Genomic DNA, 1,073,884 nt, shown 5'->3' with positions numbered 1-1,073,884 from the left:
TGTTCACTACTGCCTTGCACTTCTTCATTCTCATCTACCATTTAAAAAAATGCCTTTGCTTTTGCCTTTTTTTGCAATTCAGCTTAAACAGTGAAACTAAATCAGTATGTATTTCTTGGATTTTTATGATTAAGACATTGAGTTCCACAACACAGGACTCGTTCCAAGTGAAGTAAAGAAAATTCCTTCAGCAAAAGCAAGTATGGAAGGAAGAGTACAAACACAGGGTTGTCAGAAATCGGCATTGTTGAAAGCAGTTACAAAATGCTAACAAGGGCTTGGGACCTGTGTTTTCAAATTGCATTGTTGTGTAGTTTCTATAAATGCTGTTGTTTCACCTAGGTTACATAATGTGAAGGACTGCAGTAAAACAACATATTTTTAAACCCAAAAGAATAAGGTGCTTCTGAGTTGTTTGAGCAGCTGGACAAAGGAATCCAAATCCTAACTGATAGTAGTGCTTTTCTAGGTAAGCTTTATTGTTATACTATGAGAAAAGAGTAGGATGGCAGATGTGGTGTGAAAGGTAGACTTTACTGTTTGAAAACTAATAAGAGTTTAGATGTTAAGGAATAGTTACACTTCGTGTGAAATTAAGTCTGGGGACATAATGGCATGCAAAACTTCTAAATCTGAACACTGGTCAGCTGTGCAGGAATTGCTTGGGCAGTGAAACCTCTCAGTACTGTGATAAATAAATTCTCAGCTGTAGCTATATTACATAAGCACTACTATTTCAGTACAAAGTCAAAGTCAAACATTATGATAAACTGTCCGTAGCAGAGCTTTAAGCTGACCTGTTGGGTTGGAGCAGAGGAGTAGCAGGATTTACAGGGTTAGGCAGAATCTCTATCCTTCTCAGCAAATTGGCTTGTTTCTGATCTTGTGCTGTAATTCTCTATTATTGACTAAATGTATATAATGTCTGAAATTGTCAGTTGTTTGAGTGGGTTTATCATGTAGTAGTTTGACAACTTCATTACTTCTTATTACAGCATGTATAGAACATTTATTGCCAATAGATCATGAGATACAGATAGAACACCCAGAGTGAATGAATAATACTGGTTTCATATCTGGCTGAGGACTCGGGCAGGATCTCTGTGGCCAGTCTTCCACCCTGTCAAGATTATCAATATCTAAATTGAATCTCGAGTGCAAGCAGCACTTGTTTTGCCCGTTTGGCAGGAAGGACAAGATCTAGCCTTTAGCCTGAAGAATATGAAAACGCTTAGTGGATCTCATTTAAAGGTAATCCTGAGCCTGAAATAGGACAACTTCCAAAGGAAAAACCTCTGATGTTCATCTGAAAGGAAACAAGTCACTCGAGTTCATTCTTCAGGCTTGACCAAACTTATTTTCAAAGCCAGTGCACCAAATTCTTACTTTCATTACTAATTACTGTGTTTACACCCCTGAGCAGTTATCATCTTCATGTTACTGAGCAACTGGATGCTCAGCTTCTCTGACTACAGGTCCCTAGAGTGTCTTAGGATGCAGTTAACAAACATTATTTGCAAGCCATTGGTGTTTTGCTGTAGGTATCTGCCCGAGTTCTGCAAAATACGCTAGTCTCTTTGGAAGTACTGGCTTTTATAGTTTAACTATTTCTAAAAATCCAACGGGTTTTTTTCTTAACTAAAGAAAGGTAGCAAAGGCTGAAAATACCCGAGAGTAGGATGCCTCGTATTTTTTTCCTGAATTAGCTTTATGATGGTGCTTGAATTTTACTGCCTTGCTTTTCTTTGATTTTGATTATGAAAATACAATGCATCTGTATTTGGAGAAGTTTATCTTCCACTGCTCATAAAAATAGGCTAAAGTTAGAATCAAGCTTAGTAGCTGGGTAGAGTAGAAATTTTCATATTCCTGAAGTATTTCAAAGGCAATTCAACTCAAAGCACAAATTATGTAACAGCGCTAGGAGTAGATGTTTTCCTTAACCGTAGTTTTCTTTGCTCTAGGTCCTTGCTGGATTTAGCTGCAGTTATCACACTACAGGCTGCTGCACACAGCATCTTTGATTTGATACTTTTTGGCCATTTTTGTGTTATTACATAATTTTAAAGGAATAAATATTTTGAGAAGGGAGAAATGGTAACAAGATGATCAAAAGTAAGTTGTATTCCATGACTTCATTCAGCACTTTAATCTTAGAGTTTACTACCCTCAATGCTTAAAATCAACCAAGTGTTACTCAGCAAGTGGTGCTGTCAGAATCTGTAAGTAATTTTTAAACTAATGAGGTCTTGGCTATTTACTGGAATAGTTGCAGGTTTGTTTCATCTGTTAGGGTTTTTGCCTGAAGTAAAAAGGGATTGTAAAGACGCCTTTGAATTAGGAGCCTGTGGCATGTATTGCCTTCCTTTGAACACTCAATGTGCAACTGAATTGATGATTGAATTTAGAAGGAAACCTGTCAGCACTGATGGTTTGTTTTGTAAGGTTGTCCTTACACATGAGGAAGTAGCGAAGTAATAAAGTTCCAGTTGAAATAAATTGAAAAGCATAAATATTTTGCAATGTCAAGGTGCAGCAGGACTGCCGAACAGAAACATGGTTTCCATAAAGTCAGGCTGTATTTGCAATGTGTTTTTTCTGGGTTTTTTGCTTTGGGGGTTTTTGTTGTGTTTTTTTGTTTTTCCTCTGTGTTCTATTTCATCTTACTCTGTTTCACTTTGATGCTGGGAAATGGGATAAAACTGAACAGAATAGAATTGAGGTAAATTGCATAGCTGAAACTGAGAAGGTGTTTGTGTTTTCCAAATGTGACTTGTTTTTTCTAAACCTTGTCAAAATGCTTGGCTTATGCCAACAAACTAGGTGATGGAAGCTGTCTGTGTTGGCTGGTGTTCCCATACTAGGGTAGTCTGTCATCATTCTCCATTGCTCTGCAATTCATTTATTAATGAGTTAAAAAGAGCCTGGGCTTATTACAAGGTTAAACCTGGAGTATACATTGTCATCCAGACCTCACAGAAAGGGTAACAAGCACAGCTGGAGGAAAAAAAGAAACAAACCCACACCTGTCATTTGTGTGTGTTTATATGGTCTGAAAATAACTTTCTTGGCTACAAATTCCATACGTAGCAGATCGCAACTCATTTCTGTGACACAGGTACTCACCACAGTGTACTACCAAGGGCATGCTATGTGGTGCTGTAGTGATAGGAACTGAAGTGGATGTATCGCAGCTGTGATCAGACCATGTTATCTTCTGTGTGGTCTTGAACTAGTGATCTAGTAGGAGCTGGATTTATTTTTAGTGAAGAGTAAGTGTGTTGCTGCTAACCTAATCAGCAAATCTAGAAGTGTGTTTTACTGAAGAATTAATTCAAGCTGCTATGAATCAGAATGATATCTGTGTTAGGTCATGGTGGTTTGGCCAAGTTTCCTGTGCTTTGACTGCAACTTCAGAGTGCTTTGGACAAATGTCATATACTGTGTCATGGTGTAATCCTTCGAAAGGAGTGTAATCTAATCTGTCTACCATATCAAACCAAGTAGAAGAGCACAGAGGAGGCACAATGGACATCAAAGAACTTCCTGCTATAGCTGCTGCATTGAATATACTCTTATTTATTACCAATTTTATAGAAAACTATCTAGAATTAGGATGCTTCTCAAGGTTGCAGCAGAAAAATGAGGGATTATTGGGATTGTTAATCACTGGGAACAAAATGAACAAACTTTAGCACAAAGGAGGTGAAGGTGAAGGAATGGCTTTTCAAAAGTTGTGAATGATTTTGTGTGCCTTCATTCTAGGCTGTGCAGTCATGGCCCAACTTCCAGGAAGAAATACTGGTCAATTCGGTCACTCAGAATTGGCTACTTAAAGCAAAACTTTAACCCCCAGATCTTGTTTAAAAGAAATGGATAGAAACTGATATCTTACTAGTAACTTACTCTCCAGGCTATCTGTATAACAGTAGTTACAGTAAATCTTAGAATTGTTTCGAGAAAGAAATTTTTAGTTTTAAAAAGATTGTCTAATCCTCAGTGAGCGATTTTTCAAGCTGCTCTTCTGCTTTGAATGTAGGACTAGAGCTTGCTAATTGTTTTTTTGCTGCCACATGAAGAATTATACAATCCTTCTGCTCTGAGGCTCCTTTTTTTTTTTTTTTTTTTTTCTTTCTAACACTGATGTTAAAGCACATTGAGACAAATCACTGAAGAAGAAAAGGGAGGATGTTGCTCTGCTATGGAAGTCGTTCAGTTGGAAAGCTTTCGTGAAGAGCTGTGCTTAATGAACACGTAACCTATGCAATCACCCCTCCTGCTCTCAGAGTTTTTGAAACAGAAGATGACATGTCTGGGTGTTTAAAAACACAAAATTTGAGTTATTTGTGGTTGGAGATGTTATTTCATGGCATTGTTGTTTGCCAGCTTAACTGTTTCTTTTATCTTTGTACTGGTGTGCTTTCTAAATTGTTTCACATCATTTAGACCTTCCTAGGCAGCACATGAGTGCTGTCATCTTTGCTGTCCGTGTGGTGAGGCATAGGACCTTGGTGTTCCCCCTTGCCTCACACTGTATTTCCCCTCTTTTTTCAGTCCCTTATTACCATCATGCTCCGTCCAATGCCTTTGTGTTATAGGTAACACTCTGCTCTGTGCGACTGAAGGGATTTAAATGCCATCTGTGCAGAGCAAGCAACTACAATGGAAAGTTACCTGCTCTGTGGTCCCCTATTTACATTTCACAAATAAATAACAACAGTGATGTACTTTTGGATGCTGCTGCCAGTCTGTAAATGCCTACATTTCCTTCTGGAACTTGCTCCTGCAAATTTGTGACAAAAAAATACAGAAAATATACATGCAAGTTTTACTGAAAGCTTCACAAATCAAAGCAATTTCCTCTGATAAAGTGACCAAAAAGCCAGAAGATGTTTTCTGACAATGTTCTGCTCTGTTTTTGATGGATCACATGACACTCGGTAAGAACCAAGGATGAGGGAAGCACACAACTTGGAAATACAGCTGAGGGTGAACGGTACAGACGCTTTTCATCAGTTTCTGGTCTCCTGATAACCTTTCATATTTTCTTCCTTATGGTACAGCATGACTGCAGGCTGCCGTTCGCTATTGCCATCTTTGCTGATAGCAGAGAGTAAGTGAGCAGAGAGACCGTTTTAAGGTAAAAGGCAAAGGAGCCAAACTCTTACTGGCTCAGCATATTGAATTCTCTGTATCTATTATTTATTTCTGCACAGTCAGTGGCAGATGTGCAGCAAATTTTTTCTGAACATTGTCTATATTCTTGGAAGCAGACCCTGTAAATGAACTTCATTGTGACTGATTGACAGCTGTGAGAAAAAGATGGGTGGCAGCGAGCAACCAGTAACGTCCATCCAAAACACACGCTCAAAGCTGGGAAGGTCACGTACTGTGCTGTGGGCATAGCTGACATGCCAGCGTTCGGTCAGATTTCATCTATAGCAGGTATCGCTGCCAGGTAAGATGCGATTTGAGTGCCATTCCAGTGACTTTGGGGAGGTTGCCCTTGGCTTTAGTCCACTTTTCCAGCACCCAGGAGCCCATTTTCCTCGGGCTTTGTTTCGTGAGCGGTTGGATTCAGTCTCATCACTGGATGAAACTTTTTTGTCCATTTACTAGCGTGTGTGTTTGATGTTGGAAGAATTTAGAGGAGCATAAACAAAACTTTGCCCGAGGTAGAGATGAGAGATTTTCTACTTCCTCAGGATTACTGAAGCCTAAACCCCACAATCCATACAAGCTGTAATACCACCTCCTAGAACTATTCTCTGACTGAGAAAGATTGAAAGACTGAGAGGCAACATGACAATCCCATTCACTTAGAGAAAAACATTAATAAATTATTCTTTTTCATTGAGTGTATAAAAAAGAAATTAAATTCCAAATAAAACGAATAGTGAACATTTGAAGAAAAAGAAAGTTAATTTAACTCTGAGAGAATGGCTAATGAAAAATACAGGTATGAGAATGTTAAATACAATCTTCTTCTAAAGGCTTTCCCAGCTCAGTGATTTTAAAATGGTGGAAGGATTTAGTCTGGCTAAAGCTGTAATTCCATGTATGTGGCAGATCAGACCAGCGTAAACTAGAGTGCCACTGAAGAAGTCATTCTCCCCCAGCCAGCTCGCATGCTAGTATGAACTTTCATGCAGTCAGTGCAGTAAACCAGATCAGGAATTGGTCCAGATGAAACTCACCTGGCAAAAGTCAGCTGAGTACATAATCTCATTCATCATACAGCTACAGGAAACCTTGGAACAACCAAGGAGAAAAGGCATTGTGGAGGAAGACACAGACAGTCAACACCAGCTTTTTTCAGTGGCTGGGTCACCCTAGACTGGTTGGGAGTGTCAGTGATGCGGGACCTTCAGAAGGGCCCCTCTCTGCCAGTCCCTACTGAAAAACTTTTAAGCTCCTGCCTAAGTTCAATGAAATTTGATGGGGAGGTAGAGCTCTCAATAATAACTTTTTCCAGGCATCAGTGAAAACTGGTAGACAGGAGGAGGAAGGCGAGAGAGATCAGCATTACCTCCCCCAGTGCAAAACCAGCTGAACCTAGCTGCCCAAGTACCTCTGCCCCAACCACAATGCTATTGTCTCACCTGTGCAGGTATAGTGAGGATATAGGGAAAAGGGGCTGGTTGTGGTAAAGGAAAGGGGAGGAGAAGCTAAGGAGAACAGGCTTCACTGTTCACAGGGCTACTGGTTTTTTTCCTCTGGCAAGTGCTTATATTTCAGAGCTTTTTCCCACAGCTCTGGACATAGGAGGAAGACAGAGACCTTTCACTGGAAGGTATCAAGATGCCTACAAGATATCCATAAGGCATAATGGTTGCATCAGCCTGAATTTGAGATATTACCCCAACCCACCCCCTCCAGAACAAAGACCTTCACCTGCTTTACATCCACAGGCTTTGCTCAAGGAGTGGATGCATCTCCCTGCCCCTTTCATGGCACCCACCAAGCCCTTGCAGAGCACACCCATCCCCTGTTGAGCAGCACTGAGTCAGCACAGGTGATCTAAGCACCTGCTGCAGGAAGGTCTGGGACAGTGATATTATTTGAATGTTACTTGAAAAGCTGTGGAAATGCTGGTAAGTCATCATCTGGCGTGTGGGGACTGCAGTCCTCTCTGCAAAGGCACAGCAGAAAGCCAGAGGGGGCTGTAAGTAGGTCCAGCCCCAGGTCCTGCAGTGGGTGGCCCTCCCCTGGGCTGGCGGAGGGTGAGGGGCAAGGGGGTAGGAGGCACTGGGAGGGGGCTGCTATGGGGCTGTGGGATTTGCAGCCGTGTGCCAAGGCACAGACATCAGTGCAGGATTGAAAGGCGAGCTGTGGAGCCAAGGGATTTCTGTGGGTCTTGTGCAGTGCACAGGTTCCCGGGGACTGGGCTGGGGACAGCGAGGATGTGAAGGGTGGGGATGTGTCTGCATTTGTGTCTCCGTTTGACCTGGAGAGTCCCACAGTTCTGGGGGAGACAGTGACACGTGCTTCTGTAACATAGCAGGTTATTTCATAAGATGTGGTTCAGCCATATCTTACCCCCTTTGTTATCTGTCGATAGGTTAAATAAGTGCAACTAAACTAAGGGGTGAACAAGGCTTCTCCAGTCTTGGGCCCCTTCACCGATGCAAGTGGAATCTGCTGTAAAGAGTTCTGGGCACTTGCAGCTGCCCATGAAGCCATTAAGAGGTTTGATTTGAAAATAAACTTTAGACCAGATGATGTGGAACTCCTCTTCTGTGCCTGTAGGGCTGGAAGGATGGGCTTTCTCACAAGGGCATCGGGGGGGATGATAATTTCATTGATGCATCTAATGAAAATGTGCTATGACAGGTACAAAATAAAAATCTAAGGCAGCATGTCTGAAAAGCCTGGAGTAAGGTGGTATGTGGCCATACACTGAACACTTGGGATAAGGTAAATTAATGAAAAAGAATTAATCAGGGTAGTCTATTCCGTGTACTATGTAAAACAAATATACTTTGTGGTAGTAATTCTGTTCTATATCGTGTTATGTCTACATGCAGGAAGAAAGACTAATTTAACTGTCACACACAACTTTAATTTTGGCTTGTGCTTGTTTTGGAGGGATTAACTTTGACATATTTATGGGTTTTGTGGTGTCTGGATGCGCATACAACTGCATTCGTGTGCTGTGCAGTCAGAAGGGCACGTGTGTATCCAATAGCAGGTCACTGCCAGACGTAATGCTGGCTCAGATTTCTCATCCACGGTAGCCTCATATGCTTTGTCCTCAGAGTGCGTTTTACCAGGCAATTATTTTGGAAAGCTTTGACAATTTGAAAGGCTGCCTGCTTTCTGGGTGCAAAGCCAACGTCAGGGGTCCACAAGCAGCTCCGCAAACTGCTGTTGCTGCCAGAAAGCGTGGTCCGCTGGCTCTTCCCCTCCAGCGCCCTCTCCTTTGGTTAGCTGAGTGTTTGTGCAGCCACACGGGGAACTGGATGTAGGAACTGGTCGAGATAATACTTTACTGTGTTGCTGAAATTAAAGCTAACTTAAACTGCTTGTGCAACATAAGCATGGGAGTGGACACATGCAGCCAACAGCTGAGAGCTGAAGGTGAGGGAAATGTGCATGCTGGAAACCCTTAGCAAGCCCTCTAATAAACTTGCTGTACATTACAAAGTCACACCCTAATACCTGAAGTGTTAGACTTGTTTGTTGTGAAAAGTGAGGTCTGGTTTTGATGTCAAAGGTGAGCATCTCGCACTAAGCAGTGCGAGGTTCTGAATGTGACCTGGGTAGAGAACTGACCATGGCTGAATACCTTCCCCTCTGTCCAGCACTTGAGGGTCTCCTGTTGCAGAGAGAGAAATTCCATATTAAAGCCGCATATTTTTTTTTCCATGATTTAAAAAATGATGACTGTTTCATGGCAACTGTTCAAGCTTATATTCAGATTTTTTTGATTAAAAGGGGAAGGGGAAGTGCATGATAAACATGATAAATAAGGTACATGATAAATATAGGTCATCACCTGAGCAGTCACCAGCTTTGCATATGCATGCATAGGGGGAGGGAAGTGTATGACATGAGCTTGTATTGTAGGGTGAAACTATAGCTGTGTCTGAGATAGGTACCCTGTTTAAGGTAAAGGTTTTGTTACTTTTATTTAGCCTCCCCCCACATTCTTCCTCAGATATGAAAATAAGAAAACAATTCTGTGATAAGTGAAGGAAAACCTCAGACTGCAGAAATGGCTCAAAAGAGAGAGAACAAAGTCATCCCATCTCGTGTGTTGCCAACAGTTAACACTGTGTTGTGGTTTAACCCCAGCTGGCAATTAAGCACCACACAGCTGCTCACTCACTGCCTCCCCCACAGTGGGATGGGGAGAGAATTGGGGGGGGAGGAACCAAAACAATACCCCCCCCCCTAAAACTCATGGGTTGAGATAAAGACAGTTTAATAGGTCTGAAAAGGAAGGGAAAATAATAATAATAATAGAATATACAAAACAAGTGATGCATAATACAGCTGCTCACCACTGGCTGACCAATGCCCAGCCAATCCCCGAGCTGCGGTGTCCCCTGGCCAACTCCCCCCAGTTTATATACTGGGCATGATGTCATATGGTATGGAATACCCCTTCAGCCAGTTTGGGTCAGCTGTCCTGGCTGTGTGCACCCCCAGCCTCTGCTGGCAGGGCAGTATCAGAAGCTGAAAAGTCCTTGACTTCATATAAAAACTGCTCAGCAACAACTAAAACATCAGTGTGTTATCAACATTATTCTCATTCTAAATCCAAAACACAATACTATACCAGCTACTAGGAAGAAAATTAACTCTACCCCAGCTGAAACCAGGACATGCTGACATAGCTCTGAAAATCCAGGAAGAAAAGCAAAGTGATTGAACTGTGCCAAATACAAGAGGAGCAAAGTTCTCTTCTAGAGCTTGCTCTTCTTCAGCTTGAACAACCACAGATTTAGAAAGACTTCAGGATAAAATTGCCAGGAAGTATGAGAATAAGTCTTTTGATTCTGATATTTTGTTGTATTGAACAACCAAAGCAAGCAGGCTTTGCACTGCTGTAGGTAGGTGCCACCCATATCACCCAGGACAGGTATTGGATACTGACTGTCCTCCCTGGCACTGGCCAGCTGTATCTATCCTTGGACAAAAGTGCTTTAGAATCATAAAATCATTTAGGTTGGAAAAGACTCTTAAGATCATCGAGTCCAACCATAAACTTAACACTGCCAAGTCCACCCCTAAACCATGTCCCTAAGCACCACGTCTACATGTCTTTTAAATACCTCCAGGGATGGTGACTCCACCACTTCCCTGGGCATCCTGTTCCAATGCTTGATAAGCCTTTCAGTGTAGAAATTTTTTCTAATACCCCATCTAAACCTCCCCTGGCCCAGAGCTGTAGACTTTAACAATTGTTGTCCCAGGCATTGAAGTGCTGAAAAAATAATGACTGACGCGTTGAACGTACTCAGTACCCAGTAGCAGCCCATATTGAGTGGGCCAGATCCAGTACCCTCCTGTTTCGCTGGACGGTCACACAGGGACCTGAAGGAGTTGCTGGAGTCTTGCACATGCAGGACACTTGGCACCTAGAAATCCTGAATTACAGTGGCCTCGCTGAAAGAGTGTGTAGATGCTAACTGAGATCAGTTTGCTGTCTGGCAGCACTGTGTAGTATCTGCTGATCAATTGGGAATTAAGCTCAGTGCAATGAGGAATTTGGAAATGCTGAATTGGCTGAATGAGCATCGTCAGCTTCAATCAAAGGGTAGTCAGTCACGGTCTTAAATGGCTGGGGTTTGCTTTCAGTTCAATGTTTGATATGCTGTTATCTCTATAAATTGTGCATGCTGGAGCTCTAGAAAATTATGCTCAACTTTTCTTGCCTTTTCATATTCTCTGTATGTTTTTTCCTCAGGTAACTACAGAAACTAAGCTCCTTTCAGTGTAAAAGTTCCTATGTCAAAATACTGTCCATTGTATGCTGTATAACTAGATGAGATGCTAATATATAACCCAGAAGAGAATTCTCACTTTAAATGGAAATGCAAAAATAAGGGAATTTTACCATTCTGGAAATAGTCTACTTTGTTTTTCTTTGGATTTAGGCAGATGTTAAACCCCCTCTTTTCTCAAGTGCTGGCTTACAGCTAGGGACAAGGGAGTGTTTCAGGGGTGAGCCTGAAACCTGCAGCACTGTGATGGTCCTTGGCGTGATGTTGCTGCCTGTGTACAAATGAGGATGGGGTGGTTAAAGGGTTGAGAGCATATTGACTTTGCAGTCAGGGATTTAAAGATTGTAGCTGGCGTAAAAGCAAAGGCGCAAAGCTTTTATCTCAATAGCTCAGATGACAAAAGAAAAGTAGCTGCAGCAGTGTTGGTCCTGAATTTTTAGGCAGATACGCCTCCGACTTGGGGTGGTCTTGGCATCTCACCTGATCAGATGAAAAACCACCTTGCGTGCATCTGCACAGGCATATTTGCATCCTTAATATTGCACTGTCAGTGCACTGGAGAGCAGACAGATGCCCAGGCCCAACCAAGCTGTGCTGTGAACCTCCTGCAGCCCAGAGAACAGCTGGGGACATTGCAGGACCATGGGGCTCTTGTTTGAATTGTGAGGGGGCTGGGAAGCACAGCCCTGACTCTTACCTCCAGACAAGTATATTTCAAAGAAGGTACAGAAACAGTCTGGGAGCCCCACAGCAAGCTCAATGTGGTGTGGAAACTTGATGTGGTGCAATTAAAGAGGAATTCAGTGTAGTCAAAGTTTATGCACTTTGCTTTCAGTACTATAGTAAAAGAGAATTAAAAAGAGGCATATAAATAAAAAATGTGTGTGCCTGGATGAATATAGCAGCATTTTGAAAAGGACAAAGGATTCCTCTGAATAATATTTAAAATTTAGTATTGCAAATTGCTTGAATGAATAAAAATGACATTTTTAGAAGGTCAGAAATTGCTTCAGAAAGGTATCTAATATTTAAAGTTGAGTAAAGGAATCTATTTCTTACAGCCATGCTTCTGCTCATGTTGCCTGGAACTCACTTCCAGCTGAGGTTGGGGTGGTGGGACTGACCCTCTTTCTCTGTGGGTTAAGGTGCCCCAACCTGGACAATGGCCCTTTCTGTATGCTTCTCGTTAATGCAGGTGACTGTGTGAGCTACTCGGTGAGCTCAACAAACTTCAGGGAAAGTCCATCACTGCCCCAAGGAAGGGTGAGGGGGAAAATCAGAGCATCCCGTGTAAATCGCAGTCTATGTGGCAAAGCAAAAAAACCTGCTGTGGCTGGCAGAGATGGTTGACAGGATTTTCTGTAGATATCTGGTTGGCACCCTTTTCCTTCAGCCCTGCATGGAGACACTTAGTGAGGTGCCTGGAGTCTCCCTGCCCTTGCTTTTATGCTCGTGGTCTCAGGTTAGGGTTTCCCTCACTTTCTGGGGGCTGTTTTGCCATGGGTGCGGGGCGTGCGGTGGCTGTGGGGCTGGCAGGGCACAGGAGAAGCAGAGCCTCCCCCGGTGCAGGTGGCTTGGCGTCCTGTACCTGGAATTGATGGGCTGAACTGGCATCTCGGCACTCAGCCTGTCTCCATTCAAATAGTCACCCACTTAAACATGGATTTGGTATTGATGGTGTTATAGACAGTTAATCGCGTTAAAAGTTAAAAGCTCAGTTAATCGCGTACCACCATGTTAAGGTAGCTTCCCTGAATGCCTGCTCTTAAACCTTATCCTCTTGAAGCGAATGTCCCAGGGAATGCAGGAGGATGGGTTTTGAGAGATGGTAGCACAAGCTTTTGTAGAAAGGGTAACTGGTGGGATAAAGTTGTATTTTGAACTACCCCTCTGAATTAGAGCTCTGCTGGTGGTGGAGATTGACCTGATGCACGGAGGCGCAGTGTCTGCCTCACTTAAAAAAATGCAGCCAGCGAGAAGCAACGTTGTCGTCTTGGAAACATGCTCATGCTCCTTCCTGCTCTCCCTCCTTGCCTTGAGAGCAGGCACGCAGGGGATAAACTACGTTGCCATCATTTGTACTGGGTTAAATGAGGGCCGTGGGATTTCTTTGTTGCTAAACTCGAACTCAGAGTTTCCCACCTGCGAGGGGAACAGCTGAGTGGTTGTGGCACAGACCCATGTCCTCTGGTGTCCAACCTTGCCATGGCAAATTCTTTGGCCCACCTTATTAATCTTTTGCATGGTAAGAGACTATGCCGTGTGGAAACTGCGCATGTTGCAATGACCCTTTACTTCATGTTTTCTTTTTACCCATTTGGGGAAATTCCAAGGCACAGTTACAGTGAGGGCTGAGTAATTATGTTGCTGCTTTAAATGCCTATTAAGTAATTATAGTTACAGAGGCAATATCAGGCTCTTTTCCTCTAAAGCTGTTATCCTGGTAAGGCTGTTTTATCACTATCATTTTTTTGTTAATATATTTGGTCTTCTTAGATTAGCGCTGACTTTAAAAAAAGGATTTTTCTATGCTATCACAAAAGCAGAGCAGGCATCATCTGAACACTTGTCCTTGGGTGGAGAGTCCCCAGGGAACAGGGGCGGATGGCACAAGCTGCGGTGATACCTGTGGTTAGCACTAGACCAAGGAACTGAGCGAACAGGATGGCTTTGCCTGAGCTCATCAGCAAATTAGATAAAATAGTCTTTGCAGGCTGATTGATACACTAGTTATCACCATGTCAATGAACCCTCATTCGTGAGCTGATTGGAAAATTGCAGTTTTCCTTCTGGCAACTTGGAATGCCTTCCCTCCCTCCTGCTATTGTTTCACTCCAGTATTTCAGAGCTCACTCACTGTGGCTGGTATTTCCAAATAAAACAAAGTCATGTTCAGCAGTAAAAGAAATATTGCTTGGAAATTTGCTGTGGGAAGAGTTGTCAGAATCAAGTTTTTCTGGCAAATGTGTAAATAACTGAAACTTGGAGTTTGACTGACTGTCCTCCTTCGTTTCAGGCAGGCTGACTTGGGTACACCCTTGGATGGATGCTGACAACGTGTGTGTGGGGGTGACTCCATTTCACTCTCTCCCCACTCCATGCTGAGTAAGAAGTCAGCGCAAGGTCACTGCGTAACCTGATAAGGCTTGACTTTTTTCTTGTAATGGTGATGACCTGCCGTTGTTCAACTACTGAAGGTGTAAAATAGCAAGCATGGTAACAGTTGAATTGTGGGGCACAGAGGTTTCACAAATCTCTGGAACAAACCCCTCCATCCTCAGAGGTGGTTCATCAGCAGTGAATTCCTTCTTCAGGATTCACTGTGGGAAGTTGTGGTTAGGTCAAAGCAGTGAACTCATCAGCTAATTTATGTCTTGTGCACTGGTCCTGTAACAGATGTGCACTTTGCAAAGTGAGATGGCTCACTCTGGGGAAGTATGAAGTGGCATTGGGGCCTGACCCTGTATCTGTTTTGGAGGTTAGTCAGAGACAGGTGTAACCTGGAGCAGCCATGTCTCTCCATTTTGTGCGTCTATAGGGTTAAGACCTTGGCAGGAAACCCACTATGTGTGAGGGAGGCAGGAATTTGGGTAGCATGAAGAATTTACTCCTGGCGCCTCCAGTTCAGTGTTGGGTAGAGGTGTCTCATTGGGCTTGCCAGGGTTCAGGCAATTTTGCACATGGATGTGTGCACCCTCGCAGTGATCCTGGTGCAGATGTGATCCATCAGGGCTGCTACAATTTGGACTCCCACAGTCCTCCACAGCATGTCCCCACACCCTCCCTGCATGCTGATGCTGGTGGTTCTCAGAAATGATCTGGCTAGGATCAACCCTAACAAAAATAAATGGTTATCTTTCTGCCAGCCTGGTGGCCAGGGCACCTCAGATTCAGATCGGCTTCAGCAGCTGTGAGAAAAATCCATTGGCTTCATACCCCATGGAGAGTTGCTATCCAAAGGACCTAACAAGCTGTCAGCCTAAACGCCATGTTACAGGATGCCCACCTCTTCTTTCTCAGCACCCTTGCCTGGTAAGTGCATGGAGGCAGAGGTGGGATTGGCTGCCCTGTTGCTATCTTCTGTGGAAATAATGAAGTTGATGAAACCAAAGAAACCTGAGGAAGTAGGATTTATTCTAGCACGACTAAGAGCTCAGCTCATGCTTTCAGATGCCTTCCATTCGTAGAGATTACGGCCCAGAGAATTGTTAAGTGAGTACATTGCTAACAGTTTGTTGTGATGGAGGATGAAAAAGAAATTAGATAAACTTTATTATTCAGAGTTTGGGTGACATTTGAGAAATACTAAATTAACCTTCCAAATGTCTTGTTTAGGGGAAAAAAAAGAAGGAAAGTCAGACATTCAGTCTGGTTAACACTGACAATGAATGACTGCATGTAAACAAATTCCCTCAAGCATTCATGAATGCATTTCCTCAGCTGCTAGTATTTCATCAGGTAATGAGTAATTTCCACATCTGTCTTATTGAACAGAAAATACCATGGTCTCAGCTTGAGGGTGAAGAGGGAGCAATATATTGAAACTAAACCTGGATGCAGTTGAACACAGAGCGGTTATTAAAAAAAACCCTGAATGCTCACAATATTATTTTCCTGTTCCAATTAGAAGAAATGAAGTCAGGCTTAATTCTGTATTTTTGTTGATAGTACAACTTTGCCATTAGTTTGTGGGTTTCCAATTTCAGGCCTTAAAAAAACTGAAATGAAAATGGAATGAAAAATTAGTAGAGGTTAACTGTTGTGAAGACCCTTACGAGCCTGCCTTGGGCTTTTAAGTCTTGTGCTTGCACTCCCACATGTGAGATGTTGATGCGCATATTTGTCCTTTCAAGGAAAGGCTCTCTCTTGAGGATGGCTCAAGCACATTGAAGCTCCAGCATCGCTGGTGGAGCCATGGACGGAACAGATTTTTCCTTGCTGCCCTGGGTGCCAGGGTCCCTCATGCTGAGATTCTCCCAGCAGGCAGCCTGGCCCATCGCTGCTTGTCTACGGGTGTCTTGGCACTTAGACAAGGGAAGTTGACAAGTTTTTCTGAAGCAGAACATCTCAATAGTCACAGTGGACCACGTTCCCCATGGGAATCTGCTGAATATATTGCCTTCGGCAAGGATTAATGCCCACTAATCCTCAATTCAAGAGGAAAAGACTCAGGTGTTTGCCAAGCACCAAGGAGCCAGTTCAGTCCTTTTCTCCCTCCCCACTTCTTCTTTTTTTAATAAATCCTTCTCAAAATTACAAAAGCAGATCTAAGCAATCACAGTGACTCAGCTGTAGAGCTATAAGCAGTCCACATTGCAGATTAAATTTGCAATTGGCAATATCGTTGTGCTGCACTGTCAAAATTAAAACCAACTCTTCCTACTTGCTACACAGAAAGTATGACATGCAAAGATTTACATTAAGCCAGAACAGTTGCTAGAAGAGGAAAGGGGCAGACCTGATATCCTCAGACGGGTTAGAGACCACCTACCCCAATGTCTTGTTTTACCAGTAGAGTGATCTTGGCTGGGTTTATCAGCAGAGGAAAAAGGAGACAGACCCATAAGCAATATATGACAGGGCATTCATTCACAGCGGTATGTTGCAGGGAATGGAATTACTTTCTGATCCCACCTGTGATATTTTTTTACCTGGAAGTATAGCAATCATGATATTTTTAATCTGAAACCCACCCAGAGCTACAGTAACTGCAAGTGCTGCTCATTTCAGTCACACATTGAAGACTTTACAAAGATTTAAACTAACTAAGTGTTAACATGGAGTAAGGAATTTCAAATACTGATATGCTAATTATAATGCATTTACAGTGATTGCTTATGAGTGTGACTGCCTTTCTAATTGAATCCAATGCCTTCTCTTTTTTGGTTATAGCAAAAAATAGATAGGAGTGTCCAGTCTATTCTGTATCTCTGGTTTTTATATCTTATTCTTGTCCTCATAAGACAACTGTCCCAGCAGTGCATAAATGATATCACAACATTGTCCAGATTCTGACTTTTTCCCAGACAAACTAAGCAATATTTGTGTGTTCATTTTGAACTCAAAGGTAGAATTTCCATTGATGGCAGTATGACCAGGACATCTCCTTCATAGTCCTGCAAGTTCCTTCCTGCTACTCCACTGTGGTCTTGTTCACCCCTTCTTTTAACATGCTCTGTTTTCTCTGTGTCCTTCTGGGATGAGGTTAAGAGTCTGCTTTACCCAGACTGAATGTCCCATCTGCTGGTTTCCCTGTGCCACTTCAATGTGTCCTAGAAGATACCTGGGCATTTTACTCCTTTTGATTTGATATAAAAAACCCAATGTTTTGAGTTTGTTTCTATCCAAAACCAAGGAAGCAAAAATCAGGTTGGAAGCTGGCCAACCATTTTACCTTTGGCTTTTACATTACCCAATACAGCTAACTATTGCTAGAAGAAATGATGCAAAACCGTGCAGAATGTAACTTTGCTTTTCGAAGATTTTAAACTGAGGAAGGAAGGACTGTTTATTTATAAAATAGAAACTCCTCAAATTTGATTAGAAGGCATCAAAGATGAAGAATCCAGTATTTTTCATGGTAATTCCCTCCACTAGTTAAAAATTTTTACTGTTACAATGTGATCCTAATGTCTGACTTGATTTGTAGGCTTCAGCTTTATACCACTGATGTGTAATGTCTTGCTCCACTAAACTTAATTTTCTGGCACTGTGCTTTTTCTCCCTGTGAAAGTTCTTAGGTGCTGTTATTGGTAATCTTGTTCTAAGCAAAAGAGATTGATCCTGATGTTCCTTACTGTAGGAGATCTCCTTCCATCCTCAGATTCATTTATGGCTCTTTTCTGGCAGCCTAGACAAGTTTCATAAAAGCTTTGTGAAAAGATGCAATTTCCACATCTGTCCTTCCCATTGTGTGTGGAAGGGTATCGAACAACCCCTTATTTCTTTTCCCTGATCTCCATTGATCCCGTGATCGTACTGGGAGCTCATGCTGTGTTGTTCATTCATTATTATTCCCTCTAGTTCCTTTCTAGTCTCGGGTTTTCCAGCCACAGCACCACTTTCTCTAGATAGAGGGGACGTTTTTTTCCCCTTGATGCATAGCTTGGTGTTTGACTACTAATACACCTTCTGCATAGGACTAATTTACTGAATGTCCTTGTCTTGCTTTTGTGAACACTCAACCCTCATCCATGTTTATATTTTTGCCATCTGCATAGTTTAGCAGAAGTGATTTCCTTTACATTTCCAAATCAGTGATAAGCATACTGAATCAGATCAATACTATATATCTCTACACTCTTTTTGGCCTGTCTACAGGCTTCAGACTGCATAACACTTGGTTGCAAAGTAATTGCAAGAGCCCTGGTGAAAGAACCTTCAGTGGAAGGTGATTATTCAAAGCCCTCTTGGCCTGCACTGTCCTGGCAGAGGGCACCTGCTGCCAGCCCTGCCTGTCCCCCACTAATCCCCACATTTCCTCCTGTCCCTTGTCTGCATAGCACGTGGAGCTGGAGGATTAGAAGGAAAGGGGATCCCTGCCATCAGTAGGATATTATGTGCTCCAGGTTTCCAACACTCTGCAACATGGTGATGGGAGGATTTCTGATGCACCGTATGGGATCTATGGTGCTGCAATGGGGTGGCAGGAGAAAGTCCAAAATGTGGGGGGTTGATATGCCAAAAATGTCATGCTGCTGTTCTGATGGTAGCTGTGGGTTGCAGTAAACAAACTTTCTTGAGAGCCACTCACTGCTAGAAATGTCTCCCCTCCCCCCCCTCCTTTTCAGCAATGCTTTAAAGGACTTAAAAGCAGCTTTAGAGCAGAAGTGCTACTCCTGTCTCTGCTTGCAGGTATGCCACCTGATATCGTATGAACCATAAATCACTTTAATAGATAGCAGCAGAAGCTTCACAAATCCTTGTGATTCAAACTTCAGAGGAGGCTAATGTAGCAATTCAGAAAAGAAGGACTGGGAAACTGCAGTCATGCGTTTTGTGCTGGTGACTGATTGAAAAGTTCATGAACTGAATTCAGCTAATCACATAAAGATGTCAGTCAATAGAGCAATGGTTATATGTTTAAAGGGTTTGATGACTCCACCAGTGAATGTCCTGTAGCTTGATAATCATTTGTCCTTGAGTTAATTATCTGAGTCATATTAGCTTTGTGAAGCAGAGATGGAGTGGTGGGTGGCTTTTATACACCACAGAAACATTAAAATCAGATTGCTATATCATGAATCTTAAAAAAGAATGTCTTGGCAGGGGAAACACTTTTACTCTGAAGCTCACCTTTTGCTTGTGTCTCTTGGACAAACAGCAAAGCAATCAGCATGCTGAGTCTTTTATCCAGAAGCCTTTACTTTATTAAAAAGACAGATGTCAGATTGGTGTGACTGTGGCCCAGACATAAGGGTGGCACATACACAGAGGCAGCGTCTAAGGATGCAGCTGCATGCGGCAGCATGCAGAGGTATCCCAACCGGCTCTGAATATGAAGTAGAATGGTCAGGGTACTGTGGCCCCTGACTTCTTGCCTGGAACTCCACATGTGCACAAGAGTGCCGTACGGAGGGCTACTCAAATGATGGGCTTGGATGTGGCTTTTGATGGCAAGTAAATCTTTCCTGGACTTTTTCCAGCCTGATTCCTTCTCTCTCCAGACTGGGATTCAGGCTGCAGCCATCAGCACATGTTACCAGTTACCCCACAGTAACCAGGGTTTCCCCAGGGTGCAAAGAGAAGATGACAGTGACTCCCCAAAGGAAGACCCCAGCAGCTGTGGAATATTCCAGACCTGCTTTTGAAAGTCTATGACTTTTGGTCACACTTTGAGGGCAGGGTAGCAAATTTTATTAAGACTTTTTCTGTCAGGACCTTTGAAACAGGTCCCATGGCTTTTGTGCTGCTTAATCCCAGTTTGGGGTGGGAATGAGTGAAATTCAACAGAGTTCTGATCTTGAGTAAGGAGAAGCTTACGTTATCCCTTAGGTTGCCTTTAGTTCCTATAGGTGTGACTCTAAGCATACTCGGTGATCCAGGAATTATACCACTGCTGAGCGCACAAAAATATCAAGAACATGTTTGAGGTTCATGCAATGTTCTTGGAGAGATTTGTGCCCCATAGTGTCATCAAATACATGCTGTTTCAAGACTGTTGGTATTCTGTGATTTTCCTGTCTGTAGTGTAATTTGAATCCACTAAACTTCGGCTGGGTATCAGGGCAGTCTGTCGAGTAATAGGAATGACCTGTGCTTCTAGGAAGCATGCAGGGTTGGTTTTTTAACTCTCTGTCACCATTTAAGTGAATCCTCCCATCCTATTTCTTAGGTTTTTCTTAGGTAATTCTATGTCAATGTGCACTATTTTCTTTCAGCATTTTACTTGCCCGACCTGAAAAAGTCTCTGCAACCTGTTTTTTAAATGTCAGTTTGATTTGAGGTGGCAGTTAAATCAGTTCAGTCCTGCCCGAAATAGTAAATGTAAATGCATTAGACAGGTCTTGTGTTCTCCCTGAACAGAGCCTGATAAACTCCTACTGAATCCAGCATGAAGAATCTTCCTGACTTGTGATAGGGTTGGGTTGATCTACCAATAACATTTATTCATCACTCAACAGTCCGCCTCCAACAATGTAAACCGAAATTCATACTGCTTTATCTAAGAAAAGAAATTAAACTGATTAGATACTTTCAAAATATAACAGCTTAATTGCCTTCAGGCTTTTGCAAAGTCTCCAGCTGGGCAAAAGACTATTAATCATTTGCAATTATTCTCATAATTTTAAAATTATAATTATGCCTGTTTTCTGATGGTTGATCATGCTTCAGAATGGCTCACACATGTATTCCTTGATACATGGATGTAGGCCTGATCTAATAAAAAACACCATATCTTCAACGGAAGGTGATAAAGACCTCTGAGATACATGAACAGAGAATCTGGCTCAGAATATTAAACAGGTTCAAATGTATAATGCTGGGTTCCCCACAGGCCCCTTCTGATACCTCACTGAGTCCCTGTGTGAGCCATCTCGACAGCATGCCTCCATACATTGTTAATTAGGTATCACCTCACCCACGTCTTTGGGATTTGAAAGGCACGTTTACTGCAGTCATGTAGCATGATATGTTGCAATGATTCTTGCCTACCAAGCAATGCTCTTTAAGAAAACCCTCTTGAATCAAGTTAAACTCATTTGCATGAAATTTCTTTTTTTTTTTTTTCCCTTTTCTTAAGAATGCAGACATTTTTCCAGATTCAATAAGAAGTCCCAAACCACATGAAAATCTTGGTGTGGAAGACAGACTGAGAAAGAGGGGAGCAACTACAGAGGGGTGCAAAAGCAAAGTCAGCTCCAAGGTGCTCCTTTGTGAGGGTCTTCCCCCTTGAATGGGGAGTCATGAGATGAGTCCCAGGAGTTCACCACTGCAGGGTAAATGCTAGGCACCATGTGGGAGAAGTCACCAGAAAATGTCTCCTTGCCTCTCCTGTTGGAGTGTTCTCATCTGAATGAGTGAGCATTTGTTTAGTACTTGGCTGTATAGCCCTGGGGTTTTTGGATCTGGGAAGCTACATCAAGACCTTGCTTAAGCATGTTCCCTAACCCCATGGCCATGGCTGTGCTGAGGTGCCTCCCCCAGAAGTTTGATCCAGAGGATGTTCTCTGCATGCAAAAAACTTCTTACAAATAATAACTTGCAGCAGAAGTTTGTTTGACAATAAATATTTCCAGATGACGCTACAATAAATATTTTCAGATGACACTACACCCTGTCCCATGGAAATAACCACATTAATAGCCCATTCTTTGGGGGGTATTCAGGGAATTGCCAAGTATTCCTGAAACAGTGACGGCATTTGACTTTCCTCTATGAATTATCCTACACCCATCTCATTTTATAAACACCGCAATGCCGAGTCACCTTTAAATTGTTATTTTGGCCCCATATCAAAGATGAGCACGCTTCTTCCACTTACCTTACATCTATACAAATCAGTAATTCCCCTGTCTATGTTTTTAAAAACTCTCTTGGAGTAATCCATCTCTCTCAAATGAGGAGATTAAGCCATGGGGCTCCAAATGGGACTTAATGGTGTTTTTCCTACTTGATCACTTTAAAGTCTTTTCTCACTCTATGGTAGCTTCATAAAGTACCTTTTAGCTTTTAGCATGATCAAGGGAGTCTGACTTCTCTTTAATTTTCCATGTAATGCATTTAAGGGACCCAAATCCTTTAAGGCAAGGACACTTTATTAATTTATGGCTACAAGAATTTTTCCCTTTGGCATTAGTCTGTACTGCAGAGGAGGTGCAGTTTTCCAGTCATGTCATGCCTAAATGTATGCCCCATTACAGGCTCTTAGTCACCTCCTTGAAAAACCATGAGCACATGTGAAGGTAGCAGAGTGGTAACCCAGCTACCGGTGAGTGGACCCAGGTTGTCTGCAAGCTGCCAGTGTGGCCGTAAGCTGCTCCTCCAACACAAGGTTGTTGTGTGAGACCAAGCAGTGAGAGCCACAGTGTCTTGGGCAAAGAGGAGAGAGGATTATGCTTCAAAGAGTCATGCTTGTAAGACTCTGCTGTCATCAGTGTTGGTCTACAACCCAAAAGCCTGAACACAAGCGAAAAGGCCAGCTGCTACCTTGCACTTTTCTGAAACCTGTGATGTGAGTTAGTAGGGCAGGGATGGGGAGAGCAGGCTCGTGCCTGAAAGTTCAATCTCTTTTCCAGCTCCATCAGCTTGACTTAAGAAGATATTAATCTATCCAAATAAATGTCCCCTGCTGATACTCTTCATATTAGATCTCTTCACTGCACCATTGCAAAGGCACGGTCATTAGCACGATTCAAAGTGAGAGCAACTGGCTCCTGGTCCACTTGAAAAGCTTGCACAGAAAGTCTTGTCATGCCTTGCATTTAGATAAACAGCCATAGCACAAACTATGAGGGCTCTCTTCTAAGCAGAAAGCTTGTTTGTTCCTGACCCCTGCAATAAGGTCCTGGGCAGGCTGATCATTGTGTCTGCTGAATTTCTTCAGATTTATTCATGGTGAGATTATTCCAGGGGCAGGCTTTGTTGCAGATTTATCAGGTATTTTAAGTAGCTGTCTCCTCTCCCTCCTTTTCCCATTTACATCCTTGTATTAACAGGCAGCAGAAATACCCCTTTTCAGCTTTCCATTTTACCAGCCCCAACAAGCTGAAATCTCAGGTTGTTCTTTTCCATGTTCTTTCTTTCTCTTGTCTTGTGCAGAGTGGTCTCAACAGTGACACTAAGCACAACCTTAGCTCTTCTGACAAATGCTTCACCGGATACATGTTGGGAGCATATTAGCACCCTGACCCCACCGGCCACGTTATTGTCAGTAACCAGGCATTGTCTGGCTGATGAACATACTCAAGGCTTTATTCTCTTCAGGTATTTCCAGCTGATGAGCTCCCAATTTATAACAGAATTTCTTGTAATTGATGTAATTGATTATTAGCACACAGCATGGTACATTTCACCACAGTTCTGCTATTTGGGTTCTGAAGATCATCCAGTTCTTTCTACATGATGCCTCAGACTCTGTTCCTTTTTATTGAATTTATTAAAGCTGCTGAATTTTAGCCCATTTTCATTTGCCTCACTTGAGTCTAAATTAATAGTTAAGCTTCTAATTACGTACCACTATAAACAACTCAGTCTGAGGAATTAGTGATGTCTATTTGTAAATTCATGCCTGTGTTTGTATGCCTAACCCTCTACCCCCATGTTTTATGCGTACTCAGAATAAGATGCCATCAAACATGACAAAAGATTATCTAATGAACCATTCAGCTATAACGCTTATCTAAATTGAACACTGTAAAATAAATTACAGCTTGCTAAAGAAAATGAAACATATTTTACCTCACACAAAAAAATGCATTTACTCCCCAAATCAATCATGTTTCCCAAGGTTGATGAATAAACTAAAATCTCTGCTCATGTAAGCACCAGGCTCTTGATTGGAAGGTAGAGACAGATAGCTTCTGCACTAGTTTATTTTTATCTGTGGAATGATCCCTGTCTTGAAAGAAGGCACTTGTGCCCACAGCATATATATACTTTTGTGCTGTGCTTTCCACAATTACTTTCTTTTGTAGTTGTTCTGTTTCCATCAAGTATTTCTGAAGAGTACATGCAGTCCTTCTGAGGGGTAAGGTGAGGTGGCAGGTAGGATGATGCCTTCTGGGTTCTTGTCTGAAACAAATCTGCACAAACAGAGAGGTAGGGCTTTCTGAAGGGGCGCAGAACTCGAGACATCTTGCCAGCATTCCTTGTAAAGAGAGCACCAGGAGACTATTCTTAGTTATCTCAGGTTGGAGTTACCCCCAAGTGCTCATATCTTGAGAAATTCTCTGCCCAAGTCACTCTGGAAATGTTCTTTTTTAGTTATTTGTTCCTAGGTTTTGCACAGGGGCCCGTGGTTTGAGAGAGGATTTTCCTGATTTCCTGCATCTTGTAGTGTCAAGAAAATGTGAAATCTGAAGAGACATAAAGCTTTCTGGTATTCAAAAGCCAGGGCTTGAATTAAAATAAGTACCAGACTTGCTTTTACTTCTCCTGCTTGTGTGTCCTTCTTAGAGACTGCTAACAATAGGGGTCTGATGCTTGCAATAGCCAGTACTCTAAAAACATATTGTGTAAATCCACTTCTGTAATGCCATTTATGTGCCTGATTCCCACTAAAACAACTCATATTTAAATGCCTAGGTAACTTGTAGAGTATGGACCTTCATTCATTCATGCCTTGCAAGTCTTAGAAATGTGTAAGAATTAATTTTTTTGTTCTGTGGAAGTCAAATCCTCCTGTATCATATCAAAAGGTCTAATTATTTTTCCATGAAATATATTTTTCAAAAAAAACCCCAAACCTACGAACAACCAGGCAGTGGCTACCTTTTTTTTTTTTTTTTTGACTGATAGTGTCTGCACCTCTAAGCACTTGGTCAGCAGTGCACAAGGAGGATGCAAAATGCTTCTAGGTAGGTTTTTACTTTGCTATTCTTCCATGGTTGCAATGGAAGTGCAATATTGCACTCCATTATTAAAGTATACTTACCCAGTGATTTGGATGTTAAATTTTGCTGTCTTGCATTAGTTTTTTTAAAGTAAAAATAAAAAAGGAGAGAGAAATTTCAAAGGCCAAACCAAGATGAAAGACAAAATACTGTTTTACACTTTTAGCAACAGATGGAAATCTGGACTAAGAGAATTGAACTTTAAATTACATCAAAAAATGTCCAAGAAGAAGTTAAGTAGATTTCTCATTCAGATTTTATTTGAACCTGTCACAGAAAGCACACATTTTCTATTCTCTTGAATTAATATATTAGTTTGAAAAGTATCCTAGTTCTATGCTGTTTGATGTGACTTCTCCGAGGGATGAGTATCTGATTTTTCATGCTTCCTGGGAATCTATAATCATACAGGAATTTATCATCATACGGGATTTTATGTCCTGTATGCATACAAATATTTCTGGTTGCTGTGGGAATGTCAGAAAGATCTCACAGATGCATTTCGAAGTGTTAAAGCTGATGAAAAACACAGCTCCCTGTGGGCTGTCATGGACAAACAGCTGGGTACACTCTTCTTCTTGTGTTCAGACTGGGCATTCGGACCTTGACATTGACTTGTGTTACCTCTCCTCATAGGCCTGGGGTCTTCTGTAGCAGCTCTGTCACAATTAAGCAACTAAACAGTCAACTGATGTAGAGCAAGTTGCAGACATGGAATAAGAATAAGAAACCTACTGGAGTCAGATGAAACTCCCTAAATTGCTCTCCCAAGAGACAAAGGAGGGCCATGCAAGTGTTTTCCAGACTAATGGAAAAACTCAGCTTTTCCTCAGTTTCTTTACAACAAAAGTTTTGGACAATATAAAAAGGTAGTAAAATGCTGTCTCTTGCACAGTAAGAAAGCAGGATAGAAAATGAGATAAATAATTTATTTCTCTATTTAAGTTCTTGGAAGGGATGCAGACAAAAGTGGTGTGAGGCCATTTAAACTGAAAGATCTGCATATGAGGAAGGGCATCACAATCATGTCCAGAGGAAAAAGGATGTGAACAACAGGTAAATGGTACATAATACAATAATGAATGAAACAAAAAGACTGTTTCTTTGAAAATAAATGGATAATGACTTCATTTAAGGCTGGAGTCTTACACTTACTCATGCATATGCTTAATTTAGATGGGATAATTCATGTGGTGACCCCAGTGAATAATATGTAAATTTTAGTGGGATTGAAGCATGTTAAATTTGCAAATCAAAGTACTGCTCAGAAATGTTATCTGATTTCCAGGTATTAAGTCTATGAACTCCATTAATTGTTCAAAAGTAGGTAGCTAGTGTATATGTATCAGATGAAAAAGTTAAAAAATAAAATCTATATCACTGAGGCTTAAACCGAGCAGTCCACTTTTGGGAAAGTTATGCCCACAAGAAAAAATGTTGTCTAGTTCTTATATACAATCTATCCAAGGTGGCTGCTGTAAAGGCTCGTGTAAATTCATGGTTTTAATTAAGCTGTTACCAAAATATAGACATAACAGAACTTCATAATCATAAAAAGAGAAACCTTGTTTATTTTCCTGAGAACATAAAGCCCCACAATTTTATGTATCTCCTACTTAGGGAAAAAGATTTTTGCAATATAGGTAATTATAAATAAATTTTATTCAGTTCTTGTTTTGCAGGGAACAAACGCATTGCAAAGGATCATAATAATAAAAAAAACCTGTTCAGACTGACTCCACCTAAATAAGAATGCAATTTTTTTATTGATAGGAAACAAACACACTTGCCATACAGCTGGTTACAGTGTATTATCATACAAACACTTTAAGTTGCCTTGCCGTAAAATGAACATTGAAGTCAATATCATCCACCCACCCACTGAACCTGTGTGAGAACACTTCTCCTTAAACTTGAGAACAGTGTGGTGGGAGGATGCCCAGCTGCTTGGGATGCTGTGCAGTGAAGCTCTGCCTGATGGCTAGTGCTCTGTAGACCCTACAATGAGTTTACAAGACTGGACCATCAACAGATAATTTTTTCTAAATGTAATTTCAGTTTCATGGTTTCACTCGGGTCCTTTTCCAGCTCTGAGGTTGTCTAAAGAAGTGTATGGTTCCCTGCCTGATTCAAGTGATGTGGTTGATATACACAGGACATGAGCCAGGGAAACGCTGCTGTGTGGGCAGCGAGGTTGATCTGCGCTGATGAAGTGCACAGCATGGCAGCTCTCCATCAGGTCCCCAAAAGACTGCTCGGAGCCTTTGTCGCAGAAGCACGTGAGGATCTGCGCATGTGACGCAGCACAGTGGCTGGGAGGGGCTGGCTAACGCTTTGTTAATATGGTAGTCCAGAAACACACGACTGTCCGGATGTGTCGTGTGGGAGCTCTGCAGGGACCCTGGGATGCCACCGACACACCAAGGTGGGACAGCAGGGAAATACCTTGTGGGAAGGGGAGGATGAGCTGCGAGGGACGGTGCAGCTGGGAGGGCTGGCGTGAGCTGAGAAGCGGGGCCAGGAGAGGTGGGAGGCTGTAACCTATCCCTTCGGTCCCCTCTTCTCTGGCTATGACTTCATAAGTAGTTGTGTATGAAACCCAGATATAATTATATGGAGTGACAGTGGCATGTTCTCAGAAAAGTGCCTGTGTTTTCATTTTAATTAGGGTCCCTGCTCTGTAATCACTTGTAAATACTCTTTATCAGTTATATGAGCCAGATGGTACAGTATATAGCTTTTAGTGACTCCTGAAAAATAGAGAACACTGACTAGACACCATTTACATTGTTTTTTGCTGTTCGGAGTATATATATATTACAGCTTGTTTAAAAACAGTGGGCCAAGATGAGCCCTCACAAGTGGCATGCAAATCCCTCCTACTGAGGTTGGCACTGGCAGCGTGCGATTGCTGAAGCTGCAGTGCCGATCCAAAATACATGTGCTGCTCAACAGCAGCAAGGTGCAGGCTCTTGTCAGTCAGTTTCCATCCACTCACGATGCACAGGGCTTGTAGGGAACCTCCACTTTCCTCGGCACAGGTCCCGGTGTAGCTTTGCAGAGCATCATCTGTTCTAGATGTCTTCTGGTTTGGATAGGACATGCATCTCCTGCCTTCTGTCACTCCTGTCCCGGAATGTCCCCCCCAGCCTTCGAGTCCTTCTTTCCCTGAAGAAAATAAGGAACAGTCAGAATTAGAACAGACAAAAAGACGTAGTTTGTTTAAGGACTGCATTTACATGTTCACTCTCTTTTTAGGGGATAGTCAGTAACAGTAAAGGAGCGATACTCGAAAGGGGGGCAGAGGCGGTTGCTGAAGAGGCAGTAGATGAGGGGGTTGATGGCACTGTTCAAGGCTGGCAGGTTCTGAATAATCACAGATGCGTAGAAGCGCTCTTTGGTCTCAGGGAGTATGTTGAAGTTGTCCAGGATATCAAAAAGAAAGTAAGGGCTCCAACAGAGAACAAATGCTGGAAGAGAGACAGAGAGAGGAAGAGCTTGATATTAGATAGCTTAGCTATTTAGGGATGTAATCACATGCACATAGAGAGACTGTCATAACACATAAATAGTTGTTCATGCAAAAAAAAAAATCTCTCCGTATTCAGGGTCTTATTTAAGAGAATAGTTATTAGATTGTGCTTTTATTTGTCTTTATTTTTATTTTAATGCCCATAAAATAAATTATGTGCGCTCCTCTAAGTGTTTAGAGTGCTCCCTCTAGACATATTGAGGCACTTTTGAACACTACACAACACATAAAGGGTAAATAGGTAGCCAGTTAAAGCATCATCAGTTATAGTGAAGCGCTCTTTTAATGGTCCCCTGAGTGAGCAGCCAATATAAATGTACACACCACCAAAGTGCCACTCCATGACAGCACTGCCTGTCACAGCCGCCTATTAAAAAAAGGCTCTTAGACATCCAGGCACAAGGAACGACACCCTTTCACACCACAGTATGGCAGAACAATGTATCATTTGACATGCTGGCTGGAGGTGCTGTGTACATGGAGTGTGCAGGAAGACTCTCTTAATTCCTGTACTGCAATTTGAAAGGTGAATTTGGGGAAGGGAGGAGAGGACTGCGTTGTTCATAGGTGCTTTTGTTCAGAGGTGGCAGAAATAGAAAGGCCACAGATCTACCTTTATTTGCAGGTGTAGGGAATGAATTGTCCCTCACAAATTTCTGTCATCTCCTTTCACAAAAGCTTTGGATTCAAGATTTACATGGAAACGCTGGGACAGGCAGTTCACTCAGCTAAGCTGTAAGTACCTGGGTTGCAAATATACAGGTATCTGTGAAATGAGACACATGATGTCTCCCTGACCCAAATGAGAGAGCAGAGTGACCTCGTGCTTGCTTTCTCATCACATTGATCAGTATTTCTGAGCAGTATTTCTGCACTGAATGTGCAAGGAAGAGGTAAACTCCCCTTCTGTTTTCTAGAGTAACCAAACTGGCAGTGTCTATGCACACATACCAGCAAAATAGCAATACACAGTGTCAGCGTATGGGTCATAGCACTGACTATGCAGAACTTAAGTGGCTTTAAAGAAATCCATGAATGTTAGGTGCCTTAATCTGTTTGCACATCAAGACATGCTGGATGCCTAGTATTATCAAGGTCCTTTGAAATACTGAGCATCCAGGTGAGCTCTTAACATCTGATGGCGTTGCGATAGTAGTTGTTTCTGACAAAAGTGTTCTCTTATTGCCACACAGAAAAGTTCAGGTACACAGAGAAGCTGTTCTTGGGCTTCTGAAAAGCATGACGCACACCAGCCTCTCTCATGCCTGTAGACGCTACTGCTAAACAGTGAGCTAATACTAGCTATTATTGCAATATCATCCAATCTGAATTTTGTGTAGCATTGGAAAGAGGAGCAATCTCTTTTTCAGTGTTAGGGGATGGCTGTCAGCCCTTGGGAGTAAATAGCTTCAGTCGCCTTCCTGCCTGTCTCTGGCAGCTAATCACCAGCCCTGTGCGATGCTGCCTTTATTTATTGAGATAGAATGTCAGTCTCCTAACTCCATCAGAATAATGTCATCTCCCTGGGAGACGGAGGACACCTGCACTGAGTCATCTGCTGCCCTGTCAGGAAAGGAGAGCTCGTTCTTCCCACCTCGGCAGGCAACACGCTTCTGACATCAAATTCAATTGCTCTGCATCCCTCGCCTCTCCTTCCTCTCTCTTGCACTGCTCCAGCACCTAACATGCCATACCTAGTCTCTAAGCCTAAAAGACAACTTGGTTGCCAAGTCTTTTGGCAGCCTGGATGGGAAGGAGATGACCCCTTCTTTTGTTCCTTTTAGGCAATGTCCCTCCTTTACTTTCTTTATGCACATGAGGGGCTGTGCATATAATTTCATGAGACTTGTGTCAGATGCGTAAAATAGGAGTTTATCAGCCAGAGGAGAGGGGAAGGACAAGGTCAGAAGGCAAGTCAGGGGGGTCTAAGTAAGCTCCTTCTCTGAGCCATCTACTGCATTTTATCTGCTCATGACAGAGGGAGCTGAGGAAGACTAGCTTCCTAAAGGCAGCATCCTCCCTAGCTAGCTGCAGGGCTTTTCACTTACCAATGATAATTACGATGCTGTACTTGATCGCTTTCACTTTTGCCCTGGATATGAACCCACGACTGGTGTAGCCAGCAGAGGTTTTGCCACCTAGGGAAAGAATGGTTCAGCTAGTAAAAGAGCAGAGCTGGTGCATGGATGTGTCAGTGCCTACCTCTGCGGGCAGGACAGCAATATATAGCCCATCTTTCCCTGGCGTCAGGCAGGGGCTCAGTAGTTTCTGAAATTTGGACACTTGCAAACCTGCTCAAGTTGGATGCTCAAAACCTGAGCCACCCCAAATCAAAAGGGGAAATGTAAGCAGAAGAAATCTTCCTGAAGCACTCTGGCAGCTGGGTGTTCCTGATCCTCACCACTTAGTCAGGAGAACCACTCCTGTGTGCCCAGCTGTATCAGTCTAATTAAAAACCGTGTGCCATCACAGCTACAAAATCGCAACCAGTGTTACAGGAGACAGTTTCTGAAAGAAACTGGTAGCTGTAATTAAGAAAACAGAAGAAACAACCTGGCAAAACAGACTACCTGTTCACTTTTAACTGTATTTCAGTCAGAAGGATTTTAAAAGCTACATGCTCCATTCCCTTAACCTCTTACTCCTTTTGATGCTTTGGAGAATCAGTCATGCATTTTACTATCCATGTTGACTCAGTAATGAAAGACAAAATGCTGTTAGACTAGCTTTGCAGAGATGAAGTGTGGCTTGAATTGAGAAGCAAATCCTATTCAGTCTTACACCAAGGCTGGTTGATCTCATTTCCTCTGAAGTCACACTAATGTCTCCAAGAATCGAGTTCTGTATTTGAATAACAGTACCAGCATGATTGCAATATTATGCCTGATTTCATTATTAATGTCGATTTGCTGTTCATGTTGCTGGGTCAGAATAATTAGGTTCACCACAGCGAATACACAAGAAGGTCATTTTTTACCAAAACATCTTTAAACTCTTGTAGTCCAAACTTAGGACTGGAATTTTGATTACTGTAATTGGAAATAACTCTGTACACATGACTTTTTGCACCCATTTTAAAAACAGCATATCAAAGCTGTGTAATTTGTAAGGAAAAAGGTGTAAATAAAATTAATGTGGGCTTGTTATCAGTGAAACATCCCATCTAGAAGCTTGAAATTAGTCCATACTTAATATTACTGGAAATCACTTGTTGACTTATAGAGCAGAATTGGACAAGAAGAATGACATTTGTTTTCAAGGCTAGTTAATATTGATTGTGTCAGGAAGGCAGGATCATTAGAAATCAGTCCTGCTCGAGGTTTTCAAAGGAGGATTAAATCTTAGTTTATAGCAGACAGATGTCAGATTATGGCATAAGGATATCTGAATATGTGCAACATCATGTTAGGACACTTCCTACTGTACCAGACATGATCCATGATCCTTCTTCAGGCATGTAGCAGCAGCTTGGTCCCCATAGCTTGATGTGTTTCCACTCATCACTTGGCTGGTGTAAGTGGTTGTGTGCTCTTACAGTTGTGTTGTAAAACATATTAAATGAACATACCTTTCTTCATAACTAATAGGTAAGGCAGCTGACAAGTGAGGATCTTGAAATGATTTGTGTTCAGATTCTTTGCCAAAATCGATCAGAATGGTCCAAAAAAGTTTATGGTCTTGGGGTGGAAAGCTCAGCTCATTTTGTGGCTTTCCATAGCCAGGAATTTCTGATCTTGACCAACACTGGACTTGCAAGGTCATATGAAAGCACAGCAAAAGACTTCTGTAAGTATCTGCTAGAAAAATTTATTCTGGAAATGGGCAAAGTTCTAGGAATAGGGTTTCTAAGTTCTAGAATAAGGATTCTTTACCTTTTAATTATTTTGTTGCAGATGTTCTCTATCATTTCTCTAAAGGGGATTTAGTGTCAAAGAAAACAAAGTAAAAAATGTAGAAAAGAGTTATGAATGAGCAATTACAGAAACCCTATTCCCACTGCAGTGATGGAGGCCCAATGTGACACCGCATGACCAGGCATTCCTGGATTTGGGGGAGCCGGCTGGCTTTGAATCATGAGGCTGGAGGCATGTGTGTGCTGAGACTCACCAGGGCAGCTGGATATGATGACAGCCTGAGCTTTGCTCTTCATCCAGATGGTTCGAATCACGATTGAATATATGATGCTACAGAAGGGAGAGAGTCATTGATATTATGAGGCACAGTAAATTTAACTGATATCCCAGTCATTCGTGCTCTATGAATATACTTATCTATGTGTAAGGAGCTCATAAAGATGACAGGACTTCATAGGGATAATAATGATGACAAGAATAATAAAAAAAATATGACTCTCCCATAGTACTTTTCAGAAGTATATCTGAAGAGTTTTCACCATGGAAGCCATTATCATTGTCCTGGCTTTGCAGATGTCAAATCTGAGGTGCAGAGGAATGCAATGTCTTGGCCAAGATGTCGCAGGTAAGTTCTCATTGGGGATTTTGAGCTAACTGAGGCCAGATCTGCCTGGGTACCAGCCTCAGGCAGGAGGCACCTCATTCCTGCACAGGTTTGTGTTTGTGGGCTTGGGAGCTGCAAGAAGGACACTAGCGCTGAAATGGGGGAAGCAAGGGACGGACCTGTTTTGGCTGTGTGTCCACTTCTGGTTTGGTGTTACTTTGTGAGTATGAAGCTGACAAATAAAACGGTACCCTGGGGATGTCGACAGGGGCAAGATCCATGAGAAATGCAGTTAAGTACCGCGGTGTTCACTTTTGGGTCTCAAGGTCCTGGGACTGAAACTGAGGGGGACAGAAGTATCAGGTAGATGGGGAGAGTTAAATGATTCAAAACCAAGTCCACCACAATTTGCATATTTAGAGAGGAATATACATATACTTTTAATGAGAAAGATGAAAAGTGCCCTAGTCCACAATAACTTTGGATAGTTATGACCTTTCCCTAGGCAATAACAAATCTGGAATTCTATTTATTTAATATATATTAGGTAAAAATAATTCCTTCAAGCTGAAGAGCTGTTTGAAACCCCATCCTGGATGAGGATGTTACCTTTTCAGCAGTTTACATAAAAAAAATACAAGGCCTTGCTCTGTCTGCCTTTTCTCCTGCAAGCATGCATAACGTGCAGCTAAAATCACTAAGCAACAGCATACTTTTGACCGGTGTTTTCCTTTTTGTCTGCTAAGGAAGACAAAAATAATTTAAAAATATTTCAGCTAATGCACTCGGGTTGCCATGTTTTCCTGATGTAAAAACCAAGCATTGTAACAGAAGTCATCATGTGCTGTTTGCAATACACTGCAGTGTTTTGGGGGGCCTGGGGCAGCCTGACCATTAATTGCCATAAACCTCAGTGGTGACTCTGAAAAAGGTGCAGCTAGGGAGATTATTTCAGGGTGTTTTACAGAGACAAAAATGTGTCTTACTATCACGCAGTTTATTTTTGTTACAAGAAGAGATATTATTCTTATTAGAGCTTTCAGACTGATATACAAGCCTTTCCTAGAGCACCCTCAATTCCTAGACATGCTTGCAAAGGCTGTATTTGTGTGCCTCGGAGGTTTCCTTTCTGTGGAAGTTTGAGCCATCTGGTTTCCAGACTCAATAGGTGAGAGCTGGAAATTCAACGTGCAGTCCGGGCTGTGGAGCAGAGCAGTAGCGTATTTGCCCAGTGAAGGTTTTGCATGCATCTGCTGTGGACTCCAGCTTGCCCTCCTTAATCCCTTCAAAGGTCCAGCATGGCTCCCAGCTGACTTGAACATTTTGCTTTTATATCCTGGCTTTTCAAGAACCTGTTTATATATCAGCCGGTGCACTTGAGAATTCCTTTGTGCTTTGTACTGACAATGGTGGAAAATTCATGTATCATTTCTCCTTTGATTGTTCCAATGAATAAGAATGATAATTGTTGTCATCTCAAGAAAATTTCCAGCCAGCTCCTAAAAATCCTGTTTCTATTTTCTCCCTAGCCTGAGCTTTTTATTTGCAGTTGAAACCCTATCCCCTCTGATGCAGACCTGCATGTGTCTAGCAGGACAAGTTCCAAGTTGCCTAAGCATCAGGACAAAAGAACCTAATTCCGTAGTCAAAATACTCAGACTCCTTGCTTCCAGCCAAGTGCCACAAGGATTGAATTACGAAGTCAGGCTCCTCATTTGCTCTGCCTCTGACCCCAGAAATCCTGCCCTCTCGGCTGCAGAGTCTGGTAAGAGCATCCCTTTCACCAGATGTAGTTATAGCAGCTGTCGTCTTCATTTGGCATTTCATGTATGAGATTACATGCTGTTTCATTTGAATCCTGAATTTTTAGAAGTCCAGGGGAAAGTTTAATTCCTGGTTTAATCCAGTGGCTTCTAAAGTGCTGCCAACATAGTGGATTTGTACTGGTGTTTTTGCCTCTGTTCATCTTTCTTTCTTTTCTCTATAGCTGGATCCACTGGAGCCTTCCTTATCAGGAGGGGAACAGAGGTGGTGTAAAGCTGCTCAGGGTGGGCATCAGGAAAGAGGAGTCACTTGTCATGCTAGGTACACTTCCCAGCAACAATTTTGCCAATGACAGTTATGCCTTTATGCTTTTCTCTCTCTGGGACTCCAGATCTTATTAGTGTCTAATCTTTTTTTTTTCCCCAGCTGTGCTGGCATGGAGGTAACAAACTGGATTTTCCAGAAATGTGTCACCCAAAGCTTAAGATCATAAAAGGCACCTGCATGTGTGTTTCAAAGCCACAACAATAAAAAGAGAGCACTTATGGAACAGAAGCTGTATTTTTCTTACAAGGGAAAAGCAGGTTTTTTTCAGAATGCATTTTTAGCTTCTTTCTTTCTGTAAGAGGCAGCTAGAGGAGGATGCCATGGTTGGTGACATCTCAAAGGGTGGGAAGAAATTCCCACTTGATAGAAAATAAAGTGGCAGATGAGCAAAGAGTAGAAGGGGACAGACAACAACTGGTATTCAGATGGATAGGAGGGTGTTTGGCAATGGTCTGCACCATTCTGACCATATCGTAATCTCTTTCCTTCCTCTCAACATCAAGCTACGCCACCTTCATTGCCAAGATGTAAGAGCACACCATACACACATGCATGGCAAGCCTATCATTGCCACAAACCTTATTTTCCAACACATGTAATATGCCTGCATGCTGCTTGCTCCTGTCTCCACTGAAAGCACTGGGAGATACGATGTATAGTTCGTTAGGTCCAGATATCAGGTTTCTTTGTGTAGTACACTGGCCTTCCAACCCTCATTGAGGATTCTTGGGGGCTATATAAATAAGTGCTGTAGTCATTTTCATGCATACTATGATATTAAAATATTATATAAGTTGTTGTGGCCCATTATTTGCTGGTAAGAGACTAAAGAAAGGGAGGAAAGAGCTCAGGTGTAGTCGTCAAACCCAGATGGAAAAATAATCCAAGCCTTTTTGAGAAGGAGTTGCTCAGGCTTTGAAGACCACAGGATAGAAAGGACATGCTGTTGACCTGAAAATGCAGTGACTTTTCTAGCCCTGATAGAATGCATATCTGGAGAGGTGGCAGGAAAATACAAGAATATGTTCAGACTGTTCTCAGCAAATGACATTCATTGCATCTGCAAAAGCAATTTAGCTTGATCCAAATTCTGAAGGACTAAGATGCATGTTCATTGTAGCATGTTATTAGTTAATGGTGGTGTTTAATATGGCGCTGTTGGTAATTACAGCATTCTTTGTCCATGTAAATAACTAACTTATAGTTAGTCATACAAATGCTACCATGAATAGTCCCACTCCGTCTTTATTTTTAATTCATAGATGGCTTTTGGTTTGGAAAATAAAATGTCTTCTGGTGTTGATATTAACAATCATAAGAGTTATTGATCTGCCCACTCTTTAAACACAGATTTTATTTTTTTTTAAATAAATGATTGCATTATGATAGCATCCCACTCAGCTTCAGTATTTACTAGTAAAATGAGCCTTTACCATGTCAAAAAGTATACTTAAGCTCCATGCTAATTACTTGTCTTTATCACCCAGCATTGCCTATTGTTCCTTGTACTTCATTTGTGCAAAGTGAAGCAGCTGCATTATGTTTTATGGTAGCTAATTTACAGCACTATTTATCCAAAGAAAAAAGGCACCTGTAACTTCATCTGAACAAACCATTGTAGGCATGTGTAATGGGTGAGTGAATAGACGAGCAGATATTAGAACATATGTGCAAAATCTAGGCTTTTTTATTTAGAAATGGAAATTGAAGGAAAAATGATTGTGCTTGCTGAATCAAGCTCAGAAAATGACCTTTGGTATTTTTATTAATCGTATTTCTATTCCCTTTATTTGATTTAATTCAGACTAATACTTTTTATTTAATCTATTTTTTATTTCATTGCAATGTCTTGGCTTTAGTTCCATATTTTTCCTTTTAGCTGATTCTGTTTTTTCTCTTCTAATTATTTTTCTGCTGCTCCAAAGCAAATATTCTCTTTGGAGTTTTGATTTTAAACAGCAGATGGATATATTTTCCTCTATGCTTCGAGAGGAACTTTTGCAAATTTCTTTAACCTGAATTTGGAATTATATTAGATAAATGCCTATGTATTGCATTTATCAGGTTAAAATATAAAAAATATATTTGGCAATCTTGAATAACAGCTAAAAAGACTGAATTTCTGGATACTCAAGTGCCAGAATATAATTATGGTTTGGCACAGAGTAGTGATACAGAACAGAAACCCAGTAGCTCTCCTGTCTCCCTACCACAGGACCTGAGGGGCCCAGGTGCAAATATTTGCAGGAAAGCAGTCTGTAATCTTGATTTGACCCATATTTAACCTCTGTTCAGCAAGCCCCAGATGTATTCAACTATCACAGATACCTTTTGAGCTTTGCTTGGCATATCTTGGTGTAGGAGAAAAAGCTTTGGTTATAGCTGATGACACCTGTCCCAGAATAGGAGAGAACTTATTACCACAGGTTGCCTAACTCAGTTTTCTGAATTTTCTGGGGTTTGGTAGGCTGACAATATCAATTGCAGAAAAAGTGGTAGATTTGTCCAAATAAGAGGGAAGAACAGGCCAAATTTTTGAGTGCTGTAAAGAAGGACCTGATGCAGGCTCAGTGGCTCTCCCTGCCCAACTCTAAGATAGGGGGGAGGAGGAGAGCTTTTACATGAAAAGAACAAATATTCTTCCCCTTTCTCAGCTCTCAAAGATAACCACACTCTTGGGTTAAAAATCTAATCACAGCTTTTCATTCTCTTTTCATTATTCAGGTCTTGTTCGTTTGTATTATAATCAGATAAAAAACTCACCACAAAACCACAGGCTGTTTGATAACTGATTGCTGATTCTCCAGTTGTGAAGAAGTGGTGGGAACAGACCTCCCTAGTATTTAAATCTTTCAGGGCTGTTGTAGTTTTGTTCTTAAATTAGCTTTTTATATATATGTTAAAAAAGAAGGGGCAGATTCTTCTTTTCTTATGGTTTGTGTTTTGGCTTGGAATCTATAGGGTTTGCTCACACTGTGTCTGGGGGATTAGCTCACCCGTGGAAATGTTTTCCAGACTGAGCATAAGGTTATCAGCTAAATAATTCATTCCGTGGGCTGCAGTGTTATGAATAACACAACTCCTGTGAGTTAGTTGAAGGCTGTGTCAGGAACATGTGAAATCAGCTCTGCTGAGAGAGCTGAGGGATGGATGAGAGAAACTTAAAAGATTATGGTACCTGGACTGTAGCAAGTGAAAACTGCTCAGCCAAAGCAGCATATCTAGTGTGGAATTAAGTCCTGCACCCGAAAAATAAAATTTTATCCTTTGTACGCACTTTGGATGAAATGTGCCAGAAAAAGTGCTGTCATCAGTGAACTGCTTTGCTCCAGAGGTTAGGTTTTCAGCAGATTCAGGCAGCAGAACTAATTAAGAATTAACTCCGCCAGCCAGTGTCCCACATTGCGTCAGGCACCTGCCGTGCAGCTAAATCAGAGTGCTTCAGCAGAGAAAATAAAGTAGCTGCGCAAACAAAATGAATTATTGTGGAAAAGGTCTTATTCTTCCTCTGTGTGCACCCTGCCTCACTTCCTCACTAAGTGTGGCCTGTGCCTTGGCTTCTGGTTTATTCATATTTGTGGCTTCTTAGATACTGATCCTTGACTTTTCAGTTGCACATGTATGGATAGTCTCTCCATCATTATGTCGTGGCCTTTTTTTAATAACATCTTCAGCTAAAGGCCATTAAATTAAAAAAAATCACAAAATGCCTTCCTTCATTTACTGAATAACACCTTTAATTTTTATAATTGATCTTTTGACAGAGTAACACACAACTACAATGTATGTGATTTCCCTCACTCGCCCTTATGAAACAGCGTCTCATTTGCCATCAAACCCACTGTGCATCTGAAAGTATTCGGTGGGAAAAAACTTTTGCAGAGAAATTGAGTCCCTGAAGATGTTAACAGCCATTCCTGCCATTCTTTAGCTGCAAACTGCTTACCAGAGTACTTATTTCTGCAGCCACATCAGGCGGATTAGCTTTGAACTCTGGGACTGCCAAGAAATTTTAAAGAAATAGATGTCACACCTTGAGGCTATGTTGATAGATGTTTTACAGATGCATCAGCTGGGAAATTGCAGCCTTCAGTTGTATGGTTGAAACTTGAAAAAAATATTCTAAGAAAATAGCCATTTCTTTCCAAACTGCATGGCATTTGTTCATAATGTCTCTGCTGACCTTGCCCTGATGGTAATCCTCTTTTCATGTGGTTTTAGACAATCCTCTCTACTCTGAAGAAAATAGCATCACTGACAACTAGAAATAAATGGGCACAAAAAAATCCTTCCCTGTGCCACCCCCTTTCCTTCCTCCCAGTACTGGACATCACTTAGGACCTGTCAAAAATGTGACTTCTGCTGGCAAGGACATGGGAGCATTTGTGTTAGTGTACACTGAAAACAGGAACGTGTTTGGGCAGGCAACAGGCACCGCTCTGCCCCGTGGCTGCAAGGTCAGTGTTTTAAGTTCCTGTCTTGCCATAAACTTCTCGTGTGAAAGTCAAGGTTAAAGCTGCAAAAATTTTAGGATGCTTTATTCATGTCTCTGCTGTCAGGGCAATCTCATGAAATTCCAGTTTCACTGCCTTTCCCTTTCCCCTCGTGTCTTCATTGCCTTCTTGCTTCTGGGAATTTACTGTAAAGCAAGTCATAGACCTGATCTGGTTTGAATATCTTCCTTTGGCAGGGAGGAGGGGAGCATAACGTCAGCAGCTCTGAAAAATTTGTTGTTCTGTAGCTTGCCTTTTCTTGCCAAACAAGTATATATGCCATGTAAAAAGGAGTGGCTGATCTGTAGCAGAAAGCATGCAAATCTGTAAGTTTGAATGTGAAAGAGATGTTTCACACACCTGTGGAACGACTGGTAACTGGATAGGCTATGGGCCTTTTTCCTAAAACACTGAAGATGCTGACTAATATTTCCTGATTGCTAGCTACTTGAGAAAATTCATAACAAAACTCCTCTCACAGTAACAGCCAGCCTCAAAGTTTTCTAGTGCCATTTCTTTTCAGAGTTAAATTTCTTTTTGTCTCTTCTTTGTGTATTTATTCCTTTTGCTGCTGGTGCTGGGCTGCAGATCCACCCACATTTTTATTTACATATTCCCAAGAATATTTTTTGGTTTATTTAAAACTAAGCTGGTTTTACGAGACAGGAAAACATACAAACATAAATGATCCTGTCTAGGAAGGAAGAGCAATTGGACAATCTGGGAGTAGTTTTTCCCTATTGCTATCATTTCCTTTCTTTAAGGAGAACTTTTCATGATTTTGTTTGTTACATCTGTGCAACCTGGCACAAAAATGGAAGGCTTAGCGAACTGTTGTGTTATGAGCAAAGTATAAAAATTGTCCCTTCTCTCTAGGGAGCAACACCGGTCAATGTTGAATCCGTATCAAAAAGTCAGCTAGATGAGTTCAAGCACCACATGGTTTTGATTCTATCAGAGATAAACTTGTTTCCATTAGAAGCTGCAGAACTTAATCTCCGTGATTAAACAGTAAGAAACTTCAAGGCACAACTCAACCGGAAAGGAACTTAACCAATGACACGGTCTTTACTGTTTAGCTTACTTAGCCAGTCTTGTCATCATCTAGAAAAGATCAGCCCTCCCCCCAGCCCCTGCTCTGACCTGAGATGCTAATGAGCGGGAAGCCAGCAGAGTCTCACGACTCATCACCTGCTGCAAAAGCAGATGGACCAAGAGAGATGTCCAAGGGACATGAAAACATAGCTCCTCTTTCACGGCCCAAACGTCATGTCACCAAATTAGGGGCGGGGCAAAAGGAGTCCCAGCAAGTTTTCTTTGCCACTAAGAAGAAGAGATGGACACTAAGAAATCCTGTTATAACCTTGCTACTGAAAAGGGAAAGAAAGGAAAGGCCTTGTAGAACAAATTACTGCCACTGGCAGCCTTTCAAGGCAGTTAAGAAGCCTCACTCCCCTTCCACATCAGTTTTTGACTGCTCCTTTGCATTGGTAGCTCCTCATGGCTAGATAATTTTTGTTTAACAGCAGCTAATGGCAGCATCCCAGAGGGAGGTAATAAAATTCACTGGTCACTGAGCACAGTCTGGGATATTGGTTAACCTCAATTTAAAATAGATTCTGCTGCAGATTGTCTTTGTGATTTTGAGCAAATCAGTCTCAAATATTTGCAGCTCAGGTTTTGCATTACAAAATAGGAAGAATTTTATTTGCTCATATTTTAGGAGTGGTTGGCAGCTTCAAGTGCTTGGAGATTTCTTTCCGATCTTGGTGAAGAAACATTTTTCTAGTACTATGAAGCTTGAGAGCACTTTAAGTTAATTTCAGTTTAATTAGTGTTAAGTGTGGTTTCCTGTTCTTTTATTAAAATTATGTTCTGTCATAATAGCTAGACATTCATACTGGATTTATAAAGATATGTTTCAAGCCTGAAGCTGTGGAGATAAGTGGATGCACTTACAGATCCAGTGCATCAGAAAAAAGTGCTTCAGAAAAAATGTTTCTGGCCATTAATACCTCATGGAGAACACCCAGGGCAAGTAGAGCAACACATGCATTATGTGATAAAAACTGCAGCAGCTGTAAGGCAGTTGTGAAGATGAAATTGTAATGAATGAGTAGAAATTAAAGCATTAAGCTGATTGCACACTTGACAGCTTTCAGCACATGCTTGCTGACTGCGGTTCAGGCTTACCTGATAATGATCAGAGGAATGAAGTACACCAGGAAAGCCACCACCGTCATGTAGGGTATCCAGTAGGAATCATCAGGCCACAGAGCCCAGCACTGCACTTCCCCATTGGAGAGCTGCCGTTTCCCAAAAATAATCAGAGTCGGGATGGAAAACAGGAAGGAGAGGCTCCAGGCCACTCCAATAAGAACTTTCGCCTGTCTTTCTGTGCAACAGAGTCAAACAGACAGTGTTAATGGGGGTGCTGGTGCGACCGGTCCCTTGTAGTAGTGCTAATAGAAAGGCAGGGAGGAGGAGGAAACCAGGTGAAGAAAGGGAATTTGGGACTGCAGCTGGCTGATGCTGAAAAGACTGCAAAGGAGAATGGGGATTTCATCTCTTTCTCATTATAAAAAGTCATGTTGTTATGGGCTTGTATTTTACATGTTTTATTTAAAGATGCTAAGGGCCCATTGAATCTGAAACACTATGAGAAAGGCACTGGTCAGGGTCAGCAAGTCAGAAACATGAGATGTAATGATTCCTCTATGCCACCAAGAGAACATCATGAATGAATGCAAAGGACTGCAGGCCTGCCCAGCTGCACACTCTTACACTGGCACAGCAAAGCGGCCATCAGCAGGAGGACACAGAGACAGAAAAGAAGAAGGAGACCTTGTGCTACAGACAACAGAGGAAGGCTGAGGCTGGGAAGGGTTACTTAAAACATAAACTAGGTTGGAGCGTACTGGATGTACTGGCGGGGGAAATGTCCTCCTTGGAATGGAAATGAAATATTTTGATGCCCCTTGAAGTGAGAAAGCTCACAAAACATTTCCTATTGGGGAAGAGAAAATGCCTCAGTTCAGGGTCAGAACAAAACTGCACAACCAGCTGCCTTTGACTCCAGCTGCAACTTTACTGCCCCAAAGAAATGTGGTCCTGGAGAGCCCAGGCATCTCCTGCAGTTCTCTGCATCATGGTGGAGACCAAACCCAGTTCCTGTTGATGGGCACATGCCCAAGCCATGGCAAGGGTGGGCTGCTAACCACGAGACAGGGCAGATGCTGGTGCTCAAGTGCTCAGCCCTGTTTTGTCTGCCACAACAAACATCAACTAGGAGATCCTGCTGGACCTCATGGTCCAGGAGCTGAAGGATCCCGAAACACTTGGCAGGTTTGGGCTACTGCTTCCCCTTGACTTCTGGCCTCCTCTGCTGCTGAGTGGGGAAAACTGGTGGGAAGCTAGATGATGACTGGTGGCACCCATGGGATTTTGTGAAAATCAGTGGGTTGGAGCAAACAGACCCAAGGCTTTTGTTTTCACAAATCTGCTGCTTCTAGCTGAAATCCAGGTAGCTCTAGCTGAAAAGTGTGGGGGAAAAGGGCTGATCTGTGGAGTACCAGTGATTCTCAGCAGCAGTTATTCCTCCTGAGTCAGATTGTGAGAGGAACAGATGGGGACAGATTTTTTGATCTGGAAGCTTTGGTGTTGAAATACTTTATTGTCCTACAAAATACCCGAGGTTGTGTGTGAAATAATAGAAAGTCACTTTAAATTATGCATATCAAGAAGAATGTCTTTCCTCCTTGAAGCTCAAAGAGCAATATGAAAGCGTGTGGGAGAAACATTCAAAAAGTAATTTTATGCTTTATAAAACATCAGTTGCAAACATTCACTTATCCTGCTCATTTTTAAATGCTACCCACATTCAGCAAAATACAGTCTTGCTAATCTAGGGCTCGAGGGAACTCTGCTGACATCTATGTCAGAGGGTTAGATTAAGTCTATAAATATTGCACAAGCAAAGGAGAACTGTAAAGTTTCCCAAAGCATAGCAGAATAAACTTAGCAAAAGGCATATTAAGAGTAAGTTTCACAAAATATTTCCTGACAGAAAGGGTTTTTCGATTGTGGGCTAGCTACTTAAATTACATACATACAAGCCTCAGTGGGGCCCACCTGCCTATTTCTAAGGGGAAAAGATCATACTTGGGTAATATACTTTATTTTTTGCACTGTGTAGTGCCATCCTTAACTTGAAGAGAAGTGGGCAATTTGGGTTGGGCAAGACTGGTATTTTATCTTTGTGTTTTATAAAACATTACCTGTGATGTTCATTTATTCTTGTTTTTAGATGTCCCTTGTGTTCAGTAGAATATGACCTTGTGAGTCTAAAAGGCTTTACAGGGCACTGAAAACATCTAGGTAAGTAGATTTTTGTTTTATCAAACTAATATTAATTGGCTGCCTCACAAGCAGGGTTTTCTATGTTGTTTTTTGTAAATGCTCTAATATGCTCTAAATGCCAGCAAATCGTATAACTAGAACTATATCAATTATAAATGGAATCAAATAAATAACAGCTTTTGAAATATGATATTCTATTCAGCTAGTCTCAGTATTTTCCTTTAAAAACAATATTGCTCTTTAAATGGAGAGTTTTTCATATTGGGGCAGTCAAGACTAACACGCAGGGTTGGAGCAGGAATCTCAGTCACGAGCTCTGGCACTGACTCTCCTAAAGGATGTTTTCATGTCATCAACCCCTTTGCTCCGCTTCTGCCATCTGTGTGCTGCGGCAGTGGGTTTGTGCACATCTACCTTCTTTTAGCAGCACGTGGTGGGGAGGCACCTCTTGTGAGGGGTTTTGCTCCCCGCTATCATGAGCGGTAATGCTGTGCAATCCTTCTATAAAGTGAGTGTCATTTTAAAATTAGGTTTTAAATCCAGAGAGAGCGAGCTGTTCCAGAATCTCGTTGATCTGATGGACTTTAGCATCTTGCTATGCAAAGGGGCAGTTTACACCTATTTGGATTTTGTCTTTTACTTAAGCAGTTCTATTGTCGCCTGTTGCTTAGTTTGTGTACTGTTTGCATATACCTTTTCAACATGGTGAAATATTCATAAAATGTTTTCTGCTATAACTTCTCAGTTTCTTTTCTTTTCGATCTTTGTTTTATGATTTTTTTTTAATGACCCCTTTGGTTATTGAATTAGGTGCCTCATACAGTAGAAGTGTTAGGATTAGAATGTATAATTCTTCCACATCCTGTACTTTCTGTGGTCATTTATGTATTTGCAAAGTAAGTATAAAATATTTAACTGTTGAAGTTTGTTTTCTTAGAAGCCATGCAAAATACAGCTCACTGCAAATACTTTTAACAAGACTTGAGGCTAGTAACTAAACCACAATTTCAAAAAAAAGAAATTGTTTGACATTTTCAAAGCAAAATGTTTGATTTTTTTTCCTAAATGATATTTCAAGGCTACATGGAAACATATTTTTTTTTAAATTGGTAAGGAGAAACAACTCTTGTTTCTTGATTGAGGGATTTTTGGGGGATGAGTGTTTCATTTTGGAAAGAAAATTGCCACAGGTTGACTCAGAACTGTTTTTAAAGTTTCTCTGTGTCATCACCAGTGACAAAGTTTTGTAAATCTCTCTGTTCTCTGTTTGCAGAATAGCTAAGAGGGCATTTCAAAAGCCCCCCGCAACGACACGTCTTCTAGGAATAGCTGGGTTGAAAAGTTGAATATTTATGTATATTCCAGGAAGTTGCTATGGTAAATATACCTCTCTAGATCCTTCTTTTGGATTTACAGCTGCCTCCTTTTTCCCTTTGAACATGGTCTTTGCTCATCCATCAGTGTGTAGCCAGCCTTTGCCAGAGGCAGGTGAGCTTTGTCAGTGTTATCTGTGCTCCTGGCCTTTTCCCCCCACCCAGAGCCGCACCCAGCTGATGGCTCTGCTGCCCCTCAACCGGGTCCGATGTCTGCTCTTCTCCAGTCTTAAAAAGAAAAGAAAAAACTTTATGGTATAGGTATAGGAAATGGGACTGAGTTAAAAAAATGTTTTTATAAAGATTTGAGGTGGTTTGGTGGGGTTTTTTTCAACTTCAAAGTGCTTTGCAAAGATTAACCACCAAATTTTTTACTAAGGCCAGGCGGTAATTTAACAAGTGCTGCTTTTCCTGTACCATGTATGAAGAAGAAATGCCAGCGGATCTGTCTGACAGCTCGCCTCACTCAGCTGGCAGGTTTATGAGCCCTCCCCAGCCCAGCACAATGTCGGCAGGAGCTGCAGAGCATGCCGCACCTCCCAGAGGCCACTGAGAAAACCTTGAGATCAATCTCCCCATTCTGAAAAAAGTTGGTCTGCCTGCTGGGGAATATGAAGTTAAATTTCACACAAGTATTTGAAGTTTTCAGACCTTAACATCTGCCAAAGCTGCTCCACTGCCTGCGTGCTGTGATTGATTCATAGGTTTTTAAGGCCAGAAAGGACCATTAATCTGATCCCCTGAATAGAGCAGGCTGGCAAAAGCCATCATTACTCCAGAACAAGAATGATATTCGCATCTGATTAACCAGCATCTTCCAACCCTCATGGTTCTTGTAACTGTTCCCCTTCCTCCCCACCTGGTATTTGTGTTTATTCACTCTGTGCAACATACTTAATGTCCCACTTTGGCTCTGTAGGAAAGAAATGATGTTCTTTAAATTGTACTGCTAAGCAGCCAGGATATATCTGAGTGCTGTAAAAATAACAAATAGAAGAAATTATAAGAAACAATAGATATTCAAACTCATATGCTATAGCTTTTGAAGTTCTCTTATCAAACTGTTGTATGAATTCTCCATACTGGACTCTCTATCCAATTATTTTTTAGTGTGAATAAATAGACAATATAGCTCTTGCAGCTCCTAGAGTCAGTATAGTTGTACGAGGGTTAGCTTTTGCCCATAATAACCTTCTCAAAATGCTGGAAGATAATGAAATCTCTATACTTTTTAAAATGTCATTTCATTCTTTGCTAAAACAATGCTTATAAAAACTGCTGAGGGCTAAGAGCAGCTTAATAAATCTTGAAACCGCAGCTCCTTTGCCATTTGGAAAACTGTAATGGAGTCCAAATGTTGCTACAGCAGGAATGAATAATTCATGACAACAAGGTTAAGAATTTTGAAACTAAAAACCTATCCAATAATATCCATAGCAATAGCAAGGTACAGAAATTCTCCTACCTCCTTGCAAGAACTTCATTGGGTAAACTATGGCATGATACCGGTCTATGCTTAGTGACACAAGGACGTAAGTTGAGGCATATAGTAGGACCACCTGGGGCAGAAGGTATATAAGGCAGCAGTTGAGACACATTTATTGCAGAAAATAATGTCAGCAAGAACACTGAAATAAGAATATTTGAAAACTTTTACTAAAAAAGAAAAAAGAAAAAAGAAAAAATACCTTGTATTTTCACCCAGATCTTTTTTCTTTATCTTGTCCACAAAATTTAAGATTTAATATGCTTTAATTAAAAGTGTTTCAACTTTAAATGAACACTTTCAGCATTTAACACTTTTGATGCTAGAAAAATGTCTACACAGGATTTTTGTTGGGGTTTACTGCTGTGGGGATGCAAAGCCATGCAAGCTTGGGCATACAGCAGAGCATGAGGTTTCTATACCTGGAAGTAGCGAACGACTCTACAGATGATATCAGGAGCCATGAAATCTCCAGTGTAGCGCCAAATGATGTCAGTCATTATGTTTATGAGTCCCGTGAATGAATCTGCAAAGAAAATTAACTGAAGAGGCATTAAAAGAAGCAAACACATGACTGCAGATGAGCCACAGAGGCAGGTATGACCCTCAGGATGTACCAGCTCCCCCAGTCTTGAGGGCAGCCATGCCGTGACTGGTCAGCCCAGGATGCTAGAGGAGCTGGGAAAGCCTCAGAAAACACTTAAAGTTTTGTGTATTTATTTTCTTGTACTCTTAATTTAATGCCAATCCATTCAGACAGACTGGGCAAGATTCCTCTAAGCACTGGACCCCACAGCTGGTTTCTTGTGAGCAGGATTTGCCACTGCCCTCCGGGCTGCAGTTCAGCCTGGCTGGCATTGCAAACGGGTTGGGTGAGCTGCACCCCTAAAGTGCCTTTTTCTCTCCGTTGCTTATAAAGGGATGTGAGGTGACCAGCCGAGATGGCCACATCAGCCCTAGGCTGGATGCAGGTCCTGGTCTATACCCGCATCTATACCAAAGATGCCTAGTGTTAGCTGAGATCAATTCCTCCTCAAATAACAATTTGCTTTTTGTGAGTAGAGCTGCATAAAAAAATCACCTGTGGGTGTTAATCCCACCTACACCTAAACATTTCAGGCTTGTCCATGAGACCCATGGAGGGAACTGCCTGATAGGCCTGATCCTGCAGTTGGCTGGGCTCACTGCTGCCTGCTAAGGGCCCCCGGGTTTTCCATGAGGTATGGATAAAATATAGTGTTGAAGAAGCTGTAGGTTAGTGTCTGAGTGTGTTGGCTTGACCCAGCTGTGCCAAATATTGAACTATTTAATGTCCTTTTTTCTTTGTCTTTTCTTTCACTGTAAAAAGAAATATGTCTCCTGCGAAAGCACCTGGGGTGATATCCAAACACTACTGAGGTCAGTGGAAATGTTTTTAGGATTTTATTCACAAACTTAATTATTTAATGACTAACCCTGCCTTGTCAGCTTAAAGTTAGCCTACTTATGCTGGTACTTTTGCATTCACCAAAATAAATACACCTCAGACCATCTTTTTTTTGAGAAAATCTAAGGAGATATTCCAGCCTTTGTTCTGCTTCTTATTGAACAAATGAGCACTCACAGTGATGCAAGTTTTACAGAGGAATTGCAAAAGCCGGTACTGTGGTTGTACCTATGGGCGATATTAAGTTTTGTCTTTAAAACCCAGATAATAAAAAAGTTCTCTCCCTGTAGGACAGGATAAATGTTTTAAGCACTGTCCATGGAAGAAAACGTGTGCCAATCCAGTGTCCTGCCACTTTAAGTAACACAGCATGTTGCTCTTCTTGCAGTTTACCACAAAGGGAGAGAGCAGGTTGGGAAAACATTTTGTGTGATTCGTCAGGACAAAACTAAGAAATACAAAGAAATAGCTTCAATCCATATTTAAAAAACTGAGAGTGTTGAGGTAAAATGTTTAATTTTGATACCACCATTTTGCACGTTTGAAAACCATCTCTAAAGTTTAATGTGATAAAGGCATCCTAACCCTCTTATCAGAATATTTTGGTTTGAAATGTATGCTTTTGGAAAGAAGATATTTCCACAATTTCAAAACATTCTTTTTGAGCAATAAACAGTTTGAACCAGTATTTCCAAGCAAACAGGTAGGGGTTTGGCAAAATGAGTTTCTTCTAAGCCCTTTGAAATTCCAGAAATCTAGCTGAAAACTAAGATCTCAGCTTAATGCTTTAGAAGAAGCAACCGGGTTTGCTTCACTGGAAAACTAGGATTATTTTTTCTGTATCAGTAATCCTTTACCTCCTTTTTTTCTTCAATCCTTTATGTCCTCTTTTTCTTCAAGGCTCAGTTCAAAATGAAATTAGAGCAGAAATGTCATTGCTGTTGCTCGTAACTACATTGCCTCCCTCTTTATGACTTTATTGTTCAATTAATTCTGGTTTTCTCTTTCCTCTCCCAGTGTTTCCCAACCCCATTTTCTCTCTCTTCCCTCTTCCCCTGCCTCCAGAAGGAAAGTGGATCAGAGATGACCTCCAGAAGGAAGTTTGTGGTTTGAAACCTTGTGTTAAATGTTGCTCATTGATTAGAGTGATGGGGCAAGGGATGATTGTTCCTCTGACGAGTATAGTGGCTTTAAGACTTTATGGAAAAGATTGTAGGTGTGTATAATTAAGGTGGTCTTTGAAGAAACCGCAGAGTTTAAGGGTTTCAAAAAGTGAAACACACCCTCCAGCAGTGGTTCAAATCCATCCCTTCCCCTTTCCTTACTCCTGAATTATTGATTCATATTCTTTCTCTCTCCAGTAATGAAATATTCATTGGTTCAAAGTAATACACATCAATAGAGCTTCACCTCAGGGTATCCTCCAGCTTTTGATGGTCTGAGCATCTGCCAAGCAGGTGGCAAATGAGGGTTTAACTTCCCTCCGAAGGAGGAAGGCGTGGGGCTACCCTCCCTCCTACCCACCTCAGTGCTCTTTAGAGGAAAGGGAGGGAGAAGGGAAGGCACCTCGGCTGTCTCTTCATTTCCCCCTTCTCACCATCATTTTGCCATCCCTTTCCAACGCATTAGGAGAGTGCTTTGGAGGTGCATCCTGCAGGTGAGGTGAGAGATGGGCCAGTGTCCTGGTGGTCTCCAGGATGCCGGGTGTGCAGCTGCCTGCTGGGTGTAAGCAGTTTGGGCAGGTCCAGAAGAACACTGCCAGGGTATGCCCATGTCAGCTTTTTAGTTTGCACTGGGAGTGCTTTTTTTAACCTGTGGCTGGCCCCCTCTTCACTGGCTCATGCGATGGAGAAGCCGGAGGGGAAGGAGCCTTCGCTTCAGCTGATGCTTAACTCGAAGGTGCTCTCCAGGGGTGCCCCTTATGCACCCCACACCATGTAGCTGCCAGCCAGTGCTCAGGCTGAGGGACCACGGGGGTGTTTACTTGGCTGAAGCAGAGCCCTCTCCCCAAATGCACAGTGTGGATATCAGCTCCATCTTTGTCATGCTACAGGTCTGCTCCCGCTGCACAGTATAACCTACCAATATAGCTATAGCCTTAAGTACTTCAGGAGCTTTAAAGACAACTCGAAACTGTCTTTCCCTTGAAAGCCTTTGAGTGAGGTTTTTCAGGTGACTGCGAGGTTTAAACTTCACAGCTGCTTTGTGCCGGCAGCCTCAGCTCCTCTCCCCCAGCGGTACATTTTAAGACATCTTTGTGCTGAGTTTCTGAATCGCTGTGGAGGGCTCAGCACGCACTCCACTGAGCATATGCCCCTAAGCACAACACGCACGTGTGTGCCAAAGCAGATGCAGCCAGCTGTACGTGAGTACCAAATTAGCCAGATTTCTCAATACCCTTTGATTACAGAAACATTCTCCCACACAACGTCCTCATGCCCTCTGCAGGTTTCAGGAACCTCTTTTGTCTCTTTGATCCTACCAAGTACCAGACCAACTTTTCCCCCTCCTTTGCTCTTCCACTGCCTGCTCCAGAGGATGTTTCTTATCCCATCTCTTCAAAGGACTGAACTCTCTCAGTCTGACCCAACTGCACACCTTTAGAGGATTTGTGATGCAGACACAGGTTACTTTACTTAGGGTCACCAAGTAAATAATGTGCCTCATGCAGGTGATCAGACAGCATGCAGGAAAAATGCAGCAAACCTACAAATTATGACAAAGAATTCATGCTACTGCTCCCTGCTGTATACACTCTAATCTGTTGCTTCTGTGCATTGTTTTCTGTTACCCATCTATTACTCACTCTCTAGTCAGCTAACTGGTTACCCCTGTGCTAAGCATACATGCAAGCTCCACCAGTTAGCAGCACTTCTTGCCCTGAATGTCCCAGCTGGCCATTTCTTGCTTTGTGTCCTCACTGCTCCAGTGCCACAAGTACCTGGTGCAAACCTTTATTAGCGATTTAGATAATGAATGTGCTGCTCCTTATTCTGTTATCTTACTGCTCATCACAGCCACAACAATTAGACTTTGTGTTTTTCACACCTTCACAACATTGCTTTAGCCTACAAGCCCCAATGTGCCAGTGCTACAAATCTGATACATAGATCGTGAATTACCAGCAGAGCTTTAGTCACTGGTAGATGAATACTCCTCACCCACCTATCATTTCAGATGCAGTTGCAGCCACGATCACAGTGTCTTGAAATCCCCATTCTTCATGTAATTTGAATTGTTGTAACAGAGGTTAATGTTTAGAAGTCAGCAGATTTCAGCGGTGTGATCTCAGCAGATCACATGTTCCCCCGTTGCTTTTGGTAAGCCTACAACTCGATGCGTGTCACTGGATTACATCTTTGGTGTCCTAAGTGGTAAATGTCAGGTATAAGAAACCAACACAGCCGATACATTGCTCTAAACCTCGGTGTCCTCATTACTGCTGGTATCCTCACTGCTCCTTACTAAGCTGGTGGCTTGCATATTAGATACTTGTGTTCTTTCACTGATGAATGTTCCTGGGACAAATGGCACCAAGCTCGTTCCTGAAAACAGTGCTATCAACCTTCACTCATAACTGTGTGTGAGCTTTTCATTGCCACTGTTTTCTTAATACTCTTCTTTTTTTTTTTAACCAAGTAGTGGTGTGTGTACTGTGGTTCGCTGTCTGCATTGCTAGGCAACTGTGTGGTTATAGGCTCATTTAATTCCTCAGAAAAATGGGCAGAAAATCAATTAATGACATATATTCTCTTTTGATAGAAAATAAAAATACCAGCAAGTGATAGTTTGTGACTTTTAACATAAGCCAAATGTATATTCACAAAATGACGCAGACAAAACAATTCCTTGTTGAAGAGAAGACATGGCACTAGTGTGATGGGGATGGCAGCAGTTTGCTCTTGAGGGGAGGTGGAGTTTCTATAAGCTAATTTAAAAGAAAAATTCCATGACACTTCAATAACAAGGAAAAGTAGAGGGAGGTAGGGAGGAAAGGTGGCTTTGCCTGTAGTGCAGAGGGAGGGAAAAATGGCCTGTTGGGATTTGCACAACTTGGAGCTGTATGAACCAGGCAGAGGTCTGCAACCCTCCAGTTGCCTCCCCCCTGTCACCACCATGGCCTCAGCCAGTCCTCAAAGGCAGAACCAGTATCTGCCTTTACAAACCTGTCAGTGTTTCAAAATGCAGCATTTTAAAACAGCATTTATTAAAAAGACCAAGAAAATGGCTGAGAAAGAGAAGCAGCCTGTTCCTAGAGGAGACTGAAACAAGCTGAATATAGTGGTACAGCATCTATGGCTGGGAAATACAGCAGGTAATGAAACAACCTGTGAAAATCCTGGGCCCTAAAGACCAATATTACCCGAGACTCCGTCACGCTCAGTAAAATCCCTTTGGATTTTTTAAGGGCGTGACTGAGTGCAGGCATTGCCTCTAGGCATTTGAGCACAGGAACCACTCCGTTCAGGAGATGATTGCAGCAGCTTGGGTGGTGGGTGCTGCCTCGTATGACCGACGAGCACAAAAATGGGAAAAAGGAAACACTGCTCTTGGAGGGACAAATCTGAATGCAGGCTTGCTGTTGCTGTGAGTGAGACAAATTTTCGTGGCAAAAAAACCTCCACAGAGATAGAAGTCCATTATAGAAAACAAGTGGAGGTAATTAGTGATCTGGCATGGGAATAGAGACAGGTTACAACTGTACAACAGTTAATCTGTTCATAGAAATTCATTGACTTGATGGCATTGCCTTGTGCAGACTTCAGGATATTTCTTTCGTTATGACTAAGGAGGTTAAGAAAAAAATCAGTGCTAACATGTCTGCAAGAAAATATCTCTATCATTTGATTATTGGTACTGACACCACTCTTCCCTTAAGACACTTACCCTAAAGATGCTGAAAGTCTTTTCTGTCAGAAGTGGAGAGCAGATTGCTGGTAAGCAGAGGTGGGTTAAAAAGCTCCACACGTCATCTCAGCTGCAGTTTGATCATTTTTTTCCCCTGATGAAGAACAGTCCTATTAAGTTGGATGTGGTGATCCATGACTTTTTGGTGAAGCTGTACCTCTTACTGAAATTTCATCCCTCTTTTCACATCACTTACAGAGTGATTCCATTTTAAGGAGGGATGTTTTGTTCTGCTTTGTTGATGGCACCAAGCTGCACAAGGCACCACAGCAGCAGCATGATTTTGTAAGGCAAGACAGGGGGTGCAAGTTCCTCGTCAGGGCTGAGCATTTCACGTGGCTCATTTTGTTTTTGACCTCACCATGTGCATTCCTGTCACCTACCACTTCCCAAAGAGCACATCCTCTGGAAACATCAGAAGCAGCCATTTACTAACACCTGCCTGCAACACAATGATAGACCCTTAAAAACAAAAATAGCATCACTGCCCTATTACAGCAATAAGGTCCTGTCCATGATTTTTGAAGTGATGAGGCAGCCACTGCTGATCTGCTATTGCTGCTCTGTACCACAGTTGATGTTCTGTCAGCTAATAAGAGTCAGTGCTGTGATCTTGCCTTGCAACTTAGTAAAACCCCTAGCTGGTTCCGTTACAGACCTGAGGGTGCAAGCAATTTAAATTTAGGTGTACTTAGGGCTCCTGAAGTGGCAGGTTGGCTCGAGGACAGGCACAGGGGAGAGTGAGCAGGAGAAGCTGCCCTACCTTCCACAGACAGCCCTGCAGCTCATTTCATTACGTCCTTACTCCCACTCTTCCCTTAGTCTGTACTTTCCACTGAAAACACCACACGTGGCTTTGCAAGTATTTGCTGCACTAGAAATAATTTTGTGACCATGTTAGCTAGAAAATGTACCCAGCCCTCTGCTCTCATTCAGCAGCTGATGATGAAATAGGTTACGTACCTGCTCTGGGCACCTGTAGGACAAGATACTTGCAAGATACCTAGAAGATGCCTTTTAAAAGGATTACATTTGAGCTCTTAAAACATTGAGCCCCCAGGAGCCTGGTGCAGTGCTTCCCCATGCAGCCATTGTGCAAGCAAGGGGCTGCACATGGGGCATGGGTGGGTGCTAAGGGCCCAGGGCAGAGAGCCACCCTCACACTTTCACCCTTTGATAGCCTATTTGCCCTCTTCACAATCCATCTAGGTGCATTTGTCTGAGTTTGGGGTTGTTTACAACTCCTTGCTCCAGCATTGCAGAGCAACTGGGCACGATGTTGGAGATGGGGCCAATGGGGGGATAGCTGGCACCCCCAGGGCCTGCCGTGAACCCACCCACCCTGAATTTAACTCTTTTAGAAATGTTGATGTGGAGCAGATGTGGTTGTGCTTAGGTGGTACCAGGATCCCAGCTCTCTGCCAGAGACTTCCTGGCAAAGAGGGGAGAAGCACAAGCCAAAATTCAGGGTGTGCTAAGCTTTCATGGGGAATCAGCAAGCACACCCACAAGCACTTGGTTCTGCTTGCACTGGAGCACGCATGAGGCAGCAGGTTTGCCACATGTGCCAATGATGTGTACTACACCGCTCTTGTGTGTTTTCTCCTTCAGGCCTGGCAGCCCGGAGCAGAACACAAAATGTAATGGATGAAACAAAACCCACTTGAAAATTTTCAAGAGGAAACCTGTTCAGTTCCCTTGTTAAAGCTATGCAGATTTTTTTCAGTGGCAGAAGTGATGTTTTTTTTCTCTTTTTGGCTTATAGGAAGTGACAGGGAATTTTGTTGCACTGGGTGAGCATTTTAGTTATTGCATTTCTTATATTTCTGCTCTGAGGTCCCCCTCCTCCTGAGATGAGGCAGGCCCTGTTAGGCTAGGTGTTGTAAAGGGTGGATGCAGTGAGGCTCCAGCCTCACTCCAGAGCTCATCCAGGCTAAAAGATGGAGGGCTGAGAAAAGCATGTACTGCACAACGTTAACCTCTTAAGAAACAGTGCTTACAAGAAAGCTGGAGAGCAGTTCCCTAGGAATTAAAATTCATCATGCCCTGCCACTGTGAAGGGCATTAAGGTTTTGTTTAATTTGCATTTATTAATAAATCTCTTCCTACCATTCCTTCCCACCTCGCCCTTGCTGTGGGAATAGAGCTGGAGGGGCACAGGGGGCTAGATTGAATCAGCAGACCTGCAGGAGGGAGCACAGCACCTGCCAAAACAGGACAGGACAACTGGAACAGCAGTGGCACGTCAAATGCAGTGGAGGGTGAGCAAGGAGGAGGATGTGGATTATAATATCAGGTCATCCACATCAGTGGTGGTTTCAGTCATTCGGAAAAACTGGTTCCTCCCACAAAGGTGAAGAACTGATTGGAGAATTTTTTCCTTGTAAAATCAGGATGTATCATGAAGCAGTCAGGAAAGTAAAGGTAAATGATTTCCATTCAAATGCCCCTTTCTTCAGACCTCTGCCCATACTGTGGTTTGTGATTGGCAGTTCCCCTTAGAGGGCATGTGCAGAGGCAGATGAAGTTGATGATAATTCTGAATGTTAGGACAAAGTTCCCACTTCCCATCTTGTGTTACTTACACATAGACGAGACCATGGTCTACTAGATCAAACGTTATTTTGTTGTATGCCATTGCTCAGTAGGACATTCTGTGTAAAGAGAGAACTTTTTCTGAACAGACCATATAGAATCAGCTGAATATAGTTTCATACTGGGGTTTGAAGAGTGGACAAAGAGTTTCAGCAGCTGTTCACACAACAGGTAACAGCAAACCTGCAAAAAACATAGTTAAGATTCCTGTTTTATTGAGTCCTGTGGCTGTAGATTTTGAAATAGGAATTGAGCTTCTCTAGATATATGGACATATGACTTATAGAATCATAGAATAGAATCATAGAATCATTTTGGTTGGAAAAGACCTTCAAGATCATCGAGTCCAACCATTAACCATGCCCTCTAAACCATGCCCTGGAGTACCCTGTCCACTCGCTTTTTGAATATCTCCAGGGATGGTGACTCAACCACTTCCCTGGGCAGCCCATTCCAATGTCTTACTACCCTCTCAGTAAAAAAATTTTTCCTAACATCTAACCTAAATCTCCCTTGCCTCAACTTGAGGTCACTTCCTCTTGTCCTATCTCCAGCCACCTGACAGAAGAGACCAACACCCACCTCACTACAACCCCCTTTCAGGTAGTTGTACAGAGCGATAAGGTCTCCCCTCAGCCTCCTCTTTTCTAGACTGAACAACCCCAGATCCTTCAGCCGCTCCTCATAAGACTTGTGCTCAAGGCCCCTCACCAACTTGGTTGCTCTCCTCTGGACACGCTCTAGCAGCTCAATGTCCTGTAGTGAGGGGCCCAAAACTGAACACAGTAGTCGAGGTGCGGCCTCACCAGTGCCGAGTATAGGGGAACAACAACCTCCCTGTTCCTGCTGGCCACACTGTTCCTGATACAGGCTAGGATGCGATTGGCCTTCTTGGCCACCTGGGCACACTGCTGGCTCATATTCAGCCGGCTGTCAACCAGCACCCCTAGGTCTTTCTCTGCCGGCCAGCTTTCCAGCCACTCTTCCCCAAGCCTGTAGTGCTGCATGGGGTTGCTGTGACCGAAGTGCAGGACCCGGCACCTGGCCTTGTTGAACTTCATATGATTGGCCTCAGCCCATCAATCCAGCCTGTCCAGATCTCTCTGTAAAGCCTCCCTACCCTCAAGCAGATCAACCCTGCCTCCCAACTTGGTGTCGTCTGCAAACTTGCTGAGGGTGCACTCAATCCCCTCATCCAAATCATCAATAAAGATATTAGACAGAACTGGCCCCAACACCGAGCCCTGGAGAACACCACGTGACCTGCCACCAACTGGATTTCACCCCATTCACCACAACCCTCTGGTCTCGGCCATCCAGCCAGTTTTTCACCCAGTGAATAGTGCCCTTATCCAGGCCACGAGACGCCAGCTTCTCAAGGAGTATGCCATGAGAGACAGTGTCAAAGGCCTTGCTGAAGTCTAGGAAAATAACATCGACAGCCTTTCCCTCATCCACTAGGCAGGTCACCTGGTCATAGAAGGAGATCAGGTTGGTCAAGCAGGACCTGCCTTTCGTAAACCCATGCTGACCGGGCCTGATCCCCTGTTTGTCCTGGACATGCTGCGTGAGCGCTCTCAAGACGAACTGTTCCATAATCTTCCCCAGTACCGAGGTCAGGCTGACAGGCCTGTAGTTCCCCGGATCCTCCCTCTGACCCTTCTTATAAATGGGAGTCACATTGGCAAGCCTCTAGTCCTCTGGGACCTCCCCTGTTGACCAGGAACGCTGATAGATGATAGAGAGTGGCTTGGCAAGGACCTCTGCCAGTTCCCTCAGTACTCTTGGATGGATCCCATCAGGTCCCATAGATTTGTGAGTGTCCAGATGGCGTAGCAGGTCCCTAACTAATTCCTCCTGGATTAAGGGGGGTATGTTATGCTCTTCATCCTTACTTTCCAGCTCATGGGGTGGAGTACCCTGAGGATGACTGGACTCACTACTAAAGACTGAGGCAAAAAAGGCATTAAGTACCTCGGCCTTTTCCTCATCACTGGTTGCTACGTTCCCTTCTGTATCCATTAAAGGAAAGATATTCTCCTTGGGATTCTTTTTACTGTTAACATATTTGTAAAAACATTTTTTGTTGTCCCTTACAATAGTGGCCAGATTTAGTTCTAGCTGAGCTTTCGCCTTTCTAATTTTCTCTCTGTATGATCTAACAAGATCCCTGTACTCCTCCCAAGTTGCCCACCCTTTCGTCCAGAGATGATAAACTCTCCTTTTTTTCTTAAGTCCTAGCAAAAACTCCCCATTCAGCCAGGCTGGTTGTTTTCCTCGACAGTTCGACTTGCGGCACATGGGAATAGCCTGATCCTGAACCATTAAGATTTCCTTTTTAAAGAATGCCCATCCCTCCTGGACCCCTTTGCCCTTCAGGACCATCTCCCAAGGGACTCTCTCAACCAGTGCCTTGAAGAGGCCAAACTTAGCCCTCCGGAAGTCCATAGTGGTGGTTTTGCTGACCACCTTCTTTGCCTCACCAAGAATTGAAAATTCTATCATTTCATGGTCACTAAGCCCAAGACGGCCTCCGACCATCACACCTCCCACCAATCCTTCCCTGTTCGTAAACAACAGATCTAGCAAGGCTCCTCGCCTGGTTGGCTCACCCACCAGCTGTGGCAAGAAGTTATCTTCCACACACTCCAGGAACCTCCTAGATTATTTACTCACTGCTGTGTTGTATTTCCAGCAGATGTCTGGAAAGTTAAAGTCCCCCACAAGGACAAGGGCACACGATTCTGAGACTACTGCCAGCCGCTTGTAGAACGATTCATCCGTCTCTTCAACCTGGTCGGGCAGTCTATAACAGACTCCCAGCACAATATCTGTCTTATTGGCTTTCCTTCTCATCCTCACCCATAAGCACTCCACCTTGTCATCAGAATCATGTAGCTCTGAACAGTCAAAACATTCCCTAACATAGAGAGTCACCCCACCACCTCTTCTACCTTGCCTATCCCTTCTGAAGAGCTTGTAGCCATCCATTGCAGCACTCCAGTCATGGGAGTCCCACCATGTTTCTGTGATGGCGACTAAGTCATATCTATCCTGCTGCACAATGGCTTCCAGCTCCTGCTATTTATTGCCCATGCTGCGTGCGTTGGCATAGATGCATTTGAGCTGGGTCATCGAATCCACCCCTAACATCGGCACCACTAACATCGGCATGCTGCCCCCAGGCTTATCTCTGGTGCACCTAGTTTTATCCCTTACCCCCTCTGAACCTAGTTTAAAGCCCTTTCTATGAGCCCTGCCATCTCATGAGCAAGGATTCTCTTACCCCTTTGAGATAGCAGGACACCATCTGTCACTAGCAAGCCCAGTGCTGTGTAAGCCTCCCCATGATCAAAAAACCCCCAAATTCCACCTGCGGCACCAGCCTCTGAGCCACGTATTAACCAGGTGTGTTTTCCTGTTCCTTTCAGTGTATTTCCCTGCCACTGAAGGGATTGAGGAAAACACTACCTGTGCTCCCGATCTTTCTACTAAGCATCCCAGTGCCCTGAAATCCCTTTTGATTGCCTTTGGATTCCTCTCTGCAGTCTCATCACTGCCAACCTGCACAACCAGCAATGGGTAATAATCAAAGGTCCGAACCAGACCCGAGAGTTTCCTGGTAATGTCTTTTACCCGGGCCCCAGGGAGGCAGCAGACTTCCCTGTGGGATGGGTCAGGTCTGCATATTGGGCCCTCTGTCCCCCTTAAGAGGGAGTCGCCAACGACAATTACCCTCCTTTTTCTTTTTTCAGAGGATGTGAGAATGCGTGGGGTTGCCCGACTGGGCTTAGGCACCTCCCTAGATAGGGCTTCATGTACACCCTGATCTTCACTGGCCTGGTCCTCAAGTTCCAGAGCCCCATACCTGTTGAGTAGGGGCAACTGGGAAGGTGAGGGAGACCAGGAGCAGATTCGCCTGCCTCCCCGAGCAGGGACCTGTATCCATTCCCCTCCATCTCTTAGGTCCCCTCCTGCCTGGTGGCAGGAGGGCAGGGGAACCTCCGCTTCTTGCGGAGCCTCCATCTGCTGCCCCTGCCTCAGGGATGGTAGGGTGTGGTGTGTGGGGGGGGTGTGTAGGGTGTGGGCCCCCAATCTTCTCCCTCTCACACTCCCTGATACTCCTCAACCTTTCCACTTCCTCCTTCAGCTCTACCACCAGGCTGAGCAAATCACTCACCTGGTCACACCTCACACAAGAGGTGTCCCTGCTGACCTCCATCATTTCTGATAGACTCAGGCACTCCCTGCAGCCAGAGACCTGGACAGCTGCATGTTTACATGGGACCTCTGTCTGCGTTGCCATATTTTTCCTAACAATGGCTTTCCCCCGCGTGGCAACCATACCTGGGTCTCCCTCTGGGCCAACACCCACCACTTGAGCAGCCTGCTCGAGCTGGGAACAGGGGGGACTGCGCCCTACCTGCACGCCCTGCCTGCGCGAACTGCCGCGCGAACTGCCACACCACGCCCTTTTTGATGTGCCACGCCCTGTATGCCCGCCCTGTTCGCCACGCTCCTGGTCGCTGGCACTCCTCAGGGCCGTTCAAATCTCCCGCGGTTGCCCCTGGCAACGCCCACGAATACGTAAGTCAAAGTTCAGCAAGAACAAGTGTTCGATCACTATTAGTTAACTATTGAGAAAGTATATTTCAAATGCAACTCATTAATTTAACTCTCCTTCGGGCAAAGCAGAACAGGTAGAAAGAATAAAAGCAGTGGGGAAAAAAAAACCTGCATGGGGAGACTGGCTTCAGTTAGTGTAAATGCAGATGATAAGCTCCTATGGATCAGCTTGTCTTACCTATGCACTGGAAAACAAGGACATGCCTCCTCAGAGGACATAGAAATCACACCATTTGTAATGCATTGCCTCTTCATTTATTTCAAGTGGTGCCTGTACTTCTAGCATTTTCCAGGAGAAATATACCTTCTAAGATACCAAGTACCAAACAAGTCCATTTTAATTCTGTCCTTCCCCAACATTTTGTACATAGTTTCTTTCATTATTTCCACTGAATCCCCTTACTGATACTTTTTTGGCAACTCTGTACCTCAAGTATTTTAAGGATTGCATGTTCATATCTTGGTCACAACAGCAGCTGCATGATTACTCTCATGTAAAAGATATGGACTATCCTGGGAGTACTTTCTGTTGGTCTAGTTCAGGCATTCTGGTCATTATAGTCACCCCAATACCTGCACTTCTTACAATCCTGTCTTAGTAGGCTCAGATACTGTTGATGCAGATAGATACTTTAGTCTAAGTAGGAACAGTAAGAATAAAGCCTTCTTTCCTCCCTCGTGGCAAACTGTAAATCAGATTCGTATGATGCTCAAGCAGTGATAACTGCATTCTGCAGCTCAATTTTCATCCAACCTTAGGTTTGTGATTACAGAACAGTAGAACAATGTTCATTCCCATTTTCGTACCTGCTTTGTCTCCCCTGGTGTTTGCTGATAGCATGAACAAAAGCATACTGTTCAGATTCGTTGGAGAATTGCCTTGTAAAATCATCACGTGGAAAAGGTAGCACATGCAAATGGATACTGAGCTGTTTTCCATTACATATACTCCAATGCCAGAACAGGCTGAAGATTTCATTATATATGGTCTGGATCTCAGTCCTATGACTGGGCTGAACTTGGCCAAAATGGACTTCTAAGCATTTGGTCTTATTAGACAACTAAGTTTCTGTAGCACCATATGTGATACCTTTGACCTGAATTCCATAAATCCTGTTAAACCTTTGTAAGCATTTGGTAACCAGCTAGGCAATGGAGTTAAAGGAAGTGACTCTCCACAGAAAACCTGTAAAACATGTGAATGTGAGTTGTACAGATTGGCGGGTGAGGAATTACAGCATGAAAATGCTGGGTGTTTTGTCCTACAGCCCTTTGGAAAGATGGGAAAAACAAAGTGTTCTATTGTTGGTGGCACAAAGACAATCTCACTTGGACAATAAATAAATATCACTGCTTTAATATGCAAGAAGGGAATAGAAAAAATCCCTACCTTCTTAATGTAGCTTTTTGTTTCAGTGCTTTTTAGTGCATGCAAAGGCTCTTGCCAGCATAACTTCCATTCGTTTGCAATTAGAAATGCTGCAGTACAGATGATGGACTAAAAGGTGTTAATGATGTATTTGTATATCTGATGTCAAAAGTTTAAAGTCATGTCTTTTAACAGAACCTAATGAGATCCTAAACGATGATTCCAAGTAAAGCGTAGTCATTATGGACGTACTGCTGGCAGCACCATGCTCGTGCAATCCTGTCTTTCAACATTTACCGCCAGCATACAAAGAAGTCAGGCAGAAAACTCCGCACACCTATCTTCATTTATCAACAGAAGTCAAACTCTCACACAGAGTAACTGTAAAATAAATGTCCCCTCTGTCAGATGACAATCCCGCCTGTACTTTCAGCAGGGAATCAAACAGGAATCCATATAATTTAGAGGCAACATGTTTTCCAAGCAATTTAGAAAGAAATCCACTTCCCCCCTTGATGCTGAAATGTTGGACCCAAAGAATTATACAGCTTGGCTGCCAAACACCTTTTATTAAAAACAAAAACAAACATAGCACAACTGTCATTAGGATTTGAATGTCTGAAACAGGCTGAAGGTAGGAAAACCATAATCAGTCCTTCAGGACCACAGAACAATTCTGTAGCCATCAAAACAAGAATTAAGCCTTCCTATAAACCGGTATAAATTGACACAGCAAAAAACAGACTGCTACCAATGTAAAAAATACGTAGTTGTGTCCATTGGCTGTCAAGTGTATCTACAAAGCATATTCAGGGCTATCACCGGGACACAGGAAACGTTATCAAAATATCAGCCATCCTAATGTCTGCTTTTGCTCTGGGGCTTCAAAGAAAACCCTGAGTTCACCTCTTGTCCTTCATGTTTCCCTGTGCCACACTGTGTGTGCCAAGTGTGATAGGAATATAAACCCAACTGTTCTTCTTGCACGCTGCCTTGCCCCAAAAAATGGGTTGCTTTGAAGAAAGTAATTTATGAAAAGATACATTAAACAGGACCAATGTTGTACCAGCCAGACTTAGAGATGTTGGTGCTCTGTTTTCCCAAAGCACATTACTAATATAAATAAAGGGTGTGCCTATGCCACCAACGACATTTTGTCCATGGGCTGTGGCACAGCATGGACCTGGTGCATCAGATGTTTGTTGGTGTGGCCAAGTCAGACCTCTCTGGCAGCGCTGGGTGTGCACACTCCTTCTCTGGGGACCCAAAGAGTTCAACCTGATATGAGGACACACAGAGACCCTGAGACCTGCACAGAGCCTTGCGAAAATGGAATCAAAGTTTCCCACCAAGAGTCTTTGGATGAGATGTGGGTTTTGGTTCGAGGGCTAAGTCAGCCAGCAGCTGCATCGAGGTTCCAATCACAGCCCAAAACTGAAATGACAGCATGCTAAAATCATAAAAGAAATTAGTTTTTTCAAAATGTCTGGCTTCTTTTCCTGACCAAAAAGGTCTGGGTATCTTTGAGATGAATAACCAGAAATTTGCATTTTCCCTGCAGGTAATTCAGTGAGATTGATCAGTGTAACGAATGTAAACAACAGCTCTCATTTAATAGCTAAAATCGATTTACTTGTGCCTTTTCCACATCCTCTCAGTCAGCATCCTAGCAAAGTTCTTCTGAAATTGGAATGTATACCAAAATAGTGAATGAATATGAACTTTTGTATTTATTTACAATTCACACCAAAAATGTAACTCTCATGCAGATCAAAGTGTCTTTCTCCACTTCTGGAGCAATGAATGGTCAACCAAGAAGGGATGTGAATATTTTTAGCAACCTCTTAGAAGAAATAGATAACATAAGACACAGACTGTATAAACCCAGAAATTCAATGAACTTATAACATCACTATTTTTCAAGAACATTTTCTGCAAAGCATAAAAAATGCATTGTGGAAACATTGTTTGCTGAAAACAATGCTAACCTGCCAAAGCACTTATTTGAAAATGTATTTGATATACTAATGAGTGGGTGTTTAAGGATTTGGAAATGCAATTGAAAATGCATAATGCTATCTTGCAAGAGCAGGTAGTCCATTTGTTTGTGACATTTTAGGATGATCAAATTAGTCCTGAGCAAGAGCAAAATATTTTGTTTGTGACATTATCTGCTCACAAAGACGCCCAATAAAAGAAATCAAATACATTTCCTTTTCCAGATCCTTTCAAATTTACATTGACATTATAAACCATGTAAGTGAAGCACGGAGTTATTTAAAAGCATACCTGTAAGGGATATGGTTTTGGAAGCATTGCTTTGTTTTTCTGATGAATCTTGTCAAATCAATTTTTTCCAGTTTATTTGTATTAGCTAGCTAGAGCATTCATAGAAATGCAATTGTGTATTGTAATTTCACTTTGATCACAGTCATTTTCTTTCTTGTGTTTCCCAAGCAGTCTTCTAGAAAATACAGCAGTAATGGTATGCAGCAGTGGATATTGAACTGCTTGCAAACCACTCAGGCAGCTCATAAAAACATGATTAAAAGGCAAATGCCCTTTGTGCTCATAACTTCTAAACTACGCAAGCTGAAGTGCTTTAATACTTCTAATGCATTGTAATGTATATTGAGATGCGCTCTGCTGCAGTTAGTGCTGTGGCTTTCCAGCTGACAGCTTGTGCTCTCCTGTCAGTCACCAGTTTGATTTGACTCTAACTCTCCCTCCAGTTCAAGAAGACGGGTGTCGGAGCATGGTTTGCTGGGAAGCTTGATGACTGTCAGGTGGCACATATATTCTTCCTGAAGTTGTCTCTCATCTCCTACAGAAGGAACCTTTGAGATGCTGAAGCATATCCCTGGTACCAGTGAGTGTCCTCCTCCCAAACCACGGAGGCTCTGGAGATGCCCAGTCCTGTGGCAATGCTCGGGCTAACCTGCTGATGTGAGTCTGTCCCAAAACCTGGGGCTCTGGGAGAGCAGTGAAGGCCACAGAGGGAAAGAGGGCTTTCTGTGCCCACGTGCTGTGAGCGCTTCACTCAGTAATATAATAATGGAGCTATTTTAAAGACATCCTTGATGTTTACTGAGGAAATGGCATATTGCTTTAGTTTCTGAATGCATTAAACAGCCATCTTCCCCTCTCCTGAGGTCATCCCTTGCTCAGCAACATCCATGAACATAATGTTCAGACATGTGAGTTTACTCCTTTACCTAAAGAATTGGGAGTTCATCTGAGGATGTGCTTTCTCTCAAAATCAGACCCTGTGCAGGTGGCCTGTGGCTTTCCCCAGGTAGAGGAGAGCAACGATACCTGCTGTAGTGTTTAGCGGCTGAATGGGTAAGGCCAATCCTCATGGCATGCTGGGGACTCTTTCCATGATGGCAGCTGCCCTGGTTTCAGTGTATTCTCCTCATCATAGATTTCATTTGCTGTAAAGTTTGCTGTAATTCTCTTAATCTTTTGTCTATCTTGCCTGTTTCTGCTGTAAACTAAGCATTAACTTTATACTGTCTACAGGGTCCAGGTTTGTAACCTAAGAAGTCTTTCTGTAAAGGATGCAGAATATATTGGAGTATCTAAAACCTTCACACAAACGACAGGCAGCAATCTAGCCAGTATCAAATTGTCAACATATTATTTATTTTTTCAGTTGGCCTCAAGATCTTTATCCCAAATAACAATTTCTCTATTGGCATATGATTTCCCCCAAAAGGGAAATTATTTTTCTCTTTGGTCTATTAGTGGAATATACTTTCTCTTTCATAATGAGTAAACTGTACTGCCTTCTTTTCCTCCTCTCCACTGCTTCCTTCCCCATCCTCCACGCCCAGCTGTAAATGTTGATATTTGATAGCTTTGGTCTAGATATGAGAGTGAGTGTTCCTCTCAGAAAGAGCACTTAAAAGTTATTTTCAATGGTGGAGTTTACATTTCCACCATACCCAGAAGAAGGTAGTAGGCAATGAGCTGAAGTCTAATTTTAAGCACACTAGCTGCTCCATGCTCCATGCCTTTGGAGATGGTATGCACTTACAATAAGCTAACTTCTGAGTGCAATACATGTTTTTAATGCCATTGCTGACAGAAAATCCATACTTGAGGTAGCATATGCTCACATTCCCCCACTCCGGACACAGTGCAAAGCACTTTCATGCTGATTTCCATCAACCACCCATTTGCTCCAAGGCCTCAGAAGGTTTCAAGGCCAACATTAAATGTGTGTCTCACCCACTCTACAACCAGATGCCTGTTGTCCGAGGTGCTACATGCCCACACAACTCAAAACTTCTCTTTGAACAAGTTTTTGCTGTAGAAGAGACAATAAGCGCTATTGAGAAACACCTGAGGGGTGCAAAAGGTGCCATATTTTGAACAAACCCAGTTGGCTTGCTTACTGCATGGAAGGCAAACTGGGCATTTGGGAGATACTTGATGAAAACCATGTTTGTCGTGTTCCAGTTAACTTGCCAAGCTGTAAGTGCTAGCATATCCATGCAGGGAGACTTAGAGACAGTCTTCACTTACAGCCAGGTTGCAAAGGTACAGGACTCACTACTGATTTGTTTGTTTAAGAAGCTTCATTGTTTGAGAGAGGTAAGATTTTGCAGCATAACATTATGAGAGGTCCCTTCAGAGAAACTAGGTTGATGCGCAAGTGATGTGGTTGACACATTACTATTAGATTAGATACCTTTGCAAAGATTTCAGGTGGGAAGTTTTATCACTGTGTTGTCTTTTGTGCATTAAAATTTCATGAGAGTTTCTGACTTAGAGCAATGAGATTTGCCACTAATAACTCTTTGACACAAAGAAACTTGATGTTTCATAGGGAGTTTGAGTATCACAGCACTGTAAAAACTGATCAGAGATTGGAAATGTATACATCATGTGACTGGATCAGTGCTGTTGTACAGTTTTCATGGGTCCCATGCAGCCAGTACTGTGAGGCTTACTCCAAATGGGCTGTGCCATCTAACAAGCTCAATATTTAAAATGTGTCAATCTTGCTGTGTGCCTGCACATGCAGGGAAATCCAGGAACCCAAATTTAAATTGATTCTGTAAATGAAAGATTGACATGGCATCCTCCTTTTAGAGAGATGAACAAAACACTGAAAGACCCTCACTTTTCCAGGGTTATGTACAAAGCTGGCCTCAGAAGTGGTGACACTGGATTCCATGCTGGGGCTGACAGAAAAAGCCACTTTCATTTTTCAGACCTTTTAGAGGGGATTTGTTACCAATTTCCATGAGCAAAGGTCCATGGCCTTGCACTTCTTGAGTAAAGACTGCAAATAAGGAGAATGTCCACTTGGTTATTAAATATTTTGCGTGTTTTGTTAAAGAAGACTGAGCAACAAAGGATATTTCTTGTATTTCAGTTGACTTATCAGATATCACTGGAGAGACAATTTCCTAACGAGCAGTATGAAATTACCATATTTAATACACCTTAAATTGTTTTTCTGGACTTAGTAGTAACATACAACTAACTCCAGCAATCCCATAACACATTAGAAAACCAGTGTTTATACAATCCCTATCTCTGTAGCGTGGGAGAGGCATTTTCTAAGAAGGCTCTCCATCCCTCTCACACATGACATCAGTTCCTGGTTTTCTCCCTGCCTATGTGAGCTGGAAATGCAAATGGACAGAAATCAGTTCTTCCATTCAAAACTAGAAAATATCCATCTGTAGAACACCACCATCTTAAAATGTAGATGTGTGCTACTCATCTCCACAGTTAAGGTTATACTAAAAACCCGGTAGATAAAAAGCTGTCCTCGCACATCCAGTGGATGGCATCTGATTTTTGCTGTTAACATTATTTCTTCAGTTCATAAATGACTTCATAAAAATATTTACACACACACACTCATAAAATACTGATTTTTTTTTTTTTTTTTAGGAAATAGTTAAACTTCTCTTTTTGTCATGTTTCTTCAGGTTCCTACAGCTTCAAAGCAAACTGTTTCCTTGTGCTGAAAACCCCCTATTCCCCACTTCTAGTCTGCAGGCTTCTGTCATGTTTTGATAATATTTTGTCGATTGTTCTCTTTTGCTAGTTTACAATGAAAGTACAAACGTCTTGCAAGAAAAATTGCTTCTGTTCATTATCAGTAACCTCTCAGTCTAAGAAATCGGTGTGATCAACCAACCGCTTCTGCTTTTCAGTGCTGTTATCCCTGTTCCTTAAGAAGCAGCAAAAAGTCTGACTTGGAAGTGAAATATCTGGGGGTTTGTCCAGATGTAATTTCCATCCTATTTTGACTATTCCTGTTCTTGTTAAGCAGGTCTTCACCCCTCTCTCTTTCTTGCTATTGCCTGCCTAACTTAATAGGAGTGGGAAAATACATGACTTACCTGCAAGTTTCTTTTGGATTTCAAAGTTTGGGCTATGGAATTTAGCCACAGGTCCTCCTTTAAGGTTAATCATGCAGCTGTAGTGTTACTGCACAGGTTTGGAATAACATTTGTCACTTAAGCTACACTTTTTTTCCAGACCCCACCTGAATAAATTGTCTTTTGGGCAGAGCCCAGAAAAGTTTGGACTAATCCCAGATGGCCATTTAGAAACAGAGCTGAGATTCAGAAACAGAGCTGAGCAGAAAAGAAATAATCATGTGTTTTCCATCAGGTAACATGTTGATATGCCTTGCTGTGCTTAAACATAAATAAATAAAAAAGTACTGAGAAATAGCTTCTCTGTAAAACTTTGTATTTGTGGATGGGTTTTGAGTCAGAGCCTTCTGAGGTGTGATTGAAATGGTGGAAGATTAGGTTCTTAGTTGTCAAAGACGAATAGTAATCCCGACATACTTGGTGACGTATGAACACCAAAGGGATTTATGTAGTCAACTTTAGGGCTCTAAATTAGGAATTGAATCCTTCTGTACAAGTCAGTAAAACTTCAAGGCAGCTTAGAGTGTTTTCCTCTATTGGCTGTAAATGGAGCACGGGGAGAATGACTTCGTATCTCGCATACCTACAGTGAGGCGCCTAAAATAGATGGCATGAATAATCCCTAAAATGAATACCAGTGTGCAAGAATGCAGTCATGAAACTTAATCCAATTATCTCTATGACAGTTATGTCCCATTCTGCTTCCCAGGACTGATGTCAAACCGTATGCTTTCTTTAGACCTACTTCTGTACACATGGCAAGAAGCTAACAGAGCATTTTCCCTCCACCCTCCCTGCTAACGATGATGATGATGCTGTATAAAGCAAAAGGTGTAATGCCCCAAACAACAGTAACTTCCTCTGGTGAAGAAGGTCACAGATTAAAATCCCTTTGGCTCAAAGACCTGCAAATGTAGGTTGTCACCAAAGTACTCAACCACCTAGCTATAACAGAAAGAAGGTGTCTGAAGATATTTGCCTAATTAACATTTCACTAGGCTAACTAGAAAAGTTACTAAGATTAGAATTTCATTGTTCTTTTTGCTGTTTCTTTCAAATACCGCATGGTCACTCTAGCATACACTCCCAGACCACATTGCATTTTTGTCTTACAGCCCCCAAAAGTGCTGTAGTGAGCCAGGTAAACCTTTATAATCTCCACACAGCCCTAGTGGTATCAGCAGAGCTGTGATGGCGCAGTGATTTAGCTGCACAGTGCAGGTCTCAGCACAGGGTTAGAGAAATTACATTGAAGGTGAAAGTGGGGGAGGGAAGCTACTAGCAAAAACCATCTGAAAGGAAATGCTTTCATTTTAGTCACACAGATGTCTAGTCAGAAAAAGCATTTGTATGCAAAGATCTGCAATAATGACAGCTCCTTTTAAAACAATAGAAATGGTAAATGTGGATCTCCAATGTGGAAATCTGTGGGTGGGTAAGTGGAATCAAGTTTAGGCTGTGTGTTTGTGTCTGTTTAAATGAGAAGATGGTGCCTTTGTATAAAGATAGGGCATATAAGGTCTATTCATCATTTTTTAATCCTTTCAGAAATTACTTATTACCCAGGAAAAGCAAACAAAGTGACTGATTCCATCTTAGTTTAAAAATATATGATCTGGGGTGAATTTTGGGAGATAGGATTGTCACAAGATGTTCCACTAGTGTTATTATTTCCATTGTGGGAGTGTCCAGGGGCCCAAGCCTTAGGGATGATGTTCGAAGGTTGTAGTGGGTTGACCCTGGCTGGATGCCAGGTGCCCACCAAAGCCGCTCTATCACTCCCCCTTCTCAGCTGGACAGGGGGGAGAAAATATAACAAAAGGCTCGTGGGTCAAGATAAGGACAGTTGAATAAAGTGAAAGCAAAGGTCGTGCGTGAAAGCAAAGAAAAACAAATGATGTTATTCTCTACTTCCCATCAGCAGGCGATGTCTAGCCACTTCCTGGGAAGCAGGGCTTCAGTACGCGTAGTGGTTGCTCCGGAAGACAAAAATGCCCCCCCTTCCGTCTCCCTTTACTTAGCTTTTATATCTGAGCTGACGTCATATGGTATGGAATATCTGTTTGGTTAGTTTAGGTCAGCTGTCCTGGTTATGTCCCCTCCCGAGATCTTGCCCTGCCCCAGCCTGCCATTGGGGGGGGGCAAAAATGTTGGAGAGACAGCCTTGATGCTGTGCCAGCACTGCTCAGCAGTAGCCAAAACACTGGTGTGTTATCAACACCTTTCTAGCTACTGATGCAGAGCACAGTGCTATGAGGACTGCTATGGGGAGTATTAACTCCATCTCAGCCAGACCCAATACAAAGGTACTGCTGGGTGACGTAGAAACAGAAGCCTGGTGCCTGCTTATGATTTTAAACATACATATACACTGCAAAGGAATAATCATTGCGTACTGTATTGAATACTTATAGGCATACTGTAGCTAGTTTTTCTCTGCTTTAGAAGCAGGGGTATTTGTGGACTAAAGCTTATTAAGTCCCTAAAGGTTATATAAGGAAAGACTCAAATTCTTTGTACGGGAATCCACCCCTCTACTGAAAATATGTTATGGCTCCTCAAAATAAAAGTTTAAAAGATTCCGCTGGCTTGAGAGTGTTATAGTGGCTGAAATGCAGATGAAATCAGGGCATCTTCTCTTTGTTGTTAAATTCACAGGGTCCCAGGCGGTCCTGTGCAACATGGAAAAAGCCCACATCACCATATCCTACACTGAAACTGGTACTGGAGCTATTGGCAAACTGGGAGAGTGTGCATCTGCTGTTTTGCAGTTGCAGAAGGGATATAGTTTATATCACTAGGCACTTTGAAAATTGCACTCTGAGCACCTATGGATGATGAACACACAAACTGTCCCCTTCTGGAAAAATTTAGTACAGTATTTAGATGCTGTACATTGAGGAAAGAAGAGGTTTTTTTCATGAGTTCTCCTTGCCCGAGGGGACCTCAGCTCTATACTTGGAGCTATGCTGCACAGTGGTTTTTGCTACCTGTAAGGGATCTGAAGATCACTGCTCAGAGACAACAGGCTGAAAAATGCTGGTTTAAGGATGTCTGCCTGGTGGGTTGTGATTGCATTAATTACAAACCATGAATCATGGACATCTTATTCCTGCATTTGTAAGATTAAAGTAGGCTATATAAATAACAGTCATTACAGGGTTTTTAAGTGGATGACCATTCTTGCTTCCAGTAGCAAATTTGGAGAGCTCATTATCTTTATATTTTCACTAATGGGAGGGACATTGCATTCTACTTTTATAGATACAGCACTTCAGCTTTTTTTGCTTTTGTGCTACTGTTTCCTACTACAGTGAGCTACAATGGATAGAGTCACAGCAAACACAAATATCGTGTCCAGCCCTAGACTTTCCAGTGAGCCCTTAAGAAGATACCTGAAAATATGTGAGCATTAGGCAAAATATAGAGTACACGAGCTTGGGTCCAGGCTGGTTAAAAACACTTTGATTTTGGCTTGAAATCGGAAACTAAAGCAGAAGAAGTAGTCAGCAAACTTACAGCTCATTTCTACGCACTCGTGGTGTCCCACCTCTACAAGAGCTCCCTGGTGGGGTACTAACCAGCCTGCTTTTTGGGGTACCATATTCTAGACTAAAACTCTGGCTACTGCATCGAGATCAGCTCCATCGCTGTTTCTTTGTCTTTCTCTTGCCCGGATACATAGAAGGCAAAGGCAATCTAACTGTGTTAGACCACAGGATTACTGCCAGTCCTCCAGGGCCACCTTTTTATCTTTGAACCCCAGTCTTGTGGGAGCATAATTTTACCTTTTCAAGGAGGGTTCATTTTGCACTAAAAGCAGTTTCTTTCACATTAAACCTCACAAGGAAGTTGTATAACCAGACCGAATGTTTGTGCACTAGACCCAATTGCACTGTTCTTCCTACACTACTAGACTGGATTGGAGCAATGTATTTTCAGGATGCCAAGTTCTCTATGTCAGACCTCTAGCCTCTGATTTCACCTCCAAAACGTGAAATCTACTTTGTTTTCCATGACCGGTTTCCTTTGGTTGTATGACCAAAAGCTGTGAAATAGAGGTCCTGATACCCCCTCAAGAGACTATGTCTCCTCCTTTGCATAAAGCTTCTTTCTGTCACTCAGTTTTGATGCTAATGCTCACTCTTGGCTTCCTTGCCTAACTTCTGAGGATATTCCACTTTTTACCACATCTACTTCAGGCTTGGGTTTGGAGAAAATGCATTTTGAGGGATACATGTATTAAGTATTTTCTGTTTTCCTCAGGAAAGATTGAGTCTTGTGTTGACTAACCATATATGCAGGCAAGAATGATTATATATAGACATACAGAAATATTCCTGGCTGTTCACATAAGAAATCCAAGAGTATAGTAAAACATGATTCATATTATCAAACTGGAATTGTATAGTGTCAGTGTCCAAGTTACTTATTACGATCTAGGGTACTGTGACTCATCTTCAGATCTGAGTTAAAGTTCAAAGGAAAATTTGAGTTTCTGCTAGGTGGTATTAAATCATCAGAAATGGCAATGGATATCAAATCTGGTTTGCCACGTGCTACCACGGCATATTGCACATTCATCTTATTCTGCATTATGTCTCAGTTTTGGGGGGTACACTAATGCGCACCTAACTTAAAGTAAATCTCCTGTTGTTTTCCAGTTACTGAATTTCTCTTCTTGGCAGAATCAGGATGGAAAATAATTGCTTCTTCTCCAGGCAACTAATGCAGCCATACAATGAATTTTCTTATTCACTTGCAGTCCAGAAAACACGTCATAGTTTCATGGGATGCACTGAATAAGTAATGTTAATATTGCTGTGTTTACTCCCAGAGACTATTTCTGCTCTTGGTAAATTGATTCTCATTTATTCTGTGAATGCAAAATGAACAGTTGTACTAAACATTTATAGTTGCTTTAGCCTGCAGAGGAAAGGTGGATATAATCTATTTCTCTCCCTGTTTTTCAAGCCGTGTGTACACTCAGATGATTTGCAGAGTTTTTGGACTTCAGCTAGGTGTTCAGGAATCAGGCTGCTTCCAAAATGGGGGAATTTACCTGCCATTGGGTACTCCAGAAAATTTCAGTGTCTGTGCCTGAGGCAATATTAACAAATGCCTCTCTTCCTTCCCAATTTTGACACATCCTTTTTAGTAGTGATGGGAACATGCAATGCAGAAGACAGACAATCCATTAGCAGAGACTGTTTCCTTACCATACATTAATTACAGTTTAAAGAGCTTTTCGGACATAATGAACACAAGAAATGCAGATATCCTTCTTTCAGTTTTATCAATGAACAGAGCAGTACAATTGTAATTTCTTCCAAGTCTTCTTTTCTGCAGGTAAGATATTGAACCATTTCCTTAATGCAAAAGAAAACAAAAAATAGCAAATGCCTCTCCCCTTTCCTCTGCCTTCATTTTTTTTCCAAAACTGGCAGAAAACAGAGGTGTGGAAAGAGGAGAAAGCCACAGATTTTTGGGAATTGTTGAAATAAACTCTATTTCAGTTCAGCAGTCTGCATTAGGTTTCTGTGTCTTGGGTAGGCAATCATGTAAATCAGATGGCAATTTCCAGCCAAGACCCAGCTGGCAAGGTATCAGTTTTCCAGTATAACTGGGAACTCTATGGGCATTTTGACTGCCAACAGTCCACCTCCATTAAGGTGACTTGCTGAGTTAGCTGCTAATTGGCTCTATGCAATTAACTTCCAATGCTTGTAATCGCTGTGATGTCTAAAGTACTTGTAAAACTGATGAATTCGTATGTATGATTTCTCTGAACTGAGGAAATATTACATTTTCCAGATGAAAAGCTGGAACAGAGACAATTATCTGTTAATATTGTTCTACATGTTAGTTTTGGTAACAGTGTTATTATATTAGGCTTTTGTACAGATCAGGGAGTAACAAGTAATCTTCATTCCTTCAAGTCACATAGACAAGGAAGAAAAATAATAAAGGACAGGCACAGTCCATTAAAGCAGCCAGTGTCATAGTCATTTTGGTGTAGGAAAAAAAAAAGAAGAAAGGAAGGACAACTCCTAAGGTGTTTGTTCATGTTTAGCCATTGTAGTAGTAGAGTCAGATGCACCTATTTAGTGCATCTAACTAGCAAATTAGTTGGCAGACTCTGCCTCAGTCATCTTAACCAAAGCCATCCCAGAAGTTGGTGGCTGAGCCCAGTTGGTTTTAGCCCCACAATCATGCTCTCTCTGGGCAGAAGCAGCACAGAAAAGAAACATTCCTTGCTTTAGCAGGGCCCAAGTCCACCTATTCACTCACATAACCCTCTCATAGCAAGTTTTCAGTGTATTGGCTTTTTACTAAACACTAAATAAAATGAGTGCAGTTGCTTAAGGACCAAGGCCTTCTGTGGTCCAGCTTTCTGGGAGCAACTGAGGAAGGTGGCAGCGATATAAAAAGACACTTTTAAAAATACCTTCTTGTCTTTTTAATGTCATTCTCAAGTCATCCCTTAGGATTTGGTATTTATATCACAATATAGACTGTAGCTAAATACTTTTACAGGTTGTCTTTTGGGGTTTTGTTTATATGTAAGCTACCATAGAAGTTAGCTGACATTCTTTTTATTTTCTCTCTTCATTACAGCCACAGCAATACTTAAGTGAGCATGTATTTCAAATCAAGTCTATTGGCCTACAGCTTAAAATCGGGCATGCAGTAAAGTGCCTACTTGTATTTCTACCCCTAATAATGAACAAAATCTAACATTGTTCTTAAGGTACTAATTTCTGCTAAACGTTGGAATAGAAGGAGAAACTCACAGAGCTAATGATCACGACATTTCCCGCCCCAACTTTCCAGATGTTAATTTCGGAGAAAAAAACTCAAAAAACTACACACCTATTAAAAGGAAATTAAATACGTTCCTCTGTCACTAGTAGTTGAAATTGGATGAAGAAAACTGAGAAGTAAAATACTTTTTAGCAGATATTTTTAATTTATTCCTTGATTGGTTTTAGAATTGGTCAGATGATAATGAGTTTTTATTGAATGGACTGTTTAGCCAATAAATTACATTCCTTGTCCAAGGCTACTCAAGTAATTGTGCTTTATACATGTCTGCTGCTTTTACATTTTGAGAATAGGGTTAAGAAGCCTTCATTTGGTAGAGCTGGTAAAGTGATCTAAATGGATATAAATGTGTGGACAAACCATCTTTTCTGAAAACAACCATATTTTGCTTGAAAATTTCCATTGTGATACAGCATCTGTGAACTTGCCCATCTATCAGACATCAGTCTTTGATCTTGAACCACTCAGTGAATTTGGTCAGAAGCAAAGATCTTAAAGACACTAAGACTCTGCAAGTTATGTGAAATGGCATCAGGTAGGAGGAGATGTGAGAGGTTTCCTGCCAGGAGAGATAGCTACACCATGAGCATAACCTGTGCTAAACTCAGAAGAAATCTGTCTGGGAAAAAGTATTTAGAAATACCGTCCTCACAGGGAAATCTTCAGAGGTTACACTGTCTGAGAAACTAAATTGCCTTGGAGGTAGAAATCTGTAGGAAACCTAGCTTCAGTTTCAGTCTTCACAGATGAGCTTGTTCCTACAAAAAAAACATTTTTACAAAAAAGTAATATGCCCGAAAGAAAACTGAACACAAGGCAAACAGCAATATTTGTCTTTGTTAAATTAGCTGATGCTGAGTGATTAGTACTATTGTTCAACTCTGCTGTTAACTCTTAGCTGATTTCCTAGTGCTTAATTCCCAGAAAATTTCAAAGAGATTTATGCATGAACTGGGAGTTAAACATAGACTTAAATGCAGTACTGACAGAGGAGTTGTATGGGCATATATTTGATATGAAATATTCTGAATCCAGGCATCAGCAACATCTTTAAGCACACTGAAGGTGAAGGGATGGCTCACATTCCTACAGATCCCTGCAGCCTCGAGCACCATGTTGAATTATGGCATAGCAAGCGATCAGTATGAGTCTTGTCTCTGAATTTGCCGAGTGGGTTGAACCATTGAATTCTGGCTGTGTTGAAAGAAGCCTCAATCAGTTAGTTACTTCTTTTCTGCATCTGGCTTGGCAATCAGTCAAGGAGAACAACAGTGCTCATTTCCTATTCATGTATTATGCACAATTTGCTTTGAATACCTTGTTTATTCTAACACGAAGGCTATATTTTCATTTTATTTTGGTAAAACATTAGTTGAAATACGTGAGAATTGAGGACACTACTGAACTATCAAGCCACAGATCAATAGACAAAAAGTTTTTAAATGGCTTTGAAATGCCTGCATTGGTAAACCTATATCCATTATTCTTCCCTCTGCTACTGGATCAGAAATAATAAATATTTTAAGAATCTCAAAATAGACGGAAGTAGTAATATTGACTAAGCAGAAACTGTTTGCCAGGAGATTAGGCTTTAGTTGGTAGGATTTAAATATGCCTGCCATGTCAAAGCAATGTGACAAGCCAGTGTTTTCATAATGTTCTGAGTCTACCTCATAACTTGTTGTGAGAGGATGATGACTGTTGCCAGCTTGCTTTTGTTCTTAATATTTTTGAAGATAAGAAAGTGAAATGGCTCCATTTCAGGAATTAAGTCATTTCTTTGTGCCAAAATACTGACAGGAACTCTTGGTGCGGGAAGATAAATTAGAGTTCTGACTCCTGCATCACAAAAAAGAACTCAACATTGCTTGAAAGGAGGCTTGCTGTTCAAGCTGGTGTTACTTCTTTTAACATTGCAGATGTGAATGTCAAGTGGGTTTTCTATGGGAATTTCTGTAATATGAAATGGAACAGACTTGAACTCAGGCACTTTGAAGCTCTGATTTTAAAAGTCAGGGATAATTTTAGGGAAGGGGAGGTCAAAAGAATCAGCAAGTGGAACACATAGTCCTCAGACAATATTGTAACATCAGCTGTATAGCACTATCTGCTGCCCACATCTAATGGGGTATTTGCCTTGTCTTTTCCACTGATTATTACAGCTCCCTCAAAACTGCACTTGCAGTGCCTTCCCCTTCCTTCTTGTAGATGGTATCTGAACCCCTAGTGAATAGCTCTCTACCCACCCCAGTTCTAATCCAAAAAGTCAGCCTTTCCTATGTGTCCAAAATGGCAAAACTCCCACCCAGGTCCTTACCCAGCACAGCAACAACAGTAGACTCCTCCTAGTACACCTCATGTGGACCAGCCTTCTCCTGAGCTATCCTGGTCCAGACACTTCTGTCCGCTTCTTGCTTTATTTCTTTCACTTGGACACTCGTGTCCTTATGCTGGTTCTTTCTCTGCTGCAGTAAATACATTTGTTTTCTTACTAGGACAAGACCCTTTGCTGTTTAGTTGAGCTCTTCCTATTAGGACTCATGTTCTATTACCTCTACATGTATTACGTATGCCTTTGCTCTGGCAGGAAGCCCAGCCCTTGTGCCCTCTGTGCCAGGTGGACACACGGGGTCATTTTCCACCCTCCTCGCTTCCAAAGCCCTTCTCATGACAGTTGTCCACAGTACTCTGCTCCCTGATGACAGTAGGTAGAAAATGGATGGTGTCTGTCTGGGGCTTCAGTTGTGCTCCTTCCCTGTATTATTGCTTGGTTGCCTACCTTTTACCATCTTCTGTGTATTCATCTGGGATTGGGAGCTCTTTGAGTAGAGGCTGGCTATTTTGCAGCTCCTGCGAACACAGTAATGCTTAATCTATGATTGATGCTCCCAAACTGTGCTGTGAGGCTGTATCAACACACCTTACCTGATGGAAAATACTGCTGGCACATGAAGGAAGTGACATGAAAGTCATGACCGAGATAAGAAGTGAAACCATTTGTTACAGATGACTCACAGGCGAACAGGGAAACCAGTCATCAGTATTTCAGAAGAGCAGTCACTGCAAACCTTCACCTCCTCACCTTGCAATAATTCTTACATCATCTGTAGCTATGGGACAGTCCCTTTGCATCACTTTGCACACCTTGGTCTAACTGTTTCAACTGAGAGTAGTTCTTCAAATGGGACAAGCTCCTGGGCAGACACGGTTGAGACCATGAGCAGGAGTTCATTTACTTGCAAAGAATGCATGTTGAAAATTGGGGACTGTAGTCCTTTGCTTTTCCAGTTTAAACAGGGATGCAACAGACATCAAAGGAGGATGCAATATTGCTGGGAAATCACATATTAAACAGCCCTTTAGTGGAAAAGTGCTGTAACTCCTACCATATCTTACAAAAAAAGCAACAGAAAGAATATAAATATATCCTATATACACAAACAATGCAACACAGCTGTCTTGTAAGCAGGGATTTGTAGCAGGACACTGTTATAATAACAGCACATATTTTCCCTTGGGAAACTTAAAACCCCACAAATTCAGTCCATTCAAGGCCACAGAGAAACAATGTGCTGCTTATGCTCTTGTTTCCATTCCTAGTTGCTGAGATATTGACGTTTTTACAAACCAGGTTTCTGTACATTTTCCATTTTGTTTAAAAACTATGAAGTTCTTAGAGCAGCATCCTTTTTTCCATTCAAAAAAATTAACTAAATGTATTCTTCTCCACATTTACATTTTTATATTTTTCTTACTTGGCTAAACCAGACAACATGAAGTTATTTTCACTCTTCAACGCAAGAGCGTAACTGATGGAGCAATATGAAATACTTTAGAAAGGGGTTTAGTAGAAAAACACAAGAGATTCATCTTAAACTAGTTTAATCTAAACAATACCATGACAACAGCTGGGGACATAACTTCTGGGAAATACGGATGCAAATTCAAACTGGAAGATAAGATTCAGTGAAATCAATGAGTTGCAGCTGCTGCATCTCACACAGACACTACTACATCTAGCAACATCTTTTTAGATCAGAGCAGACTGAGTCCTAAGATAAGCAGCCATCCATCTGTCTTATGGCAAGCTGCAGCTGGATGTTAGGTGGCAACTGAATTCTTCACCGCTCAACTTGCAATTTTGTCATTTTTATAATATTTTATTTATAATTTATAATATTTATAATATTATAATATATATAATAATATATAATAATATTTATAATATTTGTCATTTTTATACTGATTTCTGTGCAGTTCAGATGCCCTTCCCCCTCCCATACATTACCTGTGATTGCCAACTGTGTAACGAAGAAGGTCATTCGAGATTTCCGCTTCCTCCTCCAGGTAGAGAAGAGCACGATGGCATTTCCAGAAATCGTTACAATAAAGAGAATCCAAAGAGTCACCAGCTGCTCTGTCTGCATTAGAGAGAAGGAAAAAAAAGCATATCAGTAGGTCAGCCGGTAGTGACTTGGGTTAAACCAGTCAGTTATCCTAGGACAAATGAGATGAGAATGGAAAAAAGGAGTGAAATGTGAGTTTTGCTAATTGATTTCTAATTATTTAGTCTAAAAGATACTCTAGTTCTTTCAGAAAATCCTTAACATGCATCACTGCTGGTGATGTTCATTCCAGTTTAATTTGCAGTGGCTGCATATTACTTTTATCTTCACAAAACCACTTGCAGTGTCTGTGTTAGGCACTTAACACTAAAATGAGAAGCAGCCCTCAGTTTTGTCGTGTTGCTCCAGCAAGCTGTGAAATAACCAGCTGCCTTACTTTGTAAGGAGTATCAATAGATGGGCTCCTTTGGAGAAATGGGGGAAATAAATACTTCTCTCCTTCCCAGCTCCAGCGAGTCTGGGTCATCCACAAGCCCTACGAAATTCAGACATCCACTCCATGATCTAGATGTGCACCAAGACTGAAAGGAAAGAGTGACCCTCTGTAAGGAAAAGTAAAATTGTGTAGCGAGCAATACGTGATGACCAAACGTCCCCTAGTGGTAGTGTGTACAACGAAAAGAAAGTAAGAAAAAAAAGTTATTTGCGCTGTCAAAGCATCAGGATCCTTTGGCTGCAAGATCAAGAACGTATGTATCCATTTTCGCTTGTTTTGTGAGTACACACCCGATCTTCTCCTGCCCTTTTGGCCTACCGACCACCATTTGGTCCTTTTTAGATGCAGGATAGTTATTTTTCAGTGCTCACTCTGTAGGTTTCCCCTCGCCATGTGAGAGTGTGAAGTTTATGTTTCCCCCAGAGCAGCCAGCCAGCTCTGATGCCTGAGAAGCACTGAGTCTGGTGAGCGTGGGGTCATCTAGGAGAAAATATTCTGCCTCTCTGCAAAATTCTCACTTATAAAAAAAACCTGTCCTGTGTAAAGCTGCATGTGGTGGCACGGCGGAAGATGGCTCTGCTGCTCTTCTGCACAGACGAGTAGGAGAGGGGATTTTTCACAGTAACAGTTTGGTTTGAAGGGCATAGAGTAGCGGAGCTCAGGAGAAAAAAAATCCTAATGTATCCAGCAGCGATACCTTTTCTAGGTGTCTGCAAATCTCTTCAGAATTTCTTGGAAACAAATTCCCTTCAAAATGTGTGGCAGAGGTATGGCGGAACTATTTTTATGGAGATGCTTTGCTTTGTACAGGAATTGGAAGAAAGTGTCTTTTTGGAAAGTAATTAAAATTTTAAAAGGTAAGATTTCACATCACTTTTGTCCTTGGAATCAGTGGGTTGTCCTCAGGGTTTGGTTTGTCTTTCCCATTTCAGGAAAGATCTTTAACACATGAAGAAAACTGAGGGGCAAGACTTGTTCTCATTTTCTCCGGTATAAAATCAGGAGCGCATTTTCTTGAAAGAAATTCTGTACTCCTGTATTATACTGATGTGGGTACAAACAGAACAAGGATCTGACACTCAAATCTGTGGGATACTTGGAAAGTAATGGGCACATAGTGAACAATCCAGACTCGATAGAATTGATCAATTTGTGAGCCAAGGATGTTTTGTAGGCAGCAGGCTTCAAGGACGCTTTGCTTGTGGACACATATTTAGCTAACGGTAGTAAGAGCATTCCAGATGCCTTTAGAAGGCCTTGAACAGAATAAACAAGAAGACAAAAAAAGAAAGATGCCAATTAAAAGAACACAGGTGCGCATTCCATGATAAAGGGAACTTGGCACAAAGAACCTCAATTCAGCAGCTTATCTTGACCAATTAGACTGAGACAAGTTTCGCATGTTTTAGTTAATACAACCAATTATGCCTTATGTTTATGCGTGTGTACAGTGTTGATATAACCAATCATTAGGTGTAACTAGGCGCGTGGACAGCTCATGCTAACCAATCTCTAATGTGCTTATGCGTGAACAGTAACTAGAATGAACATATAAACCGAGCTATCTTGGCAATAAAGTGGCATCTGCTTGATCATATTGATTGTGTGCAGTGTCCGTGACTTCCACGTCAACACAAATCTTCTTCTGATTCCCACAGAAGAAAAACTTGTGGAGCAACAGAGACTGTGTTAGGGGGGTGTTTCCCCACCACAGGGGTGCAGCACATATGGTCAGTTTAAATCCCCTCTTGCCAGGTTAAGAAGCAGTGCTTAACAATTTAGCAATTTTAGGCTAAGGCTCTAGGGAAATGTACACTTAAACCAGACTACAAAGGCAACCTAAAAGGTGCAAAAGCTGAATATAGGAGAGGTATGTTTGAAAGACCATAGACAATGGAATAAAGCCAAAGTTTCTATTAATCTATTTGTGGTAGCTGCCATTCAGAGAGAAGAGAAAAAGACCTCATTCTTGGGGATTAGGGAGCTATAATAATAGGCAACTTAAATCAGTGCAGCCTCTCTCAGTCTGTGTTAGCTTGCAGAATGAAAACTTCTGTGGTTATTAATGGGATGCCCACCGTGATAAAGGCCTTTGTGGAGGCTAGGATTAGAATTCAAAATTATCTTGATTGATGAATTGGAAACATGCACTGGACAAAAAACAAGCTGCTGTTCAACAAAGGAGAAGTGCGGGACTGTACAGTGCAGTGGATGTAATCACATTGGGTTGGGCAAGCCTTCAATACATCCCCCCCCACATGCAGCACATAAAGTGCCCCACAAGTGGACCATGATTTAATAATGTCACCCTACCATGAGAGCGACAACCACCATCATGGGATCAACACTAGTCTCACATGCCTCTGCTCTACTCCTTCCACAGTACCCAGCAGCTGTACTATGCCCACTCCTGGGCACCATGCTTCAAGAGGGACACAGAGCAATGAGTTGACAGCAGTCTAGAGGATATAGCCAGGTGAAAAGACTGACTGAATGAAGTTGCTTAATCTAGCAAAAAGCAGACTGCAGGAAAATAGGAACATAGCCTTGAAGACACAAAAAGACTATGTAAAAAAGGAGAGGAATAATCTCTTCTTCAGATTCACAGACTGGCCAAAAATTGGTGAACCAAAACTACAGCACATAATTCAAGTTGATAATTTTAAAAATTTGACTTTAAAATATACCGTGTATATATATATAGATTGCTTGAGTCAGTGAAACCTCCATCTGTGAAGGTCTTAAAAATAGCTATCGGGTTAGAGAGATAGCTGATTGATCCTTGAACTTCACTCCCGCTGCATTTTCTATAATTTTGTTTTATTCATCACCTTAAGGTTGCTAAGACATAGAGGTATTTTATTTCCTGTCTTGTTTGTTCATCAAGCAAAAATCCTCTTTTTGTAACAACCTTCAGCAAGGTGATTTACAAGAAACATTGTTTAATAATTGTTTAATAACATTGTTTAATAATGTTGTGCAGACATCAGAGGCATAAAGAGAAAGATAATAACATCTCCCAACCCCCCGTGTAGAAGCTTTAGGCAAGGGCTGCTTTTGCACTGGGCATTGCTAACTACATTACATGAGAAGAGACCAGTGTCATACATCAGTTCTTTTGGATCAGAAAAGCTAGAGGTGCTGGTGACCTAATTAAGGTCACAGAACAAATCAAAGTCAAGAGGATTTCCTTGGCTTTTCTACAACCTTTACATGCGCTGCTATTCCACGAGACTGCTGTGTCTGGAGCATGAAGTTCTTGACATCTGGAGCGCATATTCACGGTTTACTAATTTGCTTTAGGATTAAAACCAGTTTTAGTCAATGAAGCAAGTCTCTTCATGGGTGAAATGTAAGCCAGAAAACCTGTCTGAAGATTGTGTGCGTTTTCATTTGCTTGTAGAAGAGGCTTGTTATTTTGTCTCTGACAAAATTTCTGAATCCATAGGCTGTGATAAGTCTAGCAAAAGATGTATTCTGCTTTATATTTGAGACAAAGATCATCCCTGCGAGCAGCTTTAATCAAGACTATAATTAAATCCTTTCAGAGCCATTGGGAGACATATTGGTGCCATGATGCCATCCCTCCTTCCAGTTCTCCCCAGCCAACTTCCTTGCTTGCTTACTCATTTCTCAGGATTTGTATCCCCTCTGTTGGGGGTCACCAGTCGTGGCTGGGGAACAGGGATATACCTGATAGCCCATCCCAATGGAGGTGCTGTTGCTCATGTCTTGAGGTGCAGAAGACTTTGCCTGATATCAGAGCAATTGCCTAATAGAAGGAGAGGTTCAACTATCAAGGGACAAAGCATGTTTGTCCTTGAACGGGAACCTAACATGGAACAGTTTTGTTCTAGCTGCTGAGGCTGGTTGGGGAACAGCCTCGAAAAAATAGGTTGCCAGGTAAGACATGAGCAAATAAACAGAAAAAGAGAGGGAGAGGTAGTCCATTCCTGATCTGGCTGGCTGGCCTCTTAATGTGAGGTGAGGAGGCATATAGTGAATTCATGTCCTTGCTGACCTGGTGCTTTCCTGCTCCATGTCCTTGGTCACCTGGGTGAAGAAGAGGAGCTGATCTCTCATATCACAGGTCAGTAGTGGCTTAAGTCTCTGAACAGCTTCTTCTTGCTGGTTGGTTAAATTCTGGGAATATGCAAAAGGTCTTACTGCTTGCCTTTGGTATATTTTAAAATTTATGTTTCTAGCATAGCCTATTGCAGCAACTGAGATTGCAGGAGAGATGTAATCACGGAGAAAGCCAAACAATTTTGTAAGGATGTTCTTCTCAACATGTAAGAAGAACACATAAACCTTCTTGCTAAATTGGGGAACTGTCATGCTCACAGTCAGGTTCACCAGTAGTAGATTGCATTGTGCTTTCTTAAAGGAGGAAAAAAAAAAAAAGCGAAAAGTCTTTTCTCACCCTCTGAAATAATCACTTTAATTGCAGGCCATGCAAGAAAATAGAGAAGTCTAGATTTGCATTTTTTTGACCTTGTTGTAGAAGATCTGGAGTCTTGAACTTTCAATACTGAAAATGTTCTGGACAGATTTGCTATTTTAACAGCCCTCATTTAGGATGGAAAAAAAAACCCAAACCAAAACCCAAAACAAACAAACAAAAAAAAACCCCAGGAAGATTAATTTTCCTGAGGCAGACAGGTGCAGCTTGACTGATTCCAGTCAGGGATTTATAGTCAGTTTATGTCTAAGGCAAAATGTACTTTGGACACTGAAAAAAATCAAAGCAAGACACTCATCGGTACAATTTAATTAAGGAGTCTTAAAGATACTGGCACAACCTCTGACACAATTCATGAAGTTTTTTAAAATAAATAAACAAAGCAAAAATAAATAAAACCCCCTCTTTCATACTGCCAGATTCCTCCACAGCAGAAACCCTATAGGAGCCTTGTGGGGTCTAACTGCTGCCTACAATTACCTAACAATGGGAGGGTCCAGAGAAGATGGAGCCAGGCCCTTCTCAGAAGTGTACAATGAAAAGACAGGAGGCCACCAGTAAGAGTTGTAACATGGGACATTTTGATTAGATACTAGGAAAAAATGTTTGTCGTGAGGGTGGTCAAACACTGGGATGGGAGCCCAGAGAGGCTGTGGGATCTCCATCCCTGGAGATATTCCAAACTTGAGTGGATGCTGCCCTGAACAATCTGGCATAGTTTGAATTTGCTTTTGAGTGGTTGGTGCAGGTGACCTCCAGAAGTCCTTCCCTACCTGAATTATTATGTACATACAAGTATGCATAAGACATATTTTCTTAAGGAATGAACTTAAAACTAGAAGGTACTTATACAGATGTAATCCGATGAGCGCTTTGCCCAAGTTGTATATTATTTATTGTATCATAGAAACACGAACAACTCAGATCTGTGAGAATCTTTATGTAAATTAAAATTCGCTCTGCACGTAAAGAGTAGGGGTGTAAAGGCTGCTGGCATGGAAATGACACAAACATATTAGTCTTAGGAAAAAGGACTTAAAAGTATAAGAAGGCATTTGTCTTATGCTTACATGGAGGCCTGAGATGAAGAATTTCTGCCAGGGTGTGACCAGCTTAAACAATGAGCTGTCAGAAGTAAAGTCACTGAAGGGATCATGACGATTGTTATTTTTACCAGCTACAAAACAAAACTTCTTTAATACATAAAAAAGAACAAACTCAGTTAAAGTGCCAGCCGGAAACATCCCAACATTGGGTTGTGGGGAAAAAAAAAAAAACTAACAGAAAACTGCTTGAAGATAAGCTGTAGGTGGATTACAGATACTTTAGTTGTAGACAGCAGTTCTGACTGCCAAGAGGGAACACAGTAAGGGGCACCAAATATCTTACAAAAAGAGGGACAGTGGACAGAATACTTAGAAGTAAGCTTCATACAGTAAATGTTAGTCACCTGAATGTGAAAGTTCAGATGCTTAATTCAAGCCAGCTCCTAATGCTCAAGAAAAGCTGCAAAAATGGCTGGATGACTCGATTCATTTGCTGATAGGCTTTGTCTCAGTAATAAAGAAACAGGCTAACAACTGGGAAGATCACTGAAATCTTATGCCCTAGTTGTCACAAGCAGCAGAAATTGTACTGGCCATGCCTGGAATACAAGTGTGTTTTGAAAGAAATTTCGCTATCTAGCGAGGCAAAACTGAGAAGATGTTTCTGTACAGCATTCACACAAGATGTTCCTGGAAGTTTTGGGAAAGCAATTTGACTGACACGGAAAAGCTCTGGGAAAACTCATGTGACAATAAGAAAGACTGAGAAAAGAGAAAGTTCAAAGCTAACTTTTATATTTTGTCTTTGAAAGTGCTTCCACTATGATTTAATTTGAGAGGAACACAGCTGGGAGGGCAACAAGCCCTCTAGGAGTTGGCTTTTTTTGGTAGCATCGCCTGGAATGGGGCCTGATTCAAACTGCATAAATACTAGTGCAGCCCCAGGTTTGCCTCTGGGCCTGCTGCTTTCCCATTTCCATGGCAATGGTCATGCCTGAGAGGTCTCATATCTCCTTCTGCACAGGGGCTGCTTTACTGAGATGATTTCTCACAGGCTGTCCATGCTATCCTCCCAGCATGTAGCTACAGGTCATTCTGGCAATCCTGGGATGCGTTGCCACACAAGGTCTTCACAGCACATCAGAGGTGCTGGCAACAGTCACTTCTCCACAGGTCCTTATGGTTGAAAGAAGGGCACAGCTGGAAGGGACCCAAGCTGATGTTTTCTATTCTGCCAGACTTGAGAAGCAGTTTTGCATGAGCTTGTGTCTACACGGTATTGCATTCATAGTCTGTGAATGTTAATGTGTTATGTAGAGGAAAAAATCTATACTATTTTTTCCCTTTTAGACTCAGGGAAACAGAGAAGCTGAGGGAGCCTATTCACTAAATCAGGACCCTTTCTCATGGAATGGGGTAATTATGTTATTAAAATTACTTTCACTTATTTTTGAAATGTAGCAAAACTGTATCTATCTTTTTTTGTGAATCCCCATTTTTTTTAAAATGTATTTCTTAGCACTGACTTCACCATCATGGGTCAGGCAGGGTCCTTTCAGAGCGCAACATTTAATGCATGTGGATTGCTGCGATCTTTCAAAGCTCAAATTAACAGCTAAACAAACCACCCCCCACCCTTCCCCCAATATCCTCCTAAGGTGTGCCTGGGATAGAGGGGAAGATTTTCAGTCAATAACAAATGGTAACAATTCAATTTTACTAGCCAATAGTTCACATTCGCCATTCTGCTGTTTTTGGTACAAGATGGATAATAAATGAGGACAGTACTGTTCAGTTATTGCAGGATTTTTTTACCCTAGGAAACTTCCACAGAATTAGACAAACAGATATCCCTGATTTTAATGTCATAATGAAAGATACATTTTTCATGGTGTACCTACCTATTTTTTCCTAGAACATTTTCAACATGAAGAGATAATATTAAGTCACACCATGGTCCATCCATAACTGTATGATTTTGATAACCCTATTTAAAACTGTGAAATGCTGTTTTTTCTTAATCCCCAAAAGAGGTAAAATGATTAAGTATGCCTAATCTGTACAATTAAAACAGAAAAAACTGGAGAAATTAATACTTTCTAGGCATATTTATACAGGAGAGGCAGACAGATGGAAACCCTGTGGCCGAATGGATCATGGAGTCAGAAGTATGAGGGCTGCTAGTATAAAACCGCCCAAATCGGTTGGCTCACAGCTACCCCCAGTTGGGCTGTCATACAGCCAGATCACTTCTGTGTTGCATTTAAGCTACTAGATGAAGCCAGGCTGGCCAACAGCACTGCAGCAGCAGTTTCACAAGGACATCAGCTATTACATTCTCATTCTCAGCGCAGCATCTTGCGAATAGCAATAGTCATTACGGCATATTGCAGAGGCTGCATTCAGGAGTTCCTGACAACTTATTTTTGTTGACTTAATTCTCCTCCTCTCCCCCACTGAAAGATTGCAAAGTCACTTATGAATTATTTGATATGCCTATTTTTCTAAAATGTATGATTGCATTTGCAGAGATTGCTCCAGAAATTTGACAGCACCCATTATTATTTTTCTGTTATGTATTCAATGACGGGATGCTCTGTGAGGTTTACTTGAAAATCAGAAAGAGCAATGGCATAGGCGAATGCTGCCCAGGAGATAAAGAGACTCCTGCATTTGGATGAAATGACAGGGACAACAGATTCTGACTTAAACAGGCCCTGAGGATACCTGGCGCCAAATCCTTGTTACCTGATAGTCCTACAAAACAAGTCAATGCAAACCTTCTCTCCACGTGTTGGTCTCCTCAGCTCTTTGCTGGAGATGGTAAGCCCTGACCTTTGTAAAGAGCATTAGGCTCCATGGATAAGCAGCACATGCTCTTAGATTTGTACTTACTCTGGCATGGCTATGCAGTCCTGTTTAATACCTGAGCTACATGGGCTAAAACATGCAGGTATGGGGAATGCTACAGTGTGGGGGGAGGACAGTCACAGGCAGAGTCAAACAGTCCTTCCTGAAACGAACTGGGAATTTAGATTATATGTGTAAAATCATTTGTGGCGGATTCGATATGCACATTGTTCCTCCTGAGAGCTCGAACACTTCAGTGTCACTGATGTGGTGATGCTGCATGGCACAGGGACCAGGGCTCGAGGGGGATGTCAGCATGTGGACCAGTGACTGGGGTTCCCACCTGGCGGGGGAGAGACTGGGGTTCCCAAACAACCTTGGTTGTAAACGACAAAACCTTTGTGTCCTGCTGCACAGGTGAGGGCTCAACTCTACACATCAGAAAACAAAATAAGAAAATATACTAGATGATGGAAGTCAGCCCACTCTCCTGGGAGGCAGGAGATGATGGTGGGAACACAGTCTCACCAGAAAGGAACAGCAGCTGGGACTTTTCTCTTTTTGATCACTCCAACATCTACCCTATTGCATAAAAGTAGGGCATCCCATTTCTTAGCAGACCTCTTAAAAAAGAGCCCGACTCCATCCTCTCCGAGGATAAGCACATGCTCCTATAACTGGAGAAGCTTCGGGGCTGTTGGGGACCTGGCAAGCGGAGGTGCTTCCTCCAGCCCTGACGAATCATAGAATCATAGAATCATTTAGGTTGGAAAAGACCCTCAAGATCATCGAGTCCAACCATCATCCATGCCCACTAAACCGTGTTCTGGAGTACCTTGTCTACGCGCTTTTTGAATACCTCCAGGGATGGTGACTCAACCACTTCCCTGGGCAGCCTATTCCAATGTCTTACTACCCTCTCAGTAAAAAAATTTTTCATAATATCCAACCTAAACCTCTCTTGCCGCAACTTGAGGCCATTTCCTCTCGTCCTATCTCCAGCCACCTGACAGAAGAGACCAACACCCACCTCACTACAACCCCCTTTCAGGTAGTTGTACAGAGCGATAAGGTCTCCCCTCAGCCTCCTCTTTTCTAGACTGAACAACCCCAGATCCTTCAGCCGCTCCTCATAAGACTTGTGCTCAAGGCCCCTCACCAACTTGGTTGCCCTTCTCTGGACACGCTCTAGCAGCTCAATGTCTTTCCCATAGTGAGGGGCCCAAAACTGAACACAGTACTCGAGGTGCGGCCTCACCAGTGCCAAATACAGGGGAACAATCACCTCCCTCCTCCTACTGGCCACACTCTGATACAGGCCAGGATGCTGTTGGCCTTCTGGGCACACTGCTGGCTCATATTCAGCCGGCTGTCAACCAGCACCCTGAGGTCTTTCTCTGCCGGGCAGCTTTCCAGCCACTCTTCCCCAAGCCTGTAGCGCTGCATGGGGTTGCTGTGACCGAAGTGCAGGACCCGGCACTTGGCCTTGTTGAACCTCATGCAATTGGCCTCAGCCCATCAATCCAGCCTGTCCAGATCTCTCTGTAGAGCCTTCTTACCCTCAAGCAGATTGACCCTGCCTCCCAATTTGGTGTCGTCTGTAAATTTGCTGAGGGTGCACTCAATCCCCTCATCCAAATCATCAATAAAGATATTAGACAGAACTGGCCCCAACACCGAGCCCTGGGGTGACCTGCTGCCAACTGGATTTCACCCCATTCACCACAACCCTCTGGTCTCGGCCATCCAGCCAGTTTTTCACCCAGCAGAGAGTACACTTGTCCAAGCCATGAGACGCCAGCTTCTCAAGGAGTATGCCACGAGAGACAGTGTCAAAGGCCTTGCTGAAGTCGAGGTAGATAACATCGACAGCCTTTCCCTCATCCACTAGGCGGGTCACCTGGTCATAGAAGGAGATCAGGTTGGTCAAGCAGGACCCGCCTTTCGTAAACCCATGCTGACTGGGCCTGATCCCCTGTTTGTCCTGGACATGCTGCGTGAGCGCTCTCAAGACGAACTGTTCCATAATCTTCCCCAGTACCGAGGTCAAGCTGACAGGCCTGTAGTTCCCCGGATCCTCCCTCCAACCCTTCTTGTAAATGGGAGTCACATTGGCAAGCATCCAGTCATCAAGCCTCCCAACCGATGAAGCCTCCCAACCCTGTGGACAACCAGGGCAAAGCTATTTTGAGATTTCCTCTTCTCTCCAGGCAGGTTTCTGGCTTGCACCTTGTCAGGTTCATAGAGTTAAGAAGGTCCTAAAGTGGAAGAAGGCCACGGGTGTTCAGATGACCTCTGTTCTTTTCAGATTACTGTATTTGGCAGAGGGCAGTTGACACTCGCATAGAGCCCTTTTACACGTAGATTAAATGAATATGGGGGAGATTGTAAAGGGATGTAGTGAATTCTCCTTTGGCCTGGGAGGTTGGAGTTGTAATTATAACCAATTTGCACATCTGTTCTGAATTTGGTGCAGACACAGCCAATGGGATTTCTTGTGGTTTAAGACAGGAACCTAGCTGGATGCCTCATGTAAAGGCACCCGGGAAGAAATACAGTCTGGATTTTCAGACCACTTGCCATAACACAGCAGTAAGTCCTGAACGTAGGTGGGGATGAGCCAGTGCCTTTGCTGTGGGAAGCACCAGCTCATCTTGCATGCTGAGTGGTGCATGGGTGCACCCAATCCTGCCCCAAAGGGTGCAACTCTGCACGGAGAGCCAGCCTAGTTAGCACACATGGCCACGGTCCCAAAGCAGACTTCTTGGGCAAAGCCTTGGTGAGCAACTGGCCAAGGAGCTACAGTAATGACCACCAGAAGGGAAATGTGCACTCCTCCAAGTGGACGAAATGCTCTATTTCCCAGCCAAAAAAAAAAAAAAAAAGAAGAAGAAATCTAATTGAACTGGCAAAATGCTTTCTAATCTGAAGCAGTGCAGGACTTTTAGTTGTTAAGGTCTGAAGAGCAATAGACAGAAACTCAAATGCTTCTGAAAGGGGGAGCAGGGAAGCACTCACAGTTCAGTCTGTAACAGGACTTTTTGGCACTGAAATGCTCTAAGGCGCATTATTTTACTTTTGTCACACTGCTACCACAGTATAACACAGACACTACCTTAGGTGGGTACAGGCTGTCCTTTTGAAGAATGGGAGGAAAAGAAGAAACCAACACATGCTCTCATAGTTTGAGCAGCATGTGAGATACCCTATGTAGCTGTCATTGGGTAAAATTGTTAAAAAGTCATTAACACAGGAACTGCTCCAGGTACTGGGTGAGTGTCACTCCCTTGTCTCCATTTATTGGCTTAGATCAGGTTTTCCTATGACCACTTTTGTAAGATAGGTTACACCTGCATTTCCCAAGCAGAAATAGTTTGTGTGCCCTGTCTGCATCCTGGCACGCAGGCTCTGGAGTCAACCTGTGCGGCGGCCATTCATCCAGCCTGCCTTTACCATCAGCCATGGGCTACAACATGTTTGAAAATCCCAATAAACAGCCAAAACCCCATTTGTAGCTACATTTTGAGCACTGAGCTCTGGTTTTTAATCCATTCAGCCTATTCCAAGCTGAAACTTTTATTGCTTCAGCAGCTTAACTAGACCCTTGTGAAGAGGAAGGAGATGCTGCTTGGCTTGCCTAGAGGGGCAAAGACACGGCCACAACGTGGCCAGCGCTGGTGGAGGACAGCCGACTGAGTCAGCAGGTATCAGCAGCACCTTCCACATGTGAGCTTTTACAGAGAGCTGAAATTGCTGGCAGGGAGCTCTGTCTTCCCTGCGCCATAGTCATCAGAGCAGGTGCTTTATCCCTCCTTTCCTGCAGCAGCAGCAGTTGTCACTTGTCTCCAGAGTCAAAATATTTCCATGCCTATCAACAGCAAGTAATTGATGTGAATCAGTGAACTTCCTTGCAAAGTTCATGCTATATATGCCAGAGCTAGACACCCGACAGAGGAGTGCAAGTCTAATGAGAAGCTCTCAGCTAGCAGAACTAAGTTTCCTTTAGCAATGGACGAACATGCATGACTATCCATGGTTTCCTAATTATTGTAATTTACTCAATCTCTCCTATTAAGGAGCATTGTTCTGCCTGGGGACTTTCTAATCATGGAATTAATTGTCACTTTTACCATTATAAAATACTGCTCCCATGACTTTGTTCAGATTTACAGCCCTAACTGTGGAAAGAACAAAGGAGATAAAGAGAAAGTTGTTAAAAATATTTTGCTTGTCGTTTCTGATTTTTTTCAAGAGCATTTTAAGAATCTAACATGGAGAGAAAAAGAAGAGGAAAAAAAAAATTTTCATACTTGAAATCTTAGATAAAAAAGTACTGTCTTATCAAGAAAAAAAAAGTGTGCTAAAAGAGACTCTCATTAATTAATTGTAGAACTACAGATCAACCTTTTCCTTAACAGGTGTGGAAATCTGCTGTAATTCCACTGATTCCAGTGGCATTGTGTCAGAGCACTAACAATCTCACAGAAATCAAAATTGCCTTTGAACATATCCCCTTTTACCTAACATATTGTCAAATGATGTCAGTGCCTATATCTTTCCAGTCGAAAGTGATCTCTTTGGTCCTGAGCTGCAGAAGGAATGGCAGGGTACTCCTTGTCAGACTTTTTAATAACTTGAACTTAACTTGTGTAACGTGCCACAACAGTAAAGTAAGTGACACATGGCATGCAGAGTGAAATTAAGCAATGACAACAGGCACAGAAATCTGAAGGAAAGATGAATTTCAGTACCTCTTTCATCTTTTTCCTACATTCACATATTGCAAGGGTGATGGGGTTTTTTTGAGATGAATGAATACACTTCCCATGTCATTCGACAGCATTCACTCCTAAATGATTCATCTGGTGCATTCTTAACAGCAGCCTTCAAGAGACACTGCATCCCCCACTCAAGTTAAAAACAAACAAACCAACCAGCTAATTAGAACCTGTCCCTAATGATCAAAAACCCCCAAAACTAAACAACAAAAAAACCCAACCAACAAAATACTCTCTCACTTGTGTACAATGTTTGTTGCAGCTGGAAAATTGAAAAGAAATCCCTTAGGTCAAGATGATGGCTATAAGAAATTACACAAAAGATACACAGGCTTTTGATTAAAGATGCATGTATAATTACAATACCTCTATAGAAAAACAGTACTGTCCCCTCTTGGACAGGGATACAATTGACTAAGACCTGTAAGTCTGAACTCTAATTCCTACAACTATTTTGTTTTTCAGTAAATGCCTCACACATGCTGTCCGCTGTCTTTGCAGGGGAAAAAACCACCAATATCTGGGCAAAAAAGTTCAATAATCCTAGTTGCCTCCCTGCAGAGGTGCTTAAAATCCACCAAAGCTGCAAGCATGTGAGAAAAGTAATGCACACCTTAAAAGAATACCTTAAAAGAATAGTAAAATGATCCCCACTCCTCTTCTGCCACCACTTCAGTGAAAGTCACCGTTTCAGTGCAGGTGACAAGGGTAAGATCCAGCCAGCCAGTGCCTCCCTGGGAGCTGCTGCTGGCTTCTGTGGAGCCGACCTCCATCACTGGATTTTGTTCGAGTTGTCTAGGTTTTTGTAAGAGTTAACGCAGCCAGGCTTCTCCTGTAAAAACGCAGCAACAAAACCAGCTTCTCACTGCTCCACCACTGGCTACCAGAGGCATCGGACTTCAGTGCTGCTGGGTGATAGAAAAAAAAAAAAAAAACAGCCAAGCTGGCATCATCCCTTTGAGCTTTCCTTTGGTACAACTCTGACGACAGCTCTCCGCACGGTCCTTCCAGCAGCATGTAAGAAAGTCAGCACACATGGACCCAGCCATGTGCCTTGTGGACTCTGGATTGCCTTGCACCCGAAGTTGTCAGCTCTGGAGTGAGGCACATGTGTAAAAGCATGGACCTCCTCCCTGCATTAAGCTCAGGAGCCTGGCTATTCCACTCAGCAGCTTTGCTTACTTACCCCAGCTCAGCCCGCTTTGATTGCGATTACCTGCAGAATTACAGTATATCCGTATACAAGCACCAACACACTCTCCTGTATTAGCAAAACCCTACTAAGTTTTTAGGCTTAAGCTATCACGGTCTCCCTGTCAGTGTCTATCTGACTTCTGAAGTTGTCTTTACCAAGAAAAAAAATAAACCATAAATAGGCCTTGGCACTTACCTTTGCAAAGAGCTCAAATGTATGGCACAGCCAGTACAGGCAGTGCTTTCTTCACCGTGTGGAGAGCCTGTCTGGAAAGGTACGGCTCCTAGAGACTGCTAGTGTCACTTACAGGCTCAAGAACTCTTCAGAACAAGGTAATCAATTATCTTTCTACTCACTGATTTTACGGGCACCAATCTCGCCTACCCTCTGTTGACTCGGATGTTTTTCCCCATCTCTAGCAGCATTACCCCAGGTTTACACCAAGGTGGCAGATGAGAGTGTGCACACCTTCCCTGACCAGAGCACAAAATCCTATGTAAATACAGAACTCATTCAGCTTTGTGGAGATGCTCTGCCTCGATACCAACACAATCCTAAGTAGAATGTGATGCATTTCACAGCCATGCCCCACCAACTCAATGTCCCATTACCTGCTCACTGCAGAACCCACTCCTGTGCTTATGCGCATGCAAGCACGGATGGCCACAGGGGAGCTCAGGAGGTGTTAAAACTCTGGCCAGCACAGCACACTCTCTTCCCAGCTGCTGGAGCAAGGGTCTCCACAACATGCCCACAGCATCCGCACCCACAGTCCAGGTGGGGCTGTGCCCACCCCACCTACATGAGCAGCAAGAAAGGGGTGGCTGCAGGGCCCTCTGGCTCTCCGGGCCAGTAATAGCAGGGAATGGGGGCACAAGCAGTGAAATTCAGGTCTAGGTTTTGACTCTGAACCCTTCCAAGTTGGGATATGTCTGCATCTGGGGTTTTGGACCAGGCTGCTCTAGGGACTGGAGAAACCTCTGAGTGTCTGAGCAATATTCAGACATCCCCAGGAGATGCTGGAGTCATTCAGAGGAGGGAATGGGTTCAGGCCCATACAGATAATTAGTAGCAGTCATGATGAGAAAGGATCAGCACTGATCCATGTGCACCAGTGAGCACTATTTAACAGCAGCAAATGATACATAGGTTGGAGTGTCATCAGATAAAAAGAAATGTCCCAGAACCACTATGTTTTGCTGAAAACCATTGGGAAAATGCTCAGTAATATATTATCCAAAAGAGAGCAGGAAATATTTTTGAATTTTTTTCTGACTGATTGTACAGGTTGATTCTGAACCTCTGCTATGCAGTATTTAGGTAGCATTCAAGCCTCTTATAAGCATCCTACCAGGTTTTTTTTTTTGCTCTTCTTCTTTCTTTTTACCTTGCTTTCTGATATTTACAGAATTCTCTTTCTTAGAATTAAAATTTATTACACTGAATGGGGTTTTCTTTTGGCGCTCTCATTCCTACAGAGCTCTTATGCTTGAGCATATTACAGGCACTAAGAAGCTTTTCAGTAGTTACATCGCACACCAGATCATGCACAGCTCTCAGAATAACCAAGAGTGACTTCTCTTGTGCCTTTGCTAGCTACTTGCTCTCAGTAGTGCTTATGGTGCTATAAAAGGCTATACCATGCCCCACTCCAGCACTTTCCAGTCTACACAGGGGTAATTGGGGTCTTCCATTACTATTAGCTTTTCTATCTTTGAGTATTTCTCAGTCACGGTCACTGCCCCGGTTTGTTGATGGCTGGTTTTGCTAAAATGCTGTTTTCTTTCCATTTAAGTCACAGAATTTGAAGCCATGGGCTCTCTATGGTACCACATCTAGAATTAACCTAATTCTCTAGGATACAACATTTTGTTTTTAAATCTCTACAAAGTCATGACAGCTCTCCAAAATTTGGTGTTTGGGGTTTGTTCCCCACCCCACTCCCCACCCTGAGATTAAGCAAGCTGTTTGAATACCTCTGAAATGAACGGTGAAATAAGACTTTAATGATTGAATCTCAAAAGCCTATAAAAGGCAAGATCAAATCCTAGCAATTCTTCTTTGGAGAAGGAATAGCTGATCGATTCCTACAACTGACTTTGTTGTTTTCCTCAGCTAGGACATTGAAAAGTCTCTGAGAACTTTCAGTGGTTGAAGAGATTAAGACAGTTTTACAGAGAGAAATTGAGTCTTCCCTCTGCTTTAATATAAAATGCTCTCAAATTATTATTCAAAGACAATTTTTTTCTAATGCATAATAAAATCTGATGCTGCTTTCTTAACCTTTTTGAACTGCTATTTTTTAAGTCACACTTTAGTATTGCACCACAGCATAAGCATGCTTCATAAGTAGGACAGATTAAGCAATTTTGAAAATAATCTTTAAGCAAAAAGAATGGATTATCTGGAAGAAGAATAGAGAGGACTAGTTTTAGAGGCCACTTCATTGGCCATTCCCTTTATCTTGGTCTCAAAAGCTACACAAATTTAGTTTTCTTAAATAAAGCCTTGAACCAAAAGACCAGAAAACCTAAGAGCATAAATGGCTCCAGTGAAAGCTGAAGAGAATACTCTGCATTTGCAGCGTGTAACAAAACTGATATCCTCCATGTGCAGGCACGTGGGGGAGACCTGCAACACATATCTTCTATCTCCCCACAGTGCTATATTTTTCCTGACTGGCAAGAAGAGGAGACCTTGTACAACTGCAGAAAGTGAAACCAGGAGATTCATACAATGAGATAGATGAAGGTACTGCTGGAAAAAAAAGAAGCAATGAGTCAAAGTTTTTAAAGACCAGGTACAAAATAGTGATTTTGATTATTGAAGCCAGAAATTTCTCATGCAGAGACTCTGGTCTTTCCTGCACAGCAGCTGTGAAACACAATAGGTGGAGATGGGTCATTTTGTACACCACAGTGTGGACACTCCATGGCAAGCAGAGGTGCTGTCACAGCCATAATGGCCATTGCTCTCCAAAACCCAGCAGCAGTAGAAGGAGGGACTATGCAGGAATACAAAGTTCCTGCTATGCATTTCCCTATTTTGTCTTCCCCAATAGAAACTGTTGTGTAGCAGTGTATTGGCTTTGTGTGGCAAGGTTTGGGGGGGGGGGGGGTGTTACAGGGGTGGCTTCTGTAAGAAGCTGCTGGAAGCTTCCCCTGTGTTCGAGAGAGCCAATACCAGCTGGCTCTAAGACGGACCCGCCGCTGGCCAAGGCCGAGCCAATCAGCGATAGTGGTAACGCCTCTGTGATAACATTTTTAAGAAGGAAAAAAGTTGGGACAGATGGAAAACGGCAGCAGGAGAGAGGAGTGAGAACATGTAAGAGAAACAACCCTGCAGACACCAAGGTCAGTGAAGAAGGAGGGGGAGGAGATGCTCCAGGTGCCGGAGCAGAGATTCCCCTGCAGCCCGTGGTGAAGACCATGGTGAGGCAGGCTGTCCCCCTGCAGCCCATGGAGGTCCACGGTGGAGCAGATATCCACCTGCAGCTCGTGGAGGACCCCACGCCGGAGCAGGTGGGCTCCCGAAGGAGGCTGTGACCCCGTGGGAACCCCGCGCTGGAGCAGGCTCCTGGCAGGACCTGTGGACCCATGGAGAGAGGAGCCCACGCTGGAGCAGGTTTTCTGGCAGGACTTGTGACCCCGTGGGGGACCCACGCTGGAGCAGTGTGCTCCTGAAGGACTGCACGCCGTGGAAAGGACCCATGCTGGAGCAGTTCATGAAGAACTGCAGCCTGTGGGAAGGACCCACGTTGGAGAAGTTCGTGGAGGACTGTCTCCCATGGGAGGGACCCCACGCTGGAGCAGGGGAAGAGTGTGATGAGTTCTCCCCAAGGAGGATGAAGCGGCAGAAAATAACGTGTGATGAACTGACCGTAAACCCCATTCCCCGTCCCCCTGTGCCGCTGGGGGGGGTTGGTAGAGAATCCGGGAGTGAAGTTGTGCCTGGGAAGAAGGGAGGGGTGGAGGGAAGGTGTTTTAAGTTTTGGGTTTATTTCTCATTACCCTACTCTGGTTGATTTGTAATAAATTGAGTTAATTTTCCCCAAGCTGAGTCTGTTTTGCCCGTGACGGTAATTGGTGAGTGATCTCTCCTGTCCTTATCTCAACCCACAAGCTCTTTGTTATATTTTCTCTCCCCTGTCCAGCTGAGGAGGGGGAGTGATAGAACGGCTTTGGTGAGCACCTGGCGTCCAGCCAGGGTCAACCCACCACAGGCAGCATTTGTTGTGCATGATAATTTGCCAAAACTCAGCCAATCTAAATGTTCTGATGTGTCTGTTTAAAAGATTAGGTACATCTGAAATGGACAGAAAAAAGATCTGCTCAAGTCTATTTTATTTTTACAGAGAATTTACAGTAGATTTCTCTTTGCTGCATTTAGGCAGTATTGGGAGTAAATTGAAAAAATATTTGGATTTTTGCTGTTTGGAGTTTCCTGCACCCTGGAGTAGTTGGACATAATCATATTAAATGCAAACAAGAAATAATGCTATCAGACTGCAGGAAGAAAGAGATATTTCTTGCTTCTAGAAGAACAGCAAGTTAATTGCTTTTCTGTAAAAAACGTGCTTATCCAAATCTGTATATGCTGGCTTTGGAAGGGGAAGGTCAGTCTGCTCTTCCCAACGCACAGCCCTTCTCCCCAGAAGCTGAACATCTGGGGCACCGCAGCAGGGCTCAGCTCCTGACTCTGGCAGCGCAGGACCGCTGGAGAGCTGCATTCTCCCCTCCCCGCTGCACAGGAGAGGAGCAGAAATTAGACATTAGTGACACAATTCCTGTTGACTGATGTAAGCTCATTTTCCTTTAACTTACAAGCCACTTAGCATGCACGTAGTTTTCCTTTGGTGCCGTGCCTCCGGAGTGGTGCGTATCTGTTCAGCACAGGTAGGCAATACCCAAAGTGGTGCCCTCAGGACTGGAACTGACTGAGGCTGCAAGTGGCCCCAGAGCCTGGGCTGTGGCTGGGAAAGGACACCTGTGTTTCTGGACCCTTCTAGGTCACTGCCGTGTGCGACGCAGGGGGGATCCATATGTGCCTTAGCTAGGATGTAACTATTGCCACACCACATTTGCACTCAGATTTTTTACTTTTTATTTTTTAGACCCTTCAGGTGAAGACGCCAAGTTTCTAAATCTTCGAAGACTTGAAATAGCAATGATCTTTTATGAGCTAAATATAGAGTTACTAGGTTTTCTTGACAGAAACCTCTAACTCCCATTCTCCACCTTTCTGAATGAAGTGGCTGTAACTTAGGGTTTGAAGATTCAGGGGACACAGCAAGATTTCAGAACCTGTTTTCAACCTCACTCCCAAGCATTTTATTTCAGGATCTGTATCCCAAAGCAGGACCAAGAGGTGCTGCCTGGGAGTCTGGCAGCAGCATGCTGACACTGCCAATATCTCAGCTGTTCCCAGGCTGCTCTTCGCAAGTGTGTGAATCTCAGCTACACACTGCAGAGAGTCCCAGGTTGTGACTGTCCCAGCTGTGCCACATGGGTCGCCTCAGGCCACGGGGCCGACAGCCCACTGTGCTTGCCAGCTTTCTGAGTTCTGGCGTTAGAGGCTGGCAGCTAGAGCTGAAGAGCCTTTCCCTTTTATGGAGAAATTTGTGTTTGATTTCATCCAGAATCTGAACAAACTCAATTTTGAAATATTAGAAGTATCACAGAATGAGATAACTGCTCTTTACTGGACACCAGCCTGATCTCTGACCTGTCAGTGTCTATCCAGCTTTGAATCAGATCCCTAGACTGCCAGCAAGCGAATTCTTCCTATTAATTTAAGTTTTGGATCAGATCTTTTGCAAAAATCTAGATTTTACCCATAGTAAAGCAGTGGAGTTGTAGAAATCACAGAACATTTTTATAATAGTAATGATAAAATACGAGCATGTTATTTCTCTTCCATAGATAAACAAATTTAAAGAGGAGGAGATTTTTTCACATCTTCATTACTGTTTGTAGTCTTAATTCAGTTTGGTCCATTTTACAAAAAAGATACACAGCCATTTATCTGTTTTTGCTAAGAAACTCTTGCAGAAGAATAAGCAATCCTTAAGGAATTACCTTTGAAAAGAAGCAAGCAGATGAAGAAAACACGTGGAGGACTGCCATTAAATATGAATATCATGTTAGTGGAACTGTCAGACACCCTGAAATTTCAAATCCCTTCGCTCTGTTCCCCTCAATATAACCATCAAGAAAATCCCATATTTCGCAAGGGCCTGATTCTCCATTCATTCAGTCTGTCGCAGAGCAGGATCACTTCCTGCTCTGTGACTGGAATTGCAAGTAGCTTTAGCGAAAAAAGAGCCAAGCCCCATGAACTGAAACAGACACCTGATAAATGTGCATTCCTATAAAATATTGAGGCAGTCGACATAGTCACTTGGAGTATTCCTACTTTTAAGGAGCTGAGCAGGCAGCCAACATGTATGGCATCCATCAGGTCCTGGCAAGCAGTTATGCATAGGGATGCCCATAGGTAGGGAGAATAAATTCACAACTCACATCATCACCAGAAAGATTTTTCCTTCAAAATCTTTTGCTTCCAACTGCAAAGGCACCGTCTGCCCTTCTCAAAGCGCTGCAGCTGGAAAGCGAAAACAGCTCAGAAAGCAAGCTAGGCTGCCAAATGGGAAGGGTGGCTTCAGGTGAGCCCTGGCTGGCTCCCAGCATGCCCGGCAGGCGCACAGCCAGCCTGCCCGACTGCATCACCCAGCAGACTGTATGCTCATTAACAGGACAACCGCAGAGAACAAAACACCAGCCATATGGATGTCCTGCCCTTCTCCTCCCTCCACTTAAGGTCCTAGTTAACTACAACGAGCACTAATGCACATTGAGAGGGGGCAGAGAGGCTCTGTAGACACAGGTACTAGTTCCCATTTTGTCTACAACTGGCATCAGCAGCTTGTGCATTTACAGTCTTCTGAGCTACAAGCCAGAGCCTCAGCAGGGCCAGAGCTCTGTTTTGCACAGCACAGGAAGGCCACTGGAGGAAAATGGGGTTCAAGGTTTCCACAAGCCAACCTCTTGCAGTGCTTTGAACAGCCACCACCGACACGTATTCCCTTTAACATACATAAATAGGAATTCTTTTCAATGCAGTTTTCCTATTGTTGCTTAAAAGCATTTTTCTTCCCTTTGCCCATGTTTAATTGAACTAAAACCAATTTAACAGGCAGTTGGACTAGATGATCATTGTAGGTCCCTTCCAACTGAAAATATTCTATTCTATTCTGTTCTATTCTACTCTATTCTATTCTATTCTAACCAATTCTTAGTCCATCTTAGACTGCAGTATATGGATATCACATCATATCCGCTTTGGGAGAGAAATACTTCTCTCCTCCCACTCCTTACCCCCTTGTCTGCTACCTCTGGTGGTTGCGCACAAGGCATCATTTCCATTATTTCCATTCAAGCCTGCACTGATTTAGGAATTGCTTCCCTGTTAGAGTGCAGATGATGCCTGGCACTGATAAACTTCTCTCTTCTTCTGCAGGGGATGAAGAATAATCCAATGGCTAGGACACAGGCTTGGAGTTCAGGGAAGATATTAAGTTCCTTGCTTCTCTGTACATTCGCATTCTGACCTTGGCCAAGCGATCTCCTTTCCCATAGGGAAGAGCTTTGTACAATGAAGGTGTGACACAAACTCACACCCTTCTGACTGTCATTTCTCATCCACCTGTCTGCATAGTTACCCCCGACTGGGCACACAGAACAGAGTATCCAGCTGAGTGTTCAACTGTAATTTTTGACAGAGCCTCTATAAACAGGGACGTAACCCTCTCTTTAAAGAAGGATGCACCCTTGCAGCACCATGGTCCCCGAGTGCCAAATCTGAACCAATGAAATCAGCAGTGAGCTAAGGCTGTGCTGAGCCTCCTTTGCGAAGCAGGGGTAGGCAAACCCACACAGTGAGCGAGCTGTTTGTTTCATAGCAAGCTGAACTTTTGCTATGAATTTCTGTTGGGCAGAAGATCTAAAAAATACAGTTCTAGGTAAAGTTTAAAATTAAAGTTCAAAACATGGCACAACCCCATAATTAATACATTAGAACATGTTTTAAGACTATATCGCCAGCATTAGTCTCCAATTAAATAGTACTACAGATGCTACAAAGAGAGAAGAGGGTGATCTAGAGAAATTAGTCTAATCCATCAACACTAAAAGCTTTGGAAAAGACCGGCACAAACCACAATGTAGGTCAAAAAAATGGAGGAACTCTGTGCCCACAGGGAGGTAGGAGAATAAAAGAAAGTGTGGGAAGAAAGAATTTTAAATGCCTGCATCCCAGTTCTCCTTTCTATGGAAGAAGTTGTATCTGAAGTAATGAATACACTCTGTCTTTTGGCGATGAGCAGCGGAGTGGAAGTACAGATTTACAACGGAGGTGGAAAGCTGTTAGATGAACTGCAGGACTTTTTATTGCCAATTACAATTTCATGGCAGGGTTATTATTTATTAAATATAGAAGCAGCCAGTTGAATTCTAACTGCTGTTAGGCTTAATTCCAGTTACAAAAAGGCTGAAGAAATTATACAGAGCTAGCAGTAGCAATAGCAGTAGCAGGCCTGCTTCTGACTGCTTGCACATGGACACACACACACACAGAGAAATAAAAAAAGCCACTGTATTGAAGGGGAACAAGTTACACCTAATTTCCCTTTAATAAAGCCTAAAGTAGAGTAAAATAAATGTACTGCACTGCTACCACTAACAGGTACCTGAAGAACAGTTTGAAAAGTGTAACTTCCTCAATTACTGAAGCTCAGTTTTTTAGGATCTCCAGAGAAAGAAAGACTTCACCCACTGCCCTCCCTTTCAAAAGCAGTGTGCAGACAAAAAAAAAAAAAAATGCTAGCAGGTGAAATGTGTCCCAGGTCAGAACTGGTATGTGGGGAGTCAGAAGATAATATTGGCCATAATATGTAATTGTGTCCCAGGTCATTTCCCTAAAGTAGGATGATGAATATTTTCAGGCAGTAAGAGGGATAAGTTATTCAAATCCTAGCAGCTTTGTGCCAGCACTTAATTTGAATTCACTGGATTGCAGAGCAGGGGAAAGGGAGAGGGACCAGAGAGAAGTGAAGAAATACTCACCAAAGAAACTGTCTCAGCTTCATCAGAGAGCTTGTGTGGATAAAGTCGTTATTCCTTTGTTCATGCTGATACATGTCACTGCATATTGCCACGAGCAATGTGTTTAACAACATACATTGGCCACAACAGCAATTCGGATCTGGTATACTACACAACTTTTTTAGTGTTACACAAATAATACAGAAAAATAGTCTTCTGCAAGCCAGTTCTTCCTAGAATAGAATTCCCAGACTAGAATATAGGTGGAAATTACTCAGTCTGGCGTGATTCAAAACTTCATTTCCAAAATACCATAGTGTTTTGTTAACACATTTTTCAGGCATACTTCTTTGGATACTATCTGGAATTCTTTAGAATATCAAAGACAGTACATTAATGTTGCCGATCACATTTAGTTTCATTAAAAGTGGGGAAATGGACTGCATTTCTATTTCTGCACAAATAAAACCATTTGATTACGGTTCCAATTCAAAGAAGAAAGAGGAGTAAAACAGGACTGCTTCACATGCTGATTTGGAAGCATAAATGACAGTTCAAAGAAACAATGTTGTCTAAAGAAAAATACAAAATTTAGCAACTGACACAAGGTTTTAGATACACGTGATGTAAGTGTTCACATCCCCTAGTGACCGAATGTGCAGCAAATTGTAACCAGGCAAATCAACCCAGTTGAGTATTTTTATGTCCCCATATTTTAATAGACTTTGTGGCTTTTAGACCACTGGCATTTCAATAAGATGTGCACAATGATTTGGTTATCTTATGCTAATGATTCTTTGCTCACCATCGTAAATGTGAGTATTATGATAGAAATGCTCAGAGAAATGTGAAATATAGTTTGTTGTTTTCAGAATGGGTATAATTACCCCACTGATCACATTACACCTAGGCAGCCTTTGCTAGCTAGCCAGGGATGACTGCTCTATTTGCAGTAAGTTATGGACAAGCAGTGCCAGATCTTCATGGAAATAAATGGGCTCAGCTTTCTTCAGCTCACAGGCTGTGCCCAAGCATGCGAGTTGATGATCCGGCTTGCTGGTTCCGCTTGGGAGTAGGTCATTGAGTTCTTCATCTTAGTGACTATGTGCTTATGTGTATAAACAGAGCTGATTTACTGTTTATACAGATGGAACAACATCTCCATTAGTTAGCCAAGAAATTTCCAGTCCTTGTCCAAACACACCTGTGAAACAGGTCATATTGTTCTTGTAATAAAGCTATAAAGGATAAAATCATAAGTATCATCTAGGAAACAGGACTGCAAAAGGTTTCCAGTGCATAACAGTGGTGTGGGTGGAATACATAAAATAGCAAATAAAATACCTAATTTGTTAGTGTCATTAGAAACAAGCCTGAAAGCAGTGTGGGAGATATTTGTCACTCCTGCTGCCCAGACCCAAGTTTTCAGAACTTTTTAAAAGACCAAAATTGTTGAAGAGTTCCTTAATTTTCCTCTTTGGAACAGAAAGAAGATTTGGAGAAAAAAAATTATTGTTACGCATCTACATGTGTATCAAATCAGGGAGAGATTAAATGAAGGAAAAGCAAAACATCTCTGCACTTGAAGCATTCATAGTTTTTGTAGCACAATTTGCTTTAGGAGAAAATAATGTTTTTTGTGGTTATGAACATGCAAAATGATTCTAGACTTTATATGAACTGCTGCTTGGGGATTAGATGAGGATTTAATATCTTTCTCAGAGAAAGGATTAATTAAAGTCTCTCTTTGTGAAGGTGATGGGCAAAACAATTTCATATGTACATAGAGTTTTTGATTTATTTCTCTACAGAAATAAAATGTATATGATGATTTCTCATTTCTTATCTTTCTCTTTAAAAAAAGGAATAATTTTAAAATTTTTTCATAGGAGTTGCTGAAGGGATTTTAACATGCTTTCAAAATGTCACAAGAAATTGAGTCATGGGAGTCTCCTTTAGAAAACTTTGAAAATCTATTGTTAGGAGCTAAGCAAATACTGCTTAAACATCACTAAGAATCTATCCTTTTGTTTCATTTTTTCCCATGCATAACAGTGAAATTGGTTAGGAAGTCTACTGGTTAGCTGATAGACCTAACTGCGTTTCCCATTTCCATGATCGTCTCATGAAAAGTTTTGCTACTCTTTTCATGAAAGGCCTCGATTGTTATAAAAAAACTGAAGAGTGCACACACAGAGTCTTTTTGTTGGTGAAAATTTTCAGGTTTTGACTTTTGTGATGTAATTTTTTTCTAATGCAAGCATTTACCATGAAAAATGTGTTCTCATAAAAATTCCAATGCTACATCAAAATAATTTTCAGTAGTTTTTTTCTTTTGTCCATTTTTACTTGCTAATTCTAGGAATCTGCTGTTGGATTCTTTCAGACTCAAGTGCAATTTGGATTGTTTCATTGTTAATGTACAGCTGTTATTACCAGATCAGATTATTTGCTGAATCTGATCTGGAATGATGATATAAGAATGATGTGATGTTTTTCTGGACATGGCTGTGATTTCATTTCACCTGTAATAATGTATGGGATTAACAATGTCCTATATTTAATAAACTCTGGAACAAGATTAGTGCCTAACATTATTTAACTCATTTATGTGCACTGCACCGTTATTGTCTCTGCAGCAAACTGAAGACAACAGAAGCTCCTGATATTTGGACTGTAACATTTACCAAAAAAATAATGAAACTTTTATCCAAATGCAGGTACATTATCAGTGTCCGCTTTAAGGCATGGCTCACAGGTGAACTGGTATCTCCCTTGTTTGACAGTACAAGTTTTTATGCTTATTTTTTAAGCAAACACCCTGGAAGGATCATTCAAAGCCAGATATTCTAGATAGCTAGAGCCCATTTTCGGATGCTCGGCTTTGGTCCACGTATTGATACTCAACTGTGATGACAACGTATTTACCATCAGTCAAAGCCCCGAGCAATTACAAGAAGCATATCCGCCTCTCATTTTCACAGTAGGATTTATCTTAGCAAAGTACTGTTCACACACTCTCTCTAGCTGAATTATATCCCCATTTACAGGTTAACTGGAACACTTTTATACGAATTGCTGTGGCTGCTCTGAATGCACAGCTGCAATGTGCAAGTGTTCAATATGTTTCAGTTAACTGAAGGCACGTGCAAAGGATGCTTATCCTGAAATACTTAACAATTTAAGGGAATGCAAAAAGTAGTGATAGACATCGATAAGCTGCTGAGAGGAGGTGCTTACTAATTTGCACTGATCTCTAGCATTTGTTGACTGTTCTTGTGACACTGATGGAAGAAAAAAGCAAGAATTTATTTCTGCGTTTACTCATTGCCCCTCTGTGCAGAGTTTCAGCTGTCCACGCTGCTGCTGTTTAAATGACTGAATGAACAAAAGAATGAAAGAAAATCGGTCTTTTTAGTAATAATAGGGAAATAATATGGGAAATTTTCTCTCCTTAACCTGCATTTTCCATTCCAAAGATCTTAATACATGGCTTTCTAAGATGCATTTCCTGTTATCAGTGATCTTGCTATCAACTATCTGTCACCACAGTTAGCAGCAGGCGCTACAAATAGCATCTGAACTTTGGTGAAATCTGTTCAGGTAAAATGCCTTTCACCAGCTTCTGTTTAATTTACACGAAGATGCAAATCTGAGGATCTATGCTAAGTCACAGAAGAGTATGAAATTATATTTGCAGACCTTAGCAGCTGGTGTTTTAGAGAACTCAGATGAAAATCCAACTAGTCTGGCCCTGCCTTAGGGTCTGAAAGTCTGGAAATGGCTTTCACCACCTTGTGTCAGGAATGACATAAATTAGAGCATCTCACAGGAAACCTGCTGGTGCCTGGCCCCTTCCATTCTCTCTCTCTCCACAAAGCAGCAATCGATGACAGTTGATGTGGGAAAAAAAAAAAAAAAAGGAAGAAAAGAGAATTTAAAATCCTCCATTATTTGTTTCATGATAAAAATGCCAGCAGACACGTCTGAATTCCTCCAGCACTGATACAAAAGTCTAAAAGAAACAGATATTTTACTGAACAAATGGCATTTAAAAAAAAATAAAATTATCCATTTTAAATCAAGACAAAAAATTCCAATTCTTAACTTCTTTTCAAAATTATTTGACCACAAACTAATTAATTTTACTTAAACCAAACAAGCATTTTTGTGAAAGCTATTTTACAAGAATAATTTTTTATTATGCTTGTAAATATTATTCTTTTTGATTACTCTTGTAACACCTTCCCTTTTATGAGGAGTTCAACACCAGCAATCCTTAAATTGTACCCTTTTTTTGATGAATTATCTGGCAAATTTTATACATAAATTTATATTATACATATATATACATAAAATGAGTAGATATTTTAAATGGCTCAGGCCAAATTCCAGAGCTTCCTGCATATTCATCTGAAACCCAAGAAATGGATATGGGAAAGCAGAGTTAGTTTACAAAAAAAAAAAAAAAATTCTGTGCAATCGATGCATATCCCATACCAGCAGGGTAAAAAGTGATGAATGGCAAACTTAGAGTAAGATCTAAAGAAACAATCAAGAACGAAGGCTCCAATGAAGAACCTTACAAACTTTCCTGTACAGCCTCTCCCCATAAAAGCCCAGGACCTCAATTGGATTTTCATGCCTTGCATCTGGCTCATTTCTTCAGTCCCAAAACACAGCATGTCTAAGGCAAAGGTTTGTCAACTTCTGCTACCCTTTTTGATGAGCATCTCTGTCTCTTGCTCAGGGGGCCAAAATCTCTGTCCTGCAGCACAGCACACGTAAGAAGAAAAAAGCAGGCAATATTCCTACCGATGAGCACACCTGAGGAATTACCAAATAGTTAGCATACCAGGCAAAGAGTGGAGCACAGTATTGGATGATCTGGTCTACTGATTTAAACACCGCTCAACTTCAAGGAGTATTTGCCTGAACTTTATCAGGCAATCTTAGCCCATAATTTTATTATAGATCTTTTCCAAGGAGTTCAAGAAAGGATCGATGGCCTGCAATTTTACAGTCACTGCCATGGTCCTGTAAGATAAATATGGATTAACTGTCCCAGATTAAATATTTAATGTAATAAAATGCTTTTTTAAAGGTATGGAAGTGTGACTTGGTAATGCATTTTAATTCTGCTTAAAAAAAGTCATGTCAGCATCTAATTTGTTCTGTTCAAATCCTAACATGATCCAAAGATAAATCTCTTCTGTTTGAAGAAGGTTAAGATAGTCAAGGGAGCAGATCAAATAATTAGGAATAGGTGAATTTAAAATCACTGTTCCAGGCTGTCAAATAGATTAGAGTTCAAAGACTGAACAGTAAATTATACATACATATAATATATCTGTACAATTTCTCATCCCATTTTTTGTAATTGGAAAAAAAAAAGAAGAATGTATGTTTTATTAATTCATCCCAGACTCTCTAGATACTCAGTCTTAGGTCAGCAATTACATTAAATAAGTTATAGTGAAAACTTTGGGGTACCTGTACAAAATTAACGTGAGACTGTATAATGTCATAGCGTACCCATAGCTTAGTCTAGCTGAGACTAGGTACGCGTATCCTTTCATACCTCTTCTTCTATGCTACCTTTTGGAACTCTGCTAATAAACAATGAAGAGAGGAGGTGTGAGCTCACTAACGCAGTGAAATGAAAATAGAAAATTTTAGCTTTGTTGCTTCAGGTCAGGTAACTATTTTTAGTTTAATTAAGTGTAGATGAAGCTATAATGTTTCAAGACTTGCAAAATTAAGAAAATGAAATATTCTGTGGGGAAAGTGCTGAAGTTGTAATTTCTCTGACCTTTTATTTCAGATGAAACTCTGCTAAGTTGAACACTACTTGTGAAGGCAAAAAGCCATAAGGCTTTACCACGCTGGCCTCCTACTGGTTCTTAGTGGTTTGCCTGCAGTCAAACCCAGATCTTAGCTGTGTGGCATCGTTCAGGAGCACCACCCTTCAGCTCAGGACAGAGGCAAACTATTTTTCCTCCTCCCCTCTGTTCCTGGTATCAGCCGAGCTGGTGGGTAAGAAGAGCCAGGTAACAGCAAGGGGAGCATCCTCCCGCCTCCCTCACCTGGGCTCGGCTCCTTTGCTCACAGTGTAAAAGGGCTCGTCTCCAGTCCTGGGTGTCCCCCGGCAGGGTCACGTTTTCCAGCCTAGGGAACACAGTCATGTAGGGTAAGGGACGTGGTTCGAGTGGCAGGTGGATTAAGGCTTTGACCACCATCTGCAGCACAAGTGTAGTGCCTGGGGTTTTAAATGTTTTTTTTACAGCATAGACCATTAAACCACATTGGAATGTCCCTCCTGAATGCTATAAAGTGGATAAATAATTTGTTGGGTGATTTGTGGTTTCTGCACCTGTACTTCTGCCTTTCAAATGGAAGTGTTAACCCAACAATTTAGCACCAAAAATTAAAATGAAAGAGGTGAGCAACAGTTAATTTCACAGCATGGAGCACCCCAAAGGCCACCCAAGGTAATACGTGCTAGAGCAGCCAGCTTATGAAGTGACCGCACTGCCCAAGTGGCTGCGTCCTGATGATGGACTTACCACCATAACGACACCTCATTAATGAACGCATTTGCATTTGATTGCTGCTGACAGGGTTTCAGTTGCAGCAGGGCAGACACTCTGGGGATGGGGAACTTGCTTGTGGGTCCAAGCAAACCAAATCCACTCATGGAGGTGAATTGCCAAGCTTGCCCTGGTGCATCCCATGTATCTGTGCAGTGAGGAAAAGGTAGCACTGTGTGACTTTAAAACGAAGCATCACACCCCTTGACACCTAACTGTCTTCCGGAGAGCAAAGCAAACGTGAATTTTTTTCCCCAGGTCACAGTGATAGCCCAGTGTGATCCCCAGCCTGAAGAGACAAGTCTAAATTTCATTTGCACACAATCGTTGTCCCATAACTATATTTAAAAAAATCAATAGCACAGCTGTTCTGTGGTGTGCCTTTTTCATAAGGTACATCGATGCTACCAAAACCAGTGACTTTCCCAGAAGCACACTGCCACAATCAGGTATAAGAAACTTTGAATATGGCAGCTTGCAAGCGGCTGACCAGATTCTAGCATTTTGCAGTATCGTGACACTTTTTTTCCCCAAATAGCTTTTCAAAGACCACTTTAACACCATGCATTCTCTGAAAATACAGCACACAGTACAGGGCCCAGACTTTAAAAGGCAGGAATCAGCTGCTACCTGTGTGTGAGGCATCACACTTGTTTCCAAACGCAGGTGGAAGTTTGAGGACAAAGCCAGCATTTAGAACCCAGCTAAACTTTTATGGGTTGCCTTGCAAAATTAATAGGGGCTTGACAGAGCATCAGTGACAGCAGGGAGGATCTTGAGGAAGAGCTCATACTCCATGACTCTTACCACAGGAATCTGTGAAAAAGAGAAATGAAAACTAACTATGCCGATGTGTAAAAATCAGGACCAGCACTCGGCTAGCCAGAGCCCAGCATCCCCAGCAGGAGCCCCACGTACTGCCCATTGGAACCAGCAGAAAATTCCCTACAGATGCAGGAGGCAACAGGATGGGTTTCTCAAGGTGATTACAGGTGACTGACACAGCGCTCCTGCCCACGCGGTTCCAGCAAAAAGTTGGAGGAAGGACACAACCGACAAATTACATAAAGCTCACCACGGTATTAGTCACACTACTGCAGTTTCCCTGTACCATTGAATTTTCCACTGTCTCATATCCATGAGTATACCCAGCTGCTGCACAGACACACTTCATTACCCTACCTTGAAATGGAGGAAGTTAAAAGGCAGGATTTCTAGTTCATGGAAACTTTCTCCCCTTCACTCCCACAATCCCTATTCTTCCACTTCACCTTTCCAAACTTTTGTACAAATTGACAAGCCAAAGGTGAAAGGGCTCTTCTCTGAGCAGCTGTCTGTTGAGAGCCAAAAATTAATGAGTTTCAGTTTCCTAAACTCAAACAGAGATGCTGCAAGCTCTGGTGTTGTTCTGCAGGAACTGCCTGGGATTCAGAAAAAACACACTAAGCCTGACGTGTGTGAGATCCACACTTCCATACTTCAAATAAATCACTGCCTTTTGATAAAAGAGAATCCTATCTCCTACTTTATCAGCAGCTGCTTTTTCAAGTTCTGCCTCTCAGTCAGTAATGATCCTCTTTACTGTCCATAACATCTCAATGCCATAAAAGGCAGTGTCTCCTAAATCAGGGGTTTACTGGTAACATCTGCTCATCTATAGATCCTACTCAGTGCAGTGATAAACCAACTTTGTCGGCGCAATTATGAATTCACAAGAGGACTTAGGCTTTGCACCACTGTTCTCCATCACCCTATATGATACCCAGATAGTAGAGCAGATAGCACTGATTTAGGCAGGTAAGTTCCATATATAATGTGCCAGAAGAGTTAGATGCTTAGAGCAAAGGTCTTAAAAGTTGACAAGCAGAATGAGGGAACACTGGAGCTAACTAAAAGGAAACACAGTGTTGCTTAAACCCCAGCTACATTTACAAATTCAGTATTCTCAGCTGCAAGAAACTTAAAATTTACAGCCCCTCCTTTAGCTGTAGATAGGCATCACAGCATTTCCACATAGCAAGGTGAGCTCTCCATCCAGAGAAGCTATGTAATAGCGAGGAGCAAAGCAAGACAAGCCCATCATCTCTTCAGTAAAAGGTCCAAACTTTAAAAGTCCGAAGCATTCGAAGCCATAAAGCAACTGCCCTCTTCAGTGTTTCCAAATAGCTATTGCAGCCATTCTTATTCAATAACAACTCTTACCTTAGCAAAAGAGGAAAAAATAATGCCAGTGAATAGAAGATATATGATACATAATGTGAACATTATTAAGTACCTTATTTAAGCATTAAAACTTTCACAAACATAGTGACAACATACAATGATATTTGCTGGAGGCAACTGTTCTTTCATACTCACACAACAGCATTATTTATAGCAGCAGTGCATATCTGAACAACAAAGGAGCACAAAAGGTAGCGATGAAAGATGCATTGTAACAAGCAATAAATCAGACAACACTGAATTGTTGAATGCTGAAGAAAAGGAAGCCACCTGAAAATAACATTGTGATTTAGCAAAAACCCTTTAAAATATGCTTAATGCTAAGCACGTATTTGTTTCTTACTGAAGTAGTGAAAATGAAGATTTTATTCAGAATTAAATATGTTCTTAACTGCTTTGCTGAGTCAGGATCTAAAGGAGGATGACATTTATGATGATTTCCATCCAAGTCTACAGGATAAACAACGCTTTCAGGGAAACTGATAAAGCCATCAAACACATAGGCACATCTCAGTCGATAACAACAAATATCACTGACAGAATAAACTCTATTAGCATTCATTTCAGATTGAATTAGTGCCACTCCTGTAAAAGTTCATTTTTCACTTTCTACTAAAGTGCTTTTGCTCATGAAAAACTGCTTTAGGAGGCTTAAATACATCTAGGAGCTGTTACAGGCAAACCTTTCTTCTTTACCCATCATTTTCATGCAGCACTAGGGCAACAATTCAAGAAACTCAGGAATGAAACACTGCATTCATATCTTTGGTCTCTATCTTTGCAGACTGCCTATGATTTTCATTTATGTGGGATTCTTTAATATGTGTATATATGTGAGTGTGCCTGCATATGTATTACCTTAAATAACAATTCAAACATTTATCTAAGGAAATCTCCATATTCAGCACTTTCATTAAAAAAATTATGTTCATCAAGCCATTAGGATTTGGTCTTTCCAATATTTAGCACAATTATTTTATTCAAATAATTACTTTTTCACTGATTTTAAATAAAAACTTGCTACAGTAAAAATGATCAAAAGCTTAGGGTATGTGGCCTATGCAAAGACATGGAAGAACTGATTAATCGGGAGAGGAAATGAGTGAAGAAAGACATGGAGCCAGTCTTCAAATCCATCAACATGGGATGGGACAAGACATGATGGACACAAATTGCAGCAAGGATTTTAAGGTGGACATTAGGAACAAAAAAAATTCTCTAATTGTAAGGCAAGGGAAATCTCTGAGACAGATTGCCTGGGGATGTAATGGAAGCCCATCCCAGGGGGTTTTCTAGTTACATTAATGAAACATCCATCAAGAAGGGTTTAGGAATAAATTTGTCTTGCCACGAGGGTAGGAGACAGATCCCTTGACATGCCGTTCATCTGTATGTTTTTTAATTCTAGAGTAAAAGCTAAGTAGAAAGTATTAGAGAAAAGGAGAACAGAGGAGAAATCATTCTAGTTTCTCTATGCCAAACTGAAAAGTCAGATGCTACATTGTTCTCCTACAGCTGTGGCTCCCCACAGTACCCCTCTGTGATGCATACATTTTTATCACCTCAGCAGTAGGAATCAGCTGCCTAGATGCCCCAAAGTCGACAAAACACCCCACAGAGCTGGCACAGGCTGAGATATTTCCCACAGACAACTTAGCAGAAGTCTAGAGCCACTAGGTAATTCCCTTTTATTAAGATAAATGCAAATGCACCTGCTGTCTCTTAGTGGAAGTTTGCTCTTTGCTCAAGAGGGACCATAGATTTCATTCCCATTTTCATATATGTACATGCTTTGGCTTAGCAAAACTAGCTCCTGCTATTGGTCTTTGGTGATATAAGGTAATATATCTGTCCATGGGAAGCAATCTTTGATACAAACAGAGAGCGTCTTCATTCATTAAATTAGTTTCAGCCTGGGACTGTAATAATGCGACAGTGTCTTCACAATGAAATCTGTTTGACTCATACTCTCTCTTTAAATACTGAGAATCCGAGGAGCTGCAGAGGTCAGCATCAAAGTGTGAGTCATAAAATGAGTTTCAAACTTAGTTATGCAATGAATCTGAGCATATAGCCTCCTTTGCACAGAAATAAAGCAGAACTTTATGAATCAAACGAAAAATAGCCAGAAGGAAAAAACTGTTTTCTAGTCTTTGATGTAAGTTGCTGGTCTTTTTCAGTTTGAAGACCCCATAAAAGTTTTCCAGTGAAGCTGTGTGCTGTCTTCAGTGAATTTAAGCCTCTGCTGATAGCTTTGCTTTGCTTAGTACTCCCACTGATCCCTTAGAAGTTGAAAAACACAGGCATATGTGAATTTCCTGAATCCAGTGAAGTTTAAAAGGGAATAAAAATGATGTTCTTCACAAGCCTGCCTGAAAATGTTTGCAATTACCTAGCTGTTCTGGTTGCAATTAAGGAAAGTGCATCCTGCTTTGTGTAAATAATCTAAAATGAACAACCTTTTCCCCTCAAAGACATGACACCAAAGGATGTTAAGAATTCAGAGCAGAAACAGGCTCCAAGTAAGGTTTCTGTTGACAGCTTTTCCAATGTCTTCATACTAAATTAATTTCAGAAGGTTTTTAGGTGACCTTTCCAATATCAACTGAAGTCAATGATACTGATATTAATGAGGAATAAAGACCAACTAGTTGCAGTTTTAGCATGTTTTCAGTTTTCTGTGAACAAATAACTAAAGACCAATAAACACTGGCCAATTTTGCACATCTGCTCTATGCTAGGTACTTCTCTAGTTAACTCATTCCAGCTGCAATTACAACTAGGCCAATTTTAAAATTATTTCAGCAAAGTTTGCTTAATTCAGTGTGCAGGATTTTCACCACTGATGCCTGGAACCTTGTCTGCAACTCTGGAAACAATCCAACACAGCATTCGGAAGGGCTTTTGCAACAAACAGAAAAGTCCACAGTTCAAGTATCGACTTTATCTCTCCACCAGTTGGTGCTTTGATCAGTCCATTACACCGATGCTACAGAAGTGATGTAAAACACAGCCAGGACTGCATGGTAGCTATTTTTACATGCTCTGAACAGCTGCACAAAACAACACACTGCAAAGAGAAGACAATGAGATTTTCTGTATCCTCATCTGGGGCTTTTAACCACCCATTTATTATTTATTCCAAGCTGTAAAAATGATCTGTGCTTGGCAGTCCTAACAGGATTGAAATTATCTAGGTGAAGCGACACTGTTCTCAGCAGCTGACCTCCCTGCAAGTAGGGCATACCTGACGCATCCCGATTTTAGTTTAATAAATAGTGTCCTATTTTCCAGTAGGAAAAATGTCATAATAATTTTCTCCAGTTATACCTCAGGATACATTTTATATGTGGTGCCATTTTATTTAAATGTCACAACCTATGTACATATTTGACTTTTTTCACCCAGAAGCAGCACAGAAATATTAAAGATCATTATAGAATTATTTCATTTTTAGAGGGAATGATGTTAATATAGCAAAAATATGATGGGCTACTAATCCTTATTTATTGAATTTCTCTGTCTTGCACTGAAGGGGACGTGCTTTTCTAACCCTTCTTCCTTCTTTAGGGATTCACTTCAAATTTATTCAATTTAGAGCTTTTCCATTCACATATTGGGTCAGACTCTAAATGGAACAAACCTCCAGGTTTATATCCAAGCCATAAATTCTACTCTTAAATCCTCCATCTTTCAATCTGTGTTTTATGCTATAGCAAATCACCTTCATAACCACTTCCTTTCCTCCTTTCAAAAAAAAAAAAAAAGCTGTTTTAATCCATGGCACCATGTAGGTCTTTTCTGTTTAAGTAAACTGCCCCATCCTTCTTCTGGGTCTTTTCATCAGTAGGGTTTGGGGGCTTTTTTTGCTCTTCCTTATCTACAACTTGTGGGAGATCTAGAATAAAAACATGAATTATCTTCTAACAACAAAAAAATTTAAAGGGCCTTCTGAAATCTATGGAAAAACTCCCACCAAATTCAGTAGGGTGAAAATTTCATCCTCCAAAGACCAGCAGTTTTGCTAGTAGTCCCAGGTTTTAGACATACATATCCTTCTGCACATCTCCATGTACATTTTAACTTAAAACAGTAACAGGCACTGGTCAGGGAAATATTAATCTCCCATGCCAGAAACCAAACAAAATCCACCATTAAAATATTTGGAAGCACCATTTAACACTAGTTAATGTACTGTTTACGCCAATGACTGTGCATGTCACAAATTCCCTCTCCTTCCACCTGGTACAGTTACTGCAAAGTAATAACATAACACCTTCTCTGATGATACAGGGAATCCCGTCTTTCTGTACTTGGACAGCTGTAAAAGGTATCCTTATTGACTGGCCTGCTACCTCACTTTTTTTTTGTAAGGGTGATGACATACTCCGGAGCCCCTTAAAGACCTTTGTATACTGCTGCATTGGCATCCATTATCCTTAGTGTGGGCACATCCCACACTGAAACATCTTGGCATGGACATCAGAATGTCCTAACTTCTAACCCTTGCCCTGCCATAACGTCATTATTATACAGTTGCTAGTGGTGAAAGACAGTTTTCCACGAGAGCAGTACAAGAGGCAGGTACAGGTTTTTGACTGGGGAAAGACAACTTCAGTAGCATTTTGGTTTCCCCAGAACTCACGTCAATTGTGTAAGCTGCAGAGCTCTTCATCAAAGACCTCTTATTCGCCATGAAACTATAACAACACTGTTACATCACCAGTATATTGTGTAGTCATGTAGTAGTTGGTGTACAATTGCCATCATAATCGGCAATCATCCAGTTACAAAGTACCACATACTGGCAATTAAAAAAAAAAAGAAAAAAATTGAATACTTTTATAGCATTTCTTAAATTGTTTTTATTTTGCAATAGATTTTTGCACATTCCTGACAATTTTTCTCTGCCTATCTTTGTAGCCGGTGTGTAACTTTTCACACTTACCTTTCCCAAAGAACAAGATGTATTGTTATTCAGCTTCCATTTTCCTATTTTGTTCTTCCTTCCTTTCTGAAAAGTCAGAGAGAAAGAAAGAGCACAATGAAAACAGTATTGACAGAAAAAGGCACTGTATTTTTTAGAAATAGAACTGCATTTCTGCCATTAATTTAAAAGCTACTTAGTCATAATTTTAAAATTTAATCTAAATCTAAAATCATGAAGCACTATCTTTTCAGTAGTCTTCCTGACCAGTTCTTTTTAATGAGTTTCTTCAGAAGCTTAGAACTGGAAATCAATTTTAAGGTAAACTTATATAGCAATACCCTCCTGCAGCAAAGAAACAAAAAATACCCACATGGATTCTGTCTAATCACATTATATTTTCAGTATTTTTTTCAAACAAAGACTTGTTCCACCAGCTGTGTTGGGTTAAGAATATATTCAAGAAGCACCTTTTACTTTCAGGTTTTTACTGTTACACTAGTTTTGGAGGCATTTTATTTTCCCATTGTTTTCTCTTTCTCACTGCATTCCTGGTTCACTTGGGGCGGGGGGGGGAACACTTTTTTTTTTTAATTAGTGTGTCACAGCAACTGTCCTGTTCCTATTATTTACTGAGCATCTTCATCAAGTCAAGTACCCAGAAGTTTATTGCAAATATTTATTCTTTGTAAAAAAAAAAAGGGGGGGGGGGAGGCAATTTTTTAAGTTAAACTGACATACCCAACTTACCTTGGGGTAAACCAAGCAAAACTCAGGAAATTCTGAGACTTCAGTCCCTCAGATTGAATCACCAGACTTCTGGTTTCTTAAGTGCTTTGCTTAGTCCTGCTTCTAATGAAAGACAATGCTTTTTAATGAATGAGTAATAGGAATGACATTCAGAAAACTTCAACTGAGTAGCCATGGCATTGTAACTTTGGCTCGGTGTCGCTGTAGAGTTTTAGACCTTAGCTGCTTAAAAGTTGATCTTCTCATGAAAGAGTTAAGGTATATGCAGAACATTCAAGTTGCACTGTGTTCTCATGCAAATTTAGCTTAGTTAATTATAACTGAAACAATATTTTATTTAACTGTTATATAGTTTTCCCATTTTGTAAACCAAATGCAAAATAAATGTTTTGTCATTGTTCTCTCCTTTTCCATTTCCTTCAAATTCACTGATATAAGCTAATCAGTCAGGAGGTAGTTTATTTATATGTTCATGCAAAGGCACAAGAGAGAGAAATCTTAACACTCTGCACTCCTTGCCACATTTCAACTTCAGTTCTCTTTTAGCTCACAACTCTACTAAATAGTTCCCAAACGTTTTCAAATGAGGATTGCCTGAGAGGCAAGATAGCCCTCCTCTTCCTCTCATGGAAGCTTTTGGGGTATTTATTTCCTCTGCCCACTCATTTTAAACTTCTAACATAGACACCCTCAGCTGCTGAAACTGTCACCACTTAAAGTTCCTGAATTTTATCTCCTTTTTGATTCAAGGGGACATGTTTTTAATACAGCCCTAAATGCCACACTGAACCAATCTGAATTGACAGATGTAACTCATTTTCCTTTCAAGCAGCGCATTCCCACCAACGGCAGAAACAGAATGGTGCATCGTTCCAACAGCTTTCCAAGGGCTGTTTCTAAATACTCTGCTCAGAGAGTATTCCAGCAGGATTTGCAGCCCATGGAGGACCCACCACACTGGAGCAGTCCATTCCTGAAGAACTGAACCCTGTGGGAAGGTCCCACATTGGAACAGTTTGTGAAGGACTGTCTCCTGTGGGTAGGACCCCATGCTGGAGCAGGGGAAACATGTGAGGAGGAAGCACCAGCAGAGATGAAGGGTTATGAACTGACCACAACCCCCATCCCCATGTGCCACTTGGGGAGTTGGGGGGAGGTGGAAGAGTGGGGAGTGAAGTTGACCCTGGGAAGAATGGGGTGGGGAGTGGGGGAAGGTGGTTCTAGTTTATTTCTCACTATCCTCTGTTACTGTCAATAAATTAAATTACTGTTCCCCAAGTCAAGTCTGTTTTACCTGTGACAGTGATTGATAAGTGATCTCCTTGTCCTTATCTCGACCCATGAGCTTTTTCATTGTATTTTCTGTTCCTGTTCTGCTGCGGGTGGGGAATAAGCAAGCGGGTTGGTGAGCAACTGGCAGCCAGGCAAGGTCAACCCACCACATGTAGACAAAGGAGTGGAGGGGTGGTAGAGGGATCCTGCTTTACCTGGAGAGTCATCTAGAGATGTGAGGGGCTCCTTTTCTCCTTTTTGCTCTGAGTGGTCCCTGGTAAAGCTGCAAATGTGCTGGTGGGTCTTTTAAAACTTAGCTTGTTTGCTGTTCATTTCTTTAGACAGCAAATTTAAAAAGATATAATCTAAGCAAATTGATCTGAAACACAAATGGACAAGTTCATTGAACAAACCTTTTGAACAAACTGGTAAAGGTCAGATATTCCTAGTTAGCGTTCTTTATTTTTATTTTTCTGTGACTTTCTTTATACATATACGAGTGTCCCTTAACACCAGGAGAAATATTTGGCTCCCCACCTGTGATGGAAAGGACAAATTCCTGGAAGGCAGCAAGAGCACATCAAACCCCAGCTCCACCTTGAGAGTTTGTGTAACACAGTGTCTTGTGCCCTGCAGAGAGGCATAATAAAACCAGATATGCTAAGCATTTCATAGCCTTGAAAGAGAAGCAAGGGTCCTCCCTGTGTTATGACAAGTATTTTTAGAAAAGAAATATAGTTAAAATAACCTTTAATTTTGTGAGAAGCAGCTGCACTTAAATTTTACAAGGAATTTGGTAGAGGCCACAGATTCAACCTCTGCCTCACACATTGGTCTGCGTGATTGAAGGGATGCAGGCTGGACCAGCTGGGAGGTGTGCTGCCCTCTTAGTTAATGTGTGTTACTGTTGCCAAGTAACATAAATTCAGTGCAATAGTCAAATACTGCCATAAGTCAACAGCTCCCCTCCAGCTAGCCATCAATCTTGAAATAAGTTGCTGAGATGAAAACGCAACCTTTTCATCATTTCTCTACAATGGAATATTGCTTTTTTCCTATTTTCTCCCCTCTATTTCTTCCTCCTCTCACCCTACTATGGGCAAAAGAGTGTGACAAAAATATTTGCTGGGCTGTCACCATTTCTTTAACACTAAGTCAACAGCTTGGTCCAATGTTTTGGCATGTTGCTCACTAATCAGCTGGAAGAACCCAGAGTCAGGCCTTCCAAGAGTGTCCTTCCTTCTCCTGCCACAGTCTACCCAACCAGTTGTGCTTACACGATCTAGGGGCTGTGCAAGTTTTGAATCACTTGTCTCAGGTGTTCAGAGAGAAAATGTCTCCATGCTCACAATGTACAATGAAGTTGGAGGGAAGAGGACAGGATGTCCTCCTGGACTGCAGAGCTCTGTAGATTTCCAACCTAAGGGGCATAAGCAAGCCCAGATATAAAAAAAAAAAAAAATTTAAAAAAATGGAAAAACAAGACCCTTTCACATACAGGGGTTTGGGATATGATTGAGTAAAGAACTTACATATATGGATTCTCACACAAAGGCCCACTGGCTTCAGTGAAAATACAAAGACATGTCCGTGCACCCTGACAAGGCAAGGCCTTTGTGAAAGTTACGCAAGGTTTGCTAAGCGCTCCAAGAGCTTTGTGTGGTGGCACTACGTAAGTGCAAGCCACAGGCAACATCTTACCTCTGCTGAAGTCAATGACGCAAACAGTTTCCACTGGAGAATGACAGATGTCAGGATGTCTTGAGCCAGGGTATCCAGAGGCTGGGCTTATAAAATGCGTCTTAGTCTCTCAGAAGGGAGGAAAGAGTTCAACTATTATTTATTTAGGTTCAACTCAGGCTTTAGTTCATTCATATTTAATGGATTCAGGTTCAGTCCCCATTCAACCCAGCAACAAAGACAGATAGAACTTAAAATGGAAATATTAGAGGTCTTTTGACTATTTTTAAATTTCATGAGTTACAAGACTTTTGCAACTAAAAATGTATTTGAGAAATTCATAGATAAATTAAGTAGCCTGACACAACGTATTTTTTTATTTGTTCGGTTGTTTGAGACCTCAGAAAGACTGAAACACTAGACACCAGCAACATGTATTTACATAGCTGGACTAGACAGAACAATTTTTGCTAGTTGATACAGCCGAGTCATGTCATTTCAGCAATGGCCCCAGAGAGTTAGTGTGGTTTCTTGTTTATTGAGACTTGGTCCATCTGCAATGCATTAGTCGGATTCTTCTTCAGAGCATTCCTCCATCCAGATCTCTGTAGAGTTCATGAAATCTTAAAATTGGAAGAAAGAAATTCCAGTTCTTCATCTGTACTTTCAAGGTCAGGTATGTTTAACATGGATTCTCTGATGTCATTATTTTTGTTTTCTGAGCAAAGGATGTCTCTCTTCATTTATGTGTGTATTAGACAAAACTTTATGCTACCATTGCCCAAATTTGAGAGTAGGACTACTATCTGTGACCACTATACGCATCTGAAGAATTACATATGTTCATACGGTGTTTGCTCTTCATCTTTTTTTCAATGACATTTATAAAGCTTCAGGAGAAGAAACAACCCAATGGTTGTAGCTGATCTTTTAATAAAATACCATGAGGGTCCCCATGGCACTGCTCATATTGGAGAGTCTTTGTTGTTGTCTTAGCGGGTTTCAGCACTATAGTTTTTCCTTCAGTGACATCCCATGCTCATTTCTGTTTCAGGATAAGTACTTCAGGTCATTTTATGTGGCAGTTGGGTGTTTTATGTGGTGGCAGAAATCCACAGGCTCAAAGAGTTCCTTATGCGTACTTTAAATTGAATGTCATTTGGTAGGACAAACTAAAACTTTTAGACTGCTTTTCTAAAATAACAAAACCTACGTAATCACACTGTCTGTCTTTCAGATTCCCCTTAACTTTTGAGCCCACTGGCCACTTGCAGTAAAATGTGGCAGAGCACAAGACAACGTTCAAGACGTTAAGCTCCTACAACTTCATGAACATCAGCTGTAGAAAGCACTGGTGTCACTACAGAGGACCCACAAAGAAGAATGCTTTTTTTCTGCTGGAGTGACTTTCCATTTTCCTGGGCAACAACAGGCCACCCAATATATACATACAGGCATGCACATACAGAAACCACCAAAACGCATGGTACAGCCACTAAAATGCATGAACAATCTATTGCACATGGTTCCTTCTGTCCAGTCAAAGGTGCACAAAGACAGAAAAGAACATAGGAGACACTGTAGCCATTACAGTATGGTGTTTCACAATTTTTCTTTTTTTAAGGAGACATACATATCATGCCTTAAGGCATAGGAGAGATTGCACTAATTTTAACTTTGAAAAATAAAGGAAAAACACCTCCCTCTTATCTTAAATGTGTAATTTTTAATGTCCAGAGAACATTCTGTCCTGCAACAACCCATTTATGGTACCTTATTCCTTCTGGTCTTGAGGTAAAAATGCTCAAGCAGTAAAATTTGTCTTCCCTTAATTTTTGTTGATGGTAATGACTGTTGCCACTATTCCTATACATCTCAAGTCCTAGAAATTTTCAGCATTTACTCAAAGTTTCAAGTCCTAACAGTATAGGGCTAATTATTTTGCAGGATACTGGTTTGTAAACACTTAAGTGACCTTAGGAGAGGACATAGGAGGTCATTTGCTGCCCTTTTTGTAGTAGTGACTATGAAATCAAAGAAGTGACCACAAAATACAAAGTTTGTGTTGCAGTAGCCTTCCTGGATACAGATTTAACCGAGAATGTGTTGTTGAAGGAAGAAGTTACTTAGGATCTGAAAGCAAGGCAAGTGCAGCAAGTTTCTCAGGTTCACGTATTTTGAGTCCTCACACTGGCAGACTGCTGCTCTGGTTCCCTCACTTAACCACTGAATTTGTTTCTTTACTTTAGCACTGTCATATCTCAAAGAACATTCCCAGGGAATGTTTTTATTCCATTCTCTCCTTGACTGCAGCTCAGCTGTTGCTATAACATACACCGCAAATATCATTTTATGAATTAACCAGAGGCAGGAGAGATGTCTGCTTACATTTTCCCAGAATCGAATTAATGCTTTTTTTGAAAAATAACAGTAAGAGCTCTGAGACACTGCACAGCAGTCTTGATCTGTGCATGGTCCTTCCACTTCAAAACACAGTGCTGTACACAAGACTTCTCCTACTCTTGCATGGCCAAGGAATTGGACTGAGTGAAAAATCCCCCTGCCAGCCCCCAAATGGCAAAGGGTAGCTATGTACTTTTCTACATCACGGGGGGCGGGGGTGATTCCATTTGTCACTCCTCACATAGCTGTATAAGTCACTCTTTACTAGATGTTATTAAAAAAAAATCCAAACAACAAAACCCGTACCAAAAAAATGCTTTCAAGCATAAAATAGTTTCAAGGATTTTTTTTCAATGTGTCTGAGAGGTTCTTCCCTACACACACACACACACACACACACACTGCTCCTTTCTGGTTTGGATTTGGTAGATCTGTGGTTCAAACAAAAGCATCCATTCCCACAGATTTTCTGCTTTAACCCCCTGCTGGACAGTAAGCTCAGGAGCATTTGATAACGACTTCTAATGCCATGACTCACTGAGCCCTGGATACAGGGTTGGTCTTCAATTTCAGCAGCTTTACCGAGGTTATCTCAGGTGAGCAACCACCACCTCCCCAGGCACGTGGGAGCCCTGCAGGCAGCTTGCTCAGTGACACTTTAAACTGCGGCACTCCAAACTCACCCTTTACTAAGCCATGCAGCATCTTACCTGCTCTGCTGGTAGTATGCATCCAGGTTTGATGCCTAAACAGCCCTCATTTTCATATTCCTCAAAGGGCAGCCTAGACTCACTCCAACAGCCTGCTCAGAGGTATCTATTGCTCTACAGCACAGCAACTCCCCAAAAGCACCTGGGGTCCCACAAACACGCAGGATGCAAAGAGGCAGCACTCCCCTTTTGCCCTGCTGAGGACCCACGAACACTCACCCTCATCTGTCCCCCTGCCCTTGGCAAGCCTGAAGAGCGGGCTAAGCAGCCAGCATGCCCTTCTGTGGTTGGGGCAGCTTGCAGAAGCCTCCCCCAGCCGATCCACTTGACAGCTCTGCTGCAACGTTCCTCCTGGCCCAGAGGCTCTTGGTACAGCCCAACCTGTTCCCCAGCTGGATTTTTCTCCCTCTCTGGCTCCTCCAGCAACCTTCTGGGAACACACTCCCTCAGGTGACTTCTGCCCCTCACCTCAGGGAATGTCCCCCAGTCAAAAGACCACTGCAGTGTAACAATAATATTGTCAAAGTCCAACAGCTGCATTGGCCCTACTGGGACAACACCATCACATTCAAACTTGTACCTGTTGAGGTCCTGCACTATACTCATCTGAAACTAGTACTGGACAAAAGCTTTGCATCTTTTTGTTTGCTTTTTACAAGCCATGCTGCACATTAAAATTTCCACATGATCACTTTACTGAGCAATTTTAATCAAAGGAGTGCTTTCATTAACAAGGTTACTGAGTTGGTTTGTGTTGTGCTTAAATCACTCAAGTCTTATCTGTGAACAATGTAACATGCTAGACTGTATTTCTTCTAGTGTCAGAGGTAAAGGCTATTATCCTGCTTCAAACAGTTATTTTTTCACTCTTTCCATGGTACTGATCATGGAAAGACCTCTCCAGCGAAAGACCTTCTCTGCACTGTATATGTGTTTTGAGTTACTCTTCTCTTAGAACACTAAGAGTGCAAGATACTGCTGATATCTTGGAGGGGCAAGGAAAGCCATCTTTTACAATAATCTATTCTTATTAAACTAAACACATATTAAGATGTCCTTTTTAATGTATATGTCTCTTCCACTGTGTCTCTTGGTGCTCTGGAGTCCTTGGAGCCACAGAAGCTGCGTAACAGGGGCTGTTCCACAAGCACTTACTCACTAGCCACAATTAGTAGACCAATTATCTGTCTCTCTCACTGACATGGGATCCTACATCCTCAGTCCCCTTTAATGACAGTCTTCTCTCAAGATCATCTTCACCTGTAAGACCTTGTCTGCACAACATCTCGCATGCTTGGTTGATCAAAGAGCATGTAAGATGGTCCAGCTGTAGCTACCCAACAGAGAAACCAGATCATAGCTCCTGCCTGCACATATTTAATCAAATCTTCAAGCACTGCATCTTGTACTTTCCCATTAGTTAAAATGCTTCATTTCATTAAGCACATGGTCAAGCCTCAGTCATTACCAGCGGCATGTGTTCAACTTAAACCATGTGTCTTCGATTGCTATATTTGGCCATTTCCAGCCTTCACACCCCCAGCGCACAATACTGCAGGCATCTCGCATAGACCTCTTGGTTTTCTGACAGGCTACAAAATCTTGGCTGTTAGTTTGTTGTCTACCTGTTCACCAGTTGCACTCCTGACAGTCACGCACCATTACCTCATCCATATTGCTATAATAATTAGCTTTCCTGTTTACAGGCATGCATAGCATTGCTACAGCATGTACTTATCTCAAGCAAAATTCCAGGCAAGTAAAAACGGGTGCAATATATCCAAACCTAATGCCCAGACAAGAACATAATCATTTGACCTCTGTATTGGATAATGCACTTCTATCAGTAAAGAATACATCACTGCCTTTACTTTGATGGTATCTGACATTTGCAACACGATCCTAAGGAAGAACCTGAACTGATTTACTTATTTATTTATACAAATATATGGTTTTACATGAATTGAATTTTCCCTTTGTTTTCTTTAGTGTGTTCCAACAGCTCGTATCAGAATATAGAACTTGAAGGGACATCCTAAAGGGTCACTGTATCCTGTCCCTTCCTCTTGCACGCACAAGCATAATGATACTACCCCTTTCACGAAATATTATCCAGCTCTGTCTTAGGCATGGGTTTTTTGCCCCCGCTATTGTCAGAAAGCCAGTCCAGAACCTCAGGCTTCTGATGCTTGGAAATCCAATTTGCATATTAAGTTTATTCATGGCTTTTTACTATCCATTTGTTCATGTGCTACTGTTGTCACTTCACTTAGATTTGTCCTTCTGACTGGGATGTTAGCACTCTCAAGTATTTACAGACATCACGTTCCACGAAATTATTTCATTTGGCTAACCAAACCATGCTCTTTTAGTATCCTCTACATGGACATTAGGCTCCCCTCATCATCCCTCTGTGACTGTCCCAGTCTGACTTTGTCTTTCAAGACGAAAGACTGGAAGTTTACACAGTTGTCCAGATAAGGTCTTACAGGGTCTTGTCCCACAACCCAAGCTCCTTCCCTGTCTTTGTTGAAAAGCCATCCCTGAAACTAGATCAACTCAGTTGCTTTTTTTCCCAGCTAACTTGACCTTTTTCAAGTCACCATAGGGTGACTGAACCCTCTACGTTTTCTGCATGAGATCCTGGCTTTACAGATGTCATTAGCAAAACCCTGCTGAACTTCCAGTAGGGAAATTATTTCACATTCTGAATCCTGATCGGTGGCTTCAGCTTCCTCCCGCCACCCAGACCACGACACAAGGAACACAACTTCTGTAATCATGCACAAAACTCCAGCAAGCTCAGCACAAAAACATTCATTCACCCTTGCACCCCATTCACCTCCCTCAGCTCTTACACCTTTGAAAGACTGTTCTTCACATCTATTCACTTTCAGCTGGGGAAAAAACCCCACAATATAGAACAGATGAAAGCTTCAGTCAAGAAATGCTGGTAGGTGTTTGAGCTTGTGCTTCTGCTCCACAGGAAAACACAGCTAAAGCTGATCCATTTGCTTCCGGATCACAGTTCCGTAAGACCCCCTTGGCAATTTCATTCCAGAAACAGGGCCATAGAAAACATAGGCCATAGTTTTCCTCCTCTGGCAAATTTCGTTAAATGCAGATTCTCTTCCCCATGTGTCTTAAGAAATTCCTTCAGTTTTCACATGTCCTTAATGATACCTGAATAAAAACAGTAAGTTTGCTTTCAAGCAACCTCTCTGTGTGGGCTGCTAGACTGCGGCAAATTGGCCTTTTTAAAATCCCCAACACACAGAGTGGGTTTTATTACCAGTTAAACAAACTACTTGAGCCGTAACTGGACATCTAGCTTGGGAAAAATACTATCTTTGCCAGCACTGTGACAAGAAATAAATGTGAGCCCTCTGTACAGCTTTCAGACTTGGGGAGCAGTTTCCTGAACTACTTACTAGAAATCCAGGACAGACTGGAAAAGATGTCAGGCACGTCTATGTTAGCCTTTTAGTTCAGATCAAGACTGCCCTTTTGAAGTGAACTTCCCAGTTGTCCCCACTTACCATGTTTTGGTTCACATGGCTGAACAGTCCCAGAAAACACAAACTGGATGTCTTTCAAATGAAACTTATCTGGAAGAAGCTTTCCACGACTGCCCCTATGGCACTCCAGTCACTGACAGACGTGGACTCCACAGGATCAAACTAGACTAATCCAAACTAAATCCCCCTGTGTCGTGGTTTAACCCCAGCCAGCAACTAAACACCACGCAGCCGCTCACTCACTCCCCCCCACTCAGTGGGATGGGGGAGAAAATCGGGAAAAGAAGCAAAACCCGTGGGTTGAGATAAGAACGGTTTAATAGAACAGAAAAGAAGAAACTAATAATGATAATGATAACACTAATAAAATGACAACAGCAATAATGAAAGGATTGGAATGTACAAATGATGCACAGTGCAATTGCTCACCACCCGCCGACCGACACCCAGCCAGTCCCCGAGCGGTGAATCCCTGCCCCCTCCCACTTCCCCGTTCCTATACTGGATGGGACGTCACATGGTATGGAATACACCGTTGGCCAGTTTGGGTCAGGTGCCCTGGCTGTGTCCTGTGCCAACTTCTTGTGCCCCTCCAGCTTTCTCACTGGCTGGGCATGAGAAGCTGAAAAATCCTTGACATTAGTCTAAACACTACTGAGCAACAACTGAAAACATCAGTGTTATCAACATTCTTCACATACTGAACTCAAAACATAGCACTGTACCAGCTACTAGGAAGACAGTTAACTCTATCCCAGCTGAAACCAGGACACCCTGAAATGTGTGTATTTTGGTTGTTGGGTCTTCAGTGCCAGCTGTTTTGCTCTACAGATCCACTCCTACGGGTCCACTGTACTTAGTGATGCAGGCAGACAGCCCAGGTCAACCCAGAAGTCATCCTTCTCAGGCACCTCCTTCTACTGCTTAGTTTCATTGCTGTGAACTTTCAGAAGTTTCAGGGCTGGAATTCAGCTATGCCTTAAAACATCTGGATATTTCTTCAAACGCATCTGTGCCTCTTAAGGCAGCAAAAAGGGGCTAAAATGTTGTATGTATTTTCTCACTTGCCAGAAATGTGGTGTTTCTGCTGGAGGTAACATAATGCAGATTCTTCTGCAGTTTAAGCAATTCTTCTTCCATGACTGGCTGGAAATCAGTGAGAAAAAGGAATAAACACAAAGCAATAACCCACAAATAACTAACATCCCTCAATCAACTAAATTGAGCCTCTTTGGCTAGAATGAATCATAATACACAGTGAAGTTAGAGATGCATAAGCCTGCTCATGTTCTGGCCCCAGCTGAAAAATACATGGCCATGAACTGCTAAAGATCAGCCTGAAGCCTTCAAATGCTGAGAAGACAGTGTCTATTTAAGTCAGCCAATTCACTTATGGACAACACTGAGCATCCTTTTGGGTTGTGCTGTGTCACTTTTTGGACCGCAAGGCTCAGTGGGATAAATGTACAGTCTGGTGGGTGTAACACCATGGCAGGGACACTTTTATCAGAGATCGATGAGCAGCAGTTTCTGGGGTGAAGCAGTACAGCAGCTTAGTAGTGTACAGCAAAAGGCAACAGCTGGGAGCAAGCAGTACAGCCTGATAATCCTTAGACTTAGAAAGGCAGCATTATAAGGTACTTTTAATACTACCAATGTGCCAAATTCAAAGCAGAAGGGCTTATTCATTTAAGCAAGGGAATACAAATATAACCACAAATAAGCAGCTCACCACTATTTCATCCTGTCCTGTCACACACACACACACACAGAGTATGGCTACATGCATCTATCCCCTGCCAAGAACAGTCTCCAAGGAGAGATTACCATGTGCTATCATCCTGAAATGCATTAATTTGATCAAGGGAAGTTATTAATAGTGGCCAACTTCTTTAGCAAATTTCAACCTCGTTTATTGCCAGTGTGTTACCCACAAACATCCATAAATCCTGAACTACTGACGGCTCTGTGAGTCTTGCTAACATTAGAGCTGCTGACAGGGCCGTGAGGGCATGAGCAGCCCTTTGTGTCCTTGCCTGGCGTCTCCTGGGGACACCTACACCTGCCTATGGCCCAGGACCCCATTTTACCCCATGCCCCAGTGCGCAGCAGTACCAGCCTCCAGCTCGCCACAGCCCTCCCCTGCCTGGCCACAGGACCTGCTGATCCTGTCCCCTACCCGTGGGCTGATGTCCCAGCCTGGCCTCAGCCCACCGCCATCCCCATGGAGGTGCCTGATGCCCAAGGCTGGAGCCCCCTGTGATGCCCCAGCCCTGTGAGCAGCAGCCCTGGCAGCACATTGGGACCACTGCTGCATCCAGCACTCGTCACTCACAGTCAGGGACTCGCTCCAGATGGTTCATATGGGTGACTTCTGCTCCCTCTCAGGGTCCTCCGTGAATACAGCTGCTATAAATGCATTTGTTAACACATCTTTGCAAGATTACTTGCACAGCAGGGCCATGTGTCCCTTTGTGCAGCATGTGATAAACTTTCTTAAAATAGCTGTGCTAAAAATAAATGTGTGGATTTATTTACAAAACATTGAAAACGCAAACAAAAACATAACAAGTCAAATTCAAGGCACTGGGTCCAACCAAATATCATCCAGCTGAAAACAAGTATCCAAAAGACTGAAAAAATAAAAATGTCTCTTTCACATCTTAGAAGCCACTGTGTAAGGACATGGCAGAGGGGAAAGCTTTCCACAAACGAAATTTGGATGTCAGTCTGAGAAACCTGTAGGAAACTGGATACTTCTGTTTTCCCTGTTCAGTCTGAGCTATCAGGGAACAGCCTAATTCTCCAAGAAGCGCTGCCAAATGTCAAGAATTAGGTCCTTTTAAAATGTCATCCTAAATGCAACCCACATCATTCAGAAAGCACTCATCAGTTCTGAAAATCCTGGCTTTTAATCTGTGAACAGTAACACATAGGGGACGCAAGCAAAGTTACCCTCTGGATGGCAGAACCATTAATTCAGAGATTTTTTTTTTATGGATGCCTAATCTTTTTTCAACTAATAACGTGAGTGGTGATGCGTAGTTCCAGGACTTGGTGAGACACAGGTAGGGTCACTGAGTAACGCTACTAAAATGGTGGCTCAGTAAAGGTTGTCCATTTGTATTTATTTTGAATAAAAGGAAGGATGTCTGCCAGAATGCTGCACACAAGCTTTGCCATAAAGCAAAGCTTTCTACAAAGTCTGCAGTAGGATGCAGTCCAAGAAAACATATAGCTTAGGATCAAATTATCAGGTTCGGTAAGTGGTGAAACAGATGAACACACTAAAAGACTTTTTTGGGAATCAAAGGCCAGCCAGCCTGTATTTAATTCCCTCTCAAAATTTATATTTAGCCAATGCTCTTCACAATTCTGCTGTCGTAATTAGTGTATGTAATCAGGAAAAAAAATTATAGGCAGGTCTTTATGAGAAGACATTTCTAAACTGCTGAGTATCAAAGCAATGATGTTTGGGTGAAAGAAAGAAGGGGACTTTTCCCATGCCAAGTCTGTGACCTCAGTGCAGAGGCAGCCAAATGCCCACGGACAGCTAGGATCTGCTGGACACACCACCTTTGACGTGTCACTTGGCTTTCTCCTCCACCCCCAGCCCCCCCTCCTGCTTTTCGCAGGGAGTTCCTAGCAGTATCTCTGAAGGATATATCCATCAGCCCATTCTGAAGGCAAGAAAATAAGATGTCCCTTAAACTGCCAGCATCTGGCAGGATTATAGCAGCTGAAAAGGAGTCTTTAAACAGAAAGAGGAGAAACATTTCATGAAAGAGTTGTCTCCAAATTAATAATGTCTGCACTAAAAAGCATACCTGAAAGAGAGAAAGTTAGCTTAAACCAGAACTGTATCCTGAGGAAAGCATGCCAGTCTCTGCTTTAACAACCCCATGCAGTTCCCGTGAAGCCATTCCCAACTGGATAAGGACCAGGCACAGGTGTCTGGAAAAAAATTTCTTTCCCACATCCCTCCTCATCCCTGTCCAACCTCCAAGCCAACCCATGGGAGTACAGAGAAACCTACACAGCACCCACCAGCCTGGCCCCCTCCTGCCCTGGGGATGAGGAGGGAACAGGGTCACACCAGTGCCCTCTTCCCCTTGCCTTCCATTTGGCAGCGAGTACCAATGCTCTTGTGCCCAGGAGCCGTAGCTCCCGAAGCACAGTGCCAGCCAGCACTGTCCTTCCTACGGGGCCCGTCCTGCGGGCTCTGGGTGTTGGCAAGGTGTGCAAACTGGTGCTCGGGGAGAAGTACATCAGTCAAGCAAGAATTCTGTCCCTATGGCATTCACATTCATATCAAATTTTACAAATAATTCAGGGTTTACAGAAGGTGAAACCACTTACCCGAGGCACGATACCACAGACTCCGTACCTAAGCTTTGGCTCAAGTAGTGGAAATAAACAATTTCTCAGGGATTACCAATCAGACTCACTCTGTGCTTGATTCACTATTTTGTAAACCCACTTTGAGGAGAGGTCTTAAAAATATATATCTCAGTCTTTGTCGTAAGCCCCCGCAATGAACATCAGAAGAGAGTGAGAGTATTTCCTCTTCCTATACAAAGTGTCATTAAAACTGAAATCAAATCTGCAAAGATTTAGTGTGCCAAACACAACATACTCTGTCCAAGGACAGAGTTGTATAAGAGTCTAAATTCACTGTGATGTTACCTTAGGCAGTAATTGTAACTCAGATACTTTACAGAGAGCCATACAATCATCCAGCTTATGTTCTCTGCATGCAAGGATGAATTACGTTTGCAGAAGTTACATGAACAGGGGTATACATGGAGGTATACAACTTCCTTGTTCATATTCTCCATAATCACTCATTCCGCTCTCATAACCAAGTCCATAAACTTAATAAACTGAAAAAAAGGACTGGTGCAGCATAATATAACTTTGCAGTCAACCAACAATGTACTGCACTTTGGATTCATTTTCATCAGAAGTGGTGGTCATTCCACAATGAAGCTAGATTAAGCAAGATATAAAATGTTATTGCTTCAGACTTGTCTTCACTGTTGTATTAACACCATTAATCCTGCCATTATTGCTACAGGAACTCCAACTCCTGCCCACGCACTGAGATCTCAAATCTCCATTTAAACTCTGCTTTGCAAATCCTTCAGACAGGTAGAGGAAAAGCAAGCTGATAAAACTTGCAGGAGTAGAGGCACAGGCCATGGCTTGTGTTAGACTAATTAATCAGCTGCCAATACAAGTATTCTTCCTATTCCTTCAAAATGTAGCCCTTCTTTCTCAAGTCAGAGCACCTCAAGTACGGCAAGTGCAGAATCAGGTCCGGAGCACCGCAGTCAGACGAGCCCTGTTCTGCACTTCTCCAAACATAGGGACTGCAACCAAAGCTCACCTTGAACGAGATGAACAACCATCAGAAAGGTTAACTGCTCCTTCTCCAAGCTCTGGTAAATATATCTGACTAGAAGGCAGCTAACGAGTTTGTATGTTATTCCTTCTGATAAAAGACAGCATTTTTAAGCTAATAAGCAAGATTTAAAGACAAATCTTTAGGCTTACACCACCAAGGAAAGAAAAGTCAAAATACTCAAATGCAGGGCTTAAATCTGCCATATTAACTCAAGCCTTTAAATATTAATCCACCTATCTCAGTGTACGTTTTAGTAGTACAATAGTCTTCATCCCCGAATTGGTATTTATGAGTCAGTAGGTAACCAAGGGATACCATCCAAAGGAATCTGTTTCAAGGAGGTGAACGCATTGTTGGTTCCTAATCTTGATTACCAGTGATGTGCTTCTGCGAGACTACATTCACACATGGGAGGAACAGGCGGTTTGCTCTCCTCTGGGTAGTTTCGTCTGTTTGCCTAAAGGTAGGATAAACGCTCTGTAGAAGATTAAAAGTGATACAGATGAATGCAGAGGTATTACAAGGGCAAAGGAAAGCTTTATGCAGGTATGACCTACCCATTCCACCCCCTCAGACAGCCAGGAAACAGGGGCAGAAGACAGCCTACATCTATAATAGCAAGTAATGTGAACCATGGGGGTAAACCTGTAGAGTGAAACACTTGGTGCTGAGGACCTAATTTCCAGACTGTACTGTGCTTGGGGTTTTTTTTCAGACTATTTCTAGTCTGGCCTCCTGGTCTGGATGCCCATTTGCGGCTGAAGTGCTGCACTCCAGCGTATCTTCCACCTTAATTTCCTCTTAAAACAACGCAGCTCATGGGCTCTGAGACCACTCCATGGTACAAAATGAAGCACAGTAAGTGTGGGCAACCAGGACGTTCACTTCAAACCTGCACTCTGATCCAAACAAAAACATTAATCTAAGCGCACCCTCAGCGTTTAATTGTTGCTACCAAAATGCAGCTTTAGTCCATGATACACAGTGTAACAGGGGAGAAAGGGTAGAGGAGAGTGAGGACGGAAAAGATGAATCCACTTAGAAGTCCGGCCAACCTGAAAATCTTTCTGCCAAGAACTGAAGAACTAATCAAACAGGTAACAGTACCATGTATCTTTTCTTCCACTGAGCTGTCCAACATTTTTTTCTTGTCATTTATTACATTGACTATTGGTTGTGCTTTATATAGAAAAATCACACCTGATTTCAAGCATTTGAAGACTGTTGGGGCACAGCTGGGAAGGAATAAGATTACTTCTGGTAATCACACTGGAGGAAAGGGACATCTAATTCTCCACCAGAAACAAGAGCTTTTAAAGTAAAAGATGACACCGGGACGAGAGCAAAAGGACACAAAACGGCAACGAGTAAACAGAGTCTGGAAAAACATGAGATTTATAATCATCAGGGAATTGGAAATGTGGAACTAGTTTCCAGCAGAACCCAGGAGACAGATTTCCAGGTGAAATTCAATCATTTTCTAGAGGAAATTGCTAGACATTGCTGCCTACAATGCTCAACTACGACCAGAAAGTCCCTCCCAGTTCCATAAGGACCGCATCAAATCCCAAAGTCAGTAAAGGCCACGAGGGACCATTCAACCCCATGCAGAAAAACGCAAACTTTCTGCTTTCACAGCAGAAGGGTGGTGGGTTTGCATCCTGCCTGGATTAGCATTAAGGACACTCAAAGCAGCAGCATTATACAGAAGTAGGGCTCCACATCTCAAAAGTCATTGCCTGCACCCTTCTTTGGCATATAGATAGATGATCATGGGCTCAACTCTAATTTTGCATATACATCTCTTAACTCACCATTTATTGCTCCAGCTTGCCAAGCAGCAGAGATTACTGTCTGGGTATGATGCTATTATCCTGTGAACATGCAAATGCCTTTCCTTATAAACTGTAAGCTACCACATATGTTAAGTTTTAGACCAGCCTCCTGGTAATGTGAGTACATACCAGGTCAGTGATCTGCAATATCTCACAGTGTGCTCAAGCAATACTGCCTGAAGTTTAACTCATCTCCAGTGTCCCACTTGTTTTCAAATGCCCAGATTCTCAGGTTTTAACTACATGGAAAGCTACTAACTACTGTATATGTATTTATAAAAAACCAACCTTTTGTTAATGATTTGTTGCAGTGTTGCTTTGGAAATGGAAAGAGATGTGCCCTTGTGCTTGGAATTAAGGAGATGCACTGGACTGTTGTTATGGAAATCTGTTGCACTTCTTTCAAATGCCAATTATATGAAAACAAAACGCAAGCCGAAAAAGTAGAAAATTATTTTCTGCATTGTAGTATTTCAAAGGGATATATTGACAGTCCCTGTGAAATAACAGACAAAAAAGAGCAAACCAGGAATAGCTAATTGCTAGTTTGGGTCTGTAGTAAATGTCAAAAAGGAATGAAAATACAAAAGGCATCAGCTAAACCATCATGAGCTTCTAGTCTTGCTATCTTCCTTTTCAAAACTGCTCCTCTTTATTATCTTGGTTTATTTCAGCTATTCCATACACACACACACAATGGCACACAGAGTCCAGATTTCTGTGCTTTGGTCAAGAAAAAAACTGTAAAAAATACATTAATATTACTCATATTTTATTTTATAGAAAAACAATTTTTTTCCCTAACAATAGGGGGGTCTTGTACTATTTTTCAAGTGCACACTAGGACAGGCTTTGAAGAAGAAGGTCATTTCAAAACAACATATTGCAATGCTTTGATTTAAAAAGATCCACAATTCTTCTGCTTTTAGTTTTCTTTTTGCTTATGGCTAAAACTACTCATTGACTTCTGCACAAATTCTTTCAGCCAGCTGGAAAGTACACTGCTTTTAAAATGAAAAGGCTATTTGTCCCCAAATTTTCAGCAAACTCCATACAGTTACATCCAGTGCTAACACACTAATACAACAGACCTTGCCACCACTTTGGGAGCACATCTTGCACCCATGGCAACCGAGCAACTAAGTAATTAGCTATGGTGATGACTGTATTTTAGTCCCTCTCCTCTATTTTAGGGAAAAAGGAGATTTTGAGGTCAAAACCTGGCAGGTGGCTTCAGAGTCACATCAGAACAACATTAAGTAATCAAAGAAATCATTACCATTGTGGTTACAATCACATTAATTACAATTATCAACATGCTGTTTGTAACCATTTGTGTTATTATTCCACTGTATGGTGATGTTTGTCTCAGTTTCGGCTTTCAGTACTTTCTTTTTCTGCATCTCCTTCTTCCAAAAGAATTAAAACCAAACTACTGCACATCATTTCCTATGTATGCTCACGCTTTAATCTTCTTTCAATGCAGTTTGCTTTTAACTACCTTTCCTCCCCACTTCCATAACTGCTTATCATTTATCATTTGAAAAAACACTTACGCTTTTAAGAAGCCATAGCGTTTACTGGCATCATTATCAGCACAGCTTTTTGGCTAGCATTAAAATTCATATTTACAGCCCAACATTTGTTTTACTTCCTGCAGTAGCGGAAATACCATATGCAAGGGAGCTCCCTGGGGAGAGAAAAGGATGCGTGCGTGTCTGTGTCTGTGTCTGTGTGTGAGCATAAAATGAACCATGAATATGGGTGAGGACAGACAAACTTCTCACAGCCTCTGGTTACAGGGACATCCAGACCTCTCTGCCCCCTTTGGCTGAGGATGTGTCTCTTTCTATAGACTACCTATTCTTGCTCCTGACCCATACACAGCTGGGCCCATATATTTGTGGCACACAGGTCACCAGGTGAAGGTGACTCTTTGCTAGTAGCTTTGTGCACTGGGAGATCTCAAAATACCTTCCAAGGGAGAAGATGTTGGACTGGCAAAGACGGGGAAGGTGCCTGCAGTCTTGTGCCAGCTCAGGTCCTGGGGCTGAGCCCTGGTTCTCCTGGTGCCAAGTCCTGTGCCCCATGTGCTGGGCCACATTACACAGTGTTGCCTTCAGGCAACGGAGAGGAGACTCTTCAAACCTGAGGTCCACTTTTCCTCTGACAGCAGCACGAAAGCACGGGTACTCCCCACAGCGGTCTCGGAACGAACTCTGGTGTTTGTTGTTAAATGCTACAATATGCACTTCCCTTCCTCCTCGCTCACACATATGCAGTTGCATAATACCAGCCCATATCTGCAACATAATTATTCTTCAGATAAACTAGAAAACCCTATTTTTTCCAGATTGGCTATGCAATGCGAATGCCATAAGCACACTAAAAGGTCAAAGGCATCAATACAATCTACGGATCATTTTAATGTCAAAACAGTCTTGTAATGCTTAAATAATGAAGCTTCATTTTCAATAGTGACATCGTAGCAGATTTGTAAAGGCCCTCCTGTGCTTTAAGCCTCACATATGTTCCTATCAGGCATCTTTGAAATAAGGAGGCACATAAGTCTCATTAAAAATAACTGGAGTTGAGCATGCAGCTAATTTGGAAAAAACTTGCAAGTACGTACCTGTATCTTTAAGCACCCAAATACCTTTAAAATCTGGGCTGAAGTGAACACAAGTCATTCACATTTTCTGCCAAGCACCATTTTTATTTTTAATTAAAGTGATGCTATTTCTGTTGATCCCATCGGTCCTTTCAGTGACCAAAAGCCAGGAACAGCAAGTTCTAAATTAGCGCTGTGAAGGTGGGATGGAGCAGCACCAAAAACTTGCCTAATGAAAGCTTGCCCAGCCCAATACCCTCGGGGCATGCTGCAATCAGCAAAGGCGGCAGAGAGAGATCAGACCTTTCCCTCTGCCTCATTATCCTGCCTGAAGCAGCCCTGCAATATTCTGGGGTGTCATCTGAACCCAAACCCACAGCCCACTGTCTTATAACCTGCCGGTGGTCTACTTCTAATGTCTGAAGTGGGGCAGACTGCCTGGACTCCACTGATAATCTTATTAATTGTGCCTATGTATCTAATTATCAGCACTGACACATACCTTCATGGTTTTGGATCAAATTACAGAAGGATGATTTGAGAAAGGTAGTTTACTTCTAATTTGCCTATGCTCAATTACACCAGCATGTAGCCTTGACAAAGGAAGAGGAAAATCTTTTTCGGGGAGCAGATTTGCATTTATTTCTAATGAACAAAAAACACCTTGCTGCAACAAGGTTTCAGTGGGGTTGCCTGTAACACCTGAGTGTTGGTAACACATCTTGTCCCCAGGGCTATACTAATTTCTAGAGGCCCATCTTTCTAGGTTGACCCAGCAGCATGCAAATAGTGCACAATGCTCATATTACCTCATTTTAAAAGACCCTGAGTACAAATTCTTTAAGAGAAAGAAATACTAATAGGTTTTTTGATACTAATGGGTTAATCACATTGTTTAGGAAGGAAAGAGAAGAAAGTTTTCATCTTTCTTTAAGAAGGAGCCAAGAGCTCAGCTTGCAGATGTCTGCTGCCCATGGCAGCTACTGCTCTGAGAGCGTGCTGTACTGCTTCTGCACAACAGCTCCGGCTATGCCATACTGTGACAGTGTAATTTTTTTAGGCAGTTGGTCTTGGAAAACATCAACTTACCTTCCTGACCTGTTGCCAAAAAGTCGTCACTCTCCTCCCCGCCCCTGACATCAAGAGAACACTAGCATTTTTCCTAAGCAAAGACTTCAGCACCAAACAATTCCATGTGGCTCAAAAACTTGGCAAATGCAAGAACAGCTCACACAGATGGCCACAATATTCTTACTTCAGAACTGTTACCAACAATATACTGCTGTGGTGTTAGAAGCACATATCCAGGTTAAAGCTTAGCCTTCTCACTGCACAACTGTTGTGGATAGTCTAGCTGGGAAAGGATCAGCCCAGTGAGTCATGCCTAGAAGTATTATTAAGTATCTCCAATACTTGCACAGCTCCACTAGCTACCAAACAGCTTTGAGGCTGGACTCCTAAAAAATTATTTATCTCAGCTGTTGGAAGTGTATTAATAAGTAGGTTCAGATTTGTTCTCTGAACTTCCCAATCAATTTAATCTTCTTGCAGTGAGATCAATTTAAAACTAACCTGGTATCTATCCCTTCATCCTAGTTTTCTTACCTTTGCTGCAAATATCCTTCCCTGATTAGATAATGAATTTTGCAGGCTCAACTTCCTGTAATCAGTAAAGCATATGCCACAATGTAAGCTGCAATGCAAAACAAAGCATGAATTCACCGTATTCAGAAAAACAAATACATAAAATGAACATATGTTTCCTTTCAGAGACTTAGTAGCTTACTTGACTACCTCTGCATTTACCTTGGCTTTTAAAAACCATCCATCTGAGACATTCCAGTGCACATAGCTCACAGCCTTCAGCAAATCCAAATTCACACCTCTTGGAGAGCTGTATAAACTATCTCCCTTTCACAAGTGGGACAGCACATACGGACAGATTAAGTATTCTTGTGCTGCACAAGAGAAATGTGCAGCGTATCAGGGAACCAAATGAAAACTGCCATTGCACCATGCAACTACTCGTTACACTATGGCACATCTGCACCTCTGCTTGTACAGATCTCCTGGTTGTACAGATCTATGCTTAAAAACTCTTAGTCTCTTCTTTTACCCCACTGGCCTCACGACTTCCCCTCTTCCACCGCTAACACTCCTGCTTTACACCAGTGCCACGTATGTCTGCAGCTCTCCTGCCAGAAGTACATTATTCCCAAAGCAACTTCTCCTATAATAGTTTAGCTTGAAATTTGTGGCTTTGAGAGTGAAAGAAGGGCTGGTGTGTCCAAAAGTCCTTTCCACTTTTTTTTCTCTTCACCCGTTCATACAAACCTTTCTTAAGGCCTTCATGACTGCAATGCAGCCACTAATCACTACTGTGTCTTCTACTGGGAGAAAAAGTTTGATCTGAAACCAAACATTGAGATCCCAAAAGTGAACTGCAGAAAGAAAACTAAGTCTAGAGTTGAACCTTCACCTCTGAGGTGGCCTGGACCCAAACCTCCAGCATGAAAGCACATGGAGAGAGCACCATGTAGCTGCCAGAGACATGAGGGCTGAATAAGCACTCTTTCCATGTCAGTTCCGTATTTTAAATCCATCCCTGTTTTCCTGTCTCACAGCCCTGCATCACCATGTGAAAGTCTGCTGGTTTGACTGAACTACTTATTTTTGTGTCTTCACAGCCAAGGCCTTTGTGCGTCAGGATGACATTGTCTCGAGAGTTCCGTAAAGCAGCCTATCAGATTTACTGTTTTCATCTCTTACGTATTGTTGTTTTAACATTTTCTCAGCGTCAATCAATCTTTCTACTTTCTTGCAGATATCCCAGTCAGGAAATCCAATCCTCACACTGTATTAAACTAGCACTTTAACTTATCAGTAATACCTTAAAATGGTTTTTATTGTACAGTAAGAAAACTTCTGGGAAAAAAAAAAAATCTTAACCCAGTGGATTTCTCATCTCTAATAGTCTGTGTTTGAAAGTACAAGCTTTGCTGAACTGTATTAATCCCCAAAAATAGTGGTAATAATTGCATACTAATACCTCCATTTAGGTAAGGAAAGGGCAAGGCTAAGAGCATTGAGCTGCAGGGATTTTTGTGATGCTGTTGCTGATGAGTTTATACAAACTCCTATTTTGATTGCACTGGTAGTGCAATGATGAAGGTAGTGGTGCAAGTTCAAGAGAAACTTGAACTGGAAATCATGAACATTCCTTTGTTCTATCACTCTTTGATGTAATGCTTATTTTTCCACTACTAAGGTAGTCTCACTTGTTTCTCTTTTCTTTTCAGCTAGGGCAGATCTAGCCTAGCAAGGTTTCACTTGAGGACTGTGGGAACCGAATAGGGTCACATTTCCATTTCCAGGAGATGCTGGCTCCTGAGCAGAACAAACATTCATCCTGCTTAATTCCAGCCTGATAAGAAATGAAACCTCTAGACTAAGAAAACCAGTCATTCAGCTGGTTTTGAGTAAAGAGAAATAAAGTTTTACAGAAATTTTTCCCCCTCTTCTAGGATGCAGTGAAAATAGCCTTTCTCTGCCAAGCCAGGAGAGAGAGTCTAGATGACAACTCAAACTGGACATCCAGCTTTTAAATGCTAAGCTGAAGAAGATTAGTCTGTTCCTTGGATTCAAAGCAACTCATTCCTGCCAGGACAGCTAAAGAAATGAATAGCTACTGGGCATCTCTCTCAGCTGCAGTGCTGGAAAAAACAGGAGTGAAACTACCTACTAGAAGAAAGGCCACTTGACAGCTTGGCTGCTTTCTTGTTTTGTATTTATTCTGTGACAATATTGATAGAGGGAGAGAAAAGAAAAATACTGTGGTCTGCTAAGCCAGAGAATGAGCAGATATTTCACTGTTGTCAAAAGGAGAGCATGAAATAAAGAGAGCGAGCTGAAATAAAGAGAGGAATCTGATGACAGACAAGCAGGGTTCATGAAAAAATACACATTTTAAAAACTTTAAAATTAAATCTAAATATTAAATATGCGCACATTTCTGTTAATCTTTTCTTTCACCGACAAGGATGCAGCTGCTCCACTGAAGCAAATCATCTGCCAAAGGAAACGGGCTATGGAAACCCTCTCCCAAAAGGCAGGTTTAAAATCAGAAAAGAAGAGCTGATGTCTAGCTGAAGTGCCTGATTAGGGGTCTGCTTCCCTAGTCTGAAGCGGCCATGGAGACCCAAGTGCTAAGCCCAAACACTACAGGTGCCCACGAAGGCTGTCACCATCCCCTAATTGCTCTGACAGCATGACTCCTTTCCCCCATGCATACAGCAAGAACGACTGCCACCAGAGAAGAGCTCCACCAAAAAAATATTGGGTTGACTGGCTCGCTTACCTCCTCCTGTGATTTTAACCTCACGTTTTTGCAAATTGACCAGAATCCCCTTGACTTCAGCAGGGACCAGATGAACCCCATTCGAGAGAACAGTATCTGAGTGTTAAACATCTGCCTTTCCCAAGTTAGCTTGATAAAATATAGAAGAGCGTAGGGACCATTTATTCAAGTAAAGAGTGTTTCTTTGGTTATAGATGTGCAGCTGCCTCAAGACTACCTAGAAATTAACTGTTCAGAATTTGGATGACATTAATTAGCCCTCCAGAAAGGAAATGTGTAATGTACCACCATGACCATGAATGGGAGACTTCAAGAAACAGCAATTTACACAGGGCTACAGCTGCAAACATAAAAGCATGAGCGGATGTACAACGCATGCATTCTCCTACATGGGTTTTATTTGGGTTTTATATTTTAAGCCTTTGAACTTGGTGAAGACACACAAGCAGCAGAGAGAGACATCAAACACCTTAGCTCAAAGTGTTGCAGCTACTTAAATTGGTTTCAAGCGTCTGTTCAATTTGTTCTGAAATTACCTAACAATACACTGAATACTTAAAAATGACAGCTGAAGATGGGTCATCTCCTTCTCCTGATGTACACGGAGCAGTGAGCTGTTTCTAAAAGCTCCCGTGGACTTTGAGAAGAGCCTTGTGGCAGGCAGAGACAGGGAAGAGAAGGACAGCAGTTCCCAGGGACTGTGACTCAGGTGGGCCATGGACAGCCTTGTTCCAGAGTTTTGTTTCCCTTTGGACGTTCAATGTTTCTGAGCTTTTTGTCAGGTGGACATTTCAGTGGAATTATCTTTATGCCATAATAAACAAGGCAAGGATGGGGACCACGAACCCTACATACTTTTGGGAGCCAGAATTCTGCCCACTGTGATTTAGGCAAGACAAAATCAGTAGTATTACTAAACTCTATTTTTCAAGACTCATCATGGGGGTGTTTGACATAAAACTTCACAGAGGTCTGGAAAGTAGGAACATTTGGAAATGGTAAAACCTAGGAAAGGAGTGCAGTTGTTAATCTCTGGTTCAGGTAATGATTCCAGGTCCTGGTCTCATTTTCAGACTTCAAATTTTATCATAATTTTTAAAATTGGCATTTTACTTTATCTGTAATTGTGATTTTCATGTAATAACTGGAATCCAGCTGCTAGAACTTTAAAAATAACACAACAAAATACTACACCCAATACCACAAGACTAAAGGTTTTAAAAAGGAGACCCAAGTCAGTTCGCCATAGGGTACATTGGTTGTGTTCATGACACAGCACTGTACACAGCACTGCTGCTGTATCAGGAGACCCCTCTGCCCTTCAGTCCCCAATCCTGGCCGAGAGGAGAAGTTTCTTGGAAAGAATGTGCCAGATGAAATTTCCTCTTCAAAAGAGATGTCTCTGCTGGACATTAGCAACTTTTTCATGACTGATCCACTGGGAATATCTGTTTCATTAAGTTCCTGTGGTAAACTCTGAATTGTTATCTAGTCCAGGAAGGACATTAAGATTGCATTATAATGAGCTGTCACAAAATCCTTTTTCCTGAACTCAGAAACTCCTGGCAGCTCTAGATCTTAAATCCAGTTTTACAAAAGAGTTTCAGAACATCCATGAGTTAGACTGTTCAACACACAAAATCCCCTCCACCTGCATTTCAAATAAATTTAATGTAAAAATTAATGAAATGTGGCACCTTTATCTTGTTCATATAGAAGCTAAGTCAAGGAAGGTATTTAAATCAGCATGATTACAAGTCAGTTTAGGACTGATCCTTCCCGTTATGTTATTATTGCACCTATGCAAACTGTTGGACTTCAGCAGAGTTAAATTAGTCTGTGACTGATAACGCAAATTCCTTTCCAGAAGCTCCTAATATAAACAGTCTGGTGTCTGCTTTCCTATTCTCTACAGGTCCGGGTCACTCCTTATCAGGGACTGCTACCCTGAACTGCTTTACTGCAAGAATTCAAGGTTCAAAGCAGTAACGCTGAGCACAGGCAGATATTCAAAGCAGGTAAAATCCACCTGGGAGCTGAGCGTTCAACTCGTTAGTTCTTTTGCTTCCTCAAACATTCAGGGCTGCATTTCCTTCTTTTCAGAGTTCAAGGCAGAAGTTAATTTAGTAAGAAATCAAGGCATTACATTACCTACCTGCTACAAGCTACAGTGGGCCCAGGCTGCTCTGACTTGCACCAGGGGCAAGTGCCACCGGCCACCCCTGGCAGCAGGGAGCTTGTCAAAGGTGCCGAGAGCCACTTCTGCATCGCTGACCGTCACATGCAACACATGCATGCTGGTGTGTCTCCGTCACACTTGCCGGGTGATCCTCCAGTGATTATTGCTTGCTCAGATGCTAAAGTTTCTCGTACCACGTTTTCAGTTGAAGGTGATCCGAGAGGAGGGGGCCTCATTCCTGCAATGTATTTCCCTGCAAGGTAGCAAAGGCTGTTTGCACTTTCACACCATCTGGAAAAGGCTTCTGGAGACTGAGCATGACCTTGTATGTTAATGATGGTTTGTAAGAACACTGAGCTGTGAAGTGTGAAAAGTAAACACACACATGCATGCAAAATTATGCCTGCACTTCGGGCTTCAAAAAGATGGAGAGCGTTTAACAATTTATAGAGGAAACTTCAAAGATTAAACCGCATTTCTTTAAAGAATTACCAGAAGAAGGAAATAACAGATAATAAGTAGTAAAATGTTTCCAACTGTCCGAATCATCTCCAGCACCCTCTCTTTGCATGACATTGTACAACCTGGTATTTGCAAGCACTTCCAAAAACCTGGAGACACAGTCTTTGGGGCAGCAAACCTGGAAATGCTAACAAACACTGCTTACCTCCTGCCTTCCCCCTAGTTCATTCTGCTCAATTTTTTGATTACCAAAACCATATTTGGGGTTTGATGCATTTTACATGCACAGAAAGTCTCGCTGGAGCTGAAACCACGTTCACTTAATTAAATCTGCCTGACAGATGTGATGCAGTGAGATAATGAATACGCAGCTGACAGATGTCTACGCTATGTACATACACATATTAGGAACCAAGGACACAGATTTCCTGCTATGGAAAACAGAGAGAGCGCTGCTCATTGGAGTTGAGCTCAGAGTTGCTGCAGAGCTGTTTTATTTAAGATGATGACATGGTCTGAGGGAGAATTTGGGGGAAGTTCCAGACCACCGGCTGAATGAATTAATGCCATCAGATACTCACCGCTGCTGGAAAGGGCCTTTGCTTCCCGCTTGGGCCAGGCAGCCCTCCTGTCTCCCTTGCAGTGGTTCAGGGGCTCACTGCACGCCTCCAAGCCAGGGCTCGGCAGGCAGCAGAGCCAGGGCAGGGTTTCCCTGCTGCCAGAAGGGGAGCGATGCTGCATCCCCTTTATTGCGCTCCAGCTCATCACCTCCTGTGCCTGCCCAGACAGTCCCGCTTCCTCCCCAGCCTCGGCTCTGCCACTCCTCAGGCCCTTCCAGGAGCAAGTTCAGCTCTCTACAACAGTATGCTTTACAAGGGTATGGCACATGGAATATGCCAGTCTGGCTGCAAACAGCAGCGATCATTTTATCACTCTGATTCTGTGCCAGTGAGCACTGATGGGGTGTTCTGCAATTAACACCAGAGTCAACAGAACAGCACAAAGAGAGACTGACGGGGGATGTCACTACAGGTGATGGTGGCAATGGGAATTTGACTGGCAAGTGTTGCAAACCCAGCATTCCAGTCCCATATATCATTGCACAAACTGGAATAGCCATAGAACAGCCATAGGAACCAGGCTCAGGCAAGGACTGCAGATGAAAGTAGTATTTTAAACATCACCAACAACACAGTAGGGGCCCCGCTAATTTCATAAAAATTTAAAAGCTTAGATGAAAACTACCAAAGGGAGTATGATTATCACACTACCTGGTAATGACTTCCCCACCTGATTTCTAAACAGTGGTGTTTTGATTCTTGCTGTGCAAAAATTATGTCCACAGACTGGCAGTCCATACATCCTTTGGCTGTGTGCCAGTCCAGAATTTCCTCTCGGACTCTCCGCAGGACTCAGAGCCTAGGCCAGTTTATTGTGCCAATGTCAAAGGCATGAGAAACTTGGGAGCTTCTCCTGAAGCGCTAGTTTTCAACTGGAATTAGAAACTACTAAGAAATTCAAAGTGAAAAAAAACCCCAAACTTAGGTCTCCATCTGCAGCAATCAAAGCTGAAGATTATGGGAACAGAAGCTGTGATGGGCTGGTCTCTTTCCCATACACTTCACAAAGTGGATCTGAGTTGATGCCACCCATGTCTCAGCACTCCCAAGTGCCCACAGAGTCCATCAGCCTCACAAGGATCAGAACGTGCTCAGCACCTTGCAGGACTGCACAGCCCCTGTTTGAGAAGACACTGGAAAAAATGGGTGGCACGTTTCCTTTTTACCCCAGATCAGATGCTTGCCATGTGCCTTGCAGAAGCCACACAGAAAGCACGGGAGATTCTGGGGCCATTTGCCATGTGGTTTGAAGTCCCTGGCAGTGAAGGTAGTGAGGTGTAATGCAGTCATGGAACACCAAAACTGGGACTTGAGGGGCTTCTTGTGAGTCATATAACCAACTCCACCACATGCAGGGAGGTAGATGTGTGTTTCTCAAATAATAAAAACCAGGCACATAATTCTGTAAGGGGATACAAATCCCCCCAAAACAAGCAAATAAACAAAAGAGCAAAAGCAAGAGAAGCACACGATCTCCTTTTTTTAGATGGAAAACTGCAGCAGAAAGGTATTAGACCTGTACCAGGCCTTTTTGCGCTACTAAATCCGTATCTCAGCCTCATGCACAATGCAATCCTTCCTCACACCTGTCTGTTTTGGAAGCTGTGAATCCCAAGGAAAACCAACACTAACCAAAGGAGAGAGCTGTCAGTGGGTGAGCAAGAGGTATAGCAGAAGTCTATGGCTTTTACCGCTTTCCCCATCTGGAGTGCAAATGGAGGTTGCTATTACATGGCCCCGTGTGAGGCAGGTGAGAAAAGCAGCCTCTCCTTGTTAACCTTGCTTCCTGCTGGTGTCTATGTCTTTTTGTCCTTTTGCATCTGTGGGTTAGAGGGAGACATTGCTTTGTGGGTTTATGGTCTTGGAAGATCCCTCTCTGTGGAACATTCCTGTGGGACATCACGCTATCTGAAGGACCCACACTAACTAGGCATGGAGAAGCATACACTTACTTGACGGTACCATAGTAGGAACACAAGAGTTAACATCAGGACAAGGTACTGAGATACCTATATCTGTATCTGTATCCACACTTACACACAGGCATATACATACATGTATATCTACACAGATAGACATATTTCTATTACAAAATTGGCCTAAACCCTTAATGTTTGAATCTCAGCCATAATCTGAATCACGGATTATCAATTATTCAGTCATTAACACCTTCAGCTGCCAACTTTTTCCTATGGTTTTCCAGTTGAAACCAATACAAAAAGTTATACAAAAGACTGATCAAAGTTTGATCATGTCTGATTAAAAATGGTTCTGTGCCAAGTTTGTCAAACCTATGCAAGACACAGATCCAAGGCATGTTTCTGTCCAGAATGTCATACTGGACCATTAAGGCAATTAAAATGATACAGCTACATAAAATTAAATAGAAGCTCAAGCAAACTGGGACACTCGGTTCAAATTAAAGAAATGCTGAATTACACAAGCCCAGATCTACTTATCGAACGGCTGCGTAGCATCACTTTGTGTTGTTTAATGACAGCATCACAGTGCGATTTCATGAAAGGCAAGGAATTTCCTCATCCATCCCCAAAAATCTCAGTTTGGCGTGTCAGGCACTTTAACACCGTAAATACAAGTAAGGCAATAATGACAGTAAAATGCACAGACCCTGACTGTAGTAGTTAACCAACATTTGCATACATAACTGCCGTCTAAAATGTTTTTGGATGTGCTCAGAAATTAGTAGAATGGAAAGATCTAAACTTGCACTTCGTATAATTGTTTTCAAAGCTAGGTAGCATCAGGAATTAACATTCTCCAAAACTTCATACTATTAACGTTTCTCAAGTTAAAATTTGATGGTAAAACAATACTACATGTTAAAATGTAGATACCACAATAAAACATATATGGGCCTTCCCTGTTGCATTTCTAGAAGGGACTTCAATCATGTTGCCATATTTGCAATATGTAATAGGTTTTTTTTAATTTGCCAAGGATCATTAGAATTCTTTCTATAAGCAAAGGACTTGCACTAAAACAGTTCCAATTAAATGTTTGGTGAATGTGTGCACTGTTACAATAGTCACCAAGTATTAAAAGCCTTATAATTAGGATTTTGCAGGTGATAAGCGGACATGCCTTGGGGCTTTCTGGAAAAGTCAAATGATAGCGAAGCATAGATAGAAGACATTTTCTCTCTGAGAACTGTCCCATTCTGACAAGAACCTGAGTCTTAAAAAGGGTTAGCCTAACTCCTCTCCTGTTGAATTTGACAGGCAATAGACAACCAAGACACCACCACAGAGAAGAAAAAAGTGAAATTGGCAATAGCCAGACTTGGCAAACAGCAAGATGCCACCCAGAAGTTGCCTGTAGTGGCTAGCAGTAAATAATGAGTGGGCTCAGAGACAGTAATTTCCAAAAGCACATGTCCCCATCTGTTTTGCACATGCAGCACTGAAACAGCAGGTACCTTCCAGCTGTATTTCTTGGCAACCATTCAACTTGTCAACTGGAGGCTGTGCACCTGGTGCTAGAAGATCAATTAAAAATGCTGGCATGCTGTCAACTGCCAACTGTTGTCAGTTGTGAAAAATCCACCCAATGTAATTATTTTTTCTATTAAAAATTCTATATATTGTTTAAAAAACCTACCATATTAGTGAATAGAAGAGAAGGAAATGTAGTTCAACAGTTACAGCATCCTTCCATCTCTCCCAATGCCTGCCTCTGCAATAGGCACAGACTTTCTACAGTTCAGGGTTTCTTATATTTCAGATGAAATATCCAATTACAGAAATCACAGATCTATGAAAGCAATAATTATCATTACAGTTATGCCACTCAGAGTACACGTTTATATGCACTGATCACCCACTTCATAGATAATAATACAAAACACTCAAGTAGCTGATTGAAGGATACTACTTCTATATGAGCCAGATGCTGCTGGGCTTGCTGCTCCCACAGCCTCGGAGATGCTTTGAGGCAGCTGCCTATTTCATCTACGCCGAATGGCCTCAAGTATTTATGGACATGCAGTGAAATGACCTTGCTAATCATCTCTGGCATGGTACCCTTTCAGTACCCTGTGTTAGATCTTTGGCATGTAACACCATGGGTATGACAGAGATCTCATTTCTATGTCCCAGAACCAACAGAGGAAGGAATATACACATTTTTGGTGATGGCATGAGAGCTTAGCTGAGATTATGGATTAGAGGAAAAGTCAGAAAAAGGAATTTTATACAAAGTTCTCACAATAAGGAGAGCAGTAGGTAGAAATGCTCGCTGTAAAAATGCTACAGCTCTGCTAAGCAGTATTTTCTCACCTAAAAAGATACATTCAATGCATACGTCCTTTTTGTCTGGATGTTATTATCATTTCTTTCTGTCTCTCAGGTAACTTTCAGGTTGCACAAAAATGAAAAGACATGGAAACTATGTAGACAAACTTTCACATCATACATGGCTCCAAAGAACATCAGTCAGGCATATTAGTCTAGTCAGGCAGACTAGAAGTTATCACCACCTTAACTGCCAATTAATAACTATCTGCAAGGTATTTTCATCATGAAGGCACCCTGCAATCTATTTCATCTTCACAAATACTAGAAAAGAAAACACACACAAAACTAGTTTTGCTTGAAGAGTGAGGAAATTGCAGGAAGAATAAAGAATTCACTCAAAAGTCAGAAGGAAATCCACATAAATTTTCTTGTAAGTGCCCTCTATTAAATTGATTTCTGGATATGAAAAGTTGGTACATTACAGACAGTTGGGCTACTGAAAATTTAGCAAAACACACAGAATCTTTTAACAGCTAGAGAACCAAGAGATGCTTAAACTGATCAGTATTTCAGAACATTTAGATTTCCTCTTTCAACAAATCTCTTTAGCTGATGAATGAAACCCAGAAAAAACCCCAGTATCCGCTATGATTCACAAGGGTACAGGAAGGGCACCTGATTTACATCTCTTGTCTGCAGAAGCACCAAATGAAGCCTTGGCACCAAAGTCAAGAACAAAAATAGTGAAAAAGGTCAAGGGCAAAAGCAGGCAAAGTCTTCACTTTTCTTCAGAATTTTTGTGTGTCAAATCATGTGCACAATCTCTATTAACAAAAAAAATCAACATCTGTTCATGCAGAGAAGTGTTAATGCTTAACCCTGTGAAACCAGCTGTCAGTGAATGGGACAACAAACTCCTGCAACTCACTGGTAGCAAAACTATTTCCTGATAAGATATATTTTTTACCCAAATACTGCAATATTTTGGAAGCCACAACACAGCATTTCAATAAGCTGCTTGAGGGGAGGAAGCAACTCCCTAAAGACCGCAGTGCAGGTATAATGCCAGAACAAAGAAATGAGCAAAAGAACATGGACTGGTTTGTGGTTAGAAATAGCATTTCTTGAAGCATTTCTTATGTGTAAGAGAAAAAACTTAATGAATTATAACATCATGAAAATTTACATTATGGTTTATTCATATTGCTTAATAATAATAGTTGTTATTATTACTATTATCCAAGATAAAAGTGAAGATTCATTTGGCTCAAACATCTTGTCAGAAGAGACGCTTGTCTCTTCCCAGAAGGTCTGCAAAATCCAGTGAAGCCCATGGTGTTGCACAAGGAAAACTGGCAGGAAGTCAGCTGTTTTCAAATAATATTATATCAACGTGCACAGGAGCACCCTCTGGCAATAAGGTCAATTAATGCAGAGCAGTCTGCATTTACACTCTTGATCTCTCCTACCCTCCAAAGCAAGGTAGCCCCATCTAAACTGCCTACTGAGCGTAGCCCGTGGCCCAAGCTAGCCTCTGGCCCTCACTCAGGAACAGTTTGGGAGAGCTCTATTTGCCACCCATAGCTGTCAAGGACCTTCCTAAGAATTTAATAGTACCACAGTCAATCTACAGTGCCCAGGACTAACCCCTGGCACTATGCACTGGTAACCATCCTCCTTCCTGCATAATCAGTGTCTGATTATGAAATAAATCTGCAACTTCTGGGTTAGATGGTATTGATCTTAGAAGAGATGACCAGCAGTTTTAGAAGTATTAGTATAGACTCTACCACAGCTTTCACTGAAGGTCTCTTTCAGTTAATTTATGTCTCCAAAAATCATGTTCATGATGCCTTTGAATAGAGGGTAAAAAAGTCTTCTGTAGGCATTTTATCAATGTTTTATAAAACAGACTTTACCTTATTTTTTCAATAAGATTTGATAATATAGATCAAGTTTCAGCCCCTCTCCTTAGAAAAAGTTTTTCAGATCTGCTTTGTTAATAAGGAATCAGCTAAGTTGACTGGAAATTCATACCTTGCTCTGGAGAGAGGTTCCCCCATGGTTTGATGGATAAGTTGAGCTAACCATTCAGGTGGTGAAGGGGGCTATCCGACCTGTCAAAAAGTTCCCATCACAATACCATTTACTCCTTCCTAATATAAATCTCAGATGTTAGCAGCTACAAAGCCCTTAGATAGTAGATGGCTCTCACACTGAGAACTCTCCCTCCACACCCAGCAGGTCTCATCCTCTCTGATCCCCACCCAATTTTCTACATAGGGAACAAACAGCTGTGTTCCCATACAGCAGGACACAGCACCTCTTCCATATGACATTTAACAGACATGTAATGGGAACCTCAGCTTCAGCTGACAGGGGAGAGGGAAGTAAGTCTGGGGCATGTCTTCACCTTCTATGAAAGGAGGTATGTCACTCCTTTAATTGCCAAAGGTCCATATTAAAATAAATTATCCTCTGATCTACCTAACTGTTAACATCTTTCCCTCCTCAAATGTGTCTAACAGAAAACAGGAGATGTAATACTGTAATCGGTTGGTTTTCCTCCTTTAATAGCGATTACTTTTATTCAAGACACTATTAGGGAAAGATGACAATAACGGATGACTTTAGCAAACACAGACAAGATTTTTATGTTTCCAACCAGTACATGGCAATACCCCAGTTTAACTGTAGGTAGCCTATTAAGCCTCTGGTAAGCCGTTTAGTCTTCTGGACAGACTCCAGAATTCCTCTGCACTTAACATCTGAAACTACACAAATAAAAAATTTTCATTTTCCATCCCCTCTCAGTCTGAGCTCATTAACAACCTTGTAGGATTGAGCTACCTCTGGTCCCATGATGAGCCAGCACAGTCCTAACAGAACAATAAACTATGCACCCTCCACATCTGGCATAAGCTGATCTAGCCACGAGTACTGCCAGCAAACTCATCCTAGGTAACTGAATTTGGTTTTGCAGCCAAGTTATCAATCAGATAACTAAAGGTATGAGCTGGGGGCAGTGCTGTGCAGCACAATTCAATGGTGCTTTCTTATGGTCTCAGTGCTAATTGTACCGCAAGTCCCCACAAACAGCGAGCTTGAGCCAGACGTGCTGGTGCTATGGACAAAACCCCTTCCAAGTGCAATGCAGAAAGCCAGACAGTCTGCTTCCACTTATTTCTATTTGCACACAAGTTGATACTACTAGCTCATAGAAACCCTTGGGCAAGAACTATTGTATTAGCTATCCTCTAATTAGCACTCACGCGTGTCAAGAGTAACCACCAAAACCACTTAAGTTGCACATGCACAAACTTTGCGTTAGGCAAAAGGTAAGTGTTCTTGTTCAGCTTTTGAAATTGTATGGAGATATCAAGTTGTGGAGCATGTGGCCTGCAACATCCTGTATTAAAATCCTATTTGTACACGTAAAAAACAAATCAGTGACCTTTTTCCTTTCAGCATGGTTATTTATACTGCCTTTCAGGTGCTTTGCTGGCCTATTACTCTCCCCAAAAGAAACCAATCAACAAACACCTAGACCTGGTCAGACATATAACCAGTTTGTAAGGCACTTCCTTTATTCTGGTAAATGTTCTACAACGCAGCAGGGACAGAGCGATAACCAGTAAACACAGAGGAAAGCTGCATGTGTTCCCTGTGTTATATATTATTAATCATTTTAAGAGGGTCAGGCAGTAGACTGTAGTACACCTAATCCTCATCTCATTGGTGTTAGATCTACACAAGTAAAGAAGAAAAATTGCAATTACAAATGACATCATAATTACTTTACCTTTTGAGATTGGGAATTTGAGAATATAAATGCACGATCATTAAAGCCTTTCTGGTAGAAAATCCATTCTTCTGCATAAACCTTTTCTTTGTATTAGGGCTGAGAGATTAGACAGTACTTTTTCTCTCATTGTGCAAGACTTACAAACCCAGCACAGACAACCCCTGCCACTGCCCTCTTCCTCCACCAGAAACAAGGGAAAAGAACCTGAAACTGCTTGAAAAGCAGTGTGAATGTGTGCTTGAGAAATGTGCTCATTCAGCGTACCTCTTCATATCCTTCAGGGTTATCTTCTTAGATCCAAAGTCAGACAAGAAACGTTATTCAGAAGCAACATAAATCGGGAGTCTTAAGCCTGATTTCTTCTTTCAGTATGAAAGGCAATGGTAATTTGACAGATCTGTAGATTTTTTTAGTACTCCTCTGGGAAAATTCATTTTTGTCACTTTGTTACCATTATTTAAAGTACTGTTGGAGACAAAAGGAGATAGAGAAAAAGATCTAACGTGTATCTAAGACATATTTACTGCCCCGTCTCATCACCACACACAGCGCAGTTTATACCTTTCCCTACTGTCTATGGGGTATTTTACTATGCCTTAAAAAATGGTCTATTCTTAAATTAAGACGGCTGATAAATGCCAACTGGTATTTGGCAGAATTTTACTGAGGTATTCTATAAACTCAAAACTCCAGTCTCATGGCATAACAGAGAGATATCAGTGGCCTTAAAAGGTTTATTTTAAATGTATTAACTCGTATGAGACGAGAAGCAGGCCTCTCAGGTTCCTCCAGAAAGAAACTACAGCATCAGGGAAAACATATTTTTGTGATAAAGACAAACACGTTACACACGTTTCCAAGCGGAGATGCCACAGTGCATCTGTGCTGCACAGGTCCTCCAGCGGGGCGGGAGGCTGCTCTGGAAGGAAGGCTTTGGAAAGTCTTTACAAACAACCAGCCAATGAAGAGAAGCTTTATAAAGGGCTGCAGAGAAATCTGGGGGAGAAAAAAGAGCAGCCACTTTTGTGCCTACGAGGATGAATGAAGAAAATTTTGCAAGCTGCTGGACTGTTTGGACATTCACTAATACACTCAATAGTTCAGACTGCATTTTTTTCTTCATCAAAATCATTACCTTTAGCAAGAGTTTTTCATCTCATACCAGCTTCAAATTCATTTTTATTCAAAAGCATTCAAGACTTCAAGGAGACCATGACTAACAAATTATTGTTAGAATAGCAAGCCTCTTAAAGCAACCAAAAACTTTTAAAACATTCCTCCAGAAGGATTAGTGGAAAACAGCAATGAAATCTGCTGGGAAAGAAGCAAGCTACAACAGCAGGAATTTTTAGTTTAAGCCCAAAGCATCAGTGTTAAACATTTGATAAGTCTCATGGCTTTGTTCTGAAAATAGATGAGAAGGAGTGTTTTTGTGCATGACTAGTTCCACAGCAAATAAATCCATGCTTAAAAATATAGCTTATGCACAGATGGCTGCAGAACAATTACTATATACTAGTGTTTCTCATTCCATATTAAAACTTCTCATGTACTAGGAACTCCCTCTTCTCCCACTCCGAAGATTTCTCAGAGAGATTTTATTGCATCATTAGTTCAATAATTATGACATGGTTGCATTGTATTTAACCTTGTTTTATTTCTCCAAATACGTAATAATTGTCTGTCTTTTTAACCAGTTGTTTTCATCTAACAAAGTTACAGTCATCTTGTACTGATAAGAAACTAGGGAGTCAGATGCCATCTGGCAATACAACAGCCTGCAACAAACTGAGAATAGCCAGGCTTTCTATCTGCAATTTAAATGGTAGATATTTCAAGATGCCATACATTAACAGCAGACTGTGTTTTTGGTACATGGACCATTCATTCAGCTTGACAAGGTACGCTCAGCCTGTAATGAGGACATACCAGATACACTCCAAAAAGGATTCCACTTCTGAAAACAGATACAGTAATTCTGACAAAACACAGAGCTGACATTCAGATTACAGTCCCTTCAGCTCAGATTGGGTTTACAATCAGGGAACAATTAGTGACACAAGCAGGCTTGAATATATAGACTCATTTTCTCTTGTTCCCTTCTAGAACTGTGTGAAAAGTAACACTTTTTCTTTTAATGCTATAATGCCATTTAATTCTAGAACGTTTCACTTTTTGTGTCACAATTTAGATCTAGTTGCAAAAACATATGTTCAGTTATGGGATCTTTTTTTAAATTCAGTTTTCACTGATCAGGACCATTCTGGGCACACAATCAATTTATATCAATGATTTTGTTTCCATGTCTTCAAATTATAACTATGCCTAAGTACTGGTTTCCCCACCTATCATGTTCTCTCCTTTTATGATTATAGGTCTTTGACATAGGAATGATGTTACGTACATTTAGAAAGGCACCTGGAAAACGGCATCCATTCGTACCTTTTTTGAAAGCTACACTAACACAGTTTATTCTCCAAGACAGCATTACCAAATAGTGTTTCAGTTTTGTAAAACTGAGTCATTTTAGATCAAATTTTAAAATAAAATATCTGTTTGGCTACTTATACCTCCATCACAATGCTGTCTTCCCTCTCCCATTTCTCATGGAAGTTGAGCATCAAACTCGCACTTGAGTACCACCTGACACAGCTCTTGTCTGACCCAACTGGGTATTGCCTGTTCACTCAGGCAACTGAACCTTTACCTGTGAGCAACCCAGACACCCTCCTGCCAGGGTATATATTCATATACCAGACTATGACATGCCACTCATACGTTGTGAAGTGCACAAATGACACCACACTGGGAGAGGAGGCAGATCTGCTGGAGGAAAGAACCACCTTGGCAGCCTGAAAGAGCAGGCCAACGAGACCTGCCTGAGGTTTAACGAAGAGAAATGTTAAATCCCGCACCTGGGATGCTGGAATCCCACACAGCAGTAGAAGGGATGTCTGACTGCCCGAGGCACAGCCTGGGGGGTCCTGATGGATGGCAACCTGAATGCGTTCCAGCAGTGCACCCTTGCAGCAATGAAGGCAAACCTTGTCACGGGCTGCATCAACCAGAGTACAGCCAGCTAATCAAGGTCTGTGATTATTCCAGTCCATTTAGCACTTGTTAGGGCTTACCTCTAATACTGAGTCTAGGTTTGGTCTCCCCAGTTCAAGGGAGACACTAAGAAATTGGAGAGGGTCCACTGAAGGGTCACCAAGATGATGAGAGGGTTGGAGAACTTGACAGATGAAGAATGATTGAAGGAACAGGGTTTGTTCAGCCTAGAGAAGGCTCGGGGGGATCTACTCACACTTTACTAATACCTGAAATGTAATTACAGAGGAGAGGCAGGAACTCCCTTCACAAGGATGCACAGTGACAGAAAAGAAGCAATGGGTGCAAACAGCTTTAGAAGAAATTCCGTATGGATACGGAAAAAATTTGCACCATGAGAAAAAATAAACATTGGAATAGGTTGCCCTTTGGCATCTCCCTTGCTGGAAATATCAAGACATGACAGGGACCTGGATAACTCAATTTAAGGCCCTGCTTTCAACAAAAGGTTGGACCATACAATCTCCAGAGGTCCCTGCCAACCTGGACTTTTATATGGTTCTGCAATGCTGTGCAGATCTGCTGACTGGTCCATGTTCAACCCTGACAGAAGTAAACTTGAGGGATTAAAACTCTGCAAAGAAACAACTATCAAAAGCAAGAAGATGCTGCTCCCATCTCTAACCAGGAAGGTGAAACTCCTTGGTATGATGAAATACTTACAGTTGCTATCTATGGCATTCAGCACCAGTAACTTGTGATACAGGGTTAGAAATAGACCAGTAACTATTTAGAAGTTGGCCCATATCTCAGAATAAAACATTTTATGAATTTAAGTACAAAAACCTTTAGGACAAGCACTTTCCCACTCTCCCCCTTTCACTGCCTGTGAAAATCTGTGTCTTACCTGCTTCTACTTCCGTGACTGCTACCTTCAAATTTCAGGGGTTTGGGATTGTTCTGAAACCAGTGTGGGGTACAGCATTTGCTGAGCATTGCACGAGTAGCACCACATCCCCTTCAGCTTGCCTGCACACTGCCAGAGACAGAAATCCTAAGAGAGAAAGAGAAGCTGGGGAGGTCACTTAAACAGGTTAAAGAGAGTTCCATACTGGTAATACACTAGTTACACAGTTCCCCCTGTCTGCTAACTGTAGAAGAGCGGCCAAAGAAAGTACAGAAGTCTGTCCTGTGAAATCATTCATTGCTATTACTCAGGCTCAGCATTATACTGATGAATACACTAACGAAATTGTATTTCAGAGGGTTGGGATTATAAAGAGAAAAAGAAAGAACAGAAAACACTCAAATTGGCATTATAGCTGTGGGTATGTAAGATTCACACTTCACACAACTACCAAAAGATGGAGGGAGGGGAAAGAAGTGGACGAGTGAAATAAAAATTGGTTCGCAAAAATAACTCTTCCCAAAGATGTTTACTATGAGGTTTTCAACCAAGTGAAAAAAGTATTGTGACAGCTACTCCTATGCCTTCCCACCAGCACTGCCCAGATGACTACATGTACTAAGTGGTTCCTATTCAGTGCCCGAATTTTTACAGATACTGTTTGAATGCATCACTTCTTCCCCTAGCTGTATGTAGAGTGTAGGTACCCCCCACCAGATTGTCAGTTCTACCACAGGGCTGGATGCACACATAACCATCATAAATACTCAGGCATTGCAACGCCTAAGTCTCTTCATCAGTCCAGGCACTCTTCAGAAGCTGCCTAGCTTTTTCATCGACAGCATAGTAATATTGAGCTGTTTGCCAAAAAAAAAAAAATCAATTCAACTGAAAAGAACTATTTCACCTGAGATACATTTTCTCCCTTCCAACTACAAATTATTTCAAGCCCAGAGAGGAAAAAATAAATATCTAACTGCCAACATAATTTTTAATTCCAAGTTCAGCTTAAAAAAACTGCTTCTGAAGATCAGGACAACATTTTTACATACAAATCTTACCCATGAAGAAAAAAACCCTTACATTCCATCCCTAAGTCATTCCTGGGAGCAACTAAAGCTCATTTTATCACTGAAAATGCTCTTCAGTACAGTCTTTCAACAATGCAGTTATGTAAGTTAGAAAGGAAGCATCAGCCTTTCTTCAAGACCATTTTATCCGAAGTATTTCCAGAGGACTGAGAAACCCTCTGATTCCTGATTTAGTACATAATAAGGCTTTCAGAAAAGGCAGGAACCCAACTCTTTTCTTAGTGCCCCAGATTTACACGAATGCTACTAAAGCAATTTGTTTAGCATCTTCAACGTTAAAACATTATCACTACTCCCTCTAGTGGGTGTCCTAAATGAAGCAAATATTCCCTGCTGACTTCCAAAGAAAATAAAGTTACTCTGAAATTAAGCATGTAAGCATTTGCAGCTATCAGAAAACAGGGCATTACAGAGTCTCTCAGGACTTTTTGTTTCTGTAGAAGTTGCAGGGAGCCAGCAACAACCAATACTAGACTTTTCCTGGAACTGGTAGGAGCAAGCCAGATACAGAAGAACACTGTTCTGCAAGAAGCAGAACTTGCAGACAGTGGTTTCCTTTGGATGTGCATCCTGCATCCCTGCACAGCCCTTCGCAAAGCCGTCAGTGCTCCTCTCTCTCATCGCACACACTCTTCCCTGCCTCGGTCCCTCCCAAACACCAGAGGCTGGGCTGGAGGAAGCATATGCTTTGGCTTGCCTTTTGGTTTATTTTCTCTTTTACTGGCATAACATGAAAAACAAACAGAAGGATGGAGAATATTTGAAGACCCCCAGTGCCAAAATCTGAAGGTGGGAGATTTTAGGGAAAAAAAATCACCTTCTCCCACCTCCCAGATGAACAGCAGGCACTATTCTTTGACAAGATTTACTGTCCATGGATGAAATTGACTGGTTTAACTGACCAAAGTAAATAGTAAGACTCACTGAAATCTTCGCTTTCTCGTTAAGAGCCAACGATGAGGAAAGTGATACAAAACTAGAACCACTAATTTGAAGCCCAGTATTGATTTGTGTCATCATTTTATATGCTGAGTCAAAATTTAGCTTCTTTTTCCTCCTCTAATAGGAAAAGAATTAGAAAAGTACACCATGAACAGAGACCTTCTGCATGTAAATCACTACCAGAGGAAGCAATGGTAGCTATTATTTATGAATACATTGCATTGTTCCCATGTTTTGTAAAACTACGGCTTAGACCAAAGTTCTGCTGAAAACATCTTTCCAGCTGATTGAATAGTTTGAAATGTCATCTCTAAAAGATGCTCAGTTTAAGAGGGTTTAATACATGCTTTTAGAATAGGAAAAATTACAGGCTACTTCTAAAAAAGAGCTGTAGCAAGAACATACTCATGTTCTACATTTCAGGGCCCGCACGGCATTATCTCATCATAGAAAACCCACTTAAACCTAAAGCAGTGTGTTCAAGAAGCTTACATATTTGTCTGATGTTAGTATCTTTAAATCCCTTGCAAAATTTTGGGGAAAAAAATATCTCTGCATTTACTGATGAGGAAACAATCTTGTTTTCTCTGGGCTGCTACTAGTCTCTTTTTTGTTTACCTTGCACCCATCTGCTCACCTCTAAGGACTCTTTATTTAATAGCATGGTTTGCACAGCCACAGGCCCATTACAGATAAGACCCTAGGAGGGCACTGGTACTGGAACCTCCCTCACACTTCCTTTTTCTAAAAATGAGATGACAGAACTAGAAATACAGATATTATCTTCATTCTAGATGAGCTGCTAACATAGCTGCCTCAGCCACAATTTCAAATATAAACATAATCTCTTTCTCTTCCAGCACACCCTAAGGAAAAAAACAGCACAGTTTATCTGACCATGTAAAATGGGAGGACACCAAAATTAAAATGTAAAACCAAAAACCTTCACTTTACAAAGCTGATGAGCCTACACAGCAAATAGTCAGGCATACAAGAGGAAGGGAAGATCTACCATGAACTGTTGAAGAAAACTGCTGTGTTTGTTTATATGTTATATAAACTGGAGGTAAAATGGCAAAACAGGAGATTAAAACCCTTAAGAGAGAAACCAAGTAAGTAAACAGAAGGAAAAAAATCATAGGAATGAATTATTTGGAATGTGAATGATTTCTAAAATCAGATCCAGAGTCTTTCACTCTTTAATTATTCCAATTATCTAAGCATTCATCCTTCATTAGTCATTGGACCATTACCATAATACCTAGATCTTTTAATTAGTTTTCAAGAACGACAATTTGATGCTGAAAGACATGAAAACTATTACCCTTTTGTACAAGTGCTTCTCAAATTCTGTTATACAGGTACCTGCATATGTTGAGCTAAGAACAAGAAAACCAAAGGTTTTGAAAACCAGACTTTTTAGTTCTGGCGCGGTTCTCTCTCTCCAGAGGCTACAGGGCCTGCTGCACCTCTCACCTGCATGAGGAAGGCACGACTGTGCCCATGTCTGAAACTGGAGAGAGGAATTGGTCTGATCGCCGTCATGGAGTTCCAGCAACTGCAACACCAGAAGAATGACTTATTTAAACTTCCAATCAAAGTGACTAAAAAAGCCCCAGTAACCTAATAACAAAGAAAATGTGATAGACCATTGAGAATCTTTTTCTAAGCCGTATTTGTCCAAGCTGCAAAAAGGTATTTGCCATTTAGCATGCACAGTCAAGATGCTAAGCTAGTGAAATGTTGTAAAACACACATCAGCATGCTAGCACATCTGAATGTCAAGAATCAAGTAAAAACAACTGTTTCACGAGCAAAGTGGTGGCATTTATAGCATATCTCATTAATTACAGGCCATGGGGCTCTTTGCTGAAGCTAAGTGTGGGAAATGCTAAGACAAATTTGAGGGCTTTGGTCACAGAAAACAAATTAAACAGATACAGCCTAAATACAGTTTTTTACCTTTCCAAATGGCCATTCTTCTGACCTTTTAAAGAAAGACACCTATGCCATTAAAGCAGATTCGAGACTGAAAAAAATAATTAAACAGACAAAGCAGAAGCAGGGCACAGTCTCTATCAGGTCTCTGAATTATTTTTTTTAATTCTTCTTAATGATCCAGGAATTCACAGTGAGGTACAACCTGACTGTATGCTGACATCTGAAAAAAGATGATATGGAAGGGTTTCCCAACAAACAGGACAAAAAGACTGCTGGATATCAAGAACTGTGAGACAATGTGTGGGTATCCAGGTCTCTGAAGCCCACAAGAAACAAGTCACAGTCACTCAGAATTAACTCTACACCAAAATGTGAAGACACCATTAATTTCCTATTCAGACTGTAACTGAGCAAAACTCTGAAAAAAACCCCAGTGAAATCAGTATGAAATTGTCTTAAATAAAAGGGCTGAGTAGTAAACTCAGGACTGAAAACCTGATGTGCTAAAGGAAAGAATATCATGATCTGCCACTTACACAGAATAGGTAGAAAATACCTACATACAGCTATGCATACACACATATATATATACACTCACTTATACTTTTAGTACTGGATGAAGACACTCCAGTGTAAACAGCATATACGCATATATTGTGAAAGAATTATCCAGTTTAATAACAGGCAAAATTAAACCCTTTAAACTCGTATTTCTAAATGCTTTGTGCTTTTTGCTGTAAAAGCTAGACTACTGTGGGTTAAAAAAAAAGTTTCATGTTTAGGGATTTTTTTTAAAACAAAAGATAACTCCCTTTATCTAAATGGAGCATTTAATTTTGATGAGATCTGCTTTTGGAAAGAGTATGCTGTTACAATGCTTTGCATATATTAATGCAAATCACAGATGCTAGCGAGAATTAAAAAACTTATGCCCAGAGAGATTAATCCAAAATGAAAATTTATTCTGCACTAAGTTAAATAGGCCATTCTGGGTCCTCCTTTGCTGATCGCAAATAGAATAAACTGTAATTCCAGATTGTGAATGTCTTGTGTTCTTGTAACAGCGATGAGTGATTTAATATTTAGGCGCTCTAGTATTTCTAGGGAATGCTTGTTATGTTTTCCTATGTACTACATATGTGCACACCTACTGTACATATTCCAACAGCTTTATATCAAACAGGAACACTTTATAAGCGGTGTTTTATTTACAACGGTGAGCAAGTCAGCCAAGACTTGAAAGACCAAGCTAAATAACCACAGCAAAGGTTAACTAGTTACCACTGACAAGTTATTTTAGTTATTCTTCATGTGCTTAATTGCCACTTAAAGCTATAGTTTCTGCGATACCACTTTTCTCCGCTGGTGAGGAAGGTCATCATGCTGCTAAAACAGAGAAAACCTAGGTTAGCTATGTAGGAGACTTTGCCACAAGCATTGTTACAGCTGAAGAAAAAAGCGTGTAGCAAGGCAGTAAGAAATCGTTACTGAAAACACAGTTTAGAGAAGCCATCCCTAACAAAGTCCCTTGACACTATCTTTACGCACATGCATTTGCCAAAATAAATAAAGACATAAAAATAAATCCATACATGGTACCCATTTCATTCTGGAAACCATTTTTTTCTTTTACTTCAGCCATTTTGCTGTTCATAGCAGCCCACCCCACTGGAGGCTTTTGACTGAAAATAAAATCAGTCACATTGAAATGCTGTAACATCCCTCCACCTCTACGGAAGCACTTAGGTAAAATCTGTCCATCTGTATACAACCTTTTCTTTTCGCCCTTAAGAAGAATATTCAGCAACTCGCATTGCGACACATATTCACAGTGACCCCAAGGTGAAAGAAAATAAACACGTGCCGTAGCTGGTAGATTTACAAATGCTGGTCAAAACCCTCCAAAACTAAAATTGCAAGTATATTGTCTGTCTAGAAAGAGGTTCAGCTCAGTCTTCTCCCCTGTGAGGCGTCTGCTCAAGCGCCATATTTCAAACCTTAGCAGCAGTAGAAACCGGTAGAGACAGCTGGAAAAGCAGACCACGAGGCCTCTGAATACATGGGGAAATAAAATCTTATCGACCAAGAGAAAAGACAGAGTTTTATTCAACATAATCAGAATTTTTAAAATATTCACTCCAGCTGAAAGAAGGAGGTTTTGTTAATTTCTTGCCAGGGCCTTCAAATAAAAACGGTTGAGCTCAACATGACAGAGGAATCCTAAGCAAGCTGGGAGAAACCGCTTGTATTTTCAGACCAGCAGGTGAAAATGAGCCCGGTAATTATTCTGCACGCCCTGATGGAGATCGCAGCAAAGCAGATCGCAATCATTAAAAGAGTAAATGATGGATTTTAGCTCTGAGGACAGGTGGGGAGAAAAAAGAAAAGCGTTAGCACAGCAGGAAGGAGCAGCTCAGTACGAAGAGACAGCGGAAACGCAAACTCCCTTCTACGGAGATACTGGTAAAACCAGCCCCCGCTGTTTCTCCGGGTGGATGTTTCTGTCGGCCTCGCTGGCTGCCGCCTCAGAGACCCCCGCGCACCCTGCCCCTGCCCCCGCCGCCTCCCCGGCCCAGCCAGCATTCCCCCAACGGCCGCGGCCCAGCGGGCAGGCCCCGACCGCCCCGGCACCGGCCCTGGCCCTGGCCCCGCCGGCGGCGTGAGGGCTCGTCGCCCGGCTCCCCGCGGTGGAAAGATGCCATGGCGCAGGCTTACCAGCTGCGGGCGCCGCGTCCGCGCCTCGACGAGTCGCCGCGGTGGCTACGGGACGCGGCCCCGCCGCCCGCCGCCTCTGCCCACCCCTTCCGCGGCGGCGGCCGTGGCCGTCCGCGGGCGCCCCGCGGGGCTGAGCCGGCCGGAGGCCGTCAGGCTGCGCGGCCTCGACGCTGTCTTCGGGCGGCCGGTGACGGCGCAGCCGCCCCGCTGGAGCGGCTGCCTGCGGGCGTCGGAGCACTTGGCCTTCTACCGGGTGGCGGGGCCGCGGTAGCGGCGGGCCGCGGGAGGCGCAGGCCCGCCTGGCCGCCGCCATGTGCTGGCAGATGCTGCGCGCCATCTCGCTGCTGTACGGCACGTACAAGAAGCGCGCCGTAGCTCTGCAGCACTCCCGCCGAGCCGGAGCCCTCCGCGCGACGGGCCCGGGCCTCGCAGCGCCGCGGAGGGAAGGCTATGCCCGTGGCATGCGGCCAGACGCCATCACTGGTTCCGTCTAACGGGGGAAACGTCTGCACCTCGCCCGGGATGGTGGAGAGGCGAACACCCTGCTCCACAACGGGCTTCTCCCCTGATAGCCCCCACGTTAAGAGCCCGGCTGAGGAGGGTGTTTCTGACTTGCTGTGCTGGGCGTAGCATCCAGCATCCCTTCAGCAGGCTTAGCGTGCTGCGCGAAGCATCCCTTCACCTGCTGGAAGAAATGCCTGAGGTGAAATGCTTGAGGAACCGAGAGCTGCTGCATCTCGAGACGTGGCCGTCTTTGCCCAACAGTCCTCAAAGACAAAAAACTTGGGCATTTGGTGTATAGCTGAGGATACAAACTTCAAAATGGAATAGCTGAGGATACAAAGTTCAAAATGGATGCCCTCAGCTTACTACTGTCAAAGCAAAATCCTTTTATGTATTCATCTCTTGTGAATTAAGACATTCACACAAAAAACCCCACACGAGTTAGGCCTTAGAACTCTGTTAGCGGGTATTACAGTTTTCCCCCCTTGACTGTTACCATTTGTTGAGAACTAACTGGTTTGTGAAGAATTTAAATTGCTTTGTAGTAGTCTGAGCAAAATCTCTGATAGAATTTTACAGCTATTAAAGGCAGTTTGCATAGATAGTCTTCAGTGTTACCCATCTAAAATTTTATTTCGGTTATTTTTTCTATCTAGTGAGTAGAGGAATCCTTAAAACCGAATTCATGGAGGAACCGTGTTCTAAAGATGCTCTTTTACCCTACTCTAGTCAAACTTTCTGTACAACTAAATGCATGGGTTTGATATTCTATGTATGATGTGACTTGTTTACAGCTAATGAAAACAATTTGCAAAGAGTAATTTGCAAAGTTGTTACTTGTCTCCAAAATAAGGAAAAACCCTTTAATTTTTGTTTTAAATGCTATAAATATATATAGCTTTTTAGAAATGCACTATTGGTGTCTTACAGTCCAAGTAAGAATTGTTCTGGTTTATTTCCCACTAGTATAGAATCATAGAATCATTTCGGTTGGAAAAGACCTTCAAGATCATCAAGTCCAACCATTAACCATGCCCCCTAAACCATGCCCTGGAGTACCCTGTCCACTCGCTTTTTGAATACCTCCAGGGATGGTGACTCAACCACTTCCCTGGGCAGCCCATTCCAATGTTTGACAACCCTCTCAGTAAAAAAATTTTTCCTAACATCTAACCTAAATCTCCCTTGCCTCAACTTGAGGCCATTTCCTCTTGTCCTATCTCCAGCCACCTGACAGAAGAGACCAACACCCACCTCACTACAACCCACTTTCAGGTAGTTGTACAGAGCAATAAGATCTCCCCTCAGCCTCCTCTTTTCTAGACTGAACAACCCCAGATCCCTCAGCCGCTCCTCATAAGACTTGTGCTCAAGGCCCCTCACCAACTTGGTAGCCCTTCTCTGGACATGCTTTAGCAGCTCTATGTCTTTCCTGTAGTGAGGGGCCCAAAACTGAACACAGTACTCGAGGTGCGGCCTCACCAGTGCCGAGTACAGGGGAACGATCACTTCCCTGCTCCTGCTGGCCACACTCTTTCTGATACAGGCCAGGATGCTCTTGGCCTTCTTGGCCACCTGGGCGCACTGCTGGCTCATATTCAGCCAGCTGTCAACCAGCACCCTGAGGTCTTTTTCTGCCGGGCAGCTTTCCAGCCACTCTTCCCCAAGCCTGTAGCGCTGCATGGGGTTGCCGTGACCGAAGTGCAGGACCCGGCACTTGGCCGTGTTGAACTAATAGGTAATTTATTAAAAGTTCCATAGAGCATGGTTACAAATTCTTACAAAAACCGTAGCTGCTGTGTAGAGTTTCAGTTAAACTTGCCCATACAATTACAGGAAGAAATACATTTATAAGGTGTTTGTAGCCAATATTTCACATTGCTCTGATAACATAATCGTTATTCATTCCACTATGGAGATGAACATTCACCATTGTCTTAGTTTTTCATCATTGCTTGTAATAAACTTGAGAAATCTCTTCTCATGGATTTACCCAGAATTATGAAAAGGCTTTTGTCCCTTCTTTCAGTAGGGGCTGATTTTTTAGACCATCTAGAACTCCACTTTCCGGAGTTAAAATAGCTGAGTGTGACTGCTGGGACGTGCTGCAATACAAGAATGAACGAACTTGCTGTAGAATATATTTTTTATGGCTAGTAAGTTAATATTTTTAATAAAGAGCTCAGCTTCACCAAGAATCTGGGGTTTGTGCTTTGCTTGTCCATGGTATAGCAGCAGGGTATTAAAAAGCAAATGGACGCGTTAAGAGAGTGGCTTTGGAGCTGGATGTAAACTTCCTGATATTGATTCAGAGCAGCCTATAGAAACTGTATGGAGTCAGTTCCACAGTAGTATAAGCTGGATTTTTCCATTAAGTTCTCATCAGACTGGTGTCCAGGTCTGGCTCAGTTGTTTGAAATTTATATCTGCTTTTTTATTTTACCTATTAGTCCTTAAGACGTTAGACACAACAAGAAGCTTTGCTTCTTGGAAATGATTGCGTAGGTCATGTTTGTCCAGCTGGAGTAAGGAGTTACTGGTTTTGATACTGTAGTCCTATTTACACACAAAGACAACAGAAAGTAGTTTATCTAAACACAATTAGCGTGGATAAAGTCCTCCAAGAAGTCCCTGAGCACCACAAGCTTTTCTTACCCCTCTTCAGTCTCACTCTCTCACGCTGCCTTCGCTTGCTGTTCACTCACTTTGGGATTCCTGTCACACACAACTGCAATGAAACCAGTGCTCCAGCCCCTGTGTTAACTGCCAGTTTACAAGGACCCACAGCAGCGTTCCTGCTCAGACCTTAATCATGCCGCTCCATGCCTTGGGACGGTGATTTCTGTTGATCCAATTGACGTTACACAGAGACATGTAATTGCCTTTCTGTTTTCTCTGAATAAGAAGGACATGGCATACCTGTTAGGGTCAGTGGGAGCCAAGCTTGGATGTAGATTGAATGGCAACCACCCACAGCCTTACAGGACACCTCAAGAGATAGTTCGGTGTTCAAAGCAGTAGATGTAAGAATTTATTTCTATATTATGTCTCCAAGCCAGCTGGAGCTTATGCTTGCTTAACTTCACTGATGTAAGTTGCTTTCTTTCAGTTCGATTGGTGCAGTTCACAGTGGTAAAGGTAAACCCAAAAACAAAAATCAGCAACACTTAAGTCTTTAAATGATATAGCACAATACCTTCTGCTCCTGGGGGCATCCTTATTGTACCCAACTCCAAGTTACCATTTTCACTTTTGAGAAAATAGGGTAAACTTGTGAAATCTAGCTATATTTAGGCAAGCGTAATGGAGACCTATCTTCTAAATAACAAAACCCCTTTTATACCTCCTTTCTAAATTTCACCTGCAGCCAAGCAGTTTCCCCTCTCACAGTGTCTGAACATACCTTTCCCTGGCTAAGGGGACAAGTTTTAGAGTGAAGGTGACGCTGCAACCTAGTTTGGTTTCATTTTCAATTTTTCATCTTTTTCACTGAAAACTGTGGCACTGAACACACCTCCCTTTAGATGGATGGCAGCTTTGAAATTTCCTAAATATGCAATTTTAGAGCACAAGTTCTGATCAGCTACTGGTAGATACAGCAGTAAAATTCACTCCTTTCAGCTTCATCAGGGATTTGCTCAGTGTTTCTTCTAATGTTATTTGAGTCTTAACCATCCCTTGAAGCAGGTCTGTGGAGGGCCAGAGCTACATTTCTGTTCAGCTCACAATAAGACATTACTGACTGTGGTAGGGACAGAAGTGGGCAGGAGGACTTTGGCTCAAGGTGTGACTCTCTCCTGATTACCTTGGGAAGACTCAAGGTAGAGAAACACTGTCATTCTCCAAGGGATATTCTGATTTGGGGAGGAAAGGAGAAATTGCCTTCACCATTAAAATGGAAAATGCATTCTGCGTCATATGATATAGTCATAGCGATCCTCCTTCTTTTGTGCCTCCCCCCCATCACACCTGCATACACACATGTGCGCACACACACCTGACTCCATGCCCAAGAGCACGCCCCTTTCAGGACTGGGTAAATCATGCTTTCTTACTGCATCCCATAAAAGATGTTTTTTTTCAGTCTGCTTTGGCATTTGCCCAGTACTCTGCAAAGTGGGACTGATGAAAGGGGAGTAGATGCTATACATTTCTGACAGATTAATATATCAATGAATCTTTTTCCTACAGCTTTATAATTGTAATGAAGTTGCAACTTAAACAACACAGGCAAACTTCAAGATTAAACTTGGCTTTCTCAGTGGCAAGCGAGTTAAAATGAGAGCAGTATTGATTATTGCCTCAGCAGCGCTGCGATCTGCTCACAGCGGCCTGTGGAGAACAGAAATTTAAACAAAGGGAGAAGGTGGGCCAGCAGCTGCAGATGGTGGTTAAACAGACACTCAGTTGCACACAGGCTCCCAGCAATCTTGGCTGTAATTGCTTACTCCTCAAAATGTTCTTAGGATCATTAAACAGAGGGTCCTTTAATTGTCTGTTGTTATGATGGTTTCAGAGAGGATTTGGCCATTTCTGTTTGGTTACGCCTCAGATAAATTCACATCATTTCCCATTGCCCGTAAACAATCATGCCGTCATATGCCAGAGAGAGCATTCTCATTCCCTCTTCAGCTCCAGAGCAAGGAACAAGGGCCTCTTCACACAGCTTGCACGTGTACGGTCCTGGTAGATCTTCAGCCTCTTTGCTGAATTAGTGGCAGTTTTTCCACTCAGGTCTCAGGGGCTCTGAGTCATTAATGGACTGCTCACCTTTGCTCTAAAACCTGGACTTTGGCTTGGTTTAATCAGCAAAGCTGATGGGTTTTTTTCCCTATCTGGACTAGTAGGTATGATTCATAACATCTCATGGCACCATGTATTTTCAAAGTTAATCTGATCAGGCCCGTATTTGAAATCACTCTGTTTTTGAATCCTAGTAAATCTACTGCAGATGTGAGACTTCTGTATCCAAGTCCAACTGGCAGGTCATCATGTGAATCCCTATGCAGATGTGGTGGAAAAGCATCCAATTCATGTGTTCAAGGTCTTAAAGGAGTCTTAACACCAGCACTAGGCCTGCAGCTGCATTAACTTGACTTAAAGGCTGGCTTGCCTTTAAAATTGCTGCAGGCAAGGATGAGGACTGCATCCCCCACAGCCACCCTTAAGATGTATGCGTTCCCCATCCCATGCCACGGATGACCAGTTGTCTCAGTTCTAATAGGGAATCAAGTTTTGACTCTAAATTAGAGAAATTGGGGCAGCACTGTGGCATGACTGGCTATTTAGCAGGCAAGTAGATCATCTAAAAATGCTCTGTTCTTTTACATCAGTGCAACTCCAGAGTTTTTAGGCCAATTATGTGGGCATGAAAGGCCTTCTCAGTGGGTCCTGCATGGCCATCACTACAGCTTACAGTCTGCAGCTAAGTACCCTTCAGGGTTAAGAAGAGATCCAACAAGGTTGGGGTTGATACACCACTACTGAAGACTGGTGTAAATGTTTGTGTTCCTGCTGTTTATACCTTATCAATGTTTGTACAGGAGGAATTTCCCTCTCTGAGATGTTCATTGTGAGCCCTTTCATCAGTAATGAAAAAAATGCACTTTTATATAAAAAGAAATTATGGTTTTTGGAAAAAAAAAACAGGCCTCAAAAGGAATAAAGCTTAGTTAAAACTTTACTAAGCATGTCAGTAAATTATCTTTAGCTTTCTGACTCATTGTCCCCCTTCATATTTTTCCCTTGGCTCACAGTAGCTTATGCTTCTATATAATGACAGCTGCCTTATTACAGATAAATCTTGAGGTTTTGACACTGCAAAATGTAAATAGCACCTTGGAGTCACAGCACCTTTCTTATCTTGCTAATAAGATACCAAAAGGGGAAACAGTGATGCAAGTTCTGGTTTAGTCCCGAGACAGGTCCCACCCATGCTGGAAAAGGACTGCCTGGAGCCACGGCACAGGCTCATCTCTTGGTGCCAGCAGAAAAAAAACTTCTTGCACTGACAGGTATACAAATGGGAGTTTGGGAACATCAGACTAGGTCTCATCACATAATTTTCTTCATATTCTTTTGTCCATGTGGAAAGTAGTACTTGGGAGCTTGGATCTTTCCCATTAGTTAAGTGAACCATGATGACTCTGGAGGGAAGGGCAACAATCAAGAGAGAAACAATCCTGCTAATGCCTAATTCCTTTCCAAATGTATAGTTCCTGTTTTCAAAGAACTGTTGTTGTATCCCCAACCTTCAAACATTGTGCACATTGTGTATGTTGAAGTAAGTCAATCCTGTTGGGGGCCATCCATTCAAATTTCTGTTTTTTCAATTAGAAAAGACCAGGAAGCATGATTAAAATCCAAATTGCCAGGCTTTGCTGTTTTCAGACATTGCTTGTAAAGCACATTTGTTAAGCACCATCTGCTGTACATTCAGAAAATAGCAATCAAAATTGCTATTCTCTTTCCAGCTTTTAAATCAAATTAAAATTATTTAAATTCTGTCTACTACCAAATACATTATTTCAGCTCTGGAATGTTAAAACTGCATTTATATAGTCCTCCAATTGCATTATCTATGTACAGTTACATACAGATCACAGACTGCAACAGACACTTGGGGGACAAACTGCATTACAAAACACTATGTCCTACAACAGGACAGTTGAAGGAGATGGGGCAATAATAGCAATGTTGAGCCTGATTTCCAGATGTACTAAATAAAACAGGATGAGTACAACTGAAGACAAATCATTGTCTTTCAAGGGCAAATTTAATGTGTGGTAACCACAGGACACGATGATAAAAACAGAAGCTATGCATCAGTTCAAAATCCTAAATGGTCATTATTAGCTTTTCAGTGTGGTTTAATTAGCAGAACAATTATTACTAATACTCCGAAACATCACAACTCTGTTGATGATGAACTGTAAGCAAAGAGGAGTACTCTAATTAGCCTGAATTAAGTGAATAGCCCAAAAGGCGTAAATAAACCTAGAGATTGTTTAAATGAAAAATAGCCATCAGACTTTTTTCTCAGCCTCCATCTAAGGCCTTCCTTCTATATTTTTCTTAAAGAAGTTTTTTCTCAAAGAAGATTTTTCTCTTTGAGCATTTTAGTGAAAATAAATGAGTGTCAGAAGCTGTCCAGCTCAGAACGGGTCGCACAGGAGCAGGGAGGGAAGGACTGCTGCTGTGATGTGCAAGTCACAGGCTGCCCAAATGAACAAGACAGCAGAAGCGGAGGAGCCTGAGCCTCAGAGGTGCTCTGCTGGAGCTCCTTGTCCTCTTTTCCTATTCATCCTCCCTGTCGCCTTCCTCATTGCCCTTGCAGCCCGTCTGCCCATCATGCCTTAAGAGAGTTTCTCATTTTGTACCTCTGCTTCCATCTCAGGGCATTGATTGCCCAGCTGGATCTACCCAGCAGTGAATGTGAGCTTCATAGGTTGGAGGCCGTCACAAGCAGGACCCATAAACCACATGTTGAAGGGGCCAGTGGGTGAGGGAGGGACTGCAGGACATGGCGTTTCAGGGATTGGGGCTGAATGCCATCCTGAAGCTGTGGATTGTAGCCTGGTCTTTTCCAGAGGTTTCCTCTGTAAAGCTGGACACCTTCATTATTTGTGTTGTTCACCCTTCAGTACTACATCCTAGACACTTGGGGTCAGAGCACCCCAAGTGCTCTGCTAGAGGTGCCCGTGGGACCTATACTAGGTCTAGAGGTGCCAATGGGACCTATACTGTGCCTCCAGGAACAGTGCAAGTGCTCTGAAAAAGGTCAGTCTGTAAAGCCCTTATGTTGGGCAGACACAAGTTTGACTGTTTTGGGGCTTAATCTTACCAAAGGCCAAGTGAAGTCTGGCAAGAGAGAAGTGAGGGGAAAGTCCATAACTGCACCCTGCTTTGGAGGAGAATGAATATTGCACTATTCTTGGTGACAAGGCTGCATCCAAAATGGGTAGGAAAAATAATACGGAATAATTGTGACCACCGAGTGGTTATTTGGGGTAAAAGTTACATGTGACCATGTAAGTAGTCACCAGGTACACTAGCATGCAGGGTGTGATCACCCAGCCTTTGAACTACAGACCTTGCCACCTCTGCCATGCCCTCACGTCTCAGCAATGGAACAAAGACTGGTGAGATGAGCCTGACCTCCCCAAAATGAACATTTAGTGTCTCACGATACTGAAGCAGCTTGTCACTGGGGCTTCATATCAATATACTTAGTACAGACCAAACAAGGAGTCTCACAGCTACAGAGCATGCAGCAGCAGTAGTCCTATGAATTTAAAGCAAACAAAGTCCTGAATCTCTTACTTTCTGTGGTCTCGTCATCTCGGTCCAGGAGGGACAGATCCACCAAACAAGGTCTTCTCCCTCAGCGCAGAGCAAGGCCTGCTCTCAGCCCTGGCCTTTTGGGTTCATGATCTACTTTTACCCTTTCAGAAGTAGGGCAGGTTCCTTTTTGCAAACAAATGTAAGTACTTGGCAGTTGTGAGGCCTGATCTGGAGCCCAACGGACATTACAAGGAACCTTGCCCAAACACAGATCAGTGGATTTCTAACAAATTCATTGTTCCTAAAATTTCTGCGATTTTTGTAAAGCATTATCATTTCTGTTCCACCAGTGGGAAAACTACAGCCAATAGCAGTGAAGTAACTTGGCCAAGTGATACCACATAAACGAGCCACTAGCTGAACAAAGGGTCCCAAACTCCCTGCTCCCAAATCACAGGTAGAAGTAAAGGAAAACTTGCATGGCTTCTCCCTCCTCTCCCAAGAAATAACAGTATTTAACATCAGTTCTTTGGAGAATACAGTATCAATCATTGTGTGGGAGACACTGCTTTTCTGATTCAGACCTTGCAAATCAGAACAGCAGTTTTCACTGATAGCTATGAAATAATCAGGCATCAATATTTCTCTGCATAAAGATAATAATTAAGTTTATAAGGGAATAAATAATGTCTTTACAAACATACTCATCACAATCCTACTTTTACAAAATTATATTAGTACAATATTCTTGCAAAAGCTGTATAGACACTCAAAGACAAGCCATGTCAAAGTTACTGCACAGTTTTGCAGTTCTGTAAGATACATTAGACTACATAATAATTTTAAATTCAACAAAGGTATAAATTGAGACATACTGAAGACAGAAATTTAGTAAAATTTTAAATAGATTCCGTATTTACATGAATGTACCTCAGGTGAAATCTGTTTAAAATTTAGCGTGAGTAAGCAAAGCAATTCTAAACATTCAAATCTAAACATCCTGCAGTGATGCTCTTGAAACTACAGAGCATTCTCAACAAATTGCATATAAAATATTTCAAGTGACCAATCCATACATTAATGGCTTCAAACATCTAATATATATGATACACACTGTAATTTTCCCTGCAGCTTCTCTTCCCCTTTATCATTTGCAGGGTAGCAGTCAATTATAATGAACAAGAAATTAAAAAAAAAAAAAAAAAGCACATCTTGTCTTTTGACATAAGTATTATTCTATGGGTTCCTCTAGAGTTATTCTTGATGCACACCAACATGAAGATCAGGGCTCTATATTAGTCATGGTGGGGTTCAAACACCTGCATATTTACACCCCAAACTAGCAAACAAACATTCAGGTGCCTAAGATGGGAGAAATACTTTCCTCCAAACTCTACTCATTTATTTCATTCTCTTCAAAACACAGTGAAATTTTAACTATAGAACTGCATCAGCACATACTCACTTCTGGGTTTTGATCCATATTCTGTAGAACCCAATCAAGTTTTTTCTCTGGGTTTTGAATGCCACTCAATGATAATCATTAAAGAAGTTGAATACTTGCAGTGAATATTAAAAAAAAATCTCTAGTTTCTAAATTCTCTTTTCTTCATCAGTTTCTATATTCACTCTTCCTTTTTCCTTATTAATACCATTTATAAAAATTATTGTGAAAGTAAGTTAAGTACAACAAATTACTGTTTTTTTCCTCTTCATTTATAAACCGTGATCTCTTGTCACAAATTATTTATACTGATTTGGGCTGCAGATGCTTTTATTCTAATACAGTGTTATCAGAGTTTTGTAATGAACTATAGCTGGAAGCAATTAGAAGTCTATAACTGAGGGCAGCCACACCAAGACTGTGGATTACTTCCACAACTATAAAGCCAGGAAGGTGCTAGTATGATCTCAAACCAGTTTAAAACTAGTATAGCTAGCAACAGTTAACTCACTGAAATTGTTCCCTACTTTTACCAGTGCAAAAGAAAAAAAAAATCAAGTCCAATATGTCCCTTTCTTTTAACAATAACAAGAAATAAAATAGGGTAGGAAATTACAATGTAATGTAAGAAATTATTATGTTGACATTGGAAATCAATAGAAAAAATTTCTCCAATCTTCTAAAGTCTTAAAAAAGAAAGCTTCAAAAAGCCTTGACTTCTATGATGTTCTAGCAGTAGATAGCAGCATGATCATAAAAGAGATCTATGTATAGAAATCATGAAGAAATAGGAAATATCATGAGGTTTAATATCTGATCCCGCCAGATGCTGAACTCCCTGGCCCTGACCCAGCAAACCATTTATGCATGTGGTTAGAAGTCAGAGTGTATGTTGCCCCATTGAAGCAAACGAGGTTATTCAAAGTTTAAGCACATAGTTAAGTGCTTTGAACGATTGGGTCATTAAAGTACCAACCACTTACTGCCAGAGTATAAGGCTAAATTACCACTGTGAACAGGTTGTTGCATAGCTGTCCATTACAAGGCTTACATACTGCTCTTTGAAGCATGCTTTGAAGCATTTCTTCACCACTGGATAAGAAAAAAATGTGGGTCTGTCTGGGCAGGAAATGCTACATTCCCATCATTTCACTTTCATGTGCAAAACCAAATTATATTGATGCCCAGGTATAAGCATCACTTAGGGAAGTACAAAGCACTATCAATGATAATGGTAATTATGCAATGCCACCCCCCTCCCACCACACATACACAGTCCATCAGAGCCAACTTCCTCCTGTGTGCAGGGCTAGCATTAACTCATAACTTGCAATGAAAAGGGTAAAGTCATGCAAATAGCCAATGCTGCATGTCATATTTAACATTGCTTCATGTTTCTAAGATGCTGCTTGATGCTGAGCAACGTTGCTGCCTGGTAAAAGCGGTGTCAAAAAGAAAACTTGTGCCCTCCTAGTAGTAGGTAGGTAGAACTTGCAATTTTATCTCAAAGCCAGCAACAAGACTAGTTGTAAAAGTACATTTGTAGCCTTTGTTCTGACAGTTGTAGACTGGGAAATGGTGTGTGTTCACTAAAACATATATCCTGGAGGAAACCAAACAGGTTTGTTGTGCTAGTGGAAGCATGAGAACCAAATTCTGCAGATGTTTGCCTCATCTCAGCCCAGGAAATAAGATCCCTTGCCTTAACTTTGGTGACTTCTTCTACTGTGATTTAAGGGTTATGAGAGAAGTAGGAATATAGGCTCATAACTTTATTTTAATTATGGATTTCTATACCTACCAATATACACCTGTTCTATTCAGATCTCAACATACGATTCTGCTGTGGTTGATTTGGGGTTTTGGGGTGGCTGGTGGGGGTGTTTTTTGCTCATGGATGTACTTTGCCTTTGTCAGAGAACAGTTTCAGTTTAGTTCTTACCATTTGAATGGAAAATATCCACAGAGAAAAAAAATCCTATTACTACTTTCTTCTTTCTCATTTGCCTCTTACCTTTACTCTGCCATCCTGCCTCTTTATTTCCTCACAACATTGTACCATCTTCATTCAAACACCATGCCATGGCCATCTGACAGATCAAGAGCTACGTCTTGTTCATAGGAGAACCTTATTTTGTTGTTATAGACTCTGGTGCTCAGATGTCATGGTGATTATTGCACTAGAAATCCTAAGCTGTGCAACCACCTTTACGCAGAGAGAGAAGGAATTCTGTAATGGCAGCACAGTTAGGCCTTTGTCCTGAAAAATTTGCAGGCGCAGAGTAGAAATTTTTCTGTAAGGAAGCAGAAACATCTCTCTTGCCACAGGGCTTTCTACAATGGTAAAATCAGGGATAGCAGAACAAGCATTTGATCAGCGTTATGTAAAGTTGCTGTTTGTCAAATACTGAGACCTTGGCATAATGCCCCTTTATTCGGGACTGTTCCTGAAATACCTGAAACATCTCACCACCTCAGTGCTAAATGCTGTTGACTGCCTCTCTTTCCAGTCTGTCCAGCTGCAAATGCATGGGCTGTTATTCTCATATCTGTTGGTTCTGATATAACCTTTTCTGCTTTTGATGAAGGCAAAAAAAAAAGTATCCCTGTACAGTCATTCAAGATCAGTCCAGCTATTGCAAATGTCAGGTTCTGTCAGGGGGAAGCCAAGCAGTGTCAAACCATATTTGAATCCTATGTTCAAAAAGAGCAGAAAGCCTCTGATGAGAAGAACTTATATATTTTAGGTTATCTACTGGAAACTGCTTACATGATGCAAGGATGGGGTCACATTTGGGTAGGATATTAAGAATCTTTTCATTTTTTGCTCCAAGTGTATACCTTACTCTATAGAAGAAAGGTGTTCTTGGAAAATGTGGGAGTACCTACAGAGTCTTGGGCTACAACTCAAATTGCTCTGCTTGGCTATGGCTTGTCTCCATGGTTTATAAAACTCAATATATATGACAAAAATAGACACAATTGAAAGTAAATGAGGAGGAAGTAAATGTATTTGACCTCCACATATGCCAACTAAAAGCTGACTTTGAAGCAATGATGGTATGGGAGATATGGGACAACCTGATGCAAAGCAGACCTGAGTAGATTGGTAAAATACCAGCTGACATTCCCCTGGTGATGTATGGCATTTTAGAGCATTTTCTATCTGTAAACTTAAAAAAGGTGCATAAACCCAGAGCCTCATTTGCCCAGTGAAGTATAGAATATTAAATGACTTGCCAGGGAACATATAGCAGGTTAATGGCAAAGCTATTGATCCAAGTCTTTCCTTGATCCCATCCCGCATTACAGAGCTGTTTCTTAGACTTTCCTTTTGGATCATTGTTTGGTTGGAACCTCTGCTCCTTCAAATATATTTCACCTTACAAATTGGCACAAAGTTATATGCACCAATTGACATAAGCATAATCAAGACCAAAACTTAGACAACCATCAGTTTTGCATGGTGAATATACCATATGTATTATCAACCTTATGCTATTATTAAAAACACGTTACTGCATACTAAACACATTTAGCATACTAAAATTGGATTATCAGTGAATTTTGTCAAAAATAAACCCCCAGTGATACGCAGGAAGTTTCCAGGTCTAGCATCCTAGGGATAATATTTCATGAGCTCTAGCATCCTAGGGGTAATATTTCATGAGCCAAGACAGCAGAATTAGAGAGAATGCTGCACTAAGGAGGAAGATGGGCTGCAACCCAAACTGTATGAGGCCACTGGTAATGCTGTTATAGATGTCATTGGGCTAGACTTTCAACTTTTGAATAGCCTGAAAGTAGAGAGGCAAACAGGAGAGCGGAGTGAGACAGCCCCAGCTGGGACTGATCTGGTCTGAATAGCCCAGCTGGGCACAGGGTAACTACAGATACAGATATAAAACCTGTGCCAAGTTGAAACTTGGGGGCAATTTCTAGAAAAGCAGAAATCCTTTACCTTAGACTGTACATGTGAACTGAGCAGATGATAGCCCTTACTGATGCCTTGAAAACTGCGGAGTTTGGAGGAAAAAGCTCTGCAGCACCAAAAGGGCACAATCAGACAGCTTAGAGATAAAACCACTTTCCTCTCTTCCTCAGTCTACATCACTAAAGCAAAAAGCAGGGGGCTACCCTTAATTAGGCAGATGTGAAAAAGCTAAACCGAGGAACAAGTCCTCATTTTGAGATGACCTGTAGGTCAGGTTTCAGACTGAACCATTTTAAGATTTAAAAATAGAGTCTGTCCTACGGATAGACTGAGTCACTTGTTCACCTGGCATCAGTTAAGCATTGCTTGAATGCTATCAGTAGACTGAGAGATCTGGAGGGCTCTCCCTTCACCTTTCACTCACCTTTATCAGTCAGGAGAAGAAAAGGGAACGACAGTTCTATACACAGTTCATGTATGCAATTGACTTTGCCTGTATTTTTATTTTGGAAACTCTGAGCAGTAAGTAATGAAAACCTATCAGTAATGAAAATCTATCCTAAACTAGAGCTAGGCAAATAACCTTTTTAATGGTTTAGACCCCATATGTCAGCATCGAAAGCTCACAGGCTGAAATGTTCTTCAGTCTAACTGATGCTTTAAATTATTTTAATGACTGCCATTTTATGTTTTAACTCCTTGGACCAATTGCAAAATTGTTCTAAATTTCAGCTTTGCCATTCAATTATCACATGAGCCACATAAAACTCTTCTAGTTTCCTGCTCTGATGGGATCTGCACATTTGCAATTCTGCTTCCCAGTGCACTTGTGTGTGCAGCTTTCAAACCCTCTCTGCCAGTAAAACCGAATTATTTGATTGTTGCAAGAAAATGAACACAAAGGGGACATAAAAAGATCAGGCTGAATTTATTTAAGATTTGGATAAACATCCATGGAACGCTCTGGCATTATTTGCCCAGCTCTTTTTAGCACTGTGGTGGTACAGCATTTTGGATAGTGTGATGCCTAAGCTAACCAGGCTCACTCAGCATCTTCCTCCAGGACAGGATCGCAGAGAGGTTGTATAACCCAAGTGTGTTGCACTCACTCACTGTAAACTCAGACCCTGCAAAACTTCCTGGAGAGTGAAGAATTAAAGGAGAAAATTGTTCAAAGCATTACAATGTGCAATTTCAATGCAAGGCATAATGGATGTAGTCGTGTGGGAAGATATTACTTCATTACAAACCTAAATCAGATGCCCAAAGATTTCTGTCATCTCCAGAGACCGTTCCATCAGGCTCTACAAGAGGTTTTCCAGTGGAAGAAAAATAGCTCCCCCCTCCCTTCAGGCTTGAGAAAGTTGTATGGCTTTTTTAACAGTTTCTAATGAAATCCCGTATTATTGCTTCTCCCCTGGGAGACTTCAAAAGTCATGCAAACTTCACAGAGCCCACATGTTTGTAAACCTCAAGCAAAAGACCAGTAAGGAAATAAATTGCAGTTCTCCAATTAGCATTTGACATTCTCTACTGGTTTTTGCTGGGTGAATTTGTCTTTCTTTTAAGCCATGCTGATAAATTAAATGAGTTACTAAACCCGGCATTATTTCATGTTTTAAGGCACACTGAAATCAAACACTCCAATTCACAGTGGGATTTGCTTTCTGCATAATATTTGGGGGAAATATGAAACAAACCCAGCAGTTTCCAACATGTTAAAGGGGCTAATATGTACATGAATATTTTCTTCAAGCTCCTTATTGTGTATTCGCAGCTTCTGCCAAACACAACAACAGAGACAGGGCATTAGGATATGAAATGGGAAGTGGTCAGATTTTCAAAGTGAGCTGCTGGGTGCCAAACACTTTTGAAAATCTGGCCCCTGACTCTTTGGTGCCGTTCCAGAAAGAAATATCTCTATGTTGGCAGTTGGCCAACCAGCTTTGGAAATCGTTTTGCACAGTTATTTCAGTAAAGCATAAAAGCTGATCCTCAGCTTTCTGTGCCTGATTAAGCACTGTCACCAATCACTATGCAGCTCCAAGGTACGCATGAAATATTCCTAGATAAATCCTCCATCTCCAGAGAAATGTGTTTCCTGTACAACTGTAAATCCAGGTTCTGTGTTGAAACTAATCCAGTCTGGCAGTGCTGTGGCCCTAGAAAAGTTTCCTCAGAAACAACAAACTTATGCAATGGCAAAGTCATCCAATCTTTTCATGCCACTATATTATATTAAAAACACCTGGTTTATTTATACAATGACTTACAGATCAGGGTCCTAGAAATAATAATACATAAACTTTATAGCAAAAAATATACATATAATAATTCATCCTTCTATGATATATAGAAATGATGTATATTTGTGTGTGTGTACATATATATAAATATATGGGTTGTACTTACGTTTAGGGCACTTGTGTATAGACATGTGTATCTACATACACACAGTATACATTTATATATCCTTCTAGGTGCCATGTGTGTATACATAAACACACATAAATACACACACAGGAGTATATTTACACTCTGTGAGTAGATGTGTACTTTGCAGAATCAGCACACAAACAGCTGGAGTCCTTCACTGGCTGTGAGCATCAAAGGGGTCAGTGACCACCCACATCAATGTCCGCAGAAAGAGAACTAATGTCATCGCTGTGGGCACAGGACTGGCTTGATGCATCTTCCTTTGTGAAGAACTAAATTTGCTGGACAGTGGCACCCTGCAATGCAGGGCTTGTTGCATGGGCCAATCTCATTCCAGTTGTCACATGTTTTGACACATCCTGGACCACAGGTATCATAAACTGCACCGTGTTTACACTGGGTTGCTGAAAGGCAGTTAAAAGGAACAAAATATGCATATTACACAGAGTCCCACAAGGAAAGTTACGTATCTGTTTGCTTGGTTTCTACTGCAAATATCGAAAAAGCACATTTTGGTATGATGCTCATCTAGAGGAAAAAATTACTTGTAAAGAGATTCCGCTATATTAAATGCAACACTACTTTACATCACAAATATAAAGGTAGCAAAATTTCTAATCAAAAAGGCATCAAGTTCCTAGCAGTCTTGAACTTTTTGAGAATTTTAACACAGCTGATGGTATATAAGGCTTTGGCAAGGTTTCTATCTACAAACAGATCTATACTTTATATTTAAGGCTTAACTTTGTTTATGTATTTGTTACAATGCCTTTTATCAAAGATTCCTGAAACATTTACAAGGACAGACAGTTATTATCCTACAGAAAGAAGAGGAGAAAGGAGAGTCATTCACCACATCAGACTTCCTGTTCCTAAGATTATACATTAAATATTGCAGCAAATCAAAACAATGCTGTTAATTCAGTAGCACCATTTTGAAAGCAAAAAATTTTTTTTAAAAATCAATTATTTCAATGCTTTATGCTATTTTTACCAAGGGATCACTGAGAATGAGGATTCTTGCACTTAATGATTCCAGTATCTATTCATTGATTTATGTAGTTGGCAGTTCAATGCATTTCCAACACAAGAGACCACTGAGGCCTCCGCTAAAAGCACTATACCCCCTCCAGATCAATATTTAAACTCTTCACATTTTACATCCTGCCTTTTTAGTATGGAGAATAATATATGGTTCGATAGCAAATGAAAGTCTGTTATTCTTTCTAACGTCTGTGCTGATGGCAAAAACAAGTACTGATAAAATAGTTTATAGATGGTAAGGGACTCTCAAGCATCCAGAATCATCTCTTGCTATTTACAGAGAGGTGGTTGCATTGAGAAGGTTTCTTCCATTTTGAGAGAGATTGAAGGTCCAGATTTTTTAAGGAACAGTTCTGTTATGGATGGAAAAATGCTGGTTTTTTGTGAGGATTGGCCTTAGAGTGCCATTACAGTACTGTTAGTATTCATAAAGAGAAAATAGGCAGAAATAAATTGATTAAATATGTATAAAAGTGCATCACAGAGGATGGAAGTCTTAGTGCTAAGGCATCATAAATTTAAGGGGTTCCTCTACACCAGTAACAAAGTGATCTTCAAAACAGCATCAGCTTCTTGCAAGTTTTACTTCTTATGCATTTTATCACATTTATATGTATGTGAAAAGTAGCCCTGAAGAAAGAAGTCTGGCAAGAATGCATACAAAGTTCTCAGGACACAGATATTAAATAAGCAAACAAAAAGTTGGATACTACAGCAGAAAATGACCCTGGAGTTACAGAGAATCAACAGCTGAGTATTAGACAGATATTAGATATTAGGAAAAAAAAAGCTTTCTAGATTTAAGCATGAGAAGGCACCGGAGCAAGCTACCTAAAAACTCTGTGAGACATCTTTTACTGAACATCATTTTAGAATAGGTTTGAAAAAACATCTTTCAGCAATGTTCACGATAGTCTTATTCAGCTTGTGGGTATAGATCTTTTGAGAACTTTTTTTCAGCTTTACATTTCTACCTTGCTCGGCATGATAACTTTCATGCACATTTGAGAAGGAACAAACAAAAGGAATAACTAAAATGAAATTTAAATCAAACAGGAAATTTAGAAGGTGGGAAAAACATGCAAGCAAAATTGAGTGTACGGTAAAATGTTAGATTCACAACAAGCTCTGCACTTATGTTGTGTGTTAAGAATAGAGATTGAATCTCTGTAAGAGGGGAAATGAAAATGTGCAGAGCTCCCAGGAGCTTTGCAAACAATATATTAACTGTCTAGAAAAGTAGACCAAGATGTTCAAAGACAGATAGCGACTGTCCACACACAAAGTGAATTACCTTGAGGGGGCTGTTTACTAGAAGCTTTTGTCCCTCTTCTCTGAGAATAAGTTTCCCTTCAAAGGATTTCTAATTGACCAACCACAAACTGAAACACTAGGCTTCAGTCCATGCAGTTTCCACATAGAAAGGTCTGCAAGCTTCAGTTTTTAGGCTGCACAGGTTTCATCCCACAAAGCTTTACTGCAGTAATAGCTGGCCTGTTCGTTCCACCTGAGCTCTGTTTGGTGCCTCAGCCAGTGGGTTTGAGGAAAGTTGGCCAAGGTCTCCTTTCCACTTTCTCATCTCTGCCCCAGAGCAAATGAGAGTATATTACAGCCTGCCCTTGGCAGCCGTGGCATCTGTAAGTACTCCCCAGCTCTGCTCTATCACACATGGATGTGGTATGTCAAAACACCTCCTTCTCCTTCAGGTGATGCCATGTAGAAGATATGATGACTTTTATTTTCTGCTGTAGGCAGTCTATAATGGCATTATTAATTTGCTGTCAAGGGAAAAATTAGAAGAGTACAATGGCTGCTGTTTAAGTTCCTTGGATGGCTTTTATTGTTGAGTGCTTCAGTTGTTAACATTTGGTGTGATTGATCCAGAACATTCCACTTCATCAACAGTTTAAAAAATAAAAATAAAGACATTCTGCAGCAGGCTTCCCAGGGACTGCTGAAATGAATCAGTACCATGTAAACATGGAAAACAGAAGTGATGCCTTTGCACCCGTCTTTTAAGGCAAATTCCTCTCTTAAAGAACTGAGCTCTGTTAGTAATAACTTCCTTAGTGCACTACCAAAAAAAAATCAAAAACTCAACCCCAAAGTACAAAAGTTACTAATAATACTGCATTTTGCAATGTTACCAGTCCCAACAGGATTTTTCCACTCTTCTTCGAGAACATGTGTTTGGCATGACAGATGTGAGCTTCCTCAGACCACTTTCTGAGCTGGCAGGATGATAGCCAGCTCCAGTCCAGAAGCCATATAGTCACATAAATACAGCACTGTGCCTGAGTTAATAAATCCTGCCTAATAAGGCTATACAGTTTTCAGACCAGAACTGGTTTATTCTAGCCAGTTTGGCAGTTTCACAGAGAAGGCTTGTATCTGTCTGCGCCTGTCTTTGTAGACATGGCTGTAATTATTTAGGAGGAATTCTTGTTCCCCAATACAAAAGCCGAAATACCTAGCATGGAACTGCTGAAGGATTCCCTTGGTGAATGATATCTGGTAAATCTGATTCCACAGAAATTTCTGAGCTAATATTTGTGCATCAATGAATCATCCTGGTGCTTCTGATGATGTTGCACTGTTTGGGCTTTTGAGGTGTTCTGTAGGACTTTCAAACTGAATGTCACCCATGGTGCTTGCAATTCAAAACATCTCTGTCTAGCACAGTAGAAGGCAATAGTTCTGGGCACTGACCTTCTAATGATACACTTGTGTTAATCTTTTCAACTTTCAATTTTTAATGAGTTTCCATGGAAAAGTCAGAATAGCCTTCTGATACATACTCACATGGAATAAAGCAATTAAAGGAAAGCAGCATGTAACAGGGAAAAAGAGTGACTTTGGCCAGACAGTTCTACAGCAGAGAAGAGGGGACCCAGGAGAGAAGAATCAAAATCAGATATACACTCATCCTCCTCTAGTTCAACTGATCACATAGCAAAAAGATAAAATTGTTCAGTTTTTATGAGGCTGTTGGAGAATGTCAGCACATCAGTGCTACCATGTGCACTTTGCACTTTATTATAGTCCATATCTGCTTTTTCTTCTTGCCTGTGTAGTCATGCCCATGGCAGGGAGTTATTGCCCTCTGCCATCCTTGAGTCTTCTTTCTCTCAGTGCCCTCAGAAATTCAGTGTTAAATTACTATGGCCCAAGGCCTTTCACCACTTCAGTTTACTTAATTTCACTTTATAAACTGCTTGCTTAACCTTTCTTGGGCTAAAAAAAATCTTTTTTCTATCTCCTTTCCTTTTCAAACCTCTGCCTTCCATTTGTATCCTTTCCTTTCCCTCTTGCATGTATCACTTTTTCCTATTTCTTCTTTCCCTCACACTGTCTCTCCTGTTTTTTTTTCTTCTCCTTCACACATCATATTTCTTCCTGTGCCCATCCTAACAGGTCTTACTCCCCACTACTTCCCATGGAAACCCATATTCCTTTCCAAACCTTCTCAGTTCTGGTGCAGATCTCACCAACCCTTTCCTACCCTAACCATTTTCCTTATTCGTTAGCTTCTTCTCTTCACCCCTCCAGTTAAATGACAGCTGACATTCCCCTTACCAAGCCATCCTCAAAAGACAGCAAACCTTGAGCAGCAGTATTTCACAGAGGACTTGAGGAGGGTACACTGCCGCACTGGGGGAGGAGGAAGACCATGTAGGGAACACAACATGTAATTCAGCCTCCTGAGCATCTTGTTTGGCTGGCTCTCCAGACAACACAATCTTTCTAAAGATTATAAAAATGAACTAAGTGTACAGCAATCAGAGTAGAGGAACTGGTAACCACACAAGATCTGGTTTTATAACACACAAAAGAATAATTAAAACCTGACTTTACTAATAAGGATACTCCGTTTTCATCAGAACACAGCTCTTCCAAGTATCCCACCAGCTATGAAATGTCAAGCAGGAAATGAAAGTCACAGAACACTGAAGTTTTATTACAGATATATTGTTTCATACCCAGGAACTTTCATCGGTAATTAGGACACAATAATTGTAACTACAAGTTTGGGGGAGAAAAAAGTAAGCTAAAGATTAAAATCTTGATGCTGGCCACTGGTAACATTGCAGTGGGTGCACTTTAATGCTTACTGTACGATTTACAGTAGAAGATGGTGCTACTTGTTTGACATTGGATGCTAAAGTAAGTGTTTTGAGGCTACTAGACCATATACAGCTTATCTATATTTTCTGCTTAACAAGATTTCCCCTTTCCCTTTAGAAGTCTGCATTGAGATTAAAAAACTCATGTGGATTTAAACACTTTTCATTAGCTTTAATGGAGGATATATGTTTAAATTCCTTCGTAATGTTCTGTCAATGACTGGTTTTGCCTTAGAAACTTTTCTTGTCTTTGGTAAAATGCCAGAAAAAATTGTGAAAAGCCTCAATTGGTTAAGTCGTGATATGCCAGCTATAAACTCCTTAAGGCAGGGATTGGAGTTTTTATTCTTTTTACAGCATCTGCCACAGTGAGGTCTCAGTCTGAAGTGCTTTGGTCAAAAAACCCAAAAAAGCTAGGATGCTTGTTTCAGGTTCTGCATGGATCTGCTACCAGCTCAATAGATTAAAATTACATACATTATTAGTGCTGTCTGAGATCACATCCTTGAATAGGGCTTTCACTTAGTGACACCCTGTTTGGATTGTTCTGTTCCTTTATAAGAAAAAAAATGAGCCTTTCGGGAACAGTCAATCAAATGCTATTTGCTCTGTCACTCACCCATCTCTGCTATTGTGCCTTCAACAGAAAAGGAAACTGAAGTTGAGAGAGTAGACCCTGAGCCACACGCAATCACCAAAATGGACCACAGAGTAATAGCTCTTTGACCAGCACTGAGTATTCTTCCCTCATTTTTTTCTCCAACTACTGTCAATTGCTTTACATAAATCTGAATACATTTCCAGGCAAACCAATGCCATTATAGAATGTCCTAAATTAATGAGACCATCATCAGGGGAAATATTCATCTGCAGTATTGCATTTTACTTCAAGTGCCCATGACCACAGGCCACCACTTCTCATGGAAACAATTACTCACAATTACTTGCAATTAATGCAGTCCTAATCACACAGGGAATCTAGTCCAAGTACCAAAATTAATGCAGGTTTGCATTTTAATATTCCCTTTAAATACATTGTCTCTTCTTCCCTTGTTGAACCTACTGCAGTGATATATGCATGTTGCCTCTGGAAATAAAACTGTGCTTTAACAGGAGGTCAAAGGAGTTTAAACGTTATCTGTAATCAACTGTTTACATATCCTGAAAGAAAAACGCATTTACTTCTTCCTGGAAGTACATAAAATTAAGATAGGCGTCACTAGAGGTGAAAAGTTTTGTAGTGAAATAAACATTTCTAATATTTGATGGTTGAAAATCTTCCCTGGTAAGGTCTTTCTCTGTAACTCGGAATGCCACTTCCCTGCTGGTGCAATCCCAGTCCTTTCTGGGCAGTTCATTTTTGATCCTCCGCCACCAGTAAAAGGATACTAGCCTATTAGCCTATGCACTGGCTTACAAAAAAGCAGTCCCAAAACACTTTACCTGCACAGTTCTGCTCCGGTACCCACTGGACTTTAAGCCCTTCCCTCTGACAGGCTCGGGCGTATGCCAGGAATGACTCGCAGTAGCAGTTTTTATGGACTGGGCACTCACACATGTCTGTCACACAGGACCTGCAGAACAAAGCCCCAAAACAAATAAGTAAGGAAAGCTTTGGCAGATATCTGTCCAAGGTTTGGACTTGTTTACTTTCCGGTCACATGGAGTTCAATACCACAGCAACTTGTGCTAAACAGCAAGAAAGTTAAACACGTCTCTGCTGTCACATCCCAAGGGCTCATCTCTTTTTTGATGTGCTGCTCTGATGCAGAGAAGTCTCAAGAGCACCAGGGAGAGAACCATGCAGAAATAGGGAGGTGAGAAGACCCAAGAAACATCAGGCAGAGAGGACCAAGACCACAGTAGGAGAAGGCAAACTCCATTTTTGCAATGATTTTGTGTGAACACTTCTTTCTTATTCCCTGGAAAGTAATAATTTAGTAATTTTACCAATAATAATAGCAGCAGTGTTAAGTGGATGACTTCTGCAGGTAATGAGCACATGCCCTTCCATGCAATGGATGAGAAATGGTGCCTTCTCTCCAGGTTACCTCCAGCGTCTCCCCACTTTGAAGGCCCCAAAATAGCTATATGCCTGTTTTCTCAGCAGCATCACTACTAAATACCAGACTGTAAGAGACTCCAAAGGAGCAAGGGTGATGCAGCATAACTGAGCAGTTCTCATGCTAGGAAATCCCCCAGGCACTTGTTCATACCACCATATTCTTCCATTGCATAAGATGGAATCACCACAAAACATGGCAGGGAGCAAAGCTGCTAACATGGCCCTAAGTGAAACTGCTACTGCATGTCACCACTGTATTTCAAGTTAGCTCATCCAGAATGTGTGCCCATTTGGCACAGACCTAAAATATAACTGGCAAGAGCTGGTGGATTTGCATTCGGCAGTTTCTGCATATGCAAAGTGCTTAGAGGCTTCTGCAAATGCAGCAATGCAAATTCAGAAATGCCAAGTATCTACTGCTCTGAGTGGAATCATTAGAAGGCAGGAACAAAGGAGCAGGGAAGACATACTCGACCCTCTGAAAATCACGCCCTCAGTTCCTCTGCTTTCCACTGAGGATGCTCTGTGCATGCACCTTGAGTGTCAAAGGGCCCCCTGCTCCACACACATTCAGGGACTTCTCCGTTCCTGAGAGGACAAGGCAACTTTTGTGAGAGGCATAAATCCTCCAGAAAGACCAGGGGCTGAAGTAAAAAATGAGCTCTCCATGTTAACTGCTCTTGCTGTGGGCCAAAAATTCAATTGTCTATAGGAAAAGGATGGATATAGGCTTAATTTTCCAGAAACTTTCCCCATAGCTGAATAGGTAACAGCTTGGAAAAGGTGTAAGCACCTTAGTCAAAGTAATCGGGAGCCCTAATGTCCATAAAATGCTTTAGAGTCATTGGGAACCCTTTATTCAAAACTAGGAGAGAGGATTAGTGATCCTTCAAACACAGACAAGCTTGGTTTTTGCATATCCACCAGTGCCCCTTAAGGAGGAGTATTTCACCTTGCCAAAGTCACTGGCTATTTCGGTGACCATTCATATGGTTAAACCTGACAGTTCTGCTTGACATTTCCATGAGCTTTCAATCATTTTACTTTCAGTGGACCCCCAACATGAAATTACCTAAAAATTCACTGTGACAAATAAGCAACCTAAGTGCTAATGTAAAAAGGTTACCTGTCCTGCATTTACCAATATATATGTACTGTGGATAAACAGAATTGCTTTGGATCAAATATATAACATGTTCATATTTACAGACCAGTGGTTTTCATCTGAAATAAGTTTACTTTCTAAGGACAATGTAATTTTATTTCACTTTAGTTCTGCGGTTGGTCCCTTTACATCTTTCCCAGTAACAGATGTTGCTGTATGGGTATCACAGCTGATAGGCTGCAAGGAACAGATTAGCACAACATCCTTGGCATTGTTCGATGTTGTTAGCTGATAAAAGACCTTGTATAAGCACAAAGGGTCACCTTTTTACGTGACACACTGAATAACTTTACACTGTTTCCTTTGGCCACAACATGTTTGTGATCTCTTGCTAGCATCCCTGCAGCAGGCATTGCTCCATATACCCCACACCGTTCAGGAGGTGTGTGTCTCATTTTACAGTGAAGTAGATGCTTGTTTGCTGCTGCAGCAAATTATTATCACAAAGAGAGTCTGTAATAGTCTCCACAGATAGAGTCCATTATCAAGATACCATTTCATCATCTTTTTGTTTCTGTGCTAGCCTCCTTCATCAATCACATTTTACTGCTCTCCACTGAGATTTAGTTATTATTAATGCCCGCAGTGTTTAGGGATGCTTGCCAGTGCCAGGTTGGCTACATGTTCACTGACTTCCTGCCTTAGAAATTACAAAATCCTAAACCTGAGGTACTTCCTCTGCTTTTTAAAGCATAAATACACTTTTTTACCACTACTCAGAGGGGGACACCACCTCCTGCACTGAGTCAACGCACCTACAGCTACCTCAGGTGCTTGCATCAGGTCAGGAAATCTCCAGGCTCACTGTCAATCACCCAGCCTTTTTAATCATTAACATGTTCATGGCAAGGCTAGCACTCACTCTGACAAAGCCTGGGCATGGTCTGGGAGATTAGGGAGGCCAGGGCACCATTCCCAGTCTGCAAGAGGGCAGCAATGCTCTTTGAGGGTGCAGAGAGTTTAGCCCCTACATACATGTGAGCGACACTACGCCATTAACCCTGGGCATTGAAATGGCCTTGGACATCCAGACAGGCTCCAGAGTGAAACATCCCCACTTTGGCTGGGATCAGCACTATTTGCAACAGTGTTCAGCATGGGTGTCCACTAAGAAAGGTAGCATGCCACGTACAACACAAACAATCCTCTGATTGATTACACACCTAATTGCTTGTGTAATTTTTATTTTCCTGAAGTGTTTAATCCTGGTGACAGCTGCTGGGCTCAAGCCCTAGGCTTGGCTGAGGACCAATCATCAGACTGGAGTGGTTTTATTAATGAATTACAATTGCTAATTGTTTGTAAGGTTAATTAATTAATTAAGGTTAAATGAAAGATGAGTGTAAAGGAAATCATATCCCCATCTGCCAAGCCTAGTCAATCAAAATAAAACCTTTTTCTTCCTAATGAAATTCTTGCTGGCAAGTTTAAGGCATTAATATTAATTGTAGTTAGATGGATTGGCAGTTGGGGGAGGGGGATTATTTTATATCACTTCTGAAATCAGCAGGGAGCAGGTATGTGGTTGGTTTGTTAGCCACTGCAAGAGTCAAAGGGCAGTTCTGGGACAGGATGTGGAAGCAAAAATATTTGTCTTCTGGGGGCTGGCTAGTGAGGAGATGCTGCCCATGGCCCATGGGCAAGCTTTGACTTTGGGTCTGTATTTTTTTCAAAACTCTTTACTTCTTGCATTTAATTACATTTCTTACAGTTATTGTTGTTACAGTTGTATGAGAGGGCTATTACAGGATGCTTCACTAGGTAAATTTAAAAACTGATTCTTGTGTGCTGTCCTAATCCTTTCCCCTTGCAAAAATCTTTGGTATGCCCATAGCTTTTTTTTTTTTTTTTAACCGTCTACAGTGATTGATACATTTCAAAAATTACTCTGTGCTACCCAATTCCGCCTCCTTTTCATTCCTCCTTTGAATCTGATAAATAGATTCAGTGGCACTAACTGCCTGTATGCAGAGGCTTACCTGTAGTCTAATCTGACTGGACTGTTCAAGCAACAGAAAAATATACTTTTAGTAAAACTTTGGAATTACGCCGATAATGAAACCATACTGACAAGTTACCATACTGCACACTAACAGACACTTCAGGTCTTCCAAGGTATTGTGACTCTACCAAGACTAAAACATTTGCTTAACTGAAGTAAAAACATATCAGAAGCTTAAACACCAAAACATTACAGTAATATAGAAATAATCCCACAGGAAAACTGCAGTGCAAGTTACTTATAAAATGAAGCCATTTTACCAGCTATGGAAATACAAGATACTTCAGACAGCCTTTAGCTCTGCCCTTAGTGAAATCATATAGAGATGCAATGATGTTGTGGTCCAAAAGAAAATTACATTTCTTTTAAGGACATATTTACATTTCTAAAAAATACCTGGCTGTGATGGTGCACTTTATCTGGAGTCTCTGCTCCGACTAAGCACTAGAGCACAGCCAACCTCTCAGTCCTCAACTGGTACCAAGTGCCTCACTGTGATTCCTTCTGACGCTGTCTATGCTGCCTGGAGGGTGTGTGTCAGAGATGGCACTAATTGGGTGTGTACAATCACAAACTGTTGCAAGGGGAAATCCATGAAAGTGAAGGCATCCGGCAGCTGTGGGACACACCCTTGAAGGAGACACACACACACATACTCTGCTGCCACATCTGCAAAGCAAACTCTATGAGTATACTCCTTCAGCAACTGCCCTTTTTCACATTAAACCATGGAAAGTCTCCAAGTCCCACAAAGGGAAAAGAACTGAGTCCTGTGCTACATGCACTATTAAAAAGAAGAAGAAAAGATCACAGTAACAAAGCCTACAGCCTTAGTCCATGCCACACAGGATTAAAATTGCAGATGTTCACTTGCTGAACATGAGCAGTTCCTTTTCCTTTGCAGCTCACACAAATCCAAAACCAGAACCAGCCATTTTAGGAAGGACTATTTCTTTTTGCCCTTTTTTTTTCTTCATATTTCACAATAGGAGTGCGATACAGTGCATTTTTTCAAACCTTTTGGTACTTTCAAGAAGTTGCTCTACGCTGATGGAAAACACTAACATCTTTCTCTTTCCACCAGTAAGTCTCAACAGACTTTACAAAATCAATTAGAGATACTGCATCACTACATCCATTTTATGTATGTGAAGAGGCATAAGGTGGTGAAGGGGTTTGTCTTCTATACCTGGGATAAGCTGTACACTTGCAAACTCCAAAGTCTGAAGGGTCATCTGCCTAGAGAGGAGGCTTAATTTCCAGCTCCATCATCCTGTGAGGCAGACTTCTTGGGGTAACTTCTTCTTGGGTATGCCAAATCAGAGTTTTTGTACAAGCTTGGCCTAATTCAGTTTTCCTGATCCAAAATTAGACCTCCTTTCTCTTCCTTTACAGGAAAAATAAAAGCCAATGGCTTTTGTCAGTAGTTATGTTGTTACAGGAAAGTTTGTTTTGGCTGTTTTTCCTACAAAGTTTCAATGACTTGCCATTATTTATGGCCCCAGCTAGAGAAGTCATTTCGCAAGGTAAGAAGATGAGAAGATGAGCCATATTCTGATGTATAATGGAAAGGCTCATGCTGTTGCTATTGCAAGCTCTCTCTTGTCTGTATATGCATGTTTAATCTTACTGAAGTATTGAAGCATGGTATGTAGAGCTGGAGACTTTTTTATGGCTTTGAGGCTTGAGATCAGAGGCTTGAGATCATTCTCTCTTTCTCCAGAATTTACTAGTATTAATGCAAAAGCAGCAAATAACTCAGGAGGAAGGTAATTTTGGAGGCTGCTGAAAACACAGAAGCCCTTACATCTATTGCATATTTGTTCAAAGCACTTGCCTGGGGAACAGACTGTTTCATGCAGCAAAGGCAGTCATTTTCAAGGATCATTTCTTCCAAGACCAGGTAACTATATCTGCACTCTCTCTGTGCTCTTCCCACACATTATAACAATGGTAACATTGCCTTAAACTAGGGATCTGGTAAATGCATCCATAACAAAGTTAAATCATCAGTGCCCTGACCCGTTTTTCTGGTAAGTGGGAAAATGCCCGGAAAAAGTGGCAGGCAGCATACATGCACTTTGTATGGAGACTCCCCCATGGTACAAGAACTCCCACACTGCTGAACTCGCTCCAAAAAAACCCTAAAAATGTGGGAGCAGAAAGGGAACTCACAGCTCATATTTGGTGAGCAGTGCATAGCAAATCTACTGCAGGCATATGCTTTCCATGGGGAAATCTCGTTCCTATAAAGAGAGCATTGGCCATAATGCTTGAGAATATCACAGTTGGTTTTGGCAGATTGCAGAGGAGGAGTCTGCAGTAGCAGGCATTTGAATCATGCATTCAAATTTCATCCTGATCCCTAATTTTTGTGCGACTTTGAGTCAACCATGGACTGTATTGCCACATGGAGTCAAGCAGAAAGAAATGATAAAATATGCAACTCCACCAAAGGGCAAGAGCTGGATGTGATCTAAGATTTCTAGGGCATAGCAGTCATGTTACATGCACATTGAAGAGTCCTAATTTAACTCTGAGTGCCATTGTTCCCACTCCAGATATTGACTTGGCGCTCAGAGATAATTAAACAGAATCTTACAAGATATCCACATCCATCCCTGCTTTGCCAAAGCACCCTTCCAAAGCAGTTATTTAGAGTTCAGTCAACTTGGGAAATGATACTTTAAATACAAATGGTAATTATTGTTGGTAATTTCCAAAATAGCAGACAGACAGCAATTCAATTTTGATTTCTTTGCATATCCAGCTCCTTTAAAAAAAGTCAGAACCCATACTTTCCTCACAAAGGGTAAGCAAAAATGGTATTTTCCAGACACTGAATAAATGAAGGTCCGCATAGACCTCTGAAAAAGCATACTGTGCTGCACAATATCACCATAAGCCTATACTACGTACTGCTAAAAGTATTATCCCAAAGCCTTTGGATAAAGCCAAAAAGAGTGTTCTATGTATATTTTTAACCTTTATATAAAGAACATGCTGTGCCAGAATTGCGTTTTACTGCCTTAACCAACATTACCCACAAGAATACAGTAAAATGAACAATGAAACGTTCTGGAACATTTTCTAAAACTGCATAAAATTAAAGTTCTCAGGACAGCACTACACTACCCTGACACCTATTTATAATCTCTCAGAGTATGTGGTAGCAGTGGTAAAGGCACTTAAAAGGAGGGAAGGAGGAAGAACCAAATAAAGAATGAAACAGCACAGCAACCTTCCCTACTTCTTTCTTCATGATAATTCTCCTACTAATCTGTCAAGTAAGCTTTTTGTATCTTATGCTTGGATCCTTACAGGCATCTGTGGCTTTAAATGTTCTTTCTGGTCCTGAGAATGGAAGGGTTGGCTAAAATCCCTCCATGGGGAAATAGCTGAACTATGACTGAGGAAGACAATGAAGCCCCATGCTGGGGTCCAAGAAGCATCTGGTATGACTCAGAATATTTCCTAGAGCTGAAGGTTACAGTACTGTTGAGCAGCTGACTTGCCACCTTTAGGGAGAGTGTATTTTTGCTTAAGAAACTCCAACGGAATATGGAAATGCCACCCACATCCCTGGAAGAGCTGACCCCTTGCACTCCCACTCACTTTCAGCAAGTGGGAGAGAGTTTTCACCTCCTCTTCTTCTGTTTCAGTTGTGCTGGGCCATGCAGAGTTTAATCTTTAAAGTCCTGACATTTGAAATAAATATCTGTATGCATGAGAACTCAAGTGGTTTGAGTTTGAGTTCACATGTAGCATACACCTTGAAGTGAAATAGTTAAAAAACACTTCTCTGTGCACATTACGTACAACTTTGTATACAGAATTATTGGAATAAAGAGGACATAAAGCATAAGTTTCTTAACCCATTTCAAACAAGTGCCCAATATCACACTGAAATGTACCCATAAAAAAATGTTCTCTTTTACTTGCTTACTTAAGCAGTACACATACAATTTGTTCCACCCTCTTCGGTGAGATTACTGCAAAAAGGATTTGGCTGCCTGTATGTTGTGTGATCTGTGGTTTGTATATCTAGCTGGAAAATACCAGGACCATAATAACTCTGCTGTAGAACAGACAGAGTTTCCAAACTCATTATAAAGAGGTCATTTGCAATAAATTTTGGACCAACAAAAAGATACAGAGGCAAATTTAGGAGTATCACCTGGAACCTGACACTGGACATTCAAAAGCTAGAACCTGGTTTCTGAAGACATGTATTTCTTCAGTTAATATCCACAGTCATCCACTTGAAAATACCCATCACATAATTGGTAAAGATTACAGTAGCGGTATGTCTAATGCTACCTGATATGGCTTATCATGCGTTTATGCAAAGCTTTCTGGTGAAAAAAACTCTAGATGCTCTATGGGTTTAATATTCAGAAAAAAGTGACCTCCTAAGGGATCTCCTACCAAAAATCCCATCTTTCATAGGCCCAGTGGCCTGAGTTCTGCAGCCTATGTGCTCATCACTGATTTCCTATGGCAGAGTGTTTTGGCCAAATTGACCTACTTTGTGTCTCCAGAACCCCATCATTTCCCCTCAGAAGCCACAACCTAGAAAAATTCCTAAATTTCAGAACTTCCTGTTTTGAATTTCTTAAGCCAATAAGATTCCTTATTACAGATCCTGTTCTGACATAATGCAGCAGTATTCAAGCTACTTCAACAGACCGTATCAGGTGTGTATATCAAGTCTTTCTTATAAGAGGAAAAGAAATGGAGGATGTCTTAGTGGACCTTCTTAATATCCACACTAGGATTCTACATTTCCATTCACTGCATCCACACACTTAGCTTAGCACTTACACTGCTAATGTGAATTTGCCTTATGACAGAGACACTCCATCGTAATGGAATTTTCAGTGTCCTCTGGCATAGCTATTATGGAAAATCCATCACCATTTTGAGCTTTTGTGTTATGTAATTGACATAAAATTTTATCTTTTTCTCCATGTCTAGACTTGATTTTTAAAGAAGAGTCCACCCAGTCTCCACTTCTTCAGGCACAAGTGGAGACTGAACTGTCATACCTTATTTAGAGAGAGGAAAAACCTGTCATTTCAATTCAATTTCAAAAAGACAGACATGTTTTAATATCTAACTTTTACCCTTCAGGTGGTACTTTCAATCAACAGTTAAACTTTGTTATTATGTTTCATACAGTGCAAATTAACATGGCATAGACTAAATGAATCTAATATGACTGCATCAACTTCCACTCTAGTAGACAGAGAACCCATTAGTGTATTCTGTGTGATAGTCCTCATCTAAGAAAAGCCAGAGGTTCTTCAGGAGCTTATAAATATCCTAGATAGAACTTCAAAAATTATTGAGAAGTTTTGAAGTCATGGCCCTACAGAAACATAAACCATGTAGATATACCAATAGCATATTGCCATAGTCATGAGATAGACCTATAAAATAAAACAAGATTTAAATCTTCTAAAATAAAAACAGATCATCTCCTTCTGTCTACCGACAAAATATATCGTGGCCCTGCTATGCTATGTCATAAAAATATGTCATATCCAATAACAAGCACAATGAAAACATGAAGCAGGAAATATTTCTGAAGTGTAAACATAAACTGAAGTTATCTTCAGCTTTTGATGATGATTCACTGTATATATTTCCAAGGAGGTCTTGTGATATAATAATAAACAGGCTGGCTAGTTTAGAAACTCACATTCTTAAACTCTGCAGAGCCCAATCCCTGGCTTAACCCATATAAAATTAACTCCAGTCAAGCATATTTTTCCTCTAGGTGGCTGCAGAGCATTTAAAAAGTTGCTGGCTCCAGATGGAATATGGAAGAAAGAGCAAGGAAAGAGCAGATAGGAGACCGCTACTTAGAAAACAGCTTTCTTCCTCATCTTGCTCCCTTTACAAACCAAGAGCCAAAAACTCATTTCAGCAAAGTCAGGCTCACTGAGCATGCCACCTTCCAGCCTGTCACATGCTCACAGTGCATTTCATCTCAGAGGTCTCCCTGTTTGCTCTTCATCAAAGATAACTGCTAAAATTAGGACTTGCAAGAATTAGCGTAAGAGCCAGCTTACCTGAATTGAAAAATTCAAAAAACCACTCTGTTCCTTCTTTTATGGCTTCCTGTGTGGTCCTGGCCCAGACCCATACAGGCATAGGCACGTAAAGCATGATTTAGGCAGGATTCGAACACCCGAATGCAAAACTGCGGTCCTGGCTTTGTTGCCCTGACCCCCATGAGGCTGACCTTTTCATGCTAGATACTTAGTTCCTTCCTTTACATTTCCTCAGGCACTTCTGCTTTTGCTCTGCATATTCTCAAGACCATGTGGGCACTGGCGGGCATAAGCCTGACTGGCACCCTGACAGTGAGGTCCTCCTGCCCACCGAGGAGGGCTGTCTTAAAACAGCGGCAGTGCTGCTGTGGTCCCATTCAAGATTCAATAGACAAGGGGGAGAGGGTGAGCGTAACAGTTTGATAGTGATACAGGACTCAGCCAGGAGGCAGAGACCTGGTTTCTGGTCTCTGGTCAGTTTGACTTAGCCTGCTACTTCATATGCAGAAAGCTTTGGATAACAGATGCTACCATGGCTCTTTAACCTTCCTGAGTGCAAGATCTCAATTGCAAAACACTGTACAGAGCCTGAAAATACAGTGGGTGAAACGCTGGCTCCAGTAAAATGGATGAGGATTTTGCTACTGACAACACAGGAACCAAGACTCAGAACTGTCATCAGCCTTTTTTTGCAGTTCTGTACTTCAAGGCTTTGAAGGATCCAGACTCTTTCAGGACACAACTAAACATTAAATTCAAGGTTCCTGAATTAAAATGCCACGAATTAAAATTTTCTGTACTAGACATAGTGACTCCACAACATATCAGCCTGGCCTGGGAGCCACTGGAACCCACATGGATGTTGTAAAGTCAGAATGACCTAATTCTGGGTGAGGTGTGTTGAGATGATATGAGCAGATGGAGCCAAGGTTTGTTCTTCATGACAAACTCACCTTTCAGCATGTTGTTTTGGGCACAGTCATTTACTTGGCTAGATACAAAGACAGCCCTGATGTGAATCAGCAGTCTCTAAAGAGAAATGCTGGCCACAAGCATGAGCAAACCCTACTTATCACAGAATGATCATGGTCATGGGTTATTTTCCTCCTCATCTGTGGGTGATGCCCAGTGGCAAAGATGCTAAGATAAATTCTGGGCTTCATCTTGTAGACAAAATCCTAAACATCTGAATTTGACTTTGCGTCTTTTTGTTGGCTAGGCAGAGACTCTATGAAGCAGATCAGTGCCCCATGTTATCCACCCTGAGTGCACTGCCTGATGGAGGCACAAAGCCATTCATTCTCTCTCCATCACTTTTCACTCCACAAAATCTTCCTTGGCGTCCCTACAGAAGCAGTGGAGAGATCTGAGAGCTGTACCAGTTTGTTACGAAGCTTGCTGTCAAACTTGGCAGTGGTTGCAAGCTACTTTAAACCTTTCTCACCAGTGAAGTTTGTGGGTAGAAATTGTCAGCGCAGAGTGTGCCTTTCAGTCTTTGGGAAGAGGGAGGCGGCACAGCTGCGGCGAAGCAGCCCATACAGCACGTCTCCTGAAGAAGCCCAGATGACAGGAGAGAGAAATCCCAGAAGGCAATATGGAAGGAAAAGCTGTTGCTGGAGGTTACACAGGATTCATAGTTCATGTTCTCCGTGGGTCCTCGGGAACCACAATGTTTACACTCCGTACCTCTGGGAGGCCACTGATTTCTTCCCTTTGAGGTGAGCATGTGGCACCCGCTCAGTAGTTTTTCTGCTCCCATGGATCTTTCCACAGGTGGGGAGCCCGAGGGCCTGTATGAAAGCATGAGTGGATTAGCTCTGTCAAAACAACAATCCTGTTTTTGTGCCAGTAAGGAAAAAAAGGAGGGAGAAGAGAAAGCATAAAATAGAGCATATGATATATAGAAGGAAAATTAGTTTTTAATAGAATCTTTTCAAAGTTTTCCATTAAACTTTGGTCGCCTGCAGTGCAAGTTTTGGAATGTAACTCCCTCATCCCCTTAGGATGGTCTGCGTTTTATTACGTTCATAACGAAGCCAAGCTTACTCCTAGCAGAGCTACTGTATGAAACATTTCAATCTCAAGCCAAAGTGGCAGGAGTAAAAGCCCCTCCTGATTGGTTTTCAGCCACTATTCTGGGGCCAGTGATTTAGTGCAATTTTTATCAAGTGCAAAAGAAACTTCTGTTACCAAGCAATAGTAAATCACAAATGATCACATCATAATGAATGAGATGATATGCATCCAAATGTTACCCATATGATGACTAGATTTCAGCTGAGATGCCTAACCAGAATGAGCAAAGGAATACATCAGAAGAGGGGAGGAGGTATTGGTCATTAATCAGGGGAGATGAATGGAGTAATGAAAGAACATTAGAAGCTCTTCCTTCCCTCCCTCCTTCCTTATTCCCTTCCCTTCCTGCTCCCTCTGCCATTTCAGTGATGCAGGCCACATGAATATTAGAAATAGCTGCACTGAAAGAAGAGGAATGACCGCAGTGCCAGCAGTGCAGGAGAAAAAAAGATGGGGATCTGGACAAGTGGTAGTACCACAAGTTTGTCCCCTTGGAGCAGGCAATGGTGGGAAGTAAGTTGGAGTAAATCCTGTTACACATACCTGTAGCAATTACTACAGTTTAGAGACATTAGGGAGGCAGAATGAAAGCTGTGCCTACCGAGATGAACCCAGAGAAAGGATGAGACACTTCAGTAGGATCACAGGAGTGTAAAGAAACTTGTATATATCTGCATGAGCTGTATCAGTTCTGCATATTAAAAGTAGCTATGGTCTCCAGGGATGTAATTTAGAAGATTTCATGAGCACTGGCAAATTGTTACACACTTAAAAATCAGGGGAAATGACCAAGTCTTTAAGATGCAGTTCACCTCACAATGTAGCCAGGGTCTAGTCTTCTCAAGGTGTCTCACATTCAGATCTAACTTTCTTGGATAAAGACTGAGCCTTCTGCTTTGATTCATGATGAATTCTGCAGAAAGTGCTACAGAAAGTGATGTGATATATCCTTTCTCTCTGAAGTTATTTGTCTGGATGCAGTCAGCTTTAAGCCTCTGCTTTCTCACAGTATCTCCCAGAGGTATGTGGCCAGGACTCATTCCTCTGAGTTGCAAGACAGTGCGTCTTGAATATGCTGTCGAGAGAGATCTATTCTTCAAAACACTTCAGAAGACACACTCCAGTATATTGTACCAAATCTTCTCCCTGTCTTCCATGTGAATCTTGTAAATAAGATCTATGTTAACCAGAACAGGTACCATTCTGCTGTACTTTCCTCCTTCTCTGTGTGTGTGCGTGTGTATATACAGATTTGCTCCTTTTCTGCTCCTAGGTCAGTAATGCAGTAGGCTATGCATTGGACTTCAGGTTAGACAACAGTCTTGTATTGCACTGGATATCTTGCCATTTGCTGGAATTACAGCAAAACAAGAGGAACTTAAATTTTAACATTAGTTCCCTCGCCAAATAGGTTGATGAAATCATATAGTACCTCCATGGAGATTTGCGCATGTTCAGCACACCCCACGTGAATTTCAGCTGCAATCAGACCTTACCTCTCTCCACTTACAAGGAAAGAATAGCACCATACATGCAGAAATTAGAGTTTTGTCTTATCTTGAAATCTTCTCAGAGAGATTATATTATTGTGAATGGCAAGCCCAGCAGTTCTTAGAGATCCCTTTATGTAACAGTAGCAGCAGCCATGGAAAGAAAGAATCAAGAGGCAACGAAGTTCTTGATCCCATCTGGGTAAAGAGTACAAAGGGAATCGTCACGTCTGCATGAAGAGAGTGATGGTGATGGAGTATTAACAGAAAAGGCAGAGTCCCCAGAGTCAAACACTGTGGGAACGAGTAAAAGCCACAGAAGGAAATAGAGGCTAAAGAGAAAGGCCCACAGTAAATATCTGCAGATGCTGTCATTTGCAATGGGGGCTGAACCAACAGGGACATACTCACACACTCACATAGCACCTACTAGCCTTAATAAAAAAAGAGAACCCCCCCCCCCCCCCCCTCACCAGTGGAGGAATATTCTTTTCAAGATCAAAAGTCAAGCAGCAATAAAATCCGTGTCAAAAAACATAGGCAGAGGAGGTTGTGCATGCTCACTCGTGAACATCTGCACTAAGAAGCCACTTAAGTAACCGTGCAACAGCGTGGAAGAAACATCTGCAGTGTGTAGACCACCAGCTGTGCAGTAATAATACTTTGAATATCCAGAGTGCCTTTCATCTGAATACTGCAAAGCATTTTCCAAACAAATTAAGCTTCACAACACCACTGTGAGCTTCTTATTTAATAGTAGGATTATTTCATCCTGCACCAAAATGCCGTTGCTGCCAGAATGAAAAGTAACACCTGTTTATCATCTCACAGAAATGTTGTACAATTTTCATGATGGGAAATGACAAAAATGGTGTAGTTAAGTTAAAGTGCAGGAAGACTTGAGGTGGTCAGAATTAAATGTTTAGAAATGAAACTCAGAAATACAGAGTATTACCCCCCCTTTACTTTTTCTGCAAACTGTCACATTAATTTTTATGCCCACATGCTGTTACTCTTTGGTCTTTATTTCACATTGGGAAGGGAGAGCTTCCTCAGGTATATACTTGTAGGGGTGTCTACAGACATGCTCAGAAGTACAGAAAAATACCTTTCTTGGTTGTGTATGCTCAATAAAATGTATTGCTGTGCACTGCAAATAGCTTTCCTTTGTAGTCTTTCAGATCTGTTTTTATAAGGCATCCTGATGATTATACTACAGCACTGCCTTCCAAGTCAGCATGCCATCTAGTAAGTCCTAAAACAAACTTCTTGCTGTGTGCGCTTTCAACCCCACGGGGTACTCCATGTAAGCAGCATTCTGATCTGACTGTACTGCGTTAGTAAGATCTGTCTGTACATTTCTCAAGAGCAAGGAGAAAGGCTGGAGAACATGACACCTGAAGATAGGAAATACTGCAGGCACCCCATTATGATTTCCTCTGCTTCTTAATACACCCACTTTTCAATCCCATTGAAATATTAGTGGAGGAAGCAGTTTGATGGGGAAGCTGTAGCAGCGAAGCAGGCTGGTTCTTTATCAAATGAAGTTTAGTACTGGCAGAACAATGTATAATACTGTATGGGACAGACTGTCCTGATCTCTTCAAAGCTAGATAAACATACATTTTTTAAAACTGAAACTTTTTGAGGGCAGCAATAAGTTTCTGATCTGTGCTTGATAATAGCACCCTAGGATCTTCACCTGTGAGTAAGGCTTTTTGATGTTATGGTTAAATAAAAAGAGTAGCTAGGACTTGGAAATGGCTAATTGTATTTCTAAGAAATTGTTAAGGATGTTTGGATATTAAGCAAATAACTCTAGGTTTGGCTAAGGAGTTCATTTTAAGCATTTCTACATTCACCATCCCTGAGCTGGTCCCAGCTGGGCATGTGGTGGTTAACCTTAGGCCAACTCCTCTCTTCTCCTGAAAAGCTGGTTACAGGAGGACACAGCCTGGCTTGAGAAAAGAAGGCTCTTTCATGGTTAAGATTTTCCAGAAACACTTGGTGTTGGTATAACTCCATCCTTGTTGAAGCCCAGGGTAAAATTCTGTTTGTCTGTAATGCCAGGTATGGTTGGCCAGCACCAGCTGCTTTTGACGTCTCATCCTACACGACTAGCTCTGAAAACGTTCTCTCATACTCACATACTGACTTTTCTCCAGAAAGAGCTGTTTCTTTTCTCCATGGATGCAACCGAACACATGTGCCAAGTTGCTCACTATCCCGCCAGGACTGACTACTTCATTTCAAATAAACCATAAAATGGCATGAATTACTTGAGGAGAATAAAATGTTCCCTTTCAGTATGTACGTTCATTAGTTTTTCTCTTCTATGCTGGTTTTGTCTGTTTGTTTCATATAGGATTTTCCTTAGCCATATTTCAAAATAGTGAATAGGAGGATTAAGTCTTAAAAAAAAAATATCTCATTTTCAGTTCTATCACATGTAGGATAAGCAGTTCATCTACTTTTTGATATGTGACCTTGAGCTGCCCACACAGTCTGACCCATTTAGAAAAAGAGCAGTAAAGTGTGAGGGACTTTGAAAGGTTTCTGTCCATAGGAGTATCAACATTTATTAATAAAAACTATTTCCATTTTGGTTTTCTGAGATCATAACATTTGAATTGTATTTTGTGTTTCAGTTCCGATAAACCTCAGAGCTTGGAGGGTAACAAAGCTGAGACCTAAGCCACATACCAGCTCCAACTCTCCAGTTGAAATGATAGCATTGCATTGTTTCCACAAGACAAGGAGAAGAACCAAAATCTCCAATTCCAGATCCAACATCTGTTCCAATTTAGTAACAAACTAAACTCATTCTCCATCCCCCCCCCCCCCATATGCACAATGGAACACTCAATTTTAAGGACATTTGCCTCTGGATCTGGATCCATGTTGGGCCACTTCTAGTTTCCAGACACAACCATAAATCAGTCCAGTTTTGCTAGAGAAAGCAGAGATTCACAGAGAGCCTCAGGCAAGGATCTCTACCCAACTTTCCTAGCCCGAATCTGTCTCTGCAGTAATATATTATATTTGTTTTCAGCAGTGGAATGATATTACATATGATCATAGTCTCACCAGTGACAATTTATGAGATTGTTCCCCCTAACCATCCTACATCTGGTCCTTCACAAAGCTTGCATCCATCTTCAGAAATCACATGAAAACCATGCCTTTTCCCAACTCTGCTTTGAACCCCACCATTTTAGAAATATGGTAGCAAGAGGAACAAGAACTGTGAAGGACAGCAAGGTGGAACCTCTGCTCTGGGGACACAGGAGCCCATGAGCCTGCCTGCACGCGTGCCCGGACTCAGTCCCTTGCAGCCCAGCTGTGGAGCAGCTTGGCCCAGCAGCACCAAGGAGCTGGGGTTGAAGCATCTTCCAGCTAGGCAGCTGGTTGGTCGGTTTGGGAGGCTCGGCAGGGAGCCATGGTGGTCTCATAGTTAACTATCCTCAGGCCTCGACTCGACTGCTTTTGTGGTGATGCCAGATAAAGGAGTCCCCCTACCCCCTTTTTGCCTCAGCTGCCCCTTCCCACCTCAGAAAGTGTTCTTCTCCCTTCTCATTACATTCAGATAGAATTCAAAAGTTGAGGAAATCAGAAATACATTGCTGATGTGCTCCGAAGATTGCAAACTGCAAGGCAGGGAGGGAGCTGGTCACCCGCAAACATGTTGCTGTTTTGCACCATGAACTCCATGAGGGTAACAGCCAACTTACCACTTGGTGGTTTTTAGGCCAATCAGAAGCTGCAACAATAGCAAGCAGCCCTGAATGCCTGAGATCAGCAGGTAAGCCTCAGAAGCATTTCATTTTCCCATGGTCTGTTTTCATACTTCATTTCACACACAAGTACATGGGCAATTTGGAGCCTTGAAAGTGAATGTATAGCAGAAGTCAATGCACTGTAAAAAATATTTACAGCCACAAAGTATAACTACATTAATGTGCTAATAAAATAAATATTTTTAAAGTCAAAGTAGCTTGAAATGCCATTTTTCCCCATATGTTTCCCACTAAGCTTGTGCAGCTTGTGTGCTTTTTAACTTGCAAAAAATCCTAAATTTTGTATTTACAAAACACTGGCAGGGTGAGAGCCCTGGCATTAAAGTCTCCTATTTAACAAGAAATGAAGTGAAGCAATGTATTTCCACAGAGTATTGACAATGATCCTGCCGTACAGGTGGGGAAAGACTCCAGCATCTTTACATAGCTTCTGCTGAGGATACTGCTTTGCTGCTAATTATTTATGTAAATGTCTGATAACAGAGGGAAGTCACTATCTCATTTAATGCAACTTGTGTACTGCTCACTGAATGCAAACAGCTTTCAGCCCCAGGCTCGACTCAAACCATAGGCAGTTGTTAAATTGCATTGATGGTCAGATCTCACATCTGTGGGGATGGAAAAGAGAAATGATGCCGAGTCTTAAGTTTGTTCTTTGCAAGATCAAGGCAATAGGCAGATCCAACCAAGGAACCTCTACCTTCCCCTTAGGGACCCAGTTATGGGGAGGCAAAGGAATGGTGACAATTTGGGAAGTGATTTGTCCCACATAACACCCAAGTCATGTCTTCAGCAGGGGTAGAATGGCAGAGCTGGCTCTGACCCCATCTGCCATCCTCCCCATCGCTCTGCCTCGCAGGGTGCTTCATCACTATCAAGCCTACTTATTAGACCATCTCCGCATGGTATGCAGAGCCTCTTTCTCATTTTTTATTTTTACTTCCAGTGCGTTCCTGAGGATGAACAAAATGTAGAGATCACACCCTGTGACCACAGAGTGATATATAAATCATGTTTCTGGGATACACATGCTTCCTAGGGCTTCCTCTGATGCTGCCTGGAGCGCCACAGACATGTGCTATCTATCTGGCCTTTCCAAATCCGAACCCTCCGCAAGGGCAAGTGTAGCACACAGTCTGCTGCATCTGACTTACAAATGCAGTGGGGAATATCTGCAGAGGTGGAAGATGCCCCCGCCTCATCGCTATTATCATATTACTTGTCTAGTATTTACTATATTTTCTAGACATACACTCTCTCGGCACAAGGTCTTGGCTGCATCGTTTTAGATTAATCAGGCCTGAGCTATCCAGGTCAAAAATGGGGTCATGAGGGGTGACATTCAAAATGGAGAATTTGTCTTGACAACAGAAGAAACAAGTGCTGTCCCATATTATAATCCGAAATAAAACAGCAGCATTTTTCCAGCGACTTTGTGAAAAATCTGTTAAACTGACTAGACTCCATCAGTCATGATGACAATCCCAGCATGTATTTTCTTTTTCCTGTTTTCTGTGCAATAAAGTGACCCAGAGATGTTTTTCCATTCATGAAACAAATAGGGAAATGTCAGGTTAAAGGCTGAAAAGAAAAACTAGGCTAGGAGCAACGCTTCTTTACTGTTATAATTATTTATAATTATTGTTAATATTACTGTATTACCAAACAAAATAGCTCTATTGTTTTATGCAGCAGAAGTCACAGGCCCTATGATTCATTGCAAGCAGTTGCACAGCACTCTATGGCAGGCTTAAAACACACTTCTGTATTAATCCTGAATAGACATGTGAACCTGCACGTACAATTTCCTGGGTTGGCCTCAAGAAAATCATCTCACCTGCAGTGAGACAGATGAAAACTGGGCCATTAAGGTCTGACCCTGAGCTGATGTAAAGTGGAGGACAGCTATAGAAATTGCCATGCCACAGCTTGGACTGAGAGCATCCCCTGGAGCCAGTAACAACCAGCAATACATGGTCCTAGCTCTCTGCATGTACTGCACCGCAAAGGGACAGTCCCTGTAAAGACATCCATTTACATAGCAACAGTCAAAATAAATTTCTCCATTTAGATATCTCATTTGCACTGTCAGTCACACTCATGGTCTTATCTCCAGGGAACTTCCAACCGCTTCATATTCTGGTTGGAGTGCAAATTCCTATGACATGAGGCAAACACCTCTGGCCCCTGAAGCAGCCATTTTCCCAGAAACCTATGTAGGAAAACCCATGGCACTCTAAAAGACCACATGGCAGAACTGAACCTTTTCATTCTAAATCCACTTTTATCGCTGTTTCCAACCATCACAGGAATCACACAGCATGCGAATCAGAAAATGCAGACACCAGAGATCAGCTAAGTGGCAGATACCTTTCACTTGTGAGTTGCAGATCAAGCACCCAGCTGCTGCCCTCAGCACTGGACTCTCTCCCCAGCTCATAGGGACTCTGAAATCTGGTGCTAACCTCACCACTCCAGTCATCAAACTGAAAAAGGTGCCAAATCTAACCTCTACAGCCTGCCTCTTCAACTTGTCTTCCATAAAACACGCTCCCCAGCAACGCTGCCGTAAGCTCAACAGAGAATATTCATGTTAGCAAAGCTGTTGGGTTCATTGGAGACCTAAACCCAGCAGAGCAAGCCCCTCCACAAGCACATTTCTGCTTTCTGCCCACTAATTGGGCAACAAAGACAAAGTGAAAACCCCAGCGCTGAGCCAATGGATAAGCTGCCAGGAAATTTCAAACTACTCCAAGCATGACGGCCAACGGAAACCATGATGTAAAGTTCAGAAGAAGGTCACTGCTTCAAAATCTCTTTCTAAAGAGAGATTTTGTTATGGTTTTTCTTTTGCAAGCGTCCATCAACAGAGCTAGAGCACCAGAGAGAGACAGAGAAGAAGGGTGGATGTGTAAAAGAGATGCAAAATAAATTTTAAAGTACTTTTTGCCTGGGTGGTTCAGGCGCATGTTTTCAGCCTTTGGTACAATGTCTGCATCTGCAAAACTCTGGACTGATGGGCATGGAAGTGGTTTAAATGGCTGCCCACATTCTGCACAGCTGATAACCCACCTGCACCATAAGGTCAGTGGAGTTGGATAGACTCTACAGTAGCACCTGACAACCATTTAAAGGGTTCTCTCTGAATTTGGAGGCTTTATCTTGCATACTCACATATTAAGACTTTGACTGAGGTATCCCTGGGTGGGTTCATATGTGACACAGGGCAGAGCTGGGACCAGACCTCACACATCCCATTCACCCAGCTCCAAAACGCCAGCCAGCTCCTGAAGGTGTCAAAAAAAATTTATGCTTACAAAAAAACTTTGGAGATTCAAAATGAAAGCCCTTGGCTACCTGAAGAAAAGGTACTACTTCCTTGCAATGGGACCCTGGTCTTCTCTTGTGTCTAGCTGGGCTACAGCTGAGTGTATCACCACACTGCCTGCAGGTTTTCTATTTAGTGTCATCATAACACAGAGAAATATTACATTAAAGTGGGTACTGCTCTCCTTCATTAGGACTGGATCACCTTTGTATTAAACAGGGGAAAAAAAACCCAACAAAAACCTCTGGGTTTTCTGCCAAAAGCTGCGTGCTCTGCTTTGACCAAGGTCCTCCAGGAGCTCTGCACAAGCTAAGACAACAGATTTAAGGCATTTTATCTTGTGCAGTTTGGATATAGACAGGTTTTTCGGATGTAAAATAGAAACATGACACCAGTTCAGCCAGGTGTCTTCCTCTCTCCTCATGTTCTGTTTTATGGCAGCTTTCCATATATGAAGGCTATCACACATGGGAACCCGTCTCTTCTAACAACCCACAATCATTTCTGTGACTCTCCAGATCAAGCCAACATAAAAACCATGTGGACTCACAGAGACAGAAAGCAGGTTCAGAGATGATCCAAACAACCAGCATGGCTACACTGCTGAGAGAGCTGTCAGTCTGAAGGTCGCTACTAATCCCACTGGTTCTAAATACATTAATCTGCTAACTGGCTGCTAAAGAGTTCTTGGTGGGCTGTCAAAATATTTGCCTATAATCTGCTGTGTAGTCTGCAGTAGGGTCCACTTCTCACGAGGTGATCATTTGAAGCTTCTCTAAAATACAGAGCAAAAATATGCCATTGAGTGTTTTCAGAAAAATCAACTCAAAATGGAAAGCCAGGAGGAGAGACCAGCAGATCGCTCCCTCACGCCCACCATGTGTGCACCTCCAATGTGGAGTCCTCTGATAAAGAATTAAATAACTTGTGGGTAGGAATTGACAAAGGGCAATTAAAATTATATTAAACTTCCTCATGGCTTTTCTCTGGTGTTTTCTGCAAGACAAATGTCAGACGATTAATTTGTTTACTGTCCACAGATGCAACGATAACCACAATTGCATCCCGAGGAACATTCAGTACAGCAACACTCCAGGTCCCTCTCTGCCACCACAGCATTTTTCCACAGCATCTACTGGGGACTACCACCACTGAGAACACCAGCACATGGTCCTGAAAGCACAAGGCACCCTGCCTGAGCTCAAAGAGCCAGGCCTACTATTGGTAGGGGAGGAGAAAACCCATGGTATCTGCTAGAAACAGACCAAGAGAGACATCGTGCAACCATAGGCTACAGTGCACCCTATGCCACTAAAAACAAAACTCTTGCTTCTCTGATTTAATCAGTATTAAACTCATGACACTAGTCCTGACTTAAAAATATTATCAATGAAGGGAGAAGCAGGTTAACAAGATTAGCCGTAGAGATGTTGCCACACACTGAACTACATGACTGCATCCTTACACGCATGCATAAAAACTGACACAAGGGTTTTCACTGAAGGCCATCAGTGACTATTCACCCAAGCAGCTTCGTGTTTATCACATGGCAGCCTGGCCCACTGCATGTGAAGCACATTCAAGTGAGAAGGCAAGTGATTCGTTTGGGCTACTTCCATTTTTGGGACATGACTTTGACCTCAGCCATTTGTCTGGGCTGTTCCCATTATGCTTCCCTTTTCTGAGTGACTATCAAAGTTCTCAGAGTAGTGGGAGGAAGATCTCCTCCCGGGCATCGCAGGAGCTTAGGATGTGTCAGATAAATGCATCAAAGAGGAGATTATTCCTGAACGCTAAAAACCCACTGGAAATATATATGACAGCCCCAAGGCAGTCTGACACTAGCATCCCTCAGCTGGGGCTGTTAAACAAACAGCTCATATTTTACTCAGAGTGAAAAAATCACACACATTATGGTTCTCTGACACTCTTTAATCTTAACACAGCTGCGAGCTTCTTGCAGCGGAGAAACCTTCTGGGTGAATGTGACCTTTGGATAAATCCTTGCATGTTCTCTGGTGATATTCATTGTTACGGTCAGGCTAATGATTCACTTTGTGAACAGCCCTGGGAGGCATCTTTTTTCCAGCAGCCCCACAGACCTGTAAACGTGTTCCTCCATCACTGTCACACCTATACTGCAAAAGGGGAAAACAAAGCGTCAAAAAAAAAAAAGGTATTCTTTCACACTTCCATTTGGATTACTGCATGGAAGACAGCATTCATGTTTACAAGATATATAAAGGAACACTAAAAATTTTTAACGTTGAGGCAACTGTCTTCTGGTAGACTCTGTAAGAAGTTATTACTGTTTTCTAAAAACACCAGCTACTAGGACATAATGCATTTTCCTGAGCCAAAAGCACAAGTAAGGCATCAATGCGCTTGCAGAACGTTGCCATTCAAAGCAGGCAGTGGACACTACAAGAGAGGAGGACAAAACCAATACAAGCCTTGAAAACTAAATCCTGTGTCTTTTTGCCAGCTTTCAGAAATACCATTGATCTTAAGATAAAGCTAGTTTTCTTGCAGTTGACACCCAATATTACAAAAATTGTTTCTGTTCCTATTGCATATAAGCATAGTAATCCTCTCTTGGTCATTCCACACTCAGCTCACAACACAATCCTTTTGCTGAGCCACCAAGAAGCCTGAATTTGGTCTGACTGTGTAATTTGACAGGCTCCAAGCTGCCAAGGAGGCATACAAAACTCCTGGGTAAACTACTTCTCTGGATCTAACTGTTGAGTGGGTTATTGGGCTACTTTGTGAAATACAATTCTGTCTAGAGCCCTGACAGCTGAACTAGCCCCACTCTCGCCCCTGACAAAAAATGAATCAAAGAGTTGGTTCATGTCAAACTGGAAGGCTTTCTCACATCTGAACAGAAAGCAGACTTAAGAATTTTATTAGTACCTTAAGCTTGAAAATGAAGGATGCTGCCAGCCTCGAGCCAGCATCTGCAAGAGATTAATTTCATAGAGACTGTTAAAAAAATAGCAGTGTTCTGATCTTCAGCAATGTATATAATTCAGGCAACAGTCAGAAGCAGGCAAAAATACATATGCTGTATATGTAGGAGTGATAGTCACATAATACGTTGGTTTATGAGCTCAGGCTCCGATCTCTGACTTTCCTGGCTCAAACTCTCCTCTTTCAGGCATCTGATGTTTTTAGATGATAAAAATTCTAACACAAAAGCAAGAGTAGTGGTGACTTGGAATGAGTTCAGCTGCATTTTCTTGCTTCCCAGGAAGGAGCAGTCTATGTCACAAAAGTCACCAGATTGTTTGCAGTAATTCTGAGACAGTCAAGGACTGGATAGATACAGGGATGATACCAACTGTGGACTTCAGCAAGTGATGCTGTCACAGCCCGAGATGGAAACATAAAGGTAGGACACTGCAAGAAGCTCCTGTTGCTGCTGTTCATGTTGTACTCACTCAACACACAATGCTCCCTCCCTTAGGCTACCAATCCAGCATTTTCATGCACTCTACATAACCCCAACAACTGTATGTCAAAGGGGCATATCCACAATTAAAAGGCTCTTTAAAGCAACACTGTAATGCTAATTTCTGCAAAACATTATAACAAACATTATAACAAACTTCAGTGTCATTCTGAAAGTCAAAGAAACAAGTTCCTATCCTTGGAAAAGGTTGCTATTGGATGTCTATACCATGCAACCTTCTGTTTTCAGTCAACATCCAGACTTGGTAGGCCTTAGGGGAAAAATCAAGCTTAGTTTCCCCTCAGTCAATATTGGTTCTCAAGTCAATAAATCTCAATATTGACCACAACATAGAAACCAGTAACTATTTAATATCTTCTTCTGGGTTTTAATTATAAATGACGAGGAAATGTGTCAAGTCCTGACTTCCTAGTCATACGGAAAAGCTTTTAAACATTCTGCATAGACCACTGTCGATCAGGCCCATCAGGATTATGGAACTCAAACATACTCCACCAACAAGTCTCTAAGCATGTACAAGGTCATGTAACCTTGGAATGACTTTGAACCCAGTGCCTGCATCTGCTGCAAGGACAGTACAGATAACAAATAGCATCTTTTTATGTCACAAGAGTTATTACTTCCAGTGCCACAGTTAAATTTCCTTTGCCCATATAAGACTGTAACTTCCATAGATGGGGAATGTTGACAAAAATCACCGTGGTATTCCATAACTAAAAAGCGTTCCTGGCCAAGTACTTTATCATTTGGAAAGAAATATGAACAGCATTGAGAGACAAAGAGAAGTAAAAGAGACAGGTGAAGGAAATTCTGGGGGCTATGAGACAGCACACAGTTTGCACATGGCTGATAAACAGAACCACGCAGTGCGAATTCCTTGCCTCAAAAACCAGATGGGAATCCTGGCCAGGGATATTGCCTGGCTACCCCGTAACACAGGCTATGGCTATGGAATAGATTATGTCAAGTCAGGCAGCAGTCTAGACATGTTGGGAGAAAGCACAGGCTCGTGAGAGAATACCCTGCCAGAGAAGTTTGTTCCCTTGTTGCCTCTCTGTCACCATGTTTTGTGTGATCTCGCCTGGCTGTGCAGAGTACGCTTTTCACAGATGCCTGCTAACTGTGTTCTTCATCTGCAGGGAATGGATGGACACCAGTTTGAAATGACTGTCTAGAGATCAAGCTAACCAGAGAGACACACTATCTGGAGATCAGCGTAGGTGAGTTAAAGGAGAGCTGGAAGATGAACCAAATATCCCTTACTAATGTGCTGAAATGTCTGTGTACTGTATTTCAATTTTGTGCTCACGGGTATTTTTGAAATCAGATCTTTGCTGCTAATGATTGCAGTGAAGATCTGGGCCTTCTGTAAAGTGAGGAATCGTGATGCAAATAGTGGGAACTACGTATTTCAGATGGTGACAAAACACAGCCTAATTAATGTATAGAGTCTGAGGGCTTGTTAATAACCTCAGTGGCAGATAAAATAGCCACTCGTTTGTGGGATCTGTGTGGTTCTCTGATTACAGAACAACCTTCAACCCCTTCAGGTGATATCTTGGTGATCCTTCTCTATATTGTCAACAAATCATCTTTGCCTTTGGAAGCAAGGCCAAGTCTATTCCTCATGCCATGTAGTTTATAAGCCTTTTTTGAAAAAGTTTTCTGTACCCACAGAAAATCTTGAAATCATTGAAAGTTTATGTCACCATTTGAGGACCTCTAGGACACCTATGATCTATGTCATCACCTTGCCATGATGAAAAATATCCATCCAGAGAGTATGGGAACTTTTTTCATGAATGATGTGCTGAGAAATCAGTACAACAGAGAAGAACCACATAGACAGATGAGCAAAACAACAAAAATGGGCTTTCAAATCTCAGCCAAATCCTTGATATCTGAAAACAGAGTATGGGTTTTTTCTTGCATATTGACTCCTCCTGCTACAAAAGCAAGTCTTTTAAAGTCCATACCTCAATCCATTACTAGGTTTTGACTTGTTTTAAGGTTCTTACTTGCCAATGACACACTGCTGCATGGAGTATTAATGAGGTTGTCATCTAACTGGGCCTTACAGGAGCAAAGAAGATTTAGTACCTTCTTAAAAAGACTAGCAATACTTTCTTCTGAAAGTTTGAGAATAATTTGTGCTTTGACAAGACTAAGACAATACACTTCTTGTGCATGTGAAACCTCTTAAATCCCATCAGAAGGACTTGAGCTTGAGGCCAGGAACCAGGCACTTTCACATTTTAATCTCAAATCTTATCTTGGCTTCCTGAACAGCAAAGAACCCTTTCTTCATTTCAACAACTTTAAACCAGGGTGCAGTGAGAATTAAATGTTTACACTGCAATTTGAAAATGTAAAGTGCTAAGAAGGAGCACTTAGGAAGTGAACTTTGTAAACTTTTTCTTTGCTGCCATGGTATCCATCATCCTCAACAGCCTCTTACTTCATGTACTCATAGACTACATAACCTTAAGCACTCTCTGTAAACTACATACCTCACTTGAGAGCTGATGTACAAAAATCAGCTGTCTGAATACCTTAACACTTACGACAGCTTCCTCTGGACTGATCATAAGAGAAATGACTTATTAATTTTCACATGCTGGATTTATTTTAGCTTTTATGTTTCAGGAATATTATATAAACAGAATATTAGTTATAGGAGTACCCAGGAATGCAAGAAAACATATGGCTCCAACTCCCTTCAGTATTCCCAGCACATTCCCCACCAATTTTAATTTCAACTGGCTTAAGTGTGGGAGTCAGGGAGAGACTTAAATGCCCTCATCCTCTGCGTATCATGATGAAGACGTGAAATCACAGCACCTGCTCTCTCATATGCAGAGCCCTCCATCTAGGTGAAAATATAACCCTACCACTCCCTTTGGGTGAGGAAGGGACTGTTTATGGTGCATTTTGGATCCAGTGGCATTTTAATTCTACCCCTGCTCCAAGATGGCACTGGCAATCTCCAGTTTTGAGATGTCACCATGTTAGCATAAGTCTACACCTGCTCTGACGAGTCCACCAGAAACAGAGTTAATTATGAGAGCAGAGCCACTCAGGTGTGTTTCTAAGTGGCATCTCAACTGTTTAAAGGGTGGGTGAACCTGACACACATACCCATGCATCCAGCCTGTGCCACGTATCTTACCCAAGTTTAGGTATTGTGATGGTAAATATTTGAGATGGATAAATATATATTCCTGTATAAGCACAAGTACCTCCACCCATTCTTACTTCCCACAAGTCTGCTCTTTGCTGTGGTGTTGTGATGCCCTAGGGTACAATAATCCTCAGTGCCAAGATTTGCCATGAGGGGTCATGAGCTTTTGCTGTCATGCCCCAAGCCTTCATCAGCACTGGCCCTGCCACACACAGCTGTGTAGGACCTGTGTGCTTGCAGTTAAATGAGGGCTGCTCCTGCCTCTCATCATGCTGGTGGTGCCTGGTGCTCGATCTGCTCTTGCTCTTGGTGCTCCACTGCCCAAAGAGCGAACATTTTGCAGGTTGAACAGCAGCATTAGAGGCCTCCCAAAACAGCTTATGCTGCACTTGTTTGTGAGGCTGTGTAAATCACCAGTAACGTGAGGTGCTGATTCCTTCACATGTTGTGAAGACTAAAGGAAAAACGAGGCTTGAGTAATTGTCGTGGTTTAACCCCAGCCAGCAACTAAACACCACGCAGCTGCTCACTCACTCCCCCCCACCCAGTGGGATGGGGGAGAAAATCGGGAAAAGAAGCAAAACCCGCGGGTTGAGATAAGAACGGTTTAATAGAACAGAAAAGAAGAAACTAATAATGATAATGATAGCACTAATAAAATGACAACTGTAATAATGAAAGGATTGGAATGTACAAATGATGCGCAGTGCAATTGCTCACCACCCACCGACCGACACCCAGCCAGTCCCTGAGCGGCGATTCCCCGCCCCCACTTCCCCGTTCCTATACTAAATGGGATGTCACATGGTATGGAATACACTGTTGGCCAGTTTGGGTCAGGTGCCCTGGCTGTATCCTGTGCCAGCTTCTTGTGCCCCTCCAGCTTTTCTCACTGGCTGGGCATGAGAAGCTGAAAAATCCTTGACTTTAGTCTAAACACTACTGAGCAACAACTGAAAACATCAGTGTTATCCACATTCTTCGCATACTGAACTCAAAACATAGCACTGTACCAGCTACTAGGAAGACAGTTAACTCTATCCCAGCTGAAACCAGGACAGTAATTAGCAGAAGTTAATTGCTTTACACGCTAGCACTTTGCACACTTGAGAGAGCAAGTGTGGAGTACAGGACCTTCACATGCCTATCGATACAGCGAGCCCTTACAGGGACGGACAGGAGACGAGCAGATTTGCCTTTACACCAGATTGCTACTTTATACCACAGAGAGCTACTAAAAAGTTGACAGAATGCAAAGGTCCCCAGAGGTCTCAAAGACTGGGAACACCCCAGATTTTTTGGATGCCCTGTGAGATTTAGGAAACAACAGCAAAACTGGAGGAAAAACCTTCAGCTATTAAAAACACCCACAAGAAAGCTTTCAGTTAAATCTAACCTATATAAAGCTTCTAGAATGGACCCCTCACATGCAGCAAGTCAGCTCTCCGAATGACAGCGTGAGCAAGCTCAATAAGTTGCTTGGAGCTGTCAAAACCTTCCTAAAGCAAACTTTCTACAGAAAAGTTTTTTGTGCCGGTCACAGCTCATGTCCTGCTTTGTCTGGTTATCCTGCCAGAAGCATAAATGAACTCATAAGAATAACAGGAGGATTAGGTTAAGCTTATTTTTAAAACGTTTCCCACAAATTCGTCTCATTTGCCTGCTTATAAACACCCTCGTTCATCTTTGCTGTGTGTCTAATTAGGCAGGATATACTGCAGGTGGCTTTAAAAAGGAGCTGAAATATAGTAGCTTTGCAGTTATGCATGTTAAAGGAAAGGTAATTAAAATTTCATGCTATGAGATGTAAACTGATCATCTCAGGGGCCTGAAAGCGATTTCTCCACCATGTATGACATGGCACAGTTGGCCAGCTACAGTATGGGTGGGTTTCCTCTTCCTTGCAACACTTAATAGCCTCTGCCCAAGGCAGAATGTGAGATCCAATGGGTTGGTTTCTTGCATTATTTATTCACGGAAATAGACATATTACCATCAGCTAAGTATCTCTGGATTTTATTTAAAATCAATACTGCAATAAAGTTTAAAACATAAGAAGCTAAAATTAAATTAAAACAAACTAGCAAAGAAAGCCCTGCTGTGAACATGTCTTAGAGGTTAATTAAAAAGAGATTGAACAGAGGTCTTGAATTTTGTAGCAGCTGTAGTTAAAATTCTGCGGTACCTGACAGAGACATAGGGTGGTTTCCTCTGATGATGCTGACAACTTTTCTGAATAGCATCTCTCCAAAAAATGGGATTTGTTTTCACAGCTAAAAAGAATACTTCAGTGTTGCAAATATTTTTGTTTTGGCAATAGATCAAGCTGCACCAAATAGCAGGTGGCATCTTTTAAAACATTTCCACAAGGGAGGATATCACTCTGCTTTTCTACCAGTTCCTCCTCACACCTGCTCTCCTCTTCTTTTTAACAATCCTGCATTGTATTATATTACTGAAACGTTAGGGGGGTTTTCCAGAATGTGAAAGGGCCCTTTCCAAAAATACATATTAGTGTATGCAACAGTGATGTGCTTGTATTTTACCATAAAAGTCCTAGGGCACACTCATGCTTACTGTGAAATAGTGGCATTTTAAGATTGCAGCTTTAATAAGGATATTTGAGATGGGGGACTCTATATGAAAGAAGTTATGCCTAGGGCATGTTTAAAAGCCTATCAGATAAGCTTTGAAAAATGTGAGGGACAGCAGACATAGCATTGCAAGTTTTTTCTACAAATTTCTTACAGCCAAGAAGAAAGAACCATGAGTGAACTCAAGTTGGCAAAACACAGAAAGGATCTCTCAGTTGTCTGTGGCCAAATTAGGTCTTCTGCCTTGGAAAGCCACTCCTTAGATTTCCCCTAGGAAAAAAGTGGCAAGCAGACAGGATCTGGGAGCACCGATCTGAATGCGTTTCATTTTGTCTACCCCAGTAAAGAATGGAACCGCTGTCTCTGAACCAGCTGAAGCTTTCTTAAATTGTCTGTGGTACAGCAAATAGTGGGAAGGCTAAGCAAGGATTACTAACTGATGTGAGAGATTAGCGTAATAAACCTGCATGGGACAGGAACAGGCACAATGATGAAAAACTGTCACCCAAATATAGCAAAAGTCCCATCGACTTCAATTAATCAGGATTTTATCCCGACTCCAAGGCACTGTAGAAAAACAAACCAAACCACCCTACCAAACCTCTGTTAAAGGTAGTCCAGGAACAACAAGCTCTAAGAATGCAGTCCATATTGATAAATGCGAAGGGCATTTATGGTAACCCTGCTTTTCTGTTAGATGTTTCCCCCTCTCCTCCCTTCCCCATAGTTACTACCATCCTTCAGGATCATTTTCGTCTCAGTCAAACTGACCTTACATTTTCATACGCAGAGTCCCACATCTGTCAGACACTGGGCAATGAGGAAGACAGTGTTTGGTTATGAAACACCTGACTTGAACTTCATTGAGCCAGGTAATAAACCAGAAAGAAATGAAGTTTTACTAGGCAGAAGCAGGTTTTTGTAATAAGTCTCTATATACCTGCATGCATGATAATCACAAACCGAGTTCTTTCCTGGAAAAGAGAAAAGAAGCCTCATATTGCACTTGCAACCAGTAGGAAATAACATCTCATTCAGTGTATAAGGACAGCGTCAGGTAGGGTTGTGATCAGGTAAGCAAAACAAACACATTCCAGACATGCCATCCTTTGAAGGAAAGGAAACTTCTCTGGGTTTTAATCGCAGAGTAGTATGTTGCTTCATCTGGTTTTCCTACAAAAAAATCTTTCCTTGTTAAAAAAAAAATCATTAACTTTCCATATAGGGAAGCACAAAGTGGGTCATTGGGGAGGCATGCGCTTCTCGGCTGGAAGCAAGCCACGGACGGTCCCAGGTGAATGGTGTCTGTCCAACACCATTGTCTTGTCAGATTTTGGAGCCCTCTCCACCCTTATCCCCCCCATTCCCAATACCTCAACAGGAAAGGAGACATCTGTGAATCCTCTGGCACTGCTTCAATGTTTTACAGCTGTAATAACCACTGATACAAAGAGAAGAATGTTTTCTAGCCCCAAATTCCTGAGGTACTTTTCTAAACAGACACAAGTGTATGGGGCTTGGTTACCTGAAAAATACCCCACCAGGGGCAGGGGTGTGGGGAAAGATGACGAGGAATCATGATCTGCAGATAATTGAGCTCAGCTTGGATTCAGATTTACCTTTTCTGACTACTCAATCTATTTGTCCAAATCCAAACTTCTAATCCTTAAATCTAAGCAGTATTCTTCTGGCAGCTTGCACTCACTCTTGGCTACACCAGATGAAAAACACTTCAGGGAAAAGGCTTAAAACAGTGGTGATCTATAGACTTATATACATGTGGCATTTTTGCAGTACTCCTTACCATCAGCGTATAGGTAGCAAAGTTTGATGCTTGCTGCTAGAAATCCCAAAGTGCATCAGAGACTACAAAGTCTATTTTCTCTCATTTGTTAGCACTGTCAGTCACCAGCAGCGTAAGTCACGGTGCCTCTTACCTGTTATGTCAGTGAGTTCATCACAGCCTTACACAAGATGCACAGGCTGACATTTAGAAGTGGTTTGGGGAATCATGTTGATTTGTATAGGGGCATAAAGTATAGGCAGCAGGCAGCCCAGCCAGATATGCGTGGAGAATGTGTTCCCAAGCACCAGTGCTCTTGTAAGTGTTGGGAACACCAGCTCTCTCAGTGCTTATGCATTTAGGCTTAGCCCTTTGCACATTTCTCCAATGCAGATCTGCAAAGAATCACCTTGTATAAGTAGAATGATATAAAACAGAGTATTTCTGGACAGAAAGCCTGAATTAAGCAGCACATAACAATGCAAGCAACTAAAGCTCCAGTGGTAACTTCAAATGGATGGAAGACTCAAAGTTGCTGAATGGAGCAGACTGGAAAGTGGAGCATCTAGCTCATAGGAAATTCAAGTCCTAGTGCAGTTTTGCTTAAAAAAATACAATTATTATTTCAAATATTTTTTAATTCCTTTCTAACCAGAAGCTCCCTGGGTTGTACAGTTGCTCAGTGACAATTTGCCCAAGAAGCTGAGTAAATTGTTTCAACCTGAGCTACTCTCTGTTGTGGTTACACTGCTGCTAGTACCCAGACTCAGGGCCAGCTTCAGACCGGCAGTCTGACAGGCACAGGAACATCCCTACCTTAGCATAAGGGCAAGTGGGAGCAATGGCCCCTGCTCTGTGCCAGGTCTGCAAGGGGACCAGCCATGGCTTTATGCCATTGGTCCTTTTCTCAAGCCAACACCACTGGCACTGTCTGGGGGACAGACAAGCTCTGCCCTGGGGTGGGTGGAAAGACAGATGTGGAGGTTGGTGCAGGAGCAGGAGCTGGGACAGCTGGAGTCACCCTGGTGAGCAGTGAGAGCTACAGCCACCGTTCGGCTACACCACAGACGAGCCCTGGAGCAGCTAAGCCTCAGCTGGAGCAGCGCAGACAACTGCTGCACCCACATGCACAGCCAGGACCAGAAAACCTTGCAGGGAGAATTTTGCAATACGCACCCTTGGCAGCAAACAGAGGGCTTCAGAGATCCCAGTTCCACCCACCCTTTTAACTCTTGAAAAGGGCTTTTCTGAAGTCAGTCTTCAGCCTACATTCCATAGAATCATAGAATCATTTAGGTTGGAAAAGACCTTCAAGATCATCGAGTCCAACTGTCAACCATGCCCACTAAACCGTGTCCTGAAGTGCCTTGTCTACGCGCTTTTTGAATACCTCCAGGGATGGTGAATCAACCACTTCGCGGGGCAGCCTGTTCCAATGCCTGACAACCCTTTCAGTAAAGAAATTTTTCCTAATATCCAACCTAACCTCCCCTGCCGCAACTTGAGGCCATTTTCTCTTGTCCTATCTCCAGCCACCTGACAGAAGAGACCAACACCCACCTCACTACAACCTCCTTTCAGGTAGTTGTAGAGAGTGATAAGGTCTCCCCTCAGCCTCCTTTTCTCCAGGCTAAACAGCCCCAGTTCCCTCAGCCGCTCCTCATAAGACTTGTGCTCAAGGCCCCTCACCAACTTGGTTGCCCTTCTCTGGACACGTTCCAGCACCTCAATGTTTTTCCTGTAGTGAGGGGCCCAAAACTGAACACAGTACTCGAGGTGCGGCCTCACCAGTGCCGAGTACAGGGGAACGATCACTTCCCTCCTCCTGCTGGCCACACTCTTTCTGATACAGGCCAGGATGCTCTTGGCCTTCTTGCCCACCTGGGCACACTGCTGGCTCATATTCAGCCGGCTGTCAACCAGCACCCCCAGGTCTTTCTCTGCCGGCCAGCTTTCCAGCCACTCTTCCCCAAGCCTGTAGCGCTGCATGGAGTTGTTGTGACCGAAGTGCAGGACCTGGCACTTGGCCTTGTTGAACCTCATACAATTGGCCTCGGCCCGTCCATCCAGCCTGTCCAGATCCCTCTGTAAAGCCTTCCTACCCTACTTCTTTTGCACCATCCTGCTGAGTGAACTTAGGGGCATAACCACATGAATTTTACAGCTGTAGGACATCATTGTTAACAGGGAAAAAAACCTTCAAACCTTCTGCTTCGAAGTCACAAACCCTTGGTCCCCATCTTTTATATAGAGCTCTTAATTAACTTAGCAATGCTACAGCTCACATGCTCTCTGCAGTCATTCGTGGCGTATCTGTCAAACTTAACAGGGAGCTGACGGACTACACAACATTGTGATTTATGTTCTAACTCCAAACAATAATATTTTCTCTAGTTAAGTGGAAAAACTGCAAGGCTGCAGCAGTTAACTGCATAAAGTTGATTGGTTAACTGAAACAGAAACTCATTAACTGATTAACTGGGAGCTAAGATGGAGGAATGTCAGCACAGTCACAAGGAACATTTGAGACAAGAATTACAATAGATTTGCAATTCCTGAACATATTTGATTAACAGATGAGGCTATTACTACATTAATTACTACTTGCCGTGAAATACTGAATATAATTAAATTTGAGTGTTCAAGAGAAAAACATACCTCTTAGGACAATTACAAAAGAGAAAAAGAGTAACTAATTATTTGGTATCCTGTTGTCTGTTAAAAATGTCGTAGTAATAATAATAATAATAATAGCAACAATAACAAAAACATATTATAATAATAATAATAATGATAATAATAGGAAGAGTAATAACAATAAAAAGATTTGTCTCAAGAGTTACGAGCACAAACTTCCCAATCTCAAATGGGGAAATCTACTGCATGGCAAAAACAAGGCATTGAATATTTTTCCAAAGTTATGGCAGTAGTAAGTGTCTTGAGCAATGTCTAACTAGTCATTTATGAACTCAGCTGCTGTGTAGGTGTATTAGAGATGGGTGATATACTGATATCACATTGATGTCATGTTCCAAATCTGTTGGTGATACCAAACTATCAAAAAAACCCCTACTAGAAAGCCAGAGATGCTAATGAGGGCAGGTGTTACTAGGAGTATTAGTCCTGTGCCTTCCTTTATGGTGTCTCCTGTAGCCCAACTTGTCCCTGTATGGAGCAGCGCTGCTATGCCTCTCTCACTGCGGTCCCCGCACCCCTGTTTGGGGCTGCCTGCTCCTGTGCCTCCCAAGGAGGCTCCTGAGAGGCGTCAGCCATGGCCAAACAAAGCAGGCATGGGGGCACACTGGGCACCTGCCCCCCATGCCATGTTGCTCCCTGGCCTCACCAGGGCTGGAGTTGCCTCCAGGCCCCTGCTCCAGCACAGCTCAAAGATATACGAGATCAGCCATGAGGTAGGGCTTGGTGAGCACAGAAAGTCCTTTTCTTCCCTCAAGTCCCCTAAGCTCCCCAAATCCTCATCCAGGAGCTTAAATAGTACCACAATATTTCTTGATAACGTGATAGAGCTTTTTCTGGTAACAGCAGCAGGAGAAATTCAGATGGTATCACCTATCTTTAGTGCTGCTTATATTCAAGAGCACCTTCAGGAGTCTGAGTGCAAGCTTTATTTCATACATGGTCAAAGTATCCCCTCTAAAAACCTGCTACTGAATAACCTTGATAACTTTTTCTTTTTTTGGCAAGGACTAATCCAGGATGCTTAGCCATATTAAAATATCAAAATAGACAAGTGTCAATGGTGATGACTGTCACTGCTAAATCTCTTCTTCACCCAGACTTCACCAAAATCTCATGGAAATTCAAAATTGTTTCCCTGCTTAATGAACTTGCCTCCCTAAAGTTCAATCCTAAGGTTTATTTTCAGAGTATTACTCATGAGTACTGAACAACTAGCAATGCATTAAAGACGAACAAAAAATACCAACCCAAAACTAAACAAAACAAACCACAATTAAAAGCCTATAAAATGTGTCTAGTTACAAAACAAAGAATTGTAAGGCTGGTGTAAAATTAGATGCTAAAATTGTTAGTTTGCAGTGTGGACTATTTCAAAATGCTTCCTTGTTCGCTTATATTGTGCTTTCTTCTACCATGCGCTTTGCAGAGAAACACAAGTCACTAAAGTCACAACATCAAAAAAAGGGTTAAGGGCAAGGTGCACAACCATTTCTCCCAAGGTGTCACAGATCTATCAACGTGAACCTCAGGAGTTAGCTGTTCTTCACCCCACAACCATGCAGCTAGATCTCTACTCTTTAAAACATTAACCATATCCTTTTCACCTAACAATCATGACAATCTTGACAATCTTGCTGTATGTATATGGTTTTTGGATGGCTAACAAAAGGAGAAACTACAGCTGTAAAAAGAATGAGACTTAAAATTAATTTGAGACCTCTTCACAGAAATCTCCTCAGTAACACAATGTCAGACAAAGGTTTCTAATGCATTGTTTGCTGCCTTTTTTGGTATTTGGAGAAAACACACCCTAATTCATAATGTTCCTGCTGAGTTTATTTCTATTTCTGAGAATTCTTATTAACAGCAGGTCACTACCAGAGCAGCATAATGAAAATGAGGCAATGTTGATAATACAGGCAAGAAAGACCAAGAAAGGTTAACTCCTGAGAATGCAGTATTTCAAATGGAAAAATTCCATAATACATAATGTTGGAGGGTAAAAACTGAGAAGTTAGTCAATTCAAAGAGGAAATTAATAGAAAAATTAAAGAACCTGACTCTACCATTCTGCCTCTTTCACTTCTCTTAATGCTAGAAGCTTGTTCATAGTTAGAAAAGCAGAACTGGAAAAATTTTAGTTAAACCTAGCCTGAAATTAGAAAACATTGACTAAATATTCTTTTCTAAAAGACCTCAGTAAAAAGCTGTAAATGTTAATTTAAATTTCTTTTAATGGTAATTTAAATTTTCTGCAGAAGTACACCACCCGCAATGGGTTCTTTGAAAAAAAAAAGAAAAATACAAATCTCTTAAGTACTCATATTTATACTTATGTACACACACACACACATATTTATATATACAAAGATTTATGTTAGAAGGGTTCCCAGAACTTTCTTGAATGTATGTCCCATAATCATTACCTCCTTGCGGGAATTTCCTAGTATGAAAAATGGCCATGGTCATTGAATAAATTGCTTGTTACAACATTGTCAGTTTCTAACAAGAAGTAGCATTCTACTAAATACCATTATTTAATTTTAATTTATATTTTATCTTTGTTTCCTGTAGCTGAGCATTCTAACAGCTAGCAACATCTAAATGGAAGCAAACGAACAGCTACTTCTGACACAATATAACAGTCATTTCAACATTAAGTTTCCTTAGTGAAAAATAGACTTTTCTACAAAAGGACCTAATCAAGTAAAATACTTGCTTGATTTTCTTGTCTTTCCAGGACAAATAGAAGACATCATTTTAAAGGAACAGAAATGCTCTACAGTAATTCTTGTGTGCAAGCACGTAGAGCTTTTTTTTCTGGCTGCTGTAGCCAAAATATAAATCATTTTCCGTTGTGGTGTCAGGAAGTATATTGCACTAAATTAATCATTAGCTACTTTAAAAAAGGGACTAAAAATCCACTGCAAAATGAAACAAAACTCTCTGTGCCTGTTTTCCATTTACGTTGTCATCACTTACCTTTAAAGGACCATGGAAGTGAGATGGGAATGTTGCTAAAATGCATTCAACAGACCCTATGTGTGTGTGTTAGCATCCCTAGTGCTCTCTGCTATGCCTCCAGCCATTGGAAAAGACAAAGTATTATAACCTGCACACAACATGATCTTCACTCTTTGCCAGGCTCCTAGCACAGGGATACACTATAGCAAACTAAATGCAGAAGTGCACAGACTACAAGCCAAGCTGCGTGTCTTCTAGCATTTCCCAGTCCCAGACGTATTGTGCTGGGGTAGATAAAAGTCTTTCTGTCTCATTATAAAAGAAAAGGAAGGGCAATTCATAAGGGAAATGGAGTCATTTTAGAAACCTTTTCCTAACAAGCCCAATAGTTCAGCAGATGTGTGCAAGTGGGGAAAGCTGGGAGCACAGAGATCAGGCAGCTCCATCTGCCATCATACAACTGTGACTCGGCTTGCTTTTATCTTTTATGTCAGGCAATCAAAAGAAAAGCCAATTTTATTTACTGAGTGAGGGGCAAATAAACTCATGCCAATTAAAGAACAGAAATGATGTCTCTGTGGTTTAGACTGGAAGCATTTTAAAGATAAAAAAATCTTAAATAATTCACTCAGACAAGGCTTCTCATCCTCGTCTGTCTTCCTCTGCTCCCAGGGCAGGATGGGCATGCACTGAACTTTTTCTTAACTCCCTCCTTTCAAACTCTCAACCCACAAACTACACCATCCAAGAGGCACTAGTAATATTTAATATCCCTGCTTTAATAAAGTCATTTTCAAAATGCTTCTGGGAAGACACACTTCTCTGGACCACAAGCAATAGCAATTAGTCAGCCTCAACTTTACAGCTGACTTTGAAATCAGAAAGATCCTACCAAAATGTTTTGAAGGCTCTTCCCCCTCTCTCCTCAGTCTCCAAAAGTACTTTTTCTCTAGGTGATCACAAGCCTGCCTGCCTGCCTTTCTCACTGTTGGCTGCTCGGGTCTTTATTAGCTCAGGACCATCTTCTTCTGATTCCTGACTCAGAAAAGCTCATCATAATGTGACTGTATATTAATTCTTAGCAAAAGAAGCTCAAAGCATGTGCTCAAATGCTACTGAAATTGGGCCGTGTGGTTTTTCCCCTCGCACAGTAACTTACTATCTCCCTCCACAGCAAGCCACACTTACCGGTAAAATGTGGTATAATCCACCCTTGAATGACAGCTCTGAAACTCCCATGCTTTGAGTTTCTGGCATTCCCGGTGAGCTCGGAGTTTCACCCTGACCGTCCCATGACAGAGCTCAGGCACAGGTTTTCTCTGCAGGCGGCTACAGAACTCGTTGGACTCCACGCGCCAGGATTCGGCAAAGTCGTCCACATCAAACTTAAAATTCCCGTCCCCCCCAATCAGGTCATCTCGCTTGTGCCCGTTGTAATTGCCACACAGACCACAGAGTTTGCTTTTGAGATGTGGCGCGGCCATGACTTCCACAAAACTGTCTCCATCCCATGAGATTTCCAAGCCTAATAAAGAGAAGAGACAAAAACTCACACACAAAAAAAAGAGAAGAAGAAATTGAGGATAACAAACTGTGCCTTATGTTTGTGAAACAGTGTTCATGGGAACCTAAAGAAAGCCATTGGCTTCATTCTGATAATGTTGTTAGATTTCTATATACCTCCCATTAAGTGCCTCTGACAAGCATAGTGTTTCCTAAATCACAGTCAATTACAATACACTCATGCCTGTCTCTGTTTATTTTTGTTCCTCCTTGCTAATGAATGGGGTTATCCTAAGAAATCTGGAGCCAAGGCAGAACTACTCTCAAGATTGAAAGAGGGCACTTGCAAAATTCTGCAAATTGAATTTGCTGGGGCAAATTTCTAGCTGGTTCTGCAGGTGGCCCAGAATTTCAGCCATTGTCATGCATTGCACAGGTCATGGGCATACAAAGGTGTTCATGCCCCATGAGACTCCCCCAGTGACCACCGTATGGAAAACATCCTTTTCTTGCCTGCAAAGCTGACACTGATAACTCATTTGGGTGAATATAACAGTTCCAATACAAGTACCTTATTTTGTGCAGGTAAAGAGAGTTAAAAAGATGACCACAAATATATGTCAGACGGGTAAAACTGTTTTAGGAAGGCATTCTGAACTGGATTCAAACTGTTCATTCAAAAGGTGTTAATTACCAACCTTTTGAAGTTGTCTTCATATGTCAGCAACACTGAGGAATGATGGTAAACACCTAACCTTCATCTAGTGGCTGGGATGCAAGTGCTCTGCTACAATCTGTTTTACAGTAAGGTTTTGCACTTCTGGTACATCAAAATCAAAATTGCTTTCTGTGGATGAAGTCCATTTTATTTCTGTACCCATCTAAAAGCTAGGTGTCCAGCTTAAGTCAGCTGTCTGGGCCCCCTCTTTGATGGAGAGAAATAGGCAGCTCTGGGTCACAGCACGGGTGTCTAATGCAGAGGGAATAAACGACTTTCTGAATGCCTTTCTGTTTCTGGTGATACTCTAGAGGGCCCAGAGATCAGGTGGAGACTAAACTTCTAGTCTTTACCTGGGTGATTGTAAATTAAATGAATTCCATCCTTTGAGGAGTAAATATGTATTTCATAAGAGAAAGCAGTTTTGGTATCATATGGCATAAAAACAACACCAAGAATCACTGCTGCTTAACTTCTAACCATCCGCTTCTGATGAGTGCTACTACTTCACATCTCCGCAGTAACCCTGCATCTGAAGATCACAAATAATTTTGCTGATGTTAATTTATTCCCATAAAGTACCTGTGTGCAGCAGTTAGTTAAGGATAAACACAGGAACCTGCTTTTAAACAGGATAATCCAGATTTTACCCTCTTCTCCCTGCCTGGCCAAGAATACCAAACAGCATCACTCTGCGGTGCAGGACCAGGGCTTTGCTCCAGCTTTCTGCATTTGCTGTGTGGGCTGGCTTAGCACTACCCCTTCCTCTTGTAAATCAGTGCTTGTCACTATGTGATCCAAATCCTGCCTTATCCTTATGTAAGTAATTAACATGCCAGTGACTCAGTTCAAAGCTGGAACCCTTCCTTTAGCAACACATCCCATTGTCTCCTATGACAATTCCTACCCGCACCGCAGAGAAACAGGATGAGGCTCAAACAGCAATTATGGCTATAGAAGGGGTGTTTTGTCATCGGTACATACTGTCCTGGTGCTAATGTGGTTTACACCATGTCACCAAGAGTTTGGGGAACGATTTACCCAGCAAGGTTGTACTGACAATTCTGCATCACTGGTCACTACAGTCTATTGCATCATGTTTTCTTATCACTACAGGTTAGCAATGATAGCACAAATATGTCCTGAGCTGACTATGCCTGAAAGCGGTTTTGAATTATCTAAAAAACCCAGCAGGGACAGAGCCACTATGTCCTCCTCCAAAGGCACTTTACACCCAGCCAACTGAGAAATTGTGCAAGACTACAATCGTTAACAAGGCCAGCACAGTGGCAAGAGGGGAAAGCTGCCTTTTAAGCTGCTTCATACATTATCATTGCTGGACAAATTCAAATTCCATCTGTCTTTGCTTCTGACGACGCTGAACAAAACAAAACACAGCTTGATTTGCAGACACCAGATTAATACTGCTGTGCTGGCATTTAGAAAAACGTTGCCATTAATTTATAAACTAAGATTTCTTCAGACTTGAGAATCATATAAACTTTCTCAAAGCTTGAAGCATCAAGATCCAAATTCTCAGACAGTTCTCTTCAGACAATAATTCCATTTTTAAGGCAGTGTTCAACTTCTTCCCCAAACAAGCTCCCTCAGAAGCTGCTGACTTAAAGCAGAGTCACAAAAGACTGGCTAATTATTCTATCTTAATTTTCCTTTTTGTCTCAAGCCAAGACTTACTGACTTTCAGTGAAACCACTCACGTTCACTACAAAAGGTTAACTCTAAAATTATCCTGAATATTTGTGTGTCCTTTGTGAGAGTTAAGTTAATCTACTTGCTACATGTTGCTCTGTGAACTCTAGGTATGCAGATAAGAACAACATAAAATTATGACTTTTCATCTCAGCATATAAAAATGCACATTTTTAAATCCAGAGAGTCCTGCTTTGATTACTGGATTTGATTCAAGAGACTCACAGTTTAACTACCACAAAAGGATGTACTTTCCTCTAGCTGGGTATTGTTTAATTACACTATATTCTGCTGTGATTGCTCAGATGCAAGCGTAATTTCTAGCTTTGATAAACAGCCTAAAGGTTTCTGTCCATAACGGAGCTTACTCCCTTTTGGGGTAATGAGGAAGGGTACCTACTCCTACATGCATGATAATTTTGTCAGAGCCTGATCACACTGTGCAGTGTGTCCCTTTTTGTTTCTTCACAAGCAGAAAATTCAGTTGGTTTCTGTAAACCAATGAGAGCTGTGACAGACGGGATTATGCTACAGACCAATGTTTGAAATGGTCTCCTTCGCAGACAGAAATTGTTTGGAAGAGTTTCTTGGTGCCTACACCCCCTTTTCCTCCCCTCTCCCCCCTCCCCCCCAATGGATGAGTTTCCCATTCACTTGGACAAGAATCAGAATCCAAGAGATGTGAAGCCAAAGGATGCAGCATCTGTCCCATCTGTGGATGTGCAGAAAACGAATATTCTGAGTTACTTTTTAGGGTTTTCCAATCTTCCCCTTTCTTTGAAGAATGCTTATCCAACTGATTACTTGATTTCTTAATTTGGCACACTATGTGCTCTGCTGCATTTTAAAAAATTCCTTCTGGATTTATGCATATCACATACTGAGTTCCGCACACTGGGAACTCCCATCAATTGTTCTGCGTGATTTTTCATGGTAAAGGCATCCTCAAGAACCAGCAGACCACTCTTCCCTAAAGATTTAGTGCCAAAGTGGTACAGAAAACCTCAGCAAAGCAGCATTGTGCAAAAGATCAGCACAGAAACAACAACAAAAAATGCTCCTGCACTAGAGGGACAGATAAGTAACACCAGACCTGTGACCTTCTGCTCTCTTGTCTTTTTAACACACAAATTTTAGACAAGGACTCAACACCATCCCAACCACACCCATGATGAAGTACCTGCAAGTGCAGGGTGCCAGAATTGCTGCTGCATGGCATTCAGGGCTACAGCTGGTGAGGAATTTAGCAACAAAACAGGTTTTCACTGGAAAATGCCAATTCATCAGAACTGGAATGCTTCAGGGAGACATATCGGATTCAATGAACTTCCAACACAGCACAGGCAAGGCTCCAAGCTGGTTTCCTGCCAGCTTGCCTGGTGGGCTGCCTGGAAGCCTGGACTCTCAGGGTATGCAACTCCAGGACAGCCCTGCCATGCAGATTGCCCAGAAGCCAGGGACCACAAGGCTTCCCGAAGCTTTGGGATCCCCTGTTTTATCCAGGGCTCAGCTCCCAGCTCTGCAAAAGGAAAACCAAAAGCCGTGGGAATGCTGGCTAAGCTGTAAGCAGCAGACCCTGCACTTCCCAGTCCAATTTTACTTTGAATTTTGCTTCTAGTGCAGCATTTTTCATTACTTCCTCCCTCCCTCTCTGTTTTCATCCTATACTGGGAAAGCATTTATTTTTTAAAAAATCTATATTTCATTCTGAAACAGAGAAAATTCTCCGATTTTCCCCCCAGAACTCGGAATTTCCTGTGGAACAAAAGGTTTGTCTTCAAACCAGTTCTACTCAACACATTCCTCTTCTCTCCAGCCTCTCTGCCATTTGTCCTCTCCCAGCAAAATGGAGCCATGCCGTTCTGCTGCTTTTCAGGCCTTATGTGCCTAGGAAAGGAGGACTTGGCCCATCGTGCTGCGTTCAGTGAGAGAAACCTGATCCTGCTCAGTTAAGGGGAGGAATTATTTAGGCTATAATTTGCAGTGATTACACACTCTTTGGTATGTTGTCATATGCCATGTTTGCACTCCCTCTGCCAACACATGGACAAAGATGTGTGTAGTCATTTATTAGGCTTGCACCAGAGACAAATGGAATAGCAGCAGGATTAGCTGTCATTCATCTTCGATTGAAAACCTTTCCTTGGCCTGTGGTTGGCTAATGAAATCCACATCGCCAGAATTCATAGCATTCAGCTGGCTGCAAAGAGAAACCCTCAAGATGCTTTTAATTAGAAGTTGTGAATAATGGTCGACTTGTGTGCATTTTACAGACAGCCACAAAAATCTGCATTGCCACTTTGAGGAATGAGCCCGGAGCTGGGATCCACATTATGCAGACTTACATTTCCAGGGGCTATATGAACAGGTGTCTAAATTCTCAGCTCAACAGTGGGTGCTAGTGTCGCCCTTGAAAAAAAATTATGCTAGATAATGAGTATGACTATGTATCACGCCTGTGACCATATCACTCCATAAGAAAGATTGGTTTCACTGCTTTCACATGGCATTTAATTGAATTAACAGTAAATAGTATTCTCACTGAAACAGTACTTCACTGTGTAAGTGAAATCTCTCAGGACTACAGTAGTACCTAACACATGCTAATGAGAAAGTTTTAAACTTCCCCTCAGTATTTATCTATGCAAGGATACTATAGTTTCAGAACAGTTTATCAAAACAAATGTAAGTCCTCTGGTTTAGCTTTTTGACAATTAATGTATTTTCTAGGACTCCAAAGACCTGAGAGTCTGCTATCTCCCTTCCCTCTTTCTACAAATAAGGTACCAGATTCTCTGAAGTTTTTGATTTCCTTTTCCTTCTGGTGCTCTGGACTTTCTGTTCTTCAGAGACAAACTCTTACTTGGGCACAAAGCAAGCCCAACAAGATGGCACTGAACAGCAAATTAGGCCTTGGTTTTCAAACTAGGACCTCCATTTTGCTGGGTAGCCCCAGTGAAATGTTTCCATAATTTGACAACTTAAACTCATTCCAGCCACTAGTAACTATGATTTTATATAATTGATGACTTAGACTGTACAGTATGTTGCTGCAACTGGGAAAAAAACTGAATGTTACGTTTAAGAACTGATCTCTCTGTTCTTATCTGTAAGTATCAAAATGATGACCCTGCATAAGCCACTCTTAAGTTACTGGAAGTGAAAGTCATGGCACATTCTTCTATGCAGGCAGTTAATTGTCAGCTGCAGAATGAAACATAGCTTTGCAAATGTTCTGCAAAGACTTCAAACTCATAGCTGAGATCTCTGACTGCTTGTAGGCTGCAGAGATTTTGAAAGCACTTTGGGTTTCTCAGATCTCTATAGAGTTATAACTACATTTATTACTGCTTTCATGCTTTTTTACTGACTGCTGTTCATGTTGTACTTGAGAAGTTCTTCAGGGAGATCACTCACACACACACACGCCCGCGCCCCACCTGCTTTGGTTGTCACTTTCAGCAAATAACCATCCAAATCGATCTGAAATTGCGGTGTCTCGCAAGGTAGTGAGATGCGGGTCCCATTCCACTTCACTGTAAGGTGCTGCTGGAGGCTGATAGTGCTTCTGCCCAACACAAGGTCCACTGACTTTGTCCAGGAGAAAGAACGGGTCCGACGGGCATCATTTTTTACCAGCACCTGAAAGGGCGAGGCAGAGGAGGAGCAGTCTTTCGTCAAAACGTACTGACATGTTCCCTGAAAGTTAAATGTCCGTCCATCAAAAGTGTTGTAGTGAGGATCTCCAAATACAGTGCAAACTCCAGGCTCTGCAGGTGAGTGAGAAACAAAAGCGCCATATCAGGATCAATCAAAGTTTGAAAAAAGCAGTTGATAAGAACACAGAGTATACCGCTCTCACCTAATCTATCTGCCCTACAGGGCAGATTTGGTTGATACCCACTAGGAATATATATTTTTGAAAAACTGAAGCTTCATGGCTTTAGTGGAAGGCTTTCCCAAAGTAGGTGGGAACCAAAAGCTAACTGATCCTTGGGGCAGCATAGGAAGGCTAACCGGTAGCTAGGAACCAAAGACACATCTTCCAACCTATATGTTTGTCCCTTAAACATAATGTTCCACCTGAACAGTTTAGGTTATTACAATGCCTGTGAAATTTTTCAAATTATTTCATTTCCAGAAAATACAAGCCCAACTCATGATATCAGAGCAGGCAGAACCCTGGGCTTGCAGAGCCCACATGTCTCTGGAGATGTGATGGGAGCCTTCCTACCTAGCTTCAGCTTTCCAAACATGAAATGTCTAGTCTAATGAATTTATCTAGTCTCCCTCTCAATGACAGAGAGAAACAGACATGACTAGAAAGTGTTTCATCTCACCAGTTTTAGACATCTCTTTTAATACATGGGGAACTACTCTCTGGAGGAGCCTGCCTCTCTGCTGCCAGCTCTGGGAGCGCAAACAAGTATCTAAGACTACAGGCATTCCTTCTCTGCCTTAGGATGAGCTCCCACCCTTAAGTTGTGTTGTGGGAGCAAGCCTAATCCACTAACAGAAGCAGAATTCAAAACATCATGTGTGTATTTTTGAGGCTAATTTTCATGTCCCCAGTTAGGCAGGGGTGATCCCCTGAAATTAAAAGCCATCAGACCACTTTAGCAGGACCTGGTTCTGTCCGTATTTTACATAGGCACACTTACAAATATTGTACATTTAGAAACTATGTATATTTATGGTTTTTTTCCCAAATTATCTGTAGAACCAGCATCTTTATTCAGTATTACAAGCTACCATATTTGTTGTTTATACACAACTGACTTGTAGTAGTTATTGTTGTCATGCTACCAACTAAAAGTTAGTACTATGTGAGAAACATGACGCAATGACTATCTAATGGCATGGTACCTCTACCAATCATTTGCACCATTACAAATGGAGGGAGATTTCTTATTGATGTTTGCAGCCATACACTGGTCAGAGAAGCTGCAGCTCAAAGGCAGAACGTTTCCACACTCGTATCAATGATGCTGAGTTACCCTGCAGTTACCCAGCAATTGATTGAATTGCCTCGCAATCAAGGAGAGCAGCAAATTTATTTGCATTGCAGCCTCCTGGCATAACAATAGGTCCTAACCACATCTCATTGCTGCTGTTCCTGGAAGAAGTCTCAAGGGAGAGAAACACACACTGCTACTGCCAGCTGGATACCCATGGGCTGAGGCTGCTTTTGAAAGATGATGCCTGTTTTAGGGGGAGGGCTTGGTCCAGTAACAAAATTTGACTCAGTAATCAGAGAGCTATGAACAGCATCAATTAAAAAAAAAACCAACCCCAAAACTCTACAAAGGAGGGGAGAGTAATAAGGAATACAAGTTATTCACTGAAAAAAACCCTATCCAACTAACAATGACTCGCCTGAAAAGGTAGCTTAAAAAAGGCAAATTCAAACCTACAAAAAAGAAGGATACAGGGGTGTTATGGAGAAGGGGCAGGGAATTCCTTCAGTGGAGTGCAATGCAGCTCTGACTATGCAATACACCTTTCTCAGCAGGGTTTTTCAGCCTAGGCATAGTGCTATGCTAAAGTAGCTATTATGTTTCTGGCGTTTTCCTAGCTGTAGTTAAATAGTGTCCAAGGATACCTACATGGAGACACAGAAAATGGGGCTGAAGGGGACCCTGGGAGACATTACCTTTTCCTTCTCCAGCTGTAATGCAGAATCACCTGTACCTATGTTATTCCTGACAGATGTTTTTCAAACCTGCTCTTAAAAAGCAGTAGTAACAGCAACTCCACAGCTGCCTCCAGCAACCTGTTGCAGTGCTCCGCTGTCCTTACTGCAAGTGAGGTCTTCCTAAAGTCTAACCTCAGTCTCCCGCACCACATGGTGCAGTGCCATCACAGAGCTGGTACATGGGAGATTTGTACTTCAACCCTAACTTGCCACATGCATGCTTCTTTAGCTAAGCCAGTAACTAGTCTTGGATTCGTTATTATGCCTCTTTACTATGTGTGGTAACTAGGCACCAAAAGTTCTGATTTCTCAAGGACATCATATTGACACTGCCATTAGAAGTCAAAATGAACCACATTTGATCAACACCTCTGGAAATCAAGCCCGACGGACTTTAAGCAGAGCCTGAAAACCAAGACACTTAGATAAGAGAGTGCTTTTAAAAACGTGCACTTCTGCGAGTCTCATTTTCCTCACTGATAGCACTGAGGATATCAATAATTCCATAAAAAGATTAATTGATTCGCAGGAACCATACAGTTTTTAATCACCAGTATCATTTTTACCAATGAGAGAAATATCCATAGATTTTTATGGAGACCATCTGACTTTACCATTACTAAATCATACTAACATGCTTCTGATTTCCTTATGTACTCATCTAATTATCTGCATGATGAATATTAAGATACATTTTATTACCTGCTCAGATTCCATTTCATTTTTTCAGGCTGTAATTTTTCTTTAAACATAATGACAATTTTTATGAAAACAAGGAAACTATCAACAAAGAAATCAGCCCAAACATCAGTGAAGATTTCAGAGGAGAGAACTGGTTTTTGTCTGTGTTTCTAGAAGCCAAGAACGTGGACATGTTATACATGTTATTAACTAACATATTGGAAGAGGGAGGCTGATTCTTCACCTAAGCAAGTGGCTAAGAGGCAAGACATGAGAGGAACAAACATAATTTAGAGATGTGCAAGTAAAATTGGTAGTACCAATGGGATCCAAAGGAAATATTTATTTTTAATTTCTAATGTGTTATGCGGAGTAATGTTGTTTTATGTTATGTTACATCGTGTCACGTCATATGTCAACTTGATGCAGTGTAGTTAAAATAAAAAAGAATGTATTTTGGACTGGATAGCTGAATGTCTGATCCAAATTTTGCTGTTTTCTTTAATAACCAAGGAAATGGGGGAGGGAAAAATCTACCTAAAACCAGCCTAAATAATTGATTCTCTGATATCACTGTGTAAAACATTCTTGAAAGGTTTGCTAAAATTGTGGGTTAAAAAAAAAAAAATCCACACCCTGCAAGAGTGTGTGCAATAACTCAGGCACTGCCAGTAAGAAGAACTGGTTGGCCTAGAAACAAACCTTAAATACCGGGTGTAACAAGACTGCGAAAGGCAGGCAAGAGTTCCTGCCATTTTTAGGTTTTGGGCTGTTGTTTATTTCCTTTTGGGAGAGTTTCAATCACATCATGTTTTATGGTTTGCTGCTTTTTTTCCCCCTTCTGAAACAAACCAGTCTTTCTGCTTGGCTGTTTTTGAAATCTATTGGAAGCACTGGTTCTCTAGTTTGGATCATGTGTGACTTGCTCTTCTGTTGGGACATAACAGATGCAGAAGTGTTGCCGCATCACCAAAGCTACATTCTCCAACGCTGAAGTATGAATTTTGCTATCTTGTGCTAACAAAGCATAGGGTCATGGGTGAAGATCCTTTCCTTTTTTTCCTACAGTAAGTTGTTCACAGCTTATTGCGGACACTCCTTGTCTCTAGCAGTTGTCTAGGGTAGAGTTAGAAAAGGGCAAGTATATGCTATACTTCCCCCTAAGGCTCCATCAGCCTCCCGCTATTTTCAGCTTAGGGACTTTCTGAGCTAGACATGGTTTCTCTTTATCTGATAGACTTCCTTTCTGTGAATTTTTCCAGTCTCCTCCTGAGCCCAAAAATGTTTTTAGCATCCACAACATCCTTGGGCAAAGTGCATGACAAACCACTGCCTCTTGCTTGTTTTGAACCTGTCATTCATGATCTTTGATGTCTTCTTTTGCTCACCTACACATGCACATGAAGGCAAATATACCCATTCCCTCTCTGTCTCTGAAAAACACAGATTTTTCAAAGGAGGGCCCCAGACCTATGTTCAGGAAGCTGTGATTTTCAAAGCGCTTTAGGCACTCAACTCTGATTAAACATTATTGGGAGCTGGCTGCAAACACTTCTAAACCTCTTTTGGAAATCCTGCATTTAGGCTCTCAAATCAGTATTCAAAACTTCTGGCTTTCATAAAAGCTTCTGGGAGCTCAGCAGTTTTCACATTTGTTTTTTAAGCAACTAAATATGGACTTCATGCTTTTACATTTGACAATCTTAAACTACATGTGTGATTCATGCAGTTCGCTCAGCTCCCACCTAAGACTCTACAGCTTACTTGCGAACTAGTAATAATAGTATTTAGGTGCTAAAGTGAATACTATAGAACTCTTGGCACGCTTTCCTTGTATTTACAAATCATGTGCCCAATTCAAATGAAATAGTGACTTTCATTAGAAAAGGTAACGGGGAAGGTAACTGTGGGCAAGGAGCATGGGTTTTGAAAACACATTTATCTGTACAAAAAGAGGAAGCTGAAAAAGCAACATCAAGGTAAAAACCATTTTAGCATTCCCCAAGTTTTAACACACTCTCATAAGGAAAAAAAAAAAGTTTATGAAATCACAACCTGTTTTGGCCTATACAGAGGGATAAAAGTCTGAAAGACAACTCACTTGTAAGTAGTATGCTGAGTAAAGGCAACAACCACTTATTGAAATAAGTGGTTGCCAAAAAGTACCTTTCTGCCTTCCACCCAATGCCTCCACTCCCCCAGACAGTATTTAGCCTTTCTAGAAAGTCAAGATACATATACTGCTTGGTGGAGGCCAGTGAGTCAGCACACACATCCTGACCAGCCGGAGAGCACGAGCGTATTGGCTGGGCAATTAGCACACTTGTAGCTCCAGAGCAGCCACAGGATATATTGTCTCTAGCTGAGTTTATTATTTGTTGGGATATAAAGGAAATGGGACACAAAACCATAGGAAACCAGGCTCTGTTAGCTCTGGTGCTCATGGAATAGTCTGTTGTATTTTTTCAGGAGATCAGAGCAGTCAATTGAAGTCCAAGATGTCCAGATGTCTGGTCACACTCTTCTGGGCTTGTAGCTAGTTAAGAGTGGCCAAGAAAAATATACTTTAAATTATAACTAAAATTGGTTTGGACACTTTCGAAGTAAGGAGAGGGAGGACAAAATACAAGTTTACCAGTTAAGGGTGTTCTGGTTGCACATCTGTAATTCAAAAAGATCTCAGCTTTTTAAAAATAAAATGAAACTTTGAAGGCAATTAGCCCATATGCTGAATTAAGCCCTAAATCAAACAGAACACATCATTAACTTTTGAAAACTAGATACAGAACAAGCATAATAGAATTTCATTAGCTTTTCTGTAAATATGCATAGCCATAGAGTACTTTCCTCATAACTGCTGCATAGTGCAGCTTGATATAATACACATTACAAGGTGTGGTGTCAAAAACACCACAGGAGTCTTTACGGTCTATTTCATAAATAAAATAGCTATTCTAATTTGTCCAAATACATATTTATACAGTAGACCATCACGGCTGAGACAGCTGAGGAGGTAAATCATGAACAGCATTCCAGTATGAATAAACAATTGCAGTCTTTTTGTTGATGTATTTCTCCATGGCAAGGAAATAACACAAGAAGCAGGACCAGCAGGGGCCTATGTCATCCTTTAGTCCCAATCCCTGCTCTCACAGGTACCTACAATGCATAACCCCACCTTTTTTCTCTCTTTTTTTTTTTGCTTTGAAGAATCAGCACTTTTTTCAGTATGTCTACAAAAACTTATAAAAAGTATGTAGGACCAGGTGAAAGTACCAACCTTTTACCCCTAAGGCTGGGTCCAAATGCCCCTGAGTTTGGTTTAGCTCCATTGGTCATTTTGTCAATTGAAAAAGCTGCAGAATGATTTGTGATGAATGAAATTTTCTGCCCCAAAAGAGGCCTTTACTGCAAAATTAATCATGTGTATTACTAAACCTAGATGACTGCAGTCCACTTTGAAAAAACTTCATCCATAAAGCCTCACAATGACTTGGGTAAGACTGTGTTAGGATTATTGATCATGATTAAAATATATCTACATGGTTGCAGTAGGAAGCTTTCATACTGCATGCTGTAATTTCAGCAAGGCCTATCAATTCTTCTTTGTCAAGAACAGAGATTCAACCTCCACTGCAAATTCCCATCTTTGTCGGGAGTTGAGAGCAGTCTGTTAATGTTATTTGAACTCAGGTTTAGTGTTTTCTTTTTTTAATAAGAAAATGACCTTGGTCTAACATAGGATTACTAATTTATGGAATTGACGTCAGTGGTGATTTTTCTAAATCAAGCCCAAAAGAGTACATTTCATTACATTTTTACAGCAGCATAAACTAAACTGTTGAATTTTCCACTGGTATGACCACTGTGTTTAATTAGTGATAACTGAACACCAGCCACGGAGCTTAAACAGCAACATGCCAAAACTAACCATAGTTAACTTCAGCAACGGCAGACAAAAGAGACTCTCCAGCCCTTTAGGAGACGAGGTACTCTTTCTCCCTGCAACAAAATGCTTTGAAAATAATCCTTTGATTTTTTTTTTTTTTCAGTTTAAAGTGTATCCTTTAACAACGTGACTGGTTTTGACTCACTTCATAGAAGTTGGCTACATTTAAACTATACTCAAAGCTCTCCTGTGTACAGTATGTTCTTGTACCTCCTAAGTTGTTTTTACTTTGGAAAATTAATATCTGCTGGACTGCCAGAAATGTCTGGTGTGTTAATATGTGGAGAGAGGATCAACATGAGTGGGTGGGTGAGGGAAAGGGCTGTGCATGTACATCTTATCTCATCAGAAATTGGCTGAATTAGCAAAGTTTCTAATTACTATCTGAGATAGTGATCATCACTGAAATCCTTATGCCTTTTGCCTATCTTATGTCATGATGAGATTTACAGCACTTCTGGCACAAAGGTGGAATTAGTTCCTTCCAAATGGCAACTGTTAAAATGCTAATGTTAAAACAGCTAGTGGTAGCCACCACTGCTGTACAACAGTGGGTATTTAAGCTCTTTGATTACATTACCTGATAAAAGCTGGGAATGGCCTTTTAATCGTAAAAGCTTAGAATCAGCTCAGCATCAGCTCTCCTCCAAATACTAAATGGGTCCACAGTAAGACACCTCTCCAAAAAAAGGACCCCTCTGTTCCATGTGCAAGAGGAGCATGCCACTGCAGGACAGTGCAACGAGCCTCCCAGCCTCACATACAGCCAGTGCAACGCAGACAGGACCCATAAGAAGAGGCTAAGGGAATAAGGTCGTTTATCCTGAAGGCTTTGTGGAGACCTAAGAGCAGTCTGCCAGTATCTGGCAGGAGGTTACTGGGAAGATGGAGACAGGGTCTTTACAGATCTGCATGGCAGGAGGACAAGCAACAATCATCTGTCCTTAATTTTACATGTCTTACAGTCATGACCATTCCCTTCTTATATCACCAAGAAGTTCTGACTTTTTAGGTAACTTAAAAGTTCCTAGATGAGTTATTTTTACTTTGAAGAAATCTATTTTTTGCCTCCTTCTGCCATGAGACAATTATCATCATTCTCTGGCAGCATTTCTGAAGGAGTCACTGTACTGTCTTCTTTTTAACCCCTTACAGTAAAAGGTCTCTAGTGCTTTGAGGGAATGTCTGGCCCCATTATTTTCCTCCCCCTCTCATGTTACAAAAGAACACATGAGAAAGGTTAAATGAGACTGAAACATAAGAACAGAGGCAAGATAGAGATTGATAAATTCATGACACTAATGACGTCATGTTCGAGCAGAGGTCTATGCAGATTTCTCCCTTGAAACTGAGCTAACATAAAATCAACTGCTGCTCAGCTGAATCCTCTTTCATTTCTCCCTCTGTTCAGTATTATTTCAAGTGTTTCTGAGATTACCACTTGTATTTAATTTCATTTTGATACTGAAGACTTGCAAACTAGATTTATTTTATCACAAGTTACATGTTTCAAAATAATTGAGCTGCAGAGTGGAAAAACAGGTATTTAGCATATGGAATTTGTGCAATCCAAGAGCACCCAGAATTGAGTTGATCAGCAAAACCAATTTGATTTTAGACAAAAGAATAGGAAACACTCTCCTTAAAAACCTGTTCCTTCTTTCAGAAGCCTTCCTATAAATCATAAAACCGCATTTTAAGCAGTCTGTCCCTATCTGGTAAAATACTTAAACATGTCCTGAAGGAAATACGTAACTGTATCCTGTTAACTTCAGTGAAGACAGGTCTCCCTGTTGACTTAAATAGCTTAAAGATAAGTATTTGTGTAAGTGCTTTCCTGACTAGGAGAGAACACAAGTGATATCATAAGATGATCATTCCTGAAGTGAAGAGTAAAGGGATAAAAAGGTGATGGTTGAGCTAAACATCATACAGACAGAAGGATAGCTTTCTACTGTACTTTCCACTGCTGCCCCAGACTGTGTCTCAGATTTCTGCACACCTTTTTTTAACTCTCACAAATCATGTGCAAAGGTGTTGGATTATATATACACATAGCCAGGCTCTTATTTACAGGTATAAAAGGAACCCAGTCCTAAAAGTTACAACTCTATTCATTTGCTTATTTTATTACCTACAAATTTCACAGGCCAACTATACCCTTCAAAAAGCAGCACCTCAGATTTGACAAAAATTGTGTCATTTGGAAAAATTAAAATAAAATAAAAATAAAATACCCAGGCATTTTGATAGGAGGCAAAATCTGTGGCCAGCAATAATCACCTGTCCTTTAGCCACCTCTAAAAAGAAAGCAGAAAAGCAAACGTTCTTCTATATTTATTTTCTCTGAAAGAATAAAAAAAGAATTTAAAGAATGTGAAGACAGAACTTACTTTCAGTGCAAATAGGACAGCATCCTTTTCTGTTCAGGATTTTACCCTAATTGGGAGAAAGACAGGCTGATTTAATGGAAGAGTTTTTGGAGCAATGACTGTGTTATGTTGTAAGGCTAGATAAGCCTTTGAAAATAGTTCAAGTTGTGTTTGAACTCAATGCCCTGCTTACAGCTTCAAATATCAGGTGCTAAAAACAGACAGAACTATTCAAAGAGCTTCCTGGCAGTCTTATAAGAAATGAAATACTAAAAGGGTTCTTTCCCTGTTACCACTTTTCTCTTTAGAGAGAGTGTGAGAGAATTTTGGACTCATGTATTCACAGATATCTAAAGCAGACTAGTCATTGGTTTAACAAGATCGCTACCTTTTCCCCCACCTCCCAAAATATACACAATACATTTCCTATGCACACCCTTTTAGTCACCCACCATAGAGAGGCAATCTGCTCCACACCCACCCCCACACTCCCCCCAAATCATCCATTTTTCCTACAAAAATGAAGGAAGGAGGCACTGATAGAGATCTAGTTTGGCCAGATTTCTTTCATGGCTAAATCTTGTGCTATCTCTCACCAAATCATATTACCAATCATGGACCAATCTCCCCAGTGAAGTAAATGGGCATGCATCCAAGGATGTGCAACTTCTAAAAGCAAACAATTTGGTCTAGTCATAGTAATGTGGACAAAAGGTTTGAGTCTTTATTTACCACTCTGCCCAGGTCAATTTTATTTATGGTTGTGTCTTATACAAGGCTGGCTAGAAGCATGACTCCGTGTACATATATTCATGTTCCTTTTCAGTCTTCATCGAATTAAAAGATGTTCTATCTGATTTTACTTAAATTCTCTAAAGCTAACCGTCAAGCTACAGGATAAGCCTGGAAAATTTCAGACTGAATGATGTGTTTTCCAAGAAAAAACTGGCATGGGTTATAACAGAACTTATGGTGATATTGGAGCTCACCTGCATTCCCATACAGGGAACGAAGAGGCATATGGGGCTGTGCTACTCCCCAGCACTGACCCTTTGCTCCAACAATGGTTGAACATAGAGAAAGTCCCCTTTGTGGGACAACTACTCCTGTTCCCCACCAAGCAAGTGAGCAATGAGTGGCCAGCAAGAGCGAGCAAATGGAGCTGTGCTATTCTGCCCACTCAACAGTGCAGAAAAGCTCGTGAAAACAGACAAGAAATAGGTAGCAGGTTTATGGAGAGAGTGGGGAAGTGGGCACAGGCAGCAAGCCCTATTGCTGTCTGCCTTGCTTTCTGCCTACAGCGCTGCCAAGATTTGACAAGGTGCATGGGGAGAAATGAACTCCCAATTATGTCGGCAGACTGGAGTGGAGCACGCTCTGTCCTGCTTGTGCTTGATGTACCCAGATGGCATGAATGAGCTCAGTGATGAGTGTGCATGGGCTTATCATCCACAGGGCATAAAAGTTCAGTGTAAGCTTGTCTTTGAATGTGCAACTGCATGTGAACAAACTTGAGGCACATCTGGACCTGAGAAAAGGGCTGGATCAGAGTTTCACTGGCAGTGTGGGCAATGCTTAGATGTCTGTGTGACCACCAGGCCCCAGAGCAAAGAGAATAGCTGAGGACCAGGCTGCAACAGGGAGACCTACCAAACACCTGCTAGGATGAAACCCCTTAAAGGAGGAACCGTTAAAACTGTGCAGAAATAGGGAGCTTGGCAACACTTATTTGTACAAACGGAAGACGTGCAGCTGAATGCCACACACTGCACTGCACAGCCTTACCTCTCCGTTTCAATAAAAGAGTTGAAATCATCAGCCGAGCTGGAAGTGGCAAGAATTCAAGTGAAATTGGAATCTCCAAGGCAGCCTGCTGAGGCTGGTTACTTGAGCCACCATGTTGGCCCAAGATCCTGTTTTTGTCTTGTAGAATAAGGAAACCCATTATTGCTAACATGTGCTGCAAGAGTTCGTTAGCATTGAGGGTTCCCTTAGGAGTGGGCTAAGTGATATGATCCCATTTTTCCCTATGAATATTTATAAGCAGACCACATTTGAGTCTATTTATTTTCTGGGATTTTTCTTCCGTTTTATGAGGTTTTCAATTTTATGTCTGAGGTTTTTATTTTCTATTTTTTTAAGGCAAGACTAATTGTGGGGGGAAGGGGGTTGTTTGGTTGTGCAATAGCAACAGCTGTTGGGTTTTTGTGCCTCATTTGGCACTAGAGTAAAAACAGCAACTTTTTGTTTGTAATAATAACAGATGTGTATAACATTAAAAGCAGTCTGTGCTAGAGATGGGAGAACATGTTCTGAATAAATTTTCAACTCACTTGAAGTTCATGGGTTCAAAATTTACCCACAGAATCGAACTCTGCAAATGTCTTCACATGCCGTGAATTTAATTCTATTAACTTTTGCACAGCCTTGGAGCTCAGAAAAGGCTGCATGCAGGCTCTCCTTCAGCGGTACAGAGACATGTCCATGACCACTGACCATGACCACAGGCTTACATTGTTAGTGGGGAATGCAAAGGCGTAAGGAGAGGAGGTGAGGCAGAAAATGATAAGGATGGGTAATTGGAAAGGAGATGGCACAAGGCAAGAAAGAGGCTGGAGAAGGGCTAGGGCAAGTGAATAACAAATTAGGTGAGAAAAGGTCTAAAGGATCTCTGAAACTCAGCCTTGCCAAGTGTGGCGATTACTCCCTTTCTATAAAGTATTTAAGCATGTGTTTAAATTTAAGCACACATGGAGGGCCTACTAACTTCAGCAGGACTGGACACATGTTTAATAGCTTGCTGGATGGGGCCAGTGTGTACCGCACCTTGCAGGCTGACACTCCAGGTAACTGAGAGAGGGAATATCTACGTGGAGTCAGCAGTCAGAAAGTAAGAAACAGAAACCACAAGCCACAAGGATCACTAGAAGCCCAAGGAGGACTGATTTTACTATAAATGTGACAGGAGGGATTGAATTTGCAGGATGTATTGCCTCCACTGCAGATGAAAAGAAACTAAGAAAGACACTTCCTGTAATTACTGATACAGGATTAAATGCTCCAAAAAGAAAAGAATAAAAGAAACAGAAAAACGTGCCTAGCCATATGAAGAAAATGCAAGAAATGGCAGAAACAGTCTTCAAAAATATGTCAGTCTGCCACCAATACATTGAATAATACAAATGGTTGCACGGTATTGGAAATTTCTGCAGAATTATCACTTTGAAACCCATCCTTTCAAGAAATAATTGGCTGAAATCTATGTTGATAAATTAAATAATATTCCATCGCCAAAAAACCCCACAGCATCATGCGAAGAGTATTAAGACTGCATGGTAAATCATTTAAGTCAAGGAATAATATTGTAAGTTCCTTGTGAATCTTCAATCCTTTCACACTCAGTTGTGTGTATAATAACACAGTTTTAATGAGATAACTTTATGTGGCCTGACACTCTAAGGGACACTAAACAGCGTTTTATTCCACAGCAGTCTTCAGTAGTCAGTAGAGACTGCTTATGGCCAGAAATATTGTGAAGAGAGAAAAGAAATGGAGTTCACACCCCTACAGTCTGCAGAGACAGCAGCATAATTCTATGTATGATATCCAGACTTCCAGTATCAGAATCACTAATATATCTTTATCTTTAATAATGTGGTGTTTTTAATTAATGTTTATAGATTTGTGACAGAATGTCTCATCAAAGAGAGTGGAGCACAGATGAAAAGTAAAAGATTTAAATCCATTAGCATACATTATTTGCTTTAAAATTACTTGGTACCCACTTGGAATAGGAAAATAAATCTCACTCTAGAGTTTACATTCTTTCTCCTACTTGTCCCTCCAGTTTCGCTTGGAGGAGCAGAAATGTAACATGTACCTGTGGAGGAGGGTGAGTTTGAATGCAGCTTGCTGTAGACTCCATTTTAAGGTGGGGAGCAGGCTGACTGGTTAGATACTGGAGGGAATGGTGCTGCAGGGTAACAAAGCTGGTCTTTTCAGCCCTAGGGAACTGGCCCTTGTCTGAGGACTCAACACAGAGGTCTAGGGCAGTTTAGGACTTCACGTTAACCTTGGAGCAGATTGTGTAGCAGCACTGAACAAGTTCATCAGTCAGTCAGTTATGCTGCTGCAGGACTGCGGATGGTGAATTTTTACCCACTGCTATTTTCATTTTAGAAGCCACTTCAACTGATCATCTCAATGCTCAAATTTATATATGAGTACTGCTGAAGTGGTGTATTTCACTTAAGATTTATATTAAGCCATATTAGTTATTTGATCTCAGAAGCATCTTAAACATTTGAAATGCATCAGCACAGGGAAAATATAAGTGAGATGCAGCGTGTGACAGTTCTTGGCCAACAAAGAATTTGAAGAGACCTGATGAGTCCAAGCTCTCACCTCCTGCTTATCCTGTGAATGGCCTGAAGGGAGCAAACCTGATTGCCATGAGCCACATCACATTCCCAGAAGAGCAGCTTCGTTTGTTCATGCTTCCTAAGATGTATGCAACATCTCATGAGAGGCCCATTAACAGGAGAACTTCCCTCTGCAGTGAGTGCCAGAGTGACAGGAAAAGGATGTCCCCTCCTCTGAGTATGAAGGCATCACTCTTGCAGCCCACTGTCACAGCAAAACAGGGAGCACCAAGGTATAGGCTTTCTATTCTACTGCTGCTTTTGGCTGTCAAAAGTTTACACATATAAAATTTTACAAACTAGAGTTTGTCATTTAAAATTTTATACCTAGGTGTCTGTGACTCATATTTTCCCCACTGGCTTCCAGGATGGAGAAGGAAACACTGAGAAGGTGTAATGCTAACGACTTGGCTCTCTCTTCCGCAGTTCTGTTCGAAGATCTGCCCCTACATGAGGTGCTATTTAGAGCTCCCTCTTCTGAAAGCCTGGGCCATTAAAATAAAATAATTTGTCAGTGATAGAAATCCAAGAAACAAAGGCTGACTTTAGCTCGAGGTTTCAAGTAATGCTAATTTTTGAGGCAATTAAGTAAAGTTACAGTTATACTACTCTTCGGGTTCACTTCAGACTTTCAAATAAAAAGTACTCAGGCTGCAACCTTAGAGAAAGAGGCATGGCTTGATTTAAATAATTTGCTTTGCTTTGTCTAATTTACATTTTCAACCAAGTATTAAGCGTCATATGCACTGAGAAATGCAAGTACAACAACCTCCTCCTGTGGCTTGCCTTAACAATATGCATGCTCTTGAAATACTAACATAGTCATCTCACCACCCTATAAAGCTATTAAATATATGTGAAAGAGATGTTCCCGTGCAGATACTTGGGACAGAGAAAGTTAAAGGGAGGAGGAGAAACAGAGCACAGAGTCTTCAGAGCAAGGACAGAGGCGGGAAGCCCATATTCAGGGTAGCAGTAGCACACTTGGGGAACACCAGCCTAAATTAATATGCCAAAGGATCCCTTCTTTCCAATCTGCACATCCCACTGCCATGCACACACTTCCAAGAAACACTGAAAAAGACAATGGTGGAGAAAAAAAGAGAAGAAAGCTCTGTGCTTTTAAAAAACTTACATGAGGACAGCTGCTGACCGGAATGCATTGTTTCTTGCGACACTCTGTCTTGCCTTTCACACAAGCACAGATGGTGCAGTTCACAGAGGACCACATCTCTCCTTCCTGCAAGAGGGAACATGATATAGTATCAGCTGGGGTGGCAACAGGAAGCTATTTCAGCAATGTATCATTGCACAAGAAAGGATGACTTTCCCTGTTGGCATTGTGTCATTGTTCAGTCCAAATTATTTTGAGGTGTCTGTCCATGGCCAGTAGGATTAAAGACAAAGATCAAATTCAGCAGGGTTTTCTTCCCTTTGGCCCTCTAGGTCAGAAATTCATTTTGCCAAGGCTAACCAAATCACATTTGCATTTTTCATCAGCGTCCTGATTATCTGAATTGTTTTCTCTCCAGTATGTGTCTGACGTGATCACACACCTACCACAAATTTTCATTTAAGCTCACATAATTAGAAAAACGTGAGTCATTGGGTTGAGTGACATCTTTAAGTTGTTGCACGTGAAAGTATTTGATTAAGATGTCAGCATATAGTGAATTTATTCCCAGATGCAGCATCATTCTGACTTAGGGCAGGAATGGTTGAATAATGAATTCTAATTCAGATTACTTACAGCACTTTCACAGATACTTGATCTGCTAAACATCTGAAAATGTTTAGAAGAGATACAATGCTGCACTTCTCAAATGCAGAGTAGGTAAGACAATCTATGTATGGCTCTTAAAGTATTAGGTGCAGAGCATAATATGCCTCATGGTCTTGTCCCCACTCACTTGGGAAAGATTGCTTGTGGAACTGCCCTGGCTTCTTTTTACATAGTGATGCATTTGCCAAGTGTGGTTCCTAAAACATTCTGTCTCAACCACTTACAGTCTTGTGCTAGCCCACTTAGAGCCAAAATGTGCATGTTTTCTGTTTACAGGGCTGCTATGAAGGAAGGGTGAGGATAGACCTGACAGGAACAGGCAGTCCAACCAGACAGCTGTCAACAATTACGTGCCCACCTCAACATGATGTTCTGACCAGAGAGAAAAACAGACTAAATCTGAAATGCCAAGGAGCCTAACTTATTCAGCGCAGCATGCTTAGCCAAAGGCTGTCTCTCCCCTATCTTTTGTTTCCAGGCCATGTTACGATTGCCTGGTGTTCCTGGTAAAGCACATGTTCTCCAAGCATCTGCTAAGGTACCACAATATATAACAGCTGACTGCAGGCAGCTACCCTGATTTTTTGTCTCGCAGCTGTTTTTGCACAGCAGTGCAAAAACACATTTGCTGGGCCCACTCTACCTGTGTTAGACTATTAACTTCAACAGAGCAACGCTGGATTTACCTTTTTGCACACAAGGCCAGAAATGGGTGTACTGTCTCATTATTTTTTCTTACTCCATATAATACTTAGTAATATAATAAAATCTTCACAAGAAGCAGAATATTTTAGTTGGGTGCCTAAGAAGCAGGCATTTGTTCCTGAAGCACAATAGCACCAGTGTGAAAGTGCCAATCAGATGGAGTATAGTCTCAGCGTACAGTAGGTTCACATGTAATTTCCAGAATAAACACTTCAGCTATGTACACAAAAGATGGAATAAATGGGAAGCAGTTCTGGCTGAGCAAACCAAGGATTCACAAATGATTTAACATTTGATCTGATTCAAGGGTGTCTTACTTCACAGATGGCCCATGAGGTGACAGAATCTTTTTCTGACACGGTGTGAAAAAAGCCACACCACTTGGAAAAACAAACAGGCTCTCAGCAATAGCAGAAGTGTTCTGCAGGGAATCCCTTGTGATTTGAAAACATTGGGTGAGAGTGCAGTAGGTAACAGTTATTACATGGCTATCCCAATATAAAATGTCAGGGGTGCTGTCCTTAGCAGGGACATGAAATGTAGTAAATCAAGATGACGAACTTTGCAAAGCTCCTGTTGGCTCAGCTATGGAAGACACTCTTTGGCTCAGCAGATAAAGCCTACATACCACTCAGAATATCTTCTCCATGAATATCAGTGTTTGTCTGGGAAAGCAGAGCATTATGATCTCTTACTAAAAATGCATTACTTGTCATGAAACAGCAGCTTGAATCTCTGCGTACGGAGAGGGAAACAACATGTCACATCAAGGAGGAACTTATCTTTAACTGCTGTGTATCAGCAGAATTTACACAAACTCAAAACAGAAAATAGCAGTGGCAAATTTTGCAAAGCTTTGCCTCTGAGTTGTTCCATCATTAACCAGGATGGTGAGGATCCTGCTAAAAAACAAGCCACAATACTAATTTACAGTAAACTCATGCTGTTTCAGCTGTTACAATGGCATCTATTCTTGAGCCACACCTGAAACCTTACCTGGAAGATCTTATTGCCAAACTTGCACACTTTTACTTGCTCAGGAGAGATATACGAGACACACTCCTTGCAGCAGTGGTCTTTGTTTTTATTGCATGCACCAGGAAGTAAGCACCTCTTCTTACATATCACTGTTGAATCCTAGGTAAAAGGACAAAAGGAAATCATGAAATCATCACCAAGATGTTTGTGCTCCTGTTTGTCCTTACTATAACATTTCTGCTTGCTCAGTCATTGCATCCACCCAAGCTACAGCCCAACTGCTTTGAATAGGTCAGCTCAGAGAAAATAAAAATTATTTACTGGATTAAGGGAATCTTTCATGGTCTGTGAAGCTAAAGCCCAGCCTGTACTTCTGTTGGCCTACAAAATCTTACTGATTTTGCGACACTTTCATTTTTTTGCCTAGGTGCAAAAGTGCAAGTGGTCACAGTCACGTTAGAGGAACTAAAAAAAAATCCCTGCCCTTCAGCAGAGATGTGGTAATCCACCATGTAGAAACTCCTCTTCCACTGTAATGCAAACTTAAAGGGGATCACATCATCTGAGTAACTTCATTTTGCATCACACGGAGCCAGACATCATGTCTCAGCTGAGGCAGTCAGTAACTTTTTTAAACTTTCCTAGCACAACTGCAAGTGCTCTTGAGATCAGATTCTCGGGGACCACATAAGATGCCAAGGAAGAACAGTATCAGGGCTTTCAGCCCTACAAATTACTGCTAAGCCAGACAACCAGCAGCACACCATACCAAAGCACTGTGGACTTACCTTGCATGTACACACTGTGCAGTTGTCATAAATAAATGAGGACCCATTATCATACACATTGCTGTGAAAGAGGCAGCTTCCAAATGGGAGGTCAAACACTTTCCTTTGCCCTGAATATAAATAAACAGTAATAGAAACAGAATGTAGTTGAAAAGATGCCATATTGTCAACAAAAATAGTAGGGCTTATTGTCACCAGACCAAATTCATGTGCAATGTGTCATTTGCTATGTGTTTCCATTTTGGTGTGAAAAAAATATGTACTTTTAACAGTTCACTGTTCTTCTAGCACACATTCATCTGTACAAATTACACCATGGGAGGGAATATAAATATGATTTATGTCATGTTTATATTGGAAAAATCTTTCTTCTCCTTCTCATCATAAAGTGCACAGTGCAGCTAAAGGAATAAAAAGTAAGCACTGCAAACTGTTAGGGTAGATACACTTAAACTAGTTTAAACAGTCTTTAACTTAATGCAATAACTTATCAAATAAAGCAGCCTTAACTGGTTTTAGCATATCTACCTCAGGGGTTCACAGCAGCCAAACTAAATCAACTCAGTGACAGTGATGCAAAAAAACCATAGGTGTTGTCCAGTCTCATTAAGATAGCTTGGTGTACCATGTTTAGACAAGGCTGCAAGAAATACAGTTATTTGCATTGTTCATGAGCAGAATGAGGGCAACACAAGATATTTAGTTTCCATAACCCATAAAATATTTGGGTGTCATGAGAGCAGGGCAAGGTTTAGAGCACTATACAGGGAAGGCAGCATCAATATTAAATCTTTCCGGAAGTCCTACAACCCTGCAAGAACTTTCAGATCCAAGTTGCAACCGCAACTTGCAACTTGCGGTTCTGCAAGCTTCTCTTATTCCTCAGCTTCTTTCCTAGTAGGTCATTTTAAACAAGTGACGATTATGATATAAAAACATGAGCTCTTTACAAAAACACTATACTTACCTTCCTGGTTTTGAATATCTTCCCCTGTTTACTTTTGGTGGCAGCCAACTAATAAGTTCTTTTATGAGTGGCTGCCATTCTCCCAGCTTATCATTTCTGAGGTCTGATGTTAAACAGGCATCAATTCCAAGGTAGGGAATGGCCACTATAACTACATACAAGAATTCACTAAGTACTAGGCCAATACTTTAGCTCTCAAACCACCAGGTCTTGGCACACTGTAATTCCTTTCCTTTTCAATAATTCTTGATAAATGTACAGCAGCTTAAAAGAAAAAAGTTCCATTTTCCTCTGAGATATAAGTGAACAAAAGGATAAGCACACAGAAAAATCCATTGGATTAGCCTTGAGTTTTTACAAATCTAATGTTAAAATAACTATTAAACGAAAGTTAAGAAATAATTGCTATTGCTCAGTTAGACACAATTTAAACATCTCTGTCTTGCAAATTAGCTGCCTTGGACTAATCTGTGCTTGTATAACCAGCCTTCCATTTACTGAGTGTGTGTCTTTCTGAAAAGGCTTAATTTCTCTTGCAGGACTGACATATGAAATCAGTTGAGGATGCTCAGTAGCCCTAAAAGAAACTGCTCTGCATCCATGCACCACTTAAGCACAAAGGCCTACTACAGCCCCGCCTGTAACAACACTTCTACTGCTCTATGTGGGGCCAGGACTTCAATCGCATAACTTATGTCAACAAGTGAACAAAAGTCCAGTTCTCTCTCACACCCTTTTTCCATGCCTTGCAAACCACCCAGTGCAATTCTGGGTGGCCAACCTAGTTCAAATAGTTGGTAAAAAACCACTGACAAAGGAACTACCACTTTAAAAGATGTGGTGGTGAAGATACTGGCTTAATGGTTGGCTGTTCTGGCTCATAACCACTAGTTAAACTAATAATTCAAGTCCCAGTAGACTCCATAGCATTCTTCTAAGCTATATACGCTGAGTATCAGGAATTCTATTGCAGGGAGGTCCTCCACACGATACTTGAAAAACCATGCCTCAGCATCCCTGAAAACGTTTCTCTTTCCCAACTGCCATGCAGTGTGCTACACATCCCTTGGATCTACCTTGCTCCAAAACTTTCAACACTTCCCTGCGAATAGATGGTATTTATTCAGGTATGTGACATGCTATAGAGCAAAGACCAGACAAAATGAAAATTATTATTATTAGTGAACTCATTTATAGACATTTCTAAGAGGGGAAAAAAGAATCTGTAGAAAAATCCCTATGAAGCAGTCAAAAATTAAAGCTGCGTTTTGAATGCCTAGATGAAGGAGGGGAGGGTTCAGTTGGGAAAAGCATAGGGTGGAGAGGACAAGGGGAGTTTACAGAAGGAAAGGAAAAATGTCCTAAGCCAAGACAGAAGCTCAGCATTTGGACTGTTCTCCTCTCCATTTCATTCCTCTATTGTATTACTCTCTGGTGCTGCAGTTAAATGTTCCAGGCAGATATTTATCTGTAGTACTTCCCAATTAGCAAATAAATAAATAAATAAATCCTAGTTTGTTTCAAGCAGTCAAAAATGTTAAGTATTATGAGAAGCTGGAACTCTCTATGGCTTGCTGCCTCCAAGGCCTGACCTCTCTGTACCCCTAACCTAGCCTTGGAAACAGACTTTGGATAGCAGTAAAGATGCAGTTGAAATGACAAAAAGTTGCCATTGCAGAACCGGGAGTTATCAGCTCGGAAAATTTTCCAAACCTACTTATAACCTCATAGACCAAATTAAATCTAATTTACTTGCTAGGATGTAAGCGCTCCTTGTTTATGAAATAGAGGGACACATGCTGAGGAACGTTAACCTGTGGGATCTGTGGACATGGTAAGAGCAAAATATGGACTCTCAAAAGTCACTGCCTTCCTTGGCATGACTTGGAAGAACTAGCCCTTTTTAGAGGCCTCTGACTTACTCCTTTAAAATGTGTTGGAAAGACGTAATTGAAAATATTCCTGGCTGAAACTGTGATTCCACCTTAAGAAGGCAACCATGAGGCAGACTCCTGGGTCCCTGGCCTCTCTGACAACAGCTTCTAAGAATGCAATTTCAGTCCAGAAGTTTCCTCTGACCTGCATTTCCTCAAAACCAAAAATGCAGATGCACACTTGAACAAAAATATGAGAGGGTGAGGCCTTTTTCTTGTGGCAAAGTCCAACGAACCATTTCCTCCTGTCTTAACCTCCTTTGTAAAACATGTGTAACGAAGGTGGGAAACATCTCTATATTTGTCTCTCTAAGCAAGCCAACCGGTCTATGCTCAAATGCTCTTCTGCGGCTGCTTGCTTAGTACCACCCATGACAACACTACACACTGACCCTGAGTACCTGTTTAAACCTGTAGATTATAAACTCCACTGAGCAATACTGTCTCTTCCACCTCTCAGATTTTACCAGTATTGTGAAATACTGGTATAAAAGATGCTATGCAGAAATGTATCATATTAATTACAAAATTCCGAGGAAAAATACCACTCACCTAAGCATTTGGGGCAACACTGTCCAGCAGGAACATGACTGAGGTGCTGGGGACATGAGAGAATGGGGCAGACTTCTTGGACGCACTGTGTCCTGCCATCCTGAAGGAAAATAGGCTCAGTTAGAAAAAAAAAATAAAGCAAAATGTCAAGTAGACATGCACAGACCCACACAGACTGGTAACAAGTCTTGAAAAGCCTTAGCCAAAGCAGTATTTGCCAACAGAAATTTCTGCTTGCATATGGCATACAAGGAACATGTACAGCTGTCCAACACTTTCTATATTGCTTGCAGAGACCTCGGAATATTTGTATTTTTTCATTCTCTCAAGCGATAAACGTAATAGTTGAAGAAACAGTGTCTTTCTATCTTATTTCTTGGTGTGGATATGAGAAAACCAGGGAGAATAAAATCATCACCCATGAACCTTCCTGGATGTTCAAAAAAGTTATTGTGCAATTTTTTATATTATTCTTCACCTCCTGTGCCATGCCCTTCTAGGCTTGTCTGGGACAGGGATTAAGGGCTGAAGCAAGATGAGAGCAGGTGTTCCTCCACTATGTCCATGACCTCAGAAACCAAATAAGCCAAAAATCACTTAAGAAAGCACATTCTTGTTAGTCTCTGAGTCCAACTATGTTTTCTTCAGAGGACTGAAAACCAAGAGGGTATATGAAATTTTGAGAATGAATGTGGCAACCCCCCCCCCCAACCTGGACTGGATATATCCTGGTGTATCAATGAGTATCAGAGAGAGGCAAAAAGCACAGCAAAGACAAAAGCACAGAATATATGTCTAAGATTAAGTCAGTCAAAAGAGATCTTTGTTCTCATTCTGCTGTTGCCTGATTACTTCACCATGCTTACAGAATACTGGACCCTCTACCAACCTGTGCTCCGTACGCTCATGAGAGGTCCAGGCTGTTAAACTTTAAAAATCAGCCCACCTTTGTCTTAGCAAGAGAAGTCAGCCCTTTTCATCAAACTGCCCTGCCTTATTTATCACTCAGAGCTGCAGGCTCATCCCAACAATAAGCTTTGTGTTCCTGGATGCTGTGATGGAAGACTTATGAACAGTCTCCTCCCACCTACATGCTGGATGCCTCTCAGGGCTCCCTGGGGAAAGATGGAAAAAGCTGTTCATTTTGAAAAGCTCTGTGCCTGAAATGATGGTATGCCATTCCACTTCTAATGGCCTCAGTGAATCATGTAAAAGCTTTTACATCCAGGCAGACCCACATACACACTATTATACAGAAAATAACATACTGACTGTACCCCCATTCTATAATAAGTTTTCAGGCACTGAAGTCTACCTGTCCCATGGGGCTACCAAAGCATCCTGAATGCACATGGCAAAGGACTGCTCGTAATTCTTTCACTGCAGCATGCAGGAACACAGAGTTTATTGTAGACTGAAATGACTGCTTTAAATTAAGGGTCAGACCAGAAACTTGACAAAATGAAATGAATTCTTCACTGATGTTCCTTATGATGCTCAGGGAATAGCTCTGTGAGAAGAGACACAGGTGCAGAATGAAAAAGAAAATACCGAAGAAGGGCTCTCTGAAGCAGTGCCATCATTCAGCCCAGGGAAAAAGGCTAAAAGAAGACAAAGTTCAAACTTTGGTAGCAATTCAGCAAATAGGAAAGTAGGGCATGGAGACCTCAGCCAGCCTGGTGACAGGATCAGGGATACATCCATGGAACATAAAGCAATGCTCCAACACATGGCGAGCATAGGTCCTTCCTTGCAACCTTGCTTCTGTATTTAATACTCACATATCCTATGCCTCTGCAGAACTGCTCTTGAGTCTTGCTTCTCTGCAAGATTGAATCAAAGCTCAGGCTTAGCACATTACTGAGACATTGCCTTTGCAGCCTGTTGTATAGATATTTTTTTAAATACAAAATGCTATGGATAATATGAAATATTTCTTCATTTCAGCCTTTTGTTTATAGCTCCTTTTTACCTTTTGTACTGGCCCCTCTGCACAAAACGAAGTCCAGTTGCATCTCTCTCTTTACCCCACTGCTACTCCTGTTTCCAGCTGTAATGCTGCTTTTTAACACCACACTGTTTTCTAAATGCTGCTGTCCCAGATAGGCTCTTCCAGGCTTGAATATCATGCTAGGGTGCAAGTTCAAAAACAGTCTGAAACAAATCAACCTGTACATTTAAAGTAAGAATAATTCTACCTGCCCTACAGAGCTTAGAGACAGCTCGTTGGGCACTATAAGGAAATGACAAAACCTACACAATATTTCTATTTTCTTAAAAGCCTCAGTCATCACAATTCAAAACTCACAAAACACTCAGAATACCAACTTTCAAAGCAGTATTAGCTAGTACTGCCATTGCTTTAAATTGCGTGGAATAGAGCCACGTAGAAAGAACAGTGCAACAAAAGTTCAACAAAAAAATCAAGGGAAAAAATAACTCCAGAGAGCAAAAAGATTGGCTCTAGATGGCCTAAGCCTGGATGGGAACTGCACAGTAAACACCTTGCCTCCACCTCCCAGTTATATCTACAGCTTTTAGCTCACATTTCCCTGTTAAGCATAACATCTCCCAGGCAGCCAGAATATTCCAGGTCTGAAGCAAAACCTTCCAGTAAAACCAAACCTGAACTGGAAGCCAGCACAGACCAATAAAGTGCAAGCGACATCTGCTTCCTGTGAGAAATGCTATTCAAGAGCTAGGCAAATAAATCCTTGAGCGATAGTTATGTGAAGCCTTAATCAGGAGATGCTGCTGCAGTCCACAGTCCTCTGGAGGTAACAGATTTTGTAAGAAAACTACAGTCTACAATGAAAAGAGTCACTTTCCACCTCAGAGACAGACAAAACCACTATAACTCCTGCTGCCACGTCGTATCTGCAAAACAAAGCAAGAGGCTCCCTGGCATCGGCTCAGAGGGAGGTATGGACTGAGGTATCGTCTGGTCTCAGGAGCTTTCTCAAAAGACAGAAGAGAGGGGAAGATGAAATAGCACTTTCTAACTCTCCCACAACAGGTCCATCTTTGAGAAAGACAGACAACGAGGCTTTCCTAAAACGAAAGCATGGAGCTAGTCTAGCTACCCATCCATCCATTTCTGCTAAGCTCCTACCTCGACTATGATACTTCACTGTTCAATAAGGACACAAGAAACTTGGCAGAGTTGAGAGACGTACCCATCCAGGCTGCAGCTGACTTTGCTGGAGACACTGGATGAAAGATAGAGTGCAGTTTCTGGGCAGGCTACCCACATGCCTGGTGCACTGCATGTGTGCAGCCTGTGTGCTAGGACAGATGGAGAGAAAAATGTCTGCAGAAAAAACTGTCTGTCCAAAAACTCCCCAGAGGTTGGGAGCCTGCTGCAATTAATCTCCAAGAGCCTTGGGCTTCATCTACCTTGAGGGTGAGAACAGTGACCACCACCAGCAGAGCTGCCCTTGACATAAGCAGATTTTGAGAGCACTCATGAAATCTCAGGAGGACAGAGGTTTCCATACTCCCAATTTGTTTGCTACTGATAACGAGCATGTCTAAACTTAATAATATTTTATATACATGTTATTTAATGTTAAAAGTTAACTTCAGTATTATCAAGAACCATGTTTCTTATGGGCATCTCATTTTCGATTTCACTTTTAGGCTTTATCTCTGTGCTTCAGTGAAGCTATGAATCATCTAAAAAAGATTCCTCCCTAGTTTTGCCCTATATTCACCTTGTGCTTGAAAGACTCTGCTAATCCTCCAACAGAAGTAAAATTTCCACTGATTTTGCAGAATATTTTGCCTTAAGTGCTGGCACTAGGATTCAGCCCATAGTGGATTGTAGGCATTTATTTTTAACTTTCATTCTAGAAGAAGTGTGAAAGGTTTCATTTGCTACCAGTGAGGCTATCCTTACAGGGAAAAAAAAATTATAAAGAAATATCAAAATTACATTTCTCTCAACTCCAGGATACATATTCCAGACATTTAGAGCAAGGTCAGACACACACTGTAGCCTCAGCAGGGGTTGCTGTAAGAACCAAGACAGATGTTCAAGGTTGTCTCCAGCTATGAATAAAGATTTTACGCCACCAGCATGAAAAACACCTTTGAAAGTTCAACAGGGTCACTACTGAGCAAGTCTGCCCCATGCCAGTGGCAAGAGAAGCCAAACAAACACACAACTGTATGACTGTTTGTCTTCAACCGCTCTAGCACAGTGCAGGTGACTACAGCCACCATGAACATATTGAGACATTATCATTTTTGTGACAGCAATGGCATAAAGGCAATGAATAGAAATCTGCTGATAAAGAGATAGACATATCATTTGAGATTCAGATAATGATGAGTATTACCATTCTGGAAAAAAAAGATTAGGGCATACCAGGACTCCTTTTCACTACATGACATTCGCTGATGTGTATAAGGCTTCCTATGTGAACTGGATAGCATATTGGCTTGCATACACTCGTTGGTCACCAGGAGCTCTGTCTGACGTATTAACTACTGTGTGATAGTAAAGACTTCCACTACCTCCCAAACATGTATTAAATACATAAAACAGGTCAGCAACATGTACTATGCAAACATCTTCAAAACGCCCCTGGAATCACATGCTCGTAAACCCATACCTTGAGTTTACAATCAGATGTACAGTCCCTGATGTGTCATCTAAGTAGACTTCAGGCACAGAAGTGAGAAGATACCATATTTAGACTGTAGTTTTAATCTGGAAGCAAAATAGGTGTTCTCTCCCAAATCAGATGAAAGACACTCTGGTTCTTATAAGAATGCTGGTGCAGTATATGGCAGACAGCCTCTGGGAGTAACTTCATCCTTGCACAGTATTTCAGGGTCCCTGAAACAGCCGTGTCATGCACAGTGAGAATTCCCTGGAATGGTCATGGGAGGGAGAAGTGCATTTTTAGGAAATGCACAAAGTAGCAAAACAGTTCTCAGCATAAAAGCAAACAGCACATCAATCAGTTCAGCAAACAGACAGACAGGCAAGCCACAGCTTCCCACATCCCTGCAGCCTGATCTATTGTCTAGACTAGGATTTTTAAAATGCCTCTTTAGAAAGTATTGGATAAAATTCAGAATAGGCAGGTCTTGAGCTTCAGTTCAAAACAGCAGGTATTTACACTGCCTTGTGTGTGCTAGATTTTTAAACTCTGGATCTAGATCTCAAACCCTATTTGCTGAGATATCACTGCTATAGGAAGGCTATAGAAAGTGGTCCTAGTGACAGTTTAAAGTGGTGTCCTAAGAACTGCATGTGCAGCAAATGCTCTAAAGAGGTCACCTTCATTTTAATACCAGATCATGCAGGTAAGTGTGGATATAAATTATTGTGTTAAATGCCTTAAAAATTACATAAAATCTATATAGATTAGAAATGGTAATCTGAAAGACTCTTACGAATAAATTTCTAGAGCAAACTCTAGGGCAAAGTAAAGGCACAATTCTTAAACTAGCCTTTCCCACTGTTTTCACTCAGTCTGATGCAAAGGCATTCCTTTACACAGTCAAGAGAAGCCTAAAGAACTCCATAAATTTCTAGCAGGTAAGAGTTTGACTCTATCACCTCTCCCTCCATGTGCACCCTTATGATACAAGTAGTTAGGTGCACTGTTTGTGTCATCAACAATATGTATTAATAAGAAAGTTCGATTAGTTTTCTCCACCTAATGTAAATTCACGTCCCCGAGCTCTTAGCAAATTGTAAGTGCAGTTGCAAAGTGTCACAGAGTTAGAACATCTTGACCCAAAACCGGGAACCAAAAAGCCTCCCTCTGTTGGAAATTAATCTGTATGTGGTTGTATCCAGCTGCTGAGGAATTAATTAAATTATCCATTAGTTAGTAATTTAGGGTAGGATGAAGCCTCTAAATACTGTCATGCTTTCCATCAACCAAACACCATGTGTACAAAGTGACTTGTGTTAAGTGCCAAGCCAACCCAGTCTTGCCATCTATTCCACTTCTCGAGAGCCACGTTTCCTGGGATTGCTTAGATGAAGAAAAGAAATTTTCTGTTTTTCAGAGGGAAGTGGTGTGCTGTGTTTATTTGCTGAAATATCACAGCATCCTCCTACAGAGCGAAGCACACTGTTCTGGGGTATAGCTCTCCACTTTGAAATCAGGCTGCTGGGGAGCTGCTGGTCCTGGTTCTTTCAAGTTTTGAAACATGATTTGCACCAACTCTCCTGTAGGAGGAGGTGGAGGACCAGGGTATTTACTGCCTTGGGTGAAAGGGAACATTCTGGAAAATGAAATCTTGGGTTGCACAGTAGCTTTCTTTAAGTATATACAGGCAGAGACACTGCTCCTAAAATTTCACAGTTGCTGGAACTGCAGAAGGGATCCTCAGGGAAGGTCACGCAGCACTCTGCTCTCAGCTGGGGGACTCAGTGCAACCAGCACTTGGTCATATTTCTCCAGTCTAATAGTGCTGTGCAGAAGTGTTGCTGGGATTATATTGCATCTGGCTTCACAATCCGGCTGAAATCAAATCGCTCACTGACCCAACAGCCTAGCTGCAGAGTCTAGCAGCTGTACAGCCAGCAGTTCTCTCCCCTCCGGGGCTTATGCACTGAGCTCTTGGCTCTATTGAAAGTGATGTTGTAAATAGCCCCTCTTCACTTGGACGCCTTGAAAGGTTTAATAGCAGTGTGTACTTTTCCCCTTTCAGGCTGATTTCCTAAGCAAAGAAGGCTTATGCAGGCACAAACCAGGCACACCTGTACTTTATGAATCCTTAATCAGCTCTAGCTACAAATGATCAAGGGACACCTCTAAAAAGGCGTATAGAGATAAAATAGCAAAAATCAAAATGACATTAAGATCTCAAGGCCATTAAGTTCCTACAAGTTTTGCCAAAACCAGACTGCTGCAGAGAGTAGAAAGCCCACAGTTTCTTTCCCAGAAGGGACACCAGAAAGCATCCCACAGTGTTAGGCAGCAGCTGGCCATCCAGGCAGCATCTCCCAGACCTCCTGCCTTTTGCTTGGTGCTCATGTCCTGGAGGTGCTGGAGGAAAGCTCAGATTATCGCAGTTAGGGCAGATAAAGGAGCAAGGGCCACACATCTATAGAAACAGAGCTTCGTTACTTCTGCTGCTTCTGGAACAGTATCTCTATTCCTAGGTTAGCAGGGGCAATGGGACATAAGACAGGTCTGTGTCCCATACCTATTGCACCATTCCCATGAGATGAGGCATTTTTCTTCCTGTCTTTCCTGTGGGTTTTTTTTTTCCCCAGTACCTACATGGATTCATGATACCTGTGTTCCAGACTGGCCTGCAACTACCCTGAGTGCTGGATGCTTTCAGCTGGAGCCCACATACTTGTTCTGCTTTGGGAGCTGTTATTTTATTGATCCTTCTCCTGGACAGTTCAATAACTCAGGCTTTTTCCAGGGGTAGACTGTTTGTCTCAACAAATCTCTCCTGCAAGCAGAAATAATGTATCCCACAAATTACTGTCTTTCATTAGGTACTCTTTAATGTCTCTGAAGTCATATGCAGAAGGCAGAGCTTTCAACTCTGTAATGTAAGTGCCTATTCCTTCTTCTGCTAGTTGATAGTTAAAAAAATCAACAGTATCTCTCTACAACTCAGAGATGTCTGGATTCACACTGCACCTCAAACACCTTTGTAGGCTGTTTACTTATCCCAGGCACTACTCCCAGCAACAGAGCATCACTTACTTCTCAGAATTTTTTTCCCATCAAGAGAGTATCTATCTAAAACATTATCTTCACTTTCTCAACTTTACCAACAATGCTCAGTGCTACATAGCAGGTTAGTTCTTGCTTTCAGCATGGAGGTCATTGGCCAGCATCTCAGATCCAGCTTTTCCTCTAGTCTGAATCCTTTCACATCACCGCCATCACTTGCTGCCATTTCAACACTCTTACTAATCAAACTCTCCTCCTTGCTGCAGGTCTTATTAAACTGATTGCTGCCACTGCACCTTATATAGTCCATGCTGGGTAGTAGTATCAAAAGGCTTCAGATTTCTGAAATTAAAACTAGCTCTTTATTAGTAGAGAGCTACTTAACAAAAATGCCGCAACCACAGGTACCACTGCGCGTACCCTCCACACGTCTTGGTGTTTCCTATAAACCAGACATCCTTCTGTAGGCTATGCTTCCCCCTCTAATCTCCCTGCCAGTTGCAGAACAGGGCACACTTAAACAGTGCCAAGTCATCTCTCTGAATGTTGTTAGGGAAAACAGGGATAAGGATCTAGCACCATACAGCACTCACTATAGCACAATGTCTTTCTATAATGCTGGAGGTTAGAAGACATACACCTGGTGGAACAGGTGGATTTTAAGGCAGGATGTAGGCAAGGACTGCATCAGAGGTCATACAAATCAGTGGAAGTCTTTCCACTGATTTTCAGTCTGCTTTGGATGACAGAATTTTGAACAAAAGTCCCAGAAGTTGCACAGGGCAATGGTGAAAAATGAGCCAAGACAACCACATAAGCAGGGATGGGCCAGGAGGACAGAAAGGGGCAGGGTTCTCCACCACCTTGGGGGTAAAGAGCAGAAGCTTCGTGGGGACAGCAGAAGGGAAGCAAAGACATTGGCAAGGAAACAATTCTGGCATGCCACTGCAGGAGAGTTCAGCTATTTGTGATTAATTTAGCTGTTACAGCAGAGGTCTCCAGTGACTATGGAAGCTTTGCCATGAGCCACATAATTATTTATTTCTCTTCTAAAAAGAACTGTTTCTATAAAAAATAGCAATAAAACATGTTATGCTGGAAAGTGTCTGTGGCCAGAAAAACTATTAACAACCACTAACAAGCTTCTTCAGCTTATTCATGTCCCATCCCAGATAATAAGAAAGTTAGGGTTAAATCCAAGGGACTTTCCTAACTTCAGTTATTAGAAGCAGAGCAGTAGCTCTGTAAAGCAGGTCCTGTCTTCTTGCAGCCATGACTTTTCCCCTGAATCAGTTGGAGGCTGCTTTGTTTTCACTGGCATCAAGAACACATGAAGCACAGTCCCGTGGGTGTACAGTTGCGTATACACCACCAGTGCATTTGCATAACGTTTCAAAGTCCTAACCCAATGCTTGCAAAATGATAGTCCCTGCCACAATCTATTTATATAAATAGCACTTGCTTTTCATAAGATGAACTTGCACAAAGGTTTTCCTTTTTTTTTTTCCTTTTTCTGTAGCATAGGCTTTGTGATGCTACCTTACAAGCTTTTCTTGCTATGTTCTACAGTAAACGGTACTCCTATAAACCCCACACTTTGGTAGCTATCAGCAACTACCTTCACCCCCACTTCCAATTCCCACATTACAGTGCAATACTGACCTCCCTTCTGAGAACAGCTTTTCCTTCTGAACAGTCCATTTGCAGAGATACACAGTTATTAAATCCCTCCCGTGTCCCCAGCGTGTTTCTTGTGCACACAGAATACTAGTACCATTGTGGTCCTGAGAAAGGTGACAATTCTGACTCTCACTTCATCATCATTCTTTAAAACACTTGGTCACGACAAGAAACTCTACAGAAGTATCCGTACAGCTTTGCCTTAGAGCATCAGTTTTAAATAATTTGCCTTAAGTTATCTGCAGGACTAAATTGCAAGACTCAAGTGAATTAAATCTCCAAATGCCCGAATTCTGATATCTGGCATTTAGATACAAAAGGGCGGCTTTATTTTTCAGTGGTGCGGGTACTTTTTTGTAGACAATATGAACTTCATTTCATCGCATGGTTTGAAGCTTCATTTTTTGGAGGTGCAAATGTGTAAACAAGCTCATGAATAAAACCAACTAGGGTTGTTCTTGGAAGAGGGAAAAAGCACACAATTTAGAAGAAGGTGCCTACACACTGAATTTGGAAAAGTTGTTACTAGGTCAAAACCTGCCAGAATAGCCCACACCAAGTCACTGTTCCATTCACAAGCAAAGAGAACAAATCTCCTTCAGTGATTCAGGGCAATGAGATATTGGAGAGGTTGAGACAGTCCTTCACCAGCTGTTTCTACAATTTATGGATGCCCTTGCCTGAAGGTTTGATGATAAAGCAAGCACACTGATACCTGTAGAACAACCACAGTAAAATAAATCATACTGTCGTTGTAGTAGTAAGGACACTACTTCTAGCTTTTTACAAGACCTTTTTATGTGCACATACCCTCCTTAAATGTTATGCTCCATGTACACTGCTGAGGTAACCTCAGGAAATATAGGATTACACACACTCTGCTTCCTTAATGCATCCATCAAAGATTTTCATTAACAGGAGATCCTGTTTGTCCTAAGCAGTTAGCAAAGAGAGTTAAAAATATGCTTTAAAGTCTTATGCGGACTTCAGCAAAAGCAAGCACTAAACTGCAGCTCATTCAGAGGATTTCTTGGAAATAAAGTTTTAGGAAAACTAGGCTACCTTTATGAAACCAGTAGTAGCCACAGGGGTAGCTTCAGTCTACCTGAAGTGGTGTAGGATTAGACTCACTGTAGGCCAACGGTACTCATCTATAGTAACATGCCAAATACCACAGTGCACAATTCCACCACTTTGTACTACCTTGAGCTGTCCCTCCCCGGAGATATGGCTTGGCTTTACTCCAGGGTAGGGCACACTCCGGCTTGTGATCAAGGCAAAGTAACACATTTTAGTCTTAGACACAAGCCTGAGCAAGGGGTGCTGAGGAATCTGCAGCTCTCCAGGAATAGCCTTGGGAAGAACTTTGATTAGGAATCATTTACAAGTCATGGTTCCTCTACCACTTCTTCCTTCCTCCAGGGGTAATGACTTACAGAAGCATCAGCAGCAAATTCTGACATTTCCCACTCCTGGCTAGCAAGACTGTTAGGGGAATCTCAGTTTTTTCCCTCCTTCCTAGCTTGTAAACCATCTACACACGCATGGGGAGAAGGTGGATGAACCCTAAGAAGTCCATTCCTCCTTCACACCCCTGCATGGAGCATTACATACACTCAGGTCTCCCCTGTCTTTTCTTCCATTTTTTTTCCCAATAAAGTTCATATCTAGCTACTGCTGTTAATTTCTGGGTGGGATCCTGTTGCTAATTACCAGCTTCTCTTTGGCAGGAATGCATCTGTAAAAGGCTGATGTCCAGATCTATAAAGATCATAGGTTCCTCAGGGACAGCTTAGGCATGATGTAGAACCTACAGAAATGTGGGTTTAAACATTTATGCACCTATAGCACACCAGGGCTGGCTATATTTTGGCCAGGCCAGCTCTTCTGGCACCTGCCTCAAGGCCTGCTCTTGTTCTTGCTCTGGATCAGCACCATTACAGCAAGCCAACCAGCTTGGCACTTATCTCCAAGCTAAGCTCATGTGACATTCACAAACTGGATAGTCTTATATCTGAATTCTTTGCGAGGCCTGTATACGGATGGGTTAAAAGATGGGATTTTGGTCTGTGGATGAACACTGGGGGAGAGGTAGATAGTAGAGGAAAACGCAGTCAGCACAGAAAATGGATGGTTTGTTGCCTGTTGCTTGGAATGCTGACCACGGAGATAAGAGAGCTGAGCAATACTGGGGGAGGACAGGCAGCAGGCTGTTGCACAGCACAGCTGTGTGCATGATTGGCACGTGACTGCTGGATGATGACAATATGCTGCACGTACAAAGCCCATGAACCAATAGACAGGGTGGCTATGGCTCATGCAGCACGCCTGGCCACCGAGCACATGCGTCATAAGCTCCCTATGTTACAATCGAGGCGTGTTTTGGCACCCGCTGGCCATGTGTGCCGAAACCCGTTCCTCTGCAAATGTATAAATACTGGGATTTTTCCGAAGAGCATCGGGCTGGTGTACGGCAAGCAAACCGTTGCCTCCGCGGGGACGCCTGTGTAAAGCTGGCACCTACCAATTGCTGGGCTCAGCTCGCAGCGCAAGACGGCACAAGAATGTACAGATGGTCCATCTTCCTTACAGTCCTCGGGTCAGCATGTTAACTTGCTTTACAAGATAGCCTTAGCACAACGCACATCTGTAGTTAATAAATGCTTGCTTTTTCCCCTTATAGTCAGTGTGTGTGTGTTTGCCTTCTTGGGAATCCTTGAAACCACCCTAAAACAAGGCCATATACATAGGCCACGTTCAGGCCATAGCATATGGCCAACTTCATTCAAAAAGACTGCCAGAGGAGTTGGAAATACTCATATCTACCTTTCCAGTAACATCCTGCTAACCAAAGCACTTCAGAATAGAGGCGTACCCTGAGGCAAAGGCACTCCATTGTCCTCTTGATAAAGCAACACCACTGGCAGTCAAAAATGGAAAGATCCATATGAAACCATGTCGTGGTTTCAGCCCAGCCGGTAACAAAGCACCACGCAGCCACTCACTCACTCCTCCCCCCACCCCCGGCCATGGTGGGATGAGGAGAAAATATAAAGGCAGGCTCGTGGGTCGAGATAAGGACTGGGAGGGATCACTCACCACTTATGGTCATGGGCAAAAGACAGGCTCAACTTGGGGAAGAAAACAAAATCAATTTAATTTACTACAAGTCAAAACAAAACAAGGATATTAGGAAGTAAACCCCAACCTTAGAACACCTTCCCCCCAGCCCTCCCTCCTTCCCGCCTCAACCCCACTCCCGGTTCTCTCCACCTCCTCCCTGCGGCGGCGCAGGGGAACAGGGGACGGGGGTTGGGGTCAGCTCACCACACCTTGTCTCTGCCGCTCCTTCCTCCTCGGGGGGAGGACTCCTCACCCGTCCCCTGCTCCACCATGGGGTCCCTCCCACGGGAAACAGTCCTCCATGAACGTCTCCAACATGGGTCCTTTCCGCAGGCCGATCTTCAGTCACAAACTGCTCCAGCGTGGGCTTTCCCATGGAGTCATGGCCATCTTCGGGGGCCTCTGCTCCCCTGCTCCCCTCCACGGGCTGCAGGGAGACAGCCCGCCATCTCACCACGGGCTGCGGGGGCATCAACCTCCTCCGTCCTCCCTCTCCTTCTTCACTGACCTCGGTATCTGCATCAGTGTTCCTCTCACATTCCAATCCCACTACTCACTGCCAGTTCCCCTTCTTAAATCTGTTCTCCCAGAGACGCTACCACCATCGCTGACAGGCTCAGCCTTGGCCAGCAGCGGGTCCGACTTGGAACCAGGGAAGCTTCTAGCAGCTTCTCACAGGAGCCACTCCTGTGGTCCCCTCCCCCGCTACCAAAAAAACCCATGCCACAGAAACCCATGACAAACCATTAGGTTGTCTAGAAAGAAGGATTATGTTTCTAGGGCCTAATGAAGAGGGCACATACCCCAAAGGAGGAATTTTTCACATTCTGGGACTTCTCACACAGGAAGATCATTCTGTATTTTACATTTCAGAAAATACATCATATTGACTAAGAATGGGGGTCACACCACATGCAACTGGAAATGCAAATTACAATGCATTCTTATATTTGGCTTACTGCCTCATCACCAAAAGCCATTAGTAGTCCCTAAGAGAAATAATAAGCCAGCAAATAAAATTTGGTTTTGGTTGCAAGTGGAGGTCTCTCCTTGGCCCTGTTAAGTCTCCTTTGTACCTGTCTAATGATGTAAAATGGTCTTAAAATCAGTGTAAAATGACTCATTAAAGATTCCTGTAGGAAACAGAATCATACATTTTTGTGCATAGGATTTGTTGAACTACTGGGAAGAAGTAAGTTAATTAGCAGAGCAAAGACATTTGAAAAAATGTGAATTATTTATATTGTAACCCTCATCCCAGAGGCAGAGAACTTTGATAATTTACTTCTCCAAAATTTCTTGTCTTTTTTTCCCTACTCTTCATTTTTTTTAACATGCTCCTGAGATTACAATCCAGAACTCTCTCCTCAGCAAGTTTTCAGCATTTGCAGTGTTCTCAGCTGCATGCACTTCCAGTTGTTGACCTTCCCTCTACTCATGCTGGCCTTGCAGGGAGGTTCTCTGATAATGTGAGAAAGTGTCATTTGAAGTTATTATAAAGCAGAGAACAGCTACACACTCCAACCTATTATTGTAAGTTAACACTTATGGCAGCTATACTTTTCAAAATTATACAATATTTTTTACTATTTAAAAAAACAGACCCATCATATAAAACAGCTGCCATGTTTATTTAGATAAGTGCTCCTCTATTCTTGTAAGTGGAGGCTGATGACAGATGTGTTTTTAAGGCAAAAATATTAACTCTAGAAATGTCAGCATCTGCTTCTTTTCAGTCTAGCCTTACAGATTCACACATCATTTTTCATCCACAAGGAGAGTTTCTTCTTTCATAGAGAGAATCTACAAACATGGGTGTAAATTACTGGTCCTGAGGGCCTGACAGTTTTATTAGCATGTCACTGGTGCTACATGTGTTAGGTCTGATCAGACACAGAGAGTGGCTGGTTTCCACACCTCACTCCTCATGGGACGAGGAAGGCTTGTACTTCCCTGACAGGAATTTTCCACCTGACTGTTCTATTTCTGTGAATTGGTATTTGCTAAAGTTACAAGATGCCATGCAAAAGTGCTGTATGTAGTTCCTGGGGTTACTGGAGAGAGAGAGATTAAAAAAAAACACAAAGCAAAATTTTCTACCAAGTTCAAGAGGGAGTCCAGCCTCCTGGCTCACATAGCTAGCATGCTGTAACACATTTTCATGTATTTAGTATAGTAGTTGTTCTTTTCATCATGTACATAGTACTGTTAGTAGATATAGCAGATGAAGCCCTATATCTTACTCACTACATACATGCAAAGAACACCTCCTACATCTTTGCACTACATCACAGAGGAGCTCTGCAGTACTCACATTGCCTCCAAGAGAAATGTGTGCCAAAAGAAAACATCACTCAAGGATAATTATGTACAATCAAACCATGAACAGACATATGAACAAATGGCAATTGGAAGGTGGCTGCTACCCATCAGCAAGTCAAGACAAACCATCTTCCAATTAGTGACCAGTTAGAGGAAATTAGAGCTGTAAGAATGGACCACACTAGCTAAAGAAGTCCCTCTGGGCAAAACTTGCGTACATGTCACTAGCCCGTGCCACCTCAGACCCAGTGACTATCCAAGACATTTCCATAGCACTGGCAGACATGATAAAGGATTTACCACTGGAGATCCATACCTTCCTGGCACAAGAGCGAGCAGCCAAGTGCGCTACTCAACAGCACAAAAATGCCCGTGTTGAATAACCAAAAGCTGTCCTACCCCGAATGGTAGCTGTTCTCCACAGACAGTTATCTTCACTTCAGACTATGCTCAGGTTGTTACCCTAGATGTTTTAGTTACAGTAAGACCTCTCCAGCATGGCTGCACAGAAAGGTGCTGACAAATCTCCTTATTTCAATGTTTTGAGCTGGCCAGAGATAAGACATCACTCCTGGCTTGCCAGCACGCCACAGTAACCTCTTAGCATGGCTGTACCTATACCTAGGTAATACATCCCAGAAAAGGCAGACCATGAGCTGAGAACTTGAAGCTGCCCACATCCATTATAGGTGCTTGTATGAAGCACTATCGCTGAATGACTTAACAAAATTTTCCCAGTTTTCCTTGGAGTGGGGCAGTGCAGATCTTATCCTGTAAGAGTAAGTAATATATTTACATAGGTACAAACAATGTGCTGCGGGCTTTAAGCATAAACAAAAAAGCCAAAAGACCAAGTTCTTGCCTGGGCAGCTGTATGATCTAAATAGGTAACACAAAGCCAAGGAATGAATGGGAAGCAGCTTAACAAAACTGCAACTGTGACTGTCCTGTAAGCTTTGCGATTTCTTTGTTTGCTTACACACTTTCTGCAATTTATCCTGCCTTTGCTCCTTGGCAAAAACATATTTTTACAGATGGGGCTAAAAATAGCAATGGATGATAGAAACAGAGGACCAAAGAAGGTAAGTGTTGCCAAGTGAGCCTGCATGAGGTCTCTGCAATTCTGCGTCCAAGTTAAATTGATATTAGAGTAGCCATTGCTAAGGGCTTTCCATTTTTCTCTCTTCTGTGGGTGATAAGCACTTCTGTTATTGGCTATGCTTAATATTCCTGAACGCTTAATTTTTAGGATCAATCAAGCATTTAATTTAAAAAAAAAAGTTCTTTTGACCGACATTAAGCTGGTATTTTTTCAATAACACCAGGGGAGTCTGATTGGCAATTCCATTTTGTTTGTAGTTCAAAGACTCTACAGGGACTTTATTTTCAAAATAATTTTATGACTTCTTTAGGAGAAAATGTTTTTTCTCTCATGCATTTTCAGCTTGCAGAAAAAGATAGGTTTGAATTTTTAGCAAGTATGAGCACAACTCTGCCAAATCCTGTACACTTTTAAGTCCTGTTTAGGATTTGCAAAACATTGTATTTTGAGAAGATGAGACGAAAAGGTTATTTTTGACTTCGAGACTTCCATTTTTCCCAAGGCCTCTGTAAAAATCATGCAATAAGGTTGTCCAGATGGTAATCTGCAAGTGCAAACTGTCTTCCCCAGAACTAATTAGGACTTACGCAAAGGGAAAAACAAACCAAATCTACTTAGAAGTCTACTCTTTTTTTCAAGGAAGGAAAGCTTAGCAAACATTTTCAGTGGTTGAAGATGGCCACCAAATTCTGTGTGCCAGGTGTTCTCCAGGTGGCATTAGCAAGAGAGGTGTCCTAGGAGAGGCAGCATAGGGCTCTTGATTTGGCCCAGGCCTGACACAGTTTATTTCTTAGACATAAATGAAACAGTAGCAGCAAAATAAGGATGAATAGAAATTCCTACTGGGAGCATCCCTCAAAATACTGCGTACTCTTCCCATCTCATGTAAGAAAGTGCATGTACCAGAAGCAAGAGAGAATTGTCTTTTAAGTGAAGACACAGAAGAAAATGCATCACTCTCTAGATAACAACACTATGATTTGTGTGTGTGTGAGACCTTCCCTCTCAACTCACTTCTGTTTTAAACGATCTGGAGCAACCAAAGTAAATGTAAAGAAAAAGGGATTATTTTGCAATTTCATCCTCCTCCAGCCCTCCTCCCAAATGTGAAACACTTGCTTAGGAAGGGCTCCTCTTCAAAGCTAAATGAAATCTTCTCTGTATTATCCCTTCCATCCATAGCCCTCTCAAACTTTCTTAATTAATTTTACTGCTGGTTTCAAAGAGCTCTCCAAGTTGGCTCAAATCCCTTTAGATCACATATCAGCATTAGCAACAGAAGATATATTAGTGCTCTTTCTTTTTCTCCCCCTCTTTCTAAGAGGAAGCAAGGAAGTATGATCAGTCATGTTGTCACTCTAGAGTATGAGGCAACTACTGCATCTGAGGCAAACTCTGGACTCCTTGTGTAACTTTTATACATACTACTAAATTGATAGACTCTATATTTGGTTTGGTTTTTTTTTCCTGTAGCTTTTTTTTTTCCTTTTTTTTCTGGCAAATCCTAAAGGAATCAGCCTATTCCATAATAATCTCATTAAGTCAAGACAGGTCTGAATTATGTTTCTTTTTTCTTCCTTTTTTCCAGCTTTATTGCAAAGCTCAGAAAAATTTAAGTTAGATTTTCAAAAGCACTGGAACTCTTACGTAGATACAATGGACCCTGTGTAAGTAAGACTATGGACAGGATATTTCCTAATGCAAGGATTTCTCAAGAAAGGTCCAGGAGCTTTCCAGAATAGTCAGGTAAGGTTTTACTGCCAAATGCACACACAACATAAGGTAATGCCACTCTAGTAAAGGCAATTTGAATACAGTGAAATGGCAGTGCCTTATACCAAAGCTGAATTTGACAGAAGTGATTTTAATGGATTCTTTTTCTGAAGTAATTATTCACTCCTAAAGAGTGAAAGAGAGGGAGGGAGAAAAAAAACCTGTACAGATGTCAGACAATCATAAAGAGGGATTCTTTTATTTTGGTGTAAATTCTTTGGAGATTGCACCATGCATTTGTCCCATTTGCAAATTCATTAAAAGAGAGGAAGAAAAAACACTCCCCCCCCCCCGAGTGAAACTTTTTAATTACAAGCAGGGTTTCAGAGTGGTATTAGAGTGACATATAATGAAACAGAAATCCAGTATTTGTAGCTATTTTTAAATGCAGCAAAATAAGGAAAAAAAATTTGCCTGCAGTATATGTTGAAGAGAATTACTAAAGCTTCTCTCCATCAAAAATCAGAAGAACCAAGAGCACCATAAAATCAACAGTTAGCGTATTTTTAAAGCAATATTTTGCTTGTGAAATTTCAAAGGAAAAGCAGCAGTTCCTCCCTTTTCTTGCTCCCACCCATAATGCTTAAAAAGAAATCTGCAGCTTCCACTTCTCCATGTTTCTAATCCACCAAGACTTTAAAAAATAGTTCTTTTATATGGAGCATATAATCAGATGGAAGTGAAATAAATGGAATGGAAAGGATGGAAAACCCTGAGTAAACTCTTCTCTAAATAATGTTTATTTGGACTTGAAATTTAAAAATTAAGAGTTGAATTGAGACACGCTGTTGGGAATCTGTTGCGGAACAGCCTGTGTGGCACTTCATTGTTAGGAATCTCCAGCACTGGCAAAAATTCCTCTCTGATTCATCCTTGCTGCTTTTCTGTTAGTTGAGAAGAGAATTTCTAATCAACCCTTCTGTTTCTCTGATCCCTCTTGGAAATCCAAAGGCCATAAAGACCCCTCACCACTGCAAACCTGGAAGGAGAAATTTTGCCTCCTGTACACAATCCTGAGAACACGGCTCACAGAAACACAAGAGCAACACAAAGCTCACACAGGTCACGTCTGCTGGTAAAGAACAACCATCCAAGCAGGAACACAGGGCTGTGCTAGCACTGCGTGGACACTTAAAAGCTGAGATTCATCAAGATGACATGACTTCGACACCAACTACAATGCTGTGATTCTCTCCTTTTCCCTCACTCAGTATCTGAGTATTTTCTCTCCTCCTCATCATTTTTGGGGACTGGTGTTTTTCACAGAAATATTTTTTTTCTTCACAGAAATATTTTTCTTCTGCAAATTGCCATTTTAATGTAATGTCACAGAACCAACCTCCTCGCTTGGCTTGCCTCCCCCCCCCTGCAGCTGCACTATACACTATGAAGCTGTTCATCCATCAGTGAGCCCGAGCGACCTGCAGCAGCATCATGTCTGGCAGCCGTATCACCACAGGGCTCTCGCCAGTGGGTTCACTGGAGCTTTCCTCAGCAAAAGATGGCTGAGAACTGAGCCATGTGCAGCTTTGTGAGCCAGCCCCAGACCAGTTCTCCCACCGTGATGCCACACCAGAGCTCTGTGTTCTTTCACTCAGCTGCTTGTTCCCCAGGAGCCAAATTAGACAAGATGGCTAGACAGCTTCACAAAGGTGGGTGAAATCTGTAGGCTTAATTAGAAAAAACCTCCCTATACACAGGAGATTTCTGCTGGAAACCTCCAAATGCCTACAGCGATGAGCCACAATCTGGTAACCTTCTGCCCAGTCTTTTCCAGGAGGCAGGTACCCACTCCACTCAAGGGGAGGCTGAGCACAGGCAAGTTTGGATCATGCGTCACTCAGGTGGAGAATTCACAACATCAAACACTGCAAGCAAAACCAGCCCCTTCAAAGAGCCCACCACTACAACAAGGTCCTCCACACTCAGTGCTGGGCCAGCTTAGGGTTTCCAGGCCAGGTTTGCTTTGACTGCTGGAAGTAGGGAACAAACAAGAACCTAATTTTAATCTTACAGAGAGGCGTAAGAAACAGGAAATAAGTTAGAGAAGCCCTGAGTGAGATTCGTTACCAGAACAAGGCCTCCAGCAATTCAAAACCATAAGGACCTTAAAGATGGTTTAAAACATTTACCTCATTCCTGACCAACACAGGGGAATGGATAAGCATGAATAAGGGCGGCAGTTGTGACTCTAAGACCACCAGCTGATGGTTGCCTTCCAGATCTTAGCATTGCTAACTGGAGGCTATCCCACACTCAGACGTTTGCCAAGAAGGGTTGCATGAGCTTCAGGCAAAGGCAGTCAGGTTATCTCAAGCCACCTGCATCAGCTGCTCGAGCTTATGCAGCTGACTTTGCCTGAAGCCCATTTAGCAAGTGCTTCCTGGCTTCCTTCCACTGGTGGAGCTCAGGAGACAGGAATGTATGCAAGATAGGAGTATCGAACATCTGGGGATGGTAACATCTTAACCAGCACAGCTGCCAGCAAAGTGAACATCTGTCTGTTGCCCAGGTCTCCTTTTGCAAAGGAAAATGCTCTCTCCCACAGGCTCATCTACAGACAATACAAGTATCTGCTCCCTCACTAAGTACCTTGTCCGTGGTTAAGTTTGTCTACAGTGTAAATTAGCCCATGCAATGGTCTGTGTTGCCGCAGCTAGATTGCTTTGAATATCAAAGCTAACTTGAGTATACCACAGTGTCAAGCACACCTAACTTTTTTATTGCATGTTTTCATGTAAATGAGCCACATAAAACTGAGAGGAAACAGCACCGAGAATATTGTCTATGACTTCTTAGCATGACCAGTACTACATATATGTTGAATAATAATGATGCGATTCCCTCAGACTATTTTCTTTCCTAAAGAACATGACACATGGGTCAGTTCCTAATGTTTAAACTTTTTTCCACCCAGTAATTAAGTTGTCAAGCAGTTCTCCCATATGCAGGCAAAGCCACTGTTTATGAACTGTCTGGGGCCCACTCTGAAGCACCGTTAAGGATTTGGCAAGCCTCTTAGACCTGGCTAACAGTGTCATGTACAGCCCATCTGCACTGACCCATGCATCATGCAGAAGGAAATGCTACCACAGTCGAAGGACGTTTGTTTGTTAAGACAGAGAATTCCAGATTTAGGAAATTCAGAGGCCCAGAGCAGATCTTAAGTCTCATGCCAATCCCACCCGAAAATGTAAACCACGTTACAGTGTTGCTACAGCAAGAGCAGTGTCAGGCAAGAGGGAAACACTTACCACCCAGTGTTTATCAGGAATCTTTCTGGTCTGGAAATATCCTGTTCTCATGCCTCCCAGGCACTGCTGGCTTCACCCAGCATGAAATCACTGCTAACGCTGCCTGTCTCTCACAGTAGTTTATTTCACTCCAAGGTGCAATCAATTCTTATTTTACTCCAACTCGCACATTCCTACTGGTGATGTCTTTAGACTCTCCTATTCTCATGACATCAACGAGAGACTCTTGCTCTAATTAGCCAACGAGTTTTCAAAGAACTGTGTCTGGAGAGGGAATTCCTGCCTGAGAACACAAGAAGCCACTTCTCTTTCTGGCTGCTTCCTACTACTACTATCAAATCCTGATCAGCTTCCCAAGCAAATGCACTTCTGCTTGTTCACCTCCTGCCTGTTCTGCCTCCGCTCCAGCTCAGTATGGCATAGCTCAGGGCGTATCTCGGTTTCCTCTCCACTGTTGCGAACTACACAGAAATGATGTGCTTTCTACCAACAGAGAAAGATAAACACATTTGTGCTCTGTTTTCTTCCATGCTTGGCTAAATACAGCTCTGCTATTGCTCCTGAGGGTCTGCATTGCAGGAGAAGCAGCAGGGAAAAAAGTAACCATTCTTTTACCAAATTCCTCAGTATAATGATTTGTTCTTCTAATACATTTCCTGTGTTTTAGAATTTTCCGAGTTTTAGGGGAAGGTAAATAAATCCTGCAGCTCACATGAGTGTTCTATTTTTGACAGTTCTCAAGGATATCAGATTAATGGACAACGTTCAGTATCATGAAAATACCATGCAAGAAAAGAGAAAAGCCACGATCCCTGGGAAAATCTGTAGAGATGAAGTGTTCCAGCATGAAATGTATTTCGCTGCTCTCCTGCTGGCTCTTTGCCTGCCTTCAAGTGGGGACAAAGTATAAGGTGTGAAGCCAGATCAAGCTTCCTCTTCTGTCTCCAACAGGACAAGCCACAGTGAAGGAAAGAGCACTGCAAATAAGCCCTGCATGAAGATGCTTTTCAAGAAAGCAGGACAGGCAGTCCCAGTGGAAGGTGAGCTCATACTTAAGCTTGGCTGGCCACATGCCCATTTTCTCCAGAGAAGGTGTTACCAGTCCAGGGATATAGTGGTAGCTGAAGTCATATAGACCTTTCCCTACTTTCTAAAATTCTTCTTCATTAGGGCTATCACTAAAGTAACACAAAAACATTTATCTCATTTTTAACAGCCACAAATAATGTGTTCCACCATCCACAGTTAAACTCAAGAAAATTCAGATATAATTTTTAATCCTGTTCCTCTTGCAACTGGCATATCTGCTAGGACATTTCCTGCAATGTGAGGCAATGCTCTGCTCACAGGATGCAAACTCCCAGAACTTGTCATGTTTGTCCAGTTTTCATTTGTAGGTATTTAATGCTACCCCAACATCTGTATGTCACATTCTCTCCTTAAAACCATAAGTGCTTTTCAAAGCCTGCCACATGCCAGAGTTTTCTCAGTTATTGCTAGTCACTGGAAGATATTTCTTGCTCTCCTAGTTTTGGGAACATCATCTCTGTAAGTGACCCAAGAAGGTACTGTGGAGGCAAACACCGCCATGCTCTGGCTACCCTGCAGTAGGTCATTGGAGAGCTGGCACTTACTGAGAGCATCCCATTATCCCAGTTAAAGGATCCCCTACTGTACAGTAAATGTGTGCCACATCACTCAGAACCAGCCTGATCAGCAAGAGAAAACAAAGGTTAAGAGAGTATGTTTACTTAAAAGCACAGACTAGCAGTAGTGGAGTAAAGATACAAAAAAACAACCCTAATGCATGATTAAGCTTTTACTAAATACCAAACAATCCCCCTCAGCTGCCCGAACATCTCAGGCACCTTCTGCTTCTCCTAAATTAAGCCAGTCTCCCTCTGCATCCTGAAGACAGACTCTGTAGCTTCTGCTGCCTGAGACAGCACTGGCTTCCACCTCTCCGCCTTCCACTGTGCCCTCTCAGAGGAGCAGGAAGGCCTAGAGCAAAACCTGTGACACTTCTAACTACATCCAAAGCTAAAACACCTTCAACCCTCTGACTTCCTGTAACTGCGTGATGGGGCTCTACGTAATGCTGCAGGGATTAAGTCAATCTGGCCTACCCAAGGTTTTATAGTTGATATTTCTACTATGGTTTTTAATTAGCACATTCCTGGCCTCAGCATCTCTTACAGTCATCTGAAGAAATTGTGGTAAAACTTTATATATTGTATTAGGAGGAATATTAAATTAACATCTCCTTATAGCAACTGCTGGAAACAAGCCACTTGGCCAGATGAACCTTTCTTCTGCCTCAGTCTGCGGATCCTTATGTCTGAACAAGCAAACAGAGGATTCAGATATACAAAGCACTGGAACAGGTTAATATAGCAACATGCATAATGGAAAGGCGTCTGTAAGAGTCTCAGTGAACACAAAGACACTGATTAAGTAGCCCAAGATATTTCTTTTTAAATAGTCAGTTGTGAATGAATCAGTGATGACTCAAAGAAAACAACCTTCTTGTCTCCCTATGAGAAGTCAAGCACACAGAAGCCAGGGTTGCCCCAACAGAAACTCAGGCAGGTAGCTTCTTCCCAGGATTAGCAAGTCATTCTCTGCTAGAGGGAAAAGGAGAGAAAGGAAAGGGAAAATGGAATAAAATGTCTACATTTTATTCTACATGTCTACTACACCATCCCCAGGCCCTTCCCTTCAGAGATGAGAGAAATAAAATGTGAATGGGAATTACTAGGGCATAGACTACTTCTCCTTCTAAATTATAATAGTACTTTGCACAGGCCCTCCTAGTTATTTACTTCGTGGGGTGGATCCTCCTGCTAGCTAGCCTAGAAGAACAAGGGGTGTAGATGCCTACTGGCCCTGCTGCCCCATAGGTCTAAAAGAGGAAGCCCCATCACCCGAGAACCTATTTTCTCTTTACTGGGGTGGTTACAAACATCTCCAGTCCCTTATGTCCTTCCCAGCCTTGCAAAAGGGTAAGTGTTAGCAAGTTCAGAGTTGTCCCCTACATGCTGTGGCAACATGAACACTGACTAGCTAACCCACGCAGGACTGTGGCTACTGACCAGCCACCACCTCCTAAGTAAAGCACTCATCCCATGCTGTTGTCAGCTTGCTTCACTGCGTGGGTATGCCTTCCACATTAAATTAGCTGAAGAGAAGGCAAGTTGAGTGTGGATAACCCTGCAGCAAAGCCACTGCATACTGTTAACTGCTGCGAGTTAACAGAGGCTGCACTAAGCAGTGCTAGCTGCAGTGGCCACTTGGGAGTCTGCTGTGTGTGCAAAGATATTTCAGAGCTCTTTACACATTGTGCATTAATGACTGGTGATTTCATTTATCTTCATTCTGATAATAAATAACAACTCGAACTTAGCACTTGCAGCTGACCGGACTCCGACTCAATGCTGCCTTTTTTAACTCCTCAGCGGAGCGCAACTGTTTAGATTTCCTTCCTTTGTATTCTCTTATCATTTTAATTAGGCTGAAACCCAAAAGCCTTATATTAACGCCTGTCATTCCAGTATTGCAAATTTTTATCAATCTATATATGCAAAAGTTTATTTCAAAAACTGCACTGTCACCAGAAATCAAATCCAACCATTTTACCCTGCTGACCCGAGCTTCATTACCAGAGAAATTATTATGGGAAGAGGTGGAAGCAGAGAACAGGAGCAGGAGTAAAAGGCCTCACTCAAGCAAATTCATACAAACACATACATGGTAATGCCACCAGCTAGGAAGTCAGCTCAAACACAAAAAAAGGTCAAGTACTTTCAGATTCTAGGGAATTGTATTTAAACTAGGTCTTCACTGCATGCAGAAATGGAGCTGCTGGAATCTCCGAATGTGGCTCTTATTAAACGTCTGTTATTAAGATTAATTGTCCAGTTAGTCATAGTTGGCCATTTCTCTGCTTAGGAGTTTCTGAACTTGGGGACAGCCTGTCAGGCTGCTTGTAGCACTTCACAGCACCTTTCTACTGGTAAGTTATCTCCACATGGGGTAACTTAACTTCTTTTTTATCACTCTGAATTAAATTTCACTTTCTGCAGCCCCACATGCTGCTGGAAACAAGCAAGCAAACTGCCTTTGGCCAGGCTTGGTGGCCGGCAAGGGTAAACCTCTCTGCTCCCCACAGAGCCCAGTGTTGCGCTGCCAATGGCTCCACAGGCCCAGGGGATAATTTGGCAGCCGTTTCCCCCGCCGCCTGCCTACCTGCTTTTTGGTGATGGATCTTCTGTGTGCCTTGATGCGACAGGTCTCCTCGTAAGGCCTGACTAGGACCGAGCCCTGCAAGGCAAGGCTGAGGGAAGCCCCCAGATCCTGACGTTAAGAAGGTCAGCCATTTTAACAATTCGTTCTTCACTGAAGAGTTTTAGCTGTCTGACTGCCTTCTCACTTTATGGCTCCCGGTCTTTTTAAAAAAAAAAAAAAATCCGGAATTACAAACCTATTTCCACACTGTTTTTAAGGTGACCACTTAAAAAGGGCCGTGACAACGCGGTAGGGCGCCTTCACCCCCCCGCCCCAGCAGTGCTCCCCACCCTCCGCAGCCGCCAGGTGGCGCTGGGCAACAGCGCGGAGCTCCCGCGCGCCCGGCGGGGCCGCGCCCAGCAGCGCCGCCCCGCGGCGGGGCGGGGGCGCGCAGGCACGCCCCCTCCCCCCGGGGGGCGCGTGGGGACACGGGGGTTGGGGGGACATGAGGGGACATGCACACAGAGCCAGGCAGGCGAGGGCATCGGGACATGGACACATGCACACGCATGCACAGACACACACACACACAGACACAAGCGAGCACGCGCAAGGGCAGAAGCGCTCACGCGCACAAATACGGCCACTTGTACACGCACACTCCTACACGTGCGCGACACTCATGCGCACGCGTGTAGGGGTACCCACGCACACTCACCATCTTCCATTTCACCAGGGATGTTCCAGTTTAAATTAAAAAAAAAAAAAAAAAAAAAGCCATCTGTCATCCCCCCCATCATATTACTTTTTTGCAATACGGCAAAACAACCCCTTTAGACTAAATTTTCCATTCAGCCTCCAAGCCATTATGCAAGATGTTACAGTAAAGTTTGCCAGTATTTGCTCTTGAGCATCAAAACAGTAAGTTACAAACACAGGACTCAAGCTATCCCTGAGTTAACACTACTGAAATTAACCTAATTAAACCAGGAAATCATGGGTTGTGCGGGATTATATGAAAAACAGCTTTGTTTTTCAAAATTTAGAGATAGTGCATAGCAATCTCCAAAGACAGCAGTCTGCTGTTTTGACAGTGCTCTAGCGATAGGTGATAAAATTATGCAGTGGACATAACTAGTTTCTCATTTTTATACTACACAACCCAGCTCCCAGATTCCATTTTTATGAACAAAGTTATCTCAATTTTATCATAGAAAACCACATTCATTTTAATATTTGTAACCTTTTAAGTTCAGCATTGTTTAATTCAGATAAAAGGAGGAAACATCAAGTCTAAATGAAATCAGATTTAAAAAGGCTACAACAAACTTCTTTCTTAGGGCCAGGGTTTCAAAGCCAGTGCTGTTAAGAGTTTCTCACTGGAGTATGAGGTGTGGTATTCAGTACTGTCTCATTTGAGGCTGCTAGGATTTTTGGAACCGAAAGCCAAAACTAAGAGAACGATCATCATCTACCATGTTTGAAAATTTCCAACCTGCTTCTTTTCAGTGCTTTCCTTTCTGCACTGAAATGTTGAAACACTGAGTCCTCAAAAAAAAAAAAAAAAAAAAAAAAAAAATTAATTTCTGTCAATAGACTGGAGAGAAACATCTTGATAATATTACATAGGGCTGATGTCCTCATGCTGGTGTTCTGGCTGTTGAAGACAAATTGTCACACTCCTACACATTTTCAATGTATTGATTCTGATTTATTAAACCAGTAATTTTGCAGGCTATTATAGAAAACTAAATTTTATCCAAATTACTGTTCAGCACTGGGGAAATGGGGAATCAGAGTTTGATATAATCAATATTATACACTACCCAGAGATTGTGTGTGCTTAAATCATTTTTAATTAATAATATTAAATTGTTATTTATTCTGTAGTTGAACCACAAATATGCTTTTTGGCATTCTAGATATGAATATTTCAGGCTCTTCTGACTGGGCATGTGTGGTATGCTACGTTTTATTTTAGTTTTCCTTTCATGGGCAAGCGTCATCCCTAAGAGAAAGTCTTCCATCTGATAAAAGTTGATATGAATTTCAAATGAGATTTTAGAAATTATTTTTGTGATACAGACTTAAAGCTCGTACTCCCAGTATGACTGGTTTACTTTGTTTGCAGGAGCACAAATACTGTATAAATCCTGTACACCAGAAATTATGAATTCTTTTTTTGCCTTTGCTTTCATCTGCCCACTTCCAGGACATAACTTATGCGTGCTTCCCCACTTTAATAAACATAAGTATTTAGAAAAAGATAGAGTTCAAAATGAAGGAGAGATGAAGGAATTTGTGGAGAGCTGGAAATTGCAGATTTTTACCTCTGTAACATCTGCATACCCCTGGGTTTTCGTCGGCAAGGTGGCACCTTCCCTTGCTGTAGCAACTCCAGGGTCCCAGTGAGTTTGAGCCCTGCTTGCTCCCCTTGGAGCACTGTGCGCTTTACACGTTGTTTTGCAACCACTACATCATGAAGGAAAAAATTGTTCCCTAAGCATGACTTGGCTGCCCTCCACTAAACCTTGCCACATCCTGAGAAGGGAACATCCTCTCTGTTTGAAACCCATTGCCCTACATGAAAAATCAGACAGGAATCAAAAATGTTTTATAATCAGAGTATACCAAGCTACTCACTGAAGTCTGAAGAGCAGTATCAGGGAATAAGCAAGCAAAATCCAAGTCTACTTTGGGAACTTTGCCACCTTCTCTTTCTGTAAGCTTGAAGGAAGCCTGAGATAAAGGATTTCCCGGAGACTGACAGCAATGAGAGGCAGCCCGATAAGATACTTAGAAATAGGAACACAGGCACTCAGTATGAAAACTGCAAAAAGTACTTTTGGTCATTAGATGTATTAATAGTGTCCTTATTAGCCTCTTACCTGACTCAGAGAAATACTACAAAAACAGTCTGAGGGGAACAGCAGCAAACATGCTACACAGGTTGGTGATCTTTCTGTTGATGTACAAGCATGTTTCTTCTCCTCCAGACCCCTCGGCCCTCAAATTAGCCCGTAACTTACTCCTCATTCTATATAATTGCTTGCTGTTACCTCTGCTGCACTGAATACTCAGGAAGCAAGAATGTGTCCTCCAAACACCATAAATGCTAAAGCTTCAAGTGATGCCCATTTGAACACGGAGTAAAACCCCACAGCCCATACTTCAGGAGGCAGAGCTATTACTGCTGACCACGAGGAATGTAACAACACCATGGGGAAAGAAAATGTCTCCCTGGCTTGGTTTCCACCAGGTGTAAACTTTTATGGGTCCTATTCCCACTTAGCTACTTTATAAAATGTTCACTATGTTAGAATCAGGTTCACAGTCAAAAAGACAAAGTTGTAGTAGCAAATGCTGTGCAAGTACTACTGATAAGAGATTTTACATGTGCATGTCAACTACAAAGAGCAGTGCATAGTAGAAGATATGATAAACATAGGATTTTCTCTCCCTGCATGGTCCCAGACATGTACGTACCCATACTTGCTTAAGTGCAGCACTAAAAAAACTAGATGGGGGGTAGGGTAATTGCAGTAACCTTGGAGAATTAAAAAACTGACTTCAAAAGACAGAAAGCAGGGCAGTTCAGCTGGCTGCTGAAATAAATAGTGCATCAGCAACTGAGATTGCTAGGAAGAATTGCTATTCAGCTGCATCCAGAAGGAAAGTTGTTATGCTGCAACTAGGAGAGGGGGCAGAAAAGAGACTGAGTGCTGAAAAGCACAAAATCCTTAGACTTCTTGAAATTAATTATTTTCACATACATTGTCTCATTTTCAAATTTTTGTTCAGCGTGTTGAATATTTGGGTGCAAGGCAGAGGATGGCAGAAGGAACAAGAATCTCCTCATCGTTATGCTCTCAGAGCTGAGGCCAACTCTGTTTTTTCCTGTGAAGAAAGATAGTATTGGCAAGGGCACATTAGCTTCTGTCCTACTCTCCTACTCCTGCTGCTGTGTTCTGGAGAAAGAAAAGAAAAAAGGGAAAAGAAACCACATAAAGCATGCAAGCTACTCAAATCATTTTGGGCTCAGATGCCTCAAACATCAGATCTGAGCCTGCTGGAAATCTGGACTTTGCACTTTCAATTGCATTAGCTCTGACACCCAGCTAGGGGACATAAAGAAATTTCCATTTCAATGATTTTAGCACAAAGAGTAATTGAGTAATGCTGCTAAACTCCAGTTAAAAAAAAAAAAAAACCAAACCAAAAAAACCCCAGAAACCAAACAACAAAAAAACCCCCACACATCTGCTTTCTGTAGAAAATCTCAATGCTTCATTACGAAGCTTCTGGCAGAGAGCTGAAAACTTCCTGGGTTTTCAATGAAGCTTGGGATTGTCAAGTTTAATAGTGTTCTAGTCATGTTTGGGACAAAGTTTAGGTACCGTGGGAGCGCAACTTTGTGGAAGAAAGTTAAGACATCCAGGCAATTTCTATAACTAGAGTTAGAAAGCATTTTTAAGGACTCACCTTTTGTATTCAAGCACCTACAGTGGAAGCTGGGGGCTTACATCCAACTGCTGACTCTAACTCCGCACCTCCTATAAGGATTTCTGCATCTTTCCTTCAGATGGATGTACACACAGCAGAGTGCCAAAGATGTTATGATAGTTTGGCTCCTAGTCAAATTTTATTTCTGACAGGTTAAAGGCAGAACAGGTAAACCACTGGCACGTCTCAAAGCACTTTTTTTTCTCTTTCTCTTTCCCATATATATTTTGACAGCCAATGAATTTATCCTGCTCTCAGCCTGAGAGGATGAGTTGTATAAAAAAGTTACAGCTTGTCACAATCCTGAAAATAATTCGCTGGGTATCATTTTCCTCCCCTTGACTACCCAATGTGTCTGTCTCTCATGATTAAATAAGGCAACAAAAGTAATAAATATGTTCATGAACATTTAAAAAGCTGATGGAATGCAAGGAGTCTTTCTATATGACTGTCTCTTTGTAAGAAATGTTAATTTATCACATATCCCAGCTGGAGAATACTTTATCAGGCAGGGTTGGAAACTTGCTCCTTTATCAAAACAAAATGCTTCCAGGGCAGAAAACAAAAGTAATGCTGTAGGAGGCAGTGGAAAGAGGAAGGAGAATTTAGGCAGACTAATAGCAAGTCAAGATGGAATTTGGCAATCACACTAGATCTCAACAGCAATTCAAACTTAATGATCCCAAGTTTCACTTCACATCTTCTACAAAAGACCTTAAATATGAACAAAGTCAATGGCTACCGCATGATTAAGTAAAAAAAATATGGTACCCACAGTGATGCAGGGGTCGGACTTGAGAGAGGGGAAAAACTAAAACCTGAAGCCCCACATATAGCAATGTATTGCCTCAAATCTTTAATTTTTTTCTTTGCTTTGCTTTTGAAAATCGGACAAAGAAAAACAAGTAGGTGTTAAGCAGTTAGTTAAGATCTCTTATGTAAATTCATTTAGCAGTATTGTGCATACTAAGACACCTTGTCTCGGGACACAGAGGGCTGTATGCAAGTTTAAAATCATTAACTATTGTATATCCTGTAACAACCCACAAACCTGTCACATCCAAGTTTATTTAAACTGAAAGGGTGACAAACATGAAAGCCAAGCACTCCTACTCTTCTCAGCCTTTCCTTCATTGTAACACCAGCCAGAAGGATCTTGGACTCTTCATAAAATGTTTGGCAAACAAAGGCCCTGTTAATTGACAAGCTATTGCTTTTACTGCTTCCTACCACAACTTGTGGGAATCTTTTAGACCCAAATCAATTCTGCACCCAAGCATTACCACGAGATGCCACATGCATTCCCATTTGAAGCCACTTAAAAGAAGCGCTACAGCCGTCTCACATAAAACCTTTGTCTTCACCAGGCACTTCTGAAACCATGTGCAACCCTTTCATCCCCTGCTGGCCAGCAGGTTCTTTGTTTGTTTGTTTGCTTTACTTTAACCAGGTTCTTTGTTTTCTGCCGTCTTACTGCTCTGTTTTCCCTCCAAGATCGTTCCTTGCCTTTGCATGGAGTGGGTTACAGCAGAGATGTTTGCAGGCTTCATTGCAGCTCAATGCCAATAAAAAAGTCCCCTCATCAGAGACTGCCTGTTAACAGGTCTCCCTTATTGTTAAAGCTCTGTGTACTTAATTCTTCTTTGTCAATAAGAACAATCAATCTCAGCCTGTTAATTAGGAAAAGTTTAACAAGACAGGGGACAGACGCCTGACAGTATACGCTCTGTTCCTTTGGTCTCAAGAACTACAGCAACCTACACTCGAGGTATAAGCCTTTATTATCACCATTTAAAAGTGGTCAACCTGCATTATTTTTTTCTTTATATACTTTAGGAGTGCAAAAATCCATCCTCCTCTGTGCATTCATTTCCTTCACATGATAAGAAATCCTGGACACTTTTTCTCTGTACTGCAAGAGGTTGTTCATGCAATGCACAGATGCGGGGGGGCTGTTAATCAGCATTTACTTAGGCCCTTCAGGTACCCACAAAGTTTTAAGTCTTTCATGGCTTCTAGTATCTCTTCATTCATTAATTATTGCGGTACCATCTCGGATAATCAAACTGGAAAGACAGTCTCTGTCTAAACAAGAGCCTTATAAAGGCAGAACTCCTTCCTCCAACTCCTCAGCATTTCCACCCTTCTTTTTCAGCAGGAAAAATTCCCCAGAGAAATCTGCCAAATCACCCTTTTATCTTTCTTCACATTCTTCTTCCACACTCTCTTCTCTTGGGGACAGGAATGCACGTCCTTATGATATAAAGCACAATGGGCACTCATCTTTGACTGGTGGCCATAGATGCCATCTCAGAAATAACAACTGGGTAGTGCTACCTATGTAAAACGATGGAGAAGAACGTAGAAGAACAGATACAGGTAGACCCCTCTGACTGCACAGCCTGAGGAGCATGGACCATGCTGAAGCATGGAAGGTAAATTTGAACTGAATCCTGAAGGGCAGGAGGGGCAAGCAAAGAGCTCTGAGGAAGGAAGGGATATGAGAAAGATGCTGCATGTTCCAGGCTCACAATCCTTCAAGAGTCACCTAGACCTTCATGGAGCTGCTCAATACCTCTGCTCCCCTAGAAATGTGCCCAAACTGGGCACAGTCTCTCGCTGCACAGGAAGACCCCTTTGATCCTGACCGAAATTAAAAGTATGATGAAAGGTTTCTGCAGCCTGAGCTGGGAACACACTCAGACTAGGTGAGCTAGGAAGTTCTGCAGGTAGGAGAGGTGCAGGACAAAATTCAAATATCCACAGGGGGAGAAAATGAGACCTCGCTACAGAAAGACGCTTTCTAAAGTCTGAGATTTGAAGTGATTATGAATACAAATCATTTACAGGGAATAATTACGCTGAATTATGCCCATTTGCATTGCTATTCCAGATACTACTGTATTTCAGAAAAAACTGTGATTAATTTTATTTTTAACTTTACTCCATGACTTTCATTAAAATTATTTTTAACTTTTTCTCAAAGACACATTTTTTGAGAGAAATTAAAAGAAAGATTAAAAATGGCTACATGTCAATGAGAGAAAAGAAAAAACCTCACATTGTTTTCTAACCAATATTTTTCTTAAATGTCCAAAATTTTTTTTTTAAATTTTGATATTTCCAAAATCAAAGGAATTTAATATTTCAGACATGGCTCATGTAGTACACAATCCATAGGGAAGTGGGTATGCTTTCTGAAGTCTGAAGAAAACCTGATAAAGAAAGAATAAATAACAGGACACTGTCTATGTCTCTATGCCGCATTACTTTTCTTGGGTTCATCACATACCAAGTCCTTGCTCTTCCACACCTACCTGCACAGCCATACTTCTTCACCTAGCTGGAAGATTGTGTTTTTATTAGGCTAGTCAGAAAACCAAACTTTCTAGCCTCACAAAAAATCTGCAAACTTATGGTGGGTTCCCAGAGAGACACAGTGAGCACCCCCCCCATATCCCATTTCTGAATGCTTACTGCTCTCCTTTTGCATCCACCCATAAGCCAACCACTTCTGCTTATGTCACTACCTTTGAGAAAGTGAACGCTCCTCCTACCAAAAGACCAACTCTTCGCTTTTCCACCCGTGACTACAACTCTTTCTCTCCATTTCTTAGCCCCCAGAGTGGGGGCAGACAGTGTCTGCTGGAGTTTGGAGCTGAATCAAAGCAGCTGGAGTACATGGAAATTTGGGAAGATCAGCATTTGGCACTGCACTGAGGATTGAAATTTGAAGTTGGACGTAGCTTCTGCTACCAGCGTTCACCAAGGATACGTTTAATTGTGTGTTCTCCTGAGTTTCCCAGTAGACTGGAGTACCTCCCCCACAGTCCATTGTGGTGGAAATGTATTTCAGCAGCTCCCAGTATCTGTTAAAGCCAAGCCTTTAAAGCAGTATCAGGGTGCTTTATCACCCAGCTGACTGCAAGTGCGGGATCCATCTGAGCTATCTTCAGCCATCTCAGAGGCCAGGGAGCCGGGTAGGCTTCCCGCTGTAGTTAGTGGAGGAAGATAGGCATCTGTAGAGAGTAATCCATCCCACCTCTCTCTCCATTAACTGAAGAGGAGCCCAGATAAGTAGTTCAGACCAAACACATTACTTCTGAATAGTGTCCAAAACACTAACATATGTGGTTTCTCATTATTTATCACAGTTGCAACACCTGTTACACATTGATTTAGAAACAGATTTTCTTGGTGTGATTTCCTTTTCTTTGTGCAAAACTTTCATTATGCAGGTTTTGCACCCTAGCACTCAGGAACACAAGCGACAAGACATTTCCTGCACAGACCCACAAGTACACCTGCAGACCAGGAGCTGTGTGTGCCTTGAGTCCCTGTGAGCATGCCTGAGCAGCGGTGTAAAAGCCCCCAATGATGCAAAGGACATTGAGCAGAGGCTGCTTTTAAATTCAGCTCTCCAAGGGCCCCAAATCCCTATGCTCTGCTTCCAGCCATTAGGGTTTCACTTGCTTCGAATCATTTTGGAAGAGCAGCTAAGAAGCCAACATTGCTTTTGTGAAATGATGCTGCTTGGGGACCAAACACACGTGACCACCCTGCCGGCGGTCATCGCAGTGACATGCCTCCCTGCAGGACAGACAGATGGTGCAACCCTTCCCGATCCCAGCCCTCGGCCATCCCAGCAATGCCGTAATCCAGCCTCCAACCATTTCCTGAGTGGGTCCACTCCCCTTCTCCTCGTGGGGGTGTGGAGGAAAATGGGTCCCAGGCTGCAGCGTCTCCATAGTGCTGCGCACTATCAGCATGGTGGTACCTCGTACCACCACATGCCTCGCATGTCGAAACGCACAGCGCCCATGGTCTGGGTAACAGTAGTGTGAGCCAAAAGAGGCTAGTTATGAGTTTGGATACTACCATTTAGAGATGAGCTTCTCCATGGTTACTGCTCTCACGCAAGGTCACTTTCCTGCCAAACCTCCTCTCCTCCCTCCCTGTCTCTCTCTCCTTCCCCCTCCACTATTTTTTTTTCCCAAATGTGCTACATCAAAAGAGAAAATGAAAACATTTAAGATAATCACAGTCTGACTATTTTAGTGCAGGCTGTAGGAAAGGAAACATGTAAGCCAAGTGCTCTCACTGTGCAAGCAGAAACACACTCTCGACCTCATAAAAGTAGTATCTGAGAAATAACACTTGATTAAAGCAGCCAGTCCTTCATTTAAGTAGGTGCTTATGGTAGGGAAAATATCCAAGGTTTCTCTAGAACAGGCTGCTGGCCTATCACGAAAAGCAGGAACAGGCCAGACAGATGAATTATTGTGAGACAGCTGGGTTTCAGCCGGGGCGGGAGGAGATCCCTATTATCCTGTCCACCTTTCTTACACAAATGCCTCTCCCCAGAGAAAATGAGTCATTAAAAGCCAGCTTGTTTGCTCCTGACAGGCAATATGTATTGAGTGAGAGGTGATACATTTTCATTTTCAGCAAGAAATCTTAGTCGCCCCAAGGAGCGGCTCGCTTAGGAGAGCAGTAATGGAATACAGGGCCTTTCATCTCCACCTCACCACCGTGAGCACGGCCTGGCTCAGTAGCAACCCAAAAGTTATTACCTAATGGGTTGTTTTGGTGACCTTCATGAAATGCGTTTGGTGGGTTTGGTCTGGTTTTCAGTAGACAATAACTAGAACCACAAGTGGTGTTAAAGAGAAACCATATTAATGAGTTGAGCACATGGCGGGTAAGGACCGAGTGAATCACCCATGCATAGACCCTTTGGGGCTGGGGAGCGCAAGGGAAGCCCTGCCAATCAGCCAGCCTGCTCCACCGAGACAGGGATCCCCAACTCCTAAGATCCCATTTTGTCCTCATTTGCACAAGCAATGCATGTTAAAAACAACAACAACAAAACATCTTAATAACCATTTTGCATTCTTTAGGAGCTCAGTAGTATTTAGTAGGCACCACTTTGAGCTGAAAATACCACAAATTTGAACTACCAAAGAGCTTTCCAAAGATTGGGCCCCACAGTCCAGGCCTGCTGATGTACGATGACTTTCGAGTGCATCATTTTGCAACAGTAGAATTCCTTTTTTGTAAGTAATTCCTCATTTTAATACATTTAGTGAGTGCGGGACAACCCTATATCTCTCCAGGAAAACAAACCACAGTCATCCCTCTTTACTTTCTTCCTGTTCAGCGCTGCCTGCAGTCCCATCCCCGGGACAGTGATGGCCTATGGAGTCCAGAATAATCCACCATTAGAAAAGCTTGCTCCCAAGTAAAACGCAGAATTCACCCTCAAGTAAGAGTGGCTTGACTCCTTACATCACCCCCTCCCAAATACCTTGGCAACAATTTGTACCACTTCCTCTGCCCCATTTCCACAAAAGACTCATTGAATAGTTACAATCTGAAATCCCAGAAGAAATCTAATTTGGGCTGAGGAGCTACCTTTCATCTGTTAAAGCCTGCACAAGTTACAGCACATCACACACAAGCCTGTTCCCATCACATCGCATGACTAGATAGGTATCTTTAAATAAGACATCCACCAACTGCTTAGATATGAGATTCACTGGGGACCCATTCCCAAAAGAGAATGGATGTAAAGAAGGTAGCAAACCCCTATCACAGCCCTGAGGATGCCCCCATTATTTGCTTTGAATTTAAATTACATAGGAATTAGCATGGGCCCAAGTTCTGAAGGAAACAGGCAAGACGGTAAAAAAAGGCATTGCAGAGAGGAAGGGAGGTCAGATGGGTCTTACACATAGATGGCATTTCTTTTGCTGTCATTAAGATTCAGAATTAGAGCTGAGCATTTTATACAGATGTCATTAACATCCAAAACCATCATACCATCTTTCTCGGAAGGGATCATTGAGCCTCTTGCTTGAGGCTTTAAATGTCTTACTATCAGTAGCTGATGTGTTTCCTTCTCTAACGTAGCTGAAACTGGTAACTGTCAAGGAAAGACACTCAGGTCTGACCCTATAGTCTTATATTTCTTTATATTGCTCTCCCCAAATATCTCCCACCACCCATGCTCTTCTCAGCACAGTTGCTTTTGTTATTTAGGGAACAAAGGGAAGTTGATCAAGGAGATATTGGCACACCAACAACTGGGCAATAGGCAATATCTGTACAGTACTTGCAAAAGAGCAAAGCACAGCCAGAAAAGACTCAAGCATGTCTCCACAGATTTCTCAACCATTCAGACCTGCTTTTCCCTGAGGAACATGACTAAGGAAAGCCTGAGTGTAAAGCTACTGCTTTACAGCTGAAGCTGAAGTGAGACGGGGACCCACTGAGTACAGAGAGCGCAATGTTCCTCAGCCTGGGACAGGAGGCATTCAGCAGAACAGGAGCCCAGGGCATATGTCACTGTGACATGTGTGATGGCATATTTTCATTATTACAGGATTAAAACTTAAAAAAAAAAAAAAACAAACCAAACAAAATGACCTGAGCAGCCTAATTCTCCACAGGAGCAGTAATGATTTAGTGTAAATTAATTTTGCAGATTACCAGGATTTTTTTCCCACAAAACAATCCAAGTTCTCTGCAGCAGCTTCATTAAGTGTGTGTGTGTCTGTGTATAAATACATAATAATTTTTTAATTCTATCCTTCTCTCCTCCATTTTTTATTTTATTTTCATGATGCAGGAGAGCTGTGTCTGGTACTGACAAAACTCATGGCATTCTACTGTAATGTAAAGTTCCGTGGCCTTGCACTTTCTGCCGCTAACCAGCCCATCGATTGCAACAAAAGCAGTGATTTGAACTTTGCATTTTACTGGTCTCACAGATCACACCAATGAAGTCAAAGTTATCTGCCCCAACTCATACAGCATTATCTTTTAACTTAATGGAACTGAAAGAGAAGCCTGTGCTCATTACCCAAAGGATGCAATTATTACTTCCTCTCTATATTGTTGCTAGTCAAGGATAAAATCCAGGATATGACCTCTTCATTAAGCGTCAAGCCAAAATCCACCTGGGACAGCCTAAGGAGGCTACCTGCATCCTTTCACTCAGTAATTCAGAGCAAAGGCCCGTGTCACATACAGCTGAAAGGAATCCTTGCAAAAGATCGGTTTAAGGAAACTTCTAATAAATATTGATCAATAGATGAAACCCAAAAAGCTTTCTGTCTCCTCCTGCATGATCCCATCACAAAAAAGCATCACCAATTTAACACATTGACTCTCTCCCAAATATCCAGCTCAATCCGCATACAGTGTAAGGTCCCCAACAGGATGATGAACTCAGAATATGAGTGATACAATGTATTAGTGCAGTAAAATCTTCAATAGAAACCTGAATTCCAAGAGAAGAATGCATAATAGTGTTGAATTCCTTATATTTTTTGCTTTGTTATGGCAATAATAATGTGCCTTTTGAAGTTCATACAAGGAGATACAATGCCAAAAGGCAAATACTTACAATACAAGAGCACTTGGTACATTTATTTCCTTCAGGCCTAAATTCTTCGCCTTCATTGTAAAGTCTCTCTTCAAATATACAACCTGGAAAACAGCATTTGAATAAGTTTAGCTCAGGATAGCACGCTGCCTTTTCTCTATAACACACCCCCACCATAGGACAACATGAAGAGTAAATTGTACCATCCCCTCTGATACAAATCACTTCAGAAGCCTTTACAAAGGCCTTGAGAACCCCTAGATATCTTTTGGGGGAAAGAAAGCATCCTTCTACAACAGATAAATTGGTACCAATGAAGTCAAGGCTAAGTCAGGTCTTCCGTTAAAAGTGGCTTTGAAACATTTTTCTAGGCTGTTTGCTTTTTACTACTCATTCTTACTCCCTGAGTTTATCTTAGATGTTGGCAGAAATTATAACTAATTAGAATATAATAAACCCATTATATCACAACTGGAGCAGTGCTTACCTACAAAACCTCTGTTAAAATCAAATTAGCCTATAAAACCTTGTCAATTTGCCACTGTGCTTCACAAAGGCAACCCATTCCCACTCCCCTTCAAAAAGTGAGTCTCCTTTTTTAGGGTTACTTTTATACTTCCCCTCCTAACAAAATCCCAGTCATCAGCCAGGCAAACCCGGCTGACAGACCCTCTGAAAAATGACGTAAATACATCTGTAGATATTGCCACAGGCTATTGCCTATGCATCCCCCAGTCTGCATGTCCTCTACTGAAAAATATTAAGCATGTTCTTCTTGTGTCATTTAGTGCATTGCCAGCCACTGGCCCACATTTTAGTAACTTGTCAAGTATAACGCAGAAGTTAGAGGCAACCTCCCAGGTAATGATGGTTATTATTAGAAATACAGTTGCACATGTGGAACAGCATCTTCCCATGAAATCTCACCTGGACACACAGGACAACACATTCCCATGAGTTTGGAAGGGTTTTTACAGTGAACAATACACTGTACCTCTGACTCTACTATCACTCCTTCCTGAAAAAGAAGCAGATCAGACATGTTCATTCTTAGCACTGTGGTTGCTTTAACAAGCAAAAACCCACAATTACTAGCGGTACAATTAAAGCCCCGCACATGCTGCGGAGCACTGGATTTCAAAACCTCTTTTCTTTCTGCACCTGCTGCCTGGTATCAGGATTCAGGTTAATCCACAGTCAAAAGATCTACTTGAGTCTCCCTGACTCCAGACACAGGATTTGCCTTAAAATGCATCAGGTAAGAAACCAAACCTTCTTAGGAAAAGGAATCCTGCTTTCTCAGGAATTCTTAGCCTCAGGAATCTGCCATGCAGCTCTGGTGAAAACAGGCCAGACACAAGGCAATCTCATCCCTTTCCCCTTGGAGGAAAAAAGACTTAGAAAGCAGATAAAAGCATCTTGTCCTGTAGAGGGGAGACACTTATCTTTGATGCTTTGCCTGATAAGTATTAGTAAATTAACATTTCCTGTACTTCTTGTTGGAGAAGTCAAGAGCCCTCCTGAACAAATCTGGGTATAAGGATCTCTGCACAAAAGGCTGCTACTTTTTTTTGCCGCTTGCGGCTTTGCAGTTGGAGGCAAGGGAAACCTGGTTTTTAAATGGCTGGATCTAGGGTAAACAGGATCTACCAGTTTTGCATTTAGACAATGAAACAGGCAATGAAGAATTGCTCATTTCATGTAGTTAGTAGTGATAAGAGTATCTAAATTCACATCATGAATATCTTTTCGTTAAGTGCAAGGATACAGAATACCGCTGCTGCAACTTCATTCTTCTCAGTGTACTTGTCTTTAAAAATGTGGGCGGGTTTCATAGAGCAGAAGTATCACAGAAAAAAAGAAAAGTCTTGAAACTCTCTTCTCCTGTTTGTAGAAGCTCTTCATACTCATTCGTCTCTCCTCTTTCCAACAGTTGCAATTCTTAATAGCTACCTGAGTGTTATTATTAAAACCAGATCAAATTGTCAGCAAAAATGGCAGACCTGTTCACAGACAGAAACTAAAATTCCCTACATAATTACTTGGTTTGTGCCTGAAAATGGACAATCTTGCAAATGTCGTGGATGCAGATAGGCAAGCTACCAAAAATACCACTGTGTTAACAGTGCAGGAGCCCAGGAAAAGAAAATTTGGTTGTGGGTTTCACTTAAAGAACATCCCAGGTAAAACCCATGGACACATACACACAAAAGTGTCCAATTACTAAAATAATAATTTGTATCTCACAAAAGGCTTAGCACGCTGAAATAAAGAGGATTTATTTTAAGGTCAAGACAGCGGGAAATGGCATGGCTGCATACCTCTCCTTCAGCAATGTTTGGGTATCATGGTACTCAAGTCATATAAAACCTATCCTTCTGGATGCTTGGTTATAGCTGGCCACATCTGAGTGGGTTTAAACTACGTTAAATGCAAAGTCCATATTGTGCTTTGGGTATAGAATATTTCAGGTGATTTGGATTGGATAAAAAAAAGGCTCAGAATTTTATGGGAAAAGCCCACAACTCAATTAGTACAATGCTGATGACATCCTTACCTGGCACTGGTATGTAACACAGGGATTGCTAGGGAGGTGCCATTTCATAGAGCTGTTGTACGTATTTCCTCCAAAACTGCAATCTAGAGGGAGAGACAGAAACAGGTCAGTTCAGCTGAACGCAATGATCTCGTGGGAGGCTGCTGCTGAGGATCACAGAGCAGCGTCCTAAATGTGACCCATCCTCTCCCTTGGATTAACAGAAGAGGTAGAGCTGAGAGCTGGGACTGACAAGAAGGATCGTGTCCTGGGAGGGCTGGCAGCACCACTGCCCTGGACATCTGCTGCTGATGCGTGACTGGCCAAACTACAACCATTCAAGACAAACCAAAGTCTGTGACAATTTACCTAAAAATGGATGTCAGTGTTTATTCTGCAGTCCATTCAGGAGCTGCTCAGCCACTCATGCACTGGAGGGGGGAAAGGGAGGAGAGAGGGTAAGAGAAGAGCTGGAAATACTCATCATCCAGCCTGGCCATGCTATTCTCATCCATTAACCAAAACCCCCGGGAAAGCTCTTTAGCCAGCACAGCTCAGCATGGATGAACTGACATCGGCAGAGTTGCTCCTCCTTTATATCTTTTCACTTTCATGACAGAAGGGATCAACATCCACATAAACTAAAAGCCATCAGGCTCATCTGTGGGGGTGGGGAATCTCTGAGTGGGGACATTTTGGAGTCCCACAGGGTTTGGCTTCATATGTCTTTGTGTGTTATATGACAACTTTGTTAACAGAAAATAGGTTGGTTTGACCATGCACAGGATCAGCACGCATTTTTTGTGCAAAATGAAGTTTCATTGAGCCATTTGGAAAAAAACCCCAAACATTAATTTTCACATTTTTTATTACATGTTCCTACTAGTTTCCCTTCCCATTCTTTCACTGTTTTCTGGTATTTTGCAAAAGGTAAAACCAAAAAGGAACACAAAGAAAAGAATAAAATAACTCACCAGAAAAACAAAACTAGAAAAGACATACTAAGTGGTAATAAAATATTTGTTTTAAAAGAGTTAATTTATTAATGCCAAATTGTTTCAATTAAAAAAATTAATTCTTTGGAGAGCTAAAGTGTTTCTGAAAAAAAACTTTAGAAGCAACACATACCCCATGTTCTGCAGGAAAAAATGCCTGTTTTCCATTTACTGCTCTAAGAGTTTTTTCGTAGTCTGTTTTATCCAAAATAAGCTTGATCAAAGAGCCCATGAAACCAACAGGAGTCTTGCCAGAGACTCCAAAACACAGACATATACATAGAGTCACCAAGCACAAAACTACAATCAGTCAAACAATGCCCACGGCACCATTCTCTTTCCACACCCTAGCTCAACAGCTACTCTAAGTCATTCTCTGCTGTGTAGGGTGCACTGTCCTGAACTGCTTTGGGCTACATTTTATGGCCTTCTAAAAATAAAGGCAAGTTATCAGCCCTACACCAACAAATTTTTGAGCCCACTGTATAGGAAAACTTGAGGGTGACAGTTCTGAACTGCTGAGGAACTTAAAATACCCACAAAATCATTTTGCATTCAACCCAAAATTTAAAGGAAACCTGATATATAAAGATCATTTACAAATGTGTTAACTGCCTCCAGTTCAGATCTTAAACAACAAAAGACTTGTATTTCAGAATTTGCAGTAGTCAGGGATTTTTCCAGGCTAAATACAGAGCAACACAGGAGAAATTTGCAGATGCTATTGCTATTTCACTTACCTAGCTGGGTAAGCTGAAAAAGGTATGTTTTTGAAAGAGTTGATCAGTAGTCTAAGAGCTGGCTGTGATAATTTAATCTTTGACAAATATTGAAAGGTACAAAGTATACATCTGAATCTCACATTTTTTTAAGTAGCAAAGCCCCTATGAAGCGATTTTGAATAATAAAGGAAAGCTCAGATTCTCAGCGTCTTAAATACAGTTCTGCGTGAGCTCTCACACACGCAGGCCAACATGTCAAGAGGATCATGAAGCCCCATATTCCTCTTATGCATTTTGAAGTCCCATTCTGAAAAACACGGAGCTAATCTTGTAGCACAGTCTCACTTACTGCTCACTGCAAACACTGATGAATAACAGAGCCTGCTCAACGTGTTTTAGCATCCTCAAGTTGCAGAAGCTCAGGCCATAGTAGCATACTGGTCCCAGTCCAAGAAAGAGTTTATACATGTGCTGGACAGTCAAGATGGAATGAGCTGTGTTGTTAAATATCTGTGTGCGTGTTTTACCAGATGGGTCTGGTATCTTCAGCACTGTGCATAATCAAGGGCCAGGTTGGAAACTAGCAACTGCAAAATACCTTGCATATTTGCTCACCAGCTATGTTTTTTAATTTAAAATGTTTCCTCTGTAAGAAAGCTAATGACCCTGGGGTAATCTGCACATACAGATGTGCATCTTAAACTGAAATTTTCAGTTCAAGGATTAGTCTGATCGAGAAAGCATGAAGGTAGTGCATCCATGCACCACTGCTCTCACTTGAAGTGCATATCCAAGCTACACTACAAAATCCTCTGCCCTGCAGCACCAGCCATTGTCCCTGAGGAAAGCAGCAAGGGGGGAGCCGAACTCCACCTGCCTGCAAGCCATGTCCATCGCTGATATGTGGTGCTGTCAGCACTGGGGGATGGCACACCAGAAGTAACCATGGCAGTGAGAGCTTGCAGGCAGCAAAAGGGAAATTTAGAAATGGAGACCAGGATGGAAAAGTCTGCTGAAGCACTGGAGGCAGGAAGACTGCTCTCGAGCTTTGGCACAGGCCAGCAGATTGAATAAGGGAGACCAAGCAGCATCATGCAAGCACCAACGTGAGGCACGGTGGGAGCTGGATTTCAGCAGATGCTCAGTTGAGGAAAAGAGCACAAAGGAAGGGGAGAGTTAGCCAGTAACACAAGCAAACTTGGTGAGAGCTGGGGGAAGGCTGAATGTCAGGCAAACTGAAGTGGGCAAGAAAGGAAGTGCTTTATAATCTCCAGGTGAGATTTTAACCTATCTCTGCCTGGAGGCGTGCCCTGACACTCTGCCCATTGGACACCCCAGAGCTGCACCCACCACTCATTCTTCAAAAGAAAAAAGAAACAAAGCCCACATACCAGCTAGTTTTTCTGAACCTCGCTTTCAATGTACAAATCTTTCAGCTGACAGCTGCAAACATATACCCGGACTTTCCTAGCCCACCTGCTCGTAGCATGGGAGTTTATGAGCCTCACCCAAATTCAGCTTAGTGAAACCTGCCTTGCTCCATGTGCCAACTCAGTCAAGCCATTCTAGCTTGCTCATGGTTAAAGGTCCACCATATGTGGCTTGGAAAGTAGCAGTCGCTGAATATCTCATGTCCAAAGGCATCAGCAAAGTCCCTGATGTCAACTTCTACAATAGAGTACAGCAGAACATACTTCAAGTTCCTAAAAACCATTTTAATTCCCTTTGGAAATATTATTACATTAACTTACTGTCTCCATCCACCATTTGAAAGGGAGAGCAGGAGAAAAAAATAAATCAAGAAAGATCAGAACTTAGCACAATCACTTAAATGCCAGCCACTTAATTCTGCCTGAATACATACTTAAAACAAAACTTTAAAAGAAAAGGCTACAGAGGAAGTTTTCAAGAGGGGAACCTGAAAAACCTGAGAATGTTCTGAGTACATGAAAAGTAACATATTCAACATTAATAGGTAAATTTGATCCCGTGACATATACCCCATAAGGAAAAGCTTTAGGATTCCACATACGAAAGTTAACTATCAGTGGTCTATTCCAATTTTAATGGAGCTAAGGTGATTCATATCAGTCAAGGAGTGTGTCCTAATTTTTTTGTTCTTCCTGCTTCTTCCTTTAAGAATAGCTGGTGTTTTATTAATGTAAAATATTAACTTTCAGTTAGTTGTAGGTTTTGTTCCTCCTACCTACTTCAACCCAAATAGTTCAGATAAGTCCTGGATAAACACGGAAACTGAAAGTTGCTTATCTGAATCAAACCAAACCACTAAATACTTTGAAGTTGGTCAATTGTTGTATATGCAGTGGAAACTGCTAATTACCTTCTAGTCACCTCATCAAGGCAAAATGGTCCTCTAGACTTCAGTCATTCTGCACAAAAAATTATGATAAAATAGTTAAATCACTTCTAATTTACTAATTTAGCTACTTTTTTTCAATGTTGTGCATGCCTTACTTGAGCATCTTAGTTTCAAACATAATAAACCAACCTTTGGCTGATTTAATTTGAAAGAGAGCAATTTAATTCCAAAACAAGCATCCTCACATGGAATTGGACTGGAATAACAAAAGAGGCAAATTATAGCAGATTTTGTTATTGGCATGTGGACAAGTTGACAATCAGGAAGCCAGTTGTCTTTCCAAATCCAGTAACATTGTTAAATGACCTTTTTTTCTTCCCCAGACACCCCAGCACAGAGCAGTATCATGAAGACAGGGAAATTGACTGTAAGAGACAGTTTAGTAGTGCTAAAGCTCAACCAGTGTCCTCAGGAGTTCATTAAAAAGAAGCCTTTATTACTCAATTTGACATTGCCTAATAAGATTCCAGAAGAGATTTTTGCTTATTTTAGGATAATGAGAAGTTTATAGACAAGTCATTTCCTTATTCTCCCAAGAGAAAGTGATAGATTGGTGCACAACAGTCTGGCTCCCCATCCCTCATTTCTTCAGCATCTTTCTTCTCCTATTAAGTCTTTTTTTTGCTTTCCCTCCATTTTCTATTTTAAAAAAGTAACCTCTCTATTGGCATGAAAAATAAACATTAGGAAAAAGAAAACAGTCAGAAGACATGTTTTATTTAGTGTTTGATAAATTAATCCTCAGGGAGGTATCCAGGCATGCTAACACTAAATACCAGTTCTAGCCAACCCCCCCCCCCCCCCCCCCCCCCAAAAACCCTCAAAACAATAACTTGCACATGCTGCAGTATTTCCCTGGCATGAAATCTGTTGGCCAAAATAAAAGAACTGTGAATCACACATACACCTATTATAAATATATTTTCACATGTCTTAATGATTGTAAAACCATTGACAGCTACTGGAAAATTAAACTTCCTATTGGGTAACCCTGCTCTTCATTTGTCAACACAGAAGCATGAAAATGTATACAAAATCTCCCATGATTGTTAAGTCTAACTCTAAACAGTGAAAATCCAACTCTTTCCTCTGTAACTGAGTACAATCAGACCTATTTGCAGCTGAGCCATCGCAATTACAATACCCAAGAGATGCGACGCACAGGGGCCGTCTAAAGGGCATACAACACAGCAGAGTGAAGCGGCCATGGGGTGAGCTGTTCTGGGACTGCAAGTTCACAGGCATATGATGCAAAGCAGCTTATATTCACTGAGCAAACAGCAGCAGAAACAAAGACATCAACTCCTCCCAGTGCTGTTTTTTGCCCCCTGCACCTTACTGGAATGGAATTTCACCTTCCCAAATGCCTTGTGTTTCACAAATACATATATAGGGGGAAAAAAGTCGCTCTGCGGGGTCTGTAAGAACCTCATGATCCAAAATGCCATACAGTTAGAGCTACCATTGAATCTTGAGCTCATACTTGATGTGCTTGCCAAGCCTGGCAGCTGGAGAACTGTGACCTCTCATGGTTACAAGGGGTGTCATGAATGATGTTGCTTGGTGACACAATTACTTGCCATGTATACCCAATTTCTTCACACCAGCAAAATCATTTATGATCAGTACAGCTTACAGCTTGAAAGTTAAACAGTAAAAGAAATTCTTATTCCAGTATTAAGTGTCCTAAGATGTTTATCATGTTGTGGGAAGCCTCTATCCCAGTCTTCAGTTTCCCTTTACTTTGCTGCACAGACACAATGTCCACACACAAGGTACAAAGGCATCCACATATCACCACGGAGGTCTCGTGCTATTTTCTAATACAAGTGTCTTGAACAGCTCTGTGATTGTAAAAGTCTGGGTAACTGAATGTTTGACATGGCAAAAATATTTATGACAACATGACAAGACAGTTCATTAAAAGCTTCTTACATAAATGGAAAAATTATATTAACCAAGGCAATAAGAAAATCTGAAATTTGAGGTGCTACTGTACACGATAGTATACACCAGATATTCAAAGGATGAAATGTATGTGCTAAGACCTTTGTAAGAGATTTAACTCAAAGGAAGGATGGAGAGACAAAGACCTTTTCTTAGGCATAACCAGAAGTAATCAAAGCTGGCACCATGATGACGCTGGATGACACTGTCCTAGCGGCTATATGTTACTGCTTCAAAATCCCTGCCTTTACTTGAAATACAAAGCTAGAAACTGAATGAACATTGAGACAAACCTGTACCTCCAGCCTCAAGAAACAGGCCTCCTGGTTCAGAGCTGGAGCACATTATGAAGAGACTGAAAGGTCAAGAGAAAAGTTAAACTTGATTATGTCCCCAAACCATCTCTTTCCATAACCAGTCTCTGATAGATGCCAGGACTAGATTATGCAGATGAAGGTGAAAGAGGTTTTAGTAGGAAGATACATAATTATCTTCCCAACCCATCCTCCTCCATCCATATATTAGGTTGCACCCTTGTGTCTGAAAGCTTGCCTTAGAGCATGTGAGGATGGGCTGCAAGTCACAGTGCCCCATCAGGGCCCCACACAAAGGCCCCCCGGTCAGTCTTACAGCAGGGCACCAAACTGGTAACGGGTATCTCATACTAGGGGCGTCCACACGCGAACAAAGTTCCACATGTATGTATGGCTCCTGCAGGGCGTTAGTAGAGTAGCCAAACACTGATAAACTTATAACCTCCCTCTAACTTCCTTTCCAAGCCAGCCCTAATAGTTGAAATTGGCTGCAATCCTCAACCATAATATTTGATATCCTTTCCAAGAAATGCACAATTAACTACGATAGCTTTGGATAGTCAATATTCAGGGGAACTAGCACTGCTGTTGCCTGGGCTGTGATTCTATTCTCTGGTAGACTCCAGATCAGTGAAGCATAGCACATGAACCTCTAAGATCATTTATTAATTTAAAAAAAAAAAAAACACAACGAAAAACTCCACAGTAACTCTCAAAAGTTAACAAGGGCAGAAAAAGCAAAATTGCACATGGCAAGTGAAAGAAACTTCAGAACAAATCTTATCTGTTGTAACAAATACCCACTAATTTTGTCTTTGCACATCCATAGAAAACTCAGATTCTTAGGATAAGAGAGTAGACTATGGTGCACAATTTTAGAAATGCAAACTTTATGCAGCCCTGAGCCAGTAATACCACTTCTTCAGAGAGCAAATAACTTATTATTAGAGGTGTAGAGAGCTCTATATCCAAGTGACAGGTCTCCATCCAACTAAATAAGAAAATGCTGCCAAATCTATTTCTATAATCTCAATCATCTCATATGTTTTCATTAAACATTAAATAAAATGAGAGATGAAAAGCAGCCTATTTATCCTATACTAAAGTAATAAGAGGGCTTAATTTTTTTAATATTTTCAAAGTGAATAGTGTGCTAAAGGAATACAGTATGTTTTATAAACTACAGTAAGTATCTGTCAGAAGAATAATCTCACTCAAAATTTTCACTATTATACTTAGTTGTTTGCATTCTCCTTGCAGCAGGGGGCCATAATCATGGGCCCACATTTCTCTGTTCTAGACTTTGCACAAACACACAGCAAGAGACAGCCTTGCCCCACCGACTTTACTATCCAAGGTCCTAAGGGCCTAAATCAAGAATAGTGTTAAAACACATTGCTAGTCTGGAGTATTAAAATCTTAAGTAAAGCCGAATCTTTTAATATGTGAGGGATAACGTATTGTTTCCACCACAGTAAATTTTCTGATGGCAAAAGCTATACTTGCTGCTGTTTCTTACTTTTTTATTTATTAAGAAAAATGAAAAAAGTGCTAGAAATTATCCAAGTAGCATACAAATACCCAAATGGAAGCAAGGGAGTTATGCTCAGCACACAACCATTTGCAGCAAAAATTCTCTACCAACAATTCCATTTCTCCTATATGCAAAGCTCTAAACATGGGAGTTCAGCTGGATGCACCATTGCAGGCATATAGTATTTCTTCGTTTCAGACTACTTCTTTGCTGTCCGGGATACTGAGCCTACATACCCAGTCCTTGTGCACTCCTCATAATAGAATAAAATATCCTGGCAGCAATGTCACAAATGATTCATGAGTGGTAGTTTCCTTCATACACAAGCCGGTTCTGGAAACATACCCTTTGGTCTTGATGTTATCCTCCTGATGACTCAAATGACAGCAGCCATTCATCCATTCATTCATTCATTTCTTCACAAGATAATAGGAGGATGTGAAGCTATCAAGAGAGCTGGCAAGAGCCCGTAAGGCCTGATTAAGCTTTTTCTAGGCTTTGGGAATGAAGCCAAGAAAAAAGCCACCAGGTTCTGATGTCTTTTCTTTGTAACATTTTGTTCATGTTTAGATGAAATGCAACCAGTAAAAATTAAAAAATCCCTGTTTTCCTTTTCCTGCTTGCATTCCCCATGGGCACTCTGGCAGCTTGACAAAATAGTAACTGAGAACAAGAGCTGCAGGGCCAAGTCCTGGCTGCAGCTGAACTCCGCGCAGGGAGTGCTGGGGAGCTGCTGGGACTCCAAAGGGAGCAGCTGAAGTGCTACGCAGCCAGGCTGCTGTTTGCACCCTTGATTCCCCAAATACTGCACATGGGACACTCATTTCAGATTTTGAACAGAACAGAGCAGGAGCTTCAGCAGCGTTCAGAGCAGCAGGAGAGCAAGCAGCCTCCCCGGGGGCAGAGATGGCTCCACCAGTCTCTCTTCCCATGGCACCAGAACAACCTGGTGACAATGTGTGGTGTCAGGACTGCTATAGTTATACGGGTGTATATTTTGATTTACCTTTCAGAAAGAGCAGAAAAACTTATTCAGAAATTTCACATTTACTTTGAAAACTAAGCCCTCAAAAGCCTTTTTTTTTTTTTTTTAAATTCTGAAATTTAAAGCTGTTCTTGCATCTTAAGCGCATAGGAAGTGCCATCTTAGATCAGACCAAACATCCTTCTAGCCAAGTATCCTATCTCTGATAGCAGCCAACAACAGACACCCAGAGGAAAGTAAAAAACACAGGGCAAGATCCACAGCTATACTTTAGCCTCCAGAGGAGCAAGAATAAGCAGCCTACCTGGTATTCCCACAGTGAGCACACCACAGACTCACACAGAGGGATAACTGGACATTTTGTTTTGTACCCTGCTCCTCTCCTAATAAACCCAACATCCAGTTTTCCCTTTGGAGAGCTACTGGGGTTTGAGCTGATCCTGCCACAGAAGTATCTTTTGTAACACTGAGAAACAGTTGTTAATCAGTAATTGTCAACTCAGAGCCCAGTATTATATTTGTAAAGTTAGGACTGTTCTGTCCCTTGTGCACCCATTTACTCCCATCCACATTAACTTCCTTTGCCATTTTGTCATCAGTTGTTCGGTGTCCTAAGAACCTCCTGCAACTGCTCGCAGGCAGCCCTCCTCCTTTACTATGCTAAAGAGATCAGTTTATCATCAGCAAACTTTCTATCCCTGTTCACCCCTTTTCTAGATCATTTCTGAGCATGTTGACAAGTCTAAGATATTTGCAAGGATCTGCTGGTAACCTTTTTCCATTACAAAAATAACCATTCATTGTCAACACCTGTTAGTTATTTGTTGATGAGAAGAGTTTCTCTGCAAACTCAGGGCTGCTTAGTTTCTTCAGTAGCTTTTGGTGAGGGATCTTGTTGGATGCCTATTAGTTGGATCTCTCTGTCCGTATACTTATTGATACATTCAAAGGACTCTAACATCTTTGTAAGATGTAACTCTTCCCCCTGATATTGCAAATATCCATGTGCCTCCTAATTCTATTTTTGAACCATTTCTATTAATTTTCCCATTAGAGATGTCAGGCATACCAATTTGCAGATGCCAGGCTCAATCCTATTAATAATGTTCTGTAGGTGCTCACCCCAGCTCAGGATGAACCGAAAAACTTACAAGGAGTCTGAATTAAAATAACATATTAAAATAATATCTGTATCCTCAACTTTGAAACATTAATTTTCTTTTAGTGTAGAATCATTTTGTATGCATGCATGCGTATATGCGTATGTATGTATATAAAATTTTCAGACCATTGACCAATGACACATCCCATTAAGGAAATGAAAAATCAACCTCCAGCCTAATCAAACCAACACTTAGGAATCTTTTGCTATAAAGCTGACACTAAACACAATTTGACAAAAGAAATAAATTACATTTAATTTATGTAAAACCTGTAACTACAAATTCTTACTGTTTTAGTAATGCTTTAATTTTTTTTTCCAGTTAATTTCCTTTTCCTTTAAGTGTCAGACTTCTAGATAAATCTTCGAATTGGGGCTTGCCAAACCTATTCCAAAGTTGCAGCACAGAAGCAAATCATGAGCACAGCAGCTAACACACCTCTGCAACCATCCAGGAAAAACACATATCCATCATATGTCTCTTCCATCTGAATTTCAGCATAATCCTTTTTCCTGCATTTGTATTTCCTCTGGGAAGGCAATAATGCTTGCATTTCCCAACAATTTATCCTATCCTGTCTCCCTCTCAAAACCACTCTATTACCACTGGGGAATTAAACAACAGCGAAAAATAAAGAAAAGCTGTCTGAATCTGACATTCTCCACCTCATTGATTGCATCAGCAGTCCCTCAGCAAAATTAGTGGTTTAAAGCATATTACTTACTGCATTGATATAAAAAAAAGACTAGTTTTCAACCTCATCTACTTACACATTTTTCATGTGGATAAGCATGGTAGTAACTTGCCATGCATGCTTATACAATTAATTTATTAAATTTTTTATATTTGATAATTATCTCATTCTAAAGAGCTTGGAAGCTGTGTTGGTCAATAAATAAATGCATAATGTTCAGATTGTTGCCCATTTTGGCATTAATAAAAACATCCACGATATTGTTATTTAAATCAGGAAATATTTAGTAAAATGAATAGAATTTGGTTGGTTTGTTTCTACTATGAGAAGAAGTAGAAGTAGTCATGGATAATTGCTCTGCTCTTTATTACTCAGAAGCATTATTCATATTCTGTCCAACCACACAAAAAGTTTAAGGAATTCCTATTGACTGGTGACTACTAGCAGATTGATGGTGACCTAAAATATTTCTGATAAAGTTAGAACAGGAGATATCTCTCAAAAGACTAACAACATACCAATGAAGTACAATAAATATGTATTTCTAAAGGACTGTCACTGCACAAGAACTAATAATTACAAGATGAGTATGTGAATTTTTGCATCTCCACCAGCTTTGTAAATGTATTTATTTTAATTATGGTTACTACCATTTTCTAGCCTCTGGTGACAGCCAAGTCCCAGCTGAGAAGCTCCCAACTTTGTCCTGTCTCTGGCAACATAAATGTGAACTGATAACATTTTAAAAAGAGGGAAACAACAGGAAGGGAACCGCACCTTTGCAACGCTCACAGCAAGCTCCTCTCTGTTTAATGACAAGAGCGCAGTCCTTGGAGAGCATCGGACACTTCTCCCTTTTGCAGGTCACTTCCTTATTCTGGAAAAAAGAAAAAGAAAAAAAAAATTAGAGAAAAGCTATTGCAAGCAAGCCAAATCCACAGCTACCATTTCTTGCAATTCAGAAAATAAAATGTGAGGCTAGCAATCTGCTTTTTCGCTTCAGGAGAGGTCTTTGTGATTCAAAACATCTTTTTCCCCTTGAAGGAACGCAGCAGAAAACAGTCTCTGAATTATCCAGGAGCCCAAGTAATGGTGTTTAAACTCCACTTAGGCCGTAATTCATGACTGCTACCCATTATAGTACAGAAAACGTGCCCCACTGAAGAAATCCACTTAAATGAACAAGTAGCTACACGATGCGCTTGTTAAAATATCCTCAGGGTCTTGAGGTGCTGCCCCATGAACCACACAGCTCAGGAATCATTTCTCATAGTGACAAAAGGACAGATGGCTGAGGAAGAGGTGGTGACCTCAGAGAAAACAAAACTCTCTGCCACTGCTGAAAGTAATTTTTAGCTAGCAGTATTACCTAGCTACCCAGAGGTCCTTCAAAAGAGTTTACTATGTACTATACTGGAAAAGAGACTACCGTAATTCATCTTTCTCCCCAAGATGCTGAGAATCAATGAAACACCACAAGCAGGTGGAATCACTGTACATTATAGTGTCATCTTTCTATGGCAAAAAGCCAGCAATGGCCAAGGCCAAAGAGCACATTGATGACATTAAGGAATGTCAATAGAGGATGTGTGACAGCAGACTGGAGAAATATTCTATTTATAGCCTGCCTTGCCCCTGTGGTGTCAACCTTGTGGTTATCCCTGCCTTTAAAAAAGGGCAGAAAACAAATACTTTGGGCGTTTCTTTCAGTAAAATTTTGCTACTTGAAATTCCTGACTGAAAGTAGCCCTCTGAAGTCACCTCCACCTATAATTAGTAGCTCAGTTCATTAAGTGACACAGGTGGCCATCTCGTAGATGCAAGGACCCACCTCACCCAATCTTATGACTTAATTAAAGACCAAAAAATCAAAGGGCTAGAAAAATGTAAATCATAAAACTTAAGGAAAAGAAGCTGTACTTTCCAGTCTTTCCCTTTTGCTCCCTGTGGCCTTATTCAAGGTGCCTGTGAAGGATAACACACAACTTTTATTACACTCCAGCTCTTTGTCTAAAATCAGAGGTTTATTTTCTTCAAAGTCACTGCCTGATCTGATGGGAGCTATAAAGACACTTCAATCTTATCAGTGTAAATGAGGACTCACTCTCACCAAGCCAGTGTGAAATCAGCAAATGAGAATCAGGCCCTAAAGCCCAGCTGCAGTGACACAAACGACTACTGTAAAAAGCCATGTCATCCACCGCTAGTCACCGCTACGTGCTGGCTGCTTTGCATCACTCCAGCATTGCAAAGCAGCCATAAATGCAATTTAACTTGCAAGTTAAGCTGAACTTATGGCAGATCTGTAGCTCTGGACTGGCACAAAGCAGCCATGGCACGGCAGTGCCGCTGGCTCAACAGCTTCTTTTTAGAGTGCAGGGTGAAATCTTGGTTGCCTTTACGTGAACATAGTGCTCCCTGACTTTGCCTCCATAAAGCCTGTTGAAAGGCAGCAGAATCAAGTTTACCAAATCAGCTACAAATAGTCTGTATTTTAAAGGGTTCTGCTAAGATCTGATTCTCTTTAATGAGAGTTTGCTCAAGGGAAGATTTAATAAGCCTAGCGGCCCCATTACCTTTATCTGTGGGAAAGTGGGTTTGAAGGAAGGGCAAAATCCAGTTTAGAGTACGTTCCTTTGGAGAACATCATTTACCCAGCTGCAGCATGCATTGTGGACCTCTGCGAGATGCATGGTGCCCTTCAGGGCCAACCTAGCTGGGCTGGACCCACATCAGGGGGCTACAAATGGAATATTTCTCCTGCATGCTGTCGCACATCAGGGGGTCTGGCAGGCACCTACCCATCGGACTCCCTCTTCAAAGGAAGAGATTATTATCACGGATGGCAGCAAGAGGGATGAAAAGTATTTTTTTTGTTCCCTGATTCCCAGGGGACTCCTGGGGAAAAATGTCTCATGCAGCCCAGCTTCCCCAGACAGCTTCTCGCCCTCTCCCCTGAGCACTGGCTGCCTCCCTCTGCCCTCAGGTACATCCTGACACGGTTGTTTCTTGTTGGCGATGCAAAATGTTCCTAAGGATGACCCCAACACACATATTTCAAACAGGAGATACTTGCTAGTTACTGTTCACAAGTAAAAGCCTCCTGTTTGCCCCACACCACTTAAATCAGAAATCTTCTCTGCCAGTGATGAGTTTGGTACCATTGAGCCAACGCGGGGGGGGCTGCCAAATTTGGATCTTGCTCTTCTTCCCTTATCACCAGCAGTGCTGGTGGGTCAACCCCAAACTCAGGACATGCATTACAGGCGAGGATGGAAGTAACTGGAAAGAGAAAGCAAAACTGAGCCAGGGTGTACATCTTATCAGCAGGAGGTTTTCTGGGAGGGAAGACTTTGGAGTTCATATCCTGGTGCCAAGGGCTGTTCTACATTAAGCAGATGTTCCACGTAAAGAATGTTAGCTGCCCACAGTGCAGCAACGGGAACTGAAAGGTCCTTCCCCCTTGGAGGGTGTCTTAAGCAGTAGGCTACAGATTCATGTTTCCTTTTTCTATCCCAGTAGACCTTGAACTACTTGCTGCTCAGTGGCCCAGCTTGAGCAGAAGAGGGGCTTGTTCCTCGTGCTCCCAAAAGCCACCAGTCCTGACAGTGAAGATGCTTGTGGGGAAAGCAGGAGATGAATCTTTGAATTGCCTCTGGACGTGGAGGGCACCGACCCTGGATCACCATCTCAAAGATGAGTCGTTACAGCATGGTGCTAAAAGGTGGGCAGGAGGTGCCACATTCACCACCGTCCCCCTGCTTTTTTTTTTTTTTTTGCTTTTTTTTTTTAAAGAAAAGAGCAAGAACAGCTCTGTCCCTTGGAGGACAAGCTGCATTCTCCTGCCTGCAGGGACAGGTCTGTGTATCCCAGATAAATAGAGCCAATCTTTGCCAGCATGAGAAGGGCAGCTAAGCACTTAAGCGGGGTGGGATTTGCAAAGCTCATGTTCCTCCTCTCTAGCTGGTACTACAGGCAAGCCCCAGACGGCTCCGAAAGTGGCTGTTTCAGATGCCACCCCGAGGTGCCTAACTCCCTGCCATCAGGGCTGGGCCGCTTTTCCAGGGTGTGAGGTACAGCATCGCTCAGGGCTGCAGCCCCCACCGCTCCTTTAGGGGCTTTTTGCTGAACAAACTTATGGTAGAGCCACAGTTGCAACACACTGCCCTGGCATAGTCTTCACAGCAAAATCCCTCTTGTACTACGAAGAGATGAGCATAGCTCTGGGGGAGTGCATCCAAGTGCCTCTTGCTGCTTCTAGGACCGGATTTAATCCCAACATTCTTCCAAAAATCCTGTTTTATCTCAGTGCTGCATCTTGTGGAAAACTAGGCCACCAGATGTGGAGGAAAGGGTTAATGTACCATGCTGATCAATCATAGGACAGCAGCAGATAAAACAGGGCTGGTAAATCATTGTTTAGTCTACTGCAGTCAGGCATTATCCAGTGCAGATCTCCTAGGCCCACTGGGTGTAAAAGTACAGCTTTTTTTTTCCTTCACCCTGTTGCCCAAAACACTGCTCTTAATGTCTACTGTTCATCTGCTTCTTTCAATTCTGCTGCCTCCTTCCCTCCCATTTCACAAGGGCAAAACGGAGGGCGAGAGCAAATGGACTTTAGCAACAAATCCTTTCCTTCCAAATATGTCCCCTCCTACCCCCAGTAATCATAACATTTCATTACTTGTCCCAGCCATACATTTAAAAAGTCGCTAAGAAGCTGCATGCAAGAGAGCTGTATAACCAAACCTCCATCTGTGTTGTCAACAGCGTCTCTGGAGTTGTTGAAAGCTCTCAGATACTTTGATTTTTGCTGTTCTTAAGAGAAAACTTCTTAGACGGCAACATTCAGAAGCCAACAGTTATGGGAGGGTAGGGGATTTTTTTCCTTTTGTTTAAAGGACATGCACTCTGGCACCGAGAAGTGCGGAAGAGACACATGCTCATAAATACATAAACCGTTTGCTAAATCAGAAACCTGGGAGTCAGTCAAATCCATAACAGGATCCCAAGATTCATAATAAATAACTTTTAATTATAGTCCTGAACAATAGTTATTTTAAACAGATGGTTTATAGATTCACATCTGGGATTTTTTTTTTTTTTAATTTAGTGCTCAGGCACACACACAGAAAGGGAGACAACCTCAGCTAAGGTTTTTGTTAGTGTTGGAAAAATACATATTTTTTTAAAAGAGGTCAGGCTGATCCAGAACAATGCTGCCAGAGCTGACGCAACTCCCCAGTCAGCGCTCAGCTCGGCAAAGGGTTCACACTAGAATCCCAGACTCCCTCGGAAAGGAAAATTTAGAGAAGTGCTGGAGGATCATCCCAGACTCCTCTCCTGTGCTCACCAAGCCCGACTCCTGCAGAACACATGTTTTAATGCTTTTGGGGAAAGATCAGAAAGTTTTGTTGGGTGCCCATGTTTCTCCCCTCTCCCATGCTTTGCCAGTGGAACCCAAAGGTCTCTTTCACTTGGCATGCAAAGGTGATGTCAAATTCCCATACAGGAGAGATACACTAACCAGACCTAATACCAGTGTTACCACTTCATGTTACCTTTATTACAACATCCTCTCAACACAATTTGTTCACCTTCTACATACACCTCGTATTTTTACCTTCCATCATAGAACTCCACACAAAATAGCCCATTCTGGTGACAAAGTATATCAAACTAACGGCCTTAAACTCATGTGGTACAGTTAAATAAAATGCCAACATGAAAAGAAAAAGAAAAAAAAACACTAAAAAGAAATCTGAATATTTGGCAGAGGTCTTGGAGAGGATGTGTGCCAAACCACAGCTTGGAAGCCGCAGCCAACTTTCTACAGGGTTCCCCACTGGGCTCCTGCCGGCTCACAGCAGCCACCAGGAGGATAGCTCTTTTCAACCTAGATTTAGCTTGGAAGAGGACAAAAAACCTCTGAGTCCACTTCATTTCTTCAGGGCTGTACCAAGGAGTGCCTCCATCAGCGGTACCCTGAGCCCACTGTTGTGCTGTCACAGCTGGCTGCTGAAGTCCTTGCAGATGCGGGTTCTCAGGGGGCTAGATTTCCATGGTGAGAGTCTGTTGGTTTTTTCTTCTTTCTTTTTTTTCCTTTTTATGTATTGAAAATGCTTTTAGGAGGCTCGCATTGCATTTCTGATATCCTGAGGTTATTAACTATTTATAACAAAGAGGAAAAATGTAGCTTAAACTTTCCTTTAACCAAAAAAGGCTGTGCAGAGAAAAATAATAAAAGCAACAGAGACAGATTAGGTAGAAATATGAACTACCATTAATGGCTAATCCTGAAAACATTCATTTTTTACCATTCTTCATCACAGTCCCACTAGTAACTCTGATAGGACTCCTCACCAAGTAGTTCAGAGTGTCCTTAAGTTTCTGCCAGGAGAAGCTTGTGGGATCATCCACCAAAACAACAACAATTTTCAAACAATGGCAAAAGTTACCCCCGGGGAATTTGGGATGCAGCTTTCAAATATGCAGATATGACCTTAGGAGAAGAAAAAGCCATTTAAAATTAATGAAACAAGTGCACTCAAGTGCACGGAGCCGCACTCAGCCCACGCAGGCCACAGGAGCAAAGGTTTGGGCCAGCACTGGCCACAGGCTCTGTCCCTCAGCAAAGCTTGGGAGCACCCGGCTCCCAAGCATGTGCCTGCACCTATGCTTACGTGCAGACAACCCCGATGTTGGGCCAACTTGTACTTGAGAACAGGCTCAGACACGTGCATAACTCGTGGTCTAGACAAATCCTGAGGCACTTTCTGAAAATAGTACCCTTGCTTCTTTGGCACTCCTGCCTGGAACTTGCTGTCTCAGGTCTGATTTACAAACTTCCCTTTAACTGGTGGAGTTGATACAAGCAAGCAATCCTTGCTAATACTGTGGGACTGCTGTCTTCCATGAACATTTCTCTGCCTGAGCAAGAGCCGCACAGTTTGGCTTCAGGGAGGATACACTACTCCCCAAGGAAAGATGTTTGCAGACATTTTGAACCACTGTCAAGGGAGATGAGAAAAAGGTCTCATTTCCCTTGTTCCCCTCCAATTATCTGTTGGGTTTTTTTCCCTTTGCAAAAATAAATTTTGTGGGTACAATAACAAAAACGATTTAGCACACTAGGTGTGTTTTTAAATTCCAAGTGGAAAAAATATTTCCCTGTGAAACAATGTCTGTTCTCTGCAAAATGATACAGTTCTCTCCGTTTACCCACATACACCTACAAACACCAAGGCATATGCTTCACCCCACAGAGAGAAAAGTCCTATTATTTTAAGAGTGTCTTCAATTTCAATGGGACAACTCACTGGAGTGAAGCCAAACATATGCTTCAGTACTTTCAGCATTAGGTCCTTGCCCGTGGCACAACATGACTGTGAGTTCAGCATGAATTGCATTAGATGCAAATGACGGTATTTCGTGAGGAACAAAATATGCCATTTCAGTCCCCAGAGTCTCTCTTTCCTTTTTTGAGCAGAGCACTCAGTAGCCTCCAATTTATCTTCTCATCCCTGTAATCTCTTTAGCTTCTCTGGCCATTCTGAGGGCGAGCAGGGAGGAGGCTGCAGGTCTCCCCGCAGTGGTGCTCAGCTAGCATCAACCACCCCCTTCACGATTCGAGTTCTCCTCGCTTACTAGGAAAGATGATTAAAACGACGCTGCTGAAAGATGACACTGAATTTCACCACAAAAGGGTATTCCCCACTGCTGTAAGGAAGACATGAGTATGTGCAAGTCATTCAGGACACATCACTCACAACCCGTTATAGACTGAACAGATTTTTTTTTTTCCACTGTGCTTAATGACGTTCACCAGCATGAGGAAAGTGACCTTGGTGGCCCGCTGCAATCCCGACACTCCCTGACAGCAACCCACTGCACAACTATATGGTGAAAAGAAAGTGCTTTCTTCCTCTTGTGTTTGTTTGCATTAACGCAACTGCTAAAGCTGCAGCTGAGATCAGGGTCCCATTACATCAGATGTCGTGTAAGCACATGCAAGGAGTACAGCCCTGCGCCAGTGAGCTTATCGACAAAGTAGACACAGCCAGACAAAATGACCATAACTGCAGATTAAGTCAGCGGGAAAGCCAGAGCAGGATCCAGACCGCTTAGCTCTCAGTCTCCCTGCCTCCATCTCAACCTCCAAGTGCTACTTTGGATTACAGTTCTTCAGCTGTTAAAGGCAAAACTCTTTACCTGTCAACAGAATAGCGTGATGGTCTTCTAGCAACAAGAGACACAGTCTTCACAGGTTCCCACCAGTTTGTACTGTAGTCCAAAAAACTACCTTTAGTAATCTAGGAGCCAGGTTTCAGAGAAGGGGTATGCACTGGGCTTCTTGTGGGAGACCACACCTTTGCATTTCAGAAGACGCGTGCATTTAAAATTCACAGCTTTTCCTGTGAATTTTAAATACGTTTTTAAACAAACAAAAACCAAATTAATGTTTTTTCTACTTGTCAATAAAGAATTAGTATTAATTATCAGTCACCTAAATCTGATGCCAATACCTAAGAAAACAGTAGTGACAGGCAATACCTGTCAATTTGAAGCTCAGGGTGCAAACCTGTATCAGTGCTGCTGGAAAGGGTTACAGCTCACTGACCCAACCCTATGAGCTTACGATCTACCCCTTGCTGGATGTTCCCAGTCACTCAGATCAGCCAGCAAAACTTTTCAGATGATCACTGCCCAACTCATTTTGAGCTAATTGAGTGACCTTGAAAGCGTGGTCCAGCCTAGCCTGGTTTACCCTGACTGAAGCTGATGCAGCAAAGTTCATTCTCCCAGAGAATAGATGAGCAGCTAAGAGACCTAAAATCTTCCACTACCTTAGTTTGATCCAGACGCCACCCGCACACAGCTGAAGTCAGCAGATGAAGACAGCATCGCTGTCCCGGGTGTATTGGCTCCTGGAGCGTGCTGCTCTGCTGACCCCCCTTAAGTGCCATAGGATGGCCTGGAGAAGTAGAAATTTGCTCATATCATCCCCGAGCCAAATTAGTCTGAAAACACTCTAAGTAAATTCTAGCCCAAAAAACCATTGAAGATGGCACTGATGAATTATGAAGCTGATTTCATAGAGGGTAAAGCAGATCGTGCCAAAGGTTTAAAATAAATTATTAAATCATTTGAATTCAACAAGTTTTAGATCAAGCCACGGTGTCACATTCTGTCCCATCGCAAAAATTAACTCAGTCCCATCAAAAAACTGTCCTAAAAATACTCTACTTTTGTTTAACTACCGCCATCCTGGTCCTATAGACTGTGTTCAGCTTACTTCTCGGCAGACATTGCCAATGAGAGAAAAACAAAACCATGAAAACAATAAAAAAGAGTACATCAAAACCTGAGTCCATCAGTTCAGAAACCCTATTTTTGGATGAGATAACTATATCTTCTATTACAGACTGAATACTGACCAATAGCAATTTTTCTTCTACTGATGTGAATTAAAACTTCATTTGACATTTACTTAAAAGAGGAGCATTGACTGTTTCTTTATAAATATAATTTCATCACATTTTAATAGGCTAAATCTACAAATATATTATCCAAACAATAGTTACCTGTCATTGCATCTTTATTGCCTTTTCTGTCTGAAGTCTGCTTAATCAACCCTTACACTAGAGATTTAGGCAGTGGCAAATGCTTGACTTTGGGGCTTGAGCCTGTTCTAAAAACTTTGAACAAAGCAGCCCTTGAGGCCATGTACTTCCTAAAGAGTTTAAAAAGCCCAATGGGCCTCCTAACTTACTCTGCAACAAGTCATATCCCATGAAGAAACTCACTTCTGTACAACACAAAACCAGGGCTAGATTAAAGAAAAGGGAAGAAAAAAAAGCAAGGTCCCCTGCTGCTCTGTCTGGCCAGAATCATGTCTTTTAATGCCCATATCCTCTAAAGAAACGATGCTCTCATGATATATTACCCTAATACATCACCAAGTGACAGTTTTCTCATGATACTGTACCCTCAAAGATGTGATGCATGCCAGAAGCAGCAACAGGAGATCTCAGCTGGGGGAGGGAAGGGGGAGGGTTTTCTATTTTCTTCCAAATTTTTAATCTACACATTGTTTTTTTTAATGTTATTTCATCAGAAAAATCCCTGTCAATCCTAGTTTTCATAATCCAGAGGACTCCTAGAAGTTTTGCAGTAGTAGCACAGCTTTTAAACTGGAAAGCACCAAAAAAATCCCCTCTTCATTTAATTGGAGCAAGTTTTGAAATAGGACCAAAACACTTGAGGAACAACAACCAAATAAAAATAGTAGCCCAAATGAGAGCAACAAGAGTGTTTTCTATTATAAAATTATTTAGGCAAGAGGCCTCCAGACACTGCTGTTTCAATGAACTTGCAAGAAAACTGAGCACTGACCCCACATTTGTTTTCTTATGTGATCTTGCCTGTGCTACACAGTGGTATTAGAAAAAAAAGACGTTATTCATGGCGGTCTGCAGAGAGAAGGGGCAGCCCCCAGCTTGTCAGTTTCTATAGAGAAGAGTGGGAAGAGGCAAGGACCAAGAGCATTTCAGGCAGGACTCCTTGAAGGGGGCAAGAGCTTTCGAGGTCTTTTAAAGCCACCTTCAACTCACAGGGGCTCACTCCTTTTTGCTGCAACTGCTCCGCGCTAGTAAAATCTTGGAGGGGCAGCCAGGAATCCTAGCTGATGGACAGCTCGTGGCAGCAGTCATCCTCAAGCAGGCTTCATCCAGCTGGTGCCAGCAAGAGAAGGCTCAAGGTCACGGGAGAATTTAGTCAGAAAAAATTATGCCACAATGATGTTTTATTTGACACCTCTCATTTCTATGTCTTTCTACTTCATATCTGCTCAAACTTCTGATGGATGCAAAGCTTCCATCAGATGCAAAGAAGGAAGGTGGAATAAGCTTTCCTTTGTTGCGATCAATCGGCAAATTAAGTTAGATCGTGACTTTCAAAACTTCAGCCAACGCTGTAGCTACTAGGAGAAAAAGCGTATTTTGACTTGTGAACTAAGCAAAAGCGATGTGGAAGTCATTGAGAGAAAACTAAAAGCCAAAGCTGTCAAAGTCACTTTCACAGTCCTTGAGCTGACTTTGACCATATTTTGTGGCCTGGCCCTCGCTGCTTTTGGGTGAGATGTAGCAGCCCTCATTCATAGCACTGATCACTTAGCCACGTGACAATACCACTGCAGTCAGTGAAACCACCCACACGAGTTCAGAGGTTTGAGCTGAGCTCTTCAGTGCAGACACATGCACAATGCCCTATGTACTGGGTAGATCCACAGTTAATTAAACAGTTATTTTTGAATGTTGCTCTGGAAAGAAGTTTGCTGTCCAAAATAAGAAAATAATATTGCACAACCACTTTCTGCTTGAAAAATCCAGTGGTTAAAACATATTTTTGCATAATCGTAGCCCTGCAGGGACAGTTCTCACTTCTGAAAAGCAAATTCCCTTCTTTCTGTTTTGCACATGTAAAAATAAACAGATTCTGTTATGTCCAAAGCTTGCAAATCTCAACTATAATAATACATTGGATAGAAGCCATACAAGCAGATTTTTCCTCTGCCTATGTTCCCTTCCCTCCTTCTTTTCCCCTGCCCTATTTGCACTGCTGGAAGTAAAAAAAAAAACCTGTTTCTGACAAGTAAATGGAGCTGACATTAGAGCGAAGCTCTAAGGTGAACAGGGTATGCGCAAGCCATTTGTCATCTTGACAAAGTGATTTTCAGTCACCAGTGGGACACTTTAAAGACATCTGAATGGTTGGCCTTGACCACCAGCATTTCTTACGGCTTATAAAGGGACCCATGGGACCAAGAACACAACCTGCTTTTGGAAGTGACTCCTGCAGTGGTACCTCTTGATAGATGTAAAGGCAGTGTGATGTATCAGGTGCCATTGAGATCTTTGCAAGCAGGTTATATTTATGTAAGTATCAAGTGCAGATAGCATCTTGTTAACCCAATTAATGAGACTCAAATGTCAGAAAAGGGATTATGCCTGGCTCGAAGTCCACAGCACTCATGAGGCAGCCAGAGATGATTTCATTGTGTAGGACAGCACTGTTCTCTTCGAAGAGCAAGAAATCAGGCAGCAATGCTACTACGCAGGCAGCCGAGGGGGGAAAACACAGGGGAGGGAGAAAGATGGTCTGAAATCCAAAGGTTTCACACCTTTAGCATAAGAAGGGCTCTTTATGATGAGAGACTCAAGTGCCACGTAAAAATGAGAACCTGGGGTTGAAATGAAGAAAACTAAAAAGTATCCACTTGAGGTCTTGGAAACTTTATTTTTTTATTAACTGTACCTTCCTCTGCAATTAGAGAAAGCCCTCATTGCCAAGTCACAGCCCGATCTGGGCTGGAAGAGGAACAATGTTCCATCCAGCCAGTCCACACTGCTGCGTTTGACATGGGCAATTGAAACACACTTCTCTAGCCTAGAGAAGAGTGGGAGATTTCCTGACCAAGATGAGATCATTAATTTCTGCATCAAAGACTCTTGATATACTTGACAGTAAACTGCTTTTCTCCCACAGCCTCCAACTACTAAGCTATATGACGTAAGAGGAGATGCTCCTGTCACCCAGGTCAGAGCAGTGAACCCTGAATGGCACAGCATGAGGTACTCAGCCCCAAAACAGAGAGGGGGGTTTAGGGTAAGGCCTCGTACTCAGCAACTCCTCTCAGCTCTCTGCTCGGCATGTCAGCTGTAAGAAATCCCTGTTCTGTGTTGTCTTCTCCATGGAGGAGATGAGACAGTTAGCATGGGCTACTTGGGCCGACAGCCCAACCTAAGCACTACTCAGTGGGTTAACCTAAATCCTTTGATGGTAACGGTACCTTATGGCCACAGTCACAAGTTGTCCACAAACACACAGTAGTAATATTAAGTCTCTAGAAGATGCTTAAAATCCTTTTAGACCTCTGGTTCCAGAGTCATATATAGCTTTTCTGAAGTCACATCACATCCACATCCTCTCAACTAAAGCTCTGTCTCACCAGTAGTTTTTGTGCTGTCTTATATGTAAGAGGTAATGCCCAGTGAACAGGCTGGAGCTGCCTACTCATCTCTCCAGATGGCTGCCTTCCAGCAAACCTCCCTTTTGTTGTAGGTGATTTGCTTCCTTTTTCCCTTTTTGGCTCCCACCTTTGTATGTTTCCATATGTGCACTGGTTTAATTATGCAGAGAAACCTGATGACATCAAAGATACTAATTTTATACTAAAATGATTATATACAGTTCCAGTCACCAAATATGTACCCTTCATGTAACAAGTACATAAAATCACTCGAATTTCTTACTATCATGGCCTAGAGTTCTAGATATTTTTTAAATTTCTGCTTCAGATTGATTTGGGGGTCAAATAGTTTTGCTTGAGGATTGGAAACCTTGCCAAGTTAAATCAGACATACACATTTTTCCAGAAGCTATACAAATTGCATGCTGCTTCTGTTTCCTCCGCATTTTCATGTTGAACAAGCTCTGGTTCAGTATCAGTGCACTATTCTGCATGTTAAATGTCCACATCAGCAAGTTTCTCCAGAAATACTTAATGCATTTAGATCATAGACAAACTATGCCTCAAGCATGCATCTGTTAAACAGGTTTCTAATACTACCGCACCATCAACATTTTAATGTGAAATGATTTTAATTGTCCAGAATTTTTTATCCACTGCATTTACAAACAACCCATCCACCAACCCTTGGTTTACAGGCTAAAAAGCTTGCATGCTTTGCATTCTGTCTGCCAGCATAATTTCTTTCATTTATTTTAATCAAAAGCATTTGCTGGATTGAATCACCAATCCACCTAACCTAGTTAAATGCTCCACCTCACCCCAGAACTGAGTATTTGGGGCGGGGGGGGGGGGGGGGGGGGGGGCTGTTAAGTGCTAAATATGAAGATCATCAGCTGTGCACTGCCATGTACAGAAAAAAAAATATTCTGCCACAAGCAAATAATCAATAGTCTCCCTGTCATAGGAGAGCCTGCTGCTCTTATCAGTATTTTAGGTCCCACAGGCAATCCTTCAGCTAATAGCCTTATCTCAAGCCCAGCCACCCTGCCTGGCTCCTTCCTGCCCCAACGATTCCCAAGCGGCACAACCTGGAGGTGTTTCACTAACTGGCACAATCAGATTGTAACCACTATGTAGCCTTAGAGCAGTTGTTTATCAGCTCTTCCCCATCTCTCCCAAACCATGCCTCAACTGCACATCACCACCCAGACAGAAAAAAGGAGGAAGAGACAACCTCAGGACAATCAAGGTCTGTTATTCTTCAGCCACTAATAAATCATAAGACAAACCAGAAAAACAGATGCAAATGTATGACTCTAGCTGGCCATCAGAATACATTTCAATGGTTCCAAACCTTAGGGAAGATCCAATTCCCATTGAAGCCACTTAATATAATTGAATATAAAGATGTCAGGAACAGCTAAAAAAAACGAAACAAGAAAACAAAACCCAAACCACACAACTTTTAGCCTATGAGCTGTCAGATATCTGATTTTCCTGGCCAGTGCTCTACAACACATTGGCTTGCATCCCCCCGGGTAAGGAGGAGTGCAGAGCTTCTGCTTCCATGCCTCAAGTGAGACCTTTAGCCACGAAAGAGGAGGTGAGCCATACCATGGCCATCTGGAGAAAGCAACAGCTGGCCCTGCAGCCAACAGGGGAGCCTGGGGTTACTGGCTGAGCACCTTAGCAGTCCAGGGCTGAGCAATACCTGGGTTTTGGTATGAAGTAGAAATGGCAGCCTTCAACTTCTCGTCTGGCACAGCTCTGGACATTGAAGCCAACACAGTGCTCGGCATGGAGAAATTTAAAACTGAAATGAAAGCGTCTATGTGGTTGAGGAATTTGCCCTAAATATCCGATTTACAGGAACCTTCAACACTGCAGGTTGGGGTTTACGCATACATAAGGCAGCATTGCTACCGTGCGACCGACTGCAGATGCCCTATGTGAACTAGGCCTGCTCCGGAGCAAATGCAGTGTAACTATGCAAGCATAGCTCTAAGGCAGAGTTAAAGACGACCTGATTCAATCTTTAACATTGAAGCTTTGCAAAAAGGTTTACTTAAAACGGGGACTCAGAAAAACCAGGGCCTCAATTTGTCAGGGAAAACATCAGATCTTTTGCATCATTTTTCTAAATGGCATTTTATCACATTTCCATCTTTCATGCTCACATGAACAAATAGATCTCCAACTCTACTACTATTTCATAGTACTGCCTTTTGCTGTAGCACTTTACAGCACAAACATACAATGCTTGCCTCTCTGAAAAATCTGCAATACAGAAAATGAAAACTACAGCCAGGAGGTTGATGTGTAGAACGGATGGGAAACAAGTAAAGAGGATGCAGATCACAGACGGTGCATGAAGACATGTTATTTTTTCAGTGAGGTGGTGGACACAGTCCTAGTTTAACAGCCCATTTCGGACCACTATCTAGAGCAAGTGGATTCCAGACACAGGGAAAATGGGGAAAAAAGCAGGAAAAAAGTCTAATAAATAAATGGGAGAGACAGACAAAAAGTATATGAAATCCAGGTCTTGGCACACAAGGTCAGCACCTGGGGATGACAAGGGATGGGGTCCATGCTGTACTTGGACCCAGACCATGCACAGCACTTGATTCAGCTGGATGCAAAACCCTGCACAGAGCTCAATCGGACAAATGGTCAGACTAGGAATTTTTTAGCTGCAGCTTAATGCATAAGATGAAGAGGCCAAGAGACCTCAGAGGAAGTAATTACAGCAGTTATTAGGTACAATATGAGCAAGTACCGGTATGATAGTCACTTTAATAGTAGTATTACAGGTAAAAGCTTTTATACAATAGTGTTTTTTCTTCACAATGGCCTTTTATTTGACCATAAGCTCAATGTAAAAAGGTTGCATTTTCATTTGATTTTTTGGTTGTTGCTTAATATTTTTCTTCCCTCAAAAATTTCTATTAAAACATGATGGGGAAATAAAACCAGATATTTGGTGGGGAAAAAATATCTATTTTTATATAGCAGCACAAAGCAGAACAGCAGAAGTACTGACACTGTGAGCCATTCACTTACAGGACCATAATTCTTAAAAAGACCATTAACAACTCAATGGAAGAAACTTGAAAGCTAATAAAAACTATATACAGGTAACCATATGCTTTTAAAATGCCATTTTGATATTGGACCAGCTCTTTAAAAATGTTTTTCTTAGTGGCAATAGAAAAGTGCCTTAACTTAGACTGATCCATTTTGCACTTATTGTAGACATATTCCAAAAACATTTGAAACTTATATTACATTTTTCCATTTAGTTTATGGCATTTTTGTGCCCCTCATATTTTTCCACATATTATTTATACATTTTAAAGATGTTCTTTTGTATTTGAGTTCTCTGATCCTTTAATTATGCCAAAGAGAATCTCATTTCCATACTTGATGGATTGGATCTTCATCATTGTTACAGTGACATATCACCAGCTCTCTTCCAGGAGGGTTTTGCCAAGACCTATAATCAGTTCAGCACTATGTGCATATGTATGTTTGCTCAATACGGCTGACTCTATGTTAGAAATGTGCAAGTAGTGAACTCTTCACTATCCCATGTGGTCTGAGAACAACATGAAATAGCTTCTTCAAACCTGCAGATTTCCAGAAAGGCTTCACCATAAGCTGTCACTATGACTGTGCACCATGTCTCCAAACTAACTGTCATAATACATAGCGAACTGAAGGCAAACATACCTGCGTAGGGATGTGCCACACTCTGAGGCAGCTCTGGGATGTGAAGCAAAGTGCAGAAAGTGGACTTCAAAGGGTCCACAGATGGCACAGACACAACACCCAGCTATACAATCATGGTCATTCCTCACAGGAGAAAATTAGATGAGATGTTGCACATGGTACTACTTCGCCAGGGTGGCCATATCTGTATATGGGACTAAACTGACTTGAACATTGCCTCAACACCGCTGTTAAAAACTTAGAGGATGAAGCTAGAGTAACCATCTTCTACCATAGGTAGTTTGTGTTTCATTCTCAGACAGGCCAAAGTCTTGTCTTATGGGTGTTGCATGAATTAAGAACAAGTACAACTGAACCTACCTGAATCATCCTTCAGGAGAGCCTACCAAAGCGATCACCTCCACAACAGGTAATTAATCAGCTCTGGGCTCTTCATTCAATCCACTTCTCACTTGCAAAACCATCTTCATACACACACCTATTGTTCTTTGCTCTCCATGACAAAGCACATATGGGACACCCAGCTGCACCAGACATGGAGTTATGACTGGTTTTTGTTTTCGGGGTTTGTTTTAGGGGTGTGGGGTGTTGGTTTTTTTCATTTAAGAGATGGCATATACATCTGTATCTTTTTTAAATTAGATAAAAACTAATAAAGCTTTCATCATGTTGGAGCATGTTCATGTTCCAGGAACCCTTCATACACCAATCAAAACAACATTCTCTTTTGCAGTAATATGGGGGTGAAAACTACCAGTACCCTACTGTCCCATAGGCTTTTCTGTCTCTTTGTTTGCTATTGTTGTGGGTGAAGAGAAAGCTGATTATATTATACAGTAATAAAGACCAAGAATATTTAAATTGAAAGAAGATGCAGTCTTGGTAGATTCTGTAGTTGATGTATGTAAACTATTGAAATTAAATTAAATAAAATAGGTATGAAAGAATTGTTTGATGATTTGATTTTTTTTTTTTTAATATGCACTACTCCACTGAAAATCATCTGGGCCACATTATACCTTGACGCAACAACAATTGAATCCTGATGTATTAAAACACTCCCATCTTCACGGAACATGTGTCAAACACTTGCTCTCAGGCTAGCTATGCACTTTCAATTTGTGTATTGTGCCACAGAAATCAACTGTGCTACAGGTAAAGAACCCCAGCAAATCTAGTAGCTTTCTTGCTTTAGTCTGCAATGAGGAGATGGGGTTGGGGGGGGTGCAGGGAGGACTACGGGTTGAGGTTATTTCACTCATTTTTTGGTTTGCTTGCACTTAGTTTCACTACTCTGTCGGTTCAAGCTAGGTTAGAACACTAGGTCTTATAATGACAAATTTAACGTAATTTTATGAGCAAAGGTCAAATTCTACATTGCACATTTGGATTTAAAAGCGGAAATTTAACCTACAGAATGATGTTTCATGCTGAATAAAACTTACACCAAGCAAAGCTCTGATTTCTAGTTTCCTGAGCTCCTGTCTCCAAACTTTTCTCAGGTTTCCAACACTTGGTTACACTTTCTGGCTCACATTTACTTCCTTCTGTTCTGGATTTAGGTGATAAAAGGTTGAGACATATGATTACCACTCCTCAGGTGCAGTTGGCAAGTTTGAGGCACAGGCATGAGGGAAGGGGGGAGGAAAAAAGGTGGGGGAAATGGCACTGGTTTAGATGTTGTTTGTCAAGATCACTGCTGGCTTTTATCAGCTGTTTCTTGACACAAGTCACTTTGTTCTAAAGTATTTTGGAAAAAAAAAAAAAAAATAAAAGACCTTTTCTCCCCACAAAAAAACACACTGAAAATAAAACCTTTCATTCTCTTGAAAAAATAAAAAAAAAGCTGTTGCAATGTGAAGGCCACTGTTAGCTGAGGTATACTTATCTGTTTCCTTGCAGTTCCTGGCTTCTCACCTGTCCGCTTCAGCTGGCATTTTTGGTACGTTCATTTTAAAACTACATACACCACTGGCCAATGGATAGGTTATTCTTGGATCTCTGCTTGCTTCTGGCAAGGTGTTCAGGGTCCACACAGGTGATGATAAATGAGCATGAAATTACATGGCTCTCCTCACCACCACTGGCACCACCACCTGTCATCATTGTCACTGCTGAGCTCATCTCACCTTCAAAAAACTCAGCACTCAGAAGTTTAATTCAGGCTAAGTTAATTCTGTGGTGTTTTTACAGTCTCGTCCTATAATTATGCACAGGTTCTCATTTCATCTATTTCTGACGGACTGTAGCATTTTTATGTCTTTTCCACGCATATGTTGAAGTATATATTTCTTGAAAGCAAATGCCATAATATCAGGTGTGAGCCTACTTCTATTTTGAGTTTTAGATACCTTCCAGCCAAAAAGCTGTACCAACAAAAACTCTGCTTTACTTGATCATTTACCATACTTGTACCAGAGTTGAACTTAAATATTCCATGCCTATTTTATACAGACACCCATGTAAAAGAAATCTAATCAAAAGTTCCCCCAATATTCTGTTAATAGCATTTTCCCCCTAATATTTTAAAATCCTCAATATACAAAAAGTCCAAAACTTCCCAAAACATGGTAATTTTTCATATTGATGAAGTTTTGTTTCTACTAACAGAAATTTACTCATGTGTCCACTACCCTCAGCCCAAAACTTTCACATGTGAAATATAAAGATCTGAAGCTGTCATACATGACATGTTTGTGTTCCTTAAACTGCGCAAGGCATGTGAAATGCTCCCATGAATTGAAATAAACTCATTTTTTCCACAGATGTGGGAGAATATTTTTAGAAAAGAATTTTTGCATTAGGTACTGCAGTTATAACTGCTTGCAGTCTTAAAGCATTTAATAACTGGAATAAAAGAATCAATTTCTCAAACTGAATTGATATAATTCCATTATGAATACCATCAAGATTATATATTTTTACCTATAACCATCATTGCCAATTCAGACGAGTTCTTTAAAAGGCAAACTTTTTTCAGTCGACTTCATAACCCACCGTTTCAATACTTTGATTTTCAGAAGCCAGCAGGACATGAGATTTTCTTACTATTGACCACTAAGGAGAAAATAATTTCACAGTCATACATTCTCTAACATATATTTTTTTTGTACTGTCATGGGCCACAGCATTATCTGAAATAATAGTTTCCCTTTTTTTGACAACAATATTTTTTCTTCACAGAGTTGGTTGACTTAGTCCTTGTTACTGCCCGTCACATCCAGCATTTCCTTGCAGTTGTTCACCTTCCTCTGATACAGAGCTTGCGGCAGCTTAGAGCATTTTGCATCCTTTCATGAGAAAAGTCTTTAGCTATAAACATGGTTGCAATGAGATGCTCAGCCACGGCACTTCACAAGTAGGCCGTTCTGCACTTTCTACGTGACCTAGCTTCAAGAAAACCAATTTTCCAGTGCAACTTCTCTATATCTGTTTTACCCATTGGCTCTAAGTACTAACGATGCCAGTGCTTTCTCCAGTTTCTGTGTTTAACAGCATGTAAGGTGAATGCACAAGAAAGCAGGCACTTTCAATTGCCTTCAGCCTGCTTTGCATTATTCCAGTATCTCAAACCCTATGGAAAGCCAGGTGGCATGATAGCTTTCCAGAGATAGCATATCTCCTCAGAGGTACGGAACCACAGACATTTGAAGTGGAAGGGAGCAGAAGACCAAAGCACACTAGCTCTAACAGCATCTTGCAGATAGCAACAGCAAGTCATAAATCATAGTTCTCAAAACCTCTGGATCATGAAGTCGGCTTTAATTTGCCTTTGCCCATTCATGCCTCAGAACAAGCTCAGGAGAGCAGACACACCAAAAACCTGGCATGTGTGCAGCCTGCCCATTGTCACAAAGACAAAAAAGAAAATGAGTGTGTTCATACTGTGACTATAACGCCCACATCCACTTGTAAAGTGGAAGTGCATGAAGTGAGAAGGGATGGCTTTGTAGTCAAACCATTAGACCAGGAGTTAGGTGACCTGAGCTTTCATCACAGCCCTACAAGAAATTCCTTGTGGATAAACCACAGTCTTTCTTTGACTTTCATGTTTTTCTCTAAAAAAAAAAATAAAAATGGCCACTTCTTGCAGTCAGCCATAATAATGACCAGTTCTTTGGAGATCACATTCATCCGTGTTTACTAAGTGCTTAGAGATGATTAGTTGGACAGCAATATACCATTGCTGAAGTGTTGTAATTGTAAAAGCTCCCATTAAAACTATTGTCTTACAGATGTTAAAAATGACCATTTGTATGGGTATTATTAAGACCATAAAATAGAGACGTATAAATTACAAATCAGGGAACTCTAGATTTTAGCCATAGTGGCTTGTTTGGCTGGTAGTTCTTGCATACAGAGCTACAGTGTACATTTACACACACACATACACACTCTTAGTCTTACTTGTTCCCTTATATTAAGGGCAAGCAACAGTGCTGTTCTGTGCACTCCACCACATTTCATTTCAACAAGTAGGGAAGTCTAAAACAGAGTTATCCCATGGTGGGTGCAGTGCCTTTTTATTAGAAAAGCATTACCTATACTTCAGAAGCGAGTGACTCACTATGTACCATATACGAAATCTCCAGCACATGTCACCCAGTCTGAATTCCCATAACACCACAACTTCTCTTTCCACATGTTACAGCAGATGCTCCAGAATGAACTCATCTTGTTTGGTAGCCAGAGTTGGCTGTCTCTAGGAGATCCCCACCAGTGTCCCTTTTGTATTCAAGATTCAGGGGTTTGTGTTACCAATAACTCTAAAACAAGAGCTAGAAGCTTTATTAGAGCAGTGCCCCCAGAAGCCTGTGTCTGCTCTATCTGCCTTGTTCCTGCTCATGTTCCTGTCATGAAAATCAGCCTGCCCTGTCTCCGCTAATCAATGAGGAAAGACAGCTGTTGGTTTTGGTCTTCCTACCAAGACTTCTCAGTGGTGTATAAGGAATTGCATTTGTAATTGCTCTTTGCAGTCTTTGTCGCATTATTTCAACTTACTCATAACCTATGAATTTCCAGTTTTTACCACATTTGCTCTTCTGGTACTACCTGTCACTTTGCCCTCTCAACTGATTGAGCCTGTTAAGAGAAAGCTGGACACCGCTTTGCTTATGCTGCCTCCCTCTTTCCCCCTTGCCGGGATGCATCCCCCTGCTCCGCAGGACACAACCTGCAGAGTCAGTTCTGTCAAACACTTGATGATTCAGTTCCTGCATTTCAGTTCTGTCTCCTCTCATTTGTGAGATGGGAGAAGTCCTGGAAGGGAGTTATTTAGATATTCCTCTTCTTCCCAGAGCCATTCAGATTTCTGTAACTTGTGCGGTTATTTATGGCAGCTCGCAGTCATGGACATGTGTCACTGCTAGGGGAGACCTGCCATAATCCAATCCAGTATTTCAGTTACTTGCTTTACTGGTGTTTTTAACACAAGTGCCCTCTGTTGAATTTTCTGTCCTCTCCTGGACAGCAATTGCTTCCCTCCTGGAACAGCTGACTAAGCTCTCTTTTTAGTCGCTTACTTCTTACAATATGAACATCCATCAGGTTTGCCCTTGAAGAGTATGATCAGTCTCCTAGAGAAAGTTCCTCACTGAATCACTATTAAACAATCAATATTTCTAGTTGGATGTAAGGAAACCTGGTTCTCTCTTCCCTCCTGGTCACAAATCACCACATCATTTCTTTTGTTTCTGCTCTCCCCAGACCTCTTAAAATTGATCTTTTCCCTTGTGGCAGGCCTGAACAAAGATTTCAGCAACAGGCTGTCCAATAAGTCATTGCTTTTGATGCTGCACAGCATTAAAGTCAGTATCTCCAGACTGGTTTCCTTCTCCTCAACCAGTTCTCGTAGCTTCCAACTCAAGAAACAGAGATCACATTTATCCTTTGACAGAAATAAAACAGAGTGTATCCAGTGCAGGTAACTTCAGTAAATCGCTAGACATCTGTACTCTTAATAAAACGTAGTGTCCTCCTTGCATAGCAGGGAGCCAAATGCCTTCAGCTGCCATTTCACTAAAGTAAGCCCTACAAACTGCAGAGATTTAGAGTTCTTACATCCAATGTTTTCTGCAGTTCTTCATGTTCATACGCTAAAAGGGTGCTCATTGATTTAATAAAGCCAAGGTCTAGAGAGATCTATAAATACAAGTATTTTACCCTGATGCATTATTGCCCTGATGCCCAAGACTGAACTTCTGCTCTTTCACAGATAAATTGCTTCCTCACTGGTTAACACCAGCTTCCATTAGCAAGAGTGGTGGCAGACATATTTGGGAAGGTGATCCATGATAAAACACAGGTTTGTCTCTTTTTTTGTTTTTCCCTTTGATTTCTTTACTCACCACATCCCACGCTCCTCCTTTCCCCATCCCCTCTACTCAGAAGAATCAATAACTTACTTTTTATCACTACTAGCTAAGAAGTTATCACTGAGCCTCACTTAAAATCTCTTGAACTCAGTGCAGCGATATACATCAGCCCCAGGGGGCTCAAGATCAGGGTCCTACAGTTGCCAAAATTGCCTTCTAAAAGGCAGTCTGAAACAATTCTTCAAGTCTTTTATAGGCTTATAATAATGCTGGCTAATGCTAATAATATTAATAGCAATAATAGAAGGGGGGGGACAGGGTGTCTGGATATTTCAGTCCTGAAGTAGAATGCATTCTGTACCTTCAGCTACTCTATAACTTCCAAAATGTAAAACACAGTGCTTGCTGGTCTATACTTTTCTTTGCATTCAACAGCAAATTAAGGTTTATGGCTTTCTTTTAAATATATTGTAGGAAGTTTTATTTAGAACAACTGTTTTTCAATATCTCCTAAGCCTTGGCTTGTCCAGCTGAATTGCTCCCCAAAATGCTTAACTCTGAAGCAGAGTTACAAGAAAAGGGAACGTTTCTCTCCAAAATGTGAATCAGCTAGCGACGTTATTAACCACTGAATTCCCAGCACAGCAGGCAGTGTCATCCTTGGAACAAAGCACTCCAACGAAAGCATCACTTGTGCTTTCGCTGTCATCTTACCACACCATGTATAGTCACGTTGCAGCCTTCACCTTGCACCCTTGTGCAGCTCCTCAGCCACTGGCGTGTGAAACTAAGCACATGGGAGCTCGAAGCAGCAGCATTTCCAAACCTTACCTTTCACTCTCTCTGCTGAGCTATGTGCAAAGGCTTTTGTGTGCACCCCTGACTTTGTGAACACAGTTCTGCCTCCAAATTCACATGGTAAATGCGGTTTCACAATGTCATATTAAAGTCACGTACAACTTTGTGCCTGAGAGTTTTAAAGTCAAAGAAATGATTACCAGATCATGGATTGGAGTACTTTCCATTAGCTCAGCTCTGAGATAACCTTGTGTTACATAAAGGCGGCAGAGGCACCCAAGATTTGATTATGTGAAATATTCCCCTCTCTGTGCAGTTACTTTTAGCACAGGCCTGAATATTGTTACTATCTGAAATCCAAACTTACCAGGCAAACACACATTATACAAGGGTTGTCTGTGATAAATGGTATCTGCAGAATTTCCCCTTCATTTTCACATTTTGCAACGGATCCTGAAATAGAAATAAAAAATTTAAAATACTAACATATTTCAATTCCCCCAGCTGGTTTTGGAAACTGTCCTTGTCCCACTCACGTTTAACCCCTGCTCCGTTCCTAGCCTTCGATTTTAAATCTTGCCTTAATTTGCCCGTTTTAAGCAAGCAGGGATGTTCAGTGTTTCTGTAAGATTCCAAAGGCAACTGTGAAATGACTGGCCTTTTGTTGCCGCACAAACCTAGACTTTCTTTGTGCCCCAGTTATAGCAAAGAAGGACGCTTTTTCTCTTCCCAGATGATGTGTGGAGAATAATGAGTACTCCACTCAAAGCAGGATACTTCTATAACGATAGATCCAGAGCTCACTGAAATCAGCAGAAAGCTGTCTGTTACACTCCGAGGACTTGGACCGGGAATACAGCATGAGCCCTAAACCAAGCATCCTTTCAATGCATGACAGCCAAGTGGCAAATGAGTCAAAATTAGCAGGCTGACTGTCAAACGGAATCAAATTAGAAATCCCTTTATGGCCCTAGCGCTGCTTAGCTGGCATTGTGTCATGTTGGAATCACTTCTTGAAACCTAATAGCTCCTCACTTGCACTAGAAGTTGATTCAGCGTTTCCCTCCATGCCCCAGAGAGCAGGAAAATATAACCCTCGAGAGGAAGTGGGGGAAAAAAAGAAAATTAAAAAAAAAGGGGGGGGGGAGAACCATAGTTCCTGCGATCACCTGCCCCAAACCACGCGGTTACACCTCCAGCCCTCTGCCCTTCCCCGAAATGCCGGGCAGCCCCCGCGCTCGACGGCGGGTCCCGGCGGCAGGTGGGCACCGCGCAGCCTGCGCGCCCGCGGCCCCTTCCCCCCCCCCCCCCGCGCCCCTGTACCTGTGAGCAGGGAGGAGGCCAGCGCTCCGGGGAGGCAGAGGGCTCCCAGGAGGACGGCGGCGGCCGGAACGAAGCGCGGCGTCCCCGGCCAGCCCCCGCCGAGCTGGGGCATCGTCCCGGGGCTGCCGCTGCCCGCCGGCTGCGGGGCAGCGGACGGGACGCGCCGTCGAGTGGCGGAGCCCGGCCGCCCCCCGTACGCCCGCCTCAGCACTGCTGCCCGGCGCCGGGGGAGTGGGGGTGGAGGGGGAGCAGGACGGGAGACAGTGGCCCGCCGGGGAGTCCCACCCCACGGCGGCACCGGAGGGGACTGCGGGTGCAGGGAAAGCAGCTGTCAGCGTCTGCCCCTCGGCCCCGCACCCCCTCTTTCCATCACCCCCCTCCCCTGCCTGCATCCCTTCTTATACCTTCCTTCCTCTCCCCATAGTCCCTCCTCCGGCACCCCCCGGCCCCCATGGCTCCATGCCTCCCTCCCCCCCCCGGCGCACACACGCACAGACAGGCTGCCAGCCCTAGACCCCGTCTCCCTGCGGGGAGATGCCCGGCCACTCCCTCCCCCGGCCCCGCCGAGCACCACCCGGGCCGGCCGCGGCGTCGGGGGGCTGCGCCCGCGGCCGCTCGGCGGGGGGGGGGGGGGGGGGGGCGGGGAGCAAGGGAGAGGATCGAGGAGAAGAGGAGGAAAGAAGAGAAGGAGAAGGTAAAAGAGGAGTAGGAGGGGAGGAAACGTGGATCCTCAGAAAGGTCCGGTGCGGCGCAAGCCCCGGTACCTGGGCGGAGAGCGGCGGCCCCGGCTGCCTCCGGCGAGCTCGTCCCTGGCTCGTGTCGGTGCCGTTCGTGCTTGCGGGCAGGTTTTACCGGCCGTCGGCGAGCGGGGAGAGGGAAGGAGGGGAGAGCGGGAGGGAGCCGGGGGGGAGGGAGGCTGCCGGCGGGGAACGCCGCGGCGGGGCTCCGCTCGCCCGGCTGCCCGCCCGGCCGGGGCCGCTGAGATCCCCTCCGTCCCCGGTGCTGCCCCCTCTCTCACGGCAACCGCAGCACAAACTCCGGCAGCCGGAGCCGGCCGCTTCCCGGGGCCGCTGCCCCCCGAAGGGGCTTTCTCCGGCCCTCCCCGCCCAGCCCCGGGGCTGCCTCTCCCCACCGGGGCAGCCCGGGGCTCGGCAAGGGTCGGGCTCCCCCCGCCCGAGGGGCTGGGGAGCAGCGGGGCGGCAGCTACCGGGGCCTCACCTGCCGTGCGGGTCCCTCGCTGTAGCCTTGGCAGCTCCTCCTTAACACTCGCCCTTTGCAGGTCCGCGCTTTGCTGTCCTAGGTGTAAACACAGGCGATATTAGCCACAGGCATCACCGAAACCGAGCTTTGGCACGCACAAATCCACGGATGGACTGGACAGGATGACACTTGGGGTGTGTGGCAGGAGGTTTTTCTGGGACAGATCTTCCAAATAGTTTGCCCTCCAACTGTGATGTTTCATTTGGGGACATGTAGGCTCTCTGAAATAAACTAGTCTGACAACAAGCTGAAAAACGTTTTTGGATTTACACACGTTGTTATTTTCTTTCTTTGGGGGGTGGATGTGAGCTGCTATTTCAAAAAAGCTTACAGTAGTGGCAAATCAGGTGCATGGCAGGCTGGTGTGTACAGGACTACTCTAAATACATTTCACTTCCCAGTAAGATGCAAGACGATTAGATTTGCATGTTCATTTTAAGAATAAAACCCAAAACCCAAGACCTCTGAAAGCCTGCATCTTTGTTTTTAAAAAGTAAGATATGTATACCTCATTTCCAACACAATTTGTCACCTACCTTTAGGGTAGGAAGCAAAAGTCTTAAAATAGCTAAAATTGCGCCTATGATAGGGACTATGGAAAACTGATACTGGTAAACTTCTGGACATCACTAGCAAAATCCCTCTCTATGAGGAAGGAGAGCCTACTTTTTTCTCACCTCCCAACCTCAACTTGTACAGGTTGAAGCTGCATAGGCAAATATGATAATTTAGATGCAATTAAAAGAGGTTTATATTCCCTAAAGATACAAGTGGGATACAAAATTTGCTCCACATTGTGTAGAATACATAACAAACTCAGTACATAAATATGTGTGTCACCTGGATATATTTTTTCCCTGGGAAATGTCATCTTCACGATTCCCTGCATTTTAAAAATAGATGAGCCTGTAGAGGTATGTATTATTATGCGCTACTCCAGCAGAGATTTTCACATGTCCGAAAGTTTTTTCCATTGGAAAGATGTACTGAATGTTTTGGCAAGCTGGCTTTTTCTTACTTCTCTATCTGTAATCAGTGGCTACATTTCCCTTTTCTAATTCCAGTGCAGCCACAGCCCTTCTAAAGCAACAGCCATAGGAAATAAAAATCTACCCTAATAATTTCTCAAGTGACAACTACCACAGGAGAGTACTTATATCATTATGTGCATTGAATCATCTCTTCGTGATGGTCTAAAATTCATTAAATATTAACATCACCCGGTGTGAGAAACATACAAACCACAATGAGGGCCTCAAATAGCAATTCAGGCATCCAAACAGCAGCAGGGAACTTGCTAAAATACTCTGAAAATGCAAAAAGTTTCATCTCCTTTATAAAATGAAGACAAGAGGCGGCAGCAACTGAACTTCACACTCAATCCCTCCCATAACTCATTCAGTTAACAAGAATACCTAATGAAATCATACCTAAGGCAAGGCAGTTATAGAGCAACACACCCAGACTTGTTACACAGTTTTACTTTTCCCATGCAAAAAAAAAAGTGTGGTCATCACTAAAGCACCTTCAACACACTGATTAGGCCTAAAACTTACCTCTGAAACAACATCTGCGGCATGAAAATATTGTCCGTGGCATGAGCTCCCTGGGTCCATGGTAGCACCATGTGCTGGGGTGAGGAATTTGCCCATCTTCCTTGCTTGAAATACCTGCTGAAATGGGACTCTAAGCCTCCCCGTACCGTGCCTACACCAGACTTCACAGACTGTTAGCTGCCCAGTAGAAGGGCCTGCCAAGGGCTGGTGCTGTCTCTGAGCCTCCCGATGCCCTAGTTCCCTATCTCCCCTCATCAGGGAAGAGGGGAGATGCTCGTTGTTAGCAGCAGCCTCTGTTTCTTCCTGATATTGGTAATGGTGACATGTCACGGAGGAAGATCACTCTTCCATTTAAATCTCTCATGAAGTAAAACCCAACCTGGGAGGGACATATGCCATCTTAATCCTCCCACCTTAGTTTCACCCATTCAGTGCTACAGGTATGGTGTTTGTCTCAGTTTTTTACCTCTCCCTTACCCAATCTCCCAACTACCTTATCAGAGGTCAGCATCCTTTCTGGTTGTAATGCCGCATTAAGTGCAGTTTCAAAGTTTTTTCCCTTTTGCATCCCTGTTTGAAGAGGGATTGCTTATTGTTGCTTATTTTTCCAAGCAACATTCAAAGCTGTGCTAATTTTAACAAAATCAGAGGGTTGCACTGAAAACCATGTCCTGCTGTCGGGTATGCACAGATTTTGTTATATGCCAGCAGTTAAAACAGAAGTCATGTCACAAAAACCCTTACTTCTTTTGTATAAGCATTACATGGTATCAGTTGTTATTGCAAGTTGTTATTGAATTACTTTGTATGTAATTCAGCTCCCTCTCCAGTGATGCTTTCCCAATGGTCAGCCATAAAACTACATCAGCCATTAGCTGGTCATAATAAAGGTTCAACTTAGCACCCACGTAAAAAGAAGAAAAAAGCTTTATAGTTAACAATAGTAACAGTAAAGATGATGGCAGTGATCGCATTACATCTATCTTCATGATTATCTGTTTTACTGGCAAGTCGAAATCGCTAGAAAGCCCATTCTTCATGGGCTAGAGAATTCTTCCAGAAGTGGAGGAAGGCACCAAATCACTAGAATTCACGTGTATTTTCTTTTGTTTAGGAAATTCACTCTTCTAAGTCTTGGGCATAGGCCTTCCTAAGGGTCCCTTACCACACAAGAAGGTGTGCAATAAACATGCTACATAGGAACATGTATACATCAGCACTGGGAGCGTCCCTGCTTTTATTACTTTTATGTTGCTATGCATTATTTTAACACAGTTTCTTTGTATTTATAAGGCATCTCAAAATAAAGAAAATATGTCTCTGATAAACACTGTATTGAAGGCTATGTCAATTGGCACAACTCACTGTTTCCAGTTCTGTTCTGCTAAATGACTATGCATACACAAGGCATTGAGGGTGGTTTGCATATCAGATTGAGTTTACACATTTCTATTGTTATTAACAGTTTAAAAAGACAAAGAATTCTCAAACCAATAACTTAGATAATCAGAAAGAACATCACACATCTGCTGTAGTTGAAGGCGTGGATCTGATAAGCTTCAACCCTGCAAATTCTTGCAGAAACACCTGTAATTTGGGAAAGTATTTTATTATCATTGTGCAGCAGCACACAGCAATCGGAAAGCTCCATAGTAACTCATAGGATCGTGATGGAGACATCGCACTTTCATGCAGGAGAGCAGATGGGAGTTACTCTACTGCTCATCCTTCGGTGGCCAGTCAGGTCTTCACAGTTCAGTCATACTGAGCTGGGCTAGAGCCTTTCAAATGCTTATGCATGTTCATTAATTTCTATGCTTAATCGTGTTGTAAAGTTAAGAACCAGTGTGAACAAACAGTATTTCTCACATGGGCTCTTTTCCTCCAGGAGATAATGTTAATAAACCTCGAGACTGACCTGAATGTGTCAAAGAGGTGCTCCTGACAAAGCTCCCCTACTGCAAAATATTCAGAAAACTAAATGGATGTAAATGAGGTCTGGAGACCACACTAAGACGTTTTAAAACTGTAACAGGATTAAAAATGGCATATGGTCGAAGTCCTTAAATAAAAGGAAAGTACAAGAAAGTATCTAAAAGTTACAGTGAGACTTACTAGAATAAATGTTTATAAATTTTAACAAACAACTCATCATTTTGACAGTTTTCCATAAACCCCTGGAACATGCAAAGCATTTAATTTATTTGCGGCAAGATAAATATAATGAGTAACATTTTAAAAGTTTATTAACACAGAATGTCCTGGCACAGTCAAACTTGCATACTCCAATTGTTTAAACTCTATTTTCTAAGAACTCAAAAAAAGTTAGCCTTACAAGAGGGAGTTTCTCATTGCAAAAGTCTTCAAAAGGATCCTCATCATCTGTATTGGTACAAATGCAAACCAAATGAACAGAGCCTAAACTAAACTGGATATAAATGCCACCAGTACCTCAAACTGAAAAATACTTGTATGCAGCAGAAAATATTGCTCCAATATGGAGACAATGGACTGCTATAGTAGTCCATATCAAATATGCTAAACCAACAAAAAGAGTAAATTATAACAAAAATGCTGATGCCATCTTAACGATGGGATTCCCAGCAGAAGCTATTCAAGAAGCCAGAGGCCAAGCAAACAGAATGAAGTGGCATATACTCGTATTCCTTTTTGTTACTTCGCTGCTGTAAATAGTTTATCTCCCAGAGATAATAAAAATCATTTTGTGTGAGTTATGTGTTTGTGTGTTAGGTTTACCCTTGAACATCTGCTGTGTCTGATAAAGGATAAGAGCTAATGAAATCACATGAAGAGTGCCAGACATGTGGTACTACTTTGCTTTCAATTTGGGAGAGAAACCAAAACCTGCATTTTGACTGGCTGCCATACTAGCTAATAAATGCAACAAACAGAGTACTCTAGAAACATTTTTTAAAATGGAAGATTGATGATAATAGATGAGGATGGACCCTCTCTGTACTAGAGACAGCTGCTCTGCATGTGCAGAAATACTTGTTCCCCCCAAAAGTAAAGACACGCTTATTTTGACAGAAGTTTTTTCCCTCCAGCCAGGATCCAGTTCAAAAGCACCTGCCCCTACCAAGCACAGAAAGGCAAAGACTTGCATTTCTGCTAAAAGACAAGTTTCCAATGACACGCATCCTGTAAGAGCATCACTTCACCTACAGAGACTCTACCCTGTGAGCTCGTTTCTCCTGCTGCTGGTTTGGTTTTACAGCAGAATTTCTCCCAGGACTTTTTTTGAATGACAACGAAAGGCTTAAAAACTCAGAGAGCTGAGGTCTGAGGAACGAAATACATCAAGCTGGAGCCTCCTCTCCTTCACATGGGTGCCCTCATTCACACTCAAATGAGCGAGAGGAGACTAAGGGCCATTAATTTTAAGTCATCTATAATAAAAAGTTACAGCTTGTCGACAATAGTAGGTGAAAAAAGGAAGCTGCTGTGCGGTGCACTTGCTGGCAGGTGGCAGCCTTGGGCGACCAGAGCCCTGCAGCCGGCAGCCCCCGGGCAGGGCTGAGCCGGAGCTGCTTCCAGAGTTAATTTGAACCTCAGATGGGGTTATAGCGATCTAACCCGTATGGGCTAACGTCTTGCTCCTACACGAGTGAAACGCTCTCTTGGTTCTTTCTCAGAATGTGCTTTTTTTTTTTCACTCACGTGGCTTTGGCTGTACAGGACATTCGCTTCTACTGTCCCTGCAATTAGTACAACATACCTTATCTGGAAACAAAACAAACGACAGTTTTACAAAGAATGCCTATTTATTGTTAATTTCCAGATACAAAGCTTAAGCAATTTACTGATTACTTTTTTTCTTAAGAAAACTGGCTATGCAACATTACAGCTGGCACAGGTAAGAAATCCCCTCTACTATTTCTTCCTGGCTTCTGATTTAAACGGAGCACACTCGATTAAGCATTAATACCCGATCTGTCCTGCTGACTGACAGTACTTGCACATAGAGAGAGCAATGAACTGACAATCATAAGCAGTCTTTTTCAGCTCCAACCGTCAGGATATGTACAGATAATATACATGAGCAAATCGGGGTAATCCTGCACTGATCTGTTGAAACTTCTGCTAGTTATGGAGTTTCATAATGAGTAATATAGCCATTATTAAAGCAGCAATACTACAAGATTTAATAATTATACTGAACTGCCCACCAATCTGACTAATTAAACCCGGGATATTCTGCATGTGCTTAAACCCAAAAGTAGACAAGAGTACACAAAAAAGCAGAAATAAGCAAGTATACTAGCAACAAAGCAGAAATTTGTTAAAGACCCATCTGATTTTGCTACCGGTTCACCGAGGTCAGATTAATCTCAGACCTTCACCAAAAAGAAAACACACAGCCACTTGGGCAAGAGAAAAAATGTACTTCCAGAAGGCAGTGTAATTCATCTACTTGCCACACAGCTATCTAAGGCTCTTTCAAAGGGAGATGAGAGTATCATTAAATGTGCCAGACGTGGGCTTTTGGTGTCATTACACAGATCTGCAGGAGGTTTCTGCCAAATCCCCAAGTTCTCTGACAGTAGCATACCTCTAAATACACCATTTAGAAGCATGAGGTGAACAGAGACAGGGAATAGTATTTACGCTGGAAAAGTATCAGTCACATGTCTTGTATATATTAGCAGGTTAAACCCAAGAGAGTCAGCTGAATTTCTTATGACCAAAGAAAACAATCAACAGTTTTAAGGCTTCACAGAATTTTAAATATGTATTTACATGTGGTCTACGCTATTTATTTTAGGTATCTTTAAAGGTAGACTCTGAAGTTTCAAGGTAGTGGCTGGCAGGTATTCTGACTTACAAAATGATGTCTTGTGAGAGGCTGGTTGGTGATAAACTATTTTCAGAACAGAATTTGTGGCTTTGGGGTTTTAATTAAGCTAGTTTGAAAAACACCAGAGAGCTACCCCTTTACAACGTCACTTAAAATTCTAACTGGTTTTAATATTGTTAGGTTTTGATCAAATTGGCTTTAATATTCTTATGTTTTGATCAAATTGAAGTCAGTCTGTACAACTGTAGTGTAGTTTGTATCGGTATGGAAGTCCAATAATAAATAAGATAGCTATTATTAAACAAAAATAATGTTACGGTGCTGGATGTACTTTGGAAACTGCTCACCATGCTAATAGACCCCATAATTTAGACCCTTCCCTGGGAAATGTTCACACATCAGAGTAGCCCCAATGAGATCAGTAAGAATAATCATATCATGGGCAGAAGGCCGTCCGGCAAGCACTTGTTGCAGCAGGTCCCCAGAGGAAGGCAGGATAATGCCATTGGAAAGCAGGGCGACTACAGCATTGAGGTGCCCCTGTGTTCAGGTTCACTCTGTGCTGAGTTACGCAAGGAACAGGTCTCTTCTCCCAAGGGGGTGCATCTCCTGAGGCCCCCAGGAGAAGGAATTTGGGTCCATAGCCCTCTGAAAGTGGCAGCGCTGAGTGCTGTGCACACAGCCAGCCACACCTCTGGCCTGGGGGTGTGTGATCATGGTCCCAGAAGCAGTGAAGGGCAGTTCACCCCATTGCAACCTGTTTAGTTATCCCTCACATTCAAACTGGCGCCAGACCTAAATTAATCCACAAACTCAGCTAAGCAGCTGTCAGTGTCTAGGGTTTCCCAGGCTTTCCTTGGGAGCCAGTGGTTTCACGGAAGCTAGACAGAAACAAACCCAAAAGTCAAAGTGGAAAAACCTTCAGAGAAAAGGCATGAGGCTGCCCATGTACTTACAGACTATGCCAAGCAAGCTGCATGACTTGGCTGCCCACTGGCATCGCTTGGATGGCTTGCTTGGGACACGCATGGTGTGAAGCACCTACAGGATGGAGACCCCAACCTTTCCCTAAAAGATAATCCAGGGTGGTATTCTTTAACTTTCACAATTAATTTCTTAGATGGACTTGTTTTGAAGCATGTGTTTACCTTCATAAATGTTCGTATTAAGAAAGAAAAATATCAAATAATAAATCACAGAACTGAGGGTTTTGCCACCCCACAGCGGAGCTGCTTTCAGTTCTGTTGTGCCAGAAGTAACAAAAGCAACTGGACTTCTTAAATATAATTTCTGTGCATCTTTATCTAAAAATAAAAAAACATCCCCACACTCCAAATGATGATGAATTGACATCTGAGAATTCCACAAAATGACAAGACAGGCCATCTATTAGAGAAAGTAACATTGTGAGCACTAGCCAGTGCTCACAACGGTTCCACACTTTGCTTTTGGATCCACTCCAACTGGATGAATAAACAGCACAATTCCCAAAATGCAGGTATTTTGCTGCTATGAAGCACTTGGAGGACAACAATCAAGCCTCGGCTTTGTAATGATAGGATTTCAAAAAAATGGCCACTTGTTTTAAAATAGTCTGTGGTTTGTAAAGCTGTTTCTGCAGAGCGCACAGAGGATAAAATGCACATAATTTTGCATGCTTTCCACTGCTGGCCCAAGTGCAGGAAAGGATTAAGACAAGACAGTTTGAATTTACATGATGCAAACTGGAAGAAACGAGGAAGAAAAGATGGCTCTGAAAGCTATACTTTGTTTTTGCCTAGAAGAGGTGTAATGCAAACTATTTTTTCACAGCTAGCAGGATCCAGCCAGATTGCAAAGGTATGAGCAGGGGAGCAGCCAAACAATAGCTCTATTCACCCGCAACTCCAGATTCTCACTTTCTGGGTTCCCAGACTGAGCCACAAGCCTCGAATTTAACTGGGGTATCTAAAAAATGAGCACAATGCAAATTATCAGTTAGTTTTGATAATGCAGGCCTTAGCGAGGGAAAGGACAGGGACTGAACCAAGCCTAGCAGAGACAGTGTGGTACCTTAACCCAAAAATATCCCCATGGGCACACGGTGAAAACAAAGAGAGACGTGGGAGCCTGTAGGGAGAAGCAAAAAAACTTTATACCAGTTTATGAATATTTTCTAAGCACCACCTGGTGCTATAGTTTACAAAGGGTGGAAAATATATAAAGGGGATCCAGATGACACCTGACGTGAGGCAGGCGGAAGCACGGGGATGCAGAATCCGTGGCAAGTCATCAGGACTGCTGTGGCGCAGCCTGACTGCCGACACAGCCTCTGCTGCAATTGTGTGCTGGAGCAAGAGAGTCACCCTTGAGAAGTAAAACTGAGCATTCCCACTTCTGCCCTGTTCAGGAGCACAGAGAAGCCTGTGCATGTGTGGGGAGAGGGGGAGAAGGGGAAAAGGGCTAGAGCACGGCTCTGTCAGAGCCCCAAGAGCCCTGGTTTTGGTTTGTCCTAGCTGGGAGTCAAACCCACAATCTTCTCACCGCAGAAGCCACGTGACAACAGTGTAGCCCCGAGTAACAATGAAGTAGGCCCAAGAAATCAAAAAGAAGGGTGCTCCTTTTGCTTATACCCTCTGGCTGTTTTTCTTCTGAACAAAAATGTCTTCTGGCCATTCTGGTGAGTAAATTTCCCATTTTGGAAACTGCTCTGCCACACCCGCTGGATGCTCAATCAGTGAGAGTTATACAACTTTGCTATTGACTGGCGGTTTGATCTGCTTAACTCTGCTGTGCCACTCACTTCACTTGCAGTAGTACACGCCTGGTTTTGAAGGAGACGTGCTATCAACAGGCGTAAAAGCGATACAGAGAAGGAATAATTTGTCTTTACATTTGGTGGCTGTGGGGGCACCTACAAATTTACAGTAGCAAGGCAATGACCAGAGAGCATGAAAGAGAGGAACGAGTTTCAATTGGAAGTCAACATGGAAGTGATTTGGTAACAAACCTCTATGCACAAAGTCACAGTACATGCAGGTTTCCAAACTCACTTCCTAGCTTAGCCACAGAGGGATGGACATGCCTGCTGGTTTGAGACATAAGAAGCCTAACTCAGCTAAACACTCAGGATTCAGATTTGTCTACTGGGTATCTCCAAATGACCGAGAGGTGAAAAAGCATTTGTAGAAATTGCTTTTCTGGCCAGTGCAATAATCCTGAACAAGTAGGACCAGACTGTGTTTTTTTGCCTGTTAGTTTTCATGCAATCAAAATTGTCAAGCTGAAGGTAGGAAGCTCACCCGGCTTAGCAATTAGGTCCTCTCTTGGCATGCTGTAAACTGGAAGCCAAAAATCAGTGGCCAGGTTTGAAAAAGTTGATCTTAATGAGAAGCAAGAAAGGTTAAATGTATGAACTCTGTTACTCATTGGGATTTATTTGCTCAGCTCTAACTTTATCTTTAGTTAGCCCAATAAAAGTTATCACATCACTGTCTGGTTAGCTGTCATACAAAAAACAATGCAGCTACCAACTTTCCTCCGTTGGATGACATACTTGGGCAGTAGCCCTTTAAAAAAAGCTTTGACTTCTTTAGAGCACATTTGGTTTTCCATTCATTATTTTCCTGATGCTGAAAGCAATGTTATTCATCCCAGGGAAGAATAGCTACATTGTATTTCAAAGGTTTAACCAAAACACTCATTTTGCTGCAAGTTTTCCTTCTTTCAGGATTTTAAAACACATCTACAAAGTGGCTGCTGGGCAAAATCATCAATTTATCGTCAATGGGATCTGGTAGAAAAAAAAAAGCAAAAAGGAAAGGAAATGAATGACATGATTGCAAGAGTGACTGCTATCTACAAAAATGTGGAGGACGAGAAGAAGGACTAAAAGCAAAGGAAGGACTCCTCTCCCCATGAGATGAGCTAATGAATGCTGAATGTGGAATGACTTTGTTAAAAAAAAAAAAAGAGACAAAAATAGAATAAAATCAATTCTTAATACACCAAGTATGTACCATCCACAATCTATAACCACCTACACATTCACAACTCTCTTCCACCTTGTTTTTGCCAACCTCACCAGTAGCACTTACACAGAAGACCACCCTTTACCTTCTCCAGTCCTGCTGGCCTGCAGTAAGGAAGTATCATCCACTTCTGCTTGCACCTTGCTTTCCTGTGACTCTCCATCTCTTCATTCTCAGTGGCAGGGGACTAGATAGGTACAACTGACCCAGCAATGACAAAACCATTAGCTATTCTGAAAGACCAGTCATATTGTCCATATTCTTCTTTGATTGTTTGGCCACAGAAACATTCATTTTCAGTCGTCCTTTTACTGATGTCGAGCTGGTTGTTATCACTTTATCCAGGCCTGTTGCCTGACCACCAAACACCCGACCGTACTAATCCCAGGGACACAGTCTTACCCAGACGAGGCAGGATTCCTCTTCTCAGGAGAATATATTTCTCTGTGGCAGCTGGCATGGGAGCTTTAGTACACGATCCAGCCGGGAATCCAGCCCCTTGGGTCTCCTCTTCCTCCTCCCAGGCTTTCTAGTCACTGCCATATGGGGCACATCCTTACAGCTGAAATACTGTTGCCCAGAGCAATGGGCAAAGCACTCCCCTCACAAGTCACACACCTCCCGACTGCTTGTGGGACTTGCACCCTGAAGTCCACAAAGCAGCTATCTGGTGTCATGATGAAAGATACGAGTCATACCACCATGAAATATCTAGTTTATCCTGGAACATGGTGCTCAAACATGCTGTCAAGAGAAACTCTCTTCTTTCTACTGGATCAGAAGCAATCACACCATGTTAACCAAGCTGTATTCTCACCAGTTCCTAGTTACAGTCATTGCTCAAGCAGAAGGAAGACACTACACATCCAGACAGCTGGAAAAGCAGTTCCTGTTATATATGTAGCAACTTGATTGTTCTCCAATATTTATGGATCCCAATTGCCTCCACTTCATTATACCATCAGGGGAAGAAAAAGTACAATAATCCCCTTTATGTCTCTTGTAATTGAATCCAACCATGATTATAATATATCGTGGGCATTGAAGTAACTATTAATTATTGAATGCTTGCTTCATAATGAATTGGAATATCATCTGTTATAGACCAACTTCTTTATAGATTCTCTAACACTTCCAAGATGCTGTGGAACTGGTCTATCCTTTAAAATTAATAAAGTAATAAAACCAACACAATAAAAACTCATTTCTTTCCCAAACACACCGTAGACTTTGTGATATGGTCTCATCAGATTTAGCCAAGTAAGAGGACTGGTCTAAGCCATCCTTGGACCAAACCCCTTGTTGTTTCCTAAGGTTCTCTAAGAATAGCATCTATGCTACATTCATTAACAATGATAAAATGTCTCAGTATAATGAGAGGAGACTGGAGATGCCAATTTTTCAATAGTACATGAAATTCAGGAAATAGTAATAATAACAACAACATCCAATTTAGAGAAGCCATGGCAACTTTTTAAAATATAGAGAGCCGAGCTTTCTGTTGATCAAATGTCACATTAAGTAAGTGCATTCTTCTTAATAGAATGTGTCCTGGAAATACTTCTCTCCCATACTCTGTCAGTTGGGGAGCAGAAGGGGAGCATGCTGTTCATTGCTTGATTTCCTAAACTACTTAACAGTGCTGCTTTGGTTGTTGAAAAGCTGCTATACATCACCCTGAGAGTGACTTAATCTCATAAGTCGCTGAAGTAACATGTATAAAATGCTCTGGGGTTTTATTTTGCAAGGGCCTATTTCTCATGCAGCATCACTCTCTACAGAGAAGCAACCACTTCTGGGGTGGAATGCAGCAGCTATTTAATTAATACTGACTAGCTAACCCTCACGCATATTTTATTTTGGGAATAGTACCTTTTGGAGTGACCCTCATAATTTATTACGTCATCTAGCTAGGACTTAAATGGTGCTTATATGTCATCTTATTATGACATGCAGCCTCCTGCAGAAGGGTATGGATGCTCTCCCATCAAAATTAATGGCAAAATACTCAAATTCAACAAAAGTAGATTTGGGCCTCTCACCAGGTTACAGTAATGACCCAGGATAACTGACCTCCCTTCAAGATTTCTCATCAGGCAACAGCTTACATAATTGGAACAGCTTTTATCTTGTTTCTGCAGCTGAATACGCTACCAGTCTGCACCCAGCTGGAGCTGTGGTGGAGACTGAGCTATGATCTGCAATGATCATTCCCACTTAGGAAGCACTCCAAATCTCTATTCTGCTTATGAAGATGAATCAAAATATCTTATCAAACACTGTTATCATTTTGCTCTGGAGCCTTAACTGGTTTTGCCAAAAATAATTTCCAAAAGAAGTATTTTTTATGATGACAGTGTAAAGTGGTGCTAGCAAACAAGTGAATAACACAATGTGCTCATGCTATATCAAATAGAAAATACTCCCATTAGAGCTAACATCACTTTACATGCTGTAGCCTGAGGGTGTAGATCTCTTCCAGGGCTCCTGGTTACTTTGAGATTTTTTCCTGCTATAAAAACATGATTTTGCTCAATCCTTTCATTTTAAGAACAGGGATGGATACTGAAACCTTCAATACAGCAGGTTCATCTGCAAGCATGGATGCCTCATACACACGTAGTAAATCTAAGCACATGACAGTGCATGCGAAGGAAACATCAACCTACAATGACTGCATATGAAAATATAATGGTATTTTACACCCTTTCCTGCTTTCGACAACATGAAACTCTTGGAAAATACCACAGTATACAACAATTATACTTCTTTAAATGTGCTTGTGTGTTGCATTTGTTTGTACTCCTTGCTATAGCAGATGTAAAGATAAAGCAATCGGGACATGTTGTAAGAGAACACCAGGTCAAATCAATTAACTGGGTTATGCTTCCATCCCATGATTAACTAAATCACTTGCTATACATTTAATGCTAACAAAAGTGCTAGGTGTCTCTGCTATGATCTGCTGGTCTGCTGAATAAAGCATATTCCCCCAAATTAGCAGCTTCTATACAGCAACCAGCCAGCTATCTTGCAAAAGAGAAGGACAGAAATAATAATTCCTGATACTATTGACCATTATAAGAATTTACAAGAAGGACATGGGCAAGTAGAGAGGAATTCCAGACTCTAAACCAAGCAATATTTTTCAGTCTTTATATAAATATCAAACTTGTGTTAAACTTGGTCTACGAGAATATTAGAATAAATTCTCATAGAAACAATGCATTCAAAAACACTTCTAGCTTGGGTCACTTTTGCTAATGATAAGCCCAGGTCTGCAGACACTGAGTGCCTCGGCCTCCTACTTGTTTCCAGAGGACCTGAGGGCATTCTGTCCCCTCGACAGGATCAAGGCTCAAGAACCAGCAGAAAGCTATGCAAACTTTACCTTTGAGCTGCAAAGGAACTAAGTCACCTGCAAACTGCACATGAAGATACCACATAAATACCAGAGGAACCTTATGCTACAAGGGAGTAAATGAACAAGGCAGCATGATGTCAAGGGGTGACAACAAACAAGGCTATGGGAAACTCAAGGTTAATTTCAAATAAAGCAGCAATAGAGAAGCTTGGTTTCAGGAGTACGTCATATTTTACAGCACCTTTGCAGCAGTTTTTTTAATAGATTATAAACAGGATATTCTGATAAGAAGGAAAGATAATTATTCAATATGATGCATACCCTGTTTGTTTTTTTTTTAATGCTGAAAGGACTTCACATAGCAGTACAATCTCTGCTCAGGAAATTTCAGTTTATGGCAGTAAATTACTATTTATAAGCAAGACAAGAATATTAAAACTTATCCCTAATGCTTGCTGTACAATAAATGCTGAAGAAGAGAAAAAGACAAGACATTATAAAGCAAAACCCAGCCCCTTGAAAGTAGAGAAATGTTGTTTTTCTGTGTCATAGTTTAATAATAGTTGGACAGAAGAATCAATCTGAGGCTGAAAACCACAGTCCTAGTTTGAACTCAGCATTGTGTTCAAAGCCCAAAAGATCAGCAAAGCCCAGATCTCCAGATTTTGGTCATCAGACTAGTAATTGTTTTAATCTGTTTTTCTAAATTGCAACAGCACAAAAACAAAATGAAAGAAAAGCCCATGGACAATAACATTCAGAAAATAAATTCTACCAAGAAAATAAACTTTAGAAGTATTTACCTGTGTAACAGAAAAAAAATGTATATATTTTACGTTAGGACTTATTTTAGAAAATGCTTTTCAAAGTGCTATAGCACAAATATAATAAAGTTGCCACGACTCACGGTGGTTTTCAAAATGTCACAAAATTCCTTTTAGATATATGTATATGAAATTAATTTCAATAAAATGTTCATTAAAAAATCCTTTTTATCTGTGAGCCACCTAAACATATAAAATTCTCCTCGAATAGCTAAACGTGCAGACAGGCTGCATATCTAAGCTGACCAGAACAGCTGACCAGGCATTACTTTAAAATCCTGTTCAGAATAGTTTGATGGCCAGCAATGTCTGTCTTGGCCTCAGAAACATCATTGATGAGAACAAAACATTTGGTCCCCCCTAACTAGCAATGTTTCCTTACATTTTTCTGTTGGACGACTCTCTAACTTCAAAACTTCCTGTAACTGGCCTGATTTTTTTCCAGCCAAAAAGAACCTTCTTAAAAATTCAAACTACATTTGAGAACTGCTAAGAATTACTTTACTATATTTCCTCTTAGCCTGTTGCATAAATGACTACCTTTCAATGACTTCCTTCCTCTGAGTTAGATGGACTATTTCGCATTGGGGAAAACTAAGTAATTTTTACTCAATGCAACTTTTAAATCCTGATGATACTATCAAATACCACAATTTAGTGTGATATACGAAGAGGTCATACATTACTACTACAGACAGTTCTACCTTTTTTTTTTTTTCTCTTTATTAACAGTATGTTTTTCCCCTTTCTGCAAAACTATTCCCATGAGGCCTCATTTTACAAAGCATAGAGCAGAAAAGGCAAATAAGAGTGCTTCTGAGCCTTACATCTTAAAATGACAGAAAATAACTTAAATAAGAGTGAATGACATAATTGACCTGAGTGCCTACTTGTTGTTTACCCTACACTCCCAATGAAGCCAGGCAGCTCTGACCACTGGGATCATATTCAATAACGGTAATTATGATAAAGTAATATATTTCACAGAACTCTCATTCTACACTGTTATGGTATGGGCTTTCAGTAGTAATTGTGGTTGATTTTTCTAGATTACCCAGTAGCCGCTGACAAGAAGACAAAAGAAGATTTGAGATCCATAGTTAAAGTTTAAGCCTAATAGCTACAGTAATTGATTAGTTCTCCATGGATTTTCTTTGGTCATTGAGGTGTGTACAGAGACTACAGGAGATTATTTTATTGTGTAATTTTCGCAGCGCAGCAGGGTACCTTGACAATGGGTTGGATGCCACCCTCCTGACAAAAACCATGGGGGAGGGATCAGAGTGAAGAAAACTCAGCCAGCAAAATCACTCCATAACAAGCAGGGGGTAGGATTTCCTTCCTGGGAAAGCAGCAAGATTTCTGGCCCCACAACTCTGAGAACTCAGTACATATCTGAGGTCTCCTGGGGGACAGAGTCATTTTTACAGGGAGTTGCTGCCCACTTCAGTCCCAGAGGTATCAGAAGTCTTACCCAGTTCCCTGGCCACTTAGTTCTATTTAATAGCTAACATGTTGAAAAAGGCTCCATGAAACATGGTTATATCAGGTTTACTGAACCAGAGTTAGGACAGAAGGTTAAGCAGCAGATGCATAAGTGGTGCAAAGCTGGTTTTGTTTTGGGGGTGGATGCAAAGAGGTTGAAAGTAGATAATGGAGATGATAAAGGTTGATGGCTTAAGACATCCTGAAAAATAATGTCTCCTTTTTATCCACAGATCAAGCTAGCACAAACCACAGCAATTGTCACAACCACTGCTGAAGCAGCACAGAAATGAGTTGGGAGGAACTCTTCTACAGCTGGAACAGGAGTTGGTGAACCCCTGTTGAGGAAACCACCAGGAGTGTGGGATAGGGAGATGGCTCACGCAATTGCATCCACCAGAAACTAAGCTGAGACTAGCAGTGCTTTTTGTATCTGCCATCCAAAAGACTGCAACTTGTATTTTAGTATGAAGCAGCAACAGCCAGGAGAGGCCTCGTTCAAATGCCTGTTTTTACACTTGATCCAAGTCTCAGTTATTTTCAGTTAAGAGTAGCTTTTTATTTTCAGTTCCGAGAATCTTTTATTGACATCTCAACTCACTCTCAGGAATCCAGACATGAGCCTGAATGCTTCCAAACCCTAGGCCAAGGTCTTCTCAAAGGTTACCTCAGTCGTTGGGTGTTGCATTTCAGGCACCTTGCATGGACCTGACTTTCAGAAGGCGAATATTCAGCACTTTCTAAAAACTCAACCCTCAAAGCACCTTCCAACTGGATTAATAAAAATTAAGGCACTCAAAAATTCCTAGTTAGTTTTGAAAAATCTTACCCATAACTAGAACAGATTGATTGACATGAAAAACAGAAATCACAGGTAACCATAAAAAGATCCATGTGTTGCTGTGCTCAAGGTACTTACAGTGTAAACTTTATTCACATTCATAGTGACATAGTTAATGGCAAAACAGTCTGCCCTTTATGTCCAGTAACCATATTTTACTCTGTATCTCTAGAGAGCAGGAGTCTGTATAAGCAATGAGAGAGGGGAAAAAAAAGTTGATGGATTACCAGTTTTTCTTCTGGTGGTGAATTCAGCTGTCTGGAATCGTGAATGTTAGTACAGGAGGAAACGAGATAGTTATTTTTTGTCAAAACTGTGATATAACAAATGTTAATATAATCTCAAAGGGAGGTACAGTTCAGAGTATCTTTAAAAAAAAAGATAAAACATATCCTGAAACAAAGGTTGCTTTTAACTATGTGTAAACAGTCTTTGATCAATCAACTGAATCCTTAGAAAGGGCTGATATATCGCAAAACATAACACAACACCCCTACTGCAGTTAGGTAAGTGCTTAAACTTTGCTCACAGAAAGGATGCTAGTAGTTGGCAGGACACCCAACCAAAATTATTAGAATGGAACTTTTTTGTATAAATTAGCACAGTCCTCTACTTCTGGAAGCTGCAATCACTACAGAGTAAAGTGGATTGGTACTGCTGCATTATAAATGCATTTGATATCAGATAGAAATTCCTCCTGAGGGTCATCTTCAGATTTCATGGCTTTTCTGCTTCCTCTGCTGCATCCTCAGACAAACCTATAAAGCAGAAAAGAAGATGCTTAAAAATTCAGCGTACTTGGCAACTACATGCACTATATTGTTGATTCCATCAGTTTGTAAAAGCCTCGGTTATAGCTGGAGGAAACAATTTATTACATGCAAAACAGGATAAAAATGCATAACTTGCATATTCAAGCACTCACAAGTTTAGAAAATACAAAAAATTCAGGCAATTTCACATCAGCTGTTTTATGCATATGATGGGTGATACAGTCTAAGTTATAAAGTAATAGAATACTTTTACATCAGAAAAAAATGACCGAGAACAACTGGGCATATGATCTGAGACACAGTTACTCCATCTACTTGCATTTTGCCTGCCCCTTTTTCTAGGTAGAACTGGCAATACAAATTGCAAAGCAATAGAAAATTAGGCTCCATAAACTCATTAACAAGGGGGGGTTTGTTGGTAGTTTTTTTTATATAAGACTAACACCTAACACTTTGGGCAAGGGGAAAATAGCAACACGCCTGTATTGAAGATAACTTCTGCCTTAAACCAAGAGTACAAGTTTCCTATTTTCAAATACCAGTTCAAGAGATGAATCCATCTTGGATTGGACATTAATCTTTGCAAATAAACCTGACAGAATTGGAAAAGTGGGTAGAAACTCATAAAAAGTTGCTTGGAATGTCTAGGGAGGAAAAAGAACAGCGGATAATCACACAGATTTGTATATGCACATACCTGTATGACTTCAAATTAAAGTGATTATTTAACCCAGCAGTTTCTTACATGTCCACTATTAGTTTAGGTTGAAAATGATTTAACTTAAATCCTTTTCTAATGAATTTAAAGCAATCCAAAATAAATTGGCACCACCTCCAAATGATATATGAATAATAATAAAAATAACACACAGCTTTTATGGGTTGTAGGGTTTATTTCTTTTTTTTCCTTATGAGCCATCTCTGAAGAAGGCTGAATTCCCCACACACCCTGTGAAGTGAAATGATCCAGCAGGTCAGCAGAATAAAATTTGAGCATCCAGGTCTTCTAAACCCAAGACACCAGTTGCTTGTCAGCCTGACTGCCTTCACAATCACGTTCACACAGAATTTAGCACTAACAATCTACGTAATATTAAAAGAATATGCTTTCATTTAGGTCCGTGCAATTCCACATGAATAAAACATCTAGATTTCTTTTTCAATTTTTATTTTACAATACCAGTGTTTTTTGGTGTTTGGGGATTTCAGTATTTACAATGGTTTTTATAGCTGATGGTGCTAAACTGAACAAATTTTATCTCAAGCTTTGAGACCGAAGGAAAGCATCAGTGGAGCTAACAGAGCAGGAGATCAAGGATAAAATCGCCAAGATACAAAAGACTAAAGCAGTAAATTTCAGCAACAGCTGGAAGCCCAAGGGGCTAAGAAGCTCCCCTTACTGAAGCTTCTACTTTTTTTTGTTTGTTTTTTTTTTTTTTAAGGACAATTAAAAATACCATGTTAAGAGGTGACTTGGGTTTACAAAGGTCAGCCCTCAAATGGTAGTTCTTTTGTTCAAAACTCTTATCACATAGCACATGCTGGGATGCCAAAGGGACTAGCAGCAGGTCCCATCTTGTTTCGTTAATGATCTCGGGGAAGGAGGTAGGCAGCATGATAATGAAATGTGCAGATTATAAGAAACCAAGATGAGCTACAAATACTGGAGACGAGAAAGAAATATTGCTCTAGGACTAAGAGATTAACAAGGCTGAGAGAAGATGAAAGGAGATACCGCTTGAAATATATCATGGAAATAATTTTAGACACAGATACTTGCTGAGGAAAGCCCTGCAGAAGTAGCATGGTGGGAAAAGCTGTTAAAGACATGCATTTGCAATGAAATACCCCATGTAGCTCAATGCAGTGTAGAAGCCACTGCAGAGCTCACAGTTAATACTGTTCCTGACTATATAGCTTTGTTGAGATGATACCTGGAGCTGTTTACAGCTCTGTACTACATAAAAAGATACTGGAGAATATCTTACTTTCCCACCATAATCAAGGAGAAGAGTTTGCAAGAATTGTGAAACTGGTTTCTGCACACTCTTACAAAAGCTGGACATGCACATGTTTCTCGGATGAGAAACAGCAAAAAGGTGGTATGATTATGGTCAGCTCTTTGTACTTGAAGAGAATAGCCACAGATTTTCTAGAGACCAAGAGGCACTAACCTGTGCATTAGCATTGCCCACTAAGTTGCACACTTAAGACATGGTACACTGCCACTGCACAGTGCCCTCAACTTCAATACATTTCAGGACTGGCTAGAGGACATCTAAGAAGCATAACAGTACAGAAATTAAGGAAGGGAGGTTTACAAAAATATCGGGGCGGCGGGGAAACCTTAATGAAAAGGCTGTAATATCCTAATGCAACTTTTCCTTTATTAGGCTGAAAACATAACATGTTAAAAATTAAAATGTAATTATAAAATTATTACGTAAAAAAATTTGAGCCATAAAATAGTGCCCAAGATACTGCTTTCAAAACCTGTTACATACATGACATTGACTTCTTACAAATAACCTCTGTGTCTACTTCTGCGCATTGCCATGCCAAAATGGGCAATGTGAATGGTTACTTTCAAGCTCATGAAACACAGTGGATCCACTAAACCTAATGCATTAAATGGAATTATGGGCTGGCAGAACTGAAGTAATACAGCAGGATTTACCTCAATTTCACACAGCTTTGCCCAACAGCACTATACACAGCTATAGGGAACCTGGAATACTTCTGCATGGATCAAAGAACTACCACATGAGTAAACTGTGGGAGAGGTGAGCTGACAGGTGACGTACAGACTGCAGCTATTTTTACTGTGTAACTACAAAATGGGAGGCAGTATGAAAACATGGCTTGCAATGATCAGCCTTCCCACCTCTACCCTGTATTTTTTCAGCACGAAGTATTTACTAGTCATCTAGGAGAACAACAATAATTTCACATTGATCCAACTGGCACATGCTATATCATAGTAGGTGAGATGATTAACATCAGAGAGGTTTATCATCAGTATATTCTGACAAGCTTAGGCAGATCCTAAGAAATACAGGGTATAAAATTAAAAATTCTGTAGATTAAGGCTCCTTTACCTCATTGCATCAGGACAAAAAGCTTCCTTCCATCTTCATATCCCCTATTATGAAGTTCTCAATGTTTCATGTTATAGATCATCCAAAAATCCTACCAGAATAATACTGGCCTGAGCACACACTTAGACAAATATATATTAAAAGCTTTATGTATCTATTTATCCATTAGGAACTGGGAAGCTGCTTTTTGGAAATAATCGTGATAAATTTTAACTCCTCTGCAGCAGGCAACCCCAGGAGTTTTTGGAGGTAAGTTTTCAAAACAGAGTTAAAATATATGATTAACTTAATATCCTGATTAGTAACATGAGATTGCATATATCTGAGATGAAAACCAGAATCCACCTTCAGTCACTTAAATCCCTCAAATTGTTTTGTGTATTTGTCAATCAGAGCACATTAGCACCCTCATGAAAGCAGCTTCTATAAACAGACACAGAGTACCTCAGTCGTATTAATTTGCCTCTTGAAAAGCATGACTTAATGCATACGCATCATTGAGTCACAGAAAGTTCATTTGCAGATCAAAATGTATTTTTGAGTCTTGAAAACTGAGAGTTCAAAGAAAATCAGTTACAGTGACGGAAGCACCAAAGACAGCTAAAACCCCCCAACTTTCCTGGAATTAATATTCATGCAGTTAGAGGGGAAAAAAAAAAACCCCAGACAAATCAAAAAACCAAAATATTTAAAGGGAGGGATAATATTTGAGCATGATGGCAGAAGGGAGGAGAAAGGATCGTTTTCTGTAGTCATAAATTGTTCACACTAAGCATGATGGTGTACGGTTTAAAGATGTTCAGGTTAAACAATTAGGCAATGGAAGAAACTACCCAGGGAGGTGGCTGAGTCGAGAGTGTGAGAGGTTTGCAAAGACAGGGTAGATGAAATCCTAGTGGGGATTAGTGAAAAGGAGGATACACAGGCTTTGAACTGGATGACCTAAAGGATCTTCTCCAATCCTATCGTTTATGCTGTTATGATTCATCCTAAGGAGAATATTTTGGACTCTCATGAATTACTGGCTGAGTTTCCTGGATACTATTGTACATTAGTCTACTCTGAAGCATGCATAAAACTAAGTCAAAGTTGGCTATGAAGTGTTTGATCTACAGTATTCGACAGTCCCCAGTCTCTTTTTCATACAGTGACTCAGAAAAAGGGCTGTTATAACAAGACAACAAAAGTTATTTTGAGTTCAGATTAAGTTAGAGAAGGGAGGCACCACTTTCTTCAGCTATTCCCACCAAAAGAAAAGAGGAAAAAAACACCCCATCTCATGGCCTGATGGTTAATATTGCTATTTCTAGACCTGACATAAACCAGCCTTAGAACAAACTACGGCTTTAAAGTAACTGTTTTTCATAAAATTTTGGATCCTAAACTACATGTTCCAAGTGACCAAAGTTAATAACTCTTTTTATTTTTTTGTTAACAAAAGATGACAAATTTCTCCCAGCACCTTCAAGTCACATTTCTGAAAATCGTGATAATTTTCTTTTTAAGAACTCCATCTATTCACTGCTAATAATTTTCATTATCATTATAAACTGCTTGAGGAAATATATCCTTTTTCTTAGCATAAAATCTTTATTCCATGGACACAACCCAAAGGGTTTTTCAGAAAGTTTAAGAAAGTGACAGTATCTCGCTTATCCCAGGCAAACTGGCACAGTAGAGCTTGGAGTGCAAAAGGGGTTAGTGCAAAATCATCAACTTTAATGCGGTGCAGAAGATTTATCATGATGGACAAGCTACAAACTCTTCTACACTAACGGGAGAAACTGGACTTGATCAATATTCTATATCACTTTTTATGGAATAATAAACTGAGAGTGAGCCTTACCATTGCCTCCCAAGTCATCAGTGAGTCACTGATCACTGCATACATAATTTGAAAATGATCAGAGTTTTGTATCTGAAAGGGGAGCGATGGCAGCTGAATGAGTAGGAAACATGGACTGACTCATTCATTAAAGAGTTGTGTAAAACAAATAAATTTGTTTTTTATTTAGGAAGTAGTGTGACTGATAGAAAGGACTTCATTCAGTGAACCTTTCTTTGTCCTAAGGGACCATACACGTCACAGGATGGATAATGTGAAACAACAGTTTCCATCACTCACTCTTAAATACACCCCCTACTAAGTGCAACTAATGCGACCAAGTCCAACCTGTATGAAGCTATCAACAGTTAAGTTTCTAAACAGCCACAAAACAGCAGGGGTAGAAGGGGCAGCTCTTACCTTGAGGACAGCAGGGTCTATTCCCACAAAACTTAAAAAACCTTGCTAAAAATCTTCCTTTTGTCATTCAGACTTAATAGTGACATGTAATAGCAGTGTAACACAGTGGAGATAACAAGGAGGTAACAACAATGGTAGCATTTATCAAGTGTCCACGTATTTTTTTTTTTTTAATTAACTTTCAAACACCTTACCAAGTTCTTGTGCCTTCATGCCCCCAGGCAGCAGCCCTCAATGGAGACTGCAGAGGTGGGCTTGTGGCAACTCAGGCCGACTGTGAAAAGGGACACGTTAGGAAAAGTTACAGCGTCCCTTCCAAGGCAATTTCTTCATTTTGTTTCTTTGTTTTCCGAAGTACAGCAACTAAATATCCCTATCATTAATTTTATCCTGACAATTGGTAACTTATGCTGTGCTTGTTTTGTATAATGCTGTTGTCTTCAACCTTAATTACATTATATGGTGCACACACATAAACATACGTACCCATACACATCCCTACTACAAAATTTTCTGCTGAGAACCCCAACACCTAAAAGCATTAAAGCTGCCACCAATGGGTCCAAGGAATGAACAACTAGATTGAATCTGTTTGGGGTAAGGTAAGGAGGTGTGCGCCAGTCCACAGTTCCTGGGATTACCAAGTACTCAAGCTGTAAATGGTAGAGTTCAGACTCCTACATTTATAATGTTGCAAAGTTTCTATGCTTTCTTTAGGTCTTTCTTCTGGTTTGTATTTGGAAAATGCGCAAGACGTGAAATGTTTCTAATATAAAGTTACTAAATTTGAACATCAGGAAAAACATCCAGTGACATGACCAATAATTCCCAAGGCGCACAGCTGCTTCTTCTAATGACCCCCACCACACACACACACACACACACATATATATATACACACACCCCCCTATACACACATATATACACACTGCTGGAATAAACACGTTCTGTAAGAAACAAGGAGCTGCCGAAACACCAAATCTAGCTTACATTTATAGATATCAAGGAGAGAACAACAAGAAGATTGGGATGCTGGTTAGTTTGAAGCAATGTAGAACGCTGTAAGCAGCACTCTAAGCTCTGTTCCGGAACAAAAAACAAAAAAAACCAAACCAACCAAACAAAAAAAAATCCAAAAATTATTACAGAGCAAACTGAATATGCTTGCAGGAAGACAAGCTGCTTAAAAAGCAGTTACCTATCTGAAATGAAGTCATTGATCATTACTGCGGGAAATGTAAATTCAATGAAGCCAAAATTTTGGATGAAAAATGCCTATTTTTCTCCAAATACCTGACTTATCACAATCACCTATCAAATCCTGGACATTTTTCTAGGAAAGTTTGCAAATTTTTTGAGACATGGTTGTTTTCATTTAGAGATGATCACAAGAAGTCATCACAAATGACACATTTCAGCTGGAACAGATATTTCTTGTCAGGAATTAAATCCCTAAAAATGAGTTTGCTTTTCAGTGGCCAAACCTCCCTTCTTTCTAATTAGCTATCAGCCTTTGTTAGGGCATTAACTTAATTCAGTGGCTTCTATGGCAAATACATACAACACAAATCTAAAACTTGACTAATCATGGCCACACAAATGTCAATGCTTCAATTTATTCTTCATCATGCTTATATCTTCCCATTCACTGAGACCCAAAATCCTATTAAGCTCTTCAGAACTGTTGGTTCTTGAATAATTTGCTGTCAGAAAACAAAACAAAACAAAACAGGGCCATGTACACTGAGATTAGACAGATAATAATATATTAAAAACAGGGTCTCTTTTGCATAGACATAAGTCTTTGCTTTTTCCGGGGGAGAAGTAATGCCATAGTAATCAGTCTTTTGCCTGCTTGATTGGCTGTGCTGTTTTGTTGTCTTCCCAGACAGACCGACCGACCAGCCAGCTGACTATTAACAAATCCTTTATCTTCCCAGACAAGTGATCACCATGACAGATAGGCAAAACTCCAGGGGTAGGTTAGCTTTAGGGCAAGATTTTCCACCATTTTCATATGAATGGCAGAGAATCCTACTCCTGGAGACAGCCCCCCAGTGTCTGCCTGCAGGAAGATCTAAGATCCTTCACGGATATGATATACATATATATATAACAGTCAATTTCTACTCCTTATAGGTTGGTTGCAGCTCATAATTGACATCTGAAGACCTACAACCTCCCTGTTAGTATAACTTCAAACATTCCTCATCTACCTATGCAAACTTTAGCTAATACTGAGCAAACTTTTCAGCTGAGATGATTTTCCTTAGAAAACTGCAAATGCAGGTCAAACAAACCATCAGTCAAATTTCTGCTGAATTTGTCAGATCAATTTGTTTAAAAAAAGTAATTACAGCATTTTTTATATTTTCAAAATCTTTTGAATTTTCATTTCACCCTGAAGTATTGCAAATAAACTTCCTTGAACATAATGTGTTTTTTCTTTTAAAAAAACCCTTAAGTTAGCAGATACAAAGTCTAAGCGAAATACTTCATTTGAGGAGAAAACGAGAAACCTGAATCAATCATTGGAGGTTGTCCCAAAATAACAAATTTTCTCATTTTTTTGCTTCAAGTCAGAAACTTAAAAAAAACCCAGTTATTCACAGAACTCTACTCTTGTTAGCGTGTACCTGTATCTTAAGTCAAAATAGTGCAGTTATCCTTTTAATATGCATGATACAATTGTCAGAATGAAGCTTTCAACAAATTTAGCTACAATATCTATATGCAAAGTACATGCAGCTTTATCCAATACCAGCTTCAGTAAAACATAGAATAAAAAGTATATTAGGTCTATAGGGGAAAAAACCCCACCTTTTTATAAGTTAGTCTGTATCAGACTTGCATTTAGGGCCTGTGCTGTGCTTCTTGTGCAAGTTTAACTTGTATGGCCACAAAACAACTTAGTATCTTCATACAAAAACATCAGTTTCTCCAGTAGAGATTTCCAACATTTTCTTTATAGCCTACAGTACACATAAGCCCCTGGCTCCTCAGTACCAGAAAGATAGAACAAAATAGAAGAAATTCTGAAAGGAACAGCATAAATAATTGTGTGATTTTGTGGAAAACAAAAAAGAGGAGAGAGAGCAAAATAAAATAGCTAAAGGCAAAGCAAGATTAGGAATTGTTTAGTGCTACAAAGAGATATGAAAGAGGACCAAGAAGATGAAGTCAAGGAAAGGAATATTCAAGGCTGCTTTAATGACATGTATTCTCCCAAGGCCACCTTCCCATGGTGGAAGCCACATGGCTTATGACATTTGCAAATTATTACCACAATGAAGACAACAATCTGGTGGTGTCAGGGAGATGGTCAAGCTGATATAACAAGAGTTTTCCATTTCTAACTCCTATTATCATACAACCGATCTGAGGTGCTACAAATTCCTAAGTGTTTTGTAATATTCACAGAAACATCAGCTTTTGCTTACCATCAAGTATTCAGCAACTGAATACTCTTCCGTATGTTGCTCCTTTTAACAAGGGAACATTACAGTGCAAATGATACAATCATATTCGAGATTTCCATGGTTTCTTCTGGAAATAACATACAACAGGATTTTACCATTTGATGTCATTTTTCCTTTGGAGTCTTGTGGGAAAAAGACATTGGTAGAGAGGCAGGTTTGAGGAAAAATGTGTTTAAAAAAAACAAAGGAAAAAGAATACTTGTGTAATACTTTCCAATCTTGAATGTCACACATTCCTTTTAAGCTACATTATATGAGAAAAATGCTGTGAGTGTTTTTTTCCAAATGCAATCTTTTGATAAGTCTCAGTGTTGGCTTAAAAGCAAAAGAACAAAATAAAAAGAGTCTGTATTAAAGCAACAGTGAAATTTCTTCTAAATGGACACTTAACTCCTTTCTATTGCTCACCAAAAATCTGTATCTGTTTTTTTTGTTGTTGTTGTTTCGGTTTTTTGGGGTCTCCCCCCCAGGCTAAAATCTTATCTTTGCAAATGCAAAGGATGATTTTTGGGGGTAGAAAGGTAATGTAATAGCAGTTCATATTTTTTGTCTGATATATATTCTACACTGTCTTAATATCTCACTATACCAAAGACCTGTAATGTAATTCTCCTTATTTCCACTGCTTTTCCACTGGTATCAGTCTTGTTTCATACAGATGGAAGTAGAGTCACCCCCTGCTACACCCCCTGGATAATATTTTCAGGCATATCTTGGCCATAGTAGCTATAATGGCAATTTCAGTACTCACAACAAAAATTGTAAAGCTACTCAGATTTGATGATCCAATTAAGGATTCCTTAAGGCCTGGGCATTTCTGAACAACCACTAGAAATTTCTGGGCCCTCCAATCTCACACCAAAATCAGCAGAACCAGAAGGAGGGCAGTACTTCGCAGGACTGAGCCTTTTTAGCACCTCCAGGAAGAGCAGTAGAAGCCAACACACCTGCATCTAAGGCTTAGAATGATGAAAGTAACTGTTTTAAATGTATTATGGATTTTCTTATGGGCTCAGGAAGCAATAAAAACTAAGTATAGTCAGACTGCACGAGAGCAATACAGCTTTCATAATTTTCTGTGACTTTAGGGAAAACATGCTCAACTTTTATAGACAGCCAATTCAGTATTACAAATTTTCAAGAAACGCCACTGCTATGGGATTCCCACAAAAAAATGCAGGTTATGTTGAAATTACTGTCTTCTGCAATGACACTGCTCAAAATAATTTTGCGTCATGTAAATGGGTTGAGTTTAATTACAGTGCAACACAACTAACTGTCCTAGATCACTGGCTTCTCATTGAACTGGACACCAACGATGCTAGGAAGAACAAACGATTTCATTCTGGTGGTTATGTAATGTTAAGATTATTTCCTCGTTGACTAATAAGGTAAGTGCCCAAACAAAGCTAAGAAAGCTAAGACAAACATGCTAAATCAGAAAAAAACCCCAAAGGTCCAATAAGGCAAACAATTTCCAGAAAATACACTGAAATACAGTGAGAAGGAGATCTTTTGTTGTGCAGTGCTTCAGTTTATCAATCACTTTGCAGTTCTTTCCAACTTTGGAAGAAGTTTAAACAACATCAGTGGCTTGGTACATTTAGAAACAAAATGCTAAATCCCAACATAGTTAAAGGGTATGCCACAAACAGTTAAAAAAAAAGATCATAGAATCATAGAATCATTTCGGTTGGAAAAGACCTTCAAGATCATCAAGTCCAACCATTAACCAGCCCCCTAAACCATGCCCTGGAGTACCCTGTCCACTCGCTTTTTGAATACCTCCAGGGATGGTGACTCAACCACTTCCCTGGGCAGCCCATTCCAACGTTTGACAACCCTCTCAGTAAAAAAAGTTTTCCTAATATCTAACCTAAATCTCCCTTGCCTCAACTTGAGGCCATTTCCTCTTGTCCTATCTCCAGCCACCTGACAGAAGAGACCAACACCCACCTCACTACAACCCCCTTTCAGGTAGTTGTACAGAGCGATAAGGTCTCCCCTCCGCCTCCTCTTTTCTAGACTGAACAACCCCAGATCCCTCAGCCGCTCCTCATAAGACTTGTGCTCAAGGCCCCTCACCAACTTGGTTGCCCTTCTCTGGACACGCTCTAGCAGCTCAATGTCTTTCCTGTAGTGAGGGGCCCAGATTCAAGATCCTTGATTTAAGGTCAGGTACTGTAAACACTTACCGTGATTTATGCATAAGTAATTCCACTGAACTTAAGGAGTCCTACAGGAATTCTCAAACATGTAAATGCTTGCAGAAGTAGAGCCTAATTTTCATACTATATGTTTTTTTAGGCTGCTAACTGATTTTTTTATTCTGATGAGTAGTATAATATTATCAATTAAATATTATTAATTAAGGCAAACAAATGATCTCTCTTCAAGTATGAAAGTCAGGTTTCCCAGACTCAGCAGTTTTATCTACATAGCAGAGAAAGAGCTACCTTTGGAGCCGTTTTATCTCCACAGTCTGCCTCTTGTCCACCTGAAACAGCCTAAAGACAGTCCAGTCATGCTTGAAAGTAACCTACCTGACAGAGGAACCTCACAGGCTTCTTTATACTTCAATTCAATTTAATGCTGTTCTTCGCTACTTGATGCACGCAAGGTCCACAAACCTGTGCCTGAAGACATCATCTAGGCCACCATCACCTGTCCTTATTTATGTAAGCAATAACATATGCCTCGCCAAGAAGGTGGACATCCAGGTTTTCACAAGCCACCTTGAAGCCAGTGAAAGTTCTCCTCAACAACATAAATCTGCTCCTGCTTAGCGTATAGGACAGAGCTTTAAGACTCAGGGTTACTAGTTCAGAGAGTAGCCAACTACTCATGCATGATACTTAATCAGCTCCAATTCCAGTTCAGGAAACTGTCTCCAATCACTTAAGCATATGATCAATTGAGATCAGTGGAACTGAACGCAACATGTATGTGTTCAAGTTGGGTGCATGTACAAGCACTGTCTTAACAAGGAATCCAAGTATAGCCTTAAATGCTTTCCTAAATAATGCCCCAGAATTCTCTGATGCTACAACACGTTATTTCAACCTATACTCCAAAAGTGGTGATATCGATGCATTTATGTATGTATTTCAATATTATTTCAAATTTAAACTTGCTAGAGTATTGATTTTGGAAAAATCTTTGAAACGTGAAAGTGGTTTTGTGTATAATTTTCTCCTTTTCTCTTCCTCTCTCCCTCCTTGCTTTTACTAATGATCTCTGAAACTCTGGTATAAAACAATTGTGGTGAAACAGAAAATAAAATACAAAAATCTACATTCATATTCTGAATGAAATATAAAATGCTAATGAACAATGCTCATTTAGTAACAAAAAGAAAATGAGTTCTGGGGTTTTTTTTAATTTTTTGCATTTTGCTGTGCACAGGACTTGCAAGTAATGTTGGTATGCGTTTTTTTGTGGGAGGTTTTAGGTCCAAAAAGAATCTGGTGACATCACCCAAGGAAATACCTAAATCATATATTACATTTAACTCAATACAATTTTGTTTAAAACTTTCTTAGGAAACAGATACTTTTCTGTCTCCAAAGTGTTCTCAAAGGAGTCTCTGCTTTTACACATGGCATTTCTGATCTCTCACTGCAGGAGAGCTTTACATCAAAGTTCACACAGAGCTCCAAAAGCTCCATTGGAGCCTCTCAAGGTGATAGTTTGGGCAAAAATGTAAAGAGAGATATGTTATTGAGAGACATTCTGTTGCAGCAAAAGTGAAATCTAAATACAGTAGATGGAGATCTATCAAAATGTAGACATAGTCCCACTGTGCCTGACCATTATCTGCTTCTGCTAGGATCTTGCAACAAGCTGGATGCTATTCTTCTCTCCCAATGCATTTGCAGTTTAGAAGTCTTGCTGCTGTAATCAGGGATTTTGTTGGAAGAAAGGCAACATACATCACAAGTAAGATGTTTTGGAAGGAGCTGTGAGTTAAGGTCTAGATCATTTTTGCTTTTAACCCTTACTTGGAATGGTAAGAGTGTTTTCCAATCTGTCATCCATGAAGTTATGGGTCTGCAGCCCATGAAATCACATTGAACAAGAAAATAAACATCACCCTTGCAGTATTTTCAGCTAAAGGTGCAAAGATATGATCATCTGCAGGAAATGGGCCAGCAGAAATACATGATTGTGAAAGTGTGAAAACCGCTCATTCAATGGTGTGTGAAGATGAAAAGCAGAGGATCAAATTGCAGTTTTACCAGTATTCTTTTAAACTACAAATGATGAAAAAGAAAACAGTAAAACATATGAACAACAACAACAACAACGTGTAACGAAGTTTCAAATACACTATTTAAAGTAGCACCTACTCTTCTCTCATGCCTTTTGGAAGGCAGTAAAACAGAAGCACTTTTCAAATAGGTCCGGGTATTAGCAATTCATTCAATAGGTTGCAGTAAAGAGTAACAAGTAGCTCAAGACAGACAGTTCCTTTAAGCATGGTGGAATAGTCTGCTGGCTCACACTTAACATGGCCAGATCTTCTCCACCCACACAAGAGAATTCAAATTGTACTAGCAGAAATAGTATTTGCCTGAAGGGTTCCATACGCGTTACCAGACTGAGTCCCTGTGCAGTAGCTTGGAAAAGGATGGCTAGTCATTTTAACAAGTTACAGATCTAAAAAAGAATGAGTTATTCTCATATCTATTACACATCATGCAAGGGATGACAAGTTAAATGACTTCATGTTGGTAAAACTAAACTGGATCATATTGAGATACCTATCTTCAGAGATGCTGCAACACCACATCCCATTCAAGCCAAGACTGTTTTGAATGACTTCCTAGAAATGCTTCTAATGCTTCTTTACCTTCCAAATTCCAGGATCAAAATGTTCACTTCCTTTATTCTTTTGTGTGTCACCTTCACATGACAATAACCAGATCTGGCATATTTCAAGCCTCATCTGTTTTTCCAGGCTCTTCCAGGAAAGACAGAAATATATAAGGAGAATGATAAAGTCTGAATACAGTCGGAAACGAATAACTTATCTTTGTGAGATCTTTCTGTGTCGTTTTGACAGACTGAGCTCTGGATTGGATTTGATGACATACTGAGCTCTACGGTTGGACTCAATGATCTTAAAGGTCTTTTCCAACCTAAATGTTTCTATGATTCTATGATTAGTGCAATCTGTCTAAAACTTTGGGTGGAGACTTCTGTAAATCTGAATAAATAATTTTAATTAACTTAATTAGCTGATGGAAATAATACAAGGCTCTACCATATCTTCCCTAAAGGCATGTGCTCATTTGTCCACAAAGCACATAATCTACTTTCTTAATCAATAGGTATTCAATTCATGACAGGAACTGGCACTGGGCTTCAGGGTGGGAACAAAAAGTGACCGGCAAAACTCAATGGGATTATGAGTCAACTGAAGTCATGAGTCAACAGCAGCCTGTTGCTGATTGAATCTGCCTCACCAGTAGGTGTTACTTCAGCTATTAATGCAGATTGCTGTATGGCTGCAGGGATATGCATACCTGCCAAAGTACATAAAAAATATCCAAACCAAACTAAAATCTGCCAGATTCTGAAAATATCATGTAACACCCTGCTCTGTAGCTGCAACAGCATCCAAAGTAATGTTTGGGAGAGCTGACCATGACCACACCCATCCCCCCTATGTCTGCAATACAGCCTGAAGGTTTTTCATTGACAGCCATTCCATTTAATCATTCAAAGTGATGCTCAGTTATTTGATTGCTGTGATTTAACACAGTAATAACAATGATCCAGACTATGCTTAAACCACTCACAGTACTTCCCAAACTGTTCATTAGCATTGGCTTCTGCTTTACTAGCTATTTTCAACACCCTTAATACTGAACCTCGTCCTCTGGCACCTCCGAGAAGACCAAGACTATATGAAAAAGGTGGCCTTATTTTTTATCTAACTGAGTATTTGATAACTGCACTTTAACTTCACAGTTTATTTAACCTCAGCTCAGGCTAAAGCCATCTAAAATGCCCTGTGTAACTTTAGGTCCAAGACAAAACTGCATACAGAACACAGTCTCTTTCATTTCTCTGTTAAAATGAAATTTAAGAGCTCCTCTTCAACCCATGAGTCAACTGCAAGGCCATCATTTAATAATCCCATCCTCTTATCACAATCATAGTCTGAAAATTCAGGTCCCTGTGCTCAACATCTCTGAGCAGAGTATCAGACATATCAGACAAAGGATTTCTGTCATGTTTTCACTAAATCTTATCTTTGAGCTAGTACCTTCCAACAGGTAACTGAGCCTCTTTCTGAAGACCCTCAGAAGGGGAAGCTAATCACTGGCAGTCTATTCTATCATATTCTGTCAACACAAATAACTCTTTCCATGGACTAGAACGACTTCTTTCTTAATGTATTAATTTCATCCTTCTTAACATTAGAATTCACAGGAACTGAATGCGTAATTTAAGACTTACACCCCAACAGAAGTCAATATTTTACCAAGCAGTCAAGATTGGACAAAGAAAAGGGCATTTCCCCTTAAAAGTAGGTTTTGTTCAACAGGCAAGGCACAAGAGCAATATACAACATAACAAAATAATTGGTCTATTGAACATAAAATATCTCACATTTGTTTTCTGAAAAATGTTATCTGACTGTTTAATGTACGCACTGATATTTTTATCAATGTTTCTATAAAACTTACATGACTTTTTTTGTCTACACAGATACAGTATGTGAAAGGCAGAAGTATGCAGCCTTTCTTCTATACACAATATGAAAGAACAGCATTTCTCTAGGAGACTTTTTTATTGTAAATCTAATGCTTATAAAAGCAGTACAATTGAAAGCAGGTGGGACGCAGTACAAGGGTTTCTCATCATTCTAAGCATACAGTTCGGCTCACTCAAATAATAAAACCTCTACGCTTATTCAGTCTTGTACTTCTCTTAAAGCTAGGACACTCAATTGTGCCAAATAATGTGTTGTCCAACTTGGACTAAACTGAGAACACTAAGCTCATTTTCCTAGTGAACTGTGCTGTACTTGTATGATTTCTACATTACAAACGGACATTATCTATAGGAAAAAAAGAAATTAAAACTTTCTAAAGTCAACACTGCTTCCAATTTCTTATATTACTGGTGGAATCTTGAAGGATTATATACTTGAGATTAAAAATTAAAAAGAACATTATTACCATGATGAAAATATACCCACATGATCATATATAATTAGGTAATTGTGTACATACATATATTCACTCTGCTGAATTCTGCACTGTTGCTATTATTTATATTTGATCTGATAGCTGGAAGACACTCTTTAGTCCATTTTCTTTGAAACTGTAAACAGTAGATAGCATCATCCTTTAGAGTCATTAAAGATTAACAAGTTGGGAACAAAACTTTTACTACATTCATTTTTTGCTAACTTAAAAGTAAGAAGAAGATAAAATAACTTGCATCTCATTATGTTGAATTGTAACAGTGAGAAAGAAAAACAAAGAAGATAAAGCAGGGGTGACATGGTAAATCTGCTAATAGCTGAACTTGTTGAGATAAAATAAAGGCTATAAATCAAATAGTTGGAAGTATTAAAAAGATGAGGTAACTTTCTGGTGTCTTTCATTCTTCCCAACTCACATTATCTATTTTCATACATTTTTAAATTTGGCTCATGGCTGGTATCAAACACTAAAATGAGGAGTGACAGTAAGAATGGCTTTTTTCTTTGAAATTGGACTTGCCAAGGAGTGGATCTGTCACCCAAATTTGCAAAGGCAGTTCTTCTCAGATCTGCATATAACTTTGAAGTGCCATGAGGCCAGAAGAATGAAATCAGCATTTTTTATGTCTGATTGTCAGTACATGTACTGGACAAATATATATACTCTGAACTATGCAAAGTCTGTGACTGCAACTCAGTTCTGGAAGCGGAATGCTTGCTTTATGGAAAATGTTGGTATTTGCCATAGGTTCTCATTCTCAGCTATATCAAAACATGGAAATATAACAAAAAAATGAAACTTTTCACTAAGTTTCAGATTGGCAGTGCCACCATAAAACAAGTTGTGGTTATGAAGAACAGAAACGACAAAGTCTCATTTCCTATCCTGATTCCTATTCCTGATTTCTGTCAGATTTACATACTGCCTCTCCCACAGTTTGCCCAGCTAATCCCACCTATGTCCCCTTTCACCTCACAGTACCTTCAGCTACCCTTCACATCTACTAATTTCCTTCCAAGCAAGAGCCACAAATTAGGCTGGTTTTGAGGTAAGGGCGTACTTACTCAAGATCGCATCAAACACAATAGGCAACACTGAAACTCCTGTTTGAGCCTTCCCCCTAGTAATCTGAACCTTTCCTTTACACCCACCTGACAACTTCTATGAAATTTGTATGAAATTATATATTTTTGAGATGTTTATCTCTCTTTAAAATGCATCAGAAACTGGCAATGGGGGTTCAACAAGGGTGGGGAGAGAAGAACAAGAGACAACCATTGATTACATAAGGTTTCAAAGCAGGTTAAAAATGAAAGGCATTTTCGTTAAGATACGAAGTAACCGGACATAACCGGACATTTTTAAATTATAATTTTGAGAGATTCCAGTTCAGCAAATCCAAATGTTCCATTTCAATATGTCCAATTGCTTCACATCAAACAAAATTAGATGCATTTTCAGCTTGTTTTCCTGCAATCCATCTGTGTCTTAGAGATATTCACTGAAGTTGTGTGAAAACCTTTACATAAACTAATTCACCGGGGGGGGGGGGGGGGGTGGTATTGTTGATTTCCCCTGGATAAGAGTAGCTTTAGATGAGAAATTTTGGAGAATCAAAAAAAAACGCAAATCAAGAACCCACACCCTGACATTTAATTATATAATCTACTAGGAAAACAGTCTATAAGGAAGCACTTCTAAGTTAGAGGCTTGTATTAAATTTAAAAAACAACCCTGTGATTTATACCACCAGTTAGCTTTATAAAATGCCATATGTTAAAAAACAAACATAATTAAAACAGCAGGGTGAATTCAATACCTCTAAAAAATGCCTTCCTGATTGTAAATGTTCTGCAGAAAGATGGTACAGAAAACTGCATCACTTGAACAGATAAAGAAAATGCCCTTTAAGTGGAGATGCCTGATTTTACCCCTGGGTTTCTGTGGAACAGAGCATGGGGCTCATTAGTACAAGCTCTGTCCCATGCGAGTGTGATCGACACGCTGGCAGGACCCCAGCAGATACCTCCATGCACATGTACAACCTCTGTGCCAGCGCTGGAGTCTCCACTGCCTGCTCTCAGCACAGCTCTGCCAGCCTGCATGAGAGGTGACTAGGTGAGCTGTAACCCCCCTTCACACCTTTCTAGCCTTGGGCCTCTCTCAGAGTATAGAGAAGATGTCTACAAAACTGGTGGAAACCAATTTCTGTGGGCTGCCACTCACTGAATAAAGGAGAGGACAGGAATCCATGGAGCGAACACTTCTCAGTAAGGGTTTGCAAAAACAGATACTCATTTTCAAAATGAAATAATCACATTTTTTATTTTTTTTTTTTACATATAGTTCTGCATGAAGCACTGAATGAAGGGCCTCACCCTCACAAGCATAAGAATGATGGGGGATTCTTTCAGCTGGTACCACACAACCCTAAAGTGTACCACCAAAGTGACTCCTTAATGGATCAGCAGGGGAAGAAAGACACGGTTATGTGTCCGGCACATGCACACCAAACACAGAGTTACCTCTGTGCCAGAGAAACTCTCCTTTGGGAACCTACAAAAAACCTGTTGGAGCTAAACTGAGCAGAATTTGACTGTTTTAAAGGAATACTGGGTGTTGTTGAGCAACCTTTAGAATGCTGCTCCTCACTGGGGCACACCACTTAAGAAAACACAGCATGGTAACATGAAAACATATGCCACCAACCGTTACTGTTCACAGATTTTAAAGAACAGAATGGCTTAGACTATGATGATCTCAATGCAACCATCTAGTTGGGTGCCTGGAATAATACAGAATATAGAATTTCACCCAATAATTTACTCAACAAGCCATTAACTTCAAGTTGAGCTTTTTGATGTAAAAGCTTCAAGTGAAGAATGAATCACATTTGTAAGGAAGTTACTCCTGTCTGCCCAAATCTTGTCCTTTATTTCTAGGTCCAAATTTTTCTTGCTTCCAGCCACGTACATGTGCAATACATCAGCTCTAAATTCATTATGTGGTTTTGTTCATCTCTACTTTACATCAAACAAAACACAAGAGAAAGTAAAAAAAATAGCTGTAATATGCACATTACAGAGCACTTAATCTCATGTCTAGTGTCATACAAAGTACAGGATAACAATCTTCAATATAATGCACATTGTCTACTGGAATTGTCATTGCTTGGATAGCGAGTTCAATTTGCCAGTACTAAAAGGATTAAGTCTAGGTAAAGCACATATCCGAGCAACCTATGCCCAACATGGATAGTTTCCCCATTTGTCAGGGAGCACTTATGGAATGAAGGAGACAGAAATGACACTTGCTATACTCTGCACTTTTGCAGTTTCGGCATATTTTTCTCCACAGGGTACGTAATAGTCTGGTGGACTTTTCTCTCTTTTTTTCAAAGTATGTTTGAAAGCCAGATCACAGAATCATAGAATCATTTAGGTTAGAAAAGACCTTCAAGATCATCCAGTCCAACCATCATCCATGCCCACTAAACCATGTTCTGGAGTACCTTGTCTACACGCTTTTTGAATACCTCCAGGGATGGTGACTCAACCACTTCGCTGGGCAGCCTGTTCCAATGTTTGACAACCCTCTCAGTAAAGAAATTTTTCCTAATATCCAATGCAAACCTCTCTTGCCACAACTTGAGGCCATTTCCTCTCGTCCTATCTCCAGCCACCTGACAGAAGAGACCAGCACCCACCTCACTACAACCCCCCTTCAGGTAGTTGTACAGAGTGATAAGGTCTCCCCTCAGCCTCCTTTTCTCCAGGCTAAACAGCCCCAGTTCCCTCAGCCGCTCCTCATAAGACTTGTGCTCCAAGCCCCTCACTCACTTGGTTGCCCTTCTCTGGACACGTTCCAGCACCTCAATGTCTTTCCCATAGTGAGGGGCCCAAAACTGAACACAGCACTCGAGGTGCAGCCTCACCAGTGCCGAATACAGGGGAACAATCACCTCCCTGTTCCTGCAGGCCACACTGTTTCTGATACAGGCCAGGATGCTGTTGGCCTTCTTGGCCACCTGGGCACACTGCTGGCTCATATTCAGCCGGCTGTCAACCAGCACCCCCAGGTCTTTCTCTGCCGGCCAGCTTTCCAGCCACTCTTCCCCAAGCCTGTAGCGCTGCATGGGGTTGCTGTGACTGAAGTGCAGGACCCGGCACTTGGCCTTGTTGAACCTCATGCAATTGGCCTCAGCCCATCAATCCAGCCTGTCCAGATCTCTCTGTAGAGCCTTCCTACCCTCAAGCAGATTGACCCTGCCTCCCAATTTGGTGTCGTCTGTAAATTTGCTGAGGGTGCACTCAATCCCCTTGTCTAGATCTTTGATAAAGATATTAAACAGATCTGGCCCCAACACCGAGCCCTGGGGAACACCACTTGTGACGCACCGCCAACTGGATTTCACCCCATTCACCACAACCCTCTGGTCTCGGCCATCCAGTCAGTTTTTCACCCAGCAAAGAGTACACTTGTCCAAGCCATGAGATGCCAGCTTCTCAAGGAGTATACCACGAGAGACAGTGTCAAAGGCCTTGCTGAAGTCGAGGTAGATAACATCGACAGCCTTTCCCTCATCCACTAGGCGGGTCACCTGGTCATAGAAGGAGATCAGGTTGGTCAAGCAGGACCTGCCTTTCGTAAACCCATGCTGACTGGGCCTGATTCCCTGCTTGTCCTGGACTTGCCATGTGAGTGCTCTCAAGACAAACTGTTCCATAATCTTCCCTGGTACCGAGGTCAAGCTGACAGGCCTGCAGTTCCCCGGATCCTCCCTCCGACCCTTCTTGTAAATGGGCATCACATTGACAAGCCTCCAGTCCTCTGGGACTTCCCCTGTTGACCAGGATTGACTTGACTTATGCAAAAACCTTTGCTTTAACAAATCATTCTACTGCCAGATATTTTTTTTTTTATAAAATAACAGTACATTTTTTTTTTTTTAAAACAAATTTGCTTCTGTGGCCATAACTATGGAATAGGACCTCAGTCCTGTGCTGTGTGTCAGTCTTTGGAAGAGTGTAGTGGAGATGCTGAGGGTCTTGGCAAACTGAACCTGCATTTGAATCAAACTGAAACTTGAATCAAACTAAAAACTTGTACTCTGCACATTGAAACTTTATACCAGAAAGGTCCCTACTGATTAGGACACTGATGTTTTCCTTCAGCACCAGGCACTGGCAGACATATTACCCCAGAAGCCTTCAACTTTAGTGTCATAACACAGTAACAATGATGGAATAAGCTTCTTGTTAAGAAAGATTCATACTGTATCAATAAAGAAGAACTGGTGAAGCTCAGAGGCGTAGAGTGTAGAGAGATGAAGACAAACTGAACATTTGTTCAGTGTCCTAAAAATGCCATTTGAGCACATGAGGTAGGAAAACAAGTAGTATGGGAATACAGTGGCACCAAGTTATGTCAGTATTGTAAGAGGGAAAGGGAAGACCACAGTTTTATGCTGTTTCTGAATGGGAGCGGTTCTCCATCACCTCTGATGGAGGACACTGACCAAAGACTGTGGCTGGTGGTGAAATCTTCAGCCAGGTTTGCAAGATTAAATGGCACACAGGAACAAAGCAATGCAAGCTGAAACAGAGCTCTCTGTGAAACACTGGCTGAGCTGAGGTAGCAGAATTCATAGTGTAAACATAATGTTTCAGAAAAAATATCATTTTACCATGTTCATCAACAAACCAAGAACAATACCAGGAACACAGTTACAACCATGTCTACATCATCTTTTACTAAAGCCTCAAGCCCTAAAGCTATTCCTGGCAGCTGCTCTGCAGAAGGTAATACTACTAGACTAAAGACAGCAGCTTTGTAATTTAGACGTAGACCCTGGGACCAAGGTGCCCTGGTCGGGTCATCCTGCTGAGAATCAACAGGCTACTGTTGCTTTGTTTCTAACCACTTCCTGACTCTAGTTTAGCTATTTAGTCTTTCACCACCTGGTTTGTATTTGATTTGCAAAAATAAAAATAAACAATGTCCCCCAAGGAACACCAAGAATATTGCACAGTATGCAGTTTGTGACCAAAGAGGCTAGGAGCTGAGGCAATACATTATCTGGTACCTAAGCCACAGGTCAGACTGGTTGCCAGCTAAGCCAATACTTCTGGTTTGAAGCATCTGCTGAACTCTCTCAAACAATAAGAAAGATATGTTCCATCACTGAAATAGAAAACTAAATTTAAGAACGGCTGTGTAAATAAAATGGAAGTTCACTCAAAAATAGTGACCCAGAGGCCAGCTATTTCTGGAATACGAAGAAAATTAACCTGGAAGGAGGTCTTAAAGTTTGGAGCTATAATTCTACTGATTTTCTTCAATATGAATGTAAACACAGGAATAAAAATGGCTCTGAAATATAAAATTTAAAGAAAAAACTGAAATTTTTTTCAGATGTTTCTCTGTGGATAGAATCCATGTTTTATTTTATTGTTAACTTTAAAAGGCACCTGCTGAATTAAAAATCTGGGATTCCTGGTTTTTTTCTAGTAATTAATATTGTATGTTTTATTGCATATACTTGTATGTAATACTGTAATATTGTAAATATTTTGTAAATAAATCAATCCATTATAACATTTTATGGATATCTCATATCTTATAATTTTAATTTTTCCACTTTTAATTAACTTTGGGATTAGTTGTTTCTATGCAATCAAGCTTCAGGCTTTAAGTAAAATCTATATTCCAAATGCCTGCTTAGTTGGTCACATAGCATGTTTGCTTAAAAATATAACTTGTCCATCAAGCAAAACTGAGTAACAGCATTTCAAAACTCTGTGTAGAACTTATATTCTCAAACAAGTTCAGGGTTACCTAAATCTCAGTGAAATTTGATTATCATTATGCTCCTTAGCATTCTTTTAGCATGGTGATGGGAACCTGAAAAGAATCAAATAGGCACTTACCATCTATCTCCAGAAAGTATATAGCAAGCACATTTCACTCCCCTTGCAAGCTGTACAGTTAATGCTCAGTGCTGGCAGTAGGGCAGGGTAGAAGAGAAAGAAATGCTTCTGTTGACCACCACCTTATTTTCTTATGCCCCAAACCAGCTGCACATCTGGCTCCCTATCTACTGATTCCAATTCCCAAGTACTCAATCTGCCTAGAAAAATCTATTCTCTGGCAATGACTACACTTAATTTCACATTGAATAGTAGGAAGGAAAAAAAAAAAAAATAAAAATCTTTCGACTTGCAATTGTACATGTTCATATGTTACCACATACCACGGCACTAAACCAGGGAAGAAATTACATCTATGCTTACTTTTTAGCATACACATAGTTCCATTTACTTCTGTGACAGTACTCACAAGTTCAAAGTCAAGCATGATCCAATTTTTTAGAATAAACTGGGTAACTCCTGCTTCCCATTTCCTGCTATGCCTTGTGTTTCTGCCTAAAAACAAACCTTTCTTTACCTTCAAGAAAGAAATCCTTCAGAAAATACTTACGTAGAAGCACAGGAATGGCATACATAATCCTACTTAGCCCAATAGCCACCTTTTGATAGTAATCCAAAGTAGATACTTTGGTAGTGTTCATAAAGCAGAGGGCAAATACAAAGCAATGTCCACCTTCTAGCACTCCGCAGCTGGAAAGTTTCCTGAGCTAGAGATCAGTTTTACACCTTTGTAGTTAGTAGTTCTCAACTGACCTTTCTTTCATAAATTCATCTAATCATTGAACCCAATTGTACTTCCATGTGGTTTCCACAACGTCCTGTGAGAAGGTGTTCTACAATTTATATGCCACGTAGAAGGGTATCCCCTTTATTGTTTTGCAACCTGCTGCCTGATATTTCACTCAGTGGCCCTATTTTTAGTATTTTGAGAACCGTTGAACAATCCCTAACTCCACACCATTCAAGTTTTCCTATGTCTCTATCATATCATCTCATGCCCCATTCACCTCTCTTCTATTCTAGAAAATGCTACCATGAAGCACGTGATCTTTAGCTTGAATTTTGCCCTTTGGATCTGTCTCCTCCTCCCTTCTTTGTCTTTGTTATCCCTATGGATTATGACCAGGACCTCCCCTCTCCATCTTCTAATAGATACTCTAAGTGTCTTTATAAGTCTATCACCTCTGCACACTGATCTCCTACCTCAAGTAGGAATTTGTCCCTCTTTGGTTAAGTGGTCACAGCTGGATAAACTAAGTCCCACCCCCCACCCCCCCCCCTCCCCCGTCAGACTCTGTTCCAAAAAGACTTCCAGTCACATACCCTTCCCTCCCGCACCAGGCCTGGGAGGAGATAGCACCAGTACGGACGACACTTTTATTTGCAAAAGGTCCCATTGTTCCAGCAGGTGAGAGACACATGATACCAAAATGGCTAGATTGCTTTCTTGCACCCTTCCAGACACCATGCTTCCACCACTGCTCCTCAGGTGCCAAATTCCTGCCAGCAGAATGTCCTCATTCATGACTGTCACAAGTACAAACAGGACTCACAAAATAAATGGATTCATAACTGAACTTAATCCCCAAACCGTGACAGAAGCCATTTGAGTAATCCCTTATCTGTCAGGGCTGTGCTCCACTTCCTCTGCACATTCCCCACCAAAAAGGGCAGAGATAAGTAGAGTAGTTCAGTTGTGGGAAGCTGCTGGCATGGAAGGAAGCTCCAGCTGAGCTTATAATGGAAACCACCCGCCCCTTGGGTTATGACAGAACAGGATTTCTCATTATATTCCCTCTATACTACTTACTTACAAGACAGGAGATTTTCAATGTCATGTTAAAAAGAAGGCAATTTAAAAGGATAAATGCATATGAAGAAGGTTAAAAATAAAAGATGACTTTTTTTTTTTTAATTGGTACACTCAGCACTTGGTGGGTTAGTAAAACAAAACACATACAAACAAGATGCAAAATGTGATGGAAAAGACAGAAATGGAAAGTAAGAGTTATTACAGCAATTTCTTTTCACCTCAAGATAATGTCATCATTGCAGAGAGTAGGAAAGAAATTCCTTCTGCTTTCAGTAACCAATGTATTGCTGACCTATGAATGTCCCAGCTCAAGTTCCCAAAGCAAGTACTAAGTACCACCAGCATGAGTGCCTTCCCCCATTCTCCACCTCAGTTAAGTTTTCTAATTTGGGCAAAAGTCATGCAGGGTGTGTTGAAAGTTAAAATTCTGTAACCTGCTATTCTTCAAAGCAAAATAGCCACAAACAAGTATGTTTGTATTCTACAGCACTCAAAAAGTAACAATGGAAAAATGCTTTGTTGGGGGTCTAAGACTTTGGTAAAAGTTGATTCAATGCATTAGCTCAGTTTTGAATGTAAAAGCAAAATCAGCTACCAGAAATAGCAGTCCATCTTTTTTTTGGCACCATGACATGATTTGAGAGGATAACTGTACCTTGCGCTATGATCCCATCAGATCTTACAAACAAAACTGGGATGGACCAGTGTCCTACTTGGCATGGTAAGCTTCCAGGCAAAAAAGGTGCTGCCAGTCCACAACTGATGACAGAGCAGACGATATGCTCCACTCTTTAAATCAGTATCAAACTATCAACGCATGAAAGTAACAGAGACACTGTTTATTAGAGGGGACACCTCACTGAATGCAGTATCACAGCACTTCGAGCTAAATCACAGTTAGGCAAGGATCGTTTCAAGGGGACCTAGAAGCCCCTTGCAGTCATCAAAAAGATGGTGGAATTTAACCTACAACTCAGGCGGCAAAGTAAGAAGCAAACAGATAAGCTGTCTAACAAGATTCACCCTGCAGTCTCAGTGGGATACAGTATTTTCTTCATGCTCTCTCCTGAACTGTTGTGTAGTGTTGCTATGTACTATTAAATACTTACCACATTCCACCCCAGGGGTGGCTCCGTTTCAGTGCTGGGTGAAGTGATCCTTATTTAAACATTACTTAGCTCACAGGAGTGCTGTGAAACTTAATTAAATTAATGCCTGCAAAGTGCTTTGAGGTTCTCAGATGAAAGGTGTTATAGAAATCCAAAATACTATTAATGTTTCTAAGGATGGGTGAAGCAAATTGGGTAAACGAAAGACCTACATAAATCTTCCCTCAAAGCAAAAGATGTTTGCAGTTTCAGTTAACCTATTTTTTATTTTTGTTTTCATTTTTAAGACCTTTACAATTCCTGACTTCACCTTCAATTGCAATAACCATTTTATAACTACACAAGACAAAGCATACTAATAGCTCATTCATTTTCAGCCTCAACTTTACCTCTGCTTAAAAAGGCACTCTCAGTATTTCAAACCACACTGCTCTCAAACATCATAGCCATCTTTTTATCTGTGATCCATTACACAGACAACTTTATTAGATAAAAAAATAACCAGGTCTTGGACCTTCAGTGAATCTACAGTTACAGAATTAGCAATCAACTGTTACTGGAGAGTTAGCTCCAGTCTCTTAACTATATCAAGCAACGATAACATGCTGAAATGAAAATGCAAGCTGTAAGTACCATCATCTTGATTCTACAGACAGGAGAAACAATAGCTTTCAGAGAAGAAAATAGCTTGGAGAGAGGGGATTTTCTCCTGAGTCCCCGTGACTGCCTTTGGAATAATACAGTTTTTTGTATGTCTAAACTAAGACACGTCAGAGAATCTTCTTTCTTAAAATAAAATAAAATAAATAAGTTCAAAAGATTATAATCATAGTCGTCTGTTACCATGCAAACACAAGGCAGCTTTTTACGTGACACGTAGCCAAAGACTACATGAGAAATGCATTTCTAAAAAGCATAAATGCAGAGCATTATTAAAATCATGTTACAACATGTAAAACTTATATCAAATAGAAGGCAATTAAATCCCAGAAAACTAATGAAAATGCTTTTTCTCATGAAATTCCCAGCTTAGTTTCAAAATCAAAACAATATGAATAAATATCCTAAACAGAAAAACTGCAGGAATGGAGCTTTCAATTCTTTTGAGCTTTGCCCCTCACCATTTATTTCCTTTGCAGTCTGGAGCTGAGTGGAGGAATGCTGCAACTGTCACCTGCCAGAGAGTACTGAGGGATATGGGTACATAAAACGGTATGGCCACTCCACTTCAGTATCACTTTATTCAATGCAGACCGAGAGGAATTTTTATTGATGCAGTGCACTTTGGGGCTTTGGCATCTAGTTACAGATTGTATAACACAACTGTGAGAAACCGTTTTTAACCTTGAGTATGCATGACTGCTTATGAGTACTTTTATATTATGAGGTAACTATACAGGAACAGAGAAGGCTGTGGTCAAAAGGAAGGAAGTCCCAATCTCTGCCCTATATATATTCACTATAATTGCCATCTGCATATAAAAATATAGGCTTGGTTTGACTAAAACCACATAGAATATATGTGGTGTTTTGAAAGTACACAAGAACATCAACATGAAGCAAGAAAGTATAACACATCGAATGTTGCCCAAATATAAAAGTGCAATTTGATGAGCAAATAAACACCCACCAGCCCAGAGACTGATCAAAATACAGTGTATTCTACTTAAACACAATCATAAAAGTGAAATCTGGTGACTGTACTAGAGCATACACATCAAAATACTACGTGCCACAACTTCCATGGCAAACGGGCCCTACCAGAGTCCGGCACATATTTTCCTTTCCTGTGTTGCCTACCACCATGGACCAGGAGCCATCCGTAGAGAGATTTCCATTCATTCAGAGAAGCCAAAAACCAACCTAGGACACTCCTCTCATTTAAGTTTGCATATGTTCACTACGTATTTTCTTTCAAATAAGTATCCATCTCTTTTCTGGAAACTGTATTAGTTGCTTCTCTGTTGTCTTCTCTGTAGAAGCTATGCAATATTAATAACCATGTTTGTAAACCAGCAATTCCTCCTCAGTTCCTTTCATACATGGCACTCACATCTTGTCCACATGTCCTTGTTTTCTGCCCCAGACTCTAGTTCAAAAAGCCTTTAAAGACCAACTCTTTCAATTCCCTTAAAAATTACACACATTTTAAGTAGAATCCCTCTTACTTCAGTAGGATCCCCTTCTTTCCTAAAGAACTCAGACCTAGTTATTTTGCATACCCAGAACCCCTGTATTACATTATTCTAGCTGTCCTTTGCTCTGCTGAAACTTTTCTCTTTCTGTGTTTTTCACTCTTGTAAAATAACATGCATTCCTTACACAGACCTAAAATTATTTCCCACAGCTATTCCTGAAATTTTAAACAGCTTTTTCTGCAGTTTCATACAAACAGTATTTATACAATGCCTTCCATCCAAAAAGCTTGAAGAACTTAACACTTTACGTTAAGTTTTACCATATCTCCATGAACTGCCTCTTTATTTACAACTCTCTTCAGACTAGGCAAGTAAGACTATATCCACGTTACAGAACCAGAATCTAATGCAGTGGGGACCAGAAAAGCCTATGGGCATGGCTTCACCCTTGGCTGAAGCTCATCTAAGTATGGGCTGCAGCCCAGAATGAAGGCCCACCCTTCCTCCTCCTCCCTCCTCTTGGGTCCCTGTGAACAGGGCTCACGCAGCTGAAAATAGACCTCTTTTCTTTTGTCAGGTTGCTAACTGTCTCTTAGCTCAGCTGACCATCCCACCATGCAGACACTGGTAGTGTCACCACAAGGCTGAGACAACACATGAATGAAAGGCAAGCAATAGCTCCCACTCCTTTCACCGGGAGCTTGAACTTAAATATGATTCAGGTAATTGTAAAAATGCAGCCATGGTGTAGAGACAGGTAAGATAGCTGCTCTATGGGGTGATTAATACAAAATGGAGTCTTATCTCCTGTCTCTTACTCCAGCTGCTTGCTCCCATTCCTTCCTTGTGGTGCCCATCAGACTTCACAACCAAATTAACACATAATGCCACACAAAACTAAACCAGCAAAAAATGTACAAATATTTATTTTCTGGTGGTTTAGTTAACAAAGTGCTAGCACATGGGCAAGGCAGGGGAGCGGGCTCCAGAGCTGGGGGGCAAGAGCAGGAGGAAGAAAGGAGAACAATCTCCTCCCTCCAGCAAGGAGTGATCCTAGACCAGCTCAGTCATCTCACATAACTCCACGTTAAAGGACTTCTCTAAAGGGCCACAGCTAGTGAGTTCTGAGAATTAACCTGGAAATAGGTACTACCCATCTAGTGCTGTACTCACAAACACTTTAGACCTTTATTTCAAATAGTCTGAAAGACCTTTTGTCTTGCTTATTGTTTGCCAGTATTTGTCAACTTCCTACTTTCTTTCTCAATCTCTTAGTTTTTAATATCTTGCAATTCACCTATTAAGCTCTATTGAGTGTTTACTGACTCCCACATTCCCCAGTTATCCAAACTCTGAATCACACTGTTCTCTCTGTATTAATCCCCTTCATCTTTCTTAACTGTTTTACCTTTCACCCAAATTCTTCAAAACATTTCTCATAGTACAAATGCTGTCCTCCTTTTAACTTTTTCTTCACTTGAGGTGGAATTTTCATGGATTTGCTTTAAACTTATGATCACGTCTTTCCTTAACATATCTCTGAATTGCCAGTCTCCCCCTTTGAGCTAGCTGTCAGCAGACTCAGTTTGTTTCCTTCACTAGGAAAGGAGAGCCAGCTCTTTCCAAAGCCAAGAATGGGCAGTAGTTGTGTGGTACCCACCACAACAGAATCCCATCCCAAGCATAACACGTACAAATCAACAGAGACCATACAGCTACCAAATGGTACATTTAGCGTAACAGAGAGCTGTCGCAGTCTACCAGTTACCTACATTATCAAGTGTGTTACAAGCATCACACTGTAAGTTTTAAATTGGATTTCACCTTCTGTCTATTGGCTTTCCATCTTATATTCAGATCTAATCAGACTGTGTTAATAGACAATGTTGAATGGGACAGAATGGGACATAAAAAGGGACAGAACGAGAGCTGAGCAATATCCTCAGTAGAAGGGCCTGATCCCATGAGGTTCCAAGTGTGCAGAAGTCCAACACTATTAATGTAAGTGAGGGTACCAACTGAGCAGTAAATAAATGTACTGTCTCAACAACAGTATGTCACCGCTGATCTGAACAAAGTTTATGTGACAGGCTATATAGCTCTGCTGCCGTGAATCTCTAGAGACTCAATCTACAGGAATGCTTTTCCAGAAAACAGTAGATGATCTCTTCCCTACGTGGCACAATCACAGACACAAAAGCAGTTCTGAAAATCCCTCAGCATTGCTCCAGCCACAAGAACCTGTGGTTGCTCTTAACTTTAAACTCTTGACCAGTCCTAAAGCATTAAAGAGAATTACACAATTGTGTAAAGATAGACACATAGGCTTTTGCAGGCCTCTTCGGAGAATGAGATATACATTCCTTTAAAATAAGAGAAGAAAACCTTTTTTATTTTTAACACAGGGACACAATGTATTTTGTAATTTCAGTACTTATTTTTAATATCAGGGCACGTTTAGGTTACTGTGCTTTCTTACATAAATGGTCATGCAAAGACTGAAATTCCCAAGGAGAATGTGGTCCCTACCTTCAGCTTAAGCAGCCTCCAAAAGCCAATTTTAATACATAACTACTACGAGGACAAATTGGTTATTCTGTCAACAAAGAACACCAAGAAGTTGACTAGTCTTGTTACGAGATGGGCAAAGATGAAATGTGATGAATATACAGCTGATGAAGGAAACGTACAGTGAAAACTCTTCAGGATGGTACTCAGTCTGCTAGCAAAGGGCTCTGCCTTGCCAGCTGCCAGAGCTCAAACAAAGCCTTTGATGAAATCACAACTACCCTTGTCTCAGTTTCGCAAAAAAAAAAAAAAAAAAAAAAGAGAGACTGTGGACAGTTTAATTATCACAGAACCATTACCATCAGCAGCAGTTTCATAATCTTGAAAAGCTGCCATTCTCAAAAGCCATTTGCCTGGAAGAAAAAAAAAAAATCCTTAAAACACAAGAGGCCGTCATACTGTCCAAACAATAGAACAATTCTTATACAATCTGATGCTACAACTAATTATTCAAAGCAAAAACACCAGCCACCCACCCCTTAATTTTAAACAAGGGAACAAAGGATGTAAATTTTATCCAGAAATATTAGATTTCAAAAGGAGTAAAAATATCCAAAAATCAAAACAGATGAACACTGTAGACTTGCCTTTCTTTCATGCCTGTACATGTGCAAAACTGATTCTATGTTGAAGGAATGAGTACATACACTATTCGAGTTCCTAACAAATGCAATAAAAAATAATAAGTAATAAACGTAAACTCTGTAGGAGCTTTTTAGGTCACTTTCACTTACATTTCAAAGGAACCGCCTGCTTCATTCACACTCTATCTCATTTAGGTTAATCAAACTGTATTTTATTTTTTCTTTGGCACCTATAAAGATTGTACTGATATAGCGCCTGTTAAGATAAGTGTTTCAGTGTTCTTTCTTCTTACCGTTAGTCACAATTTCCTAATGCTGACATTTTGCCAGGAAGATGGAAGAAGCAGTTACAAATGCAAGTGATTAGTATGTGTGCAAGTGCCTTGACACACAGTTTTGGTCACTTACTAATACAAATACTGAGCTGGCCTAAGGGCATCTTTTTGTCATTTTCCATTAATAGAAAAATCTGAACACTTTGTAACAAGTTGCTACTAAGCATTATTTCCTTGACTTCTACTGAGTTAACTTTTCAAACATCTGATGTTTGTTATTCATTTTGTACAGCGTTTGGACGTCCTAAAAACCTCAGTAATCAAAGCAATATGCACATTGGAGAATGTTCTTTTTGTTAGTCTATACTGGTCATATATCAATCATCTGACTATACAGAGACTGGAGTAAGTTCAGCTTATTTTTCTTTTATGAGACAGATCCATATGTAACAATTATATATGCAAATAGTGCCTAAACACATGAGAAAAAACTACACGAAGAGGTAGATGGCAAAATCCTCAGCCAGTTGACTTGAGTAGGGCCAGAATTATATTCCTAAAAGTTCGGTTTAAGACATCCTGTTTGAAAAGGTAAAAGGAGTCCAAAATGATGGAGTTTGTGAAGAGAAGGCTCAGAGGCTGGAATAAAAACACACTGCCAAAATAGGAAGACAAGCGAGAGACAGCTAGCGAGGAACTGCTGCAGGGAAAGCACAAGTAGAGCTGGAAGTCTGAAAGGACAGTGTGACAGCAGTGAAGTGACAGGACAGATGTAGGTGATTCAGGCGGTAGTTAATGGAGGCAAATAAAACCAGTGGCTGTCAATAAAGGAAGCGATGGAAGAGATGTATCTAGTTTGCAGTACATTTCATTTGACATAACTGAGTGGGAGGAATATGGTTATTAGTTGTCAGAAGGGGTCCTGGACTAGCAGGGGGGTTCAGGAGAGGTCTGTAAGCAGGTCAGTAGCATGTTTGATCTGAGCCTGAAGTGGGCGTACAGGCCACACTTCTCGCTTCTGATATCCCAATACTTGGAGGTGGGGGTGGTAGTATGGGGATTTGAGAGGTCTGCACTGTATGTATGGGGAATGGATGCAGCAAAGGTAAGCAGAAGCAGCCCAAGGCTTGAAAAAAATGAAGTGACAGGAGCAGACTACTGAAGAAAGGAAGGCTTGTACCTGGAGGCTGTGAACAGTGTTAAGTAGCAGTTCCTGTTACTAAGGTGGCTGACCTGCATTAAGATTTAAAGAAATCCTTTGGAAGAAATCCTGAAGGATTTCTGCTGCTATAGGAGGACCCCAGGATTTGCGGCCACCTAGTGTCCAAGAGAATGTTTCACTGGCTGACCTGAAATGAGAATAAGGCAGAAAAGTTTTCTTTGCTTCATTCTTCTGAGCTGGCTGCTTTTCCTGGAGTCTCTTAAACCAGAAGCAAAATGTGTAAGACTGCTTCTACAAAAATACATCAGTGGGGATCCATGGAAACAGGTTACCATAACCAAGACAGGTCTTCCTTGATTTTAGCTAGGTATTTTCTAGCCGCATTGGAAAAGGAAAAATGCCTCTTCCTCTTTCTTCAGTGCCTGCTTTTTTTTTTCCCTAACAAACAGAAAATTAACACATAAAGTCATTAGGGAAAGGTGTGCTGCACTACATGCATTATCTTTATTAGCACATGTAACAGCCCACAAGGAGTAACTTTGAAGATGGCTTTAGGCCACACCCACATCCAAGTAAGTTCTGCACAGCCAGCAAGATGGGGACCTCAAAAGTCACTTCAGTGACATCTACTTCCATTGCCAGCGCAACTTTCAACTCTGCCCCTAGTGAAAGAACCATGTCTAGAGCAAAATGTTTTAAACTCTGTATAGACGTAAGGCCAGGAAAAAATAATCCCTTCACTTTGACAGAATCAGTCGGGAAAGGGATAAATTACAAAACAAATTATAGATGTAACTAGAGTTGAAGTGAGGTGAACTAGTAAACCAGCAGGGTACTGCTGGCATCCTGTGAGACATTTCCATGAAGTCTACCTTTTTTTCTTTTCCTTAGAAGACACACAAAAAGGTTGTTCAAGCAGCATGCAGAACCCTAACTAACCACATTCTGAACACAGCCAAACACTTGGAGTCTCAGTGGCTGCCACCACGCAAACAGGGAGAGCAGACTGGTGTGGCAAGAGATTCCTTATGCGTGTGGCAAAGCACTTGGATCTAGCAGCCATTGCATCCACGTCACCTGCAAGAAGCTTGGGATACTCTGCTTGGCTGTTTGATGGGCTCCACGTTGTACCAGAAGGCACACAAATGTCTGCGTGCCTGTGTGTATTTATGAGCACGCACGAGTGTCAGGGACAGATATCAAAGCTTTTCTTAATCCTTTACTAAATGCATAAACCTTTAAATTTCTATAGGAGCTAAAATACAATGCAGAGAATATCCCAACCATCCTGATAACAATGAATTTAAGGCATGTAAAATAATATAATGTAATATTGGTGAAATATAATTTACACTATCAGTCTTCTACAGAATTCAGATATATATTAGCTGAACTTACAGACAAGAGGAAGAAAGATTATTTGGAAAGATACCACATTAAACAACAGAACAAATGCATAAGAAAATATGCATCTTCTATTTGGGACTTAGCATAAAACTGAACAGGGGGAAAACCACCACCATACATTGTCGACAGAACAGAAATGTATTTAACACTTCTTCAATCTTATATAAATAGTAAGCTTATTCTATTAAGATTTATGACACTAATTCCACTAGATTATTTATTTTAAATGAGGTATTTAAATCAATTCACAAATGGATTGTTCCATGCCAACTTGGATAGCTCACAGGCACTGTACAAGGATTTTAACATAGTAGCCCTTTTGGCAGGGGAGGGGAAACAGTCGTGTTTTCGCTTCCCCACCAAAAAAGGCTTTTCTATTAGAAATACAAACTCACATCCAGGGTGACAGCTCATCTCTGCCTAAACCTAGGCATGTTTTTTTAAAAAGCCTATGAAATTATAAAGAGTTAGGAATTATATACAAAATAAAAATACGACAGAAAGGGAAGCTTTCATCTCTCATGGAAGCAAAGACTGTTTTTGTTGATACATATGGAAAAAATTAGGCCCAATTATATGTTGTGCTTTGGCACTGGGGTTCCAACTTCACCACAGGCTTATTTTTTTCACAGATATACCATTACAGCCAATTCTACCCTTGAACATTTGAACTCAAACCTTGTAACACAGGCATTTTTGTTGCTAGATTACTTGTACCCTGGATGAAATGTTCTGTGTTACTGTTGTACTATATTTAGAGGTTAAAAAAGGGTTATCTGTATAGACTTTGGAGAACATATACTCATAAAAATATAAGAAGCTTAAACCATCTTGTGAATAAAGCACACTTCATTGCAGCATAACTTCTCATTTTCTAAATTAGATCATGAATTACAGTCCTTGGTATCATGAGCTAAATATCCACTCAAATTAAGTTTTTAATACAGCAAAACCATTTTATTTTATGTGATAAATCTCTGAATGAAGATAGTTGCTTTTTCATGTTAAAAGGTAACATGATTACTGAGAGGAACTAGTCTAGCTAACCCTTCAAGCCAGAAATCTTGGCTGATAAAAGAGGAGAATTTCAAGAGTTTCAGAACTCTTTTGCTACAACAGCCAGAGATGCTAATTTACTAAAGCCTAATTTACTAGAGCCTGTGGACAGCTTAAATATGGACGGTCACACATTGACCAAGATAACACATATCTAGCACAGACAATTGGATGCTCCCTTTCTCTTGAGATTTTTCAAAGAAATAGAATATCCTTAACCAGTGGCGAGTTGGAAAGTGTCTTCTCTGATTTCATAAATGCAGGATATGGAGGATCTATCTCTCTTTTACACCACAAATGAGACAACCCAGTTAAAGCCTACAGCCAAAACTTGTGATTCCTATACAAAGAGAAATGCAAATACCAGCATTTGTCCTCTGCACCTCTCTCTTCCCCCTGCAAATTAATGTAACTGCAAATATTTGGAATCAGACAAGCAAAGCCAAAACTCCTGAGAAAGATAAGGTGCAAAAAATGGAAAATGGAAAGACTCATCTTCATGACTGAGTGACAAAAATTAAACCCTGCTGCTCAGCAACAATGGTGACAAAAGCGTGAAGCCAGAAGGGAATCTAGTAGTCTTACCATCTGCATATAAAAAACACTAAAGTTCATCCAGGTACCTCTTTACTGATAACTTAATGCAAAACTTATGTTTGGTGGAAAGATAGCTTTCTGAAACGCATCTCATTTTCATATGAACACACCAAAAATGCAAAGTTTAACTACTAAGCATCTCTTAATGCAGGAAATCTTGACAAAAGACAGTTTTTCAAATCCCCAAAATTTGAAACAGTGAGTCAGGCTCCAAAATTCATGACATTCACTTTAAAAATAAAGATGTTAAAAAAATAGTACTAGGGTATATTGCTTTTGCTTTCTCATTCCTGAGCTTTTAATGCACATCTTTCCACAACCATAATTTCAGGGGAAAAAAATGGGTTTAATATGGAAGTTGACATACTTTTCAAATCTGTTGCGTTCAAGAGCTGAAGGTCTTACTGAACCATCAGATTCTGCAAGACATACAACTGAGAGCTAGCAACACCATCAATAATTTAGGCACTATTAACTGGAATCCCTTGCCAAAAAGCACATCACCTATGAGACATAAGAAAACGTGCAGAGGAGTAGTTAATGAAACGATGTTGTCCTGGTCCTGAAAAGAAACTTTAGAAGGAATTTGGAAAAAAGGATTCTTGAAGGATTGTTTCAGGCCTGGAGCATTAAACACACAGAGAGAAAATAAGACTTGAGAAGGAATGTACACACCAGCACAGCGTACACCAGAAAGTGACAGCAGCCCGAAAGAAGGAAGCAAAGCAATGGGATTCTTGACAGCTGGGGACCAAGAGACTGAATGTCATGTGGTAAGAGAGAGAAGAATAGAGGTGGTCAGAGAGACAGGGGAAAAAATTATCTCAGAAAAAGATATTTGTACAATTTGTAACCAGAAGAGATGATGGAGAGGAAGTCGTGACAAAGAGGACCATAACAGTCAAGGTAATGACAGAAAAGAAAAGAAGGGAAAAATGCGTGAAAAGTGTGAGGTTTACAGATTAAGGTTATTACGATAATTCTATTAATTGTCACTTTAGGAAGGACAATTAATAATACTAAAAAATAAGTGTCTTAAATTTTTAATCAATGGTCTACTTCTAAAGGCCTTGAAAAATGAATTTTCATTAGAGTTCTGCAGCTCTTTTGGAAAAAGTGTCATAGTCTACAAATCAAAACAGTTTGAAAAAGCACTAGTCCCAGTTAATCCATAAGGATCTCTGTGGCTAAGTCCTTATATAAGTTTAATTATATTTTATTATTTGAACAGAGAACACAGAGACACAGCTATCTTAAAAATCTGCATTAAATAGATCTGAAATATCTATGAAGATCATTAGTCATATCTGGACTAAAGATACAAGCTTCCCAAAGATCACAGGCATAAGTAAAGGTGGCCAGGCTGTCTATAACCTGGAAGAATGAAGTGCCACAGCAGGCAAACCGTCAACCATCTATCTGTGGTATTTCCTAAATGTCTAATATACCTCAATATACAATGTCCCTAACTGAAATACTATAACAATAATTGGTTCTTCCTGTACTTAAACAAAAATGAACATTATACACAGAAAATGGAGAAGGACACTAAAACCAAACGTAAAGGACAAGGGAGAAATATTCAATGGAAACATAATGCATGTAGCGAATACTAATAACTTGAGCTATTGTGGCTTATTGTGAAGGGTACTTCAGTTTTCCCCTTGTGTAGCAAGGGCTGCTGCAGAACTAGGAAAGGATTCTTTTCAAATGGATTCATCTTTGTTAACAACTACATGAGCATAACAGGAAAAAATTCTGCAGGTTCATATCAGTTTTAATTAAACCTTAAAATGACTACAAGTTCTTCAAGAATCAGCAAATTATGTACCCTAAATAAAGTTTACAATATCTCCTCACTTTAAAAATAAAGGGAGGAAAACTGAAAGTGACTAAATGTACCCACGTTCATCTAATCTTTGGTGACGAAGACACCAGAAACATCTTTTCCTGATGCCCGTATAGGCCATGTAACCGATTTTCTTAAAAATTAATATTCTCCAAAATGTCAACAACAGAAATCATCAATATTATTAAATAGAACATGAACGTAAATGGTTTATTTGAAATGAACTCCAGCCATCTTGAAAATACCAAAGATGCTTTTGTGAATACAGTGCCCCTTCCAGTCTTTCACAGGAAAATACAGCTACTGTTGATATCTACAATCTTGACAGTATGGATAATCACATTCTGATAAGATCATGTTGTCTGGGCACTGCAAAATTACATAGTTCTGTAGTCTGCTACATGCTTTTCACTACATGCACGAAGACAGAATAAGCTGCAAATTCTGAAGCAATGTAGCACTCTCTTTCAAAGCAATACACCTATCAGGCTGATGTCATGTTTTCTCTGGATTATCCAAATCAAATTTGTAACGAAAACCCAGAGTTTGATAAATAGACTTGAATATGAACTTTATGGTAAGATTTTAGAGCTGGTGTTTAAAAAACAGCAGAATAAGTATGAGATGAATGGAAAAAAAACCCCAAATATAAAGTCTTTTAATATACCTATTGTTTATTTCCCGTTTTCCTATATTCCAATTTTCCTATTTCCCCAAAACTCTATTAAGGAGTTTATGCTTTCAGAAAATTTTGGCTACCCTAAATTAGGAATAAAAAAGTTACCACGGATGAAGAAAACAACTGCACCAAGACAAAATTATTAAAATGAATTGTTATTATATATTTGCCCTGGTATGGCAAATTTTAAAAAAACAGCAACTACCATTTTTATCTTTTCTCTCCAGCCTTACTAATTCTGCTTCAGAACATAAAGCAGAAAATCATACATATGTTTGTAGAACTACTTTTTCACTAACTAAAAATGGGATAGCACAGTAAAAAGTTAAAAAAAAATAATCAGGAACACATCCATCCTTTAAAGGTGGGCACTCAAGTTACAGTAGCCACATTTTCTTATAGCACTAGTTATTGATTCAGTGGTATTTGAAAAATATAATGTCATTTTACATTTTATGTTTCCTGGAAGGTTTCCTAGGATAGCTTTTTACGAATGACACTCCATTTAATAAGAGACCAAACTTTCTCACAGTAGTTTCACAATGCACAATGAGAACGATGCTGAGATTGCAGAAGCCTAAGCTAGTACATCTACATAGTGCTACAGAGTACCATGTATATTTAACAGAGTGGTATATTTAACACAGTGGTTATGGGAGTAGTGTAACTGTCTTCGCATGCCACTTTCACTTTTGGAGTAGAAGTAATTTTTTTTCATTAAAATAGAAGAAAAAAATCTTCCTATTCTGTCCACATGATGAAATCAAGCCTCAAATAAACCTCATGTTACCACCACAGAAGTGGAGCAGTGATCCACTGACTGGATTAGCCCCATGCATCTGGGTTCATTCAGGAAGTTTAAAGTGATTAAGCGAAAAGGTTTGAAGACAAATGCATCAAATAACATTTGCTACATCTTGCGAGGGGAGTATTTTTAGCACCCTGGTGGAACACTCTACCATCATCTTAATTCCAGAAGGAGACCCTCTACAAGCACATCTATCCAATTTTGGCTTATGAGCTTTATTTCTCAAGCTTAAATAAATTCACCCTCACTTTCTTAAGCATCCCTATATATACAAGCACTCTGGAAACAATTCACTGCAATCCTTTTCCTTTCCTCTGTCTCCACAGAGAATTATGCAGGCCACAGTTTTGAAGAAAACATAGTCTATGAGTCAAAAAGACTGTTTGGGGAAATACAAAGTAGATGACAGATTTGTAATACAATATGGAACTTTCATAGGTGTATGTAGGGGCACACAGGTTAAATTATTTCCTGATGGATTTCCCATGGCAGTGAAATACAGGCAGTCATTCTGACCTTTTAGAAATTGTTCATTGGTACTCTGAAAAACAATCATTAAAAATTATTTTCTGTAGTAAACAGATGGCTCACCTTTGCAAAGGAGCTCTAAGGTGCTCAAGGGCATTGGAGAATGACTCCTCTATTTCCTTACGTCCCACCTGCTGGTCACGAGGTAAGCAAAAAGGAGAAATAACTAGAGTGACCCTAACTCTGACTGGACTCTTGCTGTCAGACAGCCTTTTGGGCACAGAACAGGTACGTGTAATTTATGACAGCTGTTAGAAGAATGATTCTGAAAACTACAGAGAAGCAAATAGACCTCTACTGCTCATGTATGTTAGGTCACCTAAATCTCTGTTAAGTCAGTGAAAGGCAATCCAAGAAAGTAATACATTTTTATTAGACACATCTTTGGGGAGTTTTGCCAGAGTAGCATTACTTCTTTTTGGCCTGAGCGGGAAGTCAAAATTTAGCATCCTTAGGGTATTTCTACTACAAAGAGAAAACGATGAGAAAGTCGCATGTTTCTTTGAAGCGACTTTTCACCAACAAGGTTATTTGCCTTTCACTCAGGATTGGGCCTGATCTTAGCTTGCTCTTTGCTTTTTCCTGAGGCTGCGTTTTCACAGTTTTGTGTCCCGCAATTCTCCGCAGGCTCAGTTTTGTTTGTCTTTCATATATTTCCAGAGAGGGGGAAGGCTTACCAGGAGTTCTGATGGGCATCTCTGTGAAGATGTGGCACCAAGGACAAGCTACAAGCCTGCCAAGCGTTCTCAGTGCTCTTTGCGACTGCTGGCTCGTGCCACCTCATTGCCACTACTGGTGCCACCAACACCCAAGTAAAGCTTCCTGTGCTGAAGTCGCATTCATTTACTTGCTTGGACATACACGTAAACAGTATTCAGGAAGACTCCTCAGTCCACACATGTTTTGCTGAGAGTTAACATTAAGTGGCAAAACACATCTGTATTTTGGCTGGAAACAGCTTCCTCCCCTCGCCCCCCAGATGATTCCACAGAAGTTTTACTGCTTCTTACTCTTAATAAAGTCTTAAATTGCAACATAATAGTGGTGTCATAAAAAAACCCAACAAAGCGATTGTTTTCAGATTTAAGTTTTTGATTGGATTCAGAGACAACATTGTTGAGGAACTGTTCAAAGATAACAGGCCTTGGGGCATAATCAAGAGAAATATAATTACCCTAAATTCACAAAAATAAAACTGGGCACTTACCATTCACTTGGAGCCACATAGCTACAAAATCCAGCACTTGCTGTCAACAAGGTGATGCCCACAGTTCAGACTGAAATTACCACAGACAATTTAAAAACCCAACTCTGGAAGATACTTTCCATCTTCACAGATGTTCACTGAAGCTCAGACCCTCTCACAATAAAAATTTGAAAATATTGCAGCATTTTTTAGCTACTACCCAAATACTATGATTTCACTGAAATTTACTGAAATCTGGACCTATCAAGGAGGATGTTTGGGGAATTTAGGGGGGGGGGTGTGTGACAGATTACATACATCTTAATTTGAAAGGAATGCTATTTACTTTTGATGTTTAGTATCAATAATATATTTTTCCAGATTCTGTGTAGTTAATGTACTTGTATCTATACAGATGCACAAAAGCAGTATTTTGACCATAGATTTACTAATTCTTTGAAGTAGGAAAACTCCCTTTTTTAAGCTAACACTACCCCTTTGGTGGCTCTGGTACAAGACTACTTAACTAATCATTTCATTTTAATGATGCAATGAAAATACCGCAAGGCTGTCCTTACAGTCCTAATTACTACTAAAGGGATCTAAGGGGATACTTTAGAATATATTTGCATCCTGTACTCTGTATACCATAAATTCAATTAGCAAGCTATATGTTTATATTTAGATTGATATACTTTCAAGAAATTAATTCTGTATTAGTGACAGGTATACTAAATACTTCATTCCTGTTAGTACCAGTTGCTACCCTAATCATGATTTATTCCAGTGATTAATTTTAAGACTTTGATGTAATGCAAGATTACTGTTGAGCAGTAAATAGAAGTGAGATTTAACAGTATATATATTTATCATTCTCAAGAAGTTAATATCAACAAGCCTATCTATCTTAAATAAAAAAATATTCCCCTTTTCCAGCCAGCAAGTGTCCAAGATAGATGCAACAGCAGAATTTTAACCATGGTACTTTTTGGATTTCTTGCTTTATTGTCCCAGCTTAAGTATTTTTCTATGTACTAAATACCCCATGTCTCCCTGTTTTTTACATTTAAGTTGCATTTAATTTTAAAAGGCTCCACACAAAAGGACAAGTTTAAACATTCTAAATAATGAAACTGGATCCTTAGGAATTTCTGAGGCAGGCTTGGTCTAAATTCTTCTCTGAAGAATTGTTAAAATAATTGTCTTCCTTCCAAATTTCCTCTTTCCAGGAGGAGCTTGAATATGTTGTTAAAAATCAGCAGGCTGATTATTAACTATAATATTCGAGATCAACATTACAACTACATTATTCAAGACTGACATTCTTAAAGCAGATTTGCCTTTTCTGAGTCTTCTTTCAACATGTCAGAGAAAGAAACCATGGGTTCCTACTCATTTCACTGCAAGTGTATATAAGCCGCATTATTTCACTGTCCACCAGCACAGATTTCTTTTTCTCTTACATTCTATTTATAAATGAAAACAGATGAACTCAATAAAACATATGGCTTCCTTTTTTCTAGTGGTAAAGAAGTTTATACATAATTGGCACATAATTTTATCCAGTGGTTTAATCTTTTTCTTGAACTCGAGAAAGGAACCATTCTGTTTTAGAACCTGATGGTTTCATTTCAGTGCAATCCATCATATTTTCTGATGCTAGTAAATGTGGATTGACTACACAGCACTGACCTACTATGCTGCTTGATGCTCAGGAAGGCTTCCCTATTTCAGTCTCAAGCCTGAAGTGCAGACCAGTACCGTGGACCAAGACAACCAGTAGCTTATCAATAATAAACACAGGGTGGCTTAAAAAGATGGAGGCCAAATTATCCTTTCACATTAATGATATCAGGAAATTGAATTCCATTTAATGGAGAGCAGAACTTTGTCCTCTGTCATGCCAATACAGTATTAGTGAAACGTACCTCTCTATACACTTCATAGTTCTGTGTCAAGTTTTATTTGAGGTATGTATTAGAGCTTAATGTTTTGGTTTCCTGCCAGCACTCAGATGGCAAAAACTGCTCTGTATTTTCATTTAGTTATTTCGGGGTCAAATAATCAATTATCAAACCTTCTATGTGGTTCATGAGCTATTAATAAATGCCAATTCTAAAAAGTGACTGACACAAATATATGGCAGTGCAGCGTGTTTTTGAGACACTAATAAAGTAAAAGGTAAACACGAAATGTCCTCCACACTAGCTCCAGAACATAGGCCAGACCTTCAGCTCATGTAAAATCAGCACAAGTCCACTGACTTCAGTAGAATGGCACTGATTTTACATGCAATGAGGTTCTGGCTTTTTAGTTAAGGCACTATTTCTTTCAAAGCATGACACAAAGCATACACAACATGCTAATAATGTTAATGTTTCATTTGTTAGCAGCTTCAGTTTTATCTAGCAATTGACTTCATTATGGGCTGGGGGGGGTGGGGGAAGTAGGATCCAGCTCATCTAATGGTAATTGTGCAAAAATTAGGCATCTGCTTTGATATAATAGACTCCTTTGATAGCTAATGGAGAAAAGAATTCACAACCAGAGAGTAATCCATTGCTTTATGTAAGACATCCATCTTAGAGTGGAATGAGGTTCCATCCTATCCTACTCTTCTGCATACTCTAAAGCCTAAGTAGCTAGCACTGATCACACATCCAACTTTGAAACTGTAATTGTGAAAAGTTCTTGATTTAGCTATTTCATATTTCTTTTTCTGCAGCTTACCTGGAGCTGAAAGACAAATTAATAACAGTGCAGAATGTACATAGTAGCTGAGTCTTTGCTACATTGTGAACAAACATTGATCAATAGTCTACTTTTTTTTAAACCATGTGGAACTGTATGAGTCGAACATAGACAGGGCGTGTATCACTAACGTTTTTCAACACATCACTGAAGATAAGTGCCTTTAAGATCACAAAGCAGTACTGTTTCCATCTTAAACTACAATATACTCAAAACATATAGCTGCCTTGAAAAAATAAAATGGGAACAGATTATAAATTACAATCCAGTCATTAGCTTGAAGTTCATTCCATCACAAGGAGATCATATGGAATAGCTTTTCCCTTTCTAATCTCTCTCACCATTCAAAAGAAATTAGTTTTGGAAAATCTTAATGGTATGAATACATTTGTGTGGATGAATACAAAAATCCCACTTTTCAAGTCACTTAGGTCATTCAGCCAAAGACATGCTGTTTTATAATGCACACCTTGTTGCGTGCTGTAACTTGCACAAAAATATTATTCATACAAAGTTTGTAATAACATACTTTGAGCATTATGATAACAAACATTGTTAACAAATGTTCTGTAGTTGGCAAGGACACTGCTCCACCTTACACAAGCTACTAGCCTTGCAGAATAAAGTTTCACTTCTTAAATAAATAAAAAAAAATTCTAAATCTAGAAGATTTTAGAGATCTTTTTATGAAACTACTTGGAAATGCAAATGACCACAGAAGGAGATAAAAGACACAAAATGAAGAAATGTAGAATTAAAAATCTCAGATCTTATGTTACAGATCAAATTAAGCTTAGAACTCATCAAGAAGTTTCCAATATTCTTTTTAAACTGGAAAATGCAAATTTGCCAGATTCAAAAAGGGCAATAGAGGATGACAAAAATACCTCTAGGTAGGACATTCACTTGGAAAGAAAGAGTCTTCAGTTCAACTGCTGGATTCCACTATTCCCCCAGATACCCAGGCATTCTACCTATCAGTCTATTGGCTCCTCAGAGGTGGTTGACTCACTCTCTGCAACCATTTCATTCTGGATAATTAAAATTCACTGAAGCAAGGATGTGAAGTCAAAAATCTCTACTTCCTAAGAACTCAATGGCACAACCCTTTACTGTGGTCCTTCCCTCTCGTTAATAATTTAAGTGAAACAATTCCAACAGGAGAGACTGAAAAACAATCATTCCAAAATTATCAGTATACCTGCAGGTAAAACACATTCATCTGTGTCTTGAGAGCCATGATCATGCCTCTGCTTAGGTCAGTGAATAAATATCAATTATTAAAACACACCCACAGGCACAATTTAAATTTATTTTTCTCATTAAAATTACTTCGAAACTAAAACCATCTAGAAGTAAACTGGAAAGAAACAATAACTAGCATGATAGAATCTACTGAAGGTATTTAATTAAGTAGGCATACCTTGATTTTCATGGCTGAACCAATCTTGTCCCTCAGCTTCTGCTCATGGGGCAGGAGCTCCAGCCCTGGGCACCTGAACTTGCTCCAGTTCATTGATATCCTTCGTGCATTGGAGGCACCAGACTGGATGCAGTATCTACACATGGTCTAACATGTGCCAAGTAGAGGGAGAAAATTGGTTCTCTCAACCTACAGGCTGTGCTCCTGCCCATGGGGGCCAGATGCTGGTCTCTGTCACTGCCAGGACATGCTGTGGGCTCGTGCTCAGCAACCTGCCCAACCTCAGCAGTCCCTCCCCAGTATCACTGTAAGGGGTTAATCCTTCCCAGCTGCAGCACTTGGCACTTGTTCTTGCTGAATTTAATAAAGTTCCTATTGGCCCTTTCTTCCAGCCTGCCTGGGCCATGCTGAATGGCAGCCCTGACCTTGAGGATATCAGCTGGTCACCCTAATTTCATGTGGTGCTCACCTGATGAGAGTGCACTCCATCACCTCCTCCTGCTGGATGATACAGATGTTCAATAGCATTAAATCACAGATAGACCTCATTTATGACTGGCCTCCAGGCAGAGTATGACCCGCTACTACCCTCTGAGCCCAACCATCTAAGCAGTTACTTGCTCATCTACTTGTCCCCCTCCCTGGACCATCAGGCCCCAACTTGGATACCCTTCTTTTTGAGTTGTTATAGTGCAGAGCTATGTTCTCATGTCAAATCTTTTATTTTATTCTTCATAACTCCCAAATCGCAAATGGTATAAAGGAGATTTAAGACATGGAAGCCAAAGCTTCTTTAAGGAATTTATCTTGCTAGTGGACTATACATCATAATCTAGAGTCCAAAATATGACGCCTCATTTGGATAATTAAGATTTTTGGAGTATTTCTTCAATTTCCTTCACTGTTTTTCATTTTTATAGTTTAGGTTGCATTATCTTAATAATATTGTACCACGCCATATTTAAAATATGACCATTGCCATAGCAATTAAGTATATGTAGTTCATAGTTTCTTCCCAGCTCAGTTTGGTTGCTAAATCTGCCATACTAGCAGCAACATAACTTGGTTCAGTAGTTTTAGGCTATATACCTCTAAAACTTAGACAACTGTCTGGATTGATACACACGTTGCACTATAACAAATTTTGCATCTCTTTTATCAGAGATTTGTCCAAAAATGTTTACTATTTAGACTGTGATTTCTTTTCCATTTGAATGACTTGCAAATTTACTTTGCTGCTTTTTCAGCAAGACTATGGTATCAGCACCATGCAAACAAAGCAGCTAAATAAAATTGCAGTAAATGTCCTATTTAAGGGGAAACTTTCAGTTTGTTAAGAACCCCAAAGTGCAACATAACGCACACTATATATTCTCAACAAGAGCCTTATACTCCCACCCTCCTAAAAGTATTGTAGGCAACATTTTTTTGAGCCTTTGGAAGGCTATCAATAATTTAATGGTTATATCAGGAATCTTAATCCCTCCTGAATTTATCTTAAGCACTCTTCTGATTAGATATATCCACACCACATGAAGGGTCCTTTTGCTTGCTTTCTTTGCATGAAAAATCTTTACAACAGTAGCAAGTACGTTCTCATTAACTAAAGAAAAATGGAGCCAGTGAAATAAACTAGGAGATGCACAGAAAGAACTTCCTTGTTTTCAGTTATACACAAGGAAAGATTTAAAATTGGGGTTGATGAAGCATCTTGGAAAAGTTAACATTATCAAACAACTGACATTTGGTTCCTGTTCCAAACTTTGGCAGACACAGCCTAGTATTACAACTGGTAATTGATCCACTTCTTGTTGGGAGTGTAGCTTCAACCATTTTGACCAGCCATATTATAATTTTAGCATAATGAAAATATGACCTTTATTTTTGTACTTGACTCAGTCACTATGCACTTAATGGTGTAAGAGTCCAAATAAAAAAAAACAAATGGATTTCTTTGGCAAATTGAAACATTTGACTGCCCTCTTGGTTTTAAAGAGTCACTTCCTTCTTTCTGGCATAACCTATAGTAAGGCCAAATGAAGAAACAGACCTCTGATCTCCTGATTCCATTGAAAATAATTGCTTTTTCTTTTTTATACAACTATTTGAATGGTTCTTTTGATCAGATGCTAACAAGAAAATAATCTAAAAAAAAAAGAATGATGTTGAGAGGGCCTTTGATCCCACCAGTAACTAAAAGCAAGGTCAGAAGCACGATGCAGAAAGTCATGAGCTTTCTGGTGGGTTTTGCAAAGAAAGCGTCTTCAAAGGGGGAGGGAGGAGAAGAGTCAGGCAGGAAGCTACAGAAGTCATTCTCAGAGGAATGAGAGCTGGCTGGAACTAGAAATAGGGCCAAGAGAATAAACTCCTAGGGAAAGAAAAAGCATCCATGTGTATTCCCTGGGAGAGAGAAGGACCACCTTTGTAAGTCAATTAGTTCAGTTACAAAAAGTCCGTAAAATGCAGAAGCCACTGAGTCTTACACAGACACAAAGAATTACTCTTCAGAAGAGAAAACCCCAGCTCCTCCATCTAATCTATTTTTCAGTTCAGAAAGAAACTACAGATGCTTAAAGAACAGACTTTCAGCCCAGCTCTGTCTGTCAGGAACAAGCTGAAATCCCAGGAAAAATAAAGTACCCTGAGGCACTCAAAACCTTTCAGAGCGTCAGCGAAGGTGGAAACAAGATTCGTTGCTACTGCTACTCTTTGTATGCTAGTCACATCCTTGAGAAAAATCTGCCTAACCCTCCACAGCATTTGGACAGTATTTAGCCAACAAGTAGAAATTCATTACTATGAACATTGATACTCACTTCATATTATGTCATTAACGTACTTGGCCTATGAGTTTCACTGCCACAAGAGTTTAACAGAATTTCCAGATACATTAGTCTGTCTATAATCTAAATATTGAAAACTATAGGAAGATTAAGATTCATCAATAGGACTACTCTTCCATCTAAAGCTACTGAAAGGGTAAAGGCTCTTTTGATCAAACACCAGGTTAGGTTCTTTGTATTCTGCTGCTAGCATGAATCCTCCATGACTGCTTCAGTCTCATCTTCTGTCATTCAACCTCTAGTCATTTTTAGAATTGATGTATCATTTGGCTGCACTTTACAGTAAATGATGAATCATATCTGCTTCTCTCTTACCACATTGTATCCAGGTTACCGGGAAAAAAGATTAGTCAGGAGTGCAGACCACAGCATTAAAAGAGTCAGTGTCTTGGATTTTTTTGTCAGAAACATTACAGGAAAGCCAGAGATGGGCAGGTCACATTAGGAAAACAAGCTCATTTGAGGAAAATATAAATACATGTTGTAAGTCAGAGGCCTTTGAACATTGCATAATGATCATTGTAAACCTTACATGGCACCCTACACGTAAGTGATTCTGTGAGTTGTCATCCTAATTATTCAAATCGAAATATTTGAAAATCTTGCATAGATACACTTACATACACTAAAGTCACAACAGCATAAAACCAGCAATAGAATCAATAAAACAAGATGGAAGCCTCTAGGCTTGTCTCCACATGCCCAGATTGAAAATAGTGCAGTTACAATTTGAACTCTGTAACAGAGATGGGTAAGTCATTCTCCCCTGCCTGTACCCTCATAAAGAGGTGATAATTCCAGCACTCAACAATGCTCCACAAAGGAAGTTTCAAAAATACCACCATGGGCTCGTACATCACTGCCTAACACAGGATGTGCTTAATGCTCGTCAATGTACCTACCTTCCATTAACACCTTCCTTTAACTGCTCAATTTACTAGCACATGATTCATTACTGTCAGAAAAATGTCTTGAAATGTTCTAAGATGACTCAAATTATTATTATAATTGGCATCAGCCTAAACTACATTTACTTTTCCCACAGCTAACTGTGAGCATCAGATGTGATTTAGAAGTCCTACATTTCTGGATAGAGGTATGAAAAATTATAACACTTTTCTCTGACTTTAACTGGCTTTCTGGTTTGGTTCCGAAAAAAGTTTTTGCTCTGGCTAAGACAAGTCACCACACTTTCCTTTGCCAGAATCCTATGACATATTCAGCACTTTCTATTCCTACCAAGTTGACAGCACTTTGATCTTCAACTTCATGTCACCTCCAGCAAAACATTTAGGAGGTTTGGGAGTAGCTGCTGTTTATTTCCTTTCTTTCTCATGAAAACAACAATGCCAAGTCACCATGTCTGGTTTGCAGCCCTGGATGTTATCAAGAACTTCCTGAAATTTTTCCATCATGTTGTTTTGCCTTTTTTGAAGAATACAAACAGAAATTCTGTCTTGAAGGTAAACAGCTCTGCTGTGAAATCTCTGATCCCTTCCAGCAATCTCTGTAAAAAGTTAAACATTCACATTTGCTTTTCCAAAGTCACTCACTAGCCTTTCCATAAGGAAAAATAAATCATCTTCACTAATGACCACTAATCACCATATTGGGTTAAAAAAAATTTCTCAAGCCCATTTTTCCTTTGATTTTGTCTTTGGGGAATTGGTTCCAGTTAATACATAGCACACCCCTCCCTTGGCTAACCAGCATTGGCTGGAGGTGATTTATCCGACTGCCATTACCTAGGTAATTTGCCATGTATCATTACACTGTTGACCAGTGATTTGGGAGTCCCAGCAGTATCCCTGGGATGTAAAACTAGTGAGAACCTACTATATGAAAGCTGGAGTTTTTATACTGCTCCTCTCTGACATATTTAAGCTACTTTTAGGAGACCCTGGAGCTTGCTCCTTAAAGTCAGTATTTATTTTCTGTGACAGTTACAGACTTAAAAGCTCAGTGCCTGATCCAAAGACTCTTGTAGTCAATGGCAAACTTTCTACTGATTTCCTTCACGTGAAGACTTCACACACCATTTGCAAAAGTTACAGCCACAATAGGACCCTGTTTTAAAGACACAAATGATAGTTCATGAAGGGTGAGCCTTTACACTTACCCCTACTGCTGCTAACACCTGGGGAGAGGAAGAATATGCCACAGAGCTGTTATATTGCCAACTCACAAACAAGTATATAGGAAGCAAGAAGACCCTTGACTTCAAGTCCTCAATTTTAGAACTGGGAAATAGTTTGGTCTCTTGTCCTTTCTCTCTCACACACAGAGGATTCACTTGGGGGGTGCCTTTTTAAAAAAAAATTGTATTATATAGATTTTCCATGTGAACAGAAATATTTGAGTTTCAATGGCAGATTAAAATGTCCTTGTCCTCCTAACTGTTCAGGGTTTTGTGGATGGAGTCATTTCTACATGAAGTTTGCAAGTATCAGCTCTGACTTCCTACTGGTAAGAATTCTTACTAAGTTTAAAAAAAAAAAAAAAAAAAAAAAAAGGCCCAAACCACTCAGGAAAAAAGCGTATGGCTTCTGCAAATTATCCTAATCTGCAAATTTAAGGATTTTAAAACAGATACAACCTACGTACAAATATGTTACTCTCTGATACAGGACATTTTAAAGCAGCACTAGACACATTTTATACCATGTCCTGGTTTCAGCTGGGATAGAGTTAACTGTCTTCCTAGTAGCTGGTACAGTGCTATGTTTTGAGTTCAGAGCGAAGAATGTTGATAACACTGATGTTTTCAGTTGTTGCTCAGTAGTGTTTAGACTAATGTCAAGGATTTTTCAGCTTCTCATGCCCAGCCAGTGAGAAAGCTGGAGGGGCACAAGAAGTTGGCACAGGACACAGCCAGGGCACCTGACCCAAACTGGCCAACGGTGTATTCCATACCATGTGACGTCCCATCCAGTACAGAAACAGGGAAGTGGGGGGCAGGGATTCGCCGCTCGGGGGACTGGCTGGGTGTCGGTCGGCGGGTGGTGAGCAATTGCACTGCGCATCATTTGTACATTCCAATCCTTTCATTATTGCTGTTGTCATTTTATTAGTGTTATCATTATCATTATTAGTTTCTTCTTTTCTGTTCTATTAAACCGTTCTTATCTCAACCCACGGGTTTTGCTTCTTTTCCCGATTTTCTCCCCCATCCCACTGGGTGGGGGGGGAGTGAGTGAGCGGCTGCGTGGTGTTTAGTTGCTGGCTGGGGTTAAACCACGACATACCACAATGATCGTGAACATAATTTTTCTTATAGTACAGAGGCAGTTTACAGAGCCCTGAATCTGTGATTTATCCATTGGGTTTGCTGCATATTTAAAATCTCATGTTTTACATTTAAAACATTTGTTGTTCTGAAAGTTCTTAGCAACAAGGAGGGAACAAAATCCAAAAGCAAGATCATAATATGGCTAAATCATTCCTCAGTTTTACTTTTACATTAAAGCTGCTTTGGGGTTTACGAGCCAGGGAAAGTTTGTCTCATTACCAAAAGGAAATGAATATACACCTTGAAATGACTATGACTATTTAGAGCACAGATTGTCATCAGACTGGAAGCCGGTGCTTTCAGTAGCTAGAACTGAGCAATGACATATACTGAAGGCTATCAAAATAATACAACATGACTAATATTTTCAAATACTTTGGCCCATTAACTGTAATAGAAGTTAATCTGTTTTTAAAATATTAAATAGGAATTCTCCTCTTTAATTTTAAAATATGAAATAGGAATTCTCCTTCTCTTTAAAATATTGAATAGGAATTCTCTTCTTCCTCCTTTTAAGATCAAGCATGCAAAGTTCTATCTTTTTTCTAACATAGATATATAGTACAACCTGAAAAAACTAAAAGTACTTTTACACCTAAAGAAAAGCGAGAACAGCAATAAAAACTTATCAAAAAGTAACTTGCTTTTTTCCCCTAGATATCAGAATGTTAAAAAAAAGGAAAAAAAGAATAAAAAAGGACAGAATAAGATTAAGTATGAAATTTATGTATGCAGATTTATATTTTTCACATAATAGAATGACAGCAACGTCCTAAAACATTTATGTTGTCTACTTCCAGACCACACATCCTCCTGGCCTTCCTCTTGACTCTAAAGCTAGCTGTAGTATCTTTCAACTTGAATATCCTTGTTTCACACCTGCCTTACAATAGTGACATATGTTTAAGTTATTACATTATGTACGTGTTCATATGACATGCCAGGAATTAATGTTTCGGATCTGTAAAGAAAACAATGGCTTCCTATTACCAGTTAACCAGTATATTGTGCATATGAGTGCACTACAGCACAACCGCTGGGAAATTATATGCGCCACATACACTTCGTTGACCAGTGCCAATATTTTCCCCTGTGTCTAGCTTTTACGCTCTACTCATACAAACTCTTCTGAGGATTCCTCTACTTCATTTATTCCACAAACCAGATCTAAGCACACCTTGGGCACAGCAGCTGCAGACAATCCTTTCTGGAGAATTCCACAAAAAGGTCAGCTATGCTTGTTAAGATATTTAAGGTGTCTGTTCTATTTATATCAAGTTTAAAAAAAATATATTGAATGGAGTCTAGTAAGAGAGAACAATTCCACATAAATGAAAAACACGTGGAAATGTTCAATAGGTCAACTATGTAAAAAAGTGTTATATACTGTGTTTATAGGTATTTTATTCACAGACAAGGCTGGCATTAGGGTTTTATTGATATCCTGGTGAAAAGCAAGTTAATCTAAGGGTTGCAAACCCCTTTTCTCTGCATTTTAATGCAGACCACAAAGTAGCATAGTAACATGCAATTATTTTCAAAACATTAACTTGCACTTAATTTACATTATATTTTGATTGTAAATCTCTTCTGGCTTTGTATCCAGATTTATTTGCAGGTGACCTGTATATATATGCCATTCCCATTCATACGCTGTATGAACATTTCTGAACTTCAAAGATGAGATTATAGATCCAAAATCGGAATCCTATATTATACCGCAGGCTCATCTTCAGTCAAAATTACTGGACATTTTACCGCAGCTAATTAGACAATCTAATCCAAATAATACAGTGTCTGGTTTTGTTGTGCCTGGGAACATTCAAAATTTGGCCAAAAGCAACTAGGCTAAGTCCAAATGTGGAAGTCCAAAGGAAAAAAGCTATCACATAGCAAAGACCTTGAGGGTACAGAAACATCTACACCCAGAAAACAACTTCAGAAAGGGGGAAATTTGTGCCTGTACATAATCTTTGCTTTCAGTGAAACTAATGATACAACTGTGAATAAAATGCAATTTAGGCACGGCGGTGTATTGAGGCCTCTATTTCTTGCTTCACTTTGAGGTGGTTTTAACCACCCTGCACTCAATGGACTTGTCAAGCAGCTTCAGTCACCTCCTGAAATCCTATGCAACCTCTTTTTAGATCTGATTAGACTTTGGACTTTTTTAATCTGAAAACCAATCCACATTTACATAGTTCTGGAACTGTATCAATATAGCACATTATATTTATGTTTGCCCCTATAAACCATGCCAATTCTGTACAGAGCACGGTAATCAGTTAGGTACTGCTAGGTATCAGTTTGGAACTACTAGGTACCACTTTAGGAATCTCAGTACAACACATAGGATTCACTTTAAAATACCACCTCGGTAACTGTCCTTATCCAGCTATACCACTAATGCATTTAAGGAACTAGAACTCCTATAGGGAATGCAAGAGCAACTATGGCAGGAAGTTGTTAGCTGCTGGGCTCACGACTCAGAAATCTGCTTTCGATTTACATCTGCTCCAGCCAGAGTCTGTAGACCAGAAACAAACCTTTGATTATGACTAGGAGGTGTAACAGTGGGTGTGATTGTAGAATACAGGAAAACATTTGTGGGTTATGTTCTTTCTCAGACACTATTTAAGAAGTAATTGTGGATGCTGGATTTTATTTTATTTTTTAATCAACCGGCATGCATGGTACAAAGGGTCAAATTTAATGAGAGATACCTATAGTAAAATTGATATTATAGACTAATATATTTGCTATCTATACTTCTACCTATAATAAAAACATTCAATACATAAAACTAGGTTATAACCCTACAATATAAACCTACGTGCAATATATATTTATATTAACTAGAGAAACAATATTGTACGATTTTGTTTTCCATTCACTAGTTTTAGACTTGGAACAAATTTTTTTATCTAAATACAAAAAAAATCAAGTGACAGTAAAAGAATCTTTCACCACAGAAAGTACTGTATTCTGCAATTAAAGGTCCTATTTTGCAATTGATATAAGTAAGAAGAAAATCTGAGTACTAAATACAGGTAATTTTCAAACTACGCTTTTATTTTTTCATGGATAACATAGCACCTTCAATGAATGTGGGAGAAGAGAGGGATATTAAAAAACTAGAAAAACTGAAGTTAAGACCGTCTTCTATGCATAATTAATTCCATTTGTAATATGTCCAAATAAGAGCATTTTATTTCAAAGGTATAAAAAGTATATTGATCTACACCCTTTCAGAAAACAGCAGAGACCTCAATAAAAAAGACACAGACTGCACAAATTAATTAAAAGGCCAAACAGGTGCTGGAAATGCTGCACTAACTTGGACTCATCTCATAAAAAGAGAAGATGACAAACCTTCCGATTCTCAGTAAATGATGTTAAGTCCACCATTTACATAAACAGATACTTCAGGTTCTATGTCAATATTCAACTAATTTCAAATCCTTTTTTCAGCCACTGATTATTCCACTGAAAAGGTAAGGTACCTACACATCTGAGCATGAACCCACATGCCCATAAGGGTATATTCAGAATTTTAAATGGCAGCATTTAGGACATTGATCTGAGAACACTTATTTCAAAACACATCTAGAAGAATGAAAAGAAAAGATTATGTGAATGACTATGTTGCTTTTTTAAATTGCCGTTAAGAGTAATTATTTGTTATGATAAATTCTGTTGATAAAATCTTACCATAGGATTTACCTGTTAAAAGATATGTTTCTACTAAACATACTCACTCCAATTTACCATGGTAAATCCTAAAAACCATGCTTCCACTTCATCCTCATACTTATTTCAAAGAGAATTTACTTATCTACTATGTTATTCTCTTTAAATTATGCTTAATATCCACTACAAGAATTGAATAATAAATCTATATTCCCTGTTTCTTCAGACTTTCCAGTGTTAAAAACATTGTTTCATCCCATAAATATGACAAAGTATATACACATGTGTACACAGCACTTTTCTGTTTTGAGTATCAAATCAGTAGCTGCCAAGTAAAGAGGAAAGCATTCTAGATAAAAGAAAGCCTGCACAAGTTCCTGAGACTACCCTCAAGAAAGTATTAGGCATGTGATGTGCATTAGCCTCCTCTTTGCTGCCTATATGATTATTTATACTAGTGCTGATGCACATATATTGGCTACTTCAGCACAGGAAAAATGTCACCCAAGGATAAGAATATTTTTCTCATGTCAGGCTCCAGAATCGGAAAGTGGTATTGATCACTAAATCCCTATATGGTTAGTTCACATACGTCAGGGTCAGATGAATTTTAGCGCAATCCAGGACTCCATATGTGTTACTGTCTGCTCCAAAGCAGAACATTTATCTCATTTGTCCCTTTCTCCTCCACTTTCTTCCTCTTGTTCAACAAAAATTGAGATGATTTCAAGTCTCAAAGATCTTGGGAAACTGTAATTTTATGAGAGAACACTGTAGCCAGCTGAGTTTCAAATGACTTCCTTATTCTACCTACTTGGATTTTTCTTCCTCCTCTCTTTGCCCGGTAGCAAAATCACATGCAAGAGTTTTATTACTTCTCTCAGAAAATAATCTGCGAAGGTACATACTTCCCAGCTGCTTTATTAACCTAGGCCACTTGAAATATGGCGTATCAGGGTATCTCAAGGATCAAGTCATGGTCTGAATGTACATAAGCTTCTCCTTAATGAAGTTTCATTAGGATTTTCAGAAGTTGCATGATTCTCCAATATTCTGATCCAATAAATTTGCTGTACTGAATCATTTTGGATGTCCTTAGGCTCTTTTTTTAAACAGGTACTTCTTCATTTACTCACCTACAGCTCTAAATGTATAGACAAACCAACTTAGACTCTGGAAGATGGGGAAGAAAAAGGACAGAAATTTCAAGAGAGAGAAATGACAAAAAGGAGAAGATTCATTGGAGAAGGCAGGTAATCCTCACATTAACTTTAACACACATCTCCCACATCCATGCCCACTCTTCCATTCTTACTTTTTCTTGAACTTTAACAGTCGTTATCTATAATTGATGATACTACTTTCAAAGACACAATTACTTTCTGCTTGGCCATGATTTCCTCCGCCTTTATAATTAACTTCCAAACTCCTTAGCAAGTCCCATTTAATTAGAATATCACACAGATAAAATTTAATGAAATGTTATACATGAACAACAAATCTCTGACAATTCAGGCAACAGTTGTCTGTCACTGATGAGATGGATCAGTTATAAGATGACTAAATGCCTACAGTTAAGCAACCAGAGCTGCTTACTTTCATTCTACACAAACATCTGAAATGCTACATAAAAACAGACAAATGTTTTAAATATTACAAAACTCCTTCTAATGGAATCCAGTCTGGGCAAATACAATACCCAAGATAAATGATCAGCCTTAAGCTTCTACACAAAAATGCACTTGCAAAAAGAATTTCAGTGAGAGTCACCATTCAACATACATGAATATGAAGTTTGAAACGCAAGAGAGATTTCAACAGAGGAGCAAAGACAAAGACATTAAACACTGCCAGTGAGGAGAGGATGATATATACGAAAGAGAAACACAACCAAACTGAAGTTGGTGGAATTTTGCAGAGACAGAATGAAAACAATATAAAACTGGGACAGATAATGAGAAGAGTCACGTAGTTCAATCACATGGAGTAGGGTTTGGTACAGGGCATATTATTTGTAACAGTGTTCTAAAGATTGAAAATTCACAAGCTTACTTTCTGGGATTTGATCTCAACAAGATTTTCAAAAGCACTTAAAAGGAACTTTGCTTTTTCTGAAAAAAAACCTCAAAACTCACATTACTTTTGAAAACACACTAGCTCTTGAAGTAAGCATTTAAACCACACACATTTTATTTCTTACAATTTCCATTCAACTCATTTATGTGGGGAATGAGTGAACTGCAAGAGTTTTTGGTAGCCTTATCAAAAGATGTAAAAAAAAATACAGATACTGGGAATAGGAAATCTTATAATTAAAAGCATGATACACAGCTCAAAATCCTGAAACCAAACTGTTTTCCCTAAACATCTGGCTTTTTTGTGGGATTTTATGTCCATAATAATAAATAAGTCACGTTTAGGAGTGCCAGTTTATTAAGTATTTAAAAATGGCTAAGCCACAGCAGCTGCCTGGATCTCACAGCACATCCAAATAGACCAAATGTCCCCTGTTGGTAACAGTATATTCAAATACAAGGATTACTATTATGGATTGATACTAATAAACACAAGGTTTAATTTTAAATGAGGCTTAAAAATCCATTTCCTTCCCTTACCATTTGCTATTTCTTTTTTAGCTACTGAATATTCCTGGACAGTTAGCAAAAATCTTAAACATTTCATCACTTTGCAGTACTGTTGAAGGCTTCGGATGTAACAGTACAATATTTCTGAATTAAAGTTACTTTTCTGGAATCAAGTAAGTAAATACATACCATGTCTGTATATTTTTCTTTTCAAACTTTCATTTCAGTTCATGCCTTACAGTTTCAACTCATCAATTCCTATCATCTGCACTGAAGCTGAGGGACAGTGAAAGAACAGGCTTTTAATGTTACCACTCATACTTTCTACTCTCTCTAGTAGACTTCTCACTCTTACAAGCCTATGAAGATGATTAAAAAGAAAATATTTTTCATCTGGATTTAGTTTATGAAATGTGTAAGCTCCATTTCTGAAACTACGCAATGTTCACAACCCACTAATTAGGATTTTTGATCCTTTGGGTAGTCATTTGGATTAGGCCACTAGGAATTTTATTGCTTTAAAGGAAATCTCTGGGTAGCAAAAGGACAATTGAATTGTAAATAAAACTTGCTTTAGAGAATCACTGCATATCAGGTGCAGAACAGAGAAAGAAAAGAAGTTAACTATAGAGCTGTAGAGCTATGAGTGCTCTTGGTTAACAGCCAACAGCTGTAGACAGCTCCCACAGCCTATTTATCAGGTTGGCTAAGCTTTGTAATTTATAGAATCATAGAATCATTTAGGTTGGAAAAGACCTTCAAGATCATCAAGTCCAACCATTAACCATGCCCCCTAAACCATGCCCTGGCGTACCCTGTCCACTCGCTTTTTGAATACCTCCAGGGATGGTGACTCAACCACTTCCCTGGGCAGCCCATTCCAATGTTTGACAACCCTCTCAGTAAAAAAATTTTTCCTAACATCTAACCTAAATCTCCCTTGCCTCAACTTGAGGCCATTTCCTCTTGTCCTATCTCCAGCCACCTGACAGAAGAGACCAACACCCACCTCACTACAACCCCCCTTCAGGTAGTTGTACAGAGCGATAAGGTCTCCCCTCAGCCTCCTCTTTTCTAGACTGAACAGCCCCAGATCCCTCAGCCGCTCCTCATAAGACTTGTGCTCCAAGCCCCTCACCAGCTTCGTTGCTCTCCTCTGGACACGCTCAAGCAGCTCAATGTCTTTCCTGTAGTGAGGGGCCCAAAACTGAACACAGTACTCGAGGTGCAGCCTCACCAGTGCCGAGTACAGGGGAACAATTACCTCCCTGTTCCTGCAGGCCACACTGTTTCTGATACAGGCCAGGATGCTGTTGGCCTTCTTGGCCACCTGGGCACACTGCTGGCTCATATTCAGCCGGCTGTCAACCAGCACCCCCAGGTCTTTCTCTGCCGGCCAGCTTTCCAGCCACTCTTCCCCAAGCCTGTAGCGCTGCATGGGGTTGCTGTGACCAAAGTGCAGGACCCGGCACTTGGCCTTGTTGAACCTCATGCAATTGGCCTCAGCCCATCAATCCAGCCTGTCCAGATCTCTCTGTAAAGCCTCCCTACCCTCTAGCAGATCGACCCTGCCTCCCAACTTGGTGTCGTCTGCAAACTTGCTGAGGGTGCACTCAATCCCCTCATCCAAATCATCAATAAAGATATTAGACAGAACAGGGCCCAACACCAAGCCCTGGGGAACACCACTTGTGACCTGCCGCCAACTGGATTTCACCCCATTCACCACAACCCTCTGGTCTCGGCCATCCAGCCAGTTTTTCACCCAGTGAATAGTGCACGAGACGCCAGCTTCTCAAGGAGTATGCCATGAGAGACAGTGTCAAAGGCCTTGCTGAAGTCTAGGAAAATAACATCGACAGCCTTTCCCTCATCCACTAGGCGGGTCACCTGGTCATAGAAGGAGATCAGGTTGGTCAAGCAGGACCTGCCTTTTGTAAACCCATGCTGACCGGGCCTGATCCCCCTCTTATCCTGGACTTGCCATGTGAGTGCTTTCAAGACAAACCGTTCCATAATCTTCCCCAGTACCAAGTCAGGCTGACAGGCCTGTAGTTCCCCGGATCCTCCCTCCAACCCTTCTTATAAATGGGAGTCACATTGGCAAGCCTCTAGTCCTCTGGGACCTCCCCTGTTGACCAGGAACGCTGATAGATGATAGAGAGTGGCTTGGCAAGGACCTCTGCCAGTTCCCTCAGTACTCTTGGATGGATCCCATCAGGTCCCATAGATTTGTGAGTGTCCAGATGGCGTAGCAGGTCCCTAACTAGTTCCTCCTGGATTAAGGGGGGTATGTTCTGCTCTTCATCCTTACCTTCCAGCTCATGGGGTGGAGTACCCTGAGGATGACTGGACTCACTACTAAAGACTGAGGCAAAAAAGGCATTAAGTACCTCGGCCTTCTCCTCACTGGTTGCTACGTTCCCTTCTGTATCCATTAAAGGAAAGATATACTCCTTGGGATTCTTTTTACTGTTAACATATTTGTAAAAACATTTTTTGTTGTCCCTTACAATAGTGGCCAGATTTAGTTCTAGCTGAGCTTTCGCCTTTCTAATTTTCTCTCTGTATGATCTAACAAGATCCCTGTACTCCTCCCAAGTTGCCCACCCTTTCCTCCAGAGATGATAAACTCTCCTTTTTTTCTTAAGTCCTAGCAAAAGCTCCCCATTCAGTCAGGCTGGTCGTTTTCCTCGGCGGTTTGACTTGCGGCACATGGGAACAGCCTGGTCCTGAACCATTAAGATTTCCTTTTTAAAGAATGTCCATCCCTCCTGGACCCCTTTGCCCTTCAGGACCATCTCCCAAGGGACTCTCTCAACCAGTGCCTTGAAGAGGCCAAACTTAGCCCTCCGGAAGTCCATAGTGGTGGTTTTGCTGACCACCTTCTTTGCCTCACCAAGAATTGAAAATTCTATCATTTCATGGTCACTAAGCCCAAGATGGTCTCCGACCATCACACCTCCCACCAATCCTTCCCTGTTCGTAAACAACAGATCTAGCAAGGCTCCTCGCCTGGTTGGCTCACCCACCAGCTGTGGCAAGAAGTTATCTTCCACACACTCCAGGAACCTCCTAGATTGTTTACTCACTGCTGTGTTGTATTTCCAGCAGATGTCTGGAAAGTTAGTCCCCCACAAGGACAAGGGCACACGATTCTGAGACTACTGCCAGCCGCTTGTAGAACGATTCATCCGTCTCTTCAACCTGGTCGGGCAGTCTATAACAGACTCCCAGCACAATATCTGTCTTATTGGCTTTCCTTCTCATCCTCACCCATAAGCACTCCACCTTGTCATCAGAATCGTGTAGCTCTGAACAGTCAAAACATTCCCTAACAGAGAGTCACCCCACCACCTCTTCTACCTTGCCTATCCCTTCTGAAGAGCTTGTAGCCATCCATTGCAGCACTCCAGTCATGGGAGTCGTCCCACCATGTTTCTGTGATGGCGACTAAGTCATATCTGTCCTGCTGCACAATGGCTTCCAGCTCCTGCTATTTATTGCCCATGCTGTGTGCGTTGGCATAGATGCATTTGAGCTGGGTCATCGAATCCACCCCTAACATTGGCATGCTGCCCCCAGGCTCATCTCTGGTGCACCTAGTTTTATCCCTTACCCCCTTTGAACCTAGTTTAAAGCCCTTTCTATGAGCCCTGCCATCTCATGAGCAAGGATTCTCTTACCCCTTTGAGATAGCTGGACACCATCTGTCGCTAGCAAGCCCGGTGCTGTGTAAGCCTCCCCATGATCAAAAAAACCCCAAATTCCACCTGCGGCACCAGCCTCTGAGCCACGTATTAACCAGGTGTGTTTTCCTGTTCCTTTCAGTGTATTTCCCTGCCACTGAAGGGATTGAGGAAAACACTACCTGTGCTCCCGATCTTTCTACTAAGCATCCCAGTGCCCTGAAATCCCTTTTGATTGCCTTTGGATTCCTCTCTGCAGTCTCATCACTGCCAACCTGCACAACCAGCAATGGGTAATAATCAGAGGTCCGAACCAGACCCGGGAGTTTCCTGGTAATGTCTTTTACCCGGGCCCCAGGGAGGCAGCAGACTTCCCTGTGGGATGGGTCAGGTCTGCATATTGGGCCCTCTGTCCCCCTTAAGAGGGAGTCGCCAACGACAATTACCCTCCTTTTTCTTTTTTCAGAGGATGTGACAATGCGTGGGGTTGCCCGACTGGGCTTAGGCACCTCCCTAGATAGGGCTTCATGTACACCCTGATCTTCACTGGCCTGGTCCTCAAGTTCCAGAGCCCCATACCTGTTGAGTAGGGGCAACTGGGAAGGTGAGGGAGACCAGGAGCAGATTCGCCTGCCTCCCCGAGCAGGGACCTGTATCCATTCCCCTCCATCTCTTAGGTCCCCTCCTGCCTGGTGGCAGGAGGGCAGGGGAACCTCCGCTTCTTGCGGAGCCTCCATCTGCTGCCCCTGCCTCAGGGATGGTAGGGTGTGGTGTGTGTGGGGGGTGTGTAGGGTGTGGGCCCCCAATCTTCTCCCTCTCACACTCCCTGATACTCCTCAACCTTTCCACTTCCTCCTTCAGCTCTACCACCAGGCTGAGCAAATCACTCACCTGGTCACACCTCACACAAGAGGTGTCCCTGCTGACCTCCATCATTTCTGATAGACTCAGGCACTCCCTGCAGCCAGAGACCTGGACAGCTGCATGTTTACATGGGACCTCTGTCTGCGTTGCCATATTTTTCCTAACAATGGCTTTCCCCCGAGTGGCAACCATACCTGGGTCTCCCTCTGTGCCAACACCCACCACTTGAGTAGCCTTCTCGAGCTGGGAACAGGGGGGGCTGTGCCCTACCTGCACGCCCTGCCTGCGCGAACTGCCGCGCCACGCCCTTTCTGACGCGCCACGCCCTGTTCGCCGCGCTCCTGGTCACTGGCGCTCCTCAAGGCCGTTCAAATCTCCCGCGGTTGCCCCTGGCAACGCCCACGCCGCGTCAGCGTCTGCCGCGAGAGCCGCCGGCTCCAGCCGGGTCCCTCCGCCCTTCCCCGGCGCTCCCGGGCCTTGGGAACCTCCCTGTCCGCCTCAATCTAGCACTTAGCCGCCGATTACCGTTGCCTCTGCTGGCCTCGCCGCTGACTGAATGAGTCAGTGACTGTATTGTAAAAACTAACTTTGTTTCCAGTTGCTTGGACATGAAGTAAGGAAGTCATGGAAGAGAATGCTCTTCAATAGCTGCATATGACCACTGTAATGACTGAAAGGGTTTGAGGTCTGTTGTATGCACATGACAGATATAAAAAGACATATAAATACATAAGCATCTCTATTTTTGCAAAATATGCAAATTTCATCAAATATTCCAGTGTCATTGACTAGCCCGTCTCAAAATTAGAAACAAGATTGGACAAAGGTGGGGTTAATTTTGGAGACCCAAACAACCTATTGAAAAGATGATCTCTGCCTTCTGCCCACAATAAGACTGAATCTAACCCAATATCATGACTATGAGCAGTATGCATTCTAGTATTTGGCATGGGAATGGAATTTTGTTGCGTAACATTTTTGCTGTGATATAAGGATGACAATTAAAATAATTCAAGCCAAAAAGAAAGGAGTTTTCCTTTAAAAAATATTTTAATCATTTGGAATTTTTGGAAAAGAATTTTATGATCCAAAACACAGCCTGCATCAAAACTGATTACGTTAACTAAATGAAATTTTTGTTTTCCTCCAAGAGACACTGCCAAAACCGCTTTTCAGATTTTGAGCTGAATTTGTTGTTATTTATTACTAGAAAACAAAAGTTTGGAGAATAACAAATATATACTAAGCTACTCTATGATTCTATTTGTAACTAACAATGGGTGCAAATAATCATTAAAATTACTCAAGGGATTTCACAGCATCACAAAAGACATTGATCTGAACTAGTTTAACGTGTTTCTATTCTATCGAATGCTATCAAAAGCAATAAACTTTGAAAATGGCCATTTTGCAAGTTTTCGTTTCCTCTATAATGAATTTCAATAAGCCAAAGTTTCCCATAGCATTCCGTATATCTTTTTAAAAAACATGAGAAATAGGGATTTATTATCCAAAACTAGTAAATCTAGACTATTAGTCAGAATCAGATTGTATAAGAAAGAATCACCTAAATAATTATAAGCAATTACCTGAGTTAATACACTATTTTTCAAGTTCTGTGTGGTTTACTTGATACATGCTCTGCAAGCCTCTATTTCAGTAAAGAAAGTCGATGCATGCTGAAGCACTTGCAGCTACTCACCTCAACCCTCCTCACCAGAAATGCCCACCTTCTCCAGACCAGCCTACAATCTGCTTCCTTAACCTATTCCAGACAAAACAAGTGAGGTTAACTTAAGAATTTAAACGGTAGGTTTTTGCTGAGCAAGGTCATTTTGTCTGAAGCAGTTTAGACAATATTCAGCAATTAGTTCCACTCACAAGTCTAAACGGTTACTAGTCTCTGACAGGGGAAAAAAAGAGGGGGAAGAGGGACAGGAAAATTATGTGTATCTGTGGAAAGGTTATGGATTATTTCTTTTACTGACAAGCAGAATATGAAAGACTGGATGTCTGTGACCTAAAGCCTTAGACAATTGCACTTGTGAATTCCTATAATGCATATTTCATGGAATAGAAATCTTTGGGAATGAAAGCCTGTCTGGATTGGTTAAGTCATCAGATGCAAAGTGTTAGAATTGCTGGTCTTGTTTCCCTGTTTAATCTCTTGTTGAGGGAGTTCCCAAGGTGCTCTTTAATTGTGTTTATACAGCAAAGCAATGCTATATCACATGTGGCAGTACAAAAATATTTTCATGCTGATTATGTAGGTTTGTATAACTCTGATTAAGGTACTGCTCCTGTTTTAACTTTACAGCTGGACTTTCAAATTTACACATGAACTTATAACTGAACACTTGCAAAATTTGCACTCATAATTAAAAAATATTAGCAAAAAATTACATCTGTTTTCATTTTAATTGCTTTTTTTTTTACATTATTATATTAAAACAAAATTTCATTCAAGCGTCTACTGTGCATTTATTGCATGTACCTTCACAATCAAAAGCAAGGCTATTCCTCTTGTGATCACCCATTCAGGTAGCAGAGTACCTAAGATTAACTGCAAGCCTGTGCAGAGACCTAATTCTACATATGTCTTAAGAAAAGCAGATTGCAATTGTTTTGTATTTTACTCACTTATTGTTACAATGCTGCACAGTTTACAAGCACAAATTATATGAAAAGTATCAGTTATAGTCTTTAATCATAACAGATTCAATTCTCAGAGTAGTTACAGTTTCACATGTAAACTACCATATGAAGAAAACTCTCTCTTCTTTTGTAAAGCCTGACAGATGTCTAAGGTTTGGGGGGGGGGGGGTGTTCTTGTTTCTTAATATTTGCATAATTCAGCATTTTTCAGAGGAGCCCTGGGTGTGGCCAAGAAAAACGCTCTAATGGTTTCCATTGCAAATGGAAGGCCAATGTTTCAGATTGCAATCTAACAAATTCACATTATTTTACAAATATTTTTGGAAGGAACACCAATTAAAATTTGTTTAGTAATGCTGGAGTAGGATGAGCTACATTTGAAGCTGCAAACCCAGAGGAAAAAACATCAGTTCACCATAAATACATGAGTTAGTATTTATGTTGCAGCACTGCCATGTGACAAATGAGAGGATAACCAAAATGTAGCCCCCCAATAGAACTAGTCTGAAGAAAGAAAATTTGTTGGGTTTAACTCCTATAAACAGACTCCATACATGGCAATACAAAACATTGATTTTTACAAGCAAGGAAAAGGCATCTCAAGCCTCAAAAGTAGAAACAATCATACATTTCTAAAAAAATCTCAGGTCTTGTTTGTGAAGTTGGGGCTAGCAGAGCCCTGTAAAATCTTGTTTATATCTATTTTACACACAAATATATGCATTCTTATATACGAACTGTATGTATAAATGTCTATAGATACCCTAATACTATATACTACACAAGTAGACTGTGACTTCAATTCAACAGCATCAAGGATTTGCTTAATCTATTCTGAACTTGGGTAATAATGATAATCACACTAGATTATATATTGTTTAGCATGTATAACAGCTTTGCTGAACGTAAGTATTTTCTTAAGATACAGTTGCATGGCAGACAAGGTATGTAAGCAAATGAAAGTTACTCGGGCATGTTCCTATACACTTCGCTGACTTAGGGATTACATATGGGTCAGGAATTGCGCCTCCAATAAACTACAGATTTTTTTCACTTTTAAAATGTATTATTTTAAGGAAAATTTATCGACACCAAAAAACAAGCCAACGTGAAACATTTACCTTCAAAAGGTCCCATAGGGCCTGTGCAGAGACCTCCAAAAACTGCAGTCAGTATTATTCACCACACAACAGTTCCACACAACAGTAGAAAGCCATCAACAGTTAATCCTAACTGGTTTGCACTGGTTTCTGCTACTGCCAACACGCATTTGAAGTCAGATGTGCTTGTTTGCATGCAGACCCTGTGCCTATGCCACTTTCATACTGTGACAGAACATATCAAAGTCTTTGCACACTGTTTTCAAAAGCAATTTAATAAAAGCAAACGAGCCAGTGACTTTTTTTAAAAAGAAATAGCACTCAGCACCCAAATTCCATTACATTTCAACGGAATTTAAGAGCTCAACTCCCTTAAGGTCTTTAATATAGGTTAGCTACATACCATTTATCAAAACAGTAACTATTTGATCCCCACTTGTGTAAAAAAAGATGGGTGCCAAGAGGCAGCTTCAACATCTTAAAGTCAGTGATTTACATATATCAATTTAACCTTATACATGGTGCCTCCACAGTCATTACCTAATAACTACTTTATTGCTTCCTGACAGGGGCCTCCTCCACTGTACCACAGCCATTAAATAATAAACTCGGGCTCCCACACCCCTTCCACATCACAGGTCTATCACTGCATCACTAACCAAGCAGTTGTCATCCTAAGCTGGTAAGAGTTCAGAAAAAACCTGAAGACAAGACCAGGTATGATTTATCTTTTCAAAAAAACTCAGGAGAACTTTCATAGAGTGCTATTAAATCAATTGGGTGCACCCAAAACAATTTATTTTTTTACATACTGACTTCATAACTGTAAAAATATTCTTAACACTGTACATGGTCTTTGAGGGAAGGAGATATTTGAAAAGTGGATGCTCACATGTTTTCCAGAATATCTTCCTACTGTGCCTAGGCATGGTTCTTCAATGCCATCTAGGCAATTTTTCATTCTTAATTCAGCAATTCTTCTTATACACTATAGGAAAAGTGACTGCTATTCTTAACACCCAAACAGTAATAGTATGCAACGTTTAACACAAAAGCTAAGAACACAAATATATGAGGCAACTACTCCTTCAGTATAGATCAGCAAGAAAGAAACTAACAGCAAAATCTAGAGGTTGACCTTGTGTTGTTTTGTAACATAAGCACTTTCCACCCAAAGGGCAAAAGTCAAGGAAGGTTTGATTGTGGAGTCAAAATAGTCCTACCACTCTGTAATTTTAGCCTCCCTTTCTTCCTCCTGATTATTCCACTCAACATAACCTACAGCGTTTAGTGATAAACCTGCTGGCACACTATTTAAAGAGAAACAACACTTAAATCTCTCTCAGCTACTTATCTTTTTAAGCAGTCAAAAGAAAAAACCCTACTCTATATAGTGACTTCTTGGTGTCTACCCTTCCCCTCCTCCCCCACCCCTCGTTTTTCTGTATGCAAACGGGACACGAAGGCTTTAAGCACAGCAATAGAGAACAGTTCACTTTCCCAAAAGGACATAATAGATGCTTTTTCACAGAACCAAAGGCAGCTTGTAAATGCATGGTTGACCGTGAAAAGTAACTGCGAAGGGATGGTAAGATCGAGTATCTTTGCCTATATTGAAGAACCCAAAGCCATTAATAAGTTTATGCCACTAATTAAGAATTAGTATGTACTTGCATGTGGTTCAAACAAAACAAAGATTATTCCATTATAAGAGTAATTTAAGGTAATAACAACAGCTTATTTTTATAATTAGACAAGTATAAGAACAGCAAGGGGGAAGCAAGAAAATTACTAAGTAAGGAAATGACTTTCCTATTCTCATGAATCTGGGAAACACCAGTGACTGATGTGTGGAAAAAATTGTGGAGGATGTGAAAGGTATTTTGTAATTACTTTGTCAATCAGTGGTAGAATTTATTTTTCAAAGGAACACCTCTAATATTGCTACATGGTTACCTTATACATCGTACTATTAAATGGCATAACTATTATGATTTTATAATTAGACAAATTAATGTACAGAAAATAAAACACTTAAAAAATTGTAAATGGCACCCCAGCACTAATTCAACTAATCAAACATTTTCAGTTCAGATTTTTAAAATATCAAACTGTTCTTCCACCACTGATATAACCAGTGATCAAAAATAAGACACTTTCCCCTCAAAATTTAATTTGTAGACCAATGCTGACCACCTTCTCAGATTGGAGACATAGCTTTTTATGGAGCAAATGTCATATTCAGTGCTGTATTTGGGCTTCTCTCTTTGTGTCCAATAACATGACCAAGAAAGAGCTGAAGGACCTCAAAGAAGGTGTGAAGGAGCAAGTGAACACTGGACTGCAGAAAAAATTAATACACATTGCAGCCTGCATTCTGAAAACATACTGGGCAGAGAAATTGGCCTCATACATCTCAGCCAAAAGCAAGTAAGTTCAAATCACAAGTGATGTGCACAGAAAAACACTTACTAATGCACAGAGAATTCTAACTTAAACCAGAGAAAGCAAGGAAACAGTGATTTTGCATAAAGAAATGAACCCAGAAAAGAGTAATTTGAAATGTCATCAAAATTTTAGAAATTTCAAAAAGTTCTCTGTATTTTTTAATTTCTTGTAGCTTGGGCAAGAAAAGAAGAAAAAAGACTTTGCTCCATATACTACAACCCTCTTCCTGTTATAGGTATCTTTCTCAGCCTGTATCTGCTCATTTTCTAGACAAAATAATAATATTTTCTTTAATCACTTACCACAAAACAATAAAAAGAGGCTACAAGAAAAAAAAATCTGGATTTACACTTCTTCAAAATATCTAAGAAAGAAAAATATCAATAAGAAAGAATAATATCAGTTAATTCCAACTGTGGGTTCTGTATGCCTATACGTGGATGACACATGAGCCTGTAAGAACCTAACCTGATTTTTGTATAACAAGCTGAGTTTGCAGAATTGAAATTCACAAAATCAGTTGTTTGTGCTTTTTTTATAATAGGAAAATGGATCATGTTTGATTTAGAAACTTTAATTAGAATACTCCTAGAAGCTAAAAATGATATTACTATTTTATTCTACAGTACAAAAAACTCTCTTTAAGGAAACAGTTTTTATTTTTTTAAATTCAAACTAGCTTTTAATCAGTAACTCCCAGGTGGTTTCAAAACCCACCTTGTTCACAATCTGTGGTCAACATTTGGTGACTACTGAAGTTGACCATAAAAACAAATTAATCAAATTAAGTGTACTTGAGAAGGATGTTGGCCTTCTGAGAGAACATAACTGAGCCCATTCTGCAAAGGTTTCTGCAACACAGATCTCCTGTCTGCTTTTCACAACTTTCTAACACAGATTAAAGGACAATATGAAATAAGGATAATGGTATCCTAAAAACAACTCTACAGAAAGTGCACCTACAGACAGTGGCAATAAGTTGACTTGGCTCTTACATCAATAGGAGTGAGTATTCTCGTGTGCTGGCCATATGCAGGCTGCGTAACAGTGTTAGAACTATGAAGAAACAGCCAAGGGACTCATTTATATCTGTTTTTGCAGATGAGACAATTTAATATGAGGATCCATGGGGTGGATAGCTGTAAATCTTTGACTGAAAATTACACATGGAGACAGAAAGCAATGGAATTATTGCAATACTTTGAGCCTAACAACGAATATCTCAGAGCTCCTACAGCATCAGTACAGGGTGCCAAAGACATAAATCACTAGCTTGAATGAAAATGAGAAAGAAAATGTTTTATTTGTGTAAAAACATGAGAAAGGATGACTTAATTAGAGAACAAAACCCTCACTATATCCAGTTGATTTATAAGGTGTTTTTTATCTATGAGACAACAGTATTTTGCATCACATTTCTCTGCAATAAAGGGCATGACTTATCCTTCACTACCACAGTGAGCACAATAATACATCAAAGGGTTTAGCAGAGGTAGATTTGATGATATCCCTTAGATAGTCCATAAAGTAAAACAACACTTACTGCCATTTCACTAATACCAACCATCCTGCCTCCGTAAGTATCTCAAAAGGCAGGCAGGCTCACCACCATCTTAGCACAGCTTTACCAGAAAGACACTGCTGTGAGTCTCCTACTGCTAAGACAAAAACATTTTATGATATTATACAGAATATTTTACAGAGTTTACAGTACTAATTAATAAACTATGAATTAATACATATATACAAGACAACCATACCTTTACAGAACAGAAACCTAAGTGTCTCTGTTCAATTCACTCCTGCCCACAAGCCTTCTCAGTGATCTGGAGAAGTCTTTAAAATTCTCCCTGCCTGGGGTCTGTGTCCTCCTGAGGTGGGAGATTGTGCAAGCACTCTGAAGCACAGGATGTCTTCAAGACCCAGAACTTAATATTCCTATTTCTCTGAGTTCAGGCTATCCCCATACCTTGCTTGCCCAGCAGCAATGAGGTCAAGCTTCTTCCAGCCCTCCTTCCTTATCATCACTAGTCTCATGAGGACACTTTAAGGGCAGGTGAGATCAATAAGCCCTCAGGCTAGGCAGCATGCCTATCTTTCCATGTTGTAGGTGAGTGAGTCTAGGATGTCCTCAAAGTTTTCTCTGCAGGGTTGTGATTGCATTACACTGGAATCAACACCTAAGCTCAACAGATAGCAAATCTGGCCTTCCTGTGCACAGCAGGTGCAGGCAGAGCTACTATATTACCATTCTCCACTGGGGAAAACAAAATTCTCGGGTCCCTAATGTGTGAGGCTTAAAGGCAAGGGTCAAACGTCTATCTTAGGCATTATACCACTATACATTATACCAGAGAGCCTCAGTTCCACCTATGTTCCTGCACCACAATCTGTGGTATAAACCTTCAGAAACACCTAAACATAAAACACAAGGTGGAGATGTGTTACATGGAATTTAGGCTACCTGTATTTGGTGTTGGCCCCCAAAAGAGACTTAAGTAATTAAGCCTCTATTGAGGTGACAGAGTCAAGTTTCTCCACCGTGTAATTAAGAAAAGTTTACATAATAAACAGAAGCTTGTAGTAACAGCTAGTACTATTACTTACTAGGATTCAGGCAGCATATATAACTGAGCAAGGCACATGTGTGCATCTACCTTCTCCAATACCAGCCTAGAGGACACAATGCTTTTGAAGAAGCAGGAGACAGGAATCGATTCCTTTTTCAGACAGAATCAAAAACACGCTGTGCTCTTCTCAGAATACTAAATTGCCAGGCTGCTGGCAATTTTCATTTCTGAACCTCCCCCTCCAGGACTTGTTAGGCATTTTACAGCTTTTAAAGCAAAATTTTCCCAGAAGGATTATCAGAACACAGCTTTTACCGCTCCACTCCCCCCCGCCATGAAGTAATGATTCAGCTGCAGAATAGTAAGGCTTAAAGCATGCCTGAAAACACTGCTTTGCATGCACACTAACACTGTCTCCTCGTACTCCATTGTCTTCTCTATTTCCACTTCCTCCCTCCTGTTTTGTCCTCTGACTGAAAGCTCAGGCACGGGCTGCCGTAGCGCTCTCCATTTATACAGCGCCTACTATAACAGGGTCACAGCCTGTGAAATGAATCCCAGTGCACTACAACACTATGAACAACCACCACCAACAGGCCTGTCAGAGCAAATTAATTAAGTATATTTTGGTGATGCATGGTTCCCAAAGGCTTCTTAAGCAGTTTCTCCTACTGAGTGATGAAATCCAGTCTTCCACAATGAATTAGATGGCTGTTAGTGCAAATTATGAAATTTTGCTTGACTTACACAAAACACTTCATGGACAGATCCTCTGCTGGTATAAACTAAGAGCTTCAACAGAACAGTAAGAACAACAACTTACACTGCCATCTGCCCCTTTATCCCCATCGACCTCAGCCCTCCTCATAAACACATTTGCGAGGTTATGACTCAATCCACATCTGTATCTGAACTATCAGTCCTGTGAAAAAAGTATCTATTAGGGTTGGATGCAGGTACGCTTAGTGAACTTTTCTATTGCACCTTGACACTGTACATACCTGTCGGTGATCCTAGTTGAATGGGAGGGTGGAGCTGGGAGAGGGAAGGTTACAACTTCACCTCCACTCCTCTGCTATTGGCAAAGCCGTCCTTATGTTTCAACCACGAGACAGAAATGGATGGAGTATGCAGGACCTCACTGGCATTTAGAAGACTTTTTCCCAGCAGCAGCTGGTTGATACAGCTTGGTCTAGACACAAAGAATTTAAGAAGTTTCCTTGTAACTCCCATGGGAAATAGCCAACTGTGAAAACTGCTGGAATTTCCTGATAACCACAGTGTCCTGCCCTGTATTTTAGAATAAACAATGTTGACAGCAATAGTGCGCCAGAAGTAGACTTTACCAGTTTGCTGCTGGGAACTTCCACCTACTTTTCACTTTTCCTTATTATGAGAACTGATGTGTACCACGAGCTGCTCCTGACACACTCATACACATTCCCACAGTTACACAAGTGACGACATATAGAAGAACAGAGAATATAGAGCAAAGCAGGATTATTTTGAAAGCTTATAGCCATTCTTCTTGTTTCTTTCATTACACATCCTTATGACAAATACTATAATCAATACTCTCTTCAGCCTATTTTTATAGACCAATTACACTAAAGTAAGATTTCACATACTGTATAAAATCATGTATGGGGAAAAAATAATATTTAAAGTATACATCTCTTTTAGCCCACCTTTACCTCGAACTACAGGCAGTCATAAAACTGGCTTTATGACTTTTCTTTTTAAATCAGCATAGACTCTGGATTGTACTGCTAGAAAGACTAAGAGATACAATAACCTCAAATACACACACTTCATAACTGTACATTTTTTGCAATAATAATAATAATTAACAGATTTTAAAAATCAGAACTAAGAAATGTATACTACATTATTTTTAGCTATATCACCACCACTATCTTTATGGAAGTCTGAAAAGGAACCTTTAAATATCCAGTGAAAATTATTTTTACACAAGGAACAATATGTCAGGCCATGAACTCAAAAAAAGAATTCATGCTGCCTACCCAACAATATGCTTGCACTTCTTAATAAGCAAAACCCACAAAATTTCAGGAGGGTTTGGTTTCCCCATATGATTCTAGAGATAAGCGATCAGTTCAAGTAACTGCATGTTCAGCCATCAGCTGACTGAACGTGGTAACATGAATGTTAGCTATGGTGACATGCCATTACGCATGATACAAATACATTACGCATGTATTCAGAATTTGTCAAAACCGTACTTCAGGACTCCAGGAAACTCCTGCATATCCGTCTGCCAAGCTTGGTTAGCCTGCAAAAACAAATGGTGGGGGAGTGGCAGCTACCAAAGACGAGCTCAAGGGCAGGTCAGAGAGTAAGAAAGCTCCATATGAAGGAGGATCAGTTGGCTTCAGCTGCCTGCTGTATCATCAAGCAACATGGTAATGTCCCTCTTTCATTAGGACTACATCCCATTCCTCCATCCCTTTTTTCCAAACTAAACTTCAAGAGCCAACTAAAAATATCAAGCAGCAGACCCACAGCAAGTGAAGGGTGACAGTACCATCAAATGGACACAAATGCTCACAAACATCACCAGCTGCTTCTGGGGGATGAGGGTTGCAGGCGACCAGCTACACCTGGTCACGCTGGCCAAAGCCAAAGAGATGAAGAGAGTTGGAAGATGCCCATAAAGTATCTTGGTATGGCCTTGTTGGGAAAGGCATAATAAAAGATGAAAATTCAATGGCTAACAGAGGCCAAGAATAAGAGAGAACAGATATATTCAAACCAGGATCACAATTCTGATTGCTTTTAGTTGGACTAAGCCAGGCAGCTCATCTTGAATTACATTACACTACTGTGGCGCTTCTGTGAAGTCCGCATCCAGCCCCTGGTGTCTGAGTATTAGTGCCAGACACACCGAGTCGCTTGTGCTTTCTGTCAGGCCATTAAAATGTGCTACAGGTCCCAGACCTGGCCCAGGAGAAGTTTTATTTGACCGCCTGAGCCAGCAAAGGTGGCAGGCAGTGAGTGTGCGCTGATGTGCCTGCCACGGGAGAAGTTGAGTCACTGTTCACTGTGCCAGCTGGATTCAAACCCGAGTTTAATAAACTGGTTCACTGCAGTGATCACGCCTGGTTGCTGCTGGCACAAAATGCTTTCATCTCTAAATGTCACAGGCAGGTTAGTGCGGCTTCCCCCCCCAGTAGGCAAACAGAAATGTGGAAACTCCAGATATAAAACCCCAGAATGAAAGAGAACAGAAAAAAATTAATCTACTTTTGACGTTGTTTGTTGCCAGCATAAACTGGCTCCGCAATTCTAGCTCCACATTAGGAAAGGGAAGCAACAAAAATAAACCTGTCCTCTGTGGTCAGTTATAATTGCTGAAATCTTGGAATTATTTTCAGTGCAAGTTCATTCTGCAAAGGTTTTCTTGGAATGGGTCAAGGAAATATCAGGCAAGGAAGTAACTTCTTGTCAGACAACCTGAAGAAACATGTCCAGACAAGTGAGATGTAACCAAGCCATTGCTTGCCAGGAAAGTTGCATGTAAATGCCACTGAAAATCCTCAAGAAAGGCATAATCTGTACTGCCTTGTAATTTGCTAAATTCCTTCTCTGGTTGAGGTTGGTCCATTATGAACTATAGTGCACTTCAGGAAATGAACTGATCTCTAGATGGGTATAAATGCTATTTAGACCTTGTTCAGAGCTTTTTAACCAGATCTCAGTGTGATACTGGTAAACATTCATCTTCTCGTATCACAAATAGGAACCACAAGGTCAGCAGCAAGATTTTCAGGAATAATCTTTGAATCTTGCTGCCCTAGTTGATTGTAAAATATCCTTAGCCCTCACCGTTCCCAAAGCTTCCAAAAAGCAAGTTAAAGTCATCCCAAAAGTTTGCCACTCCCAAATGTTGGCACCCAGTAGCAGAGGGACTTTTATAAAATTCTGGTTTATCTGTTTTGCTGTCCCACACAAAAAAAGGCCAATGATAAAGAAAATGAAGGTGAAGGATTGTTTTTCATTCCTCAGCCATCAGGTTGCACATGTCTGCTGACCATTGAACTTGTTTTATTTGCAAGGGCAGCAGGGAACAATAACGGTTCTCCAACAGAAAGGGAAATAGAAGAGTTAGAATCACACATAACCCTCCCCTACATCCTTTTAATGATCAAAGGAAGAAAGATAACCATATTGACATTGTGGACAATGACATTTGAGATTAAGGTCATCTTCTTGCCTGGTTGTTGGCAGAATTAAGCTAAGGAGCAAGTCCCAGTTTCCCACTTCAAACATTTAAGCCATATTCAAAGATAATTTATACTTCACTTATCCTCTTCCATCAAAGAAACAGTACAGATACAAAACTGGCTTTTAGAAATGTGAAGATCATAAATTTGATTATATTTAAAAGGAAAGAATGTTTGTGTATTTTTATACACTTTTCTAGCATCTAAATAGGGAAAATTACTTGCTTTGCTCCTGTTCATTCTGGATACAGGTCAGATGTGTCTCTCAACTAATGTGCCTCACCCATGGCCTCACCAAGGACTGCCAACCCTTCACAAGGCTGTTCCTAAGCTTTGAATATTGCCAAGAGAGCAAAACTGCTTCAATATATGTCAGGGAGACATTTAGGAACTTGTGTATTATAATATTTGTATTCTATCTGGAGCTGAGATTCAATATGGTCTTGTTTCTTTGTGATAAAAGCTATTTCCTTAGAAATATAACAGAAATATAACTTTACATGGACAACCAACAAGTGAAACAAGATGAGACAGTTAAGGGCATTCACAGTGTCACTGCCAGACTAGACAGGCATGCAAAATACTATGCTCTGTCTCACAAGGTTCATTATATGAAACCATACAGAAAACAAAACAGGACTGAGTCAGTGTTTTCTGCCAGGAAAAATATTATACGGCTTACCAGCTACTGAGGACAGGAGACTGTGAATTCAAAGAAAAAGTAAAAATTATGTGATTCAGGATCTAAATGTCTCCTCAAAAAGAACTGGAGTGGGATGGAGTCAAGTGGTTCAGCCAGCCCACAGCAGGATGCATTAGCAGGATTACTGGAGATGATTTATACCAGTTCTGTACCTCAGACTAGGAAACACAAGCATGTATATGTGCCTGCCTCAGTGCCTCCTTGGACAGCACATCAGACCTTTTAGTGATCTTCTAATTTCTCTTTCCTAAACCCATTTGCACATCAAAAGTTCAGACTGCAATTTCTTTTGTTAATATTATGATAATCCATGTTAAATCAATGATGTTGCTTTATACAAATGGTTTAGTCTAAATTGATGGCAGCAAATTTTTACCTCACTAGACAGTGTGGGGATTTGGGTGCTGCATTTTAATCAAACAGGCCAACTGTAATCAAAGCTTGGAGACAGATGCACAAATTTTGGCTTGAACCAAACATGATAAACAGAAACACGATGAAAAACCTCAAGCCCAATATTCTTTTTAATTATTTGCACAATAAAAATGCACTAACATAATTTCTCTTGTAGAAGCAATTAATTTTTCCCCACTCTACAGATTATGTGAGGTCTGACCTTCATATTAGGTCCAAAATAACCACCTCCCTAACCAAATTCCTTTGGAGTTCCCTGATAAGCAAACACTGGTCCAATGACACAACTGAAGTTGTTTTGGTTTGATACTGGTAGCCTAATAATGATTTCACTTTTCTAGAAACTCTGAAAAGCAGTGTACCATGTGGCTGGAAATACAGCAGCTTGGGGTGGAGCACCAGATTGCATCTCTTCAGCTCTACTAAAGTTTTTAGTGACAATCCAAAGCAGCATTTGGATATCATGTGTAATATATATAAAAAACATTATAGCTGTCTATTTACCTCAGAAAAAAGGCAGATACTTAGGTCATTAACTGCCTTCTCTTGATACTTTCAAAAAAATAATAATAATCAGTTCTATATTCCAATGTAGAAGCTGACTTACACTGGTAGCAGATACTCAGTACTAGAGAATAATTCCTGTAATAGCAGAGCAAAGTTTTAGAATAAAAATTGACTGATGAAGCAACAAAAGCAGAGTTAGGCTTTGAAGATTCACAAAGACTGCAGACTGGAAATCTAAAATGTCAGAGCTAATTGCGAAGATTTTTAAAACGGGCTCTTGGCCCTTTGGGTCTTTTTTCCACAAGGCCAGAGAAGTCGCACAGGGCAGTATCAAATTATTTTAATCTGAAACATTATTATCATTCAGGATCTTTCTCTTCCTTTGAACTTGAAGTGAAGTGAAATCAGAGCCATCAGTCATCTGCAACATTTGGAAAAACTCAGCTTTTCACAGTACAGGGCAGTGATTCAGGTTATACCTGAATTTTCTCCATTTCCCTATAACCAGTGAATTTGAATGGCATTAAGTGTAATACACATAATAAAAATATCATGGCCTAACAAACTGTGAGATTCAAGTTAAGGAAATTCTGTATTTTAGTCCTTGATTCCTCCTCAGACTTATTCAATTCATGTAGTGTGTCTGCTTTAGTTTCTCCCTGTGTACATACATAAAATTACCATCACCTGCATCACAATGGGGTTTTGCTGACCAATGAATCTACGAAATGCTTATGCTCAGATCTGCAGAATGATCATGCAAAAGTCTCTTGCAGATAGGTGCAACTACTCCCTCCCCAACCCCTTGCAATCCTAATTTCCACAGCTGTCTCTTGCAAAACACTGTCAAATTTTGGTAAAGACATTCTGTGTCGAGGAGTTAGCATCATTCCTGGGACAGAAAATAAGGCAGAGAAACAAGCAACTACCTGGCACATCCACATACATTACAGAAAATGAATCAGAGTTAGGATCCACCAAGTATTTTTCTTAATAATCTGTGCATCATTTCTGTAGCACAAATAAGACCACAGTTGAAAAAAGGCAGAAACTGAGTTAGAGACTCCTCCAAAAACATTAATACCAACATAATATAACCTGCTTTGGATATCTGCACAAAGCATCAGAGATATTGAAATGGACTGGCCATCTGCACTTGGCAGATGTCCTTAAACAGAGACAGTTAAACTTTTGGGGGCTTCCCCCCACCCCTGGTTTTCTAAATTTCAGAGATGGACCAAATACAACATTCCCTCAGTTCTGGGGTGATCAATTTGTGCAACTGGAAGCACTTTTTATCCAGGGATTCAAAAGTAAATGGCTGCATGCCCTTCCACCATTCAAAGGGCTCTAAAGGGTAGAAGAAATGTGCCATTGCCAGTTCAATGACTTCTGCAACTACCACTCTATTGAAAGCAATTTTGGGAGGCCTAGCTTTAGACTTCCTTCTCCTACATAATCAATGACTTTTCCTTTGTTGTGTCTCTCAAACCTTTTTCCTATCAGAAGGCTCAGCATTCAAGCAATACCACCTGTGCAGATGAAAGTACTAAAAAAGACAGCAAAAATGAGGAAAACATGAATGTGATTCAGATGCCTTGGATAGTTTTCAAGATCACAGAAAGCCACAATATGAAACTCTTTCTTCCAAAGGAAAAAGCAATTTCCAACACTTGTTCACTGCTTTAAATGTAGTATTTTCTATCTACCACAGTGACAATTTCCCACGCTGGTAAAATACTGATTTTTTAAATTGAAAACCTTTGTAGTAATTAAGGGTTTGAAGTGCTAGTATGAAACCTTTACTCTTGACTGATTATATTATATCCACACAACATATTTTATAGTGTGCAAAACACAGAAGAAAATATCAATGTAAAAAAAAAAAGCTACTTTATTATTTACCTGCTGCTGATTAATTCTGACAATTAGCACCATTTGCATTCCTGTGGGCCTAATATTTTAAAAGTATTAAAGTGAACAACAAGTTGTGTGACACTTGTCAGTTTACTAGAAAAAAATGACCCATGGATTTCATTATGAAAGAGGAAGGTCATTAGAAGTTATCAAGAGTTGATTAAGCCTTCTTGATCAAAAACATACCCCTTTGACCTTTCCTTTTCCTGTACTTGCAAGAAAGTTATTCCATACAAAACATTTCTTGCAAATGCTCAAATTTCCTAAAGACGACTGGACTGTTTGTTTTTCCAACTGTAAAGGCAGCTAGCAGCAGTGTTAATGATATACCTACTTGAAATTTGCATGCAATTACATTGCATATAAAGAGCAGAATGTTAGTCAATTATTTCCCTTCTACCCATCAACAAAGTTATTTTCTGCATATCATTAGATAAACCTATTTAGACATTATTTCTCTAAATTATGTTGTAAATTACCTTACTTCCAGTATCCCCATGCTAGCAGCTGAATGAATATGCAGAGAAGATGTTGCCATTCTCTTTAGTGACATGATATTCCACAGGATTAATTTCCACTATACCTTCATTTTTTGTAGTGATGCTTATGCTAGTAATCACTGTTAATGTTATACTCAATATATTTAGCACAAAATTTTGCCAAATTGCAAAGGCAATGAGCAAATACTGAGAAAAAAAAAAAAAAAGAATGAACAGTTAGAAAAGGAAAACAAACCAAACCATGGTCCAGTGAACTCTAGCTTTGCTTTAAACACATTAGCAAATATGTACCTCAGCTCCTCATTTCTCCTGCATTTCATAAAGCACTGTTAACCCCTTCCTTTTGGTTGTGGGTGGGAGCTCAGTGCATGGATAAGATTAAGTTCAGAACCAGACAGCCTTCAGTGAGTTAACTGTTCTTCCACAAAGGTGAAGAGTTTTGCTGACCCAGTGCAAGTCCGCTTGAATAAAATCCAATTCTGCTGTAGTCAACAGGAAAGTAGGAAAGAAAATAGGATTTAACAAACAAAGCAAAAAAAGTCCACAGCAGGAAGTAATTATTTGGGCAATTGTTCCCTTTGTTAAGAGACTGGACTGTACTAATATCTATCAGGGCATACTGCTGTGTTTGTGGTTTCTCTTCATTGCCACGTCTAGTCTAATTAGTTACAAAGTGGTCATACAGGCAAGCGAAATCTGCAGTTGTGTGAGGTTTCCGAAGAATACAGAATACATATGTCACTGATGCATAATCTGGCACCAGTTTATTCTGGTTAAAGTTTGAGTAGTTGACTAAAATTAAATCAATACTGAAGGAAGCTCAGAATGCCAACAGAAGTGGTTTACAGAAATAGTTTCACTGACCATTACAACAGCTGCTATGGATTAGGCATGTTAAACGGTTCAGTTCAAGTTAACATTTTTAGTATAGATACACAAAAAACTGCAGCCACAGTATTCTGTCTGCGTGTCTGCAGCTAAAAGCATTCTAGGAACACACATAACATTGATCCAAGTTACCATTTTACATTTATCAATTTCAGTCGTGCTTCTCACCACAAGAAAGTTAAATTAAAATATATTAAAATACAACATTAAAATATGTATATATGTGTGTGTATATATATATGACACTGCAGTTAAGAAATAGATTTGTAGACAAAAATCCTGTAAACCGCTGGGGAAAGCCTGACATTCTATAGGGTTTTACAGATCACAGAGCCTTACTCATTCAGTGATCATAATCATTATATGATAAAACATAAAAAGCTATCAATAATAACTAGTGAACAAGGTAATATCAACGATGTTTGTACTGGAACAGTTCCTTAACTTTTGCATGTATGAGAGCTGTCATAATCCAGTTTCTTTATATTCTGAAGGTTCTGGATACAAAGCAGCACCACAGGCAGAACACTCACCTCACAATCTAGCTATATTTTAGCTCCTCTTTTTCCAGCTAAAGGGAAATATTTCCCTGGCTGCCTGCCTTACTCAAGCTTCTTTGAAGCTACCTTAAAAGCTACAAGCAGCCTCTGAGAAATGAACTTTTGGTTACAAACTGCAGGTGGTGAGGTAAGAAAAGACTTGCAATGTAACACAGCCAAATTTTTTATCAGGATCGGACAATTTAGATTAATATGAAGGCAGTAGAGTGATGCCAATTTACATTGGTTGTGAATGCAATTCAGTGGTTTGCACTGAAGAAAGATTTTGATTTACTTGTTTTAGGATGGGAGTGTGGCCCTGCCAAACACTATTTCCCAATACTGCAGAGACTTAAATGAGACACATGCTGAATGGATCACACTCTGATCCATTCATTTATCATCTTTTATTGAATTTGAGGGATTTAATAGAGCCCCTTTCTTTTAACTATTAACATTTTATCCAGTTCACAGGGCATCAGCTTCTCAGAAGATAACTGGAAAAGGTCAATATGCACAGTCAGCTATTGCAAAATGCATCGCATGCATTGTGTTTCACTCCTGACCCGGTATCCCCTTTCCCAACCTCGATATTTCAGAAAATGTGTCAGATAACAGTCAGTTATATTTGACACTTCGTAGGACTATCATTTGCCAGCTTTCACAGTACTACACTTTGACCACTTTTCAAGGTGTGGGATCAAACCCAGTGTCTGGCAACGTTTCTAATCCCCTCTAGATGAGTCTTGTGCTGAAATGTAGAAAACTGGTGCACGGCTCCTTGTAGCAGTTAAGCCCCACATAAAACCAGTTTGGGAAAAAGCTGATGAGACACCTGTGTAGGTTACCTGTGCCTCCTCTGCTTTTTGTCTCTCAGCTAGCCTTACATTTGAAAAGTCTCAACCAAGGCAGCCTTGGGCTTTAGATTTACACAGAACCAGTGGCCCCATTTGCCTCCATAGCTAACATGGAGGAGATGCACTGGTACGCTTGTTCACCCTCAGCCACAACTTTTCAAAAATTAAGTGGATAATATTAATTACATGTGCCTCAGCATGCTGCAGGGTGGGTTTACTAATCTATGTATCACAATAGTGCAGAAGTTTCCAAAATTTTATGTAGATTACTTGATTATTCTATCAACCATGTATTTATTAAAATTCTGTTTCAAGCAATATCAATTTAACTCTAAAATAATTATTTTCACTTTTAGTCTCTGGTAATTTGAAATCAGTTTCAGGTATGAACATTAATAGAGATCTTGCTGGACTTACCTGTAATTTACAGATTCATAAAACCCCTCACATGAATCTGAGGGATAAACCAGGTTGTTGCTAATAACCTGGATTTACAGAACAGAATTTGGTCTGCTTATTGTGAAAGGTTATCTTTTTGTCCTGGTTTCAGGTTAAACCATGACACTTTTATATTGTACTTACAATCACTGCCTTTTTTTGAGATAATCCACTGTAAAACTAACAACCCAATACTCACCTTTACACAAGATTGCAATTCATTGAGGTAATCCGTAGGGGTGAATTAGGAAGCATTAAATACTTGGCTTGCACAAATTATTAGCAAGAATGAATGTCATGATTTATTTCAACTTCAGGTACTTGAATACCATCTCAGTGCACTGAATTCTGCTGGCAGATGCCATGATATTATTCAGGAAAAAATTTTATAGGACAAATTCACAAGATAACATTGCAAGTTTTGTCAGTCAGGGCCCAAGTATTACGTATATAAAACATTTGTTCCAATTATTAAAAAGACAGCACGATACATAAGTCAAGCCTCATAGTGAGAACACGTAATCTTGTGGGTTTGACACTAGGCTGGCACTCAGGAGATGTGGACCCAGTTTAACTAAAAATACACTATGCTTTTGAGTATATAATTTGAAACATATTTAAGATGTCCCTCTGAAAAATGGGAATAGTGATATTTTTTTATTTGGGATAAGATTGCCTCTCCTAGTAAGATCTCATTTGCAGTAGCACAATAATAAGATAACCTCGACAAAAACCTGTTCTAAAACTTCAGACCACAATCTGCACTGACCTGAATTCAGGAAGAAAAGAGGCACATATAGACATAAATGACTCTGAAGCAAATATGACAACAGAAAGAGTGCACCAAGTGCCTGCGAAGTGAAACCTAGGCATATTAAATACAAAACCTAACATGAACACGTAAGGAGAAAGTATCCCCAGCTATTTTATACTCCCTAAATTATGTTACAATCATTTAATGTCTTTTGCTCCTCTTTTATCCAGTGGCATATGAATTGTATTTCAATGACATACCCAGTCAATAATAAGACAGCATGAGACATTTTATTCCTTAGATTCATACAATAACTCTGGATACAACACTCTAAATCTCATCTCCTGCTCAAAGCAGGGTCAACACTGAATTCAGACCAGGTTGCTCAGGGTTTTATCTAATCTATCTAGTCCTGAAACCCCCAACAAAGAAGATGCCATAGCCTCACTTGGAAGTCTGTACCAAAGTTTTACTGCCCTCATCATGAAAAGTTGGTTTCCCCCCCTGCCCCCTTAATGTCAATTTGGAACCTCCCCTTTTTCAATTTATGACCATTGTCTCCTCTCCTGCCTTGCAGGTCTGTGAAGAGCCAGACTCTTTCGTCTCAAAACCTCCTCCTTAATACTGGCAAGCTGCTTTCAGGTCCAACCCGAGCATCCTCTTCCCCAGGCTAAACGAGTCCCATTCCCTTGGCTTCTCCTCATAGGAGAAGTGCTCCAACTCTCAACTTTGTAGTCCTCTGCTGAATTCATGCAATTTTATTACCATCTTTCTTGTACTGGAGGGGACCAAAACTGGACACAATATTGCCAATGTGCACATTTCCAGTTTTTGTTTTGTTTTGTTGGGTTGGTTTGTTTGGGTTTTTTTAATGTAACAATATTTTTGCCCAATTACTTGAGCTAATCTAAATATAGCCATTAACCAAAACCATTAATATAATCATAGAATGGTTTGGGTTGGAAGGGACCTTAAAGGTCATCTAGTGCCAACTCCCCTGCCATGGACATGGACACCTTCCACTAGAGCAGGTTGCTCAAAGCCCCATCCAACCTGGCCTTGAACACATCCAGGGATGGGGCATCCACAACTCTGGGCAACCTGTTCCAGTGCCTCACCACCCTCACAGTGAAGAACTTCTTCCTTACATCTAATCTAGATCTACCCTCTTTCAGTTTAAAGCCATTACCCCTTGTTCCATCGCTACATGCCCTTGTAAAAAGTCCCTCTCCAGCTTTCTTCTAAGCCTCCTTTATATTGAAAAGCTGCAATAAGGTCTCCTTGGAGTCTTCTCTTCTCCAGGCTGAACAACCCCACCTCCCTCAGCCTGTCTTCATAGGAGAGGTGCTCCAGCCCCCTGATCATCTTTGTGGCCCTCCTCTGGACCCGCTCCAACAGGTGCATGTCCTTCTTATGTTGGGGGCCCCCAGAGCTGAACGCAGTACTGCAAGTGGGATCTCACGAGAGCGGAGTAGAGGAGGAGAACCACCTCCCTTGACCTGCTAATGGACTATTAGGAAGGATATAAGACCTCATGACCTGCATCCTGATAATGCTGTGAACTCCTAAGATAAAGAATATTCTTTTTTGAGTATATAGTTTATTTATGCTTTCTTATTTACATCAAGATTTGTCATTACTTACTGTTTTAGGAGTGTCTATTTTAACTAGTAACTATATTTCAACACCATTTTGTTCAGAGATCAGGTATATTTTAGAAATACTAGGTATCCTGCATATACAGAACAAGAATGTTTTCTTCATACTTTTGCTATTCAACTAAAAATTTTCAGATATCGATATTAAAATCCACATCAACTTTTCATATTCAATTAATTATCATCTCCTCTAACTTACAACATTTGTGGACTAATCCCTGCATCAGCTATAATTATTCTGTTAAAGAAAGTACTAAAACCACTCTCATAAGCCCCCACTAGGGTTCTTTCTCCCTTTGGACCACATGCAATTTTTCCATCTGCCAAGCTCATGCTGTACTCAGTCTCCTATATTCACAGTATAGAAAACTCTCTTCCTGCACTAACGCTACCAAATTTAATCCTTCTCCATTGCTGTCTTTTAGAAAGCAAGAACCGTCATCCTTGTCTTCATAGACCTCAGTCACTGTTTTCTCATCTCACATTTTTCACTGGAATTCTTATGAATATAAAACCTTTTTCAGACTAAAACACCAAAACCCCACAAAACCCTACCAGCTCTGCAGTAACAAAGCTTGCCTTATTTGGTGTCATCTTGATCTTAACCATTTTTCAGTACCTTCAATCTTCTCCCTCAACCAACATAAATCATTGGAACAAAAAAAAATGCCTTAAATCTTTTTGTAGGCAAAAATAATTATTGCAGTGCATGACTCCTGTTATACACAAAGAGCCATGCAACAATTACTTCATTTGTTAGGAAGAGGTTAACATCACTCGTGGGCTCCTTGTAGAGCTCCAGCAGTTACAAAATGTCTTTGTGTAATGCATCAGCATTCCTGAATTTTTGTGGAACTGGGGAAAAAAAATATCAATATTAAAAATCAGGGAGCTGGAGCTTTTACATGAAATACAGTTTTGTTCCTACCACAAAGCTAAGTGTTTTTGATCTTTCTGAACTTCTCAATCATGTGTGACCAAAGAATTCTTCGCAATGAATTATGTTTGCCTTCCATGTTAATGAAAAGCCAACATGCATAATTTATAGAAGCTAAGAACCAAACATTAAAAAAAAAAAAAAAAGTCATAAAAAAGCCATAGGAGTCTTTAATGGGAGAGTCCTCACCATCTAAATGTAACTGTTATACAGTATTTTTCTGTCAGATTTATTAGGTTTTATTTGAATATATTTGACTTCGCAATGATGTTTGTACAAAAATTCCAAGGAGCAAACCCATTAAAAACCAATAAAAATCTAACAAAGGAATGGTCACAAGAAAAACAGGGAGTCTGTAGAAGACTCCATTTTCTTTTAAAGCCAGTATTAGGCTTAAATCTCAATCACAAATATCTTAAAATGTCCCTCTTTCACAAACATGAATCCTGATATTTTGCTTTCTTTTTAGCTCTTATGCTGCTGCTCCTCGGTACAATGACTTCCTGTAAGGAGTGGTGTTCCACCAAAATAACCGTCATCCTCTTTCTATAGTGACAGAGAAAGGCTTCTTCAAGAGGCAGGAATTGAAGAAGTAGTGGAAAATAACATAACGTCTGAATCCTGAGCCACAAACATCAACAAGGAGCACTTCCATTAGCTTGTGCAACTTCAAAGTGTGTGCCACCCGCCACCCGCTCCCCACTCCTCCCCCCAGGATAAATGAGATTGTGTAGTAAATATTCTATTGAAAAACAAGGCTAGCAATAGAAAACATGTTTCTTCACCCCGTTTCTTCTTTTGGGACATACTATTTGCTTGTTATACAGAACAATTAGCTTTTTCATGTAATGAGTAAGAAGCATCTCTCACCCTTTTAAAATCAATATACTTCATTACTTCATAAGGCAAGATTTTTTTCATCCACACCATCTTGCAAATCTTGCAAGACAAGGTAGTTGCTAGACTACCACTCTAAGTGCTAAGCTGTCACTGTAGGTACTATGCCATCTGTGGGCTTATCTTCGATGCAGAATTAACTGAGCAATTAATCTGAAGTTGCTCCTACCCTGAGTCATGTCTACACACATGATCTTTCACATGACAATCCAACATGCTTGAGATGCATTAACACAGATTTCCAGATAAAACAACTACTTTGTACATCTGAAGAATTGATTTTCCAAAGTACCCTCAGTAACTAAATGTCAATTTAATACAGGCACAAAAAACTTGAGCAAATGTTGCATACAATATTCACATTTACCTCACTAGACCCCTGAAAATACTTAACTTGCATCCAAGTTATTTTTAATAGGAAGAAAGGGTATTGACAGAATATAAATCTCAAACCAAAATGTTCAACTGATAGTAAGTTTGAAGGTATGTATTGGGAAAACATTCACAAACTGTCAATAACACAATCTTATTCTGTGCTGATGCAAATTACTCACAGCAGTTATGAGTGAGGTTAAATAAGATTAGACTGCTTACGTGCTACTTGTGTAAGCAGAGGAATGAAATAGTTTGTACTTTGAAAACAATTCAAGAGCTGGATCTCATTCCCAAGGAATGCCTGATCAGGCCCAAGTGTTTGACAAGTGAGCCAGTTAGACAGCACAAAACACCATTTACCTACAATAAAAACTGGATTGTCAGTGCAGTTGGGAAAGCGCTCTTTTGAACAATCCAATTCCCCACATCTTAAAATCAGTAATTGAGAAATTTGTCCTATCCATTTATTACAGCAATATTCTTTTTGAATCATGAAAGAAAGTATTGATTTGGAGAGGAGCTGTTATGAAATCCATTGCTAAGTTTAATAAGGTAATTCATTGGATCCTACATTGCTTGTAGCAATAATTGCAGATTACAAATCCAGAAACAACCTTCTGTTCACCTCTTCTTCTAGCTAACCTACTACCTTTTGGCATTTCCTGTTTGCCTGTGGTAGGTCTGTCCAGAGGTTACAAAGAAAACAAGCTCGGAGAAGAAATGTGTACTCTTCACTCCGATAGCAGTCTTTTTTTTCCTGAGCATAGTTCCTATGGTAAGCCATTTTTCTTCTTTAGAAACATTTTAACATAAAAACCTACTTCTCAAGGACAATCATAATAAATTTATCACCTTAGTTCCAAGAAGACATACATGCAAAGACCTGTTCCACAGGCTGTCAAAAATAATTGACTAATTTTCTTAAACAATTGAATGAAAGGAAGCACTGACAAGATATTACAAGACAAAAATTATAAATTAGTTTGTTTGGGGTTTTTTTTGCATTCCCACATATAAGTTTTACAGGGAAAATTACTTGAATAAAGAAAAAAAAATCATGAAAGAATTATTGTCAGGCATTTGCTTCCTGCGCTGCATGTAAGAGTTAAAACCATTAACTTAACTGCTTCAAAGTGTTAGCTTGGCTGTCATTATTACTGAAATTAAGCCTTCAGACATCTGCAAGCCTCACTAGCTTCATACAAAAAGTATAAGCAACTCCATGTATCATCCTACACTTCATGATGGCATTAACTCCATGACAATTAAACAGATCAGGAATGAGAGAATAATTACAATAATTCAAAATCTTCATTGCATATGTGTTCTTATTCAGTACCGCTAGTATAAGGATCCTGATGACTTGATCATGTACCAGTGGGCAAGAAATCAACACCATAAAAAAATCTGTGCAGAATTTGACAGGCTTTTTTGACATTTCTATCATCCTTAATTACATTCCTCTCAGATTTCTATGGGAAGATTCAAATTTGACACTGACTTTTATTAATGTGTTCAGACATATTTACAACATACAGAGCTATTAGATTGGAAATTTTAGGTCTTAACTATTATTAAATTTTACAGAACTTTGCATTAGGAGCCTGGACACTAGCAAACATGTTGACAACCTCAGAGGCCAAAAATTACAGCATAGCTTCTCAAATACATGACAGACATACCATGGCAATATGGCGTGAAGGAATCTGTACCACTGCTGTATTTGATGTTCCTTTTCTTTGGAATACACAGCTAAATAGGCAATGAAGTAATAACATGGGTTCTGCAGCAACTACTCTAGCAACCTACTGAATTGCTGGAAAAAAAAAATCTTTACTATTTGGAATCAATGTATACAACCCCATAGCAAATAAGGGATTTTTCTCTACCCTATACCAAAGTCTTCTATAGGACAGTTCACGAACATTATGCAAATGTAACCTCCAATACAAGTTAAGCACAGACCCAACTCACCAATCATGGTTTATCTCGCCGTAAGGAAAAAAAATCCACTGCATGCAAGATGGCATACTATTCATTGTAACTTCTCAGAAATGAAAATTCCATAACTACATTATTTATTATTTAATAGACTGCCATATTGAGTAACTAATTTAGTTATTGATGTTAAACAATGTGAATTAACAGTAAATACAATACTGAAAGCTGTAGATTTTGCTAAGGTACCTGCTGCAGTTAAAAGTCTGAATTGCTACGACAACCTGTACCCAAGAAGCCATTTGGCTGAATTCCAGTCAGCATTCTACTGTGTTATGCAAATTCAAAGCTTCACAATTGAAAAATAAAGATTATTTCTCAGTGTGCAGAAATATAATTTTTTTTAGTGTGAAAAAGTAATAGCATATTTGTAATAGCCTAGAAAATTCTTATAAGCTTTCTTCACCAATACAGTTATAGTAACAAAACCAGCAAAAATTCCCCTCCTCTGTCTTAATCATCTCAAAGTAAAATGAATATCAACATCAAATAGGGTCACTTAAATATCATTGACACTTTTTTTCACCATTTTTTTTTATATAGAGACCAAAGGAAATTAACGCAATCCCATACTTTAATAGGAAAGGAGATCTCCATGGTTAACATAACCAAGGAACTTAAATAATTTCTAATCTGGTCAAACTGTCATTCAGGGTCCTTCCTCATAATCAGAGATCAGGAGAATGAAACTACTGCTCCGTTATCTTATGCAAACACTCTAGATGGCCAAACATGAGTTTTACAGTTGATATCTGTCGTGGTTTAACCCCAGCCAGCAACTAAACACCACGCAGCCGCTCACTCACTCCCCCCCACCCAGTGGGATGGGGGAGAAAATCGGGAAAAGAAGCAAAACCCGTGGGTTGAGATAAGAACGGTTTAATAGAACAGAAAAGAAGAAACTAATAATGATAATGATAATACTAATAAAATGACAACAGCAATAATGAAAGGATTGGAATGTACAAATGATGCACAGTGCAATTGCTCACCACCCGCCGACCGACACCCAGCCAGTCCCTGAGCGGCGATTCCCCGCCCCCACTTCCCAGTTCCTATACTAGATGGGACATCACATGGTATGGAATACACCGTTGGCCAGTTTGGGTCAGGTGCCCTGGCTCTGTCCTGTGCCAACTTCTTGTGCCCCTCCAGCTTTCTCGCTGGCTGGGCATGAGAAGCTGAAAAATCATTGACTTTCGTCTAAACGCTACTGAGCAACAACTGAAAACATCAGTGTTATCAACATTCTTCGCATACTGAACTCAAAACATAGCACTGTACCAGCTACTAGGAAGACAGTTAACTCTATCCCAGCTGAAACCAGGACAGTATCCTTCTCATTAAAAAAAGTGGGATTTGATCATGCACCTTTGATGCTTTGATAGACTAAAAAAGATTCAGTGATTGAAATCATCAATGCTAATAAAAAGAGAATTGGAAGACACATGCATGTGATGCTTTTTAGTTCATTTTTATCTTTTTTTTATATTAAACCGAGTTATCAATCCTAAAATAAAATTTATTTTGGCTAAGACAGAATTATATGTACAAACTTGATACACATGCAGCTCAAATTATTCTTTCCTACAAAGTTGGAACCATGTAAAGCAGTAAATGAAGCATGATCAACAAGATGACACAAAGACAAACTTGGAAATCTCATTTCTGATGACCACAGTTACCATATGTCTCTCTGCAAATACAGACAAGCAACTTGCTGGGTCGAATTTTCAAAAGTTATCAATGTTATCCTAAGCATGGTTGTATTTAAATAAAATAAAATTTCACCTTATGTGTTTCTTTGGTCTGAAGACAATAAACAACCACTGACCAAAGTATAAGACAGCTGGCAGGTTTTCACAGCTCAGGAAGTGACTATGTATTTTACTGGCATGGTTTCATTTTTCAGTCAAACTTAGGTAAAACATTGAACGGTTTAGAGCCCCAGTAGTAGTAAGGGTGAGTATTCACACTCTTGACCTGTTTATTAGTGCTTTTTAATATAGCTATCAAATATTATTCAACTGTACGTTAGTTCTTATTGATCAGCCTGCAAAAAAAAACCCCTCCTAAAAAGGCGGGGGGGGGGGGGCAAAGCAAACATGGAAAAATGCTTTATATTAACTTTCTTCACATTTTGCAATCTTCTTTGTCCAGTAAAGCAGCATTTCAGTGAAAAAAACCCCAACAATAAACAAGTAACCTTAGCGAGCCTGTTTCTAGTTAACTATTTTCCTCATTTTGACTTTTTAACAGCAAGAAGAGAAACACAACCCATACAAAGAATACAAATCTTCCTATATAAGCTCCTTCCCAGGTTGACTGTTAGTGCACGTGAGAATTTAGTACATTTTCTGCAAAACTTCCAGTTTACACGTTGACGATTCAAAATACTACATCTCTCTCAAACTGACTTTCTATTTATTGGGAAAGTCTACAGGGGAGACTGGTTTTGGACAAAATATTTAAAACAATGTAGAAATGGCACAAATAGAAACACTTTTCACTTTATTATTGAAAAAGACTTGCCTTCTACATCTCCCATTTGATCCAAATACACAGATGATCTTATACCTAATTAAGCTGTCACTGTACACACACTGTATCCATCATAGGCCTAAGCAGCAGAAAATTGCTAAGGTCTAAACCATTTACAACCACCATCCTTTTTTTTCCTGAAAGAAAACACTGCAGCATTACGTAATTGTTTTACAATGTCTATTGTTGAAGATTTCACAAGGAACATACAAGTTTGTGTGGAAAGCTGTTGTCTGTAAAGGGAGTAAGGTTACAGATCAACAGGTGAATTTTACAAGGATTTTCACTCACCAAGAGGTCAGTTTGGTTAACCCTTTATCAGTAAAGCTTTGCCTCAGGAATACAGAAATTTTCCAGTTTCAGAGACTTTTGCCCTTGCCTGTCGCAATAGCTTCACTCCTCCTCAGAAATCTCTGCTAATTGACTTGTTACAAATACTACTTCTGTCTTCACACTGTGCATTTTGAAACACTGCCCATGCTACAGGCACTTAGAAAAATCTATGAAAAAAAAAAAGTAATTATAAATATTCACTGCTTTCATGCACAGAACTGGACCAGAAATTCAATACTGTGTCAGCAGACTGTTTCAGAACTACATCCACACGCTCTCTGGCGATATGTAAACTTGCTGCCTCACCCTCACACATTTTTTTCTTCAAAGCAGGTACCAAAGAAATGAGTTTGTCCCCAGTTTTTTAACATCAAAGACAGTAGGTCAAATTAATCCCTAATGTAACTCAATGAGATTGTTCCTTGGTCTTGTTCCCCAAGGAAAGCTCTATTCCAAAACATACATTTAATTAATATCCTCTCTCATCTATAGATTCCTACAGGGCTTTTAAACTTTTCCTTGTGGCATAGTATTTGCAACCAATGTAAGTTAATACAAAGGTCTCATCTATGCTAGTGCTTTGTTAGTGTTAGGAAATAATAACACATGTGTTTAAAGATGTTTCCACAAGCACACGGATAACATGGAGCGACCACTCAACAGTGGAATTATGCAACTAACCTAAAGCAAAACCAAGGAAGTAGCTTTATAGTCTGTGACAGCATATGGAAAAGCAGCGGAAGAGAAGGAGAAGCAATGCCTCAAGATAGATAAAACTGGGCACAGGAAAAAAATATTTGACTATTGATCCTATCTCACCCACATTAATAATCAAAGGCAAAGCTCCTATTAGCTAAAATTACATAGGATCAAGCTTTTAATGAAGAGGGATAAATTTCTCTCAGGGCTCACAATCAGAGATTATTACTAAATTGACTTAAGCATATGCTTGAGAGTCTTCCTGAAAAAAATCATCTTGGGTATACACATAAACAAAGGAAAGATGGGCAGTTTTTCCTGAATCAGACCTCGCATGAGGCAAATAGCAGCCAGGAAGGGAAAAGTGAATGGAAGTGTAATGGAGAGGAGTAACATAATCTCCTAAGTGCATTTAGCTTCTTGAAATTAGAATTAGACAAACCAGATAAATAAAAACTCAAGCTTCAGTGAGTGCCTGTTCTAAAAATCCTTTAACTGCCTCTGCATCCATTTATCCTTTCTAGCTCTGAACTGAAGTGCAGTGATGCTGGACAGCAGAGATGTGTGAATATTTTAGGTTATAATTTGCAAATGTGTGTATTTTCAAAGAAGTTTTCTTGCAAACAAGAGACCACAGGACATAATTTCTGAATGGGACTCCTCTGAAAGGTTGGGACTACGAAATAACAAAAGGAAAAAGAGCATATGGGAAACTCTCCATGACACTGAAAAAAACCCAGCATTAGCACACTTAGCCTCCAAACACTGTTCTATAAGAGAGAGGGAGTGAGGAAGAGAGCACTAATGCTACTCAGAAACTTTAGTTCATATCTGGGCAAGTTACATAAGTTTGGAACTTTCACCTTGAGAAGAAAAATGTTAGAGGTTAGATTTGAAAAAGAAAAATAGTATTGTTGTGAATTCACTATACATTAAAAAAAGATGTTTCCAGAACCTACTGCAACATCGTTCAGCTCCCTAGATTACATCTAATGTCGACATTTAGGACCGGAGATTCACAGAAGAAAAGATCATTGGAAGACCATGTGACCAAACCCAATGCTCTTAGCAAGGTATTTGTCAGATGAGGCTAATACTAAGTATAGAAAAACTGTTGAAACTTTTGGTTCTTGGACTTTATCCTCTGCCTTATACTTGCTCTGGAAATAGCCACCTGAACAGAATCACTAGCCATGCTAATGCAAATGTCTTTGATTACAAAGCATCCATGAGGTCAGAAAAAACTCAAATATCCGGAATTCATCTTCTGGAAGCATTTTAAATGACATCTCATTTTCCACAGCTGATAAGAATATGACTTAATAGAATGTGCACTTTGTGGTGTGATGTGATCTTCTAGTAAGAAGGTCATGCCAAACATTCCACATTTCATTATTTTCTCATGTGTGCAGGCTTTTTACATTAGAAAAATTCAACTTTTATTGTACTATATTTTCAGCTGCTAAGATTCCTAAAGTACAACGTGATTTTTGAGAAAAAAATTAAAAGTAGTAAGAGCTTGAAAACAAAATGAAGTTGGTGCCTTTAAAATCTCTTCCCAAAATTTAAGTGATCTTGCAAGACATATCCAATTCTGAGCACAATCCAGGTTAAAGTAATTGATCATTTGCAAAACCATTCAAAGATACAGTATTTACATGCTTTTGCAAGATAAATGGCGTAATTTATTGTACACATTGTTAATTTGTACTTTCTTTTCCAAAAATTTATAACTGAGAAAAAAAGCCCATCAGAACAGCACTCAAAATCACTCAAATCTCACATTTGGGTGAGATCCTAGACATATTGCAGTTAAAAGGAAAGTACTCCAAACTACTTCAGGGGAGGAAGCTTTCAGCTATGATATGAAGTATTACTCCACAAGCAGTTCCACTGGTCAGCAATCATGCAACAGCAGCAAGACATGGTAGCTCTTTTCAATTCTCAAGGAACAGCTATGTTTATTTGGCTTGAAGTATGATTTTTAAGAAAATATTTTGGACTCTCAAACTGAATTCTGAGCCTGACTTTCTGCATGACCTTGGGTGAATCTCAAACTCAATATACCTCAGGTCCTCCTATACTAAAATGAATGCAGCATAAGTTATCCACCTCTATAAATCTTTATCCTGCTTAGATGAAAGGCATTTTGCAATGTAAGTGCAAAACCTTTTTATTTATTAAAGGAGGCTTCTACCACAGCCCCTCACTTAATATTGTTAGGGCCAGCCTTTACCTTTAAATCTAGCAAGACAATTATTGATTAATGACCACATCACCTCTGTCAGAAATATAAAAGCAATATAAACATGCCTGTGCCTGACAAATCAGCTGCCTTAAGCAATGACTTGCGTAATTTTATCTTTTTATCCTAATGCACTCCCACTTTAGTAGTTTCTGGCAGTCTTAAGTGGATATACTTACATTAGCCAATCCTAATTCCTGTGGGTGGTATGCTGGCGCTAGCACTGAGGTGCTCTTAGCTTTAGTTTATGAGCTACTCAGAGGTTTTTGCACAGATCAGTTCTCTCTTCCTCACATTTAGGTTTTTCAACTCATTGCAAACACAGGTTCAAATTTCCAACCCAACAGGTAGGACTGAAAAGTAAAATATTGTCTTAACCTACAAAATACTTATAGTAGCTACCCTATTAAACTTTATAGGAGTCTACACTATCCAGGACAATATTGGCCAATTCATTTCTAGAAAAAAGAGAATTTACACTGACTTCAGTGACACCATATCATGAGTGATATGCTGTTGGGATTACTGTAGTTCTTAACACTGAATGCAATTTATTGCACACAATACCTACCTACAAATAGCAAGGACTGAAAAGATACAATTAATAGTTATTATTAGTAAGTAAAAGCAGCCAGTTAAGAACCTATTTTTTGAAGTGTATCTTTGAAAGAAATTTCCCAGTTATTACAGGGACCAGTTCATTGGTGCTGCTGGCAACAATTTTGTAAGTTACCGAAATTCAACTTAAAACTACACTTTGCCTGAATGAACCCTACTGGCAAGCTGCTTAAGAACATCACCGTGCTTTGTAGGTGGCAAACGGGTGACTTATTTGGAAATTATTTAACTTGGCAAGAAGTAATAAAAAGCAAGATATTCAGTTAGAAAGTAACAATCTACCTGGACCAGATTATATCTACCCAAGAGTTGATATACTTAATAATCAAATGTAGATCTGCTAAAATTACTTATTAAGACTGGTAGACTGGAAGAGCAAAACTCTATAAGAATGGTAAGTGCTTGCTGACTGAAAAACATTACATTAGCAGTAGATAAACTGACTGAAATAGTAGACTGTCACAATATGACAGGAGCAAACTCTTGCATCCCAAATACAAGGACAGGTTTTTTTTAACATGGCAATAAATTATGACTAAAGAAGAATGCACACAAATGACTTTTTCATCCCTCAACACAAAAATTTGTTACAAACAGTAACTGACTACACATTAAAGATAAAACACAGACCAAAAAAGTGAACTTATGAGACACAGGAATGGCAAAAGCAGTTTCTAAGACAGTGGAATTAAAAATAACCAACCCAAATATAGCTCCTCTCCATTTGTTGATTATTAAACCTATCTATAGCTGATTCTGAATTAAAAAAAAACCAAAAAGGCACACACCTGCAACTCCCTGTAGCAGTTTTTGTAGAAAAGCAGCATTATTGTTTTTCTAACAGCTGTAAAGGTATCTCATCCTAAAACAAGCAAAAGCTGTGAGGCATGCCCTAATTGTGAATCTAGGTCTAAAAAGAACCTCAAAACCCTATGAAGCCTAAAGGAAAACCAAAGCTTCAAGGTACAGTGGAGCTGTTGGAGGCATTTCTTTTACTGTACATTATACTTTGAAAGCATTAGTATCTGCTTTATTTAGAGACTGACACTATCAAATACAGTGTCTGGTCATACACAGAAAGATTACCAAAAAGGAAGTGCAACCGCAGTAAGAATCACTGCTTTAAAAACCCAGCCCAGCCTGAAATCAGAAACATTGATAGGTTTTAATCAAGTATACTCCTGTATCCCAGTATCCTAACATTTTGCTGAAAGCATTTGTATCCAAATAGGTATCACAGGCAGTGCTGCCAGGCCATTGCCACGTTAAGTCAAATGTCTAAGAATTTGTAAGAAAAACAGAGACAGCCTGTGCTAAGTTAAACACCTTGGTGCCTCTCGCACTAAGTTACTAGAAGTCCCGCCACTGGACCTGGCTGCTTTTGCTTTCTTTATGCTCTGTTTTCTTCCTTGCCCCCTGGTACATTTCTTGAGCAGAGATATTTGTTACCCCTCTAAAGAATCAGAAGCTTATAGTTCAGCATCCACAGATCTGCAGGACAATTTTGCTGCCATCAATAATACAGCAGTTGCTTAAGTACAGTCTTGAAGAGCTTCAGTGTTTAAATGAAGAAAAAAACCCAGAATTTGCAAGAGGATCTAAAAAACAATTACCCTTTATTTAGTAAAAGAGATTTACATACCCAAGTAACCAATACATTATCTGTATGACCTCCACAGCCTCTATCTCCTCCCCTTTTCTGGGAGTTCAGTGAGTACAAATGAGATCTCTACTGCATATCCATGATCCCCTTTCTTTTCCTACAACATCATGTTGCTCTGAGTTTTTCCTTCTCTCTTTTCTACTTGGTAGAAAAGTTACCTTTTTTAAAGTTGGTCTTCATCAAGCAGATGACCTTTGATCATCTTTACTGTATGATCTGTTCAGTATTGATGAAAATCATAATCAACAGAAACACTTAAGAACACTGGGTTGTTTATAATTCAACACTGGGAAAAAATTATAAAGAACAAACTTTTAGCCATTTTTTCAACAAATGTGTTTGCCTTTGAAACAGTTATAACTTTCATAATATAACTGGATGGACCTGTTCTCTACACCTACCATTGCTAGCACTGTGCCATGAGCCTGGAATTCTACCCCAAGACTCAGAAAAAAAGAGAGGAGGATGCAAGTAGCCTTACAATAGAAATGAAATTTGCAGTGTGATAAAAGTATATGCAGGGAGTTCACAATCTCGAACCGGTATGCATAAACTGTAGATACACACAGTCCATATGGAAAGTTTTTACAGTTCTGCAGGAGCTGCAAATAGCATCGAGGCCTAAAGCAAAGCAAAGCCAAGGAACACTTGGAACATCTGAGAAATTGAATGTCAACACAATATCATTTATGAAAGTATGGGGTGAATTCTGAGAAGCTGCCTCACAAGTCTCAGTTCAACCAATGACTTTAGCAGGAGGCTTAACTGCTCTTCCTGCTACCCTTCTTCTTGAACCAGTTCTATTTTGACCATTGAGTGAAAAGCAACAGCCAGTGTAAATCTCCTAATCCCTCACTCATGACATTTAAACAGACAGCGCTGTCGTGAACAGCATGATTCAGGTTAAATTTCCATTAAAGGACTTCCTTGCTTTAATTATTTTTTCATTGAAAGTTGACAATAGTAATGCACACAAAAAAAATCATAAATGGGCAAATAGGCTGGAACTCCATCTGGAAGCTGTCACTAGGCTCAGTGAAGAACTGAGTATCGGATGGTATCAGGAGGTTACACATCAACAGAAGAAAACTCATCTCCGTATTTAAATGCTCATCTTTTGGGTCTGTATGAACTCCTGCTGATTGTGACATGCTTATTGTTTCAAATATTTAATATTGGAGTTCAGAGGAACCAAAGAACTCTGGAAATTCCAGACAGCAGAAAAGCAATGCAAAACAAAGATTAGTGTCAAATAACTATTACTTTTCTCTGTATTAGAGCCAATAATTCCAGGTACTGATATAATGAATGCTGCAACCATGTAAGAATATATTTAATATTCATACTGCAATGGCAATAGAAATACAGAGGGCCTGTACATACAAAATAACTGTTCCAGCCTTAAATTCCAGCTCAGTACATGAAATAATCACATGGATAAATCCATTCCATGTCAGTACAGCAGTCCATATCAAAACACATTCTGGAAACCATTAACGTCAGTGGCCTGGATATCACAATTATCAAATTGAAACAGGTTACTAATGAATTGGGTCCCCATGCAGCTATTTCCATCATAAAATGTATCCCATAACTTCAGTGGTTTAAATGTCATTATGAAGAGAGATAATTGAAAAATCTGGTGCCTGTTCGTTTGCATAATACATATTACTTCTATAAAATAGGATTTTCTCATAATTGTTAGCTAGTAAACAGCTACTTGTTCTCTTTATGTGGCTGCTACTGTTTTCAACATATGAAGTCACAGTTGAAAATATATTAAAAAAAATTTACAACTGCAGGAGGAGTTACTGGATCAATATCATAATTTTAAGAAAAAATGTAAGGCTTACAGAATCATACCAATGACAAAATGCAGTCAATTCAGGAACATGTCCTTTGGTTGGACTGAAGAATATCCAATATATTGGCATCTGATAAAATACATAACTTAGTAAAAAATTATTCAAGCTGACCAAAATCTGTACTTAATTTTATTAAATGTGATGACATAACAATTAGATGAGACTTAAAGCAAGCTGCTTCTACTGCATTCCGCTTCATCAAAAAACACTGAACAAATTTTGAAGGACAAGGATGAAAGCCCCAGCATTTTTCTTTACATAGAGAGAACTATTTTGGTTTCTAGTTCATGTGTCCCTCAAATTATGTCATTATCAAACATGAAGGAAAGCATAAGCTGGTTTAGAAAATATATAGATGTGGCCAATATCTATAGGAGATACAGATCTTTCTGAGGAAACTGGCAGCCTGTCTCATTCCTCCTTCCTTTGCCATTAAAAACAAATACAGCCCCTGGAGAATTTTGGTTGTTTTTTCTTTTAACCTCTTTAACTCCTAGGTGGGACATAGCCACATTCAGATAAAGGGAATACAGCTAAGAGGTAGTATGATAACCTCCCCCTCATCTGACATATAAAGTGTGCCACAAGATGCTAAAACTGAGCTCTGATGCCTTTTCGAAGTACTTCCCCTTTCTCAGTATGACTGTGAACCCCTCAAAAATAAAACATCTTGTAACTGAAGCGAAGACAATATAGACAACAAAAAGGAGATCAGCAAAAGATCAGCAGGAGGAGGAATTAGTAGTCTCTGAGCCTATTCAAGTAACTCAAAAGACCTGGTTCACCTCTCTGTTCACTTCAATTTCTTCCAACCAATAGCCCAATACCATCTTTTGCTTAAACATGGAATTCCACAGTCTATAATATGGGCTTCCTTTTAACATCCTTAGACATACAGAAAACACAGGATGGTTGGTTGAACACACAGAAATAAAATCAGACAAGGTACCCATGATTAATGAGGTAAGCTAAAACCATATCAGCCCAATTCACTTCCGTTTAGGCAGAGGATATAATCAGTTCTTCAAACTGAAAGTCAGTACAATACAACACAGATCTTGCACCAACAATTTAAAAAAAAGGTCATTTATCTGAGCATATCTTTAACTTATACAGAGTAAATTTAAAAACAAATGATAAATTTGTCAGTTTTGTCACAAAGGCTGTTAATTGTAGTAATATAATTGTCAAGGAACATACACATGTTATAGTCAAACCTCAAGCACACGGCTTCTTGCAAAAGGCTATAGTGTCAAAGAATGTTTTTACTACATAGCATTTCCTGAATGAATGGGAACATAAGACCTTTTTACTGATATAAAACTATAAATATGAAAATACATAATGTTGATGATAGTATAGCTTAGGAAGAAATGAAAGTAGAGGATTACTTAGATTTTTTTTTTCTTTTTAATATTCTACTTAGAGCATCCACTCAGTAATGTACCACATATGCATCAAGGAAAAGGGAGGGTGACAGAAAGTTATACTGTACAGAGCTATTAAAATGTTTTTATTGCATGTTTAACACATCGAAAGCATAGAGTTTTAGCTGCTACAAAAATTCAAATAAGCCCTTCAATTCAGTTGCACATGAACAGGACCACTGTCTTCAAGCTAACTCATGCTGTTTCATAAGTAGTTATTAAAAAATAGTTATCTATTTTCCCAATGGATTTTTTGTTTATCCTCCAGTATAGTTAATCTTTTTTCCACAGAATAATATTGTATATGACCACAGAGTCTTTTAGTGCCTTTTGTCTAAGTCCCTAGGCCTACTTTTCAGAGAGCAGATCTGTCAGCTTAAAACCCAAGTCTTTTAATTTCAGAGATACATTCAAAATGGCAAGGATTATTAGTTCTGCTTGTCAACTACATTTTAATAGTTTTTACAAGTCTAATTCTGAAGTTGTGTGAGAACTAGCTGGCAAAAAAGTTAGCTATAACTTATCAGGGAAAACACAAAGAAATATAAGCTATCTTGAGTGATTCTCAACAGCTGCATTTTAAAAACAGAATCAGGACTGCAGGTGCATAACTCTGATGAAAACACTGATTTATTTTTAAGTATGTTGTACTTGGAAAATCATTATAAACCAAAACAAGGCAGAGCTCAGCAATGGAAAAGAAGCTAAAAGAAATCCATATGGGCTTCATCTTTTCACATTTTCTCCCCAGACAAATCCCACTGCTCTCACTGTTCTTTTCTGTGCCCCAAATTGTATTCCCCTCCCTCTCTTGTATACCTGCCACCTTCAATACAGACCTCAGAGTTGTTAGTCTCCCTCCTTCCCTTCCTTAGAGCTAATTATCCATATGCTTGTCATTCAGATCCTTCCCAAAAGTTCCTTTCTCCAACAAATTTTCTTCAACAACACTCCACAGGCATGCATTCATGTGTACCTGCAGGACAAACTCAAATCCAGGGGTAATTAGGTCCCTAAGTGTACTTGTGAACCTGGATCTGAAAAATCAGACTGGAAAAAACAAGAGCTAACAACATAGTAGTTAAATTTACTCTACATTTGATTCTGCAGATTGGATGACCAATGTGCTAAAAGTTGAATTGGAATTGTGGGAGAGATCCAGAAATACCTCCTCAGGAATCTCTAACTTAAGGGTTTAAATACCAAAGAAGTGGATGTCTGGTTCCAGAATGCAATCCTGGTCACTTGCCTACATAGCCTATGGACACAGCAAAATATCTTCAAGGTAAAGGGTCAAAAACCCCAAAAAGCTGTGTGTAGAGCCACTAAAGACAGCCAATAGGAAACACTGTACTTTACATGTGTTGGAACTTTATCTCTCTTTTTCCTTCAGGAGCATGACTGCCTACCAAGTGTCTCCAGTTGGAGTGGATCAAGGGCAGAAGTCTCCACTGAAGACAGGCACCTTAATAAACGGGGTTGTCTTCTTTGTAAAACTCCTTTCTTGTGTTTTTGAATATATATAGCTGTCGTGCCTGAGTTTTGCTCTGAAACAGATGGTGTAAGCGCATTTTAATAATACTCAGGGAACGTGACTCTGGTAATACTCGCATATCCCCACTTACTCGGTGAAAGGCAGTGAAAGTGAGGGGAACTTTTAGTCCAACAGACATCCCTAGTGCACTTAAGGCATCTCTAAGGTTAAAGTAGACATGAGCTCATTATTGTTTTCTTATGATTTTTGTCCACTCCTAAGTCCCATTTTAAACACCAAAACAGGTGTTTCAAATCTTGCCTTTAGAAAAGGGACACTGTGAAAGCAACCTTTCAGTACAGCATCATGAAGACTATGTGATCTAATAAACAGATAAACTACTGTATATCTTAATTTAAAAATAAAGATCCAAGTTGTTCTTGAAAAATAATTATTGTCAAATATATCATTTCATGGTGGCAGTAAGAACAAAAGCACTTTTATATGTTTAAAGATATAAAGACCCCATTACGAAAGGAAAAGAGATCATAAAACTGGGCTTCTAAAAAAAAAAAAAAAAAAAGCTGGCTTCATCGGAGAGTATAGACTGTACAATAAAAAGATTCAGACTGAAAAAAAACCCCACAACACAAGAAAACACCATCTTTCCTCAGTAAGAAATTCTCTGTGGTATCTCAACTAACATTTATCTGTAACTGCAGCCCCCCCCCCTTCACTATTCATAGCATTACCTATGTAAAAACAGCCAGCAATTGGGAATGATGTCACCCAATGAACAATGACCTGGTATACAGTTTCAGAAAGGAAGAAGAGAAAGACAATAGAGAAAAAGTTCCAGTAGAAAGTTGAAGCTATGGGTTTTGTTGTTGACAACTCACTTCTGTACCTCAGGAGAAAACTCCTTTCCCACCTCCTTAAATAACAGCAACAGACATGTGCAAACAGCAACGAGAATACAAACCGCTTAAAATTTTGGCTCAGCACCATACTTATGGGTGATATAAAAGCACCAGATTGAGATGGACAGCCAGTAGGTGCTATATGTTGGGAAGTGCCAAACACTGCATGCAAGGTACCAAGAGACTACAGCCTCTGCTGAAATAATTTGCAGGCACTCGGGATCATGCCTCTGGTTGTGCACTGCCAGCTGTTACACAACACATTCCTGGAACGAGATCAGTGTAAATGAGCAATGCTATGTTTAGTGCAGGACATAATGGGTTATGAATCAGAAGCACTAAAGACAAGAAGCTATTATCTTTTTTAAAAAAGGTGTATTTCCAACATGTATTAAATACACCAGTAAAACAGTGACTGCAACTTTGAAAATATCACTGCAACCATTTATTCCACTTAACATACCACCTGTGTGACAGAAAACAAAAATATGTGAATACAAATGGAAAGTAAAATTCTACCATGGTTAAATATACCACACACAGAGACCTTTTCATACAAGATTATCAGCCAAAATAAGACATGTCAAAAAACATAACCTCAGTGAAATCTACTAATAAAATTAAATTTCATCAAGGCTCACGCCAGAGGAGACAGCAATAAAACCTTGGTAAACAACGTTGCGCTGTGCTTTAGAAAAAAATTAGAGGGAGAAAGTTAGTACTATTTTTTATTTTTATTTCAATCTAGACTATTTCAGTTAATAGAGTTCTTTTTGCCATTAACTGGAGAATCAAATTAAGGGGTTTAGTCATCTAACTACCTAGTAGGCAGGTGCAATCAAGTGGCTAGGTGACTAAATCCCAAAACACGGCTGTGCAATTAAACAGCAGACATAAATTTGTCCTTACAAAATTGTAAGTTGTCTTTCAAAAGCAGCCCCTTAGGGGAAGAAGAAAAAGGAAAAGAAGAGAGAGTTCCTTATACTTTCTGCAAGACTTGCAAAGCAACTGATCCTTATTCTTCATTGCCAGAAGGCTTTTCTGTTTGAATGAAATTTGGAACAAACAAACAAAATAATTTCAAATTAAAAGGACCTGTGGGAGGTACATTAGTAACAGGTATGCTTTTTTCAGTTTCCTTTAACCTGCCATATAGCTTTATAATTAGACAGATCTGATCCAAGTGAGCCAAATTAATCCATAAACCCAATTAAAGCAAAACTCTAATTGAGGTTTCTACTCTCTGTTCTGTGGATCAAGTTATTAAGTTACTTTCGCCTATACCAGCACAGATGTAATATGCTCTCCTTTAAAGCCAGCAGTTTTGTAAAACCATGAATTTTTTTTCAGAAGTCTCTGGACAAGTTCAAACACATGCAGCCATCCAACCTGGCCAATGTGAAGTGGAGGTAGAGCAGAACAAACCCCTCTCTCTTTAACTAGCCCCCAAATTTCTGTTAAATCAAAATTATGAAGTTATACAGTAGGGCTAATTATCAAGTGAACTTGGTTACTTTTTCCTTCCTGGGTCTTTCCCTGATGTAGGTCTTTAAACTTCTGCCCATGCTAAACCTGTGAATCAGTGTGATTTACAGCACGCATTAATATAACTGAACATGGTAAAGAGGAAACATATACAAGACATCTAGTATTTTATGTAGAGAGGATAATTTTGTCGATGAAGCAGTACACAACAGACCGCCTCACGGTGTTTTTCACACACTGAGTTAAAGAAAAATTAAACTGCGAGAACACTTAAAAAAAATCAGGTTTTGTCCTACTCTTCATTTCAAAAAGATAGTTTTATATACCTCACCAAAACATAACAGAGAACCACAAATTCATGGTACATTGTATAAGAACAACGATGAATGCTGCAGTTCAAAATGGTTAAAACAACATAGAGCACAGCTCTCTACTGGTAGTGAAGTGCTTTGGCTTAAAAATACTTCTACATTTAAACCAAAAAGCAGAGAATAAATTTTGACTGCACAAACTAAAAGATCAGAACTAGCTCAGGCCTCAGTTCTGCAAACCACCTGCCTATGAATAGCACCACTACTTATACAGTAAGTTATTGTCATAGCTGCATGACCAGGGCCCAAAATAAGCATACAATTTTGCTACAACATTGGAATATCCTGTTTGTAATATTAAAAACACGCATATAAATGGTTAAACTAGAAGTGGCTACACATATATAATTGACCCTAAAAGATGACACAGTGAATCTTCAATGTTTTTGTTGGGTTTTTTTAAGTATGCTGCTTTTTTTATCCTGCAGAGCAAGATGAGAGAATATAAAAACTAAACAAAATTTCAATTCAGATAAGAGAAAAGTGAGTTAAAAGATATTCAGCCCTTGTGCTGATGAGACATCATTCTTTTGAGAAAAGGCTTTGCTTATCAGACAAATGTCTAAGGGCAGGTGCCCTTGAAGAAGCACTTTTTCCTAAGATAATTTCTGTTTAGAGAAAAGAAAACATGTTTGAATCAGTGGGGTTTAGATGCGTAAACCTAGTAAGACACAGCTGTACTTTTTGCTTCTCCAAAGAAATAAGTTTAAATTAGATTGAGAAAACAACAGTTAAGAGTCTAAAGAGGGAGAAAGGAGAAGAAAAGTAGTTATGATAAATACTTTTTAGACTGACCTTCTTCTCTACATATGTACATATAAAAAAACCCAGGTAGATGTTACTCAAACAACAGATGAGTAACCTCCTCAGTGATTACTCACATCCATGGCACACCACAAGCATCAACAGCCCACAGCTAAAATTTCAGCTAAAAAGCTGGATTAAAGAGCAGAGAAGGTTGATGCAATGTAACAGCCCTGGATTAAGAAGTATGGTCACTTCCATCCCTATCTGAACTGCTGAGGAGTGCTTTGCAGATAGGTGCAGATGGATAGATGTTTTATCTACACCTGCACAGCTAGGCAGAGATCTCACAAATCTCATTCCTTGACCTCCTAGGAAAGGAGATAAGGGCTCTGAAAGGCCAATAAATGAAACTCTGGCAGGGGAAGCTTTTCTGTAAATGATATAGGGGATCAAGTCAGATCAAAGTTGAAGCTGGTCAGAAAAACAATATCCCTATAAAGCAATCTAATGGGAATGAAACTGTATTGTCTAATAAGAACCCTTGAAAAATCCAAACCACATGAAAAAATTTTGCAACTCCTGATTAATATTCTAGACATTGGGCAACTATTGAGTAACCCACTCTTTCTTGAACAGTACATGGCTACTGAAGTGTCCTGACCATGTTATTAAAGGTTCATTTCATTGATGGGTAAGTATAAACTGATGACAAAATTTTGCACCTGAGCAACAAAATAAGAAGCTAATTTCAAAATTATACTGCAACTTTCAAGATTTCTCATAGTATTTGACTAGAGATAAACTCTCAGACTAGAACAATTCTTAAATTTCATCGTCTCCTCATTTTGTAATCTATAGATACATACACAGGTCTATACATTAAAAAGATGGCACAGCATGCAACCTAGTTAACTTTTATTCTGCTTATATCAATGATGTATCCACTGAATGACAAATGTAAACATGACTGTTGCATGAAGACTAGCCTAATCTGAATGTGTAAGCAGTACTGGGTATCCGCAAAACACAACAGAAAGTTGATCAATTTTTGCTAAGTCTGTTTCATAGCCTTATAAGAGAGAAGTCATGGAAGGTAGTAAAAGGTAAACTAAAGTAGTATCAAGCATAGTCAGAAATAAGTTTTTATCAAAAAGACACATTTCTAGTTTTGCAAAAGTTGATCATGGATCAACTGCACATATCTCTTAGGTACTTAAAAATTCAGCTTATGTTTCATTGCACTGATAAAGACACATTTGGCCAGTTCTTCACACAGGGTAAGATAGCCCTTACCAAGAAGGATGTTTAATTTTTTTTAGATTCATTGCTCTAAATTGCTACACAAAATCCACTTATAACACGGCAGTATAAAGCACTGATAGATGCACTCAGAAAATATCCTTTAAGTAGAGTATCAAAATGTAGCAACATCTCCTATTCCAAATGGGGGAAAAAATGTAGGTAAGAACAGTGAGATTTGAGATTAAAATATACTTTTCAACTTTTACTTGCATGTGGAGGCACACTTAAATAGAATCCATACTTTAATGATCCATAACAAGAAATATTCAGTTAAAAACAGAACTGGAGGACAAAATATTCTAGATGAAAACAATTGCATCTGCAATTACTGTAAGAATATTCTTCATTTAAAGCTAAAATAGCATAGTGTCGTGGTTTCAGCCCAGCCGGTAACAAAGGACCACGCAGCCGCTAGCTCACTCCTCCTGCCCCACTCCAGTGCGATGGGGAAGAGAATCAGAAAGGAGAAGAGAAAAACAAACAAACAAAAAAAACCCCCAAAAAACACGGAACCTCGAGGGTTGAGATAAGGGCAATTTACTGGGACAACACAAAAAAAAGAAGTTACAACAACAACAATGGTAGTAATAAAAGAATATACAAAACGAGTGATGCACAGTGCAACTGCTCACCACCTGGAACTCAACACTCCGCCACTTCCCCCCCCCCCCCATCCCCCGAAAGCTGAGAGAGCACCCCCCAGCCTGCACCCCAGTTATATACTGAGCATGAAGTCACATGGTATGGAATAGCTCCTTGGCTAGTTCAGGTCAGCTGTCCCGGCTGTGCCCCCCCCACAACCTCCCAGGTTCCTGTAAAAATTAACTCTATCCCAGCTGAACCCAGGACACATAGGCAGAATTTGAATATTTTAATAAGCAGAAACCAATTACTGAAACGCTTTACTCAAATATGAGTAAAAATTGAACAGCATGTTCGTTTAATTCTGCTGCCACTATCAGTGACCTATACTGAGTGCATCTATGTTACAATTTAAGCTTAGAACAGAAGTGAGCTTTTGAAGTCATCCCCACTTTCTGTACTGTGGTTCATATACCATGAAACAGTCTCAGAGAATACAGAGGAGACTCCTTTTAGGTGGAGCAATGCTAGAAAATGTACTTCAACCACTAATGGAGTCCATTGGACCAGATCAGAGAGAGTCGGAAGTGAAACACCCTGAAATATAGATAGTGTGAACATCAAGCTCTCCACATAAACTGTTTCCTTCCACAAATGTTGGGGGGGGGTTGCCCTGCACTGTTTAGCATAGCCATTACAATCACTATTTAGACCACAAATTATGCCTACTGTCATACGCACTTCCATTTAAGTACTGCAGAGTAAACTGTATAAATGGCACTGAACCTGTTACTTATCCCTGCTCTTTGGCATCTGAACTTAAGAGTGCTTAGTCTCCACAGTCCCAGGCAGACAGAGGTAACCTGCTGATGCTACGTTTCTACAAACCTAATAAAAGAGCATAAGCAGTATCGATTCTGAAATAGGCAACTGCACTTTCCCAACCCTCATCTTTTAACTTTCCAGGAGTGGCTCAAACATTTTTGCAGCTGTGCAGAAAAGTAGATCAGAGAACTGCTTGAGGTAAAAGCAGCTCAATGTGCAAGCATGGCATGAGAAGTCCCGAAGCAAAGACACATTCAGTCATGGATGCCTGAAGCTAGAGCTTCCCCCAGTGCCATGTGGCTCCCTGCATGGCATGCAGGAGCACTGAACTGCCATATACAGGCATCAGAGTAAGCCTCAGAACAATCCATGGAAAGATACTGGTATCTTCACTAGTTCTTCAGTTTATTCTTTGGAGGAATCTGCTTTCTTCACTAACTATCCAGAAGCTTAGGCTGCTAATATAGGTGGAATGAATGACAAAGCCTGAAACAAACACTCACGTTTTCAGGTACTGAAATACTTTGTAAGGGGCGTGAAGCAAGCAGTCAAAATATAGCTCTTCGTGCTTGATGCAAAGTGCGTTTAATTCAAAAGAAAGCCTATCAGTGGTATCAATAACCTTGAATAAATTGTGTATATATATCTATATACAATGTTAACATATAGTAACCAATAGTAATATTCAAAATAATTTCAGAAAATATTGTCATCTACTTTCTCTATACTGAATAGTGAGGTCAGTGGAACAAAACTCTGACTTTTGGATTAACTGGAGACAGTAGAAAATTGTCTTCACTTTTTCTCCTTTTAAAATGTAACTAAAATAACTCAGAAGTTCATTCCAGGAGAGATTTAAAATGTTCATAATTTTATAAGACATTTTTGTTTAAAGGTTTAATCAAGGAAATGTAAGATACTGGCAGCTTTGCCTCATTCCACTGCTGTGAGCTCAGTAGAATTAAAGGAACAGAGGTGGGGGGACATGTATTTCAAGTCACATAAGCATGAGAAGTAGGAGTGTCTTACACATATGGTTAGCACGGTTTTATTACACCATATGCTTAGTAATGTACTTGGCTAAACATATTTTCAGGTGCCAAATGCACCACTTGAACATACTAGAGAGCTCTGCAGATCCTCCAAAGGTGAAAAAGCTCATACTTTCCTGTTCACACCCTTTTTCTCTTGAATCAGTCTAATCAGTTACACTCAAACAGAACTGCACTACTTGTGTTTGGTATTGCATGGCCAGTGTTGGTGGTCTTAAACTTTCACTCCCGTCAAACCTCCCTGCGGGTACTTAGTTACCATTTTTCCTTTCTCTATTAAATACCTGATTTTTAACACATCATCTAAAAGCATGGCAATGATTTGAGACAGCATGGAAGAAATAAAGAGCGGAATACCAAGTTCGTAATGTAGCTCTGCCTTAACGCGCTTCACTGGATGGGAGAGTGGGGGAGCCGGCATTTGTAGATAGTTTTCTGCAGTTTATTACTTAGAAATCATAATTTTAATTTAATTTCTCTTTAGTTTTTTGAAAAATATTTCCTTACAATGTTGTTAAACCCGCATTGGCCTAAGATACACCAGAAGTTACTATAGGGTATCTGTTACATACGGCAAGATGCAACCATACTGAAAATGGATTCAGAGTTTGTTCAGCCTATAGAAAAATGGACTTCATAAATGTTCAGTATATTTTATCTCTGTATAACTTAATGATCAAATAATTTTAAAGCATCACTAATCAGCAGGTTGATCTATATTAAGGCTCCTGTAATTGCAACATGACAGACTGTTTCTGATCTCATCTGAACTGATACTACCCTTAAATGAAATGAATATGCCCAACCAAAGTTGGGCGGGAGAAAAGATTGGAGCCTATGCCACAAATACCTTTCCAGTGCCAATGTTTTTATCATCAAAAGACCTGACAAATCAGTTTGTTTATCATTGCGCCACTATCAGAATTCTTCTGTTCCTTCAGCAGAGGTGAATCAATTACCAAGACATTCCCTTTTCTATTGGTCATAAATCTGTGTTGGAAAACAAAGTAAAATTTTTAACAAACTTCTCAAATTCAACTCAATATGATACAAATTGCCTCTTGCCAGAACAACTTAAAAATACTGACTCCAGTTTCTACTGAAATGGCAGGTAGAAAGGGGTGTCATATCACAGGACAAATGGACATGAACAGATACGAGTGACAGATATTTTTCTGGAAGAAAGGAGATGCAAAAACCCAAGGGAATGTACCTTGTCTATTTGGACCTTTCCTGTGGCAAGTTTTGTGGGCTATTTTATACATCTATACAAAGACAGCAGGTGTCTTGGGATCTCTCTCATCATGAGCCTGTTAATTCTACTTCAAGCAGTGCCTGCCAAGAACAGTCTCCCCCTGAAACTGTTACTTATGATAAAACCAGGCAACATGCATTACTTAATGTACATGGCAGATTTTAAAACCCGTCCTGTTTGCTGTAAAAACAGAGATTTTCTTTGTGGTGTTTTAGAACGAAGCACATCACCACGGTTCTGCAATGAGGACAACAACGCATATCTAGCAAAATCATAGTCCAAAGATCTAAAATGGCTTTAAAAACCTATCTCAAGAACTCAAACCCAGCTCCTATTTTTCTGTGGTAGCTGATAATGGTGAGCAAGCATGCTTCAAACACCTGCTTTCAGAGAGTTAGCAGAATATTTCACTATTTAAGATTTAAGGAAGAGAAGGCAGGAGGGGAGCCCCCTCCACCTGCTTTTGTGACATAAGAACCAAGTAATTCTCCAAGCTGGTACGGCAGAAATTACAAACATTAGCACTCAGGTTGCTTTTTTTAAAAAATCAACAACAAAACAAAAAAAACTTTACAGGTTGTCTCTCCCAGAACTACAGAGCACTCAGCAGGAAAACCATGAAAGATGACTACTTTGAGAAGTACTGAAACCACAGATAATTCAGAGACTAAGTAACTGTTGGCAAAAAAAAGAAAATAATTTGTATTTGAAGTACTGATTTAGGTGGAACACTTTTTGAGAATTAGAGAATGGCTTATAATACCTAATTTATCCTAATGAATTTTTTAATTCCTATATGAACTCTAACTGTTATCTTCTTTTCCACAAATGTATTCCCGCTGATTTGCAGAAATAAGTCTGAAAACACTTTCAGGCTCTCTAGACTGAACTGCATGCGTACTTAACATTTCAGTTGGCTACTTTTTGGTAATTTATTAACAATTGTATTAGATATTACTAACACCTCTGTTCTGTGATACTGTAAATAACCTAGAATCTGATTTTAGGAGCAAATAAACAAAATCAGCTTCACACACAAACCTGTGAGGTATGCTTCTAGAACAGTTTTAGCTGATGTCTTTGTTGCCTCATTTGTGACTGCCTGTATGTAAACTCCTGCTTGCATCAACATTAGTTCTCATTTGCTCTTCTGGAGAACAAGTTCAGGGATGCAACCTGGCAGAAGACCATTCTGTCGGGTATTAGGAACTGAGAGGCAGCGCTCAGTTCTGGAGGGAACGGCAACCTTGAGAGCCATTGACATAAACTGTTGTAGAAATAAGCCCGAATTTAACAGAAGAAACAAATGAGTAGTAAATACAGATAGGGCAAAATTCGGTTTGGGGAAAACGTACTCTAATCACTGACCAAATTAATGAAATCTTGCATTCACTTCAACTACCTTTCTCTACATGCAATACAATAACTTTTAAGTGCTACCTATGATTGTCCTTTAAAATTCAGGAACATCCTACACTGAGAAACAGTTACCTGATTCTTCTTAATGAAATTCAGACTACAAAATCACAGAACTGAATATGCACAGCAGCCATGATATCTCGACAGGAAGTCCAGCAGCCCTGATCACCCTTGCCTTCATAACTACCAATAACCATTAACACCTTCTGCATCTCTACCAAACATTACAAGCTGAGCACTGAAAAGAATTCATTACTCTCCAGGAAGACAAAGGACTCTAAGATTGGAGAATGAAAGGAGAAATTGGGAGCAGAAGGGGAATCACTCCAAAACAAAGCTGATCACAGAAAAAAACACATCTGAAATACAGATCTTAAGGGTTACCACAGGAGAGGGGGATGCAGTTACTGGAAAAAGAAATTAGTTTTGGCTAAATCGTCTGCTTTCTGGTTTGTCTTTGCATTAAAGTACACAATACTGGCCATGATGTATTACATGACTATAAATATCAAATATTGAGGATCTAGAAAATAAACAGTGAAATACAGGATGTGCCACATTAAGTCAGTGCATAATTGTCAGAACAGTACTCCAGAAAGCACATGAAATTTAACAGAGGTTCTTGTGTTGTGCTTTTTTTTTTTATTATTTTTTAGTTTAGTCACATTTATTGTATTACACTGTGCGTATCAGACAGCTCCTCTGAAAAATCCTTTTAACAAAGGGAAAAGAAAAGTAAGAATGGTAATTTAATTTTAGACCATTCCAGGTTGCTTTCTAGTCCATGCTCAGATGTCTGGAATTCAGCCAGAATAAAAATTGTATTTTAGAGAAAATGAACTAACACAGCCCATGAACAGTTTATTATCATAAAGTTTAGCTGTTTGCAATAAATATTCCAAAATGTTAAAACTGCTGCTCAAGGATATTTATGTGTTGGCTTAGCTTCATGTTCATGATGGAGTCTTGACCTATTCTCCATCTGACGAAACCAACAAAATGCTAAGGAGGACAGGAGAAGCAGCTGTCCTAATGTGAGATTTCTTTCAGGCTTACAACCAACTTTACTCCAAGAAAGACCAAACACAGTTGATATAGAAAGACCAGAGGGCGTTTTCACTTTGCCTACTATACTCCCTTTTGAGTCCGGTGAGACTACACATACTTAGCAGTGTATGTGCTTAAGAATACTGTTGGATTAGGTCCTGGTCCACAATTTTAGAGCTGTGAGATAATTGCCAGGAAAAAGCATAAATGAGTTCTGGCACGATGGACTGTGAACACAAGAATGAAGAGGCTCCCCATCATACACAAACTACCTTCCACAGCATAAAAATAAACTAGTGTTTCCAGCACTGGTTTATTAGGTAATGGAACTCAGAATAACTTTACGATTCCACTTAATAAGGCATAGTGCACAATTTAAAAAATCCTAATAGCATTCTGGGTTCTTTTCTCAGTGCTCCTGTTTACTGAGGGTCTGAATCTGCTTCAGCTACTGTGGCTTCGAGTTACATGGCAGTATAAATTAATGTATGCTGGGGCAGTCGTGGCTTCCCCATTCCCTTCTCCTTCCTTGAACCAGCACTCATGCTCCTGCAATTACATGGTGAATGATTCAGGAAGCTGATCGAGTCAAAAGCTTGGACACAATTTCATGTTAGACTTAATTTGATGTATCTATGGCCTGCTGCCAAAATGGATAGTCATGTTCTCCTCCATGCATCATGATGCACATACCAACCTCCTCCACTGCAGAACTAGCAGCTTTGTACCTGTAGACCCAGTTATAACTCACTGACCCCATCAAATAGTAACCTTTCCTTTTGATGGTCGGACCATACAGGATAAAGACTAAGCAGCTTTAACCATATTTGGGGCAAGGTTTCAATCAGTTAAGCTCTCTAAAACTGCCTTACCACCTGGTCATATAAACAGTAGTGCTGGCACCAGCAAATGGAGAAACACTTGGTAGCTGGAAGGAAGAGAATATAAGGCTGTGGCAACGGCCCGGATTTAGGCCATAGCTCTTTCAGATACAACCAATCTAGTTTTAAGTTATCTAGCCTAGGTACTGCTAGCAGCCCAGCTATGCAAAAGTTAACTTTTCAGGCACATTTTGCAATGTGCACTGAGGAACAATTGCAGTGATTGTTTGCTTAATGATGCTAACAATGCAGGCCAGATGAAAGCATGCATATGTTTTTAATCATGCTTTTCACAATTAAAAACTTTGCCAGATTATGGCTACATGGGAGAGAACTAATACCCACGTGATGTGGAACATTTAGTGTATTTTCTATTTTTCTCACTTTCTACTGTGCTGTTATTCTATACTCTGTTCTTACCTTGCTGCTTTTTCCTCTTTCCCACCTGCAATGATAGCAGTTGCCAATCTCAAAGTGACAAGTTGTTAGTACTCATAAACATGAAAAAAACCCAAACCTAACATTTGCTGGAATATTAAAGACACCAGAATAAATCCACAGAAGAACAAAATTTTCTTGATAAACAGAGCCACAGGAGAGCTCTAACTCTGTCTAACTGCATATAATTTCGGTATTTTTAACTCTTACTTTCACATTTAAGGTTTTCTTGAATGAGATCAGAGATCACATCAAAATCCAAGTTACAACATTTTCCTAAAGCTACTTTCCAGAAAACAAGCTTAGCTTCTAATTTTTAAAGTAGTATTCTCCAGGGTGCTAATACATTGCTGGGGTATTGCACAGTGTTACACAGCCCATCACTCTGTCCATGACACTCAGGGTACTAGACTTGAAGACAGATATGACATCTATGAGCCAAAATACATTAAAAAAAATAATCACAGATTAAATTAATTATTAAGACGAAGGTAAGGGCAACCTTTATAGAGAAATTTTAAAGAAAATTAAATTAAATATGAGTTCAGATTTGAGTAAGTACTATCTTACTTGCTGTCTTACTAGATAGGAGCTATAGATAGAGCTGAAAAGTAATCTGGCCTAACTGGTGTCACAAAATCTTTTACTCTATTTAGGAAACATAGCAAGCTAAGGAACTACAGGGTTTATGTTGTGGTTCACCTTCCTCTGTGAAGCAACATGGGCTGTAAATAACACACCACTGACAAAAGCAAACACGTCCTCAGTAAGTGGCATAGTACATTTGTTTTGAAGGTAGCAGGAAAGGAAACAGACCTAGTTGTAACACCACTCCAGATACCACATCCTGCGCTGCTAAACATTTTGGAACATCTTTCTATTTTTCCACCCGAAATAGAACCAAACTTTGAAACCGAAGTCTGCACTAGGACATACAAGCTATTTTTGCATCCACCATACGTTACCAAAGACCTAAACTTGATTAGCCTTATGCACTGGCTTACTGCTTACTAACACAAAGGCATGCATATAGATTTACTCATGCAATAACACAGGGTGGTAAGACACACCCGCACTGCTTCATGCAGCGTGAGTATTTCTGGTCATATGTTCCAGTAGCTATTACAAAATTCAGCACTTACACTGTTTTTTCCTTCACTTCTACTTCAGCCTCATATCCTACTTTTGGAAACACTGCAGTAGGCTTAATACTAAATTGGTGAAGGTGACACAATAACCACAGGAAATGGAATTACTGTAACAGGTGAAAAAGATGAGAGGATACTCTGTGGAGTACAACAATACAAAATAACTCAGAATTAGAAGGTGCTTAGCAGAGATGGCTGATAAACATTTGTTGAGGCTTACAAAATGACTATTAACTTCAGGGTAAGTAATAAGCACTGCATTGTTCGAACTGTTGATTTTAACAAGGGCTACTGCTCTGCTGTTCCTTCTCCCTTTTGTGGAAGTCTTCCTAACGTGTAATATTGTTTGGTCCCAAGGTACCGAACGATTCTTTAACAAAGTCATCCAACTACCTTCACCCAACGTGGTGAACTTGAATCAGTTCTTGAAGCCTAGCTTTTTGAATTCTGTTATTGTAACTGATGGGTCTCTTGATCAGAAAATGTCAGAAGACCTGCATTAACTATAGTCAAACTTAAAGAGTCATTAACTACTAAATTTTAATTCCCCACTGAAGTTAGAAATATGACACATTCAAGCATTAGGGACAACATGGTCACATGTGCTGCATCTCACAGCCACAGGCAACAAGAACCAAGTCATGAACCAAGGAGTTTGTGACAGGCCATCAGCTATGATAGTTGTGACGGCACGCAGAGGTGGGGCCCCAAAAGACATTACTATTAAAAGCAAAACGTGGTCTTCTGTGAATTAGACATACATTCACACTGGGGAACTGTGTCACCAAGCATTCAAAAAACTGCAGAAGAGCTCTTAACACTACTGCATACAAATGTAAAATAAGAATTTTACTGTCCATTTTAAGTCACCAGTTTTAAGAGCTACAGCCAGCATGACCGAAATGTGTACTGCTCCAACATACCAAAGTGAGAACAACTTTGAGACACAATAGACTATTGGGATTCAGGGTTCAAGCCTCTTCTGAGACATGTCAACCCTAGCATCGCAGTATCACCTACCTGTCCAAACATGGAAATCACATTGCTTCTATATGAAAGCTCCGAGTTGCAGAACCTTGGTGGTACAATAACATTTTGAATATTTCATTCTAATAATTAAGAGAAAAAATTGCTGATACCAACTCTGGACATGTTTCAGTACTAATCACAGTATTATTTAACTAAGACGATATGCTTTGGCATTATACATCATCCATATTACCAACAATGCCCATTCCTTGAGAATTCAAAGCTCTAGCAATGCTTCAAAGGGGCTTATAATGGCACTGATAATTTCCACAAAATGACATGGAAAACCTATTTGCAATTCCAGTAACACTCTCCAACAAAGAGCATGTGGGAATGTGCTCCCTCATTTCAGGCGTGTCAGCAGTTCTTTAAATGAGAGTCAATGTTTCCATTCAAACGCCTTATGTTTCAAGAGGTTGCAGAGTCAGCCCGCAGGGAGGGAGAACTGATACTAGCAGTTTCAGGTGCTTTCATGCAATCTTGTATCTCAAAACCAGCCTTTTTTTCTTTTTTCTAAAGAAAGTTTAAGCCATTAGCTCATAATATGGATGACTGCCTTCTGGAACTGGGAGGGGAGAAAGGGGCACAAGACACTAAAATTACTTCCAAAAGAAGATATTTTGGAAAATAACCTCTAACACCTCCACAATGTCATTTTTTCTCCAGCAAACAGTTCCTAAAGACCTAGAGCTAGTCTCCCTTTGGTGGCCAATGTTGACAAGCTATAAAGTGAGTCTTGGCATTTTGTGTAACCTGGAAAAAAGGCCTGGTAAACCATTTTACAGCCTCATCCTGGATTTAATTAATACTCATATCAAACAATTACATTAGTATTAAGATTCTGAGAAAGTCAGTGAAACAGTTTGAGGACAAAAGTAACCTTTATTATGTGTAATCTGACTTTTATATAAAACTTAAGCCATACAATTCCAACCCTGAGCTTCTGCATCAGGAAAAACTCCTCCCTGGAGCACTCGATGAGTTTTTGGAATTTCCTAAAACTTGCAGTACTGTTTTTCAGCAGTAGACGAGTTCTTGAAGTGGAGCGCTTGGCTGTTTTGTGCTATAGAACATCTTACTTTTAATTACCTTTTTTTTATAAAGACAGATGGTAGAAGCCAAAAGAGTCTATATTCTCCTCTGCCCACCAACCTTGTTGTCCAGGGCCATGAACAACTGACCAGGATTCAATAATATACCTGGCTGCCACTAAATCCTTCTTGGCTTGGAATGCTGAGCAGGCATTCAAATAATGTTTTGATGAGTTTCTCTGTACTTTTTCTTTCTTTCTTTCTTTTTTTTAAATAATACTTCATGCGAAACCAGAACAGCCTGAAATTTTTATATTTCTCGAAGACTGCCAAGAACGTATAGGAACCAGTAACATCTAACACAAATGCACATAAAGAATCAATAGTGGAAAGTAAATTTTATAGACACACTTCTATAATGTCAAGAAAGTAGCACAGATATCTGTGTACTATCTCACTAACCAACAAAGATCTAACAAAAGAAGTGAAGCCAGGAGTAATACACTAATCCAAACAACATGAAATTCAAAGCTATCCATGTTCTGAACAAAATGATGATTTCCCAGCTAAACAAAAAACTAGGTACAAAAATTTATGTAGAAGAATTGGAGAGCCAGTAAAGCATGTGGTGGGAAAACAGTGAATATGATGCGCAGTGCAATTGCTTACCATCTGTGAGTATTCACTGAAAATATTTCGCCACAGTTAAAGAAAACAATAGCCAGCAGCTCCTATCTACCATAAACAAAGTCCTGGGCATATCTGCAGTGTGCACTTTAGATGGCAACACTTGATATGATGGAGAAAATAACTGATGTGTGGAAAGATAAACAACACAAGAAATCTTACTAACACTAGCAAGAAAAACAGCATTAACCTTCACCATCACAGAGGAAAAGTAAGCAGCAGCAAATAACAGAGAAGTCAGACTAGTTTCTGTCCTGCCCATCTTTACTGGCAGAGGATGAGCGAGTGAATGAATACTAGTGACAGACAATCATCTTCTCTTAAGCGCAGTTACACAAGATAACTGCCAAGGAAATATGAAAAACAACATTTAGTCACATAAAAAGCTTTTAAATTTCTCTTTCTTTTGATTCCTTCCACTGTGCTATAGTTCCCCTTTCTTGCATACAGGACCTATTCAGAATTCCTAACAATGTGTTTAGCTTTGATTTTCATTTTGTTCCATACGTAGCATGTCCCTTCTTCTCAACCTATCTTTTATGTGCTCCTTATCTTCTATTATGCATCAGCAGTTCTCATATTCAGGACTTGATAAAAATAAGGAAAGGCTTTTTCATAGATTTCAAAAAGCTCTGGATATAGCCATGAGTATGTTGTTATGCCTTGTATCACTTTTTACTGCTCCCCTAACTGCAACAATAGCAACCTTTTGCTAGTACTTTTAAGAGTGCCTTTGAATTCTCAAATCATAAAAGTGCTTTAAACAAACGATTTTTTCCATTAAAGCCACTGAATTTGAAGGAAAAGGTTCAGACTGTCTATAGCATGACTTATTCATTTCACACCTTTTTTCTGTGATCTCATAGCAATTTCCAAGACAACCCATGAAGCAGAGTGTAAGGTACCCCTCAGTTCTTTGTTTCATTGACAGTCATGAAACAAACTGGAATTAGTCAAAGACTTTTTCAACCTTTGAAAGGAAATATTTTGTAAAACACTACCACAACCATTGGCATGGGGCAAACACAGAGAGACTGATCTCTACCCACTCTGGTGGATAATACACATTATAATATACTTGAATCTGCAAATATTAGAACATAAATATGGCTTCCTATACTCTCATGTGTTGTATTACATTTCACAGGAGATGTATATACAAGCTCCTGCTAAAAAAGAAACTGCACTTCATTTGGTATTGACTTAATGAAGGAATTCTCACATTAATCTCTTAAGCTGTACTGCTCTTTAGAAAAACAGACTCTGTGGAAAAGAAAACCTCCATAAATCTCTTCAGCTCTCTCCAGAAAAATAGGCTTTTTGTAGCCCAGTGATTTTCTTTGCACCTTTTCTTGTGGAAACAATTAGCTTAGCAATTTTAAAGTATTAGGTGAGACCAGCTGCAGGCTCCTGGTATCTTTCCTATTATATAGCAATGCCCATGCAGAAAGAAACAAGAATCTTACTCTCATAGTACTACAATACATCAGTGGGAATTACATAAGTGAGCTACTAATAAGGTTAGGTCTTGAAGGAGCTTTCACTTACCTGAGGCCATCACAGGTTTCAGCATTTTTGCCTGATTTGTTTCTAATTCAAGACTCTTTGTTAGCTCAAGGACAAAATATTGTGTTGGAACTCCCTTGTCAAAATGCTTGAAACTGAACTCAAACTGTCAGAAGCACATTTACCCCCTCAGATGAGCCCCGTTAATTGGTCCTTCAATGATTGTCAAAAAATAAGTCTGAAGTCAGACCTGTTGTTCTTACTTTTGTCACGAGCTTAGTAACCAAACTTCGGAGAGAAGTTCAGGTTCAAAACTGTGGCCATGGACAGCTGAAAAGTCTGCATTGCCAACAATACTGATTCATTCAACTGATTGTTTTGAAAGCTCATTACGGGCATGAAATCCTATTCCAGACAGCACGTACATTTTTCCAAAATGATCTTTAGCTTAATTTATACATTTCCCTTTTATTTAATCTCATGTACAATACAGTTAGTATCAGGATTGATTTCTGTCCTATTATACTGTCTAACCCAAAAAAGTTAATTGCTTGGCTACATTCATTGAAAATATTTCTGCTGTAATTGGCAAGAACATCAGTATCCAAATGATTACCAGTGTAGCAAACGATGATAATTACAATAACAGTAGTAAGGCCACCTGTATCCTACTTGTGTATGTTGAAAATTTAGTGCAGTTATTAGTCCAATACATAAACAGTAGATGTCTGATCTACAGCAAATAAAAATCTTTCATAGACCTGTTTTACAGTTTTTACAGCATATTTAAACACCCTTCAAAATAAATTCAAGGATATGTGTCTGCTCATTTCTGTAGGTAAAAGATAATATTAAGAACAGTACAGTACAAAAATAAAAAGACTCAGTGGATAGCTGGCAACAATTTATATCCAAAAGCTCTTTACCATCTAACTGTACAAAGCCAAGTGTTTAAGAATACTCCTTTCTAAAATCAAATAAATGAAACACTATCGCAAAACTTCATCTTATATTACATCACTTTGTGATTAGCTACTTTATAGATGGCAGTTTCACACAGTTGTGTATTCATGTAAATTATGAATTATAAGATAAATTAGTCACATAGCTAAATTTAAACGTGTCACTAGACTCTTTGAAGTAAAATAGTTGCAAACTTGTTTACTAACAAGAGTTGTTTACACAAGGTTGTGTAACTAAACATCTTTATGGGCTGGAATCATGTGATAGTTCCTAAAATTATAGAATCATAGAATCATAGAATCATTTCGGTTGGAAAAGACCTTCAAGATCATCCAGTCCAACCATTAACCATGCCCCCTAAACCATGCCCTGGAGTACCCTGTGCACTCGCTTTCTGAATACCTCCAGGGATGGTGACTCAACCACTTCCCTGGGCAGCCCATTCCAATGTTTGACAACCCTCTCAGTAAAAAAATTTTTCCTAACATCTAACCTAAATCTCCCTTGCCTCAACTTGAGGCCACTTCCTCTTGTCCTATCTCCAGCCACCTGACAGAAGAGACCAACACCCACCTCACTACAACCCCCTTTCAGGTAGTTGTACAGAGCGATAAGGTCTCCCCTCAGCCTCCTCTTTTCTAGACTGAACAACCCCAGATCCCTCAGCCGCTCCTCATAAGACTTGTGCTCAAGGCCCCTCACCAGCTTCGTTGCTCTCCTCTGGACACGCTCTAGCAGCTCAATGTCTTTCCCATAGTGAGGGGCCCAAAACTGAACACAGTACTCGAGGTGCAGCCTCACCAGTGCCGAATACAGGGGAACAACCACCTCCCTGTTCCTGCTGGCCACACTCTTTCTGATACAGGCCAGGACGCTGTTGGCCTTCTGGGCACACTGCTGGCTCATATTCAGCCGGCTGTCAACCAGCACCCCCAGGTCTTTCTCTGCCGGCCAGCTTTCCAGCCACTCTTCCCCAAGCCTGTAGCGCTGCATGGGGTTGCTGTGACCAAAGTGCAGGACCCGGCACTTGGCCTTGTTGAACCTCATGCAATTGGCCTCAGCCCATCAATCCAGCCTGTCCAGATCTCTTTGTAGAGCCTCCCTACCCTCAAGCAGATCGACCCTGCCTCCCAACTTGGTGTCGTCTGCAAACTTGCTGAGGGTGCACTCAATCCCCTCATCCAAATCATCAATAAAGATATTAGACAGAACAGGGCCCAACACCGAGCCCTGGGGAACACCACTTGTGACCGCCGCCAATTGTCTAGGTATAAATGAGGACAGCAATCTTTGATTAGACAGGTAAAGTTGAAAGATCCTCTTAAATGGCACCCACAACATCTACATGAACATTGTAATGCAATGCTGTACAGAAAGTAACAAATAAAATAAATAAAATACACTAAGTAAAAATCGTAGGAAAAGATGTGCAGCTGTGCAATGTCTGGGTGCAACTTTGGAGGGTGTTTTGAAAATTTGGCTCAGAATGTCTTGTTTTATTGGAGTTCATAGCTCAACCTCACAGTCATTTATGTATAGCTGCCTGTGTATTTAGTCAAAAGTAATAAGCCAGATGCTTTAAATTAAAGACAGTTAAAAAAATCTATTTGAATACATAAATATAAATGCTGAGACAGTTTTTGGTCTTAGCTGCTATGAGTATTAAACTATGAAAGTTTATTTACTTTACTAAATATAATCATACAAGATGAGAACTTTGAAATTTAATCTTTAAGTCATCTAAATATTTGTATGACAGTAAAATACAAAGAATTTAACTAAAAACAGTGGCAGCACAGTAGCGAGTGTAAATGACAAATCTTTGGTCTCATTTGGTCTCATGAATAGCTTCTCAGAAATGTTTGTATTTAAACAATAAATGTAAATACTGGGCCATGTTCTCTGTTGCTCTCTCAGGAAGAGACAATGATTATTCTGAATTATCATGGCAAAGTAAGGCAAATATTTCCCTTAAATATTTAAGACTTTTTTCGTTTAGATAGATCATTTATAGGATAGACTTGCAGGATCTTTGATGAAAAATTCTGCCAGGAAAACGAAGTCTTACAAGTTGTGAAAATTCCAGCAGCTGCATGACATGACACTTGACAAATCTGATGCCCAGTGTTGCAAAATCTTGAACGACTAAGCAAACTACAAAGTAATTGGCATCATTGTTCAAAAAAAAAAAAAAAACAAAAACCCAAACCAAACCCTAACAACAAAGATACATTTTTCAGCCCAATCATTCTTTTATTGATACTAACTTTTCATCCGTTTTTCCATCAACTTAGTGGAGTTACTCATGATTTACCAGCATAAAACTCTTTACTCATAAAAGAGCAACCAGATCCTCTCTGTCGAAATCATTCAATGGGAATATTGGTTAGAAAAATACGTCTTAGGAAATTCTCTTTCATAGTAAGTAGTATGCAGCAGTAGTATATGAGGAATCCAGAATACTTACTTTAAGGGCTACATCCTGATAAATACATACGTCGTTATTTCATCCTGAAGCTCATCACCAACACAGTTTAATTGTTCAGAGAAAAGTAATTTTAAGGTTGTTCACCATATCGCTTACAGATGTCTCTAAAAAGCCAGCAAGAACTTCCTTATTTGCTACAAACCACATTTTCAACTCATTTCATCAGAAATATTTAAGTACAAGGGAGAACTGGAGAAGTAGAGTTCTGCAAATCTCCGTTAACTGTTACCTTCTGGAACATATGAAAAGTTCTCCTTGAAATCAAACCATTCACTCAAGCAGACTGCAACTCTAGTAAGAAATTCATAGTTTGTAAAGAAGAAAATGGAAGACAGCAGGAACAACATAACAAAGAGAAAGGAAGTGCACAGGACCTACATGAAAGAGCCTACAACCACTGCATTTGTACTTGTGATTGGAGCAGATCTGCACTGGTATTGTAGCTGTGAGCTCATGGAAGAAGTAATGATGTAACACCAGAGACTTGAAAGTGGACTCAACTTCAAATTATATTCAAACTCTCCATCAGGCTTTTGCAGCCTATGATGAAATCTGTGCTGCTCTGTCCTCACTCTTAACAAAACCACCGAGATTAAAGCTAGCAGGGATAGATTTATCATGCTAACATCACTCCTTCAAATGCAACTTACGCAGACTCAGTGGCTTGAGGTGGTAAGCAGGAAGAATTATTTTCCATTCACTGAGATAGAGAATGTTCAAGGGAGTACTTTTGTACCCTCTCAAAGCAAAAGCTGTTGGCAAGAAACTACTCCTACAACTGCAATAATATCATTAACTTCCACATATCATGAACCTGATCCCATTCTTTACTATGGAATCACAACATACTTGGATTAGAAAAAAAATAAATACAAAAAAAATCAGTTTGAACTATTTCAGCAATAAAAAGAGAACATCATGCAACCATTAACTCCCCTTCCAAAGACACCCTGTGATTGGGTCAGAACCATTCATTCTCTCCTTGCACAGACTTGCAGCATGACTACTAGATGTCATTTTCTGCTGTCCTAAGTAACTATTCCAAATAAAGCCAAAAGCCATATTGACATGCTTAGCAACTGCCTGGAAAGTCTCGATATAGTATTTTGTATGAGAAAACTTGCAAGTCTGTGGCAGGATGCTACCCTACAGCACACTTCCTCATAGCACAGCACAATATTCCAGGTCTTATTCCCCCATTTCCCTCACAGTTCTTTGCATAGCTCATACGACATATTTAAGGCAATGACCTCTTTCCTAATTCTACGTCTACTCATGAAATTCAAAAGTTTTTTAAAAATTCCCAGCATGTCCAAAGAGCATACTAGCATACAATGCAGTGACTGGCAGCTATCTCCATACACTACATACTACATCTCACTAGCAAGAGATTAGCAAGCTCAGATATTTATTAGCAGGAAGAGTTTCATGTAAATTAACTGTTGAGTATTTATTTTCAGTTTTGGTAAATTCTACAGCCAGGGTTTAATGCCATACTATCACAGGTAGATTGCTAGCAATACTGGAGTTAGCTAGCTCAAGACTAACTAAACATCATCTGTACAAGTAGAAATCACAGCAGTAATAATGTAGACATACTCATAGGGAGCTTACAGAGTGTGGCACAGAATTCAGGTCTCCTCTTGCTCTTGAGGCTTCCTCCTTTGCTCATCATTTCTCTATGTTCCAACCTTCTCGATAGCACTTCTCTTCAGCAGATTTATACGCACAAGCAATTTAACTACAAGCAAGGGTGTCCAAGTACAGGACACCTCTGAGAGAACTTGTTTCTTCCTTTCTCAGTGAGGAACTCCCACTGCCTCCTGCTGAGACCTTTGTGATTCAGGTCTTACACTTCTTTTCAGTAGATAAGGCACTTGGTTCTGTTTTGTTTTTCTACCTCTACGCTTGTACTTTCGAGAACTGCTTGAGTTTTGTCCTAATCCAGCACACTGTATCAGTGGGAGAAATCAGACCCTTTGTTCCGATATAGAAATACATGTGTTCCCACTAAGGCAAGTTCATTACTCCTTTTCTTTTTTTTCTTTTTTTTTTTTGCATTACATTGTGTATAACTATTAATAGAATTCAACCTGTACAAAATCCCGTTGCTAAGATTTCATCTGGCACCAGATGTTGCAAGTATGTAACTACACTTCTCATTCCGTTTCAATGGATGGTAGTCCATCACATTCAGCTGAAGTTCTCCTGTGACCTACAGAATCCTTTGGAATATTCTAACTTGATCAGCTCATTTTATTCCTTTGATTTCCGTCTTCCTCTGTGAATGCAGTCTGCTACTAGAGATGTTTCTCTTCAGGTTTCCTACACAGGGATATCAGCCATTGTGCCCATGTTCATACTAAACTACAGCTGAAGACACCCTGTTTTTTCTCTTCAGTTTTGAGCTATTTGGTGTTGCAACCTCAATCTACTTTTATCTATTTAAAACTCTATCATTAAACAGTGGGGATTTTTTGGTAAAGAACATTAAGAAGCTTAGGCATGGCATATCAGTTCAGCTGATACAGCCCAGTGAAAAATACTAGCTAAGCGCAGAAACCACTCTAAAGCCAGTATAATTTTGTATTGCCATTGAACTATCTGTATAGCTAGAGATATGAATAAGAAAAGCCATCTACAGGAAGAAAACAAAACCTCTCAACTTATAATCAAAATTTATCTTGAACTGCCTCAGGAAATGAAGGAAGATACATCAAGAAATAGAATTTTTACTCTATTTTGTCCCTTTTTTCTCTTATTGACTGGACACAGTTAAATTAAATGCAAACTCATAAAACAAGGTACATAAGACACAACAAACATTCTTTGAGGGCTCACTGTAATCACCATGGTCTTGCTGCAGTCTCTGGTGCCTGAGCAAGAACTCAGGCCAAAAATATCATGTACAGAAAAACATTTAAATGCTGTGATTTATGGTTTAAGTAGCTCCCTTGGCTCTTACACTTGTAGCAATTGGAATTTCCAGAGAGCTCAGTGGCAGATAATCTACGCACTCTCTATATCGCAGCACTAACTGGCAGATGGCAGTCAATTCTTACTGTGAATGAATTAAATTCACTGGTATAACACATGGCTGTAAACCTAAAGACTTTTTTAAAGCTTTCAAAGTTTTCATTCTGCCTTTTATAGTTATAAAGCAACAACAGCCAGCTATGTGATGTAAGTCTCAATGTTTATCATGGGCTAAGATTTACAGAAGGATATGCAGGTCCCCATGCTGCTGTTTCTGCATCTCACGAATACACTTCTACACTTTTCCTTTCATGCTAGTCTTTTCAGCAATCAGGTTATTTAAACATAGCAGAACACTATCTACTGAAGAACAAGTATGTGCTTGATCAGAAGACTGGAGCATCAGACAAAGAAGACATATTGCCTGCCATATGTTCTTGATTTATTGGTCTAGTTGCCTGAAGTTAGAATTTTATCAGGATTGTATCCTACATCAGAGAGCTGATATACTTTTCCATTACCAGAAGGGTACTTAATATATACAGATGACAAAGGTTAAACTATATGTACGTCAACTTTAACATTCAAGAAGAAAAGAAAACCTCTCAACTTATAATCAAAATCTATCTTGAACTCTCTCAGGAAATGAAGGAAGATATACCAGGAAAAAGAATTTTTACTCTACTTTGTCCCTTTTTTCTCTTATTGACTGGACATAGTTAAATTAAATGCAAACTCATAAAACAAGGTACATAAGACACAAGAAATATTCTTTGAGGGCTCATTCCCTTCTTATGAGCTGAAGTCTGTGAGGACAGCAAGTAATTAGCACTCTAGAAAAGTCAGAGTTCTAGGCCTTCAGTGGATTTTTCAGGTCATTTTTGTGAGCAGATACTAATTTTGGAGTTTCAAGTTACACTGTGGCATTATTATATATTGCTGCATTAGATGTCCTTCTTCCCTGCCCGCTATTAAAAATTTGCTCACGTCAATTCTGCTATTGCAATTAACTATATATTCCAACTCCCTGCCTGGCTGTGCAACAGTTAGCTGGGCAAACAAGCAGCTGAATGCATTTTAAACACACAATTAACCGTTTTTTGCAGATATATAAGGATTTTCTGTCTATTTCTATTGTTGCTTGCAGCCTCTAAGCTGCTGCTCTTAACTTCAACACCCATCTCTAACACGAACACATTTGATTTACAAACAACATTCAAGTACATTTTAAAATAAATGCTACAGGGAAAAAAAAAAACCAAACAGACAATGAGGGGGGAAAGAGGAATGAAGGCACAACTTAGTAAACAAAATGGGAAATAGCCGCAGTCAAAGCCTGAGAGCTTACCAGGCACTTTATTAAACTGCAATGCACTACTTTACAGTGCTGCTTTTAAAATATGTTAACACTGTATCACAGTTCCCGGCAGCATGAAGACTTTCCAGAAAATGTGTCATCACTGTATGCAGCATATTTTATAGCCAGTATAATTTCATTTTATTATATACAATAATATTTTTCTGAAATTCTAGTAAGTCTCCCCACAAAAGATAAGTAATGACCATATTTTAATCAGCTGGCACAAAGTCTAAGCACCACACTGCAGAAAAAAAAAGCCTTTATTACACCAAAACGTCCTCAGTTTCATTTTGCCTCTGTGGAACAGGTCGTGAATAAAACCTGTGAGAATCTCATTCAAGTATTATGTAGCACAGAACCCTTCAACTGTGAAGTTATTTAATTCCAAGACTGATCTCTACAGTTTAACTGTTCTTGATAGAAGCTGAATAAATTCAGAATCCTACACATTGCACTAGTATCGCAAGAAAAATTGAAAATTATGCTAAAAAAGCCTGAAATGTATGTTGTTTGTTTCGTATGTTCATAAGCATTCTGAAAAGACAAGCTGTACACTTCTAAGTAAAACAACGTAATTTTCCTTTTTTTACCAGGCTTGGATTTCTGCTTTGTGATCTGCCCGTGACTGGGAAACGTTGCTGTAGAGCCCAGTATAACCGTTCTTTCCTCTAAATCAGGCTCTGTGATTGTAGTACAGCCACCTAGTTGAAAATGGAAGAACCTTAATGCGGTGTTTATGTAACAAAACAAATTTACCGGTGCATAATTAAGGAAAAGAGGTGATAAATTACCTGACAGAAACATAAAAAAACTGAAACAGTCTTTACTTTCACTTGCCAGAAATGTTTGTTAAAGAAAACTATTACCATTGTTTAGAAGGCTGATTATGCCTTAATGACTTCTCTCTACTACTAATGCTGGTTTGAAAAAGTTTGAATGTATTAAGACCACAGAATATGTAAAACTGGTTCCACATAGAAGATAAAAATAATGGGATTTGTGTTAAAGATCAGATTACTGGGAGCTAGGTTTGTAATAAAAGTAATTAAGTGTGAATGAAATAACTTTACAAAGTCAACAAATCTTATGAAGATTGTTAGCTTGCCACAGATAATAACATACGATGATATTTTTTGGATGGGCTATTAAGTACAGCATTTTTATTAGTGCTAGAGACGGAAACACAGGGACACCTTCACTGTCCAATAACACACTGCACTGGCAATGCCTTACTCATAAGTGATCTTAGGATGCATGGCATAATAGATTCTTTGTATTTTGCAATATTGCTTTCTGAGTATTTCATTAGAGAACACAATGACTTAAAGCCTTTCTTCAAACATGTTTAAAGGCCTGTGTTAAAATATGAAGAGAGGGACAATCTAGTAGTAGTATCACCTGAAGACAGCTGCAGTAGCTTGCAGTGGAATAGGCTCATGTAAATTAATTTCAAAACAGCTGTGATCAGGACTTTGGAGGATGTGTCGCTGTTCCACAGCAAAAACACAGCCTTACAATAACTGCATTGCCAACAATACAGTACACAGCTGAGCAGCATCTCTTTCTCAGAGCCCTCCAAGGATCACCACTAGCAAGCAAACAAATCCATGTACTTACTGTGTTCTGAAAGCACGTGTTTATAAACAGCGCATCAACTCCCAGTGGCGAGCATGGACTTTTCACCTTTATGTCAGAGTTGTTCTATTTTGAAAAGAAATGTTCTACTCCAGGCCTCACAACCGATATATCCAATTTGCAGCAACACAGGCTATTCTCTCCTTACAAACTACATGAGTAAAACAGTTGTTAAAAATAAGGTTGCATCACCAGGTAGGAGAGCTGCAGTTTCCCCAGCAGTTTCAGAAGCACTGGCAAAGCAATGCACGATGTCCTGCAGAATCATACCCCACTGTCTAGCTAGGGTAAAGCAAGGCAGCTCCAGTGAACCCTGTGAAAAGACTCATTCCTACCAGCTCAAGAACTGATACAGCATCCTTTGCTTCCTAAGGAAGAGGAAAGACACAAGCTACTATATTCCAAACGCACCCTGACAGAAAGTGTAAGATACAGCATGGGGTTTATGTTTGATTTAGAGCAAGCAAGTTTTTTTCAGTTAGAAAGGAAGGTTAAGAGTGAACGTGTCAGCAACATGCAGGCTTATGACCCATGACAGCTTCTGATATTTAGGGTGCCTGCTATGAAATGGAAGGAAAAAATGGGAAATTAGAAAAATATCTTCATGTTAAAATACTGTAACACTGGGGCAATGTCTGACATTGCATTAAATATAAATGTACCTACACCCTAAATGAAAATAAAGACCAGTAAACTAATACTTCTGTTCCCATTTGCAAATCGTGACTAAAATGTAAACTATGAGATTTGATGAAATGGAAACCACTGCTTTAAAAGTCAATTAAAATATTTTTCATTCTTATTCTTCAGATAAAATCTACCCTATTAAACAGTAATCTGTAAATACAGGACACAAAATTAAAGTTTTTTGCACAAAAGAACTATTAAGAGTGGCATGATACATTTTAAAAGGTTTTATAACATTTCTAACAGCATGAGTGAAAACTCGCCTAGTAAATTAGTATCTATTGAATTTCTACATGGAAATAAAAGAACTTTTACAACGTTCATTCTAAAACCTGAAACTCAGTAACTTACATAGCTTTGAGAATTGATGGCTTTTGATGCCAAAATATTTCTTTAGTCATTAATGCTGATAGTAACTGAATAAGAGTCGGAAAAGGTCTATTTGCCCTTAGGTACAACACACTACTTGCTGAAAGGAAACAAGACTTCCTGCTCTTGATTTTGATGCGAGAGATTTCTTAAGATTTACTTGTCATCTGATACTATCAGAAGTTATTAAAATTAAAAGCAAAATTCACTTCTTCCATAACTTTATTTTCTTGACAGAGAATAGTGAGAACTGAAATGTTACCAGTGATAGACTGTTTTACATACAAAGAAAGTGTAAACAGAATACACACAGCAATAGTATCAGCATCAATATTAAGAGCAGTAATTATTCTTACTTCTGCAATGATACCAATAACTGTTCCCTATGAGTTGTTTTTTAAATACCACTGTTTCATAAAAAGAGCACTGTTCTCACTGCAGCAGGATTTCACCAGGACTTTTGCACCAGTAATTATTTAAATGAATGACCAGACAAGAAATCAAGATAATAGTGATATTTTACTCTTCAGAGGCAATGAGGCTCACATGATCAAGGTCTTTGTGCCCCCGCATTTCCATCTTACTCTTTTAATACCAGTATGACCTTCTAACTGAAGGAACTACTAGAATTTGCTGAACTATGTCCCTTACCTTGTTCAGATGCCTAGGACTGGGCAGAATGACTGGACCCTCATCTACACATCAACCTGCATCAGCATAAGTGGTATCTGCTTCTTCCAGTGGAATCAATGGCAAATTCCATTTTCTTGCTCCAATAGGCACAGGTACCCATCCTCAAGATAATGATAGATACCCTTGACAACATGCTATGATTTCCCACAGGAAGAAAAGAGTGGAGACACATTAAGACAGTTGTCACACTGAAAGAACCAAAACATTCAAAGTAAATTGTAAGCTTTCACTAGACTAAAAAAGAGACTGGATAAGGCACAAATATACACCATTGAATATAATATTTAAACCACAGTAGACCAGGATTGTGCGATTCAAAAACATTTCACAACTCAGAAGGATAGCTATCTGAAAAAAAGAACCTTTCCTGCTAGGACTCTAAACTTTTTAATTTCATACTGCAGCGGTTCTACTGAGGGTATCTACTCTGACTTCTCTGGTCAGAGACTAACAGAATTTTTATTTTAAGTAAAAAATCTCTGAATTCTTGTGTATCTCTGTATAAATTTCAAAAAGTATCCACTGAATGTCCATTTTAGCAAGCATTTAAAATTTTTATGCACCTGGAATCCTAAAATAAATCAGAGCAGCAGAATAATTTGCATTCATTGGTAATTAAGTGAATAGTACAAATCAGAAAAGTGAAATATTTAGGGGAAAAGGAGGGAAAAGAGAGGCAGGAATAGTAGTACATAAATCTACACACTGGAAATGATCCAAGTTGAGAAGTTCTCCAGATGTCAGTCTGTAAACAGTGCTTCATAAAATGAATTTCCCCATTAATTGTTGGCAGGAATAACTTCTAGAATATGTTATTACATTTGACCCACTCTTTCCCCCTTTTCTGTGTAGCTAAATTCTTGTCTGACATCACAGATATTTTATCAGTTGTGATAAATCCAAGCAAGCAAGCTCTGGTCAGCAAAACCATTTGATAGGGTACAACACACATAAAACTACACTCAAGCTAATTGTGAACTTTGTTCACCAAAGGAAATGAGACTTCTCTTGTTTATTTTCACTACATCTGTTTTTGTAACACATTTGGTTCTTAAGTTGGAAAAAGATACCCACACCCAAAGGAAACATAAACATGCAATACACATTGAACAAAAATTAAGTACTGACAGTTTTCCTACAGGTTCCTATCACCATGGTTTTTACATGTTTTAGCATGGCTCTAAAAGTTGAAAAACAGGAAAACAAAAGTAGTATACATTTAAAAATGAAAAGGCACTTTGAGGGAAAGACTATTTGGGTTTCCTTTTTCTCTTCCACTCACTCACAATCTAAACTATGCATAAAGTTTCCATTTTCCTCTGAAATTAACTCTTGCAACAGTCTACAGAAAGAAGGAGAAAAACCTTCCTGAGCAGTCTTTGGCAGCAAGAGAGTCACAATGTGAGCAGGAAGCTTTCTAAATAGCGGCTTTTGTCATCCACATGTATACCATTATACAATGGAGACAATCTAAACAGCAAAATTATTTCATAGAGATTCTAAGACTATATGCAAAACCATAATCAGTTGGGTTTTCTGTGCTGTCCATAATTTTTAGGGAAGTGTATACAAAAAATGCAGTCTAAGGGATTAGAGATTATTCTCTCTAAAACAGTGTTAATCAATTACTTCTACTGATTCTGCTAGCTACATTTATTCAAGTCCTGTAAATTTTATTATGATCTGCCTGTCGGAAAGTAGCTTGCCTGTTGAAGTAAACACTGCATGTTTGTAGATAGGCAGCAATACCACTGCAGGCTTTGTAGATAGGCAGTGGTATTGCTGCTTTCTAGAAGGAAGACAAAACAATAACATCTACAGAGGAAAACCATACATATTTGAGTGTAGGATGAGGTCCAGAGAGCATTTATTCACATACCGGGTCTGGATTAGAGTCTGTCATTTCAATAGACACATTCCAGAAATGCAAGCCTATTTCCACTGCAGAGGGAAAAGGGGGGAAAGGGGGGAAAAAGGGGGGAAAAGGGGAGGAAAAGGGGGGAAAAGGGGGGGAAAAGGGGGGGAAAAGGGGGGGAAAAGGGGGGGAAAAGGGGGGGAAAAGGGGGGGAAAAGGGGGGGAAAAGGGGGGGAAAAGGGGGGGAAAAGGGGGGAAAAGGGGGGAAAAGGGGGGAAAAGGGGGGGGAAAAAAGGGGGAAGGGGGGGAAAGGGGGGGAAAGGGGGGGAAAGGGGGGGAAAGGGGGGGAAAGGGGAGGGGAAAGAAGGTTGGGGTTTTTTTTCTAAATGGATGTCTGACAATGAACATGGTTACAATTCGCAGTAGAAAACAACCCAGGTTTAGCAGCAAAATGTAGTCACTAATTAATCAGTTACAGATTTCAGAACATAGCACTTAAGTCTAACAGTGTGGCTACAATTGTGCAGTCACAAAATTCCATTGTTTTGTGCCTGATTTGACATAACCAAATTCAATTAAATGATGGAAAATATTTCTGTATTACATTCCATTAGAATAATAAATCCATGAAAAATCATACTAACTGAACATGCAGTCCAAGGCTATTGAAGATCACCAAAATATATTTTCAATAGGAGTACACAGAGACATACCAGACTGTTGTTCTGCTTTACCCTTGTTTTACTGAAATGTTTCTTAACAAAACTTCCAGTTCATAAATTCCATAGCTTTTCTTATAATAAGTTGCCACTATCTGCACTGAGAGCTATGCAGAGATATTTTGCACCAATTGCGTGGCTTCAGTTTGAGCTTGTAACATGTTCAAATATTTTGAACATGCCTGAGTTCATAAAAACTTGACTTAAGAAGTTCAGGGTACTTTGGCAGTATAACCTCTTTATGGGAGCAACTATGCTGTTTAAACTGTCAAATTGCCTTAGCCATTCTTCCAGGATGAGGTTCAGTGCCTGTGGTATGCAAGTCATACAAATGGCATCGGGAAACACATTGCTAAGAACAGATCTAACAGCTGTTTTCATTAATGAAGCATCATTGGACATTCAGCCAAGTACACAATCAAAATCAACATTCAGTAGTACCCTTACTAACACTGGACTGAGAATGCAATAACATTAAACTATATTACGTCATTCAATATCTACCAAAAGTAATTTGTTACTCACTATGAACAAAGGATGAATGACGACAATTGTGCTTCAACCACATAAGTGTACTGTTCCATCCAACAACCTATTCACCTGATGAGCACGGACTAGATGAATGTTTTGGTTTCAGCTGGGATAGAGCTAACTGTCTTCCTAGTAGCTGGTACAGTGCTATGTTTTGAGTTCAGTATGCAAAGAATGTTGATAACACTGATGTTTTCAGTTGTTGCTCAGTAGTGTTTAGTCTAAAGTCAAGGATTTTTCAGCTTCTCATGCCCAGCCAGCGAGAAAGCTGGAGGGGCACAAGAAGTTGGCACAGGACAGAGCCAGGGCAGCTGACCCAAACTGGCCAACGGGGTATTCCATACCATGTGACGCCACATCTAGTGTATAAACTGGGGGGAGTGGGGGCGGGGGGATCGCTGCTCGGGGCCTAGCTGGGTGTTGATCAGCAGGTGGTGAGCAATTGCACTGCGCATCATTTATACATTCCAATTCTTTCATTATTACTGTTGTCATTTTATTGGTGTTATCATTATCATTATTAGTTTCTTCTTTTCTGTTCTATTAAACCGTTCTTATCTCAACCCACAAGTTTTACTTCTTTTCCCGATTTTCTCCCCCATCCCACTGGGTGGGGGGGGAGTGAGTGAGCGGCTGTGTGGTGCTTAGTCGCTGGCTGGGGTTAAACCACGACACTGTTATCTAATTATGAGTAGTTATCTAACCATTAGGACATTAATGAATTACTATTCTCTATTTATCTAACAATATTTTCACAGAATTCAAAGTGAACATGAGACACCACAAAAAATAGTCTACCTGACTACTTTAACCTGCTGTAGGAAGTAAACCATCAGTTCACAATGGAAAATGAAAAAATGTAAAGATTCTGGGACCAAAGTATAATTGAAAATACTTCATTACAAAAATAGCAGTGATATTGTAAACAGTTAAAAACCCTAGTTCTGACAATTCTGGTTCCCAAAAGTATTTGGCAAGCAAACTCATTAAATTTACATTTCAAGAGACACTGGACTATAAAACATAAAATGCCAAATGCTGAAATTTAATACAAGTAATCAGACATTGCATTTTTAAGGGGGTAATGAACTAGCCTCTGTTCTGCTGTATCTCCAGATACTACTTGGAAATAAACAACTCAAGTGATGAAATAAACGTGGATACAAGCATCCTCTTTTAATGTTACTGAAATAAACCCTATAAACATCTATCTGGTGCCTTTCCAAGACAAAAAGTATATAATTTCTTTGGGCACTAGGAGACTAGGAAATCAAAGTATTCGTAAGAGAGAAAGAGAATTCACTTTTTTATAATGCAGAAGTTCCCTTCCACACTTGAAATGCAACCTTTGCCAAAAATACTTGCTTTTCGTTAATTATATCAAAGATAGCACGTGGTTTTCATGTATTGTTAATTTCTACTTTCTCAATTGTACCCAAATATCAGATTTGTCCATAACATGTAAAACCTGAGTAATATTGTATTTGTTTAATCTAAAAAAAGTCACTTTTACTTAATGACCAACATGATTTTTATTAATTGTACTAGGAGCTAAGAACAAATCAAATGATAATAACCTATCTTTGCTCCAATACTGCAATTAGAAACATACATTACTTAAATTTACTTTAATCCCACTAGTATTTAATACTCCATTTACTGTATACTCCACTGACCAAATAAATCCAAATATTATCTTGTGTTAGCTCAACCTTTTATGACATTAAAATCTCTGGGGTTGATTTTAGGAGGAATAAAAAAAAGGCAACTTTGGCTCCATTTAGTATCATAATGCCATTCAATTAATCTAGTTTATCTGGAGGAAATGAGCATAGAACTGTACATAATACTTTAAAATTATATCTTATCCTGCAGACAGAATTTTCTCTTTTGCTTAGAGGAACTTCCTATTCAGCAAATTTTACTCTACAAAATGCATAGAATTTCATTATTTCACTAATACCACACCTATATCTGTGTAAATTGTGCAATTTTACTAACATCAATAGCGTTCAAATGTTATGAAAATGATACAACTGAAAGATAAAAGTGATGTTGCATTACTGGGGTTACTTTGGACCCCAGAATAAAGGAGAATTCATAGAAGCAAACATTTTGTATAGTATCTTCTGCAAGTATTTTCAGAAGTAGCCAGGAGATTGGGGGGCTTCATGTGATAAACCTTAAAGAGAACCAACTTTACAAAACTGCCAAGTACCCTTCTACCAAACACAAGGTATCTGAAGATATGAGAAACCACAATCCCCAAAACCTCTAAACTCGGAAGAATCTTGGCACCGAGCTTTTCAGAGAGGAGGGAGAGACTTAATTTGGCTGTCATCAAATGAATTACATCCACTAGAAGATAATGGATATTTAGGGAGAACTGTGTTTAAATCCAACCTGCTTTTTTTTGGTAAAAAGCAAGGTCTCTTTTTACAATAAAATGCTATGTCTGAAACAAAGTAGCTTTTTATATGGGAAGGCACAGGAATAGCTGTTCTGTTTCATCTTATTTAAAAGCTGACATTGCTGCTACTGCCCAAGATGATAAATAAAGTGACAGAGCAAGTAGAACACAGAGATGGTCTCAGTCAGCTACTTGTATACCTTATGCTTATTTAATTCTCTCCATCAACTCTCTAGTTTTTAGGGATCATCTTCTAGCCTGACTAAGACAAGGGGTTACTCATTTTAAAAAAAACCCTATTTTTGTAACTGTGACTGGATACACTGAAATCTGCTAAAGTACAAAGTGAAAGTTGTATGACAAGGGTAGCCCCTACTTCCCTTCCCCTCCAAATCATATTTTTCTTGGTTTTGTACATTAGTACATGCTAAAGAAAGCCTATGTCAAATTAAACATAAATCTTGTAATGCACAGTTTAAATAAAACATAATTTAGAAATGTCTACCTCATCTGCATAGAAGCTATACAAAGCAATTTAAAGACTAAAGGATCAAATATGCTATTCAAAATACAACTAGAAGTATTAGACAGATAACCTGAAACTGGAGAGAAGAATGAATTGAAATGACAGAACTTTACAGATTGCTTTGCACAATCACACCAATCAAGAAAAAGAGAGGAAATGAGTTTAGAGCTGCTTTTTACTGATTTGTATAATATTGTTCTGTGCCTGCATACCTCTTTTTTTAAAGTAAAAATATTTTTCTCCTTTAGTGATAAAACTGAATCTTAAACTGCAGCTTTACAGATATTTTAAGCCAGTCATGTGAGCCTATTTTTTGGTCCCCGTTATGTTCTCTGTGCTGGCACAAAGGTACACCTGAAGTTCTGTGATACATCAGATCTAGAAACTCATCTAGCTGAAAACACAACAGTAAAACGCAAAAAAGCTAATCATGAGAATCATGAAATAATTTGTTGCAAGGGACCTCTGGAGGTCGCTTAATCCAACCTCCTAATCAGACCAGGTCCAGCTAGATCAGGTTGCTCTAGGACTTATCAAAAGGAGTTCCAAGCATCTCCAAAAGAGAGATTTCCACCACATGTCTGGGCATCCTATTCTGGTATTTGACACAGAAAAAACGATTTTACCATGTTATATGTCACACAAATTCCCTTCACTTCCTTTCCTACTATCACCAGGCACCTTCAAGAAGCATGAGGCCCCATCCAAGCCTTCCTTTAACAAGTCCTCCATTCTTAAACATGAAAACAGTTCAAAAATAATTCCAGTAATGCAACACCAGTGTATACAAAGGAGGAGGCACTCCGTTCCATGTAAGTGCAGGACTTCAATACTTTTGCAATAACTAAACACAGTGTATATTATATGACATGTCTAAAGAGCAACAGTTTTCCCACATTTTGCTTCTGTGCTGATGAAAAAGCTGGTGATGCAGGACTTAGTGAAAGAAATGTCTTCCAGTGGATATGTTAGCCAAAAAAACTCTTGGGCATGCAGCAAGAAGAGGGTGGACCTGACCAAAGGGTCTTTGAGAGTATTTCATAACATCAAAATTAAGTAATGATGTGAAGTAATGGAAATGTTAAAAAGTGGGGTTTTTTTCTCATTTATCTTAGGGAGAAGAATCACAGGCTTGTTGTGTACCACTGCATTCTGACCTTCTTTAAGTGTAATTGAAAGCCTCTTCTTGTCAGTAATCTCATCTAATATATACATGCTTCATAACACAGCACTTTATGCACAGGAAAAAACAGCAACATGACTGGGTCTCAGTTTCAGTGTTCTCCCTACGATCCACAATGGAAATCATAAATGAGATCTTATGCATAGGAACCTGTCACTTAAAGACAGATTTTGTCACACAATTTGAATCTAGTATTTACTACCTATAGTATCTACCCTATAGCATTTCTGAAAACTTTCTATATTTGATTAACAAAACATCTGATCCTCTATTTATCTCAAATATGCCATTTTCCCTACAGTGTAGTATGGAAAGATCAACCTTTCCTTAATTGTGAGGCTGAATGTTTTAGACTTCCTAGATAGTACAACTTTTTTCTCATATATAGTGATATTAATCTTTAGGTTTTCTTCCAAGGAGAATTCAGTGACTCTTAAGTGACAGATTTATCAATACAGAGGCTTTTCAGCAACAAGCTAGGCTTGTTTATGAAAGCCATAAAGAATCCAGTTAGTAATTAGAGCTTCAAACTATAATAAAGAATTTCCCAAGGTCTAAAACATGTTTTTGTAGTTTATAACTACTCTGAATAACATAACACCCGTGTGCATGGTGGGTTGACCCTGGCTGGCGCCAGGTGCCCACCAAAGCTGCTCTATCACTCCGCTCCTCAGCTGAACAGGGCAGAGAAAATATAATGAAGGCTTGTGGGTTGAGATAAGGACAGGGAAGGATCACTCACCAATTACTATCATGGGCAAAACAGACTCAACTCAGGGAAATTAATTTAATTTATTACCAATCCAATCAAAGTAGGGTAATGAGAAATAAAACCAAATCTTAAAACACCTTCCCCCCACCCCTCCCTTCTTCCCAGGCACAACTTCACTCCCAAATTCTCTACCTCCTTCCCCCCCAGCAGCACAGGGGGACAGGGAATGGGGGTGAGGTCAGTTCATCACACAGTGTCTCTCCCGCTCCTTCCTCCTAAGGGGCAGGACTCCTCACACTCTTCCCCTGCTCCAGCGTGGGGTCCCTCCCATGGGAGACAGTCCTCCATGAACTTCTCCAACGTGGGTCCTTCCCATGGGCTGCAGTCCTTCACGAACTGCTCCAGCGTGGGTCCCTTCCACGGGCTGCAGTCCTTCAGGAACAGACTGCTCCAGCATGGGTCCCCCACGGGGTCACAAGTCCTGCCAGCAAACCTGCTCCAGCATGGCCTCCTCTCTCCATGGGGCCACAGGTCCTGCCAGAAGCCTGCTCCAGCGTGGGCTTCCCACAGGGTCACAGCCTCCTTCAGGCATCCACCTGCTCCCACGCGGGGTCCTCCATGGACTGCAGGTGGATATCTGCTCCACCGTGGACCTCCATGGGCTGCAGGGAGACAGCCTGCCTCACCATGGTCTTCCCCACGGGCTGCAGGGGAATCTCTTCTTCCCCAGGGGCTGCAGGGGAATCTCTGCTCCGGCGCCTGGAGCACCTCCTCCCCCTCCTTCTTCACTGACCTGGGTGTCTGTAGGGCTGTTTCTCTCACATGTTCTTACTCCTCTCTCCAGCTGCAGTTTTTGTTGTGCAGCAACGTTTTTCCCCTTCTTAAATCTATTATCCCAGAGGCACTACCACTGTTGCTAATAGGCTCGGCCTTGGCCAGTGGTGGGTCCGTCTTGCAGTCGGCTGGCATTGGCTCTATTGGACATGGAGGAAGCTTCTAGCAGCTTCTCACAGAAGCCACACCTGTAGCCCTCCCCACCATGCAAACCCAATACACCATGTTACAGAACTAGACAAAAAGAACATGCTAGAATCCCTAATTATAGACCATAAACACTAAGTGGTTTGGAAGGTCAAGTTGAACATTATTTGAAATTGGCTTTTACTGTCTAAAACCATTCTCAAATGAAGCTAGGTTGCTGCAAATGTGGATACGCTTTAAATTATTTAGTGGACTTTTCTGTATGAAGGTACTGATTAAAATAGCACTGTGGCTGCTGCTCCTCCTATACTTCAGCAATGTCACTCACCCTTTAACGTTTTTTTTTAAATTCCACCTCTTTTTTAAACCCTCTAGCCACAGCACTAACATATCATGTATATTTTTCTCCTCTACTTGTACATCACTTGAAAGAAACCAACTTAAGTCCAAACACCTGTATCTGAGTGGCAAACCAAAGACCATCTAACTGTAGTTTGCTGCCATCAAACCTATGATCTTTTAAATTAACTTCTTTTGACAGTGTGTTTTAACAAAAGACTAATAATAGCATGAGCAATTTCTTAGTCCTCACAATGTGCACAATAAAGTTATTCTGAATATTTTAGAGTCAAATTGACTACAAACACTATCAAATATTACCCTCTTGATATCATTAGATAGCAGAAATATTTCATATGAAAAATCAATTACATCTTTTTGACTGATTTTTTTTTTTTTGGTCTCACTTGATATCAGCTTTTACTCTGACAGCACCAAAATTCATCCTGACCTCAGTAAGACCCGAATTCCTTCATTAAAAGAAATAACTTGATGGGAGACAATTTCTGTTAAAAAAAACCACAACAAAAAAACCACAAACCACATACCCCACAAAAAATCCCACTATGTAAACATAATGCTATTTAATTTCCTTGCATTAGAAGCCTGTATTCTTATAAAGAATTTGTTGTATAGTCAAGCTCACTGAATGTCTGTTGCATTCCGATTCTTTTGCCTACTCAAAATGACTGAAACACAGCGTAAGTTGGCTCGGCTCCCCTCCATAAAACAAGCTTAATGACTTCATACACAGGATGACCAAAGGCCAAGGATACATTCTGTTGGTAAAAAAGTGTTCTTTGTCCCTTTGCTTTAATTTGGTCATATCTACAATACCAAGTAAAGCAGAGCAATAGTAGCCTTTCTTGAGAGTTGAGGACTTCACATTGAGGATTCAGCTCAGGATCAGGCTCTGACCATGTTTAAAAGGTTTTTTTAACTCTGACCTGTTCTGAAACTTCAAATTTTGTTCATGATGTTCATCATATTCAACAAATGGCTCCCTACAGGTACTTTCCTCCTCACGTAAAATTTATGAAATCAGACCAGTATCTAGAATGCAACACATCCCTCAACACTCTATGAGTACATGACAATACATTATAGGATTTTAAAGACTTGAGAAAGCTTATTTTAATTGAGCAGTCATTTCAATACATGCTCGTGAAGGTTTATTCTATGTATAACTAACTGCCATTTCACAGATGGACTCAGGAATTTATTATTATGAAGCACTACAACATTTACATTAAGACACTAGCTATACTTCCTTCATATACAGAAAAATTATTTCTTAGAAATACTAAACAAGAAATTCCATTGACTGAGTATAGACCTTCCCTTTCTAAATGGCCCAGAACTAAAAGAGAAATTGGAAAAGACATTGTTTAGATAATGATTTGGCTAAATAGAGTTACTGAAATCTAGATTTAGTTTCCGTTATGTAGTCAAATAGCACGCAGGTATAATATCTTCAGCTGGCACCAGTCTTAATGCTTTTTTATCGATCTGCCCATAGCTTAAGTGCATACATAAGGATATGGATTGTTAAACAATTCTTGTTATCTATCACTGATTATGGAAATATAATACAACTAGCAGCAGCATCTGCACTTTCTCTAACATGAAATGCTACTTACAGCAGACTGTTCATTTTATCCTGTGAACTCTAACATTTGTTGTATTTTTTGTGCACCAGCTAAATGGCTGAATTTGTTAAGTACCAGTTACATAACAGGCCCTTTCTGTTACAGCCTATGGTGTAAGCAGTAATGTATCATTAGATTCTTTATATTTGAGTTGCATCAAATATAATATACAATTATAATTGTAATTAACAAGGTACATTCAAATTCTTTGTATTTCTTGTCTTCCCCAAGAGATCCTTAGCTTCTCCTCATTTGAAAATTTCAACCAAAAAAAAAAAAATACTAGGGGAAATACAGTATTTCAAGTTCATATTTTGTGGCAGTTGCTAAAGTCAGCCTTTGAAAAGGGTTTGGTACAGCTATTAATACCACATGCTGAGTGTTTCCTGCTTGGTGCTCAGTAGGAATTAATAGAAATGAATCAATGTAATTTTCATATTTTCTTTATGCTTTTATCTCTGTACTTGTCATGAAGACAAGAAGACAGCACTGCTGTCATTGCACCAAAGTTACAGGAAAAAAATGAGGCTTTTTACAGTCCTCTAACAGTTTTTTTCCTCCCAGAACATAATTGTGTATTTCTATCTTCCTTTCTACTAACACCAAATCCGCAATGAGCTAAAAAACATCTTCTGTACCTTCCTTTTTGTCCACATACTGAATGAAAACCCACCTGAAGTGAATTCAAACTCTGAAGGTACTTTTAAAAGAAATCTGCTTCAGAGTTCACTCTCATGTGTCCTGCTAAGTCAGGTTACCAACCACTACATGAATAAGCATAAAACAGTAACATACAGTACTGTCAAGTAAACAGGAGAAATCCTGACTAAATTAAGTCAATGGCAAAACTCCGAGTGACTTTAACGGGGCCAGGATTTCAGCCTTATCTTGTTGATCAAAACAATTATTTCACTGTTCAGAAGGACCAGACTGCTGTGCCTGCCAAGAATTTCTTAATGCAACCTATCATGGTGAGTCTTAATTGTATATACTTCTATTCCTTTTTCATTCTACCAAGGTAAACTGTTGACTCGCCAGAAATATTACAACATAATCAAACAGCATCCACAACAAATATCCATCTTTCACCTTAGCAAAAAGCCAGATGTACCAAAGCTCTCCTTAGCATAACCTTACCACTGGTCAGCAAATGAGTATTTATCACTCCCTCAACACCCGTTACCAACCACTGATGTTCATACCTGCTGAAGTGGCATACCTGCATTAAAAAGGAATGGTTTGAACCAAGATATAAAATGCTTTCTTGGGTTGGCAATATTATGTGGCAGAAAGCTTCCTATTTTTCAGTGAATCACAAAGTACACAATTGAAGGAATATCTTCTACATAGCATGGACCCAAATTCAGAGTAGACTAACCATGAATAGTGTAACTGAACACCTCTTATATTTCTTGACATGGTTTGCAGTATACACTGTAACTACACTAACCAAAATGATCTCATGTATATGCAATTCAATAGCCAGAGAGAATCAAGTTATCCACGAGAATCAATTTTACGCTAAACTAGAACAAAACTCTGTTTTTAATATGCTGCAAAGACAACCAAAAATAAAGGCTCTTTTTTGACACAGATACCAGTACTTTTTATTTGGAAATATTTGAGAAATATGTTGTAAGATTGCACAACAAGCATTTTTCCCTTGATAACTAATTAAATGAAATAATCAAGCAGAACCAGTTAATTTGTTGTCCTCAGACTGGGAAAGTATTGCAAAGTATTAATTCTGCCAATACAGTGCCTTTGTAGGGAAACATGGCAGTTGTTTACTACCACAGGCATCATACTTTCCTTACTTTCAGAAGGACTTTTAGGATAGAATCACAGGAACATAGGAAAATCCTATCTATAACACACAATATGGCCCTTGCTAGATCTTAACCTCTTTAATTACCTCATCATATCTGGCTGGATTCTACTTTAGTCCATAGAATTTCCTTCTTCTCAACAATTTATGATAGAACATAATCAGACCCAGGATATCTAACATAATTTATTCCACTAATTTTAATCTCCTGTGTAACTCCTGTCACATTAGTGCCTGCTTTATCAATGACCTGATTGAAATGAGAATGTCAGTTTATACCTTCATTTAAGTATGCCTGAACAGCAACCTAATACCCCTAATGACTACTCTGGTTACAAGAAACCCTCTCCATTTTAGAGAAGATAAAAAACAGGAATTACTAATTCATATCTATTTAAATAGATTTTAAGATTAGAAGGAAACAGTCTGATCATTCAGCCAAGCTTTACTCTTAAATGTCCTCCACAAATTCCTATGTGTAATTCAAGCATCCATTTATTTCTAAGCTGCTTTCAAAAATGTCACCAGCAATTATTTTTACTTTAAAAACCCTCAGTTTTGACTGAAAAGTTTATTTTAAAAAAGTGCTAGAAGAAACACATGCTTATCAGTATTCTGGTACAGTTCTAAGATAATTGTGAAAGATTTCCCAGTGCCACTGTAAAATTTAATATAGTTCAGCACCACATAACTTACATTAAAAAAGGTTGTTCATAATATTTATTACCCTATAGTTGCACTATTTCTGTTCAGCCATCCATTCAAAATGAGGCATCCTTCATCATCCGCATACATCAGACCTTCTCTTTGATCTCTAATGGTAAATTTAAAGGCTGAGTAAATGTTCTTTGAAACAGTGTGGCACAGCTGGTTATTGTTACACAGAAGACAGTAGGTCATTAAAACTGAAACTCAATTAATACAGTGGAACATCCCCCTAATCATATCCCAACTTTGAAGTAATACCCCTTTTGCCGATATCTCTAATCTACAGTTAACTAGTTTTCTTCAACTGGAATAACAATCAAGCTTTGGTTAGGGTCAGAATTAATAAAGTAGATCTTGCATCAAAAGACAGAGAGCTACTGGCAATGCACCCTGCTGTGGTATTTGCACTTACAATACACAGCAAACACCCAACAGATATGCAGCCTACCATGTTAATTGCATGAAACTCATCAAGCCTGTGGTTTTTACCAGTTTGTTGAAGGTTTTTATAATCCTACAAGAAAGTACTTTAGCATTATTTAGTTAACTACACATTATTTTTTTATTAGTGCTTTAGCAACATTCTAATTAGCAGAGCATGAGCTAAATCTTTGCCTCAAAGTGTGACTGAATCAAAACAAAACCTTAGAGATTCAAGTTTATGTAGCTTTTCACTTTTGCTTGCCCCCTTATCACCACTGTTTGTGATTCAGCCAGTGACACCATTAGAAAAAAAAGAACTATTTTAAAGAACTTTCAAATCTGCCAGTGTCATGAAGCATCTCATGTTTGATTTCATTACATTTTCCAGCTCAAATACCAGATCAAAGTATTAGAGATGGATGAATCTGAATAAACACAAGGACAAGGAAAACATGAATTTATGGACCTTCACTTACCATATGAACACTAGCTGAACCATCGATACCAGCTTCATGAATAGACTAACAGCTGACTCCTCACAAAATGTGGAAGTTATAAACATGACTGGTCTTCCAAAATGCTTTCATTCTTTAAAAATTAAGAAAAAAAAAATCTGCAAGTTCAATACTGATGATGCACAACTTTGTAACAATGTCAGGCATTTGGATTCAGCAATATGTCACACTTTTTCTCCCTAAGAAAAAGCCATCAAGACCGGGGGCGGGGGGGGCAATTCGTAATGTAGCTACTGAGGAGCTTTACTGCAGCCAGACCTGCATCCTATCTGTGCTGGAGGTGATCACTCAAATAACCAAAACAATAAAAGGGAAATTGAGAGAGATTCTACACCTCATTGACCGCCATTCATAACCCAAGATGCTACCTTAAAACGCCGCTATTTAAATCTCAGGCTGATATGCAAGGGCACAAGCTATGCTTGCTGAGGCTGTGCCACACGCTCTCTAAAACCCAGCCTGTCCAATCACATCTACCTCCAAGTCCGGTGATCCAACCACCCAGAGGCAGCAAAAACCGCCCTGCATCACCAGATGGATCTGGCTGCGTAATATGTTCCCTGAAGTTCAAGAGCTCTCTCTCAAATTAGTGTAGTTAACCTTGGGGAATTATTCTTTAATTGCAGCATAGTTTTCCATCGCAGCAAAAAAAATAAATCATTTATTAGGACAGACATCCCTGGCTCTCTGAAACTCACAACCCAAGAAAATTTTAGCTAAACTTACAATAAGACTGTAATTTTAAGCTTTGTTATTATATAGTTATGCATTTAAAAAATAATCTTCTAGCATAGAATTTGTCATGCTTAGACTAAGACCCAAGGCAATTTCAGCTTCAAATGTTAAAGCCACTCTTTTACCTACTAAAGTTATAAGACCTTTAAAATTACTTTTTTTGTTTCAGAAAAGCATTGGGAACTTTTCTGTATGCAACTCAAAACCAGCTGTACTTTGCAAGTAAAAACTTTCCAAGTGCCTGGCTCTGCAGATTTTTGGCAAATCTATTTGAAAAATTGAAAACTGGAGGTCTGAGCCAAAACTTACTGAAGTCCATGGAAAAACTCCCATAGATTTCATCAGGATTTGGATTAGGCTCTAAAAAACTCTGAAGTAATTGAAAAATCAGTTCTGCATGTACAAAATATGAAATTTTCACTAGGTTTAGATTTATTAGACTCCTTTATGGTCATGTGGAAGAGCAAATACATTATAAGTGGTGTTAGTGAAATACATATATATTTTGCACTGCTAATTCACCACAGAGTTCCACAGACTCATACATGTTACTTACACTGCCTACATAATAAAAATTATGAAATCAATCCCACATACACAGACACCTTTACTTCATTTTAAAAAGACATGAATATTGAGAAAAAACATTAATACCATCATAACTTGAGTGATTTTTTTTTATTTTATTTTTTTTTTAAATTGAGGACCAAACAAAATATGGAGTAAGAGTTTTGCCCTTCAAAAGCTGTAAGCCAAATTCAGTGATAATACAAAACAAAAATCATTCTCGGCACACTTGCTTGTAACAGTTCAGAATAATGTAACACTAGCAATTTCAGCTAAGATGCATCTAATTAATGGCAGCATAAGAGAAGAGTCAGGTTTACTCAACCTAAATATGCCAGAAAACAAAGAAAAGTAGCAAATGCAAAACAAATGGGTTGTGGTACCTGAAGTAACAGCCACACCATCTCCTGATGCATAAACAGTTGCCTCTCTGCTGGCTACTGGATGCTACTTCCAGTCAGAAGAAACTGAATAAGCCTTTAACCTTGACATATTCTGGCTTAAGCTACATATCACATTAAAAGAAATACTAACAATCAACTTAAGAGAAATGTTGTGCACGCATATTAAAAAAAAAAAAAAAAAAAAAAAGGAAAGGCTCCCAAAGAACTTGTTTTCAGCATTTTAAGAGAGGAAGGATAACCTGGAAATTATTTTCCACCCCCACCCTTCATCCCGCTGTAATATCTCTCCTGCAATACCTCTCTGTGGATAAATATGCTGTAATTTTGTGGTGGGCTTGCCTAGATAGGGGCTGGAAAGGACAATTAATGCCACCTAAACTGCAGAGCTCTTAAAATGCCTACAGCTCATGTATGAATACCAATGCACTCCATCATATAGGCTGTTCTTGAAATATCACAGGAAACAAGAAGTTAAAGGAACCAAGGGAAACCCGTTAAGTGGAAATCCAAAGTATGACTGGACGTACAAGACTGACTCCCCATTAATAGCATACCTTAAATAAAAGGATTATGCTACATTATTAAAGTTTCGCTTCATGTAAAAATAGATTACATAATTTTTTACAGCCTCTTAAAATAACTATCTAGGTTTTATTTTTACTGTTGTACTTGCTACTATTGAGTCTTCTGAAATGGAAGGTCAGAGGCTGTACACTTTCTCCTTTAGCAGCACTTTTTCCATAGTTTTGAACAATTAGCTTATTAGTGCAGATTTTAGAAGTTTATTTCTGCTTGTGGTCTCTCAAGGACTCAAACAACATAGAAAATAAAGCCCAGTGACAAGCATGACCATTAGAGGATATTCTTTCAACTGACAATTATTTTCACCAAAAGCTTACCTCAACATTATGAATCATTTGTGACCACTTATACTTAAGTAGGACATATTAAAATTTAATGGATTTCAATGCAAAGAGCCAGCAATAGGATTGTACACATCAAGGCACTAATGTGTTGATCCTAACTGTACTTAGATGAGGCAAGTTGGAATTGCAATACTGCCAACTAAATTTCATAGTACAATAAATGAATGAATCCCAAATCTCAAGTGGGATTTCTTTTTTATTCATTATGCATGACATTTTCCTCTTTAAATTATTCATTTTAAAAAAAATGTTATTGCTTTAGCCTTCTTAACCTTTATACTCCTTCCCTCTGTGGTTTTTGCCAGCTGTAATATCAATTGAGGGGGAGAGATTATCAAAACAACATAATAAAACCTTTTCACAACCCTGCACACAAATGTGTGTTGTTACACTTCCACCTTATTTTGCCTCTTTTCACAATACTGGTATCTTGGAATGTCCTGGAAAAAAAAAAAATATGTATTTTCTATTAGTAGCTTCTTTTCAAGAAAAAAATTAATTCCAATGCTTTACCATTGTTTATGTAATCCCTGAAAATTAACCACTTGGAGAACCACCATTTGAGTCCAACAAGCTGATGAAATTTGACTGAATTCATTAAAATTAAAGACCACCTCAGACATTCTTCCTCACTCTCTTCCCATGTCTGATATTTAGATTTCCATTTTTAAATGTGTTCACCTGAACCGTGCAGAACAACATAGCAGGTTACAAGACAAGCTGTCACCACAATCTATTAATCTGTAACCTGTGTTTTAATAGTAAAACACCTAAAAACAACTGTACGTAGAAGCTATGACACAAGACTGCAAGGCATATTTGAATTCTATTTATACACAGGTGTTATTGACTCATGGTATGACCTTGGGAAAGTCACTTAATTTCTGTATAGTTCAATTTTCCTTTCCGCAGAGATAAATTACCAAAGTTACTAAAACAATAGAAATAAAAGCTTTAAAGAGTAAAGAAAAGTTACAATGGAAAGAAGTTACAAAGAGTAAAGATTCACATCAGAGAGCCAAACAATCAACGTTCCTGGCTCCGCCAAGCTGTTCTTAAGCTTTTCTTGAGCAACCACAAAATCTTGTTGCTGTAAGCACTCCCAAAATTCTCCCTAATGATTTGCTACTCCCCTTCCTTTTCATTAAATCAGCTTTATGGGGCAAGGGATATATTTTAGTCTCAAAAATAGAACCCAAATATTTAGTTTAAAATGTTTGATATATTACTATTTGCTTATTTCTAGCCTTTTATATTAAGATAGAACTGTTCGTCATGAACAGCCAATAAATTTCTGCAAAAATACTTTAAACATGGAGAACTAGAAGTCACGTTAAAGTTGCAGCACTGTATCATGTTCCATTATATACCATATCATGTCTCCTCATTAGCTGGCATGACACGATGTAACAGAAATGCATGACAATGCTAAGGGCTGTAAGAGTTATGGCAACTTCTTTGTTCTTATTATCATCCTCATGTGATTATCATCTGCAATTAGATGGAGAGAAGAAAGTTATGTTTAAACTGGCACAGCAGCTCAGCCATGCAGAGCTGCACAAAATGGATAGAGAAGTACACAGTGATCACGCTGTTTATGGATTTAGTCTCCATTATGCCTTTGTCGAACCTTGCTAAAATCACATTGCCAGACAGATCCACACTAGTACCACAGGATTTTCTCTGCAGTTACTGCTCTGGGCCACCCAGATTGACAGCTGACCAGGAAAAGGGTCTTTCTACCCTTTTATTGCTACCTCTCGCTGTCAGAGTCATTTACTCCCTTGGGTGGCTAGTGATAGAGCTACTTGCTCCAATTATCACAGTAAAGGAACTGCGCATATAGTTGTATGGACATCAAAAGGCACAGTATGGAGAAGGAAACCAGTTGAAGTGTAGTGTAGAGAGGAGAAATGCAAAAAAATTATTGAGGAAAACCAGAGAAAACCAAACAACACAGAGCCATACTGGTAGCCTTACTAGAAGGAAGAACTACAAAGAGAAGATAAAAAGTACACATATTACCAAATGTTTGTTTGCCTTCAGGCAGTATGAGAAGTATGGGAAGTTTGAAAAAACTGATACAGTGATGATGGACCTGTTTTGGTTTCAATGCAAGTAGTACACAACTTCACACAGAGAAACCTTTATCTGGGTATGGGAACCCCAGCTTCTACAGGCAAGTGAGAAAAAACATGTACTTGTTAAAATGCAAACATACATTAATTTTTGAATCCGATAAATATGTCTATAAGTTTTGAACACTTAAGAAAATGAAGGTTAATCAATATGATACTTTAGTGATACATAGCTATACTTCATATATATATATATTAAACAAATAAATTTAGCCAGCAAATGTAAGAAAAAAATCTTCTCTTTCTGTTTAAAGGCAGAGTTCAGTCTTTTTTATATCATCTTACACATTAAAAAAAGATATGTTTTCACTCTTAGTAAACAACCCACTTCCTGGGGGAACTGGTGTTTCAAGGTACTTTATTGATTAATTTTGATTGATAATTATTTATTAATTGTTGATAATTATTTATTATTATTGATTTAAATAATAATCAATAATATTGATTATTATTGATTTAAAATCATACAACCTGCATGATTTTATAGAAGCTAGAAAAGAGGAGTTAGAATTTTAATTGCAACAGTTAAAGTGAGTTAATGTCATTTCATATTTAAGGGCCTGAGCCAACAAATCCATAGGAATGAATTGGCATGCAGTGTTTTATAAGTGTGTTTTAAAAGCCTCTGGGTACATTTAAGAAAAAATTCCTCAGCAAACTGACTTTCAATGAGAAATAGGCACTTTTATTAAGGTTTAGATTCCTGAGATCACAGATACTTACCAATGTCCTCTAGACACTTTTGTAAATGGTACTTATCTCAGGAAATAGTGGAAACAGGTGAGAAACACTATGAAAAAGATGGGTAAAATGCCGAATCTAATTTGGTCAATGACAGTTTCCGCTGGCCTCAGTGGACTACCAGTTCCATCAATCAGTACTGACCAATCTTGAGGTATACAAAATCCTTGCAGCAAGCTTTGTTAATAAAACTTTACTTTCACTTTTCCTTACAGAGATTTAATAAGCATTGTTAAAAAGCTTTATGAATACACAATATATTTAAACTATAATAAGAAAAAATATCTAAAAGCATTATTTTAAGGGTTACTAAAGGGAAAAAAAGTAGTTTAGTATTTTATTGTTACAGACAACATATGGAAAATATCTTAAGTGAGAATCACACTTCATAATGGACCATAGTCTTCTGTGGAGATAAACACCACTGGACTTGTGTCACACCTATGAGAAAAAAAATATATTGGCAATTTTTATACACTTCTCTGCACCAGCATGGGGGGCTATACAAAGCTGTTGATGCACCATGATCTCAGGCTCACAATACTTAAGTTACAGGAAAAGTTTTCAAACCACCTCCCGTGATTTTAAGAATATCTGCTGGTAGTTCAAAAGCGTTGTCTAGTCATTGGTGCCGACTTCTGTGCCCTCTTTGGGCTGCTAAATTACTGTTGAATAATTTCTAACTTCTCCAGGCAAAAAATTACTGTAGTTGCTACTGAGATAACATTACCACGACAGACGGGAATCTGTGTGAGCACAAATGGCAGGCACTACATTTTGCAAGACATTCTGTGTTAAAAGTCCCCATTATGAAGTTTGAGAATACCTGAGTTATACTGCTTGCTCCTTTCCTCTAATGACCAACAAAGAATTGATAATTAACAGTGTAAGAGAGCAATTTGCAACAACAAAAATCCTATTTTTTCAGATCAAACTATTACTAGTCTTTCTCTACAGTACACTCTCTGTATACTAAGAACTTTGCAGCAATGTTTATATCTTTTATATAGATATAAAAAAAAATGAATATTGCTCTTCCAGGAACTCAAATCCACATGTTTTTCCAATTAATCCTGACATTCTCCTCAAGTTTAGTAGCATGTAAACAGAGAGTTCCTTAAGGAATATGACACATTCTGTTGCATCCCAGTTTTCCAGTTAAAAGCACAGCTTCAGAATAGGCGATATTCACTCATGGATATCAGTACAGGATTTTGTAAAGAGGTTTTTATAAGCTTATGCAAGGGAAAAAAAAAAGCAAACTAGAAAAACTTTTTTCTTCCAAAGGATGACTTTGAATACATTCTGGGTCCATATGTATATTTAATGTGGTAAAGAACATTGTCTTTAAAGTTAGCATTTACCCATTCATAATCTGAATGATAGAATCATGATTATACAAAGCAGAATTATAATCAACTTGATAAATTAAAAAAGCTATGAAGACAAAGTGTCAAGTATATACTACCATGCTTAGAAAAGTAACATAGTATGTATAAATACAGAATGGGAAACACCTGGCAACAAATGCATAGGAAAGGGTCTGGAGATTGAGATGGAGCAGAGTATAGCAGGGTATACTCCCTGCTACAAACGAAAGGAAGAGCATTCCATTTTGGAAAACAAGCAGTAAGAATTAAAAGTCATCATGAAAAGACTGGGATAATTTAGTCACAATTAGTACAAAAGAAGAAGTTACTAAAGGGATATACTAAAAATCTTCCAAAGCTTTTACCATTATAAAGAACATCATTAATTGCCACCTCCACCTTCAATATTCACAATAAACCAGTTTGATTTGCAGGAAAAAAAACATATATCAAATATTAGGAAAACCTTCCAATCAGGACACTAAGCTACCATATAAGCTATCAAGAGATATTGTTCAGCCTTGTCCAAGGTGTTTAAGAGTTCAGATAAACTTTGTCACTGATACTCTGGATACACTAACCCCATCACAATACAGAGGAGAAAACTAGATGGGCAGTCGGCTTGACTTCTAGCTCTACTTTTATATAAATCTTAAATATTACACTTACACAAAACTATTTGCAAATCCTATTTCCTGGATGCAAAACATTCCTCCTTTTGCTTTTGATTTCAGTTCTGAAGATTCAGTTGACCCGAGGAGATGACAGTCTGGCATTCCCCGGATTTCAGTGACACAGTACTCAGTAACTGATTTTCACATTAAAATAATATTTTCTCTACTGCTCCAGTTATATTCAACTGTGTAAGCAAATCATGCTAAAGCACAATACAAAGATCTCCTAACCAAACAAAAAGGAGAAAAAAATTACTGAAGCCCAGTTAAAAAAAAAAAAAAAGTAGAAGAAAAAGGATGGTTTAAAGAAAAAAAAAGTCCTAATTTAAAATTAAAAATCCTTGCTTGAACAAAACATTGAACCAATACAGGTGCCATTTGCACACCAGGAACTACTATAGGAAAAGCAGAATCACATTCTAGCCAAAGAGTAGCTGAGATACCCAAAATATGGGTGAGGCAATACTGCAAATAGAGCTCCAATCAGACTGACACCTGAACAAGCCTCCAAACAGCCACAGCTGACACTGCTTAAGGTTTTCAAAGCCATCCTGCAAAACACACAGATATTATTAGAGACCTTTAAAAGCTACAGAATTAATTCACTGCAGGTCATCAGGATTTATGCTCTAAGCTCTCACACCCATTAAACTCAATACATGACAACCTGGGTGGTCTACAGCACCTTTCCCCAGCACTTCCCTGGCACTGACCCACACTTTGGGTTCACACCACTCCCTAAGCCCCTCACCGTTCCTCTCATGCAACCATTTACACGTTGCCAAAGGCAACACAGTACATGATACAGCCTGATGTGGCTTACAGTTATAAACATATTTAGCCAATGATTCTGATTAACTTTTAATCATCCTTCTAAGAACATTTTACATACTGGAAAACTATCATATCCCTCCTCAACCTTCTCTTTCTCTTTCCCTCAGAAGAAAGAGAAAGCAAAATTGTTTCAATCATTTATAATATTTGTGCTCTTCTCTGAACTCTATTCATTTTGTCTAAGTTTTCCTTAAACTGTGTTACCCTGTAATTTCAACTGAATCTTTCTCATGAAGAACAGAAAGAAATAATTTATCTCCTCATTAAAAGTCATATGACTACATCCCAAAGTTGGAATTCACCTTTAATGGGATCATATCACTGACTTTTATTCAGTTGCTGGTCCACTATAGCCCCCAGGAGTCAATCCTATGGCACCAGTGCTTATGGAATTATTTCTCAATTTTTAGTTTGTCTGATTCTTACTTGCCAGAGTCCTTTGCACTTATGTTGACTAAACACCATCTTACTGACTTCAGATCATTCCTCTAATTTATCAAGGTCAGAGTTATTGCTCTTTCAGTGTGCTTGAAACTACTGTTAGCTTGTTGCAAAACCACAATTTTAACATTCATGCTCCATATTCCATCACTGAAGCCGTTAAAGAAAATAATGAACAAACCCAGACCCAGCAGAAACCATGGCATACCTCTAACATATACTCTTGGATTAACTACAAATACCGATAACTGTCTTCTGAAGGTATCTTTCAAATAGTTGCACACTTAAAGATAATCATCAGCTTTTTGATGTGGCTTCAGGCAATTTCTGTAGATTTCAGGGTACACCATCTTGAACATATTAAATATAGCTTCTAGAAATGCAGCTTACTGTTATAGTGCTACAATGCCAGAAGGGTCCTAGGTACTTTTAAACAAATTTTTTAAAAGTTGGTTGCTATAGAAAAAGGAGTTTCTACCATTAAGAAAAAGAATGGGCTTAAGAAAAAGTGGCATTGAACAAAATCCTCAAGCTTATGACAGCTACACTATGGAATAATTACGGGACCATCTTTGGCTTGGCTTGGAGCTTAAACATCCTGAAGAACTTTCCCCTACATTAACATTGAATATTTAACCATAAATCCTTGGATACAAATTCAATTCTCAACATCTCCCTCTCCATGTATAGTTCTACCTCATTTTCCTCTACCTACTCCTGTTCCCTCCTTTAAGAACTGGGAGAAGGAGTTCCTCAATTTTATAGGCATTATCAAAGAGCTCTTTACTCAACAGCATATAGTTATTTTGTATACTGGTTCCCCTTTATAAGACAGCATTCTCCATTTCTTTCTAGTGGAGACTGAACAGGTAGTTGGAATCAAGAGTGAGGCAAATTTCTTTATTATCCCCATTAACTGTACTGTTTGCACACTGACGAGTAGTCTTGGGCACATGAACTTGTTTTTTTTAGGTGAATCTAACTGGGCAGATGAATCCCAGGAACGCACCTAAAGCACTCTGACTGCTAATGGAGGATCAGTACATCAGACAGTAACAGAGCTAGTTCAAATAGCCTCAGAAACACATAGATAATACAAGTCATGTTGCCAGCCTCAGTTACTTCCCCCTGCAGATCTGCTTCTAACAGACCACACTACTTGCCAATGTCGAGATAGCCAAAGAAAACCCAGAGAGGTGACAAACATGTATAAAAAGCATCAGTAAAACCTTTATTGTCCCAAGAAAGCTCCCAGTTATCTCCAGTCTGTCCAAAGACAAACACCCACACAGTTTCAAAGCATACAGCACATCCTGCTAGAGAATAACTATTTAAACACTACGCTATTCTAAGCATTTGGCAGAAGTGAGCCTGTCCTGTAAATGAAGATGAGATTTCTTATTTTGAAGCTCTTCCATACTTTTCCAAAAAGCATATTCTTTCAACAGTTAATGAGTAAATATAAATGTACAGAACCTTTTATCAAGGCTTCAGGCTGCACTCTTAGTGAACATAAGAAAGTAACATTAGGTTTTATAATTTCTTTAAATGATACCTTCTTGTGATACTCTGAAGTGTTAGCCTAATTAGGTCATAATTTTGATTCTTAATTAGGTGATTTGATATTCAAAAGGGCTACACATGAGAGTCAGCAATTTTGAAAGTAAAATTATTTATTTTGGAATCTGTATTTGGGTTACAGATTTTAATTCTTTTTAATGTAAGCCATGGCCAAAGGGCATTTCAAATATAGCTAAAAGAGTTTATGTTGGGTGGGACATTGCTATACCAGATCTCAACCAGGTCGCTACATGTACTTAATTTTTCACTATTCATGATATGAAACTGTAAACCTGGTCCCACATATGTCCTAGTTTCAGGACAGCTGACCCAAACTGGCCAATGGTGTATTCCATACCATGTGACGTCCCATCTAGTATAGGAACAGGGAAGTGGGGGCAGGGATTGGCCACTCGGGGACTGGCTGGGTGTCGGTCAGCGGGTGGTGAGCAATTGCACTGCGCATCATTTGTACATTCCAATCCTTTCATTATTGCTGTTGTCATTTTATTAGTGTTATCATTATTAGTTTCTTCTTTTCTGTTCTATTAAACTGTTCTTATCTCAACCCGCGGGTTTTGCTTCTTTTCCCGATTTTCTCCCCCATCCCACTGGGTGGGGGGGGAGTGAGTGAGCGGCTGCGTGGTGTTTAGTTGCTGGCTGGGGTTAAACCACGACAGTCCATTTTGGCGCCCAACGTGGGGCCTGAAGGGTTGAGATAACGACAAACCTGACCAGAGCTTGTTAAAACAAATTTGTTATAAGCATTCATTATATCGGTCTAATAGTCGCTGGTCATTATGTTGATTTATGTGTTCTTAGAGTTGTTGCTCTGGTTTTTAAAGTTCTGTTATGTATCACCTCGCTTACTGTATGTAGTCCCTCTTCTGCCACTTATCATCCGTGGGAGGTGGATTAAGGTTTTCGCTTTGATGTATTGTATAACACTGGTTTATGGTATGATAAAGTCATCGGCTGTGGGATTAATCCGGTACTTGCACTCAGCATTGTCACCTTTATACTGTGGGAGCCATGTGTGGGAAACTATTAATAATTACACCATTTACCTTTCCTCCTTGGAAAACCAGTCTATGGGTGGGATACCTTTCTTCCCCTCTCCTTTCTCCTTCAGTCCAGTTACAATGGTGTTTGAGAATTTTGAAAAATTTGAATACTCTTGGGATGTTGGGACCAGCACAGTCCTAGCCCTACTGCTAGGAATTAGCATGCTTCTGAATGTGGTTCAGCTCTTGTTTATGGTTAAACAACTATTTAAGAAAATCACCCAGAGGTCTGCCCCAAGGCTGGATAATTATGAGTGGCAGGGTGCGTGGGGTAGTATGGGCAAGTACCTAGAAAAGTGGGCACCTCCGATGTTTTGGAAATTCACGCCTGAACAAGTGCAGAATCCAGAAGAACTAGTAAAATATTTGGAAAAGGTATGCTGTCACCCCGGCAGCTCCAGAGAGATACAAATTACCGCAATGTGCTGGGGCCTGGCCCATGCCTATCGAGCCCTGTTCAACACCACTCAGTACCCTCAAGGGGAAGAGAAGGTCTCTGGACCTAACAACAAAACGATGAGCACTGCGGTCACACAAACCTCGGCAACGGGCACTGCGGCCCCTCCAGCCCTGGCGACGAGCACTGTGGCTACCCAAACCTCAGTGACAGGTACTGCAGCCCCTCCAGCCTCGGCAATGAGCATGGCAGCTACCCAAACCTCGGCAACGGGCACTGAGGTCCCTCCAGCCCCAGCAATGAGCACAGCAGCTACCCAAACCTTGGCAACAGACACTGCGGTTATCCAAGATCCGGCGAGCGATACTGCAACTGAACCAGCGGACCAACCTACACCAGTATCAGTTGCCCCTGTACAGAAAAAGAAATATACAAAAAAATCAGTTCGCTTACCGAAGGATGAAGGCGAACCAGGATCATCATGGGAACAGGAGGAAGAGGCAGAACCAGAGGTAATAACCCGGTCCCTATCCTTGAGTGAGCTGCAGGATATGCGAAAAGATTTTGGCCGCCGTATAGGTGAGCATATTATCACCTGGCTCCTCCGATGCTGGGACAATGGGGCTAATAGCTTGGAATTAGAAGGTAGGGAAGCCAAGCAGCTGGGATCGCTTGCCAGGGAAGGTGGCATTGACAAGGCAATTGAAAGAGGGACACAAGCCATCAGCCTCTGGAGGCGACTCCTGTCAAGTGTGAAGGAAAGGTACCCCTTTAAGGAAGATGTTATATGTCAATGAAGCAAGTGGACAACCATGGAAAAAGGTATCCAATACCTGAGGGAATTAGCTGTGCTAGAGACAATTCATCATGATCCGGACAACCCACAATTACCCAAAGATCCGGACGAAGTCCAATGCATACGAACCATGTGGCAGAAGTTTGTACGGAGCGCACCATCGTCCTATGCCAACTCACTGGCAATAATGACCTGGAAAGACGAAGAGGCACCAACAGTGGATGAAGTGGCTCGCCAACTCCGTCAATACGAAGAAAATCTCTCCTCCCTACAAGCCTGCATTTCGGCTGTGGAGAAGCTGTCCGAGGATTTCCAGCAATTCAAAGAGGAGATGTCCTATTGCCCACCTGTAAGGACCAATGTCTCAGCTATTAGGAGTGAGCGCTCCTCTGCCCAAGAGAGACAATATAGAAGGTACACACCGTGAGGTGCCCTGTGGTTTTACCTATGTGATCATGGAGAGGACATGAGGAAATGGGATGGAAAACCTACCTCAGTCCTCAATACACGGGTACGTGAGCTGCAAGGAAAAACCACCACAAAAGGGGATTCTACCAGGAAAAATGCCGCTCCAGTTTCCAAACAGAGTAGAAGGGCTGATCTTATTTCTGATCCTCTTGAAGGGACTTCTGAGCCAATTTTACGAGAAGTGAATACTGGATACTCTGGCCAGAATTAGAGGGGCCCTGCCTCCAGCCAGGTGGAGGAAAGGGATAACCGGGTCTATTGGACTGGGTGGATTCGATGGCCTGGCACGTTAGACCCACAGGAGTATAAGGCTCTAGTAGACACCGGCGCACAGTGTACTCTAATGCCATCAAGTTATAAAGGGGCAGAACCCATTTGTATTTCTGGTGTGACGGGGGATCCCAAGAGTTAACTGTATTGGAAGCTGAAGTAAGCCTAACTGGGAATGAATGGCAGAAACACCCCATTGTGACTGGTCCAGAGGCTCCGTGTATCCTTGGCACAGACTATCTCAGGAGAGGGTATTTTAAGGACCCGAAGGGGTATCGATGGGCTTTTGGTATAGCTGCCTTGGAGACGGAGGGCACTGAACAGCTGTCTACCCTGCCTGGTCTCTCTCAAGACCCTTCGATTGTGGGGTTGCTGAGGGTTGAAGAACAACAAGTGCCAATTGCTACCACGACGGTGCACCAGCGGCAATATCGCACCAACCGAGACTCTCTCATTCCCATCCACAAGTTGATTCGCCAACTGGAGAGCCAAGGAGTGATCAGCAAAACTCGCTCACCCTTTAATAGTCCCATATGGCCAGTGCAAAAGTCTAATGGAGAGTGGAGACTAACAGTTGACTATCGCGGCCTGAACGAAGCTACGCCACCACTGAGTGCTGCCGTTCCAGATATGCTAGAACTTCAATACGAACTAGAGACAAAGGCAGCCAAGTGGTATGCTACAATTGACATTGCTAATGCGTTTTTCTCAATCCCTCTGGCAGCAGAGTGTCGTCCACAATTTGCCTTTACTTGGAGGGATGTCCAGTACACTTGGAATCGATTGCCCCAGGGGTGGAAACACAGCCCCACCATTTGCCATGGACTAATCCAGACTGCACTGGAAAAAGGTGAAGCTCCGGAACACCTGCAATACATTGATGACATCATCGTATGGGGCAACATGGCAGAAGAAGTCTTTGAGAAAGGGAAGAAAATAATCCAAATCCTTCTGAAAGCTGGTTTTGCCATAAAAGAAAGTAAGGTCAAGGGACCTGCACAGGAGATCCAGTTTTTAGGAATAAAATGGCAAGATGGACGTCTGTCGTGGTTTAACCCCAGCCAGCAACTAAACACCACGCAGCCGCTCACTCACTCCCCCCCACCCAGTGGGATGGGGGAGAAAATCGGGAAAAGAAGCAAAACCCGTGGGTTGAGATAAGAACGGTTTAATAGAACAGAAAAGAAGAAACTAATAATGATAATGATAACACTAATAAAACGACAACAGCAATAATGAAAGGATTGGAATGTACAAATGATACACAGTGCAATTGCTCACCACCCGCCGACTGACACCCAGCCAGTCCCCCGAGCGGCGAATCCCTGCCCCCCACTTCCCCGTTCCTATACTGGATGGGACGTCACATGGTATGGAATACACCGTTGGCCAGTTTGGGTCAGCTGCCCTGGCTGTGTCCTGTGCCAACTTCTTGTGCCCCTCCAGCTTTCTCGCTGGCTGGGCATGAGAAGCTGAAAAATCCTTGACTTTAGACTAAACACTACTGAGCAACAACTGAAAACATCAGTGTTATCAACATTCTTCACATACTGAACTCAAAACATAGCACTGTACCAGCTACTAGGAAGACAATTAACTCTATCCCAGCTGAAACCAGGACGTCGTCAGATCCCAATGGACGTGATTAACAAAATAGCAGCTATGTCTCCACCAACTAATAAAAAGGAAACACAGGCTTTCTTAGGTGTCGTGGGGTTTTGGAGAATGCATATTCCAAATTAGTCTGATTGTAAGCCCTCTCTATTAAGTGACCCGAAAAAAGAAGGATTTTAAATGGGGCCCTGAGCAACAACAAGCCTTTGAACAAATTAAACAGGAGATTGTTCACGCAGTAGCCCTTGGACCAGTCCGGGCAGGACAAGATGTTAAAAATGTGCTCTATACTGCAGCTGGGGAGAATGGCCCTCCCTGGAGCCTCTGGCAGAAAGCACCTGGGGACACCCGAGGCCGACCCCTGGGGTTTTGGAGTTGAGGATATTGAGGATCTGAAGCTCGCTATACTCCAACTGAAAAAGAGATATTGGCAGCATATGAAGGAGTTCGAGCTGCCTCAGAAGTGGTTGGTACTGAAACACATCTCCTCTTAGCACCCCGACTGCCAGTGCTGGGCTGGATGTTCAAAGGGAGGGTCTCCTCTACACATCACGCAACTGATGCCACGTGGAGTAAGTGGATTGCATTGATCACACAACGGGCTCGCATAGGAAACCCCAGTCGCCCAGGAATTTTGGAAGTGATCACGGACTGGCCAGAAGGCAAAGATTTTGGAATGTCGCCAGAGGAGGAGGTGGCACGTGCTGAAGAGGCCCCGCTGTATAATAAACTGCCAGAAAATGAGAGGCAATATGCCCTGTTCACTGACGGATCCTGTCGCATTGTGGGAAAGCATCGGAGGTGGAAAGCTGCTGTATGGGGTCCTACATGACAAGTTGCAGAAACTGCTGAAGGAGAAGGTGAATCGAGTCAGTTCGCAGAGGTGAAAGCCATCCAGCTAGCATTAGATATTGCTGAAAGAGAAAAGTGGCCAGTGCTCTATCTCTATACTGACTCATGGATGGTGGCAAATGCCCTGTGGGGGTGGCTACAGCAATGGAAGCAGAGCAACTGGCAGCAGAGAGGTAAACCCATTTGGGCTGCCGCGCTGTGGCAAGATATTGCTTCCCGGCTAGAGAATCTGGTTGTAAAAGTATGTCACGTAGATGCTCATGTACCCAAGAGTTGGGCCACTGAAGAACATCAAAATAACCAACAGGTGGATCAGGCTGCCAAGATTGAAGTGGCTCAGGTGGACCTGCACTGGCAACATAAAGGTGAACTATTTATGGCTCGGTGGGCCCATGATGCTTCAGGCCATCAGGGAAGAGATGCAACATATAGATGGGCTTGTGACCGAGGGGTGGACTTGACCATGGACACTATTGCACAGGTTATCCATGAATGTGAAACATGTGCTGCAATTAAGCAAGCCAAGTGGTTAAAGCCCCTGTGGTATGGAGGGCGATGGCTGAAATATAAATATGGGGAAGCCTGGCAGATTGACTATATCACGCTCCCACAGACTCGCCAAGGCAAGCGCTATGTGCTCACAATGGTGGAAGCAACCACCGGATGGCTGGAAACATATTCTGTACCCCATGCCACCGCCCAGAACCATATCCTGGGCCTAGAAAAGCAAGTCTTGTGGCGACACGGCACCCCAGAAAGAACTGAGTCAGACAACGGGACTAATTTCCGAAACAACCTCATAGACGCCTGGGCCAAAGAGCATGGCATTGAGTGGGTGTATCATATCCCCTATCATGCTCCAGCCTCTGGGAAAATTGAGCGATACAATGGACTGTTAAAGACTACATTGAGAGCAATGGGGGGTGGAACTTTCAAACATTGGGATACACATTTAGCAAAAGCCACCTGGTTAGTCAACACCAGAGGATCTGCCAATCGGGGTGGCCCTGCCCAGTCAGAAATTTTATGTACTGTAGAAGGGGATAAAGTCCCTGTAGTGCATATAAAAAATATGTTAGGGAAGACAGTCTGGGTTACTCCTGCCTCAGGCAAAGGTAAACCCATTCGTGGGATTGCTTTTGCTCAAGGGCCTGGGTGCACTTGGTGGGTGATGCGAAAAGATGGGGAAGTCCGATGTGTGCCTCAAGGGGATTTAATTTTAGGTGAGAATAGCCAGAATTAAACTGTATGATATTAGTTGCTATATAACCCTGCTACTGTATGTTATCATTACTATAATTGTTATATGCTATATCCATAGTACTATAGTAAGAATCACTTAGATCAAGCAAGAAAAGAACTGTGATGAAACTGAGCAAAGCGCAGTAGTGATGGAACCAGAACTGACTCCAGCATGCAACAATCCAACGGCGCACACCATCCTCCTGCTGCGCCAAATGTCACCTGCTTGTCACACCGCACTGAAGCCCAATTCTGCTCTACCGACTGAGAGGACTTTGCACCATCCCTCCTGCCCAGAAAGACTGGTATGACAGATGGAGCCCAGCGTCGGAAACTAAATGAACTCAATGAACATTTTATGAACATGACCCATGAACTAAAGGAATGATATCTCTGTGTGTGTATACATATATATATATATATCTATATCTCATTGTTCATATGTCTTAAAGGGATGGAAAGGTGATGATGATTGATCAGGATGTAACTAAAGGTATGGGAACTGTGCATGACGTCAATGGTATAGAATAAGGGGTGGATACTGTCCTAGTTTCAGCTGGGATAGAGCTAACTGTCTTCCTAGTAGCTGGTACAGTGCTATGTTTTGAGTTCAGTATGCGAAGAATGTTGATAACACTGATGTTTTCAGTTGTTGCTCAGTAGTGTTTAGTCTAAAGTCAAGGATTTTTCAGCTTCTCATGCCCAGCCAGCGAGAAAGCTGGAGGGGCACAAGAAGTTGGCACAGGACACAGCCAGGGCAGCTGACCCAAACTGGCCAACGGTGTATTCCATACCATGTGACGTCCCATCCAGTATAGGAACGGGGAAGTGGGGGGCAGGGATTCGCCGCTCGGGGGACTGGCTGGGTGTCAGTCGGCGGGTGGTGAGCAATTGCACTGTGTATCATTTGTACATTCCAATCCTTTCATTATTGCTGTTGTCGTTTTATTAGTGTTATCATTATCATTATTAGTTTCTTCTTTTCTGTTCTATTAAACCGTTCTTATCTCAACCCACGGGTTTTGCTTCTTTTCCCGATTTTCTCCCCCATCCCACTGGGTGGGGGGGAGTGAGTGAGCAGCTGCATGGTGTTTAGTTGCTGGCTGGGGTTAAACCACGACAACATATCATCAATACATGGCTAACAGCCCACTGTCAAATATCTTATGTTTTGCTTGGAAGGTACTTCTTCCTTGTATTATTTTTATTTGAGAGGTAGTATAACTGTCTACCTGTACCACAATGGTAAAAATTATTCTAGTAGATGTCAGTCATGCCTTCTTGGTGTTATTTTGGCCTCATGTAATAGAAAAAAGTGGGTTTAGTGTTTTTTTAAATTTTAGTCTTTATATATTCAATGTGGAGACCAGATGGCTTTCCCAAGGTCCTTCATCTAGAGCAAGATTTCTTCTAATTTGTTTACAATTTTTAAAAATTTTACTCTTTTCCTAACAGAATTAATGATAACCAAATTGAATAGTGCCCTGAACCCAATAACACTAGTCAATTGAACAGGCAGAAGTGAATTTCCGTATTAAATCAATTCACCTTATTAGCTTAGGTGGAAAAAGATGAACTGCAGCTATGAACACCTTTTCAAAATTTTGAGAAGGAAAAACAATGCCCATATAATCTTTTCAAAGTTCAACAAATAAAATACCCTTAACATATTTTAGGCTTGCAAAGAAATACTAACAAAAATTTGTGAAACTAACTTGACACTTATTCTGGCTCACTTCTTCACTTCACATGATTATCAGTCCGCTTCCAGATATGGCTATAGTGTAACTCTAAAGAAAAATTATATAGAGAGTTTCTACCACAGCACAGTCTGCAGCTGTTTGACCGAATCATTTAAAGTAGCACATGCAGAGGAGGGCTGTACATAGTAACAAGGACTTCTGAGTTGCTGAAACATTGCACAGGTCATTCAGATTATATTAAACAGGAATTAAATTATTCTTTGTAATGTAAGAAAACAAATACAGAAAATCAAGATACTGCCCTAACACAACTCCAAACTTGATCAAAAACAATACCCATGAAGACAAAATAATAACCTCCCAATTTCAAGCATGAAGCATGCATACAATATACTTTTCCCTACAGATGTGAAGACTGCTGTAGGTGAAAGAGGTCATTGAAGCCAAAGACCATAGTGATATTATGTGGTCTAGGACACTATGAAGCTGAATGAACATCCAACCCAAATTCAGAGCACGAAGCTGGTAAAAAAACCTGCTTCCAAGTCAGCAGGAGTATCTGGTGTTTATTAAGAGATTGTCTGTCTCACTAATGAAAAAAGGCAGGAAGAAAATGTCTTGCAACAGTACAAAGACACTAGCCTTCAGATTCTACAGAAAAGATGTGGCTTTGCTTCCACTGTTACTAAAGAAATAGGAATATAGAAAAGGACATGAATAAAATTTCTTTCAAAAATGGTAATTCCATGACATTCATTTAAATCATTGTGCAACACTCTGAAATCTTCTCTACATTCCTTTTCCAAATTAGAAATATTCTTCAACACCTACTTAAATTAGCTTCATCTTTAATTTCATGCTTTCTGTGACCCAGCCAACTAGTACTTTCTAAAGTTGCAGATTTTTTTATTCAGTGTTATCGCTACTTCATAATTAGTCATAGGCATATACCATAAAGCCAGTAATGCAACCATAATCATTTCTCTATCAAGAAGGTAGGAGTTTTCACTCCTCACTGCTTGCTCAGCAGCAATAAGTGATCAAATTGAGATAAAACTTAGATTTAAAATTATCTTATTACCAACTCATTCTACTGGTCAGTAACACAATCAGTGTTTTGGTTTTTACCTGTTGTGGAAACCAACTGCTAACACAATCAGATGTGCATAATTTTTAATTTTAATATACAAATACATATTTTGAATCATGAACATATACTTCATGTCTTACCTGGCATGACAGCAGCTTGCTGAGTGGCTGAGTCTGTACTTAAGGAAAGGCGACCACCTTTGGCCAATCTATCACAGAAGAGGGTGATGTTCTTCTTCAGTCTGCTAGTGTCTTTGGGCATGCACAACTGGCTGCTGAGAGTCAGGGCCTGTTCCTTAGAGCTCTTTGACAAACAAGTTCTTAACAAGTAAGAAATGGCAGCATCCACAGTTTCTTCCCAACCCTGAATTAAAGAAAAGGAAATTAAATAAAATTAGGTGAACTGTAATATGATATAGCATCTTAAAAACAAAGTAACAAATCAAGGACTATGAATTTTCAAATTATACCAATACATACAATACAATTTGGGGGTTAATGAGTGTCATGAACACTCAGTTCTTCAGCTTGTACAAGCAAAAACTTTGCCAGCGAGCCTAAAAAAAACCAAACATGTCCCAATATTGACAGAGAAATATAATTTCAACAATAATAGTAATAATAATATATCGACAGTATTGTGACATAACAGTTAATTTCAGTAGTTATATTAACAACTGAAAACTAGAAGTTCCTGGATGCAACATTTAGAATTAAGAACAGAATTGAAATGTAAATACAAACATAATATGTAGTATATAACATTATGCTGAAGATATGTCAAGGCCAGGGAAAAAAAAAGTATCCAGTTATACGTTCTTTGGAATCACTGTCTAAGATTCTGACAATATGCCAATTGCACAGAACACCATGACTGCAACTCAAAGCTGCAGATATTCAGTATCCACATATCAGATCAATTAACTTCAAGCTATGATACCCACAGCATTAGTACAAGTGTGTCAGTGCTCTGATGAACTGGGACTTAGATTTCTGACCGTGTAGAGGGAAGCTGTAAACATTTATGAGAAAAGCAGCTTAGTAATCAGTTCAGTTAAAACAAACACCTATCTATGGAAAAGCTTTCAGGAGGAAAAGCTATATTCAGTGTCATATTCAGTATACATACTTCCACAAAATAAAGTGTGGAATAAAGTTATTACTCCTGTGAATAACAGTCAGTAAAAGCAAGTAAGTTTCTTTACATAGGGCACCTTGAAAAGCAGCTTTAAAAGTCAGGTTCAAGTTTGTAATCTCTACTATGGTTTTCAGTGACACAAACAAATAAAAGACATTCCTTCAAGTAAGAATCCTGGATAGCAGAAGTCTTGTTATTTGTGACAACATTATTAGGTTAATTTGTAAAATGTAATATATGACATCTATCTCATTTACGCAGTGTGCAATGCAGAATTGACTCTTCCTGATGCATTCTGTAATCTTAAATTACACTCTATGATGAGACCATGTGATTAATCCAAAGTGTCTATAATTAATGAACCTGCAAGTTGATCACAAAGCCTGCTCATGTCTTTTCATGACAATCTTGCAGAGCTTGGACAGAGTTAGCAACTAATATCAAGGCTTGTGGTCTGCTAACTTCAGGACTCATAACATCTCCTAGTATTCAGCTACCTGTTAGCAAGTTTTATGTATGTGCTGCCTGCATGTACAGGGAAGTAATATTCAATCACTGCACTATTAGTGTCTGCTCTCTCAACACTCCTCATTGGTTGGGACTTACTTTGGCAATAGTCTTTATTGACTTCAGAAGTTTTGAGGCTACAGTCTGGAAACACCCAGCTCTATCTGCTGCTAAGCTAACAGAAAGTAACACCAAGGTAGCTCTTTACATGGTGATTACTCAGACAGAACAAAGAGAAAACTCAAGTATCCAGTTGTAGTTAATACAACCCCAGAGTCTTCTCGTTTTTAAGGTCTTCCTCATGATGCATTCTACTTGATTGAAAATGCTCAGCTGAACTGCAAAATCACCTACCTATCCAAATTTCCATGACGGGTTAAGTGTAACATTTTAAAAAATGATGGCGTCAACCCTGTCAGAGTCCACTGTCGAGCAAATAAGGTTTGTGAATCTCTTTTATTAGATACATATGGCTTTTGTGAAAGCTAGGGTACTACTTTAGACACAGAGAAGCAAAGGCCACCCTTCCTGACTTTGTTACTTCCTAAGAACAGGTCCAGGACGGATGCTTACTAGTGGTGAAGTATATCAGTGAGACCACACAGTCATATGCACTTCAACCTGGTCCAAACAGACACTATTCCTAATAGTGTCCTGGAAACACACTGTATAAAACATTTACATTTTGCAGAGGAACAGGATCAACTAGTGGGGTTTTCTTAGTAAATGTTTGCCTTTCCTGATTTCAGAACAATGACAACAATAACCTATTGTCTTATCTGGATTTCCCCCCCCCAAAAACCATGGAAATTAGAAAAATCATGCCAGTCAATCTGTGCTGTGGTAGCTCAGTTTTTTTCAAATATTCTAGAAAGATTCCATTGGAGTGTAATCCATCCACTGACCTGTGATGGTGACAGGAAATAATCCACCCCGCAGTCAATTTAAAGAGGTTAATGAGCTGGTAAATGCTGTCTACATTCCCACATACTGGGCAATGAAAGTTAATATGTAGAAAGCATCAAAAACAGTCAAGCCAGGCACTCCTAATTATACTACAAATCATGAAAAATAAGACAACATAAATGTAAGAATCTGAGTTGCACTAAAAGACAAAGAAACATGATCAACTGGTGTCAGCATACAGTAGCTGAGAAGCTGGCCAATATATCCTTCCAAATAAGTTATAAAAACGCAGGCAAAAGGAGCATTTAAATAAAGAAACAGAAATACAAGCTAACAAAAGTCAGGAAATTGAAAGTGGCTAGTATTCTGTCCTTGGCTCACACAGGTATGTTTTACTTTGTACCATAGCCTTAAATACAAGAACAAGGGTTGGAAAATGTTAATTTCCATGTAAAACTGGTTTCTCAGTAGACCATAAAACTATCTTCTCCAATTCAAGGACTGTTGACCTAGTAAGTCCAGTCAAATCCAAAGCAGCCTTTATGATTAGTGAAAGAGTACACAAAAGCTACCTCTACATGGAAAAAAATCTTGATGGAAGTCTGTTGAGGTGATTTTATACAACTATGAATTAATGGCCACAAATAAGACTGCATTTGTCAGCAATTTTTATTGCCACAAGGGGAGAATTGAAGGAACAAGAAAAATTCTTCACCCTTTACGTATTAAAAAAAACTAAAAGATGTTTGAAAATGAAAGTGTTCTAGTCTATGGCCCACACTGAAGAATGATTCTACAGCCATAGCTGTAATGTTCACTAATGGCTTTTTGTGTAGTATTCTGCATATTTGAGGTCTGAAAAGAACACCTTCAACAGAAGTGTGATACCAGTAATCCATCATCCTATGACCAGCAAGCATTGCCATAACTGCCACAATGAATGTGAGTCAAGACTCACAGAAAGAGGTATTACTAAATCATGCAAATTCTTCATATTGACTGTTATCACCTGGAATAGATATGAAAAGTACTTAATTCACCAGTTTAACTTTTTCACTGGGAAAGGCTTGGCTTCATATTTCACATGTATACATTATTATTTTTCTCTTGTAGGTAATAGGTGGAGATTGGCACTTTCATTTTAACCAAATCATATACACCGCAGGAATCTGAAGACCAAATGTAGATTTGTGATACTAGCAGGACTAAGATTGTACTAGTACACACCACTTATATTCCATATATATTATCATTAAGGATCCTCAGGTGTCACAGCATATCTGAGTGTGACCGTGATTATACATTTGATCTCACTTTGACATAAGGTTTAATCTAAAGTACCTAATTTTTAGGAAGATTTTTAGGTTCTACCATCTGCCAAACAAGAAGAAACCTCCAAAATTATGTTCCCTGCAGGGTAAATGACTAACCTACTGTTATTCTAAAATTGTAGACAATAAAACTGGAGGCCCATTCAGCATGTGAGATCTCACACTGCAGATAAATTGTCAGGCTGCAGAAAGGGCACTGATCCTGTGACACAATGTGCAGGTGGGGAATGTGGTTACTAGTGACATTTGAGGGCAGGCCCTGTTAGAAGGCACAGCACTGTCGTCTGCCACCTGGCTTCAAGTCTCCACTCCCCAAGAGTTTAGCTGGTCAACAGACAAGGTCAACTAGACATACATAGCGGCAGGATCCGAGAGGAGGATTTCAATATTGTTGTTAAGATGCACAGGACACACATAAATAGGGAGAAGCATGAGATAGGGCCTAACTGTTGTCAGATTTGATAGGTTTACTCATATAGTTTAGATTCTTAACACATTCATACTGTATAACTGTCCACAAACATTTTCTTAAGTTTTTAGATACCCCTTGACACCACCAATAGTGTTATTCATAAATCACTGGGAGTTAATGAAGTGAAACATTAAGTACTGGTTAAGCCACAGTGCTCCAACTGAGGTCCAGTCAAAATCCTATCTAGCTGCATGGCACAGAAGTTTACAGTGTTTGGCTTCCATTGCAAACAGGTACAAAAATAAAAGTCTCAAGTGCAGTTTCTAAAGACACTGAAGTGATTTCACTTGGAAAACCCTGAGAATCTAACAGCTCCTGCTGCAAACATCACGTGGTCTTCCCTCACGTTTCCTCTCAGAACTGGGGTGAACTGCTGCCAACACAGACAAGATCTAGTAAGTATGAGAGAGAGTCAAGTAGATAATAATACAGCACATCGTGTCACATCACTTTGAAAAAAAAAAAAAAAATTAGGATGTTTTACCTACAAGTTTTACCACATGCATTTTCTATAAAAAATAAAAGCATATGTTGCTTTTTAACTGAAAATCTTCAACAAGTTTTACTAAATTTTAAGCTGTACTTAAGCAGATAACAAATAAACTGAAAGTCTACCTTTCTCCATATTGTTTAATATTAGACTTTATTAAAATTTGTTCTGAGACATTGAAGGTTTTGACACACAAACCACTGATTTAGCTAATAGCAAACACACATCTAGACAGCCAAGCCAAACCCCACCTAACTGATGAACTCTATAGATAGATTGATTTCACTAATCATTGAGAAACGGTGGGCAGTCAAATCTATGATTTGCAAGGATAGCCTACATACAGGACTATCTTAAACATATAAAGGGTGGATAAAACCTCAGTAAAGATTTTTAAAAATATTATCAAGCCTTCTGAAATGATGACACCAGTAATATTCATCAAGTTTTACCTGGACCAGATTATAGCAACTAGTCATACAGCTATGTAGCTTTGCAGAAACAGCCTGATAAGTACTTTCTCTTAAATCCCTATTCTGCAAAGTTAAAAATTATCAGTACATTGAGTATGTATATTTACAAAAGACTTTTTCTAGAGCAATCTTTGTGAGTAGATTTTGTCCTGCAGGAAAAACCTGTAACAGACGTAAATAATACACAGACTTACTTTCGGATAGTTCTCGGGCTTTAAAAAGAACACACACACACACACACACACACACACACACACACACACACACACACACACACAAGCAAAGAAAAGATGCAACTGGGAGACAGAAAGGAGTCTTGGGATGTGTTGAGGATGAATGCTCCGATTTTATGACACAGCTTTTCCTTTAGTACTCTGCAATTGTCATAAATTCACAAAATGCACCAGAGCTTAAATCCTACAAAGGCTCTGAACACAAACTGCTCAAGACACAAGACCAAAGCATGGAAACTGAACATGCGGGGAGTTTTGTGAAGTGTGAAACTTTAACTAGTTCATTACATTGCATCATAACACAAGTAAAAATAACATTTATATTCACAATTTTAACCAGATGACCCCAATGACTTTTCCTCTATTTTAATATAGATAACCATGGAAACTCAATTTTGCCAAGCTATTAGTCTTCCAATGTTTTTCTTCTCTAGATATAAGAGATGAGCAAAGGGTTCTCTTTGAATGTAAATCCTAGTTCACTTTGTGATGCTTAATATAAGAAAAGTATATAATAGATCAGTAGCATTAACTATTGCACCACTCAAACTGATGAAAACATCCTTGTTATATGAAAGCAAAAAAAAGTAAATCTGTAAATGCCAGCCCCATAAAAGACATTATTTAGCCTGGAGATTATACCTACAAGGTTTGAAAAGATACAAAATTAATTAATGATCTAGTCTGCAAAAGAAAGAAACATTGTTCTAAATGCCACAAGATTTTTTGATAGGGAAATGATAAAAGAACCATAGAAACAGAAGATTGTTTTGACTGTAGTTGAGAGGTGAATGCTGTCTCCTGAAAGTGTGCTGTCATGTTTAACCCCAGCCAGCAACTAAACACCACGCAGCCGCTCACTCACTCCCCCCCACCCAGTGGGATGGGGGAGAAAATCGGGAAAAGAAGCAAAACCCGTGGGTTGAGATAAGAACGGTTTAATAGAACAGAAAAGAAGAAACTAATAATGATAACGATAACACTAATAAAATGACAACAGCAATAATGAAAGGATTGGAATGTACAAATTATGCGCAGTGCAATTGCTCACCACCTGCTGACCGACACCCAGCCAGTCCCCCGAGCGGCGAATCCCTGCCCCCCACTTCCCCGTTCCTATACTGGATGGGACGTCACATGGTTTGGAATACCCCGTTGGCCAGTTTGGGTCAGCTGCCCTGGCTGTGTCCTGTGCCAACTTCTTGTGCCCCTCCAGCTTTCTCGCTGGCTGGGCATGAGAAGCTGAAAAATCCTTGACTTTAGACTAAACACTACTGAGCAACAACTGAAGACATCAGTGTTATCAACATTCTTCACATACTGAACTCAAAACATAGCACTGTACCAGCTACTAGGAAGACAGTTAACTCTATCCCAGCTGAAACCAGGACATGTGCTTACACCAAATACATAGACAGGACTGGAAGTTGCTGCAATCTTTGCCACACCTTTGACTCTGGTTAAAGAGCTTCAAGCAGAAGTGTTTGTCCAAAAGGCTAACAACAAAGACTTTCCAAACCAATTTCATTCTTATACTAGGTAACGCAGAAGAGCAGCAACTTTTCAACAAATGATTGCTAATGATATAAGCCCACTACCACACAGTATTATTCTAAAATAGTTACACGTTTTCATAGCTGTTTCTCCATTAGGCCATTTAGTTTTCCTTCAATTATATCTGCCAGCTCCTTTTAGCAAGCCAGATAAACTGACTTGTGATCGTCAGGGAAAAAAAAATCTTTAACGTTTCACAAGACCCACAAGAGCAAGAAAAAGCAGAATTAAAATAGCTACTTCAATCTGTGGTTACAATATTTCACATGATATTGTGCATATCCCTAAACTGCAAGAACACTGACTCCTATTCAGGACCAGAATCTAGAGGTACAAAAGTAGCTCTAAGCAAGCACTGCAATCAGCTGAACTCCATCCTAATAACAACATCTGCTGCACTGCATCTAGAATACCTCAACCCGCCATGCTAGGAATTTTTTTTTTTTTTTTAACTTCCCCCCCACACCCTAAAAAGGCCCAGTAAGCTACATCAATACAGGATAACAATTCAGTTTATTGTCCAAATAATCAGAGAACATATAGAAGAACGTGTTAAAGTAAATTGAAAGATGTAAAAATATTTCTTAGAGCTCACTGAAAGGTAGTCACAGATGGACAGTTCATGCCAGTAGGATTACAAGTCTTCTGTACTTTGCAAAAGATGTTAATAATTCTCTGATAAGAACCTTCTCTAAATAGGCTTAAGACCTTTGAAGGCAATCTTTTAAGCTACATGACTTCATTGCTGCTCAAGAAAGAAGTCACTTTGCCCACAGAAACCTTCTATTTCTAATTGAGTTTCTAAAATATGAGATAAGAAGACTTAATTTCACTCAAACACTAACTATGGTTACTAGAATTTTTAAGCAACAATAAAGCCTCTATTAAAAAATTTAACAAAACGCTTTATAACAGCAAAACAAGGGAAAGCCATAGATGCCTACAGAAATCTGTACACAGTAGTGCTTGCAGATAAATCTCTTCATAAGTTTAAAGCATCATAAAATTCATTCAAAACCCTTCACATAAGATGTCTTAGACAGGAAGCTGCATGATCTTTGTGAGAAGATTAGATTAAAATAAATTATAGTACTACTTAGGGCACTGTTTCTCCAACCTGGAGGTAACCTGGACAGGGTTTCTGGCTGGGGAAAGAGTGCTCTATAGGGAGCAGACCTGGAGATGTGAGCAGAAAGAAGCAGCTCCTGTAAGAGCTCAGAAATATTGTAGGGCTAACGACATTCCAGGGAAAGGATGGGGTGGACAACATGGAAAGGGGGGGGGGGGAGAAGTGACTGTTGGAAGGTAATTTGAGAACAACTGGTTTATGGAACTAACAGAACTCTAGGGACTGTGGAAAATTTAGTTAGAGCACTACAAATTCATACTATTTGTCTTAAGTGTAAATAAATCATTCTAATAGCACATCAGTCAAACTTGAACAAGATTGTTCCTAAGTTGTGTTCATGAGCCAGACAGATATGTGATTCTGTATCTTAAGAAGTCTTTCTTAAAAAGCCTGAATTTACTTTGAAAGCCTTTATCATTATTAATATTATTCCTAGGGCAAAAGCCATTTTTCAAGCTGCCTATGAAGTAATTTATCCTGGACTGATAACCAAGATAGTTCTGAAAGAATTCAAATGCAATGTGAAACATACTGAAAAACTATGCAAAATTGGTGCAAGCCAAATTATGGGAATTCTTACAGCTGTTAACTCAGGAATTTGCCTGGGTTTATCTTATTTCTGAATTTTAGTCAATAATGATTTCATCAGCTCTCAAAAATGCTAGAATACTTGGAAGCTCACCTCATGAATGACAACCTTGGCATTTGCTTATCCAAACCACCAAAGAAGAGGTTTCTGTATCTGAAAGCACTGTATATGCTAACTCACAAGAAACACCAGTCATGTGTCTCTCAACAATCTGCTTTTACAGTGATTAAAAAAAATCATCTTATTGTTACACATACAAACGTAATCCACTAATCCAGGGCTACTGAACTGGTAGTCTCCAACACAGGCACAAACCATTAGCAAATTCTGCCAGGATTTCACTGTTCTACCAGTCATCCTAACCCACATTCTTCACATATATTATGTATTTCTAACTGACCTATTTGTCTCAAAGAGGAGATAACAGCCACAGCAGCCATGAAGATGGCATGTAACATTTGCCTGTTCTGCCAGAAATGGAGCTGGCAAGCTTTCCTTGTGAGTGTCCCTGAAAAATAAGTACTAAAGATGAATTGATAAGGCATTTAGGAGACCTTCTGAACAGAGTCTGAATAAAATGAAAGAAAAAGCCAAACAAATAGACTCTATATCTACTACTATATCTCTATATCTACTCTATATCTATACTGCAGAAAAGATGCAGTAAAATATTACTGAAGGGTTAATGTATTAGCCTTTGAACACTCTCAAGAGATAGTGTATTTTTTAAGATGCACATGACTTGAAGAATTATCCTTGTAACAATGTAAAACAGTTTTCTTCAACATAATGCATTAAAAACACCAGTCAGACATTATTTTAGAATCTTCTACAATTCACTTTTGTAAAGAAAACCCCAAACAAACAAAAATGCAAACACAAACAACCCCACAACACCCAAAACCAAACAAACAAAAAAGACTTACATAAGTAAGTAACAAAAACCTACCACTGGAATACCTAAAAAGCAGGGAAATGGTAAAATCCTACAGACTAGTGGAACTCAAGTCTGATGAAAATCCAGACAAATGACTAAAGCCTAAGTACATTCCAAATCTATTAAGTGCCTAAGAGGAACATTTGGAGTAAGCATACAATAGAAAAAGCACAAACTGAAATTCTTATACTAATCCTGTTCTCTCTAATCATATCTTCCTTTAAATCAAATATTATGTATAACATCTATAATATTAATTGATCTGATTTTTATTACTACTGGCATTTAAAATAATACATTTCTAACAGGAATTTGCAGACTGATGAAAGCAATATCAAAATGAGGATATAGCTGAACATCCAAGACAAGGTAAAAGACTGAACAACTAAAATGAAGAAAATTAATAAGATACATAGTTCTAGAAGAATAGTTCAAAACAGTAGATGAATCAATTTCATTTTAATTCAAGTAAAGAATTTTAGGCAGAAAAACATCCTTATTTGTGCGACAGTACTCTGAAGTCTTAACCTAAAGTCAAGAGCTACATTATAGACATTTAAATCTTATTAAGGATTTGGACTTAGCATACTTACCTACTCCAAACAAATTACAATTTACTTAAAACGCAAAGGATAAAGACAAATGCAAAACCAGGGAGGTACAAGGTAAGATTTTCATAACTCTGATCACAATATGTCATGTCCTGAACAACCAAGCTCTGTAGGGATCCTGATACAACAGATATTTAAGGTATAAAAGATTAAAGAGTCTATGAGCAACAACAAATAGAAGAGCACAGAAAGGAATCGAGACTTATACAGGAAACTGTATGAAATCTCTTTACAATATTTATTGAACTAGTCTGAGTATAGCACAACAGATCTGGGCAGAGCTATTTAACAATAACTATTCATGCTAGCAACTATTTTCAAGCTACTTCAGAGCACCTAATTCAAATATTAATATCTCACATTTTTAGCTAGTGGATTGCAAATATCAGCTTTAGAAAAAATCCTTCGTGAATAAGTTTTTTTTTTTAAAAAGTCTGTCACAGATACACTTGTCATTTCTGCACAGCTGTGCTGTAATTGCCAGCAACAATAGAAACAGCAACTTTATCTGTTCAGTTGAGAAATATTTATTTAACAGAAACTCCAGAAGCATAAACGACTGTCTACAAGAACCCATTTTGAGGCCTGCTGAGTAAATGTATATTGATATCCTATGGCAACTTCACCTGCCATATATGACAGATTCTTTCCTGAAAAGCACACTTGGCATTTAAAAGTTTATTCGTTCTCTGATATTTTTGTCCTCTGAAGCACAATTCACAAACCACTGAACACTTCCGCACTAAATAACAGACTACGAGTTTTTGGAGGATTCTATTCTATAAACATTTAACTTTAAATCAAGATTTGCCAAAACCTCCTTCTATAATGACTTCAGGTATGGAAGGAAAGCATACGGCTTAGAAATCAAAATAGCATTTTTAAAACTATCTCATAGAATATGCAGTATTTGTCTTTTAGGAATGGTGCTCCTAAACTAGTATTTTACCAAGGATCTTCTGGAAAATTCATCATGTAGAACAGTAGTGTTAAAGCAGGTGTTTCAGGAATCTAGCAAACTGAGCATTACTAAACAAACGTTACGAAAGCTGCGTTCCATCATGATGATGGCTGCTATCATTCAAGATTCTAATATATTTTTCAAGTCCAATTCAGAATAAAGTCCTGCTCACAGAAACAAATTATGATTATTAGCAGTTGTAGGGTTTCATGTATTAATGAAACAACTGAAGGGATTTCAAGGCTCAGTTCGGGTTTTGGTTCTTTGAATGGTGCAGCCACTGCCCTGTTTACTTTAGGGTTTATCAGACAACCCAGGGCTAAGCTGTCTACACAGCTCCCCGTGAGTCGTCTCTGCAGAGAGACAGGGCCTCGAGGCAACCCAAGGCTGGGTCACTTTTGTAACCCCCCATGAGTTGCCTGTGTGCACTAGACATGGTGAAACTCGTTTGTGAACTATGAGCCGGACAATCCACACAAGAGTGTATCACCTGTAAGAAAGCAGAAATCCTTCGGGTGGGGACCATAGTCATAATATTTCTACAGCTGCCTAACTCTTCCATGCTTTTGGGTTTAATAATTTGCTCTCAGGAAAGTGCATGCTTCACCAAAACATGACATATCAGGATGACTATAGATGGCGGTTTTATTAGCTCCTCCATTAAAATGTAATTAATCTCTGACTATTGTAGCCAAAGTTCCACAAGGGCTGCGTCCTTTAGGATTAGACGTTCTTCATTTGCACAGAAAGACTTTCAAAATTAGGTTAGAATTAGGTCAGAATTAGACTAGAATTAGATCAGTAGTTTTCTTCTTGACAAGTAATGGAGCTATATTGCCCAACTCCTCTTTCAAATTGTCTCATATCTCAAAATCAGAGCAATACAGAGTGTGTCCTAACACCTGTTTTTTATTATTTTATTTCTGGACAACAGTGAAAATTATGTAGATCTTTAAGGCAGAGTGGGTGAGAGGCAGTGAAGAGAGCATGTTTTTCAACAGATAAATTCTAAATACCTAATCATACAGTTACTCCTCTAGTAATGGTTGTTTGTTGTAATACATCCTGTCTGGAATCGTGAAAGTTCACACACATCATGGGTTTCTATACAAACCATTCCTGAATCCTGTATTTTTTGGGGGGGGTTGTCATCTTAATTTCCTTTTTAACTTGACTTCTTACAACCATTGATCCCTTTCTGGGAACTGATGAAAGAAACTCTTGTATGCACTACATGAATGGAGTGGTTTGGCTTATTTGTTCCCAACTTCAGAGGTCTGTTGTTTCGCTTTTTAGCACTGAAATCATCTAACACATCATCTTTCTTTTCCTCAAGAACTTTTCACCAGTTAGCCAGGAAAACTGAGGTGCTGTTTGGGTTTTGCAGATGCTGTCAAAGCTGTCTGCAGGCATGCAAACACGTCAGGAGTCATGCATCTTGCTGAAGAATGCTATACATCCAACAGTAGGTCTATACATGAGGTCTATAATTTCAGTGAGGTTCAGCAAGGTAATTTTTGATATGGGGAAGAGGAATCAGACCTCGTTATACTTGGTCTGCAGAAAAAAGTAGGTAAAACACATGCTAAAAAAAAGCTTCTTGAGACATCTCACTGCAACTCAGCCCATGTTTTGTTTTCATATCAGTGATACACTTGGGGAGAAACTTCTCTTACTACAATACCCTTTATCAGATTACCAATAGAAGATGCTATGAGAGCCTCACAAATGAGGTTTTGTTTCCAAAAGCTGGCAAACATGGAACCATGCCCACTCAAATATTTTAGCTCTGAAAAAAACACAACTTGACAAAAAGTTTGTTTCCTATTTAAATTCTCACAGTACTTTACATCTACTCACCACTAACTTTAAACTCAGCTCTGTTGCTTCAAATTGTGGAATTTCTATTCTCCCAAAATGGAGAGGTGAGGACAATGAGGATAGTGGCAAACTGGACTTGCATGTTTACTTCAACAGCCAATTTTCAAGCTTATGCTAGAATTACTGGGTTTTTGCTTGAGACAGTAGTTTGAGCAAAGATCATTAACTCCTCTATTGTTTGTACAGCCTCGTCTTACGACCTATTTTACTTTTGAGGTATCAAAACCATATTTTGGCTATATTCAACTCTCACTTCATTAAAAAAGCCAGGAGAAGATGGCAGAAATAAATTATGCAATCTTTATGTTCCTTTAAATTGAACTGGCCTGTCCTAATGCAAAGTGAGTCTATCACCAGCTGTGCAGGTATGAGAGAATACTAGTATATCATTCTTAATCAAGGAGTTAAGACAAAGCATCTTACCATTAACTAAAAGGAAAAACTTCCATCTGAAAAAATTGTTACTCCGAAAATCATGGTAAAAAAAGACTGATTTTTTTTTTCTGGGATCTTTTAACAAGATGAAAGATTCATATGACATCTTCTCACACTACCTAGCTGTATCTTTGTAAATTCCAGTAGACAGATTATACAACAATGCAATGTGTGAGCAATAGCTATAGGTTATCTAACAATGACCAACAAATGCGACATTATGATTGCAATTTACAACAAAGAACAACCATCAACAACCTCAGAACCAAAAGCAGTAATACCACAACTGGTTCCCCTGCAAGAACAAAGATTGGATGGTTTGATCTTGATATACCCTCTCAGAAACATTACTGACTGTCAGATCTGAGGGAAATGATGAATTCAGCTGCATATCATTAAGTCATATGTTCAATATAAATAGAGAGCTTCATAAAATTATTGGGAGTATCTCTATCTTATTTTCTCAGAAAATGCCATGATACATGGTTGGCTTTTTTTAATCAGATACTAACATACCATTACAGTATTTAGAATAAAAGTATCACAGCTTTGAACTGATGTGAGACAATCAGAATATAAAACCAACAGTAAATATGCAACTTTTCAGTCTATAAACCCTGTCCTATTATGTAATATAAAGGCCATACACTAATGATGCTGAAACTGATAAGTTTTTTCAATATGTAAGTAATTCCAGTGGAATTTTACAATCAATCTCAAATCACATTACATTTCTAAAACACTAATACAATACTTTTCAATACATAGCAAGAGCCTGCAGACCTTTCAGTTAGGACACAATATCAAGGAATTCTCCACTGACAGACAATCAGCTTCTTTAAAAGAAACAACCCAAAAGAGTGACTGATTAGGTATATTGAGTGTTAAGATGTTTTCGTGAACAACATTGCCATAATCACTGTAATGCATCATTCTTGTCATTAAGCAGTTTAGATGACAACTGATCTGAACTCCTGATGTGCAGTGCATATTCAGTAATTACTACTACGCTAAAATATTTTATCTTCTCTTTGTACCTGAACTAGATAGATTACACTATGCTAACAAAGAGAAAGTTTAGAGCTCCCCATTACAATATTACATAGAGAAAGAAGTCTAATACTAGAAACTTATTTAAGCTGTCAAACAAAGGGTATGTCTCTTGGGACAACTGCAATACTTTGTAGGATATCCAAGTTAGTTCTAAAGGAGGTAATATATGCTGGAAGCAAACTAATCACAGCAGAACACAGTTCTGCCTTGACTAATTTACACAAAGAAATAAGATACCCGAGTAGACTTCTGCTCACAACAGAGCCCACTGAAGATTAACTTCAGTATCTCTAATACTGGCAGAATAAATAAGGTGATAGCCCAAGTTAAATATATGTCAGATTCTCCATCAGCATAAGGTTTATACCAAGGCTGAATGTTTGTTCTGAGCTTAATACAAATTCCAGGGAATACAATTAAACAATACAAGAATACAATGATTCTTTCTGTACTTACAATTCATAATGCACATCAAAGCCTGTTCCTGCATAATTTTGTTTAAACTAATTTTATGCTATCTGGAAGAAAAAAAGAAAGCTTTCTTTTTTCAAAAGCAGTACTTTTACCAACCACCAGATGTGAGCCTTTTAAAAAATAAAAATCTTATGTCCCCTTCTTACCAGCCACTGCAAATGACAAAAAAAAATTTGAAAATACAATTTGGCATAGCTTCTTCTGCTAGTCCTTTGAAATGGGAAGCATCAGATAAAGATATAGTATAGATTTTCATTAATACACAAAAGGTTTAAAACAGACCACACTAAGCCTTTCTTTCTGGAACCAACAAAACATTGGCACTTTTCTATTCTGCCCACAGAATTCACTGTGAAGAATCACATGAATTCAGTTTACAGATGAAGATGAATAGATAGTGGTGTAATTTGCCTCCAACTTGCTATGTTTGCCATAACCCACTGTCTTCTCAGTAAATAAAATTAACTGCAGGAAGAGAATGATTCACAAACTTTTAAAGGAACTGTGATAGTGCTTAAAGTAGTGGTGAGACCACCACCTCACTCTTCAAATTCCCTTTCCCCCAAATTACTTACCACAAACATTTGATCTTTCATTTCTAGACATTATGAAATTAACAAGTAATCAATCAATTTGAAACCCTGCTTTTAAGGGATCACAAATAAAAGTAAAGTAGAAATGGTTACGCATCAACTTGCAGTAACTTAGTGGCTTCACAACCACATGTCCTTCTCTCCACCTACTCTAGCTGTCTCTGGGGTACTCTGGTCCTCTTGAAAGCAGGCTAGCAGGCAGAGTGCTCCGCAAAAGAGTTTAACTTCTATATCAAAAGATAAAATCAAAGGCGGCTGGTACTTGAGCCATGCTCTTACTTCTCTTGTTCTCCAGCTGGGTCACATACACATGCCCGAGCAAAGGACACTGACAGGATCCAGGCACCACGACTCCATTTTTAACCTCTCTCTCTCATACTGGACCTTCCCTGCCCAGGGAGGAGTGGGAATCTCATTTCTTCATCTTTCCCTCACTTGGTAATCTTACATTGCCCTGAAGCAAAACTAAACTTCAGACTGAGGCTGACCTTTTTTACTTAAAAATGATGGTTTGTACCTGGAAAAGCTTAAAGCTCCTTTCTTTTACTTTGGTGATTAAAGGTTTAAAACTCACTAGCTTTTTTTTACCACTTCTACTGGACTTAGACTCTTCTGGTACAGTCAAGCATCTTTCTGAATGGTTCTGTTGCACGGCCTTGATTCGAATAGGAGGAAGACTTGTTTATTAGTTTTGATTTTTGAAAAAACATAGTCAACATCATTTCATGTAAAGTATTTTTCCCAGCTGGAAAAAGGCAACAAATTTCATGTGCTTCTCCCTCTAAACCTACTTATTTTCAGCTGTATTATCCACCTCGTTTCTAGGAAGAAGAAGGGGGGGAGGGGGGACAGGGAACGACAAAAAAAATAATGTATCTGCTATAAACTTGTCTGTTCACAGAAATAAAGAAAAGTTACCAGTTGTCACTGCCCACTGCCTTATGGTGGTTTTGGTTTCTTTGTTGGTTTGTTGGGTTAGGGGTTTTTTCATTCTTGTTTAAGAAATTTTAAAAGTATTTACAAAATACCAAAAGATAATTTGTACTGGCCTATGGCAAACAATAAAATATAAAATATTTCAGCCTATTTTAAAATACTTCAGTCTGTTACACGGTTGGATCTTTGTGTTTAAAAAGTGGTTAAGACAACAAGCAGAGTAATGTAAGACACAAACCTAATTCCAGATGTATTTTACTGTGATTAAGACCTAGGTTGGATTATACTCTAACTAATTACAAGAATTAGTGAAAAGTGACAATTTCCAATAAATTCTATGAATTAGGGCTCATAAAAATTACTCTTGCCAAAGATGTAATTATTAGCTCAAAGCTTGAAAAGTACTAAACATTAATGGAAAAAATCAATAAAAAGTTGGCTACTGACAGTCTTGACAGAATTAAGCCTCCTAGAATTACAGAAATAACCTTATCTTTAATTTTGAGAACTTTCACTCAGTAAAGGATTCTTTCCACAAAAGGGTATTTTCTACGTTACTCAAGAACTCTACAGTAAAACCCATCTGGTATCATGCATAAAACCTAGCAGGCTATCTAGTCTTTCCCAAGTGACTGATCTTTTCTTTTTCTGGTGATTTACATTCAGATCATCTTGTTACAGAAAGCACAGACACTTCTGATAGTAACTCTTATGACTCTTACTAGGCACTTCATGATTTTCTTCTGACACCATCTCTTTTCCATCACTGCCTTAAGTATATTTTTCTACTTTATCTAATCAACACTGTAAAGTAGTAAATTTATAGTCACTAACTTAATTTAATTACACTAAATCATAGAGTCACTTAAAAATATGCATTTCACCCTCAGGCATTTTTTTTCTTCCAAATTACAACTTCAATAAGAAATTAAGATCGAATACAGACATTTACTTGGTTGGTATGATTCCAAACATAAATAAAAAGAGATGAAAATGTACTACTTTGATGCCAGTTTACAGCTGTTACTATTAACTATAGTATCACAGAGGTGACTATAACAAGAAAGGGATGATTCTGAGCCATGAAGCACCTGTATGTCATTATTTGGTAACATCATGAGAACTATGAAAATATTTATTCTTCAGTAAAGTTATTATTGATGGCCATACTGCTGACGGCCCTCCATCAGTCCTGAAGTTAGGATGTTAGTATTGACAGACATTTTTTCCCTTTGTAATATCTTAAACAAAGAAAACATTAATAGCTTAATGATCAGACAACTGAGCTATCAGTCAATCCAGACACCATGCAACCATTATATCAAAACTATCCTGTGTAGCATGAACCCTCTGAACCCTTTAAATTAGCCTGGACGAATTCCCTCCTTTCCCAAAAGGATTTCCTATTGTAAACATAGGCTTTATCGCAAACTCAGCATTTTTCAAATATCTTTTTCCATCCAGAGAACTCAGCTTGGTAAAGTATAATCACTGAAAAACACCCCTTAAAATGTTCTTTGCTTTTTTCATTTTTCAGATTTTATAGTACTTCACTCCCTGTTACAGCTAATAACAAATACACTAGTCTTGCAGAACAGTCACTAACTCTCCTGAAAAAAGTGAATTGCATAATAAAACCTCTGATACATCATTAATATTATTATGGTGATCATGGATTCTTTTGTCTCCAAAAGCACTCTAAAATAGTTTTCTACCATGTATTTCAACAGATAGCAAAACACAGAACTCAAACCCAGTATCCATTTTAAAGTTTTGTTTGCATGGAGCTGTAACACTATGCTCTGAAATACTGATGATGTATACTTCTATATTTTGAATACGGGTTTAATTTTAGTCCCACAGTAGCAAAGTACATTGGACAAAACTGCGCCTAACTTCCTTGTGAATAAGATTAACTTTTATTTGGTTTTGGCATCACTTTCTAAGCGGTTTCATGAGCAGAAGGATTAGCTCATTTATCCCACTGGTCAAAAGCAGACACCTGAGAGATCTCATCCAATTTCTGGTGTTATATTTGTCAGACTGTGCAGAATTCGTAGAAGAATCACTGAAAAGGGGGAATGTCCTTGTATTTCGAATACTAACCAAGAGCAACCCTTTTAGTGAGTTTAATCAAAGCAATACTATTTAGGTACTAGTTAGAAGTTTACTGCTGGAAATAAAATATGATGCCAAATATCTGTTACTCCCAGAAAATATGCACGTTTGCAGTATTACCTCCACTATATCTTTGTAGACAAGAAAAAACAAATTTTACATGTTCTTAGACAAAAGTCTGCAGCAACAGAAACCATTTAGCAGTCTGAGAAAAAATTGGTGATAACGGGAACACAAAACACCACTTTTGTATTTGCTAAATATCTAAGTGAAATGATTGCCAGGTGTAGAAAACAAGATGCAATCAGTTCTAAATGGAATGGCATGTATGAGAATAATGTTGGTGTTACGGTCAGAGTAGCATTTCTTTTTATGGTAGCAGTATATTCTGAACATTCCCCTTCTATTAAAAAAGGACTTCCATAGTTTAATGCTCACAGGGCAGAAAATGTTCTGGAGATGTAGACTGCATCCAACCTGTCTTCTAACACATTCTCTCCAAATAAAAAGGCAACAAACCATTTGTTATGGGTCCGTGTGACACATTTTTTTCGTAGCAGGGGATGGGCTGCAAGGGGTGGCTCCTGTGAGAAGCTGCTAGAAGCTCCCCCGCCTCCAAGTCGGACCTGCCGCTGGCCAAGGCCGAGCCCATCAGGGATGGTGGTAGCACCTCTGGGAGAACAAATTTAAGAAAGGGAACCGGCAGTGAGTGGGGGGATTGGAATGTGAGAGGAACACCGATGCAGATACCGAGGTCAATGAAGAAGGAGGGGGAGGATGGAGGAGGTTGATGCCCCTGCAGCCCGTGGAGGTGAGCGGGGGAGCAGAAGCCCACCTGCAGCCCGGGGAGGAGCCCACGCCGGAGCAGGGGGAGGCCCCCCAAGATGGCCGGGACTCCATGAAAAAGCCCGCGCTGGAGCAGCCTGTGACTGAAGGTCGGCTCGCGGAAAGGACCCACGCCAGGGAAGGTTGTGAGGAACTGCAGCCTGCAGAAAGGACTCACGTTGGAGATGTTCGTGAAGGACTGTCTCCCGCGGGAGGGACCCCACGGTGGAGCAGGGGACGGGTGAGGAGTCCTCCCCCCGAGGAGGAAGGAGCGGCAGAGACAAGGTGTGGCGAGCTGACCCCAACCGCCGTCCCCTGTTCCCCTGCACCGCCACGGGGAGGAGGTAGAGAGAACCGGGAGTGGGGTTGAGGCGGGAAGGAGGGAGGGCTGGGGGGAAGGTGTTCTAAGGTTGGGGTTTACTTCCTAATACCCTTGTTTTGTTTTGACTTGTAGTAAATTAAACTGATTTTGTTTTCTTCCCCAAGTTGAGCCTGTCTTTTGCCCATGACCATAAGTGGTGAGTGATCCCTCCCAGTCCTTATCTCGACCCACGAGCCTGCCTTTATATTTTCTCCTCATCCCACCATGGCTGGGGAGGAGGGAGTGAGCGAGCGGCAGCATGGTGCTTTGTTACTGGCTGGGCTTAAACCATGACACCATTGTGCAGAACTGTTTGAAGAGTAAATTAAAATTCTTCAGAGTACTTTCTTTCACCAGTGTTCCACTCAACTGCTTGCAAGGAAACCTGAACGCTAGCTAGGAGCTTCTGTCTATAAGTACTATTGGTACATCAGAAGATTTTCCCCTTCCCTGCCTAAACTTCTCCTTAAATTGCATTCAGATTTCTGTGGTACCTTAACAACTTCAATATGTCACATATTTCCGTATTTTGTAAAGGTTTCATTTCAATTTCCACCTCCAGTTATTGCTGGTTTACATTTTTCATCCTGGCTGCTCTGCAGGATGTACATCTTTACAATATTTATGTGAGGTCTTACAGCTTTAACATTAAATACTGTTAACTACTATATCAAAACCACATTGAGATATATACGGAAGTGATATCCTTTATTATAGAATACGCAACAGATTTCACCATGTTTTATCAAAACGTGTCAAAGCAATGCAACTCCTGATGGCAAAATAAAAGTGAGTCACACAAGAAATGGTTGTTTGGGCTTTTATGACATTCATATGAACTTTCTTTCAATTCCATTAACGGGTACACATACTCCTCAGTTGTGGAGCTTGCTTTTTCAAGTTTAAATGAGGACCTAAAACAAATCTCGACAAAACCTTTTTGCTTTGCCTGCTAAGGGTCAATACCATGTAAAATGGCAAAACACTATCCACCCCCCAGCGGAAATTGCAAATGATCCTAGATTCACTTGGAAACCAGCACAAGCTTTCTAAATGGCCACAAACCATTGTAAGTATTCCAGGTATGTACCAAAATCTGTATTCACTGTACATTGGAAAAATCCTGTGCAAAGCGTGAAAATTAAAATTAATGTGTACTTAGATAATTCTTATTTTTTACTCTATAGAAGTAATTTGTGAAAGGTTATGCAGTACACTTTTTAGTTCAGACACCTAAAAGAAACGGTTGAGATGTATTAATGTCAGAGTTTATTTCTCTTCTAACTGTGGCACACTATCTTTAAGTACTTTATCCTAGAACCTAGTAAGAAGGCTGAACTTGAAACTAATTGAAACTAACTTGAAACTGGAGATCAACTCTAGTTGTTTTAAGTTTAGAACATGCCTTAATTCAACTAAAGCAGTGTTTAGCTGGGGACACCTTGGGTGAGGACAGAATACAGCATTATCTTTCATTACAGACCATTCTCCAAATTTTGCACACAATCTCACATAGTCGCGCTCATGAAATCAGGGCAGAATTTGCAAGATACCTATGGTTTAGAGAATACAAGTACATTATCTATTCACAGTTATTTTCTTTGTATAACTTTCATCCATTATATAAACCAATGTGCATACACTGAAGACAAAGTATGGCAAATGCTTAATAGATTAAATGTATTGTATTACTGTGTGTACATGTCTATATTTTATAGTTCTATTGGAATGTGTGCATGTGAGTACACATGTATGTATATTATATAGCATTTATATTAGAGTCTTCAAAAACTTAGGACTGTTTGTGCTAACTGGACAGAAGCTAAAACCAGCTAAACTTACACGAGACACTCCTACTTGGCTTGGTAAGTAAGGCTCAAGCAGATGTTAAGTGGTATCACCCATATCATGTCATGAAACATTCTATAATCTACTCCTACTTTCCCACTTTCCTGTGAAATCAATGTAGTTTGCATCAAACACCTACTTAATAAGGCTACTAAATCACTTCAAAGGACAGTCTTCAACAAAGTACATGGGGAAATACGTGAATTTAAGCACTTAAAGCTCTGTCAATGAGCATTTTTTGAGCAGCTCTTACAGATTCTTACCAGCTCTTGTGTATCTTCTGCTAATGGCAAAAACGTAGCTTCCAGAATAGCAACTTGATCAGTGCTGAGCTTCTGCCACAGACTAATCAGCATAATCACCAGATGGGTGGCACTTTTCAACTTTGTGAATGCCTGGAGTATGTTGGCTTGATTTTCTTCTGCTGCATCTGCTAGAGCTATTACCTGCAAAAATTACAAATGTCTGTTAAGTATAATTTTACCATCCATGAACACTCAACACTGAAATTACCTTTGGCACACTCTTGTTTTCCTTTAGAAGATCCTGAGGAATTCTGTTTTCCATAAACACAAACCACAGAGTGCTAAATGAGTTACCATTTATCTAGATTTTTCTTTTGCATAGGCAATTTCAAGTCCATATGGCAACAGGATTAATCTATCTGGTACAATCAGTGTAGAAAGGATTCTGTTTAGAGCATATTCTTAAGGCATTCCTGAAATTGATCCCCATCATATCACATAATAGATGGTAACAAACTAACTTGCAGGTTTGTACCACACAAGACACTAATCCCTATATGACCAGCAAGCCTACTGTATTAATAAAAAACAATACATTGATTTTATGCAATTAAAAATGCAGTATATAATTATTTCCACATGAACGTAACTGCCATCTGTTATTTTATTAACTCTCGAGTCTCTCCAGATTTTGCACTAGTTGCTTCAGCTTTTATGCCAAAACATAAACATTACGGATCATGTATATGAAGGCAATACCACTTTAACTGCCAGACATTATGAAAGAGTTTGCAAAATAAAATAAAACGGCAGATTCACTTCTAAGTTGGTAAGATAGTTTTGCTGAGTACTTCAAGATGGGGAAAAACAGAAGAGCTATTATATGATATTCTACTCAGTTCAGAAATAACTTGTCATTGTACATAATACTGTCCACTCACAGCGTTACAAAAACTGGTATTTTGAAAAATATTGCTATAAATGCTTTCTTTCTTGAAATACAATGTTTAGACATTTTCCACCACTGGTGAAAAGTGAAGATGACAGTGATTTCAATATGCAATTACTATCATTTCAATATGACAACAAGAGATTTTCCACGGTATTGCACTGAATTACTTCAACTAAAGGAAAGGAACAAAGGTTAGGGGTTTATCCTGGGGGAGCACAACTTACAAGACCTGTTCTCTTGAATGCCATTACATCTTCATGTTGTCTGAATAATACTTGGCCTACAGCAGCGCCGATTATCTTCACTGTCATTTAAATCAACACAAAGCACCTCCCTCAACCACTTTCTCCTTCTGTTTATTTATCTGCAAAATGGGGTAATAGGTGCTTGATTGGAGTTGTGGAAAGCCTCACAGAAATGCAGTTAAAGTGTAATTAGTATTACAACAGAATTTACAACATTAAACTTGCAGAGCTTGATCCATTAACATTTGGCAACAGAGGGAAAACAAAAATACTATACAATGCATCTTCAGCTGGGAAACAAAGCCAACCAGCTGTTAGCATTTGGTGGAGGAAAACTATTTTTAATCTGCAACACTGGCATTAGAGATGTGTGTGTGTTCCCTCCAAGCTCCCATGTGACTGGGAAGATAAAGAAAACAGAATTTTAGGGAACTATAAATATGAAACATTTCAAACAAAACGTGTTGATAGCTTTTGGTTTAGATTTTAAAATGCAATGTTTCCAAATAAAATGGAGAACCCACAGGACACTCATGTGTCCAAACACTACATAAATCAGAGCCAAGTAACTAAACAAAACAACAAAAAAAAGCTCAGCTAACCAGGCAAAGGAGAAGTGAGAGATTAATCCCAAATAGTGAAAACCAACACGACATACTTTGGTTGGAGGAGGGTAACAGTATCACAGACATATCATCTGATGTAATCGTGCCCGCGTTCAGTTTGCTCAGACAAAAGCCCTGATGTTTTTCATACCTCGTGTTTGGCACAAGGTGGAGTTCCATATTGCAGTTACTTTTCAACAGAGTTGTGTGTGACAAAGCTACGTGATAAATGCAACACTACATAGTACCCTACATCAGTAGCATCTGACCAGTGTAACCAGTAACTGTATGCACAACACTGCTTCATCTTTCTGAGGAGACAAGCAACAACAGTAGACAAGTTCTCCTCAGTCTGACAGTGCCCTTCACCTTTCCTGTTCAATATGAGCATCTGAGAATTTTGGGAAGAAAAATATTCTAAGATGAACTTTACACACTGATGACAATCATCAGTACACTTCCTATAATACCATTACTGGATGGGACAGTGCAATGGATAAATTCAGAATTCCTGGAATTTGGAATACAGGCAAGTTATCTGTATCCTATTACGGATAATGCTCAGCTAATATCAATTTTGCTAAAGAAGCAGGCAAATACAGTTGCACTTGTGCAACAACTACCTGAACCCCACTTACACAACAAAAGTAAAGGACACCTTCTAGACTGAGTCATTAATGAACTCCTAGGTGGTCTCTCATGCTGTGCTATATTTCAACTTACACTGTACTGTATAGCTCAGAGGTATAAATCACATAGAGAAGTAACTGACATGGCCTTTTACCTTAAGAATCCTTCATTTCAGAATTGGCTTTCTTTCTATTTTATAACCATGAACAAAGGAGATGCTCACCTCTTCATAGGCTATAGACGTAAAACAAATATCCCAGTCCTCCCGAACAACACCTAATGTACCAAGCCTATAAGCTATTCTGAAAGCAGCTTCACAAAAAAACCTAAAAAGTACAACTGTTAAAAAAGTTTGTCTTTGGTACAAAATTTTACAGTTCTGAAGGCACAATAATACAAGACAAATATTATACCAGGGACAGGCCTAAGTTTCTAAAGGAGAAGTGCAGTCTTGGAGTGTTGCAGGTCACTGAAACATACAGCAATTAACTCGTTATATGACAGCTTATACACAAGTTCTACTTTACACTTGCAGAGAAACCAAAGAGGGAAAAAAACATTTCTAAGTACTAATTATTATGTAAATAGATGAAGAAGTGACCTAATAGAGCTTTCTCAGATCTGGACTATCCAGGATAATACAATATTAATTACCATACGATAATGTAGGCACACACAGTCACCGATATTTTTAAAAAGCCTATACCACAGACAGAAAAAGGTTGTCAAAACAGCACCCTTTGAGATATGCTGAGAACAGAAAGCCAAGGCAACACAGAAAGCAGCTGGAAGGGACTAAAAATAACTTTGACAATACATGGTTCCACAGTAAATACTTAACATGCGGGGAAAACAAGAAATCACTCCTCACAGAGGAAAACTACTCTAAACATCTCCCAGGACATCAGCTATAAATTTTAGAAGTGTTCTGCGGTTCTTCATTCAAACACTTGCAGAATTTAAGGATGAGTAAGTTTTAAAAACATGACATCCACATTTTTAATTCTTTTACTTTCACCTGAACATTATGTCTAGTTGTATTTTACAATAGTTGAGGGATCCTGAAGAGACTAGTACCTCAGTTTGCAACTATTTTCACGGGGTAGGTGGAAAAATATATTGCAACTGGCAGTCCCAAGTGTAGTTTAGATGCAAAGATTTTTAGACAAACTGCAAACTATCAAGTAAAAAGTCCGTTTATACTGCATAAGGCCTATCATTGCCTAGTTAATGTTTCTCTTTCTTTAGTATCACAAAGCTTTCAAACAAAGAAAACTAAAAATAAGGTTTTCAAACTTTCTTTCTAAAAGCAATGGAGAAAGGAAAGTGGCTGATGCAGGAAAGATTTAAGAGGTGCTGGAATGGGTTGAAAGTACAGTATTGAATATATATTTTTACAACTGATCAAAACTTGCTTTTCATTTACATCCTTTTATGTTTAACTTTTTCTGACAAAATTCTTGTTCCAAAACACCTACCTACAGAAAAGTAAGGCAGTTGTTAATAAAAGCATGCTGTAAAAAGAAAAGAAAGAAAGAATAACTATTCTCTAAATTAAGATGATACTTAAGATTTTTACTAAATTTCATATTCACAGTTGCAAAGGTAGGGCTGAAATCCAGAAATATTTTTATAATCTTGAGAACTTCACCCCTCAACACTATTACCAGGATTTGACTGCAATAATTTCCAAGCATAGAGCATTTCTCATGTTTTCAGCCTTACGTTTTCAAGCAGAAAGATTTCTCTCTATGCTTATTTCATTGCTAAGCAGACCTTAGAAGATGTCAAGCATTTGAAAACTGTAAACTAATGGCGATTCAAGTTTTAAAAACAATCAGATTTCTCCATTATTAGTGCCTACCTAAGGATATTTTTTTAGGGCATTGTTTAACATTCAGCAATAACTTCAAAATTACTAATCCCTCTTGAAAAAGGCTTGCAACATACCCACTCTTGTATATTCAGATGAGTTTCTTGGGGCAATAATGAACATCACTTTCCCAGGCTTATTCCAATAATAAAAAAACCCCATACAAATACAATTCCAAAAGTACAAAATGCCTTCTTATTAGCTGGCTAGGAAGTTGAAGAAAACTTTGAAAAAGTAAAGGGCAAGAAATTAGTTCCAAGAAGCTTTCTTTTGAGTTGGTAGTATATTTTCTTGGAGACCCTAACACCATTGGGACTGAAGACTGTCACAGGTTTTACGCCATATTCTAAAATGGAGAACAGGAAATGTGGCTGACAATTTGTTTTTCTTTTTTTAAAACAGCCAAGAAAAACATAACTGCTCACCACTGATGAAACTTTAGCCAACTAGTCTTACTGTCACCTAGTTCTATCACACTGGGTTCAGCTTCCAGTAAATTTGAAGTATCTTCACTTTTAGCAGAAATCAAGTTTGAAGAGAACGGAAGTTTGGCATTTAAGGAACACAGAATCTCTTTACTTTTCATCCACAGCACTTACGAGCAAGCCTTCTATGCAAAATTTGTTAAAATATGAAAAATAACATCACAAATGTAATTATTCTCAAATGGACACAGGGATGATGAATTATCAAGGCTATTATGTACTCCACAGTAAATTAATCCATAATCAAAGCCTTTATACCTGGTTTCAAAAGAGCCATTCTGTACACAATTTTACAAGCAAAAACAGAAATCACAAGCTCACAGGTCTCTTCTGGCAATCTTTCTTATGGAATACTTTATTGCAAGGTAGTTAATTGATCTGACCCCTTCCAACTATTTTTAAACAAAATTAGATCTTCATAAAGCAGGATTTTAATGCATATAAAGCAGAAAAAATAGAGATCTGAGAAATGCTAGGATGACTGCTTGTTCATTCCCATTGCAACAGGTCACTTACTACTACTCTGTTTCACGCTTTCCCCCATTCACTCATTTTAGAGAAGGAAATACAACTCAGTTACTAAATCTATAACAAGATCTAAACAGAATTTTTATTTTTTTTTGGTTTTCAGAAGTCTCCATCACATATCCTCGTTCACATAGAACATGTAAGCATTTGAAGTCAAGTATTTTCTTCCTTACAAGCCCCTTTGTTTACCTTGCACACATGGCATGCAGACACATACAAAAGCTAAGTCACCAGCAAAGCAAACATTTAAGACAGATAAGACAACATAAGCGATAATATCAATTTAATTAATAAAATCCCTAATATCCCTTATTCTTGGAGTAAACTTTTTTTTTTTTTAGGGGCAATTCTCAAAGTAGTTTACAAAGTAACAAAACAGTGATTAGCAGCCTGATTCCCTGTGCAGACCATCTCACTCAGCAACCATTGTGTGCACAGCTTTTGACAGGTGACTAAAGCTTTATGGAATGCAGGCAAAGATACCCATGTCAGAGAGAGATCTTTATCAAACACTCCATCACCAGAAAGAATAACCAGGTCAGTCCCGCAAGGGAGCACTTCTAAACGCTGTGGTGTTCCCACAGCGCTGCAATGGGTACGTGAGAGGGCAGGTTGGGATTAAGTACCTCAGGCCAGAATTATCTAACCCTTATAAGAATGCTTCAGCTAGTGCTAACCATGACCGCAGTTTTTAAAACTGTGTCATAGGCCCACCATGATGACAACAAAGCATCAATTCACTAGGCTCCAAATACTCAACTTTCAAGTGAAGCTCAACATGACCTCAATCTGAGAAGACAGCAGAGACAAAAGACATTGCAGCATGACAACCCATGCTTTATCTGCATGCACCCAGCTACCTCCTGAAATTCTATTGCCTCACTTGACAAACATGAAATTATTGATCATCACAAGTAACTACTATAGCAATCTGTGCCTCTGGAAACTAGAAGAGTCAGATTAAGGAAATACTCAAGGTTGCAAGGGAAGTTGTGTGGTTTTGTTTTCTTCTATGTTATTTCCATGACAGAATCATCATTAACAGCTCTACTGCACCTTTCTAAATTGAAATTTGCCACAAAGCACTATCATCTACAAGCACAACAAAGGTTACAGGTTAAGATGGCAGTTAAACACTCTTGTAAGATCCAAATGCATGTTCAGAATCCTCTTTTGAGACTTCACATATATTAAACCTGTGTCTTAACTCCACAAACGAAAGTGATATAGTGGATTATTATCATGGAGAGTCACGCTGCATCATTTATTTAGTTTTTAGAACTAGTGACAACAATGTTAATAAGAAAATCTTTTGGGATAAAGTAACTATCATTTCAGCTACACAGAGTCATAGTACTATGAATATGGTCAGTTCAAAAGGAAAAAGAGATCTCTACTCTTTTCATTTTTCTGCTTTAGAACACTCAATAAGAAAACAGGCTATTACTTTGTCTTCACAAGTGTCTCTTCCCCCAGCTTTTATCTATACCACTATACTCTTAACTAGAAATTGTTTTGAAAATTACAGCAAAATATTTAGTGGGTTCAGAACCCCGGGCACCTGAGTGCACTATCCAAAAGCACTTGATGGTTAATACACTTAAACTCAAATTAAAAGCCTGATAGATCGATGTTACCCTGCTCTGTAGGGAATTTCTATTTTGTCTGCACTAAGTATTTAAACAAGCTATGACAGTAAAATCCAAGCATGAAGACCTGGTTAGCTCTACTTTAAATGGGTACAATCTAATCAAAAGAAGAAGATTCATATTCCTCTTCATATGCATAAATCAATTTTGAAAATTTTTCTGTCTTAGCAATACTAAAGTAGTGGCAAAAACGTACTTGTTTGCATCACTGTTGCCAGTTTACTGGTTTTATTTAAATACATCTTAGTGTTGTATACTGCTACCTATCATTATCTGAGAGCTTCCTTGTTTAAATCCATGGTAACAGAAAAGAAGAATTCCTGTTGTGTCTGGTGTTCCATCTGCAGTAAGGATTACAGTTAGGATTATTTTAACTTGATTAATATACTTTTCTCTATTTGCTTGTTTGTTTTTTTTCAAAGGGGTTTAACATTTTTGAGAAGCCAGATAAATTAATATGGTCAATATGAAGAATACGTAGAAAAAAATTATTTAAATACCTGACACTTGACCTCCTCTTGATAGCCTATCCATGAGTAAATATTGCAGCCAGTTTTGCATGTGAGTAATTGCTTGTTATTTGGTACAGCTATTAAATACCAAGATGGGGCAAACAAAAATTTTCTTGAAGGAAGGCTAAAAACATATTCAAAATACATATGATACTTTCCAATACATTTAGAAGCAAGTTCTACATTATAAAATCCAAATGTAAAAGTGGAGTTATAAAATTAGTAGCTTATCTGAGTGAAATAACATCTGTTAGAAATTACACAAAACCCAAGAAACCAGTGAGTTACAATAAATCCTTTAGTTACCCCTTCAAAACAAAAGTTGCATTTAAGTATAGGGATATGCTAAATAACACACAGATATGTCACAGAATCTCTGATAGTAAAAGAATATTGAAGACAGAGTTTCACTGTAAAGCTGTGGTTGAACTGGCAGCAATGTATAAAAAAATAGAGCCAAACATTAGCTAAATGGAGACAGAAAGGTGGAGAGCTTGGTTTATATCACCAAATAGATGTTATCATGTAATGACAACCAAAAAAATTTTACAACAAAGGAACAAATTTTAAACAGTGAAGTTGCATGCTTTGTATATTAAAATAAGCTGTGAACCTAAACAAACAGTTTAAAAAACTAACAGGGGCCTCGTCCTGCAAATTTCTGATGGTATTTCAGTCCAATGGGATCTACGGATGGCCAGAAAATCAAGACAGACCCATTAAATCCTACTTCTGCAAACATTTATATACAGTGAAGCTCAATGTGTAAAATCAAGGGTTTGCTAACTCTAGTGGGAACATTGCATTGCTTCAGTAAAGGCAGGATTTCATCCTATTAAAGACCACTACTCTCAGTGTGATCAGTCATATGCACCTAGTAGGAAAAAAGCATTTGCAGCATGTTAGATATCAGGTGATGAGTGTAGTTTTAGAAATCTACAATAAATGCACAAATCAGTGCTTCCCAGAAAGTACACAGTAAAACACATCCCCTAAATCAGGCTCATCTCATATTTACATTTTATTATAATAATGAAAAACAATAAACATGTTGACAAACATCTTGAAAGGGTTAATAAAAACAAATCCAACTAACACATAATATAGATATTTTTCCATCTGTATAGACAAAGCCATTCCAGCAAATTCTATTCCAACACCTTTAACAATAAAAGTATCAATATCAAACAAATCAGCAAGCCAGTCAAGACAGTGAAGCTCTAAGCTAAATTCCAAGCAATTAAACTTGCCTACCCAATCCCACTAGCAATTTTGGCACTTCTGCTTTATACTGAACCACCTGAGGAAATTTCCAAACTCCCCATTCAGGTTGAGCTAGCATATAATTTTAAGTGATCAGAAAACATTGTGGTTGCTAACACAGTGTCTGGGAGTAACAGTAAGACTCAGAATGATTAAATTAAAATAATACATACTGGAAACAAATTCTAAACGTAGCAATCAAAGAAAATGGATTGCAGGCTAATTAGAAGCTCAAACTTAACTAGAACACTAATTTCAGGACATCTCTCATTAAAATTACTTTTCTATTTTGAGACACTTTATAGAATTTCTCTATTGTTAGCAAAATCTTGAAAACATGTGCCAGTATGTTTGGAAATAAAATGGGCTTCTCAAGTCAAAGTGCAAAGGTCACAAAACATCTGAATTGCTTGCTTGAATACCTTGTCTTTGAATTACAAGTTTTCCATAATTTCTTCTATTTTTTGTTCTAAGACATAACCATTTCAAAACAAAAGGAACATCATGATGAGATGCAGGTTTTATAAAACTCAGTCAAAAACACATTCTGTATAAAACTTTAAGAGAATTCAGCAGAGATTGGAGTTCACTATGGTTTACTGGATTTACTAGCAAAAAAAAAAAAAAAAAGATGGTTTCGAGAGTCATTTACTGAAAGTAAAAATTCATTGTTCATCCAAGGTGCCACAATAGTTTCATACAAAGTAGACTCTTGCATTCCTCCACAGATGAAGTATAGCACAGACCACAATAATGCTTGCTCCACAACACCCCTCAGCAAATAACCTTTACAAACTTGAGCTGCACCCTACTTCATATGATATTCAACTTCTATGCCAACAGTTATTGCCATACAGGTGCAATTTTCAGTGATGCAGATTTTGTTTTATGGGAGCAAGACAAGTATTGATAGACTAGAAATATCCTACTGCCAAGTCACACAGCAAGTGAACTTAACCTAACAAAGAAGCAGCAAAGAGCTTATCATATTCCTGCCTGGAACCCTCCATCTATAGAAAAAGAAAGAAAATAAGAAAGGAACCACCTGAAGTAACATTACAGTGTATTTAACAGCAGCTCTTCAGGTGGTGATCAAAAGAACATATATTTTTAGGTCACCAAATTCGTTGTGCTGCAGATAATGGCCAATGATGCTCATTCTTCTGCACACCTGGAACTGCACCTTCTAACTCTCTTCTCTCAAAATGACAAATTAAGAAAATTCCCACCTGAAATACCCTGCTAATTCACAAGCACAAAGCCCGCAGGAACAGAATCAGGTGCAGTTTTCTTTACATGCACACCTGCCCTAGCCACACAATAAACTCAGGCAGTGCATTCTGCCAGTTAAGCCTAGGAGTTAGAACTTAAAACAGAAATCAAAAAATAAAACCAATATAAGCAAATGTTCGTCCCCCAAACTGGTTCATCTTAAGTTCAAAATAAGATCAGCTGCAAAACTAGTAATTATTTTAGTGCATAAAAATTATTTTATCACAGGATTATTCTGATGAAGTAAGTATGTCTCACCATAGGCTATGGATTGGTGTCCAGTATAGTAAATGCCAACATTATATATGCACGTAAATATTTACAGGATTGGGGCTTTAGTATTAATCATAACATCCTTTGTTGTTCTCCTGCTGCACTTCTAAATATAACTGAAGCTATATGGCTTTCTAACATTCATTCCAAAATACATTATTTAATGATGCACTTATAATCTCTTAGCCTTTGAGAAATGTCATGAAAAAAGAGTTCAAAATCAGCAGTATAGGCAAAAGTCCTTCACCTATGGCTTTGGAAATATGACTTTTTCCCTACTTTCAGTAGGGCAACTGCTAACTCCACTCATATCCCACATTGCTGTTCTTTTCCTTAAAATAAATGAAAAGACAGAAGAGTTAACAAACAGATTAAAGAAACTCCTTCCAATATGTTCAGCACCAATTCTCTACTGAAAGAACAGCTGTGTGGCAAACTTGCCAATTTTTGAGATAAACACATTTTTCACCTAGCCTCACTACCTATGTACCCTGGTGTGCTGACAGAAAAGCAAGACAGTTCAGGCCACCTAGAATTAAAGGGGGAACAATCTCTCACCTTCAAAAAGCCTTTGGAGACACACTCAAAAAGATTTAAAGTTCAATTCAACTCTACTTCCTAGAAGAAAGCCATTTTTTCCATGAAGGAAAAATGTGTTAAACAGCCTACCATCAAATGCACAAGAATTAATGCATTTATATTGCAGCCTTCCATGCAAACATCTCATTCCTCAACTTCTCCTTTATTCTAACAGGCAGCTGAGTCTATGGAGGAGATGGGACAAGATGTGTAATGTCTTTTTTAAGTCCTGCTGACCTAGACTAAGATTCCTACTGGGGCTGCTAGAAGTAGGGGAGCAGAGGAAAGAGATAGCAAGTGTCAGGTACTCTTCAGTGTCTGAAATGTGATAATTAACCTTGTAACTTTCTTTCTTTTAAATCTAGAAAAATCTCATTGTCTGAGCAGAAGTCTATGGATAGTTCTACTGTGTAATATTTGGATTAACAAATAGTACCCTCAATGACATAGAGCAGGAAAGAGCTCGTTTTTCAACACTGATATATAACCACACACCAACGCGCCCCACTAAATTATTAACAAATGCTCTTACCGATTTTGGCTAAGATAGGCTTTCTGATAAGAAAAGATTTTCTTTTCAAAAAAAGCTCAATTTAAACACTTGTCTTGTTCCCCTGATGTAATACAGCTGAAGTTCATGCCCTGGTTCAGTCAAATCTAATAGTTTTAACTTAGTTTCAACCATTACTGGTCATAACAAGATGTATTCAAAAGGGTGTTTATATTTGCTTTATTCTATTGCATCAAAGTTAGGAAAACACATCTGGGTACCGTACATTGTAGCCACACTGCAGACCAAAAATCCAGATAAACATTTTGTCTAGAGAGATGACTAAATAAGTTGGCCAAATATCAGAACAAATTCACTTTGATGTTTCAAGTTGGTGGAGCTCAGAAACATGACTTAAGTTATACAGTTACATCCTCTGAAAGAGTAGCAACCATCTCTTCCTTTAGCATCTACTGGGAGGAAAAAAAAAAAGCAGCATTCGTTATGAATGATGGCACAAATTAACATGAATAAAATCGTAGGAACCTAAAGAAAAACATTTGTCTACTTTCACTCATATTCATGAATAGTTCATATTCATACCTTTTTCAGGACCATCTCCAGTGCTTGCCTCCACCGTTACCAAAAATGCCTTGGAGTCTGCTTAGGAACCCATAGAGAAGGATGGCATTTGAGATTCACATTGCAGGTGCACACAGCTAAACTCAGACTGCATGGACAGGTTCCACGTAAGCAATTCCCTCAGAGTGATACGGAACCACTTGTCAAAAATTAATGATGAAAATATATAAAAATAGATAAAACTTCATATGAGGTGTAGAATTAACTGAGCTCCATTGATCACGTAAGAAAGCAGACAGCTGGCACGTTGTTAAATGATAGGACTGGAAAGAACTACTGAGCACCATTCCTGTGGGAAGTAGTACTAAAGAAAACCTGCTGTGCAATGAGAATATGAACTAAACATTCTGTTCTTTTCTAAATGGAAAATTCCTAAGGGAAAATATAAAAGAAAAACCATTTCCCAAAGGAAGTAACTCCATTGCAAAGCTTACCGTTAAAGGAACTGGAGGAAGAAATGTCTTCTACCCTCACGAAGCAAAGAAACTATCAAGAACCAGGAAGATATGCAGCCTTGCTTTCTTTTGGAGCAAATACAACATAGCTGTTTAAAACAGAGTGAGATCCACAAAGACAAATTCTAAGATGAGGTGGCTAGTTTCGCTTAATTTCCTCTATAAACTGTGGAGGGATCACTGCCTTTTTTTTTTTTAACCGTAGAAGGTATCTAACTTTCAGTGCCTCTGACTCCAGAAGACCCTTCTTTCTCTCCATTGACTACAGAGGAAATCTAACTTCTCTAGAGGAAAACTGCTTTTGTGAATCTCGCTCACCCATAGCATAACAAAGCAAACCCAATCTTATTCAAGAGATATGCATAAATGATCCTTTAGCAGTAAATGCTGTAATAAAACATATGAGAAATAGTATTAAAGGACAATTTCATCTCATTAGAGTCAATCTTCATTATCAATAAGTACCTTTCCCTGAACTTTATTGAAATAAGCAACTGAATAACAGACCTCAAGCAAGATGTTGCTATGTGCTTAAGTACTCCAGTATAGATGTATTCTTGTGCCTCACCATACTGTACATCAGGACCCCCTTAAAATTTCTCCCTCCTCTATACAGTTTATCTTTCTTCTTCCTAAAAAACAGCTATAAAAGTTGGAGGACCTTACAAATTTTAATTTTTACAACATCGGCTATCCTTAATACAGCATTTGTAGGCATGAGTTAGTGATCATTCTGTAAGTACTAACAAGACAGGCCAAGAGTAAAATTTTTGCAATATATATGCTTATGAATGGCATTTTTTCCACAGTGTTCACAATACTTCAAGACAAAAGTAAAATATAGAGAACAGCCAATTTCATGTGATCAGAGTGGTTTTCCAGATTTCCATTAAAACTGAAGTACTGAATTCAAGGGAACATTTTGAAAAATAGTAACTTAACACTGCACTGAGTATTGAAGGATCTTGTTTGAATTTTTTATATTTACAAATTAACAAACCACAGTAACCAATTTTGTAATTTATATATTGGTAATTTCCCACACAGACACACTTTGGTAATTCTACATGAGGGACATTTCCAGCCTTTCACTACCATCTGGAGCTATTTCCATTACTTTCTACAGGGAAGTCTTTCAGTTAAAGGCACAGGTTCTTTCCCACATCACAGACAAAGATAACTATACACACACTGAGGTTTCCTCAGCTAGCAGTTTGACTCCCTCTGTACATACTCAGTTGACAAAGCTTTAACTACCTTTTTTACAGCAACTGTACATTACAGTATGCATGTCACTTGCTTGATTAGCATTCTTCATCTCAGTAGAATAACTGAACTGCCAACATAAAGAGCCATGGCAGGTGAAGTAGTTTCAAAAATATATTAACAACCTGTATCCCTGAGTTATGTGTTTCTGAAAACCTCACTCTTCTTCAAAAGTATGCATCCAGAAAGAAGCTCTCATTGCTTTATTCTGTAGCAAAAAATAAAGCTATCCCCAAGACTGTCAGGTCACTTGGCACTACGTTAAGCCTGTAACAGCCACTTAAGGCAAGAGAATAGAGCAATGACTACATCGCAGCACTTACCACCCCTCCTGTTCTGGACATCGGAGAGACACCTCAAGTAACTCCTTAGGATCAAATACAAAGCTATCTACAATATAGTTAGGTTCCATTTTCCACAACTCCTGTTTGCCTGGGACAGTCCGTCTCCTGTAAATGACTACAGAAATCTACCTTTCCTCCCTTTACCCACTTCTCTTCAATATAACCTTGAAGAACAATAGGTGTCTTGAGGTGTGTACACATCAAGGCATGAATTGTCAGTGTCAGAGTCAGGTCTTCACCTGACAGCAAAAGCATAACGTCCAAAGTAAACTGAAAAAGGAAAATAGGAATAAGTAAACAGTTCAAAGCAGGTTACATAGTGGTATTCACCACAACTTTTTCTTCCGCATAGTAGCACAATACTAAAGACACAAAATTCCCAACACTCTCCCTCACTGTGAATAGTAACATGTTTTAAATCTGCAAAAGCAGCCAAGAAAGCGGTCCACAGACAAATTAACCACAGACATTTTAGTTCCCTTAAGAAAAAAATTTTAGTACATTTGGGTTTGGATTCATGATCTATACAGCTCAAAAGTTAAATAATTCTGGCTATAAGTAAACCCAAGCTTTACCTAGAAACTGTTAAGAATATTTCTTTTCCCATTGAAACAAGCCATTCCAACCTAAGTCTATATACCACATACTTCTGTATAAAATGTAAAATACAGTTTAAAAACAACCAACACAAATCCAAAGCAAACCAGTATCCTTTATTTGGGACTCAGTTGGTTAAAACATCAGGTTTAAGAAAGGATCGATGCGAGAGTTGTTGTTTGGACCCTTGGGGGCCCATCCACAGAAAACTACTTCAACTGACATATGAACAAGGACAGCATGTAAACACAATACCATATTGAAGTTATTTTAAGTTGTTTTCCATTTTCTGTGCCACAGATAAGACATATTCCTAGTATTAAAAAAAGCTACAGGTAAACAATATTTTGTGATGGAGGCAAGTGATTTTAGAATACCGTCAAAATGGTTATTCTCTGTTTGAACCTGAAGTTTTATCACAAGCAGTAGTACACTGAATTCACATAGCAAGCAAGTTTTGAAACAGAATACTATGCATTGTAGACTCAACTACAATATGCATCTATACGATAAAAAACAAAAGTATTACAAGTAAGACTTAAAAACTACAGTTTAGAACACACCTCACATGCCTCTGATAACTGAGAGTCACAGTGCTTACGTGCCAAGTTATACACAAAAAGGCCTATATGTTCATTAGAAAGTCTCGCTGATGTGGTCAACACTAGGGCAAAATGAACCACAAGTTGGGGAAAAAAATCATTGTATCCTGCAGTCATCTATTCTAGTATGTCCTGAGCACTGTAAAATTAATTAAGTAAATTTCTTAAATACAGAATATGTAGGTCAAACTTCATAGTCTCATTTTTTTTCACAAATCTAAAAACATGGATTTTTGCTCTACAGTTGTTCTATAGTAAGTCTGTAAAAAATTAAATGTTGACCAATTATAAAAAATAAAATTGACTCTACATTAATAAAGCCAGAAATTTTCCTTAAGTCAAAGAAAGCTTTCTCACTGACTTCAGCATAACTGAGATTTTAGACAAGGAATCAAATGCAAAATGTAAACAAGCTAGTAAAATACATTTCCTCCAATATATAATCCTAATTCTTAACAACATAATTATATAATAATAATAATATATAAATATACTAAATACATGTAATTCTTAAGATATAATTCTATTCTTAAATAGCAGTTTTCTGTATGTAGATAAAACATATTCAGCCTCTATCACTCATAACAATATTCACAGAAACAGAAAAACTGAAACTGCCCTGAACTTTAGCAAAAAGTTACCCCGATGTAATAGTTCACTTGATAAAAAGTAGCTCACATTAAATGAAGAAAATTCTTTCCCCCAAAGTTAACATTTAGCATTTTCAACATTCAAAGATCACTACCATTATCAGGAGTTATTATCAGAGTACTGATGGACAAAATTCCTTTCAAAATGGCAAGGAGGTACTTCTGTCAGTAATTATCCCTGCTAATTGGAAACTGCCCTCTTTCATTTAGTCTCTTCTAGTGAAAGCTCCTCTTATCTGTTTTTCCCCATGTGATATCAGCCAGTGCCTCTCTCAATTCACCTGCTGCTTCATTTAACAGTCTTACCCCTCCATAATCACTTGTTTTCTTTTCAAATATCTTCCAATTTTCAACATGTTTCAACTGGGCGTTTCTCAATTTATTTCTTTCTTATCAATCTATGAAAATATTGCAAAGATTTTTTTTTTGGTCACTTGATGTAACTTCTAATGGTAGATGAGTTAGGAGCATACCTTATGTGTGACAGGACATCAAGATACTTTCAGCTTTGATGACCATGTTTCACAGATGACATACAGACTTTACAAAAAGGTATCACCTGAACCTGTAATCCACCTACAGCTCTTTGAAAAGCAGTGTAGTTTTAGCCCCCTGTCCTTTATCTTCAGGTACCCCCAATCTTCCCTGTCTTTTTGTGGTGATTTTGCAAAACAATATCCATAATGAACAGTAGAAATGGGAGGCAAACTATGCAGAATTAACAACAATGGTAGTCACAAAACAGAATCCTGAACATACAGCTTTTTCCTTAACCACTGCATAATAAAATTCAATAGCATATAATCAATAAGGAGTTTTATGGAAACTGAACATAATTTTTTTTGAATAATTTAAACTAAACATATAAATAAAGGAATACAAATAAAAATCTCATATCTTTCCATAAATTGTATCAACTATTATTGATTATATTACACTCCTACATAACTTTCTAACACAATTCCATTTCAGCCATTCCATTATTTTACCCAAGATTAATGTCAGGCCAACATCCCTACACTACCTCAGCCTTCCTTTAATTCATTTGAACATCAGCTTTACCCAGTTTTCTGCAACCACCCTCCTTTGTCACTTCTTATTAACCTTACTTGTACAGGGAATTGTTTGTCCAAACCTTTAAAATTCTTAAATATGAGCTAAACCGAGGATTTTTAAAGGTTTATAATAATGTTTAATATTCTCCTTAGTGACTACTGGAAACTATTACATCATTTGATCAGAACACAACTTTTCCCTTCAGATCAATGAAGAATATATATTCAGTATTTCTGCTTCTTGAAGATACTATGTCGCATCACAGCTGCAAAAAAAAAAAATCCATAAAGCAACAATTCTAATGGAAAAAGGTGTCTAATATGAATGCAACAGTCTCAGGTAAGTGGAACTTTTCAGATTCTTGAAGATTTAAACGCAAAATAATACTCTGACATCCTTGTTTGCAGAACGGCCCCCTCATACTGACCCCTACATGTACATTTCAAAATCCATCAGAAGAAAGCTGGAGGAAAAATATGCTATTAACTAATTAACTTAAATACGCAGGGGATCGAGCAGGTTTCTTCTCTATTGTGCTGTGGTCTTTTATCCCTATCTTCTGTTCTCAATCTGACTGATACTGCTTCAAGACACATAAATACCTCTGCAGGAAAGAAAACACACACCTGCACTAAACTTATGCTTAGAGCTTTTCCTTTAATTTGTGTCACAAATGTAATTACAACTGAAATAGTTGTTAATTTTATAATTTCTATTTCCTTCCATTCCTCTCTGCTTTAAAAGCATCTGATGCCGCAAGTTCAATAAGCAAAATATCAGCACATTTGCTTTGTTAACCCAATAAAGTCATTACAACTCATTTTTTAAGAGTTCAGTTTAGATACACAGAAAATGTATGTTTTATTAGCAGTGTGTTCTTAGACTTCATATGATGAGAAAACTATCTCAGTATATATACAGATATTTTAGTATGTAAACACATTGTGAAATGTGTTTGAAAGCACCAGTGGCATTTATGATTAATGCTGATGTGCTTGTCAATTTGCTACAAGATGATTGTACCATCAAATAAGGTCTTGGGTGGCTGTAATTAAACTTTCCACTATATTTTACCTTATTCAAACTTCCGATTATATTACAAAAGCTTCATGTAAACTGGAAGCATGCGGGCAGTTAAGTTTCACCATAATACAGTATCACTCAATAGGTGTTTGCTTCTCAGTAAGGGTCAGATTTTGCTTATAATCTATGGCCCTCTAAATTGGCTGGGACACTAGTTTTACTCAGGATTTGTCATGGGAGTTAAGATGTGCAGTATTCAACCACTAAGGATTCCTGGGTTCTATTCTCCACAGCTAGGGAGAATACTGAGTAGGATATTTCTAGAATAGGATATTTTGAGAGAGAGAGAATTTGTATATTCTCTCTATATATGGAGAATATGTATATTCTATATATAATATAGAAAAGGATATTTTTAGGGACTCAGCTTCACTGCTGAAAACTATTCTCTCAAGAAAGCAATTAGCATTTGAATAACTGTCAGGCAAAACATGAGACTTCTCTGTCTGGTCCTATTCCTAGTCATTTTTAGGAGTCGAACAAGTAAAGAGCTTTTCCCTATAACCCATTACAACTACTTTTATTGATGTTCAAGTAATTGGTGATGTGGCAATAGGCACACAACTACCTGAATAAGATCCCTATAATTGAAAGGCTAATACATTAACCCATGGTGCCATGTGCTATGTGGGTAGCAAGAAAAGCTTATGCTTTCATAACGTCTTCACTGCTTTCTTTCCAACCTTATTCTGACTGCTTGGCAGCCCATGAAATTATTTTAACATAGAAATGCCCTATTTTAAAAATAAATTGGGCTCTTATCCATAATATATTGCTTTAGTTCAAGAACTAATAGAAAAATCAAGAACAGTAAACTCCCACCACTTTTTTCATATTACTGCTAGAACATTGTAGTCTAAACTTTTTCTCATTATAACACAATTTGTAATTGCTTTAGAATGTATTAGTTGAGTAGTCTTTAATTTGAATCATTGATCCAGCTAATCTTTACTCTGGTTTGTTATATTTTGTAAATCTTAGATAAGGGTCTTCTGTTAGTAAAAGGTATACTTTGATTTTGCTTAAGCTCACTTAAATTATCATATACTATAGCGCCAAGACTTAAGGGCAGTTTTAGGACTTCATTTCCATAAGTGGTGTCAGCTCCTTATCAAAAATTTTGCATGCAATCTTAATTAAAACATGACGGCAAACAAAAATTAGTTGATTTAAAATGCAAATATAAAACATATCCAAAGTACAAAGCACAAAATGTACACCACTATAGGCTATATACTAAAGTACAACTCTTCATCAGATTATTTAAGTGTGCAGCAAAGAGTTTTTTTGCAAATAGGTCAGAATCTGTACAACTCCTTAGAAAAAGTTGTGATCATAAAGGCCGATTTTACAAGCAATGGTCCTCCAGGCCCATGAGGTTAATGTGAATGGCAAATACATTCCTAACAGCATAAGATGACCTTTATTGTTTCTAATTGGGCTTCTATGTCTTCTTCAAGCCAGTGAAAATTCTGTCTCATTAAACTGACAAACTTTTTACAGCCACCTGATTCCGACAAACAGGAACACATCCATGTGAGAAATGCCAGTGAACTTCAAATAGTACATTGTGCACTTTGACCTCTGAAGTCAAATGTACATGCAAATAAAGCCTTGAAATGGTTCAAGAAAGCAACTTCTACTGCTGCATATTAAAATGCAAATTGCAGGAGATTAGTCTAATAACTCACAATTGGTGACCTTAAAATAATTTGCTTCTAATCCTCACTTAATTTAAAACCAAATATTTTAATAAACTGACTCTTTACCAACCGTTTTCCCCATCAACAATTTTTCCCCTTAACATCTATACTATTTTTCACAGTGTTGATTTGATGATATTTTCCCTTCAATGGAAATTAAGCAAGGGTTGCCCCTGTACTACCAAAGAAACAGAATACTTTTTGACTGAATTCTTTTCTCTATGCATTTAGCTGCCTTCACACTTTCAGAACAAGCCTTACTACTTTCTTTTTAAACTTTCTCTCATCTAAAGAATTTGATTTAGTAGAAATGTTACAAGCTCTTTGCATCTCAGGGGGAGAAGAACATAATGTCACTGGGCATTTTCCTCTTTCTCCTAGTTAGTACTATTAAGACCTTTTTAATGAGTATTTTAACAAGTATACTCTTGATTCTGCACCTTTGTCTTGTCAACAAGCTCTGCTCCCCATGGAAATAAACAATAGAAGACTAACTTGACATCTTTAACAAAGCCTCTGTCCTTCAAAGACACTGGGGTGAAGAAACAGTTTAATTAAGATAGGAAAAGAAGCTGCCAATCAAATTTTAAAACACCATTCATTAGATGGGTTAATAGATAAAAAGAGTGCCACAATTTCTGGAATCCAATCTCTTTCACTGCTGCAAGCAATACCTCACTGAACACGAACTGCTAAAAGGATTGACATAATATATTTTGGGGGAGGGAAGGGTTAGAAACGTTCACATATTCCACTGAATCACTGCCATAATGCTTGCAAAGCAACACTGGTGTGTTCCCCTTGGGCAAACACCTGTTTACAAATTGGGACATTTCATTAAAAGTGACTTCTCCTTCTTTTATGCTTTATGCCAGATTCAGTGCAACTTATTTGGGTTACGCCAGACCAGCATTCCATTCCCATGTTCTGGACAATTAATTGCAACCTTCAGTTTGACTACTTATCTAAGGTGTCTAAAACAGTGCCTGAAAACAGGGAAAGACACAGGAACAGCTTTCAGATTTTGCACCTAAAGAAATGGTGCAACTAGCTTAGTTAACGCAAACACACCCTCAAAACCTATGAATGAATGAGACAAATTATTAACTTACAAAGTGTACAGCACTTCTCGTTTATCCATCGATGATGTCATACAAGTTTATAGAGGAACCTTTCTTAAATACCAAAAGATAAACAAACATGTCAGCACACTGTGGAGAAAACACTCTACTCTGAAAATCACTCAATGGACTAAAAAACCGCCTTTGGTCATCAATAGCATTTTTGCCAAATTCAGGTATGCAAATTTTTTGCAGAGAATTATATTTTGTAGGTTTTGCTGAAAATTAACCAACTCTAAGAAATAATTAAAAAGTAAAATAACAATGTATCTATTGCTTTGAACGACATCATTAGAAGTCACATGTGCAAAATCAGAAACCTAAATTGGTAATATGTAGGCTACTTAAGTACCACAGACTGATGTTCAAATACACCAAATCTCTTCCAGTAATTTTGGAGGATACAAATACTCTAAACAGCTGAGTTATGTTAGGTACCTAAATAAGGTGTAGAAACCTACAGTAGAGTATGGAAATTTTAAAGTGTAAAGACTGGTACTTTTAATGTAAAAAAAAAAAATATTCACCCATCTGACATTTATTACTGTACATTCTCATTTTTATTATTGCCATCAGTCACCCCTTCTTTTGATTGTGCTGTATAACTGTAGATAACAGTGGTTAGAAAAAACACTACAAAAATTGATGGAATGTTATAAATACACACTGTTTTAGTTGTAGCGGACCACATCCGGGTAACTAGGCAGATGTTTGCTTTCTGCTAACACAGAGTAAATGCATACCATCTAAGACAAAATGGAGTTAACTTCCTACATCGCTTGCTCCAGTATCAGAGACTTCAAAGCAGCAAAGCCAGCTCTGTGCCTGTAAGCTGCCCAACCTGTCTCTACCATCCCAGTGAGCACAGCACGCTCTGCCTTGTACCCACTGTACTGCCTCACGCAGAGCCTGTGAGCTGCTCCACAGCACACAAAGCCCGCAAGTGGCTGCCCAGCAGCCACGATCTACATGTGTTCCAGAAGACATCTGGGACATGCTGGTGTGTCATCCCCACATGCTACTTTCGAGGGGGCGCTGAAGCCTCTCTTTAAAAGCAATATGGACACAGGGTCTGTAACATATACATGACAGTTCCCTGTGTGTTTCAAAAATATTTCATCATAATATTCAAATTAGGGAAATATTTACCTTATATATTAAGCCTGTAACAAAAAATTATTGCTTGAGTTGTGAGACTACCAAAAGGAAGGATACATCTATTAACAAACTTACTTCTATGGAATTATGAGTAGTTTCAAAACATTCCCATTCTTCACATCCCTTTCTCCACCCTAGACAAACTAGAAAATTTACATGTCACCCTTACTTTATGGAAGTACAACACTATGACTGGTTGCTCCTATTGCCTCCATAGTATTTTTGAAAAGGTACAGGTAAGAAATACATTTATGAAAACAGTATCAAAGTATTACAGCAACCAGCACTTTTCTTGCTCATTATTTCAGATAGTCATCTTATTTCATGAGAATGGCCAACTAACAGTTTACCTGGAAAACTGACATAACCAATGCATTAGAGTTACACAGGCAGCTGGGATTATCCCATCACTCTAGAAACCTTGACACGGAAGTTCAGTTGCTGCTGCAGCTTACTCAAAGTCAGATAATCTGTCTCAACTCTTATTACTTAAAATGGGTTAGTTTCAAAAGATATGATATCTAGCTGAATCAAATTAACATCTCGACATTCACTTATCTGAAGGCTGATCCAGCTAAGTCTGAGCTTTTAAAACTGAGCTAAAATATTTCAAGGCCAGGGGAGGTTTTTGAGACAGTATTATAGGCCTGTGGAAGGATATGTGAGGAAAGCCTCCCTCATTCTGGGTAGAGATGGCACATCTACCTCAACTGACTAAATTCTCCTAACTTACTTACAGCCACTCAGCAGAAAGTTAACACTCTCTCAAATGAGACACTGTATCTGATCATGCAAGACCTTCTAAAACATCTCAATGCAAAGTATAATTCTTTAGTCCAAAATTTTGTGTATACTGAGCACTTTATAGTTGTAGTACATTAGGATTGATCATATATGAAACCAGAAGTAAAGCATGTAAAGGGTAGCCTGAGTGGCAACTTTTAATGCCAGGATAGGTACCACTCCAGCATATATCCATGCACTATGCATTAGTTCTTCTTAGACTACCTCTGCATCACAAATCAGAAGGATAAATAAATAAAAGGAGGATCTTTCATTTCAGAAAAAGTGTTTGTTATTTGAATCTTAAATTAGAGACTAAAGGTTCTTAGCTGAGTTCTTACCTTATCTGAAGGTCACTCGTCTTTGTCCTTAACCTCAACCTCCTGACACTGCATCTTTTAAGCTTCTTAGACACAGATGTCTACCACTACCCTCTTTTAAAACTAAGTACTATTGCAAGGATGTATACTCTTCTTTGTAAGACCTGCTTAACAGCTGAAATCCATTAATTTAAATCCACCACTGAGCATCTGAACAATATTGCTTCCCTCTTTTAACTCTGACCTGAATATTACAGAAAACATTTCACCTTGTTTTCTGGTAGCTACTTAACCACATTAGAAGAAGGAGGAAATCACTTGCACTTAACTTTGTTTTGGCAGCTCTAATCATTAAACAAGAACTGCACTTTTAGAAACTATGGGAATTAGCGAACCTTTGAGGAATGTACCACTTGGGGAATGAAATTCCAGTAGTATATGCCATTTGGAAGTGTCCTCAGAGATTATCAGTAAATTCCCTAGACGTAAGAGAGGATCCAGAAGGAAACTAAATGGTCTGTCCTGAATTTCACATTTTCATTAGTCACCTGCAGCATGGAATAAAAAAACATACCCAGACACCAACGCACACCACCACATAATGAGGGCATACCAAAGAAGAGGATTAAACTTTCAAATCATTCTGAAAAATTGAAGATTTAAAAAGTTTGCTATGCAACAGAAGCAAAGACAGTTAAGCATTTAGGCAGAAATAATTAACTGTATAATATAGGGGAGAGTTATGTAGCAGATCTGCAGAGAAGGATCTCAGCATTACAGCAAACCAAAATCTGAAAACAATTCATCAGTATTCTGCTGTTACAAAGAAAAACCCACCAACAGGATACTGCAATGTATAAACAGTGATTGTGTGTATATATACACATAAACATTTTATAAAAATTGAAAGCATTGTTCCATTTTGCTGGAAATAAATCACCATGAAAGGACTAAATATTAAAATGAAAGACTCTGTTGACCAATATTAATCATTTCCATGCCACTCCTTAAGTAGCATTTCCCTCTAGATTTTTTCTGATATCTATGGCTAATTTGTTGTGCTGTTCATTAGGCAAAAGTTACTTGCAAAAAGGCTGTCGTGGTTTAACCCCAGCTAGCAACTAAGCACCACGCAGCCACTCACACACTGCCCCCCCACCCAGTGGGATGGGGGAGAAAATCAGGGAAAAAAGAAGCAAAACCCACGGGTTGAGATAAGAATGGTTTAATAGAACAGAAAAGAAGAAACTAATAATGATAATGATAACACTAATAAAATGACAACAGCAATAATGAAAGGATTGGAATGTACAAATGATGCGCAGTGCAATTGCTCACCACCCGCCGACCGACACCCAGCTAGTCCCCGGGTGGCGATTCCCTGCCCCCACTTCCCAGTTCCTATACTAGATGGGACGTCACATGGTATGGAATACACCGTTGGCCAGTTTGGGTCAGCTGCCCTGGCTGTGTCCTGTGCCAGCTTCTTGTGCCCCTCCAGCTTTCTCGCTGGCTGGGCATGAGAAGCTGAAAAATCCTTGACATTAGTCTAAACATTACTTAGCAACAACTGAAAACATCAGTGTTATCACCATTCTTCACATACTGAACTCAAAACATAGCACTGTACCAGCTACTAGGAAGACAGTTAACTCTATCCCAGCTGAAACTAGGACAGTATCCACCCCTTATTCTATACCATTGACGTCATGCACAGTTCCCATACGTTTACTTACATCCTGGTCAATCATCATCACCTTTTCCATCCCTTTGAGACATATGAACAATGATATATATATATATGTATACACACACAGAGATATCATATCCTTTAGTTTATGGGTCATGTTCATTAAATGTTCGTTGAGTTCATTTAGTTCCCGCCTCTGGGCTCCATCTGTCATACCAGTCTTTCTGGGCAGGAGGGATGGTGCAAAGTCCTCTCAGTCGGTAGAGCAGAATTGGGCTTCAGTGCGGTGTGACAAGCAGGTGACATTTGGCGCAGCAGGAGGATGGTGTGCGCCGTTGGATTGTTGCATGCTGGAGTCAGTTCTGGTTCCATCACTACTGCGCTTTGCTCAGTTTCATCACAGTTCTTTTCTTGCTTGATCTAAGTGATTCTTACTATAGTACTATGGATATAGCATATAACAATTATAGTAATGATAACATACAGTAGCAGGGTTATATAGCAACTAATATCATACAGTTTAATTCTGGCTATTCTCACCTAAAATTAAATCCCCTTGAGGCACACATCGGACTTCCCCATCTTTTCGCATCACCCACCAAGTGCACCCAGGCCCTTGAGCAAAAGCATTCCCACAAATGGGTTTACCTTTGCCTGAGGCAGGAGTAACCCAGACTGTCTTCCCTAACATATTTTTTATATGCACTACAGGGACTTTATCCCCTTCTACAGTACGTAAAATTTCTGACTGGGCAGGGCCACCCCGATTGGCAGATCCTCTGGTGTTGACTAACCAGGTGGCTTTTGCTAAATGTGTATCCCAATGTTTGAAAGTTCCACCCCCGATTGCTCTCAATGTAGTCTTTAACAGTCCATTGTATCGCTCAATTTTCCCAGAGGCTGGAGCATGATAGGGGATATGATACACCCACTCAATGCCATGCTCTTTGGCCCAGGCGTCTATGAGGTTGTTTCGGAAATGAGTCCCGTTGTCTGACTCAGTTCTTTCTGGGGTGCCGTGTCGCCACAAGACTTGCTTTTCTAGGCCCAGGATAGTGTTCTGGGCGGTGGCATGGGGTACAGAATATGTTTCCAGCCATCCGGTGGTTGCTTCCACCATTGTGAGCACATAGCGCTTGCCTTGGCGAGTCTGTGGGAGCGTGATATAGTCAATCTGCCAGGCTTCCCCATATTTATATTTCAGCCATCGCCCTCCATACCACAGGGGCTTTAACCGCTTGGCTTGCTTAATTGCAGCACGTTTCACATTCATGGATAACCTGTGCAATAGTGTCCATGGTCAAGTCCACCCCTCAGTCACAAGCCCATCTATATGTTGCATCTCTTCCCTGATGGCCTGAAGCATCATGGGCCCACCGAGCCATAAATAGCTCACCTTTATGTTGCCAGTGCAGGTCCACCTGAGCCACTTCAATCTTGGCAGCCTGATCCACCTGTTGGTTATTTTGATGTTCTTCAGTGGCCCAACTCTTGGGTACATGAGCATCTACGTGACATACTTTTACAGCCAGATTCTCTAGCCGGGAAGCAATATCTTGCCACGTGCGGCAGCCCAAATGGGTTTACCTCTCTGCTGCCAGTTGCTCTGCTTCCATTGCTGTAACCACCCCCACAGGGCATTTGCCACCATCCATGAGTCAGTATAGAGATAGAGCACTGGCCACTTTTCTCTTTCAGCAATGTCTAACCCTAGCTGGATGGCTTTCACCTCTGCAAACTGACTCGATTCACCTTCTACTTCAGCAGTTTCTGCAACTTGTCGTGTAGGACCCCATACAGCAGCTTTCCACCTCCGATGCTTTCCCACAATGCGACAGGACCCATCAGTGAACAGGGCATATTGCCTCTCATTTTCTGGCAGTTTATTATACAGCGGGGCTTCTTCAGCACGTGCCACCTCCTCCTCTGGCGACATTCCAAAATCTTTGCCTTCTGGCCAGTCCGTGATCACTTCCAAAATTCCTGGGCGACTGGGGTTTCCTATGCGAGCCCGTTGTGTAATCAGTGCAATCCACTTACTCCACGTAGCATCAGTCGCGTGATGTGTAGAGGAGACCCTCCCTTTGAACATCCAGCCCAGCACTGGCAGTCGGGGTGCTAAGAGGAGATGTGTTTCAGTACCAACCACTTCTGAGGCAGCTCGAACTCCTTCATATGCTGCCAATATTTCTTTTTCAGTTGGAGTATAGCAGGCCTCGGATCCTCTGTATCCCTGACTCCAAAACCCCAGGGGTCGGCCTCGGGTCTCCCCGGATGCTTTCTGCCAGAGGCTCCAGGGAGGGCCATTCTCCCCAGCTGCAGTATAGAGCACATATTTAACATCTTGTCCTGCCCGGACTGGTCCAAGGGCTACTGCATGAACAATCTCCTGTTTAATTTGTTCAAAGGCTTGTTGTTGCTCAGGGCCCCATTTAAAATCATTCTTCTTTCGGGTCACTTGATAGAGAGGGCTTACAATCAGACTGTAATTTGGAATATGCATTCTCCAAAAACCCACAACACCTAAGAAAGCCTGTGTTTCCTTTTTATTAGTCGGTGGAGACATAGCTGCTATTTTGTTAATCACATCCATTGGGATCTGACGACGTCCATCTTGCCATTTTATTCCTAAAAACTGGATCTCCTGTGCAGGTCCCTTGACCTTACTTTCTTTTATGGCAAAACCAGCTTTCAGAAGGATTTGGATTATTTTCTTCCCTTTCTCAAAGACTTCTTCTGCCATGTTGCCCCATACGATGATGTCATCAATGTATTGCAGGTGTTCCGGAGCTTCACCTTTTTCCAGTGCAGTCTGGATTAATCCATGGCAAATGGCGGGGCTGTGTTTCCACCCCTGGGGCAATCGATTCCAAGTGTACTGGACACCCCTCCAAGTAAAGGCAAATTGTGGACGACACTCTGCTGCCAGAGGGATTGAGAAAAACGCATTAGCAATGTCAATTGTAGCATACCACTTGGCTGCCTTTGACTCTAGTTCATATTGAAGTTCTAGCATATCTGGAACGGCAGCACTCAGCGGTGGCATAACTTCATTCAGGCCGCGATAGTCAACTGTTAGTCTCCACTCTCCATTAGACTTTTGCACTGGCCATATGGGACTATTAAAGGGTGAGCGAGTTTTGCTGATCACTCCTTGGCTCTCCAGTTGGTGAATCAACTTGTGGATGGGAATGAGAGAGTCTCGGTTGGTGTGATATTGCCGCCGGTGCACCGTCGTGGTAGCAATTGGCACTTGTTGTTCTTCAACCCTCAGCAACCCCACAATCGAAGGGTCTTGAGAGAGACCAGGCAGGGTAGACAGCTGTTCAGTGCCCTCCGTCTCCAAGGCAGCTATACCAAAAGCCCATCAATACCCCTTCGGGTCCTTAAAATACCCTCTCCTGAGATAGCCTATGCCAAGGATACACGGCCTCTGGACCAGTCACAATGGGGTGCTTCTGCCATTCATTCCCAGTTAGGCTTACTTCAGCTTCCAATACAGTTAACTCTTGGGATCCCCCGTCACACCAGAAATACAAATGGGTTCTGCCCCTTCATAACTTGATGGCATTAGAGTACACTGTGCGCCGGTGTCTACTAGAGCCTTATACTCCTGTGGGTCTAACGTGCCAGGCCATCGAATCCACCCAGTCCAATAGACCCGGTTATCCCTTTCCTCCACCTGGCTGGAGGCAGGGCCCCTCTAATTCTGGCCAGAGTATCCAGTATTCACTTCTCGTAAAATTGGCTCAGAAGTCCCTTCAAGAGGATCAGAAATAAGATCAGCCCTTCTACTCTGTTTGGAAACCGGAGCGGCATTTTTCCTGGTAGAATCCCCTTTTGTGGTGGTTTTTCCTCGCAGCTCACGTACCCGTGCATTGAGGACTGAGGTAGGTTTTCCATCCCATTTCCTCATGTCCTCTCCATGATCACATAGGTAAAACCACAGGGCACCTCACGGTGTGTACCTTCTATATTGTCTCTCTTGGGCAGAGGAGCGCTCACTCCTAATAGCTGAGACATTGGTCCTTACAGGTGGGCAATAGGACATCTCCTCTTTGAATTGCTGGAAATCCTCGGACAGCTTCTCCACAGCCAAAATGCAGGCTTGTAGGGAGGAGGAGAGATTTTCTTCGTATTGACGGAGTTGGCGAGCAACTTCATCCACTGTCGGTGCCTCTTCGTCTTTCCAGGTCATTATTGCCAGTGAGTTGGCATAGGACGATGGTGCGCTCCGTACAAACTTCCGCCACATGGGTCGTGTGCATTGGACTTCATCTGGATCTTTGGGTAATTGTGGGTTGTCCGGGTCATGATGACTCGTCTCTAGCACAGCTAATTCCCTCAGATATTGGATACCTCTTTCCATGGTCGTCCACTTGCTTCATTGACATATAACATCTTCCTTAAAGGGGTACCTTTCCTTCACACTTGACAGGAGTCGCCTCCAGAGGCTGATGGCTTGTGTTCCTTTTCCAGTTGTGTGATGGGTTAAGCCTGACTGGACGCCAGGTGCCCACCAGAGCCGTTCTATCACTCCCCCTCCTTCTCAGCTGGACAGGGGAGAGAAAATATAACAAAGAGCTTGTGGGTCGAGATAAGGATAGGAGAGATCACTCACCAATTACCATCACGGGCAAAACAGACTCAGTTTGGGGAAAAATAACTTGATTTATTACAAATCAACCAGAGTAGGGTAATGAGAAATAAAACCAAATCTCAGAACACCTTCCCTCCACCCCTCCCTTCTTCCCAGGCACAACTTCACTCCCGGATTCTCTACCAACCCCCCAGCGGCACAGGGGGACGGGGATGGGGTTTACAGTCAGTTCATCACATGTTATTTTCTGCCGCTTCATCCTCCTCAGGGGGAGGACTCATCACACTCTTCCCCTGCTCCACCGTGGGGTCCCACCCACGGGAGACAGTCCTCCACGAACTTCTCCAACGTGGGTCCTTCCCACGGGCTGCAGTTCTTCATGAACTGCTCCAGCATGGGTCCTTTCCACGGTGTGCAGTCCTTCAGGCACAGACTGCTCCAGCGTGGGCCCCCACGGGGTCACAAGTCCTGCCAGAAAACCTGATCCGTGGGCTCCTCTCTCCACAGATCCGCAGGTCCTGCCAGGAGCCTGCTCCAGCGCGGGGTTCCCACGGGGTCACAGCCTCCTTCGGGAACCCACCTGCTCCGGCGTGGGGTCCTCCACGGGCTGCAGGGGGACAGCCTGCCTCACCATGGTCTTCACCACGGGCTGCAGGGGAATCTCTGCTCCGACGCCTGGAGCATCTCCTCCCCCTCCTTCTTCACTGACCTTGGTGTCCGCAGGGTTGTTTCTCTTACATGTTCTCACTCCTCTCTCCGGTTGCCGAATACCTCCGTCCCAACTTTTTTTCCTTCTTAAAAATGTTATCACAGAGGCGTTACCACTATCGCTGATTGGCTCGGCCTTGGCCGGCGGCGGGTCCGTCTTAGAGCCGGCTGGTATTGGCTCTCTCGAACACAGGGGAAGCTTCCAGCAGCTTCTTACAGAAGCCACCCCTGTAACCCCACCCGCTACCAAAACCTTGCCACACAAAACCAATACAAATTGCCTTGTCAATGCCACCTTCCCTGGCAAGCGATCCCAGCTGCTTGGCTTCCCTACCTTCTAATTCCAAGCTATTAGCCCCATTGTCCCAGCATCGGAGGAGCCAGGTGATATGCTCACCTATACGGTGGCCAAAATCTTTTCGCATATCCCGCAGCTCACTCAAGGATAGGGACCGGGTTATTACTTCTGGTTCTGCCTCTTCCTCCTGTTCCCGTGATGACCCTGGTTCACCTTCATCCTTCGCTAAGCGAACTGATTTTTTTGTATACTTCTTTTTCTGTACGGGGGCAACTGATACTGGTGCAGGTTGGTCCGCTGGTTCAGTTGCAGTATCGCTCGCCGGGTTTTGGATAACCGCAGCGTCTGTCGCCAAGGTTTGGGTAGCAGCAGTGCTCGTTGCTGGGGCTGGAGGGACCGCAGTGCCCGTTGCCAAGGTTTGGGTAGCTGCTGTGCTCGTTGCCGCGGCCGGAGGGGCTGCAGTGCCTGTTGCTGAGTGCTCCAGCTTTCTCGCTGGCTGGGCATGAGAAGCTGAAAAATCCTTGACATTAGTCTAAACATTACTTAGCAACAACTGAAAACATCAGTGTTATCAACATTCTTCACATACTGAACTCAAAACATAGCACCGTACCAGCTACTAAGACAGTTAACTCTATCCCAGCTGAAACTAGGACAAAGGCAAAACACATATTTGCATTTTAGGTTAATTTGTTGGGGAACACGACTAAATCCTTTACTTGTACAGCTTAACTGCAGAGCATTAGAATAGCCAGGATATATAATCATTTTGCTATCTGTACCCAAGAATTACACTAAGTATTCCTGAAATGGACACTGCACAAAAAGAGTTCAAAACAAAACATTTTATCTTACACTTTGCTAGTAACTAGCACAAATACCTTAACCAATTTTTTCACAAAACATGGCAAATCAAAAAAGCCAACAATAACTTTTTCCACAAAAAAACTGTATTTCTTTAAAAGTAATTTCACACGTCATCTATAAGCTTGGGTATGTAATTATAGAAGATCTGTATGTTTGAACATAAGAATTCTGTAACTTATTACATTGTAGATTTGAAAGATAGCACTAATACCTTGGAATAATACAAAAGAAATAAGGAGTCCTGTTCTCCAATGTGGCTGAGCTTTGTGCAATTAGTGCATTATGCTGTCTTTCAGCAGAAGTGAACTGAGCCACTTACGCTTAGTTATCTGTAGCCACAGGAACCATGCAGCTAGTCCCAACTGACCTAGTCTCAGGGGTACTCGAGCATGACCCTATACAGGGATCTCATGAGTAACTGGTATTTCTATATCCTTATAGAAGGATCTGAAAAAACAAATCTAAAAGGTTAAGTACAGATGGCACAAGATTCTCTAGCCACTACATGAACAGGTCAGTCACGTGCAAGTCAGCTCTAGCCCAGAAATTTTACTGAGGTGTATTTAGCACTGTGCTAACCCAGTAAGCTTGGGCACAGCACTTCACACCACGACTTCAAAACTGCAGCATGGCCAGAATTAACTCATATCTGCCTGTAATAAATGTGTAGACATACCCAACCAAATGCAGAAGTCCTATGGGATCATTTTGGATACTGAGACAGTATTGTTGCAGAGCCAAGGATCTTGCCCAACAGATGTAATGTTGAAATGTAAAATATGTATCATTCCAATCTTAATTTTAGCTCACATCTCATCATTATTACTAGAGAAAGTGTCTCAGTGTTGAAAAACAAGTGCTTCAGCTCTCAGTTCAACTCTCTGCCATCAATTCCTCATGTGCTAAATAACTAGAATAAAATCTCACACCGCAGTCTCAAATGACAGATCAAGACTACAATCTATGTTATCCAAAAAAGAACTCTCTCTATCACATTTCTGCCAAATTATATAACATATTAGGTCTAAACAAAAGAAAGTATAATATCCAACTTGGATGATGTACAGCCATGTCTCCATCCGGCCATGGTGACATGGCTGTCCCACCTGTTTTATTACAAACACTTCATCCACATGTAAAACATCTGAAGCATTCTAGAAATCAAACTGAATTTATGCTGCTAGAGGTATTCTACAGTTATCTTTATAACCTCTGTGTTTTATATTTATGTGAATATATACACAAATATATATTTGCACACGCTATATATTAACATACTACACACTATATAAATATACATCCACATATCAGCTATGTAAAATAAGCATGAGGAATCTATGCATTTCCTATGCACTTTCACAAAATTGTTGTGAAATTCAGTAAAAAATTAATAGAATTTTCCTGATTTTTTTTCTAATTTTCCTATTTAACAGGGCAACTGCCTACACTAAACAGAACTGGCCCTTTTCAACAAGGACCAAAGCAGTGTTACAATACAGTTTTTTCAGAAGTGAACTGTAGCATAATGCAACTAATATGCATAGACCACACTCTCTTGGGACTAGTATTCTGCTGCCAGAACAAGGGAGGCCCACTTATTCAGCTGACCTCCCATCCTGAGAGGTATTAGGACTCCTCCTCAAACTACCAAGTCTCAATCCTGGCGTAACTCCAGTACTGTACGCATTTCATAAATGTGCTTTCAGAGCCAAGACATCTGCGTACTTCAGTGACATGCAAGTTATAAAAGGAGTGTTTATATCCACCTTCAGTATAATGTGAAAGTTTAGCAGCCACAAGACAGCTTTATACTGTGACTGGATGTTACTTAAAGGCTTCATTGTTCTTCCAATGACAATACTCAGCAAAATAACTAGAAGTCTATAAATTAATTACACTTTCTTCTAATAATTACTAAACTCTCCTGGGTTTATAAATAAGATGGCCCAAGCATCAGAAAACATGGCAGGAGGCCCAAAGACTGATTTAATATTTATCCCTACTGACCAGTACTTCCCATTATCATTGTTCACTGCAGGAAACAAGAGAGTAAGCTTCAAATCGTACAAAATGTAGCACTGCAGCTGCTGAGCTGCACAGTCTTCTGGGTGTGCTTTGTCCCAAGGGCCAGTTCTCTGATGGGGTAACCTGACAGGACCGAACTTCTTTTGTGCCCATGAATCCCATTCCTGACATGGCATTTAAAGCCTTCATTTCCATTCCCTCATAGTTCAATCTTCCTACATGTATCATTCACTCTGGTAAACTCAAACTAGCAAACACCATGTACCTTCAAATATCTTGCCAATGGTCTGAAAGGAAGGAAAAACCAGTATTTTCAAATATCTGTCTAGCTCTTTCAAACAATAACAGTACATATTGCTTGCCTACAAGAATTAATTACTTGTCTTTCAAATAAAGCTGGACACACAGAAAGCAACTTATTAAATGAATTATTACAGTGTTTTTAAAAAGCCACTGCTATGAGCTCAGAGTGCAAATATGTTATATCATCACTCACCATCATCTGAATCTGGGTGGCAAAGTCACAACTGCTAACAGAGATACCTAGATGCCATACTGGAAAAGGAAGGCATGAGTAAGGATGGAAGAAAACATTTGAAAGAAAGCACCATTTGTACCTAATCTTCCATGGAAGATGTTCCAACATTCACATAAGAACCATGTCCACTCTGCTTTTTACTTTCATCTAATGCTCCTGCTCTCATTTTCTAAAAATTCCCATTTTAGATTCTTAAATACATAATTTATCAAAATTTATAGTGAAATGTATAGGAGTATACCTTTAAATAAGTGAAGAATAGAGTGGTGTCAGGACTTTAGTAATTTCATAGAATAATCTACATAATTGCTGACTATAAATTATTTTATATTTTAGTATTATCAATCATACTTCCCTACTTTTGCTTTTCCTTTAAAGCTTTTAAGGCCAGATTCACTGGAACTTTGACTCCTTTTCAGTAAGAAAAGCAGAAGCGTGCAGTACCAGTTTGGAAAGCTTTACAGATGCTTTATTTCCTCAGAATAGCTAGAAAGCACATTCCTCTTCCTGTTTTCACCTTACAGATTCCCACTGCTGCTTGCATCTTCCCATGACTTTCTATACACATACCCCAAATTCCCTGCCTGGTGGCTTTCACGCTCCCCTGCATAAATTCCCTTTCACTGCACACATTCCCTTGTGCTCCAGAATTAATATATGTCCAATACACCACTTTCTATCTCCTTAATCATTGACACTGTCACAGACAAATATCTGAAGAGATAAAGCAGGCCTGATATAAATATTTTACACAGATTGGGATTTCATCACTTCTATCAGGTAACGTAAGTTTAAAATTTAAGATTTTGATCATAATTCTTAGGCAAGTTTGTCAACAAACGTTGCCAAATAAATAGTCTTTTTCACATGGTTTACAAATTAATAAAGATTTGGCAGGTCTCAATTTTTTTTCTCCTCTCTTCACTGACTGTCAGGCAAGATGGTAAACTCTGTCTTTTCCACAAACAGTGAAATAAAATCCCCATCTTAAATGTGTAATTCAGCTCCACCTTAATTGCAAAGCTGCAACTGGCTCCTTAAAATGTTTTATACCCTTTCTAGATATGTCCAGTGCTAAGGCAAGTGCAAATAAATTCAGAATTCTTTGAGAATACAATATTTAAATACAGTACACAAAGCTGCTTCTGTGGAGCCTGTGTCAATACTCAAAATATTACATTTTCTGAGACAGATCTACTACCTCCTTTCCATAAAGCCTCACTTGTAGAGGGGGGGAAAAAAATGCATTTTCCTGTCAAAGAGCTCATCTGCTAGCACTGCAATGAATACAACATTTTTAACTACAAGATGAATGTAGTGTGAAATGAACACAGGTATCTATGATCCTTCCAGCTTTAACTGCAGTTGTGTTATGAATATTTAAATAAACATCTGGATTCCCTTTAGAATTCAGTTGGGAAGGGAATGCTATGTTGAGAATAGTGGATTGGGAAAAAGGATTCAGACTTCTTTCTAATGCAAGAAATTGTTACATGGTTTCCATATCTCTAATGAATATAACAACATCCCTACATAACAGCTTGAGCAATGTAATTAACAGAAAAGTGCAGATTTTAACATTTTCATTTTGCAGACGATTTGGCAATTTAAAATCTCAATGCAAACACATAGTATTAAAACTTCCCAGTACAATTTTCAAAATTATTCCATTTTCAAGCCATTTAATTTTGTGGGGTTTGAGTTTTGAAATGGTCATGCTCTCAATATGGACAATACAAAATCATTTAAAGAACAAATAATCAAGAGTGGAAAATAATAATTCAAGTGAAACACTCATTTAGCTTAATTTCAAAATGTTACCTTTCCAATTTTCTCCTTTAGTCTTAGGAAATACAGATCAATTTATATTTCAACATGAACAAGAAATCTTTACATATGCTTCATATAGAAAATGTTTGAATAGAACATTCTGACAACTACAAATAAGTCTGAAAACCTGGAAACTGGCTAACACTAGTTAACAGGCTAATTTTAGTGACTCAGCATTTTCCGATGAAAAAATAGTCTAAAAAAGCTAAATAGCTCCAGAGAAGACACAAAATGAACTCCAGAATAATGAATAATGCTATATGTGTAGGAAAAACATAAAAACCGCAAGAGACTAGTTAAATGTGGCAGAAGAAAAGAAAGCAGAAAACGTAAGAGCAAGAAAAAGGGAAGAGACATATCTGCAGTAAATATTCAGGATGCCAGAAAGAAGTCGCTCCTGGGCATCTAGATTTGTAGGTGTTAAAAGATGTTGAATTAAAATAAAACTGTAGAAGAAAATACAATGAAAGTAATAAAATTACTTCCAATTCAAGCTCAAAATACTTTAACAACTATTCTTTTCAGATGACAACCTGTGCTATGAAACCACTGAAAAGTATCCTTCAGTATGCTTTCAATATAACAATAACCTTGAGCTGGAACAAAACATCCAATAAGGTAGTAGCAATAGCTTTAAAAACAGTGATTGTGGAGTACAGTTTCTCCTACTGTTTCACCATAAGGCTCTATAGTATAGTCTCAGTATACTTGCCTTTCGCTCAAGAAAAAAAATCACATGAACATAAACCATAACAAGCCCTCAGCAAAGCTCAAGTACTCCCAAATCTCTTCATGGGCCACCTTAGATCAATTCTTCTAGCATCGCTCTTCTGCTTCCTCATAATTAATAACAATCCTCACAAAGACTTAATTTGCACCTCTGAGTGGAGCATCAATTGCCACACTGGAAAACTGATGCTTGTGTTTAATTGAACATCTTCATCAGTCTTCTTCCCACTACTTAAACATCCCACAAGCTTGTAATGTGAAATTTGTGAAGATACAGAAAATGCCACTGTCTTATGGTTACAGGTTTACGACTTCACCACTAAAATCAACCAGCGGTTTAAATGGATGATGAAACAGGAGTCACATGTGGATCTTAAACTACATTTGAAGGAATACTCAACACTGCTGGAAGACAGCATCCCATGAGCAAAATGATGTAACACTGTCAATCAAGCTTTGTATTTCAAGGGTGAATTTCACAGATTAATCTGCTGATCTGTTATTTTACATAATGTTATACACTGCTGTAAGCCTCCGACTCTAGCATCTTTGACGTGAAATGTGTAAGGATTAAAATTTAGCAAGCCAACCTGGCAGAAATACAACTGTTGACATGTACTAAAATACACAGTGAAATTTCAATGCCAAAACAATATTTGTTCCTGTTGCTAGATATTTTTTCCACCTTTTTTAAATTATTTGTGAGACAGTTGGGATTTTGTTTCAAGTGGAACTGCAAAATCAAGTATCTGGACAAAGATCTCAAAGAGGATTATCAACTCCAACAAATTTATCAGAGCAATAAAAAGGCACTTAAAAAGAATATTTCAGACATTAACATGGAGCACAGTCCACAAAATTTACACAAAATAATGTTTTAATAGGAATAGATAGTTGAAAAACTGAAAAGAAAGGTAGATGGGGAAAGAACTTCCTAGGATCACAACTCTTCATTTAACTCAGTATGATTAAAGAAAGATTGAGACTCAATGTCTTAAGAGATAAGTCCTCTTATTACACTACCATTGGCAAATAGCATTTACTGCTTACATTGCAATTCTAGTGCACGCGTTTTAGTACCGTTTACACACTAGAGTGTAGCAACTTAAAATTGTAAAAGCTGTCATAGTAAAGCTGAAAAGACATCCAGATCTTCCAGTACCAGATCTCATAGTATATTCACTGGATCACACTGCCGACAATGCAAGTAATTACCTGTGATATATAAATCCTAAACATCTAAGTGTCAGAGACTGCCTGCTGGACCTAATCATTTGTTTTCAACTGCTGTGTTATCAGTTTGAAGTAAGCAAGGAAAATCTGGCCCTAAGTGTATTAAACTTGAACAAAAGAGAAACTGTTTACAGAATGAACCCAGAATTATATAGTAGCTGTTTGTCATGGGTTTAGTCCTGCCGGTTACAAAGCACCACGCAGCCGCTCTCTCACTCCACTCCCCCCGCCCTGGCCCCGGTGGGATGAGGAGAAAATATAAAGGCAGGCTCGTGGGTCGAGATAAGGACTGGGAGGGATCACTCACCACTTATGGTCATGGGCAAAAGACAGGCTCAACTTGGGGAAGAAAACAAAATCAGTTTAATTTACTACAAGTCAAAACAAAACAAGGATATTAGGAAGTAAACCCCAACCTTAGAACACCTTCCCCCCAGCCCTCCCTCCTTCCCGCCTCAACCCCACTCCCGGTTCTCTCCACCTCCTCCCCGTGGCGGTGCAGGGGAACAGGGGACGGCGGTTGGGGTCAGCTCCCCACACCTTGTCTCTGCCGCTCCTTCCTCCTCGGGGGGAGGACTCCTCACCCGTCCCCTGCTCCACCGTGGGGTCCCTCCCGCGGGAGACAGTCCTTCACGAACATCTCCAACGTGAGTCCTTTCTGCAGGCTGCAGTTCCTCACAACCTTCCCTGGCGTGGGTCCTTTCCGCGAGCCGACCTTCAGTCACAGGCTGCTCCAGCGCGGGCTTTTTCATGGAGTCCCGGCCATCTTGGGGGGCCTCCCCCTGCTCCGGCGTGGGCTCCTCCCTGGGCTGCAGGTGGGCTTCTGCTCCCCCGCTCACCTCCACGGGCTGCAGGGGCATCAACCTCCTCCATCCTCCCCCTCCTTCTTCATTGACCTCGGTATCTGCATCGGTGTTCCTCTCACATTCCAATCCCCCCACTCACTGCCGGTTCCCTTTCTTAAATTTGTTCTCCCAGAGGCGCTACCACCGTCCCTGATGGGCTCGGCCTTGGCCAGCGGCAGGTCCGACTTGGAGGCGGGGGAGCTTCTAGCAGCTTCTCACAGGAGCCACCCCTGCGGCCCCCTCCCCCGCTACCAAAAAAACCCATGCCACACAAACCCGTAACACTGGTAGATTCACTTACTGTTATTTGGTATCTGCTAAAAACATGTTGGTAGGGTTTGTATGCAGTTTGTGTTACACTAGTAAGTTTTTACTTTCCTGGAGATGGCAATAATTTATATTTTATCACCTGCCACATTTTAAAGTGATTTATATCTAGCATCATGCTGTTGTGCTGTGTATACTAATTATACAAAATTACTTTAAAAACTAGACAGCAGTTTGCATTGAGTTGAGTAATACCTAAAAAACATCTCATTTATTGTACTTCATTCAAATTTTACATCTGTATCGATCCTGACTGAAGACCATGGCACACCAAGGAGTTCATGACTCACACAACAGTTCACCTGCACAGGCTCAGGCCAGTGCTGTGCTGCAAGCCCAGCGTGGCCTTCAGGCCTGGGATGTGCTGCAGAAATCCCTTGGCCACAGGACAAATGGAACCTACGCATTGTAATAGAGGAGCCTGTAGGCAGCTCCACCTCCATACCAGCAATTATGCCACTTGCATGGCCTTGCCTCTACCTGAAATGCAGCAAGGTCTCCTGAGAACTTTGCTCCTTTTTGACTGTAGAAATGATAAAGAGTTGTTTCCTTGTTTTCCTAGAAAATCCTTTAATAGCTTGAATGACCAAAAGGGAGAATCTCTTCTATAGATGGTATCTGCCCAGCACACTGCACATGTGTTGGAGGTGCATTTGAAGCTACATCACTTGGGGTTCCCGGCATCTAAAGGGACATAAGATTATCTATGCTTACTACAGTGTCAGCTCCAATAAACAGCATCATGAATGATACCTTACAGAGTCAAGTGCCTTTCTTACTAGGATCATAACTGACCAGCAGCTTCCAGTGCAAAACATCTCATGCCTGTATTCTCTTAACCTACCACTGGCTTATCACACTGCAGCTGGCTAGCCCGTGGTAGCCTGGGGCCCTGCAGTAGCTCCCACTACCCACCAAAAACTCAGAAAGCGAAATCCAGGAAGGCACCTAGTTGAAGCTGCGTATCTTTACACAGGACCCTTTACAGAGGAGTTAAAGCACTGCCCTAGGAAGTGTGATACCAGGTCCCAATCCTCCTTAATTCCTATTAAGCTCCCTAATCATTGGGATGAAAAGACCCTGGGATGGGACCCTCCAAAGCTGGACCCAAATGAAGTAGGGAATGCAAAATTTATAATGCCAGAAAATAAAGAATACAAACTGCAAGCCAGCGAGAAGAAATACCTTACAATCCACTGAGCTGTTTGCCTATGGTGTATCCTACTCTGGCTACGCCAAATTCTTTCCCCATAACTGCCCTATTCACTGGAATACATTCAAATGTAACGCTTTTATGAAGGTCAAACACCTTTTTCCTCATGTGCTGGATATTATCAGGTAAAGGGGGGAGGAAATACACCAGGTAGGGATTTCACTGATTTTTGGACCATATGGTTAAAGCCTCTTCCCTGGTTTTTGCAAGCAAAGAGGTTCATCCTATACTGTTTTAATTAGGATTTTGATCAGTTCTTTAAAACCAAATTGTTATAGTTGTCTGACATTATATATGTGCATGCTGCAATTAATGAAGATGAAGTATTTTAAGCACTCAGTCTACTCAAACATGTTTCTGAAAAACTGACACAAACATGTTAGGCAATGAATTGAAGTCTATTCTGTAAAAACTAATGTAAAATCAAAGAAAGCCTGAATATATAAGCCCTCACTGAAAACAGTAACTTACCACATTTTCTATACTAAAATCCACTCACCAACTCACAGATAAAATTTTACTACAATGAAGATGTGACAACACTGCTGTAAATAACTGAGTTTTCTCTACCTCATTTTCATTTGAGCTCTGAAAGGTCAGTGTTTTTAAGTTCTAGTATGCACATTTCCTTGTCAGAGAAACAGAGAAAAAAAATCCATATATACAAGCAAGTACCTTTCAGAATATCCAGAGCCTGTTAAAGAATGCTAGCCTATTTATTCTCCAAAAGGCTGAGCAATTTTTTTTCCCAACCCCAGTAAAGACCAAAGTACAACCATGCCTCTTGGACTAAGCACACACTTAAAACAAAAATACTCACCCTCCCTCGCTATCATTGTTTTTCCTTTAAACTTTTGTTTTCTATTCCTTTGGTATATTCTTCCTTCACTATTGAATCTATTCCTTTTGTACCTCAAGCTGTCTCCGTCCCTCGTTCTATCATATTTATCCCTTAAGATCTTGAGACTCTTTGCCACCCCTCATCTCATTTTTTCGGAACTGTAGGAGTCAGCTTGGTTGATCTGTGAGCTTCTAATTTCTCAGACAGCCCTTCCAACTTTGCTCAGGCTCCCCCTGTCTCCAAATTAAAAAATCCAAAGAAATATGGCTTCACAGATGCCAGCCATTTCTCCTTCGTGACATATCCACCTTAAAGCATGTGATTTTTCTGAAGTATTCATGCCAGAAAGAGATTGTTTCATTGTTTACACAACTGTTTTAAAAAATGAAAACATTTGGAAAAAAACATTCTTCAAACTTTTAATTTTATTTCCTTGTAATTCCACATCCTAAGTATTTAGGAACTAAGATATTTTTTAAATTAATCTTCATTCATCTGTCTAGAGATTTCAATTTTTTATGGCCTGGATTCTCAGAATAGTGAATGGTGAAGTCCATTTTTTTCCAAGAAAAAAAAAAAGAAACCTTAAGTATTCACCTAACCAGACCAGGCCCAAATCATTTAGTCAATGAACAGATTATGATTGAATTTGATGGACATTGGGCTGGGCCTATTGCACATGAAAAAAGTTCCTGTACTAAATGCTAAAGAAGCAAATATTAAAGATTCAAATGAAAAAGTTCTTTTTTTTTTGTACTAGCATGAGGCAGACCTCCAATAATCTTAACCATGCTGAGTAGCTGGCTTTAGCACATATTTAAATCAGTTCTACACACAACAATTTACATGATCAAAATTATACCCATAGGATCATACATGTGGACCAAAATGCCAGCCTATTTTATCTGAAGGCTGTTTTTAATTCTGTTCTTGTTATTTTTGTAATGTGATGGGTTTAGTTATTTGGCTCTTCTAAAGGCATTAGCTATCAGGAAAACAAAGATATAATAGAAAAACTAAAAATAAACCAGTTCTCATACACATTCTGCCTTTCACAATTTAGTTTATAGGTCTACAGTACATTTGCGATTCTCATTGCATTGGGGGGAGGAAGGGGGAACAAAGTCTGAGTAGTATCAGTAAGGTGCTGTTGTTCGCTCTGTCTTGTCACTAAATGTGAAACGGGAACTGAACCACAGCACAAGTCGCTGTACAAAGACACTTCACACAAGATTACCACTGCAAAATTCAGCATAATGTTGGCATTGCTAATGGGATGAAACTAGAACAGTATGAATAATACATTACATGCACCAATCAATGTTACACTGTAATGGACTGATGGAAAATAAATACTCTTCATGAAAACCAAGGAAGAACTTTCAAACACAAATATTTTATGATTATTCATTTATTATCTTTACTAGATGAAAAGAATCAACTGTGACAAAAGTGTAAAAGCAGCATAAATGTTGCTTTATTTTTACCAAATATTTATTATTGCTTTGAAGCATGACTAGCTTCTGTACTTTCTGGGTTTTCTTCCCCTCCACCCTCCTTTCCCCTCCCAATCAGGATACAGAAAATCTAAACACCCACTCCTGTTTTAAATAATTTCTAGGCCTCTATAAATCGATTATTTGGATTTAAAAACTAAGACAAAGTAGTATGTGTAAAAATAATTTGTCTCATTTTGTCTGAAAGTTCCAGATTCTCCTCCTCTCTTCACTGTATCATCTTACCCATCTTTTCTTCCAAGCACAACCTCTACTACATTCCTCCAGCCCCCAGTCTTCCTAAACTCTTATTTTATTACCCAATAGCAACAGCCATTCACACACATGTACATCCCTGGAGCTAAGATCGATCTTTCTTAGTCTTACTAGCACTGATAACTATACATAGAAAGTGCTTTCCTACACAACACCTTCAAAACAGTCTGCACCTACCTCTGTTCTAGGCTTCACAAATCCATCCAAGGCTCAGATCTCCTTGCCTACGGCCCCCACAACCTCCACGAACAGTCAGACTCTGTGCAGATTATAAATACCCCCTACTAGTTGCAGTGCCTGGAAAAGTAAAAATGAAGGCTGCAAAGGGTCTGGTTATCATGATAACAAAGACAGCTCTGTATTCCAGGGCCCTGAATCTCTCCTCTTTCTCTGTATGCAGTTCATGTGCTACAGTCAGTCCAGGGACATGTAGTTTGTATCATCATTGAATCAGAAAAACATAGGCACATCATATTCTCTTCAACAGTCCACCTTCTCTTTTCCTCATCTCAAAAAATCTCAAACAGTGAGCATGCTCTTTGTAGCCACTATCTTAACATTCTTCCCACTTGCTGAATTTTTGAAATTTTCATTCTATTACTTACACAAAGTGGCTCTCAAAGAGACGTTCTTTATATATTAATTTCAGAACCAACCTACCAACTCCCAGCATGATAATTATCAAGGCGTAATTATCATCCCAATTAGTCTCCTCAATCCAAAGGGCTTTTATTACTATCTTCAGGTTGATTTATTATTATTATTATTGTTGTTGTTGTTGTTGTTAAATCTTTGCAATGACACCTTTATCTCAGCCATCTGTAAACTCTTCGAGTTTTTCAAATTGTGATTTCAGATCTACCGGTGGTCTTCCTAGCAGGATTCAAAGCAACTGGCAACTAAAAATACAAATAAAAACTACCTACACAGAAATCCCACTCAGCTGGCAGGTATACAGCTGGGCTTGCCAGAAGACAAAGTCAGAGGCCAGCTCCTAACTGCTGTCAGTGCCAATTTAAAATATCTGGTTTTATAGTGTTAAAGCAATGCTTCTGTAAAACAATGAGATGCTGTTTGTCTAAATTCTAAGCACTTTATTTTCTATCTTTCCTTGTTTCCAACTTCCAAACAGCGGCGGGGGCGGGGGGGGGGGGGGCAGGGAATCAATCAGTGTGAACGTACCCATTATGTTAAAAAAGGACAAAGAAATACTGTATTAGATTGTACGGTATTTGAGGAAATGATTGGTATTTTAAGTTTGGACTGCCTGCAGAAAAGGGTTCCAACTTGAGCGTGGCCACACTGTGCTACCACAAAAGAAATGTTAAGATAAGGAGTACAGTAGGGCAGCCCTAAAATTAGTCATTGCCACATGTCCCACACTATTTGGAGAGAATTTTAAACTTTTCTTCATGATCCTTATGGCCTGTATTTGTTGACCATTTTTCCTTTAGTTTACCAAGGCTAACAATGTGCTGTGTAAAATTAAGCGTCCCTTTCACAAGAATAATGGCCATTCCAACTATTACATTTTCTCATTAGTGAGTGATTCTTAAATGTATTCCTCTTTGTCTTTTTGTAAATAAAGTCTTTACAAAGCTGAGGCAAGAAAAATACTAGATGAGCTTTGCACTGCTCTTGCTCTGTGAAGATCTTCTGGTATGGGAAAGGTCAGTAACTAATTCCCTTCAGACTACAGACTGAGACAGATCCAAAAATTTAAACAAAAACAGTATTAGAAAAGCCAATAAATGAACCCAGAATCATCTTATAGTGTAACAGCTTTCCTAAATACCTCCTAAATACTCTGACTTTCATCCTTACCCAAGGATGTTAGACCTGTTTTAAACTCAAAATTTGGTTAGGATTTGGTGTAGTGAAATGGCAAGATCTTCAGAAAAAAAGAAAAACTTTACTCTGCTTGCACAGCATCCAATACACAGGGTGCCCTGAGCCTAACTGGAATCTATAGGTACTCCAGAAATTTAGAGTTACTTCACACTGCATTGAAGATCCTGATCAAAACCAAACCCAGGCTTTTTCAACTTAAACAAAAACTTTTATTGCCATCTGAGAGATTCAAGGTCACAGTAGAAAAAAAATCATTCAGCATATATCAGAGGCTGTTACCACCAGCTGCTAGAGCCAGAGGACATGGGAAAATTGGGGAAGTGTTGGTTGCAGCAGACTGGAATGCTGGGGTAGCCTCCTAAAAGCCTGCTCTGATTTCTCTCCAAACAAACATCCCTACCACTTCAGCATGGCAACTTTAGTTTCTCCATAGGTTACTTCTCTCATGATGCCCTGGGGAACTGTCCTCATCTGACCAGTGAGGAGAAGGAGGAAAGGAATAGTGCAACAAGCAAGACTCTGCACTTCTACTGGGCAAAGGTGTCAGGGAAGAGCCACTTGTGGCAAGAGGGGAAGGGGACCCACTGAAGGATGGGAGGGCATACTGTGGGGATGATGCCCACAAATGACTGAGTGGGCATCCCAGACTCACTCATCCTCAGTCTCTCATTTGACCTATCCGTGTTGATTAATGAGCTGAGAATGAACTCGTCTGGGAACATTTCCCACTTCAACTTTGGCAACGCAAGGCATTTTGAAACCCAGGATCAGGAGGACCAGGGGATCGGGCTGAAACCCAAACAGTGAAAACATAAGCCTGCTTAGGGCTCTAAATCCAGATTCTGACATGGGAACAACACTAGAAACTATTAGTAAAAATGTATGGCTTGATTCAAATTATATAAATTTTAACAGATGGGTTAAGGAAAACTGCATTCCTTTGAGGTTTCTTAAGAAATATTTTACATATCCATTTTAACTTTCAATCTCTGAATATACATACATTCACTTTTTTCTCAGCTAAATATGTAGCTCTTAGACTCATTAACATGTTTTAAGACTAAATTTCCTCTTTTCAGCTTCTGAAAACTACTACCGGCTTTAGTGTTATAAAAAACTATGCTTCTAGGTGGTCTCTTCACTATTCTTTTATAGTGCTAACATCCAGCAAAGCTATGCCTATATGAAGAAAGAATATCTTAAACTGAGTTTAGACATGCAGACTTACAAGGAACATGCAAGAATCCTTTTGCATCATTGGAAATTTTCCCCAAGATTAAACTAGAAGACTGACTCAAATTGTATACATTATCCAGAAACCAGTATTTGCGCACTACTCTTACTTACATTTTGGAGGGTCAAGGTAACTATATAATCTTTTCTTAATGGTGTCAGTTAGAGTAAGGCTTCAAAAAGCTAAAGAAAATTTTTGCATGTTATGGTGAAACAAAGGCCAAAAAAATAAGGCTTGCTACCTTATAAGCAATCAAGCGGGGGGGGGGGGGGGGGACACACCCAAAACAGTAGTAGCTAAAATTATAAAAGGCAGGGGAGTCCAATAGCTTAAATATGGGGAAGAACGGAAAAATCCTGAAATGCAATCTCAACTCTTCCACCAGCTTGCATTCCAGCCCCAGATAAATTACTAACCAGTAGCATTTAGCTACCTACAATTCAAAGTTCTGCTTCTATTTACCAGGAATGCTTGACAGATCTTAGACTTTACTTATTCACCATATATTAGCACTTTAATAATTATTTTCCCAGTAAATTCTACCGATGTTTCAGAGTGCAGAAGGAAAAACCTGGAGAAAGAACTTAACTAAAGTGCAATCTTCTTATACAGTTCCTCTATAATTTATTTGGTATTTTATGAATTATGAGCTCCTTATCTAAGTTCTTCCTTTTTTACAATGTACCAACTCTTGACAGGAAAGCTAAGCATATTTACAATATTTGTCTTTTGCTGCACTCTGCTGGAACAATCTATTTTTCAACTGAAAGCAACATTGTTCTGTATGCAATGCAAAAGTTAACAAAAGAGAGAGGGAAAAATCCAGGAATATTATTTCTTGTAAGTATGTACTGTTTTGAAGCACATGTATTTTTCAAACCAGAATTGAGACATTTAAATCCATGTTTAGTTGACATAATAAAGTGGCCTATTTTAAAAGAAAGAGCACCTGAAACTGTCCTAGATAGAACAGGATTAAAGAGGGCTCCCTACTGCTCAGAATAAAACTACAAGAAATTAAGTGCCTCATAATGAACTGAAAAGCCTCTTGAAACAGATTGGAAGGGTCCAGACTTGCATGCATCATTTTAACTATCCTTCACCTTATAAACACACTATTTTAAAAAAGGAACATATGCACAGAAACTTAACCCCCTCTATTTGATCCCTGATCAAAATACGAAAAAATTAAGTCACAACATAGGTTATTATAACATTTACAGAAAATGAGACAAGACTTTGAATCTCTTCAAAAAAATGACTACAATTTACTGGACATTTTATGAAAATTTAAAATTTACAGTCCCATTTGTCTCATTAAAAAATGAAGAAACTTACCCAGGCTAGAGAACAGACCTCAGCTTGTGTTAACAGTCAGAACTATTAACTCCCATGACAATTCATTCTGGCTGAGGATCTGCTCCAGAATCACCCAAACATGCTCACAAATTAAATGTGACCTCCTACTAGAAAAATGCACCTGTGATTGAAACAAAGGGTTATGACTTTTTTTCTTTCCTTCCCTCCCTGCCCCCAGGGAGTAAACTCCTTTGCAGTGACCATAAATTTCTCCCCCCCAAAAAAAATTTTTTCTTGAAGGGGAAGTAAATAACACAGATGCAACAGAACACAAATGTCACAGGCTTGTTCTAGCAGTCTTCCGAGGGCAATGAGGAAAAGCTTTCACTCTTAGACCTGTCTTGGGAGTTGCAAATACAGATGTTGGCACCAGTCCCAGAACACAAAGCATACTTTTCAGTTTTTACTAATACCTGCTAAAATTGTATCTTGGCATTTTTGCTCAGAAAGAAAATTAAGGAACGACCCTTCTTAATGCTTTGTAATCCACACAAACGTCAAAAACTCTTCTCAGGGAAAGGTTTCCATAGAATTTAAATTTTTTTTTTTTTTTTTAAACCAACATGGCCTCTTAGGCAGTCATTGCCTTTACACCTTTACAGATTGCCTTGCTGAATTCAAAACCAAGAATAAATACAGACAATAATCAACAAATCACTCAAATCCTCACATGAGTAGTGAAGTAATGGTTTCAGAGCTTACAGACATAGAATGGATAAACAGTGACATAGGAAACAAAACATGAAAAGGAAGTTTATCTGAAAACTATCTACTTCAAAGGTTGAAGTACTTAGACTAAAATTGGACAGTCCAACTGGTTTCTCTGTAAAGGCACTGCTAGTATTCCCCCCACCACTACCCTCAAAAAAGTTTAATTCAGAAATTAAAACTGGCTTTCATAGGAACAAATTTATATATTAGAGGCCAAGTGCTTCTCTGTTCCATAGATGGGTTTCCCACAGAAGAAAAAACACATGAGCAAGATGAAGACTTGTATCAATGTGTTTTTCTCCATTTGTCTCTGGTGCCTTTGTTAAAAATAAATGGTCAGTGATTATCACAACAATAAACATAAATGGGGAGTTACACTTCAAACTGTAAACATGCCATGCTGCAATTTTTAACCTGTAATGTAAGAAAACATATGGGAAGAATGGATGAAGGAACTTTTTGGAGACACTGGTCTTCCAAAAACAAATGGACAGTGCAGGCAACAATTTAAGAACTAGGTAAGGAGAGCAGTAGTTAAGTACTGGGTAGGAATCAAGTCAGATAGACAAATCTGTTGTAGACAAGCTTCCACTACTGTGCATCTCAGGGAAAAAAAAAGCAATACAGGAAATGAAGCAGGATATCTCTGCATGACAGGGAATTTCACATCATGGAATTCTAACTAATTGCAGTTACAAACTACAATCTCTTCACGTGCTTTTATACAAAGGAAAAAATAGCAAAAAATAAAGTGAAATAAAATGCAAAAATACAATCCAGTAGACATGAATAAAATAGTGAAGATTGAGTCAACCTGCAAGCTGTTCATAATTTCTGCAGTTCATAATTTCTGCATACAATTAAAAAAACAAACAGAAGGAGAAAGGATCTTTAAATTTGTCAGAAGAGACAATTCAACATATGTTTTAATGAATCATATTGCTTGTGATTCTGATCAAACAATACAGATTTCTTCCCAAAAGGGGGTAAAAATCTGAAAGATAGCTATTAGTAGCCAACAAGTAATCTGCTTCGTATTTGTTTCCACAATAAAAACAGAAAAGAAATTGAGTGTATCAGATGCTCATAAAAGCTAAAAGGAATAAATGTAGCTAGAAGACATAGAACATACTGAAACACAACAGTCTTTTTGAAAATACTTAAGACAGACTTCCAATTGCCTATTGGAATGTTACAGACAGCTAATGCACAATGAAATGCTCATTAAGGAGAAATGAAAAAACAAAGAAAATGCAAAAAGTTTACTTTTCCTCCAGCAAAGAATGGAATTTTCTCAAAACTCTGAAACCCCATTCAAATTAGAACAGAGGCAAGGGCTACTACTGTTTTCTTTAACATGACAAATCTAATTAGCTAGCAAATATCTAACCAATAGCTAGAGGTTGCTCTTTAAGTACTAAATAATGAGACGTAATTAAGGTAGCAAAGGCAAAAGGTTACTAATTTAGGGCATTTCTGTGATTTTAAATTATAGGTTTTATACAAAACGCATGGGCCAATGCACAAGAAAAAATCTTAAAAAAAATGGAATGCAGAACAAATTAACATTTTAATATTATAATACTACTCAATTGTATAATGGGATTTTGCTAAGAGTCACAGAACAGAAAATAAAAGTAACACTCTAAGGTATGCTTGTTAACCTCTTCAACCTAAATACATTGTGAGCCTGCTGACAGCAGTAAATAGACACATTGTAACATGAAAGACTCTGAATTCAAAGGGCTTTAATAGGTGTTGCTTTTTCTAAGTATATTGGCCTTGAGAGTATAAACAATGAACAAGATAAAAATTATGTTATCCACACCAAATAATTTCAGATTTCCTAAAGGGAAATGGAATGATTCCTTTAAAAATACCATTTAAAAAATCCAGTTCCTGTGATATATAATGTCTTTTTCTCCACTTCTGCTTCCCTGGCAAGTATAGTCTTCAGCACTCATACATCATGTTTTCTAGGTTGACCAAAAGGCTTTTTGGAAAAATAAGGATTACAGCTGTCACTGTCAAAACCTGCCACCTCAACATTTCAGTGTCCTGGTCATCTACCCAACAAGGGACTCAAGCAAACACTTAATTTTCAGATATCTAAATAATACCAAGTCTGTATCCATAACAAATTGCCAATATTAAAACAAGAAATTGGCAGTCACAGAACTTTGTCAAAGAACTCAAGGCAAGCAGAATGGGCAGAATATTAAATATAGAAGCCTTAAAATAATACCTCTGTAGTTATGATATTCATCATTACTGTCTTCTTCCTTCCTGACTTCTGACACCCTCAGTTCATTACACCAACTTTTCCTGCATTAACCACCTTTTTCCTTTTCATACTGGTTTAAACTATCCACAACAGAATAATTAAAGGCTTCACAATGTAGAAATACCTACTGTGTGGAAGTCAGTAGTTAAGCACAACTGAAACATAAAATAGACCTGTTGAGATGCCAACTGGCAAGAAGAAATGGAGAAGAAAGTTCTTTTCCCTTTTGTTTTTGTCAATTTACAAATTTAACCAACAGTTTAGCTCCAACATAAACTGTACCTTTTATTAAAAAGATCTAAATTGGGAGAATGACCACACAAGTTACATTTTTCCTCAGAGAGGTAGTGGCTAGAGCAGCAGCTCCAAGCTCACTGCAAGGAACATACACACAAAGAAACAGATTATTTTTTTTTTTAATAAAGTGTTTATACTATTCTTGATTTTTTTTCCTTCAGGAACCCATAGTCCGCTACTATACTGCCTCTAGCAAGTAATACCAAGCAGAATCCTAGCTCAGCTGATCAGGGTGTGCAATGAATACGTATACTGGGCAAGCAGGGGGTTGATGACCTGAGGTCTATTCTCACCTCTGACATTGGTCTACAGAGTAGACCAATGGTCTATACAAGTCAGTTTGGGCCAGCCATCATCAGTGACTAAATTAAATGTCACACCTATACAAGTACCCAAGATCAACGGAACAGTGATTTAGATGCTCATTCTCCATGTGTTAGTGGAAATAAGTAGTTATAGAGACTGACGTAAAATTATTTTAGATTAAGTTAGCAGATAAAATAGCTTGGTGTTGGTGGTTTTACAGGAAAGATACAACAGTAACCAAATCCACTTCAATACTCAACTCACACCAAAATCTGCAAGCATTAGATGAGTAAATAATTTAGTTAATTTGGTCCTCAAATATTTATTTCCCAGGTGGTGTTTGGGGTTTTTGGGGGGGGGGGGGGGGGGGGTAGGGGGAGGAGAGAGGTCTTTTTGTTTTGTTTTAAACCAGAGTTTGGCATAAAATGCTATTAAATTACATGACGTATGTAGCTTTCCCCCTTACTATTTAGTTGTTGGTATAATGAACATATAAGTTGACATGAACCCAAGCATTTCACTGAATCCAGGGATGAAGGTCTCCGAAATATTTACTCAGCATGAATTTGAAATCAACATATACTTGCCATCCAACCACAATCAATATTATGATCTATTGTCCATCAAAGAAATCAGTATCACTTATCGTGAGTTTACACCAGAAAATTACCTAGTTCAATGTTATTTCAGCTACCTGAAAGCACAGCACCCATGGTCACACTGGTAAAACAAGTATAGTAGCCACCCAAAAGCAAACTATTAAAATTCAATCAGAAGCCACTAAAAATGTTCTCAGTACTGCATGTAGAAATTAACCAAAACTGATAATAATTTAATATTCACTTAATTCATCACATCTGGACCACTCAATTAAAATGAGCAATTTCACAAAGATCATGTATGTAAACTCGCAAGGTAACCATTGTATCTTCTACCACGTATGCTCACTAATTCTTCTCAGCTGTATAGCTTTTAAGCCTCAGATGCTTTTGTACTGCATAATTAGAGGGCTCACATAGAAAACTTTCTAGGGAGCATGAAATAAGTGTTTTCCATCCTTCTATGAAGACAGTATGAATTTTTTTATTCAAGTTTTGATTACACTACTGCATCGCACTTCCTCTCTTACCTATGGAGTACATTTCTCCCAGTGAAAGAGCCTGTCAATGATTTAAGCTTCAGCACAGGTATCTGATATTTCAGATTATCAGATATGACATTTCTTTCAAAGAAATAAGACTTACCAGTATTTCTTTCTCCGGGGAATTGTAGCCAATCGGCTCCATTTTCATTCATTCAAATGCACACAGGTTCTTTCAGTCCCTACAGAAAGCCCTCATATACGGTCTGGTGAGCTCATGGTTAGGCTGAGGATACAAGATCTACCCCTAAAAAAGGAATATTATTTTTTCCCCTTCAAAAAGACATTAGCCAATGAAACAAATGTCACAAGATGTGCCAAAGAACATTTACATCACAAGAAGTGACATAAATCACTTCCTGATGTTGCCTTTATACGTCAGACAGTACAACCTGCACATACCCCTGAGGACTGAATCAAAGTTTGGGAAACCCTCTGATAGGTCACATTGGTGCAACAGCTCTAAAGTGGGAACCCCACCCAGGGTGGAGTGGGGAAAAAAAAATTTAAATAGAATCACACCTCTGGCCCTTTAGTGATTTGAATGGAGCAGTGCATGTTCAAACCTGGCTATTCACAGGTTCAAGAGGAGTAATTCAGTAGACGAGGCTGTATGACACAGCACAGTGTAGCTGAAACCCTCCTTTATGGAAAATGTGACAGGCCAGACTGAATGCAGTCCAGCATATCCCACTTGAGGTGCTTTGTGCCATATCTACACACACAAGGGCATTTTATTTCCAACCTCTTTCTCTTGTGATGGCTGTATTGTTTCCAGCTTTTACATGCATCTAACCCCCCTCCCCACAAACTGGCTGACCTGAAGTGAAGACTGTCCCACATTGGAGCAAGTAATTGCTACCACAGACCAATATACAGAAAAGTTGTGCCAGCAATCCTAATATATGCTTCCCAAGCACAGCTAACTACTTTCAGACATTTTTGGAATATATCTTCTAATAAAAAGGGGCTTTGATGACATTGTAAGTATTCCACTGTTAAAGCTAAATAAGTCTTAGGGAAACAGAAACATAACACTACTTGAACACCAGTAAAATAGAGAATTTTAATTGTATGTAATAGCCAATAAGCTACTTTTAGGGGCTATGAAAAAACTACATTTAGCAGAAACCGCAATAAAACAAGAGAAGTTAAATATAACTCCTCCAAAGAACAGCATAATTATTCAAGCCAAAAAGAGCTAATTTATACTATGGGTGTAGTTCTCACTGACATTATCTGGGGAAAATGACTATTACAGGAGCGGGTGTGATATATAGCCTTTAAGTCATGCATGATAAACCCTAATGGTTTTGCTTTGAGGTAAAAGTCTTTACTAATCAAGGAATGAATCATTCCCAAAATGTCGAGTTCCTGAGGCCATGTGTGTCAGAAGTGCAACTCTAGAGAGAATACTCAATCATTAATGATCACTTTTGAGATTTTTATCAACCGACTAATAAGCAGGGAAAGGAGTTAAGGGGCTTGAACAAAGAGTTAATGGACTTTTAATGACATTCCATGTGTTTTAGTGAATAGAACATAATGAATTTTATTTGCCACGACCACAAACCACCAACCATCAAAGTGCTCCACACATTGCAAGTGTTAAAGTAATGCAAGGAACAGTACTTATGCTTTCAAAAGATTAGAAAATTATGTTTACTTAAAAAATCGCAATGCCAATACTTATTTTGTATTACACCTATTTAGTAGATTACAGATTAGAAATGAAGAGCCTAGCTTCCTAAATCAGTAGATGGACATGAGGTAAGGAGAAAAATGGGAAGATGTTTTCTTCTTTAGTATATTAGGGGCTGGACCTGTTGGTATCAACTATCACAGAAGTAAAATTCTGGCTCTTAAGATATACAATTCTAAAACGACATTCAGGAACAATTCTGAAGACTGAAATGAAGATATGATGAATTATGTGTATGTACACATATATACGCATGTGCACATGTACACAAACATATATCCTTTTGTACTACTGCCTATAAATCACCTACATCTAAGGAGGGCAAAGGCATTTACCTTTGATATACTCTTCACCTTTGTGCTGAAATCATTATGGAAATACCAAAAGAAATTACTCCACCTAACAGCCTGAAACCACAAAGGATTACTAACCTAGAGTATTTCCAGTTCCCTAAAACAAAAAAAAATGACTGTAGAGAACCTAGTTCAATCATGTGAGTCTGCAACCAAGCACTAGAAATAAGAGACCCAAAAATCAAATGGGAGTGTGTCATTTGATAGCTGGGGGAATCTTATTCTGAGAGCAGGGAAAAACAGGAAACAAACAGAAGCAAAGAGGGGAGATTGTGCTTCCTCTCAAAAGACAGGGACAAGATCCAAATCTCTTGCTGAAGAGATGAAATTAAGTTAGATCCTTCCAATTAGCATGGCTCTGTTTTCCACACAGCTGTATTTTTCATGCCAACAACAAAATGCACATGCACATTTAAAAATTCCTTTGCAGAATTTAATTATCATTTACTCCAAGTGTCAATACACATACCGTCAGTAGTGGGGAAATTCAGTATCAGGAACTGGACAAAGCTGAAATAGCTGTCATCAGTTTGAGTTAACTGGACTCCAGGAAACTCTGGGCAAGATACATACCAGATACGAGATCGAACCTAGAGTGCGTGCCTAGAGACCAAAAGACAGAGAGCACCTGCAATTGTGCTTGTCACAGCACCCAACAGCACAGCAAAAGCTTAAAACAGATCTGCAGAGAAGGGTGCAGAAAGTCACAGAATTGTTCCACAGCAGCTGAAAGACAGGAGATCATGAACCATCTCCAACTGGGAGCCACATAACTACATTAGTGCAGTGCTATGAGGAAGGTGCATTAGTATGTTTTTTGTTCAACTTTGACACAGGTGCAAAGCTTCCAGATGGCATCATATTCACATCTAGCTGGTGTTGAACACAGGCGAAGCAGACACGTGACAACGTCCCCAGGCATAAAGGCAAGCCCCTTAAACACTGGACCAGAACCCTAAGTCTTACAAACCAGGCTCTCTGGAATAATGGTGGTTTAAATCAGCTAAGGATCTGTTCTGAAAACTGATCAAAAGTGTTAGACAAAAGGGACAAAATATGCTTACCTTTAGATATTTGTGAACTGTTAATTGGAATATTGGTTTTCATTTGAAGTACCAAAATTTCAGAGAGGAAATCATATGATTCGGAAGATACAATTCAGAATCAACCAGTTATCTCAATTGTGATTTACACCCAAAACTAATTTTGCCTGATAGTGTCAAATACTATAAAACGGACAAGAACTGGCACACAGTATTTTAATACTTAAAATACTGCTTGACAAGGTTTCAATACTCTTGCTTGATCACAAACCAGAATGAAAGAGAGATATAACATGCATGATCAGCAGCACGAGGGTGAAAATTCCTCACAATTGTCTTGTTAAGTAAGATGTGCTCAAAGGGATTCTAAGTTCCTTTAAGTTCTGTCCAAAATTCAGATTAATTACACATTCTGCTGAAACCTCAAGAAACATAAATATTTAGTGCATTTCCCATGGGCTCCTAAATTATGTCCAGGGATACAAAAGATTTGCTTTTTCTCCACACATTTAACTTTGAAAGTTTATTGTATCATAGCTTTCTCTTTTTGGATGCTTTTCTAAAAAAACATTTAGTTAACTCTTTAACATGAGCTGAATGTTCTTTTTGTGTATGCATTTTAGAGTAAACTTAAACAAAGCTGCAAGTCATATCCTACATGGTTTAACCAGGTGTTGCTCTAAATTTTTTTTTTCTTTCTTTGAGAAAAAGAATGCTACAAAGTTAGGTTTAGATTTGGTTGTTTACATGTCAACTTTCAAGACTAGAATAGATCCTGTCAAGTAGTATGGCTACTCAATGTCACTCTGAAAATAACATGGGATTGAAGGGCTCCAAAAGGATCAAACCAGTTGCAAGAAGAGTTATCCATAAAAAAAGAACAAACGTAAGGACACCTAAATACCAATCCTGTGCTGTGGCATGAAACTGTGGGCCAGTCCTAAGTTTTAGCAGCTGGCATGAATTCATAGCACAATTGCTTAAATTCCATCTCAAAAACATGAAATATTCCATCATTCTGTTTAAATTAGGCTATGACAAAGAAACAGTTGTGTTATGAAGTTCATAAAGTTCTGAAATATTAGAAGCACCTTTCTCCAAAACTGTCATAGGAAAGAGAAAGGGCAACTCCCCTGACACTACTAATTAAAAAAACCAGTGCATTCATTTAGAGACATTTGACTTCCAAAACCTTCGCAAAATTCATCTCTTTCTCCAGAAGTCTCTACTGAATGCTCAAGATCCCCAACCAACATCCAGGGCTGTATATGTGAGGGACAGCTCACATCACAGATCTCAGGGAAAACGGGTACCCTTACATGTGGATAAAGCTTTCTCAGTCACAGGTGACATATTCCTACACAGTTTACTGCCGTGTAAAGAATTAAAATGGATCCTCCTGATGGAATTGCCTTCTTTATTCTAAATGAGGAGTCATGGTATCTCTACCTAGAAGCAATTGTGTTTGTTGACCACTTCTAATAGACTGATGGTGAAATGCTACACTTACTTTCCAGTGCTGCTAGCTGTATGAACAAGATAAACGATATAGGAATGCTGAAGGGAGAACAAATGAGGGAGATTACACTGAAAAAAATCTGTAGGAATTGTGTTTGTTCCTGTTCCCCGTAAACTGTAACCTGTGAGCACATCATGAAATCTGAAAGACTACTTGAATACTTTTCCCCTTGTTTCAAGCAGAGTTTTTAAGTGAAAAATTCCTATGTGCCTGAATCTCTGCAATTCATATGCGGAACTCACAAGATGCAAGACCACGACCAGCCAAGATAAATACAAACCATATACTAAAGACAGCAGAATGAACTGGACAACTTCTAGTTGTTTACAGAGCAAGATCTGAAAATTACATTGAAAGCCACTTTATTGCTGCTTACAGCCAAGTATTTCTGTAAGACAGGTTATTCAGTAATAGTATGAATAAGATGACCACGACAGAATAGCTGAATTAGGAAAAAATAAAGGGAATAAACTTGCAGTATCAATTAGTTCTAGCAGTTCTGTTTAGAAAACCACGTTAGGTCCTCTTACTAATGGAAAGATGCTCTCAAATTTATAAAGTATCTTAAAGATAGAAAAGCTAAAATGTATCACCAATCAAAAATAAGGACCCATTGTTGTAGAACATGTAGTTATTAAGCCTAGATGTCTCAGGTTATGCAACTGTGCTGACCATTTATATGGGACTTGTTCTGTCAGTCCATTCCTAGTAACTGTCATTTCCAATGACCACACAAAATTTTACAGTGACATGAAGATCCAGAAATCATTAAGTTCCTCTATATATTTTCTAAATTAGCAGACTGGGAGAGGAGAGACACTATTAGTATTTCTACTGAGACAGGGGACATCATCCATCTTGTCTGGTTAGGTGGCTACTGCCAGTCAGCACTAGTGCACTGGCTTGACAGTGCACAAAAAAGCAACTGACGGTGGGTGCTGAGGCCATGCGTAAAAGCTGAGATGGTTAATGGTTGGACTCGATGATCTTGAAGGTCTTTTCCAACCGAAATGATTCTATGATTCTATGATTCTATGATTAGAAAGCACAAGTGAATTAGTGGTTTTACAGCGTGGGGATGAAGAAGCTTCAGAACATGGGGAAACCTGAGGTACTGTGCAATAGTGGCATCAAAGAATAGGAAGGGAGCTATGCTTATTACATATGATGGAAGTGTGGGGATATAGGGTGAATCTGTTTGATTCATGATTTGTCTTAATGTTGCTACCTTTTATTGTAATACAATGCAAGGTAGAAGTGATTGCTTTGTCATTACATTTTTTTGTAAACTTGAACTGTTCAATCTTCTCTCAGATTCATGTTTTAAGTATTTAAAATTGGTTAAGCAACAATTAGTGCCCTAGGACAACTCCACCCCACGTTTAAAATACATCCGTCTTCCTCTTTCCCTAAAAGAACGTAACTGCAGTAGTCTTCTAAACATGGTTACAGGGTTAAACACAGCTTACACCTAGACACAGCTAGAATTGCTTAGATTCACCAGGATAAAATCCATGTGGGTTGAAATAAGGAATTGAACCATCTGATTTTTATGACACCTGTTAATTCCAGCTTGTACCTGGAAACCCAAATAACGTATGTCAAGAGTCAATGCATGAAAATTATATTTCCAGGGCACGCACCTGCAGCTACTGTCAAACTATGATTTTTTTTTTTTAATATGACAGGAAACACATTGTAGAGATTAAAGATTATTAAATTACACTTTCAAGCAATAACATCTCTACTAGGTGAGCATTATACAAAGTACATGCTATTTACACCAGCTACCATAAAATTTGCTGCAATCTCATTTAATATTTGAAGTCCTTTAAACTACAAAACATCTATGCAATCTCAACTACTGTTCAATTGCTTTTAAATTTATCTAATTAAATTCCCTTCTTAGAACAAGAGCTAGCAGCACGTCCAATTGCACTCGTAATTTTTTTAACCAGAGATCAAGAAATTAATTCATAGGCATACAAATAGCATCTATTGCAAATTGATTTTTCCATTATTTTCATAGCATCTTCCTACAAATCATTCCTAAAGATTGTAAGAATAATATTCCCTTTTTCTAATATAATATACAAGGCTACTACATATATAACAGCTTTTCTTTTCCTTCCAAAATGGAATACCTGATGTCACTATTTGTTAACTGTTGTTAATAGTCATTCAAATCTATTTAGACCTAGAATATTACTTCAGAAAGACAAAGTCTAGAAGATTAAACAGGACTATAAAACTATAAGCAAACTTTTCATCATTGCACACACTGATGCCTGCTTATACATTTCTCCGTTATTGTGAAGATGAAAAGTAAGGTGAAAGTTTCCTTATAGTAAACCCATTAGTAATTTTATTGTAGCACTAAATACATCCTGCCATGTTGGTAATGTACAAGGACTAATACAAAAATTTAGTTCATAAATAGAAATGCTTTTTACCAGAGAATCAAATGCAGCTTGATGAATTTTCTGTGGTTTGGCATACCTTGTACATCCACCTACATATCACACAAACACAACTTTTACTTGAAGTTGAAAATCTGAAAATTAACGTTTACAATCTACTTCAGTTGTAAAATTCAAATCAGTTCAGCAATTCATAACAATTTGCAGGTGGGCAAACAAACTGTACAGAGTAAGTTTAAAGTAGGTATGTATCACACCTAGGCAACGAAACCACACGAGTTGAATATTCACCATTATTTGATTTGTATTTAAAAGGCTGTTCACAAAAAGGTTATATATCTGCTGTATAACTGCTCTGATGCAAGGGAAATAAGGGAAGCAATAAGAGGCACCTTTATATCCCCGTGGATTTGGAGAAGTTACACCATTATAGCTTCAATTTAAAAAAAAATCCTAAGCTATAATAGTTATTCTATTAAGAATGTAACTCATATAGAGCCCAAATGCTGGGGAGTCTGGGTTAAAAAGAATAATAAAATCACATACTCATAGTAACTGGAAACTCCTTCGTGTTCTAGATGAAAAGATTTGGAATATACTATAAAACCAAACCATCTACATTTCCCTTCTGACTGCAAAACCCAATGTAAAAGGTAACAAAACCTTTCTTTGTACATAACAGTTACTTTGGTGAAAAATGACAGGATAAAGCAATGTAAATTTTTCTCTTCTCATTATAAAAATATTTAACATAAGAGAAGAGATGAGATTCTCAGAGAATGCTAGGAGAGTAAAAATCAATTTCTTTTCTAACAGAGTATTTTTTGTGGGATTTATCATATTTGTTTTATTACAAAAAACCCTAAAACTTCTACATCACTTTTTCAGACTTCAATCCAAATTCCACTGAAGCAAATAAGAGTCATTCCACTAAGAGTCTATGGATCATCATTCTTCATTGAATGCATTCTGCATTAGGAAAACTACTAAACACAACCATGGTGCTCAAACCAGACAACTTTCCAAAAGGAAAAATAGAGACAACTTGTTTGAACAATTCTTCTGAAAAGCAGTATTCTCAAAAATACAATCATATTAATTCCAATGTCAAAAAGGCTATATGCTTAAAAGAATTTTTGGAGCAAGACTTTATACTGTTCATTTTTATCTGACCTCATTATTCCGTTACTGAAAACACACGTACCATATTTTGAATACTTCCAAGTATTTGCATTAGATATACTTGTTCAAATAAAGACAGATGATGATACTGAATTAAAGAAAACAAGGTCTTTTCTAATATAGGAAATGCATCATCGAGCAATTTCATTTCACCCACACAGCAAAGAGACAATATTAAACCCTACCACAGCTCTCACTTTCAAAACAACATATGCAGCAGCGCGGTCTCTATGGCAATTACTATTTTACTACACTTTTGTTTGTACTAACGATAACAACATTTCTTTGTTGCAAGGGGGTTCACATGAACAAAAGAAAATGACAAAGGAAATCTACCAAGAAAAATGTGAACTTGCCTAAAACAAAGTTTTAACAAATGTGGAAAAATGTGTTTGTTCTCTGGAAAGAAATCTTTTTCCTCATTCTCCTTTCAACTACACTAATTCTAATTAAAAAAGCTTACAACAATAACTGTTAAGAAATGCACCCATCTAATTTGGTTTGAGGGACTAAAATAAGTTTCTGCAATATGCATCTATTTCAACCACCTGATTTTTGTCATATCCTCAGAACTCATCTTTCAATTCAACTGCATAAGAAAACTGTCAAACACATCCCAGTTGCTTTTAAGTTTAAAGGCAACAGTTCTACACAGGAAAAGCAAGAGACGCAAGAGACTCACTTTTGTTTATCTTTAGGGCTTATTTAGCCATGCCATTTCAAATTGTTTAAGAATCACATATCTATATCAACAGTACCTAGTATTTCTTGAAGTTACCAGAAAAACTCCACTTTCAAACTTAAACCATCTCATAGTTAACTCATTCACAGTAAAGACTGAAATAAAGGCAAATCTGACTCATGTATAATCATACACGGAAAGGCAGTCTTCTCCAATTTAGAGAAATGTTTTCTTAAAGCAAAGAGTAAGGAAAAATATTTTTCCTTAACACATCTGTTTTTCAGTTGTGATATACAACAGCACATAAAGGTAAGGGGTTTTTTCCAGCAAGGAATCTAATTGTGACTCAGCTTTTCTAACAAGGCATGTTAGAAAGTAAAATCAGATCCTCCAACAGAAAAGCACAAAACACATAAAGTAACTTCTTAGCAAAGGGGACACATCATGAAACAAAGGTTTTTTCTAAATCAATGCAGGGCTGAGGCAGGAAAAGGAAGAAAAATTGTTTTATTCCTTGCATACTTCCAGTATGGGGATGGTTTAGGAATGAATTTTTTTTAAATATTTTTCTTCTGCAGCTATCGCATTCTGAAATGATTAGAACATAAAATCCCCATAAGGAAGGACATGGTCAGCCTCAGACAATTTTGTTGTGAATGTTACACCAGCCAAACCATTCCACCAGTTTACAGTGTACCATAAAATATTTACACAAGCTATGAACTATAAAATATTTTCACATGAACTATAAAATATTTACACTATCAACATCAGTTAGGAAAGAATGATGTGCTGTCGAGCTGGTGTGACCCAGGAGTAAAGATTTTGTGGTCGCAGATTAAATAAAACCATTGCAAATCATCTGGAAAGTTACAGGGAATATTAGGTTAAACAAATTACTGCTTCCTGGTCTCTTGGATGGTAAATGTAACCAGGAAAGCATAGCTTATATTCTTCAAGCTAAGTTTTACCAACAACGTAAAGAAATGTTAGGCTCATAATCAAACTGTACTGACCTCTCTGAATGTTCCTTCTAGCAAGGTGTCCAGATGTTGAAGAGGAGCAGGAGTTTTGTCTTTGAATCGTGTCAGCAATCGCCGCTCAATAGCTCGAAACTGTACAGCCCTTTCAGATAACAGCTCCTGAAATTTTTCAGCATTCAAACGTAGCTGCAATTTAGGGGTTTTCAAGAATTCAGGTTAAGGGTCATATACATTATGTATGCACATTCCAAATGAAATGGGAGAATGATTGTAAAATTTTTGGGAGAGTGTGTATTATTCAAATCTGATAATGTCATTTATATCAGTTTCATATTTTACACTCCTCGTGAAGCTTATTAACATTTTCAAGAATGATCATTTGCCATGGAAATCAAAACTAATTTTCAACAGCCACAATAATCTGTGAAAAAACATAAATATCTCATCAAGAAGCCTAATAACAAGAGTGAAATTTCACAACCAGGATCTCAAGGCTTCTTCTTGGTTTGGTGTGCTATTTATGACACATACACACAGTGTATTGGACTTGATATTCATTGCAGTAGAAAGTAAATGGTTATTGCCTAAAGCATAAGTAGAATAACTAAATTCTGCACTGTTTGAATTATTGTCTTTTTCTGAAGTAAAATCCATTTTCTTTTTATATATACTAATCAGCTATAGCAAAAAAACTCTCTTGAAGTGTTCACAAAACTTTGAACAATGTACATCAAATGCCCAGATAATAAGAACTCTTATTTTATCTTTTAATCACCTTAGCATTTTCCAGTACATGCCTCTAACACAAAAATCACTAAATAAAGGTGAGTCCTTTCAAAAAGCTGGGACTCCTCTGCACAGCTGACATGCTGTAACTAGCAGAAGTTATCAGAATAAACATTAAGACACACAGCTTTCTCGATGTGAGCATTATGACACACATCCATTTTAAAGTGCCCCAAAAGGAGCAGAAAAATTAAGTTTCCTAAATTTAGAAAACAGATTATATTTAAAAATAAGCAAATGTACCATTGCGCCACTACATTATTATGAAGGACAGTTCAGGGAAGCTAAGAGAAAAAGAAACACTATGCAGCTTTTCTAGAAGTAGGAAGAAAGAAGGGACATCTTGGGTAAAATTCTCCCAAGCTTGCCAAAAAAGAGTGTGTTGAAACTAACAGGGATGAGAGCATTAGGATCCCCTTGATAGATCATTTGATACTTTTTAGACCAGATAATTATTCTAAAATTTCAGAAACTTCAGAAAGTTTCAGCCAGCTGAAACATAATAAGATCCTAAATGAGCATTCCAGCAATCACACCTATATTTCAAACTGCAATGTATTTAAGCTTGTGATACAATCTAATGAAGCCTATGTTTAAGGTATTTCTACAATACCAGTCACTAAGAAGAAAAACCCAAACTTTTGAATTTCAAATTAGTTGAAAGACTAACAGAATAACTCATGTTGAGAGACAGACTCTCACTGAGAGACAGACATGGATCTAGGCTGACTCCCTAAAACACCCCAGAGAATCCCAGCTAAAACTTCCATCTTTCTGTGTGGTGATAGCTCCACCTCACAGAAAATTTGGTAGCATGAAAGAACATCCAATAGTATGTCTCACTCTTACATACATATGTTGCTGGTTTTGTCCGTTACACGAGTTTAATAGAAATTTTCGAATAGCTATTCTCTTTTTTTAGTGGAAAGGCGGGGGGGGGGGGGAAGGAGTGCATATATTTTATTTTATAAATGTCCTTGTTTCAGCTGGGATAGAGTTAATTGTCTTTCTAGGCATCTTTCTGGGCATCGGTTGGCGAGTGGTTAACAATTGCATTGTGCATCACTTGTTTTGTATACTCCAATCCTTTTATTATTGTTGTCATTTTATTATTGTTATTGTTATCATTATTAGTTTCTTCCTTTCTGTTCTACTAAACTGTTCTTATCTCAACCCATGAGTTGTACCTTTTTTTTTTCCCCAATTCTCTCCCCCATCCCACTGGGTGGGGGGGAGTAAGTGAGCGGCTGCATGGTGCTTAGTTACCAGCTGGGATTAAATCACGACAATAAGCTATTTCTACAAGCTAGCTGAACTATTGGAGATTTTTCATTGTCATCTGCATGACCAAACAGGAAAAAGTAATTAAATTTATTTTATATCTGGTCTCGTAAACTCCCTTGAGTCTCCAATGCTACTTCTACAAGGGCAGTCAGTTTTTTTAAATCTGAAGGGACTTTTTATATAATTACCAGGATGATTCAGAAAAAACAAAAATGCTCATAGCTTCATTATTACAGAAGAGTAAAGTAGTCTAAAACTAAGGACAAATTTTAGAAACAATTTTACAGCTAACATGACATTAGTGAATGAAGAACCCATGGCTTCTGTACAGGCAGTGAGCAGAAGGGCAAATACTAGTACTGTAACTTGTATCATTTGCAGACTGCACTAGCTACTTGCACTCTGCTAGTCACAAGGGCTGTTTCAGAGGCAAGGCATACTCCATATGTTAAAAAATAAATGATGATATTTCTTCCACCACTATCTTAGATGCAGCTTTCTATTTTCTGAAAGACAAATGCCTGTGATAGCTATAGTTATAATCTGATAAATCATAGTACAACATACAATTTTTAAACTAGCAGAACATTAACGATTCACATATTATGTAACATACCTCAAAATGTCGATCAATTAGTTCAAAATATTCTTGCAGGGGAATTGAACCAGAAAAAGTACATGCAAAATCTTTGCAGTTTTGCTTCTTGAAATGTTCTTCGAGTCGAAGCGTGAGCTCTTTTGTTATCAGCCAAAGGTCTTCTAACTGATCACTCTGGATCCTATATCGTTCTTTGAAAACAAGAACAAATACAAGACTAATAAACACACATTTAAGCCACATACATTCACTACACAACATAGTTTAGATAACACACAAATTTAACTTGCTAACTGTATCCAAAGTCTATATGAGATTTTCATAAGAGATACATGTTCACTAGTGCTAAAGAAATAATTGTATTCTATTTACATTAGTCCTAAATACTCTCTGTTTTATCCTAACTTTAACAGGCAATTTTATAGCACAAAATAAAAGTATTTGCTGCTTCAGGACTACTTACTCCAGAGTATGGGCCTGTTCATGAAGAACAAAAAGCTATGAAGAACTGCCATAATAAGAAAACAAGAGAATTACTGGATTATATTAAGTCATAACAACAGGCTGTCTGCAATTCTCTGCCATAACACAACCTTAGTGAGCTCTTCTGAGGGCTGGAGGCAGAATCAGGTTCAATTCACTTTGAACCATGACAAAAGCACAGCATCCTAAGCATCTGATAACAGTGGTAACAAACCCACTCCAATCCACCTAAAATCTTGAACGTCTTTTGGAAACAGTTATTGAGTTTTTAGATAATACACTCAATATAAATTTTATTACATCTCCACTTCCTAGGGTATCTTCTAGTAGGAAAAGTATTACTCTAACTAGTCATAGACAACAATACTCAGTTTTGATAGTGCTATGCTTCATTCTAAATACAGCTAATATTAGTAGAAGGTGATTTTTATCCATCTACACACTATGGCTTTGTAAAAATGGCTTAGTGTAGAAATGAAAGTGTTAATATAGACTGAAGTGAAAAAACAAATCCTGTTAGCCAGCATCTGTCCCAGCAAATTAATTTAACTTAGCACATTTTAGTGAATTTCAAATTATCAAGCTAGTGGGATGAGATTTTACTTCTGTTGTTTCTAGTCCACATTTATATAATCCTCTCCTTCAATTTCCAGGAAATCAGAATTAACTGAATGTAGAGAGGAAAACATTGTGGAAAATCATAGCAGCATTTTAATATTTTTTTTTTCCAGATAAACACTTTCAAACAACCGTTCTTTATTTCTTTTCATTACTCATCTACCAATACCTTATCCAAAAGAATAGATAGAAATACAGCTATGAAGAAAAAGAGTTGCTGGGGTTTGATACAAAATAGTTCTTTTTTTGCCCTTGTTAACAAGGTTCACAGTAAATCAAATCAACCAGAATTCTTTAGAACTTGAATGTACTTATTTAAAATTTTCTCAACATTAGTAATTCAAGATTGTTTGACATTACCACTGGCATCATTCCCAGGATATGTATTCCACTGAATAGAGAATGACAAATTCTGTTTACAGTGTAACAGGAAAGAAGCAAGTTTTATTTAAAAACATGCCTGTTAAAGAAAAGAACACCATCTGCTAAAGATAACATTCAACTTAATATCCATTTTTTAAACACTCACAATGTAATGGCTGGACTTAGTTGGATGTATCATCATACTTTGCCTTAAGTGATTTTTCCTTGACGGAAATTAGCTCAGATGTTTTCAGGCCAAATCAACAGTCATTCCATTTATAATTGGCATATCTAATACATTAATGGTTTAAAATTGATAAAACTAATTTCCTCCAAAATGCATTTTCAGTTTCCATACATTGTTTTTTGGTCAATACAAACACAATCTAATTTTACCATGGCCTGAGTAGAGAGCATTGCAGTAATTAGCTTTACATGATCTTCCAGTTCTCAAAAAAGACAAATTAGATTTAGAAACTGTAGGAAACTGAGAATCTTTAGTTGTACTAAACACATGCTTTAAACAGAAATACAATGAAAAAAACTAAAGAAATAACTGTGCATCTGCTCAACCTGTGCTTTTATAATAGTTAACCAACTTGTGTTAGCTTTTTCTTAAAATAACCTCTGTTACAAAAAATTACAATAGGTTTTCAGAAAATTCGCAAACAGAAAAGCAGGTGACTGAGGAGCACCAATAGGTTACATAGGTTACAAAGGCTTTTAACACTGTCCCGCTAGCACAACCTGCATTAAGAAGAGCTGCCCTGCCAGTAGGTTATCTGAAGGAAGTCTAGAAGATTCAGTTCACTTCTCAACTAGGAAGCCCGCATCAGCAGAAAAAAAACCCACAATTAGCAGTCAAGCCTTCTTTACACTTTGATTAAAAGACAGTTTTAAAAAATTTCAGGAAAAAAAAAAATTAAAACCTTAATCTACATGGAGCAAGCTTCTTTTTAATATGTATTAACTGTCAAAATGAACTTCAGGCTGGGCTTCTTCGCAGCATCTGAAGAAGCCTGAGGTAACAGGCTGAAGTAACATCTTCAATTACTACACTGTTCAAAATGGATTAGCTAATATAATTAAAAACAAATGTGAAAACAGATAGTTATTTATTATTTATTTATTATTTATTATTTATTTATTTATTTAACAGTGTTAAATTACATAGCAGATTAAGGACCTCCCAAATAATACATAATTTCATCTGCATTCATTAGTTCCATAGAAGATCTGTCCACTCAAGCACAATCATTTTGGTATCACGACACTCCACCAAACAATGCTTTTGTATTATGGATAGTCTCTGCTCATAAAAACATTCTGAATTATGCTTGAGTGTCAGACCTTTTACAAATTTTTTTTTTTTTAATAAGTTTTACTTAGGTAACATTTCAAATAAGAAAACCCCCCTAAGAAATTCTGAAACCAACCCAATGCAATACATGAATTGGATGCTGGAAACAGGCTGCTAACATAGAAGGTGGCATCAAACAACTAATTTGTTTTCTAATTCCCAAACACAACAAATGAGTAGTCACACTAAGACAAACGGGTATTTTGAATCTCCTTTGTAAAGTGAACTTCACAAGTAAAGCAGTGTGGGAAAGTTTATAGTAAGACTGCAAGCATCATTCCTAGCTAGTGAATAAAAAAAACTGAGAGGAAAAGCTTGAGGGGTTGGGGTGGGGGAATTAAAAGGTAAAGCCTCACTAGAAGCTAAAATACATTCATTACATAGACACATATTTGTCCCTTACACAGCATCAGATTTAGCAACTATGCAAAACAAAGTCCAAAACAAAGATTTAAATTGTAATCCAAAAAAAACCCCCATAGTTATTTATAAATCCTTTAAATCTTTAGTTTTTAGAAACTATCATTGCATGTCTAGTTAGTTAAAATTGTTTAAGATCTACTATTTAAACAAATATTAAAAACCAACTAACAATAAAACAGCATGCAAATAATGCATACACAAACCAATACAAACGGGTTTCAACCTTAGAAATGTAAAGTGATTGTCGGTACAATGAAAATTACTCTCCAGATGGTTTCTGTTTTTAACACATTTGATTACATTTGAAAAGGTATTAAATATTATCCCATAGCTCACAGCTGATGCCACAAATACTTATACAACCCATCGTGAATACTGATTTTTGAAAACAGTGAGGCAGATTGTTTTTGTGTCAAAAGAATTTCACATCAACAAACTAGATTCTGATTTCTCACTCAAAACAGTTTTCATAAAGCATTCACGCAGCGTTCCATTTGAATTCTCTGGAATGCACAGTAGGTATTCTAGCTTTTCAATTTGTTAGTCTCCTGTATTAAATGAAGACTTTGTGCTCTGCTGGCATGCAAAATGCTACACAGAATTGAACTGATTTGGTTCCAATGCACATGCCAAGAAAGAGTTTAGCAAGTTGAGTAGTTGTACAGGGCAAGACCATAAACTCTCCAAAATGAAAAGAACCAATCTTTTTTAAAGAGCACAAACTCACAGGTGGTTGGAACATAACTACTTAATTTACAAACTGCCCTATATGAGAGACACTGGACTAGGTAACAGCATATCTACATGCAAGTTCATACATTCTGTAGTCATAATAGGAAGGATATTGAATCCATAATCCTATACTTATAAACAGGTATCTAAAGACAGGCATTTACTTAGATGTAGAGAAACAAGTAAAGTAGGGTCTGATGCCTAAAGTCAAGGATTACTGAAAGTCAGTGGAGAGTTAGAAACCTGCTTTTTAATCCCTTTCAAAAATTCCAGTGGATGACTACTTCCAAACAGAGGTGTTTATATACCTTTGAGGAAAAGAGGGGTTTTTCCATTATTATAATAACAGTATTACTTCATGAATAAAAACATTGCTAAAAACTTGAAGAAAATCCAATTTCTTCAGAGAATTGACACTGTAGTGTACTATATTTTGAGTATTATTTTTTGTTTTGTTATAAAATTTTGTGCCTTCCCTAGTAACATAATTAGATACTTTAGAGGGGATAAGAAACAGTCGGTTAACACTTTGAAACTCCTGCATTAATTCTCATACAGTGATTATCCTTCTTTGTATGATCTGCATTCTCATATTGTATGTATATTAACTGATGATCAGGCCTCTTCTGCATTAATACTAATAGCACTTACGTGATGTTTTTGAAGCAAGAAGAGTGGTTTTTGAACCAGTTAAAAACTGAAATCCCAGAACATTTGCCTGATCATCCTCAGATGGATCAACAAAGTCTGAAAGAGAAAGTTAAATACAGTTTTCTATAATTTGACATTGGTATTCAACAAACCCTAAGCCATAGCCAGGACCATATCAACATTTGCACAAGCAATGTAGGAAAGGCAATCCGAAGGAGACTGCTCCCCTTCTTAGGGCTCAGAAGTAAAGAACATCAGCAGTAGTTTGGTATACCCTCCCTTCATTCACAGGCAGAAGCTGAGCCACACACTTCTTGTTCTCCAGCCTGGAAACAAAAGGTAGATTTCTCAGAGGTTCAGTCTACCATCTAAAAAGAACTGTGATTAGTGTACAGCCAGAAGACTATCACCTTTTACTGGAGGCAAGGTCACCTTTAATTCAGACATTTATGCAAAAATTATGTGGAAATTACAATGAAAATGTTTAAGTGCAGTCTTTTTTCAGCTTTCAGCACAGAGCACAACAAACATCTAGCTTGCTAAAACTAGGTACTCTGCAAAGTCCATGCATGCCCACCTCTCTTTGCATTCCATGTAGTGGATCATACCAGGTTAAAAGGCTCAATTTTAGAGTACCATATTTTAAAAACTACTCCATGTCACCTCTCCTCCCACCTTCCCCTAAAAATAAGGCAAAACGGGGAGTAGGAGAGATACAATTTTTATTGAGTACACCAAGAATCCAAAGTTCCTTCACAGATCACATCATAAACAGCATGCTGCTTTCCCTGCACACCTCCCCTCCGCCCATCACTGAAAATGGGATGAACAGAAGTCAGAAGGTTTTAGTACCTTCTTCCGGAATACATTAGGCCTATGCTTTGTGTTGTATTTTCAACAACGCATCCCTAGGTTAAAAATAAAATATCATGCTCTATTCTGAAAGCATTATTGCTTAGCCATAATGGAAGCCTACCTATGATTAAAACCCCAAAATCTAGACAGTTGAGAAAAAGTTTCTCTGTTTCAAGTATTACACAGCACACCCTTTTGAGAGAAAAGGTATATTTACTCTCAAAGTGAAGAAAATCATGCTACCAAAAACCCCAATCATGTCCGCTCCACTGCTCTCAGACAAATGTACTATATAAGCTTTTCAAAAAGAGATGCAGCTCCTCCTTAAAAATATCATATTAAAGTTGTTGGCCCATACAGCTCTCTGAAAACTGTTCCAGAACCCTGAAGTTCAGAAACTTAGTCACTGCCAGACTGAACTTTTTCACAATCACTTCATAAGCCCTGTTTATTCTTTTATTCTTGTGCTAATATGATCATCTAGATCCATGACACAGCCACAAAATATTTACTGAAGGCAACTGTATTCCCTTTTTTTGCCTGTGTTTTATTAAGCTAAATGAGTCACTTTAATTCTCCTCTTCAAATCCCTAGATAATGTTCATAGCCTTTTTCTACACTTTTGAGTTTGAATTAATTTTTATTTAATATCAGCAACCAGCACTCAGTGTGCCAGTTCATAGTAACATGATATTAGTTTCTTGCATGGAAACATTTTGCCTAATGCATCCTCAGTTCTTACGTGTTTGCTTATGATTGTACCATATTGTACCACAGAGAATTCCTGTGGTAACTTCCACCTCCTCTCTATCTTCCAAATTATGAGCACATAATTACAGCTGAAATTATTTTCAAAACATTACACTTTATAGTACCCAATTTCATTCTTCTTTTTCCAGTCCTAAATGGCACCTAATTCCTCCTTCATACTATTTTAATATTGTCCTGAATATAAAACGTAGCTCAGGTTTGCGCATCAGAAAATATCACTAAGTACATTTCTTCTTTTTGGTCCAAGAAGGCTAATGAAATTATTAAATAAGATCAGGCTCCAGATCAATGTATCAAGAACTCCACAAGTCTTCCTCCAAAGCAACTGTACCCCTTACATACAATATTTACCACTTTTGCTTTGCCCTGCTTATCTTTTTTTAAATGAACGCCCATGTTTTCCCCATTACAACACCACTGATAGAATTTTATGTAAAATGATTTTCTGGATACATAAAAATTAGATCTCTATCATGACCACTGTGTAAAGAAATCTGCAGTTTTACCAGAGACAGATACACTAGCCCAGGTGGATTATTATTGAAATATTATGACATTGTTTCTTTCAAAATATACTTTTTGAACATTCTAACATTAGCTTTGTTAATTACCTCATTACTTTGCACAGACAAACAATTCCTGTTGGAATTCCTAACACATTTCCTTCTAGAGACATATTTAAAAACCTACCTGGAAATATGGTGAGAAAACTGATGGGAGGCTTATTGGTATCAATAGTTAGCTTGTGGTTTGCTCCTTTTGAAGATTGAGCTGGAAAGCAAATTAACCGCAAAGGCAGCCTGAAGTTACACTGTGCAACTTTCGGTATTCCTAAAATGAAAGAACACAGATTCATCTTTCATATCCATATTCTGAATACAAGATACTTCATACTGGTGTCCTCAAAGAGGTAAAACAAGATATTTTTAATGTGATTAAGGAATATGTTAAAACAAAAACTATGTAAAATTGTCAATTTTTGTTAAATTTTGCACCTAAAATACCTTTAAATTTGAATACTTCTAATTACCTTTTCAGGTGAACATTTTCAACTGAATGGGAAGGCAAGAGTTATTAGCTAAATCCACTGCATACCTGTATTTGTACCAATTAACATGCAATGAAGATTAACATTTTCTTTAATGCTCTAGACAAACTATTCTACTCTAACATAGACAACAGCTGTGTGATTACTCGTGATGCTTCGAACACAAAATTAAAGCATGTATGTTTTCATCAGGAATATCACAAACTACATCATTTTTAAGAAGACATTTACTCTTTTTTTAATACTTTTAAATATCATCTATACAACCTTCATATCATCTGTCAGAGGTTTGTGGCTTAGAAAAAAATGTATCTAATAGAGATTATTACCCAAAGGTATATTAAATTCTATCCTTCAACTCATTGCATCATAACAAAACAGAACTGTAGAACAAACTGGCTACTGCCTTTGGTATTGGGATCTAATATCATATGCAATTTTATCAGAATGGTGCAAGAGAAAAGAGGGAGTTTTAACACTAACATTTAGAAAACATATTCTTTAGAATGTGTAGAAAATTTGCTCAAATATAAACATTGTTTAAAATCATTGGCATGTCAGAAATTGCCCAGTATGTTCTATGTGAAGGGTAAAAGTCCTAGTTGCTACGAAATACGGAGTTCTTGCTCTTTTAGGCAGCCAGATTATGGGTTTTTTGAGGAGGATTTTTTGATGAAGCAGCTAACAGGAAAACCTTGTTTTGTTTGGGTACAGACATCACTATAGGCACCAATACTCATCTTATTGAGAATAGTATTAATGACATAGCAACAATCGCTCATTCTCTCCCAAATAACCCACAAAACTCAAACATTAACCCCCCACTCACCTCAGCAGAATTTAACAAAGCACATTTTTCAAGAGAATAAAGTTACTGTCACAGATTATATGGAGACGGAAAAATCATGAAACTGAAAGCTACACAGAGGTTATCAGTCATGTAAGATTAGCAGGTTAGTATAAAAATAGAGCTCAACCATTTAATAGTCATCCAAGCAACCATTTTTGCTAACAATTTTGTTTGCTTGCTGCTTCGCTGATCTCTTGCAATGAAAAATTATTTCTAAGACTCGTCTCAGGTGAAAAATGTTATTAGAAGGCTCAGATTTATCCCTCTGGTTGTCAATTCATTAGATCTTTTGGCTGGCTTATAATGCCTCCAAGTAACTACTCTGCAGCAGCTTGTAAAAAAGCAAAATCAGTGTAAAACAAGCAGAAAGATTAAGACAGGTCCTCAAAACTAGGACATCCCTGGGTTCCAAGGAAAATTCCTGAAAAAATACTTGACAATATACCCATGACCTTTCAGAATGATTCACTCAACTGTATCTTGAAATATTTCAAAACTGCATTTTGAAATATTTTTATATTTGAAACAAGATGTTTTTCTTCTTCTTTCAAACCAGCTTTTCCTAGATAGTCTGCTCTCAGTCTGCCTCATCATAAACATAATTGTTCAATATTTGAGACAAAGGTCAAATCAAAACTAAATCAAATCGTATCTGGCTTTGGGAAAGGCCTAGGGAGATTTCCACTTGATGAGTCCAAAACAACTATATATAAGAAAATCAAACAAAAAACCTCCAACAAAATTTATCAGTACAGTGAAAAACTCTTGCTGGGAAATGCTTTCAGAGTATTTCAGAATTTTAAATTGTAGTAAAGAAACACAAAGCAGTAGCAAAGTGTGGGAGCCAGAACTTCCTCAATCCTTTGGTGTTATGTCTAGTAATAGATCTCACTTCATCTACAGTTGCAATACATTGCACAACATACAGTTTTAGCACTGTAATAAAGAAAAAATGTGAAAAAAAATTCAGATTCTATTCTAATCTGAAACACAACAGAAATTTTGTAACATTATCTCATAAGTTACTACTATTTAAAGGCATACTATGCACTTACCTGATAAAAGTAATAAAACAGTTACATGCACTGTAGTTACAATTTCACTTCCGAAGTACAGGTGCATTCATCTTAATTATATTTGAAACATAACATTGATGTACATGACATAAAACATTAAAGCTCAGATCTCTAATTTAGGATGTTAAATATTCAGAGAATTTATGCTTTTTCTGGTATTGATGACCCTGAATTTAACCAGTCCAGTGCACCTCACAATAACCCAAATAAATTTTGTCCCAGATAATTCTGCAAAGTTTACTGTGCTCCACAATACTCTCTTCAGCATCAGGTTTTCATCTGGAGTAAAAATTTCTTAAAACAAAATCCAAGTCTTCATTTTTAGAATGTTACCCTTTCAAATTATATACATTTATTTTTAAATAGTTTATTTATATATTTACTGTATTTTTAATAATTTTTAAAATTACTTTGTATAGCAGAAATCTGCCACATGGTGACAGCTATTCTTGCCAAGAATAGTATTTTATTGAGATGGTTCAAGCATCTATTTCCTGTATGGCACCTCGAGGTCCCCCAAAATATCCAGAAACCAGAAAAGGAAAGGAACCGTTAATGCAGTTATCTACTTTTTTACTTCATTTAGTATGCTCATAAGAGCATAAGTATTGAAAAACAAGACTCAAATATACATACATCTATATGTAAAACTTCTGTTTAGGAAAACTGCAAAACTGAAAACACCCTTTCAGTTGATCTCTAAATCTATGACAAGCAACTTTTTTCCCTCCCCGAAACATGAAGGTATTTGTACTTATATATCTTTAAAGTTAGTAAAATATCTCCCACAAGGACTGTACCTTTTCAACACATGTACACAATTACATTGCAAAACTATCCTTCTCTCTTTTTAGTCTAGCTATACATAAGCTAACTTTCCAGTCCTGTTTTGTCTTTTAATTGTACCTTTTGCAAGTACCACATCTATCACAATCACAGCTATGTTTTGTACTGCTGGTATTCTCAGTTAGAAAGCAGCCTTTTAGCCTTGAATAAGATGTTTCCAATTGGAATTGGAATGAAAAGATGTTAAGCGACATCATTCTCGGAGCTACTCAGTCCAAACAGCATAGCATTAGCTACAAATCCTTAATAGCTGTTTCGGTTACACCAAAAAAGCTATAATTTAGCTGCCTAAGTTCTTGCTGAAACTTGAAAAAAATAGCTAAAAATATGGTAAAGAAAAAATATACAACTGTGTTTTCCATTTCCAATTTCAATGCACAAGGCACTAATACTTTGCAAAATTCCTATGTTACATATGAGAAAGTGCAACATACTTCAAAAAATGTATTTACTACTTTCTGTTTTCCCCATGGGTAATTGTCTTCTTATGTCTAAGCCTCATTTACGTTCAATTGTCTCAAATATTCACAGCTTCATAGGGTCAAACCAAGGATAATAAGAACTTAGAGAAATAATAGGTAAAATAACAGCTCTGTTCCAAATCTGCTTTATTCAGCATACGCTGTCATTCATGAAACCATTCGAACTTTGCATTTTTTCCATTCACTCACCTTCAGGATTGAGCTCTACCGTATAACCAGCAATGGAACAAAAGAAAAAAAAAAAAAAGATACATAAGATGTTACTCAAATAAGAAAAAAAGGAAATGTAGTAACAGGTTTTAAAGAACTTAAGCCACGTTTGTTAAGTAGACAATACATAAAGACATAATACTAGCCAAAAAGCAGACACGAGACCACATTCATCAACAGTGCAATCCCATCCAACTAAGTGACTCATTAACCTTCAGCTGTATGAATCCCACAGAGATACACTGAAGACTGATTTGGCCACAAATACGGATATCTTAAAAAAACAAAGGGGAAAAAGTCTCTATTCAGATAAAATGAAGTCACAAAGGCACTTAACTTTTGTTTACTAGTATATTACACTTAAGGATTTGATTGCTTTGTAGAAGTAACACCAGTATGTGTATGTAATGGAATGGAGTAGATTTATCCCAGCTTAATAATTAATGAACATCCAAAAATTTAGCAAGATCTTAATTATGCTGCTTTATTTAGAAGTCTTCCAAATTCTACCATTAAAAGTAAGTTTTTAAAATTTCTTCCGCAGTTTCCTAATTCTGTTAGATGTCATGTCTTCTGGGGATTTTTTTTTAATTGCATATAAACAAACATACTTAAGATACAAGATTTCTTTACTTCCCTAACCAAAAGGCTTGAAAAATCCGGCCTAATATCTAAAATATAAGCGTAAGTTTAACTAGTATCACCTGAAAGAAATAATACTTTCATTTGCTGGTGAGAAATACCCTTTAAGTTTGATACTCTGGTCTTGCAAAGAAAAATCACAGAAGCAAGACCAGGGAAACAAAAAGCAAGCTTTCAAAATCAGAGGATCCAAGATACTCAGAAGTATATATACTACCTATACATTCGTACCACAAAACCTGTCTAAAGCCACATCATTAAGTTGGATACTTATGAAGGTACAGCATCTCATTCACAAGGAATAAGCAAAGTCACAAGACAGAGGGACTGAAGTTGTACAAGCTGTTTGTGCAGGCTCTCAAGAAAAAGGGAAGAGCATCCTTTTCTCTCCCACCCTCTGCACATATCTGCAAGCCTTGTCTACAGAGGGTAAGATCAAGTTCTTTAAAAACATGAGTTTCAGTTTTGTCTAGAAATAAACATTTCAGCCATCACATAGCCTAGACTATCATCATAAACACAATGTTTCAAGTGAGAAGTGATGTGAAGTAAATGCTTAAATAAAAATGTCTACACAGGATAAGGTATTCAAGACCACCACCCTTCACAGAAGCCCTGACTCCACACGCATTTCTTTGATGCCAGTCAACTTACTCCATGTCACCCTTCCACTTGCGCTGGCACAGCTCTGTGTTTGCACAGTGAACCAAATCAGCAAATCTGGCTGAGAAATAATTGTTGATTGCGTAAGCACAACAGGGGAGGAGGAGGTGCGGGAGCAAAGCCAAGCAGTGAGAAGTGAAGAACAGACAGCTTAAACCGGTTTATGCTGCATTTAACTTAACGTGGAATCCCTGCCTAAATACAGTTTCTCTGGTGCCTGACACATTCACAAGGCTGTGTGTAGAAAACTAAGCTAATCAGTCTTCAGTTACGGATAGCAGTGTAAATTCACATATTCTATCAGTAGGCTCATTAAGGCATTATAAAACAGAACTACTTAGTTTCTGTTCTGTTCTGTTCTGAACTGGGTTAGTTCATTTGTTTAGAATGAATATGTTCAACTGTTAAAAGGGAAGTGAGGAACAATCACTCCCAATGCTTATTCAAATCTCGTCTGTGGGGAGGCAGTTATTGTCACATTTGTTGGCAGCGCAGAAGGCTGAAGAGTCATAAAGATGTAATTAACTTCTCACTCCAAAAGGTGGTCCCTTAAAGAGCAGAACAGGAGCAAATCGATAGGACAGGGTAGGAAAGCTTGTACAGCTGCTTCCTAAGCCATAAGCATATGATTTTATCTCTATAAGACCAATTACATAATTTAATGATGCTACATAAAACATTAACTAAAACTGAAGACTAGACTCTGATACACACTATTTCTTTAATTACTACTGCTTCAATATATTTCAAAAGAACATTTATAAGAAATATGTAAAGAAAAAAAACTCAAAAAAGGCAAATAAATTTGAAACCTCCAGTGGCTTACCTGTTGGTGTACTATATGAAACCACACAACTTCCTTCTAGTTCTGATGGAGAACAATTCCCCTTCAAAAAGACAGACAGGACCACGGTTTCAGATGAATCTGGTTCTAAAAACAATACAAAATTAAATCAAGTAATAGGAGCATCCAAATGAAAGCAACATTTTCTAGCACTTTGGGAAATATCCTACTAAATTATGATAGTTGTTTTCATCAGTTCACCTTTATCAAATCACTGGACATGGGTTTTTTTAAATCCGTAATTTGTAAAAGGCAAACTAGTCTCTCCAACTTATAACTATCTTGAAGCATAACCAATAAAACAATTCAGCACACTGAACACAGATAATATCAAAACAAATGCAGTTTTATACTGTGATTTTAATATTTTACAAAGCCATCAGCCCTTTGCTCCTGTCACATGTTGATAAAACATAAGAATTCTCCTTTCAGATGACAGCAGCAGTCAGTAAAGCCCTGTTTCAATAGCGATCATTACTGCATATTTCAGAGCAGAATTGGTCTGCAGTCCCAACTGAGGCAGCATGACATACTTCTCTGGTCTTTAGCTTCACTTAGTCTTCAAGGCAATTCCACCTGCAGCCTTATCAACAGAGCTGGAAAAACACTAGAATCACCAAACAATTGATGCCAAGTTGGGAACATATGCTAGACTGTCCACAGGTGAACAAGCTTTCTGTTCCTGCTTTTAGCTCAGCAGTGCCATTTCTACATAGACAGAATTGCCAGCAAAACAAAGTGCCCCAGCAAAAGTACCACAGAATAACTGATTTTTTTTTTCTCTCCATCATGAAGCTGTCACCCTGCCTCTCCTCACCTGCCATGCATCATACCATAATCAAGGAAGCAACTCCATTCCTTTCTACTGTGTCTTCCTCCACCAAGCAGTATCTAGAAGCTGCAGAGTGCAGGCAAGGCAAATTTGTAATTGCTTTAACTGCAGTAAATCTGCAGCAATGCACTTGATGGAGGCTGGACTATACCTTTCAAACATCCTCAGAAAAAGTAATATGATACAATAGCTGTAATGGTACTATAATAATTTACCTAAATCATCAAAGACGAACTGGTCACAGGTCACTGCTAATGGAGCTTGTACGCATACTGCCAGGTTTGGTTTCTGCGTAGTCACTCTGCTCTGTATTGTTATCTAAATCAAGTGACATACAGAATTACTTAAAGGAAGCAACAAATTAATCTCTGTATAGCAGAAAACAAACATAACCAGCAAAAAGATATGAAAAACCTGCAAAGAACAATTCAGCAACAACATTTAAGAACTTCAAATTTCAACTTCAAAACCAGTAGTTTCCTTTTACAAGTGTTATTTACTTACAGCCAATAATGGAACACAATAACCTGAAATGCTACAAAAAACTGAGGGGATTTCTCATGTTCTTTGTAATTTTAACTCATGACAAACTAATGCTAAAGTGTTAATTAAAATGTTAACATTTTGCAAATATCCTGTGCCTTTGTTCAAATGTAATAAATAAAATGTTGCCTCTTTTAGGTGACTAAAGTAAAAAACCACAAAGAATAAAAACAAAGCTAACCAAAGAAATTATTTCCTTTAACTACAAAGAGCAATACATAGTCTTCTGAGCAACTTCAGAGACAAGTTCTATTTAATTTTTTACTGCAAACAAATTCTGAAGTTCAATATGCACGATACCCAGCACAACTACAACTCTAGATATGAGAGCTGACCTAACCATAAACCATGGAGTTGCCCTGGTTGCTTCTATTGTAGGCAGTTATTTCTCTGCTAAACCAATGGATATCAAAAGAATGTCCTTAACTGAGATCTAAAATGAAACTATAGCCGTGACTGAGATCTGAACATGGTCTGCATATACACAGACCATATTTGCTATCTATTATCATCTGGTTTGTATTGGTTGTCTACCAAGGAGCTCACTACAGTCAGCTTAAATCAGTTTAGGAAAATATTATTAGTTATAAAAGGACTCGAGCGTTAGGAAGTCTGACTACTTTAACAGAATTAACATCAACATTTATTTTGGTTTAACAACACATTTGTTGTTAAACAACAATCATCGGATCATCCGTCGCTATTAATGCTAGCAAGGAACAATCACATCTACCCCTGTACCTATATCAGGTACACTTAGCCCCATTTCCTGAAGCTAGAATCTCAATAAGATGAATAATGAAGATGGAATAAATAGCCTTACAGATGTTATGCCAATTAAATGAGCTAAAAACATGCAGGCATGAGACTGCACACTTCAGAATCTGTAATCAAGACAGTGATATTTAAAGTTACTGGGGAAGGCTACTTCAGTATATTTCTCAGTTATGTTTGGCTTTCTGCTGCATATAGGAGCCTGAAGTGAACAATCCTCTTATCCAGAAACTTTTGTCGAAAGTATCTAATTTTATTAAAACTTTTCTGACAGGCCTGTCATTGGTGCAAAATTAAATTTAAAAATTTAGCTTTTTAATATAAAAATAAGTGTTACAAATTCTGGAAGATTTTTTAGAGCACGACCACCATTACAATGGCCAAATAATATTCATTAGTAACATTACCTACTTTGCAGAAAACATGCAAGGTATTCATATACATTGGTTGCAGTTGTGCAATGCAATAAAATATTTAATTTTAAAATTTATCAAAATTGTTCTCAACTTGTCCAAAATCAGTGGTTAAATTCAATTTAGTCTGACAGGAGCCATAACATGCAACCATAATGTACAATTATTTCTTACTTTATAAGAACCAATGCTTATAACTTTGTAAGTATTAAAGAGTTGAATCCATTAATTAAAAGGACTTTTCCATCAATTGCTATTAATTAAAATGGAGTTATATGAAGATCAGTTAAATGAACTTATCACAGGAAAATATATTCTGGAAAAAGTTGAATGCATGGTAACTGCTACAATTAATATTTTTGCTTCATTAAAAGGCATAAGATGCATAAAAAAGAAAACAGAAAGGGGAATTATAAAGTCTTCCCATTAAAAAGCTTATGAAATATATGAACACATCCATGCTCATTTTAAACAGTGTTTGCCGTTGGCCTTACAATAGCAATAATGAGCAGATGAGGGAGAACAATGGGAGTTAGCTGCATTCCCAATACTGAAATTGTAACTGCTCTCCAAAAATCAAATTTTGCAATTATAAACACAGTACTTTCTTCTGTAATAACTCACTTATACAATATATTGGCTTCAATGTGAACTAAAAGCTGATAAATTCATACCTTTCTGGAGGTAATTTAAATTTACATTACATATTTTAAGGTACCCCTATATTCACAGCCTGATTCAAAGTCCAATGCCATTCATCTGAACTTCTTTGAGCAAAACTGTCACAGACTTTATGAGGATTAGGATTTTATTCTGTAACATTTTAGTATCTAAAAATGCAGAAAATTACTGTATTTAGGCAATACTGAGGAGAAACTACACTTGCACACACGTGCATACCTATGCACATACACACTCACACTTTCTTTAGAATCAGTTACAGGCAGCAACTCTCATGGAGGACTGCAATGATGTCAATTTTCAAATTAGATTTTCCTAGCAATTTTTTTCACTAGCAAAAGCTATGAAAGTCTTTTTACAAAAGAAAGTCTATTTTTGTTTATTAACAACTAAAAAGGCAGCTGAAGATAACAAACATCACACTTTGAGTAACCAAACATTTACTCCCTTTGAAAAGCATTGGAAGAATTATTCTTACAACTTCAAAAACAACTTAATTCCATCCTAATAATGTTTTCGTGTCTGCTTCTTGATAAGCCTATCAAAAATAAAACTCCAATCACTTTCTGACTTCAGCAGAAGGCTTGCTAGAATGACAACTTGTCATAGTAAGGAGAAAAAGAATTAAGTATATATCACATTTCAAATTTTACTCATTTTCATGATTTAAGTGAAATACACAGAAAGTGACAGGTTTGTTAAAATTTGCCACCGCTATTTGAATGCTACTGTTTGAGTCAGGCACAGTACCTTTACTGTAACTGATGGTACTGCCTCTGCTTTTACCTCACTGTCAATGGCTTGCTGTGAAGAAAAAGATGAAAACAGAGTAAATTCAATATTACACATGAATGAATGAACACAATGAATGCAATATTACTTTCCTACCATCAACTTGGTAAACTGGGAATTAACAGTAAAGGACTTATCATTCCTATGACAGATTAAAATACACAAAATACATTTCTGAGTTCCTTCTGAAAATGTAAAGCCTCTGTTTGAAATTGCCTGCAAAAAGGATAGCAAAAGGTCATGAATGTTGTGTATATAAGAAACTAATACACTCTGATGTATATATGAATATTTGAAACTGTTTTGTTTGGCACACTACTTTCCACTATGTATTTTATTTAAATTCTGGAAATACCTTCTGTTATTCAGCAGGGAAAGGTGACTTCCAATCTGCCAATGTATTATATGCACACCATAGTTTGTGCTACAAAATCATCACCCACTATCTTATAATCAGAAATATATTTTGAACTTCAAAAGAAAATTATAGCAGGCATCTTGCTACTCCTCCTAATTTCTATTTCAATAGGCAATTCCATCTAATTCAAAATCCACCCTGACCTTGCTGTCTATTTTAATATCTTATTTTATGCTTATATTTCATTTTGCAACAGGTCACTTCCTACAGTTTAAGAAAATGTTCCTGTTTGTTTAAAATATTTTATTTTAAAGAAACATTTCACTTCTGCTATAATACCAAATTACTGACTTGAACTTACACCTTCTCTTGATAAAAGAGTATATTAAGAACAATCTGATGTCCTCTACCCACCCTCCTTTTCATCCCAACATGCCAGTATAAGATCCACATCTGCAAGGTTCCTAAGAAGTCAGGAAGCTGGTAGGCTCTCTGGGTTCTAGAAATAGAACTTAGATTTGTACATTGTGTATCTTTTTAAGTTAAAAAAACATAGCTACTTTCATAGTGGTTGTCATGCCCACTGTCTGTGGTCACCAGTGGTTGATTCTGAAGCAACAATAGGGATGCAAAGAGATTGATCCTTACCATATTCAGCTTTCAGAAATCAGCTGGATTTCCTGGATCAGAGGCCATACACAGGAGGTGGTGTTAAATAACCAAGTGGAAGACCATTCTGGTTATCTAATCCATTTTAATACATCTATATCCTTTTTGCTTTTACCACACACATCGCACTTTAAATCTTTCCACATGTGCAGAAGTAGTATCTGCAAGCCTGTAGGTTCCAAGATCACTGCAGAAGCCCTAAAACTGTTCCCACATTTGCTGTATTGATCCTTCCCCATGAAGCATCTTATCACATTTTTCCTTTCTAGATGGCTACTGAAGGAACCCCCAGGAAAGCCTACCACACAGGAAACTAAGATATATAGACAGCCTTGGGAAATAAAGATTTAAGGCTGTGGTTCAATTGATACATTGAGTTACTTATATATGAAACAGACCTTTTGCATCTGAAAGGTTGAGCAAATGAGCCCAGCAGCATTAGAGCATTCTATGGACTTAACAGTTCTAAGTGTTGTGAGCAGATTATTGCAGCTAGCCAAGACCATGTCACACTGTCCTTTTTTCCACAGACAAGTGCTAGGACACCAGCACATTATAAAGAGGTCCCTTTATCACAGAAAAATAGTAGTAGAGGTAGCAGTAGTAATAATAACAGAGTTTAAATAAATATATCAAATATATATATACACACAAGTATTAAAAAGCAGCTCCTTGTGTATTTTTTAAACAGTAAGTAGCCCTGAAAAATCAGTTTTGCGGAAATTAGTGGCCAAAAATGACTAATTACAGATGTTCTAGTGCAATGAGTACATTCTGAATTGTTAAAGTGAAAAGTTTTAAGAGACAATATAAGCTCTCCTAAATCTTAATGTGAATTCATTTTTATAAACTACGTATGTATACAAGATGAATAAACTCATTAGGCTGCAACACCAAAGAATATTGAACGATACCTTGCCAGAGAAAGATTATTTCTTACAATGCATCTTTGAGTGGTACATGTATTCTATCTTTAAAAGATACACAGGGTGACACTTTTACTGTTTCCCCCATATTACTAACTGCTCACCATTAAAAGTTCTCACTACTACGAAGCTATTCCAGATCCAAAGTTCTCATTCACTTACATTTGCTTAGCCAAGAATCTAAAGGTCCCCAGAAAGAAGATGCTAAGTAATTTTAATAATTCTAGTTAAAATCATTAACAAAAGTGCATTTTAATTAAAGGAAAACTGGGGGCTATGCAGAAGCTCAGTCCAACAAATACAAATATGTAGTAACCACTATCCATGATCAACCATTATTTACTCATGTATGAAACCAAAGTTTTCAGTGCAATTTTCTTTTTATACAGGTACATACAGATTCTGCATCCAAATCAGGTGAAACTTCTGCTGTGACAATTAGATCTCTGTGTTTTTCAGATTTGGGCAAAATATCTGAAACAAAAAGTAAATCAGCTCTCCTTTAACAAACATGCAGCTACATTTCTAAAAATAATACAATTCCAACATTCTATTACCTTATATTTCCTCCATCATTATACACTTATAAATATCCTATATTAATATATTAATGATTAATATACATAATATTTATAATGTAATATTTATATTACATTTATATCTCAACAATACATTACCTGATGATTTCCAAGACTGCCAACATACAAGGCAAAGAATGCTATGAACTCATTTATATCCATGATATAGAACCATACGTAAAAGAAGTTGTAAAGATTAAAAGCTAGGCACTTAATAACATAATCTCTTAAGAGTCCACAAGTCCAGCTCTAAGGTATTTGTGTTTTTCTGAAAAGCACTTTTATTTCTTAATACTAAATGTATTGGGAAAAGAAAAAGCCAAACAGGAAATGTATAGCTCCTAAAGTAACAAACAGTAAAGACTTAATGTAAAGGGGAAATTAACATATAATAATTGAAGGCATGAGCACATTCAGAAAGCTGCAAGAATTTCATTACCCATAGGGTCCTGAAAATGACCCAGAACTAGTAGGCAGCACATTATCTCTTTCTAACAAGAGGGTCACGGGAAAAGATTTTGATGAAGACAGAAGATAAGTTTTTATTTTCTTGTGCTCAGAGAAAAATGCCTCCCTTTACTACAAGGAAAAAATCCAAAACAAAAACACATTCCTCCAATATCAACTACCAAAGAAGCCTAGGCCTGTTTCACACTGCCACAATTGCACACAACTGGTTCTGCCAATTACACCTAGATCAGCACAATCCATTCCACTTGTACAGGTAAGAAAATATTTTCCTTTTCTATACCTTCTTAAGCATTTCTCTTCAGGTTGCTTCTTCAAGCAAACTATGATGCAACTTCTGTCATACAGTTATTTTTTCAATTAGAAATAGGACAGAGATCACAACCAAAGTTTACATGTAAGTATCAGCTTTTTCTTACTATTAAACGGAGCCAAAACACCTATGTTTAATCACTTATGTCATCCAGACTGATGCAAGTAACATTAGATTTAAGTTAGTATAACAGTTAAGATTTTAAAATATTTCATTGGTTTATAATGTAAATTCTTATTCTTCAAAATGTATAAAACAGCTTAAGTTCAACAGTTTAATGGTCAGCACTGGACAGAAATACAAGACATTTATGGAAATAACTAGTCTTAAGGGTTTTTTTTTTATATATGATGACCTAATTCTAAATACCTTCCATGTTTGGAAGTCAAAATGAAACAAAGAAAAATTATTTCCATATAAGGGTAGGTATTTTCAAAACAACACAAGCTCTTACTGCACAAATGTGAATCCAAAAGACAGAAAAGTCAATGGCTCATTTTAAAGATCATGCTTAGGAGTAACTTCATGGTGACCAATGTTCAAAAGTGTTTTGTATTCAACTAGACATGATTAGCAGTTATTTTTAGACTTAGCTAAAGTACTAAGAAAAAAGCCAAAATGAAACAAAGCCAAAACATCTGAAACTGAATGGCATTCTTCAGAAGTAAAATGTTTTGTTGTAAAAAAGGTTTTCTCACAAGTTTTACATCCAGTTAAAGCCAAACACAACATCATTAGAGCACCTCTCCACAAGGGAAAGAGCATTCATAAAAACTCATCTGAAAACACCACTGTAACACCTTAGTTCAGATTAGAAAGATTGAGGAAGAAAAAAAAAAATAAAGGAAGAGAGAATGGGAAAAAGATCAACAATATTCACAGTAAACTTGTCAATCGTAGTTATTAGAAAAGTTATAAAGGACAGCTGTGTTTCCTTTCTCTCTCCCTCTACATCTTCCACACAATATGTTAAAGCTAGCAAACAGAAGTTGATTCACTTCAAATGGATTTATTCCTTCCATTATGCTTTTCTTTCCATTGGTTATGATAGCCAGACAAAATTGTCAAAACACTTACAAAGAAGGGCTGTGGTAAACATCAATGGAATTCACCCATACCTATATGTTTAAATAACCAATTACTGGATTTGTAAAATATAAAAACTGGTATTAGTCTATCACAAAGTTACATGCAACTACGAAAAAGAAATATTTGAGTTGTAGCATCAAGCTCACAACTGCAGATAAATAATTTCTTATTTTCTAGTGATTTCAACTGTGAGCTTTTTCGCTCTTTCTCACACAGAAAGCCACGACTATTTCTTTAATGCATTTTAAGAACATACTAACTATCATCAGGAAAAGATTTTAATTGGTTCTTTCTATTTGTCTAAGATCTTTCCATAGTTTCCTGTAAAATCACATGCTTCCAATTCCCTATGCAAGTCCAATAAACTGTTTTAAAAACTCAGTTATGAAAGCACAAACTTTGAAAGATGTCTGTAGAAATTATGTGCCATTACTTGAACAAAATCAATGCAAGTTATTAGCAATGTATGTAAATTCCAGAATTTATCATGATCAGTTATTTGGGTTTTGATATCTTTCACTATGTTCTTCAAATACAAAGAAGTTAAAAGAACAGAAAAGTTGCTCTAACAAGTGTCATTCTTTGTTAATTGCATGACTTAAGAAGCCATTTGTAATAATAAAACAGAATTTGGCAGTATTTTTGCTCTCTCTGAAGCCTAAGTATATCAGACTGTTGCTGTGAAATTTCTTAAGTTTTCTTGCCTTTGGGTAGTACATGCTTGTCAGTTTTTGCTCTGAACCCTTGCACTAGTGAGAATTATCTGCAAACTGACATAAATATCTTGAAAGTTCCAATAGGCATTATGAAAATACAAAGAAAAAACTCTGTATCCAAGGGCCTTACAGTCTAGAATTTTGTTTGTCCATTTTTTTATTAAAACCTAAACTTTATTAAATACTACATTTCCTACAGAAATATAATTACAGTTAAAATATGAAAATAAAACAAAATATTTTAAAGTGCTAAAAGGAAAGTCAGGTGGTTAAAAGTACATACAACTACAGAAAAGGGAGAAGTATACCTCGTGTTTTTGTGGCCTCCTTGATGATTTTCTGAAGCTCTTTCATTTCAGCATTGAATTCTTCATAGTTTATTTCCCTAGAATCAACTCGAGGAGCCTGGAAGAGTGAAGGATCAGTTCCAAGGTAGGAACACTGAAGATGCCCATTGTCACTCAGAGTGACTATAACACCCTTCAAGTCTCTGCATAAAAAAAACCCACAGCTCATTAAGAAATTGGGAGGTATCACAGAAGCAATAACATTGAATTTGTGCTGCTTCTACTGTTCCATCTACAAATATAACTTCCTGTTTTTAATGAGATTCTTTGACCAAAAGAAAACAACAATATTTATTCTTCAATTCAGATGTGTTTATTAATATTACTCCCACTTACTGCAATCATAAGTAAGAACCAACCTGTGCTAGATAGATGATTAAAACATCACCCAAGTATCTCAGAATCTGTACAATCAAGACAGGTAAAGGAAAGGATTAGAACAAACAAGCTGAGTAGAAAATACAGTTGTAGCCTTTTTTTATTCACAAATTGTTATTTAAGTTTTTTGAAGTATGGATATTTAGGTTGGTATGCAGAAAGAGGAATTAGCTAAATGGAACACCAAGTAAGGGAAGGGAAAGGATGCATTAGAAGAAACCACTAATGGATAGAACATGCTCACAGTGAAGACAGCAGTAGGACTTTGATGGTATCAGTAGGTCCCCTAACCCATTCTTTGGCTGCTACTGCAGCTCCTGTGCTGGCTTCAAACCCTGACTGGCTCTTCCCTGCAGCATCTTTCTGAAAGGAAGCCACATGGATGCAGAACATTCCCCTTACTCTTGATCAATACAAATGAGTGTTTATTAGCTACACTATGGTGTCTTTTCTCTTGAGGGAACAGTACATCATTGAACTTCTTCCTACAAAAATCTCACTCATTTTGTTTATCTGATCGTGTACCACACAGATGCAAGATTTAGGAAAGTATTTAACAAATTATGAAACAACAGGGAGTACTGCCAACATTTTGCTTAACTTGAAGGTTATTCCTAAACAGAAGAGGAACTGAACAGTAAAGAAAGACTAGCATAAATGTTAACAGCAAAAGTTAGGAGAACGCTAACTTTCATTTTATTTTTTAAAATGCTTACTCAACTAAACTAAAAGCTTGTATTTATTTTCATAATCTTGAGGTGACACATTCATGCCAATAATGTGCTCTTATCCCATACTTAGAATTTCTTACAGCAGACACTGCCTTTGCATCAAATACAACTGTCATATAAAGCATGTAATCTTTCCTTGTTAAAGCTGCCCATGAATTTGTACATCAATAGAAACAATAAGAAAAATATGAGTAACCAGTTACAACATATGATTTACAATACATTAATTTCTCTGTTGGAATGTTTGTCAGTCAGTTAAGATTGCTTTATTTTCTCAAGCTTTTATAAGAGTGGTTAAAGACAGCAGGGGGAGGGGGAGCATATTTAACAGTTTTATAGTAGTTTCCCCACAGCTACTGCACTCATACAACAACCCTGCAAATACCATTACTTCATTTGGCACATTTTGCACACAACCTGGAATTTCAATTACTTGTTAAATTTCTTTTATTGTAAACTATATATTACACAATAGTCAAAGTAATAGAAAATCTAATGGGACACTTCAATAGTGAGGAACTCAAAGTATGAAACAAATTATTCTGGTATCTAAAATAACTTTACAGTACAAAGCAACTCCTACACACATATGGCAATAACTTGAAAAACTCTCTTTTATTGCATTCTGGGTAATAATAACAGCAAATGCTTTTTGTAGGTCTTCTCTTACTAAACAAAGTGCTCACAACATAATTCTCGAAGAAATTAAAATGCTTTGCATGTTTCCAGTTATATAATACCAAATTGATCACTCGAACAATTGACTTAGAAGTTGAATCTGTAATTCTGAGTTCTACTTGAATGACACAAGCTAAGCTTTGGACAACTCTTAGGACAAGGTCTGGTTATTGACACCATTTACAGCTTTATTTATATTTATAATAGCACATAAAACTTCCACCTCAATTTCAGAAGTAGTCTTAATTGGTATTACTCATACCAATTATTTTAGAAAACAAGATGCTCTGCAATACTACTTTCAGTCCCTTATTGATAGTGTATTATTTATAAATTACTAAATTAGGAAACTAATTCCTGAATTGCACTTAAGCATTTTGAATCCAATTGTCCCCTCATTTTATCATCCTCTGAAGTAATTACATGCAAGAGCATAACTACAATATCGCTTATTAGTTTAGTGCTTTTGAAAACCCAAATTGTTCTAAGTTTCACTACCATTTCAATGTCACTTTTGCAGTAACTGTGTGAAGTATTTGATAAAATGCTGAAGGAAGATCAGACTAGGAGTAATAAACTATTAGAATTTTCTAACATGAACTAATGGCAGTAAAAGTCAAAAGCCCATCTTACTCATATTAAACACACACTCCAAAATCAGACCTTCAGCTGAATATTTAAAATATGCCTCATGCAACTCAGTGCCAGCTACCACCGATTTTTAACTGGTTTGGGGTATCTGTGGAGCACCCTCAGGCTCCTTTGAAAAGCCCTTCCTCATTAAAAAAATCTTTGTTCAACTTTACATCAAAAGTAATACTTGTATGTGTAAGACTTCCCCATTCTGCTATTACACATGAAAACAGATAATTTGTTTGCTCTCAGAAACTAAAATTCTTTTAAGGCTATTTATGTTATGTATTTAACATGCTTTGCACACTCTGCAGAGGGTATGCAAACATAACGTTAATATAGTGTTCAATTATAATCGTTTAACAACATGTAATTACACTGAATATCATTAAGTGGTACATAATTTGTGCTGTTGCTTTACAGAAAGGCATTCTTCATCTTTTCCATTTCTGTGATTGTTCAGGATTGCAGATCTTAACAGAATACCAAATCTAATTTAAAAAAATATGAAATACATGTAAGAGGAAGAGGGAAATCAAACATGATTTCATCTTGATAACCAGTGGAAAAGCAGTTAAAAAAACAGAAGTTACGACTAGAACAACAGGTCAACACCTATCCCCTCTTATAAGCACTGAAATCCACTGAAAGTAAGAACTGAATAAAACCTGAATTTGGCCAGAGTGTTGACATTTTGAATGGCTGAAGGATTCTCCAGCTTCCAGGTCTTACACAGTACTTTCACTGTCTACTTGGGAGTGAAGACATTTTCACTAGCACCCTTACATAGTGACAACACACAGCAAAACAGCAAACTAGTGCCTTACTGCACAACAAATTCAGACAAGTCTTTAGCTTCTGTAGTTTTCTCTTTGAAAGAGACTCTTTGCCTAAAAGGCCAAACGCCATCCAGGGACCAAATAAAAAGGAACATCTTGCACCAAACAACAAAATGAAAAAAAGCAATGGAAAGTAATTGTTTTTACTTTCACTGCCAAGTTAAAAACAAACACCACTCACAGAAGTTTGGGTCGAGGTCTTTTCTGCCAGACCACTACTGCCACCTGCGGGGCAGCACAACAAGACTTGTGAGGGCACACAGCTTTCGCACAGGAGAGTCCTAAAAGTTACCATATCACGTTAAATGAAGCAGGTTTTTGGGGTTTGGTTTTTTTTAACAGGGTTAGTGTAATAGCTTGACAGCTTAAATGTAAGGGAATCTTAACAGGTTAAGATTTAACAGTGCATGCAGAGGGACAGACATCCATGCACGACATCATCTTCTGGTTCCTTCAGGCAGGGAACACGCATACTGGTATAGACAGGCTAGACACACGATTCAAGCTCATGCTACAAATTACATATAAAATTAATTTTTATCTGAAGGATTAACCAACTTAGTTTCTTGTTGTTTTAAATATAAAATCAAAACTATTTCAAAAGCAGAGAAGGTTTTATTAAAGTAGCCAGCTATAGAAAAAGCAAATTTAAATGAAAATTAGTATTTGTCACGAAATAGAATAAAAACAGAATAGAGTGATCACACAGGTCTCCAGAAATATATGATATTGCTTTAGGCAAAAAAAAAAAAATGTAAAGAGCTCTGAAGTATAATATATTCAAGGAAAAGTTCATAACTTCCACATTGCATTTCTTATTATCACAGTTCCATATCTAAGACACTTAATGGCATTATCTGAATTGAAAATGAATGTGAGGACTGATAAGAAAACCTGATTACTTTAAGTAAGAATGCAGCCTCTAAGTCAGAGCTCCAAATAATAAGAAACGAAAGAAATTACATCGTGACTTCATTTATGACAGTACCAGTGTTAGCAGTAAGAAACAAATTAAGACCAACTGTGACACACCTAAAACATCTCCATGCTTCATTCCCTCTTAGAGCTACATCAAGAAGTACATATTTCTTCATTTGCACCTCCTTCGCTGAAGTCTGAAATCTGTTTCAAGGCCAGACTCCCTCACTGGCAGACAGGTATATAGCAGCTTCTAAAGGCTCAAAGGATATACCAAAAGGTAGCAGTTATGGCATCATGAATATAGGATCTGGAGGGCCTCAGTAGTTTATCATTCATCTAAACCTTCTATTCTCCCACTTCAAGATAGTGGTTAAAGTCCATTTCACTCTGGGCAAGCTGGAGAGGCCCCTAGCATCTCTGCTTCCAACAATAGAGATACAAGGTCCTATACAGATAAAACTACACTCTAGTAAGTTTATTGTTTTAGATAAAGCTTATTCTTAACCATTGGCTTCATACAAGCTAATATTAGACAGTGTATGATGAAAATTAAACTACCCACAGACTATGAAGAGGCTAACAAAAATAACCATGATGTCTTTCCCACAGATTTTTTCTGAAAGGATTGAATAATTATGCAACTTAGAAAACACTCAACTCTAATTTCCATCTCTGTCTCTTCACAGTTTGACAGTGATGTGCCTGCAAGCTTCAAAATTCACCAGCATTTCAGGCAGGAGAAAGTGTGTACGCTATTACTTTTAACAATACTTATCATTGTCCCTTCATCCTGTCTTGTAAAGAGCAAAGCTGCTCTTTAAAAGGATCTCTGGCGCTTTGCACTGCTAGCTGGGTCTCGTCTCCATAGCTTAACATAAATGTCCCATCTGCCGGTCCTTGTACGAAAAAATGTCTTTCATGTTAACAGCATAATAATCAAGACCTTCAAAATCAACAGCCTTAGACTGTTCATAATAACTGTTTTTCAAACAAGATGTCCAGCACTTCCATGGGCAGAGCAAGTGTCACAATACATCCATAAACTCAAGCCAACTACTCAATACCCAACCCCAAGACTGAGTTCAGAACCTGATATAGTTATATTCTACTCTGTCACAACATGAACAGGCACAGAGAAATTGCAGGTTACCCAAAAAAACCCCATGCTATTTGTTTAAAAGCAAGTATTTTATTTTAAATAGTAGAGGGGGAGTTACTTGCCGCCTTGGTCTTGAGCAGTTAGAATTTCCACTTTTAAGGCTTTCGCTAGAATCATGAGGGTAGGAATATTTTAAGTGTTACTCTAAGTTGAAACCCTTACAAAACCATATGACTGTAAAAAGTAGGCTTTTTGAAAAAGCAAGTAAATGACATGCAATAAAATTAGGAGAACTGGCAATATGGGCATGTGCTTAATATCATACAGTAAATACCATTTGAAACTAACTTGCTAGAAAGCCCAGTCATGAATCACAGTATATGCTGGACACATCTATGTCTTTTTCAGGATCAGAATCCTACTAAGGTAAAAGAAATACAATCACATTCATACTTTGTGGCTAAGCTACACACATTAAAATTATCTCTTCAAAAGACCTTTAAAAGGGTAATATTTTGTACTGCCATTTCTTGACAATCCAGTAGCAATTTAGTGATGAAAAACAAATGCAATTTTTTTTTTTCTTAAAAACATTTCTTTAAAATGCAGTTATGTTTAAGTAGAAAGATTCTAGAATTCTCTGCATTTAACTTCTCAGATCAGGCAACATTCTTACAGAACACTCAAATAAAAATTTATATATATATACATGTATATAACTGAACAGTTCATACTGTGCGTCATAACTGGCATTGCTTCTATTACAGTACTACTATACAGAAAAAGGAAAAACCTTTCAACAAACTATAAAGTTTGATTCCTTCAGTTTTCTTTCCATAAAACCATGTAATAAGTGCTAAGTTTTGCTGGTTTTATATGTAAGTTTTGCCATTTTTATATGGTGATTCTTTAACAGTTGTGGTAGCTGTGGTGATGTCAGTTATAATAAGGAATAACAGATGGGCTGGAACGAAGAACAAAGTCTTTTCAAGCATCTGGATAGCTAAAAAATTCAACGAAAGGAGTTTTATTTTGACTCCACCCTATATGTGATTGCACTTTTACACCTTATATACTTAATTCAGCTGCAATATTTCTTCTTTTTTTTTTCAGTTAAATTCAGTTCCTGTTGCTTTTCTACTGTTTGGAGAGCCCAGCTACACAAAGTACGTTCATCTAACCACCCAATGTACTATGACTCTGTGCCCGAAAACAAGTTTTAATTTCAAGTTCGTATCTGGACCAGGCCAATATTTTCTCACTTGCAAATTGATTGCAGATTTTAATTTTCTTTAAAAAATATTGGAAGCTAAAACTTCATAAAGCACAACTTCAACCAATGGCTACACACCAGAATTCTGAACTCCAATCTTTTGATTCATGTACCTCGTTTAAATTAAACTGATCAGTCTGTTGGGCTATGTATCAGTTCAAATCTCGGAATTAATCCTATGTCAAAACAAAGAATTTAACACTAGCTTATGTTCTCTTTTTTATGGAGACAGGTTGCTGAATCAGAGACTTTATATATAAACTTATTCAGATAAAGTGCCACAAATTACAAGCACGTTAACTATGTCAGGCTCAAGCTATTATTCACACACAGAAGACAAGTCTTGATTCTGTGAAGCCAGAGAACAACCATCTTCAGGGACTTTCTACCTCATTAAACAAATAAGTATACAAACCACATATCTCTTACTAGTCATTCTAATATTATGGAATACTAACAAATCAGAAAATCCAAAAGGAGTATTGTATTAAACATTTTTCTGGAAGGCAAAAAAGTGATTCTCTCCATGGATGGTTTAATAATTGTAAAATTCTTAATTGTTCAGTGTTGGGGTAAAGATGGGATTGTTTTTAAGTGCAATAAACACAATAAATGTCTCTTTCAGTAGTGTGTTTCCCTTCAAAACACAAACTGATTAGCAATCCTGAAGTGCAGCAGCACATATCACTTGGCTTATGCTTAAAGTGCACTGGAGGTGGTGTAGGGACAATTTATTGGTTAGAGTCACCAGAGCAATACTTCTCAGCCTTGCAGTCAAGCTGCAGACTAATGGGGAGAGAGTGGACAGGAACAGAGCACTGGAATACACAGTAAACTACTAAGCCATAAAAAACACCCAACCCTTCCTCACATACTCTTTTGAACCTAGGGTTAAAGCATCAGGAATTTTTTTGCTTTCAGTTGTTGCTCCCATGGTCCTCAAATAGCCAAGGCCAACAATAACACTGACAGTTCAAAGGTGGTACATCAGACTATCAAGCCAAAAAAACTTCCCACTTTGTTCTGTAAGTATCCTTAAGTGGTCATCCCTGGTTATAGAGAATGAATGCCACACACTTGTAGTAGTAGTATATGGCAAAACAGAAAAGTCAAAGACACTACCTTCAAGCAAAACAGGCTGGAAATTACTAGATAACTAAGCAAAACTGTACACATCTTTTTACACTACTCATCTGTTATTCATATTACACATGCTTTTATCAGAAAAGATGCAAAAGAAATGGAAAGAGGGAGCTAGAAGTAAAACGATAACTCAGCACATAGCAAGAGACTATTGCTTCAGTAAATTAGAAGTCACTGTCTCCAAAACTAACTTGTAAGTATTTTAAAAGACTGTACAATATTCTCTTGTAATGTACCTGTGTAACCGTAACACAAGTGGGGATTTTCCAAGAGACGGGGAAGTGCAGTAGCTATGGCTATCAGCACCACATAGGACAATACAAATATTCAACACTAATTAACATGATCACATAGAAAATTAATTTTCAGTACCTTCATTAGTCAAATAGTCTCTGCTTCTTTATTATTTCTGCAAGGGGAAGAAGGACTCATACAAGAACAACATTAGAAATTTTAGACCTACTGAATTACTTTGTCTTATACATAGTAAGAAAATTGGACACTACTATAGCATCTTAAGTCAGCAACTTTGAAGTGATTCAGTAAGCTGCAATATGTCCTGCATCTCAGCCTACACAATGCAAATTTAATTACTTTAAGTCTCTAATTCAGTAGAATCCATAATCAAATACGTAACAGGGTAAGTCAAAACTTGAACACCAAAAGCCAGTAGCTGGGTTTAAGAGATGGCTGATAAATACATTAATATGTGATACAGTCTTAATGGGCTGGTGGTTCACACCACCAATGTTAGGAGTTCAGGCATGACCCCTATAGTCAAGCCTGCAGTGACCATACTTGGAGAAGCAATAACAAAAAATTACCTAAGAAAATTTCAAATACCACAGCCAGTTGTAATGCTAGCAATTAGCAGGAAAACAAAAATCACTTTTTGATTGCAAACTGAGCAAAACAGAATCAGTGGTGAATACATGGAACCCTGTGATATTTTTATGGGAACATTCCTCAGTATAAACCTAGGCAGACTTGAAGTTCATAAAGAGTAAAGTGTGGATAAAGCTTACTAAGTAGCCCTGCTTGCCATCTTGAACATATAAAGTCTACTTTTATTTCCTGGCTTTTTAACAGTTACTTTTGTTTAAAAAGAATATTTTTTTTTCCCCATCTCAAATAATGAAAATCTATTTATTAGCTTAACTCAAGCTAAGAAGTTGGGTTCTGGAAATTTAATATTTTAAGAAATTCAGAAATTCTTATTCTTTAGAGGTGATAAATTACTTCTGCACAAAAAAACTCTCCAGACTGCTTTATATTTCCTCTTCAAAAAACATGCTGTTCCATTACCAAGTAAAATGATATTTATCTGTCAAATAAATGAAGGTGAAAGCAAATATTCTAGTCATTTTCACCAACTTGTCCATACCTGTCAACCCCTTGTAATAAAAGGAACTTCACATTTTACAAGGCATACATGGCATTTTGTGGGTTATTTGCTTCAAGAATCTTTGTTCCGTGAAGAACAGTCCTCTTGCTCACAGATATAGTAGTACATATAAAGGCTCACAAAAGAAAGTTGGTTCCTGTATTCTAATTCCCAGATGTAGCTCCAAAAAGCAAGAGGCACCACATATGCAAAGCATCTGATTACCTATAGACAAGCACTACAGGTGACTCTAAAGTTTTTTCCTTGGGGTATTTCTAATCAAATTCCAATGTGGCTGAAGGTGAAAATACCCTTCATTTAAACATGAAGTTTACTGACAAACTGGTGCCTAAAGTAGTAAGAGTCCCCAGTATATTAAACAGAGAGGGAAGAAGTATCTTTCCCACTACACATCACCTAAACCCTGAGAGAAGGCTGGTTTACTGCTAGAACTGTGCCTGCTGATAAATTCTACATTAAATCAACGGGGTTTTGCCATATAGATAACACCAGACTTCATTTCTAGCCAATAGCTGAAAGCACAAAGAACCATAATTAGGGACATCACAAAATACTGACTTGAAAAAAGAGGTATTTGGGAAAGTTTGCAGTCTATTTCAGTTTAAAAGAAAAAAGTCAGGCTCCCTTTCAGCATTCACAGGCTTATCAGATATAACTTGAAGACTGTGTACAAACAAAACCAAGTAGTAAAATTAAGACTAGTGAACTTTAAAAATGTTCAGAGAAACAAAGTCCCTGATTTAAAGGCTTTATGCTTTCCTATCGCAAAAACAGGTTTTTAACTTGGAAGAATGCTTTTGCACAGCTGTAACTTCAAGGATGACAACACAGGGCATGCAAAAATATAACTGTCCAAGCAGGCTTATCAATGGGAAGATGAATTTGTGCTGAGACAAAGTCTGAAGCAGTTTAATCCAAACTGTCAGTGTAAGGAGTCCCCTGGACATTAAAACAATGTCATAAACAGTTAGTAACTACTATACATTAACAGAACCAGAAAACAAACTTCTAACAAAATAAGGGACAAAATTCTATAACAATGATTAGAACGGAACTTCCAGTTCAGTGATCATAGTTATAGAGATCTTCAGGTAAAACCCAGAATGAGATAAACTCTCAAATTTTTGCCTGTAGTTCAATTTTCTGATCACAAGCTTTTATAGGAAATTTTCAGCTTCCTGACAGAGAGCATTCAGGTTTTAAGAGAAGGCAAAAAAGTGTAGTTAAACGACTTAAAAATACATCACTTTTAGAGCGCAGAGACACCTCACAAAAAATGTTGTAAGTAACCACTTACCTTTGATTCATTTTTCCTTGCATGTTTCTAAGAATGTGATGGAAATCATGCAGTTTATGCATGTTGTAGTGTGTTATTATCATTATTTACATTAGTGGTATTGCAATAGGAAAATACTGCATTTCACATTATTGTAAGAGGAAAAATCAATTCATAAAGAATAAGGAGGGGCACAAACCAGAAACACAAGTTACTTAGCTGGAATTCTCCGAAGCACTTGAACAGTTGATCTTAGAAGTAGACTATCAAGATTATAGGATAAAGTATATGACTGCCTTTATGAAGCAATCACTACCCCTGCCCCAAGGCATTTATATAAAATAGCTTCTAATAATGCTTTTCTTATCCAGCAAGCCAGAGCTATTACATTAGAAGTAATAGACATTATGCCAACAAAAAATACAGATGAATATATATGATCTGTCGAGAAAACTGCTTTCAGAACACTCCGTTTACTTTGTAAGTATTATTGCAATAAAAGTGGAAAGGATGTGAAAGTAATTAATTGACATATGTCATATTTAAGGCACTTCAATCTCTCAGCAGTGTAGGATTAACAACTCTATGCTGATTAAAGTACTTAATATTATTTATGTTACAGTAGTGCCCAGAGGCCCCAATTGAGACTGAGACCTCTCTTGAGTGGAGTAGTAGAAAATAATTATCACATTGGCTCACAAAGAATTCCCTTTCAAATTTATTTTTTTTTTTTTAGAAAAAACGTATGTTTTATTTCATCCAAATTACTACCTCTGTAATCTTTACCATAGTTTTTGCTGTTTAGTCCATCTTTATTTTTAATGTCAGAAAGAAGTACAAGCATACCACTATTTTTAAAGAGAAAGACAGAAGCATAGTTCTGAAACACATATGCCCTAGACTTCTCCCTGCCTTTCAGGCCATTGGGTCTAGACACAAAGACGTTCCTTCATTTACCAGTACTTGTATAAAGTTTATAAAGAAGTTTGTATAACTAGATTGCTGTCTCTCCACCCTCTACAGAACAAAACCCCAAACCAAACCCTAGCATTAGTAGGTCTGTGGGAATTCCAAATCTAACCGGCAAAATGATCTGGGACAAATCAGTAGGCTCCCAAAATTCTCACTAAGATCAAACTACTGAGTGTTACAGTTCACATGGAACAGCCAGAATCTGCATACACTTCTTAGAGGCATTATTGAAATAGACGGTTCAATAGTATAAGTTTCCAAACAAATAATGGTACATACAAATGTCAGTACAATCCGCTGTTGTAAAAATCAATGCCTTTTTCAAATTTTTTCTGACACAAATATTTTTCCGAACTTCAAAAGATGTACTGTCATATCCTGCATAATTAACTTTTGGTTTATACTAACTGGCCCACTGACACTATTCATTATATTTTACTTGTAAGACCTGTCAGATGAAAGCCAGCACAACTCTCTCCAGAGAGTCTAAAAAAAATTTAAATTCTAAATTATTAAAAAATCATTAAGTAACCACTAGTACCAAACACAACACAAACATCCCTCAGATTACTCTGCAGAAGTCAGTTAAGCTAGTTAGTCAGATGTTGCATTTTCATTTGTTACGAGATAAAACGCGCAACTTATGATCAAGTATTCAACAATCCAGCGTATGTTGGCACAGCAGCCACAAACCTGCTGGGGATCAGAAATTATCTACCTGACAAGGCCACTCCTACTGCATCCCATATGGTCACAGGCACTGGGCAGCCAGCACTCACCACAGCTCTGGTGGCACACAGTACAGGCATAAGATGGATTGTAAAAACACTAGCTGAACTTTTCTGTAGTTTGCTTATTTCAGTGACAGACTCAGCACAAGTTATCAGTATGTCGTAATTTCTCTACACTTGATCTCCCTGCCCAGCCAGTTTTTCCCTGACCTGTCTGTGCATTTTAAAGAAAGTTTTGGTCTGTTGCAGTACAATCCTCAGCAATTTAAACAGTTCCTTAATTTCCACAGTTTAACATTGGAGTGTAATAATCTGTTCCAACAAATCATCTCTGGAATTCATATGCTCTTAAATGCTTAATGAAGAACAGATTTCCAGTGAGATTCCCTATTTTCCTGTCTCAGGGAAGGATCTTACCAGATTGCAAAGCTTCACTTTTCATTCTTTTAAAGAAGAAACTACTCCACTGGAAGTATGAGACCCCAGGTTCTACCTTCACTCAAGAAAAACCAAAAATCTAAAGCACAGTATAGCAATTCTAGTATTATTCTAGAATTAACAGTATGCTCATTAATGAAAGGAATATTTTACAAAACAAAGAAAAAACACTGAATTTTCCTTTTACAAGTCACTTTGTTACATACCTCAAGTGTTTAATAGGATCTAGAAGCAAATTTCACAACTGGAAATTCATCTGAAAAAAGTAAACTTTAACAAGTTACTTACTGTAAATTTGCCACTTTCACTGATACAGGAATGTGGGGAAGTTGAGTGGCCCATTTCAGTGTAACATCTTGATAAACATTCAACATTTTACCATGGTTTCCAATTAGAGTGTTTATTGTTCCTTCTTTCACTGTTAAAGATATAAAAACAGTTTTAGGATGAAAGATTTTCAAAAGCCAGTACTTTTCTTGGAGGCTTGTATCATTACACTATTTCTTCCTTTTCCTTTTAAGCCATTACTTGTTATAAATGAATTTAATAGAATTACAGTGTCAAAAGTTATGAAAGTTACATTGACAATAACCAAGGACATATGTGATTAATTATGGATACCAATTTCAGTTGCATACTACACAGCACATGCCACAACTTTCCAAGGTTCTAGCTAGCCATGTTTGGTAATTTAAAACATGACGAGCAAAGACTCATAACTGCCATGTTGGCATGCCAGGATAGATATGACAAAATACACATTGGTTAAATATCAGCTACTTATACTCTTCATTAATTCATTGACTTGTGAATACTGATTAAACATGTATGCATTTATAGGGTTTATTTATAATATAATTTAAATCAGAAAGTATAAAATGTGAAGATTGTTAAAATCATATTCATAAAGTCTAAAATGATATTGTAAGTCTAAAATAAAAAATGGTGTAAAAATTTATCAGATAGTTTTTGAAACATTAATATAGAATAGGTATTAAGAATCCGTAGTTCTATAGTGACGTCTAACCCAGTTGCTTCCACACAACATAATAAGTTAGTTTCATCTCCTAACAGTAAACTTTATTTTATTTTTTTTTAACTATCAGTAAATGACAGAAGGTCCTCAAACACTAGTTTACTCTTCCAAAATCTCTCACTCTTTCATGTTTGTTGCTTTGGTAGCCTGGGCAAACTTACTCAAACACTAGACAAGTACCTCAATCTGGTGATGAGAAAATACTTATTTAGATTCTAAAACTTATGAGACTTCACACTAAGTAACATTTGAAAATAAACCTGCTTCATCCAAAAAGAGAATTCCGATTCCACAGATTTTCTACAAATCAACAGCTTATTCAGAAAAATATATTTATTCAGTGAAAAAAAAAAAATCTTAGCTGTAAAAGTAACCAAGCTAAAGTAAAGTTGAATTTTCCTTTTACAAACCTGAACAATAAGGAATGAAGCAACTCGGACTGTAATCAAGCTTTTTCATGAATCGAATTTGGCCATTATCCTTAAGGCAAAAGAAGTTTCTCTCACCAAGCACAAAAACAGAAGAAACTGCCTGATGAAAGGAGACAACGCATATATCCAGTGCTTGCTCTCCGATGTTTAAAACCCAATCCACCTTCAAAAGAAAAAACATACTCCAGAGATCAGTTGACAGCTGTGTATTAAAGACAAAACTTGGAGAAGGCTCAGAACTCATCAAGTTACATGAATATCATTAACATAAATAGAAAAGCAAAATCAAGGTCTTTTCTTGAAAGAGAGTTATCCTCTTATTTTAAAGGCAGTTGGTAACTTTCCCTGTTGCGACTGAAGCAGCAAAAACATCCACTTTTTTAAAATAATCATGATTGATGGCTATGCAGTTCATTTAAGTATATTTAAATTTTAAAATACACATCCCATTCAAAATGAAAATGCTTTATACTTCAACTATTAAATCCAAGAACAGAGTATTAGAATCTTTTAAGTCTGCCTCTGTACATGTCCCCAGATTAAGGGCAAGGTTAGAGAGCAAAAGGTGGTAACTTATTCTACCAATACATGTAAAAGGAAAAATAGACAAAGTTTGAGGTTTGTAAGCCAATATTCATGCTTGCAGTCACTAATGTACATCCTTCAATTTGAAGAACGTTTGTGTATACCATAGCTTGTTTACTTTTCCAACTACATACACTGATATAATAAGCAACCACTTACAAATCCTACCTTGCCTATATCATTACTTCTTTAAACAACACTACTGCTTATTGATACATTTCATTGGTTTGTTACTTCAGCTCCTCTGAGAAATTTCAACTCATTCACACATGCAAAAATTGCTTTTTACTGCTGCCAAGGTGGTTAAACAGAAATTCAGAATTTATGGAGTAAAAAAAAAATCAAAGTTTAACTGTCAGCACTTCCTATATGAACAGTATCAATCATTTTGCTTAAAGAACATAGAATGCGTACTTTACTAGCATATCTGATATATGAAGCTGGAAGTGCCATCTTAAAAGTCAAAGGGAAAAAAAGCCAGGCTTATTACATTTGTCTCCATGGATGCTTCTAATTTTAGATTAAAAAAATGTATTTAATTTGCAGCATATCTGATAAAGCTTCCAAATTTCTTATTTAAAAACTATGTCTTCTCCTAATTCAAGATGTAGGATTCTGACTGACTTACAGTTTGAAAAAATTCTACGATTAGCCACTGGAAGGAAGATGCTCTCCCAATATTTTAGTGTCATACCTGAAATATGCTGAATCTAGCTAGCATTTTACACAGTATATTTAGCAGACAAGCAATTCTACTGCAGGACCACAGAGAATGAAATTCTCTTCCTCTTAATAGGAGGCAGCTCAAATATTAAACTTAGTCACAGGGACCTCCTGAAGACCATTGAATCCACAGGTTTTTGACAAAAAGAGTCCAGGATACTGACTATGGAAACATTTTTCACTGCTGAGTTTTCTCTAAGTACAAAGGATTCCCCAAGTAGAATGAGGTTAATTTTGTAAGTCCAATACAAAATCACAAATAGACTTAAGTTAAAAACATGAGCAATATTTCATGTGTACCTATTTATCTATTTTACTACAGTTTAGGTTCTGCATTACAAAGACTGCCTTAAAAACAGTTATCTCCAGTACAGAGTTCTATCTTTTTTTTTTTCCTCCTTAGAACAACAGTGAGTTTTAAGGCCCAACCTTAAACAACTGAGGCCCCAAAAAATCTTAATAGAAATCTACTGGAGTCTTTCCATTGCCTTTAATGGCCATTGGATCAGGTCCTTTGTCAGCAGACAATGTTTCCATTTGTTACTTAGCATTGGTCTTTTTAACATGTATGCAGTGTCCCATACAGGTTATGTAAAATAAACTGGTTTTACCGCAAGTCTTTTTCCAGAATTAAGTTTTTGCTGTTCTGGTTCTTGTCTTTCATCAGCATCTGTCGCAAATGCCAGCACTTGGTATCTGTTATAGGAAGTTTAAAAAAGTGGAAAAAAAAAATATATCTTTGTAGTTAATACCCTTACATTAAATAAAAAATAAAATATAATTATCATATTATGAGTATACATACACAGTAAAAGCACAGTCTAAAAGGATTGTTAGAAAGCCTACTGCAACACATCTATTATCAGCAAAGGTGTTAAGGTAAATATCACTGTACGATAACAGCTAAATGTAAAGGCAGAAATGAAAACAAACATTTCTATTCAGATTTTATCTGGTGTTAAAATAAATTCAACAGCTAAATATATTACAGGAAAGAAATCTAGACCACAAAGACAGAAGCAAGAAACCAACATATTATCAAATTGTGAAAATAGGATTCTAATAAAAAATAAACTTTTTTGCTCTTACTAAGCTTTAAAAAAAACCTCCTGAGCTACCCTGAAATACAATCTGCTATATTTAATAGTTACACTCTGAACCACATCCATTAAGTAAACTAAGTGGTTCCAATCCAAGAGATAACAGTAAACTGGCACCAGTAGGTGGCATATCTTGCAATAGATGGGAGGTTTGTGGGTTTGGGTTTTTTTTATTATTTTGTAACTGCCAACAAACCATACTAAGAAAAATTGGCAATGAAGACATTAGAATAAAGATGTCAACTACCTTAAAACCTCCACACCATCTATCCATCCTCATTTACACCTATGCAATCCTCAATGTTCAAACTGTGTCCTCACTGACTCTTCTGTAACTATTTCTTTCCTGAATTTGTGCTGGTGTCCTAACTTACTGAACAACCCTGTTTCCCATGTATGCACATTATGCAATCTGTAAAATACTGACATTTCCTACAAAAGTGAAATAAACAAGAACAACAACAAAAAACCAACAAAAAACTTATCCAAAAAGATAGCATTCAATTCTGGAAGTCATAGAGTACCATCAGCTCCTAAGCTCAAACCAACACAATTCTGAATGTTCCAATTTAACAAATAAAAGTATGTATTTTTGTATATTATCAAAGTCATAGATTTAAAATGAAGACACCAGCAACCCTCACATTTCAGATGCATATATTGTGGTGCTCGCTACTGAAGGTTCTTAGTTTCTAAAATTATGTTACTTACAGAAGTAAACTAGGTACTTGGAGTAAGAAATTTAATTGCTTAAGGTGAATGCTATGACCTAGTTAAAAATACTAAATAAGCTGCTTTTAGTACAATTATCCTGTCTTTAGGTGTCCTCTATATGAAGAAATTCACTTCCCTTTTTCAGTTTAACACATTTTATAAGAGAAGTTGCAGATTCTGACCTAATAAAATTTTCTCTTTTCACCATATTTTATTGATAGTCTTGGCTAGCACATTGTCATTTTATTAACTAATCAGGGACTAATACACAGTTTTCAAACCAAACTCCCATTGAACAGCAATATGGATTGACCATACATACTGCATACAAGTCTTTCATCACAAAAAACTCAAGCCACAGATGACCAACACAAACTTTCAATTCAGCCATCACATGAAGTATTCAATCATTTAAATAGCATTTTGCTTTTAGATCTTGAAAGAATTCAGAATCAACACAGGAAGTACTGCTTTTAAATGAAGGCATTGGTCTGTATGAGCTATAGGAAGATGGGTAATTTGAAATTTGGCAACTTCTTCTGCTAAAAACACTAGATAGAACTGCTGTATTTTTCATTTACTATAATGAGAAAAAAAATGTTTAATACCATAAAAATAACCTCTTCTTTTCTTACCATGACTATTTTCTTTACTTTAGAAGGATTACTTAACTCTATTCTAATGTCCTACTAGTTTAGACACACACTAGAGATTAGTACCACAGTGTCTTAACAGTTGGCACTAAAGACCAATAACCAAGTGAAGAGTTCCTTTAAAACTACACCTTCGTACAATAAAGACAGCACATTTGTGAATCAGTGACAGACTTAGGAAGGATTTTAGCCAACAAGAATCTAAACATAATGAAAATGCATGAGATAATAATTTTAATGAAAAAATATTTATTTATTACCAATAATAATAAATTCTATTCTAATTTTTTTCTTAGGAAAAATATGAATTTTCTATTAAATTACTTTTACTTGCAACATATACATCTTCTCCTGTGTTAAGAAAACAATACACGATGTCTATAATCTGCTCATGCAATATCCAGAATCTAAAAACCATCTGATCAAGCTTAAGCAGCATAATAAAAAAAGAGTATTGCTTGAGAAATTCAGGTGATAGAGCAGGGTAGTGTGACAAAGCATTGTGTTAGATTAACATTCCCCAGATTAGATTCCCAAGGCATAATCTATAAAAAGTGGCATTCTTATTTTCTTTAATATGATTACGTCTGAAAAAATCCTTAAAGGTATTTGTCAGCCCATTCCTCCAGCTTGATGAGATTCCTCTGAATGGTACCCCTAACCCTCTTTATATTAGCCACTTCCTACAATTTGGCATCATCCTTGAATTTCAGGACATGCATTCTGTCCTATTGTCCAGGATGAAGATGTTACAGAAATAGTGGCTCCAGTATCAGCTCCTAAGGAACATAACTCATCTTTGGCTGCTAGTTAGAACTGCAGACAACTACTACTCTGTAAGCCTGACAGCTCTGCCACTTTTTCATCCATTTTTTAGTTCTTTTTTTATCATGGGTAGTAGCTCTACCCCAAACACCACACCACCCCAATTTATTGCTAGGCACAGAGATGCAAAAAGCATAAGAGCAGACCTTGTCAGTTTTAATGGAGAAAGGATGAGGCAAAGCAAGCATTAAGTTCCTTGGCCTTTTCACACCTTTCTTAATGTTGCCCAATCTGTTCAGTACTGGGTCAATTTCCTGGATCTACGTTTTTGCATCTGAGGTATCTGTGGAAGTCCTTGTTCTTCAGACCCTCTGCCAGTAGAGGTTTTAACCAAGCTTGTATCTTCTCAATCCCATCCCCTGCATGCCCACATGATATTTTTTATTCCTCTTTAGTAGTCCATATTAACTTCCATCTCATACATTTCTTTTTTTCATTTGAACTCAGTCAGGAGCTACCTGTCCAGTCAAGCTGCCTTCTGCTACTTCTTATTTTCTTGAACATTGAAATGGATTGTTCTTGGTCTTTGAGACGGTTACCCATGAAGATTCGGCAGCTCTCCTGAGCCCTTTTGCCCCTCAGGGCAGTCTCTCACAGGATCCTGCCTACCAGTTTCTTGAATAAGCCCGAGTATGTTCTCTTGAAATCTACAGTCTTTAGTCCACTGCTTATCTTCCTCACTTCTCTCAGGATCTTAATCTCTATCATCTCATGGTCACTGCAGCCAATGTCTGCAACACTCAACAGCAGATGCTGACTATTACGTCTCCAAACATTTCTTTCTTCTTTCTGAGTTGTGGACTCAGCAAAGCATCTTCCCTAGCCAGGCTGTCTAGCACCTGCATCAAAAAAAGTTATCCCTAATGCACCTCAGAAACCTTCCACATTGCTGAAGTCCATTGTGTTGCCCTCCCAGCAGACATTAGTTCTCCATGAGAACAAGGGCCTGCAATTACGAAACTTCTTGTATAAAAAAGGCTTCACAGCAGACATCCACCACAATGTCCCATTCCTCAAGCATTCATCTGATTCTAAACAGATGGATGCTTAATAAACTCTCAACATGGTGGTTCTGTCAGAGAGCACCATGTATTCAAGCTGCTCCCTCCATGGTGAACACAAATCCTCCTGCGTCTGTCTTTTCTTCCTGAAGAGCCTGGAGTCACTTACAGCACCTTAGTCATGCAAGCTACCCTGTCACATCTCTAACTGCACACACAACTCCTTTTTGTTTCCGAGGCTGTAAGTGTTTGTAAATATGCACTTAATATGGGCCCCCACTCATCCCACTTCCTCTAAGGTATTATGAAAGCATCCCCCTTGGTGCACTTGACCCTTATACCCTATACCATCACTTACATGCTAGATTTAGCACCTATCTGTCAGTCTAGCAGTCAAGGAGGTTTATAAGCCTCCTCTGCAGCTTTGTCAGGTGGATTCCATCTCTCCCCCCCAGCCCTCATTCCTTTGAGAGGATCCTATGATCACAAAAGCCAAAGCGCTGTCTCAAATCTTTTCTGAAAACTGAACAGATTCATCAGACTAACACCTACTTGCATCAAAATAAAAATCCCATTGAAATAACTGGAAGGAACATCTTGCTCAAGCAGTATAGCGCAGACAACACTGAAAGCACAGATTAGACTGAAGCAGGGAAAAACCTGGCACTTGCAAGACAACCTGATGTGCCTTGATAAGCTAGTAAACTTAACACCTTTATCCAAATAAAATAGGACCATAAAGTCCTCAGGACACACAGTATGCTTTCTTCTATGACTGTACAGAGATGGTAATCACTCAACAATATACAACATTTTATTTTTCTTCTTTCCTGCAACTACCTATCACCTGCTTTGGGATACAATATTAGTAAAGGCAATAAAAATTAGACATGATCATTTAATTTGTTTACATACTAAATGATAGCACCAAAATACACTATAATTACTGAACATGAACACATACTTGTAACTCTCAACTTGTCGACAAGAAGACACTGTAATGAAAGAATCTGTCCGAGAGTTGTAAGTCAGGGGACCAGGCAGAAGAAAACCAGGTAAAAAACGGCCAAAAGCATAGCTTTCCTGTTCAAACAACATAAGCATCCCATCCATGGACTGTATGCATATCAAATCTCGACCTAAGGTAAGCAAAAGAAATACAAATGAAACAAAGCAATGTTATTTATATAGTTTTAATCCTGAAATTGTTAGTAAATTAAAATTGTACTCGTAAGTAATCCTAACAAAAATAAGATTCATTTTAATTTACATGAGTGTTTACTATGAGGAAGAACACTAAATATTCCAACCTCGATAAAAGCTTACTTACTAAAATAAACAAACTAGATTTTGGGGGGAATAGCATTCAGAATATATTAAGAGCAAAAAAAGAGTTAGATATTTTATTTCAAACCGAAATTCCTAAAGATATAACTATTACAATTTTAGTTTACAGAAATGTTTCAATACTCCCAAAATGCCAAAGTGTTCTGGTTCTTAAATGTCTCTATACCTTACAAGCAGTCATAACAACTGCGGTTTAAAAATAACCTATTCTACTCTTCCAAGTCTACTTAAGCAACATAACAGAAAGTCCTACAAATATGCACTACTGTGAAAATAATACAATGGTAATGTTTTCTACACTTTGCATTCACATTTTCTGTCTTCAAGGAAAGAAAAAAACAAAACAGGCCCACTGTGTTACCAAGAAGACTGGGGAAAAAAAAAACCTCAGCTTGGAGTAAATTACTTCAAGCCTTGTCCATTATTCAGCAGCCTCAAGACATGACTTAAGACATGACTTGTCATGCCTCAAATACACCAATCTAAATTCAATGTCTCATTTGGAAGACTTCCAAGATCAGAGACTGATTATGCAGTTTGCATTTCATATGCAGGGATAACAATTCAATCAAACAATATTTTGCATGCATTCGAAGACAGCTATAGCAGTAAGACCAACACCTTCTGAAGCTGATAGAAGTATCTCTCCTGAATTCAGAGATAAGCCCCCATCTTGCAAACACAACATGAAATACTTGTAATTCAGAATGTCTATTCACCTCCGTTACTCCATTGTGTCTCAGGAATTACCTATATGCATGGAAGATCCAAACAGATTGTCTGTTCACTAAGCTCCATCCTCAATCCTTTAAGAACTGTTTTCTAACATAGGAAGGTGAAGCAAAACACGAATAGACTCAAACTTCATTCTTACACTTAGATAAAGGTAACAAAGGTCAAAGAGATATTCAGTATCTGAAAAAGGAACAAATGTAAAGTACAGTGCAAAACATTGTTCATCTTCACTATGATTCTTCACAGAAACTTCAACTACTTAAAAATAAATAGTAGTGTAATAGGTCAGCAGTACATCACGCTACTTGTCCTTGTGATTAAAACATACAATAAAAATTTAGCTTAGGGTGAGAACAGAAAAAAAAACAAAAGGAAGGCAAAGCAGCTGGGTCCTTTCCACTTGCCCTCCCTCATCCGTTTTTCAGATTTTCCCATTTTCTAAAAATCAAGTTCTCCCACCCTTCTTTCCAGATTCTGCATATAATTCACTACATGTTCTATAAACCCTGTTGCAAATATCAACCATTTGACAGGAAGGACATCTGGAAGTGTAATTCATGTTGTTCATTTGGTAGAGGCAAAGTTGAATTTTCAGTCTCTAGTGGAAAAGTTAAAATACTTCAATCCTTCACACCAATGATTATATAGACAGAACTGCAAAACAATTTCAACAATGTAATTTCAGGAACACTGATGGCATTTCAAGCATGTAATCACAACACCTGTTTCTTCCCTTACATTCTACATAGACCTTTTCTGAAAACCTTAAAGGTCATTCTTATTTCATGGAGTTTTGTTGGGTTTGTCTATTTGAAAACTCCTAAAGTGCATACATTTTGAGGGATAACATTAACTGACAATATCAAACACTGAAATTTTGCTTTAGCAAGGTAGTAATAGCATTTCCAATTGACAAATTAATAAATTAAAACATGGAAAAAATTTTATTCAACATTAGAAAAATCCCTTATTCCTTATTAAACATTAGAGAAGTACTCCATTAATCAAGAAACCTTGATGGCTTCAAAAAGAAACTTAGGTGAGAAACAATGAAAACTCATCTTCCTAAGCTGAAAAATATCAGAATCTGTACTAATAAACTAACACGTTACACAAAAGCAATTCAACGTGGAAATCATTAAAATACTGTTCAAAAGTAGTCAGACTGAGTCAAACCAATATATCTTTGCTTTTTTTCCACTACTGCAAGTGAGAAAATTTAAACATATCATCTTTATAGCAGCTCATTAAACCAGTGACCACTTGTAACTAGCTAGCAACTTCAATTTGATGATTTAAGTCTCAAAACTTTAATCTATAACATTCTGAAGTTTGTACCACTACACTGGAAACTTGAAACATTTAAAATGTTTCCTCTTCTATGTGCAGATTAAAGTCATACATACTTCTAGGAAATGTAAACTCTTTACCTCTGTTAACAGCAAAAGTCAATGAAGAAATGTTTCCCGTGACTAAATGCAATCATTTTTGAGAGGATTACGGGTTTGACATAGATCTCCAAAAGCATTTTCGAAACAGACCTATTGTTTTAGAGCTATGATTTTCCCAGGATTTTCTACACAGGCTTTTTAAATTATACAGCAGGGTCTAGGGCTTCTGTTCAATCTTAGAATTTATTGTTTATAAAATCAGAAACATATTCTACAGTATACAAACACATTAGATAGGCATATATATATACACACACCCCTCTTTAATGTTCATAACTAGTATATTTCCTCTGTAATTATTTGTATAAAGCAGCTTTATTAAATCTTTAAGAATCATTTACCCTCTTAAATTTTTGTGCTGGTTTTGGCTGGGATAGAGTTAATTTTCTTCATAGTACCTGGTATGGGGCTATGTTTTGGATTTGTGCTGAAAACAGTGTTGATAACACAGGGATGTGCTAGTTACTGCCTAGCAGTGCTTACACAGAGTCAAGGCCTTTTCTGCTTCTCACCCCACCCCACCAGCAAGGAGGCTGGAGGTGCACAAGAAGTTGGGAGGGGACACAGCTGGGACAGCTGACCCCAACTGACCAAAGGGATATCCCAGACCATGTTATGTCATGCTGAGCATATAAAGCTGGGGGAAGAAGAAGGAAGCAGGGGACATTCGGAGTGATGGCATTTGTCTTCCCAAGTCGCCGTTATGCGTGATGGAGCCCTGCTTTCCTGGAGATGGCTGAACATCTGCCTGCCCATGGGAAGTGGTGAATGAATTCCTTCTTTTGCTTTGCTTGTGCACATGGTTTTTGCTTTACCTGTTAAACTGTTTTACCTCAAACCATGAGTTTTCTCACTTTTACTCCTCCAATTCTCTCCCCCATCTCACTGGCAGGGAGTAAGCGAGCAGCTGTGTGGTGCTTAGCTGCCGGCTGGGGTTAAACCATAACAATATCCTCCACAGGACACATTCCAGAATTGCTTGATTTATTCATAACTTGTAGCTGACATTCTGCATCTGAAATATGTGGTATTAAAGAGCTTACAGCGACTGCTGATCATAGTTAGAATGAACATTTGGTTTGCTGCTTATACTGAGTCTCTGAAGTACCAGCCAAGAAAACTGCAATGACTTTACTAACATACGATTCAGAAATTAGTGAGAGTGATCTATAAGTACGTACCTTATATGTTTCAATTAAAAAATAAAGCAAGATGCATTGTGAATTTTAAAGTTATTTAATATTAATGTTCCTACAATTCTGAATGTCCTGCTTTTCATCACTAACAGTGGACCCTATCAACTATCAGTAGTGTAAATAAAAAAAGAAAAAGAATGTATTTATAAAAGAATTGTAGCAACTATACAATTTCAAAGAGTATCACTTGAAGCACACTAAGGCTGTGAATATACAAATGAACAAAACCAATCTAATGCTTTGCTACTGCTGGCAGAAGCAGTCTTGCTTACCTGCTTCTCTCTGGGGGGCCTCCAGCTCCCCTTGTTCAGGTCACATAGTTCCTCCCCACTGCCAAGCCAGATCTGGTACCTATCTGATGGCTGTTAAGCTGATAGTAGGACACCATCCTGAATTTGTGATTTTTTAAAAAAATTTTCAAATGAGTGAATCATCACCCCACATAAATAACTCCATACAAGCTTAGCAGCTGCCAGGGATGACCTGGAAATTATCAAGTGTGACATGGCTCTGGGGGTGATGGTTAAGGGCATGAGGGCCCAGGTGGTTTTCCTCCTTGATCCTGCTGAGGAAGGGGAAGGGCATGAGGAGACTGGGTGTATCCTGTGGGCCAACAATTGACCGCACAGCAAGCATCCACAGCAGAGCTTTGTTTTATGGCCATGTGACCCTCTGAGGATTGACAGCTGTTTGGAAGAGACAGAATCTTCTGACTAAATCCAGCAAAAGTATCTTTGCCAAGATGCTTGCCAACTCAGTAAGAGCAACTTTAAACTAGGAATGACAGGGGAGGGAGAGATTTTACAACAATCAAGCGAGGGAGCGGTAGATGGGGTAAGCAAGCAAAAGGCCCCAGGATAATGTGAACTAAAAGGAAATAGCTGTCAACAAAATAGGGCTGAAGTGGAATCTCCTCAAGCCCTAGAATCCAAGTAAGGAAGTGCCCATGGAACAGCAGCCTTATAGAGAAAGCCCTCATGGCCTTTTTGAGTGCCTCTCTGAAACGCCTCTACAATAATGCACATAGTGTGGGGAAAAACAGGAGGAATTGGAAGACTGTGTGCAGTTACAGGGCTACAACCTCACTGGGATCACAGAGACATAGTGGGCTAACTCACATGACAGGAGTACTAAGATGGATGCATCCAGACCCTTTAGGAAGGGCAGGCCAGGATGGGGATGGGGAGTTGCCCCTTTTTAGCAAGACAGCACCCAGAATGCATGGAGTTCTGCCTGGGGACAGATGATGAGCCAGTCATGGGTCAGGATTATTGAGCAGACCAATATGAAGGTCTGCCATAGGCCACCTGATCAGGAAGATGAAGATGAGGCACTCTTCAGACATGTGGCAGAAGCCTCACATTTGGTGGCTCTGGTCCTCATGGGGGACTTGAACCAACTTGATATCTGTAAGAAGGACAACGGCAGGGCACAAGAAATCTAGGAGGTTTCTGTAACACACTAACAAAAACTTCCCAACTCAGGTGACTGATGAGCCAAAAAGAGAGGCGCTCTGCTGGACCTGATACTTACAGGCAAGGAAGGATGTGAAGATTGGGGTACAGCCTTGGCTACAGTGACTATGAGATGGTCAGGAGGATGATAAGAATAAGTTCAGGAGCATAAGAGGAATGAGCAGGGCATAAAACAGGACCACAGCCCTAGACTTCAGAAGAGCAGACTTTAGCCTCTTCAGGGATCTGCCTATAAGTATCTAGTGGGATATGGCCCTGGAGAGAAAAGGGGTCCAAGAGAGCTGGTTGAATATTCAAAGATCACCTCCAAGTTCAAGAACAGTCTATTCCAACAAGCAGGGAGTCAAGCAAAGACAGGCAGCAAGACACCTATGAGGATAAACAAGAAGCTCCTGACTACACTGCCATAAAGTGTAACAGGTGTGGAAGCAGGAGCAGGTGACCTAGAGAAATATAGAGATACTGTATAATCATTCAGGGATGGGGTTAGGAAAGCAATAGCCCAGCTGAGCTGAACCTGGCAAGGGATGTGGAGGGCAACAAAAAAAGGATTCCACAAATACACAAACATCCAAACAAAGACTAGGAAAAATGTGGGACCACTGCTCAATGGAGTAGGGGCCATAGTGACAAAGGGCACAGAAAAGTCAAGGAGCTTGACGCTTTCTTTGCCTCCATCTTTGCTAGTAAGACTGGACTCCTGAGGAATCCCAGGCCCTTGGGACCAAAGGGAAAGTCCGAGCGAAGGAAGTCTTACCCTCAGTGGAAGGGGGTCTGGTTAGGGAATATTTAAACAAAGTAAACTGTTCATAGGGCTAGATGTGATGCACCCACAAGTGGTGAAGGAGCTGGCTGATGTCATTGCAACACCACTCAATTATCTTTGAAAGGTCACAGCAATCAGAAGAGGTCCCTAAAGACCTTAACTTTCAATGTCTAGCTTCAGTGGAACTCCCTGGTACCTGAAACCTGAATACAAAAAGATTACAGATATCAGCTTGAAAAACGTTTTTTAAAGGCACAATAGAAGGACACATTTATACTTTGCTTCTTAAGACTTCTTATCCTTCATCTTTTCTTCTTTAGAAAGATATAGATAAAACCAGAAAAGAAACCCCCAAAATTAAAATTGTGCATAAAATAGTCACCAAAAAATTCTAACAGTAATTACGTTTACATTTTTGCCATGTTGCTATTCCACTGTTTTGAAAATTTCTAAATATTGCTTGATATATCATAAAAGACACTTAATTGTAAAGTGAATGCCCTTACTAACACAGAAATCTAATATATTTTGTAATAGAATTAAATTTCAAGTACTTCTGGTTATACTGATGCTAGTGAGAAAGCTACCTTTTAGACAGCTTCCAACCACAACCTTCAGGGTTTAAGCTTGTCTAAAATATACAAGTTGTTAATTTCTATTCTTCTGATGACATATAAAGACAAACACTAGAGCAGATATAATTGATATCCAGTGGTAATCTAGTAGACATATTACAATTCAAGTAACAGAAGAAAGTAAAGGTCAGTAGAAGTGTTGAGGTGTTACTGCTTAAGTAACAAGTAGCCACAGCTTCTGCTCTCATGTAAATTACGAATATCAACCTTATTCTTACCAATTTCATTACATCATGAAAATGATGAACAGAAAAACAATAGCACCTTCTGCAGTATATATGAAGCTACATGTCATATCAGACATGGAAGCATTCATCTTTAACATTCATAATCCCTAATTACACAAATATCATTGTTAAAATATCTCCTGTTTTAACAGTAGTGATATGATTGAATATGACATGACATAATGTGACAAGTTCTTTAGAGCACTCCAATGATCTCCAAGCATACTGCAGTACTGAACCATACTGTTGAAGAAACAAATATAAGGCACCAAAGACTAAATCAGTAATCACTCTTTTTGCCTTTAAGAGCACAGCATCACTTCTTAATATACCTACCACTTTGTTCATCATATTTATGTTGTTCCTACCACTAATTTTCAAATTCGGATTTTAACTAGCTTGCACTAGTGGTTCAAACTCCAATTATCCAAACTATTACACATAAAGCATAATTAAAGAAAATTAAATTGTGTATGAACTCTTATTTCCCAGTTTTTTATAGGTTAACATATTTCCTTTAGCCATTTGTTTTTAATGTGTAGCTAGTGAATGGAGTTTTTATGTTTCACTTTAAGAAATGCAGTCTTCCAAAAACTCAGCAAGAAATGTCCATTTCAAGAAAGCTTATTGCAGCCAGTTGGCTTTGCCAGTGACATATTTATAAAGTGAAAATATAACCCACAGTGTTTTCTGCAGATCAGATGGAATCACTTAGTGTACTCTACATAGTTTCAGCAGCTTGTGTCTCAAGAGGAATGTCCCTCAGCTAGAAAGTGTTACTTCTAAGCACAAGTCCAGCTACTGTTGTTTTGTAGTTTTGTTATTCTAGCATTATATGAATACATTTATGTCATGCTTTTAAACCACAATGCATTTTTAGAGCTAATGCAAAGCCAAAATGAGAGGCAGGTGGTAGCTCTTTGAAATAAGCTTCTAATTAAGGCTAATTTGGACCTCAAGTTTTTTGCATGTTAATGATTTCCTCTACTCTGAGCCTCTCCTCTGGTACCAAATCATTTTCACAAAAAGTACATTATGTAATCACAAGGCCTGAGCACCATGTGAAACCATGCAATGAAAACTACAGTATCAAATGGGATAAATTAGAAATCAGAAAAAGCTTCATTGAGTTACAGATTTTAGGAAGACATCAGCAGAGATAACTTTATTGCCTTCAATGGTAATCAAAAACTTCAGTCAAAAGCCTCATGTGGAAGGAAGTGTCAATGAAATAAAATGAAAAGATAAATTGGCATTTATAAGACACCCAGGAACCTAGGAGCCCTTTAATGATACCTGGGAAATGTATTCCTAATATGATAAAAGAAAAGTTAAATCCACAGTGCATTGACCAGTGAAGCGATGCACACAAACTGTATTCTCACACACTGGAACAGAAATTACTGCCCTGACTTGAAACAAGCAAGTATGTTTTCCTTTTCCTTCATCATTGAAATTTGCCCCCCCAAATTTCTCCCAGCATAGAGAACAAAGCCTTCTCTGGTTCAAACCCATTTTGGAGAATTCACCTTGTTGCTGAGTGTAGCTCCTGAAGCAAAACAGATCTGGGTCAACTGTGAGAAAAGCACTTCAGGAATCACTTCTGACTAATGGAAAAACCATTTGAAAGTATGTCGGGCAGTTCTTAAAACAATGTATGCCTAGTAAAAGGCAAGTCTTAAGTTACTTCCTTAACCCAAAGCAGGAAGCACACGTCAGTGTACATTCAGAAAGAACTCTGAACTGACTAGCTTGGTGGTCTGGTGACTGCTCATTGCATTACTACAGAAGAGATCAAAGTTCAGGACTTCAGCTACAGCCATTCATTCTAGGCCAGAGGATCTGACAGCACCACCAAGGCAGTGCAATACCCTGAACACATGTAAAGAGGAAAAGGAAAAACACCCTGCATCACTCAATGCTAATGCTTGTACCCATCCCAAACAATGCACAAAGTGTACGTATGTTCCAGCTGAGATTGACTAAGTGCTTTTCTGCTGGAATTGAAAACCACTCCAACAGGAAGGAAATAGAGACATGGGTAGGAGTTTAAGAGAAACTAAGGAAAGTGTTTAAGGAAAACACTAAATCCTTACTCTACTGATGTTACATTTAATTATTTTCTAATCCCTTCCAGATATTAAAATATTGCAGTAAAACATGTTCACAAGTCCCGATACAAGAGATTCTGTCTCTGCAACAGCCCACTCTGTAAGAAGCATCCCTGGTCAAGACACAGTAAAGCATGTGGTCAGAGCTGCCATGAGAAAAAGAATCTTTTTGCTTCTCTCAGCCATCATACTGTATTCTACCTAACCTCTTGCAGATTTCTGCCTGCCATAAAGCATAACGAGGATTTTAGATGGAAAGGGAATCTTGAACTATTGAGGTATCTCCAAAGGCCAATCAGCCCTCACTTGTACAATCAATCCTCTAGAGACCTGTGATATACTCCTTTATTCTTGATCTGACTCTTACCACAGAAGATGACATAGTTAAATTATGCAACTTGGGAATGATCCCTTTAAACCTCATATTGACCTGAGGTGGCAGAAGGACCCTTAGGAAAAACACTAGTATGGTTCAAAGGAGCACAAAAGACTGACATGCAGTATAGAGATCCGAAAGTATCATAGCTGCAACATCCAGCACACCAAAGTTCCTACTGAAAGAAACCTGATATTTGGCACTGTGTAGGCATGAGGGGTAAAGTCTCCATGCCTAAACAGATTATAGTACTAAAATTTGTTTACTACAACCTTCATATTAAGTGAATAATTTTTGCCACATTCAAAAGTGGATGTTTCTATCTAGTGCAAGAAATAGCCTCAGGAAAAATGTTCAGGCAGCTGTGAAAGCAGTATCACACAAAGTTGTTCTTTTTTCAATACAGCAGATTAATTATAGACATTATAAATAGACTGGGTCTTGAAAAAGAACATTAGCTGTGCATGGGAGAAAGGCTGTATGCATAGATGTAGCCTGAATAATGATGATTCATGAAGAAATGGTAGAATTCTTTTTCCTTAAATTCTATTTCTTGCCTTAACTTTTTGAGTAACTACTTTTCAAGCCCTAGCAACTGCAGAAATCACAGAGGCATTACAATACTGACATACGCTTTTTCTAAAGAAGGTAGGAGAAATTCTAGTCTGTGAACATTTCCAATGTCAAGCTGCCCTCATGTGAAGTTATACACATATTATACACTATATAGATAAAACATCTTGCTGAACTAGCAAATGTCTCCCAAATAAAAACGAAATAAAGTACTGTCAGCAGTTGCCCTTCCAAATCAATAGCCTTTCACTGAATAGTTAAGGCACATGGATGTTTTTAATGAAACACAAATCAATAGCAGACTCACCTCAGCTGAAGTGGAATATAGGCCCTGTTTTGCAATATTTTAGGTACCAGTAGGATCTTAAGTCACCATCATACAATAAATCTACAATTTTTAAAATTCCATTTAAGACAGACCTGCAAACTTATAACCAAACAGAATAACAAAGTCCCACTGTTAAAAGCCAGTGAATTCCCCATCTTTCTCCTACTTCTCCATTCCCAGTCTCCTTAGAGTAAGAAGCTTCATGATTCCTAAGCACTTCCCAAAGCACTTTGATTCTTTACTGATTTTTTGAACTAGAGAATTGTTGAAAATATTTGCTGAAGAATGCTCTCCAGAATAACTGAAGTCATATCCAAAAGACTCATTAAAAAATAGTTTATAGCAAAGTCTAACAGTCTGAAGCTTACAACACAAAACTTGGAGTTTACAGAATCTGAGGTGGAACACCTACACCTCTTCAAGAAGTTTCAAATATCCCATTAAAATTAGAAATAAACAGCTTGACTAAATGTCCTCAAAAACACCAATAAAATACAGCCACTTTTCACATTCAGATCGTTTGTTTATATATACCCTAGGCTAGTAATGAACATACAGAAAGGACTAACTTTGTGGTCAAATGAGTCAGTGAATTACGTAGATTTAGCAAGCAGGAACAATTTGTTACCTTGTATTTTAAGACCGTTGGAAGCACACTGTGAATACTCAAATGATCTTATTACTTTGCCACTAACCTTTCAAAATATCATTTTCATACTTTTGCAGGTAAGCAAGATGACACACATTTTCATTCCAATCAATCATCATCCTAAAGAGCAGTTGCATACATATCATTTCTGCTGTAATCCTTCCTTGTCCTTTTTATTCACTATAGTCACCAAATACATTTTGGGGGGTTCGTCATGTTTATCTTTATTAAACCATGCTCATAATCAGACTCAGTCATGTTAAAGAAATGCAAAAACCTAGCAAGGCTGCAGCATTATTTCTTTAAGTTATGAACACTCTCATCTGATCTGACCTTATACAAGCGGCAACAGAGCAGACAACCACAGCAATGCACAGTGAAGTTACAGATTAATTTTGTTTAAAAAATGAATTTTTAATCCAATAACTCGATTTGGTTTCCTAAACTTTTTTTGCGCTGGATTGCTTTTTTAAACCCCTTAGAATCCTCCAGTTTCCCCTAAAACGTTAAAACTTTGCTACTTGAAATGACAGCATTGTATAGCACCAGCCCTTAAACTTCCAGTAGGCAGAGGCTCTGCTACTTAGCAAGAACTATGATTAATGTAGGCTCAAGTCTCATTGACCAAAGCTTGCATTACTACCCAGGGGAAAACATGGCAGTCCTACACAAAACAAGTATGTAAAATGAAGCCTACCAAAAATTTTCATTTTTTCCAGCTTGAATTTCTAGTTATCTGGCGACACTTTTAAAAATCTTATCCATCTGTATATGCACAGCTGTCCGAGTTTCGCAATGATAAACCTATCAACAAGGACTAGAACAAGTTGTGACCATGATCAGCACCAACTCGATACCACAAAGTTAGAATTCTCCTCATGAATCTGAAGTAAGATTACCTTGTCACCTTTTCACTGTTATCTCCTCTTGCTAGCTTGTTCCCTCTCACTTTTGATACAGGCAAACTGTATTCATTGTCTTTGCTTTGCATTCTTTTCTGTACTTGGAGGATACACTCAGACCTACTCACCACTACCTAAAATCTCCAAGAAAATCTCTCTTGCATGACGTAGTAGAGTGATTTCTAATAGGAACTATCTGCACCAAATCTAATAACCCAAGGTACAATTAGTAGAAAGCATCATAGCCTGTACAAGATACATTTCACCCCTCTAGGAAAAGCAACTAACAAGGGTTTGGTGACCTTCCAAATAAATTTCTATAGGTTTTAGACTTTTTTGTAATGGAATAGTCACAGACGAACACTAGAAAAATAAACAAAAGCTACATACGCACATTTCTGAAAGACTCTTTGAGAAGACATAAGAGACTAAATAGTTAGAAACTAAAACTGCATTCTTTTGGATGAAAAAATACGGGGCAGCAAACAAATCTGACAGACAAATGCATCCACATGAAATGCTGGAACATTTAATAAGAAAGTACATATGTAAATAATAAAGCTGTACATAGGTTTGAAGTAACAGAAAATTCATCATGCCAAACTATTTATTAGACAGGGTAATAATATATATTGCATTTCTAAACTTCAGAGACAGCATCTCTAAACTTAAGTAAAACATCTGATATGATCTCAGACAATTGTCTCACAGGAAACCAAAGAATGGCAGGCAATAGCACTAAGAAGAAGAATCTGGGGATTAGAGTAGGATGATGAATTAAATATGAGTCAACAATATGTCACCAAAAAGACAAATGCAAGATTGGGTCATTATTAATATACATGCACTATTAAAAACATATGACGTAATTATTGTTCTGCTTGGCACTCACTGATTCTTGGCTGAGGTACTGCAGAAGCCGTAACCCTACATGCAAGATACAAAACATTTTATAATACCAGTGCACAATGACTGCACACATTTGGGTACCATACTTCAACAAAAGAAATTAGAAAAAGTATCATATAAAAATCTATCAAAGTTTTGAAAAACAAGGCTTTCACTTACATATACAACTGCTCCCAAAGTTATGTATTTCTACAATTGGTTTTACTTCATTTTAATTATAGTGCTTTGTTTAAATGAAATGCAGATTAAGTGATATATCTAGCAATTTATAAGTGAAGCAAAGTTCTGGCATACTGAAGACAATGAGAGTTTTTACTTCAGTTAGGCTATGATCTTACTCATTACTGTTAAGAGAAGCTGAGGAAGGTGAAAGGAAACGGATGGCAAGAGATTCAGAGAATGTTTTCCTTGATTATATTTCCATTCACATATTCAATTTAGAGAAGAGGTTCTTATTTTAAAAAAAAAACAACACTAACAGGTTTCCAAAGTTACGTGAGAAACCATTTACAAGTAGTCATCAGCAGATCTGTTCCATGAAAAAGCTCACGAAGACCAAGCCTTTCAAATAATCTGTCTTTATCCAGAAGCAATTTAACAGGAAGGTAACAGTTAAACATTCTGCCCCTTAACAGATCTAGCCAATAAATCAAAGTCCAAATTTATACTGCCGCTGTATTTAAACATAGTCATCAGAATCATTTAATCTTACAGCATAGAACTCAGCTGGTAATTTTTTTCTTGCAGAATTGTGGAAAAGTTAAGCACAGTCTACCCTTCTTACAAGGTTTCCTGTTACAAGGTTGCATGGTTTACACATATGTTGTATTTCATTATTAAAAAAATTCCTCCGTATAGCACCCTCTTTGTTGTAACAGTCAAACATACTTTGCCTCCAGGCCAGTGCTATAATAAAAGTAAAATGAATTCAAGGCTATTTGCTGAGAAAGATAGGTTCAAGGTATTTTCACACTTTTTTGCTTTTAACTTTTTCATGTCAAATCTGTATTTTCTTTTTCCTTCCTTTTGCTATTGTTTTATTACTTCCTTTTATTGGTACAGTATCCACTGAACAACTTCAAATAAATCTGAACTATTCTGGAAGCCAACTTAAGGCATTAAAGTTTCAGATTAAAAAATAAATTCCAAAACCTGTGCCTGATTAGGAGGGTCCAACTCCAAATCATTTATCAAGTCATTTGAAGAGGTTGTATAAAAACAGGGTGAATTCACTGATTATTTAACTATTAGATAATGCAAGTGTATTTTGTGGAATCGCACAAAATGGTAATATTACTTTTGCAGTGAAAATAAAAAGCCGTTATCTGTAAGTGAACACCATTCAAAAATAACTCAGCAACTAAGAAAGCAAGGTTATTAAACTATGCTTTCTCTCTGTCACTAAATAAAATTAGTATTCTATTCTAGAGCAACCCAATAGCTTGTGTCCCCCACTGGTAAACTATCAATATGCTGTTCCTTTAGTTCTTAAGTAGAAGGCAAAATCTTAATAACAAAAATTGAAAAAGAAAACTGGAAGTGTTGAGAATATTCATACACCCACCTTAACGTACCACTTATGCCCTGGAGAACAATCACAGAACTCAAGCCTCACCTGGGAAAGGTCAACCTCCTATTACAGCATGAGATCATTCACACACTTCCTAAGCATTTCAGACATTAGCTGAGGAAACCTACACTTCATACACCAGTTCTCAAAGCATAGAATTTTAGTATTCACTCCTTATACACTGTTGTTTGTTCATATATAAGCTACTACCCTACCCTCCATTCAGTCTAATGCACAACTGACCACAGGAAATTTATGCGATAATCTGTAAAGCTACTTAAGCTTCAAGTAATAGTGGTTTTCGTTTTACTTTAAAGTACTTCTCCATTCTTTGTATCATTTCAGCAGAAATTTATTGCATATACTTTCCTCAAACATAAGTCACATCTGACTCAAGGCAAACAAGGTAAAGAATGAAATTGTGGCCTGATCTGCACACTTTTTCAAAGCAGTAGTAAGGGCACTTTTCTTTTACTACATAAGAGCGAAGTACTATCATTTCTTATAATTAAGCTCCACATCAGCAATCTCTCAGTCAGGCACAAGTAGTATATTAACTCTTTCTCAAGATGTAGAAGGACTTAGGCTAACGGCTATAAGCCAGCTGAGTTGTAAACCATTCAACAGAAACTGGTAATGTAAGAATAAGAGTGATTTTCCAAGTTAGTGTCTCTTTCTCAGATTTCTCCAAGGGCAGGACAACACCCCACGTCTAAATATCCTCACTGTGAACAAGACAAAGTCAAGGCTCAGGACAGTTTATTTCTATATGTTGTAGGTACAAAATTAAGGTAACTTCATCACTAATTATCTAAACATCACATTAGAAAAGGCTATAAAAATTAATTATGAAGTAATATGAATTTATTTGTGCTGAATCAAAAAAGTTTTGCTTAATGCCAATTTCCTGCATATCTTCTATTGTACCAATATGCAAATTCATGAGATTCTTAAGTAAGCAGTTAATAATTATCTCAACTATCTCTGAGTGATTACCCACCTATAAAAAGTTTTAATATTACATGAGGATAGTTTGCTGCTGTTGTTTCATATAATTGAAGTCAACACTGGTAAATTGATTAACAAAAATTCCTGCACAGCTAGAACAGATCCAATTCAGCATTATTTTAATTTAAAGAACTGGACCTACATGATTTTGGTGGAACTGCAAACAAAAAATTTAAGAATGGAACAAAACTATGATCAAATTAAGTCAATCACAAAATTTAACAATACTGGCTCAAAATTTAATCACTATATAGCTAACAAAAAAACCTCACTGTTTTTGGAGAAACATTGTTTTAACTTTAATTGAAGATTAACAATATGTTGAATATTGCTTAATAAGACTTGACTACTTCTAGACTAATATCAGATTTATGCCTTAAGAACTGAACTGGAGGTACACTGCTGCATAAAGAAGAACAAGAAAAGGAATTCTTAACTAAAACACTATCCAAATTCACTTGCTTCACTCCATTCCATTCTTTTAACAATGTCAAAACATGCAACTCATTCACTAGAAGCTTTCAATCAGCAGTGACTTTCAATCAGCCAAATGAAGTTCCATCACTTAGGGTTTACCAGCCCAGTAGAACATTTTAAACTATTTTATTTACTTGTCCTCAAAAATCTTGATACTTCACAGAAAGCATTTGAGAGATGCTGTCCAGGATACAAACTAGAGATCTAAACCAGCACATCTCATGCTGTGTCTAGTACACACACTGTTTTAAGACTAGCACAGCTGCCTTTGCACCACATAGCAACCACAGAAACATTAAGTACATCCTCAGTCACATTAGAGAAACTCAACTCAGATCTTTGATAGACAGGGTAATAAGGAGAGAGCTTTGCAGTTGGGTGACCAAAAATTCTAAACAAGCCTAAGATGCTCAACAACTTTCTCACTTCCCTCCCAAACAAAAATATAAACCAGAGTTATGCAAACTATACACTTCCTATTACAAGCTGATCGGGTTCTTTAACATAATCTCACCCAATAACTTGGTATTTGACTCAAATATCTTACAAAGACCCAGAACGACATACTACAGATGTGAAAACAGAAAATAATTCTGAAGATATTGTAAGCTATCAGCAAACATCAATTCATATAATGAAAGTTGAATCGTTAACACAGCAATCTCTGGTGGCGTAATTGCATGATGCCATAATAGTGTAACCTGACCTTATAAAAATTATGTGATAAAGTAGATTTATATAAAGTAAAATTTTTGTAGAGTTGAGTCTCACCATAGGTAAGGCTGCAATACAAATCATAAAAGTGCATGTTTTTTCACCTTCATGTTCTTTAAAAAAATTAAATCAAAAGAGCTTACAGTACAGTCACCTCAAGTTCTTTAAATTTTACGTCTGAAGTAAAACATGAAGACCATACAATCTGTTCAGTACTTAAGGGCTGTGACATTTTGTGGCTAGGTTAAGAGTTCACTTGGTTGAAAACCAGTGTTCAGCACTACTAATTCATGGTTTTATCATGAATCATCCTTTCTAAAAAGACCCATATGCTAGAATCAGAGCATTGCAGGACAAACCCAACTTACAGCTCTAAGATCATGAAGAAGAGTTCAGAAATACGAAAAGCAGATATATGCATTCTACATAATAGAGGCAATGACTTAAAAATTAAGTGCAATTTCTGAAAGTCTGGGCTAACAATACAGAATTTTTTAAACATAAAATGATTAGTTGATCTTCCTCTGTCACTTCGTGATACTTTCATGTTTTCACTTTAGCACCAGTGTTCAGAGACAGCAAGGAACAAATGTAAAGTTAAAGGAGCAAAGAAATGCAAAGTTCTGTATTACAATCCTTCCCTTTGCCACAAATTTTTAAAGTTGTAAGTCACAACTAACTCTGCCTACAGTGTGCTTGATTTATATTTTCATCTTTGTAGGTTTTTTCCATTTACTTTTTTTAAACATTTCCATTAGCTTTGTTTGGGATTCTAGCTAAATATATAAGGGATTTCCTTGTTGTTTCCTTCATCCCTGGCCCCTTAACAGTTTTGCTGACAGTAAGAGTCAAGTTCATTTTGCTTTTTTGCTAAAGTTCTACAACCAACAGAATACATTTTGTTTTAATCAATAAAACACTTCTAGCTATACAGGTTTTCAGAAAGTGCTTTTGTGGTTTCTATACTTCATTAAGTCTTGCAGTAAATACACCTGTAGAATCAGTTCAAGTATAAATGTAGCGTTAGAGATGCAGCCTAATGACCAATAACTGTAATGAGAGGACCATCTAGTGGTGACAGCCACAATTCACACTCTGCTATTTTAAAGACAAATGCACTGTTAATCCATGCAAGTCACTGGACTTCTCAGTCTTTGGCTTTTTTATTCCATAGCTTTAATCGTTTAATTTAGATTTCAGCCTTCTATGATGAGACTAAATAAATGGGTCCATTGATTTTCTTCATCTGTTCCTGTTACGAGAACATCTATGTCAATTCTTCCACATGTGAAAGTTGCTCATAGCATCAAATCATTAATCTAAAGACATGAGCAAGAATGAAGCTGCTAGCAACTAGGCTACACAATAGGTCTGTTTACATCACAATTCTCTCCTCAGAGGAATCTATAATACCTTTATTCTTAATACAAGAGACAAAAAAAAATCACCAGTCGAGAAATGACAGTTGTACTTGGTATGTTTTACATCTCCATCACATTTCAGCTAAACACATGTGCAGTTTAACAGACCAAATTATAACAAGGGTCGAAGATTGCCACAAACTAGCAGGGACAGAGCAAAAACTTACATTGGAGGAAGCTGACTGAGAATGGGATACCCATCTAATGGTGTGTGTTTCTGTATTTCGAACATGTCAAACAACTGCAGAGACATTCTTCCCCAGCTACCACAGTAATAGAAGCTGTGAGAAATCCTCCTCCCTAACGAAGGTGCAGAGAATAGGCACAGGGAGAGGTTTATGTAAGCACACATTTAACTACAAACAGCTGAAGGAAGCTTAGTGGAGCTTCATAACCAAACCAAAACATAAAACAGTAGTAGAGCATTTGCTTCTAAGACCTGTTCTGCTTAATTTCTGAAAATCTCCAATAGGACTCGGTCAACCAATACTCAAGAGAAAAATTTCAGGCAGTTTCTCCTTAAAAACAGGCATCCTAAAGACACTCAGCTGCTTTGTAAATTAGAGAATCAGATTCTACTCCAATACAATCTAAACCAAACTTTAATATTATGAAAACTGAAAGCTTGGTCTGAACAAATCCCTGCCTCTTCAGCCCCTGTAAGCATCTAAAGGTAACTGCAGGATTTTCAGCAACTCAGATAGTTAAAGAACTGCTGGATTGAAACAGAATGCAACTTCTGCACCTTTATGCATACCTTGCTGCCTACTTATGGAACTGTCCCCCAATTTTAGTAGCAGTCACCCAGCCTCAGACTTCTGTTCCAGCCTGTTTTACGCATCTCTTGCAACCCTACCTGCCCCATCCCACACTGTGGAAGGTTCTTGAGGACAAGAGAGCATGCTCAAGCTCTTTCCCCACAGGGTTCTCTCTAAAGCAGTGGGCAGCAGTAACCCTTAGCCAACTTCTTCACTGTTCAACCTTCCTCTTCCAAAGGAAATTGAAACTTTTCCCAAAGGAATGCACAGAGGCCACCACAGAGGCCAAAGGAGACTTAGGATGGGAAATGGAAACTATGTGCTGGCTTTACATCCCAATTTTCAAAATTGACTATGCAACCTTACAGCATCAAGAGACTAACAGAGCACTTGGCATCTCAGTTAAAGTCACAGCTGTAGTGGCCCACTAGACAGCACAGACTGCATCTGCACATGGGTAGAAATCACATTATGAATGATTACAGGAGAAATCTGAATGCCAAGAGGCTAGTATTTTATCCGAAGAAAGAGCAAGCAGTAGTGAACTGATCATTTTTGGCAGTACCCAATAAATTGACAGGCAACTGTTTGGAAGCAGTCCAACAAAAAAGAAACAGAAAGTTAACTAGAACCCAAATAACTGTTCGTCCCAAGAAAGGACAGAAAACCCTCAAGAATGTGTTAGAGGACACCAGTACAAACTAGTGTACACAAACTCAATCCTATTTTTCTTTTGCCAGTGTTAACTGGTATGACTGGGTAGAATAAGTTTCTTTACCACTGAAGGTACAGGACTAAGACCTCCATAAAAAGAAAAAAGCATAATCTTCAGTAAGAGAAATCTGAACAAGACTGAGCAACTTCATAGATGAAGTGCTCTGTGTCAACTCCTACAGCATTCTTTGCTTCCTCAGATGAAAGATTACATTCCTGGGGGGACTGACATTCACATTCCTCCCCAACACTCCCACAGCATGCTTTCCCTGTACGCATGCTTTCGTCCTGTTCAACTGACATTCTCCTGTGTCTGCTTCAGTAGCTGTGTAAACATGACCTCTAAAGTGCCTCTTTCACCTTCACATTGTTTCAAGGATACTTTAGTATAGCAGTAAGACACATATTAGTCACAGCAGTAGCAGAAGGCAGTAAATACAAAACCTCTCCCCATGTTTTGTTAGTCCGCTTCTAGAGTGGTGGAGAGGTCAGACTGTTAGCAAAGCAAGCTCAGTGCTGCACGCTTCCAGCACTGCGACCACCACCACTCTACTGAAGGCAAGAGAGACTGTTAGCAGATGCCTGGCAAGAATTCCAGAGAAGCCTATGGAAGGCAGACAGTAAAAAAAAAAATATATATTATTTATTTACAGACTGGTTGGTTCTCATCTGCAGCACAGAATATCTGCCAAAGATACACACAGATAGTATGGCAGGCCAGACCAGGACAGGCATCTGTTTAGTAAAATTAACAATGCTTGATAGACCTCCTTTCTGGTTCACTCTGGCTGGTCTTGCAAGATGAAGATAAAACCACAATACTGTCATTCATAAGCCTCAAGGAGAAGACAGAGTATTAAAGATGATACTTAAAAAATCTGAAATAGATTTACTGCAAAAGGCTAGGGGCAAGATTAAAAGCATAACCTTGACAAGAAATCTAATCAGACAGTCCAGGAAAGCCACATAAAAAGGACATTCAGTCCAGGAAATCTACAAAAAAGAACATTCTTTCATTTCCCCAATCTTTCTCCTGTGTCCATTTTGCCTATTTCTCTGATGCTTCAATATATGCTTTAGCAGCCAGCTATCAGGTACCTGAACATTCACTATAATGAGGTCTTAAACAGAAAGCTTCTTCATCTTATGATATGAACATGTATTATTTATTACATAACACAAATCTCTGCCTGCCTTGTTTATTAACATTTTTGCCACCTCAAGACTTGAGGTCATTCTTTTTCCACAGCAATAAAGACATTAATGCGAACTGGAACATGGGGAAGATGAAAGGAAAAGGAAAGCAGCTTGACATGCTGGGACAGAAGTGCTACTAGAAAACAAGAAAAGCCTGCAGAACTTACCAAAGTTCCCTCTGCTGTTCTTGCTGCTTTTTCAGGATTGGCCCTCATTTTAACCATCCTATGTGTTGAGAAGTATTTGTCTGGCTGAGTAGGTTCTGAGGTAAACATTACCTTCTGTCTCCCTAGCTTGCAAAGACATTTTCTTCATTACATCACTTGCATATGCCACAGCTCATGATAAGGTATATAAGACACAGGTCTGGCATCAAGACTGAGCTGGTGGTCAGACTTCTCAGATCTCCATAGTAAACAAACATGCATGTCAAAAATCCAGAGAGTTTATTCTGCAGAACTGCATGGTGGTACACGGGTATTTGTTTTATTCTTCCTGAACCATTCCAGACACTCACATCTCTTAGTTTACAGTTGCCTCACTACATCTGTTACCGCAATTCCACTACAGTATGTCAAGAAGCACACTACTCCCTCTTCTCAGATTTAGGAAACACTGTATTGTCTTTCTGCTGTTAAGAGGAATATGCCCATGCCCTGTACATTCACTCCTTAAGATACTCATAGCATAGATACCTTCTCACCCACATGAGTTGACTGTCTTTCCCAAGGTGGTTGTGCAAAATTAGTAGGTGAAAATCTCTTCAATCGGTATGAATTTTGGTTAGCTGAATTTAAGCCCAGGGACAAGCTTGCATTTAGGGTAAGGTATTGAAGAATATTATAGACACAGAACTGAGGGATTGTCTGCATATATTTGCCATATTGACTCAGAAGACTTTCTGCCTTGGTAAAGTGATATCACTCTGCCAACAGTTTAGGGACACTACTTGAGTAGATGACTACCAGCCCCCCAAAATTGTTGGGCAAACTTTACTTCTGAAGAGAAAGAGCTGTCATGTAAAGCAAACCTAAATGCTTCCAGATTAGAACACAAAAACATTCATAATTGTGTCACAAGTTCAAAAAAGACTGATAACTATTAAACTTATTCAAAACTACAAACGCACCATAAATATTATTTTCCACTGTTATGTTTTTCCAAAGAAAGTTAATTTTTTTTTAAAAAGTCTCCATTACATATCTTCAAAGACACTTCATATTTTAGGTTCAGAGAATGAAGATGTTAACTATTTTCTTTGTCCAGGATAAGCAAGTTGCAGAAAAGCAAAACAGAATTAAAACATAGAAAACAATTATTTTAGATGTTAAAGTATTTTACAAGGGAAGAGCCAGGGTTTTTGTAATGTTTTTTAAATTAATATTATCCTTGTAAATTCATATCCAGTTCAAGACGTGAAGAAACAACTATTCTGCATTTAATATTCTTTGCCTCATTTTAATTTCAGTTATTTTCTATATGCATCACATAAAAGGTACTATCATTTATAGAAAGTTGGTTTCCTCTAGGCAGCAGCATCATGTTGCCTTTCAAAATCTAAGTTAAACCTCACTTGTTCACAGTTAAACAACTAATAATAAAGAATATGCAACAAGGAGTTTACCTTTTACACCACCAAATGGACCATAAGTCATATTACAAGCTGTTCTCTGAAGATTGTGCTCATACATCAGTTTAATCTGATACTGGTTCCCATGTTCCACATTTCCCAGAGTTCCTACAAAAAACAAAGGGTTTATATTTACATCTTTGATCCATGCAATGTGGAAGAAGTAAAGGAGTACCAGTTCAAACAACCTGTAAAAACTATAACTTACTCCTAGTGACTCTGAGGTATGAAGGCTCACACTGCTGCTTTCTTTAAAAAAATCACCAAGCTACAAAATTCCTAAAGGCCAGAACCAGAAATAAGGTCTCATTATATTAAATATGGTATAAAGACTTAATGGGAGGCTGAGATTTTGTTACTTAAATGTATTTTTCTTCATGTTAGGCACAACTCTAAGATCAGAAAAAAGCCTGCTCAAAGGGGAATTCTTATGATTCTGTAGTTATTCAGTGAATATACCATATAGAACAGCCAGCCTCAGCTGTAACAGTCTTTGCCTCAAATCAAGCTGTAGCTTGTCATTAGCTATAATTTGACAAAGCTATGCTTAGGGCACATTTATCACTTGCCTTTGCTCTGTCTGAAATTCAATGCAGTGATCAACAATGCAAAGATAAGAAACAAACATATGGCAACAAAAATAATTTCATGATACACATCACATTCTCTGAAAAGGTCTGCATGAACTTTAATTTCCTGACTCTTTCAGGGAACTAGCAGATATTCAAAAAATCTTTCTAAAGAAACTAGAAAGTGTCTTAAAAAAAAAAAAGTTTCTTAAAAAAAAAAAAGTTAAAGCTCCCCTTTTGATAACCAAGTCTTTCCTGCACCCCATGAAGAAAACGAAGTTCTCCATCATGTAGAGTAACCCTTAAGGACTAATACTAGCAAGCAAAAAAAAAACCTTTGAGAACAGTCACATCAGCAGGGAAAAAGGTGTCTCGAGTGAATGTTATCTAAGCTAAATCCTACCACAGCTTTAAGTATACAAAGATTATTCTGACACTATCTTAAACAACATGCTATGAAAGATTTGTAGCTTATGCTAACCTTTAGGCAATTTCTCCAACTAAAACCCAATATAGCTTTTAAGCAATTATCCCTAAAGCAGGCCCACATCAGGGAAGGGCATGGAACAGACATGAAGAAAAAAATCCTGGCTAGATAAGTAACTAGCTAAGTAGCAACACCAGAGGAAAAACAAGGTAGAAAGTAGTCAGTCCCTGTATACTGACTGTAATACAATATCCAGGCCATACTTTAGTCAGCCCTGAAGGATGCTTTCATTTGTTGAGGAAAAGCAACATAGTTATTTTATTATGAATAACAGATATGGCAACATTTATAAAGCAAGTTAAGATCCCACTTCATGAAAGTATAATTTGCCATGGAAGCATAAAGAAATAATAATTATTTCTCAAAGGAGCTTGTTCAAAAGTACCTGTTCAGATGACAGAAATTACCATTACAACATGAATGCTTACAAATTAGTATGAAAAGTCTATTAAAGGATTGTAAAACTTTATTTTTGTAATTACTTAAATGCTTAAGCCATGTAGACCAAACAGCAAACTATAACTAGAAAGGAACTCTAGACTGACGTATTGTTGTATGCCATTAACACAAATTTTAAAATAAATTTTTTTAATAGAAATTGTACTGGTAGACTACAATCCTAAGACATAGCACTATTACAGAGAAGGGAAAGTATGAAAACTGCAGTACATCTCAAAGTACCACCCCTCAACAAAGACCAGTTTTACACGTGTCTCCAGATAAGATAACTAGAAGGCAAAGAGAATCTGGAAAGTGAGCATGTATTTGTTACCTATCTGCCTAGGCTGTGAATAGGAAGCAAGCTGCTCCTACAAGAAAACCATGCTCTTACAATGAAAGGAGCCACAGCTGTCCCTGTACAGAGAAAATGAACAACGTATAGTTGTCTATTGAATTTTGAAGATGGGTGTACGATCAATAGATCTCTTAAATCTGTGCTTTGCTTTAAGCATATATTAGAATTCAATGCACAGAATACATATTTTGTGACTTGCCTCTTTACATATACAGAGAACACAGCATTTGGAATTTCCAGACAAAGGCAGTTGAAGAAAGAGGATTTAAGAAGAAACATAGTAGTTTCACCTTTTTACCTGTATTAACCTCCTATCTTCTCTTGGGCTACATTACCAATGTTCTGGCTTTCTATGAAATTATCTGGATTTTTGAGTTCAGAAATAATTGTAATTGTTTCATTTTTAAAGAGCCAAGTAAGTTGTCATTAAACAACCATTTGTTCATTAGCACCCTGAACAGTACCATCCACTCCTAAAACTGCAATGAGAACGAGTTGTTCACAAGCACTACCAATCACAGACCATCACACACATCACTGCATCTCAAGCCCTGAGCAGATCAGCAAATCTCTGTTAACCATCGGGAAAAATCTAGACCTAATTACTAATATTTCCTTTTCATACATGAGTTTGAGTGAGAGAACATGACTACAGCTCTTCAGGGATGATGAGCAAACACTGTATATACCAAGTTTAGCATTACCAAGTTTAGTACTAACCTAATCCAAACTTTAAAATACACTTAAAATCACTGGAAAGCTTGTATCTGTAAACTAACCTGAAACAGCATATACACAGAGTTTTCGGAAATGCAACACAGCCAGATGAAGTCCTTCAGTACCACTGTAAAGAAGGTTAAAAAAAGCACTGTTTTCAGATAAATTCCAAGTACAATGCATACAGGATAAAATTCAAGTAACATGTTGAAATTACTTTCAGGTGTGGAGCCTTTGGTCTCAGAGCACACGTCTTTCCCATGGTTAGTACATAGTTAATGAATTCTTTAAGAACATATATTTAATTGGCTGTAAGAGAATCTACTTAGGAGAACTTTATTTTAGATATTAGTTCTTAAAGGATTCATTTTAATTTTGAAATTAACTTCTAATACTGCAGCATGAACTTTATTTTAAAAATGAGAGAAAAACCTGTACTAACTTTCAATATGAGGTTTTTCCTGTTCTACATACTTCAAATAAATTGTACAAGTATCTGGAAGATTTTCCTCCACATACACATTAAGTAAAAACTCTCTCATATCAAGATGATTCAAGAAGCAGATCAAATGCATACTACAGCATTCATAGATGTGCTTAATAGTTGTCCATCTGGAAATTGAAAACCCACCCCCCAAAACAAAGAAAGAAAATCACATATAAGCCTTAAATAAACAGCAACACAGCCTGTCGTTGACTTACGAAACAAATTTTCCCACTTCCACCTGCAATATTGGTTCTCGTAACTGCACTTCCAAGAGCAAGTCTTCAGGTTGTACTCCATCTCCAGGTTTCACAGGATGTGGATTAAAGATTCGGAGATATCCCATATAACTGCCCACAATAATTTTATCTAAAAAAAAAAAAAAAAAAGTCCCCCACCAAAGGAGACTACAGAATACTACAGCACATGTGGAATTAAATTTGCTGCAGAAGTGCTTCAAAGAATACCCTAAAAAGATAGAATATTTACATCATTCAATTAATGTTGATTATGCTATGTCTTCTAGGTTAAGAGTAGCAATTAGCTTTTTTGTAAATCCATGAAAACCTGTCAGTAAAGGGTTCAATATGGCAATTATTAAGGTGGTGGCACTGACCATTGTTACTATTCCATCATTTTAGACTATGTTCACACTTCTTAAAAAGTCCCATTCTGGTTTTGAAGAGTACTTCAAACTTTCAGCTTCTACATCTTGAATTTGTGCATACACATATCACACCAGCAGAAGTGTGAAATTTTAACATTGGGACTGATGACATTTATCCAAATGCAAGCTGAAGCCAGGTAATTGCTACATTAGGTCAACAAAGCTAGGCCTTGCGGTCACCTACTCTTGAGACAGATCCATTACCTCAAAGGGGAATGCAATAGTTATATCAGACTTATTTTGGAATCAGTATTTTAAGCAAGTAGTTATTTGGTTGTTAGTGAATAACAAAAAATTATTAATGAAAAAATCCCAACAAGGTGCCTCCCATGATAACTACCAACAACTAGAGTTGGTTGCCAGTACTTATTTCCTCTAGATGTAGGTCCTCGTATCATTGCAGATCAAAATCAAAACCAATAAACTTGTCCACAAGTCAGGACAACGTACAAGTATTCCTAAACAAAGTCCACCAGGCTCTGAAGGATTGGCATAGTTCCACAGGACCCCACATCAAAAGCTCAGAACAGCTGCTTGCTTCCTCTCTTCTTCAGTCACAAAAAACTTCCACACCCAAGTCCCTCATTCAGAGAATACTGACTGTCTTCCCCACTCTCATCTTATCCTCAGTTGAGTAACAAGTATTCCATCAGCAGTAAACTAAATCCATTTTAGTTATTAATTCCTTAAAAATACTTAAGTGAGGACATTTTGACCTGTGGTTCGGCAATTGCAACTAGCTGATTCACTTTTGGTCCTGAACTCTGGAAGAAAAAGAGCCTAGTCTAAAAACAAAGAGAAAATATAAAGTTGAGAAAGTAAATAAAACAGCAGACTACCACTCCCACGACACTGTTTAAGTCATGCTTTTATATCAGTTACATTTTTGTCCACTAGGAAAAGACTATTCAGAACTCTGGCAGAGTTTTGGGGGTTTTGATCACAGGTCAGTCTACACAAGACCAAGCCTGCAGGCAACAGATGGGCTACACTTGTCCCAAAGGGGGAAAAGGATCTTTGCACAGGAGTTAGCAGGGCTCACTGAAAGAGCTTTAAACTAGATGTGAAGGGGGAAAGGGATAAAACCAGGCTCACTAGAGATAAGCCTGGGGACAGGTCTCCAATGTTTGAGGGGACAGTGTGCTAGCAAGGTCCTTTGGTCTGCTGTCTCAGTGGAGGTAGGGGATAGAGATCCATGTGGCGGCAAAGACGCAAGGGTTAAAACGTGTTAGAAACCACGGAAGCACCTGAGAACGGTCACATAGGAACTAGGACTTCTCTCCCAAAAAAGGTGGCCAATGCCATGCCATGGGCCAATGCCCATGCCATGCATGCAACATGGGTAACAAACAGGAGGACCTGGAAGCTATTGTGCAGCAGGAAAACTGTAATACAGTTGCCATCACGGAAACATGGTGAGATGACTCACACAACTGGAGTGCTGCAATGGATGGCTATAAACTCTTCAGAAGGGATAGGCAAGGAAGGAGAGGTGGTAGGGTAGCCCTGTATGTTAGGGAGTGTTTTGATTATCTAGAGCTTGATGATGTGATGAAAGGGTCGAGTGTTTATGGGCAAGAATCAGGGGAAAGGCCAATAAGGCAGATATCAGGGTGGAAGTCTGTCATAGACCACCCAACCCGGATGAAGAGATAGATGAGATATTCTATAAGTAACTGGGAGAAGTCTCACGATTGCTAGCCCTTGTTCTCCTGGGGGGCTTCATCTTACCAGATGTCTGCTGGAAATACAATAGAGCAGAGAGGAAACAGTCTAGGAGGTTCCTGGAGTGTGTGGAAGATAACTTCCTCACACAGCTGGTGAGGGAGCCAACCAGGCAAGGCGCACCACTGGACCTGTTGTTTGTGAACAGGGAAGGACTTACAGGTGATGTGATGGTTGGAGGCTGTCTTGGGCATAGCAATCATGAAATGATGGTGTTTCCGATTCTTGGAAAAGTAAAGAGCAGAGTTAGCAGAACTGCTACCCTGGACTTCTAAAGGGCAGAATTTGGCCTGTTTAGGGGCCTGGTTGACAGAGTCCCTCAGGAGGCAGTCCTGAAAGGCAAAGGAGGCCAAGAAGGCTGGACATTCTTGAAGAAGGAAGTCTTAAAGGCACAGGAGCAGGCCGTCCCCATGTGCCAAAAGACGAGCCAGCAGGGAAGATGACCAGCCTGGCTGAACAGAGAGCTTTGGCTGGAACTCAGAAAAAAAGAAAAGAGAGTTTATGACCTTTGGAAGAAGGGGCAGGAAACTCAGGAGGACTACAAGGATGTCATGAGGTTATGCAGGGAGAAATTTAGAAGGGCCAAAGCCCAACTAGAACTTTATCTGGCTACGGCCATAAAAGACAATGAAAAACATTTCCATAAATACATTAGCAACAAAAGGAGGGCTAAGGAGAATCTCCATCCTTTATTGGATGTGGGAGGAAACATAGTGACAAAGGATGAAGAAAAGGCTAAGGTACTTAATGCTGTCTTTGCCTCAGTCTTTAATAGTTAAAGACCAGTTGTTCTCAGGGTACCCAGCTCCCTGAGCTGGAAGACAGAAACAAGAAGAGCAGAATGAAGCCCCCATAATCTGAGGGGAAATCATTAGCAACCTGCTACACCACTTAGACACACACAAGTCCATGGGGCCAGATAGGATCCACCCAAGGGTACTGAGGGAGCTGGCAGAAGTGCTCACCAAGCAACTTTCCATCATTTATCAGCAGTCCTGGCTAACTGGGGAGGTCCCAATTGACTGGAGGCTAGCAGATGTGAAACCCATCTACAAGAAGGGCCAGAAGGAAGATCTGGGCAACTACAGGCCTGTCAGTCTGACCTTGGTTATGGAGCAGATTATCTTGCATGCTATCACATGGCACATACACAACCACCAGGTGATCAGGCTCAGTCAGCATGGCTTTATGAAAGGCAGGTCCTGCTTGACTAACCTGATCTCCTTCTATGACAAGGTGACCTGCTTAGTGGATGAGGGAAAGGCTGTGGATATTGTTTATCTGGACTTTAGTAAAGCCTTTGACACCATTTCCCACAGCATTCTCCTGGAGAAACTGGCTGCTCATGGCTTGGATGGGCACACTCTTTGCTGGGTTAAAAACTGGCTGCACAGCCAGGCCCAAAGAACAGTGGTGAATGGAGTTAAATCCAGTTGGCAGCAAGTCACAAGTGGTGTTCCTCAGGGCTCAGTATTGGGGCCAGTTCTGTTTAATATCTTTATCAGTGATCTGGACAAGGGGATCGAGTGTACCCTCAGTAAGTTTGCAGACAACACCAAGTTGGGTGGGAATGTTGATCTGCTTGAGGGAAAGAAGGCTCTACAGAGGGATCTGGACAGGCTGGATCAATGGGCTGAGGCCAACTGTATGAGGTTCAACAAGGCTGAGTGCTGGGTTCCACACCTGGGTCACAACAACCCCATGCAACACCATAGGCTTGGGGAAGAGTGGCTGGAAAGCTGCCCAGTGGAAAAGGACCTGGGGGTGTTTGTCAACAGCCAGCTGAATATGAACCAGAAATGCACCCAGGTGGCCAAGAAGGCCAATAGCATCCTGGCTTGTATCAGAAACAGTATGGCCAGCAGGATTAGGGCAGCAATCATCCCCCTGTACTCGGCCCTGGTGAGGCTGCAACTCAAATACGGTGTTCAGTTTTGGGCCCCTCGCTACAGAAGAGACACTGAGGTGCTGCAGCACATTCAAAAAAGGGGCAATGAAGCTAATGAAGGGTCTAGAGCACAAGTCTTATGAGGAGTGGCCAAGGGAACTGGGGTTGTTTAGCCTGAAGAAAAAGAGGCTGAAGGGAGACCTTATCACTCTCTACAACCACTTGAAAGGAGGTTGTAGCAAGGTGGGTGTCAGTCTTGTCCCAAGTAACAAGCAATAGGACAAGAGGAAATAGCCTCAAGTTGCACTAGGGGAGGTTTAGTTTGGATATTAGGAAAAATTTCTTCACTGAAAGGGTTGTCAAGCATTGGAACAGGCTACCCAAGGAAGTGGTTGAGTCACCAGTCTTGGAGGTATTTAAAAGTCATGTAGATGTGGCACTTAGGGACATGATTTAGTAGTGGACTTGGCAGTGTTAGGTTTATAGTTGGACTTGATCTTAAAGGTCTTTCCCAACCCAAATGATTCCATGATTCTATGAATTTCTACTGAAAAAGGTTGTATACCAAACCAGTAACAGCTCAACTTTGTATAAATCCTCCTGAAAAAAAGGGACAAACTAAAATAAAAGTAATTTTAAAAGTGTATGGCAATGGTGAAATCAAACTCAAGTACCTCTACTGAGCAAAAACAGAGCTCTAAGATGAGCATGAGTGTATCAGAGAAAGATCCCAAATATTTATTATTTTTAAAAAACATACACATACAAGAACACTCCCTGACAGCAAAGATCATTCCAAATTATTAATGACTACACAGAAAAGAAGGGTTTATTCAAGCAGAGTCACTTATTTCAATGGCCCCTTATTTTCCAGGCAGAAAAGGTTGTCTGTTTTTCTAAATTCTTAGCTTATTAGCTCTCACCTTCCTTTTTTTCCTTAAGTCTTTTTAAACTACTTACAACATGTGTTTGCTCCCATGACTAACTGAAAATATTCTATTTTAAAGATATCTACCATTAGGGAATAAGGCATGAGAAAAATTACTATTGAACACAAGGGAGAATTTAGATGTTTAGAAACCTACAAATATACAAAGACAAATAGCACTGAATTTGTCTTAAGCCTACAGGGACACATAAAAGATAGCAGATTTTAAAATACCTAGCCAACTAGTCTGGCTAACAAGCTTTCAGCATGCATTTGCCAATTAAACCTGCAGCTGTATAGCTTAAAAGCCAGCAACCATGACATTCTGAATTTACCTTGTCCACTGCCACTATTATCAACATCAGCAACACAGAGACAGCCTTGGTCAAATTCTTCCTTTTCTCCAAGTATGGTGGACCACCAGTCTCTAGCTTTAAACAATGACATTCTTCTTCACTGAAAAGGAAACAAATCACTGTTAAAGTGTATACTAATATATACACAAATGTTTCTACAAACAACTTTTTCTTCATTAGCAACAACTTTCATTAAGTATATTCCATCTCTTAGCTTCACATTGCTCCAGTGTGAGATGAATAAGTGGGGGTTTTTTCAGGTATCTTTGGTTTATGGTTATGTAGTTCATAAAACAACCTTAGGAAACTTATTGCCATTAGTTTACAAATTAGTTGTGATAGACACTGCTAGTTATATGAAGAACAAGCAAAATATAACAGCTTTTTTAAAATTGTTAAAAGTCTTCTGTAACAAGCATTAAGAAAGTAATATAAGTTTTCAAAGTCACAGAACTGAGGTTTTCTCTCTTACCAAGGTGTTATCAGGAAAAAAGATTCTGGTGCAAGTCTTCTGCAAGAGAACTTATTTTTAGAAAAAGTAAATGAAGACATAAACAGACATCAAAACCTCCACCAAGTAATCGCCTTGAAGATGCCCTAGTGACACAACTAAAGAACTGAGTCAGAGAGGGCACAAATCAGCTTTTCTGCTCCCTACCTGCTGTTATTTTAGGAAGGGGGGGAGGGGGAGAGGAGACTAATCCTTTTGTAGGCAGCTTGACAATAACATTACCCTAGTTCAAAACTCACAGCTCCATGCCTATGCTCTGGCACGAGTGGGACAAACCTGAACACAGTAGACCCCACACAGCCCGCAGGGGAGGTGAGGGGCAGCCAGGCAGCACCAGCTCCGGCAGTTCTTTCCGGGAAGAAAGAAAAATGATGGGCTCACTCCTTGTTTTCCTTCGGAGCAAACGCAGCCTGCAAGCCCGCGCCTTCCCTCCTTAAAGGAAACAGTGGCCTGCTAATAAAAACATTTATTTTTTCACCTTAGGCGGTTACCGTTGTCATGCCAGCCAGGCAACCCGCTGCAGCCGAGTGCAGGCTGGCGACAGCACAGCCCTCCCCACACACCCTCACAGAGCCGCTGTGCAGCACCCACAGCACCTCCACCCGAGCCCCGCACCTCAGGAGCCGCGCCCGGACACACACACGCACCCCGGAGCGGGAGAAGAGAGACAGAGACCGGCGGGGGGTTACCTGGGTGGGAGACACCACCTCCCGGGCGCGGTGCGGTCCGACTTGCTCCGGGGCGGCGGTCCCCCCCCTTCCTCACGGGAGCTCCTCGCTCAGGCTCAGCCGCCTGAAGCGAAGCGCGAGACACAGACCGGCACCGTTACAGCTCCCTCCCCCTCGCCGCCGCCATCTCCACTGTTCTTCTCACCGCGCCTTAAGTAACAGCCCAGCCCCGCCCCCGCCCCGCCCAGCCCAGCAGGGAGGGCCGCGCTTCGCGCCGGCACTGGGAAATGTAGTTTGGGAAGGGGCGTGACGCACCGTTGGGCTTTCTCATTCCTTCCGGGGGGGGGGGCTGGGAAGAGAGGCATTCCTTTGTGTTTCCTGAGGAAAAATCTAACCTCCCGGCTGGTGCTTTTCTTTTCCAAAGCCCTCGCAGAAGCCTCTCGCCTTCGAGGCCGCCCTCTGCGGCGCCCTGCTCCACCAGCCGTCCCCCTTCCTCCCCCCCTTTTCCTCACGCGTGGTGCCGCCTGCAGGCCACGCGCACGTGACGTCTCGCGGGGAGCCCGCGCCGTAGCCGAGGCGGCGGGGCGCGTGCGGCGGGGGCGGGTAGCGCGCGGCGCCGTCGTTGCCGACTTGCCGGTCTGGCGGTCGGTGTGGACCCGCTCGGGCCGGCGCTGAGGAGAACGCACACACCCCGCCATCCCCGCCCCTCCTTCAGCGACGAGGGGGCGGCCCCGCTTCCCTGCAGCGGCTCTCGGCGCCTTGGCTTGCCCCGGGGAGCTACCATGGACAGGACCGCCGTGGCGAAGATGGGAGCGGTGGCCAGTGCCAGCGTGTGCGCCCTGGTCGCCGGGGTGGTGCTGGCCCAGTACATCTTCACCATGAAGAAGAAGACGGGTCGGAAGACCAAGATCATCGAGATGGTACGTGGTAAGAGGCCGAGAGCAGGGCGACGCCGGCCGCACGCCCCTTCTCGTTCTTCTCAGGCCGGCGCCTCCCTGGTGGGCCGGCTCCCACTCCGGCCGGCCGTCTGTGGACGCGGGCGGATATCCCTCTGCCTCGGCAGGGCGCGGGCGGTCCGACATACGCCGCCCTCAAATACCAGCCCTTTGCCCAAAGCACGCGAGTCCCTTCCCCTTCACATCCGTGCCTTACAGACCCTGCCGTCGGCAGTTTGTCGGCTGGCTGGCACCAGAAGCTGAGATAGGTCTCCTCTCCAGATGTGTGGGGCTGTCCGTGTCCTGTGTCCACCCCTCGAGGCGAGGGGGCGGAGGAGGGACGTTGAGCCGGTTTCTGATCACGAGGACAGAGGCTGGAGGCAGGCGCAGCTGTTCCACCGCAGCGAGATCCACTGGCACTAAAAGTGTCTGCTCCGGCTTGTCCTGCCTGGCCTATATGTACCTATGCGTAAAGCTATAGGTCTTGGTGGTAATTTAAAAGCCTGCGAGTAACTTGTTTAAAAGAAAAGGGGGGTGGGGCGCGTGTTCAGCCATCTGTTGAAACTGGGAAGTAATGTCTGTTCACAGTTACTGTAAAAGGAAGACGGAGCTGTCTCTCACTACCCTTGTTATACTTGTTATTTAGCGTATTATTTAAATATCTGCTTATCAGTAACTGGATGGTAAAAGGTCAGTTTAGACAATATGCTGATTACATGGAAAGCCTTCAAAATTTGAGTTTATGATTTGGACACCGCTGTACTGAAGAACTGAACTGAAAGCACCAAGTCACTTGATGTTAGCCAATGGATATTTTGTGATCTCTCCTGCAAAACCTTACTAAAAGCTCAGACTTATTTTTTTTTAATTGCATGTGGAAACATGTAAATTACACATGCAAATTGTGAGCTAACTCCTCCTTGGCCATGTGATGCAACACTTGCCAGTAGAATTCATGCAGTGCAGTTTGTGATAACGTAAGTCCGGACAAGAATTCCACTGTGTGTTTTTACTAATCATAGAGTCATGCTTACTGTTGAAAAAATATTTGAATGCCATTTCTAGTCTTCAGTTACATCATTCAACAATTTGGAGGGGAGCGTCTTGCTTTTTAGTTTCTGTGAGCCCGCTTACAACAGCTTGTGATGGAGCAGAAAGTTTGGATTGCCATTTTAGAGAGGTTTTAGATCTGTTTCTAAAAAAGGGCCCTGGACTCTATAGTAGGATTTTACAAAACTCATTTGAAAACTTAAGAGTGGCATAACACTGGTTGACTATAAATTACTCTTTTTTTTTTTTTTTAATTCTGGTACTGTAGTACTAGAACTTACTTCAGACTTATGTGGACAACAAAATAACAACATTTAAAAGCCTGATCATGCAAACACTCAAAAGGCAGATCCAATAGTTTCACCAACTCATATTCACAATATCCCATTTAAGCTGTAGTTCAGAAAGTGCCTGATAATTGCTGAAGGTGTATTTGTATTAATTTTGTGTACAATGTTTAAATGGTGTTTTGGCTGGGAAGACTTTAAATTTTATCTTTGTTGCAAAGATTTTGCTTTTGGTAGGGAAAAAAATTGTTATGCCAATGTTAAATTGATTTCTGGTAAGTGAATTTCTTAAGTATGTACTTCAGATAACATTTTCAGAGCTATGTTCTTGGACACAGATTGTGATCCTAAATAGATACTTTGAAAAATTCTGCTTTTATGATCAGAGCTTTTGTCAACTTTAAATTGCAAGGGAAGAATAAAGATTGTTCAAAGCATGTCAGCTTTCTCATACGGAAACATTTTACCAATTGGATGCAACACGTTAATACTATCTGCTCACTTAGAGAGCTGGCATTTCAACCAATATTCAAGTTGGTAGCTTCCTCAGCTAATAAACATTTTTAGTTCATCAGCTGCAAGTCTTCTTTCTTCCTCAAGGAGTATTTTCAGCAGACACGTGTAATCAGGCTGTGAAGTGTCTTTGAAATAAGTGAAATAGTTGTGTAAACTTCATACCAAGGAGTTTGGTTTGTCAAGTAAGGGCAAAAATGTGTTTAGGTGTTTGTTTTACTTGAATATGCTGCATTCTGGAGAAATTCCTGAAATCCTGAAATAGTTTTATCCACCAATGTAGATTTGATTCAACGTTTGTTGTTTGCAAGACACTGTATCTGTTTTAGTTTATCACGAGAGAGACCTTCCTTCAAGCTTTGGGAAGAAGGTGCTGTTTTCCAGTCTGTAATTTAGTGTAAGTTAGGGTGGTGTGGGGAACAATACTGCTTTATTGAAATGTGTTTTTTCTAATACACAAGTTACTATACCAGGCTGGTCTTCTGTGTTAGATTAAAATTACAGGATTGTTCTTGTATTTTCAGCAGATTTTTTTGGCTCAAGTTTTCTTTGGGGAACATTAGACTTTGGTTAACGTTAGACTTTGGTTTTATACCCCCATTAGACTCAGAATTACCTTGATTTATAACTTTTATCAAAATCAATAGGGAGCAGACCTATTTACACGTTAGTTGTATGACTTTAATTCTCACAAATGAAATATTCTTTCATTATAATTAACTACAGCAATCACTTTTTTGACTTTTTTTTCTTAGTTAAAATAAAATTAGATTAATATAAGACCCAAATGTAAGTAAAAAGCTGACTTATAGCAGTGTTTAAATGCTAAAAAGACAGTGACCTTTACAAATCAAATAGAATATCTATGAGACAAGTTAATATCAGGGATTATGATGCCAAGAATGTCTAATGTGAAGAAAAGTGGAAAGGATTCTCAAGCATGTGGAAAACATAAGGGTAACCATGTTTCCTTGTTGAATAATAAAAATCAAGAAATTCTTAAATATCTATCTCACATTTCAGTAGATGAATTCTTTAGCAAAGTAATTAGCCTGGTACACAAATTTAAGCTTAATAAAGACACCATAAAATTACTGCATCTTCTTTGGAAGCGAAGGTTTAAGTCTGGAATTAAAGTATTAATATTGTGTCTTCATTGACCATCTGAAGTTTGCAAATAGGGAGTTTGCCTTAGGCACTGATAAATGTAGACAGAGTTACTTCAGCTCCACTGCTGAAGTAACAGAGGCATTAATAGTAAATATATAGCCAGTCACATGAAGTTTTACTCAGTCTGTTAAGAAACAACTATCTCCCAAAACCTTCTGTATTACTTTGCACAGCCAAATTGCCATTTCTGTGAAACTGTAAAAGTATTCCTACAGTCAGGTGAAGGTAAACGTTAGCTGCAATGTTGCTAACTTTAAATTAAAGAGAAGGTTAATAATTAATTAGATTCTTAAAGTAACTTATTAGATAATGTTTGATAGCTACTTTAAAAAGAGATTAAACCTTACAGTAACACTCAATCTTTTGGATTTTTCAGGCCTCAGACAAGTTTGCAATGAAGTTGTGGATCCTTATATAGCAAATCAATTCTGCTCACAAGTAGACTTCAGTTTCTTGCTTACTCTTTCCAAAGCCTTTTAGAAACTCAGCAGAAAACATGTGTTTGCAAACTAGAGTGAAAAATGTTGCCTAAGTCTTTCAAAAACACTCATCTGTAAGGAATAGCCCATGCTAACTAAAATATGGGGTTAATGTAAGAAAAACTGCTTAATGGAGTAACAGTATTTTTTGTTGTTTGTCCGTTTAATAAACAGTTGTTAAAACCTTGGATTTTTTTCAGCAGCTTGTTCCTCACTCTTTAGTTTTGGAGCTTTTTATTGTATTTATTTTATAAGGTTGAGAAACAATAATAGAACTGGTTGAAAACAGAATAGCAGAATACCTTAAACTGAGACTTATTCTCTCAGGTTTGATTTCCAGAAAACTGGGCAAAAGCTTAGTTACATTTGTCTAGATCTCCATTCTGTGCCTCAAGTGAGAGGATCCAATTACTCGAAAAACAGACTTAGTATCAAATTTCAACAACAGCAAATTAAAAATCAACTTAAAAAGCAGTTTCGTATTTTACAGGAAATTTTTCAACCAGCCATTGTGAAATGTCTCTGGCCAGTTTCCTTTTTAATATGTTGGGGGAGGAAAAGAAATGCATGGATTTTGGCAGCATTAGAATTTACCTGGAGAGAAATAAGCAAATGTCTAAAGTAACTGAGGTAACTGCTGTTTACCTGCTTCCCTAAGAAAGAAAGTAACATAGTGTGACTATCATAGGGTTTGTGTAGGGAGAATTATTCACTATTATTACTTTCTTTTACTTGCCAACTTCTGGTGAGACTGGCTTCTTGTTTCATAAGCCATCAGAGCATTTGTGCCACAGATGAAGAATACAGACCTTTACAACTGGCAACAATCACATACCACTCCACTTCTTTATTCTTGTCTTGTTGCTAGTAACTAGTTGTTATAGTTACTGTGAGGTTACGCTGGCATGAGACATTGATGACCTCCAAGTGGAGGATAAAGGAGTATGTAATATGTAGCATCCATATTCAAGAATCTAAATGACTAGTATGTGAAACTCCTTCATACATACTTTTTCCTTTACAAAGGCAAAGAAGAGTTTGAGCCTGAGCAAACTGGAATCAGTAAAAAGGGGAGTGGAAGGAACATGGGCTCTATCTACCACTGCAGGACATTGCCAGTTTCTGGGTAGTGCAGTGATAATATTTAAAATGTTGTGACCTTGAGAGCTATCCAGTGATGTGATCCACGTGGGAATAATACTGTTCCAAGAGAACGGTGCCATGGTATGAACCTAAGTAGTGAAAAGTGAAAGAACTCCTGAGACCTGATACTGCCCCTACCTATTGATGTGTGACTGAGACCCCTTACATTACTAGTGACTAGAGTATTAAAATAATTTTTTAGAATGTTGTTAAAATTTTAAAACCAAGTTAAATTTGATATGAGTACTGGAGATGTCATATAACTATTTCTATAAAACTTGGGGTTTTGTTTAGACTGTATTCCTCAATAGAAAAATCACATTGACACAGTGATAAACACCAACATTACTAAAACAAGGTTGTGTTGCCCACAGGCTCTTTGCACAGATAATCTTAATATATAATAATCTAGAATGTGGCTTGTAAAGCAAGTTTACACAGGCCAGGAAAAACACTTTAAGCATAGTTCATGTTGATATAACTTAGACACTAGTAATAGGTTTTTATTCTCACTGTAAAATAATTCAGTTGGAAATTTTAAAAATTTGGATCCTAGGAGAAGAAAAATTGACTCAATTTCAGTGTTTTCTTCTAACACTGTTAAGAATCAAAAAGTAGTCCACTATACAGATTATAGACATACTAATATTTTACTTTATTTAGTGTAGTAAGTTGATCCTACAATTTAACCACCTGTTTCAGAAGTAGGTTTTAATTTTCTGAAATTGCTGCTGCCTTTTTTTTTTTTCTTTTTTAATTCAGTATGTCTTGAAACATATATTCTTACAAGGAATGGGTATGGGAAGATCAATTAAATTTTTAATTCTGCATTAGTTTCTTTAGAAGTCATTTATTCTAATTATAACAGTTATCAAAAACATGATGATGAGCTACACCTGAAAATTGAGCTCCAAGTAGTAAATATAAGTAAATGTCAGGATACAATATATATTGTACGTATAGGCTCAGAAGAACTTGTTTGCTACTTTGTTTTATCTTTTGTATAAAGTCTTTCTCCAAGACAGAAAAGCTATCTTTCAATGAATCATTCTGCTTGGGAATATTTTTACCTTTTCATAAATGCTTGGTATGTGTTAAGTCATATTTTCAAGTAATTTTTCTCCTCTTTGCAATAACTCTTGATTATTGGTTGAGCTATAATGGCATCTGTTCTATTAAACTCTTTTTACAAATTAAGACCACTAGCAAATACTGCAAGTATTAAACATGTCACCTTTATCTGTCAAACAATATAAGCAGTAAGGTTTTTTAAGTGTCTGAATATACATGTCATTGCAAATTTGTTCATATCATGAATTAAAGTTGCATAGCGTTTCAACAGTCAGTCTTGAGTTAACAAGAACTATCAACTTTTATAAAAAATACCCAAATTGATCAATATAGGCATTGAAGAGACCCAGGGTATGGATCCATGCGTTTATAGGCAGGAGAATACTAGCTGTAAATTCAATAGCAATTTTAGGTGTACCTGTAAATGTGAGAATGTCACCATTTGTGTCAGTCTGGAAACTTTAAAAATACCTGAACTTTTGAAGTTCTTTCCTTAAAAAAAAAAAAAAAAAAATAGCTGCCTCTTACCTTTTATTTTCACTTGAATGAATTGCATAATGCAAAATACATAATCTTTTTCTGTGTTGGCTAGTTCCAGTTCACGTTAATAGCCTTCAAGACATCAGCCACCTTTCTTCCCTCCATGTATGCATACACAAGCATATTTTGTGCAAGTATACTACAGTATACTCTTCACTTACTGTGAAGAGTAAGTCTTGGAGAGAGTTTAAGGAAAAATACTGGAAGAGAAGCACACAGTTAGATTTTATTGCTACAATTTGGTGCATTTGTCAGATGGTAATTACTTTTCAAGATTTAAATTTTAGGTAGTTGAGCTGCAGCAGACAGCGTAGAGCAGCAGGTGGCACTAGTGTGAATTTTGTGTCTTTGCACAGTAAATCTCTGAGGATGGATATGCACTGTTTTCTAAGTAACCTGTCATTTAAGAAATCTTGTCCCACAACGACTGGCACTTCTCAGCCACTACCTGACTCCAGGTCAGACACGTACAACTGAACTTCTCCTGTAGGCAGAGGGCCTAGAGTAGCAGCAATGTCTCTGCTACCCGCCAGATGCTCAGCACTGAAATTTGGCTGATCCCATCACATGCTAAGTGCAACTGAGAGGCTGGAGTAGCTCACAAGACTTCTTCCTGGCCTCCTTTCCTAACCAGCGTGCAAAGAGATATAAGACTGGGCAAGAGAGTTGGGTAAGTATACTGTCATGGAGGATGCGGAAAATAAAAGTTAGGACATGAAGTCTAACTTTTCCCCAGCCTTCTTGCAGTCATGTTACTGTGCAGCAGATGACCTGTAGTGACTATTTCTTCCTGGGCAGAGGTCTTCATATAGCAGTTATGTTAACTAGTTGCTGGACATCAGCCACTTTCTCTTACCCAAAAGTAATCAATCACCAATGGTCAGCTGCTGTAAAACATCAGAGAATTTAGGATGATTGCAGTAGGCAGATTTTTAGTCCCATGTCAATTGTGCAGCAGCTTGACTGGCACTGTGCCATTAAGTTGGAATCTGTGGCTGTTGGTCACCTCTATCTTAGGTTATTTGTGTGGAGTTTCTGACTTTTAAGAAAAAAAAAAAATCAGTACTCATTAAAAGTCCACTGGATTTTTCTAATTTGGCTAATCCTTATATCAATAGAGTGTTTTACTTGAATGTTAAAAAAAGGTCAGGCATTTTTCAGTACAAATGGACATATGCTTAAGGTTGCAGCATTCGGGTCAAAGAAGACACCATGTTTAAGTGCTAAAAGTAACTATATTCTTTTTGTTCAGTAATGCCACAAAAGAATACAGAACTGCACTGACTTATCTCAGACAATAATTACAAAAATAATTTTTAATAACTTTTCTATACATTATGTAAATAATGCCCATTGCTAGAAGGAAATGTGGCTTCTGCTTTCATATATGCCAACCTTTAAAAAAAGAGTTAATTTATTTAATTTATAATTATTATTTTTTAAAGGGGTGGGGCAAGGCCCAGACTTGGACACTGAAGATTCATTAAGTGTCTGAATATAAAATTTCAGGCTTCTTGAGCTCGTTTTGCCACCAAGAAAGATTCCTGTTCAAAGGTACTTCTTACTTGTTTCCCCACTCATTAGCTGTAGCTTCCTTCCTGCACCCTTATATAAAGAACTGTTTGTCTGCTTTGCAAATTGGATCACTGAAATAATCCAAGTTTATTAGAGCTTCTGTTTTTCCCTAAGAGATTGTTTTACTCCACCTTAATGCTGACAGAATGAATACCACTGAAATGTACCATTAATCCTGTTCCTTTAAAGCTTTCCCTCTTTCTTGGAAACTTACTAGTTATCAGACTAAAAGTGTAAGTTTTACACTTAGCAGTTATTAACGCAATACTTATTATCCTGGATTGCATCTGCCTTTGCAGTGTAAATCAGTTATGGGTAAGCCTCAATCTAGTCTGCATGTTACCATGGAAAAATTATATGTGAAACGGAAGGGTAGGAATTAGTACAAAGCAGTAGCAGTATAGTACAAAGTATAGTAGTGGTAGTATTACTACAAACTGGTTTTGAACATGTCCAGAGGGCAAATACACAGAGATACAAGAAATAAGGAGCATCCAGTTGCATCTTTGAATGGATCCAGCAACCAGAAACACCCATAAAACAATGAGACACAGGGGCAAAACAGTCCATCATGCCTCAAGTTATTATGCTGCCTGTTACCTTTAAAAGGAGTGTATGGTAGCTGTATTTCATCTTTAGACTTAATGGATTATTTTTTCAAGACGTTTAAAGAAGGGTCTGTACTCAAAGAGATCTTAACAGTTAAAAACTTCATTAGTCTCAATGTGTAAGTTTAATTGGAATATTATATTAGTACTACATTCTTCCATCAGAATTGTAGTGTCTGGTAATGCATTGTAGGTTAAACTTTGTCCTGCTGACTTTGCTTTCAAACTGGGTCCCGCAACTCCACTATTCAAGGGTCAGAGTTTATTTGATCTAGATACAGCATTCTTAGGCTTAGTGAAAAAAAATCTAAGCAGATGTTTTTTTCTTAGAAGCAGATAAGAGAAGAAGAGAATCAGCAGCAACTACTTCAGTCCAGGCCTTGGGCTTAATGCAAATTCCATTCTAGATAGTGTTACATGGGAAGCTTCTAGGGAAACAAGCATTTTTTTTTAAGTTCTTTCAATGCATATGCATATAAATATATACAGGATATTTAATTTTAAAAAGTATACATGCAAATCTACAGTTTGGGGAAAAAATAGTATAGGTCATCAAAATTATGTTATTATGCAAGGTGAGCTTTTGCACACCTAATAGCTAACTAAGAATTTATAAATATATCACAGTATCTACATACTGCCAGTTCTTAGAATTCTATACTGTTTGCCTAGATGTTTTGAAGAAGGATTAGTTGTACTAACCACTTCACCTGTAAGCATTCTTTCAGAAAGTGTTGGATTCTGTGTAACATGAGAACAAAGTGGATCTTTCAGATAGCCAGACTCCAACATCTATCCTGTTACCATAGCAGTATTAAAGGAAAATGAGAGTACCACTCAAATTCAAAAACTGTAATTTGTCAAAAATTAATTTTCTATATCTGTGCTCTCTGAAGAAGAACCAATAGGAAAAAGGAAGGAGGGGGTAAAAAGATACTTGAAATAAAACTGAAGTACTATCATGAAGAGCAAATGTTTCTCCCTGTTGCCACATGTTACAAACAGGGAGTGTAGACTTACCTTCCATGAAAGGTCTAGCCTGATACAGATAGTTATCATCTGTCTAGCAGCGGTCTAGAGCAGAGGCCCAGGGAAAGCAGAAGAATGGGGCAAGTTGTCATGATTTTTTTTTCCAGAATGATTTCCCAGTCTCCAGCAGCTTGTATTTCAGAGACAGTGTCTGTAATTTAAGATGAGCTTTTTTCATGTTGTTTTCCAGTACCTTTTTAAGGCTGTGTAAACTTACAGTATCACCAGAAAGGAATTCCACATCTTACTACTTTACTTAATTGTGTGACCTGTAGCTGACTCCTTTTATTTGTTTTCAATGTGCCTCCTGTTAATTTTAGTTGATGACCTCTACCTCTTACACTGGAAGCGACAGTGAACAATCTTTCCCTATTAACCTTTTCTATACCATCCAGTCATTTGTTTTCCAGGCTAAATTGTTCATTGTATGGAAGCTTTTCATATCATGGCTTATCCTTACTGCCCTTCTCAGGGCCTTTTCCAGTTCTGCTCTGTCCCCTGTACGGTAGGGACACCAGAACTGCATTTAGTATTTAAGTTGGATTTATAAAGAGGGCTATCCAGAAGGCATTGGTAAGAATAGGCACCAGTGAAATGTAAGTATGAAGGCCAAGAAAAAAGGCTCAATTTTCTTCTGCCCTGCATCAAGTGAGTGTCACAACCTTGATTTCTTCTTTCAATTCTAGTGCTTTAGAAGCTCTTCGTAAAATTTAAGCATAATATAATAACTTCTTAGTATTGATCTGAGCTTGCTTACATTTAGAATATTTTTATATTCTTTTTTTGGCAAGGGTAGGAGAGGAATTGTTAAGAAAAAAAACAGATTAAATTCTGGCTCAGGCAGGATGTCATTTATAGACCAGTATTTCCAAGATACATTGTTACTGACCGAAGAGCACTTGGTCCTTTCCAGATGCTCACTGATTACTAAGCAACACATAACTTTTTTTTTTCTCTCCAAAGTGAGGGAGTGAGAGCAAAGCACACAGGTGAGGTGATTCCCCTAACATACAATCGGAGGCAAGAAATGCCTGCCCTGAGCTGTATTTATTCAGTTCCAGAATCTTTAGAACTGGTTCTGTATGGTTTGCACCCCATATATTCTCTCAGAAAGAGACTAAATTTTTGCCTGGAGTAATAACTGACAGGAGGAGATCCCATGAAATACTGGAAATTCAGGCCCTAGTTACTACTAGTTCTTCATAGACTTCTATAGAGGATTTGAAATACTGCATGAAGTGTCGACTTCTATTGCCACAGTTGTTAAGAGTTCTGAGTTTTGTAATGTGTAACAATACCTCTATGTTTGAGAAATATGTCTTTGATTAATGTGCAAGTCCATCAAAACCTCTTACCCCTATGTTCTATTACCTGGACTTCAAGATACCAAGGCAGCAATGTATTTGGCTTGCCTTCATTCCTACTTTCCTGTAAGATTCAAGATGTCTGTTGATTTATCACCAGCAGAGATCTCTGCTTTTAGAGTGGTTTTGTAAGCACAAGAGGAAGATGCATAAGGGACAATGATGCTGCAATATCTTTTATTCTCTCATCTGAACAATCATTTCCTTATAGAGTTGCAAGTCATGGTTTCCTATGTGTTTCAAATTGATGCTAAAAACTCTATTCATTTTAGATTTACAGAACTGCAGAAACTGCTTTAAAAAAACCAACCAAACAAAACCACACACAAAAAACCCTTCAAATTCTGACCTCATAGACTTTCATAGAGTAACCACCTTGAGAGATCATTAAACCAGAATAATTTGTCTCACTACATGACCTTAACATAAGCTAATCATTGTTCTTGTGGACACTGCTTAAAACCTTTGCTTAGTCCTAATGAAACTGATGGTCTACACCATGCTTAAAGCATGCTCTTATCTTGCTGGATTACAATGTGTCTTTATGTAGCCTTATTTTTTTAATGAATGACAGTCGTTTTATTGAGATAGCATTTTTTCGTGAGTGCAACATCATAGTGATTGTTGTATTAAACACAACAAGAATAAATACTTAAGAAGTTTAGCTGTTCTTTATACATTTGAGTGTATGTGTTAGCACTTACGTGTTCAATACAGCCATAAATGATCAGACTATAGGTAATGACCAGTTTTATCTTGTATTGTAAAGAAAGATTGATCAGATCTAGAAAATCCTTATAAAATAAAGTTGCTAAATATGCCTTGTGATACTGTGCTTACCTTCTCTAACTGGTTCTGTGCATGCATTTATTTTTGCCTTTTTAAAATATAGCTGAGTAGACAATAAAATGGTGCTGCTGAGTCTTAAAATTGTTCAGCTTAAGACCCTCACCTTCTTAGCATGTGTCTTCTCTGGATTTATCACAGTTTAATGAATTCAGTCTTTAATGTATTCTTAGCACTTTTCCATAGCAAGTGCTGTTCAAGCTCTTTCTGTTCAAAGAATCTCTTACATTCCTCATGAGTCATCCCTATAATACACACACGCTTTCATATACAAAAAATATTTCTGTATTGCATCATACCAGCTGTAAATACAGCTAGCATTTTTTACACCAGACCTGTACTGGAAAAATAAGTGGTATCCAAAATTCCTGCAAGGCATCCTTCTAAATCTTTGTTTACCCCAGCTTCATCAAACTGAACATTTATCTTATTTTCCTTGTAATTGTCACTTACAAATATAAAAAGCTATTGCTGGAACCAGTGTGCTGCTTATCAACTCAGTTCACTAGGGTATGAATAAAAATCATGTTTGAATTAAATTATTTTATGTTGGTTCCTTTTTCTGCTTGGTTTTGGTACTTGAGTGCTGAGGTTCAGTTAGCTTTCCCTGTCTTGTGGAGATTCTATCGAGTAGTCTGCTTAGGAAAATATATATTAAGTAGACTTATTACAAAAGCAAAATTAGAAAACAAATGCAGTTCCTTAATGTTTAAAATTGATCCCTGCAATAAAACAAGGTATTGCTCAAGTAAAGTTGGGCAATATGCTAAATATATAGGGATATATTCAGAGTTGTTCAGTTGTAGTAGGCTCACTAAACAAGAATAAAAGATAGTAAGCTCATGAAAAGCCACTAGCTAATGTTTATACTGTAGACAGGATTCACTCACCTCTAATTTTTGTAGCAATATTCTAATTCTAATGAACAGAAATGGCTCTTAAATATGACTTCTTTCTTGATCTTTAAAAGCTGATATCAGTTTAGTTGAAGTATTCAACTTTTGCTTAAATTAAAAAAAAAAAGTTCAGCTTACTTGCTTACATAACTTATCTGTGCTGTGTTCATTTCTTTCCACAAATAGGTGCAACTTAGGGCAGAGGTGTGTAAGGACCGGTAGAACCAGTTTTTCTTTGCTTCAGACTAAAACTTCCAGTGCTTCATACTCTTTGAGAGCATCCTGAATCTCTACAAACCAAGTTCACCTAACACATCACCATATAAAGTTGAACCTTTTCCTAGTCTTACATGAATGGCAAATCATCTAATGTTTTAAGTGGTGGTGGGTTTTTTTTCTCTCTCTCTCTCTTTTTCTGCATAGAATATTCTGCAGTTGAGATATGGCCCTCAGCCAAAGAGAAAAGGTTAAAATAGAACCTATCTGTTGAAATAGCTATACCTCTTTAGTTCATGGTTCTTAAAACATATTTAAATGACCTTCAGTATTGTGAGAGTAGAAACGTCATGCTGGACTTTGTTTCTCTCTCTTTAAAAAAGAAGTGGTAATTTTAATTAATCTTTTACCAGAAACAGTAACAGAACATGGTCGGTAGTAGCTATTGTAATTAAAGTGTTTGACACAAAGGTTTCTTAGCATTGCAAAGACAGTCTTCCTTGTTTTACAGATGAGGAGTTTCATATACGGTATTTTCATTAAAGTGAAAGTACATTGTTGTCAGAGATACAGTAGATGTTTTTCTAAGAATTAGGTGTTGGCTGTATTAACGTTTACAGAAATTTTGTTCACGTCATTTGCTCTTTCACTAACACTGTAATCGTTCATTTAAAATGCTTTCTAGTCTGGTATACCAAAAATTAGTCTGTAAAAGTTGGACTTCATTTCTGCAACTCTTTTCTTCAATCTTAAATCATATGTAATTTAAAAAAAAAAAAAAAACCAACCCACACTTTTTGTCTCCCTAACTTTCATAAAGACCAAGCTAACTTTCTTTAAATTCTTGATAGCATTAGAATTAATTTTCTCACTGAATCACATCTGAGAAGTACCAGAATATCAACAGGCCAGCCCCACCACATCCCAGTCTCACCTATGAGGTTCACAAGACTCATTTATTTATATCAGTACCAGTCACCTTTGAAATATATAAAAGCTCAAAGACTTTGCAAATTGAATGTATAAAGTGATGCCTTTACCTGAACTACATGATTCATCTAGCAAGCATATTTTACTTCACTGTTCATAAGACTTTTTAAAATTGGAAATCCAGCACTGACATAAGCTACACATTTTTGTTGTGCAAATAATTCATATTTATTCAAGATACTGCATTATGCCTACCTTTCCCAAACATTATTATGGAGATATTACTAACCAAAAACATGCTAACTATATTAAAATACTATAAAAGGTAATATTCCCTGTATGTTACCTATTACAACAGTGTACAAATTTTATAACAAGTAGATTAATGGGAGCTATGAATCCTGGCAAATACCAATGCCAAGTAAATTCAATTTACTGTATATAGTCTTTGCAGGGATTATGTTATATTTTTAACATACCTTTCAAACTGTTTTGCTGCTTCAGGATACAGCAGACCTTAACATGTACATTTGGGGGGATCTTGTCCAATTCTAAGAGGATGAGTGTTGATGAAAGTTGCATGTTTTGTAGCAGCTGCAGTATTCACTAGTTGTTTCATTGGGTTAATACACACAGAGCACAACTGAAAAAATAAAAGTACTATGTGTAGGTCAGAGTCTGAGGAATCCTAACAGAGTACATACTGGCCTACAGTTGAAATGCGGACATAAAACATATGGATCCACTGTACCATTCAGAAAAAATCTATTGATTTTTTTAAATGTAGAAAAACAGAACATCCTCCTTAAAAGGAAATTTTCATAACTGATGGATTTCTAGAGTTCTGGTAATGTGGTCAATTTTTTATAGCGCTAGGGGGTTTGTAAGTGCTACACTACTAACCTGCCCTTGCTTCAATTCTGACAATTGCACTGGTCACACTCGTGGCCACGTATGAATTGGCCTGATGTTTGTGGTTGGTTCTGGCAGCCTGAAATAGTGATCATAAACCTAAGGTTGAACATCAATTATGGGATAGTATAGGGAAGCTTGCACTGTTGCTATAGCAAGAGTTAACTTCACATGACACTTCCAAGCATTTACACAACTTCAAAGTGTAAATATGATTAGACAATACTTCCTTCATCCTCTCACAGTAAAAAAGATTCCTTTTAATACATTTTCTGTGTCACCTAGTTACTGTCTTTGGTCAGGCAACATGCCTAATGACAAACTTCTGAAAGCACATTGAGTTGCCTTGTCTCTCAAATATCCTGACAAACAAGCCTCCTTGACTTCCTGTTTCAGTATCACATAGATAAAGTCAAAAATTAATTAAGTAATTACTTTGCTGTTTCTACACAAATAAATGTGTGCTCCCTTGTAAACGTTAATGAGACTGTGTCAATGAGCTGTAGGAAATCTGTGGCACTCTGCAACAGGAAATCCTAAAATATTTGGAAAGTTTTTGTAAAAGGGTTAAAAAGTAACAAAGTAGTAAACTTCTGCTTTGAAAAACAACTGCTTTCCTCTCTTAGAGCAGCCCAAATTTGCCTGCTGCATCCATGAAAGCTGTTCATTCAGTGAAGGTCAAAGGTTTTGTTGTTGGTACACCAGCTGATCATCTGTAAGCCTGTCAGGCTGTACTGCTGAGCATAACAAACTGCTGTGCATTGCTGACGTGCGTCACAGGACCCTGGGGTTTTGCACGGGGATTAGTCAGGCTGTATTTGGAAACGCCCTCAAATGCACCTTGTGCTGCTATATTAGTGTTTCTCAGGCAAGAGGAATTTTCTTTTGCTTCTGCAGCTGCTCCTGCAAAACCTTCTGGTAAGTGTGCACAGCTTCTGTCAACTTTACTGACTGTCTTCTGCCTGCATTTTTAAGCCAAGGTTATGAGCTGAGGCATTACTTACAGTTGTTTATTGTGACAAACTGTATTTTTCAAATAAAAATTTGATAGCACAGAATTGGCAACAGCACTGAAGGAATAAATATATTTACCAGTTTTTACTGAATAGGTTAATTCAACTTAAATATTCCTCTACTTTTAAATATGAATCAGAGTAGTCTTAAGTGTGGGTATTTTCAGAGTGATATAGCTATGTGCCATGCATGTCTGCTTTTATTTCTATACAGCAGGAATAGCAAAGATCACATAATGTAGCAGACCAATTCTTAAAAGGATTTGGTTGGTTTTTGTTGGCAGCCTGTATGCAAGCCCTGCATCTCTGGACTCTGCTTGCCACCTATGCTGTTGCAGTAGGACAAAATCAAGGACAGAAGAATCAGGAGTGCCCTAAGCTCAACGCACAGGTACTCTCCTTTAAAAGCACAAGAGGAAACGCTGTTGTCATGTTTTCTGTGAAAGCTCTATCTCCAGATTTTTTAATATGGTTTTTTTTCCAAACTAAATATCAGAATCCAGCACATTAAGTGTAAAAAGCTGTAAATAATTAAACAAAATAAAATAGGAAAAATTATTTTTAGTATGCATCCTATTCCATTTCTTAAAATAGCTTAGGTAGCAAAGCCACTTCCGGTTATTTCGTATAACCTCTGCTGGGTATCTACTTTTGCAGCATGTTATCAAGCAACTGTGAAGATACTCAATGTTCTGTTGTTTCATTTCCATAATAACATTTGCCTATTTACTTTTTACATAAGTAGTCCTAAGGCTATTTCTTGGCAAAACTACCAGAAGAGTAATTTGGTAATTAGTAGTTACTAAGGATTTCTTACCATATTTGAGTTTAAATTATATGAATATAAAATGTATTATGTTTTTGGTTTTGGTAATTATAAATTGATAAATATCTGTCCTGAGCTCAGGTTATTCTAGCAAACTGCATGATCACTAGTGCAGTTCTCCTGACTAGCTGCACATAATGGAGTGACTGATGTGACTACACTCGCGTCCGGTAGCTTTTAATGTTCCTGTCTAAAAGATAAGCCTACTACAGCTGGGGCTGCTAAGAGAAACCTCTATTGCACTCATGGACCAAAATTCATATTGTCTGAATTAAAGCCAATCTTGCTTTATATATATATGAGCATATAAGCACATGTAGCTACATAGGAGTATATACAGGTGATGGAAGAGATACACACACACTCTCATTCTGTGGTTTTTGTTACAGCTCCCCCACTTATTGAAACTTATATATTGTAAATAGCAGAAGTTACATGAAGAACCTTGCATGCTTTTCAAAAGCTTTTTGGTAAGGTTTGTTTTCTAGATCTAGTAAGTAGATGAAAGTAATGTTCTGTAATAACAGCAAAAAGAAAAAGGGAGTGGAAAATAAGATGTAAATTAAGGAATGTGCCCCTTTTCTTTATAATTTCACCAAACTGTTACTTTCTGCCACCACGAACACTGAAACCAATTTTCTGTAGCTTGCCAGGGTATCAAATTTCACAGCTGTCCCTGATGCCATGCCCTGCCCTTTTTTGGTACATGTCCATAAGTAAGTATATGTGATAGCTAGTCTCAGACCTTGGAATTTGGCATCTGCAGTTCCCAAAATAAATGTAATTTATTCTTGGTTTATACTCTTTTACCTGGAAGCTGTCACCATAGACTAGAAATAAACTTTACAAATAATTGAATCCTATCCATTTTATCACTTTGATTTGCATTTTCCTTGTTCAGAAGTAACATTAATAGTTCCCTTTCCTTGCCAGCCCACCCTTGTGTCTCCTCTGTATCAAAAGTTAATAGGTTTGGAACGTAGTCTAGTCTAAGGCAGGTTTACCAACAAAGTAGAAAAAAAGAAATTGTGTGATAATCAAAATTCACGTACTGTCAATAGTATTACAGCTAGTTCTTATTCATTGTCTTACCACTTTTATGATGTTATGGTCATCTGAATTTTTGCAGAGTATTTTTAATACGTCTGTAAGTGTGAGAACAGTTCTTACTATTATTCAGAATTACTGACACCTAACAAAGTACTCTATCAATCATTGAGGATTATAGAGAAGTTCCTTTAAAATTTTATCCACCCATAATACGGGGTGTTTTCTTAGCAGTGATTTTTGGGAGGCATCCATACTAGATTAGTCTTTGCAAAATAAGAAAACTTCGTATTTGCCAAGTAGTGTAGGCTTACAGGGTATCAGTATAAAAATACTTTGCCCCATTTTTTTATGTCCTTGGTCAAAGCATTACTTAGCAGGCTTATGATGATAACCTCTTATATTTTTAGTTATTACTAGTAATATTTCAGGCTGTGTGTCTAGATTTGACTGTGAAATGAGCCATATCTCCATGTAGTTAAGATAGCAAGTCACTCATCAGCTCATCCTTCCTAACTTAAAATTGCAGATAATGAAAAAACAGAAGGTGCCACAGTTGTCCTTTATATTAAGTTTCCTTTTTTATTGGACATTATTTTTTAATCTTTTCTATTTATTTTTTTTTTAAATCATAGGGACTTACATTGTTGTTTTACTGGATAGGGGGAGGGAAGTAACTGCTCTACCTCCAGCTCTCAGTGGATTCAAAAGTTCAGTATAATCTTAACTCCAGAAGATGACATTACACCTTGTGCACACAATCAGTTATTAATTCCCTAGGATAACTGATTGGAAATGCCTATTATGGCAGCTGTGAATTCACTTAGATACCTGCCTTCCATTTGAGTGATTATCACCAACTCTTGTTTTATAATCGAACTGACGCAGCATGCACTTAGATATACGCTGTCTCAAATACTAAGAAAACTATATATATAAGCAGCACCCAGATACAACATAAAAGCATCTGTTTGCACTTCTACTATCCAATTGTATATAAGAAACTATATTTCAAAACTAGAATTCAATACAGTCTTTACAGTAAATACTTTCCCTCTTTATTTAACCCAGCTACAAAGATGCATGTCTCACGTACTAAGTAGACTTGTAATTTTCAGAACTATCCTTGTTGTAAATGACCCATTCTGTGGTTTGTAGGACTGAGGGATTTCCAAACCTGCGTGACTCCATTACTGTTAATTCTTTAAGGTATGACTCTAACATTGTTAGCTACAAAAGAATTTCCTACATCCTTATTCCAGTTACCTGCTATCATAAACAAGCAGATCTTTCTTCCCTTGTCATAAATCCAGTTAAGCTCAACCTTTCAAATAATCTTTTTCAGTTATGTTCTCCTTGCTTCTCTTTCAAGGCTCCTTAAAAATAACAGAGACTAGAAACTTAAATGTATTTTTGTGGCCAGTGTATGTGCCAACCACAAATTACCTTTGGGAGTTGTCATCGTTTAACATGTGTTTTAAGAGAGATACCGGCCTCTGAGCTATTTCAATAACACATAGATGTCCTTGGTAAGAAAGCAAAAGTCTTCTCACACTTTCATAAAATGACAGAATAAATAGGGGCACTTAAGTGATTCAGTATGATGCACTTTCAGATGTCGCAATGAAATATGATTTCCTTTTCCTGTGCTTGTAGAAGCTCCTTGCTCTGACAAGCTTTCTTGCCTTTGTTAGGTGCTGTGGAGATTTTTGTTTCGCTGTTTCTCTATGTGTTCTTCCCAGTCAACTGGTGCATCAGAATTTTGGCCCTTTTGTGTATACCAAGTTGACTCCTAGACCTTTCTTAAACAACTAATAGAAACACAAATTTTATCAAATTGACTGAACTTTTCTTATTAGCATTTTTTCACTCTTTGTTGTTTAATCTGCCTTACCAGTTCTTTCCAACTTGAATCTGCTTATCTCTTTCAACTCTGAAGAATAGCAAACATGCAACAAAAAAAACAACAGCTGGACTGGGCAGAAGTGTAAGACATTGAAGGAGACAGGTTGCCAGAAACCTGGTGACTGTTTATTAGACAGTTTCATTTACTTCTAATATAATAATGATAAAGCCTGAATAAAAGAATTGCTATTTAATGTTCACTTGCAAATATGAATACAAGGAACTAGTGATGGTGACAGTGGCTATTTCGACTAACCATATTTGTCTGACGCTTTATCAGATGCCATATCCATAATGAAGACTTGGGTTTGCCTATTAAAGTGCTTGTGAGACTGAAATTGTCTGGGTTATACTCGCTGCAGAAGACACTTTCTTTTTTTCCCCTAAACTAAAATACTTTTCATCTGACTTCAATTCTTGTGTAAAAATGAAAGATGTATTAGAAATAAATGAACCTTAAAATCTGATCTTGAGCAGGAGTATCAGTTTACAACATCAAAGCAGGAAGCTTTCATCATGCTTAAAATCTTAAGCAATGTGTTGTTTAACATCATCTACTAAAGTGTTTACTAAAGAGGTTTTTCCTCAGGTTGTTTCAGAAACTTACAAAAGGCCTCAGTCTGAAATAAAACAGTAGCAAACAATCCAACTTTCCTCATACAGTCTCTCCCTCTGATCTCTCCATCTCTCCCAACATATGTTCTGTTTAAATCAGTTATATTAGTTACAAAGCAACAGACTTCCTAAGTAAACCAAACAATGTTTGAACTACTTCTTACAAAAGCATGCATTTAGATTTCACTTTAATTTTTGCATTCCAAGTCTAAAAATACATATATAATTTGCCTCCTGAAAGACAAAGGAATTAGATTAGTCAATTTACAGTGAAAAAATTACAAAGCCTAGTCAAATTGCGTTATCTTTCATTATAAAGAAAAAATGCTGTATACCCACCAAACAAGTGGTAAGGTTACTTTTGTTTACCAGCACTGTATAACATACAAAAGAAATACCATAAAACACCTTTAAAGAGTTGCAGATTGTTAATGTTTTATTTCATGAAGCTAGATCTGCTGATAATTGTGAATAAATATCTTTAAGTGATTTGTAAATGTATTTCTCAAAAGATTAGGCAATTCTTTAATGGCTATTTTCCAGAAATTTTATTTTTTGTTAACACTCACTAGCTTTCTCAATGATTCCCAGCCTGGGATGTAGCTGATAGTTGGAAGCCAATCCTAACGTACCTTTTTTGAATTTGCTGTGCTAATAAAAGTAGCAAGGCACTGCAACCACACAGAGAACAACTGTCTTGGTTTAGGAGGTACAACTTTTGCAGAAAATGTCTTTGCCATAGGATGTCAAAGGAAAACCTTAAATCTTCCAAACTAAGTGAAATTAATGCAGTTTGTTTCTTTATGACACTTAAAAAGCAAAGTAGTAGTAAATACCCTGTCATGACTTAACAATTTTTGGCAAGATATTCTGGTATAGGTGAAACTGTTTGGATGGGTGGAGAACCTTAAAAAATTATCAGAGACTCACGATTAGGGTTTTAGAAGGATTTATATTTTCTGTTTTCATTAGTGTCTTTGAGGATATCAGCCAGAAAGTAGCAGTAAGCATACTGTGGATTAGAATTATTTGTTATATTCAAAAATAGGAGCACTGATGTGGAAGAAAAGATACAATCCCGCAAGACTAAATGTAAAATCTAGCACTTTGTGCAACTACCTGTTCCTGCCTAGGAGTAATTTTGAAGACTACTTGACCATTACCAACTGAATTTGAATCATTCTCACCGTATTACTACTAACAAAGCAAGTGTATTCAGACTTGTATGCAAAGGTATTATCTGAAGACATGGGCCAAAGTAGCCCTTCAGCTGAGGCCTTTTCGGAGCAGAGCAGAAAGGTTATACCCACAGTTATGGATGCTGTGTTTCAAGAATGATATAATTCAAATGGATGGGCTAGGACAACAACAAGAATTGTCAGAGGTTTAGAAAATTGTGCTCTGCAAAAGAAGATTGAAGAAACTGGGGTTCTTTAGTTAGGAAGAAGGGAAAAATATCCAGCGAGCACCTGTGAAAAAGAATACTTTCCTTGAAGATGAATGACCTAAAATTACAGTAAGGAAGGTTAAATAGAGATTAAGCAAACTTTTCTGAACATGAAGGTAGTTGAGCACTAAAATACATAGTTGAGGAAAGTGAGAAATATGTGAGTGGAGGTTTTGAAGAATGTGTTAGACAAATATCTGCTGAGAATGATGTAGCTGTAATAGTTTGCTTCTACCTGAGGGCAGAGTGGACTAGAGCCAATACTTAAAGGCATCTCCAGCTCCTTCTTTTCCCTGACACACCAGTGTCTTTTCCATTACAAAAACATGTGTTTGCAAGACTTTAAAATGTCATCTTTTTCTTAAATGATAACCTAATTGCAATTTGACTGCAAGGCAGTTGTTGCTAATTAACAAAAGGCTTAGTAGCATCAAGAGCAGGAAGAAAGTGTTGCGTGACAACTGGTGATATGAAAACTCTGGTTCCAGAAATGTGTCTGGAAATAGAAGCTGCTTTTTTTTTTTTTTTTTTAGATTTTACTTAGCTCATTGCAGCAAAAATTACATGCTAGAAAAGAAAAGCTGAATGATCAGAATGTGAAAAGTATAATTCCTAGCACTTCATCATCTCTGAAGTTCTGTGTGCAGAAAATAAAATGTACTACTCATAAAGGCCCTTGTAGACAGATTGCAAATGTCTGATGCCTTTGCTTTAAAGAGAGTCCATACATGATTATAAAGGAAGGAAATACATACTAAATTGGGAAGTTTCTGTCAATAAGTACTTCTTTTACAATTTCTGCTAGGTTGAAGAGAAACTTTTAGAGTAAGCAAAGGCTTGGCGGGGAGGGTGTTGTTTGGGGAGGGGCGGGGGTTTGTGTTGGTTGGGGCTTTTTTCTTTTTTACCAAATTCAGCATTTATCATAATAATCAAGAAATGTTCTTCATTCAAAAGGAATATGTGGTGGGATAGCACATGTTTGTTCAAAAGTGTGCAGTAAAATAGGTAATAGAAAATGATTGATGAACTGGCTAGGGAGCAGGAATTATTTACGGCCTTGGAATACTCAGTTGACACATGCAGCATTCTCAACAAAAAAACAGGTGTCTAAAATCAGCCTGTCTTCTTTATCTATGTTGAAACTTTAAGAGCCTATTAATTGCACAAAGAGCTAGTTTTCAGGTTCACCATCTCCCAGTGACATACTTGAACCACAAAGTGATCCCATATGTCCTGTTTCTATGTATCTCCCTTATTTCCTACAAATACAATTATCTTTTCTGTGAGTGTTAGCTTATTGAATAATTTAATATTAGGAAAGGAAATGAAAACAGATGTTGAGAGCAAACAGAATTGTATGCAGTTGTCAGTCAATATATCCAGAGTATTTTCTGTATCTTCATACTCTTAACTTGCCCTCCTGTCCTGAGCATGTCTTGATGTCACATGAAACTTTATAGATACAGATCTTCCAATCTGATGGATAGCCGGTATTACCTAGTAAGTTTTCCTCTGTAAGTATATTTCTGTCTTTGTTCTTAACTCTTCATAGATGCCAGAATTTCAGAAGAAGACTGTCCACATTAAGGACCCAGGAAGAGTAGAGGAAATTATTTGTGGCCTCATCAAAGGTGGAGCTGCCAAACTTCAGGTAAAGATAGTAGAAGGTGTAACCAGTTTGGAATGAAAGCAAACGTGATTGTTGTTCTATGCCAAAAGATTTTAAGAATACATGTATATAGCAGAAGTCAGCCTTCAGGAAATCTCCAAAACGTAGACATCTGTTAACTCTTTTAATAGCCCTTGTTGACTCAACTAATTCAACCAGACACTAGTTAAGTAAGTGATATAAACATACAAGCTTAGTAATTTCAGGAAATATTCTGACCAAAGGAATTAGAAAAACAGGCTTGTTAGAAAAAAAGTTATTCATGTGGGATATTCTAGCTTACATTACAACAGTTCAATAGAATAGGGAGATTTCTGTGACACATGGTACTCAGCTGCAACTATTGTTGATCGTTCAGAATTTCTAGCCATTCTTTATCCCTCTGTGTTGTAAGACAGTTTTGCTTTTTCTTTCCTTAAATAGATTATAACAGATTTTGATATGACATTAAGTAGATTTTCCTACAATGGAAAAAGATGTCCAACTTGTCATAGTGAGTACTTTTTTTTTTTTTAATATGGATTGGTTTGTTCACTCCTTTGAGTTTTTCCTAGATTTTATTTTTCCATCCAATTTATTCCCTAATATGAGATTTTATATTGACTTGTTACCTAACCTGTACATTCTAATGAAGTATTCTAGTGACTGTCTGTATGTGGTTTTATGTATACATATTTTAATCCCAATCTGTGTGAATTAAAATCAGATAAATTGTCATTCACAATTAAAACATTAAGTTCTGAACTATAAGATGTTGGTGGCTAGATATGGTAGGGTTGACTTTTATTTTTTAAGAGCCCATAATAGTCCTGATGCCTGCAAGAACCAGATAGTAAACTCCTCAGAATTCTTGATATTTTTGTCCCGTAGCCTTTTAGAACAAACAAAGAAAATCCATATACTAATGAAGTGGGAATCCTAAAACACATAGGATGCCTCATGATGATTTCAGAAACAGTTAAATCTCAAGAAACAGGTTAGAGAGCTTGTAATTGAGCTTTTAATTCAGAGATGAGGGAAGGACATCTTCATGTTTATGAAGAAAAATGTGCCTTTTACTGGTTGCTGGTAAGAAAAGTTCTGAGGAAGCATAGTGGTATGTCATCAAACATTGTCATCCATGCCATTTACAGTGTTGTAGAGCAAAGTAAAAGACATATACCATCTTGTTTAACACTTTTTTTTTTCACCCTCCAGACATCATTGATAACTCTAAGCTCATCACAGAGGAATGTCGGAAGAAGGTAAACGGAAAACCTGCTAGCTATTGGTTTGTTGTACAGACAACTGTTATTACTCACTGGCTGTACTGTGTGTTGAATTACACAGCATGACAAGACAAGGGATACTTTCAACTCCTTAAAGCTCTCTGAGCTCTCTCACTGGCTGCAAGACATCCCATCACTAATAGAAGTCAACAGAAATATTTGTATTCTTGTTAGTAGCATGTAGTTCAGTTTATTAGCAGCCACTTTTTCTTCTTAGATATATTTACAAGCTAATTCTTTGTTCAAAGAGCATTTCAGACTCCATTTTATCTAAATAATGTAATCAGAATGAAGAAAGTTACTTTGATTGGTTAAATCAAATACCAAGTGTTATTTTATAAAAATACATTAAACATCTGGTAGTTTTTTTTCCTTTCAGTTATTGCAGCTGAAAGAAACCTATTATGCTATTGAAATTGATCCAGCTCTCACTATTGAAGAAAAATATCCATATATGGTAGAATGGTAAGAGACACCTCCCATCTTCAAATTGTACTAAGATTAGATTTAATAAGCTTTTAAAAGCAAATTAATGGCAGTAATTAGCTTTTAGCTAACACATTAACTGAATTAATGTCTGAGTATTGTGCAACAATTGGGTTTGCTTTGCTCTTAACTTGAATGAGCAAGAATTAACCATACAGGATGCTTTTCATCATGAGATTTGATGAAAGGTGAATCTTAATAAGTCAATTTCAACCCATTTTTTGTTTCTATTTAGGTACAATAAATCTCATGCACTACTCATTGAACAAGGCTTACAAAAAGATAAGTTTGCAGAAATTGTGAGGGAATCTGATGTTATGCTGAAGTAAGTTATTTTTGACTTGAACAATACTGTTTTGGAGAGTTTTCTGTAGATTCTTACTGGGGGGACGGGGGGGGACGGGACACGACACCACCACATTCCTGAGAATGTGACACCTTAATCTTGGAACATAGTGAGCTCTTTATGCTCCCACTTTATTGATATCTTGTGGCTAAATGCCTACAATGATCATACTGTATAAACTAGATATCTGAAACTTTTTTTTTTAGTCCCATCTGTACAAGCTTCATTTCTGTAGACCTTCATCCTCTTGAACTTGCACTGATGACACTTTTTTATAAGGCGAATGTAGAGTTCAACGTTGTTCCTTTAAAAAACATTCCCTGTGAGATAAAAATGCAGCATCTTGAGGAATATGTCTCACATGTATTAAATATTGTTTTTCCTCTATGGCTAAAGGCAAGTTTAAAAGCCAACAAAGTCCTTGCTTGAAGTGTGCTCTGGCTCCCATCTCTTTTAAAGTTCTCCAAAATTGTCTGTAAATTTTGGACTACGGAAACAGGATGTTAGAACTTAACTTGTGGAAGTGTTTGTTTATCATACTGACTAAATTCTTATCTTTCGCAAAACAGACAAGCACACCATCTCTGCCTGTTTGAAAGCCTAAGTCCACGTGGGTTGAATCTTCATTCACAAGCTAAAATTCCCTCAAAAACTTCTGTGATAATTTTTTTTAAAAATGTAAAATTCTACCTATCAATGTCTGTGTGGAGAAAGTGTATAGAGATAATATTATCTTGTTCCTGGAATACTATACATAGTTTTGATTGAGTACTAAAAAACTTTCAGGAAAGAGTGACAATAAATGTTTTCAGGATTTAAAAACAAAACAAGATTAGTTTTATGGTAATAACCCTATAGAAAGCAAAATATTTAAGCAAGGAAGATTGAAAAGAAATGTACAGCCTGATAGTAACTAGAGAGAGTTCTAGTAGTTGCTTGCTTGTTCTGGGGTGTTTGGGGTGGGGGAAGTGTTTTTAAGTCTTTAAAACACAATTAGATGTTCTTGGGGAAAAAATTATACAGATCAAGACCAAACAGCTTGATGCAGCAGTTTCTTGCTAAAACTACAAGCCTTGTGTTAGGTTGATGGTTCTTGCTAACCTGAAAAGGTGCGATAAAAGAAATAGTGAGATGCTCAGGGAAAATTAATTTTCTTTTCCAAAGATGATATGAATGTCTTCTGAAAACTCAGACTTCTCTTTGCTTGCTTTGTTTGAGATTTGATTTGTTTTTACATTCTGTGTTGCAGAGAAGGATATGAGAACTTCTTTGATAAACTCAGTGAACATAATATTCCTGTGTTCATATTTTCTGCTGGGATTGGGGACATTCTTGAGGAAGTCATCCACCAGGCTGGGGTCTACCATTCTAATGTCAAAGTGGTTTCCAATTTCATGGATTTTGATGAACATGTATGTATGAAATAACAAATTCTTATCAAACATGACTCTTTGTGGTATTTAGTAGCTATTTATATATACTACAAGATGAACATTTTAATGCAACAGATGTAGCCATCTACCCTGCCATATAGCAAATGAGAATTGCTTACTCAGCACTCTCACAGGCAAAAAATAAGCAGAGGATAACAGTTCAAACACTGTTAGCATGGTGTGACTAAGATACCATTCATTTCTTTTAACAACCACCTCACACTCAGCCCAGTACAGTGCTACTCCTCCAAGCAGGGAGGATCGCGCTCTGCCTAGTCTTAACAATGCTATTACAGTCATTACATTATTTAACAGTAATTCATCTTGTTCATCATTAGAGATTACATAGTTCAGTGTTAGTTCAACAGTAATATCACCTATTTCATTTTAGGTTCTATCTTGCCTATGTGATACTAGAAATAACTTCAGTGGGTTTTTTAATAGGGAATATTAAAAGGATTTAAAGGAGAATTGATTCATGTTTACAACAAACATGATGGTGCCTTGAAGAATACAGAGTACTTCAAACAACTAAAAGACAACAGTAATATCATACTGCTGGGTGATTCTCAAGGAGACTTGAGTATGGCAGATGGAGTAGCAAATGTTGAACACATTCTTAAGATCGGCTATCTCAATGATAAAGTAAGTAGCCTTATATAACCTTGTAAACTTTGAGTGAAACATTGTGAGTTAGAAACAGGTTCATTGTAATAAGCTTCAGATATCAAACCAAGTGTTTGGCCCATATTTGTTTGGAGATTTTAAACATTTTTCATGGATTTCTTGCCTTCAGTTTTTTTCTAACCCATAAGCTACAAAAACACAAATGTAAATTGCTTTGGTTTTTGTACTGAACTAGTTCCAAAAAGGTATTTTGTTGAGAAGTAAAATTCAGAGGCTAGAGAAATTAATTCTCTTAAATTCCTGTGCCTCCTCCCCCTCCTTTCAATACTGGATTGATAATTGAGCAAAATTATAAATCTTCCGAATAACAGATTTAGGCCGTGTCTCCTGTTTTAGGGTTGGGGTTTTTTTGAGGTGACACAGAACTGATTGTTTGCTAAGTTATAATGCATATCCGTTTGCATTCAGGAGAGAGAAAACTTCAGTTTTCTATTTCTCTCTGCCTTTTGGGAAGCTGAGGAAGTAGTTTTTCTTTCAGTATCTTTATGTGCAAGATCCTGGAATAAATATGAGGTGTTATATCCTGTAATGCGCACATAGTTATGTCAGGCTACTCCTATGCTGTCATCCTGTGGAATTCACTCATAAGAGCGATAACATGTTTGCATGGCTCATTCCCTGAATTTGGTGGAAAGACTGGGCAGTATTTTAATGACAAAAAGTCTTTCAGAAATTAGTTGTATAACTGAGTGGGTCTTTGTCTTTATCCCTTTTGCAATTAGGTAGATGAGCTTTTGGAAAAATACATGGACTCTTATGATATTGTCTTGGTGAAAGATGAATCCCTGGAAGTTGCCAACTCCATCCTACAGAAGATCCTGTAAATTGCAGTCTCAAGTCACTCCATTCCTTCCAGGAGGCAACTGGACAGAAGAGCACACATGTGCTCTTATATGTGTTTATTACTCATTTACAGAACTGTTTAATTTAATTTAAAACTTTTATCTTCATTTTGGTATTTTGAAATATATATATATGGAATCCATTGTCAACTAGAAGCTCCTTTTACGGCTCTTATGCTGTTCTTTATTGTCTCACACTCCTGTTATAACTATATTTAAATTGGATTTATAGATGTGATAAACTGCTGCTGATGGGATACTATGGTTCACTGTCTTTTAATCAGGCATTTCAGAGGAGCATTTTAGAAAATGTGGCTATTTTGTAATATTGAAGATGTAAACGTTCTGTGAATAAGCAGCATGCGCATTTGTGTTGCCTTTTCTTTCAAAGAAGATATTTCAGTCTCGGCTGTACTTTGAAGGATCTTACTTATATGCTACAGACTGCCACAGAATTTTTTCATACATATATTTTTCTTCAGTAAAAACGCTTTATTCACCCAATTCAGGCAAAGTGTTTCTTCGTAATAGATTTTTGTATCATTACAAAGTATTTTATGTCCTTACTGTGTCTTTATCCTCTGTGGAATGGGGAGAATGTTTTAAGCTAGTATATCTGAGGTAAAGTTTCACATATTTGTAACAACAGATAGTTTCACAAGCTAATAGTACACAGCCGTAACTTCAGCCCCTTTTCAGATCTTATTTTGTCTGCTGCTCCACTTCTAGCCTGATGTTTCATGTCAAAGCTAGCATGGCTCATCTGAAATAATTGCTCTTGCAATTCTCAGTGAGCTGCTCCAGGCACAGAAAATCAAAACAAAGCTAGATCTTAATCTTGGATTTTAAAAGCTGACTTAGCCGTCTTGCAAAGCCAAGTTTTCTTGCTACCAGCCCCATGCCTCAGAAGCACTTAAGGAACACCTCTCCAGACTAGCTTTAAGTCACATTCCCACTGTCTGCAAACTGTAAGTCCAAGTATCAGCATAGCACCTAGCTCTTCTCGCTTCATTATGCAAGTCCTCTCTGTTTAAACACCTACTGAATCCTCATAAAATCATAGAATAGTTTGGGTTGGAAGGGACCTTTAAAGGTCATCGCGTCCAACCCCTCCTGCAATGAGCAGGAACATCAACTAGATCAGGTTGCTTCAAGCCCCATCCAACCTGACCTTGAATGTTGCCAGGGATGGGGCATCTACCACCTCTCTGGGCAACCTGTGCCAGCGCCTAACCACCCTCATCGTAAAAAATTTCTTCAGAAAGTATTTCCCCTGTACTGAACACATTACAGTACCTCTCAGCATCATGTACAGAATGATACAGCTTAATACAGCCGCAGCTTTGGAAGCTTAATCTAATATGTTGCAGGAAAAGTTAAAGATGGTGTTGTGACCCTGGTCCTAAGAGGTCTCAGCTGTACTAGCTCTATTCATTAATAGAGGCAATCATACAACTTCCCTAACATGCAATATAGTCATTGTTCCCCTTTGCTTTCTTTTACATACAGCAGGGACTGTGCCATCTTCCATTCCCTGAGGAATTGTAATGAAAATATGGGAGAGCCTAGATCTGCATTCTTTCCCACCAACAAGTAATACACACCTCAAGAAGTGGCCTCTTTCCATCCAACCTGTGGTCTGTTCTCTAAATTCTGACTCAGTAGCACCAGTCACATTTTTTCCAAATGAGCAGACTTACATCTGTTACCACACCTGCTAGAACTTTCCAAGGCGGCAAGGGCGGGGGGGGGGGGGGTAGTTTCCTTACCCCACCTCTGCATCCTCTGTGGTAAACTGAAATTAAATCATCCCTGTATTTTGAATGCATGGCAGAGGCTTGATGCACAATCTGAGGCAGTGTGAGCATCCTTTCGTAATAACATTGCACATGCTGTGCCAGCAGGGAACTGCTGAGCACAGGGACCTTTCAGAAATTCCAGCCTGTATCTGAACAGGCAAAGACTGTTTGAGGGATGATGTCCTCCTTGTATACAATCTACAATCATCCAGTTCCCTACTCCTGGCACAGGGGCAGCTAGATCCCCAGAAGCGGGAGCCTTAGAAGCTGTCCATTTGAGCAGAAAACCACTTAAACCTTAAGACAACCAGGGAGAGGATAGTGTCTTGGCTGCCTTCCATTTGAGAGCCATGACTCAGGCAGCAGCAGACTGGAAGAGCTGAAAGTGCCAGTGATAGGAGGAGATGGGAGCAGCAGCTGCCTCAGCCCTGGCCTGCCAAAGCCAGAAGACAAGGAGAGCTTGAAAACAGTAGTGACAGCTGCTGAGTCAGTGGCATCAAGATTGCTGCTATTCACCCTCTCTCTCATACACACGCACCCAAAATCAAGTGCCCAGCAGCAGCAGGTGCTGCAGTTGATGTGTGGCTGACAGGAGCAAAGACTGGCCGAGTGACAGACACTGCACAGAACGGGCTGAAGGTGAGAAGGACTTGTGGCAGTGGGGCTGAACAGGGGAGATTCTGCAGCTCTAGGAGCTACAGGGTGAGCAGCTGCCTGGGGTAGGCAGAGTCACAGGCAAGGGCAGCAGGCCACCTCAGAGCAGCCAGGGACAGAGCAGCCGTCACAGAAGAGCAGGAGGAAGTGTATTAGAACATGCTGGCCATAGTGGGACAGGAGAGGCTCACAGGCAGACACCCTGGACACCCAGCCAGGAGGGGCAGAAAGGATGTTCCCTAATGCACAAGACACACACTTTCTCCCTTTCCTCTCCTGCTTGGATGAGCCATCGAGCCAACCTTCACACCCAGTCCCTGTGGCCTCTCTCCCTGTTCCCTTGTTTGCCTGTGCCAGGGAAGAGGGCAGGATGGTCATATTGCAAAACTGTAAGGGAGGGAGCAGCCTTCTGCGCAGTTATCTTCTGCCCACACTACAGTTTCAGCACTGCCGGCAAGCTAAGCAGGGCGATGTTATGCATGACTCCTCACAGGTCATCAGTGTGAGCTGCCCGCTCAGCGGCATGGTCGGTGCCACCCTGGGCATGGCAAGGTGCTCAGGGAATGCTGCAGCGTTTCCAGGGGAGGTCAGCAGACACAATTTCTTTAACAGTCTACATTTTGGGTTTTAGGCACCTACAGAACTTATGTCAGCTGAGCTAACATCAAGGGGTTTTTGGGGGGTAGGGTTGGTCGTTCTTTGTTTTGGTGTTTTTTCATTTTTTAAACAAGCAATCATGCTGGATCTTTCGTCATAGCTGCCAAATAAAAGTCCAAAATGCAAAGGCCTTCTGAAAAACACCAAGGTGTTTGGATGCACTGCTTACTCAACCAGTCTCCATTTGCAAGGGGCTAATTACCAGGCATGACTCCCAAAGTTTACCCTGGGACAAAATTTTCCATCTACAGGCGGGTTACCTTTGGAATACAGATAACAGATAGAATTTAGAGTATGTGAAAAGTGGCCAATAGCCACAGCTCCGCAGCACAAGATATGTCAGCGACACACTCCCTGGCACAAGATCATTCTGGCTACAAGCGTAACGGATATCCCTGGCCATCCCAGCGTCGGTGAAAAGGAGGGGACAATTCTGGTGTCTCTATGTAGTATTTCTGAAAGGCAGGACTGCCCCATGTTCTCATCCAACTTGCCTCAGGGTTTCACATAAACTCACGGATCCTCCCTCCAGAATTTTTCCTCAGCTTCACCCAACCCTACAGGAAGCAAGCTATCAGTCCTTCGGCATGATGAGGATCTCATTGTTCAACCCACCCACAATTAAAAGAAAAAGAAAACACCACCACCACAAAAAAACCCAGCCAAAACCATATGGGAAAGCACTAGCAGAGCAATATGGAAAAGGATTAGACAACATCTTTAAAAGCAGTTACCAAAACAGACCTCCATCTACATCTTAATCTGAGTTACTGAAATGAGTATTCAACCTGCCTAGAGCCCAAGCTTATCAGAAGTGATCCCTTGATGATTTCCCAACTACACAGACACTTAAAACTCTTTGCCTTGGTAGAGGATTTCAGATCAAACCACCACCTCTCGAGCATTATGTAATGAAGATTTTCCAATCTCACCTCCAAGCAGATGGACAATGAATGGTCAGTCACCAAACGTTCAGTCCACGACAGTCACTTAAGGAAAAGGATTCTTACCCTCCCACAAGGAGGCAGGTAAGTTAAGATCTCCAGCACGCTTTTCTCCTTCTATCATTAAATCCTGTCAGTCTCAGATTCTACGTTAAGGGTCTGCCAGAGCAGTGAACCTTTGCTACGACATAAGACCAACTAAGCCACATTGCAATCATCTGATAGAACCCATTTCCTATACAAAGGGTATCTGCACACCAAATAATTTACTTCTTGAAATGCCACATGTATAGCTTTCTAGCGAAAACAGTTATTTATATGATCAACCTGAACCAGGAGGTCTGATTTAAAAAACCTACATAGTGCTGTACAGATTATGAATACCCTTTCATCATCTCACATTCTGCTGTCAACTGTAACTCTTGCTTATATGGTAGTTAATGGAAAACACAAGATGCATTTTTAGATATCCTCCACTTTTTCAAAATCCCATCTTTTTCTCACTAGTCTGTTGGCTAGAAATAAGAATTGCTACTATCAGTTGCCTCTCCAAAACCATGAGCAAAATTAACTGCAAACAAAATTTACACTGCAGCTACAAGTTAAACCATCCTTCTCCAGCAAGCCTAATTCTTGTAATTGCTATCCAGATTCTGCATTCACTTTTAGGAAAGAGACAGTATTCACAGAGTGTCTTTCTAAATCAAATTTCTAACCAGAAACATTTTACAACCCTAAAAGTATATTTTATTTATGATTCAATTTGGAAAGAAAGGTATCATACGTTTTCCAGACCATTCTCCCACAGCCAAAAGAGTGTATCTAAAGTTTAATGCAAGGTATAAGCAGCAAAGTTAAGCGAATTTGTGAGGTGTTTTTTTTCCCCCTCTACTCACAGCATGTGTTCTATCTGTAGCACATGTCCAAGGTCAAGTATTTGGGACCCTTATTTAGCTAAAAATGTTTCCTCCTTCTGAGTGGGTGTTGCAGCCAGCTCAAATACCCTCTTACTGTCAAACACACACTAATAGTCCTGAACTGAGCCAAAAACTTGCACCACGTACTAGCTAAATATGCCATTTTTAAGCTTAAAGGAAAATCTGAGTATTTCTTCACTCAGAAAAAAAAATATTTGAGTTCAACAACTGCAAACTCTGATTTAAGTATAATTTCTGAATATACTTGGAACAGGCAGAGTTACACAGCAGAAAACATTGCTGTCAAGTTAGGACAGAAAAAAATCACACAGGAAAAATATTTGTAAATACCTAGATTTTTCTGGGTACATACCCATGTTCCTTGTTCCTTTTTCCTTCCACTGAGCCTCTGACAATCCAGGAGGTGATTCCCAGCCTTGACTCCAGGCAGCTTCCTTTCATCAACCAGCTTCCTAATAGGAGTCAGCTGCCCAGCTCTGAGAATAGCACCTGGTTGTTCATCACAGGAGTAGCAGCAGCCTGATTTCTGGAGAGTGTCTTGTTAGCTAAACTATCCATTTTCATCCGCTATTAATGAGCCTTAAAGAGTTACCATATATTTTTCTAAATAATTTATCTCAGTTACATAGGGAATAAAGTATCTAAATAGATACTTTCTGCATAAAAAAAATTATTTTACATTTCCAGGTAGAAAATATTTCCCTTATATCCATATCCACCACAGGCTGCCCTCTCTAACAGGATGGTGACATAGAGGGATTTTTTTATTGCTGGAGCTAAGGGTGCAGGGGCTTGGCTGAGCTCTTCCAGTCCATACCAGCACAATTTCACTTCCCAGCCAGCTCCCCTGGCTCTGGTTCGGTTAACTGGCAGGCAGACTGCCCTCACTTTTGAAGGGCTGCTACATGCCGTGAGAAGCGATGGGTAGAGGATTCAACATAAGTACAACCCTTTTCTGAGAGGGAAGGTGGCCCCGAGCTTTCCTTTGAGGTAGGAGCCGATAGCTGCCAACAGAAGGGAAAAGAACTGACAGGGTCTACCTAAGTAATCAGAAATTCTGGATTTTATGCAGTTTAGTCTAATATAGCCAGGTAGTCCTGGCCGCTGTTGCCTATGTCTGGGCAAGTAAATGCCCAGTATAAATACAATCATTTTCCAGCAAGTTTTTCCATTTATTCTCTGCTTTCCCCCAAAAGCTGCATTTTCATTTCCAAAATGGCAGCCTCCAGATTTGGGGGGGGGATAAGGTGAGGGGGCGACAAAAATTTCCTTTTGACAGAAAAACATCATTTAGATGGATCACAAGCCATGTTTGCTAAGGCCTAAAGAGCAACGGAATGAGAATTTCAGATGTACTTACCCTAGCCAGAAGCACTGGTAAAGTCATACCTGCTATCCCATCACTGATGTGTGCTTCCAAAGAAATCCAGCATGGCGATCTTCAGGATTACCAACTGACTGCACTTCTGTGCACGGTGCTGTTTTTGTCCTGCATCTGCCCTGAAGGACAACTCTGCTGTCCTGGTTTACTAGGAACTCCTCAGACCACCTTGTGGGAACCATCTGGAACGATCCTCTGTGCAGGAAGAGCTATTCACTAAGATTTTCCTAGATAAAACAATTCTGGATATCCAGAAGACAGACTTGGGGTTTGGGGGTATGTATGAGAACAGAGTAAGGAGTTGTTTCCACACTGAGGACTGCTCCTGCCAGCATTCAAATCACAACTTTCTTCCCGCTCCTTATCTCAGCTCCATAAGCACGCAGAAGTAACGCGTTTGAACCACAGTGACAAGTGAGCAATCTACTTCCAAACAAAACAAAAGGGAAAATTTTGTGCAACAGTCTTCCGAGAAAGCTGCTTTCACAAGATGGTAACGATTCTAAGGAGCCATTCAGCTCACAAACCTCTGGACTGCAAGTGCCATTCACTGATATCCACAATATTTACATCTGGTATAAAGAGCCAGTATTTACATCAAGCCCAAACCAGACCAGACTTCCAGCATTTTAGGTGCAATACATGCATTTTTTGAGCTACAGATGGAAGTGAAAACACCAAAACCCAGACACAAAGGCCAGTGAGTTAGCTTTCGCTAGTCTGGGGAATGAAATGTTGTTTCTTACATAAGACAGTTTCATTCAAGGAGAGACTTGGAGCCCCCAACTGAGAGAACCATCACCCTCCCCCCAACTGTCACAGCTGATGGCAACAGAGGATGGGTAATTTAGGGACCTCCTCCTAAAGCCAAAGAATGACTTGACTTCACCTGTGTGAAGTATGAAAAAAAAAAAAAAAACCCAACTTTTATTGTGGTTTATTATTTTCAATCCTTTTGAACCAAATCATCTTAGTTTAAAATATTTTTCCTGAAGATCAATAGCAACATTGAACATACTTGGGATAAGCCTGCTGTGTGCAAGAGAAGAGAGCTGCGTGAAGGGTATTTGCTTCAACTCAAGTTCCCAACCCATTAAAATGCCAGAAAAAAAAGAAACTTTAACAGTAATAGTTGATCAACGTTTTATTTAACAAAAAGATCAGTTATCCAATATTTAATGGTATCAAACTAGAAAAAAAATATTTCACTGCACTTTCTATAACAACTGCATTAAAAACCAATACAGAAGGTTTTCATCCGATTGAAATACCAGTTTTTAAAAAGAGCATCTCAGGGAGCTTAGAATCCACATGTATAGATCAGGAAAAGCAAGAAACTAGACACAAAGCAGATAATGGAAACAAAACTCCCTTTCTACTTGTCTTTGATAGTGTCACACTATACATATTTGTGCTCTTTACATGTAATACACTGAGGGGGGATCATACAGCCTTCCAGAAAAACATGTCTGTTTAGTGTATTTTATATTAAACAGCTTGCTACATTTATAGATCTAATGGCTGATTGTCTGAAGAGTTCACATAATCTAAACAGCACTCCCAGGCCTGATTTTGTATTGAGGGATAGGCCAGAATGTTTGCAGACACAAACAGATGGGTCTGTTTCTTGATTCTATCACTGTCTTTTTGTTTGTTGGCCACGTCAGACTGCTCTGCTGCATAAGCTTTAAGTACTTACTCCTTAGTCTAACAATTCCCAAAACAGAAGACAGAAGTCCAACACAAAATCAACTGTATCCAGCATTTATGACAGTATTTGGACCCCATAATGCTAATGTTTAAAGTCTAACGAAACTATAAGATTGCAACTAGAAAGGTTTGGGAATCACTGATGGGAACAGTGTTTCAACAGGCCAGCAAGAGTCGAGTTTATTAATTAAATACAATACAGATGGTAGCAAACTTTTATTTCATAAGGAAAAAACCCAACACACACAGAGTTACAATTCTAGGCCTGTTTAATTTAATTCACAGCTTATGGAAATTCTGCAATGGCATTGCTATCATCTGCATGTTCTGCAATTTGCAAATCGGAGTTCCTGCTGGCAAATACTTGTATGAGTTTGTTCCATTACTGGAAAGAGTGCTCGTGCCTTCTGAAAGGAGCTGGGCTCAAGGGCTGACAATTTTTACAGGTTATTTTCATGGGGAATATTTTCTGGTTTGTTCTCCTGCATGAGTATTTCGGATACAGAAGGTTTTTTAAAACTCTTTTAAAAGCACTCAGTAAGTTTTCTCCCTGCCATCCATCCATCCAAGTGACTGTGTATTGTTCAATGAGAACTTCTAATCTTTAGCATAAAAACAGACCACGTGGTTCATGATACCGTGTATGGCAGTACACTCTTTATCCGTTTATATGTTCTATCTTGAGGCACTTCACACTTTTTTCAAATATACCTAACAATTCCAACTGAAAATCTCTTCCTATTTTAACAGCCTACCAGCACATAGGCACAGGCAGGCACAGGCAGGCACAGGCTATCTATCCGAGTGCTAACCTTTCAGAAACATGCTTGCCGAAAGCCCTGTCAGCAGGTCAGCTCGGAACTCTCTTATCTTTACAGTTCATCGTGTTCCTCTTTGGCCTCCTGGTCTTTCAACTTGAATTCTTCAGCGGTAACTTTACCATTTCCATCCCGGTCTTGATTGGTGAACATATTTTTAACAATCTTTTCAAAATCAAAACCAGGAGCTAGTTTTCCTTTGCCAGAATCGACTTGAGCTTGAATGTACTCTGAAAACTAAGTGGAAGGAAAGGAGGAGAAAACAGCTCACAATGAAACAGACATTTAAAACTGAAGAATATTTACAAAAGCAGCATTTATTTGTTGTTGACTATTCAGCATTCTACTACTTATTAAGTGTATGTAAAAGTACACTCTTACTATCCTATAAAGCTTAAAACCTAAATTGGACTAATTAGGACTGACACATGAGGCTAAATCACTCTTTGTGGAGCTCAGCAGGGATTTCCTCACTTATTCCAGTGGGTCCTGGACCCATAACAGAAAAGTTCTTTTTCATAATTTAGGGACAAGATGAGTTGAACAGAGAGTGACATAGAAACAGATCTATAAGGACCGAGGGGGTTTAATTTCGCATGCCAATACAAGAAGCTCACGCTGTAAAACAGACATCCGCCTGCATCTTACAAGAAACAACACACACAAAAAAAGAACAAAACACAGAAATGAGACTTTAAGTATCAGGATACCATGACGTTTGTTAAAGGAACTTCAGGCATTATGCCTTCTGCTTGACTCCATGGTGGGGAAGGTTACAAGGTTAGTTTTCCCTAAAAATCTTTTTCCCGATACGTATGATGAAATTATTCAAGGTGATTAAACAACATCTGACAGAAGTTATACTGCTAGCTTGCCAAAAAACAAAGTCTACAATCAAACACAGTTTTTCCAATTAGTGTTATCTCTGGCACTACTTGTTAAATAAGCTTCAGCAATGAGAGCTACTGCTGACATTCATTTACACCTTTTACACCAAGCATCCTCTCATATCTCCTTGGCTTCTCCTTCCCCTCCTCGCTAGGTGACCAGGAGGATGTGGATAACAACAGTCACTTCCTACCTCACTCATTCTCTAGACTGGTAAAAGCACTTACCTTCTCTGCAAGGGAAAAAGTGGAGGTAAACACAAGAAAGAAGATGGAGAAGGAAGGAAAATAAAGAGGTGGAAAAAAGTGCTAGGAAAAGGGAAAACAAGGTTTTTATTTCATCCCATTGGCTTGTTAAAATGCTCAAAGGCATCCCATGCTGTTCCACAGGGCCACAGCCTACCCCTTGAGCACTGCAGGCAGCACTGCTCCGGCGAGGAAGGACACAAAACAGAACGACAGAGAAAGGTGACAAAGAAGACTTAAGAAGAGGATAAAAAAATAGAACTCCTCAGTTAAGAGAAAACGCAGAGGAAAACCTCACAGAGGTTTATATTATCAGAGATGATGTGGCAAAGGCAAGTGGCTTTCAATTAGGGCACCCAATGACATTCTCACACTGCAGATTTTAAAAGCAAGCAAGGGGAAGGATTTGTTCACACAGCACACAATTCACCTGTGGAAGGAGCAGCCGCAGGCACTGCCAGACTCCAGAAGTGATTAGCCGGTTCCTGGAGGCACTGCTGAAGGCTCAGCTTTGGCTCAAGAATTCACCATAAACTTCTAATTAACAGACACTGAGAAGGCTGATACAACAAAGGATCATTGAATACTAACTCTGCCTCTTAAACTTGTGCCCTAAGTATCTGTTGTTGACCAAGGAGACCACAACAGTAAGTGATCTTAAGTAGTATGGCCATTCTTATATTTCTTTTTTCTTTTTGGTTCTATCTCTAAAGCTAGATAACCATGTTTTAACTGACACACTGCCTTCTTGTTAACTTGACAACAAACACCATGTCAGAAGAAGAAGAGGAGAAGAGGAGGAGGAGGAAAGACCTCATTCTTCAACATCTGCGTTGATGGTGGTAGGAGAAAACCACTGCAAGTGTTTTCATTGTTTCAGCTTACCTCCTCCAGAAGAACCTCTCCATCATGATTCTGGTCTATTTCTTCAAAAAGATTGGGAGAGACTTCCCCATTCCATACAAACATGTACCCTTCAGGCAAGCCAGACACCAGCTCTAGCAGTTCGATGTCGAAAACTAATACAGCACTACCAGGCACTTCTCCTTCTGTCATGACAAACAGCAAAGAGGGGTATTTATCCTCACTTACATTGAAGGGTATTTTTCCTTTTAATCCGTAATTAAATTTCTCTTCCTGCTCCAACAGGTACTTCTCTACTGTGATCCCCAAGCCCCATGATCCCAAGCCTACCAAATCTTCCTGTTCACTTCAGCAGAGGTGATCAAAACATAAAGGAAGCTTTCATAATAAAACTGCATCCATTTTTTTACTTATAAAACTGCGGGAATGAATCAATTTTCCTTTATCTTGCCAATACGCTGTGTATCAAGGTGCTCCTGACAGACTCAACAGTGTTGCAACAGCTTGGGATGTTACGTCAATGAAACCATGGAAGGAGTTTCATTTATCCTTGAATAAGAAAATTGAGGTCACCTCTAACTTCTCTCCAGTAGCAAACAAGCAATCTCTTCAGATATCTGGGTACACACCAAAACACTAACAACCGTGCAATGTTTCAGACCGTGTATATCGAATGTAATTTGAATGATGGCAAATACCTATGACAGGTATTTAACACAGCAGACTTTTTATGTTATGAGGAAATTTTCAATTTATTATATATAACTATGCAATTTTATAGTATAAAATGTTGCATATATATAATACTCAATTTTTCATGGAAGACAGTACAAGTGAAAATGCTTTTTTATCTCTTATCACAAATTAATCCTCCATTAAGCTTGACATGTGATGCCTGACAGACAGCCTTTATAAAATACAAACTGTTCTGGAGCTATTCAAAGAACATAGCAACTTATACAACTGTTTCCATACATACCAGAGTTTGTTGATCATGGTGATCTCCTGATAGACTCCTTTCCCTCGAGACTTTTAACTCAGAAGACCAGTAACAACCACACACACTGGGATATGAAAGTTCTTGTCACTTCTGTATTGTTCTTTTTATTATTGTTGTCACTGTCATTAAAAATTGGTAAGCCTCAATGCTCTAAAACAGAGCAAACTGCCTTAAATGTATTGGTGTTAGGGTTTCAATGGCACCAATACACTGTTTCACATCTTACATTCAGTTTATGTAGTTTCTCAATTTCGAGTTTTCTTTGAATTTTCTAACATATTAGTGCTGAACAGTCCCCTTCAGTTTTGTTTCCTGAACAACACGTCGCATGTCCAAGCATGAGTACCCAATTCCCTATAACGAAGAACACTGTTTACATCCCTCTGCAACACCAGAGTGCCTGGAGCTTTCCATTTTGACAAAGCAACATTACTGAGGGCATGTGTTCCCTTCTCTACTGGGATGGTCTTTCTATTGGCCACAGTAACACTATGACTTAAAACGCAACACAGGATGTTCATTTCATTGGGGAATGGGGAGGTTGTCTAAAATAATGAAATGAAAAACCTCTAAAAAATTCCCATTCAAGCAGCTAAGAGACACTCACCTTATGTCACCTAATGCATAGCAAGTAACAAAACATGCGCACTTGCATTTCAGTTACTCAAGAGATGCTAAGTGGATGTGCAATAGGTTTCACTCGCTTACCAACTCCATCTTCTCCATAACCAAGATGTGGTGGAATAACAACTGTTCGTCGTTCCCCAACACACATGTCTTGAAGGCCCATGTCCATCCCCACCACCACCTGTCCAGATCCCAGAACTATGTTGTAGGTCTTGCCAAGGCTGTGTCTGGAGAGGAAGGGAAGAAAAATTAAAAATTTCAACAGACAGTAGAGAATTTATGTTGTTCAAAATTACGACAGAAATAGCAGCTTCTAATTAGTGTCCTGTCATTGCCAAAAATTAACTTGGTGCCCAGTGCTCTGTTCTACCAAGCAGTTACCTGAAGTTGTTCTCAAGGTAGCAAGTTACAGCCAACACCAAACAGAAGCATCTCACTGTTGACAAATCCTCTAGTACTAAAATTATGGGCTTCTTGAATGAAATCCCATTAAAATCATTAATCCTGCCAATTAAGCCCCCAAAGTATTTTATCTTGAAATAAGGACTTTTGCCTTTCACACATTTTTAACTAATGAAGTTGGACTTTTTAGCAGATATAAAAATTCCAGATGTACATTTGTCCCAGAACTACCAACCTCTAAGGATCTGGGTGCATTCACATGGATCAGCCATCCCTTTAATGAAATCAGTCGCTGTAATGTAGTAGTCACTTAACCAAGACAGCTTGGAAGTATACTACTACTGCTGCTATTTAACCATATTATATTTTGAATTATACCTTGCTGCTGGTGGCTCATTTCTAAAATCAGAAATTAACAGGAGTTAAAACGCCAGAAGTTAAACATGTATTGTGATTCTAGAAGCAGAACGTGCAGTGTTAAGACTTTTTACTTGGCATGTGTCATAACAGCAGGACCCTTTCTTCTGTCAGTCTCCTTTCTTTGGTTATTTGGCTTGGCTGTACCACTGCAGGATGTGCTTGTATAACAGAGTATTATTTGGAAAGAAAACAATTCAGTGGCCAGGAGGTCAGCCTTAAAACTAGGAGCACAAGATTCATGATCTTTGATTCTCTACAAACTGCTTTGATTAAGACAGTCTTGACATCCCTTGGTTCCTGCTACAAAATGGGAATTGAGCATTCCTGCCATATAAAAGGTGTTTTGAATCTGAACACGTAACTTGCATTCGTACTTGCCTACAGCATCACATCACGTGCTTCAGTGTAAGCCAGCTTTTCAGGTCTGCAAGCTATCATGTACACCGTGAAAACTACGAGCAGTTTCCTATGTTAGTTACAACCTGTTTAAAAATAGCTTTTCCTAACTTGCCTTAATTATAAAATTATATTATATAATAACATAAAATATTATTTAGATGACTTGCACTATCCAAACGATGAAGGCATAAAAAAAGCTAGCAGAAGCATTCTTGTAGCTGCAGCAAACAATGCGATGGGCTCACTTTAGTTCTATACGAGACAGACAGGAGCGATCTCTGGCTTCCCTCATAAACCTACTGTCAACAGGAAGGAGGAAAAGGAACATTATCATCACAGTCATGATCAAGCCCTCTGATAGTTTCTCCATGATGACACCGCAACACTACAATACAGGAAAACTAGCACCCATGTGTGGTACAGATATGACGGGTGACCATTTACTATAAACCACACTCAAGACAGCTTTAACAAGACTACACAAAGTAGCCCTACCAGACCTCTCTCAGGAGCACTGAATCAGCACAGAGCGCAAATCCTACCCAAGAAACTGAATAAACTTGGACAATTCATTCATGCCGAGCCCTGTGTCATTCTAGTATGACTGGCCCAGACACCTGAATTAGCCCACTTAAACAGACTGCCACACAGACAACCTGTTTTGTCACTCCACCTGTAGTGTTTATGTTCTTCTCCAGCACATTCCTACATCCTCTTTGTTCCCAGGTCTCTCATTATGCTATGATAGATTTTCTTTCTCTTTTCCTTCTCCTATGTATCTTAGGCAGGCAGACATAAAAATACATTTTACATAAATACTCAATTTTGTACTTAAAAATTCTTTATTCCCTGCCAGCCCACTTTGCAGGCAATTCATTCTGCTTTGACAGCTGCTAGAGATATTTTCTTTACCAGGTGATACACTTACGTCGAGTCCAGCAAAGTACCATCCTGGAGCGAAGCATTGTAGTGATACTTCAAGTAATCTCCCTTCTTACTCAGTACAGTGCAGTTGGAAGGTTTGTAGTTAACAGTAATGCCGACCGAATCTGAGGGGTTGTGGAAGTCAACCACGTGGATGTCAAAGACAAGCACTGCAGATCCTGGAATCTTTCCTAAATAGGAAGCAAATTAGGCAAGTAGAGAAAGAAATGGTATCAAAACAGGCTTATGATGACCAGGTACTGCACCCTGTAGGAATATGTATTCCCACTGTATCTGCTACTAAGTCATTTTACTCTTCTCACTCAGAATTAAAAGATTACACCTCCTCTGTATGCAACAGATGCAAGCTGCATCCCACGTAGGAAAGAGAATCAGTGGAAAAGCACTAAACACACACCCACTTCAACAGAGAAGGAAAAAATTTCCAATATTCTGAATTTGAAAATTATGCAGAAATGAAGCAGTAACCATGTATTGCCTGGGACCACCCTAAATAACTTATTTGTGTTTCATGTACCAACTCATTATTGATCATCAAGATTCTTGTAGGACTTCTCGTGCTTCAAGGAATGCCATTATGTCTACAAGGTAACATTTCCTTAAAATGTCCTGACAGCAAGCAACTTCTTCCCACGCTTCCCAGGATAATGTGCAATTGCATTACCAGGACTGACAGACACATCCAGACCCAGGAATGGGGTTTGCTGGTAGAGGAATCTAATACCCAAATAAACAGCATAGAATTTGCATTCCCAGAGGAGAGGCTTTTCTTCCAAGTCACATTTTCCAAATAACATCCCAGGAGGTACCTCTTGAAACACCAGCCATAAAACTGTGATCGGCTAGAAGGGTTATCCTATTAGACCTCTCACAGCAATCTTTTTAGGTACTAATGAGTTTTCCCAAAGGAATGTTAATTCTATGTTATACATACACAGACACTTTGCTGTTACATGCATCCACCGTTTACAGAGGTGGCTTAAGAGTCCACAAAACCTGTGGCTGTGGAAGGAATGGGGAAGAAAACTTAACATGATCAATTCCTTTAGCAAAAAGAGCTTGTTAAGACACACAGGGAGGAAGATTTCACACTGCAGAGCTCCTGGCATCCAAGCACCAGTCTGCCTGAAACACTAATTATCCAAATAATTTCAGGTCACCAATTACATGTGAGATTGCTCTGCATTATTATTGTCCTACCCCTTTAGCTAATTAAAATAATTTTGCAAATTCTGGGTGTAATCCTGTCAGTTGCATGCCCATAAAATAATGAAAAGAATAATGAAAAAGCCTTTCAAATGCCAAAAAAAAAAAGGAACTACACACAGAGGCACTAAACAATAAAGGAAACATCATTAATTACGGCACATTGAATGAAAAGTCAAGCTCACCTCTTCCTTCTTCTCCATACCCAAGATGAGGGGGGATTATTATTCTTCTTTTTTCACCAGTGCACACACCTAGCAAACCTTCATCCATTCCAGCAATCACATAACCTTTCCCAACATAGGTGTCATATGTACGATTTCGTGAATAGCTATGGAAAGTATTTGCATTTTAGCAGTATCAGGTGTACTCAAGAAAACACAGAATCTCGCAATAGGTCTGCAACACAATTCTTAAACCAGTTAAGGTCAAGCACACAGTCATTAACTAGCACCAGAGAGGCACAATGCAATCACCATGTTCAATGAATCTAGGCCACCAAGTTTCATCAGTCAGTGATGCATGCATCATTTATTAACCAGTACTGGGACCCTGGCTAGGGAACAGCTTATTTGCAAATATGTTTCTCCTGTATCTTGAAAGAAAATCTCACTTATTAATGTATTTTAGACGAAACAGAAAACATGTTTTGATAAGTAACTGAAAAAAATCAGGTTCCTCCTTTAAATTTTCCCCTGCCCTGATGCTACTTTAATAAGTGCTTATCAACTAGATATAGTTTATGTTCATTTTCATGAGACACCCTTCAGACTGTCTCATTTTGCAACCACAGCTATGTAGTTCAACTACTATAAGGAAGAGGTGGGATAAATAGGTTCTCCTGGGATGTACAGCATTAAAATGAGTCATGACAACAAAACAGTATCAATACTATCCCTCCCTTCCAAACTATGTAATCACTTATACATAGGTTGAAGGATCTGCTTCAACACCTAACAAGAGAATAGAACAAGCATACAACAACAAATGATGTTTATTACAAGGATGTGTCTATCTTCTGTGTTTCTACAGGGCACGCTACACGAAGGCACAACCCAAGGAAGGGAAGGCAGAAAGGTTTTAATTCATCTTTACGAGGTAACTCTGGGAAAGAGCAAGACCAGTGCAGACCCTGATGTAATTCAGATGTTTATTCAACTGCTCTAAGTCCAGACAGCCCTGGCTGAGCTGCCCAGGGGCAGTTCTGCAGCTGAATATTGCAGGGGAAAAAAATGAAGGAAAAGATTATTAGAGTTCTCGATCCCAGCCATTTGCAGTGCTTTTGGCATGCTCCCTGTACTAGTGAGAAATTTTCTCCTGGAGAACTCCAAGGCTTTCAATAACTATTGTTAGCTGCTCTATTTCTTCATAGATACTTGTTAGATATTGGCCTTTCTTGTAAATTCTGCAGGAAGCCAGGATATGACACTCTAACGAATAAGCCCTCTAATAACTGTCAGCACTTAGAATGATGTAGAGGCTACTGTCTACAAAGCACTTATTACTATTTATTGACAACAACCCTAATATAAACACTACAACCATTTTCAAAAGTTGTTTAATTACTACAGACAATGCTCATTTACATCTCAAAAAAAGAGAGATTCTGGGCAGGTGCACTGTGGATAAGCCTTAAGTTCTTAACTTACAAGTTTTCATGAGCTGTAAATTAAGATATACAGTGATGGCTGCTGATGCAGGTCTCCTGCTTTCTATCCTCCCACCAAGCTGGGCAGCAGAATGGGGAGGTCAAGACTGATTCTGAACCTTACCACACCTCAATTCAATTACAGGAGATACAATTCCTTGACTCCTCCTCACGGGAAGCAGCACACATGGCATACTAGGCAGCTTTTGTTTGCAAACTGATCTTCAGCTTGCAGCAGCTGTAGTAGTACTAAACATTTTTCCATGAGTTTATTATTTTGTAACATGTTTTACAGTGGCTCATTTTCAACTCTTTTTAGCTACTTGTGCTAGCTGTTCTGAAAGCTGGAGTGGGAAAGTAAAGTACTGCTCATTAAAGAGCAAACAAAAGTGACAGGAAGCTACGAGGGTATTATTCATCCTATAGTTCTGCAGGTGAAGCTCATGTGCCCAGAGAGCTTTGAATTTCATGTGACAGCAATTCCTCTTCCTTTATCACAGAAACCCTGTTGCTGAATTCAGTCTTGAAAGACATTAGCCTTCAAAATGCAAACAGTTTTCAAGTACAAATGTCTTGAGATTAACCTCAAACTAGCCACTAGCACACTGACTCACAATTCTCAGGACATAAAATGGGAATCGTATTTATCTTCTCTCTCTTCAGTAGTATTACCTATTTGGCAGCTAAACTCTACGGGGCAAAGAGTCTTCAGGCACAAGTATCTAAAGCACCCATAGCTTCACCAGGTGGATCACAACCCCTAGATGGCGTCTGTGATACTGTCATAATACAAAATAGGTCTTCGTCTCCCTTCCCATATTGAAAAGTTTTCTATGAGTTTTTTTAAGAAGAGAAGACTCCAACTCCACTCAAAAATTTCAAAAAGGAAGGAAAAGCAAAGAATTGTATTTGGGTATATTATGGACAAGACAGACGAGTCAAACTGGAAATGGGATCTGTAGGGCTGAACAGTTTGGTTACCTGGAATCAAACAATGTGCCATCCAAAAGTGTGCCATTGTAATGGTATCGGAGAAAGTCTCCTGTCTGGCTTCTCCGCTCACAAGATTCAGGCACATGCTGGTTCTCAATAGCAATACCATCTTTGGGGTTATGGAGATCTAGCAAAACCACATCAAAGACAAGGGAAGCTTGGCCAGGGATGTCCTTGCCTACAAAAGCGTTAGAGTAGAAAATTGGTAAGAAATTGCAGGTGTTCTAGAAGGAGCTTAAACATGTTTCTTGAAGAAAAGTAACCCACTGCCGGATATCAAGCACCTCTCCTCCCAAAATAAATTAGTGTAATCTGCTTCTAGTCAGTCATTTTTTGTTTCATGTGTGGGTTTGTCACTCAATTCTCCAACTCAAGTACTTCATCCTGTTCCTATTGCGATGGCACTGCCTCACTGGAAACATCAGCATCTTCAGCAACACCCATCCTAGTCAACATACACCAGCTCCATCTGAGCTGCATGGTTTAGTCTACCAGTATTTCCAACACCCTTCATGAAAGTGCATAAAATAACCATTAGAATACAAATTTGGTACATCCACTCTTCCCATCCTGTTAGTATCAAAACAGGAGACCACATGATGGAAGTTGAAGAAGGGTAAATTGAGTATCTCAGTGAAAATGTACTTTTCCACCAATACACAAATTATAGTGTGGGTTGCTTTGACTGAGAACCATTGAGCTCAAGATCCTGGCAAAATTTTAAAACATAACTCCACAAAGTTTTGTTATCCATGGAGATGGCTATCACAGTTAATGGTAATGAAGTCATGGAAGGGGTATGAAACCTTGTACACCACAGACACATCCTTAAACACTAGAGCAGAGAAAGAATTTAAGGAAGAGTCCCAAACTATACCTAACTGCCCCCTCATTTAATACGAAGACCTCTATGTATGACCCACAGGCTGCATACAGTCTCATAGGACAATTAATCTACCTTGTAGTTATTACTAGAGCATTGGTTGCAAAAAACAAAACAAAACAAAACAAAACAAAACAAAACTGGAACTAAAAATACGTATTTTCTTTTTTCAAAAGTTTTTTGCTCTCTGTGGCAGTCATTGAAACAATTATGCAGTCACCAGACCTCAAGTTTTTGTAGCCACTAGATATTAATCACAGATTATATTCTGTGAATGAAATGTAATCTTTTTATACTGAAATTTTAATTGTTTCAACAATATGTCTGTTAAGCAATTTACTGTTTAAATTTTTTTTTAAATCTTGTACTTTCTAATCAGTCCAATCCTGTACATAATACATTTTGAACCTCTCTTTCCATTACTTTGTTCCATCTGTCTGAAATGGCTAATAATGCTGTCCATAAATTTAAAATACACAAAGTGCAAGTTTGTTTTAAAATATGGTTGACATGGATTAAAAAAAAAAACAAAAAAAAACCTTTTACCATCTCCTTCTTCTCCATATGCCAGGAAAGGTGGTATTGTGATAATGCGCTTCTCTCCTATGCACATTCCCAAGAGACCCTGGTCCATACCAGGAATCAGCCATCCAATTCCCACATAGGTATCATAAGTTCGCATCCGATTATGGCTAAAAATGAACAAAAAAAAAAAACAAAAACAACACAACCAAAAAAACCCCACAACCAAATGTCAGACAGGCACAGGAAAGAACAATATTAATCTTTAAAAGCCACATGCTATACACAATATAACTCACAACCTGCTGCTCCAAAAATATTGCTCCTTGATTTACCAAGGGCTGGCTGGGTGATGTTTTCCAGAGTGCTTAGCTATTTCAGGAACCTAACAGAGGTTCTGAAAAGTGGCTCACAAACATAATGGCAGCTGTTATTAAAGCATCATTTTCCACAGAACTTTAACAAAGTACACATGCTGTAAACGTAAAATCTCAGTGTGAAAATGTTAGTAGCTCAATTTCATCACAAACTCTGCTTAGTTTATAAAGCTTGTATCTAACTTGAATAGCTATGCTGCAGTGGTTATAAAAACTACTAGCTGACTGCAATAAATAGTAATATAGATACAGGGAATAAAATTTTAAAAAAGAGGAGCCAGGCTGGTAATGCTGACATAAAAATAATATACTGTTTTATTGGTTTGAGTCAGTACTGCTGTCCCATAAACTCTGAATAAATTACTGACACTTTTATGATGCTAGCTTTCGTTTCTTGTCTTTCTGGGCAATTAGCATTAATTGTTATACCCATGAAGAGCGAAGTGATGGTTTAAGGTGACATCAGATACCTATTAAAAGACAAAAAGACACACAACCCAGCTGCGTACCTTGAATCAAACAGGGTCCCATCTAAGAACGTTCCATTGTAATGGTATCGTACAAAGTCAGACACCTGAACTGTCCGAGGACACTTCTCAGGTTTGAAGTAAGTCTGAACCTGCACTTCGTCCTCCAAGTTCCAGAGATCGATCAGAAGCACATCGAAATGGAGGACAGCATTGGGGGGTATCACACCAGCTGCAAAACCAGAACAACACACCCAGTTTTATTTTCCTTTTTCTACAGGACATCAGCAAAAAGGGAACCAATCTACAGATTCCCTAAATAAAATCCACGATGTACAACTTAATCCTTTTTGTGCTTATATCCCCCTGTCCCCTTGTCACTGTTGCAGCTACATAAGAAGGGGGAGAATCTGGCAACATGACCTGTTATCAAGTATGTCCATCAGGCAAACTGCTCTTGATTTAGCATTTGTTGCCTCTGAGTCTGCAGAGCAAAGCTGCTTTTGGCACTGGCAAGACCTTGTGCAGCACTGCAAGGCCAAAACACAATAACTATTTAACAGCGAGGTAGGTATAAATAAGTAGTTAACTTTAGGAGCAAGGTTCGTTTGCTGAAGGCTCTCTACAGTCAACAGCTCTTCCTTTGGTGCACCCAGAAGGAGCCTGGAGCAATTAGCTAGGCTATAGGCTTAACAAACACCCCTGAGCAGGGCAGAATCTCTCTGAAATTCACTACTTGCAACTTCTACCCTTCTCTTCTGTGACTCCATTTTCTATCTGCTCGGCTGAATCACTTGCACAAACAGCTATTCACTGGCCCGGTGCTGCACTTACGGACGCCTTCACTGCTGTAGGCAAGCTTTGGGGGAATTTTCACGAACCGCCGCTCATTCACGCACATGCCAACCAGAGCTTTGTCCATCCCAGCAATAAGTTGACCTTTTCCCACAAACACGTTGAACGTGGATCCCCTGTCATAGCTAAAGAGGGAAAAGTGAGCAAAGGTGTTAGCGGTTCATTTACCCATCATTCCACTATTTTTTTGAGAGCTTAACTGTACTTTGTCTCCCACTTGCCCTGTCAGCATAACTTTATGGCAAGACAGCTGCTAAGAGAAGTGGCAAATCTAAACATTTCTGAGACTTCAGCCCAGCTCTCCTGTTCACTGCTGACTGTCTATCTGAAATGCATTCTAGCTATATGCAACATATACTGCAGGCACCCAAAGCCCATAACTACAAATGGCTAATTTACACACAAATAGTATAAGCAGCACTGGAAAATTACGGCTGAGAAAGAAAAATTAAACACTATTACAATATATGAAAGGATGACTGTTCCCACAGTAGAAGCTCAGCATATTGATTTTGGTGAGCAACACCACAAAAATATTAGGCAAGATCAACAAGCTTTACAATGTGAGACATCATGGTTGGGGATTCTCTGTGGGAGAAGAGGAAAGCGAAAAAGATGCCTTTTCGAGTAATAGTTGTGAGATTTGCCAGTTGATTATTTATTTTCTCCAGTTGGTTACTTATTTTCTCCTCCACATTCCCAGCTCTCATGTCATTAAGACTTGAATAGCAAAAAATAGAGATGTGCTTTAAAAAGCGAGTTTGCCAGATGAGGAATCAAGATACCCAGCTAAATGATCTTCCACTGTGATAATACATGAAAATTTGAAAGGTAAAAGAAATGATGCTCAAATGATTTAGTTTCCAGAGAGCATGGACAGCAGCAGCATTACCACAGGAGAACACCAGCATTAGCTCACGTGATTAGTTTGACTACCTTAAATACACACAATGACCCCTCTTTCCTGTGCCTGAATTACTGCTGTTATTTAATTTTTTTCATCAACATATAAACATGCAGCAGGAAGCATTTCAAAAGCTTCATGCTTATTCTTAAGCTTTTACTGCTTCTATTCTCTCAAATTCCTTTTATAATTTAAAGGAACTTTTTTTTTTCCCCCAGATAAAAGGCAGCACTGGAAAAAATAATTAAAAAAAAAAAAAAAAAGGCTTGTGCCTCTTTGCCTGCTAAAATATTCTGGAAAACAGCCAGTAGCTAGATATTGCTAGGGAAATGATGTCAAACTTTCCTTCAAAGACTATACACGTCACTTCCACAACACACCGAGCCTCCTAACAGTCCCAGTGCTTCCAATCCCTCAAATATTTTACTGAGTGATCTCTCTGCTCCATCATTTTTTTTTTCTGGCAAACATTTCCCTTAAAATAGACAACTCTCTATACAGAGCATTCACTTTCGGTTGCACAAATATTCCCACTCTCAGGCAAGGATGGAAAATATTTAAATTAGCTCCTGACAAATTCTATTATACACACAAACCCATAATTAAGATGTTAAGACTAATAACATAAATGGTTCTAAGAAATGCCCCAAAATGGTATTTTGTAGCAATTGAGAAAGCTTGGCAATACATCTGGGATAGACTTAAAACAGAAGAGCTTTTTTTTTTTTGGCCAAAAATAAACCTACAATTAAGAAAACATTGATGCTAAGCAAAGAACGTAACACAGCAATGAAGAGATCGTGCAGCTTTGCAGGACTGACTTTGCAGGTTCCTTAAAACTACGCAAAATTAGTTTCTATTAGTGGAATTTACCAAATTAACAGCAAATGACTAGGCAATTAAATGCAGACTTAAAAATGCAAATCATTTTATGGCCATAGAAATAAAAATGCAAATACTGATAGGGAAAAAACAAAAAGAATAAACAGGCACGTTACATGTGACACAGTCATGATTACTAAGACTTTGCCAACAGCCTGTTAACAAGAGCAGCAGTATTACCACCTTCTACTGTGAAATACAGAAAAATAATTTTAAACATCAAGAACATTTTCAGCAGCTGGAGAAGAAACAAAGTAAAACTGCCCTTAGTTCAACACCTGGAGTATTTTCTAGACCAATTTTATGGTAGTGTTTGACTAAACTGATGCTGGTAAGCACTTTCATAAACTTAAAAAAAAAAAAAAGAAAGAACAAGTAGCAACTCTGACAGATAGAAAAATGGGCTAACAGGCTAATTTTAGTACAATTGACCAAATATCTTTAACTTGTACACAAGGAACACTAAAGATTTTATGACAAATACTCCAAAATATTTCTTCCATTAACCTACAGAAAATAAAACTCTCCTAATTTTCCATTGTCTTAACATGATAGATCACTGTCATCAATCTTGAAAAAAGACCATAGTTAGTGAATAACAAAAATGTATGTCAACATAAACCGCCATCCAGAAAAAAAAAAATCACGAGCTCAACAAACCTGGCTTTTTGCACCCTTCTGAAATGAAGGTGGCCATACAAATACTCAAGTTAGATTAGACTATCATCATTACTATTTATTTACCGACATTTAGAGGACACAGAGATAACTGCTGTACGGTTCTGCACAGCCTCTTCCTGCCCTGAACAATTCAGAGCCAAATGACAAGGAACTTGGAATTAAATGAGAGCCAGCACCTGGGAAGCCCCTCCAGGTGCCCTGCCTCAGTGCAGAAATTTGCTGGTACAACTCAGAGTACAAGTAAGCCTCAGTATGTACCTACACAAATCAGAAACGCATTTCTGAACACAGGGCTGGTTTTCCAATTGTCGCATATTTGTAAAATGAGCCATAAGGATGCTGCCTTTGTGTGTCCTCACATCTGCAGCTAAGACTTATTTTCCGAGACCATCAGTTGCCAATGAATTCAATGTCCTTGCTGTGCCTTTTCACTGAAACTGCACTAACCCCCGCTGAACTGTCAGCTACCGTGTTCCACACTTTACCCGGGGAAGAAGTAGTGCTGGTAAAGCAGCACTACCAGCACACTGAAGTCTCAGAGGAAAAGCTGAGCTTACTTTGAAGGACAGTTACTTCCCCAAGGCTGTAGATTTTCCTTGAAGCACAAGGAAGATTACCAGGATTACTGAAAATACATTTTGGTTTTTCTTTCTGAGTAATACTTTGATCAGCGGCAACAAACAAAGCAAGTAAAAACAAATAGGCTGTCAGCAGCATCAGCATCCTTCACAATCTCCTGATCCCACTATTTAGGCTTCCTGATCCCAAAATAACAGCAGGAAAGCGGCCAGGCACTTCACTGTACATAGGTCACATTTATTCAAGGGTAACTTATCCAAAAAATTCTATGTAAGCAGAGCCTGATAATTCTTATATTTCTGGCAAAGATAGTGATTCGGAAATGTTTGCGTTCAAGTAGGTTTGAGACTGGAGAAGACACAGGAAACATACAGAAAGAAACGGGCAGGAAATCACTAAATACTGAGAGAGACTGCCATACCATATACACTTCTGTTTACCAGGCTAACCGAATATCCTTACGGTCTTCTCTCGGAGCAGAAAGCTCCCAGTCAGTGCCTTAAGAAGCAGCTGGAAGAACATGGTGGGCATTCGTCAGGGCATGCCAACTACTGTGAACTGGACCCAGGCACCGCAGAGGTCTCGCCCCCAGTCCCCAGCAGTCACACCCCAGCTCTTTGCCCTTCCACATTTCAAAGGCATCTTCCCACGGTGGCCTATATGTCCTGCGTTCTCGCTTGTATTGCAAATTGGGCTTGCTCGCCACTGCCCAGCTCGCCACAGACCTGCTTCCCCCCGGTCACCCCAAAAAGGGCTCACAGGCCACAGCAGGACGCAGCTGAGAAGAGCAGCGGGAGCTGAACCGAACCTCGACCGCGGCCTCCACCCAGCCCCACCACCTCCGGACGTCCCCAAAACACCCTCACAGGGACAGCACCGCTCGCTCCCCTCCTCTCTTCTCCCCAAAGAGCACCCTCCGACGAGCCAAACCCGAGGGGGCTGCGCCCCAGGGCGGGGGACGGGACAGGACACACACCGCACGCCAAGCCCCGAGGCGGGCGTAAGCCAAACCTGGAGTCGAAACGGGTGCCGTCGGGGAAGGAGCCGAGGTAGTGGTAGCGCACGAAGTCTCCGGGCCGCACGGCCCGCGGGCAGCTCTGGGGCACAAAGCGCCGCTCGAGGCGGACATCGGCGCCGTCCCAGGGGGGCTCGGCGGCGGGCACCGGCGGCGCCTGGCACGCCGCCCAGCTCACCAGCAGCGCCGGCAGCAGCAGCAGGGCCCCGCAGCCGGGACCCCGCCGCCGGACGGCCGCCGGCCCCGCCATGGAGGGCTGCGAGCGGGGCACCCGCAGGGTGCACTAGGCGGGGAGGGGAGGGGAGGGGAGGCCGCCCGCCCGCTCCTCCTCCCGCCGCTGCAAACTTGCAAACGCGGATGAAGCGCTCCCACCCTGGGAGGGGGGAGGAGCAACCTCGGCGCCGGTTCCCCCCACCCCCGCGGCGGGGCTGCGCCGTTCGGGAGCGGAGCGGAGCAGCGCGGGCACCACCGCCGTCCCGCCCGTCCTCGCCTCCCCGGGCTGGCGGGGGGTGGGGACGGCGGCGCGACGTGGCGCCGTCCCCGGGCCGCCCCCCGGCCGTTCCTTCCCTCCCCCTCCCGCAGATGAGGGCTAGCTGTCGGGAGCTGTGCTGGCGGCCCTGGGATGGAGCGAAGGCGCGACCATTGAGCCCAGCATCAGGGCTTTTTGCTATTGCGCTGGCACCGCGGTGCACGTACTCCGTGCAGGGCTGCGAATGTTTGTAGATTTAAAATGTTACGGTTTAGATCAAAACTCCAAAGATACATACCAGTTTGTCTCGGCATCTACTGCTTGACACGCACCAGTGCTGCCACAGGTATTTGCAACACCCCGTCAGGGAAACTTTGCAAATGACCCAGAAAAAAATGACCTGACGAGCACCCAGTAGGACACCAGCATCCAAGAGGGATCGCCATCCCAGTAGGCCAGCTATCCGCTTTTCCTCTCTCCCGGATCTTGCACACGCCGGTGAGGAGGAACCGAGATTTTTTCTCTGTTACTCTAACTGGTTTCAGTGAAGAAGTGCGGAAAAGCTAAGTATCTGCACATGAAGCACCAAACCCCGAGCAGGATGAAGTCAAATAATACAATATTTTTGAAAAGCAGTGAATTTTATGGCAGCAGGTTTGGGGCAGCTGGTTGGAAATGCAGGCACACCTAGGAATATAATTTATTTAAGAAACATCAGTGATAAGATTTTGTTATTGATAAATTGTTAAACAAGAACAACCCACACTCGGGTGGACTGCTTGCGAAAAGAAACCGCCAAAACCAGGGAAGGTGGTATAGTGATAAATGCCTGAGCATCGCAGCTGGGAGACAACGGCTCACAGGCCCAGCTCCCCATTCTTTCTGCATCCGCCACGCAGCTGTATAACCTCAGCAACAGAAGAGATGCAGCCAAATCAAATGTTTTTAAAGTGCTTTCAAAAACGCTCTTGTATAATATTGATGTATTGCTAGGAAATGGCTGCTGCTCGATGACCTAACCAGTGAAAAAAGTTAGCAACTCGGGCAGCTATTTAAAGATAACCAGATTTGTGATTAAAAATCACATCCTCTTTCCAACAACAGTCACACTGCACATTCCAAATGAGGCCTGTAAAGCACCCTTTAAACAAGCCGTGTAAAATGTCTGGCAGTTGTCTAAACTTAAATAGCTTATTTTGATGTCGGTTTTTGTGGACACACTTTATCTTCTTAAGGAAAGCTCATATTTCACCATTGAAGTATGTTGATACAACCAACATCAAGATAAAGCTTACCCTGCATTTGGCACTTCTTTTTGCCAGGCAGTGACACAGTATTTATGCCCATTTATTTATGAAGTTCTATGTTTTCAAAACAATTCCTTGGACGCTTTAATATTTATGCAGTTTTGTCCTCATCAGTCATCACCTCCATCAGTAACAGTTCTCCGCTTCTGATGTAATTACCATTGCCTCAAGATGCTATGTTACCAGTTTTATTAACTCATAAAGAGCCACGTGTCCATTCTGTGTTACCAAACCTGCATGCTTCATGCCTCCGCTCCATTCTCCATGTAGCTGATGCACCATGTGCCTCTCTGTAAGCACACACAGAGCTCAAGATTGTTGTTAGCCAGGGAGGTGCAGTTGCTTTCCATCCTCCTAGTTTTTGGTCAGGGAGCACAAGGGTAGCAGAATGCAAAAGCTGTCCAGTATTTTCCTTAGAAATGTCATTTTTAACATTTTTCTCTTTTTTCAAAGCACACACACGCACACACAAAACAAATTCTTACTTATATGTCAGTATGTTTGAACACTAACCCAGCCTCCCCAGAAGCGTTTTGGGGATGCTGATCACTATCAGATAGCCTATTCTTCAGTCAGCCCAAAACACAGCAATGACTAACACATTGTGAGCAGAGGGATAAGCACAGACATGCCTAAAGCTCCTAGAGAAGCTGGTCCTGGAGGGACCAGACTTAACACAGTACAGCTATGGTCCATTCTCTTTCTGAAAACTTAGCTTTCAGGAATGTCACAGGTCAGACATTAAATGCAGATTAAGGAGCTGGGATTCATGCCTTCGCATCTCCTTTTGAAGATGCTATGTGCATCATGTAATGTTCAAGAGGCTGCAGTTCTCCCAGCTTTGGGCTATGCTGTATCAAACTAAAATGTGTATCTCGAGGATTTGATACTGTTCCCAAATCTTTTGAAGGGCAAGGAAGTAAAATGCCCACCAGCTCTCATTCTCTACCTGTATATCACAGCAGCATTACTATTGGAGCTTGTCACACAGAGGAAAAATTCAAGAGCTCAAGTGCCAAGAAGGTAGATATGAAAATTCCTTCATAAACTGCTGGTACAAATCATGTCTCAGAAGCACTGAAGAAAGCTCAGGAGCATGCTGATGTGTCATTTCACTAAAGACTAATTTATGGTAACATGGGAAAAGGAAATAAAGCCTTAGCTGGAGTCTGAGGTAGGCAAGATACCACTGGTGTGTAACTTGAGATGCTGTTCTGCTCCTTGGAATGTGCTTGAAGCCGAGCACCAGGCAGTCATGAGATGGTGGACCTAATGTAAATTAAAATGTTTGCAACATATTTGGTCACATAAACATAGGAGATGTTATGACTAGTGAAATATTCTGCTGAGTAGCCGTTGGACTTACCCAGTACTTAATCACTAACTGTTCTCAATTACCCATCATACAGCTAAGATTACAGGCCTGAAGATTCAGTCCCTGGATGCCTGAAGTATGTACTGTGTTTTGATATAAAGGTTTTCTAAAAAGGTGGCATACCAAGACAGAAAAATATACAGTGGATTTGCAATGTTTTCTAAATACTCTATTAATTATAGATCAAGAAAAACAGAGGTAGTCCTTGTTTTCTTAGAAAGAATATGTCAAAGGCTGCAGCTTGCAGATACCTTGAAATTATGGCAGGCAAACTTAGAGAGAATTCAGATACTAGAAGTAAAAAAGTGAGAGCAATGGGAAACACAGCTTGAACTGATATAAAATCCAGTTTAAAAAAAAATCAGTCTGCTTTTAATCAGTAGGTAATATTCAGAAAGATCACAGTGTAATGCTGGTTTTGGCTATATAATCTACAGGGGGATTGTGTGAAGGGACTCTGAATTATTTTTATACTCTGCAGTTTTCCACAGCTATTCACCTTGGTATGTACTCTCTTTCAAACTCCTGAGAAGCTCTTTAGAGAATAGTTTTGGGTTACAACTAATGTGAAAGAACCACAGTGCTCTCTCTGCTGAGCTGAATTTCAAGTAAGGAAAATAAAACCCCCAATTATAACTCAAAGCTAATTTCTCCTTCTGAAGATCTGTAAAATTCGTGGAGATCTTCAGATACTTTGAAACAACCACAGAAGCACAGTGTATCTACACTGGTTTTAAGTCTTAAATATGGCTAAACTATATGCCTAAAACATTCTCAGTAAGTACTGGTTTTAGTAAACAGCATTTTGAACGAATAGTGTTTTTATTTTATGCAGCTACACGGTAAATTCAGAGCACCTGGAACCTGAAATAGCTCTTTGTACCTAAAATATTTTAATATAAATTCTATCAGTTACACATAATTTAATTATGTGTAATTTACTGTCAAAGGTTTGACTCATGAGGGACTGACATGACTTTAAATGCCTTTGCTGACCAAAGTGATCCAGGTGACTTGGGCTTCTTCTTAGGCAGGCCATAAGAAATACTGTGACACAGAGAGTCATGCTGGATTGATCAGCCACCTCCACAGGCTATTTAACATGCAGATTTTATTCTGATTTACTACTGTTAGTGGTTTAGCCGTAAACACAAAAGTGCACAGAGCATGAGAGAAATGTATACACTTCAAATTGCTGATACTGTAGGTACGTTTCACTTACTCCAATTCATCTTCAGTTTCTCTCTACTCCACCCACTATAGAAGTTCTAATGAAAGTCAAACAAATAGCAGGTAACGTTGTGAACCAGTAGCCTCTTCGCTGCTGTGCCAGGAGAAAGTCTCACTTGCCCCCAGGTACTCAGCAGCTCCCCTGTTGGAAGTCACAGCATGATGAGATACACCAACAAAGCTGTCTTAATTAGTGCTTATCAGTCTGCCATTCCAAATGTGCTATGCTAAACTACTATCCAAGTGATTTAGCAAACCTAGCTCATTTTGATGGACACGGGTTAGACAGCACTTACAAAAGCCCACTGCCACCAGAAATGAGGCAGTATCTCATAACAGCCAAACACAAGGACAGATTACAGTTGACATTGCCTTCCACCAGCGGCTGCCAAAAGCATAAGCCTAGATGGCAGACTTTTGAGGCATCTGTCATGCCTTCTTTTGTGTTTGCATTGCAATTGTTGTAGTTTGTACACTACTAGAAGTGAACAAATAATTGTAGCAAGCCAACTCCAGGCAAAACTATTTTCTAATTACACTAGAGCAATGGTGTTGGCCTCAGTGTAGATGTGCCAGTGTAAAACTGCAGAAAAACTACCCTATGCATCCAGTTTTTCCTACCATTTCTCACAACTCTATATGTAAATGTTACTGATTTCCATTCAATGTTCATGAATTTATCAGGCAATACATATATGTGTATTTGTTAAATAAGAAAATGCCATTATCCTCATCTCACAAAAAAAGGAAAGGGTTTTCAGACCTAAATACCCTTGAAAATAGAGACCACAGAGGCTAAAAATCACTTTTTCAGAAAAGCTGAAATTTCAACATAAGTATGAAAATCAGTTACCAGATTTTCAGAAAAGTTCATCTATGGAGGGGCTAAAATTTAAAAACATCTGGTCATAAGTGACATACCTAATGTAACATAAGTAGCTGGAGACAAAATGGGAAATGTGTTGGTTAACAAATTATTAAAACTCATGTGAACTAAAGCATATTCTAAATATATTGCAGGTACCACAAAGTCAGAGAATGGTTTTGAAACAATGGAGTGCTTATACTAAGCTTATACTAAGCTGCAGAAAGACTTTGATATTTGTAACAAAGGATACATGTGGTCAAGCCACAGGTTTTCAGTCTGTGGATTTCTATAGTATCGTGCACAAGTGGTAAGGAAGCCTGCTGTACGTTGGCCTAGATTCCCAATGAGTGGGGGTTTGCATCTGCAACGGAAATGATCTAGGAGACTGCTCACACACACACACAAAAAGCAGAAAACCAGTGAGCTAAACTTCAGCCTTCTGCCATACAAAATTTGGAATACAGTGGGTCTCACTGAACTTTCATATGCAGCATGCACAATCTCAGAACTGTGTTGCTCAAACTGTGCAGAAAGGAGTGGTTCCTGCAACAAGGATCATGCTGGTTTTCTTAAATGCATTAAAACCAATCAAACAATTACTGATAGTTTGCCTATTATAAAGGGTCTTCACTGAATCAAAAGGGAGGACAGAAGCATTATGCCTTTATTTGAAGACTAAAAAGCTTCTCAAGAAGCAGCATAGACATTAACGTCTGAAAAGCATATGGTCACAACTGGGTAACTAATTTATCACGCCTAAGTTTTATCACACCTAATTTTTATCACATCTGATCTGTACTCTGTCTGCTAGAACTGTTATGGCTCTATATTTAAAAATCATAATGTTTTGTTCCAACATTCTTTTAAAAAAAGCTGCCTTAATAAAGTTGATTTGTAAATTAGGTGTGGACTACGACTCCAGCCCAGAAAGACAGAACCCTTTTATCCAAGCTCCAGTCTCCCACCCACCCCCACATCCACCCATCCCCTGCCTATAGTATTTTGCCTATAAAATGCCTTCTGGAAGCTGTATGTTTTGGGAGGAGGCAAGGAAATGGTTCCTCTGCAAACAGCTTGGCACAAAATAAACTGTGCAAACTTTCCTGAAATGTAAGGGTATCTGTTCTACCAGAGGTAAAACCTGCCTGCATTTTGAAATGAGCACGCTGCAAACTCACTTTGCCCGTCTTGGGTAAAAGGATTATTTGCAGAGTTGATTGGAGAAGAGGCAAGTCAGGTCAGTCACTTCTCTGCACACCAGCGCTGTAGCTGCCAGTGGTGACTGCCTAAGCAAACTGGAAACAGTACACCTTGTTATTTTTCCCCTCTGCCATTAATATTCATATGTAAATCCCCTGGGAAATGCCCGAAGTGCATAGGTGTTACAGAACAGCGCTCACTGGTTCTTATTAGTGTATGTAAGCATTAAAGCAGGTGCTTATCAGGGGTCCAGTCCAAGAAGATCACTGCAGTCTTCTCCCCTAGTTAGTAAGCATTCAGTGACTTTTGCATGAATTTTTATTTACATTTTGCATCTTGAGAGAGAAAAAGTAATGTATTCAGACATCGACTCTTAACACTTCACTTCTACTAGAAATTTCAACATTCTTTTGGAAGCAGATCCACATGGATTCATAGGATACTAACTGCATTTCTGAACTTGTTTTTAACAGAAGAGAGTCCATCTGTGGAGCAACTGTAAGGTGGTATTCCAATAACCTCTTCCAGCCATCTGATCTGTGTACTAAAGGACAGTTTTAAGCTCAGGCTTACAAAATTGGGTGCTTTCACATCACACAACCATTTTTAGGTGTTTGCATAGAGCTGGTAAGATCATACTGAGTGCTGAGCATGTTCTGATCCCATTCCTGTTTTGCTGGGCTGTTGCAGCACAGGTCACAGCCTTTGTTGCCTGCCTTCTCCACCAATCATTGCAGGCAAGTTTTACCTGTCTGTCCTTATGCTTAGGGTCCAGACCCAACACCCCATGCAATCTATGTGGGCTAAAGAAACACTCCATAAACATGAAGCCAAGAATTAAAGACTTAGCACATTAAAGAGTTATTATTAGTCCGCTTACAATCATGCTAAGACTTATAGTCCAAATTAGCTAATTATTGCAGCTCATACAATAACGATATAATTAAAACTACTGTGCACAATATTATCTATGCCTTTCTCTGTTATCATGCTCACCCTTCCTCTGGGCTCAAAAGTCAGTAACACCAGTCTTCTTTAGAAAAAGCAAGGGTTGGTTATAGTAAATTGTCAGCATCCCAAGTTCTTTGCCATGATTACAGTGCTAATATTTATGATTTCTTCTTCCTCTTTGCCAGGAGGACAATGATGTTGTGCATTTCTTCCTCCTCACTTTAGGACTGCTGGGTGTCCTTTTTTTATGTTTGCTAACACTCTGTCAACTTGCTCCTTCTTTGTTGGCTCACAGTTCCATGTTGTATCTCAGTTTACTGCATGTTATAGGCTTTACCTATGTTGCAGACTTGTTCTTTGTTCTCCTTGTTAACCCACAAAATCAATTGACTCAACTTCTAAGGCTTCATTTCTTTAGTGACCTCTGGTTGCCAGTTTGTGTCTATATTCCTGAGGCCTCTGTTACTGTCCTGTGCTTGAATTTTCAAGACCTCCACTGTCATCTTATACTAGTATTTTGGGAGGCCCAAAATGCCCTCTTTTTTTTTTCCCCATATCCTTCAAGATGTGGTTTCCAGATAATTTAACTAATGCTTCATTAACACAGCCTAACCACCTGTAGCCAGTATCTACTTGTTTTGGCAGTATCACTGGTACATTATTAAAATTACCTAATAACTGGGCAGAACACCTCTCATTTCTTAGTTTATTCAAGCATGACCAGAAAGTACCATGCAAGGCTGGCAGGAAAAAGCCCTAATAGAAGATGCTAAATTGATCTTTTTTACATGCTCCACAAGTGATGTATAGGAGCATAGGCAATACACAAATCCGCCTAGATACAGATTGGACTAGGAAAGAATGTGTTATCTCTATCTATAATGATATATTTATCCTTCCATTTCTATATCTGTAGAACTATAGCTGACAGTAGCTTTCAAGCAAAACTAAATATGAGGGAGTGTTCCTGGATGTCATTCATAGCAAAACTAGTATAATGGAATAAAAATATACAGGCTCCTGGCGCACCATTGGAAAACATTATTTTTGTGTGTTTGGCGTGAGTTTCAACAGTCCAGTATCAGAATTCCTTTCTCATTCCTGTCAGAGACACTCCTGGGTCAACTTGCTTAACCAACCCTTGCTTCATTGCTCTACCACTGCTACACTAGTTTTTCTATATTACCCTCTTGAGAGGGGCAGGGAAAGAAGAAGGTCTAGAACTGTGAGCTTCCGTTCATTTCTTTTCAGTTACCTAGAAAGAAGCTGTTGGTAACTTGACATATGGGAAGTATGTTAGGCTTAAAGAGCTGCGAACTTTGGATAGTTTTGAAAAAACTGTGGTTAAGTGGGAACAGCTGTTTTGCATGGAACTAGCAGATCAGCTATTTTAACAAGAGAAAGTCATCTTCCTGTTTAATAGGGGTGGCAAGCAGAACCAAGACTCTTTGCCTTAAATTTTTTGGTTGTATTTTTCATTCACTTTTTTTCTGTAGTTTCTGTGACCCATTAATAAACACTGGAGCCTTTTTAGGCAACTCAACCAGTGTTCCACTGGAAAGTTGGCAACTCGGAGGGGACATACCAAGGGCAGATGCTGGCACTGAAGAAGAATTTGCCTATTTTACTTGATACACCAGGTGTCGTTTAAATGGGAACTGTTTTATCAGTCACTATATTATGGAGGCAAGATTCAGGAAAGGAATATGCTTTTGCAAGGGAAAAGTTCTTGGAAATTGACCGCTGATTGAAGAATATAGCCAAAGCTCAGAAGGAGGAATTTCCTGCAGCTATGAAAAAAAACTGGCTACCAGGCAAAGAATCTAGCCTTGATCCCTACTAAGTCAGTAGTAAAACTGCTGCCAACTTTGATGACAGTAAGACTATAACCATTCGGGGTTAAGCAGCAGTATATATATAGATTTAATACATGAGGAATGTCCAATCTGGAATGATTATCATTCCTCTAATAAGGGGTTCAAATTGCAGTGATCCTGACTCAACCTCTCAAAAACAGATAAACAGAGAATTATGGATTTCATTGCATCTGGCTGTTTCTGATGAAACCAAAGTCCTGCCCACTCAGCTTGGGCACAAGCGATCCCACAAAGGATGGTACATTTTGTAAGAAGTTGGGAGACTGCCCAAGGGTTGTCAGCCAAAATCTCCCTTCCCTACTGTTGTTATATAACATGCCATTAGCATCTGAGTGCTCCTACTACTCACACAGTTCCCAAATGTGCTCAGTCCTTACTCAGGCAAAGTCCCTTGAAGGCTACATGAAGCTTTGCCTCCATAATGATGTACCTGGGGCCTTCTACTAACAGAAGAGACACCATGTCAGTGTATGCCCAGAGATACCATGCTGTATCAGTAGTGTACTACACAAATATACATGCATTAAATACAGCTTCATTCTTGAAAAAATGGCAATGGCACAATGCAAAATGGCTGGGACTACATATAGTTATTCATATTTATTTATAAAGACCAGAAACCAAAAGGCAAAACCTCATGAAAAATGTAAGTTATTCCGTGATTTCATGTCTCTCAAATCTTAAGTGAGCTAAAATAATGAAGAAAGATCAAAGCTAGATTATTTTCACTGAGTGGTGGCTTAAAGAGATGGTAAGCATTACACTTCTGACGGAATGGGTGACTTTACCACTACAAACTCCAAGTGATCAATAAGGCAGTATCTCCACGGAAGGATGGAGGGAGTTCATCCATGCAATCAACTACCAGAGGCTTGGAGGACAGAATTTACAAAAAGGAAGACAATCATTCCTCTTGTAAGTACCAGCTTATCAGTCTTTGGGATAGATCCAATAAAAAGATTTGAGCGTTTAAAATGGGATGTAGCCTTACGAAGGAACTTCAAACTAAAGCTGCAAATAACTTTGCTCAACTGCTGTTCAACCCTAATTTCCAAAGACACTTCCTTGCTTAGCTGTAAAGCTTTCCTGCAAGCACACATTTTTGAATACCCTAGGTAGTAACCTAGTCTTTACAGAAACAAACAATTCAATGCTTAGTTTACATCTGTGCTTGGTTGGGGTCCAAAACTTTGATGTTGTTCTGCCTAATTTTCCTAAAAGGCTTGCCCCTGTAGACATCTACAGAGCCCTGAACACTGGCAGGATCGGGACTGTACAAAATGCAGCTGTGGCCATCGTATTCTTTCAGACATTTGCTCCCTCACTTCCTTTATGTGAGGATGTACGGCAGTAAACACCACAGTAAAGGTTCAGTTGTGTAGGAACACTTTTCACTGCTGAGCATTGCCGTTGTAAACATGAGATCAATCTGAGAAGCGGGAAGTAGGAGCACGATATTGTCACCTGGTGCAGTGGTGCTAATCAAGGGAGAACTGTGCTCTGGCCCCTGCTTAGGGCACTGATTTTGTATCTTACAGAAAGAAGTACAGTTTCCAGTGTTGTGATGGGCACCCCTCTTAGTGTACTCACAGCCAAGTTCAAACACACTTGTCCTTCTGACCCTGTGAATCTCAGATGCTTTTCTCTACTGCTTCCAAAGAGTGGAGTATGAATGGCGGGTGGCCCCACCAATGTAGCTGTTTGTTAGCCTGATAGGGAATTTTTTCCTGGTGACACAGAAGCCACCATCACTGAATACCTAGACCGAGGAGGGAACCGAATCCAAGTCTCTCATTTTCTAATTGTTAAGCTAGTATACAAAAAAAATTGCCAGCACTTCCACTTCAAACAAAACTTTTCATTTCTCTGTAATAAACAATGTCAGCACCTCTCTTCACAGCTGAGGTTCCCAAGTGGTTAGAAGTGCCACTGCTGTTCTGAGGTAGCCTTCCCTGAGGTCGGAAATGGTCCCGATATTAGACTCACTCTACTCTGAATGTCCCCTATAGGCTAGCTTCAGGCAGCCACGGGCTGGCCATGCTGGATTTAGGCTGTGCTCTGCTCAGCCTGCTGCTTCTTCTGGATCCCATTAAGAGGTGCTTAACTTCCCATGGAGCCCAACACGGGTTCTGGATTCCTCTCCTGTGCGTAATATCTGACACATAATCAGAAACAGATCCTGGCCCAAAGCTCTAGCCAGCCAAAAATTGAGAAAAACAGATTGGCTGACATTCCGCCAGGGTTATACTCTCACAGACGTACAGATGCCCATGGGATGACATAGATGTAAATTAATTTGGCCCCGGTATTATCACTTGTAGTTGAAACCTTCAGTTGTTTATAATGAAGTTGTAGTGGATTTTATGAAACACATGGGCCTTTCAGATACCTCACATTGTGACAGCAATTAATGTTTCTGCTTACATGTTTTGGTGAAGCTGGAATTACAGCACCATGACAGTCAGCTCTTATGGTAAGACAACAGTTCTCCAAAGATTAACTTCTTGAAATGTCTGAAGTACATACAAATAAAGGGGAAAAAAAAAACCAACACAACTTCAAATAAATATCCTGCTAAGTATAAGGAACCAGATCCTCAGCTAATATAAACCCTTTAAATAGAACAGATTTAAGCAATTTACAGATACTGAGGATCTTTACTCCAGAATAAATAGAACTGAAAATAATGATTCCTTTTTTTCTACTCCCTCCTTCTTCACAATTCATTTTGTTCTGATCTTTCCTAAGGGCTGATACAAAAGCAATTGTCTCCTTGGGTTAAGTGTGCAACAGTCACAGGAATCCAGGGCTTTTCTCAGCAAAGGGGAAAAAAGAAACTTTGAAGCTACCTACAGCTTCAAATAATCTCCTTCTATTAAAAATGGGGGTTAAAAAACACCTGACCTTGCAGGTAAGTACTTCTGAGCTGGGCAGTAAAGTGATAAAGTTCATTTCTAAGGCAGATGAGGAAATGCACAAGATGATTATTTGTATCAAGCCAAAGAAAGAACAAATTTAAACCACTGTGGCTGTGCAGATTTATGTACCTATCTAATTTTACCCTCTGTATGCCCCATTAAGATACTGCGGTGAAGAGTATTACACAAATGACCTGATCCACTCAAAAATTAGGGCCTGGATGTACAAGCCACTGGGATGCAAAGAACGCAGCCAAGCTCTCATTGACTTAACAGTAAGAAGAGGATAGTATACCATGGTCTGTCCTTCTGCCTCCACTTGCAACCCCACACTTCTGTTGAGACTATGCTCTTAGTTCCTGAATTTGTGTCAATTATTCTGTCAAGGATGAAGTCATTGAATCTGAGGTCATCTAAGCCAGGCCCTTACCTGCTCCAGACTGGCAGAACTCTTCTTACTTCAGCCAAGCTGGGACAGTCAAGGGTGTATGAAAGCAAGACTGGTAGGGCTTCTGGAGAACTCCTGTCTCTTTTGCTATTGCACACATCCCACCCATAGAATACCATTCATAAACTGGAAACTCTCCATCTTAGAATTGATTCAGTTTTCTGTCACTGAGCTAACGTGCTGGAAAGCTGTTCCAGAGTCTGACTACTCTGTTGGTTTGAAAACGTGAAGTAAAAAGGCACTTGAAAATAGCAAAATAACAGTGGAATGAAAGGGGGGCCAAAAAACTCCATTATATCACTTGAGTTTGCTTCCAAAATAAAGTCTCTAATTAGTAGGCATTGGCCCAGCTGGTACGTAACTATTGCCATTTCTCTAAATAGAGTGAAAAATTGATACTGTGTCTCATCTAAGTTCTTCCAGGCATTTTAAATGTAATTGCAACACCTGAAAATACCTCGCCTGCCTCACTCCTTGCTTGAAGATACATGACCGTGTAAGGGACTGATTGCAATTTGACCAGACGCTAGCAGTGTCACCGCAGCAAACCTCTTAGCCTCCAGCAACCATCTGCTTAACCTGCTCCATAGTGGATTACCTTAAATCACATCACCTTGCATTTTGCTAAGCAAAACACATAAGATAACTACAGACCCATGCGATGAATGAAAAAGGTTTTCTCACAACTTATGCACCATCTCATGACATCTCAGCCAGATGGTTATGTTGGAATTAGTTTATGAAGAGCAGAAGTTGGTTTTTTTTCAGAAGTGTATCTGCAAGATTATGTCGTTTTGCTGCTGAGTGTTGTTTTGTGGTAGAAAGGCTGCTGCATTCTTTCCAGTGCCAGTATACCTACAAAATTTGGTGCATGAAATAAAAATCTTCATCAATATTATATATTAGTGGCATGACATGCAAAAGCTAGATTCTTTTGTTTAAACCTCAAAATAAGCACCAAATCCTTGCAAAACACTGTGACAGAATTAACTGGACAAAAATAGTTTCCTGGGATCTGAAGTTACAATGGCAGCCACTTAGCTGAATACAAGTGAGAAACAAGACATGTGATCTTTCATCCCAAATAAGTAAGGTTTTATCAAGTAGAAGCTAAAATAATGTTAAAGTAGTGCTTGTTTAATAATATTATGTTGTTAAATAAACCCTAAGGTTGCTAATTGCCTTGTAAAAGATAGGCTTTCTCACAACTGTTTTTGTCTTGCTGTACTTCAGAACCGAAGTGTGCTGCAATAGCAATTACCAGGGAACAGCATCCTTTGCCTTTGACGTGCACTTTTGAAGCACCAAGATGATCTCAGTTAAAATAACCTTCAGTTCCTGGACTTCTAAGATCTATTTTTTGCGTTTCACTTGGCTTTGAAGCAATCCCTGAAATCTCACGTGCCCTTGAACTTCAGCATGAGGCTAAAGTAGAAATTTAAACTTTGCCTTCCCAACACTGACCTGCCTCCATTCCTCATCCTGCAACAGAAGAATCATGGCTGGGGCAGGAAACTGCAAAACCTGGGGCAGATTCAGCTCTCTGGGGTTGCTCACATGCCAAAGAGGAGGGAGCTGCCCTTTGCTCTTCAGGCAGCTGTGGCCACTGCAGCATGGCCCTAGCCAGAACTCGCTGGGCCTGTGGCTAGACCCTGTGTCCTGGTTTCAGCTGGGATAGAGTTAACTGTCTTCCTAGTAGTTGGTACGGTGCTATGTTTTGAGTTCAGTATGTGAAGAATGTTGATAACACTGATGTTTTCTGTTGTTGCTCAGTAGTGTTTAAACTAATGTCAAGGATTTTTCAGCTTCTCATGCCCAGCCAGCGAGAAAGCTGGAGGGGCACAAGAAGTTGGCACAGGACAGAACCAGGGCACCTGACCCAAACTGGCCAACGGGGTATTCCATACCATGTGACGCCACATCTAGTGTATAAACTGGGGGGAGTGGGGGTGGGGGATCGCTGCTCGGGGACTGGCTGGGTGTCGGTCGGCGGGTGGTGAGCAATTGCACTGCGCATCATTTGTACATTCCAATCCTTTCATTATTGCTGTTGTCATTTTATTAGTGTTATCATTATCATTATTAGTTTCTTCTTTTCTGTTCTATTAAACTGTTCTTATCTCAACCCGCGGGTTTTGCTTCTTTTTCCTTATTTTCTCCCCCATCCCACTGGTTGTGGGGGGGGCAGTGAGTGAGTGGCTGTGTGGTGCTTAGTTGCTGGCTGGGGTTAAACCACGACACCCTGCCCCATAACCAAAGTGCCACCAACCCACCCATTAAAAAAAGAAAAGAAAGAAAACCCCAAAACCAACTCTGTGTGCTCTGGATGCTGCAAGAAATGGCCCTGACCTTCCCCTCCCTCCATCCCCACGTATTTTGGCCTCTGGCAAGCGTGGCCTGTGACCATCATGATGAGGGCCCTCCCTGCACACCCGGCCACTCTGCCCACCCCCTGACACCCCTCAGCTGCATCCCCAACCGTTCCTGAGGCTGCGGTGAGGGAGGCGACCCCCTCAGCCTGCCTGCTCCCCGGCCAACACCTCTTGGCCGGCCCACCGCCATATTCCCCCTGCGTCTATCCATAGCCCCCCTGTGTAAATGATTGTGGCACTGAGGTATTTTTTGTTGTGTGGTTTGGTTTTTTTTTTAATATCGGTGTTTTGAAGGCGCAACGGTCCACACGTTGTTTTTAATCCCCGGGAAGGGTGCCGGGGGTGAGCGGTAGGCAGCTCGGCGAGGCCGCCCTGCCGCCTCACCGCCTGAGACGACGGGCTGCGCCAGGGCTTGAGCAGGGCCGCCCCTCACGCCCAACCGGGCCCGCGGAGGGGTGGCAGGAGGGGAGGCGGCGGCGCGGACGGCCGTGGCGGAGGGGGCGCTGCCAGGCCGAGGCGCACCGCCGGCGCCGGAGGAAGGCCGCGCTTGGCCGGGCGCGCCCCGCCCGGGAGGGGAAGTGAAACCGAAATGCGCAGCGGGGAGGGGAGGGGGCGGGCGGCGTCAGTGCCACCGCTGCCTCGCCGTCCGCCGCGGCTCTGGCCGCCGCCCCGATGTCCCACAGCGCGCGAAGGGGACAGCAGGAGGAGGAGGAGGAGGAGGAGGAGGGGGCGGAGGAGGGAGCGGCGAGGGGCAGCCAGGCGCGGCCCAAGAGCCATCTGGAGCCGGCGGCGAGCGGTGGCAGGACCCAGGACCGGCATGAGAGGAAACGGAAGAGGCAGGAGGCGCAGCAGCTCCAAAAACTCCAGCACCTGGAGTCCTTGTAAGGAGCGGAGGCGGGGAGGCTGCCCGGGGGGCCGGAGGGCGCGTAGCCCCCCTGCTCCGCTCTGAGCCGCCCCCCCGCCGGCATTTGGGGCTCGTTCCCAGTGCAGGGTTGGGGTTTTGGGGGTGGGGGGGTGTTGTTGGTTGTTTTTTTGTTCCCTCCTCCGGCCCCGCGGAAAGCAAGGGCCCGTTCCTTTCTCGCAGCTGCTGCTCCAGCTCCGTCAGATTTTAAAAACAGGGCCCGTGTTTATAGAGAAGCAAGTCTGTGTTTCAGTCGTGTACCTGCTGCCTCTCTCCGAGAGCAGCCAGCCTCCCCGGTGGCTCTGGCGACCCGAAAGCCGCTAAGGCGGTACAGCAGCATCCCGATGGGGCTCCGGGGCCGCTCCCGAAACTGCTTGGGGACTTCATAAGGATTTGGGGGGGGGAATGGGTCTCTTCCAGGTTCCTAGAAGTCTGGTAGTTGCAGCGTAGAAGCAGAGGTTGTTCAGCCGGTTTCCACTAGGATGGATTTTAAAAAAAAAAAAAATAGAAAAGGTTTGAGATCTGCCTAATGACTTCATCAGTAGCCCGCGGTGCTGTAAAAGGTTTACGCTATTTCATTGGAAGGGGTTTAATAGAATAAAAAGATCAGAAGGTTCACAAGAACATGATTTGTTTTCCTTTCCAAGTGGAAGTAAAATTCTGTTTGTTATGAAATGCACTAAACAGCACTCAAAGTTATTGTTATAAAGACCTTTTCATAGTGCCTTGGCATGTAACTCCTAAGCACATGCACTTTCTCAGTTGCTGTGCTCAATGTAGTACCTGCTTGCTATTTGGATTTTAATAGATTTTATATGTACCATTAACTGCAGAGCAATGCTGCAGGAAAGATGGTACTTTGGTCCGTAAGGTTCTGTCTTTAGGTTTAATACACAGAAGAAGATGAAATTATTATTATATACTAGGTTTGGCTGGCAAAGCTAGATGTAAGGAACGCTCTGACTTGACATTTTCAGCCAAGTATGTCTCTTTACTCCAGCACTGCTGAATCATAAATTTGGATCAGTGAGATCTTGGGAAGGGGTGCTACAGAAAGAGGAGAGAATTATGTGTTTATGGTAACTGAAGCTGAATTGGATGTACCACACATCCCTGTAAAGCAGTGCAAAGAAAGTAGTTGTTCCCCCACAAGAACATGAATCTGAAGGATGTTTGCAAGAGATGTGTGTGGTGTTATGACAGACACTCTGTCTCAGCCTGCTTGCATCCAGGTATCCGTGTTTTGCTATAGTTCTTGGTGATTATTGATAAAGTAAAATTTAAGGGAAAATGTGAAGGTTTTAACTCTATACCATTGAAATACTGTATTTTCTCAATCTATTTGTCTGTGCTCAGCTGCAGAGTAACAATATTTCTATTGTTTTTCAGCTATGAGAAACCTCCCCCAGGGCTAATTAAGGTTGGTAAATATATTGCAGTAAATTTTTAGCATTACAAGGGATTTTCACACAACCTGTCTTTTAACCATTTATCTTAAGTGTCTACGTTACCTATATAAGTTGCAGAGAAAATTAGATGCTTCCAGGGGAAAGCTCAGAGCTCCCCAGTTACAAACCAGCCTCTTTGACTTGGCGAATCCAGAGTGAAATGCCCAGAATTGGATAGGATGATACCAGTTCTTTCATCACCTCTTAGCACACACACTTAATGCAGTATTTAATAGTGCAGATAGAGGGGAGTCATTTATGGTGAAGCAGATTTTCAGTTTGAATGGCATCTTTTCAGGATTCTTTTCCATTGCCTATGCTCAAATATTTGTGTAAAAATACTTTAATAATGATCATTGCTTTTGCCAAATGTATATACCTAAGCCATAATCTAGTGCTTTTAACCTAAAAAATACTGCTCTGTGTTGTAAAGGCTGTTTTAAATTGTTATGTCTTGTTAGCAGGAAGAGGAAAAAGAAGTCTCTCCTTATCTGTTAAGTTTTCATTTATATTATTTATTTAAATAAATTACTAAAATACACGGGAAGGAATGGAATTAATATGGCAATAAAATTCAGACTGGAAAATTCAAGGGTGAGGGAAAAAGAAAAGTACTTAATGCTGTTAAAAGGTTCAGTGTTTTGGATCCTTTATGTGTTAGAAGAAGAAATGTTACGGGGGAAATAGGTTCCGTATTAAGTGAAGGCCTGCACACTTGGAGTATTAATCTTTACAAAGTTAAAAAAAAAAAAAGTTATTTTATTGTCCTTGTCTTTTTCCGTAGGAGAATGAAATAAAACCAGAAGACTGCATACCTGATGTACCAGGCAATGAAAGTGCACGAGAATTCCTGGCACATGCCCCAACAAAAGGGCTTTGGATGCCTTTGGGAAAAGAAGTCAAAGTCATGCAGTGTAAGGCTGAAAATATTCCAGATGTCATTGGACCTTCATATAGCCATCCGTATACTTTGGGGGAGGGCAGAATGTCTGGTGGACAGATGACAAGGTCCAGGTAGATTGGCATCACATTGATACAAAAGCAACTGGTATCTTGAAGGCTGTAATAGCCTTGCATTTTATGGATGTTACATTTATCAACATAATATTTGTATCTCTCTGTTCCAACAAATCAAAAATATTTTGCATAAATATGGGGGTTTTTTTCTTTTTCTTTTCTTCTTCTGATCTGGCTCAGAGGTGCAATTCACTGCTGCTTCTCTTTTTAAAGGTTGGAGGTGTAAACGTTATGGACACAGAACAGGAGATAAAGAATGCCCATTCTTTATAAAAGGCAATCAGAAATTGGAACAATTTAGAGTAGTGAGTACAAATACTGTAGTATTATTGCTTGTATTTTTTAATACTGCACTGATGATGCATAATCTTGCAAGTGAAGAGAAGCCTGTTAGATGATGCTTTATTAAGGACTTTTCCTCTGTCTGTAGTATAATATATATGCCGAAAATCTTCTAATAAAGAAAAATAGCTACAGATGTGGTTGGCTGTTTGACTACTTTGCAGAAAATCTGCTCTTCAAGAGGAAAATTAGTAATTTTTACATTTAAATTGGAAATCTTCAAGAACCTCTTTCAACCATTACATTCAGTTTTTGTGATTAAAATGTCAACTTAATAAAAATTGTTTAGTCAAGCTTGAGCTGCCCATATTGCAGCTGCTTCAGGCCTTCCACTTTCACTGTGAACAATCACATCATGAAGCCTGTTGTCTAGGTCTGTAATCCAGTCGTCTACAAGTCTGATCTCTTGCTACATGAGGCTACATCTCAGTTCTGCAGATTCTTTCTGTGTGACCTCTTTAACTGTTCCTGTTGCTCTGCATTGTTAACCTATATTTCAAGCTCTCATCACTTTGTGTCTTATGTCCTCATTTCTGTCCTTGAAAAATGTAATCTGGGCTCATTCTGTCCAGATACTGGACTCGTACCAATTGTATGCTACTGCAAAGAGTATTTTTAGCCCTCTCCCATGACCAGATATTCTTCATTTTTCCTCAGGCTTCTTCTCTGTTGCATCAAACTCTTGCTGTATGTCCAACACCCTTCATGGTGCATTCCCAACACCTTTATTTGCTACTGAAATTTTAATTCCTACCTCTGGTCTGCATCTGATATCTCCTCTCTGTTGAACTTGTTTGCTTAATCTTCCAACAGAAATGATCACCCCATCTTTTTGCTGCATTCTTGCATGGCATAGGCTCACCTTAAATGTCTGCAAAGTTTATTTGCTATCTTCCTTCACAACTATCTTTTGCTGCAATGCCTGTTTAATTTTAAAATAACCAATTTAAGAACCAATAAAGGTAGCACATAGCATGCTAGGACAACTCCAACTTCATTACCCGTTTGTCTTATATTGCTTGCTCCTTTATTCCTGTGTGTTTGTATCCAAGTTTTTAAAATATGCTGTAAGGGCACAGCTCAATACTTTGAACTTCAATATTCCATCTCTGTCTAGCTATTCTTGTAGTATTTTTATGGGGTTCTCTTAGTTAACTGTGATTGGAGAGGGCAAGAGGTAGTATATACCTAAGGAGAGTCCCCTTCATTGGTGATGTAACTAGATAAGCTTTTGCTAAAGTAAGAAAAACAGTTCAGATTAACAACGTTAAGTCTGAGAGCATACTTGTGAATTAAGAGCTTGCTAAGTATATTTCATCTTTTGATAAAAGCTTCTTGCATTGTGTTGCTTTGGTTTATTTTTTTAGGAAATAAAACAGTCAGTGATAAATACTTTTATTTAACAACACTGGATTTTCTGTTTTCCACTTTAAAGGCACATGAAGATCCAATGTATGATATAATACGGGAAAATAAACGTCATGAGAAAGAAATGAGGTAAGTGTGTCTCTGTAGGAAACTGCATTTTCAGTTTGGTTTTCTTTTGATAACATGATACTAATGTATAGGTGAAATTTTGATAGAAGCTTACCCTTATCTCAGAACACTTTTTTAATGACAGTTTCTTTATGTTGGCAGAGACTAATGCATTTCTACTTTCTCAGTAATCACTCAGTAATACTTCCTACCTCTTTAATTCTATTTGCTTCTATATTTTTTCCCAAAACAAAGTTTAAAGAGGAGTCATATTCAGTTACACAATAATATTCAGGTACTTGGGTTTAGTTTTGGTTTAGGCCTAAAAAACCAGTTTGATTTTTTTTTTTTTTTTTTAATTTCACTGACTTCACTAAGGTGTTTTCGAAAATTCGGTGCACCAAAGTACCTTCAGTAGACACGAAGGGGTGGGTTTAGAAAGCTAGTTCTGGGCACCTGATGGTGTTCCTCATGTGAGGTTGATATTCAATATATAAAGCAGCAGAGTTTTTAATGCTTTCTTACTTGAACTGCATCAGTGAGGTAACTGAACAAACTATAGGTAGCCCATACACTAGTACTGCTGCTGTGGGTGTGTTGCTTTTTTTTTTAAAAAAAAAAACCAACAACAAACAAATCCTTGGAGCAGGTACTGAAGACAACAATAAAATAAGCAAATAGTTTGTCCCCATTTGCCAGTAATCCATGAAAGTTCAAAGGAAGAGTGCCTGTCAAAAATACCTCTGCATCTAAAGTGGAGTGTACTCCATCAGCTTCACTGACATCATCTATGGATCAGCAGGGCAATGAATATCAAAATATCATAATCCCAATATGCATCTGTGTATGGATAAGCATAGAACTTATGGTGGCCTGCTGATAGCTGTTGCCTCATTGTTTTGCACACATAAATATTGGCCAATAAGCTAGTCTGCCTTTGATATCCTGTGGGATGGAGAGTCACTGAGAACAGAACATCTGCTTGTCTCAAAAGAGGTTACTTTTATCAGTCTGTGAAAACTGTAATGGGTGTGTAATTCAGCAAAAGAGGAAGTATTCCCCTGCCCTTTGCATGCAGCTTCCATTTTTCAAGGTAGGAAGGAAGCAGATGAAAGCTAGAATAAATTATTACACATAGAGGAGAGCTAGAAAAGATTCTCATTCACATGTTTTAAACTCAGGATACAGCAACTGAAGCAGCTCCTGGAGGACTCTACCTCAGAAGATGATGATGGTAGCAGTAATGACAGTGATGAGGTTGAAGGTGGCAGCAGCTCCACTTCCTCAGAATGTAGAGATAAACACAAGAAAAAAAAGAGAAAGAAGGAAAAGAAAAAAAAAGAAAAGAAGAAGAAGAAAAAGAGAAAGCGTAAATCATCTAAATCTAATGAGAAGTCAGAATCTGACTGACAGCAGTCAGCTGCTGCATGTTCCTTGACCCCTACTTGCAAACTGCAAGGAAAGATCCAAAGAATGAGGAAGAAATCACCAGAAAGGGCTTTATTAAATACTCAGAACATACAGATGGTTACACACAGCATCCTACACTGGATGTCCCTCTTCTGCCCCTCTGCAGTGCTGCAGCCAGAAAGAAGAGAGCTGCATTAAACAGTACTCAATCAACCATATCTTTATGCTGTAAAACCTGTGCTAAGGGTCGTCTGCCTCTGAGTATGAGCAGGAAGCAGTGACTACCAAGGTATTGCCAACAAATCTGCAGAATTAGTAGACTGTCTATTGAAGTGTCTTTTCTCCATGAAGTTATTTTATTATATACAAAGCCTCATTGTAATGGGACTGCAGTTTGCACCATGCAGAGCACTGAGAGTTCACTTACAGTGCTTTTATTATAAGCAGGTTGTACTGTATTTTTTTGTTCTCTGCATACTGCCTATGTGCTGAAGTTCAGTGTATTTATCCTGTACTGGCAGCTAGGGAAATAAAGAGCATTGTTGAATGGGGAAAGAGTTAATCAAGGGGATTTACTTTAAGACAAAATTTCAGTGTCAGCAAGACTTGGGTTTTTTTGTGTAGCAAAATCTCAACATCATCACCATTAATTTGCACAGTTCTGTAACACCAAACCATAGGAGTGGGAGCCAACTGTAACGATGTTAGATGTTCAACTTTACTGTAAAGAGGTAGTGGGTTTAGTTATTTAAAAAGGGGGTTTTCATGTTAGAAATGGAAAAAGATTAATTTCTACATATACTTCAGTATCAGTTGTTTTGATACATTGGAGGTTTTTTTCCTTTTAAAAAGGCTTGGGGAAATAAGTTCCAACTTATTTTTTATGTTTACTAGATTCTATGTAATAATATTTTATGAACCATCCCACAAGAATATAAATGTGTAAGGCTTTCAAAATGGTTTTCAACTATATGCGCATAAGCCACAGAACAGTAGTAAAGAACTTGTAAGAAGGAAGAAGGGAAAGTTTTGTGTACTTAATTGACCTTGTGGACTGACCACACTTTTCTTTTAAATAATCTTGCAGACTCGACTAGAAAGATTGAGGTAGCTATAAACTGCATTAGAGTAAACATCTCTTTTTGAAACCTCAAGGTACAGTGGTACAAAGCTGTGATTTGAGGACCTAGATGATACATACTGGTACTTTGCAAAAGGAGAAAGAAAAATAGGTCTGCTTTGAAAGGAGTAGGAAGGACTTATATAGAACTTAGTCTCTGTGTTTATGCTTATATTGTAAAAAAAAAAAGAAAAAGGATGATAAAGCTTTAACATTAGTAGAGTGAACATTAACAGTGAAATCAAGGAACCATAGACTAAAGTGCATTTTTTTTTTCTCCCGAGAGCTTTGGAAAAAGAGGACAGGGGAAAGTATACATTAAAATGTGTTTTCTCCCTCCTACATGTCTAAGAGTCATTTAGTAAAAATGACATGCCATTCCTTGCCAGTCATTCACCATACGTTCTGGGGAAAAACAAGGTAGCCAAGGCCTACTTACAAAAAGATCCTTTATCTTATTCCCAGAGCTTGAATGTGGAGTTGTGTTTTATCCTCCAGTATTATTTAGCAAATCTCCCTGTGATTTACTGGTGGCTCCTGATAGTTCCCTGTATCAGCATCATCATTGACAAATTCAAAGCTCCTGGCTCTTCCACCAGAAAAAGATTTAACATCTGAAGTAGCACAAAGAGATTTATAATGGACTGGTTCTCTGCATTGCCACATTTGCTGCCGAGAAAATCCATGTGTTTATAGCACTAGTAATTGTTGGACAGATGCTGAAAGCCACAGCTCCTATTCACCTGATGCATTCCAAGAGAATTCTTAACTCAAGTTTGTCTAGAGCAGAGCTAACCTAAAGATCTCTTCAGTTACTTCAGCTTTTCTCATTTCAGATTCTTCTGAAGTTTAGTTTAATAAAAACAAATTCAGTTTTTCCTTAGTCTGTCATCCCATTCCTTGTTAATGGGTCCTTCCCATTTTACCTACCAAGGTTTACTGTTTGAACAATCCAGAAAAATACCATAAAAGACCATTTCTAACTTGTATCAAATGCAATTTAAACATTTGAGATACCAAATCACTGTTCTGTGCCAGACTAAAGGTCTGTTTATACCAGTATCTGTTTCTACTCATGGTCAATAGCAGATGCCTACACAACAAAGCAATGCAAACTCTGGTGGCATTATTTCTGTTATTTCACTGAAACGCTGTCTCAGCCCCTACTGCTTGTAGTGCAGGTACTTTGAATCATAGGTTATATCTTAGTGTTTTGTAGCCTTGGATATATTTTTTTTCTTTTACATCCAGTTACTTATTGTAAACTTTGCAATTTCCTTCAGCAAGGAACTCTACAGATTAATAATTAATTGGTGAAGAAACATAATTTGCTTTCACACTGCTCCCTACTAGTTTCATTTCATGAACCCTAGTTCTTGTACTGGAAGGCATGTGAACAACTGATTCATACTCATTTTCCCCATATCATTCCCAGTTTTAAGTCTCTGTCATATCCCATACATAAAAATTTTAGTAGGTCTTTACTGAAATTCATAAAAGTAGAGCCAGTTTCAAAATTAAAGCTGATGGTTTCAATAGAGGTAAGATTTCTAGTAATGCTGACTGGCAGCCAGTGCTAGGGTGCTGAGAAACATGATTCATTTCATCATTTAGCATTTTAAACAGTGCCAAAGCTGGCATTTAAGAGACTCTAGGTCTTTTAGAAATATGTAGACTAGAGATAAATACCAACAACCATTTATATTAATGGAAAATGATTCTATGTAGGAGTAAATCCAGAAAGCAGGATAGGAAGCTCTAGTCTTGAAAGAATGATTAGCCTTATGTTTTAAATCTTAACCATTGGACTACTTAATGTTTTTGTTTGAACAACCAAATTTTTTATTTCAAGTGATCCTTGCCTTTTTTGTAAACATGTATATTTCCATTTGAAAGTTCTGTTGAAGCCTGAGTGGTAGTAATAGCATAATTGTGTAGTTCCATGAATCTAAGTGTGAAATGTAGCTACAACATACCTTATAAGCAATACGGCTTCACAGGTCTTCAGCTCCCACATCAGATTATCTTAATACTCTGAACCATTCTTGTCAGAAAGATTATTTCAGCAAAAATACTGACATCTGTCTTATTTCTTTGGCCATGAAATTACTTGGGGTTTATAGTCCTGTTGACTGAGATGGCTGGTGGCAGTGAGTCGGTCAGGGGAATCTGAGGACTCTTTATTTTAAAGAGTGCATTTGTTTTTCCTTGGTATGCCTACAGTTAGCGTGCAATGAGTGGGTGGTTTGGTTTGGTTTTTTCCCCCCCATTGGCTCCTGTTTTCCATTGTTTGATTTTAAAAGAAAGACCTGTAATTAATCTTTTCCAACATAAGGCAGAAAACAGGACATTGTAAAAGGGAAAGCTTTATGCCATCCAGGTGCTACCAAATTGAAAATTAAAAGACAGAATTAAAACCTGGCAAGCCAACATAACCCCCTGCCTCCGCATCAGTGATTACACCACACCCACTTTGCAACAGAGGTTGTAGTTAGATACAAATAATGATTTAGTAATTCTGAGCCACAGACAGTAAGTCTGTCCAAACAAAGCTCCAAGTATGGCAGTCACAGAGGCCTCCAAGGTTTGTTACTGGTGTGCCAAGCAGCAAAGACATTCTTCAGCTGCCCTTCAGTAGATGCTGCAGGAAGCATGTGAAAACTTCAAAGGCAATGCAGTACTACTACAGTTACCAGTTCACAGTACCACCAGCACTGCAGTTAATCACTGGGCAATCTAGCTTCAGTAGTAACAAAAGTTGACATATATGTGCATCTGTAAAACTAAATCTCAAATACCACTTGGCTAGTTACCTGGCCAAATAAAAAGAGCCTGGACTTCAATTCACAGCCTTTTAAAATGCAATTTGTACTTCACCACCTTTCTGAAGCATGGCCATTTTACCTACTGGAACATTAAATATAGTGTTAAGCCAGTTGACTTAAGATGTAGTCCACGTATCATCCATGCTGCTGAGTGAAGAAAAAGCCAAGCAGAAGATTTAGTTTTAAGGTCACAGCACTACTACTGTTAGAGTAGAGTACACCACATATAACATCATCCAAGAAGTATTTCTGGAACACTAGAACATTCATGCATACTACTTTAAGCATTGGGTGTGGACACATAGCATGGGTACACAAGACTTTAAGCAATTAGTTTAAAATAGCATTTGTTTTCTGACAAAGAGCTGTCTAAACACTCCTACTGCTACTCCCTCACATCTTGGGAGCTAGCATCACCAGGCCCTAAATTGCTTCTACAACTGGGTAGAAAGCACAGACTAGTGCAAGACCTGTGAAAGGATGACTAGCATGATCTTGGGAGTACATGTGAAATATTAGCCATTGCCAAAAATGAGTGCCATCTAACTGTGAGGTCATGAATATTCCTTTATCAGACAAGCAGCAAAAGACAAACAGTTAAGTCTGTCAGCAGAATTGGCTTAGTATTCAATCCCAAAGCTACACTCAAGTTCAGGGAAAAAGAAGTCAATCCTTACCTAAGAGTAATTCTCAGCTATAACTGAGACCCATTAGGTCATCACTCATAGGCCTCAAGTTGAAGAGATTCTACCACTCATTCTTCCATCAGAATAAAGTCTATCCCCTTCTAAGAGCAGTATGTTCCTGTATTAGATATCCAAGAGCAGCAGTCCTACATTTTCCAGAGTATTAAAAAGCTCCATGCTTGAAGTAATTCCCTCCCTTGTTTATTCTTTGAGGTTCTGATGCAACAGAGGTTTTGTGCAGCACAAAAGCCAAATAAGAATTCATACTCTTTATTTTCTTGCAGTGCTTAGGGTAGAGAGGAAATAACTCGACATCACAGTGTTAAAGTGGATCCTTTCCCCTAACAGCTTGGGGTAAAGGCTATAATTACAGTAGCTCTTTAACAAGTAAGCAAGTGCTATTAAAAATAATAGATCGGGATCAACTTGGTAGGGAAACCTCAATACTCCTTGCTGAGGGAAAACAGCATAACCTCAGTTACAGGTCAGACTAGTAATAGGTAGGCACAAAACTTGAATGCACTCACAAGAAATACTACTTTTATCCATGTAGGTTACTCTAGGGCGCAGACAGAATAAGAACATTGGGAGAAGAGGCAGAAGACAAGTCCTGTCCATTCCCCCCCACCTTTTATTAAAGAAAGACTTCTTTTAGTTTCCCTGCCTTTTTCACTCACACTACCACTTTATTTGGGAATCATCCAAGAACAGCAGTATCATGTTTTTTCTTCTCACATGGTGATACTAGATTTCATAGACTTGAAAAAGATCACACATTTTTGAGCTATCCACCTCATCTACATCAGCCTATTTCCATTATTCATAAGATAGGTCAGCAGACACCTAGTTTAATCATCTTAGTTCTATAAAGAGACTTTCCTGCAGTGAGTTGCCAAGGACAGTATCAATTGTAGTAGATGTTATCAGTAAGAAGTCAGGGAACAGGGCACACCACTGTTGTAAAAACTTCTGTTTCACCTTCAAAGTCCATCCCTCCAGCTCAGGGTCTCCACAGAAAAAGAAGGGGGAGGAGGAGGGAGCATAACATCAACACAGTGCTTTGGTTTTAGTCCTCAATCATGCATTTGAAGAGACTAAGATCTGAGGAACTGCCTTGAAACTTCAAGTCAGCACTTGACTTTATACAGCTTTAACTATATTCCTCTACACTGACAAAAACAAATCTAGCCAAAAATCCAGCTGATGGAAGAAAATCTTGTACTTATGTCCACATCATATAGACAAACTATGAGATGAGATGACATTGACAGGCTTCACAATCCTGCAGAGCTTAAGAACAGGGCAGCAGTAAATGGTATGCTATAATAGTATTGATGCACATACATCCCTGTCATAAGCTTTTTTGCTTCCATGTATAGATGGAATACAAGAAGTCTCAAAGTGCAGTTCTATTAAATTTATTATTTAAATAGTGGACATGCAAGTTGTAAAAAGGTGACTTTAGCATTGTCCTCAGTTTTTACAGTGCTACTTCTTACCCTTTAAGAGTGCACAGCACAAAGTATACAAGAGAATAATAATTGAGTTTTGGATTTATGCAAACCTCCGATACAATTTTTTTTTTCCCCTCCTGCCCCAATATTTGCAGTTATCTCTTCTTATGGAGGAACTTTCTTGTTCCATGCCCTAAAGAAAAAAAAAATAGAAAAAGATTAAGGTATGCATTCTCCCTCCAAATAATATATGTCAGTTTGCTTCTAAAGACAGACTGGACACCAGTGATTGCCTTTTTCTATTGCAGGAGGAAACATGTGATGGTTGATACTAGAACTATGTACTCAACTTCCAGCAAGGATAAATTCTGCAGGAATGTTGTTGGACTTCAGAATATCCCAGTATAAGAGATAGATAAGAGTTCCATATGGAACTCATAGCATATTTTCAGTGTGCTCTTGTAACTACATTGTTGAACACATCCAAGAAACACCATTTCTGGGGCAAATATAAGAAGTATTTTGGGATTATGCAAGCTTCCTGGATGGTTTTACTAAAAAGGATCAGCAATTAAAGGTTTAACACTGATGTTCAAATAATCTGACTTCAGGACTGATGTCAGTTTTGCTTCAGTTTAAGTTTTTGTTTCCAAACTTACAAATACATGGAAGTGTAATCCTCTGTTTAATATATGAGAAAGAGACAGTCTTTAACTCCTGTATTTCCTGACTGAATACTCAAGTTCGCTTAAGTATGCCAGCTTGTTCTTTTCCAGAAGGAACTCTGATCTTTTAGGTAGGTTCTTGTATGTAATGACCCTTTTCAATTTATAACCTTTTTCAGACTCTCCCACAAAAGCATATTTGTTATTCAACCTGCTTAATGTGATTTTTTCCTTCCATTGTTTTTCCCATCTTTCTCCAAAGTGGCAAGAAGTCCCTACTCCATAAAGTTGAAGTTCTTAAGAATTATCTATATGCATTGGTGTTGTATCAAGTTACAGTATTTTGGCTGAGACAGACCTGTAGGTTAAAGAAAAGGATATAATGCAAAGTGACACAGGACTCAACGTATAAAAAAGTTAGTAGAACAGTTTGAAGATCGACTAGACTAAAATAGCAGGGTTTGCTGGGTTGTTCCCCACACACACCCCTTCCCTTAAATAAAGAGAAGGAACTTAACCTGGTCAAAGCTACAACAGTATTCATCGCAAGGTGAGTAAGTGTTCAAAGTTTAGCTTGCTTTTTTTCCTCATCTTGTCTGCATACATAGCATTTGCTATAATTTCACAAGCTATCCAATATCCTTGCAGTTCAAATCAAGAACCATTAGTTCCCAAGACAGTAATGGAAAAAATGCTTATAACAGTCATTTTCGTAGCTTGTAACTGTATACCAACCTTTGTGTACACTGCTTTTGGGCATCTCCCATGCTGCTTCTTCTGCCTCACATCTTGTGTCTCTGCGTTTTGAAGGCGGCTTGCCTATTCTTTTCTTCTTTGGTTTAACCAAAGGTGGGCACCCTAAATAGCAAGATACAACTGGTGTTATTTCTCCAAAGCATAGTCTTAAAGGAAATTTAAGCTTGACTTTCCCCAACTGGTATGTAGTGTTCCTCTTTCTCCCTTCTCTCTATGTGCCCATTTTAGTGGCAGATAAAACTGACGCTACATATGTCAAGCAATAGTCTTATATGTCTACAATATTTAATCACTGTTTAACCATAATTCTGGATGCCTTTTATTTTGGGTCATAACTTGGATAGGTGGAAATGTGGCAAAAAAGAACCCAGTGAGAGTTGGGTAATTCTGCTCTAGTTCACTTTTCAAGTGTTCAAGACTAGTTGATAGCTGTCCAAGTGACCCAACTCACCCATTGTCTTTAAAAAAATTCAATTCTTCAGACCTGTTAAGTTGTACACCACAGGTACACAGTTCAAGAAGTCAAATTTAGCACACAATATTACTGCTAAAGCAACATATCTCATTTAGCCAAACCCCCTTACTTGCAGGGCACTTAAGATTAATTTGAAGAAACAAGTCCTAAGATAAGCAACATTTTAAAAAGGTTGTAATTTTACTAGCACTTCTGAGGCATCCATTGGCATGAACAGCATTCAGAAGAAACTGATTCCTGCTTCCTAATACTGAATGTGACAGCTTCTGCAGACTACATAGGCTGGAAAAGGAGGAAGAGAAAGCAGGGAGCAACACAAAGGCCAAACATCCTCAGTATGCTGCACCATCTATGACTTGAAAAGGGAGAAGGGACATGCTGGAAGTTAAAGGTAACAACATTTTAGAACTATTTTACTATTTTTATGAATTGCTGTAAGGAGCTAAGAACAGTGCTGCTGAAGTAAAATGTTTTCAACTTTCATAGAGCAGGTTAGCATACCCCCCCCCCCCAACAATTTGAGGAAGTCTGTGGATAGAAAGGATAGAAAGCTTCCAATGCAGGAGGCAAATCCCAAACCCCAACATGCTCAAGCAGGAAAGCAATGCAGAGAGAGAACTCTAAGGAATGCACTCTAGTCTGCTGGGCTGTTGATACAGGAAACCTGATGTATATTATCACTGAACTGAAGAGATGCAAGTCATCAGTCTGTTTGGAAAATAACTTCATACTCCATTATTTGATAGAGCAATACTGTGATACTTGAAAGCCTGTGACCCAGGAGAGTAGTAATGCTCGGACTACAGCAAATTCTACAGTTCTTCCAACAGCACTTACACCAAGAAACACCCTTGAAGAACATCTAGAAAGAGAGCTGAACTCCAAGCAGACCTTAGTTGTAAAAAAACAGACCCCCCCCCCCCAAAACCAACAACAACAACAAAAATGCCAAAAACCCATAAAACCACAAACAAAAAAACCCACAAACAAACAAACCCCCCAAAACCACAAAACCATTCTGCTTTGGGAGGAAAGAAAAAGATATTGGAAACTAACCTTTTACTTTGTTAGAATTAACTTTGAATTGTTCATCTTTTCCTTAACCGCATCAAGATGATTTGCACTCAGACAACCTTTAGCAGTAGGGGGGCAACTGTGGGTCCATGCTAGTTTCTCTGAACATTGGCCTATATAGGTATCACACATGAATTCCTATATAGGAACATATGTTCTACTCATCAAGATTAGGAACTACCACTGCGTATGCACTCCAGAGAAGCATTATCCAGGCAAAGAATTAATACTACAGTTTATGGCAGTAGCAACTTTGCAAAAATAAAGGCTTTGCTTGGCCACATTAAAGCATTTGATGCTTTGATTTCCCATGGTACCTTTAAAAAAAAGTAGCTATAATGCATCCTTATTCACATGTTTGAGTTTGAGAAGGATGTAAATATACCCTGAGACGTACTGACTGACAGGCATTTCATCAATATCAGAACAATGATAATTAGTTTTATTATCTTTAAATCTTATCCCAATATCATAAGCTTGCTGTTTTGTATCATATCCTTTTGAATGTTCCTTAAGAACAGAAACACATTGAGGAAATAATTTGTACCTTGGTCTTTGCTCTTGGCTGGGGATGAGAGACTACCATGTATTTGGCTGTTAAGTTTGGGTTTAGCACCACTTCTAATCCAATACTCTTCAGGTGGTATCCTCATGTTCTCCCTTAACAGCCTTCCTAGTAAAAAAAAAAAAGTTGATTTAAGATCAGTATTTAGTTTTGCTAATGTTAATATACTGTTTGATCCACAAGTCGGAGTGCAAAGCTAACTACTGAATCTAATTGTAAGAGTCCATTAAAATAGAAACATAGTTTTCTGGAGACCACAGTTGACAATAATTACAAGCTACTTTAAGTCTACAGATTTTGAACAAAGAAAATAAAGATTAAGAACACTAAGCCTGTTATTAAATCACCCTGTTTTAGATGCCTTTCACAATACGAGACTGTACTAAACAGCAGCCACTTACTGAAGTACCCATGTAACCAGTTATGACCCCTGGCTGATAACTCTGCTTAGTCTCAGTTCAGATGAATCCAATTTCTACCAATATCTACCTTTGAGTAAATAAATTGTTCTTTTCCAGATCAAATTTAGTATAGTTTCACACTGATTTTATGAAAATACAGCAAACCTTCTGTTGCTAACAGTAACAGAACAGCAGCTACAATAAAAAAAAAATTAATGGTGTGACACCTCTTCTGCAGAGAAGTTACACAGGGTATGGCTGCCAGATTATAATGAACTTAATCTTGTTTAAACCACCTGACATGGATCTCTGATGAGAGAGTCAGAATGTTTGTATAAATTTAAATGCTGAGTTTCCAAGATATTATCAAACAATGGTAAATGTGTAGTTTAAATAACCTTCAGCTTTTCAAATGAAAAAATTGCCACTAATGTCAGAAAGGTAAGTATATCAAACTCAAAGGAGAGTTCCTGCAAAATTCTCTGCTGGTTGTGAAGATTCAGAATCCTCATGCAATAGGTAAAAAATTGCAGTGAACCCCTTTTGCCTCAAAAAAAATATTCTGCAGTATTTCTGGCTCTAAGCCAAACCTGAAGCTACAACATTCTCCCATCTTCCCACTGGTTCAAACTACAATTTGCAACTGCAGTTAGGTGTTCTTTGTGTGTGCTATTAAACAGCACTTTATCCTCAGCAATTAGCTCACCTCCCAAGAATTTCCGTAGCATTCGCTGCTGTTCAAGTCCTTCTCTTCTTGCTGTAGTCCTCTTTCTTCCATAATACCCATAGTCACTGTACACAACTTCATCTTGTTCTTTCTCCTTTGGCTTGTAAACTACACCAATGTTTTCACCAAGCCCACTCCTAGTTTTTATTTTCTCTTGAGCAGGCCAGCTAATTAATTGAGCCGGTATAGCATTTTTAGATGGCTTCCAAAGCACCCTCTGGCCAACTTGGTAGAAATGTCCTTTACTAGGTGTCAAGAATCCATATGGAGTGGCTTCGTGAAAGAAATATTCAATTTCATCCATGTCATCCTCCTCCTCCTCTCCATCTTCATCCTCCTCCTCTTCTCCCCTCACAGAGTATTCTTCAGAGTCCTCAACTTCTGACAAACTCTTAGCTGCTTTTTTGAGAGAATTGATTTTTTTCTCACTAGAAGATCTAGGAAGGGCTCCCAGCTTTCTACCTTTACTGTAAGCCTCTTTAATCTTCATGGCTGAAGAGTTTTTGACATCTTGGTCATTCAAGCTGTTCGTCTGCTCCGTTCCTACCACTGCATCTTCATTAAGGGACCCGCCACTTTTAATTTTCTCTTTCTCTAAGCCCTCTGTACTTTTCTGGAAAGTGTACGTGCTTTTCTGAAGCACATAGTCAGGGACAAAATAAGACACTGGGGCATTATCAATTGATGAGCCTTCCTCTCTGGAGGACATGTCATCAGAAGAAAGACTGAGTACACTTTGACATTTTCTTTGTGGCAAACAAACATCATAGTTGTAGCTTGTGTCCATATGGTCTAAATAAGCCAGCCAACTGTTAGAGGGAATGTACTTCTCAATTGATTCGTCACACCAAATACTTTTATCTGTTTGGCTTTCATTGGTTGTGCTGTGGCTTAGATTCAGGTTTTTCTGCTGAAAATTCAAGTCACTCATTACCTCCATACTAGATGGAAGTAGTCCTGCTTGTTGAATAAAGCTGGGCTCTTCTTGAGAAGTTTTTGAGCCTGTGGATTTTTTAGAGCTAGATTTCTTAGCTACTACCACATCCTGTCTTACCACTGGTTGATCTCTGCTAACAGATCTTGCCAGCTCTGTGATTTGCACTGCCATGGTTTCACCTGGGGGGGATTTTGCCCATTGACTTGTATTCATCTGCTTTTCTGCATCCAGCTTCACTTCATTATTTTGGACCTCTTTTTCTGGCACAGTTTCAACACCCTGTTTTGAGGAGAGAACAGCTTTTCTTTCATCTAAGGAAGCTCCTGGCACTGTTTTCTCCCCTTCTTGAGGGCTATATATCATTCCTTCACATGAGCTAACAGAAAATAAGTCACGCTGCACTATATTCTCTGGGACTGGTTTACCACTTGCCACATCATACAAAGGGATAGTTTCTTTAAAGGACTTCCACAGTTGAATAGCTGGAGAGCCATTTCCATATTCTATCCTCACTTCTTCCTTCTCAAAGGCATAGCTTCCAGTAGGAAGACTTCTATACTGTGCAGAGCTGGAAGGGCTCCTGTTATGAAACTCTCTGTCTACCACAATGGAAGATCCAGATGAATCTTGTTTCTCTGAAGTACTTTCAGTCTCTGTACCTATACCAGAAGAAACACAGGCTGTATTTCCTGCATCACAACCTTTCGTTTCTGTATGGATATCTTGGTGGGTTTTTTGCTTGTTTTCAGGCTGTCTAGGATCAGTCTGTGTTTCTTTTGTCTCCATTTTTTTCCCAGGGGTACTATAGTGTCTAAATCTTGTTGCATGATAAAACATAGGGGAAGATGAGGGAGCATTAAAATAAGGCCTTCTGTTAATTCTTGCATGCATTGGATGCTGTGGAACAAAAAATCCAGGGTACTCATGGAACGCAAGAGAATAAAAAGGAAAATATGGATTTCCACTTCGGAAGCCTAGACATTGGGGATTGAAAAAAAAAAAAAAGACAAATATATCTTCTTTCTGAAGTCATTATGATTAATATCTGCTTGCATTCACAGGGACAGCTACAAGATCAGACACATAGGCAAGTAAAACACTCCACCTGTCAATGCTTGGAAGCAAATCTGGTGCAGAAATCCAGAGAGAGTTCCTTGTTATGGAACAGCTTATCTGGACAGCTACACTTTAACCAGAGCTTGATTTTATTCCTTGGAACATATACTAATTAGCTTTCCATACTTTTTTTATTATTTTATGGACTATGCTATAGCATTGTCTTTGAAAAAGACAGCTCCAGATAGAAGTTAACATAGGTATACTATTTACAAGATACATTTAACAATATTGTTTCTGTGTGGATTTTTAAGTTTATATTTACCCATACCTATAATGCGTGCATGCATATATGGAACTCATATATACATGCATATTAATTGTTAGGCATATTCTAGAGCTCCGTATCTGTAGGATAACCATTACTTAATATTTTGCTTAGTTTCCATTCTCCAGAAACAGATGCTTTCCAGCACGCAAGCTATGCATTTAACTAATACTTCAGAAATCAGATCTTTTATAACTAAACCATTACATTAATTCTACCTTAAGCTCCCAAGAAGCTTGTTAACACAGATACACATTTGTTTTCTCCACTCTAGCAGTAATTTACTAAGCAAAGCTACCACAGATAGCTCTTATTTACCTTACCTGGAGCAGGTACACAGTATGGACTGTATGCATGACTGAGGTACCATGGATTTGGAAAAGGCTGTTGTGCTGTTGGCTGTGCATAAAAAAAGGGTCTTGTATGGTTTGTGGAATATGATCCACTTTCTGAAGTTGAGGCAGTATTCATCTTTTTTTTTAATCACTGAAAGAGATAAATGATCAGGATTAACCACTTTAAAAACTGTGTGACCTAATGATTTTTACGCTCTGTCAGAATTCAGCAGACATTCCTCTCCCAGCCCAATGAAACCAGATCTTTCCAGAAGAAAACTACTGTCCTCCAAACAGAAAGTAGAAAACTGACATTACTATCAAGGTCAAAGATTTTAGTTCTCCTTTGCTAAGCAAGCTTTTGTATGCAGCTTTCGATATTAGTGCTTTAAGCCAATATTATAACACATTTTAAAGCCACAGGACAGTCGCAGGACCAGTAACTTTAATGTAGTCTTATATACGCACATCCACACAAGTAGTATTCCAGCCAGTTAAAAAGTAGCCTTCAGTCAAGTAGCCTTGAGCAAGAGGCCTCAAAAAAAAAAAAAAACCCCAAACCCCAAACCACCCCCCCCAACCCAAAAAACAAACAACAGAAGGCTTCACGCATCAGAAGTTTGGTACTTTGTAAAGAAAACACTTCTTAATGCCAACACATATGTTGTATTTGAGATCACAATAAGAGCTCTGTTAATTCAGGATTTGTACTTCATAATATACTTAAGAACAATAACAGCTAACATAAACCAAATATTTCAGCGACACCATGCTTCCTTTACTTAAATTAAATGATGGGTAACAAAAAAAAAAAGCAAAATCCTTATGCATAATTTCAAATTCAAAGCCATACAAAATTCACAAGACAGAACTTCCTCCTACACCTACGTATTTCCTCAGTTAACCAATACACTAAGTTCAGCCCATTCCAACCCATGCAAGTGATACAACCCTGTCACATATAGCTTACAAGCAAGAATAAAAGAAACTGGAGAACACAGAAGATCTAGTGACTACACACACAAAACAAAACAAGAGAGAGACAGCAGCTCAACTCTTTGGAGAACTTAAGCACTTCAAAGTTACAGATAAAAATTTGAATTCAAGACCTGTTACAAACTAGCACACAGTTCAGCCTAGAGTTTCAGAAAGCTTTCAGGAGCACTGGAGCCCTCTTCAGTTTCCACCTAGAATGGCCGATCCAGCTCTTGTAAACACCAAAAAACCTACAGACTCCCCTCTCTCTTAGACCAAAGCTCCCAGAATTATTTTGGCCTTTGAGAGAGAGTGATGGGGGGGAGGGGGAACCCAAACAAACAAAAAGGAAGCCCTACAAAAACTAAGCTATTCCTACCCCATTAGAGCCCCTCAAAACAGGTCCATGCTGCTGCTGCTGCTTACAGCCTAGCAAGAAACTAACCAAGTCCCCAGCTCATCCTCTTTATGGCAGGCAGCTGCTACTTGCCCACTCCCCCTTCCACCTGAGGCTCATTTAACAGTGGCGTGGGGGGCCTTTTTCCATCAACTGGTGGGAGGGACAATCAAAACATGAGGATAGGAATAGTGGTAAAAGCCTTCAGCTGGTGTACAGAAAGCTAGCAGTCTCATATTGCAGACATTTAAGCTGCATGCCTAAGTGAATCCAGTATTTCCCTTTTGTAATGCTAGAACTTGCATTTAAAAAAAACAAAACAAAGGGGAATATTACCAATCTTCTGCTTAAAACTACTGTTAAAGACGCATTTTGTAGGAAAAAAACCCCACCAGACAATGCAAGGCAAAGTTTACATTTGTTTTGAAAGTTTACCAGTTGTTCAGTACTAAGTAAAGGGAGCAATGCTCATCCATCCTAACAGGGCTGAGCAGACTGACAGATGTGATGTTCTTTCCATGTGAACAAGGAAAGTGCTTATGCCAGTACAGTGTACTCTACCAAGCATAACAGAAATTTATGAAGTGTGAGGTTGTAATTTGACTCTGCCCTGGGTCTTTACAGGAGATGAGAATCTGAGTGGCCACTTGGGAACTTCATGTGTCAGAATGACAGAGCACCGGTATTGGGAAAGATGGCGAGAGAAGGAAGCACAATGAATGTGAGAAAACTAAAGAGGTGTGGATGCTTAGAGACTGTTTACATTTCTAGGTTGGGAAATTCCTGTAATTTGTTTGCGTTTTTTTCTATCATGTTCAGGTTAAACTTGTCCTTTGCACTAAGGCACAAACTACAAAATGCCTGGGAAGTGTTACTGATCTCGTTCCTTGCAGACCTCCCCAGTCAAAGCTTGTCCTTTCCATTGAGGGCAGCTCTTGCACTTTCTGTGCAGGCCTCTCATGTGACTGGTCTGGGATGCTTTGAATCCCCAACTCCTACATTCCTCAGATCAAATTTTCACCTTTTTAAATTCCTAGCCTTTCTCTTGGTGGATGGACCCAAAGGGAAATAAAAAAGAAAACAAAACCCCCCAACTCCCTAGCTTTTAAAAAGTTGCCTGTCTACAGGATTTTCCCTTCCCTTGGGCCAGACTTCGGCCTTCTGCCTCCTCCCTTCTCCCTCGCCCCTGTCACTTGGCAGGCTCAAGGCCACCACAAGCCTCAGGCGGCGTTTCCTCAAGGGGCAGGCAAACCTCGCCTCTGAGGCTCCCGCATTTGACCAAAGGACGTTTCAGCTGCACCGTGCCTCAGCCGGCAGGAGGGCCCCTGAGAAAAACTAAAAAGGAGGCGCCGGGAAGCAGAGGGACACGGCCGGGCTGGGCCTTAGCCCTTCCCCGCACAACCCACGGGCTGCAGCGAGCCACTCCTCCTGGCAGAGGGCGCTGCCTCCGCCCGCACGCCCGCTCCTCTCGGGGTCCCGCACCCGCCCTGCGCCGTGAAGCGGGCCGGCGCGGCCGCCGTTCTCTCTGGGCGCGGGCGCTGGCGTCGGCGTAGGCAGGAGAAGCTGGAGGGGGGAGGAACAGGAAATGGGCCTGGCTTCTCCCCGCTCTGAGCATGCGCAGGAGAGGAGGGCAGGGGCGGCAGTGCGCGGCGCCTCGTAACGGCCGCCGAGCGGCGGTGGTGCTGTGGGGGATGAGGAGGTGGAGGGCAGCGCGCCTGCGTGCCTAGTGGCTGCCGCCTCCGCAGCCCGGGTGAGAGCGGACCCTCCTCCTCCTCCTTCTTCTTCTCCCCCCCCCCCCGCTTCCTTTGGCTGGCCCCTCACCCCCGGCCGCCTGCGGTCGGGACGCTGAGGCAGAAGAGGAAAAAGCGGTGGTCGGAGGTTTGTCCGGGGAGGGATGGCGGCGGCAGCGGCTTTCCTGCGCTCGCCTCCCGCCGTAGTGGCCGCCGTCGTCTGGCGCGGCCGTCGGGCCGTTTCCCGTCTCCTCGCCGCCGGCGGCCTGCGGGGCCGCAGCGGGGGTAGGCCGCCCTTTCGCCGTGAGGGGGGGCCTCGGCCCCGGCGGCGGGCGGTGCTCCCGCGGCGGGGAAGGCCCGCTTGGGGCTCTGCCGCAGCCTGCCGCTCCCCAACCCCCCACCCCGCCTGGGCGCGGCTCCCGCCCGCCCCCTCTGCGACCTGCGGCCGCTCCCGCCCGGCAGCTGCGGCTCCGGTCCCGCTGGACGCCGGCGGAGACCCGCGGCGGAGGCACCCGGAGGAAGAAGGCGAGGTGGCGGCCGGGGCCGGCTCCGGGCGCGGCGGAGCTCGGGAGGAGGAGAGAGGAGAGGAGATCGGGACGCGCGGCGGGCTGTCAGCCGTGCGGCCGGCGGGGCCGTCCCTGAGCCCCCGAGCGCGTCGGTACTGGCGGAGCAGGAAAGTGCCCCCTTCCTTAGGGCTGGCGAGGGGCTTCCTAGGGAAGCAGGAAAGGAATTAAAGCAACGGAGGGACGGGACGGCGCACCCGGCTGTCAGGAAGAGGAAAAAAATGTGTTCCCTCTGTAGTACCGTGTCGCTGCGTACCGCGAGCGGGAGGGGACTGTAAACTCAGGCCTGTCATGGGGTGGGCAGTAGGGCTTCCAGCGTTCAGTGCTCCTCTTCAGCTCAGCAGGTTGGGACGCTTGCAACTCCGGTGGTTTTTTTTAGAGACGCTTGAAAGGACAGACACGATGAAGTCGTCTAGGACAACAGCATTGTAGTGGCATTGGCGTTCCGTGTAATGTCTGGTTCTGTGCATATACATACTACTACTACCTGCAGCGACTGGGGGTGGGCTTCAGTGTTTGTGTGGATTTGAAGAGTCAAACTTCTTAGTGAACTCTTATAGACTAAGTATATGCATAGTATAGCTTTGAAGTTAGCCATTTGTGTGCCTAAGATTTTTCCAGTATTTATTATTATTTCTGTTATGAGCGGGATAGATACCTGCTGCTTTTGAAATAACTTTAATTATGATTTAGAAATGGATTTGCATTGTAGTTAGCATCTGCATTTTTAGAGGATTCCTTGCAAAGCCACAGCTTGCCTTTCTACATTACTTTGTGATCGTAGTGGGCCTGAAAGGCTGTGTGCTGTTGTGAGCTCACCTAGGGCTGTATTTACATGAATTTTGTTGAGGTGATGTATTTAGGAGATCATTGAAATACACGATCAAATTAATTCAGTTTCCCATAAATGTACCAGGAGAAATAAGTAATTTTTAATATTTAATATACTTGGATATGTAAATCGTGGTCTCATGATCTGGGTGTAGGTGTCACACCTCTTCCCTCATTATTTTTGTGTGTGGAGTAAAAGGGTTCTGTTATACTCAGTGCTGTGTAACTAGCATCTTGCAGGAACAGACCAAAGCAGAAGAAAGGATGTTGCTGCTTATTTAGTATTTTTGGTGGTGGTTGTTGGGTTGGTTTTTTTTTTTCCGAGGCAGGCTTTTTTGTTTTGGTCATGTGATTATGAAACAGACCAGAATTGTTGCAAACCCTAAAATTTGTCTTCCTTAATCTAGTGGCTGTTGCATTTTGAGAACAAATTTTGTATGCATGAATAAGATAACCATTATAAGACTCTCAACCTTTCAGGAACTAACTTATGGTTAGTTAAGCTGCATTAATTATTAATCTGATTTCTTAATGTAGAAGTGCTTGCATTTATAGTTGAACAGCATCATATCTCATAGTGAATATTTAAGGGAGCGATGTATACATGTGAACTGGAATTTAAGCCCTTTAATAAAACAGACTAACTTCACTAACATACCACAGTTCAGAGAAAAAAAGCCACTTTTCTGTACATACATGATATATGGCTGGATCTTACTGGAGACATCCATGGCCCACTTCCCCCCCCCCCCCCCCCCCCCGCCCCCTCCTTTAATTTTCCAAAACAGGTCAAGTCTTTCCACAAAACAGAAACGCCCTTGGGGATGGAAACTACCTGTGCTCAGCATAGAAGGCCAGTTGCCAAGTTGTTGGTTTATCTTGTGCTAATTCTGTTTCTGAGCAGGTATTTCCTTTAGTGTATAACTTCCTTTAGGAGCAGAAAAACAGGAAAGAAACTGGTAATGAGGAGCGTGTTGTGACCAAACATGTTGTTAGCATGGAGTCTGACACTTCTAGTCTCTAGCTTCTGCATAGTTTCAGAAAGCTCACCTACCTCAGAGTTGTAACTCACCTTCCAAGCATAATATATATGGAAAATAGTAGTAGTTTCCAAGTGAATAGTAATTCTCAAGATGATAACAGTGTAGGAATAAATCGGTCCTTGTTTTTTGTGTAATTTCATGTTGTTGCCTTATTAGAATCTCCTGGATGCGCTTGGGTTTCTGGACTGCAGTGCTATCAAAGACACCTTTGATGGCTTTAGAAGAGAGGGAAACTTCCAAGTCTGGAACTGCTTCATCAATTACCTATTTCTTTTTCATTGCCAAGGATGCAAATTTCATACATTACTCAAGAATCTAGAGCTTCCAACTCCTGTTTCTTCTTTCCTATCTTTGAGATCTGTTGGCTAGGTGTATTGATTTACATAATTGATTTTAATCGTTTTTAGTGCTTGTATTCCCCCTTGCTATTAGTTGGCATAATCATTTTGAAACGTGTTGATTTGTAACTTGGCATATCCTTAATAGTAACTAAGTATTAAAGTGCCTGAGCTTGGTACTTTCATTGCTAGCTGGGAGGATTGCTATCTCTACACACTTGAATTCTTGTATAGTTTGGCTTATGGTTGTTCAGTTCTTAATTCTGACATTTTATTATGTTAAAAATAGTGAATGACTCACTACTTCAGACATGTTTTTGCTTGTGATTTGTATGAAGCTACCGTTGCATGGAAATAGGAATTTGATTAAAAGTGCACAGAAGTAGTATTTAAAGCTTTTTTTTTTTTTATTAGTTAAAACTAGATTAAGTAAATTAAATGTCCAGGGAAATAAGTTTTGGTGGTTGTTTTTTTTTCTCTTTTCTTTCAAACATACAGGTTTATTGAAGTATGAATTGTAGTTAGTGAAGTTAGAATTCAAGAGATATTTAGATGCCTAAAGATGCAGATGGGAACCTGTGACTCTTTCATAGATTTTAAGTGTTTCCCAGAATTCTGTTGGAAGTTAGGCATTTAATCTGGCAGACTTCTTAATGGGATTTTTCAGAAGAACTTATTTCTTCTCCTAGTATCAAAATATCTAAAAAAGCAAAAAAAAAAAATTGCATGTCTATATATCTGTTTTGCCTTTCTTATAATTTGGAAAAAATCAAGCAAATTTTGTTTTGAATTAGTCCAGTTGAACTGGACTTGATCTTACACCTTTCCCTACTAATTAAATTAGCAATAGTCAATATACTTATTCCATGTTATATATTGAAGTATAGTGTTAATACTTCCATGTATGTAGTGCAGTATGTATCTCTGTTTATTGATCTTTGCCTGACCTCAGAAGATAAACAGATTCAAGGAAGGCAATTAATAGCCTGTCCCATAACTCATTAACATTTGATGACTAATTTTTGGAATGGTCTCATTCAGATTTGATGTTAAAATCACCTCATCAAAATTACTTAAGCTGAAAGGAATAATAATTACTTAAAACCCTCTTACCAAACTGTTACTTAATGCTGCTCTCCAGCTTGATAGGGAGTTACTTTGGATCACCCAGTAGTAATTTGGTTTAGTTTGCAATCCAGTACTGCTGTGGCCTTCTAGCAGCTATACCAGTCCTGTTTGAGACAGCTGACTTCCCAGAAGTTACCCAGAACAAAATGGTCATTCCAGTGACATTGTTGAAGAGGAGAGTCTTATTCATAGAACTTGCATTCAAGGATTATTTTTATTCTATCAGAATTTCAGTTCAGGATATTAAGCTAACTTCAGCCATAGATCTTTTCATCCATAAGTCAGAAATGTTCATCGCTGTGTAGTTATGAGAACTACAGGAGACTTGTGCATCTGTAAACATCTTTTAAAGTTCATAGTTTTTCAGTTAGCTGAGATCTAAGAGCTGTATGCCAACCAAGCACAGTGCAGTGAGAGAGGTTAGGTTGGGACTGGGGAGAACTGAGCCTCTTACAGTTCTCCTTTGGCAAGTATGTGGCTTTGGATAAGCTGATTCTTACTTTGGTGCCTCAGTTTTTCAGCCTTTAAAGCGAGGAGAGTATCTCCTTCAAAATTGTCTTGAACTCTTCAGAGAGGTGCGAGAGAGGTAGGTAGTATTGGAGGACTTTCCAGGCACAAAATGATCTTCCTACACCACTTACCCTAATGTTTTGAACAGATTCACTTCTCTTGGGCAAGTGACAGTATAAACGATGGTAATTTTGGACCAGAAATTCAGAGATCCTTGATATATCTATTGTTCTCCTGAGGAGTATTTAGTATGGTTCCATTACAAGGGAATGGGATGTAACTCCTGACTTTGACAAATACAAAATTTTGTTCTTTAGCAAATGGTTATCACTGGCAGCAAAACACAGTATGGATGTGGAAAACGGGAATCATGTACGTAGCATGCTCCTACCATGTGCGCCTCTCTGGAGCACATCATGGAAATGAGATGGTTTCAGATCAGCTGTAAACCAAGGACTTCAGCTTTGTAAATTTACAGTTCAAAGGTGGTTCACATCACATGAATGTTCTGCAACAAGACTCCTGTCATCTCCTCAATCTTTTCTGCTACTGAAGGTCATACTCAAATGTTCCAGCTATTTATAGTAATTAATTTCACAGTTTCAACTTGTCTTCTGTCGAACAGGTCTGCTTTTTCAGTTACCGACTGTCGGCCACATGCTGCCAAAAATGTCTTTGATCTTACTAGCAGGTATATATCAATTTCTCCATGGCATCCTTGACTGCTTCTGTTACCTAATGTCTAAAACAGTGCATGTTAGTTTTACTCTTTTTTCCTGTTTCTGAAGATTTATATTCTTTAAAATTACACCAGAATAGGAAGTTACAATATCAATGACTTCTTTTGCTAAAGTTTAGTACTACTGATGCTCTGCCTGAACAGAGCTTAATCCACTGGCTTGTATTGTTCTTGAAACTTTACTCCTAAGCCAGGAAAAACAATGCTGTAGAGAGACCAGGGATACCAGTAAAGCCATGAACTATTTACTTCTGTGGGCCTAACACACTTAGGAAGTCTGCATGTCTCTGTAGCCATTTAAAGTTCAGTGCAAAATCTGTCAGTGGATTAGGTTGCATGTTAAGCTGTTATCAGATAACCAGGATAGTGGTCAGTGATGCAGAGATAGGATGCATACTAATTTGGTGAAAAGAAGCTGTGACTTGAAGCAGAATGTCATTGCTTTAGATAAGCAATATCCTTGTATATCCTTGATATACTTGTCATTTAGCCGCTTCAGTGGCTAACTGCACCTGAAACTTGAAGGTCTGAAGTGAAGACTTCTGCTATAACAACAGATATTAGCATATAGTAGGCTGTCCTTCTTCCTCCTCCAAATATTAACACCTTTTCTGTTTTTCTTAATTAACTGGCTTCACCTGAAGAAACAGTGAACATTGGGTTTGACTATTTTGACTGTTTTCCAGTTAAACTAGTGAAAACTAAGAGCTTGAGATTCCTGTTTGTGTATATTCACTGAAAAGGATCAGTGACACTAAATTAGTAGTAATTAAAGTGGCATTAATTAAGCATATCTGTTTCAAGTGAGTGAATGTTAAAAGACAGCTGTCTTTGAATTGTATTACAGGCAGGGCTCTGTTGAAATAGCAGATCTTTGATATGGCTGGAAGGTATTTCTACAGCCTTCATCTTACACTAGTCGTGTATTTTTGTATGGAATTTAAAGTATGTCATTTCAAGTAAGGTATTTCTGCATTCACTGTTCATCATGAACTATAATGATACTGATGTCTTAGACATTAGACAAACAAGTCCCTGGTTATTCCTCGATTTTTGCAATGTGAAAGAACAGTGCAAGGTTAAATAAACCTGGAAGTATTTGATAGGTGTGGTACTCTAGTGTCCTTTATGATGATGATTTTGTTGTCACAACTATCCCATTCTCAATTACGTTTCTGTGTTCACGTGGAAGATAGATAAAACCTGACCCCGTTTTTAAGAGGAGGAGAAATGTCCAAACAGGAAAACAGACTTTTGTAGCCTGTGGCCATTGCTTTATAACCACTCCCAAGTGTTTTAACCCCTGCCATTCCAGCATCCCTTTGCTCCTATTGTCTTCTTATTTTTCTTTTCTCCGGTCTGCAGCAGTCATGCTTACCTGGCTGTACGGAAATGACTCAGAAGGAAAAAAATGGAATGTGAAATATTAATAGGTGAAGCCCTTCTGCACAGAGAAGATGAATTAAATAAGCATTGGGAATATAGGTTGTTAGGTCTTTTTAATCCTTAGGTCCGGTTCTGCTTGTTCTCTAGTAGAATGCCAAAGGTGAAGTAAACAGGTCGATGATGATGTTGAGAGTTTAGTTGGAAAATGATGGAATGTTGAAGAAACTGCATTTATATTTTGAGTGGCCTGGTATTGATAAGCTTTAAGTAGACAAAAACACAGAAGCTGAAAAAGTAGCTGTTTAATATGGAAATGAAAAAAATGTGGATATCTTATCAGTGGTTGAAGGAAATGCACAGGTGTACTCGGTGGGAAAACTGGGTAATTTTTGGAAGAGGAATAAAGTCTTACTGAACCTTGTTTTAACTCTCCAGCCTTAGAAGCTGTGTTGACGAAATAAATTATCTTAATTCATCAGTCTGCGTCTTGATGAGAATTAATGAACAAACTCTTCTGCTTTTCCTTTCTCTTTGATACTTCTGTTGTAGAGAAAAAAATTAAACAAGAGTTTTAGTGCAAGTAGTGAAGTTCTAATTTAGAAAGAAGTTTGTTAGACAATTACTTTTAAGGGGTAACTATGAAAGGTTTTTGAAAAAGTGCTAATGCGTAAACTAATTTTATTTTCCTGCTTTCAGTCACTCAAGTGCAGCCACTGATCACGAGATGTTACCACGAAATCTACCTCAGACTTCGCTCTTGTTCATTCATTTGCTGCATCATAGATCTCAACAGGAGCTCTGCAGGCACTCTTGAAAGTCTCTAAACAGATTGTGGCAAGTCAAAGTGTGATGACCTAATAGGAGGTCAAAGTCTGAAACGCTGATTCGGCAGTCCAAGATAACACTGCCTTTTTTTTATCAGTATCACTTCTGAAGGCTACAGACCTCCTGCGTTTCTTCCCTGCTTACTTCAGAAGTATTCAACTGACGTTTCTCTGGTGAAAAGATCTTGACTTTTCTCTCTGGTCCTGGAAATATTAATGGAATACAGTCATGTCTACCCAGGACGAGAGGCAGATAAATACAGAGTACGCTGTATCCTTGCTGGAGCAGTTAAAATTCTTTTATGAACAGCAGTTGCTAACTGACATAGTGCTGATTGTTGAGGGCACTGAATTTCCCTGCCATAAGATGGTTCTTGCAACTTGCAGCTCGTATTTCAGGTAAGTATTCAAACTAGGATCTGTTAACTATAGCAAATCTGTGATACCTGTTCTTGAGTGTAATATTACTTAATTGATTAATAATTAATGTGTGGCAGAGAGTTTTAAAGATCAGTGAGGTAAGTAAAAAACCTGAATATCATTGCTTGCCAACACCAAAAGAGTAAAATAAATTTTCTAGCATCTTGTGACTTACTCTGGATAGGTAGTCGTTTTTACAGTAAGTGAAAAAAACCAAACCAAACCCCACCATACTTGTGATGGTTTGTTTTCTTTAGGGAGTTAATCCAGTCTGAATAATTAGTAGATTTCTTATTCTTCATACTTAATCTTTAAATATTTAATCTTTTATTTCCCAAGGTAGGGTAACAAGGAATTACTGAGATTTGGCTATGGGAGTTCCATTGTCATGTTTATTAGCTGTAGTTTCTTAGCAGAGGTAGGGATTGCTGTGCAAGTTCATGGCTTTTCTGAATCATCAGGTTTTCTCTGCTCAGCAAAGCAGCCAGAAACTCTTTTCTTGCCTGAGAGCCTTGCTGCAATGCAACAGGGTTTTTTGTGGGTGGGTGTTTTTGTTCACCCCCTGTCCCCAAGATGCTGTTGCAGTTTTTAATTCAGTAGCTCCTGCTTCCCAGGTGTCCTGTTTTTTGTCTTTTGAAAAGTTTTTATTAAGGTATGTCGAGTGCTACTACTTTTTGCAGATACCTTCATGGTAAGTCCTAGAAGATGAAGTACCATGAATTTTCTTTAGTGGTTAATCATTTTTTGTTGGTAACACAATATAATTAATCTGCCTGTCTGGAAGGAATTTTGAAGCTTGAAACTAGTCTTGGTGACATCCATGCATGTTTCACCTTCCTGATGCATTGTGGAGGGATTATAACTTTTCTTTCCTGTTTAATCAAGTGAAGGTTTGCAAATTCTGTTTTCTTGTTGAGATGGGCTCACTATACAGAACATGTTTAAAATGTTTTCTGTATTTTGTCTGCTTTCTTGTATAGAACTATTTGAGGATTAATTTATTACTTTCACTGAAGTTTTTGTTGCTGCTGGTTTTTGTATTTTTTCATCTCAAATGAGTCTGGTACAATTTTTAGCAACAAGTATTGTGCGATCACTAGATAATGATTATTGCTGTTGGCCTTGTGCAGATGACATAGTTCCAACAGTCTGTAAAATAACAGCCACTGGAAATGTGGCCAGATTTAATGTGGGTGGCTAATGATAAAGTTGGAAAGCTGTCACGAGTCCACGCAGTGTGCTGCATTAGAATATGCAGTCAGATCTCTTATTCATATGTGTTTGTTTATTATTTATGGAATGAGGTTTTGGCACTGGTTAAAAGAAGTATCAAGCTTGTGGTTTTGTCGTGTTCTGTTTTTCTTCTCTACTTTGGTTTAGAAAAAGATGCTCAGCTTCCTAAATTTAGCTTTATTATGAAAAATTGATAGCCCTGAAGGAGGCTGTGGGGAGAGGGGGAAGAACAGAAAAGCATCTCTTAGCGTGATCCAGCCATTGTGTATGATTGCAGCCAGCTTACCTTCTATCTTTGTGCTCGAAGACTGTGCTGCGACAGCCCAGTTCCAGTGCAGGCCGCTCAGCAGTGTGTAAGCATGCACTAGAGCCAGATTCTCCAACAGCTACCTCTTCTTCTCTATGAAGAGGAGTCTTTGCTGGCACGTGTACTGTCTTTGCTTACCTTTAAAAAGCCGCATGGCAAGTTGATGCTCACTTGACTAGTCGGTGACCTCTCCTAAAATGCCAGTTGCCCTGAGTTAAGGAGCTTGGAAGACAGAGGGATGGGGATGGGGCAGGAGGGAATGGTGGTGGGGCACTGTCTTTGTATCAGAGGCTTCTTGGAATGGCTTTGCTTAGGGAGTGTATCTCCATGTCCCCTTCACCTCTGCAGCTGGAGGCAGGACTGTAGGGTGCACCCACTGTCCCTTCTAACTTCTCTCATATGTGGCTTCGTAAAAAGCCCCAAATAAATATAAAGAGCCTTGAGCTGAATTTTCAATACAACCATAAATACCAAACCTGAATTAATATAAAGCTCTTAAAATCAACTGTCCCCCATTTTAAGAAAACTGACAAATACCTGGTTTACAGTACTAGAATCCAGTTAGTTCTTAACTGTGTTGCAATTAAAAAAAAAAACAGAACGGGCAATAGGTATATAAAGCATTATGGAAACAATAGCCTTTTCTTTAAATTGCCTTCTGCTTTTTTCAGGAAGATGTAATGGAAATACTTGCACCCTCCCTTTTTTTTTTTTTTTTTTTTTTCCCCAGAGCAATCTGATAGTTTTTTCTGTCATTCATTTTTGTCTACAAACTTGGAAGTTTACTGTGTATTATTATGAATGGTGTATAAGAAATACTTTGTGGAGTGCCCGTCTTTGCTCCATTTTCCCAGCTAACTTTCTCCTCCTCACAGAGGAGCAGGCTTTTTGATATGACTTAGCTCACTCCATTGCGTAAATCTGCTTCTTTTGTTTTAGAAGCTAAAATCTAGCGCATATGTTTCAACAGTATTTTCTGGAGGCTGTTTCTTCCCTCTTCTTATCACCTAACATAGAAGTTTTAAATTTCATCACTAAAACTAAATAATCATTAGAGTACTCTGCTGATTAACACAAAAGCGTTTGCATAAATATAAAATATTTCCACAGAAGGCAGTGATGGTACTTCTTGAATGTTCCATACAAATGCTCTATCTTAAATACTAGATGGTAGCCTAAGGTAAATACTAAACACCTGTAAACAGGCAACCAAAAAGACTGTTCAACTTTTGGAGTGTAATCACTAAAGACTTATGGGTGACTATTTAAGATTACTGTACTTACTGTTGATCCTTGTCTTGATATGTATATTCCTCCTCAGAGCCATGTTCATGAGCGGGCTAAGTGAAAGTAAACAAACACATGTACACCTGAGGAATGTGGATGCAGCCACTTTACAAATTATCATAACTTACGCATACACGGGTAACTTGGCAATAAGCGACAGCACAGTAGAACAGCTTTATGAAACTGCCTGCTTCTTACAGGTAGGAATGTTTTATTTGAGTATGAAATTACTGCTTCTAATCTCTGAACCATTTTTTTCTTTATCCTGTTAAATAGTCTTCTGTTTAGTCATTTCAAAATACTCCTGTTCAGTTTGCTCAGTACAGACAGCAGTTGCTTGCCAGATACGTTTCATGTACCCTTCCGTCCTTGCTTTATGGTCCCTGCGGAGGGCGGAAGTAAAACAGTGCACCTCTAACATTTAGCAAATGAGTTTCTCCAGCAGACATAATTATGTGATGTACTTGATCTGCATGAAGCAGTTGAGGAAGTCACTGCTGTAGTTTTGTATATATATAGTATTCCAGGCCTAAACTCTGTTGTTCAACAGTAAATGCAGGTATTTTTACCTGCTGCTGGTACGTGAAGGAATAGATGGTATGCAGTAATACTTAGCGTGTGTCTTCTTTGCATTACAGGTAGATGATGTGTTACAACGGTGTAGAGAATACTTAATCAAAAAAATTAATGCAGAAAATTGTGTGCGTCTGTTAAGTTTTGCTGATCTCTTCAGCTGTGAAGAGTTAAAACAGAGTGCTAAAAGAATGGTGGAGCACAAGTTCACAGCTGTGTACCACCAGGAGGCTTTCATGCAACTGTCACATGATCTACTGATAGATATTTTAAGCAGTGACAATTTAAATGTGGAAAAGGAGGAGACAGTTCGTGAAGCTGCCATGTTATGGCTGGAGTACAACACAGAGTCACGATCGCAGTATCTGTCCTCTGTTCTTAGCCAAATCCGAATCGATGCACTTTCAGAAGTAACACAGAGAGCCTGGTTTCAAGGCTTACCACCTAATGATAAGTCAGTGGTGGTGCAAGGACTGTACAAATCAATGCCCAAGTTTTTCAAGCCCAGACTTGGTATGACGAAAGAGGAGATGATGATATTCATTGAAGCTGCTGCTGAAAACCCTGGTAGTCTTTATTCTTCTGTCTGCTATAGCCCCCAGGCAGAAAAAGTTTACAAACTCTGCAACCCTCCTGCTGACTTGCATAAGGTTGGGATGCTTGTCACTCCTGATAATGACATCTATATAGCAGGTGGGCAAGTTCCTCTGAAAAACACGAAAACCAATCACAGTAAAAGCAGCAAACTCCAGGCTGCCTTCAGAACTGTGAATTGCTTTTACTGGTTTGATGCACAGCAAAACACTTGGTTTCCAAAGACACCGATGCTCTTTGTTCGTATAAAGCCATCCCTGGTCTGCTGTGAAGGCTACATCTATGCAATTGGAGGAGACAGCGTTGGTGGAGAACTCAACAGGAGAACTGTGGAGAGATATGATACTGAGAAAGATGAGTGGACCATGGTAAGCCCGTTGCCTTGCGCATGGCAATGGAGCACAGCAGTAGCAGTTCACAACTGCATTTACGTAATGGCACACAACTTGATGTACTGTTATTTTCCCAGGTCAGATGCTTGGGTAGAAATGGCTATGCGACAAACAAGTAGATGTTTTGCTTCAGCTGCTGCTTTTGGTGATAAAATATTCTATATTGGAGGACTGCATATTGCCAGCAATTCTGGTATAAGGCTCCCAAGCAGTACTGTAGATGGGTCTTCCGTAACCGTGGAAATCTATGACGTGAATAAAAATGAATGGAGAATGGCAGCCAATATCCCTGCCAAGCGGTATTCTGACCCATGCGTTAGAGCTGTTGTCATCTCTAATTCTTTATGTGTCTTTATACGAGAAACCCACATGAACGAGAGGGCGAAGTATGCCACCTATCAATATGACCTGGAACTCGATCGCTGGTTTTTAAGGCAGCATATATCAGAACGTGTGCTGTGGGACTTGGGGAAAGACTTCCGGTGCACGGTAGGAAAGCTGTATCCGTCTTGCCTTGAAGAGTCCCCATGGAAACCTCCAACGTATCTCTTCTCACCAGATGGAGCTGATGAATTTGAGCTGGATGGGGAGATGGTTACTTTACCACCTGTATAGCTCCCGAATTAGACTGCACAACTTATTTTGTGCTCAGTTATCTTGAAATAAATGATTGTGAAAGAACAGGTCTGGAAACAGAAGTGTCAAACCTGCCTTTCATGAGTTGTATTTTTATGCCCTACCTAACACTTGCTGCCATTCAGTATGAATCAGTGAAATGAGCAGATAGGCTTCCATAATCTGAAATACTATTATCTGATAATTGAGAAATGTAGACGTATATCATGAGCTTAAGCATCTGACTTGTCTAAAGAATTAATTTCTAGTTCTATGAAGTCTCAGTTCAGGAAAATTAGCTTCAGAAAAAAGTAGTTACTGTTTCTAGGATGATGTCACAACTCTCTTGAAAGTATCTTCCAGTTATATTTGAATTACTTCTGGATATTCTACTTAAGTGCTAGTTATATAATTGTCAGTGTGGCCTAATCAAAGGACTGTGCTGCACTTACTTAATACTAACATCCATGTTGGTATAGTAATGCGATTAAAAGAAAAAGAAACAAATCCCATGGATCTACCTGTGGTAGGAAGGGTAGATCTTCCATTGTATGGTAACATGCAGGGCAAAATGACTGCAGGTTCAGTCACATGTATTATTAGGTGCATGTATTCTATTTTCACTAACTTATACCTGTCTATTTAGAATACAGGTCTTCCAAGCAGCTGGTAGTTTACCAGGTGTGGACTTAAGTTGCTGGGCTTGCAATAGGAATTGTCAGCCCTCATAGTGCGGGTCTATGTGGAGCTTTAATCAGTAAATGTCTCCACGGTCTGTATTACAGTAACATTGGCTCATGTATATTACTTCCTGCTGCTGATGTATTTTTCCATTGTAAAACAAAGTTTTAGTGTGGATTAACCAGGTCTTTATTTTCTGTTAATTTAATAACAAGCATTACTGTAGTGTGATTGTGTATAGATACCCCTTAGCTATCAGGTTTTTTACTTTGGGGGGGTGGGGGGAGAAGCAAACTGTTCAGGAATATCCTGTGCTGTGTGCAGGAGAGCAGATGACTAGTGCTGCTCTGGCATTAATCCCAGGAACCACTAGCAGTAGTGGGGCACCGCCAATCTAACATAACATGAACACAGGTGCTTCACGACAAACCTTACTAGCATGTTCAGCTGCATCATGTTCTGGCACTGTATTTTGAATGACATTAATTTATTAAAAAAGACTGAATCCAACTGAGTTTGAGTGTGCTTTCTGGTTGAAGTCAATACAGTTACAACACCCTCCCACAGCAGGCAGGCTTCTAGCAAGTAGTTTGTTGATGGTAACTGGAAATAGTTAAGCTGTGAAAAGCCTGGAGACAAGTACATTAGTTGACTGTGCTTACTGGTCAGTGAAAGTTGGAAATCAGGTATTCAGGTCAAACTGAGGATTATATAGAACTTGGATCCCCCACTATGATTTTTGTAAATCAGCACTTCTCCAGTCACGGGACAAATTCTGCTCTACTGAGAGTGAAGAACCATGGGCATTAAGGAGGTAATGAGGAATCTTTTCTATATGCTCAGAAGATGGGAGATGTATGTTCAGTCTTTAATAGCAAGAGCAAATTTATTTACTCTATTGTCCAGACTGCCCCGGCTTTCCCTTAATTCTCTTTCTTACTCTAGCAAATACAATTACAGCTTTCAACAAAGATGACACCTATGTAGTTTTGTGGCTAGGTTGCAAGTGGATTTACAAAGTTTTGTCGTGTACAATTATTAAAGGTTTTGACTGGAAAAGGGACTTCAGCCAACAGACCTGCCTTATATAAAACTTCCTAATACTTTGGCATTTTGTACCATGTATGGATTTATGGGACCTGGAATAATGATGGCTCTAACAGAAGGAGGCAAGCTACTGATTTTTTTAAATGAAGGTGACATAACATGTTTGCATTTACCATTAGATCAATTTTTTTTTTTTTTTTAAACACCTGAATTGCTTAGATAAGAGGGGAGAAGTGACTCAGGGGATCCTGCTGATAGGTCTGTTTGTCTTGCTTTCATGTATCAGGTAGCCTAGGACAGCCAGTTGCAAGCTCATTCAAGGGAGTATACATTAAAAGAAAAAGAGTGATACTACTTTATACTGCAATTTGGAGCATCACATACCTCAGGCATAACTCCAGCCTGAACAGAGTGCTCAGTTCTGGGGGTCATTCTCTCTTCAGCCTGCTGTATCAGGCTGCATTAGGCTTTAGGACAAGCCTGTGTTCTTCCAGGGTAGATGATCTATAGTTAGGGAAGGAACACAGTGGCTTTGCTCTGTTACTGAGAACTTCCAACTTAAGTTTAAAATCTTATGCATAGTTTCTTACCAGAGGAAGAAGGGGGCGGGGGGGGGGTAAATTTGACTAGGAAGTAGGTCACTAAATTGCAGTGGCTGTGAGTCGTGTTGCCTCACAGAACATGGAAGAACTGTCCTTGATTTTTTCCATTTAGGAACATCCTTTAAAATACAGACAGTCTACGTGACTTCCCGCTAGTCTGCATTTTTTTAATATATTATTTTTATATTGTTTCTAGATATTATCTGCATATTTTTGTACTTTGTATGGTCTAAGATGATGTAGTACCTTATTTAAAATTAATTTACTATTAATAATACAGTACATAAGACTAGTGGTGTTGAACAGTTCTCTAGTGTCTCTGCTAAAGACATACTTACTATTAGTTCACTTACTTATACAACTAGTTGCTGCAGTCAGTATTCAACCCCAGAGAAAAAGACAGCTGGCAAATGCTATTCTCAAGTCTAAATTCTTTCCTTGCATAATTTGAGGAGGAAACTCGGCAGGCAAAGCATTGCCATATGCCTGGAAATGGTCACTAGTGGTCGAATTAAAGACAGACTTCTGTAGGAACAAAGACAACAGCTGAAAAAAAAGCAGTTCTCATTTCATAAATAGAGCAAATAATAGAATTAAAGCCTTCAGAGAGTTCTAAACTAGTATCTCACTACAAAGCTTTGGCCTAATACTAGCCTATTCAACCTGTACTTGGCTTTGAAGTACATCTACATACAAGTTTCAATGAATCAACTTTCTATGTCCTCAAGCTTCGCTGTATTTGCAAAAAGTTGGCTTCTTTTCTGGTAGAAAACTACTTGAAGTTAGTTCTACATAGTTTCAGTTGCCCCTACCTGAAGTAATAAAAAGCAGCGATCTGGCCTCTGCTAATTTTTAATGCATCCACTTATTTTTACAGTTGTTTAAATATATACCTAATGGCAGGTTTAATTTTTGTTCTAAGGGGACTAGTCAGATCTAGGGGCAGTGAATTGTGTCAAGCTTTACAGAGAAGAGAATCAGATGGATAGTTAATTTTGGGGGAAAATTTGCTAAAATTCTGAAGATTATTTTTTTTTAAGATTTAAAGCACTGCCTGGTTTAAAACACTACATTTCACAACATTTCTAGTTTCACTCCTCAAGGCTTCTGTTATGATGCACTAGCACCTGCCACACTGCAGTGCAGACCTCTGAACATATTAGCAGGCTAATGGTTTTCCTCCTCTGTTTCCCATTTACAGCTACCTTCAAATTGTTTTCTCCTTTTCGCTCTGGATTCCTACACGAAAGGAGCTTTAATTTAGGCAGACTCTAAATTAGGCTTGCCCTTCCACTTCATGCTCAACATTAGCCAGACAAAATTCTGCTTAGTTCCACTCCAGAATTCCTTAAAGTATCTCCCTCCTACAACATTTACCATGAGTACAATGCAGCCAGGCAGAGTTCTTACTCATAGAGCTTATAACCTGGAGGAGGAGTACTAGCAGACTGAGTAAAATGCAGTGATCACTCATGATGCCAGGAGGTAGTCAATATGAAATCTGTACATCTTCATATACCTCCCAAGTTCTGGTATGGAAGGGGTTGGTGAACAGCCTGAACCAGGAGGTGAGAGCAAGACCTGGGTCAGTACTGAGTTACAGAAACTTTGAGATGGAAGAAAGGAATAACAGAGAAGAGGGAACAGGCATGAAGGTGAAAGAGAGTGATAAAAGTACCTCTGTGTGTGCTTTTCTCCCCTCCTGCTCTAGAACACATAGCTCTTCTGTGGCTTGGTCTAACTCGTGAAACCAGCTACCTTTGTTTCAGCAAAGAAAGCGGTTTAAGCATTGTACGTACACCATTACTGAAGTGCTGAAGTGTGACTGGTCACCTGAGGCATTTCATGACTTCATCTCTTAAAATAGTAAACTGTACTGAATACATACATGCACTCTACTGCATTAATATGACCTAACAGCTAGTAAACAGGACAATAACAGGTACTAAAAAGGTAGTGATATAACATAGACCTTACAGTCTATTCAGATTATGTGCTAAACATGAGGCTAAATCTTGATGCTGAGATTTTATTTAGAAAGTGCAAGAGGTATGGCTAGTTAATTGAACACATTTTTATTAAAGAGAAGGAAAAAATTAAGAAACAATTTCCACAATTTAAGAGCGGACATACTCTTCAGCCAGCTCTTTGTCACAGCATTACACACATCAAAATACATATACACACAATTCATTAAGAGCAGCAAAGGTCAGTAATCATAGGTCATATTAGGCAATAGATTAAGCTCAGCATTATTTTTTTGCCACTTTCTGGTATGCCTGAACTTTTAAATTCTCCACTCTTTCTGTGTGCATTTCATAAGGTCTCTGAATTCAGAGGTGAGAGACCAATCGAGTTGGCTTCTTCAGTATTTTCCATCCGTTTCGTATAGTATGCAAGTGATGTTTATTCCCCATATTGTTTTTCAGACAACAAAATACCTCTATATCTGCCTTCACTTTAGGTAACTGTTCTTCATTCAGTCTAAACATTCTTATTTGATTTTCTTTATGCTCACCTGATCTAGAAAGCAGTGCTACTTTCTTGGTGATCTAGATTAAGACAAAAGAAGATTTTGTAGATGTTCTCTGCTACTATTGAGGCAAATAGTAATTATGCTTTCATCAATATTAGTAAATTCAGGCAGGGAAGTAACAACTTTCTGTCAGTTGATTTTGGAATAGTATTACACAAGGAGCAATGTATGATTAGGCAATTTTGAGCCTATATAGAAAGACTCAAGAAGACAGCTAGACTTCCAAGTTCCATCACAACTGAGATTAAGCCACCTGTGTACAGACAGTATGCACATATGATGTGAATTTACAGGAAATACAGTAATCTGAGTAAGGCTCACTATTTAACTGACAGAAGTGACCCATTTCCATATTTTTATGAATCCAAACACTACTTCTGATGTTTGATAAAGAATGGGGTCAAGACCTGAAACATCACAGAACTAAAGCTCTGTGCCTGCTTTTTTAAGTCACTTTCTCCTCTACCGTAGTGTTAAAGACTCAAAACACCGTGAAGCAACTTGTCATACCTCTTTAATCATAGTACAATAATGTAGTGTTTCTGCCTTTAATGAGTACTCTGCATGTTGCCCTTTTTAATGAAAACTAAATACCTGCAAGAAAGTAAAATTACACTGCATAAACAACATGATGTAAATTTATCTTTCAGCATGTTTGCACAACTACTTGCATATGGTCGGAAAAATTTTAACAAGTTTTAGAGAACTGCAACCGTTTTCTAGACATAAGCTTCATGTAATTCACATCTGAATGTTATTCAAGGCAGTTAGTTTCCCCTACTGGAAACAGCAATTCACCAAATCATTCTCAGTGACAGTTACAGTAGAAGTTTTCAAGTTTTAAAACAGCTCACTATGGCAGAGAACTGGATGTGCAGCAATTAATTTACTCAGCATCCTGATTTTGACTAGATGTCACAATCCACATGAACTACGTACTATTTTGAAGCTATATCTACATCAAAATTTTACAGTCGCACTTAAAAGTTCTTACTGATACAAGGTCTGTGAGCTACTGAAGACTTTAATCAATTCACAATGAGCAGTACCCAATAGGGAATAAAGTCACACTAGAGGACCCTCTTGTCCTAAATTTGCAAAAAGCAGCAACCACAATCAGTTTAAATGGAAGACAAATTTCAAAAAGACTGCCAGTGTATTGCAAGCAGCTACCAATATCAAACCCAGACACTGCAAATGTCTTCTGGTGGGATTAATTTCTTAAAATGATACAGCTTTTTGAGCAGACAGAACTTTAAACAGGCTGGATGTATTTATTTTTCAAGCAGCACAAGAAAAATCAAATACATTACTTGCATGTTCAATTATCAAGCAACAGTTTCTATGTTTAAAAACCTGCATTCATGCCTTCACTTTTACAGTTAAATACTGTCACATTAGTTTCTCTGCTTAGTAATAATTTCTATGGAAATCAGAAGCTTGTTCAGGCAAAATACTAAATTTAATTACAAAGGTGCTTAAAACAGATGTACAAGGTTAAACAAGTGCAATGTACTAGGACACTGATCTAAAAAATGATAATTACATTGCGATATTTGAGGAAACTGGTGTCAGATGTACACAGGAATTGAGGTTATGACACAAAAAAGATTGATGAAAAATGCTGAACATTTTAGCCAAATGAAATATTAGGTCAATGATACTTAGTCTTGTGGGGTTTTGGGGACTTATATGCTCAATAGGCAGTTCCTCAAATGGTGGCACATACAAAAAGCAGAAGTTGATGTCTTTGATGCCAGAAAGTTGAGAGGTGTGCTGTTGTATTACCTGTAAGTCAGTTCATGCTGCACATTGACAGCCAGACATACCTCTGCAATATACATCACAACAGAGCTGTAACAATAGCTTCACAGTTGACTCAGAGGCATTATCACCAATTCATTTAGGACTCTGTTTCTATTTCAAAGACCCTGACATCCATTTCTGCACTGCAAGAAGTCAACTGCCTAAATCTTTCTGAATAAGTAATGATGCTTGCACTGGAAATTTTAAAACAGAGGGGAGGAAAATAACTTGCATTTGCATTGAATTTAACTAAAGAGGTTACAACCATTAAATTAAGAAGAGGACTACATGAGCTTAGATGAACCACAGTGGCTGCATGCCTTCCTACAGCCCAAAATTAAGTTTAAGCAAATGTCAAAGAGCAAACATACATGTTAATGAAAACACGTATTATGAAGATCACTTCATCTCCACCCACTGCATGAGTCTTAATCACTGTATGAGTTTAAATCACAGTCCAACCTGCTACCAGGATGCCAGTTCTTAAAAAGATTGAAAATGAATACAAGTTTCTTATTCTATCATTTGTAAAGTAAGAAAAATACTCTTAATCAGGTTGTATGTTTGGCCCAACCACAGAGACAGCTGGGACAGTGGGAAAAAGACTGCAGAGAAAGATCTGTCTGGTCTTCTTGCCCATAAAAGAAATACTGTGAAGTATCGTAACAGAGTCCCTGTAAAAAGCAGCAAGCAGCTGTGCATCAGCTTAGCACTGCAGAGGGCACCTCATTCTGCCTTTCCCCAGATCAATCTACCAAAAAAAAAAAAAAAAAAAGTCAGCTTTCTAATATCCCTGGGCCAGCAAGGGAGCCTGTGGGAGTAAAGGGAATGCAGAGCGCTAACAAATCAGCTATACAAATTAGGGGCATAGAATTCTACAGAAGAAACTCAGGTGAGAAGGTGACAAAGACAAGGATATTGAAAAGGGATCCTGGAAGGTCCTGTTTCTATATCTTGTACATGCAAATACCAACCACTTGCCTGGCTCCTAGAACTAACCATCATGAGCTCCTACGCCTAAATTTACCTAGTGTGCCTTAAGGTGCTGAAGTTAGTTTTATAGGTGCTTAAATCCTTTATGCATCTTTATTCAGTCTTCACTAGAACATGAAGCCTGACCACTTAAATCTCAGACAGCAGATAATGTTAGCCATTTCACAAAAGCAAGTGATTATTTTTGGTTATTTTCTTATCTGCGTGCTGAATCAGAAAGCTCTAGACTCATCACGAATAAATGCAGCCAGAGCTTTCACCAGAGCTTTTTCTGCATATCAAGTATTAATCTTTGAAAAGATATAAATGTCTATTACAGAGTTGTGGAATAAAACAGAAAAGAGCATCAGAAGTTTTAGGAGATACACAAATGCACACAGAGACCAGAACAACAGCTGCAGTTGTATAGATACATTTTACTTGTATGTCAGCAGCAGTAGATTAGTAGAGCTTTAGGGGCCTTTTTTGCCTTTCTCAAATGAAACTACTCAAACTAGCTGTATACTCTCAGGTTTTCCATGACCATTCTATCTAGTTTGTCCTGGAAAAAATTAATGAAGGCTTTTAAACCAGATCCTGTGTTTTCAAATTGCTGTTTGAGGCAATAAAACTGAAAACTAAGTTGTTGGACAGTAAATACGTGATACAACTGTGGCTTTTCTATTAGCTTTTCAAATGCACCTAAAGAAATTAGAACTTAATTTCTTAAAACAAATTACATTCAAGTCTTCTTGTTTACCTCTTGTACAGCTGCTGTATTTTATTTGAGGAGTAGAAGAAATAACCATGAATTGAAATCTTCGCCCCAGAAAAGAACAAGGCAAAATGCTGACAGATACTGATGAGGCAATAAACTAAGAGCCTTTTACTACAGAAAGTTGGAATGTTTGCTAATGTAATGTAGAAAATGTTAACAGCTATCATGTGGGGATGTTAGAAGGCATACAGAGGCACACACACGTTGCAAGAAACAGGAAATAATCTCAGAATCAGGAAACGTAGGAAGTAGAATACACTTGCAAACAGAAGACACTGTGTACGTTACATACAAAATACAGCATTATGCCTCATCTTTTCATATAAACTATTATATTTCTTCACACAAGTATACAAACTGAGCCGTTTTAGTTACTCTCTCAATTCTAGTGTTACTTTCCTTATGAAAAAAGTAGTTATCCAAACAGAACATTCCCTGAGTCAACACAGAAAATCAATACAGCTGATTTTCTTTTGGAAACGTCTTCATAACTTTACTGGCAAAAAAAAAAAAACCCAAAAACCTGCATGCAGAGTTTGCTACTGTGCTACTTTTAGGTGGTTTTAGTACTTTGTATTTATATGTATGTAACTACATTGGTGGTGTAATTACATCCTAATAGAGCAAGACCTCACAAAACTGTCTATGATCCAATCCCAGTTTGGGACAATTGTTTTGTAATACTTTTCCTGAAGAGAGATCTCCAACTGGAATCCTGTTCACTTCCCAGGGTAAAAACACAGCCAAAACATATGCAGAGTTATGAAGGCCTACTGCAAAACATGAAGAAAACACTGATTTTGCAACTGTCACACAGATCTGGGGACACAAAGAGAGCTAGAGAGAGATTAATGTGAGCAACTGTACATGGCTACAGAGGAGAAAGGGAGAAAAACCCTTAAGTCATCCACAGTCTTACTCTGCACCCTGCTGATTTTAGTTTGCAGTTGAAAGTGAGAAAGTTCCACCTGGCTTGAACCCTTTAAGGGTTTCCACCATATACTTTTTGCAGAGATGTTTGCAAATCCAACCTGAAAGAGGAATCAGTATTTATACTCTGCTTATTTCTAACAAGAATTCACAAACATTTGGCTATTTGGATTGAAAAATATAACTAGTTTACATAAATATTTTCAACATCCAAGAAAATGTACAAATCTAAAGTCAAACACATTTGACTTACAACAAGCCCTGTTTGCTAATGTCTTTATAAAGGCTCAGTTTTAAGGAAAAGTAGTCATTTTAAATACAACCAATATACTGCAAATGCTAACCCATTGTATGGAGACACTCACCATTCTTCTATACTTCTAGTGAAACTTAATGGTAACATCCCACATCTGCTTGCAAGCAACATATACCTTGTTTTGGTCCTGGGTAATTAATCTCCACTCCTATGTTTTGGAGCGGTCTTTTTACAGCTCAGAGAAAGCATTGCAACTGAAATATTCAGCAGCATTGTGCAAAACCATCGTTTAGTCCCCGAGGCTTTGGGTTGACTGCGTAAAAGTGGAAAACCACGATGACATAGCTGATTTCGCACTTGTGAAGGCTCCTCCAACTGATTGACCTGCATTACAAAATAAAAGAAAGAAGGTCAATAGTGTAGTGTTATCATTACTAAGCTACTACAAAGAAATATTAAAAAAAAAAAAATTATTGCACAATCAGTTCTCCAATTTGGGATTTAAAATCCAAGTCCAGAGTCTGTGTCAGAAAATATTCAAAGAACTTGAACATAGTAGCTCAGCAGAAATGGCCTATGTTGTCCTTTGCCCTAGAAGGCTTGCTAGACTTAGGGCCAAAAGGCACTCCTTGCCAGCATGTACAACAGCAAAAAGAGTAGGAAGACTCCAATGGAATAAAAGAGGAAGCTAAACAATTTTTGGCCAAGCTACTGCAGAACAACTATCAGATTCTTCAACGGGTGAACTCACATTATCTCACACTGCAAGATGACAGCATGATGTTGCCCCTGTTCAAGCGCAACAAGTGCTTTTCCAGAAAATTAGACTATTGCAAAACCTGCAGAAACTGACACAAAGTCTTCCTCTGATTTCAGCCAGCTCTGAATAGTTTCAGTCAAAGTGATATAAAAATGAGAATAGCTCAACGCAGAAGGTGGTGTTGTGGTCTCAGCATTTCCAGATTACATGAAAGCTTTTACCTGAACACCCCTCTTCCCACATTCATCTCCAGCCCACACTGGAAAAGTGAATTTACACTAATTTCTTTGTCTAGCTGCTTCTCTTTCCACTATTACACAATATACAGGGCTCAATCAGCAGCTTCACCCCTCAAAATGTTGCTCTGTTTTGTATGTATGTTATAAAGTATACTTTGATTAAAACAAAATATAACTGAGATATAGGATGCTTCTCCAAAAAAGATATGGCTCAAATGCAAGCTGGTTTTCAATAAATTTCTTACCTACAGCTTTTCCTGTTTGTACAACATTTCTGCTAGTAGAAACCATCACATTTCCAATCTTCTTTCCACGTTCACTGTTTTGCACAGAGCTAAACAAGAGAGATACTGAAGACTGTTAGTTGACCGACTTCTTATTACTACCAGGTGTAAATAAAATACATAGTTAAAATATATATCAAAACATACACAGATTTACATAGCATACATATATATAGGTTTTTATATACATACATATACATATATATACCTCTCTCTCTCTCTGACATCAAGCCCATAATTCCTGCATGCATCTTATCCACATAGATCACTTAAGCTTCTCAGAGGAAGAAAAGATACTGTCAGCAAGACAGGAATCAAAACACCCAATGGTTCACTCTTATACAACACACTTTATACCTTTCCTAAATGCTTACCTAAATGCATTTATGTTCTAAATTACAAAATCAGATTTGCAGTAGTTTTGAGAATTTTTAGCCCTAATATATAAGCTTTAAACAAAACAGTAATTGTTACTGATCGGACATTATTCTTTTATCTAAATAGTTTACTTTGTATCTTGCTTTAAAATTAAATTTTTCATCAAGTACAGTTTACACTCATGCTTTTGTTAAATGCAAAAAGACGACAGACACTACTACCATCTGGAAAAAAAAAGCACAAAAGCAATCAGTTTTACTGCACAAGTGTGATCACTTGAAAATAATCTCATTTAGTTTTAAATGGTAACATTCAAATCCACATTTCAGGCTTTGCAAATCCATTTATGTAAAACTTAACAACAAGGCATGCCACATTCTTTTCCCACTTTCAAAATCTTCAGTGTGGATGCAAAAAGCAGAAAGAATGAAGTACACCAAGAACAAGTTTAGGCTCAGTTTGCAAAAGCAAGTCATTTTTATGAGTATCTGATAGCAAAGTCACATCTGGAAAATAAAGGCATTGTAAAAATATTTATTATTAGAGACACACTAAGAACTACTACTGGTCCTTCTACATTGATTTCAGGCTACTCAGAAGAGTTAGCATCTCCTCTTTCAAACACAAAAATAGGGCAAGTAAAAGATAGACACCTCCACATCTTTCGAATTAAGTCTTTCTACAAAGACTGTCCATTAATAATAAGAGCTGCTATCAGCATGCACCTTATTGAAGGCAATTACCTTGAAATTCATTTGCATTCTCAATCACCATCATGGAAATTTAATCTGTCATTGGTCAGCAAAAACAACAAAAAGATTCAGCGGGCTGAAGTCTGAACCTTTTTATTCCCTAAGTTGTTCTTCTATGTTAGCATATGTTTTAGGTCTACTCACAGTGTACTGAACATAACAGACTACAGTCAAGGCAGGTGCAGAATCAGCAGCATGTATGTACTGCTGATTTACAGGCATCTTAAAGAACCAGTCCCTGATGTTTTATGGTCAACATAGCTAAGTGAGAAAATCTATTTTGCTTGGTGCATAAACAAGAAGAGATAGTTAACTGCAACTCCAGTTCTGGCTTCAGAGCTGAACAGCTATGGGAATAACAAGCACCACTGAGTTTTAGACTTGAATACTACAGGTAAGAGCTGAGACCAACTTAAAGTTCAGTTGAGTGTGGTGTAATGAGAGATTATGTTAAACTCATTTTAAACTTCTAAATTGAAGAAGCTGAACCATGTCTCAGAACATACACAGCAAACTTCTAGAACAATGCTGTATCAAAAACCAGCTAATTAAATAGAAGAGCTGTTTTCTCCTAATAACGAGACCTCAAGCCAACATACAGAAAAACACTGATGAAAGTTTTAACAGCTTTAGTTTACAATTTAAAAATAAACATACAAAAGCCTTATAATTGCAATGCAAAAAATCAGGGCTCTATTATGTAAAGTCCAACACATAATAGTGCATTAGCACTGTTTTTCCCTATTTCAGGCAAATGTTCCATCTCTAGATGTGGTGACGTTTTGCAAGAGAACGTTGAGTATAGTTTCGTGTACGTGGCCAATTTAAAACATTGTTTTGTTTGGTTCATCATAGCAACAGTTAAACAGTTATTAATATTTGACCACACTTTTTAAAAAAAATACAAATCAAAGTACTATATACTTACTGTGACAATCTTAACTTAACATCGGATACAGAGTACTGTCCCTGGAATGGGTGGCTAGAAGAGGAGGAAAAACCCGAGAAAACATTAAGTATTTATTTTTTCCACAATGAATCTATATCACACAATTATTAGTTATACTCTTCTCTGTGGCTTAAAAAAAAAAAAAATTTGTAGGATTACTACTATATCACTTTACAGAAGGCTAGGTCCCAGTGACTATTCAACCTTAGATTTCTTATGAACTACCTGTAAGGTGCCTTCTATTTACAGACCAGATATTAACAATCTTCTCACACTAAGGCAGAGTCATCTCCTTCTAGCAACACAGAGCAAATAAAAAAAAAGAAAAAAGATCCCTTAAGTAGACCAAAAGAGCTTTGTAGATCTGAAGAAAAACCTTCTTCAGACTACAGCAGCTGACAAAACAAAACTTCCTGCAGTGCAGTAATAAGCCATTAACCCATAATCCCATCACCAGGGTGGGGAGTGAGCGAGCAGCTGTGTGGTGCTTAGTTACCAGCTGGGGTTAAACCACAACAGTCCTTTTTGGTGCCCAACATGGAGCATGAAGGGTTCAAGGTAATTACAGATTTGATTGCAATGTGCTAGATTGAATTTATAGCTGTTACTGCTGTTTAGCTATTAATTGACAGGCTCCTATGCTTGCCATGGGGCTTGCTTGCCTTACTGTATATTAGGGTCTAATGCTCATTAGTGGCTGCTTTTTGCTTTTGCTGCTTGCTGTAGTGCTTATCTTACTCTGCTGTGCCTGGGAACATTTTGATAACAGCAATGGCAATGCACCTCGGCTGGCAGATGGCCAGGGCATCACTGCTGTACTGGACAGGCTGGAACTCCAGTGTGAACTCGAGTCAAAGGGACTGTGACCTGTGGATGAGTCCACATGGGAGCAGGACACCCCAAAGCGTCTGTGGCTGTGGATGAGTCCACGCCAGAGCAGGTACACCTCAAAGTGTCTGTGGCCATGGTTATGTCTGTGCTGCAGCAGGTATACCTCTGAAGCGATTGTGGCCCAAGGATAAGTCCACGCTGGAGCAGGTACACCTCAAAGCACCAGTGGCTGTGCATGAAGTGATGCTAGAGCACCTCAAAGCATGTGGCCATGGATAAGCCCACAACAGAGCAACTACACCCCTAGAGGGACTGCAGAGATAGGTAAATGTCGAGCAGGTTCACTCCTGAAGGGACTGTGGCTGTGGGTAAGGCCACCCTGGAGCAGGTATGTATCTGAAGGGACTGTGGCCCATGGATAAGGCCACACTGGAACAGGTGCACCTCAAAGTGACTGTGGCTGTGGATAAGTCTATACTGCAGCAGGTATATCCCTGATGAGACTGTGGCTCATAAATAAAGCTCCACTTGGAGCAGATACACCCCTAACAGACTGCAGTCTGTGGATAAATCCAAGCCAGAGCAGGGGCAAGGAGAGTTCATTGCAATGTTAAACCCTATGGTCTGGTCCAAAGGGACCAGGGGTGGAGATTGTAATGGAAATACTTTTACATTGTTGTAACCCATGATTTGAGTTGCATGTTATAGAAATTACTATAGCAGGAACCACCTGAACCAATGGAGGACAAGCCTTACAAGAAGCAGCGCAAGTGCAGCAGCGACCTGACCTCAGCTGGCTTTGGTGCCCGATAATTCCACCTGTCCTGTCCTGAGTGACCACCATAAGAGATGGAGCCCAAAGTCAAGGACTAAATGAACTCAGTGGACATTTTGTGGACATTTCTGGACATTTTATGGACATTTTACAAAGCTGGTAGACTAAGGGAATGATATCTGTGTATTATATTGAAGGATGGGAAGAGGGGTGGTGGTTAGTGAGGATGTATTGGATAGTGTGGGACCTGAGCGTGATGTAAATGGTATGGAATAAGGGGTGGATATTGTCCTGGTTTCAGCTGGGATAGAGTTAATTTTCTTCCTAGTAGCTGGCATAGTGCTATGTTTTGGATTTAGGATGACAATAATGTTGATAACACATGGATGTTCTAGTGTAAGTACTGCTCAACAACAACTAAGTAAACGACTTTCCAGCTTCTCATGCTGCCCTGCCAGCAAAGAGGCTGGGCTGCATAAGAAACTGGGAGGGGACACAGCCAGGACAGCTGACACAAACTGGCCAAAGGGATATTCCATACCATATGATGTTGTGCTCAGCATATAAAGTAAGGGGAAAGCTGGCTGGAGAGCTGCTGATCGGGAACAGGCTGGGCATCAGTCAGCTGGTGGTAAGCAATTGTTTTTCACTTGCATCACTTCTTTTTCTTGGGTTTTATTTCTCTCTCTTTTTGTTATTTTCCTTTTCATTATGAGTTATTATTATTTTATTTCAATTATTAAACTATTCTTATCTCAACCCACAAGTTTTCTCACTTTTACTCTTCCAATTCTCTCCCCCATCCCACCAGGGGGAGTGTGGGGGGAGTGAGCGAGCAGCTGTGTGGTGCTTATTTGCCAACTGGAGTTAAACCACAACACCCATGCTAAGCAAAACACATGCAGAGCCAACAGTGTTACCAAGCCTAGCACCATCTAATCTTTGAGTGAAAATACACATAAAACAATCCAAAGTATAGAAGATGCAACATAAAACAGCCAACTCCCCTCCATCCCCATCAATGACAACCCTGGACACAACTATTCCCTGCACACCTGGAAGCAATTAATAAAAAACAGAACCATCTGAGGACAATTCCTAAGGAATGACAAACTTTCTATAGCTGGGGACAGCCAACAATCAACTTGAACAAGTTTCACTTCTCCTGACTCTGGATATATTTTTCTTCATAAAACTATAGCCCAGAATTAGAGTAAGGTATTGAAGAACAGAAATACTTTCTTTCTGTACGTACAGAATAGGGCCCTAAAGTTTCACCCGCAGGGCTTTACAGCAGGAACAAGGGCAGTGCTGTAATTCTACAGAACACTGTGCCTGACTATGCATACTAGGAGCTCTCCATGTTAAATGCTAAAAGAAAAAAAAAAAAAAGTTTCCTTACCTAGAATTTACCTCTGCAAGAGCTGAGTGCTTGTTGCTATTCCATACTCTGTAGTTGTGGGTATTTTTCCAGGCTGCTACAAATGCCATTCCAAAGTCTGACAAAGTCTTTTCGTTGTCTGATAAATTAAAATAAAGATGAGAATTTGCAGCAATTCATTAGCAATGCAATACAAGACAAATTACATTTTTTTCTTGTAAAAAAAATTAAAATTTTCCAGGCTCTTACCAAATCAAATACACTTAAAGCTCTAGTACTAAGAACGGGGCACTTAAAAAATGTTTTATTATTTTCATTTTAAAGTGTCCCAAATATACAATACCAGGACAAGAGGGAGAAAAAAAAAAAAGAGCTTAAAACCCTCCACTTTTCTTATTTTTAATTCATTTATAAAGTTCTAAGTAAAGAGCTCAACTGGGAGGGGAAGGAAAAAAAAAAAAAAAAAAGTCATCCAAACATGGGCCTCGACTTAGTCTCTGGGCAAAGACAGGAAAGGGGAGAGAATGGCCACATAGCAACTAAGAGCAAAAACATCATTTGCATTGGTCTTGGTCAGATACACCGAGCTTTGCTGTACTATGTTATTGCTCATTCAAATTTAGTAAACCCCAAATCCACACTGAAGAGTACAGGAAATAATTTTAAAGCCAGCCAGTGAAGTAGTATCAGTTTCCAGAAAAACCTGACATTTCATATCAACCAGGTAATCATCTTAAAATATTAATGTTGTCAGACAAAGATCTTGGCATCTTCCAAACTTTAAAATCAAGTTCTCAATCCCATGTTTTCTCACAAATACCAGAGAACAAGATCTGAATTAGTTAATTGATATGAATACAGAATAATCATGACGAGAATGAAGTTAACAGGGTCAGTGCTGGGCAAACTAAACATTTTCCACAAATAAAACACTGATTCTTTTAGTTATATTCATGCACAAGAGTTGGAACACAGAGAATTCCCTCAGAGTTAAGACAAAAAGTGTTGAGCTCCAGAAAAATGTAAGCTTATAAAGCCTCTAAATGACACTTTTCACTTATGTGAATCCCTACTTAAGACCATAGCAGGAAGAAAAAAAAGAGATGGAATAGCCTAGTAAAACTTCCTGAAGACAGTCACTTAACTCCATGTCTCCTTGAATCCAATCCGTTCCCCACAATTAACTTCAAGTTGCAACAGTCTGTAAGACACCCAAGTTTGTAAAAGTCTCAGCATATATGGGGTTTCAGCTACTTCTGCTTATGAGGAGAGCTTAATTAAATCAAGGAGACAGTCAAATAAAATGTCTGTAAGGCTGTGAAGCAAGAATTAGTAATAAGCTTGTCAAGGAATAACAAGAACAGCCAAGAACAACCGAAAAAGCAGCCTAAAATGAAATATTAGGCACAGAGAGATCCAACGATAGGCCACACGTTTAACACAACAAAGCAAATGCTTATTACACCCACCCTCATCTCAGTCCCTAGACAAGGTATCTGTTCTACCTGGTTGCAGCACAGCAGCAAGCAATGCATGAAGATAAGCACTGAACTGAGCCCTGATCCACTCATCTCCTCCTTCCCATCCAGTGCCATCAAGGAAAACATCATCTCTGTTCTCAGTTACATGCTTCACCAAGTAATCTGCAAATCTTAGGTCAGCAGTTGTTGGGTTCAGGATCTTACGGAGTTCTGGATCGTGGATTTGTACATGAGCGTCTTCTATCTGTTTGAAATAATTCCAACGGTAAACATTTATCTCAATAAAACTGCTTATACATACTACTATATATTGCTACCTAAATCTAAATTCACGTCCCCCAAAATATCAAGAAGAAACAAATGGCCAAAGAAATAATGAATGAACTGTTCTCAAAGTCAGATACTGCTCTGATATAACCAGATTATGATCATCTTCCTGGCACAGATTATGGCATCTTCCTGCTTATTTGACAGGATTTGGCAGGGGAAGTTTGGTGCTCACATTTATTTTCCTAGAGGCTCTTTGATTATCGCTTCAATTTATTAAGTTGGTTACCTATATGTAGCTATCTTAGGTTACCAAATGCTGATTACATAGTTGTACCTATTTGCTAGAACCAACACAGTGTTTTCCTAAGATACTATTTTTTTAACCTCTTGATTAAATCAGAAGGAAGAGCAGTGTGCTTTATTATCCAACTGTATCTGTTTCTCAGCTGCAAGCACTTATTTTTGAAGACCTTATTACAAAGTCATGGAAAAAGCCCATGACATGAAAAGTAAAATTACACCAACAACAAAACAAAAATTTAAGAAGTGCCCTGCAAATTCAAATATTGGATAGAAGAATATACAGAAAAACATTAGTGTTAGTTTTGCACAGCTTATTTAATCCTATCCTAACAAATGATACAAATTTAATAAGCTTCTGCATTTAAGAATTTATTTCATAGGGAAGTAATTCAAATTTGGGCATGAATGTGAAACTTTAAAGCTATACTTAAAATGCAACCTCCACTTCCCCCTGCTCCACCCCACTCGTGTTCAAGCAGTTCAAATGCAAAAGATTCATACTTCCACAATTGCATCACTCAGATGTTTCTGCTGACGGAACAAGATATTGGTGGCTCCCGCAACAAAGCCACGGACTGTTACATCTGACAGGAGATGATGCTGCTGCAGTGCCATGTACGGCAAACAAAGGTACCCCTAAAGTAACAGAGATATTTAGCAGATTAACGTAAGGCCAAAAAAAAAAAGCCAAACAAAAAACCCCCACCAATTATCTATATTCAGTTTTTCCTAATAAAAGCCAGCACATTCCACCCAGAATGACCCTTGCTTATTACAATTTCAGCCACAATTATCTATCGTTTTGCTACATTACATCTGCAAAGCAAAGCAACCAGATTCCACATGAATTAAATTTTTCAATTTAAAAAAACTGTGTCGCCTTTCAGTCTCAGGACTGAAACTGAAATACAATGCAAAGGACAGAAATCAAACATGTTTATAAGGCAACAGAATAAGCAGTATAAAACAAGAGTGAAATCTCAGGTCAGTTCAGAGACAAGAAGTCAATGGAAATAAAGATGCATCTCCCCACTTGCATACCATGATGTCTTCTGGTAGTCCTGAGGCACATAATGCAGGAGACCTACAGACTGCTGTCCACATTTTATAAGTGGAGATTTCCAGGCTCCAGAGATAGCAGTCAATTTTTGATAAGCATATGCATGCCCACTTTAAGAAAGAGCAGGATAGAAAGCAACACACTGTGCTTTTTAGCCACTCCATGTTTGTAAGTTAATCTAGTATCCTACATTCCAATTAAAAAAAAAAAAAACAAAAACAACAAAACCCCAAACATTTTGAAAAAAGGCTTTGAGGGAAATCATTGAGAAGCAGCTATAGGTATTGTAATTTTCTTTTTAAATATAGGATCAACATACCCCTGAAGTCTAATACTGAAGTAGAATTTCAGCTGTTCAATTGCATAAAGCACAAAGCAGTTTATTCACTAGTAGAAACCCCGAAGGGCTAACAGCATACTGGACAGAAACAAAGAGCATATGCACTTCATCATGTAGTACGTGGTAATTGGAAACATATGGAAGAAAGGAGCACAACTATTCCTTTTTGTTATATTAGACACAGGGATGGCTTTCCAGATGACAAGCACTTATCAGCTGAAAACAAACAGCCTGTGTCAAAGGAACAATGGTGCTTTGAGAGGAATCACCAACCTGAAATGGAAATTCTTCAAACAATATGGCTTAAGAAGCTGGCAAAGGGAAGGTTTAATTACTGTATACTCAAGTAGCAGTGTCTTGGAAATCTTTTACTATTTAAAGTATCAAGTGTCAGTTCCCAAATTCACATTTTTCTAAGTATAACAACTTTTATTTCCATGAACATGTTCCATTCTTTTTAAAAAAGTGCAAATGAAATGAGCATTAGATCTTACAGAACTGGTACTAAAGAACGTATTTTTCCTTATGCTCTGATGTACTTGGATATGTTATTATGCCATCTGTCAAAATATCCTCCCATTCAAATTTGTCAGATTTATTAGTCTTTCCATGGCATGGCATAAAACAACACTGAGATGAGAGCTCTGAAAGAGATTTAAACTTTCCAGTAAGTGGTTAAACTATAACTTTGAAACACATTTTTCTGATAACTTAGAGATGTAAAGCCTTTTATGCTTTAATTACAATCGGATGAACTCAAACGAAAAGCACCTTTGTGGAACAGAAGGTAAACACATAAAAACTGTCAGCTTCCTTAAAATTGTTTACTTTTCCATTTTATAAGCTTAGTAGCAAACTAAGTTTGCACTTGTAGGCCCCCTTATCAATTATTTTCTTCTTGCTTTCAATCTAGTATTTTCAATAGAACTAGACTAAATACAATTTACAGGCTATTCTCTTGATTAGACAGACCATAAGGACAAACACCAGACTGTAGATCTTTATTGAAAAAGCATTTCTAACGGTAACATGATGCAATACAGGGCAATGATATTTGAGCTGCTCACTTGGGCCCACACAGTGTACTGTTTCCAATGAAAGTTATTGTGAGAAGCTCAAACACAATCATCAAATCCAATGTTCTGCAAGGAAATGCAAATAAGCACCTCCAAAGGAAGAAACACCACTTCGAACCTCATCAGCTTGAGGAAATAAATCTGACTCTTCTACTTCCCAGGCAAATGTTCATCTAAAAGGTTATTACATCAAAAACAAAACAAAACAAGTGTAGTGTATCACTTCTTTCACTGGCAAAAGTATCTTTAAAAGGGACACATTTTCCCTGGTTTTTATGGGAAACCAGCCCTAGTAAAGGTATTGCTTGTTATCTGACAATGCTCATCAGTGTCCTTAGAAAGACTCTGGAACACCTGGAGTTCAGTTAGGCATCAGTGCAAGCTTAAAATTCAGCAAGTCAGCACCATGCACAGGGAAAGAGCCACAGACAACCAGGAAGAGTTATCATGTAAAGAAGGGTGAAATTATATATATATTTTTGTCTGTGTGTGTATACACACACATCTGTATATACATTTTGTGCATATATACACACATACACATTTATAAATACATATATATATGTATATAAAAAAAATTAAAAGAGGAAAACATAGGCTTAGGTGTCAGCTAAGATACAGCTTGCAGAATCTTAGTTTAGATTAAGGTATCTAAACACTTCTTAAGTACTCTGATCTTGCCCCATATAGGTCAGATTAACAATTGTTCAGAGTAAAAGAAAACAGCAGGTACTGATACATACCATTTACTAACCACAGTGGGGCTGCAGGTTACCATCATGTAGAATTGCAAATAGCGTGTAAGTATACATATGAAAGAAAAGTGGAATGCACGTGTGCACACACACGCCGCTCTCAGACATGCACTGACACTTTCCACCTGCCTAGGAACACAGTCATTTGCCAGAGACTGTACTTACATGTTTTGAAGTACCCTACTGTCCATTTGGAGTTGGGTAACCAAAATTATTAGCCACTTTGAAAACCAGATGTCTTTATGAGTTACCAGGTATCATGAACAACATGTTTACCTTTGTAAAAATAGCCAACGGCATGCCATACTGGTCCTCTTCCAACCCAGATACCAGTCCTGAAACAAGCACCGTGTGTCCTGTATTTGCTTGGGGCTGCACAGTGATTGGAAGGCTTTCTGAGCTCATGCCTTTGCTCGGAAGATTTTCAGCCTGTTCTGATGCTGTATTTTCATGTTCTCCTTCTCTCAAATTAGACTCCTCCAAAATGCTAGGATCTAAGGTCTCCCAGTCACTTTCAGAGGACGCTGGAGAAGTGCGGGAAGGAACTTTCAAGCGCTGCACAGTACCATTGGAGGACTGAGCTCCATTGCAAGTCTTCTCTGACTGGGAGAAAGGCACGTTTGCTTTTTGACCTTCCAGTGAATGGTTTCCTGCCATCTTCCTGCCTCCCTTTCCCATTCCTAAGTTTGTATTTGAATTATCAGCAGCAGACACAGAAACACAGTCATCTAACCGTGGTGTATTTTCCTGCAACCCAGCATCTTCCGATATGCTCCTTCTTGGTCTATACTGTGAGCAGTCAGTAAGACCATGTTCAATCATACCTGGAAAGTGATAGCATGCATGAGTATCAGCATCTCCATAGAAATTTAAGTGACTTTTGTTAAAGAAAATGAACAAAGTCCTTTTGTTTTCAAAGTGGAAATCACGTATTTCAAAACACCACTTTGGGGAGGGGGGTGTTAAAAAAACACCACAAGAACCAAACCCCACACTTTCTCTCCTAAAGAATCTGCTCCAACTTTTTTTGCTTTGAGAAGACTGGTTAGAAGCTAAGAATTAGGAAGGTTAGGGGTTTTGGTTTTGTTTGGGTGTTTTTTTCTTTTTTTTTTTTTTTTTTTTTTGAAGAGTGCATGTGGAAGGAAGAGAGAGGTTTGTATTTTTGTTTTTTTTAAGGAACTTGACAGGAATGTGTGACTTATTCAGGGCCCCATCTATATTACCCACAGGCAATACAGAAGATCCAGTGGCTCTGATTAAGCACAAGAAATAACCCATAGAGTGCAAGCAGTAAGTACTAGGAGATGTGTACATAGTACACGGATATGCACAGAAGTCACCCATTTTTCAGGCAACATACCAACATAACTCTTGTCACATAAGTTGTTTTCCAAATGATATAGTACAACCAGTCTCATTTATCACCAGAAAGCATATAAAAAGAAGTCCAAACTTCTCTTCTTACCAGGAAAGAGTGACAGGACAGTCATCAGAGCTCCCACCAACCTATTTACTGGAGAAATATAAAACAGCACCTGGTGGCAGAAGGGAGGGGGGTGGGGAGAAGGCAGTGTGCAAGAGAGGAAAGGGGAATTAGGGAGGAGAGAATGAGAAAAATAAAATTACACTTAAGCTTGACAAAGATAGAACACATACAAACTATTCAAGGCATTGCTTTTTACATTATTTTAGAAAGTCTGCTTACCAACAAAAGCTCTTAAACCAGTTCAAAGTAAATATTTAAATGTCTACTGTATCCTTATATAATATTTGTAATATATATGTTATATATATACTTGTCAATCTTTCAGATTTTTCTGTCAATCATTCAGATTTTCTTCCTAAATTGATCCAGTTACTGAATCACTGACAGAAAAAAGCTGTTCCTGGCACGCCGCATAGATTCTTGTTCATTTGTAGTACACTAAAATCTCTGTGTTTATATCAAAGAGGCCAGATAATCTCCATTCCAGAATTCTGACAAAAACCTATGCAAAAACATCTCCTCTAAGAAAATATATTAAAGCTATGCAGATAAATGAAAAACAGGATAAATGCAGCATGCATTTATTACAGGTATCTTCCTATGATTGAAAAAAAAGATTTTTTTGGAAACAGAAGACATGACTGATATTAACTTTGGTAAAGCACTTAAGGCATAACATGGGAAAACAGAATCTCCTTAATTAAATAAGAGAGACTGGGATTAGTAAATTAGTTAGGAATTCAAAAGGGGGGTGTCAAAGGCTAGCAATGAGAGAAGAAACAGAAGGCAGACTGAATATTACTACTGGAGTTCCTCCAAGACAGGCCTTCGGGGGGAGGAAAGCAAAAAAAAAACCCAAAAACCCCAAACCAAAAAACCCCCACAGAAGTCAACTTGTTTAACAATGCCATTTTTGCAACCTCAAACAGCACAATACTAGTAAAAAATACATCAGCATTACAAGGAATCAACAATGATGCAAAGGAATACAGAATGATCTAGCTTGATGACTTTGCAGGCCAGTTTAATAGGTATATGATGAAATTAAAAGTGCAAGTTTGTGGACTTAGACTTAATAAAAGACTTTTGCTGTAAGCTAGGAAGACAATTTAGAAGTTACTGATTAATAATAACTCATGTTCCACTAGTATTTGCAAGTCTACAAGCTAGTGAATTGGTGGAACCAAGAGAAAGACCTATGCAGTCCTTACACATAGCAAGCGGTGGTAGAAATAGACTCAGCTAGAAATAGATGATGTACATTATCCTGTACAATTTTTCTTTTTTCTATGTTCAAGATAAGTGAATTCCAATTGCAACAGCCACAGAAAAAGCATGGTGAGAAGAACAAGCAGCTCATCTGAGGAAAGAATTTCGGCTGACTCCAATGGGAATAAAAAAGTCTAACTTCTTTTAAGATGCTGCTCTATAATGCATGTATGAAAGATACATTAGCAATGAACTACAACAGAAAACCCATCATAACCCCACAGGTTTAGATTCTATGATACCATGTATTCCTAGCCAAACTTATTTTTAAACCTACAGAAATAATTAAGTCTATAAAGTAGTACCTTGTTTTCAAGAAATCTATTCCAGTCTAGGTTTTTGTTTGTGTATACCGCTTACTTAAGCCAAGTATTTTTCTGTATTTATTCCATCGAGTCCCTCTGCCATCTTTCCATCTACATGAGTGCACACCTCCTACCCCCCCAACCCCATTTATACAGCCTACAACATTTACATCAGCAAACTGGGTGGTCTGGGCAGCAGAAAGTCAAATGATCACCAGCTGGAAGTAGTCTTCCAGCCTAAAAACAGCTGAGAGGTGAAAAAAATTCCTTTAGCCTGTGGAAAGGCATCAACCGAATTGCTAAGGATTAAAGGAAATCTGTCTGTGGCATTCAGGCATTCTTCAGCTCAAGGAAAACTGGCATTACTAGTGGCTTCTTGCATATTATATTTAAGGTCTTTGAACATACAGATTCCCACAGTTATTCTGAAACCTTAACGTCTACCAACAAACAGGCAGTGCCAGAAACCCGAAACTCTTCCTTTTGAAATTGCAAGTGTTATCTTCCTGTTGGAGCTCAGGGAAAAACAAAAGCAAAGCAACCTGCCGGTTTATTCAATAAGCATCCAGTTATTTTCAAAACAATTTCATATGTTTGAATCATGAACATGCTTGGGAAACCTTCCCTCTCCCCTCTTCCTGTGCATTTATGTCTTGTGGTTTGAGCAGTTTCAGAAAAGAATCATAGCTCAGTAAAGTATTTTGTTCATATATGTCCAAATGCTGAACTGACCTGACAAAATGCTATCATAAGTTTTTAAACAGATCAATAGAGATACTTTACAAAATCTTAACTGGAAAATATTTTTTATGTTTTTTCCACTTATGGTTTAAAAAAAAATTAAAAATCACTGTAGACTTTCAGAATGTACTAAGTTTTTTTGGGGAAAAAGCTTCCATATTGAGTCTTGATTACATACATCTCTACATGTGTACTCCTACTATGTCATAATCATATTTTTTCAAGTATATCTTCTGCATAGCCTTTAATGTAGCAGTCTTTAGTATATGGCTCTTTAATGCAGAAACTGCATTTATTGTCATCTATAAATACTTAGAACCGTTAAGGTATACCTAACTTACAGAATTAAGTGACAAGTGCAAAAGCTTTGGAAAGGCTGCTACTTCTATTTTTAAAAGCCATATTTACTGCCTCACAAGAGGTACCTAGGCCTTGGATATAGACTTCAAAAAGCCACACCACTGTTTCAATATCTTACAGATTAAGTCCTACTGACTTTCCAGTTGCAGCTAACAGGAAATTCTTATGTACCTTCTCAACACTCTGAAGAAGCTGGGTTTTAACATGGCAGGTTCACTGAAGAAAAAGTGACATTTGGGAAATGGAAACAAAACTTTAAACAAAAATTTTTAAAAAGCAAACAAAAAATAATCCCTGCATAAATGTGTCTGGGAGCTGAAACATAGTCATTTCACTGAAAGTTCTTGTTCCAGGGTATTTATACGTAGAAGAAAATAAACATATCTACTATTTCACATCTGCTTGTACATTTTGCATATTCCACTTAAATTACTAAGATAGCATTGCTTCTGAGGGAGTAAGGTAGCCTAAAGAAAACACTGAGCCTAGAATTCAACAGTTTTTACCAATTTATAATCTGAGTTCAGCCCGACCTAACAGATACAGCTCTTTACGCTGTCTCCTGCAGGTGTCCATGCAATTCAGGTCTGAAGGACACCTCTAGCCCAAACCAGAAGTTCTACTTACTGAATATCTGTAAAGCTGTACGCTCCCTTTTAGGTACTAGCATTTCCTATTGGTTCTTTCACACAGGTACCTATTTGCATTAAGCGTATCCTTTCCTACCTTTTATAATATGTTAAATTTCTCCACTCATATTTAATCACATTTTACTTACTCTGGCTGGGACAGCTATTAATAAGGTGGAGTGTGGACAGAAGCGGAGGCAAATTTATACATCAACACACAGCAGTTACATGTAGCATGATTTCCCAATTTATATATGGATGCAAAGTTGTTGATATGACTTCAGATACTTTTATTTTACTTTATTTTACTTTAATTTGTTTTTCACTAGTATATTCTATACAATTTCATATGAAAAAAATTTCACAATTGCATTTCTATGTAAATTACCTGCCTTAGCCTACAAAACGTTACCTTTTTCTCTAGCAGAATCAATTTAAAAAGGATCAAGACCTGAAAAAACACAAAAAGGAAAAACACGGTCAGTGAACTAGTGCCATTTATCAAAAATACTGCACAAGCATAATCTCTTATCACGATTTCATGTTAATCACTGCATAACTGTCAAATGATCAAATACATGTGACCAGTGAAAACCAGTGTTCCAATACCCTTTCTCCACCTGAGCCCTCATTTTAATATAGCATTTGAGATGCACAAAGAAAAACTTGCACAGACAAGAATTGTTTGATTTGAATCATAAAAAGCTTATCAGAAAGAACACGTTGTATAATTCCAGAATTTCAAAAAACAGTAAACTGCATAAACATAAAAGAGCTCCTCCACAGAAATACAGAAAACAATTCAGCAAAATACCAAGAACAGCATTCACCTCACCTAATTTTAGGCATCTATAGATGAGGCATCTAGATCAGAAGTGGCTGTCCAGATTCTCTACACTCAAAGAAAAACACTGATGCTTCAGGCACATGACTGGCAGACATCTGAATTTAAACAAAAATGAGTTCTACCCCAAAAATCTACTGAGCAGGCGAAAATACACCATGAAACCCAGATTCCTGAATTTGTTTCCTTGACGCCTCTCAGTTAATAAAAGATTCTAAATGCTATTTGTACCTTAGCTGTAGGATACGCACTTAATTTCAATAGTCATTAGGAAAAAGAAGGAGAGGTGCAAGTCCCCTCAGGTTCTATGATGGCAGAAGCTGCAAAAATTACAAGATACAGGGAAAAATGCTCCAAGTTGTGCCTGCACAGACTTTAGCAATATTCTTCTATCACATTCATCTGACGAGAAGCAGGAAATAGAAACAAGACCATAAATGAGATACCACTTGCACTATGGGACAGGACTAAAGACATGTTACACAAACCTAGAAATCTCCAGGGAATCCAGCAGACAGACAAAACTTCTCAGTCTGGAACTTACTTTCACTGAAGTCATGTAGGCAGAAGGGGAAGGGAAATCAGGAGGCTGTAACCAGAAGTACTTAGGAAACAGTCGTCTTACTTGTAGTTCAGGTATGTCTAGACTTGTTTATTTTTCAGTTCCTCACAAAGCATTTTACTCCACAAAATAAGTGCTGTAATTTATATATTTAACAGAGAACACCTACCTTGTGTCTAAAGTGAAGAACAAGATCCCGAGGAGACAGACCTGAGATACCAAAAAGAGAGCAATTACTACAGTTTAATAGCTAGTAGAGATACTAACTTACTTCTTGTCACCATCTTTCAGGGGGAGGTGACAGCCATTATGCATTCTATGTGAACCTGATTATTTCAATAGCAGAATTCGTATCAAATTCTTTCTTTTGAGCAGGAGCAAGAGTAAATCTACAATGGAGACAATAATAATGTAAATAGTCACGCTCTGAGTTACTCCTGTTGGCTGCCACACAGCATTATGGAAACACTGAAGTAAATACTACACTGTGCATTCAGAAAACAGAGGGAAGAGTCAGAATCAAATGGGAGATAGCCCAAATAACAGGTAGATGAAAGCTTGAGTACCTCACACCATCAAATAGTTCAATCTAAAAATTAAGAAGGTACTGTTTCCCAAAAGCAGCCAATCAGTTGCTTGTCAGACTCTTAGGTCAAGAGGTAACATGGCTTTCAGCCTACCACTAACTCCTATTATAAAAGCAACACTACATTTATTTGAGATTTATTTAAATCCATTAATAAAAGAAATGCGTAACAGAATACTGTGCAGGCACACAGACCTCTGGTGCTTAATCTGTTAATGCACATGAATAAATTAGCTAAGGAAGGGAATGTGTTGATTAGTATAACATTATCTCTGCTGCTTGTCCAAAAAAAGTCACTTACCCAGATAAGCTTGTGACCCTTCTAGCAAAGTACTGCCCAGGGAACTATTCATATGATCATAAAGTTCCTGTAAAAGTTAGAACAAAGGCAAAAAAATCCAGAAGCTATTAATGGCATATGGTCACACAAAATTCAGAATAAATAAAATTCACTTATTCAAGGATTTCAATGTCTTGTTCCAGAAAGAAAGTAAAATTTTACTAATGGAGTCAACGGAGATACAGGCTGACAATCACGCTCATTCTTGTGTTTCATTACAAATCAGAAAGCTGACCCTCTGTCAGATTAGGGTCATTCATTTAGTTCACGTCAAGTTATTACAAGAGCTGAATAACTGTACGACCTATGCAAATGGAACATTTGAGCAATAATTAAAAACACTGAAGTCTGTAGCCACACACTGAAAGCTTTGTTCTGTGTGGCTATTGCTTAAAATTTACCTTTAGAATTGAAATTTGCGTGAAGTCTTTTTCTTCAAAATATGCATGTGTAATGAGTTGCAGCTTTGCCTGAAGTAACCCATACAAAGGCTTGGAAAAAAAACAAACACAAAAGCAAGTGAAGAAAACTTATTTAACCACTCATTTTGAATGTTAATCTTCTCCCATTCTTATCTTGCAATATAGACGCATTATTACACATAAAGTTCGTGGAGGGGCAGTCCTTAGTCACTAACTCGCACCGTCTTTCTCCTGTGCTCATTTTAAATGATGATAATTCTGTTTTCTTTCCATTTGCACGTACCATACCATCACTGAACACCTTTCTGGAAAAGTACTTTCCTGCTTTAACACTGCTTGTGCAGCTCCAGTAATAGTTCTTTCTTCAGCTTTAAGCACAGAAAGAATTTCTGTTCCCTGCCTGGTGACCAGTAGCTTTTGCTAAATAGGTAGAAATACAAGATGTTTCTTCAAAACAAGAGTATGCTGTATGTGTGACTACCTTAAAACCTCTTTCAGTTGTCAATAGTCACTCTCTCCAGTTATTATAATGGCCACACCCCTCAATCCTACTACATGAAATAAAGTTAGTAGCACTTAATAATCAAAAGTGCAAATAGATATCCAGGTCCCTGACAACAGGCAGACACTTTTACAATTACTTTTACAAAGAGATACCAATTCAAGGCAGCTCACTCAAATGCCATAACCTTCCAATTCAATTTTGCTTCAGTATTTTGTTACCCTCTGCAATGATTTAGAGAGAGATGTTTGGAGCCAAAAGTTCCAAATAAGAATATGGAAAACAAGTGATTTTTAGTCTGTTGTTTGAAAATGTTTTTGGAGTTAAACAAGCATTCTTACCAGCTGACTGAGAACACAGACACTTTTCTGTACTGTTTCTCGGGTGATGTCTGCTTGCCGTACTTTTAATGCCTAAGAAATAGAAGTATTACAGTATTTTTACCAACACACAATTTCAAAAAGAATTCTTTCACAGGTCTAGTTGCCACATACCACCCCCCTTTTTAAATAAAATCCTAAAACTGTCTTCAATGGTGGAATACCCAAACCATGCAACAGTATGCCCTTACCTAGTAAAAATAGCCATAACACTGATATGTCAGAGTTGTGTTCTTATCTCTCTGTGCACAGCAAAGATCCAAATACAGCTGTGATGACAGGCAGAGGACTGTTTAAAAGACACTAGCATGAGAAAAAGGCAATAGCCCTGGAAAAGGCAGTGGCATTTTAAGTGAGGGTAATGTAACAGAAGAGAAGCCACAACACATCACTCGTTCTTCTCTAACATTATCTGTGAAAATGGACCCGGTTGAAAAGTCTTTGCCTAGAAATTGTTTGCTTTATACTCAAGGAATTTCTTTGAGCCACCCATAAAATAAAGGAGGTATCATCTGCAGAATCAACTACATTCTCAGCCAGACCAAATGGTCCCAGCACTTAACAGCAGACCTGCAAAGGATGGGGGCAGAAAGACAGCCAAGTGATTCACTTAATTGTACAAAACAGCAAGTGTGCGGATTGCAGTCCACACATCAAAAGGGACAGATGGAAAGAGTGGTAGAGCTGTCATATAAAACACATTGTTTTATATTCTACTTGTTCCAAAGAGTTCATTTTAAACATCTATTTATCTTCTTAATTGGTTACTAAACAGCATAAACTGGAATCAAGAGCACAATAAAGCCAAGTTATTGCATAGTTAAATAGAGCAAGACTCTAAATCACAGAATACAGTTAAGACTGGCTGCAAAGATAATGAGTGAACTGAAATCAACATGGATTTAGTTCAAAAGAAACAGAATTAAAATCTGCATGTGTGAAATTTCTCCTATAGCATAAACAGGAACTTGAAATATAATCAATGTATGATTAACACTAAACCCGAGTACATAATTTACATCTGAATACAAGACTCATTTAAAACTCAAACCCACATGGCATTCCAGATTCTTGGCACTTCACTGGAAAAGGGAGTAATTTTTAAAGGAATTTGTAGTAACTTCTCAATTGTAAGCGCACAGATCACACTACCATAACTACTTTTGAAAATATGGACAGATTCTAGTAGATCAAGTACATAATTTCCTCAGTGTGATCAGGTGCACACAATTTTTCAGCTTTACTGCTAAAAGTTCAGTATTGGTAAGCAGCTACAATGAATGGGAAGATTCTAGTCTACTCTGCAAGTGTACTTTTGGCAAAGGAGGTAGGTGAAAAGAAACATCCCTACACTTGCATGGTCAGATCCCAGGAAATACTCTAAAATTCTTCATGGTCACACACTGGAGAAATTTCAACTTTTTCCACCCAAGAGGCCTACTTCCTGGAAACATGACTTGGCCACCTGACAGACTGTCAGCTTCATTTGTTACTTGGTGCTGATGCCTGGATTAGCTCTCAAGAACCAAAACATATTTTTCAATTGCCTCGAACATTTCAAAAGACCACAATATGCCTGCTGACATAAGGGAAAGAAATAGTTCTCAAGTTCCGTAGCTACCTACTGTGCACATTTTCATAGACTTTTAATGTAAGCTGATCATGCAGTTTGACTGTTGGTGTAATGCAAGCCAGTGAATTTTAGGGTCGTTAATGCATCAAGCCTATTATTTCATTAATATAATTCACAACTTGGAAAGTTACCTTCGCTTCAATCTGCCTATAGCAAGAGACGCCATATACTGTGGTTCGATCCCCGTATCTCGGTGGCAAATGGAAAAACACAGTATCTATGAAAAAGAAAAGACTGTTTCATAAGTCACTAACAAGAGTTCAGTATTTTTATTTTCAGCGTCACTTATTCATAAAAGGTTTACTGCTGAAAATACTAGCACACTTATTTTTCTGAGACTTTAAAAAAAAGAAAGAAAAAGTCACCTATAAAGCTATGCCCACACCCAAATTAGTTTCCAAATTGCAAGATGCTTTCCCAATTCAGTATGGACCAGCAAAGACAAGGCACTATAAGGCAAGGTGTACAGTTGCAGCATGATGCCATTAAGAAGGTAAATGCAATGAAGATGGGGGAAAAAAAAAACCACTAAGGAGGACACATACTGTTAAAGGATTAGAGTAGCTGCTACCACTGCCAAGGTAGATATCCACGCACCAGCACTGCTATGCTAACAAAAAGGATTTGTGAATCCTAGTCTCACACAAAATAATTACTGTCTCTTTGCAAGCGTGACATGAAAGAAAAAAATCTCTATAAAACATGACAAGAGAAAGGCTTTTATGGCTTGAGATATATACACACATACATATACACATGCACTTGCTACTACCGCAAAAAAGTTGCTAAATCCTAAGTAAAGGAGAGGATTACCACTGTTTGCCTTTCAAAACATGAGTGAAATCCATTTTGAAACCAACTATTAATTTTTTGTTTGCTTCATAGTAACAAAATGAACAGAAGAGACAATCCCACATGCATTAAGTCTAACAGAAAGAGGGACTATTTTTAACAAAGCTTGCTCCCTTGAACAAGTTTAATTATATTATGGAGATCACCTAGGCTTTTAGAAAGCCTTTAAGACTATTTCCTGTATCTAGTCATCCTCTTTGCAAAACTGCAACTATCAGTGGGAATTAGTTTAAAACTCAAAAAATAGATAGCTAATAAAGTTACAGTAAATGTAACATAACTATTATCTGAAACATATTCGCCTGTTTCAAGTTCATGTGTATTCTTGCCTACAAAACACAAGGATATTTATCAGTTTTGTTGCCAAGTCTTTTTTTCTTACCAAAAAATACACATTGGTAATCTTTTAGTGCAGTGATAAAAATGCTCAAAGCTAAGCATTAACCGGGATGGTACTGAGCCAAGAAAGAACAGTGAAGTGCAGCTGCATATGATTTTCCTAGCTTTGAATGTAGCCTACTTCTCACTATGTATTCAACAACACAGAAATTGAACAAAAATCATGACCCAAACCAGAGTCAGAGAGACTTTTATTGCTGCTAGGAAGGGGATTATTTTGATATGACTTCCTTTGCTTCCAAATGAGGTCTCTGGAAGCTGGAGAATTAGGAAGCTAAGTACACCAAGTTAAAAAAAAAAAAAAATCTTATTAAAAGTAGCATTAAAGGGTTTCTGTGATTTTGCTATTTTAAGTGACTTCCTTCTTCACTGCTCTGCAGAAAGAAAGATGAAACAACTGAATATGCATATAAATGTCACAGTGAAACTGAACTGCTATTAAATAAACAAAGAAATAAATGCAATACTAAAAAAAAATGACTGCAGTGAACTTGCTGGTAACTACACGGCAAAGGAATCATTCTATCTTCATTCTGCTGACAAATACACTAAAGCTCCTGTTCCTACCCTTTACATTTGCTGGTTTTCAAAATATGTCATTCTACAGACATTGAATGACTTGTAGATCACTCTAAGAATCTCTAAATTAGTGGAGGGGAAAAAAAAAAAATCATTACAAAGCCGAATTTTAGAATTTTATTTTTCCCTTACCTCAAAACTGGATTAAGGTTTTACTCAAGAGTTTATTCCCCTTTCAAAGAATTTCTGAGAAAGCCAGTAGCCTTACTTTGCACTAGGACTACACACAAGTGATATGTAACCCTTAAGCTTTTATTGACATCCGATTTCTTGATGTAGGAGGTACACCTTTATGGTCTACTTTCACTTTAAACTCTGAAGCACTTATCATTGCCAAAGTATTTTGCAGCTTAAACAAAAAGTACGGGAAGTCTAACAGTGAAAAGAATTGTTGGTTGCAGCAGAAGTAGTACATACAACTTCCTCTCTTGTTTCTTACCTTCCTGATAGTTGTGAGCACCATCTGGTAAGGCGAGAAATGGCAAGTATTTCCATTCCTCTGGTAAACCGTGGCTGTCATGTCCTTCTCCAGGCTTTAGGGGAGGATAGGAAAATTCAACCTAAACAAACGAACAAGAACAGAGTGAGGCAGAGAGAATACATCACTGTTACCAAACAAGCAAGTCTCTGTGATTCAGCCTAGCTAGCACCTTTTCCTTAGCAATGGTATAAAACAAAGTTTTTCTTCCTACTAGCATTCCTTGTCCCTTTGTGTGGATCGTCCGGCTCACAGATCACAAACGAGTTTCACCAAGTCTAGTGCAGACAGGCAACTCATGGGGGGGGTTACAAAAGTGACCCAGCCTTGGGTTGCCTCGAGGCCCTGTCTCTCTGCAGAGATGACTCACGGGGAGCTGTGTAGACAGCTTAGCCCTGGGTTGTCTGATAAACCCTAAACAGGGCAGTGGCTGCACCATTCAAAGAACCAAAACCCGAACTGAGCCTTGAAATCCCTTAACAAATAGTATGCCCTGAGTCTCAATCCAACCACTATCCAGTTGCTGAGGAAGCAAGGTAAAAAAAAAACCCCAAACCGGAGGGTTTCAGCTTCGATTTCAAATTACAACCTTGTGTATTCAAACAATCACAGACCAACAAAGGAAAGATAAGGGGAAACTCCACTCAGATATACATAATCCATTTAGGCATATATCATAATTCACTTGGACATAGTCATACACACCATTCCACAAGTCAGGGGATAAAAACTCTAAGATTCAGGTTGGAAAGGGGGGAGTCACTTCTCCAACTATACAGTTGGCTTGCGAAGGAAACACACATACACACGCACCACCCCCCCCCCTTGATCGGGATGCTGGTTGAGGTAACTTCCCTGGGATTAAGAGCCCTTACCTGGAGGTAATATTGTTTATGCTTTAAGTTTGTAAATGTATTTGTGGTTGTCTGTGAATCGCTTGTGGTTGTAATAATGTACTACTCTTGCCTTAAAAAATTGCAATAGTGCATTCCTCCATTGTATCTGTAAAACCTGCAATAGTGGCGTGTTAAGTCTGCAAGTGAAGTTCAAATAAGTCGTTTGCTTGAACCTTGCAGTTAAGTCTGCAAGTGAAGTTCAAATAAGTCGTTTGCTTGAACCTTGCAGTTAAGTCCTTTTCCGTCACATTACCCTTCCTCCAATGCACCCATGGACTGACTCATGTGTGGTCTGACAGGCCCTGGGCAGATGTGGCTTCTGCCGTGCTTCCATCCAGGCTAGTACCTTTTCCTCCAGAGAAATATGAAACAGATCTTTAAGCAGAAAACATCACTCAGCAGCTGAATACCTTCACCCCTGTATGCACATAGCCAGCAGCACATTGCTGCACCTGCAGTGTCAGTAGAGATCATTGCTGGGGCACACACATCCTGAAATCAGATTTGGCTTCTCAGCCCCTCCAGGGCTCATGACTAGGTAATATGCTAACACATGCAAGTGTGGTGGGTTGACCCTGGCTGGACATCAGGTGCCCACCAAAGCTGCTCTATCACTCCACTCCTCAGCTGGACAGGGGAGAGAAAATATAACAAAAGGCTCATGGGTCAAGATAAGGACAGGGAGAGATCACTCAGCCAATTACCATCACAGGCAAAACAGACTTGACTTGGGGAAAATTAATTTAATTTATTAACAACCCAATCAAAGTAGGGTAATGAGAAATAAACCCAAAGCTTAAAACACCTTCCCCCCACCCCTCCCTTCTTCCCAGGCACAACTTCACTCCCAAATTCTCTACCCCCTTCCCCCCCAGCAGCACAGGGGGACAGGGAATGGGGATGAGGTCAGTTCATCACACATTGTCTCTCCCGCTCCTTCCTCGTAAGGGGCAGGACTCCTCACACTCTTCCCCTGCTCCAGCGTGGGGTCCCTCCCACAGGAGACAGTCCTCCATGAACTTCTCCAACGTGAGCCCTTCCCACAGGCTGCAGTTCTTCACGAACTGCTCCAGCGTGGATCCCTTCCACAGGGTGCAGTCCTTCAGGAACAGACTGCTCCAGCATGGGTCCCCCACAGGGTCACAAGTCCTGCCAGCAAACCTGCTCCAGCGTGGGCTCCTCTATGCATGGGGCCACAGATCCTGCCAGAAGCCTGCTCCAGCGTAGGTTTACCATGGGGTCACAGCCTCCTTTGGGCATCCAACTGCTCCCGTGTGGGGTCCTCCATGCACTGCAGGTGGATATCTACTCCACTGTGGACCTCCATGGGCTGCAGGGGGACAGCCTGCCTCACCATGGTCTTCCCCATGGGCTGCAGGGGAATCTCTGCTCCGGCACCTGGAGCACCTCCTCCCCCTCCTTCTTCACTGACCTGGGTGTCTGCAGGGCTGTTTCTCTCACGTGTTCTCATGCCTCTCTCTGGCTGCAGTTTCTGTTGCGCAGCAATGTTTTTCCCCTTCTTAAATCTGTTATCCCAGAGGCGCTAGCACTGTCGCTGATGGGCTTGGCCTTGGCCAGCGGCGGGTCCGCCTTGGAGCCGGCTGGCATTGGCTCTGTCGGACATGGGGGAAGCTTCTAGCAGCTTCTCACAGAAGCCACACCCCTGTAGCTCCCCCACTACCAAAACCTTGCCATACAAACCCAATACAGCAAGCCTCTATTTTACCCTACTGGATGTTGAATAATCTCAGAAACTATAGTGACAGCAAAATACCACTTTTAAGTATTTTTATGCCCTTGGCTGCAATGAGTTCTACACATTGGCCTAAAGTACCTCCTTTTCCTTTCCTCAAGAAATTCTGCCTTTCAGTTTCACCTTTCATTTATTTGCCATTTACCTCTTTTTCCCAGTAAGAGGGACAAACTTTCTATTCCTTGCACTGCACTGCATGTCTACCACAGATCTTCATAATCAGTATCTTCACAGTACTATTGTTTCATCTTCTTTTCCTATGGAGACCCCTCTGGGTTTCCAGCCACTTTCACCAACTCTTTTTTCCATACGTGCATTTATAAAATTACTGACCAAAATCTAACCACAAATTTATCAGCAAAAGAAACTGTTCAAAGATACTGCAACTTCTCTTGAAGGACATTTAGCAATAAACTAGTGAGCTGTAAAACATATACATGAAAATAAAAACGCAGGACAAAGCAAGCACACAGAAAATATTAACATTTGATGGATGATAAAATAAAAATACTGTAAAGGACGAGAGTACTCTAGAAGACATGGGAAATAAATCAAGAAAAGTGAAATTCTTCACCTTACCACACGGTGTCAGTCTTCCTACAACTGTTGCCAACTTGGAAAAAAGCACAAAGGACCAGAAAACAAGAAATCAGCCTTGCTACTTGCTGTATCAATTTCAAGTTTTCTTATTCCTCATATTATAAAAGAGATCTTGAAAATATCCACAGACAATAAAGGTCTGGTGAAAGACCAAAGCCCTGAGCTAAAGGTAAGTAAGGCGCAAAGAATAATTTATACAAGGGGGTAGAAAAAAAGACATGCAATAGAAAAAGGATTAATTTTGGCAGGGGAAAGAGGAGGGAATCCAGACCCTGACTTGTAGTTAGTTATCAAGAATCCATAAAGCCTTTTAAACAAAATATGCCATTAAGCAAAACAGAAGAACATCTGACTTCCAAAAGCGAGACAAACACTGGAATTAGCATCCATACAGAGAGCAGAGAAACTGCTTGCATTTAGTACCCAAATCCTGAGAATTCCCTGCTATCCTTTTCAAATCACAGATTATAAGAAAATTAAAATGTTAGAAGCTTCATGTAAATATCTGCAATACAGAAGAGGATTGTATCATACAATCTGATACTGTCCAGATTCAAACTGGCTGGCTGAAAACACTGTTTACAGAATTATTACTGGATTCTCACAGGAGGAGTAACCTCAGCAGTAAATAAAGCACAGTTCATAAGTTTTAAAACATAGATAGTCAAGGGGCATCTACACTAAAGTCCTGAATCAGGTGTTTTACTTCACTGCATGGCCAACAGAGAGGGGTTTGGATTCGCCCTCTGCAGGAGCTTCTTTCCATCGAATACAGAGGAAACCCTGGGTGCATTAGATTTCAGTGAATACCTTCAAAGTGTCATTCCTGACAGGGAAATACTGCAAGTAAGGATCTAAGACATCATTGCTTCCAAGCACTTACAGAATTATGATTGTATTTTCCATTCCAACCAAAATAATGAATTAGGAGACACATTTAAAAGGAAAGAAGGGTAGGACAATTCAATCTATATGAAAAAACATGTATTCACTAAGGAATACTCCTTTTAAAAGTCCAGAATAAAGCTGAGAGACCTGGCTCCTGTGTTCTTTTGACAGCATGAAATTTCCTGAAGAACGACTTTGTTCTAGCTCACAACATGCCATCAACACCTCAGCTGCTATCAGATACTGCCAGCAACAGGGATTTCTGCAGGCTCTGACTGTTCCCAATTCGACAAACTGAACAGGCATTAGTGACACTGATGATAATCTTGTTTTATATTAGACTGCTTCTTTCAAAAATTCGTGTTCCAATATAGAAATTTCTGTATGCACGTGTGTGTATAAGTGAAAAAATATCACAAAACTCAGATAAAGCAGAATTAAGATTGCTTAAGTGGCCCTAAATAATCTACTTTACAGATATACTTTATGATAGACCTGATTTGCATTATGACATACTATTCCTCCCCCACCCCAAGAGAGTCCATGTAAGAAGGAGCCTGGTTTCTAAGGAGGAATCATGTTTGTGTAGTTAATAGATCACTGCTTGTAGAAGTACCGCCTCATATTGCAGAGGCTGAAAGCGTGGAAGCAACAAAGAAGCAGTGTCGTGGTTTAACCCCAGCCAGCAACTAAACACCACGCAGCCGCTCACTCACTCCCCCCCCACCCAGTGGGATGGGGGAGAAAATTGGGAAAAGAAGCAAAACCCGTGGGTTGAGATAAGAACGGTTTAATAGAACAGAAAAGAAGAAACTAATAATGATAATGATAACACTAATAAAATGACAACAGCAATAATGAAAGGATTGGAATGTACAAATGATACGCAGTGCAATTGCTCACCACCCGCCGACCGACACCCAGCCAGTCCCCCGAGCGGCGAATCCCTGCCCCCCACTTCCCCGTTTCTGTACTGGATGGGACATCACATGGTATGGAATACCCCGTTGGCCAGTTTGGGTCAGGTGCCCTGGCTGTGTCCTGTGCCAACTCCTTGTGCCCCTCCAGCTTTCTCACTGGCTGGGCATGAGAAGCTGAAAAATCCTTGACATTAGTCTAAACACTACTGAGCAACAACTGAAAACATCAGTGTTATCAACATTCTTCGCTCTGAACTCAAAACATAGCACCGTACCAGCTACTAGGAAGACAGTTAACTCTATCCCAGCTGAAACCAGGACAAGCAGGAAGAAAAAAAAAGGACAATCCAGCAGCAAGCACAGCATGGACACCCTGAATAACTTCCTTCCACCCCTCCTCTGACTTAAGAGTTCCCAGTGATTTCATTTCAAAGAGTTGAGTCAAACTTTTTCACAAGTAGTCACTGCAGGTGGGATTCAAATCAGCTGACTACATGTCAAAAAGCAAGATCTCTGAGCAAGATCCTAAGGAAGATTCTGCATAGTCAGAGAAAACAGACACCTGCAGAGGATGATTCATCTGATCTGTTTCTTTCCACTGTCTCTGAAGACAGCTAGCTCAGACTTCCAAGTCTAACTTGCAGATGACTGAATTAATGCAGATGAAACTCACCCTAACTGTTCCTTACCTTCTAGATGTTCTGCCTGATTTCTACAGCTCAATTTGCAGACTTGCATCAATTGCAGCTGGAATCCTTTGCATAGAAAAAACATTATTTCAAAACCAAAGTATTATAAGAACATTGAGTAGCCTAATTAAAAAAAAAAAAAAGGCCAAAACCCCACAGTTCTTGAAAATCTTGAAACTGAGCAGTGCACATGTACAAAAGTGATAATAATGGGGTAGGGAGAATCTCAGTTCTATCACTTCTGAGTTTCTGAACAACTGGAGCTTCAGTAAAATTCTTCTCTCAGCCTGTGTGTGCAAACTCTACAGTATAGTATTCCTAGTTAAGGCAACTTAAAAAAAAAAAAAAAAAAAAGAAAAGGTTGGTTTTTTTTTTCCCTCACCTTCTACTTTAAACTCAAGACCAACCATGACAGGGGAATGGGACTACAGAAAAGACCTGTCTTACAGCTCTTTTTCTCCCTCTTCACAGAATGAAGGAAGAGGAGCTCATTTTTTATTTAAACACAATAGAGTTTTATGTAAATCCATACATATATGCATGTGCATGCACAAAAATGCACTTCAATTTCCCTGTTTGTCATTAATACATATATGTATTACAAAGAATGCCTGCAAATGAGAAATAAAGTCTTTTAATAAAGCTCAGTAGTCAATAGGAACAAAGAAATACATGCAAGTTTTCAGAGCTGACTGCCAGAACAGATTTTACAGGTTTTTGTCTCCTCAAATGAATTAAAAAAAAGACTCCTCAACAAAATGAAATTCAAATTCAAAGCTGAACTCCTCAGAGACTGCAGAATAAACTACATAAAACATGAACTAGAATCTCCAATCATTTCTTACTTTTCCAAGTGTCAGGAATCTTCATTACAGCTGCAAATACTGATTATGCCTGTCAAGGGGTTTTGATGGCAATGCTTTCTGCCTGTTCAGATTGTCTTGTTCTGTGAGCAGATAGCTCTTGATTGATTTCAGAACTAAAATCAATACAGAATATTGTGATTTAGTGGAGAAATAAATAACTGTGCTCTTCACTACACAAAGTTAAAATAAAATATAATTTAAAAAAACTCCCTAAACTGAAGTACAACTGAATTTCTGGAACTGATATTTTTATTTTTATGTAATTCTGCTACGTTAACTAGCCTTTTACACGCGGTTTGTACTGAATCTAACACTTTGGATGCAAAGCACCTACTGATACACAGTCCGATCTTGTTTGTGGAGTGAAAAAAAAAGTCCAGGCAATCTGTTTTGGTTCCTTGTCTTTAAAGGGACTTCCTAGCCAGAATAAATTTACCAGACATTCATTAACTCACAGTAAAGAAAGGATGAGCGCAGGCAAGGAAAAATGTATTTCAGTTCCTACATTTAGGAACTAACATGATAGTTTTTCTTTAAAAAAAATGCATTGATATGGTCTTCTACTAAATTACAAGTACACAATCAGAAGAGAGGTTAAAAAAGGACATTGATAAAAGAGGAATTTCCAAAATATATGTGCATGTCCACCTAAACTATCACACTCAAACATTAGACAGGTAGTTGGCATTAATTTTTGGTGAACTTCATACTCAGGTGAAGTTGTTTTCATTTTCTGTGAAAAGTGTTAAGTGATAGCAATCACAGCAAGATCCTCAGTGAACACTAAACAGTGATAATTTAAAATGTGCTGGCAAGTCAGTATAAACTCCCCATTCTCCACACTCCATCTACTATCATGTTTGAACTACTCCACTTAAAAGTTAACTCCTCTTACTTAGCACAGTCACAATATAAACTCTCCTCTTTACTACAGGTATTTTGGAAGATATCTCTTCAGACTAGAAATGAAAAAAAATCTGGACTGAAATAAATTTTTCCATCGATTCAATGGAGAGAGGATTTAATCTCAAATCTCTAAAAATATCTGAAATATTTAGAACGAAACTGGAACTTCCACACATTCCTGTATCGCTAAAGCTATAGAGCGGCCACTTCCACAAGTTCAAAGACACCATTTGTATTGCTATAGATGCACAATATAACCATTCAAGTTTGCTTCAAAAACTCCAACTATGTCAGTAAAGTTTTGACTCTTAGGCCCTTAAAAGATAAAATAATCTGAAACACTGAAACTTTTGTATTTGTTTTCAAAGTCATGCCAGTATGCATTTTAGACACTCTTTCCAATTACTTAACACTTTATTTTTATAGTCATACACTTCAAGCCAGACATAAATCCTGTGCTTTGGAACTTTTGCTCCCATCAGTCTCCTCAAAGAAAGTAAGTAACAATCCCCCCCCGGAGAATAACATGATACTACTGCAACTATTCCAACCTAGGGGACTTGCTAGGGAACTCTGTGCCCTCAAGACAAGAAAGACTTCGTGGTCTTGCAGGAAGTAAGTTCGAATTCATACAGTGTGAACTCTCAAGAAGATACAAGGTACCAGAGAGGGCAGTTTCCTTAATGAAACAGGAGAGGGCAACCCTCAGCTCTACTCCCAACAGACATCTGCCCAGCACAGCCACTAGTATAGACTGGTTCCCAACGGGAAGGAGCCCATGCCAGCTGCCAGGGAGTTGTCAAATGGTACAGTGAATCCTCCTTCTCCTGGGAACAATGGAGGACCAGGACTGTAGACACGCTTTAAAGCGCATCTGCTTGTCAGTTTAGAAACAGCCATTGTGCGTAACTCATATGGCATATATTGCTGAACTGAGGCAGTCCAAGCGAGCAATTGCCTTGTCTTATGAGCCAGCAAGCATTCCGGTTCTTTACCACTGGATGTCTGATGGTCCCAGAATGGCTCTTGGTGAACATGTTCCTTCCTTACAAGTTTCAACATTAGATTTACTCCTGAGAGTGGACAAATACAGCTTGCTACCAAGTATGAGGCTGAGAAGCTACACAAACACAGTAACATCATGAAGTACAGAACATGCTCTGCTCTAGGTAACCCCAATGAAGCAGGCAGCCCTGTGCCCTGTCTCCCAGCATGTCAGAGCAGGCAAGGAACTTGCTTTCACATCTTGTATCCACAGCCTTCTAAGAGTGCTTTAAGAAAGATGCCTGCCTAGGTGTAATAGTTCAGCACTACATACAAGCTATGGGATGGATTACCAAAAGTAGAGATTTATCATAAAATAAGGCAATAATAGAACAGGGAACACAAAGTTGAGCCTTGCAAGTTCCAATTTACTCCAATGTGAGTGACCTCTGTTCAGTGATTTTACAGCTTTGAAGCTCCCTCTATTATATATGTATGTAAATTACGCTGCCACCTTTACACAAGCACTGAGAGCCCAAGTTACTATTTGAAAGCATTCTGAAATAGGTAGATGAAAGGTGCAACAAAGGTACAGAAATATGTATTTTACTGATTTAGCATTCATTCATTTATTAAAGAGAAAGGTCAAGACTCCCAGTACAGAATGTTTAAATAACTACTCGAATGTTATGACACATACAAAAACCTGAGAGATCATAAGATGAGGGTCAAGGATGATGACTATGGAAAGTGTTACATAACTGCAAATAGGTATTTAGGAACCTTCTCTCAATTCACCCATCAGGGCAACTATGGAGAAAATATCCAGTATGGCATCCTTCAAAGAAATACTTTACTTCCTGTCCAGGACTTCAGGGAAGCAACTGCAAGATTATCAAAGCACAGCACTCTTCAAAGCTTGAAAAACTAAACAAAGAAACAAAACAAACAAACAAAAATCCACCATACCTGGGAGTTTTTCGTGAACAATGAACACAAAATACTAAATAGGTGGATTACATAGACATGTGCAAAGAGTGGAACCCATCCTTAATTCTACACATGAGATCAGAATCTGTGGTATTGTTTACGGAAGTGTGAGACAGCAAGTACACTGTGTACTCAGCAGTGCATTGTGTATTTAAAGCAATTAGCATCCCATGCTAATTTGAGTAGCCTTTCTAATAAGAGCTAAAAGCTTCTTTCAAAGTTTCAACCTGTTGAACATAAGCAAATCCATGTATTTTAGACAACGGGCTAATCTTTGACACTCGATGTATTCTATGATTAACTTCATCAAGAGATTTCATGCTCATAACAGTCCTTTAAAATGCTTATATAATATTATTACAAGCAGGGAACAAAACCAGAGGAGTTGTGCTAATGTTTACAGGTTATCATCAATAGAGCCGGGAGCAAAGCCCTTCGGCTTGATTCCAGCCTAGTTCCTTTTCGAGTTGTTTTTTCTTTCTGTTGTTCTTTTAACAAGATCTTGTTTAATCACTAGAGAAGATTACCTATTGCGTAATACCTGCCTACTGTGCTCCCCCAAAACAAAGACACAAGGACTTTTAAGACAACAAAGCATACATTTCACTTACGTGGTTAAGAGTGTCAAGCACATCTAACAGAATCACACCAATTACTGGGTTGGCAGAGATCAAGAAGAGAAAAAAGTAATTCTCCAGTAAAGCAGAGTGTTAGAAGAAAGACAGCAAACAAACAAGGACTGAGACAGGCTAGAAGTGTTCCCCTTAACAAAAGAAAAGAAAGATGCGTCCAGAAAGGCTGCCTGTGGAATCTACTGAAGAGAGCGACTTCAGTATTTCCCTCTTGGAAACAAGTGCTACACTCTAGGGCACAGGAGACCTGGAAATGTAGGCAGTTCTCAAAAGAGTTGATAAAAAGAGCAGACTGAACTCGCTCGTTCCTTAGACAACTCCTAATTCTGCAAAGTCAAGCCTAACTTGCCAACAATGCTGCTTGAAGACACACGCTCCCTAGGCATAAGTAAAAAAGGCCACACGCACAGCTTGCTCAGGCCATGTTACCTGCTGATTTCTGCAAATTGCAACAAGCATTACCTTCCAGAGCTCAAGTACTTGAAGCTCTCAGATGACAGGAAGAGCACATCCACAGTTCAGGAAGGGAAGATGTCTTAAAGGGCATTCTTCCCTCTCAAAGATCGCATTCAGGCTCTTCACTAAAACTTAGCTATCAGCTGGTTCATTCCTGATCTTAAGTTTCCTTTGCATGCCAGGAAGAAAATCTATGATCAGGCAAGACAGGGGGATTGGTCTTCAAACACAGTCCACACAAAAACATACCCACACAGACAGGCAACTCAGACACTACTTTGGAGAAAGCAAACATCAAATTTATATCAAAAAGTTAAAGTACCTTGAAGGTCCTTAGGAGAAACTTTGGGATTCCACAGGAATATGCCTTTCTGTATTTACCATAATCCACTCCTATGTCTGTGACACCAGGTTTGAAATGTCATTCTCCACTGGTGTACAGACAAGTGGGTCAAGATCAGCTGCCGTTATTTTACAGAACAAGGATCCCAAGCAAACAAAAGTGACCAGCAACGCGAGCAGTCCAGGACACACACAGCACTTTCCCCACTTCCCACACTTTTAATTTTTTTCCACAACACAGTAAAGAAATGTACATGTTTAAGAAAGTCAAGAGCAATTGGGAATACATTCAAGCCCTTGAGAGGATATGCGAGACAATGGTCACCCACTGTACAAGGTCAGAGGTGATCTGCAGAGCTGCTCAGGACACTGAGTGCAGAAAAGCTGGGCCTTGCCCCAGTGAAGTGAGATTATGTATGGTCTGAGTGGTGGTGACCCAGGGCCTGAGTTTACTCAGGTGTAATAGCCTCAAAGCCTCGCAGCATCAGGAGAAGATGGGGATTCTTATGCCAGGTCAGGCAGTACAGTAGTAAAGGTGGCATCTGGTTCCTCCAACAACCAGCCAGGGGGCTTACATTGACTTGTGCGTAGCTCTCTTACCTGCAAGTTCTTCCAGCTTTGCTGACACTTCCCTTCCTCTCCTTTTCAAATAAATCAGTTCTCATTTTAACTTTGCCTTAAAAATGAATGATTTTTAGAGTACTTGGGATATTTTAAGCCCTCCTACACCCTCAGAGACTATTAGCTGTCTGCCTCCCCATGTAAATAAAGCTTGGAGACAGAGAGCTCAAACGAGGATCGTGGCACAGAGGATCAGTAGTGGAGAACTACACCTCATGACTCTCAGCCTTCCACCTTCACCATAAAGCCAAGGTCTCTCCATGTATTTTTCAACACACAACTTGCATCTACTAGTCAAGCTCTGTTTAGGTTACATTTTTGCTAAAGACCTCTATCATAAGGTAGATAAGGACTTTCCACACTATTTAATGCTTTCAAAAATTAAAAGGTTGTAAGGCAAATTAAGTACTTTATTGCTCACTTGTAACGAGAGGAACCATTTCATGATTCTGAAAAAAAAAACCAAAACCCCCAAACCCTTTCCCTTTATTTGCTCCAAAATCACTAGCCACTAACTAGTACAGATCCTGCAAACTACTGAGGAATTTGTTATCAGCCTCTACAGAAGAAGGGCACAAACAGCCCCAAAATCCAAGTCTTACCATCCTATACTGAAGCAGGAGATCGACAGAACATAAGAAGCAGGGAGACGGACCAATAACCTGCTGCAGTAACTATTGAGACAACCAGCTACAGATACTCCAAAACAGATCACACCATTTCTGTGGCAGTCCTCCCTTATTTTTAATTTATGCTCCAACGCTTTCGTGACCCGAGTCCCATAGAGCCCGAGAAGCATGTACAAACTCATACCACACCAAAACCGTGTGTTTTGCATTAATGGACAAGAGTATGAGCAACTACATACAACAAAGAGCTGTGTTTACTGTTCCTTTCACCTAAGGCTACTCCTCTTTCCAGCAGCAAACAGGTATCAAAAAAAGCAATTTTGGGAGGAATACTAATGAAATGTTTGTCGTTTCATTTCAGATGAATGAAAATCATGATTGAATGAATACTACCCATGAGCTCTGCCCATTTTGGGACTACTTAATTACACACAGAGTGCTACTTAATTATGCACTGAGGAGGATTCCCGTAACAAGTCAGCCGATACATACAAAGCAAAGAAACCCATCATGATGCCTGTTTCACCCCAATTGTCATTCCCTTCTTTAACGGACCTGCTGAGAGCGTGTCAAGCACCAGGTGGACCTCGTTTCTATCCAAGCTTCTCCTCCCATTCTCCAAGCACTCTGCCATAACTACCTCTTCTTGTTGGTAAAGAGATACAGCAACCAGAACTTTTTTATTATCTCATTGGTATTACAGTCCAAGTCAGTAACTAAGAGGCCCAAAGAAGCAGGCTGGCAATCTGCTTGTGTAAACAAACAAAAGCCTACAACTTCTCCAAAAGCTTACTCCGTACTTGTTAGAGAAAACCCCTTCTAATGTGTTCACAATTTTTAGTCTGAAAATGCAACATGGTGCTTTCACACAGCGCAAAGCCTTGCTAACAGTGAGCAGCAGCCCTAAGTTTTTAACAACTGCCCAAGAAACTGCATCCTCAGACTAAACAACATACATATGGTAAACCTTCACTATGTTTCCTGCATAATCCTACTTCACCTAGCAAGAAGACCCACAGTCCAGCAGTAGGCCCTTGGAAGTAGCATGTGAAACAATCATCGTGCTCGTGCTATCAAAAGGCACACAGAAATGGACCAATTCCCTGACTCTCCTTCTCTTTTGTAAACAAATGCATATAGATTGTTTTTCAAGTCTATGCAAGAAAAAGATGTTCCTATACATTTCCAAACTGCACATAAAAGCGCTCTATGGGCTAAACATTTCTTATACTGTAAGTTAACCAACAGGAAGAGCTGTACACTTCAGATGATGAAGCTTCAGAGAGGAAGTCAGCTAATGAAAACACCTAGCATCAAGAAATCCATTAAAATATCTAATTCCACATGCATTACCTAGTAAGACTACAGAGAAAACAGAGTTGGAAACACAGAACCTGAAAGAAGCCTTCTCAGGCAAACCAGGGAAATTCCTGTTATGACAGGCAGGCTAGCTGTAGGATCTCTCGATCTGAAGCTCTCCAGATTCACTCTGAATTACTGCCATTTGAAAGGTGCTTTGGAACTTTGCCTTTCTGCAATTAGTAGTTTCTCATATGCAGTCTACGGCATGCCTGCAGATGGTTCGTATCCACTGGTTCTTGTGCCAACACTGTCTATTAGATTTAAATGGTTGTTTTGTCTTCCTTATTTTTCACTTTCCAACAGCCTCCTGGAATACAATTGTGTGTAATGCAGTGGTTCAATGAATGCTCCAAACACCATGAGCAAACATGACAAGCAAAAAGAGAAGTCCCAGATTGCCACTTTCAAGAGACTCTTTTCCACCCCCTTACTGGTCTTCTCCTTGTGCCCATGTAGCTGTCTTCTGCAGACGTCCGCTCAGCAAAGAGAATCTGTGAACCAACCAGCTCAAAATCAACCCACCAAAACAAGGCTTATTGTTTGGTCACTTCAGCTCCCCGTTTCAGCTTCCCACACAACTGCCTCTGCTTTCCAGTGGTGAAGAGGCAGGAGAGGAAAAGGGGAGAATGTTCCCATATTTGCAGAGGTGGCTTACAGTCTTCATATGAATACAGCCTCAAAATCCATTTTGTTAGCCTACCTAGGCAAGGTCTTCTATGTCCTCCTTGAAAACAGACTGCCCAAGGACTACCTCATCTGTTCCTAGAAGTGACAGAGAGAATCCAAATCCATTTTTCTGAAAGGTGGATCAGAATTTTTATATATCAATAAACATATTATTACACTATAGGACTACATTTGTTGCCACTCTTGCCCCCAAATCACACCAGTTCTGTGACTTATCCTTGATCATATGCAGTCTTTTTTCTCTTCCAGAGGTCTCCTCATGTTAATTCCCAAGCCTATACTGTTGTTATTCATTCCTATTGCATGACTTTATAATGCACCCCATTTCTACCATTTCAGCATTCCTTATCATCCAGCTCTTGCACAATGTTCCAGTCTTCCTTTGTAACACTGATTCCTCAAGTTTGCTCATCAGAGTTAGATTTTAGTGTGTAAATCCCAGCTCCACTTATGCGGGCCCAAATTCAGTGCAAGCACTTTTCAGGCCAGCAGTTCCTCTTCTGACACAAATCTGTTGCTGCTGCTTCTCCTTCATACTGTTTCTTACCCAAGTACCAGCTCTTGTACTAATTCTCCAGTATCTCCACCTTAAAAAAAACAAAAACCCAAACTTTTTTTTTTTTTTAGTGCTGTGTGATCCATTATCAAGTTCCAGGCAGATTCAAGCTACTCTGTTTCTTTTACAGAGAAAGTAAATCAATCATTTATTCTTACAAAAGATGCAGGTCAGTCAGGCATGATCTATCTTTAGTGAATGCCCACAGGACTCAGTCTACTTAGTTTCATGTTGTTAATTAATTCTTTCCTTCACAAATTCTCTAGAGCCTCGCACACTACTGATGTCAAACTCATTAGGCTATAGCTGTGCAGCTCCCTATCTCCAGTTCTTTTAGGAAATTATTTTTATAGTTCAGTAACAAATCTGCTAAGTCAGAAGTAGGATATATTTAAAATTAGATTTCTGGTTAGATTTCCCTTAGGAAGTCTGGCTGGTTTTGGTTCTACCAATTGTCATTACATTCCTGCAGTTGTTCTCCTTGTCACACAGCTACCCCCTCCCCTTCCCCAACCGGCTTCCTCTGCAACTTCTCCAGTTAATTTCTTGAGGTACTTAAAGACTTTGGTTCAGAGGTATTCCAACCCAATTTTTGACAATACCTGAAAACATATGTCTACATTTTACTGGCAGCAAGATAAAATTCACTGCTACTAATTTATATTTTGGTGGTGGTGTTTTTTTTTTTTTTTGTAGCTTTGCATCAACACTGCATAATGTTACAAGAAAAGAAATACAGACCCCAAGAGAAGAACATAAGCTACAAAAGCTACCTCTGCTTTTGTCTCCAACCTGTCTTGTCCAAGAAGCCAACAACAAGGTGAGGGCAAAAATGCGCTCTTCCTCCTACAGACACCCAAATAACACTCATCTCCTAATGGTCTTTGACAAGAAAGTGACAGATAAATACTGCAAACCTTGCAAGCTAGATGATCTAATTACTTCACAGGAACTGATCCAGCAAACATCCACATGTGAACAGCCCCTAGACAGCCTGAGGAGAAAGGATGCATTACAAAACCATGCAGGTCTTTCAGAAAAAGTGATGGAAGAACACCTACAATGAGTTCTTGCACTTGTGCTTCAGCCTCTGTTGGTAGGAGGTTGTTTTACATGTTACAATGCTTGTTTTATTTCCTGAAACATTAATAAAGATTAATTTAACTCTCTGCTACCTTGTATGAAATGCATTCATGTCAGACCAATTCTTGTGTAACAACCACCATCACATTCATTACTGTTTTGGTAATTTTTGTAAAGACTAAGACCGCTCTGTGGAAAGACTCACTGCAAATTCAACATCGTATCTATCTGCTCTTGTCACAGCAAAGCAACTGTATGTGCAGCCCAGCTGGGCAACAACATCTCCTGTTTCAAGGGTTAAAAAAAATAAAATTAGAGCATAAAACACCTATGAAATACAGACCATAAAATTCTTCTGCCTTGCAGGCCACACGAAGCAGTCAAGCATTATGAAAGAAGGGAAGAGACACACAGAGAAAACTTAAACCAAGGGTGGACTTATGCCCTGGGGCCATCAGGCTGTTTGTGTACAAGTTGTACCCGTGAGAGTTCAAGGCGCCGCTGCCCGGCAAGAACAGAAGGTAGGTAAAGAGATAATTTTTTCTCTCACTTCCCTGTCTGAACGCACTAAACACGCACGACTCACAGTAGATAACGGGTGCCACGATTTGAGCCGTCTCCCAGCATCTACAGGAGAACGGGGGGACGGGAGGCGGCGGGGAGCTCATCCCGCCGGCCCTCGCTCCGCCTCTCCCCCCGGCGGGAGCGCCGAGCCAGGACAGGTAGCAGTCACGTACGCAGCTCGGTAAAACATTAACTGCCCGGAGCGGGCTGAGTCACGGCCCCGCCAGGCCGCCCCCGTCTCGCCCCGAGCTGAGGGAACCCCTGGCCCAGCCCAGCCCCCTCCCCGGGGGAAGCCGGGGCTAACTGGGGCCCTAACGCACTTCGCCGGTTTCAAACCGCTCCTTAACCCACCCCCTGGAGCAAAGCCTCCCCCCCCCCCCCATCAGACGCGCCCCCTCCCGCAGGGGCTCAAGCCTTCCCCGCGGGACCGCAGCCGGGCCGCCCCGCCGCAGGCTGGGGGAAGCAGTCGGGCAGGCGCTGCTCAGCGCGGGGAAAGTGACCCGGGGGAGGGCAGAGACCGGAAGGGAAAGGCGGGAGACGACGGGCACCCGCGCCCGCTCACCTGGCAGCCTTTCTTGTGGTGGAAGCCCACCACCACGATGTGCAGCACTGGGCCCCGCGGGGCGGGGGCCGGCGGCGCGCCCCGCTTCTCCATGGAGCCCCGGTGATGGCCGCGGGGGAGGATACCGCCGGGCCCGGGCTCTCGCCCCGCCTCCCGCCGCCGAGGGTCCGACAGGGAGGCAGCCCCGACCGCCTGCGCTTCCGCCAGCGCCCGGCCGGGGGTGGGCAGGGCGCTGCCGGCAGCACCTCCCTCTTCCCGCTCCTCCCTCCCACCAGCCGCCGGCGGGGTGGGGTTTCGCTTCGGCCCGTCCTCTCAGGAGGTGCCGTCGGCCGCGGGCCGTGGAGTGTGGGCAGGAGCCTGCGCCGCTCTCCTCCTGCTCCGCGGGGACCTCTGCAGGAAAGCTCGCTTCGTGGAAAGGACTGCTAGGGAAAGCGGCTTCGTTTTATCCCGCGGCCAGGAAAACACATCGCGGCCCGGCAGTGGAGTCGCCGGCCTCGGCCTCGGCCTTCCCGCCCAGTCCTGGCGGGACGCCGCGGGGCTTCGAGCAGGGGCGATGATGGTGCCTCCTTCTTCTGATCTTTTCTGAGAAAATCTCCTCTCAAAGCCCCCCCTGAAGCACAGAGAACAGCACATCCTCGGGCTGCGTCCTTCCAGCGTGAAGTCGTGCAGATTAATGGCAGCGCAAAATGAAGTCTGGGATGGTTTCAGTCCAGGTTTGTCAGGTTGGTTGCTGGAGCTTAGAGATGAGAAAAGTTAAGGCTTCTTACGTTAGCACTGTTCTGCTGATGAACATACATTATGATACCCTAGAAAAGACAGTTCAAAGACTTGTCCAAGAGCACAGGCAAATTTACTGTGAGTGAAAAAAATAAATCTTACTGCAATCAGACCGTGCTCCCTCTTTAACCTTTGCTATGATTCAGTTCTGGTTATTTAAATCAACATCACTTGGTAGAGTCTGTACTCTTAATAATTAAGATTCTCTGTGGAAATTGGAGGAAGAGATTCTTTTTGAAAGAATTATAAAAGAATAGAGCTGAAAGAAAATCTCATCACTAACACAGTACCCAGAGGCTCAAATTATAACATTAAAGCATGTAATTATGTATTGTTCCTCAGCTCCAGCAGAAGTGCCATTATAGAAAAAATACACTCTTAAGGAACACAGGATAAGCTACGAGGAACAATCCAGCTCTGGCAAGTGAATGATTCCTTATTAGTTTTAGTCTGTAACTTACTGTTTAGTATCATTTCAAAAAAGAAAAAGGTATGAAATATTGGCCATTATCTCCTGCAGTAATGAGGTATCCCCCAAAAGATGCATGGGCGCGTTCATAGCTCGTACTCAGTTCACTGAGAAAAATGCAGTCTGGCATCACTTGCTGCTATGGATTTTGCATTATAGAGGCATCTCAGTGATACTGCTGGATAATTGTGGCGTATTGCTTCTCTGAATAGATTATTAGATATTTTTTTTTTCAGCTTGAAATTTTCTTTCCTGCTAAGGCAATACAACTGTTGGACTGACAACATCAGCCTGTTCTAGGAAAACTAACACATCTCTGGGTTTTTTTTTTCCATAGCTCACACTACGTGTATTTATGAGAAAGGAAGGTGAGAGCTGCTACACAACGGAAGCTCTTGGACAAGGCTCAGTCGGAACCTTCCTAAAGGAATTTTCTTTCTCAGTGCGTAGCTAACAAATGACAATGAAAACTCAGCCCTACAGTTCTTCTGTTACTCAGAGGTAATATTTTACTTGAGAACCACCAGCTATTCTATCATTACCATAGTAATTGTAATTTGTTAGTCATTCTGCATTTCATAGCAGTAACAAGGAGTTCTCAACTTGGTTTATGTGCAGTGTGACTTCTTGAGATGGATAAGCTTTACCTGGGCAGTATGGTATTTTATCTCTGGAAGTAACTGCCGCACTTTCTCCGCTGCGACAATCTAGGGAAAACGACGCATCGCCAGGGACTCGCCCTGGGGAGAAAACGGAACAACACAGATACTGTGGATCAAACGGTTTCTCCGTTTATTAACTGCGCAACACTCGGTTATATATGTTTCTAATATCTACTCACACATAAGCCATTTGTTGATTGGTTAACTTGTGCCGTTCACGCGCTTAAACAATAGTCTAATTGGATAAAGTCTTCTGATCACACGAATAGTTCATAGAATCATAGAATCATAGAATCATTTCGGTTGGAAAAGACCTTCAAGATCATCGAGTCCAATCATTAACCATGCCCCCTAAACCATGCCCTGGAGTACCCTGTCCACTCGCTTTTTGAATACCTCCAGGGATGGTGAATCAACCACTTCCCTGGGCAGCCCATTCCAATGTTTGACAACCCTCTCAGTAAAAAACTTTTTCCTAATATCTAACCTAAATCTCCCTTGCCTCAACTTGAGGCCATTTCCTCTTGTCCTATCTCCAGCCACCTGACAGAAGAGACCAACACCCACCTCACTACAACCCCCTTTCAGGTAGTTGTACAGAGCGATAAGGTCTCCCCTCAGCCTCCTCTTTTCTAGACTGAACAACCCCAGATCCCTCAGCCGCTCCTCATAAGACTTGTGCTCCAAGCCCCTCACCAACTTGGTTGCCCTTCTCTGGACACGCTCTAGCAGCTCTATGTCTTTCCCATAGTGAGGGGCCCAAAACTGAACACAGTACTCGAGGTGCGGCCTCACCAGTGCCGAGTACAGGGGAATAACCACCTCCCTGTTCCTGCTGGCCACACTACTTCTGATACAGGCTAGGATGCAATTGGCCTTCTTGGCCACCTGGGCACACTGCTGGCTCATATTCAGCCAGCTGTCAACCAGCACCCTGAGGTCTTTTTCTGCCGGGCAGCTTTCCAGCCACTCTTCCCGAAGTCTGTAGCGCTGCATGGGGTTGCCGTGACCGAAGTGCAGGACCCGGCACTTGGCCTTGTTGAACTTCATACAATTGGCCTCAGCCCATCGATCCAGCCTGTCCAGATCTCTTTGTAAAGCCTCCCTACCCTCAAGCAGATCGACCCTGCCTCCCAACTTGGTGTCTGCAAACTTGCTGAGGGTGCACTCGATCCTCTCATCCAAATCATCAATAAAGATATTAAACAGAACAGGGCCCAACACCGAGCCCTGGGGAACCCCACTTGTGACCCGCCGCCAACTGGATTTCACCCCATTCACCACTACCCTCTGGGCTCGGCCATCCAGCCAGTTTTTCACCCAGTGAATAGTGCCCTTATCCAGGCCACGAGACGCCAGCTTCTCAAGGAGTATGCCATGAGAGACAGTGTCAAAGGCCTTGCTGAAGTCTAGGAAAATAACATCGACAGCCTTTCCCTCATCCACTAGGCGGGTCACCTGGTCATAGAAGGAGATCAGGTTGGTCAAGCAGGACCTGCCTTTCGTAAACCCATGCTCACTGGGCCTGATGCCCCTCTTATCCTGGACTTGCCATGTGAGTGCTTTCAAAACAAACCGTTCCATAATCTTTCCCGGTACCGAGGTCAGGCTGACAGGCCTGTAGTTCCCCGGATCCTCCCTCCGACCCTTCTTATAAATGGGAGTCACATTGGCAAGCCTCCAGTCCTCTGGGACCTCCCCTGTTGACCAGGAACGCTGATAGATGATAGAGAGTGGCTTGGCAAGGACCTCTGCCAGTTCCCTCAGTACTCTTGGATGGATCCCATCAGGTCCCATAGATTTGTGAGTGTCCAGATGGCGTAGCAGGTCCCTAACTAATTCCTCCTGGATTAAGGGGGGTATGTTATGCTCTTCATTTGAGTTTGTGGAGGCAAGCATGTGAATAAAAAAATAATCATGCTGGGATTTTTGTTGAAGAAAAACATAAATGAACTGCTGGCATGGATCTGAGGTTTGTGACTAATTTCTTCAGGATGGCAATCTCACTTTGTGTTTGGAGTAGATTTTTTCTGAAGCTCTTGTCGTAGATTTTAGAAAAACTGAACTGTATGTAGTAAGGATCATAACAATGGTTGGGATTATGATCTCTCACTTGGAAACTTCTGTAAAATAAATAGGAAAGAGAAGACTACAAAAGAATTGAGTGGACATAAATTTAATAAATGTCTCACTATTACAAATTGGAGAACATTTTACAAAGATAAAAATCTTAGATATGAATATAACAATATAGAAAAAAGCCATTAGTTAAGTAAACAAACAAAAGTAGCAGGAAAAAGAAAGTGATTATTTTATGTGAAATACGGAAAACAGCAGTAAGGCAGGAGGAGAAGACACTGCTGTGTGAAGGGCCATCCACGTTCATTATGGTGAATGAAGGTGCACGAGAATTTCATTAATGCGATGATTGGCATAATCTGATTATCCTAATTGACTACATCCATCTTCCACATACGGAAAACTACTTGGTTGAAGTTATTTTGGGGTAACCGGGGGTGGCCCTTTACTTCTGCGGGAGGCGGCAGCGATCGGTCAGGTCTGGGTCCAACATGGCGGCTAGCGCGACCACCAGCCCGCCTCACCTCCTATTGCTGAGGGAGCGCTGCCGCTTGGCGGGAAGCTGGAGTGGGGTGGGCGGGGTTGGAAGGCGCCCGGCGGCTCCCGTCAGGCGAGGGTTTCCTCGGCCAGCCCGGGGGTGCAGGGCTGTGTGGAGGCGCCGTGAGGCGAGGGAGGGCGGTGGCGGCTGGATAGGGCGGGGGGGGGGGCCGGCGTGGAGAGGCCGGGCCGCGCGCTCCCGCTTCGGCTCGGCGGCGGGAGGCGAAGCCCTTCGCCTTCGCAGGCGGGGTGATGTGCGCGGGTCTGGCCGCAGCGTCCGGCGTTCTTGGCCGGCGAGGGAAAAATCCTCGCCGGCCCGGGGCTGAGGGGCCGGGGGCGTGGGCGGCGCGGGGCGGCCCTCCCGGCTCGTCAGTCAGGCGTCTGCGTGAGGCCGCGGGGCCTCCCGCCGCTCGGGAGCCGCGGCCGGACCGGTCAGCGGCGCGGTCCCTGCCCGCGGCGGCGAGAGGCGCCGGGGCGTCCCGGTCTCCGGCACGGGCAGCGAGCGGGCGGGTGGCTCCGGGCCGAGGTTTGGGTGTGGAGCAAAGGCCGGCTGGGGACGAGCGTTGGTGCTCGGCAGAGCCGCGGTGATGCGCTGCGCACTGCCGACACCGAGGTGTTCTCGGTGAAGGGAACGTGTTCCTGCGGCCGCAGAAACTTGTTGAGGTACTAGCAGCAGTAAAGCCTGCGAGGACACTAGAGTGACTGTCTTTTCACTCCACTCTTGCAGCAAGTAGATAAGTGGCCCTTAGATGTAGTCGCACTGAATGACCCCAGTGGGGACCACACACTAGAATTCATTTTCTGTGAACTTCTCACCATCTATGATCCAATCAACCATTTCAAGTTCAGTAGGTAGAAGATGGGTCTCTTCTTCCATCTCGGGTTCTGTTGAACTTCCCTCTAATCCTCCTTTGTTCATTCAGAATGCAATTTTAGTGCTATTTGAAGGCTTCGTGGATGCTGTAGTTTCACTAAAATGTTAATCCTTTTTGCAGTAAGCAGGACCAAATGTTATTTAAGTAGTGCATTTAATTGCAGTAGGGCACCATAAAGTAGGTGGGGTTCCAAACAGGCTTCCCCATGGGAAGTACTGTCCTGTGGGAGTGATAGTGTCATTCTCCTGAGATTCACAGGACTCTCAAGCCTGCAAGCAAAAAGGAGAGCTTGGGTTGTTACAGAGGTTTGCAGACACAAATGCGACATACCTTCACCTCCAGCTTTGAACAGGATTATTTTTGGGTGGCAGAAACGTTGCTCAGATCTTGACCATTATCCCCACCCAAATACTCTGCTGTCCCTTCCGCTGTTGACACTTCCACTTCCTGGGGGTCCCCACTTTGGAAAGGGTTTGCAGATCTCTAGCTCCTGTACTACTTCAGGAACTGCCTGTGCCTGATGAGATATGTTTGAAGACGGTAACTGGCCAGAATTGTTTCCTTAGAAAATCTTGACTGAGAGTTGTAAAGCAGAGATATGTTCCAGTGGGTTGTGAGGGGAGCAGAGAGAGGTTTGTGACCTCTGGGCACAGGTGTTAATTATTTGTGAAGTAGGAACTCCTCTTTGGGGCATCTGGTCAAAATGCTCCCCCCCAAATGCTAGCCACTAAAGGTGATTATTTTGTTTGTAATTCTGTGCTGTTTTCCTCAGATCCCCATTTCTGCCCTGGTGTCCATTGTGGAAGCTCTGGAGGTTGGCTACAGCCAACACAAAAATCCTTCTCACAACCTAATGCACGCTGCAGATGTGACACGGACGGTCCATTACCTCCTTTTCAAGATGCGTGTAGTGGTAAGTACAGGAGAAAGCCAGACAACACTGACAGGAATGGATTGAAGTCTTAAAGAAATACTGAGCACACAGTACATTCACGCAGTGGTTGTCGAGACAAACAACAGAACAATCTTTGAAGATGGACTAGAGAAATTGAAGGCAGACAGATTCCAGGGTGGTGATCAGCCATTGCAGTTAGGGTTCAGCTGGTGGCTCAGGACTCGTGGCAATACTTGTGTCTCCCACTGTACGTTGATGATGCCTTTTTCTGGGCAGCTCAGTGAGAAACGTGAAGAAATGCTGCCGCCAGCATGTACTGTGTGATGGAGCATAGGACAGAGAAGTGCAAGCTAACAAGGCATAGCACAGCTCCTGCTATGTCTTTAGGCCAGTTTCAACAATGGCTGAACTGACTTGCGCTCAGGAACAAACTTTTGTGCATACGGTCTGCCTTTCTGCGGTCCCTTGATTGCCACAGTCATGTTGCTTTCAGTTCTGAAGCCAGACCTGGATGCTCTTCCCTGAGGAGTAACATGCTCCAGTGCCTCCTGTATACATGTCCCAAGTCTCCTGTGCTGAATGTAGCCTGCTGCTGTGAATTGCAATGTTTACTAAAGACATATTTGGAAGGAGTCAGGCCCTGTCTATGTCAAGACCTGACCCAGACTGCCCAATTCTGACTGGTTGTGTCAGTTGCTCCTGATTGTGTCTGAAGTAAATAGGAATTAGGTCAAATTTGCAGCTAATACAGATGCATACTCAGACCCTCCCGTGAGATCCTAAATTGGTCACTGCTGCTTTTAGGGCCATTAGTTAATGAAAATGCACTGCAGGCTGTAGTCAGTAAGAATAATTCAGTGTTGAGTAATGCAAATTGCATTATAATGGTGAGCAAATGGGTCCCCTTTCTCTCCTGAAACCGTTGAAGAAGGGCAGTTTTCACTTGGGGCTACTCAGCTCCGAAAAGGGGCTGCTGGATGGAAACAGCTGCCCAAGTGCAGCAGCCCTCCTGCCTGTGTACGTTCAGAACTGCCTTTTTCCACCTTGCTGCTTCTCGGTCTGTCAGTAATTTAGCTGCAACTCATCTGTGAATGAAGGAGTGCTATTTCTTTCTAGCCCCTGTTGCCACGGTGCTGAATGGGGTTTCATATTCTGTCTGTGAGCACAATACAGCTAGGCAAGCGTTAAAAAAGAGAGAACTGGAAGGATGTGAAAATACATGAGTAAGCCATGGAATAGTTTGCATTTTTTTTTGCTCTAAGAGGGGGAGAGATGATGTAGCAGATGGGAAAAAAAAAAAAAATAAACCCCCATAAACCAAACCATACCAAACCACCCCACTGTTTTAACTTATGTACAGAGCAAACTGGATATGAAGTCCTTGAGGTGCACCAGGACTGTCAGTTTCCTGTGTTCCTTGGTTTGCTGCAAGCCCTGGGCTCCAGTAACCTGTGCTGGATACCTGCCAGTCCGCTCCATGGCTCCACATGAGAGCAAAGCAAACAGTGCTGTTGATTAGAAACCAAGGTGTAAAAAAGTAGTTGACAGCATGGCTTGCTCCCTGCTGGCTGTGGTGTGAAAGACCTTAAACCCAGAGGAGCTCAGGAGCTCCCAGAGGTATTTTTTCTTGTAGAATCAGTTTTCATGGCAAAGCTCCACTTCCATATTTTATTCCTACCATTGAGATGAAGCTTTTTTCTCACCTGTCTCATGAACTAGAGGTGGAATGCTGCTTCCCTGCATGTTGGCGAACGACACTCGCATTTGAATGCTCTCATACTTCTTGTTTAAGCAAGCAGACTCGGGAAGCAGGTAGGAAAGATGAGCCTGTGGGTTGTATCCTACCAAAGAAAGTAGGGATGCAAGCTGGGGGAAATCAAGCGCTCTCTCTTATTTTTTTTTTTTTACCCAAGGCCTTTGCTGTTCTGGATACCAAAACGAGCAATAGTGAAGTGCATGTGAGAGATAAACAGGATGGTTTTCTATGTGTTACTGGGTCAGGAAAGCAGTTGCTTTGCAGTGTTCTGGAAGATCAGCAGTCAGACCCAGCCCTGAGCCTTCTCTTCTCCCAGCTGCACAGCAGCAGTTCCCTCTGCCTGCCCTGGTGTGCCATGTGCCCTGGCCCCTCACCACCTTGAAGGCGCTGGGCTGGGCCCGCACTGCGTTTGTCAGTGTCTTTCCTGTCCTGGGGACACCAGAACAGGACATGGGAGTCTGCATGCAGTCTCAAAAGTGCCAAATAAGAGAGGAGAGTGGTTTTTGGATTTTAAATTGGGTTTTATTGGGTTTTTTAATTGTTTATTGCCCAGTCTTGCCAAAACTACTTCCTGTCACGACTGAAGGCTTCTCTGAAAGAGCTGTCTCTCCATCTTGAATGTTTGCAGGGATGGGGCATCTACCTTCTTTGATGACTTGTTGGTATTCTCTGCACACTGCCAGCGTGGGTCTGGCTTCATCTTCACTTACTCGTTTGGTAGCTGAGGCGAGAGCTAGCTGAGGACAGCCACCCCCCACTGGTTTTGTTGAAAATATTCTGATAAAGAAATTAAAATCCAATTATATATATATAAGAGTTTGGTTTGATTAAGAAGTAGAAAATTGTGAAGCATAGGTATGGGAGTGTTAAGTTTGAAATGTAGTCATAGGAACTTAGGAACTTTGGAAAATGTACTATGTGTGACTATAAGAATTCAAGTATTGTCTAAAATCAGTTAACCACAGAAACTTTGACAAAGATTTGTTGGTTTGTAGTGTTTTGTTTTAGGAAACTAAGGAAACCGTCATGGACACCAGTTTGTTGCTTGGAAACCCCCTTACCCCTCCCATCTCGATCTGAGTATCGAGGATTCCAATCAGTAGAGTTAAGTGAGATTAACCAATGATTGTTTTAACATAAGAATATTAATAAGATGGTGTGACTGAAGGACCAATCATTATAAAGGTTAAATTTAAGAATAGACATAGTATGCATTTTTATGTAAACTAATATAGATGATGGTGAGAATCGTAGTGCGCAGAATCACCTGAGAGGTCAAAAAGCGGACAAGTGAGGAAGACTATGAAAGACCACCAGAGGGCTTCTGAAGACCACCAGAGACCTTCACTGCGCTTGCATAAAGAACATTTACATATGTTAATAGTTTCCCGGAAAACTAATGATTATGTATAACATTTCTCGGAAATCTAGTGAATATGTATAACAGGTGTACATTTAACCTGCATAGTTAAACCAGACAGGTGCACACGATAGGTGGAGCGATCCCCCGTGTGCCCAGCGCTGCAATAAAGGAGTGCCTGCTTCTTAACTTCTCATTGCTGTTAAGGAGTTTTATTCTGGATTTCGGCAACAGTTTTGGTGACCCAGGTGGGACCTTGCGAGTGAGACTGGACGAGATCGAGTGGTGATCGAACTCCAGCCGGCACCGAGGGATTCTCGGGGGGGAACCATCACTCTCGACTCGCAAAGCTCCTCGCAACGTTCCCTGGAGAAAGGGTAAGGCACTTCTTCTTTGGAATTTGTTTGGATAGCCTGCCCGTAAGGCGCGGCGAAAGCTTCGCAGGGTTGGGGCTCAGAGGGTACCCGTTTGTGTAGAAGCCTAGGCGTCTGCCCGTAAGTCATAAGCGAAAGCTATTGCTGGGTTGGACATTTGTGTATTTGGGACAATTGTCATTTGCATTTGTTTGGTATTTGGTTTTTGGTTTTTGATATTTGGTATTTGGTTTTTGGGTTTTGATATTTGGAACTTTGATAATTGATATTTGGTGCATTTGGTATTTGATATAAGCATAATGGCATTAGCCAAACTATTTAAGAGTAAGAGTATGAGAAATATAACCACTGATGAAAAGATACCGAAAACATCACCATTGGGATGTTTATTGACACATTGGAGTGAATTACATGATGATTTACGTAAAAGTCAAATGATTGAATATTGTAATCATTGGTGGCCTTTGTATGTTTTGGAAAATCAGGAAAAGTGACCAACAAATGGAATTTTAAGTTATAATACTATATTACAGTTAATGTTATTTTGTAGGAGAGAGGGTAAATGGAGTAAAGTACCATATGTGGATCTGTTCTTTTATTTGAGGCAGAGAACGGATTGACAAAAAGAATGCAAGTTAATTAGTCGAGACAATTTGGTGATGACATTAACTTCAGAAAATAAGAAAGCTAAGAGTTGTTGTTCGGCTTGTGATATTGGAAGGAGGTACATTAGATGTACAGTACCAAAAGAAGATGAAATGGAACTAGAATTGAAAATAGCCCCACCAAGGGAGGAGCAGGATCTCTCTCCCTCACATTCACGGGAAAGGAGTATTGAGTCAGGGAGAATAATTTATTGGATAGTACTGAAAAACAGATGATATTAAAAACTGGAAAAGCACAAGCAGAGGCAGCACTTATGAATGAAATGCTCTCTGGAACTTTGGAACAGAGTTTTCCTTCGGGAGATCCCCAGTGGGATCCAAATGACCCTGTACACAGGAGAAGGTTAACTCGATATCAAAAATGAGTATTGTATGGAGTAAAGCATGCAATGCCGAAAGCTTTGAATTGGTCTAAATTATATGAGATAAAGCAAGATAAAAATGAATCTCTCTGTGTTTTTGGAAAAATTGAAAGAAACTGCTAAAAAAAATATACTGATTTGAAATTGAAAACAGAGGCAGAACAACAACAATTGACTTTGATTTTTATGAGGCTGCAAAAATGATGACTTTAAATGAATGAAGGAGACCGGAGGGGAACCCAGCTGAACCTCTGGTTACAATTAAGCTGGGAAATGATAAAGTTGAATTTTTAGTTGATATGGGAACAGTATATTCTGTTTTGAATACTTATAAAGAGAAATTGGGAAATAAAACAGCTAACATAATTGGAGCGACTGGGAAACAGGAAAATAGACCATTCTTTCAACCCCTTGATTTAAAATTTGGAAATAAAGCAATTACACATGAATTTTTGTATGTGCCAGAATGTCTGATACCCTTGTTGGGTCGAGATTTGTTATCCAAATTAAATGCACAGATAGCTTTTGAGGGAGGAGAAATTCTTTTAAAAATACCAGAATCAAAGACAGGAAAAATACTGATGATACAGGAGAAGGTTAAGATTCAGGAGATGCCGCAAGAAGTTGATGATGCTGTGATCCCTACAGTTTGGAACACAGAGATACCTGGAGAATCTAAAATGACACAGCCTGTAAAGGTAAAACTGAAGGAAAATGTGAAACCAGTGAGATTAAAACAGTATCCAGTTAAACCTGAGGCTAGATTGGGAATCAAGAAATTAATTGATAAATTTTTGGAATATGGAATCTTAGAGGAGTGTGAATCTGAATATAATACTCCAATTTTACCAGTGAAAAAGCCATCAGGAGAATATAGATTAATACAGGATCTGAGGGCGATAAATCAGATAGTGAAAGACATACATCCTGTAGTGGCCAATCCATATACACTTTTAACAGCTCTAGGGGAGAATCACCAGTGGTTTACAGTGCTTAATTTAAAAGATGCTTTCTTTTGTATACCCCTGGAAGAAGGAAGTCGAAAATTATTTGCTTTCGAGTGAGAAAATCCAAAAACAGGACGAAAAACACAATTGACATGGACAAGATTGCCGCAAGGATTCAAGAACAGTCCAACAATTTTTGGGAGCCAATTAGCAAAAGAACTTGAGATGTGGAAACGAGATGGTCCCAAACCTGGACATTTGCTCCTACAGTATGTAGACGACATATTGATAACGACAGAAGAGAGACCAGCGTGTATAAAGGTAACAATTGATCTTTTAAACTTTTTGGGGTTAAGCGGATACAAAGTCTCTAGAACTAAGACCCAGATAGCAAAACAGACTGTGATGTATCTGGGTTTTGAAATCTCACAAGGACAAAGACAGTTGGGAACAGACCGCAAAGAAGCAATTTGCAGTATCCCGGAGCCGAGAAATACCCACGAATTGAGAACCTTCTTGGGAATGACTGGGTGGTGTCGGCTATGGATAATGAACTATGGTCTGTTGGCTAAACCTTTATATGAAGCTCTTAAAGGTCCACCATTTGAATGGGGTCCAGATCAGCAGAGAGCTTTCAAGAATCTAAAACAGGCCCTGATGACAGCACCAGCCCTGGGACTTCCGAATCTGACTAAAGACTTTCAGTTATTTGTACATGAGAAACAACACCTTGCACTGGGAGTGCTGACTCAGAAGATGGGAAGTTAGAAGCGACCGGTTGGATACTTTTCCAAACAATTAGACTTTGTAAGTAAAGGCTGGCCTGCTTGTTTGAGAGCAGTAACAGCCACTGTGATGATAATACAGGAGGCCCGAAAATTGACTTTGGGAAGGATGATGGTGGTATATGTACCACATATGGTGATCTCAGTATTAGAACAAAAGGGGGGCCATTGGCTCTCCCCAAGCAGAATGATGAAATATCAGGTAATTTTGATGGAGCAAGATGATGTACTTTTGAAAACCACTAATTTGACTAATCCTGCAGTCTTTTTGAGTTCTATACAGGAAGAAGGACAACTGGAACATGATTGCCTGACTACCATTGAGTATGTATATTCCAGTCGAGAGGATCTGAAGGATGTACCTATGGACAATCCAGACTGGGAATTGTACACAGATGGTAGCAGCTTTGTTGAAAATGGAATCCGCTATGCAGGATATGCGGTAACAACTGAAAAATCAGTTATAGAAGCCAATGCTTTACCAAATACAGCTTCAGCTCAGAAGGCGGAACTAGTGACTTTGACAAGGACTCTAGAATTGAGTGAAGAAAAGAAAGTGAATATTTGGACTGATTCGAAATATGCATTTGGTGTGGTCCATGTCCATGGGATTTTATGGAAGGAAAGAGGATTATTATCCTCTCAGGGGTCCAACATTAAATATAAAGAGGAGATTTTACATTTACTACAAGCAGTTCGAAAACCAACTGCAGTAGCAATCATGCACTGTAAAGCACATCAGTCAGGGAATACAAAAGAAATTATAGGGAACAGATTAGCAGATAAATCAGCTAGGGAAGCAACCAAAAGGAATGCCCTACAAATGACATTAATTCCTACAAAAACTATTGCAATACCAAAGGAAAAACCTAAATATTCAGAGGAGGATGAGAAATTGGGGAAACTATTAAATGCAAGGAAAAATTTGGAAGGATGGTGGGTGACATCAAAAGGACAAGTAGTAATTCCACCATTTGTAATGAGGGAAATAATACAGACAAAACATAAGGAATGTCATTGGGGGGCAGAAGCATTAATAACTCTTTTGAAAAAGCAAGTAATATCAGTAAAAATGCTAGAAATAGCTAAAATGACAACTGTGAAATGTGAGATAGGTTTAAAGAATAATCCAGTTGTAAAAAGGAAAGTTCAAATGGGAATGTTGAAATCAGGAATGGAACCAGGGGATTATTGGCAAATAGATTTTTCGGAGTTACCTCGACAGAATGGGTATCGATACATTCTGGTGGGGGTTGATACGTTTACAGGAAGGCCAGAAACCTTTCCCTGTCGGACCAATCAAGCAAAGGAAATCATTAAATGGTTATTACAAGAAATTATCCCGAGATTTGGAGTACCAATTGGAATCTCTTTTGATAGAGGTTCCCATTTTGTTGCAGAAGTGGTCCAGGGTGTTAGTAGAATTTTGGGAATTACATGGGACTTACACACACCTTGGAGACCACAATCTAGTGGGAAGGTGGAAAGAATGAATCAAACATTGAAAAGACAAATTAGTAAAATATGTCAGGAAACTAATTTGAAATGGCCTCAAGCACTCCCACTGACCCTTTTATGAATTCGGGTTCAGCCAAAGAGTGGGACATTGATCAGTCCCTATGAGCTATTATATGATAAACCTTATGAATCTCCTGAACCAAATCTGAGCATACATTTAAAAGGAAAACAAGATGTATATAACTATCTGCTTTCTTTAGGAAAAACTTTAACTGCACTTCGGAGTATGGTTGTTTGGAACAGACCTCTGTCTTTGGAAAATCCAGTACATGATTTCCAACCAGGTGATTATGTCTATGTGAAGACATGAACTTTTGAACCTCTTCAGGAACGCTGGAAAGGACCCTTTCAAGTATTGTTGACTACTTTCACCGCTGTCAAGACTACTGAATCAGATGCATGAATCCACTATACTCGGGTGAAGAAAGCTCCATCATCTTGGAAAGTTATATATAGAGACCCTAGAACCTTAAAACTGACTTTGAAGCATGCCTAATCTTCCATATAATTTTGAAATCTGGGGGAAATGCATTTTGATTTGGAAAATAATATTGGTGGGGGTCTGGTCTGAGATTGTGGCTGAACAACAAGTAACAGTGAACTATGGAGGTACTTTGGGATTGGGATGTAACTTTACTCAGATTCCAGAATTTGATCCTGACAAATTAGAAATTAGTTGGATGAGAGATAAAGGAAAAGGCAAGTATCTAGCAAGACAAATTGAACTGAAGAAAAAGGCAAGAAATAAGAGACAAGCTAAACAATTAATTTACCTCCCAAAGAAAACTCAGGAAGAAAATTTGATGGTAGGATTGATTAAGAGATTTGCTAATTTCCAGAATGTGACACAAATTACTACCTGTTTACCAATACCAAGGGCAGTTGGTGAATCTGTTCCATGAGGAATTTTGACAATGAATTTGACTAATTTAGAACATAGAAATGTGACTAGCCGCTGTGAACAAAGACCAGTAGTTGGATGGCAAGAACAAGTGACAATTATCAAGAAACAATAGAAGTCTCCAGGGAGCAGGGCAGATTGTGAAAAATTATTAAATTCTGTTTTTATTAAAGTTGGGAGATTTCATAATATAAGATATTGTACTTATGATGAACAAGTTAAGAAAAATACAACTCGAATGATCATGGAATGGAAATGTGACAAGGCTAATCAGACAATGTTAGAAAGGACAATTAGTTGAAAACTCAGTGTGGTCTATGACTATACTGTCTCAATTCCAATATATGGCTAAAGCTCCTTGGTGTTTTACTTGGCATGAAACCATTTTTACAACTTGGACTATTCAGAGTCCAGGACACTTAGTTTAGACAATGAGTGATGGAACCTGGACAACCCACCTACCTCTTGATGGGAAGGTAAAACAAATCACTTTGGGAATACCAACATTATACCCAATTTAAAAAAAAAGTCTCCTTTTAGAGGATCATTAGAAAATTTGAAATTGGAACGGACAAAAATGTCAGAAATAGATGATGAATGGAATGAACCCTCCACTGGAGTTAGAATTAGTTGGACCCTAGAATCTCTACTAACCCCTTTGACAATATATAGGAATCGAGACTAGCTGTACCAACTAACAAGACAAGTAGAGAAACTGGCCAGCGTGACCAGAAAAGGATTTAAAGATCTAAATATACAATTACAGACCACTTCCAAAATGACTCTACAAAATAGAATGACTTTAGATATGCTTTTACTCAAAGCACACGGAGTGTGTAGATATTTAAAAGACAGAATAGACCATTGTTGTATACACATTCCGAATGTAACTCAAGATGTAGAACATGATTTGGAATTATTGGGAAAAATTGAGAAAGACACTCAAGAGTTGCAACAAGATATACAAGAGAGTTGGATAGACAAGATTTTTAAGAGATTAAGTTGGAATCTGAGTTTTTGGATCAAATCATTGATTAGTACAATATTAACCTTGTTGATAATTTTTGTAATGATCATTTTGATTTATTACTTTTTGAAAAGGCAAATTACTCGTAAAACTTCTTTTAATCGCATGATCATCCAAGCTGTTACAAGACAACAAGATGGACAAACAATCTCAGAGTTTCCCCCACCATATAGTGAGTGATTAGTAAAATGATAGTGAAAGTATTGAAATGATTTTCAAAACTTTCAAAGGGGGGAATGTTGAAAATATTCTGATAAAGAAATTAAAATCCAATTATATATATATAAGAGTTTGGTTTGATTAAGAAGTAGAAAATTGTGAAGCATAGGTATGGGAGTGTTAAGTTTGAAATGTAGTCATAGGAACTTAGGAACTTTGGAAAATGTACTATGTGTGACTATAAGAATTCAAGTATTGTCTAAAATCAGTTAACCACAGAAACTTTGACAAAGATTTGTTGGTTTGTAGTGTTTTGTTTTAGGAAACTAAGGAAACCGTCATGGACACCAGTTTGTTGCTTGGAAACCCCCTTACCCCTCCCATCTCGATCTGAGTATCGAGGATTCCAATCAGTAGAGTTAAGTGAGATTAACCAATGATTGTTTTAACATAAGAATATTAATAAGATGGTGTGACTGAAGGACCAATCATTATAAAGGTTAAATTTAAGAATAGACATAGTATGCATTTTTATGTAAACTAATATAGATGATGGTGAGAATCGTAGTGCGCAGAATCACCTGAGAGGTCAAAAAGCGGACAAGTGAGGAAGACTATGAAAGACCACCAGAGGGCTTCTGAAGACCACCAGAGACCTTCACTGCGCTTGCGTAAAGAACATTTACATATGTTAATAGTTTCCCGGAAAACTAATGATTATGTATAACATTTCTCGGAAATCTAGTGAATATGTATAACAGGTGTACATTTAACCTGCATAGTTAAACCAGACAGGTGCACACGATAGGTGGAGCGATCCCCCGTGTGCTCAGCGCTGCAATAAAGGAGTGCCTGCTTCTTAACTTCTCATTGCTGTTAAGGAGTTTTATTCTGGATTTCGGCAACAGTTTTGTCATCCTCAGAATGACAAAATGCCACCTCCAGGCCCCAATAACCTGGGTGACACTCCAGGGGAGTCCAAGAGGCTCTGGTGGTGTCCAGCTGGAGGGATGAAACAATCGTCTGGTTTGTCTTAAGCTCTTGTATTTCAAGTATCTTCGATGAATACCTGTGCCTTATCTAGAGAAGATACATAGCATTGGAACAGTGTTATTGGTGTTGCAAATCCAACATTGAATTGAAGTTCAATCTGAAAAAGCACAAGCCATAGTTCTTCAATCTGTGTGGGCAATTACCCCACATCAGGTTATCAAACCCAGAGTAATAGCAGCTGAAGAAGCTGGAGCAACAGCATTATTTATGTATTACTGGAAGGAGATGATGCTCCTGTTTTCCTCCCTTATCACAGGTTGGCTCATCGTGGTTTGTAGTCTTGTACTACAAGCACATGCCCTGGATGTGTTTCCACAAGATCAATATGTAAATACTTGGATTTGGTTGGCCTCTACTGTAACTAACTTATCTGCCTTCTCTATTGTATCGATTAACAGCTGCAGATCTTTTGACAACGTTTTATTGGCTTGCAAACTCCAGTAGCTGTATTACAGAATTATACTATGTTAAGTGCTTTTGATATTAATGTTCCTCATTGCTATTTTTTCCGAGTAGGTAATGGCTGTATTCCCAGGAACATTACTAAATCAACTGGCGGTGGACTCTCTCCTACACCAGAAACGCTGCTGGGATCTTGAAGGCATGTGTTGCTTCAATGTAACTGATTAATCAGCCAGCCTAGAGGATGACATTCAACGTTTCCAGGATTTTAACACATCAAATGAAACAATCTACTGGTGGTGCCTGGCTGGTTGAGCTGTTTAATTCCCTGACAGAATGGGTGGGACACTTGATTCAAAGCATTATTGTAGGGATAAGTTTATTCCTTTGTCTATATGTGTTCATTACATGCCTCTACACATTACCCTGCCCTGCACCCTGCAAGCCCAAATGGACACCTCCAGCTTTGCCAGCCCCAGCAGAAGTGCTCCCTTGAGTGAGGGGATGGAACATGGGATAATAATGGATGATTGGCAAGGAGGATTATAAACACGCTCAAGTGACCTGCAGCTGGCGTGCAGAAGTATACATATATTATACTAATTGCTGTTTATCCTTGCATGCTTGACAAGTAGAACATCTGTGTTTAGATAACACAGGCTTGTGATAGACTTAAGAGGCACCCTATCAAACACGCTTGAGATTCCCGTCCTGCTGTGGGAAGGATCAAAGCACAGTGGTACATTGTGCCTGCACGAATCCCTGATAAACTGGTGAAAACAGCAGGGTCGGCATTCCCCTAGCATGGGCTGAGCTCAGCAGTGCCTGTGTCCCTGCTCATGTGCCTGTGCCCAGGTGCTGCTTCAGGGATCCCCCAGTTGGCGAGGTAACAAAAATAAATTTACTGTTTGCATTTAATCCATGGTTTTGTGGTTGTTCCTGCGTCCTGCCTGTGCCGCCTCACACAGTCGTCGTAACTACCCCAACTGGCACTTCAAACACCCTCTGCTCAAGGAGACATGCCAGCCCTGCAGCCTCGCAGTGAGTCAAGTCCAGCATTCCATCTCTCTGCTCTGGTCACGGCAAAGCACTCCTGCCTGGAGCCCAGTGGGGCAGCGGCACTCGCCCATTTCAAAGGTTGCATTTAACTTAAAGAACAGAAAGTCCAAGCATTCAGCGTTACCTGGGAACTAACCACATTTAAGAACTGAGCCAGCAGCCATCTGATGCCAGCAGCTGTTCATCCTTCAAAAGGCACGTGTGTTTCTGGAGGCAGCACCACCTTCCTAGGCGAAGGACGGACTTTATTCAGGCTTGATTCTTCTGGCATCTGCCCTGTCACAAAACATGCAATGGCTCTGGAAGTTGAAACACCGGTTTAATTAATGCTGTAGCATTAAGCAAGCAAAGCCTGTTTGAATGACCAGTGGTTTTTTGGCTCCAAGCCCGTTGTGCACAGGCAAAAGGGCTTCCAAAAATCCTTCTTGCAACAGCCCTCTTGTGAATTGATAAGCAAATCTGGGGGAAAACATAAATATCAGCACATAAAACAGCTATGATGTACAATGCATAAAATCCTTCCACCTGATGCGCCCGAGGGAAAGAAGACTTATTTGAAGGGGGGGATTGACACCCTGAGGCCGCCGGGCTGTTCGGGTACCGGCTGCACCGGCCACAGCCCAAGGCGGCGCAGGCCGGCTGGAGGAGAAGGGAGGGGAAATAAAGGGGGTTTCCTTTAAAACTCTACCGGGATGCGTTCAACACGCGCGACTGCGAGTCGCGCGAGTCGCGTGTTCAACACCCACCTCACGAAGTGTCACAACTCCCGCTCGTTCCCGGCATTTATAGGAAAACGGTCGGGGGCGGGGGAGGGACTGGGAGGAGGCACCGGAGCGGGGGAGCGACGGCTCTGCCATCCTCTCATCGGGGCTGTGGGGCTGGCCCCCGCGGGAGGCGGTGGCAGCAGCGATTGGTCAGGTCTGGGTCCAACATGGCGGCTAACGCGACCACCAACCCCTCTCAGCTCCTGCCGCTCGGTAACCGGTGCTGCTGCGGCCCTTCCGCGCTCTCTTGGTGTTCGGGGGGAGGATTCCGTCTTGTGGGCGGCGGGCGGGCGGGAAGGAAGAGAGAGAGAGAGACCGAGAGAGGCCGTTTGCGGGCACCTCTGGGTGACGCGAGCGCCGCCGCCGCTTGGCGGGAAGCTGGAGTGGGGTGGGCGGGGTTGGAAGGCGCCCGGCGGCTCCCGTCAGGCGAGGGTTTCCTCGGCCAGCCCGGGGGTGCAGGGCTGTGTGGAGGCGCCGTGAGGCGAGGGAGGGCGGTGGCGGCTGGATAGGGCGGGGGGGGGCCGGCGTGGAGAGGCCGGGCCGCGCGCTCCCGCTTCGGCTCGGCGGCGGGAGGCGAAGCCCTTCGCCTTCGCAGGCGGGGTGATGTGCGCGGGTCTGGCCGCAGCGTCCGGCGTTCTTGGCCGGCGAGGGAAAAATCCTCGCCGGCCCGGGGCTGAGGGGCCGGGGGCGTGGGCGGCGCGGGGCGGCCCTCCCGGCTCGTCAGTCAGGCGTCTGCGTGAGGCCGCGGGGCCTCCCGCCGCTCGGGAGCCGCGGCCGGACCGGTCAGCGGCGCGGTCCCTGCCCGCGGCGGCGAGAGGCGCCGGGGCGTCCCGGTCTCCGGCACGGGCAGCGAGCGGGCGGGTGGCTCCGGGCCGAGGTTTGGGTGTGGAGCAAAGGCCGGCTGGGGACGAGCGTTGGTGCTCGGCAGAGCCGCGGTGATGCGCTGCGCACTGCCGACACCGAGGTGTTCTCGGTGAAGGGAACGTGTTCCTGCGGCCGCAGAAACTTGTTGAGGTACTAGCAGCAGTAAAGCCTACGAGGAAACGGGTTATTTAATATTTTTTTCCCTGCCTCTTTTTTTTTTTCCTTCTTTTTGTGTTTTTTACCAGTGCCCGTGGCATTTACTTTTTTTGCTGCCACAATGTTAAGGTTTTTGTTCGAAAAATGTATGTTCTATAAAACAATCTCTTGTGTCCTTCAGTTTATTTTTGTTTTTATTTACAGAACTTGTGGACAAATGCATAGGTTCACGCATTCATATTGTGATGAAGAGTGATAAAGAAATTGTTGGAACACTTCTAGGATTTGATGACTTTGTCAGTATCCTTTGATGGAAGTGTTTAAGGCCATCCAGTTTATGCTCCAGTTCAATTATGTTATTGGTTTTGAGAGGTTTGACTTCACCGGATGGAACCTTTTTGTATGGATTCGTTGTATTATTCCGATTTTTTTATTTTACAGATAAAATCACAGCTCAGTATAAAATGGAAATAACTTTAAATATTTTTATTTTAAAATTCGGGGCCTTATTTTCCTTGAAACTGGATTTTCAGATATGGTGTTAGAAGATGTTACAGAATTGTAAGTATTATTTCTGCCTCTTGTTGCTATTTAATGTTTGGTTTCCTGAGGAAAAATATTGTGTAAGATCTATAAGCAAAGTGTTTTTATATTTTTGGAATACTTGCCAGCTGAATGGTTTGTACCTTGGACTTTTAACTATAGAGGGTGATCTATTCAGGACAGCCATGTCAGGACAGAGTAGCTGTTGCATGATTTATACTTGTAATCAGGTTCCTACTTTGTAGCCTTAACTTTGCGTGGATTGTGTGTTGAACTTTCCAGTAGTTTGTTTGCTTTTACATTTCCTTAAGGTCTAGGCAAAGATTTAGAAAGTAGAAAGTTAGCAGACTTAAGGATAAGTATTTATTACTTTGTCATGCCATGTTGCTATTTGAAACCTATTTTGAGTATTGGTGGTATTTAAGAAATTACCAAAATTTAGAGGGTGAATCTGTATCTTTATGTGTACTGAGCAGAAAAGTACAATGGATCTTTTTAGTTGCCAGGTAGCTTTCTTTACCCAGGTGGTCAATTTATCAAGATTACACTGCAGTGTGGCTAATTTATTTGTTAGTTCCAACAACTGTCATCTTAATGTAGAGATTTATGTCAGCTCTGTAATCAAAACTGGAATTGTTGATCCTGGTTATGTGTTCTTTCTTACTTTTTCTAATGCTGCTTCAGTGAGATTACACCTGAGGGCAGAAGAATCACAAAGCTAGACCAGATTTTGCTAAATGGAAACAACATAACAATGGTAAGTCATCGTTGTTAAAATGCTGCATGCCTTTATTTTCTGTACCTGTAAATTGATCAGTAATTGAGTTCAACTACTTTAAGCTGATATTTCCAGACAGTTCAATTATATAAGGTGCTTTCAAGTACCTTCTGGGGCATATATGTGTATGAATGGTGCTGGAAAAGTGATCTTAATGTCTTAGTTGGTATATGTTACAGTTTAAAAAAAAAAAGAGCATGGCCCTAATTTTATTTTGGTGAATGTTTTTCTGGTCTTCAGGTGTGCAAGGGAATCACTGGCTTTGTTAAGCACTCTGTAGGCTGGTTCATACAGTGGCTTTTAACTCATGAGTGTTTGCCTGCATAAATGTGTAGGTGGAATGCATCTACACTTTATCCATTATTGTACATATAAATGTGTTTGCAGCAGTTTGGATGCTTATAAGCTCGTCAAGTTGTTTGGCAGTTATGATACCATGTGATGCCCAGAGAGCTGTACCTTTACGTGCTCTGAAAAAATCCCAAGGTCTGTTGGATTATACCAAATCAGAAGCACTATGATTTTTAGTTTATCATCTGCTGATGTATGTAGATCAGTACTGAAACAGCAATTAAATACTGTGATTATGCATCCCTAAGCTGAATTCTGCAACTTCCTAAATACCACAGAAGCAGACCCAGAGCAGTTTTTTGCTTGTCCACATAGATGGCTACAAAGTCTGGACTTCATACATAAGGGCATTCCTGATTTTATGGGAAGAGGAGAGGAAGACTGACTTGAGTCAAAGTCAGCTCTTTGTGAACGAGGAATAATCTCCATTTTGCTGTCTTACCTACCTTGCACCTCCTCACTGTGTGTCTGAGCAAGTGCCATCTTGACTTAATTTCTAAGCCTTTTTCTGCTTTTGTTATTGTTCTGCCTCCTTAAAGGATAGTGTATGTTCTTACTTCTTGTATGGGGTAAATTTACTACCATCCAGTTAAGCTGGTGGTATACTGCCCTTGAAGCAGAAGCTGGTGATTCTTAGAGTGCAAATTTTCAGGGAGACGTAGATATGTTTCTGTATTAGACCTTGTGTCTCTCTTGTGGACACATCTTTGCACATCAGGAAGATTATATGCTTTAGACTTTTTCTTGTTTCGGTCCCAAAAGCAGTGAAGCTCTTTTGTCTTTAGAAGTGCTCAGCTAATTATTAAGAATATATCAGTAAAAGCAATGGTTATCCTCTTCTTTTTTCCTTTATTCATGTTTTTCCTTTTGTATTTCTTTTTCTGTTGTTAAGTTCTTTACTTTCTTCCCAGGAAAATTACTCCCTGCTGCCTGTAGAAGGGTTGAGGCTCTTTATTAGTTTTTGGGCTCTGCTTAGCAATAAAAGTTGGAAAGAGGAAACCAACTTCCCAGTATAGTGGCAGTCTGGGGAGGAATCAGCAGTTGGAGAAATTCTTCACGAAAGGATGTTCTTTGTCCTTTTAAAAATGAGCTCTAGTGTTTCTAGACAGAATCATCTCCTTGAAGTGAATACCAAAGAGAAAAACCAAAATATGTGTTACCTAGGAACTCCTTTGTGTTTTGTTAAAGATTATTTGTATTTTGGAGATTCTTTCTGGCATGTGCTTCTCCGGCAGTAACTGACTTCCTCTGTTGGGAGAGGAAGATAATATTGAATCTTAGAAACACTTTTGTGGTCTATGAATGAAGTCTCCATCTGCTAAAATGTTGTAAACCAAGAACTGTCACATGTGGGTTTGTAAAACTCAAATCTATGGCACTAACACAAAATTGTCATCTTCTTTTATAGCTGGTTCCTGGAGGAGAAGGACCTGAAGTATAAATTGATATAGTTGTCATCTGTGAAGACATGTTATATATACATATGTAATCTAAAAAGAGCTTTTGGAGTATGGGTGTGGGTGGGTTTTGGCGTGGGTTGTTTGTTTGTTTTGTTTACACACTTTTGCAGTTGACATTTGATAAAAGAGAAGGATTTCCCCTTCAGGAAGGGTGCATTGCTAATGATAATGCTGATTTTGTAAGTTGAAATCATGACTTTCTTGTAAAGACGTACTAATTTGTTCTGAATAAAAGGCTTTCTTTTTGTTAGTTACTGTGTTCTGTTATGTAAGTGCACAAGTTAGTTTTATAACTGGTTGATGGAGTGGAAAAATAATAGTTACATTCCAGTTGCTGTCAGTCTTCAGTTTTTCTACATCTGTTGCATTTGTTTATGGCCCAAGTCTATATAAAACCCAAGTTGTGAGCCAAGAGATTGCTATTCTTTGCAGTACAGGCAGATACTAAGCTGGATGATTTGTTTAAACAGTGCTTCAGGCTGTGTCACCATAAACCATGTGGTAGAGTGCTGTAGAGTTCTGAAAGCTCTTCAAAGTAGATGCATCTATTTGATACTCAGCAGCCTTTGGTTCTGCTGGCCTTGAGGTTCAGCTCTCTTGGACCTCTTTTGCTTGGCAGATGTACTTTCTTATAGTAAAGGCACTGTAGTGGTATTTGGCAAGTGAGGACAGACAGACCAGACCTAGTTCATGACTGGCGGAGGGGGTGGGAAAGTTGGTGTTGAAACTTCTCATTTCTATCAGTGGTGAGACTGCTTGCACCACTAAGTGGTGCTGTGTATGTATACTTAATTAAATTGGGAGCTGCCTGTGCCTGCCTGCTTGTGTAGTTCAGAGTAGTCACTTTAGAGAAAACGTTCTTTTGGCTGCATTTGTTCTCCTGTGATACAAAAACTTGACAGTGCTTGGGGGCAACTACTACTTTAGGAGAATTTCTATAAAGTAATAAATTGCTGTTTTTATTTTGCCATGATGGACAAAAAAATAACTGATTCTAAATCATGTCCACTGCAGCTTATGCTTCCATAACACACCATTCAACTGATTTCTATGTGTAAATGTCTTTGGAGAGGAATCACAGGTGCCTGCTGTTACTATAGGGACAAGCAGCATGGGCTCACGGGAGCAGAACATGCTTTGCCTTCCCATCACCAGAAGAAGAAAGAAGAGTTGAAGAAGGGCGCTCAGGAGCAAGAGACTGCAAGGAAGTTGCTGTACTTGATCCTTTTGCCTTGCTTTATCTGACAGAAAAGCTACCTTCTGCTAGCTGGGTCTTGGCTTGAAATACAGTGAGAACTTCTTGCTTTAGCCTATTAAAGGAGAAAGAGACTCCCTCCCCTCTCCCAGGGAGTGTGCTACTTCTGACTCACTTGTTCTGAATATATGATCTGCAATTACAATGTTTAGATTGCATGGTGACAATCTATACTATTGAGTCCCTGAATGGTTTTTCATTTCTGTCCCCATTTCCTTCTCCAGCTTTTTTCAATACATCAATTAAAAAAAAAAGATTTTTTTTTTTTTTTAAACTTACATGAACATCTGTCAGCTTTGGCCCCAAACACTTTATTTCCTAGAAACAATTTGAGTCTTTTCATCAGAATATTTAAAAGATTTCTAGCCAGTGTAGTACTATTGTGTTGGTTTTTTTTTTTTTAATAAGTTTCTATACAGGTTCCAGTGTGTGCACTAAATTTCTACTGTGTTCAGTATTTTGAAAACAGTCTTAAGCTGAAGAGAGGTTTCATGCTTGGGAGAGAAAAAGAACAGGTCTTGACTCAAAAGCAACTTTTCAAAGGGAAAGGTAAACTATTTTGTTTCTTTTGGGATTTTTATTCTGACAGCACAAACATCATCTTCTCTCAGGATTTTGTTATCTCTGGAAGAAAACCTTGGTATTGCCTCACTTCCTCCTTCCCTGGTTGTGGATTTTCACTCCTTTCAGAAGAAGTGCTAAGACTCTTACATTTTAGGAAAGCATTTTAACTCACGACTCAGAGGTCTGCAGACATCACTGTAAAGACAGTTTCTGTGCATCCAAATGCTGTTAATCCATTAAAATACGAGAGGAAAGATTTGTAACTTGGAGCTGAGAAGTCAAAGTATTCCAGATGGGTCTGGTTTACTTTGCATTCAGTATTCACGTAGCCTGTTGCTTTGAAAGCGCAGGTAATAAGCTTTTCAATTGAATAAACGAGTGGTGGTGTTTTTTGTTTTTCTTCCCCTAGAAATCCAATGGTTAATTATACTGCACTGTCCTGTAGAAGTTGTGGACACTGTGGTGTTCTCCAGAATGCTACTTAGGCTGCCACTACAAGTAGGTCATTTATAATAATAACCTTAGACTTTAAAAATACATAACACTTAATGATGCTTAAAGTTTAGAGCAGGGTAGTCATCGGGTTAAAATAACTTCATGCTTGTGACATGCACAGCGATGGTTCCTTTCAGGTTTTTGAGTGGTTTTTTTTCTTCTTTAAGATAGTACTGGTTGCAGTGATCTTTAGTTTTACGATCCGGCTAACTGTCTTAGTATGGATATGATTCCTTTCTGCCTACTATTTGAGTTTACTTGCAGACATAGTTAAGATAGCTCTTTAGAGTTGTGTGTGGAGTGTGTGTGTATAGATATGGGTGTGTGTGAATGTGTGTGAAAGTAATAAGACCTAACGTGCCCTCCCCACATCATTAGTTTTTGCTGACCTGTATTTCAGTGTTACCAAGATTTTAAAGTGACCTGAGTATTGCTGTTGCAAATGTTTCCATGTTTGTCTAACCTGATGAAATAAATAAAAAAAAAAATCAAAACACTGAATGTTTTATTACGTGCCCTATAACTATATAGGCTTTCTCTGTCTGATATCTATTTCTTTTTTCAGGATTCACTGTATTTTTTTTACTGTATGAAATGGAAGGAGATTTCTGGCTTACTGTTGGCTTTTAATAGATGTTTTGTCCTTGGGGAATTGATTCATAGAGTTTGGAATTTAACTGAAGGACATTTTGCATGCCCGTGTTCAAATATTGATGCTAACGAGTCACCATACAGTTCATGTTCATAGCTTTATGGATACTTAAAGATAGGCAATAGTCTTATTTTTTAATAACGCTTAACCTTTTTCTTTTTGGCAAGAACAAGCAAGTCTGCCTGGTTTTGTAGTACTTGCAGCTTTTCCTTATCATCAGACTTTGAAAAGGAGAGAACCAGTATCAAGTACACAGTTAGGATGGTGACTTTTAAAATACTGAGTTGCGTAACAGTCTCAGGAAGAACACGTGTGACTGGGCGTGGGAGTCTGTGGTGCAGCATTACTAACATTTGCTAAAAAAAGTTTTGAAGAATGAAGCATTTGCTTTATGAACGATACTTGAGGACAAATTCTGATGCTGTTAAAGTATTGAAAAATATGCACTGATTTCAGTGATTATGCAGGTTTGATTTCTGCTCATGGCTTAAATCTGAAGAGAAACCTACATTTGAAGGAGGATTCTGTATGAAGGGTAATCAAACCAGTAGCCTACTTTAAGAATTACTTTAAAATATTTGGAGCATTGGTTAAAGGCAAATAAGTAAAGTTTATCATATGCTCCTACATCAGCTGCGACTATTGAATACAGACAGCAGTCCACCTCAGAACTTTTTGGTGTACAACTGAAACATTTAAGTTGTAAGACTTCACAGCCGTGAGCTGATGGGCCACGGTTCTCTCAAAGTGCTTTAAATTTAGTTTCTTGCATGGCAGTGACTCTTTTCAACATTAGGAACTATACAACAGGTTAAAAGACAAATTTAGTGAATGATATGTGTCATTATCAAAGCTGTTTGCATTTCACCGTGATGCAGATCCTTTCTATAGGAGTTGTGTTGGCACATGCCTTAGAATTCAGCTAATCCTCTCTTGAACTCCTTTAGACTTTTGGCCTACACTACATCCCTGACAATTATTTCCTTTACAAAAAAAAAAAAAAAAGGGGGGGGTGGGGAGAAAGAAGAAGAATGGGTGGAAGAAGTGGGGGTAAAAAGTCTTGTCTGCCAATGCTGTGGGCTGCTCACTCACTTTTTCCGTAGAACTCCTGGGGTTTTTTTTTATTTTTCTACCTTAGCCTATTAGCCTATCCTCTGTACCTCTGGCTGTTTCCTGAAGTTCGTCTGTAGTTTCCTACATTAGTAGGTAAATGTATCTATTTTATTTTATAGAGCTTTGATAGTCTTTAAATTATACAAGTATTTAAATCTTGGAAGAAATGTATTTGCTTATTGATTTTTGTGAGTAGTGTTGCAAATACAGGAATGTGAAGTTTGCAATGTAGTTATAGAGACTTAAGGAACATTACAAAATGTGCTAGGTATAATTATAAGAATACAAGTATTGTTGACAGTCAGTTAACCATAGAGTTTTAACACAGATTGGTTAATTATAGTGGTTTGTTTTAAGAGATTGTTATGGACCTTAGTTCTGTTGCTTAGAAACTCTACTTTGATCAAAGTTCTGGTTAATGGATTATGTGAAATCAACCAATGATTGTTTTAACATAAGAATATTAATAAGGTGGTATGATTAAAAGACCAATCATTGAAAAGGAATTAACATAGAATGTACTTTTGTGTAATCTAATATGATGGCAAGTATCGTACTGCGCAGAATCACCTAAGAGAGGTCAAGAAGCGGACAAGTGAGGAAGACTATGGAAGACCACCAGAGGGCTTCTGAAGACCACCAGAGACCTTCACTGCGCTTGCGTAAAGGACATTTACATATGTATAACATTTCTCAGAAATCTAGTGAATATGTATAACAGTAGCTATGAAAATCTTATTTATTAGTTGCCCCTTTTTAAATTAAAATAAAAATTAATGTTACGCAAGAAATATATTGAAAGTAAATGTTAGGGTCTTACTACTGCTTGATGTTGAGAGATCATGGGAAATGCAGAGAATTTGTGTTAAAAGTTATGGACATTTTTCAAGATATTTTTCCAGGTCTGAGGCACACTGAAAGATTTCTTTCATACGGTAGGGTGTTTGGTTTCATTGACTTCAGCAGAATACATTGACTTAAAATAGCTGAGAATCTGATGATAAGATTTTATACTCTACCTAACGTAGCGTTGTGATGACTTGTCATCTGAAATCAAAATTGTATTTGATCATCTTAACAGGAGGCTGGATCTTTGATCTGGAAATTATGCTGATAGTGATGTTACAGAATCCATGCTTGTGACTTAACTGGTTTCTTGCAGCCCCTCAAGTTCATAAAGGACAATAAAGACCCATTCTTTTTTGTTATGGTGCTATCATCAGTGATGGAGGTATTACCTTGTCAGTTGTAAGACGTGGTTTAACTGCTGTTGGATTCTGCTTTTATGCCTGAAAAACCTGTTGATTTAAATGGGTTTGTGCAGCTTATGCTAATGATCTGGCTGGAATGAAACAGGGTGTTGTGTAGTCTGCAAGGACTGTATATGGTCATGGTTTGCAGCTGGGTGGGAGGGATTCATTGAAGTAACTTATTTGCACTATTTAATATCTTAACTATGAGTGAACAGTATAATTGGAACAGTTTCATTTTTACAAGAGGAAATTTATAAATCAGTTTTTATCCTGTGTTAGAATTAAGATACATATTTACTGAAGGCAATGAGTCTAGCCCAAACACTGAAACGCTTCTGTTTTGGGTACACTATTGGAACTTTTGTAAAATTTTCAAATCATAACGGTCTGTCAGTTTCTGCTTGTTGAGTCTGAGACATTACATGATGCCCTTTGAACAGGTAAATATTGCTAATAATTGGTATTTGGTTTGTAGACTATACCTTTTGTATGCTCTGAAGTCACATATAAATAACTTCTATTGTTTCCTTTTCATTTATAAAAGTTCTGTTCATCGAATCATATAAGCACATACCTGAATTCCACTAAATTCAACGTTAAACTTCCTGAATTGCTATAAACTATTGTGTTGCTGTAAACTATTTTGGCTGATAAACCTAAGCGGTCAGCTTGGTATTCCTACATTGATAGCATATGTCCATACATTTCATGTGATTTGTTCAAACTTTTATGGTTTTAGTATTTTGTACCTTCTATGAAAACTGGTTTTCTGCTAGGTGACTGTGCAAGTGAGGTTTGATAAATGATATATATTAACACTATGGTTGAAACAATGGACAAAGGGTAACTGGGGAGATAATTACCAAGTCTAGTCAAGTGATTAACTAGTAATTATTCATAAGTTTCGCAGTTCTTTGCTCTTATGACTAGATGTTCCTGTACGCTAGATGAGAACAATGTTGAGACTGAACACGTGATTGAAACTGCGTTAAGCTTCAAGATCAAAGAACAAGGACAAGAATAAAGACTTCAAGGACAGCCAGCAAGAACTTCAAATGGGTCGGTGGTCGCAAAAGCAGCCCTTTGACTCAAATGGATCCTTTATTGCACATGATCGGATATAGGCAGTACTATGATAATCAGTTGCAATCATTTTTATGTATATGTATACTAATCTGATTAATATGCAATTAGTTATTCTATATAACCTGTTAGTGTTAAAGCTGTGGTATGCACGTTAGGTGGAATTATCCCCCGTGCATCCAGCGCTGCAATAAAGAATGCCTGCTTTCTAAAACTCCAAAACAAGTCTTAGAGAGTTTCTTCGACCAGCTTTTTGGTATCACATGTGTATGTGATTAAAATGCAATAGTTCAGAACAAGTTACCAGCCAACTGCACACTCGAGCTGCATAGGAGGCACAAAGCACCTGGCCCATTCCTTTTAATCAGTGGAAAAGCACAGATTCTCCTGTGACCTCGGTCACTCTGTCTAACATATAGTTAAGAGTATTTTTATACTGCTCTCACAGTGGGAGAAACACAGTGTGTGAGAATCACTTTACCAAGATTCTTTCATTTCTAAAACACTTGGGGAAAAAACACCCAAACCAAAATGCAATTTTAAAACTTATTTAACCCAAGGCAGACTTCAGGATTCTCATTCTCACACGTTACTTTACAATTGGATAACCTTGTAGACTGTACTGAGAATGAGTATCTTGTATGTGACATATTTAAAAGTTTCATTTTTGGTCTTACACACTTTTGCTGATCGTTAATGCCTTTGCTAATGGCAACTGGCAACGGACAATGCATATTGGTTTCAAGGCCCTGTGGAACAGAGAAGGTAGTTTGCCAGTGTTCTAACTGCTGTTGCAGATACTGTTTCAGTGGATTGCAAGTGACACATTCCAAGTACCTTTTCCTACCATTGCTGCATATTTTTTTTTAAATCCAGAAGAATGTTTCTGTACTTCCCTTCCCCATAGATGCACGTTGATCTATGTTGCGTGCTCTTGCAGAGTTCTTAGTCTATCAGTTACAGATTACTCTTTTCAGTTTTTGTGCATTTATGAATGTGTATCTACCTATATACCTACTAAACTAACACTTATTCAGAGGTAATATGCAACTGCTACAGAAGTCAGCTATTTTGCAACTTACGGTGTTTGCCCCCAGTCAGTTGTTTTACTATCTATAAGTACCTAATGACCGAGAAAGGGAATGTCAGAAAATAGACGAGTTAGGCTTTATATTAGAAATGGGTTTTGTAAGATTTAAGAGAACACAGTTTTGGAATAAGGATTTATGTACCGCGCTCGGTGTTCTGTTGGGCTAATGTTTTGCAAGAAACTGAGGTGTTTAACTTTCAAATGCTGTTTATGTAAATTGGCTTATCTATGAGTAATCTCCTTCAACTGTGTGTAACAAAGAAATAAATTTGCATATGTAGACATGTGCATATGCATACATAATTGTAAGTGCACAGCTGGGAATGATGCTTGTGTTTGGTGAGGGTAGAAATACACAGAGGGACAGCAACGGGGAAAGAAGCAGCTTTAAAGATAGTCTAGTGTTGCTCTCATTCTAAAGGTGAATGTTATCAACTTCCTGTATCATTCTTGACAAATGCCTAATTTATTCTTAAACGTTTCCTGTAATTATTACTACTGTTGCAAAGATTGTTACGGACCCTAAGTTTTTCAGGTTGTAATTTAAACCCCATTATTCTGTGTCCTGTGTGCAGTGGATGTGCACAAGTTTTCCTTTATAACTACCTTTTAGAGTTTAAACATTGTTATTTCTCTTCAGTATTGCCCTTTCCAGGTTAAGCAGCTATTTTTCAGTTTATACTTTGAAGTCAAACTTTTGTACATCATTGACCACCCTCTTGGACTTCTGTAGACTCTCACCAGTTACACTACACCCTTCTTGAAAAGCAGTACATCATCTGGAGGGTTCAACAGCTAATCCGTGCAAACGTAGTGCTGCAAAAATAATGCTTGGATGTACCAACTCAAGTGTGATGTGTGACGAGGAATCACTGGGCCTTTTAATTAGTGAGAAGCAGTACATAAAAACTAGGTGACAGAAACAGGACGTGAGGCTGGCATACTGGTCTTCAAGCTTGCAGTGCAGCTCCGTGGGCTTTGGATGACTAAAGAAAAGCATGAGGCACAGGAGAGAACTGCTGCTGGATCTTAGTAAATCATTTGGAGAGAGGTTTTCAAGGTCAGGAATTAAAGTCAGGTGCCCAATTCCAGATTGCCTGTGAAATCACTGTGTACTTCCCTTGCTTGTGTAACTTTGTGTTGTATATTGTCTAGCAGCTTTTATTTCAAAGTTAATTAATTGCATTGCTCTTGTTGCCCCCAGGACTGTTAGCAGCCAGGATAAATACAGAGGTTGCCTGGAAGGGACAGGTTAGCGCTGCTGGATGAGTACAGTGCACAATGTGCTGCCAGCCTCTGTTACAGAGGTGTCACAGAAAAAAGATACAAAGTGTAAATTGTGGTTTGTTTGGGTTTTTGGTTTGTTTTGGGGGTTTGTTTTGTTTTGTTTTTTTTTCTCTCCCTCTGAAATTCCTGATTTTCTCTGCACAGTGAAAATCTCTCAATACGGGGGCATTTCTTAATGTCACTTCCCTAGAATCCTGTAGATAAATAACAGTGTCTGCCAGTAGAAACAACACATAATTTCAACAAAACAAGACTTCCATTATCCTTTGAAGATCCTGAAGAAGCACCTCTCCCCCCCTTTCCTTGCCCTTGCACCCGAGCTGTGGCCTTTTCTTTCTTTTATCTCCATCTAGTGACCACTGTGCTCAGCTCAGGACCGGAGTCAAACGTAGCCTCCACTCATGTGGTACCCACCTTAGTCAGTGTGCCTACAAACACCGATCAGATCGTGGGGAGTGGGATGTGGCGGAGCAAAATTTCTGGTTTCTGGACCAAGGTGGCTTTGGAAATCCTCTAGGAAATGCTGAGGTGAGCCTGTGCTTATTCTGCAGCATGGCAATGGGCTTCACAGATGGAGAGCAGCAGGGTGTCAGCGAGATGTATTACAAGGTGCCCTATTTCTCACTGCTGTGGCAGCTTACCAGAGTGTTTCAGGAATGCAGCCTTAAGATTTTTGACCCCAAATACTGCTATAAACACTCAAGCCTTTTTAAACCTGGGAACTGTTTCCTATCGGGAGACTTGAGAAACAGAATCTCCTTTTTAATGGAAACTGAAATCTCTAGACTGCATAGTTATGAATAAATCTGGAAAACATGGTATGGGTGACTCTGGGGTCTGTTTCAGTTTAAGGCAGCTGCAAGGAGAAACTCTGCGAGGTGTGAATGCCTGCAAATTCCTCCATAGCAGCCTGATGTCAGGAGTGGCTTACAGGAGAGAGCTTGCCTCACCAGAGGGTTCTGCATATGGATGTGTCTGTATCTGCCTTGATGCAGTGCACTTGCCCAAGCAGATGCCCTCTAGCTGCTGGGTAAGTGTTTGAGTGCTCCTCCTCCTCACACCTCCTGTGGCTTTTCTTTTCCTGGAAAGTGGTGGTGATTTCTTGCTCCACCTGGAAGGAGAGGAAGTCTTTTGTTACAGCCACATCAGAGGGTGATCCTCAGACAAGGTGAGCACTTAAGGCTCCTGATCAGCTGGGTCAAGTCTTGACTTGAGCTGAGTCGTGAATAGCTCAGATATTGTTACTGGGGATATTGCAAATAGGTATGCAGCCTTATAGATATATACTCCAGAAAGCATTTTTAGACTGGCACTGAGGTTAGCGGCAGAGCAGAAGAAAGCAGAATGCCTATGAATAAATATTTATACAGGGTACCCCCTATTTTCTTGATTTTTGTATTGCATTAACTATGTAAAGGGCTGGAGAGCCATTAGCAGGGTCTTCTGAGATTACTTTTCCTTCCTATAGTGTCTGGCTGAAGGTGAGGGTGTGGCAGGGCATTATATGCTCTGGTTATTTTCTCCAGCTGTATTGCATCTTTAAGGTCATGGCTAAATCTTGGCAGTATCCTTTATTCGAGGCTCACTTTTTCCCTCCAATCTTGCATACTTTTCTGTTGTTGCTACTGTTTTATAGAAATTATTCTAAGATTAATCTTGTTCAAAATGTTACCTGAACTGCCTTTCTTGGCAGACTTCAATCAGTAACACAGTTTCATGAGGACTTAATCTTAAATACTGAATTTTATACTGTACATCACTAATCCAAAACATCAGAAAGAGCAATTAGGCAGGCTGGAAAATAAACCTCTGGGCACTAACGTCAAGCAGCTAGGTACACAGAAGCTTGATGTATATGTTAACTGTGAAATAACACATGAAAAGCTGACAGTGAATGAGCCTGTCATTCATTCTGTCTTATCCTGGCACATGGAAGTAAACATAAATTGTAGAAGACCCTTGCTGTATGGGACTGATTTTTGGTTTTTGTTGTTTTTTTTTTTTTTAGAGGGACTGAGTGTGGGAGGAGAGGCCACATCTCAGTCATGACCTGCAAAAACAAATAATGTTTTAGGGAACACAGAACACCAGAGGTTTTTCTTCAGTCAACCACTTTCTTCCTCTTGTTGCTTGACAACAGGAATTCTAAGTCACTGATGTTGCTTCCCTCTCAAAAGCAGATGATTCTGGAGTTCATAGGTAAATTCATTCCTTGCTTTTGCGGACCTGGTCAAGGCTGTGTGTTGAGCAGGATTTTGCGCGTTTGACTTCTCCCTTGTGCTGCCCTGAGGCTGGGGGCATCTCTTGAATCACGAGACTCTTTCTGGCACCCTGGAGGGAGGTGGTGGATGCAGGCACTCAGCAGGGCTGTCAACCTGCCAAGTGGGTCCACCTGTTGTGGTACTAGTTTGGCAGAGATGGGAGAAGAGAGGTCTGAGACCATCTACCCAACCTGACTCTCCAGTGTTTAACATAAAGTTTCCAGTCACCAGTTGTAATTGTCTGATTGCAGGGCAGCCTTCAGTGCCGTTTTACACATTAAAAGGTGTGAGGTCAATTTTGGCTGGTGTCTATCTGCTACTCTATGCGTAGGAATAACTAAGTTTTAAATTGAATGAAAGTGCTTCTGCTCTTTTTCTTAAGAAATTTTTTTTTCCTTCCCATTGAGCTTTGCTATACTCTCTCTCTGCTCTATCATTGATAACAATGCTGAGTGATAAAATGGTTCTTGCCTGTGAAGTGAGGTCTAATAACACTAATTTTCAAACCAGTTTGAACTCTTTTGTGGGAGAAGGTAGGAAAATGGTAGGGCAACCATTAGTTTTCTTCCCCTCCCTAAACTGGTATAATGTGTCTTCTTGTGGCCTTTGATAACCATAAACACAGCAACATACAGTGGTGGATATATTGCATTAGGGTCTCTCATCTCATTAATCATATTCTGCTTCCAGATGCCTTACAGGTCACAAAGTAAATTAACATTCAATGGCAATACATCAAGACACTGCAGAAAATTCCGTTCTCCCTTTCAGAGAGATGATGTGGGTTGTTAGGGACCTTTGAGCAGTAGCTGACTTTTCCAAAGTCTAACAGCATCCCAACCTGACAGTTACTGAGTAGACTGCTGTGTAAATGAAGTTGTCTGGCCAGATTAGTTGGAGGGGCTGTACAGGAATCAGCAGGTGAAATTAAATTCAATATATATCAGCAGAAGAATGGGAAAGTGGCTTAAGGGGATGGTGTGTGTTGGAGCTTTGGTAGTAGGGCACTCTCTGTTGTGGGGTGGAGTTTTTCTTAAACCAAAAGCCTTTTAAAATCAAAAAGGTTTACATTAGTTGTATTTGTTTTCTGCTGTTTTGCATTCCAAACTCTGGCCTAGGAGCGTGGAGGGGCATGTGGTGCTTTTGGAGAGTATTTATGGTCCAGGCACAGATGTGAGTGTAACACTAATGTGTCCTGTAATCAGAGGGAGGTATGCTGGTGCAAGAGGTCTCGGATGGGTGTAAAAGGAATTGTGATTTCAGAGAAAGTTAATGTGTCTGGCTCCCCTCCCCAGCATATTGTAGGAAGGACTGAAAACAGCAGAAAAAGTGATGTACTGGATGCAATGGAGAACAGCTGTACTTACATGAAAAACATATGTAATGGATCCTTATTTGGAGGGTTGTTAAATTACTTTTGGCCTCTCCTCTGAAATGAGGAAGGTAAATGTGTCCAGTTAAATTTCACATTTGCTGTGTACATAAACAAGTTTAGAAAAGTGAATTTTTGCCCACCAGCCACAGGACATCCTGAGATCAGTATGAGAAGAAGTGGGATAAATTGCTTCTGAGGAGTGTGTGTCACTTCCTAAAGAAGTTAAAAAGACACGTCCACTTTTACGTGTCTCAAGTCAGACGAGATCTCAGTCCTACGGGGACATTTTGTAAAGCATTTAAGAGGATGAAACAGAAGAGTGGTTAAAAAGATTGGTTGAGCTGCCTACTAAAACTGCATGTGTGCGTGTTGTTAAATCTCTTGGGCCCTTCAGAAAAATAATACCCTTCTCAAAAGGTACTAAGCAAAATACACTTGTAGATAGTGATTCTACATAAGGATGTAATACTTATGAGGAGAAATGTAAAGAAAGTTCTATTATAACAAATTTGCCTATGGCTTATCTACTACTCCCTTGTTACTAAAATGAATTTTTCTGAATGGTTCACAAACATATCAATTCTGTAGCTATGAAAATATATAAAAAGTAAACTGTACTCACAGATATATTAGAAGAAACCAAAAGCATTACACTTGAATATGAAAAGCTGCATCTTGGACGTAGCATCTGAGTACACAACACCACAGATATGACTGAAGAGAAATACCCGTGAGATTGGTTACTTACTTGAGAATTGATGTCTTTCTGTTTGTTGATACTACCCTGATACTCTTAGGAGGATAAGGGAAAAAAATTAATACTTTTGGAAGTAATTTGTGTGTGTTTCTGAAGTACTGATTGATCATGGCTCAAAATACTTGACTTTATCTGCATGACTTCAATATACCTTATAAAACCAGGTGAACTAGGATATTTCTGAGGGTTGTACTAATGCTTATAAGCACAGCTCAGAGATGTCTGGATTCCACCTGGTGTATTTGCAAAAGGGGCTCAGTCTATACTGCTGCTGCCTCTCTTTTACGTAATTCCCCTTCAGGGGTCTGTTGCCTGTCTATGGGATTTTTCTCATACCTGGTTAAACGGTGCTTGTCACTGACCTCACGGCAAGCCTCGTCTGATCTATGAAATGTCCTGCTCCCAACAAGAGCATTGCCTTGGACAAAGGCTGGTCAGGACATGGCAGCCATTTACTGGCCACGCAAGGGCAGCCAAGGAACTCAACTGAAATGCGTTTTTGCATGCAGGTCCCTAGGTCAGCCTAGCTTTGCTCAGGCAGCTGTGGACTTGACAGAGAACTGTCTCGGGGCATGAATGATTGTGTTTTCCCTACAGCTGCAGGCTGGTGGGTCTTTTCTGTTCCAGTCTGGGGCTGGAAGACTCTGCTGGAGCCTGTTACACCTGGTATAGAGTTACCAACAAGGAAGCATTGGAGCTGCAGTCCTCCTAGGTGATACAAATATTGTGCCACTTTCATTAATTGGCTTTTTTTTTCTGAAGTCATGTTCTCATTCTCTAGTAGCCGTATTGATATAAAGCTGCCTTAATCCAGTAAGAAGTGAGCACAAGGTCTAAGCATACAAAACTCTCTTACTGACATGACTACATCCACTGCAAGGGTCATACTGCATATTTCTGCTGATGGGAAAGCTGACACTCTCTACTGACTTCATTTAACTACTGTAAAGTGGTGTGTGAAACATCTGATTTGCAGTATCCAGTGTTGTTAGACTCCTTATATAGCCGTGTTGTAATCTTGGAAACAAACTTCTGTTCATTCTCTATTAATTAATTACTTATAAATTTCTTTAAAACTGCTCTTTTGTGTATGTTCCCATTTTCTCTCACAATTGTGCATTTGACTTGGGGAGATTTTAAGCAAAGAATTGACTTACCTAAACTGAGTTGGACCTTTAATCTAGGAGCGCAGGAGTGGAGACTTCCAGCCTCTGAGTGTAGGAGGAGGTGGCTGTTGTAACTTGGATGGAGGTGGGAAGAAGGACTGAATAGCCTGGAGACCTCTCCTTGTGGATTTTTTATAAATTTGAAATGGAAGGTGGAAAAGGTGGTGTGTGTATTTGTGCCCTACTCAGCCTTTTCTCATGGTGCTCAAGTCCAGGCTTCTGCAGTCACTCCTTTGGACCCAAATTGTGTGGGAGAATTTATGGTGCATGTATGAGTGGAGCCAGAGGTGGTTTTCTGTGGATGGCTGTATTGGAAATGAGAAGTAGGAATTCTGCTGGTGTGTTTGAAGAGCTGTTAGGAGGCATGTGCTGAGAATGGTCTGGATGGCAAGACTGCTGCAGCTGATCTACTTCTGTGACAAGTTGAGGCATGACTAATCTGCAGGGGTTTGTCTCTGCAAGAAGCTTCTCAAGCATGCATGTGAAGGAGAATGATGGGGTGTTCTTGTGTTGGTGATACTGGAGATAGAGAGAGAGAGGAAGTACTACCTGGATAGCATTATAGAAATTTTTTTTTTTGGAGCTCTACATCTCTAAGCAGGTTTTGTTCATGTTAGAAAATAAATAAAAACACAGCCTTGCTCCTCTGCCCCAGGTAAGCCACTCCTCCATTACAAGGTGGCTGGGTGTGTTGAGCAAAAGGGAAGATGGAACTTTCTTGCTAATTTGTGGAAATTACCTGCAGCTTCCTTACTAGGTATAATTTGCCCTGGGGAAGTAATTTGGGAATTACTGTGGTTCACTTGGGTCAGTACTTTGTATTTGTGAGTGACCAGAAGCTTGCATTTCTGAGAAGGAGACAAAACCCCTCTGAGGACAGTTACCAAGCAGTTGTACAGATGTGAAGCTTTTTTCTTAACTAGACCACTTAGCAATGGCCTTATGCTTTGCAGCAGGTACTTTCTACCTCTTCTATTAAAAATGTATAGCAAGTGTCTAGGGATATTTTTTCTTTTCCTGAAAATAATTGCATTAGAATTCATATTTCTACCATACTCTATTACGGGTAGAAATAATTAAATCTGGTAAATGTTAATTTTTCTACTGAAAGCTGTCAGGAAGAAGGTATTACAAACATGTATTTTCTTGTTTGGAAAAGACCTCTAATCTTTTTGAACATGAGATTGTTCTCTTTACTGATGTAGTTCAGTTTGTTATGTTACAGACACAGACAAATTGATACAGATCTCACGTCTGACTGCAGTGACAGTACAGTTGTTGCTCCTGTTCCTGTTTGTGGCTTATGGTGGAGGATGCTGCAAAGGCAGGTTTGATGCATCTGTGCACTTGGCCAGTCTGCCTAGTGTACGTATGATCTCTGCTTGAACCGGAAGAAAATGTTGCAACTGGACTATGGTGGTGGTGAAGGATAGCAACTCCAAAGTGCCTATGCTGCTTCAAAGGTAAAAAAAAAAAGGGGGGGGGGGGGTCAGGGGTGGATGGGGAGAAGACCGAATGCAAATCTACCAGCAGCATGCGTGGGATTTTGGGGGCCTTCTATAGCTAATTTAGACCCTTGGTTGTTCCATGGTAGTGCTTTTCCCTATACATACCTATAAGATTGAGAAGGTTTGATTAACAAAGTATTCATTATATATTTTTCCATTAATACTGACATAACTAGTTCTGCAGATGCACATGAGCCACCTTCCCACCCAAAATGCAAAATGCCTGTTGGTGGAAAACTGGATTTGGCAAAGTTGTAACTGGTGTCAAACCATTTGATTTGGCTTCATTCTTGAATTCAACATTTAATTGAAACGGCAGTCACACATGAATCTAAGCAGGAGTATGTGAATTTGTCTAGCAACTGTGGGCGACTATTCGTGCTGTACTGCATATGTGTCCTGCATCTGCATGAGACAATCATTCAAAATTGTTACACAATAGGTTAATTGTAAAAGTAATCCTGAGTTACAAAAACAAACAGAAGAGGCTTTACCTTTGGAAGGATTAATAATTTTAAAGCAGTGGCTGAATTTTCTGCAGTGAATTGTCTTTGAAGCAAAATAAGCTAAAATGAAAAACCCACTACCCTTCTGGAGGAAGCTTACTCATTACTGAGAATTATTTTACACAACTATAGGAGTACAATGATTTCTGTTATTTCCTGGAGTAAACAAGTTCTCAGTATGATTTAAAAAAAAAAAATCAAAAAGGGAGAGCTAACATTTATATCACTACAGTCTAGTAATGAAGAATAGCCGGGGTATTCCTTTGCCCTGTTGTTAAATGAGTTAATGCTTAGATTCAGCATTCATTAAAGCACATTCCTAGTTGCTTGTTAGACCCTCTGTTTTTCTGGAATGTTTTAATTTGTAAGAGGGTCACTCCTCACTCCATGTGCAAACAACTGGCTTAATCACAGGTGGACCTGAGAATGGCAGCCTGTTTCAGAATTATTGTGTGCAAACAGTTCATAAATACCATAGCAAATTAGACTGCAGATGTGCATTGTTTTCCATTCTAATGAAATTTTGTGACATTTGAGGTGTTTTGTGGTATCTTTCCTCTGTTAGATCCTGCAGCAGATCTCAGTAGCTTAAATATTTCTGTGGCATCACTCTAGAATGTTTTCATTGTGTATTTCTTTCCATTTCAGAAAAGAATACACAGAAATTTATGATCCTTGTTTTGAAGTATTTAACCGAATACTGCAATAAAATCACACACAGCTTTGTAAATATGCAGCTTATATATATACTCAGCTTAATGTATGCAACACTTAAAAATTCTGATATTGTTGGTGTGTTACTTATCAGCCCAAATATCCGGGTGTAGCAGAACAAATACTCTCTATTAAAACATTCTCTACTGCTGTTTTACTTCCAAGGCAACAGCTCATCCTGCAAAGATCCTATCCAGAACTACCAGCTGGAGACTTTTGCATTTTGAATATACTTGATATTGTTTTCTGTTATTCTGGGAAATGACAATTCTTAGAGTGAAAGATTAATTTTCAACCATGAGCATCTGCTGGTGAACTGAGTTATTGGGCTCATTATTTGACATGAACAGAACATTTTGTGTAAGACTTGACATAAGTCTCTGTTCACCTCGCTGAGCTCTTAGAAATGTCAAATGGAGCAACCTGTCCCTTTTGAAACTGCAGCCCCTCCCCCTCTGCAGCTCAGGCACAGCAGCAGTAATCACATTGCAGTGTGCTCGGGTGCTCCAGACCCAACTGTTTGTGCTGCGTTGAGTTTTGGTCTCAGCCTGTTCTCAGACCTCAAAACCACTGAGAATCCGAACACTTCAGTGCAGCTGCAGAGGGGACAGGAATGCTTCTGCAGTCCTTGGCACTGATATTCCCAATTCTAAGGACCTGGCCTTTTAAGAGAGACTCCCTATTCACTACAGAGTGTTTTCATTCTAAAATCAATGGTAGCTACGTATCCATCATAGTGTGGGTGATGCTACAGCTGTGAATGTGCGAAATCAAGTCCTGACACATGCTGTTGTCAATGGAGCAGCTCTGGAAGCTCCCTGCTAAATGTCACCAACCTGTGCTGAAGTCATGTCACCACATTTGCAGTGTCACTGTTACTTCTGTCAAGTTAACATCATCACAGACATGTATTTTTCTTGGCATCAGGTACCCTGTAGCTTTATCCTTCATTGCACTAACTAATTCTGTACCCCTGAGTATTTCAACCTTTAGATATTTTTCAAACAAACGTCTTTGGTTAGAAAATGCATATGTACCTTCCCTCGGATTATTTAATAAGAAACTGCTGATGTGTACATAACCTACAAAATGGCATTTCTTGGCACCATCATCCAAATAACTTTAGATTGCTCTTCACTTACTGAAACCTCTGCCTTTGTGGTTCCCAAAACCATTACAGGTAGCTGAAATTTTTTGGATAATTCCCCGTATGTCTCAGTAGGCTGAGTTACTGCAGAGCATAATAGGAGCTAGCATTGTTTTTCATTTGAGTGCTTTCATATGTGTGGTCTTGGTTCAATACACATACAGGGAAATGAGTGTATGTCTGGAGAAAAACCTGTCATCTGGAGACATCATTTTTTGGAAAGAACAAATTTTACTGTCTGCCAAATACTCAGTGGCTCACACTCATCTTCATAACAGCAAAAAGCTCAGTGTTTGTCTTCTGTAGAAGAGGATGATCTTTAAATCTTCAGCACAAAAATCATATAGATAAATAGTGGTCTATTCTTTCAGAAATATTTTGAAAATTATACTAGCTAGTTATTTTGAATGACATCTCCTTGCTGCAATAAGGAATTATTTATAGAATAATTGATGCAAGCAGTGACATAGGAGAAAGTGCTAGGTGTGTTCAAGATCTGTATTTGTGGAAACCTGAAAGTTGTTTTGAGCAGTCAAATTAGAAAAAGTGTAACTGACTTTAAATTACAGTGGCTGGGGCCATGCTTGGTTGATAGCAGATCTAATACTTACATGGGACACTGTTGTGACATACTTAGATTAAAAGTATGTATTTTAGGGGGGTGGGAGGATGGGAAAGGAGCATCCTGATTCCCCTTGGAAGCAGCTGGGGGGAAGCAGGGAGCAGGTGGATACTTTTCCTGGGACAGTGGGAAGCTGATTATGAGCTGGGAGTTTCTCACAGGCAACCTGCAAGGCAGGATGATGAAGAGGAAGCTTAGAGATGAGTGATCCTGGTACACCTCTTTCTTACCCAGACTGAAAGGATCCTCTCATACCTCATGCAACAGACTGGTAGCATCTGCAGAATGTTGAGCACTGTCCCTAAACCTATCATAGATTGCAGGGAACACCATAGTTTAATGCTTAAATTAATTAAAAGAGTATCAATAATGACTGGAAATATTCTTCAGAGAATGTCATGGTCATGTCTCATCAGGCAGCTGCAAGCATATTCAGAGGTTAATATATCTAGTAAAGCAGTGTGTACGTGCCTGAGTTTTAGATTCCCAATTGTTGCTTTACGCTTTACAGCGCTATGGAGCTTGGTGTGTTGGAAGAAATAGACTTCTGCCATGGGCTTTTGTGACGGTCTGACAAATTCAATGTCTCAAACATCCGTTAAAGAGCTTTGCTGGAGAAAACGGCCTCTGTAAAAATGCTGGAGTTTTGTGAACAGGACAATGTGGCCAGAGGAGAGGGCCCCACGGAGGGTGGGAACGCACTTCTCCAAAGCCCCAATTCCTTAAGTGACCAGGAGAAGGAACACAATTTATGCCTTCCTGGAGGAAGGAGGCCCCACGGAAGTTGGGACTGTGCTTCTATCTTAAGTGGTCATGCCAGCAGGAAAAGAGATGCAACTCCACAATGAACCCCCCCCCCCCCGCAAAGCTCACTGACCGATTCCAGTGAACCCCAGGTGTGGGAACTGCGCATGTTGAGATCATCAACTAACACACTATAAAAGAAGAGAGAACGAGTTTTCAGTGCACACCCTCCGGAACTGGATCTCTACGCTGGCTGGACCAATGCTGGACCCAGGACTGGTGAAACCCTTCTCTCCTCTCCTCTCCTCTCCTCTCCTCTCCTCTCCTCTCCTCTCCTCTCCTCTCCTCTCCTCTCCTCTCCTCTCCTCTCCTCTCCTCTCCTCTCCTCTCCTCTCCTCTCCTCTCCTCTCCTCTCCTCTCCTCTCCTCTCCTCTCCTCTCCTCTCCTCTCCTCTCCTCTCCTCTCCTCTCCTCTCCTCTCCTCTCCTCTCCTCTCCTCTCCTCTCCTCTCCTCTCCTCTCCTCTCCTTCTCTCTTTTCCACAGTCCCTACACCTCATCCTTTTAAACATAAACCGTTGACCAAGTCTGAGACTAGGAGTGGATCTAGCCGCCCCTGAGCTCCTCTTTGAGAAGGAGTCCAGAAAGCAAGGGGGTCTGCTCTGAACCTCGTGACTGAACGGGAGGGCTCTCCTTCTGACACAGTTTCATGTTCCTTTTTCCATTTCATTTTTCTATACTTCCCTCCTCTTCTCAAACAGCGGCTTAATGACATGTTGCAAGGTTCATATTAATAAGTTCATGTGTACTTGGACAAAGTTAGCTAGGTTGAATAAATGTTGATTGTTGTTTGAACTCCCCTGGTGTCATTTCACCTTAATTCTGACAAAGGAAATCTACGAACCTGAGTCGCTCCAACTTTGGGACTCGACACCTTTAGAGACCAAATCCTCTCCAAGTGACCTGTAACTAAACACTGTGCAATGTTTTTGCAACATAAAATATTTTAACCTACCTGACTGCTGTAAAAAGTGTATTTTGCCATGATGAGTAGCTGTGGTATGGAACTCATGGCTACAGTACACCACAATGGTTACGTATCTGTATGGATGATGAGATCTTCTGTAGTTACAAAAGTAAATAAGTATCCATGATGAACATAACCCCAGGGCCTGGACGAGCAAACAAACAAAAATTCTGTGGGATATCAAGATGTGGTTTGGGGGGAATCAGACGTTATTAGGGACAAAAATCATCTGGTCCGCTGTTAATATGGGTGCTTGTAAACTTTTCTGCTGTGATAAATGCAAGATAATTCCATAAGTAAAGTGTTCAGAGCATATATGGTTATCAAGTACTATCTGAAATGTGATATCTCAGTACCCTTCAGTAACTTCTTCAAATGTTTGTGCCATTGACCGAGACCATCAGAAGCACTGTAATGGAAGAAACTAGGAAGAAATCTTCCTTAGGCTTATCCATTTTGCTTTGGTATCATTTGGTTTGCTTGATAACCTTCCTTTGATACATCCATAACTGCTTAAAACAGGACACTACTAGTAGGCTTTGAGGAACTATTAATGAGTATGAGCTAATCATTTTATAGTGTGCAGCCAGTAATTGTTCCCAGTGAAAGTTCATGTGACTCACCAGAAATCACTGTTATGCTTCAAGCGTGAAATTGCAGGTCCTTACTGGTGGCACCTTGTGTGCATGGCATATGCTAAAAGCCTCTGCTGGCTCTGTCTGCTTTCTCTTGTTACGGGAATGTAATGGCATTGTGTCTGCTGCAGCAGGATGCCTTCCTCCTTCCCACTTTGTAGACTTACATGCTGCCTCTTACAGGGACTGGTAATGGAAGCATCAATGGGAGAGAGAAACCCTGCACTGAAGTAACCTGTTCCCAGGAATTGTTTCATTGCATTCAGTGGGGCAGCAGTGCTAGAAAAATCTGGGGTTTATGTTTGAGAGTACCAGTGGTAGGTTCTCGCACTTGATTTGGCTTTGGTTGGGATAACAAACTTGGTCTGTATTGTACAGATTTCTATCAGTCCTTGGTAGGTGATGAGTGCCAGAATTATCAGGAGGTGGTTCTCATTGCCTTAAATTATGCTCTTTAACACAGGAAGCAGGATGACACTGATCAAAAGCCTCTGAATACAGAAATGATTAGGAACACACACATCTGTGTGTGTGTGTGCGCGCGCACATATAGTCTAGTTTGTGCATTGTGAGCGTGTCTTTGTCATTGATGAAATAACATATCCGTGAACTTTGTTTCTTTAAGCTGGTGTCTCTTGTTCCTGCATAAAATGAAGTGCTCTTATTAAACTTACATTTCTGTTCTTAATGCTTTATTTTTTCTCTTCTTACTTGCATTGCAAGGTGCTGGAACAAACTAAGCAAACTTTTGTATGAAATTTACACTTCTGAATCTGAAAAGGGAGCTCACATCTCCTAACTTTTTTTAATCACAATAAAGAGTGGTTTTAACAGCTTCTATAAATATGTGATAGATGGTAATGCAGCAGAAAAAATTGAATAATATTACAGTACTGATCCCTCTATAAACGTGTTTTAACTACTGTAGTTAGTTTGGCTAACTTTTGCCATGCTGTAGTTGTTTGTTTCTAGAGGTGCTGGGGAGAAAAAAGGGAATGTGAAAGGGAAAACAGGAGAGAAGATGAGCGTAGAATGTGAAAATTTACATACAGGTTTAGAAAGTTGCTTTGCATCAAAAACTGTTTAGAAACTTGCTTTATTTTTAAACAACCCCCAGTTGTTCTACAAATATAGAGATTTCCCAAGAGAAAAAGTACGAGTAAGTGTTTTCCTCCACTGCTGTGCAAAAGAATAACCCATGACTAACTTTTCCACAATAATACAAGTAAAATCTGAGTAAATGTGGACTTCAAAAATTTTGTAGCAACACGGTAGAGCTGTGAGATGACAAGCCCACCGTATGCTTTTAACACCTCGCCTGCCCACAGCCTGCAGGCAGGCAGAGCCAGAGATGGCCAAAAATTCAAGATGGTCCGTATAATGAGACAAATGGGGCCCAGATGGAATGAGGTTTTCTTTCCCATGTGCATTACCTATTTTGAAAAATGTAAACAGTTCCCTCCTCCTTGATACTTTCTTTTAACTCTGTCTGCTAGCTAGTCACTTGGCCTTGTCAAGACAGCTGCAACTGTGCTTTTTGGAGCAGTCAGGAGGCTATGTTTTCAGAATGGAAGATGCTGTCACTTTTGTAAAACCTTGTTGGGTGAAACATTATGACATGTCTTGAGTGTAAAAGTTATCAAAATTACTCCATCAGTCTGATCACAGGATTTTCTCAAGCCTGGGCTGAGAACCCCTCAAGCTGGGCTACAGTCTGCTGTTTTCCCTTTTTGCTCTTCACGCAGCAATGCTAACCACATATGTTATCAAGTGTGTAGCCAGCGGGCTCAAAGGAAGTGTTTACACACCTCTCTCCAGCACCTGGGAGGCCGTATTTGTAGCAATGTGCCCAGCTTTGGCTCCTCAGTACCAGAAAACTATTGACAAACTGTAGTGAGTCCAGCTGCCGCAATGATTGGTGCAGGGGAGTACAGGTCATAAGAAGAGGCTCCGAGAGCTGGATTTGCTCAGCCCAAAGAGCAGAAAGCTCAAGTGGGATCTGACAGCTGATTTCAACAACATAACAAGAGGTGACAGAGCAGACAGGGCCAGACTCCCCTTAGAGCCGCACAGCGATAGGGTGAGAAGCAGTGGACAGAAGCTGCAACATGGGAAACCCCAACTAGGGTGTAAGAAACTCTTTCACTGTGAGGGAGGTCAAACACTAGAACCAGGGCCTGCAGAAGTTGTTGTATCTCCATCCCTGCAGGTATTCAAAACTCATCTAGGCAAGTCCATGACCAACTTTACCTAAATATGATGTTGGATCTAACATCAAAGTTGGTCCAACTTTGAGCAAGGTGAAAGGGGATATTGAAACTGCTTAACCAAATAACCTTCCAACCTAAATTAATTCATTATTCTCTTCCACAGGCATGTCATTGCCTGCTGTCATTATTGAAAACTAACAAGCCCCTAGTCTTGCACCTTGACTTGCTTCTGGAATCTGGGAGAACAAGCCCAAGTTTGACGTTTCTGCTGTTGGTTGCAGATAATGCTGTGGCAAATCCGATTGTGTCCTAAAGAGTTGTGATTTTAACAGGGCTGTTGTATGTAGCACCACCTTGTCTGGAAGCAGTGACAGCAGCAGCTTTGTTTCTTCAGTCTCTTATATGCTGCTCTGTGCAAGTCCTAATGCTATGGTGTCCTTGCATTCTGGAGCAATAGTGAACCTACATTGGTATGAAGCCATGCGTTGTTTTTCTGTGCAAAAGCCACTGAGAGGAAACTCCATGTCATAGCCCTCAGAGTAGCTGTGTTGTCTTGAAGAAGATCAGCCAGTTGAATCGTGGTGGTCTCTGGTCATGGTTGCACTTGACAACTAGGGAAATGGTGAACATTGAGGTTGAGCCTCCTTAATTCCTGGGCTGAAATGAAGTGTAAGTACTTGCATGCCAAAGGGGATTATTCTACTCAGGTTTTGTGGAGGAGGAAGGGAAGAGGTTCTGAATAGCCTTTGCTTGTAGTAGAAGGAATTGGATGCTTCAGTCATTTCAAGCTACAGTAATCACCTTAGCAAGCACCACTGCAGAGTATGAGGTGAAGTTACTCCTGTGTAGAATACTTCTGGTTTTGTTCACTCTGCATATATAAATAAAGAACGTAAAAGTGTTCTTAAAACTTTGATTTGGGGTGTTACAGGGAAAGATTTGATATGTAATAACCAAAGAGATCAGTCTCCCTGGGGACTATTTGTATTAATGAACCATCTGCTACCCTTTCCTCTGTTAAGCATCATGGACAGCATCATGCTTTTTCTGTCATGCAGCGATAATGGGATATTCAGGTGTCTTTGTAACAGGAGCATGTTTGACAAATTTTTGATTGTTACTCCTCCCTCCCCAGTGACTGCCTCTTGTCTCAGGCAAGCTGGTCCTGTCGGTCATTATAAATGTGACAAGAGATGGAAATAACCAAGAGGTCTCAGGTCTCCTTGGCAATATGGCGATTAACACAGGCTGTACAATGATGTGATTCATTCACAGAGAAGGCGAGCGTGGAGTTGTGAATGCTTTGCTTACGTGGTATTGCAGCATCCAGTCACGTATGGCAGGTTGCTGCTACTTATATTGCCTTAAGCATCTCCTTTAAAAAAAAAACCCAACAAAAAAACTTCATTCTTTACTGATTCTTACAAGGCCTGAGGGCATCCGATCATCACCTCATATCAACAAAGAAGTATGTACACTAGCTATGCTTAAAGAGGATTTTTCGAATGAATTTGCCTATCTGCAGTTGTTCTGTGCTGTCTTGAAACACTGTTTCCCTTTCCAAGCAGGTGAAACAGAAGTGAAGGATTCTCTTACACCCATTTAAACAGCGGGGAAGTTAATTCTGATTTCTGTGCAGTTACTTTGGATTTACACTGTACTACCAAGAAGGGAATCAGTCCTAGTCTCACAGTAGTACAGTCACACAGGGAGATTATTGGTTGTGTCAGGGAAAACTTCTTCCTTTAAACACAGTGCGCTGAAGCTCAAACTGTGTAGCCCTCCCATGCTTTTGTTTCATTAGCAGTAAGAGATGCTTAGTTATCAAGAGAGGCCGTGGCAGGGGAAAAAGGGCCAAACCTTGCATGTCTTCTCCACATGTTGGCTTGTACAAGTAGAGGCTGTGCCTCCTGATAGTACTACCTATAGCTTTTTTTTTTTTTTTAGGAAAAGATTAGTAGGGAAGAATATAGCCTCACACAAGCCTTCTGTCTGAAATGCACAAGAATGACAGACCCAGACTTCTATTAAACAGAAAATAATTGTCTCTTGAAAAATGTCTTCTGCTTAAATATGTGATTCTTTATTCTACTGACTCCACTTTTTCTTGAGGCTCTCCCTCATCCAATTTCAGCAATCAGAATGTCTTTTCCAGAATGCTGCTGGTTTATGGTATCTCGGGTCTTGTGGGTACAGTGGTCTCTAGTCCTTTAAAGTAAAAGCCAAGTCAATTAGTAAATTCCAGCCTTGTCCCAGTGCATGAATCCTCATAGCATGGCTTTTGTTTAGAAGCAGCTCACAGGCCAGGTAGTAACTGGTACCTATCTCTGATCATCTTGTCACTCATGTCTCAGATACATGTGATTTCAAGGGGAAGCTATCATATGAATGATTTAAACTACCCTTTTGCTGTTTTTCTTCCCCCACCCCCATCCATTCACTGTAGTTAGCCCCTCTTTTTGAAAATACCGATAATGCAATTCATAAACCAAGATAATTAAATCATGAATTCTTTCCCCCAAAACCAACTGTTTTACTGTTTTTCTTTGTCTTGGTGTTCATAAACAGGCAAGGCTTCCTGCTGTATTAAATATCCATATTGTTGGCAAAATGCAAAAAGTCTGGTAAGTGCAGGACAGCTGGTGCTCTGAATAGTACTACTTGCTGGCAGCTATCCCTTTTCCCTCTCTTGTTATTGTGCAAAATGAAGAAGTCATTAAAAGGTTAAAGAAGATTCCTCAGCACTGAGAAGCAATAAACTAACATTGCAGGAAACTAAGAACAGAATGGGATAGACACTAAAGTTTCTCCACACAGCCTTGCCAATGTCTAATCTCCTCCTCCACCCCCTTCCCTTGTTACGTATTTTTTTGAAATATTTGTGAACATAAAGCCTATTGGTAGACTCCTGTGGTTCAGGAAAGATTTGTGCCTGCTTCATACAAGTAGGGCAAGTGTATGGTGTGGCTGGTTCTTGGGGATGAAGCTGGGGCTGTCCCCTCTGGGTGAGCATGAGCTGGGGCTGTGCCCACTCAGTGGGCACAAGCTGGCTCCCATCGGAGCTGGGGAGCTGTGACAGCCCAGCCGGCAGCTGCCGAGTGCTGCTGAGAGGAGGAATGTCTGCGCTGGCACCCCATGGCGGGAGAGGAAAATGTGTCAGGTAAAGTCAGAAGAGGCAAGTCAAGGCCTTTTTCTGAGAAGAGAGAATAGCTAGGTTGGACATTTAAAAGAGAGAGAAGTTAAATAGGGAGGTTGGGCATTTAAAAGGTGTTTAGACACCTCACAAGAATTATTCAAGCTTTTGCAGTTAACCCAGCTGGTCTTGGGGAGGAGTGAGGAGGGGAGCAGAGTTGAGTGTTCAGGCCATATCCTCTGTAGCACTGAGCAGGGTCTGGTGATTCCTCGTCTGGCTTTGGACACCAACTTTGAACATCCCCATCCCTGCCATCTGTAAATTAATTACTAATTCCAGTTTGATCTGTCTAAATTTCTTTCTTATAGTGGGCAGTGGTATTTTGGTGTGTTGCAGTTAAACAGCTGAAGAGAGAATGGTAAAACTTGAAAGTGACCTTTTTTACCTAATGGTCCTTGAGAGTGTTGGAATGATTTGTTTGCTTAGACTGTGACTACTCCCTTGTGAGTAACTTCAATCTATTGAGTTTAATTGGTCTACAGCCGTTATTCTTCTGACTTCATTAAGTGTGGAGGGAAGACGGTGAGGGAGGGGAGAAGTTAGATGGGCTACTTCCTAGCTTTACATGTTCTTGTTTTTTCCCGTATGTCTCTGCAGAGAACATTGGAGTTGAAGTATAAGAGATGCAAGGACAGAGTAAGAGATCTTTGTTTGAAACCTGATTTGGTGGAGATTAAGAGGGAAAGGAAATATGGTTATGGCTTTGGCTATAAATACCTTTTATAAATTTACTTATCTTACTTGCTGGGATCTTGGATTGTATTCCAATTATGCATAGCATTCCTCCCCACCAGGAAAGCATGGTTATCCCTGTTGTACAGGTAGAGGCTACATGTCAGAGTAGCCTCTCCAGTCTGTACTACCCAGGCTTGAATTTTTGCACTGAGAGCTGCAGAACCCTTTCACTTGTGTCTATTCATTTGAAATGCTCTCAAAAAGAACAGTAACACTCAGAAAGTCAATTACATGGTTCAAGGCAGGGAAGAATTGGACCCAGGAATCTTGTCTGGCCAATTCAACAGTGATTTAAAGGAGAAGAGGAGAGGGAAGAGGAGAGGCTGGGCAGTGGATATTCTTCATTTGGCCATGAGCACACAGTGTGGTATGGGGATTTGCCATGCTGGTGTGACAAATGTGATGAAACCCTAATTCCTTCTTCCACTGGCTCTGCTGTTAGCCTGTGTCCAGCTCAACTGGAGAGAAAACCCAGGGCTCTTGACACCCCATCTTCATATCCTAATACTCCACCGTAGGTGGGAAGCCAGGTCTGTTGCTTGTGAAGGGTGGATAGACAGTCTTCATACTGGAAAACTCAGCAGTTGACACCTCTGAGTTTCATTCCCAGCACTGCCTCAAACTCCTCCAGCTGGTTACTCACTGCCTTTTGTACCTGCGGAGGGCCCTGTGCAGAGTGAGGCACTTCTGCTGGGAAGGGAACATCAGCCCTGGGTTCAAGGAAAGGGGCAGTGTGAACACTGGAGAACCTAACCTGCTTGCTCTTCTCCAGAGAGGTATAACAGCTTCTAGTAGTAGCCCTCTCCTACTGTGATTTGATTCTTTTTTTTTTTTTTCCATCCCTCATTGCCAAGGTTACACTTTAATTCTATTCAGCAAAAAAGGCCCATATGTAAACTTGACCTTGGGGACTTCTATGTTGATAACAATGGCTCGTTTGTGTGCATTGTGTTCAGCTTCCACTGTAAGTGATGGGGTCAAACAATCTGAAGACAAGGGGATGGGAGAGAGGTCCTGCTTCACATTAAAATCCACAGTCAGTTTGAGTCGGATCTTTTCATTTATAAGGCAGTCCTTAACACACCTTGAAGGTGAAGACCACAGATTGACTCTGCAGAAACCAGCCAGTGTCTGTTCCTGCTAATGCCTTACGCTTCTTTTTTTTGTGGGTCATGAGGCAATTGGATACATGCTTAGGTTAGATTATTCACGTCATATGCTGTTGGACCCTGAAATAAATTTGATTTTATGCATTAAATAAACAATCATGTGTTAAAGTTCCTAATCAGATAAAAATCTGCAATAAATTAAGAAGCAAACGCTTTATGCACCTTTTTTTTCTGTTACAAAAACTCAGCAACAAAGTGTACCACATTTATGCTACTCACTTTCGTAACGACCATTCTTGCTTGGGATTTGTTCTTTAATGTGTTGAGTGCTCTGGCTGTAATCCAGCAAGATTTATGCATGTAATTTAACTTTAATGGTGTAAGTAGTCCCACTTTATTGAAACCATTTGAGTGATTAAAGGTACACAGGTGGATAAGTGCTTCACTGGATGGAAGCCAGAATGTGCAGAATCTTCCAAGATCAAATCCTTAATTATTAAATCAATGTAGAGCAGTTCTTGTATCCAAGGCAACAATGGTAATTGGTAGAGTACTAAACTCTCTATGCATCTAAGAGAAATGTAGTTAGTTGAATTATGCTCAAATATGGGTGGACGTGGCTTACTGTAGCCTGTTCTTCTCAAACAGGTGAAATCTAGCCCGATAATTGCATGTTGATGAATGCAAATGGAGTAAATTAGTCACACTATGGGTCCTATATGTAAATGCTTATTGGGGTCTTTTTGTTTGCTTACTAACTGAACTCAAAACCAGTCTTCATATTACCTCTTCTTCCCTCAATCATTAGGTAATTTGTCCAGATGGTTGGCAGGTCTTTTTCATCAAACAGATGTTGCTGACCATCCTATGTTATTTGATAGTATTTGAAATACATATTTCTTTTGTCTCTCCTTCCCTGATTTCATTTAAATGGGGAACAATATTTTCTAGCTCTTATACTCCCAGATTTCATGTACTTGTAATGTGCTAAACTATTAAGTATTCCAAAACTCTTAAAATATTGGAAGAAAAGTAAAAGGCCTTCCTCCTCCTTGTTCTATTTATGTTTAAAGAAGCTCTTGATTCTGGAATCTGTCTCATGATTTTTTTTAATACCTAAAACTAGGATATTGCTAACATTGTAGTTCAGACAAACCAGTTCAGATCGAATCAGTTCCTCAGTATTTTCATCTAGATGCTCAATTGCTTTACAACTGCTGAAACAGAGTTCATATCAATGGCCTAGGTAGAGAGGAATCCATCGCAGGGTCTTTCCTAGGGAAGGAAACATGGGGATTAAATTGAGATTCTCCATGGTCCTGTTTGGTTTTGCATGGTCTTTCCACCTAACCATCAATAAGATGAATGATAATCTTGTTTAGGGTGAATACATTGCAAGAATTTACTGTATCTTCTGAGGTTTTTGTAGTGTCAATTAATTGTTGATTTATGTTAGTGATGGGCCTTTTGTAATCATACCCTATGATCTGTGTTTATTTCCAATTTACCTTGATATTGTTTTGTATCATCTTGTGTGACTACATATGCTGCAGAAATAACATACTGTTTTTAAACTAGTAGTGAAGAGAGCTATCTGTTTCCAGTAACATTGCCTTTTTGTGTCATTCCGGGCTTTCAGAAAACAGGAAAAATGTGAACTTCAGAGTACCCCAATTGTGATGCTACAGGGGAGTTCACAGTTTGAAAAACCTGGGCATCAGTTAAAGCAGCGCAGAGAATATCAGACTGTAGGCTTCTGGAAAACTCCAGGTGGTAAGGGTGTGATGAATTCTTCATCATATGGAGATAAAGCACAAAGGTAAAGCTACTTTTTCATGTTTGTGGTCCTATATCACCCTAATGTCAAATTCATTTTTTGTTTAATAGAAGATATTCCCCCAAAACTTCTACAAGCTATCTTCACTGTTATTTTGTGAGTAAACCCCGGAGTCCTCATTCTCCACTGCATTGCATATGGGCAATGATTTCTATAACTACAGAAAAAAGGCATTTAACCTACGCTGGTATCAGCTTTGCCACAGAGATAAATGGTGATGCCATTTAGTGTCATGGACAAGGAGGCTGGTTTTCTGCATCTTGCTCTCTGCGTTGGTTCTGCCTGTTTACTGCAAACTTTTGCAAGAATTGTCTCCCACTTGGAGCTGCTGCAAACTTGATTGCACCCAGGTTTCACCAATGAGAGGGGACCATTAGTAAATTTAAGGAGCAGATGCATATAAAGTAGTTCTGCTTGGGGGCTAATGCAAATACAGTTGAATTATGTGAAGCAGGTGTGTTGTTCTTTATCATGTCTTGATTTGGTTAGATTAGCTGTCAGCTAGAAATATGCTAAAAAACCAAAACAGCCTCCCACATCATTAATGAAGAAAGCTACGCTGGTAAAAGTTCTTGAATGGACACAGTTATATTGGCAAAGGGAGGGAGGAAAGATCCCTTTGGTATCACCTGGTCCATCTGGGGAGCTGGCAAAAGTATCAGAGGTGTAGATCACACCTGTATAAACTCCCTCTCCCAGTTTGCTAGTAGACTCGCCTGGTAAAGCTCAGATGTTTGTCAGTGTAGGCTCTTCCAGTTATTTATTATCTGATGGAAAACAGCATGTGATCTTTGTTCTGCAGTGTTCTGCAAGCCAGCAGTTTTAGGTCTGTTCTGTCCATAGTTGTGTGTCTTGCACCATAGATCTGTCTGATGCACTGCTGGTGTTGCAGGGCAGCAGGATTTTCTCTTGAAGCACTGCACAATGGCCATGCTGCTGATTCGTGCTGCCACTGCTTACCATCAACCTCAGTCAGTCAACAGCTAGAAACCAGTACCCAAAATAACAAGGCTGGTTTATACATGAGATTCAAAACCCAGTGGTTCTTTTTGTCAAACTCTTATTTTGTGAGCTTTTGGAGCTTACTTTTCAAGACTTTATCCAGGCTGGCTGTTGCTGAAGGAGGTTGAGTCCCAGGGTAAGATCCTCAGACTGTGGAGCTGTTTCCATTGTGCATCACTGGGAAGCTCCAAAAATGGATACTGGTAACAGGAAAGGGAATTGGCCAAAAAAATATCTTCTGCTATGGAAAGTAGTGGATATAGTGTAAGCTGAAGCTACTTCCCTGGTGGAAGTATTAGATAAGCAACGATTTTTTTGTGTGTTTTTGGGTTTTACACTGTTTTTCATTCCTGGTTAATAACTAAGCATGGTTTCAGGAGTAAATTGTACCTCCCATGCTCAGGATACTTACATTTTTGGTGCTATTTTCTCCATACACTGTTATTCAGTGCTTAAAAGTCCTTAAAAATTAATAAAAATTAAATGTTTAAAAGAAGAAATAGAATCCGTATTTTAAAACTTCAGAGCTTATTGGAAGAAGGCAGAGTAAAGCAAAACAATGTCCTTTGAATTTGAATTGCTTTACATGCAACTTAGGCTAAGCTGATGTAAAATGATAAGCATAGAAGCTTTAGCTAAGGAAAATATTAGAGGAAATAGATGCTTTGTGTATATATGTATCCTACTAGTTTGACCAATAATACCAAAATTGGTAAAAATGACCTGAGATACCAAGCTGGTGATCTAGAAAACAAGCCAAGGAAACAGTGATCCTAGAGACAATGAGCAACTCCTGCAAAAGTTGCAGGAGTAAAGTTGCCTTCTCGCACTGCATTGTTCAACAGTACCACAGTCACTTTGCCTCATGCTTTGCCTTTCTCTTGAGTCTCCTTGTCACTGTTACCAAAAAAGCTGGTCAAACAAACTCTCTTAGACTCGATTTTGGAGTTTTAGAAAGCAGGCATTCTTTATTGCTGTGCTGGGTGCACAGGGGATCACTCCACCTATCGTGCACACCGTTACCTACAGCAAGCAAAATTTATATTATTCCAGTCATACATATTCATATTATCATTTACATAGTGTCCACCCTTTGGTCACGTGCAGTATGGGTCATCTCTTTCTCCTAGTTAACTGGCCTTGGCAAATTTTAATTACAAAAACTCAGCAGAACTCAAAGCTTATCATCAAGGTCCAAGGCTTCTTGTCTGTTGACGCACATCAGTCCCGAGGCCTCCTGTCTGTTGGCACCTCCAACACATGCCATTGACAAAGCTCAAGGTTTTTCTTATCTAATTAGTACATACCAAAATTTTGAAGTTTTCAAGCAAGCAAAAGTTTGTTAGTACAGCGATACAGTAAAATTTTCCTTCTCCTGCCTTTGTTGAAGGCATCACCACCACTGCACCAGCCTGCCTGCCACTGTTGCAGGTTTGCTAGGAAAAGCTGCTAGTCTCTTCCAGAGGCTAAAGATCAGCTGCAAAGAGGTGTTAGTCTCAGACTGCTACAATTGAGGAGCAATTTATCAGGGAGGGAAAACTGGCAGCATTTAGGTAAAAATGGTCAGAACTGGTGGCTGCTCTGTAATACCAGCACTTGAGTGGTGGGTAATGGTATTTTCTGCTGAGGGCACGTGGTATGGGGAAAGCACATAACTAGATGTTAGCATTTCTCTGCCAGTAGGTACTTACTTCAACCAGGGAGCAAAAAGCTACTGCAAATTTGAAATTTGGATGCTAGGGGTCTCTGACATGTTGCCAAGAGACTAAGTGGCCTTTATGTTTGTTACCACCCTAAAACAAAACTCTAGTTACTGGCTGCCAAAATGTGTTTCCCAGGGACTGATTCTGTTTGTTCTGCCCACCAGCCCCATGGAGCTAAGCACATGCTATCACAGCCCCCCTGGGCAGCAGTGTAACTTTTGTCAGCTTGTTCAGCTGGTTTTGTGTGGCTGTGCTCTTTAAAAAACAAAAAAACTCAACCAACTAACCAAAAAAAAATCTGTGGCCTGAAATAAAAGCCAGGGAATTTTCCTGCCTTTCTCCTTTCCTTCCTATCAAAAGCAGCTTGAACTGGTGCAGTTCAGAGGCTGGTAACCTTCATTGAGGGAGCGAACACAGGGGGAGAGATGGGGCAAAGTGGCTGAGAAAAACCTGCTCATAGAACCCTGCTTTTGGTACCTCAGTGATTTCTTTCCCAAGCAGAAAGAAGGGTGAGGACAAGGGTGTGCAGGAGGCTCAGAAGAGGGCAGCACCCAACAGGGCTCCTGGCAGAGTGGAAAACGGAGAAAACGAGGGAGCTTGGGAAGCAAGGAGAGGCACTGTGATCCTTCCCGGTGCGGTGGGAATGAGCAATGACGAGGCACTGGTGTGCTGGAGCAAGTAGGGCTTGGATGTATGAGTGGGGGAGGCACACGGGGAGACTTTGCACTCATGTACGCTTCAGCAAAGCTCCGGACTGGTTAATATTATGGAAAGTTAAAAATATTAAGCTTGCAAATAAACAGTTGTTTGAATTGGATGTTAAGAAATAAGTTATGTGAAGTTACTAGTTTCAGTGATATTTCTGAATTTGGCCTTTGGTACTGAAAATGAAGATAGTGATGGGGGAGCTCTTAAAGATACTTTTAAATCACTTTTTTCTACTCCTGGCATTTATACCTATATGAGGATTACTCTAGAAAACACTTATCTTGGTTTTGAAATGCATTGGGCTGCAGGGTTACAATACAAACAAATACATTCTAGGGGAAGATGTTTCTAGATCTCCTTAGTAGGCTTTCTTTTCTCCTACTCCCCAAATTATTCCCTCTCCAGACACTACTGACATCAATATCAGTGTAAGGAAGCCTTTAAGTTCTGAAACAGGCAGTAATAGATCTTTGTATGAAGAGGAGCCAAACTTGCATGATGTTTGTGGGAGGGAGTGTTTCATAAAAATTACTTCTATTATTCTGGTATTGTGTTAGAAAATCATGCTGCTAAATGTATGAGAGAGAAATTATTATAATGGCAAGTGTCTTAACGTAGCTTAAATATCTGACGAGCATTTCAGAACTAAATCATTCATGCTTCCACTTGCTGCCAACTGTAACCTTCTGTCTTTCTCATGATAATATGATGTCCCATCCCTGACTTGCAAATTAAACATTAGTCAGTAATGACATAGGAAATCAGAAAAAAATCCATGGAAACAGAATTGTGAGTTTGCATCATAGTCATGCAAAGCCATGCCCGTTCTGATGAATTCAAAAGCTCTCAATGAATTTTGCCATGACATTCTTTTGCAGTGAAGATTTTCCCCCAGACTGAAACTGCTGGGGAACCCTGAAATCCTGAAAGTCAGGTTCCCTGAATTCTTTGACATCTTTTATCTAAACCTGCAACCAAGTCTTCCCAGAAAACTAGTGGAGGGAGTAAGTGTTAGTGGGTACAGCTCTGCAGGCACTAAAACCAGCGACAGCCTCAGAAGAAACCCTGAGCTGCCTCACTCCAGGTAAATATCATAGATAAACATTGTGTTGCCCATAATATACACAAATGTGCTTGCTGTTTTGTGCGCTGAGGGATAAATAATACTTCTATAATAGTAACTGTGTTGTGGGATTAAGATGACTGTGGAGGACAGAGGGAAAGACACTAGAAAACTCTGCTGGATGAGCATACATTATATAAAATGTACCAAACCCCTGGCAGCTGCTTATGCTTTGCTGTCTTACATCAGTGGTTAGTATTCCTGCTTGCTGATTCACCAAGTCAAAGAAGTCACTACCTGTCATCTGTCCTCTTTGATGGGAGGTGGGATCTTGACAGATGGCTCTCTTTCTCATAATGTTGCTGCTATACTACATGTGGGATAATTGCCTTTTTCCAAGCATACATTGGCTAACACAGGACAGGCTTTACCAACACATATATTCAGCAGAACAGTGGACTCCTCCTAGTTTTAAGTTATCTTATCTTGTCCTTATTTCTTGATAAAGTTGTCTCATGAACACCAGTTCTGTTTCAACAAGCTTATATGTAGGAACTCTATACACCAGCAAAAGATAATCTACAGCTTTCCCTATCAGCAAAATAAAAGTTTATAAGTTTTTTGTATGCAGACAAACAATGAGAAAGTCTATGCATTGGCCTATGCTTAAGTGGTGGCCGTGGTAGGTCTATACAGGCTGATGGCAAAGCTTTGGCAGTGATACAGCTACATTGGCAGTGCTTGTAGTTGGGATATCAGTTCAACGCAGAGAAGCCTGGACCAAGGAATTGGGGCTTAAGTCCAGCCTTGACAAAGTAAAGAGTCTGGTCTGAAGTGTATCCAAGGCTGAACCTCTTCCCTAGAAGTGGTCAAAACAATCAAAGCATTGAGGGTCTCGCATATTACAGCCTGTTACTCCCTGCAGCAAGTGAAATCATAACACTCCTCCACCCTGCTCACCCAGCAACAACTATTCTTTTCTCTTTTGAGAATACTGCTTTTTAAAATTCAAAAATCAAGTTCTCTGTGCTCTGTTTCAAATCTGTTGCATGGTGTTAACTGGAGTTGTTACAGCAGAAACTTTTCTTGGGGTCAGCAAGGAACCTAATGAGGCTGTTTATCAGGTTTTGTAGGGTAATGTGAATGAGCTGACTGTGTGTGTGTGTGTGCTGTATCCCCTTTGATCAGACAATAAATATGGTAGATCAAAGCTGCCTTCAACACGTTAAGATCCAAATTTTCTATGAAGATTAAATATTATGGAAAATGACATAGTACTGTGGCACAATAGACAAAGGTGTGAACAGTAGTAAGGAGGTTGGTATCAATGGGGCTGCAAACAGATTCTGTATATGGTCATATCCATATCCTTTGGTTACAACAGGGTGGCATCTTCCTTCGATGAACCTTAGGTGATACATTGCTAACAATCCAAGATTTAAAACAGTGTGCCAGCATATTCCCTTTTTAGTACTTCCATAACAAGTAAGGAAGCCTGGCATGTGGTGAGGTCTGTTCTCTCCTTCATACGTATGTACAGCTGCAACCGATGCTGGTGGGAATGACAAGTCTGAACTGAAGGCAGAAGAGTCCCTACTGTTTTCATCAGTTCAGTAGTCTTATATAAAAGCTCTGAGGTCCTCATCCCAGGGTTGCTTGTCAACCTCTGGACCACATGCTTCTCTAGAGTATCTTGACTAGATTTGGCTTTCTGTGCCTTCTGTCAGAGAGGTCTTTGTGCAGTTGAGAGAGTTACTGGGTTGTTTGTCACTGACACCATTTGCAGCATGACAGATGCATGGAAGGTTAAGTTAGGAAGTCATTGCTTTATTCTTGTATCATTTACAGCAAAGAATAAAGCTCAAGAGAAAGTGGTTATGTTCTGATTGATTGATTAATTTTCTCTCAGGGAAAACATGAACCTGAGCAACTGTGAGATACTTCACTCCTACCAGTATATATTCTTATCTGTCAATTAAAGATAATGTTCACTGTCACATTTATAGTGTGCACCAAATCACAAGAACAGTAACATTGTTTGAAGTAGTGAAGTGAGTGTTTCTGTGAGATTGGAAGTATCTTTCATTTCATGATCTCTCTGGTTTCCTAAGTCTTAGCAATTCTGTTGTTTGGGCTGTTGCTAGGATCTTTTTTCCTTGTCTGTGATTAATAGATGTATCTGTGAAAGTCAATTGCATAATTGACTAGGCATTGCACTTCAATATGCACTGTGTTGCAGAATTGAATTTGTGAATGTGATGTCTCAGTTTTGTCAATGTAATGGAACTGAAGGTCTGTAAATGTGCATAGCTTTGCTGGGTCATGGTCTACAGTTGCTTATTTGTTTGTTGTAAGAAACAATTTAACCAGAATCTTTGCATGAGTTTCATACATTTCAAGTACATAGCTGTGAAGTAGCTCTCTTGGCAACCCTTGCACTTACTGTGTGAATAAACTCTGACATAAATAAAATAGGAAATAAAAGATGTTCTTGTTTAAATCTTTCCTTCAACTTCTGTATTAGAATGCTGCAGACAGCAAAACAGTAGAATGATAAAACATTCAGCTCTTAAGGCAGGTTTCTATGCTTAACTACACTTAAAAAAAGAACTGAACAATCATGTCAAAATAATACGAAGCTAGAAAAATCAAGCAAGTAAAACTTACATGAAACCTTGGTTTGTGCATCACAACTTTGTGCATGTGTGGTGGGTTGACCTTGGCTGGCTGGCAGATGCCTACCAGCCACTCTTTCGCTACCCCTCCTCAGCAGGACAGGGGAGAAAATAAGATAAAAAAACCCTCATGATGTGAGATAAAGGCAATTTAATTTAAAAAAAAAAAAAAAAAAAAAAAAGCAAAGGCTGTGTGCAAAAGCAAAATAAAAAAAAAAAATTATAATTTTATTCTCTATTTCCCACCAGCAGGTGATGTCCACCCACATTGTGGGAAGTGGGACCTCAGTTATGCGTAACGGTTGCTTTGAAAGACCAGCCCCTTAATAAAAAATGCCCCACCACACCCTCCTCTTCCTTTCTCTTAGCTTTTATTGCTGAGCGTGACATCATATGGTATGGAGTATTCCTTTGGTCAGTTTAGGTCAGCTGTCCTGGCTGTGTCCCCTCCCAACCTCTTGCCTGCCGCCAGCCTACTGGTCTTTGGGGGGGGTGTTGGAGAGACAGCCTTGATGCTGTGCGAGTGCTGCTCAGTGATAGCCAAAACATTGGTGGGTTTATCAACACTGTTCTAGCTACAAATACGAAGCACAGCACTATATGGGCTGCTATGGGGAAAGTTAACTCCAGCCCAGTCAGACCCAGTACAACACGAGAGGACAGTGCAAAACTATAGCTTAGTCTTACCTTGACATGATCTCTGTTGTAACTGTTTTGATGAAATGTCACAGTGGAGAGAAAGCAGATGTGGGTTTGATATCACTGTGACAAGTTAAGGTCAGCTCTTATCCCCTCAGCTGGGGTTTGCGTTGATTAGCTCCAGGTAAGTAAAACTCCAGAGCTTCATGCCTATATTAAAATATTTTTTAGTAATTATAGTGTGTTAGCTGAGGTGATTTGTGAGCAGTCAGCTGCATCAAAAGAAGTATGACCAGCAGGTCAGGGGAGGTGGTTCTCCCCCTCTACTCGGCTCTGGTGAGACCCCACCTGCAGTACTGTGTCCAGCTCTTGGTCCCCAGCACAGGAAAGACATGGACCTGTAGGATTGGGTCCAGAGGAGAGACACAAAAATGGTCAGAGGGATGGAACACCTCTCCTATGGAGAGAGGCTGAGAGTGTTGGGGTTGTTCAGCCTGGAGAAGAGAAGGCTTATAGAATCATTTAGGTTGGAAAAGACCTTCAAGGTCATCAGGTCCAACCATCAACCATGCCCACTAAACCATGTTCTGAAGTGCCTTGTCTACGCGCTTTTTTAATACCTCCAGGGATGGTGACTTATCTTATTGTGGCCCTTTCAATACTTAAAGGGGGCTTTTTAAGAAAGACTGAGGGAGAGTTTTTACCAAGGCCCGTCGCCACAACAAAAGGGGCAGTGGTTTTAAACTCAAAGAGGGTAGACTTAGATTGGGCATAAAGAAGAAATTTTTTATGATGAGGTTGGTGAGGCACTGGAACAGGTTGCCCAGAGAAGATGTGGATGCCCCATCCCTGGAAGTGTTCAAGGCCAGGTTAGATGGGGCTTTGAGCAACCTGATCCTAGTGAAAGATGTCCCTGCCCATGGCAGGGGGTTGGACTAGATGATCTTTAAAGGTTCCTTCCAATGCAAACCATTCTGTGATTTTCAGAAATTACTATTCTGAAATGAGTATAGTCTTTATCCTTTTTGAGAGAAAAAGGGGATGAGGAGTAGGTTTTCATTTGGCATTTGTAAAAAATAGTGGCCACTACTATTGCTTCAGGGTCATTCCCTGCAGCCCTGCTCACCCCCTGTATGCCACATCAGCTCTGGACTCCATGGGCTGCCAAAACAGCCCAGCCACCTGCCCTGTTGTGAGTAGCTACAAATCTTTTTCATATTATTACTCCACAGCAAAATCCAGCACAAACATGCTGTAGATGTAGGCAGCTTCTGCAAAATCTTAAAATATAGATAGCATTTAGGATGGGAAAGACTAGTTGAAGCAGTTATATTTGCCCATGGTATTTTTTCAATAGTCAGCTTTTAAGAAGAGGGGATATCTTTCTGGTTTTTTTCTTATCCCTCCCTCTTTTTCTCTTCTTCAAAAACTACTTTGACATATTTCAGTGTGATAAAAGCTAGACACAGATCCATCTTTGGAAGAGTGGTGGGAGGTAGCGTGGGCTGGGGTTGGGTCAATTTATTGTTCAGGCTTTTAAGTGGAACTGGAGGAAATTGTGAAATAGAGGTTGCAAGGAGAGGTGAGCAATACATTATTTCCTTTTCAGATTACCATTTCAGCTGCAGGGTATGAAAACATTTTGAACAAAAAAATAGAGTAACTTAGTTTTTAATGATTTCAGATAATCCTTTCTCTGTATGTGAAGGTAAAATAAAATTCCAGTGACTCTTCTGTGTTTAAAAAGAAGTAAATCTTTTAACCTTTTGTTCAACATTCTCTTATTTGTTTGTTGTGGTTTCCCAAGGCTATTATGCATTAACAGTATCTGCCTTGTGCAAGTGTTTGTGGATCCTGTTATTATGCCACACATTTGTGGGACTGGAAGGCTCAGGTTGCAGTGACATGTGTTCAAGTGATTCTAGAGATAAGGCTTGAATAATGGTGGGGGAATGAAGCTGTGAAGTGTCTGAACTGTGAGGATGAGAATTAAAAGTGACAATGAATGTTTAGAACGTCAGAACCCCTCTAGGGTTGCATGGGTTAAAGTAATACCGGGTATTTACTTTCAGACAACTTATATAACAGGTTTTGTTAAGCTCAGTGCTCATTATCTTATCATGAAAGCAGCTTATGGAGGAGGAAAGAGATGCTGCTATGGACCCTTTGGCTTACAAACATTGGCGTGTAAACTTAAAGCTTAGAACTACTCATATAAACAAGTTTAAGTGCATATTCATTGTTTGGAGACTTTGGAAAAAAATACTGGAAATTTTACGGGGACTAGAGAAGCTGAAACACTTATTTAAAGAAAAAAAAAAACCAAACAAAAAACCCCTCCAACTCTTAGATGTTTGGGGTAGATATTCAATGACAGGCAGAACAGAGAAGTGTTCAAGTCCAGGAAAAGTTAGTGGGAACTGGATGCTTCACTCTTTTTACCTCCATAATTACTTCTTGCAAACCCATTATATATCAAAATGAGTTGCATTTGGATAAGTAGGTCCCAAAAGTCCCTGAAGCAGTTCTGAAAATCTTATTTCTCTCCCTTGCATGCTGTGCCTGCCCCTCCTACTCCTTTAATTTTCTGGAGGGCATAGACCACTACAGCCTGCAGCTGAAGGCTGCAACTATGAAGAAAATATCCAGTATGGCATCCTTCAAAGAAATACTTTACTTCCTGTCCAGGACTTCAGGGAGGCAACTGCAAGATTATCAAAGCACAGCACTCTTCAATACTCTGAAATATTTAGAACGAAACTGGAACTTCCACACATTCCTGTATCGCTAAAGCTATAGAGCGGCCACTTCCACAAGTTCAAAGACACCATTTGTATTGCTATAGATGCACAATATAACCATTCAAGTTTGCTTCAAAAACTCCAACTATGTCAGTAAAGTTTTGACTCTTAGGCCCTTAAAAGATAAAATAATCTGAAACACTGAAACTTTTGTATTTGTTTTCAAAGTCATGCCAGTATGCATTTTAGACACTCTTTCCAATTACTTAACACTTTATTTTTATAGTCATACACTTCAAGCCAGACATAAATCCTGTGCTTTGGAACTTTTGCTCCCATCAGTCTCCTCAAAGAAAGTAAGTAACAATCCCCCCCCGGAGAATAACATGATACTACTGCAACTATTCCAACCTAGGGGACTTGCTAGGGAACTCTGTGCCCTCAAGACAAGAAAGACTTCGTGGTCTTGCAGGAAGTAAGCTCGAATTCATACAGCGTGAACTCTCAAGAAGATACAAGGTACCAGAGAGGGCAGTTTCCTTAATGAAACAGGAGAGGGCAACCCTCAGCTCTACTCCCAACAGACATCTGCCCAGCACAGCCACTAGTATAGACTGGTTCCCAACGGGAAGGAGCCCATGCCAGCTGCCAGGGAGTTGTCAAATGGTACAGTGAATCCTCCTTCTCCTGGGAACAATGGAGGACCAGGACTGTAGACACGCTTTAAAGCGCATCTGCTTGTCAGTTTAGAAACAGCCATTGTGCGTAACTCATATGGCATATATTGCTGAACTGAGGCAGTCCAAGCGAGCAATTGCCTTGTCTTATGAGCCAGCAAGCATTCCGGTTCTTTACCACTGGATGTCTGATGGTCCCAGAATGGCTCTTGGTGAACATGTTCCTTCCTTACAAGTTTCAACATTAGATTTACTCCTGAGAGTGGACAAATACAGCTTGCTACCAAGTATGAGGCTGAGAAGCTACACAAACACAGTAACATCATGAAGTACAGAACATGCTCTGCTCTAGGTAACCCCAATGAAGCAGGCAGCCCTGTGCCCTGTCTCCCAGCATGTCAGAGCAGGCAAGGAACTTGCTTTCACATCTTGTATCCACAGCCTTCTAAGAGTGCTTTAAGAAAGATGCCTGCCTAGGTGTAATAGTTCAGCACTACATACAAGCTATGGGATGGATTACCAAAAGTAGAGATTTATCATAAAATAAGGCAATAATAGAACAGGGAACACAAAGTTGAGCCTTGCAAGTTCCAATTTACTCCAATGTGAGTGACCTCTGTTCAGTGATTTTACAGCTTTGAAGCTCCCTCTATTATATATGTATGTAAATTACGCTGCCACCTTTACACAAGCACTGAGAGCCCAAGTTACTATTTGAAAGCATTCTGAAATAGGTAGATGAAAGGTGCAACAAAGGTACAGAAATATGTATTTTACTGATTTAGCATTCATTCATTTATTAAAGAGAAAGGTCAAGACTCCCAGTACAGAATGTTTAAATAACTACTCGAATGTTATGACACATACAAAAACCTGAGAGATCATAAGATGAGGGTCAAGGATGATGACTATGGAAAGTGTTACATAACTGCAAATAGGTATTTAGGAACCTTCTCTCAATTCACCCATCAGGGCAACTATGGAGAAAATATCCAGTATGGCATCCTTCAAAGAAATACTTTACTTCCTGTCCAGGACTTCAGGGAAGCAACTGCAAGATTATCAAAGCACAGCACTCTTCAAAGCTTGAAAAACTAAACAAAGAAACAAAACAAACAAACAAAAATCCACCATACCTGGGAGTTTTTCGTGAACAATGAACACAAAATACTAAATAGGTGGATTACATAGACATGTGCAAAGAGTGGAACCCATCCTTAATTCTACACATGAGATCAGAATCTGTGGTATTGTTTACGGAAGTGTGAGACAGCAAGTACACTGTGTACTCAGCAGTGCATTGTGTATTTAAAGCAATTAGCATCCCATGCTAATTTGAGTAGCCTTTCTAATAAGAGCTAAAAGCTTCTTTCAAAGTTTCAACCTGTTGAACATAAGCAAATCCATGTATTTTAGACAACGGGCTAATCTTTGACACTCGATGTATTCTATGATTAACTTCATCAAGAGATTTCATGCTCATAACAGTCCTTTAAAATGCTTATATAATATTATTACAAGCAGGGAACAAAACCAGAGGAGTTGTGCTAATGTTTACAGGTTATCATCAATAGAGCCGGGAGCAAAGCCCTTCGGCTTGATTCCAGCCTAGTTCCTTTTCGAGTTGTTTTTTCTTTCTGTTGTTCTTTTAACAAGATCTTGTTTAATCACTAGAGAAGATTACCTATTGCGTAATACCTGCCTACTGTGCTCCCCCAAAACAAAGACACAAGGACTTTTAAGACAACAAAGCATACATTTCACTTACGTGGTTAAGAGTGTCAAGCACATCTAACAGAATCACACCAATTACTGGGTTGGCAGAGATCAAGAAGAGAAAAAAGTAATTCTCCAGTAAAGCAGAGTGTTAGAAGAAAGACAGCAAACAAACAAGGACTGAGACAGGCTAGAAGTGTTCCCCTTAACAAAAGAAAAGAAAGATGCGTCCAGAAAGGCTGCCTGTGGAATCTACTGAAGAGAGCGACTTCAGTATTTCCCTCTTGGAAACAAGTGCTACACTCTAGGGCACAGGAGACCTGGAAATGTAGGCAGTTCTCAAAAGAGTTGATAAAAAGAGCAGACTGAACTCGCTCGTTCCTTAGACAACTCCTAATTCTGCAAAGTCAAGCCTAACTTGCCAACAATGCTGCTTGAAGACACACGCTCCCTAGGCATAAGTAAAAAAGGCCACACGCACAGCTTGCTCAGGCCATGTTACCTGCTGATTTCTGCAAATTGCAACAAGCATTACCTTCCAGAGCTCAAGTACTTGAAGCTCTCAGATGACAGGAAGAGCACATCCACAGTTCAGGAAGGGAAGATGTCTTAAAGGGCATTCTTCCCTCTCAAAGATCGCATTCAGGCTCTTCACTAAAACTTAGCTATCAGCTGGTTCATTCCTGATCTTAAGTTTCCTTTGCATGCCAGGAAGAAAATCTATGATCAGGCAAGACAGGGGGATTGGTCTTCAAACACAGTCCACACAAAAACATACCCACACAGACAGGCAACTCAGACACTACTTTGGAGAAAGCAAACATCAAATTTATATCAAAAAGTTAAAGTACCTTGAAGGTCCTTAGGAGAAACTTTGGGATTCCACAGGAATATGCCTTTCTGTATTTACCATAATCCACTCCTATGTCTGTGACACCAGGTTTGAAATGTCATTCTCCACTGGTGTACAGACAAGTGGGTCAAGATCAGCTGCCGTTATTTTACAGAACAAGGATCCCAAGCAAACAAAAGTGACCAGCAACGCGAGCAGTCCAGGACACACACAGCACTTTCCCCACTTCCCACACTTTTAATTTTTTTCCACAACACAGTAAAGAAATGTACATGTTTAAGAAAGTCAAGAGCAATTGGGAATACATTCAAGCCCTTGAGAGGATATGCGAGACAATGGTCACCCACTGTACAAGGTCAGAGGTGATCTGCAGAGCTGCTCAGGACACTGAGTGCAGAAAAGCTGGGCCTTGCCCCAGTGAAGTGAGATTATGTATGGTCTGAGTGGTGGTGACCCAGGGCCTGAGTTTACTCAGGTGTAATAGCCTCAAAGCCTCGCAGCATCAGGAGAAGATGGGGATTCTTATGCCAGGTCAGGCAGTACAGTAGTAAAGGTGGCATCTGGTTCCTCCAACAACCAGCCAGGGGGCTTACATTGACTTGTGCGTAGCTCTCTTACCTGCAAGTTCTTCCAGCTTTGCTGACACTTCCCTTCCTCTCCTTTTCAAATAAATCAGTTCTCATTTTAACTTTGCCTTAAAAATGAATGATTTTTAGAGTACTTGGGATATTTTAAGCCCTCCTACACCCTCAGAGACTATTAGCTGTCTGCCTCCCCATGTAAATAAAGCTTGGAGACAGAGAGCTCAAACGAGGATCGTGGCACAGAGGATCAGTAGTGGAGAACTACACCTCATGACTCTCAGCCTTCCACCTTCACCATAAAGCCAAGGTCTCTCCATGTATTTTTCAACACACAACTTGCATCTACTAGTCAAGCTCTGTTTAGGTTACATTTTTGCTAAAGACCTCTATCATAAGGTAGAGGAAAGTTACAAAATATTTCTTCAGTCTGCAGGAAAGCTTCTATGGCAGACATCATCTTCCTGGTAGATGGATCCTGGAGTATAGGGACAAAGAACTTCAAGATCATGCAAGACTTTTTGTACACAATGGTCAATGGCTTTGCTATTGGGCAAGACAAAATCCGTGTTGCTATGATTCAGTACAGTGATGTGCCATATGATGAATTCTTGTTGAACACTTACTATAACGATACTTTACAGAAGATACAGAAATTACATTACAAAGGAGGACGCACCAAAACTGGGCAGAGCCTCCAGTTTATGCTAGAGAATCACTTCATATGAAGTGCTGGTAGCTGAAAGGAAGAACGGGTTCCTCAAATTGCTGTGGTGATAACAAATGGACAGGCTGAAGATAATGTTTAAAACCCAGTCACAGCAATCAAGGATGCTGGCATCACGTTGTATGCCATAGGTGTTAAAGTTTCTGCTTTGTCTGAGCTTCAAGAAATAGCTAGTGAGCCAACTGATAAACATGTCTATGATTTGGAAGATTTTGCTTCTCTGCAGGGACTCTCTCACAGTGTTCTATGGATGCTTTGTACTAAGCTAGAGGAGGTAACTGGACCAGCCACCCAGGTTGTGCATGGTATGTCCTGAAAGAGCTGTTTTCTTCCCAGGTCTATTTTTTTCTATTCATAGATGAGGTACATGGAACTGTAGTGTGTTGCCAAAATACGGGTTTTAACTTCTTGCATCTTCCATATATTGCTAACTAGCTTTCAAAAATATCAACTTATAACTATGATAAATGTTGAGTATCTGTCTACGTTTGCAATATTCAAAATAATGGTGGGAGGGGGGAAGGTCAGGGGAGGAATGGGAAGGCAGAAACATGCAACACAGTTGCAATTTATTTCATGAATGATAAAATGTACAGTCATTTCTTCTTGCTCATGAACAAAGCTGGAAAAGAAGCTATAGTAATTAATTCTTCTATGTGATCTTCCTTGGGCAGCTTGCAGAAAAGCCACATTGGCAGATGTTGTCTTTTTAGTGGATACTTCAACATGTATTGGCCAGGAAAACTTTCAGAAGGTGAAAAACTTCCTCTCCACCTTGGTGTCAAGTCTTGGTGTTGGCCTTGATGTGATTCAAGTTGGGCTGGCACAATACAGTGATAAGACTTACCAAGAATTCTTGCTGAATCAGTATTTGAAAAGTGATGTTTTGGAGCAAATTGAGAATTTGCCATATAGGAGTGGAGAAACTTCCACAGGGAGAGTTCTGGATTTTGTCAACAGAGAGTATTTCACTGAACCTGCTGGTAGCAGAGCTAAGGGCTATGTCGCGCAGGTAGCCATTGTAATCACTGGTGGAGAATCCAGTGATGAAGTTGAATTGCCTGCCAGGAAAATGAGGAACAGAGGCATCTCTCTCTGTGTTGTTGGAATTGGTGTCCAGAATACAGCTGAGCTTCAGCAAACAGCCAGCAAACCTTTTGGTAAATATCTGTATAGCGCTGGTAGTTTTGTTGACCTTCAAGATCTCTTCACAGGACCTTTGCTTTGCAATTGAAAGTGAGATAGAAGGTAAGAAGTTGTCCTTATGATTCTGCCATTTCATTTGTTCATACTGCGTAACTGTGAAAATAAGGTGTAGAAAAGTGGTCCTGGTTTTGATGTCATTTGCATCAGTGTTACTGTCATGTAATGTGATTGAAAACAATGGGGCTAATTTTGAGTTAGGTTGCAGTTCAGGATGATGTCCCTGTTCTTTTAACACATTTCAGTAACTGTGTTGAAGTCAGTGAGGTTTAATTGTTAAAATAGGAAGGTAAGCTTAAGCTCAGTGCTCTCTGAAGCTGAGCCTTAATGTATTGCAAAAAACATCAGGGTCAAATTCACAGATTCTATGAAGTACATTCAATTTCATCTCATTAGAACTGGTGGAGCCTTTTTTAGAAAATGTTTTGATGTCATTGAACAGAGAATTATTTCTTGAGTAAGCTATGCTTTTGGTAACTCTTAATTCCTTCAAAAACCTAGTTCAGAAATTGAACATTCTAGGACTTGCAAAAATGAAGGGAAGTCATATTTTCCCTTTCAATACATTTGCTGAACAGCAAAATTCCCTGTTTCTTTAAGGACTGTTATAGTTGAATGGTGAAAGGAGGGATATAAAAGAGGCATGGTAGCAAAACTAAAATCGGAACAAAAAAATTGGTGTTTTAAACAAGGGCGAATGTTTACAGTGTAATGTAGTTATAATTTAAAAAGGAAACTTTTTTTTTTTTTCTGGTTTTGCAGTGGTCAGTGTGGATACCTCCACTATTTTTCCTCAATTAAGAGAAACGGTTAGGGACTATGTTGGTAGTTAGGTACTTGGCTTTAATCCCCTTCTCCATCATAAACTGTTACACTGAAAGATGCATTTAGGTCCAGTTTCATTTGTCTTGCATCTGATGTGCCCTCCAGATATGCATATCTCTTTTCGCTGACTGTAAGTGAAGTTAGAATCAATTTGTTCATGTTCTGGTGCCTCCTCTGATATTCAGAGGGACTGCCTTTGCTTTGGAGCAACTCCTCATGGGGTTGTTATGAAGGTAGGTGTATTCTGAAGTGCTCAAATGAGACCAGTTCTTAGATGCAACCTAGATTCCAGTAGCGATGTGGAAGACCTTCGTGACTGGAGTATCAAAGGAATGGAATGGTAAAGTATGCAATCTCACTCCCACAGTCATAAGTAGAAGATTTGGTGGAAGGAGGATGAAACTTTGAGATACATAAATACTGTCAGATGTAGAGTTTCTCAAGACATTTTTCTTAGGACTTTTTTTGCAGGGTTGGTGTCACTAGAATTCTTTGTTTAATTTGTCAAAATATAGAATTATAGCAATTATATAGTGTGTTTAATGGTATGCTGTAGACTTGAAACTTCAGTCTAAACTTAAAATTGTGGAGATCAGTAAAAAGGTTGTAATTTTTGTTCAGCTTACGTTCAAAGCCAGGTCTGGCTATAGGTTTCCAGTATTCCTTTCGACAGCTCATCTGTCACTTTTTCCCCCTCTATGCAGCATTTGCAAAACAATATGCTGATGTTATTTTGCTTGTTGACTCCACTGAGAACATGAGCCCTTCAATCTTTGGGAAAGTAAAACATTTCATCTCCCAAATAGTCAGATGGCTAGATGTTGGGCTTAACAAGTATAGGATTGGCCTAGCCCGGTTTAGGGGCATACGACAGGTAGAGTTTTTATTGAACACACATTAAAATAAAGAAGAGGTGCTTGACCACATTCAGCACAGCATTGCATTCACTGGAGGCTCATCAAAGTTTGGAAGTGCCATGAAGTTTTTGCAGGAAACCTTTTTCATGGATGGTGCTGGAAGCCGGCTGAGCGAAGGCACTCCATAGGTTGTAGTGGTCATCACACCCTCTGGATCCAGAGACAATATCACGGAGGCAGCCTGGATGTTAGAAAAGATGGGAGTAAAAGTTGTCTCAGCTCATGTTGGATACTTTGTTGAGGAAGAAGAAAAGGTGAGAGCCTCTAGCATGACTTCGCAGACTTATGAAGGGGAGAGCATTGACCTTCTCTGGCAAAACTTTGTTAGTGATATGGAAGCCTCACTTCAGAAGCTTTATGACCTTGATCCAAGTGTGCTAGCAGGTATGATGTACCACCAGAGCAAAACCAGCAGCCTGAGTAGCTTCTAACTTGCTGGTAATCCAGAGCAACTTCTCAGGTGGCTACAAGGGAAGAACAGAGTCCAAATGGCTGGCAGTTGTGCTTTTACAGAGGTGCTATATGGACAAAATATTTACCACCTTTGGCTGTGTGGTGGCAATACTTGCCTATGCACAATTTGTTGTAATTAACCAAGGGGAGCAGGGCAGTGGTCTAGAGGGGTTGGCTGCAGTGGAATTGCCTGTTCTGACTGACAGGATAATTTTGCTTGAATTTTGTTTGTAGAAAATGGCCATAGGAGAGATTGTATTTAATCAGAGAGTAACTTCTCTAATATCCTGGTGTTGCCGAAATCTGGAATAAAACTCCTTAACAGCAATGAGAAGTTAAGAAGCAGGCACTCCTTTATTGCAGCGCTGGGCACACGGGGGATCGCTCCACCTATCGTGTGCACCTGTCTTGTCTAACGATACAGTTAAATACACACCTGTTATACATATTCATTAAGTTTTTGGGAAATGTTATACATAATCATCAACTTTCCAGTAAATCATTAGCATATGTATATGTCTCTTCACGCAGGCGCAGCAAAGGTCTCTGGTGGTCTTCAGAAGCCCTCTGGTGGTCTTTCATAGTCTTCCTCACTTGTCCGCTTCTTGACCTCCTTTAGCTGATTCTGCGCAGTATGATTCTCATCACTATCTATATTAGTTTGCATAAAAATGTATACTATGCTCTCTTTTGAAATCCAACCTTTTCAATGATTGGTCTTTCAGTTTGTTATCAAGATGGGAAAGGTAGGGAGTTTCCAAGAAGCAAATCTTCTTGGCTTCTTAAAAGAAAATATAAGCCAACGATAATCAGCTAAAAGTACAGTACTGCACATTCTTTAAGTTCTTTATCTACTATAGTTACACACCACAACTCTATATTCCTAATATTTCAGCTGTAATCAGATTTGATTTCTTTTAAAATGTAACACTGGGGTGTCCTGATTAGCAGTCATTCTGCAGGAGAGTGAGAAAAGCATTTGTCTTGCAGACTTTCCTGTAGTGTGGGCAAGGGGCCAGTTAAGGTATGGTGTTTATTTCAGGGATTTCTGTAACTGTGAAAATCAGTATATAAATCTCTGCTCTTCAGCACTGATAGTGATTTAGATTTCATATTTTATTGTAGCACCTTCTTGCTTATTACCTTGAGATGATCCTTTTTGTAGCAACCTATTCTGATAGTCCCACCAATTATCCCATGGTGTGACCTACATCAATCTTATCTTCCTCATGTTTAATTTACTTTTAGTGTGTTCCAGTCTGACTGTTGCAGATATTGTGTTTCTTGTGGATGAATACAGCAAAATTGGGTCAAAAAACTTGCAGCTGATAAGGCCCTTTCTGTTAAAAATTGTTAATGCCCTAGATATTGTTCTGAGTAATGTAAGAGGTGGGCTAGTGCTGTACACTAATGAGCCAAGGCTAGAGCTCACCCTGGACACATTCAAGGATAAATCAGAAATCCTAAATTACTTGAAGAACTTACCATATCAAGGGGGGCAAACATACACTGGAGCAGCATTGAATTCCTGAGAAAGAAGGTTTTTACTCAAGAAGCAGGCAGCAGGAAAAAACGAGTGCAGCAAATTGCTGTGGTGATCACTGATGGCCAGTCCTTGGATGATTACACTGAACCAGCACCTAAACTAAGACATAAAGGTGTTACTGTCTATGCCATGGGCATCCAGTGTATCACAGAGAGTAGCAAGCTTGATAAAATTGCAACTTATCCCCCAAGGAAACAGGTCACCGCCCTGAAGTTTTTTCTACAGCTGTCAAATATTGGATGGAAAATAAATGGCTTTGTAATGAGATTGTGACAAAAACATTTGTAGTTGCATTACAGTTGCAAAGTTTGAAAAAAGGTAAAAGAAGTACATAGATAATTGTCATTTCAGTGCTGTCAGGCTAGCTGTTGGTGTGTGCACCATCTGCAAGAGGAAATTAATGCAAGAGGAAATCAACATTCAGAAAGGTTTTAGTGAGGTTTATGAAGTTCTGGTGGTGATTGACCCAAGTATCATTGAGATAAGAGCTGCCCAGGCTCAGCAGTCAGGCTCAGGCATTGGAGGTCACAATCAGGGGTTGAGGGCCACAGTCAGAGGTCAGGGTTAGGGGTTAGGGGTCCCATAGCCCCCCATGTAGTGCATGGATCACCTAATGTTACAGACCTGCAGTTCAAAAATGTGCAGCGGCTCATAGTAGTTAATGGTTGAGGTGGATAAAGTTCAGTTTGGTGTTTTGGTCTGTAGCTCCAAGTGGGAGATGCATTTGGCACTGAGTTCATACTCCTCTCGGTCTCAGAGTAGAGAAGCAGTATTCAACTTGAAGCCTCTTCCAGGCCAGTCCTTCACAGCAAGAGCTTTGAGCTTTGCCAGGCAGAGATTTGGTGTGAACTAGGGTGGGAGTGCATCTTTCCTTGCTGTCACCAGGATCCTTATTATTACTGATGGACCAACTGTACCCTTGGATCGAGCCAGCCTCCCCATGGCCATAAAAGCTTTGAAGGCAGGTGGAATCAACTTAACTGCTGTTGGAGCAAACAAAGCAAGCAGAGCAGAACTTGAAGAGATTACTCTGAAGGTCAAGAAAGGTTACTCTTTGCACAGAGCTATGGTGCACTGCCAATAAAAATGTTGGGAAACTGCTTCTGCAATGAAAATGATAGGCAAGAATTTTCTCCACTTCAGGGGTACCAACATGCTGTCTTTCTCCACAGCAGTCATGCAGTTCAAGTGTTTTTTCCTCACAGTGGCCCTTCAGGTAGCAAGATGAGTGTGGTGAGTGGGGTAGTTAATCTGACTTACTGGTAGGTAATGCCTGACCTCCCTCAGCTGAGGGTTTGTCTTTGGTTACAAGCTCTGTCTTGTAATGACTCTCCCAGCTGGTCTTTTAGATGATATGTAAAGATCTGTGGTTTCTTCTGCAAGTTAATAGTGGAAAAGGATGGATTTTATCTGTGCATGGAAGGTCTCTGACTTGAAGTAGGATAGATGATGGAATGGCCTTGCATGGCCTTGCTGTGAACAGCTTCTGTGACTAAAGGTTTACACGGCAGAGAACAAGGAAAAGATTAAACACCACCAAGGTTATGTTCCTCACCAGTTGGGGTTTGTTTTTTTTCTTCCTGTTTGTTTGGCTTCCCCTCTGCTTTTAGTTTGCAGCAGTCAAGTGGCAGATCTGGTATTCCTGATAGACTGATCAGAAAGCATATAAAAAAGTAACATTTCTGTCATGAAGACCTTCATGAAGGAAGTTGTGGACAGCTTCACTATTTCTAGGGACAAAGTACATGTTGGAGTAGTCCAATACAGCCAAGAGCCTCAGAAAGAATTTTCTCTTAATGAGTTCTATACTGACACCATGATAAAGGAACAGATCAACAGAATTGAGCAATTGCAGTCCTCTACGTTCTCTGGCAAAGGGCTGAGGCATGTCCAGAGCCTTTTTCAGCCTGCCAATGGAGGCTGCAAGAGCCAAGGAATCTCACAGAACCTTGTAGTGATTACAGGTGGGTACTCTGCTGATGGTGTTGCAAATATTCTGGTAATGTGACAGATGATCTGAATCATCAGATAGACAGAATAAAACATGTAGCTCAAAACAATAGAGAATTAAGATCAAACAAGAATATTAATAAGATGGTGTGACTGAAGGACCAATTATTAGAAAGGTTACATTTAAGAATAGACATAGTATGCATTTTTATGTAAACTAATATAGATGGTGAGAATCGTACTGCGCAGAATCACCTAAGAGAGGTCAAGAAGCGGACAAGTGAGGAAGACTATGGAAGACCACCAGAGACCTTCACTGCGCCTGTGTGAAGAGACATTTACATATACTAATGATTTATTGGAAAGTTAATGATTATGTATAACATTTTCTAGAAATTTAGTGAATATGTATAACAGGTGTGTATTTAACCTGCACAGTTAGACTAGACAGGTGCACACGATAGGTGGAGTGATCCCCCGTGTGCCCAGCGCTGCAATAAAGGAGTGCCTGCTTCTTAACTTCTCATTGCTGTTAAGGAGTTTTATTCCAGATTTCGGTAACAATGAGGTGGAGGATGCAGCAATGGCTTTGAGAAGTGATGGAATCCATGTCTTTGCAGTTGGCATAGGGATTATAAATTTCTTTGAGCTGCTTTTAATAGCTGGTGATGCAAGGAGAGTGTTCGCAGTGGAAAACCTTGATGCACTGAAAACCATCACGAGGAGTATTGTCAATCAGGTCCGTGAATCTGAACGTCTCCCTGGCCAGGGTAAGTACCATAAATGTTTTGTTGGGTGTGTAATGGCAGGTATCCACATGGCTACATGCAGTCCCTGATAAAAGTACCTGAGCTAGCTGGACAGCAATGCAACTGTTTTACCAAAGTGAGACGGGGAACCAAAGGAACCTTAGTAGATATAGTAGATATATGAATGTAGATAGGAATTGTTTAATAATTATCTAGCTTATAATGAAATTAAAGAAGTTTCAGTAGAGGTAGACATGGCCCAAGGGGATGAGAAGTGATGTTTAATGTTTCCATTGTTGAGGCTGACTGGGACAGGAGATAGTCCCTGATAAGAATCAGCAGTGACTCCAAGAACCAGCCAAGACCGACCTTGTGATTTGGACAAATGCCAAGGGACAACTGAGTCTGCGCAGGGACAGAAGGTTAAGAGTTCACTGTGAAGAAGACATACAGCCTTCATCTTCACGACCACCAGACGACCACCATAAGGAGAAACTGTGCAAGCGCAGTTGAGAGGAGACTATGGAAATGACTTCCTAGAGCTAATTATAATATGAAGCGGGGATAAGTAATGCCTATGTATAGGCGTATTGCGAAACTCTATGTAACACTTGACTGTATAAATTTAAAGTGAACTGTCAAATCAGGCGCGCACGACTTTGGTGGGACTACCCCCCGTGCTGCCCAGCGCTGAATGAACATACCTACTTTACAATCTCACCGATTGTGGAGTCTGTTTTCCGCACGTCAAAAGAATACTGCTCAGGTTACTCAGTCTTGCAACTTTCTGGACTTGCACCTTGCTTCAGTCAAGAACCGTTGCACTCTTTGCTATGGTAAATAGCTTCTGAGGTAAGCCAGTGCTTCACATCTAGCATTTGCATTCATAGCTCCTCAGTGTCTGAAAGGAGCCAGAGCAGATATGCCCAAGGTATCCTACTCAAAAGAGAGAAACAGGCAATTCAGTGATATTTAAAAAAGAGCCTTCCAAAAACCTAACTTTGTCATCTACAGTTGACCATACTGCTTCAGTGGGACTGTCCACAGCAACTGTTGACAAAACTGAAGTCTCTCAGAGGCACTGTGGAGAGGGGGTGTGAGAAAATCCACCCTTGGATATGTGGGAAGTATTGGCAAGGTGTGAGCAGCAAATCCACAGTAATGCTGAGATGCTACCCAAAAGCTTTCCCTATATAAGAAACAGAAGGTGCTATCTGTTACTACATCTTCTTGGTGGCAACAGTACCGTGGATGTCACACAGCCTGAGAGGCTCCCAACCCCAAAGAAAATAACGGTTCAGTATTGCCTTTGATTAACGTAGCAACTTTTATCAGATATCACATGCTGGTTTTGTATCTGAGTTTGCTCCGACTTGGTGCTGCAGTATCAGTCACCTTGTCATGTGGGAGGACTGAAGCAAAAAACATACACAATTGCTCTCTAAAATTACATATTCATGCAAGTTATTGTGACAGACTGAAGGAGTTAATGTCTCAAACATTGTGGTGGGGCAAGTTCTGCTTAACGACTAACTCTGCATGACAACGAACTCTGCCTAGCAAGGAACCGTAGGTGAAAAGAAGCCCATCAGCAACGGGAGGGGGAGGGTGTGCTGGAGGGTGCACAGCTCCCTGTTCTGGTGTGCTGTTCTGATGTGCTGAACAGGGCAGCACACCCTGCACGGCGAAAGATCACGTCTGCGGGGAAGAGGAACCTACTCCCCAAACGACCCCCAAGCCCACAGCCCAAAGGCTACCTAATTAGCCTAATGAGTTCGAGAGCCCGCCCGAAGGAGGGGGCAAGCATGATAAAAGGACACAAAGTGAAGCCCCACGTGGTGTCACTGAGGAGGAGTCTAGAAAGCAAGGGGGTCCACTCTGAACCTCGTGACTCAACGGGAGGGCTCCCCTTATTGTCTTCCCTGAACTGATTCCCAAATAAGCAAGGCCTGTAGTATATGTTTGGTGATGTATGGTTAGCACATGTTACACAGTTTACTGACATAGTTTCATGCCAATTTTTGTTGTGAGCATACCAATTTTGGTGGTGATGTTACAAATACTATGATAAAGAAATTAAGATTTGATTATATAAAAGAGCTAGGTTTGATTAAGAAGTAGAAAACTGTGAAGCATAATGTATAGGGGTGTTAAGTTTGAAATGTAGCCATAGAAACTTTAGGAACTGTGTTATGTGTGACCATAGGAACCTTAGTATTGTTAAGTTTGAAATAAGCTAACCATAGAAACTTCACCAGGAAGTTACTGGTTTTCCTATGTTTTGTTTCAAGAAACTAAGGAAACTGTCATGGACACCAGTTTGCTGCTTGGAAACCCCCTTACCCTTCCCATCTCAAATTGAGTATCGAGGATTCCAATCAGTAGAGCTAAGTGAAATTGACCAATGATTGTTTTTAAATAAGAATATTGATAAGGTTATATAATCAAAGGACCAATCATTATAAAGGTTAAATTTAAGAGCGAGCATAGTATGCGTTTTTATATTAAGAGATTATGTAACAATGACCCAACAGAAAAAGTCTATAAAAACTGACAGATTTTGACACTAAGTTGGACACGCCTTTGGAGGACCGATCCCCTGTGTCCCCAGCGCTGCAATATATGAAGTGCCTGCTTCTCAACTTCACATCGGTATTAAGGAGTTTTATTCTGGATTTCGGTAACAGTGAGCATGCCAATTCTTGTTGTGAGCAAATAAAAATTGAGTTTTGTGAGTTAAAGGATCCCTGGTGTCGTTTTACCTTAATCCTGACCTGGGAATCAGCAAACCTGAGTCATCGTCCTGAGAAATTGGGATGTGACAGTTATGTAGTAATATAATACTATAGATGTGTTTGTTAAACTGTAAAAAGAAAAATGTAGTGAATGACAAATCAAAAAGCTGAGCTCTTCCTCTACTGAAGGTGAGGGGGACCTACTGTGGTGTAAGTGGATGATATTGATTGGAGATAGCAGGAACAGTCAGTTCTGGAGCTGATCTTCTCTCATCCTTACAGGGACTGTGACTGTCCTTTAAAGCTCCTTGTTGTCTTCCCTGGGTTTTCACTATATAGGTGATCTTTTACATGTGTTGGATACATGCCCTTTGTTCTCTTCGTTATGCCATAAAACTGATCCAACCCAGTTCTCCAGATTGCATTCCCTTTGTGACCAGAAACCTACTGTGAGAAAGGAATGCTGGGTTGACCACACTGCTTGTCTAAGGCTTTTTGTAACAATGGCTGAACAAATAGATGACTTTGCCTCTCCTGCACCCTGGGCTCCTGAGATCTTAAACACCCCAAAACTGGCTGCTGTTTGCCAGCGTGATGGGTGCTAAAATGAAGAGCTGAGCCTTCCCTCCTAAAGCCAGAAGCTATGCTCTGTGTGAATTATATCTGCTCAGGTGGTTTTCAGAGAAGACAGCTGGGCCTCTTTCAGTATGAGCTCTACACCCCCACCTCCTCTTTCCCATCAAGAGCTGAGCGAACCTCTTGCTGAAGAGGCATCCCCCAGCTCCTGAAAGCAGAGAGAGAGGGCTGCTGTGGAAGTGGAGTGCACTGCCATGGAACAGCGTGGCCGTGGCTGATGCAGTAGCATGTCCTGGTGTTTCGTGGCCAGAGAACAGGGAGATGTAATTGGAGGTACAGCAGTAAACAATATATGTACAGGCACACTTGTTTAGAGAGAGAGAAGTTAAGGAAAGCATATTGGCTTTGATCTCACTGATGCATGTATTTATTGTTAAGTTCTGCATAAATTTGTCTCATAAAACAAAGATCCACTTCCTGTGAAGCCTGTTTTGTCTTGTCCTGTCATCTGTTTTCCTATATTCACTGACCTTCTTTCCTGTAATAAATCTATTAATTATCCTTTCTCCAGTCACCTTCTGTTAAACTGCCAGATTTTTCAAATGTAAAAAACTGCATTCAAGGTATGGAACATCAACAAGGGAAAAATATACCTTTGCAGCAGTAAGATGGGGCAGTTTAACAATGTGGATGTGTGTGGGAGAACAGGTGATTAGAAAAAGAAGTTAGCTACACAGAGGTGTTTACTCCTGCAAATAAATAGAGATTATCAACAGAGTATAGAATACCTACCAAAAGCTGTTTTGCACATTCTCATGCACAACACAGTAGCACAAAAGTGAATGCTTTACTGCTGTTTTGGTATTATTGCTGGTACACTGGGGAGTTGGCAGAGAATGTTTTAAGAGCTTGCTGATACAGATGACCAATTGTCAGGGCTAAACTGCTGAGTCCATGGTTGCCCTTTGCACTGCCTCCAAACTATGATTAAAAAGACCCAGACTTCAGAAAAATCTCATTGTGAAAACATACTGTGTGTGTGCTGAACATGAACACATCCAATAAATTTTATATTCATGGAAATGTTTAATCAGAAACATCCCTCACAATTAGAAAAATGTTGTTCCCTGAACTGATGATGGCCTTTGCATCACAGGTTGTCATGGTTTAACCCCAGCCAGTAACTAAGCACCATGCAGCTGCTCACTCGTTCCCCTCCCCTACCCAATGGGATGGGGGAGAGAATCAGGGGAAAAAAAAAAAGTAAAACTCATAGGTTAAGATAAGAACAGTTTAATAGAACAGAAGGGAAGAAAATAATAATGATGATGATAATAATAATAATAAAATGACAATAATAATAAAAGGATTGGAATGTACAAAACAAGTGATGCACAATGCAATTGCTCACCATTCACCAACTGATGCCCAGTTAGTTCCCGAGCAGCAATCCCCCCAGGCCAACTCCACCCAGTTTATATACTTGACAGGATGTCACATGGTATGGCATAGCCCTTTGGCCAGTTTGGGTCAGCTGCCCCAGCTGTGTCCCCTCCCAACTCCTTGTGCCCCTCCAGCCTTCTTGCTGGCTGGGCATGAGAAGCTGAAAAATCCTTGACTTAGTCTAAACAGTACTTAGCAACAACTGAAAACATCAGTGTGTTATCAACATACTGAACCCAAACCACAACACTATACCAGCTACTAGGAGGAAAATTAACTCTATCCCAGCTGAAACCAGGACACGGGTATTGGGTGAACCTTGAAATCAGATGTGCAGCCTCAATACCTGTCTAAGGGGCATGACTGAGGGGTTGTGTATAGACATATATGTGTGTATAGATATATTTAACTATTTAAGAGAAATTTTTCCTGGTTGTGGACTAAACGGAAAAGATGTACAGATTTCTTATGTTGCCCTGAGGTCTGAATGTCAGATTTTTTAGCCATAAAAACTCATTCAATGTGACCTTTTACATTTAAAGACTTTCATGCTGCTTATCAGCAAATCGTACCCTTTAGGGGTCAGTTTGTACTGCAGGTGAAAATACTGAAACATAATGATGGCCACTCTGAGATTAAATTATTTCTGGATGTATTTGGTTAAAGAGCTGAACACATTAATCTTTTTCATGAGTGAGGGAAAGTCCAGAAAACTGTAATGAAGCTTATATGGAATAATGGTCTATAGGAACTAGCCCAAACTAGCAAACATGGAAAACAACCTTGTGTTTGATAAGCATTTCAGAGTCAACAGGTGAAGAAGGAACAAAATTAGGGAAAGTGCTGTTTTACAGATAAGATTGCATGCCTCTGACTTCCTTGCAGAGGTACAACAATGGATGATAATGCATCTAGGGGCACAGAATAAAATTCAGCATGACACATGAAGAATCAGGGTACGGAAGAAATAAGTCAAGTGGTTTAGCTGGTTAATGAGAGCAAGATGATTGGGGAGGCGGAAAGAATTAACAACATAGCAGTATTTGCTGTTATTATCAGGAGCTATACAAGCAATTCCATAACCGAGGTAGCTTCCCATCAAGCTTCGCATTGCAATTGGAATATGTGTTGCACATTCTCAGTTGGTAGCAAAGCTAACAGAAACATTAGCAAGATTAGGCCCTTTGAGGACATTTGACAGCTGGAGAACAGTGACCTGTTTTGCAGTTTGGGTATGTACGTAATGTCCAGTAATGTAGTCCTTAGTATCTGCAAGTTCACATAGCCCCACTGAAACTGGTGGGCTGATGGTATTTTATGTTTATTGAAAACCTATCTATCTCACTGATTCTGACTTCTGGTTTTAAATCTACCACATTGAATTTTGTTCTACTCCCGTGATTCTGGCAAAGGACAAGATCACAAATAGTGTATGTTTATGATTTCCTGTTTCTTCTACTTTTTTCAGATTGCGACATAGATCTTTCTATAGCAATTGATATTTCAAGGCGCAGGTGGCCAGCATGCACAGTGCTTCTGAAACAGAAATTGCAAGCATTCCTCCCCAAGCTTTTACTCCACATGAAATTGCTACCAAATACTAGCTGTAATGCTGGCTCTCCAGTCAACATTAGATTCAAGTTCCAAGTATTGGCACAGATCAAACAATTCATCTTTGACTCTGATTTTGAAAACTATAATGAAGAGATCATCCAGAAGTTCTTAGGTGCACAGACCACTGTGGACGCCTACCTGAATGCAGACTTCTTACAGCACTTGAGGAGAAGTTCTGTAGTGTGACCTCTGCTAAAGTTAAGGTAACTTAATCGTGTGAATGTGTATGTTGGAAAAATTATGCAGTTTGGTGTTTACAGACTCTGATGCTGAGTACTCCAGGGAGACAAAAAGGTAGTTCAGGAACTGGTGAATCCAATAAAGAAAATCACAGAATGGTTGAGGTTGGATGGAACCTCTGGAGGGCACCTTGTCCAGTCCCCCTGCTCAAGGAGGGTCAACTAGAGCAGACTGCCCAGGGCTGTGTCCAGATGGCTTTTGAGTATCTCCAAGAATGGAGACTCCACAACCTCCCTGGGCAACCTGTGCCAATGGTCAGTCACCCTCACAGTAAAAAAGTGTTTCTTTTTGTTTATATAGAACCTCCTGTTCTTTCATTTGCCCTGATATAAATGCATATATCAGTTCAGATTCCCTAGGCACTTCTGCAGTGAGATGGTATCCAGAACATTTCGGTTAATACATATGATCATGAGTATTCATACAGAAAAGCCTCTTATATCTACCATGGAATGTCTTTGTACTTGAGTAGTGGAAACAGTTCTCTTTCAGAAACTCTAAATCCTGATCCTGAATCTCTATCCAGAATAATAACAGCTCTAAACAGAAGTCACAGAAAACACCATCTAAGAAATTTGTTTACAGAAGTTTATTTGTGTAGTTAACTCGTCAAATCATTTCAAATAACAAAGTTGAGTTCTGCTCATGGATAACTGATGATCAGGCAAATCTGCATAGATGCTGCAGTTAATTCATCTGTCTTGAAGTGAGGTGAAGGGAGAAGCATAAGGCTTGATCTAATCTCTCCTGAAGTGAATGGGGAATCTTTCCATTTAGGTGAGAGAAAGTTAGATCTCATTGGAGTGTTTCAGAGTCATTGCCCTGACAGTTTATTCTTAATAAGGCACTGACTCAGTAAAGCACTGAGCATGTCTTGTAGTAGCTGTTTGAATATTATCACTTACTAATGTCTCCATGCAGGAAGACCTTCCTACTGAGGAAGGACAGGTTAGCCCTTGCAAAATACATAACGGGTTTCCTCTATGAACCTTATTTTAACTTTTATAAGATGTTAATTTTAATCCAATCTGGAACGAGAAAGCCATATTGTTATGAATTCCCCTGCTTTCAGATGAAAGTTGGCATTCTATTTTTTCACAGCTTTTGCATAGGTATGGCTTACCAATTTAGGCTGTAATTTGGTGCATATTTAGTACTATTTTTTTCCAAAGATTTCTTAAAATGTCATTTTATTCTGAACAGAGAACACGACCACATACAATTTTGTTTCTTTTTGGTCTCAGTAGAGAGAACTTGTTTGACATACAAGTAAAAGCAGTGCTTTTTTTCTCCTAATTGCCAATTCTGTTAGATCCCTGTTGAAGATTACAGTTAAGCAAGGCTTCTTTCTGCTTATGCATTATTACTAGAAATAAATATGCTGCATATCTCAGCACTTTACCAGTGGATTAATATTCCTTTCTGATACTATTTATGTGCAAATTGAAAATACAAGACTTTAGAATGCACACAAAATCACAATTTAATCTCCCTAGGATCCTGAGCAATAACATGCTTGTTATGTAAAGATTATTAGTTATAAACCTCATCAGGGATAATGATTCTCTCTTGTTTGCATTTCTTCTTTTCTTTATTATTTGTTTGTTCTTCAGCAAAGGAGCTGGACCTAATTCCAGCATTTTTGATAAAGCAAGACTCAGAGGTGTTCCAACAAGAGCTCTATATAAATGAAAGCTTTGTAAACATATATAATGCCCACGCTAACACCCCACATTCCAACCCCCCCATATTTTTAAAATGAAAAGATCATCAGAAAAAAGCATCAAGCCCAGGCCTACAGTGTTGTTTCTAACAGTCTGTGATGTGTTTACCCATCCATGGTCCAGCTCTCCACTGTATCACACTCTGCTTGACCAAATGTAGAATCAGTACCAGTGCCTCCATATTGGATGTTTGGGAAATTTCCACCACCAAAACCAGTTAACTCTGCCCACTCTTAAATTCTGGTCTCCTTGCTTCTTTAGCACAGAAGTGGAATATTTGGTGTGGCAGTGACTGCATTTGCCTTTGTCACCTGTGGAAAAATTCACCTTAACAGAAGTAACAGAGTTCATATTGGTTGAAGCTGTGTGTTGTATAGGGAATGTAAAATAAGAAGGATGGGAGGGAAGGAGATCTAGCTGTGCTTGTCCACTTATTGGTCAGAGAGTTTAGGAGGACTTAAAGTCATTACCATCTGCACTAACTCATTCACTCAGTGCTCATCAATGTTAACCTAAAATGTGTTTAAGCAACATGTATCTGAAGGTAAATATATGGACTTGATTCTCTGTGCATCTGCACCTCACTGTAGTTAGTAGCAAATTCTAATGCAGAAACAGAATCAGCTAGAAAGAACCACACAACAGCATCTTATGTAGCATATTTATGGCTAACTCATACACATACGTGACAGACTGTACCAGATTCCGTGCTGATAGTTCCTACAAAAAAGACTATCCTTTCCCTTCTTCGCATGAGTGAGTATCTTATCATTGGATAACAAAACTAAATTTTGTAGTGTGTTTTGGTGATTTACAAATCCTTTGTGGTATGCTGTTCCTAGACATAAACATAATGTGCATAAGTGAAAGACCAACCCACTAGGAGTATTTCTTCCTCTTTTGCTGTCTAGAAACAAACAAACAAAAATCTCACAAAGAATAAGATAATATCCTTAGCACCATAAGTACAGAACTAGGTTTACAACACTGTAACATGAATATTACTCCTAAATACAGGTGAGAAGCCTGCAAACCAAGAACCAGCCAAGGATTTCTCTCTGTACATAACTGTAAAATCCACATTGGAGTAGTTCCAGTTCTCGCAGTAGATGGTAAGCCTGAATTTGCCTTTGGTAAGACAACCTGGAGCAAGCCTGCTGTCTCTTCAGAGAAAGGCGGTAGTGGAAAAGAACAATTGTTATCTGGGATTATCAAGAAAGTGCATCCTGATTGTGGTTTTACAATTTCTTTGGAAACCACTGGCTGTAACTACTGGAGCAGTTTCCACAGAATTTTTTTCTTCAGGTGGCCTGATTTGCTGAACGATAGAACAAAATTCCATATAAGTGATTTCCAGAATGACTTAAAAATATGTATGTTACTCAGGAACAGAACTATTTTCACATCCTTTCACAGATATGAATGGCATGTGTATTGGGTTTGTGTGGTGGCATTTTGGGGGGGGGGGGGGGGGGTGGCTCCTGTGAGCAGCTGCTAGAAGCTCCCCCGGCTCCAAGTCAGACCCGCCTCTGGCCAAGGCTGAGCCCATCAGCGACAGCAGTAGTGCCTCTGGGATAACAGATTTAAGAAGGGGAACCCGCAGAAGGGGAGAAGATTGGAATGTGAGAGAAACCCCTGTGCAGATACCAAGGCCAGTGAAGAAGGAGGGGGAGGAGGTGTGCTGCAGGAGGTGGATGCCCCTGCAGCCCATGGTGAGACAGCAGGCTGTCCCCCTGCAGCCCATGGAGGTGAGCCAGGGAGCAGATGCCCACCTGCAGGCCGTGGAGGAGCCCACGCCGGAGCAGGGGGATGCCCCCCAAGATGGCCGTGACTCCATGGGAAAGCCTGCGCTGGAGCAGTCTGTGACTGAAGGACTGCAGCCCGCAGAAAGGACCCACGCTGGAGAAGTTTGTGGAGGACTGTTTGCCATGGGAGGGACCACACACTGGAGCAGGGGATGGGTGAGGAGTCCTCCCCCCTGAGAAGGAAAGAGCAGCAGAGACAAGGTGTGGCGAACTGACCACAGCCCCCATTTCCCGTCCCCTTGCACTGCTTGGGGGGAGGAGGTGGAGAAAATCAGGAGTGGAGTTGAGCCAGGAAAAAGGGAGGCGTGGGGGAAAGGTGTTTTAAGATTTGATGTAAGTTCTCATTATCCTGTTTTGATTTGATTGGGAGTAAACTAAACTGATTTTGTTTTTTCCCCAAGTTGAGTCTGTTTTTTGCCCGTGACCATAATTGGTGAGTGATCCCTCACTGTCTTTGTCTTGATCTAGGAGCTTTTCTTTGTATTTTTTCCTCCCCATCCCACTGGGTGGGAGGAGTGAACAAGCAGCTTCATGGTGCTTTGTTGCCGGCTGGGCTTAAACCATGGCACTGTTCCACTACCAACTCCAGACTGGCCTTTATGTAAAGCTATAAAGCTTTACAGAACAGGAATGAAAATGAAGGCTGCACTGTCTTCCCACAGGAAAAGGGCCGATCCCATATGTGGCAGTAGGGGTTTTACAGTAGGGACTACAAATACTGAGCCTAGCATGCCTCTGCACAGCAAGCTATTGTGCAGTGCTGCTCATGCTCAATAAAAATACTTTCACCAAATTTCATCTATGTTCATTTTCAATTTCAGGGGGCCAGAGGCTATAGAGGAAGTCAGGCATGTGTTTTCATGTGTGATCAATTTTCTTTGAGAACAGTGTTCTGCTTCCTTTCAAGTTCATGTTACCTTGTAAGATGAAAATATCAACAAGGAAGCAAAACTGTGTAAAAACTTCAGAGTATTTAATGGACTTTTGCTATGGTTCTATAAGAATGGATTTAAGTGAGCTGTTGGGTATCACATTATTAAAAACCAGCAGTCTTACTTGAAAGGAATTCGTTTGCTGGCTATTTTAATAATCTGTCAAGGTGGTAATTCTGGTCAGCTGAATCTCATGTTCTAATTGTTGAGGAAGCAGAGCAGAAAGGAGAAAAAAAGATTGTGACTAATATTTATTGTGGATTTGGACAGTATTTTCACTGAATCATTATTGACACTTTTTCAATATCCAAGCTTCTCTTCAGCTGTTTTTGTCATCCACATCTTGCAACTCTGTTTATTTAACCTTTCAAACATACCAGTTCATCAAAGAGATATTGCCACTAATTCATTAATGAAATGTGAAACCTGGAAGACAATGATCTATAATGGCAATATCAGTTCCCAAGCTAGAGCAATTAAAATGGAATTCAAATTGTATTGGGTGCTTTGATACAAAACCACTCCTAGAAAAGATTTAGGAGCCTCAAAGACTCAGAAGATACTTGCTTCCAAACCTGAACAGCTGCACATGTGAGAAAGTTCAGAGAGTGTTTCTGATACCTCAGCTCTATTTAAAGTACTGCGCTGTACTGACTTTTTTAATCCTCTCATGCATTTTTCTTCCCTTTTCCATTTTCTGCTCTGTTCCCGTAAGTAATTCATCATCCTTTAAATACCCAAAACATCTGATTATAGAAGAGGGAGAGTGCTTGCTGACAATTTTGATTTGTCCAAGTTGAATTGTACAGTAGGACTTAAGTTTGGCTCAGGTTTTCTGAGGTAGGAAATGAGTGAGGGAAAAATTCAGACTTGAATAAAAGTCATGGTTGCTTACTTAGTGCTCAAAATTTTTCTGGAATACTTATTCAAGAAATTCTTATTTGTGACATATTAATCTTATCAAAATGTACAGTCAGCTATTTTTTCCTGTAGTACATACAAAACTGTTAAAAATGAATGAAAATTTTTCTCCAGAACTTTAACTAGGTGGTTTTGTGAAGTCAATTTAACATCAGAAGCTACAAAGCAATTGTACCTGTAGGCCCTTGTGCCACTTTCAATGATTTGTTGAATATCGTTTTCAGCTTTCAGGGTAGCAGTCTCTGCTAATTTTATTTCTTACTACAAATAAAAACATCACAGGTAATTTCTTTATTTTTATCCTAGTAAAGAAAGATGAAAGAAGCGCTTCAAAATATCCTTTAAAAATTCAGTGTGTTATTTGGCCAGGTCTGAAACATTGAGGAGCATACATAAATGAAATAAGGTTCTCACAGTTATAACTCTATTCAGAAGCCTCACTCTTCATCTGAACAACAAGTTAGCATCGCAGAGTCCCTAAGGTTGGGATGGGTGTTTTGTGAGAAAATGGCTTCCATAAATGGTTGCAATATGGTGATTTGTTTTTGCAGACAAAGGGAAGAGAAGAGCAGTGTGTGTTGGAATGGGAATGTGACCACTGTTTATGTAGTGAGCATCACATTGCTGAAACAGTAATGAAGTTTCTTTAACAAGTCCTAAAGCCTAAGATCAGTCTTCTGTAATTGTTTTTATCATGGTTATTCTTTCTAGCTTTTCAATACACCGTTCATGGTATAAAATGATTAAAAAAAAAAAAAAAAGCACAATACAAACACATATGATGGTTGACACCAGAATTACAAGATTATCAGCATGTTAGATCAGATACTAGTAGTTATATTTTGCAATATATCTAGATTTTTAAGGTGCTGCAATTGGGAAAAAGATTTGAAAACTAACAGAGGGAAAAGCAGAATTTAAATCCTGATGAAGATCTACAGTTTTAATAACCATTGTTCTTATTAAGTGTTCTTAACTATGAATTGTTTTAAAGTTAATAATTCATTAAAAATCAGAATTACTAATTCCTAATTATTATTCTTAGTTTTTCTTGTTAGCCACTGAAAACCGCTATTCTTATTCAAGTTTCAAAAAGCAGGGTGAACACTTCTTCCCCTGCTCAAAAAGGCAAGTGGACTGATGCTAATAGGGTTTTTTTTTTGCTTATTGCTACAGGGTGAACATGGTGAGAGTGGATTTTATGGGACTGATGGAGAGCAGGTAATCATTGCTTTAAACATGCAGTGCAATTAAAGACACCTACCTCAGGGTTCAAAAGCACAGATTTTTGTGCCTTTGAACGGGCTTTAAACCTGAACAGAAATTCTGTTGTTTAGTGTTTAGTGTTGCATATCTGATAGAAGTTGGATCCTGCCAGACAAAATTTGGGAACCACATTTATCAGAAAGTACAACCATTAATTTTTTCTTCTTTCCCTTTGTGAGTCTAGGGAGAACATGGATTTCCTGGACCTTCTGGAGAGAAAGGCAACACAAGAAAAATGGGTGAAGTATCCTTTACAGTAATGTTTAGATTTTAATGAAACATCTTTCCAAAGTGTAATGCTTTCTGTAATGTCTGTGAGTTGTTTTTAATAGCTGCCTGTTCTCTAATGTGATGTAGCTCCTGCTGTAAATCAGTGTAGCTCCATTGACTTAAACAGATCTGTGTTCTTTTATCTGGCCTTCCTCTACCACAGATACTATTTCTACCTGTACCCAAATTGCTTGTGCTCTTTTTATGAATTTAGGGCAGAAAAGGCCCCAGAGGAGAACCAGGTGAATGAGGAGAAACTGGTCTAAGAGGAGACTATGTAAGTGTATTCCTTCATTTTTGTTAGGTTGCACTGATTTGTGCCTGGATTTTGTGATGGAGCTGCCTGAAATATATGTGACTTGAAGAGTTTTTCACAGTCCTAGATGATGCAGTACTCTGCAAGAAGTATGGCATATTCCAGGAGTCCTGAACTCTTCAGATGGACATGGACTGATGTGTTTTGATATGTTGCTTGGAAGCAGGTCTTTAAGCCTCAGGTCTCCTGCTTGTTCCTTGCATTTTTGTTTTATTTATTTGGTTTGTTGTTTGTTTTTACCATGGGCAACATAACTCCTTTTGGAGCTATTTAGTCCTCCCTGTCAGTTCCCACCCTACAGAAGAATTTCTGGATCACTTGAAAAGCCTGTGCACTGACTCTTTGTTAGCAATTTATAATGATGCAAAGGCAAGTTACTTCTTCATGCTGACATTTTTTTCCCCTTGCATGCTCCAGAGCCCTGTATAAATGCAGTCCTTGAGGACTAAAATTTCAGTGGAGACACAACACTTCTTGTATCACAACTTTAAGTCTTCTCACACGTATTTCGAAGACCTTTGTTCCAAACAGTCAAATATAGTGTTGACTCCTGTCTTCTAATGCTTACAAAAAAAAAAAAAAAATTGGGTGTCATGATAACTTCCCTCTTTTGAGAGATCAGGATTTCACCTGTGTCTAGTATTAAGTGGCTAAATGGAACTCCATTCTAGTGTAACCCCATCTGAAACTCACTAACTAGTTATGATCTTAACTCAATTAACTATACCCAAACAACCAGAACAGCTTCACATTTTCAGGGTTTAATTTGGTGCCCATTAGTAAAATTTCTTTTAATCTCTTTGCAAAAGAAATTTGTGGACTTTGCAGAACTTCTATATAGTGTTCTTACAAGCATCTTCATTTAAAATAGCCTTTCTGTTTCTTGTTGGCTACGATGACAAATCTCACTAACCCTATTGCCATATCCTGCCTCTGTAATCAGAGTAATAAAGGTGTGGTCATTGAAAATGCTGAGGTTTCTGCTTAACTCTTCCAGGAAAATCCTGGGACTAGCAATAATGTTCCTGGTCCTAAGGGTGAAAAGGGAAACCCAGCACGGCAGGTAAGCAAGTAGTTCTATATTATGAAGAGAGGATTTGCATAATTGCTGAGTTCTATTGGCTGTCCAGTGACTAAGCAAAGAAAATTACCCTCTTCTGTCTTCCATATCTCCTGGAGGAACTAGATAGAACAGTAAACCCTGCAATATGACACTGGCATCCATCCTTGGATGATATTTTGGGTGTTGTGTCCTCCCACCGAGATGTCTTGCATCGCAGGGTGTTGCAAAGCTGCCACAGGGTGTAGCTCTATCAGCACAAGGTACGAGAACTTCTCTGTGCAGGCTTCCTGGTGTCCCTGGATCAAGAAGCAGAACTGTGTAGTCCTAATGTTTGCAGAGCCTTCAAGGGCCCTTCTGTGGACCACAGGATCTGTCTCTGTAAGGAAATATGACATGGCCAGTTCTTCTGGAAGAGGAAGGTTTTGTGCTGAAATGGAATGGTATGGAAATGAATGCCTTTTTCAGATGAAGGTAGATATTGGTGGTGATGTACTCAGGGACAAATAATCAAATTACAGGCTGTGAGCTAGAATTGACCCAGCTAATGCCTAAGGACTTATACTGGGTTTAGCTGTTAATAAAAGGCACTGAACTAATGCCCTTGTCAACAAAAGTTGTTAACTTCCCTTGCAGTCAGCATGAATGCACCACTTTTCACCATATCCTGAATAGGACAGTTTCCCAGGACTTCTAGTTCAAATTATCTGTTGCTTTTTGTGATAAAAGGGACACTAACTTTCTGAAATAGTTTTAAAAAAGTAAAGAAGCACAGCTAGCTATTCTTAACAGTCAGAAGCAGTCAGCAGGCAGAAGGAACAGAAGACGTGGTGTAGCCTCAGAGAGGTGTTTGTCACAAACAAGAACAACTCAACTGACAACTGCAACTGTGTTCTGAAAGCAAAGCAAAACAGTGAAGATGGAAAGGAGAATAAACTAAAGGCAGGCATGACAGAGAGCAAAAGGAAAAGTGAAAAAAAAAGAAAGAAAAGAACAACAGCTGTTCTGGGTTTGACTCAAAGTTAATTTAAGTAGTTGAAAACTTTCTCCTGGTTTTAGATTCAAGTAGAGTGTGCCAAAGAAATTTGTCCATTTTTGTTGCGGTCAAAGTGATTTTTGTGGAAACCTATTTGATTTTTTTTACAGCTGGCATAAGCCTGGCATCAGTCTACTAACTGATGTTCTGTGTTACACTATTGTTACTCTGGCTACAAATAAGCTTGCTCAAATGCCTTTTTTTTTGTTGTTGTTATTCTTATCTTTCATTTCATTCATATGGTGAATGGAAGTTCAGCCTTTTGAATGCAGTTTTTCTCAGGAGATTCTTTTCAGAACCATCTGTTTCCTGAGAATCTTCAGACATACGTTTATAATTTCTCCAGTGAGAGGGGAACTGCAAGGCCTGGAATATCTTGGTCCTAATTATCACCATTTTACTCAATCCAGCAGACAGCAAATATTTCTTATGGACGTCAGCTAAACTGACTCATCCTCAGATGGCAACTTTATGTAGATGGGAGCTGGAAAAGTTGTTTTTTCCATCCTCAAGGAAGATTGACGCGCCTCACTGAGTAACCAGAGTGAAAGATGGGGAGTATAAAGACATCTAATTCTAGGATGAATTGTGAAGTCACGGTTCACCCTCAGAGTAGTTCTCCATGGATAAGGGTGAGGAGGATCTGCCCTTGTGGCCCTGTCTTTGTGACTTCTCATGGTCTCTGCAGTAGACAAGGGCAAGGCTAATGCAGGAATATTGCGGAGACTGGTGTAAACTGCACTTAGCAAATTACAAAGCAGATAGAACTGACTTCTTGCACTGTAGCTTTTATATTCATCACATAACCTAAACAACACAAAAAAGCTACTCAACTCTCTTGCTTTTTAATTGAGTTTTCTTCAACAGGAATTTGAAGCTGCTTGAAAGCTGCTTGGGAGCACTGAAAAATATTCTATCAACTGTTACTCTGTGCTGATACGAAATTATTGTCTGTTGATGTACATAAGAGAGGTGTTAATTCGTTTAGTTTGGTGGTTGTTTTTTTTGTTTTGTTTTGTTCTGGCAGGGTGAGTGAGGAGATCTGGGGGAAGCAGGTTACCCAGGAGACTCCAGTCTTCCAGGCCCACAGGTAACTAAAAGAACTTCTGAGTTGTTTATACGTTAGTTGTGGAGATGAGTTGTCAGTCTTGATCTTTTGTTTTTATTTTGGAATGCTTTGTTTACTTCAACTAATGCATATTATGAGTAAGATTCTTCCTTGGCAAATCTCCTCTCTAATCCTGAGGAATTAAATGTGGCAAATGTCTCTTGCTTTACATGGGTGCAGCTTCTAGTGAAATGAAAAGAGGAAAGTGAATAGCAGAAATAAGTAATTTAACCAACACATCTTTAGCTTACAGGATATTATCAAGCAGATATCTTTAAAATGAATTCATTAGAAATTGCTAGCAATAACTACATAAAATCTATTGCATTTTTGAATGTACTGTATTTCCAGGGTGCATTAAAAGGATGAAAATTATATACTGATTCACAAAACTAATGAGGAAAGCTTTGTGTTTTAAAAATTTGCTTGTGGAGTCATTTTGAAGAGAATTATGGTGGTAGACTGCTTACAGTAGCTTCCAGTTTTAAGATGCTCTTAGATGCTCTAAAGATGCTCTTAAGTTTTAAGATATAGGCATCTGGAGAAAGTGTGCTTAGTTGATAGTGGGTTGCTTATGGCTCCCTTGGTATCTTAGACACTGCAGTGGCTCTCTGAATATGGCCCTCAGGCAGTGACCATCTCAGCTGCTTCACATAGTGTCCCGATCCAATATCAGGGAGGGTTCTTAAATGATCCCAAGAGCGAGATTAAGACACAAATGAGGTCAGATGCCATACAACCTTGCAAATTTTATTTCCTATAACAACTGATAATAGCGATAGGACAGAGGGAAAAAGAAAGGAAAAAAGAGGCAGACCTAAGCAAGAAAGCGGGAGAGAGATAGCAAGACTAGTTACCACCACCACGAAGCCAGCAACGTCCCGTTGACTCGGTCTCGGTGGAGGAGGTGGAGGGTCCAAGTTCCAGGTTCCAGCCAAAGTCCCAGTTCCAAGCGCTGCAGGTGCTCTTCAGTTGCTTTCCGATTGTAGTTGCTCTTCAGGTGTTCTTGGTTTGCAGGCCTTTTGGTTTGCAGTCCACGGTTTGCAGTTTTTTGAGAGGGGAGAACGCAGCTCTTTTATTGTCCAAGGCCCCACGATTTCTCCGGATTATCGTACATGCCGCCCCGTGTTCCTCCATGGGCGCGTGCCCAGGTGCTCTCGGTGGTTTCTTCACCTTGCTCGTGGGCAAGCACAGCTTGGCTTTGGGTGGATATGGTGGTTTCTTCAGGGACATTTTGTCTCCCTGAGTGCGTTCTCCCCCACAGCAACAGGACGTTGAGGCTGGCAAATGGTTGCTTTGCAGCAGCAATGTCGAGACAAACGTTTCCGGCTGACACAGTCTCTTACACACAGGCAAATCCTTACAACCAAACAGCCAGAAGTTTCATCTGTGCGTTAAGGCTTGCAAAACAGGCACTTGGATACTGGTCATTGCAGCAATCTAATCTTCATTGAAAGGCTATCAACATTGAACTGACTTTTTTTCAATGGCTTTTTTACATCAGGGCCCAAGAGGACTACCAGGGATCAGAGGACCTCCAGGCCCTCTGCTTAGCTTTAAATAATATATTCATGCTGTAGACTTTAGGGCTTTTCATTCTCAGTGTTGATACTATTCATAAATTTTTTTAAAAAACTGTAGAAAGAAGAAACAGAGGATTTTTTAGTATAGTACTTAAGGAAACTGATTTCCAGCCTCATATGATAAATACCAGCCTTGAAAGTAAGTTTAGGTGGGTGAATAGGAAGTGAACTTCAGTCTTACCAAGCTTTTGCATGATTGCAATGAAAAGCCTTAGCTCTAGATTCCACTCTCAGTTCTATAGTATCAGGACTAACAGCATGGCTTGCAGCTTGTATAAATACAGATGTACAGTGGTGTAGCTGAGAGCAAAGTTAGATAATGGTCAGTGGTTTCATTAAAGTATGGCCTGTGAGATTTAATTCTGGGGTATGATGAGGTTGTAACTATTGAGCACTGCCTGCTGATCTTCTCACTTGTATGATGCAGTTGATTTTGTGGGTTCTTATTCTGGAATTACACCAGGGCTGGAATGTCCTACTCTGTCAGCTGTGGCCATCTGCTTCAGTCATGTAATGATGCTCATGCTTACACACCCATTTGTGTGTGTATATATATATTCATATTGTTTGTGCACATACGCATGTATTCACTAGGTATCTGTAGATAGAAAATAACATTCATGTCATACTTAATAACATTTTGAGAGTTTTAAAGCACTTGTACAGAAAACAGGAAATAACTGGAATGATAGCTTGACTAGTAACTCTTACTATGGTCCTCAAAGGCCTGTTAATGTGCTAATGTTTATACTGATTCTGTAATAATTTCAAGTGGCAATGAATCCTTCAGTGCAATGAGTCCTTGATTTCTTCATTGTGCACCTTCTAACTGATATTTCTGATTACAGACTAGTCTGGGGGCTCCAGGTTCACCTGGGTCTGTTGGGAAGTTAGGTGGAAGAGGAGCAAAGGTAAAGATTTTTAAGGTACCTAATTGCAGCAATCTGACTGTATCGTTCATTCAAGAATCTGACTGAAGAAGCATGAGCTAACACTTGTGTTGTTCCTATGGAACACATGAAGAATGTTAAGTTTTATAAACATTTTTAGATTGCATGGAAGGCAAGTGATGTGTTCAAGGTAACCTTAGAGGTGTCAGAGCTATACTAAGAAATTTTTAGTGTTGCCATGACTGCTGTTCTAATTGCTGTTGTGGTCATGGTTCTCAACAGGGCCTGGCTTCTCACAAAATGCAGTAGGGGTAAGGCAGTGCTGACCCTTGGGCTTGTTTTATGCTTCCTAGAATCTGTCAGTCCATATATTCCATACACGAAGATGGCTGCCACTGAATACAGAACAATATGTCAGCTCCCCTTAAACCAAAATTTAAAATTTCCCTTTAAAAATATAGGCTTTGCTCTGATTCAAAGGAATCACCTGCACAATAGCAAGCCCTTCCTAGCAATTTCTAATTCAAATATTTTGTTACCAAGAAATTAGAAATTTTTTTTTGCTATTTCTAAACCAGAGATTCTCTGTGCCCTTTTTATAGCGTCACATAAAACTGCAATTCTGGAGACAGAGTATGTTAGAGTGGTCATCAGCCATTCTTTCCTCTCTCTCCTCTTCCCCTCAGCTAGGCCAAATCTCCAGCAAAGCTGGTGTTACTGTGGAAACCTGGTAGCAGTCTGTAATAAAGTTTTGTAAAGGCTGATAATTTCATGCTTGGATATTGTCATAGTCCAGATCTTTGGCAGGTCTGTCAGGTGAAGGCACTGTCCCACCCCCTGGAGATGGTGCTAATGTCCATCAATGACAAATCCAGGAGTTTTCATGAACCGAGAATCTGATTTGGCAGAATAACACCACGCTGCGGTCATTAATCAAAGGAGGTTTCTCTGCAGATGCAAATTCATCCAGGTGCTGCCTTCTGCTCATTGGTATCAGCTCTGCTTTGAGCAAGGTCAATGTCCACTAACTGTCTGTTTTATCTTCCCAGACTGACCTTTGTGCCCTTCTCTATGTGGTATGTGTCTCTTGGGACCTGCACTTTCTCATGAAATGAAAGAAGAGAGAAGGAAGCGTCCAGACAACTCTGTAGCAAGTTTCTTGGCAGCCTCATAGCAGTGCTTCTCTCCAACAACTCTGCAGATCAGTCTGTTAGCAGATGTACATCACTATGTCTCTCACTTGAAGCTAAAGGAAAGATCCCAATGACTTCAGAGGCAGCTGGCATAAGTCCATCTCACATTAAACCTGAACTCACCTGCTGGACAATAGACACCTTTGCCATGTACATCCACTGTTCTCTAGAGTCAGGTAGTGTTGTGAAGCACCTTGTATCACCCATTTCTGCCCAGACTGCTTTCTTTCTGGGTGAATGCATGTTTCATGCTCCGGGGATATCTGTCAGCAGTTTTCAAGACCTTAGGGAAAATCGAGGATTACTTACTTCCAAATCCCATCCCCCTTTGGGGAAACAAACAAACAAACAAACACACCCCCCCAACTTACTGCTAGCTCTGAAGTGTTTCTAATGGAAGATCATCTCCATTTCATTTGAGAAATATGGTGTTTGATTGTGAAAACCAGGGACTGTTTGATGTCTTCATCAAATTAAAACATCTGTTAGGTAGAAGCTGTGTATTACATCTTTCCAGATATTTACTGCAAGCCTGTACAAATAGCTGAGAACACATAAACAACCAATTAACTTAGATCTACAGCAAGGGAGGGCAAGGGTTTACTGTAACAATGATGTGAAAAAAAAGATCAAATGTTCTCTAGGGGAATATAAAGGGGAAATAACATATGATTCCTCTTCTTTAATTAGTTTTCTTGGCTAATCTAAACCACAGCTTTAAGTTCTGAAAGATTCTCTTTTCTTTACACTTTCAGTGACAAGAAGTCTCTGAGTTGCCACAGAATTCCCAAGGCAAGGCAGTGCTAGCAGCCATGGCCCCAAGAAAGGGCATGTCTGAAGGGCCATCAGGAGCCAACTCTCTCAATAATTACTGTTGAAATGCAGGACTGCCAGTGCTGGTAAAGATGTTCTAGTAGTGAAAGACCATGTTGCAATTATCCTATCCCTGTTCTGGTCCTGTCTACCTATCTCAGCTGTGCCTAACTTGCCACCAGTATTTGTGATTGAGTGCAGTAGGTTCTGCCAGACTCAGATTAGCAGAGCCTGAGCTCCTGGGGAAACAAAGTGCTTGTCTGTAACTTTGCTGGAGTTTTAAAAGAGCTACTGGCTTTACACCCAGAAATACTGCACTGCTATAGTGTACAGTACAGTTTATCCAAAGCTGGCCAGCTCAGAGCAGACTCTCCTAGCCAAGCAGTGGTGAAAGGCACCATTACTAGCAAATGCTATTATATCAGAATTTATTGTTGATAAGGAAGACTCCCAAAATATTCCTAAACTGCATTGAAAAAATAAGGGTGAGCACGGCCAATCCAAGAAGACTAAATCATGGCTACAAATTCTTCCAGATACCTTCCTCTCCCATCTGCATCATTCCTGGCCTGTTCAGGCTTAGCTTCTGCCAGGTGATACACATCCACCAGCTGATCTTCCTGGAGGCCTGTGTTATTGTGGCAGAAGTGTTGGTGTCCTATTGTTACGGATGTACGACTAACCAAATCCAACAGGTGTTAAAACTCAGATTTATTCTTCAGCAAAAGTTAGTTAGAAGTCCGGTAACATCTTGTAAAACCACAGGCTCAATGATGTAAAGAGAATTAATACTACACTGCCAACTTAAGAATACCCAAGATTTAAAGTGATGGCTCAAAATGAGCATATCACTCACCTAAAAGCTGAGGGCTCTCTCCCTTGAGGAGTTACCTCAGGAGGTGCCCCGACCTGAGGGGGAGTCCCCAACTGCTGACATGCTGCTCCGAGGAGGACTGCCAACATGTCCTCCGGTGGGACCCCATTTATACCCCTGTTGAATCTGACCTGTGGTCATTTAATTCTATTGGCTAGGAGGGTCATCTCAGTGTACCTGGTGTATCTCGACTGGCCAGTTCAAATTTCAACCTGCAGCCTCCAGGGTTTCCTTCCCCTTCTCCCTTCCTGGAGAAGTTTTGTTTCCTGCTGGCAGGATGGGGAGTGGGGTGGTGGGGAGGAATGTACTGCCACGCCTATATGTTGTGAAAATGAGGAAGAAATTTGTAGCACCTGATCGCTGAGTCCCAGAGACTCTAGTCTGTGTTAGATTGACTCATTCAGCAGAGGTGGAATAGAGACAACTTTTTTTGCAAGCATCTCATGAGATTGGTATACTGTTACCCGTCACAAAAAAAAAGCCCAAAATACTCTTGTGATTTTGAAGGGAGCTGGAGTAGGCCCTGTGAAGGTGAAACACAGCTATGGAGAACATACATCTCCTCTGTAAATATCTTGGAGAGTATTTCCATGCTTTTCCCTTTGTGAGGTGAGGTCTGTGGGATGCAGCTTGTTTACTTGTACCCTGACTGCCCTTGGATCCAGAAAGCATTTCACCATTTTGGTAAATCAAGGCTTTAATTTACTATCAAATTTTTATCATGGTGAAATTTTCCTTGAAATCAATGGAGATAAGTAAGTAGTTAGTGCTCTCAGGCCCATCACTCTGTGGAATTATTTTTAAAAAGATTTCCTATGTCCTACGATATCATCCACTAGCAACTTGACGTGGAAATAAATGTGAGAACAACAAATTGCATTAAAAAAAAAAATTTCCAATTACCTACAAATACTCTACAACACTACAAATATTTTCAGATAGCCTCAAAGGCTCTAGATAGATTTATAAGGCTTTATATAGATTTTCTTCTTACAGCACCTAATTGTAGGCTTAAAATCAACAGGTTTCTGTACGCTACATATGCGGGATACTTGGAAAGTAATGGGCACATAGTGAACAATCCAGACTCGATGGAATTGATCAATTTGTGAGCCAAGGATGTTTTGTAGGCAGCAGGCTTCAAGGACGCTTTGCTTGTGGACACATATTTAGCTAACGGTAGTAAGAGCATTCCAGACGCCTTTAGAAGGCCTTGAACAGAATAAACAAGAAGACAAAAAAAGAAAGATACCAATTAGAAGAACACAGGTGCGCGTTCCATGATAAAGGGAACTTGGCACAAAGAACCTCAATTCGGCAGCTTATCTTGACCAATTAGACTGAGACAAGTTTCGCATGTTTTAGTTAATACAACCAATTATACCTTATGTTTATGCGTGTGTACAGTGTTGATATAACCAATCATTAGGTGTAACTAGGCACGTGGCCAGCACATGCTAACCAATCTCTAATTTGCTTATGCGTGAACAGTAACTAGAATGAACATATAAACCGAGCTATCTTGGCAATAAAGTGGCATCTGCTTGATCACATTGATTGTGTGCAGTGTCCGTGACTTCCGCGTCAACATACATAGACACAGAGCAACTGCAGCTTTTGCCTAACTGTTCATCATCTATACACTAAACCTGTTTTTTAAATTCCAAGAAGTCACTGTGATATTACAGATTCATTGAATTTTGAGAAGTGAAACAATGAAAGTGCAGTCCAAGAATGCAGGATAGCAAAGTGTGGTGGGTTGACCCTGGCTGGGTGCCAGGTGCCCACCAAAGTCGCTCTATAACTCCCCTCCTCAACTGGACAGGGGAGAAAAAATATAACAAAAGGCTCATGCGCCGAGATAAGGACAGTTTAATAAAGTAAAAGCAAAGGTCGTGCATGAAAGCAAAGAAACCCAAAAGATTTTATTGTCTACTTCCTGTCAGGAGGCGATGTCTGGCCCCTTCCTGGGAAGCGGGGCTTCAGTACACGTAGGGGTTGCTCTGGAAGACAAACATAAGTAACAAATGCCCCTCCTTCCTCCTCCCTTTACTTAGCTTTTATTGCTGAGCTGAGGTCATATGGTATGGAATATCCCTTTGGCCAGTTTGGGTCAGCTGTCCTGGCTATTTCCCCTCCCAAGGTCTTGCCCACCCCCTGCCTGCTGTTGAGGGTGGGAGGAATGTTGGAGAGACAGCCTTGATGCTGTGCAAGCACTGTTCAGCAGTAGCCAAAACACTGGTGCATTATCGACACCTTTCTAGCTACCAATACAGAGCGCAGCACTAGGAGGGCTGCTATGGGGAGAATTAACTCCATTTCAGTCAGACGCAATACACAAGGGCAGAAATATCATGGTGTTAATGAGACATTCAGAGCCAGTGAATCTCTGTAGCAGCCCATTTGTTTTCCCTGATCTATTCCAATGAGACTGTGCCAATGCCCCATCCCCAACCAGTTTGGTCAAGACTTGAAAAATGGTGACTGGGAGTGTCAAGATGTTAGTCCCAACTAGAGAAGAGAGCACCAGCAACCTTGAAGACCCTGAAGGAGCTGCTGGCCACTGCCTCACTGCTATGGATGTACAGGGCTGAGGGATGTCGTGGGTGACTGCACTGCCAAAACCCCAGAAGAGGGATGTCATGGAGGAGCCAGATGTGAATTCCAGAGCTGCTGCTTCTGATGTCTGAAGCAGCTAAGCCCTGAAGGTCAACTTGGTGCTTGGTCCAGAGAAAAAGGGGTGGGAGGTGAGGAAGGGAAAAGGGAAAGAATAGGAAGAGAGGAAGACAACATATACCTTTTTTTTTTTAGAGGCTTCCAAACCACCAGAATGTATCTATTTAATACCATTGTGGGAGGATTTTCCACAGACAACTAATTGAAACCCTATAAAAGGGTATCAGTCTCCCTAAACCATTTAGGGACCCTGATGGTCTGAAATGTTCCATTCAGACATCTTTCTCTTTGTCTGGTAAGTGTTACAAACTGTCTCTTCTGCTCTTCAGAAAAGGTTTTCTTTAAAAAATGAGCAACAACAAAAAATTTCTCCTTCTGAGAAATTTGTCTCTCTATTCATTTGCTAATATGTGCAAATGATATTATCCAAGTAAACATCAGCAACTTAATAAGTATACCTGATTACAATGACATAACTGTGCAAGAAAGTAAGCTGTGCTACTCCATGTCAGTCCCATATTTTCAGTATTCTAATGAAAAAAAATCCGTCAGAAAAATTGGACTATATTGCTTTGTATTTCCAAATGTTAACATAACTTTTGTGTAGCATTAAAAAAGGAACATCACTTAGCAAATATGTCATCTGGGCTTGTGGCTAGATATCAAGTTCTGAATACTAGTTCAATATTGCATGTGTGATCTGTAATGTATATTGTGTGGTCTACGCAGAGAGGCAGCTGGAAGAGAGAGAAAAGGAAAGAGCACAACATCACCTGTGGGCTTTTCCTTGGTGGAGTAGGCTCCTTACCATTCATCTGGATTAAGGCAATAGCTCTGTGGCAGGTAAAATGGGAAGATCCCTTGTAGTCTTAATCTTTTCTCTCCCCTCTTTAGACTCCTCCTACTTTTTAAGCATGTGGATTACATTTCTGAAATACAGGTTTTGGCATATGCAGTAGACTCTGCACTGGAGCTTTAGTTCAAGCCGTATTTCTTCCCTAACTGCACAGGATGAATGCATTTGCAGGGAATTAGAAGATATTACTCTGAGATTAGGGCAACTTTTTATTACTTTTAAAGTATTTGTCAGATAGGGGGTCCTAAACCATGCATTCCTTGCATGGCATAAACATTATTTTTCCGGAGTTTTTCTACCATCCAGAGGGACATTAGGAAGGGAAGAGTTATGATTCGTTACAGCAGAAAGAGAGTGATCATGCCAAGTGATCTCATGTCCCATTTCAGGCAACCCCTGTATGGTTGTGCTGCTTGGAGGCAATGTGACTTTTACGGCTTTGAGCATTTCTGGCTGGCAGTTGTTTCATCCAGCTGCCTAAACTCTCCTTGGTAAGAGCTGCAAAGTAAAAGAAATATTAATTTTTAGTTGTATGCAAATTTCTAAATCTGGATACAACTTCTGTGGGATAAAGCTTGTCTGAAAGGGCTACAGTAGACAAAGGATGTGTAGGGTTTCCTTTAAAAAAAAAATCACTGGAATTTTTCAGAAGAAAATCTCAAATAACTCTAAACATAGTGAAACTCTGAATTCTTCTGTATTAGACAAACATCACACAGAGAGAAAGTTAAAGTCACCAAAATAATCACTGCAAAGGTAGGAAAGCATAAATTGAAAGTTTCCTAAGCAATGTTAAGTCCTACTCCCTCTTGCATGTTAACTGCAGGCTTGTTTTTAATGACTTTCTAATTTTTCCCATGGGAACTCTGTGTCATGCAGAAACAAGGTATATGGGTGGCAAAATTGGTGCTGACAAGCAGTTCTGAATCTGCCAACATCCAAATGATGGATTTTGCAGCTTTGTTTTGTGTTTTATTCCATTTTTTGAAAAATTTGTTTCCATTTCCATAACAACTGGTATTAAAGGATCTGTCAAGAATTACTTAGTTGGAGCAGAACTCCTGTGCTGGGTTTTGACATATGAAACATTTCAAAATGTGAAATATTTTGAAATATGAACTGAATCCAGGCCCTTGATATTTGTAAGTGAAAGGCGGCACAGGAAAGAAATTGCTTTCAAGAATTCAAATTCTGAAAGAAACTGAATACTTCTGTCACAACCCAGACTGGACAGACCAGGGAGTCATGTTTAATTCGAAATTCCCTCGGGCTAAATTAAGGTGAAATGACACCAAACGATCAGTTAAAGATTTTATTCATGACAGAAGCAAACTGAACTGGGGAGGCGTGATAGTAGGTGGCGGGGTTTCTCACAACAGGAATTGGCATAAGACTACTTCTGTAAACCATGTAACCCAGGGTAACCATATCCATCAATTCAGGGAATAAGGAGATCCCTCCCGTTGAGTCACGAGGTTCAGAGCAGACCCCCTTGCTTTCTAAACTCCTCCTCAGAGAAGGGCCCAGGGGTGGCGGGATCTACTCTTAGTCTCAGACTTGGTCAACGGTTTATGTCTTGAAATGCATGAGGTGTAGGGATTGTAGAAAAGGAAAAGGAAAGAAGAAGACAGAGAGAGAAAAAGGAAGAGAGAAAGATTTCACTGGTCCTGGGTCCAGCATTGGTTCAGTCAGCCTAGGGGTTCAGTCAGCCGAGGGGTCCATTCAGCCGAGGGGTCCAGTTCCGGTGGGCTTGCGCACCTGGGGCTTCAGTCTGTGTCCTTTTATCATCCTTGCCCCTCCTCCGGGCGGTCACCCGAACTGGTCAGGCTAATGAGCAGTTTGTGAGCCTTTGGGCTTGGAGGTCGTTTGTGGAGTAACTTCTCCTTCCCTGCAGATGTGGCCATTGTTTGATCTTTGTATCAGAACAGCTTATCAGAACAAGGAGCTGTGCACCCTCCAGCACGCCCTTCCCCTCCTGTTGCTGATGTCTGAGCTGATGGGCTTTTCACCTTGGTTCCTTGCTGTGCAGGGTTTGTCTTCAAGCAGAACTTGCCCCACCACAATGTTTGAGACATTAACTCTTTCAGTATCTCAACTTCAAAGCATTCTCTTTACTAGAAGTAATGTAAAGAATTCATTGCCTTAATAAGAAATGTAAGATCTTAACATTTCCTCAAAATAAAGTTACGGTCTGATCTTGAGGAATCACAAATGTGGCAGCCTCTGTTAAAGTCAGTAAGGAATTTCAGATGTTGGGCAAGTTAGCATTTGTCTAGAACCCCATTAGTTAAATGTTGTAACAGTGAAAGGGCTTTTTAAAAAGTAAAAACTATATAGACCAGATTCTAGGCAGAGAAACTGTTTAAGCTTTTATTTCTCTTCCTGGACTGTTGCTGTGTGAGCACTATGTCACTTTATTGCCTCAACATTGTGTTCTTTGTGTCTGGAGACTTAGTTAAAAATTGTTAGTGCTATGTTTTTATGTGGCCTCTGCTGATACTACAGATAATTGTTGTGTTGCTTCCTGGCTGATTGCGTTTGTGTGGCAAGGTTTTGGTAGCAGTGGGCGGGGGCTACAGGGGTGACTTCTGTGAGAAGCTGCTAGAAGCTTCCTCTATGTTCGACAGAGCCTATGCCAGCTGGCTCCAAGACGGATCTGCCCCTTGCCAAGGCTGAGCCCATCAGTGACAGCGCTAGTGCCTCTGGGATAACAGATTTAAGGGGAAAAAAGTTGTGGCAGGCACAGAAACTGCAGCCAGAGAGAGGAGTGAGAACATGTACGAGAAACAGCCCTGCAGACCCCAAGGTAAGTGAAGAAGCAGGATGTGCTCCAGGCGCTGGAGCAGAGATTCCTGTGCAACCCATGGTGAAGACCATGGTGAGGCAGGCTGTCGCCCTGCAGCCCATGGAGGTCCACGGTGGAGCAGATATCCACCTGCAGCCCGTGGAGGACCCCATGCCAGAGTAGGTGGATGCCCGAAGGAGGCTGTGACCCTGTGGGAAGCCCACGCTGGAGCAGACTTCTGGCAGGACCTGTGGAGAGAGGAGCCCCATGGAGAGAGGAGCCCACACTGGAGCAGGTTTGCTGGCAGGACTTGTGACCCCACGGGGGACCCATGCTGGAGCAGTCTGTGCCTGAAGGACTGCACACCGTGGAAGGGACCCACGTTGGAGAAGTTCATGGAGGACTGTCTCCCGTGGAAGGGACCCCACGCTGGAGCAGGGGAAGAGTGTGATGAGTCCTGCCCCTTGAAGAGGACGAAGCAGCAGAGACAATGTGTGATGAACTGATCGTAACCCCCATCCCTGCACCGCTGGAGGGCGGGTAGGTAGAGAATCCGGGAGTGAAGCTGTGCCTGGGAAGAAGGGAAGTGTGGGGGGAAGGTGTTTTGAGATTTGGGTTTATTTCTCATTACCCTACTCTGGTTGATTTGCGATAAATTAATTTTCCCCAAGTCGAATCTGTTTTGCCCGTGACAGTAATTGCTGAGTGATCTCTCCCTGTCCTTATCTCAACCCGTGAGCCTTTTGTTATATTTTCTCTCCCCTGTCCAGCTGAGGGGGGGAGTGATAGAGTAGCTTTGGTGGGTGTTGCACCACGCAGCTGCTCGCTTGCTTCCCCCCCCCAAGCCACAGTGGGATGAGGAGAAAATATAAAGGCAAGCTCATGGGTTGAGATAAGGACTGGGAGGGATCACTCACCACTTATGGTCACGGGCAAAAGACAGGCTCAGCTTGGGGGAGAAAACAAAATCAATTTAATTTACTACAAGTCAAAACAAAACAAGGATATTAGGAAGTAAACCCCAACCTTAGAACACCTTCCCCCCAGCCCTCCCTCCTTCCCGCCTCAACCCCACTCCCGGTTCTCTCCACCTCCTCCCCGCGGCGGCGCAGGGGAACAGGGGACGGCGGTTGGGGTCAGCTCGCCACACCTTGTCTCTGCCTCTCCTTCCTCCTCGGGGGGAGGACTCCTCACCCGTCCCCTGCTCCACCGTGGGGTCCCTCCCGCAGGAGACAGTCCTTCACGAACATCTCCAACGTGAGTCCTTTCTGCGGGCTGCAGTTCCACAACCTTCCCTGGCGTGGGTCCTTTCCACGGGCCGATCTTCAGTCACAGACTTCTCCAGTGCGGGCTTTCCCATGGAGTCATGGCCATCTTCAGGAGCCTCTGCTCCACTGTTCACTTCCATGGGCTGCAGGGGGACAGCCTGCCATCTCACCACACGCTGCAGGGGCATCAACCTCCTCAGGCGCCCTTCCTCCCCGTCCTTCCTCACTGACCTCAGTATCTGCATCAGTGTTCCTCTCACATTCCAATCTGCCTACTCACTACTGGTTCCCCTTCTTAAATATGTTCTCCCAGAGGTGCTACCACTGTCACTGATTGGGCTGGCCTGGACCAGCGGCGGGTCCGACTTGGAGGTGGGGAAGCTTCTAGCAGCTTCTCACAGGAGCCACCCCTGTGGCCCCCCCCCGCTACCAAAAAAACCTGCGCCACACAAACCTGTAACAGTGGGCACCTGGTGTCCAGCCAGGGTCAACCTACCACGCTAGCATACAGGACACAGAAAATTATGCATTGCCTACATGAAAGACTATTAGCAAATTGATATACAATCTGCCACTGGAATCTAACCAATACCATCTTGCACTTGTCCAGTGCAATTATGATTGTTCATGGAGAGTTTGAACTGGACACGTACAAAACAAAGAAGCATATGTTGATGCATGTGCAAGAAATGCAAGCATTGCAAGATGGGCTGCTAAAAACTGGCAATGCTCTCCGTTACATTTATGAAAGCTATTTTGAAGAACAGGTTAATGGAGCAGATAGAAATCAGGTTTTAGTGGTCCTGTCTTCTTTGCCTTCTGAAGATGATGTGGAAGGGTCAGTGAAAATGTTACAAGACAACAGAGTAAAAGTGATAGCCCTTGGGATACATGAAACTGTGATACAACAGCTGAGCTTGATGGCTACGCAGTCATTCTCTTACTAGTTTCCTAAGGAATGGGACTTCCCCATGTTTTCTAAAAATGTCTCCAATGTTATTGCAGAGTTCCAGATGGATAGCATTAAAGAAGTAGAAGGTAAGAAAATCAATAATGTGGGAGATGACATTTAAGGACTTAGACCTTCAGTCTAATGCTAGCCACTTTAGCCCTGTTTTGGGTTTGTGTGGTGGGGTTTTGGTAGTGGGGGAGGGGCTACAGGGGTGGCTCCTGTGGGAAGCTGCTAGAAGCTTCCCTGGCTCCAAGTCAGACCCGCCTCTGGCCAAGGCCGAGCCCATCAGTGATGATGGTAGCGCCTCTGGGAGAACAGATTTAAGAAGGGGAAACCTGCAGCAGGGGAGGAGATTGTAATGTGAGAGGAACACCTATGCAGGTACTGACCTCAGTGAAGAAGAAGGGGGAGGAGGTGCGCTGGAGGAGGTTGATGCCCCTGCAGCCCATGGTGAGATGGCAGGCTGTCCCCCTGCAGCCCGTGGAGGCGAGCGGGGGAGCAGATGCCCACCTGCAGCCCGTGGAGGAGCCCGCGCCAGAGCAGGGGGATGCCCCTGAAGATGGCCGTGATTCCATGGGAAAGCTCGCACTGGAGCAGTCTGTGACTGAAGATCGGCCCGTGGAAAGGACCCATGTTGGAGACGTTCGTGAAAGACTGTTTGCCATGGGAGGGACCCCACGGTGGAGCAGGGGACAAGTGAGGAGTCCTCCCCCTGAGGAGGGAGGAGCGGCAGAGACAAGGTGTGGTGAGCTGACCCCAATCCTGTTACCGAAATCTGGAATAAAACTCCTTAACACCAATGTGAAGTTAAGAAGCAGGCACTTCGTTTATTGCAGCGCTCGGGACACGAGGGATCACTCCTCCAAAGGCGTGTCCAACTTAGTATCAAAACCGGTCAGTTTTTATAGACTTTTTCTGTCGGGTCATTGTTACATAAGCTCTTAACATAAAAATGCATACTATGCTCGCTCTTAAATTTAACCTTTATAGTGATTGGTCCTTTGATTATATAACCTTATCAATATTCTTATTTAAAAACAATCATTGGTCAATTTCACTTAGCTCTACTGATTGGAATCTTTGATACTCAAATCAAGATGGGAAGGGTAAGGGGGTTTCCAAGCAGCAAACTGGTGTCCATGACAGTTTCCTTAGTTTCTTGAAACAAAACATAGGAAAACCAGTAACTTCCTGGTGAGGTTTCTATGGTTAGCTATTTCAAACTTTAACAATATTAAGGTTCCTATAGTCACACATAACACAGTTCCTAAAGTTTCTATGGCTACATTTCAAACTTAACAATCCTATACATTATGCTTCACAATTTTACTTCTTAATCAGACCTAACTCTTCTATGTGATTAAATTCTGATTTCTTTACCAGCATATTTGCAACAACCCCCATCCCCTGTTCCCCTGCGCCGCCGGGGGGAGGAGTTAGAGAGAACCGGGAGTTGGGTTGAGGCGGGAAGGAGGGAGGGGTGGGGGGAAGGTGTTCTAAGGTTTGGTTTGACTTCCTAATATCCTTGTTTTGTTTTGATTTATAATAAAATACTGTCTTTTGCCTGTGACCATAAGTGGTGAGTGATCCCTCCCTGTCCTTGTCTCGACTCAGGAGCTTTTCTTTATATTTTCTTCTCATCCCACGGGTGCCAGGGTGGGAGGAGTGAGCGAGTGGCTTCATGGTGCTTTGTTGCTGGCTGGGCTTAAATCATGACAGATTTGACATGTCATCACAAAGGGAAGGTCACCACTTATTTCCTAGACAGACTAAACTGGAAAAGCATTTCCCTGAGATTTTGCAAGCCCTTCAGTTTCTAAGGGCTGTAAGCTGCAATGTTGGGTCCAAGGCACAAAGCAGCGTGGCTGTTCAAGTGAAGAATACTGTTACTTCAAAATCCACAAAGTTCTATGTTGACAGTGAACCTGTCCTGTGTAACCTGTCAGATGCTGTGATCGAGAGACTATCCCAACTTAATGTTGAATTCTTTCAGACACTCTGGGAAATGTTTCAGAATGAGGATGAGTCCCAACAAAAGGTAATGTGATGACTTAGGCAAAATGCTTTGGTCAAAATTGTGTAAGAAAGTTTGAAATAAAATTGTTCTTTGCATCTGTGTGATTTAAATTCTCTCTGTTATGTCTTTGTAGGTATTACTTGTGTTTTCAGATTATGTGGATGATGACTTAGAAGCACTCGGACAAAAATCTGAACTTAAAAACAAAGGTATCTATTTTAGAAAAGTCAGAATGTTTCATTTCTCAGGTAGCCTAGCAATGGGGTGAGAAGAGGTATTTAATTTTTTCTGCAGAAGGAGCAGAGGGAGATTAGCAGCAAATAAAAGGAGTTATAGTCTCAGATGCCTGGTCAATATAAACCAGAATAGCTCCATTGAAGTGAGATTGACAATGCCAGGTAAGACTGTCCTCCTAGTTTGGCCCATATCTTTGTCTGTGGCCAGTAGTGGATGTTTCAGAAAACACCTAGTAACAGGGCTAAGTAAACAGTAATGCTTCTTTGGGATGACTTCCCCATTTAGAGATTTTATGATCTGAAACAATCTTTCTTACAATGTTTAACTAATTTTCCCACAGCCACACATACCTGTGCCCTTCTGATGTGTGCAGGAGACTGTCATGCAAGAAACAGTGAAAAACAGAACTGGAGATGAAAGGGCTAGGTTTGCTAAAGGGAGATGCAAGGGACTTCTCAATTACTACCAGTTCCTTTGGTGTGTGCTTGTCCCTCATCCCGTACAGACACCTGCTGTCTCATGTCTGTTGTTTCTCTCTCTTTTCCCAACAACAACCTTGCAAAGAATTCCCTGTTCTGAACAGCAGGCAAGTGGCAAGAGGAGCTATAGTGGAGTACAAGCATGACAAATGCAGGCAGTAAAGCTTCTTTTGATGCTAGGGCAGCTGCATGGGAAAGATGAGAAGATACATAGACATGCCTAACCACTCTCTCAGCTGTACCAAAGACTGTATTCCTTGGGGTGTTGTGTATTGTTGGTCAATTGTCCTATGTCAATAAGCAAATTAGGTGTAAAGTGTGATTTGGAATTTAGTTTTAAAATACATTTAAACATAAATTTGGTCTTAGGTTTGGGTAGTTTTTGTTTGTTTCTGTTGTTTTTTAATTTCATTTGCTGGGGCTGTGCAGCATCATTCAGCTAGAGACTGCTCTCATCTTTGTGTCCAAGTGAGCCAGGAGTCTGTCTGCTAGATTCAGGGAACTGAAATCAGAGTAAATCCAGTTTGTTTGGATTTGAATCTGCTGATATTGCTAGCTGTGCTGTACAACTGTATAGAAGGGACCCATGACCAAGCCAGAAACCTAGAAAAGTACTGCTTGTTGCTGTAGCTGTGACCAGCATATTCCTCTGTGCATTTGGGTCCTTCCCTAAGTCTCAGCCTGGAATCCCAATTAACTGCATTTTCAACTGAATTGTTGCCTCACTGTGCGTTTTTTCCCTTACAAAAGGTAATAGACTTTTCCCTGTTGTTTCTCTGAATGATCTGAGTTCAAGGGGAGCACTTCAGGACATTACTGCATCAGGTATCTCTTTGCCTCTTACTTTGCAACCTGAGGAACTGTCTTGTGGACACAGGCTTACTCTAATTTCACACTGGTGTCATTCTAGATCAATGTAAAGACATACATTCTTACAGCAAAACTGGGTTGGAGAAACAGAATTCAGATCTGTAATTTCTCTGATATTTACCTGTTGTGGTTTAACCCCAGCCAGCAACTAAGCACCAGGCAACTGCTCACTCACTTCCCCCCCAACCCAGTGGGATGGGGGAGAGAATCGGGGAAAAAAAAGTAAAACTCGTGGGTTGAGATAAGAACAGTTTAATAGAACAGAAAAGAAGAAACTAATAATGATAATGATAACACTAATAAAATGACAATAGTAATAATAAAAGGATTGGAATATACAAGTGATGCACAATGCAATTGCTCACCACCAGCTGATCGATGCCCAGTTAGTCCCCAAGCGTCCACCCCTCCCCCCCCAGTTTATATACTAGATGTGACGTCACATTGTATGGAATACCCCATTGGCCACTTTGGGTCAGCTGCCCCGGCTGTGTCCCCTCCCGACTTCTTGGGCCCCTCCAGCCTTCTTGCTGGCTGGGCATGAGAAGCTGAAAATCCTTGACTTTAGTCTAAACATTACTTAGCAGCAACTGAAAACATCAGTGTGTTATCAACATTCTTCTCATACCTAACTCAAAAACATAGCACTGTACCAGCTAGTAGGAAGAAAATTAACTTTATCCCAGCTGAAACCAGGACATTACCTCAGCTTTAGATCTGCTATTGTAGCAGATGGAATGATGACTTACAGCCACCAATATTTGTTATTATTTTAACGTAAAAAAAGTGCAACCTAAAGTTTCTGTTTTTCCTAAGAGCTAAATGATTAAGTGAATATTTATGTTGACACCCAAATCAACTATGTGGTCTTGAATCATTAATCATTATTAAATAGGAAGATTTTTATGTTGAGCCTTTTATTGGCTCTTCATTGTCAGTAGCACCTCATTTGAATCACTTACAGAATTGTATACCATCAAAAGTGTGGCTTTTACAGCTGCCATTTGTAATAGATATCATTCACCTTCTTCATGACGCATGTATGTTTAAGGTACAGAAACTGTTTTTCAGTGGAACTGGTGTTTATATTCATATTTATTATAATTAGGTTTGGATGGTCTTACAACTGTTGGTCTGGAAGGAGCCTCTGATTTTGAAAACCATTGAGTTTGGAAAAGGATTTGAATATAGAACTCACTTAGATATTGGCATGACAGATATCACTAGCAGGCTATCCAAGTTCTTGGTAAGTTATTTGATAAAGAACCAATGTACACAGTAAGATCTTGGGTAAAACAACTGCCTAGTCAGACCACAAGTATCAAGTTTGGCAAATATGACTAACAAAGGAGTCATGCTATTAATAGAGCATAAAGTCCAGTTGTATTCTTATGGTGAGTGCTTCCAGTAAGAGTAGGAGCAGAACCATGAGGAAATTTTTGGAAAATACATTTTCATCTGCAGTATACTTCTTCTTTTTAAGAACTATATTGCTGAGAGGACCTGCTGCTCTTTGTCTTGCAAACGTACTGGTGAAGAAAGTGAAATTGGAGGTAGGGGAAAACAAGAGTTAAAGGTAAGGATACATCTTAGCTTCTTATTGCTAAGTTTGAGTTGTAAATAATGATGGGCTGCATGTGGAAAAAATCACACCTTGGGGTCCCCACATGCAAGTGCCACCGCTAGTGATGAATGCAATGCACAAAAATGATTCTGCAAATGAATGCAATGCTACTGGTGAGTGTAATCAGTATTCAGCGATGTCTTTTACCCCTGGGAAGCCCTCTTGTCCACCCTGATGCTATTACCTTGCAGAGCAGCAAGAAGAGCTGTGGATAATTAAAGCAGGTTTTTCTTTTCTGAGCTTGGACTGAGTGATTTAGGTGAGAACTAAACTGTCTTTTTGAGGCTACTGGTCACTGAGATACGAGATAATGATAAATGCAAAGGAAAAATCTTGTCTTAAAAGCAAAACATCTAACTCCTTTATTTGTGTTGGTAATTTTAAATCTAAGCCAGTTGATTCTTCCACTGTTAGCTGTCTGCTATTGACTGCTTTGGAAAAAGGCAAGAGGATGAAGATGTTTATCTAACTATGTTTTATGACATGATTTTGGTATATCTTCTAAAATCACAATATACCCTCTGTCTAACAATGCAGGAGGAAGAAGCAGTCATCAGTTATGAGTGGTATGGAGGTTGGGGAACATTGCATAATTGATGAGCTTATCTAAAGTTTCTAATACTGGTTTTATTAGCAACATGCTTGCTTTTCCATAGAATGTGTGTCTTTCAGAGATCTCTATTCAGAGCCTTTAGGAAGTTCCTAATGACTGCTTCTGTTCCTAATGACAGCATTTTTTAACAGTCTTGGAACAACTTAGGGTGGCAATCAGTTGTTTCTGCAGCAGTTCCAGAAAGAACCAAAATCTCATGAGGACATTGTGTTTCATTTCAATAGTAAAGATTTCCATTAAAGTCAATGGAAAGATGCCAATTAAATGCTACAGGCTGGGGATTAAAAGTTAACCCATACAAACAAGCAAAAACTACTTTAAAGGAAGTTATTTGTCCCTTGATTTTTTTTTTTTTAAACTAACTGGCTGTCCAGTTAAGGAATGCAACAGAGCCTTCCTAAACCTCAGACGTCTGTGACTTTTCTTGTATTCTTTTCCTTTGATGTACTTAAGAATAGTGGAAAATTCTGTACTGTAGTTCAGTAGTGTAACATTGAATTCTATTCAATTTTAAGTAACTTATTTTGACAGCTTCCATAATAATTAGACACTTCTGTCAAATGTGTGCATTTATTCTGAAAAAAACCAAGCTCTATCATGTTTGATTCATATTTGAAGAATATACTTTTTCAAACCATCAGGAGTGCAAATATGGTAGAAGAATGTGCCCTGTTTGAGTGCAACTTTTACTTTATATACAGTCCCAATGTCCCTGTGGACAAACATGTTGACTGGTCACTCAATAATGGGTATTTCTTCTCACCTATATGTTTCAGCAGCCATCAACTGCTGCTGGAGGCTTCAGATTTTCTGCCTCGTAACAGCTGACAAAATGGGCAGCTCAAGCTTATATAGTGTTCACATATATTTTTTGAGCAGCCATAGCTTTATTTTGTCCTCTAGTTCTTCTCTGCTTTTCCAGAGTTAAAGAATTCTCTTGAGTCTTTTCACACTTATCATCCTGTCCCCTGCACAGCATCTCTTCCACCCTTGGTGGTTTTTTCATTATAAACATTAAGCAAAGTCCAAGATAGGTTTGCAGGTGGACTCACAGGACAGCTATGCCCTGCTGCTATTTCTAATGATCTGCCAGGCCAGATGGTGGGTTACTGCCTTGCCAGGGCAAACCACGGCCTCTGTCACCTGCCAGCATGGCATGTGTGATCTGATATTTTGCTTAAGGCTGTGAGTTTTCACAGGAAACTGAGTGACCATAGAAGAAAGTGCTCCTTTGCTGCCTCAGTTCACAACTGGAACAAACTTTGCTGCTCCAAAAGACAAAGTACAAAGCAACCCCTTGCAGGGTAACACTTTGCAGTGCTGATGACTAAGTGGGGTAAAATTTGGGGGATCGAACACTCTCTCTTTTTAGCCTTCTCTCTCTCAGGAGAGAGTGTATCTGAACGCTTTTCACTTTCCAAAAAGCTCTCACAAAATGTGCGAGGGTCAGTGCTTCCCCCTCCTGGCAGCATACTCTAGGCACACAGAAAAAACAGCTACTCACACGAAGCCCTGCCTTAGAATTTAGTATAATGGCTGTTCTGCCAGGCTAGATTTTCACTCTCCAAACATTACCTTATTGCAAAAAAGGCCTCTGAATTCAGATGGGAGCTTCTTTTTGGCCTATGAATCTTTTTTTGCACAGGGGAAGGGGAATGAGAGATTGAAAGAATGTTCCTCTGTGCTATACAAGGGTCATTTAATACTGAAACATTAGGACACCTCATTAAGCCTGTGCTGAGAATCAAAGCCCAGGACAGCTGTTTCTGGTGTAGCTTTCATCTGTGTGGAAACATAGGACAATGGAAGAGCCCACCTTGGATTCAGAATGGTTTGGTTTGCTGATTATATCTCTCCTAAACCAGTCGTCATAAATCACACACATTTTAAGATACTATCCCCACAACTTACTTGTTTACTAGTATCCCTCTTTCCTCCTGGGCTCCAAATCAGGATGAACAGTGCACTCTCAACTCTTATGTAAAGATATGTTACATGAACTCCTTCAAAATATTGAACTAGAATAAAAAATATGAAAGAACAATGTTAAATCAGAAACGTTAAGAAATTTTGTAAGTTTTGTGGTTATAAGCAATATAGTCTGAAAAGAGATTGGCTTCTAAAAATCTGCCTGGACTACACAAGGAAGGACTCTATGCAGAAGCTCTAAAATCTCTGCCATATATGTTCAGTAGTATTTCCTGGCTAACATCTATTTGGGGTTTATTTTTTAAAGTACACTCCTTTCTTACAAGGACAGATACCGGTCTCTCTTGCGTCAAATCCTTAGTTTGGTGTATGTCAAAAGTAATGGCTTGGAGAAGGCATGTTTTATCCTGCGGGCAGCAATTGCTCTGTGTTCTTCCTCAAAATACTTTCTTGCTCATCCAAACTGACAAATGTGGAGCATTAAAGCAATCAGTCTCATGCCAGTGTGGAGAAGCTCCAATCATACAATCATACAATCATAGAATGGTTTGGGTTGGAAGGGACCTTTGAAGATCATCTAGTCCACCCCCCCCATGAGAAAAGACAGAAGAGCAGTTGATTGACTACTATTGATACAAAAGGCATTCAAGAAGCATCTGTTTGAAGCAGAATAAGCCAATGACACTTGTTTTCTACCCAAACCAATGAAACATCCTTCATAAAAATGCAATATAAGCATTTAAGTATGACAGATGATGAATCTTGTACAAGATTTTCTTTTTTTTTTTCCTGTCAGCTTTTAAAGACTCAGTAATTAAGGTATATCTCAGTGTTGTCTTGAAATGTTTAATTAGTTGCTGGAGACACTTTGAAACTTTGAAAAAGCCTTTCCTGGGGCCTGCAGTGAAAGAAAATTGTTCACCTTGGAGCATCTAATAAAAACATTGGGCCACCTTCAAATTTAAATGTGGGACAAATAATGCATTAGTGATGATGTTAGTAACATCAGGGGGGAACTTTAGGAGGAAAATGATGGGGAAAAAAGTTGCTTGTTATTCAAGTTTTGGAGACCAGAGTAAGCAGAGGAACAGAATATGCAAAGAACAATATATTGGCCCATTTAGTTTTTCCAGAATTCCCTAACAGTTTCTGAAGGTCAGCCAAGTATTATAGCATTATCTCTCATCTTTTAACTTCAAGGATCCAATGGTGTTAAAGCAACCTGGGATATCTCAGAGATGAATGAGAACTGGTAAGTTATAACACTTTAAGAACCTGTGTTTGTGAAAACTAAAACTTTTGAGCAGGGAAAAAATAAGAGCATCTAAACTAGCTGACTAGTGAACTTAAAAAGCTCTATTACCTTTCAAGGTGAGAACTCCCTCACATCACTTGAATAAAACAGAGACAAGATCATAAAATTTTCAGTAACATTTATTGGGATAAAATGGACATACATTACAACAACCTGATTAGCTCATGTATGTGGCTGGGTGGGTGTCTACTTAGCAAAGCTATTTGGGAACTTATTTTTATTCCTGTAGAAGACTTCTACAGAAAGCGTTTTTCTGTTTTCCTCTTTTTTTGTGTGTGTTTTCCTAAGTTACTGAAAAATCAAAACCAGTCTTGTGTGGGTGTCCTGGTTTCAGCTGGGATAAAGTTAATTTTCTTCCTAGTAGCTGGTACAGTGCTATGTTTTTGAGTTAGGTATGAGAAGAATGTTGATAACACACTGATGTTTTCAGTTGCTGCTAAGTAATGTTTAGACTAGAGTCAAGGATTTTCAGCTTCTCATGCCCAGCCAGCAAGAAGGCTGGAGGGGCCCAAGAAGTCGGGAGGGGACACAGCCGGGGCAGCTGACCCAAAGTGGCCAATGGGGTATTCCATACCATGTGACGTCACATCTAGTATATAAACTGGGGGGTGGGGGTGTGGACGCTTGGGGACTAACTGGGCATCGATCAGCTGGTGGTGAGCAATTGCATTGTGCATCACTTGTATATTCCAATCCTTTTATTATTACTATTGTCATTTTATTAGTGTTATCATTATCATTATTAGTTTCTTCTTTTCTGTTCTATTAAACTGTTCTTATCTCAACCCACGAGTTTTACTTTTTTTTCCCCGATTCTCTCCCCCATCCCACTGGGTTGGGGGGGAAGTGAGTGAGCGGCTGCGTGGTGCTTAGTTGCTGGCTGGGGTTAAACCACGACAATGGGGAAACTAAAAGTAAACAAATGGAGACAAAACCAGTCATTTTCTGCAGAAGGAACTGTTAATAAGCCAGTTCTGGCCAGTCAAGACGAGCTCTTCGATCTAGGCATCCATTTTTAGATATTTTTGGTTGTATCCAAATTAGATATGTTTTTTGAAGATCATCCAAACCATATCCTCTTGATTTGACCCAGTTGTAATATTTTTTGGCACTTGTAGGTTGCTGAAACCAAAAACATGAAAGGGAAAGAGACTGGGAAGTGTACTGCAAGGCTATGACCGTCTCTCAGATTAATGTGGATACGTTTGCTCCTGAAAGAGCAAGCAGTTTTCATCTATATAGCTTTTGTTTCAAATTTTAAAAAAACTGGTAAATGAGCAAAGACCCATCAGTGGAAACTAAAAGCAACTACAGTGACAGTAAGGAAGTAGCATAGCAGTGTACTGGGTATTAGAGAGGAGCACGGCCCAAGCTGTCATCAGGATGATGCAGTAACTGTTCTGTTGGTGTTGTCAGAGAGTTTGTAATAGTTTGTAGGGCATTACTCTGGAAGACTGCTTGCTCAAGGGCAAGTCTTGAGATGTCAACATGCAGTACTCCAAACCCAGGCCTACAGATGTGTAACGGCATCATCACATTGTATTTGCTTTACTTTCATCATACTATGCAGGAGGAAATTTTTCATGGAAATCCTGTCAGCCAGACCCACAAATATTAGTTCTGCTCTGTGATATTTCTGTAGTTGTATGCAGTTTCAAATTTAAGATGCACTAGTATAGTGATACTTTTTCACAGGAGTCAGATTTGTCAAAATGGTAGCTTGAGACTTGGGATTGTAAGTGTAACGTGAATATTAACAGAACAATGCATATGTCTAAAAAGAAGTCAAAATTATAGCAGGGGAGATTAAAAATATTTTAACATTTGCTAGGATACTGCTGATATATTTGATCTTTCATAGGAGGTTGCTGAATTACGAGGATCTTGCAGTTGCACATTTCTCTGTTGTTGCAACCTCTTTAATCTGCAGTCAGCTAGGGACTTTACTGGGGCTACAGTTCTTGAGAAGAAGGCTTTCCAGGACTACAGAACCAGATCTTTCTAAGAGATAAATTAGCTGCCAGCTTGTGTAAACCTCACATAAATTTAAACAATTGGATTCTTCTTTTCTCTCTTTCAGGGCCCAAGAGGACTGCCTGGACCACAGGGAAGACAAGGCAACATGGGGTGTCCAGGCAAAAGAGGTTTAAAGGTTTATTGGGGGCGGGGAGAAATGAGAGAGAGGGAAAGGGGTTCAGATCGCTTAAAGAATCACTTCCAATTGTATTAACAATAGAAAAATAGTTTAATAAAAATTTATATAAAAGTGCAACTTCACAGAATTCAATGGCAAGGTTCACTCTATTACTTAGTACATGGATGAAATGCACTCAGGAAAATTAAGTTAGAATCAGACTAAACTTATGTATATGGAGACCAAAAATGTAATAGGGTAAAAAGAAATATTACAAAGAAAAATTGAGTTAGAATTAATTTCTTGTGATTTGTGCAAAGATCAGGAATGTGGAAAAGTAGGGGAGACCATCCTGTTGAGTCATGAGGTTCCGAGAAGACCCCCTTGCTTTCTAAACTCCTGTTGGAGTCTGGGTACAGCTGGATTGACTCCTAGTCCCAGACTTGGTCAACAGTTTATATCTAAAGGGCTTATGAGTATAATAGCAGCCTAAAATTCATTCACAGTTGAATAAAATTCATGACAGTAATTTAAGTATAAATTTGAAAGTAATAACTTATAATATACTTGCTATAATATACTTATTATAGATTATTCAGGTTAGTACACGTGCATGCATAAAGACACTAAGAGATATACATATAAGAGAGTAAAAGAGAATAAAAGAGGTATACCTGTTAAAAATTCCCCTCGAGGTCAGTGAAAAGATTTAATTCAAACGCTTCGGCATCTTTCTCAAAGGGCGAATGGTCGAGCCTCAAGGAGCGAAGAGAATCAGCCCAGGCCGTGTCGGCTTTCAGTGACAGACCTCTGATTTTCGCAAACAGGAAAGTTTGCGAGCTCTGAGAGGCGTCCCACCCGGAGGGAGATGTTGGTCATAGCCCACTGCGGTCCAGGAGAGCTCATTTATAGGTTCAGGAGATGATTGACTTTTGTCAGCAACAAATTGCTAGAATCCCAGCTGCGCTGGTACAGTTTCATGTGCAGATAAGGGAAGCTCTGAGGCTGTCTGAGAATAACTTAAAACATAGATACGGGATGCTCCAAGATTGTTGGGGGAGGATTGTAATGTCTCAAGGTCGTTGTGAGACAGAACTGCCTGCAGGTTGTTATGAGAACTGGCTATCCCTACTCTTGTCCCCCCACCTCTGCTGGGCAGCAGGAATCCTTGAGAGGCACAGCATATCTCCCTGTCTTAGCTGTGTAAGAGTTCCTGTCACAGTCAAGGTTCACTTAACTGCCTGACTCATTACACTTATGCGAAGGGCTAGTGAGCCTTCCTGAGTTCGTAAATCAGCCTGGAGAGGGGGAAGAAATGCACCACCACAAGGTTAAACAAAAATTCTGAAAATACTGTTTCATTGTGATTTAGAATAATCCTTCAATGTTTTTATTACACAGTTTTCTAACTTTTGCGATCTTTTTTCTTTTCAGGGGTTTTGAGGATTTGTTGGAAAAAAAGACAGTCTGAGTTTGTGAATGCAGTGCTCTTCAGGGCTTTGTCTTGCGCTAAGTAGAGGTTTTGAGAGTTTTGCAGAGATGTCAGTAAGTGTTAAGTCAATATTACCTTTTTTTAGGCTGCTTTGCAGATGTCTGCTGTGGTGCCCAGTTTATGGTTGTGCCTAGGGAGCATTCAAGAAATGAAACTTGAAGCATTAATTCCCGTGTTTAGTTTTTCTTAATTTTTTTTTCCTTCTGTGTGGGTTTTGGGGGGTTTTTTGTTTTTTTTATTTTGGTCTATGTCACCCTATTCTTGCTGGAGTTTGTAAATGTGCACTGGTTGTTTATGTGAAAAATTCATGCACATTTGTATTATTTCAGAGTGATAAAGGGGAAGACGGGAGTGATGGAAATAGAGGAGAAGAGGTACATTATTTTCTTTCTTTTGCCAGCTTGTCCTCAAAGTTACTGAGTGATAAAAATGAATTAATAAACCATATTTTGTCTTTAAGGGCTCTCCTGAGGTTTCTGGAAAGAAAGGAGAAAAGAGTGACATTGAATATCCGGTAACATTTTGTTGTCTTTTATTGGTAATGGCTTGGATTTAAGAACAATAGTATGGCTATTTCATGAAACTGTCCCTCTGAGAAATGTCTTTAATAAACTCTCAAGCACAAAGAGTAGACCTTGTACCATGAAGTTATTTGCACATTTTTTGTTTTAATTCCTGTCAGGAGAGTTAGTATAGGACTTACAGCATCTGAAGAAGAGCAAGCTACTGATGAATAGCCAGTGGGTATTTTTGTAAATAGGGTATATATCCAGAAAATAGTTGCCTGTAGGATGTTTCTATTTAAAAGAGAATTTGAAGAATAATTAGATCTGTACCTTACAGTCTTCTAGGTGGGCACTTTCTCATATTTATTGAGGGATAACTAATTTCTGCATATGACTAATTTTTATTTTGCTAAAGATAGATATGAGGCCTCCTACTTCTGTAGTACCCTGGCAGGTTCACATACACGAGACAAGAGGTTTTTTTATTATCTATGTTTGCCAACGTCAGATAACTTGTTTTTCATAAAGCATGGAGCAGCCCTGTTGCCTTTCCAGTCACCTTGCAGTCTGAAACAAGGTGTGACTTAGGACTCCAAATGGCAAAAAGAGATACTTCCTTGTAGCAGCTTCAGTAGATAGTTGGAGAATTGACCATTTGTCTTTTCACTCATGAGACACCATTTGTAGAATGGCTAACTGAAGCAAAAACCTCAGCCTGGTAGACACTGAACATTTTTACTTGGTCCATGTGATAAAAACAATGATCAGTGGGAATCAAGGTGATAATTCAGTTGATCACTTACAGTTTAGCCTCCACAATTCAATGCCTGCTATTAGGGATGGCAGGCTGGTGGGTAGCCACCATGCAGGTCTGTGCATGAACAGTTTGAGCTTGCAGGAGCAGCAACTGGATACTTGTTTCAAGTGTAGAAAACAATACTCTTAAATAACTGCTTGGTACCTCACTTCCAGAAGAAACTGTCTTACCCTTTCTGCCCTTATACCGGTGCCCAAGGAGGCACACAGCTGGCTGCTACTCAGAAGACTCTGGTTATTCACAGATAAGGCACCATTACATTCAAAACATGAAATATGTGTTAGCATACACCTTTCAGTGATGTAGTCTACAAACAAAGTTCTTTGATATTTGGAATAATTTGTCTCATTGCAGTAAGTATTTTGAATTTATTCTTTAGTTAAAAAAACCCCAAAACCAAAAAATAAAACATGAAACAAAATGTAGAGCACAGTGCCTGTTTCTATATTGCTTCCTGTCCAAGAACCCCCAGGTTTCTGGATTTTTTGGGAGTGGAATTGGTGAAGAAACTGTGAGTGAGACTATTTAAAAATGAAGGTTGAAAGGTTGGAACTTGGACCTATCTTTTGGCAATTCCTGCATGAAAGTAGTGTTTCAGGTTCTTACTGAGATATGTTCTGTTTTCAGGAAAGTCCAGAGCCAAGAGGACCCCCTGGTGACTGTGGCCAGAAGGGCTTTTGAGGAGATCCTGTATGTTTTTTCAAGTGCATCATTATTTTCTAGATGCAGACTGTCTTCTTGTATGTACTCGTAAGACTTTATACATAGTCTCCTGTGCACCAGGGCAAAACTGAGATGTTCTTCCAGTGTGTTCACATGATATTGCAATGATTGTAGGATGTCTAATACATAGGTTTTTTATTAGCCTTCATATATGTAAGTCTCTCAGTTGTTTTGCTAAAGAAGAATGTTGTACAATTTTTAAGTATTTAGTGCTACCAAATCCTTGATCAGTTCTCTCTAAATGGAACTCCTTCTAATGTTGACAGTAATCATTGACTAAGGATTGACTTGTTTATTTAACATCTCAGATTTTGTAAGAATAAGCATTTTTAATTGGAGGTGTTTCTTTTTTCAGGGTAGCCCTGGACTGAACAGTGCAAGAGCAGGAGCAAGAGGTTCTGCAGGAGAAGAGGGGGAAGAGACAATTGTGTAGAAATATGTGGAATTTCTGTAAGATATCTGCTTACCAGTTACACAGTTTCCTCCTCCTATCTGCACTATTTTAAGTGTATCTTTGCCAAGGATATCGGAACTTATCACTTGTCAAATATGAAGCTAATGAAGGTCTGAAAGGTCTTTGATCAGAAACACCACTGAAAAGGAAGGAGTACCACTGTCAGCATCAAACCTGCAAGGTAATGACAAACAGCTGATCTGATTCCAATGTGCAAATCATTTAAATCTTCAAATTTTAAGAGAAGATGTTATGATAGCCACTGAATTGCGTGGGCTCTGGGACCTGGGAACTCCTCCTTCCCAATCACTGAAGCCCAGTCAAGTGCACACTAAGACCTAGGTGGTCTCTCTGTCTCAGTCCAATGGATGCTGCTGCTGCTGCTCCTGTTGCAGGTTTGGCCATCAGTGAGGTTCAGCCTGTATTCCAGAGAGATATATACACACACAGAAGACACCAGTGCAGTCAGACACACAGGCTACCACAGACAGAGCACTGCCTTTTGTGGCATCCACAAATAACACTGCCAGAACTGATGCAAAACATACGTACAGATAGCAAAGTCCTGTTCCGAGGAACATATGTCCTAACAGTTTAGATTTGCAAGTGCAACCATATTCACAGATCCCTTGGATATCAGCATAGCTTCTAAATCCATCTAAGATCCATGCCTGGACAGTTGGCAAGGAAACCGAGTAGTTTCCTTTCCTTCTCCTGAAATCAGTTGCAGGGGAAGCTCAGTTACCTCTAGGGAAAAGCAACAGCCCCACTTGTGCTTAGAGTGAAATGGAAACAGATTTTGTCATCTGGACGAGGGACCTGAGAAAATCATCAGTTGTAAATCCCTCACTGCTTTTAGGGACAGTTAAAAGACTGGGTGAGCCTTTTTTCCTGTGATACAACAGTACCAATGCTTGTCTCTTGTGCAATGCTTTCCAGCAGGAGTATGCCCTCAGAAGCCATCTGCATCATTATGCTCACTGCAATGAAGGAAGAAATTGAGGCACAGAACAAAGAAGTAACTTTCCCAGTATCAAAGAGCAGGCTAGAAGCAGAGCCAGTAATCTGCCAACTCTGTAACCCTCAGCCCTGTGCTCTTAACAAGGGCCTGCAGGAATCTTTCTGAGAAGAGCTGTAATGGTATTTGCCAGTTCTTAGATAGCGCTATCAGCCAGGCCCATTCAGAGATGTGTAACTGGTTGCTTTTGGTGGTCAATGCTATTTACTTAAAGACTTTGACAGCGAATGTTGTTGTGGGGACACAAAACAGTTTTTGACAGTCTTAAAAATTTGGCATGCAAAAATGGACAAAAGAAGAAATGAGAAATTGCAATGATGCTAAGGAAATTAAATTTTCCATGTACAGTGTAAGAGAGGACAAAAAGGTTCACGTGGGTCATCAGGAGGCGTAGGCAACCCGGTAAGTTCCTTTAACAGAGGAAGCTCTTACACAGTGAAAATGAAAAATAATTCTTAACTTTCTTGGGCTTGATTTAGTGGGAGAATGCTTTTTAGCCTCTGCATTGCATGCACTTTTGATAGCTATATTTAATTTGGTGAGTAGCAGTACTCATATTGTTAAATAAAAATATCTTTTCCTAAGCAACATTCAGAATGGCACTGGAGGCCAAAACTGGACTACTGTTTTTGCAAGTAAGTTTTTTTTGTAAAAAAGTATAAATTTTTCATTTGTTTATCTTTCAGTTGAAAAGTTTTAATGAAGTAATCGCAACAAGTTATCCACTTTTAACAGCATTCAGATGATACCTAACTTGTCCTCACAGCCTTTTTTTTTACCTTGTCTTAGGAATTACCAGGACAAAGGGGACAACAGGGACCAGAGGTAAGAACTTGTCATGGTTTAACCACAGCCAGCAACTAAGCACCACGCAGCCGCTCGCTCACTCCCCCCCCACCCAGTGGGATGGGGGAGAAAATTGGTAAAAGAAGTAAAACTTGTGGGTTGCGATAAGAATGGTTTAATAGAACAGAAAAGAAGAAACATAATGATAATGATAACACTAATGAAATGACAACAGTAATAATGAAAGGATTGGAATGTACAAATGATGCACAGTGCAATTGCTCACCACCTGCCGATCGACACCCAGTTAGTGTTGCCTGAGCGGTGATCCCTCCCCGCCCAGTTTATATACTAGATGTGACGTCACATGGTACGGAATACCCCGTTGGCCACTTTGGGTCAGCTGCCCTGGCTCTGTCCTGTGCCAACTTCTTGGGCCCCTCTAGCTTTCTCGCTGGCTGGGCATGAGAAGCTGAAAAATCCTTGACTTTAGTCTAAACACTACTTAGCAACAACTGAAAACATCAGTGTTATCAACATTCTTCGCATACTGAACTCAAAACATAGCACTGTACCAGCTACTAGGAAGACGATTAACTCTATCCCAGCTGAAACCAGGACAGAACTATTCTTTTCTTATTTCTGCCCTTTTCCCACAGGAGCTTAATCAAGAATTTTGAAAAAGAGAATTCAAATTAGTTGCAATTAATATGTTTGAGAAACATTTTTTTAATTGATCAGGAGCCTCATTTGGACTTTTATACGTATGTTTCATGTTATTACACTAAAACGCCTGCAGGAGTATGTTCCAAATATTGCATGGATAAAACTGCAAATTTTAGGTATTTATAGCTTGCATATAAGTATTGTTAGATACATAAAACTTCTTTTTTCATTTGTTTGTATCAATTTTCTGCATTAGGCCTTCGAAAGCAGAAGGTGCTGCTTTTAGTGCTCAGCAAGCCTTTCCCAGTGACTACAGTATTAAATGATTTTTAGTGCCTCGCATATTGCCCACACACGAGATTTTATTTCAAGCACATTATTACTGTGTGGTTTCGGGAGTACTATCTTTGGATTGGTTTTGCCGTGTTGATTACTAGTTCATTCTGGGTCTGCAGTGTTCAACACGTTGAAATCAGACTGGTTAGATAGATCCTCTGGAATTTTTCCTGACATCTGTAAATGCAGGAAAATATGTTACCAATAGCAGGAAGATGTAAAGAAAGAAAATAGACCTTTTTAATACAATAAATCCCAATACCTTACTGTCTGGTAGGTCACATGTGAAAACCTTAACAAGACAAAGATTTGTTGTTGTTTAAAAACAGGGCAATAGTGGACAGGCTGGTCAGCATGGCTTGCAAGGAAAACAAGGATACAAAGGATCTCAGGCAGATGTTATTATTATTCACAAAAGGAAAAAAAACCCAACACTAATGGTTTGTGTCTGTTAACTGGACTTTTTTGTACACTTTGGTTTTTGGCGGCAAAAAGGCATTAACCATCAAAAAGGACAGAAAGGGAGACCAGGACATAAGGGTTGTCCAGTAAGTAATATACTGAAAGTATGCTGTGTTATTTAATTGTAAGGTACTGGATGTGTAACCAACGGAGGACTGCAGTCTGAATGTTTTTCATTACGCTGATTTTTCAAGTTTCTTTTCAGTATATGGTATTGACCAGAAAAGGAGATACATATTGCTAAGAGACAAAACCAATAAAAAATTTCCATAATACTTAATTATTACTGGTAAAATATTAGCTTTCTAATCATGCCACCTTACTAGCAATAATGGAGAAAAAAGTGATAGTGTAAGGCACTTCTGCATCAGTATTTTTTCCAAGCTGTGATAAATTCTGCAATTATACCTAATACATTGTTGTAGTTATCTATAACAAGCTATTAGCAAAGGACTTGACAGTTTTATTATAGCAAGCTAAGACAGAAAAAGAGAAGAAAGGTCACCAATTTGGTCATGCAGAAACTATCAAGTATGAATTAATGTTATTAATCTAACAATTATCATCATTTTAGTTCACAGGAATTCTAGTTCTTTCATTAGTGAAAACCTGCCTTAGAGAAGTTTTCTGCCTTTGCTCCTCAGTCTCCTTTCTGGGTTTAAATCTTGTTCCAGGTGCTATAGCACAGGTTTTTTTGGAAGGGCTTGCTTTCAAGAGCAGTGATAGTATGGATATTTTGTTGTGAGTGTATTAACCTTTTTGTTGTTCATGCTCTGACTGCCTACAACCTCCTGTGCATTGTCAACCAATCTGTATAATTGTAGTTGAATACTTTATTTCAAAACCAAGTAAACAGACTGATTTTGACAATCCAGTGGAATAATTTGACCAGACAGGCTAGAAGTTGGTGGTTAAACGCATTAAGTAATATATATGATCTAATACATCTCAAGTGTGTGTTCCCATAAGCCCTCTTATTGGCTTCCTGGTGATAGGCTTCCCAGTAACACCCAAATCCCAGGAGCATCCCTTGCTCACTCACTTCTTTCTCTGAAACTACTGTTCTGTCCTCTGTTAACTGCCAAACATTTCCCATCTCCCACACAGCCTTGTGTTTTCATGAGCTTCCTTCCCTTGTACTTCAGACATTTTTAGGGGGATGTGGAGAAAGGCAAGTATAGCTACTGCCTTTTGTACTGAGGAGATCAATGGTCATGAAACCAGCTCAATCTCTTACTTTCTGGTCTGATTGCCTTTGCTCTGAACTCACCGGCAGGGCTACTGGGTGGAAAACAGGAGAGGAATGAAGGATGTTACTCCCTGCAGGCATTTTTTCACCCAGCTCATTTGTACAGTGTAGCCCCTGCCCACAGAAATCTTCCCCTTTCCTGATCAGTATCTGTCTGGTACACTAAGGACACGATGCCGAGTTCCTACACATGGCACCCTTCCCAGATCTCCCTCTGTCCCTCACTTTGCTATTTCCTGTTGTCCTTTTGAAAATAAATACTGGCAGGATTCAAGCAAATTGTTGCTTCTCAGTAAAAAAGAGTGAAAATACCAGTTGCTCTGTATGAGGCAGTACAAGCTAAATTGCTTTTGTGGCTCCGGTCTGTTGGAATGCCAGTTGATTAGTAGCTTATGGGAGGTGAGTCTTGTTTTCATTGTAACATTGTTCCCTGAGACTTTAGTGTTGAAAACATAATTACATATATGAAAGGGAGGGATGGTATTGATGAGAGCAGAAGGCTGTGTTTTCTACAAAATTAATGCCTGATTTTTTCAGAACCTCATCCTGTAGAATTTGAAGCTACATTTTAGTTGGGGACAACCTTGGTGCTGCAAACTCATGGTCTCCAGAAACGTTTTTTAGAATCAAATATAATACACTGGTACTATCGTGCCCTACCCTGCTTCTGATATGAGGACCAGCTTTGTAAAAGACTGTTTTTGAACTGTAAATGTCCTGTAGATTGCTCACATATGTCCTTTTTGCTATTCTGGTGCCAAATTCCAAGACTGTCATGGAAAAGAAAAACTGTTTTCACTTGTTTTTTCAGAGGCCACTCAACATGCAAGTCTTGATAGTATTTTTTTCTGTTCTGTGCTTATCCATAAAAATGCTGTCTTTTTGTCTTGAGAACAAGACTCTTAAAGCCATATTTTCCGCAGGCATGGAATGCTTGCTCTTGTTTTGGAAAGACATCTTGAATGCTTCCTTGATATGACAGTTAATTAATTTTTTATATGCAGTCTTATTTAAAGGTACGTTTCCTGGCAAACAATTTACCATGGGAACCAACTGCTTATCTTTATCTTCCTCTGGCAATAGTGAGCTGAGGAGGCTTCAGTTTGACTTACAAAGCACATCTCTTGATTGAATTTCACTGTTTTTTATCAGTTCTGTCCAAAAGGTGCCCAGTTTTCTCACCGCTTTCAGTGTTTTGTGGCCAGTACTAGGCATTTTGATTGAACATGCTGTGTAGGTTTTAATGTGTTTATTTGCAAGCATGGTGTTCAGTGACCAAAAAGGGAATTTATTTCCTGTCTTCCGATTAGCACTCAAAATTGTCATGCTGTGTGAGGTGGGTCACAACCACCAACTAGCAACTAGGAATTATGTCTGACCACTTTTTTCCTTGCCCATATTTGAAAACCTTTTCTTAAAAAAAATCTTGTACCAGAATATTTTTATACAGTACATTGTGTGTTGGCATATGACACCCAGGACTGCTATGGTGTTCTTAATGATGTCCCTGGCGACTCCTCTCCTGCCCCTAGAAGAAGTGCCATTCTTCTAGGAAATGGAGTTGCACCCTGTCAGAAAAAACATCTGAGATCCAAATAGTCCTGGGCTGATGAGCAACAGAGGAAGGAAAAGCAGCAGCAGAGAGCCAGGGGTAGACTCTCCCAGGACACAGTGCAGGTCACATTAAGAGCAAAGGCCTAATCAATTTGCTTAATCCATTAGACTTTGTTTTGTCCCACTTTCTTTTCTGCTGTAATTCACCACAAGGAAACTGCCCCTTGTTCTGGTAATATCATTTTTCCCCAGGAATGAATGCCATGTTGTTATGCAGTTCCTTATACCTACAGAGCTGTTTGTTTGTTGTCAATGATACTTTAATTATCTGACCATATCAACTTATTTTTTTTTGAAATAAACTATTCAATTTCCTTACACTCTAAAATAGCCCATGCTAGATACACTGTCACTTGAAGCATTTCAGTTGAAAATACAATCCTGTATTCCAGAAAGACATTTTATTGTTCTATTTTCATGGCATTATTATCTGAAATGATTCTAGTCTGTGGTCATTTAATCTTTTCACTCAAGTTAACTGTTCTAGTTTTCATTTCTGTGTCACATATTATGTGATATGCTGGTCTGGGCACTGGAGAAAGCATTGCCCTTTCTGATGTCCCTTCCCCTAACAACTCAGTGATCTGCAAGATACAGGGAATTTTTAATATTTCTACTCTGTGTTTTAGAATGCAAATATTTAATTCACACCATTCCAATCCTCACCTAAGTCCACTGAACACCACTCTGTGTTGCTGGGTCTTTGCTATTGTAAAAGTAGTGCAGTTACTGCAGTTGTTTGACAGCTTTATGGATAGTATCCCTAGCTACAGTACTCTCCCTGGTGTAAGCCTTACTTAGCACATAGTCAAATCAATTTCCAGCCCCACTCCACCCATTTGTAAATACCCTGAGAGATGTTAGAGATAGAAAACTCCATGTATCTGTCCTGTATAGAGAAAAATGAGCTTGTCACTGCGTCCATTGTAAAGAGAACGCAAAAGAGTACTTTTCCTCTTCATTACCCTATAATGAAACTTTTTTATTTAAAAAGCTGCTAAAGAAATGGAGAGGGGTCTGTCTTCCTGTCTGTGCATTTTCTACACCTGTTTAAAAAAATGAAAAAATGCATGTGCTTCTTCAGAAACACGTTAGTTTTGGTCTTTGAGGTCTGTTACATACAAAGGTCTGTGGTCACATTCAGTAACAGGTGTCAGTCACAACTTCTGAAAGCCAGCTGTGAAGGGCTGAGAGGGTAGATCTGCCTTTGCTCTGGTGTATCATCCAAACCCCACATCCATTGATTTTCTTCAGAAAATCTTTAGAATAGTGTGCCTTTTTTTAGAATAGTGTGGCAGCTGCTCTTTGGCTACAAATATGGTGCCAAGGTGCTAACCTGCCTTTCTCAAGCAAAGTTTTCATTGCTACTGATGCAGTATGGGCTCTCCTATAGTAGTGGTCAGTATTTTGCCCTGCAGGTTTTTAAATAGCCATGTTGAAGGACAGCTGCTAGCAATTTTGTTAAGATATTTTTGCTAAGTATAGAGTGTAAGGACAAATAATAGTTTTTGTTTGGAACTGACAGAAGAAAAGATTGGCATGATGAAAACTAGAAACAATGTGCTATCCCAATAAAAGTAATAATGGCCTCTATGTTTTTAAAGCTTCTGCTATTTAAGGGAGGGGAAGGGAATAGTTGGAGAGTGTGCTATTTTACAGCTAGCTAATTTTATTTACATTGGCTGACTAATGCCATTCCCTGCCAAATGCCTGGAGGAAAGCACTTAGTTGGTACTATATGAGTTGGTTATTGTCATTCTGCAGGCAAATATTTCAGAGAAAGGATACTAAAGGATGTGGCAAAGTTTGGTTAAGCCAAACTCTTGTTATATCAAAAATACCTACATTGGATTAAAGTCCTGGAGAAAATAGGATCACGTTCTCTAACCCACTTTCAAGACAAATTCTATCAATATCCTTGATTTTAACTTACAAGTAATAGAGTAGCACTTACAGTTTTCTTCCATTTAGTTTCCTCCTTCTTAGCCATTCTGTTCAACTGCGTATTGCAGATGAAACCCACAATCAAACAGGAAGCTTGAAATGGAGGTAGAACCTGATCTTATAGATACGTCATCTTGCGTGTTATCTGGAAAATCAACCTTTTTCCTGGAACCTTGAAGGCTTCTTTCTAGAGGAGGGCTGTAAGGAAACATAGATACTGGTTATGTAGCCTACAAATTTTATGGCATTAGTTTTTATAAAATGTAAGTCCAACCTGAGAGAGAATCTGTGTGTTTTCCCTGTTTTCTTATTTTACATCATAGTATTTGTCCCCTTTTGTTTATTTTGGAATGAACTGGGAGCTATGGGTCTGGCAGGGACTCCCAGAACTCCCAGAAAAACAGGAATTAAAGTAAGGTTCCATTAATTAAATTACTGTATTAATTTTTTTTGTTTAATTCCCTCCCTTAATGTTGTTGATTTAAAAATGTCTTGCCTATTCTGTTCATGGAATCCACAACTGGAACTATTTCCCAGGCAAAGATTCAGGGGATGTCTGCAGGATCAGTCTCGATCTGAATAGCAATTGTGTGTTGAAGTTTAAATAAGCTTTATCATGTTTCTTTTTGGATTGCAATTTGTATGGTACTTAAATTCCTTTGAAAAAAACCCAAGCAAGCGCAACCAGTACAGTATGCATGTTAGTAATGGCTCTGGCCACAGCTGCACAGAACTTTTCAAGAGTGTAAGCTTTTTCGATCTGGACTTTCTCTTATTTGAAAAGCCGCTCTCTGCCAAAGTGTGGACTAGAAAGTTCAGGGAAGCAGAGTTTTAAATGAATTTTATTTCATCTATTAAACCTTTAGATGTAACTTACCCTCTGGATAGTTTGTTAATTCTGTAAATTGATAAGCTGTTCTTAAGCGCTTTATAAGGCTGGTATCATTTGCATGGTAAACCATGTTGTGTTGTGTAGTTCTTCCATTAGGACCTAACAGTTCATGTTTACTTGATTTACTCTTCCTGAAAGAAATTGTAAGCTCTGTGCCAGGCTAAAATACCTATTAAAGGGTGTGGGGGAAAACTTCACATAACCAGAGATCAGAAGAAGTGATTCCAGTAAAAGTATTATAGTACAGTTTCAGTGTTCCCTTTTAACACAAACTTTCACAATCATGGTAAGCCAAGAATCCAAAATGCCTGACAAAATTAAGAGTAAGAATCTTTATGGTGAACGTGTAAGATATTTGAAATAATTTATTTATGCATTTTAGGATGTGTAGGATATCTCAAAAGTAAACAATCATAATTTTCATGGGCATAAATTTGGGTGTCTCAGCATATACACAAAGCTTCTTCTGGATGAGATTAGTCAGTCTAGCATTTGCACATCTAAATAAAGGATAAATGCAAAGTGGCTTTTAACATAAAAGTTGGGTTTAAGGTACTTTTTTGCTTGCAATCCTGAGGCTGCTTATCTGATTTTATAAATTGTAAGAAAGTAGCCTGAAGGTAATAGTGTTGTTATATCTTCTTTCAGATTAGTCAAATTCCTTCATTTTTGTGGATGAGTGTGTGGCGTTTGTCAACTGGTATAGTCAGAATGTTATTCCACAGGATGAAGGAAATTCTTCTATGCCTTTTGAAATTGGACTGTGAGACCGTAAACTGACTTTTTGGAGCCAGTGATTTTACCCCTCTAATACTCATAATTTCTCATCCTTTAATAGAGGCTGTTTGACCTGACACTAGAAATGTTTTTTCTTTGGTTTGGAAATAGTATATACTTTGAAAAATCTATTTGTCTGCCCATATTATGAAAATCTTCCTTTCAGTCTGTATTTAGAGAGCTGAAGAAGGACCTTCAATACAGTATTTCGGATTTCCTTTGCAGAACCTCACTTTGAAATTCACAGTATCCCTTTAACCAAGCATGACTCAAATGAGCATGGGAATGGTTTACTTAATGTTGTGTTAAAGGGTAAAGGAATTTGCCAGAAAATAAACTCTCTTGCATTCCAGCTTATCCTCAGATGTCAGAGGGGCTGGGGGTGGCTAGGTTTAGTTTCTGAGTAATGTCCAATTCAGCACTGTAAGTCCGATCGCGTAACTATCATGATGACAGATGCACTTATAGCACACTGCGCTCTCAGCTTAGCCACGTTCAACGCACGAGAATTACCAGACCTAGGGAGTTTGATTGTGTTAATGAACTATCACGACAAGATTAATGAGTAGTGCAGTTTATTAAGGCAACAGTACAAGTTCTTTTGGATCGCCGGTGATAAATACACTGTCTGCAAAGCACGTGCAAATGATAATAGTCGACTACAAGTGCGTAAAATTAGGAAAGAGCTCTAAAGAATTCTAAGTTTCCTGGGGAAGCACTCGGTACAGCCAAGTGTTTGAATCTCACCCAATAGGTGTCCCTATGGGGGTGAAGAGAGGTTCAGCTTGTGAACTGATTCCAGAAGTCAGCAATGTCCTCCCGACTTGTCTATGATGGTATCTTCCCTAATAGTCTTCCTCTTTTGGGGTCTTTTTATACTATTTTTCCTTTTAGGTGGAGCTTGAGTGACTCTAGTCATACATGCCTTTACTTTGATTGGTATAAAGTTCTCTCGCTTTGCTTTTAAAGGTATATGCTAGAAAAAATTCAGAGTGCATGCTCTGTGGGGGCGTGGTTGCACCTTGTAGGTGGGTAGCTTTTGGGATGGAGGTGTGTTTTGGTATTATAATGATATTATAATGAGCAAAGTTCACCCAGAGGACATGGTGTTGCATGCCAGTACCCCAGAACTGGACACGTGTGATATAAATCAGAAGTAGGGCATTAGGTCGACAGAACCCCCATTATTTTACCTCCTTGCTTCAGTGGATTCAATGCAGAGACCAACTGTTCTTGTTCCTATTGTTCTAGTTCCCTATCCCTGCAATCACAGAGCCTGGCCACAGTGTCTCCACTCCACTCCACCCTCCATGTTACTTTTCAGAGTCAGCACACCAAGCTCTCCGGTGTTGCTAACATCTAAAGTTGCAGGTTATGTTGCTTAGGGAACCAATTCGTTACGTGTCCACTGCATTCCACCGTGGAGGGTCATCTTCCCTTGAGGGCAGGGGTGTCATTTCGATAAGTCACCTCCCGCAATCATTCCACACTTAACTATTTTTTTTTAATACAGACAACCTGGTGATCCAAGACCAAAAGGAGAAAGAGGTCCATATGGTTTGCATGGAAGGCAGGTTTGTACTTTTAGTTTTATCCCTATGCTGCTTAGTTTGGCTATACCAGGCCTAAAGCAGGAGGCCTGTCCTGTCCTAAAAGACAGGTAACTCAAGAAGAATTTCAGTTTGGTCAATTAAAACCTGATATTAAGTGTAATAACAGAGAGAATATAGATTTTTTTTCTTTCAGAATAACTGAGAGAATATAAATCTTAAACTACTTTTTGCTGTAAGTCTCCTAACAATTATATTAGAGTTATTCTGAATGAATAACAGGTGTGAATTACAAGTGCAGACATTTCCCCAAACCTTAGGTACATTCTACTGTAATATTACAATATTTCTATTAATAGTATTGGGAAGAAATATCATTTGAGTTAGTAAATAGAGAATGACCAGGTACTTTAGGTTTTGAGTTTGAAAGTTTCTGTCTCTGAAATTTTGGAATATGGTTCTGATTGTGCTGGTTGTGAAGAGAGCATGAATAAGACTTTGATCAGTTTCTAGTAGTAGTATAAAAATGCACTTTCTTTTGGGGCTAGATTTTCTAAAGATTTGCTTTGAGGTGCAGTTAAAGACAGTGCAGTAGTATTTTCAGAGTAACCAATGATTGCAGGAGGATTTTTTTTTTTTTGTGGACTTGGTTTTTTCCTCTCTATATAATACTTTCTCTTCTGTTAGACTGGGTCAGCTTTGGAGACAATGTTGTACCTATTCTCACCATCCCTCCTGTCTTTTCAGGTCAAGCCAGGACCAACTTCTACCTTTGTGTTCACTTTCAAGATCTTACTGCCCATGGACTGCAGAGATCTTGCTTCTCTTTGGACTGGTTCAGGGGCACAGTATGCATATGTATGAGGTGAAATGGAGTAGAAGTCATCTTGCTCCTCCCCAATGTATTGCAATTCCTTACATCAGACTTCCTGCAAGTCTGTACTCCAAGGCACTTGAATTAATACCTGGTCGGTAAAATAAGGTGCAGATAGACGCAAGAAGAGTACAAATGCAAATACTTAAATAAAAATTGTCTGTTTACAGGGGAAGATAGTGCTTTTGGATATGGCCTACCTGGAGAAAAAGGAGTAAAGGTAAAACTGAAAGAGGAATCGTAAGGAAATTATTATTTTCTCCATTATTTTAGAAGAGATTTACAACAAGAGGGAAAGCTGGGGGAAATGCAAACAACAAGCACCATTTATAGATATTTGAATTTCATCCCAAGGCATATGGGATAGAACTCTAACCTACACAACTACTGATTTTATTTCTAATTATCACTCACTATGACTAATTCACTAGCTGTTCTATGTGAGCATATACCTGAGACCAAACAATGAATTGTTAAAATCAGCGTGGTTCACAGTGGGTTTTGCACCCTTAACCTTAGACTGTTAGGTCCCTGTGGCCAAGAGCCATCATTTGTCATGTCGATGAAGCTAGTTCATACTGTGATTCTGGAATATATTTCTGGTAGTGGATGTAGGATGCAGGAGGCTTCAGTAGATTTTCAGATAAATCTTGATGCTTTCAGAAGCAGAATTATATGATGTTTTGGCAGAAATACCAGGCAAATCACATCGCAAGTTTCCTTCTAGTTTTACATTCCTACAATTTATAAGAGCTGGTGGCTGCAAAAATGTCTTTTATTCAGAATATGTCTAAAGGAGCCATTAAGTTCCTTTATGCAAGCAACTGAAACACAAGTAATGCTATTCAAAAAGTCATTAGCAAGGTCCTGGTGAGAAGTGAGCAGTGTGGCCTTGGTGGTTTCCTTGGGAAGAGCCAGAAACTGTGGCAATTGTTGGTGAAATTGTGAGCAAGGAATGTGCGGGAAGGAGAAGACAAACTGGAGAGACTTATCCTACACACTGAGAGAAGCATTATGGCTTGGTCCTGAGAAATACTGGAGAGAGATGTTGAATCCAGCAATGGCTAGATGAGCCATGAGCCTGTCCCTTGAATTCAAAAAAGTAAGAGTTGTTATCGTCCTTGAACGGCCTCGTATGGCACATTGTGTCCCTACAAGACAATGTCTCCTGGCCAACACCAAGCTCTTGCTGGTATGTTTTTTGGAAATGAAAAATACAGCTTGGCATATCACCACCAACAAATACCAGCCCCTGCCCTACATCTGATTTACTAGAAACATACCTCAAGAATCTTCATGTGCTAAGATTGGTCCCCTTTAGCTGCCAGTGTGATGACAATTTCACTCTTCATTCATGACTGGGGCAAGCTAAAGCTGTAAATAGGTCCGCATAGGCATTTTTAATACATGTGTGTGTGTGTGTCTTTCCATATATTTTACATATGCAGTGTATATATTATACACATAAGTATTCATACAAAACAGCATATTACTTTCAAATGCCAATTGAAAAACAACACTGGGATGACACTGTGAATTTAATAATCTCTACTCTCTATGTTATAGGGAAATAAAGGATTTCTTGGAGATTTTAAATGAAAGGCATATGTTGTTTTTTTACCTCAACAGTTTTCTGGCTTTCATATATGTTAGCTTAAATAATCTGTTCTTTATTGCATTGTGGTTATATGGGTGTAACTCAAATGTAGCGGATTGATAGAACTATGCCATTCAAAAAATGGCAGATACTATTGCCAATATTTCTTTTCAAAAATGAGAATGGTTTTTGTAGATAACTTTCCATACATTGAGTGAATTTTCATGGCATTTTGTGAAAAGAAATAGGATTCAGTTTTGTTAAAGGAGCAGGAGGGGTAACCTGTGTAAGTAAGTGGTAAACGACTGAAAGCTTTCATGTGTCATTCTCCCCCAGTGAGCATTAAATAAAAATGGAGCAGGTGTTTTGCTGTGTTTTGCTGGGAAGAACAATCTGATGCTGGCTGCTGTAAAATGAAGCAACTTTCACAAAGACATGGAAAGGGAAGCCCCAAATGTCCTGAATGAGACCTAACTTTGAGGGAAACAGCCTAGATGATTGAAATGATCTTTGGGAAGCCTGCCTATTAATTGCTTGCCTTTGTCCCTCCTATAGTTTACTCAGTAAAGTTGCTTCATGTGCAGTATTTTCAGCAAGGTTTGAATTTATTGCATCACTAATTGTTTAAGCAAAGATAGCGTTTGTAGGCAGAGGCTTCTTCTGACCTCCAAGGATCCAGAGGCTGCCATGCAAGAGGGACTAGCAGTGGGTTTTCCTACTCCTGAAGCTTCAGAACAAATTGCTTATAGACAGGAACTTTGGGAAAACAGCTTCCTCCTTCTCTACAGTAAAAGTGGATGGATGTAGGATGTCTTGCTCTGCTGCACTGTGTGACCATGTCAGAGTGAATTAATTCAGGCTAACTCTGTGCTACTAATACATGGACAAAGGACAAAAAAGAATTTGGGAGGAATATATTGGAAATTTATCAGCAGAAGTCCTGACCTTCCTTTACTTTCAAGTGCCTAAATTTTGTAAGTCCAAGTCTGTTGACATCATGTTTTATATGGCAAGAGTTTAAAAAAGGGAACTAAAACACAGAAATAGTAATTTTCTGAACATAAAAAAAAGTTGGTAATTTATAAGATAAGATAACAAGCTAGTTTGTTGTGTGTCTCTGTGTGTTTCTGTGTTTTTCTAAATGTAGCTAATTCATTCTGGCAGTCTTTATTTAATAAGCTTGTGTTTGAAATATGCCAACGATTAATATCCCTATGGTCTTGATATGAATTTTAGGTTTCTTGTATTGAAATACTAAAATACATTTAGCTGGGAAAAAATCTCTTGTCCCTTCACTGTTCTGCAAAACAAGTGGTATTATAGAAGTTTTTGATAGGACCTGTTTTCCTGATAGGAAATCCATGATTGCTTAAAATATTACAATTGGAGGATATCCTTCTGTTAATTTATTAAGTGATACAATAATGAAAACTGATTGAAACAACAAATTTCTACCCATGGAAAAACACAATGCTGCTGCTTTTTTTTTTTTGGTCCCAACTCAGGATCACAAATTTAAAAATCAGACTTCCCAGAAAAAAATTAAGCCTTTTTTTCAAGCTGAATGAAGAGACCCTCAACCAGTCCTAAAAACAATGAAAATGGTGAACGATCAGATTGCATAAATAGGACTGAGCTGTGAAATTGGTATTGTACAGTAGGCCTCAACTAACAAGGCTGCTAACATCTATATTCTCTGTGGATGCAGAGTTATGGTCACAAAAAAAGTAGAGTCATTGGGCTGAACATCATGGCTTGCAGACAATGTGAGCAAGTTGAGTGCCAGATCTCTGACCCAAATCTTACTGGTAAATGGCCATTTGTGTGTGGAGTAAAGAGGAGTAAGGAGTGCCTCATGTTCTGACAGTTTGCTGACTGATACACATTCCCCTATAGATGTAGAATATCTGACAGGGGCTTGCTCTTGTTGGTATCACTGGACATTTTCAATGTTCTGTGCACAGAAATTGCCTGTTAATATTTTCTCCAATATTTTTGCTTATACAGTAATTAGGCAGTGATTAGAAGTTTTGTTAAATAAATTGAACTGCCAGCTCATCACTGTTCTCATGGGAAATCAGTGTGTGCTTTAGTAAACAAGTAGATAAATCACATTTTGGAAGCAGCACACTTCTGCCATATAAAGTATTATTTGGTTTTGGCAGATTAGAGTGAAAAGTTCTTTCACTTGTGTGAAACAAGATGTTGCATGTCTTTTGTTATCTTATGATGCTGCGTTAAAGTAACAGCTGCATCTCATTTTCTTTTTCCCTGGTAAAAAATCATTGGCTGGTCATTGTGTAGGTTTGGTTTGGTTTTTTTTCATGAATGCATGGCTAATTTTTTGTGTGCAATCTTTCATATGCCTGTGTTTCAGCAGGAAAATGCTGCCATGATTTCTTGAGAAGTTTGCATATTTATCAGAACAACCTGTTTTCACATTTTAATTACATTTTTTTCCAATTAACTAGGGTGAAGCTGAGGACAAGGGAATTGCAGGGGAATGTGGACTAACAGGATATAGAGGCAGAATGGCAAGTACCTTATCATTATTGTTCTTTAATGGATTTTTTTTAATAGGCTCCTACTTGATGTGCTGATTGCACACTTGTGTTGATTTTTAGGTGCTATGGCTGTCATTTTCAAAGGCTGCTAATGATGGCCATGCTCTGTCCCTGTGTACGTCACACTAAACAGAAGCAATGACTGTTTCTGAATGTCCTAGCTGCTGTTCCAGTTTGCTTCCTTTTGTGCCTTTTAGATAAAAAACTGCTGTAGAAGAAATTTGCTGGTTTAAGAGCAGTGTGATGATCCCATTTATTCTCCATTAACTTCTTTGTTCTGATTTTTCTGGCTTCTTGTGTGTTTCTTTCTCCCTTTTTTCCCCAAGCTTTTCCATGGCTGAATATTAACTTCAGATCTCCTCTCCTGTGACAGGGGGTAACGAGCGCTGGCTGCTCCTTAGAGAAAGAAGAGCTGGTAGCTGTGGGCAGTAACAAACCAGGAAGAGTTCAGTCCCACTGAACTGTTTTTGCTCAGCACTGCTTTTCCAAAAAGGTCAGAAATTTAACAAGGCTCTTGCCACCAAAAGCAAAGATGTTCATGTGCTAGTTTTATTTTGGGGATTGTATTTCTAAATGGGCTTTGAACGTACTGGGTGAATAATACACTTAACAAAAATGAGCTGAACTACTAGAAGAAAATTGGTGTTTTGATGCTATCCAGGTTGTTTATCTCTTAAAAGTGAAAATTATGTCAGACCTGGTGTTCTTTGTTACTTCTCGTTTACACTTAAGTCAGTGGAACTTAAGCATGTAGCAAATAAAGGAAGAAGGAAGGAAATCCGTTCATTTCCAATAGAAAATGTAAATTGTATGTTGCCTGTGCGTGTTCTTCAAATACCACATATGTAACATGCTACTATTCGTAGAGTATTCCAGGACCTGCTGGTCTGGAAGGCAGTGCAGGAGACAGGGGATCTCCAGGATGCAGGGTAAGACTAGACTCCATATATTTTGCCAGTACTGGAAAATATGTTTGTTCTTTTTAATTTTGAAGGGAAACTAAGGAATGAAACAAAACATTTTCATCCTGTTATGGTCATCTGGAGTGGTAATATGTGCAATAGTCTGATGGTTCTGATGACCACCATCGATGTGTTGTCCATATATTGTAAATTGCATGATTGTATTACACTGTGAACTTCAACATTTTATTAGATAAAAAAGACTGACTTCATCTGTATGTAAGCACAAATCAGGTACTTCTGAATGCAAATGGCTACTTGTATACCTATAAATGTAATTTTCATAAGTCACCATCTAAATGCCTGGCTTGTGCATGTTTGAAAAGTGTACCTGACTCATGCTTCGAGCCTCTCCTTTTAACTAATCCAAAGGACAATGCTTACTGTATTTTTTGGCTGTCAGTAGCACAGTAAATGTTGCAATTATGTGTTTCTAACAAACCCTTTAGAAGTCCCATTGTGGGAGTTCGGCGGTGTGTATCTTAAGCCTCAAATGAAAGAGGCTCACTTTAGAAATATTTATTTCCACTTTGACTTTCAGCTTTGCAAATTCAACATGGTATAAAAGAGAGATGGGGTTCATTTTTCTCACATTGTTACCACTGCTAAGAAGTCTGCAGCTCATGCTAAGCTGATAGTTTCCCTGTACATCTTTGTCAGATATGAAATGATATACTGTGAATTTGTTATAGCTTCAAAATATGATCATAGCTGAAATAAGTTGCAACAGCCATGTACAAAAATTCCTCGTAGTACTAGAGGTATGTTCTTGCAAACAAAAATACTGATCTTTTCTTACCCTTACTTACTGAAATAAAAATGTACACAGATAACAGGTAGTGGAAACCTTCAGTTCTACTGTAGACATTCAATATTCCCAAATCATGGTAGACATTAAATAAAAATATAAAAATGTGTAATGCGATCAATCAGCCCATGGCTTTTGTTGTTTTGGGTTTTTTTCCCTGTGATTAGTAAAATATCTGAGCAATGAGGTGAGATGAAGATAACATTACTGTAATTTTATTTTTTTTAAGGGGAGTAAAGGACTAAATGGACAAACCTTATTTTCTGTAACACTCCACGTTACAAACACAATGCACCATCTCATTGGGTAGTCATGTGCTCATGTATGTCGTCTTTGTTCTTGCCCACAGCCATGTGAACTCATTGACTCAGCTGTAAGCATTCAATCTTGCTTTGATATTGTAAGCCCGAGTATCACTACTTGCTTTCTTCCCTGTCTTATTAATATCACATTAGTTCTGTGTTCAGCATGCCTGTGATTTTATGATCTTAGCAGGGAGGTGCTTGAAAAATTAAGTTAGGGCGCAGAATGCAAAACAAATTTTTTGGTTTTGTTTAGAATAATTTCTTTTGCCAAAGTTACTGTAATATAATTTTTTAGAAATGTTAAGTGTCTTCGTATCCAGTGGTTCCAGTTAACATGAAGTAAGTTTGCATTATTTTTCCTACTCTATCTATCCTAGTTCCTACAAAGTGACCATGCCAAATAGTGGAAGTTTCTACAACTAATGGTATATTTATATCTCCAAACTCCAGTAGAAACCCCTCAATGAAAATGTTTGGTCTAGAGCAGGGCCAGGTCCTGCTTGTCCTTTTACTGCATTCTGCAGTAAAACCAAAGGGAGTTTTGCAAGCATGCATAGCAGTGGAAGGCAATAATACATGCATCCTAAGTTACTGAAAGTCTTAAAATCTACGGAACTAGGGAAACTCAATTCAGTGTGTGTTCCACCAGTGATTTCAGCTTTTATTTTTAAAACTCTTAAGATGCAAAATTTTTCAATTAAACATTCTTTTTCTTTAGCTTGCTGGGATGGTAAGTACTGCTTACTCCTATGTTACTGTTACTAGACAGGCAAAATAGTGGTGTTATTTGTCAAACCGACCTAGAAGAGATCTCATAAGCTGTGAACTATTGTGCCTTTGTAGTATTAGGCACCACTCAACCAAACATTCAGAGTTGTGTGTTTCCTTCTCAGGGGTTAATCCTACATTGAGAGTCAGGTGTTTACTGAACTGGAGCTTCAGTTTGTTAATTCATGTGTGTCATGACCCAGACTGGACAGACCAGGGAGTCATGTTTAATTTGAAATTCCCTCGGGCTAAATTAAGGTGAAATGACACCAAATGATCAGTTAAAGATTTTATTCATGACAGAAGCAAACTGAACTGGGGAGGCGTGGTAGCAGGTGGCAGGGTTTCTCACAACAGGAATTGGCATAAGACTACTTCTGTAAACCATGTAACCCAGGGTAACCATATCCATCAATTCAGGGAATAAGGAGATCCCTCCCGTTGAATCACGAGGTTCAGAGCAGACCCCCTTGCTTTCCAGACTCCTCCTCAGAGAAGGGCCTTGGGGCAGCTGGATCCACTCTTAGTCTCAGACTTGGTCAATGGTTTATGTCTTGAAACTACCTCAGTAAACCAGGTAACCTGTGGTAACCATATACATCGATTTGGGGAATAAGGAGATCCCTACCATTGAGTCACGAGGTTCAGAGCAGACCCCCTTGCTTTCCAGACTCCTCTTCAGAGAAGGGCCCAGGGGCGGCTGGATCTACTCTTAGTCTCAGACTTGGTCAACGGTTTATGTCTTGAAATGCATGAGGTGTAGGGATTGTGGAAAAGGAAAAGGAAAGAGAGAAGAAGACAGAGAGAGGAAAAAGGAAGAGAGAAAGATTTCACTGGTCCTGGGTCCAGTGTTGGTTCAGTCAGCCTAGGGGTTCAGTCAGCTGAGGGATCCATTCAGCCGAGGGGTCCAGTTCCAGTGGGCTTGCGCACCTGGGGCTTCAGTTTGTATCCTTTTGTCATCCTTGCCCCTCCTCTGGTTGGGCACCTGAACTGGTCAGGCTAATGAGCAGTTCGTGAGCCTTTGGGCTTGGAGGTTGTTTGTGGAGTAAGTAACTTCTCCTTCCCTGCAGATGTGGCCATGGTTTGATCTTTGTATCTGAACAGCTTACCAGAACAAGGAGCTGTGCACCCTCCAGCATGCCCTTCCCCTCCTGTTGCTGATGTCTGAGCTGATGGGCTTTTCACCTTGGTTCCTTGCTGTGCAGGGTTTGTCTTTAAGCAGAACTTGTCCCACCACAATGTTTGAGACATTGACTCTTTCAGTCTCTCACACCACCCCGTGGCTCAAACATTGTCTATATTATCTTCATGGATTCTCCATAGTCTTCTCCCAGACTGGTGATTTAGATATAAAGAAAGGAGAAAGCAAGAAAAGGAGAGAGAGAACATGTACAAAACTTCAAACAGTACAATACAGTATAAACTTTGAACAGTGCAACAGTATAACAATTGCAAAGCCAACCATTAAGAACAAAAAATCCACATAATGGCATGAGTCCAATGCTAACAAGCCGTTTTCCCCACCCTGTGAGTCCCAAGGACATTAGGAGAGAGGTCAGCAACGATCCTCTGTTAAGCCAGTCTCTAGGTTGCATCACTCGGAAAAGTTGTCCAGTCTTGTCTGTAACTTCTCTCATCTTCTTGCATGCTTCTTCTGAGGAGGTAGTTGCATTGTGTATGGTGAGACAGTATTCTCCATCGGTGAAATTTAACATCCCATGTACCCCGTGTTCTTTTAACAACATCACAAGTTTCAAGGTTTCCTCCTCAGGAAAGAAGATAAATGTTTGAATAGTAGCCATGAAAGGTCCCCCGGAAGCGTTGTTCCAAGAGCAATTTTGTTTACCAGGTGGGGGGTTTTTTTGAGATTAATGAGGCTGAATTGAATTCCTTTGTACAAATACCTCGATCGGTGTCATTCCAGAGGTGCATGAAACCTTGAATCAAAGTCCAAGCTAAATCTGGAGAATCTTTTCCCTGTCCTCCAGTGGAAAGGATCAGGATGAGGGAAAACGCTCCCCAAAGCATCTTTCCCTATAATAACAGACAAAAATTACAAATAACAATAAACTGATAACACAAATAACAATTAATATAGTTAGGACTATCACAGGGCCTTTGCTGTCTTTCTCCACTTCTTTTTGGTTCTACAAAATGCAAATATAAAACATACATAGATTAAAACGAGGGTATTTTCCATCACGTGTGGATTTGGTGGTCTTTTCCATGTGCGTCAGCAGCTACCCATGAATAGGTGTTTGTGGGATACTTGGAAAGTAATGGGCACATAGTGAACAATCCAGACTCGATGGAATTGATCAATTTGTGAGCCAAGGATGTTTTGTAGGCAGCAGGCTTCAAGGACGCTTTGCTTGTGGACACATATTTAGCTAACGGTAGTAAGAGCATTCCAGATGCCTTTAGAAGGCCTTGAACAGAATAAACAAGAAGACAAAAAAAGAAAGATGCCAATTAGAAGAACACAGGTGCGCATTCCACGATAAAGGGAACTTGGCACAAAGAACCTCAATTCGGCAGCTTATCTTGACCAATTAGACTGAGACAAGTTTCGCATGTTTTAGTTAATACAACCAATTATGCCTTATGTTTATGCGCGTGTACAGTGTTGATATAACCAATCATTAGGTGTAACTAGGCGCGTGGACAGCTCATGCTAACCAATCTCTGATTTGCTTATGCGTGAACAGTAACTAGAATGAACATATAAACCGAGCTATCTTGGCAATAAAGTGGCATCTGCTTGATCACATTGATTGTGTGCAGTGTCCGTGACTTCCGCGTCAACAGGTGTTCAGCGGAGTTTTAAGGGTTAGAGGCACCTCTCCCACTGTTGGGAGGTCTATCAGAACAGGTTGTCCTGGGTAGTATAAGGGTTTTACTGGGTCTTTTGTTTCTCTTTTCCCCAGGAGTAGTGAGGGGGCTTTGGGGCAAAATGCAGTGAGTTTGGGACATCCATTTACTCCCCAGCAACTGTTCACCTTCGCTATGGTATCGGGGAGCCGTGCAGGCCATCCAGAATCGTGGGGCCTAAGGATATGCTTTAACAACCTGTTCGTCCTCTCCAGTATCCCATTAGCTTGAGGATAGTAAGCGGTGTGAAATACCCACTGTATTCCTTTGCCCTTTGCCCACTCCTACACCACCCTGGCAGTAAAGTGGCTACCATTGTCTGATTGGATTGACTGGGATTTAGGCAGATAACTGAACCATAGCTTTAATCCTTTCACCTATTGTCTCCAATTGCTCTTGCAACCGCTGCTGCTTGGGTAAGTCCCGACACCACTTCCACCAAAACAAGAACATATTGCTTCCCATCTGACTTCTTGAAGGTTCCTATATGGTCAGTTTGCCAAATCTCCCAGAGTCCTTTCCCATCTCGTAGGTGGAGAGAGGGTTCTTGTAAGGGATGTCTTTCTAGCCAGGTCCGGCACTGACTACAAGCAGAAATAATCATATTACACAATTCCTGAGTAACAGGCCAACCTCTGCCACCGGCCTCTTTGAAAAGATCTTTAACCCGTGAATGACCACGCTTCACATGTAACCACTCTAACAGGTGTCCCCACTTCTCATCTTCAGCTTCTGCTGCCATCGTAGCTAAGCGAGTTAGAGAGTCTACCAGATTATTCCAGATGTGTGCCGGGTGATTGCCCACTTGGTGTGCAGCTACCCATCCCACCAAGAAAGTTCCCCGTTTGGCGATATTCAACAGCAACTATGCCATTACAGTTGGCAACATCTGTTCGGAGTGCTGATATCTGAGCACCTGTATCTACCAAAATGTGACTGGGGTCTTAAAGGTGCCTAGGGGAAAGGTAATTAACAGGTCCCCTTTATCGCTTTCTGTGAGCCTTCTCAAATGGATCCACTGGCTGTCCCCTGGCTCACTTGTTCGGGATGGCAGAGGGCATTTCCCAACTCGGGGATGTCCAAATCAATCAATTCGCCCCCCTGAGGAGTAGATGAGACCGTGTCCCTGGGTTCCTGGGATCGGGGAGAAAGGTCTTTAAAGTTTGAGGGTGTCCTGGGTTCAGCTGGGATAGAGTTAATTTTTACAGGAACCTGAGAGGTGGGAGGGGCATAGCTGGGGCAGCCGACCTGAACTAGCCAAGGAGCTATTCCATACCATGTGACATCATGCTCAGTATATAAATGGGGAGCGGGCCGGGGGGAGGGCTCTCGACTTTAAGTGGCGGAGCGTCGGGTTCCGGGTGGTGAGCAGTTGCACTGTGCATCACTCTTTTTGTATATTCTTTCATTAGTACCGTTGTTGTTGTTGTAACCTTTTTTTGTGTTGTCCCAGTAAACTGCCCTTATCTCAACCCTCGAGGTTCCAGGTTTTTTTTTTCTTTTCTCTCCTCCGTCTCCTCCCTATCCCACCAGAGGGGGGCAGGAGGAGCGAGCGAGCGGCTGCGTGGTCCTTTGTTACCGGCTGGGCTGAAATCACGACAGTCCTTTTTGGCGTCCAACGTGGGGCACGAAGGGTTGAGATAACGACAGATCTGGCCAGAGCGTGTTGAAACAAATTTGTCATAAGCATTTCTTATATTAGATAAATAGATGTTAGCCACAATGTTGATTCATTTGTTTGCATGGTGGCGTTTTGTAAGTTCTTATATGCTCTATGTATTGCCTGTAGTTACGTTTCTCACCTCTGGGAGAGTGATTGGGATTATCATTTTGCTGTACTGGGCAATGTCGACTTGTGAAATGATTACATCACTGGTCATGAGGTTAAGCTGGTATCTGTATGAGGTAGTGATATCATTTCCATACTTCGGGCACCTTCTATTGGATTTTATTGGTAATTACACTCAATCCATGGGGAAGTTGGGGGGGATACTTCCCCCCATCCGTTCGCCTCCCTTCTCTCCTTCCGACTAATTACAACAGCTTTTGAGAATTTTGAATATCCTTAGGATGCGCAAGCCAGTGTGCTGTTAGTGCTATGCCTCCTGAATATGTTTCAGGTCTTGTTTAGGGCTACAAAAAGGCTCTTTAAGAGTACCACCCAGAGATCTGCCCCAAAGCTGGATATTCATGGATGGCACGGCGTGTGGGAGGATATGGGCAGGTATCTAGAGAACTTCTCACCTCCAGTGGCTTGGAAGTTCACTCCCGAACAACTACAGAACCCTCATGAAGTGGTAGAATATTTGAAAGAAAAATGCTGTGGCTATTCCAAAGACATACAACTCGCTGCACTGTGCTGGGCCCTGGCCAGTATCTACCAAACACTGCTTGATATTAGGCAGCACCCTCAGGGGGAAAAAGGGGAAAAGATGGAAAACAGGACAACAGGCACCGTGACTACCCCAACCCCGACAACAGGCACCGTGGCTACCCCAACCCCGACAACAGGCCCCATGGCTACCCCTACCCTGGCAACAGGCAGTGTGGCTACCCCAACCCCGGTGACAGATACTGCAGCTAAACCAGAGAACCAACCTGTGCCAGTATCAGTCGCCCCTGTACAGAAAAAGAAACACACAAAGAAATCAGTTCGCTTAGTGAGAGATGAAGATGAACCAGGGTCATCGCGAGAACAGGAGGAAGAGGCAGAACCTGAAATAATTACCCGATCTCTATCCCTGAGTGAGTTGCGTGACATGCGAAAAGATTTTAGCCACCACCCAGGTGAGCACATTGTTACCCGGCTGCTCCGATGCTGGGATAATGGGGCTAGTAGTGTGGAATTAGAGGGTAAGGAAGCCAAGCAGTTGGGATCTCTGTCTAGGGAAGGGGACATCGACAAGGCGATTGGGAGAAAAACACAAGTCCTCAGCCTCTGGAGGCGACTTCTGTTAGGTGTAAAGGAAAGATACCCCTTCAAGGATGAAGTTACATGTCATCAAGGCAAGTGGACCACCATGGAGAGAGGTATCCAGTACCTGAGGGAATTAGCCGTTCTGGAGGTTATTTATAATGATCCAGAAAATGCGCAGTCATCCACAGATCCAGATGAAGTCCAATGCACACAACCGATGTGGCGGAAGTTTCTACGAAGTGCACCACCAACCTATGCCAACTCATTGGCAGTAATGTCCTGGAAAGAAGGCTATGGACAAACGGTGGATGAATTGGCTGTCCAACTCCGGCAATACGAAGGAAGTCTCTCTTCCTCCCTACGGGCCTGTGTCTTGGCTGTAGAGGAATTGTCCCGAGAGTTCCAGCAATTCGAAGTAGATATGTCCTCCTCCCCACCTGTACAGGCCCGCATTGCAGCTATTGGGAGTAAGCACTCCTCTGCCCAAGAGAGAGGAGAGAGAAAAAGTACACACGACGGGCTAACCTGTGGTTTTACCTGCGTGACCATAGAGAGGACATGAGGAAGTGGGATGGAAAACCTACCTCAGTCCTGGATGCACGGGTACAGGAGTTGCAAGAAAAAGCAACCAGAAAAGAGGATTCTTCTTGGAAAGCTGCTGCTCCAGTTTCCCGTGAGCAGTCCCCCAGATGCAGTAGATGGGCTGATCCCATTTCTGATCCTCTTGAAGGGACTTCTGATTCACGTGTGCAAAAAGTGAGTAATGGATATTCTAACCAGGATTAGAGGGGCCCTGCCTCCAGCCAGGTGGAGGAGAGGGACAACCGAGTCTACTGGACAGTGTGGATTCGATGGCCTGGCACATCAGACCCACAGGAATATAAGGCTCTAGTAGACACTGGTGCACAATGCACCCTAATGCCATCAAGTTATAAAGGGGCGGAACCCATCTGTATCTCTGGTGTGACAGGGGGATCCCAAGAGCTAACCGTACTGGAAGCTGAAATGAGTCTAACCGGGAATGAGTGGCATAAACACCCCATTGCAACTGGCCCAGAGGCCCTGTGCATCCTTGGTATAGATTATCTCAGGAGGGGGTATTTCAAGGACCCAAAAGGGTACCGTTGGGCCTTTGGTAGAGCTGCATTGGAGACGGAGCAGATTGAACAGCTGTCTACCCTGCCTGGTCTCTCTCAAGACCCTTCGGTTGTGGGCTTGCTGAAGGTTGAAGAACAACAGGTGCCAATTGCTACCACGACGGTGCACCAGCGGCAATATCGCACCAACCGAGACTCCCTGATCCCCATCCATAAGCTGATTTGCCAATTGGAGATCCAAGGAGTGATCAGCAAGACTCACTCACCCTTTAATAGTCCCATATGGCCCATGAGGAAATCTAATGGGGAATGGAGACTAACAGTAGATTATCGTGGGCTGAATGAAGTCATGCCACTGCTGAGCGCTGCTGTGCCAGATATGTTAGAGCTTCAATATGAACTGGAATCAAAGGCAGCTAAGTGGTATGCCACAATTGACATTGCTAATGCATTTTTCTCCATTCCTTTGGCAGCGGAGTGCAGGCCACAGTTTGCTTTCACTTGGAGGGGCGTCCAGTACACCTGGAATCAACTGCCCCAGGGGTGGAAACACAGCCCCACTATTTGCCATGGACTGATCCAGGCTGCACTGGAAAAAGGTGAAGCTCCAGAACACCTGCAATACATTGATGACATCATTGTATGGGGCAACACGGCAGAAGAAGTTTTTGAGAAAGGGAAGAAAATAATCCAAATCCTTTTGAAGGCTGGTTTTGCCGTAAAAGAAAGTAAGGTCAAGGGACCTGCACAGAAGATCCAGTTCTTAGGAGTAAAATGGCAAGACGGGCGTCGTCACATCCCTATGGATGTGATCAACAAAATAGCAGCTATGTCTCCACCGACTAATAAAAAGGAAACACAGGCTTTCTTAGGTGTTGTGGGCTTTTGGAGAATGCATATTCCAAATTACAGTCAAATTGTAGGTCCTCTCTACCAAGTTACCCAGAAGAAGAACGATTTTAAATGGGGGCCTGAGCAACGACAAGCCTTTGAACAAATTAAACGGGAGATTGTTCATGCAGTAGCTCTTGGGCCAGTCCGGGCAGGACAAGATGTTAAAAATGTGCTCTATACTGCAGCTGGGGAGAATGGCCCTACCTGGAGCCTCTGGCAGAAAGCACCTGGGGAGACCCGAGGCCGACCCCTGGGGTTTTGGAGTCGGGGATACAGAGGATCCGAGGCTCGCTATACTCCAACTGAAAAAGAGATATTGGCAGCATATGAAGGAGTTCAAGCTGCCTCAGAAGTGGTTGGTACTGAAACACATCTCCTCTTAGCACCCCGACTGCCAGTGCTGGGCTGGATGTTCAAAGGGAAAGTCTCCTCTACACATCACGCAACTGATGCCACGTGGAGTAAGTGGGCCGCACTGATCACACAATGAGCTCGCACAGGAAACCCCAGTCGCCCAGGAACTGTGGAAGTGATCACGGACTGGCCAGAAGGCAAAGATTTTGGAATGTCGCCAGAGGAGGAGTTGACAGAGGCTGAAGAGGCCCCGCTGTATAATAAACTGCCAGAAAATGAGAGGCAATATGCCCTGTTCACTGATGGGTCCTGTCGCATTGTGGGAAAACATTGGAGGTGGAAGGCTGCTGTATGGAGTCCTACACGACTAGTCGCAGAAACTGCTGAAGGAGAAGGTGAATCGAGTCAGTTTGCAGAAGTGAAAGCCATCCAGCTAGCGTTAGACATTGCTGAAAGAGAGAAGTGGCCAGTGCTCTATCTTTATACTGACTCATGGATGGTGGCAAATGCCCTGTGGGGGTGGCTGCAGCAATGGAAGAAGAGCAACTGGCAGCGCAGAGGTAAACCCATCTGGGCGGCTGCACTGTGGCAAGATATTGCTGTTCGGATAGAGAAGCTAGTGGTAAAAGTACGTCACGTAGATGCTCATGTACCCAAGAGTCGGGCCACTGAAGAACATCAAAACAACCAGCAGGCAGATCAGGCTGCCAAGATTGAAGTGTCTCAGGTGGACCTGGACTGGCAACGTAGGGGTGAGCTATTTATGGCCCAGTGGGCCCATGATACCTTGGGCCATCAGGGAAGAGATGCAACATATAGATGGGCTCGTGATCGAGGGGTGGACTTGACCATGGACACTATCGCACAGGTTATCCATGAATGTGAAACATGTGTTGCAATTAAGCAAGCCAAGCGGCTAAAACCCCTGTCGCATGGAGGGCGATGGCTGAAATATAAACAGTGGGAGGCCTGGCAGATTGACTATATCACACTCCCATGAACCTGCCAAGGCAAGTGCCATGTGCTTACAATGGTGGAAGTAACCACTGGATGGCTGGAAACATATCCTGTGTCCCACGCCACTGCCCAGAACACTATCCTGGGCCTTGAAGAGAAAGTTTTATGGCAACACAGCACCCCAGAAAGAATTGAGTCGGACAACGGGACTCAATTCCGAAACAACCTCATAGACACCTGGGCCAAAGAACATGGCATTGAGTGGGTATATCACATCCCTTATCACGCACCAGCCTCCAGAAAAATCGAACGATACAATGGACTGCTGAAAACTACTTTGAGAGCAATGGGGGGTGGAACTTTCAAACATTGGGATACACATTTAACAAAAGCCACCTGGTTAGTTAATACTAGAGGATCCGCCAATCGGGCTGGCCCCGCCCAACCAAGACTTCGACATACGGTAGAAGGGGATAAAATCCCTGTAGTGCGCATGAGGAGTATGTTAGGAAAGACAGTCTGGGTTAGTCCCCCCTCAAGCAGAGACAAACCCATCCAAGGGGTTGTTTTTGCTCAGGGACCTGGGTACACCTGATGAGTGATGCAGAAGGATGGGGAATTTCGATGTGTACCTCAGGGAGATTTGATTTTGGGAGAGAATAGCCAGTGAATTAGGCTGTTTGATATTTAACTGCTAAATAACCTGCCAATGTATGTCATTGTATCTATAGTGTCTATATGCCATATCAAGGGTATTACTGTAAGAATTACCCAAATGACTGAGGGATGGACTTTGAAACTGAGCCAAGTACAACAGTGGTAGAACTTGAACTGGTGCCCAGCAATTTCCTCAAGATCAGCCTCGTCGACCTGCAGGCCAAGGGTGTGGGTTGCACCAAATGTACCGGCCACAAGTTCCAGAGGCAGCATACAACAACCTAACACCTCACACCATCTCTCTTATCCTGAAGAACTGTTACAACAGATGGAGCCCCAAAGTCATGGACTAAATAAAATTGATGGACACATTGGAGGGATGGCCCATCGACTAAGGGAATACTATTTGTGTGTGTGTGTGTGTGGGGGGGTGTCCATATACATATATATATATATAAGACAAGGAAAGTGGTAGTAGTTGATTGGAAAATGTAAGATCTGGGCATGATGTAGATGGTATAGAATAAGGGGTGGATAATGTCCTGGGTTCAGCTGGGATAGAGTTAATTTTTACAGGAACCTGAGAGGTGGGAGGGGCATAGCTGGGGCAGCCGACCTGAACTAGCCAAGGAGCTATTCCATACCATGTGACATCATGCTCAGTATATAAATGGGGAGCGGGCCGGGGGGAGGGCTCTCGACTTTCAGTGGCGGAGCGTCGGGTTCCGGGTGGTGAGCAGTTGCACTGTGCATCACTCTTTTTGTATATTCTTTCATTAGTACCGTTGTTGTTGTTGTAACCTTTTTTTGTGTTGTCCCAGTAAACTGCCCTTATCTCAACCCTCGAGGTTCCAGTTTTTTTTTTTTCTTTTCTCTCCTCCGTCTCCTCCCTATCCCACCGGAGGGGGGCGGGAGGAGTGAGCGAGCGGCTGCGTGGTCCTTTGTTACCGGCTGGGCTGAAACCACGACAGAGGGCAATAGGGCCCCTTTGATTTTGTGCCAGCCTTTCACCAGACTTTCGAGTTTGGGAGTCGGCAACCCATCCATCACCTCTCTGGGGATTCCCTTTGAGATACCCTCTGTCCACAGTGTGTATCTTCTATTGTCAGGAGGCCGTGTCGGTCTGCCTGAAGGAAGGGATCGAGAATTGTGTGTAGACCTGGTTTTTGTTTCTCCATTCCCTTCCACTCTCCTAAGGTCTGCTTTGTATTTTGTCTCTCCCTGAGTGGTGAATCCCATCCATCTCCCACAATTAATCAATTCCTGTGCTACTTCTCCCCATGTCATCTCTGGGGGGCCTCCCCTTCTTCGGGGTCAGGGTACTCTCAAGTTATCTTGTAATTGCATTGCATAAAATTTCAAGGCATCAGGCAGTCCCCTTATAAGAGGATGCAACCTTTCAGGGTCTGTCGCGTATTGCATGGGGGAGAGCTCTTGCAGAACCAGGAATGGATCACACATCAGCTGGAGACACGCAGCTTTTTGTATGGTCTCTAAAGTGTGACTCACTGTAGAGGTTTTAATTGAAAAGGGGTCTCCTGTCTCCATAGGGTCCAATCCACCTGCCCAATATGCTACTCTTTGGGTCAGGGACCACAGCTCTCTGTTGTCATTTGTAGTTAGAAAACCCCCTGCACCCCAATATCCCCTTGCCTTGTCCTCACTTAGGAGGATACGGTCACACCCAGTAAGGGGTACTCTCCACACACACTCAGTTTCTGTTTCTTGGGGTCCCCAGGAATATTTTTCCTGAATTTTGGCCAAATTGGTGGGGGAATAGGGGATGATGTGGGTGGTAACTTGTTGGGCTCCTCCTTGACCACCATCCACAGTCTCAGTCTTAATCAAAGGCCGCATTGTGGCTTCCCCTGTCCCAGGAGAAAATATTTCCCTTATACGTTCTAGGTCTTCAAAAAGGTATGATTTTGATTCCTTTTCCCCATCAGAGTCAGCACCCACATTTTCTACAGTGATCTGGGAGCGGGTTTTATCTAATTGTTCTCTTAATACTCTTTCCCACTCCAGAGCCTCAGTCAAAGCAGTATGTAGTTTCTGGTTAGTCACTCGGTCAGTGGTGAGTTGGTCATAGAGGCTCCTTATCTCGTTTTCCAGTTGCTCCTGCAAAGCTTTCACCAAGTCTTGAAGGGATTTAATCATCTTCCCTTCTGCTTGTTGGGCCACACATTTGTCCTGTTGTGCTGCCACCAAAGTGGCTCCTAAGACCGCACAAACCAATGCCTTCCCTTTTCCTTGCTTCAACCTTCGTTCTTTAGCCAAAACGAAAATTCAGTCCGCTACAGCTTGCGGATCATGCCAATTGTTATGTGCCCAAGTCATACCAAGGGGAGAGGGTTGAGCATTGTAGCCCTCTAATCCCTGCAGGAGAGGGGTACTGTCTACAGTCTGACCTCCCAGGGAGGCCATAATGAACACACAAGTACAGGGATCAGATGCTTTTAGTAGTCCTCTGAGGACTATCCCTACACTTGGACCTCCCAGGGAGGCTGCAACAAAATCAGATTATTAAGTCCTCTGAGGATTATTTCCTCCTGTGTAAGACTCCTCTCAGAGAGGGGCCACAGTAAGGACCTGGTCCCAGTGATAGCTTTAGCAACACCAAAGGAATCCTGCCGACTATGCCAAAAAATGTTACGACCCAGACTGGACAGACCAGGGAGTCATGTTTAATTCGAAATTCCCTCGGCCTAAATTAAGGTGAAGCAACACCAAACAATCCGTTGAACCTTTTATGTAAGGCAGAAGCAGCCTGAACTTAGAAGGCGTAACAGTAGGTGGTGTGGTCTCTCACAACAGGAATTAGCATGCAACTACGTCAGTAAACCATGTAACACGTGCTAACCATATATACCAATTCAGGGAATAAGGAGAGCCCTCCCGTTGAGTCATGAGGTTCAGGGCAGACCCCCTTGCTTTCTAGACTCCTTCTCAGAGAGGAGCCCAGGGACGGCTGGATCCACTCCTAGTCCCAGACTTGGTCAACTGTTTATGTCTAAAGGGATGAGGTGTATGGATTATGAAAAAGGAGAGAGAAAGAGGAAAAGAAAAGAGAAAGATTTCACGGATCCTGGATCCAGCGTTGGTCCAGCCAGTCTAGAGGTCCAGTTCTGGAGGGTGTGTGTGCGTGGGGGCTTCAGTTTGTGTCTTTTTATAATCTCTTTGCTCCTCCTTCGGGCGGGCACTTGAACTTATTGGGCTAATTAGGTGTCATGTGCGGTTTGTGCTTCCAGAACCTTCGGGAAATGGGCCAGTGGGCTTGGGGGTCATTTGGGGAGTAACTTCTCCCTCCCTGCAGGCATGACCATTCTTTGATCTTTGGCCATACATGGTGAGCTGCCCTGCTCAGCGTGTCAGAACACAGAACTGCACATCCTGCGGCATGGCATGCCCTCTGCACCCTGTTGCTGATGTCCTGTGCTGATCTGTGCTGATCAGCTTCTCACCTGTGGTTCGTTGTTATGCACAACTTGCCCCGCCACAATGTTTGAGACATTAACTCTTTCAGTTGCTTACAAAGCTACATCTATGTCTAGCATCATCTTTCTGTCACTTGTGAAGGTGTTAATGATCAAGAATGGTGCTAAGTTCTTCCCTCGCTGCTTCTTTCATGGGCTTCTCGGAAGTTAAACTTATCAGGTATCATTCTGAAAAATCTTCTAAGAGGGTACTCTGTCTTAAGGCTGCGTGCCTGCTAGGTGTCCTGTTTTGCTTTGTGCTGCCTCATATTGGATGAGATTCCTTGTTGTGAGGAACTGCGTTAAGAAGGAATGGTGTGGAGCTTCTGCTTCAAGAGAAAAACTGTAAAATGTGTCTGCTTGTCTGTTCTGATTGCAGAGCATCTTCTCATAAGTAGATCTATCTGTCCTACTTTTACCTATGAGTGAATGCACATTCACTTCACAACGTAAGTTCTCGGGAACTTGAGTAGCACTTTGCCACCTGATGTGCTTTCCTCTTGTGATCTTATTGCCCTTTCTCTGACACTTTTCTGAAGAAAATGGATGAAAGGCCGATAACTGGGCTTCTGCCATCTTGCTTTAGGAGGACAATGCAGAGAAGGGACACTGGGAAAAGGCGTACTGTGAGGCAGTGCATCTAACACAATTCATGCACCATTTTCACAAAGGAGAAACTGAAATGGCATGAGCATAAGAAGTCTTTGGAGCTGGAAGACATAGTTCAGCTGAGTAGCCTGGCTACTTAATTGGACATTGTGGCCCACATTGCAAATCTCCTATCCATCGTTGCAATAACTGTTGTATTAGAGTTACGTTATTAAGGTAGATGGCCCTTATCACTGATGACTTCAAAATCCTCAAGCCAACAAACTGTTTCTCTTGCAAAGTATGAGGTGAATCAGTGGTGCCCATAGAGCAGCTAATGAAAATTCAAAGCCTGTTTTGAGGTGGTTTTTGCCTTTTTCTTATATTTTAAGTAATAAAGCTCAAAATTGTTCGTAGTTGCGTTGCCCTTAATAGGGCATTTTATACTGCAGGTAGACTTTATTCTCTAAAATAAATTGGTATATACTGCAAGTTCACTAAAGTATGGATTAATTTTTATTCTTCTGCTGTTTAGTTTCTGAAAGGATGTTATACTCTGGTCACTTGCTGTAAAGTATGTTAGAAATGTTAGAAAGGATTTTCATAACTGTAGCACTTCATTTAATACTGCCAAGTGGTCCTACAGGGAAGTGTGATTTGTGTATTATAAATGTCCTAGGAAATCATGTAATTTCATTTTAGGCAGAAAGGGTGACATATACTTGGCATTAAAGAATATGTTATGGAGTGCAGGTGTATTTCTATGGAATAATGTAAAAAAAATTGTGCAATAACTATAAATTTTGTGTTGAGAGTAGATTATTTTTCTGGCTGATGAGGAATGAAAGAAAGGATATATGAAAAAGAATTGTGAGCAAGACATGAAAGACTTTTATGTTAACAAAATGGAGTTATTGATTTATATTGTGTTAATGTTCACCAAAAATAATATGTGACCTTGCGGAAATTATAATACTGCTACATAGGAAGGATTTTATGAATTTAAAGGATGTATTTCTTCCTTTGTTCCCTACCTTATAGAGAAAAACTGTTGTTTTAAAATTGATTAGGTTGTTTCTCTAACATGCAGTTGAAACTCATGGAGCAATGATGTCCAACATTATTTTAGCCTATTATTAGGTTTTTATTCTGACTTGTATAATTAAATAGCATTACCTGGGAAAAAGACTTCCATGTCATGCATAATCTATTAAAAGTCTATATGAGGTACAGTGGGACTCCTGTGGAAAACCCCAAAGGGGGACTGTGTTTCTCATTAAAACTGAATTATTTAGTCCAATTCCTGTGGTTTCTATTGTAGATGAGTTATTTGAAATGGAAACCTCTTCCCTTTCCTCAAGTGTCATGCTCAGCTTAGAGGTTTACAGATGAGAAACTGAAGCTTACTGAATATCTCTGTTCTTGTGCATATGCCTCAGGCCTCCTCATGAGATCAAGCCCAGCAGGATCTGACCTGCCACTTCTTTCAGATTCACTAGATTTTACTTATCTTCTAAAGCATTCATTGTCTTCATCCAAAAAGGTGTGACTTCTTTCTGAAACAAATGAATTAAAAAATTCACTTTAAAATGCCACTATAAAAGATTATGTAATGTAGTTAAAGTATACGTACTCTGGGATCCAGCACAGATTTAAACTTTGTTCACCTTGCAAAATCTGCATGTGCTAGTGATCACTGCTACTGCTTCCTCTGTGTGAGAAGAGTCACATCCTAGGCAGACAGAAAGTTTACTGTCTTCCTCCTGTAAATGTGAAGAAGTTAATTTCAAGCTGCATCTGTTAAAGCAGAACATCTGGTGTGACAGGGCAGACACAGAAAGAGCACAGGCAAAACCAAATAACTAGTTTTGCTGTTTCAGATCTTTCTGTAAGGAAAAACAACAGTTGTATGGAGACAAAGTTCATAAGTGAGGATGGAAGTGATCTCCAAAGCTGGTACCAAATGACCTGGAAGCCTCGCAGGGGTTTTGGCCCAGACAGATGACATTCTGGTCATTACATTCCCTGTATTTATGATAGTGAACTCAAAAATCCTCCCTTTCTTTATTCTGAAGAGAAGACTTGTTGGAGTAACTCCTGAAAGGTGAACTGTAATGATGGATACTGAGAAAGGAAGGAAGGGAGGGAAAAAGTGAAGGAAGTAAGGGAGGAAGGAGGGGACGAAGGGAGGGAGGAAAGAAGGGAGGAAGTTACTTCCCCAAAGTAACCACAGCTCTTCAAGGTGTTATTGATGTGGATAAGGCTCTAATGGTTCATTGTCACTGCTTATCACTGTCCTTTACTTTAAGCTGTGAGAGAACCCAGGCAGACATACCCATTGAGGGTTTTGTGCCTTGGCACAAGGACACAAGAAAGTGTGGAACTTCTGTGGATTCAGACAAATAGTGCTATAAAAAGCATTCCGGTCTCTTTCACATGAGGTGCATAAATATTGATGTCTAGCAGAACCAGGTTGTCTGTAAGATAAGGAACTTCTTTTTAGGAGGGTGTCAAAGCTCTGTGCAGTTTCATGTGTATGCCAGACTTCACTGGCAGGTTTTATGACAGTGTATTCACAGTTTAGTAATATATAGTAATGTATGGAAAGAATACATATATATAAATATATATATCTAAACACATGGATACATGTTTATGAAATATGTAAGATTTTTGTCAATAACATGATTTGATTTCCTTTTGTTTCCATCAGTAACTTTTAAAATGTTTTAAGAAGAAACAGCTATATTCAAATCCAAGTATTGAAGTAATATTTTAAAGAGGACAAGAAATCTGGTATCAGAAACCCTTGGTAGTGTTTTAGATAGGTCCCAACTTTGCAAGGGGTCGTTGCATGTCAGAGACACAGCCATCAACTCAGATTGCTTAGTTTACTTTTTCTGTAGATAATTTTTCTACCTGAAGCTTTTGCCAGACATTTTGACCATGTTAAATATTTTACATATGAAAATCTTTGTATGATGTCATGCATTTTATCACACTCTGAGAATGCAGAATTTCCACTGGGTTCTGTTAACTGAGGATCTAGCATAGACACAGGTAGATATGAAGTCTTTTGCTTGTTTCATAATAGCACTAGAAAAATTATTTTCTCTCATTTTAGGGCTTAATTAGGAACAAGTCTAGATGAGATTACTACAGTTGGGATGTGTGCAGTGTCTGCAGTACATCCCTCTCCTCCCCACCAATGGGTCTTCTGGGCCAAGTTTATGCAGTAAATTTACACTTCATCAAAGCAAGAATTCATAGATCACTTATTCAGCAGTACTTACCTGCTGTCTTTATTTTTTGTTTACAGGTGGACAATTCTGGATTGTTTCAGGTGCTAAATGTTCGTGGTGGACAATATAATGAAGTGTTACAAAGAGTTCAGCTCTGCACTTTGTGCTATGGTAAGACCAATACAGTATTTTGAACTGTCATTAAAGGACAAATACAGTATTATGTAGAGTTGCCTAGTGAAGAGCAGTGAGATAAGCAGAAGGGCTGAGGCATTCCTCTGGCCTTACATAACCACAGCAAAATTATTCGGCCTTGTTTCTTATTGATGTGTTGAATTCCTAAGTAGAATCTGTTTCCAGTGAACAGTATTTACTGGCAACCTATCATCTGCATTGTCATGGCTGCCAAACCCATTTTAAAGGAAAATACTTAAATTGGAAGAACATGTTTGTCCACCTTAAGCTTCATCAAATGTGGTGTTAAACATCTAGAGGCATTTCCTTGCTCCTGTCTTTTTGGGAACCTCTACCTAGGATGAGCACATGCTTTTCTTTCAGGGTATTTGAATCCTTGTCTGACCAGAATGCCTGGCTGAAAAGAATACTTTTACTTGAATTGCATCCTAAAAGCAAGTGTTAATTAAATGTAACAGAGCAAGGCTACCAGTGTCCTTCAGCTTTAAAACCCTGCATGACAAAGTTTACTAATCTTTAAGAGGCTGTAGCAGTGATAATCAATGCTTTCTTCTGTGAAACCAGTATCTTCCCAGACTGGTGAAGACAGGTTAATAGGGCTAAAGCCTACCTCCTTCTCTCTTTCCTTTTTGTTATTCTTCAGAAGATATTTCTGGTCTTTCCATCACTATGTGAAGCTGAAGAGTACCCCTATGTATTCCTACTGAGACACAGTGCTCAGAAAGACAGATGAAGTATTAACAAGGAATATCTCATTTGTGACTTAGCTAATGGTCTGTCATTGATGGCATGTGAGGTCCTCTGACTTCCTTATGATGAATCTGTACAGTACAGCAGCTATTAGTGTTGCAAATATTCTGGTAAAGAAATCAAAATTTAATCACATAAAAGAGTTTGGTTTGATTAAGAAGTAGAAAATTGTAAAGCATAGGTATGGGAGCGTTAAGTTTGAAATGTAGTCATAGGAACTTAGGAACTTTAGAAAATGTACTATATGTAACTATAAGAATTCAAGTATTGTCTAAAATCAGTTAATCACAGAAACTTTGACAAAGATTTGTTGATTTGTAGTGTTTTGTTTTAGGAAACTAAGGAAACCGTTATGGACACCAGTTTGCTGCTTGGAAACCCCTTACCCTTCCCGCCTCGATTTAATTATCGAGGATTCTAATCAGTAGAGTTAAGTGAGATTAACCAATGATTGTTTTAACATAACAATATTAATAAGATGGTGTGACTGAAGGACCAATTATTAGAAAGGTTACATTTAAGAATAGACATAGTATGCATTTTTATGTAAATTAATATAGATGATGGTGAGAATCGTACTGCGCAGAATCACCTAAGAGAGGTCAAGAAGCGGACAAGTGAGGAAGACTATGGAAGACCACCAGAGGGCTTCTGAAGACCACCAGAGACCTTCACTGCACCTGTGTGAAGAGACATTTACATATGCTAATGATTTATTGGAAAGTTAATGATTATGTATAACATTTTCTAGAAATCTAGTGAATATGTATAACAGGTGTGTATTTAACCTGCACAGTTAGACTAGACAGGTGCACATGATAGGTGGAGCGATCCCCTGTGTGCCCAGCGCTGCAATAAAGGAGTGCCTGCTTCTTAACTTCTCACTGCTGTTAAGGAGTTTTATTCTGGATTTCGGCAACATTAGCACTCCTAACAGCTTGGTAGAAAGATTTGTTATTCTGCTGGAATCTGGACAATCTATTTGTATGTTGTGGGTGTCAGTTGGAGTAGAAAGAAAGAAAGTAGTTTGAAAGATTAGCAAATATTTTAAAAGTCTTGACTGCAGTCATTTTGCAATTTTTGGAATATTGATCAACTTACTTTGATTCCTGACCAGAGTCCTCAACAATTTGGTGAAGGTCACCAATATCACAAAGACTCTCTTCTGTGAAGAACATGATTGTGAAGATTGACCCTTGGGCTTTCTGTAATACTGGGAAAAATTGCAATTCTGAAAATGCCGTTTTCTTTTCTTGACCCAAAGCGCTCTTTCAAAAAGCATTGATTTCTCCTCTTAGTACCATAATATTTTAGGTTTCCTCAAAAAGCTTCCAGCAGTTGTATTAGTTAGGAATAAAATTTCTATTTAAATAGCCACATAAATACATTCTGACATGTTGCCCAAACGATAAAAAGTTGCTACAGTTGGTGCATGTAGTGACCTGTCATAGCAAAAAAATTAAATACCTTATCAAATACATATTGAAGTAAACAGAAGAGGTTTTGGGTTTTATTGATTTTAATGGGAAGTAATTTCACATTTTTTCTAAATCTTGCTTATTTTTAAACTTGTCCAAAAATAAACAATTATAATGTAATTAACTCTATTCCTGTGATCTTTTTTTATTTCAGTGGGAAATAGAGTACCAAGTACCAGTGTCTTGCAGAACCTGGTGCATAATTATGTGGTTTGAGTCAGCCTTTATTTCCCTAACATACATTGAGGTCTTTTTAGTGGTTTTGTTCTTTTTTTTTTTCCTTTTTTTTTTTAAAATTAGCCATTCTGACACTTTAGACCTGTGATCACATTCATTGTTACATATTTGCTTTTTGATTTGTCTAAAGAAATGCTAATTCATTTTACATTCTCTTGCAGACAAATGTAAACCAGATACTTTTTGTGAATGTCCCATGCCCATTTACCAAGGGCATATGTGGATACTGCATTCATTCTGGATAGTTCACAGAAAATGAGTGGTGCTAAATTTGAGCAAGTCAAAGACTTCATGAGCAAAGCAGTCACTGCATTCAACATTTGCTTGGATCCAAAAACATCTGTTGTAGGGGATAGAATAGCTGTGGTGAGCCATACACTATAAGATTTCGAAGCAGGCAAAGGGAAGAGGCCAGTAAAGAAAGAATTCAACTTTGTTACCTACCGCAGTAAAGAATGAATGAGAAGATATAGTAAAGAATCTCTTCAACAGCTGAATGGAGAGGCTGCTGTTGGCTATGCCATATAATGGACAATTGCTAACATTTTCTCAGGGGCTCCCAGTCCAAGACCACTCAAAGTTATCATCATTATATCTGCTGGAAAAATGAGTCAATGGGACAAAGGAACATTAAAAAAAAATTCCCTGCAAGCTAAGTGCCAAGGCTTGCAATTTCACTAGGAAAGTCCTATGACAGGAATGCACTGGAAGAGCTCGCAAGCACTCCTCTGGAACAGCATTTGGCTCAGCATGGCAGAATCCACAAGCCTGAACTTGACTATGTAATGAGGTTTCTGAAGCCATTCATACATTTCCTCAGGAGTAAGTTATCACATCATAGGTAGGTTTGGGTTTTTTTTGTTTCCCTGTGAATTTTCAGTATTCTGCAAAAGCACTGGATGGATAAGATTGGGGTGTACTCACGGATGTGCGTTGCTGGGCAGGTTATATTCATTCTCCCTTCACAGAGGTTTTCAGCCTCATTCTTTGGGTAAAATCAGGCATTATATCCATCCTCCTTCATTCCAGGAGTCTTTATTTTGGCGACTGACATCTGTAGGGCCTGTTGTTTGCCATCAGTTTCATAAAGAGTTTAGCCAAGAACAACTGATGGAATGGATACAGCTTTGATGCTGAAAGAAGCTCTGCTAAGATTGCCATTGTTACGGAGCACAGCTGGTTTTTCTATGCCTAGAAATATCTCTGATTTTGAGAAATAAATATTTGGTTATAAAAATGTTATTTTCAAAAGCACAAACACTACCAATTTTCTTGTGCAGAGCACCTTCACTAACAGATGGTTAAGGTTTTCCATTGCCTTTAGATTCTAACATCACTGAGACCTGTGGCTTCTAATAGGATAGAAGATCCTCAGTGCAGTTCTTTGAGTGAGTTTGTCCTGATCGTATATTGTATATTCAGCAAGGAAAATGTATAGCTAGAGAGGAAAATCGGCCATCATCAGGGTTGTTAAATACAAGCCAATGGAGAATGCAAATGGGAAATGAGTTCAGAATTCATTTTATAATGCATATATGGAAAGCCTGTTACACTGCTGGGACTTAGAGGAAAAAAATTACTGTGGGGCTACATGCTCTATATTAGAGTGAAATATTGACAAGTGCCCTGCTCCCATTAAAGATCACCTCCAGCTAAACTTCGGTGGGATCTAGGTACTTCTGCCTCATCACTCAGCTTTGGAAGTCCAAGACCCAACATTTTTGCTACTGTAAAAATATAAAATCTGTCTGTCACATGAAAATGAGAAGAGTCTAATAATTGCCTGCATCCTCTACAAAGTGTGTTAAATTGTGAATATAGACCACATAAAAAGACATCGAAAGTTATGTTATTCATAGACTTTGTTAGTGGCTTTTAGTTAAAAAGTCAGAACAACTTACTAAGGAAATAAATAAGTTAAGTATAAATGTAATCCTCACATTCATCTAAACAAGTTTATTTAGGTCCTTCACTTTTTCATTCAAGTTAATTGCACTTTTTCCTATTGATGGGTGCAGAATCAGACCACCATAGCATTCGTCTCTCTCTCTATAGTGTTTGTGATATGTGTGTAAAATTAATGAAGTCACTTAATTTTGCAGCTATTCTTGGGTAAAAGGCAAAGCTTTGCCAAAATCTTCTAAATCCCACAAAACTAATGGATTTTGTTACTGTCTTGTGAACAGGTGAGGACAACTACCCACCAGAAGAGCTCAAGGGAAAGTATAGCAGACTTTGCTTTCAGAGCCAAAGACCTGTGTAAGTCAGTCCATTACATAGTTATTTGAATATTGGGGGGTTAATGGTGAATAAGATTTGCTTTTGGAACACTCTCCTTATTAGATGTTTTCAACAAGTTTTTTTTTTTTATTGGTTAAAAGTCTGCTTGATTAGCAAAGATAAAGAGTGGAACTGGACCAAAATAAACACATTAGAAATTGACAGCATACCATGTTACGTTTTAAAACAAGTCTAAAATTGTTGTACAAAAATAATGATATCCCTTGTATTATTTTTGCATTTTAAATGTACTTTTGTAGTCACCCCAAACTATTCATTGTGCCCTTCTGATAATTTCCAGGTGCCATAATATATTTTAATACTAAAATGCTACTTTTTTGTTACATGGAGGCTTAAATATAGTGAGAAAAGAGAAGTCAAAACTGAAGAAATCAGTCACTGATGGCAGCCAGTTTTGTGATTCCTCCTGCCAAAGGTATTGGTTGGTTCTGAAACTGAATCAAAGCACAAAGGGCTCACTTTCAATGCAGAGATGCACTAGGGAACCTCCCAGTAGGACACACACCGGAGAAATGCTGCAAAAGAACTGTGAGGCCAGTGTTCAGGTCAGCAAAGGAAACATGAAGGCATTATGAAACATCAAGTCTCCGAGACATTGTCTTCAGGGTTGCTTCCCTGAAGCACAACTAAGAACAATGTAAAAGTTCCTGAAATTTTCCTGGTTTGCATTACTACTCTAATATAGGCAGGCACACTGTCAGCTTATATCTATTTGTTAGGGCAGCTTTAGCATGAGCCTGGGGAAGAATTTGAATTGTTGCATTAGAAAAAAATGATGACAATAATGAGCAATATCTAAGCTTTTGAAATCCTTTCCTCCTGCTCTTGGAGGAAAATAGCTAGAGCAGCTGGTTGAGAGTTCTTGTTTCTGTTTTCTTATGTTTAGAAATACCATCTCTTACTTGCAGTCACCATGTTCTGAGTTTTCTCTAGCAGCAGTTCACATATACATTGACTTGGATCATGGCTGATAATAGCAGTATCATTGACTTGTAACAATCAACTTTCTTATTCTCACTAAAGTCTGTGTTTTCTTGAGAGCTACATATACATTCTTCTGCACTTACATGCACTGTGCAAAAGTATTTCTAACCTTCACTCACTTTTTTTTAACTATATATAGATCAGTTTTTAAGACTTAGTTTTTCAAGAGAAGTGACTCTAAGCAGTCAGGAAAGAGAACATTGTTCTGATACCAAGAGAAAATAAGTATTTTCTTGTTCTGTGTATAAAGAGGTTGCAGTTTTCTTAAATGACATCTTTTGTGGGGGGTGGAAAGAACACCACACCAGCTGAAAATTTATTCTTTTTTTCAGCATATTAAATTGTAATTTCAGTCTGTTTGTATTTCTGTTACAATTAGGCATTCAATTTTGTCAACAGGCTTGAGCAATCTTCTGAAGAAATTTGCTTCCCTCTGAAGGTACCTGTGAATGTTTTTATCACCACACGTCCTGATTGTGTCCTGTGTTTATCTCTAACTTTGAAATGGAGGAGATGTCTGCAGACCGTGTCACCATAGAGGCTACTTCACTCACTCCTCCCTGCTACTCAAGAAAATTCTTGCAGGCTGACAGAAAAAATACTCCTTTAAGAACAAGAGTTTTCACCAAGAAGAAACAAAACTGGAATAACTAGAAATTTAAGGCAAAATTTTCAGAAATGTGAAGCCCTTCAGCCCAGCTGAAGACAGTGGGGGCTGTGGGTGAAAGTAGAATTTGTATTTGAAAGAAACAAGCAAGAAGGGAAAATAGTAACATCATTACATCAATTAGCCCTAGATGAATCCTATTTCATCCTTAGAATACCAAGTGGAAGGAGGGGGATCTCTTCTCCAACCTTGCCCCTGCTTTAAGGTGTTCTTCTCATTACCTTTCTTTTCTATTTGCAAGTGAATGATTCACATAAACCTCTGTCCATTTTCTGACAGAACCCTCGCTAAAGGGGTTGAAAAGCCTGATGCTTTCTTTACTCACCTGCTGTCTCTTCCCAGCTAGCCATTTAAAGCACAGAGTTGTGTTCTGGTTTATCTTGGCTCCATGCTGTTTCCAAGATTTAAGAGATACAAACTGAACTGCAGAGTAGGTATCAGAATAGTCAGTAGGTGCTTAGCTAAAAGAAGCAGACCTTGTTCTAGAAAAAGTCCTGCAAACCATTCTTAACTTTTTCTTGAATAGAATTTGCTGAGAATGGGGTTTGGGTATTTGCAGTCAAATGTTAAATCATGCTTCATAACTTTTTCCTGAATTCTTTCAAGCTTTCATGCCCTTCCCGAGGTGTGAATACCAACCACAGATACCATGTTGTAAGATAAAAGTTGTCAGTACCGTGAAGAGATAAAATGACTTTCCCATGCAATTTTCTGCTATTCATCATCCCTTAAGAATGCATTGCAATGTTTGCTGAAATCATGATCTGAAGATGGCTCTTTTAAAAACTGCTAGCTGAGAAGTCATTTTTAGCAGTTCTGCTATGAAAAATGATGATGAGTGCAGAGAAACACTTGATCAGTGGGAGGCCAGAAGGCAGGGATTTCAGGTCCTAGAGAGAGAGATTTAGAGAAAGTATATCAGACTATATAAGATTAATTGCAAATGGAGTTCATGGATTCTCCACTTTCCATATCCTTAGCTTTTTCATTTTTCCTTTTCTCCTGCATCCTCCTTAAGAGGGGAAGGTGGGTTGTGTTTCCTTGTTAGGGACTACAATGCTCCACATTGAAGAGAGATGGTTTGTTCCCATCTATCACAGGGTCCTACAGGAGCTCAATTGAGTCTGTGGGCTCAATCAAGCATGTGGGAAGAGATGTCCTCAGTGAAATACTTGCTGTCTTAAATACAAAGAACATGCAGAAGATGGGGAGAAATAACTGAAGAAATAAATTTCTGTCTTCATAAGGAGATGTTTTTGTTTGTTTTGCTTCTCAGATGTCTGGGAGGGGGAAAAGGAATGTGGTCCCCTTAAAAGACAAACAGTAACCCGAAGAGACAGAAGCAGTTCATGATGTTACTCTGGAAGTACACTGCATTCCAGAGAGATGTCTGTTTCTCTACAATGTTTCCAAGAGTTACAGAGAACAAGATAACCAGAAAGGTACTTGTTTCAAAATTACAATACCTGTCTCATGCCTCAGAGAATTAAAAGATCTCCATTGCTTTCAGAAACCTGAAAAGGTACTTGAGGTCTGACGTTAATATGTAGCCTCTGTACTGTACAAATGAGACTATTGAGAAGCTGCATTCTACCACTGTGTTCAGTTCATCTGGGCTCTTTACTGGTGCTGATTTGCAAGGTGCCATGAACTTCGTGTTTTACTTTTTTTTGTTGTTGTTATTAAGTTACATTGCAGGATTTCCATTTATGTTGATGGCTCTGCTATAACATGTATATACTTCCTTGTTAAAATGTTCTGCACAGAAAGCATCCATATTTATTTCAGATGAAAGAGAAATGCAAAGTAAAAATAAAATTTGGTGTCTTTGTGAGATAGCACTTGTATATCCCCTTTGCAATTTACAGCATCATTCATGCCTCACAAAATTGAATTGTCCCTCAGAAGTGTAGGAATCTGGGAAATGTGAGGGTAGAGTGCAAGAGTTTTCTTTATCTTCCAAGAATCCCTGGGAAGAGCTGGGCCATAATGGAGTTCTGATGCAGAAAAACAGAAGAGATTTGTAAAGAGAGAACACATTTGTTGCATTTGAGTTATGTAATTTCAAGTCATCATAAAAATGAAAAACATGATGACTGCTCAAAGGTTGCACATTTCATGAAGCTTTAGATAGTGATTTTAATAAACTAACAGCTAGAAATGACCATGTGCCATAGCTCTTAATAGCTTGTTAATTATAACGTGTTCAACACAGAATATCAGCTTCTTTTTATAGATAAAGCTAAAAATCTCAGGAAAATACAGAGTCCATTCTGATACCATTAAAATTACCAACTACTTCACACATTACATTCTTTAATTTGAATTGTGCTGTACCCAATATGACATGGAAGAATGGTTTTAAAATTGTGCTCCAAAGCAAAAAATATTTTAACTGTCAGAATTGCCAGTAGAAATACCTTAGATATGTCATATGTCTGTAATACTGGGTTCCTTGCTGATCTAAACTTCTCTCAGAAATAAGTTACTGGACCCATTTCACAAAAGGAATCTAACATTAACTTTAGAGAAGAGATTTCTTTTTCATGTTATTTCTGTAGAAGAAGAATTGGATCTGGGTATTCATAAAGGACTGGTTACTGTTTCTTTTATTGAGCTATAAGAAACTGTAAGGTAAGTATGGGGGAATAAGGAAACAGTATATCCATTCTACTGTTCAAGATGTCTTTTCTAAAGAAGACGGGGTAGAGAATGAACACTGCAGCATTTGAAAAAATGCTTTCTCCTATGCGGAGTTCCTTGGTTTTTTTGTTTGTTCATTTAAATGGAAAAAAAAAAAAGTTAATACTCTAATTGGAAGCAGTTGCATCCTTGGCCAGGCTGGGCAGGTAAGGAGGAAAAGGCTGGAAAGTGGAGTTCTCCCACTCTGCTCTCTGCCATCACCCCAGCTGTCCTGCTTCTGCCCGTAAATGTATTTTCAGCATCCTTCCCTCTTCTCTCTCCTCACTCTTTCACAGCACAGTTGAACAGTGAAATCCATTTAATTTATAGTCTACCAGTTCTTGTTCTTTCGAACCCTTCTCTTCGCTCTGCCACAGTCAAAGAAAATAATTCAAAAAATGACCGATCATTTATAATAAGAAATTTGTGTCTATTTTTACTGTTTCACAAAACGCCAAACCAAACAAAAACTCACTAAACTACTTGGAGATGTATTAATTCTGTGCCATAGCTGAAGTTGTTCGATCCCTCTGCTCCTATCTTTGTGAAGTTTGCCATTGATTCTTGCTTCACGTCTTAACATGTCTAGCATAGAAACACTTGGACTTTCTTGGTGATGATTGCATTGTAAAACCTAAGGAATCTCTAAAAGGAAAAGGATGCATATAATTGACCATTGCCATGGCTGGGTATATGCAATGTCTTGTGGACAGTACAGGTTGCAGCTGAGCTTACACCCCACTCTTCTTCTCAATAGGGCCTTAAATTTGTCTCTAGCCTCTCTGCTGCTGGTCATCTTTGTAAAGTCTGCAGGAACTTCACAATTTTGAGACCTCTACCTATCATCTGTCACATTTAGTTGAAATTGGCCAAGATGTTCACAATTCTACTGTGGTAAGATAGACAGACAGACACTGTAACAATATTAACCTTATTTTCACTGGAAGAAGGCTAAAAAGAACTGTAGAAAAACAGGATTAGTACACTCCACCCTCCCTTCTCAGAATGGCCAAATTTTCATTGTACATATGGAAAACTTCCTTTTTAAAACTAACCCAGGTCATCAGATTCTGAAGAATTTTACAGAATGTCATATTTTAAAACTAAAAATGAAACCTGAATTGAAGCAGGAAAGGGATTTCCAGCTAATTTTCTCTGACTAAACTGTCCAATAAAAGCTGGTCCAGAAATTTATTTCATAATTTACGTCATACATCACTAAGCTTGTTATTCTGGATCTTTACTGCACTTCTGTGGGAACAGTGCCAAGGAGCCCAGTGCTATCTTCCGTGTTGGTCATCTCATTAGCAGAAAAAGAATTTGTGATAAGAAGCCTGGGAATACATTAATGCAGATAAAAGAATGATGTAGCACACCATTTTAAAGAAAAAAAAAAAAAAAAATTCATGGTCTTTCTGACCAGCTCACAAAACATCCTTACAACCGTGGGTTGTACATATATCTAATACTGTTCATGCTTTAAGCTCTGAATTTTCTGAGTCCTTCGTGTTTGCTGTGAAGGTAACCACAGCACTACTTGTGATTATATGATTTCCTGTGGCTCGTTTGTACTGACTGCCTCACTCAAGCATAAATTTTGAGAACACATTCACAAAACACAATACAGCATAAAATGCTCATTTTCTCCAAATGATGCAGAAAAAAACAATAGGTGTCCCAGCATAGCCTTTCTTGTGATCTGGTACACTGATATGCATGGACTTTTGTGGCACATGTTACTTTTCAGTATAAGGAGTGGAGTTGCGTGTGATGGGAAAGTGTCATTGAATGCCAGGGGCTTTTTCTTTCACTCAGTCTTTTTATGGCTTAAGACATAATGGCCTTTTCCTGCTTCAGTCTTAGATTAAAATTTTGGCTTGTGCTGGTTAATACAAAGCTATACATTTATGCACATTACCTTTTTATTGTAAGATGACGATTTACGAATTTTAAAAGTCAAGTGTTCTGTCTCCCTAGGCAATCTCCTTTTCATTTTGCCCTGTATATATCACTCAGCTGACATTTAGAAATAGATTCTTTTCAAAATTTGCCTTTACAAACCACCCAGGAGAGTCTCCTGATTTTACATGTTATCTTTACTTCTGTTTTCACTGCTGCTACTCTTTTTCTTGGTTTTATTTCATTTTCAGATACTAAGGCACTCTTTTCAATTTTTGTTGGAGAAGTCATTCTTTTAAAACCATGCACAAGCAAGATATCAAAAAGAAGGATTTTTAAAATGTTGTTTGAAATAGATGTCTTTGCTCATGTATCCCAAAATAGCAAGAAGTAGTAATAAAAATGGTATGTCCAAACCTGGTTAGTAATAAGAGAGTGAAGAGGAGAAGACTGAACTGCATTCTGGTGGCTGCTGCTGGTAATAAACCAGATGGTTAGGGCCTGACTTCCATTTCCAACCTTTTTCTAAGCATTCTGCCCTCTTTGGCACAAGCACAGCTTTCAATGAGATTGTATAAACCATGTCAGAAGTGGACCCTGACAATAGTTGCATCTCACTGGCAGATCTGATATTTACACAGAACTGCCAAGGTAAATCTTATCTTGAAGAGATTAGTGGGAAGCCCAAGCTCATATTTTTAGGAAAAAATTTTGACATTCTGAAGACAATAGAAGACAATTGGGTCCTTGACATCACCACTCCTGAATATGGTAAGTTCTACAATGTACTGTAGCTCAAGTTGATCTGTGTATTTATGAATTAATTTCAGATTCAATGGTCAGTACTTTAGTGAAGTAAATAACAAAATGTGTTTTGTTCTTGCAATGCCACCTTTTCACACAGTGTACATGTATTAAATTCATTTCATTTGCAGTTTAGTCCATCTGACCCAGTTGCCTTCAAAGATGTAATATTCTCCTTAGGATCATCTGCAACAGTAGCATCAACCATCCTTGATTTGGGGTTGAGAGCAAAGTTATGTCTGTAACTCAGCTTGCTTGCATAATTCTCAATTCTTTGTCTCCCCTGTGATTTTTAGCCTTACTCTTCTTGTCCTTTCTTTCCACAAATCCTTGAAAGACCACTTTCTTTGGCAGTCCCTTTCTTTCCTGTGTACCTAAGAATACTGACCTCTTTCTTCTTAATTATGCTAGCAAAGTCTCTTGTGATACAGTCTCTTCCCAAGAGACTCTACTTGGTCTACCTTACCAAATCACTTCTAAGTAATATCCATGGAATATATTGTAATAATATTTTTTTACAGATATATGTAGATGATGGTTTTTATGCATAATTATCTCCTTTGAAGCTGACCCTTTGAGAAATCAGTGAGCAATGGAAACCATAAGGTTAGAAAACAGGTTTCATTTCAGTCATTATCCCTACCCTGCAATCTAGAGTATGAGTGCCAAAACGTTGTCAGATGGAATAGAAGAGTCTCTTGGAGACTCCAACCAGCACAGCACAACCTCATCATAGTGGAGGATGAAAAACCAGTGATTTTTAACACTCTACTTTTCCCCCTCCTTGGTGGAAAATCTGGACCATTAGTTCCACAGGTAGAAATAGAACTTTTGATTCTGCTTTCAGAGCTGTTGCCAGCTTTACTTGCAGTGCTAATGGGTTTCCCTCTTTTTTAGAATCAATGGCACCTGACTGCCTTATGGCAGCTGGTTTAATTTTGGCAAGAAGTAAATTACCTGAGCAAAGCTATCTCTTTGCTTTCTCTATGGTCAGGATATACTCCCCCATGAGAGTTTAAAGTTGGAAGGCAAGGGTATTTGTGATCCTGGGTGGATTTTAAAAATCTCAATATAGTCAGGTAATTCATAACAATCTTGTTAACACTGAAACACTGTTCTGACGGAAGACTGAATTCCATTCAGGAAGTTGTTTAAATAAAAATATAATTTTCTCTTCCATTGTACAGAAACCTGTGCACACAAATAAGATTATTTTTTTCACAGGCCATCCCTGTCAGAAAATTAATGCTAGAGTTATTGCAAAATCACATCTTTAATTTTCAACATGCCATTTTTGTATAGAGCAGTTTTGTCATTAATAGCCCTTAATGGATTCTTTTTTTTGCTATGAATTTATTTAAGTATTATTTGAATACAGGCAAACCTTTGGTGTTCACAACAGCCCAAAGCAATGAGCTTCATTGCTTAATTACGTGCTTTATGAAATAGTACCTTCTTTTGTACATGTTTATCTCATCTTTTATTTGATACTGTGTAGTTCTCGCATTATGAGACCGAGCAAATAGTTATTGCCTATTCAGTTTTCCCTGTGTCATTGCTTATTTACAGTTGTCTGTCATCTCTCTCTTCAGGCTTCTATTTTCCAGATGCAGACTCCTAGACTAGTTAATTATTCCTTATATGGAAGCCATTCTTTACCCATAATAGACTTTCTCTGTGCCTCCCATGGTTGTATTATATATATTTTCATTATTAGGGGGAAGGACTGCACACATTATTCACAGTAAGAGGGCACTGTGGATTTGTTCATTGGTGTATTATCCTTTTCCTTCCCTGAAAATTCCTAACATTCATTTCAACTTGTGTATCAATACTGAGCACTGAGTTCATGTTTTTATAGGACTGTCTGTTATAATTCTAGCATTTCTTCCCTCAATAGGACTGAGCTATTCAGGACTCATTCAGGACTGCTCATTATAAACACAAAGTTAAGACTGGACTGTGTTTACCATGTGCACCACTTTTATCTGCAAAGAATTTCACTTGACATAGGATCATTCAGTCATCCACTATCATGAAATGCTCCTGCAGCATTTTTGCCGTCAGTTTTCTTTCCTACTGTCCCAAGTAACTTACTGTCTTCAGCCACTTTGGGCACATCACTGTTCCCTTCTTTTTTCTAAGTCACTGATAAACATTATGAATAACATAGGTCTAAGCACAAATCCGCATGGGTGTCTACTGACAGCTTTCCTGCACTGGGAAAACTAATCTATTCCTAATCTCACTTACTATATTTTAACTAGTATTAAATGGTGTATAATTTAATAACTGTATTTAACAATGTTAATCTGTGAGAAGATTTTATATCAGGTGACAACGTTAATTATTTTTGGAAGGTTTTCATTGGGGAAATTGTCAAAATCCTTCTGAAAATCCAAGACAATCAGGCAGACATATATTTTTCACATGGCTAGTGATTCTTTCAAAGATAGGTTTATGATAAAAGACTTCACATTACATGTTGACTCTTCCTTGATAGAGCACATTTATTGACATCTCTACCAACTCTGCTCTTTTTTATAACTCATACTAGTTTGCCTATTGCATATATTATGCTGGTCTATAAAATCCCCAGGATTTTTCTGTAAGACCTGATGTCAATTCTGCCAATTTTCATCCTTCTGGTACTAGAGCAGTTTTAAGCAAGAGGCTGCAAACCATAGTTAGCAGTTCAGCTGTTTCATTCTTAATGCCATTTAAAACATGTCACCCTTTAGATGAGTGTTTTCTGCTCCTGGCACTTTACTACTGCTTAAAACCTCTCCTACCAACTTGGCAGATGTTTCAGGCTGGCAGATCCTCTGCCACATCACTTACATGTGCAGAAAAGGGACAGAATTCTAGCACAGGAACCGCCCTGAACTCCTCCATGGTGAATGCAGATGCAAAGTACCCATTACAGGCCATATAGACTTTGTCAGATTCTCATTCCTGATATATTTGAAAAAGGGTTTATTATTTGTTTTTATGTCTTACAGACTTTTTTCCTGAGAATATATTTTGCCTTGCTTTATTGTATTTTTACATATGGTTTCCAAAATTTCTTTTTCTCTGTTTTTCATTTTACTGTAATTTATGCCTTTTGAAAAGTTTCTTTTACCTCATAGTAGTCTTTCTTATGCTGGTGTGAATGTGTTATCTAAAAATATTACCTTTGTTTAAATGTCACATGGCAGTAGGATGTCATCATCATGGCAGTTAAATGGAGTCTTTGATTGGGCTTTTCACCTTTGCAGCCTCTGTAATTTCCTTTAACACACCACAGATGGCATCACCTTTCTGGTAAGATAGTCTATGCTTTCTTTTGATGGGATTCTGTCTCTTCAGCGTCCCTTTTGAGTTTTGCCAACTTCTGCCCCAGGCTTAATCTGAGGATACAAAGCTTTTATTGACATCAACCCAGAGGAAACATCACTGCAAATATCATACCCTTTCACATCCATTCTCCACTCCCCTAGTCTTTCCTTTTAAATATTCTGCCAAAACTTTTTTAGCTTTTACTATCAGCAATGTGGTATCATTTTAGTTTAAATGAAGACAATCTTTCCTGAATAAGCTACAAAAGTTTCCCCTGGTACTCACTGAATCTCGGTTCTTCCTCCTTACACCAGTTTCCCATCAAGACATCGTCTCTTTCTTGCAGTATGCATGATTCTGGAAAAGAATTTTGGAAAATATTACTGTGCCAGTCCTGGCCCCTTACTTCCTTTTTAAAAGCCCAAATTTTGACTCCATAACATGTTTCCCATTGTTTAATCTGTCATAGCTGTCCACACAATGATTCAGTCACTGAGCCTTCTCCAGATTTCCTAAAAGCCCATCTGGATACCTTGTGTTATGTTTGCACAGTGACCAGACAAGCCACCCTCCAATCTTCTCCAACATTACAAACCTGGCTATCACCTACCAAATGCTATTACCTGGGGTTCCCATCCCATGCTGCTTCATTTGGTTTTGTTTGTCTTTTTGCTGCTCAGGCCCTTGTCTGACTTCTCTTGTTTTGACTTAACTCTGCTCTTAAGGATGGAGAGAATGTCAGCTCCTTGCCCTTGCAGTTAAACTGCCCTTTACTTGTTGGCTCACCATATGCTTTACCTGAACCATGGGAATTTTCTGGCTCACATGTTTATGTATGTGGCAGGACTTCTATTCTAAAGATAACCTAACAAGGCTGCTTTCCTTGATTAGCCGTTAGTGCTTCTACTTAATTAAGGATGATTAATTGGCTGTCACAGTGTTTTATATCTTTGTGCAAAATTCCTAAGCTGGTTTTGTACTTCAGGGTTTGGGATTAGTTTAGCCAGCTGCTTGAAATGTGTAGATGTGTTTTGAACTGTGAGTGAAACACCAAGTTCCTGGGCTGTAAGATGCTTTTGATGAAATATTGATGAAATCTTCTGACTTCTATCTGCTGTTTCTCTAGGCTTGGGAAGGAGAATAGGGACTGAATCAATGTTGCTACTGTGAGAACAGAGATTAAAATTAAAGGCAGATCGTGAATTACATGGGTAAATCAGCACTTCCACTTTAGCCAGAAGCCTTCCCTGTTACAGGGAACATAGTGAGTTAGTAGGTGGAAAATCTATGTTACTAATAGAGTAGTAATCTTTAAAGATATGAGAGTTTTGATAAATATTATTGAGTAACACCATTTTGTTTTCCTTATTTGGTTAGCTTGTTGGAAAACTGAGTATCACATGATAATTTAAAGTTGATTTATTCACATTGTAACATGTTTTAAGCAAAGCTAAAAATGCTAAATGCCACTAGCTAAATCCTGCTTTTGTCTGAAATTGTACCTGGGTTTCACCAGCTATTGACAGCTCCACTACAGCTAGTCTGTGAAAGGCAGAGCTCAATAGCAGCAGTTGTGTAGGGAGATCAATCATTATACTCCTTGGCTGTCAGCTCACCATTTGTTAATTTATTAAATATTTCCTCTAAGAGCTAGAAAATCTTCCTTTATTTCCTATTTCACGGCCTCTCGGCAAGCTTTCTTTGTTACTACTGTAAATTTTAATACAGCCATTAGCCTTGCTTTACCTCTGTTAATGAGGGCTTCTTTTAAACATATTCTCTCGTCTTTTGAATCCAGGCTGTTTAGGGAAATGCAGATTAATGAGTTGTTTTCTTCCATCCTCTGTCTTCCTCCTAGCCTTTTGCACTTCCCTGCCATCATCATCTTACTCTCTGTTCCCTCTTCCGAAGGGGCACCGAAATTTAGTTTTTCTGATAAATCAAAGAAATGCCCTGACATTAACAAAGTGAAATTTAAAGGAGCCAAACACGGATCACTACTCCTAACAGGGACAAATTGTATGTAAGAAACAAGAAGGTGCTTTGTATACATGAAGCATGGTGGCAGGTGTTTGTTATGTGCCACACACCATAGAAAATGTAGGCAGACTGCAGTGAGCATTCGGCACTGAGTCCCATTTTGCAGTGAGTAAGTGCCATAAGGAAGGGCTGAATAATTTGGGTTCACTTAGCCTAAAGATAAAGGTGACAGCAAGGAATAACAGTGGGCATGATAACAGTCTTCTTGGTGGTATCTTGAAGAAGAAAAGCGAAGTGCAAAGCAAGAAGAAATCTCCATAACTTACAGCAAAGAAGATGTAAATCAGACTGAAAAGGAAGTAGCAAGAGTCATCATCCGTAGAGTAAATCAATGTTTGCTGGGGAGACTGAGGACTTTCTTTTTCTGGTAGCTCATAAGAACATATTATACAAATGTCTCTCAGGGACAGTATAGGTATATTGATCCTGCTTCAGGCAAAAGGACACACTAGATGAACTCTTTTATTCTTCTTTTACAATTCCTGATCTCCCTGTCTTTCCTTAAGCTGCCTTACTCCCTGCTTCTGACTGTCCTGCTAAATTAGCCAGTCATTAATGCTATCCCAGTTCTTTCTTGCAGGATGCTGTAACTGCAGTCATTGAAAACACTGGCATGGATTTGGGCAACCAAATGAGCTGTACACCTTGAAAGCTTCTTTGCTAGGAACTGTACAAGTGTTATAACCTGATAAGCACAGCTCTGTGCAGTGAATAATGTTACTGTTTGAGAAGCTACTGTGTCTCCAGAAAATTATCCTTCCCTGAACTCTCAGAAATGAAGTGCTGCAGACTTCCCCCTTTGCATCTGTCTATGGCACAGCAGAGAAGCATGGTTGTCTTTTCCTACCCTGATCTGAAGGCATTCCTGAGCTTACATAAGCCAGTGCTGATTTTAAAAGTTCAGGACTACAAGTAAACCTAGGCAGTGGCAGAGAAGACCTCACTGTCTTCCTCAAGCATGGCCCAGCATGCAGCAACTTTCTTCCATGTGATGAGTCCTCAGTGCAATATATTGTGGGTCTGTGGATCAAAATGGTATTAAACATGTGAGAAAAATGCCTACTTTTGTTAATCCTTGTGATTTGTGACTGCAGTCCTGAAGTAGAGTGAATTGGATACTTTTCCTGTCATTTTTGCTTTTAGTGATATCCCCAGCAATGAGAAAGTATTTGAGGTAATAAATTTGGTTAATTTTTTTTTCCCCCCAGTTAATAGAAAGACCTACACAGGCTAAGAAAGATGTAGAAGAGGACAGCTTGACAGTTTAACAAAGCAATGTGGAAGGGGGAAGGGAGAGATTACAAGCAGAACTGCAGGTTTCTGTCCAGAGTTAGTTTTATGGCATTACAAGAATCAAAACGCTTGAATCTGGAAATCAGTAGTTAAGAAAACTTAAAGCGCCTAAGGAATCTGGTAAAGAATAGCCTGAATCTGGCTGCCTCCTTATGGTTAGTTGAGAGCATAAGTCGATAACAAAGCTTTTAATTGTACCAAACCCCCCCCATGGTTTTCCCACTACTTCTTTTCATGCTTGCCTTCCTCCCTTCTCTCCCTCTTCTCCTTCCCCTCTCCACAGCTCATCAATTCTGGTGTGTGTTAGTGAGTTGACAACAGTGTTTATGGTTTTTTTTGTGAGCCATGCCTTTAAAACTTCCTGCCAATTCCTACAGGGTTGTGTAAACCCCTGTGTCCTCTGACTACCTCTCATAACTCAGATTAGTCCTTTGAATTGCTGGCTGTGCTGAGTCCTGCAGGGATTCATGGCCGCTCACTGGGTGAGTGTATTTCTGACTTTTCCTACATTTGTTTCTCTTTCAACCTTGAGCTCTGCCCTATGGACTAATTCCACATTGCTGCTTTCTTTTCCATTTTTGCTATCAATGTAAACTCCTGTGAAAGGCTAACATCTAGTGAGAATGCTTTATTTTAAAATGTCATTTATAAACTTTGGGGACCATATTCATCCTAGATGTGACTGGTGTAACATGGAGTTTACCTAAAGATGAAATGGGTGCATAGTGTGTGGGTTTTGGATCAGAATTTGTTAGGTAAAAAACTGTATACAGTAAAACCCCAAATATATGACTCACAGAGCTAACCAAATAAGGTTGAAACTGAGCAGAATACTGTATTAGTGTATGTATTGCACATAGTATTTTCCTGCAAAGACATGCAAAAATAGTAGATTTTCTCCAGAACTGAACTTTTTCAAGCTGCTGCCTTCTGTGGTAGCTCTAGTAGCTTACTTACAGAAATTCAATTACTTGTTAATCATCACTTCAATTACTTCTTAATTATTTCTCAGTAATCTGAGTATAGATTATTGAAAACTTCATCCATCACAACTCACTTCAGTGCTAGTTTACTCCTAGGTGTGAAAGACAAGTTTATTCATAAGGAATTTTAGTATCAGCAGCTGTACTTAAAGGGAAGGTGGTAAAGAGTTTGCTTCATTGTCAGCAGTGTGATGTGATTAGCTGAAGGTGTTAAATGCACTGATGGAACAAGTATAATTTTAGAGATATACGATACCTACCAAACCAGACTGCTCACTTCAGCACATGCTAAACTTTTAGTGAAGCTGATGTGGTTTCCGTGCAAGCAGATGTCAAATTAATGGGCCCCATCACTTTGTAAAGAGTATTCACTTTTGTGGACATGTTGGCTGAGCATTTCCTTTGCAATTAGAAGTCTCAAACAATACCTCTGTGGGGAGCAAAAAAAGAGCTCAGTATAGATCAGGAGTAGATCTTATCTTCTCGTACCTGTCCGAACATGAAATACATACTTGTATACTCTACATTTATAGTCAGCATAGATTTATCACTGACTCAGGAACCCTCCATTAACTACAGACTCTCAGCCTAGATCCATAACTTTTGTGTTGCTGAAGTTAAGGAAGATGAAGCCTATTCAGTCCTCAGTGCTACTTCATGCTACTAAATATGCCATCTCCCAGCCAACAAGCCTGTGAACACAACTGATTCCAAAACTGCAGTAGGTGTTTTGCTACAGTGGATTTTGAGCCATTCCTGAAATGATCCTCTGTGCTGCAGTAAGGACAGCTGTTAGAGCATCATGTGGTACTTCTATTAATTGCAATACCTTATTTTTAAATTGCCATCCAGTGTTCACTACTTCAGAGAGAGTTTTCTGCATTAATTTCAGTGGATGTAGCTTCTGGCCCTCAGTCAACATTAAGAGGGGGTGTAACCCAGAATATAGCTAATCCCCTAGGATTAGTTTGCAGGGCTGGATCTGAAAGTAATAAAGCCTTGTCAGAGACTAAGCCTGTGCAAGTTCATATTCTTCATCTTTTTATTTTAATGTACTTTAACTTTTTTATAAAGAGAAGTACTAATTAATTTATATTCTTTTACTTATAAGTGCAACTTGGATCTTTGTACTTGTAAACATCACAGGTGTTTTCCACCCCAGGAATATGTGAATGCTGCTGCTGTTATCTTGTGTAGTTCATGGAAAATGAACAGCAATGAATTCCAGAAAGCTAGGGACTTCCTGATCAAAACACTTGATGCCTTGGAGATCACCCATCAGCACAGTGGGGATAGAGTAGCTATGGTGCACCATCATGGTCTTCCAGGAGCAAAAAGAAACCAAGTGGAATTAGAAATTTGATCTTGTAAGCTACAATGCTAAAGAATTAATGACAGTATATGTTACAGAATCCCTTCAACAGCTGAATGGAAAGGCTGCTGTTGGCTTTGCCATAAAATGGACAATTAAAAATATTTTCCCAAAAGCTACCAGTCAAAGAAACTAAAAGGATATCATTATTTTATCTGCTGGAGAATCCAGTTAAAAGTGTAAATTTTTTTTCCATTGCCATTTTCCTGGGGTATCTGGTTTTGCATTTGTTTTTAATTAATGAGCAAAAAGCGCTGACCCTGTAATGTGCCCATAAAAAGATCCCAGCAAAAGCTTCTCAGGGCACAAACCACAAAGAGGTGTGAAGGATGTGTAAAAGGGAGACAGCCTCTTTTTCCCAATCTCTACTGCTTTGCAAATTGCTGATAGACGAGGTTCAGAGGAAATAACATACTGTAACTGACTCAGCATCTTGGCTCTCTACTATGGCCTGCAAATGGATATTGAAAAGAGAGATTTTTTGATAAAAAAAAAAATTAATCTCTAGGCAAACATTAAAAGCTTAACTTGAAAAACACTTACCTGCAGCTCTGCTAACCATTGCTTCCCATAGGTGTAAATAATTTGTGTTAGGAATGCTGTGTATGCAGATAAAAAGATGCTTTTACATCTATCAGTAAGATAACTTTGAGAAAAAGAGCAATTTGGGCAATGTGGTAACAAATAGTGGAGAAACGCACCCTTGTTATTGCTCAAGCTTAAGTGTATTGATATTATGAGCAGTAGAAAAACAAAACCTTTGAAAGTGAGTTCAAATTCTGATGATACATTTGCTGGTAAACTTGATTTCTTTGTTCTGCTTTCTTGACAGGCTCTTTCAACAGTCACTGACCAGAAAATCTTAATGAAAGGCACAGCACACACAGTCTCCAGTGACGCAACCACCAGCCAACAGACTCAAGGCTTTTGTGAATCCATTCATCTTTTTGCTTTGACATAAGCAGGCAGAGTGGAGACAGTGCACCAGCCTACTTGCTTCCAAGAAAAGTTTGATGCTGCAAGCATCAATGTGAGTGCTCATGTGCATGTGCACTACTAGCATGTGTGTACACACATACTTTACCTTTCATCTTGGCATTGGTCTTTTTACACTGGGGCCCTTTATGGTGAGCTGCATTTACTTTGGATGGTAGAAAATGGAACAGGAAACATAAAGCCCCCATTAATACTGTGGGCAAAATGGGCAGTTGCCTGTGGTGGGAAATTGCTGTGATGTGCCAAGCAGCCCCCATTGCCTGTGACAGAGGAGACAGGCTCCATATTGTGTTAGCACCAACTACTGACTTGTCCCTGCTTCAGCCACTGCCAGGAAGGGGGCCAGGGTGTTTGCAGCAGCTTTTAACCCTGTTGAGGCCACTTCTCCCAGCAGCAGCTGGTGGTATCTTCAACCCCTCTCTGGCAGCAGGCATAGAAAGCCATGCTCCTCTTCTTTCCCTCTCTGCCCCCACAGAATCAGTAAGCTTTCATCTTCCCCCCTCCTCTCCTCCCCACCAGCATCGTGGGAGCTGCATGACCCTTGCTAATGTTGGAAAGAAGGGAGGAGAGGCAGACTCTGGGTCACAGGAATGGAGGTGGTCTGGAGAGGAGGCCCCACCAGGGCGCAGCCTGAAGGAAAGGAAGAGGAGGTGGAAGAGGCCTGACTTGGTGAGGAAGAGAGATGCCTTTAACTACCCACAGTTCCTAAACCACCTTTGCATAACTGATGCTTTCCCACACCGTTGAAAAACCTTGAGTTGCCTCTGGCCAGACACATGACTTTCTGCTATCTGAAAGGTGTTTTGCAGGCATTTGAATCTTAGGTATGAATTGTCCTGCAACTGTATGTTTTCTCTTCTCCGTTAAGGGTGACTGGAAATTCACCAAAAAGTGACTCAGGGTGGATGATGTAATGGCTTAAGGTGGCACACTGCAAGCTCAACAAAATAAAAGTACTGGGGGTGGGAGCTTTCCTTTCCTTCTTCTCTGTTCGGTATAATACAGTGAATACACTATGTTTTGTTTTTAAATACGTACATTTAGATGTAGCCATAAGTAAGCTCTTTGACTTCAGTGGATGAGGAAAGCACTTGGTAATTTACAGTATCAAACATGTACGAGTTATTTGTTCCTGAAATATGGTTTGATAGTCTTAAGACACCATGGGAGTTTTGATCTAGATAACCCCTTGGGAGCTGCCATGGGGCTTCTATTTAGTTGGATTTTTGTACATCATCTATTGAAATAGCTTAGTGATTTTTTTATTCATACACCACCACCACCCCCCCCCAGTAAGACAAAGAGTCTAAGTTCAAGTGGTTAAAAAATTATGCAATATGTTTTGGTAAACATACAAAAAAAGGGGAAGCGGAAAATATTGCTATATAGCATTTTGCTGAACTCAACATGACAAGATACTGCAAATGGATAGGAAATAATCAAAATTCCTTTCTCACTTGATTGCATAGTTGATGAAGTTGTCCTAAAAGCGGATTTGTTTACCCGGTGTGCAAGTCAATAACACACAGAGTTGAGATATTTTCAAATTAAGTTCACTGATGCTCATGAATGAGTGCCTGTCTCAAGACAGCACACCTTTGTCTCAAAAATTCCCAGATTTATATACTTAAGTAATACATATTCATTACTATTTCCCTTAATGATTGGTTCTTTCTTCTTCATCTCTCATGTAAATTAGTGCGCAGACTCTGTCTTCTTCCATTTGAGTAGGTGGTCAATGAGTTGATGGCCGCGATCTCCCCCCTATAGGAATTACCTTTTACCTACTTCTTACTCTGTCTTGGCAGTTCCAAGCGGTTCTTCAACCTTGAGGTCTTGATCAGGCTACAATCCATTACCTTTTCTAACATAAGCATTCTACCTATTTACAAAGCCCCATTGTCTAATAGTTTTTTCCTAAACCCTAAATCATGTCTAGTTATTGTTTTCCTATTTTAAATATTAACTGATGGGGGCTGTACACAGGACTTCAGCAGCTCCCTGGTTATTTCAATCATATTATACATATTAATTGATATCAAAGTGACCAAAAGTTTCTTGACTGTGCTTTCTGAGAGACAAAATTTCTTCACTTATACTCTATATATGTATATATATATATGTATATTTGTGCTCTACACAGAAAGTGTTGAAAGATTACCACAAAATCACTAGGGATAAAAACTATCAGCTTCAGAAGACACAGGCTTTAAGTGCATTGACCCAGTTTTCCAAATACTTGTGACTAGCTGTAATGCTATAAATTGTTTTACTGGAGCCAGCAGGCCAGTTCATGATGACAGAGCATTCCTAACACCAGGTATTCAAATCATCAATGTCTACATTCACCATAAATACAAAAAATCCTTCATATTTGATCTGGATATTATTAACAGACTGCCATCTCCTAAACAAAATAAAAGTTAAAAGGAAGAATCAAAATTCTATAAAAGACATGTTATAGCATCTCAGAGGGAGGAACTACTGAAACTGTAATCTGTTGAAGTGAGTCCAGAGGAGGGCCACGAAGATGATCAGGGGGCTAGAACACCTCTCCTATGAGGATAGGCTGAGAGAGTTGGGGTTGTTCAGCCTGGAGAAGAGAAGGCTCCGAGGAGACCCTATAGCAGCCTCCTGGTACTTAAAGGGGGCCTACAGGAAAGCTGGAGAAGGACTTTTTACAAGGACATGTAGTGATGGGACAAGGGGTAATGGCTTTAAACTGAAAGAGGCTAGATTCAGATTAGATGTAAGGAGGAAGTTCTTCACTATGATGGTGGTGAGGCATGGGAACAGGTTGCCCAGAGAAGTTGTGGATGCTCCATCCCTGGAAGTGTTCAAGGCCAGGTGGATGGGGCTTTGAGCAACCTGGCCTAGTGGAAGGTGTCCCTGCCCATGGCAGGGGGTTGGAACTAGATGATCTTTAAGGTCCCTTCCAACCCAAACCATTCTATGATTCTATGATAGTCACCATACAAAACAGTCCTGTGTTTGATACTACTTCAAATATCTCACAAGCTTCATATAGTGTCAGTGCATTATAATACCTAACCCCCCCGCCCCGTTCTACTTCTTTCATCGAACTATTTTGTGAAAGGGCAAAACCATTAACCAACCAATGTAGCTGAAGTGGTGATTCCTTTCAGGTGTATAAGGACCTGTTTAGAACTGCATGCCAAATGGATACAACAGTAGTACAAACTTGATTCACCACCCTGTTCCTTGCTACTCTGCAATACAAGTGGACTGAGAAAACCTACCTCATTACTGAGTTCATACAAGATAAAGAGGCAAAATATTTAATCTCATATGCAGTATCAGCTCCCCTATACAAGCAAAAAACTTTGTGTAGCGCAACAGAGAGCAGAAATCATGAGGTGTGCATAGAAATGTCACGCTGTTCTTGAGCTCACTTCCTAACATGTTAAAACTTCAGGCAACTTCTGCCTGCTGCACTAAATTATCCAAGTAATGCAGTCTCTAACAAAAAGCAGGTAGAGTCTCTAAAAGCAGTCATCCTTAGTTTCTTTCTCCAGTGAATTCTGAGACTCTTTTTAAACAAGTCATGTATTTCTTGCATTGTCTTTTCATTGAACCCAATTCACAAGAGCATTCCTTGCTTCCAGTAGACACTCTGCAGAGCAGTAGGCTTCTATTTGTTTCCAGCCATGCTCAAAAATTGTATGTCAAATTAGTGCTGTTTGTTGCCAGTGACCTTCTGAGTCCATCCCTGGAGAGGGGGTGAATCACCTGTTTTAGGGGTAAATAACCTTCTGTCCCTGTAAAGCAGAAACTGGAAATGCAGGTAAAGAATGAGTTACCTCATAGGATAAAGCTTAAGACAGGGAGACTGAAAAGCTGGATCAGACAGTAGAAGACTGGTGAGAAAGGTCACTGCTCCTGTCTGACCTCCAGAACTACCTCCTGAAACCTTGTGTTTTGGCTATTTCTGATATCCATACTGAATGATAGAGAACACCATCCTAGTGGTGCTGTTCTAGGCTCCCACCACAGCAGAGCTTAGCATTAGACTCAAGGCAAAAGCAAGGTGGATACAAGGCACAAAGTACAGTTGAGGATCTGACACAAGACTACAGAATCACTGCAGAGGAACAATGCATTTAAAGAGACCCAAGTACCAAACAGGGAAGCTCAAGTGGACTTTATTATAGTTATTAGAATGTACAGGCACATTAGTACACTGATTCTTATTTCATTTCTCAAATTCAACATAGGGGCAGCCAGATACTGAAGTACTTGGACCAGCTCTTTGCTTTTTGCACATTTAGAATGTGTAATGTAGAACATCTTTAAATCATTTTCTGAAATATCCTTGAAGAACAATGTAGGCAAAACCAGGCTAAACAATTTCTTCATAGACTGCTTGGTATTTCAAGGTAATGCTGTAGATACCAAACATCTTTAATAAAAGAAGTGATTAAGAACTGCTAACAGAGTGGTAGGATACAGATAACCTTTATAGTCTTTAAAGTCCATTCTATTCCATGATCTGGAAACAGTCCTTGAAATTTTTATTATAATACTATTTCTTTATTACAAACATTTACATACTATATATTAGTACAACTTTTATTTCCACACTTTAACAATTCCATCCCTTGATGCAGTTACTATAAACCCTTGTGTGGTCTGGAAAGTTGCGATATCTGTGATAATATCATGATGTCCAACGGGCAGAGACTCTGGACCCTTCCGAGGGGTCTCATCAGTGGGACCCAGTTTTTGCTTGTTTTGAATTTCCTGTACAAAGTGAGAAATATTATTTACACAAAGGTAAGCATTTGCAAAGGGGAATTATCACACATACTAGGTTGTAAAAAGATCAAAAAACCTCTTAAAACAAACAAACAAACCAACCCAACCCAAAATCTCCCACCCTTTGATGGTTTTCATAGAATTACTCCTTGATTCATTTCTTTTCATCACACACAACCTAAGTCTTAATCTGAACTGACATTACAGCTTTCTGACTAGGAAAAGAATGTTTTCTCCTCATATTTATTTCAATGACACTAACTAAGATTTGATAGTCCTTTGGGGAGTAGGGAGGGAAGCTACAGCAACACATACATCTTAGCTTTCCATGGTTCTAAAAACTGTTTCAATAGCATGAATATAATTAAGAACTTCACAGGAAACACTCAAATATCATGGTGCATAGGCAGACCCTCACTGACTTGGACTTTTTTAACAGTCACCTTTGAAGTAGTATTCATTCAATTGCACCGAAACAAAACACTGTGCAAACAACTAGCAACAATGTCAGTTCCAAAAGTCACTCTGAAGGATGTAATAAAAACTGCAGAGTTCTGCTACCATATTATTTTGGTCCCAATATGTCTCACAATGCCTTGCTAAGATACTACACAAAAGACATTCCAAAGACTTATCAAAATCAAAAGTGTTAAGACACTAGATTTCAATATCCCAAAAGAAACGTGACTCTGGCTTCTGCATGTTAAGTATTATTTGGTAAGTCTAATTCTGTCAAAAATAACTGATTTTTTTTCTTTTAAAATAACTTCTTCCTAACTGCCTGAAAATGCAATGCTGACACCATCCATAAAAGGTAAGAGTGAGATAGTTATAATTAAAGCCATCAGGCAACTAATGTAACCCACAGCACCATCCAAAACGCAAGCAAAATAGGTGCCTATCAAACACAGCAAAATACCTGAACCACCTCTGTGCCCTCAATTATCTTCCTGTAGTAGGAAACAGATGGACAATTAGGACTTCCGGCAACAACATATGATCTCTCAGGGTAGGCTAGATCCCAAAACCTAAACATAAACAAACAAAATCAAGTTGAGATGTTAAATTTTATCACCTTAATACAGCTGTTTAAAAGCTGTCTTGCTCTTACAATGAAAATGAGTGGGCACTCATTCTTTCTACACTTAGTGGAAGAGAGTGATGCAGAGAAATCAGTCATATCAAGCTTACATGAGTTATTGTTTTGTTTCTTATCATGCAGCCTATCAAGAACTTTACAGAAGGGTAGACATTGTGTTTCAGAGAAGCACCAAGTTTTGCACTACTTTTGCTGAGAACAATTCTCTCAGCTCACTGATGCTTACTAACAAACACATCTTCAGCATTATTGTTTTGACTTCTTGGAGCTTACTTAAGCAATACTTGGCAAAATTTAGTACACCAGCAGGGGTAGAGGGGAAGGTGTCAAACAAAAACATTGTTGGTTTTATTACCTTATTTTCATGTCTGAGCCTGCTGTCAGTAATATGGGATTGCCAGATGCTGGACTACAGTATATTCCGTGGATGCTGTGAGGAGAAGGCTGGAAGGGAAAAGGGATATATAAAAATAAATTATTACCAATAGCTGTTGCCATGCTTCACAAAGAGAATGCATTCTTTACCACATTCATCCACCCATCCCTCCATCCAATTTCCAAATGTTTCTGACAATGTCAAATTACTTTGTTAGCAGGTCACATCTTAAGACAAATTGCTTCCTTTTATTCGTTATGTTTCACAGAGCAATGCAACAGATATAAGTCTGCATAATGCCTTTTTGGAATCTTGGAAATTACATTCTCAGTGATGGCAAGTGAGAGAGACGGTTTCTAACAGAATCAGGCAGTCAAATCGTGCTGAAAAGCACATGGATGCTCAAGTTTTTATACTACGAAGGCATTAAGGGACAGACATGTAACAGAAACCTAGCTTGAACCACAAGTTCCCTGTGTGTGAAGTCTGTGACCAAAATGAACTGAACATGCAATCTTTGTAGCATGTACAAATTCAAGTTTAGATAGATTCCAGATCTGCATTTACAACATTTATAGAAACAGCCGTGGTTATTTTTGTGTATATATTTGTGTTTTAAGAAAGATATCCCAGATTGCTCCTTCCCCAATTAACTCCTTGAAGAGGAGGAACTTCATGCTTTAAACTAACAGCTGAGTGTAGTAATGGCATTATATTACAGAAAGAACATGCAAAAAAGCAGATGCTTATCAAAGTATGCACAAACCCAGAAACAACAAGTAAAAGTAAGTACAAGATGCCATACCATGAATTTTGCCTTTGCCATAATCATTACAGGCTTGACCAGCTCACTGGTTTTCTAAGAACGTGACTGGCTATAGCAAGTGAGTGTTACAAGTACATTCCACAGATAGTGAAAGATACCAATGAAGATTCAGGTTACAGTGCTGTTTTACAAACTTTGACAGCAAAACAATTATGGTGCCAAAATAAATCCCAGGGCAAGTTCCTGGTGCCAAACTGGCAAGGCCATAGAGACAGGTAACTATACTGACGCAGAGCATGGAGTCTGAGGTTGTTCTAGCCCCAGCTCCAGAACAGAAAGAGGAGGAGTTAAAAAAAAAAAAACCAAACCAAAAAAAACCCACGACCAGACCTGCAGTTCTGAAAGAGGAGGTGCACTGCTGGCCCACAAAGTGAAGCGTCGATCGCCAGTTTCCATATCCCACATGGAGACTTCATTATTGCCTTGAACAGCTATAGGAAAGATATTTCCAATGCAAAAAAAATATAAAACAGGGCAGTTGGCTACCTGTGTTCTACTGACATGATACAGAGGGTATGATATAGAGAGACTCTCCACTTGCTTTCTGCAGCATTTGTGTTAGTCTTGCTTTAGCAGTAAAGCCATGCATGTGTTTTGTTGGTTTTACTGCTTAGTAGAAGCTTCACTAGAGTGAGTGCCTCATTTAAGAGAGCTTGAATGAAACCTGCTTTAATCTTCAACCCTTTTTAAAAGGTATTAAAACCTTGGTTTCCTCCCTAGAAAACTTCTCACCCTTCTTGGAGAAGGATGGATGGTCTGTTCAGCATGGTCATCAGGGACTTCGGAGATTACTCCTGAGCAGGTAAGACAGCAATCCAAAGTTACAGAGTTCAGCAACTACAATGATGTTCCACACCCATGTTTAGTGTGGACAGGCAAGGAATTCTGTTCAAGTGATTGTTTACATGCCTGGCAGCAACCTAGCAGGCAAGGACTTTTTAATAGTATTCCAAAGTGATGAACTTTGTCACTTATTTATTCTCTAGCAGGGAAGAAAAACTAGAAAGCACAGAGAAGCTTGCTTTATTTGCATATTTTTTCAATAAATTTTTTTTATCTCCCAGGTTGGTTAAGAGCTAAAATAAGAAGTGAAGCCTAAGAAGCAAGTAAAATATAAAACTCAAATTACTCTTGTTTTACAGCAACTTTATCAATTTTGTTATTGTGATTAGTTTAAGCTACTTGTCCATTTCAGAATGTGTTCCTGACACAAACACTTAAAAGTATATGACAGCGCTACATGCAGTGAGGACGAAGCAGCTGTGAGCGTACCAGATGAGGAATCTTGGGAGATTTTTGAAAGCTTTAACCCATGACACAGCTGGGTTAGATTCAAGTGGGAAATGGAACTGGACAACCTTCCAGTGTTTGCTCTACACAGGCACTGAAAGCAGTGGCAGAATTCCCATCAGCTTCAATGTATGTCACGATTTTGGGTTTTGTCTTTTATAAAATTTTGTCCTTAAAAAGTGATGTGGTAGACAGCACACAGGGAGGGACCCTCATGAGAACTGTAACGCTCAGAAGATGAGAATTGTAAAGGCTGTCTGTCATTTTCATAATGGCTTAACACCATTTTTTTTTTCCCTTCCCTTTCTCTCTCTAATTTCAAAAAGCCAGGAAGAGCACAGTGGCAGAACACAACTATGAACCTTCCCTTTTTCCTCTCCCCAAGCAAAGCACAAGAAAAACTACAAGGAAGGAAAAAACCCAAAACCCACAACTCCCCCCAGGGCCTGAAGCAGAAGCTGAAACAGAAGCTGCTTTAATCACAATCTCTGGCAACTGTGAGGTAAGTTTAAGACATCTTTTACCTGCAATTACCCAGGACTGATAGACAGGATGCATGAGCAGGCGTCTGATTCTGGCCTTGGAAGGATGAGAATGGCTGGAGATAGGCAACTGAAACCTCATGTCCCAGCATGCCATGGTACCATTGCTTGTTCCTGGTGAGAGAAAGCTTCCCATAGTCAGAGGAATAAATATATGGGGTTTTTGCCCATATCCTTGTACTCTGTTCCTAGCGAGGTGGCTTCAGCCTCAAATACTTAGAGGGCAGAATACCTCCCACAAATAGATCAGGAGGTATTTCTCTCCTCTTGTTTGAGAAAAGCATATTCTAGTTGAATCAGATCAAGCAAAAGCTTGAGCTATAGTTGTTGTAAAGGAAAACCAGAAGAGAGAAAGAGAAGCTACCAAGGAATATAGGCTTACCAATACACAGCCAGCATTGGTGTATATCCACAGCAAATGAAGTTATGAGGCCTAACTTCAAATCATGTTTCAGTGTCCAAGCATTGCTGCTAGATCGCAAGTCCCATCCAACCAGAGATCCATTAACTGTACCATAAGCCAGTACTGACTGGGCTCCTGCATTGAAGTGATGCATATCTACCACACAGCCATCATCCTTCAGATCTAAGGACCTGGGTTAAAAGAATAAAATACTTTAGAAACAGATATGATTCCCTCCAAGTTTAAGACTCCTTCCAATAGCTAATGCTGAATAGCATTTTCCTCTTCATGTCACTTCTCAAGGCACCTGCCAGAAACAACTTTCCAATTTTAGTGCAACAGATGCTTATGCTCTCTCAAACCTTTCTGCTGATAGGGCCTGCAAGCCTTCTACAGGCTATGAAAATGCTGTCAGCAGCTCTTTACAAACATAAACATAGCTCTGTGCTCTGGGTGTCTCAAGTGTGTTTGATATTTCTCTCCCATTCATACTTCATGTTTATCAGATATTCATCTACCCAGAGTTTACAGGCAGGAACACCCCTCTCCATGTTACACTGCCAGCACTGTCATCAATCACTTACTGTGTGTGCAAATGGACACCTTCTTCAGGCACAAATGCAGTGTATAGCAAAAGGAAAAATCTAGTTTGTAGCTTCAGTCTCCGTTAGATTTGGCTTATTTAATTTCTGAACTTAATCCCAAATAAAAGAGAACATTTGAGACAGATACCTTACTTTTACTTTAGACAGAAAAGAGGTCTTTGAGATGGTTGCTAGATTTGCTGGGGCCTAGACATGTCCCTCACTCAAGCTGGAAGATTAAGCTGTTGAATCAGTGCTAAATACTCAAAAACTGCTCATATGGAGAGAGGTAAGAAAAAGCTAAACCACCCCCAAAGACTCCCCTAAATAGTATCACATCCCCCATATCTTTGCCACCTTACTCACATTAAAAGCCTGAGAGAAAAAAATCGCAGGTCTGAGGCCAAACCACATGTTGTACGTTTGTAAACATTTATCTAATGACCTGTAAAAGAACCTCCAAAATTACCTTATAAGTATTAACATTGTAACAGAGGAAGTAAGAAACTACCTATTCCAGTGCATAAATAAAAGAATTATTCAGACTGACTATTTCAAGCTCATAATGAGTCCAGTGACACCAGAGGCACCAATAACCTAGAGCTATAATTTCTCAGTCCTGCACAGTTGCCTTTCAACCCTTCTTTATGAAGCAGGATAAGATCATGGAGTACAGCCTTCCAGTACGGCCTGGGCTCAGCCAGCAGGAAGCCTAGAGAAAATCAAGGAATCTAATCGAGGAATATAGTAACAGCTTGAGCTCTGTGGTGAGATTTAACCGCTCTAAGTACATACCTGCTTTGTATTGGATGAATTTTAGGAGATTTAGGGAGCTTTGAAGCTTCAATACCAAGAAGCTGGATGGCACCGTTATCCGAAGCTATAGCCAAGTAATGCGAGCCTTGGCAGAATGTAAGTGTCTTTACGTGTCCTCCAATCCGAGAGTATGTCAAAATTGATCTAAACAGTACAGAGGGAGAGAGAGAGAAGGAGAGAAAAAAGAAGGAAATATTTTTTGTCGCACTTTTTAAAAAAAAAAAAAAAAAAAGAAAAAAAAAGAATTACTTCTCTCAAACACCTACTTAAACCCAGTGGCTCTTGAGAGTGCTCTGAAAATAACATTTTCTAAGTGTTCCAAAATCAGAAAGCAACAAAGCCTGTGTTGCCTCTTCAAGCTTAACTCTCCATCTTTGAACGTCTAGGTTATGACAGTCTCCAACTGCAGAAGCACACATCTGTCTACCAGTAAAATAAAAGCCTAACCTAGATCTGTATCGAAGTAGCATACCATACCACCTGTGTTTCAACCAGCAATATAGCTTTCCTGCATCAAGTATCAGTGGATGCGACAGTTAAGCATAAAGTTAATTTGTTCCAAAAAACTCAGATGGCTTTAAACAGCAGCACCAGAATATATTTATGTACATATAGAAATGAAACCAAAAAGCCTGTAATTACAACTGTGAAGCAATCCCTTTGCATTTGCTAGCATTTTTTTCTTTTATTAACTAATTGAAACAGCAACCTAATATTTTACAGCTGCATGTGCAAGGAACACCAGTATTTTTCATTACTGATATCTCCAGCACAAGTGATTCATATTTTTCTCCCCACTCTACTTTATTTTGCACTCTAGAATAGCAGCCCCCAAATCCCACGAGTTTTAAAGCTACCTGGTTGTAGTGGTTTTTCCTTCCATTTTTTGGCCATTCCAGATTTTCACTGTGCCATCATTTGAGCAGGTGGCAAAAATGGAGTGTTCATCAGAGACCCGAATGCGGTTCACCGCAGACTTGTGTTCATGAAGGTGAGCTACCAACAATCCTTTGGGACGCCATCCTACAAGGAAAAACAAAACCATAAAGTTTGGTGTTGATTTCATAACTTAATTAGGAACATGAAAATCTCCCTGATCCCATCCACCAACAGCTATAACAGGATATAGTCGTTACAGCTGCAAAGCATGGGAGGCACTGAAAACAGAGCTAAGGCATTTTAAATATTAAAGGCAAAAGCCTATTTGCTCAATTCTAAGCTAAACCCTCTTGGCAGATCTGGGTAAGGGTTTTCTTTTAGATGGGTTCCATGTACACTCAGTGAAATCACAAAGAGCCCTTCTATGTAGACTTTGTACAGATACTAGAGCACAGTTCTCCTGATACCAGCATGCAGACTGCTGCGCTGCAAATGGCAATCCCATATATGCCCCAAATGCACATAACAAGCAACACGTTTGAACAGACTTAAGCTCCTAGATTGTCTGTAGAGTGCTTGAACTGACAGGCTCAGTGTTGCACTACATGCTACGCTGTCAGCCTTACATACCTAGTAAAATGAAGTAACGGCTCTTCTAAATCCCATAGAAAATTTACTTCAGTCCTTCAAAAAGAAATTGAGGAGTTGAGCTGCCATGAAATAACTCTGGCCAAGAAATTGCCCACATTTGTGTGATGTTTCCTCCTCTGAAATAGGCAACGCAGAAGTATCTGGCTGCACTTCTAACAGGCATCTACTTTAGCAAAGGATTAACAGCAGATGAAGATAGTGAAGGACAGACCACAGCAAATTTCAGAATAAGACACAAATTTTAAATAAGAACATTCTTCTGGCACACACTCACGTGGCAGAGCAGGTCAGCTGCTTCTATTGGGACATGTTATTTCATAGGTTGTAAAACTCTCTTCAGAAGACAAACACATGGCTTAGCCAAAGTTAGCTATGTTCAAACGCTATCTGGTTGGAGCATTTTCCTGATGATTTTCTACTACTTCCCTTAACTTGACACAGCAGCTGTATACACCCATATAAGTATGTTTAATGCTAGGTTTCCCAAAAGACTTTAGCATCACTGTGTTGATTACTGCAAGCCTAGCTGGTACAGACTCTGCTCTCAACATCTGGAGTTTAAGCACATGAACACCCATTAGTAGAGGCCACTTAAAAACCTCCATATGGGTTACCCAGCAACAAGAACATGAAGTGGAGAGCACCAGCAGAAAATGCTGAGGACTAATCTGAGTAAATCCCAATCTCAGTTTGGAGCTTCAAAATTTCAATTGTGGCCACAGGAAGATGACTGTGATTTAAAATTGTACATATTCTCCCAGAGTGGCTGCCAGAGCCCTAATTAGCAGAACCTACCAGGGTTCTGCTACCAGGGAAGAACAAGGAGGAACAAGAGGTAAAATGTGTCTCCTTCCCTTCTGAAAGCAACAATGTAGTATGAGAATACACATCTCCTCTATGGCTGGGCACTGTGTCACTGTCACCACTGCTGGTTGGGACAGGCTCCTTTGTAAACAAGGGCAGCTCAAACAGCCCACCCCAGTATGTGTGGCACTGGGTAAGAAAACCTGGCCAAGAGGTTACAACACTCACAAGATGCCTGAAAATCTGGAGCCACCCCAGGCAAAATACATTTCCCAAGTGTTTCTCCCCTTGCCCAAATCAAGCTACAGGCTGTTACAGGATGGCAAGTTATCTGGCATATACCTGGTTACAAACAACCCAATTCAGAAAACTGACTGGAACAGAGTGCACAACCTGGAGTTCAGACCAGTGGTTTGGGGCCGTTACTGCAAAGGTAAAGATCTAGGTTCCAGACTGTCTTTCACAGGTCATGCATGTATTTTGCCAAATAGATGTTCTGCATAGCAGGCACATTTCGTAAACTAATAATTTCCTCTTTTCCTCATCTTTTGCACTTTTTCCTTGACACAATGATGTTTTGACTCAAATGATTTTTTTTTTTTTTTTTTTTGTATAATAACTTCAGTGGCCTGTGATTTACCTGGAGGTGGGGGCTTGCTCTCCCACTCAGCATTCTCCATCATCTGTTTGGCAAGTCTCTCTGCATTACACTGTTCTCGCTTCTGCTGGATCAACTGCTGAAGTTCAGTTTTGCAAGTGGTGATGCGTAACTGGTGTGCAGATGGGGATGCTGTACTGCTTGGTACCTGCATGGTCAGTTTCCTGGTTTGAAAAATTGTTCCATCAGATGCCTGTAAGAGATAAGCACTTAAAAATATATGCCTTACATTCTACACACAGATAAATCCTGCTCTTAAGATTACTGGATCACACTGAAGAAAAGTAGAAACATCTTTTTTATTGAATCAATTAGCAATGAATTAGCATTTAAAAAATTTCATGCTTGCATGAAAACAATTAAAAATAGTGAAAATTATTATTTATAGAAAAGCTTAACCATTCACTTAATCTACCCTGTTTGCCTAGTCTGTTCTGCATTCTATTTGTAGAAACTGTAATGTGCCATGCACACCTCTTAATGTGATTATTACAGAAGCAGTTATTGCCCTCAAGACTGACAGAATTACAGGTTAGCTCTTGAACAATCCTTTGTTTATATTGGGCTTTAAAATAAAAGTGTGAAGCGTTTCCCTGTAGCAGCCAGCAGAAGTTAATATCCAACTAGAAACCAAACAGAAAACAGTGTTCAGTGTCAAGAGATGACTCCACAGCCTGCAGGGCTCCCAGCCCATCCTTCTGTAGCCAGTACTAAGTGTTACAGGTACGGGATGTTTAAATGCAGCTATGATGTGATACACCAGTTCCAAGTTAAAATCATGACAGCTCTTCTCTTCCCACATGTATCAGGGCATGCAATTTGAGGAAAAGTCTTCCCTGCCAGAACAGCTTACCTAATAAGCGGCTAATCCACAAAGCCCCATCGCTTCATGCAAAGCATCTATTTGTTAGTGAAGCTCTTCTGTTCAAGTGACCAAACTTATTTCCATCCTCTCTCAATCCCTATTTTAAAAATAAGAACTTGAAAGTCAGCTACTCTGCTGGAGAAGACGCCAGGGAATAGTACCCGTGTAAAATAACCTCCAAACAAAACAAACCACCACATCCCTATAGTCCCATTGGCTCTAAAACAATTGAATCATTTCAGTTTAAGCTGCGAAGATAGCATGTTTCAGCAATACCTGTGGGGAGGATGGCAAAGTGGCACAAATGCCAGCTGAGGACTCTGAACGAAGTGGTTTCCCAGCCTGGATGGCTTCAGGATCAGTAGTTTGCCCATGTCCTTTGGGTACTGGCTGGGAGATGTTAGTTGGTTCCAGGGACCCAAACATGCTTTTCCATTCTTCATTTACATTTGAATCTTGCTTTACATGTTTTCTAGCTATAAGCAATCAGCAGGGAGGAGGAGGGAGAGGAAAAAAAAATATAATCATGACAACATTCACTCAGGCTGGTCATTACTTTCAGACTACATGCGAGTCCAACGTTTACATGCCAATTTTTTTATTTATAAAGTTAATAGAGAAAAACATACTGCTAGGTTAAGCCAGCTGACAGGGATTTATGAGGCAAACAGAACACACATGGAAAGCGCTCTGTTTATAACCTTCTTAATCCTACAGTTGACTTATGCACTAAATCATTCCAGTATGGGGAAACTTTTGCATCTAGAAGGCTGCAGGATTAGACTCCACATGACAATTTTTTCTTATGAGAGTTACTCCATTACTGGCATAAGACAGGGGTAAATTTGTAACAGCACAGTATGCAAATCATTGTCAGTGTCAAATACAATCAGTTTTCCATCACAATCACAACATCACCTGTAGATTCAAGAATGTTATCTGTAAATAGGAAATTTATTTATTTTCAGCATTCCTCTGGAGTCACTTAAAACTGTAAAATATAGAAAGCGAAATGAAAACATAGGGAAAATTAAATTTGGACAAAGTCAGTGAAGAAGTTAAAAGCACGAAGACTTTGCAGGTGACAGTCTGGGGTGAAGTCAATCAGTTCAAATACAGATTCATATACTAACTTTTAAATCCTGTCCACTCCTCACTCCACAGGATGCAAAAACCTGAAAAATCCTGTACTTAAGTACTTTCCTTTAAAATGATACGCAAAACATTTGCGGATTAGCATCTTAAGTCTGTAAATAAGATGGCAATAGCTACCTGGTTTGCAGATATTTCTGTATTTTTAAATCTGAAAACACAGAACCTATCAGTGGTGTACACAGGAGAGACTTACAAGCTTGACAGACAAAAAAGGAAGCTCACTGTCTGGAAGAGAAGAATTTTGAGGATACAGAGAACTGGAATAGAGTTAGCAGCAAGTGGATTTCAAAGCTGAACAAGAAAATATAAGGTTTTTCAAGCTGAAAGAGGAGCAGGCAACAAAGTAAAATGGGTGTGGATGAGCAGCTAAAGAACCCTAAGGTCAAAAAGCACGTACTTGGTGGGTGAGCAACAGTTGGCACTCCTCAGTGCCAGCCTGTTTCAGCATCACACCTAGGCCTCAGTTTTCTCCAGGCTGCCTCATGAAAACATCCTGGATTTTCACAGTTAGAGAGCTCATCACTTCTTGAGAAGAAACAGAGATAGCAGAAATGTAACCTTCATAATTTACACTGTTACTATGGGTCACTACAGTCCTGTTTGTCACAATCAGCTAAATATCCTATGCATATTACTACTACAAATGCAGTCAAACTAATTCAAATACTCTCAGGGGCAAAATATCCCCATCTTTCACTGATCCAGAGAGCATTTCAGCACCTCACATTTCAAGTAGCAGCAGTAATTTTCTTATTGCAAACTCAGTGAGGATGGTGATATTTATGTAGGCTGAATTACTGAGAACACTTGCTGAGTAAATTAAAGACTTAATTCTCTGACCCTGAAAGAAAGGCTATACTTTAGCTATACAGACCACAACATATACCAACCACGTTTGTCGTCAGACTCCTGCTTTGTTTTAACAAGATCCACTTGTCTCCCAGTTATTCCCAGAACTGACAAGTCAATCACCCCTTTCTGGCTGCTGTCATGCAGGTGGCTCTGATCCACTATATTGGCTTTAGCTTTATTTGATTTTAACATAAAGTCTTTCAGTGCTATCAGTTTGTCTTCTTCTTCCTCAGTCATCCCCTATAGAATAAAAGAAAAGATATTATTTACTTTTGAACAAGAACATGCATCAAGGCATGAAGATGTAAGAGGCAGTAAGATTAATGACTGGCTCAGAAGTGGAAGGAGAGAGCACATGTCCAGAATTCAAGACATCAGTCTATCACTCATATAAGACTTTGGGTAAGCTGCTGTAGCATAAGAATATCTCTCATCCTCAGGAACAGGGCTAGGAATAGTGAAAGGGCAAAACAGCATTTAATATCAGATCACTGTCTGGTGCAATCTGCTTCGTTGCCACCTAGGCCATGCTTACAGCCCACAAGCCATAAGAAAAAAAAGGAGGGGGGGGGGGAAACCCAAACCAAACATGACACTCCCCTCCCCTCAGCTGCAGTCCTTCCTCTTCCCAGTTCTCACTACTTTGTGTGGGTGATTCTTAGTGTTTCCTTCGTCACATACAAGCCTCAACACTCTCCAGCTCCCTTTGGCTTTTGCACTGTTACTTGCATGTCTATCTGTTCAACAAATGCGTACTCTTCTCTCCAACACAATACACAGCACATATTCTGTAACACTGATACCATCACAGATGTGTCAGAAATCTGAGACATACAACTGAAGTCTTTAAAAAGAGGATGTATTTGGGAAATCCAAATGTAAGGTTGCCCTATTTCTGGCAGATCTTTTCAGAATCTTTCTTAACTTCTGAACTCTGTCCTACAAGCATATACTGAAATCAATGAAGTCAATGGTTTGCAAGATCAGAACCTCAGACCAGCAACTGCAAGGTTAGTGTCTGTGGAGACATACAGAGCCCAAGAATCTCAAGCCTAACTTTGAAAGTACAAATAAAAAACAATCACTTGTGAAAGTAGCTTCTTCAACAGCTGTGCAATGGCAGGGTCCTCTGGGGGTGGGCAGTCAGGGAGAGCACCATTCCTCTTCTTCTGACGCATCTGAAGGTGTCGGAAGAGGCTTGTGATATCCTTTGATCTTAAGACATAATCAAATATGGAACGGCTGACAGGCTCTTTAAGTACACTTAGCAGGACTATTTCTTTATCTATCTGCAATTCAAAAAGAGAGACCAGTCAACATGGAGGAGGATGATGTCCATATAAACATGGGGAAATCTAGCAGTAAATGCTGTCATCTCATGCCTACAATGTTTGCGCTTTTTTTTCTTAGCCTGAAAGTCAGTAACTGGACATCTGCAAATATTAATATAAAAGACAATCTCTTCCTCTGAAGGCATGTTCTAAAAACCAGTTTCCAGCTCAGTCCTGAAGAGATGCTTTCAAACTTACAATAACAAAAAATCATGTAGGACTTAATCATGTGCAATAATTTTTGTGCCAATAATCTAGATTCAACTTCTCTCCTTTCATGAAAATAATATCTTTCTCTGTTTTGGTCATATCAGATTTTCTCCATTCTCTTTCCCTGTTCTTGTAGCCAGGACCATGGCCAAGACAGACTTAAGAATTATGACTAGTCAAGATATATTCACATTAGTATTATTTGAAGTCTTACCTGTATTATTGGTTGTGTGATAAAAGAATGGAGGTATGGCATTAGCTTGCAGTAGACATCAGCAATATTCAAATACTGTGCTACTACAGTGATAAATCCAACTGCACCGTAACGTATCCAAAGATTAGGATGACACAGGAAAGGCGCTGAAAGAAAATTAGGCTGTTAAAATACATCGTTCATATTAAAGAGAAGGGATCATCCTGTATATGGTGGCCTGAGATGCCATTTCCTTCCCTGAGAATTACCCCCAAACTAAGTCTTTGCTCCTGCAGAGCACCAAGGTTAAAACACTCATACTGAGAAAATTAGTTCATGGACTTCACTGTGCCTGTGCTGCTCAGCTTCCTTGCTGTTGCCAAAAAGCATATTTTTCCTATTTATTCATTGCAATCCCTAACTGTCAACTCCAGATTTGCACAGGAGACTAATCAAAAAATAAATCTCAACCTTACTCTGGACAATTATGGAGAATCCTAATACCAGTGATTTATTCTTTTTAAGTAAATACATTATTCCTTCCTTCTTGCCCTCTCTTCCTTGAATAGTCACTACTTGCATTGTAAGATTATCAGACTCAGAAGTCCATCTCGATTATGTGGGTTGTAATCAAGGGACTGCATCTAGGCATGAGATGTAATCACAGATCATTTGCCCCAGATTCTGAGTGCTTTTGAAAAGCGATAACATCAGGAAGAAGCAGACTATATCTCAAAAGATCAGTTGGTATTTTCATTTCTATAAATAGCTGGCAAATCTTGGGCACATCTAAATTAAACTGATAAGCCTGATGAGGAAGGAGAAACCAACTCTGTATTCAAGGTTCTATTGAGTTAAATGGGTTTTTATGATGTTAGAAAAAGGGTGAGAAAGGATCACGTATTGTCCAAAGGACTGGATTCCCCCCTTCATCAAAGGCTGATCGGTAAGAGTTTGCAATTTATGTGCCTGTTCAACTTCCAGAAGTAACCAGAAGTTTTTCTTTATAGGCAGTTGGCATGAAGAACAAGGAAAGATCTTAAAGCAGAGAGGTTTTAAACTAAGTGTTGTTTGCTGCTGTCCTATATAAAATCAGAGAAGATGCTTCCAATTTGTTCCACCAAAATTATTATTTTAGAGTTCTGAGCACTAACATGGTCCAACTAGCAATAGTTCATTAACACCATTTTGAGTAGATTCTAAAATAGTACTATAGGTTTGCATATTGGACAGCTAAGCTGACAGTGAAGCTTTATGTAGTACTTACCGATATCACAAGCAAACTCATAAATATGGGGCTTTTGCAAGAGCCCCAACTGGCACATACAAGTAAGAGCATTGAGGGCTTTATAAATGACAAACTCTTCAGCATCACTGAGACCTTGCTGAAGCAGAGGTTTCAGTATTGATGAGCTTTGCCAGCCAACATAAGCAGCAACACCTGAAACATAAAAAGAACACATAAAAATCCAAAGCAGCACTTCCTTGCATTTCCTCAAAGTTTAAAATTGCTATCCCACAGAGACTTCTCAAAACAGATATTAGTCATTAGAAAAAAAAAAAGGAAGCTGCTTTTCATTCAAAGTTAGACCAATATTCAGAAAACTGTTTGATAAAAGCAGATCCCTGTATCTGCAAAGGTCCTTCCAGATGCCAGGCATAGATGTCAGCACACAGCTGGCCAGCAGAAGTCTGAAACAGGAAAGCAGAACCAGCAGTGCTCCTAAGGGGTAGAGATGGCAGTGCCTGCATTGGTACATGGAAAGGAAAGTGAATAACAATGAAAGGTTCTGTTAGCAGGATTTTGTCTTTTAACTTAGCAGTGATTGTAATTTGAGTATCACTCAGACTCCTGAAAAGACTGAATGGGATACTGGACTAATTATCAGCAAAGAAAGTCTATAACATACATTCACTTAGCCACAAAGGAAAGAATCACTTATAGTCAAAAAGGAACTTTTAGAACAATCTTCTAAAACTCTTCCAGCCTGAAATGGCTGCAAGATTTGCTGTTTAGTTAACTAGTCTCAAATTGTTTGCCATCATGAAGCCACCTTGACCTGAGTTTCAAAAATAAACCCAATTTTAAAATATATTTCAAAATCTTAGAAAGAAGCCAAGATCAAAAGCAAAATGAAAGTAACTCCTCTGAAGCTGCTGGACAAAAATATATCAACTGCATCGCAGTAAGAGAAACTGTTTTCCTATTCTTCTTCCTTTCCCACATGAAAACCAGCCACTGGCCACATGAAACTGTCATCTGGAATTGCTTGTTTGGATTAGATAATCCATCTACAATAATTAATCTCTGGCAACGTTCAGGGAGGTGGTCCTTGTTGGATTTCTGATCTTTCCTCTAGCTTTAAATCCATCAAGCTAACATTCCTTCCCACAAACAACTGGGCAGGTCCTCTGATTGTTCTCAAGAGAAAAAAATTAGTTTTTCATTGAATAGCTCAGGCTTATTGTTGCTATTGTCATATGTGGTACACAGCATAGACCGTAACTGCCTCTGCTTCTAACCCAGTTATTTGGGATTGATAAATACCAGAAAATTCAATGTCTTCCCATCAGAATCAATATGAAACATAAAATAGTTTTATCACTTTTACTCTAATAAGGTAATAATTGAAATACTTGCTCATGTATTAATGCTGGGCTTTGCAACCAGTTGCTAAAAGGAAGAGAGGAATAAGGGAGAAATAGCACAGGTAAGAGAAATTCCCTCAGCGCCCCTTTTACAGAAGGACATCTGCCCACAGCCACAGGCAGCAGCGCCTGCATATACTTAAACATGAGTTAGAGACAGAAATATAAATTTTGAACTTTTTCTGAATTCTTCTGGGGAGGTTTTGAACAGATACTGGAAGAGGAGGAGAAGTTAAAAATATAAGTTACATGTCTTGACTTTTACACTTAATTGCCTCACATCTCTCTACATGTCTTTTGCAAGAAGCCAGGACACTGTGCCTGTGCTTTAGCTACCCCACTGCTCCTTCTAAACAAATTCTGGCAAGTTATTGGCATCGCATCTTGGCAGGGTTTGCCAGCTCAGCATTTTATGGCTTCCAGTCATAATGGAACATGTGCCTACCATAATGGCCCTGCTGGAAGTTTGATCATGCTTGGTTTTCTTGCCATGCACCTGAAGTACTATTTTTCCCCCAGCTACTGCAATGGGAAAGTTTTCTTGAGACATGCATTCGGAGCATTGACTCTCAGCAATAGTCTTGTGGAATAATTTCCCACATATATGCAACATTAGATATAGTTAACAGCTGCAAGTAAGATTTTTAAAATTTTTATTAAGTTTTCTGAGCTGACAGGAATCTTTAAGTGAGGTTTTAAGGCACTAAAAATTTTTTTCAAATTATAATTTTAGCCTATACCAATGCATAGTTTTCATTGTATGAACAGGTCTGCTGAAGTTAATGGGGCCATGCACACACATGGCATCTACTAGACAGCTTGCAGAAATCTTAGTATTTACTTGTGATAATTTAGCTTTTTGAGTTAGTGGCTTTAGCAAAGACTCAAAAAAAAATAGCATTTAAAGTTTATTTTTTACTTTAACCTAGGCTTAAATGCCTCAGTCTCATTTGTGTTAAGTATTTGGACTAAAAAAAAAAAAATATTTGTATTTACATTGTTTTGTCTTCACTCCCTAAGGAAACATTTACACCCAATAATTCAGCAAAGTCTTTTCCCCTAAATTACAGAAATCTTTGTAAGAAAGGACTTTTATATGACTGTTAACAGTTTCCAGGATATGCAAAAATTAATTTATTTACATTATTATCTCTCTACTCTGTTTGGCTGAAACCACTTACCAACAATGCTGTCAAAGAAAGCTCCTCGAAGATGCCAGTCATTCTTATCATTTAAGAAAGTGATCATATGAGACAGAAGAACATCATTGGCTTTCTGACGTCCAAAAAAGACACAGAGACGTGTTATTCCATTTTCCATCAGTGTTTGTTTCACAATATTCTCCGGGTCACTTAGCAAAGTCACAACTTTCTGCTGGACCATTTCATGTAAGGCTTGCAACTCTGCAAGAGACAACAGGATGAACATTTAGGCTGGTAAGACACAATATATGCATGTGTACTACCTGCTGCCAAAGGAGTTACACCAATAGGTCATCCTGAAGAACACCTGACTCAGTAAGATGGGCAACGCAACAGAACCTCAACAATTCCAATGACTGGCTTACCAAAGACTTCAGACTAAGCACGAGGTGGTGGCAAAGCCAAAGAGTATAGAAATATGAGACATTCTTACCAGAGCAATATATTCTAAACTTGTCATAACTTCAACTAAGATGATCCATCTCATTATATATATAGGTGAAATGTAGATGTGAAGAAGCATCAGAATGAGTCAGCAGCAATGTTACAACAGTAAACAAAATGCTTCAAGGCAATTCTGGTTTCCTATGTTTATTTGACTGAGTTTCAAAATTTGTGAACTGACAACAGATCAGGAGTATCTTTTTAGTTAGGTAGATAGATTGGCTTCATTAAGGATACAGAGAGGAATAAACAGTACTTGAAAAAGTGAGTACTTCCAATTTCATTAAATATCAGCATTTACCCTAACAATACCGACAAAAAATTTGAAGATGACCTTGCCCATGGCTTCTACTCCACATCGCAACAAAAAAAAAAATTTCTATTAAATGGAAATAATGGAATTGTTAATACACTGGCTATTATTGAAAGCCGTACAAGGGAGGTTCTCAAACAAGTAGCACAAAAATTCCAGCCACTGCTGTCCCAGGTTTGCAGGGGTGATTACCATTTGCCTGCAGTCAGAAGACCAGCTAATTTCCTTTCTATCGTGACTCTGTCTGTCAGTCACATGAAAAAAATGCCTTCTCAGTTCAAATTTCTCATGCTTAGTTTCTAAAAGGGTAAAAAAAATAAAACTATTCAAACTTCTTTCTTCCTTGAGTTACTTCTTTCATCTCCAAGCTATTTTGAGGGATAGGGGACAGTATTTCTTAGAAATACAGCCTGTACAATGGGGCTTCCTCTCTCACTCCCCAGCAATTCTGAGCACCCCATGCCTTATGTGAAAGACCTTGAAGGGGATTTTTTTATGGTTTTGGTAGGTTTGTTTTGGTTTTTTGAAGTATCATTCTGCAACTAGTTAAGAGATAATTGAAACATGGCTTTTTCCCTACCAAGTGGAGTACGTGCGGGATGTTTACCAACTATGATTAGTCACAGATTGATCTACTTAGCCCAAAAGATAAATGACAGTTTTTAACCACGAACTCTTCCCAGCTTAGAAGGCTTGCCCGGCATTGTTCTGGAAATCTATGCATCGCTAAAAGGCACTGAAGCTGACACACAGGTCACATTACCATTCCTCCTTCCCAAGGGAAAGAAAAATAAAAGCCATCCTTAGGATTTTAACTCATTCTCTGTGCAACAGTTACAATAGCACAGACAGCAGTGTTACTGCCCAATGGCATCCATACATTCAGCATCTTCAGGCAAAAAGATAGACAAGAATAGCCAGGCATAGGAACAGAAAAGGAAGAACAACTGAAAAATACAGTACTATGACTATGCTAGAATTAGACAGGTTTTTCAAAGCTAACACTGCCTGCCACTTCAATGGAAGCGGTATTTGGAATACAGACATTTTTGCAGCTGACTTGTTCATGAGACTGTGAGTGAAGCTGGATATGCAACCAGGCAGCCAGCATCACAGTTATACCTGGAGAACTTCTGAAGAAGAAAAGTGTGCTCATTTATATACTTGTCTTTCACAATGTTCAGAACAGAGGTATCTTTCTGCATGAAGCAGTAACACACACGCTTTGGGACTGGTAGAGGCAAAGCATTCTTCTTCATCTCTTTAAGCTTAGCCTTCCTATTAAATGGGAAGATCAGTGCTAACTAGGAGCTTTCAGCCATGATCTGCTATTATAAGCAGGCAAGGTAAGTAGAAGTGACATTACCTGTGTCATAGTTATCACTAGGGTGAGACGTTTCATCCATTTCTTCACCATTTGGTTCATTTTCCATGTTCAGATTTTTCAGCTGTACTAACTCCAGAAATCTCAGAGCTGTTTCTGCCAACAATGCTATGTTTTCTGCAAAGGAAAATATTTTAGTTAAGAATTGTTCTACTTGGCCAATTTACATTAGTCTGATGATCCCCCTGATGAGAGATTATAACCACTTACAATACCAGTCATGATGGGCAAATGGGATTGAAATTACACAACATGCTCTGGTCAACCCATTTCTGTTGACCCGGACCCCAGCAAAGCTACCAAGTACATCAAATCACACGGTACTTTTGTCATGTAAACAAGTGAAAAAATTGTAAAGATATCAAGGTAACAAGGACTAATTTCAGTCTTCTAAAACTAGCCCTAAATGCCACCTAATCTCAGGCTAATGACTAAATAACTTGATAGAACTTAAAGGCCGATCAACCTGAATTAACTAACATGCCCACATGGTAGACTGCAACAAAACAACAATGACAAACCACCATGCCAGGATATGTATCCTAGGGAATAACAGGGTTACCCTTGAGGGCTGGATTCCACTTTTACAACATTTGTCCCCATATCTATCCATGCCATTTGGCACCGTTCTGCACTGTCTGGAAGCTGCTGAAGCAACTCAGGCTATATTATATGGGTCAGGCCACTCCTGGCACAGGAGTAATCCCATCAAAGCAGAAGTCCCACTTAAACAGCCATTCTGAGTGTCGTCCAAGACAACAGCAGCATGCCAATGGAGCCTCTCCATAATCCAGATCAAATCCTGTAAGTCACCAGTCTGACCACTTCCAAAAAATGTGCTATAGTAACACAAGTTAACTCAGGTAGTAGATGACCTTTAAATATATATGTATTTGAAATTTAAATTGCTTTCTTAAAAAAAAAGCTATTTGAAATTAAGGCAATTTAATCAGACTTAACAATCTACAGTTCAAATAACCTTTACAAATTTTAGAAAATATTCTGGCTGTACTCAGTTTGAAAATAAAGTCAAATTGCTGAACACAGAGAGAACCTTTGTGTAAGCAGATGCAACTCGAGTCTACGGGTACTGAGACCTGTAGCCTTTTTGCACTTGCAGAAAAGGAGACTGCATTTTGTTTCTTCCATTTCAGCTTATTTAACAAGTTCAGCTTTATATTAGTTCATTTAAAAATTTATTACGAATAGACTATAATGTTACAAGATTTTTTTTTTCTAATCTACAAATAAAAGTAAGGCATGAAAAAATGGTTCTTTCATAAAGCCCTAAATGTAGAAGATCAAGGTGACCAAAAGCAATTAGTTCTATTCATTAACTATACATTGTCTTTAATAATTATTTTATCAGCTACCTTCGTAAACAAAAGAAAAATATCACCTGAGACATTTTCAACTGAATTCTGCATTTATAACTTTAAAACAAAAACAAAACCAGCACACTTAAAAAATATCCTAGTCATAGCAAACAAGGGTACATCGTAAATGGCAAATATGGACATGACTACAAAGCTTCTTCCTGAACCAGGCAGAACTCATATCTGAATAACGTACAAAGAAAACTACTACAGTATAAGCCAGTCCTTCTACATAGCAAATAATGTAGTTTCAGCCCCTGAATATCAAATTTCATTTTGTGGGAAAATAACTCTGAAGCATAGCAACACACTGATGCTTTAAGTTAGATTCATATTTACTCAGTTCAATCAGGCCACTCTAAGCAAACAATCTGAGCTAATGAAATGTCCATTAAGACAAATTAGTAAAAGCAGCAAAGGGTGGGCAAACTCAGAAAGCCCTGTTCGCATACTTAGCTATGCAAAGACTGCTTGGACAAGTACATTTCTTTGTTACTCTCTTGCTTACCCAGGGAATAAAGCCAGGGCTGCTTTCCTGAGCATGAGGCTCTGCACTCTGACCCCTTACCTTAGCTGTGGGCAGACCTGCTGTGTGCTACATCCAGGCCCTAGCCCAAAGCACAAGTACACATTCTGCAAGTTGCTTTTACACACAGAACTACACAGAAGAATGAAGGTTAATTTTAAAAAGAGTTAACTCATCTAGCAGAGAGCAAACACATTTTGTCAACTATTTAAAATGTAATTATTTACTCTGGGTACAGATCTACACTGGAAACTCATCTGTTAGTATAAGTCAACTCATTAATTATTAAGTTGCTGCCACCACCTGCACCAGTTAGCTTAAGTGAATACAGGTGTCTTTACCTGCAGTAATTTCTGAGACTTCTGGGCAGATTTACTGAAATAGAAACAGCAAGCTATGTAATGATTTTGAACAGAGGAGAAACCAGTTAAAGAAATACAGAAAAGCCCAAGATTTGGAGTTTTGACTGGAGTTCCTCTTACCAGCATATGCAAGTCTGACAATGGTGGCTTCATCCTGGGCCAAGTGTGCAATGCCTGGCAGAATGTATTCTGGGTAAATGTTAATATCATTGCGTGGCACCTCTTTGACGAGAGCAAGAACTTTAGTTAGTGTCCTCACAGATTCTGCCCTCACCCTGGGCACAGAGTCGTTGCTGAAATGTAACAGATAAGGAGTAATACGATCCAGAAGAATCTCTACACTTAATCTTGGTGCTAAATGAAGAATCAGTTCCAAAGCAGCCAGTTTTGAATCACAGTATTTGAGAGTCTGTAAACAGGAAGTTATCACAGACACTAGAATAACCAGCCCATTTTCTTTTGTCTCTCCCTCAGCTTTCTCTGTGCGATCATGCCCACAGAGATTGTGAATGATGTTGTCCAGATCTTTACGTATGACCAATATACGTTCATCTGCTGATACAAACGTTTCCTTGGCAAACTGGGCCATGTAAGGCTGAAGGAAAGTGTAAAATATTTCAGGAAATGCATTGTTACGTTGCTGTTTCAAATAATCTTCAGCTGCTAAACGTTTATCTGGCTCACGATGGACCATCTGAGTGACCTTGAGAAAGGCAGAAGTAGGAGGGAGTGAGAGAGAAAGATTAAAGGTTTAGACATTTGTAATACAAAAATAAAAAACCCCAAACCCAAACAATAAGCAATTTGTCACCAAAGTAGGTGAAATAAACTACAAACACATCACACAAATGGTTCTAATGCTGTAGTCATCCTTACCAGTTCTCTGATACTACAATCTTCAATTTTGTTTAAGACTTGATCAGGGGAAAAGAGGCCATTTCTGTAAGCCAAAAGCTGAGATAAGTCAAACAAGGGTACACCTTCTGTGAAGAGCTCTGCTATTACACAGCCTGGGGAACAACAACAACAACAACAAAATTTCAAAGATGTCAGAGGATTATAAACAGACACTTTCACTTTTCTTTCTATATGCAGACAAGAACAAACCCTATGCAACTCACAGCTTGATTAAAAATAAAGCAAATGAGTTGCCAAATTAACTTGTGGAAAGGAGAAAGCATCTCAAGCTCCAAAAACTGGCTTTTACACTTGATGCCTGAAATATCTCCCAAGTATTTTATTTCAAACATGCCAACAGCAGAGAAGTTTGCAACTAGGAAGCATGAGGTAGTGAATTCATCCACCTGCCAGCTGGAAAATACACCACCAGAAAAGGAACCCACATCACTGTCACGTGGAAGAAGAGTGCCAGCAAGTCAGCATGGATGGGGCAGTAGGTCAAAACTAAGCAGCCCTTTTACAGAAGGTAAAGAAATAACCTCTACTTCCACAGTGATGCTGGGAGATAGCATATATTCATTCATGCAAGCTCGTAAGCACAGTTGAGAAATAACAACTGAAAAACACGGCCCCCTTTGTTGTGTACATGATGCACATTCTCTTTAAAGTTCCCACTCCTGCAGTTTGCTCCCAATGGTCAGCATCTTGCTTTATCAGTGGAGTGCCCTGGAAGTTTGGCCATAAGAGTAGCTTGTAAAATGAAGTAACCATTACCTTTAAATTAAAATTTTCAATCACTTTAAGAAAAAAAAAAAAGAAAAAAAAAAAGGCCAAACTTATGGCTTTCAAACTGCTCAAGGCAAGCTCAAGACCCCAAGACTCAAGACAGGCTCCCACAGTCAGACTCTATCAAGTATTTGCAAATGGGACTATGACAGGAGCTTACTTAGTTATCCAACTTCCTGCATGTGGGGAAAACAAAATGAGAAGGGGCTTCTAAAGCCAATATTGCCAAATTACCCTGAAAGCTGGCTCAGTCCCCAGGCCACCTGGACCTTCAGTGAACCACTGACTAGTTCCTCCTCTTGGGTCCCATGAGGCACATGCTATGCATCCCTGGAACCTCAGCCACAAGAAGATGATGGTCTGTCGCTTGCAGAACCATCTCTTTCCCAGGACAGAGCTGAGCCATAACAGAACAGTTTGTGATTTCCCTCCTCAGATAACATGGTGATGCGCTTAAGTTATGTAGCTTACTTTATTGTGTCTGTACTTTTTCTGTGAATGAAGGGTTTGGGGTTGGGTCTTATGCTTAAAACATGCAAGTTTTTCCATGTGCTGTTCTCTAAGCCCACTGTAAAAAAGAGAACCAAAAAAAACCCCAAAACCCCAGATAAGCTTTTCTGCATCCTGACACACAATCATAAACAACACACTGGTCTCTCTCGATGGCTCCAAGTACCTGCAGAAAAGATATCCATTGCACGTTTTAACTCCCCTCTTGTTCGCTGATTGCTATTTGCCAAGTCTACCAACGGAGTTGAAGGGTCCCGCATGTTTTCCAACTCCATAGCAAACATACTGCCATCGACAAAGCGCTCGGGAGCAATGTAACATGTTCTCCTCCGTGATGTGTCAAAGAAATAATTGAAGTCAGCAGGATTGTCTTCAGGAAGATAAGTTGGTTTAAAACTGGCAAAGTCAGTTAGAAGAACCCAGTTCCAGCTGGTCACCATGATGTTCTCTGTTTTAATGTCCCCATGGCGGACTCCAGATTTGTGCGCTTGGTCCACCGCAGTAAGGATCTGGAAAGCAATCCACCTTTTTTCAATGTTGTTCAGGAACGGCCTGGTACTAATTCGATCATACAGGTTGTCCCGTACATACTGTCTGAAAAGCATCGCAGCCTTCTCAGAGAGAGTCGCTTTCTGGAAGGGAAGGCAGTTCTGTGCCGAGTGTAACCTTATCTTCAGCTCCTCCAGCTCTTGCTTGTAGCTTGTCAGGGGTAAGGTCGGATCCTGAATGGCGAACACCTTCACAACCACCAGCCCCTCCCGGTGCTTGGCTCGGGCGACCTTGAAGAAGCGGGTGCTCCCCAGGCTCTTGTCGTATTCGAACTCGTGGATGTCTGAGAAGTAACTGTCCACCGAGAGGATCTGCGAGGGGGCGATGCCAGCCAGCTGGTTCCCCATGGCGGCACCTCCTCCCGAGAGCAGGCACCACACCAGAGCTCTCTCCCGCGTCCGCCTGGGCAAAAACACAACACGTATTTCACACCGGCCGCAGCCACGGGTTCACTCCGCTCGCCCCCAGCCCCGCGCAGCTCATCCCCCGCTCCCCCGGGCTCCCCGCTCCGAGCGGGCCCTGCCGCCGCGGCTCCCGCCCCTCCCCAGGGCCCGCCACCGGGGCAGCGCTGCGTGGGGCCAGGCCCAGGGGAACGGAACACCGCAGCGGCGGGCCCCCCTCCCCAACACTCACCGGCGCGGCCCGCCTGGCGCAGGCAGAGCCGGGACCCCCGAGCCCCGGCGGCAGGATGAAACGAGGCGGGACTCAGCGCCGCGGAACCGGCACCGCGAGGCGGGCGGGGCAAGGGGCGGTGTCATGAGCTCACATCCTGCGCCGCCGGCCCGCCCGCGCTGCTGTGGGAGCGGCCGTCGGCTGACTGTGTGACCTGCAAGGCTGCTGGGCTGTCCGCCACAGCCTTCAAGGAAAAGAGGTTTGCATTACTACCTGCCTCAGTGACATAATTTCCGGCTTTTACTGTGATCTGGGCTGGTTTTCGTCTGATGAACTTTTTTTTCCTAGTTATATTCCCTGGAAGGGTTTCTTCTTGGTTTATGCTTTGTAATGGGGAGAGGATACGACGGTAGCAGCAACGATGATGTGTTCAGGCGGTCTTTGTGTTATTTTTGTCTCTTTGTTCAGCGATGTCAAGGAAGAGCTGAGGGGGGTACAGCAGATCTGTTCCTGTGAGCTTGGTACTGATGCAGCGTAAGTTGTGTGGATGATGAAAGTACGGGGGAGGAGATCGGGCGTGTTGGTAGAACCGGCCTTAGGTGCATCAGTCAGGACCTTCTCTCGGCCAAGCAAACAGGAGAATAGCTACCATGCTTGGCATTAGATGCCTGTGGGGAGAAGGGTTTTTTTGATGACTTCACTACTAGGTCTGTCCTGACAGCGTTTCATGTACGTGAGAGATGAGAAAAAGGCCTTTCATAGCAAACTCGGAGTGAAATAAAAAGGAGCCTTTCATACTCTTTGATGTGAAAGTGCTTGAGAGCCAGGAGAAGCCTAGGGCTGAGTTCGCTCTTGCTTCCCTTTGTTTTTTTGCATTTGCCATGTTGTTCCCTTGCTACCTGTAACGCTCATGTTACTAGAGGAGTGACATTCAGGTCCCCTGCATCAGTGCCTATATGATGGAAACTTACCCAAATGTATCATTTCCACCAGCCATGCAAGAGGTCACGTAATCACGTTGCCTCCAAAGTGGTTTGGGTTGTGCTGGTGAGGGCTTCCTGCCAGCAGGACTCTCGCACCAGCAATCAAAACCTGGAGGTTCAGCATGTCTCAGGGCAGAAATCTTAGCCCAGGCCTAGGGTTACAGTTAGGGCTAGGACTAGGGTGAGGAGAGTGAGAAGTAGGAAACCTATAGGCACTAGATCGGTGCCTAGGCATGGTTCCTTCTAGCGTCATAGCTTGCTGTTGTGCCCTTTTTTTCCCCCCCTTGTGATGCCACGATCTGCACATAACTGTTCCACTCACAACCCCTCTGCCTGGAGCGTGGCTGCCAAAAGGAATCTGGAAGAGAAGGAAAATTGAGTCAATTTTCTGCTCTGCTTGAGGCTTGGCAGGTCGGCTTCATGCTGTAACACTGACGCTCTTGACCGCCACTGTTTAGCTCCTCTCATAGCGGGTAGAAAAGGGAGTGTGAAGTCAGGACTCCTGGGCTCCCTTTTTTACATTGAAACAGACAGTAAGCTCCTGGTACCTTGTTCTGATCACTCCTAATCACCTTAAACTTCATCCCCTCCTTTTAGAGCCTAACATGGGTAGAGGTAGCTGCGTGGGGAGAAAACTGAGTGGCTGCTGAAAGTCTCTTGTTTGGGCTACTGGGAAGTTGGACATTTTCTTGTAAGTCAGTAAGTGGGTAATCAGAAAATCTCCATTGGCTTGTCTGCAAAACAATTATATAGGGGTTGCACTCTCTAATGGAAAAAGTTATTGGATTTAAAGCACAAAGATTTTCTCAGTTGACTCAAATGCATGGAGTCTATTTCAAGGAATCAAATGTACAAGTGCAGAAGAAAGTATCTGGGGCTGTCTAGCAAGCATAAGTCCCATGGAAGTGATACTAATTACGCTCTGGCTGTGTGTTCAATGAAGAACAGAACCTGTATTTGTGCTGCGACTTACTTCCTGCTCAAATTATTGAACTATGACTGTAGCTACGGCAGCCCCTAGTTAGGGATTTAAAACTGTCAGGGTTTGGTCAGAAGGTGGCCAGCCCATGCTGGTGATGCGCCTCTCATGCTTTTTGAACAGGAAGCACATTACTGCTAACAATATAAGAGCTTACACCTTCCAAAACAGAGTGCATGAGTGCTTATGCTTCCCCTGTGAATAAGCACCCATCTTAGTTGTGAAGGGACACCAGAGACCACGTAGTCAAGCTCCAGACTTGGCTGGAGAGGAGCATCTGTCAGCCCCTGTGGCTTAGCTGTGCTCTCCTCCCTTTGCTTATATGAGGTAAATTCAGTTTTCAAAAGTAAGAGGGTAAGGCTTTTTAATACTGAAGGCTTTCTGGAACTCCCATAGGCATCCTTTGCTCCCAGCTAAGCCATTAGTTACTGTCCCCTAGCTAAGACATATTCCTGTCTGTGCACACGGTCATGCTGGCCTAAAGTCACAGTTCAAGACAGTTTTTCAGCCACTTGTCTTAGGGTGAGAGCCTCTGCAGTACTGCCAGGAATACAGCATGAGTGGGCAGAGGTGCTGAGACAAAAATAGTGGCACATTTTCATGCATGGTAATTGGAGTTAATTCTAGTTAAGCTAAACTGGCTGCAACAAATGGAGAGGGTGCATTTGTGGCTTCAGAACAATAAAACAGAAAAAGAGCAACTTGTGTATGCACTCTGCTCCTACCATTCCTCCCCTTCCTAAGTTATATACTGTTTAGTTGCTCCTCCAAATCGAACACTAATAGAAGGGAAAACCTACCATTTCATTGTTGCATCTTTGGTCTGCATTTGTTCAGATGTATACAAGAAGTAAAAAGAGACACTTAGCGGTGGCTGTTGACGCTGCCGAAGTTAATGGAAATGAAATAAGCTGCCAGATACATCGCCATCTTTTTTCCCTGTTGCCTAAATCTGGTTCCCTTCTAAAGGAAACATCCATGGGTACATGTGCAAACTGTTTTGCCTTTCATCGTGTATTGAAAATGTCAGAACTCTGCTGCTTCTATGGAGCTGAGCTTAGATAAAGAAAAGCAAAAACATTATGGTACCAGTAATCTCATTTAAATCATGGATGAGGATTGGAAATATCCTGGAAATTCATTGTGCTCAGTGCTGTGTTCTATGGACCTCTAACAGTCCTGCCCCAGTACCAAGAATTTACCCCATGCTTAGAAATGAGTGGGTAGGGGTCAACATGCACATTGTTTAAAAATAGCAGGTTGTCTGTAATGGTGGGAAGAATTATCTGTGTGAACTACAAAAAGTGCTAGTGCAAGATTAACCAATGAAGGAAAAGATACTGAAAAAACTACTGGGGCTGTTTTTTGGCAAACTTAAAATCTTTGTTGTTGTGGAGCATAGAACTGACCGAGAATGCTTAATGCAACGCTTATTAGCCTACTCTCCTGTAGATAAAAGGCTTAAATTAATCAAGCTCAGGCAGATTGTTTGTGCTTTGGGGTGCTAGCGTAGAAGTCCCTTCCAACTCTTGAACCTACTAGCTGATTTCTGCCAAAGTTGACAGAGAGATGCAGTTTCTAAAATCAAATTTCTTAAAATGGGGTGGAGGGAAGGCAAAAAAACCCCCTCTAGGTGTCCTGGCTGGGCACCTGCTATGACTTCCCAGGTTTTTGCTGACAGAGAATCCTCGGAGGAGACAGATCTTTTCCACATCTCAGCTGTGGGAAGAACTTCAAGGAAGTGTGAGTTCTTGTTGCACACCAATGTTGGTCAACCAGGAGAGACAACTCTGTAGGAAAACCCAATTCACTAATTCTAGGGCTTATGGAGGTATTTATGTTGTATGAAACCAAAACTACTTTGGAAGAAAAAAATAGATTTAATGAATCTCCACTCTAAAGCATCTTGGAATAAGAACAAACCTTTTGAAACTCTCAGATTTGTATGTTTTAAGGGCTTGGGAGGTTTGCATTTAAATGATTCTTCATGTCAGTGTTTTTGATAATTTTTTGCTTTTAAAAAGGTTTATTTTTCATTTACATGATTCTTCATGTCAGTGTTTTGGATAATTTTTTGCTTTTAAAAAGGTTTATTAATATATCAGTTGACTTTAACTGAGTGGCACTTTTTTCATTACTAATTTGTAAAGGGATTCAAGATTTGTGCATCTCACTCCTGCTTAGTACATGTAAACATTTTAAAACCTTCTGCAGCACCATTCTGCTCCATCAAATCTTCTGACAGTCTGTCCTGCTGACTTAGCACAACTTCACCGCATGTGACATGGCAGTGATCCCAGGGACTCAAATGGGTGAGAGAAATGGTTTATAGAATACTTTCTTTAAAAGCACCTAAAGCAGGAGAATTGCCTGAAGTTTAGTCTCCAGACTGACGTACTTACAGATTTGTTCCCTAGTCATGTGCTAATCATTTTGGAATGAGAATCACTTGCTCCTGGATGCTTCTACCAAAGCAGCCTGTACAAAATTAATTTCACAAAACTCTGTGAGAGACCATATGGAAGGGGAAAGTGATATTTATTTTAAACAAAATTGATTTCAGTCACTAACACATCATGTTATAGATGTCATTCCCTTGCACTCCCACACCATGTACTTGGAAGCATCAAGACGTGTGCGATACTTTTCATACGCACTTTTCTGCTAATGTTTCATTCAGGCCAAGTATAATATTTCTGATATAACTCTCTACAAGCCACATGGTAAGTTAAATTGTACTAGCATACATTCCTGCTATTAGGTTATACTAGTGCAGTTTTCCTCTGCGGCTAGTTTTAACTTTGGGGATTGAAAAGAGAAAGTGGGAAATTGTAAAACCAAGGTTTATTGTACCCTAAACATACCTGTAAGCTGTTGATAGTGCTTACCAACCACCCCCTTGCAGCAAGAGTAGAGAAGGAAAAATGTTTTGCCTTTTGGCTTACAGCGGGGAGAAATTTCAGCCCATTTTGAGCTTCACATGAAAGTTTAGTAACTCTTTAATCTCAAGGACTGACCTGTGTAATTTTCCCCCTTCCTACATTCGAGACTCAGAAATGGCTCATCTGTATTAGCCACAAGTCAGCTAATGGCCATCTTTTCTTGGCCTAAGTCAGCCCCAATGCCAGCCAAACACCTCTCTCTCTCTTTTTTTTTTTTTTTAAGGAGTATGACTATTTAGTCATCCTTAGAAATCCTGGGTACAAAACCAAAACGGTGCTCTCGGGCAGCGCCTCCTTGAATACGTATTTAACGTGTTCTTCAATAAAAATACCAGCCCTCCGCTAAATGAGCTTATCTTTGCAGCTGCAGGTTCAGCCTCGGAGGGAACAGAGCCCCGGCGTTAAGCCCGGCGCAGGCGTGGCGGCCGGGCGGCAGCGCTGCAGCGCTGCCCCTCCGCGCTCCCCCGCCGGATCCCCTCCCTCCGCGCCCCCCCTCCGCGCTGCACTCGCAGGGCGAGGAGACGTTTCCGGGGTCCCCGGGGCTCCGGCGCTCCCGTCTAGCGATGACCTCTCTGAAATGTTAAGTATTTCCAAACAAGCAGATCTGCTGGAATCGTATTTTGTATGATGATTAGAATTTGGGAAGGACTAGCAGACTAGCTAGCACATTTTGGAAGTCTGTTTCTATAGGCAGATTTTATGGAAAGGGGAGGCCTTCCGAAAACAATTGTAACTCACTATTTCCAGGGCTTTGGCTTCCCATACCCCACTTGTTCTTGTCTCAGCAGGAAATAATTTCACCAAGAGATAGAGGGGACTGTTCAAGCATCTACTGACAAAAGGCTGAGTATTATGTTCTAAATGCATGTGCTTATTAAACTCGCCTTTGCTGGAATTTTAGAGGCAAAAGATATCACAGAACTGGGGTTCAACATAAAATTTCCAAGCAAAGAACAGCAAGCAGGTCCTGGCTGCTGTGAAATCTGGATCAAATTAAAAGTGGTTCCCCCCTTGCAAGGGAGATGATGATACGAGTGTGAGCTCTTTGAGAATGGGCACAGTTTGGAGAAAGCCTACTGAGATAGCCCAGTTGTTAAGCAGAGTCAGCTTGCTGTCCTGATCCAATGTCAGGGAAGGTTTCGATATGATCCCACGAGCGAGATTAAGACACAAACGAGGTCAAATGCCGTATAGTCAAAAGAGCTTTTATTATCAAAAGTATCAAAAGTGGAAAATGGTGGTGATGATAGGATAGAATGGAAGAAAAGGTAGAAATTAAGCAAGCAGTCGGGATAGGATTGCTAGGATAGTCACCACCACGGATCCAGCAGCGTCCCTTTGGTCCTCAGGCAAGCAGTCGGTGGTGGGAGTTGCAAGGATGGTCACCACCACGGATCCAGCGGCGTCCCGTTGGTCCTCAATCTTCAATTCTTTGGTGGTGAAAAAGGCTGCCACAGCTTGTCTCTACGGGTTTTTATAGGGCATATTTCGATGATGTCAAGCGCTGCAGGTTTCGTCTATCACACGACCTTCACATGATCGACACCAGATCAGCTCCAGCCCGTTTCCTCCCCTGGATGCCTCAATGGCCTGGTAATCCTCCTTATGGACAGAGGAGTGTCCTGCTTAAACAGGCCATCTTAGAGACAAAGGGCTCAAGATAAGCAGTTCACAGTTCCTTGAGATGACAGCCCAGTCCCTCACACCTAACAATCTTTGAGGCAAATGGTTCAAGATAACAATTCAGTCTCTTACACTTGCCTGGCAGCCAGCTGGCAGGAGATTGGAATGTCAACATCTGGGGAGGTGATGCAGGGCTGGGAAGATCTGGTTGGCCAGTGGTGTTAATTATCGGAATGTCAGGGAAGAGGGCAGTGAAATAGTTACGGCCAGTCCCATAACTGAGTATGACAATTGCCCTCCAGACCCATGTGTGGGAGCAACCACTATGATACTGGGTTTGTCCCATGAGAAAGGAGCGAGAACAGAATTGCTGCTCTTCATTATCTCCTCATGTGGACATACAGTATTAAAAACAGTTGCATCTTATTCTTTCAATGATAACTTCCTGGCAGAGACAGAAGCAGTAATATTTATACTGTGATATCAAATGGTGCCCTTTCTCCTCCACTCTTACCCTTCCTCACTGAAACACTAAGATATCAGGGAAATCCACTCCTAGAGTCTTCCGTCTCACTGGAGTCGGTGATTATGTTTAGCTCTAAATCCTGGTCTGAATACAACATCTAATATTGTCAAAGATTTTGATTATTCAGATTTGAAAGGAAAATGGTTGATTCAGGCCCATCTTTAGGGAATGATCTACTATCAGGTGCCTGGGATAGTTAGACATATCAGATGCATAATTATGTACATCAGTGCAATATTAACTTGTTAGTCATTCTTGCTTTATGGCAAAATACAAGGCAGTTTCTGATTTTGATTAGCATTGCCATTATCTTCTCTCAGTAAACAGATTGTTTTCTTTTTTTTTTAGTAGAAATTTGCACGCATCTTCACCTTCAACACAATGTAGTTACCCAGCCTGCTTTAATGTACGCTGCAACTAATAAATGAGCAGCTGCCATGGCTACTGTAGCCATGCAAATACAAAGAAAAGCTCTTCAGCTTTTAAGGAGTGGCTGGAGGCAGGTAATTAATCACGGTTTCACTCCTTGCACACAAAACACATGGAAAGAAACTCACCGGGCTTCCCTGTGGGTTTTGCTTTTATGAGCATGTACTTCAGGGTTGCAACATCGCTGCCATGTCTGGGTACAGCAAGAGCATAAGAAAAAGCAAGGCTGAGTGCTACAACGCTCAGCAGAATCCTCTCTAGCAAATCCAGTTACAATTAAGCTGGCAATAGCAAAGGGGTCTTAAAAATAATAGCAGATTCACCTTTGGAGAACTTCCTTCTCCTGCTTCCTTTCCCCCCATTTTCAGGGTTTTCTCCTTTGCTCAATAGAGCTCCACTGCTTCAAGAAAAGCACCTCTAATGCATCCAGGAGTGGGAGGGTGTTCACCAAAAGATTTTGCAACTTTTCTGAGCTCTTGGCTTTTTTTGTTTCGATGCATTGTCATTTACTGCATCTTAATATGCCAGTCCTATATTTTTAAAGAATCCCTGATATTATAGAGCTATTAAAAAAAATCACTTTTTTAACATGCGGGGTAAATTACATTCTCCTATGTATTATTATTTGTCTGTCAGCTCACAGTAAGAGGTCTAATTTCTGCCCACCAACTTCACTGGGAAGTTCTCAGTTGCCTGTAATGAGGGTAAAATTGGGTCCAAGTGTGTTAAATTATATCTTCTCCAGCATAGAAGAGCATACCCAGGCTTTCAGCCATATCACTCTATTTGCAAACACCATTGAAATTCTTTTTTGTCTCACTCAGCCATGACAACATGATAGTCTCTTAGAGCTATAGATCGGATTTCAGGACAGAAATTGCTGCTACCAGCTAGTTTGAATTCTTGTAGAGAGAGGCAAAATTTCAGTCAGAAACTTGGTGCAAATCTGTACATCCTGGTTGAGCTGTAGGCCAAGAATTGCAGCCTTTTCATCTCAATAAGAGAAAACACCATGAAAGCTACTGGTGTTGGTTTGCGAGAGGATATTTTCTCTCTGTCTCTCTCTGTCATGTCCCATTCAGAGCTTACTGTTCCTTATTTTACTTGTCTCTGAAATTCAAACCATTAGTGGTTGCTTTTTAAAGGACAACAATAATTTTAAGTTGCTATAAAATTAATCTGAAGCTGACGTTGCATTTTGATTCATACTTTTACTTTTCGTCTAGTATATTTTAGTGTTTGGGGCTTTGGGCCAAGCATTGGTATAAATCAGAATAAATGCTTGGCTGACTGTCCTGGTTTCAGCTGGGATAGAGTTAATTGTCTTCCTGGTAGCTGGTACAGTGCTATGTTTTGAGTTCAGTATGTGAAGAATGTTGATAACGCTGATGTTTTCAGTTGTTGATAAGTAGTGTTTAGACTAAAGTCAAGGATTTTTTCAGCTTCTCATGCCCAGCTGGAGGGGCACAAGAAGTTGGCACAGGACAGAGCCAGGGCAGCTGACCCAAACTGGCCAACGGGGTGTTCCATACCATGTGACGCCACATCTAGTGTACAAACTGGGGGGAGTGGGGGCGGGGGATCACCACTCGGGGACTAGCTGGGTGTCGATCAGCTGGTGGTGAGCAATTGCACTGCACATCATTTGTACATTCCAATCCTTTTATTATTACTGTTGTCATTTTATTAGTGTTATCATTATCATTATTAGTTTCTTCTTTTCTGTTCTATTAAACCGTTCTTATCTCAACCCACGAGTTTTACTTCTTTTCCTGATTCTCTCCCCCATCCCACTGGGTGGGGGGAAGTGAGTGAGTGGCTGCGTGGTGCTTAGTTGCTGGATGGGTTAAACCACGACACTGACTTACTTGGGTATCTTCCTTCAGCAATCTGTTTCTAGCTCATGGTTTAGCCTTCTTTGTGGCTGGGATACCTGTTTCTTTTCCTGCCAACTTTTTGTGTGCGCGTTGTTTTTTTTTTCTTTTACATCTTCTGTCTGAAACAAAAAAAAAATATCTTGGTTCAGCAGTCTTAACATCTCACTTTGTGATTCTTCAACACTCTTTCCAGTCAAGAGTTTTCAAGCTTCTTTGAATTCTGCCCCGCAATCCATCTCTTTTAAAAAAATACTGCTTATTACCTAACTTATGTAGTTCTTTGTAATTCATTTTTCTGAGACAACAAATAAGAGTATGGTGATAACTGCTGGCATTGACTCACATTGCTGTTTGTGCCCAGCCTGCCTATCTGTTGACTTCAGTAAGGCTGCTAATGTAAGGTTTGCAAGCCTCCGCAAGAAAGTATGCACAGCTCCTTCTTATAGAAGCCCTTCTTTTAAAAATCCATGGCTTACAGTTCATCTCCGTTCTCTCCCCACACCCATCCTGATTCTCCAGCTGTGTCTTCTGCGGCCTCACTCGTAAGGCATGTTTGAGCCTTGCATAATGCCTAACTGGAGAGGAGGGAAATAGTGATGACAGCCAGCTCCCTCAGCTGGCTGGGGAACTGAGTTCTCAACTTAATAGGGGGAATCAGCTTTTGTCCTTTGTCTCTACCATCCTCTTCTACATCAGCATCGACTGGTCTCCACCATCGCCTTCTACACCAGCATCGATTGTGGGAGCGAGCTCAGTAACTGGTGAGAAACTGCAGCTGACTTGGTGTGACCAGATACCTCCACAGAGGTTCAATTCTAGGTGTCCTTGGGGCTTCTGCAACCTTTAAAAAGGCTGAGTGGGATGTTTTGTTGTCCTTCTGTTGCTTTCAACTGATTTATGCCTCTTTTAAACTTGGGGACAGTATTCGGGTAGCAAGTGAAGTGAAATAATCCTCTCAGCATCTTTGGAAAATAATAGTTTGAAGAGCAGCAGGGAGCAACCTAGAGGGGAAATATTTCCCGTGGGACTTGCACGTTTTGGAGTGATTGTGTTTGCAGCCCTGGATCATTTAGAGAATCTCTCAGCACGCATGCTGCAGACCATCCAACATGAGAAGCTAAACAACTGGGTTTTCTAATGTAGTAGCATCCACTGACCAACCATTTCAGTCACTTTGAAAAACAGCATATTGCAACTCAACCTGGTAAAAGTCTGAGTAGTGGAAGAATAGTGAGGGTGAGCTGGGGGATAGGCATTGCATCTACATGGCTCAGTGCTGGCAAACTCCCTCCAGCTATGACACTGGAAAGAGACTTCAAGTTCGTCTTGGGCCATTCTTTTGCTGCGAAGCCAGCTGATGCCAAAAATACAGTAGGAAGGACCACTTGGGGAGTTATGGCAGATAATTAAGAAATGTGCCTTTGTAAGGAAATGCCTCTTATTTGCACCACGGAGCCAGGCACAATCCTTGTCCTTGTGCTCTTTGAATAAAAGGACAGCTTCTGCCTCATGCAAGAGCAGGGTTGACCATCTCAAAACATTTCCAGAGGACCAAAGCACAGGCAGGGCCCAGTCTCCCCCATGTGCTGCAGCTCAGCTGGCACAGCAGCACTGTACGAGGAAAACATATTTTCTTCCTTCAGTAAAAAGGCCATTGCATTAGAAGCAGGAGGATGAATTCTGCTATGCTTCCATTTTAAACTAATTGTGTATTGGGGTATACACAAGATAATTTTAAAGCAAGATTTTTCATTCCCAGACTGCAAAAGATTCCATTTTCCAGCTGCTGGAAAACATCATGAGCTGATCCTGTAATGAACTCTCTCATGTAAGAATTGCCTCATTACCATTAAGTGTTGCCAGCTCGTAGATTTGTGTTCTGCTTCATAAATTCCAAAAAGCAGCTCAATGTATTTAGGAGCTATTTCCCTGTTTTATAAGGAACCAGAGTCTATTCCAGGACCCAAGCCAGATCCCTGACTGTTTAAATGAAAACAGATTGCCATGAGCTTATTTCAAAAGATGAAGAAAAAGTTTTTGCAAAGCAATTTCTTTTTTTTCCCTTTTTTTAAGGAACAAGAACTTGTGCTTTTTGTGTTTTTGAAGAACAGTGAATAAGCCCAGCAAAATTATGCTATTGTATGTGCCCACTAGTCAAGTATTAACATTATAATAAATTTTTTTCCCTTGTGTCCTGGTTTCAGCTGGGATAGAGTTAACTGTCTTCCTAGTAGCTGGTACAGTGCTATGTTTTGAGTTCAGAGCAAGGAATGTTGATAACACTGATGTTTTCAGTTGTTGCTCAGTAGTGTTTAGACTAATGTCAAGGATTTTTCAGCTTCTCATGCCCAGCCAGTGAGAAAGCTGGAGAGGCACAAGAAGTTGGCACAAAACACAGCCAGGGCACCTGACCCAAACTGGCCAACGGTGTATTCCATACCATGTGACGTCCCATCCAGTATAGGAATGGGGAGGTGGGGGGGCAGGGATTCGCCGCTCGGGGACTGGCTGGGTGTCGGTCGGCGGGTGGTGAGCAATTGCACTGTGCATCATTTGTACATTCCAATCCTTTCATTATTGCTGTTGTCATTTTACTAGTGTTATCATTATCATTATTAGTTTCTTCTTTTCTGTTCCATTAAACCGTTCTTATCTCAACCCACGGGTTTTGCTTCTTTTCCCGATTTTCTCCCCCATCCCACTGGGTGGGGGGGAGTGAGTGAGCGGCTGCGTGGTGTTTAGTTGCTGGCTGGGGTTAAACCACGACACCTTGGCAGAAGGCAATAAAGGGCCAGAATTCATTCTCCCTAATTCTACATACCAGCTCCATAGGGTTCAATTCACTCCAAATCAAGGTGGAGCTGCTTCGGAGGGACTAATGATGAGGTCTGGAGGATTTCTCCCTTCAGTTGTTAATTTGAATATAATCCAGGTCATTGTTGACCACTTTAGGTCAGCTCTGTGTTGCCTGACTTCTGTAAAACAATGAAAATCTATTCTAAATCGTGATGGGTGGTTACTGCAACTTTTCACTTTCATTGGCAGCCTGAAGTACTGAATAGGAAAAAGGGGCAATTTTCTTTTCTTACCTAGAAAGGTATAGCCAGAGCAGCACAACAAATTTTTACTGTTATTCATGTTGCATATGCCCATAAGAAGTAGAATGGAATTTGCTACTGGCTGCAAAAGTACTTCACAAAAATAAATTGGCCAAGGAGAACATCAGTTCTGAACTGTGTACCTTCCAAATATCTGGGAAATCTGCCTGGGCAACACAGTGTGTTGGATCTTAGTGGGCAGTGTTAAATGCATGTTGGATTTAACTTATAAATCTTTCCCAAAGGAGCTGGAGAATGGAAAAAAACTGTAATGAAGTTGGGCATTTGTCATTTTCCATTAAAAACTGGCTGCTTCCAGCATGCCAGCCAGGCAGATTTAAACAGATGAAAGGATCAGCTAAACAATGATTGTATATGTACATAAATTAAGACATGAGAGCTTCCAGTAATTTATTTTATCAATTAAAATGCTGCTGTGATTTCGACTTTGAGAAAGGAAGTGCCTTAGAAGGACTGGAAGACAGTATCCCATGGCAAGAGTTCAAAGATGCAAGAGGATATGTATTCAGTCTGTTCAAGGGGGACCATGCAGCTGTGTCCTAATAAAAAGAAATAATTGACTTTATTTGATCTCCTAGGGTTGTTTCCTTCATAATCTATGCAAGAGAGCTTTTTTTAATGCTGTGACTTCTTTTTTTTCATAATGTCTTTCAAAACAAGGCCTAGTGTCAAGAACGCCTTCTTTTCCCTCCTGCACTGCTCCTGGAGAACTACAAAGAGTCGGGACAGCAGATCAGCCTGGAAGGCCATGGACTACAGGCTTCCCATGTGTATTGGGCAGAGGTATACAGAGAGGGAGAGCGCCAGGTCTGACATGACAGTGCTGGGAGAAGCTTTAAGTCTAGTTAACACTTGCACTAGCAAACTGTTGGACTCTTTACAGGGACTTCTTTTATTATCCGAACCCAAAATGCAATTTTACTTGTCATGTCCTGACTAGAAGTAGTGTACATACAGCACGCTGAAATTCCAAGTGTGGGTACATCAAAAATTTAACCATCAGTCCCTATTCAGCCATCTCTTGGTGTGCCTCTCAGTTGAAAAAAAATGGTTTTTCTTTCACTTTTTCCTCAGAAAACCTGTTAACAATTATCATTTCTTATTGCAAGAAGGGCTGAAAAATTTGGCTTCTGAACATCATCACCTTATGGCATGTTGTACCTGAGCAAAAACTTACCCACACACTTTACAAAAGCATAGCTCATGGGAGGAACAGTTGTAGCACTTTGAAGTGCTATTTATGCTGTCAGTTCTCTTTCTATAAATGTTTTTAAATCAGGAATTCAAATTAAGCACTCACATTAATCACTCTCAAACTAATCAGCAAATTGATTCCAAAATCTGGCAGCTAGTCAGTGTTGATACAAGGTTTTCTGCAAGTATACTCCCAAATTTTGTTTGCACCGTATTTTATTGCAAATATAAAAAGGCAAATGCAGTTGTCAATTATGAATGAAATCAAACCAGGATAAATTGAAGAAAACTGGTGTATATACCCTCAGCAACCTGTCAGTATGGACAAAACTATCCATGAGTTGACATCTAGTACTTATTTGCTAGATCTTCTTGTAAATAATAACTCACCTTTTCTTTCTGCAAACATGAACTGTGTTCATCATTTGAGATTCTTTACATTATTAACAGCTTGGCAGGGAGTTCAGAAACTCAGCTGAAGAAAATATTCAGGAGATCCTACATAGTTTATATTAAGATTCCATGCTGATCTTTTGTACATATACCTTCCTATTTTACTAGAAAGTGTCCATAATTTTGTATTAGACAGGAAGGCCATGCTTTTCTATTTCTTTGGGGTGTTTCCATACTGTAAGTATTCTGAAATATGATTTGAGTAACAAGACCCATGGAATCACAAAATGGTTTGGGTTGGAATGGACCTTTAAAGATCATCTAGTCCAACCCTCTGCCATGGGCAAGGACATCTTTCACTAGGATCAGGTTGCTCAAAGCGCCGTCCAACCTGGTCTTGAACACTTCCAATGATGGGGCATCCACAACTTCTCTGGGCAACCTGTTCCAGTGTCTCACCACCCTCGTCATAAAAAATGTTTATCTTATATCCAGTCTAAATCTTCCCTCTTTCAGTTTAAAACCATTGCCCCTTGTCCTATCACTACAGGAGTGCTGGAATCTTTTTTACTCAAGTAATGCGTACAGTTTGCTGTGTACTTTAGAAAGTAAGAAATTTCCATCAGTGCTGTTACACTTTTACAGCTGCTGGAGCTGATGTGCCAAAGTGTAAATTTCTTCTCAGGTGTGGTCTGGCTCAACATGAGTCCTAAAAGAAGCCATGACAAAACAAGGGAAGAAAGATGAAAAGGTCAGGTGTGAAGAGCATACAGCCAACTCCTAAGCGACTGGAAAGCTTGAGTACAAAATAATCTTACTACTTCTCTGAAGGCAGTAATGCACAGAAATCTGTCTTTCTAGCTAAAGCTGGTTACTTTCTAGCCTTGACATGCTTCAAAAAATTATTTCTATTATGTAACCAACAATAACAGGACATTATCTGATGAAGGCAGTGGTACCTTAAGAGCCTCACTGCGTGATGCAGAGCTGGGCCTGCATGTTTACTCCAAAAAATTCCAAAAGATAGGATGACCATGTATAGGAAGGAAATTCCATATCCTCACTGGAGGAGTTTAGTGGCCAAAAAGAGGAAAACAAAAAATGTACCATGAAAGAAGAAAAGAACTCTGAGGTTCAAGAAGCACAAAACAAAATCTTGATGATATACCCCTTTCTCCCAGTCTTTTTCATTGTCTGAAATATACCTTCACAAATTAGAAACTTTGCTAGTAATTATTTTCTTCTGCATAAAAACCCTATTAATGGGTTCTATTTTGTTATTTGTTCTCCTAGGCTGGCCAAGAGTATGCAGAGCAGAGTGCAGCACAGCCCCCTGCTTTGAGAACAGAGAAGTGGGGAATACAGAGGCAGGGAGAAAACTTGGCAGGAAAGGGTTTGTGTTCAGGCACAGACCTCATGCCTTTTTCTTGGAGCTGTAGTGAGCATGGGGAGGCAGGCCTGGAAGTGGGGGACAATGACACAGTGTCCTAGTTTCGGCTGGGATAGAGTTAGTTTTCTTTCTAGTAGCTGGTATAGGGTTTTATTGCACTATATCCACTTCATCTTTGGCCATAGCAGTAGAAACCCTCTTGCTTCACACTTTCAGTACAAAAGCCAGGGTCCTGAGCGCCGCGGGGCAGGTGTAGGTGTTTCAAGAAAGATGAGAACCATCCTGTTCTTGCACACCCTAAAAATCTTCACAGGAACAGCCAGGTTTGGCTTTAGGTCTTGAAATTACATGTGGGCTGCTGAAAATAAAGCTACTCATTAACTGTTCATTAATTCCTTTCTAGAAGTAATTTATTATTCTCCCCACCACCACCTTCTTTTTTTGTCCAGTAGACATCTCTTCCTCTGTTTTTGTGGCATGAAGATAACCTGCAGGGATAAATGGAAATTGGGTTTGTGCCTTTATTTCTAGAGTGATTTGGATTGGTGGTGTATTGCTGGAAAAAACAGCCATCCTAGCTGCTAAGCAATTTTAATAATGATTTAGACACTTTTCCCTTATTTATTGTGGACTTCTTTTCTTAGTTTCTTATTTTCTTTTTCTTAATCTAAACATCCAGTCTATACCTATATAATAATTTAATGTAAACAAAACATAGATTTCTTCCAATAGTGATTTGTAACAGTGATATAAAATTTAAAAGGAAGAAAAGCAGTCTGGTACACTAAGGAATGTATAATATCTGCAACATATCTTCTTCATTGCTCTAACCTATAGTCTTCAACATATAAGCTTTGTTTTTCTAACTGAAAGAACTGCAGGAACACCACACCTGCACATCTGATTAGCTAAAGCTAAGCAAAACTGAATGTTAATTCAGTAGAATCTTCTGAACCGGTAGACAGCCAACTCAATTAAACAGCTATCCTTATAAAGAGAGACAAAAATGCTTCTGAAAAGACTTGCCATGACATAAAGTACCCACCAAAGTAAAACTACAGCAATAAGGAGATTATTCACAGCATTTCATTTTTCTTTGGCATTTATTTCCTTATTATTACTAGAATCTCTGTTTGTGATGGAAGTGAAGTTTGGCATTTCATACTGATTTAAGAGCTTGCTAATACTTCACTCCCTGTGTCACTAAATGAATATATCCCTGTTAAGCAGTTTCACAGTCATTAAGTATAATTGCACTAAATTAGCATCCATGGAGATGTCCTGGTTAAAAGTTTTTTACTGTACCAGCGTTTGTATACAAATAACATAATTCTGACAGAAAAAAACCCTAAGCAATAGCTAAGGGAAAGAATTTGTAGTTGCTCTTCAGAACAGCAGGCAGGGAAGTGTCTCCACACCAGCATCTCCTGGGGCAGGCAGGATTGCTTTTCTCAGCTAAGTCAGCAAAATGGTCATGGTCTCTGGGCATTGCTGTTTGATACAGGTGTTTCTCTAAAAGACATGTGTGACCATTGCAGACCGAGATTTGGCAGAATTGTGATTTTCAGAGTGCTCGGCTGTCTTGCTGAGTGGAAATTATCTGTAATGCTGGTGTTTCTCTGGTTTCCTCTGAGCACTGTGCACAAGAACAGTTTGCTGCACAAATTCTTCAAATGATCCTCTTAAGAATTAATGTTGGAAGAAGGCTTTTTCCTTTTTGAGCCATTATGCTTAGCATCTAATTAGCCCACAGTGACAAGGCTAACATGATAATTCTATAGCCAGACATTTCTCCTGAGGAGTAAGGGATAATATAAAATGGTCATTAGGAGCTGCATGGTCTTGAAAATAGAAATTCTTTTCAATTTATCTATAACTTTAGATAATTGTGCCACAGTATTCCTTCCAATTTAGTACTCATTTCTGGAGTTACTAGGTAAAATAACAAGCTGACATCTGGACTGTATCGTATGCTTGATTACCTGTATGCAGAAAGTGGCCAAAGAACAATTTCAGATAACCAAGTGATTTGATGCTTGAGGGAATTTTCAATATAATTAATCAGCATCTGGGCACATTAACCTGTTTGCTTAAGAAGGTTCTTCAGTTAATTGAGGTTCACAAACTAAGGTTACATAGAATGCAGAGCAACCTTTAGTTCAGCCTTGAAGCCTTGCACTGAAGGGTGTTTCAGAGGATTATGTGAAAAAATGTTTTTCATATCTAATAATTTGCCTCTTAACCATCCTTAATTACTAGCCATTTGATTATCTTTCATCTCATGTCCAGTAAGCTAAACTGACAGAAAATTATCTTCTTTTTTTATATAAAAGGAAGAATAAGAGTTTGTCCTTACCTATGTGCAGAGAATCTTTGAGTAACAAATCTTTGCTTTCAGTAGTGCTGAAACACGTTAAAGTGTTATTAATTCATATTCATGTGCACACAACAAACATATATTTTGAAACTATACTGATATAATCTATCTTTCACAGCCTGCTTCAGTCAGAGCACCAGGACTGTGTTAGATGGGAAGGAAGAATGAATTCCAGGAGGAATCTCCACTGATCATGCCTCTTCCTGGCCTCTAGACATTCAAACCTACAACGAAGAACTTCATAGCTGATTTTGACAATTAAGCAAAAAGAGTGATGGACTTTCTCAGGTAACCAGGCAAGATGAGCTGTATTCTCTGGAGGGTAAGGGATTTGGTTTTATAGCACAATATTGCCTTCCAGAGATGACCTTTTATGCTACTTTTACTGCATTGTTACAGGAATAATATTACCATATAGCAAATTGCTTTTTCACCAGCAGCACCTACCTCCTATGTACCACATCTTCATTTGCACTTCTTGGCAACTCTTGCACAACAGCACGTGGGTCCCTGTGTTGGCCTGGCATACCAGATGGGACACCTTGGCTTGTGCTTAAGACTAGAAGGCAGGTTTTGTAACATTTTGCTGCAGATTTTCATGTGCTAGTAACAGGAGCACGTGATCCCTAATTCCTGAGGTACAGCATCACTCCTACTCCCATGCCAAACCTTTTCTGAACAGGCTTGGCCAGCTTTGCAACTGCAACAGTCGTTTTTCTCCAATACCGGTAGACAGGGACTAGAATAATACTGTCAAACCACCTTTCAGGTCTTGTGAGTAAAGAAGGATCTGCAAATGTGAAAGGCTAGTATCATAATATCTTCTAATGCCATTGTATCGTATAATGCTAGGTCCTGGGTATTTGATTTAACATCCTAGTACCACAACATTTCTATAGACTTCCAGGGCAGTTTTGAGTAAGGTAATTAAAACTGTTTCAGGATCTAATGACTTTCAATGTTTCATTCTTTTGTGTTTAGTTTTTAATTATTCCTTGTTTAATTCTCTCTGAAAATGAGTGCTCTTTTCCAGCAAAGAATGAAAGAACATGGGTTATACATGGTTTTTATATTCTTATTTTCATTTTCTTAAGAAATTGCTGGATGAACGAATCACAGGGGCCACATTTTGACCAACAGATTACTCAGTCAACTCAACTGACCACTAGATTGGTCCCTGTGTCGCTCATGGAAGTTGTGTAATTTCCGTCCCTGAAAGTCTTGGTTACAGAGCAAACAAACACTGTGAGGAATAACATACACAAAATTTAGGACAGAGCAATAGTCTATGTCAATGTTTCTCAGCTTTTTTTAGTTGAAGAACAAGCCAAACTTTAAGCAAAGAAAGATATATCTTATTTGGTTTTCTCATAATTGTTTTCTTGTATAACTAAACAACACATGGGCTGAAATGGGATCATTCATGCATTAGTTTTTTTACTGTCATTTTTATTCATTTGTTTGCTTATATTTGGCTGTATATTTCACTAACTTTATGAGGTTTTAAATCGTTCGGTAAAGGTGCCATCTAAGATCTGATGAGCTAGTGGTGAAAAACTGTGAGAAGCATTCACCTAGGTAACTTCTACAGGTCCTTTCTATCCATTTGCTTCACAACTCTTTGATACGTAGGTGTCTGCAAGTAGATGTTCACTGGCACCTAACTTGCACCATTCACTCCAGAGTAGTGAGAGTGAGGATGCAAAATCTTCCCCTGCATTCCTCTGGTCCTTTTGCACACACTGTTAAGCTACCAGGGCAAACAGAAATGTTTACTGCTGCTGTCTGCAGTCCATTCATCCAAATTTCATTCTTTCCATGACCTTTCTTGAAGTAGCTGTGTGTAATGTTTGTAAAAGCAGCAAATTTTGAGGTAAGGGATTTGTCTATAAATTCTCATTTACTTCTACTTGTTTTATTTCTGATTAAAGGTCCTGATTGACAAAATGAAGTGTAATATGTTTAAAGACCAGCCTAGATAGATACTGCTTTACAGCTAATATTTTATGAGGATTTTGTGAACTCCAAGTCAGTATGAATGTCAGCATGGGAAATATATTTAATCTTTCTGCACAGCTGTTTTTATCAACCTTCTCCTCAACCACTAATAAACAGCTGATAAAGCTCTCAGGGGGACATGCCATGATGCATACTGAATTGGTTTGTCCAACCTGTGCCTTCCATTGCCTAGTGGAAGGTTAATGCTTTAAATTGGCCAGAGAGTTTGAGAAGACTTGGAAAAATTCAGGAGTGGTTATACAGGTGGTAAGAGGTCTGACCTTAGCCCACCATCTCATGTGAAACGAGAAGACAACTCATTTCACTGGAAGCAAGACCACTTTTTTAATGCTGGGCTGAATTTTGTGATTTTCATTTTTGTCAATAGCTCAGCTGCTCCAGATGGAAACCTGGGGGGCTGCAGGTGAAGTGAGGGCAAGGCACTTCCCACCTGTCTGCGAGCTCTAAAGGGAGGCTGTGAGTGGAGTAACTTAGTAAATGCTTTTCTGGACTAATGCTTTCAGAAAACAGGGCTGAAAGCCTTCTCTCAGTAAAATCAATAAGGGCATTTCCATTATTTTCAGTACAATCAGAATTTCATGCTGAAGAGGGAGGAATGTAATTTCAGAGTGACTTCCCTGACAGTAGAGACCATACGCCCATGATTTACCTAGAGAGTTATTTTTGTAGTGCCTGGGAATTTCCATTTTTCATTTCAGTTAAAATTACTCTGTGTTTGTTGACAATATTTATTCATAACACATTGCTCTATAGGATAGTCTTTGTTTGCTGTGTTTACCTGACAGAAGTGACTTAGTGGGACAGTTGTGCCATTGGGAAAATGATATTTAGGGTAAAATGTTTGAATTGTCCTTTGGCTGGAAGAGCATGTGAGTGTTGCTGATTGTTGTTCATTGTGGCCATTTTAGAACTTAAAAGGTACTGAGGGAGTGCTTCAGTTCTGAAAATACATATGCTTATGAGTGAAAAAAAAGGATAGTATTGTAAGTGAACTTTTGTATTGGTGTTTTGTGACCTTAAAAATGATATCACAAGAGCGACAAGTGTTTTCGTGTGAATTTATGGCCATGTTCATAAATGGCATCCTATGGTATCCTGGTGTAAACCCTTAGAATCCTGACGTGACTTAATTGGAGGTACTCTGGATTTACATCAGAGCAAATTCACTGGAAAGTGTCCTCTGATACCTCCAGTTCGAACTTTCATGTTTTTTTATAATTCAGTATAGTAGTTATATAAAGGGGCTTTAATGTCAGCTGCAGAACTAAAGCTTTTTATTTGCAGCCAAGATGTAACATATGCAGCGCTCTTGTAAAATGCCTGTTTTGCCTTCTAGTGTCCCTTCAGCTTTTGGTAGAGACGATCACAGCTGAATCTAAGATGGAGGTAAGGCTTAGTTTTCCTGCTTTTCACAGAAAATGCATGTCGTAAACACTCCTCTTACAACTGTGCTTCATCTATGCTACCTGTAGGTACATGCTCATCACTGGACAAAATACATGAGGTAATTCTGCACTGGATAGCAAGTGGCTGAAAGATAGAAGCAAGCACATCCTGTATCTTAATACTAGACATTTGGAATTATTTGTTTTAAATGTTTAATAACAGATGCAACTTGCAACTATTTATTAGATCCTTAGAGCACTGCAGGTTTGTTTAATATCCCAGCTAGTCAGTGTAACTATTTTGTGATTTCTGAATGGTTATTTACTGGGAAGATGGGGAAGGCAGAAGAATAAGAGTCCAGGTAGTAGGTCTGGGAGACAAACATGTCTATTCTGTCTATGTCCTACACCATATATAGGAAATGCTCAAATAGCTCAGTTACCAAACCTTTAATAGTTAGAAGTTAGAATCTAGGCCAGTGGGCAGAAAATGTTTTTATATATTGCTATTATATCATCAATATGCAATGAATCAGTGGTGGTAAAATCCACTTTGTAGACTACCAATGTTCACTTCATCAGAGTGGCTATGACGAGACCGACTGGGTCTGGGACTTAAAGAACTTCTTACCCTTGGGTGAGATTTGGCCTGTATTTCCAGCTGCATGAGTTTCATGTCTTATGAGAAGAGAACTCCTTGTGAACGCATTGGGTAAATTATGCACAAATACTCTACCTGAGACACAAAAATGGATATAAAGACTGCTTTGTTTTCACCAAAAGTGCTTGTTTCTAGCCCCACAAGCTTCTCCTATCTCACACAGTACATTTATTTTATTTCCATTAATGGGCACTCTGTGCACCCATTTAATCAAGGGAATGAAATAACCCAGTACTGTTGAATCAAATTCTGATATAGTAAAAATAAATGCAGATGTTTCCTATATGCAGGCTTCCCAGGTGGTTAATTGACAGTTTAGGCAAATGTTATTTTCTTGCACTGTTAAAAATTTTTTGTTAAGTGTGTCATAATACATTGATTTACAGCATTTAACATTGTATTGACAGCAGGGAGTACAGTGCGCTTTTTGTAAAGTAAGTCTAAAGATTGATATTTCAAGCAGAATCAAAGACTAACGAAGAACATAGTGACTTATCTCCCATGAGGTGATAAGGGAAATTGTATTGAGACAACTGAGCTGGAGGTTAGCTTCCTGCGCTCTGCAATGGAGAGATATGAGAAGCAAAAGGGAACAGTAATAAATCATGGGGTAATGGCATGACATTATTTCATGGGATGCCCTGAAAAAAAAAATGGAAGGAGAATAGTATTATGTCTTGCACGTGCACTGTAAGCATCTATAGGGTGATTGAGTGACCTGCGTGCTGAAGATGGGCTTTAAATAGAAAAATGGGGGGAAGAGGGGTGAGATGCCCTGTTAACTCCAGTAGTGACACCACTAACTCCACTAGAAACCCTATCTTGAAATGAGAGCCTGAAATGTAACTCTTCATTCTCCCACCCCAAAATCATAGCAACTCAAGAGCATTCAATAAGTTGATTTTTCTGTGTACGGGGAAGCCCTTGAGGTGACTCTTGCAAGGAAAACCCTGAATGGAGGCATGAGGAAAATTGAGGCTTCCTTTTTCATCACTGTTCTAAAGCCAGCAGAGCACCACTGGCATCATCTTTCTGCATCAGATGGGGAAGTGAGTATCTTCTCTTACAAGATAAGTTGCTGTTGGAAAGCAGCAGCAGCCTGAAGTTGATTGGAGCAACTCAAGATAGGCTGGAAGTGCGCTGTATGTGATGCCTTAAGCTGGGCCCTACGGCATATATGCCCAGCTAGCTTTGGCAATAAGCTCTCAAGAGCGCTGTTTGAAAACCACTCCTTCAATCAAATGCATGTAATGCTGAGAAAAAACATTCAGGGATGGAGCAAGTTTTCCTGGACTGCAAAAGGCAATGCGACAAAGGTATAACAGCACAGTATCCTAATCCCCAGTGTGCACATTTCCATTGCAGAGACATGGGGAAAAGTCCCTGCATTTGATACCAGCAGTTGGCTGTGGACCCTGCTGATGCACGCACTGACCCTGACCCATGAACTAGCTTCCCAGCCTGACCCTGAACCTGCCTCATCACCCGTGGACTTGCCTGATTACCTGGGCTCCAGGCTCTGCCTAGATGCTGCTTTCCAGCCTGCCTTGCTTCCTCCATGAGGGCAGCGGGATGGGCCCTGGCTGGGGAGGCCATGCTCTCCAGGCCCGCAGATCCCCCATGGCTCACAGCTACCTATCTCTTAGCTTTATATCTCACTCTTTTGCTGTGCCACACCAATATCTATAGCCCACTCTGAGGTCCAATATGCCATGACCAGGTCATGGACCCAATCTGTGATCCATTGACCATTGAGCATGGAGTAGGTGATGAAAAGTTGTTTTGTGCACCTATGTCTTTTGTGCACCTTTAGCTGTGGGGCACAGGCACACATCCCAGCTGTCACCCCCCATCACATTGCCTGCTTACCTCTTTGCCATGTGAATCTAGCACATGTGGTCCCACACACTGGGAGAAAAAGTGATAGGTCTGACGGTAATATTATGCTTGATCACACAGCACCATGGATCTTATAATTCACTTACACCTTCATGGAAATTCCCTTACAAGAATTGCCAAACACAAAGGTTAGGGGGATGTATGGACATGGCTGCTCAATGAACTCTGGCAACAATTGTAAAGTGACTATGACATGTCTTGCCAGGGTTCTATAGAAGTTTTCCAGGGGCTTCTTTTGACTTCAAACAGAAGATAATAAAATGGCCTACGCTGAAACATGTCTTATGGCACACTTGCGCCCATAAGCTAGGATAATGAAGAAGATCACTCCAGGTACCAACAGGTTGTCTATCAACATATGCAGTGTTCAGAGTTGAGAGAAGTTAATAACACAGCATACTCTGCAGTTGGAATCTGTTCATACAATTTGCCTCATGAGACAGAAAATCAATGGCAGGTTTTCTCTTCCTGCCTTCCTTCCTTGAGAATTCAGTGTCAAAGGAAGCTCGTGTCAAACAGCCCTGACGAATGATCATTTTTGTGCACAAAACACATAATTCACATTTCATCACCCTTTCCTGTCAACAAGTTTCAGTGCTGTTGGGGAAGGATCGTTTCTATGTTACCTTCTGCCTCTGCTAGAATTGAACCATGTCCAGGCTCAGGATGAGAAAGTACATATAGCAAATCATTTAGACAAGTTGCTTCCCGCAGTAAAGCATCAACTTATATTAACAAAACTTTTAAACATTTAATATTTGCATCTGCTCTGTAATTTGGTTCACTGTAATTTTTGTTTTAATAAAAAATCCATGTATTTGTCTCTTCAATATGACACAGTTCTGTTTCACCCTCTTTATAACTGTGATGCATTTTTCTCTTCCACTCAAAGATTTGGAGCACTTTTCCTGTCTGCTCATATTTCCACCTTACTGGGCCTAACCTCAGAACCTCACTCTGTTTCTCGCTGGCTGATTACTTGATGTTTCATCCTTTTCCTTTTTCTAAAGAGTAAGTTGGGGTTTTTCCTCGTAAGTCATCACATGTTGATTCATTTGTATTTTTGCTAATTCTGTTCGTATTTCCTTTTGCATCTATATTCTCCCCTTGTGTTTTGGGTCAAAAGCATTATAAATAAATCAACAACTCTTTCCATGTCCATCAGGATAACTGCTTATAAAAGTCTGGTTTCTAATTCCTTAGAGTTGATGAGGGACTTATGCCCTGAAGCATACAGTCTGATATCCCAGCCTGTACCCTTTCTAATGAATGTTCCCATTATATGCTTACTTGTCCAATCTTCTTTTGAATCTGAGTAACATTTGACCTTTGAGATGACCTGCAGCAAAAAAATCCCACATTTAAATCACTTTCAATTTTATTCAAAATAAAATTCAAAAGAATTATTCAACATTAAAAAAAAAAAAAAGACTTCATTCCTGTGTTTCAGATGTGCTGTGGCTTGGTTCCTCCACCATGTAGGGTAAAAGCAAATAAGAGCTCAGCTCTTCTTTGCTGTGCCTTGTTCTTCTGTACTTTTATTTCAGTCTCTGTCTGTCTCCTGCCTGCTCTAAAGAGTTTGCATCTTTTCAATCCTTCTTCGTGTAAAAGCTTTTGTATGACTATTTAAGACCATCGTCTGTCTCATGTCGTTGCATTTCTGCAGCTTTTTTTTGTAAGATGATGATACGTCTGGCTATGGGTGCTCCCAGTTAGACACATCCTTAGTTTCTAAAATAGAAAATAACACTGCCTCATCTCATTCTCTAGGCATACTTTTTTGATTGTCTGTTCATAACATGAGCAATACTTTCTGCTTGATGTCTTTAAAGTGGCTGTATATCCTCTGCGCTAGAGATTCAGGCTATCCAAAACTGACAGCTAATTCAATCCTAAAATAATTTTTAGAGTGTATACAAAGCAGAAAGAACAGATTGACACACAGCTACGAGGAAGAGTGTCCTTTGATATATAAACAGATAAAGTGTAAACCAGACATAATTTTCTGGAATCCATTTTCTGAGTGTTTTTTCTTTCAAATACCATTCTTCATCAGGCATTTGCCAATTTACTACATGAAATTCAGAGCCTGTTGGCCAAGCTTTTATTCTAAACTATCATGCTGATTCTTTCTTTTAGTTGTATGTAGGTTTCCAACACATTCTTCTTTTTATCTGATCAATAGAGAAATGAACTGGCCTGGGAGGTAGACCTTTTAAAAATGCAGTCTCTTAGAAAGTACGATATGTTTTTTTCAGTAGATTCTAAGCAGCTGAACTATTAATTGCACCTGCAGTTTCAGGTGCTCAGCACTTGGTCCTTACTCTCCACCAGCTTTCAAATTACATATATGGTTTCAGTTAGATCCTTTATACCCTGTCAGTGGCAGGATTCCCATTCTCCACTCTAGGATAAGCTACTTTTCATGCACTCACAGTATCTCCTCTCCTCTCCTTGCATGCTTACTTCACCAGCCTCAAATCTGACACCTTCACAAAGACAAGAGGAAAAAATCTAGAATTACCTAGCAGTACTTTCTTAAAACCATAGGCTAGGCTAGGACTCTTTAAGTGAGAGGAAGGGGCCCCAAGGTGAGCCTTTATAAAGCCGGTATTGCAATCCCCTTCCTTTCTTCTGTGATGTGTAGCAGTCTTATCAACGGATATGTTCCAAGGGGAACATTTGGAAGGGCTTCAGAAAAGGAAAGGAAGAATTACAGACCATGAGAAGATGAGAAAAAAGGTTACTTATTTTTCATTCTCAGCTGTTGAATTATCTCAAGAATAGTAGCTATGTTTAGAAAGAAAAAAGTTTTACATAGGTATAAAGCCATAGGGAAATACAGCAGATTCTATTGTGCAACAAGTTTGAGGGGCAAAGCTGAGTTGCTAGAAGGTGCTACTTCCACTTTGGTGAAGTGTCTCCTTAATTTCAAGGAGAAAGTTGTATGTCAAATCTGGCAGAACGCATCTTGAATTTCCCTGTTATCTTCCTTAGTCTTATGTGAGAAATATTTTGAAAAGCTAGTGTCAAATGTTTAAAGGTGAATTTCTGGAATCAGGCTCAGTTTGAGAAAGACCTTCCTCTAGGTGTGAAGAAGAGGAAGGTATCTCAAAAGCAAGCAGCACTGGCTCTAACTCTTCTGATAAGATTTGAAAAAAAAAAATTAGACTTCTAAAGCCTCTTATGGGTCTCCTAGCAAGAACGAGTCTCTTATCCCTACATACGTATGCAGATCTAGTCCCTGATGTGCAGTACGCAATTTCTGTAAAATTTCTTATTACTTAAATAAGAGAGGGTTTTCTTGATAATCTGACCTTGTATGTCTCCAATTATGTTTTAAATAAGTGAATCCATTAAAGACCAGGACTGTACTGTAAGTGTTCTCCACCTGAGGCAAACCTCCTGTGAAAGTGCCTTTGCATAGGACTCTTCTGAGTAAGAGATAGAAAACATTCAGATTAGTTTTCTTCAGAGCTGGAAGAGTTGTGTGTCTGAGAAAAGGCCCTCTTCACTGCAATACTTCTTCCCCCCCCTCAAGCATTTCTGCTGGCTAGGAGCTTAGTGCGGTTTTGGATAGGCTACCTGCTTTCCTGTGTTTGAAGGCAAATCTGTGGATAGTTACTGTGCAACAACTCTATAGGAAGATTGTGTTAGGCAGACAAGACTGTGGGGATACAATGTGTTGGACCTTGGATGAGAGAGAGTTAGAGGTGAGAAGAAGCTCAGCTGGCTGTCAAGTTTACAAGCAGCCGACTTCAGCCTGACCTTTCTAGCCATGCTGCTCCATCAAGCACCCTAAAACTAACCCACAGTCCGTCAGTACAGTGGGGAAGATGTTTTCATGCTCCTTTGAGCCATATGTGAATAATTAGTTGATCTTTTCTATTCAGACAAAGTTAATAATCCGCAGTGTATTATGTTTTTAGTAGACAAATAAGCCATGGTGGATTTCTGTTACCTAGCTCTACCATGGCTTCATGTTGCTACGTGTGGGAAGCTCCTTCAGGAAGAATTTGGTAGGAAAAAAGCCTTTCTCTGCTTCATAATCCTGTAATATGAATATAGAATTGCCTGGGCTGCAGTGTCAGAATAATTAAAAATGAAACACCAGTAGTGAGGGAGCTATCAAATGGGATATCTCTGGATCAGTATTGGGTCTGGTATTAACAAATGAAAACACTAATTAAGGTTTCTATTAAACAATCTGGAAGATAAAATGAAGCATGGATTGATCAAATTTGTAGAGGCCAGGCTGTAGCTATAGAATGATTGATCAAGATTTTAGAGTAAGAGGCAAATTTTAAATAGGGTGAGATTTTAATTTAGATAAATGTTAAACAATGCACTAGAGGGCGACACTTCATAAAATGGAAGGCTGCTGATTAGAGATCGGTAATGCAGAGAAGAATTTAGGAGTGGGTAACAAATGGGGCACAAATCCCAATACTATGGAGCTTTAAAAAGACAAATAGCTTTCCTGGCTGTACAGCGAGTAAAAGGGAGGTTGTTTGTAGGACAGTGGCCATAAGGATACCTATTCTGTGTTTCTAGTGTGGCTATGCAAGTGTAAAGCTTCAACCTGTTATCCATGTGAAATAAACTCTTTAACTGTGACCTCAAGGTTAGATGGTAAAGGAATAAAGTTTCTGAAAGTGATGCAGAGCTGATAGGTATGTGTACACACCCTCTGAGAGGCACATGAACACAGTGTGCTCCACTGACAGTCCACCTCTCAGACATGTGGCACCTAATCAGGCACCCTGCATATGATCCATTCATACTAACTTCTGATGCATTCCTGTACTTGGCAAAATGCAATGGGAGGGAGCTGCTTTGGTCATGGAAAACATAACAGGATGTAAGTGTAGAAGTCTCAGCCTCTGTCTACCATCTTATCAACCCGTTCCTACCAGATACAAAAGTGAATTAACAGTATCTTCTGATTGGTGGGGAAGGCTGGAGAACATGAATAACGTAACCAAGGAAAGAAGTTTTGAGAAATGGGTGCTGCTTTTGAGCCTTTTTTTAGAGCTGTGGTCTTTCTTTTCTAAGAGTGACTTCATCTAGATTGAGGCCCTGGGAAAGCAGAGGTACCATTGCAGGCAGTTGCTTCTAATGACTTGGTATCATTGGGAAATGAGGTGTCTCTAGGAAGAAAAGGGTTATCTGGTCAAACAATTCCAAGTAAGCTATTTGCAACAAAACTTGTAGTGTATATACAGTTACTTGTGTGTCTGTGTGAACGCCTCTACACAAGAGTACCGTGTCAAGTTTGAGAAGCGTTATGAAAACTCAGGCAAATTCTTTCTTGCAGTAAAATTAAGTATTATATTTTGGCACTGCACCAACAATGAAGCTATACATTTGGGAATCAGTTTGTCAGTGAAATTTTTTTAACTATTTCTTCTTTCTTTAAAAAGCACTTATTTTTAAGCAGAATCAATTATACCATTTGCATATGCTTAGGACTTTTTTTATAGTAATAGCTTGTAATTTCACAGAATTGTAGAATAGCTGAGGTTGGAAGGGACTCCTGGAAATCATCTCCAAGGTTGGAGACTCCACAACCTTTCTGAGCAGCAGGTTCCAGTGCTTCATCACTATTACAGTGGTTTAATAAATAAATAATTATATTTAGATAGAAATTCCTGTATTTCAGTTTGTACCCTTTGCCTCCTGTCCTTTCATAGGGCACTGCTGAGAAGTATGGCTCCTTCTTTATTTCCCTCCTCTCAGGTATTTATGCACATTAAGAAGATCCCCCTGAGCCTTTTCTTCTCCAGGCTGAACAGTCCCAGCTCTCTCAGTCTCTCCTCCCATGATAAATGCTCCAGTCCCTTAATCATCTCTGTGGCTCTTTGCTGGACTTGCTCCAGTGTACTGATGTCTATCTTGTACTGGGGAGCCCGTAACTGGACATGGAACTAAAAATATACTGTTTCATTAAAATCTTAGAAAATCTAAATCAGTGATGCATACTGAAGATAGAGTTTGCATCATTCAAAATAAAAAAGGAACTGGATCAAGCTTTAACTAGAATTGAACTAATATGTCCTGCTAACAACAACAGGAAATTAAATTTTTTTAAGGTCTTATACTAACAGCTATGCTGGGATTACTGTTATTTATGAAAGCAATAAGGTGGGGGGAGATGGGGGAAGAAGCAAATTCTTATTGTGACAGTACATAAACCCAAAACACAGTACTTGTTTTATGCATGTAAGATATGCTTAAAGGATCCAAAAGCCATGGCTTCATTGGGATAGAGAAGTCTTGGCCCAAGGAACTTTGAAATGAAAGGTTTTGGAAGATGAAGGTCTCTGGCTGAGACACCAGGATGACAGGAGAAGACAACAAAACAGCTCACGATGAGCAAGAGTTACATCTTGCTACCTGTCCAGCTACTAGCAGCTTGCAGGGAGCAGTAGGACAAAATCTCTATTTCTTGATCAGCTCCTTATTACATGTGTTTTCAGGGTTGGGGTGTTGTGTATATTTGTGTATATGCATCTATATAGCTATACACATATAGCTATATAGAAGCATATATCTTTCTATTTTTTTCATTCAATTAAAAGAGAATTATTTACCTCTTTTACAACAGGACCTGGATGCTGTTTGTGGATTTTGGCTGCTGGCATATTTTATTACTATCATTAAAGATTTTTATAATACGGAGCAGGGATTGTCTAAGTGCTGTGTGGCAGCTGCTAAATTCACCTTGACTGATACCACATGCATTAGTTGAACAAATAGGTTAATGCTATTCTTGTTGATACTGGATAGTTGCCATGCCAGAGCTGAGGGGTTTAGTCTCTGTTGTTTGCTGTTTTCTGAACACATAATGGATCATTATTTTGGTATAAATTGGGTTCATTCCTAGGTAAAGCTAAAGTGTTTAAATTCCTTTCTTTTCCTTTTAAATATATTGTGGCATAAGAAGCCAGGGGATTTCTTTAATAAAAACACCGGGCACAACAAGAAGAAAGTGTTCTTTTGGGTGTTAGAATGCCTGTTTGGAAATTTTTGTCACATTATTTTAAGCCACGGTACAGAGAATTTTTCACTAAAACTCTTAAACGTTCTGACAGCTGATGTGGTATGTTGAAAGCTTGTCTTTGCTTTCCTTGGCTTGTTACTGCCTTTCTTAAAGGGGAGTGGAGGTGGGGAGAACATTAGTGATATATACCACTGACTGACTGACTTTTGTTAGTGCAAGTTTTTCTAGGTAAGAAAGCCAGTTTAATACTTCACTATTTCATCTCCATTTCAATAAGGAATTTAAGGGGCTATTGAAGAAAATGTAGAATTCTGATATTGGCCAAGTTATGTAGCAACCAGATGATGTCCTCCTATACTTTCCAGGCTCCAGCCTTCTGGATTACTGCAGATGTCTCCTTTTGTGCTCACTAAGTACCCATATGCAGCATACAAAAGGTGGATGTACACGTGGCTGCTGAAGCACTGATGTTAGGCCAGCTTGAAACAAGCCTACTGATGAGTGGTCCATTCCTCTGGAAGAGCTTGGTCATGCACTTCAGAACTTTGCAAAGAAGCATCTTCAGCCTGGTATGATTTTTTCAGTGAGTGCCATAAACCATAACACTGTGATCTTAGATAAAAGTTAGAGCTTATACAAAACAAGTATGTCCTAATATTTGTCCATTTTAAAGGAAGCATTACAGCAAAGTGGAGCTCAATGCTTTCACCTGCTTCAATCTTCTATGTCTGTGGCTTGTGTCTTCAGTTTTACTATCCTTGTCCTTCTGCTTATGATGATCCTGGCTTTGCAGAGTGTTTGCAATTAAAATTATCAAGCTATGATGTGTCACTGATCTTCACAACATTCCCATGGCTTCATAGCAACAAGTGTACCTGGCAATTTCCAGTGATGACAATTCCAGTTTTCTTCCTCTGCTGTTCAGGTGGTCAGAGCCACACAAGTGCCAACAAATTTGATAAAGCACAGAAGCAGTGTTTCTGACTCAGCAGGGCTTTGTACCAAAGTGAGGGCAGGAGAGGTATTGTGCTGAGTGCCCAAAATTGGCTGGTATCTCTGGATGGGAAGTGAAACTAGAAGATTACCTTGTAAGCAGGCCTGGTGCCATCCAGAGAGATGGGCTGAAGTATAAGCAGCCAAACAGTCATTTAGAAACACAAAATGGATTTGTTGAAGGCAGATTTCCAAGCATGAAATGTCAGAATGGTTGCCTGTGTCAAACCTCCAAACCTAAAGGGAAGGATATTTGTGAGTAGTGTGGGATGAGCTAATGCTGAAAACAAACATGAAAATCTGTCTTGGATCCTTTCCTGGATCCATCAAAAGATTTTTTTGTAGCTGTGAGACCTAGAAGGGATGAGTGGGAGAAGAATCCTGCAAAGCAGTATTATTTCCCTACCACATGGATCACTTTCCACAAACTGTGCTGACAAGGTAAGGAAAGTATTTCTTTTGCCTCCCACAGATGTTGACGTGCAGGAGGCCCATAACATTGCCCTGGCTGGTTAGTCTTTGGCAGCTGTATGTAATAGCTTCAGGACAAATTCTGTAGTATTAGCCAAACTCTAAATATTATAGACAGAAATATACCTTAGTAAAGACTTGAAAGACTTTGAGTTAATCTCCAGTGGCTGTGGAGTTTTAGTGAGGACTGAATTGCCTTGCTGTAATAAGAACCCAGCTCCTTTCTGGGACTTTGCTTAAAAGATCAACAATAACAAAAACCAACCCAAACTTCCATAACTCTAAAACTCAAGAATTTAGGATGGTAATTGATGGAAACGTGCTTTGCTGCTTTTCCATCCACTACAAAAGCCAGGCAAACACTTATTAGTTGTCTGCTGATCAAAGGTGCAAAGTAGAGAAGGGCTCACAGAAAGGAAAAATATGACTTGAAAAGAAATGAGTTTGCAGGTAAGATTCAAGGCAAAGGCTCCAATTGCAAGCTA

The 1,073,884-nt window shown here is 40.1% G+C and overlaps 12 protein-coding genes and 5 long non-coding RNA genes across 38 annotated transcripts; 8 read left to right on the top strand and 9 right to left on the bottom strand.

The window, feature by feature from the left end:
• Window positions 1-27,994: 27,994 nt before the first annotated feature.
• On the bottom strand, window positions 27,995-93,837 carry NPSR1 (neuropeptide S receptor 1). The gene is made up of 9 exons (XM_052792707.1): window positions 93,559-93,837; window positions 79,243-79,375; window positions 47,221-47,324; window positions 46,778-46,871; window positions 41,774-41,975; window positions 32,646-32,722; window positions 30,587-30,676; window positions 28,296-28,476; window positions 27,995-28,174 (listed from the first exon to the last, which is right to left on the bottom strand). Exons 1-9 carry the CDS (start codon window positions 93,703-93,705, stop codon window positions 28,081-28,083), a joined length of 1,122 nt encoding a protein of 373 aa, XP_052648667.1. The 5' UTR covers window positions 93,706-93,837; the 3' UTR covers window positions 27,995-28,080.
• A 44,799-nt stretch (window positions 93,838-138,636) lies between these two features.
• On the bottom strand, window positions 138,637-144,361 carry LOC128144229 (uncharacterized). Its single transcript, XR_008236011.1, has 3 exons — window positions 143,667-144,361; window positions 141,512-141,640; window positions 138,637-138,847 (listed from the first exon to the last, which is right to left on the bottom strand). It is a non-coding gene; the product is annotated as an uncharacterized LOC128144229 (long non-coding RNA).
• Window positions 144,362-150,202: 5,841 nt separating this feature from the next.
• On the bottom strand, window positions 150,203-161,526 carry LOC128144223 (uncharacterized). The gene is made up of 3 exons (XR_008236009.1): window positions 160,298-161,526; window positions 156,789-156,935; window positions 150,203-153,295 (listed from the first exon to the last, which is right to left on the bottom strand). It is a non-coding gene; the product is annotated as an uncharacterized LOC128144223 (long non-coding RNA).
• Window positions 161,527-163,462: 1,936 nt separating this feature from the next.
• Window positions 163,463-164,938, top strand: FANCD2OS (FANCD2 opposite strand). The gene is given in 3 exon segments (XM_052792694.1): window positions 163,463-163,569; window positions 163,571-163,756; window positions 163,758-164,938. Coding segments are annotated over 3 exon segments (507 nt in total). The 3' UTR covers window positions 163,972-164,938.
• A 13,613-nt stretch (window positions 164,939-178,551) lies between these two features.
• On the bottom strand, window positions 178,552-329,537 carry BMPER (BMP binding endothelial regulator). Its single transcript, XM_052792683.1, has 15 exons — window positions 329,183-329,537; window positions 328,227-328,312; window positions 304,760-304,859; window positions 293,270-293,352; window positions 291,640-291,730; window positions 290,734-290,816; window positions 252,679-252,778; window positions 249,226-249,335; window positions 248,456-248,596; window positions 246,107-246,211; window positions 240,572-240,617; window positions 231,294-231,623; window positions 225,111-225,447; window positions 186,690-186,820; window positions 178,552-180,482 (listed from the first exon to the last, which is right to left on the bottom strand). Exons 1-15 carry the CDS (start codon window positions 329,292-329,294, stop codon window positions 180,301-180,303), a joined length of 2,037 nt encoding a protein of 678 aa, XP_052648643.1. The 5' UTR covers window positions 329,295-329,537; the 3' UTR covers window positions 178,552-180,300.
• A 17,869-nt stretch (window positions 329,538-347,406) lies between these two features.
• Window positions 347,407-674,065, bottom strand: BBS9 (Bardet-Biedl syndrome 9). 6 transcript variants are annotated; one of them, XM_052792624.1, is made up of 23 exons: window positions 673,880-674,065; window positions 672,659-672,779; window positions 667,334-667,484; window positions 666,694-666,758; window positions 664,057-664,170; window positions 641,858-642,032; window positions 637,212-637,296; window positions 635,272-635,455; window positions 634,114-634,243; window positions 621,270-621,451; window positions 618,195-618,271; window positions 615,803-615,856; window positions 612,857-612,959; window positions 611,792-611,896; window positions 609,640-609,654; window positions 605,839-605,979; window positions 603,523-603,618; window positions 598,911-599,083; window positions 596,258-596,410; window positions 534,524-534,706; window positions 512,547-512,769; window positions 475,348-475,458; window positions 347,407-348,099 (listed from the first exon to the last, which is right to left on the bottom strand). In XM_052792624.1, the coding sequence occupies exons 2-23, from the start codon at window positions 672,768-672,770 to the stop codon at window positions 348,059-348,061; spliced, it is 2,673 nt and encodes an 890-aa protein (XP_052648584.1). In that variant the 5' UTR covers window positions 672,771-672,779; window positions 673,880-674,065; the 3' UTR covers window positions 347,407-348,058. The 6 variants fall into 6 exon arrangements, with proteins under 6 accessions (XP_052648584.1, XP_052648576.1, XP_052648594.1 ...); XM_052792616.1 differs by having other exon boundaries at window positions 672,659-672,798; window positions 673,898-674,065; XM_052792634.1 differs by lacking the exon at window positions 673,880-674,065 and adding an exon at window positions 673,467-673,800.
• Window positions 674,066-674,425: 360 nt separating this feature from the next.
• On the top strand, window positions 674,426-703,510 carry NT5C3A (5'-nucleotidase, cytosolic IIIA). Of its 9 annotated transcripts, none has more exons than XM_052792549.1 (10): window positions 674,426-674,752; window positions 690,720-690,826; window positions 697,828-697,926; window positions 698,368-698,437; window positions 699,142-699,188; window positions 699,592-699,677; window positions 699,934-700,023; window positions 701,294-701,456; window positions 701,922-702,122; window positions 702,887-703,510. In XM_052792549.1, the coding sequence occupies exons 1-10, from the start codon at window positions 674,641-674,643 to the stop codon at window positions 702,986-702,988; spliced, it is 1,077 nt and encodes a 358-aa protein (XP_052648509.1). In that variant the 5' UTR covers window positions 674,426-674,640; the 3' UTR covers window positions 702,989-703,510. The 9 variants fall into 9 exon arrangements, with proteins under 9 accessions (XP_052648509.1, XP_052648444.1, XP_052648452.1 ...); XM_052792510.1 differs by having other exon boundaries at window positions 674,637-674,778; window positions 699,577-699,677; XM_052792519.1 differs by lacking the exon at window positions 674,426-674,752 and adding an exon at window positions 682,581-682,600 and having other exon boundaries at window positions 699,577-699,677.
• A 6,998-nt stretch (window positions 703,511-710,508) lies between these two features.
• FKBP9 (FKBP prolyl isomerase 9) lies at window positions 710,509-729,018 on the bottom strand. The gene is made up of 10 exons (XM_052792470.1): window positions 728,706-729,018; window positions 724,628-724,773; window positions 723,836-724,025; window positions 722,974-723,119; window positions 721,533-721,722; window positions 719,089-719,234; window positions 717,681-717,867; window positions 715,613-715,758; window positions 713,926-714,089; window positions 710,509-712,144 (listed from the first exon to the last, which is right to left on the bottom strand). Exons 1-10 carry the CDS (start codon window positions 728,957-728,959, stop codon window positions 711,962-711,964), a joined length of 1,752 nt encoding a protein of 583 aa, XP_052648430.1. The 5' UTR covers window positions 728,960-729,018; the 3' UTR covers window positions 710,509-711,961.
• A 15,363-nt stretch (window positions 729,019-744,381) lies between these two features.
• RP9 (RP9 pre-mRNA splicing factor) lies at window positions 744,382-750,569 on the top strand. The gene is made up of 6 exons (XM_052792556.1): window positions 744,382-744,605; window positions 746,015-746,045; window positions 746,858-746,987; window positions 747,304-747,395; window positions 748,868-748,929; window positions 750,090-750,569. The coding sequence occupies exons 1-6, from the start codon at window positions 744,397-744,399 to the stop codon at window positions 750,316-750,318; spliced, it is 753 nt and encodes a 250-aa protein (XP_052648516.1). The 5' UTR covers window positions 744,382-744,396; the 3' UTR covers window positions 750,319-750,569.
• Window positions 750,570-755,203: 4,634 nt separating this feature from the next.
• Window positions 755,204-763,861, bottom strand: LOC128144077 (uncharacterized). Of its 2 annotated transcripts, XM_052792392.1 has the most exons (5): window positions 763,711-763,861; window positions 761,046-762,977; window positions 759,921-760,046; window positions 757,804-757,926; window positions 755,204-756,596 (listed from the first exon to the last, which is right to left on the bottom strand). In XM_052792392.1, exons 1-5 carry the CDS (start codon window positions 763,856-763,858, stop codon window positions 756,559-756,561), a joined length of 2,367 nt encoding a protein of 788 aa, XP_052648352.1. In that variant the 5' UTR covers window positions 763,859-763,861; the 3' UTR covers window positions 755,204-756,558. The 2 variants fall into 2 exon arrangements, with proteins under 2 accessions (XP_052648352.1, XP_052648341.1); XM_052792381.1 differs by lacking the exon at window positions 755,204-756,596 and having other exon boundaries at window positions 757,618-757,926.
• On the top strand, window positions 757,517-766,123 carry LOC128144161 (uncharacterized). The gene is made up of 3 exons (XR_008235992.1): window positions 757,517-757,618; window positions 758,487-758,690; window positions 765,719-766,123. It is a non-coding gene; the product is annotated as an uncharacterized LOC128144161 (long non-coding RNA).
• Window positions 766,124-766,741: 618 nt separating this feature from the next.
• On the top strand, window positions 766,742-780,798 carry KBTBD2 (kelch repeat and BTB domain containing 2). 4 transcript variants are annotated; one of them, XM_052792449.1, is made up of 5 exons: window positions 766,876-766,972; window positions 771,863-771,928; window positions 774,059-774,585; window positions 777,468-777,633; window positions 778,072-780,798. In XM_052792449.1, the coding sequence occupies exons 3-5, from the start codon at window positions 774,416-774,418 to the stop codon at window positions 779,605-779,607; spliced, it is 1,872 nt and encodes a 623-aa protein (XP_052648409.1). In that variant the 5' UTR covers window positions 766,876-766,972; window positions 771,863-771,928; window positions 774,059-774,415; the 3' UTR covers window positions 779,608-780,798. The 4 variants fall into 4 exon arrangements, with proteins under 4 accessions (XP_052648420.1, XP_052648401.1, XP_052648409.1 ...); XM_052792460.1 differs by lacking the exons at window positions 766,876-766,972; window positions 771,863-771,928 and adding an exon at window positions 766,742-766,844; XM_052792441.1 differs by lacking the exon at window positions 771,863-771,928 and having other exon boundaries at window positions 766,857-766,972.
• A 5,847-nt stretch (window positions 780,799-786,645) lies between these two features.
• On the bottom strand, window positions 786,646-830,482 carry AVL9 (AVL9 cell migration associated). Of its 2 annotated transcripts, XM_052792406.1 has the most exons (17): window positions 830,203-830,482; window positions 816,440-816,478; window positions 813,178-813,298; window positions 811,040-811,125; window positions 809,237-809,308; window positions 808,373-808,462; window positions 807,933-807,999; window positions 807,215-807,255; window positions 806,052-806,090; window positions 802,315-802,384; window positions 801,126-801,673; window positions 798,120-798,254; window positions 797,070-797,289; window positions 795,586-795,703; window positions 792,557-792,610; window positions 790,460-790,548; window positions 786,646-789,599 (listed from the first exon to the last, which is right to left on the bottom strand). In XM_052792406.1, the coding sequence occupies exons 1-17, from the start codon at window positions 830,293-830,295 to the stop codon at window positions 789,505-789,507; spliced, it is 1,977 nt and encodes a 658-aa protein (XP_052648366.1). In that variant the 5' UTR covers window positions 830,296-830,482; the 3' UTR covers window positions 786,646-789,504. The 2 variants fall into 2 exon arrangements, with proteins under 2 accessions (XP_052648366.1, XP_052648376.1); XM_052792416.1 differs by lacking the exon at window positions 816,440-816,478 and having other exon boundaries at window positions 830,203-830,415.
• On the top strand, window positions 830,482-848,723 carry LOC128144160 (uncharacterized). 2 transcript variants are annotated; one of them, XR_008235990.1, is made up of 4 exons: window positions 830,482-830,924; window positions 831,786-831,949; window positions 836,374-836,514; window positions 847,920-848,723. It is a non-coding gene; the product is annotated as an uncharacterized LOC128144160 (long non-coding RNA). The 2 variants fall into 2 exon arrangements; XR_008235991.1 differs by having other exon boundaries at window positions 847,917-848,723.
• Window positions 848,724-849,720: 997 nt separating this feature from the next.
• On the top strand, window positions 849,721-854,030 carry LOC128144153 (U6 snRNA-associated Sm-like protein LSm5). 3 transcript variants are annotated; one of them, XR_008235989.1, is made up of 6 exons: window positions 849,721-849,841; window positions 850,853-850,948; window positions 851,182-851,209; window positions 851,876-851,948; window positions 852,210-852,782; window positions 853,729-854,030. XR_008235989.1 is itself a non-coding variant. In XM_052792570.1 (5 exons), exons 1-5 carry the CDS (start codon window positions 849,796-849,798, stop codon window positions 853,759-853,761), a joined length of 276 nt encoding a protein of 91 aa, XP_052648530.1. In that variant the 5' UTR covers window positions 849,721-849,795; the 3' UTR covers window positions 853,762-854,030. The 3 variants fall into 3 exon arrangements, 2 of the variants coding, with proteins under 2 accessions (XP_052648530.1, XP_052648541.1); XM_052792570.1 differs by lacking the exon at window positions 852,210-852,782; XM_052792581.1 differs by lacking the exons at window positions 849,721-849,841; window positions 852,210-852,782 and adding an exon at window positions 850,179-850,642.
• A 161,330-nt stretch (window positions 854,031-1,015,360) lies between these two features.
• Window positions 1,015,361-1,041,288, bottom strand: PIK3R4 (phosphoinositide-3-kinase regulatory subunit 4). The gene is made up of 20 exons (XM_052792366.1): window positions 1,041,158-1,041,288; window positions 1,040,142-1,040,926; window positions 1,038,656-1,038,789; window positions 1,037,900-1,038,482; window positions 1,035,498-1,035,632; window positions 1,033,354-1,033,575; window positions 1,030,791-1,030,964; window positions 1,029,545-1,029,690; window positions 1,028,875-1,029,078; window positions 1,027,828-1,028,029; window positions 1,026,059-1,026,258; window positions 1,024,900-1,025,110; window positions 1,022,783-1,022,948; window positions 1,021,905-1,022,069; window positions 1,020,505-1,020,716; window positions 1,020,105-1,020,236; window positions 1,018,621-1,018,721; window positions 1,017,444-1,017,532; window positions 1,016,909-1,017,017; window positions 1,015,361-1,015,974 (listed from the first exon to the last, which is right to left on the bottom strand). Exons 1-20 carry the CDS (start codon window positions 1,041,280-1,041,282, stop codon window positions 1,015,804-1,015,806), a joined length of 4,266 nt encoding a protein of 1,421 aa, XP_052648326.1. The 5' UTR covers window positions 1,041,283-1,041,288; the 3' UTR covers window positions 1,015,361-1,015,803.
• A 74-nt stretch (window positions 1,041,289-1,041,362) lies between these two features.
• LOC128144070 (uncharacterized) lies at window positions 1,041,363-1,062,390 on the top strand. The gene is made up of 4 exons (XR_008235968.1): window positions 1,041,363-1,042,810; window positions 1,055,847-1,055,957; window positions 1,059,087-1,059,256; window positions 1,062,324-1,062,390. It is a non-coding gene; the product is annotated as an uncharacterized LOC128144070 (long non-coding RNA).
• The last annotated feature ends 11,494 nt before the right edge of the window (window positions 1,062,391-1,073,884 follow it).

Source organism: Harpia harpyja, chromosome 1 (assembly GCF_026419915.1).
Source record: "Harpia harpyja isolate bHarHar1 chromosome 1, bHarHar1 primary haplotype, whole genome shotgun sequence".
Classification (NCBI taxonomy): domain Eukaryota; kingdom Metazoa; phylum Chordata; class Aves; order Accipitriformes; family Accipitridae; genus Harpia; species Harpia harpyja.
This window is presented reverse-complemented; position numbering and strand designations above follow the sequence as displayed.

Coding starts and splice junctions, on each gene's coding strand:
- NPSR1 (XM_052792707.1), bottom strand. CDS start 93,705: ATGGAGGTCGGCTCCACAGAAGCCAGCAGCAGCTCCCAGGGAGGCACT. Junction 79,376..93,558: donor CATTTTACTATTCTTTTAAG/GTATTCTTTTAA, acceptor TCTCTAATGCAG/ACAGAGCAGCTGGTGACTCT. Junction 41,976..46,777: donor AATGAAGTTCTTGCAAGGAG/GTAGGAGAATTT, acceptor TCTGTTGCACAG/AAAGACAGGCGAAAGTTCTT.
- BMPER (XM_052792683.1), bottom strand. CDS start 329,294: ATGCCCCAGCTCGGCGGGGGCTGGCCGGGGACGCCGCGCTTCGTTCCG. Junction 290,817..291,639: donor GTGTTGTCCTGTGTGTCCAG/GTGAGATTTCAT, acceptor GCTGTTTTCCAG/GTTGTATATTTGAAGAGAGA. Junction 248,597..249,225: donor GCACAGTGTGTACATGCAAG/GTAAGTCCACAG, acceptor CCTTTTACCTAG/GATTCAACAGTGATATGTAA.
- BBS9 (XM_052792624.1), bottom strand. CDS start 672,770: ATGTCATTGTTTAAAGCTAGAGACTGGTGGTCCACCATACTTGGAGAA. Junction 611,897..612,856: donor GTTCGTCTTTGATGATTTAG/GTAAATTATTAT, acceptor TATTGTTTTTAG/AACCAGATTCATCTGAAACC. Junction 599,084..603,522: donor TCTTGCTTCAAAAACATCAC/GTAAGTGCTATT, acceptor TTGTTTTCAAAG/AACGATATAGGATCCAGAGT.
- NT5C3A (XM_052792549.1), top strand. CDS start 674,641: ATGGACAGGACCGCCGTGGCGAAGATGGGAGCGGTGGCCAGTGCCAGC. Junction 697,927..698,367: donor GTGGAGCTGCCAAACTTCAG/GTAAAGATAGTA, acceptor TTCCTTAAATAG/ATTATAACAGATTTTGATAT. Junction 699,678..699,933: donor TATCCATATATGGTAGAATG/GTAAGAGACACC, acceptor GTTTCTATTTAG/GTACAATAAATCTCATGCAC.
- FKBP9 (XM_052792470.1), bottom strand. CDS start 728,959: ATGGCGGGGCCGGCGGCCGTCCGGCGGCGGGGTCCCGGCTGCGGGGCC. Junction 717,868..719,088: donor GTATGGAGAAGAAGGAAGAG/GTGAGCTTGACT, acceptor CTTCCTATTTAG/GAAAGATTCCAGGATCTGCA. Junction 712,145..713,925: donor GAGAGGTTCTTCTGGAGGAG/GTAAGCTGAAAC, acceptor CCTTCCACTTAG/TTTTCAGAGTACATTCAAGC.
- RP9 (XM_052792556.1), top strand. CDS start 744,397: ATGTCCCACAGCGCGCGAAGGGGACAGCAGGAGGAGGAGGAGGAGGAG. Junction 746,046..746,857: donor CTCCCCCAGGGCTAATTAAG/GTTGGTAAATAT, acceptor CTTTTTCCGTAG/GAGAATGAAATAAAACCAGA. Junction 748,930..750,089: donor CGTCATGAGAAAGAAATGAG/GTAAGTGTGTCT, acceptor TTTTAAACTCAG/GATACAGCAACTGAAGCAGC.
- LOC128144077 (XM_052792381.1), bottom strand. CDS start 763,858: ATGAATACTGCCTCAACTTCAGAAAGTGGATCATATTCCACAAACCAT. Junction 762,978..763,710: donor ATACTGTGTACCTGCTCCAG/GTAAGGTAAATA, acceptor CCCAATGTCTAG/GCTTCCGAAGTGGAAATCCA. Junction 757,927..759,920: donor AGCCAAGAGCAAAGACCAAG/GTACAAATTATT, acceptor CTTGCTATTTAG/GGTGCCCACCTTTGGTTAAA.
- KBTBD2 (XM_052792460.1), top strand. CDS start 774,416: ATGTCTACCCAGGACGAGAGGCAGATAAATACAGAGTACGCTGTATCC. Junction 774,586..777,467: donor ACTTGCAGCTCGTATTTCAG/GTAAGTATTCAA, acceptor ATTCCTCCTCAG/AGCCATGTTCATGAGCGGGC. Junction 777,634..778,071: donor AAACTGCCTGCTTCTTACAG/GTAGGAATGTTT, acceptor TTTGCATTACAG/GTAGATGATGTGTTACAACG.
- AVL9 (XM_052792406.1), bottom strand. CDS start 830,295: ATGGAGAAGCGGGGCGCGCCGCCGGCCCCCGCCCCGCGGGGCCCAGTG. Junction 808,463..809,236: donor TCTGTGTTCTCAGTCAGCTG/GTAAGAATGCTT, acceptor TTTTTTTCCAAG/CCTTTGTATGGGTTACTTCA. Junction 790,549..792,556: donor GTTAAGTTAAGATTGTCACA/GTAAGTATATAG, acceptor TCTCTTGTTTAG/CTCTGTGCAAAACAGTGAAC.
- LOC128144153 (XM_052792570.1), top strand. CDS start 849,796: ATGGCGGCTAACGCGACCACCAACCCCTCTCAGCTCCTGCCGCTCG. Junction 850,949..851,181: donor AGGATTTGATGACTTTGTCA/GTATCCTTTGAT, acceptor CTGGATTTTCAG/ATATGGTGTTAGAAGATGTT. Junction 851,210..851,875: donor TTAGAAGATGTTACAGAATT/GTAAGTATTATT, acceptor ATGCTGCTTCAG/TGAGATTACACCTGAGGGCA.
- PIK3R4 (XM_052792366.1), bottom strand. CDS start 1,041,282: ATGACACCGCCCCTTGCCCCGCCCGCCTCGCGGTGCCGGTTCCGCGGC. Junction 1,020,717..1,021,904: donor ATTCATCCAATACAAAGCAG/GTATGTACTTAG, acceptor CTTTTAACCCAG/GTCCTTAGATCTGAAGGATG. Junction 1,018,722..1,020,104: donor TCAGTCCTGGGTAATTGCAG/GTAAAAGATGTC, acceptor TCTTTCCTATAG/CTGTTCAAGGCAATAATGAA.